The sequence below is a fragment of the Narcine bancroftii genome, chromosome 2, assembly GCF_036971445.1.
Source record: "Narcine bancroftii isolate sNarBan1 chromosome 2, sNarBan1.hap1, whole genome shotgun sequence".
In the NCBI taxonomy this organism is placed as follows: domain Eukaryota; kingdom Metazoa; phylum Chordata; class Chondrichthyes; order Torpediniformes; family Narcinidae; genus Narcine; species Narcine bancroftii.
The window spans coordinates 229,876,140-231,029,572 of NC_091470.1; the positions used below are offsets into that span (position 1 = coordinate 229,876,140).

Below are 1,153,433 nucleotides of genomic sequence, written 5' to 3' on the forward strand. Positions count from 1 at the left end.
TTTAATTTACAATTGATATGTGACAGGTATATGATATGATTTGATTTGTTATCATTAATATAGTTTGTGTTAATAGTTTTTGTTAAAGTCAATAAAAATATTTTAAAAAGAGTTTTGCTCTTGACCCCAGCATCTGAAAACTTACTTGTTTAACTTATAAAATTTAATTTCTGTTTTCGCATACCTCTGTGGATTTGATTCTCCCTCCGTGGATTTGACTCTCCCTCTGTGAACTTGATTTTCCTTCTAATCTAGTGGTTCTCAATCTTTTTCTTTCCACTCACAATCCCTATGTCATTGGTGCTCTGTGATTAGTAAGGGATTGCTTAAAGTGGTATGTGGGTGGTAAGGGAAGATTGAGAATCACTGCTCCAGACCCAATTGTTACTGAATATTTTGCTTGAGAAAAATTGTCATTGTCTCACTTCCTTTGGAGTTCTGAAACCGTGCACATAACGAGTCAGTGAGATATGATTAAAACAGTGGTTTTTAAATTTTTTTCTTTCCACTCACACACCACCTTAAGCAATCCCTTACTAATCACAGAGCACTGATGCCATAGGGAATACTTAAGTGGCGTGTGAGTGGAAAGAAAAAGGTTAAGAACCAATGTACTAGACCCTCCCATTCTCTTCCAATCCAATGACCCACTGTGAGCACTATTGCCCTCTGGATCTGGCCTCTTCTCCCTCCCTCAGTTTAATTTCTCCACCACTATCTACCCTGAAGCTCGAAAATGCCTCCCACTCGGTCCCTCACTGCTTTAAGGCACTCCTAAAACCCTCCATTTTGGCTACCTGTCCTAATACTTGCAAATAAAAGCAGAAAATGCTGGAAATATTGTCAGTCAGGGGGCATCTGAGGAGAGAGAAACCAAATTCACATTTCATGTCATCTGATTAAAAAGCTTAGAAACATTAGGTGTTCTCAAACAATGAGAGAACAGGAAACTATTTTCTTACCAATAACTGTTTTCTTATTTATGAAGACAGGTGTTAAATATTGATCTTCCTATTTTATTTATGAAATCCAAGACCAAGAATATGTATAAATCACATTTTTTAAAACATAATATTTTATATAGATCCAAGCCAGTGTCCAAAATACAATCTACTGAATGCAAGACTCAACACTATCAGGTAAGAGAGCATATTGCAAGGTGTATGGGTCAATCCACGAGTATTTGGCACCCATGACTTGAATGCTGTTCACCAGAGGATTGCTGTGTCTCACAGGTTGCCATTACAGTTATTGAAGGACGGCAATTAGTTGGAGAAAATATCAACCCCATGGTGATAATTGAAGTTGGGGATGAGAAGAAGCAAACTACAGTGAAAGAAGGAACACACTTCCCTTTTTATAATGAGGTAGATGTCTCTTGTGTCATTAATACCTGCTGGTTTGGCATGCTGAAGTAAAGTTACGATGGTAGTTTCAAGAAGAGCAAATGGATTCCAAGGTTCATTTGGTGATTCAGGATAACTTCACGGCGTGCATGTTTAGGTGTGCTGTCTGGATGCCCAGGTGTCCCAGTGCAAGGGCGAAGCAGGCAGCCTGCTGGTCTCAGGGCTGCTCAGTGACAGGCCAACTCATTCGTGTTTGGCGTCTAGCACTGTGGATAAAGGAGTGAGCTGGAGAGGTTTGTGCAGCCTGCAGGAGAACTCCGGTCCACATATGTCAAGAAACCGAGGCCAGCCATCGGCGCGCTGTCTTTCCACTGACATCCTTTAATCCCAATTCCAATCTCGGTGGCAGCTAACTGCCCAACTGCTTGGAGTCTGAGAGCTCTACAACAAGCCCTTCAGCCCTATGAGTCTATGGCAACCAAGCTGGCATTCTGAGCTTCCCCTTTTTGCCTGAACTTCACCCACTTCCTTCTGAACCCTTCCTATCCATATATCAGTCCAAATGTCCTATAAACATGGTACTTGTACCTATTTCTAAAGCTTCCTCTGACAGCTAGTTCTAGATACTGACCACCCTCTGAGTGAAATGGTTGCCATCAGGTTCCTTGAATTTCTCCCCTCTCAGCTTAAAACCTCTCCCTTCTAGTTCTAGAATCATCTAACCTGGGAAAAAGACAATGAGCATTAATTTCATCCACGCCTCTCGTGTTCCTATATACCCCTATTAGGTCATGAATCAACATCAAAGGACCCCAGCTTGAAGATATGCGTGCAGTTTATTTTCAGGGTGACACAGTTAGCGCCAGTGATTGGGATGGGTTCAAATCCCGCGCTATCTGTAAGAAGTTTGTACATTTTCCACGTGTCTGCGTGGGTTTTCCCCGGGGGCTCCAGTTCCCTCCCAATATTCAAAACCACCTTGCGGTGTAGGTTAATTGGGTGTAAGTTGGGCTGCACGGACTTGCGGGCCGAAATGGCCTGTTACCGTGCTCGATGGCTAAATTTAAAATTTAAAAATTAAATTTAAATTTAATTTAATTTAAAATTTGACTGCCAACAAGTTTGAGTGGCCTGGAAGTTCAGCCCATAAATCCCATGCATGGCATCCCATCAACCGAAGTATCCAAAATCTCCTGAACTAATCTGAGGCTGTTTGGGCAATTTATCCGGAGTGGGGTTTTCTCCTGAAGATCTCTGCATGTCGGTTCACTCTCTGACAGTGAGATTTGTGAAGGATGGGTGGAATTTCTCTCATCGAGAGTGGTCAAAGTTAACGTGGAGAAACCATCCGGATATTCCTGCACTTCATGATGGCAAACCGATACTGTAAAAGGAAGTTGGCTGTCCCTTAGCTTGTCACCCTCCCTGCACACCCCTCCCCCCAACAGCTTGTCACCCTCCCTGCGCACCCCCTCCCCCCCAACAGCTTGTCACCCTCCCTGCGCACCCCTCCCCCCCAACAGCTTGTCACCCTCCCTGCGCACCCCCTCCCCCCAACAGCTTGTCACCCTCCCTGCGCACCCCCTCCCCCCCAACAGCTTGTCACCCTCCCTGCGCACCCCTCCCCCCAACGGCTTGTCACCCTCCTTGCGCACCGCCTCCCCCCCCAACGGCTTGTCACCCTCCCTGCGCACCCCCTCCCCCCCAACAGCTTGTCACCCTCCCTGTGCACCCCCTCCCCCCCAACAGCTTGTCACCCTCCCTGCGCACCCCCTCCCCCCTCAACAGCTTGTCACCCTCCCTGTGCACCCCCTCCCCCCCAACAGCTTGTCACCCTCCCTGCGCACCCCCTCTCCCCCAACGGCTTGTCACCCTCCCTGCGCACCCCCTCCCCCCAACAGCTTGTCACCCTCCCTGCGCACCCCCTCCCCCCTCAACAGCTTGTCACCATCCCTGTGCACCCCCTCCCCCCCCCCCAACAGCTTGTCACCCTCCCTGCGCACCCCCTCCCCCCAACGGCTTGTCACCCTCCCTGCGCACCCCCTCCCCGCAACAGCTTGTCACCCTCCCTGCGCACCCCCTCCCCCCTCAACAGCTTGTCACCCTCCCTGCGCACCCCCTCCCCCGCCCAACAGCTTGTCACCCTCCCTGCGCACCCCCTCCCCCCAACGGCTTGTCACCCTCCCTGCGCACCCCCTCCCCCCTCAACAGCTTGTCACCCTCCCTGTGCACCCCCTCCCCCCCCCCAACAGCTTGTCACCCTCCCTGCGCACACCCTCCCCCCAACGGCTTGTCACCCTCCCTGCGCACCCCCTCCCCGCAACAGCTTGTCACCCTCCCTGCGCACCCCCTCCCCCCTCAACAGCTTGTCACCCTCCCTGTGCACCCCCTCCCCCGCCCAACAGCTTGTCACCCTCCCTGCGCACCCCCTCTCCCCCAACGGCTTGTCACCCTCCCTGCGCACCCCCTCCCCCCCAATAGCTTGTCACCCTCCCTGTGCACCCCCTCCCCCGCCCAACAGCTTGTCACCCTCCCTGCGCACCCCCTCTCCCCCAACGGCTTGTCACCCTCCCTGCGCACCCCCTCCCCCCCAATAGCTTGTCACCCTCCCTGTGCACCCCCTCCCCCGCCCAACAGCTTGTCACCCTCCCTGCGCACCCCCTCCCCCCCAACGGCTTGTCACCCTCCCTGCGCACCCCCTCCCCCCCAATAGCTTGTCACCCTCCCTGTGCACCCCCTCCCCCGCCCAACAGCTTGTCACCCTCCCTGCGCACCCCCTCTCCCCCAACGGCTTGTCACCCTCCCTGCGCACCCCCTCCCCCCCAATAGCTTGTCACCCTACCTGTGCACCCCCTCCCCCGCCCAACAGCTTGTCACCCTCCCTGCGCACCCCCTCTCCCCCAACGGCTTGTCACCCTCCCTGCGCACCCCCTCCCCCCCAATAGCTTGTCACCCTCTCTGTGCACCCCCTCCCCCGCCCAACACCTTGTCACCCTCCCTGCGCACCCCCTCCCCCCCAATAGCTTGTCACCCTCCCTGTGCACCCCCTCCCCCGCCCAACAGCTTGTCACCCTCCCTGCGCACCCGCTCTCCCCCAACGGCTTGTCACCCTCCCTGCGCACCCCCTCCCCCCCAATAGCTTGTCACCCTCCCTGTGCACCCCCTCCCCCGCCCAACAGCTTGTCACCCTCCCTGCGCACCCCCTCTCCCCCAACGGCTTGTCACCCTCCCTGCGCACCCCCTCCCCCCCAATAGCTTGTCACCCTCCCTGTGCACCCCCTCCCCCGCCCAACAGCTTGTCACCCTCCCTGCGCACCCCCTCTCCCCCAACGGCTTGTCACCCTCCCTGCGCACCCCCTCCCCCCCAATAGCTTGTCACCCTCCCTGTGCACCCCCTCCCCCGCCCAACAGCTTGTCACCCTCCCTGCGCACCCCCTCTCCCCCAACGGCTTGTCACCCTCCCTGCGCACACCCTCCCCCCCAATAGCTTGTCACCCTCCCTGTGCACCCCCTCCCCCGCCCAACAGCTTGTCACCCTCCCTGCGCACCCCCGCCCCCCCAACGGCTTGTCACCCTCCCTGCGCACCCCCTCCCCCCGAATAGCTTGTCACCCTCCCTGTGCACCCCCTCCCCCGCCCAACAGCTTGTCACCCTCCCTGCGCACCCCCTCTCCCCCAACGGCTTGTCACCCTCCCTGCGCACCCCCTCCCCCCCAATAGCTTGTCACCCTCCCTGTGCACCCCCTCCCCCGCCCAACAGCTTGTCACCCTCCCTGCGCACCCCCTCCCCCCCAACGGCTTGTCACCCTCCCTGCGCACTCCCTCCCCCCCAATAGCTTGTCACCCTCCCTGTGCACCCCCTCCCCCGCCCAACAGCTTGTCACCTTCCCTGCGCACCCCCTCTCCCCCAACGGCTTGTCACCCTCCCTGCGCACCCCCTCCCCCCCAATAGCTTGTCACCCTCCCTGTGCACCCCCTCCCCCGCCCAACAGCTTGTCACCCTCCCTGCGCACCCCCTCTCCCCCAACGGCTTGTCACCCTCCCTGCGCACCCCCTCCCCCCCAATAGCTTGTCACCCTCCCTGTGCACCCCCTCCCCCGCCCAACAGCTTGTCACCCTCCCTGCGCACCCCCTCTCCCCCAACGGCTTGTCACCCTCCCTGCGCACCCCCTCCCCCCCAATAGCTTGTCACCCTCCCTGTGCACCCCCTCCCCCGCCCAACAGCTTGTCACCCTCCCTGCGCACCCCCTCCCCCCCAATAGCTTGTCACCCTCCCTGTGCACCCCCTCCCCCGCCCAACAGCTTGTCACCCTCCCTGCGCACCCCCTCTCCCCCAACGGCTTGTCACCCTCCCTGCGCACCCCCTCCCCCCCAATAGCTTGTCACCCTCCCTGTGCACCCCCTCCCCCGCCCAACAGCTTGTCACCCTCCCTGCGCACCCCCTCTCCCCCAACGGCTTGTCACCCTCCCTGCGCACCCCCTCCCCCCCAATAGCTTGTCACCCTCCCTGTGCACCCCCTCCCCCGCCCAACAGCTTGTCACCCTCCCTGCGCACCCCCTCCCCCCCAATAGCTTGTCACCCTCCCTGTGCACCCCCTCCCCTGCCCAACAGCTTGTCACCCTCCCTGCGCACCCCCTCCCCCCCAACGGCTTGTCACCCTCCCTGCGCACCCCCTCCCCCCAACGGCTTGTCACCCTCCCTGCGCACCCCCTCCCCCCCAATAGCTTGTCACCCTCCCTGTGCACCCCCTCCCCCGCCCAACAGCTTGTCACCCTCCCTGCGCACCCCCTCCCCCCCAACGGCTTGTCACCCTCCCTGCGCACCCCCTCCCCCCCAACGGCTTGTCACCCTCCCTGCACACCCCCTCCCCCCCAATAGCTTGTCACCCTCCCTGTGCACCCCCTCCCCCGCCCAACAGCTTGTCACCTTCCCTGCGCACCCCCTCTCCCCCAACGGCTTGTCACCCTCCCTGCGCACCCCCTCCCCCCCAATAGCTTGTCACCCTCCCTGTGCACCCCCTCCCCCGCCCAACAGCTTGTCACCCTCCCTGCGCACCCCCTCTCCCCCAACGGCTTGTCACCCTCCCTGCGCACCCCCTCCCCCCCAATAGCTTGTCACCCTCCCTGTGCACCCCCTCCCCCGCCCAACAGCTTGTCACCCTCCCTGCGCACCCCCTCCCCCCCAATAGCTTGTCACCCTCCCTGTGCACTCCCTCCCCCGCCCAACAGCTTGTCACCCTCCCTGCGCACCCCCTCTCCCCCAACGGCTTGTCACCCTCCCTGCGCACCCCCTCCCCCCCAATAGCTTGTCACCCTCCCTGTGCACCCCCTCCCCCGCCCAACAGCTTGTCACCCTCCCTGCGCACCCCCTCTCCCCCAACGGCTTGTCACCCTCCCTGCGCACCCCCTCCCCCCCAATAGCTTGTCACCCTCCCTGTGCACCCCCTCCCCCGCCCAACAGCTTGTCACCCTCCCTGCGCACCCCCTCCCCCCCAATAGCTTGTCACCCTCCCTGTGCACCCCCTCCCCCGCCCAACAGCTTGTCACCCTCCCTGCGCACCCCCTCCCCCCCAACGGCTTGTCACCCTCCCTGCGCACCCCCTCCCCCCAACGGCTTGTCACCCTCCCTGCGCACCCCCTCCCCCCCAATAGCTTGTCACCCTCCCTGCGCACCCCCTCCCCCCCAATAGCTTGTCACCCTCCCTGTGCACCCCCTCCCCCGCCCAACAGCTTGTCACCCTCCCTGCGCACCCCCTCTCCCCCAACGGCTTGTCACCCTCCCTGCGCACCCCCTCCCCCCAATAGCTTGTCACCCTCCCTGTGCACCCCCTCCCCCGCCCAACAGCTTGTCACCCTCCCTGCGCACCCCCTCCCCCCCAATAGCTTGTCACCCTCCCTGTGCACCCCCTCCCCCGCCCAACAGCTTGTCACCCTCCCTGCGCACCCCCTCTCCCCCAACGGCTTGTCACCCTCCCTGCGCACCCCCTCCCCCCCAATAGCTTGTCACCCTCCCTGTGCACCCCCTCCCCCGCCCAACAGCTTGTCACCCTCCCTGCGCACCCCCTCTCCCCCAACGGCTTGTCACCCTCCCTGCGCACCCCCTCCCCCCCAATAGCTTGTCACCCTCCCTGTGCACCCCCTCCCCCGCCCAACAGCTTGTCACCCTCCCTGCGCACCCCCTCCCCCCCAATAGCTTGTCACCCTCCCTGTGCACCCCCTCCCCCGCCCAACAGCTTGTCACCCTCCCTGCGCACCCCCTCCCCCCCAACGGCTTGTCACCCTCCCTGCGCACCCCCTCCCCCCAACGGCTTGTCACCCTCCCTGCGCACCCCCTCCCCCCCAATAGCTTGTCACCCTCCCTGTGCACCCCCTCCCCCGCCCAACAGCTTGTCACCCTCCCTGCGCACCCCCTCCCCCCCAACGGCTTGTCACCCTCCCTGCGCACCCCCTCCCCCCCAACGGCTTGTCACCCTCCCTGCACACCCCCTCCCCCCCAATAGCTTGTCACCCTCCCTGTGCACCCCCTCCCCCGCCCAACAGCTTGTCACCTTCCCTGCGCACCCCCTCTCCCCCAACGGCTTGTCACCCTCCCTGCGCACCCCCTCCCCCCCAATAGCTTGTCACCCTCCCTGTGCACCCCCTCCCCCGCCCAACAGCTTGTCACCCTCCCTGCGCACCCCCTCTCCCCCAACGGCTTGTCACCCTCCCTGCGCACCCCCTCCCCCCCAATAGCTTGTCACCCTCCCTGTGCACCCCCTCCCCCGCCCAACAGCTTGTCACCCTCCCTGCGCACCCCCTCCCCCCCAACGGCTTGTCACCCTCCCTGCGCACCCCCTCCCCCCCAATAGCTTGTCACCCACCCTGTGCACCCCCTCCCCCGCCCAACAGCTTGTCACCCTCCCTGCGCACCCCCTCTCCCCCAACGGCTTGTCACCCTCCCTGCGCACCCCCTCCCCCCAACGGCTTGTCACCCTCCCTGTGCACCCCCTCCCCCGCCCAACAGCTTGTCACCCTCCCTGCGCACCCCCTCTCCCCCAACGGCTTGTCACCCTCCCTGCGCACCCCCTCCCCCCCAATAGCTTGTCACCCTCCCTGTGCACCCCCTCCCCCGCCCAACAGCTTGTCACCCTCCCTGCGCACCCCCTCCCCCCCAATAGCTTGTCACCCTCCCTGTGCACCCCCTCCCCCGCCCAACAGCTTGTCACCCTCCCTGCGCACCCCCTCTCCCCCAACGGCTTGTCACCCTCCCTGCGCACCCCCTCCCCCCCAATAGCTTGTCACCCTCCCTGTGCACCCCCTCCCCCGCCCAACAGCTTGTCACCCTCCCTGCGCACCCCCTCTCCCCCAACGGCTTGTCACCCTCCCTGCGCACCCCCTCCCCCCCAATAGCTTGTCACCCTCCCTGTGCACCCCCTCCCCCGCCCAACAGCTTGTCACCCTCCCTGCGCACCCCCTCTCCCCCAACGGCTTGTCACCCTCCCTGCGCACCCCCTCCCCCCCCAATAGCTTGTCACCCTCCCTGTGCACCCCCTCCCCCGCCCAACAGCTTGTCACCCTCCCTGCGCACCCCCTCTCCCCCAACGGCTTGTCACCCTCCCTGCGCACCCCCTCCCCCCCAATAGCTTGTCACCCTCCCTGTGCACCCCCTCCCCCGCCCAACAGCTTGTCACCCTCCCTGCGCACCCCCTCCCCCCCAACGGCTTGTCACCCTCCCTGCGCACCCCCTCCCCCCAATAGCTTGTCACCCTCCCTGTGCACCCCCTCCCCCGCCCAACAGCTTGTCACCCTCCCTGCGCACCCCCTCTCCCCCAACGGCTTGTCACCCTCCCTGCGCACCCCCTCCCCCCCAATAGCTTGTCACCCTCCCTGTGCACCCCCTCCCCCGCCCAACAGCTTGTCACCCTCCCTGCGCACCCCCTCCCCCCCAACGGCTTGTCACCCTCCCTGCGCACCCCCTCCCCCCCAATAGCTTGTCACCCTCCCTGCGCACCCCCTCCCCCGCCCAACAGCTTGTCACCTTCCCTGCGCACCCCCTCTCCCCCAACGGCTTGTCACCCTCCCTGCGCACCCCCTCCCCCCCAATAGCTTGTCACCCTCCCTGTGCACCCCCTCCCCCGCCCAACAGCTTGTCACCCTCCCTGCGCACCCCCTCTCCCCCAACGGCTTGTCACCCTCCCTGCGCACCCCCTCCTCCCCAATAGCTTGTCACCCTCCCTGTGCACCCCCTCCCCCGCCCAACAGCTTGTCACCCTCCCTGCGCACCCCCTCTCCCCCAACGGCTTGTCACCCTCCCTGCGCACCCCCTCCCCCCCAATAGCTTGTCACCCTCCCTGTGCACCCCCTCCCCCGCCCAACAGCTTGTCACCCTCCCTGCGCACCCCCTCCCCCCCAATAGCTTGTCACCCTCCCTGTGCACCCCCTCCCCCGCCCAACAGCTTGTCACCCTCCCTGCGCACCCCCTCTCCCCCAACGGCTTGTCACCCTCCCTGCGCACCCCCTCCCCCCCAATAGCTTGTCACCCTCCCTGCGCACCCCCTCCCCCGCCCAACAGCTTGTCACCCTCCCTGCGCACCCCCTCTCCCCCAACGGCTTGTCACCCTCCCTGCGCACCCCCTCCCCCCCAATAGCTTGTCACCCTCCCTGTGCACCCCCTCCCCCGCCCAACAGCTTGTCACCCTCCCTGCGCACCCCCTCCCCCCCAATAGCTTGTCACCCTCCCTGTGCACCCCCTCCCCCGCCCAACAGCTTGTCACCCTCCCTGCGCACCCCCTCCCCCCCAACGGCTTGTCACCCTCCCTGCGCACCCCCTCCCCCCCAACGGCTTGTCACCCTCCCTGCGCACCCCCTCCCCCCCAATAGCTTGTCACCCTCCCTGTGCACCCCCTCCCCCGCCCAACAGCTTGTCACCCTCCCTGCGCACCCCCTCCCCCCCAACGGCTTGTCACCCTCCCTGCGCACCCCCTCCCCCCCAACGGCTTGTCACCCTCCCTGCGCACCCCCTCCCCCCCAATAGCTTGTCACCCTCCATGTGCACCCCCTCCCCCCCAACGGCTTGTCACCCTCCCTGCGCACCCCCTCCCCCCCAACGGCTTGTCACCCTCCCTGCGCACCCCCTCCCCCCCAATAGCTTGTCACCCTCCATGTGCACCCCCTCCCCCCCAACGGCTTGTCACCCTCCCTGCGCACCCCCTCCCCCCCAATAGCTTGTCACCCTCCCTGTGCACCCCCTCCCCCGCCCAACAGCTTGTCACCCTCCCTGCGCACCCCCTCCCCCCCAACGGCTTGTCACCCTCCCTGCGCACCCCCTCCCCCCCAATAGCTTGTCACCCTCCCTGTGCACCCCCTCCCCCGCCCAACAGCTTGTCACCCTCCCTGCGCACCCCCTCCCCCCAACGGCTTGTCACCCTCCCTGCGCACCCCCTCCCCCCCAACGGCTTGTCACCCTCCCTGCGCACCCCCTCCCCCCCAATAGCTTGTCACCCTCCCTGTGCACCCCCTCCCCCGCCCAACAGCTTGTCACCCTCCCTGCGCACCCCCTCCCCCCCAACGGCTTGTCACCCTCCCTGCGCACCCCCTCCCCCCCAACGGCTTGTCACCCTCCCTGCGCACCCCCTCCCCCCCAATAGCTTGTCACCCTCCATGTGCACCCCCTCCCCCCCAACGGCTTGTCACCCTCCCTGCGCACCCCCTCCCCCCCAACGGCTTGTCACCCTCCCTGCGCACCCCCTCCCCCCCAATAGCTTGTCACCCTCCATGTGCACCCCCTCCCCCCAACGGCTTGTCACCCTCCCTGCGCACCCCCTCCCCCCCAATAGCTTGTCACCCTCCATGTGCACCCCCTCCCCCCAACGGCTTGTCACCCTCCCTGCGCACCCCCTCCCCCCCAATAGCTTGTCACCCTCCATGTGCACCCCCTCCCCCCCAACGGCTTGTCACCCTCCCTGCGCACCCCCTCCCCCCCAACGGCTTGTCACCCTCCCTGCGCACCCCCCTCCCCCCCAACGGCTTGTCACCCTCCCTGCGCACCCCCTCCCCCCCAATAGCTTGTCACCCTCCATGTGCACCCCCTCCCCCCCAACGGCTTGTCACCCTCCCTGCGCACCCCCTCCCCCCCAATAGCTTGTCACCCTCCCTGTGCACCCCCTCCCCCGCCCAACAGCTTGTCACCCTCCCTGCGCACCCCCTCCCCCCCAACGGCTTGTCACCCTCCCTGCGCACCCCCCTCCCCCCCAATAGCTTGTCACCCTCCCTGTGCACCCCCTCCCCCGCCCAACAGCTTGTCACCCTCCCTGCGCACCCCCTCCCCCCCAACGGCTTGTCACCCTCCCTGCGCACCCCCTCCCCCCCAACGGCTTGTCACCCTCCCTGCGCACCCCCTCCCCCCCAATAGCTTGTCACCCTCCCTGTGCACCCCCTCCCCCGCCCAACAGCTTGTCACCCTCCCTGCGCACCCCCTCCCCCCCAACGGCTTGTCACCCTCCCTGCGCACCCCCTCCCCCCCAACGGCTTGTCACCCTCCCTGCGCACCCCCTCCCCCCCAATAGCTTGTCACCCTCCCTGTGCACCCCCCTCCCCCGCCCAACAGCTTGTCACCCTCCCTGCGCACCCCCTCCCCCCCAACGCTTGTCACCCTCCCTGCGCACCCCCTCCCCCCCAACGGCTTGTCACCCTCCCTGCGCACCCCCCTCCCCCCCCAATAGCTTGTCACCCTCCATGTGCACCCCCTCCCCCCCAACGGCTTGTCACCCTCCCTGCGCACCCCCTCCCCCCCAACGGCTTGTCACCCTCCCTGCGCACCCCCCTCCCCCCCAATAGCTTGTCACCCTCCATGTGCACCCCCTCCCCCCAACGGCTTGTCACCCTCCCTGCGCACCCCCTCCCCCCCAATAGCTTGTCACCCTCCCTGTGCACCCCCTCCCCCGCCCAACAGCTTGTCACCCTCCCTGCGCACCCCCCTCCCCCCCAACGGCTTGTCACCCTCCCTGCGCACCCCCTCCCCCCCAATAGCTTGTCACCCTCCCTGTGCACCCCCTCCCCCGCCCAACAGCTTGTCACCCTCCCTGCGCACCCCCCTCCCCCCCAACGGCTTGTCACCCTCCCTGCGCACCCCCCTCCCCCCCAACGGCTTGTCACCCTCCCTGCGCACCCCCTCCCCCCCAATAGCTTGTCACCCTCCCTGTGCACCCCCTCCCCCGCCCAACAGCTTGTCACCCTCCCTGCGCACCCCCTCCCCCCCAACGGCTTGTCACCCTCCCTGCGCACCCCCTCCCCCCCAACGGCTTGTCACCCTCCCTGCGCACCCCTCCCCCCCAATAGCTTGTCACCCTCCATGTGCACCCCCTCCCCCCCAACGGCTTGTCACCCTCCCTGCGCACCCCCTCCCCCCCAACGGCTTGTCACCCTCCCTGCGCACCCCCTCCCCCCCAATAGCTTGTCACCCTCCATGTGCACCCCCTCCCCCCAACGGCTTGTCACCCTCCCCTGCGCACCCCCTCCCCCCCAATAGCTTGTCACCCTCCATGTGCACCCCTCCCCCCAACGGCTTGTCACCCTCCCTGCGCACCCCCTCCCCCCCAATAGCTTGTCACCCTCCATGTGCACCCCCTCCCCCCCAACGGCTTGTCACCCTCCCTGCGCACCCCCTCCCCCATAACGGCTTGTCACCCTCCCCTGCGCACCCCCCTCCCCCCCAACGGCTTGTCACCCTCCCTGCGCACCCCCTCCCCCCAATAGCTTGTCACCCTCCCTGTGCACCCCCTCCCCGCCCAACAGCTTGTCACCCTCCCTGCGCACCCCCTCCCCCCAATAGCTTGTCACCCTCCCTGTGCACCCCCTCCCCGCCCAACAGCTTGTCACCCTCCCTGCGCACCCCCTCCCCCCCAACGGCTTGTCACCCTCCCTGCGCACCCCCTCCCCCCAACGGCTTGTCACCCTCCCTGCGCACCCCCTCCCCCCCAATAGCTTGTCACCCTCCCTGTGCACCCCCTCCCCCGCCCAACAGCTTGTCACCCTCCCTGCGCACCCCCTCCCCCCCAACGGCTTGTCACCCTCCCTGCGCACCCCCTCCCCCCCAACGGCTTGTCACCCTCCCTGCGCACCCCCTCCCCCCCAATAGCTTGTCACCCTCCATGTGCACCCCTCCCCCCCAACGGCTTGTCACCCTCCCTGCGCACCCCCTCCCCCCCCAACGGCTTGTCACCCTCCCTGCGCACCCCCCTCCCCCCAATAGCTTGTCACCCTCCATGTGCACCCCCTCCCCCCAACGGCTTGTCACCCTCCCTGCGCACCCCCTCCCCCCCAATAGCTTGTCACCCTCCCTGTGCACCCCCTCCCCCGCCCAACAGCTTGTCACCCTCCCTGCGCACCCCCTCCCCCCCAACGGCTTGTCACCCTCCCTGCGCACCCCCTCCCCCCCAATAGCTTGTCACCCTCCCTGTGCACCCCCTCCCCCCGCCCAACAGCTTGTCACCCTCCCTGCGCACCCCCTCCCCCCAACGCTTGTCACCCTCCCTGCGCACCCCCTCCCCCCCAACGGCTTGTCACCCTCCCTGCGCACCCCCTCCCCCCAATAGCTTGTCACCCTCCCTGTGCACCCCCTCCCCCGCCCAACAGCTTGTCACCCTCCCTGCGCACCCCCTCCCCCCAACGGCTTGTCACCCTCCCTGCGCACCCCCTCCCCCCCAACGGCTTGTCACCCTCCCTGCGCACCCCCTCCCCCCCAATAGCTTGTCACCCTCCATGTGCACCCCCTCCCCCCCAACGGCTTGTCACCCTCCCTGCGCACCCCCTCCCCCCCAACGGCTTGTCACCCTCCCTGCGCACCCCCCTCCCCCCCAATAGCTTGTCACCCTCCATGTGCACCCCCTCCCCCCAACGGCTTGTCACCCTCCCTGCGCACCCCCTCCCCCCCAATAGCTTGTCACCCTCCATGTGCACCCCCTCCCCCCCAACGGCTTGTCACCCTCCCTGCGCACCCCCTCCCCCCCAATAGCTTGTCACCCTCCATGTGCACCCCCTCCCCCCCCAACGGCTTGTCACCCTCCCTGCGCACCCCCTCCCCCCCAACGGCTTGTCACCCTCCCTGCGCACCCCCTCCCCCCCAACGGCTTGTCACCCTCCCTGCGCACCCCCTCCCCCCCCAATAGCTTGTCACCCTCCATGTGCACCCCCTCCCCCCCAACGGCTTGTCACCCTCCCTGCGCACCCCCTCCCCCCCAATAGCTTGTCACCCTCCCTGTGCACCCCCTCCCCCGCCCAACAGCTTGTCACCCTCCCTGCGCACCCCCTCCCCCCCAACGGCTTGTCACCCTCCCTGCGCACCCCCTCCCCCCCAATAGCTTGTCACCCTCCCTGTGCACCCCCTCCCCCGCCCAACAGCTTGTCACCCTCCCTGCGCACCCCCTCCCCCCCAACGGCTTGTCACCCTCCCTGCGCACCCCCTCCCCCCCAACGGCTTGTCACCCTCCCTGCGCACCCCCTCCCCCCCAATAGCTTGTCACCCTCCCTGTGCACCCCCTCCCCCGCCCAACAGCTTGTCACCCTCCCTGCGCACCCCCTCCCCCCCAACGGCTTGTCACCCTCCCTGCGCACCCCCTCCCCCCCAACGGCTTGTCACCCCTCCCTGCGCACCCCCTCCCCCCCAATAGCTTGTCACCCTCCATGTGCACCCCCTCCCCCCCAACGGCTTGTCACCCTCCCTGCGCACCCCCTCCCCCCAACGGCTTGTCACCCTCCCTGCGCACCCCCTCCCCCCAATAGCTTGTCACCCTCCATGTGCACCCCCTCCCCCCAACGGCTTGTCACCCTCCCTGCGCACCCCCTCCCCCCCAATAGCTTGTCACCCTCCATGTGCACCCCCTCCCCCAACGGCTTGTCACCCTCCCTGCGCACCCCCTCCCCCCCCAATAGCTTGTCACCCTCCATGTGCACCCCCTCCCCCGCCCAACAGCTTGTCACCCTCCCTGCGCACCCCCTCCCCCCCAATAGCTTGTCACCCTTCCCTGTGCACCCCCTCCCCCGCCCAACAGCTTGTCACCCTCCCTGCGCACCCCCTCCCCCCCAACGGCTTGTCACCCTCCCTGCGCACCCCCTCCCCCCCAACGGCTTGTCACCCTCCCTGCGCACCCCCTCCCCCCCAATAGCTTGTCACCCTCCCTGTGCACCCCCTCCCCCGCCCAACAGCTTGTCACCCTCCCTGCGCACCCCCTCCCCCCCAACGGCTTGTCACCCTCCCTGCGCACCCCCTCCCCCCCAACGGCTTGTCACCCTCCCTGCGCACCCCCTCCCCCCCCAATAGCTTGTCACCCTCCATGTGCACCCCCTCCCCCCCAACGGCTTGTCACCCTCCCTGCGCACCCCCTCCCCCCCAACGGCTTGTCACCCTCCCTGCGCACCCCCTCCCCCCCAATAGCTTGTCACCCTCCATGTGCACCCCCTCCCCCCCAACGGCTTGTCACCCTCCCTGCGCACCCCCTCCCCCCCAATAGCTTGTCACCCTCCCTGTGCACCCCCTCCCCCGCCCAACAGCTTGTCACCCTCCCTGCGCACCCCCTCCCCCCCAACGGCTTGTCACCCTCCCTGCGCACCCCCTCCCCCCCAATAGCTTGTCACCCTCCCTGTGCACCCCCTCCCCCGCCCAACAGCTTGTCACCCTCCCTGCGCACCCCCTCCCCCCCAACGGCTTGTCACCCTCCCTGCGCACCCCCTCCCCCCCAACGGCTTGTCACCCTCCCTGCGCACCCCCTCCCCCCCAATAGCTTGTCACCCTCCCTGTGCACCCCCTCCCCCGCCCAACAGCTTGTCACCCTCCCTGCGCACCCCCTCCCCCCCAACGGCTTGTCACCCTCCCTGCGCACCCCCTCCCCCCCAACGGCTTGTCACCCTCCCTGCGCACCCCCTCCCCCCCAATAGCTTGTCACCCTCCATGTGCACCCCCTCCCCCCCAACGGCTTGTCACCCTCCCTGCGCACCCCCTCCCCCCCAACGGCTTGTCACCCTCCCTGCGCACCCCCTCCCCCCCAATAGCTTGTCACCCTCCATGTGCACCCCCTCCCCCCAACGGCTTGTCACCCTCCCTGCGCACCCCCTCCCCCCCAATAGCTTGTCACCCTCCATGTGCACCCCCTCCCCCCAACGGCTTGTCACCCTCCCTGCGCACCCCCTCCCCCCCAATAGCTTGTCACCCTCCATGTGCACCCCCTCCCCCCCAACGGCTTGTCACCCTCCCTGCGCACCCCCTCCCCCATAACGGCTTGTCACCCTCCCTGCGCACCCCCTCCCCCCCAACGGCTTGTCACCCTCCCTGCGCACCCCCTCCCCCCCAATAGCTTGTCACCCTCCATGTGCACCCCCTCCCCCCCAACGGCTTGTCACCCTCCCTGCGCACCCCCTCCCCCCCAATAGCTTGTCACCCTCCCTGTGCACCCCCTCCCCCGCCCAACAGCTTGTCACCCTCCCTGCGCACCCCCTCCCCCCCAACGGCTTGTCACCCTCCCTGCGCACCCCCTCCCCCCCAATAGCTTGTCACCCTCCCTGTGCACCCCCTCCCCCGCCCAACAGCTTGTCACCCTCCCTGCGCACCCCTTCCCCCCCAACGGCTTGTCACCCTCCCTGCGCACCCCCTCCCCCCCAACGGCTTGTCACCCTCCCTGCGCACCCCCTCCCCCACAATAGCTTGTCACCCTCCCTGTGCACCCCCTCCCCCGCCCAACAGCTTGTCACCCTCCCTGCGCACCCCCTCCCCCCCAACGGCTTGTCACCCTCCCTGCGCACCCCCTCCCCCCCAACGGCTTGTCACCCTCCCTGCGCACCCCCTCCCCCCCAATAGCTTGTCACCCTCCATGTGCACCCCCTCCCCCCCCAACGGCTTGTCACCCTCCCTGCGCACCCCCCTCCCCCCCAACGGCTTGTCACCCTCCCTGCGCACCCCCTCCCCCCCAATAGCTTGTCACCCTCCATGTGCACCCCCTCCCCCCAACGGCTTGTCACCCTCCCTGCGCACCCCCTCCCCCCCAATAGCTTGTCACCCTCCATGTGCACCCCCTCCCCCCAACGGCTTGTCACCCTCCCTGCGCACCCCCTCCCCCCCAATAGCTTGTCACCCTCCATGTGCACCCCCTCCCCCCCAACGGCTTGTCACCCTCCCTGCGCACCCCCTCCCCCCCAATAGCTTGTCACCCTCCATGTGCACCCCCTCCCCCCAACGGCTTGTCACCCTCCCTGCGCACCCCCTCCCCCCCAATAGCTTGTCACCCTCCATGTGCACCCCCTCCCCCCAACGGCTTGTCACCCTCCCTGCGCACCCCCTCCCCCCCAATAGCTTGTCACCCTCCATGTGCACCCCCTCCCCCCCAACGGCTTGTCACCCTCCCTGCGCACCCCCTCCCCCCCAATAGCTTGTCACCCTCCATGTGCACCCCCTCCCCCCAACGGCTTGTCACCCTCCCTGCGCACCCCCTCCCCCCCAATAGCTTGTCACCCTCCATGTGCACCCCCTCCCCCCAACGGCTTGTCACCCTCCCTGCGCACCCCCTCCCCCCCAATAGCTTGTCACCCTCCATGTGCACCCGTCCCCCCCCTCCAACAGCTTGTCATTTCAGAGCAAAAGGGCCCAAATCACTACAAGTGTAAATGAGCTCTGTTTGGATGTAAGAGGTTTGCTGGTCTCTTTTGCTGTTTGTTGAACAATTGATTAACTTTTAAAAATACAAAGGAAAATTTGTCCCTTATATGTTTCTAAATTGATGTAGAAATGTTTACAGATGAAAACACATTTCACATCTGTTGCAATCCTTTCTATTTATTGTCCTGTAATGAAACAGAAATGTAATATTACACAAGGGGGACAAAAGCCTCTTCCACATTGGCAACTGCAAAATTGGCATGTGAACGGCCTGTTTTGAAATACCAGTAAGGCCGTCCACACTGGACCAAGAAAACCCGGTTCCATGCACCCTTTCTCATTGCCTCCCAGTATCACAGAGCAAAGGGTGACCCAGCCACCAGTGGTGACGTTCTGGGTGACATATTACATTCTCACAGGCAGTGAATGTTTTGTTCTATATACCCCACTCCAGCCTCTCACTCTTGAGTTTGTTCCCACACATCGCAAGGATTTCCCATCAGTGCAAGGGGAGGGGGTGGTCACATGGGTTCCCTGTCCCTGCAGGGGTTTCAAAGGCAATGTGCAGAAATGGACCAGGAGGTTTCTGATCAGGGGTGGCCACAGTCACCGTGGTCACAGGGCGCAAAGTCGAAGATGGCAACGATGGTGTGCCAGCATCTGGCTGGGTTGGAGGAACCGCTGAAGGTGCCGGTGGTGCCGGGGGAGGAATCAGTCGGATGCACATCCTGGGTGTCGGGACCTCCAAGGACATGGCTCTAGGAGAAGAAGACGTTGTAGCCCAGGGGCAGGCAGGGGAAAATGGCACCACCGTTGGAACCCTGTGGATACCAGGGGCATAGATCGATCAGTCCCCCTCGCTGATCCCCACCTATCCACACCCACCCACATCCCCTTCCCCACCCCAACCTTCCCACACCAATATGCCCCCACATACATGCCCCCCCCCCCCCCCCCCCCACACCCAACCTCAGGAGCATAATGGAGCAGATAAAAGAAAATAACAAATAATGAGGACAACTGAATTTCGGATTTAGTGGGTGAATTTATTAGGGTAAATTTTTGACAGCACTAAAACAGAACTTTTGTTAAATTATGCGTGTTTTTTCCCACGCTCTTTTATTCGTGTTTTATTCCTGCCACAATTTTCCTACATTCCTTTATAAATTATGCACTTATGTTTTATTAAATTATGCATGTATATTCCCACAATTAAAAAACAGATGAACACAGTTTTGTAGTAAATGATTTTATGTAGAAAAGACAGGTGTGGGAAAGTGGGAGCGGGGATAAAGCACATACAAGCATGTGAAAGTCTAACGCTAACCTTAACCCCAATACCAACCCCAACCCTGACCCTAATACTACATTTGACACTAGGTCTGCCAGATTGTGAGCAAGCTGGTCTGTGGGCTTATCCTCAGTTTGAACAGTCTGAAGCCCACTGCCCCGCTCCCCCATCAACAGCCCACCACCAACCCCCAAAGATAGGTAGCAGTGATTAGTAAGTGATTATTTAAGGTGGTATGGAAGTGGAAAGAAAAAGTTTGAAATCCACTTCTATGGATCTCTACTTGGGAGCATTCACGCTGGTGGGTGAACTGGTAAATTGGTGGTTAATTACTGGGTTCAAGCGCCAATGTGAAAATAGATTCACCATGAGGATTACCTGGCGCCCCTTACAGTCAAAAGCAAAGCAAAGCAGAGTCCCCCCAGAGTCACTAAGTGTCTGTGGATATGCCACCAGTGCTCCAGCAGCCTCTGCAGCTGCACAAGACTCCAGTTCAGTTAAAACCATTGGCCCCCCCAAGCCCAGATCAAACCTCTGACACAATGAAGAAGGCATCTGCCCAGGGCCCTTCAGGAGCCCTCCTGGACCTCAGCACCCTCCCGAATCTGATTCTGATACCTGGTTCTCATGAGCTAGTCTCCAGCAGCCTGCGGCATAGTGTGAGTACTTTGACCTCAAGTCGCCAGCAGCTCACAGTCTGTGTGGGCTCCTTGGCTGCGTCACCAACAGCCCGCCGCCTATGTATGCCCTTAAACCACAGAGCCCCTCGCTGCTCTACTGCTGTGGTCACTGTCCTTCGGGAGGTTGATCTGCTTCTCCTCAACAGGGGATTTTCTACCTATTACTGGTGCCCTGTGCCAGTCTGTTGCACCCCCCACCCCCCAAAGAGTCTGCAATCCTTTCGAGGCCATCTTGGACCCAGTCCCTGTTATCACGATTTTAAATAAAACACTGCCGACTCTTTTAACAGGCTGCTTAAAGCCTGTACGGAGCCGTCGGCAGTTGACAGGGCGGTAGGACCCCGCTGGGGAACACTAAGTCTCTGCTCCTTGTTCTCCCTGGGTCCAGTGATGCTTTCACAGCAGCTGTGGCAGTGTCATCATTTTAAAAAAAAATCAGTCATCAGAAGCCAAGTCTTAACAAATAAATAAAGATTTCATTTCGACGAGAGCAATGACTAATAGTGTGTATTCCATAGAAGGAATTCTTAAATGATCTAACAGGTGGAGTGCTATTTATTGCTTAGTACTGTGATTGCATTTGAAACACATTTTGCTGGCCACAGCGTGCTCATGAAACGTCCAAAATATGCAAACATTTTTCATTTTCATTTATTAACAATCTTTTTACTTAGTTCTCCAAACTTACAGTTGTAAGATGACTAACAAAGAAAGCAGCCCATTTAAACAACTTACAAATGACTGCAATTTTAATAGTAAATAAGTGCTTTTAGTGTCAACAATGGTTTGCAACCTTTTCCGTTCCACTCACACTTTAAGTAATCCCTATGCCATTGGTGCTCTGTGATTAGTAAGGGATTGTTTAAGGTGGCATGTGGGTGGAAAAAAAAAAGTGTCAAAAGCACTGTTTTATTCGTACCTCATTGACTCGTGATGTGCACGGTTTGAGAACTCCGAAGGAAATGTGCCAATGACAATTTTCTCTAGCAAGATTGGGTCTGGAGAAGTTATTCTCAATCTTCCCTTCCCACCCACATACCATCTTAAGCAATCCCTTACTAATCACAGAGCACCGATGGCATAGGGATAACTTAAAGTGGTATGTGAGTGGGAAGAAAAATATTGAAAATCACTGGGTTACAATTTATGAAAAGGAAGATTCAAACCGAAGAACATTGAAGTCCATTGAAGGTCCTACCTCTTATGCTTGATATACAATTTATTCTAGTGTAAACCTCGATTTCATATAAAAGTCAATCCCTATCTTTGGCCAAAAAATCTTCAATTTTCTAAATATCTCGTGTAAACGTCAACCCTAGTCTCTCACCTTGGCCCCAGCCGCTCATAGGCCAGAGCTCCCAATGCCTCTTTTGCAGACTCACACCTCAGACCTGGCTGCCTGGCCATCAGAGCTCTTGACGCCTCAATGGCGGACTCTCACCTCTGCCCCAGCTGCCCACCCATCAGAGCTCCCGACACCGTGAATGCAGACACTCGTCTTGGTCTGACCGCCCACTCATCGGATCTCCTGACACGTCTAACGTGGACTCTCGGCTCTACCGTCCATCCATCTGAGCTCCTGACACCTTGATTGTGGACTCTCGCCTTTTCCGTCCACTGATCAGAGCTCGTGATGTCTCAAATGATGCAGATACTTACCGCAGTTGAAACTTCCCCCGTAGTAGGATGTGTGTTTTGATGTGCAGACTCTATTATTACTTTAATTCATTACTCGTTTAGAGATCATTTGGACTTCTACTACTGATGTAGTATTTTGGATTCTAGTGTAAATTAGTATCCATGTAATCCATGTAATAGTTGACCCCATAAATTTAACATTAAAACATGGCCTACAAAAATCAACTTTTACATGAGTATATACAGTATAAATATTTAACACTGGAGAAACTCAACAAGTCAAAAAGTGTCTTTTATGCAGCAAAGGGAAAAGTATTTAACCGACATTTCAGGCTTGAGCCCTTCATCAAGGTATGGAAAAATGTCGGAAGAGTAAGGGGGGAGGTGTGGTCACAAAGGTAGGAGATGATAGGTTGGAGATGGGAGGGAGGTCACAGCAGTGATCAAGGGGATGAGGAATGGTTGGGTGAATAGGGAGGGAAGTGGGGAAGAGAACTGGAAAGGGGAAGGGAGGGGGGTGGGAGAAAGGAGAGCAGGTTATCAGAAACTGGAAAAGTTGATGTTAATGCCATCTGGTTGGAGAGTGCCCAGATGGAAAAGCGGGTGTTGTTCCTCCAATTTACAGGTGGTCTTGGTGGGATCGCACACAAAGCCATGGACAGATGTGTGAGTATGGGAGTGTGACACAGAACAGAAATGGTTTGCTACTGGGAGATCTCTGTCACTGGTGTGGATGGAGCGAAGGTGCTCAGCGAAGCTATCTCCCAATCTGTGCCCAGTCTCTCCAATGTAGAGAAGGCCACAAAGGGAGTCCTGGATGCAGGAAATCAGTCCTGTGGATACGCAAGTGTACACAAGTATATACAATATTATTGGTTAATGCTCCGCTGCATTTGGGATAAACCAATTTTGGTGTTACTGTTGAATTTTTCAATAGATCGATGTAATCTCTAATGACTTTGGTATTCAATTAATTCTCTATTCGTTCTTTTGTTGCAGTACTTTGTCTTTGATTTCATTGGCCCAGCAGAGATCCTGTTTAACAGAATCATTACACTTTCGGTGAGGAATCACATTATTAAACACAATTTTAAATTGTATTTTCAAGATGGTTAAATGATAATTTAGCTGAATATTTTAGACATGTAAGAAAAAGGTTGATAATTTAAAAGTTAAAAAAACAATTTTCACTGACACTTGAACAGAATAAAAGGACTGGTATCAAGTGATCAGTTCCTTTTATATGAGCTCCTATTGTTGTCTCCATTGAAGACTATGATTTTTTTAAAACCAAATGCCATTGCCTGTTTTACATTATTCCATTAGATCCAAGCATGTGATCTAAGGTACATGAGAAGACCTTTGTGTAGTAAAATGAGAAGTACTTTTATTCAGTTTCTTCTTCTTTGGCTTGGCTTCGCGGACGAAGATTTATGGAGGGGGTAAAAAGTCCACGTCAGCTGCAGGCTCGTTTGTGGCTGACAAGTCCGATGCGGGACAGGCAGACATTCAGTACATGGTTGACAATTATCCTGTTTATTAAATATAGTAATGATCTTGTTGTAAATGTAGGAAGTAAGATTGTAGATGAAAAGAAAATGGTATAGTAAAAACCCTGGGTATCCAGAATTCAAGCAACTGGTGGCCTCAACCATCTGGCAATAAAAAGAAAACGAGGAAAATAAATAAATAAAATTAAAATATATAAGAATAAAATAACAGGTAAAAATACACAAGTTTGAAATTGTAAAAGTAAATGTTCTCTCAAGTAACACATAAATCTTGGGTGAAGATGGGAGCAAATATTCAGCCCATGGAGATCCTTGGCCATGATTTTACTTGTATCAGCTGTTTGAATAAAGTTGTGTTTGAATAAAATGGTGTCGCCCAGGATGAAGAGCTGGTTGATGCTGCTCACTGTTGGGATGACTCTCTTAAAGTGTCTCCTTATCCCTGCTTATTAGTAAGTGTTGCCCCAGTCAGAGGCTTTATCTGTAAACTTGGGAGAAGGAGAGGGGTTAATTATCTTTCAGATGGCTCCATGGAGGGGGAGGAATCTGCAGATGTACTGACAGTTAAATGTTTTCAAAGAATGTGACTGAAAATAAAGTAAAATGCTTTAAGGTTTATATATTCATGCAAGTGAAGTTTGTCAGTGGAAGTACAGTATTTTTGTCTTTTAAACTGTTTATTCCTAATGCGGGTGCATTTGTTGGGCACTGTAAGAGTGAGTCTCAAGCAACTGGAATATATACTTATCCAGCATCTATTAATCCCCAGAGGCATCTGATTCCAGGGGTTTTATTGCAGTAAGATTGTAGATAAAAAAGAAATTGGTGTTATTTTCAATGGTGAAAGGAGTAAATTTTGGCTCAGAACAATATTGATGTTGGTAAAATGGACCAAATGAATTTAATCCAGAAAAATGTGAGGTGATGCCACTTTAAAGGATATAAGCTATGAACTAGGATGCCAAGATTCCCTCCATTCCAGGAAGGATTTGAACCCCAGTCCTAACCTCTACGCTAACTGTGCCACCCTTGTTATTTTAATATTTATTAGAAAATGTTGAGATTTTCAGGAAACCTTACTATTATTACTTACTATTTACTATTCCCATTTACTATTCCTCTGGATGCTGGTGTGATCCTGTAGGTGTGGCATTCCAAACTGATCGGTGGGACGCTGATTGGAGCATTTAAACTTGATGTTGGAACAGTTTATAATGAGCCTGGTACGTACAATGGCTGTTGGCCCATCCTAAACCTTAAGGTGTCGGAAGGTTATCCCATGAGCAAGATGTAGGAAATGTGGATGCATTGGACCAAGCACCTAGAGTCTACTATGTAGCCAGTCTCTGGGGTATTTATCATCATATTGATTTCAGAATTAATGTTACTAATTTCTCTGTTGTGTCTTTCATTATTTTACGTTTTGTTTAACAATTTTGAAGTTGAATATTTGAAATTAGAAGTAGTAAATTAGATATTTTAAAATGTTATAACCCAGTTTGTCAAATGTAACTCCATCACAGTAGTCAGTTTTCCTACTGAAACAAAACATTTTCTTGGGATTTACCTAAAATACTGTGATTAAAATCTCACTATATACTTTCATGCATCGTCTTAATTTGCAAATGTTTTCAAGCTTTTTCATTCCTTCTCAGATGCTGGGCTTTGTTACCATGGAAATAGTTTCCTCCTGAGTCAATACAGTGCAGTTTGATGCCTGAATTCCCTTAATTGGTCTGACTCCAATTGGCTGAGATTTATTGAAGAGACAGTATTCCCTTGCAAGATGTCTCCAGCTTTGCTCTTAAAGTTTATCAGTGAAGAAAAACAGAAAGATTTACAATTGTGTGTTAATGTGTTTCACTTGCTGTTAATTTTGACGTTGCTATGATTGTTACACAGGCAAACACAACAGCATTTAGATAAAGGACTGCTTGAAATGAGCATGATCAGTGAAGTAAAATGACACTGGACAACAATTTCTTTTTCCAGAAGGTTTGCTTCTTGAAAACAAATTGGGGATTACAAACTCAACACAAAGATGTTTTAGATTTGCTGTATCACGTAGGAATTTGGAGAGATATTAAATTAATTTTTAAATTTAGCATGTTTAATCGCATGCGTTAGTTCAACTGTCCTAAAAATGTTTTGCCGCTGATTTTCATTTGTACTCACCATCTGATGCCTCTGGTGTCAGTGCCCAACAATAGTCGACCAGAATTGATAGATTCCAGTTGACCTGATATCGCTTTTCCATGGTCACAATATCCTGGTGAAATCGTTCTCTGAATTCATCACTGACTGCACCAACATCAGCAGGGAAGAAGTCCACGTGTGAATGCAGAAAATGAATTTTCAATGACATGCTGCATTTCATGGCTTTGTATGCTTGAAGTAGACTTAAAATATGACAGAAAATCACACAAATAGGAATTTTTAAGGTGAATTTCTTGATCAACAGTTCAAAACCCATAAAATACACTCAAAACTCTTCAGGAAGCAAAATCTTCGTTGTGCAGTGTTACCAGTGAAAGTAGGAAAGAAATTACCTTTTGCTATTATCTCCACCCAAGCCATTGGTCCATTAGAACAGGCACTTTTTTCCCCACCGTTCCCCATTAGACTTGACAGAACATCATTGGTTCAGATCCTGTTTACATCTTTCCCCATCTGTGGATGTCTCTGTGGGTCCCTCAATGGACCATGAGAGTGGGCACCTCTTTCCCCACTGTGGAAGTGTCTGTGCATCCTTGTATGGGGAAGGGTTGTGGTCAGAGGACACACCAGCTGCCAGTCAAGGTTTGGTTCCACCTCACCCATTAATGAACACGTTGCTGTTGTTCCATGTAAATTACCTGGACTGGACTCTCCAGCCTGCCTGTACTTGGCCTTGGGCCATAGGCTGTTGTAATTGGATTAACCTTCCCAGCACCAAGACATTGGTTCCTGCTAATGACCTGGGCTGGACCGTCCAACACTATAAAGGTGCCATGTATTCTTTGTTTCCTCTCCTTGCCAGCTTGGGACTACCCTGCTTCACTCCAGGCCTAGAAATGTGGAAGGGCGCTGGAGAAAATAGGTAAGATGTGCATTGTTAAATTAGTGTTTAATTAGTGTCCCTTGTAGCATAGAGCTGTGCCTTCACTGAGTCAAGAAGTGGTGGGGCATCGTAGAGAATTTTCCTTGATCACTGTATGTATCAGTTCATTGTGTGTGTGTGTGTGTGTGTGTGTGTGTGTGTGCGTGTGTGCGCATGCGCGTGTATTTTGTTCCCATGCTATTTTCTCCCTGCTTGTTATTAATTATCCGTTATTTCTTTCCCACAGCTGCTGTAAACTGTGTGCGCGTGTGTGTGTGCGGGCTGCATCAGTTACCATTTTCCACACTTGCCTTCTGTAAATAAAATCCTTCCCTACCAAACTGTGTTCAGAGTCCTTGCCTTTGACACCTACCAAACCTGTTTCCTCACTCACAACAGTCTTACAATGGACCATGAGAGTGGGCTCCTCTTTCCCCATCTGTGGGTCTCACAATGGGACTATGTGCACCTTTTTCTCCATCTGTCAAAGTGTTTGTGGGCCTTACAATGGACTGTAGTCACATCAGAGTGGAAGCAGTCAGATCTGAGCTATTCCCTCTGGAAAAAGAAAAGAGTATGTTTAGTGAGTAAGTCATTGCTTAGTTTATGTAAGGGTTGAAAAAAATGATACATTGTCAATCATTAATTCACAGTCTATAATAAATAGTTAATCATACACGTTGTTCATACTAAACGACAATCCTTGCTGCAAGGCTTTGGGTGAGGTGTGGCTGAATGTGACATGGATGGGTTCAATATGTGCACCATATCTGTGGGGGATGTGGAAATTTCAGGTAAACTGCCTGTGGATCATTATTGAGCAATATTTATTTTGCTTTTTTAATCTCTTCAAGCTGGCCTGTGTAATTCCCATCATAAAATTAAGTCATCCACATCCAGAGGATGCTCCATAAATTAGCTAACACAAGTGCCCATGGTGACAGATTTAACAGTCCAGAAACCTCTTCCTGTGGTTTATCTTTTTTTGCTGAAAAGGTGTATTTATATGAAAAGGGTAAGGTTGCATTTTGAGGGACATTGTCCTGTTGAAGCATAGAAAAGGCAGCATTTTCGCTGTCTCACTGGTGGACCTAGAACCATCTCATTTTCACCATGTGACCTCTTAACCAATTCCTTGAACAAGCATCATTTTAAAAACACTCTATCCTCAGGGTCTGTACTGTTGTGTTGCCCCACTTTCAAACTCCCTCTATGCCCAATTATTGATCTTATAAGACCTGCCTCAGTCACTTCCAAATCCTTATCATTTATTTAAAGCAATCTTATTCTAATGGCTCTATCATTTCTTTCTAAATGTGGAAAGAAGGCATTTGTCAAAGATGGTTCTATGTACGAAGTTCTCAATCCTATTCCCCATTTAATTCTATTCTCCCACATATAGCCATGAAGCCCCTCCTGTTCCTATTACTACCCACCTACACTAGTAGCTAATTAATCTCCCAGCACAATTTTGGGATGTGGGAAAAAACTGGGGAATTGCTACATAGCCACTGAGGGAATAGTGCAAACTCCACAGAGTCAGCATTGAACCAAATCACTTTGCTCTGCCACCACATCAGTAAAGCAATGGGAAATGACCTTGAAAACACAAACTGCCAGATTCAAGGGCAGTTACTTTCTTGCTGTTATCAGACTCTTAAATTGGCAAAAGTCGACAGCCTTGTAATGTTTTAACTGTACTTTTCTCCATACCATTGTAGCAGTCCGGTCTGGTTCCGTACACAAGGGCCCGAATCGCCATAGCATGCAGCCTACACACAACGGCGCAGGGACTGCCTCCTCATTGAGGAGTAGCGCCACGGTTAAAGAGTGGACCGTGGGGAACAGGTGGCACTCCTGAGACTGTGCGCTGACGTCACTCCCATGAGCAGTGCAGTGGGTGGGGGGTTTAGCATTATTGCTTTGGTAGTGCGGTCTGTTTGAATAAACAGTCAGTGACTGGTACAGTTAGCTTGGGGCAGATGTGTTCCTTTCTCTTCGCAGTGCCACCGCACAATAGGCGCTACAGTGGTGATCCCACATAGGTTTCAATGGTTTGAGACCTACTGAGCACTCAGCAGCATGGACCCTACCAGCTTTTCAGCGGCTCCCGAAGCTGCTGGCAACAAACCTGCCACAGTCACGGCCATTTCTGCTCCCGCCCCGACTACAGTGAATGCTGTGGGCATCCACTTGCTGCCATTTTGGGCCAACCAACCACGCAGTTGGCTGCAACTAGCTGAGGCACAGTTCATGTTAAGAGGCACAACGGCTGAAGATACCAAATCCAGCCACAGCAGAAAGAGTCAGCTCTTTTGTGAACCACCCGCCCATGGAACGCAAGAATACCCTCTTACTTCGGTTCTTACTCGACTTGTTCAAACTCAACCAGCATGAATGGGCTGTTCACATACTTAACTCACAGGGCCTAGGGGACTGCAACCCCTCTGACCTTATGCAGGAGCTAGTGGCGTTAGCAGACGGACACACCAAGTGTTTCCTGTTTGAAGCCCTTTTCTTGTTGAAGTTGCCAGTCCATGTTGACTCAGCCATCTCCGATATGGACTTTGCTCACCCGCCCCTCATGGCCAAGGAAGTAGACCAACTTTTCTGAACCCTTCAGCCTGACTCGATTCATGCCCAGCCTATTTGTGTGGTGGGTGTTACCACACCAGTAGGGACTACTCCATTCCCCTCCCTGGCAGCCGTGGCAGCCATGCAGATACAACGCGGCGACTGTCCTGACAAGACTACTGGTTACTTCTACTACCACCATCGATGGGGCCGTAATGCTCGATGTTGCATTCCCCCCTGTAATGTCCCCAGATCCACACCCGGCCAGACGCCAGGAAACAAGCAAGCCAGCCGTCGTTAGTGGCCTCGGCTGTTGACACCAGTAAAGGTCTCTTGTACCTACGAGACTTGAAGACTGGATGACATTTCCTTGTAGACACTGGTGCCAAGATCAGCCTCATACCGCCCACATTTTTTGAGTGGAGAAACAACCCCCAAGGTTTCCCCTTACAGGCACCCAATGGTTTTACGATCTCCAGCTACGGAACTTGACTCGTGACTATCCACACCAAGGACACAGTTTTGCGATGGGAGTGCACAGTCACCTCCATGGGTCAGGCCCTCCTAGGGGCAGAGTTTCTGTGGGCCCAACGAACAGCTGGTGGATTTGACCAGGTGCCGCGTGGTGAATGCAGCAACCTTGCAGGTTTTTCCCCTCACCGTATGCCAATGAAATTTCCAGCCAATGGGAGTCCACGCCACCAACTGGAACAAGTACACCTCCCTACTGGCAGATTTCCCATCGCTGCTAGCCCTGAATTTCCACAACACAGAACCTGCACACAGTGTGCAGCACTTCATTGAGACCACCAGACCACCAGTTTACACAAGGGCAAGACGACTTCCCCAGCATGTGCTCCTCCTGGCCAAAACCAAGTTTGCAACCATGACGGAGTTGGGTATCGTCTGCCACTCGAACTTGGGCCTCCCCCCTACATATGGTCCCCAAGAACTCTGGAGGGTGGTGCCTGTGTGGAGACCTACCAGCAGTTAAGTGATACAACAGTGCCAATCTGGTATCCAATACCACACATGTAAGATTTCACTCCTCGAGTCTGGGGAACTCGGATCTTCTCTAAAGTTGATTTGGTTAAAGGATCTCATCAGATCTCAATGCATCCCGATGACATCCCAAAGACTGCCATCATCACCCCATTTGGACTTTTTGAATCTGTGCATATGCCTTTTGGCCTAAAAAACGCGACCCAGATGTTCCAATGCCTTATGGATGTGGTGACTCGGGACCTGGAGCAAATATTCTTCTATCTAGGCAATATTCTCATCACCAACCCAATGCAGGAACACACAAGCAGCTCTTCGGCAAGCTTCAGGCTCATGGGTTAACGATCAACCCAGCTAAATGCTAGTTTGGTTTGGACACCATCGATTTCCTGGAACATCGTATCATCAGCACAGGAGCCACACCACTGCCCAACAAGGTAGAGGCCGCCCACAGTTTTCCAAAACCAATCTCTCTCAAGGCATTGCTGGAATTCGTAGGGATAGTGAACTTTCACCATCGTTTCCTCCCAGGAGCAGCAGCCATCATGCAATCACTATTCATCCTCTTCAAAAGGGGAAAGAAAACTCTCTCCTGGTCCACTGAAGCATTCCAAGCCTTCGACGCAACCAAAACAGCACTATTTGAAGCTACCTTCTTGGCCCACCCAGACCCAGACTCCCCTTTGTCATTGACGACTGACGCCTTTGAGAGAGCAGTCAGTGCACTACTGCAGCAGTGGGTCGATCAACAATGGAAGCCACTTGCTTTCTTCAGCAAGCACCTGAGGTCACCCGAACTTAAGTACAGTGCTTTTGATCAGGAGCTGCTGGGTCTGTACCTGGCCATATGCCATTTTAGGTACACCCTAGACAGACCACAAACCACTGTGCAAACGCTGGGGAAGATCTCCGACCCATGGTCGGCCAAACAACAACGCCACCTTTCCTATATCTCGGAATTTACTACAAACATCCCACACATCACAGGGGCACCGAATGTAGTAACAAATGCACTCTTACGCCCCACAGTCTCCGAGGTTGTGGGTGTTATCGACATGGCCCAACTGGCCAGGGATCAGGCCAAGGATACAGACATGCAAGCCTAGGGCACAGCCATCACAAGACTGCAGGTACAGGAGTTCGCCCCAGAAGCAGGAGGACCGCTACTCCTTTGTGACATGTTCATTGGGCACCCGAGGCCCATCCTTCCCGCTGTTTGGAGATGCCAGGTGTTCAATCAAGTGCATGGACTTATGCACCCCTCCATCAGATCAAATGTCCGCCTCATCTTGGATCACTTCATATGGCACAGACTATGCCACGAAGACTTTCTCTGGGCAAAGACCGACGTACAATGTCATTGTGCCAAAAACCAACGACATGCCAAGGCACTGTTACAATCCTTCCCACCTTCAGAAAACAGGTTCCACCATATTCATTGTATGACCACTGCCAATCAGCCAAGGGATAAGGTACCTGTTCACTGTGGTTGACCGTTTCACACGCTGGCCAGAGGCAGTTCTTATGCCAGCCTACGACACAGAGACTTGCATGCGAGCATTCATGTCACAGTGGGTCAATCATTTCGGCGTTCCCTCATATATTACCTCCGACCGAGGAGCCCAGTTCACCTCCTCCCTGTGGTCAACACTATCAAAATTCTGTGGTAGCCAATTACACCACACGACTGCCTACCACCCCCAAGCGAACGGAGTGGTAGAGCACTTTCACCACTACTTGAAAGTGTCTCTGAAGGTTCGACTCCAGGGCCTGAACTGGATGGACGAACTCCCATGGGTCCTGCTCAGTATCCACATGGCACCCAAAGAATGTCTCTGCACCTCGTCGGCTCAGATAGTCTACGGGATGCCGCTCGCCAATCCAGGTGACCTCCACTTCAACTCCACTGAACCTCAACCCAATGCCTTGGACATCCTGCAGCGTTTAAGGGATAGCACAGCCAACCCACGTTCACTCCCTACTACCATACACAGCACGCCACGCTTCCACGCCCCAGAAAATTTGAAAACTACGGATTTATTTTTCATCAGGAAGGGCCAGCCAGGATCCTCCTACGATGGACCTTTTAAAGTGCTTGAGGGATGGGGTGGTTTTTACTCTGGACGTTGCGGGTAGACAGGACATGTTCACTATGGACTGATTGAAATAGGCCCACTTAGACAGCACGGAACCTTTCCCTGCTCCTTGGTTGTGGCAATGTGGCTGCCCTCCTAAGGATTAAAATAAAGACTATAAGAATTGTTTGCAATTCTGGGGAGGGGGGGTGGGGGGGGTGATGGGTGGTGTAGTAGTCTTGTCTGGCCCCGTACATAAGAGGCCGAATCACCACAGCATACAACCTACACACAGCGGCGCAGAAACCGCCTCCTCACTGAGGAGAAGTGCCAGGGTTAAAGAGCGGACTGCGGAGAGCAAGCGCTGCTCCTGAGAATGTGCGCTGACATCAGTCCTGTGAGCCAGCGTGGCGGGTGGGGGGTTTTGCAGTATTGTTTTTGTAGCGCGGTCTGTTTGAATAAACAGTCAGTTATTGGTTCACTCAGCTCGGAGCAGTCCTTTTCTCTTCACAGCACCACCGTACAGTAGCGCTACACTATGCCCTTTGTTACACTCTACCCTTTGTTCTTTGCCTTATCATGGCACCCTGTATTTTTGTTTTATTATTGCTCTGCCTGCTATACTTAAGCATAGGTCAAATTGTCTGGATAGAACGCAACACAAAGCTTTTCCCTGTATCTCATTACATGTGATAAAACAATTCGATTCAATTATGATGGTAAATTCTGACTCTGACTGGTATCATTCTGACTTGCAGCCAGCTGTGGCCAAGATAGACAGCACTCCTACAACGGAACAGACTATCCAGGACATTGTTGAGCGACTCGTCTCCCCGACTTGCTAATGTTTGTAATCAACACTAAAGCTCTGCCATCTTTTGCATCCAATGCTAAAGTTGTGCCAACTATTTTGAAGGAAAGCACAGAAATAACTGATAGTGACCCCATCAGTCATTGTTAGTAAGCTGGTGATAATCACCTTGTGGGAACTTGGCAGTTACCGTACAACAATGCAGATTGTGAAAGCTGCTTTATACATGCAAGTGTCTTTCAGTAGTTATTTACAGTTGAAAAATTGCATTTAAGTGATCTTTCTGAATTTCATTTTCCTCTTTCTCTGTTTTAGGCCACCTGTTCAGCAAAAAGTGGGCGCCTCTTATTAACCCCAGTGACATTAATTCAGGCATGAAAGGATACCTTAAATGTGACATTTCTGTGACTGGGAAAGGCGACGGGATCCAAGCAGCTCAGAAAAGCAGTCAGGCAGCCGAGGAGGACATTGAAAAGTACGGTGATATCCTTGCCTTTCCTTCTGAGCAAATTTTATAAATTTAGACACACAAAGCAGACCTGAACACAGATAGCATTGTAAGGACAGAAACTTTTGGATCCTCGGGATTGGCCACTCAGCTGTTTTTTAAAAAAATTATTTTATTTTATTCATTTTTTTTTAGTAGATTAGTTGGGGTTTTTAAATTTAAAATGTTATAAATATTTCTTTATCTCTGTTTTCTTTGTCAGGAGAATTATTTCTAATATGTCACATTTTCACTCTTTGGAATTTCTTTCTGATACTTGTTCTCTGTAGAGTTGGACATCCCATTGGAAGAAAAACCCAACACCCAACCCCATAACCAATTTTCCCCTGCAACCACTGAAACCGTGTCTGCCTGTCCCGCATCGGACTTGTCAGCCACAAACAAGCCTGCAGCTGACGTGGACATTTACCCCTCCATAAATCTTCGTCCGTGAAGCCAAGCCGAAGAAAGAAAGAGAAAAAATGCTGTGCATATATTATGAAATGTTAATAAAAAGATAGAAAAAGAAAAGAAAGTGTTGGGAGTAGTCAGCAGGTCAGTCAGCATATGTGGAGGGAGAATCATAGCAAATAGGTGCAAGACTGGCCCTTCAGCTCCTCGTGGCTGCACCTCCATTCATGAGATCACGGCTGATCGTGTGACTTCAGTCAGTCATTTCTGCCTTCTCTCCATACCCTTTAACCCCTTTAACTATAAGGGCCACATCCAACTCCCTTTAGAATATATCTAATAAACTGATAGGGAGTTTGCCTCTGAGTGATAAGTTTTGTCCTCATCTCTGCTAAATGGCTGACCCTGTATCCTTGGAATGTGACCCCTTGTTCTGGACTTCCCCAAACACCAGGGACATTGTTCCTCCATCTAAGTTGCCTTGTCCTGCTAGAAACAAAGCACATGCTTTGCGTGATGAAGAATTGCACAGGCTGCACATGTGGATGCAAGGATAATGAGGAGGGGAAAATGGAATAAAAGTTGTGATGGCAGGAGTGATGAAACTAACGAAAGTGCGGTGAGGGAGTTCTAGGTGAAGAAAAGGAGCGGCAGATAGTTGCAGGAGACACCAGTGATGGCAGATGCTGGAACCTGCAGTGAAAAGCATCCTGCTGGAGGAACTCAGTGAGTCGAGCAGCATCTAGTAGAATTCAACCTGAAATGCCCATGATCCTTTGTCTCCCATTGATGTTGCTCAACCCGTTGGGTTCATCCAGCAAAATGATTCAGAATTAGAATTTATTGTCATGAACAAGTCATGAAATTCATTGTTTTGTGGCAGCATCACAGGGCAAACATTCAATAAACCACCTTCCATCAATAGTGCATGAAAATTCAAGGTGAGGCAGTGCCTTTAGTTCATTGATCATTCAGGAATCTGGAGGCAGCGGGGAAGAAGCTGTCCTTGTGCTGCTGAGTGCTTGCCTTCAGGTTCCTGTACCTTTTTCCTGATGGAAGCAGAGTGAAGAGGGCATGGCCTGGGTGTTGGGGACCCTTGAAGATAGAGGATGCTTCTTAAGACACCGCCTCTTGTAGATTTTCTCAATGGAGTGAAAGTCTGATGCTCCAGTTAACAATCTTCTGGAGTTTATTCTTGTCCTAAGTGTTCGCACCTCCTGACCAGACAGTGATGCAACCAGGCAGAATGCTCTCCATGGTACACCCATAGAGGTTTTTGAGAGTCTTCGGTGACATTCCGAATCTCCTCAGACACCTCACAAAGTATAACCACTAACGAGCCTTCTTCGTGATTGCATCAGGAGAAGCTTCAGGATAGATCCTCAGAGATGTTGACACTCAGGAATTTGAAGTTCTTGACCCTCTCCACTACTGAGCCCTCAATGAGGACTGGATCAAGTTCTCCTGATTTCCTTCTGAAGTCCACAATCATCTCCTTGTTTTTACTAATGTTGAGTGAAAGGTTGTTATATGACACCACTCAATGATGTGTTGTGATGTGGTGTGTTGTTGAAGATTAGTTGAAAGGGTCTCAAGTGCTGAAACACATGACCTGGTGGATGAAAGGCAAAAGGAGCCTCTGACAAACTTTCTGACAGTACCTTGCTGCACAAGACATTAAAGTTGAACATGAACTATTCCCAAGAGCAAGCTCCACCTTCACCACTCACCTCTGGTCTTGATACAATCCTCTTCCATTCCAGATCCCCCGACAGAGAGAGCAATAAAGTTGTTTTCAGCTTTGAACATTGAAAGTGAAGGGAGAAGGCAAGAAAAAGAATGAGGAAATGGTGCATTGTTCAGCGAAGTAGATGTCTCAATGAAGAGTCATTGAGTTCACCCATTGACATGAAACCTTTTATGTAAAATGTTATCCTTTTGTCTATCAATGTGAAATACTGCATTCCCAGAATATTTCTAGCACTTCATCATATTAAAATGTCTTTTTCAATGTGCTTTTTTTTAGATCTGTCAGAGCAGGAACAGTTAGTGGAGTGATTAGTGCAACACTGTTACAGCGCCAGAGATAGGGACCAGGGTTGGAATTCTGCACTGTCTATAAAGAGTTTGTACGTTCTGTGTGGGTTTCCCCAGGGGCTCCAATTTCCTCTCAATCCTTCAAAACATACCGGGGTTGTAGGCCATTCGGTGTAATTGGGTGGCATGGGCTCGTGGGCTGAAATGGCCTGTATTGGTGTTGTATGTCTAAATTTAAAATTAAAAAATAAATTTAGAATGAAATGTCTTTACTGTTTATACATTAATGTCTCGAAATTTAAACAAATTGATGACTGTTTTAATCTTGAAAGATCATGCTTAAAACCGGTCTGTGGCATTGCTATTTTGTTGTTGTTCAGAAGGAAGGCAGCACCTCAGCCAGATTCTCCGCAGCTCCAAATCACACCACTGGCTAATTAATAGGAGGGCCTGCTGAACATAAATTACGGGCACTCATAGCACAGAAATGGACCCCTTCAGCTTACCTCATCCATGTCACATCTGCCTGTGCTAACCCTTTGCCTGCATTAGGACTATATCCCTCTGTGCATTCCCTATCCAAGTACATGTCCAGACATTGTAACTTTATCTGTCTCTACCACCTCCTCTGGCAGCTCATGGGGTGTAACTACCACCTTCTGTGTCAAAAAACAAACTCCTCAGATCTCCTCTAATTTTCTCATCTCTCACCTTAAACCTGTCTCCTCTAGTCCCAGAAGTAAAGCAGTAAAAATAAAACAGTAGTAAAACACGGAAGTCTGCAGACACCGTGATTGAAGTAAAACCACAACACTGGAGAAATTGAACAGGTCACACGGTGTCCTTTGTATGGCAAAGATACATAACCAATGTTTCGGGCTTGAGCCCTTCATCAAGATATGAGTGAGGTTCAGGTGCCTGCCTACATTTTGCTCAAACCTTGATGAAGGGCTCAACCTTGAAACTTTCATTATGTATCTTTATCTGTGCTATATAAAGTACACTGTTAGACTTGCTGAGTTTCACCAGCGTTGTGTTTTTACTTACTTTTCCTCTAGTTCTAGACACATTTGCCCCGGGGAAAGCAAAGATTCGGTCTATTGCTCTTATCTATGCCTCTCATGATTTTATAAACTCCGAAAAGGTCTGGAACTTTCTCCATTCTAGTGAAATCTATCCAACCTCTCCTTATAACTACACCCTTCCAATCCAGTCAAATCCAGGCCAATCTCTTCTGAACTCTCTCAATTGCTACACTAATTTGATTATGTGTGATTAAATTCAGTAGGGACCAGTGGGAAGCTTGGTTCATCACCAGCACTGAGTGCCAGGTGATGCTATATGATCCTCTCTCTTTCTAGGAGATTGATAGGGAAACCTTGGGGGACCCTTCTGCAATTTGACATCTTTTGAGGCAGAGTGTGGCCTGGTAACCATTCCCACTTCAAACACATCCCGAAGAGTTTCATCTTTAATCTCCCCCATTACTTTTTAAAATGCATTTCCCTCCACCACCCCCCCTCCCCCCAGTCCCTGTACTTGGCTGAAAGGTACATTAACAACAACCTTACACTCAATGTCATCAAAATCAAGGAAATGATTATTGACTTCAAGAAGGAAAAGCCAGAGGTATTCAATCCCATGATCACTGGGAGATCAGAGGTGGAGAGGCTGAGCAAATTTAAGTTCTTGGGAGTTATTATCTTGGAGGATCTTTCCTGGACCCAACACACTAATGGCATCGTGAAGAAAGCACGTCAGTACCTCTACTTCCTCACAAGTTTATGGAAGTTTTGGTATGACATCAGAAACCCTGGCAAATTTCTACAGAAGTGTGGTGGAAAGTGTGCTGACTGGCCACATGATGGTCTGGTATGGAAATACCAATACCCCTGAGCATAAAGCCCTGCAAAAGGTAATGGACACAGCCCAGGACATTACAGGCAAAATCCTCCCCACCATTGAGAACATCTGGAGGGAACGCTACCATCAGTGAGGAGCAGCGATCATCAAGGATCTTTGTATTACACAGTCAGTTTGTTTACATTTCTTTATTTGTTTGTAAATAAGTGTTAATAAGTGCAAATAAGTGGTCATTTTGTCTGGCCTGCAGGAAACAGAATATCCAGATTGTATGTGATGTCAACGTATGTACTCTATAATAAATCTGAAAAAAATCTCTTCGAAAGTTATCTCCTGATATTGAGCAGGAGGATTAAGAACCCTAAAGTGTGGCAAGGGATGATGTTTGTTCGTGATAGCTGGTTTGAATGTGGCCCTGCTTGGCGATCTCCAGGAAATGCTATTCAGCTACTTGGAAGGTGCATCTCCTTGGCAAATAGAGAGTCCCTCAATGCACCAATCAGAGCTGGGATTGATCCTTGGTCCCAGAGTTGAAAGGTCACTGTTCCTCTGCATCATCACCCTTCCTGCCCACACACATTTAATTTGTTATTGAAGCTCTTTTGTTGCTGTTAGATCGTTAACAGGAAAAGTGAAAGAATGTGGCATTTTTATTCAGTACGATGTGATTTTTTTTCAATCTACAACAGGAATCTTCTCGTTCCAACGGGCTTTCCAACAGACAGACCATGGGCACGCTTTTTTGTCAAAATTTACAGAGCTCGGGGACTTCCAAAGATGAACTCGAGCCTTGTGGCAAATGTAACAAAAGTGTTAATGGGAGACAACAAGGATTTTGTGGACCCATATGTCATGGTCACATTTTTCGGTCAAAAGGTATTTCTTTTAAAATTATTCCTTCATACTTTGTTGTGTCCTTCTGCAACCTTATATTTCTTAGTACTTGTTGCCCTTCATTGGCAGTAAACACTACATTTGTTTATTACTTAATAACAAATAAAACTGTGGGCCAGGGTGCTGAGAGAATAAGTTTGAAGAGTGACAATCCTGGACACTTGTTAGGACTAAACAGTGAACTTTATTTCCACTCAACACAAATGGACAACAGGAGACACACACACCCGTATGCAAACCTGTAATGCTCTGATACAGGTTAACTAAACTATACCCATGTTACCTGCCTGCCATCCCTCTCCTGACAACAGGCACAGCACCTCAATTCTGAAGGTGAATATATATCTATCTGGACATTATAACAGACAAGACACGACAGTCTCTCCTTGGCAAATGCCTCAAACTGCCTCACCGGCATACACCTTACATTTAGTCCTTTGGCGTCGCCCGCAACCTGGATTGGAGCTCACGGATGGTTCCAAAGGGAAAAGAGAGTGAGCTAGCCCATGTGCTGAGTTTTCATCCTGCAGCTGACTAGGGGGCTGGCTCAGGTAGGCCCATGTGATCTTGGGTGAGGAGGAAGACCAATTGGAATGTGTCTGTGAGTGGGTCTGACAATGATTGACAGAGGGTGGTGACCTTCGACCTGCTTGGGTGGTTAGATGACCCTCTAGCTTGTAAGCATGTGAAAAGTCCTTTGTCCTGACTGTTTCCCATCTGACCTTTTTAAATTTGTTTAAATTTAGACATGCAGCATGGTAACAGGCCATTTTGGCCATGAGCTCGTGCTGCCCAATCACACCCAATTAACTTACAATCCCTGGCACATTTTGAACAGTGGGATGAAACCGGAGCCCCTGGAGAAAACCCATGTAGATGCGGGGAAAATGTACAATCTTCTTACAGACAGCGTGGGATTCGAACCCTGGTCCTGATCGCTGGCATGTAACAGTGTGGCACCAACTGCTACTCCAACCTTGTAACCCTATTGAAAAATCCTCCATGCTGCAGCCAGACAAGTTATGTTGACTTTCACGTTGTGACATTTTAGTCCTGTTTGGTTGGTGAAAGCTTGATGTTTAAGCAGTTAAACTGGTGGCACCAAACAGCATTTTAGCTTCGGGCAAGCTGCACTTTAATTCAGCTCCTCTGAGTTTGGAATCTGGAAGCAGCTATTGGGAAACAGCACGTCCCTCCTTAATAATTACATGCTTTCAGGCCCAATGATGTTAACTTTAACTTAAGGTCTACACTGGAAGGGCATCATGGTTTAAGAATGTATAAGGCAGGGTTTATTGCCTGTTCTTAATTGCTATTGAGTGGCAGCTGGTGAGCTGACACCTTGACGCTCTGGAGTCAGGCTGGATCAAACAAAGAGGAGAGAAGATACAAGACACTGGTCTTCTTGTAATTTTCAATTTTTAAAAAATTTAGACATACAGCAAGATTACAGGTTACACAATCCCATGCCGCCCAATTTACACCCAATTAACCTACAACCTGTACGCTTTGAAGGGCAGGAGGATACTGGAGCCTCCTGGGAAATCCCATGCAGACATGGGAGAATGTTCAAACTCCTTACAGACAGTGCCAGATTTGAACCCAGTTTGCTGGCACTATAACAGCGAGCCCTAACTTTGCCGCCTTCTACGGTAACCGTGCTGACCTCTACAAAATGATCTGAGTCACTAACTTTGTTCCTTACTTCACGTGCTGCCTGACCTGCTGATGTTTGCGGCATTTGCTGATTTGAAACCTGTGGCATCCTCCAGGGACAGTGTCAACAAAAAAAATTGGCACTAACATTGGCACAGCAATGTGCTGAACAGCAATCATAAAAATGTTTAGGCTTCGGTTCCCAAAGCTGGATATTTCTTGAAATAACCTGCATGACCAATTGCCCTTATCTCAGAGTTATTCATGCATTTGTCCACGTATTTCTGCCTCCTGTAGGAACTTGCATTCCTCAATACATTTGAGAAACATATTCTGACAAACTACTGTATTATAGAGACTATTGAGCAGGAATTCACGTGATCCTTTCAAGATTATTTTATTGTCATATAATAAATGTGATATTAGATGAAATGTTCTTTAGTCAGTTAAAGAATCGCCATCAGCAGAAATTGCTCAGCACTCCTTATAGCCAGAGAAAGAGAAGCAAAAGAGAGTCCCCCCAGAGTTACCGAGTGTCCATGGATTCACCTCCAGCGCTCCACAGCCACGTAGCTTTCAGTCCAAACCACCAGCAACCTAAGCTCCGGCTCCAAACCTCTGACATGATCAGGAAGCCTCCAGCATCCTTGGCACCCTCTCGCATCTCTGTTCCGATACCTGGTAGCCCTTCAGCCAGTCTCTAACAGTACACAGCATGGTATAAGTCCCTTGATCCCAGTCGCCAACAACCCGCAGCCTGAATGGGTTCCTCACCTCGAATCACCAGTAGCTTGCTGCACGTGTGTTCTTCAGCCTCAGAGCCCCTTGCTCGTCTGCTGCAGTGGTCACTATCCCATGGGTCATCTCTTCGGCTTCCCCTTCTCAAACGGGGGGAGGGGGTGATCTCCCTGTTTTCTGGTGCCCTACGCCAATCCTCTCCTTGTGGCTGCTGTCAATCATAGGCACCGCCATCTTGGGCCTAGACCCCATGGTTGTGGTATTTCAAATAAACCGCTGTCAGCTCCTTTAACATGCCATTTAGAACCTGTAAAGACCCATTTGGACTGCGTGGTTGGACCCCGCGGGAGCACTGTGTCTCCACTCCCTGTTCTCCGCAGGTCCGCACCAGTGGCAGCGCTGCCGTCTCACCAGCTCCGCTATTTTTTTCACTGAGATTGCTGCAGAGCTCACACCCAAACATCGGAATTGGGCTGAATTAAAAATCTTAGGGTTCCCTTGAGTTCTGCGTTGCCCTGTGAATATTTCATCTCTTCATTTTAAGCTACTGTCTCCTTCTGGTCCTCAGGGTCAAACATCTGTGCAGAAAAACTGTGCGGACCCCACCTGGAACGAACAAATAATTTTTAAAGAAATGTTTCCCCCTCTTTGTCGTCGAGTCAAAATTCAGGTGTGGGACGAGGGAAATGTCAATGACGCTGTCATAGGAACTCATTACATTGACTTGAAGAAGATATCAAACGAACAGGATGGAGATGAAGGTAACATGAAATTAATTGCGTTTCTCAGCAGATAAATGTGACTTCCCTTGAGAAGAAGGGAACATAGAACAGTATACCAGCAACAGGTCCTTCTGCCCACAGTGAATGTGCTGAACATGGTTAAACAATATCTCCACTGGCATGTGATTCATAAACCTTAATTCCCTGAATATTAGAACATAAGGAGCTGGGGCTCCGCCATTCAATGTAACCAAGGCTGATCCAGTGGTGGACTCCACCTACCTGCCTTTTTCCCATAGCCCTTAATTCACCGGCTCTGCAAAAATCTATCTTATTGTGTCTGAAATATATTTAATATGGCAGACTCTACAGCTTCCTTCAGTAGAGAATTCCACAGATTCACTTCTCTGTCCTCTTCTCGCTGCTACCATCAGGTACAGGAGCCTGGACACAAAAACAGATTCTTGCCCTGCACCATCAGATTTCTGAATGGATAATGAACCCCTAGACCCTCCCTCACGTTCTCTTCTTCTGCATTGATTGATTTATTTTTAAAAATATAATTTATAGCAGTATTTGCACCTGTAATGCTGCCACAAGGAATTTTGTGACCTATTCATTACAATAAATTCTGATTCTGATTCTGAAAAGCAGTTCCTCCTCATCCCTGTCCGAAATCCACTGCACCGAATCTTGAGGCTCTGTCCCCTCATTGTAGTCTCTCCTCCTACCAGATCCATGTGATTCCCTCCATATTCATCTGTTCAATCAGTTTTCAACTCCCTCCTCCTTCCCCCTTCTGATGGAGCAACTTTGATTTATTTTGAAACATTTCGGGATTTGTGCTTTTCTCCCAAATCTACATGCCCCTTTTATCTTCAACAAGCACTAGATATTTTGTCCATTTTACTCTTCAGTACATTGTGATTCAATGGCTAATTTGTTTTAAAAATTTTATTTTATTTACAGCATGGTAGAAGCTGATTCCAGCCATTTAAACCTGTGCTGTCCCATTTCACCCAAATTACCAGACAACCCCGTACATTTCAAATGGTGGGAGCTCATGGGGAAAACCCAGACAGACACTGGGAGAATGTTCAAACTGCTTACAGTCAGCGCCAGGTTCGAACCTGGGTTGCAGGCCCTGTAGTAGTGTTACACTGACCACTGCGGTCACTGTACTGCTGTTTTGATGAGTGGAACATTATAGAAAGATTAGATAATTTCTGACCAGTGCTCCAGCTTACGAGAGTTACCGTGTCAAGTGCAGAGTTGCAGTAAATGTTTTATAAAACGTCATTGGGCATCTGGTGATCACACCATTGGAAGGATTTTATTCTTATGGAGGGGGATATGTAGGGAAAACAGAGACTGTGCTTGGATAGGTGATCCCGAGGCACAGCAGTTAGTGCACCTGGTGCTTAGCTCCAGTGACCTGGGTCTGATCCTTATCTCTGGTGCTGGCTTTGTCAACTTGAATGTTTTGCCTGTGACTGTGTGGGGTTTCTCACTCGCACTCTGGTTTCCTCCCTCATTAAGTTGTTCCTTGTGCACATGGATGGTGAAAGAGGGAGTTTGTGGGTGTATGAGAGAGAAATAATTGAGGTAGTTGATGAACCTTATGGGGGCATGGAGTGGGATGGGAGGGTAAGGCCTGTAGTGGCAAGGAAGAATGAGAACACAAAGTAAAATGTTAATATTTCAAAATCTTTAAGGATTTTTGCCAAGTTTCGGACCAGCTTGGATCAACCTGTATGGCTCAAGTCGCAATTATACACTCATGGATGATAATCAGGAGCTCAATGAGGGTCTTCGAGAAGGCGTGTCCTTCAGGGGGCGTCTCCTGATTGAAATTGCAGTGGAGATCCCATCAGTGGGCACTGCCGATAGCAAGCTCTCAAAGATGGCAAAGAATTTGAAGATTGCACCCAAAGATTTGAAACCAGGAAAAGATCACAAGACGGTGTATGCAATGGAAGATTCCAATTTATCTACTTCTTCTGAAAAGGCAAACTCAACTGAAGTTGAAGTGGAGTCAGTAGAGCCTTGTACACGGGTTTGTTTTCTGTTCAATGCCTATTTCATATTAATCCGAGGAAAGAGTTTTCCCCGGGAGCTCCAGTTTCCTCCCACTGTTTAAAACATACCGGGGTTGTAGGTCAATTGGGTGTAATTGGGTGGCACGGGCTTGTGGACCGAAAGGGCCTGTGACCGTGCTGTATGTCTAAATTTAAAATAAAAAATATACACTTAAATAGGTGCGGAGCTTAACCCAGAGTCACCAGTGCATTGAAGTCAGGGCCGGCAGTCTAATAGAACGGTTAATCCACCTGAGGAGGGATGCATGGGCTTGCTCCTGTTATTTTGCACACTTCTTATCATAAACTGTGTTCAAACATCCACATTTTGGACAGAATTGTGGGATTTACTTTAACGTAATCCCTTCATAGTTTCCTTGCAACTGAAGTTGCATTCATTTCAAAACCATGATTTTGTGCATTTCACATAATTTCAATAGTATCCACAGTCTGGTGTGACATATATTTGAAACAGTCAAGTCTCACTTTACATATTAATGTAATTACTTAAATTTTAAGTACTTATCATTGCTAGTAAATGCAGATCTGAATCTGCTTGCACCACAGGTATAATCAGTAATAAATGTCATACGGAATAATTAATTTTCACTCGCAGAGCAAATTTCATTTCTTTTTTTTTAGAATTTAGACATACAGCACAGTTACAGGCCATTTCGGCCCATGAGCCTGTGCCACCCAATTAATCTACAACCCCAGTACATTTTGATGGGTGGGAGGAAGCTGGAGCCCCCAGAGGAAGCCCACGCAGACAGGGAAATAATGTACAAACTCCTTACAGATTAATTTACAGTTTGGATTATTTTTTATTGCCCATCCCTTTTTCTTGTTGATTTGTTTAACACAAGAACTGGATAGAATGGCAGAGCTGTGGGGAAAGAGTATGGGAAGGAGCCTCCAGGGAGCCAGTATCGATGGGCAGATTTTCCACCTGCTTTAATAATTCTCTGATTAATATGACTGATGATGTTTAAAAAGGGAAGGGAAAATTGAGAAAATTTTTAAAATAGTTATGGATGTCTCAAAATGTTCTCATTTGAAAGCAATGATTTTATTGCCCCATGGATAGCCCAGGCATTGAACTTTGAAACAAGTTTTTACTGTAGGATTATGGACTACTAAAGTGTTAATTGAAGGACAAACACTGCCTAGGCCATCATCATGAGGCCAGAGTGGTTTACCATCCTCCATTTAGGTGTCTTTTCCTTCTGATCAATGATCAATTGCCCCCATCCCCCTTTTGGTCTCTGGGCTCTCCCAATCATTCACTCAGGTACAATTTCCCCTTCCCCCAACTCATCCCTCACCCTCTCCTCAGTCCTTCCCATAGAAGATCTTGGGCGGCATGGTTAGCGTAGCAGCTTGTTACAGGACCAGCAATCGGGACAGGGTTTCGAATCCAGCGCTATATTTAAGGAGTTTGTATGTTCTCCCTGTGTCCGTGTGGGGTTTCCCTGGAGGCTCTGGTTTCCTCTCACCATTCAAAATGTACAAGGGGTTGGGTCAATCAGGTGTAATTGGGTGGCATGGCTTGTTACCGTGCTGTATATCTAAATTTAAAATTTGAATACCTCAAAATGAACAGCAAGAGAACAAAATACCCCCTAAAGTATTTAGAAATGGGGTTTCAATATAAATCATACCTAAAACATTGTGTCATGAGAGAAAATTTCCAGGCTAAACATTTCAATCTTCCAAATTATTCTGCTCAGGAACACTGCCAATATTGCAAGGATTTGCTACACTTCTGTCAGACTGCCGGCCACCACTTCAATGCAACGGGTGACTCTGGGTTAAGCTTCGCACCTATTTAAATTTATATTTTTATTTTAAATTTAGACATACAGCACAGAAACAGGCCCTTTTGGTCACGAGCCCATGCCACCTAATTACAGTCAATCGACCTACAACCCAGTACGTTTTAAACATTGGGAGGAAACTGGAGCCCCTGGGGAAAGCACACACAGTCATGGGGAGAACATACAAACTCCTACAGACAGCGTGGGATTCAAACCCCGGTCCCCATCGCTGGCGCGTAACAGTGTTGTGCTAACCGCTACACCAACCGTGCTGCCCTTGTTTTTAAAATCATTGGTAATTTACCCAAGCTGTAAAAACACTTCGTTAATGGTCTAATACAGCAGTAGATGAAAGCTTCATAATGGAAGATCACCTACAATATCGTAGCTAAAGATAACCAAAAAAACTGATATGTGTAGATTCGCATGAGACACCTTTATTAACCATTCAATGACTCTTTGTGGAGCTGGTTGCATATGAGAGTGGGGAGACAGGTTGTGGGGTGGAGGGATCGATGTAGATGACAGGAGGCACTATCCAAGGGTCTTCTTGATTCTGCAGAAAGCGTATAATAAAAAATCCTTATTAGGACACATGCAGTGCCTGCTCTGTTCACTGGTGACTAATTTTGTAGGTGGATTTTTCAGTTGGCCTTAAGCCCATTATAAACACATTCATGGTACTTATGGTGAGCTTAAGGCCATTCAGGCCCTCCAAGACCTGCTTGAGCCTGTCGAGGACACATGAAAAGGAGTTTCAATAATTTGTACAGGTTAGTATTAGGCCAGAACACTACTTAATTTTACAACTCAAAAACTACTTGACGGTAGAACTCAAAAACCAAATGAAATTCCAACATGCACTCCTTGTGGATGTTTTTAGAGTAAAAACCCCAGTATTCAACACCTATGGGGTTTGGTAGATGCAGGATAAGTGAATTTTCCGGTTGCTTGAGATTACACGTTGCATGATTAGCAAACTATCTGCCTGGGTAGAGTTAGTGGGAGAGCGCCAATTTATTTTTACCACTTTCCACTATTTGTTTGCCAGTTGCTTGAATTCTGGATAACGAGATTTTACTGTATATGGGTTTTAATCCAAATGAAGTAACGTTCTGGGAGAAAAAAAAATAGTTAAATGAATATTAGAAGGAGATTTGAATGCTGAATGATTTGGAAAATTATTTTCAATTTTATCTCAAATGTTTGCTTGAAATAAAACTCAAGGAAGCATAGATTTTGCTTCTGTAACAGTATCATTAATTTATCTTCTGAGTACAATATGTCCTTTCTCAGATTGCTGAAGGAAGGGAGCAGGATTTTCTTCTGTTCGGCACCTTTTTTGAGGCAACCATGATCGACAGGAAGCTTGGTGAAAAGCCAATCAATTTTGAGGTATCTTTAGGTAAGGACTCGGGCCAGTCTCTTCACAGGATTGCTTTGATTGGCTCAGCCACATCACTGAGCCCTTGGTCTGCAATGTGCAACTTGGTGGCTAAACTCACACATTGTGTTAGCTGATCTGCAATACTCCTCCCTTGACTTGCCACCTTTTGGAGCAAGGGGTTGAGGCCAGACTCCTGCACCCACCACCTTCAAGTGCAAGAAAAATAGGAAAATCCCTCTGCAGCCTTGGAGATCCTTGCATCCTCTCCTTCTTAGACCCACATGGGGAACATGTCCAACAAAAACACAATCATTCTAAAATATATGAGCCTCCCACATTGGTCCAACGGACTAATAGTGGTTAAAAAATTCCAATAAATTGTTTCCTTGCCTCCCATCTGCCAACTGTTCATTTTGTTGAATGAAAATTGTGGCCCTTGGTGAGTGAGGGAACCAGAGGGAGAGCAGCAGATTTTTGTATGAATAAGATTAATTTCTTCTGAGCATAAATAAGTAAGGTTTACTTCCTCCAAGCATAAATTAGAGGAAGTAAATAAATCTAGTGGAATATTTCTTTACATGTTAAACATATAATGGGTACCTCAGTTATAGATATCAAGTAACTCAAAAGTGTCTTTTGGGGATTGAATTCACCCTGCTCTGCCACGAGTCTCACTGCCATGCCATCTCAGCAAGAAGGCTCTGCACTGAAAGGATTGCAGTATATAGAGGTCCTGCTTTTGGTTTCTAATAAGAGTGAAGCCTTGCAGGAAGACAGTGTAAATCCTGTGGAAAGTGTTTTTTTTTTTTGCTGATTGTGAACTCTGAGGGAAAAGGTTGAATGTCAAGCTTTTGTTCATTTCAAGAACAGAATGAGGTCCTGATGGGGAAGGGGCCGTAGACCCAAGAGCAAGACATTAAAAAGGTCTTGGAAGAAGCAAAATGCAGAGTCACAATGGGAGGAAGATATAGGTTGCATAAATTTGACCAGTTAGGTGCAAAGAGAAAAAGAAGTTAACTGTTGCTTCTTCTCTTCCAGGAAATTACGGAAATGAAATGGATAGAGTAACTCCAACTGCTCCAAGCAAGAAATGGTTGTCCGAGAGAAATGAGGAAGAAACAGCATCTCTGCTGCAGGATGTTGGATCAGATCAAAACCTTGAGTGTGACCAGCCAGCTATCAAACCGATGAAGCCCCTGATAACCGAGGGCAATAGGTAGTTGTAAATGTTCTGCTATTGCAACACAATGAGAGGTCCTTGATTCTAATTCAAAAATGGCTATCTATTGTGTTGAAAGTTTGGTTGGTGAAACATTAATTGTACCACTATATAACCCAGTGGTTCTCAACCTTTTTCTTTCCACTCACATACCACTTTAAGTAATCCCTATGTCATCAGTGCTCTGTGATTAGTAAGGGGTTGCTTGAGGGGTCTGTGAGTGTGAAGGGAAGGTTGAGAATCACTGCTCTAGACCCAATTATTACTGAAATATTTTACTTGATAAAAATTGTCATTGGCCCATTCCTTTGGAGTTATGAAACCGTGCACATAACAAGTCAATGAGGGACGATTAAAACAGTGGTTTTCAAACTTTTTCTTCCCACCCACATACCACCTTAAGCAATCCCTTCCTGATCACAGAGCACAGATGGCACTTTGTATTCAATATTGTCCAATTCAAATCACCCATCACCACTGATATAACCTAAACCTTCAAGCTTACTGCTGCCTTATGAGAGGAATTTGGTGCTGTCATCTCAATAGGTATGGTAGGAAACTTCATGTTCTCTGTGCAAATGGTTCCATGGACATTTATTAGAATAGACGATAGGCAAATAGAGGGATGGATCAGAGGATAATTCAGGAGAAAACATTTGGGAAGGATCTTCTCCAAACTGGCTACTGATCACCCAGTTTTTAAATTTAAATGTTATATTTTATTTACAGCCTGGTAGAAGCCGATTCAGGCCATTGAAACCTGTGCGGCCTAGTTACACCCAAATTAACCTACACTTTGGAGGGTGGGAGGAAACCGGAGCCCCTGGGGAAAACCCTTGCAGACACAGGGAGAATGTACAATTTCCCTGCAAACAGCAATGGATTTGAAGCCTGGTCACTGATGCTGTTAATAGTTTCGTGCGCTAACTCCTGATGCTAAATGTGCCAGCATTAAAATACTCATCCCAATTCTAAAATCTCTTCATCGGTTGCACACCACCTCCAAAGTATTCTCAGTAACTAATTCTCCACTCCTTCCCCACCTTACCTTACCTTTCACACAATTAGTCAAGTTCTGATATTCCCTTCTAACGTTCATTATTGTTTCTCATCCCCCTCCCTCTTTGTTTCCTTCTTCTTCCACCTCCATTGATCCCACTGGAATCTTCCCTCTCTCTCCATGGCCCCCAGTTCTGGCTGGTCTTTCGATATATAACTACTGCCTCTTTTTTTATCAGCTTCCAGCTCTGACAATCTTTGCCTCTGCTAATTACCCACCCCGACCTATCTTGCTCATCTTCCTCAACCTGACCTCGGTTTCCTTTGCTTCTCTTTCCCTTTGTCCAGTACCTGCCAATCAACTGCCTCTGTTCATCATCTGGTTCACCAATTCCCCCATCCTGTCCTCATTTTACATACCATGTCTCCTCTATACTCCCAGTCCCAATGAAGGGTCCAGGCTGATACACTGACAAATCGTTTTCTCCCACTTCTGCTGCTCAACCCCTTTGACCTTCCAGCAGATTGTGTGTTGCTCCAGATTCCAGTAACTCCTGTGTATCCAAAGAAAAAGAAGTCTTGATCTGGGCTTTTCTTCCTGCACAGATGCTGCCTGACCTGCTGACTATTTAAATGCAAGTTGACCTGGCTGTGAAAATCTAAAAAACTTTTTCTTTCCACTCACATACCACCTTAAGGAATCCCTTACTAATCACAGAGCACGGATGGCATAGGGAATACATAAGGTGGTATGTGAGTGGAAAGAAAAAGTTTGAAAGACACTGATCTAAAGAGAGTCATTGTCTTGGAACTGACCTAATTCCACACCTCCTTTTGCCTGCACTGCAATATCATCATTACATGAGGAACAAACAAATTTCTGTATTCTAATTACACAAAAATGCTGGAGGAACTCAGCAGGTCTCAGTATGAGGTTAAGATGTATAAACAGTATTTTGGGCCTGATCCCTTCTTCAAGGTATGAGCAAAAAAATCAGCTGAATGAAAAGGCTGGGGAAGAAGGGGAAGGCGGAAGAGCACAGGCCAACAGGCAAAAGGCGATGTGGGCATGGATCGGAAGGCAGTAGAGAAAAGGTGAGAATCGATGGGGGGAGGAACACCTTTCCTCTCCTGTCCTCTTACTTGCCTGTTGGCCTGTGCTCCTCTGCCTCCTTCTCCCCCAGCCTTTTTTTTCAGGTGCCTGCCTACTTTTTCCTTATACCTTGAAAAAGGACTCAGGCCCAAAACGGTATTTATTTTTACCTCCTATGGATGCTGCAAGACCAGCTGAGTTCCTCCCACGCATTTGTGTTTTTACTCCAATTACAGCATCTGCAGGAAGGGCGACATGGTCAGCACAATGCCATTGAGACTGGGATTTGAATCCCGGGCTGTCTGTAAGGAGCTTTTATGTTCTCCCCATGTCTGTGTGGGCTTTCTCCGGGTGCTCTGATTTCCTCCCACTGTTCAAAACGTACCGAGGGTTGTAGGTTAGTTAGGTGTAATTGGGCAGCATGGACTTGTGGGCTAAAAGGGCTGTTACCATGCTGTATGTCTAAATAAAATAAATACATAATAAATTGGAAAAATAAATGTCATGTTTCACTCTGTATTCTGATTAAGTCTTTTGTTTGCTTGTAGGAATTACTACTACTTGCCATTTAATAACAAGAAACCATGCGTTTTTGTCAAGAGTTTCTGGGAGGACCAAACTTTTCGATTGCACATTTCCAACTTCCTGGACAGAATCGCTGACAGGCTTGTTAGTATTTTATTTCATAATCAACTGTACAGGAACTGCCAACGCAGTCCTTTCCTTTCAAAGATTCAAGAGTCACTTGAAAGATTTGTTTACCCTCGCTTCCATCTATCAGTGATTTCTAGGGCTTGTGAATAACTCTCATTCCCAGAAGATCAGCCTAACACAACCTGCTCACTTTAGGGGTGAAGTGGAGGTGGGGTATGTGTGGGAGTTGGCCATTCTGAGGAGTGGAAGAAAGGAGCACTTTCATCAATGGTACCCTTCAAACTATCAGCAAAATCATTGAGGACCCCTTCCATCCCGCACACAGCATCTTTCAGCTGCTCCCATCAGGGAAGAGATATAAGAGAATCAGAGCCAGCCCCACCAGGCTGAGGAACAGCTTCTTCCCACAGGGAATGAGAATGCTGAACAATCAAAGGAACTGCTCACACAAACCCACTGAGACTCTCATATTCACCAAACAATAGTTTTTTTTATTTATAACATTTATGAAAACTTGTCCTGCATATGTATTGTTTGTCTGTATGTGTGTTATGTCTGGTTATGTATCTGTGCGTTTTGCACTGAGGACCGGAGAATGCTGTACCTATACAATCAGATGACAATAAACTTGAATTGACTTGACTCTCTATTGCCTTCCATGGATGTTGCTTGACCTGCTGAGTTCCTCTAGCTTTTTTTTGCAGTTCTCCATCTGTGCCTTGTTTTCCCAGAGACTGGGAAATCCCGTAGGTCAAGGACTTGGATCTAGGAATATCTTCTGGAGCTCTCTTGGTGGGTCAGGTGTACCTGGGGGAGATTCATTCCCATCCAGGTTATTCTTTTATTCCCTCCCATTCCAGCTCCAAAAGGCCTTGCTATATCTCTTCCACTCCAAGGTCTCCCCCTGATCTTTCTCCTCAACAGCATCCCTTTCCCTCAACCCCTTCCTTCTGTCCACTCGTCAGGCCCCTCCAGGACTTGACCATGGTTGAGTCCATGATTCGGGAGTGCTCAATAGCCAAGCAAAAATGGCAGAGGGAGAGCACTACCTCACAAGTTGTGCATCCACCTGATCCATTGAGAACTTCCCCCTCCTGTCCAGTAGGATCTATGGAACCCATACTGACCCCATTGTTCGCTTCAGAACCCTCAGAACCACAATGAAAGCAAGTCATCCAGTACAGAATAATCTGGAAACTTCATGTCCCATTTAATGAAATCCTAGTTTGACATGGAAGAGACTTCATATCATTACTCATTGACTCACCTTTATACCTAGGAAGAAAGGCTGGAAGAAATAAAAGAATGCATGAAGGGTTCTGACGCTCGAATGGAGAAGAAGACGAAAGATGTTCTGAATGAATTTATAGACAGATGCAGGTAATATACTGATGGTATATTAACCATCCCAATGTGTTAATTCAGTTGAATCCCCATTATCCGGCACCTATCGGGATCGTAGATGCCGGATATGCAAATTTTCCTGTTAACTGAGACTCACTCTTCCAATGCCTAACTAATACACCTGCATTAAGAGTACAAAAGTAATTTGAGAAAAAAAATCACTCAGTATTGTCATCTTTAATTATGTAAAATTCATTTTAATTAGGTAATTCTCTTAACTTACAAAATTTAAATTCAAACCCCAGTCGCTTCCACTGTAACAGTGTTGTGCCAACTGCTATGGTAACCATGCCACTGATATAATTAACTCCCGCCAATTTTAAATGACTATTTTTTAACATACCATGTGTACTGGCTTATAGAACAATCTAAAACTTAAAAATGTGGCCTCAAAACCAGGCTGTCATATACGCTGGGTCTAAAAACAAACTTTGACAGTGAATTCTCAACACCGCTGCCATCTTCCCCCTCACTCTCCATATCCAATCCCCATCCCGCCGGCTCAACTCAAGTGTCCCAATCGGGCCCTCGACACATCTTCCTTGCGCTGACAACCGGACTCGCCTCCAGGCGAATGCCCCGGTCAGGCCCTTGACACACTCTACCATCTTCCTCACACTGACAACCCAACTCACTTCCACACAAGTGTCCTGGTCAGGCCCTCGGCACACCTTCCTTGTGCTGACAGCCTGTCTCACCACCATGCAAGTGGTGACAATGAAAAGAATGCGTGCACGTTGTGAGGCATTGCTAGTTCAGCGGGGCAAACCTCCGCATGCCCAGTGAAGACTCAGAGCTCCCCGGTGGGCTCCAACTGCCCAGTCTTATTTATTCAAATTTTTTACTTATTTGCCTGGTCTGCCGATTGTTTGAGTTTCCAGTTGATTGAATTTCGGATAATGAGGATTATACTCTATTTATACGTGCAGGTAGAATGTTTCTCTCCCCCATCCTTGCCTTCCTGTTCTTCTTCCTCACTTCCCTTTTATGTTTCTTGCATTCATCTGAGCACTTTGATATCAGCTTGAAAATATAATCAAAAAATTAGAAATGAAATGAAATTTAAATTTAGACATACCGCATGCTAACAGGGCATTTCAGCCCACAAGTCCGTGCCACCCAATTTGCACCTACTGCACTCCAGAACATTTTTTGAAGAGTGGGATGAAACCGGAGCCCTCGAGGAAAGCCCACGCAGACATGGGGAGAACGTACAAATTCCTTACAGACAGCGTGGGATTCAAGCCTTGGTCCTGATTTTTGGCGCTATAACAGCGTTGCAATGACTGCTACGCCAACCGTGCAGCCCTAATCGTGAATAGAAAGAGGCTGAAAAAGCACTGCATAATCTGACCTGTTGTTTACATTGAAATCATTGCAGCAATACAGGATAAACCTAAAGTATAGTCGGTTCTAAAATCTTAGAAAGCAGCCTGAAGTCATGTGATTTCCAGATTGCACAGGCAGAGTTTCACTCTTTGGGATCATTTTATGAATCATATTGTGTTTTGTAATTGCTTTCTTTCAAATTTGCTATTTTCATAATATATATTACACAACATTGCTGCATTTCTGGTACCACCCAACCAGCTTCTCAATCTCCATCCGGTATTCTTACTCATTATTTCCAGTTATTCAGCCAACAGCAGTGGTCTTGTCACCAAATAGATAGATTGTGTTGGAGCTGAACTTGACAGCTCAGCCATGAGGGAATAGACCAGGGGACTAAGAACGCAGCCTTGTATTGATGGCCAATGGAGAAGGTGATTTGCTCTGATTGGGGTCTGGAGGTGAGGAAGTTGAGGATCCAGTTGCAGAGGAGCAATCGGAGTACGGATCCTTTAGTTTGGTCAAAGGTTTTGCTGTAGTCAATGAGCAGCAGGCATTCTTGTTGTCCAGGTGATCTAGCACAGAGGGGAGGGTCAGCAAGTTGGCATCTGCCCTTGACCTATCGAGAACTGCAGAATATTCTTGAGCCAGGAATTGATTTGGTTCCGAACCACTTCTCAAAGCTCTTCATCGCAGTAGACATAGGTTCCACCAGTCAATAGATGTTGAGGAAGGTCACCTTCCTTGGGCACTGGTATGATGAATGTCCTTTTGAAGCAGGTGGGGACTTCTGACCATTGCAGTTAGAGGTTGCAAATATTTGCAAAAACTCCAGCCAGCTGTATGCATCCATACTGATATCTTGTATGCATGTTGATAGTTTAATGACATGAAGGATATACTGAATTAAAATGTGAATCAAGAATTGATTGTGTAATGAAAGGGCTGCAATAATAAATTCTGCAGAATGTCACATTACCTCATGGAGAAATGAGATAAATGTAAAATGATTCTAGCTAAAGATTGATTAGTGGCAGTGCAACACATCATTTAGCGTACGTAGGCACTTCTGCTGGTACAATATCATTGTGGGAATCTGCCCCACTGCAACACTGGAGAGTTGGATTGGCATTTTCTCAGTATGTAATCCAAATCTAAATAGTGAGGAAAATGCACACAGAGACTTGGATCTGTTATAATGACAAGTAAGAATAGTGGCAGAATTCTTATAGATACAATGTCATGGGACAAATTTTTCTGCCTGTAAGGAGTTGATACGTTCTCCCCATGTCTGCATGAGTTTTCCCCGGCAACTCTAGTTTCCCCCCACTATTCAAAACATACCGGGGATTGTAGGTTAATTGGGTGGCACGGGATCGAGGGCCGAAATGGCCTGTTATCGTGCTGTATGCCTAAATTTAAAAGAATTCTAGAAAACAGAAACCCGAGACTCACTGAGCAATGGACAGAGTACATTCTGTCACTGCATGCCGCTGCATGTGGTCTGACCTATACTACATCATGACTAGCCTTGATAAACTAGTTTGTTGACAGTAAAATACTTTGAAATGATCTGAAACGAACATGAGGACCATTATGTGAATCAGGTCTTTCTTCTCCCTCCTGAATTTTCATCCGTCTTTTACTTCTTGCAAATACTGACTAATTAACAATTATTCCAACTTTGGTTGGACAATTTTTCCTCAAGCTGTCATAACACTAATATCTCACCCGATTGCCCATTATTTCTCAGTGAACAGATTCTGTGCCCTTTGGCTCTTCGCCCTCACAATTTGGCCACTTGGAAGTCAACTGCCAGGAATGATAAGAACAAGAGAGAAGTTAGAGTTTTCCTTGGAAGTTTTAAAGCAACTTCTGGCAATTAGACAGCTAAAATTGTTTACACATGAGGGGCAATATATAAAGAAATAATCTATAAAATTATGGTGTTTTGATAGTTGCTCAGTTATGGTTTAATTGGATGGTATTGACAGCTTGCAAAGCCAGGCATAAGCCAATATTTGTGATGGTAAAATGCTCACTTTTTTTCCCTACTTACAACTAGAATGTTTATTTGTTTCCTTAGACATTTTGCCACCTTTGGAAAGATGGATGGGCGTCATCAGACAGAACTTGATAAGAAACGACTCATGATGTGCAGGCTGGAACTGGTAGGATACTGGGAATGGAGTTGGTGTAAAAGCTGGGAATTTCCTTGAGGCTGTTCATACTTGCTGTTCTTGCTCAGTCATAGCTGGTCTTGAGATTCTGTATCTTAATAGAGTTTCCCCTAAGGATATGGTGGGAAGGACTCTTTGGAAAACCTCTGCCAATGTATCAAGCACTTGGACTTCACAATATGGTGCTAATTTTAAGTATTATCCAGTGCCAGTTACTGCAGTATGTACATGATGTTCCTTTCTCATTAATCTTGACTTCATACCTCATTATCACTAATATAACAAGAGTGAAGCTCCATACTTGGCGCAAGAGACTGCAACTTGCTTCAATTGGTTATTGTACAGTAAAACCCCTGGTATCCAGATGCTGGACAAACAAGTTTTCCGGTTGCTTGAGAATGCATATTGTATGAATGGAGAACTAATGGCGAGGTGCGCCAATTTTAAACTTCCATATTTTTACCCATTTAATTCAGGATAAAAGGGATTTTATTGTGTTAAAGTGTCTCATGTTGGTGGAAGGAATTTTACACAAGCACACTAATTATTCAAACGCTATGTTATATGTTGCATATTAGCAATTTCCCAGTGACTGTAAATTCTCCATAAAAAGTAAATTAGGACCAAGATGTCCTCCTGTCAAACCATTTTTAACTTTGAAGCCCAATTCTTACAAACAGAATGCTATAATAAATTTGAAATCTTGCGAGATGTTTTCTGGTTGAACATTTATCATCTTGTTCTCACTGCATAAGCTTTTAACCAATAACTACACCTGCAGATAACACAGAACATAATGCAAAAGTTCAATGTAAACTGTGGCATTCTCCAATTTTTTTTCCCACCTGGATCTATCTGCATCCTTTGGCATTTAACAATTAGAACTATCAGAAGTCCTTTCCAGGGTGTTGAGCCTTGTAGCCTGTAGGTTTATTTTGGCGAGGGGAGGATCAATTTGTGCTGGGTGTAATGAAGATGGCCAGCTGCTAAATACTTGGAGAGTCTCTGTAGAGGATTGAGTAGCTGGCGCACACAGCCAGCGTGGAGTATCAGTGAGGCAAGTGGATTTTTAGGCAGCGAAAGGAAAACTGGGTTAAAGGCACATGGGGGCTGGAGGTGTTTGATTAGGCTTCCAAGTGAACTATACCTTCTGTGCTCAAAGTGGATGGCCAACAATCTGGCTCATCACATCGTGCTAAAATGGCCCTTGCACATCCAACATGTGCTTCCAATCCTCCCTCTGTCACCCTGATGGAAATAAACAGGGCAGCACAGTTAGTGCAGTGGTTAGCACCATGCCGTTTCTGTGGCAGGGACCCAGGTTCAAATCCGGTGCTGTCTGTCAGGAGTTTGCACGTTCTCCCCGTGTCCTGCATGAGTTTCCACTGGGCGCTCCAGTTTCCACCCACATTCCAAAGACGTGGGGTTAGTAGGTTAATTGGTCAACTGGATGTATTTGGGCTCCGCAGGCTCGTGGGGCAGAAGGCCCAGTTACTGTGCTCTTACTCCAAATCAAAAATTAAATTAGATTTAAAGGACTGGTCTCCATGGTTGACATTCAGTATCATCAGTGATCAGATGAAGGCTGAAACATCTTTCAATGGCATACCATCTTTAATCTGCTCTCTCCTCGGTTTGTGTGGATCAACATGAAGTTGGAGTGTAGAATGAGGGGAGATTTGATAGAGGCATACAAAATTATGAGGGGTATAGATAGAGTACATGCAGGTAGGCTTTTTTAACTGAGGTTTGGTGAGATACAAGAGGACATGGGTGATGGGTGAAAGGGGAGAGGTTGAGGGGGAACATTCATGGGAATCTCTTCACACAGAGAGTGGTGGGACCATGGAACCAGCTGCCAGCTGAAATGGTGAATGTGGGCTCAATTTTAACATGTAAGAAAAATTTGGACAGGTACATGGGGTATGGAGGTCAATGGTCTGGGTGCAGGCCAATGGGACGAGGCAGAATAATAGTTCGGTGCAGACTAGAAGGGCCGAAAGGCCTGTTTTCTGTCCTGTAGTGTTCTATGGTTCCATATCACAGAGTCAACGTTCATAAGGAATTCGGAAGAGGTTGTTGGAACCTAATTTATCCAGGAAAGCAAAGATTCTCAGCTCATCAGAATAGATTGTATCCCACGTTAATTCAGTCCTAAAGTTCTTCAGCTTAATCCAGGTCCTCACATTGCTGCTGAGCGATGGAAGGTAGAAACAAACTTTCTACTCCCTTTGCTAGGTTGTTGGCATATGTTGATGAGAGCCCAACTTTGTCATACAACATGGACAGGAGCCCTCTGGCTCCCGTCCATGCTGACCATAAAGCACCACTTTCACCAATCCCTGAATTTCCCCCAAATTCCCATCAGCTCACCACAGGTTCTGTCACTCGCCCTCACACTAGGGACAATTTGTAGTGGCGAATAAAACTAGTGAACCCCCAAGGCTTTTGGATGTAGGATCAAACTGGAGTATGGTCAGGGGAAGGACATGCAAACTCCACACAGACAGTACCTGAGGTCGGTTTGGACCTGGAACGTGGGAGCTATGAAGTGGCAGCTCATTGAGCCAACTGGTCTTTCAGTTTGACCTTGTGATAGAAAGCGGAGAAGCAAATTTAAAACCAAAATGTTATATTTCTTTTACACTGTTATCATCTGTATTCTAGGAGCTGATGTCCAATGAAGCAAGGGTAATTATTCAGGAAAGAAAGAAGATATCTCTCAATGAACAGTTGCGTGCGATCCAGGGCTGCATCCAGAGACTTCGATTCCTTGCTGATGAGGTACAGTGTGGTGAAGAAGAAGGGAAAGATTTGTTTTGCCCAGGAACTGGATTGCATAGTGTTGCATCATACAATATACTTTCAAAGAAACAATGTTTTATGGAAAAGGGCTGACTGTGAGGGAAAATGGTCTTTGATTCTCCTTCACAATTTCCCATGTGTCTTCTGTCAGCTTTCAGACCTGTGTAGAAACATGCCTTCACTTGTGCAAGCTTGCTTCAGCTCTACTGGCCAACACATACATGCTGGAGGAACTCAGCAGGTCACACAGCATCTAGAGAAAGTAAACAGCAATCAACATTTCGGGCCTCAGCCCTTCGTCAGGAATCTTGATGAATCTTGACAGATTCTGAAATGCAGGCCCACACTAAGACGGGCCCTGATGTGCACATCCACACTGAGGCAGGCATTGATGTGCACACCCACACTGAGACAGGCACTGATGTGCACACCCACACTGAGACAGGCACTGATGTACACATCCACACTGAGATAGACACTGATGTGTACACTGACACAAAGAAGGGCATTGATGTGCACACCCACACTAAAACGGGCACTGATCTGCCCACTCACACTGAGACAGAAACTGATGTACACACTCACACGGAGACGGACACTGATGTGCACACTCACACTGAGACTGGCACTGATGTACACACCCACACTGAGACTGGCAATGATGTACACACTCACACTGAGACAGGCACTGATGTGCACACACACACTGAGACTGGCACTGATGTGCATACACACACTGAGACTGGCACTGATGTGCACACACACACTGAGACTGGCACTGATGTGCATACACACACTGAGACAGGAACTGATGTGCACACACACACTGAGACTGGCACTGATGTGCACACTCACACTGAGACTGGCACTGATGTGCACACACACACTGAGACTGGCACTGATGTGCACACTCACACTGAGACAGGAACTGATGTGCACACACACACTGAGACTGGCACTGATGTGCACACTCACACTGAGACAGGCACTGATGTGCACACACACACTGAGACTGGCACTGATGTGCACACACACACTGAGACAGGCACTGATGTGCACACACACACTGAGACTGGCACTGATGTGCACACACACACTGAGACTGGCACTGATGTGCACACTCACACTGAGACAGGCACTGATGTGCACACACACACTGAGACTGGCACTGATGTGCACACTCACACTGAGACAGGAACTGATGTGCACACACACACTGAGACAGGCACTGATGTGTACACACACACTGAGACTGGCACTGATGTGCACACACACACTGAGACAGGCACTGATGTGCACACACACACTGAGACTGGCACTGATGTGCACACACACACTGAGACTGGCACTGATGTGCACACTCACACTGAGACTGGCACTGATGTGCACACACACACTGAGACTGGCACTGATGTACAAACTCACACTGAGACAGGCACTGATGTGCACACACACACTGAGACTGGCACTGATGTACACACTCACACTGAGACAGGCACTGATGTGCACACACACACTGAGACTGGCACTGATGTGCACACTCACACTGAGACAGGCACTGATGTGCACACACACACTGAGACTGGCACTGATGTACACACTCACACTGAGACAGGCACTGATGTGCACACACACACTGAGACTGACACTGATGTACACACTCACACTGAGACAGGCACTGATGTGCACACACACACAGAGACTGGCAATGATGTACACACTCACACTGAGACAGGCAGTGATGTGCACACACACACTGAGACTGGCACTGATGTGCACACTCACACTGAGACAGGCACTGATATGCACACACACACTGAGACTGGCACTGATGTACACACCCACACTGAGACTGGCACTGATGTACACACCCACACTGAGACTGGCACTGACGTGCACACTCACACTGAGACAGGCACTGATGTACACACTCACACTGACAGGCACTTATGCGCACACTCACACTGAGACTGACATTGATGTGCACACACACACTGAGACAGAAACTGATGTGCACACACACACTGAGACTGGCACTGATGTGCACACTCACACTGAGACTGGCACTGATGTGCACACTCACACTGAGGCTGCCACTGATGTACACACTCACACTGTGACACGCACTGATGTGCACACACACTGAGACTGGCACTGATGTGCACACTCACACTGAGACAGGCACTGATGTGCACACACACACTGTGACTGGCACTAATGTGCACAATCACACTGAGACAGGCACTGATGTGCACACACACACTGAGACTGGCACTGATGTACACACTCACACTGAGACAGGCACTGATGTGCACACACACACTGAGACTGGCACTGATGTACACACTCACACTGAGATGGACACTGATGTGCACAATCACATTGAGACAGCAACTGATGTACACACTTACACTGAGACGGACACTGATGTACATGCTCACACTGAGATTGGCACTGATGTACACACTCACACTGACAGGCACTTATGCGCACACTCACACTGAGACTGACATTGATGTGCACACACACACTGAGACAGAAACTGATGTGCACACACACACTGAGACTGGCACTGATGTGCACACTCACACTGAGACTGGCACTGATGTGCACACTCACACTGAGGCTGCCACTGATGTACACACTCACACTGTGACACGCACTGATGTGCACACACACTGAGACTGGCACTGATGTACACACTCACACTGAGATGGACACTGTTGTGCACAATCACATTGAGACAGCAACTGATGTACACACTTACACTGAGACGGACACTGATGTACATGCTCACACTGAGATTGGCACTGATGTACACACTCACACTGAGACAGGCACTGATGTGCACACACACACTGAGACTGGCACTGATGTGCACACTCACACTGAGACAGGCACTGATGTGCACACACACACTGAGACTGGCACTGATGTACACACCCACACTGAGACTGGCACTGATGTACACACCCACACTGAGACTGGCACTGATGTACACACTCACACTGAGACAGGCACTGATGTGCACACACACACTGTGACTGGCACTGATGTACACACTCACACTGAGACAGGCACTGATGTGCACACACACACACTGAGACTGGCACTGATGTACACACTCACACTGAGACAGGCACTGATGTGCACACACACACTGAGACTGGCACTGATGTAGACACTCACACTGAGATGGACACTGATGTGCACAATCACATTGAGACAGCAACTGATGTACACACTTACACTGAGACGGACACTCATGTACATGCTCACACTGAGATTGGCACTGATGTACACACTCACACTGACAGGCACTTATGCGCACACTCACACTGAGACTGACATTGATGTGCACACACACACTGAGACAGAAACTGATGTGCACACACACACTGAGACTGGCACTGATGTGCACACTCACACTGAGACTGGCACTGATGTGCACACTCACACTGAGGCTGCCACTGATGTACACACTCACACTGTGACACGCACTGATGTGCACACACACTGAGACAGGTACTGATGTGCACACACACACTGAGACTGGCACTGATGTACACACTCACACTGAGATGGACACTGATGTGCACAATCACATTGAGACAGCAACTGATGTACACACTTACACTGAGACGGACACTGATGTACATGCTCACACTGAGACAGGCACTGATGTGCACTCTCACACTGAGACTGGCACTGATGTACACACTCACACTGAGACGGACACTGATGTACACAATCACATTGAGACAGCAACTGATGTACACACTTACACTGAGACTGGCACTGATGTACACACTCACACTGAGACAGGAACTGATGTGCACACTCACACTGAGACTGGCACTGATGTACACACTCACACTGAGATGGACACTGATGTGCACAATCACATTGAGACAGCAACTGATGTACACACTTACACTGAGACGGACACTGATGTACATGCTCACACTGAGATTGGCACTGATGTACACACTCACACTGACAGGCATTTATGCGCACACTCACACTGAGACTGACATTGATGTGCACACACACACTGAGACAGAAACTGATGTGCACACACACACTGAGACTGGCACTGATGTGCACACTCACACTGAGACTGGCACTGATGTGCACACTCACACTGAGGCTGCCACTGATGTACACACTCACACTGTGACATGCACTGATGTGCACACACACTGAGACTGGCACTGATGTGCACACTCACACTGAGACAGGCACTGATGTGCACACACACACTGTGACTGGCACTGATGTACACACACACTGAGACTGGCACTGATGTGCACACTCACACTGAGACAGGCACTGATGTGCACACACACACTGTGACTGGCACTAATGTGCACAATCACACTGAGACAGGCACTGATGTGCACACACACACTGAGACTGGCACTGATGTACACACTCACACTGAGACAGGCACTGATGTGCACACACACACTGAGACTGGCACTGATGTACACACTCACACTGAGATGGACACTGATGTGCACAATCACATTGAGACAGCAACTGATGTACACACTTACACTGAGACGGACACTGATGTACATGCTCACACTGAGATTGGCACTGATGTACACACTCACACTGACAGGCACTTATGCGCACACTCACACTGAGACTGACATTGATGTGCACACACACACTGAGACAGAAACTGATGTGCACACACACACTGAGACTGGCACTGATGTGCACACTCACACTGAGACTGGCACTGATGTGCACACTCACACTGAGGCTGCCACTGATGTACACACTCACACTGTGACACGCACTGATGTGCACACACACTGAGACTGGCACTGATGTACACACTCACACTGAGATGGACACTGTTGTGCACAATCACATTGAGACAGCAACTGATGTACACACTTACACTGAGACGGACACTGATGTACATGCTCACACTGAGATTGGCACTGATGTACACACTCACACTGAGACAGGCACTGATGTGCACACACACACTGAGACTGGCACTGATGTGCACACTCACACTGAGACAGGCACTGATGTGCACACACACACTGAGACTGGCACTGATGTACACACCCACACTGAGACTGGCACTGATGTACACACCCACACTGAGACTGGCACTGATGTACACACTCACACTGAGACAGGCACTGATGTGCACACACACACTGTGACTGGCACTGATGTACACACTCACACTGAGACAGGCACTGATGTGCACACACACACACTGAGACTGGCACTGATGTACACACTCACACTGAGACAGGCACTGATGTGCACACACACACTGAGACTGGCACTGATGTAGACACTCACACTGAGATGGACACTGATGTGCACAATCACATTGAGACAGCAACTGATGTACACACTTACACTGAGACGGACACTCATGTACATGCTCACACTGAGATTGGCACTGATGTACACACTCACACTGACAGGCACTTATGCGCACACTCACACTGAGACTGACATTGATGTGCACACACACACTGAGACAGAAACTGATGTGCACACACACACTGAGACTGGCACTGATGTGCACACTCACACTGAGACTGGCACTGATGTGCACACTCACACTGAGGCTGCCACTGATGTACACACTCACACTGTGACACGCACTGATGTGCACACACACTGAGACAGGTACTGATGTGCACACACACACTGAGACTGGCACTGATGTACACACTCACACTGAGATGGACACTGATGTGCACAATCACATTGAGACAGCAACTGATGTACACACTTACACTGAGACGGACACTGATGTACATGCTCACACTGAGACAGGCACTGATGTGCACTCTCACACTGAGACTGGCACTGATGTACACACTCACACTGAGACGGACACTGATGTACACAATCACATTGAGACAGCAACTGATGTACACACTTACACTGAGACTGGCACTGATGTACACACTCACACTGAGACAGGAACTGATGTGCACACTCACACTGAGACTGGCACTGATGTACACACTCACACTGAGATGGACACTGATGTGCACAATCACATTGAGACAGCAACTGATGTACACACTTACACTGAGACGGACACTGATGTACATGCTCACACTGAGATTGGCACTGATGTACACACTCACACTGACAGGCATTTATGCGCACACTCACACTGAGACTGACATTGATGTGCACACACACACTGAGACAGAAACTGATGTGCACACACACACTGAGACTGGCACTGATGTGCACACTCACACTGAGACTGGCACTGATGTGCACACTCACACTGAGGCTGCCACTGATGTACACACTCACACTGTGACATGCACTGATGTGCACACACACTGAGACTGGCACTGATGTGCACACTCACACTGAGACAGGCACTGATGTGCACACACACACTGTGACTGGCACTGATGTACACACTCACACTGAGACAGGCACTGATGTGCACACACACACTGAGAATGGCACTGATGTGCACACTCACACTGAGACAGGCACTGATGTGCACACACACACTGAGACTGGCACTGATGTACACACTCACACTGAGACAGGCACTGATGTGCACACACACACTGAGACTGGCACTGATATGCACACTCACACTGAGACAGGCACTGATGTGCACACACACACTGAGACTGGCACTGATGTGCACACTCACACTGAGACAGTCACTGATGTGCACACACACACTGAGACTGGCACTGATGTACACACCCAATCTGAGACTGGCACTGATGTACACACTCACACTGAGACTGGCACTGATGTACACACCCACACTGAGACTGGCACTGATATACACACTCACACTGAGACAGGCACTGTTGTGCACACTCACACTGAGACAGGCACTGGTGTGCACACACACACTGAGACTGGCACTGATGTGCACACTCACACTGAGACAGACACTGATGTGCACACACACACTGAGACGGGCACTAATGTGCACACCCACACTGAGACAGGCACTAATCTGCACACCCACACTGAGACTGGCACTGATGTGCACACTCACACTGAGACAGGCAATGATGTGCACACTCACACTGAGACTGGCACTGATGTACACACCCACACTGAGACTGGCAGTGATGTACACACTCACACTGAGACTGGCACTGATGTACACACCCACACTGAGACTGGCATTGATCTGCCCACTCACACTGAGACAGGCACTGATGTGCCCACTCACACTGAGACAGGCACTGATGTACACACCCACACTGAGACAGGCACTGATGTGCACACCCACATTGAGACAGGCACTGATGTGCATACCCACACTGAGACAGGCATTGATGTGCCCACTCACACTGAGACAGGCACTGATGTGCACACACACACTGAGACTGGCACTGATGTACACACTCACACTGAGACAGGCACTGATGTGCACACACACACAGAGACTTGCACTGATGTACACACTCACACTGAGACAGGCACTGATGTGCACACACACACTGAGACTGGCACTGATGTGCACACTCACACTGAGACAGGCACTGATGTGCACACACACACTGAGACTGGCACTGATGTACACACCCACACCGAGACTGGCACTGATGTACACACCCACACTGAGACTGGCACTGATGTACACACTCACACAGAGACATGCACTGATGTGCACACACACACTGAGACTGGCACTGATGTACACACTCACTCTGAGACAGGCACTGATGTGCACACACACACTGAAACGGGCACTGATGTACACACTCACACTGAAACAGGCACTGATGTGCATACACACACTGAGACTGGCACTGATGTACACACCCACACTGAGACTGGCACTGATGTACACACTCACACTGAGACAGGCACTGATGTGCACACACACACTGAGACTGGCACTGATGTGCACACTCACACTGAGACAGAAACTGATGTGCACACACACACTGAGACTGGCACTGATGTGCACACACACACTGAGACTGGCACTGATGTGCACACTCACACTGAGACAGGAACTGATGTGCACACACACACTGAGACTGGCACTGATGTGCACACTCACACTGAGACAGGCACTGACGTGCACACACACACTGAGACTGGCACTGATGTGCACACACACACTGAGACAGGCACTGATGTGCACACACACACTGAGACTGGCACTGATGTGCACACACACACTGAGACTGGCACTGATGTGCACACTCACACTGAGACAGGAACTGATGTGCACACACACACTGAGACAGGCACTGATGTGTACACACACACTGAGACTGGCACTGATGTGCACACACACACTGAGACAGGCACTTATGTGCACACACACACTGAGACTAGCACTGATGTGCACACACACACTGAGACTGGCACTGATGTGCACACTCACACTGAGACTGGCACTGATGTGCACACACACACTGAGACTGGCACTGATGTACAAACTCACACTGAGACAGGCACTGATGTGCACACACACACTGAGACTGGCACTGATGTACACACTCACACTGAGACAGGCACTGATGTGCACACACACACTGAGACTGGCACTGATGTGCACACTCACACTGGGACAGGCACTGATGTGCACACACACACTGAGACTGGCACTGATGTACACACTCACACTGAGACAGGCACTGATGTGCACACACACACTGAGACTGACACTGATGTACACACTCACACTGAGACAGGCACTGATGTGCACACACACACAAAGACTGGCACTGATGTACACACTCACACTGAGACAGGCAGTGATGTGCACACACACACTGAGACTGGCACTGATGTGCACACTCACACTGAGACAGGCACTGATGTGCACACACACACTGAGACTGGCACTGATGTACACACCCACACTGAGACTGGCACTGATGTACACACCCACACTGAGACTGGCACTGATGTACACACTCACACTGAGACAGGCACTGATGTACACACTCACACTGACAGGCACTTATGCGCACACTCACACTGAGACTGACATTGATGTGCACACACACACTGAGACAGAAACTGATGTGCACACACACACTGAGACTGGCACTGATGTGCACACTCACACTGAGACTGGCACTGATGTGCACACTCACACTGAGGCTGCCACTGATGTACACACTCACACTGTGACACGCACTGATGTGCACAGACACTGAGACTGGCACTGATGTGCACACTCACACTGAGACAGGCACTGATGTGCACACACATACTGTGACTGGCACTAATGTGCACACTCACACTGAGACAGGCACTGATGTGCACACACACACTGAGACTGGCACTGATGTACACACTCACACTGAGACAGGCACTGATGTGCACACACACACTGAGACTGGCACTGATGTACACACTCACACTGAGATGGACACTGATGTGCACAATCACATTGAGACAGCAACTGATGTACACACTTACACTGAGACAGACACTGATGTACCTGCTCACACTGAGATTGGCACTGATGTACACACTCACACTGACAGGCACTTATGCGCACACTCACACTGAGACTGACATTGATGTGCACACACACACTGAGACAGAAACTGATGTGCACACACACACTGAGACTGGCACTGATGTGCACACTCACACTGAGACTGGCACTGATGTGCACACTCACACTGAGGCTGCCACTGATGTACACACTCACACTGTGACACGCACTGATGTGCACACACACTGAGACTGGCACTGATGTACACACTCACACTGAGATGGACACTGATGTGCACAATCACATTGAGACAGCAACTGATGTACACACTTACACTGAGACGGACACTGATGTACATGCTCACACTGAGATTGGCACTGATGTACACACTCACACTGAGACAGGCACTGATGTGCACACACACACTGAGACTGGCACTGATGTGCACACTCACACTGAGACAGGCACTGATGTGCACACACACACTGAGACTGGCACTGATGTACACACCCACACTGAGACTGGCACTGATGTACACACCCACACTGAGACTGGCACTGATGTACACACTCACACTGAGACAGGCACTGATGTGCACACACACACTGTGACTGGCACTGATGTACACACTCACACTGAGACAGGCACTGATGTGCACACACACACACTGAGACTGGCACTGATGTACACACTCACACTGAGACGGACACTGATGTACATGCTCACACTGAGATTGGCACTGATGTAGACACTCACACTGAGATGGACACTGATGTGCACAATCACATTGAGACAGCAACTGATGTACACACTTACACTGAGACGGACACTCATGTACATGCTCACACTGTGATTGGCACTGATGTACACACTCACACTGACAGGCACTTATGCGCACACTCACACTGAGACTGACATTGATGTGCACACACACACTGAGACAGAAACTGATGTGCACACACACACTGAGACTGGCACTGATGTGCACACTCACACTGAGACTGGCACTGATGTGCACACTAACACTGAGGCTGCCACTGATGTACACACTCACACTGTGACACGCACTGATGTGCACACACACTGAGACAGGCACTGATGTACACACTCACACTGAGACAGGTACTGATGTGCACACACACACTGAGACTGGCACTGATGTACACACTCACACTGAGATGGACACTGATGTGCACAATCACATTGAGACAGCAACTGATGTACACACTTACACTGAGACGGACACTGATGTACATGCTCACACTGAGATTGGCACTGATGTACACACTCACACTGACAGGCACTGATGTACACACTCACACTGAGACAGGCACTGATGTGCACTCTCACACTGAGACTGGCACGATGTAGACACTCACACTGAGACGGACACTGATGTACACAATCACATTGAGACAGCAACTGATGTACACACTTACACTGAGACTGGCACTGATGTACACACTCACACTGAGACTGGCACTGATGTGCACACACACACAGAGACTGGCACTGATGTACACACTCACACTGAGACAGGCACTGATGTGCACACTCACACTGAGACTGGCACTGATGTACACACTCACACTGAGATGGACACTGATGTGCACAATCACATTGAGACAGCAACTGATGTACACACTTACACTGAGACGGACACTGATGTACATGCTCACACTGAGATTGGCACTGATGTACACACTCACACTGACAGGCACTTATGCGCACACTCACACTGAGACTGACATTGATGTGCACACACACACTGAGACAGAAACTGATGTGCACACACACACTGAGACTGGCACTGATGTACAAACCCACACTGAGACTGGCACTGATGTACACACCCACACTGAGACTGGCACTGATGTACACACTCACACTGAGACAGGCACTGATGTGCACACACACACTGTGACTGGCACTGATGTACACACTCACACTGAGACAGGCACTGATGTGCACACACACACACTGAGACTGGCACTGATGTACACACTCACACTGAGACAGGCACTGATGTGCACACACACACTGAGACTGGCACTGATGTAGACACTCACACTGAGATGGACACTGATGTGCACAATCACATTGAGACAGCAACTGATGTACACACTTACACTGAGACGGACACTCATGTACATGCTCACACTGAGATTGGCACTGATGTACACACTCACACTGACAGGCACTTATGCGCACACTCACACTGAGACTGACATTGATGTGCACACACACACTGAGACAGAAACTGATGTGCACACACACACTGAGACTGGCACTGATGTGCACACTCACACTGAGACTGGCACTGATGTGCACACTCACACTGAGGCTGCCACTGATGTACACACTCACACTGTGACACGCACTGATGTGCACACACACTGAGACAGGTACTGATGTGCACACACACACTGAGACTGGCACTGATGTACACACTCACACTGAGATGGACACTGATGTGCACAATCACATTGAGACAGCAACTGATGTACACACTTACACTGAGACGGACACTGATGTACATGCTCACACTGAGACAGGCACTGATGTGCACTCTCACACTGAGACTGGCACTGATGTACACACTCACACTGAGACGGACACTGATGTACACAATCACATTGAGACAGCAACTGATGTACACACTTACACTGAGACTGGCACTGATGTACACACTCACACTGAGACAGGCACTGATGTGCACACTCACACTGAGACTGGCACTGATGTACACACGCACACTGAGATGGACACTGATGTGCACAATCACATTGAGACAGCAACTGATGTACACACTTACACTGAGACGGACACTGATGTACATGCTCACACTGAGATTGGCACTGATGTACACACTCACACTGACAGGCATTTATGCGCACACTCACACTGAGACTGACATTGATGTGCACACACACACTGAGACAGAAACTGATGTGCACACACACACTGAGACTGGCACTGATGTGCACACTCACACTGAGACTGGCACTGATGTGCACACTCACACTGAGGCTGCCACTGATGTACACACTCACACTGTGACATGCACTGATGTGCACACACACTGAGACTGGCACTGATGTGCACACTCACACTGAGACAGGCACTGATGTGCACACACACACTGTGACTGGCACTGATGTACACACTCACACTGAGACAGGCACTGATGTGCACACACACACTGAGACTGGCACTGATGTGCACACTCACACTGAGACAGGCACTGATGTGCACACACACACTGAGACTGGCACTGATGTACACACTCACACTGAGACAGGCACTGATGTGCACACACACACTGAGACTGGCACTGATATGCACACTCACACTGAGACAGGCACTGATGTGCACACACACACTGAGACTGGCACTGATGTGCACACTCACACTGAGACAGTCACTGATGTGCACACACACACTGAGACTGGCACTGATGTACACACCCAATCTGAGACTGGCACTGATGTACACACTCACACTGAGACTGGCACTGATGTACACACCCACACTGAGACTGGCACTGATATACACACTCACACTGAGACAGGCACTGTTGTGCACACTCACACTGAGACAGGCACTGGTGTGCACACACACACTGAGACTGGCACTGATGTGCACACTCACACTGAGACAGACACTGATGTGCACACACACACTGAGACGGGCACTAATGTGCACACCCACACTGAGACAGGAACTAATCTGCACACCCACACTGAGACTGGCACTGATGTGCACACTCACACTGAGACAGGCAATGATGTGCACACTCACACTGAGACTGGCACTGATGTACACACCCACACTGAGACTGGCAGTGATGTACACACTCACACTGAGACTGGCACTGATGTACACACCCACACTGAGACTGGCATTGATCTGCCCACTCACACTGAGACAGGCACTGATGTGCCCACTCACACTGAGACAGGCACTGATGTACACACCCACACTGAGACAGGCACTGATGTGCACACCCACATTGAGACAGGCACTGATGTGCCCACTCACACTGAGACAGGCACTGATGTGCATACCCACACTGAGACAGGCATTGATGTGCCCACTCACACTGAGACAGGCACTGATGTGCACACACACACTGAGACTGGCACTGATGTACACACTCACACTGAGACAGGCACTGATGTGCACACACACACAGAGACTTGCACTGATGTACACACTCACACTGAGACAGGCACTGATGTGCACACACACACTGAGACTGGCACTGATGTGCACACTCACACTGAGACAGGCACTGATGTGCACACACACACTGAGACTGGCACTGATGTACACACCCACACCGAGACTGGCACTGATGTACACACCCACACTGAGACTGGCACTGATGTACACACTCACACTGAGACAGGCACTGTTGTGCACACTCACACAGAGACATGCACTGATGTGCACACACACACTGAGACTGGCACTGATGTACACACTCACTCTGAGACAGGCACTGATGTGCACACACACACTGAAACGGGCACTGATGTACACACTCACACTGAAACAGGCACTGATGTGCATACACACACTGAGACTGGCACTGATGTACACACCCACACTGAGACTGGCACTGATGTACACACTCACACTGAGACAGGCACTGATGTGCACACACACACTGAGACTGGCACTGATGTGCACACTCACACTGAGACAGAAACTGATGTGCACACACACACTGAGACTGGCACTGATGTGCACACACACACTGAGACTGGCACTGATGTGCACACTCACACTGAGACAGGAACTGATGTGCACACACACACTGAGACTGGCACTGATGTGCACACTCACACTGAGACAGGCACTGACGTGCACACACACACTGAGACTGGCACTGATGTGCACACACACACTGAGACAGGCACTGATGTGCACACACACACTGAGACTGGCACTGATGTGCACACACACACTGAGACTGGCACTGATGTGCACACTCACACTGAGACAGGAACTGATGTGCACACACACACTGAGACAGGCACTGATGTGTACACACACACTGAGACTGGCACTGATGTGCACACACACACTGAGACAGGCACTGATGTGCACACACACACTGAGACTGGCACTGATGTGCACACACACACTGAGACTGGCACTGATGTGCACACTCACACTGAGACTGGCACTGATGTGCACACACACACTGAGACTGGCACTGATGTACAAACTCACACTGAGACAGGCACTGATGTGCACACACACACTGAGACTGGCACTGATGTACACACTCACACTGAGACAGGCACTGATGTGCACACACACACTGAGACTGGCACTGATGTGCACACTCACACTGAGACAGGCACTGATGTGCACACACACACTGAGACTGGCACTGATGTACACACTCACACTGAGACAGGCACTGATGTGCACACACACACTGAGACTGACACTGATGTACACACTCACACTGAGACAGGCACTGATGTGCACACACACACAAAGACTGGCACTGATGTACACACTCACACTGAGACAGGCAGTGATGTGCACACACACACTGAGACTGGCACTGATGTGCACACTCACACTGAGAGAGGCAGTGATGTGCACACACACACTGAGACTGGCACTGATGTGCACACTCACACTGAGACAGGCACTGATGTGCACACACATACTGTGACTGGCACTAATGTGCACACTCACACTGAGACAGGCACTGATGTGCACACACACACTGAGACTGGCACTGATGTACACACTCACACTGAGACAGGCACTGATGTGCACACACACACTGAGACTGGCACTGATGTACACACTCACACTGAGATGGACACTGATGTGCACAATCACATTGAGACAGCAACTGATGTACACACTTACACTGAGACGGACACTGATGTACATGCTCACACTGAGATTGGCACTGATGGACACACTCACACTGACAGGCACTTATGCGCACACTCACACTGAGACTGACATTGATGTGCACACACACACTGAGACAGAAACTGATGTGCACACACACACTGAGACTGGCACTGATGTGCACACTCACACTGAGACTGGCACTGATGTGCACACTCACACTGAGGCTGCCACTGATGTACACACTCACACTGTGACACGCACTGATGTGCACACACACTGAGACTGGCACTGATGTACACACTCACACTGAGATGGACACTGATGTGCACAATCACATTGAGACAGCAACTGATGTACACACTTACACTGAGACGGACACTGATGTACATGCTCACACTGAGATTGGCACTGATGTACACACTCACACTGAGACAGGCACTGATGTGCACACACACACTGAGACTGGCACTGATGTGCACACTCACACTGAGACAGTCACTGATGTGCACACACACACTGAGACTGGCACTGATGTACACACCCAATCTGAGACTGGCACTGATGTACACACTCACACTGAGACTGGCACTGATGTACACACCCACACTGAGACTGGCACTGATATACACACTCACACTGAGACAGGCACTGTTGTGCACACTCACACTGAGACAGGCACTGGTGTGCACACACACACTGAGACTGGCACTGATGTGCACACTCACACTGAGACAGACACTGATGTGCACACACACACTGAGACGGGCACTAATGTGCACACCCACACTGAGACAGGCACTAATCTGCACACCCACACTGAGACTGGCACTGATGTGCACACTCACACTGAGACAGGCAATGATGTGCACACTCACACTGAGACTGGCACTGATGTACACACCCACACTGAGACTGGCAGTGATGTACACACTCACACTGAGACTGGCACTGATGAACACACCCACACTGAGACTGGCATTGATCTGCCCACTCACACTGAGACAGGCACTGATGTGCCCACTCACACTGAGACAGGCACTGATGTACACACCCACACTGAGACAGGCACTGATGTGCACACCCACATTGAGACAGGCACTGATGTGCATACCCACACTGAGACAGGCATTGATGTGCCCACTCACACTGAGACAGGCACTGATGTGCACACACACACTGAGACTGGCACTGATGTACACACTCACACTGAGACAGGCACTGATGTGCACACACACACAGAGACTTGCACTGATGTACACACTCACACTGAGACAGGCACTGATGTGCACACACACACTGAGACTGGCACTGATGTGCACACTCACACTGAGACAGGCACTGATGTGCACACACACACTGAGACTGGCACTGATGTACACACCCACACCGAGACTGGCACTGATGTACACACCCACACTGAGACTGGCACTGATGTACACACTCACACAGAGACATGCACTGATGTGCACACACACACTGAGACTGGCACTGATGTACACACTCACTCTGAGACAGGCACTGATGTGCACACACACACTGAAACGGGCACTGATGTACACACTCACACTGAAACAGGCACTGATGTGCATACACACACTGAGACTGGCACTGATGTACACACCCACACTGAGACTGGCACTGATGTACACACTCACACTGAGACAGGCACTGATGTGCACACACACACTGAGACTGGCACTGATGTGCACACTCACACTGAGACAGAAACTGATGTGCACACACACACTGAGACTGGCACTGATGTGCACACACACACTGAGACTGGCACTGATGTGCACACTCACACTGAGACAGGAACAGATGTGCACACACACACTGAGACTGGCACTGATGTGCACACTCACACTGAGACAGGCACTGACGTGCACACACACACTGAGACTGGCACTGATGTGCACACACACACTGAGACAGGCACTGATGTGCACACACACACTGAGACTGGCACTGATGTGCACACACACACTGAGACTGGCACTGATGTGCACACTCACACTGAGACAGGAACTGATGTGCACACACACACTGAGACAGGCACTGATGTGTACACACACACTGAGACTGGCACTGATGTGCACACACACACTGAGACAGGCACTGATGTGCACACACACACTGAGACTAGCACTGATGTGCACACACACACTGAGACTGGCACTGATGTGCACACTCACACTGAGACTGGCACTGATGTGCACACACACACTGAGACTGGCACTGATGTACAAACTCACACTGAGACAGGCACTGATGTGCACACACACACTGAGACTGGCACTGATGTACACACTCACACTGAGACAGGCACTGATGTGCACACACACACTGAGACTGGCACTGATGTGCACACTCACACTGGGACAGGCACTGATGTGCACACACACACTGAGACTGGCACTGATGTACACACTCACACTGAGACAGGCACTGATGTGCACACACACACTGAGACTGACACTGATGTACACACTCACACTGAGACAGGCACTGATGTGCACACACACACAAAGACTGGCACTGATGTACACACTCACACTGAGACAGGCAGTGATGTGCACACACACACTGAGACTGGCACTGATGTGCACACTCACACTGAGACAGGCACTGATGTGCACACACACACTGAGACTGGCACTGATGTACACACCCACACTGAGACTGGCACTGATGTACACACCCACACTGAGACTGGCACTGATGTACACACTCACACTGAGACAGGCACTGATGTACACACTCACACTGACAGGCACTTATGCGCACACTCACACTGAGACTGACATTGATGTGCACACACACACTGAGACAGAAACTGATGTGCACACACACACTGAGACTGGCACTGATGTGCACACTCACATTGAGACTGGCACTGATGTGCACACTCACACTGAGGCTGCCACTGATGTACACACTCACACTGTGACACGCACTGATGTGCACACACACTGAGACTGGCACTGATGTGCTCACTCACACTGAGACAGGCACTGATGTGCACACACATACTGTGACTGGCACTAATGTGCACACTCACACTGAGACAGGCACTGATGTGCACACACACACTGAGACTGGCACTGATGTACACACTCACACTGAGACAGGCACTGATGTGCACACACACACTGAGACTGGCACTGATGTACACACTCATACTGAGATGGACACTGATGTGCACAATCACATTGAGACAGCAACTGATGTACACACTTACACTGAGACAGACACTGATGTACCTGCTCACACTGAGATTGGCACTGATGTACACACTCACACTGACAGGCACTTATGCGCACACTCACACTGAGACTGACATTGATGTGCACACACACACTGAGACAGAAACTGATGTGCACACACACACTGAGACTGGCACTGATGTGCACACTCACACTGAGACTGGCACTGATGTGCACACTCACACTGAGGCTGCCACTGATGTACACACTCACACTGTGACACGCACTGATGTGCACACACACTGAGACTGGCACTGATGTACACACTCACACTGAGATTGACACTGATGTGCACAATCACATTGAGACAGCAACTGATGTACACACTTACACTGAGACGGACACTGATGTACATGCTCACACTGAGATTGGCACTGATGTACACACTCACACTGAGACAGGCACTGATGTGCACACACACACTGAGACTGGCACTGATGTGCACACTCACACTGAGACAGGCACTGATGTGCACACACACACTGAGACTGGCACTGATGTACACACCCACACTGAGACTGGCACTGATGTACACACCCACACTGAGACTGGCACTGATGTACACACTCACACTGAGACAGGCACTGATGTGCACACACACACTGTGACTGGCACTGATGTACACACTCACACTGAGACAGGCACTGATGTGCACACACACACACTGAGACTGGCACTGATGTACACACTCACACTGAGACAGGCACTGATGTGCACACACACATTGAGACTGGCACTGATGTAGACACTCACACTGAGATGGACACTGATGTGCACAATCACATTGAGACAGCAACTGATGTACACACTTACACTGAGACGGACACTCATGTACATGCTCACACTGAGATTGGCACTGATGTACACACTCACACTGACAGGCACTTATGCGCACACTCACACTGAGACTGACATTGATGTGCACACACACACTGAGACAGAAACTGATGTGCACACACACACTGAGACTGGCACTGATGTGCACACTCACACTGAGACTGGCACTGATGTGCACACTAACACTGAGGCTGCCACTGATGTACACACTCACACTGTGACACGCACTGATGTGCACACACACTGAGACAGGCACTGATGTACACACTCACACTGAGACAGGTACTGATGTGCACACACACACTGAGACTGGCACTGATGTACACACTCACACTGAGATGGACACTGATGTGCACAATCACATTGAGACAGCAACTGATGTACACACTTACACTGAGACGGACACTGATGTACATGCTCACACTGAGATTGGCACTGATGTACACACTCACACTGACAGGCACTGATGTACACACTCACACTGAGACAGGCACTGATGTGCACTCTCACACTGAGACTGGCACGATGTAGACACTCACACTGAGACGGACACTGATGTACACAATCACATTGAGACAGCAACTGATGTACACACTTACACTGAGACTGGCACTGATGTACACACTCACACTGAGACTGGCACTGATGTGCACACACACACAGAGACTGGCACTGATGTACACACTCACACTGAGACAGGCACTGATGTGCACACTCACACTGAGACTGGCACTGATGTACACACTCACACTGAGATGGACACTGATGTGCACAATCACATTGAGACAGCAACTGATGTACACACTTACACTGAGACGGACACTGATGTACATGCTCACACTGAGATTGGCACTGATGTACACACTCACACTGACAGGCACTTATGCGCACACTCACACTGAGACTGACATTGATGTGCACACACACACTGAGACAGAAACTGATGTGCACACACACACTGAGACTGGCACTGATGTACAAACCCACACTGAGACTGGCACTGATGTACACACCCACACTGAGACTGGCACTGATGTACACACTCACACTGAGACAGGCACTGATGTGCACACACACACTGTGACTGGCACTGATGTACACACTCACACTGAGACAGGCACTGATGTGCACACACACACACTGAGACTGGCACTGATGTACACACTCACACTGAGACAGGCACTGATGTGCACACACACACTGAGACTGGCACTGATGTAGACACTCACACTGAGATGGACACTGATGTGCACAATCACATTGAGACAGCAACTGATGTACACACTTACACTGAGACGGACACTCATGTACATGCTCACACTGAGATTGGCACTGATGTACACACTCACACTGACAGGCACTTATGCGCACACTCACACTGAGACTGACATTGATGTGCACACACACACTGAGACAGAAACTGATGTGCACACACACACTGAGACTGGCACTGATGTGCACACTCACACTGAGACTGGCACTGATGTGCACACTCACACTGAGGCTGCCACTGATGTACACACTCACACTGTGACACGCACTGATGTGCACACACACTGAGACAGGTACTGATGTGCACACACACACTGAGATGGACACTGATGTGCACAATCACATTGAGACAGCAACTGATGTACACACTTACACTGAGACGGACACTGATGTACATGCTCACACTGAGACAGGCACTGATGTGCACTCTCACACTGAGACTGGCACTGATGTACACACTCACACTGAGACGGACACTGATGTACACAATCACATTGAGACAGCAACTGATGTACACACTTACACTGAGACTGGCACTGATGTACACACTCACACTGAGACAGGCACTGATGTGCACACTCACACTGAGACTGGCACTGATGTACACACTCACACTGAGATGGACACTGATGTGCACAATCACATTGAGACAGCAACTGATGTACACACTTACACTGAGACGGACACTGATGTACATGCTCACACTGAGATTGGCACTGATGTACACACTCACACTGACAGGCATTTATGCGCACACTCACACTGAGACTGACATTGATGTGCACACACACACTGAGACAGAAACTGATGTGCACACACACACTGAGACTGGCACTGATGTGCACACTCACACTGAGACTGGCACTGATGTGCACACTCACACTGAGGCTGCCACTGATGTACACACTCACACTGTGACATGCACTGATGTGCACACACACTGAGACTGGCACTGATGTGCACACTCACACTGAGACAGGCACTGATGTGCACACACACACTGTGACTGGCACTGATGTACACACTCACACTGAGACAGGCACTGATGTGCACACACACACTGAGACTGGCACTGATGTGCACACTCACACTGAGACAGGCACTGATGTGCACACACACACTGAGACTGGCACTGATGTACACACTCACACTGAGACAGGCACTGATGTGCACACACACACTGAGACTGGCACTGATATGCACACTCACACTGAGACAGGCACTGATGTGCACACACACACTGAGACTGGCACTGATGTGCACACTCACACTGAGACAGTCACTGATGTGCACACACACACTGAGACTGGCACTGATGTACACACCCAATCTGAGACTGGCACTGATGTACACACTCACACTGAGACTGGCACTGATGTACACACCCACACTGAGACTAGCACTGATATACACACTCACACTGAGACAGGCACTGTTGTGCACACTCACACTGAGACAGGCACTGGTGTGCACACACACACTGAGACTGGCACTGATGTGCACACTCACACTGAGACAGACACTGATGTGCACACACACACTGAGACGGGCACTAATATGCACACCCACACTGAGACAGGCACTAATCTGCACACCCACACTGAGACTGGCACTGATGTGCACACTCACACTGAGACAGGCAATGATGTGCACACTCACACTGAGACTGGCACTGATGTACACACCCACACTGAGACTGGCAGTGATGTACACACTCACACTGAGACTGGCACTGATGTACACACCCACACTGAGACTGGCATTGATCTGCCCACTCACACTGAGACAGGCACTGATGTGCCCACTCACACTGAGACAGGCACTGATGTACACACCCACACTGAGACAGGCACTGATGTGCACACCCACATTGAGACAGGCACTGATGTGCCCACTCACACTGAGACAGGCACTGATGTGCATACCCACACTGAGACAGGCATTGATGTGCCCACTCACACTGAGACAGGCACTGATGTGCACACACACACTGAGACTGGCACTGATGTACACACTCACACTGAGACAGGCACTGATGTGCACACACACACAGAGACTTGCACTGATGTACACACTCACACTGAGACAGGCACTGATGTGCACACACACACTGAGACTGGCACTGATGTGCACACTCACACTGAGACAGGCACTGATGTGCACACACACACTGAGACTGGCACTGATGTACACACCCACACCGAGACTGGCACTGATGTACACACTCACATTGAGACTGGCACTGATGTAGACACTCACACTGAGATGGACACTGATGTGCACAATCACATTGAGACAGCAACTGATGTACACACTTACACTGAGACGGACACTCATGTACATGCTCACACTGAGATTGGCACTGATGTACACACTCACACTGACAGGCACTTATGCGCACACTCACACTGAGACTGACATTGATGTGCACACACACACTGAGACAGAAACTGATGTGCACACACACACTGAGACTGGCACTGATGTGCACACTCACACTGAGACTGGCACTGATGTGCACACTAACACTGAGGCTGCCACTGATGTACACACTCACACTGTGACACGCACTGATGTGCACACACACTGAGACAGGCACTGATGTACACACTCACACTGAGACAGGTACTGATGTGCACACACACACTGAGACTGGCACTGATGTACACACTCACACTGAGATGGACACTGATGTGCACAATCACATTGAGACAGCAACTGATGTACACACTTACACTGAGACGGACACTGATGTACATGCTCACACTGAGATTGGCACTGATGTACACACTCACACTGACAGGCACTGATGTACACACTCACACTGAGACAGGCACTGATGTGCACTCTCACACTGAGACTGGCACGATGTAGACACTCACACTGAGACGGACACTGATGTACACAATCACATTGAGACAGCAACTGATGTACACACTTACACTGAGACTGGCACTGATGTACACACTCACACTGAGACTGGCACTGATGTGCACACACACACAGAGACTGGCACTGATGTACACACTCACACTGAGACAGGCACTGATGTGCACACTCACACTGAGACTGGCACTGATGTACACACTCACACTGAGATGGACACTGATGTGCACAATCACATTGAGACAGCAACTGATGTACACACTTACACTGAGACGGACACTGATGTACATGCTCACACTGAGATTGGCACTGATGTACACACTCACACTGACAGGCACTTATGCGCACACTCACACTGAGACTGACATTGATGTGCACACACACACTGAGACAGAAACTGATGTGCACACACACACTGAGACTGGCACTGATGTACAAACCCACACTGAGACTGGCACTGATGTACACACCCACACTGAGACTGGCACTGATGTACACACTCACACTGAGACAGGCACTGATGTGCACACACACACTGTGACTGGCACTGATGTACACACTCACACTGAGACAGGCACTGATGTGCACACACACACACTGAGACTGGCACTGATGTACACACTCACACTGAGACAGGCACTGATGTGCACACACACACTGAGACTGGCACTGATGTAGACACTCACACTGAGATGGACACTGATGTGCACAATCACATTGAGACAGCAACTGATGTACACACTTACACTGAGACGGACACTCATGTACATGCTCACACTGAGATTGGCACTGATGTACACACTCACACTGACAGGCACTTATGCGCACACTCACACTGAGACTGACATTGATGTGCACACACACACTGAGACAGAAACTGATGTGCACACACACACTGAGACTGGCACTGATGTGCACACTCACACTGAGACTGGCACTGATGTGCACACTCACACTGAGGCTGCCACTGATGTACACACTCACACTGTGACACGCACTGATGTGCACACACACTGAGACAGGTACTGATGTGCACACACACACTGAGACTGGCACTGATGTACACACTCACACTGAGATGGACACTGATGTGCACAATCACATTGAGACAGCAACTGATGTACACACTTACACTGAGACGGACACTGATGTACATGCTCACACTGAGACAGGCACTGATGTGCACTCTCACACTGAGACTGGCACTGATGTACACACTCACACTGAGACGGACACTGATGTACACAATCACATTGAGACAGCAACTGATGTACACACTTACACTGAGACTGGCACTGATGTACACACTCACACTGAGACAGGCACTGATGTGCACACTCACACTGAGACTGGCACTGATGTACACACTCACACTGAGATGGACACTGATGTGCACAATCACATTGAGACAGCAACTGATGTACACACTTACACTGAGACGGACACTGATGTACATGCTCACACTGAGATTGGCACTGATGTACACACTCACACTGACAGGCATTTATGCGCACACTCACACTGAGACTGACATTGATGTGCACACACACACTGAGACAGAAACTGATGTGCACACACACACTGAGACTGGCACTGATGTGCACACTCACACTGAGACTGGCACTGATGTGCACACTCACACTGAGGCTGCCACTGATGTACACACTCACACTGTGACATGCACTGATGTGCACACACACTGAGACTGGCACTGATGTGCACACTCACACTGAGACAGGCACTGATGTGCACACACACACTGTGACTGGCACTGATGTACACACTCACACTGAGACAGGCACTGATGTGCACACACACACTGAGACTGGCACTGATGTGCACACTCACACTGAGACAGGCACTGATGTGCACACACACACTGAGACTGGCACTGATGTACACACTCACACTGAGACAGGCACTGATGTGCACACACACACTGAGACTGGCACTGATATGCACACTCACACTGAGACAGGCACTGATGTGCACACACACACTGAGACTGGCACTGATGTGCACACTCACACTGAGACAGTCACTGATGTGCACACACACACTGAGACTGGCACTGATGTACACACCCAATCTGAGACTGGCACTGATGTACACACTCACACTGAGACTGGCACTGATGTACACACCCACACTGAGACTAGCACTGATATACACACTCACACTGAGACAGGCACTGTTGTGCACACTCACACTGAGACAGGCACTGGTGTGCACACACACACTGAGACTGGCACTGATGTGCACACTCACACTGAGACAGACACTGATGTGCACACACACACTGAGACGGGCACTAATGTGCACACCCACACTGAGACAGGCACTAATCTGCACACCCACACTGAGACTGGCACTGATGTGCACACTCACACTGAGACAGGCAATGATGTGCACACTCACACTGAGACTGGCACTGATGTACACACCCACACTGAGACTGGCAGTGATGTACACACTCACACTGAGACTGGCACTGATGTACACACCCACACTGAGACTGGCATTGATCTGCCCACTCACACTGAGACAGGCACTGATGTGCCCACTCACACTGAGACAGGCACTGATGTACACACCCACACTGAGACAGGCACTGATGTGCACACCCACATTGAGACAGGCACTGATGTGCCCACTCACACTGAGACAGGCACTGATGTGCATACCCACACTGAGACAGGCATTGATGTGCCCACTCACACTGAGACAGGCACTGATGTGCACACACACACTGAGACTGGCACTGATGTACACACTCACACTGAGACAGGCACTGATGTGCACACACACACAGAGACTTGCACTGATGTACACACTCACACTGAGACAGGCACTGATGTGCACACACACACTGAGACTGGCACTGATGTGCACACTCACACTGAGACAGGCACTGATGTGCACACACACACTGAGACTGGCACTGATGTACACACCCACACCGAGACTGGCACTGATGTACACACCCACACTGAGACTGGCACTGATGTACACACTCACACTGAGACAGGCACTGTTGTGCACACTCACACAGAGACATGCACTGATGTGCACACACACACTGAGACTGGCACTGATGTACACACTCACTCTGAGACAGGCACTGATGTGCACACACACACTGAAACGGGCACTGATGTACACACTCACACTGAAACAGGCACTGATGTGCATACACACACTGAGACTGGCACTGATGTACACACCCACACTGAGACTGGCACTGATGTACACACTCACACTGAGACAGGCACTGATGTGCACACACACACTGAGACTGGCACTGATGTGCACACTCACACTGAGACAGAAACTGATGTGCACACACACACTGAGACTGGCACTGATGTGCACACACACACTGAGACTGGCACTGATGTGCACACTCACACTGAGACAGGAACTGATGTGCACACACACACTGAGACTGGCACTGATGTGCACACTCACACTGAGACAGGCACTGACGTGCACACACACACTGAGACTGGCACTGATGTGCACACACACACTGAGACAGGCACTGATGTGCACACACACACTGAGACTGGCACTGATGTGCACACACACACTGAGACTGGCACTGATGTGCACACTCACACTGAGACAGGAACTGATGTGCACACACACACTGAGACAGGCACTGATGTGTACACACACACTGAGACTGGCACTGATGTGCACACACACACTGAGACAGGCACTGATGTGCACACACACACTGAGACTGGCACTGATGTGCACACACACACTGAGACTGGCACTGATGTGCACACTCACACTGAGACTGGCACTGATGTGCACACACACACTGAGACTGGCACTGATGTACAAACTCACACTGAGACAGGCACTGATGTGCACACACACACTGAGACTGGCACTGATGTACACACTCACACTGAGACAGGCACTGATGTGCACACACACACTGAGACTGGCACTGATGTGCACACTCACACTGAGACAGGCACTGATGTGCACACACACACTGAGACTGGCACTGATGTACACACTCACACTGAGACAGGCACTGATGTGCACACACACACACTGAGACTGACACTGATGTACACACTCACACTGAGACAGGCACTGATGTGCACACACACACAAAGACTGGCACTGATGTACACACTCACACTGAGACAGGCAGTGATGTGCACACACACACTGAGACTGGCACTGATGTGCACACTCACACTGAGACAGGCAGTGATGTGCACACACACACTGAGACTGGCACTGATGTGCACACTCACACTGAGACAGGCACTGATGTGCACACACATACTGTGACTGGCACTAATGTGCACACTCACACTGAGACAGGCACTGATGTGCACACACACACTGAGACTGGCACTGATGTACACACTCACACTGAGACAGGCACTGATGTGCACACACACACTGAGACTGGCACTGATGTACACACTCACACTGAGATGGACACTGATGTGCACAATCACATTGAGACAGCAACTGATGTACACACTTACACTGAGACGGACACTGATGTACATGCTCACACTGAGATTGGCACTGATGGACACACTCACACTGACAGGCACTTATGCGCACACTCACACTGAGACTGACATTGATGTGCACACACACACTGAGACAGAAACTGATGTGCACACACACACTGAGACTGGCACTGATGTGCACACTCACACTGAGACTGGCACTGATGTGCACACTCACACTGAGGCTGCCACTGATGTACACACTCACACTGTGACACGCACTGATGTGCACACACACTGAGACTGGCACTGATGTACACACTCACACTGAGATGGACACTGATGTGCACAATCACATTGAGACAGCAACTGATGTACACACTTACACTGAGACGGACACTGATGTACATGCTCACACTGAGATTGGCACTGATGTACACACTCACACTGAGACAGGCACTGATGTGCACACACACACTGTGACTGGCACTGATGTGCACACTCACACTGAACAGGCACTGATGTGCACACACACACTGTGACTGGCACTGATGTACACACCCACACCGAGACTGGCACTGATGTACACACCCACACTGAGACTGGCACTGATGTACACACTCACACTGAGACAGGCACTGTTGTGCACACTCACACAGAGACATGCACTGATGTGCACACACACACTGAGACTGGCACTGATGTACACACTCACTCTGAGACAGGCACTGATGTGCACACACACACTGAAACGGGCACTGATGTACACACTCACACTGAAACAGGCACTGATGTGCATACACACACTGAGACTGGCACTGATGTACTCACCCACACTGAGACTGGCACTGATGTACACACTCACACTGAGACAGGCACTGATGTGCACACTCACACTGAGACTGGCACTGATGTACACACTCACACTGAGATGGACACTGATGTGCACAATCACATTGAGACAGCAACTGATGTACACACTTACACTGAGACGGACACTGATGTACATGCTCACACTGAGATTGGCACTGATGTACACACTCACACTGACAGGCATTTATGCGCACACTCACACTGAGACTGACATTGATGTGCACACACACACTGAGACAGAAACTGATGTGCACACACACACTGAGACTGGCACTGATGTGCACACTCACACTGAGACTGGCACTGATGTGCACACTCACACTGAGGCTGCCACTGATGTACACACTCACACTGTGACATGCACTGATGTGCACACACACTGAGACTGGCACTGATGTGCACACTCACACTGAGACAGGCACTGATGTGCACACACACACTGTGACTGGCACTGATGTACACACTCACACTGAGACAGGCACTGATGTGCACACACACACTGAGACTGGCACTGATGTGCACACTCACACTGAGACAGGCACTGATGTGCACACACACACTGAGACTGGCACTGATGTACACACTCACACTGAGACAGGCACTGATGTGCACACACACACTGAGACTGGCACTGATATGCACACTCACACTGAGACAGGCACTGATGTGCACACACACACTGAGACTGGCACTGATGTGCACACTCACACTGAGACAGTCACTGATGTGCACACACACACTGAGACTGGCACTGATGTACACACCCAATCTGAGACTGGCACTGATGTACACACTCACACTGAGACTGGCACTGATGTACACACCCACACTGAGACTAGCACTGATATACACACTCACACTGAGACAGGCACTGTTGTGCACACTCACACTGAGACAGGCACTGGTGTGCACACACACACTGAGACTGGCACTGATGTGCACACTCACACTGAGACAGACACTGATGTGCACACACACACTGAGACGGGCACTAATGTGCACACCCACACTGAGACAGGCACTAATCTGCACACCCACACTGAGACTGGCACTGATGTGCACACTCACACTGAGACAGGCAATGATGTGCACACTCACACTGAGACTGGCACTGATGTACACACCCACACTGAGACTGGCAGTGATGTACACACTCACACTGAGACTGGCACTGATGTACACACCCACACTGAGACTGGCATTGATCTGCCCACTCACACTGAGACAGGCACTGATGTGCCCACTCACACTGAGACAGGCACTGATGTACACACCCACACTGAGACAGGCACTGATGTGCACACCCACATTGAGACAGGCACTGATGTGCCCACTCACACTGAGACAGGCACTGATGTGCATACCCACACTGAGACAGGCATTGATGTGCCCACTCACACTGAGACAGGCACTGATGTGCACACACACACTGAGACTGGCACTGATGTACACACTCACACTGAGACAGGCACTGATGTGCACACACACACAGAGACTTGCACTGATGTACACACTCACACTGAGACAGGCACTGATGTGCACACACACACTGAGACTGGCACTGATGTGCACACTCACACTGAGACAGGCACTGATGTGCACACACACACTGAGACTGGCACTGATGTACACACCCACACCGAGACTGGCACTGATGTACACACCCACACTGAGACTGGCACTGATGTACACACTCACACTGAGACAGGCACTGTTGTGCACACTCACACAGAGACATGCACTGATGTGCACACACACACTGAGACTGGCACTGATGTACACACTCACTCTGAGACAGGCACTGATGTGCACACACACACTGAAACGGGCACTGATGTACACACTCACACTGAAACAGGCACTGATGTGCATACACACACTGAGACTGGCACTGATGTACACACCCACACTGAGACTGGCACTGATGTACACACTCACACTGAGACAGGCACTGATGTGCACACACACACTGAGACTGGCACTGATGTGCACACTCACACTGAGACAGAAACTGATGTGCACACACACACTGAGACTGGCACTGATGTGCACACACACACTGAGACTGGCACTGATGTGCACACTCACACTGAGACAGGAACTGATGTGCACACACACACTGAGACTGGCACTGATGTGCACACTCACACTGAGACAGGCACTGACGTGCACACACACACTGAGACTGGCACTGATGTGCACACACACACTGAGACAGGCACTGATGTGCACACACACACTGAGACTGGCACTGATGTGCACACACACACTGAGACTGGCACTGATGTGCACACTCACACTGAGACAGGAACTGATGTGCACACACACACTGAGACAGGCACTGATGTGTACACACACACTGAGACTGGCACTGATGTGCACACACACACTGAGACAGGCACTGATGTGCACACACACACTGAGACTGGCACTGATGTGCACACACACACTGAGACTGGCACTGATGTGCACACTCACACTGAGACTGGCACTGATGTGCACACACACACTGAGACTGGCACTGATGTACAAACTCACACTGAGACAGGCACTGATGTGCACACGCACACTGAGACTGGCACTGATGTACACACTCACACTGAGACAGGCACTGATGTGCACACACACACTGAGACTGGCACTGATGTGCACACTCACACTGAGACAGGCACTGATGTGCACACACACACTGAGACTGGCACTGATGTACACACTCACACTGAGACAGGCACTGATGTGCACACACACACACTGAGACTGACACTGATGTACACACTCACACTGAGACAGGCACTGATGTGCACACACACACAAAGACTGGCACTGATGTACACACTCACACTGAGACAGGCAGTGATGTGCACACACACACTGAGACTGGCACTGATGTGCACACTCACACTGAGACAGGCAGTGATGTGCACACACACACTGAGACTGGCACTGATGTGCACACTCACACTGAGACAGGCACTGATGTGCACACACATACTGTGACTGGCACTAATGTGCACACTCACACTGAGACAGGCACTGATGTGCACACACACACTGAGACTGGCACTGATGTACACACTCACACTGAGACAGGCACTGATGTGCACACACACACTGAGACTGGCACTGATGTACACACTCACACTGAGATGGACACTGATGTGCACAATCACATTGAGACAGCAACTGATGTACACACTTACACTGAGACGGACACTGATGTACATGCTCACACTGAGATTGGCACTGATGGACACACTCACACTGACAGGCACTTATGCGCACACTCACACTGAGACTGACATTGATGTGCACACACACACTGAGACAGAAACTGATGTGCACACACACACTGAGACTGGCACTGATGTGCACACTCACACTGAGACTGGCACTGATGTGCACACTCACACTGAGGCTGCCACTGATGTACACACTCACACTGTGACACGCACTGATGTGCACACACACTGAGACTGGCACTGATGTACACACTCACACTGAGATGGACACTGATGTGCACAATCACATTGAGACAGCAACTGATGTACACACTTACACTGAGACGGACACTGATGTACATGCTCACACTGAGATTGGCACTGATGTACACACTCACACTGAGACAGGCACTGATGTGCACACACACACTGTGACTGGCACTGATGTGCACACTCACACTGAACAGGCACTGATGTGCACACACACACTGAGACTGGCACTGATGTACACACCCACACCGAGACTGGCACTGATGTACACACCCACACTGAGACTGGCACTGATGTACACACTCACACTGAGACAGGCACTGTTGTGCACACTCACACAGAGACATGCACTGATGTGCACACACACACTGAGACTGGCACTGATGTACACACTCACTCTGAGACAGGCACTGATGTGCACACACACACTGAAACGGGCACTGATGTACACACTCACACTGAAACAGGCACTGATGTGCATACACACACTGAGACTGGCACTGATGTACACACCCACACTGAGACTGGCACTGATGTACACACTCACACTGAGACAGGCACTGATGTGCACACACACACTGAGACTGGCACTGATGTGCACACTCACACTGAGACAGAAACTGATGTGCACACACACACTGAGACTGGCACTGATGTGCACACACACACTGAGACTGGCACTGATGTGCACACTCACACTGAGACAGGAACTGATGTGCACACACACACTGAGACTGGCACTGATGTGCACACTCACACTGAGACAGGCACTGACGTGCACACACACACTGAGACTGGCACTGATGTGCACACACACACTGAGACTGGCACTGATGTGCACACACACACTGAGACTGGCACTGATGTGCACACACACACTGAGACTGGCACTGATGTGCACACTCACACTGAGACAGGAACTGATGTGCACACACACACTGAGACAGGCACTGATGTGTACACACACACTGAGACTGGCACTGATGTGCACACACACACTGAGACAGGCACTGATGTGCACACACACACTGAGACTGGCACTGATGTGCACACACACACTGAGACTGGCACTGATGTGCACACTCACACTGAGACTGGCACTGATGTGCACACACACACTGAGACTGGCACTGATGTACAAACTCACACTGAGACAGGCACTGATGTGCACACACACACTGAGACTGGCACTGATGTACACACTCACACTGAGACAGGCACTGATGTGCACACACACACTGAGACTGGCACTGATGTGCACACTCACACTGAGACAGGCACTGATGTGCACACACACACTGAGACTGGCACTGATGTACACACTCACACTGAGACAGGCACTGATGTGCACACACACACTGAGACTGACACTGATGTACACACTCACACTGAGACAGGCACTGATGTGCACACACACACAAAGACTGGCACTGATGTGCACACTCACACTGAGACTGGCACTGATGTGCACACTCACACTGAGGCTGCCACTGATGTACACACTCACACTGTGACACGCACTGATGTGCACACACACTGAGACTGGCACTGATGTGCACACTCACACTGAGACAGGCACTGATGTGCACACACACACTGTGACTGGCACTGATGTACACACTCACACTGAGACAGGCACTGATGTGCACACACACACTGAGACTGGCACTGATGTGCACACTCACACTGAGACAGGCACTGATGTGCACACACACACTGAGACTGGCACTGATGTACACACTCACACTGAGACAGGCACTGATGTGCACACACACACTGAGACTGGCACTGACGTGCACACTCACACTGAGACAGGCACTGATGTGCACACACACACTGAGACTGGCACTGATGTGCACACTCACACTGAGACAGTCACTGATGTGCACACACACACTGAGACTGGCACTGATGTACACACCCAATCTGAGACTGGCACTGATGTACACACTCACACTGAGACTGGCACTGATGTACACACCCACACTGAGACTGGCACTGATATACACACTCACACTGAGACAGGCACTGTTGTGCACACTCACACTGAGACAGGCACTGGTGTGCACACACACACTGAGACTGGCACTGATGTACACACTCACACTGAGACAGGCACTGATGTGCACACACACACTGAGACGGGCACTAATGTGCACACCCACACTGAGACGTGCACTAATGTGCACACCCACACTGAGACTGGCACTGATGTGGACACTCACACTGAGACAGGCAATGATGTGCACACTCACACTGAGACTGGCACTGATGTACACACCCACACTGAGACTGGCAGTGATGTACACACTCACACTGAGACTGGCACTGATGTACACACCCACACTGAGACTGGCATTGATCTGCCCACTCACACTGAGACAGGCACTGATGTGCCCACTCACACTGAGACAGGCACTGATGTACACACCCACACTGAGACAGGCACTGATGTGCACACCCACATTGAGACAGGCACTGATGTGCCCACTCACACTGAGACAGGCACTGATGTGCATACCCACACTGAGACAGGCATTGATGTGCCCACTCACACTGAGACAGGCACTGATGTGCACACACACACTGAGACTGGCACTGATGTACACACTCACACTGAGACAGGCACTGATGTGCACACACACACAGAGACTTTCACTGATGTACACACTCACACTGAGACAGGCACTGATGTGCACACACACACTGAGACTGGCACTGATGTGCACACTCACACAGAGACATGCACTGATGTGCACACACACACTGAGACTGGCACTGATGTACACACTCACTCTGAGACAGGCACTGATGTGCACACACACACTGAGACAGGCACTGATGTACACACTCACACTGAGACAGGCACTGATGTGCATACACACACTGAGACTGGCACTGATGTACACACCCACACTGAGACTGGCACTGATGTACACACTCACACTGAGACTGGCACTGATGTGCACACACACACTGAGACTGGCACTGATGTACACACTCACACTGAGACAGGCACTGATGTGCACACTCACACTGAGACTGGCACTGATGTACACACCACACTGAGACTGGCACTGATGTACACACTCACACTGAGACTGGCACTGATGTACACACCCACACTGAGACTGGCACTGATATACACACTCACACTGAGACAGGCACTGTTATGCACACTCACACTGAGACAGGCACTGATGTGCACACACACACACTGAGACTGGCACTGATCTACACACTCACACTGAGACAGGCACTGATGTGCACACACACACTGAGACGGGCACTATTGTACACACTCTCACTGAGACAGGCACTGATGTGCACACACACACTGAGACTGGCACTGATGTACACACCCACACTGAGACTGGCACTGATGTACACACTCACACTGAGACTGGCACTGATGTGCACACCCACACTGAGACTGGCACTGATGTACACACTCACACTGAGACGGACACTGATGTACACAATCACATTGAGACAGCAACTGATATACACACTTAGACTGAGACGGACACTGATATGCACACTCACACTGAAACTGGCACTGATGTGCACACTTACCATGAGACTGGCACTGATGTACATGCTCACAGTGAGATTGGCACTGATGTGCACACTCACACTGAGAGAGGCACTGATGTGCACACACACACTGAGACTGGCACTGATGTGCACACCCACACTGAGACTGGCACTGATGTGCACACACACACTGAGACTGGCACTGATGTACACACTCACACTGAGACAGGCACTGATGTGCACACACACACTGAGACGGGCACTGATGTGCACACCCACACTGAGACTGGCACTGATGTACACACTCACACTGAGACAGGCACTGATGTGCACACTCACACTGAGACTGGCACTGATGTACACACCCACACTGAGACTGGCACTGATGTACACACTCACACTGAGACTGGCACTGATGTACACACCCACACTGAGACTGGCACTGATATACACACTCACACTGAGACAGGCACTGTTGTGCACACTCACACTGAGACAGGCACTGATGTGCACACACACAGTGAGACTGGCACTGATGTACACACTCACACTGAGACAGGCACTGATGTGCACACACACACTGAGACGGGCACTATTGTACACACTCACACTGAGACAGGCACTGATGTGCACACACACACTGAGACTGGCACTTATGTACACACCCACACTGAGACTGGCACTGATGTACACACTCACACTGAGACTGGCACTGATGTGCACACCCACACTGAGACTGGCACTGATGTACACACTCACACTGAGACAGGCACTGATGTGCACTCTCACACTGAGACTGACACTGATGTACACACTCACACTGAGACGGACACTGATGTACACAATCACATTGAGACAGCAACTGATGTACACACTTACACTGAGACGGACACTGATATGCACACTCACACTGAAACTGGTACTGATGTGCACACTTACACTGAGACTGGCACTGATGTACATGCTCACACTGAGATTGGCATTGATGTACACACTCACACTGACAGGCACTTATGCGCACACTCAACTGAGATTGACACTGATGTGCACACATACACTGAGACTGAAACTGATGTACACACTCACACTGTGTCAAGCACTGATGTGCGTGCTCTCACACACTGCGACTGGCACTGATGTACATACTCACACTGAGACTGACACTGATGTGCACACACACACTGAGACAGGCACTGATGTGCACACACACACACTGAGACTGGCACTGATCTACACACTCACACTGAGACAGGCACTGATGTGCACACACACACTGAGACGGGCACTATTGTACACACTCTCACTGAGACAGGCACTGATGTGCACACACACACTGAGACTGGCACTGATGTACACACCCACACTGAGACTGGCACTGATGTACACACTCACACTGAGACTGGCACTGATGTGCACACCCACACTGAGACTGGCACTGATGTACACACTCACACTGAGACGGACACTGATGTACACAATCACATTGAGACAGCAACTGATATACACACTTAGACTGAGACGGACACTGATATGCACACTCACACTGAAACTGGCACTGATGTGCACACTTACCATGAGACTGGCACTGATGTACATGCTCACAGTGAGATTGGCACTGATGTGCACACTCACACTGAGAGAGGCACTGATGTGCACACACACACTGAGACTGGCACTGATGTGCACACCCACACTGAGACTGGCACTGATGTGCACACACACACTGAGACTGGCACTGATGTACACACTCACACTGAGACAGGCACTGATGTGCACACACACACTGAGACGGGCACTGATGTGCACACCCACACTGAGACTGGCACTGATGTACACACTCACACTGAGACAGGCACTGATGTGCACACTCACACTGAGACTGGCTCTGATGTACACACCCACACTGAGACTGGCACTGATGTACACACTCACACTGAGACTGGCACTGATGTACACACCCACACTGAGACTGGCACTGATATACACACTCACACTGAGACAGGCACTGTTGTGCACACTCACACTGAGACAGGCACTGATGTGCACACACACACAGAGACTTTCACTGATGTACACACTCACACTGAGACAGGCACTGATGTGCACACACACACTGAGACTGGCACTGATGTGCACACTCACACAGAGACATGCACTGATGTGCACACACACACTGAGACTGGCACTGATGTACACACTCACTCTGAGACAGGCACTGATGTGCACACACACACTGAGACAGGCACTGATGTACACACTCACACTGAGACAGGCACTGATGTGCATACACACACTGAGACTGGCACTGATGTACACACCCACACTGATACTGGCACTGATGTACACACTCACACTGAGACTGGCACTGATGTGCACACACACACTGAGACTGGCACTGATGTACACACTCACACTGAGACAGGCACTGATGTGCACACTCACACTGAGACTGGCACTGATGTACACACCACACTGAGACTGGCACTGATGTACACACTCACACTGAGACTGGCACTGATGTACACACCCACACTGAGACTGGCACTGATATACACACTCACACTGAGACAGGCACTGTTATGCACACTCACACTGAGACAGGCACTGATGTGCACACACACACACTGAGACTGGCACTGATCTACACACTCACACTGAGACAGGCACTGATGTGCACACACACACTGAGACGGGCACTATTGTACACACTCTCACTGAGACAGGCACTGATGTGCACACACACACTGAGACTGGCACTGATGTACACACCCACACTGAGACTGGCACTGATGTACACACTCACACTGAGACTGGCACTGATGTGCACACCCACACTGAGACTGGCACTGATGTACACACTCACACTGAGACGGACACTGATGTACACAATCACATTGAGACAGCAACTGATATACACACTTAGACTGAGACGGACACTGATATGCACACTCACACTGAAACTGGCACTGATGTGCACACTTACCATGAGACTGGCACTGATGTACATGCTCACAGTGAGATTGGCACTGATGTGCACACTCACACTGAGAGAGGCACTGATGTGCACACACACACTGAGACTGGCACTGATGTGCACACCCACACTGAGACTGGCACTGATGTGCACACACACACTGAGACTGGCACTGATGTACACACTCACACTGAGACAGGCACTGATGTGCACACACACACTGAGACGGGCACTGATGTGCACACCCACACTGAGACTGGCACTGATGTACACACTCACACTGAGACAGGCACTGATGTGCACACTCACACTGAGACTGGCACTGATGTACACACCCACACTGAGACTGGCACTGATGTACACACTCACACTGAGACTGGCACTGATGTACACACCCACACTGAGACTGGCACTGATATACACACTCACACTGAGACAGGCACTGTTGTGCACACTCACACTGAGACAGGCACTGATGTGCACACACACAGTGAGACTGGCACTGATGTACACACTCACACTGAGACAGGCACTGATGTGCACACACACACTGAGACGGGCACTATTGTACACACTCACACTGAGACAGGCACTGATGTGCACACACACACTGAGACTGGCACTTATGTACACACCCACACTGAGACTGGCACTGATGTACACACTCACACTGAGACTGGCACTGATGTGCACACCCACACTGAGACTGGCACTGATGTACACACTCACACTGAGACAGGCACTGATGTGCACTCTCACACTGAGACTGACACTGATGTACACACTCACACTGAGACGGACACTGATGTACACAATCACATTGAGACAGCAACTGATGTACACACTTACACTGAGACGGACACTGATATGCACACTCACACTGAAACTGGTACTGATGTGCACACTTACACTGAGACTGGCACTGATGTACATGCTCACACTGAGATTGGCATTGATGTACACACTCACACTGACAGGCACTTATGCGCACACTCAACTGAGATTGACACTGATGTGCACACATACACTGAGACTGAAACTGATGTACACACTCACACTGTGTCAAGCACTGATGTGCGTGCTCTCACACACTGCGACTGGCACTGATGTACATACTCACACTGAGACTGACACTGATGTGCACACACACACTGAGACAGGCACTGATGTGCACACACACACACTGAGACTGGCACTGATCTACACACTCACACTGAGACAGGCACTGATGTGCACACACACACTGAGACGGGCACTATTGTACACACTCTCACTGAGACAGGCACTGATGTGCACACACACACTGAGACTGGCACTGATGTACACACCCACACTGAGACTGGCACTGATGTACACACTCACACTGAGACTGGCACTGATGTGCACACCCACACTGAGACTGGCACTGATGTACACACTCACACTGAGACGGACACTGATGTACACAATCACATTGAGACAGCAACTGATATACACACTTAGACTGAGACGGACACTGATATGCACACTCACACTGAAACTGGCACTGATGTGCACACTTACCATGAGACTGGCACTGATGTACATGCTCACAGTGAGATTGGCACTGATGTGCACACTCACACTGAGAGAGGCACTGATGTGCACACACACACTGAGACTGGCACTGATGTGCACACCCACACTGAGACTGGCACTGATGTGCACACACACACTGAGACTGGCACTGATGTACACACTCACACTGAGACAGGCACTGATGTGCACACACACACTGAGACGGGCACTGATGTGCACACCCACACTGAGACTGGCACTGATGTACACACTCACACTGAGACAGGCACTGATGTGCACACTCACACTGAGACTGGCACTGATGTACACACCCACACTGAGACTGGCACTGATGTACACACTCACACTGAGACTGGCACTGATGTACACACCCACACTGAGACTGGCACTGATATACACACTCACACTGAGACAGGCACTGTTGTGCACACTCACACTGAGACAGGCACTGATGTGCACACACACAGTGAGACTGGCACTGATGTACACACTCACACTGAGACAGGCACTGATGTGCACACACACACTGAGACGGGCACTATTGTACACACTCACACTGAGACAGGCACTGATGTGCACACACACACTGAGACTGGCACTTATGTACACACCCACACTGAGACTGGCACTGATGTACACACTCACACTGAGACTGGCACTGATGTGCACACCCACACTGAGACTGGCACTGATGTACACACTCACACTGAGACAGGCACTGATGTGCACTCTCACACTGAGACTGACACTGATGTACACACTCACACTGAGACGGACACTGATGTACACAATCACATTGAGACAGCAACTGATGTACACACTTACACTGAGACGGACACTGATATGCACACTCACACTGAAACTGGTACTGATGTGCACACTTACACTGAGACTGGCACTGATGTACATGCTCACACTGAGATTGGCATTGATGTACACACTCACACTGACAGGCACTTATGCGCACACTCAACTGAGATTGACACTGATGTGCACACATACACTGAGACTGAAACTGATGTACACACTCACACTGTGTCAAGCACTGATGTGCGTGCTCTCACACACTGCGACTGGCACTGATGTACATACTCACACTGAGACTGACACTGATGTGCACACACACACTGAGACAGAAACTTATGTACACACACACACTGAGTCAAGCACTGATGTGCGTGCACACACAAACTGAAACTGGCACTGATGTACACACTCACAAAGAGACAAACACTGATGTACACACTCACATGGAGACGGACACTGATGTGCACACTAACACTGAGACAGGCACTGATGTGCACACTCACACAGAGACTGGCACGGATGTACACACTCACACTGAGACAAACACTGATGTACACACTCACATGGAGACGGGCACTGATGTGCACACTAACACTGAGACAGGCACTGATGTGCACACTCACACTGAGACTGGCACTGATGTACACACTCACACTGAGACAGGCACTGATGTGCACACACACACTGAGACTGGCACTGATGTGCACACTCACACTGAGACAGGCACTGATGTGCACACACACACTGAGACTGGCACTGATGTGCACACTCACACTGAGACAGTCACTGATGTGCACACACACACTGAGACTGGCACTGATGTACACACCCAATCTGAGACTGGCACTGATGTACACACTCACACTGAGACTGGCACTGATGTACACACCCACACTGAGACTGGCACTGATATACACACTCACACTGAGACAGGCACTGTTGTGCACACTCACACTGAGACAGGCACAGGTGTGCACACACACACTGAGACTGGCACTGATGTACACACTCACACTGAGACAGGCACTGATGTGCACACACACACTGAGACGGGCACTAATGTGCACACCCACACTGAGACGGGCACTAATGTGCACACCCACACTGAGACTGGCACTGATGTGGACACTCACACTGAGACAGGCAATGATGTGCACACTCACACTGAGACTGGCACTGATGTACACACCCACACTGAGACTGGCAGTGATGTACACACTCACACTGAGACTGGCACTGATGTACACACCCACACTGAGACTGGCATTGATCTGCCCACTCACACTGAGACAGGCACTGATGTGCCCACTCACACTGAGACAGGCACTGATGTACACACCCACACTGAGACAGGCACTGATGTGCACACCCACATTGAGACAGGCACTGATGTGCCCACTCACACTGAGACAGGCACTGATGTGCATACCCACACTGAGACAGGCATTGATGTGCCCACTCACACTGAGACAGGCACTGATGTGCACACACACACTGAGACTGGCACTGATGTACACACTCACACTGAGACAGGCACTGATGTGCACACACACACAGAGACTTGCACTGATGTACACACTCACACTGAGACAGGCACTGATGTGCACACACACACTGAGACTGGCACTGATGTGCACACTCACACAGAGACATGCACTGATGTGCACACACACACTGAGACTGGCACTGATGTACACATTCACTCTGAGACAGGCACTGATGTGCACACACACACTGAGACAGGCACTGATGTACACACTCACACTGAGACAGGCACTGATGTGCATACACACACTGAGACTGGCACTGATGTACACACCCACACTGAGACTGGCACTGATGTACACACTCACACTGAGACTGGCACTGATGTGCACACACACACTGAGACTGGCACTGATGTACACACTCACACTGAGACAGGCACTGATGTGCACACTCACACTGAGACTGGCACTGATGTACACACCACACTGAGACTGGCACTGATGTACACACTCACACTGAGACTGGCACTGATGTACACACCCACACTGAGACTGGCACTGATATACACACTCACACTGAGACAGGCACTGTTATGCACACTCACACTGAGACAGGCACTGATGTGCACACACACACACTGAGACTGGCACTGATCTACACACTCACACTGAGACAGGCACTGATGTGCACACACACACTGAGACGGGCACTATTGTACACACTCTCACTGAGACAGGCACTGATGTGCACACACACACTGAGACTGGCACTGATGTACACACCCACACTGAGACTGGCACTGCTGTACACACTCACACTGAGACTGGCACTGATGTGCACACCCACACTGAGACTGGCACTGATGTACACACTCACACTGAGACGGACACTGATGTACACAATCACATTGAGACAGCAACTGATATACACACTTAGACTGAGACGGACACTGATATGCACACTCACACTGAAACTGGCACTGATGTGCACACTTACCATGAGACTGGCACTGATGTACATGCTCACAGTGAGATTGGCACTGATGTGCACACTCACACTGAGAGAGGCACTGATGTGCACACACACACTGAGACTGGCACTGATGTGCACACCCACACTGAGACTGGCACTGATGTGCACACACACACTGAGACTGGCACTGATGTACACACTCACACTGAGACAGGCACTGATGTGCACACACACACTGAGACGGGCACTGATGTGCACACCCACACTGAGACTGGCACTGATGTACACACTCACACTGAGACAGGCACTGATGTGCACACTCACACTGAGACTGGCACTGATGTACACACCCACACTGAGACTGGCACTGATGTACACACTCACACTGAGACTGGCACTGATGTACACACCCACACTGAGACTGGCACTGATATACACACTCACACTGAGACAGGCACTGTTGTGCACACTCACACTGAGACAGGCACTGATGTGCACACACACAGTGAGACTGGCACTGATGTACACACTCACACTGAGACAGGCACTGATGTGCACACACACACTGAGACGGGCACTATTGTACACACTCACACTGAGACAGGCACTGATGTGCACACACACACTGAGACTGGCACTTATGTACACACCCACACTGAGACTGGCACTGATGTACACACTCACACTGAGACTGGCACTGATGTGCACACCCACACTGAGACTGGCACTGATGTACACACTCACACTGAGACAGGCACTGATGTGCACTCTCACACTGAGACTGACACTGATGTACACACTCACACTGAGACGGACACTGATGTACACAATCACATTGAGACAGCAACTGATGTACACACTTACACTGAGACGGACACTGATATGCACACTCACACTGAAACTGGTACTGATGTGCACACTTACACTGAGACTGGCACTGATGTACATGCTCACACTGAGATTGGCATTGATGTACACACTCACACTGACAGGCACTTATGCGCACACTCAACTGAGATTGACACTGATGTGCACACATACACTGAGACTGAAACTGATGTACACACTCACACTGTGTCAAGCACTGATGTGCGTGCTCTCACACACTGCGACTGGCACTGATGTACATACTCACACTGAGACTGACACTGATGTGCACACACACACTGAGACAGAAACTTATGTACACACACACACTGAGTCAAGCACTGATGTGCGTGCACACACACACTGAAACTGGCACTGATGTACACACTCACAAAGAGACAAACACTGATGTACACACTCACATGGAGACGGACACTGATGTGCACACTAACACTGAGACAGGCACTGATGTGCACACTCACACAGAGACTGGCACGGATGTACACACTCACACTGAGACAAACACTGATGTACACACTCACATGGAGACGGGCACTGATGTGCACACTAACACTGAGACAGGCACTGATGTGCACACTCACACTGAGACTGGCACTGATGTACACACTCACACTGAGACTGGCACTGATGTACACACTCATACTGAGATGGACACTGCTTTGTTCACACGCACACTGAGACAGGCCATGATGTGCACACTCACACTGAATCTGGCACTGATGTGCACACTTTCACTTTGACGGACACTGATGTACACACCCAAACTGAGACAGACACTGATGTTCATATTCACACTGAAACTCGCACTGATGTACACACTCACACTGAAACTGGCACTGATGTACACACTCACACTGAGACAGGCACTGATGTACACACTCACACTGAGACAGGCACTGTTGTGCACACTCACACAGAGACATGCACTGATGTGCACACACACACTGAGACTGGCACTGATGTACACACTCACTCTGAGACAGGCACTGATGTGCACACACACACTGAGACGGGCACTGATGTACACACTCACACTGAGACAGGCACTGATGTGCATACACACACTGAGACTGGCACTAATGTACACACCCACACTGAGACTGGCACTGATGTACACACTCACACTGAGACTGGCACTGATGTGCACACACACACTGAGACTGGCACTGATGTACACACTCACACTGAGACAGGCACTGATGTGCACAACCACACTGAGACAGGCACAATGTGCACACACACACTGAGACTGGCACTGATGTACACACTCACACTGAGACAGGCACTGATGTGCACACACACACTGAGACTGACACTGATGTACACACTCACACTGAGACAGGCACTGATGTGCACACACACACAAAGACTGGCACTGATGTACACACTCACACTGAGACAGGCAGTGATGTGCACACACACACTGAGACTGGCACTGATGTGCACACTCACACTGAGACAGGCACTGATGTGCACACACACACTGAGACTGGCACTGATGTACACACCCACACTGAGACTGGCACTGATGTACACACCCACACTGAGACTGGCACTGATGTACACACTCACACTGAGACAGGCACTGATGTACACACTCACACTGACAGGCACTTATGCGCACACTCACACTGAGACTGACATTGATGTGCACACACACACTGAGACAGAAACTGATGTGCACACACACACTGAGACTGGCACTGATGTGCACACTCACACTGAGACTGGCACTGATGTGCACACTCACACTGAGGCTGCCACTGATGTACACACTCACACTGTGACACGCACTGATGTGCACACACACTGAGACTGGCACTGATGTGCACACTCACACTGAGACAGGCACTGATGTGCACACACATACTGTGACTGGCACTAATGTGCACACTCACACTGAGACAGGCACTGATGTGCACACACACACTGAGACTGGCACTGATGTACACACTCACACTGAGACAGGCACTGATGTGCACACACACACTGAGACTGGCACTGATGTACACACTCACACTGAGATGGACACTGATGTGCACAATCACATTGAGACAGCAACTGATGTACACACTTACACTGAGACAGACACTGATGTACATGCTCACACTGAGATTGGCACTGATGTACACACTCACACTGACAGGCACTTATGCGCACACTCACACTGAGACTGACATTGATGTGCACACACACACTGAGACAGAAACTGATGTGCACACACACACTGAGACTGGCACTGATGTGCACACTCACACTGAGACTGGCACTGATGTGCACACTCACACTGAGGCTGCCACTGATGTACACACTCACACTGTGACACGCACTGATGTGCACACACACTGAGACTGGCACTGATGTACACACTCACACTGAGATGGACACTGATGTGCACAATCACATTGAGACAGCAACTGATGTACACACTTACACTGAGACGGACACTGATGTACATGCTCACACTGAGATTGGCACTGATGTACACACTCACACTGAGACAGGCACTGATGTGCACACACACACTGAGACTGGCACTGATGTGCACACTCACACTGAGACAGGCACTGATGTGCACACACACACTGAGACTGGCACTGATGTACACACCCACACTGAGACTGGCACTGATGTACACACTCACACTGAGACAGGCACTGATGTGCACACACACACTGTGACTAGCACTGATGTACACACTCACACTGAGACAGGCACTGATGTGCACACACACACACTGAGACTGGCACTGATGTACACACTCACACTGAGACAGGCACTGATGTGCACACACACATTGAGACTGGCACTGATGTAGACACTCACACTGAGATGGACACTGATGTGCACAATCACATTGAGACAGCAACTGATGTACACACTTACACTGAGACGGACACTCATGTACATGCTCACACTGAGATTGGCACTGATGTACACACTCACACTGACAGGCACTTATGCGCACACTCACACTGAGACTGACATTGATGTGCACACACACACTGAGACAGAAACTGATGTGCACACACACACTGAGACTGGCACTGATGTGCACACTCACACTGAGACTGGCACTGATGTGCACACTAACACTGAGGCTGCCACTGATGTACACACTCACACTGTGACACGCACTGATGTGCACACACACTGAGACAGGCACTGATGTACACACTCACACTGAGACAGGTACTGATGTGCACACACACACTGAGACTGGCACTGATGTACACACTCACACTGAGATGGACACTGATGTGCACAATCACATTGAGACAGCAACTGATGTACACACTTACACTGAGACGGACACTGATGTACATGCTCACACTGAGATTGGCACTGATGTACACACTCACACTGACAGGCACTGATGTACACACTCACACTGAGACAGGCACTGATGTGCACTCTCACACTGAGACTGGCACGATGTAGACACTCACACTGAGACGGACACTGATGTACACAATCACATTGAGACAGCAACTGATGTACACACTTACACTGAGACTGGCACTGATGTACACACTCACACTGAGACTGGCACTGATGTGCACACACACACAGAGACTGGCACTGATGTACACACTCACACTGAGACAGGCACTGATGTGCACACTCACACTGAGACTGGCACTGATGTACACACTCACACTGAGATGGACACTGATGTGCACAATCACATTGAGACAGCAACTGATGTACACACTTACACTGAGACGGACACTGATGTACATGCTCACACTGAGATTGGCACTGATGTACACACTCACACTGACAGGCACTTATGCGCACACTCACACTGAGACTGACATTGATGTGCACACACACACTGAGACAGAAACTGATGTGCACACACACACTGAGACTGGCACTGATGTACAAACCCACACTGAGACTGGCACTGATGTACACACCCACACTGAGACTGGCACTGATGTACACACTCACACTGAGACAGGCACTGATGTGCACACACACACTGTGACTGGCACTGATGTACACACTCACACTGAGACAGGCACTGATGTGCACACACACACACTGAGACTGGCACTGATGTACACACTCACACTGAGACAGGCACTGATGTGCACACACACACTGAGACTGGCACTGATGTAGACACTCACACTGAGATGGACACTGATGTGCACAATCACATTGAGACAGCAACTGATGTACACACTTACACTGAGACGGACACTCATGTACATGCTCACACTGAGATTGGCACTGATGTACACACTCACACTGACAGGCACTTATGCGCACACTCACACTGAGACTGACATTGATGTGCACACACACACTGAGACAGAAACTGATGTGCACACACACACTGAGACTGGCACTGATGTGCACACTCACACTGAGACTGGCACTGATGTGCACACTCACACTGAGGCTGCCACTGATGTACACACTCACACTGTGACACGCACTGATGTGCACACACACTGAGACAGGTACTGATGTGCACACACACACTGAGACTGGCACTGATGTACACACTCACACTGAGATGGACACTGATGTGCACAATCACATTGAGACAGCAACTGATGTACACACTTACACTGAGACGGACACTGATGTACATGCTCACACTGAGACAGGCACTGATGTGCACTCTCACACTGAGACTGGCACTGATGTACACACTCACACTGAGACGGACACTGATGTACACAATCACATTGAGACAGCAACTGATGTACACACTTACACTGAGACTGGCACTGATGTACACACTCACACTGAGACAGGCACTGATGTGCACACTCACACTGAGACTGGCACTGATGTACACACTCACACTGAGATGGACACTGATGTGCACAATCACATTGAGACAGCAACTGATGTACACACTTACACTGAGACGGACACTGATGTACATGCTCACACTGAGATTGGCACTGATGTACACACTCACACTGACAGGCATTTATGCGCACACTCACACTGAGACTGACATTGATGTGCACACACACACTGAGACAGAAACTGATGTGCACACACACACTGAGACTGGCACTGATGTGCACACTCACACTGAGACTGGCACTGATGTGCACACTCACACTGAGGCTGCCACTGATGTACACACTCACACTGTGACATGCACTGATGTGCACACACACTGAGACTGGCACTGATGTGCACACTCACACTGAGACAGGCACTGATGTGCACACACACACTGTGACTGGCACTGATGTACACACTCACACTGAGACAGGCACTGATGTGCACACACACACTGAGACTGGCACTGATGTGCACACTCACACTGAGACAGGCACTGATGTGCACACACACACTGAGACTGGCACTGATGTACACACTCACACTGAGACAGGCACTGATGTGCACACACACACTGAGACTGGCACTGATATGCACACTCACACTGAGACAGGCACTGATGTGCATACACACACTGAGACTGGCACTGATGTGCACACTCACACTGAGACAGTCACTGATGTGCACACACACACTGAGACTGGCACTGATGTACACACCCAATCTGAGACTGGCACTGATGTACACACTCACACTGAGACTGGCACTGATGTACACACCCACACTGAGACTGGCACTGATATACACACTCACACTGAGACAGGCACTGTTGTGCACACTCACACTGAGACAGGCACTGGTGTGCACACACACACTGAGACTGGCACTGATGTGCACACTCACACTGAGACAGACACTGATGTGCACACACACACTGAGACGGGCACTAATGTGCACACCCACACTGAGACAGGCACTAATCTGCACACCCACACTGAGACTGGCACTGATGTGCACACTCACACTGAGACAGGCAATGATGTGCACACTCACACTGAGACTGGCACTGATGTACACACCCACACTGAGACTGGCAGTGATGTACACACTCACACTGAGACTGGCACTGATGTACACACCCACACTGAGACTGGCATTGATCTGCCCACTCACACTGAGACAGGCACTGATGTGCCCACTCACACTGAGACAGGCACTGATGTACACACCCACACTGAGACAGGCACTGATGTGCACACCCACATTGAGACAGGCACTGATGTGCCCACTCACACTGAGACAGGCACTGATGTGCATACCCACACTGAGACAGGCATTGATGTGCCCACTCACACTGAGACAGGCACTGATGTGCACACACACACTGAGACTGGCACTGATGTACACACTCACACTGAGACAGGCACTGATGTGCACACACACACAGAGACTTGCACTGATGTACACACTCACACTGAGACAGGCACTGATGTGCACACACACACTGAGACTGGCACTGATGTGCACACTCACACTGAGACAGGCACTGATGTGCACACACACACTGAGACTGGCACTGATGTACACACCCACACCGAGACTGGCACTGATGTACACACCCACACTGAGACTGGCACTGATGTACACACTCACACTGAGACAGGCACTGTTGTGCACACTCACACAGAGACATGCACTGATGTGCACACACACACTGAGACTGGCACTGATGTACACACTCACTCTGAGACAGGCACTGATGTGCACACACACACTGAAACGGGCACTGATGTACACACTCACACTGAAACAGGCACTGATGTGCATACACACACTGAGACTGGCACTGATGTACACACCCACACTGAGACTGGCACTGATGTACACACTCACACTGAGACAGGCACTGATGTGCACACACACACTGAGACTGGCACTGATGTGCACACTCACACTGAGACAGAAACTGATGTGCACACACACACTGAGACTGGCACTGATGTGCACACACACACTGAGACTGGCACTGATGTGCACACTCACACTGAGACAGGAACTGATGTGCACACACACACTGAGACTGGCACTGATGTGCACACTCACACTGAGACAGGCACTGACGTGCACACACACACTGAGACTGGCACTGATGTGCACACACACACTGAGACAGGCACTGATGTGCACACACACACTGAGACTGGCACTGATGTGCACACACACACTGAGACTGGCACTGATGTGCACACTCACACTGAGACAGGAACTGATGTGCACACACACACTGAGACAGGCACTGATGTGTACACACACACTGAGACTGGCACTGATGTGCACACACACACTGAGACAGGCACTGATGTGCACACACACACTGAGACTGGCACTGATGTGCACACACACACTGAGACTGGCACTGATGTGCACACTCACACTGAGACTGGCACTGATGTGCACACACACACTGAGACTGGCACTGATGTACAAACTCACACTGAGACAGGCACTGATGTGCACACACACACTGAGACTGGCACTGATGTACACACTCACACTGAGACAGGCACTGATGTGCACACACACACTGAGACTGGCACTGATGTGCACACTCACACTGAGACAGGCACTGATGTGCACACACACACTGAGACTGGCACTGATGTACACACTCACACTGAGACAGGCACTGATGTGCACACACACACTGAGACTGACACTGATGTACACACTCACACTGAGACAGGCACTGATGTGCACACACACACAAAGACTGGCACTGATGTACACACTCACACTGAGACAGGCAGTGATGTGCACACACACACTGAGACTGGCACTGATGTGCACACTCACACTGAGACAGGCAGTGAAGTGCACACACACACTGAGACTGGCACTGATGTACACACCCACACTGAGACTGGCACTGATGTACACACCCACACTGAGACTGGCACTGATGTACACACTCACACTGAGACAGGCACTGATGTACACACTCACACTGACAGGCACTTATGCGCACACTCAAACTGAGACTGACATTGATGTGCACACACACACTGAGACAGAAACTGATGTGCACACACACACTGAGACTGGCACTGATGTGCACACTCACACTGAGACTGGCACTGATGTGCACACTCACACTGAGGCTGCCACTGATGTACACACTCACACTGTGACACGCACTGATGTGCACACACACTGAGACTGGCACTGATGTGCACACTCACACTGAGACAGGCACTGATGTGCACACACATACTGTGACTGGCACTAATGTGCACACTCACACTGAGACAGGCACTGATGTGCACACACACACTGAGACTGGCACTGATGTACACACTCACACTGAGACAGGCACTGATGTGCACACACACACTGAGACTGGCACTGATGTACACACTCACACTGAGATGGACACTGATGTGCACAATCACATTGAGACAGCAACTGATGTACACACTTACACTGAGACGGACACTGATGTACATGCTCACACTGAGATTGGCACTGATGGACACACTCACACTGACAGGCACTTATGCGCACACTCACACTGAGACTGACATTGATGTGCACACACACACTGAGACAGAAACTGATGTGCACACACACACTGAGACTGGCACTGATGTGCACACTCACACTGAGACTGGCACTGATGTGCACACTCACACTGAGGCTGCCACTGATGTACACACTCACACTGTGACACGCACTGATGTGCACACACACTGAGACTGGCACTGATGTACACACTCACACTGAGATGGACACTGATGTGCACAATCACATTGAGACAGCAACTGATGTACACACTTACACTGAGACGGACACTGATGTACATGCTCACACTGAGATTGGCACTGATGTACACACTCACACTGAGACAGGCACTGATGTGCACACACACACTGTGACTGGCACTGATGTGCACACTCACACTGAACAGGCACTGATGTGCACACACACACTGAGACTGGCACTGATGTACACACCCACACCGAGACTGGCACTGATGTACACACCCACACTGAGACTGGCACTGATGTACACACTCACACTGAGACAGGCACTGTTGTGCACACTCACACAGAGACATGCACTGATGTGCACACACACACTGAGACTGGCACTGATGTACACACTCACTCTGAGACAGGCACTGATGTGCACACACACACTGAAACGGGCACTGATGTACACACTCACACTGAAACAGGCACTGATGTGCATACACACACTGAGACTGGCACTGATGTACACACCCACACTGAGACTGGCACTGATGTACACACTCACACTGAGACAGGCACTGATGTGCACACACACACTGAGACTGGCACTGATGTGCACACTCACACTGAGACAGAAACTGATGTGCACACACACACTGAGACTGGCACTGATGTGCACACACACACTGAGACTGGCACTGATGTGCACACTCACACTGAGACAGGAACTGATGTGCACACACACACTGAGACTGGCACTGATTTGCACACTCACACTGAGACAGGCACTGACGTGCACACACACACTGAGACTGGCACTGATGTGCACACACACACTGAGACAGGCACTGATGTGCACACACACACTGAGACTGGCACTGATGTGCACACACACACTGAGACTGGCACTGATGTGCACACTCACACTGAGACAGGAACTGATGTGCACACACACACTGAGACAGGCACTGATGTGTACACACACACTGAGACTGGCACTGATGTGCACACACACACTGAGACAGGCACTGATGTGCACACACACACCGAGACTGGCACTGATGTGCACACACACACTGAGACTGGCACTGATGTGCACACTCACACTGAGACTGGCACTGATGTGCACACACACACTGAGACTGGCACTGATGTACAAACTCACACTGAGACAGGCACTGATGTGCACACACACACTGAGACTGGCACTGATGTACACACTCACACTGAGACAGGCACTGATGTGCACACACACACTGAGACTGGCACTGATGTGCACACTCACACTGAGACAGGCACTGATGTGCACACACACACTGAGACTGGCACTGATGTACACACTCACACTGAGACAGGCACTGATGTGCACACACACACTGAGACTGACACTGATGTACACACTCACACTGAGACAGGCACTGATGTGCACACACACACAAAGACTGGCACTGATGTACACACTCACACTGAGACAGGCAGTGATGTGCACACACACACTGAGACTGGCACTGATGTGCACACTCACACTGAGACAGGCAGAGATGTGCACACACACACTGAGACTGGCACTGATGTACACACCCACACTGAGACTGGCACTGATGTACACACCCACACTGAGACTGGCACTGATGTACACACTCACACTGAGACAGGCACTGATGTACACACTCACACTGACAGGCACTTATGCGCACACTCACACTGAGACTGACATTGATGTGCACACACACACTGAGACAGAAACTGATGTGCACACACACACTGAGACTGGCACTGATGTGCACACTCACACTGAGACTGGCACTGATGTGCACACTCACACTGAGGCTGCCACTGATGTACACACTCACACTGTGACACGCACTGATGTGCACACACACTGAGACTGGCACTGATGTGCACACTCACACTGAGACAGGCACTGATGTGCACACACATACTGTGACTGGCACTAATGTGCACACTCACACTGAGACAGGCACTGATGTGCACACACACACTGAGACTGGCACTGATGTACACACTCACACTGAGACAGGCACTGATGTGCACACACACACTGAGACTGGCACTGATGTACACACTCACACTGAGATGGACACTGATGTGCACAATCACATTGAGACAGCAACTGATGTACACACTTCCACTGAGACGGACACTGATGTACATGCTCACACTGAGATTGGCACTGATGGACACACTCACACTGACAGGCACTTATGCGCACACTCACACTGAGACTGACATTGATGTGCACACACACACTGAGACAGAAACTGATGTGCACACACACACTGAGACTGGCACTGATGTGCACACTCACACTGAGACTGGCACTGATGTGCACACTCACACTGAGGCTGCCACTGATGTACACACTCACACTGTGACACGCACTGATGTGCACACACACTGAGACTGGCACTGATGTACACACTCACACTGAGATGGACACTGATGTGCACAATCACATTGAGACAGCAACTGATGTACACACTTACACTGAGACGGACACTGATGTACATGCTCACACTGAGATTGGCACTGATGTACACACTCACACTGAGACAGGCACTGATGTGCACACACACACTGAGACTGGCACTGATGTGCACACTCACACTGAGACAGGCACTGATGTGCACACACACACTGAGACTGGCACTGATGTACACACCCACACTGAGACTGGCACTGATGTACACACCCACACTGAGACTGGCACTGATGTACACACTCACACTGAGACAGGCACTGATGTGCACACACACACTGTGACTGGCACTGATGTACACACTCACACTGAGACAGGCACTGATGTGCACACACACACACTGAGACTGGCACTGATGTACACACTCACACTGAGACAGGCACTGATGTGCACACACACATTGAGACTGGCACTGATGTAGACACTCACACTGAGATGGACACTGATGTGCACAATCACATTGAGACAGCAACTGATGTACACACTTACACTGAGACGGACACTCATGTACATGCTCACACTGAGATTGGCACTGATGTACACACTCACACTGACAGGCACTTATGCGCACACTCACACTGAGACTGACATTGATGTGCACACACACACTGAGACAGAAACTGATGTGCACACACACACTGAGACTGGCACTGATGTGCACACTCACACTGAGACTGGCACTGATGTGCACACTAACACTGAGGCTGCCACTGATGTACACACTCACACTGTGACACGCACTGATGTGCACACACACTGAGACAGGCACTGATGTACACACTCACACTGAGACAGGTACTGATGTGCACACACACACTGAGACTGGCACTGATGTACACACTCACACTGAGATGGACACTGATGTGCACAATCACATTGAGACAGCAACTTATGTACACACTTACACTGAGACGGACACTGATGTACATGCTCACACTGAGATTGGCACTGATGTACACACTCACACTGACAGGCACTGAAGTACACACTCACACTGAGACAGGCACTGATGTGCACTCTCACACTGAGACTGGCACGATGTAGACACTCACACTGAGACGGACACTGATGTACACAATCACATTGAGACAGCAACTGATGTACACACTTACACTGAGACTGGCACTGATGTACACACTCACAATGAGACTGGCACTGATGTGCACACACACACAGAGACTGGCACTGATGTACACACTCACACTGAGACAGGCACTGATGTGCACACTCACACTGAGACTGGCACTGATGTACACACTCACACTGAGATGGACACTGATGTGCACAATCACATTGAGACAGCAACTGATGTACACACTTACACTGAGACGGACACTGATGTACATGCTCACACTGAGATTGGCACTGATGTACACACTCACACTGACAGGCACTTATGCGCACACTCACACTGAGACTGACATTGATGTGCACACACACACTGAGACAGAAACTGATGTGCACACACACACTGAGACTGGCACTGATGTGCATACTCACACTGAGACTGGCACTGATGTGCACACTCACACTGAGGCTGCCACTGATGTACACACTCACACTGTGACACGCACTGATGTGCACACACACTGAGACTGGCACTGATGTGCACACTCACACTGAGACAGGCACTGATGTGCACACACACACTGTGACTGGCACTGATGTACACACTCACACTGAGACAGGCACTGATGTGCACACACACACTGAGACTGGCACTGATGTGCACACTCACACTGAGACAGGCACTGATGTGCACACACACACTGAGACTGGCACTGATGTACACACTCACACTGAGACAGGCACTGATGTGCACACACACACTGAGACTGGCACTGATGTGCACACTCACACTGAGACAGGCACTGATGTGCACACACACACTGAGACTGGCACTGATGTGCACACTCACACTGAGACAGTCACTGATGTGCACACACACACTGAGACTGGCACTGATGTACACACCCAATCTGAGACTGGCACTGATGTACACACTCACACTGAGACTGGCACTGATGTACACACCCACACTGAGACTGGCACTGATATACACACTCACACTGAGACAGGCACTGTTGTGCACACTCACACTGAGACAGGCACTGGTGTGCACACACACACTGAGACTGGCACTGATGTACACACTCACACTGAGACAGGCACTGATGTGCACACACACACTGAGACGGGCACTAATGTGCACACCCACACTGAGACGGGCACTAATGTGCACACCCACACTGAGACTGGCACTGATGTGGACACTCACACTGAGACAGGCAATGATGTGCACACTCACACTGAGACTGGCACTGATGTACACACCCACACTGAGACTGGCAGTGATGTACACACTCACACTGAGACTGGCACTGATGTACACACCCACACTGAGACTGGCATTGATCTGCCCACTCACACTGAGACAGGCACTGATGTGCCCACTCACACTGAGACAGGCACTGATGTACACACCCACACTGAGACAGGCACTGATGTGCACACCCACATTGAGACAGGCACTGATGTGCCCACTCACACTGAGACAGGCACTGATGTGCATACCCACACTGAGACAGGCATTGATGTGCCCACTCACACTGAGACAGGCACTGATGTGCACACACACACTGAGACTGGCACTGATGTACACACTCACACTGAGACAGGCACTGATGTGCACACACACACAGAGACTTGCACTGATGTACACACTCACACTGAGACAGGCACTGATGTGCACACACACACTGAGACTGGCACTGATGTGCACACTCACACAGAGACATGCACTGATGTGCACACACACACTGAGACTGGCACTGATGTACACACTCACTCTGAGACAGGCACTGATGTGCACACACACACTGAGACAGGCACTGATGTACACACTCACACTGAGACAGGCACTGATGTGCATACACACACTGAGACTGGCACTGATGTACACACCCACACTGAGACTGGCACTGATGTGCACACACACACTGAGACTGGCACTGATGTACACACTCACACTGAGACAGGCACTGATGTGCACACTCACACTGAGACTGGCACTGATGTACACACTCACACTGAGACAGGCACTGATGTGCACACTCACACTGAGACTGGCACTGATGTACACACCACACTGAGACTGGCACTGATGTACACACTCACACTGAGACTGGCACTGATGTACACACCCACACTGAGACTGGCACTGATGTACACACTCACACTGAGACTGGCACTGATGTGCACACCCACACTGAGACTGGCACTGATGTACACACTCACACTGAGACGGACACTGATGTACACAATCACATTGAGACAGCAACTGATATACACACTTAGACTGAGACGGACACTGATATGCACACTCACACTGAAACTGGCACTGATGTGCACACTTACCATGAGACTGGCACTGATGTACATGCTCACAGTGAGATTGGCACTGATGTGCACACTCACACTGAGAGAGGCACTGATGTGCACACACACACTGAGACTGGCACTGATGTGCACACCCACACTGAGACTGGCACTGATGTGCACACACACACTGAGACTGGCACTGATGTACACACTCACACTGAGACTGGCACTGATGTGCACACTCACACTGAGACTGGCACTGATGTGCACACACACACTGTGACTAGCACTGATGTACACACTCACACTGAGACTGGCACTGATGTACACACCCACACTGAGACTGGCACTGATATACACACTCACACTGAGACAGGCACTGTTGTGCACACTCACACTGAGACAGGCACTGATGTGCACACACACAGTGAGACTGGCACTGATGTACACACTCACACTGAGACAGGCACTGATGTGCACACACACACTGAGACGGGCACTATTGTACACACTCACACTGAGACAGGCACTGATGTGCACACACACACTGAGACTGGCACTTATGTACACACCCACACTGAGACTGGCACTGATGTACACACTCACACTGAGACTGGCACTGATGTGCACACCCACACTGAGACTGGCACTGATGTACACACTAACACTGAGACAGGCACTGATGTGCACTCTCACACTGAGACTGACACTGATGTACACACTCACACTGAGACGGACACTGATGTACACAATCACATTGAGACAGCAACTGATGTACACACTTACACTGAGACGGACACTGATATGCACACTCACACTGAAACTGGTACTGATGTGCACACTTACACTGAGACTGGCACTGATGTACATGCTCACACTGAGATTGGCATTGATGTACACACTCACACTGACAGGCACTTATGCGCACACTCAACTGAGATTGACACTGATGTGCACACATACACTGAGACTGAAACTGATGTACACACTCACACTGTGTCAAGCACTGATGTGCGTGCTCTCACACACTGCGACTGGCACTGATGTACATACTCACACTGAGACTGACACTGATGTGCACACACACACTGAGACAGAAACTTATGTACACACACACACTGAGTCAAGCACTGATGTGCGTGCACACACACACTGAAACTGGCACTGATGTACACACTCACAAAGAGACAAACACTGATGTACACACTCACATGGAGACGGACACTGATGTGCACACTAACACTGAGACAGGCACTGATGTGCACACTCATACAGAGACTGGCACGGATGTACACACTCACACTGAGACAAACACTGATGTACACACTCACATGGAGACGGGCACTGATGTGCACACTAACACTGAGACAGGCACTGATGTGCACACTCACACTGAGACTGGCACTGATGTACACACTCACACTGAGACTGGCACTGATGTACACACTCATACTGAGATGGACACTGCTTTGTTCACACGCACACTGAGACAGGCCATGATGTGCACACTCACACTGAATCTGGCACTGATGTGCACACTTTCACTTTGACGGACACTGATGTACACACCCAAACTGAGACAGACACTGATGTTCATATTCACACTGAAACTCGCACTGATGTACACACTCACACTGAAACTGGCACTGATGTACACACTCACACTGAGACAGGCACTGATGTACACACTCACACTGAGACAGGCACTGTTGTGCACACTCACACAGAGACATGCACTGATGTGCACACACACACTGAGACTGGCACTGATGTACACACTCACTCTGAGACAGGCACTGATGTGCACACACACACTGAGACGGGCACTGATGTACACACTCACACTGAGACAGGCACTGATGTGCATACACACACTGAGACTGGCACTAATGTACACACCCACACTGAGACTGGCACTGATGTACACACTCACACTGAGACTGGCACTGATGTGCACACACACACTGAGACTGGCACTGATGTACACACTCACATTGAGACAGGCACTGATGTGCACACTCACACTGAGACTGGCACTGATGTACACACCACACTGAGACTGGCACTGATGTACACACTCACACTGAGACTGGCACTGATGTACACTCCCACACTGAGACTGGCACTGATATACACACTCACACTGAGACAGGCAATGTTATGCACACTCACACTGAGACAGGCACTGATGTGCACACACACACACTGAGACTGGCACTGATGTACACACTCACACTGAGACAGGCACTGATGTGCACACACACACTGAGACGGGCACTATTGTACACACTCTCACTGAGACAGGCACTGATGTGCACACACACACTGAGACTGGCACTGATGTACACACTCACACTGAGACGGACACTGATGTACACAATCACATTGAGACAGCAACTGATATACACACTTAGACTGAGACGGACACTGATATGCACACTCACACTGAAACTGGCACTGATGTGCACACTTACCATGAGACTGGCACTGATGTACATGCTCACAGTGAGATTGGCACTGATGTGCACACTCACACTGAGACAGGCACTGATGTGCACACACACACTGAGACTGGCACTCATGTGCACACCCACACTGAGACTGGCACTGATGTGCACACACACACTGAGACTGGCACTGATGTACACACTCACACTGAGACAGGCACTGATGTGCACACACACACTGAGACGGGCACTGATGTGCACATCCACACTGAGACTGGCACTGATGTACACACTCACACTGAGACAGGCACTGATGTGCACACTCACACTGAGACTGGCACTGATGTACACACCCACACTGAGACTGGCACTGATGTACACACTCACACTGAGACTGGCACTGATGTACACACCCACACTGAGACTGGCACTGATATACACACTCACACTGAGACAGGCACTGTTGTGCACACTCACACTGAGACAGGCACTGATGTGCACACACACAGTGAGACTGGCACTGATGTACACACTCACACTGAGACAGGCACTGATGTGCACACACACACTGAGACGGGCACTATTGTACACACTCACACTGAGACAGGCACTGATGTGCACACACACACTGAGACTGGCACTTATGTACACACCCACACTGAGACTGGCACTGATGTACACACTCACACTGAGACTGGCACTGATGTGCACACCCACACTGAGACTGGCACTGATGTACACACTCACACTGAGACAGGCACTGATGTGCACTCTCACACTGAGACTGACACTGATGTACACACTCACACTGAGACGGACACTGATGTACACAATCACATTGAGACAGCAACTGATGTACACACTTACACTGAGACGGACACTGATATGCACACTCACACTGAAACTGGTACTGATGTGCACACTTACACTGAGAATGGCACTGATGTACATGCTCACACTGAGATTGGCATTGATGTACACACTCACACTGACAGGCACTTATGCGCACACTCAACTGAGATTGACACTGATGTGCACACATACACTGAGACTGAAACTGATGTACACACTCACACTGTGTCAAGCACTGATGTGCGTGCTCTCACACACTGCGACTGGCACTGATGTACATACTCACACTGAGACTGACACTGATGTGCACACACACACTGAGACAGAAACTTATGTACACACACACACTGAGTCAAGCACTGATGTGCGTGCACACACACACACTGAAACTGGCACTGATGTACACACTCACAAAGAGACAAACACTGATGTACACACTCACATGGAGACGGACACTGATGTGCACACTAACACTGAGACAGGCACTGATGTGCACACTCACACAGAGACTGGCACGGATGTACACACTCACACTGAGACAAACACTGATGTACACACTCACATGGAGACGGGCACTGATGTGCACACTAACACTGAGACAGGCACTGATGTGCACACTCACACTGAGACTGGCACTGATGTACACACTCACACTGAGACTGGCACTGATGTACACACTCATACTGAGATGGACACTGCTTTGTTCACACGCACACTGAGACAGGCCATGATGTGCACACTCACACTGAATCTGGCACTGATGTGCACACTTTCACTTTGACGGACACTGATGTACACACCCAAACTGAGACAGACACTGATGTTCATATTCACACTTAAACTCGCACTGATGTACACACTCACACTGAAACTGGCACTGATGTACACACTCACACTGAGACAGGCACTGATGTACACACTCACACTGAGACAGGCACTGTTGTGCACACTCACACAGAGACATGCACTGATGTGCACACACACACTGAGACTGGCACTGATGTACACACTCACTCTGAGACAGGCACTGATGTGCACACACACACTGAGACGGGCACTGATGTACACACTCACACTGAGACAGGCACTGATGTGCATACACACACTGAGACTGGCACTAATGTACACACCCACACTGAGACTGGCACTGATGTACGCACTCACACTGAGACTGGCACTGATGTGCACACACACACTGAGACTGGCACTGATGTACACACTCACACTGAGACAGGCACTGATGTGCACACTCACACTGAGACTGGCACTGATGTACACACCACACTGAGACTGGCACTGATGTACACACTCACACTGAGACTGGCACTGATGTACACACCCACACTGAGACTGGCACTGATATACACACTCACACTGAGACAGGCAATGTTATGCACACTCACACTGAGACAGGCACTGATGTGCACACACACACACTGAGACTGGCACTGATGTACACACTCACACTGAGACAGACACTGATGTGCACACACACACTGAGACGGGCACTATTGTACACACTCTCACTGAGACAGGCACTGATGTGCACACACACACTGAGACTGGCACTGATGTACACACCCACACTGAGACTGGCACTGATGTACACACTCACACTGAGACTGGCACTGATGTGCACACCCACACTGAGACTGGCACTGATGTACACACTCACACTGAGACGGACACTGATGTACACAATCACATTGAGACAGCAACTGATATACACACTTAGACTGAGACGGACACTGATATGCACACTCACACTGAAACTGGCACTGATGTGCACACTTACCATGAGACTGGCACTGATGTACATGCTCACAGTGAGATTGGCACTGATGTGCACACTCACACTGAGACAGGCACTGATGTGCACACACACACTGAGACTGGCACTGATGTGCACACCCACACTGAGACTGGCACTGATGTGCACACACACACTGAGACTGGCACTGATGTACACACTCACACTGAGACAGGCACTGATGTGCACACACACACTGAGACGGGCACTGATGTGCACACCCACACTGAGACTGGCACTGATGTACACACTCACACTGAGACAGGCACTGATGTGCACACTCACACTGAGACTGGCACTGATGTACACACCCACACTGAGACTGGCACTGATGTACACACTCACACTGAGACTGGCACTGATGTACACACCCACACTGAGACTGGCACTGATATACACACTCACACTGAGACAGGCACTGTTGTGCACACTCACACTGAGACAGGCACTGATGTGCACACACACAGTGAGACTGGCACTGATGTACACACTCACACTGAGACAGGCACTGATGTGCACACACACACTGAGACGGGCACTATTGTACACACTCACAATGAGACAGGCACTGATGTGCACACACACACTGAGACTGGCACTGATGTACACACCCACACTGAGACTGGCACTGATGTACACACTCACACTGAGACTGGCACTGATGTGCACACCCACACTGAGACTGGCACTGATGTACACACTCACACTGAGACAGGCACTGATGTGCACTCTCACACTGAGACTGACACTGATGTACACACTCACACTGAGACGGACACTGATGTACACAATCACATTGAGACAGCAACTGATGTACACACTTACACTGAGACGGACACTGATATGCACACTCACACTGAAACTGGTACTGATGTGCACACTTACACTGAGACTGGCACTGATGTACATGCTCACACTGAGATTGGCATTGATGTACACACTCACACTGAGACAGAAACTGATGTACACACTCACACTGTGTCAAGCACTGATGTGCGTGCTCTCACACACTGCGACTGGCACTGATGTACATACTCACACTGAGACTGACACTGATGTGCACACACACACTGAGACAGAAACTTATGTACACACACACACTGAGTCAAGCACTGATGTGCGTGCACACACACACTGAAACTGGCACTGATGTACACACTCACACTGAGACAAACACTGATGTACACACTCACATGGAGACGGACACTGATGTGCACACTAACACTGAGACAGGCACTGATGTGCACACTCACACAGAGCCTGGCACGGATGTACACACTCACACTGAGACAAACACTGATGTACACACTCACATGGAGACGGGCACTGATGTGCACTCTAACACTGAGACAGGCACTGATGTGCACACTCACACTGAGACTGGCACTGATGTACACACTCACACTGAGACTGGCACTGATGTACACACTCATACTGAGATGGACACTGCTTTGTTCACACGCACACTGAGACAGGCCATGATGTGCACACTCACACTGAATCTGGCACTGATGTGCACACTTTCACTTTGACGGACACTGATGTACACACCCAAACTGAGACAGACACTGATGTTCATATTCACACTGAAACTCGCACTGATGTACACACTCACACTGAAACTGGCACTGATGTACACACTTACACTGAGATGGACACTGATGTACATACTCACACTGAGACAGGTACTGATGTGCCCACACACACTGAGACTGGCACTGATGTGCACACTCACACTGAGACAGGCACTGATGTGCACACACACACTGAGACTGGCACTGATGTACATACTCACACTGAGACAGGCACTGATGTGCACACACACACTGAGACGGGCACTAATGTGCACACCCAACTGAGACTGGCACTGATGTGCACACTCACACTGAGACAGGCAATGATGTGCACACTCACACTGAGACTGGCACTGATGTACACACCCACACTGAGACTGGCAGTGATGTACACACTCACACTGAGACTGGCACTGATTTACACACCCACACTGAGACTGGCATTGATCTGCCCACTCACACTGAGACAGGCACTGATGTGCCCACTCACACTGAGACAGGCACTGATGTACACACCCACACTGAGACAGGCACTGATGTGCACACCCACATTGAGACATGCACTGATGTGCCCACTCACACTGAGACAGGCACTGATGTGCATACCCACACTGAGACAGGCATTGATGTGCCCACTCACACTGAGACAGGCACTGATGTGCACACACACACTGAGACTGGCACTGATGTACACACTCACACTGAGACAAGCACTGATGTGCACACACACACAGAGACTGGCACTGATGTACACACTCACACTGAGACAGGCACTGATGTGCACACACACACTGAGACTGGCACTGATGTGCACACTCACACTGAGACAGGCACTGATGTGCACACACACACTGAGACTGGCACTGATGTACACACCCACACTGAGACTGGCACTGATGTACACACCCACACTGAGACTGGCACTGATGTACACACTCACACTGAGACAGGCACTGTTGTGCACACTCACACTGAGACATGCATTGATGTGCACACACACACTGAGACTGGCACTGATGTACACACTCACTCTGAGACAGGCACTGATGTGCACACACACACTGAGACGGGCACTGATGTACACACTCACACTGAGACAGGCACTGATGTGCATACACACACTGAGACTGGCACTGATGTACACACCCACACTGAGACTGGCACTGATGTACACACCCACACTGAGACTGGCACTGATGTACACACTCACACTGAGACTGGCACTGATGTGCACACTCACACTGAGACAGGCACTGATGTGCCCACTCACACTGAAACTGGCACTGATGTACACACTCACACTGAGACTGGCACTGATGTGCACACACACACTGAGACTGGCACTGATGTACACACTCACACTGAGACAGGCACTGATGTGCACACTCACACTGAGACTGGCACTGATGTACACACCACACTGAGACTGGCACTGATGTACACACTCACACTGAGACTGGCACTGATGTACACACCCACACTGAGACTGGCACTGATATACACACTCACACTGAGACAGGCACTGTTATGCACACTCACACTGAGACAGGCACTGATGTGCACACACACACTGAGACTGGCACTGATGTACGAACTCACTCTGAGACAGGCACTGATGTGCACACACACACTGAGACGGGCACTGATGTACACACTCACACTGAGACAGGCACTGATGTGCATACACACACTGAGACTGGCACTGATGTACACACCCACACTGAGACTGGCACTGATGTACACACTCACACTGAGACTGGCACTGATGTGCACACCCACACTGAGACTGGCACTGATGTACACACTCACACTGAGACTGGCACTGATGTACACACCCACACTGAGACTGGCACTGATATACACACTCACACTGAGACAGGCACTGTTATGCACACTCACACTGAGACAGGAACTGATGTGCACACACACACTGAGACTGGCACTGATGTACACACTCACACTGAGACAGGCACTGATGTGCACACACACACTGAGACGGGCACTATTGTACACACTCTCACTGAGACAGGCACTGATGTGCACACACACACTGAGACTGGCACTGATGTACACACCCACACTGAGACTGGCACTGATGTACACATTCACACTGAGACTGGCACTGATGTGCACACCCACACTGAGACTGGCACTGATGTACACACTCACACTGAGACAGGCACTGATGTGCACACTCACACTGAGACTGGCACTGATGTACACACTCACACCTAGACGGACACTGATGTACACAATCACATTGAGACAGCAACTGATATACACACTTACACTGAGACGGACACTGATATGCACACTCACACTGAAACTGGCACTGATGTGCACACTTACACTGAGACTGGCACTGATGTACATGCTCACAGTGAGATTGGCACTGATGTGCACACTCACACAGAGACTGGCACGGATGTACACACTCACACTGAGACAAACACTGATGTACACACTCACATGGAGACGGGCACTGATGTGCACACTAACACTGAGACAGGCATTGATGTGCACACTCACACTGAGACTGGCACTGATGTACACACTCACACTGAGACTGGCACTGATGTACACACTCATACTGAGATGGACACTGATTTGTTCACACGCACACTGAGACAGGCCATGATGTGCACACTCACACTGAATCTGGCACTGATGTGCACACTTTCACTTTGACGGACACTGATGTACACACCCAAACTGAAACTGGCACTGATGTACACACTTACACTGAGGTGGACACTGATGTACATACTCACACTGAGACAGGCACTGATGTGCCCACTCACACTGAGACAGGCACTGATGTGCCCACTCACACTGAGACAGGCACTGATGTGCCCACTCACACTGAGACAGGCACTGATGTGCACACTCACACTGAGACAGGCACTGATGTGCCCACTCACACTGAGACAGGCACTGATGTGCCCACTCACACTGAGACAGGCACTGATGTGCACACTCACACTGAGACAGGCACTGATGTGCCCACTCACACTGAGGCAGGCACTAATGTGCCAACTCACACTGAGACAGGCACTGATGTGCACACCCACACTGAGACAGGCAGTGATGTACACACTCACACTGAGACTGGCACTGATTTACACACCCACACTGAGACTGGCATTGATCTGCCCACTCACACTGAGACAGGCACTGATGTGCCCACTCACACTGAGACAGGCACTGATGTACACACCCACACTGAGACAGGCACTGATGTGCACACCCACATTGAGACATGCACTGATGTGCCCACTCACACTGAGACAGGCACTGATGTGCATACCCACACTGAGACAGGCATTGATGTGCCCACTCACACTGAGACAGGCACTGATGTGCACACACACACTGAGACTGGCACTGATGTACACACTCACACTGAGACAAGCACTGATGTGCACACACACACAGAGACTGGCACTGATGTACACACTCACACTGAGACAGGCACTGATGTGCACACACACACTGAGACTGGCACTGATGTGCACACTCACACTGAGACAGGCACTGATGTGCACACACACACTGAGACTGGCACTGATGTACACACCCACACTGAGACTGGCACTGATGTACACACCCACACTGAGACTGGCACTGATGTACACACTCACACTGAGACAGGCACTGTTGTGCACACTCACACTGAGACATGCACTGATGTGCACACACACACTGAGACTGGCACTGATGTACACACTCACTCTGAGACAGGCACTGATGTGCACACACACACTGAGACGGGCACTGATGTACACACTCACACTGAGACAGGCACTGATGTGCATACACACACTGAGACTGGCACTGATGTACACACCCACACTGAGACTGGCACTGATGAACACACTCACACTGAGACTGGCACTGATGTGCACACTCACACTGAGACAGGCACTGATGTGCCCACTCACACTGAGACAGGCACTGATGTGCACACTCACACTGAGACAGGCACTGATTTGCCCACTCACACTGAGACAGGCACTAATGTGCCAACTCACACTGAGACAGGCACTGATGTGCACACCCACACTGAGACAGGCATTGATGTGCCCACTCACACTGAGACATGCACTGATGTACACACCCACACTGAGACTGGCACTGATGTACACACTCACACTGAGACTGGCACTGATGTGCACACACACACTGAGACTGGCACTGATGTACACACTCACACTGAGACAGGCACTGATGTGCACACTCACACTGAGACTGACACTGATGTACACACTCACACTGAGATGGACACTGATGTACACAATCACATTGAGACAGCAACTGATGTACACACTTACACTGAGACGGACACTGATGTACATGCTCACACTGAGATTGGCACTGATGTACACACTCACACTGACAGGCACTTATGCGCACACTCACACTGAGACTGACATTGATGTGCACACACACACTGAGACAGAAACTGATGTGCACACACACACTGAGACTGGCACTGATGTGCACACTCACACTGAGACTGGCACTGATGTGCACACTCACACTGAGGCTGCCACTGATGTACACACTCACACTGTGACACGCACTGATGTGCACACACACTGAGACTGGCACTGATGTGCACACTCACACTGAGACAGGCACTGATGTGCACACACACACTGTGACTGGCACTGATGTACACACTCACACTGAGACAGGCACTGATGTGCACACACACACTGAGACTGGCACTGATGTGCACACTCACACTGAGACAGGCACTGATGTGCACACACACACTGTGACTGGCACTGATGTACACACTCACACTGAGACAGGCACTGATGTGCACACACACACTGAGACTGGCACTGATGTGCACACTCACACTGAGACAGGCACTGATGTGCACACACACACTGAGACTGGCACTGATGTACATACACTGAGACAGGCACTGATGTGCACACACACACTGAAACGGGCACTAATTTGCACACCCAACTGAGACTGGCACTGATGTGCACACTCACACTGAGACAGGCAATGATGTGCACACTCACACTGAGACTTGCACTGATGTACACACCCACACTGAGACTGGCAGTGATGTACACACTCACACTGAGACTGGCACTGATTTACACACCCACACTGAGACTGGCATTGATCTGCCCACTCACACTGAGACAGGCACTGATGTGCCCACTCACACTGAGACAGGCACTGATGTACACACCCACACTGAGACAGGCAATGATGTGCACACCCACATTGAGACATGCACTGATATGCCCACTCACACTTAGACAGGCACTGATGTGCACACACACACTGAGACTGGCACTGATGTACACACTCACACTGAGACAGGCACTGATGTGCACACACACACAGAGACTGGCACTGATGTACACACTCACACTGAGACAGGCACTGATGTGCACACACACACTGAGACTGGCACTGATGTGCACACTCACACTGAGACAGGCACTGATGTGCACACACACACTGAGACTGGCACTTATGTACACACCCACACTGAGACTGGGACTGATGTACACACCCACACTGAAACTGGCACTGATGTACACACTCACACTGAGACAGGCACTGTTGTGCACACTCACACAGAGACATGCACTGATGTGCACACACACACTGAGACTGGCACTGATGTACGAACTCACTCTGAGACAGGCACTGATGTGCACACACACACTGAGACGGGCACTGATGTACACACTCACACTGAGACAGGCACTGATGTGCATACACACACTGAGACTGGCACTGATGTACACACCCACACTGAGACTGGCACTGATGTACACACTCACACTGAGACTGGCACTGATGTGCACACCCACACTGAGACTGGCACTGATGTACACACTCACACTGAGACTGGCACTGATGTACACACCCACACTGAGACTGGCACTGATATACACACTCACACTGAGACAGGCACTGTTATGCACACTCACACTGAGACAGGAACTGATGTGCACACACACACTGAGACTGGCACTGATGTACACACTCACACTGAGACAGGCACTGATGTGCACACACACACTGAGACGGGCACTATTGTACACACTCTCACTGAGACAGGCACTGATGTGCACACACACACTGAGACTGGCACTGATGTACACACCCACACTGAGACTGGCACTGATGTACACATTCACACTGAGACTGGCACTGATGTGCACACCCACACTGAGACTGGCACTGATGTACACACTCACACTGAGACAGGCACTGATGTGCACACTCACACTGAGACTGGCACTGATGTACACACTCACACCTAGACGGACACTGATGTACACAATCACATTGAGACAGCAACTGATATACACACTTACACTGAGACGGACACTGATATGCACACTCACACTGAAACTGGCACTGATGTGCACACTTACACTGAGACTGGCACTGATGTACATGCTCACAGTGAGATTGGCACTGATGTGCACACTCACACAGAGACTGGCACGGATGTACACACTCACACTGAGACAAACACTGATGTACACACTCACATGGAGACGGGCACTGATGTGCACACTAACACTGAGACAGGCATTGATGTGCACACTCACACTGAGACTGGCACTGATGTACACACTCACACTGAGACTGGCACTGATGTACACACTCATACTGAGATGGACACTGATTTGTTCACACGCACACTGAGACAGGCCATGATGTGCACACTCACACTGAATCTGGCACTGATGTGCACACTTTCACTTTGACGGACACTGATGTACACACCCAAACTGAGACAGACACTGATGTACATATTCACACTGAAACTCGCACTGATGTACACACTCACACTGAAACTGGCACTGATGTACACACTTACACTGAGGTGGACACTGATGTACATACTCACACTGAGACAGGCACTGATGTGCCCACTCACACTGAGACAGGCACTGATGTGCCCACTCACACTGAGACAGGCACTGATGTGCCCACTCACACTGAGACAGGCACTGATGTGCACACTCACACTGAGACAGGCACTGATGTGCCCACTCACACTGAGACAGGCACTGATGTGCACACTCACACTGAGACAGGCACTGATTTGCCCACTCACACTGAGGCAGGCACTAATGTGCCAACTCACACTGAGACAGGCACTGATGTGCACACCCACACTGAGACAGGCATTGATGTGCCCACTCACACTGAGACATGCACTGATGTACACACCCACACTGAGACTGGCACTGATGTACACACTCACACTGAGACTGGCACTGATGTGCACACACACACTGAGACTGGCACTGATGTACACACTCACACTGAGACAGGCACTGATGTGCACACTCACACTGAGACTGGCACTGATGTACACACTCACACTGAGATGGACACTGATGTACACAATCACATTGAGACAGCAACTGATGTACACACTTACACTGAGACGGACACTGATGTACATGCTCACACTGAGATTGGCACTGATGTACACACTCACACTGACAGGCACTTATGCGCACACTCACACTGAGACTGACATTGATGTGCACACACACACTGAGACAGAAACTGATGTGCACACACACACTGAGACTGGCACTGATGTGCAAACTCACACTGAGACTGGCACTGATGTGCACACTCACACTGAGGCTGCCACTGATGTACACACTCACACTGTGACACGCACTGATGTGCACACACACTGAGACTGGCACTGATGTGCACACTCACACTGTGACAGGCACTGATGTGCACACACACACTGTGACTGGCACTGATGTACACACTCACACTGAGACAGGCACTGATGTGCACACACACACTGAGACTGGCACTGATGTGCACACTCACACTGAGACAGGCACTGATGTGCACACACACACTGAGACTGGCACTGATGTACATACACTGAGACAGGCACTGATGTGCACACACACACTGAAACGGGCACTAATGTGCACACCCAACTGAGACTGGCACTGATGTGCACACTCACACTGAGACAGGCAATGATGTGCACACTCACACTGAGACAGGCACTGATGTGCACACACACACTGAGACGGGCACTATTGTACACACTCTCACTGAGACAGGCACTGATGTGCACACACACACTGAGACTGGCACTGATGTACACAACCACACTGAGACTGGCACTGATGTACACACTCACACTGAGACTGGCACTGATGTGCACACCCACACTGAGACTGGCACTGATGTACACACTCACACTGAGACAGGCACTGATGTGCACACTCACACTGAGACTGGCACTGATGTACACACTCACACCTAGACGGACACTGATGTACACAATCACATTGAGACAGCAACTGATATACACACTTACACTGAGACGGACACTGATATGCACACTCACACTGAAACTGGCACTGATGTGCACACTTACACTGAGACTGGCACTGATGTACATGCTCACAGTGAGATTGGCACTGATGTGCACACTCACACAGAGACTGGCACGGATGTACACACTCACACTGAGACAAACACTGATGTACACACTCACATGGAGACGGGCACTGATGTGCACACTAACACTGAGACAGGCATTGATGTGCACACTCACACTGAGACTGGCACTGATGTACACACTCACACTGAGACTGGCACTGATGTACACACTCATACTGAGATGGACACTGATTTGTTCACACGCACACTGAGACAGGCCATGATGTGCACACTCACACTGAATCTGGCACTGATGTGCACACTTTCACTTTGACGGACACTGATGTACACACCCAAACTGAGACAGACACTGATGTACATATTCACACTGAAACTCGCACTGATGTACATACTCACACTGAAACTGGCACTGATGTACACACTTACACTGAGGTGGACACTGATGTACATACTCACACTGAGACAGGCACTGATGTGCCCACTCACACTGAGACAGGCACTGATGTGCCCACTCACACTGAGACAGGCACTGATGTGCCCACTCACACTGAGACAGGCACTGATGTGCACACTCACACTGAGACAGGCACTGATGTGCCCACTCACACTGAGACAGGCACTGATGTGCACACTCACACTGAGACAGGCACTGATTTGCCCACTCACACTGAGACATGCACTAATGTGCCAACTCACACTGAGACAGGCACTGATGTGCACACCCACACTGAGACAGGCATTGATGTGCCCACTCACACTGAGACATGCACTGATGTACACACCCACACTGAGACTGGCACTGATGTACACACTCACACTGAGACTGGCACTGATGTGCACACACACACTGAGACTGGCACTGATGTACACACTCACACTGAGACAGGCACTGATGTGCACACTCACACTGAGACTGGCACTGATGTACACACTCACACTGAGATGGACACTGATGTACACAATCACATTGAGACAGCAACTGATGTACACACTTACACTGAGACGGACACTGATGTACATGCTCACACTGAGATTGGCACTGATGTACACACTCACACTGACAGGCACTTATGCGCACACTCACACTGAGACTGACATTGATGTGCACACACACACTGAGACAGAAACTGATGTGCACACACACACTGAGACTGGCACTGATGTGCACACTCACACTGAGACTGGCACTGATGTGCACACTCACACTGAGGCTGCCACTGATGTACACACTCACACTGTGATACGCACTATTGTGCACACACACTGAGACTGGCACTGATGTGCACACTCACACTGAGACAGGCACTGATGTGCACACACACACTGTGACTGGCTCTGATGTACACACTCACACTGAGACAGGCACTGATGTGCACACACACACTGAGACTGGCACTGATGTGCACACTCACACTGAGACAGGCACTGATGTGCACACACACACTGAGACTGGCACTGATGTACACACACACACTGAGACAGGCACTGATGTGCACACACACACTGAGACTGGCACTGATGTGCACACACACACTGAGACTGGCACTGATGTGCACACACACACTGAGACTGGCACTGATGTACACACTCACACTGAGACAGGCACTGATGTGCACACACACACTGAGACGGGCACTATTGTACACACTCTCACTGAGACAGGCACTGATGTGCACACACACACTGGGACTGGCACTGATGTACACACCCACACTGAGACTGGCACTGATGTACACACTCACTCTGAGACTGGCGCTGATGTGCACACCCACACTGAGACTGGCACTGATGTACACACTCACACTGAGACAGGCACTGATGTGCACACTCACACTGAGACTGGCACTGATGTACACACTCACACTGAGACGGACACTGATGTACACAATCACATTGAGACAGCAACTGATATACACACTTACACTGAGACGGACACTGATATGCACACTCACACTGAAACTGGCACTGATGTGCACACTTACACTGAGACTGGCACTGATGTACATGCTCACAGTGAGATTGGCACTGATATGCACACTCACACAGAGACTGGCACGGATGTACACACTCACACTGAGAGAAACACTGATGTACACACTAAGACTGAGACAGGCACTGATGTGCACACTCACACTGAGACTGGCACTGATGTACACACTCACACTGAGACTGGCACTGATGTACACACTCATACTGAGATGGACACTGATTTGTTCACACGCACACTGAGACAGGCCATGATGTGCACACTCACACTGAATCTGGCACTGATGTGCACACTTTCACTTTGACGGACACTGATGTACACACCCAAACTGAGACAGACACTGATGTACATATTCACACTGAAACTCGCACTGATGTACACACTCACACTGAAACTGGCACTGATGTACACACTTACACTGAGATGGACACTGATGTACATACTCACACTGAGACAGGCACTGATGTGCCCACTCACACTGAGACAGGCACTCATGTGCCCACTCACACTGAGACAGGCACTGATGTGCACACTCACACTGAGACAGGCACTGATGTGCCCACTCACACTGAGACAGGCACTGATGTGCACACTCACACTGAGACAGGCACTGATTTGCCCACTCACACTGAGACAGGCACTAATGTGCCAACTCACACTGAGACAGTCACTGATGTGCACACCCACACTGAGACAGGCATTGATGTGCCCACTCACACTGAGACATGCACTGATGTACACACCCACACTGAGACTGGCACTGATGTATACACTCACACTGAGACTGGCACTGATGTGCACACACACACTGAGACTGGCACTGATGTACACACTCACACTGAGACAGGCACTGATGTGCTCACTCACACTGAGACTGGCACTGATGTACACGCTCACACTGAGATGGACACTGATGTACACAATCACATTGAGACAGCAACTGATGTACACACTTACACTGAGACGGACACTGATGTACATGCTCACACTGAGATTGGCACTGATGTACACACTCACACTGACAGGCACTTATGCGCACACTCACACTGAGACTGACATTGATGTGCACACACACACTGAGACAGAAACTGATGTGCACACACACACTGAGACTGGCACTGATGTGCACACTCACACTGAGACTGGCGTTGATGTGCACACTCACACTGAGGCTGCCACTGATGTACACACTAACACTGTGACACGCACTGATGTGCACACACACTGAGACTGGCACTGATGTGCACACTCACACTGAGACAGGCACTGATGTGCACACACACACTGTGACTGGCACTGATGTACACACTAACACTGAGACAGGCACTGATGTGCACACACACACTGAGACTGGCACTGATGTGCACACACACACTGAGACTGGCACTGATGTACACACACACACTGAGACATGCACTGATGTGCACACACACACTGAGACTGGCACTGATGTGCACACTCACACTGAGACAGGCGCTGATGTGCACACACACACTGAGACTGGCACTGATGTGCACACTCACACTGAGACAGTCACTGATGTGCACACACACACTGAGACTGGCACTGATGTACACACCCAATCTGAGACTGGCACTGATGTACACACTCACACTGAGACTGGCACTGATGTACACACCCACACTGAGACTGGCACTGATATACACACTCACACTGAGACAGGCACTGTTGTGCACACTCACACTGAGACAGGTACTGATGTGCACACACACACTGAGACTGGCACTGATGTACACACTCACACTGAGACGGACACTGATGTACACAATCACATTGAGACAGCAACTGATATACACACTTACACTGAGACGGACACTGATATGCACACTCACACTGAAACTGGCACTGATGTGCACACTTACACTGAGACTGGCACTGATGTACATGCTCACAGTGAGATTGGCACTGATATGCACACTCACACAGAGACTGGCACGGATGTACACACTCACACTGAGACAAACACTGATGTACACACTCACATGGAGACGGGCACTGATGTGCACACTAACACTGAGACAGGCACTGATGTGCACACTCACACTGAGACTGGCACTGATGTACACACTCACACTGAGACTGGCACTGATGTACACACTCATACTGAGATGGACACTGATTTGTTCACACGCACACTGAGACAGGCCATGATGTGCACACTCACACTGAATCTGGCACTGATGTGCACACTTTCACTTTGACGGACACTGATGTACACACCCAAACTGAGACAGACACTGATGTACATATTCACACTGAAACTCGCACTGATGTACACACTCACACTGAAACTGGCACTGATGTACACACTTACACTGAGATGGACACTGATGTACATACTCACACTGAGACAGGCACTGATGTGCCCACTCACACTGAGACAGGCACTAATGTGCCCACTCACACTGAGACAGGCACTGATGTGCACACTCACACTGAGACAGGCACTGATGTGCCCACTCACACTGAGACAGGCACTGATGTGCACACTCACACTGAGACAGGCACTGATTTGCCCACTCACACTGAGACAGGCACTAATGTGCCAACTCACACTGAGACAGGCACTGATGTGCACACCCACACTGAGACAGGCATTGATGTGCCCACTCACACTGAGACATGCACTGATGTACACACCCACACTGAGACTGGCACTGATGTATACACTCACACTGAGACTGGCACTGATGTGCACACACACACTGAGACTGGCACTGATGTACACACTCACACTGAGACAGGCACTGATGTGCTCACTCACACTGAGACTGGCACTGATGTACACGCTCACACTGAGATGGACACTGATGTACACAATCACATTGAGACAGCAACTGATGTACACACTTACACTGAGACGGACACTGATGTACATGCTCACACTGAGATTGGCACTGATGTACACACTCACACTGACAGGCACTTATGCGCACACTCACACTGAGACTGACATTGATGTGCACACACACACTGAGACAGAAACTGATGTGCACACACACACTGAGACTGGCACTGATGTGCACACTCACACTGAGACTGGCACTGATGTGCACACTCACACTGAGGCTGCCACTGATGTACACACTCACACTGTGACACGCACTGATGTGCACACACACTGAGACTGGCACTGATGTGCACACTCACACTGAGACAGGCACTGATGTGCACACACACACTGTGACTGGCACTGATGTACACACTCACACTGAGACAGGCACTGATGTGCACACACACACTGAGACTGGCACTGATGTGCACACACACACTGAGACTGGCACTGATGTACACACACACACTGAGACATGCACTGATGTGCACACACACACTGAGACTGGCACTGATGTGCACACTCACACTGAGACAGGCGCTGATGTGCACACACACACTGAGACTGGCACTGATGTGCACACTCACACTGAGACAGTCACTGATGTGCACACACACACTGAGACTGGCACTGATGTACACACCCAATCTGAGACTGGCACTTATGTACACACTCACACTGAGACTGGCACTGATGTACACACCCACACTGAGACTGGCACTGATATACACACTCACACTGAGACAGGCACTGTTGTGCACACTCACACTGAGACAGGCACTGGTGTGCACACACACACTGAGACTGGCACTGATGTACACACTCACACTGAGACAGGCACTGATGTGCACACACACACTGAGACGGGCACTAATGTGCACACCCACACTGAGACTGGCACTGATGTGCACACTCACACTGAGACAGGCAATGATGTGCACACTCACACTGAGACTGGCACTGATGTACACACACACACTGAGACTGGCAGTGATGTACACACTCACACTGAGACTGGCACTGATGTACACACCCACACTGAGACTGGCATTGATCTGCCCACTCACACTGAGACAGGCACTGATGTGCCCACTCACACTGAGACAGGCACTGATGTACACACCCACACTGAGACAGGCACTGATGTGCACACCCACATTGAGACAGGCACTGATGTGCCCACTCACACTGAGACAGGCAATGATGTGCATACCCACACTGAGACAGGCATTGATGTGCCCACTCACACTGAGAAAGGCACTGATGTGCACACACACACTGAGACTGGCACTGATGTACACACTCACACTGAGACAGGCACTGATGTGCACACACACACTGAGACTCGCACTGATGTACACACTCACACTGAGACAGGCACTGATGTGCACACACACACTGAGACTGGCACTGATTTGCACACTCACACTGAGTCAGGCACTGATGTGCACACACACACTGAGACTGGCACTGATGTACACACCCACACTGAGACTGGCACTGATGTACACACCCACACTGAGACTGGCACTAATGTACACACTCACACTGAGACAGGCACTGTTGTGCACACTCACACTGAGACATGCACTGATGTGCACACACACACTGAGACTGGCACTGATGTACACACTCACTCTGAGACAGGCACTGATGTGCACACACACACTGAGAAGGGCACTGATCTACACACAAACACTGAGACAGGCACTGATGTGCATACACACACTGAGACTGGCACTGATGTACACACTCACACTGAGACAGGCACTGATGTGCACACACACACCGAGACTGGCACTGATGTACACACTCACCCTGAGACAGGCACTGATGTGCACACACACACTGAGACTGGCACTGATGTGCACACTCACACTGAGACAGGCACTGATGTGCACACACACTGAGACTGGCACTGAAGTACACACTCACACTGAGACTGGCACTGATGTACACACCCACACTGAGACTGGCACTGATATACACACTCACACTGAGACAGGCACTGTTATGCACACTCACACTGAGACAGGCACTGATGTGCACACACACACTTAGACTGGCACTGATGTACACACTCACACTGAATCTGGCACTGATGTGCACACTTTCACTTTGACGGACACTGATGTACACACCCAAACTGAGACAGACACTGATGTACATATTCACACTGAAACTCGCACTGATGTACACACTCACACTGAAACTGGCACTGATGTACACACTTACACTGAGATGGACACTGATGTACATACTCACACTGAGACAGGCACTGATGTGCCCACTCACACTGAGACAGGCACTGATGTGCCCACTCACACTGAGACAGGCACTGATGTGCCCACTCACACTGAGACAGGCACTGATGTGCACACTCACACTGAGACAGGCACTGATGTGCCCACTCACACTGAGACAGGCACTGATGTGCACACTCACACTGAGACAGGCACTGATTTGCCCACTCACACTGAGACAGGCACTAATGTGCCAACTCACACTGAGACAGGCACTGATGTGCACACCCACACTGAGACAGGCATTGATGTGCCCACTCACACTGAGACATGCACTGATGTACACATCCACACTGAGACTGGCACTGATGTAAACACTCACAATGAGACTGGCACTGATGTGCACACACACACTGAGACTGGCACTGATGTACACACTCACACTGAGACAGGCACTGATGTGCACACTCACACTGAGACTGGCACTGATGTACACACTCACACTGAGATGGACACTGATGTACACAATCACATTGAGACAGCAACTGATGTACACACTTACACTGAGACGGACACTGATGTACATGCTCACACTGAGATTGGCACTGATGTACACACTCACACTGACAGGCACTTATGCGCACACTCACACTGAGACTGACATTGATGTGCACACACACACTGAGACAGAAACTGATGTGCACACTCACACTGAGACTGGCACTGATGTGCACACTCACACTGAGACTGGCACAGATGTGCACAATCACACTGAGGCTGCCACTGATGTACACACTCACACTGTGACACGCACTGATGTGCACACACACTGAGACTGGCACTGATGTGCACACTCACACTGAGACAGGCTCTGATGTGCACACACACACTGTGACTGGCACTGATGTACACACTCACACTGAGACAGGCACTGATGTGCACACACACACTGAGAAGGGCACTGATCTACACACAAACACTGAGACAGGCACTGATGTGCATACACACACTGAGACTGGCACTGATGTACACACTCACACTGAGACAGGCACTGATGTGCACACACACACTGAGACTGGCACTGATGTACACACTCACCCTGAGACAGGCACTGATGTGCACACACACACTGAGACTGGCACTGATGTGCACACTCACACTGAGACAGGCACTGATGTGCACACACACTGAGACTGGCACTGAAGTACACACTCACACTGAGACTGGCACTGATGTACACACCCACACTGAGACTGGCACTGATATACACACTCACACTGAGACAGGCACTGTTATGCACACTCACACTGAGACAGGCACTGATGTGCACACACACACTTAGACTGGCACTGATGTACACACTCACACTGAATCTGGCACTGATGTGCACACTTTCACTTTGACGGACACTGATGTACACACCCAAACTGAGACAGACACTGATGTACATATTCACACTGAAACTCGCACTGATGTACACACTCACACTGAAACTGGCACTGATGTACACACTTACACTGAGATGGACACTGATGTACATACTCACACTGAGACAGGCACTGATGTGCCCACTCACACTGAGACAGGCACTGATGTGCCCACTCACACTGAGACAGGCACTGATGTGCCCACTCACACTGAGACAGGCACTGATGTGCACACTCACACTGAGACAGGCACTGATGTGCCCACTCACACTGAGACAGGCACTGATGTGCACACTCACACTGAGACAGGCACTGATTTGCCCACTCACACTGAGACAGGCACTAATGTGCCAACTCACACTGAGACAGGCACTGATGTGCACACCCACACTGAGACAGGCATTGATGTGCCCACTCACACTGAGACATGCACTGATGTACACACCCACACTGAGACTGGCACTGATGTAAACACTCACACTGAGACTGGCACTGATGTGCACACACACACTGAGACTGGCACTGATGTACACACTCACACTGAGACAGGCACTGATGTGCACACTCACACTGAGACTGGCACTGATGTACACACTCACACTGAGATGGACACTGATGTACATGCTCACACTGAGATTGGCACTGATGTACACACTCACACTGACAGGCACTTATGCGCACACTCACACTGAGACTGACATTGATGTGCACACACACACTGAGACAGAAACTGATGTGCACACACACACTGAGACTGGCACTGATGTGCACACTCACACTGAGACTGGCACAGATGTGCACAATCACACTGAGGCTGCCACTGATGTACACACTCACACTGTGACACGCACTGATGTGCACACACACTGAGACTGGCACTGATGTGCACACTCACACTGAGACAGGCTCTGATGTGCACACACACACTGTGACTGGCACTGATGTACACACTCACACTGAGACAGGCACTGATGTACACACACACACTGAGACTGGCACTGATGTGCACACTCACACTGAGACAGGCACTGATGTGCACACACACACTGAGACTGGCACTGATGTACACACACACACTGAGACAGGCACTGATGTGCACACACACACTGAGACTGGCACTGATGTGCACACTCACACTGAGACAGGCACTGATGTACACACACACACTGAGACTGGCACTGATGTGCACACTCACACTGAGACAGTCACTGATGTGCACACACACACTGAGACTGGTACTGATGTACACACCCAATCTGAGACTGGCACTGATGTACACACTCACACTGAGACTGGCACTGATGTACACACCCACACTGAGACTGGCACTGATATACACACTCACACTGAGACAGGCACTGTTGTGCACACTCACACTGAGACAGGCACTGGTGTGCACACACACACTGAGTCTGGCACTGATGTACACACTCACACTGAGACAGGCACTGATGTGCACACACACACTGAGAAGGGCACTAATGTGCACACCCACACTGAGACTGGCACTGATGTGCACACTCACACTGAGACAGGCAATGATGTGCACACTCACACTGAGACAGGCACTGATGTACACACACACACTGAGACTGGCACTGATGTACACACTCACACTGAGACAGGCACTGATGTGCACACACACACTGAGACTGGCACTGATGTGCACACTCACACTGAGACAGGCACTGATGTGCACACACACACTGAGACTGGCACTGATGTACACACCCACACTGAGACTGGCACTGATGTACACACCCACACTGAGACTGGCACTAATGTACACACTCACACTGAGACAGGCACTGTTGTGCACACTCACACTGAGACATGCACTGATGTGCACACACACACTGAGACTGGGACTGATGTACACACTCACTCTGAGACAGGCACTGATGTGCACACACACACTGAGACGGGCACTGATGTTCACACAAACACTGAGACAGGCACTGATGTGCATACACACACTGAGACTGGCACTGATGTACACACTCACACTGAGACAGGCACTGATGTGCACACACACACTGAGACTGGCACTGATGTACAAACTCACACTGAGACAGGCACTGATGTGCACAAACACACTGACACTGGCACTGATGTGCACACTCACACTGAGACAGGCACTGATGTGCACACACACTGAGACTGGCACTGAAGTACACACTCACACTGAGACTGGCACTGATGTACACACCCACACTGAGACTGGCACTGATATACACACTCACACTGAGACAGGCACTGTTATGCACACTCACACTGAGACAGGCACTGATGTGCACACACACACTTAGACTGGCACTGATGTACACACTCACACTGAGACAGGCTCTGATGTGCACACACAAACTGAGACGGGCACTATTGTACACACTCTCACTGAGACAGGCACTGATGTGCACACACACACTGAGACTGGCACTGATGTACACACCCACACTGAGACTGGCACTGATGTACACACTAACACTGAGACTGGCACTGATGTGCACACCCACACTGAGACTGGCACTGATGTACACACTCACACTGAGACAGGCACTGATGTGCACACTCATACTGAGACTGGCACTGATGTACACACTCACACTGAGATGGACACTGATGTACACAATCACATTGAGACAGCAACTGATATACACACTTACACTGAGACGGACACTGATATGCACACTCACACTTAAACTGGCACTGATGTGCACACTTACACTGAGACTGGCACTGATGTACATGCTCACAGTGAGATTGGCACTGATGTACACACTCACACTGACAGGCACTTATGTGCACACTTACACTGAGACTGACACTGATGTGCACACACACACTGAGACAGGCACTGATGTGCACACACATACTGAGACTGGCACTGATGTGCACACTCACACTGAGACTGGCACCGATGTGCACACACACACTGAGACTGGCACTGATGCACACACTCACACTGAGACAGGCACTGATTTGCACACACACACTGAGACTGGCACTGATGTGCACACTCACACTGAGACAGGTACTGATGTACACACTCACACTGAGACAGGCACTGATGTGCACACACACACTGAGACGGGCACTGATGTGCACACCCACACTGAGACTGGCACTGATGTACACACTCACACTGAGACAGGCACTGATGTGCACACTCACACTGAGACTGGCACTGATGTACACACTCACACTGAGACTGGCACTGATGTCCACACTCACACTGAGACTGGCACTGATGTACACACCCAAACTGAGACTGGCACTGATATACACACTGACACTGAGACAGGCACTGTTGTGCACACTCACACTGAGACAGGCACTGATGTGCACACACACAGTGAGACTGGCACTGATGTACACACTCACACTGAGACAGGCACTGATGCGCGCACACACACACTGAGATGGGCACTATTGTACACACTCACACTGAGACAGGCACTGATGTGCACACACACACTGAGACTGGCACTGATGTACACACCCACACTGAGACTGGCACTGATATACACACTCACACTGAGACTGGCACTGATGTGCACACCCACACTGAGACTGGCACTGATGTACACACTCACACTGAGACAGGCACTGATGTGCACTCTCACACTGAGACTGGCACTGATGTACACACTCACACTGAGACGGACACTGATGTACACAATCACATTGAGACAGCAACTGATGTACACACTTACACTGAGACGGACACTGATATGCACACTCACACTGAAACTGGTACTGATGTGCACACTTACACTGAGACTGGCACTGATGTACATGCTCACACTGAGATTGGCACTGATGTACACACTCACACTGACAGGCACTTATGCGCACACTCACACTGAGATTGACACTGATGTGCACACACACACTGAGACAGAAACTGATGTACACACTCACACTGTGTCAAGCACTGATGTGCGTGCTCTCACACACTGCGACTGGCACTGATGTACATACTCACACTGAGACTGACACTGATGTGCACACACACACTGAGACTGGCACTGATGTACACACACACACTGAGACAGGCACTGATGTGCACACACACACTGAGACTGGCACTGATGTGCACACTCACACTGAGACAGGCACTGATGTACACACACACACTGAGACTGGCACTGATGTGCACACTCACACTGAGACAGTCACTGATGTGCACACACACACTGAGACTGGTACTGATGTACACACCCAATCTGAGACTGGCACTGATGTACACACTCACACTGAGACTGGCACTGATGTACACACCCACACTGAGACTGGCACTGATATACACACTCACACTGAGACAGGCACTGTTGTGCACACTCACACTGAGACAGGCACTGGTGTGCACACACACACTGAGTCTGGCACTGATGTACACACTCACACTGAGACAGGCACTGATGTGCACACACACACTGAGAAGGGCACTAATGTGCACACCCACACTGAGACTGGCACTGATGTGCACACTCACGCTGAGACAGGCAATGATGTGCACACTCACACTGAGACTGGCACTGATGTACACACACACACTGAGACTGGCACTGATGTACACACTCACACTGAGACAGGCACTGATGTGCACACACACACTGAGACTGGCACTGATGTGCACACTCACACTGAGACAGGCACTGATGTGCACACACACACTGAGACTGGCACTGATGTACACACCCACACTGAGACTGGCACTGATGTACACACCCACACTGAGACTGGCACTAATGTACACACTCACACTGAGACAGGCACTGTTGTGCACACTCACACTGAGACATTCACTGATGTGCACACACACACTGAGACTGGGACTGATGTACACACTCACTCTGAGACAGGCACTGATGTGCACACACACACTGAGACGGGCACTGATGTTCACACAAACACTGAGACAGGCACTGATGTGCATACACACACTGAGACTGGCACTGATGTACACACTCACACTGAGACAGGCACTGATGTGCACACACACACTGAGACTGGCACTGATGTACAAACTCACACTGAGACAGGCACTGATGTGCACACACACACTGACACTGGCACTGATGTGCACACTCACACTGAGACAGGCACTGATGTGCACACACACTGAGACTGGCACTGAAGTACACACTCACACTGAGACTGGCACTGATGTACACACCCACACTGAGACTGGCACTGATATACACACTCACACTGAGACAGGCACTGTTATGCACACTCACACTGAGACAGGCACTGATGTGCACACACACACTTAGACTGGCACTGATGTACACACTCACACTGAGACAGGCTCTGATGTGCACACACAAACTGAGACGGGCACTATTGTACACACTCTCACTGAGACAGGCACTGATGTGCACACACACACTGAGACTGGCACTGATGTACACACCCACACTGAGACTGGCACTGATGTACACACTAACACTGAGACTGGCACTGATGTGCACACCCACACTGAGACTGGCACTGATGTACACACTCACACTGAGACAGGCACTGATGTGCACACTCATACTGAGACTGGCACTGATGTACACACTCACACTGAGATGGACACTGATGTACACAATCACATTGAGACAGCAACTGATATACACAGTTACACTGAGACGGACACTGATATGCACACTCACACTTAAACTGGCACTGATGTGCACACTTACACTGAGACTGGCACTGATGTACATGCTCACAGTGAGATTAGCACTGATGTACACACTCACACTGACAGGCACTTATGCGCACACTTACACTGAGACTGACACTGATGTGCACACACACACTGAGACAGGCACTGATGTGCACACACATACTGAGACTGGCACTGATGTGCACACTCACACTGAGACTGGCACCGATGTGCACACACACACTGAGACTGGCACTGATGCACACACTCACACTGAGACAGGCACTGATTTGCACACACACACTGAGACTGGCACTGATGTGCACACTCACACTGAGACAGGTACTGATGTACACCTTCACACTGAGACAGGCACTGATGTGCACACACACACTGAGACGGGCACTGATGTGCACACCCACACTGAGACTGGCACTGATGTACACACTCACACTGAGACAGGCACTGATGTGCACACTCACACTGAGACTGGCACTGATGTGCACACTCACACTGAGACTGGCACTGATGTCCACACTCACACTGAGACTGGCACTGATGTACACACCCAAACTGAGACTGGCACTGATATACACACTGACACTGAGACAGGCACTGTTGTGCACACTCACACTGAGACAGGCACTGATGTGCACACACACAGTGAGACTGGCACTGATGTACACACTCACACTGAGACAGGCACTGATGCGCGCACACACACACTGAGATGGGCACTATTGTACACACTCACACTGAGACAGGCACTGATGTGCACACACACACTGAGACTGGCACTGATGTACACACCCACACTGAGACTGGCACTGATATACACACTCACACTGAGACTGGCACTGATGTGCACACCCACACTGAGACTGGCACTGATGTACACACTCACACTGAGACAGGCACTGATGTGCACTCTCACACTGAGACTGGCACTGATGTACACACTCACACTGAGACGGACACTGATGTACACAATCACATTGAGACAGCAACTGATGTACACACTTACACTGAGACGGACACTGATATGCATACTCACACTGAAACTGGTACTGATGTGCACACTTACACTGAGACTGGCACTGATGTACATGCTCACACTGAGATTGGCACTGATGTACACACTCACACTGACAGGCACTTATGCGCACACTCACACTGAGATTGACACTGATGTGCACACACACACTGAGACAGAAACTGATGTACACACTCACACTGTGTCAAGCACTGATGTGCGTGCTCTCACACACTGCGACTGGCACTGATGTACATACTCACACTGAGACTGACACTGATGTGCACACACACACTGAGACAGAAACTTATGTACACACACACACTGAGTCAAGCACTGATGTGCGTGCACACACACACTGAAACTGGCACTGATGTACACACTCACACTGAGACAAACACTGATGTACACACTCACATGGAGACGGACACTGATGTGCACACTAACACTGAGACAGGCACTGATGTGCACACTCACACAGAGACTGGCACGGATGTACACACTCACACTGAGACAAACACTGATGTACACACTCACATGGAGATGGACACTGATGTGCACACTAACACTGAGACAGGCACTGATGTGCACACTCACACTGAGACTGGCACTGATGTAGACACTCACACTGAGACTGGCACTGATGTACACACTCATACTGAGATGGACACTGATTTGTTCACACGCACACTGAGACAGGCCATGATGTGCACACTCACACTGAATCTGGCACTGATGTGCACACTTTCACTTTGACGGACACTGATGTACACACCCAAACTGAGACAGACACTGATGTACACATTCACACTGAGACTCGCACTGATGTACACACTCACACTGAAACTGGCACTGATGTACACACTTACACTGAGATGGACACTGATGTACATACTTACACTGAGACAGGCACTGATGTGCCCACTCACACTGAGACAGGCACTGATGTGCCCACTCACACTGAGACAGGCACTGATGTGCACACTCACACTGAGACAGGCACTGATGTGCACACACACACTGAAACAGGCACTGATTTGCACACCCACACTGAGACAGGCATTGATGTGCCCACTCACACTGAGACAGGCACTGATGTGCACAACCACACTGAGACAGGCACTGATGTGCCCACTCCAACTGAATCTGGCACTGATGTACACACTTACACTGAGATGGACACTGATGTGCCCACTCACACTGAGACAGGCATTGATGTGCACAACCACACTGAGACAGGCACTGATGTGCACACTCACACTGAGACAGGCACTGATGTGCACACCCACACTGAGACAGGCATTGATGTGCCCACTCACACTGAGACAGGCATTGATGTGCCCACTCACACTGAGACAGGCACTGATGTGCACACCCACACTGAGACAGGCATTGATGTACACTCTCACACTGAGACGGACACCAATGTACACACCCACACTGAGACAGGCACTGATGTGCCCACACACACTGAGACAGGCACTGATGTGCACACTCACACTGAGACTGGCACTGATGTGCCCACTCACACTGAGACAGGCACTGATGTGCCCACTCACACTGAGACAGGCATTGATGTGCCCACTCACACTGAGACAGGCACTGATGTGCACACCCACACTGAGACAGGCACTGATGTGCACACACACACTGAGACAGCAACTGATGTACACACTTACACTGAGACGGACACTGATGTACATGCTCACACTGAGATTGGCACTGATGTACACACTCACACTGACAGGCACTTATGCGCACACTCACACTGAGACTGACATTGATGTGCACACACACACTGAGACAGAAACTGATGTGCACACACACACTGAGACTGGCACTGATGTGCACACTCACACTGAGACTGGCACAGATGTGCACACTCACACTGAGGCTGCCACTGATGTACACACTCACACTGTGACACGCACTGATGTGCACACACACTGAGACTGGCACTGATGTGCACACTCACACTGAGACAGGCTCTGATGTGCACACACACACTGTGACTGGCACTGATGTACACACTCACACTGAGACAGGCACTGATGTGCACACACACACTGAGACTGGCACTGATGTGCACACTCACACTGAGACAGGCACTGATGTGCACACACACACTGAGACTGGCACTGATGTACACACACACACTGAGACAGGCACTGATGTGCACACACACACTGAGACTGGCACTGATGTGCACACTCACACTGAGACAGGCACTGATGTGCACACACACACTGAGACTGGCACTGATGTGCACACTCACACTGAGACAGTCACTGATGTGCACACACACACTGAGACTGGTACTGATGTACACACCCAATCTGAGACTGGCACTGATGTACACACACACACTGAGACTGGCACTGATGTACACACCCACACTGAGACTGGCACTGATATACACACTCACACTGAGACAGGCACTGTTGTGCACACTCACACTGAGACAGGCACTGGTGTGCACACACACACTGAGTCTGGCACTGATGTACACACTCACACTGAGACAGGCACTGATGTGCACACACACACTGAGAAGGGCACTAATGTGCACACCCACACTGAGACTGGCACTGATGTGCACACTCACACTGAGACAGGCAATGATGTGCACACTCACACTGAGACTGGCACTGATGTACACACACGCACTGAGACTGGCACTGATGTACACACTCACACTGAGACAGGCACTGATGTGCACACACACACTGAGACTGGCACTGATGTGCACACTCACACTGAGACAGGCACTGATGTGCACACACACACTGAGACTGGCACTGATGTACACACCCACACTGAGACTGGCACTGATGTACACACCCACACTGAGACTGGCACTAATGTACACACTCACACTGAGACAGGCACTGTTGTGCACACTCACACTGAGACATGCACTGATGTGCACACACACACTGAGACTGGGACTGATGTACACACTCACTCTGAGACAGGCACTGATGTGCACACACACACTGAGACGGGCACTGATGTTCACACAAACACTGAGACAGGCACTGATGTGCATACACACACTGAGACTGGCACTGATGTACACACTCACACTGAGACAGGCACTGATGTGCACACACACACTGAGACTGGCACTGATGTACAAACTCACACTGAGACAGGCACTGATGTGCACACAAACACTGACACTGGCACTGATGTGCACACTCACACTGAGACAGGCACTGATGTGCACACACACTGAGACTGGCACTGAAGTACACACTCACACTGAGACTGGCACTGATGTACACACCCACACTGAGACTGGCACTGATATACACACTCACACTGAGACAGGCACTGTTATGCACACTCACACTGAGACAGGCACTGATGTGCACACACACACTTAGACTGGCACTGATGTACACACTCACACTGAGACAGGCTCTGATGTGCACACACACACTGAGACGGGCACTATTGTACACACTCTCACTGAGACAGGCACTGATGTGCACACACACACTGAGACTGGCACTGATGTACACACCCACACTGAGACTGGCACTGATGTACACACTCACACTGAGACTGGCACTGATGTGCACACCCACACTGAGACTGGCACTGATGTACACACTCACACTGAGACAGGCACTGATGTGCACACTCATACTGAGACTGGCACTGATGTACACACTCACACTGAGATGGACACTTATGTACACAATCACATTGAGACAGCAACTGATATACACACTTACACTGAGACGGACACTGATATGCACACTCACACTTAAACTGGCACTGACGTGCACACTTACACTGAGACTGGCACTGATGTACATGCTCACAGTGAGATTGGCACTGATGTACACACTCACACTGACAGGCACTTATGCGCACACTTACACTGAGACTGACACTGATGTGCACACACACACTGAGACAGGCACTGATGTGCACACACATACTGAGACTGGCACTGATGTGCACACTCACACTGAGACTGGCACCGATGTGCACACACACACTGAGACTGGCACTGATGCACACACTCACACTGAGACAGGCACTGATTTGCACACACACACTGAGACTGGCACTGATGTGCACACTCACACTGAGACAGGCACTGATGTACACACTCACACTGAGACAGGCACTGATGTGCACACACACACTGAGACGGGCACTGATGTGCACACCCACACTGAGACTGGCACTGATGTACACACTCACACTGAGACAGGCACTGATGTGCACACTCACACTGAGACTGGCACTGATGTACACACTCACACTGAGACTGGCACTGATGTCCACACTCACACTGAGACTGGCACTGATGTACACACCCAAACTGAGACTGGCACTGATATACACACTGACACTGAGACAGGCACTGTTGTGCACACTCACACTGAGACAGGCACTGATGTGCACACACACAGTGAGACTGGCACTGATGTACACACTCACACTGAGACAGGCACTGATGTGCGCACACACACACTGAGATGGGCACTATTGTACACACTCACACTGAGACAGGCACTGATGTGCACACACACACTGAGACTGGCACTGATGTACACACCCACACTGAGACTGGCACTGATATACACACTCACACTGAGACTGGCACTGATGTGCACACCCACACTGAGACTGGCACTGATGTACACACTCACACTGAGACAGGCACTGATGTGCACTCTCACACTGAGACTGGCACTGATGTACACACTCACACTGAGACGGACACTGATGTACACAATCACATTGAGACAGCAACTGATGTACACACTTACACTGAGACGGACACTGATATGCACACTCACACTGAAACTGGTACTGATGTGCACACTTACACTGAGACTGGCACTGATGTACATGCTCACACTGAGATTGGCACTGATGTACACACTCACACTGACAGGCACTTATGCGCACACTCACACTGAGATTGACACTGATGAGAACACACACACTGAGACAGAAACTGATGTACACACTCACACTGTGTCAAGCACTGATGTGCGTGCTCTCACACACTGCGACTGGCACTGATGTACATACTCACACTGAGACTGACACTGATGTGCACACACACACTGAGACAGAAACTTATGTACACACACACACTGAGTCAAGCACTGATGTGCGTGCACACACACACTGAAACTGGCACTGATGTACACACTCACACTGAGACAAACACTGATGTACACACTCACATGGAGACGGACACTGATGTGCACACTAACACTGAGACAGGCACTGATGTGCACACTCACACAGAGACTGGCACGGATGTACACACTCACACTGAGACAAACACTGATGTACACACTCACATGGAGATGGACACTGATGTGCACACTAACACTGAGACAGGCACTGATGTGCCCACTCACACTGAGACAGGCACTGATGTGCACAACCACACTGAGACAGGCACTGATGTGCCCACTCCAACTGAATCTGGCACTGATGTACACACTTACACTGAGATGGACACTGATGTGCCCACTCACACTGAGACAGGCATTGATGTGCACAACCACACTGAGACAGGCACTGATGTGCACACTCACACTGAGACAGGCACTGATGTGCACACCCACACTGAGACAGGCTTTGATGTGCCCACTCACACTGAGACAGGCATTGATGTGCCCACTCACACTGAGACAGGCACTGATGTGCACACCCACACTGAGACAGGCATTGATGTACACTCTCACACTGAGACGGACACCAATGTACACACCCACACTGAGACAGGCATTGATGTGCCCACACACACTGAGACAGGCACTGATGTGCACACTCACACTGAGACTGGCACTGATGTGCCCACTCACACTGAGACAGGCACTGATGTGCCCACTCACACTGAGACAGGCATTGATGTGCCCACTCACACTGAGACAGGCACTGATGTGCACACCCACACTGAGACAGGCACTGATGTGCACACACACACTGAGACAGGCACTGATGTGCACACCCACACTGAGACAGGCATTGATGTGCCCACTCACACTGACTGGCACTGATGTGCACACTCACACTGAGACAGGCACTGATGTGCACACCCACACTGAGACAGGCATTGATGTGCCCACTCACACTGAGACAGGCACTGATGTGCCCACTCACACTGAGACAGGCACTGATGTGCACACTCACACTGAGACAGGCACTGATGTGCCCACTCACACTGAGACAGGCACTGATGTGCACAACCACACTGAGACAGGCACTGATGTGCCCACTCACACTGAGACAGGCACTGATGTGCACACCCACACTGAGACAGGCATTGATGTGCCCACTCACACTGAGACAGGCATTGATGTGCCCACTCACACTGAGACAGGCACTGATGTGCACACCCACACTGAGACAGGCATTGATGTACACTCTCACACTGAGACGGACACCAATGTACACACCCACACTGAGACAGGCACTGATGTGCCCACTCACACTGAGACAGGCACTGATGTGCACACTCACACTGAGACAGGCACTGATGTGCCCACTCACACTGAGACAGGCACTGAAGTGCCCACTCACACTGAGACAGGCATTGATGTGCCCACTCAAACTGAGACAGGCACTGATGTGCACACCCACACTGAGACAGGCACTGATGTGCACACACACACTGAGACAGGCACTGATGTGCACACCCACACTGAGACAGGCATTGATGTGCCCACTCACACTGAGACAGGCACTTATGTGCCCACTCACACTGAGACAGGCACTGATGTGCCCACTCACACTGAGACAGGCACTGATGTGCACACTCACACTGAGACAGGCACTGATGTGCCCACTCACACTGAGACAGGCACTGATGTGCACACACACACACTGAAACAGGCACTGATGTGCACACCCACACTGAGACAGGCATTGATGTGCCCACTCACACTGAGACAGGCACTAATGTGCCCACTCACACTGAGACAGGCACTGATGTGCACAACCACACTGAGACAGGCACTGATGTGCACACTCACACTGAGACAGGCACTGATGTGCACACACACACTGAGACAGGCACTGATGTGCACACCCACACTGAGACAGGCATTGATGTGCCCACTCACACTGAGACAGGCACTGATGTGCCCACTCACACTGAGACAGGCACTGATGTGCACAACCACACTGAGACAGGCACTGATGTGCCCACTCACACTGAGACAGGCACTGATGTGCACACCCACACTGAGACAGGCATTGATGTGCCCACTCACACTGAGACAGGCATTGATGTGCCCACTCACACTGAGACAGGCACTGATGTGCACACCCACACTGAGACAGGCATTGATGTACACTCTTACACTGAGACGGACACCAATGTACACACCCACACTGAGACAGGCAATGATGTGCCCACTCACACTGAGACAGGCACTGATGTGCACACTCACACTGAGACAGGCACTGATTTGCCCACTCACACTGAGACAGGCACTGATGTGCCCACTCACACTGAGACAGGCATTGATGTGCCCACTCACACTGAGACAGGCACTGATGTGCACACCCACACTGAGACAGGCACTGATGTGCACAACCACACTGAGACAGGCACTGATGTGCACACCCACACTGAGACAGGCATTGATGTGCCCACTCACACTGAGACAGGCACTATTGTGCCCACTCACACTGAGGCAGGCACTGATGTGCACACTCACACTGAGACAGGCACTGATGTGCCCACTCACACTGAGACAGGCACTGATGTGCACACTCACACTGAGACAGGCACTGATGTGCACACACACACTGAAACAGGCACTGATGTGCACACCCACACTGAGACAGGCATTGATGTGCCCACTCACACTGAGACAGGCATTGATGTGCCCACTCACACTGAGACAGGCACTGATGTGCACACCCACACTGAGACAGGCATTGATGTACACTCTCACACTGAGACGGACACCAATGTACACACCCACACTGAGACAGGCACTGATGTGCCCACTCACACTGAGACAGGCACTGATGTGCACACTCACACTGAGACAGGCACTGATGTGCCCACTCACACTGAGACAGGCACTGATGTGCCCACTCACACTGAGACAGGCATTGATGTGCCCACTCACACTGAGACAGGCACTGATGTGCACACCCACACTGAGACAGGCACTGATGTGCACACACACACTGAGACAGGCACTGATGTGCACACCCACACTGAGACAGGCATTGATGTGCCCACTCAGACTGAGACAGGCACTGATGTGCCCACTCACACTGAGACAGGCACTGAAGTGCACACTCACACTGAGACAGGCAATGATGTGCCCACTCACACTGAGACAGGCACTGATGTGCACACTCACACTGAGACAGGCACTGATGTGCACACACACACTGAAACAGGCACTGATGTGCACACCCACACTGAGACAGGCATTGATGTGCCCACTCACACTGAGACAGGCACTGATGTGCACACTCACACTGAGACTGGCACTGATGTGCCCACTCACACTGAGACAGGCACTGATGTGCACAACCACACTGAGACAGGCACTGATGTGCCAACTCACACTGAGACAGGCACTGATGTGCACACTCACACTGAGACAGGCACTGATGTGCCCACTCACACTGAGACAGGCACTGATGTGCACACTCACACTGAGACAGGCACTGATGTGCACACACACACTGAAACAGGCACTGATGTGCACACCCACACTGAGACAGGCATTGATGTGCCCACTCACACTGAGACAGGCATTGATGTGCCCACTCACACTGAGACAGGCACTGATGTGCACACCCACACTGAGACAGGCATTGATGTACATTCTCACACTGAGACAGGCATTGATGTGCCCACTCACACTGAGACAGGCACTGATGTGCCCACTCACACTGAGACAGGCACTGATGTGCACACTCACACTGAGACAGGCACTGATGTGCCCACTCACACTGAGACAGGCACTGATGTGCACAACCACACTGAGACAGGCACTGATGTGCCCACTCACACTGAGACAGTCACTGATGTGCACACCCACACTGAGACAGGCATTGATGTGCCCACTCACACTGAGACAGTCATTGATGTGCCCACTCACACTGAGACAGGCACTGATGTGCACATCCACACTGAGACAGGCATTCATGTACACTCTCACACTGAGACGGACACCAATGTACACACCCACACTGAGACAGGCACTGATGTGCCCACTCACACTGAGACAGGCACTGATGTGCACACTCACACTGAGACAGGCACTGATGTGCCCACTCACACTGAGACAGGCACTGATGTGCCCACTCACACTGAGACAGGCATTGATGTGCCCACTCACACTCAGACAGGCATTGATGTGCACACCCACACTGAGACAGGCACTGATGTGCACACACACACTGAGACAGGCACTGATGTGCACACCCACACTGAGACAGGCATTGATGTGCCCACTCACACTGAGACAGGCACTGATGTGCCCACTCACACTGAGACAGGCACTGATGTGCACACTCACACTGAGACAGGCACTGATGTGCCCACTCACACTGAGACAGGCACTGATGTGCACAACCACACTGAGACAGGCACTGATGTGCCAACTCACACTGAGACAGGCATTGATGTGCCAACTCACACTGAGACAGGCACTGATGCACACACCCACACTGAGACAGGCACTGATGTGCCCACTCACACTGAGAAAGGCACTGATGTGCACACCCACACTGAGACAGGCATTGATGTGCCCACTCACACTGAGACAGGCATTGATGTGCCCACTCACACTGAGACAGGCACTGATGTGCACACCCACACTGAGACAGGCATTGATGTACACTCTCACACTGAGACGGACACCAATGTACACACCCACACTGAGACAGGCACTGATGTGCCCACTCACACTGAGACAGGCACTGATGTGCACACTCACACTGAGACAGGCATTGATGTGCCCACTCACACTGAGACAGGCACTGATGTGCACACCCACACTGAGACAGGCACTGATGTGCACACACACACTGAGACAGGCACTGATGTGCACACCCACACTGAGACAGGCATTGATGTGCCCACTCACACTGAGACAGGGACTGATGTGCCCACTCACACTGAGACAGGCACTGATGTGCACACTCACACTGAGACATGCACTGATGTGCCCACTCACACTGAGACAGGCACTGATGTGCACACTCACACTGAGACAGGCACTGATGTGCACACACACACTGAAACAGGCACTGATGTGCACACCCACACTGAGACAGGCATTGATGTGCCCACTCACACTGAGACAGGCATTGATGTGCCCACTCACACTGAGACAGGCACTGATGTGCACACCCACACTGAGACAGGCATTGATGTACACTCTCACACTGAGACGGACACCAATGTACACACCCACACGGAGACAGGCACTGATGTGCCCACTCACACTGAGACAGGCACTGATGTGCACACTCACACTGAGACAGGCACTGATGTGCACACTCACACTGAGACAGGCACTGATGTGCCCACTCACACTGAGACAGGCATTGATGTGCCCACTCACACTGAGACAGGCACTGATGTGCACACCCACACTGAGACAGGCACTGATGTGCACACACACACTGAGACAGGCACTGATGTGCACACCCACACTGAGACAGGCATTGATGTGCCCACTCACACTGAGACAGGCACTGATGTGCACACTCACACTGAGACAGGCACTGATGTGCACACACACACACTGAAACAGGCACTGATGTGCACACCCACACTGAGACAGGCATTGATGTGCCCACTCACACTGAGACAGGCACTAATGTGCCCACTCACACTGAGACAGGCACTGATGTGCACAACCACACTGAGACAGGCACTGATGTGCACACTCACACTGAGACAGGCACTGATGTGCACACACACACTGAGACAGGCATTGATGTGCCCACTCACACTGAAACAGGCACTGATGTGCCCACTCACACTGAGAGAGGCACTGATGTGCACAACCACACTGAGACAGGCACTGATGTGCCCACTCACACTGAGACAGGCACTGATGTGCACACCCACACTGAGACAGGCATTGATGTGCCCACTCACACTGAGACAGGCATTGATGTGCCCACTCACACTGAGACAGGCACTGATGTGCACACCCACACTGAGACAGGCATTGATGTAAACTCTTACACTGAGACGGACACCAATGTACACACCCACACTGAGACAGGCAATGATGTGCCCACTCACACTGAGACAGGAACTGATGTGCACACTCACACTGAGACAGGCACTGATGTGCCCACTCACACTGAGACAGGCACTGATGTGCCCACTCACACTGAGACAGGCATTGATGTGCCCACTCACACTGAGACAGGCACTGATGTGCACACCCACACTGAGACAGGCACTGATATGCACAACCACACTGAGACAGGCACTGATGTGCACACCCACACTGAGACAGGCATTGATGTGCCCACTCACACTGAGACAGGCACTGATGTGCCCACTCACACTGAGACAGGCACTGATGTGCACACTCACACTGAGACAGGCACTGATGTGCCCACTCACACTGAGACAGGCACTGATGTGCACACTCACACTGAGACAGGCACTGATGTGCACACACACACTGAAACAGGCACTGGTGTGCACACCCACACTGAGACAGGCATTGATGTGCCCACTCACACTGAGACAGGCATTGATGTGCCCACTCACACTGAGACAGGCACTGATGTGCACACCCACACTGAGACAGGCATTGATGTACACTCTCACACTGAGACGGACACCAATGTACACACCCACACTGAGACAGGCACTGATGTGCCCACTCACACTGAGACAGGCACTGATGTGCACACTCACACTGAGACAGGCACTGATGTGCCCACTCACACTGAGACAGGCACTGATGTGCCCACTCACACTGAGACAGGCATTGATGTGCCCACTTACACTGAGACAGGCACTGATGTGCACACCCACACTGAGACAGGCACTGATGTGCACACACACACTGAGACACGCACTGATGTGCACACCCACACCGAGACAGGCATTGATGTGCCCACTCACACTGAGACAGGCACTGATGTGCCCACTCACACTGAGACAGGCACTGATGTGCACACTCACACTGAGACAGGCACTGATGTGCCCACTCACACTGAGACAGGCACTGATGTGCACACTCACACTGAGACAGGCACTGATGTGCACACACACACTGAAACAGGCACTGATGTGCACACCCACACTGAGACAGGCATTGATGTGCCCACTCACACTGAGACAGACACTGATGTGCCCACTCACACTGAGACAGGCACTGATGTGCACAACCACACTGAGACAGGCACTGATGTGCCCACTCACACTGAAACTGGAACTGATGTACACACTTACACTGAGATGGACACTGATGTACATACTCACACTGAGACAGGCACTGATGTGCCCACTCACACTGAGACAGGCACTGATGTGCCCACTCACACTGAGACAGGCACTGATGTGCACACTCACACTGAGACAGGCACTGATGTGCACACACACACTGAGACAGGCACTGATGTGCACACCCACACTGAGACAGGCATTGATGTGCCCACTCACACTGAGACAGGCACTGATGTGCACACCCACACTGAGACAGGCATTGATGTGCCCACCCACACTGAGACAGGCATTGATGTGCCCACTCACACTGAGACAGGCACTGATGTGCACACTCACACTGAGACAGGCACTGATGTGCACACCCACACTGAGACAGGCATTGATGTGCCCACTCACACTGAGACAGGCACTGATGTGCACACCCACACTGAGACAGGCACTGATGTGCACACACACACTGAGACAGGCACTGATGTGCACACCCACACTGAGACAGGCATTGATGTGCCCACTCACACTGAGACAGGCACTGATGTGCCCACTCACACTGAGACAGGCACTGATGTGCACACCCACACTGAGACAGGCATTGATGTGCCCACTCACACTGAGACAGGCACTGATGTGCACACTCACACTGAGACAGGCACTGGTGTGCACACCCACACTGAGACAGGCATTGATGTGCCCACTCACACTGAGACAGGCATTGATGTGCCCACTCACACTGAGACAGGCACTGATGTGCACACCCACACTGAGACAGGCATTGATGTACACTCTCACACTGAGACGGACACCAATGTACACACCCACACTGAGACAGGCACTGATGTGCCCACTCACACTGAGACAGGCACTGATGTGCACACTCACACTGAGACAGGCACTGATGTGCCCACTCACACTGAGACAGGCACTGATGTGCACAACCACACTGAGACAGGCACTGATGTGCCCACTCACACTGAGACAGTCACTGATGTGCACACCCACACTGAGACAGGCATTGATGTGCCCACTCACACTGAGACAGTCATTGATGTGCCCACTCACACTGAGACAGGCACTGATGTGCACATCCACACTGAGACAGGCATTCATGTACACTCTCACACTGAGACGGACACCAATGTACACACCCACACTGAGACAGGCACTGATGTGCCCACTCACACTGAGACAGGCACTGATGTGCACACTCACACTGAGACAGGCACTGATGTGCCCACTCACACTGAGACAGGCACTGATGTGCCCACTCACACTGAGACAGGCATTGATGTGCCCACTCACACTCAGACAGGCACTGATGTGCACACCCACACTGAGACAGGCACTGATGTGCACACACACACTGAGACAGGCACTGATGTGCACACCCACACTGAGACAGGCATTGATGTGCCCACTCACACTGAGACAGGCACTGATGTGCCCACTCACACTGAGACAGGCACTGATGTGCACACTCACACTGAGACAGGCACTGATGTGCCCACTCACACTGAGACAGGCACTGATGTGCACAACCACACTGAGACAGGCACTGATGTGCCAACTCACACTGAGACAGGCATTGATGTGCCAACTCACACTGAGACAGGCACTGATGCGCACACCCACACTGAGACAGGCACTGATGTGCCCACTCACACTGAGAAAGGCACTGATGTGCACACCCACACTGAGACAGGCATTGATGTGCCCACTCACACTGAGACAGGCATTGATGTGCCCACTCACACTGAGACAGGCACTGATGTGCACACCCACACTGAGACAGGCATTGATGTACACTCTCACACTGAGACGGACACCAATGTACACACCCACACTGAGACAGGCACTGATGTGCCCACTCACACTGAGACAGGCACTGATGTGCACACTCACAGTGAGACAGGCATTGATGTGCCCACTCACACTGAGACAGGCACTGATGTGCACACCCACACTGAGACAGGCACTGATGTGCACACACACACTGAGACAGGCACTGATGTGCACACCCACACTGAGACAGGCATTGATGTGCCCACTCACACTGAGACAGGGACTGATGTGCCCACTCACACTGAGACAGGCACTGATGTGCACACTCACACTGAGACATGCACTGATGTGCCCACTCACACTGAGACAGGCACTGATGTGCACACTCACACTGAGACAGGCACTGATGTGCACACACACACTGAAACAGGCACTGATGTGCACACCCACACTGAGACAGGCATTGATGTGCCCACTCACACTGAGACAGGCATTGATGTGCCCACTCACACTGAGACAGGCACTGATGTGCACACCCACACTGAGACAGGCATTGATGTACACTCTCACACTGAGACGGACACCAATGTACACACCCACACTGAGACAGGCACTGATGTGCCCACTCACACTGAGACAGGCACTGATGTGCACACTCACACTGAGACAGGCACTGATGTGCACACCCACACTGAGACAGGCACTGATGTGCCCACTCACACTGAGACAGGCACTGATGTGCACACTCACACTGAGACAGGCACTGATGTGCACACACACACTGAAACAGGCACTGGTGTGCACACCCACACTGAGACAGGCATTGATGTGCCCACTCACACTGAGACAGGCATTGATGTGCACACTCACACTGAGACAGGCACTGATGTGCACACCCACAATGAGACAGGCATTGATGTACACTCTCACACTGAGACGGACACCAATGTACACACCCACACTGAGACAGGCACTGATGTGCCCACTCACACTGAGACAGGCACTGATGTGCACACTCACACTGAGACAGGCACTGATGTGCCCACTCACACTGAGACAGGCACTGATGTGCCCACTTACACTGAGACAGGCACTGATGTGCACACCCACACTGAGACAGGCACTGATGTGCACACACACACTGAGACACGCACTGATGTGCACACCCACACTGAGACAGGCATTGATGTGCCCACTCACACTGAGACAGGCACTGATGTGCCCACTCACACTGAGACAGGCACTGATGTGCACACTCACACTGAGACAGGCACTGATGTGCCCACTCACACTGAGACAGGCACTGATGTGCACACTCACACTGAGACAGGCACTGATGTGCACACACACACTGAAACAGGCACTGATGTGCACACCCACACTGAGACAGGCATTGATGTGCCCACTCACACTGAGACAGACACTGATGTGCCCACTCACACTGAAACTGGCACTGATGTACACACTTACACTGAGATGGACACTGATGTACATACTCACACTGAGACAGGCACTGATGTGCCCACTCACACTGAGACAGGCACTGATGTGCCCACTCACACTGAGACAGGCACTGATGTGCACACTCACACTGAGACAGGCACTGATGTGCACACACACACTGAGACAGGCACTGATGTGCACACCCACACTGAGACAGGCATTGATGTGCCCACTCACACTGAGACAGGCACTGATGTGCACACTCACACTGAGACAGGCACTGATGTGCACACCCACACTGAGACAGGCATTGATGTGCCCACCCACACTGAGACAGGCATTGATGTGCCCACTCACACTGAGACAGGCACTGATGTGCACACTCACACTGAGACAGGCACTGATGTGCACACCCACACTGAGACAGGCATTGATGTGCCAACTCACACTGAGACAGGCACTGATGTGCACACCCACACTGAGACAGGCACTGATGTGCACACACACACTGAGACAGGCACTGATGTGCACACCCACACTGAGACAGGCATTGATGTGCCCACTCACACTGAGACAGGCACTGATGTTCCCACTCACACTGAGACAGGCACTGATGTGCACACCCACACTGAGACAGGCATTGATGTGCCCACTCACACTGAGACAGGCACTGATGTGCACACTCACACTGAGACAGGCACTGGTGTGCACACCCACACTGAGACAGGCATTGATGTGCCCACTCACACTGAGACAGGCATTGATGTGCCCACTCACACTGAGACAGGCACTGATGTGCACACCCACACTGAGACAGGTATTGATGTACACTCTCACACTGAGACGGACACCAATGTACACACCCACACTGAGACAGGCACTGATGTGCCCACTCACACTGAGACAGGCACTGATGTGCACACTCACACTGAGACAGGCACTGATGTGCCCACTCACACTGAGACAGGCACTGATGTGCCCACTCACACTGAGACAGGCATTGATGTGCCCACTTACACTGAGACAGGCACTGATGTGCACACCCACACTGAGACAGGCACTGATGTGCACACACACACTGAGACAGGCACTGATGTGCACACTCACACTGAGACAGGCACTGATGTGCACATACACACTGAAACAGGCACTGATGTGCACACCCACACTGAGACAGGCATTGATGTGCCCACTCACACTGAGACAGACACTGATGTGCCCACTCACACTGAGACAGGCACTGATGTGCACAACCACACTGAGACAGGCACTGATGTGCCCACTCACACTGAAACTGGCACTGATGTACACACTTACACTGAGATGGACACTGATGTACATACTCACACTGAGACAGGCACTGATGTGCCCACTCACACTGAGACAGGCACTGATGTGCCCACTCACACTGAGACAGGCACTGATGTGCACACTCACACTGAGACAGGCACTGATGTGCACACACACACTGAGACAGGCACTGATGTGCACACCCACTCTGAGACAGGCATTGATGTGCCCACTCACACTGAGACAGGCACTGATGTGCACACTCACACTGAGACAGGCACTGATGTGCACACCCACACTGAGACAGGCATTGATGTGCCCACTCACACTGAGACAGGCACTGATGTGCACACCCACACTGAGACAGGCACTGATGTGCACACACACACTGAGACAGGCACTGATATGCACACCCACACTGAGACAGGCATTGATGTGCCCACTCACACTGAGACAGGCACTGATGTGCCCACTCACACTGAGACAGGCACTGATGTGCACACTCACACTGAGACAGGCACTGATGTGCCCACTCACACTGAGACAGGCACTGATGTGCACAACAACACTGAGTCAGGCACTGATGTGCCAACTCACACTGAGACAGGCATTGATGTGCCAACTCACACTGAGACAGGCACTGATGTGCACACCCACACTGAGACAGGCACTGATGTGCCCACTCACACTGAGAAAGGCACTGATGTGCACACCCACACTGAGACAGGCATTGATGTACACTCTCACACTGAGACGGACACCAATGTACACACCCACACTGAGACAGGCACTGATGTGCCCACTCACACTGAGACAGGCACTGATGTGCACACTCACACTGAGACAGGCATTGATGTGCCCACTCACACTGAGACAGGCAGTGATGTGCACACCCACACTGAGACAGGCACTGATGTGCACACACACACTGAGACAGGCACTGATGTGCACACCCACACTGAGACAGGCATTGATGTGCCCACTCACACTGAGACAGGCACTGATGTGCCCACTCACACTGAGACAGGCACTGATGTGCACACTCACACTGAGACAGGCACTGATGTGCCCACTCACACTGAGACAGGCACTGATGTGCACACTCACACTGAGACAGGCACTGATGTGCACACACACACTGAGACAGGCACTGATGTGCACACCCACACTGAGACAGGCACTGATGTGCCCACTCACACTGAGACAGGCACTGATGTGCCCACTCACACTGAGACAGGCACTGATGTGCACACTCACACTGAGACAGGCACTGATGTGCCCACTCACACTGAGACAGGCACTGATGTGCACACTCACACTGAGACAGGCACTGATGTGCACACACACACTGAAACAGGCACTGATGTGCACACCCACACTGAGACAGGCATTAATGTGCCCACTCACACTGAGACAGGCATTGATGTGCCCACTCACACTGAGACAGGCACTGATGTGCACACCCACACTGAGACAGGCATTGATGTACACTCTCACACTGAGACGGACACCAATGTACACACCCACACTGAGACAGGCATTGATGTGCTCACTCACACTGAGACAGGCATTGATGTGCCCACTCACACTGAGACAGGCACTGATGTGCACACCTACACTGAGACAGGCATTGATGTACACTCTCACACTGAGACGGACACCAATGTACACACCCACACTGAGACAGGCATTGATGTGCCCACTCACACTGAGACAGGCATTGATGTGCCCACTCACACTGAGACAGGCACTGATGTGCACACCCACACTGAGACAGGCATTGATGTACACTCTCACACTGAGACGGACACCAATGTACACACCCACACTGAGACAGGCACTGATGTGCCCACTCACACTGAGACAGGCACTGATGTGCACACTCACACTGAGACAGGCACTGATGTGCCCACTCACACTGAGACAGGCACTGATGTGCCCACTCACACTGAGACAGGCATTGATGTGCCCACTTACACTGAGACAGGCACTGATGTGCACACCCACACTGAGACAGGCACTGATGTGCACACACACACTGAGACAGGCACTGATGTTCACACTCACACTGAGACAGGCACTGATGTGCACACACACACTGAAACAGGCACTGATGTGCACACCCACACTGAGACAGGCATTGATGTGCCCACTCACACTGAGACAGACACTGATGTGCCCACTCACACTGAGACAGGCACTGATGTGCCCACTCACACTGAGACAGGCACTGATGTGCACACTCACACTGAGACAGACACTGATGTGCCCACTCACACTGAGACAGGCACTGATGTGCACACTCACACTGAGACAGGCACTGATGTGCACACACACACTGAAACAGGCACTGGTGTGCACACCCACACTGAGACAGGCATTGATGTGCCCACTCACACTGAGACAGGCATTGATGTGCCCACTCACACTGAGACAGGCACTGATGTGCACACACACACTGAGACAGGCATTGATGTGCCCACTCACACTGAGACAGGCACTGATGTGCCCACTCACACTGAGACAGGCATTGATGTGCCCACTTACACTGAGACAGGCACTGATGTGCACACCCACACTGAGACAGGCACTGATGTGCACACACACACTGAGACAGGCACTGATGTGCACACTCACACTGAGACAGGCACTGATGTGCACACACACACTGAAACAGGCACTGATGTGCACACCCACACTGAGACAGGCATTGATGTGCCCACTCACACTGAGACAAACACTGATGTGCCCACTCACACTGAGGCAGGCACTGATGTGCACAACCACACTGAGACAGGCACTGATGTGCCCACTCACACTGAAACTGGCACTGATGTACACACTTACACTGAGATGGACACTGATGTACATACTCACACTGAGACAGGCACTGATGTGCCCACTCACACTGAGACAGGCACTGATGTGCCCACTCACACTGAGACAGGCACTGATGTGCACACTCACACTGAGACAGGCACTGATGTGCACACACACACTGAGACAGGCACTGATGTGCACACCCACACTGAGACAGGCATTGATGTGCCCACTCACACTGAGACAGGCACTGATGTGCACACTCACACTGAGACAGGCACTGATGTGCACACCCACACTGAGACAGGCATTGATGTGCCCACTCACACTGAGACAGGCACTGATGTGCCCACTCACACTGAGACAGGCACTGATGTGCACACTCACACTGAGACAGGCACTGATGTGCACACTCACCCTGAGACAGGCACTGATGTGCACAACCACACTGAGACAGGCACTGATGTGCCCACTCACACTGAGACAGTCACTGATGTGCACACCCACACTGAGACAGGCATTGATGTGCCCACTCACACTGAGACAGTCATTGATGTGCCCACTCACACTGAGACAGGCACTGATGTGCACACCCACACTGAGACAGGCATTCATGTACACTCTCACACTGAGACGGACACCAATGTACACACCCACACTGAGACAGGCACTGATGTGCCCACTCACACTGAGACAGGCACTGATGTGCACACTCACACTGAGACAGGCACTGATGTGCACACTCACACTGAGACAGGCACTGATGTGCCCACTCACACTGAGACAGGCACTGATGTGCACACCCACATTGAGACAGGCATTGATGTGCCCACTCACACTGAGACAGGCACTAATGTGCCCACTCACACTGAGACAGGCACTGATGTGCACAACCACACTGAGACAGGCACTGATGAGCACACTCACACTGAGACAGGCACTGATGTGCACACACACACTGAGACAGGCATTGATGTGCCCACTCACACTGAGACAGGCACTGATGTGCCCACTCACACTGAGAGAGGCACTGATGTGCACAACCACACTGAGACAGGCACTGATGTGCCCACTCACACTGAGACAGGCACTGATGTGCACACCCACACTGAGACAGGCATTGATGTGCCCACTCACACTGAGACAGGCATTGATGTGCCCACTCACACTGAGACAGGCACTGATGTGCACACCCACACTGAGACATGCATTGATGTACACTCTTACACTGAGACGGACACCAATGTACACACCCACACTGAGACAGGCAATGATGTGCCCACTCACACTGAGACAGGCACTGATGTGCACACTCACACTGAGACAGGCACTGATGTGCCCACTCACACTGAGACAGGCACTGATGTGCCCACTCACACTGAGACAGGCATTGATGTGCCCACTCACACTGAGACAGGCACTGATGTGCACACCCACACTGAGACAGGCACTGATGTGCACAACCACACTGAGACAGGCACTGATGTGCACACACACACTGAGACAGGCATTGATGTGCCCACTCACACTGAGACAGGCACTGATGTGCCCACTCACACTGAGACAGGCACTGATGTGCATACTCACACTGAGACAGGCACTGATGTGCCCACTCACACTGAGACAGGCACTGATGTGCACACTCACACTGAGACAGGCACTGATGTGCACACACACACTGAAACAGGCACTGGTGTGCACACCCACACTGAGACAGGCATTGATGTGCCCACTCACACTGAGACAGGCATTGATGTGCCCACTCACACTGAGACAGGCACTGATGTGCACACCCACACTGAGACAGGCATTGATGTACACTCTCACACTGAGACGGACACCAATGTACACACCCACACTGAGACAGGCACTGATGTGCCCACTCACACTGAGACAGGCACTGATGTGCACACTCACACTGAGACAGGCACTGATGTGCCCACTCACACTGAGACAGGCACTGATGTGCCCACTCACACTGAGACAGGCATTGATGTGCCCACTTACACTGAGACAGGCACTGATGTGCACACCCACACTGAGACAGGCACTGATGTGCACACACACACTGAGACAGGCACTGATGTGCACACTCACACTGAGACAGGCACTGATGTGCACACACACACTGAAACAGGCACTGATGTGCACACCCACACTGAGACAGGCATTGATGTGCCCACTCACACTGAGACAGACACTGATGTGCCCACTCACACTGAGACAGGCACTGATGTGCACAACCACACTGAGACAGGCACTGATGTGCCCACTCACACTGAAACTGGCACTGATGTACACACTTACACTGAGATGGACACTGATGTACATACTCACACTGAGACAGGCACTGATGTGCCCACTCACACTGAGACAGGCACTGATGTGCCCACTCACACTGAGACAGGCACTGATGTGCACACTCACACTGAGACAGGCACTGATGTGCACACACACACTGAGACAGGCACTGATGTGCACACCCACACTGAGACAGGCATTGATGTGCCCACTCACACTGAGACAGGCACTGATGTGCACACTCACACTGAGACAGGCACTGATGTGCACACCCACACTGAGACAGGCATTGATGTGCCCACTCACACTGAGACAGGCACTGATGTGCCCACTCACACTGAGACAGGCACTGATGTGCACACTCACACTGAGACAGGCACTGATGTGCCCACTCACCCTGAGACAGGCACTGATGTGCACAACCACACTGAGACAGGCACTGATGTGCCCACTCACACTGAGACAGTCACTGATGTGCACACCCACACTGAGACAGGCATTGATGTGCCCACTCACACTGAGACAGTCATTGATGTGCCCACTCACACTGAGACAGGCACTGATGTGCACACCCACACTGAGACAGGCATTCATGTACACTCTCACACTGAGACGGACACCAATGTACACACCCACACTGAGACAGGCACTGATGTGCCCACTCACACTGAGACAGGCACTGATGTGCACACTCACACTGAGACAGGCACTGATGTGCCCACTCACACTGAGACAGGCACTGATGTGCCCACTCACACTGAGACAGGCATTGATGTGCCCACTCACACTCAGACAGGCACTGATGTGCACACCCACACTGAGACAGGCACTGATGTGCACACACACACTGAGACAGGCACTGATGTGCACACCCACACTGAGACAGGCATTGATGTGCCCACTCACACTGAGACAGGCACTGATGTGCCCACTCACACTGAGACAGGCACTGATGTGCACACTCACACTGAGACAGGCACTGATGTGCCCACTCACACTGAGACAGGCACTGATGTGCCAACTCACACTGAGACAGGCATTGATGTGCCAACTCACACTGAGACAGGCACTGATGTGCACACCCACACTGAGACAGGCACTGATGTGCCCACTCACACTGAGAAAGGCACTGAGACAGGCATTGATGTACACTCTCACACTGAGACGGACACCAATGTACACACCCACACTGAGACAGGCACTGATGTGCCCACTCACACTGAGACAGGCACTGATGTGCACACTCACACTGAGACAGGCACTGATGTGCACACACACACTGAGACAGGCACTGATGTGCCCACTCACACTGAGACAGGCATTGATGTGCCCACTTACACTGAGACAGGCACTGATGTGCACACCCACACTGAGACAGGCACTGATGTGCACACACACACTGAGACAGGCACTGATGTGCACACTCACACTGAGACAGGCACTGATGTGCACACACACACTGAAACAGGCACTGATGTGCACACCCACACTGAGACAGGCATTGATGTGCCCACTCACACTGAGACAGACACTGATGTGCCCACTCACACTGAGACAGGCACTGATGTGCCCACTCACACTGAGACAGGCACTGATGTGCCCACTCACACTGAGACAGGCATTGATGTGCCCACTCACACTGAGACAGACACTGATGTGCCCACTCACACTGAGACAGGCACTGATGTGCACAACCACACTGAGACAGGCACTGATGTGCCCACTCACACTGAAACTGGCACTGATGTACACACTTACACTGAGATGGACACTGATGTACATACTCACACTGAGACAGGCACTGATGTGCCCACTCACACTGAGACAGGCACTGATGTGCCCACTCACACTGAGACAGGCACTGATGTGCACACTCACACTGAGACAGGCACTGATGTGCACACACACACTGAGACAGGCACTGATGTGCACACCCACACTGAGACAGGCATTGATGTGCCCACTCACACTGAGACAGGCACTGATGTGCACACTCACACTGAGACAGGCACTGATGTGCACACCCACACTGAGACAGGCATTGATGTGCCCACTCACACTGAGACAGGCACTGATGTGCCCACTCACACTGAGACAGGCACTGATGTGCACACTCACACTGAGACAGGCACTGATGTGCCCACTCACCCTGAGACAGGCACTGATGTGCACAACCACACTGAGACAGGCACTGATGTGCCCACTCACACTGAGACAGTCACTGATGTGCACACCCACACTGAGACAGGCATTGATGTGCCCACTCACACTGAGACAGTCATTGATGTGCCCACTCACACTGAGACAGGCACTGATGTGCACACCCACACTGAGACAGGCATTCATGTACACTCTCACACTGAGACGGACACCAATGTACACACCCACACTGAGACAGGCACTGATGTGCCCACTCACACTGAGACAGGCACTGATGTGCACACTCACACTGAGACAGGCACTGATGTGCACACTCACACTGTGACAGGCACTGATGTGCCCACTCACACTGAGACAGGCACTGATGTGCACACTCACACTGAGACAGGCACTGATGTGCACACACACACTGAAACAGGCACTGGTGTGCACACCCACACTGAGACAGGCATTGATGTGCCCACTCACACTGAGACAGGCATTGATGTGCCCACTCACACTGAGACAGGCACTGATGTGCACACCCACACTGAGACAGGCATTGATGTACACTCTCACACTGAGACGGACACCAATGTACACACCCACACTGAGACAGGCACTGATGTGCCCACTCACACTGAGACAGGCACTGATGTGCACACTCACACTGAGACAGGCACTGATGTGCCCACTCACACTGAGACAGGCACTGATGTGCCCACTCACACTGAGACAGGCATTGATGTGCCCACTTACACTGAGACAGGCACTGATGTGCACACCCACACTGAGACAGGCACTGATGTGCACACCCACACTGAGACAGGCATTGATGTGCCCACTCACACTGAGACAGGCATTGATGTGCCCACTCACACTGAGACAGGCACTGATGTGCACACCCACACTGAGACAGGCATTGATGTACACTCTTACACTGAGACGGACACCAATGTACACACCCACACTGAGACAGGCAATGATGTGCCCACTCACACTGAGACAGGCACTGATGTGCACACTCACACTGAGACAGGCACTGATGTGCCCACTCACACTGAGACAGGCACTGATGTGCCCACTCACACTGAGACAGGCATTGATGTGCCCACTCACACTGAGACAGGCACTGATGTGCACACCCACACTGAGACAGGCACTGATGTGCACAACCACACTGAGACAGGCACTGATGTGCACACCCACACTGAGACAGGCACTGATGTGCCCACTCACACTGAGACAGGCACTGATGTGCCCACTCACACTGAGACAGGCACTGATGTGCACACTCACACTGAGACAGGCACTGATGTGCCCACTCACACTGAGACAGGCACTGATGTGCACACTCACACTGAGACAGGCACTGATGTGCACACACACACTGAAACAGGCACTGGTGTGCACACCCACACTGAGACAGGCATTGATGTGCCCACTCACACTGAGACAGGCATTGATGTGCCCACTCACACTGAGACAGGCACTGATGTGCACACCCACACTGAGACAGGCATTGATGTACACTCTCACACTGAGACGGACACCAATGTACACACCCACACTGAGACAGGCACTGATGTGCCCACTCACACTGAGACAGGCACTGATGTGCACACTCACACTGAGACAGGCACTGATGTGCCCACTCACACTGAGACAGGCACTGATGTGCCCACTCACACTGAGACAGGCATTGATGTGCCCACTTACACTGAGACAGGCACTGATGTGCACACCCACACTGAGACAGGCACTGATGTGCACACACACACTGAGACAGGCACTGATGTGCACACTCACACTGAGACAGGCACTGATGTGCACACACACACTGAAACAGGCACTGATGTGCACACCCACACTGAGACAGGCATTGATGTGCCCACTCACACTGAGACAGACACTGATGTGCCCACTCACACTGAGACAGGCACTGATGTGCACAACCACACTGAGACAGGCACTGATGTGCACACACACACTGAAACAGGCACTGATGTGCACACCCACACTGAGACAGGCATTGATGTGCCCACTCACACTGAGACAGACACTGATGTGCCCACTCACACTGAGACAGGCACTGATGTGCACAACCACACTGAGACAGGCACTGATGTGCCCACTCACACTGAGACAGGCACTGATGTTCCCACTCACACTGAGACAGGCATTGATGTGCCCACTTACACTGAGACAGGCACTGATGTGCACCCCCACACTGAGACAGGCACTGATGTGCACACCCACACTGAGACAGGCATTGATGTGCCCACTCACACTGAGACAGACACTGATGTGCCCACTCACACTGAGACAGGCACTGATGTGCCCACTCACACTGAGACAGGCATTGATGTGCCCACTTACACTGAGACAGGCACTGATGTGCACACCCACACTGAGACAGGCACTGATGTGCACACACACACTGAGACAGGCACTGATGTGCACACTCACACTGAGACAGGCACTGATGTGCACACACACACTGAAACAGGCACTGATGTGCACACCCACACTGAGACAGGCACTGATGTGCACACTCACACTGAGACAGGCACTGATGTGCACACACACACTGAAACAGGCACTGGTGTGCACACCCACACTGAGACAGGCATTGATGTGCCCACTCACACTGAGACAGGCATTGATGTGCCCACTCACACTGAGACAGGCACTGATGTGCACACCCACACTGAGACAGGCATTGATGTACACTCTCACACTGAGACGGACACCAATGTACACACCCACACTGAGACAGGCACTGATGTGCCCACTCACACTGAGACAGGCACTGATGTGCACACTCACACTGAGACAGGCACTGATGTGCCCACTCACACTGAGACAGGCACTGATGTGCCCACTCACACTGAGACAGGCATTGATGTGCCCACTTACACTGAGACAGGCACTGATGTGCACACCCACACTGAGACAGGCACTGATGTGCACACACACACTGAGACAGGCACTGATGTGCACACTCACACTGAGACAGGCACTGATGTGCACACACACACTGAAACAGGCACTGATGTGCACACCCACACTGAGACAGGCATTGATGTGCCCACTCACACTGAGACAGACACTGATGTGCCCACTCACACTGAGACAGGCACTGATGTGCACAACCAGACTGAGACAGGCACTGATGTGCCCACTCACACTGAAACTGGCACTGATGTACACACTTACACTGAGATGGACACTGATGTACATACTCACACTGAGACAGGCACTGATGTGCCCACTCACACTGAGACAGGCACTGATGTGCCCACTCACACTGAGACAGGCACTGATGTGCACACTCACACTGAGACAGGAACTGATGTGCACACACACACTGAGACAGGCACTGATGTGCACACCCACACTGAGACAGGCATTGATGTGCCCACTCACACTGAGACAGGCACTGATGTGCACACTCACACTGAGACAGGCACTGATGTGCACACCCACACTGAGACAGGCATTGATGTGCCCACTCACACTGAGACAGGCACTGATGTGCCCACTCACACTGAGACAGGCACTGATGTGCACACTCACACTGAGACAGGCACTGATGTGCCCACTCACCCTGAGACAGGCCCTGATGTGCACAACCACACTGAGACAGGCACTGATGTGCCCACTCACACTGAGACAGTCACTGATGTGCACACCCACACTGAGACAGGCATTGATGTGCCCACTCACACTGAGACAGTCATTGATGTGCCCACTCACACTGAGACAGGCACTGATGTGCACACCCACACTGAGACAGGCATTCATGTACACTCTCACACTGAGACGGACACCAATGTACACACCCACACTGAGACAGGCACTGATGTGCCCACTCACACTGAGACAGGCACTGATGTGCACACTCACACTGAGACAGGCACTGATGTGCACACTCACACTGAGACAGGCACTGATGTGCCCACTCACACTGAGACAGGCACTGATGTGCACACTCACACTGAGACAGGCACTGATGTGCACACACACACTGAAACAGGCACTGATGTGCACACCCACACTGAGACAGGCACTGATGTGCACAACCACACTGAGACAGGCACTGATGTGCACACCCACACTGAGACAGGCATTGATGTGCCCACTCACACTGAGACAGGCACTGATGTGCACACTCACACTGAGACAGGCACTGATGTGCACACTCACACTGAGACAGGCACTGATGTGCCCACTCACACTGAGACAGGCACTGATGTGCACACTCACACTGAGACAGGCACTGATGTGCACACACACACTGAAACAGGCACTGGTGTGCACACCCACACTGAGACAGGCATTGATGTGCCCACTCACACTGAGACAGGCATTGATGTGCCCACTCACACTGAGACAGGCACTGATGTGCACACCCACACTGAGACAGGCATTGATGTACACTCTCACACTGAGACGGACACCAATGTACACACCCACACTGAGACAGGCACTGATGTGCCCACTCACACTGAGACAGGCACTGATGTGCACACTCACACTGAGACAGGCACTGATGTGCCCACTCACACTGAGACAGGCACTGATGTGCCCACTCACACTGAGACAGGCATTGATGTGCCCACTTACACTGAGACAGGCACTGATGTGCACACCCACACTGAGACAGGCACTGATGTGCACACACACACTGAGACAGGCACTGATGTGCACACTCACACTGAGACAGGCACTGATGTGCACACACACACTGAAACAGGCACTGATGTGCACACCCACACTGAGACAGGCATTGATGTGCCCACTCACACTGAGACAGACACTGATGTGCCCACTCACACTGAGACAGGCACTGATGTGCACAACCACACTGAGAAGGCACTGATGTGCCCACTCACACTGAAACTGGCACTGATGTACACACTTACACTGAGATGGACACTGATGTACATACTCACACTGAGACAGGCACTGATGTGCCCACTCACACTGAGACAGGCACTGATGTGCCCACTCACACTGAGACAGGCACTGATGTGCACACTCACACTGAGACAGGCACTGATGTGCCCACTCACACTGAGACAGGCACTGATGTGCCCACTCACACTGAGACAGGCATTGATGTGCCCACTTACACTGAGACAGGCACTGATGTGCACACCCACACTGAGACAGGCACTGATGTGCACACACACACTGAGACAGGCACTGATGTGCACACTCACACTGAGACAGGCACTGATGTGCACACACACACTGAAACAGGCACTGATGTGCACACCCACACTGAGACAGGCATTGATGTGCCCACTCACACTGAGACAGACACTGATGTGCCCACTCACACTGAGACAGGCACTGATGTGCACAACCACACTGAGACAGGCACTGATGTGCACACACACACTGAAACAGGCACTGATGTGCACACCCACACTGAGACAGGCATTGATGTGCCCACTCACACTGAGACAGACACTGATGTGCCCACTCACACTGAGACAGGCACTGATGTGCACAACCACACTGAGACAGGCACTGATGTGCCCACTCACACTGAGACAGGCACTGATGTGCCCACTCACACTGAGACAGGCATTGATGTGCCCACTTACACTGAGACAGGCACTGATGTGCACCCCCACACTGAGACAGGCACTGATGTGCACACCCACACTGAGACAGGCATTGATGTGCCCACTCACACTGAGACAGACACTGATGTGCCCACTCACACTGAGACAGGCACTGATGTGCCCACTCACACTGAGACAGGCATTGATGTGCCCACTTACACTGAGACAGGCACTGATGTGCACACCCACACTGAGACAGGCACTGATGTGCACACACACACTGAGACAGGCACTGATGTGCACACTCACACTGAGACAGGCACTGATGTGCACACACACACTGAAACAGGCACTGATGTGCACACCCACACTGAGACAGGCACTGATGTGCACACTCACACTGAGACAGGCACTGATGTGCACACACACACTGAAACAGGCACTGGTGTGCACACCCACACTGAGACAGGCATTGATGTGCCCACTCACACTGAGACAGGCATTGATGTGCCCACTCACACTGAGACAGGCACTGATGTGCACACCCACACTGAGACAGGCATTGATGTACACTCTCACACTGAGACGGACACCAATGTACACACCCACACTGAGACAGGCACTGATGTGCCCACTCACACTGAGACAGGCACTGATGTGCACACTCACACTGAGACAGGCACTGATGTGCCCACTCACACTGAGACAGGCACTGATGTGCCCACTCACACTGAGACAGGCATTGATGTGCCCACTTACACTGAGACAGGCACTGATGTGCACACCCACACTGAGACAGGCACTGATGTGCACACACACACTGAGACAGGCACTGATGTGCACACTCACACTGAGACAGGCACTGATGTGCACACACACACTGAAACAGGCACTGATGTGCACACCCACACTGAGACAGGCATTGATGTGCCCACTCACACTGAGACAGACACTGATGTGCCCACTCACACTGAGACAGGCACTGATGTGCACAACCAGACTGAGACAGGCACTGATGTGCCCACTCACACTGAAACTGGCACTGATGTACACACTTACACTGATATGGACACTGATGTACATACTCACACTGAGACAGGCACTGATGTGCCCACTCACACTGAGACAGGCACTGATGTGCCCACTCACACTGAGACAGGCACTGATGTGCACACTCACACTGAGACAGGCACTGATGTGCACACACACACTGAGACAGGCACTGATGTGCACACCCACACTGAGACAGGCATTGATGTGCCCACTCACACTGAGACAGGCACTGATGTGCACACTCACACTGAGACAGGCACTGATGTGCACACCCACACTGAGACAGGCATTGATGTGCCCACTCACACTGAGACAGGCACTGATGTGCCCACTCACACTGAGACAGGCACTGATGTGCACACTCACACTGAGACAGGCACTGATGTGCCCACTCACCATGAGACAGGCCCTGATGTGCACAACCACACTGAGACAGGCACTGATGTGCCCACTCACACTGAGACAGTCACTGATGTGCACACCCACACTGAGACAGGCATTGATGTGCCCACTCACACTGAGACAGTCATTGATGTGCCCACTCACACTGAGACAGGCACTGATGTGCACACCCACACTGAGACAGGCATTCATGTACACTCTCACACTGAGACGGACACCAATGTACACACCCACACTGAGACAGGCACTGATGTGCCCACTCACACTGAGACAGGCACTGATGTGCACACTCACACTGAGACAGGCACTGATGTGCACACTCACACTGAGACAGGCACTGATGTGCCCACTCACACTGAGACAGGCACTGATGTGCACACTCACACTGAGACAGGCACTGATGTGCACACACACACTGAAACAGGCACTGATGTGCACACCCACACTGAGACAGGCACTGATGTGCACAACCACACTGAGACAGGCACTGATGTGCACACCCACACTGAGACAGGCATTGATGTGCCCACTCACACTGAGACAGGCACTGATGTGCACACTCACACTGAGACAGGCACTGATGTGCACACTCACACTGAGACAGGCACTGATGTGCCCACTCACACTGAGACAGGCACTGATGTGCACACTCACACTGAGACAGGCACTGATGTGCACACACACACTGAAACAGGCACTGGTGTGCACACCCACACTGAGACAGGCATTGATGTGCCCACTCACACTGAGACAGGCATTGATGTGCCCACTCACACTGAGACAGGCACTGATGTGCACACCCACACTGAGACAGGCATTGATGTACACTCTCACACTGAGACGGACACCAATGTACACACCCACACTGAGACAGGCACTGATGTGCCCACTCACACTGAGACAGGCACTGATGTGCACACTCACACTGAGACAGGCACTGATGTGCCCACTCACACTGAGACAGGCACTGATGTGCCCACTCACACTGAGACAGGCATTGATGTGCCCACTTACACTGAGACAGGCACTGATGTGCACACCCACACTGAGACAGGCACTGATGTGCACACACACACTGAGACAGGCACTGATGTGCACACTCACACTGAGACAGGCACTGATGTGCACACACACACTGAAACAGGCACTGATGTGCACACCCACACTGAGACAGGCATTGATGTGCCCACTCACACTGAGACAGACACTGATGTGCCCACTCACACTGAGACAGGCACTGATGTGCACAACCACACTGAGACAGGCACTGATGTGCCCACTCACACTGAAACTGGCACTGATGTACACACTTACACTGAGATGGACACTGATGTACATACTCACACTGAGACAGGCACTGATGTGCCCACTCACACTGAGACAGGCACTGATGTGCCCACTCACACTGAGACAGGCACTGATGTGCACACTCACACTGAGACAGGCACTGATGTGCACACACACACTGAGACAGGCACTGATGTGCACACCCACACTGAGACAGGCATTGATGTGCCCACTCACACTGAGACAGGCACTGATGTGCACACTCACACTGAGACAGGCACTGATGTGCACACCCACACTGAGACAGGCATTGATGTGCCCACTCACACTGAGACAGGCACTGATGTGCCCACTCACACTGAGACAGGCACTGATGTGCACACTCACACTGAGACAGGCACTGATGTGCCCACTCACCCTGAGACAGGCACTGATGTGCACAACCACACTGAGACAGGCACTGATGTGCCCACTCACACTGAGACAGTCACTGATGTGCACACCCACACTGAGACAGGCATTGATGTGCCCACTCACACTGAGACAGTCATTGATGTGCCCACTCACACTGAGACAGGCACTGATGTGCACACCCACACTGAGACAGGCATTCATGTACACTCTCACACTGAGACGGACACCAATGTACACACCCACACTGAGACAGGCACTGATGTGCCCACTCACACTGAGACAGGCACTGATGTGCCCACTCACACTGAGACAGGCACTGATGTGCCCACTCACACTGAGACAGGCATTGATGTGCCCACTCACACTCAGACAGGTACTGATGTGCACACCCACACTGAGACAGGCACTGATGTGCACACACACACTGAGACAGGCACTGATGTGCACACCCACACTGAGACAGGCATTGATGTGCCCACTCACACTGAGACAGGCACTGATGTGCCCACTCACACTGAGACAGGCACTGATGTGCACACTCACACTGAGACAGGCACTGATGTGCCCACTCACACTGAGACAGGCACTGATGTGCACAACCACACTGAGTCAGGCACTGATGTGCCAACTCACACTGAGACAGGCATTGATGTGCCAACTCACACTGAGACATGCACTGATGTGCACACCCACACTGAGACAGGCACTGATGTGCCCACTCACACTGAGAAAGGCACTGATGTGCACACCCACACTGAGACAGGCATTGATGTACACTCTCACACTGAGACGGACACCAATGTACACACCCACACTGAGACAGGCACTGATGTGCCCACTCACACTGAGACAGGCACTGATGTGCACACTCACACTGAGACAGGCATTGATGTGCCCACTCACACTGAGACAGGCACTGATGTGCGCACCCACACTGAGACAGGCACTGATGTGCACACACACACTGAGACAGGCACTGATGTGCACACCCACACTGAGACAGGCATTGATGTGCCCACTCACACTGAGACAGGCACTGATGTGCCCACTCACACTGAGACAGGCACTGATGTGCACACTCACACTGAGACAGGCACTGATGTGCCCACTCACACTGAGACAGGCACTGATGTGCACACTCACACTGAGACAGGCACTGATGTGCACACACACACTGAAACAGGCACTGATGTGCACACCCACACTGAGACAGGCATTGATGTGCCCACTCACACTGAGACAGGCATTGATGTGCCCACTCACACTGAGACAGGCACTGATGTGCACACCCACACTGAGACAGGCATTGATGTACACTCTCACACTGAGACGGACACCAATGTACACACCCACACTGAGACAGGCATTGATGTGCCCACTCACACTGAGACAGGCATTGATGTGCCCACTCACACTGAGACAGGCACTGATGTGCACACCCACACTGAGACAGGCATTGATGTACACTCTCACACTGAGACGGACACCAATGTACACACCCACACTGAGACAGGCACTGATGTGCCCACTCACACTGAGACAGGCACTGATGTGCACACTCACACTGAGACAGGCACTGATGTGCCCACTCACACTGAGACAGGCACTGATGTGCCCACTCACACTGAGACAGGCATTGATGTGCCCACTTACACTGAGACAGGCACTGATGTGCACACCCACACTGAGACAGGCACTGATGTGCACACACACACTGAGACAGGCACTGATGTGCACACTCACACTGAGACAGGCACTGATGTGCACACACACACTGAAACAGGCACTGATGTGCACACCCACACTGAGACAGGCATTGATGTGCCCACTCACACTGAGACAGACACTGATGTGCCCACTCACACTGAGACAGGCACTGATGTGCCCACTCACACTGAGACAGGCACTGATGTGCACACTCACACTGAGACAGGCACTGATGTGCCCACTCACACTGAGACAGGCACTGATGTGCACAATCACACTGAGACAGGCACTGATGTGCACACACACACTGAAACAGGCACTGGTGTGCACACCCACACTGAGAAAGGCATTGATGTGCCCACTCACACTGAGACAGGCATTGATGTGCCCACTCACACTGAGACAGGCACTGATGTGCACACCCACACTGAGACAGGCATTGATGTACACTCTCACACTGAGACGGACACCAATGTACACACCCACACTGAGACAGGCACTGATGTGCCCACTCACACTGAGACAGGCACTGATGTGCACACTCACACTGAGACAGGCACTGATGTGCCCACTCACACTGAGACAGGCACTGATGTGCCCACTCACACTGAGACAGGCATTGATGTGCCCACTTACACTGAGACAGGCACTGATGTGCACACCCACACTGAGACAGGCACTGATGTGCACACACACACTGAGACAGGCACTGATGTGCACACTCACACTGAGACAGGCACTGATGTGCACACACACACTGAAACAGGCACTGATGTGCACACCCACACTGAGACAGGCATTGATGTGCCCACTCACACTGAGACAGACACTGATGTGCCCACTCACACTGAGACAGGCACTGATGTGCACAACCACACTGAGACAGGCACTGATGTGCCCACTCACACTGAAACTGGCACTGATGTACACACTTACACTGAGATGGACACTGATGTACATACTCACACTGAGACAGGCACTGATGTGCCCACTCACACTGAGACAGGCACTGATGTGCCCACTCACACTGAGACAGGCACTGATGTGCACACTCACACTGAGACAGGCATTGATGTGCCCACTCACACTGAGACAGGCACTGATGTGCACACTCACACTGAGACAGGCACTGATGTGCACACCCACACTGAGACAGGCATTGATGTGCCCACTCACACTGAGACAGGCACTGATGTGCCCACTCACACTGAGACAGGCACTGATGTGCCCACTCACCCTGAGACAGGCACTGATGTGCACAACCACACTGAGACAGGCACTGATGTGCCCACTCACACTGAGACAGTCACTGATGTGCACACAAACACTGAGACAGGCATTGATGTGCCCACTCACACTGAGACAGTCATTGATGTGCCCACTCACACTGAGACAGGCACTGATGTGCACACCCACACTGAGACAGGCATTCATGTACACTCTCACACTGAGACGGACACCAATGTACACACCCACACTGAGACAGGCACTGATGTGCCCACTCACACTGAGACAGGCACTGATGTGCACACTCACACTGAGACAGGCACTGATGTGCCCACTCACACTGAGACAGGCACTGATGTGCCCACTCACACTGAGACAGGCATTGATGTGCCCACTCACACTCAGACAGGCACTGATGTGCACACCCACACTGAGACAGGCACTGATGTGCACACACACACTGAGACAGGCACTGATGTGCACACCCACACTGAGACAGGCATTGATGTGCCCACTCACACTGAGACAGGCACTGATGTGCCCACTCACACTGAGACAGGCACTGATGTGCACACTCACACTGAGACAGGCACTGATGTGCCCACTCACACTGAGACAGGCACTGATGTGCACAACCACACTGAGTCAGGCACTGATGTGCCAACTCACACTGAGACAGGCATTGATGTGCCAACTCACACTGAGACAGGCACTGATGTGCACACCCACACTGAGACAGGCACTGATGTGCCCACTCACACTGAGAAAGGCACTGATGTGCACACCCACACTGAGACAGGCATTGATGTACACTCTCACACTGAGACGGACACCAATGTACACACCCACACTGAGACAGGCACTGATGTGCCCACTCACACTGAGACAGGCACTGATGTGCACACTCACACTGAGATAGGCATTGATGTGCCCACTCACACTGAGACAGGCACTGATGTGCACACCCACACTGAGACAGGCACTGATGTGCACACACACACTGAGACAGGCACTGATGTGCACACCCACACTGAGACAGGCATTGATGTGCCCACTCACACTGAGACAGGCACTGATGTGCCCACTCACACTGAGACAGGCACTGATGTGCACACTCACACTGAGACAGGCACTGATGTGCCCACTCACACTGAGACAGGCATTGATGTGCCCACTCACACTGAGACAGGCACTGATGTGCACACCCACACTGAGACAGGCATTGATGTACACTCTCACACTGAGACGGACACCAATGTACACACCCACACTGAGACATGCACTGATGTGCCCACTCACACTGAGACAGGCACTGATGAGCACACTCACACTGAGACAGGCACTGATGTGCCCACTCACACTGAGACAGGCACTGATGTGCCCACTCACACTGAGACAGGCATTGATGTGCCCACTCACACTGAGACAGGCACTGATGTGCACACCCACACTGAGACAGGCACTGATGTGCACACACACACTGAGAAAGGCACTGATGTGCACACCCACACTGAGACAGGCATTGATGTGCCCACTCACACTGAGACAGGCACTGATGTGCCCACTCACACTGAGACAGGCACTGATGTGCATACTCACACTGAGACAGGCACTGATGTGCCCACTCACACTGAGACAGGCACTGATGTGCACACTCACACTGAGACAGGCACTGATGTGCACACACACACACTGAAACAGGCACTGATGTGCACACCCACACTGAGACAGGCATTGATGTGCCCACTCACACTGAGACAGGCACTAATGTGCCCACTCACACTGAGACAGGCACTGATGTGCACAACCACACTGAGACAGGCACAATGTGCACACTCACACTGAGACAGGCACTGATGTGCACACACACACTGAGACAGGCACTGATGTGCACACCCACACTGAAACAGGCATTGATGTGCCCACTCACACTGAGACAGGCACTGATGTGCCCACTCACACTGAGACAGGCACTGATGTGCACAACCACACTGAGACAGGCACTGATGTGCCCACTCACACTGAGACAGGCACTGATGTGCACACCCACACTGAGACAGGCATTGATGTACACTCTCACACTGAGACGGACACCAATGTACACACCCACACTGAGACAGGCACTGATGTGCCCACTCACACTGAGACAGGCACTGATGTGCACACTCACACTGAGACAGGCACTGATGTGCACACACACACTGAGACAGGCACTGATGTGCACACCCACACTGAGACAGGCATTGATGTGCCCACTCACACTGAGACAGGCACTGATGTGCCCACTCACACTGAGACAGGCACTGATGTGCACAACCACACTGAGACAGGCACTGATGTGCCCACTCACACTGAGACAGGCACTGATGTGCACACCCACACTGAGACAGGCATTGATGTGCCCACTCACACTGAGACAGGCATTGATGTGCCCACTCACACTGAGACAGGCACTGATGTGCACACCCACACTGAGACAGGCATTGATGTACACTCTTACACTGAGACGGACACCAATGTACACACCCACACTGAGACAGGCAATGATGTTCCCACTCACACTGAGACAGGCACTGATGTGCACACTCACACTGAGACAGGCACTGATGTGCCCACTCACACTGAGACAGGCACTGATGTGCCCACTCACACTGAGACAGGCATTGATGTGCCCACTCACACTGAGACAGGCACTGATGTGCACACCCACACTGAGACAGGCACTGATGTGCACAACCACACTGAGACAGGCACTGATGTGCACACCCACACTGAGACAGGCATTGATGTGCCCACTCACACTGAGACAGGCACTGATGTGCCCACTCACACTGAGACAGGCACTGATGTGCACACTCACACTGAGACAGGCACTGATGTGCCCACTCACACTGAGACAGGCACTGATGTGCACACTCACACTGAGACAGGCACTGATGTGCACACACACACTGAAACAGGCACTGATGTGCACACCCACACTGAGACAGGCATTGATGTGCCCACTCACACTGAGACAGGCATTGATGTGCCCACTCACACTGAGACAGGCACTGATGTGCACACCCACACTGAGACAGGCATTGATGTACACTCTCACACTGAGACGGACACTGATGTGCCCACTCACACTGAGACAGGCACTGATGTGCACACTCACACTGAGACAGGCAGTGATGTGCCCACTCATACTGAGACAGGCACTGATGTGCCCACTCACACTGTGACATGCATTGATGTGCCCACTCACACTGTGACAGGCACTGATGTGCACACCCACACTGAGACAGGCACTGATGTGCACACACACACTGAGACAGGCACTGATGTGCACACCCACACTGAGACAGGCATTGATGTGCCCACTCACACTGAGACAGGCACTGATGTGCCCACTCACACTGAGACAGGCACTGATGTGCACACTCACACTGAGACAGGCACTGATGTGCCCACTCACACTGAGACAGGCACTGATGTGCACACTCACACTGAGACAGGCACTGATGTGCACACGCACACTGAAACAGGCACTGATGTGCACACCCACACTGAGACAGGCATTGATGTGCCCATTCACACTGAGACAGGCACTGATGTGCCCACTCACACTGAGACAGGCACTGATGTGCACAACCACACTGAGACAGGCACTGATGTGCCCACTCACACTGAAACTGGCAGTGATGTACACACTTACACTGAGATGGACACTGATGTACATACTCACACTGAGACAGGCACTGATGTGCCCACTCACACTGAGACAGGCACTGATGTGCCCACTCACACTGAGACAGGCACTGATGTGCACACTCACACTGAGACAGGCACTGATGTGCACACACACACTGAGACAGGCACTGATGTGCACACCCACACTGAGACAGGCATTGATGTGCCCACTCACACTGAGACAGGCACTGATGTGCACACTCACACTGAGACAGGCACTGATGTGCACACCCACACTGAGACAGGCATTGATGTGCCCACTCACACTGAGACAGGCACTGATGTGCCCACTCACACTGAGACAGGCACTGATGTGCACACCCACACTGAGACAGGCATTGATGTACACTCTCACACTGAGACGGACACTGATGTGCCCACTCACACTGAGACAGGCACTGATGTGCACACTCACACTGAGACAGGCACTGATGTGCACACCCACACTGAGACAGGCATTGATGTACACTCTTACACTGAGACGGACACCAATGTACACACCCACACTGAGACAGGCAATGATGTGCCCACTCACACTGAGACAGGCACTGATGTGCACACTCACACTGAGACAGGCACTGATGTGCCCACTCACACTGAGACAGGCACTGATGTGCCCACTCACACTGAGACAGGCATTGATGTGCCCACTCACACTGAGACAGGCACTGATGTGCACACCCACACTGAGACAGGCACTGATGTGCACAACCACACTGAGACAGGCACTGATGTGCACACCCACACTGAGACAGGCATTGATGTGCCCACTCACACTGAGACAGGCACTGATGTGCCCACTCACACTGAGACAGGCACTGATGTGCACACTCACACTGAGACAGGCACTGATGTGCCCACTCACACTGAGACAGGCACTGATGTGCACACTCACACTGAGACAGGCACTGATGTGCACACACACACTGAAACAGGCACTGATGTGCACACCCACACTGAGACAGGCATTGATGTGCCCACTCACACTGAGACAGGCATTGATGTGCCCACTCACACTGAGACAGGCACTGATGTGCACACCCACACTGAGACAGGCATTGATGTACACTCTCACACTGAGACGGACACTGATGTGCCCACTCACACTGAGACAGGCACTGATGTGCACACTCACACTGAGACAGGCACTGATGTGCCCACTCATACTGAGACAGGCACTGATGTGCCCACTCACACTGTGACATGCATTGATGTGCCCACTCACACTGAGACAGGCACTGATGTGCACACCCACACTGAGACAGGCACTGATGTGCACACACACACTGAGACAGGCACTGATGTGCACACCCACACTGAGACAGGCATTGATGTGCCCACTCACACTGAGACAGGCACTGATGTGCCCACTCACACTGAGACAGGCACTGATGTGCACACTCACACTGAGACAGGCACTGATGTGCCCACTCACACTGAGACAGGCACTGATGTGCACACTCACACTGAGACAGGCACTGATGTGCACACGCACACTGAAACAGGCACTGATGTGCACACCCACACTGAGACAGGCATTGATGTGCCCATTCACACTGAGACAGGCACTGATGTGCCCACTCACACTGAGACAGGCACTGATGTGCACAACCACACTGAGACAGGCACTGATGTGCCCACTCACACTGAAACTGGCAGTGATGTACACACTTACACTGAGATGGACACTGATGTACATACTCACACTGAGACAGGCACTGATGTGCCCACTCACACTGAGACAGGCACTGATGTGCCCACTCACACTGAGACAGGCACTGATGTGCACACTCACACTGAGACAGGCACTGATGTGCACACACACACTGAGACAGGCACTGATGTGCACACCCACACTGAGACAGGCATTGATGTGCCCACTCACACTGAGACAGGCACTGATGTGCACACTCACACTGAGACAGGCACTGATGTGCACACCCACACTGAGACAGGCATTGATGTGCCCACTCACACTGAGACAGGCACTGATGTGCCCACTCACACTGAGACAGGCACTGATGTGCACACTCACACTGAGACAGGCACTGATGTGCCCACTCACACTGAGAAAGGCACTGATGTGCACAAGCACACTGAGACAGGCACTGATGTGCCCACTCACACTGAGACAGTCACTGATGTGCACACCCACACTGAGACAGGCATTGATGTGCCCACTCACACTGAGACAGTCATTGATGTGCCCACTCACACTGAGACAGGCACTGATGTGCACACCCACACTGAGACAGGCATTCATGTACACTCTCACACTGAGACGGACACCAATGTACACACCCACACTGAGACAGGCACTGATGTGCCCACTCACACTGAGACAGGCACTGATGTGCACACTCACACTGAGACAGGCACTGATGTGCCCACTCACACTGAGACAGGCACTGATGTGCCCACTCACACTGAGACAGGCATTGATGTGCCCACTCACACTCAGACAGGCACTGATGTGCACACCCACACTGAGACAGGCACTGATGTGCACACACACACTGAGACAGGCACTGATGTGCACACCCACACTGAGACAGGCATTGATGTGCCCACTCACACTGAGACAGGCACTGATGTGCCCACTCACACTGAGACAGGCACTGATGTGCACACTCACACTGAGACAGGCACTGATGTGCCCACTCACACTGAGACAGGCACTGATGTGCACAACCACACTGAGTCAGGCACTGATGTGCCAACTCACACTGACACAGGCATTGATGTGCCAACTAACACTGAGACAGGCACTGATGTGCACACCCACACTGAGACAGGCACTGATGTGCCCACTCACACTGAGAAAGGCACTGATGTGCACACCCACACTGAGACAGGCATTGATGTGCCCACTCACACTGAGACAGGCATTGATGTGCCCACTCACACTGAGACAGGCACTGATGTGCACACCCACACTGAGACAGGCATTGATGTACACTCTCACACTGAGACGGACACCAATGTACACACCCACACAGAGACAGGCACTGATGTGCCCACTCACACTGAGACAGGCACTGATGTGCACACTCACACTGAGACAGGCATTGATGTGCCCACTCACACTGAGACAGGCACTGATGTGCACACCCACACTGAGACAGGCATTGATGTACACTCTCACACTGAGACGGACACCAATGTACACACCCACACTGAGACAGGCACTGATGTGCCCACTCACACTGAGACAGGCACTGATGTGCACACTCACACTGAGACAGGCACTGATGTGCCTACTCACACTGAGACAGGCACTGATGTGCCCACTCACACTGAGACAGGCATTGATGTGCCCACTCACACTGAGACAGGCACTGATGTGCACACCCACACTGAGACAGGCACTGATGTGCACACACACACTGAGACAGGCACTGATGTGCACACCCACACTGAGACAGGCATTGATGTGCCCACTCACACTGAGACAGGCACTGATGTGCCCACTCACACTGAGACAGGCACTGATGTGCATACTCACACTGAGACAGGCACTGATGTGCCCACTCACACTGAGACAGGCACTGATGTGCACACTCACACTGAGACAGGCACTGATGTGCACACACACACACTGAAACAGGCACTGATGTGCACACCCACACTGAGACAGGCATTGATGTGCCCACTCACACTGAGACAGGCACTAATGTGCCCACTCACACTGAGACAGGCACTGATGTGCACAACCACACTGAGACAGGCACTGATGTGCACACTCACACTGAGACAGGCACTGATGTGCACACACACACTGAGACAGGCACTGATGTGCACACCCACACTGAAACAGGCATTGATGTGCCCACTCACACTGAGACAGGCACTGATGTGCCCACTCACACTGAGACAGGCACTGATGTGCATACTCACACTGAGACAGGCACTGATGTGCCCACTCACACTGAGACAGGCACTGATGTGCACACTCACACTGAGACAGGCACTGATGTGCACACACACACACTGAAACAGGCACTGATGTGCACACCCACACTGAGACAGGCATTGATGTGCCCACTCACACTGAGACAGGCACTAATGTGCCCACTCACACTGAGACAGGCACTGATGTGCACAACCACACTGAGACAGGCACTGATGTGCACACTCACACTGAGACAGGCACTGATGTGCACACACACACTGAGACAGGCACTGATGTGCACACCCACACTGAAACAGGCATTGATGTGCCCACTCACACTGAGACAGGCACTGATGTGCCCACTCACACTGAGACAGGCACTGATGTGCACAACCACACTGAGACAGGCACTGATGTGCCCACTCACACTGAGACAGGCACTGATGTGCACACCCACACTGAGACAGGCATTGATGTGCCCACTCACACTGAGACAGGCATTGATGTGCCCACTCACACTGAGACAGGCACTGATGTGCACACCCACACTGAGACAGGCATTGATGTACACTCTTACACTGAGACGGACAACAATGTACACACCCACACTGAGACAGGCAATGATGTGCCCACTCACACTGAGACAGGCACTGATGTGCACACTCACACTGAGACAGGCACTGATGTGCCCACTCACACTGAGACAGGCACTGATGTGCCCACTCACACTGAGACAGGCATTGATGTGCCCACTCACACTGAGACAGGCACTGATGTGCACACCCACACTGAGACAGGCACTGATGTGCACAACAACACTGAGACAGGCACTGATGTGCACACCCACACTGAGACAGGCATTGATGTGCCCACTCACACTGAGACAGGCACTGATGTGCCCACTCACACTGAGACAGGCACTGATGTGCACACTCACACTGAGACAGGCACTGATGTGCCCACTCACACTGAGACAGGCACTGATGTGCCCACTCACACTGAGACAGGCATTGATGTGCCCACTCACACTGAGACAGGCACTGATGTGCACACCCACACTGAGACAGGCACTGATGTGCACACACACACTGAGACAGGCACTGATGTGCACACCCACACTGAGACAGGCATTGATGTGCCCACTCACACTTAGACAGGCACTGATGTGCCCACTCACACTGAGACAGGCACTGATGTGCACACTCACACTGAGACAGGCACTGATCTGCCCACTCACACTGAGACAGGCACTGATGTGCACAACCACACTGAGACAGGCACTGATGTGCCAACTCACACTGAGACAGGCATTGATGTGCCAACTCACACTGAGACAGGCACTGATGTGCACACCCACACTGAGACAGGCACTGATGTGCCCACTCACACTGAGAAAGGCACTGATGTGCACACCCACACTGAGACATGCATTGATGTGCCCACTCACACTGAGACAGGCATTGATGTGCCCACTCACACTGAGACAGGCACTGATGTGCACACCCACACTGAGACAGGCATTGATGTACACTCTCACACTGAGACGGACACCAATGTACACACCCACACTGAGACAGGCACTGATGTGCCCACTCACACTGAGACAGGCACTGATGTGCACACTCACACTGAGACAGGCACTGATGTGCACACTCACACTGAGACAGGCACTGATGTGCCATCTCACACTGAGACAGGCACTGATGTGCACACCCACACTGAGACAGGCACTGATGTGCACACTCACACTGAGACAGGCACTGATGGGCACACACACACTGAGACAGGCACTGATGTGCACACCCACACTGAGACAGGCACTGATGTGCACACTCACAATGAGACAGGCACTGATGTGCCCACTCACACTGAGACAGGCACTGATGTGCCCACTCACACTGAGACAGGCACTGATGTGCACACTCACACTGAGACAGGCACTGATGTGCACACTCACACTGAGACAGGCACTGATGTGCACACCCACACTGAGACAGGCATTGATGTGCCCACTCACACTGAGACAGGCACTGATGTACACACCAACACTGAGACAGGCACTGATGTGCCCACTCACGCTGAAACTGGCACTGATGTACACACTTACACTGAGATGGACACTGATGTACATACTCACACTGAGACAGGCACTGATGTGCCCACTCACACTGAGACAGGCACTGATGTGCACACTCACACTGAGACAGGCACTGATGTGCACACCCACACTGAGACAGGCATTGATGTGCCCACTCACACTGAGACAGGCACTGATGTACACACCAACACTGAGACAGGCACTGATGTGCCCACTCACACTGAAACTGGCACTGATGTACACACTTACACAGAGATGGACACTGATTTACATACTCACACTGAGACAGGCACTGATGTGCCCACTCACACTGAGACAGGCACTGATGTGCACACTCACACTGAGACAGGCACTGATGTGCACACACACACTGAGACAGGCACTGATGTGCACACCCACACTGAGACAGGCACTGATGTGCCCACTCACACTGAGACAGGCACTGATGTGCACACTCACACTGAGACAGGCACTGATGTGCCCACTCACACTGAGACAGGCACTGATGTGCACACCCACACTGAGACAGGCATTGATGTCCCCACTCACACTGAGATAGGCACTGATGTGCACACTCTCACTGAGACAGGCACTGATGTGCCCACTCACACTGAGTCAGGCACTGATGTGCACACTCACACTGTGACATGCACTGATGTGCACACACACACTGAGACAGGCACTGATGTGCACACCCACACTGAGACAGGCATTGATGTGCCCACTCACACTGAGACAGGCACTGATGTGCACACTCACACTGAGACAGGCACTGATGTGCCCACTCACACTAAGACAGGCACTGATGTGCACACCCACACTGAGACAGGCACTGATGTGCCCACCCACACTGAGACAGGCACTGATGTGCACACCCACACTGAGACAGGCATTGATGTGCCCACTCACACTGAGACAGGCATTGATGTGCACACTCACACTGAGACAGGCACTGATGTGCACACCCACACTGAGACAGGCATTGATGTGCCCACTCACACTGAGACTGGCACTGATGTGCACACTCACACTGAGACAGGCACTGATGTGCACACACACACTGAGACTGGCACTGATGTGCATACTCACACTGAGACTGGCACCGATGTGCACACACACACTGAGACTGGCACTGATGTACACACTCACACTGAGACAGGCACTGATGTGCACACACACACTGAGACTGGCACTGCTGTGCACACTCACACTGAGACAGGCACTGATGTGCACACACACACTGAGACTGGCACTGATGTACACACACACTGAAACTGGCACTGATGTGCACACTTACACTGAGACTGGTACTGATGTACATGCTCACACTGAGATTGGCACTGATGTACACACTCACACTGAGACAGGCACTGATGTGCACACACACACTGAGACTGGCACTGATGTGCACACTCACACTGAGACAGGCACTGATGTGCACACACACACTGAGACTGGTACTGATGTGCACACACACACTGAGACTGGCACTGATGTACCCACCCACACTGAGACTGGCACTGATGTGCACACACACACTGAGACTGGCACTGATGTGCACACACACAGTGAGACTGGCACTGATGTACACACTCACACTGAGACAGGCACTGATGTGCACACACACACTGAGACGGGCACTATTGTACACACTCACACTGAGACAGGCACTGATGTGCACACACACACTGAGACTGGCACTGATGTACACACCCACACTGAGACTGGCACTGATATACACACTCACACTGAGACTGGCACTGATGTGCACACCCACACTGAGACTGGCACTGTTGTACACACTCACACTGAGACAGGCACTGATGTGCACTCTCACACTGAGACTGGCACTGATGTACACACTCACACTGAGACGGACACTGATGTACACAATCACATTGAGACAGCAACTGATGTACACACTTACACTGAGACGGACACTGATATGCACACTCACACTGAAACTGGTACTGATGTGCACACTTACACTGAGACTGGCACTGATGTACATGCTCACACTGAGATTGGCACTGATGTACACACTCACACTGACAGGCACTTATGCGCACACTCACACTGAGATTGACACTGATGTGCACACACACACTGAGACAGAAACTGATGTACACACTCACACTGTGTCAAGCACTGATGTGCGTGGTCTCACACACTGCGACTGGCACTGATGTACATACTCACACTGAGACTGACACTGATGTGCACACACACACTGAGACAGAAACTTATGTACACACACACACTGAGTCAAGCACTGATGTGCGTGCACACACACACTGAAACTGGCACTGATGTACACACTCACACTGAGACAAACACTGATGTACACAGTCACATGGAGACGGACACTGATGTGCACACTAACACTGAGACAGGCACTGATGTGCACACTCACACAGAGACTGGCACGGATGTACACACTCACACTGAGACAAACACTGATGTACACACTCACATGGAGACGGACACTGATGTGCACACTAACACTGAGACAGGCACTGATGTGCACACTCACACTGAGACTGGCACTGATGTAGACACTCACACTGAGACTGGCACTGATGTACACACTCATACTGAGATGGACACTGATTTGTTCACACGCACACTGAGACAGGCCATGATGTGCACACTCACACTGAATCTGGCACTGATGTGCACACTTTCACTTTGACGGACACTGATGTACACACCCAAACTGAGACAGACACTGATGTACACATTCACACTGAAACTCGCACTGATGTACACACTCACACTGAAACTGGCACTGATGTACACACTTACACTGAGATGGACACTGATGTACATACTCACACTGAGACAGGCACTGATGTGCACACACACACTGAAACAGGCACTGATGTGCACACCCACACTGAGACAGGCATTGATGTGCCCACTCACACTGAGACAGGCACTGATGTGCCCACTCACACTGAGACAGGCACTGATGTGCACAACCACACTGAGACAGGCACTGATGTGCCCACTCACACTGAAACTGGCACTGATGTACACACTTACACTGAGATGGACACTGATGTACATACTCACACTGAGACAGGCACTGATGTGCCCACTCACACTGAGACAGGCACTAATGTGCCCACTCACACTGAGACAGTCACTGATGTGCACACTCACACTGAGACAGGCACTGATGTGCACACACACACTGAGACAGGCACTGATGTGCACACCCACACTGAGACAGGCATTGATGTGCCCACTCACACTGAGACAGGCACTGATGTGCACACTCACACTGAGACAGGCACTGATGTGCACACCCACTGAGACAGGCATTGATGTGCCCACTCACACTGAGACAGGCACTGATGTGCCCACTCACACTGAGACAGGCACTGATGTGCACACTCACACTGAGACAGGCACTGATGTGCCCAATCACACTGAGACAGGCACTGATGTGCACAACCGCACTGAGACAGGCACTGATGTGCCCACTCACACTGAGACAGGCACTGATGTGCACACCCACACTGAAACAGGCATTGATGTGCCCACTCACACTGAGACAGGCATTGATGTGCCCACTCACACTGAGACAGGCACTGATGTGCACACCCACACTGAGACAGGCATTGATGTACACTCTCACACTGAGACGGACACCAATGTACACACCCACACTGAGGCAGGCACTGATGTGCCCACTCACACTGAGACAGGCACTGATGTGCACACTCACACTGAGACAGGCACTGATGTGCCCACTCACACTGAGACAGGCACTGATGTGCCCACTCACACTGAGACAGGCATTGATGTGCCCACTCACACTGAGACAGGCACTGATGTGCACACCCACACTGAGACAGGCACTGATGTGCACACACACACTGAGACAGGCACTGATGTGCACACACACACTGAAACAGGCACTGAAGTGCACACCCACACTGAGACAGGCATTGATGTGCCCACTCACACTGAGACAGGCACTGATGTGCCCACTCACACTGAGACAGGCACTGATGTGCACAACCACACTGAGACAGGCACTGATGTGCCCACTCACACTGAAACTGGCACTGATGTACACACTTACACTGAGATGGACACTGATGTACATACTCACACTGAGACAGGCACTGATGTGCCCACTCACACTGAGACAGGCACTGATGTGCCCACTCACACTGAGACAGGCACTGATGTGCACACTCACACTGAGACAGGCACTGATGTGCACACACACACTGAGACAGGCACTGATGTGCACACCCACACTGAGACAGGCATTGATGTGCCCACTCACACTGAGACAGGCACTGATGTGCACACTCACACTGAGACAGGCACTGATGTGCACACCCACACTGAGACAGGCATTGATGTGCCCACTCACACTGAGACAGGCACTGATGTGCCCACTCACACTGAGACAGGCACTGATGTGCACACTCACACTGAGACAGGCACTGATGTGCCCACTCACACTGAGACAGGCACTGATGTGCACAACCACACTGAGACAGGCACTGATGTGCCCACTCACACTGAGACAGGCACTGATGTGCACACCCACACTGAGACAGGTATTGATGTGCCCACTCACACTGAGACAGGCATTGATGTGCCCACTCACACTGAGACAGGCACTGATGTGCACACCCACACTGAGACAGGCATTGATGTACACTCTCACACTGAGACGGACACCAATGTACACACCCACACTGAGACAGGCACTGATGTGCCCACTCACACTGAGACAGGCACTGATGTGCACACTCACACTGAGACAGGCACTGATGTGCCCACTCACACTGAGACAGGCACTGATGTGCCCACTCACACTGAGACAGGCATTGATGTGCCCACTCACACTGAGACAGGCACTGATGTGCACACCCACACTGAGACAGGCACTGATGTGCACACACACACTGAGACAGGCACTGATGTGCACACCCACACTGAGACAGGCATTGATGTGCCCACTCACACTGAGACAGGCACTGATGTGCCCACTCACACTGAGACAGGCACTGATGTGCACACTCACACTGAGACAGGCACTGATGTGCCCACTCACACTGAGACAGGCACTGATGTGCACAACCACACTGAGACAGGCACTGATGTGCCAACTCACACTGAGACAGGCATTGATGTGCCAACTCACACTGAGACAGGCACTGATGTGCACACCCACACTGAGACAGGCACTGATGTGCCCACTCACACTGAGAAAGGCACTGATGTGCACACCCACACTGAGACAGGCATTGATGTGCCCACTCACACTGAGACAGGCATTGATGTGCCCACTCACACTGAGACAGGCACTGATGTGCACACCCACACTGAGACAGGCATTGATGTGCCCACTCACACTGAGACAGGCACTGATGTACACACCAACACTGAGACAGGCACTGATGTGCCCACTCATGCTGAAACTGGCACTGATGTACACACTTACACTGAGATGGACACTGATGTTCATACTCACACTGAGACAGGCACTGATGTGCACACTCACACTGAGACAGGCACTGATGTGCACACCCACACTGAGACAGGCATTGATGTGCCCACTCACACTGAGACAGGCACTGATGTACACACCAACACTGAGACAGGCACTGATGTGCCCACTCACACTGAAACTGGCACTGATGTACACACTCACACTGAGACACGCACTGATGTGCCCACTCACACTGAGACGGGCACTGATTGCACACCCACACTGAGACAGGCACTGATGTGCACACACACACTGAGACAGGCACTGATGTGCCCACCCACACTGAGACAGGCATTGATGTGCCCACTCACACTGAGACAGGCACTGATGTGCACACTCACACTGAGACAGGCACTTATGTGCCCACTCACACTGAGACAGGCACTGATGTGCACCCCCACACTGAGACAGGCATTGATGTGCCCACTCACACTGAGACAGGCACTGATGTGCCCACTCACACTGAGACAGGCACTGATGTGCACACCCACACTGAGACAGGCATTGATGTGCCCACTCACACTGAGACAGGCACTGATGTGCCCACCCACACTGAGACAGGCACTGATGTGCACACTCACACTGAGACAGGCAGTGATGTGCCCACTCACACTGAGACAGGCACTGATGTGAACAACCACACTGAGACAGGCACTGATGTGCCCACTCACACTGAGACAGGCACTGATGTGCACACCCACACTGAGACAGGCATTGATGGTCCCACTCACACTGAGACAGGCATTGATGTGCCCACTCACACTGAGACAGGCACTGATGTGCACACCCACACTGAGACAGGCATTGATGTTCACTCTCACACTGAGACGGACACCAATGTACACACCCACACTGAGACGGGCACTGATGTGCCCACTCACACTGAGACAGGCACTGATGTGCACACTCACACTGAGACAGGCACTGATGTGCCCACTCACACTGAGAGAGGCACTGATGCGCCCACTCACACTGAGACAGGCATTGATGTGCCCACTCACACTGAGACAGGCACTGATGTGCACACCCACACTGAGACAGGCACTGATGTGCACACACACACTGAGACAGGCACTGATGTGCACACCCACACTGAGACAGGCATTGATGTGCCCACTCACACTGAGACAGGCACTGATGTGCCCACTCACACTGAGACAGGCACTGATGTGCACACTCACACTGAGAAAGGCACTGATGTGCCCACTCACACTGAGACAGGCACTGATGTGCCCACTCACACTGAGACAGGCACTGATGTGCACACACACACTGAAACAGGCACTGATATGCACACCCACACTGAGACAGGCATTGATGTGCCCACTCACACTGAGACAGGCACTGATGTGCCCACTCACACTGAGACAGGCACTGATGTGCACAACCACACTGAGACATGCACTGATGTGCCCACTCACACTGAAACTGGCACTGATGTACACACTTACACTGAGATGGACACTGATGTACATACTCACACTGAGACAGGCACTGATGTGCCCACTCACACTGAGACAGGCACTGATGTGCCCACTCACACTGAGACAGGCACTGATGTGCACACTCACACTGAGACAGGCACTGATGTGCACACACACACTGAGACAGGCACTGATGTGCACACCCACACTGAGACAGGCATTGATGTGCCCACTCACACTGAGACAGGCACTGATGTGCACACTCACACTGAGACAGGCACTGATGTGCACACCCACACTGAGACAGGCATTGATGTGCCCACTCACACTGAGACAGGCACTGATGTGCCCACTCACACTGAGACAGGCACTGATGTGCACACCCACACTGAGACAGGCACTGATGAGCACACACACACTGAGACAGGCACTGATGTGCACACCCACACTGAGACAGGCATTGATGTGCCCACTCACACTGAGACAGGCACTGATGTGCCCACTCACACTGAGACAGGCACTGATGTGCACACTCACACTGAGACAGGCACTGATGTGCCCACTCACACTGAGACAGGCACTGATGTGCACAACCACACTGAGACAGGCACTGATGTGCCAACTCACACTGAGACAGGCACTGATGTGCACACCCACACTGAGACAGGCACTGATGTGCCCACTCACACTGAGAAAGGCACTGATGTGCACACCCACACTGAGACAGGCATTGATGTGCCCACTCACACTGAGACAGGCATTGATGTGCCCACTCACACTGAGACAGGCACTGATGTGCACACCCACACTGAGACAGGCATTGATGTACACTCTCACACTGAGACGGACACCAATGTACACACCCACACTGAGACAGGCACTGATGTGCCCACTCACACTGAGACAGGCACTGATGTGCACACTCACACTGAGACAGGCACTGATGTGCACACTCACACTGAGACAGGCACTGATGTGCCAACTCACACTGAGACAGGCACTGATGTGCACACCCACACTGAGACAGGCACTGATGTGCACACTCACACTGAGACAGGCACTGATGTGCACACACACACTGAGACAGGCACTGATGTGCACACCCACACTGAGACAGGCACTGATGTGCACACTCACACTGAGACAGGCACTGATTTGCACACTCACACTGAGACAGGCAGTGATGTGCCCATTCACACTGAGACAGGCACTGATGTGCACACTCACACTGAGACAGGTACTGATGTGCACACTCACACTGAGACAGGTACTGATGTGCACACCCACACTGAGACAGGCATTGATGTGCCCACTCACACTGAGACAGGCACTGATGTACACACCAACACTGAGACAGGCACTGATGTGCCCACTCACACTGAAACTGGCACTGATGTACACACTTACACTGAGATAGACACTGATGTTCATACTCACACTGAGACAGGCACTGATGTGCCCACTCACACTGAGACAGGCACTGATGTGCACACTCACACTGAGACAGGCACTGATGTGCACACCCACACTGAGACAGGCATTGATGTGCCCACTCACACTGAGACAGGCACTGATGTACACGCCAACACTGAGACAGGCACTGATGTGCCCACTCACACTGAAAATGGCACTGATGTACACACTTACACAGAGATGGACACTGATGTACATACTCACACTGAGACAGGCACTGATGTGCCCGCTCACACTGAGACAGGCACTGATGTGCACACTCACACTGAGACAGACACTGATGTGCACACACACACTGAGACAGGCACTGATGTGCACACCCACACTGAGACAGGCACTGATGTGCCCACTCACACTGAGACAGGCACTGAGGTGCACACTCACACTGAGACAGGCACTGATGTGCCCACTCACACTGAGACAGGCACTGATGTGCACACCCACACTGAGACAGGCATTGATGTGCCCACTCACACCGAGATAGGCACTGATTTGCACACTCTCACTGAGACAGGCACTGATGTGCCCACTCACACTGAGACAGGCACTGATGTGCACACTCACACTGTGACATGCACTGATGTGCACACACACACTGAGACAGGCACTGATGTGCACACCCACACTGAGACAGGCATTGATGTGCCCACTCACACTGAGACAGGCACTGATGTGCACACTCACACTGCGACAGGCACTGATGTGCCCACTCACACTGAGACAGGCACTGATGTGCACACCCACACTGAGACAGGCACTGATGTGCCCACCCACACTGAGACAGGCACTGATGTGCATACCCACACTGAGACAGGCATTGATGTGCCCACTCACACTGAGACAGGCATTGATGTGCACACTCACACTGAGACAGGCACTGATGTGCACACCCACACTGAGACATGCATTGATGTACACTCTCACACTGAGACGGACACCAATGTACACACCCACACTGAGACAGGCACTGATGTGCCCACTCACACTGAGACAGGCACTGATGTGCAGACTCACACTGAGACAGGCACTGATGTACACACCCACACTGAGACAGGCACTGATGTGCACACCCACACTGAGACAGGCACTGATGTGCCCACTCACACTGAGACAGGCACTGATGTGCACACTCACACTGAGACAGGCACTGATGTGCCCACTCACACTGAGACAGGCACTGATGTGCACACTCACACTGAGACAGGCACTGATTGCACACCCACACTGAGACAGGCATTGATGTGCCCGCTCACACTGAGACAGGCACTGATGTGCCCACTCACACTGAGACAGGCACTGATGTGCACACTTACACTGAGACAGGCACTGATGTGCACACACACACTGAGACCGGCACTGATGTGCACACCCACACTGAGACAGGCACTGATGTGCCCACTCACACTGAGACAGGCACTGATGTGCCCACTCACACTGAGACAGGCACTGATGTGCACACTCACACTGAGACAGGCACTCATATGCACACACACACTGAGACAGGCACTGATGTGCCCACTCACACTGAGACAGGCACTGATGTGCCCACTCACACTGAGACAGGCACTGATGTGCACACTCACACTGAGACAGGCACTGATTGCACACCCACACTGAGACAGGCATTGATGTGCCCAATCACAATGAGACAGGCACTGATGTGCACACCCACACTGAGACAGGCATTGATGTGCCCACTCACACTGAGACAGGCACTGATGTGCCCACTCACACTGAGACAGGCACTGATTGCACACCCACACTGAGACAGGCATTGATGTGCCCACTCACACTGAGACAGGCACTGATGTGCACACCCCCACTGAGACAGGCACTGATGTGCCCACTCACACTGAGACAGGCACTGATATGCCCACTCACACTGAGACAGGCACTGATGTGCACACTCACACTGAGACAGGCACTGATGTGCACACACACACACTGAGACAGGCACTGATGTGCCCACTCACACTGAGACAGGCACTGATGTGCACACTCACACTGAGACAGGCACTGATGTGCACACTCACACTGAGACAGGCACTGATTGCACACCCATACTGAGACAGGCATTGATGTGCCCACTCACACTGAGACAGGCACTGATGTGCACACTCACACTGAGACAGGCACTGATGTGCCCACTCACACTGAGACAGGCACTGATGTGCACACTCACACTGAGACAGGCACTGATGTGCACACTCACACTGAGACAGGCACTGATTGCACACCCACACTGAGACAGGCACTGATGTGCACACTCACACTGAGACAGGCACTGATGTGCACACTCACACTGAGACAGGCACTGATTGCACACCCACACTGAGACAGGCACTGATGTGCACACACACACTGAGACATGCACTGATGTGCCCACCCACACTGAGACAGGCATTGATGTGCCCACTCACACTGAGACAGGCTCTGATGTGCACACTCACACTGAGACAGGCACTGATGTGCCCACTCACACTGAGACAGGCACTGATGTGCACCCCCACACTGAGACAGGCACTGATGTGCCCACTCACACTGAGACAGGCACTGATGTGCCCACTCACACTGAGACAGGCACTGATGTGCACACTCACACTGAGACAGGCTCTGATTTGCCCACTCACACTGAGACAGGCACTGATGTGCACACCCACACTGAGACAGGCATTGATGTGCCCACTCACACTGAGACAGGCACTGATGTGCCCACTCACACTGAGACAGGCACTGATTGCACACCCACACTGAGACAGGCATTGATGTGCCCACTCACACTGAGACAGGCACTGATGTGCACACCCACACTGAATCAGGCATTGATGTGCCCACTCACACTGAGACAGGCACTGATGTACACACCCACACTGAGACAGGCACTGATGTGCACACCCACACTGAGACAGGCACTGATGTGCCCACTCACACTGAGACAGGCACTGATGTGCATACCCACACTGAGACAGGCATTGATGTGCCCACTCACACTGAGACAGGCACTGATGTGCCCACTCACACTGAGACAGGCACTGATGTGCACACTGCACTCAACCTCAGCATCTAGTGTTTTGTTTAACTTCAGTGTCAGAGAGATTCCTTAGGTCCCTGCTCCCTGATAATAATCCCTAGCCACACCTCAAACACTTGTATGTCTGGGATGATCATCCTCCTTGCCCCACTCATCTACCACTCTCCCCTCCCAACCCAATAGCTCTAGATCACAGGACACCCGTTTACCCACTCAGATGCAGGTTGTTTCCCTTCCCCACCCTTCCCTTCCCCCATTGCTGACTCCTCATCTGGCCCAATCTCAGGACCAGTGATACCATCCGGTTACTGCTCTACCCTTTCATTTCTGATCTCCTGCACCGCCAACTGTTGCACAGGCAGGCCATTCAATCCCTTTTACTGCTACACTATTTAGTACGATCATGGCCAATCTTTTATCTCAGTGCCAATTATCTGCATGACCTTGGTTCTTTAATATCGAAAAATCTATTAATCTCCATCCTAAATACAGTAAAAACCCCTGGTATTTGGCACCTTTGGCAATTGGTAGATGCCATTTAAGTGTATTTTCCATTTGCTTGAGACTAATTCTTACAATGCCAACTAATTCACCTGCATGAAGAACAAACAGTTAAAAAGACAAAAAATACTATCCTGTACTTACACTGAACAAACTTCACTGCCGTGAATATATAAACTTTAAACCATTTTACTTTATTTTCAGTCACATTCTTTGAAAACATTTAACCATCGCTGCATCTCTGAATATTTGCACCCATCTTCACCAAACGTTTATGTGTTACTTCAGAGGACATTTACAGTTTTAAATTTGCGTAATTTTTACCGATTATTTTATTCTGATCTATTTTCCTCGATAATTTTTGCTTGAGGCTGCCGGTTACTTGAAATCCAGATACCAGGTGTTTCACTGTATGATCAGTGACTGAGCTGCCAGAGAAACGTCAACTCTGCAAAGTCCTGTCATAATTTGTATGTTTCAGCGAAATCACATAATATTCTCCTAAATGAGAGAGTATTGTCCTAGTCGTCTTAATCTAACCTCAAAATAAAATGTGGGCGCTGCTGTAACAGCAGGGTTCTACTGCCCAGACCTACTACTGACCGCTCTGTACTAGCTTTAAATGACCTGTTAAAGGAACCAATGGTGTTTTATTGTAAAATCCTGTGACTGCAGGGACTGGGCCCAAGACAAAGTGACCTATACTGGCAGTGGCCTCAAGGGGTTGCAGACTCTGGGGAAGCAGAGGACTGGTGCAGAGCACCAGAAAAAGGGAGAACGCCCCCAATTTGAGAAGGAGAGGCAGAGGAGATGGCTCTGCATGATGGTGACCACAGCGGAAGACCACTGGGGGGTTTTGGGTAGTGGGCTGTTGGCAACTCAAGGCGAGGAACCCCCCCACAGGCTGGTGATTTGTAGTCAAAGAGCTCACACCAGGCTGCGGTCTGCTGGAGACTGGCTGAAGGGGTACTAGGTATTGGAAACAGGAAACAGAATGCGAAAGGGGGCTGAGGGCATGAGGAGCTCCTGAGGGGCCTCGGGACGGCAGCCGGCTTCCTGTTCGTGTTGGAGGTTTTGATCTGGAGCTCAGGTTGCCGTGGTTTGCACTGAAGTCTGTGCGGCTGCAAAGATGACGGGAGCACTGGAAGTGAATCCACGGACACTCAGTGACTCTGAAGGGAGTCAAGTACTGCAGTCAACCCCATTATCAGAGCTTTACCTCTGACCGTAAGGGGAGGGGGGGGGCAGGCAATTTCTGCTGATGGTGAACCTTTGTCTGCCTTGCGGCAGTGCCATATTACATCTGTTTTATTACCTGACAGTAAAAAGGATCTTGAAATCTTGAAATTCTAGAAATCAATCTGGCGAACTTGGATCACGTTCCCTTGATAGCAAGTGTATCTTTCCATCAGTAGGGAGTGTTACGAGCCCAAAGGACCCCAGATCCCAGCAGCAATAGACATTCACCAAGACAAGTAGTTACTTAAACAAAAGTCGTTTTTAATTATCTTTAAACATGAAAACAGAATCCAACTCTAACTTATCTCTATTAACTTAACTAACCCAACTTAACCCCCTTCTAATTCTAAGTGTACTTGTGTGTAAATTTAAGAAAAGTTCCTTGGTTCACAGTTCAATCTCACTTCTCATTCTTCCAAGTTCACTGGTTGCAGGAAATTCCTATACTGTGCACAGAATTTAACATGTATAAAGTTCATCAGGCTTTGGTGCTCGAAAGGTAAATGTTTACCACTTAGGAAGGTTCTTTGTAGGTTTGCAGAGAGAGATTTGCTGTTCCAGGATTTCCACAACTGAGATACCATCATTAGTCACCTCAATATTTTTTGCTCATGAAACTTGCCCCATCTCCAGATGATAGCATCTTTCTTTCAGGCTAGCACAGAGTTCCTTTCTGTTCCTTTTATCCCAAGAGAAACATCAGACAGATAGCACTCCCAGCCATCTGCCACTCTGGAGTTTTCTGTTTCAGTTCTAACAAGTTTCCTGGCTTGCACTGTTCAGCTGTTTCTCTCTCTCTCTCTCTCTCTCTCTCTCACATCTCTCTCCAACTGCCAGAAAGCCCATGTGACTCTCTCACTTGCAAAACACCTGACCTTTTCCAGCAAACAATTAGTCTTCTGCTCCCATCTGTTGTTTAAGGTAAACAAAACCCAGGAGTGACCTTTCTGTACACTCTATCAAAACCCTTGCAAAGAGCTTTCAACAGCAACTGCTTGTTGCTTTAATGATGTCATTTCAATTAGCACCTACTTGTGAAATGTGCACAGCATTCTCCATAGTTTCGGTAAAGTTACTGAATATGAATTCTTCAGTATTTCAAATAAGATCTGTTTTAAAGTGTGTGTATGTATGTAACCTACTCTAATTTTACCAATTTATCTCCCAAATATATTCCATCACAGGAGACCTAACCTCATACAATATTACTGATCCAGATTCACTTGGACTCTGATTAGAGCAAGACGTCACTGCTAGTGCATTCAAATCTAATTTTTAGGTACAGGAACAGATATAGAAAAGTACACATAGAGCAATTAATGATTTCTGCGAAGGATATTTGCATTTAATTGATTAAACTTCAATGTTTTCTGAGAGATGAGTGTGATTAGGATTATCAAAGTGTGATACATTTTTGAATGTGCACCATTGCTGTGTGGTGGGCTGAGTCACCCAGGAGTCACACTTATCCAGGGGTCTGCCCAGCACTGTTAACAATCAAGAGGCTCTTCTGGTTAAATCTGCCTTTGGAACTCACGTCAAGGTCATTGGGTATCCATATTGTAACATGCTCGCCACTTCTTTTGGATTCAATGGGTGTTGTTCCAAAAAAGCCAAAAAGAGAGAAATTTTTTTTAGAGCGAAATATAGATGAAAATATTGAACCATACAATTGAAATAAATAATATTTACATCTGACAAGAACTCGAGAAAATTGCAGCTAGAAACATTTGAAAATAGGGTCAGTAATTTGCATTATTTTGTTTCAGCCACAGCACACCATTCCGGATGTGTTTATTTGGATGCTCAGCAATAACAAGAGAGTTGCATATGCACGGATTCTGGCTAAAGACATCTTCTTTTCCGAGAAAGAGAATGAAAAAGGAAAGGACTGCGGAAAGATTAAGACCTTATTTCTGAAAGTACATGATTTTTTTTTAATTGCAAAATCTCTTGAACATTGAATTGTAGTAGGTTTAGTTTATTCCTTTATAGTCTCTACTGCACAGGTTAAAAATATAAGCAGTTTCTAAATTTGGGCGTCACAGTTAGCATAGCACACCACGTTAGCGATTGGGGTTCGAATCTGGCGCTGTCTGAAGGAGTTTGGATATTCTTCCCACATCTGCGTGGGTTTCCTTCAAGCACTCTGGTTTCCACCCAAAAGGACCAGGTTGTAGATTAATTGGGTGTAATTAGGCAGCACTGGGCTCGTGGAGCAAAAGGACCTGTAACCATGCTGTATGTCTAAATTTTTTTAAATGTCCTCGGCGTTTCTCCTAAGGATGAATCAGTGTGGATAAGTGCATGAGAAATCCTGCTTAACAAATCTGATTGAATTTTTTGAGGAGTTTACAGAGATAATTGATGAAAGCAAGTGGTAGATGGAATTTTAGTGAGGTCCCACAGGTTAGGCTGGCCCAAAGAGTTAGGACAATTGGGATCCAAAATTGGCTTGGTGATAGAAGGTTGAGGATAATGGTGGAGGGATGCTTTTCAGTGACCAGTGGTATACTGCATGGGCTATTGTTTGTCATATGACTAGAATGAGAATGTTAGTGAATTGATTAGCATGTTTGCCGATGACTCCAAATTTGGTGTAATAGGTATTGAAGAAGGCTTGAAAAGGATACAGAGGGCCAAAGGTCAATTGGAGAGTTGGATGGAATGGTGACTAGGGGAGTTTAATTCAGACAAGTGTAAGGAAGTGTACTTTGGGATGTCAAATACAAACAGGGACATCAGGAATGTTGATGTACAGATGAGGAGTAAGTTTATAGTTTCCTGAAAATGTGACCCAGTTGGATAGGATAGTGAAGAGGGACTTTGGTATGCTTGCCTTCCTAGGCTGAGGCAATGAGTGGAAGAGTTGGGATGCCATGTGGCCATTGTACAGGCCAGGCTACACTTGGAGTACTATGTACAGTTCTCTTTGTCAACCATCCAGGACAAATTGGGGTGAAGGGTCTGTATAACTCAATGATTTCAAGTCAACAACAATCCATAGGTGCTATTTTGTGACTAGCCATTTCAGTTGGAAGTGTACAGGTGCTAGACAACAAATTTGCTTGCTCATAATTTGCCCCACCTTAACTGGAAGATGGTTGATGTCCACCTGGAAAATTCTGTGACAAGTCAAGCGAGACTTAGCCTCACAGGAACCTGAGAAGGTTTTCAGTCATGAAAGCTCATCCCACCAATCAATGGTCAATCTTCACTTTAAATCTATATCCCACAGTTCTCCTGAATACCAGTCCTTCTGTCTTGAGGATTTTCATTGACTCCATATCAAGATCCCTTTTGAGGAAGAGGGTTTGTAATTCGTACTATCTTTTATAGAGCACATTGTGGACACACAAGGGCATCTGATTGCAATTGGCATTCTGCATTATTTCCTCTGTATTTTAAGCCAAATAATGTTTAGAAACCTTATAGAATCTTTGAGTGGATTTACTTCTCTGCTTTATATCACTAATTGTATAGCACTGAAGGTTCACACGTCTTGGGGAAAAAAAAGGGAAAAATCATTTAATTTAAAATACAATAAAAGCCCTGGTATCTGACACCTATGGGGGTTGGTAGTGCCACGTGTGTATTGGTCAGTTGGTTGAGGCTGCCGATTGCTTGAATTCTGTAATTACCTGTGCTTTGCCACGTCTGATATATTTTAACTAAAAATAATAAAATTGGCTGTCTGAGTAATTTATTGATCTGAATATTCTCCAAGTTGCCAGGGAAACATGATGTGGGCTGGACCATACAAGCAAAAGTGGATTTTTACCTGTGGTTGGGTTTGATGAGAAATGCTGATGCGATTTTGGCAAACTTACCCAATGGGTTTGAACCAGAAACTCCAACACTGTGTACTGGCCACCAGACTTCCATACCCCTCAGTATCCTTTATAAAGGTGAGTGCAGTGCTGACCTCCTCCATGCTGGCCCTTCCATTTTCTTACCTGAATTATATTAAGCTAAAGTTGGAATAGAGACATGACTGTTTTTGAAGCATAGACTACAGCCAGTAGTCCCTTCATCCAGCCTGCAAATGTTTGATTATGCAGAACAGAGTATTTATCCCAAGGGTCCAGTTTCCCTGCAGACTTTACAGCTTCTCTCTGGGGGTAAGTCTCTGTCCAGACCAGGTACAGACATTAAAATAATGTGGAAGTTACGTGGGAAATATTTTATCATGCTTCCTGTCTCATTTCCCTATGGACAGATTGGCGAGGGTAAAGTTCAAACTGGCATGAGACCTTAAACTAGCCATCCTTATGTCTGTGGTTCTCACCAGGATCCTGGCTTCAGATTGTCATAAAGATGGATTAGTGCAGGCCTGGATCTCTGGGCATTGCTTTCTGGCAATAATGTAAAGTTCTCATGGCTGGAAGGTCCCTGTCAAACCTCCAGTCGCAACTGGTTTTCAGCACAAGGTTCAGGCTTGCGCCTTACAGGCATAGGCTGAACCAATTATTAAACAGGGTCAAGTGTGAAGGAACACGCTCAGTATGATTTGTGACATTCATGTCTCATCTGACGAGTGAGGAGGGAAAATCATCCTGAATTTCCCCTCCAAAACCAGGTCAGCACGGTTAGCGTAGCGGTTAGTGCAACACTTTTACAACACCAGCGACCCTGTAAGGAGTTTATATGTTATCCCCTTGACCTGCGCGGATTTCCTCTGGGTGCTCCGATTTCCTCCCACCTTTCAAAACATACGGGGGTTATAGATCAATTTGGATGGCACGGGCTGGAAGGGCCTGTCACCATGTTGTATGTCTAAAGCAGTGGTTCTCAATCTTTTTCTTTCCACTCACATACCACTTTAAGTGTCCGTATGCCATCGGTGCTCTGTGGTTAGTAAGGGATTGCTTCAGGTGGGATGTGAGTGGGAAGGGAAGGTTGAAAACCACTGGTTTAATCGTACCTCATTGATTCGTTATGTGCACAGTTTCATAACTCAAAAGGAAATGGGCCAATGACAATTTTTCTCAAGCAAAATATTTCAGTATCAATTGGGTCTAGAGCAGCGATTATCAACCTTCCCTTCACATCTTAAGCAATCCTTACTAATCACAGAGAAATGATGGCAAAGGGATTACTTAAAGTGGGATGTGAGTGGAAAGAAAAAGGATGAGAACCACTGGTCTAAAGAAAAATTGGGACGTGCTGTGGTGGAACCTGCTTAAGCTGTACTTAATCAACTTGTGACAATGGCTTCCTTTTTCACTGATTGAAATGTAAATTAGATAGCATTATCTCTGATACATGGGGGTCTTGTTTTTATTGTGGCCAGTGTGAAGTGAACAATGTCTATTAAAATAAAAATTTCTGCCAGAGAAAAAAAGATTAAGATGAGCTTTCCAAGATTAGTTTCCTTCAAAGGATTTGGGAATATTTATCACACAAGCTTTTTAATTTAACTACAAATGAGAGGGAATGATTTTGGAGATATGGGTAGTTATATAACTGGTAGTGATCAGTACTGCTAACAACTGATTATTAATTCTGTGATTTTATTAACTGTGTTGAAAGCTTTAACAGGTGTTCTCTGAAATTATTGTTTTGAATAGATCAGCATGTGTTTCAGTTACGGTGCCACATGTATCAGGCGAGAGGGCTTCTGCCTGCTGACAGCAGTGGGCTTTCAGATCCTTTTGCTAAAGTGACATTTGTTTCACAATGTCAGACGACCAAGGTAAATATGAGATGTTAACGACCCCACCGTTTTATCAGAGCACGCCATTTCCTGTCTGTGCTTTACATCGAACCTTTTATGTAATTTGAGTCAATTATTCATTGAAATAAATGGAGAATGAACATTGGCATGATATTAGGGTTGCACACTCCTGGTCTAGATCCTGCTGTAACCTAGTAAGAACTACTTTGCTTTCTGTGAGGCTTTGAATGAATTATTAGCAAGAAATCCTGCTTCTGGCCTTCTGATGACAGAAGGAAGAGTAATTGACATAGCAGCAGTGGTTGAGGCCATTTCATGTCAGGCCTCTGCCTTGAGGCCGGCTACACGAGTGTATGGAAAAATAGGAACTTACCTTTCAGACAGCAGCCCTAAAAGGCTGCTCCAGCATCCCATTTATATCCAGAGGTGCCTCGTTGTGCCCTCCGGATCTGACAGAAGGGGGACAATTGGTGCCATAGTGCCACCTGTCATTAAAAATGTGGCAGAGCAATGGCCATCTTCCCTACCTATAATTCCCTCGGCAGTTGGAACCACTCTGTGGTTTCGAGAACAGTTCCACCTGCCTGGGGGATTATGGCCATTGCTCTGCTGCATTTTGAGCTGCAGAGAATGGCCCCAAAGGCTGAAGCGGCCTGCACCAGCCGCGCCCCCCCCCGATGTCCCCCACTGCCCTGACTTGCCCCGCTGGCCCCCACTGCCCTGCCTGTCCTGCCAGCCCCAACTGACAGCTTCCGCTGCCCCGACATGGAGGGAGAGGGATAAGTGGGGAGATGGGTCGCAGGCTGACAGGATCATCGGCCCACCCCTAAATAAATTGTCCCTCTCCGAGAGGAGTTGGATTCTGTGGTTCGGAGATGGCCTCCACACATTCAGAGAGGTGCGTGGTTATGCACTTTGGAGATGGCTTCCACACATTCAGAGAGGTACGTGGTTATGCACTTTGGTGGAGATTCTCCGCCTTTACATTTGGACTTTTGCCCTATTTGAAAGGGCCTAGAAACATTGCCTGAAGGAACTCTTGCCCCAAGATGATTGGCCTTCAATCATCATAACCAACTCTGATTGTACGATCAGTGGCTCTGGCCATTGGAGTGTTTTCCTCTTGATGTGTGGTGACTTTGGTTTTACTAGGGCTCTAAGTCAAAAGTTACCCCAATATCTGGTGCATTCACTGCTCTGGATGTAATGAGGGCTGGAGCTGAATGTTCTCAGTAAAACAAAACTAAAATAACAGAGACTGCGAAAAGCAAACTGTAGATGAACTCAGCAGGACATGGAGCATTTGTGGGGCCAAAGCGATGGTCAGGCTTTCAGGACAAGACTCTGCTGAACTAATGTATTTTTTAGATTCCTTCCTTGTGCTCTTATTTTCTCTCTTACTCTCCTCACAATTAATCTTCTTCGTGTTCGAAGAGTTGGAAGTCTGAAGTTCCAGTCAGGCCCTGCTTCACATCCAAGATGGATGAGTGAGGATTTCAACATTCTTCACTATTCATCCCTGGTGAAATGAGCTTGTTTCCACTGGTTGCTGGGACCACACCGATCTGGCATAAAAGGCTTGAGGGGAAAGGGCATGGGAGGGGATTGTTGATGGAGAGGGTCAAGAACTTAAAATTCCTGAGTGTCAGTATCTCCGAGCCAGTCCTGGAGCCTTCACGTCGATGCAGTCACAAAGAAGGTTCGGCAGTGGCTGTACTTTGTGAGGTGTTTGAGGAGATTTGGAATGTTACCGAAGACTCTTGTAAACTTCTACAGGTATACGGTGGAGAGCATTCTGGCTGGTTTCATCATTGTCTGGTGCAGAGGTGCCAAAGCTCAGGGCAAGAATATAGACTCCAGAGGGTTGTTAACTCAGCCTTCGACAAGACTTCACTCCATTGAGGACATCTACAGGAGACATTATCTTAAGAAAGCAGCCTCTATCCTCAAGGACCCCCACCACCCAGGCCATGCCCTCTTCACTCTGCTACCATCAGGAAAAAGGTACAGGAGCCTAAAGATGAGCACTCAGTGGCACAAGGACAGCTTTTTCCCCACTGCCATCAGATTCCTGAATGACCAATGAACCAAAGACACTGCCTCACTTTGACTTTTCATGCACTATTTTTATTTATTGTTGCAAGGTGGTTTATATGAATGTTTGCCCTGTGAAGCTGCTGTGAAACAATGAATGTGTGACTTGTTCATGAGAATAAATTTTGATTCTGATGGTGGTGTGTATATAGGACATAATGCTGGTGATCAGCAAATACTTTACAGAATTACAGAATAGTTACAGAATGAGATGAGGCCATTCGGCCTTTCAAGTCTGTTTGGTACCATGTTGGAGCAGTCCATCTGTCCTCTCCCTATGCAGTTCCAAATACTGCTCATTAGACTATTGCATATCACAGCCGTACACTTATTCAAATAATTAGCTATATAATCTGATTCTCCTGCTTCAAACTCTTTCCAATCTGCCATTAATTTTACTTTATTGACCCTATGGCCCTGAAAATGGGCTCCTCTTCGAGCTTACTCTGCCAAAACTCTTCACGGAATTGAACATTTACAGTATCTTAGTTCTGTACTTCCGAAGGATTGGCTCAGATTCCTTGCTTTTCTGCTTTGTGCCTGTTTTTATAGCCACCAATCTGCCTTTCAATGCCTTTCAACTGCTGTGACTTGGTATCAGAAAGTTTTCACTGTAATAAGTGGGCTGAGCCAAGGAAGAAATTTGGTCAATATCCGTTTCTATGTTTCAAAGGTTACTTAATTTTGTTAGCTGATGATTTAACAGTGAACACAAAACTAGCAAATCATGACAAAAATCCATGTACAGCAATACCTCGAGCATCCAGCACCTATGGAAATTGGTAGATGCTGGATAAGTATATTTTCCGGTTGCTTGAGACTTACTCTTACAATGCCTAACGAATACACCTACATTAAGAATACACCGTTTAAAAGACAAAAGACAAAAATACTTGACTGAACAAACTTCACTTGCATGAATTTATAAACCTTAAAGCATTTTACTTTATTTCAGTCGCATTCTTTGAAAAGTCACTGCTTCTGCAGGTTCCTCCCTCTCCCCAGAGCAGTATGAAAGATGAACAATAATATTATGAATAATTTCCCCCCACCAAGATTACAGATAAAGCCTCTGACTGGGGCGACTCTTAATAAGCGGGGATAAGGAGACATTTTAAGAGAGTCACCCTAACGGCGAGCGGCATCAACCAGCTCTTCATCCTGCGCGACGGCTTTTTATTCAAACACAACTTTATTCAAACAGCTGCTGTGAGCAAAGCACAACCAAGGCACTCTGCTGGCTGAATATTTGCTCCCCTCTTCACCAAGTGCTTGTGTTACTTCAGAGAACATTTCCTTTTACAATTTTAAACACATATTTGACCATAGAACCATAGAACGTTACAGCACAGAAAAACTACATCAGATGGCAGCTCATTCCACACTCTTACCCTCTCTGAGTGAAGAACTTTCCTCTAATGTTCCCCTTATACCTCTCCCCTTTCAGCTTAAAGCTATGACCTCTTGTATTTATCTCCCTCAATCTAAGTGGAACCATTCTACTCACATCTACCTTGTCTATATCCCTCATAATCTTATAAACCTCTATCAAGTCTCCCCTCATTCTTCTTTGTTTCAAGGAATAAAGTCTTAACCTGTTTAATCTTTCCTAGTAACTTGACTCCTGAAGACACAGCAACATCCTAATAAATCTTCTCTGCACTCTAATTTTATTGACATCCTTACTGTTGCTGGGTGACTAGAACTGCACATAATATTCTAATTGTGGTCTCACCAATGACTTGAAAAACTTCAACTTAACACCCCAATTCCTATACTCAATACTTTGATTTATATAGGCTAAGATGCCAAAGGCTCTTTACAACCCTTTCCACCTGTGACACCACCTTCAGGAAACAATGTATCTGTATTCCCAGATTGTTTTGCTCCTCTGCACTCCTCAGTGGCCTACCATTTACTGTGTACGTCCTATCCTGATACGCTCTTTAAATTATTTTATTCTTATTGTTTTAATTTTTTAAATTTATTTTTCTTAATTCTTTTTTGCCGGTTGCTGGGGTTTTCAAATCAAGTCAAATTTATTATTATCTGATTGCACAAGTACAATCCGATAAAACTGCGTTCTCCGGTCCTTTGTGTAAAACTTGCAGACACACAACCAGACATAACACACATACAGATACACAATACATATGCAGTATTATATCTATAAAAGTAAATAAATAAATATTGTTTTGTACAAATGAGAGTTTCGGAGGGTTAGTGTGAGCAGTTCCTTTGGCCGTTCACCATTCTCACTGCTCGTGGGAAGAAGCTGTTCCTCAGCCTGATGGTGCTGGCTCTGATACTCCTGTATCTCTTCCTTTTTTTTTAAAATTTTTTATTTTTCACACCATAAATCACAATAGCCATGATATACACTTTTTCTTTTCCACACATTTACAGTGACTTTTTCTCCCTCCCCCCTCCCTCCTCCCAAGCCACCCCCCCCACCCCCCCCCCCCTCTCATCCATTTTAGGTATACAATCTAGGTTGCATTAATTCAGTTAGACAATGTTGTCATTCAACAAAAATACACCAGAAATTCTACTGAGTCCATTCTTTTCTTTTCTTCTCCTTCCATCAACTTAGGTAATGTTTGTTCCCGGTAGGTTTTCGCTATTGTATTTAATGTAAGGCTCCCATACTTGTTCGAATATTTCAATATTATTTCTTAAACTATATGTTATTTTTTCTAATGGAATACATTTATTCATTTCTATATACCATTGTTGTATTTTCAAATTATCTTCCAATTTCCAGGTTGACATAATACATTTTTTTGCTACGGCTAGGGCTATCTTGACTGTGTAACCAATTATATTGTATCATACGCAGCCTCGTATTTATTGTATTTCTCATCGTTCCAGAGCATAACTTCTCCCATGTTTCCTTTTTTATCTTTATATTTAAATCTTGTTCCCATTTTTGTTTAGTTTTACCATTTGTTTCCTCATTCTCCTTTTCTTGCAGTTTAATATACATATTTTTTATAAATCTTTTGATTAACATTGTATCTGTTATCACATATTCAAGGTTACTTCCCTCTGGTAAACTCAAGTTGCTTCCTAATTTATCTTTCAAGTAGGATCTCAGTTGGTAATCTCTTCCTTGATGGGAGCAGCTGAAAAATGTTGTGTGCATGGTGCAAGAGGTCCTCAATGATTTTGCATGCCCTCTTCAGACAACGATCCCAGTAGATCACATCAATGGTGGGGGTGGGGGGGGGGGGGGAGAGGGAGACACCAGTGTTCCTCTCTGTCACTCTTATGGTCCTGTGGATTGACCTCTGATCCAGTTTTACTGTACTTCTAAGAGGAAATCTGGCATTCTTAACTGGCCTGACCTGTATGTGACTCCAAATGTATTATTATGGTTGACTCTTAACTGTTGATGTTGCCAGTAAGGTCCAGATCTCATAAATAAATAAATTGAAAAAAATCTTGAATGAATTGTGGAAATGTTTATTTTAAGAAACTTAAATCAAAAATCTCCCATTATGTCTTTGTTGATCCCTGATAGGTTATCAGTCAGACTTTATCCCCGACATGGAACCAAATGCTCCTGTTCAATAACATCCATCTTTATGGTGAAGTGATGGAAATAAAAGAAGATCCTCCGCTTGTGGTTATTGAGGTTTACGATGAAGATGCTGTTGTGAGTATAGATGTACCTAACAGCTATCGGTGTTTGCGTTTTCTTCATTTTCAGTTCACTTAATTCGGTCTCAGTCCCAAGCCATTCATTAACTTGCAGCCAACCTATGCTACTCAGCTAATTACTCATTCATTCAGGTTCCTTTCTCACTTCCAAGAGGAGGTGTTTACAGCCAACGGAGATATTATTGGGAGCCTGCGATCCACAAATTGGCCACCTACATTCTACAAGAGTTGCAACACTGCAAAGTATTTATAATTCTCCGTGAATATCCTGAGGTTATGAACACAATAACATAAATTTAGGACTTCTTTCCTTGCACTTAAAAATAATTAGGCATACGACCCAGTAACAGGCCCTTCCAACCCACGAGCCCGGTACATTTTGAAGGGTGGGAGGAAACTGAAGCACCCATGGAAATCCCTTGCAGACACGGGGATAACGTTCAAACTCCTTATTGATGGCTCCAGATTTGAATCCGGGTCTCTGGCACACTACAGTAGCATTGTGCTAACCGCTATGCTAACCATGGATGATTTATGCATGGGATCTCATGTCAACTCCTCTCATCATGACCAAAAATCCAAAGGTCAATTTGCAAGTATTATTCATTTTAGATGCCTAGTTGTGAAATACAATAACCATTGATTAGGGATTTAACCACTAATGTGCCAGCATGATACATTCGCAAATACACACATAAATATTCTAACTTCCTCCGAAAATGAAACTGAGAAAAACCCTTAAATGATATATTTCCAGTAATAATTTAGAACTATTATTTCATTGTTGTTTTTAGATACCAGGTAAACTGCCTCTCAAGTCATTTTCAACTTGTTGGATTAGAAAGTGGTTTGCAAACTGCCCCACAAACTCACATTCCACTTTAATTAATCCCTATGCCATCAGTGCTCTGTGATTTGTTAAGGGATTGCTTAAGGTGGTGTGTGAGTGGGAAGGGAAGGTTGAGAATCACTGCTCTGGATCCAATTGTTCCTGAAATATTTTGCTCGAGAAATTTTGGCCCATTTCCTTTGGAGTTCTGAAACCATGCACATAATGAGGGACATTTAAAACAGTGGTTTTCAAACTTTGTCTTTCCACCCACATCCTACCTTAAACCATCCCTTACTAATGACAGAGCACCAATGGCATAGGGATAGCTTACGCTGGAGTGTGAGTTTAGTGGAGCAGTTTGAAACCTACTGGGTTTGATCAATTGAAACTCATGTTACAAATGGTGGATTTTCTTGAATGTTTCCTTTCACGCAGGGTAAAGCAGAGTACCTTGGCAGCACAGTGGCTCTTCCAGTGGTGCAACTGGTTGGGCAAGCTTATGCACCACCAATGCTTCAATATTATCCAATATACTGTGGCAGTACACCTGGGGGTGAGCTTCTTGTGGCTTTTGAGCTCCTGCAGGTATGGAAGTATTGGTGTTCGTCTAATTCCATCTCATTCAATGTCTTAAATTTGAACACAATGCTTGTAGTAGCCATCAAAAACAGCAGAAACACACTATTGTATCATGTTTAATAATTATACACTAAAGCTTGAGAAACTGGAAAACTATACAATCACTTTTTATAACTACATCTGAACAATTGCTAATTCTTTGCACATGACTTATTTAAATCAAACCGGTGATGGTGTGGGAACTTTTAGAGAACATTAATCATTCGCGTTGGAAGACAACGGGCTCGGATCTTAGTAAATTGCAGGTTATTCTTGTGAGGTAAATCTCAGGCAGCATCGAGGTGAGGTGTAGTCTTCTGATCTTCTGACAGGCATCTCCATGAGGCATTTTAAATTAATAAACAGGATAAGTGGCAGTTTAAAGGATCTTTCTGTGATGTCAGACGCCTATTCTGCAATGTTTTAAGTATATATATTTATACAAATGTGTCAACAAAATGAACCAATCACAGACCTCGAATATTGTTGCACAGACTTTATTTCACATGATATATCATTGGTGTGGGCAGCAGTCTCCACTGCTACCGACTCTGAGATCGACTTATGCAAGTACACATATTTATTCAGAGAGACAAATGAGCTGTTACAGAAAATAGGATTCCATCATGGTATAAACCCGTGAGAACTACATTAAGACCTTGATTATATTTTTATATTAAAATGTTAGTTTTGTCTAATATGAAGAAGAATGTGTCAATAATCACTGTTAATGTTCTTGACTGTGGTTAAGGCTACCACTTGGCTTCTAAATAATATGTCTGAAACATGAGAGGCTGCAGATGTTGTGATTGTAGTAAACACACCAAGATGCTGGAGGAACTCAGCCGGTCTTTTCAGCATCTATAGGAGACAACGATATGTTGCCAACACTTCAGGCCTGAGCCCTTTTTTTGGGAATATTTTATTTTTGATTTTAGACTTATGCAGTTCAAACCACAGGAGAACGTTCGTCCCCTTTTACAGAGCATATTATACTGAGTCTTTTTTTCCCCTCCCCTCCCCCCCTCACCCCAAAATGATAAAGCAACAAACACATACTAGTTACAAAAGAAAATAAAACACAACAGAATAACAATGGTTACAAATGGGTTACAGAAATAATCCAAAGATAACACAAGCCAAAGAGAAGCTCAGCAGGTCAAACAGTGTCCTTTATGGCAAAGATACATCAGTGACGTTTCGGGCTTGAGCCCTTCATCAAAATGTCAGTTCTGTATCTTTTCCTCTGCTACAGAAAGGATCCTGTTTGACCAGCTGACCTTCTCCAGCATTTTGTGCTTTTACTTCAACCACAGTGTCTACAGAATTTTGTGATTTACTACATAAGCCAAGAAGATACCCGAGCAACATAAAGTACACAGAAAAAAACAAAACAAAAAGAGACAATACAAAAAACAAAACTTGGGGGAATGTCAACCAGGACTCAGAGCCATTTTTTCAATCCTGGCATTCCGGGACTGGCGTGGACTTACCATCCTTTTAAAGAAAGGAAGTGGGGGGGGTGGGGGTAGCGTGATTAGAAACTCTCACAGCTGGAGGGAGAATAAACATTTTTATTTGCTTATGACTATGGGTAGGGTTTCACAGAAGGGTTCTGGGTTTAAGCAGGAAACCAGTGTTATATGTGAGCAGACGAGGATAGAGCCGTGAGGCGGGGCCAGCCATCAGCACAACACACTACCAGTGAATCCCAGTTTACTGCGGGGGGGGGGGGGGTAGGGTGTAATCATTCCTGCATTCCAATGTATCACAGGTATGATTGCCACACTTCAACTTACCTCCATACCTCCTCCTTAGATTGCACATGATTTTCTCCAGGGGAACACAGCTCTGCATCTCCATGTTCCAATGTGTGTGGTGCTCAGCTGGAAGCCAGACTTCCAGGTAACCACTATATTTTTTCTGGCCACAGACACGGTGACCTTGACAAACTGCATTTGATATCTGGACAATCTCAAACTCATGTCCATGATATTCCCTAGCAGGAACAGCTCTGGACCCTGCAGAAATCCACCCCTGTGATTTTTCCCAAAATATCCCTTAGATCTACCCAAAAGGGTCTCACCTTGGGGCATAGGCAGGTTGAATATACAAAGGTTCCCATCTCTTCTTCTTTGACTTGGCTTCACGGACGAAGATTTATGGAGGGGTAAATGTCCACGTCAGCTGCAGGCTCGTTTGTGGCTGACAAGTCCAATGCGGGACAGGCAGACACGGTTGCAGCGGTTGCAGGGGAAAATTGGTTGGTTGGGGTTGGGTGTTGGGTTTTTCCTCCTTTGTCTTTTGTCAGTGAGGTGGGCTCTGCGGTCTTCTTCAAAGGAGGTTGCTGCCTGCCGAACTGTGAGGCGCCAAGATGCACGGTTTGAGGCGATATCAGGCCACTGGCAGTGGTCAATGTGGCAGGCACCAAGAGATTTCTTGAGGCAGTCCTTGTACCTCTTCTTTGGTGCACCTCTGTCACGGTGGCCAGTGGAGAGCTCGCCAGCATCTAAAACACATTTCTGAAATTTCCAATTTTACCTTGCTTAAGATACAGTTGGTGAAGGAAATTATACTGCATCAGCCTATATCTGCCGTTAGTAACTACTGACATGCTGTCACGACATAGGTTGGACCAGCACCGCTCATGAATTGTTGTTCCTAAGACTGACTCCCATCTTTGCCTCAATTTATGGGGACCAGGTTTCAGGCTCTGATTTTGGAATAGTAGATACATAGCAGAGATTAATTAAATGTGATCCCCTTTTGAAATAGACCCTCCATGTCAGTTCACACTGGTAGGACCATAGACGTGCCTAAATTATCCCTCAAAAAAACATCTTAATTGAAGGTCTTATTTGATAAATCAAGTTTATTTTTTAATTGCTCAAACAACACGAGCTGCCCCTTCTCTTAACAGACCTCAATCCCTTTCTGGCACCAGGTGATCAGAATCATAGGAGTGAATTTTCTCTGGGTTAGGAGTGTTCTAGGAGACAACCCCATTTTTAGCCCAATGATCTGGTTTATCTTTTGCTATATTTGAATCATGTTTTTATATGGGGCTGTACATTTTCCCTGTTACTAATTTAGTGCCCCATTTATATACAAGGCCTCCTGCCATCTTATCTCCTACTGTGCGTAGACCAATTTGTGCCCAGGAGGGTATACCATCTCTTTCAAAGAGTGAGGTGATAAACCTTGACTGGGCTGCCTCATTTTCCCCCCCAGACTGTGGTCCCAAATTAATTTTCCATGGAGACTCTAGCCATTTTGTCCCTCCAAAGAAATTGCCTAACATGCCCATTGAGCGTTTTAAAGAAACTCTGGGGCAATGGCATGGGCAAAGATTCAAAGAGGTATTGCAGCCTTGGCATCACATTCATTTTAATACAGTTAACCCTGCCCATCAGTGTTATGGGCAGGTTCATCCACCTGCGAAGGTCCTCCTAGATCCTTCCAAGCAGAGGGAGATAATTCAGTTTATATAAATTCTGTAAGTTATTGTTATCCCTTATCCCCTTTTGTGGCCACTGAGCTTACTTTCCAGCTGATATTCTTTTTAGTCCCCTTCTGTTAGTGGCATTATTTCGCTCTTATCACAATTGATTTTGTATCCTGAGATCTTACCATAATTTTCCAGTTGGTTTGCAACTTAACCAATGACCCTGCCAGTTCCATCAAATTTATCAACACATCATCAGCAAATAAATTAATTTTGTGTTCTTCCTGTCTCACTCTAAGTCCCCTAATACCTGGGTCCCAGCAGATGGCTTCTGCAGCAGTTCAGTAGTCAATATGAATAGAGCTGGGGACAGTGAACAACCTTGTCTACTAGACCTGGTTAGTGGGAAGGCTGGAGATGTTTGCTCGTTGGTAACAATTTTAGCCCTGGGTTTATGATACAGCAACTTGACCCAATTTATGAATGACTGCCCTAACTCAAACTTTTCCAGCACTTTAATCAAGAAATCCTACTCCAGCCTGTCAAAGATCTTGTCTACATCCAGAGCCATGACTTTGCTTGAGTCCAGCCTTGACTGTGTCAGATATATTACATTAAGTAATCTACTTATATTGTCTGCTGATTGCCTTTTCTGTACAAACCCTGTCTGATCTGGCCTTGTCAACTTTGGAAAATATTGAGCCAATCTATTTGCCAAAGCTTTGGCTATTATCTTATAGTCCACATTCAGGAGTGAGATAGGCCTATAGGGGACGGCTTCAATGGATTCCTGTCCTTTTTTGGGAATCACTGTTGCTGTTGAGAAAGGCGCTGAGAGAGTATGGGTCTCAGCCACCCAGTCCACCACCTCCATGAGTAGGGGTATCAAAAGATCATTAAACTTTGTAAAATTCAGGAGGGAACCCATCCTCCCCCGGAGATTTATTAGCTTGTAGCGAGCTCAGTACTTTGCCTATTTCTTCCTCAGAAATGGGAGTATCTAATCCTTCCTGTTCCCCTGGGTCCAATTTAGACAAGAATTCATCCATTTTTTTTAAAGCCTGAGCTCTTCTTCAAGGAAAAATCAGAAAAGGCAGAAGCAGAATGTATCAGAAAGTTTCAGAATTCAAACAATGGGAGAGAAATCTAGGTTAACAAAAGGTGTTAATTGGATGTGATAAGAGACTAAGTAGAATTTATCATGACTATGTGAAAGCATCCCCACCACCCCACATGCAACAAGGACAAGATTCCTCTCTACCACCCCACCAGCCTTCACATCCAACACATTCTCCTCTTCCATTTCCACCAGCTACTACATGAACCCACCACTAGACACACATTCCCCACTCTACCTGCCACAGGGACCACTCCCTCTGTGACTCCCTTGTCCACTCTTCCCTCCCCACCAATTGTCTCCTTGGGACCTACCCCTGTGACTTCAGGAGATGCTTCACTTGCAGCCACACCTCCTCCCTCAGCACCATTCAGGGCCCCAAACAGTCCTTCCAAATGAAGCAATGTTTCACTTGTGAATTTGCAAGGGTCATCTACTGCTTTCGGTGTTCCCGCTGTCATCTCCTCTACATCGGAGAGACCAGACAAAGACTGGGGGATTGCTTTGTTGAGCACCTTTGCTCAGTCCACCACAATTGCATGGATCTCCCAGTGGCCACCCATTTCAATTCTCATTCCCATACCCTTGTTGACATGTCTCTCCATGGTCTTATGTACTCCCAAACTGAGTCCATCCGTAAATTGGAGGAACAACACCTCATCTTCCAACTGGGCACCCTCCACCCAGATGGCATTAATATCCACTTCTCTGGCTTTCGTTAAAACCCCCCATCCCCTTCTTCCCTGGTCGTCTGTCCATTCCCTGTCTCCTTTCGCACAGGCATGATACATTCTACCCAGTCCCTTTTCATATCACTGTACACTCTATCACAGGCTGTAGCTCCAGGTACTTCTGGTAGAAGGAGTGAGGGGATGAGCTGTTGATCCTGAACACCTGGCATTAGGAGTCTGATCCCTGCAAGGAGACCAATTTCAAAGCAGGGATGTGGTGTGATGGATAGGAGACTGGACATAGCAGTTACCTTCTCCTCGATTTTGCTGTTGTATTTCTACAGATGCTAGATCTCCCTGTGGCCTTTCATGCAGGTCAGCATTAAACCCACAGCTTAAAGGTGAAGCTCCCTATCACATAAGCATAATTTACAAATATATTACCCTATCACTGATGTAATATTACATTCAAGACTGTTTCATGTCAGGTTTTAAAATTCCCAACCTGCCCATCTTTGAGAGTTGAGATTCAATCTGTGGTTTCAAAGGTTGTGTTGAATGTAGAGTTTTAACTTGGGTTATGTTCACAAGAGCAGCAGTGCAAAAGGTAAATGTGATGAAAATGGGGCAGGTTAGGGTATTCATTTCAGAAGGTGTGAGCTGGGGAAGGAAGAGAACCGAGGAAAGGGGAGTGGATGTCATTGATTGCTGTAAGGGGTGAAATGATCATCCCATTTCTTGATCTCTTCTCAGCTCCTTGATCCAGAAGGTGGAGACCTTCCTCCTGTTGATGAACCAGACACAAATCAGGTTTTGCCAGTACCAATCGACATCCGTCCTCTCTTGAGGAAGTATAAGGTGGAGGTAGGTTTGTACAATCTAGCAGCCGCTGCAGCAGTCCCCAGCCCTGTTCTTATTGTGTTTATCGTCTTGAATTTTCAAGTGGTCCTATCCTCTCCTGAGTTGCTTTCTTGTTTTTAATATCTCCAAAAAATACCTTAAGATTCTCTTTAATCCTACTTGCCAAAGATGATTTCATGGCCCCCTTTTAGCCCTCCTGATTCCCTGTTTGTTTTTTCCTACTTCCTTCTCATTCCTCAAAAGCCTAGTCTGATATCCACTTCCTAAACCTTATATAAACCGCCTTTTCCTGTCTTCGAATCAGGTGGTGTGTGATCTTACATTTGTGAGTCTTCTTCCTGATGTGGGAAGAGGGTGGTGAAGAGAGTGTGGCCAGGGTGGGGAAAATTTTTTTAATATATTGACAGTTTTTCCAAGACCATGGGGGTTATAGTTGGAGCTGATGGCGGGGAGGGGAGGTGATGCGATGGCCTGAGCTATGTTCACAACCTTTTACAATTTTTGGTGATCTTGGGTGGAGCAGTTCCTGTGATGCTCCCTGATAGGATGCTTTCAGTGGTGCACCTGAAGACATTGTTGAGGGATATATGTGACATGCCAAATTTCTTCTGGCTTCTGAGGCCATGGAAGCATTGGCCTGCTTTATTGTCTATTGCATTGACATGGGTGGATCAGGACAGGTCAATGGAGATACTTACCCCTAGGAACTTAAAGCTGAGTACTGCCTCCACTTCATACAGACAGGGGAGTGAGCTCTGCTCCTCTTCCAGAAGTCCATAACCAGCTCCACGAATCTGGTGACTGAGGAGGAAGTTGCTGTGCAGGCACCAAGCCATCCAGGCTGTGATGGTGGTGTCATCCTCCAATTTGTAGACAGTATTTGGTCACACAGTCATGGGTGTACAGGAAGAGGGGGCTGAGTCAGCACCTTTGTAGGGGCTCCGGTGTTGAGGACAATCATGGCAGAGATATGGGAGAGAAAGTCATGGATCTCACTGTAGAGGGGCGTGCTGAGGCCAAAGTCACAGAATTTGAGAATGACTTTGTTTGCTACTATTCTACTAAAGGTGGAGCTAGAGTAAATGAATAGTAATGAGACAGGTATTATTCTTGCCCAGGTGTTCGAAGGGTGAGTGTTTGAGTGTAGGGCCAAGGAGATGGAATCTGCCACAGAATTTTTTTGGCAGTATGCAAATTGGAGTGGGTCCAGGGTGGCTGGGATGCTGGAGTTAACGTGAACCTTGACCAACCTCTCGAAGTACTTCACAATGATGGGCATCAGAGTCAACAGTCGGTAGTCATCTAAGGTCGTCATTTCTTCCTTCTTCAGCACTGGGTTGATTGTGGCCTTTTTGAAGCACGTGGGTACTTCAGCCTGTAGGAGAGAGATGTTGAAGATGTCTGTGAATACTTCCACCAGCTCACTTGCATAGACATAGAGGACATTTCTGGGGACAGTCTGGGCTGGTCACTTTCTGCTATTCAACTCTCCGATGATGAAAACACAATAAACCCTTCCAAAAATATTTTTGATATTTTTTTATAGGGAGGGCAGGTCCTCTTATACATCAGAAATCTATCCTCAGGTTCTTCAGATTAGCAGCTCAAATGTGGCTTGAATTTGATGCTTTTGCCTTTTAAATGTCAAAGTCATTTTTCCTGGAGTACAATTTTCTGCAGGTGTTTTTCTGGGGTCTTCGTGAGCTCAAAAGAGTGCAGCTCCTCGATGTGGATCGACCTCAGGTTTTCATTGAATGTGCTGGGATAAACATCAAATCCTCTATCATTCAGAATTACAAGAAAAATCCCAATTTTACAGTGCAAACAGAGAGTTTTGTTGTGGTAAGTGGACAATAGCTGCATCCGCTAATTTAAATTAAAAAAATATCATATTTAGGCATACAATATGGTAACACGCCCTTTCAGCCCATGAGCCTGTGCCGCCCAATCACACCCAACAGATCTACAACCCCTGGCAAATTTTGGAGGGTGGGGGAAAACACACAAAAATGTGGAGAGAACATGCAAACTTCTTACAGACAGTGTGGGATTCGTACCCCGGTTCTGATCACTGGCACTGTAACAGCGCCACAATGGCAACAGTGTTGCGCTGTCTCAGTCCTTTTAATTGAGTCAGCTGAAATTCTGGATGTGAGAGTCATTATATCAAACAGTTATGGAATATGTCTCAAGTATTCACAATGTTCAGATCATCAGGAAAGAGGTTCAGAAGCACCAGCCTAAGGAACATCTTCTTCCCATGGGTAATGAGAATACTGAATGGCCAAAGGAACTGCTAACATTAACCATCTGAGACTCTCCTATTCACAAAACAATATTTACTTATTGAAAATATGAATATTTGTTCTGCATATGTATTATTTCTCTGTATGCGTGTTATATCTGGTTGTGTGTCTGCACCGAAGACCAGAGAATGCTGTTTAGTCAGGTTGTTCTTGTGCAATCAGATGATAATAAACTTGAATTGACTTGACTATAGAGCAAGAAGTTTAATTTGGAATCATTTAGTTCAATTTGGCATTGAGTATGATGCAGATATTGGGAGCCAAGGGGCCTGTTTCTATGTACTGTTCTATGTTCTAAGTAACAGTAATTCATCCCTAAGAAATTGGTCCAACATATATATCAGCAGTTCAATCCTTTAAAGATTGTGACTTCCTCAATAGACTGGCAAGATATCCCATAGCATGAGCATCAATATGACCTCTGCAGCAGAGTTCTGAGAAGCACCAGGCACTGCCCTTGGCCATCAGATGTCTCAATTTCCACTCAGCACCTTCCTAACCTGATTGGGAATAGAGCAGTGGTTCTCAACCTTTTTCTTTCCAGTCACCTACCACTTTAAGTAATCCCTATGCCATCGGTGCTCTGTGATTAGTAAGGAATTGCTTAAGGTGGGATGTGAGTGGGAAGGGAGGGTTGAGAATCACTGCTCTAGACCCAATTGTTACTGAAATATTTTGCTTGAGAAAAATTGTCATTGGCCCATTTCCTTTGGAGTGATGAAACAGTGCACATAACGAGACAATGAGGTACGATTAAAACAGTGGTTTTCAAAGGTTTTCTTTCCACCTACATACCATCTTAAGAAATCTCTTACTAATCATAGAGCACCTATGGCATAGGGAATACTTAAAGTGGTATGTGAGTGGAAAGAAAGGTTGAGAACCACTGGAGTAGAATAACACAGTTTAAATGTTTACTATTGAAGTGCCAGTTGATGAAGTAGACAAAGACGATGTGGTCAAACAATAATTATGGCTTTTATTAGCAGAAACTCATGGTACAATAATGAAAGACAATAGATGCATATACAGTTATACGCAAGGGGAGTGTCCTTAACAGTAGATGTAATGCACAGCCAATGTTAGTACAGCATGGCTTGCCAGAGGGGAGACAGGCAGCTTGGCCGACATTCACTAAAGTCTCCCCCTGGCAAAAGAAGGGTTAAAATCAAAAGGACAGCTGCTAGGAAAGACTGACATAAGCGATACATGGATACCATGTTTGGCATTGAGAATACTCTAACAGCCAAAATACGCCAGTATCTAGCAAGCAATCGAAATATATGAGATGTTTTATGAATATGTCAGCCTATCAGGTTGTTTATGAATTCTGGTACTTCTTCTCAAAACAGGAGGCTCCTTTGCAATCTTGGGAACTGGTACAGTTCCTGGGTCTGTAGTGTGGGAAGGACTGACTACTGGACCTGCTCCAGAATCCCCAGCGAGAGGCAGTGGAGACTCAGCATGGCCATCTGAAAGCTTACTAGGGGTCACAGGTTGGGGGTGAGCCCAATTTCTTAGGCTCACTCTGAGTAGGGGTGTGAGGAAGGGGCGAACCAGGCGAGGCTAGATCTCTTAGGGGTACAGTGTCAGTACTCCCGTCTTTATTTAACATGAGCATAGGTGGGGTTGGTATGCAGTAGCTGAACTGGTTGAACTCGGGGGTCTGTTTTACGCACCCGAGCGTGGCTCTTCAGCAGCACGGTTCCAGGCTCAGATAAACAGGCTGGCCAGTCCATCACAGTTCCTGATTTCCTTGGAAAGGTAAACATACGTTCGTGAGGTGTTTGCTTTGTTGCAGTACACAATAATGATCGAATAGAATGTAGCATCTCAAGCAGCACCTCCTGCCACCGGGTAACAGGGTAACTATGTGTTTTTAAAGCAAGATTAACAGTCTTCCAGACTCTACCATTAGTCCTTTTGACCTGCCCATTGCCCTGAGGTTTGTAGCTCGTGGTACGGCTGGTGGCAATCCCCTTCTGTTGCAGGGCTCGCCGCAGTTCAGTGCTCATGAATACTGAGTCTCTATCAGTATGAATGTAATTGGGAAAACAAAAAAATGCTGAAAATTCTGTCGTCACTAAATGACAGATGCTGATGAGACATCAGGGCAGGGTATCATAAAGGGAAACCTGGAATATTCATCAGTTACAGTAAGGAAATATACATTTTTGTTGTTGGAAGGTAACAGTCCTTTAAAATCTAAGCTAATCCTCTCAAAAGGTTGGGTTGCCTTGATGAGAGTGGCCTCTGGAGCTTTGAAGTATTGCGGTTTGCATTATGCGTAAACGGGACAGCTTTTAGTCACATTTCTGACTTCTTCCAGAGAGTAAGGAAGGTTGTTAGCCCTTATGTAGTGGAAGAATCTCGTGACTCCTGGGTGGCACAGTCTGCTATGAATCTCTTTTAACCCCTTCAGCTGAGTTCCAGCAGCAGATCGTGACAATGCGTCAGAGGGATCATTTAACCTGCCCGGTCTGTACTGGATCTCATAATTATAAGTTGAGAGTTCTGTTCACCAGCGTGCCACCTTATCGTTTTTGATTTTACTTTTGTGTTTAGTACTGAACATGTAGGCGACAGATATCTGATCAGTGACAAGAGTAAATTTTCTGTCGGCTAGAAAGTGTCTCCAGTAGCGAACAGCTTCAATAATAGCCTGGGTTTCTTTTTCAATGGCAGGATGTTTAAGTTCAGGTTGTGTAACGTGCGGGAGAAGAATGCCACCAGTCTGACCTTTTGATTAAGGGTTCCAATCTGAGGCATCAGTTTCCACTTGGGATGGGATATCCTCGTCAATAGACGAGAGTGCAGCTTTGGCAATGTCAGCTTTAATTCTCTCAAAAGCCTTCAAGGCCATTGGAGAGAGAGGAAAAGATTTAGTGTCATACAGACAACTTGCCTTCATGGCATAGCCCTGAACCCATTTGCAGTAGGAGGAAAAGAATCCCATACACCTTTTAAGGGCTTTAGCTGAGTCTGGGGGTGGATTTTTTGCTGGATTCTGGCAGATTTTGCCCTTGTGGACAATGTAGCCCAGAATGGGAGCTCTGTCGCGTTGAACACACATTTGCCCTCGTTAAATGTAAGGTTGAGTTCTTTAGCTGTTGCTAAAAATTTCTTTGTTGTTGTCGTGCTCAGCCTGTGTTTTCCCACAGATAGTGACATTATCCAGACAGGGAAACATACCCTGTAACTCATACATCCTAACAATCTTATTCATTTCCCTCTGAATCACAGACGCACCATAAGTGACCCAAAAAGGTACCCTTTTAAACTAGTATAACCCCCCATCAGCCTCAAAAGCCGTAAAGGACTGTTCCCTTTTCTTAATGGGGATTTGGTAATAAGCTGCTTTGAGGTCGATAGTGGAGTACACTTTGTAATGCGCTATCTGATTAATCATTTCATTGATGCGTGGCAGGGGGTAGGTATCCAGGTTCGTGTAACGGTTGATTATCTGGCTGTAGTCAATAGCCAGTCGTCTTTTGGTGTAATTTTTCGCGACTACCACTTGGGCCCGCCACGGACTCTAACTTGGTTCAATGACTCTGGGTCTCCGCTTTGATAAACTCATGATCCTCTTTGCTGTAAGAACGGCTCTTAGTGGCAATCGGCTGACACTCAGGGGATAAATCATTGAAAAGGGAAGGAGCTTTGATCTTTAATGTGGACAGACCACTGTAACTAATGCGGGGCATGGTAAGTGTGGGTAGTGGCCCACCGAAATTTAACACTGCACTGTTCATCTGAGATTGAATATCTAACCCCAGTAACACAGGGGCGCAGAGCTCCGGCATAATAAAGAGCCACACGTCAGCAAGGCAATGTCTCTGCAAATTTAAAGTAACTTTACACTTGTCCCGTACAGTATTTGTAAGTTCACTACAAGCCATCGATATCTTTCGGTTCGCTGGATATCTTCGCAAATTTAAAGCTCTGGGGACTCTCTCGTGGATGTAGCTGTCAGTACTCCCCAAGTCTATTAGACAATCAAAAGTCTCACCATTCACCTCCCCCCTCATAGTCGACCGTTCCAGTCTGTAACATCCCCCAAGCTTTACAGTCAATTGAGCTATCACAGGGGCTCTCACCTCGCTATCACTTGAAGTCGATTCAGCCTGCTCGTCTGAAGATTCCCCCTTTTCACAGTTGTCTTCCATTCCTGCAGCTCCAGGACACATTTTCTTGGTGCTTCTCTTCTTCTTCTTATCAGTGGGAATACTTTTCGCCTAACATACTTTAGCGAAGTGGCCAAGTTTCCCACAATAGCTGCAGGTAGTAAATTGAGCTGGGCACTTCTGTTTGGGTTGCCAGCTCTTATCACAGAAGTAGCATTTTTCAGGAGTTTGCCCTTTTCTTTCCTTCGGGGTTCCAGCACTCCTGGATGTTTCCTTTTTGGTTTCTAGCATTTCACTGGACTGCTTGGCACTTCTCAGTGTTTTGGCTAGAGTGACTGCCCGGTCGTAGGTTAAGGGCTCCATCTCCAGCAGCCTCTGTCGGATGTAACTGGAGTCAATCCCGTTGACTAAAGCATCCAGCTTCAAGGCATTGTAGTGTTGTTGCACATTGACTGCCCTGACATCACATTCGTTTGGCAGTGAGTCGAGGGCCAGTGCATAGGCAGCATCACTTTCCCCGGGTTTCTGGCATCTAGTCAGTAACTAGTGTCGAGAAAGCACCACATTCCGTGGTGCTGTATAGTAAGCAGTCAGAGGTTCCCGGGCTATAGCCAGAGTGGTACCTCCTTGCGTTACAGCGAAAGGGACCTCACCCAGCAGAGAGTTCAGGTGGCCCCACTGTATCGCCTCATCGACCACGTTGTTTTGAGCCATGTAGTAATCGAAACAAGCAATCCAGTGGTTGAAAATTTCTCTGGCCCTCGGGGCAGACTGGTTGATTACCAGCCACTCTGGCTTGAGGGCTGCATCCATTTCAGTTTATAAATTGAAGTGCCAGTTGATGAAGTAGACAAAGACGACGTGGTCAAGCAACAATCATTTTTATTAGCAGAAACTCATGGTACAATAATGAAAGACAATAGGTGTATACACAGTTATACCTACGGGGAGTGTCCTTAACAGTAGAGATAATGCACAGCCAATGTTAGTACAGCAAGGCTCGGCAGAGGGCAGACAGGCAGCTTGGCAGACATTCACCACAACTACTACTCCATCTTAATCAGTCATTTTCTCTTGGCTTTGACTCTGACCAAGTCTCTGACCTTCTTTCTAGTTCAGTTGACACATAATTTCTCGAACTGACTTGCTGACAGGAAGAAAATGCAAATAAAATTTGGGCCAGATCTTTCTGAGATATTGGTGCCAAAAGAAGGTGTTAACTTCCTGGAAATATGGGACTTCTGGGGAAATACAGAAGGCCCAGCCTCGTAGGCTGAGTTCTGCTCATAGTTTTCTGTCACTGGACTCTGCACCAAGTCCAGGGGTGAAGTGTAAGCTTGCTACATCTCCACAGTCAGAGACTTTTCCCTGCATTGTTAGCTCTGGGTCTGGCAGAGCGAGCCCACTGATCCCTGTCTGGCCCGCAGGAGAAGGAATCTCAGGGTTGTATGTGATGCCATGTATGTACTCTGACGATAAATTTAACATTGAACTTTGGCTTTCAGTTTCAGAAGTATCTGAAGTCTTTGACAGGTTCGATGTTCAACAAAGTTAGCATTTGTAGCTTAGCCAGCTGTCAAGGGTGGCAAGGTTAGTTTAGCGGTTAGCACAACACTGTTACAGTGCCAGAGACTTGGGTTAAAATCCAGTGTTGTCCATAAGGAATCTGTATGTTCTCTCTGTGTCTATGTGGGTTTCCTCTGGAGGCTCCGGTTTCCTCCCACCCTTCAAAAAACGTACTGGGGTTGTAGGTCAATTGGGTGTATTTGGGTGGCATCTGCTCGTGGGCCAAAAGGGCCTGTTACTGTATAAATTTAAAGTTAATTTTCTTTTAAATTGTCCTTTCTTGGGGCTTGCCCTAATCTCTGGTTTGGTTGATGTCATCCAGTATTTGTCTCTGTCACACTTGGGGCTGTGCCATTTTACGTTAATGTTGGGGCATCTGGTAAAGCTAATTCCATATTTGGTACATGAGATAGTATGAATTCAGATGGTTCTCACTAGTTGCAAGTTCTTGTCTATCATGGTTGGCCTTGTATATTAAATGTTGTGTTTCTTTCCTGTAATCGTGTACAAATAGAGTATTTGAGAATTATGAAAGTAAAATAAGGTAAGAGAGGAACTTTCCTGATTACTTTGATAGGAATTACCTGAGAATGAACACCTGCACTCATCACTCTGCATATCTGTTGTGGACTGGAGGGCATTTGGCCGAAGCACCTTTATTGGAACACACACAATCAACTCACTGAAGCAGTACATCTGCAAACCTTCTCGACATCACCCAACAATACAGAACAGGAGAAGACATGCCACTGGTGAGAAGCTATAGAGTGATATTTCACAACTTGCATCGAAAACTTAACCGAAGGCAGCTTTCTGATTCTCTGAGTATCAACGCACTGCAGATGTTGGAAATCCGGAACAGTGCAGAACTTGCTGGTAACACCCAGCAGGGCAGGCAGCATCTGTGGAAAGAGAAGCAGTTTATGCTTTAGGCCCAGGGTCCTTTGTCAGAACTGGGCAAGAGGTAAAAAAAACAGGGTCAGTGTCAAAGGTAGAAGAGGTGCAGATAGAGGGGAGATATTCCTGAATTCGATGATGAATGAGCATTACAATCGAATTTGAAGAAATATTTGGAACTCCCACACTGAGTCAGACGTTGGTGAGTTTAGGCCACACTCCAAGGATTTGAGCATAAGATTGAGGCTGGGATTCCAATGCGTTCTGCACTGTTGTTCTCAATGTCTTTTGAATTATGTATAAAGTGGAGCTCTAAATGCAGGACGAGAATTTTTAGCCAACATTTCCCCTTCAACTATTCTTCAGCTAAGTACTTTATTGATATTTATGTGATGCTGCTGTATACATATTTTATATATTTTAAATAATTTTGTAACTAGTGGAGTGATTTATTCTCAAGTATAGTGAGGCGCATGGAAACTTTAAAATATGCAATACAAATACATTGTTTTCCTTGTCATTATAATCCCATTTTAGACTCCAAACTTTCTGTGAGTGTAAATTACTTCAGTGAACCTTCAGTGCTGATGTATGATAAAGGGTATGTAATTTAGTAGAATTTTTACGTGCTTGACTTGTGCAGAGATATTACAGGATCTTATTAAGACACTCAGAAAATACAACACATCTGGCACTTATGATAGCATGGTTTGAAGGAAAAGTCTCTTCTATTTTTACTCATCTTTGCTCTGGTGTGTTTAATCTGCTTGCATTCTTTTCACTCTTTCATGCTGTCATTCAGCTTTTCCTTTCTTTTTTTTCCCTACTTTACTCGCATTTACTTATTTTATTTGGTTCATTCTGCTTTAATTTCTTCACCCTCGTTTGTGACAAGATCTTGTGAAACATTCCTTTGCCTCTCCTTCTTTCTTCATGCTGTTTTTAAATGATCAAAATTCTTCAGGTTCAAAGCTCGATGTTGATGTATTGAATTGCAGTGACAGAGTGAAATGTGCTGACCCCACCATAGAATGCAATCAGTTCTACAACAGAGGATGAATTCCTTGGCAGTCCCCCCTCAGAAATGTGAAACACTCTTAATTTTCTGAAATGTCAGCTATGTTGCATTCTCCAGTTTTGGAATAACCCTTAAACTCAAAACCTATTGAAATTGAAAGTGCCACCCTGGTGAGACAAGCTAACATGTTGTGGTCCATTGAGAGAGAGAGAATGGAATAGTAGCCCGATTGTGGAGCAAATAGATAGGAACTGATGATGTCCGTCTGTCAGTCTGGGCAGGTGAGATCTTTAGACGTAACTGAGAAGAAGCAGAGTTCATAGACTCAGTAAAATCAGCGCATGATTGCCATTTGACCAAAATCACCAGTGTTTCTGGTGACTGTCATATTGTTGCTTTAATCACATCCATACAAATTATTGAAGTGTTTTTTATTAAAAACAGATGCTGCTGTTGCAATGCAAATTGAACCAGAGAGACTGAAAAGCGATCTTTATGTAAGTGTTGATATAGAAAATCGTGGGTCAACACATTCGATGAGTTTCCAGCATTCCATGGTCAGTAAAACTTGAATGCTTCTATAAGTTAGCTGGTACTTTGTATTGGAAAGCTGGTTGATAAATTAGGGTGATAAGATATAGAATATTGGTTCTTTGTATACCAACAATGACCCATGTAATACTTCCATCTTTTTGATTTGGCCCAAGCACAAGTGATCCTCCAAGTGTCTGTCCTTCAGAGGTATTTCATTGGCTGTGGCTTTGGGATGTCCGAAGGTCATGCATGAAGTTGATTAATTGAAAAGATCTCCATTGTATTCGCACATTGGGAGTAATGAACATCCATCCCAAAGTCTTGCCTTCATGTTCTATCGATATTGGTGAAACAAATAGAGATGCAGTGATCTAACTGTGACAATAAAATTGTCTAAACAAACATACAATTTGTGATACAATAACACATATACAGAAAATTGCATTACAACACTGATAGTATTATTAAATATTACTTAGAATTTCTGTTTAAAACAGGTTGTGTGAATATTGAGCCATCAGGATTTGGTACAGAAAGCAGTTAAGTATCCAGTCACCTAATTATGAATGAATTTTTCATCATTGTTCCCTTATTTTCGACTGGCATAGATGGCTGCTTTTGTATCTGTGTGCTCCTTACATGGGGAATGGCTTCATTTAATGGAAGGATCTGTAGTGTGACTATAAGTCATGGCCCATATTGTAAACCTTCCTTCCATGGCCACAACCGTCTTTATACCCGTGGACAGGGAGGTTAATCCAATATAGCGGGAGGCTTTTTCAGCTACTGCACAATGGACATGCTCCTGGATTCAAAGCCTATCTCATGCAGCAATTGCATGGAATGGAATTCTACCCCCTGTCGTGTTGGTCAGTTGAAAATCTACATTCTTATTCTGAAGGGATATAACTATAGCACAGGCAAAAACATGCATTTAATTTTTAATTATACACACTTTGAAACAACCTTCTTTTGGCATTGCTTTATTTTAGAAAGGAAGATTGTCACGCAAGTTTACCTCACGGAGAAAAAAATCCTCCATTGATGACAGTGAAAATGTTGTGGACTGGTGGTCAAAGTATTATAATTCGATGGAAAAAGCTCAAAAGGTAATACAAGCTCATTCTTGTGAGTTTGTCCTTTAACGGTTGTTCAATATTATTCTATTACTAAATTAGATAATGCTCACTTAACCTCTCATACTACTTAATAATATTTTGGTTATCTATGATTTAATCGAGATACTTACCTTTGCTTAATGCCTTTGATTAACTGGAACCTTTAGTTACCAGAATGAACTGTTAAGAGCAAAGGGGAATTCCTTTTGGTCCCTAAGAGTATTATTCTTAGGTTGTCACGGTCAGTGTTGTGGGTTCGAATCCTGCACCGTCTGTAAGGAGTTTGTTTGTTCTCCCCATGTCCATGTGGGTTTCTTCCAAGTGCTCCAGTTTTCTCCTACCCTTCAAAACGTTCAAGGTCAGTAAGATAATAGGTCATATGGATGGATTAAGGACAATGAGGGCTCGTGGGCCGCAAGGGGCTGTTACCATGCTGCATCTTCAAATTAAAAAAATAAAATCAAGTCCTCTGGTACTCCAGAGGAACACCACTCCCTTCTTCAGCAAAACATTTTCTTGGTAAGGGGTTCTGACTCGAAACATTGACCGAACATTTGATCCCTTGGATGCTGTTTGACCCACTGAGTTTCACCAGTAGCTTCATTGTTTATGATTCCAGCATCTGCAGACTTTGTGATCCCCTTCTGAAAAATTTATCTGGTTTCTTGAATGTACACTTCTACACATGGTAGCTCTTCTGATCAAATGAACTTTCTCAAGCTATTAAGTTCAGATTTATTGTCGGAGTACATACATGGCATCATATACAACCCCTGAGATTCCTTTTTTCATTAATTGGTAGTGCAAAAAACTGTAATCAAGACCATACGTATGTATGTCAACAAATGAAATGTAAACAAACTGACTGTGCAATACAGGGAGAATTAAAAAATGAATAAAGTGCAAAAGTACGAGTCTTTAAATGAATCTCTGATTGAGTTTGGATTGAACACCAAAGTCTGCATATGTTGTAATTGTAGTCAAAACACAGAGATGCTGGAGGATTCAGATGGTCTCACAGCATCCTTAGGAGGTAAAGATATATTACTGACGTTTTGGGCTTGAGCTCTTCCTCAAGATGTGACTGGCTGAGTTCCTCCAGCATCTCTGAGTTTTTACTCTGATTGAGTTTGTCATTGAGGAGTCTAATGGTGGAAGGGTAACAGCTGTTCCTGAACCTGGTGGTGCGAGTCTTGTGGCACCTAGATCTCTTTCCTGATGGCAGCAGTGAGAACAGAGCATATGCTGGGTGGTGTGGATCCTTGATGATTGCTGCTGCTCTCTGACAGCTGCATTCCCTGTAGATTTTCTCGATGGTGGGGAGAGTTTTGCTTGTGATGTCATGGTCTGTATATCCACCACCTTTTGATATAATGCAATGGTTCTCAACCTTTTTCTTTCCACTCACATACTATTTTAAGTATTCCCTATGCCTTTGGTGCTCTGTGATTACTAAGGGATTGCTTAAGGTGGTGTGTGAGTGGAAAGAAAAAGGTTAAGAACCACTGATGTAATGCTAATTTTCTGACAATAGCTGTTACATTGACTGGTACATATGTCACTGGACTTCCTTCTCACTTATTTAAGTAATGGAGTAGCGTACAGTTTTCTAATCTAATGAAATGGTGATCAATCAAGACAATTTTAGAAGATTGTAATCTTGGCATCTGTAATGTCATTTACTTGCATTAAAACCTAGTGGTAGACCATCTGGTTGGAGAGAAGATTACATTCTAAGAATCATTTAGAAAGTAACTGATAGGTGGTGAAATTGTCTTCATCTCAATGTGATGTCTTGACCTTCACTTGATGGAAAGATGCTGTCTGCCCACTCATAATCAATGGTTACATGATATGATGTTGTATCTAACTTTGGAGAAAATAAGATGTTGAGCAAGTGTTTTAAATTTATTTTTTTGGGGCTCCTTTTTGAATTTCTTTCATAACTTTCAATGGGAATGATAATTGTTATGTGTGATTCTTATGGATTTACATTTCTTCTTATTTTTACTAGTCGTGTAGTCTCTCTTTGGAATGGTTTAAGGCTTGGATTATATAATCATATTTTTAAATTTTTCTCTCTTTTTTCATTTCTTTTCCTTTTTAAAAAAATATATCCTTGAATTAGTAATGTACAAGGTTAAAAAAATCTCTTCATGAGTGTTACAGCTGTATCAGTGTTATGCATCAATCTTTTTCTCTGTATGTATGTATCATTATATAAAAAGTTAATAAAAATATTGAAAAAGAAAGGAAGTAAGAGATAAACTCAAAATGGAAATGGTTAGGAGTCATCCAGATATGTAGTGCAAAAACAGGTCATTTAGCCCAACTCATCGATGCTAACCAAGTTATCTGTAATGATAGAGATCATGTAGAGATACAGAAACTGTAAAAACGCAGGCAAAAGAGCTGTTCAGTGAAACTAGCTGCAACATGGACGCAGTGAGCAAGAACAGACATAAACCGTTTAACAAAAAGAGCGCAAAAGTGGAAAGAGAGGCATGGCCAAAAATTAAAGGGACAATCGAAAGCCATTTCATCGATGTGGTACGCAACACCTGCCAAAAAAGTGTCCAGCATATGGTAAAACATGTTATATGTACAATAAAAGCAACCATTGTGCTCATTGCTGTAGGAACCAAGTGCAACAAAGCAAGGTTCATGCAGTAGATGAAAGGGAGATAGAGGAATTCTATGAAGGTGTTATGACTGAAAACAAGAAAGAAAACAGAGACTGGATGTTGAGATTAAAAGTGAATGACGTATACATTTCAGTTAAATTGGATACTGGATCACAAATTAATGTAATATCAGAGACTGATCTTAAGAAGATTAGAGCCAGACCAAAGATGTATGGAACAAAAGTGAAGGTGACAAGATATTCAGGTACCAATATACCAGTGCAAGGAGAATGCATGGTCAAAGTGAAACACAAGGACAAAGAACACATGCTCGCATTCATCGTGGTATCAAAGGATATACAGGCTATACTAGGTTTAACAGCCTGTGAGAAACTGAACCTGGTAAAAAGGCGCAGACCTATTCGAATGCCAAGGGAAGGACTAACTTGTAGTCACAGACTATTACTCCCTGTATCCAGAGGTGTGTAGTTTGAACACCACCACTGCAGACGCTGTAATAACAGGTATGAAAGCCATATTCTCCAGATGTGGCATGGCAAACAAGGTCTTCACAGACAATGGACCCCAGTTTTGCAATTTAAAGTTCTGACAGTTTGCCAAATAGTGAGTCTTTGTACACACCATGTCAAGTCTTCATTTTCCACAGTCCAATGGTCTAGTGGAAAAATCAGTGCAGACAGTGAAAAGACTGATGAACAAGGCAAAAGACAGTGGAATGGACTTCTTCCAGAGCATGCTAGTATACCGCACAAAACTGCTCGAGTATGGTATGTCACCAGCACAACTCCTTATGGGACATAGGCTAAGATCAAACCTACCCATTCAGGAGAACTTCCTAAAAACAAAAGCGGGGGAGAGAGTGAGGAAGTTCAAAGAACAACAGAAAGAAAAGCAAAACTTTGACAGAGGAACAAAAAACCTACTGGAACTCTACACTGGTGACCAAGTAAGGCTAAAAGACAAAACAAACTTGTGGACTCAGAAGGGAACTGTCCTTAGTGAAGTCCAACCAAGATCATACACCATTTAGACAGATGAAGGTGCTGTTCTGGGAAGAAATCGTCGAGATCTTCAAATGGGACCAGCCACAGTAGATGGAAAGATACTGTTGAACAACCCGAATGTACATCTGAGAAGACATCGTCTGAGGCAACAACTCAGTTTCAAGGACAATCAATCAGGAGATTGTCAAGACATGTGAATCCTCCTAAGAGACTCATAGAGCCATTTTAAAGCCTCCTGTTATAGAATGAATAGTGCTATCTTATTCGCTCTTCAAGTTTGAGTGTATGTAAATGTGAACACACAAAACAAGTTTAAAAAATGTTAACACATGTTAATAATGAAAATGTAAGTTCTTGATGTTAAAGTTTAAATTGCAGAGGTATACAAAGAAAACATGTTAGTTAAAAGTGAGCTACTTTTGTTTTAAGAAAGGGAGATGTAATAATAGTGATCATATTTGCATTGCAACAAGCAATGCCTTACTGTTTGATTAGACTTGGCTGCCATCAGTGGGCTGACACACCATATGTGTTAGCTGTAATGGAGGCTTGCAGCCTCATGGCCTCATGGTGCTGTTTACAACAACTTTTAAGTAAAGAACCTTTTCCTTCATCCATATGTTGTCTTCAGAACTCATACATACAAATGCAAGATGAAACACTCTTGATCTGTACCAGTCCCATATCCCTCTAAACCTCTCCTGTCCAATCCAAATGCCTTCCTTAGGCAGCTCATTCTATATAAGCACCATCCTCTGGTTGAAAAGGTTTCATATCAGGTCCCTTTTAAATCTTTCCCCTCTCGCCTTAATCTAGGTTATCTAGTTTAAGATTTTCCTACCCTGGGGAAAAGACTGACCAGTCACATCCTCGATGTCCCTCGTAATTTTGTGTACATCTATAAGGTCATTCCTTAGCCCCCTATACTCCAGGGAGGAAATCCTCAGTTTCTCCTTATAACTCAAGCCCTCCAGTCCTGGTGACATCCTTGTGAATCCTCTTTACATCATTTTTACTTTAATGATATCTTGGAACTGCTCAGTGAATTCCCAACATTGCATTATCAGCTGTAACATGATGTCCCAACTCTTATTCTCACTCCTTTGACCGATGAAGACAAACATGCCAAATATCTTCTTCACCACCCTGTTTACCTGTGTCAGGTGCTGTTAGGTTGGGATTTGGATCAACTTTATAAGATCATAAGATATAGGAGCAGAAACAAGGCTATTCAGCCTATCAAGTCTGCCCTGGCATTCAATCATGAGTTGCTCCATTTCCCCACTCGGCCCCACTGCTCGGCCTTCTCGCCATAACCTTTGATGCCCTGGCTAATCAATAACCTATCAATCTCTATCTAAAATGCATCCAAAGGCCTGGCCTCCACCACCACCTGTGGCAACAAATTCCATAGAATTACCATAGATAAGGAGGGAAAGTGGTGGATATTAGCATTTCCAGTAACCTGCTGTCCTCCTTTATGGTGGTAGATGCCATCAATTTGAGACTAGGTTTATTTTTTGTATGAATAATTCTCTCAAAATTACTGTCAGGATCTCTATGTTTACATGAGGTTGCTTTTCATTAACCCATCTCTGTTTTGCCAATGTGGCCAATTAGCGAAGCCGTTCTATTGATATTGCAGGAGCAAAGAGGACAATATCATTTCTATGTCGGTTTATATGAACAACAAGTCAGTGTGGTTTTCATGTGGTTCAATTGATTCACGAGATGAACAATCGAAGCAAGTCCAATTGCATTGTTATGAGTCAACCGTCCGATGGTAGGCAAGCACTAAATGTGCCTCAATTTGCTATATTGTCTGATGGCTAGAGAAGGGAAACAGTCCTAATATGTTGAAATGCCATGATGATTTTACTACACTGCACTTCCACAGGTAGTATTATTTATGTGAACATAATTCTTTACTTTCAACATTGTCTTTCTGATTAGGTCAAAGCGAAAGATTCAAGCTCCAACCAACCTTCCAGGAGAAATGAGGATGGTGAGAGATGACACAAGTTCTGTTACTTTGACAGTGTCCATCCATGGTTATTAGGTTCCACACCTCTCATTAGGAGATCTAAACAGGAAAGGACATAATGAAGGATTAAGACACAAGAGTCTGCAGACCCCGTGATTGAAGTGAAAACACAATGCTGGAGAAACTCAGCAGGTCAAACAATGTCCTTTATATAGGAAATATAGGTCGGGTCAGATACAGCAATGAGCTCTCTGAACCCTTCTCCATTAACAATGGCTTGAAGCAAGGCTGTGTTCTCGCACCAACCCTCTTTTCAATCTTCTTCAGCATGATGCTGAACCAAGCCATGAAAGACCTCAACAATGAAGACGCTGTTTACATCCGGTACCGCACGGATGGCAGTCTCTTCAATCTGAGGCGCCTGCAAGCTCACACCAAGACACAAGAGAAACTTGTCCGTGAACTACTCTTTGCAGACGATGCCGCTTTAGTTGCCCATTCAGAGCCAGCTCTTCAGCGCTTGATGTCCTGCTTTGCGGAAACTACCAAAATGTTTGGCCTGGAAGTCAGCCTGAAGAAAACTGAGGTCCTCCATCAGCCAGCTCCCCACCATGACTACCAGCCCCCCCACATCTCCATTGGGCACACAAAACTCAAAACGGTCAACCAGTTTACCTATCTCGGCTGCACCATTTCATCAGATGCAAGGATTGACAATGAGATAGACAACAGACTCGCCAAGGCAAATAGCGCCTTTGGAAGACTACACAAAAGAGTCTGGAAAAACAACCAACTGAAAAACCTCACAAAGATAAGTGTATACAGAGCCGTTGTCATACACACACTCCTGTTTGGCTCCGAATCATGGGTCCTCTACCGGCATCACCTACGGCTCCTAGAACACTTCCACCAGCGTTGTCTCCGCTCCATCCTCAACATCCATTGGAGTGCTTTCATCCCTAACGTCAAAGTACTCGAGATGGCAGAGGTCGACAGCATCGAGTCCACGCTGCTGAAGATCCAGCTGCGCTGGGTGGGTCACGTCTCCAGAATGGAGGACCATCGCCTTCCCAAGATCGTGTTATATGGCGAGCTCTCCACTGGCCACCGTGACAGAGGTGCACCAAAGAAAAGGTACAAGGACTGCCTAAAGAAATCTCTTGGTGCCTGCCACATTGACCACCACCAGTGGGCTGATATCGCCTCAAACCGTGCATCTTGGCGCCTCACAGTTTGGCGGGCAACAACCTCCTTTGAAGAAGACCGCAGAGCCCACCTCACTGACAAAAGGCAAAGGAGGAAAAACCCAACACCCAACCCCAACCAACCAATTTTCCCCTGCAGCCGCTGCAACCGTGTCTGCCTGTCCCGCATCGGACTTGTCAGCCACAAACGAGCCTGCAGCTGACGTGGACTTTTTACCCCCTCCATAAATCTTCGTCCGCGAAGCCAACCCAAAGAAGATAATGATACATAACCAACATTTCAGGCTTGAGGCCTTAATCATGGTATGAGCAAATGTAGGCAGGCGCCCAAATCTATTTTAGTGGGGGCCAAACTGGGAGGCACTGCCCATATTTTGTCCATTGATCTTACCTTGATGAAGGGATCAAGCCTGAAATGTTGGTTATGTATCTTTATTTTGCTATATAAAGTTCGACCTTCTGAGGTTCTCCACCATTGTGTTTTTACTAAGGACATAATTAGGAATTTGCATGTTTAATGAAACATAAAACATTCCTTCTCCAGTGTGCAGGATTGTTGGTCGTTGAAGGTAGAACTGTCCAATTCCTGGGAACTCGGGTGCTTTGACCATTAAATAATATCACAAATTTGTAACCAATTGCCTTCCTCTGAATTGTTTCTTTAACCAATGTAGGCAATTGAGAGACATCTGCCTCAAAGTGCAGGTGTAGAGATGCTTTGAACGCTTGCATGTTTAGGGAGTCCACAACAGTATTCACTCCTCAGAATAATATGATTACATTCCCTGGACAGTGCTCAAAAGCAGAAGCTGTATTATTGGCACAGCAGACATTTCTCATGGTCCACTCTTATACCACTGTGAAATAAGTCATTGTGGGAAGTGTAATGCTGAAAAAATAGCACTTCAAAACTGGATGCAGTAAAATTCTCATTGTGCGGAATTCAAGCAACCGGAAAAAAAATTGTGGAAAATAAATAGCTAAAAAATACAAAAGTTTAAAATTGGAACCCCCTCCCCCCTCGCCTTTGCATTCAGTTTGCTAATCACATGAGACACAGCCTCAAGCAACTGAAAAATTCACTTATCCGACATTTACCAATCCCCATAGGTTCCGGAAACCGGGGGTTTTATTATCTGGATCAAAAAGGTCGGGAAAAGGTGAGATTTAGTAACATTTTTTAATTGTATGAAGTGTGAAGGGAAATTACAATAAATCCAATGTCTGCCCTTTTACCACCTCCCTTTGGGAGAAGTAACAATTCACTTATTAAATTTTCAGTTTAGTTTGCTCACTGTCCTAAGTCTTCACTGGAGACCATGTTAGGTGACCATTTATGGAGCACCTCCATTCAGTCCACAAATGTGACCTGGAGTTTCCAGTGGCCTGTCCCTCTAATCTGCCTCTTTGCTTTTGGCTGACTGAAGCTCAAGGGAAGTAGAGGAAGGACACCCATTTAACTGCCTTTTGGCCTCAGTGTGGAGATGTATTCCAGGTGAGGAACAATTCCAGCATTCTCTCTTACAGCAGTTTCCAGTGTCCACAGATGTTTCCTTCTGCAACTTCAGGAGTTATTTCTATTCCCAATTATTTACACCCCCTGTCCACAGATATTTTGTTCCTTTATCTCCCGTTGCCATCTTCTTTCACCTTGCACCACTGTGTCTTTACCATTCCATCTCTCCTGGAATTTATTCTATCATTAATCTCACTTTTGGTTCTCTCTGCATCTCCACCAGAACTGAAAATCTTCCATCTCTAACTTTACCCAGGTCATCGGTCTGAAGCTTCAACCAGATTTGTCTTCTTCATAGATGCTGCCTGATGAATATGTCCAACATTTTTTTTTTGCTTATTTCATGAACAAGTCAGACTACTCTTTTCATTAAAATTTATGCCTTTCACTACTTGAGGAGCATACAAGTTGCTTATGTTTCTGAATTATGCTAATTTTAATCTGCTTCTTTTATTTCTAGTGCTGGACGTACATGACAGTTTTCTCTCTTTCGATGATGAAGATGTTGGAAAGAAAAAGAAGGATAAAACACTCAACTTGAGGAGTTCTTGCGGGGCAACTCTAGAGGTAGACTCCACATCTGAATGATCTCATTGCTGAAATACAGCTGCATTCCGTCCATCAGACTCATTCTCATTGCTCATGGTTACATATCATTCATTGAAATGCCCAGCGAAATGAGAATCCATGGGTAAAAGCAATTATCCATCGTGCAAACCAACCTTCCTTTTATTGGCTCCATCTTCACCTCCGCTGCCTCGGGAAGGCAACCAACATATTGAATGAAAATTCCAACCCCAGTCACACTTCTTTCTCCACCCCCCCCCCTCCCCGCCCATCACAAGCCCTCAGATTTACTTTTATCTGGAATGGATCTCCCTTAAAATCCCTGGTATCTGAATTGTGGATGCCAGATAGGTGAATTTTCCGGTTGCCTGAGACTCACTCTTACAATGTCTATCTAATACACCAGTATTAAGAATAAACAGTTTAAAAGACCAATGACAGTGCAAAATGTAAAGTTATTTGAATAAAATCACTATTGTAGTCCTTAATTATGTAAAGTTCACTTTAATCATGTCATTACTGTAGCTTGAAAATTTAAATTTAAATTCTAAGCCCGGTCGCTGGCACTGTAACAGCATTGCACTAACCATGCTGCCATCATAATTAACCCACCCTCCCCCAAGTTTACAGATAAAGCCTTACTAATATACTTAACAGTAATAAAGATAAAGACTCTGACTAGGCAGGAATGGGGAAACACTTTGGGAGAGTGGCTCCAGTGGCCGGCTCTTCATCCCAGGTGCTGCCATTTTATTCAAACAGCTGCTGCGGGCAGGGCATGACCAGGGCGCTCCGCTGGCTGAACATTCACTCCCATCTTCACCAGTGGATTGTGTGTTGCTTCGGAGAACATTTACTCTTACAATTTTAAACTTTTATTTAATTTTTTATTTACTTTAATTAAATTAATTTATTTCCTTGAAATTTCTTTTGCCAGTTGGTTGGGTTGCTGGTTGCTTGAATTCCGGATACTGGGGATTTTACTGTATAAGATGATGGCTTGTATGTTGAACTCCATGTTTTTCTTTAATACTATATCTTATACTTTTGAGATTAACTTGCCTGGATAGCACACAAAACAATGTTTTTCACTGTATCTTGGTACAGATGACAATGAAAGGCATGGTGAGCATAACAGTTAGTATAGCACTATTACAATGCCAGCAACACAAACACTGTCTGTAAGGAGTGAAACACGAAAGTCTGCAGGCACGTTGGTTGTAGTAGAAACACAAAAATGCTGGAGGAACTCAGCAGGCACACAACGTCCATAGGAGGGAAAGATTTAGAACCGATGATTCAGGCCTGAGCCCTTCCTCAAGGTAGCCTGAGTTCCTCCAGCATTTCTGTGTTTCTACTACAACTTAATAGAGGTCTACAAAGATAAGGTGGCCAGTGCATTTTTCCCAGGGCAGGAATAGCCAACACCAGAGGACATCTGCACAAAGTAGGGGAGATAAGTTTAGGGGAGATATCAGGGGTAAGTTTTTTAACACAGAGAGTTGTGGGGGCCTGGAATGCCTTGCCAGGGATGGTGGTAGAGGCTGAAATATTAGGGGCATTTAAGAGACTCTTAGACAGGCACATGGATGGAAGAAAAATAAAGAATATATAGGACAGCACAACATCGAGGGCCAAAGAGCCTGTACTGTAATGTTCTATGTTCTATAAGAAATAGGTGTTTAATAGGAACTGTTGATGAACATGATGAGAGAAAGTGTGCCTTTCACTTGAGCCATAAGTGGAAGGGGAGAAGAAGATAGCATTGAGTGCTCCTTGGAGGCTGATCCTGGATGATCTTGAGGCCGCGATTCAAAACAATGAGCCGATACAGCGCACGTAGTTTAAAGAAAATTATTTGCGAGGATATAAAAGGGGTCAAGCAGTGTGGTCCAGTCACTCGGAGTACGACACTTCAGTCCACCGCTGTGGAGACACCGGCGCTTCAGTCCACTGATCACGATGCGCAGGCGGGCACCACCGGCAATGGCGGCACTCTTGGGAAGTATCGGTGGCCCGTGATCATTCAGTATCATTTGCTTCATGAGGTGGGGGGGGGGGGTGAGGATGTCGACAGTGGTCCACAACCCAGTTTGGTGCCACAGCCCCGAGACCGAGAGCTGAATATTACTGTATAGAATTGATGTCCTGGTAGTTACCAAAGGAATGGAACAAGCAGTCTGGGAAGAAATTGTGGATGGGAATCCTGGAAGCAGGTCTTCAGGTTTCCAGTCTGACACCCAGGTTGATTGATCAACGGCTCATTTAATGAAAATTCCAGTAAACAGAGAACAGGGAGGTGATAGGTGCTGGGGTGTTGTGGAGGATGTAAACACATTTTCTAAGGGACGAAGATGTGTATTTTATTGCAGCAGTTAAATTCTAAGAGATTTTACCCTTTTCTGATGAGAAATTCAGACATGTGATTCCTCCTTATAAAACAAGATTCGGGTCCCAATATAATCTTTACTACTCTCCCGCTGCACATGAACTTGACTGAAGGAAGACTGGCCTGTGACGTAACAGTTGTGGCATAATCAAGGGCTTCCATAGGGTTATAATCATGTATTTATCCTTTAGTGCTTGTCCAGTGATCATGTCTGGTACTCCTGGAAAACTTCGATATTTTCATTGTACATTGCAGCTTATCCATTGCCTTATCATAATAATTGAAATGGCATTTGGTTCTTTTTTTCTTCACCAGATATATGAAAATGAATTAGAAGAAGCATTCGATAACTTTAGTGATTTGGTGCAAACATTTGACCTCCTACGTGGCAAAGCAAATGAAGATGACATGAGTGCAGATGATGAAAGAATTGTCGGAAAATTTAAGGTGGGTTTAACTCTGTGCTGTCAAAAAACTGGCACATAGGAACATGGTAGAACAGGAATGTGGTAGGCTCTTGGAAACAGGATAGGTACTTGGGAACATGTTAGGCATGGAATATGGTAGACACATGGGAACGTGATGGGTGCTTGGGAAGGTGATAGGCACTTGGGAATGTGGTAGGCATGGGAATGTGGTAGGTATTTGGAAACATGGTAGGTACTTGGGAACATGTTAGGTACCTGGGAATGTGGAAAGCAGATGGAAACATTAGGTTCCTCTCTTTACTTGGAAAATTACCACTGCCTCTTCATTGTTGCTGGGCTAAATCCTGGAACACCCTCTTCAACTGCAGTGTGGTAGTCCCTTCACCAGAGGGATTGCAATGGTTCAAGTAATGACACACCACCACCATGTCAAGAATAGTTTGTGCTTGCTGGAGATTTCTAAAAATGGATAAATGAAGGAAGACTGCCAACAAAATATCTAGAGCTGATTGACAAGATTGTTGTGGTCTCTGCTGACAGTTGAAGTATGTGAAGGAATTTTAATTGAGTTGAATTGTTTATTTTCATGTGTATCGGATAAAGTTAAAAAGCTCTTTTGTGTGCTATCCAGGGTATGTCAACTTATCTGGCAAATAGTGCAATAATAGCAAACAACTCAGAGCAGGTAGTGTTACCACAGGTCAAATAATGCAGGGTGTAGAGAAAAGTACAAAAACTATGCAGGATGTTGGAAAAAGTACAGTTACCAATCAGTGCAAGGGTGTAGTCTTTTGGCAGGGAGAGATCCACTTAAGAGCCTGAAAACTGCATGAAAGAAGAGCTTGAATCTTCTAGAGTTTGTGTTTTCAAGCTCATGTATCTTCTGCCCAACAGAAGGGGAGAGAAGAGAATCTAAGCTGGGTTGGTTGGGTCCTTTAATATGCTGACTACTTTCCCAAGACACAAGGAGATATGGTTGGAGTCGATGGAGGGGAAACTGGCTTGCATCATTGCTTGAGCTGTCTTTGCAACTCAAATACACAAAAGGCTATATCACTACGTTATTGAGCTGGAGAATATTACAAAGATTAAGAGGGGCAAATCAAGAAGGGTATTTGAACAATGCAAATTCCAGGCACCATTAAAACTGGAGGAGAAGTTTGGATGAGTATCTACTGAAGTAGCAGGCCAATGCAGCTTAATGCAGGGCGGCATGGTCAATGTAGCAGTTACTGCCAGTGCTTGGAGTTCAAATCCAGCACTGTCTGTAAGGAGTTTGTACATTTCCTCTGGATGCTCTGGTTTCTTCCCGCCCTTCAAAAATATTTATGGGTGGGTTGCGTTAGAGAAAACAAGTTCAGTGGGTCCAAAGAGCAGCGAATCTGAACACTGGCTAATTAACGGTGCTCTTTATTCACAAGTGTAGGGAAGTTGCAATAGGGATACCACACACACTCTCTTTCTTTCTCTCTTGCAAGGGTCACACAATACAATTGCATCGGACGCAACAGCTACCCGAAATTTGCACCACCTGAGAAGAAATGGCTTTACAGTCGAGGAATACAACACAGTACCCGTCACCCTAAATACAGTGCAGGCATGGCTCTTTACTAACTAAAGTAGGCTTACAATAAAGGTGATCTCTAGGTGTACCACTGCTCCCCACCCTTTGTCAGCGCCCACCTTACCAATGTTTCTCCATGGTTCGCAACCTGGAATGGAGCAGGGGTTTGTTCTGGGGGAAAAAGAGGCAGATGGTTCACACAGTGCAATCGGCTAGAGAGTCTGGCCCAGGTGTGTGTTAGGTGATTAAAGGGGCCAGTGGTCAGGGGTGTGCTAATCTGTGGGTGGAGGTTGACTTTGATTGGCAGGTGAGGTGACTTCCGATTGGATACCGATCGTGTGACACACGTCATCCTCCGTATTACACGGGCCACACGGGCTGATGGGCCGGAAGGACTTGTTACAGTGCTGTATGTCTAAATTTTTTAAAATAAAAGGCTGCACAGTTGGAAGCTCAGTTTCTTCCATAAAAAGTCCAGGGTCCATGGGATAACAGTATAAAAGGCTCTCTTCTCTTTTACAGGGTTCATTCTTCCTGTGGAAATGCATTGATGACCATGATGCAGAATACAATATGCTGCAGGGAATGCCATCCAACAGTTCTGTTAAAGTCTTAATCCGAGTCTATATTGTGGCAGTAAGTAACGTGGGTGCCTCTCCTACGGAAATATATACAAACTCTACCTCCCCACCCTATCCCTCAAGGTTTCACTGTAACTTCTGCAAAATAAATAACAAGGCCAGCAAATGCTGGAGATCTGAAGCTGAAGCAGACAATGCTGGAAGCATCCAGAATCTCAGACTACTTTTGTTGATATAAGAGCCATTGAATTTGCAGATGTGTGACTAACTCTGAAGAATGCCCAATGGTCAGGACATGAGAGGTTATCTTATCTGTTTCCTCAACCTGTTCAGACATAAGTGTTTCAATGAAGAATTTATTCTTTCTTTCTTACATAGATCTCCCTTTACAAGGCATGACCTGGGGTAGATGTGGGGTAGTCTCTCACGGAGACAAGATTAGAACTTTTCAGCTCCTCAATCCTGTACCGAACAGAATTGTGGCTGATCTACAACCCCTCTTCAAACATCTATTTCATCTCCAAAAATCAACCTGTTTGTGGTTTAAAAGGAATTGTTTTATTATCAAGTGCCACTTACAGAAGGGAGTTCCAAGCACCCACTATGCATAGAATATCATTTAAAATATTGGGCAGCATGGTTGGCGTAGCAGTTAGCGCAACACCTTTACAGCGTCATCAATCAGGACTTGGGTTCAAATCCCGTGCTGTCTGTAAGGATGTTCTCCCCGTGTCTGCGTGTATTTTTCCCGAGGGCTCCTGTTTCCATCTACTGTTCAAAACATACTGGGGTTGTAGGTTAATTGGGTGCAAGTTGGGTGGCACAGACTTGGGGCTGAAATGGCCTGTTACCGTGCTGTATTTCTAAATTTAAATAAAATAAAATTTAAAAGTTTAAATATTGCTATGAAAGTAATCATTCCTATTGGAATTGCTGGTCCAGTGAAATCATCATGTAATTATGAGCATATATTAAAACCAATATGCTTCACGATTATTTATTTCATTAAAAATTTGGATGTATAGCATGGTGACAGGCCCTTCTGGCCCACAAGCTTGTGCTGCCCAAATACCCGAATCAACCTACAACCTGCTCCCCCCACCCCACTTTGCTTTGAAAGATGGGAGGAAATTGGAGTATCTGGGGTAAACCCTTGCAAATATGGGGGGAGCATGCAGACTCCTTACAGACAGTGCTAGATTAGAAGCCTATTGCTGGTTCTGTAACAGCAGTGCATTAACTGCTACGCTAACCATACTGCCCCTACGCTAACTATGCTACCTGGTTATACTGTAGTTATATATTCTTTTTAACTGTTTGCCTTTACTAGGCTACTAATCTGCATCCAGCAGACCTTGATGGCAAAGCAGATCCATACATTGTACTACAGCTTGGCAAGACTCAAATTAAGGATCGTGACAATTACATCCCGAAAGAGTTGAACCCACTATTTGGAAGGTTTGAAGATGCATTATCTTTGTGCATGTGCTTCTCATTGACTGATTGACTCAGCTGCATGTGCCTGTCCCAAGTGATTTTGCTGCTCCTTCTGTCATATGCTACCATTTCCTATCGATGAGTGTGTTGCAATGTGCCTGTATGAGGGAATTGCCCTAATTTAATTGGCAGGAATGGTTTAAGATGTGCTGCACAGGTGTGAGTCTCGAAGTGGTGGAGATCTGTGAAGTTGAGGTGGGCCAAATATCTGTTAATCTTGAATTGTGATTAAAAAATATCACCGTTGGTCACAGCAGGATACATTGGAAATTAAGCAAAGAGTCTGCAAAGCTAGAGAACCGGTGAAATTCAACGGTCACGCCGCGTCCATGGAAAACATCCAGAGAAGGCTGGATGCTGCCTATTGCTTTCCATGGATGCCTCATGACCTGCTGAGTTCCTCCAACACAGAAGTGGAGAGAGCAGTGTTTGAGGCTTGTTCTGCATTTGGCATTGGATAGGATGCCTTGAGAGCATGTGAGGTCTTTAAACTGCTTCTTGCACTGCTACCATGTCCACTTGCTACCGCTGTTATTATGGACCTGGGCTGTTAAATGACTGCTCACCCTTGCAAGAACTTGTCATCAAGACTTCAGAACCAGCATTCCCAGTGTCCGCATTTGGCCCTGTCCCATTATGTCTTTCAGTGAACTCCTTAAACCTTTAAAAACACCTTTTAGGAGACCCAGCATCACCAGTGCCAGACACTCAGAATAATAGATATTGTACTTGTGAATTATGGCAAACAAAATAAAACATAGTTACCTCTGGGTGGGTGATTGATGCCACCTTGATAACAAGTCATGAACCCACATTTTATATGTGGCTTGTAAAACAGAATGGATACATTTTGCCTTCAGATGCCAGTGCATATTTTCTTGAACTGCTCAATTTTTTTCAGTCAACGTTTAAATAATCCTCTACTAGTTGTCTATACTGCCCAAGTTATAAGTAAAGCCTGATTCTGTTGGTTAGTTTGGCTTTTTCATCTCCATTCGTGAGTTAGTTAGGATCACGTAAGACTGATCCAGCCAGATTGATGAAGATCTGACTAACATTGCAACTCTTTTAACAATGGAATGCACGAGCGGATACACAAAGCACTATGTTTCTGGTAGATTAAAAGTTTTGGCAGTAGTATAGGAGAACATAGGGTGAGATGCAGGGCACCCCAAAACTGTCTGCTTCAATCCCTGAGGCTCTTCCCTCCTGCATTATGTTAAATGACTTAGAGATTATCCTGGAACTTCCGTAGTTTTCATAAATTCTACATGAATTTATGTGATTCTGCATGAATTTAGAAAATATGCAAAATAAGAAGATAGCAGCAACAATCATCAAGGATCCACCCCTTCCAGCACACTCTCTGTTCTTGCTGCTGCCATCAGGAAAGAGGTCTCGGTGCAACAAGACTGGCATTAGATTTCAGGTTTATAGTCAGAGTGCATACATGACATCACATACAGCCCTGAGAATGGTAGTGCAAAAAATAAACGGTGCACTGTGAAAAATGAAAACAAAAGAACCGCAAACAGATAATGAATGAAAACAAACTGACTGCAATACAGAGAAAACAAAAGAAAATCAATAAAGTGCACAAGTCAGAGTCCTTCAATGAGTCCCTGATTGAGTTTGTTGTTGATTCTGATGGTGGAGGGGTAGCAGCTGTTCCTGAACCTGGTGGTGCGAGTCTTGTGGCACCTCGACCTCTTTCCTGATGGCAGCAGTGAGAACAGAGCGTTTGCTGGGTGGTGTGGGTCTTTGATGATTGCTGCTGTTCTCCGACAGCAGCATTCCCTGTAGATATTCTCAATAGTGGGGAGGGTTTTGCCTGTGACGTCCTGGGCTGAGTCCACTACCTTTTGGTGGGCTTTATGCTCAGGGGTATTGGTGTTCCCATACCAGACCGCGATGCAGCTGATCAACACATTTTCCATCGCATCTCTGTAGAAATTTTCCTTGGTTTCTGGTGTCATACCAAACCTCTGCAAACTCTTGGGGAAGTACAGGCACTGACGTGCTTTCTTCACAATGCCATTGGTGTGTTGGGTCCAGGAAAGATCCTCCGAGTAGGACTTCCAAGAACTTAAATGTGCTCACCCTCTCCACCTCTGATCCCCCCAATGATCACTGGATTTTTATCTCTGGTTTTCTCTTCCTTAGTTTTGGTGACAGTGAGTGTACGGTTGTTGTTGGTGAACCATTCAGCCAAGTTTTCAATCTCTTGCCTGTATGCTGACTCAATCCCTTCCTTTATACAACCCACTACCGTGGTATTGTCGACAAATTTGTAAATGGTGTTATTGTCGTTCTGAGCTACACAGTTGTAAGTGTAAAGTGAGTAGAGGAAAGGTCACATGATGCAGCGAAGCTAGATAGACGCTGGCTAGGGGCTCTCCAAACAAATTCATTTTAAAGCTTTAATTTGTTCAGATAGCTGCAGTATGGACCGGAAATGAAAGAATAAACAAGTAGATTCAGCTAGTGAGCAAATTCTGATAACTGCAGAGAAAACTATTCCCAGAGATGGCTGCCAAGAAGCTCATACAATGGCAGTGACACAGGAATATCTGAGTGGAGGAGACTCACTTATCCTTCAAGAGATAAGAAAAGGCAATCAAACTCTTTCCAGTAAACTTAACTCTCAAACCTCAGAAATTAATTAATCTATTTCTGGACTGAAAACTATGCTGGATAAGCTGAGCTACCGCATAGCTGAGATGGAGGAACATGTCGGTGCAGCGGACGATCGGTTAGTAGAGCGGGGCTCTTGTGTTATCAAGTTGAGGAAGTAAAATTACTTTTTAATGGAGAAAGTTGACGAACTGGAAAACTTTAGTCGACGCAACAACATATGTATTAATCTTCAGGAAGGCTGCAAGGGAAATGATTGTAAACTTTTTTTGCAAACTGGATCCTAACCATGATGGGACAAGAGCATTTAACTGATTCCATGGTAATAGAGACCAGAGACCAAAACATGTCCTGATACACTTGCTCAAATAAAAAAAATCCTACATATCATCGCATGGCAATCCAGACAGAATACAGATCCCATCATGTATGATGATAAGTCTGTACTGTTTTTTCCTGACCTGAGTACCAGTTTAATGAAATGCAGGAAGGAGTACGACCAAGTTAAGAGGGAACTTCAATCTAAGGATATTCCATTTGCTTTACTCCACCCAGCAACACTGAAGATCATGCTCCCCAATGAAGGGAGAAGATTCTTCAAAACACCTAAGGAAGCAGTGGTATTCCTGTGTGACTTTCCAGCAGGAAATAACAGACACAAACTCTGTTCAGACAGGAGCTGATAGGCCTCATCACCAGCTTTTCAAAACACTTCATCACTGTTGATGTAAGTGCCACTAGTCGATAGTTGTTAAAGCAGGTTACTACACTCTTCTTGGGCACCAGTATGATTGGTGCCTTCTTGAAACAGGTGGGAACCACAGCCTGGAGAGATATTGCAGGTATCCATGAATGCATTGGTAAGTTGGTCAGCACAGATTAATGCTCCTGAAGGCAGCACACATGTCATCCTCAGGTACATCCGACACGGGATGTGGAGGTGCAGATGGGGGTTCTTCGGTGATACTGTTGTCAAATCAGGCGTAGAAGGCATGGAGTTCCTTTGGGTGTGAATCTCTGCTGTGTGAAACTTCACCGGATTTGGTTTTGTAACAGGTTATGGCACTTAGGCACTTTTGGGTATCCCTCGTTGTTTCTATTTTTATCCAGAATCACCACTTCACCCAGGAGACAGCTTTCTGCAGGTCAAATCCACTCCACCAGGTTCAGGAACAGCTGCTACTCCTCCACCATCAGACTCCTCAATGACAAAATCATTTAAGGACTCTTTCTTTGCACATTATTTACAATATTATTGTTTGGCCTGGAAGTCAGCCTGAAGAAAACTGAGGTCCTCCATCAGCCAGCTCCCCACCATGACTACCAGCCCCCCCACATCTCCATCGGGCACACAAAACTCAAAACGGTCAACCAGTTTACCTATCTCGGCTGCACCATTTCATCAGATGCAAGGATCGACAATGAGATAGACAACAGACTCGCCAAGGCAAATAGCGCCTTTGGAAGACTACACAAAAGAGTCTGGAAAAACAACCAACTGAAAAACCTCACAAAGATAAGCGTATACAGAGCCGTTGTCATACCCACACTCCTGTTCGGCTCCGAATCATGGGTCCTCTACCGGCACCACCTACGGCTCCTAGAACGCTTCCACCAGCGTTGTCTCCGCTCCATCCTCAACATCCATTGGAGCGCTCACACCCCTAACGTCGAGGTACTCGAGATGGCAGAGGTCGACAGCATCGAGTCCACGCTGCTGAAGATCCAGCTGCGCTGGATGGGTCACGTCTCCAGAATGGAGGACCATCGCCTTCCCAAGATCGTATTATATGGCGAGCTCTCCACTGGCCACCGTGACAGAGGTGCACCAAAGAAAAGGTACAAGGACTGCCTAAAGAAATCTCTTGGTGCCTGCCACATTGACCACCGCCAGTGGGCTGATAACGCCTCAAACCGTGCATCTTGGCGCCTCACAGTTTGGCGGGCAGCAGCCTCCTTTGAAGAAGACCGCAGAGCCCACCTCACTGACAAAAGGCAAAGGAGGAAAAACCCAACACCCAACCCCAACCAACCAATTTTCCCTTGCAACCGCTGCAATCGTGTCTGCCTGTCCCGCATCGGACTGGTCAGCCACAAACGAGCCTGCAGCTGACGTGGACTTTTTACCCCCTCCATAAATCTTCGTCCGCGAAGCCAAGCCAAAGATTGTTTTCTGTATTACACAGTCAGTTTGTTTGAATTTTTATCTTTTGTATACAAATCTTTTTATGACTATTGATAAGCATAAATTCTATCTGGCATGCAGGATAGGGAATCTCAGGGTTGTATGTGATCTCATATATTTAAAATTTATTTTATTATTAAATTTAGACAAACAGCACAGTAACAGGCCACTTCACCCCACGAGTTCGTGCCGCCCAATTACACCCAATAACCTCCACCCCTGGTACGTTTTGAATGGTGAGAGGAAACAAGAGTCCCCAGGGAAAACCCACGCAAACACAGGGAGAACATACAAACTCCTCACAGACAGCACAGGATTCGAACCCCAGTCATGATCGCTGGCGCTGTAACAGAGTTGCACTCACTGCCACGCTAACCGAGCCGCCTCATGTATGTACTCTGACAATAAATCTGAACTTTGAAATTTCCTTAGACTGGGCAAATCCCTCAGGTGGCCAATCATGAATGTGGAAGATTAAATTCATTTGCCACTATGTTGCACTGACCTAATAAACCCCTGAAAGACCAGCAGTGCATGATTAATTTGCTCACTTACAGCCCTCTTTTTCAAGTTGAAATTTCCGCTCACCTAAGCATTGAAAGGTCACTAAACCTACCTCACAGAGCAAATATAAGTGCAGCTGCTCGAGGATCTCTTGTGTCAGGCAATAAAAGTAAAATAAAAACTGTAGATGCTGAAAATTCAAAATAAAGAGAGAAAATGCTGAGAATCACTCAAAGGCTCCTGCGTCTGAAAATGTCAACCATTTGTCTTTCCTTGAAACCAAAGCTGTTTTTTGAGAAATAATGTAACAGTACATGATGCCTCCTGATACTTATGTGACTTTTTACTCATTTTGTAAGGTTCAAGACCTGTATTTATCATATTCCCTCAATTGCTATTGACAAGGAGATGGTGAGTTGCGGCATTGAATCAGTTCAGTAATGTTAGGAGGAAGGTCAAGTCAAGTTTATTGTCATCTGATTGTACAAGTACAACCCGAAGAAGCAGTGTTCTCCAGTCCACAGTGAAAAATATGCAAACACACAACCAGACGTAACACACATACAGACAAACAATACATATGCAGGACCAGGATTTAGGCCCAGTGACAATGAAAGGATACTGATAAATCACCGAGTCACAACAGACGGGCAACTTGGAAAGTATCCTAAAGATGCTCATGGGCCTATTATCTTTCACAGGTTTAGGAGAGAATTATTGTTTTAACTTTTTAACTCTTTTGGGGGGAAGCTATCTTCTAAACAGTAATCCTTTACGTTGTTTGACAGGTCCTATGATATGGAAGCTACCTTCCCATTAGATACTCTGCTCACAATAGGAATCTATGACTTTGACATGGTTGGAACAGATGATTTGATTGGAAAAACCAAGATTGATCTGGAGAATCGCTTTTACAGCAAGCACAGAGCTAGCTGTGGATTACCCTACAGATACGAGATGTAAGGATGGTCAAGTATAGATTATTTTTGCACTGCAATGCTAAAAACAATCCTTGTAGAAAAGATGAAAGTAAAAAATGAAAGTCTGCAGACACCGTGATCCAACTAAAGACACAATGCTGGAGAAACTCATCAGGTCAGCAACGATAAATATACAGTATATAACCAACATTTATGGTTGGGACATTCATCAAGGTATGAGCAAAAAGTAGGGAGGCACCTAAACAAAATGGGAGAAGAGATCTTCAAGTATATCAGAATCAGAATTTATAGTCAGGAACAAGTCACGTAAGTATAATCAAAGGTATAAAGGTTCCTTTTATTGCCACATAATAAATCATTAAACATGTAACATACATGATACACTCTGCCTGCCGTAAGGCGAGCAGTCATCATGAATACTGCCCGGCATCCCTAAAACAACAGGAGAACGAGAAGCAAAAGAGTCTCTTCAGAGATATTGAGTATAAATAATTTTTGTGGACTCCTAATGTATAGCACCCGGGAATTGCAGTCCCTACACGGTGTTCAATCAGGGAGTAGTAAGGAGGGGGAAATTATCAAGTTTATTGTCATTGAGCTCTGATACTTCCTTTTGCAACAGCACTGCTTGATTCAATACAATAGCATTTAAGATTAAATGTGTCGCGAGGAAGGCTGGGGGATTTATATCATCATAAATTTTGTGCTTCGTGAAATTGCTGTAGAATTATTATTACTGCATACATCATTCAAGATAAAGTAAAGTTCATGAGCCTGACAGTGCTTTACCTTCAGCTGCACAGCCACCATCACCTCTTCTGGACATGATGTCATTCCCAAATTCAAACGTCCAATTGGAGTTGTTCTTCCTGATGTGTCCCCAGTATGCCCCAATTTTCATTCCCTTTCCAAAGGCACGGTACACACCATCCTTCGGTTTGATACCTTGAATGGCTTCAGGAAGATGGCTGCATCATGGGAGGTGTCAGGATCATGGGAGGCGATCCCAGTCACATCTAAGCCCATTGACCAGGCACACAACATTTCCAGCAGCAGGCCAATCTAAAGTGATCAGGAATGTGAACATGGAGAATGGGAGGGTTTACCTTTCAGCTAATTGCCATTTCCCAACCACTCCCTCAGCTTAGATCAACCCAAGTGTTGAACGTGTAATCTACAAATGAGTCACTGGAAACAGAGGTGAGGGATTCTGCTTCATGAGGCCAGGCAGTGTGATCAAGGCTAATTCATGCTGCTTCACCTGGTTTTATAAAAACATCACATGATAGTGGTCACCCAAATGTACACCTGGATTTTTAAATTACAGGAGAAAAATGGAGATTAGAAGCACCACAAAAGATCGCCCTTCATATAAATTTTTAAAATTTAGACTAACCGCACGATACAGGCCCTTTCGTCCCATGACCCTGTGTCACCCAATTGACCTAAAGCCCCAGTACATTTTTGAATGGTGGGAGGAAACTTATGCAGACTTGGGGAGCACGTTCAAACTTCTACAGACACCATTGGATTTGAACCCAGGTCGCTGGCGCTGTAATGGCATTGTGCTGACCGCCAAGCTAACCGTGCGGTTTTTGAATCATCAGTGGTATTCTGTGTGATTCAGCAGCTAACGTATGTGACACGCTGCCAAAAGGTTGCCTTGTGCTTTTTTTAAAAAAACCATAATTTGTAACAAGATCTTTTTTAATTCCAGAGAAGGTAACAATGCCTGGCGTGATTCCATGAAGCCAACAGAAATCCTGACAAAGATGTGCAAGGAAAATGATTTCCAAGGACCCTTTTATAGAACGGGAGAGATTGAAGTGCAAGGGAAAGTCTTTGCGGGCAAAACAACCTTCTTGGAGGATGGTGATTATCAATGTTTCTTTTGATAAGAACCTGGAACTGAGATTGAAACATTATCTGCATCTGTGACATGTACTTTTTGTGGCAATGTTATAATCAGTGCTTTTATTACAAGTATAACCACAAAGTTCTGGAAATGTTCAGCAGGCCAGGCAGTATCTGTGGAGATTCACAGTTGGCATTTCAGGCCAGTGACCCTTGGTCAGATATCAGGCATTGACTTTGAGCCTGAACATCCTTGATCCAATATGCCCAGCAGCCTCACCAAGCTCACAGAAACAACAAACAGTTTGTTAGAAGTGGGGATGTTTGCTGACACTTATTCAATATACTGCTCCAACTGCAACCCTTAAGCAAGTGAAAAATCTAAGCACCTACACCTGACATGCCATGATATCAGAAGTGCCAAGTCCCTCACCATCAATCTTCAGTATTGACCTAAACTCCATCAGGACCAGGAACATATAAATGCCAAGGGTATTGGCGCAGGTCAGATGCTAGGTATGCTCTGAGCAAGTCATCACCCTCCATGTACAAGGCACAAGTCAGGAGTACTCTCGAATTGGATGAGAGCACGCCAACAGCATGGAAGGTCATTTGATTAGTAACCCTCCACCACTAGTTGACACTGGGGCAGAGGTATCAACACCTTGCAGTCACTCTTCCCTGCCATTCTTGGAACTTCATGGAAATAAAATCTCGACCACCAGGTGAACTACCATCATCACACCATCTTGATTTGGAAATATATCAATATATATGGTCACCGGGTTGTAATCCTGCAAGTCCTACTCTAGGGACCATCATGCAAACCAATCTCCCTTCCGTTCACCCCGTCCATATCTCCCACTTCCTCAGGACAGCTGCCCTCATGCCATTCCAGTCCCACTCTTTCCTCCCCCATTCTATCAGGCTGAAGAGATATAAAATCTGGAATACATGAGGCTCCAGATTAAAAAAACACAATGAATTTTGTGCTCTCTTCAGATTCTTAAATGGGCCTCTCAAGATGATGCCCTGTATTGCTTAACTATTCTTTTCTGCACTTTATCCTAGTAACTGGGATATCCTGTATTTTTGTTTTATTATTACACTACCTGCTGCACTTGAGTGTAGCATTAACTTGCCTGGATAGCATGCCAGAATGTATGCTGTATGCATGACAACTATTCGTTGGTTCATGCACAATAAATAGTTCAACGTAGCATTGTGAGAACATCTTCACCACATTGTTCAAGGAGATGGCTCACAATGCTGCTTTGAATTGTTTATTGATAAATGTGCAGTTGTAAAGTTTACAGCATGCTATCCAGGCAAGTTAGCCCCATGCTTAAGTGCAGCTGCAGGTAGTGAAAGGGGGCAATGAAAAATTCATTCTTCCTTGGGTAAGCTAACAGTGCCATGTTGTTGAAGATTCTCTCTGTGTTGTGATGTGTCAGGAGGTATTTGCTTTCTGGTTTTCTCTCTGCAAGGAAGAACTCCCTCCTGTTCATGTACAGTAAATGTGTGCATTCAAGGTCCAAGACCCCACCACCTCCTTGAAACAAAGCACAGCCACTGCAGGGCTGTTTGGGCACAGAGCACAGTGATGCATTTGCAAAACTTGTAACCAACCACTACAACACACACACACACACACACACACACACACACACACACACACACACACACACACACACACACACACACACACACACACACACACACACACACACACACACACACACACACACACACACACACACACACACACACACACAGTGTGGCTGGAAAGTCTGCTTTTATACTGTTCAAGTTCCCGTCGTTTTTTGCTGATTGACTGAGTCATCCGTATGAATAACAATAGCGGGCGGGAACATCCATGTATATGAATGCCCTTCTTCTCCAGCCTGCTTCTGCTGAGTTGGCTGGGCAGCTTGACCAACACCATTTTAGGGCTGTTGGTCTGATGCTGCCCAGGTTCTCCCCGCACCGGTTCATTGTCCTGGGAGTTGCTTTAGCGATTTCGGTCCGCATCTGCTGCCGCGCAATGTGCCGGCCCGATCTCCGCAATTGCGGGCCGCCACCTGACACCACCCCCCCCCCCCCCCCAGAACCGACATTACAGTCTATAGTGTCCATAGGTATAGTCCCCAAAGTCTTTTGTGGTCTGCCTCTGCGTTGAGGTGTTGGTGTCTCCATGGGTTCTGCTGGGTCTGTGTTGTGGGCAGGCTTGAGCCTATCTATAGTGAAGACCTTTGGTTTATCACCGATGTCCAGTTTGAAGGTGGCTCCAATGTTCTGGATGACTTGAAAGGGACCTTTGTATGGCTTCTGCAGTGATGAACGGTGGGGTCCTCTGCATACAAACACGTACTCACAGTTCTTGAGTTCTTTGGGGTTGTTGGTCATGGCTTGTCTATGTTTGGAGGGTGGGATCGGAGCCAGGTTACCGACTTTTTCGTGCAGCCTGTCCAGGAAGGTGGTTGTCTCCTTCTGCTGTCCTCTGGCCTGTGGAACGAAATCCTCAGGAACCATGAGTGGGGCTCTGTAGACGAGTTCAGCGTTGGATGTGTGGAGGTCTTCTTTCGGTGCTGTTCGGATGCCCAGTAGTGCCCATGGTAGCTCGTCCACCCAGCTGGGGCCCTTGGTCAAAATGTGATGTCTGACCCCGTGTTGAGGCATCTCCACTGTGAACTGAGGGGAAAGGATTGCCAGGTATCCCGCTAGCACCTTGGAGAACTCATCCTCCGAGCTGTGGATGGAGTCCAGGTGCATTACCGGAAACCTAGCAGTATCTGTGGAGATTCACAGTTGGCTTTTCAGGCCAGTGACCCTTGGTCAGATATCAGGCATTGACTTTGTGCAATGGTCTGGTAGGTATGGATGAGTTGCTTACCCTTAAGGTATACTAGGAAGCTGTGGACTTGCAGGAAATCTGCTCCGAGGAGTGGTTGTTCCACTGCGGCCACCGTGAACTCCCACAAGAAGTGACTGTCCCCGAACTGCAGCTCGGCCCTACAAGTGCCATAGGTCCATATACTGCTGTTGTTGGCAGCCCTCAATGTGGGTCCCGCTAGCCTATGCCTAGTGTCCAACCTTGTCAGGGGTATCATGCTGACCTCTGCTCCTGTATCCACCAGGAAGTGTCTGCTGGACAGGAGGTCCCAGATGTACAGGAGGCTCTCTTGATGGCCAGCCGTCGTGGCCATCAGTGATGGCTGGCCTTGTCGTTTCACTGGAACTTGCAGGGGGACTGGAATCGGTGGGCCTCGGTCCCCCATCTCCAGTGGTAGAAGCACCAACTGTTGCTGGACACGCTCCTGCCTCTTGTCTGCTGTTCCTTGCTTGGACTGCTCTGGTCTGATTGCAGGACTTCTTTACGAGCCCCACGGTAGCCGAGCACGTGCTGCGACTTTCTGGGGGTCGGTGAAATCCGCATCCACCAGGAGCAGTTGGATGTCTTCAGGCATCTGTTCCAGGAATGCCTGCTCGAACATGATGACAGGCTGCTCATTTCATTGATGAATGCCGATGGGGATCTGTCTCCAAGCCCATCCAGACATGTGAATGACATTTGAGCTTCTGCAGATGGGGAAAGTGGCCGATTTTACCAGGGAGCGGGCTTTGTCCGTGTAATTGGGGACCCACTGGCATAATAGGAAAAGAAGCCCAGGCATCTTTTCAGGTCCTTGAGGGTCTGGGGTAATGGAGTTCCAACAGGGGGGGCGCATGCGGACTTGGTCTGGCCCAGTGAGGCCATTCTCCACCACACAGCCCAGGATGGCCAGCTGTGAAGTGCTAAAGACAGACTTCTTTTGGTTATAGGTCAGGTGGAGGCTTTTGGCCTCTTGACCCTGCTGGTCATGGCTGCAGATGGTCACATTGTTCTGGTATGGAAATGTGGCCTTGAGTTCATTGTCGTTGACTATGCAGTCAATCTCCCTCTGGACCCTGTTGGTGACTCCGGAAGGTACGCAGAGGAAGTGGAAGAGGCAGCTGTCTGTCTCGAAGGCAGTTTAAGGGCTGTCCTCCAGCCAGATTGGTAGCAGATGGAAAGCTAACTTGAGGTCGATCATCGAGAATACCTGGAAATGGGTGATCTCGTTGACCATGTCAGCGATGTGGGGAAATGTGTAGGCATTTAGCAGGGTGAAACAGTTTATGTTTGTTTCTCTCCTCTCTTTACCACCACTACTTGGGATCTCCATGGGCTGGTGCTGGGTTCAATAACCCCTTCTGCTAGGTGTGGTTTGATCTCCACTTGAATGAAGGCTCTGTCCCTGAGGGTGTACCGTCTGCTCTTAGTGGCTACTGGCTTGCAGTCAGAGGTGAAATTCTCGAATAGGGCGGTGGTGGGACCCGGAGAGTCGAGAGGCTGCAGGTCGTGTTCAGGGAGGGTCGGTTAGTTGGTGTTACAGAATGTGAGGGGCGGGTGGGGGCCATTGAACTGCATGCGGATACTCTGTAGCTGGCACTGGAAATTCAGTCCCAGTATGACCAGCGTGCAGAGGTGTGGCATGATCAGGAGTTTAAAGTTCTTGTACTTTGTGCCCCGCACAGTCAGCGTCACAGTGCAGCAGCTGCTGATCTCGGCTGAGTGGAATTTGGAGGCCGAGGAGACTTCACCATGAGGGAGTATTGCTGTACAGTACCCAAGTGGATGAAGCTCTCGGTGCTTTCGGTGTCGGATAAACAGTTCGTAGGGTTGATGTTTACCTTGGCGCTCATCATAGCTTTGGCCAGTTGGTGTAGGCTGTCTTCATTGAGGATGATGGAGGCGAGTATCTTGTGCTGTGCAAGTCATTACTGTGTTGGTTCGGGGGCACACGTGGTGCTGACCTGTGTCACTGGAAGTGGTGCTTCCCCCATGGCCCTGTCGATCCATCCCCAGTCATTGGAATTGATGTCTGAGGTGAAGCTGGAAGTGGAGCAGTCCAAGATGGCAATGATTGTCGGGACCTACACATTTTCGCGTAGTGCCCTTTGTTCCCACAAGCACAGCATATGGCACTTCGAGCTAGGCAGCTCTTATTGGGTGCTTCCCATGCCCACAGAAGTAGCACCTCTAGCTCGATAGAGGCAGATGTGACAAGGGACTCAGCATCATAAGATGGCGGTGCTCATGACGTCCACGTGGTGGCTGCATTACCTGAAGAGAATGCTTTGTTGTTTCGTTGGGCTGTTTCCAGCAATTTAGCCAAGTCCACTACTTCCTGCAGGCTCAGGTCGCCTTTTCTAGTAGCCTTTGTCTGATGTAGTCAGAGGTGAACCTGGCCACACATGCGTCCCATATTAGGCCTTCGTGGTGGGCAGCCACAGAGACTTCTTGGTAGTCACAGGCTCGCCCCAGCTGCCACAGTGCCCACATATACTCGTCAATCGACTCACCCAGTGCTTGTTTTTGGCTCCCCAGGAGGAATCATGCATACATGACATTCATCAGGGCCCAGTACTGCTTCTGCAGGAACTCCATCACTTCAGAGTAAATAGCAAAGTCTCTTATCACTTAGAAAACCTGGTGGCCAACCAGAGTGGAGAGCACTTGCCTCTTGTCTTCTTCACACGTCGCTGCTCCTCATGAATGCGTGAGGCAGTTCACCCACTGGTCAAATTTATTATTCACCCATACTGTCTTGTCCATGGTCTAAGATTAAGGTGATTAAATTGTACCACCAATCAACCACAATCAGGCAGAGAATCGTGTTTACTAGGCTTTAATCAACAGCTTGCATATTGCTGGCTTAGTTCCAAGGCAGGTACTGAGGGAGGGGTCTGGGCGTAAACAGCCTTTATGGAGATATCTGGGAGGGAGGAGTCACAGGTTCAGGGGGCGGACCAGCCCATACATACATCTGTACACATAACAGCAGCACCACAGTGTGTCCACGATAGGTTACTGGTTAAGAAGTAGAAGAAAGTTGAGATACAAAAGGGACAGGTGAAAAATTTCCAAGTGTTGACACAGACAGCTATGGTGTGATAGAAATGGGGAAGAGGAGGGAATGTAACACCTTATCTATGCCTCTCACAATCTTGTAGGCAATATCTTTTTCCTGAGGTGAGAGCAGCCAACACCAGAGGACATCTGCACAAGGTGAGGGAAGCCAAGTTTAGAGGAGAGGGCAGGGTTAATCTTTTTTACACAGAGTAGTGGGTGCCTGGAATGCCTTGCTAGGGGTGGTAGTGGAGATTGGTACAAGAACAATGGAGGATTATGAGGTAGGGAAGGTTAGATTTTTGAATAGGTTATACAGGTTGACACAACACCATGACCAGGCAGTAGAACTCTATGGAGTAGCACTGTGTCTCCAGTCCCTGCTCTCCTGGGTCCATACCAGCAGCAGTGTTACCATTACAGCAGCTCCGGCATTGCTCTCAGTCACAAAGCAGGGCTTTGACCCCCCCCCACAACCCCCCCAAATGTCGACAGTTCATCTCCCTGCATGGATGCTGCCTGTCCTGCTGACTTCCTCCAGCTCTTGGTAGTTATGCTCCAGGTACCAGCATCTGCAGGCTCCAATGATCTGCAATATTTCCATGTGATTTGAACATTCCTCTTCTATTTTAGATGAACTCGTGGTGTCCCACGAGCACCTAGCTTTAAAGGTGTTAAACCAATGGTCAGCGCTTCCTGGGACTGGATACAAACTGGTTCCTGAACACATTGAGACCAGACCCCTCTACCACCCCAACAGGCCAGGGATTGAACAGGTGACTGAAATATTTTGTGTACAGCGCCTGTAGTGGTTGCATGTATTTCACAGCCTTTTCATTCAAGTTAATGATTCATTGATGATTGTGGGGAATGCACGTTCATTAAATGCACGTTCATTAAACAGAGGAGATCTCACCAAAATACAGAGGGCCTTTTTTAATTTGGTGTCCCATGCAGTTGTGTGTTGCCTAGTGTCAAAAGGTCATAGGGACATCAAGTATGGAAGCAGGCCATTCGCTCACTGTCAACAGCCACTATCAACCACCCTGTTAAATGCTCAACCTTCCTTAATTCAAACTTTTATTCTCTCCACATTCTCAGCCGCCCCCCCCCCCCCCCCCAGATTCTCATCACTCACCTCAATTTTAGGGGCCATAGACAGTGGTCTGCTTGCCTTCTGATCCATCTTTGGGATGTGGGAGGAAACCCAAGCGTAAGCTTCTTGTGGACAGCATCGCTCTAAGTCAGGATTGAACCCAGGTTGTTATTGCTCCGAGGCAGTGGCTCCACCAGATATGCCAGCTCGCCAGCGACCCTGGGTGCCTATATGTGCATTCAATCTGTGTAAATCCTTCAGAGAAATGTTTGGTGACATCAATGTGCCAATTCTATCTGCCCCACTCGTGTGCTTCAGGGTGACTCATTAGCAGATACAGTATCCAGCACCTATGGGGATTGGAAGGTGTTGGAGAAGTGAATTGTCCAATTGCTTGCTTGAGATGGCATGTTGCCTGATTGGTGGACTGATCGCTGGGTGGGGGGGGGGGATATATTATTTATTTATTTTCTGCAAAAAAATTCAAGCCATTTGCTTGAATTCCAGATAAAGGGGATTTTACTGTATATAAGCCTCTTAATAAGCTCCAAAATTAAAGTTGCAGAAGAGCTGGAGCCATCTGTCAAGAGATGTGATCCTTTCCATAAAACATTAAAGTGCAGCCCTGCCACAAAGGGATAACATGACAATATTACAAAGAGGAGCAGGGTCACACAACTCTTGGAGACTGGTGAACATTCAATCAATATCAATGCTCAATTATCACTTTATTTTTTATGGGACCTATTTCTTGCTCAAATTTCATGCTAACATTTCCCCCAAAAATAACAGGAACCATAGTTCAAAGATAATTACCATATTTAGTCATATAATAGTTGAGTTTTTGGACCAATGTTTAGGGAAAAATTGGTGGGAATTGGCATTTACAGGGGTCATACTTTTGACCACAATAAGTACCTTCGTCATTCAAGATGTCAGGAGATCAGATGGCTGGGTCCAGGTGGCTAGTCCTCGTTCAGGACATTGGGAACTCAGATAGGCGGGTGGCCGGGAACTAGGAGCGAGTCTGTGTCTAGGGCGTTGGGACCTCTGGGGCACGGATCTGCAGTCAATGTGTCAGGAGCTCAGATGTGCGAGTGGTCGGGCATTGGGAGCTCGGATGGGTGGGCAGCTGAGACGGCCGGGTCCAAATAAAGGATGATTAACTTTTACAGAGGTCATATGGAAACACAATTTTTTGGATAAAATAGGGGGTGGTTGTCTTTTAAATGGGATTCGACTATTACATGAGTAGTTATGGAACTTCTTTAAAACAACATCAGGTCACAAGGAGTTTTACAGTACAAGGTTTTACTTTAATTTAAGCATGACTAATCAAAACTAATTACAGACATAATGATCAGGACAACATAAGGCCTTAAATCGGTTGTGTGTTATTCTCCTAATCCTTGGTAAAGTAAAGTGGAATTTGAAAGGAGTAACATGATCAATTTACATTTGAGCAAGCAATCAATTTCTGTCCATTTATACATTAAAAAAATTGCAGGTTCTTTCATATAATGGCAGATAACATCAGGTCAGCTGCCCACCTCAGAGAGAAAAATTGTCGAATCTACCCTTATCACTTTTGGTCTTTTATCGAACACTGAGCTGTCCTCATTTTTTTTCAGAGATGCAGTATGGTAACAGGCCATTCTGCCCTACAAGTCCATGCCACCCAAGTACACCAATGAACCGAGAAATCCCCGTACATTTTTTTGGAGGGTGGGAAGAAACCGGAGAACCTGGTGCTAAACCACTCAGACATGGGGAGAATGTACAGACTCCTGACAGACAGTAACAGGGTTGCTGGCACTGTAATAGCATTGTGCTAACTGAGCCGCCCGTTATTGTTTCTACAATGAGTCCACCATCTCACCCTAAAAGAGAATTAAATGTAACCATTTTTTCATATCATGTACGAGTTTAATTGCAGATTCTTCCATCTTCAGTATCAATATATTCTACTTCTGCCTTTGCAATCTGTCCAGGGTCGAGTGCAGATGTGGGTGGACATGTTCCCCATGGATATGCATCTCCCTGGGCCGCCTGTTGATATCTCCCCTCGCAAGCCTAAAGGGTAAGTTGATATTTCTGGATGAATTTCAAGGAAATGTACTGTATATGGTTTGGAAGAACTCAGCTCTGTTGGAGGGCTGACGCTTAAATTTTGTAAAAATAAAATTAAATATAATTTCTGGTGTGATTAGAATCCTTAATATTATTCCCCCCTGCATGTGGATTGTGGATACTCTGTGGCACTCTCCTTTTATAGTTTCCCTCCTAGACATCAGGCAGGAGACAATGCATTGCCCCCAACTTACTCTCCTTTTAAGAATGTAATATACATGATATTCTTCAACTTTGGTCTGTCATAGGGCAAACAAAGAGTTGCTGTGAGCATTGTCCAGTGCCCCTTACAATAGGAGAAAGAGAAGCAAAAGTTCCATTACACATGGTTCAATTTCACATTTGTCCTCCCTGCTAGTTTCCCTGGTTCTTTCTTCCACTGGAGTAATTCATATGAAATACATGGCCATTGTTTCCATCCATCCTAAGCCTTACATCCACATTGCTGTCTTGCCACCCCTAAACAGCTCACCATTTAAATCTGCCTCAAGATTCTCCTTCTCAAAGGTCTTTCTGTCCATGGTTTCATTTGATCTGACAACCAGCCACCTATTCCTTCATGAAGAGTGGTGTAACTTCCATTGGTGGTGTTGTCCAGAGGTGCTCCTTCAGCCACTTGCCTCCACATCCTATCTATTGATCCCTTGTCATCTATCTGCACTCTGTCACCCCTCTCAAGTCTCTGGCTGCATATAGGACTCCCTCTTTCCCTTTTTATCTCTTTCTTATTGTCCATTAGTTATCCACAACTCTGTCAGCCAGATCTCTCTCCATGAAGTATTTAATAGATAAAAAAGGTGTTGTGCATTCTATTTAATGTGCCTGAAAAAAAACCTCAGGTTATCTTCAATTTGGTGTCTGCACAACATGACATGCCTTAACTCTTACTTTTAAGGACTTCTATATTTGCACTTTAATGAATTTTTTTCTCTCGGTATTGCACAGTCAGTTTGTTTACATTTCTTTATTTGTTTACATGTTTACGATGAGTACAATTTTTTTCACAACCAATGGGGTAGTTCTGCCTCACCCACAGGAGAAAGAATCTCAGGTTTTATGTGATGTACGTGTATGTTCTCTGACAATAAATCTGAAAATCTTAACTGAATCGGTTTGTCTCTAATAGGGTGCTGCGTTTGATTATAGGTATGAACTGAGAATAATTATATGGAATACTGAGGATGTTGCATTGGAAGATGAGAATTTTATTACTGGACAAAAATCAAGTGACATCTACATCAAGGGGTAAGAATTTCAAGTGATTGAAATGTACTTTTTAAGTTAGAGGAATGTCTTATTGAAAACTGGGATATAACCATATTTATAATTTTACACATTTTTTGTAAAGTGGAACAAAATTACATATTGAAATATTTTTCATCCTATATCTGGAGCTTGCTCTTTAAACAATGAAAGGTTAGGTACTGCCTGACTATTCCCTGTTTATTCTGTTTTTATGACATAATCGACTTGAGGGCCGGCACAGTTTGCATGGTGCTAGTGCAACACTGCTTCAGCACCTGCATTCCAGGTTTGCATCCAACACTGTCTGTAAGGAGTTTGTATGCTCTCCCCGTTTCTGTGTGGAGTTCCTCCGGGTGCTCTGGTTTCCTCCCACCCTCCAAAAGGTATGGGGGTTGTAGACAATTGAGTGTAATTGGGCAGCAGGCACTCATGGGCCATTAGCGCCAGTTACAGTGCTGTACGTCTAAATAAAATTAAATTTAAAATAATGATTCCAATGGACATACCACCAGGTTCAGGAACAGCTGCTACAGACTCCTCAATGATAAACTCAATCAGGGACTCATTTAAGGATTCTTGTGCACTTTAGAGATTTATTCTCACTCTATTGCACAGTCAGTTTGTTTACATTCATTATCTGTTTACAGTTCTTTATTTGTGTATATGTTTATGAATGGACAACTTTATTTTTGCGCTACCAATCTCAGGGCTGTATGTGATGTCATGTATGTACTCTGATAATAAATCTGAAATCTGAATCTGTTATGCATTAGATAATCATAAGGTTGCCAGTATTTAGCATCCCATCAACCTCCATCATTGCTCATCCCATTTCAGCATTGGTGGCCACCAATCCAAATTTTAGATCCCCAAATGCAAAAATCTACAATTGAGCTTCTTTCTTTGCCCTCTTGTCCTACACCAGGCCTCCAAGCCATGGTCTTCACGTCACATGGGGCCTTTCAGCCGTGAGCCTTCACTTTAAAGTCCACGTGGGTGCATGATGCCAGAATACTGGGTACCAAACCGTGAAGCAGGGAAATCTTCCTGCATCTTTAAAAAGCATTAAAGAGACCACATCAAACAGACAGCAAACAATTTTGGAGGCAATCAAAATAAGGTTCTCTAGGATTATCATGTGTAAGGAGGGATTGATCTTCCAGGAATGGTGTCACAGGTTAGCACTCTAATCGTTTAGGTTCAGAAGAATGAGAGGTCATCTCATTGAAGCATGGAGCAAGGCAGTGCTGAGATGGTCATGCAACAAATCAGACTCTGAAATTGTGTCACTAAGGCTGGAATGGGAAGATCTTCTCTCAGAAAACTCTATGTCCCTTGGTGACCTTTGGCACAGATAACTTGTGCCTATATATGGGGATCAACAGTTACAGGGCAAGGCCTGGATAGTGGGCTTGAGCAATGTAAGAGCACCATGATCTCATTGAGTGAAGGAACAGGTTCAAGGGGCCAAATAGACCAGTACTTGATAGTGAGTCGGCTCAACTCAACTCAGCCTGAGATCATGAACATTTCAATTACAGATTCGAACCTGGACCTTTGCTCATAATTAAGTTCTGTTGGACTTAAGTGGCCAGGCTCCAGGCCAGTGGTTCTCAACCTTTTTATTTCCACTCACATGCCACTTTACATATGTGGTGCACTATTGAACAGAAGAAGACACACAAAACATAATGTCTGTCCTACAGGCTTTATTCGACATAAACTTCCACAGAGCTAGCTGTGAGGAATGCTGTTGCTAGCTCTGAGACTGTTCAAAGAGCCGGATCTGGCTTATATCCCGGAGGGTGATTAACAGCCGACCGGGTGGGGCTTGGTCCATTTAGGTCGACTGATTGACAGCTGGCCAGTTGTTGCCTTGTCCCCATGCTCTGCTGCAGGTACAGAGGTTGCCCCCTGCAGTAGGCCAGTGGTGTACCACCACAACATCTTTGGCTTGGCTTCGCGGACGAAGATTTATGGAGGGGTAAAGTCCATGTCAGCTGCAGGCTTGTTTGTGGCTGACAAGTCCGATGTGGGACAGGCAGACACGGTTGCAATGGTTGCAAGGGAAAATTGGTTGGTTGGGGTTGGGTGTAGGGTTTTTCCTCCTTTGTCTTTTGTCAGTGAGGTGGGCTCTGCGGTCTTCTTTAAAGGAGGTTGCTGCCCGCCGAACTGTGAGGCGCCAAGATGCACGGTTTGAGGCGATATCAGCCCACTGGCGGTGGTCAATGTGGCAGGCACCAAGAGCTTTCTTTAGGCAGTCCTTGTACCTCTTCTTTGGTGCACCTCTGTCTCGGTGGCCAGTGGAGAGCTCGCCATAGAACACGATCTTGGGAAGGCGATGGTCCTCCATTCTGGAGACGTGACCTACCCAGCACAGTTTGATCTTCAGCAGTGTGGATTCGATGCTGTTGGCCTCTGCCATCTCGAGTACTTCTATGTTGGAGATGAAGTCGCTCCAATGAATGTTGAGGATGGAGCGGAGACAACACCAACTGAAACCACCACAACATAATCCTTTAGTAAACCACAGAGTAAACCACCTATGGCATCCATCGGTGCCCTGTTGTTAGTAAGGGATTACTTGGTTTGTGAGTGGGAAACAAAAGGTTGAGAATCACTGCTCTAGATTAAAACATTTCAAATATATTCATGGTTTAGTAAAATCCCATTAATCCAGCACAGTTGGCCGGCCCAGCAGATTTTCCAGACTATTGCATGTTTTTTATTCAGTGAATCTCATGTTTCTTGAGAGCGTTTAAATAAAAAAGAAGGCTCCACTCAGTGGAAAGGAGAGGGAACTAGGATTCCAGACAGTGAGGGGGGAGACAGGGGGAACTGAGGTCTGGTCAGTGGGGGAGAGAGGAACTGATGTCTGGTCAGTGGGGGAGAGAGGAAGAGCTGATGTCTGGTCAGTGGGGGAGAGAGGAACTGATGTCTGGTCAGTGGGGGAGAGAGGAAGAGCTGATGTCTGGTCAGTGGGGGAGAGGTGGGAACTGAGAGTCAGTCAGTGGGGAAGAGAGGTGGAACTGAAGTCTGGTCAATGGGGGAGAGGGGGAGCATGGTCTGGTCAGTGGGGGAGAGAGGGTAACTGAGATCCCATCAATGGGAGGGAGAGGGAACTGAGGTTCCAGACAGTGGGGGGGGAGAAGGGGAATTAGGGTTCCTGTCAGTAGAGGGGAGAGGGGGAACTGGGGCTCTGGTCAATGAGGGTGGGGGGAGAGGAGCAACTGAGACCCCGTCAGTGAGGGGGGTGGGAACTAGGGTTTCGGTCAGTAGGGGGAGGGGAAAACCAAGGCCCTCATCAATGGGAAGGAGAGGGGGAATGAGCCCTGGTCAGCGGTGTGGGGGGAGTGTCTGAGACCCCATCAGTCAGGGGGAGAGGGAGGAACTGAGGTCTGGTTTAAGGGGCTGGAGAAGGGAAACAGATTCAGTCAGTGGGGTTGAGAGAGGGAACGAGGGCCCTGGTCAATAGGGAAAGAAGGAGGTGAATGGAAACCCAGTCATTGGGGGTGGGAGGGGGAAATGGAGCACACTTAATGGTAGAGAGAAAGGGTACTGAGTCTCCAGTCAGTGGGGGTGAGAGAAGGAACAGGATCCCTGGCAAGTGGATGGGGAACACTGCAAACCACCTGCTGAACCAAAAGCCAAATTCTTGCCATCTTTGAATGGTAAATGATGGACAATTGATGTTTTACTGTAACTGGAGACAAGGTGAAGGTCAGTATTCTCTCTCTGGAAAACTTGTCAATGGTCAAAATATTTTTAAAATTCCTTTTCTTTTATAGTTGGCTAACAGGGAAAGAGAACGACAAGCAAGAAACAGATGTACATTACAACTCTTTGACCGGGGAAGGAAATTTCAATTGGCGTTTTATTTTCTCTTTCAACTACCTTCCCGCGGAGAGATTGATGGTTATAAGCAAGAGGCATTCCAACTTCTCGTTACAGAAGACTGAACGCAAAGTTCCACCTGTCCTTGTAATTCAAGTCTGGGACTTTGAGAGGCTTTCGTCTGATGATTTCCTAGGTAGGCCAGAATGTCATTCATAAGGTTTTAGAAAAAAAATATGTTCGAAATCACTTTATGGAAACAGATTAAAATCCACAGGGGGCACAAAAATCAAAGGGATTGGATGCCTCATTTTGAGGAAACTTGCACCTGTTGCACAGAATTCTTTTGCTCAATAAAAGCTAATTTTATTTACCCTATATTTTGGTGTGTAAGTCGAGTCATGAAACCCTAAAAATTTCTCAAAAGGTAGGGGAGGTGGTCAATTTATATGCCAAATATACTTTTGAGACCTTAAATTCACCGATAAAACTGGATTTATGTTACTTCAGCCTATAAGTCGATGCTGGAAGCACCTCCCCATGACCAGTTCCACCATTCCCCAACACCTCCACACTACCAGCTCCACCACTCCCCAACACCTCCCCACCACCAGCTCCACTGTTCCGCAACACCTCCCCACCACCAGCTCCACCGCTTCCCAACACCTCCCCACCACCATCTCCACCACTCCCAGCACCTCCCCACCGCCAGCTCCACTGCTCCCCAACACCACCCCACCACCAGCTCCACCAGTCCCCAACACCTCCCCACTGCCAGCTTGAACATCTCCCCGACACTCCCCACCACCAGCTCCACCACTCCCCAGCACCTCCCCACTGCCAGCTCCACCACTCTGCCACACCTACCCATCACCAGCTCCACTGCTGCCCAACACCTCCCCACCACCAACTCGAACACCTCCCCGACACTCACCACCATAGCTCCACCACCTCCCACCACCAGCTCCACCACTCCCCGACACCTCCCCAACACAGCGTCACTGCTCCCCGACACCTCCCCACTGCCAGCTCCTCCACCCCCTGACACCTCCCCACTCCTGGGTGCTGTCATAACTGCTCCTATCTGGAACCCTGATGTCACCATCACTGCCCCTGCCTGGTAAGCTGAGGTTTATGCTCCCGCCAGGAACACGATGTTGATGTTGGCGCTCCAGCTCCGTGGGCCATCGTGTTGCAAGGTTTCTTTTACTTACTTAATTTACAACTTTGTTACTGCTGATTGGGGTGTTTTAAAAAAAATTGGGTTGTTCCTGTGAGGCCCAGACAGCCCAAAAAAAAAATAAGGATCGACTTATACACTGAAATATACAGTAATATTGTCATATATTTTGGAACCATTTGTATTAGGAGTAGAGCATAATGATGACCCCAGATGCCTCAACAACGTGCTTCCGCTGATGAAAACACATTTCTATTGGGGAAATAATTTGGACTGATGATTATGACATGGAATGGCAGCAACGAGGGGTTTTGAAAACTGACCATCCATGTCGTCAGACTAAATGCAATAACGTTGGCAACTTTTGGGTTGGATCCAAGAAATGGACCTCAAAATCTGACATTATGACCTGATAATTTAAACACTTTAATACTATTTTTTTGTGAATGACCCTATCTAATTGTGAATATTTTTAAAATTACTCTTCCATTTATATTTTTTCTCCTTCTTATCTATTGTGTGTTGTCTATATCGGGGAAAGTGCAGCAAGTAAGACTTTCATTGGATGAGTATTTTGGACTTATAGATATGACAATGAACTCCCATTCATTTTCACTTCCATTTTAGTTGGGAATTTTGATACAGTGTATTCCTGTAGACCAATGGTTCTCAACCTTTTACTTTCCACCTTAAGTAGTCCCTATGCCATAGGTTCTCTGTGATTAGTAAGGGGTTGCTTAAGGTAGTATGTGAGTGGGAAGGGAAGGTTGAGAATCACTGCTCTTGACCCAATTTTGCTTGAAAAAAATTTGTCATTGGTCCATTTCTTTTGGAGTTATGAAGCCATGCACATAATGAGTCAATGAGGGACGATTAAAACAGTGGTTTTCAACATTTTTCTTTCCACTCACATACCACCTTAAGCAATCCCTTACTAATTACAGAGCACCAAAGGCATAGGGAATACTTAAAGTGGTATGTGAGTGGAAGGAAAAAGGTTCAGAAGCACTGCTGAAGGCAGATATACATTATGGAAAGAAATAGCTTTTGTAAATCAAAGACGTGTGGACCAAAGAGTGAATGATATTATGGAATATTGAAACTAAAGTTCAAAGGTGAAAGTTCTGATTTATTGTCTGAGTATTTACATGACAACACATACAAACCTGAGATTCATATTCCTGCAGGCCAGGCAGAATTTCTACTTATCGGATGTGTAAACTATACTCAATAGAAGATACACAAAAGGGAGAAATGAAAATGAAGAAATAAATATAAACAAACTGTGCAATACAGACAAAAATCAGTAATAAATCATATGCAGACTAAGAGTCCTTAAATGAGTCTCTGAATGAGTTTGTTGTTTGGGAGTCTGATGGTGGTGGAGTGGCAACTGTTCCTGAACTTGTGGCACCTATACCTCTTTACTGATGGCAGTAGTGAGAACTGATCTTGTCGAGATTCAAGATTCTTTTATTGATATGTAATATCAATATAATATAAAATATAATATATCAATATAATATCAATATAAAAAAAAAACAACATAAAAAATAATATTACAAGAAATCTCCTTTAGTCGATGTAAGGTCGATAAAAATTCACCATGAGCAGAAATTGCCCGGTGCCCCTACAGTCAGAGAAAGAGAAGCAAAAGAGAGTTACTAAGTATCCATGGATTCGCCTCCACCACTCCCGCACCCTCCACAGCTACACAGACTCCACTCCAAACCATCAGTGACCTAAGCTCCAGATCCAAACCTCTGACACAATCAGGAAGCCCTCGGCACCTCCTCCGATACCTGGCACCCCTTCAGCCAGTCTCCAGCAGTCCGCAGCCTAGTGTGAGTCCCTTAACCGCAGTCACCAGAAGCCTGCAGCCTGTGTGTTCTTCAGCCTCTGAGCCCCTGTCTGGTCACTGTCCCATAAGGTCATCTCCTCTACTTCTCAAATGGGGGGTGGTCCCATTTTTCTGGCACCCTGCACCAGTCCTCTGCTTCCGCAGAATCTGCAACTGCTCATAGCCACTGCTGAACAGAAGCACTGCCATCTTGAGCCCAAACCCCGCAGACACAGGATTTTAAAATAAACCTCCGGTCTCCTTTAACAAGCTATTAACACCTGTATGGAGCCAACAGCAGTAGGACTGGGTGGTTGGACCCTGCGGGAGATGTTAAACTTTGAATTTGATTATGTTCTCTGCAATGATGTCTCCTATAAAGTAGCATCAAGGTCTGTCAGGCATGAAATGGGGCAGCAACGGCACAGTCCATAAAGTCATTTCTAGGTCCAGAAAAGAGTTGTTGGAACATAGGATGACACAAGTAGGCATTCTGCCCGTTTTATCCCTGTGTGGCCGCGGGAAGTAAGAATATTGCTGCATCTGTACATTGTACTTATGAATAAACTTTCACATATCATTCCATTTCATTCATCGTTCCTTATTCTTGCTGAAATACCCTTAATAAATCCCACCCTAACATTTCCTCACAACCTAGTAGTTCCTTTAGCATTTCATGTTCTAATTTCCTTCCACTTCTGTGATGCACAGCTGCAACAGTGAGCAGATACAAAACTCGAGAAAGACTGTACAATAGCCTTTATTCAGTTAAAAGTCTCTGCTACAGTGGTAGCTGTTCTGGTGACTCCCGAGTGACTTGCTCGGGAGGAGCCAGCTCAGGATTATATCCCGAGCAGTTGATTGACAACTGGCTGGGTGGAGTTAGGTCTATTTAGGTCGGCTGATTGACAACCGGCCAGGTGTGGTATGTCTTCCAGTGATCTTCCTGCAGGTACAGAGATCACCCCCTGCAGTAGGCTAGTGGTGTATCACCACAACTTCGCCTTAGAACTATTAACTGGATCATTCGTTTTTTTTGCATCTGGTTACCTGTGATTTTACAGCACAAAACCTTCCCATTTCACCAACCAATTTCTGGACAAATATCTCGACCAACCTCTCTTCATTGTCAAATATCCTCCTACTCCTCCCTTTTCCTTCCAACTCAACCTTATCTTTGTGATCAATAGAATGAGAGCACTCATGTTTCCAGAACAACATGAATGAGAAGGGCCAAAAGGCCTGTTCTAAGCTGCATGGCTCTATGACTTAAGGCTATACCAATGCCTAGAACTTCTTTTATCAGGTCAATTCATCCCTTCGAGTCTGTGCCACCCAAATTACAGCCCATTAACCTACACCTGGTAAGTTTTGAACAGTGGGAGGAAAACAGAGCCTCTGGGGAAAACCTACAAAGACATGGGGAGAACGTACAAACTCCTTACAGACAGCATGGGATTCGAACCCCAGCCCCTATCGCTGGTGCTGTAAAGGCATTGCGCTAACTGCTATGCCAAACATGCTGCCCTCCACAAAACGAAAATTTATTTTTTACAACTTTAAAGAGCACAACAGACTTCTTAAAACATTAGCTGCCACTAACTTATTCCTTCAAAACATTCTAAAGATAAATATTTCCTCAAGAATATCAACAAAATCTACAAAAATCACATATTTCACCCTTTGAACCTACTCAACCATTCAATAAAATAGGATTAATATTTGGTCAAAATTCATATTTAAATCCAATTTCTGATTAACTTAACTTTGAATGTAATCACATTCGGAGGAAGTCACGTGATGGAGTAGTGACCGGTAAGAAAATACCAGCCCTCTCCAGAAAAGTAAAAAAAAGTAAAGAGAAAGCAAAGCCACAAACACAAAAACCATAACAAATTAAAAATAAAAGTGTGGAGAAAATGGCAGCAAAGAAAGAAAAACCAAAAACAGTGGGAAGAAAAGAAGAAGGAAAGACATCGGAAGAGAAAGGTGAAGGCCTTACCTGTACGAGGAGGCCCACCGTGGAGAGAGAAGCCCACTCCCTGAGGTCAGTGGAAACCCCGAACACAGAATTACAAAGATGGCTCACGGAGCCAAACAAAAGTCCACGATGCACAAGACAAAAACAACACAGACAGGAGGGGGGAGCAGTGAGGAGTAAATCTCCACAGCTGAAACAGACAAGTATAACACAACAGCAAGACTCCCAACAGGAAAACATAGAAAATAACGGGAACAAGAAGGAAGAGAATAAAAAAAGGAAATCAGAAAAACAACAGATGACCAACCCAGAGGAAGACGACCAACACCAAGACACCTTTAATCAAAATAATAAAAACAAAAATACCCAACAAAATAAAATAAACAACCCAACAATAAAATCAGAAGAGATAGAGGTGAAGGACACAGATCCTGGAGTGGACTCAGAAGAAGAGGAGGGAGAACATCAAACTCTACACAGAGAAATGGAAGATGAAGGAAAGGGACAGTACATGGATAAAAAAAATTTAAAGAATATATGGAAACATTAAAAGAATGGCTGACACAAGAATTCAGTGAAATAAAGAGAAGAATAAAAGGTACAGAAGAAAAAGTGAATAGATTAGAGATGGTCATGACAGAAATAGGGAAAAGAGTAGACAAGGTGGAAGAATGAGAAACAGCCATAGAAATGGAGGTAGACAACTTAAAAAAGAAATTGGAAGAATCTGATAAAAAAGTTAAAGAAACACAGGAGCTGTTAGCTCAGAAGATAGATATAATGGAAAACTATAATAGGAGAAACAATATAAAGATAGTGGGCCTTAAGGAAGATGAAGAAGGCAAAAATATGAAAGAATTTATAAAAGAATGGATCCCCAAGGTCCTAGGAAGGCCAGAATTACAGGAAGGAATGGAAATAGAAAGGGCACACAGAACATTAGCCCCTAAACCACAGCCACAACAAAAACCAAGATCCATTCTAGTAAAATTCCTGAGATATACGACAAGAGAAAATATATTGGAGAAGGCAATGAAAAAAATAAGAGAAGACAAAAAACCACTGGAATACAAAGGTCAAAAATTTTTTTTCTACCCAGACATAAGTTTTGTGCTCCTGAAGAAGAGGAAGGAGTTTAACGCAGCAAAATCGACCCTATGGAAAAAAGGTTATAAATTTATGTTAAAATATCCAGTGGTGCTTAAAATAGTTATCCCGGGGCAGCAAAGCAAACTGTTCGCGGATCCGGAAAAAGCACGAAAATTTACAGAACACCTACAAAACAGACAGAGAGATGAAGAGATGTAACAAGAATAAAAATGACAACAATCTATATATAAAGAAGAAGAATAAAGTATAAGTAAGAACTAAGAAGGGGAAGAAAGGAAGGAAGGAGGGAATTAAGAGAGTGAGCTTTGTTAAATGTGATTAAAATCTTTTCTGGGGGTCTGGGTGGGGAAGAATAACAGTCACAGAGAAATCAGTTGACGCTTGCGAGCGGGTTCACAATCCAAATGGAGAGGGGAGATGTGGTTGCCCGACAAGGGACAAAGGGCAACTCAGAGAGGGGAGAGACTATTGGGGTTAAAGGAATTTTAGATATGGGAATAGTGGAAATATTTTATGTTTTAGAAATATTGTCTTACAATGTGTTCAAAAAAAGAAAACAGAAATGGATAAGAAGGGAAGGTAGTGATGAGGAAACGGAAAGGAAAGATAAATAAAGTATGAAATGGCCATGTTGAACTATATGACCTTAAATATTAATGGAATACATAACCAAATCAAAAGGAAAAGCTGTTAAATTTACTGAAGAAAGAAAAAATTGATATAGCATTCGTGCAAGAAACACATCTAATTGAAGTGGAACACAAGAAATTAAAAAGAGATTGGATAGGTCATGTAACAGCAGCATCATATAATGCAAAAACCAGAGGAGTAGCTATATTAATCTATAAAAATGTACCAATCAAAATAGAAGAGGAAATAATAGATCCAGCAGGGAGGTATGTAATGATAAAATATCAGATATATTCAGAATTTTGGAAGTTACTCAATGTATATGCACCTAATGAAAAAGATCAAATTTTATGCAAGATATCTTTTTGAAAATCGCAGATACACAAGGGAATATACCAATAGGAGGGGATTTTAACCTTAATTTGGACTCAAACATGGATAAAACTGGAAAAAAGACTAACAGAAAGAACAAAGTAACCAAATTTATAATTAAATCGATGCAGGAAATGCAACTTTTGGATATATGGAGGAAACAACACCCAAAGGAAAAGGAATATTCATATTATTCGGGTAGACATAAAACATACTCAAGGATAGACCTATTCCTGTTATCAGCCCACATTCCAGGAAGAGTTAAGAAAACGGAATATAAAGCTAGATTGTTATCGGATCACTCACCCCTGTTATTGGCAATCGAGCTGGAGGACATCCCACCGAGAATGTATAGATGGAGATTAAACTCCATGCTACTTAAAAGACAGGATTTTAGAGAATTCATTGAGCGACAAATTAAAATGTACTTTGAAATAAATATGGAATCAGTGAAAGATAAGTTTATACTATGGGACGCAATGAAAGCATTCATCAGAGGACAGATAATAAGTTATGTAACTAAGATGAAGAAGGACTACAATCGGGAAACAGAACAGTTGGAAAGGGAAATAACAAATACAGAAAAAGAATTAGCAATAAAGGAAGATACAACTAAGAGAAGAGAATTGACAGACAAAAAAAATAAAATATGAAACACTACAAACATATAAGGTGGAGAAGAACATAATGAAGACAAGACAGAAGTATTATGAGCTAGGAGAAAAAAACGCACAAAATACTAACGTGGCAGCTTAAGACAGAACAAACTAAAAGAACGGTATTGGCATCAAGGAAAAAGGACAAACAAATTACATATAACCCAACGGAGATCAACGAAAACTTCAGAGAATTCTACGAACAACCATATCAAACTGAAAACGAAGGGAAAGAAGACAAAATAGATGAATTTCTAACTAAAATTGAACTACCGAATTGCAAACAGAGGAGCAAAATAAATTAATAAAACCATTTGAAATAGATGAAATACAGGAGATATTAAAAAAAAACTACAGAACAATAAAACACCGGGAGAGGATGGACTCCCAATAGAATTCTATAAAACATTTTAAAACTTATTAATTCCTCCTCTCCTGGAAGTAATGAACCAGATGGAAAAAAACACAAAACATACCAGATTCATGCAAAACAGCAATAATTACAGTAATACCAAAGACGGGGAAAGATCCACTAACACCAGCATCATATAGACCAATATCTCTACTTAACACAGATTATATGATAATAGCTAAACTATTAGCAAACAGATTGGCCGACTGTGTACCAAAAATAGTAAAACTAGATTAAACTGGATTTATTAAAAAAAGACGAACAATGGACAATATCTGTAAATTCATTAACTTAATCCATGCAGTACAAGGAAACAAAACTCCAACAGTGGTGGTTGCTTTAGACGCAGAAAAAGTCTTTGACAGAATAGAATGGAATTATTTATTCAAAGTACTACAAAAATTCAACTACCAGAGAAATATATTAATTGGATTAAAGCATTATATAAGGGACCATTGGCGAAAGTGACAGTAAATGGATATATATCAAACCAATTTAAATTAAGCAGATCAACAAGGCAGGGATGTCCATTATCTCCTTCACTGCTCGCGTTAGCTGTAGAACCACTAGCAGAACTGATAAGAACAGAAAATAAAATAAGAGGGATAAAAATAAAAGAGAAGGAATATAAAATCAGTCTATTTGCAGATGACGTTATAATATACTTAACAGAACCAGAAATATCAATAAAAGAATTACATAAGAAATTGAAGGAATATGGAGAAGCATCGAGGTAAATAAATGCAAATAAAGTGAAGCGATGCCAATGAATAATGCAGATTTCACAAAGTTTAAGAAAGAATCACCATTTAGATGGCAAACACAAGCAATTCGATACCTAGCTATGCAACTAAATAATAATCTCGGCTATCTATATAAACTAAATTATCAGCCATTAATGAAAAAAATTACAAGACAAGTTAGAGCACTGGAAAGACTTACCACTAACACTGATAGGAAGGATAAACTGTATTAAAATGGACATCTTCCCAAGGATACAATACCTATTTCAATCATTACCAATTCGCCTAACAGAGAAATTCTTCAAGGAGCTGAAAAAAAAGGAAATTCTTATGGAAAGGGGGGAAACTGAAGATAGCACTAGATAAATTAACAGAATGGTACAAACAAGGAGGCTTACAACTACCAAACTTTAAGAATTATTATAGAGCAGCACAATTAAGATACCTATCAGATTTTTATCAAACAAGGGAAAAACCAGATTGGACCAGATTAGAGCTAGATAAAATAGGGGAGAAGATACCTGAACATATACTATATAAGTGGGATGAAAAATTGGTGCAACTTAGGAATTCACCAGTATTGCACCATCTGCTCAACATTTGGAAGAAGATTCACGTAGAAAGGAATAAAATAAATTATCAACTACCAAAATTAATATTGACACAAAATCAACTAATCCCTTTCACAATAGATAACCTTTCCTTCAGAGAATGGGAGAGAAAAGGGATCAAAAGAATAGAAATTTGTTTTTCGGGAAATAAATTATTATCTTTTGAACAAATGAAGTACAAATATGATATAACTCACGATACAATGTTTGCATACCACCAACTGAAAACCTACTTGAAGGACAAATTGGGAAGCAGTCTGAGGTTACCAGAAGGAAGCAATTTTCAATATGTGATTACAGACACAATGATAATTAAAAGATTTATAACAAACATGTACATCAAACTGCAAGAAAAAGAGAACGAGGAAACAAACTGTAAACCTAAACAAAAATGGGAACAAAATCAAAACATAAAGATAAAGAATGAAACATGGGAAAAGCTATGCTTCGGAATTATGAGAAATACAATAAACACGAGGTTAGATAGGCTATACATCACAACCCAAAAGTTAAATAAATGGGACCCAACAGTATCAGACAGATGTTTTCGCTGTAAAAAGGAAATGGGAACAACAATATATGCAATTTGCGAATGTGAGAAAGTGAAAAAAATTTGGGAAGATCTAAACCAGATATTAAATAAAATCACAAAAAGCAATATACCAAAAAACCCAGAGATCTTCCTTCTAAGTAATATAAGAAATAAAGAATTTGGACTTGATTTGGTTGGAGCACAAAAAAGATTTATTATGATAGCCCTAGCTGTAGCAAAAAAATGGATTATGTCAACCTGGAAATTAGAAGACAACTTGAGAATACAACAATGGTACATAGAAATAAATAAATTTATTCCATTAGAAAAAATAACATATAATTTAAGAAATAACATCACAATATTCGAACAAATATGGGAACTATACATGAAACACAATAGAGAAATCCTACCATGGACCTCCACCACCTAAAATGACAGAAGACAATGAAATGAACTGACTCAGTATGTAAAAGTAAAAGACAAAAATTTCTTGTTTATTTTTATTAAGTGACAACATTATTTAACGGGTTTAATGTATCATATAGATTGAACTTTGAATAAATGGGAAGGGGGTGTGAGGAAGGGAGGGAAGGGAGAGGGGAAAAGGGGAGAAAATGACTAAATATTCAAGAGAAAAATGTCTGTATTTATTTTGGTCAGTATGTTTCATAGTGTGAAAAATAAAAAAAATAAAAAAAAAGAATATAATCACATTCAGTACCAGAGTGGTCAGAGCCTACAGTGGAGAATACAAAGGTTTGCAACCCTCTTAATATGGAAATTGCCCTCATCTTAAGCCTGAATCATTGTGCCCTGCGATTCCAGATTTCATTGCTTACTTTCCAAGGTTATTGGGAATTGCTTTTATTGTTGGTGGAGATTAAGGTGATGGTGGGTGTCTGTCACATGTAGCTGAATTAAAACTGAAAAGGTGATTGGAGAAAGGATTAACTTCCAAGGCATTTTGCATCAGCCGAGGAGACGTCCAATATAAACAGCATTCATATTTGCCTCATCCATTCTGTTTGTAGGATCTGTGGAGCTTGATTTGAATGAATTTCCTTGTGGTGCAAAATCAGCCAAGAAATGTGGCCTGTACATGATCGAGGAGGGCTCTCAGATTAAACTTGTATCGATATTTCGGCAGAAGCGTTTGCGAGGTTGGTGGCCTTTAGAAAAGTCAGGAGAACTCACTGTAAGTACTCCTCTTTCTACAGGCAATGAATGTAATGAAGCTCTTCCTCATTTGGAAGTAAATGAAGAGGGCTGAGGGATAATTTGGAGTTTGGTAACATCACTCAATTGCACTGGACAACAACTTTTTTCAAAAGGTTTGCTTCCTGAAAAAAAATATTGGGGTATGATTGACAGCTTCAAGCTGATCACAAAGATAATTTCACATAGGAAGTTGGAAAAACATTAAATTAACTTCTATTGAATTTAGCACATTAAATCGCATAATGGTACTGACACATTGCATTAGTTCAAGTGACCTAAAAATGTTTTGCCACTGATTTTCAGCATTTGATGTCTCTCGTGTCAGTGTCCAACAATAGTCGGCCAGCATTGATGGATTCTATTTGCCCCAATACCACTTTTCCAAGGTCGCAATGTCCTGGTGAAACCTTTCATCATGTTCGTCATTGTCTCCACCAAGATCAGCAGGGAAGAAGTCCATGTGTTAAGGCAAAAAATGAATTTTCAATGACATGTGGCACTTAATGGTTTTGTGTGCTTGAAGTGGACTCAAAATATGACAGGAAATCACAAAAATAGATTATATCTCATGAAGGTATATGATGGGAAATTTTCAATGTGATTTTTGAGATCAGCAGCCCAAAATCCATAAAATACACCCAAAAGTGTTCAGGAAGCTAAATCTTCATTGTCTAGTGTTATAGGAACAAGATAACTCCAAACAGCGATAAACAAAGTACAAAGAAGCAAGTATTTACTTTCGGGATGGAGGAAATGGAGGAAGCAAATGCCGAGTAATGCATATTCAGGAATATTAAGTAATATAGCAGAGAATGCTATGACGCAGGAGAACATTTAGCCCACTGTGCTTGTCCCTGCTCTTTTTCAGACCCGTCTAATTAGCTCCTTCATTGCAAATTATTCCTTATCAAGCAATTTCTCTTTGGAAATGACTCTTCAGATCTACCAAACATTTGAGTAGTGCATTTCAGATCATGATAACTCCAGCATTAAAAATATTTTGCTTTGCCTTTTTTTTGAAGTTTTCTTTAACCCTTGTGAGCATTGGCTCTCAGCTGTTTTGACAATGGCCAGCTGTCTGCCAATAGCCTCTGGCAAAACCTCTGAAAATATTAACCATTTCTATTAAATGCCCCTGATCTGGAGAGTTCTCCATCTTTTCCAGGCTGCTAAAATCACAGAGCTTTTGTACCATTATAGCAAATCTCCTCTGTGCCTTTATATGGTTGTGATAGGTTCATAGATTATTGTGTAAAAATTGCTGTAAAATAAAACAATGAACAGCAAGAAACCATGTAAATTAATGTTATTGCATTCACGAAGAAAACTTTCATACGTGGATAGGTTTACAGTGATGTGGGACAAGCGCAGGCAGGTGGGAGTAGTGTTGGGGCATTTTGGTCAGTGTGGGCAAATTGGGCTGAGACTCTATGACTCGAATCTTACTCATGGAATTTTAGGGCTTCTTTAATTGTAGACAAAATACATACTGATATGGAAACACTTTTCAAATGACAATCCACTAATGGATGCGTTAAAAACCTTCCACACTGATCAAAAGAGTCAATCTAAAATTAATATTTTTATTCTCCATCGGGTTTCCTTGCTTGCATTGGACAATTATATTTTTCTCCCCACCAATTAAGGGGAAGGTTGAAGCTGAATTCCACCTGCTTACTGCTGAAGAGGCCGAGAAGAATCCAGTTGGCAGTGGTCGTAATGAACCAGAGCCTTTGGAGAAACCCAAGTAAGTCTGACTTCACTGCAGAACCATGTCAAGAGTTAAATGCCTATTAATCTGACCTGCATTTCAAACTTGCTTATAACTTTCACTCATCTTTAAGAGCCTGGTGGGCACATTAATTCTAAGGTCTTTTGGCTTAAATTAAATTTGTCAAGAATATCAAAAGGATTAAGAATGTTCATAAAGTTGATCATAGAGTAAAAACCCCTTGGTATATGGAATTCAAGCAACCAGAAGCTTCAACCAACCGGTGAAGAAATCAAGGAAAATAAATTAAAAATATTAAAATAAATTAGAAGAAAATAATAGGTAAAAATTATGTTCAGTTTAAAATTGTAAATGTTTTCTGAAGTAATGGATAAACCTTTGAAAATGGGAGCAAGGCAGAGGGCCTTGGTCATGCTTTGCTCATAGCAGCTGTCGCCCAGGATGAAGAGTTAGTTGATGCCGCTCACCGTTGAGGTGACTCTCTTAAAGTGTCTCCTAATTAAGAGTCACCCAGGCCAGTGACATTATCTGTAAACTTTTGGGGGGAGGGGGTGTTAATTATCTATAATGTTATCGTTCGTCTCTGTGAAGGGGGAGGAACCTGCAGGTACAGTGATGGTTAAATGTTTTCAAAGAATGTGACTGAAAATAAAGTAAAATGCTTATTCATGCCAGTGAAGTTTGTTCAGTAAGTTCAGTCTAGTATTTTTGTCTCTTAAACTGCTTATTCTTAATGCAGGTGTATTAGTTAGGCATTGTAAGAGTAAGTCTCATGCAAACGGAAAATATACTTATTCGGCATCTACCAATCCCCATAAGTGTCGGATCCCAAGGGTTTTACTATATATATTTTTAAAGAATATCATGTGCATTTGCTCTCAGGGTGTGTGTAGTTCTAAGCATGCGTAATATCTTGGTCTGATAATAAAGAAAACAGCCCTTGATTCCACAGCATGCAGCAAAGTCTTTTACCAATTAATTACTCTCATCAAAGACTTAACACTAGGTTTTAGATTAAAGTATTTTTGTGCAATATTGCATTCACAATGAATATCACATCAAGGCTGGTAAACTCAAATAAATCATTCAATTCAGTGAAGATAAATGTTGTGATCTTTGCAACATCTTTAATCCAATAGATTTCTTAACAAACAATATATAACAGGATTTTGCCAAGTGCATATAATAGAGCTTACATAAATGTGTCCACTAAACTTACCAGCATTGTACACCATGATTTGTTAACAAAATTATTGCTGCCTGGTTCTGGGTTGTAGTTGAATTAAAACAGGAGGCTGTGGGTTAGAGATACAGGACATTGAAGGCTAGACAGATGCTCCAATTCATCATAGAAGCAACCTTACTGGTGGGTCCGTTTACTGGATGAGACATTTAACAAAGCTTCCTCAATGGGTGTAAAAGGAAAGTTATGTTTGACAAACCTTGTGGAGTTTTTCGAGGAAGTGACAAAAAAGATGGATGAAGGTAGAGTGGTGGATGTGATCTATTTGGATTTTAGTAAGGCTTTTGATAAGGTTCCACATGGAAGGTTAATAAGGAAGGTTCAGTCACTAGGGATTAGTAGAGAGATTGTGATATGGGTTCAGAGGTGGCTGGAAGATAGACAGCAGAGAGTCATGGTGGACAACTGTCTGTCAGATTGGAAGCCTGTGACAAGCAGAATGTCTCAGGGATCGGTACTGGGTCCACTGTTGTTTATCATTTATATTAATGAATTAGAGGAGGGTGTGGTTAACTGGGTAAGCAAATATGCGGATGATATGAAAATAGGGGGAATGGTGGATAGTGAGGGAGGTTTTCTTGGATTACAGAAGGATTTGGTTTGTTTGGAAGAGTGGGCTGAAAGATGGCAGATGGAATTCAATGTAGACAAGTGCGAGGTGCTGCATTTTGGTAAAAATAACCAGAATAGGACATATGCAGTTAAGGGGAGGGAATTGAGGCACGCAGAGGAGCAAAGGGACCTGGGGGTTATGGTACAGAGTTCATTGAAGGTGGATGCCCATGTAGACAGGGTGGTTAAGAAGGCATGTGGTATGTTGACTTTCATAAATCATAGTATAGAGTATAGGAGCTGGGAAGTGATGCTATGGGTGTTTAAGGCATTGGTGAGGCCTGGTTTGGAGTATTGTGTTCAGTTCTGGTCTCCTAATTATAGAAAGGATATAGATAAGGTGGAGAGGGTGCAGAGAAGGTTTACAAGGATGTTGCCTGGCTTACAGCATCTGGATTATAGGGAGAGATTAAGGACTTTATTCATTGAATGGGGACTTGATAGAGGTATTTAAAATTATGAAAGGAGTAGATAGACTAGACATAAACAGACTCTTTCCCCTGAGGACAGGGGAGGTTGGAACAAGAGGACATGAGTTAAGGGTAAGGGGGCAAAACTTTAGGAGAAATATTAGAGGATGCTTTTTCACTCAGCGAATGGTGGCATAATGGAATGATCTTCCAAAAGAGATAGTTGGGGCAGGGTCCCTTCTGTCATTTAAGAGAAGGTTGGATGTGTACATGGAGGTGAGGGGTTTGGAGGGTTATGGGCGAAGATCGAGAGGGTTAAGCTAGTGGAGTTGTTCAAGTGAACCGGTGTGGACTTGAAGGGCCAACATGGCCTGTTTTCCATGCCGTAAATGGTTATATGGCCATATGGACATGATTTCAAAAAGAGTAAAGGAAGTTGTCCCGGCCAATGTTTATCTTTCAACTAGCATCCCTAAAAAAATTATTTTGCCGTTATAGCATCATTCTTTGTGGGAGATTACCACGCATAAGTTAGCTGCCGGATTTCCAAGAGTAAGACATTAGATGGAGCAGGTTTTCTTCTGTGCATCCAAGAAGGTGGCATGTGGACAGTCCGACTCAAGGAGGAAACATGTTTTGGCAAATGATCCTAGTCAGATGGTGGTTAGATGGGTGAGTTAGTAAGTTTGCAGATGACCCAAAGATTGCTGGCATTGTGGACAATGTAGAGGACTATCAAAGAATACAGCAGGATAGAGATCAGGTACTGATCTGGGTGGAGAAATGGCAGATGGAGTTTAGTTGGAGCAATTGTGAAGTGTTGCACTTTAAGAGGCCAAATGTAAGGGGAAAACGTCTAGTTAATAGAATGATCGATTAACTGCTCTGATGTACAGAGGATGCAGGGGGGTGTGGAGGGGGGTGGTGTGGTCCAAGTCCGTATCTCCCTGTAAAGGTTGAAAAGAAGGTGTCTGGCATGCTTGCCTTCATTGGGCAAGGCATTGAGTACAAGAGTAAAGAAGACCTGTTGCAGCTACATAAAACTTTGGATAATGAGCACTTTAGCAATCATGAGCAATTCTGGTCGTCCCATTACAGAAAGATTGCTGGAGGCTTTAAAAAAGGTTCAGAAGAAATTTACCCAGGATACTGCTGGGATTAGAGGGTATGAGTTATCAGGAGATAAACTTAGGTTGCTTTCTCTGGAGTGTTGAAGACTGGGAGAAGACCTAATGGCTATTCATAAAATAATGAATGGCATAGGTAAGGTAGACAAATCTTTCTCTCAGGGTAAAGCTGTCAAATACTAGTGGACAAGGATTTAAGGTGAGAAGTGAGAAGTTTATATGAGATATTCAGGCTAAGTTTATTTACACAAAATGTGGTGGGTGCCTGGAGTCATGGTGGAAGCAGATAGAATTGTTGCATTTAAGAGGCTTTTGATGGACAACACATGACTATGCCGACAATGGAAGGCTATAGATCTGCTGCAGACAGAAGAGAATGAGTTTCATTTGGCATTGTGTTTGGCACAAATATTGTTGGCAGAAGGGCTTGTATTGTTTAATATTCTAAAACAGCGACTACATATTTCTTTAACAATAACATGCCTTGAGGTGTCCTGAAAATGGTGCGAGTGTTTAAGACAGAGATCAAGAGGAACTTCTCCCAGGGAGCAGTGAATCTGTGGGATTCCCTACCCAAGGAAGCAATAGGAGGCTGCCTCAGTGAATGTATTTAAGACCCGGAGAGATTTTTGAAGATCTGGGGATTAAGGGTAGATGTGGGTAAACAGAGCTAAGTCCACAATCAGCAGCGATATTACAATGTACAACGATGCAACTTCCATATCAAGTAAAGGGGAACCCAAAGTTGTGGGCCTCCCCATTCCTGACAAAGGGCCCAGGCCCAGTATGTTGGTTACTCTTTACTCCCTATGGATGTGTGTGACCTGCCGAGTTTCTCCAGTGCATTTGTGTATTATACTCGATGTCAGCATCTTCAGACTTATCATATCAACCATGATCTTATTGAATGGTAGAGCAGGCTTGATGGACTGATTGGCCTACCTCTTGTTCTTATGAGGTCTTTCCACTTTCTTAGGACTGTGTTATGTTCAAATTCTTCAATATTTTGCAGTATCTTAGATTGATAAGACTCTTCAACAATGCACTTGGAATGGATTTAACTGTTTTACTAAATTTATTTTTCCTTTTTTCAGCCGTCCTGATACCTCTTTCACTTGGTTCATGCAACCTTTCAAATGCATCTATTATCTGATCTGGAAGAACTACAAGAAGTACATCATTATTGGGCTCATTCTGCTCATTGTAACTGTGTTCATTGTATTGCTGATCTACACGTTACCCGCTGCAATCAGTAGAAGGATAATAAATGGATGAAATGAGAACACGAAAAATACTCACCCATGTTCTGTCTAAGTCAAACTAAGACTATGTTTTTAGCTTTTGTTTTCATGTGTTATTATGGTCAAAAAGGTGTTTTCATCTAATAAAAAGTACTTTGTAGGCTGCAATGTATTAATTGTTGAATGACATTGCTTCCACAGTTTATTCTATTTTCTTTGCAAGGTTGTTTAAATTACTGTGATACCATTTTCCAAGTTAACTAAATAGTAATAAGGAGCCTAACTTTGCAATACCATGAAATACAACTTCAAATTAGAGAGAGGCTAGCGACATGCTTTATCTCATTTCATGTATATTTGGTCAGTATTACTCCTTTGACAATGGTCAATCAAATTGTCCCACATTTTATTGAAGCACGAAAGTCTGCAGATGCTGTGATTGTAGTAAAAAAACAAAAATGCTGGAGGAACTCAGCCGGTCTCACAGCATCCATAGAAGGTAAAGATATATTACCGACGTTTTGGGTCTGAACCTTTCTTCATGCCCGAAATATGGGTCATATATCTTTACCTCCAATGGACGCTGTGAGACTTGCTGAGTTCCTCCAGCAATTTTGTGTCCCACATTTTATTGATTATTTTTGTTGAACTTCAGAATTAGCAAAATCAAAATTATTCTAAAATTCCAGTGACAACTGTGACAGATTATGTTGTATTTGTATTGTATGTAGATATGTTTTTGGAAGATAAATTGGGGCAGGTTTTTTAGTGTAGGTCACATACAAACATTTTAAAACAGATCTTATTTAAAATACTGGAGCTTTGCTCATCCTAGACATGTCGGCCCCAGAGCCTTTGCAAAAGCTTTGAAGAGTGCCCAAAAGACTTCACTAATGGATTGTTGTTTACAAAAAGGCAACAGGTGAAAGAACTTGTTGGAGCTGCGGACTGTCTGGAGTGGAAATTGCTGTTTTAGGAGAGTCATGTGGTTTTGCAAGCAGAGAGAGACAGACAGAGTTCCGTTCTGCAGTTTTACAATCATCAGCAGCAGACAGGACTGCAACAGGACAAGCTGGCAAGCTTGTGGAAAACCTCATTTGTGGAAGATGGGTTGTGAGAGCTTAGTTCAGCTTAGTCAAAGCCCTTATGGTTCATGCAAGAGGAGAGGACTGGCTGTCTACTGTTTCACTTGAAATAAGGGAAACAAAAAGGAACTCTGTGGTGACCTGAAAGTTTCATCGGCAAGACACTGAAATGGCTGATTAAAAAGGAATCAGTTGTGGGTGTCCAACGTACAACAAATCTCTCTCTGAAAATGACAAGAACCTTCCTGAGCGGTAACCATTTACCTATCAAGCACCAAAGCCTGGTGAACTTTATAAATGCTAAATTCTGTGCACAGTATAAGAATTGAACTTGGAGGAATGAGAAGTGAGATTGGACTGTGAATGAAAGAACTTTTCTGAACTTAAACACACATTACATACACGTGTGCTTAGAATTAGAAGGGGGTTAGGTTAGGTTAGTTAAGTCAATAATAATAAGTTAAAGTGTGATTCAGTTTTCATGTTTAAGGATAATTAAAAGCAACATTTGTTGAAGTATCCATTTGTCTTGGTGAATATCTATTGCTGCTGGATTTTGGGGTCCCCTGGATCGAAACACAACAAAACTGACTTTGTACTCATCTTTATTTTGGGTTGATTGATGAATCCCTGCAAAGATATCAATCTTGATATGTACAGTACAACTTTGATTCACCGAAATGATTGGGACAGGGCCTATTTCAGATGAACTTTTTTTTTCAGAGAACCGGTCATTTTCAAAAACAACCCAGTAGCAACAGCAAATCACTTACAACAGTGTTTAAACAACAACAAACAACAAGGGAAGGATTTTAAAGCATTAAAATAATGTTAGATTCTCACCAAAAAAAATGCGGCCACCACCGATCACTGACACCTCCTCACTGAGACCCCACCGGGAGCCTGGTGTCTGCTGGGAGCCCAAGGTCCCTGGTCAGTTCAGCTCCAAAAATTTTTGGATAAATGAGGATTTCTAATTTGTTTGGGATATCCTCATTTATCTGAATTTTTTTTTAAATTGGGGAATTTGGATAATCAGAATTGTACTGTGTAAGATCTTTCCTGACTATGAATACCATCCATCTGCCTGATAGGAAACAATTGTCAGCAACCATTGTGAAGGTAGAAGTCCTGTCCATTCACATTTCAGTAACAATTCTTTGGCTTGGCTTCGTGGATGAAGATTTATGGAGGGGTATGTCCACGTCTGCTGCAGGCTTGTTGGTGACTGACAAGTCCGATGCAGGACAGGCAGGCACGGTTGCAGCGGTTGCAAGGGAAAATTGGTTGGTTGGGGTTGGGTGTTGGGTTTTTCCTCCTTTGTCTTTTGTCAGTGAGGTGGGCTCTGCAGTTTTCTTCAAAGGAGGTTGCTGCCCGCCGAACTGTGAGGCGCCAAGATGCACGGTTGGAGGCGATATCAGCCCATTGGCAGTGGTCAATGTGGCAGGCACCAAGAGATTTCTTTAAGCAGTCCTTGTACCTCTTCTTTGGTGCACCTCTGTCTCGATGGCCAGTGGAGAGCTTGCCATAGAACATGATCTTGGGAAGGCGATGGTCCTCCATTCTGGAGACGTGACCCACCCAGCGCAGTTGGGTCTTCAGCAGCATGATTCGATGCTTGCGGACTCTGCCAGCTCGAGTACTTCGATATTGGTGATGAAGTCATTCCAATGAATATTGAGGATGGAGTGGAGACAGCGCTGGTGGAAGCGTTCTAGGAGCCATAGGTGATGCCGGTAGAGGACCCATGATTCGGAGCCGAACAGGAGTGTGGGCATGACAACAGTAATAATTATATTGGTCACAATTGGCCAAGAATGCAGGATTAAGAGAAATGCAACAAAAAGCAATTTGGAAATATTGAAGGCCTTCAAAGGAATGTACAAAGGCTTTAAATATTATAATTAACTCAAAATATACCATAAATATATACCATATTAAACATGAATGTGAACAAAGTTGTTAAGATACTCTTATTAATGGATCCCCATTTATGGGCACTGTTATATTCTCTTGGACCTTGAGGGAGGCTAGTGTAGAAATTACAGGGGCTCTGGCAGAAATATTAAAAATGTCCTTAGCCACGGGTAAGATGCCGGAGGATTGGAGGGGAGCTCATTGTTGTTCCATTGTTTAAAAAAGGCTCTATTTTGGCAGTCTAGGGCCTGATTAAGGATAGTCAGGCATGGATTTGTGAGTGGTAAGTCATGTTTAACGAACCTTGTAGAGGTTTTTTGAGGTGGATACTAAGAAAGTAGATGAAGGAAAGGCTGTGAATGGTGTCTACATCAACTTTAGTAAGGTCTTTGACAAGGACCCACATGGGAGGTTAGGTCAGATGTTTCAGGCACAAATTGGGAGAAGACAGAAAGTGGTAGTGGATGATTGCTTCTCAGATTGGAGGCCTGTGATTACTGGGTGCCTCAGGGATTGGTGTTGTTTGTTCTCTATATTAATGATCTGGATGATAATGTGGGAAATTGGATCAGCAAGTGTGCTGATAACACTATTGGAGGTGTTGTGGACAGTGAGGAAAGCTTTCAAAGCTTGCAGAGGGATCTGAACCAACTGGAAAAATGGGCCAGAAAATGGCAGATGGAATTTAATGCAGACAAGTGTAAGGAGTTGCATTTTGGAAGGGCAAACCAAGGTGGGACGTACATAGTAAATGGTAGGGGACTGAGGAGAGTGGAGGAACAAAGGGATCTGGGAATACAGATACATAATTCCATGAAAGTGGGATCACATGTAAACAGGGATATAAAGAAAGCTTTTGGTATCTTGGCCTTCATAAATCAAAGTATCGAGTACAGGAGTTGGGATGTTATGGTGAGGTTGTATAAGACAATGGTGAGGCCAAATTTGGAGTATTTTGTACAGTTCTGGTCACCAAACTACAGGAAGGATATTAGTGAGATCAAAAGAGTTCAGAGAAGATTTATTAGGATGTTGCTGGGTCTTCAAGAGTTGAGTTACAGGAAATGATTAAACAGGTCAGGACTTTATTCCTGAGAATGTAGAAGAATGAGGGGAGATTTGATAGAGGTTTACAAAATTATGAGAGGAATAGACAGAGTAAATGTGAGAAGGTTCTTTCCACTTAGATTAAGAGAGATAAATACGAGAGGACATGGCTTTAGGGTGAGAAGTTTAGGGGGAACATTAGGGGGAACTTCTTCACTCAGAGTGGTGGGAGTGTGGAACCAGCTGCCATCTGACATGGCAAATGTAGGGTCACTCTTCGGTTTTAAGAATAAATTGGATAGAAACATGGATGGGAGAGGTCTGGAGGGTTATGGAATGGGTGCAGGTCAGTGGGACTAGCGGAATGATGTTTCTGCACAGGGCCAAATGGCCTGTTTCCTGTGTTGTCATTTTCTATGGTTTCTGTGTTAATCCAAATACAAAATGGTTGCAAAGTACAAGCTCTCAGCTTGAATACTGACCTGCTTCCCCAAATGAAGCCGCCTTGGTGCCATCGGAGACGAGAACAATGAGACAAGGAGCTCTCATTCATTTAATGAATTGGGATAAAGCAGGCAATAACATAACTTAAAACCATGCAGACTCCTTTCCATTGAAGTATTTGGATGGTTGTGTCCCCTAAGCTTGGTGTGAGGGTTTTAGATGAAGGGGTTGGGTTGTAATGATGGACCCACTGGATAGTGCAGATGAAATGGAATACAATCACTAATAATCACCTTTATCTTTCTTTACTTCAGTGTACAACACCTTTAATACAGAGCCAAAGGTGAATTGTTAATTTATGATTTATACATAAGATATATAATCCAGAGATACGTTTAACATTTCACAGTAAATTTTTCATAATTTCTGTTGCTACTACTGAAACAATATCACGTTTCAATTCCCGATGTGTATCCTACATTGCTGCAAAAGTTAAATGACGCATCCCCTCTGTAAAACAAGGCTCACTCGTTAATCTATTCTCCTCATTTTTAGATCCTTGTGATGATCGGAATTTTGCTAGAATTCTGGGATCATCGATCCCAGTACCAGCCCCTGGAGAGCTTAGAGGTTAAGAGTGGGGAAAAACACCAAATGGTTATCGACTACAGTCAGACCATTAACAGGTTTATGCAACTGGACGCGTACCCCCTCCCCTGCGTGGTAAACCCAATCACCAATATTGGGTATTTTCCACCATTGACTTAAAGGCAGCATGCCACCAGCTCCATGGCCACTTCTACCACTTTCTGAGGGACCCTTTCAGGGTTAACAATGGAGTGTCCATCTTCCAGAGGGATATGGTCCAAATGGTAGATGAGCACAGGCTGCTGTTCACATTCCCCTACTCGACAATGTCACAATCTGCAGCCACGATCTGCAGGGTTATGACGCCAACCTCCAGAAAGCCAAAAGCCTTAGTCTCACCTACAACAAAGATAAATGTGTATTCCACACAGCACAGCTGGTTATACGTGGCTGCGTTGTGGAGAATGGAGTTATTAGCCTCAATCCCAACCGCATGCGCCCCCGTTGGGGCTCCCACTTCCCCACAGACTCGAGGCCTTGAAAAGGTGCCTGGGGTTTTTTTCCTATTATGTCCAGTGAGTCCCTAACTATGTTGATAAGGCCCACTTCCTTGTAAAAGCTACCTCTTTTCCCCTGTCGGCAGAGGCCCATTGCCAAGCCCGCGACGCATGCTGTGGACGAATCCACCCCATTCCAGGTGGAGATGAATGCGTCCAACTTTGCCCTGGCCGCCACACTTAACCAGGCAGGCAGACTCATAGCATTTTCTCCCATACCCTACAAGGCCCCGAGATTCATCACTCCTCCATCAAGAAGGAGGCCCAGGCCATCATTGGATGAACTATTGAATTCTCCACCTACAACTATGATATCTGGTACTGGCCGGAAAGCTCAACAAGCCTTTGAATGCCCTGTTCCGAGAGACTTGCACAAGTGGGCAGATAGACTGTTTACAAGCCCACCACGTCGACCTCTGCCACCCCAGGGTCACCAGATGCTTCCATTTCGTCAAAGCCCACAACCTCCCCTATTCGCTTGAGGAGATCAGGAGAATGACCAGAAACTAACAGGTCTGTGCAGCATGCAAACCACACTTCTACCAAATGGGCAGGTTGTACCAGTTTAAGCCCACCTGCCTCCTTGAGGGTCTGAGCATAGATTTCAAGGGGGCCTTGCCTCTTTGAACCACAACATGCACTTCCTCAACATCACTGATGAGTACTCACGTTTCCCGTTTGCCATTCCCTGCCCAGACATGGCCACTGCCACCATCATTAAACCCTTGCACAACCTCTTCACCCTGTTCGGATACCTCAGCTATATTCATAGTGACCGAGGGGGTCTCCCTTCATGAGTGATGAACTGTGCCAATATCTGCTGGCCAGAGGTACTGCCACAAGCAGGACCATAATGTACAACCCCCAAGGGAATGGCCAGGTGGAGAACGCCACCATCAGGAAGGCCGTCCTTCTAGCCCTGAGATTGAAAAACCTGCCTGTCTCCCTCTGGCAAGAAGTCCTCCCAAAGCGCTCCACACAATCAGATCCCTCCTGTGCACCGCCACTGACGCCACCCCACATGAAAGGTTGTTTCTCCAGGGTTAGTCCTGATCCAGAAGCATGTGAGAACCCATAAGTCCAACCCCCTGGTCGAGAGGATCCACTTCCTCCATGCCAACCCCCAATACGCCTATGAGGCATACCCGGATGGGCTCGAGGACTCTGGCCAACCAACCAGTATGTCCTCCATCCCACGACACCTACACCAGCCCCCACCCCAACGGTCTCAGTTCAGTCACTGGACACCCCACCCACTGACAACGACCAGACCATCCAGGAGTCAACAGCTGAGACACAGCCAGAACTACGATGGTCACAATGGCAGACAAGACCACTAGATGGACTGAATCTGTGATGGACATGAAACACTTCACCCCTCCAGACTCCTTTTAAAAGAGGGGTGAATGTGGTGGAACCACTGTTAATACTGTTTGTATGTGATTGGCTGGCCCATCCCTCGCTGATTGTACCTGTGGCTCCACCCCGATTTTCCTAATAAAGTCGGAAACCCCATAACCCCTTCCCCAGAACAAGTTCGGGTCTCGGGTCAGAAACATGAGACGTGCCTTCTGTTTATGGTAATAAAAGCCTCTCAGTCAGGTAACTTCTAGTCTTTGGGGTTATTGATAGTGCATCACTATTCATCAGATCACTAGTACAAGTAGTGACTGCAAACCAAACAAGGCTTTCCGTGCAAATAATTTTTGGAATATTTGCACCCAAATTGTTAACCCAAAGGTTCTCTTCCCAATGCTGCCTCATCTGCCGAGAGCTGCCAACAAAATGTCTTTGATTTAATTTTTCTGTACCTGCACGTTTTTTATTTATGAAGTTTACATATAGCCCTGATGAAAAATAGAAGGGGATTTTCATTATGAAATTCATCTTTCCTGTTTGTTTTGCACATCATATAACCATAACCATCTCGGCCCCTCTCGTCTGTACTGGTTCGTGATCTCCTCTAGCCCCACTTACCTACTCCTTGCCCATAACCCGCTAATCCCCTCACATCCATGCACCTATCCAACTTTTTCTTAAATGACAAAATTGACCTTGCTGCCACCACCTCTTCCGGAAGGTCATTCCACTCAGCCACTACTCTCTGAGTGAAGAAGCCCACTCTCATATTACTCCTAAACTTTTGCCCCTAAACCATGACCCCTCATTCCAATCTCACCTACCCTCAAAGAGCCTATTCACATCTACTCTATCTATCCCCCTCACAATTTTATATACTTCTATCAAATCCCCTCTCAACCTTCTACGCTCCAATGAATAAAGACCCAGTCTTTACAGTGTACACATTTATCTGAAAGCTTTAGGGTAGCTTGGTGTAGTACTGTTCAATCATTTATTTATGTATAAGTGTTCTTCAGTTCATGGATAATAAAAAATACAGATGTGAAGTTTCTTGTGTATGAATTACTAACGTTAAAGCAATTGATGAAATGTAGAATTCAAATATCACTTTCATTATTAAGTTTAGGGTACAGTAATATTATAATATTTTACTTGTGGCCTGGATGTACCTGCAATAAAGTCAGTTCAAACGCATTCATGGCAACAGAGAAATTTATATTTAGCTACTTCAATATATTGAAAATTAAATCTAAGCTTGTGTCAGTCAAGGTGACTATAAAGATGCTAGATTTTTGTAAAAATTAAGCAGGTCTTAAGACATTACTTTAAAATTAACACTTATATCACATAAGATTGTTAAATATGTTTAAATATATCTATAACAATTTAGTATTTTTATCATGAAGTGTCACTGGACGACAAAGATTTTGCTTCCTGAACACTTTGTACGTGTTTTATGGATTTTGAGCTGCTGATCATGGAAATCACCTTAAAATTTTCTTATCAAGTACCGTTTTTAAGATATACCTTATTTTTGTGATTTCGTGTCATATTTAAGTCTACTTCAGGCATGTAAGACCGCGAAGTGCAACATGTCATTGAAAATTCATTTTCTGCATTTGCACTTGGACTTCTTCCCCGCTGATCTTGGTGCAGTCAGGGACGAACATGGAGAAAGGTTTCACTTGGACTTTTGTGACCATGGAAATGCGGTATCGGGGCAACTGGAATCCATCAATGCTGGCCGACTATTGTTGGACACTGACATGAGAGGCATCAGATGGTGAGTACAAATGAAAATCAGTGGCAAAACATTTTTAGGTCAATTGAACTAACGCAATGTGTCAGCATCATTATGTGATTAAACATGATAAATTCAATAAAAGTTAATGTTTCTCCAACTTCCTACGTGATACAGCAAATCTGAAATCATCTTTGTGTTCAGCTTGAAACTTTCTATCATAATCACCAAGTTTGTTTCAGGAAGAAAACCTTTTGAAAATAATTGTTGTTCAGTGTTACCTGAAAATTCCTATTTCCCTCATTATAGAAACAAATGGGGTTGCTGACGCTGCCCTTGGTCTAAACTAGAGCAGGCAGAGCTATTGGCATCACTGGTGGGTATCGCAGGAGGTCAAGTAGTTGGGGCTTGTCCTTTTACAGGAGGATGACTGTGTGCTCAGTATCTTAACACTTGGAGGTAACTTCAGAGATTAATTTGGCACCACAGCTCAGTGCAAATAGCAATAGTTTGCATATGTACTGTGTTTGGAGGTGATGTAGGGGCCAGTTTTGTAGAGCTGGTCACCTTATGCTGTGTAAGTATACAGTAAACCTCCTAGTATCTGGAATTCAAGCAACCAGCAAAGAAATCAAGGAAAATAAATTCAAAACATTAAAATAAGTTAGAGTAGAATAATAGGTAAAATAAGTAAGTTTAAAATTTTAAAAGTAAATGTTCTCTGAAGAAACACATAAACCTGTGGTGAAGATGGAAGCCAATATCCAGCCAGCGGAGGGCCTTGGTCAGTGCTTTGCTCATGGCAGCTGTTTGAGTAAAGTTGTGTGAAACAGCGATGGTGTTGCCCAGGATAAAGAGGTGGTTGATGCTGCTCGCTGTTGGGGTGACTCTCTTAAAGTGTCTCCTTATCCCGCCTTAGTAAGGGTCACCCCAGTCAAAAGCTTTATCTGTAAACTTTGGGGAAGGGGGGGGTTAATTATCTATAATGTTATTGTTCTTCTTTTAGTCAGTTACATAGAGGAGGAGGAACCTGCATTTGTGACTGAAAATAAAGTAAAATGCTTTAAGGTTTTTATATTCATGCAGGAGAAGTTTGTTCATTGGAAGCACAGTACAGTATTTTTGTCTTTTAAACTGTTTATTCTTAATGCAGGTGTATTGGTTTGGTATTGTGAGATTTTGTCTCAAGCAACTGGAAAATATACATATCCGGCATCTAGTCACCCCCATAGGCGCTGGATACCATGGGTTTTAATGCATTTCTTTTTAAAGAAAATCATGTGGATTTCCTCTAAGCATGTGTAATAATTTGGGCAGATAATGAAGAAAATAACCATTTATTCTACACCATTTGCCAATTAATCACACTCATCAAAGATTTAACACTCACAGATTACAATATGTCCCATTGATAATCCTGGGGATGCCAGGAACTTCAGATCACGTGTGTACACTTCAAGGTTCAAGATTCAAGGTTCCTTTTATTGACATGTATTAATACATTAAAAATGTACACGATGTACTTCAACTTGTCTGTGGTAAGACAAACAAAGTCACCATGAGCATTGCCCGGTGCCTCTCCTCTTACAAAAGAAGTCCCTTCAGGGTCATCGCGTGTTCGTGGATTCACCTCTAGTGCTCCCGCAGCCTCTACAGCCGCATGGAATCTTGTTCAGCCCAAGCTCCAGATCCAAACCTCCAATCTGATCAGGAAGCCTTCTTGCCCTTGGCACCTCTTGAATCCCGGTTCCAGTGCCTAATTCCCATGATCCAGTCTCCAGCAGCCCACAGTCTGTGTGGGTCTTTCGACCACAAGTTGCCAACAGCCTGTGTGGGTCCTTCATTGATGACTGACAATGACCACTATGTATGACATGTATAATGGGCCGAGCAACCATGCGGTTAGAAGGGCTGAATCGCCGCCCCAGTAGGTTGGTATAAGATGGCACAGGCCCCCCTCCCCTTCTCAGGAAAAGCCTACGTTGGGCGACACGCATGACCTGGGAGATAGTGCCACTACCTGGTTGTGAGTCGCTGGGCAGGCAGTGATTCCGCAATGCGCTGATGTTAACCATAGACAAGCGTTCCCTTAGACAGGAAGTAGGTCATCCCCTAAAAGCAGTGCGAGAAAGTCAAATAAAGTCAGTTGCTGGTTCACCCTTGTGTTGTGTGGACCTTCTTCATTTCTGTAGTGCTGCCGTTAGCAGCTGCAGCATGTGCAATATTGAATGTCACGTGCATGTGCTACTAATTTTCCTATTTACAGAAGCCCAATAAACATAGGATCGTTCTGCCCATTAAGTCTGCTCTGCTTTTCAAATAATGGCTGATGTATCTTTCCTCTCAGCTCCATTCTCCTGCCTATAACCTTTGACACCCCAACTAATCAAGAACCTATTAAACACCATTTAAATATACCCAATGACTCGGCCTCCACAGACATCTGTGGCAACAAATTCTACAGATTCATCACCCTCTGTCTGAAGAAATGTACAATGTACCTTAGTGCATTGGCTCAAAAATAGAGGCCATGATGAGTGAATCCTGCATACTCCCTGGTATTGAGCAGTGACCATTGTGAGTTGCAGTCCCTGAACTTCTTCAATGCTGGATCCTGTGTGACTGCCTCAACCTGCTGCAGCTGCATTCGATAGTTCAACTGCGAAGCTCACGATCCTTGAGAATCACTGCCCTTGCTTTGCCTGCTGCTCCCTGCCCAGGAGGAGAGGAATTCTGCTTTTTTTTAAATATAGTTTATTTAAAATTTTTGACCATACATGGAGTCAATTACAAAATTAAAAATTACAAGTACAAATGTAAATCCCGTATTTACTCCATGATGATTATGCCTCAACCTCCACCCACCCAAGAAAAAAATGCCCAAAGAAAAGAAAAAAGAAAAAGCAAGAAAAGGAGATAAAGAAAAAGAAAAGAAGGAAAAGGAGGCAGAATAGATTGCTGGAAAGTGCTACACACTCCACGGATCATAAATTTATATTCTATTTAATTTTCTTTGGAGAAGATCAATGTGGCTATCAAGGGTTGGGAAGAACACTGAAAATTTATGATGGAATTTTGTAAATATGGATGCTAAACTTGTAAATTATAGGCAATTTTCTTGAGGGTAATACAAGTATATATTTCCGCATTTCAACATGTCCAGATGTGAATCAGACTCCCATGCAACTGTTATACATTTTCTGGCCACTTCCATCGGAATTTTAACAAATTCTATTTGATGTTTAGATAGTTTCAGTTTAGGTGTTATCCCTGTAGTATTCCTCAGTAAGAATAATTCTGGGTTTTGTGGAAATTTAATTCCTCCAAGCAGTGTCCTAGATCAATCCAAAAAGAACATAACCAGGTTGAATGTAAAAAAGTTCCTACCTCTTCGCCACATCTAAATACCGGTCTGATAGTTCTGAATTGAATTTATTTAATTTCTGTGGTGTAAAATATAATTGACACAGAAAATTTTATTGTACTAATCTATATCTTACACTTATCACATTAGTCATTTTATCCCGACATAATTGAGAGCAGGTTTTCTCATCTATTCTTACCTTTAAGTCTGATTCCCATCTCTATCTGGACTTTGTGAGCCCCCAGTTTGGGGGTAAGAGATACATTGCTGAAGTCAATTTTTTTGTATTTCCATTTTGAATCAGAGTCTCCACATCACTACAATTTGGTAAAAATATTGTTGGACCCAATTTATCCCTTATTTGAAAATAGCAGAAGATTATGTTATTAAGAATTTTGTACTTATTTTTTAACTGTTCAAATGACATCAATTGTCCCCTTTCTTAACAATCTTCAATATATCTGATTCTTTTATGATACCAGATTTCAAAATATTTATTTCCCATTGTACAAGGTATAAACCTATTATGAGCCTCTCCTCCCTACCTTGTTCCGCTATAACTATTATTTTATACCAAATATTGTTTAAGCAAAGGAGTTTCTCTCTCACCAGTTAGTAATTTCACATCCCATTTATATATATAAAGTCCTCTGCCATTCTCTTTTCTATTTTATCCAATTCTATTTTGAAGCATGCAGGTTTATCTCCTTGTTCAAGAAAGAATGTAAGAAATCTTATTTGAGCTGCTCGATAATAATTTTTTTAAAATAGGGAGTTGTAAGCTTCCCAGTTTTCTATAGAGACCCTTGACATCTTACCTTTCCAAATAAATTTTCTGACACATTTATTCAACTCCTGAAAGAACCTCTGAGATAATGGTTGAAAGCAATATCATACTCTTGGAAATATATTTATTTTAATACAATTGATTCTTCCCACTAGTGTTATAGATAAGGCTGTCCATCTGTTTAAATCTTCTTCAATCTTGCTGAGTAAAAGTAAGTAATTCAATTTGTATAAAGTTTTAAAGTTATTATCCATACGTATTCCAAAGTATTTTATCCATTTATCAGCCATTTAAATGGGGTATCTCTGACTACAGTCTCCTCCAATAGGGGGCATAATTTCACTCTTAACCCAATTTATTTTATAATCTGAAACTTTCCCATAATCTTCCAGTTTTGAGTATAATTTCTGTAATGGGATTCTGTCAAATATATCAATACAACATCAGCAAATAAATTAATTTTATATTCCACCTGGTTAACCTAATTCCCTTAATGTCTGGATCTCAATTAATTACTTCTGCAAGAGGTTCTCTAGCTAAAATGAATAAAGCTGGAGATAGGAGACATCCATGTCTACTAGATCTTGACAACTAAAAAGATGTAGAAATTTGTCCATTAGTATCACTTTAGCTTTTGGTTCATTGTATAATGCCTTGATGGAATTGGTAAAAATTTGACCTAGTCCACATTTTTACAGCATTTTAAGTTTAAAAAAACCCACTCCAGTCTATCAAATGTTTTTTTCTGCATCTAATATCACAGCACCCTCAGATCATCCCTCTTTTATACCAAATTAATTATACTAATCGGCCTACTTACGTTATCAGCAGATTTTCTCTTTTTCACAAAGTCTGTTTGGTCCATATTCATCAATTTCAGCAAGAATTTTGCCAATCTATTTGCCAAGGCTTTGTCAATAATCTTATAATCTGAATTTAATAATGAAATAGGTCTATAAAATGACAGTATCAACAGGTCCCTATCTTTTTTTGGTATCACAGTAATAATTTCTGTTGAAAATGTTTCTGGGAGAGTATGTATTTCAGATGCCTGATCTAACACTTTCATAAAAAGAGGAATCAATAACTCTTTCTTTATAAAATTCAGGATGGAAACCATCTTCTCCAGATTTGTTACTTTGCAATAAACTCAACACTCACCTAATCTCTTCCTGAGTAAAGGGAGCATTTAGATCTACCTGATCTTCCAAATTTAATCTTGAAGGTCTTATTTGTGATAAGAATTCTTCTATTTTATTAAGCTCTCCTTGAGATTCTGATTGATATAATTTAGAGTCTTTTTTTGTCTTTGGCTTGGCTTCGCGGACGAAGATTTATGGAGGGGGTAAAAAGTCCACGTCAGCTGCAGGCTCGTTTGTGGCTGACAAGTCCGATGCGGGACAGGCAGACACGGTTGCAGCGACTGCAGGGAAAAATTGGTTGGTTGGGGTTGGGTGTTGGGTTTTTCCTCCTTTGCCTTTTGTCAGTAAGGTGGGCTCTGCGGTCTTCTTCAAAGGAGGTTGCTGCCCGCCAAACTGTGAGGCACCAAGATGCACGGTTTGAGGCGATATCAGCCAACTGGCGGTGGTCAATGTGGCAGGCACCAAGAGATTTCTTTAGGCAGTCCTTGTACCTTTTCTTTGGTGCACCTCTGTCACGGTGGCCAGTGGAGAGCTCACCATATAACACGATCTTGGGAAGGCGATGGTCCTCCATTCTGGAGACGTGACCCACCCAGCACAGCTGGATCTTCAGCAGCGTGGACTCGATGCTGTCGACCTCTGCCATCTCGAGTACTTCGACGTTAGGGATGAAAGCGCTCCAATGGATGTTGAGGATGGAGCGGAGACAACGCTGGTGGAAGCGTTCTAGGAGCCGTAGGTGATGCCGGTAGAGGACCCATGATTCGGAGCCGAACAGGAGTGTGGGTATGACAACGGCTCTGTATATGCTTATCTTTGTGAGGTTTTTCAGTTGATTGTTTTTCCAGACTTGTCCGTGAACTACTCTTTGCAGATGATGCCGCTTTAGTTGCCCATTCAGAGCCAGCTCTTCAGCGCTTGACGTCCTGCTTTGCGGAAACTGCCAAAATGTTTGGCCTGGAAGTCAGCCTGAAGAAAACTGAGGTCCTCCATCAGCCAGCTCCCCACCATGACTACCAGCCCCCCCACATCTCCATTGGGCACACAAAACTCAAAACAGCCAACCAGTTTACCTATCTCGGCTGCACCATTTCATCAGATGCAAGGATCGACAATGAGATAGACAACAGACTCGCCAAGGCAAATAGCGCCTTTGGAAGACTACAAAAAAGAGTCTGGATAATTTAGAGTAACATTGTCGAAAAGCCTCATTAATTTCTTGAGGTTTATAACTAGTCACATTCGTACCTGTCTTTATCGCATTAATCGTTCTTGAGACCTGCCAACTACCAAGAAAGTATTTTATGGGCTCTTTCACCCAGTTCATGATACTTCTGTTTAGTTCTTGTTATCACTTTTTCCATTCTATATGTTTGTAATGCTTATATTCAAGTTTTTTTTATTAATAGGTTGTCTATGTTTTTCTTCAGACCCCTCATTTGCAGGTCTTTTTCTGTTAGTTTTTTTCCCCTAATTTTTCCACTTAATTTGTATATTCTTTTTTAATCTTAGAAGTATAACTTATAATTTGTTCTCTTAAATATGCTTTCAAAGCAACCTATATAATAAATTTATTGGTAGTTGTCTCACAGTATATCTGAATTTGTCTTCTAATTAAATCTCAACCATGATGAGTTAAAAAAAAACCATCTATAGACTGATTTTCTTTAACTGGCAACATAAATGTCAGTATCAAAGGTAAAATTCTCACTTTGTATTCAGCTTCTATAATCCTGCCTTGTTACTGAATTCTGGTCTCCTTGATTAGAGAGCCACAGTAGCTTTCCTCAGACTGAGCTCTGCAGCGATAGTAAGTCTCTCCAGACAATGCAAGAGGTTTAATGGAAGATGAGTCATGTCTTTTCATTCTTCTTTCTTTGGCTTGGCTTTGCGGTCGAAGATTTATGGAGGGGTATGTCCACGTCTGCTGCAGGCTCGTTGGTGACTGACAAGTCCGATGCGGGACAGGCAGGCACAGTTGCAGCGGTTGCAAGGGAAAATTGGTTGGTTGGGGTTGGGTGTTGGGTTTTTCCTCCTTTGTCTTTTGTCAGTGAGGTGGGCTCTGCAGTCTTCTTCAAAGGAGGTTGCTGCCCGCCGAACTGTGAGGCGCCAAGATGCACGGTTGGAGGCGATATCAACCCACTGGCAGTGGTCAATGTGGCAGGCACCAAGAGATTTCTTTAAGCAGTCCTTGTACCTCTTCTTTGGTGCACCTCTGTCTCAGTGGCCAGTGGAGAGCGCGCCATATAACATGATCTTGGGAAGGCGATGGTCCTCCATTCTGGAGACGTGACCCACCCAGCGCAGTTAGGTCTTCAGCAGCGTGGATTCGATGCTTACAGATTCTGCCAGCTCGAGTACTTCGATGTTGGTGATGAAGTCATTCCAATGAATGTTTTTTTTATTTATTTTTATTTTTTTTTTTTTTATTAAATTTTTTATTTTTCACACCATAAATCACAATAGCCATGATATACACTTTTTCTTTTCCACACATTTACAGTGACTTTTTCTCCCTCCCCCCTCCCTCCTCCCAAGCCACCCCCCCATCCCTCCCCCCTCTCATCCATTTTAGTTATACAATCTAGGTTGCATTAATTCAGTTAGACAATGTTGTCATTCAACAAAAATACACCAGAAATTCTACTGAGTCCATTTTTTTCTTCTCTTCTCCTTCCATCAACTTAGGTAATGTTTGTTCCCGGTAGGTTTTCGCTATTGTATTTAATGTAAGGCTCCCATACTTGTTCGAATATTTCAATATTATTTCTTAAACTATATGTTATTTTTTCTAATGGAATACATTTATTCATTTCTATATACCATTGTTGTATTTTCAAATTATCTTCCAATTTCCAGGTTGACATAATACATTTTTTTGCTACAGCTAGGGCTATCTTAACAAATCTTTTTTGTGCATCCTCCAAGTCAATTCCAAATTCTTTATTTTTTATGTTACTTAGGAGAAAGATCTCTGGATTCTTTGGTATATTGTTTTCTGTTATTTTATTTAATATCTGATTGAGATCATCCCAAAATTTTTCTACTCTCTCACATGTCCAGATTGCATGAATTGTTGTTCCCCTTTCTTTTTTACATCGAAAACATCTATCAGATACTGTTGGGTCCCATTTATTTAACTTTTGCGGTGTAATGTATAGTCTGTGTAACCAATTATATTGTATCATACGCAGCCTCGTATTTATTGTATTTCTCATCGTTCCAGAGCATAACTTCTCCCATGTTTCCTTTTTTATCTTTATATTTAAATCTTGTTCCCATTTTTGTTTAGTTTTACCATTTGTTTCCTCATTTTCCTTTTCTTGCAGTTTAATATACATATTTTTTATAAATCTTTTGATTAACATTGTATCTGTAATCACATATTCAAGGTTACTTCCCTCTGGTAAACTCAAGTTGCTTCCTAATTTATCTTTCAAGTAGGATCTCAGTTGGTAATATGCCAGCGCTGTATCTCCCGTTATATTGTACTTATCTCTCATTTGTTCAAAGGATAAGAATCTACTTCCTGAAAAACAATTTTCTATTCTTTTAATCCCTTTTTTTTCCCATTTTCTAAAGGCAAGGTTGTCTATTGTAAAAGGGAGTAGCTTATTTTGCGTCAATATTAGTTTTGGTATTTGGTAATTTATTTTATTTCTTTCTACATGTATCTTCTTCCATATATTGAGGAGATGGTGTAATACTGGAGAAGTTCTATATTGTACCAATTTTTCGTCCCATTTATATAATATGTGTTCAGGTATCTTTTCCCCTATTTTATCTAATTCTAGTCTCGTCCAGTCTGGTTTTTCCCTTGTTTGATAAAAATCTGATAGGTACCTTAATTGTGCGGCTCTATAATAATTTTTGAAGTTTGGCAATTGTAAGCCTCCTTGTTTATACCATTCTGTTAATTTGTCTAGTGCTATCCTCGGTTTCCCCCCTCTCCATAAAAATCTCCTTATTATTTTCTTTAACTCTTTGAAGAATTTTTCTGTCAGTTGTATTGGCAATGCCTGAAATAAGTATAGTATCCTTGGAAAAATGTTCATTTTAATACAGTTTATCCTTCCTATCAGTGTTAGTGGTAGCTCTTTCCAATGCTCTAAATCGTCCTGTAGTTTTTTCATTAGTGGATTGTAATTGAGTTTATATAATTGGCCTAGATTTTTGTTTATTTGCACACCTAGGTATCTTATTGCCTGCGTTTGCCATCTGAATGGGGATTCCTCCTTAAATTTTGAGAAATCCGCGTTATTCATAGGCATTGCTTCACTTTTATTTACGTTTATCTTGTATCCCGACACTTCTCCATATTCCTTCAATTTCTTATATAGTTCTTTTATTGATAGTTCTGGTTCTGTTAAGTACACTATCACATCATCCGCAAACAGACTGATTTTATATTCCCTGTCTTTTATTTTTATTCCTTTTATATTATTATCTCTTCTTATCGATTCTGCTAGTGGTTCTATAGCTAGCGCAAACAATAATGGTGATAGTGGGCATCCCTGCCGCGTTGACCTGCTTAAGTTAAATTGCTTTGATACATGTCCATTTACTGTCACTTTCGCTAACGGTCCCTTATATAATGCTTTAATCCAATTAATATACTTCTCCGGTAAACTGAATTTTTGCAATACTTTGAACAAGTAATTCCATTCTACTCTGTCGAAGGCCTTCTCTGCGTCTAAAGCAACTGCTACTGCCGGTGCTTTATTTCCTTCTACTGCATGAATTAAGTTAATAAATTTACAAATATTGTCTGTTGTGCGTCTTTTTTTGATAAATCCAGTTTGGTCTAAATTTACCATTTTCGGTACCTGTTCTGCTAATCTGTTCGCTAATAGTTTAGCTATTATCTTATAATCTGTGTTTAGCAAAGATATTGGTCTATATGACACTGGTGAGAGTGGATCTTTCCCTTGTTTTAGTATCACTGTAATTATTGCTGTTTTACATGAATCTGGTAAGTTTTGTGTCTCATCAATCTGGTTGATTACATCCAGGAGGGGCGGTATTATTAGGTCTTTAAATGTTTTGTAGAATTCTATTGGGAGTCCATCCTCTCCTGGTGTCTTATTATTTGGTAAATTTTTTATTATCTCTTGTATTTCTACTGTTCCAAATGGTTCTGTTAATTTATTTTGTTCCTCTATTTGTAGTTTTGGTAGTTCAATTTTAGTCAAAAATTCATCTATTTTCCCTTCTTTCCCTTCGTTTTCGGTTCGGTATAATTGTTCATAGAATTCTCTGAAGTTTTCCTTAATTTCTTTTGGATTATATGTAATTTGTTTGTCTTTTTTCCTTGTTGCCAATACCGTTTTCTTAGTTTGCTCTGTCTTAAGCTGCCATGCTAGGATTTTGTGTGTTTTTTCCCCTAGTTCATAATATTTCTGTTTTGTCTTCATTATATTCTTCTCCACCTTATATGTTTGTAATGTTTCATATTTTATTTTTTTATCCGCCAATTCTCTTCTTTTGGTTGTATCTTCCTTTATTGCTAATTTTTTTTCTATGTTTATTATTTCCCTTTCCAACTGCTCTGTTTCCTGATTATAGTCCTTCTTCATCTTGGTTGCATAACTTATTATTTGCCCTCTAATGAATGCTTTCATTGCGTCCCATAGTATAAACTTATCTTCCACTGATTCCGTATTTACTTCAAAGTACATTTTTAATTGTTTTTCAATAAATTCTCTAAAATCCTGTCTTTTAAGTAGCATGGGGTTTAATCTCCATCTATACATTCTTGGAGGGATGTCTTCTAGCTCTATTGCCAATAACAGGGGTGAGTGGTCCGATAATAGTCTAGCTTTATATTCCGTTTTCCTAACTCTCCCTTGTATGTGGGCTGATAACAGGAATAGGTCTATCCTTGAGTATGTTTTATGTCTAGTCGAGTAGTATGAGTATTCCTTTTCTTTTGGGTTTTGTTTCCTCCATATGTCCACAAGTTTCATTTCTTGCATTGATTTAATTATAAATTTGGTTACTTTGTTCTTCCTGTTAATTTTTTTCCCCGTTTTATCCATATTTGGATCCAAATTCAGATTGAAATCCCCTCCTATTAGTATGTTCCCTTGCGTATTAGCTACCTTCAAAAAGATATCTTGCATAAACTTTTGATCTTCTTCGTTAGGTGAATATATATTAAGTAGATTCCAAAGCTCTGAATATATCTGACATTTTATCATAACATATCTCCCTGCTGGATCTATTATTTCCTCTTCTATTTTAAATGGCACATTTTTGCTAATTAATATAGCCACTCCTCTTGCTTTTGAATTATACGATGCTGCTGTTACATGTCCTACCCAATCTCTCTTTAATTTCTTGTGCTCCAATTCAGTTAAATGTGTTTCTTGGACAAATGCTATATCTATTTTTTCCTTTTTCAGTAAATTTAGTAGTTTCTTCCTTTTAATTTGGTTATGTATTCCATTAATATTTAGAGTCATATAGTTCAGCGTAGCCATTTTATATTTTGTTTATCTTCTCTTTCCGTTTTTCCATCATTACCTTTCCTCCTTTTCCATTTCTGTTTTCTTATTTTCAACTCTTTACCAGACAACATTCCTACAACATCCAACATTTTCCTTATTCTCCTATTTCTATCTTCTTTATCCCCAATCTCCCCTTCCCCTCCTGAGTTGCCCTTTATCCCTTGTCGGACAACCACATCTCCCCTCTCCATTTGGATTTGCGAATCCACTCGCAAGCGTCAACTGATTTTGCAGTGACCGCTCTTTTCCCCCCACCCAGCCCCCCCCAGAAAAGATTTCGTTTTTTATATGTCACAAAGGTCACTCTTTTAGTTCCCTCCTTATTCTCTCTATTCCATTACCTTCCCTTATTGATTCTTGTCTATACTTTCTATGTTTTCCTCTAATTACAGATACTTTCACATATGCCCGTTGTCTCTATTCACTCTTATACCTCTTTACCCGCATACATATCAATCGTGGTCATTTTTACCCTCCTTACCCGTCTTCATCCCTCAGTCTATTTTTGTCTTTACCCACATACATATCAATCGTGATAATTTTTGCTCTCATTACCCGTCTTCATCCCTCAGTCTATTTTTGTAATTGTTCTGCAAATTTTCGTGCTTCTTCTGGATCCGAGAATAGTCTGTTTTGTTGTCCTGGAATAAATATTTTCAATACCGCAGGATGCTTCAGTGTAAATTTATATCCTTTCTTCCATAAAATCGCTTTTGCTGCATTGAACTCTTTTCTCTTCTTTAGGAGTTCAAAGCTTATATCTGGATAAATGAAGATTTTTTGCCCTTTATACTCCAGTGGTTTGTTGCCCTCTCTTACTTTTTCCATTGTCTTCTCCAGCACCTTTTCTCTTGTAGTATATCTTAGGAATTTTACTACAATAGATCTTGGTTTTTGTTGTGGTTGTGGTTTAGGGGCCAATGCTCTATGTGCCCTTTCTATTTCCATTTCTTGCTGTAGTTCTGGACATCCTAGGGCCTTAGGGATCCATTCTTTTATAAACTCCCTCATATTCTTGCCTTCTACATCTTCCTTAAGGCCCACTATCTTTATGTTATTTCTTCTGTTATAATTTTCCATTATATCTATTTTTTGGGCTAGTAATTCTTGTGTCTCTTTAGTTTTTTTATTAGATTCCTCCAATTTCTTTTTTAAGTCTTCTACCTCCATTTCTGCTGCTATTGCCCGTTCTTCCATCTTGTCCATTTTTTTCCCCATTTCTGTTAAGGTCATATCCATTTTATTTATTTTCTTTTCTGTGTTGTTTATTCTTCTTCTTAAATCATTGAATTCCTGTGTTTGCCATTCTTTAAATGACTCCATGTATCCTCTAACAAGAGCAAGTACCTCCTTTACCTTGCCTATCTTTTCTTCTTCTATTTCCCTGTACTCTTCCTCTTCCTCTTCTTCTTCCTCTAGGTTGACCATCTGTTGTTTCTTTGCTGCCCTTTCCTCCTCTTCTTTCTTGTTTCCATTGTCTTCTGTGGTGTCTTCTTGCTGCAGGTGTTCTGCAGCTGTCGTTGCCGGCTGTGGAGATCGACTCCCCAGCTGGTCCCCCCTCCCGTCGGTGTGTTTTTTTGTATGCGCATCGCGCATGCGCGAGGAGTCGCGCATGCGCGGTTGCGCACTTTTACTCGGCTCTGTGAGCCATTGTTGTAGTTCTCTTTCTACCGACCTGAGGTAGTGGGGTCTTCTCTCCACAGCGGGTCTCTTCGGACAGGTAAGGCCTTCACCTTTTTCCTCCGTTGTCTTCTCTTCCTCTCTTCTTTCCGTTGATTTTGATTTTTCTCCTTTTGTCTCCATCTTCTTTCCACCTTTATATTCACTTTTCTTTAACTTGTATTTCTGTGCCTTTGTATTTTCTCTCGTTTTTCCCGACTTTTCTGGAGAGGGCTGGAGTTCACCGTCCGGCCACTACTCCATCACGTGACTCCTCCCCCCAATGAATGTTGAGGATGGAGCGGAGACAGCACTGATGGAAGTGTTCTAGGAGCCGTAGGTGATCCCGGTAGAGGACCCATGATTCAGAGCCGAACAGGAGCGTGGGTATGACAACGGCTCTGTACACGCTGATCTTTGTGTGTTTCTTCAGGTGATTGTTTTTCCAGACTCTTTTGTGTCGTCTTCCAAAGGCGCTATTTGCCTTGGCGAGTTTGTTGTCTATCTCTGAAAAGGACCATTCAGCAAAAGAGCTTCATTTAAATTGATAGTTCACAATGGTACAATCATGCCCTGGGACTTGAATCAATAGCCTTGATTATTCATCTGGGGACCATTGTGACTGGAAACTAAATGACATAAATCTGGAATAAAACTAGTACCAGTAAGTCCATCTGTCCTCTTTGCGAAGATGATCTGCTAGCTTGACCATTGGCCCATAAACTGTATATGGCTTGATGACTTATAACTTAACAAGCCACTCGCTTCAAGGGAAAGTGAGGGATGAGCAATAGATTCTGGACTTTTTGGAGCAACAGGCCCAAATTAAATAAATTAAATAACACAAAAAATAGGAGTTAGAATTTGATCATGCTGCCTTTGGTAGAAAATGGGAAACATTAATGACTACAATTGCATGGTTAAGTTCTGTTTCTGCAGGGCATCTGTCTCGGGGGAGTTTCAAGCACTTGGAGTGCAGCAAGCACTGGGAGCTTTAGATCTGGCAATGAGTGGGTCAAAAGCTTTGGACATATTTAAATAGCATTGAGAATGACTCCCAGAAGCATGCACTTTGGACATTTTTAAATCTTTTTTTTGTTAATAATGTCTATATGTCATTTCAAAAGCTATCAAGTTAGTTTACAATTTAAAAATATCCATTGCCTTGAAGTATTGCATTACTCCTGCTGCATTCTGCCATTCATTCTAGTAAGCTATCTTTAATCTGTAGGCAATATGAACTGGCTGGTGTCACCATGGTAACAGCTTCATTTGCAAAAGAGATTCAAAGTAAGAAGCAGGAGCAGAGTTTGGGACTAGATTGGAATTAATCTCCAGGAACTGTGTGTCATGTGGTCTGACTATTGGTAAATTGTTGCAACAGGCATTGTTAGTGGCTGGGTTTTTGAAACCTTCAATAAAGGATATTTTGGTGCTGCGAGCAGGGGAATATACTGATAGGAGGGGACTTTAACCTTAATTTGGACTCAAAGATGGATAAAACTGGAAAGACTAGCAGAAAGAACAAAGTAGCCAAATTAAATCGATGCAGGAAATGCAACTTTTGGATATATGGAGGAGACAACACCCAAAGGAGAAGGAATACTCATATTATTCGAGTAGACATAAAACATAGTCAAGGATTGACCTGTTCCTGTTGTCAGCCCACATCCAAGGGAGAGTTAGGAAAACGGAATATAAAGCTAGATTGTTATCGGATCACTCACCCCTGTTATTAGCAATAGAGCTGGAGGACATCCCACCGAGAACGTATAGATGGAGATTAAACTCCATGCTACTTAAAAGACAGGATTTTAGCGAATTCATTGAGTACCAAATTAAAATGTACTTTGAAATAAATACGGAATCAGTGAAAGATAAATTTATACTATGGGACGCAATGAAAGCTTTCATCAGAGGGCAGAAAATAAGTTATGTAACTAAGATGAAGGACTATAATCGGGAAATAGCACATACAGAAAAAGGACTAGCAACAAGGGAAGATACAACAAAAAGAAGAGAATTGGCGGACGTACAAGTTGGAGAAGAACATAATGAAGACAAAGCAGAAGTATTATGAGCTAGGAGAAAAAACGCACAAAATACTAGCTTGGGAGCTTAAAACAGAACAAACTAAAAGAACGGTATTGGCATCAAGGAAAAAGGACAAACAAATTACATATAACCCAACGGAGATTAATGAAAATTTCAAGGAATTCTATGAGCAATTATATCGAACTGAGAATGAAGGGAAAGAAGACAAAATAGATGAGTTTCTAGCTAAAATTGAACTACCAAAATTGCAAGGAGCAAAACAAATTGATAAAATCATTTGAAATAGAGGAAATACAGGATATATTAAAAAAACCACCGAACAATAAAACGCTAGGAGAGGATGGACTCCCAATAGAATTCTATAAAACATTTAAAGACTTATTGATTCCTCCTCTCCTGGAAGTAATGAACCAGACTGAAGAAACACAAAACATGCAGATTCATGCAAAACAGCAATAATTACAGTAATACCAAAGACGGGGAAAGATCCACTAACACCAGCATCATATCGACTCAACACAGATTATAAGATAATAGCTAAACTATTAGCAAACAGATTGGCCGACTGTGTACCAAAACTAGTAAAACTAGATCAAACTGGATTTATTAAGAAAAGACGAACAGCGGACAATATCTGTAAGTTCATTAACTTAATCCATGCAGTACAAGGAAACAAGACGCCAATAGTGGCGGTTGTCTTAGACGCAGAGAAAGCCGTTTACAGAGTAGAATGGAATTATTTATTCAAAGTACTACAGAGGTTCAACATTACCAGAGAAATATATTAATTGGATTAAAGCATTATATAAGGGACCATTGGCAAAGGTTACAGAAAATGGATATATATCAAACCAATTTAAATTAAGCAGGTCAACTAGGCAGGGATGTCCACTATCTCCCTCACTGTTTGCATTAGCTGTAGAACTCTTGGCAGAACTGATAAGAACAGAAAATAAAATAAGAGGAATAAAAATAAAAGAGAAGGAATATAAAATCAGTCTATTTGTGGATGAAGTCATAGTATACTTAACAGAAGCAGAATTATCAATAAAAGAATTACATCAGAAATTGAAAGAATATGGAGAAGTATCGGGGTACAAGATCAATGCAAATAAAAGTGAAGCGATGCCGATGAATAATGCGGATTTCACAAAGTTTAAGAAAGAATCACCATTTAAATAGCAAACACAAGCAATCCGATACCTAAGTATTCAACTAGATAATAATCTAGGCCATCTATACAAATTAAATTATCAATCAGAAATGAAGAAATTACAAGATGACTTAGAACATTGGAAAGATTTACCACCTACACTGATAGGAAGGGTAAATTGCATTAAAATGAATATCTTCCCAAGGATACAATACATATTTCAATCATTACCAATTCACTTAACAGAAATTCTTCAATAAGCTAAAGAAAATAATAAGGAAATTCTTATGGAAAGGGGAAACAGAGGATAGCGCTAGATAAATTAACAGAATGGTACAAACAAGGGGACTTACAGCTACCAAACTTTAAGAATTATTATAGAGCAGCACAATTAAGATACCTATCAGATTTTTATCAAACAAGGGAAAAACCAGATTGGACCAGATTAGAGCTAGATAAAATAGGGGAGAAAGTACCTGAACTTATACTATACAAGTGGGATGAAAAATTGGTGCAACATAGGAATTCACCAGTACTGCACCATCTGCTTAACATTTGGAAGAAGATTCACGTAGAAAGGAAAAAAAACAAATTACCAACTACCAAAATTAATATTGACGCAAAATCAACTAATCCCTTTCACAATAGATAACCTTTCCTTTAGAGAATGGGAGATAAAAGGGATCAAAAGAATAGAAATTTGTTTTTTGGGAAATAATTTATTATCTTTTGAACAAATGAAGTACAAATATGATATAACTCACAGTACAATGTTTGCATACCACCAACTGAAAACCTACTTGAAGGACAAATTGGGAAGCAAGCTGAGGTTACCAGAAGAAAGGAGTTTTGAATATGTGATTACAGACACAATGATAATGAAAAAAGTTATAATAAACATGTACATCAAACTACAAGAGAAAGAGAATTATGAAATAAGCTGTAAACCCAAACAAAAGTGGGAACAAAATCTAAACATAAAGATAAAGAATGAAACATGGGAAAAAGTATGCTCCGGAACTATGAGAAATACAATAAACACACGGTTACGCATTATACAATATAATTGGTTACACAGGCTATACACCACGCCCCAAAAGTTAAATAAATGGGACCCAACAGTATCAGATAGATGTTTTCGCTGTAAGAAGGAAACAGGAACAACAGTACATGCAATTTGGGCATGTGAGAAAGTGGAAAAGTTTTGGGAAGTTCAGGTATTAAATCTTCTTCTTCTTTGGCTTGGCTTCGCGGACGAAGATTTATGGAGGGGGTAAAAGTCCACGTCAGCTGCAGGCTCGTTTGTGGCTGACAAGTCCGATGCGGGACAGGCAGACACGGTTGCAGCGGCTGCAGGGGAAAATTGGTTGGTTGGGGTTGGGTGTTGGGTTTTTCCTCCTTTGCCTTTTGTCAGTGAGGTGGGCTCTGCGGTCTTCTTTAAAGGAGGTTGCTGCCTGCCGAACTGTGAGGCGCCAAGATGCACGGTTTGAGGCGATATCAGCCCACTGGTGGTGGTCAATGTGGCAGGCACCAAGAGATTTCTTTAGGCAGTCCTTGTACCTTTTCTTTGGTGCACCTCTGTCACGGTGGCCAGTGGAGAGCTCGCCATATAACACGATCTTGGGAAGGCGATGGTCCTCCATTCTGGAGACATGACCCACTCAGCGCAGCTGGATCTTCAGCAGCGTGGACTCGATGCTGTCGACCTCTGCCATCTCGAGTACTTCGACGTTAGGGATGAAAGCGCTCCAATGGATGTTGAGGATGGAGCGGAGACAACGCTGGTGGAAGCGTTCTAGGAGCCGTAGGTGGTGCCGGTAGAGGACCCATGATTCGGAGCCGAACAGGAGTGTGGGTATGACAACGGCTCTGTATACGCTTATCGTTGTGAGGTTTTTCAGTTGGTTGTTTTTCCAGACTCTTTTGTGTAGTCTTCCAAAGGCACTATTTGTCTTGGCGAGTCTGTTGTCTATCTCATTGTCGATCCTTGCATCTGATGAAATGGTGCAGCCGAGATAGGTAAACTGGTTGACCGTTTTGAGTTTTGTGTGCCCGATGGAGATGTGGGGGGGCTGGTAGTCATGGTGGGGAGCTGGCTGATGCAGGACCTCAGTTTTCTTCAAGCTGACTTCCAGGCCAAACGTTTTGGCAGTTTCCGCAAAACAGGACGTCAAGCGCTGAAGAGCTGGCTCTGAATGGGCAACTAAAGCGGCATCGTCTGCAAAGAGTAGTTCATGGACAAGTTGCTCTTGTGTCTTGGTGTGAGCTTGCAGGCGCCTCAGATTGAAGAGACTGCCATCCGTGCGGTACCGGATGTAAACAGCGTCTTCATTGTTGGGGTCTTTCATGGCTTGGTTCAGCATCATGCTGAAGAAGATTGAAAAGAGGGTTGGTGCGAGAACACAGCCTTGCTTCACGCCATTGTTAATGGAGAAGGGTTCAGAGAGCTCATTGCTGTATTTGACCCGACCTTGTTGGTTTTCGTGCAGTTGGATAATCATGTTGAGGAACTTTGGGGGACATCCGATGCGCTCTAGTATTTGCCAAAGCCCTTTCCTGCTCACGGTGTCGAAGGCTTTGGTGAGGTCAACAAAGGTGATGTAGAGACCTTTGTTTTGTTCTCTGCACTTTTCTTGGAGCTGTCTGAGGGCAAAGACCATGTCAGTAGTTCCTCTGTTTGCGCGAAAGCCGCACTGTGATTCTGGGAGAATATTCTCGGCGACACTAGGTATTATTCTATTTAGTAGAATCCTAACGAAGATAAAAATCACAAAAAATAACATTCAAAAAAATCCAGAGATCTTTCTTCTAAGTAATATAAGAAGTAAAGAACTTGCCCTCGATTTGGATGAAGCACAAAAAAGATTTATTATGATAGCCTTAGCTGTAGCAAAAAAATGTATAATGTTAACCTGGAAATCAGAAGATAGCCTGAGAATACAGCAATGGTACATAGAAATGAAAAAATGTATTCCATTGGAAAAAATAACATACAATTTAAGAAATAACATCACAGTATTCAAACAAATTTGGGAACTGTACATGGAACACAACAGAGAGGACCTACCATGGACCTCCACCCCCTAAAATGACAGAATGAGAAGACGACTAAATTAACTGACCCAGTGTGTAAAAGTAGATGACACAATTTTCTTATTTATTTTCATTGTGTGATGACATTGTTTAATGGGTTTGATGTATTGTATATGTTGAACGTTTAGTGGGTGGGGAGGGAGGTGGGAAGGAGGGGGGAAAAAAGGGAGAAAATGACTGTATATATTCAAGAGGGAAATGTTTGTGTGTTCATGGTTTATAGTGTAAAAAATATATATATATTCTGTTCAAAATTAAAATAACTGCGGTTGCTGGCAAAGTAAAATAAAAACTGAAAATGCTGAAAACACTCAGCATCAAAGAAAAGAGATAAAATCATTCATGTCTTGGGTCAAAGATGACAGTGAACACTACAGCACAGGAACAGGTCCATTTGGCCCTTCTAATTTGTGCCAAACTAGTTTTCTGTCTAGTCTCACTGACCTGCACTCAGTATATAGTCCTCCACACCTCTCCCATCCATGTATATGGCTAAATTTTTCTTAAATGTTAAAATTGAGCCCACATTCACCACCTCAGCTGTCAGCTCGTTCCACGCCCCCACCACTCTGCGTGACGAAGTTCTCCCACATTTTCCCACTAAACTTTTCCCTATGTCCTCTGGTTTGTATCTCACCTGCTCTCAGTGGAAAAAGCCTACCTACATTTACTCTGCCTATCCCCAACATAATTTTAAATACCTCTATCAAATCTCCCTTCATTCTTCTGTTTAACCTTTCCCTATAACTCAGTTCCTGAAGATCGGGCAACATCCTAGTAAATCTTCTCTACGCTGTTCTATCTTATTGACATCTTTCCTGTAGTCAGGTGATCAAAACTGTGTACAAGACTCCAAATTTGGCCTCACCAATATCTTCCAATCCTGAAACACGTGGGTCAATAGATTAATTGATTGATGTAGATTTCTGCTTGTGCTGGTGGTAGAATCGGATTGTGGAAGTTAAAAATATGATGGACAAAATTAAAACCTGGGTTGGTGTAATGAGTGCTTGATTACTGTAAGAGCATGTTTTTCAAGATTTAAATAAAAGGGTAAGAAGATTTATTTGGCGAGACAAAATGCCTAGAATGGCATTGGAAAAACTACCATGGAAATATGACCGGGGGGACTATGATTGCCTAATTTTAAAAATTTTTATAAAGCAGCTCAACTCAGATTTTTGTCCTCCTGTTGTCAGACTGATGAAAAGAACATGGGTACAAATCGAAATGAATAAAATAGGAGAAAATAATTCTAAGCATATTTTGTATAAATGGCATGAAGAACTGTTGAAAGGGAAAATAGATACACTAATTTTGAAACATATACTTAAAGTATGGAATGGAATCCATGTAGAAAGAGGAATCTAGAATTATCAGTTGGCAAGAATGTTATTAAAGTAAAATCCCTTGATTCCTTTAATGGTTAATAATGTTTATTTTGACATTTGGTATAATTGTGGAATAAAAAGGATAAAGGATTGCTTTTTTGGGTTTTTTTTTACTTTTGAGCAATTGAAAGATAAGTATAATATACCAAATAATACCATTTTTTCTTATTATCAGCTTAAATCATATTTAAAAAGAAAGTTAGGGACGAATCTTAGATTACCTGAACAAAGTCTATTTGAATATTTAATAACAGATACATTTATCAAAAGATTTATTACTAATATGTATATAAAATTGCAAGAAACCATGCAGAAAAATGATTTATTTAAATCTAAATTGAGGTGGGCAAGAGATTTAAATATACAAATTCAAGAAGTATGGTCAAAATTATGTTATGAAAGTGTAACTAAATCAATAAATGTCAGATACCAAATGGTACAATTTTTTACATCAGTTATATTATACTCCATATAAATTACATGGAATTAATTCAAAATTGTTCTGATAAATGTTTTAGATGTAATAAAGAAGTAGGAACATTTTTCCATGCAGTTTGGCAATGTGAAAAAGTAGGGAAATTTTGGGAAAATATAAGTATTTTATTGGGACGAGTTATGAAGGTGTAAGTTTTGAAAGATCCCCAAATTTTATTAGGAGATATTTTTGCTTTGAAGTTAGATATTTATCAGAAGTTTTTAAGTGCAGCAATAGCAAAGAAATGTATAGCGGTAACATGGAAACTAGACAATAATGTGGGGTTGAATAAATGGCAAATGGAATTACTAAATTGTATACCGTTAGAAAAAATGAAGTATAATTTATGGAATCAACTAGAAAAATTTGATAAGATTTGGAAACCTTATATGGATTATTGCTATGACTTCATCTACTGTGTCCACCACTCCCGCTCCAACTCATTGTGGTGCGCGGTTAGCCAGAATCAGACACACACAAGGTAAAGATTGTACAACAGGCTTTAATCCACAAAGACTTTCACAGAGCCAGGCTGGCTGGAGCTGCAGTTACACTGAGTGAGCTTTGGGAGGCTGGCGCAGGCTTATATCCCAGAGGGTGATTGACACCTGACCGGGAGGGGCTTGATCCCTTTAGGCTGACTGATTGACAGCCGGCCAGGGGTTGTCCTGTCCCCTTTACACTCCTGCAGGTACAGAGGTTGCCCCTTGCAGTAGGCCGGTGGTGTACCACCACATTCATCTTAGTTAATTCAAGGTTCAAGATCACTATATAGATTTAAATTTAATTAATCAAAAGGTTATATGTTTATCAGCCAGGCTTTTATTTCTTTTCTCCTATCTTTCCCACTTTTTTGGGGAGGAAATATGAAATCATGTAATTTTATTGCATCGTTGTTTTTAATGATATGGATAAATATTGTACTTGCATTGATGCAAATGAAAAATAAAATTTACGAAAAAAAACTAAGAGCAAAAGAACATGAGAAGTAGAAGGAGTCAGCCATCTGACCTACTGATCGTCATAGGCATGTTGGGCAAAGGGACTTGTTTCTGTTCTGTATCCCTCTGCAGCTCAAGAACTTCATTCAAAATCTGCAGATTTTTGAGTTTCAGTCTCTGTTGATTTCACATCCCTTTCAGGAATACAATCCTTGAGGAAGCTCAAGGGGGAATCCCACCGGTCCCCTCTTACCATTTCCTTTCTTGTCTTTGATAAGATTTTGACCACAACTCATTTCCAAGTCCACATCTCAGCCCTCTGTTTGTTCTCTAGATCAGTCATTTCCCAACCTTTCTTTTTGGCTATAACCCCCCCCTGAAGGAGTCTGCTGAAAGCTTATGGGCCACCTTCCATAAAACAGTCAAGTTCTTTTTAAAATATTTTGTTGATTTTAATAAAGAATATCCATACAAAAAGGGTACAATTCAATAAGACAGTGTGGACAGTTACATCAATTAAATAAGACATTCCATATGTCACTAACATGCACAAATTGTAAATCAGATCCATAAATAGTATACAACTTTTTTTAGAGAAAAAAACCCATATAACCATTTACAGCTCAGAATCAGGCCAGTCGGCCCTACTAGTCCATGCTGAACATCTCCAACCTGGTCCCACTGACCCGCATTTGGCCCATGACCCTCCACACATCTCCCGTCCATATACCTATCCAATCTTTCCTTAAATATTAACATCAATCTCACTGGAAGTGCATTCTACACCCCACCACTCTCTGCGTTAAGAAATTCCCCCTCATGTTTCCCCTAAACTTTTCCCCTTTTACTCTCAATCCACGCCCACTCTCAGTGGAAAAACCTATCCACATTGACTCTATCTATCCCCCTTATAATTTTGATGTGGGGTTGTGGGGGGGGGGGGGTGGTTCTTTGCTGTTACTGTCATCAAATTGGGCGTAGAAGCTTTTGAGTTCCTTTGGAAGTGAAGCTTTGACATAGGTTCTGGATTTCGTTATTCATCCAGGGTTTCTGGCTGGGGAAAACCCTGAACAATTTGGTGGGAACAGACTCGTCCACAGTTGTTTTGCTAAAGTCTGGTGTAATCATTCAGATTCTCAGCTGAGTTCTTGAATACTATCCAATCCGCTGACTCAAGGAAGTCCTGTGACTGTTCTTCAGTCTCTTGATCTCTGGAGCCTCTCTTTTTAGAGGGATTGCAGACTCCGAGGGAGCAGTGGGCCAGCACAGGGCACCAGAAATGGGGAGAGCAACCCCGCTGAGGAGAAGCATGGGAGTCAATCCTGCAGTGAAGGTGACCTTGGCAGCGGACCCGTGAGGGGCTTAGCGGCTGATGGACCCACACAAGCTGCGGGCTGTTGGTGACTTGCGGTCGAAGGACCCACACAGGCTGTGGGCTACTGGAGACGGGCTTACGGGAGCCAGGTATCGGAACCTGGAATCAAGAGGGTGCTGAAGGCTTCCTGATTATATCTGAGGTTTGGATCTAAAGCTCGGATTGCCGATGGATTGAACAGGACCCTGTGCAGCTGCAGAGGCTGCGGGAGAACTGGATGCAAATCCACGGACTCTCAGTGTCTCTGAAGGGACTCTCTTTTGCTTCTCTTTCTTCTCTTGTTGGGGCACTGGAAAACACTCATGGTGACTCTTTGTTTGCCTCAGCAGACAAATGTTCATGACATTTTCATATATTGTTACACGACAATAAAAAGAATCTTGAACATGATTTTCCAAAGTATTACATTTTCAAGGATGTGGGTGCCTTCTGAAGGGTTAACAGTTCCAATCACCAGGATCACATTTTGATAATTATCCCTGGCAGCACTTGTTTAGTTGTCAGTAATCAGGGCTCACCATCTGCTTCTTGAACTGAAGCTCACATATTACAATGCAGAAGGATAATCTCCAAATGTAAACCAAACAAAGGCGATTATGCAGCAAATAAGGTATTATCTTCATCTACATCATGAGGAACAATCCAGAGTATAATCCAGTATTTAAGAACATTTCATTCTGCAAAAATATACTGCTGGAACTGCAAGTCAAAGGGTTAAATGGAAAATGCCATCTTAGAATAATTCAGGGGTAATCACTGTGGGATGCCAAGCCCTGCGGAAAGTGTATTGCTAAATGCATCTTTTGTGTGTAAGAAATGATTGATTTTACAACATCCAGCTCAAAGATGACTTTAACAATAAGTATCTTCAGGTTACCTTCCCATTACTCTTAATATTCCTGGGGAGGAGATGCTATAGCTGATAACAGCCTCTCTCTTCAAACAGAGTGAAAATGCAATTGCAAAAGGATTTTGTTTGCCATATAACTAGTACCCCCAGTCATATAAGTGCAAGAAAATTTCGAGAAATTGCTGATATTTTTGTCTGTTAATCTGCTAACATTATTGTAATCAATTGAGCCACTTAATTCAAACTACATCTCTCTTCTTTAAAGATTTTGAGTAGTAACTGCAATAAAGGGACCCTTTTGAATTTGAAGACTGTCTTTGCAATTGCCCAGTAAAAACTAAAACTACCAGCAGTAATTACTGAAAGATAAGAAAAATGATTAAAAAATCATGATTTGTTTTGTGATCGGCAAGATACACATTTGAAATCTTCAAGAGTATTTTTACTAACTCAGTGACAATTAGAACTGTTGGAGGCATTCTCATTTTGCTAACAGCTCACTGCCATTTTAAATTATCACCATCTATTCCCTTCTCTCCTTCCAAGGCTACCTAATCTGAGTGGCCCACTCCTTCATTATTGAGCATTGTCTTTGGTCTTCTGATGTTTCTAGAGTATTTAAACCCAAGATAATGCTCCATAAAGATTGGAAAATGAAGAAAAAGAGCAGCATTATGAGCAGTGGAATGTTTGCCAGTGCGGCAGAAGGATTGTGTACTCTTCGTCAAATTGTATCTTAGAACCTCAACATTTTGGGCAAGCAGGTGCATTGCTATAATGCATGACTGGTCTAGAGAGAATTCAATACCACTTGGAAACACAGCATGGCAAGTGAATGAGGTGACAGTAGAATGAGGTGGGAAGGCATGGTTGGCGTAGCGGTTAACACAACGCTGTTACAGTGCCAACAATTGGGATCGGGGGTTGAATCCCATGCTGTCTGTAAGGAGTTTGTACATTCTCCGTCTGCGTGAGTTTTCCCCGGCGGCTCCGGTTTACTCCCACCTTTCAAAACAGACTGGGGGTTGTAGGTCAATTGGGTGGCATGGGCTCGTGGGCTGAAAGGGCCTGTTCGCATGCTGTATGTCTACATTTAAAAACTTTAAAAACAGAGACCGTTGACCATAACTCCATTAGTTTTAAAATAGTTCGGGAAAAAGAGGACTGGTCCCTAAGTTACAAATTGGTGCAAAGCTAATTTTCATGGCATTAGACAGGAACTTGCTCAGACTGATTTGGAGAGGATGTTTTCACATAAAGGGAGATTTTAAAAGAGAGTTCAAGGGCCGCCTATTCCTGTGAGAATGAAGGTCAAGGCTGGCAAAGTCCTTATTTGTGCCATGGTGTCCTAACGTTCTATTGTTCTGCAGAATTGTGAATGACCAGAGAAACGGGGTGGCACGGATAGAGGAGCAGTTAACACAAGGGTCGAATCCAGCGCTGTCTGTAAGGAATTTGAACGTTCTCCCTGTGTCTGCATGGGTTTCCTCTTGGGTCTTCTTTGATTTCAAAATCATACAGGGTTTGAGGCCAATTGGTCTATTTGGGCAACACTGACTCATGGGCTGGAAGAACCCGATACCGTGCTGTATGTCTACAAATAAATAAAAATTGAGACTCAGGTCAAGAAAAAGGGAGAAATTTATCAGTTATAGATGGTTGAAATCAAATGAATTTTGTGAGTACAGAATGGAAGACATTGGCGTTCACTTAAAAGGGAAATAAAGATGGCAAGTAGGGGGAATGAGATGGTTTTGGCAGATAGGGATAAGGAGAATCCCAAGAGATTCCACAAGTAAATTAAAGGCAAAAGAGTGACTAGAAAAGAATAGAACCCCTTAAAGATCAACATGTATGGGAGCCGCAGAAGTTGGGTGAGGTCCTGAATGAGTATTTTGCATCCAAATTTACCATGGAGAGAGACACAGAGGCAAGGGAACTTGGGGAAGTGAACAGTGATGTCTTGAAGACAGCCCATGTGCTGGATGTCTTCAAGGTAGATAAGTCCCTGGGGCATGATTAAATTTACCCTGGAGTATTACGGGAAACTAGGGAGGATATAACAGGGCCCTGGTAGAGGTACATGCATCATCGATGAGTAGAGGGTGAGGTCCCAGAAGATGGGAGGGTGGCTAATGTGGTGCCTTTATTTTAAAAAGGCTGTAAGATTAAGTCATGGAATGACAGACTTAATGTCAATTGTGGGTAAGTTACAGAAGTGGATTCTGAGAGACAGGATCTAAACCAGTGATTCTCAACCTTTTTTTCCCCCGCTCACATACCACCTTAAATAATCCCTTATTTACCACAGAGCACCTGAGCCATTCTATTGCCATCGGTGCTCTGTGGTTAGTAAGGGATTACTTAAAGTGGTATGTGAATGGTAAGGGAAGGTTGAGAAGCCACCAATATGAACGGATGGCATGGTTAGTATAGGGATTAGCGCAATGCTGTTACAGCATCAGGGATCCAGATTTGAATCTAGCCTTCTCTGTAAGGTGTTTGTACGTTCTCTCCATGACTGTATGGGTTTGCTCCAGGTGCCCTGGTTTCCTCCCATCATTCAAAATGTACAGGAGTTGTAGGTTAATTGGGGTATTTGGGTAGCACAGGCTCATGGTCCAGAAAGGCCTGTAACCTTCTTGCACATCTAAATTAAAATATAAATTGAAGACTGTATATTTGGAAAGGCAAATACTGATGAGGGATAATTAGCATGGCCTCACAAATTTGATAGTGCATTTTGAAGAGGTGACCAAGAAGATTGATGAGGGCATGATGGTAGATGTTGTCTACGTGGACTTTAGCAAGCTCCCATAAGGTAGGCTGGTCTGGAAGGTGAGGTTGGCAAATGGATACAGAACTAGCTTGATGGTGGAAGACAAGAGGGTGGTAGTGGAGAGTTATTACTCAGGTCTGTGACCAGTGGTGTGCCAGGAAAAAAAGGCCAGGAATGACAGATGAAATTAAACTCAGATAAGTACAAAGTGTTGTACTTTGTGAAGATAAACTACTGGAGGACTTGCATGGTGAACGGTAGGGCCCCAGAGAGTGCTGTTCAACTGACAGAAGACCTAGGGGGTAACAGGGAGTAATGCAGGGAGACAGGGTCATGAAGAATGCATCTGGCATAAATGCCTTCATAAGTCAGGGCATGAGTACAGAAGCTGGGACATCACGTAACAGCCATTCAACACATCGGTGAGACTCCACTTGGATCATTGTGCGCAGTTCTGGTAACCCAACTAGCTAAAAGTAAGATGCCATTAGGGTGTGAAAAGGTTCACAAAAATGTAGCTGGGACTGGGAGTGGGGGTGGGGGCTTGAATTTATATTAGAGAAGCAGCATAGATTGGGACTTTCCTCAACAATGTACAAAGCTAACACAGGATCTGATAGAGGAGTATAAAATCATGAGGGGCATAGACAATATAAATAGTCATAGCCTTTTCCCTAGCAGGCACAGATTTAAGCAGAAAGAGTTAAAAAGGATCTGAAGAGCACCTTTTTCACATTGGTGGGCAGGTGGTGCCATAGGTGCACTGTGGTTAGTAAGCAATTACTAAGGTAGTATGTGAGTGTAATGTTTCTTTTATTTGTAATAAAGAAACTTGGGTTCTTTTAAAATAACTATATTTTATTAGTATTCCTCCTCCAATTTCCAGGTGGTCTTAGTGGGACAGTACATGAGGCCATTGACAGATATGTCAGCATGGGAATGGGGCACAGAACCGAAATGGTTGGCCACTGGGAGTTCCCTGTCACTGATGAGGACAGAGTGAAGGTGCTCAGTGAAGTGAGTCTGTGTCCAGTCTCTCCGATGTTGAGAAGGCCACAACGCGAGCACTGGATACAGTAGATGACTCCCGCAGATTCCCAAGTGAAGTGTTGCTTCACTTGAAAGGACTGTTTCAGGCTCGAAATAGTGGTGAGGGAGGAGGTGTGGGCTCAGCTGTGGCACTTCCTATGGAAGCAGGGGAAGGTGCCAAGGGGCCGACTGGTGGGATGAAATGAATGAACAAGGGAGTGACGGAGGGAGTGGTTACCACAGAGAGGGGAGAAGAGGGGAAGATGAGTCTGGTGGTGGAATTATGTTGTAGGTGGCAAAAATTCTGGAGGATAATGTGTTGGATGCAGAGGCTGGTGGGGTGGTAGGTGAGGACAAGAGGAATCTTCTGTTTGTTGCATCTGGGGACACCCTCTGTGTCAGGGCGGATGAGTGGGAAATGGAGGAGATTGGGGTGAGGGCTGAGATGATGGTGGTGGAGGGGAAGCCACATTTCTGGAAGAAAGCAGACATTTCAGAAGCTCTGGACTGGAAGACCTCATCTTGGGAACAGATGAGGCAGAGACTGAGAAATTACAAGAAGGGAATAGAATCCTTGCAGGGGGAAGAGTGTGAGAAAGTGTAGTCCAGGTAGTTGTGGTAGTTAGTGGGTATGTAATATATATTTCAGTGGAAGGCATGTCTCCTGAGATGGACTCAGAGAGATCAGGAAAGGGAAGAATGTTTTCAGAGATGGGCCAGGTGAATTGAGATCAGGGTGGGTTTCTCCAGCAGTCTTTTAAAAGGCTGTGAATGGATTTATGCATGAATTTAGTTGGATCAATGCATTTAAGTTATGACATATTTACTCCAGATTTACTCTTCTGGCTGACCTTTCTGAGTTTATCTGAAAAAAACCATAGCAGAATAACAAAGCACTTAACTAATTGTCCTTCAAATGACATCCCTATCATGACATCAGGAAGGATCAGTGTTGCAATTATTTTTAATTTATGTAGCAGAGAATGATTTATGTCTTGATGCAAGAACACGGTTAGTTTGACAAAGGAAGTCCTTTAGATCCAGTACAAAACCTCAGGTAATAAATCAATACTGAGTGACAAATAAATAACATCTCCCAACTGCAGAATTTGTAATATAAAAAAATTAACAGTAAAATTTTTACCATTTTATTTTCAGTCCAATCACAAACACTTCATTAAGAAGTTTGAGTAGCACAATTGGTGTCGTGGTTAGGACCTAGGTTCGAATTCTGCACTGTCTGTAAGGAGTTTGTATGTTCTCCCATGTCTGCGTGGGTTTTCCCCAGGGGGCTCCAGTTTCCTCCCACCATTCAAAATGTACCGGCGGTTGTAGGTCAATTGGGTGTAAATTGGGTGGCATGGACTCATGGAGCAAAATGACCTGATACTGTGCTGAATGTCTAAATTTAAAATTTATAAATTTAAAGCTGTTACAGAAATTCTTGATTTATTAACTTTTCATATTTGCCTACAAAAATTGTACATTTATTTTTGACACACTGGAGATAATCATGAAATATGCGGTTGTGTCTGTGCTTTGCATTCTTCTAAAGTTCACTTCAACAATGGAACCTGATCAGAAATGATGGTGTCGTGATAGAGTGCTAGGGACACTCCTGACCACAAGAGGGAGTCGGAAATGAGTTGGTTGCAAGCTTGGATGGATTCGAGACAGATGTCTCCACACGGTCATGAGTGAGTTATTTAGCTAATAAATTATAGTTTTTAAAGAACCCAAGATTTTTAATACAATAAAAGAAACATCACATGGTACCAGAAATGCATTGTACCAGGAGTGGAAGAAGCACCAGGAGTGTGCAGAGTGAGAATCAGTCGATAGCAGCTGAGAAATGGAAAATGTGAAGACTCCTGATGCTGTAAATTGGACTGGAAGTGTCAACCACAAGTGGAGGTTCATGCTGCACCTGCAAGCCATTGGAGTCAATAGCAAACCTGATACATGGAAGATTGCATTGCTACTTATTGTGGTGGGACTTCAAGCACTAGAGGTTTTCAATACATTTGATTTTGGCAAGGCAGAAGACCAAGGCAAGTACGAAAAGGTTACTGAGATGTTTGATGAACACTGTTCACCAAAGAAAAATTAAATGTTTGAGAGGTGAGCGTTTCACACATGCAGGGAGAGAGCTTTGATACTTCTTTAGCAGACTTGAAATTAAAAGAACATGCAATTTTGATTCACTGCAAAATTCAATGACCCAAGATCAAATTTTATTTGGGATTATTGATAAGAAAGTGAGAGAGAGGCTGTGAGAGACAGATCTTACTAAGGTAAGAGCTGTGAAGAAATGCCATGCCAGTGGATAAGCTCTGCAGCATGCAAAAAGGTTTGGTGAGAGTAAAAAAGCCAGTGAAACTGCCCTCAGTTATGCACTTTTCATGGGCATGGTAGTGCAGGAAGATCATAGACCAACAGACAATGAACAGCCAAGTGTGATCAGAGTCGAGCAGGATAAGTAGACTGTGTCATATTCCTTTCAAGCTGGACACAGGGGCAAAGATCAATTTGATCTGTGAGCACGACATCAAGGCAATGAAGATAATGCCAAACATCCATGAAAATCCTGTACAGATCAAAGCCTACAATGGACAGGGCATTGACACAAAAGGTACATGTAAACTCAAGATGAGAAATAGAGCACCCCCTCAGGTTCGCAGTAGTCCCAGATGGACATGAATCACTGCTGGGTGACAAAAACTTAATCCTAGTCAAGAGGGTGTACACACCAGGGAAACCTATTATATTAGCTCATGCATTATCCAGGGCAATAACGCAAGGTGAGCACACAATGAGAGTTTCACAGAGACAGATGTGAATCTCCATGTGAACCTAATCACTGAATCTTTTTGCTTATCTGACATGAAATCCAAGCAAATTGCAGCTGAAACAGAAAGGACTCGGTTCTACAGAAGGTTATCAAGAAGCTGAATGAAGAATGGCCTAGAGGTGAATGTCAGTCATACTACAACTTCAGAGCTGAACTGAGTGTTGTAAATGGGCTTCTACTTAGACAGAGTGAAATGATCATTCCTCAATCACAAGAGATGCTGAAAAGGATGCATGAGGGGCACCTTGGAATGGAAAAATGCAAGAGGAGAGACCGAACTGCTGTTTATTAGCCAGGGATAAATGATGATACCAGGCCCTTTCAAATTACCTTGTAAAATGGGGTAAACCAGGCAATTTACTGGGTTGAAGACCCAGGTACAGGGCTATTTGAAAGGGCCGAACCAGACAAGCCCAGTCAAAGTCTACCTGGGTCCCAGACCTACCTCAGAGATGGTCATGGAACCCAGTAAAACTTACCCGGGCTTCCTCCTCTGTCTATTTGAAAGAGGAAATGGCTCACCCGGTTACTCTGGAGCTTTCAACACAAAGGGAACAGAAAGAACACAGGGAACAGAGGATTCCTCGTGGCTGGGTGACGTATCACTCACCATGTCATCACAGGTTCGGGATCCCCCTTAAATCATCGGCTTGGCAATTTAACAGGTGGATCTGGCTGCTATTTGAAAGGTGCAGGAGGCACACACAGCCCAGTAATCTCACCCTGGTCCCAGGAGGGCTACCTGAGTGCTGCAATTTGTAAGTGCCTACTGACAGAATCGTTTCAAGCTGTGAGACCTGGTTTAAAACATCACACAAAGCAGGAAAAGGAATCCATGATGATAACCAATGTACCAGCAGAACCATGGCAGAAAGTTGTGGCTGATCTGTTCCACGTGGATGGAAATAATTACTTGCTGGTTATTGATTATTTATCGAACTATCCAGAGATTGTGCTGCTTCCAAATATGTCTGCTGGCTGTGTGATCAAATACATGAAATCGATCTTTGTGAAACATGGACTGCTTCAAATTGTCTACAGTGAAAATGGACTATGCTACAATTGTAGAGAATTCCAGAAGTTTGCAGAAGAGTAAGATTTTCGACACGCGACTTCAAGCCATCTGGATCCACAACAGTAAAGCAGAGAAAGGAGCTTACATAGTTAAACAGTTGTTCAAGGAAGCACTAGACAAATCCATATTTAGCTCTATCGAGTTACAGAGCTTTGCCACTTGAACATGGCATGTGTAAGGTAAAACATCATGAGATGGGAATGTGTAAGGAGTTACCCTGTACAGGGCTGTAACAAGATGTGAATGCATCCTTGTACTTACAAGATAAGAGAGACATTGATGGATTGAGAGGCAGGAAGCTAGCAGGGAAAGGATAGCAACAGTTTTAGTCATTGGACAAGTAATGATATGATGATGTTCTAAGCACGTATCCAAGGGTATAAAAAATCACCATTTTGCTGATAACGGCAGAATGCATTCTCCGACTAACATGGTTAGTTGCAAGTGTTACAATCCGGTAATAAAGAACAAAGAACCCTGATTTCGACTCAGTCTGGTGTTTGTCTCACTCATTCATGAACAAAGCAGACCTAACAATTTGGTGACCCCGACGTGATGGGTGAGTGAACACTGGACGACGGTTTCTGTTTTTTCTGACAATCATCTCAGCCGGCTGATAAAAAGGTCCAGAGAAGCCTGTTTTAACAAAATTCTCTTTTTTTTAAAATCTTTATGATTGTCAGTAAGAACTGGAGATCGGACAAATTAGACGACCACAATTGAAGGTCGCATGCCAGGATTGTAACACGTAAGTGATTACAGACAAGATAAAAGTCCTTAAGGTGTTTGAATGACATTTATTAAGTGCTTCGCAAGAAACTACTAGAGTTTAAAAGTCTTTATTGTGTCGTTGCAAAGTCCAATAGAGTGAGAAGGTGGTCTATAAACAATTGAGGACCTGAGTTTTCTCCCTAAACTGGTTATTAAGAGGAGAAATCTCCCACGTGAAGGTTGGGCTTTGAAAGAAAACAAAGGTTCAGGCTTATTGGCCTCAATTGTATCTGAGAGACTGACTTATAAATGTCCGGTAGGTATGATAATGTCTGTACACTTGAGAAGTTAAGAATTTATTTCCCCAATTCGCCGTGGTGGAATACCACAGCAGACACTAGAGACCTTGAGACAACAAAAAAAGTACTCAGGGACGCCTGCCTGGTGAACAAGAACGACGACAGAAGGCTGCGACAGCTGTGTCCGGATCAGGTAGGAGATATTAATGAAAAAGTTGACAAACTCCTAAGAGACACCCAGTTTATTCGAAATACTTTTGATAAGTTAAATGAGGGTATTCCCAACATCACCAAGGAGATAAAGTTACGTAAATTCATAGATTGGTACAGGGAAACAGGACAAAAGTATAGCCCAAATATTTGGTTTTCTAGTTGTAATTTAACTTTCAGACCCCTTTGGGAAAACAGAGAGTGGAAAACGAGCAATCAGAGTATACAGGACAGTCTGAAGTCAATTGGAGGACAAGACTTAGAGACTGTTCCTTTAAAAGATATTAGTCATCCAGCTTGCAAGGAGACATTTTTAAAAGCAATTTTCGTTGACATAGATCCCCTAAACGGACAAAAACCTAAATTAAAACAGGCATTAGAAAGCGGTCCCGCAGCTATGGCTGTACAGTTGCCTGCTAAGACTTTTGACCAAGTTATTAAGGAAATTAATCAGGAATTAGAGGAGCGAAATACCAGTAATGCGGCATTGGAAAAACAAAAAATGCTCCGAAAATGTGTAGACCGCTGGAGGAAGAGGGGTTGGTTACCCGGGGGCACTGAGATGTTCCTGACAGGTGAGGAAAAAAAATTTTAAAACGTAGAGGCTTAGATAAGCTGGAAGAAACAAAACACAGAAGGGAAAGGAAAAGTGCCTGTTTCCAGTTTCCAGCCACGGTGTCCGGGTTTGCTCTCTCCCTCCCTCCTTTCACCCTCCCCTCTCTCTCTTCTCTCCCCCTCTCTCTCTTCTCCCCCCCTCCTCTCTCACCCACTCCCCCTCCCAATCCCAATCTGTGGCGGTGCTGCCCTGAAATCCCCAGGTTGGGCAGGGCAGAGAAATACAATTTGGTTTTAATTTTGTGCCCACAATTCCAGCTCCGCATCAAATGGGATCCTGTTTTATCCTCTCTCCCTCCCTCTTTCCCGCACCCCCACCATTGCGGGATCAGGGCAGACATTGTGGGCTGACGTGTAGCTCACTCGAGGTGGGAGGGAAGGAAGGAGTGATAGTTCCCAGTGGTGGGAGACCCAATCTGATCCAGACCAGTGATCACAGGATGAGAACCTTTTAAAACCTTTGAAACGAAAGTGTTAATCTGAAGACTTTTCTCCCAGTGGGGCCAGTGCAAGGCATTTTCTCTCTCTATCTCTTGTGCTCTGTGTATCTGCCTCTCTATCTCTTTCTCTCGCTATGCTCTCTCTCTCTCTCTCTCTCTCTCTCTCTCTCATAGTCTCTGGATGTATGTGATGTCATGTATGTACTCTGACAATAAATCATTTATAAGTGAGTCTTATACAATCAAACAAAACGGGACACAGAAAACAAAATCTTTAATCGCGAGTCAGCAAAAAAGAGGGTGAGAGACAAGGAGATGCAGTACCGCGATGTCCTAGCTATATTCGAAGAATTTGGTCTCCCTGATAACCCACCTATTATGGCCCCTGTAGAAATAGCTTGTAGACCCCCGCCCTATGCATATGTGGAGTCACAAGGTGCCCCTGGCACCCCAGATGGGATACTGGAGTCACGTCCCTTATATCCAGATATTGAGACACTGGGGTGTGACAAGAACCTCGGGAATAGGGACACATCAGACGAGGTACAGGCCCCTTTAATAAAAATAGAAGGGGGAGTAATAGATGTGGAGACCCCTCTGGAGTCCAAGAAAATAGAAAAGGAGTTAGAGATACAGAAATGGAACATGAAAAAGGTTCAGGATAACATTAAAAACTTAAACAGAGATATTAATGTGCTGGGGCAGATCAGTGAGGATCAAAAAGAATTAATGGTAGGTGTATTGAAGGAAGTGGAAAAGATAACTACAACACTGTCAGGAGAAATTAAAGCTGAAGGAATGGTAATAGGAGTAAAGGACGAAAAGTGTAGTACAGATGAGGAAACGAGATACGATCCACCATGGGAGGAAAGTAAAAGGAAAAGACTCGGGAGGGAGAAAAATAGACATGCCTACCTGGACATAGTTAGGACAAAAGAGAAAGATGTGAAACAACTAAACTATGGCCGAAAAGATTATCTTAGAGATGAACGTGACCAATATACCTTTGACCCTGAGACATTGGAAGCTGATAGGGGCAGTGACAGTGACGAAGAAGAGTCAGAACAAGGTGGGATAAATAAATGCATGCCAAGAGTAAAGAAGGAGCAGAAATCCCCAAAATTGAGATATCAATGCCCATTACTGATCACGGGACGGGGAACTCAAAAATATGTACCCTGGTCACGAATGGACTTAGAGAGTTTAATGAAAAAACTACCTCCGTTGAGTAATGGGGCTAGTCCATGGATTTCTTGTTTTGAGCGAGAAACCTGCCAAGAACAATTAGCACTCGCAGATGTCAGAACTATCATGATAAGATTAAAGGCAGAAGGGGCCCTGAAGCAAATAGAGAGAATTGTAAGAAGCAGTAAATTGGGGGATGAAATAGAATTTAACCCACTTCAGAATAAATTTTGGGAAGCACTTAGAGAAACATTTCCTACACCCTATAGTTTGGATGCCTTGGTAACCCTTCAACTAAAGGAAGGAGAGACTGCACACGAGTATTTCACTCGAGCATGGGACTTATGGGAAACAGGGACTGGAGAAAGACCCGACCACAGCCCCTTAGGAAGGGCTCACTTTCATAATGGGATAATAAACGGACTACCTGCTACGGTTCAAGCAAAATTAAGGGACATTGTGGGAGTAGAGACAATGTCAGAGGATTTGTGGAAAAGACACCTGACACATGCAATCAAACGACGTCGTCAATCAGAGCATGCTAAGTCAGAAAGTGCGTCCCAGAAGGAGGTGGACAAAACAACCGATAAATTGGTGAGAGCCATAGAACATATAGGGGTTAAATTAGCGGCCCAACAGATAGTCCCACAGGTCATGGGGCCAGTGATAAATCCGGGACCCCAAGTAAGAAATGGTTGGGAAAGACAGCTAGGTACAATGTATAGAGGGGAACATGCAGTATGCTGGTACTGCCAAAATCCTGGACACTACCAGCGGAACTGTCCGGAGGCTGGGAGAGCAAGGGGAAAAAGATTACCCTCTATTAGAGGCTATCGGGGAAGAGGAGGAAACTTAAGAGGACAAGCAAGGGGTAGGGGTGGACACATTGATGGGCCCCAGAGAATCGGGGGGTGGCAGAGTGATCAACAAGTCCAGGCACCTCAGTGTAATGACTATATTGAGGAAGGTGCTGAATTTGATTATTGGTGCCCTGGAGAATCAAAAATCACGCCTCCCTGGGAGCCACCAAAAATTTGGGGGACGGTAAATGGAGAAAAAATTGAATTTATGGTTGACACAGGGGCAGCAGTTACGACAGTGATTAAAAAACCCCCAGGGAGCACATTTTCGGGCAAAACATTATCTACAATAGGATTCTCCGGGATAAGGGAAACACAGCCCTATACAGATAACATCGACATGACATTTGGACGACAAAGGGTTAAAACGCCTGTCCTGGTTGTGCCAAGTTGCCCCATTAATTTATTAGCAAGGGACATTCTTACCAAACTAGGAATAACCATACAATGTTCTGAGAAGGGCCTTCGGTTAACATACCCAGGGGATACAATAAGAAGGGGAGGACAGTTTATAGTAATGACCCCATCTAACGCTTCAGAAGACTCTGTGGAGGTTAGTATTTTCTGGAGTCGGCTACTGTATGATGAACCAGGCCCAGGGCTGGTTAAACAGTTTTTTGAGTGGAGGGCCAGTATTCCTCGGTATGGGGATTACCATTCTCCACTAGATCCTATGCATGTTACATTAAACTACACCATCCACCCGGACCAGGAATATGAGGAGAGGTGGGACTCTCTAAAAGAAGGGAAGACAGAAACGATACATTGTCCATTTATCTTTGTAGGTAAGGAGGGAATAGCTGCTATGGTTGTCATGACAGAAGAACAAATGGAGTGGTTCTGCTTAGGAGTAGAAAGTGTGCCTCATGTGACCTTGGGTATTGCCAAAGATCATCACGCTCGACAGCTGGGTCCGATGGTAAAGGAAGCGATAGGGTGTGAATACAGGCAGACAGAAATCCCGGGATATTCCACCTCGGAGGGAGGAAAATTTGTCAGACTGAATATTGAAGCATGGGACCAGGTAGTGAATGAGAAAGTAGAAAGAGACCGAGCCATAGAAGGAGAAAATATTGATCACAGAGACTCAGACAAATATCTTTCTAATCTGAGTCCACATATATGGACAACGGGGCCCTATGATGTGGGAGTAATAAAAGGAGAGGTATTTCTAGAATTGGCCAACCCCGGGCAGAAACCAATATGGAGAAAACAATACCGCTTGTCGCCCAGTCAGGAGGAGGGTATTAAAGGAACGATAGAAGGGTTAATGGAGTCAGGGGTTTTAACGGCGGCACCTGACAGTATGTGGAACACGCCCATCATGCCTGTTCCCAAACCGGGTAGAAAAGACTGGAGGATGGTACACGACCTCCGGGAGATTAACTTGGCTACCAAGACCATCGGGAGACCAGTCCCAGACCCATATGTAGCACTTAGGGCTCTGAGTCCGGAGCACGAATACTATACTGTCATTGATCTGGCAAACGCATTCTTCTGCTTGAAATTAGCTGAGGAATGCCAAGACTGGTTCACTTTCACTTACCAAGCACATCGGTACACATACACTAGATTACCTCAGGGTTATAAGGACAGTCCAGGACTGTTCAATCAGGCCCTTAGCGAAATCCTAATGAAATTAAAGCTCCCGGAAGATGTTACACTGATTCAGTATGTAGACGACCTACTATTAGCAGGGAAAACGCCACATGAGTTCCTGACAGGGACAGCAGTTTTACTCAAGGGGTTAGGCGAGGCTGGATTTAAAGTAAAAAGGTCGAAATGTCAGATCGGAAGGAGGGTGGTAACTTTCCTAGGAAGACTCGTGGGTAAAAACGGTACGGCCATGTCTGAGGCACATAGAGAAAAGATACTAGGGTATCGAAAACCTACTACAGTACAGGTCATGCTTCCCCGGGCTCTGAGCCTAATTAAGGTGGCGGGCCATTCCCCAGATAACACAAAGGAAGGGAAGGGAAACATGGCGGCTGACAGGGCAGCCAAACAGGTTACTGGTTATCATGAACATATACAGGGGATGATTTTGAGGTCCCATAACAAAAAAAATGAATCTGAAACTAAGGAGACTTGTAGCAGATTGAATGACTACACAGATGAGAAGGGAGAGGGACCCCCACCGAATATTGAGCACCTAATAGAAATACAGGAAAAAGCTAGCCCAAGTGAGAAAGAGGAATGGATGAAACGCGGTGCCACTCGACAGGAGATCAGCTATGAAAATCAGACAGTACATGTTTGGCGCTCCCCTATAGGTACGATAGTTGCCCCTCGTCAATTACTCCCACTATTATTTGAAGAAGCTCATGGGCCGACTCACATTAGCGCCACCAAAACTTATAATACGCTTAAACAACATTGGTGGAATCCCCACTTACGCAAGCACATTGACAACTTTAGAGCTGAATGTACTATCTGCAACGGGCATAACCAAAGGATCACCTTACCCCACCCGCTTTTACGATTTCCAGTACCGACAGCCCCGTGGAAAGAGATCTATATTGACTATACAGATATGGGTACTGACCTTAGGACAAAGGAGGGTTACCGATATCTTTTAGTGGCAGTAGATAGGTTCTCACGATGGGTGGAGGCTATTCCAACAAAGAAAGAAGATGCGGATAGTGTAATAGGCTGGCTAACGCGAGAGTTAATACCCCGCTATGGAGTCCCCAGCAGGATATGCTCTGATAATGGGTCTCATTTTAAGAATGAGCTGATCCGACAGGTTGAAGAATACCTAGGGATCAAACACCGTTTTGGTAGTGTCTATAGGCCTGAGAGCCAGGGGTTAGTAGAAAGGGCAAACAGATCGATAAAATCTAAATTAGGGAAAGTTTTAGGGGGGACCAGGTTGAATTGGGTTGAGGCATTGCCATTAGTACTGATGTCTATGCGACAAGAGAAGGCCAAAGATACCTTCCTGTCACCGCATGAGATTCTAACGGGTCGACCCATGCCCGGTCCAAAGACTGATCCAGCATGGGTTAAGTTGTGGGAAGAAAGGGAAGTGGAACTAGATCATTATATGCAGATGCTGGGTAATATGGTTGCTTTAGTTTCACAACAGGTGGCGAATGCTAGTAAGGAGAACCAGGACACCGAAGGAGTTCCAGTAAAGGAGGGAGACCTGGTGTATATCCGTAAACCAGGTAAAGTACATTGGACTGAATTTAGGTGGTCTGGACCATACACTGTTACCGCCGTAACAGATAGGTCGGTAAGAATTGACAAACCAGGGGATCATAATTGGCATCATTTTGCCTACTGTTCCAAGGCAAAACAGCACGTAGCCAGCCTTGATAGAATTGATGAGACTCATGCAGACGATACCGGGGGCCCTATGGGCAGTACTACTAATGGGATGCCAGATAAGTCAGCAGAATAGCTCGGATTCCTGCGGGGCCAAAGTTATTCTAAAGGTAGACATAGACAGGGATAACACCTTCCAGTTCGATCTATGCAGTATAATAGCGTGTGGTTAGAATGAGGCGTCCTGGAGAGGATATGATGTTTACATGTGTGCCTTTCAAATAGGATATCCTAAATGGGGTCTACATGTCTGTCCGTCTTGGGGTGAGGTTTGGTGGTGGACAGGACCCGACACTAGATGGATAAGAAAACCCCTTAACAAAGGGTCCAGCAAACCTTATTATAATTTTTTCACTAAAATCTCCCTGATACGTGGTGCTGTGACCTATTCAATGAAAGGAGAGAATCCCCTGATTTTGACAGTAAAGGCGGGGCTGCGCAACCCGTGGAATATGAAGGGATGGAGCTCTAAGACATGCGAGGGGGGCACAGGGAGAGAACATGGTGTCGGAGACCTCTTCTATCTAATGATTGGAGTGTCTATTAATGGAAAAGATCCTTGGGGAGTGGTGAGGTTCGACTTACTAACATACACAAAGGACATAATTAAACCCACTTCGAAAGAGGGGGAAGTGAGAAAATTCGACAGTACGAAGATGTCCAGGGGAGAGAAGATAGCAATTGAGACAGGTATTGATGAGTCAAACTCCTGGATAGATCAGATGGGTAAATATGCGGACCAAGCAGGCTATGGGAACCGCTGGGTCTGTGCCCGAGGAAGGCCATTATTACGGATGAGCAGATCAATTTTTGAGGAGACAGATGCTATGGACTGCGCCTTGAACCTAATGTCAGAATCCAACCCACTGAATAGGTGTCTGATATGGGAACAGACGTTTCCCATAGCTCCGGCTAATGTAGCTCCCCCTGTCTTTAGATCCACAGGCATAACTAATGTTACTTGTTTTGCCAACAACAACACAGCAGCGCACGTTTTCCATGTGGGTTGGCTGCCCAGCGACTCGTGCAGGACTCATGTTGATCTCTCACATAGCAGTAGTGCAACCCGCTTGACCCAGGCTAGGGCGGATATTTGGTGGTTTTGTGGAGGAAGAGTGCTGTACAACTGGCTCCCCGCTAACTGGGATGGTCGGTGTGCTCTAGTAACCCTTAATGCGCCAGTGCTGATTGTCAAAAGGCAGGAGGGAGACGAGGATTCCCTAGAATTGCGCCACACAGAGAGTTGGCTGTGGAGAAAAAGGAGGAGTGTTCGACTCTTGGGGCCGGGAGGAAGGAACCCTGATGGGGTATGGATTGATGCCATTGGCCAAGCCCGGAATATTCCGGACGAATTTAAATTAGCCGATGAGATTGCAGCTGGGTTTGAAAGCTTTCCTGTTTTTAGTGCAATTTTTCCCATCACTGTAAATAAGAATGTTAATAGGATCAACCTTATTCACTATAATGTCCAGCGCCTTGCAAATTTGACCAGGGACGTTGTTGAGGCAATACATCAACAACTGTCAGAAACTTCCCTTATGACACTTCAGAATAGGATAGCGATTGATATGGTCCTGGCAGAGAAAGGTGGAGTGTGTGCTATGTTTGGAGATCTATGCTGCACTTCTATCTCTAATAACACAGGGCCAGATGGATCACTCACTAAGGGGTTAACGAAACTTAGGGCATTGGCGAAAGAATTAAAAGCCCAGTCTGGAGTCTCCAATCCTGTTTTATCCTGGTTACAGGGAGTGTTTGGGAGATGGAGCACATTGTTAGGACAACTTTTGCTGGGTTTGTTCATTTCTGTATCAATTTTTATCACTTGTGGCTGTTGTTGTATTCCATGCATTCGAACGCTGGTCACGAGGACCATAGAGAGAGCCTTTGCTGACCGTGATGAACTGCCTCCGAAATATCAAGCTGTGCAGGCTGTGGAGCAAGACTATCTCACATTACAGGAGGCGGAGAAAGTTGCTGAGATCGATCTGGAGTCTGAAGGGGAATGTGATGGGAAGGAGGGATTGTGAATTAGATTGTTACACATATAATTTTAACCTTGCTTGTAACCTAAATATTATAACCTTGATTGTAGAACAAATATTATGAATTAGATTGTAGACCATATGTTAACTTGGGAATTTACTAATGTACGGGGGGTTAGCTAGTTTTTTGCTTGGGGGCAAATGGGATGAAACTTGTAAACGGGCAATGGGATCGGGGTGACGGATGGGGGGTGTACGCAAAGGAGGGTTGGGGGAGCCCTCGCCCACCAGCCGAACTACCCTGTGAACAGAACCCGTATAGAGCTTGGCAATAATAGGCGAACTAATGTAACGCGGTGGTAGCATAGTCAGGGCGAGATTGTCCTCTAAAGAGGACAAAGGAGGGATTGTAAGGTAAAACATCATGAGATGGGAATGTGTAAGGAGTTACCCTGTACAGGGCTGTAACAAGATGTGAATGCATCCTTGTACTTACAAGATAAGAGAGACATTGATGGATTGAGAGGCAGGAAGCTAGCAGGGAAAGGATAGCAACAGTTTTAGTCATTGGACAAGTAATGATATGATGATGTTCTAAGCACGTATCCAAGGGTATAAAAAATCACCATTTTGCTGATAACGGCAGAATGCATTCTCCGACTAACATGGTTAGTTGCAAGTGTTACAATCCGGTAATAAAGAACAAAGAACCCTGATTTCGACTCAGTCTGGTGTTTGTCTCACTCATTCATGAACAAAGCAGACCTAACACATGTCATCCACTAAGCTTCTGATGAGACGTAGGCTATGCACCACACTTCCCTACTCGGCAGACCCAAACAAAAACAGAGATGTCGAAGATGTGGAATGGAAGCAAAAGTGTCTGCAATGGAGACGAAAAGCAAATAATGTAAGTCAGCAAGAAGCTTAGGCTCTCTGGCACAACATGATACAATGAGAATCAGAGACTCCAACACTTGGGACAAAAAGGCTACTGTTCTGGAGGAAGTAAATCCCAGATCCTACACTGTCAGAACAGAGGATGGTCAAATACTGAGAAGGAATCAAAAGAGCCTGCTGAAAAGAGTCACTGGAGGAGCAGACAAATGCAGAAGATCCAGCCTATACAGCAACAGAGGAAACACCACCAGTACGAGATAGTAGTGTACCAGCGGAGCCAACACAAACACCTGTGTTAAGAAGATGCACATGCGTTAACAAAGCACCTGACAGACTGAATCTCTAAAGGAAAAGAACTGGACATTTAAAAAGTTTGTGCTGCTGATGTTTGTGTTAAATTTTAAATTGAAATTAATTCTGTATGTGTTGTTAAACATTTCAAGGAAAGGGGATGTAGTGAGAGTGATAGTGACACTCTTGACCACTAGAGGGAGTCAGAGATGAGTTGTGTGCAAGCTTGGTTGGATTCAAGATGGATGCCTCCACATGGTCATGAGTGAATTCTTTAGCTAATAAAGTATAGTAGTTTTAAAAAAACCCGTTTATTACAATAATGAAACATCACAGGTGGTATGTTGGATATTTGATGCTATCAATTTGATGGTGAATTTCTCTATGAATTTTGTTATTCCCTGTGAACACAATGGCTGACTTCAGTTTTAAAAAATAAATTCAGACTATAGCACAGTAAAAGGCCCTTCTGGCTCACAGGCCCATGCAGCCCAAATATTCCTATTAACCTACAACCCCCATATGTTTTGAAGGGTGAGAGGAAACCGGAATACCCAGAGGAAACCCACACAGACACAGGGAGAACATAAAAACTCCTTACAGCAGCGTGGAATTCGAAACTAGGATACTGGCATTGTAACAACACTGCGCTAACTGCTACACTAACCGTGGCTGCTGTATCAACCATTGATTCCTGTAAATGTGCAAGTGTGAATGATTAATGAAGATCACGATGATAAAGGTGACGATGATTATAAGATTAATGATAACATGCTGACACGTTGGAACTTCACACCTGCTCGGTATTTAAGTCCTGCAAGACCAACTAAAGATCAATACATCCCCTGGGTCTTAAAGCCTGCACAACTTCAATGAGTTCATTGCCATATACAATACACAGATGCACCAACATTCATACATCAAGGAACACAAACTACAGAAATAAAAATTGAACTTACCACAAATGCCAAGACAGAAGACATGATAGACAGTTGATGTAAGACCAGATCTTCACTTTGGACTGTCATTAACTCTCATCTCAAATCCCACGGTCAGTTGTTGGGGGGAGTCATATTCGCCATTGCGAAACAGGTGATGTGAAACACTAAAGTCTGTAGACACTGTGATTATAGTAAAAACACAGAAACTGCTGGTGAACTCAACTGGTCTTGCAGTGTTCCAGAGGAGGTAAAGATATTTATACCTTGAAGAAGGAAGGGCTCAGGCCCAAAATATTGGTTATAATATCTATCTTTACATCTGACAGATGCTCTGTGACCTGTTGAATTCCTCCAGCATTTTTGTGTTTTTAACTTATCATTCTTTTCACATACATTGGATAAGGGAAAGGTTAAGATGTAGAAATAAGGTGGTTGCTAAATATATACGTAAAACAAAAGTGAACCACCTCGCCAGAGTGAGAAAATGATGGCTGAACGAGCAGATATGTCGTCTCATATTCTATTGCTTGGAATTATGAACCTTAGAAGTTCCACTTTTGCTGCAGACAAATGGCAAGAAACATGGAACTAAATCGCAATAAATCAGAGGTGAACCTAAGACAGGGGTTGTAAAATAGTACAAATCTAATGTGCATTCAGGAGGTAAAGGAAGAATGAGGTCATGGGTGGAACATGAGCTGGAATAGTCCTGGAGTGCAGCCAATATACAGGGCAAATAGAGAAGTGTTCCATTAACGCTGCCGCCACTCCAGAACCAAGGTCACCCCAGCTTCATTCATCAAACTGCTGTAATAAGATGACACTGACATATGCGCAAGTTCACAGGCTGAGGTTCAAGGCGAAGTTGATTGAAATAAATAAGAATGGGCCTTGCACTTAACGTTCGCAAAACAAGGGCTGTCTATCGACTTGCCCCTTGTATAATACCTCTTGGAAATGACTGTGTTTTACAAGATCCTGGAAAATATGGATGGCTTCCCATCTTGGGGAACCATCTCTCAATTAAAGGTTATTATGAGAGCCACCTTTCAAAGAGGAATGAGCTGAAGAGGATCTCTGTAGCCTTGTTTATTCGTGGCGAATGCAGTTTGGCAGCTGGGTTGCTAAGTGAAGACAAATCATGTCAATTCAGGCCAGCTACCAGCAAGAAAAGTTCAAAAGGCCAAATGTCATTCCCGTAGATCGCCACACCAAGTGGAAGAGTTGAGAACCTGATGAAGAGAGACCATCTTTTCAGTGACTGGACAAACAGATAAGCAGAGTTCAATGGAATTTTATCTGAAGGGTTTCATTTCCCCACAGATCATGTTTCCTTGCAAGATAATGTGAGCTTGTAATTTTAGTGAAGCTAATTATCAGTGGGTTGCTGCGATCTTCATGTGGAAGCAGCCAGACCTGTTCCAGGGGGAGGTGAAAACATTATTACCAATAAGGTGTCATTCTCATACCCATTGGTCTGCCCTTCAGACACACGCTTATACCTTTAAATAAACAATGTTTATCTGATATACCTAATAATTTTGTCTTTATTATGGTCTCGTATTAAGGACACTATTAAAAATAACCCTCTCCGCTTAAAAGCAAGTCAAATTTAGTTGACCCACTAGCTATTAAAATTCCTGTTGACAAAAAATGCTGGAGAAACTCAGCCAGACACAGCATTTTTAACGTAGCGAAGATAAAGAGGCATAACCAATGTTTCAGGCCTGAACCCTAAGACAAGGGTTCAAAAAATCCTGTTTCCCCTCTACTACCATCAACTCAGCCCTTAATTTGGAGGAGCAACACCTAATATTCCATCTGGGCACTTGCCAACCGGATGGCATTTACCTCGACTTCTCCAGGTTCTGTGAGGCCACTCCCCATTCTCCCTCCCTTCCCCATCTGTCTCCTTTCCTCCAGCTCTCCACCCCCTTCCCCTATTACCTCCATCTTTTTTTCCTCTTCTGCCCTCCCACCCATATCCACCTACGACTTCCTGCCTGTGCTCCCTCCTCCAACTACTTTGATGATGCCTCATACACCCATGATGACCTGGTCAACTTTATCCACTTCACTGCCAACTTCCACCCCAACCTCAAATTTACTTGGTCCCCTTTCTCTAGCTCGGTCTCCATCTTAGGAGACAAACTCTCAACAGATATCTTCTATAAACCAATTAACTCCCACAGCTACCTCGACTCCACCTCCTCAAACCGTTCCCCAAGGATTCCATTCCATTCTCTCAATTCCTCCGTCACTGTCATATTTGCACCTAAGACGAGGACTTCCATGTCAGATCAGAGATGTCCTCCTTCTTCAAACAAGGTGGTTTTCCCTCTACCACCATCAACTCAGCACTCACCTGCATATCCTCAATTACCCATATATCTGTCCTGGCCCTCTCTACCCCCACACACAAAAAGGACAGGATAACTTTTGGCCTTACTTACCACTCCACCAGACACCACACCCAACACCGTTTCTACCAACTACGTGATCCCAACACCAGACACATCTTCCCCTCTCCACCTTCCGCAGGGACCACTCCTGTCGAATCTCTCTCATTCACTCCCCCCTTCCCATCTTGGCCCCTACCCTATGATAATTGAAGCCTCAAACAGTCCTTCCAAGTGAAGTAACTTGTTAATCTGCAGAGGTCATTTACTGCATTTTCCCATTGTGGTCTCCTTTACATTGGAGAGGCTGGATGCAGACTAGGAGATCATTGTTGAGCACCTCAGCTCCGTCCACTGCAGTAGCATGGAGCTCCCAGTGGCCATCCAATTCCCTACTCCATTCCCATGCCACTATGCCGGTCCTTCATCACAAGCACTGCCAGACTGAGACTACCTGCAAATTGGAGGAACATGTCATATTCCATTTTGGCACCCTCCAACTGGATGGCATCAACTTCTCTGGTTTCTGTTCTCCCCCCACCCCATGTTTTGCCTTGCCTCCAGTTGTCTCTCTTTCCTTCAGCTCTGCATTCACAGAACCACACCCCTCCTCTGATCAATTTTCACTTTTCCTCTCCTGCCATCCTATCCACATTGCATAATCACCTTTTGCCTGTGCTCCTCCTCATGCCTGCTTTTTATTGAACCAGGGATCATGCCCAAAACATCTTTACCTCCTCTGAAACCAGAGACCTGCCGAGTTCCTCCAGCATTTGTGCCTTTGATTGATATATGGAGCAGGGTGTTGTAAAGCAGAGCCGGGAAAGTAAATTATTTAAAAGGAGTATTGTTACAGATTGGGTTAATAAAATTATGATAAAATATGTCTTTAAAAGGTATAGATTGTGGGGATTTAGATTAGGCATTAGTATAGGGACACTTTACAAACAGATATTAACATTTCACGAAAGACATCTCATTTAAAATGCAAGAGCTATGCCTAAGGTGGAGCCTACAAGTCTGTAGTGACTTTGCAGAGACAATAGGCCCTTTCAAACTGCCGTGTAAAATGGGGTTAACCGGGAAATTTGCCCGTTAGCGCCCCACTCATGCAGCAGTTATAAAAAGGGTCCAACTCAATCAGCGTGGTCCTAATCCAACTGAGTCCCTGACCTACCTTAGAAGTTGTCAGGAAACCCAGTGAGACATAACTAGATCGCGTCCACTGGCGACTTGAACAGGAAAATGGCCAAACCAGTTGCTCCTGTGACGGGAAACCCCTGGCTGAAGTGCCTACCACAATAGAGGGGAGAGAGGGGTTGCTACTGCAGGGTCCAGGTGGGCCCCCTCCCCCACAATTGGGGAGAATGAGGTCATTGCCATGGGGCAGGGGGGAGTTGGGGACTGCGAACTGCTGCTGCCACTCAGGTTCGCAGTGATGGCTCAACGTTTGTGGGAGCTGGACGTTGCTGAGGGGGTAGCGCTTAATTGACAGGGTCAGTCAATTGATGGGGGGGGGTGATTTGGAGTGGTAGTGATTGACAGTGGGTGGTTATTAATAGGGGGGTGACTGACGGCCAGTGAGAGGGCAGGGGAGACTGACAACTGATAGTTTCCACGAGTACGTGACGCAACACTTATCGCTTCATCAGTGGGGTGGGATCCCCCTGAAATCACCAGGTTGGCAATTAATGAGTCAATCCCCCCAGTAATTGCTCCTGGGTCCCAGTAGGCCTATTGGAGCTGCTTTGGAAAGGTCTTCACAGCTAAGTGTTAATTAAACTGATGTAATGGAAAAATAAATGGACTATTGTTTTAAAGGAACAGATGTCCAGGCTCTGAAAAGGATTGCGGTGCCAGCAATCCATGACTGGTTGAAGTTTGCTGTTCTAAGATGTGGTTTTACAAACAGAGAAAGGGAAAAAACCGTGATTCTTGAATGAGTGAGAGAGAGTCAAGACTTGCAGCAGGAGTTGGAGCTGGAGGCTGCAAGAGTGGCACTCCTATTATAAGACCCCATTTTGAAGATGGGTTTTGAGCTCTGAGTTCAGCCTATTCTCAACTCTTGTCATCAATTACAAGAGAAAGTGGCTGGTTAATATATTTCTCCTGGGAGAGGGGAAAAAGAACTCTATGGTAATCTGGAAGAAGAGGTTATCTTTTGGAAAACCCAAGATAGGGCAAGTTTCTTCTGAAAGACACTGAAGTGGCTGACTATAGGAGATCAGTTTGTGTCCAATGAACAATAAATATCTCTGAAACCAACAAAGACCTTCCTGAGTGTAACAATTTAAGTTAAAGAACCAGAGAATGGTGAAGATCATAAATATTAAATTCTGCACACAGTATGTCTGATACAGTGAACTTGGGGAAGGGAAAAGTGAATGATTGGACAGTGAAATAAAGAACTTTCCTGAATACATACACATTACATAAATGTGCACTTAGAATTAGAAGGGGGCCATTAAATTAATAGTAATAAGTTAGATTTATCCTATTATATTTGAAGAAAATTAAAAACATTTTTGTTTTAAGTAACCATTTGTCTTGGTGAATTTCTATTGCTGCTGGGTTTTGGAGTCCTCTGGGCTCATAACAAGATTCCAGTTGAGTTCATGTTCAGGCCCATTGAAAGGCTGCTTTGCTGCAAGTTGCTTGCAGACCTTTCAATCAGCTGGACAATTGCAATTTGGCATTCAAGCATATCCAGAACTCCAAAATAGCTTCTGGAATAATAATTGTAGCCTTAATGATCAAAGTGGAAAGACCTCAATTTTTATGAGCATTTCATTTTCAAAAGGCATAGTGGGGCAGCAAGTAGAGCCATTGCCACATAGTCGAGTGATTCAGGTTCAATCTTAATCTCCAGTGCTGTCTCTATAGAATATGCATTCTCCACGTGACTGAATGGGTTTCCTCTGGCTGCTCCATTATTCTTCCAAAGGACTGTGGATTGGTCAGTTAATCAACCAGCGTAGAAAGGTATTCCAGATCGCAAGGGTTTTAGAAAGGAAGAGGGGAAAAGGAAGAGGGGAAAAGGAAGAGGGGAAAAGGAAGAGGGGAAAAGGAAGAGGGGAAAAGGAAGAGGGGAAAAGGAAGAGGGGAAAAGGAAGAGGGGAAAAGGAAGAGGGGAAAAGGAAGAGGGGAAAAGGAAGAGGGGAAAAGGAAGAGGGGAAAAGGAAGAGGGGAAAAGGAAGAGGGGAAAAGGAAGAGGGGAAAAGGAAGAGGGGAAAAGGAAGAGGGGAAAAGGAAGAGGGGAAAAGGAAGAGGGGAAAAGGAAGAGGGGAAAAGGAAGAGGGGAAAAGGAAGAGGGGAAAAGGAAGAGGGGAAAAGGAAGAGGGGAAAAGGAAGAGGGGAAAAGGAAGAGGGGAAAAGGAAGAGGGGAAAAGGAAGAGGGGAAAAGGAAGAGGGGAAAAGGAAGAGGGGAAAAGGAAGAGGGGAAAAGGAAGAGGGGAAAAGGAAGAGGGGAAAAGGAAGAGGGGAAGGGGGAAATTGGAAAAATCTAACATGGTCTAGGAGGTGGAAATTGCAGGGACTTGATGGCATTTGGATAGAACAGGATGAGGACCAAATGAACGTTTGATTGTTGGCATAGATTCAGTGACCCAAACTACCCATTTCTATACAGTTGGATTCAAGGAGCTAATCCTGACAAGTCTGGAGACACAGTGAGTGAAGTGAAACGCAATGGTGAAGAAACTCAACAGGTGAAATGGTGTACTTTATACAGCAAAGATAAAGATACATAACCAACGTTTTGGGCTTACGCCCTTTATCAAGGTACAAGTGAGCAGGATTGGCATCAGGAAATTTTGTTCTGCAAACACTGGGCCAGTATAGATCTCTTCCAATTCCCCTCTTCCTTTAAAACCCTTGCGATCTGGAATACCTTGCTACGCTGTTTAGTTAAACGACCAACCCACAGGCCTTTGGAAGGATAATGGAGCAGAGGAAACCCAGTCACACCACATCATGTAACTGTACTTCAAAACTGGTTTGTTTTAATCCTTGCAAATCACTTACAGCAAAAGATCATTTTGCTGCTGTTCTCTCAGAATTCAAACCGGATTTATTACACCCCCCCCCACCCCCCACCCCAATCCGGCTGTTGTAACTTCAAGTTGTCTTATCCAGATCTCAACTCTCATTGACTGAGATGGGCTGAATGAATGGAGATGAGCTTGTCAGTCACTCAGACCCGAATCATTATCCACAACTCAATTAATTCTTTCACCTTGGAGCTTGATCATGAAGGGCTCAAGCCCAAAACATTGATTATACATTTTTCTTTGCTATATAAAGTTTCTCCAACATTGTATTTTTACTTCAGTCACAGTGTCTGCACTTTCATTTTACTCATTCGTTCATCAGGGTCACTCGGCAAAACTGCACCAGTTATAGTAACTTCCTGCCTTTTGATAGGAACCCCTTCTCAGAAATTAGAGCAGTTATTATAGATATTAAATGCTTCACTTTATTTCAATGCTGCTTAAAAGATTGATAATTGTACATGAAGAGATTGTGTGGGTGGATGAGAGAACAAATGTCAAACCTAGCACTTGAGATTATATGACACTTTCATTTCAATAAACATTTGTAATGTAACTGTCCAATGAAAATTAGTTTCCTCAAATTTATTTAAACATCACAAATTATATGCAAAGAATATTTTAATATCGGCTGCAAATTTATCAAATACTTAATCTGCAAACTACAAGCTATTGATCGGTTTTGTTGTTCACAAAACATATGCTTGCGCCAAAAAATGCAAAAGAGCTGCATAATAAATAAGGCCAAGTGGATCTATGCAGTGTTGAAGGTTAACAATAAAATGCCTGAAAACCTCAGCAAAGAAATGTTTTTAAATTGATAATGCTGATCAATATGGGCAAGTTTTGCAATGAGCTCAATTTTTTTTCTGCCAGAGGGCTCTGATCTCTCATTCATTTTATAACTGCCTTCAAGGTCCTACTCGATAAAAGAAAAACATTGTTCAGGTATTCCACACTCCAACTGGTTCCACTTTACACCTATCCCTTTCCTGTATAGGTGTTTGTTTTCTCAATTTTACCCCACCCCTCCTGCCCTCTCAACCAGTCTCATCCCAACCTTCCATCACCTCTCCAACCTTTTCCCCATTATCTCCTGGCTTTCCCCTTTTCTGCTTGCCATCCCTTCTTCACAAACTTGACAAGAAATGGTGCCCACCAGAAATGTTTACTGTGTATTTTTTCCATGAATGCTGCTTGACCAGCTCAACCCCTCCAACATCTTTGCTTACCATGTTAAATTGCATTGGACAACCAATTTTTTTTCCAATAGGTTTGCTTCCTGAAAAAAAGGGGATTCTGATAGACAACTTCAAGCTGAACACAAAGATAATTTCAGATTGGCTGTATCACTTAGGAAGTTGGAGAAATATTAACTTTTATTGAATTTAGCATGTTTAATCGCATAATGATGCTGACCCGTTGGGTTAGTTCAATTGATCTAAAAATATTTGCTGCTTATTTTCATTTGTACTCTGCATCTAATGCCTTGTGACAGTGTCCAACATAATCAGCCAGCATTGATGGATTCCAGTTGCCCTGATACCGGTTTTGCATAGTTGCAATGTCCTGGTGAAACCTTTCACCACGTTCGTCAGTGACTGCATCAAGATCAGTAGGGAAGGAGTTCAAGGGTAAATGCAGAAAATGCTTGAAGTAGACTCAAAATATGACAGGAAATCACAAAAATAGGTTTTATATATATATTTTAAAAAAATATATATATATATGAGAGAGAGATAAATAAATAGAGCTTGATAGGAAAATGTTAAGGTGATCAGCAGCCCAAAATCCTTAATACACCCAAAAGTGTTCAGGAAGAAAAATCTTAATTGTCCAGTATTATCTTGGCATCCAACCCTCTTTAAATTGCAAGATCTGTGACACATGTCAAGTGTAATAAGGTTAATCAGGAAATATAGAAAACAGACCATATTCTTTCCTTCCTTTTGGTTAACATCAAGCAAACAATAACAGCTCAAACTGAATACATTGCAGTTTTGTATTTATTTTTATAAAGACAATTGAAAGCACCAACAATAGATACGTCATTCTCCTACATTAAATAATTCCAAACATACTTCGTAGTTAATACTATCCTACCTTCCATCAATCTCAGAAGAGCTCAAGATCTAATTTAATTTGCACCAGTTGGACTTCAGTCCAAACATTTAATGCTTATGGGTTCCCCTGCATTACTTTCACCATTTCCTGGATGCACATTAGAGTCTTGCACTACTAAAAGTTGGGAAGTAGGTGAAAAACATCTGCAACAAATAACACAGAGTTTGAGTAATAGAATGTAATTCAATAATACGCAAATTTTATATCTATGTTTTATTTGCTTATAAACTTCAATGTTCAAGAGTAATCACATCATGGACACTTTAGATAACAGAGGTAAATTTGACTACAATATTAAATATGAATATTATTTTACAATAACTTCATTTGCATCTATTTAGCATTTGTTGGTTTAAATCTTTTAAATAAAAAATCATGGGGGGGAGAAAAAACAAAAATAGAAATGCAGAATTCTCAGCGATCCAATGCTTGCAAAACTGCACATCCAGGCATTTCCTCTGTAAGCCAATCAAAGCTCTGTGTCTGCACCTCAACTTTGGAGTACTTGAACTAAGTGAACAAATTTTGAGCTTTCCAATTTTTAGTCAGGACACGATTCAAGCCAACAAATGCAAAGCAATACCAATATTCCATTACATCAACCCATTTCTTCTTTACAAGGCCTTCCAGAATTAATTTTAATTGCTGCTTTGACCTGACATTTGGAGATGATGCACGAATGCAAGATCAAATACCAGAATGATCTTCATGGGCAATTTTATGCAATAGGTCTGAAATCCCATTTTTAAGTTCATAAGCTTTTCAAATAATACTAGTAAATCCATTAAATAAGTTCTCCTGGAAATGGATTTAGCATGCTTACAATATTCAAAACCAGTTAAAGTCTACAAAAAGTGAAATTTTGTTCAAAACATGAATTAATCAGTTTTAATAATTTGGCTCCAGATTTGATCTGGTTTACTATTTTGTTCTGATGCAAAGTCACTGACCCAAACCAATAACGCGGTTTCACTTTTCACTGCTCTCTGGCCTGCTGAGTGCATTCTACCAGGTTTCATTTCTCTCAACATTGATGGCATTTTGCTTTTGTTATTATTTTAGGTGTAATGCCACAATACACATCAATGCATTTAGTCCACATTATCTACCCTTCAAAAAGACAGTTCAGTACGCAGTTGGAATCCAGGCATCTTTACTCACTGAAGCATCAGACTCCACTAAGGAGGCAGGTGCAAGCGAATTGAGCTCACTCGTCTCAGTTGGGCTCAACATGGAAAACTACAAACATCACACACATTCACTCAAGCACGCAATTTAGTGTTGAATTGGCCCCAAAATGTCAATTTCAGTTAAAAATATATCACTGCTGCGGAGCAGAATCTCAGTTTGAAAGGTCTAAAAAAAGTTATTACAAATTATAATTATTATAACAACATTTTTCAGTCTTTAAGTTTTGCATTAGAACAAACACAAGGCAAATTAAGTCTTACAATTAGCACCATTTGTAATCTATTGAGATTGGACCAACATTTCTAAATGCTTTCCAGCTTTTTCCCCCAATCTAACACCTCAGGTAATGGTAGCTCAAATGTCATTTTAAATACCAAGTTCAAATGGACAAAATCAAATTACACTAACCATTGTGCAAACAGAAATACAACTTTTAATCTTGATAAATAAAAAAAAGTGCACACTGGTGCAACTCACACAACTTAAAGTGCAGCACACAAAATGTCAATAATCTAAGAATGGAAATGAAATTGTGACATTTCCATAATTTAGCATCCTTCTAAGACTTTTTTTATAATTAGGTTCTTTGATTTTAAAAAAATCAATCACTTGACAAAATTATTTTCAAAGTATCACAAATAATGAAAGAAAAATGGTCATCTGACATGCAGTAAAACTGATTTTAAGGACCACACAGCTGTTCTTTAAGCTACTGTGCTTGCTTTAAAAAAATAACTTAGTGGAGCAGTGCCATAAAGAAACAAGAGCTATATTTTTCTTGATTGTAGAACTGAAACTTGACTTGCTAAAGTGAATATTCCACCATGTTCCCCATCTGGATTGGCCCTCTGTCCAATCAACGACTGCCGTTCTTTTCCCTCCATTACTCCAGAATGCAAGAAACACAATCAATGCTGAGTAAACTAGTTCAGTTCTTGGGTTCTTGTTGCTTTTCCTCTTCCTCGGTTGTGATGAAAAGTAGCGGAAACATTCCGAGGACGCAACCAATGGTTACTCCTATAACCTTTCCCTAAAAAAAAATTAAGATAATTAATGCAACAGAAAGCTTGACTAGACAATCATTTAATATGAATACAAAGAATTTTCATCACACAAGTGGGATCAATCTCTGAAGTAAAAGGGAACCCTAATAGGACAGTTGACGGGAATCTTTTCTGCATCCTCACCCAATTTGGAATTTTATAACCATAACCATATAACAATTACAGCACAGAAACAGGCCATCTTGGCCCTTCTAGTCCGCACCAAGTACTCTCCTCTAGTCCCACCTACCTGCACCCTGCCCATAACCCTCCATTCCCTCACCTCCAGATACCTATCCAATTTTTCCTTAAATGTCAAAATGGACCCTGCCACCACTGCATCTCCTGGAAGCTCAATCCATTCAGCTGCTACTCTCTGAGTGAAGTTACTTCTAAACTTTTGCCCCTTAACTCTTAACTCATGACCTCTTGTTTCAATCTCTCCTACCCTCAATTTAATGTCACGCCTTTTTGCTAGCTTCCCCAGTCAAATGTCAATTAGAATGAAATTGTGATTAGAACTTTTAACTTTCTATTGCACGATTATTAACTCGTTTAGACAAAGGCATTTCCTTCTCCCCCCTCCTTTTTGTTTTTAAAAAGGAAATAGTGGATTAAATTCTTTCACTGAAGAAATTTTCAAACTGATTAAGTGGTGCAACAATACTTTGGAGTCACTTACAAAACTCAAAATATCCAAAGCAGAACACAACCAATGAATTGCTTCCAAAACACTGTCACGTTTATTTAGGTCCAGGTTGTATTCCTCACCAGGAAGGTTTTTTTTGGAAATTCTTCATTTTTTTAGGATCACTTCTCAATTCATGCATCAGTATTAGCAAAGTGTGTCCAAACATAATAGAAGTCCATTAAATGAGATCAGCTAACTTCTCTTTGCTGGCACTGTGCGAGCTGTATCATGGTCTGGTATGGGGGCACCAATACCCCTAAGCATAAAGCCCTCCAAAAGGTGGTGGACACAACCCAGGACATCACAGGAAAAACCCTACCCACTATCGAGAACGTCTACAGGGTACGCTGCTGTCAGAGAGCAGCAGCAATCGTCAAGAATCCACACCACCCAGCACACACTCTGTTCTCGCTGCTGCCATCAGGAAAGAGGTCTGGGTGTCACAAGACTCGCACCACCAGGTTCAGGAATAGCTACTACCCTTCCACCATCAGACTCCTCAACAACAACCTCAATCAGGGACTCATTTAAGGACTCTTACTTGTGCACTTTAGTAATTTTTTAAATTCTGTATTGCAGTTTGCTTACATTCGTTATCTATTTATAGTTCTTTATTTGTTTACATGTGTACATTGTGTAGTTTTTTTGCATGACCTTGTCTGCAGGAAAAATAATCTCAAGGTGGTATGTGATGTCATGAATGTACTCTGACAATAAATCTGAAATAACATCAAGTTATCTCCTGGTCTTGTGACTAGATCTTCCATGCCCAAAAGAAGCACCAAGTAGTCCACGAAAGGTCATTTCTCCATCAAATCAGAACTCCTCCAATGTTTTATTGTAAAGTCAATGTTCACCAGGGAGAAGGATGGAAGGTGAGGTGAGATATACATTGATAGTCTGGAACATGCATGTATCAGGGAGGATTAAAATGGACTAATCCCCATGCCTGATGAAATCTAACCCAGGATTTGAAGGAAAGCAAGGCAGGATATTGTTCGGGATCTGACAAAAAATTGTGATATCTCTAGCTATGGAGAATTATGGAAATTTGGAGGGCAGTTCGTGTTGTTCCCATATTCAGGAAGTGTGGTTGGAAAATACGCCAGGAAACGACAGGTTGGTGAGCCTTGTGCAGTAGTTGAAAAACTATTGGAATAAATCAGGGATGGGATTGATGTCCGTGGAAAGAGAGACTAATTAGGAGGTGTCAGCATGGTTTTATGCTTGGGAAATTCTGCGTCACAAATCTGTTTCTTTTTTTTTTAGGGGATTACTGAGAAAATTGATGAAGATAGGTTTTGAGGGATTAGAGATGGATTTCTCTATACAGACTCCCACCCCCTTTAAGAGGATTCTAGACAAGCACTTGAATAAAGGTCCACAGATCAAGTGCGGGTGAATAGCATTCATATAAATGACAGTAGGCTGATGGGCCCATTTCTGTATTCTGCAACTATAACAGTCCGTATTAATTAATGATATAAAATGATGAGGGGCATCATTAGGTAAGATAGAGCATCAAAATCATTCTTCCCCAGTCACCTCCCAAGAGTAAAAATGTTAAGTACTAGAGGTAGTTTGGGGGGGGTGGGGGTGGTAGGAGAAATAATTTAAAGGAGATGATAGGTGGGGGTGTCTTTTTTTCCCTGCACTCTCTAAGTGGTTGACTGGTGCCTGGATCAGGCTGCCAGGAGTAGAGGTGGGAGTAGATACGATGGTTGTCTTTAGGAGCCCCGAAGGTCTCATGACTGCAAGGATTAGCAGGGTATGGATCATGTTCAAGCAGCAGTGATTGCTTAATTTAGGGATCGTGTTTGAAGAAGACATTGTGGGCCAAAGGGCCGATGCCATACTGTTTTATCTTCTAAAAGAATGGGAATTAAGGCAATGTGGGTAGCAGGATAGAGATGATCAATAGTTACCAGCAGTACCAAGCAATATTATTTATTGATATTCAATTTATTTCAGTGTACAGTGTACCCTAAAACCCTGTAGCCCAAGGATATGTTTCACTAAATTCCAATGTGCAATTTGGATTTGACATGCAATACGAGTCTTGGGAGAGCCTACAAGCTGATTACAAACATTGAGGAATGAGAGACCAAACCCACGCAAGATTCAAGCTTGAACATCTGAAACCCTGAACACTCACCAGCTGTGAGCTCAGTCGAGTTTGCCACATATCAGCCTGTTTTGGGTTGAGATCAGGACTTGGTAGCCCTAGCCTTGATGCGAGAGCCTCCACATACCCTGCAAGTCTGAAAAATAAAATTTAAATCAGTTTTTGTTTTGCATTTTACAAATATTTCTTCTCAACAACTACAGTATATATTTTTGGGAGAAATGCACCAGGCAATGAGCTCCATAGCCTTTTTTTGCTGCATTACAAATTAGTCTCCCAGATGTGCACAGATGCAATTCTGCTCCTGGAATGCACGGCTTGTTTTATGAGAGATGACACACATTAGGGGTGGCATTGAGATGACGCACATTAGGGGCGGCATGGTTCGTGCAAGGCTATGATAGCACCAGCATCCCAGGTTCAAACCCTGCACTGTCTGTAAGGAGTTGGTACTTTTCCTGTGTCTGCATGGGTTTCCTCCTACCCTCCAAAAACACACAAGACTTGTCGATGAATTGGAATACTAAGATACCATTTTTTGAGCTCGTCGGTTGAAAGGTCCTGTTACCGTGCTTGGTGTCTAAATTAAATTTAGTCCCTCATCCACTCTAGTTTAAAAAAGTGAGAAGCAACCTTACTGAAAAGTAGCACATGATCCTGAGGGGTTAAGGCAGGGTGGCCCTGAGAAGGACCTAGTCAGACATGGGTTAGATGAGCTCTCTGTGAAGAGTGATCAAAGTTTTCAGACGAAAGATTTTACATGCTAAAAATAGAAAATGACACATAAGAAAAAGACCCCAAAAAAATAGGGCTGTGGACGTTCAAAAGTTGCCAAGATCTTCAACAGAAAGTCCACAAGGGAGTGGTGAAGAAGATGCTGTCATAATGATGGAGCAGACTCAAATAGGCAGGGGAAGGGTCAACACCCAATCTACAAAGGTTGCTGGAAACAAATCTAGAAGTTACAGGCATACAATTTTACATTTAAAAATACTATATAATCAAAAAGATCAGAACAACAAGATCTCTTTAGGAAGGGGGGGGTCATAAACTTTGAGCAGAGACCGAAGGGGTCCATGGCCAATAAAAACAGAATGGCTGCTCTAAATGACTCGTTTCACACTGACAGGAAACTTTCTACTATTTTTCCAAGGAGCAGTTCTCAGGTTGAAGATGATGCAGATATGCAAGATACACTCACCCTAGGCCAGCGACGTCGGACACAAGATTACCCAGTGCTGCAGCTGTTTGAAGCAAAACAGAAGCAGTTTAAATAAAAGCACATTTAATGGAAGATTCAACAAATGTAATCCATTCCTTAAAATAATTGGACTGTCCAATTTCATTTTCATCTTGATATCATCTCCTCAAGCAACACCCATGCTCAAGGTTCATCATTACTGTTTCCCATGGCATTCAGATGTCCTCCCAAAAGACGGTAGAACTTGTTACAGCACCAGCAATCAGGACTGGGGTGCGAATTTTGCACTGTCTGTAAGGAGCTTGAACATTCTTCCCGTGTGTGCATGAGTTTTCCCCAGGGGCTCTTCCCACTCTCTAAAACGTACTGGGGGTTGTAGGTCAATTGGGTGTGATTGGTCAGCACGGGCTCATGGTCGAAAGGGCCTGTTACCGTGCTGTATGTCCAAAATTAACTAATGAAATAATTCTCAGTCGTCCTGATGATAACATTGGAAAGATAGGAACTTATCCACAGTCAAGTTCTCAGTTCAGTAACATTGCCAAAAGAAAAGATATAGGCCAGAGAGAGTGGAGAATAAATCCCCCACTCATTTCAAAAAGAGTGTCTAGCCACCTGAGAGCAACAGGGGATTCAGTTTCACATTTCTTCTGATATTTCCAACAAAGCAGAAATTTTTAAGTTCTCCACTGGAACATCAAGAGAGGTTTTGTGCTTAAGTCTAAGGAGTGGGCACAACTCTCTTATCTTTCTGAATCAGAGGGAATTGAGACATCACCCACAAAGACACAGGATGAGCATAGTGGAAGCAAACAGTTCTGTCCTTGACATTTAAACTTAGGCACACACTTTCTAGCAGGAATTACAATTTTAATCTACCACCTAACCTCAATAATTGGAGGCACTGAAATTGAGAACCAGACTGAGGTGCAGTATCATGCCAGTGGAAACAGTGTATATGCGAGCACAATGAACTAGAAATTCACTGGCCATACTAAAGAGAGAAAAATTGCATCAGGCTGCTGTCAGGTGGCAGATAGCTATGATATTTCTGCAGAGCTGAACTGACACTTTAATCACACCAATTATCAAAGCCTACCCATTGAAGGGCTGAATCGTCCAGAGACAGCTGATGCTGGACCTGAGTCCACAGGCCCACCCATTGCCACCACAGACCAGAGACAAAATGCTCAAGGGACATGACAGGTCAAATTGTTTGTGAATGCATCCTGATGTAGAACCACATCCAGCTCTGAGCCCAAGGATTCAGTGGTTGTGACAGATCCATCAGATCTCAGAAACAAGTAATACAGGTTCTCATATTTTACACAATGACCATTACCAGGAAGAGTTTGGCCCACCAACTAGAGGTCATCCATGACTTTACTGACAACATCCAATCTTGGACCACTGTTCGTACACATTTTCCCCAACCTCAGCACCAATTTTTTCCATTTCATCGGGGTCTTGTCCCTCCCTATCAAATGACTCCTGCCAGTCTTATAATCTTCTCCGACATTAATTTTATTCTTTTCAGCATTAATTGTTCCTCCCCTGACCAGGTCTCCAACTCCTCCCAAAATTCCTATTGCTTCTCCTTTCACCAATAAAACAATTATTAACATCTTCCTCTCTGACTAAACTTTAGGTCATCTGTGCAGATATCCTCTTCTATGGTTAGGCATTAAATTTCATGACCTAAATTTCAATCAGGGTGGTAACTGGACGTTGGCCTTCAAGATTAGAATTGAATTTCAGAGCAGGGATGTTGTGCTGCAACTGTACTGAGCAGTGGTGAGGCTCCACCAGTGCAATTCTGGTCTCCTTACTTGTGAAAGGATATACTGGCTTTGAAAGCAGTGCAGGAAGTTAACCAAGTAGATTTTGGAGATGAAGAGAGATTGAGTAATCTGGGACTGTTCTAAATGTAGTTCAAAAGAATGAGAGGGAGATCTTATACAACCATCTAAAATTATGAAATGATTAGCAATAATACTAGGAGGAAAATGATTTTCACAGGGAGGAGAGACAAAAACTCAGAGGTTGTGACCACCAGATTCAGGGGAGTACATTTAAGACAGACAAGGAGGAACTGCTCGTCCAGACAACAGTGATTCTGTGGAATTCTCTGCTCGATGAAACAGTACATCAATGAATGCATTGAACACAGACAGATGGATTTTTGAATAGGGGAATTTATGGAACAAGCAGGCAAATGAAGTTGAGTTTACAATCAGATGGAGCAAGCTCAGCTTGTCAGAGGCCCACTGTGGCTGTTGTTCCTTGTGTTCTTTCAACACTCCTGTCAAGTGTTTTGCAATTAAAAACTCATATTTGGATAAGTTTTTTTTATTCTCTCTCCATCTTATGCATCACTGCTCCAGACTATTCAATATCTCACTTTGGAACCCGGAAATTACATCACTTAGAAAAGGAAGTTGACAAAAAAAATGATGCAAGACTAATTGTAGTCAGATAACATAATTGGGAAAGTGAGAGAAATGAGAAGGATAAATTGGAGGGAAAAAAAGAACCAAAAGGCAAGAACAAGAGAAAGTGAGAAAACAAAATCTTTCCCAGGGTAAAAGTTTCAAATACAACAAAACCACTTATCCTGGATTCAACCAACTGGCAGTCTCAAGCAACCTGCCAAAATAAAGAAAAATTGGGCAAAATATATAGGTTTTAAAAAAAGTACCAAAGTTGAATATTGGTGCCCCTTGTGGTCAATTTGCCAATCACACAATCTCAAGCAACTGGAAAATTCACTTATCTGGCACAGGTGCCAGATACTGGGGATTTTATTGTATTAAGAGGACATGCATTTAAGGTGAGAAGGGGACTTTTTTTTTTTAAAAGCAGAGTGGTATGGCCACCAGGAGCAGTCCCAGAAGTACCCCTGCATAATCAGACACTTTTGGATAGACACATAGTTGGGAATGGAGAGACATGAATCATGTGCTGGCAGGAGAGATTTACCTTAATCTGGCATCATGCTCAGTGGAGACAGAGTAGGCTGAAGGGCTTGATCTGATGCTGTAACATTCTATGTTCCACGAATGTGAGAAATGGAAATAGAAACACACTTGCCAGCAAACTCCCGATTCACAGAACCTCCAAGGTGGTTCACAGCTACAGGATGGCCTTTCAGCAATGACTATAAACACAGCAGCCAAAGGGAGCACTGCCGGGCCCCATAAACATCAATAGGATAAATAATTCATCTGCTTCATTCAGCAGCAACTATTGGCCAGGGGAAATTCTGCAAACATTAGTCGAGAGTGAAGATGCCTGTAATTAGATTAGTGAGCATCTCAAAAGGTCCCTGATGATTTCACCCTCCCAATTCACTAATGGAAAAATGCAAAAAAATTGTTCCCCCCCCCTCCCCGCCCATGGACAGTTCAAGTCAGAGTTTGCATAAAAACACAGTGAATAGAGGAAAATAGAGGGCTATGGGAAAGCCTAGTCATTTCTATGGTAGGGACATGTTCGGCACAACTTTGTAGGCCAAAGGACCTGTATTGTGCTGTAAGTTTTCTATATCTATCTAAATTGTGAAGAAACTCAGCTGATCTTGCAGCCTCCACAGAAGGGCTCAGGCCCAAATCGGTGGTTATATTTCTTTACCTCCTATGAACACTATGAGACTGGCTATGATCCTCCAGCATTGACTGTGTGCTGTTTACTGCAATCACAGCATCTGCAGACATCTGTGTTTCACTCCAGTAAAGTAGAATATCTGTGGCTCTGTATTTTTAGAGGTTGAAACAACTGCATCAGCAATTCTTGAAATCGTAATCAAACAAAAAGCATTCACAGAACTAATGAATTACCTGATCTGTATTTTTTAAAAATATGCAACTAAACTTTTAAAATGTACAGAGAACAGAACTCTCAGAGAACTTCCCTCACAAGTGCAATGGAACAGAGAAAACAGTCACACAAGGTGAATGTCCTGTCTGTGGGAACCTTGAAACAACGGAGACGCTGAGGGAAAAGATTACACAACAAAGCCATGGTTAAAAGGACGAAGTCTCTGTATGAAATATGATTCATGAAGAAAAAGTTGAAGTAGCTAATTGTACACAAGTGGCTTTGCCCATATTCATTGCATGAGTAATCACTTCCAACACAATTAATGATCATTTGGAAATTGGCCCAGCCAGCTGAAATTTGCCTTGCCTCATTTGCTCAGATAGATTCAAGATTCTTTTATTGTCATGCAATAAACAGAAAATGTGATATTACACAAAATTTCCTTTAGTTGACTGTAATGCAGAAAAAGATTAGCCATCAGCAGAAATTGCCTGGTGCCTCTCACAAAGAGAAGCAAAAGAGTGTCTCCCCAGTGTGACAATGGTAGATTAACTGGCCATCACAAGTCATCTCGAGACGAGTGGTGGAATTGATGGGAATGCTGGGAAACAAAAAAAATGGTGGGAGAATGGGATTGCTATGAGCCAGTGTGTAGACCCCTTCTGGGTCATAAGCAAATAAGGATCCAGGCCCTGTACAAACAATTTGAATGGGTTAACACTATTTCAGCTCACCTGCCATTGTAGAAATTCCTAAAATAACTCCAATGGACAATTCTATCTGGGTCCCCTGAAAAACAAAACTAAAATTAAAATTGTTCCAAGATGAATTAGCCATTTTAACAAAGCACACTTATGAACTCCCATGGCTGTGTTCTTTAGATAAATACTTTAAGACTGCTAAAACTGCATTGCTTCCCCAGAAGAAAATGTGCAATTATATTCTTAGCTGCAGGCTTTGAAATGTTAGGATGAAACATTACTGGCATTTTGAGATAATCCCTCATCCTCCTGCACTCCAAGGAATAAAGCCTCCCCCCACCCCGACCACCCCACTCCCTCTACCCATGCAATCACACTCCATCCCCCCTCCCGCCACCTGAATCCTGACAAAATCTTCACTGCACTCTCTCCAGCTTGACAACATCTTTCCTGCAGCATGCTGACCAAAACTGAAACGATAATTTTATCTGCACAATTGACATTTTTAACATTACTTCTGGTGAAATATAATGAGCTTTTCCAATTCAAACCCGAGCAAAAAAAAAAAATCAGCCAGCTTTATCCTTGCAACCAAGGACACTTACCATAATTACACTTACGCCAACAAGACACCCCCAGCTATGCACAAGTATATTTAAACTGGAAAATCCAAACTGCTCTTAAACAGGAGGGCCCCAGATCAGGGTGTGTTAGTTTCTACATTTATCTCCACAATCAGTGAATCATAGAGGTTTTGTCAAACTCTTCTTGTACAGCAATTTGAAAAATATTCTTCAAGGTACAAATGAATATGTCAATGGCCATAATTACTACTTAGCAAACTCTCTGGCCCAAAAACAAACTAATTCTTGTGCACACAGTTGGAAATATATATCAGAGGGAAATACAACTTCAATTGGTTTTGAAGTAAGACTTTCCTTATCCTCAAAAGCATGATATATTTCTTTAGCCACGCTGCTATCTTTATTTCATAATTTTCCCCCCATTTGGGTTGGTGAATGTGAGAATTCTCCAAATTGATTTTATGCTTATCTACTTCATAATTTCACATTAGGGAGGGTCTGGAACAGCCATTTTCAAAGGGGGCCATACAGAAGCCCCTTGTGGGGGGGGGGGGAAACACACACACACACACACACACACACACACACACACACACACACACACACACACACACACACACACACACACACACACACACACACACACACACACACACACACACACACACACACACACAGAAATCATAAGATTTTTTAAAAAAAAATGTAGTCAGAAGAAACCAACTTGACTGTTTCACAGGAAAGGGGGCCCATGAACTTTGAGCAGAAACCTCAGGGGACATGGCAAAAAAAAAAGTCGAGAAAGGCTGGATTAGAAGACAAATGTGATCATAAGTTATGGTCCGGAGAAAGACTTGCAGAGATTGCTGGAATCTGTGGGCCATGATAAACAATTGTTTATTATCAAATGGCTGAACCCAAACCTTTAAAGAGCTTCTATTCTAATCAAGGACTTCCTCTATGTATATTTCCACAGGAGTTGATTCCAGTAAAACATTAATGTTGTAATTGAATGCTGTTTATGTTCACTCTTTTTCAATTTCCTTTTCGTCTTTACCAATTCTCAAGAAGGATCTCTGTTTTGCTTCCCACCGATGCTGCTTAAACATGTGAAATGCTTTCTGCTTTTGCTGAATGATTTAACTGTTATTAACCATTAGAAACTCACTTCCATCACATCACCCTGTTTGAATGAGATGAGGAAAACAACCTCTGAACATGCTTTTACAGTGAGAAATTGCAGAACAAATCCTTGAAAGTCCAGCTAGACTCAGGAGATTGCATTTCTTCATTCCCACAACTACCAATGTTTGTGTACAAGGCATTTACATTTTTATACAGTAAAACCCCTGGTATTGTTAGATGCTGGATAAGGGTACTTTCTGGTTGCTTGAGAATGTGTTGCCTGATTAGCAAACTAATGGCGAGGCGCATTCATTTTAAACTTCCATATATGTTTTACCTATTTATTTTCTGTGCATTTTCCCCTTCCCTCTCCCTCCCACCCCCAGATGCTTGAATTTCAGATAACTGTATATAATAAACAACTACCTGCTTGCTGCACATCACCTTTAAGCCAGCAAAAACATTAAACGTCACGACACAGGGACTATTTCTAACAAAATCAACACTGGATAACGAGAAATCGTAAGAACAAATGACAAAGCTCGAAAAGAGGCAAATTTTAATCGTCTAACAAGACTTTTGACAATTCAGCTGCAAACGTGCAGCAAAATCGGAACAAAAACAGAAGTTTGGTGATAGGGAAGAGGCCTAATCTGACCTACGGGGGGGGGGGGGGGGGGGGGATCAAGCACAAATGAGAAAAAAATGCTCCATTCTGTTTCTCAAAAGCCCCAATCTTGCTCGCCCCTTTCTAGTGTAACACAACTGAAGATATCCTAAAGTGCATATTCAGTCGAACCCCATGGACTATTGCTCTGTGATAGCGCGTGGTACAACCTTTTGCTCCTCCACAATACCATACAAAGCTTGACCCCTTGAATTACATGAAAGTTACAAGACAGAATCTCTGACTGTTGGGTGTTAGGGTCATCATGTTCCAGGCAAGTTTCTTTGCAACCCACCTTATTACATTGCTTTCCTTCAGTATGCTGGGCATCCTTCTTGAATTAAAAAAAATCTCATAGGTAAAAAATACAGGATGAGTAAAAGAAAAGTACTTACAGCAACAATCATTATAGCATTGTCCAGGAAGCCAAATCCAATAAAAGGAATTGCACTGTGAAGAAACACTGCAGGATTAAAACAAAATTGTATAAAAGGTTTTTTCCTGAATAATGTCATGCGCAGAATCATATTTCAGCTAATCTAAACTACCTATTACAAAGAGAAAAAGTCAGTCGGCAACTCAACCACCTAGAAATACCTTAATTTTATCATGATTGATTTAAAACATTTAACTTTGCAACTGTATTACCCCACATCAAAAAATACATTCCAATATCTAAATTAAGTACCGAAACTATATTTGCTTTTGTATAATTTCCATTGCTTTATTAGATTGTATTCTTTTCATCTTTCTCAGCTTTCACTTCCCCTTTGACAAAGGGGATTTGAGACTGGTCACAATCAGGGCTTGAATAAATGATTGATACAACATTGGAATCCATAGGTGGGATTGTCATCTGGGAGAACAGAAAATTCACCTTTGGTTCCATGCATTTTATTTCATCTCAAAATCAATAATTAATTTTAACATTTATGGCACACTTTGCCAATTATATCTGGGGTACATTTCCAGTTAATTTATAGCAGTTTAAATGCAAATCTCTTGTGGAAATTAAGTATAATACAGCGAGGGGAATTAGATTTCAATTAAGGTGGCATTTTGTGCATGATGCAGTTAGAAGAGTTTTCACACGGAGTTCAGATTGTTCAGTACACTCCATTTTGTTCTCGCACTGCGTCTTCTCAAAGGAGGGCAAACCAAACGTCAACCATGTGACTAATTAACCATTCAGTCTGAATGGGTCTCCCTGACTTGTTGACACTAATTCTCCATTCCAACCTTTCTTACTACAGTCTTTCGACACAGTCCAAAGCAAGTCGAGGAACAGCACCTCATCTTCTGATATGGGCCACCGTTGTTGATTTAAATGGCTGAGCCAATTTCAGATAACCACACTTTTTGGTTTGCATCTCACATACCTAATGACAATTCCACCACCCCTTTCTCTTCCCCTTCAGGTGATTTCAGATATCATTCACCACCTTCCCCGGCACAACAATAACCATCTTCCAATCCGCACCACCACAACTTGTGCATTCAATTCCCTCTGATCTTCTCACCAGCATGGCTGTTTTCTTTCATTTTCTCCAGCTATCCTCACTTCCTCTGCAATTTAAAAAATTAGTTTTATCCAGCTTTTCCCAGATTAACCAGAAACATTAAATCGGTTACCCTCTCCACATATGCAGCCATCCTGCTGAGTATCTTCACCATTGACTGTTCATATTTCAGAACGTTTAACTGCTGAGAGCTTGTAACACAGACACCTGCTGTGATATAAACATTAAAGAATGACAGCAGATGGCTTGATTGGCCTTTCACAACCAAGTCCCAAACGGGGCTTTGGAAAGGGCAAAATATCACATTTTAACTTCCAATCTAGGCTGAAAGTCAGATGTAGTATTTTCATAAATGTAGTTAAAATGCCAGTACAAGAGCAGCTCTTTGACAATAGTCAAGGATTACTATTGAGGTCTATTTGGCCTACACCCTTTCCTTGTAAGGAATATTCTTGTGGGATTCAAATCTCCACCAAGACAATTTATAATTGGTCAAATCTTGTTTGAGTGTTAATATCCTAGTTGATAGGAATACCAGATACAGGTTCATGTGCAAGACTAGTGAGCCCAGTTTGTAGAAGAATGAATTCCACTGTGGTGACAACTTGCTGTACCTACCCCCTTCATCTCCCACACCCACCCACCTAGTGACTGGATCCTGGGCAACAGAACCTGCTTTTCACACAGAATCTGGGATACGATGGTCAGAAAATCCAAGAAATTTGTACCACTTGCTCTGATATACTCCATTCAAAATAATTACTTGCATGCATAATGTTCTGTTGAACCACAGAGAATACAGCTGATAAAAACAAAAGTACATTACCATATCTTTGCTGTGCTGATGACGGAGGGTTGACCTGCATTTCTCCTGCAAGGACAAAGAGGAAACAGGTCAACATACAGCCTGACCACCATTTCATACATAACACTAAAAGCATAATTGGAATTGATGATAATGTTACAAAAATTCAGACAATAAATAAATTAGTTCCATACCTAATGTCTTATAATGCCCAGATTCCTGAGCTTTGGTACATCATTCATCACTTCTTTCTGCATATTGTTCCTTTCAGCCTTGAAGTCTCTAACACGTGTACTTGCAAAGCAATTATTAAGAGGGTGAATCATTTGCTTCTAGTGTGGAAAGACTGTTTAAATTACAATTGAAATAATGAGTTCATAACCTCATTTAAAAGCTTCAGTGCTGTAATTATCCTCTGTGGGGAGAGTTTTCAGAATCTATCATATCCCAATTCCGGGATTTTGTACTGTATGGAAATGCACATCTGCTTCAAGGTCATTGAAACCACAGTAAAACCAGCTACTGATACAATCCATATGTTGAAGAGAGAGAGTGGGGCCAAAATATTTCAATACAAGTTGCATGGTTCCACAATTGGGAGCAAATCCAATGTTAAACTGCTTCACGTTGCAATCAACACCAGGAGTATGACATGCCCTTTTTTGTTTGATTATATTTAACAAAATTACAAGCAATTTCAAGAAAATATTGACATGATCAAGAGGCCTAATAATTGATGAATAATATTTAATGAGCAAAGCTACAAGTTTTTATTATCCAAGTCTGCCTGCATATGTTCTAGCCTATATTTTTTTTAATGTTACATTTTCTTCAACTGCTCAAACCAGCCAAAGATAAACTCAGGAACAAGACCAGCAGCGCAAGAACATTTGAAAAATCAATTAACCTGCACAATGATTTGCCATTGCTGTCCTAAATAATTAAACACTCACTTGAACAGCTTTCTTCCAGTTCAGTCATTACATTGGCTATGATTAATTTAATCCTTTAATTAAAATCCTTTGCAGTTATAGCTCAAATCAACTTTTGATGGCAATACTGTGGCTTGTTATTTGAATTGCATATTAAATGCAAACAAGATGCAGAGGAATACTTCCTAGCTCTAACTGTGTCAGAAGCTTCAGTTAACAGCTTCTTGCTACCTTGCATACAATTTCAACTCCCTCACATGAACAAGCTCAAACGCTTGCTATTCTTAGAGAGCAAGCAAGGGAGAGAAGCCCATTTTACATAGCCACTTCATTCCGGGATATTTGTGGCTTTATTACACTAAGCCTTCTATGTAACAGGTATGAACACAGAATCGGGAGGGGGGGGGGTTCTGGGTTTTTTTCCCGGCAGTAGAGGTAGTAACAGTGTTGGATTGCCATCTGTGTAAAAAGGGTCTATCCAGCATTCTGAGACCATGACATGAAAGATTATGTGTACCAGTTTTTTGAAGTGTATATATGGGTAAACATTTAAAACTTGGACAAAACATGCAAGTAGGACTACAGGAAAAATCTTTTTAATAATACCGCTGTGCCACTCTCTCTCGGCAGCCTGCAATTATACAGCGAAGGTAAAAGGCAGTCATTCTGGCTGACAGCAAGAAGTTCACTAGGGAATACCTGACCGGCAGGAACTTGGGATTTAGCCCATCTCTGATGTCTATTCATGCTCTCATAAATGCATAAGTCTGAAATGAGCTGGAGATGAAATACGCTGGTGGTGAAATAGTGATGCATCTTCTACGAGATTCGTTAGTGGATGTGTTACTGGGAGGAGAATGAGAGATGATTTAATTCATAAATATATAAATCATGGTCTTGACAGGACAGATGTGGCTGTTGATCTTTCAAAGTAGGGCTTGATCAATCATGAATAAGATTTTTAAAAAGTATGTATCAAAGGGTGTTGAATCTGGAAATCCACCAAAGGAGGGTGTGAATGCTCAGTTACTGAATGTATTCAAAACAGTCACTGACAGACTTGATATTAAGGGAGAGGAGATTAGTGTTTGGGAGTAGCATTGTGATAAAAGACCAGTCCCCACATTTTCTTTAAACAATTTTTAAAAATTTTTTGCCACAACCCCCCCCCCACCACCCCACAAATAAGGAAAAAGACACCTACTTCTACACAGATAATATTGTTAACATATAATATTCATTAACTATTTTTTATAATTTCTAACTAAGATGGGTTGGCAAGGTGGAAGATGTGGATGGAGTTTTATTCATAAAATCCATAAATAGTTCCCAAATTTTATAAAAGTTTTCAGTTTGATTCCTTAAACAATGTAATTTTTAATAAAGGTCTACAATTTTGCATTTCAATCTGCCATCTGTCTATTTGTACCAAACTCTCAATTTACCACGTTACCGCTTTACATTTCTTTGCAGTCATTACTGCTATATTTAAAATATTTTCTTGATATTTATCCAATTTCAGTTTTATATCTTTTTCATATATATTCCCAAGTAAAAATATTCTTGACTCTTTTTGTACCTTTATCTTCATAATTTGTCCTAACAATACACTCAAATCATTCCAAAATTGTTCCACTTTTTCACAGGACCATACTGAATATTTTAAAAAATGTCCCTATTTCCTTGTTACATTGAAAACACTTACACAGATAATTAGAATTAAGTCCATTCAATTTATGTGGAGTATAATATAATTGATGAAGAAAATTATATTGAACCATTTGATATCTAGCATTAACTGTATTTGTAACACTCTCTGGACAATTTTGACCACATTTCCTCCTGAATTTGTATATTTAAATCTTTCTCCCATCGTAATTTTGATTTACATCAATCTATTTTTCTTTTAGTTTCTTGTAATTTTATATACATATTAATAATAAATTTCTTGATAATAAATGTATCTGTTATTATACCTTCAAATTGACAGTTCTGGGAGTCTCAAATCTGTTCCTAATTTTTTAAAATATGATTTTAATTGATAATATGCAAAAATTGTGTTATTTAGTATACTATATTCATCTTTCATGGCTTGGTTCAGCATCATGCTGAAGAAGAGCCATGAAAGACCCCAACAATGAAGACGCTGTTTACATCCGGTACCGCATGGATGGCAGTCTCTTCAATCTGAGGCGCCTGCAAGCTCACACCAAGACACAAGAGAAACTTGTCCGTGAACTACTCTTTGCAGACGATGCCGCTTTAGTTGCCCATTCAGAGCCAGCTCTTCAGTGCTTGACGTCCTGCTTTGCGGAAACTGCCAAAATGTTTGGCCTGGAAGTCAGCCTGAAGAAAACTGAGGTCCTCCATCAGCCAGCTCCCCACCATGATTACCAGCCCCCCCACATCTCCATCGGGCACACAAAACTCAAAACGGTCAACCAGTTTACCTATCTCGGCTGCACCATTTCATCAGATGCAAGGATCGACAATGAGATAGACAACAGACTCGCCAAGGCAAATAGCGCCTTTGGAAGACTACACAAAAGAGTCTGGAAAAACAACCAACTGAAAAACCTCACAAAGATAAGCGTATACAGAGCCGTTGTCATACCCACACTCCTGATCGGCTCCGAATCATGGGTCCTCTACCAGCACCACCTACGGCTCCTAGAACGCTTCCACCAGCGTTGTCTCCGCTCCATCCTCAACATCCATTGGAGCGCTTACATCCCTAACGTCGAAGTACTCGAGATGGCAGAGGTCGACAGCATCGAGTCCACACTGCTGAAGATCCAGCTGCGCTGGATGGGTCACGTCTCCAGAATGGAGGACCATCGCCTTCCCAAGATCGTGTTATATGGCGAGCTCTCCACTGGCCACCGTGACAGAGGTGCACCAAAGAAAAGGTACAAGGACTGCCTAAAGAAATCTCTTGGTGCCTGCCACATTGACCACTGCCAGTGGGCTGATATCGCCTCAAACCGTGCATCTTGGCGCCTCACAGTTTGGCGGGCAGCAACCTCCTTTGAAGAAGACCGCAGAGCCTACCTCACTGACAAAAGGCAAAGGAGGAAAAACCCAACCCCAACCCACCAATTTTCCCCTGCAACCGCTGCAATCGTGTCTGCCTGTCCCGCATCAGACTTGTCAGCCACAAACGAGCCTGCAGCTGACGTGGACTTTTTACCCCCTCCATAAATCTTCGTCCGCGAAGCCAAGCCAAAGAAAGAAAGAAAGAAATTCATCTTTCAATTGCTCAAGTTTTTAAAAAATCCCAAAAAACATTTTTTAAAATCCTTTGTATACCTTTACTATACCAATTATCTAATAAAGACTTATTCAAAGTGAAAGGAATAATTTGATTTTGTTTTAACTACATTATAGGTCATTGATAATTTTTAATCCCTCTCTCCACATGAATCCTATTCCACATTTTCAATATAAGTTTTAAAATTGGTACTTCTACTTTTCCTTTAAACTATTCACTATTCCATTTATACAAATTTGTTTTGGGATAGTTTCTCCAATTTTATTCATTTCAATCTGAACCCAAGCGGTTTTCTCACCTATTTGATAACAGGAGGACAAAAATCTTAATTGAGCAACCAGCCCCCACATTGATCCCACTGCTCCACTCTCAGCAGTCCTCAAGCATCTCTAGTCACATTGTGAGCAAGATAGTCTTTGGAATTGTTCTCAGTTTGAACATTTGGAAGCCCACCGCCCCCAATGATAGTAAGGGTATATGAGTGTAAAGAAAGTTTGAAATCAATTGCTATAGATAAATACTTGCAGTAGATTTTTCTGCATTCTTTTATAAATTGTGCTCATTTTATTTCTGCTATGATTTTCCCACATTCTTCTATTAATTGTGTGTTAATAAAAGTAACGTTTGATTGCAAACCCTTTTGTCCAGACTCGTCTCTCTCGACCCTGACGCTTTCTCAACACAACAATGACCAGTGCGGGGACTGACAGCGGGCCATCGGGAGAGTCCACACTGATCCCACCACCCTGCACCCCCCCCCCCCAGCTACAGCCCACCACCAGCCCCCAACAATAGATGGAGTATATGGTAGTGAACCAAGCAGTGACAATGTTCACTGATGGCATTACTCATAATTATCACCCTAATTTCAACTTCACATACAAGACCAGACAAATATTTTTGAGCCTTTTTTTGGGGGGAAAAATGGAGTCCAACATGCCATCAAATATGGTGTATTATATGTGACACTAGATGCCAACGCTATTGTGGTACACGTCCCGCTTTTTTTGCTCCAGGAATGCTGGCTTGCTGTGTAAAATGACACAGTGACCTGGCATTACGCCGGATTTGGTGTAAACGACCAAATGTGTACTGGAGAGCACAGAGGATTGATTTGAAGGAATAACATAAACATAACCAAACATTGTCTGGGAACGAGTATGGGACTTTAAGAATTTTCAATCAACATGCAGTCAAAATGAAGAATAATCAAAAAAATCAATAATATTAACAAAATACAAATATTGGTTCGCATGTCCATATTAAAGAAAGTGAGAAAAGAAGTCAACGTGATTCAATTATTATTGTAAAGAAAGAAAAATTACACTAATACTACAAAAATTCAAATTTAATGTACATGTTGAACCAAAGGAAGAAAAAGATAATAGAGAGAAAGAATATCAAGAGGAACCCTCCCACCCTCCCTCCCACCCAAGAAGAAAAAGTAAGAAAAGAGAAAGAATGTTTGGCCTCACCTGGGATAAACCCCACTCCCATCAAGGGACAAATAACCTGACTTATCTAGGCTCCTTGGCGCTGTGAGCACTGGGGGTGGGAGGGGGGCCATGGGAGAGACAGGAGGGAGAACACCCTGATGAATTCCATTTCTCGAAAATACATCACACCCGTTTCTGAGTTTATAGGTGATCTTTTCCAGGCGTAAACAATTATGCATTTCTATCTTCCAGCGGGCTTAACCTAGTTGGGAATCAGATTTCCAAGTAACTACTTGGATTTCCTGGCCACTGCTAAAGTAAGCTTAACGATTTTTTAAGTGATATTTCAACAGCCTCATTTTAGGTCTTGTGTCTTCTAAATTTCCCAATAAAAATAATTCAGGTACCTGAGTGTATCTAATTCCAGTATATTTTTTCCAGATTACCCAAATCTTCTCAGAAAGAACTCATTTTTTAGGCCATGACCAGGTTGAATGCAAGTACTTATTTCTTGACCACATCGAAAACTTTGGTCTGATACTTACAACTTTAATTTATGTAACTTTTGTGGAGTAAGGTATAGCAGATGCAAGAAGTTATATTGCACCAGCCGATACCTTAATCATGTTAATCATGATACCCCGACACAAGTCGGACCTGCTAAATGGATCAATTTCTATACCCAAATCTGATTCCCACCTTTGTCTTGATTTATCAAGCCCTTGTTTAGGGATTCCTGCCTGAAGAAAGAAAGAAATTTTTTGTGGTCCCCTTTCGAATCAGTCTCCATTTCGCTACACTGAAGCACAGTTAGTGCTGGCCATAATTTGTCCCTTAAATTAGATCTTAACTGAAGATTGGAGAAAAATGTATTTAAAACTCCAAATTTATTCCTAATTTGCTCAAATGTCATGTGTTGTCCCTCCTCATAACAATGCTCTATACATTTGACCCCTCTCTGGCACAAAGTGTCCAAAATTTTATTATCAATTATTAATGGAATTAACAATATTTTGAGCTGGGGTGTTTTAGGTGAAAGACCCCCCCCCCCCCCCTGTAACATTTGTGGCCCGAAATGTGAAGTTAATAAAACATCAAACACAAGTTTTATCAGGTAAACTTCTCAGTGGCTTTATTTTCCAGTTTCCTTTGTCATGCCACATGACTTCCGGTCTATCTCATATATATTCATTATCATGACATCCCCCATTTGACTATTAATTTTAATCCATATTGTAATTATATACTTTAATAGGGAGGCTTCTTTAGGCCCAGATAATAATTTAGAATTCCATTTATATACAAAATTTTCTGCTATCCTCTCACCAACTTTATCCAACTCCAATTTTTCCCAAGAAGACTTGTTTCCTCTGTCAAAGGGGGAGGTGATAAACTTCAATTGGGTTGACCAAAAAATATTTTTTTGAAATCTGGAAGCTTTAATCCTCTTAATTCATAATTCTAAGTTAATTTATCAATAGAGACTCAAAGGCCAACCTTTCCATAAACTTCCTGATGCATTTATTAAGGTTTTGGAAAAAAAATCTGTGGTATAGAAGCAGGCAAAGTTTGAAAAATATTGTACTCTAGGTAGCACAATCATTTTAATACAGTTAACCTTTCCAACCAAAGTTGTTGGGGAGGGTCATCCATTTATTAAGATAATCCTCAATTTTCCGAAGCAAAAGAAGATAATTCAACGTATAAATTCTGCAGGTTGTTATCTAACTTAATACCTAAATATTTAATCCCATTGAGCGGCCACTTAAATTGAGAATTTCTCATAATTACCAGCTGTAAGTAGCATAACTTCGCTCTTGTCTCAGTTGTCTCAATATAATGCCCAACTCTTCCAATTTAGACTGCAATTTTTGTAATGAGTTAACTGGTTCTGTTAGATAGATCAGAGCATCATCAAATACATTGATTTTATGTTCTTCCTGATTCTAAAACCTTTTATGACTGAATCTAGATTGATGGATTCTGCTAACAGTTCAATAGCCAGGAGACAAAGAGATGAAGGTAATGGACAACTTTGTCTTCTAGATCTGGACAGTGCGAATACTGATGAAATTTGACCATTAGTTATTACTTTAGCTTTAGGCTCAGAGTATCGAGCTCTAATCCAATTAATAAACGTTTATCCTAGTCTAAATTTTTCTAGCACTTTGAATAAAAAGTCCCACTCCAGGTTTTCTCCGCATCTCGAACCACTGCCACACTCATCTCTTGTTTGCGCCAGATGTGTAATACTGAGCAAACTGCATACATGGTCCACCAGTTGCATCCCTTTCACAAAGCCAAATTGTTTAGTGTTTATTAATTTAGGAAAATAAGTTGCCAATCTATTTGCCAAGGCTTTGGCAATAATCTTAAGGTTCATATTCATAAGTGATATGGGCCGATAAGACAATGGTTTCAATAGATCCCTATTTTTACCGTAACAACTGCGGTTGAAAAAGACTCCTGGAGAGTGTGGGTCACCACTGCCTAATCTAAATACCTCCATAAACAGAGGTGTTAATAAATATTTAAATTCTTTATAAAATTCCAGTGGAAATCCATCCTCTCCCAGGAATTTATTAATTTGCAAGGAGGCCAATGCTTCCCCTACCTCAAATTGAGTAAAGGGAGCATTTAACCCCTCCCTTTCTTCTAAATTCAAATTTGGAATATCCAAATGTGACAGGAAACACTCAATTTTATTCAAAACCCCTACATAAAACTGCTTATATCCTCCAGTTTGTAAGAGATCCTGTCTGAGTCTAGCTTAATTGCATTTATTGTTCTGGAGGTTTTTTTGTCTTTGTATATATTTGTTATTAGGATGCGATGTAATATGGTGATTTGTGTAATTCCTTACTTACCTTTTACATTCCATTTGAGCAATGTCTGGTTTGGTTTTTTAAAAAATGTAAAATGAATAAAAATATTTGAAAAAGAAAAAATTCCTGGGAGTCACCATCTCAAGGATCTTTCGTGGACTCAACACACTAATGTCATCCTGAAGAAAGCATGTCAGCACCTTTATTTCCTCAGGAGTTTGCTATGGTTTGGTGTGACATCAGAAACCTTGGCATAATTCTACAGATATTTAGTTGAATGTGTTGACCGGCTGCATCATGGGCTGGTATGGAAACACCAATACTTCTGAGCAGAAAGCCCTACAAAAGGCAGTGGGCACATTCCTGTACATCACAGGCAAAACCCTCCCCACTATCAAGAACATTGGCAGAGAACGCTGCCATGGGAGAACAGCAGCAATTGAAGATCCACATCACTCAGGACATGTTCTTTTCTTGCTGCTACCTACCATCAGGAAAGAGGTATAGGTGCCACAAGCATCGCACCACCAGATTCAGGAACAGCTGCTATCTCTCCACCATCAGACTCCTCAACAATAAAATCAAAGATTCATTCAAGGACTCTTAATTTGCACATTATTTATTACTGATTATTTTTTTTCCTGTTTTGCATAGTTTATTTACATTTCTCTCTTTTGTAAAGATATCTTTTGAGTACAGTTTTTTTTTGCACTAACAATAAGTAGAAATTCTGCCTGTTCTTGCAAGAAAATGAATCTCAGGGTGTGATGTTGTGTTTTTACTGACTATAAATCTGAACTTTGACTTTAGAACATCTGTTTCCCCACTGGAAATCATGAAAGCTTAAAGGACAAGAAATAATTTTTAAATAACTACATAGAATTTCAGAATTAGAATTTATTGTTGTGAACAAGTCATGAAATTTGTGGTTTTGCACAGCATCACAGTGCAAACCTTCATATAAACCCCCTTACAACAATAAATATAATGCACGAAAAGTAAGGCAGTGTCTGTGGTTTATTGATCATTCAGGAATCTGATGGCAGCAGGGAAAAAGCTATCCTTGTGCTGCTGAGTGCTCCTTTTCAGGCTCCTATACCTTCACCACCCTCCCCACACGATGGTAGCAGAGAGCATGGCCTGGGTGGTGGAAGTCCTTAAGGATAGCTGCTTTGAAAGACATCACCTCTTATAGGTGTCCTTGATACAGTGAAACCTGGTGCCAGTGGTGTCATAGGCTGAGTTAACAACCCTCTGGAGTTTTTTCTTGTCCTGAGCATTGGCACCTCCTTACCAGGCAGTGGTGCAACCAGCCAGAATCCTCTCCACGGTACACCTGGAGAAGTTTATGAGATTCTTTGGTGACATACCCAATTTCTTCAGACACCTCACAAAGTATAGCCATTGGAAAGCCTTCTTCACAATATGGTGACTCCAGAACAGATCCTCAAAAATGTGGTCACCCAGAAATTTGAAGTTCTTGACCCTCTCCGCTACTGAGCCCTCAATGAGGACTGGATCATGTTCTCCTGAAATCCACAATCATCTCCTTGGTTTTGCTAATGTTGAGTTGTTGATGTGACATCATTCAACGAGCTGATCTTTCTCCCTCCTGTACATTTCCTCATTGCCATTTGTGATTCTGCCAAATGTGGTGTCATTGGCAAATTTGGAGATAGCATTGAAACCATAGAACACTACAGCACAGAAAGCAGACCATTCAAGATCCAGTTGCAGATGAGGTGCAAGTGGCCCAGGGCTTGGAGCATCTTGACCAACATTGAGGGAATAATGATGCTGAAGGCTGAGCTGTAATCTGTGATAAGCAGTCTTCTGTGAGAGTTGCAGGTTTTGAGGTGTTCCAGAATTGAGTGGAGAGTCAATTGCTCCATCTGCTGTGGAGCAATTGTGACGATGGGAAAATTGCAGCGCAATTTAAAGCGACCTCCGTTTCAGTCAACAATTGAAAACAACATTTTTAAAAAAACTCCAAGTCTTACCCTCTGATGTTGTAGATGAAATGCAAAATTGATTTTAAAAAAGCAATTCAAAAAGAATGCCCTTCAGCAGTTTAGTGAAAAATATTAAAACAGTAATCCTATTGCTAACTTTACTATATGAAAGAAAATGCATTAAAAATCAGAATGATGTATCCTTTACATCAAGTGCAAAAACAATCTGATTCACATTGGTTTTTGGGAGAGAAGGATAAAGACCTAGTGGGAGAGAAATGAAGCACACCAGATTTCAGATTTGGTTGCTTTCTCTTTAAGCAGTCAGTTGACATCATAAATTTAAGTTGTAGCTTTCCAGAATATCCATTTTCCAGTTTAGAATACCATTTCGCAAAATGCTGATGGTGTGTACAGTTCACATCATTGCACATGAACGTGCTGCCAAAGAAAATGTAGACTTGTGAGCTAGTCCAGCAATGCATTTGACTAAAAATGCCGCAAACACCAAGAGGGATGGCAGATGGGGCGGCTGGGGGGTTGGGAAGAAGAGTTTCTTTGTCAATTCATTTCTCTGCCCTAGCCAGCGTCTGCTGCAATTCTACATTCTGCAAAGTGGCCAGATCTACGAGGCGAGGCCACCTTCCAAGTATGAACTGATTCGCCACATTAATCACAGCTACTTTTCCTCTCCTCACATATTCCTTGCAGCAAAGGGCTTGAACTGACAACTAGAAAGTGCTGGTTGATCATTTATTTTCTGACACTAAAGATAGCAACACTTACTTCACCCTGCGCCTTGAGCTAATTAAATACTCATTAGGACTGTATGGCTCAGCGGTAATGGGGAATTTGTTAAAAATATTCAAGATTATGCCTGTGTCCTTGATGATATGCAGACCACCAGAATTCAATGGAGAATAACTGAGTTTGCTCATTCCAAGACAAATTTGCATTTCATTTTGGTTGTTAGATTAAAAACAGATTGGAATGGAATCCATTTAATCAGTGGATTCAACAAGGCAATTGACAAGAATAGAAAGGAATAACTTTTCTTATTTTAATAAATGTATTCTGAGGGTTATGCATTTAATTTTTCCATAACCAACTCAATTTTGATGTTGACAGTGACTGAAGTTTGATACAAATTTTTAAAAAGCTGACACTTACATTTATATGGACCTATTTTTACTTTCAATCATTCTGCTCAAATAAACCATGAGTGCCCACTGTTTTACCAGAAGCAAAAAGCCTTTGTTATTCTTTTAATTTTAGACCAAGTGGCACAGAAGTGGTTGAATGGATCAAGCCCATTGCCACTGCAGCTTAATGTGTTATCTTGCAGTGATAGAAAAACAATTCTGATGTTGTTTAACTGATTGGGGCATCATCAAGAAGTATGAAGCATCATGTGTGTACAAGAAACAAATCCGTTTAGACCCATGGATCACATCAGATACTAAATTAAGCAGGCTCAGAGAATAAATCAAACAAAGACTGAAAGAGTCTTAAATTGATATAGCTCCTTTTGCATCCCTTTCAGACATTTCTACACTTAAGGCATTTTTTTTTTGCCATGTAGGACTCAGTTAATTTGCACACAGCTCACACCTTCAAATAGTTTTAGGAAAGTTAACCGAGCAATTATTGCTTCAGAAATAACATGCTGACTTCTTCTCTTCTAAAAGAGTAATTCAACACATTTTATAGCACCTAAAGCTGACCAGGTCTGCTTTAAGATTTCACACTGCAGACAAGGCAGTAGTTCCTCACAATGAAATGTTGTGCTAACATAGCATTTTGTCATCAAGTTTCCAAGGTGGGAATTGAAACCAAAAATCTTCAGACTCCAGGCAAGGCTTCCTCCCAGCTAAATCTTAGCTGACATTACTTAAGGAGCATAACGCAGTCAAAATAACAAGAGAAATGCCAATCATATGTGATGGCTTTCTTGAACAGCATGTTACTGAACCTACAAGGAAACATGGTATCTTGGATCTGGTGCTGCGAAATCAGATGGGTAGTAAAATTAGCGAATGTAGTTAGGGATCTTCTTGGAAAAAGTGATCACAGAATGATCAACTTTCTCATACAGACGGAGTGTGCAAGAGTTCGGCCTAAAACCAGTGTGTTACGCCTAAACAAGGGAAACTACAAAGGGATGAGGGGAGAGTAGAGTAGACTGAGAATGCACATTATATGGAGGGACAGTTGAGGAACAGGGGAAGACTTTCAAAAGGGATTTTTCACAGTGCTCATCAAAAGTATATTCCAATTAAAAGCAAGGACAGAGAGGGTGGGGACAGAGAGCCTTGAATAACTAAGGAAATAAAGGAAGGCATCAAACTAAAGGACTGTGCATATAAAGTCACCAAGAACAGTAGGAAACCAGAAGATTGTTTCTTCCTAAAGTTTTCCCAATGAACCACGAAGCGACCAATAAAGAGAGGGAAGGTTGACTATGAGAAAAGATTAGTACAAAGTGTAAAAACGGACAGCAAAAGTTTTTATTATTTAAAGTGCAAAAAGGTGGCTAAAGTGAAGAGAGAGAAAGGCACTTTGTTCCCATTGGTGAACCTGGGGACATAACCTCAAGATTCAAGGTAGAAGATTTGGGACAGAGATTAGGAGGAACTGCTTGCCCAGTTATTGGTGAATCTGTGGAATTCACTGCCCATTGAAGAGGCGGAGGCTACCTCAATAAATAAATTTAAGACATCTAAGCGGGTGTTTAGGAGCAGACTGATGATGGCGTCAGCCCGTGGCCCATCACCCTCCAAGTCAGGGCCACACCGGGCCGCTTCGGCCACACCGGGCCGCTTCGGCCACACCGGGCCGCTTCGGCCACACCGGGCCGCTTCGGCCACACCGGGCCGCTCTCTGTGACTCAAAATGCAGCAGAGCAATGGCTGTCTTCCCTATCCATAATCCCCCAGGCTGCTGGAACTGATCTGGGAACCACAGAGCGGTTCAAGTTGCCTGAGGGATTATGGGTAGGGAAGACTACATTCCCCTGACGTATTTTTATGATGGTGGCGCTATGGCACCAGTCGCCCCACCTCCGTCAGATTCAGAGGGCACTATGAGGTGCCTCAATATGAAGGCGACACAGGAACAGCCTTTTCCATCCACTCCTGTAGCCAGCCTTAAGGCGGAGGCCTGACATGAAATGGCCTTTTAATTAAGATGCCTGGCTGATTTTTGCTCATACATTGAGGAAGGGCTCAGGCCCAATACGTCAGTAATATATCTTTACCTCCCATAGATGCTACGAGACCAGCGAGTTCCACCAGCATTTCTGTGTTTTGCCTTCATATAGCATCAGTGTTAAACTCTGAAATTCAATCCATCGACTTCAATAGAATGAATTTCAAAAGGCAGAGTGACAACTTGAAGGAGCATTTATTGTGAACAAATGGGAAAGATAATTGTGCACTTGCCTTCATGGAGTGTTGAAAGAAAATAATTCGGGGGCTGTGGGGGCTAAGGATGACCTTCTTCACTGTTTTATGTTAAGTGCACAGACTACCAATGCCATTCCAAACTCTGCAGTGTCCTTGGTATTAAAAATGCTAAATTGCAGAATGTTTTCCTAACAAGGTCAAATATTGATACAAAAACAATTACTTAACAAAAGAATCGAAACATTTACAATGTGGCGCAGTCAGCACATCGCTATTTCAGTGCTAGCAACATGGGTTTGAATTAACCGTCGTCTGCAAAGAATTTGTAAGTGCTCCCTGTGTCTACATGGGTTTCCTCCCGGTGCTCTGGTTTCCTTCCACGTTCCAAAGACATATAGGGTTGTTTATTGCTCACATGCATGTAATTGGGTGACGTGGGCTTGTAAGCCAGAAAGCCTGTTACCGTGATGCATCTGTCAATTGAAAAATCAAACTCTTAAATCAAAAAAACACAGGGGCGCATCCCTAACTGCCCTCCAGAGATGACAGCAAGTCACCTTCATGAACCTGTGAAGGTATTCCCACAGCACTGTTGGGAAAGGAACTAGACCTATGAAGGGAGAATGATACATTTCCAAACGTGTACCTTGCAGGGAGGGGAGCCTACATGTGGTGGCATTCTCATGCACCAGCTGAACCTGGGTTTGGGTGGTTCAGTGTGAACAACCAAGATCAATCACCCGGCAAGCATGAGATGGAAACGTTGCTGCCAGAGTGAATTAGAGGTGGAGGGATTGCCATCTAGGACAAAAGGGACCTACTTGAATGGTACTGCACCTTGACTACAAAAGAGGACGAAGGCAGCAGACATATCAAGATGCCACCATTGCAGATTCTTTACCTAAAGACATCCTGAACCTAAATATTTGTCTCCATTCTTTCATGGAGAAGGTGAAATGCTGGGAGCCCCTGCATTACAGCACAAGCCGCAGTTCCTGACAGCACTCACCACCTGCTCAGAGGCCACTGGGTGTGGGGAAATAAATGCTAGCAATAATCAGATCCCATAAATGAAAAATATGTTTTCCAGAGTGTTAGAAGAGAAACAAGAGAATAACCTGTAGCAAGTTTATTTTACTAATTTAAACATACAGCATGGTAACATGCCCTTCTGGCCCAAGTGCAGCCCAATTATACCCAATTAACCTCTAACCACTGCATGTTTTGAATGGTGGGAGAAAGCCAGAGAACCTGGAGGATGCCATGCAGGTACAGGGAGAATATACAAACTCCTTACAGTCAGCATAGATTCAAACCTGGGTCGCTGACACTGCAAGAGCATTGCACTAACCACTACACTAACCATGCTGCCTGACTATAATCAAACAACATGCCCATTTTCCTTTGTTAAAAAAAATTGCTCCAAAACAAACAAGGATAGGATCAGGTTTTATTTTAAAAAATGCAAAGTGCTCCAATTGTTGTCCTGAAGGCTTGTTGGAATGTCCTAAGCTCTGCACACCATACACGATGCCATCTTCTAACTGCACAGCCTTTCCTTTGCACCTGGACTTAAACCTGGGCGGAAACCATGGTCAAGGCTCACAGGGGACACTGCACCCAATGTAATAGGCAGCTTCACAACACCCTCAGCACATCAGGCATAAATGATCAGTCTATGTTTCGGGTTGGGATTCTTGTTTTGGTTCAATACATTTGTGAAATTTTCACAATTGAACTTTTCAACAATACTGTCCCACCAAACCTGACAGTTAATTCAAAATAAATGATGCCCATCAAGAAATAGGACTGTTCATAATGCACAATATCCACATCACTAAAGCCACAATCTCTGCAATTCCAAGACAACAGATGATGCACAAGGCAGTAGCAAAATGGAAAGAAAAAAAAATGCAATTCTGAACAGCTGCTCCAGATATCAGCTGGTATTCAGAGAAGCACAACATGACATCAACCCAACTGAGAAGCTACAACTATTCAAGCTCTGCCAGCATTTCTTTTAAAGAATATTAAACAGCCGAACCATAAGTTAGCCAGTAAGAGCACAGCAAAACAACAGCAAGCTGTTAATCGTTGAAGTTTGAACAGGTGCACCGACACACAAAACAACCAGCATCACCTGTGGCTGCCTGCTCCCTCCACTTCCAGCTCGTGGCAATCTGGGCTCTGGGGTAGCGGCGTCCAGGTATTGCTACAAATTTAAATACAGGAATCGGGTTCACTAAACTTGTTCTGGAAGAAGTACACTTAATGCATTTCTCACAGGTTAAATACTTGCCACGCACCTTTGCCTCCATGATCTTCCTTGAAAATAAGCTCACCTTTGTTATCCAACTTTCATTGTTCTATTGTTTCCTAATTAAAATACTGTCATTAGAATCAGTGAAAAGGGATCTTCAAATTAATCCAATTCTACCGCTACTAGCTACCAATGATAAAACGTTCATGATTCATCATCTCAAGCATAACAGAAAGGCAGAGGCTTTGTGTGACAGCTTTACAAAGATCAGTATCAGAACAGAGCTCCACATTGGCATGCTAGCATAGTTTGATCTATACTTTCCATTTTCCATTGCATTTGATTATGTAACACGAAAGTCAATCATACCAGAAGTAAACTGTGGTAGATGCCAATATTGACAGCAGACACATCGAAGGGTAATCTAATCAAACTATGGGTATAGTAGCACTAAATTGTAGCCCCAACCCCATCTTCATATCAATGCCTGCTTTCTTCTGGCTCTCTCTTTTTTCCCCTCTGTCTCCTTTCACAGAGCCAAAATCAATTCTCACCTTTCTTTTTATCATATCCAATTAATACCTTTTGTTTGCTGGTCTGGACTCCTTCCCCTTTCTCTCCCAGTCTTTAATGAGACGCCTGCCTGCTTGTTGTTTACACCTTGAAGGAAGGCTCAGGCATGAAACATCATTAATATATCATCACCACCAATGGATGCAGCGAGACTAGCTGAGTTCTTCCAGCATTTACTGGGTGTTTTTCCATCAACTTTAACCATGCCACATGTAATCACAGCAAAGTGACAAAGATCATTCTGTTGCTCACATCATTGCATGAAAAGATAATGTCACAGGTAGAAAGACTGATGTTGAATTAGTAATTTGGTTAGGAACAAGCACTTCATCAAGGTAAAATATTAAATGCTCCTCTTTAACAAAGGAGTCCATCACTCAGAGTTCACTCAAGCAGTTCTAAAGCAATGCTGACAGCTGAATAAAACTTTAAGACAGTGGTTCTCAAACTTTTCTCCCCATTCACATACTACTTTAAGTAATCCCTCTATGATTAGCAAAGGATTACTTAAGGTGATAGGTGAGGAGAAAGATCAAGAACCACTGCTCTAGATCCAATTGTTACTGAAATATTTTGCTTGAGAAAAACTGTCATTGGCCCATTTCCTTTGGCGTTATGAAACAGCGCACATAACGAGTCAATGAGGGACGATTAAAACAGTGATTTTCAAACTTTTTCTTTCCACTCACCTACCACCTTAAGCAATCCCTTACTAATCACAGAGCACCTGTGGCATAGGAATTACTTATGGTGGTAAGTAAGTGGAAAGGAAGTTTGAAAACCACTGCTTAAAACAGAGGAAATTGAATCAAGCATACATTACTTGAAAAGATGTACAAACAATAAAAATATTACTAATAATTTGCATTAATGCAGCTCTTTTACAATTTAAAATCATCCCATCACCAGTTGAGATCCAACATCAGCTACAGGAATGGTGAATTATACCTGAGTATAGAAGTTGGTCAGAAGATATTTTTTTTAAACATGGAACAAATAGTTCAAACACTAATCCTTCAGACAAGGCTGATGGGAGAAATATTCTTGCAATTGGCTCTAGTAGTTCCTTTTTGCCATCATATTGTGCACTCATCTGATTTTTGAGAATTGTTGTTGTTCCATTTCAACTCACTTCACACACCGTAGCTGTGTAAACTTGCTGTTCACATCAATAATAAGATTATATAAGGACTGAGATTGTATAAATGAGACTTGTCTTTTCTTTTAAAATAAATAGCCTGATTGATAGATAGATGAATAAATAGATCAGATGAGACCCAAGATATAGGAGCAGAAGTAGGCTATTCAGCCTATTGAGTCCACTTTGCCATTTCATCATGAACGAATCCATTCTCCCACAGTCTTACACCCACAACCTTTGATATCCTGGCTATCAGATACCCATCAATCTCTGTCTTAAATACGCACAATAGCTTGGCCTCCAGTCACACATGGTAGCAAATTGCAGAGGTTCACGACCTCTGGCTCAATAAATTCATCTGTATCTCCCTTTTAAATGGGTGCTTTTCCATCCTAAAAAAGTTGTGCCTTCTTGTCCCGGACTCTCCCACCACGTGAAACAACTTTGCCATATCGACTCAGCCCAGGGCTTTCGGCATTTGAAATGCTGCCATGAGGTCCCCCCTCATTCTTCTAAACTCCAACAAGTACAGTCCAGGAGCTTCATGTGCTAATCCCTGGATTGCAGGAATCATTCTTGTGAATCTTCTCTGAACCCTCTCCCATGCCAGCACATTTTTTCTTAAAATAAGCCCAAATCTGCACCCCATACTCCAAGTGAGGCCTAACCAGTGCCTTATAAAGCCTCAACATCACATCCCTGCTCATATATATTCAATTTTCTAAGTATGGATATCAAAGAAGACAACAATATCTTGAATAACAAAAGGGGCAAAGAATAATTAATTCTAGTCAAAAGAATTAGGTTAATATTATGTCTCAAACACTTTGGAGTATTTCACACAATGAAGAGCATAGGCTGTTACGCACACACACCTAGACAATGCACTGGGAAATCTCCATGTGTCTTTATGGGAACTTTAATGTGCACCTGGACTAATAATACATGTGAAGGACACATCTCTGGCACAGCAGCACTCCTCAATTCTGCATGGAACTATCACTTAAGATAAGAAAACACAAGCAGTATCATTTGAAACATATGGGGTGGAGGTTAATTGGGCAGCAGAAGTGCCTGTTACCGTGCTGTATGCTTAATTTTTTTCCCCAAAAAATTAAGTATTATATGGCCTACAGAACCAAGCCTCCAACGCAGGTCTCCACCTCACCCCTAGCGGCCTACAGGACTGACCCTGTTGGGAACTCTCACCATGGCTCCAGTAGCCTACAAGACCGAGTCTCTGACACAACACTCACCTTGCCCCTAACCTCAACCCACCAGACTTCTCCAATCCTCCCCTTCCTCCCTTGGATCCTTCCTACCCTGATCTTGACCTCCCCCATGCTCACCTCAAAGACCCTCCATCCCAGTGACATACCCCCTCCAATCCCTGCCTCGTTGTTACATCCCCTCTGACCTTCCCCTTTCGGAGATTGGACGTTCTGTGGAGAGCTCACCTCAAAGGGTTCTGCACATGCCATAATGCCAAACTCCTCTTCCATTGGCTCTGTCTCCATGCTTACTTCTTCCACTCGCCTTCTTCATCCCTCACCAAAGACCCCTAATCCTGCCTTAAACCACCTTCCTCCTCCTGTTCCAATCTTCTACCTACTATGGACTGTTATATTTGCAACTGCTGCAAGACATCAACCCTCTCAACCCTCACTCATTTCAACTCTCCCTCTCAGAATGCCCTGCCCTCCCCTCTCTCCACCATAATCCCAACATCAAACCCGCAGACAAGGTCTGGGGCACATCTATCTGGCCAAAGACAGTCGAAAACTCTCAGACACCTCCTCTGACTTACCCCTCCAAGAGGACCCCAACAAAACTCATCAAACCATTTTGTAATGCACCATCTCTGAACTCATCACTTCCAGTCTCCCTGCCACGGCCTCCAACCTTCTTGCTTCCCAACCCTGCACCACCCGTTTCTACCCAAAAACCATAAACCCAATCGCCCTAGTAGACTGACAGTTTCTGCATGCTCCTGCTCTACCGAACTGGTAACCACTTGCCTCAACTCAGTTTTGGTCCTGTCCCCCACCCCCACACCCCCCCCCCCACTCTCCCCAGGTCCAGCCCCTCCCCACCTACATCTGGGATACTCAACACGTCATCCATCACTTCAACAACTTCCAGTTCCCAGAACTCAGCCACCTCAGCTTCACAATGGACATCCAGTCCCTATACACCTCCATTCCCCATACTGAAGGCCTCAAATCCTTCATTTCTTACTAAAGTGCAGCCCAAACCAGTTCCCCTCCACCACCACCCTCCTCTGGCTGGCAGAACTTGTCCTCACCCCCAATAACTTCTCCTTTAGCTTTATCCAAGTCAAAGGGGTACCCATTTGTAATTGGGTGACGTGACAAAAAGATACATGCCTTTTCATTGGCTATGCAAGCCGACAGAGGGAAAGCCCTTCAAATCTTCCTCTGCTTCTTTGACAACTATATTGGTGCTGCCTCAGGCACCCATGATGAGCTAGACTTTAACCAGTTTGCTGAAAACTTCCACTCCAATCTCAAATTTACTTTGTCAATCTCCTAGCAAAACTCCCTTCTTTCTCAATATCGGTCTTCATCTCAGGAGACAAACTCTTGACAGGCATCTTCTACAAACCCACCAGCTCCCTCGACTACATCTCTTCATCCTGTCCCCATAAGGATTTGATTCCTTTCTCATAATTCATCCATCTCCGTCGCACCTGTTCCCACGACAAGTTCTTCCATGCCAGATCACTTGAGATGTCCCCCTTCAAAGAAACGTGGCTTCCCCTCAACCACCAAATCGGCCCTCATCCACACATCTGTGCTGGGCCCCTCCGCTCCCATGCACAAGGACAGGATTCCCCATGCTCACCTACCTTTCCACTAGCCTCCACATCCAACATAGCATCCTACGCTATTTCCGCAACCTACTACATGATCCCACCATCAGACACATCTTCCCCTCTTCTCTTCACCTTCCACAGGGGACTGCTCCCTCCATGATTCCTTTGTCCACTCCCCCCCCTTCCCACTTGGCACCTACCCCTGTGACCACAGGAGATGATCAACTTGCACCCACATCTCCTTCCTCATTACCATTCAGGGCCCCAAACAATCCTTCCATGTGAAGCAAGACTTCACTTGTGAATCTGCATGGGTCATTTACTGCAGATAACCTCAGTGCTCCTGTTATGGTCTTCTCTACATTGGAGAGACTGGACGCAGACTGGGAGATCGCTTTGTTAAGCACCTTTACTCTGTCCACTGCCCTGGAGTGGATCTCCCAGTGACAACCCATTTCAATTCCATGCCCCATTCCAACATATCTGTTCATGGTATCATACACTGTCAGACAGAGATCACCACAAATTGGAGGAACACCATCTGATAGTCCAACTGGGTACCTTCCAACCGGATGGCATTAATATTAGCCTCTGCAGTTTCTAGATTTTATATTTGGACATACAGCAGGGTGAACAGATCATGTCAGCCCATGAGCCCGTTCCTCCCAATTAACCTCATTTTACCTCCAACCCCCAGTATGTTTTGAATGAAGGGAGAAAAACAGAGCACCCAGGAAAAACCTACACAGACAGGGGGAGAATGTACAAACTCCTTACTGACAGCGTGGGATTCAAATCCCGGTCTGGATCGCTGGCACTGTATCAGCATTGTCCTAACTGCCACACAAACTGTTTCTGTTAGAAACCCCTTCCACTCCATCTTTCCTTTCCTCTAGCTCTCTCTCTCTCTCTCTCCTTCCTTCTCCTGGTCTCCTCCAGCTCTGCATTCACAGAGCCACCCCCTCCCCCCCCCCCACCCCATCAATTCTCACCTTTCTTCTTCTGTCCTATCCATGTCCAATTATCACCCTTCGCCTGCAGGCTTGTTGTTCCTGTCCCAGCCTTCCTTTCCCTCCTCCTCCTCAGCCTTTTTTAATTCAGGCGCCTACCTGCTGTTTACTCACACCTTGAAAAAGGACTCAGGCCTGAAATGTTGGTTATTTATCTTTACCTCTTTTGGATGCTGCGAGATCTGCCAAGTCCCTCAAGCATTTCTGTGTTTTTAACTATCATATTACATCTGCTGGCAGTCTGCTTACAACTAATGAATACAGGACTGCATTACTAATGCCTAGATCTATACTGTGGCAGCTGTCTGGTGCTTCTTACAAGCCTGACCCATTTAACTGGCTCAATTCACATTAAATTAAAGAGATCTGTGAACATCATCTGGCCACTGAAGCTCAGTCACCAACCAGTAAACAGCTCACCATTGTTCCATTGTAACTTTGCAGATCAATTGGTATATCTGCAATCATTTGAAATGAAGACCATAAACAGAAGGAGTGGAACCTTTCCTTTCAAGTTACCCAACCACCCACATCTTTAGTGAACCTCCAACTATCTGGCACCAACTTGTTCAGTTATCCTAATGATTCACGAGTCTGGCTCACTCATTAGCTTGGAATGCAAGCCAAGGTTCAGAGAGGGAGCTGGGGTTGTGGTCAGGGTGGGTGGAGTGCTTGCACATTTCCTGCTCCCTTTAAACTCTCCAGTTTCACTGGGAGATGTCACACCATTGTGCAAGGTGTTATCAAAACATGTCCTTTGAGTCATTAGAATAACATCCATCAGTCCAGCACCAAAGATCAGAGCAAAGGAAGATGTAGCATTCCATCAAATGTTTTAGGCCTGAGTGGGAACCAAAATGTGGCAACTACACAAGAAGCTGCCTCAACAAGTCCACCATCACCCAGGCCACAGTTTCTTCTCCCTGCAACCCTCAGAGAAGTCCAGTACCTCTGAAATGGAAGATTTAGACTAGCTTATGAAAGAAGGGGTGCAGTTGCATCAGAAGACAATCTCAATTCCACTAAGGGGCCCAGGACGCAGTTGATTAGGAAGACATTATCTAAATTTACACTATGGGGCCCAGGGATGCATATGAATCAGTAGACATTACCCAACTTCCACCATGAGGCCAAGAGAAGATGCAGTTGTCTTTTGTCGGTCGCAGACTGTCAGGAGACCTTGAAGATAATTAAATCATTTGTTCAAAGAGATAAGATCTGAAGTAAACAACCTTTGGGTAATATAAACCATGGTCCCACTGCTGAAGTTTGAGACTCTCCAAGAGGTGGCAACATCTCTCAGCAAGAAGAACTACAAGATTCCAAACCGACGTCCCGGTCCGGGGAGGTGAAGAAGCTGCTACCGGCGCCCAGACAACTTACTACAAGTGTGCAGTCGTCACCTAGCTTTGGCAGTTGGGACCAGTACAGGCATTGATAAGTATAATTGGGAAGGGCTTGCATATTGTAGTGTGAATTCAGCTTTAGATTTAATAATAAAGACTTGTATAAACTGAACTGCTCTCGGTGTGTGTGTCTATTTTCTTTCGGTAGCTTGAACACTGTGACCAATCTAAAACAAAGTGAGAGGTACAAGTTTACCCAAGACAATTGGCGTAGTCAGCAGGATTGGTCTCAAGATGTTTCGCCGAAAGAAGGAGATGTGAGCCCTGAACAGTTCTTGATTCCGGGATGGACTTCCAAAGACGATAGGTTTGGCATGTTGGCCAATACCCTGTCTTTGTTGGGACCGCCCCTCAGTTGGGACGAGAAGTTAGATCCATCAAGTGCGCCTCTGGGAAAGCGGGTTGCCACTCTCCTTCGAGAAAGTAAATTTCCTGTTAAAAAGGGGATGCTGACGGATGGTTTTTGGCTGCTGGCCACAGCCTTACGCCACTCTGTTCAGCGTAAGAGAGAGCAACTAGAGGAGGAGGTAGATGCCCTGCGACAACACTGTTCCATAACGAGTGAGATTGTTTGCACCAGTCAGGACCGAGCCAAAGAATGGGAGGATAAGCATGTCCAAATGATCTGCCGTAATTAAACTCCGGCAGCAGCTCTGTGCAGATAAAGAAAGGCATGGAGTAGAACCCAATCCACATCGTATTCATGCCATGATAAGGAATGGCGACGATGCTGATGTAATTGATGAATGGGATGGGAATATCTGGAAAGATGACCATGGTAATAATGCAGATACTCCTCAGCATTTGCCTAACATACTGCCCTCTCTACCTGCCGTTCACGCCCGCCCCATAAGGCGGCAGACTTCCCAAACAGACGAAAGGGGGGATGATGCAAGGGAAGAGATTGAAGGGATAGATACCCCGATCTCCCAAGAGGACCCAGGGGAAAATACCCGAACCCCTGCTTATGCTCAATGGCCCACCCCCTCGACAGGATGGCCTAGGCCTTGTCCCGTCCACTGGGCAAAGGACCCTATGGGCCAAAGTGGGAGCAGAGGTCAAGAGCAGTTAATGATACGTGACTTCTCAATAAAAGAGATGGCTGCTATTGGAGATCGATATAGGCAAAAGGCAGGAGAAACTCTGGCAGCCTGACTCCTGCGTGTTTGGGAGCAAGGAGGGGGTAATGTATATTTAACCTCTGAGGAATTGTTGGGATTAGGAACATTGACTACTGATATCCTGGTCACAACTGAGCTGCGGGATAGAGGAAGAGAGGTGGATTATTTACTTGCCACTCTAGGGGATGCCCTGCTACGAGTATACCCATCACCAGTAGATTGGGATTTACATTTACAGAACAATTGGGGCACCCCAGAGGAGGGTATAGCAGTAATTCGTCAGCAGGCCCTGGCCTCTGCCTTGTATGCAGGGCGTTTGAGGCTGTGGGTACATGGGGGAGCCCTGATGGAGATATTCACAACCGGAATGCATACCAGATTGGTTCGTTCTGTCCAACCCACTGTATGGGGACTGGTTCTGTCCGTAACTAGTCCGTTAATTGGGCACCCTGTGTCTGAGGCGGTGCACGCCTTATCTGGGCTTAGAGAATTAGAGTTGGGAAGTAAAATCCACTCACGTACAACCCAGGTTAAATCAGACAAGCAGGATGAAAAGAGAGGGGCTGGTGCTAATAACAGACCGACCTTTTTCTAACCTTGTTAAAGTTAGGCGTACCTAAAAGTGATATTGATGGAAAACCTACTGTAGTCCTTTATGCCCCTTATAAGAGGAAGGCAGGGGAACATCTTCCCCAGCTGTCGAGTCCTCCTGGCCCAGCTGTGCCTTCTGCTCCCACTGCTGCTCCCACTGAGCCAGCTTCTCTTGCTCCAGTTACCCGTGATGGGATACAACAAATGGTTAAAAAGGCTCTTGTGGATGATAGTGGCACATGGGCCTGGAAGCCCTCGAACCCTACTAAAGCATGAGGGTGTGGGCAGGGACCCCGTATCTACTCCATTGAGATACGGCGGATAAACGGGGACCCACGGACCTACATACCGTTAACAATCCATTGGGGTGGGGGTAATGACCGCCAATATTTGGCCTTGGTCGATACCAGTGCGGAGCACTCGGTTATTCTGGGTAACCCTGACCTCTGGACTGGACTGACCTTTCGAATAGAGGGGATGGGAGGAGCGATCACCCTGGCAAAGGAAATAAAAGTCCGAGCCATGGTAGGTGATGGCCCTTCCCCTATATGGTTACATGCCCTGGTGGCTGCCACTGACGAGTATATCCTGGGTATTAATATGTTGGCCGGTACAGCCCTTAATACTAGCCAAGGGGGATTTGCATTTGGAATTCGGACCATTACTAAAAGATTAGTGGTGGGTCGGGCTAAGTGGGATCCTGTGATGGTGCCACCCCCCCATGAAACCAGTGTGCATTCCACAATATTGTCTCACTGGAGGGCAAGAAGAGATAACTGCCACCATCGATGCTTTGCAAGAAGGGGTAGTGAGGCCCGCAACGTCGCCCTTTAATAGCCCTGTTTGGCCAGTCCAGAAGCCGGATGGCTCCTGGAGAATGACAGTTGGCTATCGTTTTTTGAACAAACATGCCCCACCACTTGCTTCGGCAGTTCCGGACATTGTTACCCTTATTGAAAACATTGCTACTGGGAACTCAGGAACATGGTATGCTGTCATTGATCTCGCTAACACCTTCTTCAGTATTCTTATAGCTGAGGTCTCACACGATCAGTTCGCTTTTACCTGGAAAGGGCGTCAGTATACCTTCACCTGCCTCCCTCAGGGCTATGTACACTCTCCCACTATTTGCCACAGCCTAATTGCTCGTGATTTGGAAACGGTGACAGTATTGCCTTCCCTCTCAATTCACCATTATATTGATGATGTGATGATCCAAGGGGCCACGGAAGAGATGGTACAGGAAGGTATGGAGTGTCCAAGATACCCTGATGCAAAGAGGGTGGGCCATTAACCCCACCAAGGTAAAGGGCCTGTCCCAGACAGTTATCTTCCTTGGAATTCAGTGGCATGCTGGAGAACAGGTCGTTCCCGATAAAGTTCGCAATAAGATCGCAGTCTTGGGCACTCTTACTAACAAAAAAAGAGATCCAGCGCTTCATGGGGTTATTGGGATATTGGCGACGCCATATTCCACACTTGGCATTGCTTTTACTTCCTCCATATAATGTTACCCAAAAGAAAATAGACTTTGTATGGGGTGACGATCAGGAAAGGGCGTTCTCTGCCCTTACGCTCTTTCAAAAGGATCAAAGTGTCCTCATTCTGGCTGAAAGCAGTGTGGCATCCCCCACCCCAAATATTTTCCAAAAATAATGTCAAATTTGCATTTGGCCAAAGATTTTTCAAGATCCACTGGAACCACCGTCTCAACGAAGAGCCTGCAGCCCCCGGGAGGGCACAGCACATGCAAGTAAAAGCATTGTTTTCTTTTCACTTCACTGTAACAAGTAAACAGGATTTGAAGTAGTCAAAGTTTCAGTGATTAAGAAGCACAACATTAAAGTGAGACAAATTCCTTGTTATTTGCTGGACTCATAATAATTTTGGGAGCAAAGTTATGATTTTGCCTGAAGTATGGGTCCATTGAAATCTGCATGTAATTTTTAAATATGACCACTACAAGAACAAAGAAGTGCACAAGATCATATTCTCCTGCTGTCCATTCGACTATGTCATTTGACTGAAGATTCAATTTAACAATTAATGATGCTCACAAAATCCAAGGTTAGTTGTACTTACTCAAAGCCTCAAAATTATAACCAGTTTTTCAGATTTTTTTTAAAAACCATACTTTTTTTTGTACCATAAAATCCCATTAACCAATTCAAGCAACTGGAAGCCTCAAGCAATCAGCAAACTAAAAACACAGAAAATAAATAGAGAAAAAAAGGCATTTAAAATTGGCATTCCTTAGCAGTGAGCTCACCAAGCCATGCAAAATGCAATCTCAAGCATCCAGAAAATTCACTTATCTGGCATCTACCAATCTCCAAAGGTGCCAGATACAGGGGCTTTAGTGCAATTATCCAACCATTTTCTTCTCCAGTCCCCAAAGACATTAGGCCATTTTATGCCATGCCTCTGCCAGGAGGCAGACTACAAGCACAGAGGAAAAACTTAAAACTTATCATTCAAGCAAGGAGCAGCCATAAAAAGGCTGCTCTTGCATTGCATTCATATTGAGCAAAGCCTCGTAGCACCTTCTGGATCTGATGGAGGAAGGACGACTGGTGCCGTAGCGCCATCCATCATAAATACGAGGCAGAGCAATGGCCATCTTCCCTACCCATAATCCCCATGCAGCTGGAACTGCTGTGCTTCCCAGAACAGTTCCAGCTCTGCCACGTTTTGAGCCACAGAAAGCAGTTCTGAAGACTGAAGTGATCCAGTGAGGCTGCCCTGACGGCCCTCACTGGCTTGAGAGGTTCATGAATGGAGAGGGGTTAGTGGGGTGATGGGTCGCGGGCTAATGGCGTCATCAGCCCACCCCTAACCAGCTGCTTGCAGTGGCTTTATATTCGAGCCGGGCGGCAGAGCGCTGCGCTAAGTCAATTATCCTTCCCAGTGAAGGGTTGGATTTGGCACCTCGGAGATAGCCACATGCATTCAAAATGACAAGTCTCTAGGCGTAAGGGCAGAGAACCTCCGTCTTTACAGTCAGGCATTTTCCTTGCTTGAAAGAGACTATTGTATGCTTTATTTAATCCATTGTTACAAAACACATTTTAAAAATGGAAGTGAATCCATGACTCCGGCAAATTTTCACACAAGGAGAAAATGCAATTAGTTGAATGCTTTCCTTGATCCCGGACTGTTTACGTCAATTTTGATTCACTATATTCCATTAAAACTTGTGGGATATTGGAAGAAAAATAGACTTTGCAGAACAGAGCCACAAACAGTCTGAACTCAGACTTTGGTGCTCCATTTGACCACTGTTGCCAAAGTTGTGGCGATGCTACATCAAGAAAGGCAGCATATCACAGTGCAAACATTTCACAGTAAAACAGTTTTTGTGGTTCACTGTTCATTCAGAATAGTAGCAGAATGAAAAGGGCATGGCCTGGGTGTCATTGAGGATTAGAGGCTGCTTTCTAAAGGCACCACCTCTTGCAGATGTCCTCGATGGAGTGAAGACTGGTGCCCATAAATTAGGCTTACTGGCCTACAGTGTTCTGTTTTTTTTTAAAATGTCTCCCTCCCTTCTTTAAAAAGTGGCATGAAAATTGAAATTTTTCCAGTCCTCCAGAACAATTCCTGACAATGAAACGTGACAGATCACAATCTCTTCAGTCCTGGGCAGGAGCCCAGGTAACATCACCACCCCCCCCCCCCCCCCCCACCCACCCCCTCAGCTTCCCGTCTACTTTCTCCTTAGCAATATTGACTACACTCACTTCTACTCCTAGACTTCCTAAAATTCTGGCATGTTGCTATTGTTTTCGCATTGAACACTGATGCAAAATACCTATTCAGTTTATCCATCATTCCTTTATTCCGTTACCCCTTCTCCAGCATTATTTTCCAGCTGTGTGACACCCATTCTTATAGTCTCCTCTGCCACGTTATTTGGGAGCTTATTATATTTCATCTTTTCTCCCCTTATTGCTTTTTTTTTTAATTGCCTTCTGTAGCTTTTTAAAGCTATTCAATCCCTCCAGCACCCCAATAATTATTGGAAGACTGTATGCCCTCCCTTTTGCTTTGTCTTTGACTCTCCTTGTCAGCCATTGTTGCTTGATCCTCCCCTTAAAATGCCTCTTTGGTATGATTCTATCCTGCATCTGACGAATGCTTCCCAGCAACTCCTGTCATTCTTACTCCATCGTCTTACACGGGGCATGGCCTTCCAATCAACTTTGGCCAGCTCCTCTCTTATACCACCGCAGTAACCTTTACTCAATTGTAACATTATGGTTACAATGATGCCGAGGTGTACTCTTCGGCTAGTGAAGAGAATTCTATCACAAGCTTGACTTTGTAGGAAGTGAGGGAGGAGTATCAGGAGGCAAGTCACTGCAGGTTACCCAATCTCAAACCAGCATCTATAACCATAGTTTATGTGGCTGGTCCCATTCCCTTTCACGCAAAGAAAAAGCCTGACTGTAAAGGTGGAGGTTCTCTGCCCTTGCGTTGGGAGACTTACCTTGAATGCACCGTAGCCAGCTCCAAGGCGGGCGCCGCCCTAATCTGCGGGGCGCCGCCCTAATCTGCGGGGCGCCGCCCTAATCTGCGGGGCGCCGCCCTAATCTGCGGGGCGCCGCCCTAATCTGCGGGGCGCCGCCCTAATCTGCGGGGCGCCGCCCTAATCTGCGGGGCGCCGCCCTAATCTGCGGGGCGCCGCCCTAATCTGCGGGGCGCCGCCCTAATCTGCGGGGCGCCGCCCTAATCTGCGGGGCGCCGCCCTAATCTGCGGGGCGCCGCCCTAATCTGCGGGGCGCCGCCCTAATCTGCGGGGCGCCGCCCTAATCTGCGGGGCGCCGCCCTAATCTGCGGGGCGCCGCCCTAATCTGCGGGGCGCCGCCCTAATCTGCGGGGCGCCGCCCTAATCTGCGGGGCGCCGCCCTAATCTGCAGGGCGCCGCCCTAATCTGCGGGGCGCCGCCCTAATCTGCGGGGCGCCGCCCTAATCTGCGGGGCGCCGCACTCCGCCAACTCACAAATGGCTAGTTATGAGCGGGCAGATGACACTATCAGCCTGTGACCCATCTCCTCACTTACCCTTCTCCTTCGGTTAACCCCCTCAAGGCAGGGGTGGCCATCAGGAGAGGGGCAGACAGTGCAGGCTATGACAGCCTCACCAGGCCACTTCAGCCTTCAGGGCTGCTCTCTGCAGCTCAGAACACGGCAGAGAATTGGCTGTCTTCCCTACTCTTAATCCTCCACGCAGCTGAAACTCTTCTTGGAAACACAGCTATGTGGAAATTATGGGAAGGGAAGACAGCCATTGCTCTGTCACTTATTTATGACGGGTGGTGCTACGGCACCAGGCACCCTGCTTCTATCGGCTCTGGAGAGCGCTACAAGGCGCTGCTTGACATGAATGTTGTGCAGGAGCAGGCTTTTGGGCGGCCCCATGAAAGGTAAGGTTTTGTTTGTAGCCGGCCTCCAGTTGGTCTGGCACAAAGGGGCCTACTGACACATAGGACTTTTCTTTCTGCCTCGCAAACTGCAGTGTGAATTATATAACTACCTCCTCAGGTTTTTTTTTTAAAAAAAGCTTTTACTCCCTAATCAAATTAAGTTCATTGCACAGCACCAGATCCAGAATGGCCTTTTCCCCTCTAAAAAGGCATCTTGCAGCATTCCACAAATTCATCATCTTGGAATCCAGTGCAAACCTGATTTTCCCAGTCTCCCTGCCTATTGAAGTTTCCCATGATCACGGTGACATTGCTTTTCTTGCATCCTTTCTAAAACTCCCGTTGTAATTTGCACCACATGTCCTGACTGCTCTTCAGATCAGATGATGGCCAGCCTGGGTGGAAAACTGTGGGTGATATGTCTTGTGCCTCCTGCCCTTTCTCTTATTGACAGCAAGGGTCTTGGGTTTGGGATTAATTGCCGTCAGAGTTTCATCAGTGAGTGATATTGAACACACCGGTGATGCTGCCAAGAAAAAAAACGTTTAAGATGTTGGATGGGATACCAAAACAAGTTTCAAGTCAAATTTATGGTCATCTGATTGCACAAGCATAGCCTGACAAAACTGTTTTCTGGCCCTTGGTGCAAAACATGCAGACACACAGACAGACAATACATATGCAGGACAAGTATTCATATATACAAATAAATAAAGCTGCAAATATGAGAGTCTCAGTTAGTGTGAGCAGTTCCTTTTTTAGCATTCTCACTGCCTGTGGGAAGAAGCCATTCCTCAGCTTAGTGGTGCTGGCTCTGATCCTCTTACATCTCTTCCCCAAAAGCAGCAGCTAAAAGATGCTGTGTGCGGGGTGGAAGGCATCCTCAATGATTTACTGCACCTCTTCAGGAAAGATCCTGGTAGATTACAACGATGGGAGTGGGGACGGTGGTAGGACTCTTATGGTCCTGCGGATTTACCTCCAATCCATTTATCTGCAGCCACAGTCCCACAATGTGCTGCAGCTGGCCAGGGCAATCTTTTTAGAGCTCCGCAGAAGGTTGACATAACGGTGGCCTTGCCTGCTTCAGTCTACTCAGGAAGTTCAGTCGCTGTTGTGCCTTCCTGACAAGTGAGGAGATGTGTGTCCACAGTAGGTCACTAGTTAAGCGAACTCCAAGGAACTTGGTGGTTTCCATTCTCTACTACAGAGTTGTTGACGATCCTTGGTCTGGTCCCGTCAAAAACCTGCAGTGTCGTGGATGATGCTGCATTCCTGAATTTTTGTTGAGGTGTACTCTTCGGCTAGTGAAGAGAATTCTATCACAAGCTTGACTTTGTAGGAAGTGAGGGAGGAGTATCAGGAGGCAAGTCACTGCAGGTTACCCAATCTCAAACCAGCATCTATAACCATAGTTTATGTGGCTGGTCCCAATGAATCCTTGTTAACTACACCCAGAGGGAGGATGGCAGGACCCTTGTTGGCAAAAATGTCACAATGTCAGGAGTGGAGTTGGTCAGTCTTTCTTATTGTAGGAGGTCACTACCCAGAACTCAAGGCACGAATGCTCCTTGCCATTCCTCAGGTCCTGCTATATGCAGGCATGGGAGGGCTCATTTAAAGCCACAGAGCTGTTACCATAGAAATAGGTTATTTGGTCCACTATATCTATCCCAATCATGCCTGTCTATACTAGATCCCACATATGTGTTAATTCACATCCCTCTACGCCAGAAGTGGTCAAACCGCAGCTTACTAGCCACATAACCATATCACCATTTACAGCACAGAAACAGGCCAGTTCGGTCCTACTAGTCCATGCTGAACATCATCTCCCATCCAGTCCCACTAACCTGCATTCAGCCCATAACCCTCCACACCTATCCTGTCCATATATCTATCCAACATTTCCTTGAATATTACCATCGATCTCACTTTTTCCCTTCATACTTTTGAATACCTCTATCAAATCACCCCTGAACCTTCTATGCTCCAAGGAATACAGCCCCAGCCTGCTCAACCTTTCCCTGTAACTCAAATCCTGAAACCCTGGTAACATTCTCGTAAACCTCTTCTCTGTTCTGTTATAATGTGCAGCTTGCAGAACGTTGTTGGCTAAGACAGCAACCATATGAGCCGGTGCTTACAATGGTTAATTTTAGTGGGCGCGGCGTGCGATCTTGTGATTGTGCCTCTCAAACATCTGAAGTTTATCCTATGTGGCCCTTGCATTAAGCAAATTTGGCCACCCCTGCTCTATGCCTTACTCATTGAAGTACCCAAAGAGGAGTTGTAGGTGCTACTGAGCAATCATCAGTGAACATTCCCAACCAAGAGGACAGCCCAAGAAGCACTTGCAGTGATGTCCCAGGACTGGATTGATTCACCATTAAAAACATGAACCATCTTCCTTCATAGGGCACACGAGTCTTTGATGTCACATTCAGCCAAATGCTACTTTGCAGTTAACTCTCATCGGACCTGTGGGATTAACCTCCGGTCTCCGTTCAAACTGAGCCTTCAAGGGCTGGAGCAGAGTAGCCGACAAAACCCGAATGAGGCATGTGTGCACAGTTGATTTGTGAATGGGTGCTTGGAAGCACTGTTGTGAAAGTCAAATAGCATATGGAACACGACAGCACAGTAAAGGTCCTTCAGCCCACAAAGTTGAGTTGTCCTATATAAACCTACTAAAAAAAAGATAAACCTTCCATGCCTGTGACCATCTAAGAGTCTTTTAAATGTTGTTATTGTAGCAGCCTCCTTCGCTATCCCTGGCAACACATTCCAGGCACTGCCACAGTGTAAAAAAAACTTTAAGGGAAACTTTCCTCCCCTCACCTTGTACAGGTGCCCTCTGGTGTTTTCCACTCTTGCACTCGGAGAAAGATGCTGGGTGTCCACTCTATCTATGCCTCTCATAATCTTGTAGACTTCTATTAAGTTACCCCCTCATTCTTCACTCCAAACAGAAAAGCCCCAGCTCTGTAAACTTTGCCTCAAGACATTTTCACCAATCCTTCAAAGGTGGACAATGGCCTTGTCACCAAATGGCCTATCCAAGTTCAAAACAAATCGATTATCTGGTCTGTTAATACTCCACTTCATTAAAACCACACGGACTCCTGATAGTTTCAGCTTTCCTTGTACAACACAATGTAAAAATAGACTCAATGCTGAAGAAAAAATTTAGAGCCGACCAACAAGGTCCTGCAGAAGGTAGAACCCCAAAATAAAAATATAAACAAAATGCTAGCAACAGCCAGGCAGCAAATGAGAGGAGGGAGGCAGAGTTAATACTTGAAGCAGATTTTGTTTCTCAACTGTTTCTTTCCCCACAGATACTGACTGATGCATTGAGTATTTTCAGCATTTTCTAACATTTCTTTCGCCCCTTTTAGCGTGCTGCAGCGGGAGCAGTGCTGGTTGTGTATCTGGGGCAACGCGCAGGAGTAGAAGCGCACATGTGCTAGTTGGAACGGGGGGGGGGGGTGGGAATGCATACATTGCAGATGTAGGAGGAGAGACAGCGTCAAGATCACCCATGTGGCGGAGAACCAATGAGAAAGTCATTGGGGTTTGGTGAGATGAAGAAGCAGTTGTAGCAGCTAAGAAAAATAAAGAGGGTCAACTCAATTTTCTACTGAAAAACAAGTGATTATGTTCTTTTGATTGTGCATATACCAGGTAACTTATAGCTACTGCAAGTAGCTGTCATGTGAGAAACAAAAGCCAGTTCTGGGCCAGTGTGCAGATCATCCCTGAAAATGCTGCAAAACCCCTGCTATAGTTTTGATAAGGAACTTTATACCTGCACTGGAGGAGCTGGAAGAGCTCTTCCCACACAGTCCTGAAAAATCAAGGAAAAGCTCAAAGTTGGTAGCCCCTTGGATAGCCTGATCCACTGTTGTGTGCTGTTATACCACACACCTTCAGTCTGTAAATGAAGCCTTGTTCTACATTATTCTTACCTGCTATACCAATTCCTTGCCACTATTTCATCAATCAACCCTGACCATCCTGTTATGTGATAATGACACTGGAGAACAATTTCTCCCCCCCCCCCCCCCCCCCCCCCACAAAAGGCTTGCTTTCTAAAAAAATTTGGGGATTATGATAGGCAACTTCAAACTAAACACAAATTTCAGATTTGCTGCATCACGTAGGAAGTTGGAGAAACATTAAACAAGTTTTATTGAATTCAGCTTAACAATGCTGACACATTACGTTAGTTCCACTGACCTAAAAATATTTTGCTATTTTTGTTTGTACTCTGCATCAGATGCCCCTCATGTCAGTGTTCAACAATAGTCAGCCAGCTTTGGATTCCAGTTGCCCTGATACCACTTTTCCATGGTCGTAATGTCCTGGTGAAACCTTTCACCATGTTCGTCACTGACTGTACCAAATGCAAATGCAGAAAATGAATTTTCAATGACATGTTGCACTTCGTGTATGCTTGAAGTAGACAAAATATGACAGGAAATCACAAAAATTGATTATCTAAAAAAAAATGAAGATGGTTCATAATCAGCTTCCCAAAATACATCCAAAAGTGTTCAGGATGCATAATCTCCATTGTCCAATGTAATTGATAGTAATAGCTAATTTACAACCCCTATTCATGCTCTGATGCACTAATTACAGAGAGGTCAGTTGGAATTCAATCACTCTAATGTTATTTAAATTATAAATGATCCTAACAGGAAAATTCAAGTTCTTCCCGATTATGTTCACATAAATCTCTATTAAATTACACTTATAATGCAAGACTCCATAATCTCATCAGAGACAAGCCTTAATAGTGACTTTTTCTCCCTCCCCCCTCCCTCCTCCCAAGCCACCACCCCACCCCCCCCTCATCCATTTTAGGTATACAATCTAGGTTGCATTAATTCAGTCAGACAAAAGTGTATATCATGGCTATTGTGATTTATGGTGTGAAAAATAAAAAATTAAAAAAAAAGAGAGACAAGCCTTAATCTGCTGAAAGTGCATTAACACCAGTTCCAGATTTAAATGTCACGAAGTACTGATGCAACACATGGTCTGCATGATAGAAATATAAAGTTTTAGCTATTGAGATGCAAAACTATATCTAAACTCAGAAGTAAACACACACTTCCTTCTGGAAAAAGTAAACACTTACATCATTGTCATGTACAGAGGTGTCAAAGCTCAGGTCAGGAAAAAAACTCCAAAGGGTTGTTAACTCGGTCTGCGACATCACAGGCACCAGACTTCACGCCATCCAGGACACCCACAAGAGGCGGTGTTTTACGAAAGCAGTCTCTATTTTCAAGGACCCCCTCACCCCCAGCCCATGCCCTCTTCACTCTGGTCTCATCAGGAAAAAGGTACAGGAACCTGAAGACGAGCACACAGCGACACAAGGACAACTTCTTCCCCTCTGCCATCAGATTCCTGAATAATCAATGACACTACTTCACTTTGTCTTTTTCTTGCACTATATTTATTTATTTTAAAATGTGATTTAAAGTAATGTTTGCACCATGATGCTGCTACAAAACACATTTTGCCACAAGTTCATGACAATAAACTAATTCTGAAAAGTAATTAAAGAAATGGAGATAAACAGCTGCCTAATTCAGCAATTCTGAACACCACCAGAAGTGTGGATAAGCTCCCCAATTAGCATCACCAGCATTGCCGCCACTGACAAAAAGTATCACCATGAAAAGCTGAAGGAAATATCCTCCAAATCAGTCCATCTGAATAGAAAGTGTTTAGGACAGGTAAAGGAAGCTTGTGCAGACAATTTTTAAACACCATGTCCGATGAAGCCAGGGAAAGGAGTACAGTATTTAGTACTTTTTGCAGCCTTTGTTACCATTCTGCCACCTTACAGCAAACACAATCCCCCATCCTCGGACAGACCAAACATTCAGGGTCAAAGCACGGGTTTAACCTTCAATCTGCACAGATCATTGATGGTTTGACAGTTCTTTGGCTCAAAGAACACGAGCAAGGTCGTTATCACTCACTTCCCATGGTCGCGTCTACCCGGTTTGCATGACAGAGAAACAGGACACTCGACTCAGCACGAAAATGCCCACACGAGATGGGTGTCTCGCCGCTTCATAGCGCCTGCCTAAGTGTTTCCCAAACCTCTGGAAGTGAGTCACTAGCGACACTGCATTGGTTTTAATCGCCTTAAATCCCCTTTAAAGTTTCCTCCCCTCATCTTAAAACTATGCCCACCTGTTTCGGATACCCCTGCCACAGGGGAAAAGTGTTCCCCAACACTCAGTCATTCTGTATCTATACCAAGTTCTTTGGACTTTGCCTGATTGTCCCCATACAATCACAGCATCTGCACACGTTCGTGTTTCCCTCCCTCCCCCAGCCACGCACAGCTCTCCTCCCAACCCCCCCAGCTCCTCTCCCCCCCAGCTCCTCTCCCCTCAACCCCTCTCCCCCCCGCCCAGCTCCTCTCTCCTCAACCCCTCTCCCCCCGCCCAGCTCCTCTCTCCTCAACCCCTCTCCCCCCGCCCAGCTCCTCTCTCCTCAACCCCTCTCCCCCCGCCCAGCTCCTCTCTCCTCAACCCCTCTCCCCCCGCCCAGCTCCTCTCTCCTCAACCCCTCTCCCCCCGCCCAGCTCCTCTCTCTCCCCCCGCCCAGCTCCTCTCTCTCCCCCCGCCCAGCTCCTCTCTCTCCCCCCGCCCAGCTCCTCTCTCTCCCCCCGCCCAGCTCCTCTCTCTCCCCCCGCCCAGCTCCTCTCTCTCCCCCCGCCCAGCTCCTCTCTCTCCCCCCCGCCCAGCTCCTCTCTCTCCCCCCCGCCCAGCTCCTCTCTCTCCCCCCCGCCCAGCTCCTCTCTCTCCCCCCCGCCCAGCTCCTCTCTCTCCCCCCCGCCCAGCTCCTCTCTCTCCCCCCCGCCCAGCTCCTCTCTCTCCCCCCCGCCCAGCTCCTCTCTCTCCCCCCCGCCCAGCTCCTCTCTCTCCCCCCCGCCCAGCTCCTCTCTCTCCCCCCCGCCCAGCTCCTCTCTCCCCCCGCCCAGCTCCTCTCTCTCCCCCCGCCCAGCTCCTCTCTCCCCCCACCCCCCCAATTCCTCTTCCCCCAAACCGCCCCCCGCCCAGCTCCTCTTATCCCCCGCCCGCCTGACCCGGCCCGCATCTCCCCCGCCACATGCTTGTTGCCTGACCTTGTGCCGCAGCCACGGACTCGAACCTCTGCAGCTCCCTCAGCAGACTGCTCCTCTCCTTGGCGCGCAGGCCGTACACGAAGTCGCGGGCTCCTTGCGCCGTGTGGAGGGGCTCCCCTCGCTCCTTGGACGAGTGAGTGCCATAGCCCCGTGGGCAAGGAGCCGCCTGGGCGGCGCCCGGGCGGGCGATGAGCGGAAGAGGGGCGCGGATCCCGCTGCCTCCCGACTCCAGGCTGGACCACAGGCGAGGGCACGGGCGCAGAACTCTCCTTAGCAGCATGGCGAATGCAGAATCGGGTGCCAAACGCCTTGCAAGGCAACAGCCGGAGCTCCTTGCACTCGGTCACCGAGCGGCGACGCCACCCACATGTCACACTGCCGGCGCCACGATCTTAGTTCGAATCCACTGTCCAAACGCTCTGGGTCACCCTGCAGGTGACAGCCGCCGGGGAGGAGTGGCGCGCGTGCTCGCTTTCAGCCCGCCTCCTCCCGCCCGCCACGCGAGGCGTTGTGGGAGTTGTAGTGCCGCCGCTCGGCATCCACGTTGCTGAAAGGAAAGGCGAACCGCAGCTCCCGGCATTCCGTGCGCACTACCCCACCCAGCGCTGCACACCGCTGTCAATCTCGAGAAGCCGGAGGAGCGGTGTGGAACTTGTGGGTCAAAGGTACAACTATCCCGTCTGGGTTCATGGTGTTATTTGCACAGGGCGTTTGCTCCACGTTCTGACGTTATTCACGCCTATTCCTAAATAAAAATGCGGAACACTTGCTGTTTCTTTTCAAGTTCATTAGATTTTTATACATGAAATCACATACAACCCTGAGATTCTTTTTTCTGTGGTCTAGATACTTAATGCTAGTGCAACAAAAAAGCTGTACTCAACGTCCACATAAACAAAGAAATATAAGCACACTGTGCAATACAGAGAGAGAATAAGGGGCAGAAAAGTTTTTAAACGAGTCCCTGATTGAGTTTGTTGTTGAGGTGTCTGATGGTGGAGGGGTACCAGCTGTTCCTGAACCTGGTGGTGCCAGTCTTGTGGCACCTACATCACTTACCTGAGAACAGAGCTTGTGCCAGCTGCTGTGGATCCTTGATGGTCGCTGGTGCTCTCCGACGCCAGTGTTCCCTGTAGATGTACTCCATAGTGGGAAGGGTTTTGCCTGTGATTCCCTGGGCCGTGTCTCCACTATGTTTTTCAGGGCTTTGAGCTCAGGGGTATTGATGTCTCCGAACCAGACCATGATGTAGCAGGTTAGCACACTTCTCACCACACATCTGACTACAAATACAACCAGACAAAACAGTGTTTCTCTGGACCTTGGTGTTCACATATACATACAAAAAATACACTGTACATAAAATCACATATGCATAAAGATAGAATTTTAAACAAATAATTTGGAGTGTTTTACTAGGTTACATCAATCTCACAGCCTGCTGGAAGAAGCTATTTCTCAGCCTGGCAGTCCTGATTTTTATGCTCCTGTACCTCCTTGATGATAGTGGTTTAAAGATACAGTGTGCTTCATGGAAAATGGGCCTCTCTAATTCTTTAGCCTTATTTAAGCAATGCTTCAGCATTGCAATCTGGAGTTCTTCATTTGGGGTATAGAGCAAGTCAGTCTTTGGCACTGAAATAATGCTGAAATTATTCTATTACACTATCTATCGAGAAGGAGCATTAGTAACATTTCAGGTCATCGATCATTTATCACAACTCATCCGTTTTATTGATGCTATCAAATACTGAAAAGTTTAAAAATTAATAAATTAAGTTATAAGTGAGTGGGCAAGGGTCACATTGGAAAATGTGAAGTCATCCACTTTGCAAGGAAAAATAACAAATTGGACTCATTTAAATGGTGAAAACTTGGGAGTGCTTGTACATGAACCAAGAATGCAAATTGGATGTTGGCCTTCATCGCGAGAAGGGATTGAATTTAAGAGCAGGGAAGTCCTCCTTCAATTTATACAAAGTTCTGGTGAGGCTACACCTGGAGTACAATGTCCAATTCTGCTCTCCCTACTTGTGTAAAGTGGGAATGCAGAGAAGATTCACCAAGTTGATTCTGATGATGATGGGTTAGACTCTGAGAAGAGGTAGAATAGTCTGGCACAATACTCATTGGAGTTTAGAAAGACGAGGGTGAATTTTATGGGATATACAAATTATGAAAGGAATAGATAAGATAGAATCAAGGAAGTAGTTTCCACTGGCAGGTAATACTAGAGCAAGGGGACATCAAGATTTTGGGGAGTAAAGGAGCTTTAATGTAAGTGGGCTTCAAAACCCTATAAAGAGAAAGAGAGTATTGAGGGGAGTCATGTGATGGAGTAGTGGCCGGACGGTGAACTCCAGCCATCTCCAGAAAAGTCGGAAAAAACAAAGGAAAACACAAAGGCACAGAAAAAAAAGTTAAAGAAAAGTGAGTATAAAGGTGGAAAGAAGATGGCGACAAAAAAAGAAAAATCGAAATCAACGGTAAGAAGAGAGGAAGAGAAGACAACGGAAGAAGAAGGAGAAGGCTTAACCTGTTCGAAGAGGCCCGCGGTGGAGAGAGAAACCCGCTCCCTCAGGTCGGTAGAAACTGGACTACAAAAATGGCTCGCTGAGCCGAGTAAAAGTGCGCAACCGCGCATGAAAAAAAACACACCGACGGGAGGGGTGACCAGCTGGGGAGTCGATCTCCACAGCCGGCAACGACAGCTGCAGAACACCTGCAGCAAGAAGAGAACACAGAAGACAATGGAAACAAGAAAGAAGAGAAGAAAAGGGCAACAAAGAAACAACAGATGGCCAACCCAGAGGAAGAAGAAGAGGAAGAGGAAGAGTACAGTGAAATAGAAGAAGAAGGGAAAGGCAAGATAAAAGATTTACTTTCTCTTATTAAAGAATACATGGAGTCATTTAAAGAATGGCAAACACAGGAATTTAATGATTTAAGAAGAAGAATAAACAACACAGAAGAGAAAATGAATAAAATAGATATAACCTTAACAGAAATGGGAAAGAAAATGGACAAGATGGAAGAGCGGGCAGTAGCAGTAGAAATGGAGGTAGAGGACTTAAAAAAGAAATTAGAGGAATCTAATAAAAAAGTTATAGAGACACAAGAACTGTTAGCTCAGAAAATAGATATAATGGAAAATTATAACAGAAGAAATAACATAAAGATAGTTGTCCTTAAGGAAGATGAAGAAGGAATATGAGAGAGTTTATAAAAGATTGGATCCCTAGGATCCTAGGATGTCCAGAACTACAGCAAGAAATGGAAATAGAAAGGGCACATAGAGCATTGGCATTTAAACCACAACCACAACAAAAACCAAGATCTATTTTAGTAAAATTCCTAAGATATACTACAAGAGAAAAGGTACTGGAGAAGACAATGGAAAAAGTAAGAGAGGGCAACAAGCCACTGGAGTACAAAGGGCAAAAAATTTTCATTTATCCAGATATAAGTTTTGAACTCCTAAAGAGGAGAAAGGAGTTCAATACAGCAAAGGCGATTTTATGGAAGAAAGGGTATAAATTTATACTAAAGCATCCAGCGGTATTGAAAATATTTATTCCAGGACAACAAAACAGACTATTCTCGGATCCAGAAGAAGCACGAAAATTTGCAGAACAATTACAAAATAGACTGAGGGATGAAGACGTGTAATGAGAGTAAAAATGACCACGATTTATATGTATGTGGGTAAAGAGGTATAAGTGTGTATATGTATAATGTGCATACGGGAATGTATCCGTATTTAGAGGAAAATATAGATAGTATAGACAAGAATTAATAAGGGAAGGAAATGGAATAGAGGGAATAAGGAGGGAACTAAAAGAGTGACCTTTGTTACATATGAAAAATGAAATCTTTTTTGGGGGGGGCTGGGTGGGGGGGAGTTGCGGTCACTGCAAAATCAGCTGACACTTGCGATTGAATTCGCAAACCCAAATGGAGAGGGGAGATGTAGTTGTCCGACAAGGGATAAAGGACAACTCAGGAGGGGAAGGGGAGATTGGGGCTAAAGAAGTTTTAAATAGGAGAATAAGGAAAATGTTTGATGTTTTAGGAATGTTGTCTTATAAAGGGTTTAAAACAAGAAAACAGAAATGGATAAGAAGGAAAGGTAATGATGGAGAAACGGAAAGGGAAGATAAACAAAGTATAAAATGGCTACGTTGAACTATATGACTTTAAATATGGCGAGCTCTCCACTGGCCACCGTGACAGAGGTGCACCAAAGAAAAGGTACAAGGACTGCCTAAAGAAATCTCTTGGTGCCTGCCACATTGACCACCGCCAGTGGGCTGATAACGCCTCAAACCGTGCATCTTGGCGCCTCACAGTTTGGCGGGCAGCAGCCTCCTTTGAAGAAGACCGCAGAGCCCACCTCACTGACAAAAGGCAAAGGAGGAAAAACCCAACACCCAACCCCAACCAACCAATTTTCCCTTGCAACCGCTGCAATCGTGTCTGCCTGTCCCGCATCGGACTGGTCAGCCACAAACGAGCCTGCAGCTGACGTGGACTTTTTACCCCCTCCATAAATCTTCGTCCGCGAAGCCAAGCCAAAGAAAGAAATATTAATGGAATACATAACCAAATTAAAAGGAAGAAACTGCTAAATTTACTGAAAAAAGAAAACATTGGTATAGCATTTGTGCAAGAAACACACTTAACTGAATTGGAACACAAGAAATTAAAGAGAGATTGGGTAGGACATGTAACAGCAGCTTCGTATAATTCAAAAGCAAGAGGAGTGGCTATATTAATTAGTAAAAATGTGCCATTTAAAATAGAAGAGGAAATAATAGATCCAGCAGGGAGATATGTAATGATAAAATGTCAGATATATTCGGAGTTTTGGAATCTACTCAATGTATATTCACCTAACGAAGAAGATCAAAAGTTTATGCAAGATATCTTTTTGAAGGTAGCAAATACGCAAGGGAACATATTAATAGGAGGGGATTTCAACCTGAATTTGGATTCAAATATGGATAAAACTGGGAAAAAAATTAACAGAAAGAACAAAGTAACCAAATTTATAATTAAATCAATGGAAGAAATGCAACTTTTGGATATATGGAGGAAACAACACCCAAAAGAAAAGGAATATTCATATTACTCGGCTAGACATAAAACATACTCAAGAATAGATCTATTTTTGTTATCAGCTAGTATGCAAGATAGAGTAAGAAAAACAGAATATAAAGCTAGAATACTATCGGACCATTCACCCTTAATATTGACAGTAAAGCTAGAGGACATCCCTCCAAGAATGTATAGATGGAGATTAAACCCCATGTTACTTAAAAGGCAGGATTTTAGAGAATTTATTGAAAAACAAATAAAAATGTATTTTGAAATAAATACAGAATCAGTGGAAGATAAGTTTATACTATGGGATGCAATGAAAGCATTCATTAGAGGGCAAATAATAAGTTATGTAACAAAGATGAAGAAGGACTATAATCAGGAAACAGAGCAGTTGGAAAGGGAAATAGTAAATATAGAAAAAAAATTAGCAATGAAGGAAGATACAACTAAAAGAAGAGAATTGGCGGATAAAAAAATAAAATATGAAACACTACAAACATATAAGGTGGAGAAGAATATAATGAAGACAAAACAGAAATATTATGAACTGGGTGAAAAAACGCACAAAATCCTAGCATGGCAGCTTAAGACAGAACAAGCTAAGAAAATGGTATTGGCATCAAGGAAAAAAGACAACCAAATTACATATAATCCAAAAGAAATTAAGGAAAACTTTAGAGAATTTTATGAACAATTATACCGAACTGAAAACGAAGGGAAAGAAGGGAAAATAGATGAATTTCTGACTAAAATTGAACTACCAAAACTACAAATAGAGGAACAAAATAAATTAACAGAACCATTTGGAATAGTAGAAATACAAGAGATAATAAAAAAATTACCAAATAATAAGACACCAGGAGAGGACGGATTTCCAATAGAATTCTACAAAACATTTAAAGACTTATTAATTCCGCCCCTCCTGGATGTAATTAACCAGATTGATGAAACACAAAGCTTACCAGATTCATGTAAAACAGCAATAATTACAGTAATACTAAAGCAAGGGAAAGACCCACTCTTACCAGCGTCATATAGACCAATATCTTTACTAAACACAGATTATAAGATAATAGCTAAACTATTAGCAAACAGATTAGCAGAGCATGTACCGAAAATGGTAAATTTAGACCAAACTGGATTTATCAAAAAAAGACGCACAACAGACAATATTTGTAAATTTATTAACTTAATTCATGCAGTAGAAGGAAATAAAGCACCTACAGTAGCAGTTGCTTTAGATGCAGAGAAGGCCTTTGACAGAGTAGAATGGAATTATTTGTTCAAAGTATTGCAAAAATTCAGTTTACCGGAGAAGTATATTAACTGGATTAAAGCATTATATAAGGGACCGTTAGCGAAAGTGACAATAAATGGACATGTATCAAAGCAATTTAACTTAAGCAGGTCAACGCGGCAGGGATGCCCACTATCATCTTTATTGTTTGCATTAGCTATAGAACCACTAGCAGAATTGATAAGAATAGATAATAATATAAAAGGAATAAAAATAAAAGACAAGGAATATAAAATCAGTCTATTTGCGGATGATGTTATAGTGTACTTAACAGAACCAGAACTATCAATAAAAGAATTATATAAGAAATTGAAGGAATATGGAGAAGTGTCGGGTTACAAGATAAACGTAAATAAAAGTGAAGCAATGCCTATGAATAATGCGGATTTCTCAAAATTTAAGAAGGAATCTCCATTTAGATGGCAAATGCAGGCAATAAGATACCTAGGTGTACAAATAAACAAAAATCTCGGCCAACTATATATCCAATTATTATCCACTAATGAAAAAATTACAGGACGATTTAGAGCATTGGAAAGATTTACCACTAACACTAATAGGAAGGATAAACTGTATTAAAATGAACATTTTTCCAAGGATATTATATTTATCTCAGGCATTGCCAATACAACTGACAGAAAAATTCTTCAAGGAGTTAAAGAAAATAATCAGGAAATTTTTATGGAGGGGGGGAAACCGAGGATAGCACTAGATAAATTAACAGAATGGTATAAACAAGGAGGCTTACAACTGCCAAACTTTAAAAATTATTATAGAGCCGCACAATTAAGATACCTATCAGATTTTTATCAAATAAGGGAAAAACCAGACTGGACGAGATTAGAATTAGATAAAATAGGGGAAAAGATACCTGAACACATATTATATAAATGGGATGAAAAATTGGTACAACATAGAAGTTCTCCAGTATTATATAAATGGGATGAACACATATTATATAAATGGGATGAAAAATTGGTACAACATAGAAGTTCTCCAGTATTACATTATCTACTCAATATTTGGAAGAAGATTCATGTAGAAAGAAATAAAACAAATTATCAATTACCAAAACTAATATTGACGCAAAACAAGTTACTCCCTTTTACAATAGATAACCTTTCCTTTAGAGAATGGGAGAAAAAAGGGATTAAAAGAATAGAAAATTGTTTTTCAGGAAATAGATTATTATCCTTTGAACAAATGAAAGATAAATACAATATAACTCAAGATACAGCGCTGGCATATTACCAATTGAGATCCTACTTGAAGGATAAATTAGGAAGCAGTTTGAGTTTGCCAGAGGCAAGTAACCTTGAATATGTGATTACAGATACAATGATAATCAAAAGATTTATAACAAATATGTATATTAAACTGCAAGAAAAGGAGAATGAGGAAACAAATGGTAAAACTAAGCAAAAATGGGAACAAGATTTAAATATAAAGATAAAAAAGGAAACATGGGAGAAATTATGTTCTGGAACGATGAGAAATACAATAAATACGAGGCTACATATGATACAATATAATTGGATACACAGACTATACATTACACCACAAAAGTTAAATAAATGGGACCCAACAATATCTGATAGATGTTTTCAATGTAAAAAAGAAATGGGAACAACAATTCATGCAATCTGGACATGTGAGAAAGTAGAAAAATTTTGGGAAGATCTCAACCAGATATTAAATAAAATAACAGAAAACAATATACCAAAGAATCCAGAGATCTTTCTCCTAAGTAACATAAAAAACAAAGAATTTGGAATTAATTTGGAGGATGCACAAAAAAGATTTGTTAAGATAGCTCTAGCAGTAGCAAAAAAATGTATTATGTCAACCTGGAAATTGGAAGACAATTTGAAAATACAACAATGGTATATAGAAATGAATAAATGTATTCCATTAGAAAAAATAACATATAGTTTAAGAAATAATATTGAAATATTTGAACAAATATGGGAGCCTTACATTAAATACAATAGCGAAAACCTACCGGGGACAATCATTACCTAAGTTGATGGAAGGAGAAGGAAAGAAAAGAATGGACTCAGTAGAATTTCTGGTGTTTTTTTTTGTTGAGTGACAACATTGTCTAACTGGTTTAATGTATCCTAGATTGTATACCTTAAATGGATGGGAGGGGTGGGTGGGGGGGGGTGGGTTGGGAGGAGGGGGGGGAGAAAATGTCACTGTATATGTGTGAAAAGGAAAAAGTGTGTATCATGGATAATGTGATTTATGGTGTGAAAAATAAAAAATTTAAAAAAAAAGAGAAAGAGTGTATTGACATATATTTAAAAAATTGAAAGTAGATATTGCTTTTTTTTTTGCAAGAAAGACATCTAATTGAAAAAGAATACCAAAAATTAAAAAGGGATTGGGTTGGAACAGTAGTCACATCGCATTTTACTACAAAAGCTAGAGGAGTAGCAATTTTAATAAACAAAACACTTCTGATTAAAATACATAATACAGTTTTAGACCCATGTGGTTGTTTTGTTTTAATAAATTGTCAGATTGTTTCTGAACAATGAATATTTATGCTCCAAATGTAGATGATGGTAAATTTATACAAGAAACTTTTCTAAACATGGGAGAAGCTCATTAAAATATTTTAGTAGTGGAGATTTCAATTACTATTGAGAACCTTTATTGGATAGATCTACAAGAGTGTGTTGAAATTAAGGCGGCAAAAATAACTGTCATAAATGCAAGATTTGAATTTGGATGATATTTGGAGAAAGATATACCCTGGAGAAAGGGATTATTCATTTTATTCTAACAGGCATGATTCATGTTCCAGAATTGATATGTTTTTGTTATCAACAAGATTGAAATGTAGGGTACAACAGGTTCAATCACCAACTTATAACAGATCATTCTCCTTTGTTCTTAGCATTCGATTTAGAAGATAAACAGGATACGAGTTTAGGAGGTATGGATTGGGGAGGATGCCACTTGTGCAAAATAAATTGATTCCATTTACGTTGAATAATATAAATTTTATTAACTGATAAAAAAAAGGAATAAAGTTTTTTTTAAAGATTGTTATCAAGGGAGATATTAAATGACATTTGGCCAATTAAAAATTAAATATGGAATACAAAATAATACAATATTTGTATATTATCAACTAAAGGCTTATTTAAGAGAAAGATTTACTGTTAGAAGACGATGAAATAGAAACAATAATATCAAATCCAAATATAAAAAAGTTTATATCTGTTACATATTTATTACTTTTGAAGGGGGTTGCAACAGATTAGATCATATTTTATATTGTATATGGTTTTTGAAGGAGATAGATTGTGGAAGTAGTGTAGGTCACAAACAAACATCACAAAACAAATCTCATTTAAAATGCAAGAGGTTTGCTATAAGTGAGTCATGCAGGCAATGAGAGCCTTTGCAAAAGCAATAAAACAAGGAGACTGCTTTGCTAAAAAATTTCAAGAGCAGGTGTAGATTATTGTTTTGAAAGCAACAGATGAACGGACTCAGAAGTTTGGGTCCAGTGCTGCATCTGTCTGGATGCAGTTTGCTGTTCTAAGAAGGGGATGTGGTTTTGCAAGCAGAGAGAGAGAGAGAGAGAGAGAGAGAGAGAGGATACCAAACAGGCTTTCTCTCAGAGCTTGAGAGAGAGCTGGTTTCTTCAGTCATGGCAAACTGGCAGCTTGTTGAAACCCCATTTTGAGTTCTTAGTTCAGCCTGTTGAACACCCTTGTGGTCCATACAAGAGGAAATGGCTGGCTAGAGTGTTTTACCTGAAATAAGGGAAACAAAAAGGAGCTCTGTGGTGACCTGCAGAAGAAGAGGTTATCATTTGGAAACCCTGATGGGGCAAGTTTCTTTGGCAAGATGCTGAAGTGGCTGATCAGAGGGAATCAGTTTGTGTGTGCCCAACGAGCAACAAATCTCTCTCTGAAATCAACAAGAACCTTTCTGAGCAGTACCATTTAAGCACCAGAGCTCGGTGAAAATTCATAAAGGTTAAATTCTGAGCACAGTATAAGAATAGCCTGACAGCAGTAAACTTGGAGGAATGAGAAGTGAGATTGGACTGTGAATCAAAGAACTTTTCAGAACTTATATACATTACATACACGTGCACTTTGAATTAGAAGGGGGTTAAGTTAAGTTAGGTTAAGTTAATAGAAATAAGTTAAAGTTTGATCCTGTTTATGTTTAAACAAAAGTCATTTTTAATTTTAAGAAACCATTGGTCTTGGTGAATTTCTATTGCTGCTGGTTTTTGGAGTCCTCTGGGCCTGTAACGGTAAAGAAGAAAAATTTATACAAATTGAAACAAAGGTGGGAAAAGGATTTGCATATAGATATAACTGATAGAAATTGGACACAGATATATTATGATAGAATGAAAAATACAATAAATGTTAGATATAGAATGGTACAGTATAATTTTATACATCATTTATACCTTATATCACAAAAGCTTTGTGGTGCGCTGTCGAACGGGAGCAAACACACAAAACAAAGTCTGTTCAACAGGCTTTATTCAACATAAACTTCCACAGAGCTTGCTTTGAGGAATGCTGTTGCAAGCTCTGAGACTGTCTTCGAAGGGCTCTGGCTTATATCCCAGAAGATGATTGACAGCCGACTGGATGGGGCTTGGTCCATTCAGGTCGGCTGATTGACAGCCGGCCAGGTGTTGTTTTGACCCCGTGCTCTTCTGCAGGTAAAGAGGTCGCCCCTGCAGCAGGCCGGTGGTGTACAAGCTTAATAGATTGAATCTGATATTTAAGATGTGTTTTCAATACAAACAGGATATAGGTACTTCTTTTGCATTCTGTGGACATGTCCCAAATTGAACTCTTTTTGGACTAATTTAATAGATTCAACAGGTAACAGACTCCTGAGAAATCCTATGTTATTTCTTATGGGGGATATATCACAGATTAATCCTGATTTAAAATTTGATTGGTTTCAAAAGGAAAATGTATAGCTGTTTCATTGGATACGTATTTAGTATTAGAGAGATGACATGGTGAAAAGCCAAGTTGTATACCTTTGGAAAAGATTACATATAATTTAAAGAATAAATATGATAATTTTTTCAGAATTTGGTTTCCATATATGCAAAAGATTGGTGTTATAACTTTATAAGTACCTACTTTATGTTAATTGGTAGAAATATGGTGTAAACTTTGTCACTCCTCAGCCTCACCCTAATCTTTCATTATTTTTTTTTTTTTTTGTTAGTTGTTCTAGGTGGGTTTTTTTGTGTATGTACATATTTCCATTTTGACCCAGTATTATATGTTTTACTCTATTATATATTTTATGTTTAGTAGATATATTGATAGTTGTAAATGTTAATATAATTAGATTGTGGCAGCGCATATCCTCATGGCGAACCGACCCCACTTATATTGTCACGTAGCGGGGCATCTATGGGGAAATGGCGTCATCTGACTCCAGCATCCCTTCCAGCGCCCACCCTGGGCAGCGATTATGATGAATGCACCAGGTGACTGAGCTCATGCTGCCCTTAAAGGGCCGCGCTGAATTTGGATAAAAACAGTCGTTAACCACCCTCAAAGTGGCGGTTGTGTCTCTCTCACTGCTCACACCACCATAGTGGTGACCTCGACGAGCCCAGATGAATTTATGGACTCCTGAACACCATGGATTCAGCAGAGGTTAATGCTGTCTCCACCAACCTTCCCCCACTTTTGGACTCACTGATCGAGAATGTGGTTCGGGCAGGCGGAAGCACAGTTTCAACTCCGCCACATCTCCGCAAACACCACGATGTTTTACCACGTCGTGAGCGCTCTGGACCAAGATATGGCGGTTAGGGTGGACGACATCATCCACCACCCCTCGGCTGTGGCCGTACACTGCCCTTAAAAATCTGCTGCTGGGAACTTTTGGGCCAACTCCCCAGCAACGGGCTTCCAGGCTCCTACACCTGGATGGGCTTGGAGACCGTAGTCCTTCGGCACTGATGACGAGATGCTGGCCCTGGGGGAAGTCCACAAGCTTTGTTTTCTCTTCCGCCAAATATTCCTGGAGCAGATGCCAGATGACATTCGGCTGCACCTTACAGACGAGGACTTCTCAGACCCGAGAAAGGCAGCAGCCCGTGCGGACTTCTCCTGACTCATGAAGAGGGAGAACGAGGCAGCCCTCAACTTGGTGGCACGTCCGGGAACTAGCAGACTTCCGCCCACCCCCAAGACCAAGCCACAGGAGGGCCAGTCGCCCTGGTGCTTCTACCACCAGTGCTGGGGAGCACAAGCCCGTAAGTGCCGCCAACCCTGTGGGTTTCAGGGAAACGACCAGGCCAGCCGCTGTTAATGACTGCAATGGTGGCCATACGAACAGCCTCCTTCATGTGATAGACAGGTCCACTGGCTGCCGATTCATAGTGGACACGAGCTGAGCGTCCATTCCCCCCACCCCAGCCCATCCACCCCACTGCATTGGAGACTTGCACCCGATCTCGCGGTCCAACCCTGCAGGTGGCCAACGGCTCCACCATCAGGACATACAGCACCCACAGGGCACAGATCCAGATAGAGAGGGAGAAGTTCCACTGGAGATTCATCCTGCCTCCATGGGAACTGGGCTGTTGGGGGCCGACTTCCTGAGGGCTCACCGTCTCCCAGTCGACATGAAGGGCAAGAGGCTGGTCAACGCCCGAACGTTCCACTTCACACGGCTGGACACAGCAGATGCCTGCAGGCCCGAAATTGCCACCGTAGCCGCCGCCAGAGATGAATTCGCTGACATCCTCCGCGAGTTCCCCGCCATCCTAGAGCCACGTTTCTATGCCACTGTCCCGCAGCATTGGGTCTTCTGCCGCATCGCCACTCAAGACCCCCGCTACACGCTAGGCCCAGATGGCTGCCACCTGAGAATCTCCAGCAAGCAAAGGAGGAGTTCTCCAGACTCCAAGAACTTGGAATCATCTGGCGCCCGGACAGTGTCTGGGCATCACTGCTCCATATGGTCCCGAAATCATCTGGGGGTTGGAAACCATGCGGGGCCTACCAGCAGTTGAACGATGCAACCACCCCTGACAGGTACCCGGTGCCCCACATACAGGATTTCTCTGCCAACCTCCACCTTGCACGGATCTTCTCCAAGGTGGACCTCATGCAGGGATACCATCAAATCCTGGTAAATCCAGATGACGTGGCCTATTCAAGTTCCTGCGTATGCCCTTTGGCCTAAAGAACGCAGCCTAAACGTTCCAGCGCCTCATGGACGTGGTAGAGAGGGATTTGGACTTTGTGTTCATTTACCTGGACAATATACTCATTGCCAGTTGCAGCCTCGACGAACACAAGGCCCACCTCCGCACCCTCTTTGATCGCCTGGCGGATTTTGGCCTCACGGTCAACACGACCAAATGCCAGTTTGGCAAGGAGACCCCCCAGTTCTTGGGGGACACCATATCGGCGACCGGGGCCACACCAGCGCCGGAAAAGGTGGCGGCCATCCAATGTTTCCCCAAACCCCCCACCCTAAAAGGCCTTCAGGAGTTCATGGGGATTGTGAACTTTTACTATCGTTTCATCCCTGGAGCTGCTCGCACCATACGCCCATTGTTCGTGCTGATGGCCACCAAACAAAAGTCTCTATTCTGGCCAGAAGAGGCGAATAAGGCTTTTGTCGTGATGAAGGAGGCCCTAGCCAATGCGACACTACTAGTGCACCCGCAGCCAGAGGTGCACATGGCTCTCTCCGTGGACGCCTCAGCTACGGCAGTGTGGGGGGGGGGGGGGTGAGTCCTGGAACAGTGGCTCGATGGGCACTGGCACCTGCTGGCCTTTTTCAGCAAGCAGCTGCGCTCACCAGAACTCAAGTATAGCGCCTTCGACTGGGAGCTCCTGGCGCTGTACTTGACTATCTGCCACTTTCGCTACTTCCTTGAGGGCAGGCCGTTCACAGTCTTTACGGACCACAAGCCCCTCACCCAGGCACTGGTGATGGTCAAGGATCCGTGGTCCGCCAGACAACAGTGCCACCTCTCGTATGTGTCGGAGTTCACTACTGACATCTGACACAGGGCTGGTAAGGACAACGTGGTGGCGGATGCACTCTCACGACCCGCCATCAGTACTCCCGTCCCTGGCCTAGATTATACTCAACTGGCCCAGGCCCAGAGAAACGAAGCAGTGACGCAGGCCTTGTGGACGCCATCTCGGGCCTCAAACTTGAAGATGTCCAGTTGCCCAGCAGCTCATACACAGTGCTCTGCAATGTGTCAACAGGTACGCCAGGTCAGGTAGTCCCACCGCATTGGAGACCGATGGTCTTCAGTCTAGTCCATGACCTCGCTCACCCAGTGGTGAAGACGACGGTGGTGGTGCGTAAGGTCACAGAACAATTCGTGTGGCATGGGCTCAAGGAAAGGTGGCGGAGCTTGCCAGGAACTGCACCAGATGCCAGTCCTCCAAGCAGGATACCAACACACGCAAGCTCCCTTACAGAACTTTGACTCGACGGCTCGCAGGTTCCAACACATCCACATCGATATCGTTGGACCCCTGCCGGTGTCAAGGGAGGCTCTTTACCTCCTCATGGTGGTCGACCGCGCCACAAGGCTAACCTGGTCAAGGAAGCCTCTGCAGAGACATGCGCCAGGACTCTGGTCAACCAGTGGATTGCCCAATTTGGAGTCCCGCCGCACATCACCAGCAACAGTGGAACACAATTCAAGTCCGCCCTGTGGACCCAGATGGCGAAACTCTTGGGGGGGAAGCTCCACCACACCATGGCATACCACCTGCAGTCCAACGGGTTGGTGGAGAGGTTCCACAGGCACCTGAAGGTATCACTGATGGCTAGGCGCTCTTGACAGATTGGGCGGATGAGCTACCCTGGGTCCTCCTCGGGATTAGGACGGCACCCAAGGTGGGCCTACAAGCCTCAACAGCGGAGATGGTGTACAGCGCACCGCTTTCCCTACCAGGTGAGTTTTTCGGCTCAAACCCCAACACCGCAGCCATCGACCACAAACCTGCTGGCGGACCTCCGTAGGAGACCGAACTCCCTAGCTCCCCCACCCCCAACATGCCACGGCACCCGGCCAATCCACCTCCCCAAAGAACTCGATTCAGCTCAGTTTGTTTTCATGCGAAGGGGGCCGCAGGGCTGGACTTGTTACAGCCCAAGCGCTGTGGCCGTCCGCCAAAGCAACAGGACGCGTAGCCGGTTCTGTGGGGGGTTGTGTGGCGGTGCACATCCTCATGGCGAACCGGCCCCGCTTGTATCGCCACGTGGTGGGGCAGCCATGGGGAAATGGCGTCATCAGAGGTTTCTCTCTGACTCCAGCATCCCTTCCAGCGCCCACCCTGGGCAGCGATTATGATGTCACAATGCACCAAGTGACTGAGCTCATGCTGCCCTTAAAGGGGCGTGCTGAATTTGGATAAAAACAGTCGTTAACGACCCTTAACGTGGTGGCTGTGTTTCTTCCACTGCTCTCACCGCCACAAGATCATAATTTAGTTATAAGGTACTGTTTTTAAAATTAATCTATTTTTTTCTTTTTTTCTGCTCTTCCTTCTTGCTTTCTTGGGGGTTTTCTGTGTGGGAGGGAGTGGGTGGGGGAGGGGGGAAGGAAGAGAGGAAAAAATGATTAAATGGCCTATTCCTGATGTTCTTATGCTGGTCAGATGAAGAACTGATAAAGGAAAATGAAAGGTCCTTGTCAAAGTAATTACTTAGAACAGTAGGCTCTGTTTGTTTACACCATGGTGTAAAAGGAGGGTGGTTTGCAAATGGTACTGTTCTCATGTACATTCCACTCGTCCTCTTTTAGTAATAGGGTACAGTAATAATCTGTTTAGGTGGAGCTGCGGAAGGAGGCTTGGGAGTTTCTGTTTCGTTGTTTAGTCAGGTGAATTCAAATCACAATTGGCCTGGTTTAAAATTAAGGAAATATTTGGAAGATTTTGATCTCAGTTTTGAATGCAGTCAGTGATCGAGTCTCCAGCATAAAAATATCCAAAGATTTACCGTTCTTTGTATGAAGAAGTCTCCTTATTTTAGTCCTAAGTGTCCTACTCATTATTCTGAGAGTGTGATTCTGGAACACTAATGCTCTCTTTGCCTCCCCATCAAGGCATCAAAGAACATTATATGACTCATAAGGTTACCTCTCATTCTTCTAAACTCTGCAGAATCGAGCAGACTCACTATCATTTGTAAATGACTTCCAAGGAACCTGTCTGGTAAGTGTTATGCTACTTCTTAATTTGATAAGGAGAACAAAACTGGATACAATACCTCAGGCAGGGTTTCACTAAGTACCAATATAATTATCTCAAGACACTCCTACTCATGTATTCATATCTTATTGCAATAAAAGCCAAATATCACGTCAACACATCTCTATTCAAAAACCATCTTGAAACAAATAGAGGGCAGACATTGGCACCGTTTAAACAAATTGCTGCATCCAGAGACCCAAGCTCAATACTGATCTCGGGTGCTGACTGTGTGGAGTTTACCTGTGCTCACGCAGGTACACGCAGGTTTCATGCAGGTGTACTGTTCATGCCACGTTCCAACAATGTGTGGGTTGGTAAGTAAAATGCCTAGCGTGTGTTGGTGAGTGGTAGAATCTGGGGCGGGGGTTGGAGTTGATGGGAACATGTGGATATGAAATGGAATTGTTGTACATATGGCTAATTGGGAGGTTAATAGTGGTCAGGGGCTCAGTTGGGGAAAGGGCCAGTTTCCATTTTGTATGATTCAATAATTCTATAAATGTTGCTACATGGACAAAGGCTTTTCACAGATGAAATTATTGGATCAGTTGGGCCAGTGTACAAACATGTTGATTTTGTTTTTCCACGGCCAGTTTGCTGTTTCAACAGCTGCACGTTTTGTATCACAATCATGTAGCAGTGTAACAATTATGCACATTCAGGTAGGTTATTGCATAGATAAATTCTTTGCTATAGCATCATGGCAATACTATTTCACACACATGCCAAAATATCCTGTTTCGTTTGTGCATGCTTTTAAAAATTTGCTGTATTTGGTTAAATTATTTAGTTGGTGTGATACGGAGGATTACACGAGTCACGAGACCCGACCAACAGGTACCTACTCACCTGCCAATCAAGGTTAGTACATACCTCACTATTGACCTTTAATCACCTAACCCACACCTGGGCTGGACTCTCCAGCCCATCATGTATGAACCATATGCCTCTTTTTCTCCAGAACAAACCCCAGGTTGCGAACCATGGGTAATGCTGAAGAATCATTGGTAAAGTATGTGCTGACAAAGGATTGGGAGCTGTAGTGTGGTACATATAGAAATCACTATAATTGTAAGCCTAGTTTAGTTAATAACTATGCAGTGTACCCAGAGGCGGCAGGTACTGTGTGGTATTCCTTGACTGTAAAGCTATCTCTCCATGGGTGGTTGTGAGTTTTGGGTAGCTGTTGTGTCAGAGCATGAGAGAGCCTATTATCTCTGTTGCAACTTCCCAATGCATATGAATAAAGATCACTGTTATAATCAGTGATCAGACTCACCGACACTTTGGATCCGACAAACTTGATTTCCCCCATAGCAGAATGAGAATCAGAATTTATTGTCATGAACAAGTCAAGAAATTCAGCACATAACAGCTGTCTATGATCATATTGTTGTTAGAGAGCAAACACTGCCAAATTTTCCACATAATTGCAACAAATAGCACACTTTTCACTGACACTGCTTTGTCAGTCTATGTAAAGTTTTCTTTCATGCAGTTTGGTCTATCCAAATGTGAATCAAGCAATAGAAGCAATGACAAAGGTGAAAGACAATGTATTATGAGCTCCTGTTTTAGTAAAATGGGACGAAAGGATTGTATAGACAGGAGGTCACAGTTAACATTCCACACAAGCACCATTACAACGCAAGTCACAACCTAGTGACAATTCGATACATTGGAAGAAATGAGGGAAGGTTTGTCACAGTCTGTTCCAGATTCGATACATTTGCAAAGACATTGTGATTTTCCAAGGGAGAACCATTCTGACTACTGAAAACAGCTTTTTGTAGCAGCTCGTAGCCAGCCATTTTGTGGAATTCAGAGCAGAGCATGCTCTGAGCCTTTTCAGTGGATTGACCTGTGCCAGGAAGGTCTTTTGGGAAGCAAAGTGCTTCATTTTGATTCTGACAGAGAAGGTGTGGTGATATGTGTGGTGGTACACCACTGGCCACAACCTCTGTACCTGCAGGAGTGTAAGGGGAAAGGACAACACCTGGTCAGCTGTCAATCAGTCGGCCTGAATGGATCAAGCCCCACCCGGTCAGGTGTCAATCACTCTCCGGGATTATAAGCCTCCACCGGCCTCCTGAGGCATCACACAGAGTTGCTGCAGCTACAGCTAGCCTGGCTCTGTGGAAGTCTTTGTGGATTAAAACCTGTTGTACAGTCTTTACCTTGTGTGTGTCTGATTCTGTCTAACAGTGCACCACAGTTTAATCCACAAAATTTTCCTACGGCTGCCATGGAAAAACTCCTGAGCACAGGGAGCCTCAAGATTGAGCCATGCCACCCAGAAGCCCAGACACGCTTTGAGATCGGGCAGCACGCAGTTGAAGAAATCATCGAGGCATACAAGGGTGACATCCTGGACTCCAATCGGAAGAAGTTGGTCCTACCCTGGTCAAAGCTGGGTCCCCGCGCCTTCCAGGTAACCAAAGGCTGCTCCACGTACAAGAGCGCAATGGACACTCTTGAGAACTTGTACAAGCCCCCCATGAATTTGGTCTAGGCAAGTTACCTCCTCAACACCCGAGCCCAGTGTGATAGTACAGATCTATCACCAATGTATATAGTGTATATAGTTACAGTATCTAGACTGTGCTTACCGCGATTGGCTGAGAGCTTAGCCACGCCTACTGTCTGGGCCTCAAAGGGTTGTGTTCCTAGCCAGGTTGGATCATTCCGGACTGGTCGGCCACCTCTGAAGAGCTCCTGTCTTTTGCTAATAAAAGCGTTGGTTTGGATTAACAAGTCTTTGATTCTTTCGACGAGCTCTACACCAAGCAACCCGGGGAGACGGCTGAGTCTTACCTGGGACACTTACGAGAGTTGGCCCGACCGTATCTGGCTGAACCTGGGGTAGGTGTAGAGGAGGAGGTCAAGAGGCTGATCTGGGACGCCTTCGTCCGAGGGCTGTGCTCGAGGGCCATCCGGCAGAAGCAGCTGGAAGACAACATCTATGTCCTAACCAGGACTGTGGAAGTGGTCCAAACCCTGTCAGCAGCAGCCCCGCATGTCGAAGCCTTCGATTGCAGGTTCCCCCAGGCTCCCTCATGGCCCTCTCACACTGCAGCTGCAGCCCCAGGCCGAGCTGGGGAGAAGAAGGTTGCTGTGGCAGGCGCCTGGCGCTACTGTGGGACCTGGTGTGGGTCAGATCGACAATCGTGCCAAAACTGCCCAGCAAGGAACCAGTATTGTTCCTGATGCGGCAAGAAAGGCCACTTTGCAAAAGTGTGCCTCTCTGAACCTGCCGGCAGCTCAGCGGCCCTCTATGACCTCCCTACCTCCCCCACGGACCCCCTAACGTGCGTGTGCCGGGCGGCGCCATTGTCCCTGGGCCGACTTCTCCCTTCCCTGACTTCAACCGCCCAACATCTGGCCCCACCAGCGACTGTCACAGTGTGTGCCACGAGCATCTGCACCAGCCCCCGCCCTCACCAGCGCCACTCACTGAGAACTACAGTGACATCACTTCCGGCCCATGGTGTGGCAGCGGTCTAAGAAAACAAGAATAAACCCATACAATTGATTATGTCACTGAGATATGAAGGGGAAGAAGATTAAAAACATAACTGAAAAAAAAATGGCTGGAGCAACAGCAGTTCCCCCAGTGATGGACTGGGAGGCTGAAGACATTGTGGAATTGTTTAAAAGGTTTCAGCAGAAGTGCAATTTAGCATTCAAAAGCTATTTTAAAAATGTAACAGCAGAGGAGAAGGTCAGTTATATACTGCTCTGGACAGAGGAGCGAGGCCTTGACTTATTTATTAACTGGGAGCTTACAGAGGTGGAGAAAAATGATGCAGAGCAGATATTAGCGAAATTTTCTTCTCACATTGAACCCAAGTCTAATCATAAAATTAAACACTATGAATTTCAAGACTTAATGCAAGAGACTGGTGAAACTGTTGACAACTTCCTCACTAGACTAAAAATTGTTGCTGCATAATGCAGATTTAAGGATATAGAGGAAAGATTAGTTGATCAACTAATATGGGGGAGTGCCCATCCCGAAATTAAAAGTCTCTTTTAGGGAAGGATAGCTTGAAGCTGGCTGAAGCTAAAGACACAGCCAGAGCCTTCGAAACCACAAGGATGCAAATGAAATCCCTATCTATGCAGACCCACCCACAGCAAAAAGAAGGAAGGGTTGATGTTATAAAGAACACAATCGGAAAAGTGCAAACCCCCAAGACCTGCAGGAAGTGCAGCAGACAACACTCCTTTGATGACCAAAACAAATGGCCCGCATATGCTTCTGAATGTAGAGCCTGTAGTAAAGCAAATCACTGGGCAAAATGTGCAAGTATGGTATGAAGAAAACAGTAATACCAGTAAAGAAAGAAGACAAGAAGATCCACCACACCATATAAAAGGAAACAACAATGAGGACTCCGACACTCAGATACTTGACATAGAATCCATACACCTTCACGAGATGTCGGTTGAGATGAAAGAAGGAAGCGAGTTGCACTCAAGGTGTCCAGAGGACAATCGAGAACAAGCCTACAATATTTAACCTAAAGGTGAAGCTGGATACTGGATCACAAAACAACATCCTCCCACTCAGACCCTACTGCCAGACGTTCCCAGAGAACATAATAAAACATTTGCATTGAAAACAGCAAATGTCACATTAACAGCCTATGGTGGACCCATGATCAAACAGCTAGGGAGAGCCAAGATCAATGGTTGCCATAAGGGAAAGAACATTCTCTGTACATTCTGTGGTAGACGCAGATGGACCAGCAATTCTAGGTCTGGATAGCTGCCGGGAGTTGCAATTGATATGTCAATTATGAGATCCAGATGAAGAAGATATCCAAAAGGATCAGAGACATTCCATTGGAGAACTGGTCTCCAGTCACAAACAAAGCTGAGCTCATGAACATGCACCCAGAATGCTTTAATGATTCAATTGGATGCTTTGGAGACTTTGACTATCACATCGCCATAGATCAAAACTGCAAACCAGTTGTCCATGTTCCAAGGAAAGTACCACTGGAGTTTAAGAAGAAGCTGGAGCAAGAACTAAAGGACATGGAAAGGATGCAAGTCAGATCCAACGTGACCAAGGGTAAATTCCATAATAGTCAAAGAAAAACCAAATGGTCACTTGAGAATATGTCTGGATCCTAAAGATATAAATCAACCAATAAAAAGGGGTCACAACTCAACACCAACAGTAGAAGACATCACAGTGGAACTAACAGGATCAAAAATCTTTAGCAAGCTAGATGTTAAGAATGGATACTGAAATATGAAACTAGATGAGGAATCAATACTATTAACAATGTTCAATACTCCATTTGGTTGTTACAAGTTCCTGCGACTACCTTTCAGCCTAAAGGTGAGTCAGGACATGTTCCAACAGAAGATCAATGGACCTACAGAGGGTGTAAAGATGCTGTTGGCATCACAGATGACATCCAGGTTTTTTGTAGAGATGGAAAAGCTCATGATCTTCATCTACATGAGGTCGTAGAGAGAACAATTAACAATGTAACACTTAACTCTAACTTAATAAAAATTGTTTTGAAGATACCAATGTCTTGGTGAATTTCTTTTGCTGCTGGTCTAGGTCATAACAGTTTGGTCTGAACTCCTCCTCTTCCTCCTCCCATTCTTCAGTCTTGATTCAGATACGTTCCTGGTTTTTGCTTATACCTTGAAGGAGGACTCGGGCTTGAAACGTTAGTAATATATCTTTACTTCCTATAGACACTGTGAGACCGGCTGAGTTTCTCCAGCATTTCTGTGTTTTTACTACAATCACAACATATGCAGACTTTTATGTTTCACACATGAATTTCTTGAGTGTGTTTAGAGTAATTTTCTGCAACAAAATGTCCCAAGTCAACAAGTCTAAACCTTCTGAGCTTCAGATTGGAGTCAGGAACAAGATCCTGTGTTATTGGTGACTGCTGTGTCCAAAAAACTGGAAGCATCTGTGGAAGTCAGCCCATGCTACAAGAAAAGAGCAAAACCACTTAAACTTACAGTAGCATGTTTATTCAGCGTCAGTTACACCAGTGAAAGTGAGGAAGTACAAGAGAGTTCAGCAACTCTTGCTCTGTACTGAACTCTCACTCAATTTACATGGGTTTCACACATGATTTATATAGTAATCTGTGACCATTGTCTACGTGCGTGTAGCATGATCAATGACCACTTGCAGACATGAAGCAAGTAATCAAGGGCTTTATTGATCAGAAGACCCAGGCATGACTCTACATGCTGCTGGCTCACATCCAAGACAGGTATGAGGGAGGAGATTAGGACTCTTGGCCTTTATTAGGGGATTTTATGGGAAGGGCTACAGGTACCCAGCTCAGTGAGGAAAAACCCCGGACATGCCCTCAGTACCGTGTTCCACCGCAGTGCGACTGAGCTTTTTGGCTCAAGATGCTTAGTGATTGGCACAAATTATTGATTAATTGGCAGATAATATTTTCACTTCAGTCAGCTTTTTATTAACTAGGTTTTTCTGAGAAATCCCATGTCCTTGTTACAAGTGAAATATTGCCAATTGCAGTCTAGTCTGAAAGACTTTATTGTTTTAAGCTGAATACATTTATGATGTTAATTTTCTGCAGCTAATATTCTTTCCTTATCAACAGAAAAGCTTGCAGTCTTTGAGTTATGTGACAGCACATAGCTTCTTTGTTCTACTTCTAAGGCAACTTTTGCATTCTTTGTTGGCCAATTTTTCCCAGAATCCTTTACAATGCCACAAAATAATGTTGGATTGCCCACAAACTTTAACACAGCTCCACACTCTAAGTGAAATGCTGCTCGAGCTCTGAATTCAACCCATTTACAGCAGAGGTAAATTCAGGGTCCAAATGTCAACATGCATTTCAATAAGTTTTAAAACTGAACTTAAAGCATTCCAGATGCACAGAATTATAAGCTTTGTCCCTTTAAGTTCTCCATTTGATGTCGCAGTTCCTTTTTAAAAATAAGACAAGTAATGATTACTTTCATAATTGCTCACTGCAGATAGCTGCAATATATTCTTGCCTGTTAACACAGGAGAAGGGAGACTAGAGGTATGATGCTTTAAGATAACAATGAGTCTCCATATGTTAGAATAGAACTGAAAATCATTGAGCTCATAGATACCTTGGTGAATTGAAATATTTCACTTGAATTTAGAACGCTTTCCCAAGTCAAAACAAAAACTACTTCCAAGTTGATATTTAGTCACTAGTTTCCTTTCCATGATCTGGAACAGCTGGGAACAACAAAATAAGATTTATTTTAAACCAATCCCAGAGATTTTTAGTAGAACATCTGTCCTGCTCCCCTGACCTGGAACATCTGGCAATTAAGTATCATCCATTCTATTTGTAGAGGGAGGTCACCACCATCATCCTAGTCACAGTATTAATTCCACCCCAGGCTAACATCAGGCTAGCACTGCAGGACTACAGCAGCAGAGGTGAAGATGGTGAAAGTATGGTTGAGGGAGGCAGAATAGCACCTCCAGAACTGCTTTGAGTTGGTGGACTGGACCATATTCAAGGATTCATTTGCAAACTTAAACGAATATGACATGGCTGTCACCGACCATAAAAACCTGTGCAAATGAGTGTACCCAAGCATATATACTGGAGTACCCAAAACAAGCCATGGATGAATCAAAAGATTCACAACCTATTGAAGGAAACAGCATTTAAGGCCATTGATCCAGATCTATACAGGTAGGACATGCAGAAGGGCATCACAGCAGGAAAGAGCCAATTCTGAGGGAAGCTAGTAGAGCCAGATCCTTGCCAGTTATGTCAGGAATTGCAGGCCATTACATCTGACAAGTGCCATAAACGGCTGTGATGCTTCATTAACCGATGAGCCTTTTATGCTCGCTTTGAGAAGGAGAATTCAATGGTACCCATGAGAATCTGTGTAAAAGCTGACGATTTGGTGATATCTGTCTCTGAGGATAATGTCAGAGCATCCTTCAAGTAGGTGAACCCTCACAAGGTGTCAGGCCCTGATGTGACCTGGCAGAGTACTGAAAATCTGTGCCAACCAACTAATTGGAATTCACAGACATTTTGAATGTCTCATTGAAGAAGTTGGAGGTTCCCATGCTTAGAACATAGAACAATAGAGCACAGTAAAGGCCCTTCAGCCCTCAATATTGTGCCAATCCATACATTCCTTTCAAAAAAATGTTCTAAACCCTCCCTTCCCCATAACCCTCTATTTTCTTTTCATTCACGTCCCTATCTGAGTCTCTAAATGCCCCTAATGTTTCAGCTTACACCACTCATCCCCAGCAAGGTATTCTGCTCACCCACAACTTTACCCCAATATCTCCCCTAAACTTCCCTCCCTTCACTTTGTGGACATGCCCTTTGGTGTTTGCTGATCCTGCCCTGGGAAGCAGCTGCTGGCTGTCCACCTATCTATGCCACTCATAACCTTGTAGACCTTTATGAAGTCTCCTGTCATCCTACGATCTAAAGTGAAATGTTCCAGCTCTGCTCACCTTTCCTCAAGTCTTGTTTCCTGGTAAATCTCCTCTCCATAGCTTCCACATCCTTCCTTTAATGAGGTAATTGGAACCATCCCCAATATTCTAAGTGTGGTCTTACCAAAGATTTGTAGAGTTGTAACATGAGCTCTCAACTCTTGAATTCAGTCCCCACCCCCCACCCCCCCACCCCCCCACCCCCCCACCCACCACATACAGGAGCCTCAATCTTGTCCACAGAACCTCCTATTCACTTTCCTATCCAACAAATCCCCAATCACCATCACGCTCCTCTTTTTCATGACAGAGATATGTCCACCTCAACTTGTCCCTGGTAGGTCATTTCCCTCCCCCCCCCCATAGAATCTAAAACAGTATGCTTGTTGAGGGAACAGCCATAGGGGTACTCTGCACTGTCTGCCTCTTCCCCTTCCCTCTCCTGTCATCCAGTTACCTGACTTTTAAGGGTGACTGCTTCTCCAAAGCAGCTGTCTATTACTGCCTCTGCCTCCCTTAAGATCCATAGTTCATCCAACTCCAGCTCCAGCTCCCTAACTCAGTTTGTCAGGAGCTACAGCTGGATGCACCTTTTGCAGGTATAGTCATCAGTAACAAACTTGCTGTCTCTAACTTCCCACATCCTACAACCAGAGCACTGGACTACCATAACTACTGCCTCCATTACCCACTCCAAAGTTAATTAAATTTATTAAAGTAACTTAACAGCTTAACCTCTGTGGGAGTAAGCTCTTCCTCAGCCCTTGCTCACCAAAGCCTCAGAGCTCCAGTCCTTCACTGGCCACTCCTCTTTAGCTATCCCTCTCTTTTATTTGTCCCTGCCCATTATCTCAATTAGTCCCTTCCACAAATCACCATTCTGTTTAACCCTTTAGTTGCTCTTCCTCTGACTCACCTTTCTCTGGTGGTCTCTCCTCTCCCCTCAATGTTCCCGCAATTCAAATGGCACTAGGCCCTGCTTCTTACCCTTTTTAAACTCTAACTCTGACTTATCCCCCCCTCTCTCTCTCTCTCTCTCTCTCTCTCGCTCTCTCTCTCTCTCTCTCTCTCTCTCTCTCTCTCTCTCTCTCTCTCTCTCTCTCTCTCTCATCTGTCTCTCCTCAACACTTCCATGATTCAAAAGAGCATTTATCATTTTGGTGCCCAAGAAAAGCAGAGTGATCTGCCTCAACAAACTATTGTCCAGTAGCACTTGCATCTACTGTGATGAAATGCTTTGAGAGGTTGTTCATGGCCAGAATTAACTCATACCAAGCAAAGATCTGGATCCAATGCAATTTGCCTACCGACACAATCGCTCCACAGCAGATGCAATCTCGCTGGCTCTCCATACAGCTGTGGATCACCTAGACAACAACAACAACACGTACATCAGGCTTCTCTTCATTGACTACAGCTCAATTTTCAACACCATCATACACTCCGCGCTGGTCAACAAGCTCTAAACCCTGGGCCTCTGCAGTTCCCTCCCCCAACCCCCGCAATTGGATCCTTGACTTCCTCATCAGAAGGCTACAGTCAGTACAAATTGGAAACAAAGTCTCCTCTTCATTGACATTCAGCACAGGCGCACCTCAAGGATGTATGCTTAGCCCAGTGCCGTACTCACTCGACGGTGTGGGCAGGGACAATTCAAATGCCATTCACAAATTTGCTTATGACACCACGGTCATTGGCAAAATCACAGATGGCAATGAGGAAGTGTACATGTTAGAGAGATCAGCTCGTTGAGTGGTATCATAGCAACAACCTTGCACTCAATGTTAGCAAAACCAAGGAGATGATTATGGACTTCAGGAGAGGGAAATCAGGAGAACATGACCCAGTCCTCATTGAGGGGTCAGCAATGGAAAGGGTTAAGAACTTAAAGTTCCTGGTTGTCAACATCTCTGGAGATCCTTCCTGGGGCCTCCATGTCAATACAATTACGTAGAAGGTTCACCAGTGGATATACTTTGTGAGGAGTTTGAGGAGATTTGTTATATCAGCAAAGACTCTTGTAAATTTCTACATGGAGAACATTCTAGCTGGTTGTATCACTGTCTGGTATGGAGGTGTCAATGCACAGGACAGGAAAAAAGATTACAGAGAGTTGTGAACTCAGCAAGCACCATCACAGGCATAAGTCTTCACTTCATCGAGGACATCTACAAGAGGTGGTGTCTTAAGAAATCAGCCTCTATCCTCAAGGACCCTCACCACTCAGGGCATTCCCTCTGCTAACATTGGGAAGGAGGTAAAAGAGCCTGAAGACAAGCACCCAGTGGTACAAGGACAGTGTCTTTCCCTCTGCCATCAGATTCCTGAATAATCAATGAACCATAGACACTACGTCACTTTCTATTATTTTTTACACTAATTTAATTATTATTAAAATGTAATTTATAGCAAAGTTTGCACTGTAATTCTGCTGTAATACAACACAATTTGTAACATGTTCATATCAATTAATTCTGATTTGAATTTTGATTCTGAACTGGGTGGCACGGTTGGCATAGCAGTTAGCGCAATGCTGTTACAGCGCCAGCAATTGGGAATAGGGTTCGAATCCCACGCAATCTGTAAGGAGTTGGTACGTCCTCCCCGTATCTGCACAGGTTTTTCCCGGGGGCTCTAGTTTCCTACCCCTTTCATGAGCCGAAAGGGCCTGTTACCGTGTTGTATGTCTAAATTTAAAATTCAGCCTGCCTTTCCAAGTGTAATTATTGGATTTTTTTTTAGCCACATCATGTGGGCATGGGGAAGGACCAAGCTATGATTACACGTTGTCCTGTGTGGTAGATCCAATGAAAGGACAGCTGTGCAATCAGAACAGTTAATCCCTGATTATTTTGTCAAATGATTCTCATTTCCATTTTCTGACAAAATGTTTTTCTTATTCGTGCATGTGGGCATTTGGACTCAGCTTAAAAGTAGAGGAGGTCTTTAACCATCTGGTTGTAATGTAGTTCTGACACAGATTTGCTCAAATATTTAAAATTCAAACTTAGCCCAACTTTTTTTTATGTATTTGACCCAAGTCTAACTGAAGGCATATAAGCAGGTCCTATGAGGGCATATAATCAAGTCTTGTGAGGTTGTACAGGGTATATAATCAGGTCTTGTAAGGCTATATAGGGCACATAATTGGGTCCAGTGAGGGTATACAGGACATATAATCAGGCCCCTGAGGGTATACAGGGCAGATAATTGGGTCCTGTGAGGGTATATACGGCATATAATCAGGTCTTGTGAGGGTATACAGGGCATATAATTGGGTCCTGTGAGGGTATACAGGGCATATAATCAGATCCTGTAAAGATATTCTGGGAATATAATTGGGTCCTGTAAGGTTATACAGGGCATATAATCAGGTCCTGTGAGGGTATACAGGGCATATAATCGGGTCCTGTGAGGGTATACAGGGCATATAATCGGGTCCTGTGAGGGTATACAGGGCATATAATCAGATCCTGTAAAGATATTCTGGGAATATAATTGGGTCCTGTAAGGTTATACAGGGCATATAATCAGGTCCTGCAAGGGTTTACAGGGCATATAATCAAGGATATACAGGACATATAATCAGATCCCATATGGATAAAGAGGCTATAGGTTTATAAAGCTCCAGGTGAAATAAGAACATTCTCAAAGCCTTCTCAAAAAGTACAATATCTCCACGGAATCCCTGGTCCACGACTGCTCAAAATGGAGACAGAGCATACAAGATAACACTGAGAACCTTGGCTTCATTCAACAGGAACACACAGAACTCAGTATAAAGAAGCAGACCTCAAAAACTTCCCACCCATCATTCACCTCCTCTCCCACACTCTGAGAGCCTGTAAATAATCCTGCACAATTTCCCAGCTTTGTAGAATGTCTTCTCTCACAGTTCCTATTATTAGTAGAATTCTGCTCTTAAATGTTTTACAATCACTGCCATCAGCAGGAGTAGACAAAACCAGAAGGCTTCAGTAAAAATTTGGAAGATGTACAAAAGAGTTTTCAAGATCTCTCTTATGTCTACTTCAAAGAAAATGCACGGCAATATTCCTTGCTTAAAATGCTTTACTGGTGATAATTGTATCATGTTTACATAAAATTTATAACAGAAGCTTCCACTGAATGTCAGAGAGTCAAAATCTTTGGCCAATACAGTGAGCTGAATTTGGATTGTGCAGCCTATGCATAAAGAGGCTGCCAAATTATCCAGGACTCACCATTTCTTCCATAAAATAAGGAAGTCTGCAGATGCTGTGATTGAAGTAAAAACAGCAGATCGCCTTAGCGTCCACGGGAGGTACAGAACCAAAAATTTGACCCTGAATCCTTTGTCAAGATATGAGCAAAGAGCTGGTAGGTGGCAGAATACAAAGGCTGGGGGAGAAAAAAAAGGCAGGGGAGGAGCACAGGCCAATGGGCAAAAAGTGACAATTGGACATCAGTAGGAGGATAGCAGAGGAAAGGTGAGAATTGATCGGGGGAGGGGATGGCTCTGTGAATGCAGAGTTGGAGCGAGTGAAAGGGAAAGAGAGAGAAAGACAGAACTAGAGGAAAGGAGACATAGGGAAAGGGTGTGCAAGGGGTGGAGGTCTATCGAAAACCAGGGAAGTCGATGTTAATGCCATCAGGTTGGAGAGTGCCCCAATGGAATATGAAGTGTTGTTTTCCTTCAATTTGTGGGAGGTCTGGCAATGCATGAGATCACAGGCAGACATGTCAGCAAGGAAATGAGGCAGGGAATTGAAATGGGTTGCCATTAGGAAATGCCTGTTATTTCTCCTTTTTATTCAGGCGTTTGTTTGCTTTTTGCTCATACCGTGGGCTCAGGTCCAAAACGCCGGCGGTGTATCTTTCCCTCCTATGAATGCTGCTAGTCCTGCACCATCAATTTTGTGTATTTACATGTGGCCAAGTCTGATGTTTTTGGTGCAAACAACAAGGGGCATGCATGACACAACTCAAAATCACAATGGCTCCAGTAATTTATCCTGGATCTGTCACCAGCTCTCCCCCAACCATACCAACTAAGTGCCAATGTGGAGACATTCAGTGAGGCATTATAAGATCTCGTTAGCAAGAAGCCAGTAGGTGGCATACTAACTCCAGAACAGCTGTATAGCTGAGGGCAGATTTCCCTTGCATCAAAGCTCTCACGCAATGCTTTTGAGATAGCAATAAATTATGGAAATTAATGTGAATTATTTGAAAAACAAGGAATAATTTCAAAACATAAGAAAATAAAATTTAGTTAAGAACATAAAATTTCTTATATGATTAATATGTTAAGCCAAGGCAAAATAATAAAAAAAAAATTGGTTTCACTTTCCTGATTCTAGGTGGAGATTTATAATTCAAATGAATATGAGTGGCATGGTTAGTGTAGCGGTTGGCGAAATGCTGTTACAGCACCAGCGATTGGGACTGGAGTTTGAATCCTGCGCTGTCTTTAAGGAATTTGTACGTTCTCCCCGTGTCTTTGTGGGGTTTCTCCTGGTGTTCTGGTTTCTTCCCACTCTACAAAACATACCGCCAGTTGTATGGCACGAAATGGACTGTTACCATGCTGTATGTCTAAATTTTTAAAAATACATTATTATGTTTAGAATTTGTTCCCTAGCATGGTGGAAAATCCTTGCAAGTCTGAACTTAGCTTTCACACTCCATGTCATTTAATTGATCTCCACTAAACAAAATACCAATTGTAACAATTTGACCCTCTATTTTAATGCAATTTTTAAAGATACATTATTGTAGCGGGCTGGGTTAACCCCGCTCATGATGGTCCGAATCGCCATAGCGAACCGCCAGCATGGCAGGGCACAGGGACTTTCCCCCTCTGTCCAGAAATTCCAGACTGCAGGAGCATGCAGTTAGGGGAACGGCCAGGCCTCACAGCAACATTATGACATCACTCCCGTAAGCCTGTTGCCTCCCATAAAAAGGAACGCACATGGTTTGAATAAGTGGCAGTTACTGGTTTACTTGCTTGGTGTGGACAGCATATATTTCAGCAGCTCTCCCTTTAGCAGTGCTACAGTCGTGACCCCGAACAGATGCAGCAAGATGAATCCTGCCAACTCGTCCACAGCCCAAGCGGCTGCCACCAGCAGATCTCCTGCAGCAGTTTACGCCATAAGCGCCCACTTGCCGCCATTCTGGGTAAACCAGCCACACAGGTGGCTGCAACTTGCAGAATCACAGTCATCTTACGAGGAATAACAGCTGAGGACACAAAGTTCTGGCATGTGGTCAGCGTCCTGGACCCCGCCACAGCAGCGAATCACCCCGTTTGTTAACAACCCACCCATAGATGGCAAGTACATGATGTTTAAATGGTTTTTGCTCGAGTCATTTGAACGTAGCCAGCACGAATGGGCTGTTCGCATGCTTATCACGCAGGGCCTAGGTGATGGCAACCCCTCAGAACTGATGCAGGAGCTGGTGGCCCTTGCAAACGGACATACAAAGTGCTTCCTGTTTGAGGCCCTGTTCCTTTCCAAGTTGCCAGTCCATGTTGCCGCCGCCATCACCAACATGGACTTTCCTGAATCACACCTCATGGCAAGAGAAGCAGACCAGATCTTCTGTACTCTGCAACCCGACTCCATTCACGTGCAGCCTATTTACGTAGTGGGAGCAACAGCACAAATCTCAGCCACCTCGTGCATCCCCATGGGGGCCATCACAATAGCCCAGACAAAATGGAATGACAAAGCAGCAGGATACTGCTACTACCACCGTCGGTGGGGCCGCAATGCCCGATGGTGCATACTGCCCTGCTCCTTTACAGATAGCCAACCTAGTCTGATGCAGGGAAATGAACAAACTGGTTGCCGTTAGTGGCCTCAGCGGTTGGCACCAGAAAAGGCTTGCTTTACCTTTGTGACCAGAAGGCTCAGTGGGAATTCCTGATAGACACCAGCACAGAAATCAGCCTAGTTCCACCTACATTCTTTGTGTGGAAGAACAATGCCAAAGGTCTACCCCAACAGGCTGCCAATGGTTCAACCATCCCCACCTATGGGACACGTTGCGTGACCGTTCACACTAGGAACACCGTTTTCAGGTGGGATTGTACTATCACCTCAGTAGGCCGGGCTCTCCTAGGAGCGGATTTCTTCTGGGTGAACAAATTCTTGGTCGACCTCAACCGATGCTGGCTGGTTAATACCGCCACCTTCCAGGTTTTCTCCTTCACATTGCGCCAACGCACTTTCCGGCTTTTGGGAGTCCACGTTCTCAAACAAAGAGAGTACACTGCACTGCTCACCAACTTCCTTACTCTACTGGCCCCCAACTTCCACGATACACAACCAGCATATGGTGTGCAACACCACATTGAGACCACCGGACCACCTGTGTATGCGCAGGTGTGATGACTGCCCCAAGATAAACTCCACCAACCCAAGGCCGAGTTTGTCACGATGGAGGAATTGGGGATTGTCTGCCATTCCAAGAACCCATGGGCTTCGCCACTACACATGGTCCAAAAGAACTCTGGTGGCTAGCGCCCCTGCAGAGACTACTGCAGGTTCAATGATGCACTGGTACCGGACAGATACCCCATCCAACACATACAGGACTTGCCACATGACTCCAATGTTCCCAGATTTTTTCCAAAGTCAATCTGGTGAAAGTCTACCACCAGATCCAAGTGCAGCAGGACGATGCCCAGAAGATGGCAATAATGATCCCATTTGGCTTCTGAGTTCCTGAGAATGCCATTTGGGATGAAAAATGCGCCCCAAACATTCCAGCGCCTCATGGATGTAGTGACAAGAGACCTGGAGGGGATTTCCGTGTATCTGGATGACATCCTCATTGCCAGCCCAGACACCAGGACCCATAAAGAACATTTAAAATGCGTGTTTGCCCACCTGCAAACTTTAAGGCTAACAATCAATCTGCCCAAGAGCCAGTTCTGTTTGTCCACTATCGACTTCCTTGGTCACCGCATCCCCAGCGAAGGAGCAACACCTTCACCTGACAAGGTCGAGGCTATTCACAACTTTCCCAGGGCCAAAACCCTCAAAGGTCAGCAGGAATTCCTTGGGATGGTGAATTTCTATCAGTACTTCCTCCCAGGAGCAGCAGCCACCATGTGGCCTCTCTTTAACCTTGTAAAGGCAGGTAACAAGGAGCCTAGCTGGTCTACAGAGGCACTCCAGGCATTCGAGGAGACCAAAACAGTACTCTCCAAAGCTACGTTACTGGCACACCTGAATCCAGACTTTCCCCTGTCGTTAATGACAGATGTCTCAGACTGGGCAGTGGGCACAGTGCTGCAACAGTGGATGGATCACCAGTGGCAGCCACTCACTTTCTTTAGCAAACACCTCTGACCACCCGAGGTGAACTGCAGAGCTTTTGATTGTGAACTGCTGGCAATGTACCTGGCCATATACCATTTCCAGTACATTCTCGAAGGCCAAGTGTTCATGGCCTACATGGACCACAAGCCACTGGTGCAGGCACTGGGCAAAGTCTCGGACTCCTGGTCGGTGAAGCAACAACGGCACCTTTCGTACATCTCCAAATATATAACGGACATCCCCCACGTAGCGGAGAAGTCCAATCTGGTAGCTGACGCACTGTCCAGGCCAACAATCTCCAAGGTGATGGATGGTATTGATACAGCTCAGTTTGCCAGGAACCGGGCTAAAGATACCGACATGCAGGCATACCGCACCACCATCACCAGCCTAAAAATTGAAGAATTTGTTCCAGACCCAGGAGGCCCAACACTCCTGTGCGATGTCTAGAGACCACCCCAGGCCAATCCTGCCCATGACCTGGAGACGGCGAGGATTCAATCATGGACTCTCTCATCCTTCCACTTGGTCAACAGTCTGCCTCATTTTGGACAGGTTTGTATGGCATGGGCTTTGGCGCAAAGTTTCACTTTGGGCAAAAACCTGTGTACAATGCCAGCGAGCCAAAGTCCATTGGCAAACTAAAGGCCCAACGCAGCATTTCCCGTCCGCAGTGGACAGGTTAGATCACATTCACATGGACGTTATAGTGCCCCTTCCCATCAGCCAGGGGATGCGGTATTTTTTCACTGTGGTCAGCCACTTTACACGCTGGCCAGAGGTGATGCCCATGCCGGCCTGCGACATGGAGACCTGTGCAAGAGCCTTTACCCCTACAATGGGTCATCCATTTTGGTGTCCCTTCCCACATAATTTTGGACTGGGAAGCCCAGTTTACCTTTTCTCTCTGGGCAACCATGGGCAAATTCTTTGGAAGCCAGCTACTCCACACAACTGCCTACCAGCCCCAATCCAATGGGCTGGTAGAGCGTTTTCACAGCTATCCAAAGGCAGACCTCAAATCATGGCTGCATGGGCCCAACTGGATGGATGAACTCCCATAGGTCTTGCTGGGCAGCTGCACAGCACCTAAAGAGGGCCTCCCCAACTCTTCAGCAGAAATGGTCTATGGCACACTGCTCTCCATCCCAGGCGACGTCCATTTAGGCTCCAAGGAACCATCACCGAATGCCCTGGTCGTCCTACAGCTGCTGAGGAACCACACTGCCTACCCATGTCCACATCCTACCACCAGCTATGGGACACCAAGCAGCCACGTTTCACAATAAATCAAAGCCGCAGACTTTGTTTTTGTAAGACAGGGTGAACCAGGTACCCTCTGCAGTGCCCTTATGAAGGGCCTTTCAAGGTACTGAGAAGGGAGGGGGTTGTATATGTTCTAGACATTGGAGACAAGCATGACATGTTTATAGTCGACCGCCTCAAGAAAGCCCACTTAAACTGTTCAGAGCTTATCCCTGCCCCTACACTACAGCACCAGGGGCGCCAGGCCAAAGACAATCTCCCAAACCTCACCCAAAGAGACTGCGATTCTGGAGGGAGTGGTGTAGCGGGCCAGGTCCACCCCGCACACAACAGGCCGAGTCCACCCGCATATGATGGGCTGAATCGCCGTAGCAAACAGCCAGCGCAGCAGGGCACAGGGATTTTCCCCCACTGTGCAGAAGTTCCAGGCTGCAGGAGCACATGACCAGGGGGACCACCCCAGGCCAATCCTGCCCATGACCTGGAGACGGCGAGGATTCAATCATGGACTCTCTCATCCTTCCACTTGGTCAACAGTCTGCCTCATTTTGGACAGGTTTGTATGGCATGGGCTTTGGCGCAAAGTTTCACTTTGCCTCACAGCAGCATTATGACATCACTCCCGTGACCCTGTCGCCTCCCCTAAAAAGGAACGCATGTGGTTTGAATAAATGGCAGTTACTGGTTTACTTGCTTGGTGTGGACAGCATTTATTTCAGCGGCTCTGCCTTTAGCTGTGCTTCATTATATCCTTTAGAAACATACATTTTGGCTTTTATTTGCCAACTAATCATCACTTTTCCCCACTGAGGCACACCTTATATGAAATGCTCAAAAAAACTAAATTTTTTTTCTGCCACCTCATTCTTCAGTCTGCAAGGTCTGAGGAAAAATTCTTGGCGTCAATCTCTCAAACAGTGACATTCACCTACCCCCACAATACTGTATGAGAATTTATTGTCATGAACATGCCACAAAATGTGTTGTTTTCTGGCAGCATTACAGTGAAAATATTGCTATAAATTACATTTAAAAAGTAAATAAGTAGTGAAGTAGTGCAAGAAAATAGGAGAAAGTGAGGTAGTGTCTGTGGTTCATTGTCCATTCAGCAATCTGACGACAGTAGGGAAGAAGTTGTCCTTGTACCGCTGGGTGTTTGTCTTCAAGTTCCTGTACCTCTTGCCCAAAGGTAACAGTGTGAAGAGGGCATACCTGGGTAGTGAGGGTCCTTGAGGCTGCAATGGAGCAAGAAAGGTCAAGCTGTTCATTTATATATATAAATATAAAGTTTTTTATTGTCACTTTGTTGAGGGAAACATCACAAATAATTTAAATTTCCCATGCTTTTCATCAACAGCCATAAATTGCATCTGAAGCCACATGATGAACATCAGAGGGCTATCAGTCTACTGGTTCAGAGGAAAGCAAACAATGCTAGCTGAGGGCCCAAAATAGAATGAAATTATATGCAATGCATATTTTACAAATAAAAATGGCTTAGTCACACATGATAAGGAATATAACTGAAGTGTATAGCTATCCAAAAAATGTGCATATCAGAAGAATAATTTGAGTAAATTTGATTTAATTTCTTAAACGTCCACAATGTTGCAATGTTCATGGATGAAATTTGTCAACTCTGTTCATTACCTGGGAAAACGCAAGGCTGAAATCAAACAATCCTTGGAGACAGATTCACGAGACAATTTAGTTGATTAAGACAGAAATCAAGGTTGACTAATTAACATTGGATCTCTCCATCTCTATGGGCCTGTGGTGGGAATGTTACTGGAGAGGTTTCTGAGAGATAGGATCAACAAGCATTAGGAAAGGCAAAGACTGATTAGGGACAGTCAGCATGACTTTGTGTGTGGGAAATCATATCTCATAAATTTGACCGAGTTTTTTGAGGAAGTAACCAAGAAGATTGATATTTGACATTTCCCACATGATAGGCAGCTCTTGATGGTCAGATTGCAAAGGATCCAGGGTGAGTTGGACATTTGATACAGAATTGGTTTGAAAGTTGGAGACAGAGTGTGATAGTGGAGGGTTGGTACTCAGATTGGAAGCTACTGGGATCAATGTTGGGTTCACTGTTGTTTGTCATCTGTACAAATGATTTGGGTAACAACATAGTTCGCAAGGTAAGTTTGTGGATGGCACCAAATTGGTAAAAGAGTGGACAGGGAAAAAGATTATCTGCGATTACAACAGGATCAAGATGAACTGGGAAAGTGATCCAAGGAATGGCAGATAGAATTTCACTTGATCAAATTGCAGTTGGTTAGGTTAAACTAGGGCAGGACCAAAACAGTAAATGGTCTGGCATTGGAGTAAGGTGTAGAAGAGAGAGATTGGGCATACAGGTCCATAGTTCCACCAAAGCGGGACACAGGTAGGAGTGGGGGGAAAGGGGGTGAAAAAAGCTTTTAACATTCTTGCCTTCATCAGTCAGGGAATTGAGTACAAGACAAGTGGTGTCATTTTACAACTCTACAAGATGTTGGTAGGTTTCAGTGTGCAGTTCAATAGGTCATTGCTTCCGGAGTTGCTAATTCTCATGAAGCGTATTTTGGCCTTGCAGAGCATTGTGAGAAATTCACAGTTTGCTTCTCTCGGCATAAACAATGGTTAAAGAAACACAAAAATGACAGGTAATGGAATCTTGAGAGCGTTAGGGCTAGGGTTAGGATGAAAAGTTGGAGAAACTCTGAATGTAAGATATCAGCCATGGGTAGAAATGATGTCAATGTTTCAGATTGGGACTCAATTGAGACTAAAGGAGGAAGGGTTAGGGTTAGGGTTAGGGCACAGACACTCCATAAAACTGCATCTGCTGAACCCACCTCGATCATTTAAGGCTCTGTAAGTCAAATCAAATGCTGACTCCTCACAGGGTTAATTCCTCATCATCTCCATTCAATGGCTTTGTCATCCTGATTCTCAAAGCATCAATTAAACATAACGGCCATGCCAATCTTGATGATGGTTCAAACTCAAAACATTGGTTATATATTCTTATCTTTGCTATATAAAGTACACTGTTTGACCTGCTGAGTTTCTCCAAATTTATTCACTTCAGACAATGATCTAAATCTGGGCTCTTAATAGATTGAGTATTGTTATTCTTTTGTCTTAACAAAAGAATATTCATTGGCTGAAGTAATTATATGCAAAGGGTTTGAAACAATAGTTAATTTCAGTCAATCACATTCTGCACCTATTTATTGATCTTCATACACGAAATGTGCCAGGAAGCATCTTTCCAATCTCTTTGGCTTGGCTTCGCGGACGAAGATTTATGGAGGGGGTAAAAAGTCCACGTCAGCTGCAGGCTCGTTTGTGGCTGACCAGTCCGATGCGGGACAGGCAGACACGATTGCAGCGGTTGCAAGGGAAAATTGGTTGGTTGGGGTTGGGTGTTGGGTTTTTCCTCCTTTGCCTTTTGTCAGTGAGGTGGGCTCTGCAGTCTTCTTCAAAGGAGGCTGCTGCCCGCCAAACTGTGAGGCGCCAAGATGCACGGTTTGAGGCGTTATCAGCCCACTGGCGGTGGTCAATGTGGCAGGCACCAAGAGATTTCTTTAGGCAGTCCTTGTACCTTTTCTTTGGTGCACCTCTGTCACGGTGGCCAGTGGAGAGCTCGCCATATAATACGATCTTGGGAAGGCGATGGTCCTCCATTCTGGAGACGTGACCCATCCAGCGCAGCTGGATCTTCAGCAGCGTGGACTCGATGCTGTCGACCTCTGCCATCTCGAGTACCTCGACGTTAGGGGTGTGAGCGCTCCAATGGATGTTGAGGATGGAGCGGAGACAACGCTGGTGGAAGCGTTCTAGGAGCCGTAGGTGGTGCCGGTAGAGGACCCATGATTCGGAGCCGAACAGGAGTGTGGGTATGACAACGGCTCTGTATACGCTTATCTTTGTGAGGTTTTTCAGTTGGTTGTTTTTCCAGACTCTTTTGTGTAGTCTTCCAAAGGCGCTATTTGCCTTGGCGAGTCTGTTGTCTATCTCATTGTCGATCTTTGCATCTGATGAAATGGTGCAGCCGAGATAGGTAAACTGGTTGACCGTTTTGAGTTTTGTGTGCCCGATCAGCGCTTGACGTCCTGCTTTGCGGAAACTGCCAAAATGTTTGGCCTGGAAGTCAGCCTGAAGAAAACTGAGGTCCTCCATCAGCCAGCTCCCCACCATGACTACCAGCCCCCCCACATCTCCATCGGGCACACAAAACTCAAAACGGTCAACCAGTTTACCTATCTCGGCTGCACCATTTCATCAGATCTTTCCAATGTCCATGTTCAATAACAACATCCACAATTTTTCTGATATGGACCTGTTGCAGCTGAGTTGTGCACTGTGGATTATGACAGTGATTTATTTAAAGAGCTTTGCCAGGAATTTTCCTGACTACAATCACTATTACTGAGAATGTGAACTCCATCAGAGAATGCTTTATTTTATCCATGCAAGTTTCAGACTTCAAATTATACCCTCCATTATTCACCACACTGAAACTCCCAAACTGCCATAACTGTGCAGGTTCATTCCTCATGAGACCTAGGCAGCTCAGCACTGCCTTCAGAGAGCAGTGAGGAATGGCCAATAAATGTAATTCACTTGGTCCTGTCTACTCTGTGAGAACAAATTTCAATTGAATGTAATTTTCATTAAAATAAAGCAACAATTATGGCCAAGCTGTTCGATTAAATCATGAAAATGGTGCTTGACAACACCCTTCACAATGTGACATACTTCTCATTTATAGAATGCAAATGAGACAGCTGTCATTAAATAAACTACTCAATACTGAAGTGAAACCAAATGAAAACATCCATGGCTTCACTAAGTATCAACAATATAAGCTTTTTTTCTTATACATACAGCATGGTTACAGGCCATGCTGGCCCACGAGCCTGTGCCATCCAAATACCCCAATTAACCCGGTATGCTTTGGAGGGTGAGAGGAAGCCAGATGACTTAAAGGAAACCCATGCAGTCACAGGAAGAATGAACAAGCTCCTTACAGACAGCACTAGATTCGAACCTGGGTAATAACACTGAAATAGCATTGCCCTAACCACTTTACTAACTGTACTATCAATTATTTATACATTCTTCATTGACAATATACATTCTTCTTAGCCAGTCCCTTATGATCAAGGTACACTTGCTTCCACTCTGATGTTTATGGGTTCCAAAGTGACCAATGTGGGAACCGTCCACAGATGGGGCATTATGTGCCTGTTTGGGGGGAATGAGTGGTGAGTTTGTGAGGTCTGCGCACTTCCCACAACTTGAATTGTCATCCCAGGTGATCCTCTTACTCTCAGCAGTCAAGTGCCAGAGGTTCCTAGGATGCATTGCAGATATGGGATTTGATCAAGGAACCTTGGAGAAAATCCTTGAATGTTTTTCTCAGTCCACATATTAATCTCTACCCATGATGGAACTTGAAATCTGCTAGTTAACCTCCCATGGTGCACAGATCTAGCCTGATCTGGTGACTGGTGTATCAGCTGGCTGGCTGATGCACAATGTGCAGGGATTAACTGCATCCTGATGCATTGCAAGTCCATTTCCATCTCTTCCCTTCCACACACAATGTTGCTGCCTCCCACATTGGTGCCATTAGCTCTGCTTTCCAGATCATGCGTAATTGAGAGATGATTTTATTTAGAATTCAGAATCTCCTTAGGCTTAACTATCATAACTATGAAGAAATTGGAATTTAAATGTTGGATTCTCTCAGCAAAGTGGGGAAACTCTTCACAATCCTCATTTTCCTTAAAATGCATTCAGATCCTGTAATGGTACTTGCAGGTTTCGAGAATTTAGATAAATAGTTGGAGAAAAACAATCAGTCAATACAAAATTACAAGCAATACTTTTATAAGAAACACTTTGGAGTAAAAAAATGCATAAAAATATGTATATCTGTATGTATATAACACTGCTAGAAAAGAGAACAATACCTAGTGCAGGATGTGATACTTTTACAAGCAAGGTGAATTTAAAATACTGATGTGAGCTAAGAGAAACCTTTAGTAATAAGCAGGGGCCAAGAGTTCCAAAAGAGTGAAACACGAAAGTCCACAGATGCTGTGATTGTTGTAAAAAACAAAGAAATGCTGGAGAAACTCACCCTGTCTCGCAGCATCGAAGGACAGCAAGGTTAGCGTAGCAGTTAGTGCAAAGCTGTTACAGTGCCAGTGATCAGGACCAGGTTTTTAATCCTGCACTGTCAGTAAGGATTTTGTATGTTCTTCCTGTGTCTGCATGGGTTTTCCTGGGGGCTCCAGCTTCCTCCCACCGTTCAAAATTTGCCGGGAATGTAGGTTAATCAAACGAACCCAGCTTAGCGCCGACATTGGCGACTTCAGGGGTTTTTATGAGACACTAAAGGCGGTGTACGGCCCCTCACCCCAAGTCCAAAGCCCTCTGCGCAGCTCAGACAGTGAAGTCCTCCTCAGCGACAAGATCTCCATCCTCAATCGATGGTCAGAACACTTCCAATCCCTTTTCAGTGCCAACCGCTCAGTCCAAGAATCCGCCCTGCTCCAGCTCCCTCAACAGCCCTTGAATCTAGAGTTGGATGAGGTTCTTACCCGGGAAGAGACATATAAAGCAATTGAACAACTGAAAAGTGGCAAAGCAGCAGGTATGGATGGAATCCCCCCTGAGGTCTGGAAGGCTGGCGGCAAAGCTCTGCATACCAAACTGCATGAGTTTTTCATGCTCTGCTGGGACCAAGGAAAGCTGCCTCAGGACCTTCGTGATGCCATCATCATCACCTTGTACAAAAACAAAGGCGAGAAATCAGACTGCTCAAACTACAGGGGAATCACGCTGCTCTCCATTGCAGGCAAAATCTTCGCTAGGATTCTCCTTAATAGACTAATACCTAGTGTCGCCAAAAATGTCCTCCCAGAATCCCAGTGTGGCTTTCGCGCAAACAGAGGAACTCCTGACATGGTCTTTGCCCTCAGACAGCTCCAAGAAAAGTGCAGAGAACAAAACAAAGGACTCTACATCACCTTTGTTGACCTCACCAAAGCCTCTGACACCATGAGCAGGAAAGTGCTTTGGCAAATACTAGAGCGCCTCAGATACCACCCCCCCCCAAGTTCCTCAACATGGTGATCCAACTGCACGAAAACCAACAAGGTCGGGTCAGATACAGCAATGAACTCTCTGAACCCTTCTCCATTGACAACGGCATGAAGCAAGGCTGCGTCCTCGCACCAACCCTCTTTACTATCTTCAGCATGATGCTGAAACAAGCCAATTAAGACCTCAACAATGAAGACGGTGTTTGCATCTGGTACCGCACAGATGGCAGTCTCTTCAATCTGAGGCGCCTGCAAGCTCACACCAAGACACAAGAGCAACTCGTCCGTGAACTACTCTTTGCAGACAATGCCGCTTTAGTTGCCCATTCAGAGCCAGCTCTCCAGTGCATGACGTCCTGTTTTGCGGAAACTGCCAAAATGTTTGGCCTGGAAGTCAGCCTGAAGAAAACTTAGGTCCTCCATCAGCCAGCTCTCCACCATGACCACCAGCACCCCCCACATCTCCATTGGGTACACTGAACTTGAAACGGTCAACCAGTTTACCTACCTCGGCTGAATCATTTCATCTGATGCAAGGATCGACAAAGAGATAGACAACAGATTCGCCAAGGCAAATAGCGCCTTTGGAAGACTACACAAAAGATTCTGGAAAAACAACCACCTGAAGAAACACACAAAGATCAGCGTGTACAGAGCCATTGTCATACCCACGCTCCTGTTCGGCACCGAATCATGGATCCTCTACTGGCATCACCTACGGCTCCTAGAACGCTTCCATCAGCGCTGTCTCCGCTCCATCCTCAACATTCATTGCAATGACTTCATCACCAACATCGAAGTACTCGAGCTGGCAGAGTCTGCAAGCATCGAATCCACGCTGCTGAAGACCCAACTGTGCTGGGTAGGTCACGTCTCCAGAATGGAGGACCATCGCCTTCCAAAGATCGTGTTCTATGGCAAGCTCTTGACTGGCCACCGAGACAGAGGTGCACCAAAGAAGAGGTACAAGGACTGCTTAATGAAATCTCTTGGTGCCTGCCACATTGACCACCGCCAGTGGGCTGATATCGCCTCCAACCGTGCATCTTGGCGCCTCACAGTTTGGCGGGCAGCAACCTCCTTTGAAGAAAACTGCAGAGCCCACCTCACCGACAAAAGGCAAAGGAGGAAAATCCCAACACCCAACCCCAACCAACCAATTTTCCCTTGCAACCGTTGCACCCGTGTCTGCCTGTCCCGCATCGGACTTGTCAGTCACCAACGAGCCTGCAGCAGACGTGACATACCCCTCCATAAATCTTCGTCTGCAAAGCCAAGCCAAAGAAAAGAAAAGAAAAAGAAGAAATTTGGAGGCACGGGCTCGTGGACTGTGCCACCCAATTCCTGGGACTCACTATCTTAGATAACCTTTCCTGGAGCCAACACACTAATGTCATTGTGAATAAAGCATGTCAGTGCCTCTGCTTCCTCAGAGTTTGTGGAAGTTTGGTATGACACCAGAAACTCTGGCAAATTTCTAAAGATGTGTGGTAGAAAGTTTGGAGACTGGCTGCATCACGTATGGGGTGACAAATGTCCTGAGTGTAAAAGCCCGCAAAACATAGTGGACATTTTAAAGAGCTTGAAGAAGGGTTCATACCTTGAAAAAGGGCTTAGGCCCGAAGCATCAGTTATAATGTACATTTGTCTTTGAGTTAATTGGTGCGACAAGCATAAAAACAAAAGTGAAATTTTATCTAATTTTTAGCAATAGCAATACATGAGTAAATATATCAACAGGTTTCATCCCTTCTCCCTGTTGAGGGACACCGGCTTCACAACAGCTGGTCTGAGAAAGTTCGTGGACTCTTGATGCTGATCGTGATTCAGGCCCAAGGAGAAATCCCAGAAGCTTGTGACCTACTTACACTTATATAGTCAAAGAGCGCAAGCTTCTTCCCTAATCTACAAATAACAGCTAGGTAGTTTTTAAACTAGTCATCCTTCTTAATGATTAACACACAGATTCATCTTTACACTTCCACTCGGGCTAGCCTCGCTTGTCTCTGCAACACAAAATGTTCTGATGTTACAGTTTCCCTCATGCCTGGCTGTTGCATTCCTCAAGGCCTGGTGCGCTACATGAATCAAGGATTCACTTATTTATGCAGGGTTTGTGAACAGACAACTCCATTTTAGCTGAAGAAAAATATGTCCTTAACCCTTTCCTGCAGATCCTCTTGATCCTTTTGTTCATCATCAGCAATGATGAAGTCAAAGAGAATGGCCAGGCATCACCTCATTGGTATCCCAATGGGAATTCCATATCTGAAGTCATTGGCTCAAATCCCAATTCACACGGGACGACTGTGGAACCAACTCTTAAACTGTAAGGGCAGGAGAGTCAACAACTCGATGTAATCCCCATTTCGCCCCAAAACGTGCTTCTTCTTCCAGCACAATTACTCTAACGAGGTCCTGAATACACTCAGTTGGTTCTGCTGGGAAAACCAAAACACTGCAGCCACCATCATCCTGGTACCAAAGAGGATGACATAACAGGCCTCAATATCTACTGACCTCCACCATTCTGAGCATGCCTCCCAGAGCACAGAACCCATTTCAATTTGATTACAGAAAGAATTGTTCCACTGATGGTACTAGAGCCTTGTCCCTCCACTCTGTCCTGACCCACCAAGAGATCAATGCCTCATACGCCAGACTGCTTTTCATTGACTGTTCATGTTTAATGGAATCATATCCCAGAGGCTGGTGGAAAAGATATCATTGCTAGGACTCAACATCTCTCTCTACAACTGGATACTGGACTTCCTAATGGAAAGACCACAGTTTGTCTGGGTTGACAGCAGAACATCGAGCACCATCATACAGAGCACTAGTGCACCCCAGAGCTGTGTGCTCATCCCACTGACTCACGACTGCAACACCAGATCTAGCTCCAACAGTATCATCAAGTTTGCAGATGACACAACAGTCGTCGGCTTCTTCATCGACCACGATGAGTCACACTACAGAGAAGAGGTGGAAAATCTCGTGAAATGGTGTGAGAATAACAACCTGAGTCTCAACGTGGAAAAGACAAAGGAGATGATCATGGAATTCAGGAGGACCAGGGATGACCATCCTCCACTACATATTAACAGGTCTATAGTGGAGAGTACCAAGTTCATCAGAATCCACTTAAAAAGTGACCTAGACATCCAACATCTCTTTCTGGGATTGTTGTTCACAAAATCATTAAGGACCCCTACCACCCCGCACATCACATCTTCCATCTACTCCTGTCGGGAAATAGCTACAGGAGTATCAGAGCCAGGACCACCAGGCTGAGGAACAGCTTCTTCCCAAGGGCAGTGAGACAGCAGGATGACTGTTGAGCTGGTAAAACAACTCTCTGAGATTCTACTGTTTATTAATAATATTTCTTTTAATATTCATAAATAGACTCTGTGTGTGTGTGTGTGTGTGTGTGTGTGTGTGTGTGTGTGTGTGTGTGTGTATACACATATATATGACATATATACACACACTGTATACATATATATATATATATATATACTGTACAGACACATATCTATACATACACATACACACACATATATGCATGTATACATATACATACACATATATATATGTATGTATATGCACACACACAATTTGTTGTGTGTTATGGCTGTATGTGTGTTGGCACTGTTTTGCAATCTGGACCAGAGAACGCTGCTTCATCATATTGTACCAGTACAAGCTGATAATGAATAATCTTGACTTTGAACTTGATAACCCCCATTCCTTTCCAGAGGGGAGTACATCAGGGATGCCCCATGTCTAGCCAGTTGTACACCATCTGCATAGGGCCATTTCTGAATCTACTTTGTAAGAGGTTGATGGGGATTGTTCTACACAAGCTGTTCATGAAGGTCATCCTCTTAGCCTATGCAGATGACATAGTCCTCATGGTGACTGACCCTGATCTGTGAAGGATGTAGGAATGCCAGCAGGTTTTCTTTGGGAACAGGAGAATCCGGGTGGTGTTGCCAGTCACATAGAAATGAATGGGAAATAAGTGGGATGTGGGACTGATTGGTGTGCTCTAAAAGATGGTCAAGGCTTCATAGGTTAAATGGCTTCTCATGTCAGAAGAAAATATGTAAATGCATTCCATGTATCAGTTGCAAACAATATATCACAAGTACTCACATGCCACCTGGACAGTTCTCCCACCCCACCCCCCTCACCCATCTGTAGAAGAACTAGCAGTTCCCCCATTGGCATTTTCAACCAGTTCAGAACCAGTGGTGCAGAATTAATTTCTTTAGGTGCAGGAACTCACCAAAAATGGTGACAAGGAGGTGCTGGAACTGTCCCATAAGGTGCCTGGAGTGGCTCCATGAGGTGCCTGAGCTGCCAGAATGGTGCTTCAGTGAGCTCCAGCAGCCCTGTACCCCTGTTCAGTACGCAGAGGGAGAATGGGAGAAAGTCATCTTCAATTCCAAGGCATTGATGAAGAAGAAGAAAAAGGCAATCCTTTGTGATAAACATTGTCCAAACAAGAAAACATTGCATCTCCAGAGAAATTCCGATTTTAAGAACTGGGGTCATATCCTCAATTGTTGTGGGCCACAGATATGTGAAAGTCTTGGAAAATGGGAAATCTCCCACCAAATATGAACTTACATCCTTCCTCTGTTTTGTTGACCATGTTTTGTGTGGGAGCAGAATTGGCAGTCAACAGTCCTAAACTAGGTTCTATCCATGGTCAACCATAAGAGATCCATGTTTTGATCTGGTGGATGCATATCATTGATGACAACACAGGGGACATTTATTTTGTATTCATGTCATGTATGTATACCACCATCTAATGGTTATGTCCAGCCTTCACACCCTCAAAACTGAATACAATCTCTGGCTGCCTATGCTAAAAAGATTTTATTTTTATGGAAAAGCTCTAGTTGTGCCAAAATGACTCATGGTCAGTGAATTACTTTGTTTTGAGCGATAGTGGTGGTTGTAATGTTAGAAACTCAGTAAACAAGTTGTGTATGCAAGGTTCCTGCAGATTGAGAGATTCATTTCGGTCAGAACAGTAGGGTAACCCCCATGCTCTCATTTCAATATTGCAGTGTGTGATCTTTGGTATACAATTAAGACCAGATTTTTTAAAAATTTAGACATACAGAATGGTAACAGGCCCTTTGGGCCCATGAGCCTGTGCACCCCAATTAAACCCGACTAACCTACACCCACTGTTCGTTTTGAATGGTGGGAGGAAACTGAAGTGCCTGGAGGAAACCCATGCAGGCATGGGGAAAACATACAAACTCAAACTCAATGTGCAAAAATTGAGACTTTTTTTAATACCTGATTCAAAAGATTGGTTCATATATAGATTACTATACCAGAACTACACAAAGTCACGGGAGGTCTGTGCCAGTTCGATATAAGATTTTACTGCACACATCTGATGAGCAGGTCCAAGAAGATAATGGAAAGAGAATCAGTGGTAAGGAAATGGTTGACAAATAAAAATCAGTGGTAAGGAAATGGTTGACCAATAAGGGCATGTGGGTGAGATGGGAGGGTTGGAGAGGGGTTGGCTGAGGTGGTGAAATTTGATTGGGTGAAAATTTTTTGGAGGGGTGGTGGAAGAAAATCAGAGTGGGCTGATGAGATGGTTGGAGCAAAGATTAATTAGAGGTCATGGTGACTCTTTGCTGGACTTTAAGTGTCGCTCAAAAGAAAGCTTTACACTGTGTCTCAGTACATGTGAAAACAATAAATAAATTTCAATATAAATGAAATTTTAAATTTATTTCTCACACTGTAGAAGCCGATTCCAGCCATTTAAACCCATGCCACCCAATTACACCCAATTAATCTACAACCACAGTATGTTTTGGAGGCTGGAAGGAAGCCGGAGCCCCCAGGCAAAAGCCACACAAACAGAGAGAGCGTACAAACTCCTTGCAGACAGCAGAGGATTCAAACCCTGGTCACTGGGTGCTGTAATAATGTTGCACTAGCCATGCTGTCCTAAATCTCAGTAGCGGGACGACAGAGGACAATGAGGAAGATGGGCAGAAGATCAACATCAGGAGCATTAGAGAAGTAAGGAGAGAGATCCAAGACCCATGGATGTTGCTGAAGATTGAACACATCTCTTCTATATACATATGGAGGCTAATGTGAATATATGATGAATTTATTGTACCAGCTTTGGTCTTCAAAGTCTGCCTTTACAGAAAGGAAAATATTTCCTTGAAACTATTTTTGGAAGATGTTTTCAGTTCATTTTTCATTCCACAATGCCACATTGACTCATCCAAGACAGATGAAAATCCAAAAAATATGCACTTCCTTTGAGGAAAAAAGTTGTTGGATTTGCATAAAAGTGAACTTTTAACTTTAAATGGTTCTATACCAAGATATTCCAATTTTCCTTTTAAGATTGTGAAGGATCAATTTACCTATCTCAGTACCATTAGTAGGAGTTATAAACATCTTTTTAAGGAAACATTTTCTGCTTTATTTAATCAGGTCAAATTACTGCTATCGAGGTGGTCACCTTTATCTGTATCCATGATTGGACATATCAATTCTATTAAAATGAACATTTTACCTAAATTTTTGTATCTTTTCCAATCTATACCAATTTTCATTCCTAAATCTTTTTTTGTCTCATTAGATTCACTTACATCTTCGTAGATATGGCAATGAAAATGCTCCTCCTTAAATGAAGCTCATCTTCGAAAAGCTAAAAGGAATGGTGGATTGGGGTTTCCTAATTTTAGATTTTACTACTGGGTGGTCAATATACGTCATTTGCTTCTTTTGTTGCACTTCAATAATCTACTTGACCGCCCTTCATGGGTAGATATGGAACTGAATTTTACTAAAAGTACTTCTATGTTGGCAATTCTAGGGTCTTTTTTTTAATCCTCTTCTTTATATAAACTAATTCAGTGTTTCTCAACCTTTTTCTTTCCACTCATATACCATTTTAAGTAATCCCTATGCCATTGGTGCTCTGTGATTAGTAAGGGATTGCTTAAGGTAGTATGTGAGTAGGAAGGGAAGGTTGAGAAACACTGCTCTAGACCCAATTGTTTCTGAAATATTTTGCTTGAGAAAAATTGTCATTGGCCCATTTCTTTTGGAGTTATGAAACCGTGCACATAATGAGTCAAAGAGGTACAATTAAAACAATGGCTTTCAAACTTTTTCTTTCCAGCTACATACTACCTTAAGGAATCTTTTACTAATTACAGAGCACCTATGTCATAGGGAATACTTAAGATGGTATGTGAGTGGAAAGAAAAGGTTGAGAACCACTGAACTAACTGATAATCCAATAATCAGACAGTTTGAGAATATGGGCACAATTTAGAAGTTTTTATGGATTTCAGAGCTTTTCTCTTGCTAGCCCTATTATATCTAATCATCTTTTTCAACCTTATTTGCATGATACTGTCTTTAATGACAGACACAGATTGGGTATTAAATGTTTTAAAGACCTTTTTATTCAAAACAATTTTGTTTCCTTTGAACATTGGTGGTTAAATGTAATTTACCAAACATTCTTTTTTTTTAGATATTTACAAGTTAGACATTTTGTTCAATCTCAGATCCCTGACTTTCCATGAATTCCCACAGCAAACATCCTTTATACACTTTTTGATTTACAACTTTTTCATAAAGGTTTAATATCTCTTTTTTATAATAATTTGCTTGATTTAATAATAACCTTGTTAGTTAAAATCAAGAACGATTAGGAACAGGATTTGAATCTTTTATTCTTAGATGAGGTTTGGGACTGTTTGTAATCTGATTAATATGACCTCCTTTTGTGCACGACACTGTTGTCATTGAAGTGGTCCATAGTGTACACATGATAAAAGTTTAATTGTCTCATTTTTATTCAGATATAAATCCTCAATACAACAATTGTAAAATTGCTGAGGCTTCTTGGATTCACATGTTCTGGACTTGCCCTAGTTTAGAAAAATGTTGGAAAGCTATCTTTCAAACATTATCAGTGATTCTCAAGGTCAAATTAGAATCTTCCCCTTTAATTGCTCTATTCAGATCATTTCAAGATGATGTTTTACTGACTCCAACCCAAACCAATTTTTTTTTTCAAACTTTATTTAAAAGATAATTTAAAAAACATAACATACAATCTGATGACAATCAGAAATTAATTTTACAGAAATATAATAGAAAGAACAAACAACACAATTAAAAAACATAAAAAAGACCATAGAAATATAAAAATCCCACCCCATCCACCCACCCCATCAGCCAGCTCCCTTAAGGGGAGCCAAAGATATTATAACAATTCAAAATATATCTAAATGCATGTTCTCCAAATAAGGAGACCATTTATCAACAAAAAAAGAATAATTATGTAAATTATAAGTAATTTTTCCATAACAATACAAGCTTTCAATTCATTATGCCAACATGCTATATTAATCTCTATATTATCCTTCCAAGTATGAGCTACACATTTATGTGCTACTGATAACATTAAACGTACAAAAGCAATTTGAAATTTATCCAACCCCAGTCCCCTCAAAGAAACCATATCAACAAAAAAAAAATCGATGGTAATTTAATTTTATATATTTTTTCCAAAACTACCTTAATTTCTTCCCAAAATGGTTGTACTTTAATACAAGACCAAACATCATGTAAAAAAAGTTCCAGTACATAAGCCATATCTAAAACAAGAATCTGAATGACGAAACCCATATTTTTTCAATTTCTCTGGAGTCAGATATAATTGATGCAAAAAATTATAATTAACCATTCCACATCTTACATTAGTCAATTTAGTTACACTATCATGTCACATATCTGCCCAATCATCTTCAGGGAAAATAAACACTAAATCGCTTTCCCATTTAAGTTTAGATTTTTCCCAGTCTGGTTTATCCATATTATCCTGTAACAACTGATACATAACCGAAACATAACCCTTCTTTGGTATAAAAGAAATCAAAGATTCAAATCTCGTCAATATAGGTAAACTCGTCTCTCTACCATAATTATCTTTTACCAAGGCTCTGAGTTGATAATACACAAACAAAGAATTTACAGATATATCAAATGGTTCCTTCAATTGATTTAAAAGAAGGAAACTGTCCTTCTTCAAAACAGTTTTGTATTGTCTTTATACCCTTAGAATCCCAACCCTTTAAATGGTGATTAAACATTGAAAAAGGAATAAGCTGGGGAGGAGTCACGTGTTGGAGCAGTGGCCGGTCGGGGAACTCCAGCCTGTCACATTTGTGGCCCGAAATGTGAAGTTAATAAAACATTAAACACAAGTTTTATCAGGTAAACTTCTCAGTGGCTTTATTTTCCCGTTTCCTTTGTTCTCCTGCTTGTGTTCTTATCTCTCTCTCATACCACGTGACTTCCGGTACATCTCATACATATTCATTATCATGACATCCCTCCTTTAATCAGAAATAAACTTTACCTTCAATTACCAATATTCCTCGGAAACCTACAAACATCGTAACTAATGGTAATACTATAACCCAACTACATAAAATTTACTTCCTACAGCACTCATACATGCACTTTATGATATAAGATTAAATACTGTCCCAAAGTTCTTATTAAAGCTATGGCACAAAGTCTTCGTATCGTTTGGGCACTTTCCGGTTTCGTTTCGGCCTGCCTGCGATATTGTCGTCGCTTCTCGGTTGTTCACTCTCAGCGTCATAAATACTGCTTGCCACGGCTTCGGGTGTTTCTGGCGCTCTAGTCACTTCATCAGGAGTGCTGGTAACTGCCTCTGGAACATCATCAGGTCTCTCAGTTTCAGCATCTCGTATTGGCCTTTCAACCTCTTCGCTCGATGTATCTCTGGACTGGTACCTTTTTACACCTGATACATTTCTCTTATACAGGACTCCAGTCGGAGACTTGACTGTCACCATACTGCCACTTCTGGATACGACAGAATAGGGTTGATGGTAATAAGGTGTGTCTAGCTTACCACCAGTTTCATGCCTCACTAGAACATTATCTCCTGGCATGATGTCTGAGTACTTGGTTCCATGTTTCGAATCTGTGTACAGCTTTGCTGCACCTTTCTTTTCAGCATCGTGGTCCCTCATCTCCTGGTCGTCTCAGATTTCCTTTATTTCTGGCATTTTTGTGCGGATTTTTCTCCCAAAAAATGCTTCTGCAGGACTTTTTCCAGTGGTTGCATGAGGCGTTGCTCGATAGACAGCCACATAAGATAGCAATGCTTCTCGCCAATTTTGTCCTTCTGCATGTGCAATCCTCAATCGTTTTTCAATGGACTGATTTTATCTCTCTACTTCTCCGTTGGCTTGCGGCCATTTCGGAGTTACTTTATGATGGTGGATACCTGTGGTCCTCATGTATTCCGCAAATGTCTTTGAAATGAATTGTGGACCATTGTCAGAGTATAATGTAACAGGTAATCCATATCTTGCGAATATCTCTGCTAATGCTTGTATTGTTTTTTCAGTGGTTGTGGACTTCAACACCACGTACTCATAGTATCTGCTGTAGTAATCTATCACTACCATAATTGATTCACCCGTCGGTAAAGGTCCAAGAAAATCAACAGCTACGTCGATCCATGGTCCTGTCGGGAGTTGCGTACTCCGGATCGGTTCTGGCGGATTACTCCTACTTGTGATTTGACATCCGTGACAAGTTTTAACAAATTTCTCGGTGTCTTTATCACAACCTGGCCACCATACCTTGGTCCTGAGGTTTTGCTTGGTACCAACAATGCCTAGGTGTCCTTCATGCGCTAAGGATACGATCTTCGGTCTCAATCTTTGTGGTATCACCAATCTGCAACCTCTTAATACACACTGTCCGATGCAACAAAGTTCGTTTCTAATGGGAATGTAAACCTTGTGAGTACACTTGTCCCATTGTCCACTCTGTATGCATTCTCTTACTTCCATGAGTTCTGGATCACGTTCGGATTCTCTCTCGACTTCCTTCGTAGTCACAGCTTTCGGTGTCGACTGAATAGCTACGAAGCGTACAAAGCTCTCTGTTTCTGTTCCCAATTCTGACTTGGATTGTGGACCACCAACCTTCACCAATCTGAACAGCGGATCTGCAATGTTTGCTTTCCCTGCAATGTGGATTACTTTATATTTGTAGGGTTGTAGTCTGAGTACCCATCTCTCTATTCTGGCACATGGTTTGGATCTAGGTGCATAGATCACCTCTAATGGCTTATGATCTGTGATGAGTTCAAATTCAATGCCGTATAAATATACATGGAACTTCTCACAGGCCCATACAAGTCTGAGTGCTTCTTTCTCTGTCTGAGAGTATCTTCTTTCCACATCTGATAATGATCTGCTGGCATAGGCAATGATTCTTGGTCCTCCATCATGCATCTGGACCAACACGGCTCCTAAACCATCCGCTATGACTTTGGTAGATGCCGCCGGATCGTAATATCCAAGAGTTTTTGCATCTGTCAGGCTTTGCTTCAGCGCTGTGAACGCTTTCTTCTGCTCAGATCCAAAATGAAATGGTACACTTTTCCTGGTTAGTTTCCTTAGTGGTTCTGCCACTGTAGCGAAATTAGGAATGAACTTTGCACAAAAATTGACCAATCCCAGGAAACTCCTCACCTCTGTTGTGTTCTGAGGTGCACATGCCTCTGCAATAGCTTTCACCTTGGCCTCTGCAGGGTTTAGTTCTTTCCGTGTAAGTCTGTGTCCCATGAAGTCCATTTCTGACACACCGAACTGGCACTTATTTCCATTCACGGTAAGGCTTGCCTCCTGTAGTCTAGATAGTACACGCCTCAACCGTTTGTCATGCTCTTCCTTTGTTGGTGCATGGACTATGATGTCGTCAGAAATGTTGGCAACTCCAGGAATGCCTTGAATCACTCGATGGATTTCATACTGGTAGATCTCCGAAGCTGCATTAATTCCAAATGATAGTCTCTTGTAACGATACAATCCACAGTGAGTCACAAATGTTGTCACATCTCGGGAACCTGGATCCAGCTCGAATTGATGATAGCCCCATTTCAGATCAATTTTTGAGAATACCTTGCTTGTAGTTAGTTCTTTTTTTTATTTATTTTTTTTATTTTTCACACCATAAATCACATTAACCATGATACACACTTTTTCCTTTTCACACATATACAGTGCCATTTTCTCCCCCCCCCCTCCTCCCATCCCACCCTCCCTACCTCCCCCCTCCCGTCCATTTAAGGTATAGAATCTAGGATACATTAAACCAGTCAGACAATGTTGTCATTCAATAAAAATACACCAGAAATTCCACTGAGTCCATTCTTTTCATTTCCTTTTCCTTCCGTTAACTTATAGTGATTGTCCCCGGTAGGTTTTCGCTATTATGTTTAATGTAAGGCTCCCAACATAACTATATGTTATTTTTTCTAATGGAATACATTTTTTCATTTCTATATACCATTGTTGTATTTTCAAATTATCTTCCAATTTCCAGGTTGACATAATACATTTTTTTGCTATGGCTAGAGCTATCTTAACAAATCTTTTTTGTGCACCATCCAAATCAAGTCCAAATTCTTTGTTTTTTATGTTACTTAGGAGGAAGATCTCTGGATTCTTTGGTATATTGTTTTCTGTTATTTTATTTAATATCTGATTTAGATCTTCCCAAATTTTTCTACTTTCTCACATGTCCAGATTGCATGAATTGTTGTTCCCATTTCTTTTTTACATCGAAAACATCTATCAGATAGTGTTGGGTCCCATTTATTTAACTTTTGAGGTGTAATGTATAGCCTGTGTATCCAGTTATATTGTATCAGACGTAACCTCGTATTTATTGTATTTCTCATCGTTCCAGAGCATAACTTCTCCCATGTTTCCTTTTTTATCTTTATATTTAAATCTTGTTCCCATTTTTGTTTAGTTTTACCATTTGTTTCCTCATTCTCCTTTTCTTGCAGTTTAATATACATATTTGTTATAAATCTTTTGATTATCATTGTATCTGCAATCACATATTCAAAGTTACTTCCCTCTGGCAAACTCAAACTGCTTCCTAATTTATCCTTCAAGTAGGATCTCAATTGGTAATATGCCAGCGCTGTATCTTGAGTTATATTGTATTTATCTTTCATTTGTTCAAAGGATAATAATCTATTTCCTGAAAAACAATTTTCTATTCTTTTAATCCCTTTTTTCTCCCATTCTCTAAAGGAAAGGTTATCTATTGTAAAAGGGAGTAACTTGTTTTGCGTCAATATTAGTTTTGGTAATTGATAATTTGTTTTATTTCTTTCTACATGAATCTTCTTCCAAATATTGAGTAGATAATGTAATACTGGAGAACTTCTATGTTGTACCAATTTTTCATCCCATTTATATAATATGTGTTCATCCCATTTATATAATACTGGAGAACTTCTATGTTGTACCAATTTTTCATCCCATTTATATAATATGTGTTCAGGTATCTTTTCCCCTATTTTATCTAATTCTAATCTAGTCCAATCTGGCTTTTCCCTTGTTTGATAAAAATCTGATAGGTATCTTAATTGTGCGGCTCTATAATAATTTTTAAAGTTTGGCAGTTGTAAACCTCCTTGTTTATACCATTCTGTTAATTTATCTAGTGCTATCCTCGGTTTCCCCCCTTTCCATAAAAATTTCCTTATTATTTTCTTTAACTCCTTGAAGAATTTCTCTGTCAGTTGTATTGGCAATGCCTGAAATAGGTATAATATCCTTGGAAAAATGTTCATTTTAATACAGTTTATCCTTCCTATTAGTGTTAGTGGTAAATCTTTCCAATGCTCTAAATCGTCCTGTAATTTTTTCATTAGTGGATAATAATTCAGTTTATATAGTTGGCCGAGATTTTTGTTTATTTGTACACCTAGGTATCTTATTGCTTGCATTTGCCATCTAAATGGTGATTCCTTCTTAAATTTTGAGAAATCCGCATTATTCATAGGCATTGCTTCACTTTTATTTACGTTGATCTTGTAACCCGACACTTCTCCATATTCCTTCAATTTCTTATATAATTCTTTCATTGATAGTTCTGGTTCTGTTAAGTATACTATAACATCATCCGCAAATAAACTGATTTTATATTCCTTGTCTTCTATTTTTATCCCTTTTATATTATTTTCTGTTCTTATCAATTCTGCTAGTGGTTCTTTCGCTAACGCAAACAATAAAGGTGATAGTGGGCATCCCTGCCGTGTTGACCTTCTTAAGTTAAATTGCTTTGATACATGTCCATTTACTGTCACTTTCGCTAATGGTCCCTTATATAATGCTTTAATCCAATTAATATACTTCTCCGGTAAACTGAATTTTTGCAATACTTTGAACAAATAATTCCATTCTACTCTGTCAAAGGCTTTCTCTACGTCTAAAGCAACTGCTACTGTTGGTGCTTTATTCCCTTCTACTGCATGAATTAAGTTAATAAATTTACAAATATTGTCTGTTGTGCGTCTTTTTTTGATAAATCCAGTTTGGTCTAGATTTACCATTTTCGGTACATACTCTGCTAATCTGTTTGTTAATAGTTTAGCTATTATCTTATAATCTGTGTTAAGTAAAGATATTGGTCTATATGACGCTGGTGTGAGTGGATCTTTCCCTTGCTTTAGTATTACTGTAATTATTGCTGTTTTACATGAATCTGGTAAGCTTTGTGTTTTATCAATCTGGTTGATTACTTCCAGGAGGGGCGGAATTAATAAGTCTTTAAATGTTTTATAGAATTCTATTCGAAATCCATCCTCTCCTGGTGTCTTATTATTTGGTAATTTTTTTTATTATCTCTTGTATTTCTACTATTCCAAATGGTTCTGTTAATTTATTTTGTTCCTCTATTTGTAGTTTTAGTAGTTCAATTTTAGTTAGAAATTCATCTATTTTCCCTTCTTTCCCTTCGTTTTCAGTTCGGTATAATTGTTCACAGAATTCTCTCAAGTTTTCCTTAATTTCTTTTGGATTATATGTAATTTGTTTGTCTTTTTTCCTTGATGCCAATACCATTTTCTTAGCTTGTTCTGTCTTAAGCTGCCATGCTAGGATTTTGTGCGTTTTTTCACCTAGTTCATAATATTTCTGTTTTGTCTTCATTATATTCTTCTCCACCTTATATGTTTGTAGTGTTTCATATTTTATTTTTTTATCTGCCAATTCTCTTCTTTTAGTTGTATCTTCCTTCATTGCTAATTCTTTTTCTATATTTACTATTTCCCTTTCCAACTGCTCTGTTTCCTGATTATAGTCCTTCTTCATCTTTGTTACATAACTTATTATTTGCCCTCTAATGAATGCTTTCATTGCATCCCATAGTATAAACTTATCTTTCACTGATTTCGTATTTATTTCAAAATACATTTTAATTTGTTTTTCAATAAATTCTCTAAAATCCTGCCTTTTAAGTAACATGGGGTTTAATCTCCATCTATACATTCTTGGAGGGATGTCCTCTAACTTTGCTGTCAATATTAAGGGTGAATGGTCCGATAGTATTCTAGCTTTATATTCTGTTTTTTTTTTACTCTATCTTGCATACGAGCTGATAACAAAAATAGGTCTATTCTTGAGTATGTTTTATGTCTAGCCGAGTAATATGAATATTCCTTTTCCTTTGGGTGTTGTTTCCTCCATATATCCAAAAGTTGCATTTCTTCCATCGATTTAATTATAAATTTGGTTACTTTGTTCTTTCTGTTAATTTTTTTCCCAGTTTTGTCCATATTTGAATCCAAATTCAGGTTGAAATCCCCTCCTATTAATATGTTCCCCTGCGTATCTGCTATCTTCAAAAAGATATCTTGCATAAACTTTTGATCTTCTTCGTTAGGTGAATATACATTGAGTAGATTCCAAAACTCCGAATATATCTGACATTTTATCATTACATATTTCCCTGCTGGATCTATTATTTCCTCTTCTATTTTAAATGGCACATTTTTACTAATTAATATAGCTACTCCTCTTGCTTTTGAATTATACGATGCTGCTGTTACGTGTCCTACCCAATCTCTCTTTAATTTCTTGTGCTCCAATTCAGTTAAATGTGTTTCTTGCACAAATGCTATATCAATGTTTTCTTTTTTCAGTAAATTTAGCAGTTTCTTCCTTTTAATTTGGTTATGTATTCCATTAATATTTAAAGTCATATAGTTCAACGTAGCCATTTTATACTTTGTTTATCTTCCCTTTCCGTTTCTCCATCATTACCTTTCCTTCTTATCCATTTCTGTTTTCTTGTTTTGAACCCTTTATAAGACAACTTTCCTAAAACATCAAACATTTTCCTTATTCTCCTATTTAAAACTTCTTTAGCCCCAATCCCCCCTTCCCCTCCTGAGTTGTCCTTTATCCCTTGTCGGACAACCACATCTTCCCTCTCCATTTGGATTTGCGAATTCACTCGTAAGCGTCAGCTGATTTTGCAGTGACCGTAACTCCTCCCCCCCAGCCCCCCCCAGAAAAGATTTCACTTTTCATATGTAACAAAGGTCACTCTTTTAATTCCCTCCTTATTCCCTCTATTCCATTTCCTTCCCTTATTAATTCTTGTCTATACTATCTATATTTTCCTCTAAATACAGATACATTCATGTATGCACATTATACATATACACACATATACCTCTTTACCCACATACATATAAATCGTGGTCATTTTTACTCTTATTACATGTCTTCATCTCTCTGTTTGTTTTGTAGTTGTTCTGCAAATTTCCTTGCTTCCTCTGGATCCGAGAATAGTTTTTTTCCATAAGATCATTTTCGATGTATTGAACTCCTTTCTCTTCTTCAGGAGTTCAAAACTTATATGTCTTTTTAGTTCGCAGTCTTTTGTACTCTCGTTACACGTCTTCATCTCTCAGTCTATTTTGTAATTGTTCTGCAAATTTTCGTGCCTCCTCTGGATCCGAGAATAGTCTGTTTTGCTGTCCTGGAATAAATATTTTCAATACCGCTGGATGCTTTAGTATAAATTTATACCCTTTCTTCCATAAAATCGCTTTTGCTGTATTGAACTCCTTTCTCTTCTTCAGGAGTTCAAAACTTATATCTGGATAAATGAAGATTTTTTGCCCTTTGTACTCCAGTGGCCTGTTGCCCACTCTTACTTTTTCCATTGTTTTCTCCAGTACCTTTTCTCTTGTAGTATATCTTAGGAATTTTACTAAAATAGATCTTGGCTTTTGTTGTGGTTGTGGTTTAAAGGCCAATGTTCTATGTGCCCTTTCTATTTCCATTTCTTGCTGTAGTTCTGGACATCCTAGGATCCTAGGGATCCAATATTTTATAAACTCTCTCATATTCTTGCCTTCTTCATCTTCCTTAAGGCCCACTATCTTTATGTTATTTCTTTTGTTATAATTTTCCATTATATCTATTTTCTGAGCTAACAGTTCTTGTGCCTCCTTAACTTTTTTATTAGATTCCTCTAATTTCTTTTTTAAGTCCTCTACCTCCATTTCTACTGCTGCTTCTCGTTCTTCCACCTTGTCCATTCTTTTTCCCATTTCTGATAAGGTCATATCTATTTTATTCATTTTCTCTTCTGTATTGTTTATTCTTCTTCTTAAATCATTAAATTCTTGCGCTTGCCATTCTTTAAATGACTCCATGTATTCTTTAATAAGAGAAAGTATATCCTTTGTCTTGCCTTTCCCTTCTTCTTCTATTTCACTGTACTCTTCCTCTTCCTCTTCTTCTTCCTCTGGGTTGGCCATCTGTTGTTTCTTTGTTGTCCTTTTCTTCTCTTCTTTCTTGTTTTTGTTGTCTTCTATATTCTCCTCTTGCTGCAGCTGTTCTGCAGCTGTCATTGCCGGCTGTGGAGATCGACTCCCCAGCTGGTCACCCCTCCCGTCGGTGTGTTTTTTTTCATGCGCGGTTGCGCATTTTTACTCGGCTCAGCGAGCCATTTTTGTAGTCCACTTTCTACCGACCTGAGGGAGCGGGTTTCTCTCTCCACCGCGGGCCGCTTCGAACAGGTAAGGCCTTCTCCTTCTTCTTCCGTTGTCTTCTCTTCCTCTCTTCTTACCGTTGGTTTCGATTTTTCTTTTTTCGTCGCCATCTTCTTTCCACCTTTATACTCACTTTACTTTAATTTTTATTTTTGTGCCTTTGTGTTTTCCTTTGTTTTTTTCGACTTTTCTGGAGAGGGCTGGAGTTCACCGTCCAGCCACTACTCCATCATGTGACTCCTTTGTAGTTAGTTCTTGAAGTACTTCCTCCACTGTTAGTATAGGGTGTTGTTCTCTAATTATAGCTTCATTGGCCATTCTCATGTCAACACATAGTCTTATGTCACCCTTTGGTTTGGGCACAGTCACTACTGGGCTGACCCATTGTATCGAATGTTCCACCGATTCAATAATGTCTTGTTCGATCAATTCTTTAATTTTGGCTTCGACTTTCCCACGAAGTCCAAACGGAGTTCGGCGCATTGGTTGTGCCTTAGGTTTGACCGTTTCATCTACCGCTAGCTTCAATTGTCGACCTTTCAGCTTTCCTACTCCTTGGAAGACTGCGGGGAATTCTTGCTTCATATCCTCGTATGACTGAATTGAATTAACACAAGCTCCAATATGAAGTATTGCCAGGTCTTGCGCTGTGATTCTACTCAGCAATGGTTCTCCCCTCTCTTCTATGACCATAAACTCTGCTTCGGTGTACTTATCTCCAGCTTCAACAGTTGCAGTAAAACATCCAATTGTCTGCAATGGCTTGGTTGCTGTGTATGGATACTTGGAACACTTCTTTGAGGTACAGATGATCTTTTTCCTTTTCAACTTCTCCCATAAATGTCGATCAATCACATTACTGTCACTGCCTGAGTCTACAATGACCTGCACTGTCACTCCACCAATGATCACTGGGACCTTCTCATGATGTACTTCATTCAACGTAAATTGGTAACAACTCTGTTCCTCCTGGGTATCATCATCGTCACCGTCTATCTGGCGAATGGTATCTTTCTTTCCAGGATACTTTCCTTTCCCCCAGGCTTTGCCTTTGGAAGTTGTACTCTTCCTCTTCTGGTCTGCATTGGACTTGCTTTTGCACTTCTTTGCAAAGTGGTCCTTACCTCCACACTTTCTGCAAACTTTGCCTTTGGCCAGGCAATATGGGTCTTTTCCAAAGTGACCTCGGTTTCCACATCGATAACACTCCACGTCATGTGTCGGCGTATATCTTGGCTGTTTATGGCGATGTGAGAGCCTCTTAATTTGCTGGCTTGAGTTGTCTTTCAGGGTCATGGTATGAAATTGCCCTTCAACAGCCTCTAATGCAGCAGCAATGGTTAAAGCATCGGTGAGTTCCAACTCACTCCCTCTTTCCAGTAGACGTCTTCTGAGTTTATCTGATCTGCAGTGCTGTACGACTTGATCCAATAATTGGTTGTCCAAATCAGCTGGCATGTAATTGCATCCAACAGCTAGCTGGCGTAGACTCGTCACGTACTGAGCAATTGTCTGGCCATCTTCTTGTCTCGTTCTCCGAAACAAATGGCGTTGAAATGTAGCATTCAGTGTCACTACATAGTGTGCATTTAATGCATCTACCGCTTTCCGGTACTCATCCTTTCTTCCAGTATTCAAAAGTGTTTTAAATGTTGCCCGAACTGCAGGTCCAGCAGTGAAAAGAAGTAACGCCCTTCTCTGCACTTTTTGTTCAACTGTACCGGTATCTAGAAATAGGCCACGACTGTCGGCGTAGGATTCAAATTCTTCCAGCCATGCCTTCCACTTCACACTTACAGTGCTTGCATCACCCGTTGGGTCAAAATGAGCAATTCCACTATGTGTTAGAAAGTCACAGTTTGCACCAGCCATGAGGAAATATTCCAGCCCCAAAAGTACTGAGTCAAGAGAAAATTCTTATCACCTTGAAGTTGTCTGTAATCCTCTGTAATCTTGTTTTGTCTTTAATTTTCTTCAAGCTTCTTTCATCCTCGTCGCCAATGTCACAATTGTGGCCCGAAATGTGAAGTTAATAAAACATTAAACACAAGTTTTATCAGGTAAACTTCTCAGTGTCTTTATTTTCCCGTTTCGTTTGTTCTCCTGCTTGTGTTCTTATCTCTCTCTCATACCACGTGACTTCCGGTACATCTCATACATATTCATTATCATGACACAGCCCTCTCCGGAAAAGTTAAAAAAAAACAGAGTAAAAACAAAGGCACAAACACAAAAACCAAAATAAAGTGAAAATAAAGGTGTGGAGAAAATGACAGCGAAAAAAGAAAAGGCAAAAGCAACGAGAAGAAGAAAGGACGTCGGAAGAAGAAAGTGAAGGCCTTACCTGTCTGAGGAGGCCCGCCGCGGAGAGAGAAGCCCGCTCCCTAAGGTCAGCTGAAGCCCCAAACTCGGGACTACAAAAATGGCTCACGGAGCCAAACAAAAGTGCGCAACTGCGCATGCGCAAGACAAAAATAACACTGATGGGAGGGGGGACCAGCTGAGGAGTCGATCTCCACAGATGAAATTGACAGCCACAACAAAGCAGCAAGAGGAAAACACAGAAAATAACAAATGCAAGAAAGAAGAGAGTAAAAAGAAATCAAAGAAACAACAGATGACCAACCCAGAGGAAGAAGACCAGCAGCAAGACACTTCTAATAAAAATAAGAAGACCAAAAATACCCAACAAAATAAAACAAACAAACCAACAAGAAAACCAGAAGAGACAGAGGTAAAGGACACAGATCCTGGAATGGACTCAGAAGAAGAAGAGGAAGAACACAGAGAAATAGAAGATGAAGGGAAGGGCAAGACAATGGATATTTTTTTTAAAGAATATATGGAATCAGTAAAAGAATGGCAGTCACATGAATTCAGTGAAATAAAAAGTATAGAAGAAAAAATGAATAGATTAGAGATGATCATGTCAGATATAGGAAAATGAGTGGACAAGCTGGAAGAATGAGAAACAGCCGTAGAAATGGAAGTAGAGGACTTAAAAAAGAAATTAGAAGAATCTGATAAAAAAGTTAAAGAGACACAGGAGCTGTTAGCTCAGAAGATAGATATAATGGAAAATTATAATAGAAGAAACAATATAAAGATAGTGGGCCTTAAGGAAGATGAAGAAGGCAAGAATATGAGAGAATTTATAAAAGAATGGATCCCCAGGGTCCTAGGAAGACCAGAACTACAGGAAAAAATGGAAATAGAAAGGGCACACAGAACATTTGCCCCTAAACCACAACCACAACAAAAACCAAGATCCATTCTAGTAAAATTCTTAAGATATACAATAAGAGAAAATATATTGGAGAAAGCAATGAGGAAAATAAGAGAAGACAAAAAACCACTGGAATACAAAGGTCAAAAATTTTTTTTCTATCCACATATAAGTTTTGAACTCCTGAAGAAGAGGAAGGAGTTTAATGCAGCAAAAACGATCCTATGGAAAAAAGGATATAAATTTATGCTAAAGTATCCAGTGGTACTTAAAATAGTTATTCCAGGGCAGCAAAACAGACTATTCTTGGATCCAGAGCAAGCAAGAAAATTTGCAGAACAACTACAAAACAGACAGAGAGAGGAAGATATGTAACGAGAACAAAAATGACCACAAACTATGTGTGTATGTAAATATATTTAAAAAAATACAATATAAGTAAGAACTAAGAAGGGAAAGAAAGGGAAGAAAGGAAGTATGGGGGGAATTAAGAGAGTGACCTTTGTTGTATATGAAAATTAAAATCTTTTCTGTGGGGGGGGCTGGGTGGGGAAGAGTTACGGTTACTGCGAAATCAGTTGACGCTTGCGAGTGAATTCGCAAATCCAAATGGAGAGGGGAGATGTGGTTGCCCGACAAGGGATAAAGGGCAATTCAGGAAGGGGAGGGGATAGAGGGGTTAAAGGAATTTTAGATAGGAGAATAAGGGAAATGTTTTATGTTTTAGAAATGTTGTCTTATAAAGTGTTCAAAGAAAGAAAGCAGAAATGGATAAGAAGTAAAGGTGATGATGAGGAAACGGAAAGGAAAGATAAACAAAGTATGAAATGGCTATGTTGAACTATATGACTTTAAATATTAATGGAATACATAACCAAATCAAAAGGAAGAAACTGCTAAATTTACTGAAAAAAGAAAAAATTGATATAGCATTCGTACAAGAAACACACTTAACTGAAGTGGAGCACAAGAAATTAAAGAGAGATTGGATAGGACATGAACAGCAGCGTCACATAATTCAAAAGCTAGAGGAGTAGCTATATTAATCAGTAAAAATGTACCAATCAAAATAGAAGAGGAAATAATAGATCTAGCAGGGAGATATGTAATGATAAAATGTCAGATATATTCGGAGTTTTGGAATTTACTCAATGTATATTCAACTAACAAAGAAGATCAAAAATTTATACAAGATATTTTTTTGAAGATAGCAGATACGCAAGGGAACATACTAATAGGAGGGGATTTCAACCTTAATTTGGATTCAAACATGGATAAAACTGGGAAAAAAATTAACAGAAAGAACAAAGTAACCAAATTTATAATTAAATCGATGCAAGAAATGCAACTTTTGGATATATGGAGGAAACAACACCCAAAGGAAAAGGAATATTCATATTATTCGGGTAGACATAAAATATACTCAAGAATAGACCTATTCCTGTTATAAGCTCACATGCAAGACAGAGTTAGGAAAGCAGAATATAAAGCTAGACTATTATTGGACCACTCACCCCTGATATTGACAATAGAGTTAGAGGACATCCCTCCAAGAATATATAGATGGAGATTAAACTCCATGCTACTTAAAGGGCAGGATTTTAGAGAATTCATTGAACAACAATTAAGATGTACTTTGAAATAAATACGGAATCAGTGAAAGATAAGTTTATACTATGGGACGCAATGAAAGCGTTCATCAGAGGGCAAATAATAAGTTATGTAACCAAGATGAAGAAGGACTACAATCAGGAAACAGAGCAGTTGGAAAGGGAAATAGCAAATATAGAAAAAGAATTAGCAATGAAGGAAGACACAACTAAAAGAAGAGAATTGGCAGATAAAAAAATAAAATATGAAACACTACAAACATATAAGGTGGAGAAGAACATAATGAAGACAAAACAGAAATATTATGAACTAGGAGAAAAAACGCACATAATTCTAGCGTGGCAGCTTAAGACAGAACAAACTAAGAGAATGGTATTGGCATCAAGGAAAAAAGACAAGCAAATCACATATAATCCAACGGAGATTAATGAAAACTTCAGAGAATTCTACGAACAATTATATCAAACTGAAAATGAAGGGAAAGAAGACAAAATTGATGAATTTTTAACTAAAATTGAACTACCGAAACTACAGAGGAACAAAAGAAATTAACAGAACCATTTGAAATAGTAGAAATACAAGAGATAATAAAAAAAACTACCAAATAATAAAACACCAGGAGAGGATGGATTCCCAATAGAATTCTACATTTAAAGATTTATTCATTCCTCCCCTCCTGGAAGTAATCAACCAGATTGATAAAACACAAAGCTTACCAGATTCATGCAAAACAGTAATAATTTCAGTAATACCAAAGACAGGGAAAGATCCACTCACACTAGTGTCATATAGACCAATATCTTTACTTAACACAGATTATAAGATAATAGCTAAACTATTAGCGAACAGATTAGCCGACTATGTACCAAAAATAGTAAATCTAGACCAAACTGGATTTATTAAAAAAAGATGAACAACAGACAATATTTGTAAATTTATTAACTTAATTCATGCAGTAGAAGCAAATAAAGCTCCAACTGTAGCGGTTGCTTTAGATGCAGAGAAGGCCTTTGACAGAGTAGAATGGAATTATTTATTCAAAGTACTACAAAAATTCAGTTTACCAGAGAAATATGTTAATTGGATTAAAGCATTATATAAGGGGCCATTGGCGAAAGTGACAGTAAATGGATATATATCAAAACAATTTAACTTAAGCAGATCAACAAGGCAGGGATGCCCACTATCACCCTTATTGTTTGCATTAGCAATAGAACCACTGGCAGAACTGATAAGAACAGAAAATAAAATAGAAAAAGGAATAAGCTGATTATTATATAATGGAGTTAAAATTTACCTTTTGATTCTAAGACCATATTTCTTTTAGTCCAGATCTTTAACAAATGTTTCAATACCAGAATATTACATTCCCACAACAGATTTAAATTCCAACGAAATATAAATCAATGTACCTCAACTTCAGAAATACAAGCCATTTCCACTCTAGCCCAGCTTGGGGATTGATACAATTCCATCAATCTACTAATAAATTTCAACTGAGCTGCTTCATAATAATTTTGAAAATGTGGTAACTGAAGTCCACCTAACGCATATTTCTATGTAAGTTTATGCAATGCCACTCGAGCTAAGTTACCTTTCCATAAAACTCCAGCACTGCTCTATTCAAATCCTGAAAAATTCCCTTTGAAAGTGAACATGGTATTGACTGAAATAAATATTGAATTCGGGGAAAAGTATTCATTTTAATACAATTGACCCGACCAATCCATTAACTTTGAAGATCTTTCCATTTAATCAAATCCGCTTTAATCCTTTTTAATATATGAACATAATTTAACTGATAAAATGACTGATAATTAGCATCTACAATCACACCCAAATATTTAATTTTATCTGTCCACTTTAATTTTATAATATTTTAAAATTCGCAGTAATCACCTACTCCAACTGATAAAATTTCACCCTTATCCCAATTAACTCTGTATCCGGATAATTCTCCAAATTTCAACAAACACTCTTGCAACTGCTTCAACAACTGTTCCAGTTCTGTCAAATATATCAAAACATCATCTGCAAATAAATTAATCTTATATTCTTCATTCATAATCTTCATCCCTTTAATCTCATCATTCTGCCTAATAGTCTGAGCCAATGGTTCAATAGCCAATGCAAACAAGGCTGGTGACAATGTGCAGCCCTGCCAAGTTGAACGAGTCAACTTAAATGGTAAAGAAACCTGACCATTTGTCACCAGCCTAGCAATCGGGTTTGTATATAAAGCTTTAACCCAACCAATGAAAAAAAGGGTCAAATTTAAACTTTTCTAACACTTAAATAAAAATCCCATTCAACCCTATCAAAGGCCTTTTCTGCATCTAATGCAACCACCATAAGATGGTTGGGCTGCTGTCGATATGCATTGACCAATGTAATAAATCGAAGAATATTATCTGATGCACTCCTATTCTTAATAAAACCTGTTTGGTCAGCATGTATCAACTTAGGTAGATACTTAGCAAGTCTATTAGCTAAGACTTTTGCTATAATTTTATAATCTACATTTAATAGGGAAATAGGCCTATATGAAGATACTTTTAATGGATCTCTATCTTTTTTCGGAATAACAGTAATTAAAGCACTCGAACAGTAACTTGTTGTAACACATCTCCAAATACAGTAGATAAATAGTCATAAAATGTTTTATAAAATCCGTCTTCCCCTGGGGACTTTCCGTTTGGCATTCCCTGTATGGCTTCCTTAATTTCAAAATTTGTAAAAGGAGATTACAGTTCCTGAACATCTTCCTCTCCTAATACCGGTAACATTAATTTGGATAAGCAAGATTCAATAGAACCATTATCCTGCTTCCCCTCAGAAGTATATAATTTTTGATAAAATGAATAAAACTGATCATTAATTTCCTGAGGTTTATAGGTAATTATTGAATTCTTTTTGACAGCATTAATAGTCCGTGATTCCTGTTCAGTTTTCAATTGCCATGCAAGTACCTTATGATCTCTCTCTCCCAGTTCATAATAACGTTGTTTAGATTGATTCCTTAAACGCTCAAATTGATAAGTTCATAATGTATTGTAACGTAATTTCTACTTTGCTAGCGTGGCCTTCTTGTCTTCTGTCACATCCATCTGAAAGTCTTTCTCTAGCTCAGCAATATGTTTCTCCAACATTAAACTTTCTGCCATATATTGTTTCTTAACTTTTGTAGAATAACTAATGATCTGCCCTCTCAAATAAGCTTTCAAGGCATCCCATAATACAAAATGACTATCCACTGAATTAACATTCTCAGTCAAAAATAAAGAAATCTGTTCTTTAACAAAGGTAACAAACTCTGTTTTTTTCAATAATGTCACATTAAACCTCCATCTATAAGGCAAACGTACTACTTCTGAACTTACATAAGAAAAAAAAATAATATAATAGGGTCTGATATAACCCTACTTTTATATTCAGCCTGCAATACTCTACCCTGTAAATGTGCTGATACTAAGAAAAAAATCTATTCTAGAAAATGAATCATGTCGTGAAGAATAAAAAGAAAAATCTTTCTCCGTAGGATTGACCCTTCTCCAAATGTCCACCAAATTTAAATCTTTCTTCAACACGCCAATTTGTGTCTCCATCTTTGATTTCCTTATACTTTTTGGATTTCTATCCAATAAAGGGTCCAAAACACAATTAAAATCTCCCCCAACTCAAATATTTTCATTAGCTTGAGTTAACAATAAAAAAAGCTTCTGAAATAAACCATTCATCATCTATATTAGGTACATAAAGTCCAAGATTCAGCAAAAATTTTACAGTTCACCCGTAAAACTCTCCCAGCATTTCCCTCTAACAATTCCAATTCAAATGGCAAATTCTTATGAATCAGAATTGCTACCCCTCTCACTTAGAATTAAAAGAAGAAGAAAAAACACATGACCAACCCAATCTCTCTTCAATTTCAAGTGTTCTTTTTCAGTCAAATGTGTTTCCTGCAAAAAGGCAATATCAATTTTCTTTTTTTTTAATATAAGCCAATTCCCGCTTTCGCTTAATTGGATTATTTAATCTCTGAACATTTAAAGTTGCAAAATTCAAAGTAGACATTCTTACTAACTTTTAATATATTTACACACTAAAAAATAATGCCCCCCTTATAAATCTTTAAAATTACAAACCCCCCCCATAAACACAAAAAAAGGGAGAGAAAAAAAATCACCCCAAAAAAAACCACCTAAAAATCTGGGTGTGGTAAACCCACTAGTGGCAGATGTCTATCAAAGCTTTCAGTGCCATTCACCCTCCAGCCGGGCTTATATACATTACTGAAATAAACACAATCAAATATAATAGATACATTCAGCCCAATGATTCCAGACCCAATGATTGTTATGGGTCCTCAATGTCAAGAAGACTTTGTGTCAACTCTTCTTTCCATTCTTACCATTCTTCCCATTCACACTCCTCTTAGGAGACAACGAAGAAGACCGACCATTTCTTCACAATTCTGGCAATCAATTAGCAAAAATCAAAGCATCATGATAATTTTCAAAAAATTGGGATTGAAAATTTCCATAAAAAACTTTCAACACTGTAGGATAACGAAAGGCAAACTTATAACCCTTCCGCCATAATACTTCTTTAGCCGAATTAAATTCCCGACATCTTCTAATAACCTCCTAACTCAGATCAGCATTAAAAAAAACACTATTATTTTGAACCATCAACGAAGATTGACCTTGCCATGCTTTCTGCACTGCCATTCGTAAAATAATTTCTCTATCTTGATATTTCAAACAACGAATCAAAACTGCTCTCGGTGTTTGTCCTGGAAGTGGCTTCTTCCTCAACACCCTGTGAGCTCGATCCAATTCTAAACCTTCTGGAAAAAACTCCTTGCCCAATACTTCAGGAATCCAATTCTTAAAGAATTTTATCAGTTCAGAGCCTTCTATATCCTCTGGAAGACCAACTATTTTCACGTTATTCCTCCGACTTTGATTTTCCAATGAATCAATCTTCTTCAGTAAATCCCTTTTTTGAATCCCCCAATCTACAAAAGAGTCCTCCATTTTTTCCAGTTATGTTCCACTTGATTTCAACATTCACAAAAAGCTGTTTCAATTTTTAAAAAATGATCTTGTACAACATCAACAGATTTTATACATCTGTTAACATCACTTTTAACTACAGTCATCTCTTGCTTCATAGTTGTAATTTCCTCACACAAAGTACTCATTTTAGTTTTCACCTCCATAAATCCTTGGGTCATTTGATTTGACATTTGTTTTGACATATTTTCCATTTGATAAGCAATCCCTTCCAAAACAGTGAACACAGAATCCAGTCCAGGTTCCATAACCATCTTTTGAGGCCTATCTTCACTAACTTCAGTCTCCTCCTGGGTAAATACCAACAAAGCAGGTTCCTCTTCTTCCTTAGATACAATGGGTCTTTTTCCTGTGCAGCCGCGGGTCTGGATACCCAGCGACGGCACACCAACATCGTCAGGCCGCCGCCGTTCGGGCTCCCCCACAGCCTACACCTTCTCCAGAAGCTCACGCACCCACGAGACACCACGCATGCCCTGCAAGACTGCTGAACATGCAGGTGCATCCCCGACCCTACACTGCACGTCCCCGGGCCACCAGGCAGCGTCGCGGGCTTGCAGGGTCCTCTATCGGTTGAGCTGCCCGCACGCCCAGCTTCACGGGCACGTGAATCAGCAATGGCCAAACTCACCAATAGGCCGGCACCATCTTGCGGATGCAGGGTCAGCACCGATGTCATACTCAACCGGGCAGGAGTTCTCTGAGGTTTGGAGGCTCCCAACAACAACTCCGTGGATTCAGCTGTGCAGGTTGGCTTCAATACTTCTACACTTTTCTAAGATAGTTTTTTCTGAAGTTGAGCTTTTGATTTCTTCACATTAGTAGCCATATTACGTCACCTTTATTCAAAAGGCTGTAAATACTATTTTTAACCACTTTTGTAATTTTTAAAATCGGGTATTTAAAAATCTAGCTGGAGAAAGGTGGAACTGCACGTCTTTCTTCTACGCCATCTTGCCATGCCCCCCCACCAATTTTATCTTTTACTTCATTGATAGCCAGATGTGCAATTTTGATTAAATGGCAAGGCAATACTCCACCTACATACACACGCACGCACGCACGCACGCACGCACGCACGCACACACACACACACACTCACACATACACACACACACACACAAAATAGTTAAGTGATATGTCTTGTTTAAGTTTATAAAAATTTAGATAAGCCATTAAAGTGTCAAATATTAACTTTCAAAAAATGTGGGACCCATTTATGGACTATTATCATAACCTAAAGAATTTGAGTTGTTCTGAAGCTTTGGTGCTGTGTTGTCCATCTCCAGGTTGTTGTCACTCAATTCCTACGTATCAGCTTTTAACATTGCTCAGTGGTAGGGGTTCTGAATTTTAAGGGTTTTGGGTTTTTTTTTCTTCTTTTGAATTTTACAGTACATTATATAATTGTACTGTTTAATGTGCATAATGTAAATATCAATAAAAATATTTTAAGAAAAAGAAAAGGATGATTACTGTTGTTTGCTGTTCCACAGCGTATCAATAAAACACAGTAAACAGGCCCTCCAGAAGCTCCTTGGCAGGGAGGTTCATACATAGTCTTACTTCACAGTGATGATTGTGTGGAAATTCAATAATTTTTGAAGGTGCATGGACAGTTGATGTATAAAATTTTGCAAAATTTGGAGGTGGAGCCCAAGATTGCAGATTGATTGATAGTTAGGAACGACAGTACATACCTTGTCTTTGAGTGCCTGCACTGACCAAGTGTTTTGGTCAATATTTGCTTAAGGCACTTACATTGTTGTCAGGTGAAATAATTCAGAAGGTTCTGATAGTACAGCAGGTTCGATGCTCTACCTCAGTTTCTGAATCTTTCCAAACATTGCACCCTGTGGCTTTGTTTGGTTTGATGAAATCACTGTGCATGTCACTGTTAACACAAAAGACTGCAGGTGCTGGAACAGAGAGCAAAATAAAATCTGCTCGAACAGAACCAGTAGGAGAGAAGGAGTCATTCCTTTCTCCCAATTCCTTTGCCTCGGCCACATCTACACTCAAGGTGAGGCCTTCCATTCCGGGGCATCTGAAATGTCCTTTCTCAGGGAACAAGGCTTCCCCTCTACTGTGGTCAATAGAACCATCTCCTGCCTTTCCTTTGTTTCTCAGTTCTGCTCTCACCACTCCTCCCTTTCTCATCGCAGAGGATTTCACCCAACATAGAATTCCTGACTGGAATAAATTGAACCTGAACTATAAATATGTTGTTTTATGTGAGACCACATCCATGTTAAGCATATCTCATTTTATTTGTTTGTATTTTATAATTTAACTCATTTTCATACTTGCCAAATAAATTAAGTTATCAGTTTAGAAAGTGACAGCAATGACTACTAATGAATTCTGCAATATTTGCCACAAAGTCCATCGTTTCTCATTTTCAAATAATTCTTCAATGATCAGCAAAACCATATTGCTCAGAGTCACTCACTGAGACATGTCGGACAATGTGCACTAGTGTGACAGTACAGATTCTATCGCCAATGTGTATATGTACATATGTACAGATGGTCGTGTAGGATGACTGTGATTGGCTGAGAGCGTAGCCACACCTACTGGCAGGTCTTAAAGGATTGCTCCTAGCCAGACCAGGTCCTTCTGGACTGGTCGACCTACTTGTGATATGCTCCAGTCTTTTAGTGAATAAAACCCTTGCTTTGGATCAACAAGTCTTTGGTTCTTTCGACGTGCATTACAACTAGATTGTATAATATGTTCATTAAAGATTACAGAGCTGCCAAACTCACTGAAATATTTGACATGCTGAGATCCTGTAAAGACTGTTCCAATTCCCGCAATGGAATTCAGTCCACTTTAAAAGTTTTAGTTGGTATTCAAAATAACACAAATATTGTAGCATTTTAGAAGTTTTGAGGTATTCATGTGAATATGAGGGGAATGACAACATATCCATCAGGTGCAAGCTGCAATTTTAATTTGATATACTCAGCAGAGGCAGAAGGGCCTGTTCTTGAACTGTTCTATGGCCCATCATTTCCACTGGGCATATACTATCCCCAAAGTCTGAGTAAATACAATGCAAATAAATACCTAGACAAATGGAAAGTGAATTGACAGTTAGAAACAAATGTGAAAAATATAAAAATACACTTAAAGAAACACCTTTGCCCGTGCCTACTGGACTACATACTCCTATGAATGGCATAATTCATGCAGTGAAAGGCAGTGCCGTAAAGACAAGAGAACTCTCGATCCAGACCAACCTTGCTTTGTTGGTTGAAACTACAAGCCACCAAATATCCTTGAGCAGTGTCCAGAGAGAAGAAACAACATCCGGTTTCCCAGCAGTGATCAGTGTGCCATGATCCCTGGGAGAATTCAAAGGTTCTGATGTCCTCTCCTTGGAAACACAATTAAGGAGTCACTGAAGAATTAATGGGCATAACTCAATCACGGAGTTCCTGACCATTCACTGAGAATATCATAGCCCCTTTTCCACTTGCATCCCACTAAATTGGCCATTCAGGGTCCTGGGATAGGAATGGGGATTTGGCTTTTCACACTTGACCACTCCCAACTGGGACAGTGAATACTTTCACACTTGCAAGGAGCCATCCCTGGGTTTAGGACTGTTCTACCCTTTACCGGTGACGTCATGACACATCAAGTGATGGTGGACTTGCCCTAAATCCTGATCAATGTATTATGATCTTATATTTGAACAAAATTAATCATGCCTAATTATAACATCATTAAGCTTTATTTACAGCTCAGTATGAGCCCTTCAGCTCATGTTGTTATGCTGACCTAGATAAACCTTTATAAGGGACTGTGGGAAAGTGCGAGCAATAAATAGCAATAGCGGAAAATTTTTAAACAGGGTGAGAAAGTTGGTAATGCTGCATTCATGGAGGGAATTCTCTGCTGCACTGCATTCTGGGAAGTCAGGTCCACCATTGCTTCCCCCCCCCCCGCAGTCTTCATAAATTGTGTGCTATAGAGCTACCAATTTTCCCAAGCTGTTTAAAATTGTCCACTACTGCTATTTATACACACTCTCTCATTCTCTATCACACACTCTCTCTCTCTCACTCTCTCTCTCTCACTCTCTCTCTCTCACTCTCTCACTCGCTCTCTCTCACTCTCTCACTCACTCTCTCACTCACTCACTGCAACTTCCCCATGGCAAAGTTTATACCTTCATTTTAATCTTTTCTTCCTGCACTCATGCAAAAACTGGGTAATTTCAACCCCACAATCCAATTAGCCCTTTCACACTTTCCTGATGGCAATGCCGGTGTCTGCAGACACCAGAGATTGTACTAGAGGTCAAGGCTGTCAATCCCCGGCGTCTGATGATGTCATCTGACACCAACGTTGAGCTGATTTTGCCTTCACACTTGCCACTTTAAAGGCCAATTGGCATTTTATTTCTGGGATCACTTGCAAGTGTGTAAGGGGCTAATGATTTCTTTATTATAAAGCACTTTTGTATACTCTGGTTTCCCTGCACACTGTGAGATTTCCCAGAACATGTGATCTATGGCAGCCATTGGGGGCCCTACACTACCCACCCCCCCCCCCCACCCCACCCAGGGTATAGAACATTTAAGTTAAAGCTTGTAACATGTATTTTTTAGGATTTTTATGTATCAGTAGAAGCAAAGAGCGGAAGAACCAAAACTTGACTGCTTCACAAGAAAGGGGACCCATAAACATTGAGCAGAGTCCTAGGGGGGGGCCATAGCAAAAATAAAGGTTGAGAATGGCTAATCCAGGGTCTCTGCACTCATCCTGATTGAGGGACATGGGAACATGGTTCCAGCTGGGAAGGTTGCAAACCAGAGCGAGCCACCATTCAGGTCAGACTGACAGGCCATCTTTTCAAGGTTGTCTGATCCTTAGGTTTTTGCAGGGGGTGGGGAGTGATCTGATCCAAGGGAAAGGAGACTACTCTATTCCCTGAGACATGAGGGTGGAGGGAGAGAGGGCTAGTAGAGCAATTCTTCATTCCTGACCCCTAGATGGATCCAATCTTTGATCCTTTGGGGATGTGGTGAGGGAGCTTGTTATCATTTTATGTTTCTTATTTACCTCCTTTCGTATTCAACTGTCCTTTTCCTTTAGCACTCTATGGTTCCTCTTAGGTTAATTTACTTGTACAGAGATATTAATGGGACATGAAATCAGATGACAGAGCAAGAGAAAGTATCAAAGAAGCAGCGGAACCAGGTGCTACCAGTGGCAAGCACCCACCTTCCATCTATCAACCATTTAAATTAAATCAAATTTACAAACATATATTGCATTACCTCTCCACAACATCAATAACAGGAGCATATGCCACAACAATAACAGGACAAGCAAATTTAAATTATTTTCCAGGCCCCTGCAGATAAAAAAAGCAATAATCCTAATGGAAGGAAAAATGAGAAACTAGCAAAGTGGCCTGAGTTGATCATTCAGTTACATTCAGTGAGTCTGCTTTTGTCTGTCAGTCTGTCTGTTTCTCCCTTCCTGCTCTATCTCTGATTCTCACTGTCTCTCTCTTCCCCTTCTCTCTCTCTCCCCTTTTCTCTCTCTCTTCCCCTTCTCTCTCTCTCCTCTTCTCTCTCTCCCCCTTCTCTCTCTATCCCCCTTCTCTCTCTCTTCCCCTTCTCTCTCTCTCTCTTCCCCTTCTCTCTCCCCCTTCTCTCTCTCTCCCCTTCTCTCTCTCTCTTCCCCTTCTCTCTCTCTCTTCCCCTTCTCTCTCTCTCTCTCTTCCCCTTCTCTCTCCCCCTTCTCTCTCTCTCTCCTTCTCTCTCTCTTCCCCTTCTCTCTCTCTCTTCCCCTTCTTTCTCTCTTCCCCTTCTCTCTCTCTCTCCCCCTTCTCTCTCTCTCCCCCTTCTCTCTCCCCCTTCTCTCTCTCTCTCTCCTTCTCTCTCTCTCCCCCTTCTCTCTCTCTCTCTCTTCCCCTTCTCTCTCTCTCTCTCTCTCTCTCTTCCCCTTCGCTCTCTCTCTTCCCCTTCTCTCTCTCTCACAAGGGTTGTTTTGTTTTATCTTGGGCTGCATTCAAAACAATGGCGATGCCATAAGAGGGGGAGTCACCAAAATGAATCACGTGGTTTCATCTCCATGCGCTATAAGCATGCGCGTTTGTCAGAAATGCCACCAGACAGAGGGGGAAGTGTGATGGCATGGTGGACAGAGGAGGTCCATGGCAGGTATGGCACCTGCTTCCCTCCCCACTGAGTGAGTTCTTGAACAGTAGTTTGTGCCCCCCACCCACCACAGTTACCCTAATGCCCCTTGATTAGATCTTTTCTGATGCCGACTCTGGAACTAATGCAATGTGTCAGCATCACTTTGTGATTAAACATGCCAACTTCAATAAAAATTCTTCAACTTCCTACGTGATACAGCAAATCTGAAATGATCTTTGTATTCAGCTTGAAGTTGTTTATCGTAATCCACAATTTTTTTTAGGAAGCAAACCTTGTGAAAAAAATTCTTATCCAGTGTCTTTAGAGTCGTAGAGTCATGAAGTTTTACAGCATGGACACTGACCACATTATCCACTCAAGCTAGTTACATTTGCCTGCATTCAGCCCATAATCCCTAAACCTTTCTATCCATATACCTGCCTAAATGTCTTTTAAATGTCTACCATTGCCTTTGGCAGCTCATTCCACATGCCCACTTTCCTTGTGTAAAAAGGGTTCCACTCAGATTGCTTTTAAATCTTTCCCCTCACCTTTCTTTCTTTTACAAAATTTTTATTAACATTGAAATTTCACATCTAAAAATACAGTGTACATACCAATATATGTTAAAATTCAAAAGGATACATTACACTTAAATCATATCATTACATCCAATGTCTCCCACATTTTAATTATAAAAAAATGAAAATCTAAACACACTACTGAGAAAGAAGTTTGGCCAAAAAATAGACAGAATTCTTATCAGAATGATAAATTACCTCATTAGTCAACATTTCTACTTTCATAACAAATCAAAGATTATAAAAGTAATTAAAAAAGGGTCCTCACAGCGTTTGAAAATTTAAATTCGATTCAGAAATTGAGCATCTGATCTTCTCTAAATTTAAACTGACATGATGTCATGTAGCCATTGATCATGATGAGGTAGGGTTAAGTCCCTTCATCTGAACAAGACTGCCTGCCTGGCCATAAGAGAAATACAAGGTAATACATGTAGCTTAGATATCATTAACGTTATGTCAATCTCCAACAATACCAAATAAGGCAGTTAAGGGATTTGGTTTAAAGTTAACTTTAAAAAGTGCAGATAAAGTTTGAAATATTTCAATCCAATATTTCTCAAGTCTCTGACATGATCAGAACATATGAATTAATGAGGCATTCTCCACTGTGGCATTTATCACAACGAGGAGATACATCCTCATAAAAACGAGATAGTTTGACTTTGGACATGTGAGCCCTATGAACTACTTTAAATTGTAGGAGAGAGTGATGGGCACATAAGATGAGATATTAACAAATTTAAAAATTACATTCCAAGTTTCTTCAGAAATTAAGATGTAGGTCCTGTTCCCAGGCTTTTTAAATTTTATCTGAGGGAGCATCTCATTCCCAGCAGCATATGTTAGATATTGAACTATTATGGAAAGGTTGTAAATTTAAAACTACATCAATTAAATTCTTATCAGTCCTCTTAGGAAATGTATGTAATTGAGATTGTAAAAAGTCTCTCATCTGTAGAAAACAAAGAGTATTTGGTCGACTGTAATTAACTGGAAGTTGTACAAAGGAAGGGAGATTCCCTTCGACAAATAAATCTTTTAAACGTATAATGCCTAATCTATACCATTCTTTAAAAACTACATCAATCATAGAAGGTTTAAAGAAATAATTTTAAAAATAGGACTAGAAAGAGAAAATCTCATTAAACCAAAATATTTTATAAATTGTATCCAGATCCTCAAAGTTTGTTTTACCACTGAATTATTAGTTAATTTATTTAAAGATATAGAAAGTGAGGATCCAAGAAGAGAAATGAAAGAAAATTTTGTAACAGAATTCGATTCCAGAGAGACCCATATTGGACATATAATATAACCAAAATACAAGATTTCATATATTGACTGCCCAAGAATAGAACCTAAAGTTTGGTAAGGGTAAACCTCCATTCTTTTCAAGTTTTTGTAAATGGAGTTTATTGAGATGTTTATTCTTCCATATACAAGGTAAAGATTGAGTCAAGGAAATTTAAAAAAAGACAGGAATAAAAACAGGCAAAGCCTGAAAAATTTAGGTAATATATTCATTTTAATAGAGTTGATTTGACCAACCAATGATAAAGAAAGGGGTGACCATTATGATAACGCCCCTCTAACGTGTTTGATTAAAGTGAGAAAAATTTCTGTGAATATGTTTTTATAGTTTTTTAGTAATTGCTACACCCAAATAGGCAAGTTGACTTCTTACAGTTTTAAAAGGGAGGTTAGTATTTATCGGCGCCAAATTATTCAAAGGAAAAAGCTCAGTCTCATGAAGATTTAACTTATAACCTGAAAATTGACTGAAATGAGAAATTAAAGGAAGCGCAGAAGGCAATGAAATATAAAGATTAGAAATATAAAGCAATAAATCATCAGATTAAGTGAAACTTTGTGGGCTGTGCCCTTCCATAAAATACCAGTAATAGCATTAAATTCTCAAAAAGTGATATCTAAAGGTTCTAAAGCAATGGACGTAAAGGGCATCCTTGACCCTCTCACCTTAAAACTAAGCCCCCTCATTTAGGATTCCCTGAACCTGAGTGTAAGACTTTTATTTCTGTTAAATTGTTGCAAGTTATAGTTCATGATATGAATGCAACAATTTGTTTATTTAGAATTTTAGAAAAGGATTTGTAATCTGCAACTTGGTAAAAATGAAAACGACTGCGTTGCCGGAGCTGCTGTAATGACAGCGTAGCTGCTGGTGTGGACCCACGGGGAGTAGAGGGGAGACACAGCACTGCTCCGAAGGGTTTAACTGTCCACTCCTAATGCCAATGGTCACATAATATTGCATGTTCTGTACTATCACATGACAATAAAGGAATCGAACTTTGAATCTTAAATCTAATGTGACAAGGCTTAGGTAGTGTGGTCTTGCGAGCAGGATCTAACAGTTAAAAAGGCTCTGCACTGTGATTGTTCAATCAGAGACACAGTGAAGGATTATGTAAAAGGTGGGGCAGATGAAGCCAGGGGCACAACACATTTGAAAGAAAAACTTTGAGATATTGTTACCAAGCATCAAACACTGATTATTACTCAAATTCAGAAACAAAAAAAAACAAAAATACTTCAAATTGTTAAAAAGGATCAAAAACATTAAAACATTTAAAAATAATTATTAATAAAAAATATAGGCACACACAATAAACATTTTAAATGTTGCATCTGACCTTGGCTACTCCCTGCCATTCCTCTCCAATGAAATAAGTGAAGGATTTGTCAGACCTGCCTGTTCAAACTGGTACAGGATATCAGAGTAGATTTCCCCAACCTTTGGCGCGGCGAGGACCACTTCACTCTGACAAGCTGGATGAGGAGTTTGTGACAGCGAGCAGTTATTAGCCCAAATTTGAATATATGGCTGGGTAGATACGTGGGGAGTTTGTATTCTCACAGTGCCTCACAACACCCAAGTCCCAGGTTCAGTCTTCACCTTGGGCGTATCTGTGTGGAATAGCGGGGTAAGCTTCTTCTGGGTGCTTCAGTTTCCTCTCTCAAGCCAACAACGTGCAGATTGGTGGGCTAATTGGCCCTAATGTGCTGAATTTAGGGGAAGCTGATAAGATTATTGGGAGAATAGGCTAAAAGATTTTTTTAAATTGTCATGTAATACCTGTAAAACAGAAAATAAGATATTATACAAAATTTCCCTTAGTCAACTGCAAGACAGACAAAGATTCGCCATCAGCAAAAATTGCCCAGCACTCTTTACAGCTAGAGAAAGAAGCAGAAGAGAGACCTCCTGGAGTTACTGAGCATCCGTGGATTTGCCTCCAGTGCTTCCATAGTCACACAGACCCAACTATCAGCAATACAAGCTCTAAATGCATACCTCTGACATGATTAGTAAGCCTACAGTGACCTCTCACATCCTGGTTCAGATACCTGCTATCCCTTCAGCCAGTCTCCAACAGTCCGCAGTCACCAGCAGCCCATGGCCTACATGGGTACCTCACCTCGAGTCACCAACAGCTCTGCCACCTGTGTGTTCTTCAGCCTCAGAGCCCATCACTGGTCTGCTGCTGTGGTCACTGTCCCTTGGGTCATCTCCTCTTCTTCTCCTTCTCAAACCGGGGTGGGGGGGTTGGAATACCCATTTTCTGGTGCCTGTTGCCAGTCCACTGCTTCCCCGGAGTCTACAACCCCTCATGGTCGCCATCTTGGGCCAGACCCCATGGTCATGGGATTTTAAAATAAACCACTGCCGGCTCCTTTAGCAGGCCTTTAAAGCCCTACAGAGTTGACGACTGTCGGACTGGGTGGTTGGACTGGGGGAGCACTGAGATTTCACTCTCCACTCGTTACAGTTGCTGTGGCAGCGCTTCCATTTTTTTTGTGTATATGGGATGGCTGGTGCAGACTCAATGGGTCAATATTCATGTCTCTAATGGAACTGATGTTATTTTCCCCCAAGACCTGCGCCTTTGGTACAATCTGTTTCACATCTTCTGAAGTGGTGCTCAGCTTCTGGTTGTTTCATGTCATTGGAAAATAGGAAACTGAGGACACCTATTGGAATTACACTGGACATTTCATATTGATCCAGTAAAGTAGTCCTTATCAATACACATACATCTCTTTCCTGACAGTTTGGTAACCATGTCCCTATCTCTAGAGTCAAATAATAGCAGCTATATTAATCTTAACATGATGCTTAGCATGGATGTCCCTCTGCATTGACGACTAAGAAATAAAAACCTAATTTGTAATGAGAGCTGTGATTTGACCTGATGCCAATAAGTTAAAGAGTACAGAGGTCAAAATTACACTGATCTGATATTTAAGATCCCCACTTAAGAACAAATAGGCTCTTGGGCTTTTCTTTATGTTCAGAATCAAACTCCTTACAGTTTTAAATCAAATTTCTTGCCTTCTCCTCCATTGCTTATGTCAAATCTGAATAGTTACCCCTTTTTAAATATCAGTTTGATTTTTAATTTCTGGCTTTCTTGATCAGTATACTTCAGAATTCTCTCCATGAAAAATAAATATACAGTATGCTAATTCAAACACTGTGTTTATGATTTTTCTTAATTCCTCAGTTCAGTCAAGTTTCTCCTTTTCCTTCATTACACTAAATATCTAAAGTCAAAACCACTCATTTGCACTAATCTGATTTTATCCTATTTTTATTCTTCCCACATTTTTATCAATTCCCCCGAGATTCCCCCTCTCAACTACAATGGCCAATTATCTACTAACTCGCACATCTTTGGGATGTGGGAGGAAATATGCATACTTTTTAAAAAAATTAAAAATACACTTCATTCACAATAAATAATTGACAAAATGAAAACTATTCTAAGTCTCTTCCCACCCTTAGTGGCGTATTCATACATTTCCATCACTGTACATTGTTACATTCGTTTCCATTTACACTATTTAAACACTTATGCGCCTTGTCTTTACTTCCACTCGGTCTCATCTCGGTAACAGATGGACTTTAGATAGTGGCCCTTCCCCACAGCGGCCTCACGTTGGCTGCGCCAAGTTTCAGTTCATCCCTCAACACGTACTCCTGCAGCCTGGAACGTGCCAGTTGGCAGCATTCCCTCGCCCAACATCTCCGTGAAAGACCATCAAGTGCATGTGCAGGTACCTCGGACTGAACCCAGGTCCTTGGTGCTCTGAGGCAGCAAGTTCTATAAGCTGTACCACTATGTTGCTCATTCACATTAAAGTTCAGGAGAATTATTGTTAAATGTGTGAGCCGATACAAAATGAGGAGGAGGAGGAGGAGGAGACAATCAGTTCTAAGTACAGTACCAAAGAGGCAATAGGCATTTGGAAGCATACTCACTATGAAAGAGCATGAACAAATCCCATATGTCACTTAACTGATCTTTGGCTTGGCTTCGCGGACGAAGATTTATGGAGGGGGTAAAAAGTCCACGTCAGCTGCAGGCTCGTTTGTGGCTGACAAGTCCGATGCGGGACAGGCAGACACGATTGCAGCGGTTGCAAGGGAAAATTGGTTGGTTGGGGTTGGGTGTTGGGTTTTTCCTCCTTTGCCTTTTGTCAGTGAGGTGGGCTCTGCGGTCTTCTTCAAAGGAGGTTGCTGCCCGCCAAACTGTGAGGCGCCAAGATGCACGGTTTGAGGTGTTATCAGCCCACTGGCGGTGGTCAATGTGGCAGGCACCAAGAGATTTCTTTAGGCAGTCCTTGTACCTTTTCTTTGGTGCACCTCTGTCACGGTGGCCAGTGGAGAGCTCGCCATATAACACGATCTTGGGAAGGCGATGGTCCTCCATTCTGGAGACGTGACCCATCCAGCGCAGCTGGATCTTCAGCAGCGTGGACTCGATGCTGTCGACCTCTGCCATCTCGAGTACTTCGACGTTAGGGGTGTAAGCGCTCCAATGGATGTTGAGGATGGAGCGGAGACAACGCTGGTGGAAGCGTTCTAGGAGCCGTAGGTGGTGCCGGTAGAGGACCCATGATTCGGAGCCGAACAGGAGTGTGGGTATGACAACGGCTCTGTATACGCTTATCTTTGTGAGGTTTTCAGTTGGTTGTTTTTCCAGACTCTTTTGTGTAGTCTTCCAAAGGTGCTATTTGCCTTGGTGAGTCTGTTGTCTATCTCATTGTCGATCCTTGCATCTGATGAAATGGTGCAGCCGAGATAGGTAAACTGGTTGACCGTTTTGAGTTTTGTGTGCCCGATGGAGATGTGGGGGGGCTGGTAGTCATGGTGGGGAGCTGGCTGATGGAGGACCTCAGTTTTCTTCAGGCTGACTTCCAGGCCAAATATTTTGGCAGTTTCCGCAAAGCAGGACGTCAAGCGCTGAAGAGCTGGCTCTGAATGGGCAACTAAAGCGGCATCATCTGCAAACATAATAAATCCCTGATATATGCTCACTAGTCTCACTGCTAAAGATGATGCCGATTGATGTTATGGCTGAATTTAACCTGTAAATGCTGGCACCAAATGTGTACATTTATATAGAGCACATTAATCTTGAGCAGACTCCCCAAGATGGACTGGATTCATATAAGTCTTTACTATGAAGCTGGGCAAGTTCCTGCAAGTTAAATACATTTCAAGTTATAGAACATAGGTGTGGCTAATTGTGATGTTTACCAGTTAATGTTCCTCTCATATATTTGAGTTTGGAAAGTAATCAGCTGGATACATTTGTGGTGCTTTATTTAGTTACCTAGATTTGGCAACAGTTATGAACAGTACTGAAGGCTGTGCAGACCTATTGATGGAAGTCATCACATACATCTTCAACACCCCACTGCAGAAATCCATAATTCCCACAGGGTTCAAGATGGCTACCGTCAACCCAGTACCCAAGAGGGCAACAATAACAGGCCTCAATGACTATCGCCCTGTGGCACTGATCTTTACAATTATGAAATGCTTTAAGTGTCTGGTGATAGAACGCATGAATTCCCAGAGATGCTGGATCCATTTCAATTTGCTGAAAGAAGAAACCATTCCTATAACCTTGTCCCTTCAATCCGTCCTGACCTACCTGGAGAATTATGCCTCATACGTCAAGCTGTTGTTCATCGACCTCAGCTCAGCATTTAATAGGATTATTCCCTAGAGTCTGGGTGGGACTCGACACCCTATTCTGTAACTGGATTCTGGATTTCCTACCGGAAAGACCACAGTCTGTCTGTGTCAGTAGCAGAACGTTGAGCACTGTCACGCTGAGCACGGGTGCACCTCAGGACTGTGTGTTTAGCCCACTCCTGTTCACGCTACTGACCCATGACTGCATCGCCAAATCCAACTCCAACAGTGTGAACAAGTTTGCAGATGATGCAACAGAGAAGAGGTGAAAAAACTTGTGATAGGGTGTGAGAGTAACAACCTGAGTCCCAATATGGACAAGATGAAGGAGATGATCATGGACTTCAGGAGGACCAGGAACAACCACCCTCCACTATACATCAACAACTCTATAGTGGAGAACATCAAGTTTCTTGTAGTTCATTAAACTTGTGACATATCATGGGCACACAACATCTCACTTGGCAGGAAGGCGCAACAACAACTGGACTTTCTGAGAAGAATGAAGCAGGCAAGGTGACTGGCCACCAATATGTTAATCTCCTATAGGAGCTCTATCAAGAATATCCTCACTGGCTGCATCACAGTGTGGTACAGTTTCTGCAGATATAGATCAGAGGTCAATCATAGGACCATAAGAGTGGCAGAGAGGATCACTGGAGTCTCCCTCCCATGTACTACCGCCCCCCCCCCCCCCACCTCCATCGACATGATCTACTGGGATCATTGTCTGAAGATGGGACTCAAAATCATTGAGGACTCCAGGACATAGCATTTTTCAGCTGCTCCAGTCAGGGAGGAGATACAGGAATATCAGAGCCAGCACCACCAGGCTGAGAAACAGCTTCTTCCCACGGGCAGTGAGAACGCTGAATGACCAAAGGAACTGCTCACACTAACCCTCCAAGACACTCATATTCATGAAACAAAATATATCTATTTATTTATTTATAAATACTTGTCCTGCATATATATGTTTGTTTGGATGTGTGTAATGCCTGGTTGTGTGTCTGCATGTTTTGCACCGAGGACCAGAGAATGCTGTTTCGTCAGGTTGTACTTGTACAATCAGATGACAATAAACTTGACTTGACAACTACTGGCATTTGCAATCATTACAATGAACCTGACCTACAATGTTGGCATTTGCTTGTATGCTGGCCCTTATGTGGAAATCTCATTTGCTGCCGGTGATTCAGTACAGCTGTACAGGCTTTCTGCAGCTTTCCTCACCACAGGCAAAGTGAACATGAGATATTCATAAACTACTCATGTAATAAAATACCCTGAAAACATTCTGGTTAGTTCTGAGATCCACTATTTTCTGAAATATTTCCTTGTGATCGAGAAAATCCTTCATACAGGTCTCAAGGATCTGAAGTGACTGAAAAGCCCAAAGTGGGTTCCACAGACTTGCAAGAGGTGGGGTAGGACAACAGAGTAGATAATAAGGTGATGCAGTTCTTCTACCATTTATACCAAGCTTCTGTGTGATCCTAACACATGGAGCTGAAATCCTCAGGGCTATCCAGAATGCTCCACCATGGATTACACTCCATGGGAATGCTATGGCTTTTTCAAAGAGATATTTGACAGGAGTTTATTCTCAAACACTCAAATCCAAGTGCACAAGTGCCCTGAAATCCTTGCTTGATGGATCTACACAGGAACAGTCTGTAAAATACATGAGCAATCAATAAATACAGTAAAATGGGGGTTGGATATACAAATTTTCCGGTTGCTTAGACTCACCCTTCCAATGCCTATCTAATACACCAGCATTAAGAATGATGTTTAAAAGACAAAAGGCAGTCAAAATGTAATTCGAATAAAAATCAGTTTTGTAGTCTTTAATTATGTAAAGTTCACTTCAATCAGGTAATTATTATAGCTTATAATATTTAAATTTGAAACTTGGTCGCTGACACTGTAACAGCATGGCGCTGACCGCTATGTTAACAGTGCTACCATCATAATTAAACCCCACCTCACCCAAGTTTACAGATAAAGCCTTATTAATGTACTTAATGCTAATAAAAATAAAGACTCTTACTAGGTCGGGATAGGGAGACACTTTGGAAGAGTCATTCCAGCATCGAGTGGCTTCGGCTGGCTCTTCATCCTGGGTGGCACCATTTCATTCCAATGCAAGTTTATTCAAACAGCTGCTGTGGGCGGGGCACGACCATGGTGCTCAACTGGCTGAAAGTTTCAACACCACTGTCATCGACCCCTTCCCCCTCCCCCTCCATATTCTATCCCCATCCCGCTGTCTCTGACTCAAGTGTGCTGGTCTGGCCCTTGGCGCACCTTCCTTGCGCTGACAAACCAATTCACCTCCACACAAGTGGCGACAGCAAAAATAATGCACGCACATTGAAGGGTATTACTAGTTCAGTGGGGCAAACCTGCGCATGTCCAATGAAGTCTCAGCGATCCCCCATGGGGTCCATCCACCCAGTCTTATTCATGCAAATTATTTATTTATTTACTTCCTCACCTACCATTTAAGTAATAATCAAAGTAAATAACCTAACATTTACCAACATTGAACTCCATCTGCCAGACCCTTGCCCACTTATTTAACCTATCTAGATCTCTCTGCAGTTTCTCAAGCTTTTGGTTCGATGCCTTCCTTGATCTCCTTACTTATCCAAGGCTGGCTGTCCCCACCCTTACTGACCTTGCTTTTAACTGGAATATACTTTTGTTGAGCACTGTATATAAAAAAAATAAAAAATAAAAAAAAGTAGATAGATAGAGATTAAAAAAAACTCTGAAAGTCTTCCACTGTTCCTCATTCATCCATTCATGTAGCCTGTCTACCCTGGCCAACTCCTCCCTTGTAGTTTTCCTTGTTTGATCATCACACCATTGTTTAGACCAAACTATTATACCTTCCATTTGTATGATAAACTCAATCAAACTGTGATCATTCTTTCCAAGAGGATCCATAACTAAAAGATTGCTAATTTTATCTGCCTAATTGTACAGGACCAGATCCAAGATACCATGTTCCCTTGTAGGTTCAGTAACATGCTGTTCAAGAAGGCCATCATGTTTGTGTTCTATGAAGTCCTCAAGGTTGCCTTGACCAACCTGATTCCCAATTTTTGTACAATTTTCTTTCTTTTTCGTTTGTGCCTGTCCTGCATTCTCCTCGTTTCTGGCAGAATCTCCAACCATTGCTGATCTGCTGAATTCCCCATTAGTGTGCTTTTCAGTCGACTTTGGCCATTTCCTCTCTCATGCAACTGTAATTTCCTTTGCTACACTGAATAGTGACACATTGGACTCTAGCCTCTCCTTTTCAAATTTTAAAATGAACTCAGTCATCACTGCCTCCAAAGAATTCCTTTACCGTCAACTCTCTAATCACCTTTGAATTACAGAGCATCCAATCCAGAATAGCTGATCCCCTGCTGGGCTTATTAACAAACTTCTCCAAAAAGCTATCCTGTTGGCATTCCACAAACTCTCCCTCCAGAGGTCCCATACCGACTTGACTTCCCCAATCTACTTTCATGTTAAAATTCACCATAATTATCCTAACACTGTCCTTCTGACATTGTGGTCCTCAGCTCAGTTATTATTTGGGGGCCTGTATATAACTACCATTAATGTCCTTTTACCTTTACTATTCCTTAATTCAACCCACAGGATTCTACCTCTTCTTTCCAATGATTTGATATTTTTGCCTCTCAGCAGAGACACTCACCTCCTCTACCTCCCTGCCTACCCTTCCAATACACCATGTATCCTTGGATGTTCAGCTCTCAATGACATTCATCATTTAGCCATAACTCAGTAATGGGCACAGGCTCATACCCTCCAACCTGTACCAGTTAAGCAAGATTATCCACCTTGTGCTTTTAAGTAGAATACCTTCAGACCAAATTTTGAATGCACTGTCTGTCATCCCTCCAACTTTTTGCCTCATCATTATCTTCCCCAAGAGATCCCAATGATCTAAGAATCAAGATTCCTTTTATCAAGGTTCCTTTTATTGTATAATAATACATAAAAATGAAATGTACGTGATATATTTTAACTTTTGTCTGCTGTTAAGCAAATGAGAAGTTGCCCTGAGCATTACTGGTGCCCCTAACAATAAGAGAAAGAGAAGCAAAAGATAGTCCCTTCAGAGACGCTGCATGTCTATGGATTTGCCTCCAGTCCTTCTGAAGCTGCACTAACTTCTGTTCTAACTATTGGCAACCTGAGATCAAGGTCCAAACCTCCAATATGATTGGAAAGCCTTCAGCACCTGAGGCCCTTCGGGAGCCTTTTTTGTCTTCAGACCCTCACAAATCTTGGATCCCATTATCCAATCTCTAGCAGCTCGCAGCCTATGGATTTCCTTCCTCCACAAGTTGCCTGTAGCCAGTGTGTCATTCGAGTGCGTTACTAACTGCCTGCACCTGTGTGGGTTCTTCAACCACTGACCTGGTCAACTTCTCTGTGGAGTAGTTTCCCATGCTTCTTCTCAACAGGGGTGATGTCCCCATTTCTGGTGCCTCCTTCCAGTCTGCTGCTTCCCCGGAGTCTGCAACCCCCTTGAGGCTGCTGCTGAACACAGGTACTATCATCTTGGAGGTGTGGGGACGAGTGTAGCATTTCCTGTGCTCATAAAAACACAAAGCAAATGCTGGAGGACTCTTGCAGTGTCCATGGGAGGTAAAGATATATTATTGATGTTTCAGGCCTGAGCTCTTCAGGGTACAAGGAAAAAGTAGGCTTGCAACTTAATAAAGGCAGGGAGAGAAAGGGTGGGGGAGTAGTCCAGATAAGATGAAAGGAGAGAATTGATGCCTCCTCTAAAAGGAGGCAGAGGGAAAGGGCAAGAGAGAGAACTAAGCAAAAGCAGATGGGTCAAAAATGGGGGATGGGGTTTTAATAGAAACTAGAGAAGTCGATGTTAATGCCATCTGATTTGGAGGTTACCCAGATGGAAGATGGGGTGTTGTTCCTCTAACTTACAAGTGATCTCAGTCTGGTATATGAGACTATTTATTGGTAGTCCCTTGATTTGAAAAAGACATGTTGTGCAGTTCATCTGTAGACAGGAAGGTGACTCTGGAGTCTCAGTCTGGAAACAATGGGGGCACTGGAAGTCTGTGGCTGTAAAAAGCTGTGACTGCTGCTTTGTGAAACCATTCATGGTTTTCCATCAGCTTTTGGCAGCGCCTGACTTCAAAACTGGTGCAAGTTTCATAGCACAGGGATCACCAGCAGGTGAAGCTTCTAGTTCTCTTGGTTGGATGTCACAATAGTGTCAGGTTTCCTTCACAGCATCTTTATAACACTTGCATGGATGACCTTGTCTCCTTCTGGTCTTATTTCACCATAGCTGGCGAGGCATATGGTTGTCCATTCTGATGATGTGTCCCTCCACCATATCTGGGCTCTGAGGGACTAAATGCTGGTGGACTTCACATGATCCAAGTCCTCCAGGTTGGAGACACTGTCTTTCCAATGGATGCCAAGGAGGGAATGGATGGCGTGCATGTGAAATTTTCCAGTTGTTTGATGTGATGTCGGTACAGAGTCCAGGTCTCGCCTCCATATAGGAGAGAAGGGATGACCACAGCTCTGTAGACTTTCAGCTCTGTGGAGATGTTGAGCACTCTGGTATGCAGCTTCCCCAGAGCCTGGCTGGCCTTGCTGATCCTGGGGTCAATTTCTTTGACCAAAAACGCCTCACTTGATGTTCCCCAAGTATTTGAAGCTGTTTACATTTGTCAACAGTGATTCTTTTGGTTCTATGGTGTTGGTGTTTGGCACAGACTGATGGAGTACTTCAGTCTTTTCAGGTTGATGGTCAGGCCAAAGAGTGTAGCAGGTCAGAATTTGTTGAGCATTAACTGTTGATCGCTGTCTTTGTTCTTCAAGAGTGCACAGTCATCGGCAAAAAATGTCTCTTGAATGAGTGTGTAGAGGCACTTCATCTATGCATTCAAAGAGAGCTGTCTGGCAGTACCTGAAGTACTTTCTCTCCTCCTGACCTTGGACAGCATGTGACAAGTGAAGCACAGATTGAACAAGACTAGAACTTGTACACAGCCCTGCTTCACCCCGTTAGAAATGGCAAATGCAGCTGATATATCACCACTGCAAAGGACCTGTCCTACCATTCTGTTGTAGAGCAGCTGAATCATTACTAATTTCCTTGGGCATCTGTAATGTCTGAGAGCTTCCCTGTATCAAATGCCTTTGTCAGGTCAATGAAGGCAGAGTAAAGAGGCTTATTCTACTCTATGCATTTCTCAGGAACTTGTCTCAAGGCATGAGACAAAGAACAATCATGTCGGCAAGGGAGTGGGATGGAGAATTGAAAAGGGTGGTCTCTGGGAGATCCACGCTAGTGTGTTGGACAGAGCTGAGGTGCTTAACGAAGTGATCTCCCAGCCTGTGCCCAGTCTCTCCAATGTAGAATGGTTGGTGCCAAGAGGGCGAGGGAGTAGTCCCTGTGGAAGTCGGAGACGAGAGGTGAAGGGGAAGATTTGTCTTGTAGGATTACGTAGTAGGTGGTGGAAATGGCTGAGGATGGTATCTGTAACTCAGCACTTTTGTACTTTATTACTGTGACCTGTGTACAAAACACTTACTGGTCTGCCTCTAAAAACTCTATCCCTGCTTCTTGGTACATGTGGCAGTAAACCTGAAGTTGAACATGATTTTTGAATCAGTCAAAAATTTATCAAAGCTATGCCTGAAATTACTTAGTGGAGGATCTGCATTTGATTTTTTTTTTGCACATTTGTGTTTAATTCCTCTGTGGTTTCAGAGGAGGTAGTAACTATTATAAAATAAGTGTTAACATTTCTTATAAAATAGCAGACAAAGAAATTCCAGACAAATATGCGAAGAATCTATGCCATTGCCCCTACGCATAATTTCAAGATCAAGTTTTAGGTTGGTACAGTATAACTTTCTCCACCAGCTGTATTTGACACTGCAAAAATTGAATAAGGCTAAACCAGAAATTTCAGACCAATGCTTCAGATGTGGCATTGTGACAGGAACCTCTGTCCACACAACCTGGACATGTACCAAGATGAGACCCTTCTGGGTGGAATTAGGCCAAGCCCCAGAAAAAAAAAATGAGAAGAATTCCCACAGGGCCCAGATCGGTTCCTATTGGGGAAATATGATTGACATAAGGCTTAAGATGAAACTGTTCAAATTCCAAATCCAATTTGTAATGATCGCATTGACAGTGGCCAGGAAGTGCATAGCAGTTACCTGGAAATCTGACTCCCACTTGGGCATTGTGTGCTGGAATACAGAAATGCAAAGCTGTGTTCCCCTGGAGAACATTAGCTATAACTTAAGGGAAAAATGTAAAATTTTTCTAAAAATTTGGCAACCTATATTTAAATTTCATAGGAGCACAATTAAAGTGTGGACCTGCATTATCTCACTGCCCTGCCTTCACTGTCTATCCTTCTACTGAGGGAGGAGCGGTGAAGTCCATTCTATCCCAATCAAGTAAAGTCAAGAAAAATGCACCAACCGATGTGCCAGCTGTCTGGCTGTGACAAATTCCTGTAGTATTCCCTACCTTTGAGGGCATCTTGAATGTTGTATTTAATTGTGGTCTGTTGACTGTGGGGAGGGAAGGGGGAAAATGGCTCAGACTCGACACCGAATTTTGTATAAAATGGATAACTGTAATTTGTGACTGATTACTGGAAGTTATATGAGTTGGAAAATCTAAATAAAATATTCAAAAAAAAGTTCTATTGTTCAAATGGAATATACACAATGGAAAAATTAAGAATTGAATTACAAAAATAGATGCACTTATTTAAAAATAGGATGAAAGGAGATTGCTACAAAGTCACATTAAAGAGGCACAAGGAATGTACAAATCAAACAGCATCACAGAGCAAACTCGACAATTCCAAAATATCATTTAGTGTTTTTGGTTTCATTTTAAAGAGCATATTTTAAGGACATTTTGAGGGCAGCACATTGTCAGTGTGTGGAGAGCTGCTCTCTCTCAGCCCCAGTGTGCTGGGTTCAGTTGTGACTGCTGGAGCTGTCAGTGTGGAGGTTGAATGTTCTTGCTGTGAGTTAACTCTAGGCACTCAGGAGGCACGAGTTGTTTGGTTCATTGACCATTGTAATCTGCCTGTTGTGAGCAATAGAATTGGGATGTTAATGTGAATGATAGGGAAGAGGGGGGAGAATATGGTTTCCAAAACCTGCCCCAATCAAGAGAGCCAGCTCTTGGGCCACCTTTACTCCCTGCAACTTAGTAATGGGCAATAAATTGCCATATTTCTAATCTATGGTTCAAAGATTCCTTTTATTGTCATGTAATAATACATAAAAATTTAATGTACATGATGTACTTTAACTTCTGTCTGCTGTAAGGCAAACAAGGAGTCACCATGTGCCCCTAACAATAAGAGAAGCAAAAGAGAGTCTCTTCAGAGGGTGTTCGTTGATTTGCCTCCAGCTCTCCTGCAGTCTATAGGCTGCCACAGACTTCTGTTCAAATCATCGGTAACCAGCGCTCCAGATCCAAGCCTCTGATACAGGGGTGTCAAACTCAAATTTACGGAGGGCCAAAATTAAAAACTTGGACTAAGTCGAGGGCCGAACTAAATATTTATTGAAAAGTTTCAACAACATCTGCATGTTTTCTTTTCTTTCAACATATGTAATGTTAAACTTTTTCTTATTAAAATAAATGTTTAATAATTGTTTTGGATAAACTCTTTCCAGAAGCATTAACAAATGAGAAATAAAATATTCAATAAATAATATTTCTCTATAGAGGATTTGTCAAATGTTGCTAGTGTGCTGTCGAATAGTAAAATCTGAGGGCTATTGAGAATGTGGGAGAATAACATGATTCCTGAAACAATCAAATGGGTGACTGATTGTGGGCATGAACTCTAGCAGGGTTATTTGCCATGCCCTTTTTCCATTGGTATAGATATCTTTTGATTTACACACTTTTCAAGTTTTATGCCTAATGAGCTTGTATCCAGGTGCAGGACCATTTTTAACCAGGAATATATTTATCACTGTGACATGAAACTATTGGAAGATCGTTTTATCCTGAGATTAAAGTTCATAATACTTACTCAGGCCTGTGTGCGGGAGGGCGGGGTTTGCGGGCGATCGGGTTGGACAACGACAGTGCGGGGGCATCGGCTCTCGCTGCAGGGCGGCATCTCGGCAGATCAGGGGCCCCGTCACCGTGAGTTGCGGGTCGGCCTGCGGCAGGGAGGGGGAGTGGGCAACAGTCCTGGCGAGGTCAGGCCCGAGGCCTCCGGTTCCGGGCGCTGGGAAGCGGCCTTGGCTTCTTCTGACACCGGCCAGGCCCCAAAACCAGAGTCCACGGTGAGACCCTGCAACGTAAACAGAGGAGGTGGGGCGATTAGCAGGCTGACGCCAATGCATTCTGGGATTTGTTGTATTACTGTGCATGCGCTATACTGGCGCGGCAGCCAGCGGGCCACCTCTAATACATTTTTGAAATGATCTTGCGGGCCAAATATAATTATATCGCGGGCCAAATTTGGCCCGCGGGCCAGAGTTTGACATGTGTGCCCTATGCCATCAGAACTCTGTAATTAGTTAGGAATTGCTTAAGGTGGGATGTGAGTGGGAAGGAGAATTACTGCTCTAGACCCAATTGTTACTGAAATATTTTGCATGAGAAAAATTGTCATTGGCCCATTTCCTTTAGCTTTCTGAAACCGTACACATGACGAGTCAATGAGGGATGATTAAAGCAGTGGTCTTCAAACTTTTTCTTCTCACCCACAGACCACCTTAAGCAATCCCTTACTAATCACAGAGCACCAATGGCACAGGGACGCGAGTGGAAAGAAAAAGGTTGAGAACTGTTGTATTGTGGTAACTCATCTGATTAGGTTAATTGTTAGGCAAGTGGTCAGAGAAGGACCCCCCCCCCCACCCCAAGAAAGGCTTAAATCACAGGAACAAAATAAGCTTCCGTCTCACTGCTCCCAATCTTACACACAGTCCTGATGTGGAATGTGGGGTCGCAGCTCCACGTTCACCCGAGTTCAGGTGCTGTCTATGTGGAGTTTGTATGCTCTCCCCTTGTCTTGGACCAACAGGTCGGTCGCCTGACGAAGGCACCCAAACCCCCCGTTAAAACGCCGGCGTCCGGGGCGGTGGAGGAATTGGCTGAGAAGAGCGCGTTGCTCCCACCCCCCTCCCATGGTTGGAGAGGGATTAAACTGCGATCTCACGGTGCCGGGCTCGTCTCCAACAAAAGGAGCGGGAGGCAGGGTCCGCCGCGCACGGAACGAGAGGGAAGGCATCGCCAACGAGACGTTCGGTCCGGCGTCGCCGCTGAAGCGCAGACCCAGCGAGGATGGTCCCCAACTCCAGCCGCGTCTGTGTGTCCGGGAGCCGGGCGGGCTGAGTGCGGCGCTCCGATTCCCGGGATTCGGGACTCTGAGATCCCTCCACACCTCCGGCGTCTTCATTTTCACCTTCAGTGTGCATGCGCTATACTGGCGCGGCGGCCAGCGGGCCAACTCTAATATATATTTAATATGATCTTGCGGGCCAAATATAATTATGGCCCGCGGGCCAGAGTTTGACATGTGTGCTCTGATATGATCAGCATCCAAAGACTTTTGGAAGCTTTTCTTGCCCTCCATGCACTCTTGAATCCTGGCTCCCAAACCTAGTTCTCATGAGCCTGTCTCCAGCAGCCTGGAGCCCATGTGAGTCCTTTGACTGCAAGTCAGCCTGTTTGGATCCTTCAGCTGCTGAGCCCCTTGCTGGTCAGCTGCCATGCTCACCTTTCCTGTGGGGGTGTTTCTTGTACTTCGGTTTCTCAGCAGTGGGGTGTTTGTCCTCCCTGCATTCTGGTGTCCTGCGCTGGCCCGTTGCTCCCCGGAGTCTGCAGTCCCTGGTGGTACACTGCCAAACACAGGCACCGCAATCCATGGTCACAGGATTTTAAAAAAAATAATAAAACACCATCTGTTCCTTTAATGGGCTGTTTAAAGCCTGAACAGAGCCAATGGCAACAGGACCAAGCAATTGATTCACCCAAATGTTAGATTCCAGTAGTTGCTGGAATCAGATCTGCTCTCAGACAACTCATTCCAACAGTGTTGCTTGACTGCCTGCAGCGAAGAAAAGCCTCCGATATAAGACTGATCAGTTTTTTCCCCCAAGAGCTATCAGGCTCCTGAATGTCATCATGTCACATAATAGCATTTCAATGCCACCAGAGATCGCTCCACATAATTGTCTAGCTCAGCACATTTTTCTGTACCATGACCATTTATTTTATTTTCCTTTTCTACAGGTGCTTTATGTACCTGGGAACCTGCAGCAAATATAGGCAAATATGATAATAAAATTCATTAATTCATTGTGATAAGCAAAGAGCATAGGATGAATGCAAGATATAATCCTCTTCTTCATCATTGTCTCCAGGGCTGCTTAGAGGCATAGACCAAGCGATTGCTACTCTCATAGCAGCCAATGCTTTCCTTCCCAAAGTGGTGTGCTTATTGGTCTGGACCAACTCTGCACGAAAGAGGAAGTATGTCACGGAGGGCCCTGCAGAGTGTTTGTGTGACATATCTGGCATATTTGAAGAGCTGGTAGCCTGTGCAAGGAGTGAAGCAAATGTTTTAGTGGTAAATTATTGGGAGTCTGGTGAGTCTTCATGATTGGTCTTGGTCTAAATAATAAGATACAGTAAAACTCCTGTTATCCAGAATTTAAGCAACTGGCAAAGGAATTGAGGAAAATCAAAAAGAAAATAATTAATAGAATAGAAATTTAAATAAGTTCACAATGTAAAAATAAATGTTCTCTGAAGTAACACATAAGCCTTTGGTGAAAATGGGAACAAATATTCAGCCCACAGAGATCCTTTTCCGTGATTTTACTCGTAGCAGCTGTTTGAATAAAGTTGTATTTAAATAAAATGGCATTGCCCAGGGTGAAGAGCTGGTTGATGCTACTCACTGTTGGGGTGACTCTCTTAGTGTCTCCTTATCCCTGCTTAGTAAGTGTTACCATGGTCAGAGGCTTTATCTGTAAACTTTGGGGGGGTGGGGGTGGTGTTCGTTATCAAAAATGTTATTGTTCGTCTTTCACGCGGCTCTGTGGAAGGGAAGGAATCTGCAGATGCAGCGACGGTTAAATGTTTTCAAATAATGTGACTGAAAATACAATAAAATACTTTCAAGGTTTATATATTCATACAAGTGAAGTTTGTTCAGTGTAAGTACAGTCTAGTATTTTTGTCTTTTAAACTGTTTATTCTTAATGCAGATGTATTAGGGATTGTAAGAGTGAGTCTCAAGCAACCAGGAAACTCTTTTCTGGCATCTACCATTCTCTGTAGGTGCCGATACCAGGCATTTTACTGTATTTTGTTGGTGACGTCTGGTGATATTTGGAAATGAACAGTGGGTTGAATCTAATGGTGGAGAATAGATTTGAAAATTTAAATAAAAGAACTGACTTGAATCTTATCTCTTGTGGCATTCTATCCATGACAGCTGTTCTTTACCTCATTTGCTCTAAATCAACTTGGGAGTTACAAGGTAGAGAACAAATTTGTAATATATTTACAAGATTTGTTTTAGATTCGTGTGTGGAGCAAACTCAGGAATACTATTTAAAATTGCTTATTATGCAAAATCCTTGGAAGAGCAGAATCATAACATGATTAATAAAATGTAAAGTAGTAGTCATTTGAAACTAGAATTCATGGTTGTCGTAATGTTTGGTGCAACACTGTTACAGCAACAGTGGTCAGGACTGAAGTTTGAATCCCGTGCTATCTGTAAAGAGTTTGTATGTTCTCCCTGTGTCTATGTGGGTTTTCCCTGGGGTCTCCAGTTTTCTTCCACTGTTCGAAATTTACTGGGGGGTTGTAGGTCAACTTGGTATAATTGGGCGGCATGCTCTTGTGGGCTGTAAAGGCCTGTTACTGTGCTGTTTTGTCTAAATTTTAAATGTAAGCAAAAACAAACGGATACATTGGATAGGAGAGATTGGGAAGCTTCCTAAAAGACATGATGGCAGGTAAACAATACCTAATATTTAAGGAATGAACAGTTATACGTTCCTTTCTTGCACAAAAACACAAATGTGACCATACCATGACAAACAAGTTTGTTAGTATTAGATCCAAAGAAGGGGCATATAAAATTGCCCTTAAAAAATTCAAGTTTCTTTTAGTGACATGTAATAAAACAGAAAATGTAATATTACATGAAATTTCTTTAGACTACTGTAGTCAAGGATTTGCCATCAACAAAAATAGCAGATCCAAACCTCCGAGGTGATCAAGAACCCTTCAGCTCCCTCTTGCATCCCGGTTCCAGTATCTTGTACCCCTTCAGCCAGTCTCGAGCCAGCCTCCAGTGGTCTGCAGTCTTGCGTGAGTCCCTTGACCCCAGTTTCTAGCCTAGTCACCAAAAGCTTGCAGGCTGTTTTTTAGCCTCAGAACCCATTGCTGGTCTGCTGCCACTGTCATCATCCTGTCATTTCCTCTACTTCTCCTTCTCAAATGGTTGAGTGGTCTCCTTGCTTTCCAGTACCCTGCACCAGTCCTCTGCTGCCCTAGCGTCTGCAACCCCTTGTGGACACTGCTGTACACAGGCACTGTGATCTTGGGGCCCAGATCCTGTGGTTGCAGAATTTTAAGATAAACCATTGTTGGATCTTTTAATGGGTCGTTTAAAGCCTGTGGGAGCAGATGACAGTCGGGCTGGGCAGTTTAACCCCATGGGGAGCGCTGTATCTCTGCTTGCCATTCTCTGTGGGTCTGCACCAGCTGCCGTTACATCAACTCTGGCAGTGATGCTTTTTTGGTAAAAATATAGCAAGCTGATCATTGGGAGTAGCGAAAGGCCCTTTCAGGTGGACCAAACGCCCTTGTGTAAAGGCTGATTATACCCCCTTGCGGCTAAATACTTACTAACCTGAATGCACCCCGGAGCACCTCTGAGGCACTGATGCCAACCCTCAGGAAGAGATAATCCGTGGAGTCCGCTAAGCGGTTATTTAGAAGCAGGCTAATGACTCCATCAGCTCGTGACCCAACTCCCCACTACCTGACAGCCCCGCCTCACTGGGGAAGGGATATTGGCAGGAGCTGGCAAGGCAGGGGTGGCCAGCAGGGGCCGTCGGGGCAGCTGGTGGGGACATCAGATGGTGGGCTGTGACAGATCAGCTGGCTGCTCCTGCACTTCACTGAGTACTTCGGTCTTTAGGATAGCTCTCTGCTGCTCAAAACGTGGGATAGCAATGGATGGCCATAATCCCCCATGCAGCTGGATCTGTTCTGGGAAACAGTGGTTCCACCTCTCTGGGGAATTATGGGTAGGGAAGATTGCTATGCCACATATTTATGATGGGTGGCACTATGGCACCAGTCACCCTGCCTCCATCAGATCCAAAAGGAGCTACGAGGTGCCTCTGGATATGTATGAGACACTGAAGCAGCCTTTTAGGGCTGCTGACTGAAAGGTGAATTTGTAGTTTTCAACCCATTCCTGTCACTGGCCTTAAGGTGGAGGGTCCACCTGAAATGGCCTAATGTTTGCTAATGGCACAAAACTGTCTCAGATGGTGCGATGGGTGCAAAGAGGCTTCATGAAGATGTAAACAAGCTTAGTGGAAGGTCAAATGTATGCAGATACAATGTAGGGTGGATACATTTGCCATTCATTTCATGTAAAAAGCATGAAGTCAGTGTAGTATATAAATGGCAATAGAAAGGGAAATGAAAGCACTTGCAAGTGCAGCAAGAAGTTATAAAGAGAAATAATATTTTGGCCTTAAGCTCGAGGTTTTGAGCGCACATAGATCTTACAGGTCTTGGTGTGACCACACCTGGGGAACTGTGTGCAGTTTGGAGCTTCATGGCTAAGAAAAGATATATTTGCTGGAGAGAATGCAATGAAGGTTTGGAGACTTTTTTCTGGTCTGGAAGAACAGTTGCACAAGGAGAGACTGGGTTGATTAAGCCTTAATTTGCCAGAATTTCAAAGACACTCAATGAATTATGCAAAATGCTGTCAGAGTGGGAGGGTGCTCCCTTGTCGGGGATATCTCGAACTGTCTCAGGATACAAAATTGGAATTTAGGATAGAAATGCAAATTGTATTCACTTAAAAGGTGAAAAATATGCATATTCTGTATAGCAGAAGGCAGCAGAAGTAGTCATTGCATAATTCTGAAGTAGGATGTAGGCACAAGGAGCATCAGGTGTAGAGGGAGGAAGTGGGAATAAAGTGCTGAGATAGAGAATCAACATGATTGTGTTGAACAATGAAGCAGGCTTATGGGGCCAAATAGTTCTGCTACCTCGGTACTTATTTTTACATGTTCTTGACTCTTCCACTGACACTGAGTGCCCTGAGGGTAAAATATTCCAACCTACGTCCAGCAGCTGCACTTCCTGAGAGGACTGAAGCAGGCAAGGCTACGGACCGCCATTGTCAACCCTCTACAGGAGCTCTATCGAGAGTGTCCTGACCGGCTGCGTCACAGTGTGGTATTGTTGCTGCAGAGAAATAGATCACAGGAGCATAAAAATGACAGAGGATCACTGGAGTCTCCCTCTCCCTCTCCACCTCAATGTGATCTACCAGGATCGCTGGCTGAAGAGGGCGAGCAAAATCATTGAGGATCTCTTCCACCCCACACACAACAACTTTCAGCTGCTCCTGTCAGGAAAGATACAGGAATATCAAAGCCAGCATCACCAGACTGAGGAACAGTTACTTCCCATAGGCAGTGAGAATGCTAAACGACCAAAGGAATTGCTCACGCTAGACCTCTCATATTTATGAAATAATAGTTAATTATTTGTATTTAGAAATACTTCATGTGTATTGTCTGGCTGTACGTGTGATGTCTGGATGTGTCTGCACGTTGTGCACTGAGGACCAAAGAACGCTGTTTTGTCAGATTGTACTTTTACAATGAGATAACAATAAACTCGACAAACCATCAAAAACTGGTGATGACTCTCGCCCATGTTTGAACGTGTCCCAGTAAGCTGCAGGCTCTAGTGAAGTGCTTTTTCCAGAGTCAATTCCTTCCCATAGCAAGGGTAGGCTGGCTGTAATTGGATGGCTTGAGCCTCTACGAGGCTGGCCTTAAGCCCAGTGAATGGCTGATTGCTGAGACAATGTTTCTGAGGCTGAGGATTGTTAGGTCTGCTTTGTTCATGAATGAGTGAGACAAACACCAGGCTGAGTCGAAATCAGGGTTCTTTGTTCTTTATTACCGGATTGTAACACTTGCGACTAACAAGTTAGTCGGAGAATGCATTCTGCCGTTATCAGCAAAATGGTGATTTTTTATACCCTTGGATACATGTTTAGAACATCATCATATCATTACTTGTCCAATGACTAAAACTGTTGCTATCCTTTCCCTGCTAGCTTCCTGCCTCTCAATCCATCAATGTCTCTCTTATCTTGTAAGTACAAGGATGCATTCTGTTACTCCTTAGTACTGGGTGACTCCTTCTCCGGTCCCATCTCATGATGTTTTACCTAACAGGAGTACAAGGACACCTCCCCTTCTTGTTACTGCCCTGTACAGGGTAACTCCCTACACATTCCCATCTCATGATGTTTTACCTTACAATCCCTCCTTTGTCCTCTTTAGAGGACAATCTCGCCCTGACTATGCTACCACCGCGTTACATTAGTTCGCCTATTATTGCCAAGCTCTATACGGGTTCTGTTCACAGGGTAGTTCGGCTGGTGGGCGAGGGCTCCCCCAACCCTCCTTTGCGTACACCCCCCATCCGTCACCCCGATCCCATTGCCCGTTTACAAGTTTCATCCCATTTGCCCCCAAGCAAAAAACTAGCTAACCCCCCGTACATTAGTAAATTCCCAAGTTAACATATGGTCTACAATCTAATTCATAATACTTGTTCTACAATCTGATTAATAATGTTTGTGTTACAATCAATGTTATAATATTTGGGTTACAAGCAAGGTTAAAATTATATGTGTAACAATCTAATTCACAATCCCTCCTTCCCATCACATTCCCCTTCAGACTCCAGATCGATCTCAGCAACTTTCTCCGTCTCCTGTAATGTGAGATAGTCTTGCTCCACAGCCTGCACAGCTTGATATTTCGGAGGCAGTTCATCACGGTCAGCAAAGGCTTTCTCTATGGTCCTCGTGACCAGCGTTCGAATGCATGGAATACAACAACAGCCACAAGTGATAAAAATTGATACAGAAATGAACAAACCCAGCAAAAGTTGTCCTAACAATGTGCTCCATCTCCCAAACACTCCCTGTAACCAGGATAAAACAGGATTGGAGACTCCAGACTGGGCTTTTAATTCTTTCGCCAATGCCCTAAGTTTCGTTAACCCCTTAGTGAGTGATCCATCTGGCCCTGTGTTATTAGAGATAGAAGTGCAGCATAGATCTCCAAACATAGCACACACTCCACCTTTCTCTGCCAGGACCATATCAATCGCTATCCTATTCTGAAGTGTCATAAGGGAAGTTTCTGACAGTTGTTGATGTATTGCCTCAACAACGTCCCTGGTCAAATTTGCAAGGCGCTGGACATTATAGTGAATAAGGTTGATCCTATTAACATTTTTATTTACAGTGATGGGAAAAATTGCACTAAAAACAGGAAAGCTTTCAAACCCAGCTGCAATCTCATCGGCTAATTTAAATTCGTCCGGAATATTCCGGGCTTGGCCAATGGCATCAATCCATACCCCATCAGGGTTCCTTCCTCCCGGCCCCAAGAGTCCAACACTCCTCCTTTTCCTCCACAGCCAACTCTCTGTGTGGCGCAATTCTAGGGAATCCTCGTCTCCCTCCTGCCTTTTGACAATCAGCACTGGCGCATTAAGGGTTACTAGAGCACACCGACCATCCCAGTTAGCAGGGAGCCAGTTGTACAGCACTCTTCCTCCACAAAACTCATCTGTGTAGTCATTCAATCTGCTACAAGTCTCCTTAGTTTCAGATTCATTTTTTTTTTGTTATGGGACCTCAAAATCATCCCCTGTATATGTTCATGATAACCAGTAACCTGTTTGGCTGCCCTGTCAGGCACCCATGTGGCGTTTTCCCTGCTAATAGTAGGTCTTCTACATACTGAATCAGTGTAACATCTTCCGGGAGCTTTAATTTCATTAGGATTTCGCTAAGGGCCTGATTGAACAGTCCTGGACTGTCCTTATAACCCTGAGGTAATCTAGTGTATGTGTACCGATGTGCTTGGTAAGTGAAAGTTAACCAGTCTTGCCATTCCTCAGCTAAATTCAAGCAGAAGAATGCGTTTGCCAGATCAATGACAGTATAGTATTCGTGCTCCGGACTCAGAGCCCTAAGTGCTACATATGGGTCTGGGACTGGTCTCCCGATGGTCTTGGTAGCCAAGTTAATTTCCCGGAGGTCGTGTACCATCCTCCAGTCTTTTCTACCCTGTTTGGGAACAGGCATGATGGGCGTGTTCCACATACTGTCAGGTGCCGCCCTTAAAACCCCTGACTTCATTAACCCTTCTATCGTTCCTTTAATACCCTCCTCCTGACTGGGCGACAAGCGGTATTGTTTTCTCCATATTGGTTTCTGCCCGGGGTTGGCCAATTCTAGAAATACCTCTCCTTTTATTACTCCCACATCATAGGGCCCCGTTGTCCATATATGTGGACTCAGATTAGAAAGATATTTGTCTGAGTCTCTGTGATCAATATTTTCTCCTTCTATGGCTCGGTCTCTTTCTACTTTCTCATTCACTACCTGGTCCCATGCTTCAATATTCAGTCTGACAAATTTTCCTCCCTCCGAGGTGGAATATCCCGGGATTTCTGTCTGCCTGTATTCACACCCTATCGCTTCCTTTACCATCGGACCCAGCTGTCGAGCGTGATGATCTTTGGCAATACCCAAGGTCACATGAGGCACACTTTCTACTCCTAAGCAGAACCACTCCATTTGTTCTTCTGTCATGACAACCATAGCAGCTATTCCCTCCTTACCTACAAAGATAAATGGACAATGTATCGTTTCTGTCTTCCCTTCTTTTAGAGAGTCCCACCTCTCCTCATATTCCTGGTCCGGGTGGATGGTGTAGTTTAATGTAACATGCATAGGATCTAGTGGATAATGGTAATCCCCATACCGTGGAATACTGGCCCTCCACTCAAAAAACTGTTTAATCAGCCCTGGGCCTGGTTCATCATACAGTAGCCGACTCCAGAAAATACTAACCTCCACAGAGTCTTCTGAAGCGTTAGATGGGGTCATTACTATAAACTGTCCTCCCCTTCTTATTGTATCCCCTGGGTATGTTAACCGAAGGCCCTTCTCAGAACATTGTATGGTTATTCCTAGTTTGGTAAGAATGTCCCTTGCTAATAAATTAATGGGGCAACTTGGCACAACCAGGACAGGCGTTTTAACCCTTTGTCGTCCAAATGTCATGTCGATGTTATCTGTATAGGGCTGTGTTTCCCTTATCCCGGAGAATCCTATTGTAGATAATGTTTTGCCCGAAAATGTGCTCCCTGGGGGTTTTTTAATCACTGTCGTAACTGCTGCCCCTGTGTCAACCATAAATTCAATTTTTTCTCCATTTACCGTCCCCCAAATTTTTGGTGGCTCCCAGGGAGGCGTGATTTTTGATTCTCCTGGGCACCTTCAATAATCAAATTCAGCACCTTCCTCAATATAGTCATTACACTGAGGTGCCTGGACTTGTTGATCACTCTGCCACCCCCCGATTCTCTGGGGCCCATCAATGTGTCCACCCCTACCCCTTGCTTGTCCTCTTAAGTTTCCTCCTCTTCCCCGATAGCCTCTCATAGAGGGTAATCTTTTTCCCCTTGCTCTCCCAGCCTCCGGACAGTTCCGCTGGTAGTGTCCAGGATTTTGGCAGTACCAGCATACTGCATGTTCCCCTCTATACATTGTACCTAGCTGTCTTTCCCAACCATTTCTTACTTGGGGTCCCGGATTTATCACTGGCCCCATGACCTGTGGGACTATCTGTTGGGCCGCTAATTTAACCCCTATATGTTCTATGGCTCTCACCAATTTATCGGTTGTTTTGTCCACCTCCTTCTGGGACGCACTTTCTGACTTAGCATGCTCTGATTGACGATGTCGTTTGATTGCATGTGTCAGGTGTCTTTTCCACAAATCCTCTGACATTGTCTCTAATCCCACAATGTCCCTTAATTTTGCTTGAACCGTAGCAGGTAGTCCGTTTATTATCCCATTACGAAAGTGAGCCCTTCCTAAGGGGCTGTGGTCGGGTCTTTCTCCAGTCCCTGTTTCCCATAAGTCCCATGCTCGAGTGAAATACTCGTGTGCAGTCTCTCCTTCCTTTAGTTGAAGGGTTACCAAGGCATCCAAACTATAGGGTGTAGGAAATGTTTCTCTAAGTGCTTCCCAAAATTTATTCCAAAGTGGGTTAAATTCTATTTCATCCCCCAATTTACTGCTTCTTACAATTTTCTCTATTTGCTTCAGGGCCCCTTCTGCCTTTAATTTTATCATGATAGTTCTGACATCTGCGAGTGCTAATTGTTCTTGGCAGGTTTCTCGCTCAAAACAAGAAATCCATGGACTAGCCCCATTACTCAACGGAGGTAGTTTTTTCATTAAACTCTCTAAGTCCATTCGTGACCAGGGTACATATTTTTGAGTTCCCCGTCCCGTGATCAGTAATGGGCATTGATATCTCAATTTTGGGGATTTCTGCTCCTTCTTTACTCTTGGCATGCATTTATTTATCCCACCTTGTTCTGACTCTTCTTTGTCACTGTCACTGTCCCTATCAGTTTCCAATGTCTCAGGGTCAAAGGTATATTGGTCACGTTCATCTCTAAGATAATCTTTTCGGCCATAGTTTAGTTGTTTCACATCTTTCTCTTTTGTTCTAACTATGTCCAGGTAGGCATGTCTATTTTTCTCCCTCCCGAGTCTTTTCCTTCTACTTTCCTCCCATGGTGGATCGTATCTCGTTTCCTCATCTGTACTACACTTTTCGTCCTTTACTCCTATTACCATTCCTTCAGCTTTAATTTCTCCTGACAGTGTTGTAGTTATCTTTTCCACTTCCTTCAATACACCTACCATTAATTCTTTTTGATCCTCACTGATCTGCCCCAGCACATTAATATCTCTGTTTAAGTTTTTAATGTTATCCTGAACCTTTTTCATGTTCCATTTCTGTATCTCTAACTCCTTTTCTATTTTCTTGGACTCCAGAGGGGTCTCTACATCTATTACTCCCCCTTCTATTTTTATTAAAGGGGCCTGTACCTCGTCTGATGTGTCCCTATTCCCGTGGTTCTTGTCACACCCCAGTGTCTCAATATCTGGATATAAGGGACGTGACTCCAGTATCCCATCTGGGGTGTCAGAGAGAGAGAGAGAGAGAGAGAGAGAGAGAGAGAGAGAGAGCATAGCGAGAGAAAGAGATAGAGAGGCAGATACACAGAGCACAAGAGATAGAGAGAGAAAATGCCTTGCACTGGCCCCACTGGGAGAAAAGTCTTCAGATTAACACTTTCGTTTCAAAGGTTTTAAAAGGTTCTCATCCTGTGATCACTGGTCTGGATCAGATTGGGTCTCCCACCACTGGGAACTATCACTCCTTCCTTCCCTCCCACCTCGAGTGAGCTACACGTCAGCCCACAATGTCTGCCCTGATCCCGCAATGGTGGGGGTGCGGGAAAAAGGGAGGGAGAGAGGATAAAACAGGATCCCATTTGATGCGGAGCTGGAATTGTGGGCACAAAATTAAAACCAAATTGTATTTCTCTGCCCTGCCCAACCTGGGGATTTCAGGGCAGCACCGCCACAGATTGGGATTGGGAGGGGGAGTGGGTGAGAGAGGAGGGGGGGGGGAGAAGAGAGAGAGGGGGAGAGAAGAGAGAGGGGGGAGGGTGAAAGGAGGGAGGGAGAGAGCAAACCCGGACACTTCGTGGCTGGAAACTGGAAACAGGCACTTTTCCTTTCCCTTCTGTGTTTTGTTTCTTCCAGCTTATCTAAGCCTCTACGTTTTAAAATTTTTTTCCTCACCTGTCAGGAACATCTCAGTGCCCCCGGGTAACCAACCCCTCTTCCTCCAGCGGTCTACACATTTTCGGAGCATTTTTTGTTTTTCCAATGCCGCATTACTGGTATTTCGCTCCTCTAATTCCTGATTAATTTCCTTAATAACTTGGTCAAAAGTCTTAGCAGGCAACTGTACAGCCATAGCTGCGGGACCGCTTTCTAATGCCTGTTTTAATTTAGGTTTTTGTCCGTTTAGGGGATCTATGTCAACGAAAATTGCTTTTAAAAATGTCTCCTTGCAAGCTGGATGACTAATATCTTTTAAAAGAACAGTCTCTAAGTCTTGTCCTCCAATTGACTTCAGACTGTCCTGTATACTCTGATTGCTCGTTTTCCACTCTCTGTTTTCCCAAAGGGGTCTGAAAGTTAAATTACAACTAGAAAACCAAATATTTGGGCTATACTTTTGTCCTGTTTCCCTGTACCAATCTATGAATTTACGTAACTTTATCTCCTTGGTGATGTTGGGAATACCCTCATTTAACTTATCAAAAGTATTTCGAATAAACTGGGTGTCTCTTAGGAGTTTGTCAACTTTTTCATTAATATCTCCTACCTGATCCGGACACAGCTGTCGCAGCCTTCTGTCGTCGTTCTTGTTCACCAGGCAGGCGTCCCTGAGTACTTTTTTTGTTGTCTCAAGGTCTCTAGTGTCTGCTGTGGTATTCCACCACGGCGAATTGGGGAAATAAATTCTTAACTTCTCAAGTGTACAGACATTATCATACCTACCGGACATTTATAAGTCAGTCTCTCAGATACAATTGAGGCCAATAAGCCTGAACCTTTGTTTTCTTTCAAAGCCCAACCTTCACGTGGGAGATTTCTCCTCTTAATAACCAGTTTAGGGCAGAAAACTCAGGTCCTCAATTGTTTATAGACCACCTTCTCACTCTATTGGACTTTGCAACGACACAATAAAGACTTTTAAACTCTAGTAGTTTCTTGCGAAGCACTTAATAAATGTCATTCAAACACCTTAAGGACTTTTATCTTGTCTGTAATCACTTACGTGTTACAATCCTGGCATGCGACCTTCAATTGTGGTCGTCTAATTTGTCCGATCTCCAGTTCTTACTGACAATCATAAAGATTTTTTTAAAAAAAAGAGAGAATTTTGTTAAAACAGGCTTCTCTGGACCTTTTTATCAGCCGGCTGAGATGATTGTCAGAAAAAACAGAAACCGTCGTCCAGTGTTCACTCACCCATCACGTCGGGGTCACCAAATTGTTAGGTCTGCTTTGTTCATGAATGAGTGAGACAAACACCAGGCTGAGTCGAAATCAGGGTTCTTTGTTCTTTATTACCGGATTGTAACACTTGCGACTAACAAGTTAGTCGGAGAATGCATTCTGCCGTTATCAGCAAAATGGTGATTTTTTATACCCTTGGATACATGTTTAGAACATCATCATATCATTACTTGTCCAATGACTAAAACTGTTGCTATCCTTTCCCTGCTAGCTTCCTGCCTCTCAATCCATCAATGTCTCTCTTATCTTGTAAGTACAAGGATGCATTCTGTTACTCCTTAGTACTGGGTGACTCCTTCTCCGGTCCCATCTCATGATGTTTTACCTAACAGGAGTACAAGGACACCTCCCCTTCTTGTTACTGCCCTGTACAGGGTAACTCCCTACACATTCCCATCTCATGATGTTTTACCTTACAGGATACATGGGGATTGTTTTAATTTCTTGAGGTCAGCTCCTTGTACACTTACAGTCAGAGGCCCTTTCTTTCCGGAAGGATCTGTACTACATCTTTGAGAACTAGGGGATGTGATAGTACAGATTCTATCACCAATGTGTATATGTACAGATTGTAGTGTAGGATGACTGTGATTGGCTGAGAGCGTAGCCACACCTACTGATAGGTTTTAAAGGATTGCTCCTAGCCAGACCAGGTCATTCTGGACTGGTCGACCTACATGTGATATGCTCCAGTCTTTTAGTTTGGATCAACAAGTCTTTGGTTCTTTCGACGCGCTCTACAGGGGACATAACCTCAAGTTCCAGGTTGGTAGATTTAGGACTGTGACGGAGGAACTGCTTTTTCCAGCGGGTGGCCCATCTGTGGAATTTGCTGCCCATTAAAACAATGGAGGCTACTTCAGTAAATATATTTAAGACAAAGTTGGATATATTTTTACATAGTAAGGGAATTAAGGGATATGGGGGGAAAAGGCAGGTAGGTGGAGTTGAGCCAATCATCAGATCAGCCATGATCTCATTGAATGGTGGAGCAGGCTCGATGGGCTGAATGGCCAACTCCTGCTCCTATTTCTTATGTGAGATTTCCAGAAAAGGCTTTGGAGAGGTTTTTGCTGCTGACATTGACTACATAAGGAAATTGAGAAAGCCAAAGGGTAGATAGAGGCAGGTATTGTTCAATGTGATAAGCAGCTGTGCCACAAATTATGAAGTGGTTTATTGTGAAATATGATGAGTGTAAATAGGCAAACAATCCATGCTCCCAGCATAAAGATTCCATTTCAAAGTATCTCAATGAGGCAGAAAGAATCCAATTGTGTGGGCTTGCCTGATATTGCAGGGAATGTGATGTGTGTGGATGCTCACAACCAGAAGTTTGAGCTGCAGCTTACCTAGACAACAAAAAATTCTGTAAGCTAATTTCTTACATACCCTCAAATTAAAAATTGTTGTCAGCTGATTGCATCCTGCCATCTGTGTGATCAATGCTCATGCTGAGATATTTACTCCCAATTACACTGGACAACAGTGTTTCTTGAACACTTTAGGGTGTTTTATGGATTTTGGGCTGTTAATCATGAAAATTGTCTTAAAATTTTCCTATCGAGTACAATTTTTGAAGTCTACTTCAACCATGCAAAACCATGAAGTGCAACATATCATTGAAAATTAAATTTTTGCATTTGTACTTGGACTTCTCTGCTGATCTTGGTGCAGTCAGCAACAAACATGGTGAAAGGTTTCACCAGGAGTTTGCAACCATGGAAAAGCAGTATCAGGGCAACTGGAATCCATCATTGTTGGACACTGACATGAGAGGCATCAGATGCTGAGTACAAACAAAAATCGGTGGCAAAACATTTTTTAGGTCAGTTGAACTAACGCAATGTGTCAGCATCATTATGTGAATAAACAATCTAAATTCAATAAAAGCTCATTAAAAATGTTTCTCCAGCTTCCTATGTGATACAGCAAATCTGAAATTATCTGTGTTCAGCTTGAAGTTGATTATCATAATCCCAAATTTTTTTAAGGAAGCAAACCTATTGAAAAAAAATGGTTATTAATTCATTATTGAGCAATGGAAAGCCAGAACCACAACCTGAGGTCTTGCTGTACACCAGACTAATCTTCACAAAGTAATTGTTGCTGGGTGAATTCAAACTTAAGCTAATGAAATGTGGATGTTGACAGTCAAATACTTTCCTGTTTGCCTGCTTCTTTTCACTCTGCTGCTCCCTACACCCTTGTTCTTCATTTCACCTTGTCTCACCCCACAATTCCCATTGGCACCACTCTTACCATGGCTCCTTGTTGCCACATTCAGCCAAACATGGCCTTGATCTCAAGGACAGTCACTCTCACCTTACTTCTGGAATTCAGCTCTTTGTTGCATGGTTTGATCAACTATAGTCTTGATGGAAACCAAACTGGGGACAGAGGAGCAGAGTGAGAGCTACTTGATATTCCATCATTTTCCTGATGATTACTGTTTGAGCAGAGAGTAGCTGCAAAGGATTTGTCCTTCTGTTAGCGAACAGTACCTGGCTGGGAAAATTTCACCATCATTCCACAAAGTGGCTAGAAGCCTGACCATTTTGAAATGCAGGTCTTCAGTAATGCAGGCAGGTCAAAAAAATGGCAGCGCTGCTGGAGATACTGGTACAGCAGTTCGGTCACTAATACGGAGCAGAGACATGTCGCTGCTTTACAGGGACCTACCACCCAGTCCTGATACTGACTGCTTCATTCAGGCATTAAACTGGCTGTTAAAGGTTCTGATGGTGCTTTTTGAAAAATCTGTAACCACCAGGGTTGATAACTAAGATGGTGACACCTGTGCTAGGCAATGAGGGGCTACAGACTCTGGGAGGCTATCAGTGACGAACACAGGGCACCAGAAATGGGGAGAGCATCCCACCACCCCCCCTCCCCATTAAGGAAAAGCATGGGAGACAACTTGACAGGAAGGAAAAACAGAGAGGGCTCAGAAGCTGAAGGACCCACAAACGCAATGGGCTGCTGGTGTCTTGTAGTCGAAGGATCCACATAGACTTTGGACAGCTGGAGACTGGCTCATGGGAACCAGGTATTGTAACTGGGATTTGAGAGCGTGCTGAGGGCAAGAAGAGCTCCCAAAGAGCCTTGGGATTGAAGGCTTCCTCATTGTATCAGAGGTTTGGACCTGGAGCTCAGGCTCCTAATGGATTGAACAGGAGTCTATGTATCTTCAGAGGATGTGGGAGCGCTGGAGGTGAATCCACAGACACTCAGTGTCTGTGGAAGGACACTTTTGCTTCTCTTTCCCTCTCCTATGTTTAGGGGTGTCGGGCGACTTTGTCTTATGGCAGACAAAAGTTAAAATATATCATGTATATTACATTTTTAATATCTTATTATATGACAATAAAGGGAACTGTGAATCTTGACATTTTTTGATCACAAAGCAATGATTTCCAGCAATATTATGTGTCAATGGGATTCCAGTTAGAAGCCCAGAAGGAGCACGCATTGGTGTTCCATATCTTCACAGCCATTAACTAATATTTCAGCATGCTTTGTGTCATAGACTCTGCTCAGGAAATAATTTGCAGACGACTTCCAGCTAATCTGAGATTTTTTATTTTCATATGGCATTTTCAGTACAGCAATGATAATATCTTTAATTTAGACATCTAGCAGGGTAACAGGCACTTTTAGCCCATGAGCTCGTGCTGCCCAATTACACCCAATTAACCTACAAGCCCTGGTACATTTTGAACAGCAGGAGGAAACTGGAGCCCCCAGGCAAAACCCACACAGACATGGGGAGAACATATAAACTCTTTACAGACAGCGTGGGACTCAAACCCTGGGTCCCAATCGCTGGCACTTCAGAGTTGGCGCTAACTGTGCTGTCTCTAACTGCAATGTCCAATGCCACTAGATTGAAATGGAGATCCCACTTGAAATTTATGGAAATATACCCCCTCATTTCATATGAATTATTTTGTTCCAATTCTGGGATCACAGTCAACCCCAAAATAACTGAATTTGCATAGAATTGGCACAATGCAACTACTTTAATCTGCCATTCTAGTCACTTATTATTCCACAACTTCTCTGACATCTTCCTTCGGGCTGCCTTAAACTTAACTTTTTTTTTAATGAGACTAATTTTCCTATTCATTCAGAAGTTTTAAATTTAGACATACAGCACAGTAACAGGCCCTTTTGGCTCACGATCTGCACAATTACACCCAATTGACCTCCAACCCCGGCACATTTTTGAAGGGTGGAAGGAAACAGGAGCCCTTGGGGAAACTGCACGCAGACATGGGGAGAATGTACAAACCTCAGTGCTCTTCCTGACCACTTATATGGCTGATCCAAACATTGATTTGTTACCCCACATGATTGGCTCCTCTCCCTGTCAGATGTGTTGTCAATGCGCATTCTCCATTTTACTGCTGAGAATGTCGCATTCAATAGATTCATTTCACAAATAGCTTCTTGGTTTCTGAAGGAAATCTGTCAAATTTGCATTTGTCATCAATTCTCACTCCTAAGCTTCACCACCTACATGTGACACTGTCCTGATCCAACTGAATGTATCCATTTTAGTCCTTGAAACCTCTTCCCTTTATGGCACACTCTGGCATTAATACACAAGCTTTCAGCTGTTTTACATTTTGTTTCCAGAATTCCTTCCTGGCCTTGCTATTCCTCTCTGCCTTTAAAAGGCTCCCCTTAATTCTAGCTTTTGGCTCGTCTTTATTCATGTATCCCTCCAATGCTATTTAGCATCCACTGCTGTGATATGAAATTTCTTTGTAGCTTTTCCATATTCAAGAAACAATGATACTAGTCTGTTTATTCTCAGAGATGTGACATTTGAAATCCATTTTGGGAGCTCAAAGATTTTATTTTCCACAGAAACTTTTGAGATCAGTGTGGTTTGAACAGAATCCAGGGAATTCAAATCCCTGGAAATATCCTTTCCTTGGCACTTTTATTTGTTTACTATTTTACAACCTGAGAAGAAAGTTAAGCACCATAAAGTAGCAGAGCATGAATAGTTCTGCAATGTTGTGCAATAGTTATGCACCAGGCAGCAAGAAGGTGAAATACAAAACACTTCTTTGTGAACACATTGTCATTCGATTGCTTGCAACCATTGGCATGTTGTTGTTTAACTGGATTCAATTTCTCAACATCCTTTCAACCAACAGCAGATTAAGCATTATTTTCTTTGGCATAGTTTATTCACCACTTTGGAATTTGGAATACAAAAATACTGAAAATCAGACGCACACATTGTTGAAATAAAATAATGTTTTATTCATACACAGATATGGTCTTTACTAACAAAGCCTCTTCTTCACACGCTGCCTTTTCAATCGTCATTGGAAACTGGTGGTCACCTACTGAACATACTGCCAGGTTGTTGTGTGGGAGGAACTTCCAGCATTTCAATCTAATAACAGGAAAGGAACAATACATGTTCCTTGACGTGTAACTTGCCAAGTGATGCTGTTCTAATTGCTTGGTGCCTTGGCATCTTGATGAATTGCTGCCCCACAGTTATTAGAATTTTAATCCTTCCACACCTCTCCTGGAAGGACTGACAACTGACGTTCAATAGAAGACTGAGTTTCTCATGCATAAAAACATTGATGTTGAGTATTTTGGCAAACTATACACCCATTGAAGCAAAGATGGTAGGTTTAGGGAACTTTGGTTAACAAAGAAAATTGAAAGTTTCAGATTTCCGATTTATTGTCAGAATACATACATGACATCACAAACAACCCTGAGATTCTTTTCCCTGCAGGCAAAGCAGAATTATCACTTATTGGTAGTGCAAAAAAGTGTTCACAGCATATACATGTAAACAAATAAGGAACTGTAAATAGATTGTAAACAAACTGTGCAATGCAGAGAATTTAAAAAAAAATCAATAAAGTGCACAAGTAAGAATCCTAAATAAGTTTGTTGTTGAGTCTGATGGAGGAGGGGTAGCAGTTGTTCCTGAACATGGTGGTGTGAGTCTTGTGGCAACTATGCCTCTTTCCTGATGGCAGCAGTGAGAACAGAGCATGTGCTGGGTGGTGTGGATCCCTGATGATTGCTGCGGCTCTCCAATAGCAGCGTTCCCTGTAGATGTTCTCAATGGTGGGCAGGGTTTTGCCTGTGATGTCCTGTGCATGATCTTTTGGAGGGTTTTATGCACGGTCAACCAGTTTACCTATCTCGGCTGCACCATTTCATCGGATGCAAGGATCGACAACGAGAAAGACAACAGACTCGCCAAGGCAAATAGCGCCTTTGGAAGACTACACAAAAGAGTCTGGAAAAACAACCAATTGAAAAACCTCACAAAGATTAGCGTATACAGAGCCGTTGTCATACCCACACTCCTGTTCGGCTCCGAATCATGGGTCCTCTACCGGCATCACCTACGGCTCCTAGAACGATTCCACCAGCGTTGTCTCCGCTCCATCCTCAACATTCATTGGAGCGACTTCATCTCCAACATCGAAGTACTCGAGATGGCAGAGGCTGACAGCATCGAATCCACGCTGCTGAAGATCCAACTGCGCTGGGTAGGTCACGACTCCAGAATGGAGGACCATTGCCTTCCCAAGATTGTGTTATATGGCGAGCTCTCCACTGGCCACCGTGACAGAGGTGCACCAAAGAAGAGGTACAAGGACTGCCTAAAGAAATCTCTTGGTGCCTGCCACATTGACCACCACCAGTGGGCTGATATTGCCACAAACCGTGCATCTTGGCGCCTCACAGTTCGGCGGGCAGCAACTTCCTTTGAAGAAGACCGCAGAGCCCACCTCACTGACAAAAGACAAAGGAGGAAAAACCCAACACCCAACCCCAACCAACCAATTTTTCCTTGCAACCGCTGCAACCGTGTCTGCCTGTCCCGCATCGGACTTGTCAGCCACAAACGAGCCTGCAGCTGACGTGGACATTAACCCTCCATAAATCTTCGTCCGCAAAGCCAAGCCAAAGAAAAGATTAGTGTCTCCATAGAAGGCTGTGATGCATCCAGTCAGCACACTTTCCACCACACCAGGGGTTTCTGGTGTCATAGCAAACCTCTGCAAACTCGTGATGCCATTAGTGTGTTGGGTCCAGGATCCTCCGAATAATGATGGGTTTGATCAGAACTAAGAAAGAAGTATATGTCAGGGATAACTGAATATCAAATGATTTCTTGGAGGTTTATAGGGGATGTCAGACACACATTAGGTTAACAAAAAGTAGAAATGATATGGCCTTAGCAAGCAGTATTCAGAGAATTCCAAAACTTTTTATAAATATTCTGTATTAAAAGGGTTAGGTCAGAAAAGATTAGATCTCTTTATAAAGGAAGTCTTTGTAGGGCTATGGAATATGAATGGGATCCTGAAGAAATTCTTCTCATCAACATTCATCAGGGAGATACCCATGGAGGATAGAGAGTTGGGGGAGATGTTTCCTGATAGTCTGGATGGAAACTATGTGTATCAGGAAAGAGGAAGATTTAGAGATATTGATGGTTGTTAAGATGGACAACTCCCCAAGGTCTGATGGGATCTATCCCAGGATGAGGGAAGCAAGGAAGGAAATTGCTAGAGCTCTATTGGAGACTTGCATTTTATTAGCCTCAGGTGAGGTACCAGAGGTTGGAGGATAGTGAATGCTGCTCCCCTATTGAAAAGGTGTAGTAGGGATAAACCAGGACACTACAAGGCTGCTGATCTTTACATCAATTATAAAGTATTGGAAAATATTCTGAGGGAGAGGATTTATGTTCATTTGCAAAAGAAGGGAGTTATTAGGAAACAGCAATGTTGGTTTTGTGTAAGGGAAATCCTGTCCAATGAGTATGATTGAAATTTTTCAGGATGTCCCAGGAAAATTGATGAAGGCAAGGTGGTAAATAGTTACAGTGACAATGTTCCTCACGGTAGGCTGGTGCAGAAAGTTAGGGCACAGGGAATTCAAGGTATTTGGCAAACTGGGTCCAAAATTGGTTTGGTGACAGGAAGCAGCAGGTCGTGGTCAAGGTGTTTTTCTGACTGGTACTATGTAATCAGTGGTGTACAGCAGGGATTATTGCTGGAACCATTGTTTGTCAAATATATACATAACTTGGATGTGGATGTGGATGTAGATGGACTGCTGACAAGATGGCTGATGACACAGAAAATATTGGAGCAGTAGATGGAAAGACACAAATCACCTGGAAAATTGGAAGGAGTGGTGGGAGATGGAATTTAATCCAAAAAAGCAATGTCAAAATACTAGCAGGACATGTACAACAAATAGTAGGGACATTGAGAGAGTTGATGTACAGAAGGACCTTGAAGAGTAAGTTTATAGTATCTAAAATGGTAGCACAGATAGATAGGGCAGTAAAAAATATTTACTGAGGTCTCCTCCACAGCTTCAATAGGCAGTGAATTCCATAGATTCACCACCCTCTAGGAAAAGCAGTTCCTACTCATCTAAATATCTTATATCTTGAAGCTATGTTTCCTACTTTGGGTGTCCCCTACCAATGGAAACAACTTGCCTACCTCTGTCATATCTATGCCTTTCATAATTTTGTTTTATAGGATTCCCTCTCATTCTTCAAAATTCCATCGAGTATAATTCCAGACAACTCAATTTCTCTACATAACCTAACCCCCCTTATCTCTGGAATCAACCTGGTGAACCTCCTCCGCTTCACCTCAAAGCCGGTACATCTTTCCTGGAGACCAGAACTGCACATGGTACTCCAGATGTGGCCTCACTAGTACCTTGTACAGTTGCAGCATAACCTCTCTCCTCCTAAATTCCATCCTTCCAGCAGATGGTCAACATTCCATTTGCTTTCCTGTTAGCCTGCTCCACCTACAAACCAAGCTTTTGTGATTCATGCACAAGCGCTCCCAAGTCCTTCTGGATGGCAGCATGCTGCAATCGCTTGCCATTTAAGTAATCATCTGATCTTCTATTCTTCTTTCCAAAGTGGATAACCTCACATTTACCAACATTGTACTCCATTTTCCAGACCCTTGCCCACTCACCTAACCTATCTATATCTCTCTGCAGATTCTCCGTATACTCTGCACAATTTGCTTTCCACTCAATTTAGTGTCATCAGCAAACTTAGATGCATGACATTCTGTCCTCTCTTCCAGATCGTTTATGTATACTGTGAACAGTTGTGGGGCCAGCACCGACCCCTGCTCACCACCGATTGCCAACCAGAAAAACACTGTATCCCAACTCTGATTTCTATTGGTTAACCAATCCTCTGTCCATGCTAATACATCTCCCCCAACTCTATACATCTCTATCTTCTGTATAAGTCTTTTATGTGGCACCTTATCAAACGCCTTTTGGAAATCCAGGTAAACAACATCCATCTACTACACAGGCAACTGACAGGGAAATTCAGGCTTCTTCATAAAGAATAATTTTCACAAATTATTCCATCTCTTTCTTAAATAAAGTCTTGTAATACAAGAACAAGGGACAGGGGTAGGCCATTCGGCCCATCAAACCTACTCCATTGGCTTGTTCAGCACAACTTCGAGGGCTAAAGGGCTTGTACTGTGCTGTAATGTTCTTTGTTTATGTTAACAGGAGCTGCCCTGTCATTTAGATGAGATTTTACACCAGCTGTGCCCTCTCAGGTGGGTGTATTGGGTCCCATCCCATCAGATCAGAGATCACCTCTTTCCTTATATCTTGATCAATATTTATCCCTGAGATATATAACAGAATTATCCTGCTTTTATAACATTAATATTTATGGGATCTTAACATTCACAAGTTGATTCTCACATTTCAATTATAACCACACACGAAAAGTGTTTCTGGAAGTCTTCAGATTGCCAATGGCACAATATAAATAGAAACCTTTTCTTGCACTGGTATTCCGTGCAAGATGCTAAAAATAATGTTCTCTATTTCCAGTTTTTAAGTCTAGATTGTAAGATTAACTATTTTTCTTTATTTTGACAGAGTTAACATGGCTTCTTGAAGGTCCATGTTATAAAATGCAATGACAGGACAATGAGAAATGTTTGTTATAATTCTTACAAATTACATTGCAGCGAAACAAACCTGAGATCAATTCCAATGTAATCAAATATAGCATGGTCAATTATTCCCAGAGACATTATTTCCATTCACTGCAATATCTCAGGTGCATGGAGTAAAACACGGAGATTCTGCAGACACTGTGATCGAAGTAAAAACACAATGCTGGAGAAACTCAGCAGGTCAAGCACTGTGTTCCTTTGGCACTTCCACACCTCCCCTCCCCCCCAGCATTTGTTTGGGCGACAGCCTACATTTTGCTCATAGCTTGGTGAAGGGCTCAAGCCCAAACTGTTGGTTATATATGTATATATACATATATGTATATATATGTTATATATGTGAAATTCGACATCGCTATTTTTGGCCCTGGCAGCCCACCTGTCTGAGCTCCCAATGCCCAGAGCATGGTCTTGTGACCTGCTCTCAGCCGCTCAGCCATTTGAGCTCCTAATGCCCCAAACTTGGTCTTACCACCTGCTCCCAGTCACCCGCCCATTCAAGCTCCTGATGCTCCAAACATGGTCTTAACACCCCATCCCAGCCGCCAGCCCATTTGAGCTCCCAACTCCCTGAACATGGACCTGGCCACCCAACCATCCAAGCTCCCGATGCCCCAAACGTGGTCTTATCAATTTATCCCGGCCGCATGCCTACCCATCCAAGCTTCCAATGCCACAAATGACGCAGGTACTTATCGCGGTCAAAATTTTACCCTAAAAATTGGTCCACAAAATTCGACTATTACATGCTCTCTTTATTTGCTACATAAGGTTCATTGTTTGACCTGCTGAGTTTTTCCAGCATTCTGCTTTTACTGGAGTATGGAAAGATTTAAAGCAATGAGAAATTCTGTGAAATGTTTTGTCATTGAAAATGAGCCATTAAAGACCAAGGGATGGTCTGGGGTTCAGGCAAAAGAGCGCAGCAGCTATAAGCCAGGTATCAAGGCCTGAGGTTGGAAGGCAAGGTAACTGATTGGGAAGCTTGGTGAGGATTGTGGGGGGGGGGGGGTGGGGGCGGGTGGTGGAGAAGGAATGTTATCTGCAGAAAAGATCATGGCTTGGGGCTGGGACAGAAGAGGGTCTTGTGCCACCTCCCAACTACTCGGTGGGAGGCAGGAGCTCTGAGTGGCAGTGGCATCACTAGGACTGGTGTCACCCGATGCAGTAACTCATGGTGTCAACCCACCCCCCATAGTATAAGGGCATCGAGTGTAGAAGAAACAGGTGTATGTTCCTTGTGTGTCCAGGGTGGTGGCAGTGCCTAGCAGGGGAGGGGGGGGAGGGGCAGAGGGCTCAGATGAAGCACATTAGAAGGTTCAAAAAGTAAATTAGCATTAAGTTTTAGCCTTGTAGGTATATTGATACATGTAAGCTGGGCTTATGAAAAAATGTTTTTGTTATTATAAAAATATCCCTGTAGTTGGTTATATTAAAAAAAATATATATTTCTGGTGAAAAACTGCGCAAGAATTTTATAGACAGTCATTTTGGAGTCACCCCCTATGATGGTGTCACCTCATGAGGTCCGCACCCCTCTAGTGACACCAGTGCTGAGTGGCAACATGGAGCATTGGATGGGGAATAACATCATTACTGATAGATATAATAGTGTTGAACAAACCATGCATTTCCCGACCATATTGTGTAATTACTCTGGAAATCTGAGTGATTCACACTTCACACTCCTGTTATGGTTGCCCATCCATTGTGTAATGACTTTATTCCCCATGCAATGCTTCATGTTGCCACCAAGTTGTTGGGAGGTGCAGATCTGGACATTGGAATCTGACTCAAATCTGTCAGGCAATTCCTCTCTGCACATGAGTTCAGCATTACATGGGACTGGTTATAGACTTCTATAGCATGAAACCCAGACTTTTTCAGCCCAACATGTACATGCCAACCAAGCTAGTCCCATTGCCTGCCTTCGCCCCATATCCCTCGGAACCTTTCCTCCCCTTGTTCCTGTCTAAATAATTTTTAACCATTACAGTTGTCTCCATCTCAACCATTTCTTCTGACAGCTTGATGCATACACCCATGCCTCTCACCACTTCCCCTCAGACCCCATAACACTGTCAAATCTTCAAGAGAGCTGGGGAAGAAAATAGAGGAGCAGAAGTAAATAATGATCAATAAAGTTCAAAATACTTTCCAGTGAAATGTGAATCCCATGTCCCCATTCTGCTTCACAAAGGAAGAATCCAACCTTGTATATTGGCTAAGAAACAATGATTTTCCTATAATGCAGTGTGGTGACCCTGCAATTAGTGGCAGTGATCTGATATGTCATTGATCTTGTTAATGCCTTCTGTTCATGAATAGTGCTGTTGTTCTGCATGAGCATCTCACAGCAGTCTACATTCTACCAGACTGAACAAAATAGATCACACTGGATGACAAATATTTTCAAAAGTTTGTTTTCTGAAATAACAAATGTTTTCTGGTCAATAAATGTTTTCAAAAGGGTTGCTTCCTGAAAGGGATTCTGATGGACAACTTCAAGTTGAACACAAAGGTAATTTCAGATTTGCTGTATCACATAGGAAGTTGGAGACACAACTTCATTGAATTTAGCACATTTAATCACAAAATAATGCTGACACATGGCATTAGTTCAACTGACCTAAAAATATTTTCCGCTGATTTTCTTGAACTCAGCATCTGATTCCTCTTGTCTCAGTGCCCAATAATAGTTGGCCAGCGTTGATGGATTTGAGTTGCCCTGGCTCTGCTTTTCCATGGTCACAATGTCCTGGTGAAACCTTTCCCCATGTTCGTCACTGACTGCACCAAGATCAGCAGGGACGAGTCCACGTGCGGATGCAGAAAATGAATTTTCAGTGAGATGGTTTGTATACTTGAAGTAGACAAAATATGACATGAAATCACAAAAATAGGTTGAATCTAAAAAAAAAGTATGTGATTGGAACATTTGAAGGTGATTTTCATGATCAGCAGTCCAAAATCTATAAAATACACCAAAAACTGTTCAGGAAACAAAGTTTTTGTGGTCCAGTGTAACCTGTCTGTTGAAGTTGAGTCTGAATTCAGCCTTGATCGCTCAGCTGTAAATCTCATTACAACTGTGGTCAAAAGACCTGAATTTGAGAAACAAAGAGAAAATATCAATCTAAAGTTTGACCAAGTTTATCACCAAGGAGCTGTGGTAAAAACAACAGAAAATGGGATCAGGAGAAATAACTGACTGGATTTAGATTTGGTTATTGGAGCCCAGTCTTCTCAGAGCTTCCTCTGGGAAGGACTTTACTTTTCCTCATCAATGAATTTTCCTCCATCAGAAAGTCAGGGTGGAGATGTTCACTGATGTCAAGAGGTGTTCAATTTTATTTCCTCTTCCTGAGCCCTGAGAAATCCAAGGACACCATCATACAAATCCATAGCTTGCTGTAAGTGGTAACACAAAGATAGAAGGTAGAGAAAGATGGTATTGTGTACTTGCTTTTATTGGTCAGGGCTCTGAGTATAAAAGTTGACAAGGCATGTTGCAGTTCTATAAAACTATGGTACAGCACATTTAGAGAATTCAATGTAGTTCTAGTCACCACATTACTGGAAGGATTTGATGTCTGTGGAGAGGGTGCAGAAAAGGTTAACCAAGATGTTGTCTGAATTAAAAAACAAGGTACAAGGAGAGGTCAGACAAACGTTGTTTTTCCTGGCACATCAGATGCTGGGGGGACATCCTGTCAGAAAGAGGGGAGATAGTCTTTTTCCCAGGATGGAAATGTTAAGTGCATGAGAGCATAGGTTTAATGCAAGAGGGGGAAAGATGAATGGAAATTTACAAAGCTTGATCTTTTACACATTGAGCATTGGGTGCCTGCGTAATGCTGCCAAGAGAGGTGCTGAAAGCAGATGCAATAGCAACATTTTTAAGAACCATTTGGACAGACACATGAACAAGCAGGGACTGGAGTGATATAAACCACAAGCAGGCAGAATTAGTTTAAAATAGTATTGTGATTGACACAGACATCGTGGACCAAAGAGACTGTTCCTGGCTGTACTCTTCCATGTTCTTCAAGAGTGTTCCTCACCTCCCCTTGGTGGTTAACACCATTAGCATTAGTGGATCCTATGTTGATACCATCTTGTAAGTAAACATTAGCTGAAAGCTTAATTAGATCAGCAATTAATATAATGTCTAAACAGCCAGTCAGGAACTCAATATCGGATGATGAGAAACTCAACTTCTGATGTCCCAAACTCCTTCCATCACACAAAGCCTCAAATTATGAATGTTGTGAAATTCTATACATTTTGTTTGATCTGAGGTAGCTTCAAAAATCCTCATGAAATTTAACTTAAATGAATTATTGATACCTCTTCCAATACCACACATAGCAACGAGTGGAACCAAGTGACAGCAGTATATACCACCTCCAAGTTACGTGGAGTAACGCCCTGAAGCATCGTCAACACAATCATCCAAATCCGATGGCTCTTTTACTTAAGACAAGGCAGTATGAACATAGGAACATTACCCTGTCAATGCACACCCAACAGTGATAAAGTAAACTCTGATCAGATAAATAATATAATTTTGCAATCATTAATGGGCCAAAGGCCCTGCAGGTCAGACCAGCAGTTCTGTCTCTCATTGTCCTTGGGAAGCTGCTGGAGAGCGGTAGTCCTGAACCACAGCAGCCCATTTAAAAAAGACGCAACAGCAAGAACAATAGGCAAAGAGTTCCTTCATTTTGATGCAGTGTTGATGTATTTCTCTATCAGAATTAGAAATGGTCAAGGGTGTGCATTGATTATACCTCATATGGTTCAGTGCAACAATTCATTGCTCCATCAGTTACAGAGCACAGAAAATAGCTTCTTGACCTCCATGTCCATGCCAACTGTGGAGTATTGAATGAACTGTTTGTGGTCACGTACATTGAGATGTGGTGAAAAAACTGTTCTATCCAGTCAAGCTACCCAATACTTAAGCACAATAGATCGTGTTAAAATATGCTGTCACATTCGGGGATCCTTAGACTTGTGCATCAAGGTCCCACTGTTCTGTAATCTCAGTACACCATGACAAAAAGAAGAAAGCACTGCAAGTTGCCAACATCTCAGAAATGTCCCATGATGCAATGCGATAGCAGTATCAAACTGCTGAGCAGACAGGCTGCAGTGATTCAGAAGTGATCATTACCTTTTCAGGGTTTTAGGGTTGGGAATAAGTGCCTGTTTCATCAGTAACATCCACAACGTACAAATGATAAACAAAATGTGGTCATATCACTGCAACGAATCATTAAAATCTACATGGGACCTTGGTGAAAATCAAAACAAGGTTTGTCCAATGTTCAATGGAATGTTTTTAAACAATGAGCTCTTCTAAATTTCAGCTGCCAGCCAGATTTTCTACCCAGTAATTAGGCTGGTTCATAACATGAAATAAATCTCTGCAGGCAATTATTGCTAATTACTGAAACGTCTAACGCTGCAAAATTTTCAGAGTCATCTAATGTTGCACTGGCAATGGTGGCTCATGGGATTGATTTAACCAGGAGCATTAACATCAAAGCTACGATGCTAAATTTGGGTGCATTTTTGTCTTTCCAGATTAAACTATGTCGAACCTGATGATCTTAATGACTAATCAGACTCGTTTGAGGGACAGAAGGTGGAAACTGAGATCCGAAAAGGACACATTCTGGGATCATTCTTATTCAGATTAACAATTAACACTTAGTCTTATTAGTAGGTTTGGAAATTGTGTGATGAATCTACGAGTAAGAGAGAGAGAGAGAAAATGTGTTGCAGCGTGTTTCAAAAAGTACATGATAAACTTTTCAGAATGGACATATTGATATACACAACATTGATGTGGAGTTAGATTTACCGTGAAAAATAACTGTCTGCATGTGCTTGGAAAGTCAAAGACTGAATGTGGTTAGGAGTAAATACATCTAAGGTCATTGTATTCATATTTTTAAAGTGACGTTGGGCTCGGGCGAAAGTGCAAATAAAAGATTTACAAGAATGATACTGGAACTGAGATTCCTCGTCAGGACAGGATTCACAGCTGGAGTCTCCTTTGCTTAAGGAAGAGAAAGTAAAGAATTTTCAATTCAAAATCCCTGGTGAGAAAGAGCACTCAAAGGGTGTTAACTGTGATAATTGTCAATAAATTAATTAAGGAATTCTGAAATAGCACCCACCCAGAGAGCGGTAAGAATAGGAAACTCACTTCCCTATGGAGCCCTTGAGCTGAATGGTAGGGAAGCATTGAAGAGGAAGCTGACTAAGCAAACAGAGTAGAGTGAATGATGACTGAGAGGGAAAGGAAAAATGAGAAGGCTCAAGAGGTATAGAGTGCGAATATCAACTGGTTGGGCTGAATGGCCTATACCCATTCTATGCTGCTACAATTCCTTCACGATTACTATGTCCAAACAAAATCAGTACCAGAAGGACTTAAGATGAACAAGTAAAATTTACCAGTAGAAGTCAAAGCACAAATTCATGCATAAAGAACCAATCTGAAAGCTGGAAAATCTTCAAAGAGCACAATGTTGGACAGACCTTGTGATCCAATTACCTGCAGCTGAGTGCCCTTGTACATACTCATTCTCTGGCTCTGAGAGCAATGCTGCTCAGTTTAGTGGTGAATGAAACTTCCATGATTTCAATGAAAGAAATGACAGGGGGTCATTAATTGCCCCATAAGATTCCGACTGTACATCGTGAGCTCCATGCCTATCACATTAAATCTGAAGTCAAAGGCTAAAATAATGCGGGCAGCAACACTGAAGGAATAGAGATTTTGGTTTTAATTGTCTGCATCCCCCAGTGAATAAATGACCTATTTTTACACTTCCTAGAAGTTTCTGCTTCTAAGATTATGTGTTATAGGCACAAGTATAATATCTAAAGTTTCAGTGTTTTTAAGCTTCATAGTCACAAACTTATAATGTGGAAATGACCTTCTGCTCAACACATCCGTACTGACTAGATTTGACAATGAAGATTTTGCTTGCTGAACACTTTTGGGCTTTATGGATTTTGAGCTGCTGATCACAAAAATCACCTTAAAGATTTCTATTGTGTATTTTTTTTAGATATAACCTATCTATCACTTTAAAAATCTACATAACTTAAGCTACAAGGATTCAAAACCTTAAAGTGCAACATGTCATTGAAGAATCATTTTCTGCCTTTGCACTTGGACTTCTTCCCTGCTGATCAATGACAAACACGGCAAAAGGCTGCAACCATGGAAAAGCGGTATTGGGGCAACTGGAATCCATCAATGCTGGCTGACTATTGTGGGACGCTGACACGAGAGGCATCAGATGATGAACACAAACAAAAATCAGCGACAAAACATTTTTAGGACATTTGAACTAACACAATGTGTCAGCATCATTATGCAATTAAACATGCTAAATTCACTAAAAGTTAATTTAATGTTTCTCCAATTTCCTATGTGATATAGCAAATCTGAAATTATCTTTATGTTCAGCTTGATCATATTCCCCAATTTCTTTTCAGGAAGCAAACCTTTTGAAAAGAATCCATCTGTCCAGTGATTAAACACAAATGTACTCAAATCCAGCATTAATTCCTTATTTTATTCTCCCAACTTTAATATTTACTGGCCCCAGATTCAACCATTCATTACACACCAGGGGCAATTTACAATGGCTGTTAACCCACCCACCTGAACCTCTTTGGGATGTGGGAGGTCATTAGAGGACCGAGAGAAATCCTTTACATGGTCACGAGGAGAACATGCAAGCTCCAGACAGTATCCGAAGACAGGATTGAACCTAGGTCTCTGGGGCTGTGTGGCAGCAGCTCTATACTAGCTGCACCTTACTGAGGTGCCAATAAAAATAGCTGAACTGGTGTTCTCTTCTTCTAGACAATACTGAAGTCAATCTCAAGGGAGCTATGTAATGATGCCTTAAGGCAAGCTTCCTGGTTTTAAAAAAAACAAGCTAAAGAAAAAAAATAACAATTCATTTATGTAATGCGCCCATCAACTATAATAAGAACTATTTATTTAAAGCTGGAGAATATTGCAATTCACTTAGGTAATTTTACAAAGCACACAAAGAGTAAGAGGACCAGCTAAACACATGTCTGAAAGGTGAACAGAGGGGTGGGAGTTGTAGGGCACATTTAAGGTGAGTTTTACAGAATTTAGGGCTTACACAGTTGGTGATAGCAGAACGATTACATTTATGGATAATGAGTAATGCACCATCAATAACTTCAAAGACAAGAAGTTGTAGAAAAACTGATAGGCTTTTATTCACAAAAGAATGAAGTTTGACTGTCCTGGACTGAGAAGCGAGCTGTGGCACAGACGCCTTTATTCAAGGATTAGGGGGAGGAGCCTCAGGCACAGTCAGCAAGGGCGTGTCCTAGTACATTCAAATGTATATACAGTGGTTTACCACAATAAAGAGGCCAGAAATGACCAAGAGACCTTGTGGAGAATTGTAAGACTAGAAGAGTTTACAAAGATCCGAAGAAGTGATGCCACAGGATTTGAAAAAAATAACTTGAATTTTAAGCTTGAGGTATTTTGCTCAGCCAGGATCCAGCGTAAATCAGCAAGTGAAAGCGGATAGCATGTTTGGGCAAGGACAGTAAGTTTAGGAAGGGGGGATGTCACCCAAGAATTGTCATGTACAAGAAAGAAAAGGCTTGGATATGAACCATTGGAGGATCGGCCTTTGTGGAATTACAACTGTTTGACCTTAGTGATGATTTGTCAATGAGTTCCAAGGCTTAACTTACAGTGTCAGATATGATATCAAGGTTGTGAGCAATCTGGGATAGTTTCAAACAAGAACAGGCATGGAAATGAAGGTTTGGATGGAAGTCATCCAAAAATTTAGGTGGAGGAAGTTTCAGGCCAACTAGTGACGAATGTTAAGGCAAGCAGTCTATGATTTGTTCAGGATCTGGAGGAGCCTCATGAGGCAATGGTGAGGTGGTGTGGTTGCCTGTAATTTTTACTCAACAGAACCAGTAAGGCTTGTTTTTATTGTTGATCTCTTAATGGTTAATTATGAATGAATTACTAGGCCATATCTAAGAGTGAGCTTCATTATGGTGTGGCTGAAGTCAGGATGAAGAGGATAAAGGATGCTAGTAAACAGATAGGTTTCAATGATAATCCAGTAGCTTTGTGGTCACCAACTGTGGCACTCTCCAGACCATGCGCACCCACCAAAACAATTCCTAATAATATCTATTTATTTTGATTATTTATGTGATCATTATGTACTGTGTTTTGAGTGTTTTGGTGGATGCGCATGGTCTGGAGAGACACTGTTTCATTGGATTGTAAATGTACAATCAGATGATAATGAACTTCAACTTGATTCGTCGATGAGGAGTCACGTGATGGAGTAGTGGCCGGTCAGGAAAACCAGCCCTCTCCAGGAAAACAGGAAAAAAGTTAGAAAAAGACAAAGCACAACAAAAATAAAATAGAAGATAAAGTTGCAAAGAGAAGGAGGATGGCATCCAAGAAGGAGAAAACAAAAACAACTGGAATAAAAGTAGAAAAATCGCTGAAGAAGAAAGAAGGCCTTACCTGCACGAAGGAACAGAACGCTGTGGTGGCGAGGAGTGCCTGACCCCAGAAGTCAGTGACTGCCCTGCGGAGTCGCAACTCTCCTGCTGGTGGACTTCAAAAATGGCTCTCGGAGCAGGGGAAACAAGGGAAAAAGAGGACACCGGTGGGAGAGGGGCCAAGCAGAGGAACGGACAGCCACAGCGTGAACAGCTGAGGGACGCCCGACACCAGGGCGCTCAGCTGGAAGATGAGAAAGGCAGCAGAGAAGGGAGCGATGTGGGAGAGAGACAGAGAGACGACCAGCAAAAAGATCAACAGCAGGAGGCAGTAGCCCAAGAGGGGAGGACAGGCAACAAGAGGCCTGACAAAGTGATGCAAGCAAATCCACAGGAAAAACAGAAGAGACACAGACACAAAGAAGAGAAGAAGACACAAACACAGTTACAGACACAGAAGAGGAAGAAAAAGACCAAGATCTTCACAGAGAAATAGAAGGTAAAACTGATGGACAAAGAGAAATAGAAGGAAAAACTGATGGACAGGATATAGATAAAGTTTTTTTTGAAGAACAAATGAGGTCATTAAAAGAATGGTTATCATTAGAATTTAATGCAAAGAACAGAAGATAAAATGCAAAGGTTAGAACTGGTAATGACAGAAATAGGGAAAAGAATAGAGAATGTGGAAGAGCAGGAAATGGCTGTAGAAATGGAAGTAAATGACTTGAGAAAAATTGGAAGAAAGTGACAAAAAAAATTAAAGAGACGCAAGAGTTGTTATCTCAGAAAATTGATATGTTAGAAAATTATAGTAGACGAAACAACATAAAAATAGTGGGCCTGAAGGAGGGAGAAGAAAGCACAGACATGAAGGAATTTATAAAAGGATGGATCCCAAAGGTCCTGGGAATGATGGAAATACAGGAAGAAATGGAAATAGAAATGGCTCACAGAGCACTACCTCCGAAACCACAGGCACATCAAAAACCAAGATCCATCTTGGAGTAGTGGCCGGACGGTGAACTCCAGCCCTCTCCAGAAAAGTCGGGAAAAACAAAGGAAAACACAAAGGCACAGAAATAAAAGTTACAGAAAAGTGAGTATAAAGGTGGAAAGAAGATGGCGACAAAAAAAGAAAAATCGAAAGCAACAGTAAGAAGAGAGGAAGAGAAGACAAAGGAGGAAAAAGGTGAAGGCCTTACCTGTCCGAAGAGGCCCGCTGCGGAGAGAGAAACCCGCTCCCTCAGGTCGGTAAATAATGGACTACAAAAATGGCTCGCTGAGCCGAGTAAAAGTGCGCAACCGCGCATGCGCGAGGAATCGCGCATGCGCGATGCGAATGAAAAAAAACACACCGACGGGAGGGGGGACCAGCTGGGGAGTCGATCTCCACAGCCGGCAACGACAGCTGCAGAACACCTGCAGCAAGAAGAGACCACAGAAGACAATAGAAACAAGAAAGAAGAGGAGGAAAGGGCACAAAGAAACAACAGATGGTCAACCCAGAGGAAGAAGAAGAGGAAGAGTATGGTGAAATAGAAGAAGAAAAGATAGGCAAGGTAAAGGATATACTTGCTCTTATTAAAGGATACATGGAGTCATTTAAAGAATGGCAAACACAGGAATTTAAGGATTTAAGAAAAAGAATAAACAACACAGAAGAGAAAATAAATAAAATGGAGATGACCTTAACAGAAATGGGAAAGAAAATGGACAAGATGGAAGAGCGGGCAGTAGCAGCAGAAATGGAGGTAGAAGACTTAAAAAAGAAATTGGATAAATCTAATAAAAAAACTAAAGAGACACAAGAACTACTAGCTCAAAAAATAGATACAATGGAAAACCATAACAGAAGAAATAACATAAAGATAGTGGGCCTTAAGGAAGATGAAGAAGGCAAGAATATGAGGGAGTTTATAAAAGAGTGGATCCCTAAGACCCTAGGATGTCCAGAACTACAGCAAGAAATGGAAATAGAAAGGGCACATAGAGTATTGGCCTCTAAACCACAACCACAACAAAAACCAAGATCTATTGTAGTAAAATTCCTAAGATATACTACAAGAAAAAAGGTACTGGAGAAGACAATGGAAAAAGTAAGAGAGGGCAACAAGCCACTGGAGTACAAAGGGCAAAAAATTTTCATTTATCCAGATATAAGTTTTGAACTCCTAAAGAGGAGAAAGGAGTTCAATACAGCAAAGGCGATTTTATGGAAGAAAGGGTATAAATTTATACTAAAGCATCCAGCGGTATTGAAAATATTTATTCCAGGACAACAAAACAGACTATTCTCGGATCCAGAAGAAGCACGAAAATTTGCAGAACAATTACAAAAATAGACTGAGGGAGGAAGACGGGTAATGAGAGTTAAAATGATCACAATTGATATGTATGTGGGTAAAGACAAAAATAGACTGAGGGATGAAGACGGGTAATGAGAGTAAAAATGATCACGATTGATATGTATGCGGGTAAAGAGGTATAATAGTGAATAGAGACAATGTGCATACGTGAATGTATCTGTACTTAGAGGAAAATATAGATAGTATAGACAAGAATTAATAAGGGAAGGTAATGGAATAGAGAGAATAAGGAGGGAACTAAAAGAGTGACCTTTGTGACATATGAAAAGTGAAATCTTTTCTGGGGGGGGTGGGGTGGGGGGAAATAGCGGTCACTGCAAAATCAGTTGACGCTTGCGAGTGGATTCGCAAATCCAAATGGAGAGGGGAGATGTGGTTGTCCGACAAGGGATAAAGGACAACTCAGGAGGTGAAGGGGAGATTGGGGATAAATAAGATAGAAATAGGAGAATAAGGAAAATGTTGGATGTTGTAGGAATGTTGTCTTATAAAGAGTTGAAAATAAGAAAACAGAAATGGAAAAGGAGGAAAGGTAATGATGGAAAAACGGAAAGAGAAGATAAACAAAATATAAAAGGGCTACGCTGAACTATATGTCTTTAAATATTAATGGAATACATAACCAAATTAAAAGGAAGAAACTACTAAATTTAAATGAATAAATGTATTCCATTAGAAAAAATAACATATAGGTTAAGAAATAATATTGAAATATTCGAACAAGTATAGGAGCCTTACATTAAATACAATAGCGAAAAACCTACCAGGGACAAACATTACCTAAGTTGATGGAAGGAGAAGGAAAGAAAAGAATGGACTCAGTAGAATTTCTGGTGTAATTTTGTTGAATGACAACATTGTCTGACTGGCTTAATGCAACCTAGATTGTATACCTAAAATGGATGAGAGGGGGGGGGGTGGGGGGGTGGTTTGGGAGGAAAGGGGGGGGGGGAGAAAAAGTCACTGTATATGTGTGAAAAAGAAATAGTGTATAACATGGCTAATGTGATTTATGGTGTGAAAAATAAAAAAATTTAAAAAAAACAAAAAAAAAAAACCAAGATCCATCTTAGTATAAGTTTTGAGATATACAACAAGACAAAACATACTGGAATGGGCAAGGAATAAAGTTAGAGAAGACAATAAACCATTGGAATATAAGGGTCAAAAAATATTTCTTTATCCAGACATAAGTTTTGAACTCTTAAAGAGGAGGAAGGAGTTAAATACAGTGAAAACAATTTTATGGAAAAAAGGTTACAAATTCATGTTAAGACATCCAGCTGTGCTTAAAATATTTATACCTGAGGAGCAAAACAGACTGTTCTCAGATCCAGAGGAAATGCTAGAATTCACAGAACGTTTGCAGGACAGAAGAAGAGATGAAGAGGTGTAATAAGAATGAAGAACGGCGATAAAGTATATATAAAGATGTAAAAATGAATATGTAAAGAACTAAAGAGGAAAAATAGAAGGGAAGGAAGGAAGTAAGGGTGGAAAAAAGAGAGAGAGAGCTTTGTTATATGTGTTTTTTTTAAAAAGTGTTTTCTGGGGAGGGCTGGGGGGAAAGGGAAGAATCGTCACAGCAAAATCAGTTGACGCTGCGAGCAAGATCGCAATCCAAATGAAAAGGGGAGTTGTGGTTGCCCGGCAAGGGATAAGGGGCAACTCAGAGAGGGAGGGAACTTTTGGGGTTAAGGTATTAGTGGGTGTGGGAACCGTGGGGGTACTTTATGCTTTAAATGTGTTGTTGTACATTAAGTTTAATAAGAGAAAACTAAGAGATGAAAATGGGGAAAAGGGGGATGGAGGTGGCAAAGAGGTGGAAAAGAAATATAAGCAAGATTTAAGATGGTCATGCTGAACTATATGACTATAAACATTAATGGAATACATAACCAAATTAAAAGGAAGAGGCTACTAAATTTATTGAAGAAGGAAAAAATAGATATAGCATTTGTGCAGGAAACACATCTAAATGAAGCGGAACATAACAAATTAAAGAGACACTGGGTAGGACATGTAGCAATAACATCTTATAATTCAAAAGCTAGAGGTGTAGCCATACTAGTTAACAAAAATGTACCATTTATAATGGAGGAGGAAATAATAGATCCGGCAGGGAGGTATGTAATGATAAAATGTCAGATATACTCAGAATTTTGGAATTTGCTCAATATATATGTGCGCCTAATGAGGAGGATCAGAGAGAGCATGCTTAGGACCTCCATCCCCTAAAATGAAAATGATAAGAAGACAAAACGACTAGGTTCAGTGTGTAATAAATAGACGACGCACTTTTCTTGTTTATTTTCCTTTGTGTGAAGATATTGTTTTATGGTTTTATTGTATATGTTGAATACCAATGGGTTGGGGGGGGGGGGGTAGAGGGGAGGGAGGGAAAGGGGGAGAAATGGAAGAAAAGGTCACTGTATAAATTTAATGAGAAATGTTTGAACATATTTTGGTTGACATGATTCACAGTGTGAAAAATAATTAAAAAAAAACTTGATTCGTCCAGGTCTCTGAATCAATGACTTTTGTTAGAATGGGCAGGGGGCTGAACCGATAACTCTGTTTCACTGGACAGATGCTCCCCTCTCTGCTGAGTGTTTACATTCAGATTTACATTTCAGTTTAAATAAGCTTTAAGAAAGTTGTTGAAGAAGGAAATGAAGGTGGAGAGGATATTACAGTCTAGGGCAGACACAATGAGAAGCACATCACTAATGATGGGGTAAAGGGAAATGAAACACACCAAAGGCCGTACTCAAAGCAAAGGAAAACAAACAGTTTGGAACTAGAAAAGGGTATTACTTTCAGAATCCTCCTATTTAAAAAAAAACACAATATATTAATTTTTGGCATTAATACTTCTAAAGCAATCTGGTGCTCGTTTTGCTTATAACTTTACACAGGGCAGATTAACTGTGGTTTCCTGCTGATTTGTTAATTGGGTGCAAGCACTGAACATTAAATGCTCTTTCATATTTCAGCATAATGACTTTGTTAGCAAGGAAGCAATCATAACTTTAGCTGATGCAAGCTATATTTGAGCAGTAACAGTTAAATTTAAAAGGACGTGTTATCTTATTAACAGTCATGCTTGTTTTTTTGAGTGCTTACACATCTGAGGGCCTCATTTCCTCTGTTGCCTCAAAGGCAGTTACACCCCTGGTGCCAAGATTTTAGTGAAGGAAGCTTTATCTTTTAGAACTGATGGTGAATATTTATGGCATCAGATTCCTAAATTGTTATGGAAATGTAGAAGCCGTTTCAACTGCTTTGGTCCGATTTTGGCATTAAATAAAATAATTCATATTGAGTCCATCTTGTAAAATAATTTAATGCACATTGTGACAGTTGATAGATAGTTTTTGGGAGATAAATTGGGGCAAGTTTGTTAGAGCAGGTCACACACAAACACTTTAAAACAGAATTTTTGCAGGAGCTTTTGCAAGAGTGCTCACAGACTCATGATGGAGTCTTATTTGCAAAAGGGCAATAAATGTAACAACAGGCAGTGGCAGCTTTGTCTGGAAAACAGAACTTTCTGTCTGGATGGTCATGTGATCTTTGCAGGCAGAGAGCAGAAAAAAAGGCTTTGCTCTCAGAGAGGAGAGACACAGATATTGGTTCCAGGGGGACAAGCTGGCATGCTTTGGAAGATGGCCTGGTCAAAGGAGAGGACTGGCTGTCCGGTGTTTCCCTTGGAATAGGAGAAACAGAAAAGAATTCTGTGGTGACCTGAAACAAGAAAAACTCTCTCTCTGAAAACCAACAAGAACTCTTCTGAGTGGTAACCATTTACCTGTTAAGCACCAAAGCCTGGCAAACTTTATTAATGATAACTTCTGTGCACTGTACAAGAATTGCCTGCAACCAGTAGTGGGATTGGACTGTGAACCAAAGAACTTTGCTGAACTTACACACACGTGCACTTAGAGTTAAAAGGGGATTAAATAGATTAAGTGAGTCAATAGAGATAGGTTAAAGTTTGATTCTATTTTCATGTTCAAAGATAATTAAAAGCAACTTTGTCAGGGTGTACATCTATTGCTGCTGGGTTTTGGGGTCCTCTGGACTCATAACAACATACAAACATTTTAAAACAAATGTATTTAAAATAATGGAGCTCTGCTAATGCTAGATAGTATGGCTCCAAGAGCCTTTCCAAAAGCTTTGGAGAGGGTCCAAGAGACTTCACTGATAGATTCTTTGGCTTGGCTTCATGGACGTCAGATGCAGGCTCGTTTGTGGCTGACAAGTCCGATGCAGGACAGGCAGACACGGTTGCAGCGGTTGCAAATGAAAATTGGTTGGTTGGGGTTGAGTGTTGGGTTTTTCCTCCTTTGTCTTTTGTCAGTGAGGTGGGCTCTGCGGTCTTCTTCAAAGGAGGTTGCTGCCCGCTGAACTGTGAGGCGCCAAGATGCATGGTTTGAGGCAATATCAGCTCACTGGCGGTGGTCAATGTGGCAGGCACCAAGAGATTTCTTGAGGCAGTCCTTGTACCTCTTCTTTGGTACACCTCTGTCTCGGTGGCCAGTGGAGAGCTCGCCATATAACACAATCTTGGGAAGGCGATGGTCCTCCATTCTGGAGACGTGACCTACCCAGCGCAGATTGATCTTCAGCAGCGTGGATTCGATGCTGTCGGCTTCTGCCATCTCGAGAACTTCGATGTTGGTGATGAAGTCGCTCCAATGAATGTTGAGGATGGAGCGGAGACAACGCTGGTGGAAGCGTTCTAGGAGCCGTAGGTGATGCCGGTAGAGGACCCATGATTCAGAGCCGAACAGGAGTGTGGGTGTGACAACGGCTCTGTATACGCTAATCTTTGTGAGGTTTTTCAGTTGGTTGTTTTTCCAGACTCTTTTGTGTAGTCTTCCAAAGGCGCTATTTGCCTTGGCGAGTCTGTTGTCGTTTACAAAAAGGCAACAGATGAAAGAGCTTGTCAGATCAACTTAGTGCCATCCTTAACTTTTCAGCACCTACTTCCATTGTCAGTGCCAAATTGTTTATGTGCATGATGTGCAGTGTTTGAAGCAGGACTGGATTTGGATTGGATTGCTTCGATCCTGTGAAAAATTATTTTCCACCATTCGCTAGCCTGAGCAACTACCTTTAACTGCCATTCTCATTATTTATTCTTCTACTGGTCTCTTGGCTCCATACATTTCCATGCTTGGTCTCAAGTCCATCTTTATGCAAATCAAATATATCTACTTAGATTTTGCAGTCAGTGGCAAGCTAACAGTGGATCATGGTGACCTCAATAAAAGATGCAAACTCACCTTAAACCTCCCAGAGAGAAGATGAGCAAAGTATTTCAAGTCTTTTCCCTGGTGTGTACTTAATAAGTCATTGTTTAATGCATTTGGTAAACTGTCTTTTTGTGGGCTGGTCAGGATTTGCCCTATCTATAAAGTCATTAAGTAAATTATGAAAGTTGAGAGATGAGTTAACAGAGGTATATAAGATTACACCTACAACTCCTTGAGCGCTTCCCCAAAGCTACCTCTGCACCATCCTCAGCATCCACTGGTGTGACTGCATCACCAATATTGAAGCCCTCGAACAGACAGAGGTTCCCAGCATCTACATCATGCTGTTGATCTGGGCAGGGCACATCTCTTGGAAGGAGGACCATCGCCTGCCTAAGATTGTGCTATATGGCTCTGAAAAGGAGGTACAGGGACTCTCTGAAGAAATCTCTTGGTGCCTGTCACATTGACCATCGCCAGTGGTCTGCTCTAGCCTCTGATCACATGGCCTGGTGACTCATCATTCACCAGTTTGTCACCTCCTTTGAGAATGCATGCGGGGTGGCCTTGAGGACAAAAGGAGATGGAGGAAAAACCATGACACAGCATTACCTAACCCAGAATAGAACTTTCCTTGCAGCCGCTGCAGCCAGGCATGTCTGTCCTGCATTGGCCTTGTCAGCCACCAGTAAGCAGACGTGGACAACCCCCTTCCTAAATCTTCATTCGCCAAGCCATGAATGAAATAAGATTATGAGGAGCTTAGATAGGGGGAACAATAGAAATACCAGAGGACATTGGTTTAAGGCAAATGAAGGAAAGTTCAGGCAAGATGTCAGAGGTAAGTTTTATTTACTCAGAGAGTAGTGGGTGCCTAGAATGCATTGCCATATGTGTTGATGGAAGTTGGTACAATAGCAGCATTCAAAAGACTTTAGATAGGCACATGGATGTAAGAAAAATAGAGTTATGGGTGCGAGGTAGGGAAAAATTAGATTGTTTTGGAATAGGTTTCCATAGGTCAGTACAACATTGTGGGCTGAAAGGGACTGATCTGTGCTGTAATATTCTATGTTCAAAATAACTAAAGTTTAGCCAGAACAGGCAAAGAGATAAGTGGTGTTTAAATGTGTTCAAACCTTCTGAAACTTTCAAATATGCTAAAAGCCTTTTACATCTTCCAGAAATTGGAAACAAAACACAAGATATAAGAAATATTTTGAAAAGTGTTTTTAATTTAACATGCTGAGAGAAATTTTTTGAACGTCTTTTAAATTGATATGCCATGGACTAGATTTGAAAAGGTCTTTCTAAATTACTAAACCATGGAAAAGATTTCAGAAGATTATTATTAAATACTTGCAGCATTTGTGTGGTGTGCTGTCGGTCAGAAGCAAACACACAAAACCAAAAGACTGTGCAACAGGCTTTATTCAACGTAAACTTCCACAGAGCCAGCTGTGTGATTGAGCTGCTGTGAGCTCTGAGAGTGACTTCGAAGGGCCGGCTCAGGCTTATATTCCAGAGGGTGATTGACACCTGACCGGGTGGGGCTTGGTCCATTCAGGTCGGCTGATTAACAGCCAGCAAGGTGTTGTTCCCATGCTCTTCTGCAGGTACAGAGGTTGCCCACTGTAGTAGGCCAGTGGTGTACCACCACATTCACCCCTTCTTTAAATTAACCCAGATGGGGGAGTTGCAGTAAAGCCCCAAAACATATACACAGTATTTACAGATTAAGATGGTCCAGCTGCCGTCAGAGTCTCTGCAACCATCGCAGGACTGACTCCTGGACATTGGTCGATGTGGGTGTCGGGGGGCTGGGGGCAGGGGCCGGAGCGGAGTGGTGCAGCGCAGAGGAGTAGCCGGAGGGGGGGCTGGGGTTAAGTCGTGCGTATCGCATCGGTTGGGCAGGGGAGCAGATTCGTCCCCCATAGTTGTAGCAAGTCCTTGGTGTTCAAGGAGGTCTCGAGGGTGTTCATTGCTTCCAAGTACCTGGTGCAGTCTTTGAGAGCCTGGAAGGCTCGGGGACCTAGCTTTGATCGGAGTAAGACACGTCTCTTTCGATCAGAGTCCAGGACGTTGTCGGCATGAGCCTCGATGATCGCTTCGACTCTGTGCTTCCAGATCTCGAAGTGTGTTGTGCTTCCAGGTGGCGTGGGTCGATTTTGAGGCTCCTGGCGCTCAAGAGCTTTTCCATAGCAGCTTTTAAAAATTTACGTTGAATAGATTGTGGTGCGCTGTCGGTCAGAAGCAAACACACAAAACCAAAAGACTACAACAGGCTTTATTAGATGTAAACTTCCACAGAGCCAGTTGTGAGATTGTGCTACTGTAAGCTCTGAGAGTGGCTTCGAAGGGCCAGCTCAGGCTTATATCCCGGAGGGTGATTGACACCTGACCGGGTGGGGCTTGGTCTATTTAGGTCGGCTGATTGACAGCTGGCCAGGTGTTGTCTTGTCCCCATGCTCTTCTGCAGGTACAGAGGTTGCCCCCTGCAGAAGGCCAGTGGTGTACCACCACAATTTGAAAGACTTATAAAAGCATTTTTAAATGAACAAGTCATTGGAAAGGTTTTTATTTAAGATGTTTAAAATCTATCATCTGGGTTTCCCGCAGCTGCTCACTCCTATTAAGGTCTTCTTCTGTTGTATAAAGGCTTCGGCAGTGAGAATGCTGAACAACCAAAGGGACTGCTCATACTAACCATCCGAGACTCTCATTTGTCCAAAGCAATATTTATTTTTATAGATAAAATACTTGTCCTACATATTCATTGTGTGTTATGTCTGGTTGTGTGTCTGCGTGTTTTGTACCAAGGGCCTGAGAATGCTGTTTAGTCAGGTTGTGCTTGTATAATCAGATGACAATAAACTTGACTTAATATTGAATCCTCAAGCCCAGTGCAATGTCTTCTTGCCATTTACATTCTAAGCAAATGGTGCACATTAATGGAGTGACAAGAGACTGCTGATGGTGGAATCAGAAAACCTGAAACAGGGTTTCCATTTCTCCATGGATGCAGCCAGATGCAATGAGATCCTCCAGCACTTTATTTACTGCTCCCATGCTGCCTCATCGGGGTATGGTATGTAAAAGATGAATGCTAATCATCTCTGGTTTATATTGTGGAGCAAGAGGGCTGTATGGAGAAAATTTGGACCTTATGACACCTTTCTGATAACAGCCAACTCCGTCTCCTCAAGGGCAGCCTAGCCATTCAGACTTATTTCTCCAATGTGGAGTATTTTCTGCCTCACCTTTGAAGTGTGCCACTTCCCGCTGCAAGAAAGAGCAAGAAGCAAGTCCATGTTAACTGGCTGACGTGGTTCTCGTGGTTTAATAGATGACAGTGTGCCCAAGCTTTGAGTTGTGGCTGTGAGGCTTACAAACATATAAAAAATATGAGAACAATGAAAGACATCTGCATGTTATTGGCAAGCACTGATTGATGGAAAACATTGATAGAGTCTGAATTTGGTGGTATAGTTGTAGCATATGGTTCTTAAGGTACTTTCACTGCCCATTCATGCAAAATGATTACCCTTCCTGCTGCTTCACCTTCAGGCAACTGGGTTGACCTTGCTGAATGGACCTCCACGGCTGTCTACTCCCAATGCCTAGCGCCTTCTGGGGAGAGAGGTTCTCCCTAATTCCACCCAATATCTAAATCTTGGGCAGTATCTAAAACCTGGGTGTCCAAAATACCCCATCTTCAATCTTCCACTACTTCTCAGGTCACCTTCAACTCCCAAAGAATTTCCTATTTTGGCTGAAGCCAGAGTAGAACTGTCCTTTCAGTAGTGCAGGCTGTTTTCTCATTCTTTTGTGAGACGAGCATTACTGGCAGAGGCTATCTTTATTGCCAGTCTTCAATTGCATTTAAGTGGGTGGTGGTGAGTCAAACCCTTAAACTGCTTCAGATATTGTGGTGAAGTCACTCCCACAGCTGGGTGGAGAGTTGTGTGATCTAAGCACTGTGAATGAACAGCAAAATATTTCCATTGCAACAGACAGGAGGATTTGCAGGCAGGGTGTTCTCATGCATCTGCGGCCTTTGACCTGCTGCAGAGCAGAAGTCACAGGTTCAGGTCGTCTTTGAGCAGTGCAGGCAGATTTTATGTATCAACTTTGGGCATGCTGCAGAGGCAATGATACAGTTGGCACTTGCAGCAGGCAAAAGTTACTCTGAAGACTGAGCACACAGTGCAAAGGTGCCAAATTTCCTGCACTGATTGAACCAGGTGCAGTTTCATGTGGTTTTCAAGAGCCACCTCCATGTCAACAATGAAGAGACAAACCCTGTTGAGATAAAAGAGCTAAATAGGTCAGGCATCTAGAGGATTCCAAAAGTAAAGCAGACTTAATGGTTGCAAGAGTATTCGAACATCGAACACTACTCACAGTAGAGGCCCTTCGGCCCATAGTTGTGCTGACCCATATATTCCTTAAAAAATACAAAACCCTTCCTACCCCATTTTTTTTCCATCCATCTGCCTGTCTAAGAGTCTCTTAAATGTCACCAATGCTTCATCTTCCACCACTGCCCTTGGTCAAGCATTCCAGGCACCCATAACTCTCTGTATAAAAACCTTTCTCCTGGAATCTCCCCTAAACTTCCCTCCCCTAACTTTGTGCATATATCCTCTGGTGCTTGCCATTCCTGCCCTGGGAAAATGGTGCTGCTTTCCACCCTATCTATGTCTCTCATAATCTTGTAGACCTCTAATAACTCCCTTCTCATCCTTCTACGTTCCAAAGAGAAAAGTCCCAGTGCTGCTAATCTTGCCCTCATAAAACTGGTTTTCCAATCCAGGCTGGTAAATCTCCTCTGCACCCCCTCTGTAGCTGCCACATCATTCCTATAATGAGGTGAAGAAGTGGGGAAGAAGCTGTCCTTGTGCAACTGAGTGATCGCCTTTAGGCTCCTGTACCTTTTCCCCGATGGTAGCAGAGTGAAGAGGGCATGGCCTGGGTGGTGGGGGTCTTTGAGGATAGAGGCTGCTTTTTGAAGACATCACCTCTTGTTTTTGATGGTTTCTGGCTCAAAGCCGATGAATTCAGAGCCATCACCTTGATACCCTTTCCACCTCTTGTGATCTCAGTCATGAACTACAGATACCTCAGAACACTCTTTCACCACCTTTCTATACTGCATACACAAAATTGAACATAGAACATAGAACACTACAGCACAGTACAGGTCCTTTGGCCCTCAATGTTGTGCCGACCCACATATTCCTCATTAAAAAAAGTACTAAACCCTCCCTACCTATAACCCTCTATTTTCCTTTCATCCATGTGTCTGTCTAAGAGTCTCTTAAATGCCCCCAATGTTTTGGCCCCTACCACCATCCGCAGCAAGGCATTCCATACACCCACCACTCTCTGTGTAAAAACTTACACCTAAACTTCCCTCCCTTCACTTTGTACACATGTCCTCTAATGTTTATTATTCCTGCCCTGGGAAACCAGCACTGGCTGTCCACCCTCTATCTCTGACACTCATAATCTTGTAGACCTTTATTAAGTCTCCTCTCATCCTTCTAATCTCCAGAGAGAAATGTCCCAGCTCTGCAAACCTTGCCTCATAAGACTTATGGAAAGTATATCTTTACCTTTGTGTATCTTTGCCTTTGCTACATAAAGACACTGTTTGACCTGCTGAGCTTCTCCAGCATTTTGTTTTTTCACTCATAATACTTATTACCAATCCAGGCAATTATTGTTGCCATTTTAATTAAACAAGAAAATAATTACAACATTGATAAATGACAGGTAATTTTATTTTAACTGAATTGTCACTTAATAGTACAGAAAAATGTAATATTCACAATATATTTCACCATACTCACAAATATATTTCAACTTTCACCTGCTGTAAGACAGAGTCACTATGAGCTTTGCCCAATTACCTGAACAAGAGGAGAAAGAGAAGCAAAAGAGAGACCCTTCAGAGACATGTTGTGTCTGTGGAGTTATCCGTGGATTCTCCTTCAATGCTCCCACTGCCTCTGCAGCTGTACAGACCCCTGTTCAAACCATCAACAACCCGAGCTCTGGGTCAAAAGCTCTGATACGATTAAGAAGCCTTCGGGAGCCCCTCAGTGCCCTCTCAAATCCCAGTTCTCATACCATCAGACCTCTGTGCCCTGTCTGACTATTCCAAAGTTATCACCAATGCTTCTTCTATCTTCCAGTATGATGTCTGCTGGAAGAGGCATTTCATCTTTTTTTTTCTCTCTTGTAGCTGGATTCTTCGCTCCAACTCTTCAGCAATTCCAAATGTGAAACTCGGCGTTATGTTTGATTAAAATTTGATCCTTCCATTAACCTTGCAGGACATTACTCCAGGGCAGCATCTGCCTTCACCTCCTTTGTCAATCAGTTTTGCTCCACCACAGCTGGCTTACTCATGAACAGAATTCGGGTTCTGCAAACAGGACTATTGCCCATCCCCAGAAAATCGGACAATTGTGTGATGAATTTACACTGTCAGGGCCATTTGTAGCTCTTCCATTAATGAAGCAGGTTATGTTCACAATCATCACTAACCCTGGCTTGGGTTGTTGAGTCCAAAAGAACTGAACTCCACCAAAGTAACCAGGAAGAATCCAACCCCCGCCCATTGACAAATGCTCTCTGTCAACATCCTGTTGCTATTAGCCAGAACGTAACTGAGCCAACCACATAAATGCTATGGGTATTCAATGGAAAGTTACTCATCTTCTGATTTTTCCAAAGCCTCCCTGTGAGGAGCATGTCAGAAGTATGACAGAAATTATTCATGTCATTGTGTTGCTACTACAATCACATCTACAGACTTTCGTGCTTCACTCAGACATCTTCCTTTTCAGCTCACCCGCAGTAAACAAAGATGCAGTAACCTTTACAACCACTTCTTTCTTAAATAAGTCTATTAACACATAGGAAAGTGTGGGAGTCTCCCAGGATGGACATCAAGGTATGTTTCCCATTTCAACGACCAATCATTGAACCTCATGAGGTATCTCTTGATATCTGGTAAGCAGCGGAGCTTTGCACAGTTTTTCTTTCCTGAAGTTTAGAATCCACTTCCACGGGATAAGAATTACATCACACAATCCCTCGACAGCTCTGTAGTGAATCGTTGGCCATCCATTTTGTAATCTCTTCACATCTTTCTGGGATGGAAGGTGCAGGATGGGAAGTACAATATTATAAATAGAGGAATGAACCTGAATTGTGTGCAAAGAAGTGTTTCTGATGTCAAATATGGTCATAGACAGTTCTGTCATCTGAAATATAGTTATACACGATGAACAACACCTTTTACAAATTTGCATATGATACTGCATTCGTGGGCTACATAAAAAGGGGCGATGAGTCAGCATATAGGAGGGAGATTGAAAACTTGGCTGAATGGTGCACCAACAACAGCCTCACACTCAATGCCACCAACACCAAGGAGCTGATTGTAGACTTTAGGGGGGAAAACCAGAGGTGTACAATCCAATGACCACTGGGGCATTAGAGGTAGAGCGGGTGAGCAAATTTAAATTCCTGTGAGTCACGATTTCAAAGGACCTTTCCGGAACCCAACAGACTAGTGTCATCGTGAAGAAAGCACGTCAGTGCCTCTACTTCCTCAGGAGTTTACGAAGGTTCCGTATGACATTGAAAACCTTGGCAAACTTCTACAGAAGTATCACGAAAAGTGTGCTGACTGACTGCGTCATGGTCCGGTATGGGGACACCAATACTTTTGAGCGTAAATCCCTCCAAAAGGTAACGGACACAGCCCAGGACATCACGGGAAAAACCCCACTATCGAGAACATCTACAGGGAACGCTGCTGTCGGAGAGCAGCAACAAATCATCAAGGATCCAAACCACCCAGCACACACTCTGTTCTCACTGCTGCCATCAAGAAAGAGGTCTAGGCGCCACAAGACTCGCACCACTAGGTTCAGGAACAGCTGCTACCCCACCACCATCAGACTCCTCAACAGAGGTATTCAAAATTAAAAGGGGGAAAGATAGTGTCAATGTAGATAGGCTTTTTCCATTGAGAGTGGGGGAGATACAAACAAGAGGGTGTGGCTTGAGAGTAAAAGGGGAAAAGTTTAGGGGAAACATGAGGGGGAATTTGTGCCCTTTATTTGTATGAGAAATTCAATCATACTGTGATCACTATTTCTGAGAGGATCCCTGGTCTCCTTAACAAAGACATGATGTACATGATGTACTGGCTCCTCTGCCTCTAGGTCACCAGGTTGAGTTGGTGGATGATTGGGTAAGCTTATGAGGAGAGATTGAGTCTCCTTGGACTGTACATGGTGGAATTTAGAAGGATGAGATTGGATCTTATAAAAACCAGATAAATTTATGAAAGGGATGGACAATATAGAGATAGGTAAGTTGTTTCCGCTGGCAGGTGAGGTTATAATAGAGCAATAAGATCAAGCTTTCAGGGAGTAGATTTTGGATGGAAATGGGGAGGAACTGCTTTCCCCAGGGAGTTGTGAATCTGTATCATGTACAAGAAATCCTGTGCCCTCCATATTGTTTGGGACAAAGACACTTTTTCCTTTATTTGCCCCTGTTCTCCACAATTTTTAATTTGTAATCAAACAATTCACATGTAGTTAAAGTTCACATTCCACATTTTATTCGAGGTTGTTTGTATATATTTTGATTTGACTATGCAGAAATTACAGCATTTTTTATACATAGCTCCTTCATTTCAGGGCTCCAAAATGTTTGGGACATTTGACTTCACAGGTGTTCGTTGCTTCTGAGCTTTTGATCACCTTTGGAGTCTGTAGTTGCCATTTTTCAACTTGAGGACCAGAGTTGTGTTGATGAAAGTCAAAGAAGCCCATTATGAGGCAGAAAAAACAAGAATAGAACAGTAAGAGACATTGTCCAAACCTTAGGATTTCCAAAATCAACAGTTTGCAACAACTTAAGAAGAAAGAGCGTACTGATGAGCTCAGTAATCACAAAGGGACTGGTAGGTCAAGGAAAACCTCCACTGCTGATAACAGAAGAATTCTCATCATAATGAAGAAAAATCCCCAAATGCATGTCCAACCGATCAGAAACACTCTTGAGGAGGGAGACAGGTGTGGACAAGTCAATGACTACTGTCCACAGAAGTCTTCATGCCATGGTTTACTATAAGAACTGGTCTCAGATAATGGTTTTGATTGCTTTTGACTGTTTTACGAAACAAAATGATATTAAGCACAGTTATTTCACCATATAAAAAGGATCGAGTTTCAGCGAAGACAGCAAAGCACTGAAAGGGTTTAATACGAAGCATCAGTGAGAAAATTCCTCTCTAAATGATACTATAATATTATCACCACAATTAAACTCCTGCTAAGTTGCAAACGTGCAGAAGACTCTGATCAATATAAAGTGTCTTTCAGCCAAACTTTGAAGGGAAAGTAGGTGCAAGAGAGGGAAACATCTGAGATAGGAACAAAGTTATGACTTGAGTAAGAGAGAGAAAAACAATCAAAACAACGTGATATATTTTGCAAATTAACATCAACAAGCAAATCTGATGCTCGGAAATGACTGGAGGCACAAGGGAGACTGCAGATGCTGGAATCTGTTGGAGAAACTCAATGGGTTGAGCAGCAAAAAGAATGGTTGATGCTTTGAGCTGAAACCCTTTATCGAGACTGTACAAAGTAGAAATGTGGTCCATGACACATTTAGGAAATTGCCAACTGGAGCTGTGGAAGAGAAAGATAAAGAGCCAGAAGGTGGAGTGCCAGATATGGTGGGAGATCTGTTGGGAGTAGAAGTGAATTGAATCAACATATTACAGATCCTGTCTGGGGCCTAACTGGGAGGACTGGAAATGGAGCTGGAAGTCACATGGGACAAGATGGCAGTGAAGGCCAATGCTGAGGAATGACATGTAGATGTCTGTGGTTGCAAGTCTTGGTCAGGATGTGGTCAAACAGCCAATAAATGGTGTCCATTGTATTTTGCTTTAGATTCCAGCATCTCCTGTGTGTCTCCAGATTCCAGCATTCTTCTGTGTCTCCAGTTTACTGCTCCACTCCAAAATATTTTCAAGCCATTCCCAACTTTGAAGAGGTTTTCCTCCTCTCTTCAACAGGAGTTCTGTGAATCTTTCTCTTATTGCTCCCCCTCTGTGATTTCTTCGATCTCTGGCATTTTGGTGTTGTCCCTCACATTTGCATTGAGCCTCACACAGGCAGCGGAGAAAGCTGAGGACTGTCGGGTTGGTGTGAGAATAAGAGGGATGAACTGGCATGCAATTGGGAGCGCAGAGTGCAGGTGCTCTTCAAATCATTTGCCTCAGTCGCGCTGATATAGAGGAGGCAGTGTCAGGAGCACCAAATACAGTAAGTAAGGTTGGGGTAGGTGGTGGAGGAGGAGGAGATAATAAAATGCTTGATTCAGTGACCCAACAAAGTTCCTTCCAGATTAAAATAAGCCATTTCCATTTCGGATCACAGGAGAACCAGATCTGCAGGAGAACTTTCAATCTTTGACTTTAGAATGGACTGCAAATTGGTCAGGACATGTTGGAGCCAGGCTAGATTCTGACCAGGCAGCAATACCATTCGAGGAGAAAAAAAACTCTTCACTTTAGAAAGTGGCACATGAAACATAAAGTAGCATACCGGATTATAGAATGCTGCTAAATTATAGTCCTTGTATTTATAGACTCTGTGTGTATCTGGAGGCATGTTTGATTTTCATAAAACAAAACAGGGGAATTTTTCAACAAATGGAAAGAAAGATGATCAATAATGGTGACTGCCAAGTCAGAGTTTTGTTGTAAAAACTCACCAGGCTCATTGTCTGCCTTCAGTGAAGAAAATCTGGTCCATGTAGTTTGCCTGCATGCCTGTATTTTTGCTTCAATGGGAGACATTATTTTCTTTGATATTTATGCAGAGAAAGATGACTCGCAACTTTACAGATGTTTAGAATTAGATTGCTTAGAATCATACCTTGGTGAAGGGCTTAAGCCCGAAACATTGGTTATGTATTTTTATCTTTGCTACAAAAAGATACTGTTTGACCTGCTGAGTTTCTCCAGCGTTGTGTTTTTACTTCAACCACGGCATGTGCAGACTTTTGTGTTTTAATTTAGAAATAGGTGATGAGATTTCTCCTTTATCAATTCATCAGTTGTCATTTCCTCTTCCCACAGGTGTTTTTCTGGACTGACACTCAGGCCCTATGAAGATTAAACTTCAGCCTGAAATGCAAGCAAATGGTGTGGGAAATTTTTAAATAAGGTTTGCATCAATGTTAACAAACATATCATGAGAGAATCCTTAAGAAGTTCATTGCAGCCTTGATTGGCAAAGATATGTATAAAACTAGATACAGTAGAATGTCAGGCCCTTCTGCCGCAATTAACCTACAAACCTTGTGCATTTTTGGAGGGTAAGAAGAAACCAGAGCGCCCGGAAAATAGATACAGTAGAAAGTCAAGCCCTTCTGCCGCAATTAATCTACAAACCTTGTGCGTTTTTGGAGGGTAAGAAGAAACCAGAGCGCCCGGACGAAACCCATGCAGACAGGAGGAAAATGTACAAACTCCTTACAGACAACACCGGATTCCAACATGAGTCACTGGCGCTGTCTGTAAGGAGTTTGTACATAGACAACAGAGTACATGGCAATCTTGTATTTAGATTCTGATCTTCTTTCTAAGACATATAATTTGCAGTTATTTTATCTCTGCAGTTATTTTATCTTTAAGACAATGACATGAACAACACCTTTACACATGGACAACAGTCTGTGCACAAGTAATAACTGCAGAAATTAAATAATTTGTCATGAATATAAATGACCAGATGGAACCTACATGTTGGAATTGTGGTTTATTTGGACAACTTGTTCTAATATTTATTGCTTGGCAGTTCTTCCTGTGACTCATTCTAGTTGTTTATTTTGCAGTTGCATGATGGTAACTGGTGATAAATCACAGGGTTAACACTGAAAAAGGAAGAGCAGCAGAGATGAAATACAGATCAGAGAAACTTTTTTTTCCGATACAGCTTCTTAGAAAGAAGATCAGAACCAAAATAAAAGATTGCAATATATGGCATGTTTGTTATTTCACTTAAAATTATGACATATTCAGATTATAAACTTAATACTTACCCCAAAATCTGAAGCAAACACAGTCACTTTTACTGATCTTAAATTCTACTCTAGTGGCACAATGGCGTCTCTAGTAGAGCTGCTGCCGTATGGCCCCAGTGACTTGGGTTCAATCCTGATTTGCAGTGCTGCTTGCATGTTAACTCTTGGGGCTCCAATGTCCCAAAAGCATGAAAGTTAGTCAGTTTATTGACAACTCTAAACTGCCCCTGCTGGTGGACTTGATGGGAATGTGGGGAGAATGGGAAAACATGGAAATTTAGTGGGGGAAAGGATTGCTCTGTGAGCTGATATACATTCGATGGCCTCTTTCAATGGTTGTGGGGAAATCTACGGAAATTGCATACACTCAACCAAATTCTCTCAAATTCAGATGGGACCACATTTATCACAAACATGAATCCTAAAACCATTTTGTTGCTTCTGCTAGTTTTGTGTGCAAAAGTACAATAATTAACCAGCTGTATTTATGATTAAATGTGGATACGTTTAAGCTGTGCAACCAAAAGTTTTGTAGGAATGCTGGACCAGATTACATACGATGGTTTTGGGTCAAGTCTGGTGTACTTTAATGGTTTTGCATGAGATTGTGCAGTGCTGTGCCAGCACAGACAAGATGAAGTAATGAACCATAGACACTACCTTATTTTGTCTTTTTCTTGCACTATTTTTATTTATTGTTGTAAGGTGTTTTATATAAATGTTTCCACTGAGATGCTGCTGCAAAACAATGAATTTTGTGATTTGTTCATGACAATATATTCTGATTCTGCATAATGATAATTTCTTGAATAAGTGTATTCTGTTTTTGATCAAAAGAAATATTTCAGTAGCATGGGAAGTTTTCTATTCTGGTCCTTTTGCAAAAATTTCAGATCAGATCGGATCTCGAAGAATTTGCATCTACTTGTGTTTTCATTGGCCATCGGGTTGCTTGGAGATCGAGTCTTCATTTTGAACAGATAAACATTGTGATTGAAAATAAAGTACTCGGCCTTGTTTACCTCCTCCAGAGTATCTAACCCACATTCTCAGTGACTTATCACTGTTGTAATGGTGAGGGGCCTGCCTCCCCTCCTAGGTCGGTCCATACTGCCCGGACCGGGGCCGAGGCCGCCGCAGTTCACCCTGTGCCTGGACTGGGGCCACCGCCTCCCACTCCCTGCCCGGACCGGGGCCTCCGCCTGCCTCACTCGACCGAGGCCGGGGCCGCCGTCTCCCCCTTGCTCCTGCCCGTATCGGGGCCGCCGCCGTCTACCCTTCGCCCGGACCGGGGCCGGGGCCGCTGCTGCTCTCCCTGTGCCTGGACTGGGGCCGCCGCCTCCCACTCCCTGTCCGGACCGGGGCCTCCGCCTGCCTCACTCGACCGAGGCCGGGGCCGCCGTCTCCCCCTTGCTCCTGCCCGTATCGGGGCCGCCGCCGTCTACCCTTCGCCCGGACCGGGGCCGGGGCCGCTGCTGCTCTCCCTGTGCCCGGACTGGGGCCGCCGCCTCCCCCTTGCTCCTGCCCGTATCGGGGCCGCCGCCGTCTACCCTTCGCCCGGACCGGGGCCGGGGCCGCTGCTGCTCTCCCTGTGCCCGGACTGGGGCCGCCGTCTCCCCCTTGCTCCTGCCCGTATCGGGGCCGCCGCCGTTTACCCTTCGCCCGGACCGGGGCCGGGGCCGCTGCTGCTCTCCCTGTGCCCGGACTGGGGCCGCCGTCTCCCCCTTGCTCCTGCCCGTATCGGGGCCGCCGCCGTTTACCCTTCGCCCGGACCGGGGCCGGGGCCGCTGCTGCTCTCCCTGTGCCCGGACTGGGGCCGCCGTCTCCCCCTTGCTCCTGCCCAGATCGGGGCCGCCGCCGTCTACCCTTCGCCCGGACCGGGGCCGGGGCCGCTGCTGCTCTCCCTGTGCCTGGAATCCCTAAGCTATTGGTGCTCTGTGATTAGTAAGGGATTGCTTAAGGTGGGATGTGGGTGGGATGCCACACTCCTGTTCGGCTCCGAATCATGGGTCCTCTACCGGCACCACCTACGGCTCCTAGAACGCTTCCACCAGCGTTGTCTCCGCTCCATCCTCAACATCCATTGGAGCGCTCACACCCCTAACGTCGAGGTACTCGAGATGGCAGAGGTCGACAGCATCGAGTCCACGCTGCTGAAGATCCAGCTGCGCTGGATGGGTCACGTCTCCAGAATGGAGGACCATCGCCTTCCCAAGATCGTATTATATGGCGAGCTCTCCACTGGCCACCGTGACAGAGGTGCACCAAAGAAAAGGTACAAGGACTGCCTAAAGAAATCTCTTGGTGCCTGCCACGTTGACCACCGCCAGTGGGCTGATAACGCCTCAAACCGTGCATCTTGGCGCCTCACAGTTTGGCGGGCAGCAGCCTCCTTTGAAGAAGACCGCAGAGCCCACCTCACTGACAAAAGGCAAAGGAGGAAAAACCCAACACCCAACCCCAACCAACCAATTTTCCCTTGCAACCGCTGCAATCGTGTCTGCCTGTCCCGCATCGGACTGGTCAGCCACAAACGAGCCTGCAGCTGACGTGAACTTTTTTACCCCCTCCATAAATCTTCGTCCGCGAAGCCAAGCCAAAGAATGGTATTCACTTTGTGTTAAAAAATATTCTGCCTTAAGCTAAATTGCTAGATCTTTTAATCTGGATAGCTTTAGTTAAGGAAGAAATATTGGGCAGAATATAGCTCATAAAAACAGAGAATGAAATTGATAATTTCTACTTCAGTGAATAGAGAGGGTGACCAATAGTGTTTCGCAGGGGTTGGTGTTGAGTCCACTACTTTTCTCACTGTATATAAGTGATTTAGAATACAAAAGTGATGGCTTTGTGGCCACGTTTTCTGGTGATATGAATTTAGGTGAAGGGGGCAGGTGGTATTGAGGAAGCATGGAGTCTGCGGAGGGACTTGGATAGGTTGGGAGAATCTGCAAAGATGTTGCAGATGGAATATAGTATTGGGATGGTCATGTACTTTGGTAGAAGGGATAAAGAAATAGATTATTTTCTAAATGGGGAGAGAATTCAAGAAATTGGGGATCCAAAGGGTCTTGGGAGTCCTAGTGCAGGATTCCCTAAAGGTTAATTTGCAGATTGAGTCAATAGGAAAGAAGGCAAGCCTTCATTTCAAGATGACTAGAAAATTAAAGCAAAGATGTAATACTGAGGCTTTACAAGGCTTTGGTCAGACCACATTTGGAGTATTGTGAGTAGTTTCAGGTCCCATATTCTGAGGAAAGATGTGTAGATGCTGGAGAGGATTCCAAGGAGGTTTAAAAAATGATCCCAGCGATAAGAGGGGTATTTGATGGTTCTGGGCCTGTACTTGCTGGAGATTAGAAGGATGAAGGGGAGGGGGTCTCATCAAAACATACCAAATATTGAAAGGGAAAGATAAAGTGGACATTGAGAAGATATTTCCAGTAGCAAGAGTGTCTAGGGCCACAGGGCACTACCTTAGAATAAAAGAAGAAAGATGAGAAATGTTTTCAGCCAGAGAGTTGTAAGTCTTGGCCCAGACAGCAGAGGAGCCATGGCATTGTGTTTATTTACATGGAGGTTGATGGGCTCTTAATGAATAAGAGTGTCAAAGGTTCTGGGGGGGAAAGCAAGAGAATGGGGTTGAGAGGAAGAATACAACAGCCATCATTCAATGACGGAGCAGACGCGATGGGCTGAAATCTACTTCCAACTCTTAGGGTCCATGGGATGGTAGTAGAAAAACAAGGGCTAACATTTGAAAAAAAAATCAGTCCATAGATCAAACCAAATGCATGTCCCTTTAGACACCAATATCCCACATAAGAAGTTGTCCAACTGTGGCTACAAAGGAAGCTAACAATAGTCTAGATCAAAGGGCTCACTTGTAATGTTGCCAAAGAGTCTGAAAAGAGTTTGAAAGTCTGAGGAATATAAAAGTTACAGAATGTAATGAAGGAGTTCTATCATATTGATATGGAAAGGAGCATTAGAAGAGAAGAATAACTTAACCAGAAATATAAAAGTAGATGGTTAAAAAGTTCATCAGATATGTAATAAAGATAAGATTAGTAAAATTTAATGAGGGTTCCTAAGGGACTGATACAGGAGCATTATTTGGGGAATAAGGAAGTGGCTGAGAAATTAAACAATTATCTTGTGTCTGTATGGAAATAAAAATGCAAAAAACACCTGGAAAGCATGGAAAACATATCTGGGGAGAATGCATGGCTTAAATAAATTAGCATCAGTGGAAAAAATATGATAAAATTGACAACAATCCAATAATTATAATGGAGCACAGTCAACATGGATTTGGGAAATAAAGTTTGACAAATCAGGTTGAAATGTTTGATTCAAAAAGGGAAAGGCTAACAAGTGGACTATCATTTACCCTTTGGTGCACATGGGGGTTTTTAAATACAGGAAGAACAATGATATTGAGGTAGTACCTTGGTGAGAATGTATAAAGATAAAGAAAACAGAATAGGACTAAATGTGCTATTTTCAGATTGGGATTGTGGCTTTGCAGAAATTAGTGGCCTGGGCCCTAGCTGGGCCCCATTTGATCAGTTAGATGAAGGACCAAATGTAATACATCCAAATTAAAAGCTGGGAGGCAGTGTGTGTTGTAAAGAGAATGCACAGAGGAGTCAGCATGCTTTAGAGAAACCAAGTGAGTAGGTCAGGTTATAATGGATGGAATACAATTTGGGAAATATGAAGTCATCCGCTTCAGTAGAAAAAAATAGAAAATCAGAACATATTTCAGTTGTGAAAGATAGAAAACTGCTAGTATTTATCGGGGCCTGTTTGTCACTGGTAAACAAATCTTTATAAGGTTACATGCAAATTCTGTAAGCAATTAGGAAAGCAAATCAGATGTTTATCCTGATTGCAAGAGAATTTCTATTCAAGAGTAAAAGCATCTTGTTCCAATTCTATGAGGTAATGGTGAGTCTGGAATGTAATTGGCTGAGGAGATGGTGCAGGGCAAGGGGTTCAGGTTTGTGGATCATTGAGATCTCATCTGGGGAAGGTATGACATGTACAAAATATGGGTGGCACCAGAAATGGAAAGGGGCCAATATCCCATGGGCAGGTTTGCTAGAGTTGTTGAGGAGGGTTTAGATTAGCCTGGCAGGGGAATGGGAAGCAGATTGTGGAGCAGTTTGTGAAATGGTGGATTCTATGTGTAGTGAGACTGTGAAGAAGGACATACAGTGGTTGGAACATAAATACTCCAAATTGGGTATATTGAAATTAGTGTGCTTTAATGCAAGGAGTATTAGGAATAGAGCAAATTAACGAAGAAAATGAGTCAATACATTGTTATGAGCCCAGAGGACCCCAAAACCCAGCAGCAATAGATATTCACCAAGACAACATAAACAAAAGTCGCTTTTAATTATATTTAAACAGGAAAATAGAATGAAACTTTAACTTACCTCTATTGACTTACTTAACCTCCTTCTAATTCTAAGAGCACGTGTATGTAATGTGTGTGTAAGTTCAGAAAAGTTACTTGGTTCACTGTCCAATCTCACATCTCATTCCTCCAGGTTTACTGGTTGCAGTCAATTCTTATACTGTCCACAGAATTTAACATTTATAAAGTTCACCAGGCTTTGGTGCTTGAAAGGTAAATGGTTACCGCTCAGGAAGATTCTTGTTGGTTTTCAGAGAGAAATTTGTTGTTCCTTTTTAATCAGCCACTTCAGTGTCTTGCTGATGAAACTTGCCCCTTCAGCGTTCTCCAGATGATAACCTCTTTCACTCAGGTCACCACAGAGTTCCATTGTGTTTCTCTTATTCCAAGTGAAACATTAGGCAGCCAGTCCTCTCCTCTTGCATGAACCACAAGAGATTTGACCAGGCCATCTTACAAATGCTTGCCAGTTTGTCCTGTTCCAGTCCCAGCTACTTCTGCTGGCTATAACACTGTAGAAGTGATCTCTGTCTCTTTCTCTGTGTCTCTCTCTCTCTCTGTCTCCCTCTCTCTCTCTGTCTCTCTCTCTCTCTCTGTCTGTCTCTCTCTCTCTCTCTTTCACATACACACACACACACACACACACACACACACACACACACACACACACACACACACACACACGGAGAGAAAAACCTGTTGACTCTCTCTGCTTGCAAAACCACATGACCCTCTTACAACAGCAAGCTCTCTTCCAGACAGCAGCGGCTCCAACATGCTCTTTCATCTGTTGCCTTTTGTAAACAACAATCCATTAGTGAAGTCTCTTGAGCACTCTTCAAAAGCACTTGCAAAAGCTGTGCAGCCGATACATCTACCATGGGGCAGAGCTCCAGTTTTTTTAAAATAAGATCTGTTTTAAAGTGTTTGTATGTGACTTACTCTAACAAACCTTTCCCAATTTATCTCCCAAAAACATATCTATATATTGTAGTGGCAGCTACACTGCTACTGAAAAAACATACAACCAGACGGGTTGAGCTCAGTGAGCAGAAAAAAATTAGTTTATTGCTGGCTGCGGGCTGAACTTATACTCCCAGCCCAGACCTGGCTGACGACCACGCTGGGGGGCGCCGACGTCACTCGGGCGTCGCGTAGTCACGCAGGCTTCTGAGCTCGGTGCTGAGAAGAAGGGGAACTCCCCAACGACGCTATTTCGACCGGCTGCACCACCGTGTGGATTACAAGCAGGGTTGGTTAACCTGCCCAGTGGCATGCTGGCCACACATCGCGCCCCCCCCCCTCCCCCCCAGAACCGGCGCCAATGTCCTTTTTAGCTGGGCGGCCTCACTTCTTGGGTTGGGCCACAATCACTGGTTCGGTGGGGTTGAGGTGAGTTGGCTTCAGCTTGTCCACAGTAAACAGCTCCCGCCTGCCACCAATATCCAGCGTGAACATAGACCCTGAACGCTGGACAACCCTGTATGGCCCCTCGTAAGGTCTCTGCAGAGGTGCCACGGGTGGGCCCTGCTGAATAAAAACTTACCTTGCTGACTTCAACTTGCTGGGGACGTAAGATGGCTGTGTGCCATGTCTGGGTGGCAGTGGAGTTGCGAAGGAGTCCAAGTGGGCCCGGAGGTGGGGAAGTAGCTTGTGCGGTGATTGCTGGGGGTTGTGAGGTGCATTGATGAACTCACCGGGCAGTGCCAGCGGTGCGCCGTAGACAAGCTCAGCTGATGACGCCTGCAGATCCTCCTTAGGCCTGAAGTGGATGCCCAGGAGCACCCAAGGCAGTTCATCCACCCAGTCGAGACCAGTGAGTCGGGCCATAAGTGCCAACTTAAGGTGGCGGTGTAGACGCTCGACCAGCCCATGGCCTGTGGGTGATGGGCCATGGTGCAGCGTAGCTCTATCTCTAACCTGTTGGCGAGCTGTGCCCAGAGCACAGTAGTGAACTGGGCTCTCCGATCGCTGGTGAGGTTGTCCGGGCATGGGATCTCCTTGATAGCGGCGACCTTCGTAGCAGCGGGCATGGCTCCTTCGGCCATGATGGTATGGCTCAGGAATACCAAAACGAGCAACCCAACCATGCAACAGCGCTCGGGAGCAGGAGTCCGTGGAGGTGCCCGGCATCAGGATCACCTCAAGCCAATGAGTGGTGCGGTCTACCACCGTGAACAGGTAATGGTTGCCCTGGGAAACTGGTAAGGGCCCGACAATGTCCACATGAATGTGGCTGAACCATTCCCGGACATGGTTGAAGTTGAGGCCGGGTGTCAGCGCCCAGATGGCCAGTTGTGAGAGTGCATCGGCGACCACGTTGTCCTTCCCCGCCTTGTGCTGAATGTCGGTGGTAAACTCCGACATGAAGGAGAGGTGATGCTGCTGGTGGGCTGACCAGAGATCCTTTGCCATCTCGAGTGCCTGAGTGAGGGATTTATGGTCAGTGAAGATGGTAAAAGTCCTCCCCTCCATAAAGTAGCGGAAATGCCGCACCACCAGATACATGCCCAGTAACTCATGGTTGAAGGTGCTATACTTGCGCTCTGGTGGGTGGAGAAGCCGGCTGAAGAATGCCAGTGGCTTCCAATGTCCATTCACCTGCTGCTCCAGGACGGTGCTGACAGCTGTGGCAGAGGCATCAATGGAGAGTACTATATGAAGTCGATGTATGGGTGGCGAGCATGGTAGCCTTCGTGAGGGTGTCCTTGGTGGCCTCGAATGCATTGCAAGGCCTCTGGGGTCCAGGTGAGCATTTTGTGCTTGGCTGTGATGAGGGCGAATAGGAGCTGCATGATGCGCACGGCTCCTGGGATGAATCGGTTATAGAAGTTGACCATATCCGCGAACTCGTGCAGCCCCTTGAGGTTGTCTGGGCGTGGGAATTCCTTGATAGCGGTGACCTTCGTAGCGGCGGGCATGGCTCTTTTGGCTGTGATGGTATGCCCCAGGAACTGCATGGACTCTTTTTCGAACTGGCTCTTGGGTGGGTTGATGGTGAGGTCGACGTTGGCCAGCCAGGAGAAGAGGGCACGTAGGTGGGCCTTGTGTTGCGCCCGATCCCTGCTGGCAACGAGGATGTCGTCCAAGTAAATGAAGACGAAATCCAGGTCCCTGCCCACTGAGTCCATGAGGTGCTGGATGGTCTGAGAGGCATTCTTGAGCCAGAACGGCATGCGAAGGAATTCAAACAAGCCGGAGGGGGTGATGTTGGCCGTCTTGGGTATGTCCTCAGGGTGCACCAGGATTTGGTGATACCCGTGCACCAAGTCAACTTTGGAGAAAACCCTCACACTATGCAGGTTGGCTGTAAAGTCCTGGATGTGAGGGATGGGGTAACAGTCAGGAACTGTCACCTCATTGAGTCATCGATAGTCTCCGCAGGGGCACCAGCTGCCGGAGGCTTTCGGGACCAGGTGGAGCAGCGAGGCCCACGGGCTGTTGGAGTGCCGAATGATCCCCAGCTCCAGCAGATGTGAAAACTCTTCCTTTGCTACCTGGAGCTTATCAGGCGGGAGCTGGCATGCCTTGGCGTGAACCAGTGGACCCTGGATGGGGATGTGATGGAACACCCCATGGCACGGTGAGGCAGCAGAGATCTGTGGCCTGAGGAGGGCTGGGAACTCATCCAAGATTTGCTGGAACTCGTCTCTGGGTGTGCTGATCGTGGTCATCTGTGGCTGCTCTGTGTGGGAGGCGTCTAGGCAAACGGCCTGGAAAGTCTGGGCGTCTACCAGGCACCTACCTCGAATGTCCACCAGGAGGCCGTGGGTGAGGAGGAAGTCGGCACCCAGGATGGTGGTTGAAAGGGATGAGATGGCGAACCTCCACGAGAAATTTTGCCGGCCGATCTGGAAGTCGACTGTCTTGTTCCCATATGTCCGGATCTCAGTTGCGTTGGCCGCAAGGAGGGGAGGTCCTCGAGGTCAGTTCCTGGACTTGATGGCCATGGCTGGGATGATGCTGATCTGGGCCCCAGTGTTGATGAGGAAGCACCGGCTGCTGACTGAGTCCCGCAGGTAGAGGAGGCTGTGTCCTTGGCCACTGCCACACCCATTAACAGCGGTCGGCCTGCTCGTTTCCCTGGAACGAGCAGGGCTGACGACACTTCCGAGCCTTCGCTTCCCAGCACTGGTGGTAGAAGCAGAGGCCCAAAGCAGATGCCGTCCCCCTGCAGGGGGCACGGTGCTCTTGGTGGCCTCTGCAGGGGCCGGGTGTTCTACCGCAGCGCTAGGGGCAGGCTTGGCATGGACATGCTCGTGCCTCGTGACCTGCTGGACCACCGAACCCTCCAGGAATCGCTCGATCAATAGCACTTGGGCCTTCTGAGCGACCTTCCTTGGGTCAGTAAAGCTCTCTTGGGCCAGTAACAGCCGGATGTCATCGGGCAGATGGTCGAGGAAAATTTGCTCAAAGAGTGGGCAGTTGGTGTGATCACCCATGAGCGCAACCATCTTGTCCATCAGCTCCCTCGGGGACCTGTCCCCCAAGGCATCGAGGTGCAGTATCCGAGTGGCATGCTGATGCCTGGATAGTCTGAGGGATCCGGTGAGTACTCGCTTGATGGTCCCGAATTTGTCTTCGGCGGGTGGGTGCTGAACGAGGTGCAGCACATGTTTGGTGTTGGCCTGGTCCAGGGCGGTGACCACATGGTAGAATTTGGTCTTGTCAGATGAAATCTGGCGGAGGTGAAACTGACCCTCCGTGTGGCTGAACCAGGTCTCTGGCTCCTGAACCCAGAAGTCAAGCAGCTTGATGGCTATAGGACTGATCCCAGGTTCACTCATGTTGGGTTCAAAGACGTTTGAACCAGTCGGGATCACCAATTGTAGCGGCAGCTACACTCCTACTGAAAGAACACACAACCAGACAGGTTGAGCTCAGAGAGCAGAAAAAAACTGTTTTTTATTCTCACTTATTCTCAGTGTGGCTGAGAACCTCACTGGGGGGCGCCGACGTCACTTGGGCGTCACATAGTTCCCCAGCGCGGGCTTCTGAGCCCAGTGCTGAGAAGAAGGGGAAACCCCTGACGGTGCCATTTTGGCCGGCTGCCCCGCCGCGTGGATTACAAGTAGGGCCGGTTTGCCTGCCCAGTGGCATGCCGCCACAATATATCTATATACTCTGTCACAACGTGGAATTATGATGTTGTGGTCATTACAGAGACATGGCTGTCTCAGGGCAGAAATGGGCTGCTGAGCATGCCAACCTTTACATGTTTCAAAAAAAATCAGGGAGGGAGGTAAAAGAAGTGGGGGAGTGGCATCACTAATCAGGGAAATTATCACGGCAGCAGAAAAGGGGGAAATAGTGGAGTCTACTGAGTCATTGTGGGTTGAAATGAGGAACAGGAAGGGGACAATAACCCTTCTAAGTGTATATATTCTAGACCCCCCCCCCCTCCCAATAGTGAGAAAGTTTGGATGGAGTAAAACAAAGTCTGCAGACACTGTGATTGAAGTAAAACCACAATGCTGGAGAACCTCAGCAGGCCACACAGCATACTTGATGTAGTAAAGATAAAGATACATAGCTAATGTTTTGGGCTTTTCATCAAGGTATGAGCAAGGTTTAGGTATCTGCCTACATTTTGCTCATACCTTGATTAAGGGCTCAACATCTAGCCCAATTAATCAAATGAATATTCAGCAGGTCAACCAGCATCTGCAGCAGTGAAATGAACATCTGAAGTCAATGACCCAAGGATAGTAGATACCAGAGGTTATAGTGCAGGGAACATGCTAAAGGATGGGCTCAAGGCTGATTCAGAGCCCAAAATGGTTTCACTATCAGGCTGATTTAACTGACGAAGAAACAGTGTGTGTCCTGATCCACTGGGTGTGAAAGCATGTTTTTAGCACGGGAAGAAAGCCTCTACTTCCTCAGGAGTTTGCGGAGGAGCTAGTGGAGTTGTTCAAGTGAACCGGTATGGACTTGAAGGGCTGACATGGCCTGTTTCCGTGCTGTAAACGGTTATATGTTTATATGGTGATAACACCGAAATATTGATTATGTGTCTATATCTTTGACCTGCTGAGTTTCTCCAGCATTGTGTTTTTACTTGGATGGAATCCCTGGCAAATTTCTACAGAGGGGTGGTGGAAAGTGCACTGGCCGGCTGCATCATGGTCTGATATGGGGATACCAATGCCCTTGAGAGTAAAGTCCTCCAAAAGGTGGAGGACATAGCCCAGGGCATCACAGGCAAAAAACCCTCCCCACTATCGAGAACATCTACAGGGAATGCTGCTGTTGGAGAGCAGCAACAGTCATCAAGGATCCCCACCACCCAGTGCACACTCTGTTCTCGCTGCTGCCATCAGGAAAGAGGTCGCGGTGCCACAAGACTCGCACCACCAGGTTCAGGAACAGCTGCTCCCTCTCCACCATTAGACTCCTCAACAACAAACTCAATCAGGGACTCATTTAAGGACTCTGACTTTGCACTTTATTGTTTGTTTACATTTCTTTATCTGTTTACATGCATACATCGTGTACAGTTTTTTTTGCACTAAGCAATAATTCTGTCTGGTCTGCAGGAAACAGAATCTGCAAAGTATGTGATGTCATGTCTGTACTCTGACAATAAATCTGAAATCTGTATTTGCTACTCCTGCTTCTATTTCTACTATTCTCATCTCTGTGCCATATACTATGTACCACACATGTAGATGTAAAAGGTTCAGTATGAGGGAGGGAAGTTAGCTGATTGGGAAATTAACATGTCCAGTTATTGTACACAAGAAATCGAATACAGTCTAAGGAAATGATGACATTCATTTTGGTTTAAGGATGAATCCTGAATAGGGTCCAGTCTACCCTGAGATTGTGAAGTTTGAGAAAAGCAGTCCTGTGGGTGCTCCTCCACCTCCCTGGGCCATACTTTCACCGTTTTCACCACTGATGCTGAGGTCCTCTGTCTCTGCTTGTAACGCCGGGAGGAGAAGTCCAGCCAGGTGACCAGACTTGCCGAAGTGCTGTTGTGGGGTGGCTGGGTCCAGTGTGTTGGCTCCTCTGGTTTCGCGGGTCACATCCCTTTGTTCGAGTCTTCATTAGGCTGGCCTGGTTGAAGTCCCCCTCAATGACATCATGTCTTAGAAGTGCAATTTGAGAAACGGCCTCATTATTAATATTGCCATCATTTATTTAACCATTGTTAAAAACGTAAACAGGGACAAATGACTTTCTTCCGTAACCCATGATATTCCTTTCATTTTAAACAAAGTTAAGCGGGGATCAAGTCGACTGACACAATATTGGGGGGCTTCCCCATTTTTCCTCGTTTTGCTATCATGAGGTTAAATGTAATGACAATATGTTCATTTGAAATGCAGTTTCATGGGCAAATCAGTGATTAAATCCGAAGATGCGCTGTTTCTTGGCCACCTCAACCCTTTTTTTCCTGCTTTCCGTTCGATCGGTCGATTTCCTGGAGTCAGTCCTGTCAGACACATCTCTCTCCATTGTATTTTGTGCCGCTCACATGGTGGATTTTCCTTCCGTTTCTGATTCCTAACTTTCCACAGAGCCCCAGAGACGGATATGGACACAAACCACAATTCTCTCCTCTCCAGTCCTGGCATCAGTTCAACAACACGCTTGTAACAGTTGGTTCCACTCAAAGGGACTGAAAAAAGGACTCGGGCAATCGAACCTGAAGCCGAAGATGATATAATGGCAGATCATCTGGTCTCCAAACGTTGGTCAGGAAGGAGAGCGGCTTCAGTCCTGGTAGGTGGCTGTAAGAGATTGGGACCCTGGACTCGGTTGGTGGCGGGGCTCGAAGCCTTTTTTTCTTTCATCGGTCAGAACGATGGCATGTTTCTGCTATCTTGCTCTCTTTAGGTTACATGGTCAAACCTTTGAACGTTTCCAGAGTGTCGACACCTACATCGACTTCTTTTACAAGTTTTGTTCTGAAACGTGAAACTTTTCCAGCGAGTTGACCGGAGATTTTAAGTGGCCTGGAGAGAGATTGTTGGAGTGTGTGGGACGTGGTTTTGCTTTCTGCTTGATTGTGCAGTTCCTTTCTCGCCCCAAGGACGTGAGCAGAGAAACTTGTTGAGCCAAGTTGGGAGAAAAGTAAAGCCGCAGTTGACATCTTCACTTTTGCCGCCGCAGGAATATCGCTGCGTTCATCCCCGTTAACTGGTCTTCGCTGTGAAAGAAACCATGAGGTCTTCGTCCTCCAGATTATCAACGTTCTCCTCCAGGGATTCCCTCTGGAACCGGTAAGACGAGGGTTAACTACGCGAAGGCAGACCTCCCCGACAACAGGAATTTGCTTCTCCGTTGATACTGTCCGGGAAGTTCTTGGGATATTTTCTCTTTCCCTCCTTGCTCCTCGCCCTTAAACTCTATCAGACATTCAATTGTGATTATCCGTGTGTGTGTGTGTCGGGGGGGGGGGGGGGGGGGGGTGTTGCTTCATGGGTGCATTGCCTGGCGATCCAGAGAGAGTCGCCGGACAGTTCACATTCTCTTCATTTCAACAGGAAAGGCTGCGGACGCTGGGACGGTAAAGGAATGCACAACAGTGCCGGGGAAGCTTGAGGAAGGGCTCCGGCCCTTCACTTCCTCGAGACTGCGTGACCTGCTGAATTTCTCCAGCACTTCTTGTGACTTACGTTTCCTGAAGCCAGCAGAAACTAGAATGTCAGAGCAGAGAATAGGGGCAGAAGGTCAAAAGCCATGAGGCAGTGTGTTCCGAATTTGTGAGGAAGGACAGGCAGGGGAGGAAACATAAATGGAATCAGTTGGAGGGGTTGACATGGGTCTGTTTCAACGCAGAGTATTAAGACGAGTCACCTTTATCATTCACACCATGCTGCAGGGTAAAGACGAGACAGCGTTCCTTCAGGACGTGGGGCATATTTACAAAAATATAAGTTAGAATAGTTGGACACATTGAAATATTAGGATGTATACAGTAAAAGTCCATGTACACTATCCACATATGTACTGGGAATTAAGGAGCCTGATGGCTTGGGGGAAAAATCTTGCCCAATCTGGACGTAAGGGCCCGCGTGCTGCAGTACCTCCTACCAGATCGCAGAAGGGAGAACAGTTTACTTGTGGAGTCCTTCATAATGTTTATTGCCTTTCCCCTACATTGAGTGTTGTAGACGTCCTTCATGGTAGGAACAGAGCCCCCAGTGATCTTTTCCGCTGACTTCACTATCCTCTGCAGGGTCTTGCAGTCCGAGGAGGTTCACCTTTCAAACCAGGCGGTGATGCAGTTGCACAGGATGCTCTGGATACATCCTCTGTAGAATGTAGTGAGGATGGAGGGTGGGAGATGGACTTTCCTCAGCCTTAGGAATAAAAGGCATGGATCAGTACGTGGACCTCTGATGTTGTGGCTGTTACAGAGACTTGGCTGGAGGAAGGGCAGGATTGGCTAATGTAGGTACCAGGGTTTAGGTGTTTTAAAAGGAATAGGATGGGGAATAAGAGAGGTTGGGGGGAGTAGCATTACTGGTCAGGTATAGTATCAGAGCTGTAGAAAGGGAGGTCACTGCAGAAGGAGTGAGACAGGTGGTCAAGAGGAAGAAGGAAACATACTTTAGATTTAGGAAGCAGGAAGGGCTCATGAGAAGTATATGGTAGCCAGGAAGGAGCTTAAGAAAGGACTTAGGAGAGCTTGAAGGGGGAATGAGAAGTCTTGGCATGTAGGATTAAGGAGAACCCCAAGGCGTTCTATACAGATGTGAAGAACAGAAGGATGATGAGAATGAAGATGGGGGTCTCTAAAGGATAAAGGAGGCAACATGTGCCTGGAGATGGAGGAGGTTGGTGAGGGCCTAAATGAATACTTACTCCAGTATTCACAAGAGAAAAGGACCTTGATCATGGTGAGGTTGGTACAGAAATGGCTTGTGTAGTGGATAATGTTGAGATTAAGGAAGAGTGTGTTGGATCTTCTAAAAAAACATCAAGATTGATAAGTCCCATGGGCCGGACGCAATATACCCCAGACTGCTGTGGGAAATGAGGGAAGAGATAGCAAGGGCTTGTGATCATCGAGTCCGCTTTGGCTACAGGGGAGATGTCAGAGGATTGGAGAATGGGAATCCCCTAGTTTAAAAAGGAAATAGGGAGAATTCTGGAAATGACAGACAGGTGAGTCTTACATCAGTGAAGTGCAAACTATTGGAGAGGATTCTTAAGGATAGGATCTATGAGCATTTGGAGAAGTCCGCTCAAGGATAGTCAGCATGGCTTTGTGAAGGGAAGGTTGTGCCTGATGAGCCAAATTGAGTTTTTTGAGGAGATAACAAAAGACATTGATAAGGGTAGGACAGTAGATGTGGATTTTAGTAAGGCATTTGACAAGGTCCCCCATGATAGACTTGTTCAGAAAGTCATGAGGCATGGGATCCTTGGAACCTTGGCTGTGCAGGTAAAAATATGGCTTGCGTGTCAAAACCAGAGGGTTGTAGTGGACAGAAAGTACTCTTCCTGGAGGTCAGTGACTAATGGAGTTCCCCAGGGATCTGTTCTGGGATCCCTGCTCTTTGTGATTTTTTATAAATGTCCTAGATGAAGAGGTGGAAGGATGGCTCAGTGAGTTTGTGGATGATATGAAGGTTGGAGGAGTTGTGGATGATGCTGAAGGTTGTCGTAGGTTTCAAAAGGATATAGACAGGATGCAGAATCAGGTGGAAAAGTGGCAAATACAGTTCAGCCTAGATATTTGTGAGTTGATCCATTTTGGAAGATCAGACCAGAAGGATGAGTATAGAGTGTGGATAAACAGAGGGACCTTGGGGTCCAAATCCATACAACTCTCAAGGTTGCCATGCAGGTTGACAGGAAAGCCTATGGTATGTTGGGCTTCATTAATAGGGGGATTGAATTCAAGAATAGAGAGATCATGTTACAACTCTACAAATCTCTGGTGAGTTCAGAGTTCAGTTCTGGTCACTTCATTATAGGAAGGACATGGAAGTTATGGAGAGGGTGCAGAAGAGTTTTATCAGGATGTTGCCTGGATTAGAAAATAAGTCTTATGAAGCATGATTTTCATGGCTGGGACTTTTCTCTTTGTAGCGAAGCAGGATGAGAGGAAACTTAATAGAAGTCTACAAGATTCTGAGAGGCATAGACAGGGTGGACAGCCAGCACCTTTTTCCTAGGGCAGGGATAGCAAACACCAGAGGTCAAATATACAAAGCAAAGTTTAGGGGAGACATCAAGGGTAAGTTTGGTTTTCTTTACAGAGAGTTGTGGATGCCTAACATGTCTTGCCAGAGATGGTGGTGGAGGCTGAAACATTAGGGGGATTTAAGAGACTCTTAGACAGCCACATGGATCTAAGGATACGAGACAGGAAGGGTTTGGCCCTTTTTTTGTTGGAAGGAATATATGGGTCAGCACAAAATTGAGGGCTGAAGGGCCTATACTGTGCTGTAGTGTTCTTTGTTCTATGTCCAAAATCAGAAATGTTATCATTTGATCATTGGTTGTGGCATCTCAAGTAAAATAGCACAATATACACATAAATTCAACAATTGTAATTTATTCAATACATTTTTTAAATTGGGCTTGTTTCTCATTTGTGCATTTTATTTTTTAAAAGATGTGATGGATTGCTTCTAACATCCAAAGCACAAAGACAAACCCATCTGCGTTCCTGAAAAATAATGAGCCCCCTGATAGGGAATATTGCTCCACGGTAGTTTTAAGTACATGTTTGTAAAACTAGACCAGGTGGATCCTGTAGCGTGGTTTAAAGTGCAGAAGAAAACTCTTTACGTAGTGTCCTCGTCATGTGTAAGCTGCTGAAATGTTTATGTTAAGATCTTATTCTTAAGTTGTCTCAGCCAACTCTTTAATTTATGCAGCTGATGTTATTCTTCACTGGAATGTACTTGTGAGGTCACATTCCATGAGCAGGGAAATTAAAAAAAGGTTTAAATGTAATATAGTCTTGCTGCAGTTTTTACTCCTGGAATTAAACAATGCTAAACTAAACATGAATTTTATTTTGAATTGAGTAATAAAACTATTGTTAATATATTGGTCGCTATACAGGAATTAAAAACTAAAATATATGCATTGTCTTGCATATTCAGTTTTTTTTAGGACAAAATGATAATGTGGCATATTTTATAAATATCTCTAAACCCTATTCACGCTTAAATTATGCACATCCTTTGGGTTGATTTCCATTGTTCCTGGTTTTAAAACCTGGAGGTGGCGCAGCAGCCACAACCAAATTGTTTGTGTCTGAGAGAGAGAGAGAGAGGAGGGGAGGTGCAGATCATACATTAGGAGTACATACGTTGTCTCCATGTATGCACCAGTGCAAATGCAAAAAAAGAACAAGAATTTGTAGTCAGCGTGTAAAGAACATCTGTGCATAGCCAGTTCTTCCCAAGGAACTATCTCAAAAGACCAACCTCAAATATGTCCTTTTTATGACAAGCAGAAATGTCCCTACCCAATCGGATTGAAGAGTTGTTAATAGCATTGCAGAATCGGAAGCAGGAAGTATCAGGTAGAATATCCAATATCAAATCAGATGCAGAAAACAAAAGGGATGGAGAGAAAATAGAAAAAGTGAAAATAACAAAAATATTTTCAAAATGAAACTTAAAATTCAAATAAATGAAACCCAAATTATTATTTTTGCCAATATTATTTGGCCATATAATGTTTGATGCTGTTGAAGGAGTACTTACACAGGAGAGGCATAGTTTATGCACATGGAGTTAGGTTGAGCAACTTTTCATGTGTTTCAGTGGCAGTCCAATGAACATGATAACATTATTATACTGCCTTTAGGACAATACGGTTGATAACTTACTGATCCAGTGATGAACCGAGCATGGAAGGTTGTGTAAGATAGCTACACTGATTTTCCCTGTAAATTTGCTTAATCCTGTTTGAATAATTAAAGCCAAGATATTACAATAATCTTTTATTCCCAATGATGCGAACGATTATCTAAAATATCCTAAATTATCAGGGTAAAGAGGGGCAATAAAATAAAGATGAAGCTAATAATAATGACTGCCATTATCTAATGCATACACACTTAAACCCTTTTGGGGGCAGAAGCATTGTTGATCACAGATGTCTGAAAGTTGCTTTTGCCAATAATATTCGTAAAAATTACACCTAATCACCATCAAAATATATTGGACAATATGGATTTCTCTATTTGAAGAATAGATATAAACTAAATGCCACAGGTCTTGTCAATACAATTTTTTTTTGACACTAAAAACACAATAAGAATTTAACACAGTAACAATCACTCGTGAACCAACTTTACTAGCATTGAAAATTAATTATAAGCCAATAACTAATGGTGAGGGTAAAATATATTCTTAAAATGCAAGGTACAGGGTTACTACAATTTGCTTGCCATCTCACACTGTGCTTCATGGGGAAGTTGTTGTATGTCACCTATTAAACTCACAACAGAATGATCATGCAACGATCAGTTTAAGTACAGCACAACTTCGATTATCCAAAATCAGATTCTTCAAAATCTTCATTTATCTGAATTCAAAAATTTTTTTTGGATAAATGAGGATATCTGAAACAAATCAGAAGTCCTCATTTATCCAAAACTTTTTCAGAGCTGAATTGACCTCACAGGTTGAAAGAAATTCATCCAACATGTAATTAGAACGATTGTCCTCGTTTCAGGTAACTCCCTCCCCTCTCTCTTTCCATTTCTTCTTTATCTTCCCCTATTGACTTTTCTCTCCAATTCTCCCTCTCAAACTGCATACCACTGTCTCCCAGCCACAAGTGGTCTGAAGAATTCCTTGTCCTGGCGTCATCAAGGAGAGCGACCTCCCAGGCAAGAGGAGGATCTTGGGCTCAGTGGCGTTCCCTCCCCTCCCCTCCCTCCCTCCTCGCCACATCGGAGCTCCCGATGCTGATTCCGAACCCTCCTCTAGGCCTACTATCACACACGCATGCCAGACTCCCGGATTTGGAGTCGGGACTTGGGTGTTGGGAGCTCCGGTGACTGGGGATACAGAATCCCACTGACTTGCCAGTGAGTGTTCCACTGGCCAGGGAAGTCTTCCCAGGGATCAGGGCAGCGGAGGGAACATGTTGGGGATCGGTGGCAGCGGTTGGGAGGTCTTGGTGATCAGTGGCAGTATTGCAGGCAGCAATTTTTTTGATGAGAATTAAACATTAAACATAAAAAGCCTTCCCTTGTTGTTTGTTGTTTAAACATTGATACAAGTGATTTGCTGTTGCTACTGGGCTGTTTTTAAAAAAATGTCCAGTTCTTCGAAAAAAACGTTTATCCGACTTAAGCCAGGTCCCAACCATTTCCGATAATCGGAGTTGTACTGTATCTACAATACAATAATGTTTAATGATTGGGACCACTTCTATGGCCCAAATAATGAACAAATACAACAGTGGAGTTTATCCTTTACATTTTAATTGATGAAGATTTTAACAATATGATGAAAAATATAAAAGTTTCAGTTAGGCATTCAGATATTGAACCTATTTCATCTTTCAATGAAATAATAGTTGACCTAAATTCTTCTACATACATGTCTTTGATTTGCATCCAATAATAGTTTAAGATTCAATTGTAGGTTTAAGTCCAACAATTGACCAGCATTGACTGGCATCTATAGATGAGCATTCCAAACTTCTACCAGCATTTATCTGGAGAAGAGTTTCATGACTTCACCCATGGAAATGTTAGACTTGCCCTCTTGGCCAAACCATCTAACAAATGGAAATCAGTTTTCCTCTACCCACTTTATTAGTCTCCTCAATATCATGAACACTTCAAGGGTTGATAGTCATCTTGATATGCATTCCAGAGAATATCATGCAGTTTTTGCAATATTGCTCATTATCTAATCTAATTAGTCCAGGTATGATATTGGTGAAGCTACACTGTTCTTCCTTTAAGAACAACACTTACTTCCTAAGATCAAGTGCCAAGAATTATTCAAGGCACTCTGAATGTGCTCTTATTAGGACTTGGTCATATATTTCCTAACTTCTTCTATTTTTGACCTCATTACTTTTTCTATCCTTAATGTGTCTGACCACAAAACATCAATAATTTATCTGGATGAAAATCTAAGTCTCCTTTGCCCCTCCCCCTGCCCCTGCCCCTCCCATATATCAGCACCATCCTGCTGTTTACAACTTTTCACCGTTTAGAAATTACTGTGTTCAGTCCATTTCAGCTCCAAACTGCATGGTCTTATCATTGATGACAATAAATCCATTTGGTGCAGTTTTACCTATTGGCTTAAACTATTAATTTCTTTCCACTCGTGATTCTATCAGAATTTTTGTCAACAGCATTCCCTGGATGTGGGTCTTTTTATTTCATCAACTCTTTCTTCTTTGGCTTGGCTTCGCGGACGAAGATTTATGGAGGGGGTAAAAAGTCCACGTCAGCTGCAGGCTCGTTTGTGGCTGACAAGTCCGATGCGGGACAGGCAGACACGATTGCAGCGGTTGCAGGGGAAAATTGGTTGGTTGGGGTTGGGTGTTGGGTTTTTCCTCCTTTGCCTTTTGTCAGTGAGGTGGGCTCTGCGGTCTTCTTCAAAGGAGGTTGCTGCCCGCCAAACTGTGAGGAGCCAAGATGCACGGTTTGAGGCGTTATCAGCCCACTGGCGGTGGTCAATGTGGCAGGCACCAAGAGATTTCTTTAGGCAGTCCTTGTACCTTTTCTTTGGTGCACCTCTGTCACGGTGGCCAGTGGAGAGCTCGCCATATAACACGATCTTGGGAAGGCGATGGTCCTCCATTCTGGAGACGTGACCCATCCAGCGCAGCTGGATCTTCAGCAGCGTGGACTCGATGCTGTCGACCACTGCCATCTCGAGTACTTCGACGTTAGGGATGTAAGCGCTCCAATGGATGTTGAGGATGGAGCGGAGACAACGCTGGTGGAAGCGTTCTAGGAGCCGTAGGTGGTGCCGGTAGAGGACCCATGATTCGGAGCCGAACAGGAGTGTGGGTATGACAACGGCTCTGTATACGCTTATCTTTGTGAGGTTTTTCAGTTGGTTGTTTTTCCAGACTCTTTTGTGTAGTCTTCCAAAGGCGCTATTTGCCTTGGCGAGTCTGTTGTCTATCTCATTGTCGATCCTTGCATCTGATGAAATGGTGCAGCCAAGATAGGTAAACTGGTTGACCGTTTTGAGTTTTGTGTGCCCGATGGAGATGTGGGGGGGCTGGTAATCATGGTGTGGAGCTGGCTGATGGAGGACCTCAGTTTTCTTCAGGCTGACTTCCAGGCCAAACATTTTGGCAGTTTCCGCAAAGCAGGACGTCAAGCGCTGAAGAGCTGGCTCTGAATGGGCAACTAAAGCGGCATCGTCTGCAAAGAGTAGTTCACGGACAAGTTTCTCTTGTGTCTTGGTGTGAGCTTGCAGGCGCCTCAGATTGAAGAGACTGCCATCCGTGCGGTACCGGATGTAAACAGCGTCTTCATTGTTGGGGTCTTTCATGGCTTGGTTCAGCATCATGCTGAAGAAGATTGAAAAGAGGGTTGGTGCGAGAACACAGCCTTGCTTCACGCCATTGTTAATGGAGAAGGGTTCAGAGAGCTCATTGCTGTATCTGACCCGACCTTGTTGGTTTTCGTGCAGTTGGATAATCATGTTGAGGAACTTTGGGGGACATCCGATGCGCTCTAGTATTTGCCAAAGCCCTTTCCTGCTCACGGTGTCGAAGGCTTTGGTGAGGTCAACAAAGGTGATGTAGAGTCCTTTGTTTTGTTCTCTGCACTTTTCTTGGAGCTGTCTGAGGGCAAAGACCATGTCAGTAGTTCCTCTGTTTGCGCGAAAGCCGCACTGTGATTCTGGGAGAATATTCTCGGCAACACTAGGTATTATTCTATTTAGTAGAATCCTAGCGAAGATTTTGCCTGCAATGGAGAGCAACGTGATTCCCCTGTAGTTTGAGCAGTCTGATTTCTCGCCTTTGTTTTTGTACAGGGTGATGATGGTGGCATCACGAAGATCCTGAGGCAGTTTACCTTGGTCCCAACAAAGCTTGAAAAACTCATGCAGTTTGGCATGCAGAGTTTTGCCGCCAGCCTTCCAGACTTCTGGGGGGATTCCATCCATACCTGCTGCTTTGCCACTTTTCAGTTGTTTCACTTTCAACTAAGACATAAATAAATACAGGGAAAATAGTTGAGGGCCAATGCAGATCCAATCAAAATAGTTACCAGCTCTTTATTCTCGGTCATCTCCCATTCATCCAATTCCCTAACCAGGACAATAAATTGCCTTCAAATCCATGAACGTTAGCTCCTAGTCTTTTAATGAGGATGTCATCAAATGCCTTCTAGTCATCCAGCTCTCCATCTTCATGCATGCTTTCCTTTCTGCTACTTAATTCCTCAGCTTTGTTTCATCTTTATAAATTCAGACTGACACATTTTGTTCAGTTGTAAATTTTCAAAGTATTCAATCATTCTGTTCTCATTTATAGATTTGGGTTATTTCCTTCGAACTGATGCGATATTGAATAGTTACTTGTACACTCATTTAACCAGGTGCCCTAGTCTTCCTCACTTTGCTATTAACAGCTTGCACTTTCACCAGTTCACCTTGTAAATCTGTGAGGGTTGAGGCAACTATAACCAGCAGCAGATGTCATTATATTTTTTGCTGTAGAAATTTACAGTCCAATGACATCTGCTAAAAGAGCTTATAAAATTTAAATTATTACAATAAAAGCCATTATTTTGTGTTTATTTTTGAAAACCCTTTAAAACATTTCTGGATGCTGAACTATTTATCAAATTATTAATGGCTAAATGTGAAGAAGGCAAATGCAATGCTGACATTCATTTAAAGATGTTATCCTTTTGCATCTGGGAATTTTCAAATTTCTCCCCATTTAAAAAGCAGTCTGTTCATTAATTTTTTCTACCAAAGTGCATGACCGTATAATTTCCAACATTATATTTCATTTTCCACTTCTCTGCCTATTTTCCTAATTTGTTAAAGTCCTTCTGTAGCCTCCCTGCTTCCTCAAAATGACATAAATCAAAATTCCTTTATGAAAATCAGAAGGTTGTCACGCAAAGCATTGCTTATAACAAATTATGTTGAAAGCTGTAAAATAGAAACTTCAATAAAGGCCAAATGTCAGACTAGATCGGCAGTTGACTGACCTCTTTCTAAAATATTATCACTTTGTTGTCCAATACTCCTGGTGATATTGATTTCCTGGGTCTGTTCCTCCAGAGGGAACCTATCTATGCGTAAATCATACATTGAGTGTTGTATGGATTGTCAGTAATGGAAGGAGAATTATGAATATCAGATGATATTCCCTAGACCAGAGAACAAAATGCAAGACCCTACAGCTATTTCAGCTGAGATCAGTTAACTGTTCACACAAGATACTATTGTGTCTTGAAATCTTATTTTTATTTTCTCTAGGCATTTATCAATAGGATTTTTGGAAAAGTTTTGTTTTAATTCATGTCAAATCCTGAAACAATAATAGTTAATAAGACCAAAAGACATAGGAGCAGAAATAGGCTATTCAGCCCATCAAGAGTTCCCTGCCATTTAATATGAGCTGATCAATTTCCCCACTCATCTCCTCTGCCTGGTCTTCTTCTCATAACTGTTGCTGCCCTGGCTAATCAAGAACCTATTAATCTCTGCCTTAAATACACCCAATGACTTGGGCTGCACAACTGCCTGTGGCAATAAATTTTACAGATTTCTCACCCTCTGGATGAAGAAATTCCTCTGCATCTTTGTTGTAAGACAACACCCTCCAATCCTGAAGTTGTGTCCTCATGTCCTAGACTCTCGACCACGGGAAATATTCTTTCTACTCTGTCCAGGCCTTTCAATATTTGAAATGTTTTAATGAGATCCTCCCTCATTCTCCTAAATTCCAACGAGTACAGGCCAAGAGCAGTCAAATGCTCCTCATTTCATAACCCTTTCATTTCTGGAATCATTCCTGTGAACCTCCTCTGAACCCTCTCGAATGTCAGCATGCTTTCTCAAATGAGAAGCCCAAAGCTGTGCACATTACTCCAAGTGAGGTCTCACCAGTGCCTTATAGAGCCTCAACATCACATCCCTGCTCTTGTATTCTATTCCTCTTGAAATGAATGCCAACATTGCAGTTGCCTTCTTCATCACCATCTCAACATGCAAGTTTACCTTCAGGCTATCCCTTTGCATCTGGGAATTAAAAGTTTTCTCCCCATTAAAAAGTAGTTTGTCTATTCATTTTTTTTTACCAAAGTGCATGATTGTAAAATTTCCAACATTATATTTCATTTGCATCTTCTCTGCCCATTCTCCTAATTTGTTGAAGTCCTTCTTTAGCCTCCCAATTTCCTCAACACTACCTGCTCCTCTACCTACCTTCATATCATCTTCAAAGTTGACCACAAAACCATTTAATCCATATGCCAAATAATTAATATACAGCATAAAAAGAAGCAGCCCCTGTGGAAACCACTAGCAACTGGCACCCAATCAGAATATGATCCCTGTATTCCAACTCTCTGCTTCCTGCCAATCAGCCAATGTTCTACCCACACTAGTATATTTCCAGTTATACTATGGGCTTTTATCTTGTTAAGTAGCCTTATGTGTGGCACCTTGTCAAAAGCCCTCAGAAAATCCAAATACACAACATCCACTGCATCTCCCTTATCCAGTCTGGTTTACACTTCAAAAAATTCCAATAAATTTGTCAAGCAAGATTTTTCCTTAAGGAAAACATGCTGGATCCTTTGACCTATCTTGTCCCCTATGAATTTTGCTCAACCTTTCCTTCTGAGGCTCAGAGCCAACCAGAGCTATTGGTCTGGTTGCTACCTTGCCTAGATGGGTCATCCCTCTTAGCAATATCCAAAGGGATATATTTGTTTCTGACGGGAATGGCTGCAGGGGTAGCCTGCACTGACTGCCTCTTCCCTTTCCTTGTCCTGCCACCCAGCTACCTTCCTTCTTCTTCTAGGTGTGAGTGGGTCCCTGTCACCCCCTCAGCCTCCCGAATGATCCAGAGTTCATCCAACTCCAGCTCGGTCTGTAAGGATCTGCATTTGGATGCACTTCTCGCAGATGAAGTAATTAAGGAATCTGCTGGTGTCCCTGACTATCCTCATTCTGCAAGAGGAGCATGTCCCTTCCCTGGCTGTCATTCCCACTATCAAAGACCATGAGTAAAAAAAAATCTATCCTTACCTTGCCTCAACTCTTGCAACTTCATTTCAGCGTTTGCTCACTGAGGCCTCTCGAACCAAAGCCTCAAAGTTCCACTCCAACACTGGGACATGTCTACACAATGGTTGCTCCCCACTGGCTGCTCCGCTTGACCAATAACCCTTTCATTGGGTAAAGCTAATTGGTCAATGGACACATTTAAACAAACACCTTCCTTTCCCATTGCTTTTTAACCACTCCTTTTGTTCAGAGACCTGATTTCGCAGTGCCTGACAAGATCTTCTACCAGTCATTTCATTCAATTAACTTTAAATATAAATAACAAAATTAATTTACATAATGAACATTTAGTTGAATAAAACCATGCCAGCCATATAAGAAATTAAAGCCTCACTGAAAATACAGAAACAGTAGTACTTCCTTACATCATGTATTGTGCCCTATATGCAAAATCCCAAATGTCAGATATATTAGATTATAATAACATTACACAAGCTCCCGTTGAATGAGACATTATTCAATAAACCACATGTTGTCCATGTCTGCTTTTGATTAAGATTCTAATATGCTATTTCTACATAAATATTGAAAATGAACAATGTGCTCCATAATTAAGTGGACTCAAATGATGTGAAAGCATGATAGTAAAACATTATGTAAGTATTCTGACAAAATGCTATAATTACAATGTTTTGTAAGGTACTTCAGGACAAAAGAAAATTATTATATAAATATAAAAGTGAAACACCAAATCACAAATATGGAGAACCATAGAAATAACTTGATTCTACTGGAGAAATTTCCCTAATGACAAAGAAGAAGATATCGAGAAGTAAATCTGTGCTTAATATTCAATGCAAAACCAGTTGTTACTTGCAGAAAATTGTGATTCATTGTCAAATATGTATGTTAAAATTTCATTCATAAATTAAAAAATATCCAGAAATATTTTGCAGAATATATCTGCTATACAATTTGGGACAATTTATTCACAAGTTCTTTTTATACGGCCTCTGTATTACATGAAAATAATTATTCACATTTTCAACTGACCACTATTTGTTTAATTATTCCAATAAATTAAGCACATGAAGGTTTTAGCCCAGTGTGGATAGATGATTGACCCAGAATCAATTATAAATCATTAATCCAAAAAAAAATCATGTGCAAGTAAGTATGAGAAAAATATAGACCATGAAGAAGGACAAGATCAACACAACTATTTATTAGGAAATGAAGAGATAATGAGAGAGCAATATTTTAATTTAATTTAGACATACAGCACAGTAGGAGGCCTTGCTGACCAATTGAGCCCATGCCGCCCAAATACCCCAATTAACCTACAGTCCACATACATTTTGAATGGTGGGAAGAAACTGGAGCACCCAGTGGGAACTCACAGAGAGATGGGGAGAAGTTACAAACTCCTTACAGATGGTGCCAGATTCTAACCCAGGTCATTGGCAATGTAATAGCGTTGTGCTAACGGTACACTAACTGCTGCCTAGATCAAATTTGTGGGCTAAAAGTCCACATCAAATTTGTTATTAACAGATTAAAATTTGAATATAGCTGTACTTTTATTTTTCTAGTACTTGTTAACTTTTTAATAATTATTCAATGGGGGTTGAATAACACTGGACAATGAGATTTTGCTTCCTGAACACTTTTGGGTGTGTTTTATGGATTTGGGTTGCTGATCATGAAGATTACCTGAAATCTTTCGTATCACAAATCCTTTATTAGATATAACCTATTTTTGAGATTTCCTGTTATATTTTAAGTCTACTTCAAGCATGAAGGGCAACATGTCATTGAAAATTCATTTTCTGCGTTCGCACTTGAACTTCTTCCCCGCTGACCTTGATGCAGTCAGTGATGAACATGGTGCAAGGTTTCACCAGGACTTTGCAGCCATGGAAAAGCGGCATCAGGCAACTGGAATCCATCGATGCTGGCTGATTATTGTTGGACACTGAAAGAAGGTATCAGATGCTGAGTACAAATGAAAATTAGTTGCAAAATATTTTTAGGCCACTTGTCCTAATGCAATGAAACTTAATTTAATTTTTCTCCAGCTTCCTTCACAATATAGCACCTCTGATATTAGCTTTGTGATTAGCTTGAACTATCATAATCTCCAATTTTTTTTTCAGGAAGCATACCTTTTGAAAAAAAATGTGGTCCAGTGTAATTTTTAAAAAATATTTTATTTACGATTTTCCAAACTTAAACTCAGTTATCAACATTATCAGTGCCAATGTTAACAGAATCAGCACGGACTACAATTTACAATTATCAATTCTATTCAAAGTTTTCTGCAGAGTTCAAGCTCTCAGAGTTCAAGTTCAACATTTCACTAACCACAGTTACACATGACATTGAAGACATAACAATGGTGTGAAACGTATATCAGGGTTTTGTGGGATTGTGATGGCATGACAGCCAGAGCTCAGGCTGCTTTTTGTTTTACTTTACCTGGTTGGGATGGGATGGACCCCCTCCCCCACCCATCGATTGAGGGATAGACAGGGACGGTCGGGCGGCGAGGCACGATGGTCCACACTATAGTCGTGCTCCTATGGAATTTAAGTATAGTTGCCAAATTCTTTTTGAAAGTGTCATACTTTTTTCTTAAGTTGTAAGTAATTTTCTCCAGGGGAACACAACTTTGCATTTCTGTGTTCCATCGCGCAATGCTCAGACAGGAGTCAAATATCCAGGTAACTGCTGTGCACTTCCTGGCCACTGCCAATGTGATCAATATAAATTGAATTTGGACAGCTTTATTGTAAGTCTTATGCCCTTATGTTTCCCAACAGGAACAACACTGGGACCTGCGGGAATTCTTGCCTATAATTTTTTCTAGGATTGACCTAGTTCCACCCAAAAGGGACTCACCTTGGTACTAGTCCAGGTTGCATGCACACATCTAAAGCATTGATCTGATAGTCTGGTTCAGATTTGTTCAATCTTTGTGGTGTCAATTACAGCTGGTGCAGAAAATTGTATTGTACCCGCCTGATCCGCACATTAATGATTGCAGTCATGCTGGTCTGACTCAGGTCGGACCAGCACTGTTCATCAATCATTATTCCTAAGTCTGACTCCCACTTCTGCCTTGATTTGTGAAGGCCTGGTTTGGATCCTTGTGCTTGAAGCAAGAAATACATTGCCAAGATGAACTTCTATCTGTTTCCCCATGGAATCATGGCCTCTATGTCCCTGCATTCTGGTAGGGCCATAGTTGGACCTAATTTGTCCTGCAGAGAAGATCTTATCTGAAGGTAGCAGTGGAACGTCTTATTTGATAAATCATATTATATCTGAGTTGTTCAAATGACATTAGTTGCCCCTGCTCATAACAGTCCTCTAAGTACCTGAAGCCATTACGACACCAGGTGTCCAGGAATATGTTACCTACCATCAATGGTATTAATTTATTTGGAGTCAGGAGTGTTTTTGGGAACGGCCTCACTTTGATTCCTAGTTATTGGTTAATTGGTTATTCTAAATGAGGACAATTTGTTTTAGTATAGGGCTGCCTGTTTTCTCGGGATTCCATTTATAAAAAAGTCCTCTGCTATCTTCTCGCCTTCCACGTGCAGGTCAATTTGTGTCCAGGGTGGTACACCTTCCCCTTTAAAGAGTGAGGTGATGTATATCGAATGGGATATACATCAATGGGATATGCCCAATAATATTTCTTGAAGTCTGGCATTCATAATCTTCCCAGACTGTAATCCTAGGTAAATTTTTACATAGAGACCATGGCTACCTTTCCATTCCATAGAAATGTTCTTACTCGTGAGATCAAATTTTGGAAGAATCTCCAGGGCAACACCACGAGGAGGTACTGAATTCTCGGCAACACATTCATTTTAATACAGTTGACCCTGCCCATTTAGGTTATGGCCAGGGAGATCCACCTATTTAAGTCCTCCTCAATTCTCTCAAGAAATAATTCAGTATAATTCAGTTTATATAAATTATTCAAGTCATTGTCTATTCTGACTCCTAGATATTTGATCCCATTTTGTGGTCTCTTTAAATGACTGTTTTCTTGATATTGACTGTAATCCCCCTTAGTAAGTGGCACGATTTCTCTCTTGTCCCAGTTAACCTTATTCCCAGAGATCTCCCCATAGTCCTCCAGAGTAGAGAGCAGGTTGGACAATGAGTTTGTTGGGTCTGTCAGATATATCAGTACATCGTCGGCAAATAAATTGATTTTATGTTCTTCGTGGCCTGCTCTAAAACCCTTGATGTCTGCATCCTGGTGATTGGCTTTGGTGAGTCGCTCCATGGCTAGTAGGAACAGAGCTACAGATAGTGGGCACCCTTGTCTATTTGATCTTGTCAGTGGGAAAGCTGGAGAAATTTGTTTGTTGGTCACAACTTTAGCCTTGGGTTTGTGGTACAGCACCCTTATCCAATTTATAAAAGTTGGCCCTAACCCCAACTTTTCCAGCACTTTGAATAGAAAATCCCACTCCAATCTGTCAAATGCCTTTTCTGCATCTAGGGCCACAGCTAGACCTTTCACATTTCTGGTTTGTGCCAATGTCTGGCAATGCTCTCCACTTTAAGCACAAAGCCCCGCTTGGTCTTTATTTATTAGTTTCAGCAAATGTTTCACCAATCTATTTGCTAGGTCTTTGGCAAGTATCTTATAATCTGGGTTTAGCAATGAAATGGGTCTTTAAGAAAACGGCACTAGCGAATCTTTGTCCTTTTTAACCATCACCATAATGATTGCTGTCGAATAAGATTCTGAGAGACATGGGTCTCCATTGTCTATATTACCTCCATATAGAAAGGCATCAATAAATTCCTTAAAAAACTCAGGTGGAAACCCATCCTCCCCTGAAGACTTGTTAGTCCGGAGTGAATTTAATGCTTTCCCTATTTCTTCCTCTGTAAAGGGAAGAGCTAGGGCTTCCTGTTCTTCTGGGTCTAAATTTGGCAACTCTAATTTAGACAGGAACCCGTTGGCTTTATCTATATAAGCCCTCTTAGAATTCTCTGTAGGTCTCAATAATCTCTTTTGATTTATGTGTGATCCTGCCATTCTGTTTGTATTGTATTGATCATCCTTGAGGCCTGTTCTGTCTTCATCTTCCAAGGGAGGATTTCATGGACTCTCTCCTCTAGTTCTTACTATTTATTTTTTGACCGCATTATGGCCTTTTCCATACAATATGTTTGTAGCATATTGTATTTTATTTTTTTTTATTTCTGAGAGCCCCATAATGGTCCTCTGAACCCATATGTTGGAAATCCTTTTCTAGACAAGTAATTTCCTGTTCCAATTCATCCACCTCCCTCATATATTTTTTTTCCCCACAGTTTTGATGTATTCAATTATTTGACCTCTCACATATTCTTTGAGGGTGTCCCATAAGATGAATTTCTCTGGAGTAGAGGGGCAGTTGGCCTCACAGAACATCTCTAACTGTGCTCTTATAAAACTACAAAACTCCGGCTTCTTTAGCACCAACATATTAAAATGTGATCAGTATGCCATATCCTGCTTATCTGGCATTTCTATTGTTAATGTCAGGAGTGAAATATCTGAGAGAAGTCTCACTGTTTACTCAGCCTCAATGATTCTACCCTCTACATGGGCTGAAGCCAAGAAAAAGTCTATTCTAGAGTAGGAGTCATGTTGTTTTGAGTAGAAGGAATAATCCCTCTCCTGCAGATGTTTGTGCCTCCACACATCTATCAAGTTCAGCTCCTTCATACAGTCAATGGTTGCCCTCACCACCTTTGTTTTAGTTATTTTCTTTGTTGACTTATCTAAGACAGGATCCAAACAAAAATTAAAATCTCCCCCAATCAGGATGTTATCCTTCCCTTCTGCCAATCTTAGGAAAATGGCTTGTATGAACTTTTCATCATCAAAGTTTGGGGTGTACACATTTACTATGGTGCACCATTGCAAATCTTCCTGTTCTGACTGTGATCACATTCTGCACTCTCAATGGAACATTCTTCCCTATCAGAATTGCCACCCCCTTGCATTTGAGCTGAATGAGAAGGATATTACCTAGCCCACCCATCCCCTTTTTAGTTTTTGGTGTTCCGACTCTGTTAAACATATTTTTTGGAGAAAGGCCAGATTGGCTCCCTTTTATTTATGTGGGCCAAAACTTTTTTCCTCTTCACCTACCCATTTAAGCTGTTAACAATGAAACTAATGTACCCTATATTCTTAGCTATTGCCCCAGAGACTCCCAAACCTGTGTTTCCCATACCTCCACTGCCCCGTATCCATTATTCGTCTAAGCTTTTTCCTTCAGCCATCCGCTCAAGCCCATGACAATCCCTGGAAAAATAAAACAAAATCAAGGACCACAAACCCCAAAAGGACAAGTAAGAAAAGAAATTTTAAAAAAAGAAAGGAAAACAAACAAAAATAACACAAAGCACTACATCAAACTTCGACCACTTGCCAACATATATTCCCCATTTATATCTCCTTTCCTTTAATCCTCTCCCCCGCCATCCCACTGGCCTTTGGTGAATTCACCTTCTGCATCATTCCCCCTCCTTACTACAGGTTATGCATTTTGCACCCATCTAGTTCTCACACCTCTCCACCCTCACTCCCCAAGCCCCACTGGACCATTTCCCTTTTTACAAATTCTCCCAATAATGTGTTCATACAACAAACAGTTAAACTCACCATTGCTATTCTCACATATACTATTACTTACAATATATTCTTACAAACAACAGAGTGTTGGCATTACCCATTTGGCACTACACACATACAAACCAACAGCTATTTTATAAACTCTTGGGCCTCTATGATCTCCAACAGGAACTTGCTCTCGCCCCCAGGTATTACGAATTTTAGAGTTGCCTAATATCTAAGGACACTTTTGTATCCTTTCTGCTTGGCCATTCTTTTTATTGGCTCAAATTCTTTTCTTTGTTTTAGGAAGGCCACACTATTGTCTGGGTAAAATAACACCTTATTCCCCTCCAGCTCCATTGGCCCTCCTCTTGCTTTCGCCCCAATGGCCGCTGCACTTATAATTTATTCATGCTCCTGGTGACGCAGGAGGTTCACTAGCACTGAGTGGCCTTTGACCAGGGACTGGGCACAGGAAAGGGGACTGATGGGCCCTCTCTACTTCCACTGATTCCCCCAGTTTCTCCCTTCCTGAGACCTCTGGCAACCAGTGTTGAAAAAATGCTGCAGAATCCCTCCCTTCTTTAACTTCCGGCAACCCCACAATTTTTATGGTATTCTTCCGGACATGGTTCTCCAAAGTTTCAATTCTCTGCCAGAGGTATCCCCTTTTTACCTCTCATGCGGTGACCTCCCTCTCCAACTTACTTATTCTATCCTCATTGTCCCCAGTTCTTTCTTCTACTTCAGACACCCTTCCTGTCAGTCCAATTACAGCATTTTCCCATCTGTCCATTCTGTTCTACAATTCTCCTGTTTTCTCTTTTAAGTCTCTGACCAGTCTTTCCTCCATCCTCCCCCATGGCCTTTAAAATGTCTTAGAGTGAGGGATCCGAGCCCCCTCCCCCTCTTGCCAGCACCATCATGCTCCCTGGGTCTTCCCTGCTGTTTCCTTTCAACACAGCCTCCGACCTCCTCGTTGCTTCCAACCTCACTGGGATCTCTGTTGGAGCCATCAACTGATGCGGGGCTGAGGTGTCTGGAGTCCTCCTGTGAGTACTCCTATCACCTGTTGCATTCCGCTCGGGCACTCTTCTTGTTGTCCTCGGGGTGGAGAGGGACGCGACACACTCCCCTCCTCGAGGCTTGGACCTCCACAGGCCCCTTGCCCCCCAACAATCGATCAGGGACTGCGTCGCTTCTCCTCCGCAGGTCGGTCTCACCTCCCACTGCTCTCCTGGGTGAGCTTCGACTGCACTCGGGAAATCACGCCTCTGTCGCCGGGACCTCCTGGGCTTCGGGCCTGGAGTCGGAGTTTCCATCTTGGGCTCCACGAGGCGGGCTGGATTGGGTGCTGTCCTTGCTGGCTGCCTTTGCCTGGCTGGTGTTTTTTCTTTCCCATTATTTCCACATAGGGATCTTTATTTGCCTGTTTTTATTATTTTTGACACATTCTTTTTTTTAAACTGTTTTTGAATCTCCTGGCTTGGGAACTCTAGGAATCGATGTCCTGCTGCTCCCTCCTCATCACGAACATGGATTAAATAACTGATCATTGTTGCTGTTCCCACAACACACCTGTGATGATTTCAGATTTATTGTCAGAGTACATACATGACATCACATACAATCCTAAGATTCTTTTTTCTGTGGGCAACACTGAATTACCACTTATTGGTAGTGCTGTACACAGTGTATACATGTAAACAAATAAAGAACTGTCAACAGATAATGAATGGAAACTGTGCAATAGAGAGATTTTTAAAAAATCAATAAAGTGCTCAAGTAGAGTCCTTAAATGAGTTGAGTTTGTCATTGAGGAGTTTGATGGTGGAGGGGGAGCAGCTGTTCCTGAACCTGGTGGTGCTTGCTTTTGTGGCACCGACACCTCTTTCCTGATGGCAGCAGCGAGAACAGAGCATGTGCTGAGTGGTGTGGATCCTTGATGTTGCTCTCCAATAGCAGCATTCCCTGTAGATGTTCCTGATAATGGGGAGGATTTTGTCTGATTTCCTGGGCTGTGTCCACTACCTTTTGGAGGGCTTTGTGCTTGAAAATAAAATAAAAGAATGAGGTTTCTGGAGAAAATACTTATCGAGATAAACAAAACAAATGCCTTTTTTTTCTAATCATGAAAATTAATCTTTTATTGGCCTAATAAAATATTGACCATCTTCCACTCAACATTTTTATTCAGGCAAAGCCGCTCATTGTAAATGAGGTGGATAGTGAAAGGTTCTTTGGCTGCAATCAGAGATACTGTACATTATAGTCAGCTGGTATGATTTGCATTTGTAACAAAAGGCACTATCACTTTGAGGTGCTGAAATAATGCCTTGGAGAAACTAATACTGCTCATTATACATGTATGTCATTGGAAGCATTCACGGAATTTTGGTGCTCCATTTTTATTTTCATGTATACTACATTCTAAATGTAGTATTATGTGACAATAATGGAACCTTTACCTTTACCCTTATATATCATGACACGTTAAATTGTAAGAAATAAAATATAATGTTAAAGGCAGCTGCAAATACTGCTGGAGCTTTTTAGGTCAAGTATTTCCCCTTGGGAAGCTCCTGATAGATCAGAAATTCTGTGTCCCTATAAATTTTTTATGTTACTGCCATAAAAATTGTCTTATTTCTTTTAACATTTATTAAAGGTTTCCCATTTTGCATAAATCATATTGGCAGTGTTTGAAAGCTTGTCCAGCTTTCTTATAAACCTTTGGAACTAAAACAAACTTGCAATAATTCACCACCAAAACAAAAGCTTGTTTTGCTTAGATATCATTTGTCAAAGATACAGTTTTTTGGCATTTTCATGTGAGTAAATTTTTATAAACCACTCAACTTTATTTTTCAAAATTTTAATTAACATTGAAATTTCACATCCAAAAATACAGAGTACATACAGATGGATACATGTTAAAATTCAAAAGGATACATTACACTTAAAACATATAACATTCAAGGCATCCCACATTTTAATCAAACAGATTACATTGTATTGATATTATATTATTTTAAATATAAAAAAAAGAAAATCTAAACCCACTATCAAGAAAGAAGCTGTTTAGCCAAGAAGAAAAGATAGAATTCTTATCAGAATGATAAATTACCTCATTGGTCAACAGTTCTACCTTCATAACAAATCAAAGATTATAAAAGTAATTCAAAAAAAGTCCCCACAGTGTTTGAAAATTTACATTCAAATCAGAAATTGAGCATCTAATCTTCTCTAAATTTAAACATGAATGACATCACGTAGCCTTTGAGCATGAATAGGTGGGGTAACGACCCTCCATCTGAGCAATAAGGCCCACCTAGCCAAAAGAGAAATAAAAGCTAATACATGTAGCTCAGATGTCGTTAAAAATATGTCACTCTCTCCAACAATACCAAATAAAACAGTTAAGGAATTTAGTTTAAAATGAACTTCAAATAATGTAGACAAAGTTTGAAATACTTTGTTCCAATATTTCTCAAGATTCTGACATGTCCAGAACATATCAATTAATGAAGCATCTCCATTGTTGCAACAAGGAAATCACTCATTACTAAGGCTTCTTTTTTTTCTATTTTTCAGAGTTCAAAATTTTTATTAACATTGAAATTTACATTTTCCTGACTGGAAAATTAAGGAGTTTTGCATATTGTTGGAGAAAAATTTTGCTTTACAATTTTTAGATACCAATTCAGGTGTAATGTAAAAGTATGAAAGTATTTTCCAGAAAGTCGTGGGTATATTATTCAGATACTCTGGATTTCAATAATATAATTCTAGTGCAGAATTGCATGGAAAAACAACTCACAAAATTAATGATTGTAGCATCTGCTAATGGCAGCACAACTGAAATGAGAGACGTCCACACAGCACGAGGTGAACCGGTAACTGAACTTTATTTTGAATTACTCGGGCTGCTCAACGAGACTGCTCACTTCCTGTGAGGGGCATGCTGGCCTTAGGAAGTGACGTCAGCATGTCGGGGCATCACTCCCCGTTCCACGGAACATGGAAATGGTGCTGTCCCCTGAGCAACATGTGTCGCCAACCACGGGCTTCTCCTCGGAAGGGATGGGGGGCCCGCGCCATCTTGTGTCGGACGACTGGGGCAGTGATTCGGCCTGTCTAACTGCGCGGTTGCTCAGGCTGCTACACCACCCCCCCCCTTAGAATCGTTTCCACCCTTTAAGCAAGTTACTATACTGTCTTTGGGTGGGTAGCCTCTGCGTCTGACATGGGAATCCGGGGTGGGCTGGCCTGAGTCCAGATGCACTGCCTTGAGGCCGTCAGTGCCGCCCACCAATGTCCAAGGTGAAAACGACACCGTCGTGCTGCACACCTTGAATGGGCCTTCGTAGGGGCATTATAGGGGTGTCCCTTGCTGTCTTCTTGGAACAAAAACAAATTTGGGCGACTACAGGTTTGCCAGGATTTGGAGAGCCGTGACAGGAAGGTGGTGGAGGTTTCTGTTTACCTGTTTATTTCGTTAAGTGCTGGAGGACATCTAGAGCATTGGGTTGTGGGCTGGGAGGGTTGGTGAATGTCCCTTGGGATGGTAAGCATGGAGTCGTACACCATCTCGGCTGACGATGCTGACAGGTCTTCTTTTGGTGTTATGTGAATTTCTAACAGCATCCATGGGAATTCATCCATCCAATTTGGGCCTTGTTGTCGAGCTTTCAGGGCTGCTTTCAGGTGGCATTGGAAACGTTTGACGGGGCTGTTTGCTTGAGGATGGTAGGCCATGGTGTGGTGTAACTGGCTGCCACAGAACTTGGCTAGGTTGGCCCACAGCGAGGACGTGAACTAGGCCCCTCGGTCCGAGGTGATGTGGGTTGAGGCTCCAAAGCGTGCGGCCCAAGTGGACAAGAAGGCTCTGGCGTAAGTCTCTGTGTCACATGTGGGCAGGGGTATCGCTTCCGGCCAATGTGTAAAATGTCAATTACTGTGAATAAATACCACATACCTTGGCTCACAGGGAGCAGGCCAACAATGTTGATGTGCACATGGTCAAAACGGCGCTGTACCGGGTCGAAGCTCTGGAGCGGGGCCTTGGTGTGTCTGTGCACTTTAATGAGTTGGCAGTCCAAACACGTCCACAGGGTTACATCGTGGTGGAGGCCGTGCCACACAAATTTGTCAGACAGTAGGCGGATTTTGGACCTTATGGAAGGATGTGACAGATAGAGTATTTCAAGAGGAAGTCAGGGAAACCCGACACAGACCTCATCGAGGGCTCAGTAGTGGAGAGGGTCAAGAACTTCAAATTCCTGGGTGTTCTCTGAAGATCTGTCTTGGAGCCTCCACGTTGAAGCAATCACAAAGGAGGCTCACCAGCGGCTATATTTTGTGAGGTGTCTGAGGAGATTTGGTATGTCACTGAAGAATCTGGTAAACATCTGCAGGTGTACCATGAAGAGCATTCTGGCTGGTGGCATCACTGCCTGGTATGGAGGCACCAACTCTCAAGACAAGAATAAACTCCAGAAGGTTGTTAATTTGGCCTGCGACATCACAGGCACCAGACTTCACTCCATCGAGGACATCTACGTGAGACGGTGTCTTAAAAAAGCAGCCTCTATTCCTCAAAAATGCCCACCACCAGGCCATGCCCTCTTCACTCTGCTATCATCAGGGGGAAAAGTACAGGAGCCTAGTCAATCACTCAACGGCACAAGGACAGCTTCTTCCCCGCTGCCAGCAGATTCCTGAATAATCAATGAACCAAAGACACTGCCTTATTTTACATGCACAATTATTGCTATTTTTTATAGTAATATTGTAAAATTGTTATAATATGAACATTTGCTCTATGGCGCTGCTGCGAAACACCGAACTTCATGACAATGAATTCTGATCATCATTCATTTATTTTATACATTGCTCGATAGTCAATTGAAGAGAAGTTAGACACTAATATATTCCTTCTAGATACTCTTTCTCAGACACTGAAGGATGCTGCATTGAAAATGTTTTTTGCCATATTGACAAGGATGGTAATAAATATGAAAAATGGACCCTTAAATTGCAATTATTTCCCCTTTGTAGAACTAAAGCATTAGAAATAAAAACCTGAGAAATCAAATAGGAAAAAGGTGCAATTAAAGCATCAGATAAAAATATTGAAAAGAAGCAAGTGGAAATGTGATGGAGTCACAAAGAGACTCCCTAACTAAGAATGCTGTGTCAAAATCCACATTGACCATATGGGAAATGGAAACCAACAGAGAATAAAAGCAGAGGTGAGAAACAGAAATAAAGATAGAAAGACTCCTCAAGTTATACTATCATAAAATCCTGCAGCACAGAAACAGGAGTACAATGTCCATGCTGACCTTTTATGTCCATTTACATGAATCTCTTTTGCCTGCATTAAAGTTAACAGATTCAGATCTGTGACCTTTCACAATAACTATGTTATGAAAGGTTATCATCTCCAAACATCCATATGCTTCTCACCACAATTGTGTTCCTAATCTAGTGAATATTTCCTATGTAGTGTGTTATTTTTATTAGATATTCACTGGTAGAGGGTTGTTTTGCTTTTCAACTCTGAGGACCAGAACTGAGACAGAGGGACAGGAGAATGAAGTATTTGTTCAAGACCAGGAAGTAGATATGACAGTGTGAAAAACAAGACCCGGAAATATGGAGTGCAATGGGGAAAGATGCCCACATTGAAAAAATCCCAAATGTTCTGCATCAAAGAACAGAGGAGTCATCTGGTTGGACGATCAGCTTGTTCCAGAGTAAAAAAAAAGAAAAGGAGGAAAAGGTAAAATAAAGAGAAGGAATTGAAATTTAGTATTTTTAAAAATTTTATGCAGGGTAGAAGCCGATCCAACCATTTACATCCTTGTCGCCCAATCACATACAAATTAACCAACAACCCCAGTATGTTTTGGAGGGTGGGAGGAAATGAAACACCTGGGGAAGACCCTTGCAGATGTGGGGAGAATGTACGGACAATGCTGGATTCGAACCCGGGTCACTGTCACAGTAAAAGGGGGTTCCGCTAACGGCTATGCTAACCATGCCAAAAATGGTTAAAAGAAACAAGGAGAAGGAGAATTAGGAAAGGCGAGGACATAAGTGATTTAATAAAACAAATTACATGAGCTAGATATGCAGCACAGTTGGCGTAGCAGTTAGCGCAAACCCTTTACAGCGCCAGCGATTGGGACCAGATCTGGGTTAGAATCCCACGCTGTCTGTCAGGAGTTTATACGTTCTCCTCGTGTCTGCACAGGTTTTCTCCAGGGGCTCTGGTTTCTTCCCATCCTTCAAAAATGTACTGGGGTGTAGGTTAATGGGCTGTAAATTGGGTGGCATTGACACAAAGGATCAAGTTGGTTTGTTACAGTGCTGTATGTCTAAATTTAAAAAAAAATTAAAATTTAAAAGATAGGTGGGTCTGAGCATTAAAAATATTGAGAAATACTAAATCAGACACCATTTTTTAAATTTATGAATTGGAAATGGCTTCAATACACCTTGAAGTAAGGTCTCAGAGAAATGGGCAGGTAATTTTCCATAATTTTACACAAAGAACAATGTCATTCAGCCCATTTATGCTGGCTGTAAGAGGAGTTATATTAATTCCATTCCCACTTATTTGCCTGTAGCAGTAAATGGCAGGACTCTAAGGAGCACTGATGTACTGAGAGATCTTGGGTTGCAAGTCCATAGCTCCCTGAAAATGGCAACACAATTGGATAGAGTGTTTAAAAAAAAGATGTACCACAATTTGTCTTTATTGTTTAGGGTATTGATTATAAAAATTCAAATGTATTGTTGCAGCTACAGTAATAAACGTCACAGGCCACATTTGCTTATTGTATGCAATTCTTGTAGCCCTGTTGTACAGTAGGAACGATATGGAGGCTTTGGAGAGGGTGCAACATAGGTTCACCAGAATGTTGCCTGAATCGGAAAGTATTAACTACAAAGAGAGGCTGGACACACTTGGATTGTTTTCTCTGGAGAGTAGGAGGCTGATGGGTGACCTGACAGAAGATTATAAAATTATGAGAGGCTCCAAATGGGTAGATAGTAATATTCGAGAGTGGAAATACAGATGAATTTAAGGAGAGAGGGAGAAAGTTTAAAGTGGATGTCCAAGGGAAGTATTTTATTACACAAAGTGGTTGATGCCTGGAACATGCTACCAGAGGAATGGTGGAAACAGCTTCAATAAAAACATTTAAGAAGCATTTATACAGGCACATGAACAGACAGAGAATGGAGGAATGTTGTTTACATTTGGATCATGTTTGGCAGACATTGTGAGCTGAAGAGCATGTTCCCAGTGCTGTGTTATTGTTTAATTCCTCTCCATCAACTTCAGCCTACTTCTCCCACCCACTACCATCATGAGGGGCAATTTACTGTGGCAAATTACTCCAACATCCAATTGACAATTAGGATGTGGATAGATACCACCATGTTTGGGGAACATGAAGATTCCACATAGTCCCCACATGATATCAGAGTTAAATGGAATAATGAGATAGCTGCACTTTCTGCAGTGACATTTGTCATCCCATCATTCCTTCTTAGATGATTGCTTCATGATGAAGGGAGGTAACATATTTAAACCACCTACAATTTCTAGTCTGATGGTAAATGTTAAATGTGAAAGCATACCTGACAACTCTCTGAATCAGATTAAGATAAAGTTCACTCCATAATGTTTGGGACACAGACATGTTTTTTTTTCATTTATTTGCCCCTGTGCTCCACAGTTTTAAATTTGTAATCAAACAATTCACATGTGATTGAAGTGGACATTCCAGATTTTATTAAAAGTTATTTGCATACATTTTGGTTTGACCATATAGAAATTACAACACTTTTTATACATTGTCCCCCCATTTCAGGGCACCATAATATTTGGGACATATGGTTTCACAGGTGTTTGTGAGTACTGAGGTATGTTGAATTGTTTCATTGGTGCAGGTATAAGAGAGCTTGGCTTGCTTAAAAACTTTTGATCAACTTTGGAGTCATCATTTTTCAACATGAGAACCAGAGTTAGAACCATAGAACACTACAGCACAGAAAACAGACCCTTCGGCCCTTCTAGTCTGCGCTGAAACATCATTCCGTTTGTCCCTCTAACCTGCACCTATTCCATAACCCTCCAAACCTCTCCCCTGTATCTATCCAATTTATTCTTAAAATTTAAGAGTGATCCCAACGTCAAATGGCAGTTCATTCCAGACTCCCATAACTCTGAGTGAAGAAGTTCCCCCTAATGTTCCCCCAAACCTTTCCCTTTTCACCCTAAAGCCATCACCTCTCTAATTTATTTATCTCTCCTAATCTAAGTGGAAAGAGCCTACTCGCATTTATTCTGTATGGACCCCTCATAATTTTGTAAATCTCTATCAAATCTCCTCCCATTCTCCATACTCCAAGGAATAAAGCCCTAATCGGTTTAATATTTCCCTGTAGCTCAAATCCTGAAGACCTGGCAACATCCTAGTTAATCTTCTCTGCACTCTTTCAATCTTACTGTTATCCTTCCTGTAGTTAGGCATCCAGAACTGTACACAATACTCCAAATTTGGCCTCACCAATGTCTTATACAATCTCTCCATAACATCCCAACTTCTATATCTGATACTTTGATTTATGAAGGCCAGGATGCCAAAAACCTTCTTTAAAATCATGTCTACCTGTGACGCCACTTTCAGGGAATTATGTATCTGTATTCCCAGATCCCTTTGTTCCTCTGTATTCTTCAGCGACCTACCATTTACTGTGTATGTCCAATCTTGGTTTGTCCTTCCAAAATGCCACACCATACCTTTGTCTATATTAAATTCCATCTCCCATTTTCTGGCCAATTTTTCCAATTGGTCTAGATCCCTCTGCAAGCTTTGAAATCCTCCTCACTGTCCACAATGCCTCCAATCTTGGTGTCACTGGCAAACTTGCTTTCCCAATTTATTGCGCCAATGAAATTCAAAGAAGCCATTATGAGGTTGAAAAATGAGAATAAAACAGTAAGAGACATCACCCAAATCTTAGGACAGAAGAATTCTCATTGTAGACAATAGACAATAGGAGCTGGAGTAGGCCCTTCGAGCCAGCACCGCCATTTTACAGATCATGGCTGATCACTACCATCAGTACCCTTTCCATCCTTATCCCCATAACCCTTAACTCCTTTGCCCACTATTATAATAAACAAAAATTCCCAAACACCTGTACAACAGATCAGAAACACTCTCCAGGACGCAGGTGTGGATGTGTCAATGACTGCAGAAGACATTAAGACAGAAATAAAAAGACTGAACTGCAAGATGCAAACCACTAGTTAGGCACAGAAACAGGATGGCCAGATTATAGTTTGCCAAGAAATGTTTAAAAGAGCCTGCAGAATTCTGGAAAAAGGTCTTGGGAAAGATGAGACCAAGATTAATCTGTATCAGAGTGATGACAAAAGCAAAGTGTGGAGGGTGAAGGAACTACCCAAAATCCAGAGTATGCCACCTCATCTGTGAAACATGGTGGGGTTGTTATGCCCTGGGCATGTATGGCTGCCACAGGTATTGGCGCACATATCTTCATCGATGATGATTTGCAAAATGAATTCTATAGAAACATCTTATCTGCTCAGGTTCAAGCAAATGCCTCCAAACGCTTGGACGATGCTTCATCCTTCAGCAAGACAATGATCCCAAGCATACTGCTAAAACAACAATGGAGTTTTTCAAAGCTAAAAACTGGAAAATTCTTGAATGGCCAAGTCAGTCACCTGATCCAAATCCAATTGAGCATGCCTTCCACGTGCTGAAGATTGAATTTCAAGGGACAAGCCCCTGAAACAAGCAGATGCTGAAGATGGCTGCAGTAAAGGCCTTGCAGAGCATCCCCAGAAAGGATACTCAGCACCTGGTGATGTCTATAAATCACAGTCTTCATGCAGTCATTTAATATACTTTGTCCCAAATATTATGAAATATTTGCTCTGAAATGAGGGGACTATGTCTAAACAGTGCTATAATTTCTCTATGTCAAATCAAAATGTATAATAACCTTTAATCTTTAATAAAATTTGGAATGTGCACTTTAATCACATGTGAATTGTTTCATTACAAATTTAAATCTGTGGAGCACAGGGGCAAATATTGGAAAAAAGTGTATGGAGGGCACTGTCTTTAAAAAAAAATCATGGTTCTAGGGACTTGGTGATGAATTTCACATTGCTAGAGGTGGAAAGATTCAGAGCCTCAGAGTTGTAAAACTACAGATGTACGTGTGTTCAGGCAGAACTTGCAGTTTTCATTATGGATTTTCTGGATGATCAGATTGGGAAAAGAAAACCAAAAAGAACAACCCATCCACAACTGAGGGAAATGGAACTCTCTCTGCATGGCTTCTGATGTTAACTTTTAGTTATCAAAAGCTTTAGCCAAATATTTCAAGAACAGCTGTAGTAGTTTTAAACCACAGGCAAAGAATAAGAAGAGAGCAGAAGACCCATGCCACTTTGAAGGCTAACTTGTGTAATTTTAGTGGTCTTTGGCTTGGCTTCGCGGACGAAGATTTATGGAGGGGGTAAAAAGTCCACGTCAGCTGCAGGCTCGTTTGTGGCTGACCAGTCCGATGCGGGACAGGCAGACACGATTGCAGCGGTTGCAAGGGAAAATTGGTTGGTTGGGGTTGGGTGTTGGGTTTTTCCTCCTTTGCCTTTTGTCAGTGAGGTGGGCTCTGCGGTCTTCTTCAAAGGAGGCTGCTGCCCGCCAAACTGTGAGGCGCCAAGATGCACGGTTTGAGGCGTTATCAGCCCACTGGCGGTGGTCAATGTGGCAGGCACCAAGAGATTTCTTTAGGCAGTCCTTGTACCTTTTCTTTGGTGCACCTCTGTCACGGTGGCCAGTGGAGAGCTCGCCATATAATACGATCTTGGGAAGGCGATGGTCCTCCATTCTGGAGACGTGACCCATCCAGCGCAGCTGGATCTTCAGCAGCGTGCACGCATTAAGACACATCTTGCTGCACTGTCCCCAGTTAATGTCCGTCCAGTAGGTCCAGCGGTAAGGACCAGTTTCAATGAATTCAAGATGTCAATGGCCAATGTTATTATTGCAAATGCATGTCAGAAATAACAGAAATACTATCTACTTATAGATTGGGAATGTTTGTTACCCTTGGTTTTGAACAGATGGAATGAACATACTTGAATGGATATCTGAATTAGTATGGTCTTTCAAAGTATTCATAACTTGGGGTAAAAAGACTACTGGAACATTGGGCTAAATCTGTTGCTGAAAATGCATTTCAGAAAATTCTGGATGACTTTAAATCCTAAAACTGAGAATTGTGAGAAAAAAAAACTTAGCTTGCTTGTTGATGCAAGTTTGAAAACATTATTTCAGTACAAAGGATTTTGAAAAACTGAATAGACATCCATCTTCTGCATCACTTAAGTTCATAATTTACTAAATTATTGTGGACCCCAGAGGTAGATTTGGTGAATTGTAACATAAATTCTCAGCACTGTTTATGAATGGTTCACTCAGAGGCTTTGGAGAGGGTTCAGTGAAGATTTACTAGAATGATTCCAGAAATGAAAGGGTTAAGCATTTGTTGGAGTACAGAAGGATGGTGGGGGGACACCTCATAGAGCCATTTCAAATGCTGAAAGGCCTGGGGACAGAGTAAATGTGGTAGGAGTCTCCTGTGATAGAAGATTCGAAGACAAGAGGGTACAGTTGGCAGGGCGACACAGTTGGCATAGCAGTTAGCACAACGCCTTTACAGCGCCAGCGATTGGGACTGAAGTTTGAATCCCATGGAGTTGGTACATTCTCCCCACGACTGCGTGGGTTTTCCTCTAGGGGTCCGATTTCCTCCCACCATTCAAAACGTACCGGAAGGTGTAGGATAATTGGATGTAAATTGGGCGGCATGGACTACTCATGGGCTGAAATGGCCTGTTACAGTGCTGTGCTGTATGTCTAACTTAAAATATATATAATATATATATATATATATTCTAGTAACTTCAGGATAAATGGGCAAAATATAAAACAGAGATGCAGAAAAATTTCTTTAGAAGGTCATGAGTCTGTGGAACGTCGGTACAGGCAGCTATGGAAATGAGGTCGGTTGGTGTATTTAAAGCATATATTGATAGGTAATTGATTAGTCAGGTCACCAAGGATTATAGGAAAAAGATCGGGGAGTGGAGCTGAGTGGGAAGATGGTTCAGCACATGATTAGAATGGTGGAGCAGGCTTGATGCGCCAACTTCAGCTTCTATATCCTGTGACAATACAGAATGTGATTGTCACTGTGATGGCAGTGTTGGTGCAACCTATTGGATTGGCTTCTGATGACAAAGTTGCCTGCTGTTTCTTTCAGCAGTCCAAAAGTGCCCTTTCATGCATGCTTGTGTGAGGTAAACTCAACAGGGAAGCTTGCAAGATACTGGAACAATTTGCAAGCAACCTGATAGTTGTCCAACTATCTGATTAGCAAGTGGAATGGCCTTCTCATAAACTTTGCCCTTGAGACATAATGGGTCAAGGGCCACTGCAGTTCCAGTTCTTCAACTGACACAGACCATTTCCTCTGTCAGCGTTGTGTGCCTATTGAATGAGGCAAGAAGAGGAGAAGATGGAGGCAGGGAATGATGGGGATAGAAAGGAAATGAACATTTTGAAGCAGGAGGGAGGAAAAGGGTATATCTGAGGATGGGGTAAAGAGCAAGGGCAGGGAGAAGGAATATATTGTTTACCTACTCACAACTTACACCTCTTGATTGTTTTTGATCTTTCTCATCTGTTCAAGTCAGTACAATACTCACAGTCACTTTCTCTGAATGATTAATATACAATGCAAAAAGCTGGTCTTAGCTATTCATCGATCCCTGTCGTACCCCACTGGTTAAAATCTGCTATCCTGAAATTGATAGTTATTTCCTCTCTAACTTTTCTGTCAATTCACTAATCTTTGATTTATTGATTAAAAAACTAACAGCCTCAAACCATGACATTGTACAGTAACATTTTACAAACTATCTTTACAACTGCCTTTTGGACATCTATATAGACCTTACCTGGTAATTCTTCTTTGTATATCCTGTTAATTATATCCTCAAAGGATTCTACTAAATTTGCCAAACACTCCTTACTGCCATTGAAACCACCTTGACTCTGCTTAATCATGTTATAATTTTTTTCAGTATCTTGTTACCACTTCCTCAGTTATGGATTGCAGCATTTACCTAATGATAGATGTTCATCTAACGCACCTGCAGTTTCCTGTTTTCTCTCTCTCTCTCTCCATTCTTGTTGCATTTCCAACCCACTGAAGCTTTTCCTGAAAGTAAGGATCATTGAAAGATCACAAATGATGCATCAGTAATCCCTTCAGCCACATCCTTCAGAAACCAAAATTTAGGCTGGAGGAGCGTAGAGTAACTGTGAACCTTAAGTTCCATTAATTAACCCACTACCTTTTCCAAAGGATTATTTAATTATTTTAAATTCATCTTCCTTTTGTGTTCTGATTTCCAATTAGTCTTGTTATATTTCTGTGTCCTCTACTGTGAAATTAAAAAAAAAACATCACTGTTATTTTGCAATTTTTTTTTACCTTATTTTCTATCCCTTAGTGTCGATGGTACTAACAGTAATTTTTCTCTCTCCCATTTTATAGGTTCTGAAAATTTATTTTCACGTTCTTTTTCAGCTTATTCTTATATTTTATTTTCTCTTATTTTTTTTTAAGTAACCTTTGCTAGTCAATACAATTTTCTCATTCCTCAGTTCAATTACTATTCTTTCAACTTGATAACATCCCAAATCTGTATTGTAAGCCACAGCCAGCTCCTGTTTCCAACTGAATTCTGATTTCTCCCTGGTTATATCTCTGCTCTAATTTTTGAATTATTTCCTTACATCTTAATGACCTTATTACCTTTTAATAGGGATAGAAAATAAAAAGGGGCATGGATAATGAACATGAATTTATTGTCATATACATTCTACACTTAAATTCTTACTTGCTGTGGCTGAACAGGTACTTTGAAAAAATGACAAACAATTAAAAAACATTAATAGAACACTTAATGGAATTAAAAAGATAATAATACAAAGTAAAGATGGATAATATTCAATTATTCTTGTGCAATAAAAGTAATTCAGCAATAGTCCAGACAACCCTTTTGTGGTGTTGGAGTTGTCCCTGAATAGTGCAACAACGAGCCTGATAGCTGTTAGAAACTGTTCTTTAACCCAGAGGTGCTGGTTTTAGGCTTCTGTACTCTCTTTCCAAAGGTTGCAGTAAGAACAGATTATGATGAGAATGTGAATGTAAAAATCATTTTCCTCAACAAGGGTGCATAGATCTTAGGAAGAGGGGAAAGATTTAGAGGGGACCTCATGAGCAATCTTATCACTCAAAGAATGATATGTATGGAATGAGTTGCCAGAGGAAGTAGTAGAGGCAGGTACAATTATAAGTTTTAAAAGACATGTAGCCAGGTACAGATACGAAAGATTTAAAGGGATATGGGCCAAATGTATGCAAATAGGGCTATCTGAGGTGGACATCTTGGTTGATATGGACAAATGGGACTGAAGGGACTGATTCCATGCTGCATAACTATATTTCAATTCACTTTTATCCAGAAACACCTATTACTTTTATTTAAATTTGGTTGTGGACCAAAGCTCATTATTCTCAAACTGAATGAGAACGCCCATCCTGTTATGATAACTTGGACCTTTCACAAAATCACTCGTTACTTGCATCTAAATCCAAAAGAGGCTTTTCCTTGGTTTGGAGGATGACAATGTTCTACAAAACTCAACCTGCTAATATAATTTGTTCAATTTATGTGAAGATAAAAGTTATTGATGATGATCCTATTATAGAAGTTCCTGCTATATATTCATACTCTGCACATTACATGTCGACACTTCCACATGCCTTTTTTCGTAAGAACACATGAAACAGGAGCTAGATGTGGTTATTCAGATCATTCAAGCCCCCAACATCACTTTTTTTCCGCCTAAGTTCTTCCCTACCCTTGACTCCCTTTAGTTTGAGCCTTCACCTTGAATGCATTTAATAACACAAAATGCTGTCCCCTCCCTACTTTCTCCACCTATCATCTCCTGCCTTTGCCTCCCCTTGTTCAGATACCTGCTGGCATTTGCTCATACTCTGATGAAGGGCTCAAGCCCGAAATGTTGGTTATGCATCTGCTGTGGCCTTGGCTACATAAAACGACCTGTTTGACTTGCGGAGTTTCTCCAGCATTTTGTGTTTAGGGATTACTTAAAGTGGTATGTGAGTGGAAAGAAAAAAGTTTGAAAACCACTGATTTAAACGTATTGTGGTGCATTCTTACCCTTGTGTATCACACTCTTGGGTTTTATCATTTGGCCTTTCTGTTTAAACTTTCCACATCTCTGAGCCTTCGTTGCCATTACTTGGATTAATAATCGCTTCAAAGATGACTCGGGATGCTGGTTTCAGCACCTTTCCCCTTAGAGAGTGACTTCCTCCTCGCCCAGCAGTGACGCTGGTGCCCCCCAAAACATCGAAGTCCCTTTTATTTCTCCCTTTCCTCACTCTTTAAACCACATAATTGGAACCTCTGCCAATTTCAGGCCACAATCCAGACGTTAGATTGCCTTGGTGATTCCTGGCCCCGGTCCTGAGAAGAGCCAGAAGTTTCTTTCAGGCCCAGCTGCACCACTCAGGTCCTGGGCAGACGAGACTTGCCTCAGCAAACAAAAGAAACGGAGGTGGGGTGAGCGCGGGGCTGGACGCGTGCGCAGTGCGCTTCCTCGGCTTTATCGATCAAAAAAAAGTGGGCACGTGACCGGCTGCGCTCGGGTCCGCCGCGAGCCGGCTGCTGAGGAGGAGAGTGGAAGTGAGTGCTACGGCCAACCGCCGGCTTGAGCGCGAGTGCGGCGAGGCCGGCGGTGCGATGGGGGGCGCGCGTGCGCGGGGAGTCGGGGTGGGGGGGAACCTGCGCGGTGAAACTCGGCTGCCGTGCGGGCGCTTGTCATTAAATCTGCCCTCGTATTGTTTCCTCATCCTCACCTGGGACGCTGGGCTCTCTCTCTTTCTCTCTCTCTCTCCCCGTCGGTCGCTCGCCCACTGCGTGAAGGATGCCCGATCAAATATCGGTGTCGGAGTTCATCGCCGAGACGACGGAGGATTACAACTCGCCGACCACCTCCAGCTTCACCACCAAGCTGCTCAACTGCAGGAACACGGCGTCCCTGCTCGAGGAGGTAAGGAGTGGTTGCCATTCGAGTGCTCGGGGAGGGGGGCTGGACGAGAGAGGAAGGAGCAAAGCAAGGGGGGCTGGGGCTGGGGGTGGGGATGGGGATGGGGAGAGGCAGCCTTGCTGTGCTGCAGATCTCGCTGCTTCTCCGCCCAGCCACGCTGCCGTTTCTAGGGAAGTCTGCGCATTTTGAGGTTGCATAATTCAGGTGCTTGGGGGCAAACTCTGGTTCCATCTCTAGCTCCTACTGTCCCTCTTCTGCATGGACTCTTCAAGCATAGCAACTCTTCATCTTTCCTCTTCTCCCACCCCCCTGCCCTTTTTAATTAGTATGATGTTTCTTCTTCCCCCCCCCCCGCCCCAAACACGTGCCTAATTGTGGATATTCCATCAGTTTTGAAGGGAAGTCCTCTTCCTCCATGACTTTAAATTTTGACTACATGGTACTGTAGAATTTTTGCAGTGTGCTTCTTCCTGGACCTCTTCCCCCCCCCCCCCCCCAATATTTTATTACAGATTGTGCAAGGCAGATTTGTAAGCACTGCGTGTGTTGCTTTAATGTGTTGGCGAAAGACTGGTGAATTTTATTACTCGAGTGTTCTGGGAATCGTCAATCTTAGCAGACTGTCCATTTCGTGCATGTTGAACTTGGGGTCGGTGGGATTTTCTGTCACCTTTCACAAGAATGAGTAGTCAAAACTGTTCTCCTTAAGTCGGATGTAATGGATTTTTTTTATAAAAAAAAGGTTCACTGGTGTAGGCCTTGAATCAGGTTTGCAGAATCAAAATTGTAACAGGACTGAAGGCATGCCTTGGGTCAATCAGTTTATTGAGAAAATTGTGGAATTTTTGTTTCATTGCTTTATTTTTAAATATCATTTCATTAAAATCCAATTACTATGAGTCTAGAATCTTTAATTGAGGAAGATGGGAACAAGGCTGTCAGGGGCATTGTGGCTTATATTTTTGAACTGCGTGTTGAGTAAATGGTATACAATTTTTGGAATGCTTTATTTTACGGAGAGAAAGCATCTTGTCTCCATTCAGCATTTAATTAGGTTAGGACTAAGATTGTTATTGACAAGAAGACAGCATACAGTTGTTATGTTTGCATTGTGGAGCATGATGGTGTACTGACAGTATTGTTGATATTGAACCTAATGTTTTTGTACTGTGTTGAAATAACCAATTTATAGGCATGTTATTTGCATAATGTGATGAGATGTTAATGCTTTCATTTCATCTCTTATTTCTTTATGATTAATGGATGTGTTAGGCTAAGATTTCATTAACTTAATGCAATAATATTTTTGCTAAGAGGTAATAGGAAAAATCAGTGAGGACAGTGTTTGAAGTAAAAGAGCGAAGGAGAACTTCAGGACAGCGTTTGACATAGTGTGGATTTTATGTGCGTTTTTAACAAGGTGGCTCATGGGAGCGCTGATCATACATTCAAAGTCCTTGGGACTGAAGGGATGGTGGAAAATTTGCTTAGTTGCAGAAATTAAAAAGTAGTTGTTTGGGTGTTGTGACTGGAAGGCGACTATCAACAGGATTGCAAAAGATGTGATACTTGGGCGTTTGATTTTGCTTGTTTTTAAATTTGCAGATGATGCAAACATTAACAGTTTAGTTTGCAAGGAGGAGCAAAGCTTTGAGGTTACAGGAAGATATTGACGCTCTGTCAGTTGTGCAGAAGGGTGACAATTGAAGTTCAGCCTGGAGTGGTAATGCATTTGAGCAGGTGCAACAGTGCAATGGAAATGCTGAGGAGTGAAGAGAAATGTGGGCTGCACTTTACATGTGCTAAAATGAAGCAGGATTGGTCAATTAAGGTAGTTAAAAAGCATTGGGAATGCTTTCTTAAATGAGACATAATATAATGGGCAGATTGTCTCAGATAGAATTGGACCCACTCATTAGACTGCAACTTTAGTGTATAAATTTCTGATCACCATGTAATTGAGAAAGTCATATTTGCATTGAAGATGATGCAATGGATATGAAAGACAATGTTGGCAAGGAGAGGTTGGCTAGGCTTGATGTTTTCTGAGAAACTGAATGGAGAAATGTGGTTCAGAGGGGTATGGCTGAATGTAGGAAAAATGGATTTGACTTTGGCATTGGAAAGTTGGGCCAAAGGGCCTGTTTTCCTCGCTGTAGAACTTGGAAGCAAAAATTATAGGATACCATAAAATTTAGATTTCAAGAAAGAAGAAAGGACCAATTTCCTTTCGAACAGAGGTCTTGAATTTGAAGAATTTAGTAAAAAAAATTAGAGGGGAAATAATGATAAAGCCTCCACACAGGAACTTGCTATCTGAAAGAAGCACAATTCCTTGGACATAGTTATCAAGACTAGTTGGAATATTAAATAAGGGATTGGTAATGGTGACAAAAATGATTGGGAAAATTCGAGAGTCAAACAAAAGACTGGGGCATTGATAATGCAGAAGACAAGAGTAAACTCAAGAGAAGCAAAAACAGATAAGAATTTTCTAGAAAAAAGTTCAATAGAAGTTATGTGGGTCCTTGTGTCTTAAGATGGGAAAAGTGGTGGAAACCAAAGCAAGAAATATTTTTAAGGTAGAAAATACAAAACCTTTCTGAATTAGTGGAGTGCCACAGGCCGATAGTCTTGATGCTCTTTAAATTCCCTTATTAATTGGCAACACTTTTAGCAAACCTTTTTGGATTTAATTTCAACATTTCAGTCTTTGCCCCTCTCAGTAATATCTCCCAAGTTATGTTTTCGTTAATGAATGTAGTCTGTGGTGCCATCAAAATTAAAACATTGCAGAAATACAAGTTTTATTTAGTTATGCTGATTTTTTTGCTTTGGTATTTAATGTTGTAATATCATCTGTACATAAAATGTTACATAGTTTTTGGTAGATTGTGTAGTGATTCCCTGATTTACGCTTGTTCATTTTACAAATTTATACCGTGTGGTCATTGGCTCTTTGGATTGCATGCTATAAATTTAAAATTTCTTTGATTCTAGAAATTAGATGAAGTGATTGGCTTTAATGAAAATTTCATTGTGCATTTCCACATAATATGTACAAATGTGGAGCAATATATTTGGAAGCACTGTATCTTTCCCCATTGCCACACAGACTCTTAATTGTTAGGATGAAGTCAAATCTTCTTTGGCTTGGCTTCACGGACGAAGATTTATGGAGGGGGTAAATGTCCATGTCAGCTGCAGGCTCGTTTGTGGCTGACAAGTCCGATGCGGGACAGGCAGACACGGTTGCAGGGGAATTTTGGTTGGTTGGGGTTGGGTGTTGGGTTTTTCCTCCTTTGCCTTTTGTCAGTGAGGTGGGCTCTGCGGTCTTCTTCAAAGGAGGTTGCTGCCCGCCAAACTGTGAGGCGCCAAGATGCACGGTTTGAGGCGATATCTGCCCACTGGCGGTGGTCAATGTGGCAGGCACCAAGAGATTTCTTTAGGCAGTCCTTGTACCTTTTCTTTGGTGCACCTCTGTCACGGTGGCCAGTGGAGAGCTCGCCATATAACACGATCTTGGGAAGGCGATGGTCCTCCATTCTGGAGACGTGACCCACCCAGCGCAGCTGGATCTTCAGCAGTGTGGACTCGATGCTGTCAATCTCTGCCATCTCGAGTACTTCGACGTTAGGGATGAAAGCGCTCCAATGAATGTTGAGGATGGAGCGGCGACAACGCTGGTGGAAGCGTTCTAGGAACCGTAGGTGATGCTGGTAGAGGACCCATGATTCGGAGCCGAACAGGAGTGTGGGTATGACACTGGCTCTGTATACGCTAATCTTTGTGAGGTTTTTCAGTTGGTTGTTTTTCCAGACTCTTTTGTGTAGTCTTCCAAAGGCGCTATTTGCCTTGGCGAGTCTGTTGTCTATCTCGTTGTCGATCCTTGCATCTGATGAAATGGTGCAGCCGAGATAGGTAAACCGGTTGACCGTTTTGAGTTTTGTGTGCCCGATGGAGATGTGGGGGGGGCTGGTAGTCATGGTGGGGAGCTGGCTGATGGAGGACTTCAGTTTTCTTCAGGCTGACTTCCAGGCCAAACATTTTGGCAGTTTCCGCAAAACAGGACGTCAACTGCTGAAGAGCTGGCTCTGAATGGGCAACTAAAGTGGCATCATCTGCAAAGAGTAGTTCACGGACAAGTTTCTCTTGTGTCTTGGTGTGAGCTTGCAGGCGCCTCAGATTGAAGAGACTGCCATCCGTGCGGTACCGGATGTAAACAGCGTCTTCATTGTTGAGGTCTTTCATGGCTTGGTTCAGCATCATGCTGAAGAAGATTGAAAAGAGGGATGGTGCGAGAACTCAGCCTTGCTTCACGCCATTGTTAATGGAGAAGGGTTCAGAGAGCTCATTGCTGTATCTAACCCGACCTTGTTGGTTTTCGTGCAGTTGGATAATCATGTTGAGGAACTTTGGGGGGCATTCGATGCCTAAAACCCAGTGACATGAACACTAAATTTACCAATTTCAGGTAACCGTCCTCGACACTGCTCCCCCCCGCTTCCAATATTTCCATCTGTTCTTTAGATGTTTCTATAACTGCTTTTTGTATTGTATTCCAGATGGTTGATTTTTTTTAGATTTTAAAAGAACATTTTATTTAATTTCTAGTTTAGATATTAGTTTGAACACTGAATTTTGCATTTGAATTGGCATTAGTAAAATTGTAACTGGAAATCTAGTTTTGCTAATGTAAAATACATTTGGACTTTGAATAACACACAATTTCATAATTGCAAAAAAAAAAAGCTTAAGTGCGGACCTTGTGATTGTAAAAATGCAATGCAGGAGAAACTTAGCAGGTCAAACCATGCCCTTTAGTTTCTCCAGCATCGTGTTTTTACTTCAACCATGGTGTCTACAGATTTTTGTTTTACCTTTTAATTGTTATTAAAAAAAGTCATGGTCTAAAATATTTATTCGCGTTATTTTAATAAACTGCAGGTAGGTTTGTAGATGCTCAAGGTGAGAATCTGTGTGTAACAATGACACTTGTACAGTTTTGAATGTTTCTATACTATAACTTGCATGCTATTTTGTTTGGATATTAAATAGAGATGATTTTTCTTGGGACTAATAAATTAATCCATTGAAGTGGTCTGTCTGATAATGATATTATGTTAAGCCAGCATGCTGTGTTAGCTGATCCTTTCATGACAACATTTGGAGGACTTAGAACTCAGCAACTAGAGCAGTTTTGGGAATTAATTTCTGCAGGAGTGGAGAAGGCCAAAGCCTTTCCCTCCCTGAGACAACTCACCTTGGAGCATTTTGGAAAAATGTTTTTTTTTCCTTGGAGTTGAACTAACAAGCACTTATTAGATATAATCTTGCTGGCAAATGTTGACACTCCTACGGTAAAATGCTGACATCGGTGTCTAAATGCAAACAAGTATATGTTTCCAAATTTGGAAGCTCAACCATTGAATCATTCCAGCTGGAGAATTTATTGGTATGATCTTGTACAATTTAAAAAAAAACCCTCAATATTTGGATCTTTCACAGGATACAAGACCTTTACTTTTTAATTTAAATTTTGTAGCTGACAAAAGAATCAAGTTAAAATGTATATTACAAGGGGATTGGTATTTGAGAAAAACAAATAGCTTCAGTATGGGGGATGGTGGTGTTCTGAAACTGTACACCTATGGAGAAAAATAAGGCAGTGGAGTCCAGGGAACTGGATGTTGTTGAAGTTATGGAGGACATGTGCGGTCCCTCCCCCACCTTTTAATTCGGGTGCCTGTCTGCTTTTTGCTTGTACCTTAAAGGAGGGCTTGGGCCTGAAACATTGGTTACCTTTTACTTCCTATATATGCTGTATGACCTGCAAGGTTTCTCCAGTACTTTTATTTATTGCATTGCAATCACAGTGTCTGCAGACTTTCCTGTAACTAATTAGTAAATATTCACAGTTACCATAGTGCAAGAGGAAAAATGTGGCATTACAATAGTGCAGACAGTTCTTTTTTATGGGATCAGAGTTGTGATTTGTGTGGTAAGGGAGCTTCAAGAGCCTGAGAGACTTTGAAAAGAAACTGTTCTGAACCAAGAAATTTTGGACTTCAGGCTTCTGTACTTTTTTCCTGAAGATAGCAGGCAGAAGTGGTTGTGACCAAGGTGATTGAATAGTTTATTGCAAGGTGAATAGTCATGTGCATTATATTTGAGTTTAATTAGTCTGCTCAACCCCCTTGCTGCAATCTTGTTGTTTTAAAAAGCAGAGTATGGATTAATGCAATTTACTGGGCACTGATAATTTTATTGTAAATATTATGATTATGCAATTTTGTTCTGGCTCTGTTTAGATGATTGAAGCAATGTTTCATTTTGTCCAAATCTGATGGGATTGGACGTGAAATTGGAGTTGATCAATGGCAGAAACAGAATGGAGTTGATGCTGCAGTCACACAAGGGCAAGAGTAGACTTGCTGTTCTTTGTATTGAACTAAATCAGATTTTCCTAATTAAGAGCTTTCCCATTGTTGTGACAATTTTTTGAAATGGAATGAATTGTGAATAATGTATCTGTAAAATTGAGAGGGCTCTGTGCAAATAACATGCAGTACAATGGAATTAAATAGGAAACAATGATTTTAATGTGTTGCCAACAGTGGCATTCAAACAATATTGTTGTTTTGCAAATCAAAATTAACACAAGCTGTTTCCATTGCAAGGTTTTTGTCAATCCTGTATTCTTTAAATTTAAATTTTATTTACAATATGGTAGAAGTGGATTCTGGCCATTGAAACACGTGCTGCATAATTACACCCAATTAACTTACAAGCCCATTGGTGTGAAGGGTGGGAGGTAACTCAGAGCCTGAAGTCAGCCTGAAGAAAACTGAGGTCCTCCATCAGCCAGCTCCCCACCATGACTACCAGCCCCCCCACATCTCCATCGGGCACACAAAACTCAAAACGGTCAACCAGTTTACCTATCTCGGCTGCACCATTTCATCAGATGCAAGGATCGACAATGAGATAGACAACAGACTCGCCAAGGCAAATAGCGCCTTTGGAAGACTACACAAAAGAGTCTGGAAAAACAACCAACTGAAATACCTCACAAAGATAAGCGTATACAGAGCCGTTGTCATACCCACACTCCTGTTCGGCTCCGAATCATGGGTCCTCTACCGGCACCACCTACGGCTCCTAGAACGCTTCCACCAGCGTTGTCTCCGCTCCATCCTCAACATCCATTGGAGCGCTCACACCCCTAACGTCGAGGTACTCGAGATGGCAGAGGTCGACAGCATCGAGTCCACGCTGCTGAAGATCCAGCTGCGCTGGATGGGTCACGTCTCCAGAATGGAGGACCATCGCCTTCCCAAGATCGTATTATATGGCGAGCTCTCCACTGGCCACCGTGACAGAGGTGCACCAAAGAAAAGGTACAAGGACTGCCTAAAGAAATCTCTTGGTGCCTGCCACATTGACCACCGCCAGTGGGCTGATAACGCCTCAAACCGTGCATCTTGGCGCCTCACAGTTTGGCGGGCAGCAGCCTCCTTTGAAGAAGACCGCAGAGCCCACCTCACTGACAAAAGGCAAAGGAGGAAAAACCCAACACCCAACCCCAACCAACCAATTTTCCCTTGCAACCGCTGCAATCGTGTCTGCCTGTCCCGCATCGGACTTGTCAGCCACAAACGAGCCTGCAGCTGACGTGGACTTTTTTACCCCCTCCATAAATCTTCGTCCGCGAAGCCAAGCCAAAGAAGAACTCAGAGCACCTGGAGAAGACCCATGCAGGTCACAGGGAGAGTATATAAACTCCTTACATGTAGCACAGCAAGTTTTGTTTGACATTGTCATTTTAATAGAGTTTGAACTTTATCATACGTGATATTAAACATCATTGTTGATTCAAATACATTTAACCTCAGAGTATTTCTATAAGTGTAGTTTGTAGTGATGATCAAGATGGGTTAATGCAGACCACTTAAAGTAGTCTTTGCATTTTAGTGGGGATTGAGTTCTTTAGCACTTTTAGTAAGGGAACAAGTTTGGATTAGTTAGTTGACTAGGTTACATTTTTTCAAGAGATACGAGTATCATTGGCTGCACCAACATTGTTGTCTATCCCTAACTGACCTTGAACAAAACCTTGTTTGCAAGGTAGTAAAGAGTCAACTATAGTGTGCCATGAATCAAATATTGAGCTACCTGTATTTTTTTAAAAAAAAGTTAGTTTAATCATTTGCTTAACTAAATTTCTTATTTTTTTTCTTCATGATTTAAAAACTGAGCACCTGAGTACAGATGCTCCTCTACTTAAGATTATTTTCTTGTAATCACTTGCATCTTTGATTTTTTTTTTCCAATAAATTCCTCTAAGGTGAATTTTTTGTCACCTCCTTGGTCAATAACTTGTTTTAGTTCAGTCGGAAAACTTGCAGGGACTGATAGAGCGCTGTCAAGAGAGCGAGGCAGTGGGATCACTGAGGACTGATATAGCGCTGTCAGGAGAGAGCGTGGCAGTGGGATCACTGAGGACTGATATAGCGCTGTTGGGAGAGAGCATGGCAGTGGGATCACTGAGGACTGATATAGCACTGTCAGGAGAGAGCGTGGCAGCGGAATCAGTGTTGAGAATGATAAAGGGGAGAGAGTGGGGCAGTGGGATCTTTGCGAGGACTGATACAGTGCTGTCGGTGATTATTCAAGGTATATCTATATTCTTTTTCGACTTTGATTTTTTTTCGACTTGCGATCATCGGTCTGTTGGAACGCAACTTCAGAGGAGTTTACAAGTAGAGGAGTGTGCCAACCCTTGACATCATTTTTAAAAAAACATTTACCTTGTATCCAAACCCATACATTTCAAATATAAAGTCCACATTTTAATAAAAAAAATATTTTGTAGGTTATAAGTTATCTTCTCTAAGTAAATACACAATTTTAGTTCATTATGCCATCTTTGTATATTCAATTCAACATCATTCTTCCATGTAACAGCAATACATTTTCAAGCCACCGCTAACCCCAGACGTATAAATGCTATTTGAAATTTATCCAATCACAAACCCATCATTAATGTATTAGTATAACCCAATAAACAAAATAACTGATCAAGTTGCAGTTTAATCTTGAATAAATCTTCCAAAGACTTAATGATATTTTCCCAAAAAGGTTAAACTTTTTCACATGTCCATATTGAATGTAAGAAAGTACCTGTCTGTCTTCCACATCAGAAACACAAATTTGAAGAACTAAAACTTTCTTTTTTTCAATTTCTCAGGAGTCAAATACAACTGATGTAGAAAGTTATAATTAACTAAACTAATAACGCATACATTTCAGAAATGAACCCTTTCCCATATCATCAATTAATATCTCAAATTTAGTTTGTCCAGGTGACAACAAATCCTGTCCAAAATTTTCTAACAGTGAAGCCTGAACTTGATAATAAGCAAATAAAGAATTTGATAATATCCCAAATTTTTCTCTAAGTCTAGTAAAAGAAAGTCTAGTCTTGAAACCCTCAAAAAGCACTCAAAAATCAGGGGGCGACTTGTATGCCAGGTACAAAAGAAATGAGCCCTTAAAATTAAAAAAGCTCAAAGTATTCGGTGTATAAGATGACCCGAAGCACCTCCCTACCACTGGTGCCGCCGCTCCCAACACCACCTCACTGCTGCCATAACCAACCTGAGGTTGCCGCTCCTGTCCAGGTGCTGACGCATAGCCGTAGTTCCTGCATTGAGAACACTTGGGCAGTAAGGCAACTTCTTCGATGCGGACGGCACCGAACCTTACTCTGGCTGCAGTCAATGCTGAAGGCTTGGATCTGGCACTGTTTGGCATCTTCCTGGCCAGAAGTAACTTTTTTTAAAACTGTAATTGTAATCGCTTATTTAATTTTTGGGAGGTCGACTTGTACACCTGATATATGATAAAAAGCATGATAATGAGGCTGAAAATGGGGACCCGACATATCTGAAGGTCGACTTTTATGCCAAAATATATGGTAATAGCTGAAGCAATTTTTCTAAAGCAGAGAAAAGATATCTTGTTTCCTATTTTCTAGCAATTTGTTTGGATACTCCCTCTGACCAGTTTTTAAATAAATTCCTCTGCAAAATCATGAAGTTACTACCACTTTGCCATTTTAATAGGCTGATCAAGACTGTAGTTGGTAAAATGAATTTCAGAACTACAGGCATTCATTTTATGATGTGCTTAGCTTCTTGACCAATCATATGTGGTCACATCTAACTACAGATGGTATTGAAGATGATTGGCAGGGTGGGTGGTTGGGTAATTTGAGAAATGGTGCATTTCTTTCACCATTTTATCTGGGGTCCGTGCGAAAAAATGTGGATTATAGGTTATCATCACCATTCTGAATAAAGCAATTTGGCGAGGTATTTCTTGGAATTTGTGGGATTATTGAACTTTTTCCTTAGGAAGTTTTGAGAACAAACTAGAATCATTTTCTTTGTCCACATGGTACTCTATTACTGTGATAGAGATCAGAATTGGATGTAATAGGGCTTCAGAGCTCAGGGTGTTGAGCTGAAAAAGAACACTGAAAAAACATTTGTGGAGCCAAGGTCATTGTCTTTCCAGTGATTTAAGATTACTTCTGTTTGGTTGCTCAAGATTAGGAAGCACCTCAGAGGAGAGGACTGCTGCTACCCGGTAAACTGAGATTTCTGCTTGGTTTGAAGTCAAGTGGATGCAAGATTCAGGAGGGTGCTGAAGGAAAGAAGGGTTCCTGAATGGGCTTTCGGCTCTGAAAGCTTGCTGATGGCATCAGAGGTTCAGATCTGGAGCTCTCGTTTGTCAGCTGCAGAGGCTGTGGGAGCACTGGAGGCAGTTCCATGGATATTGATGTCTCTTAAGGGACACTCTTGTTTCTTTTTACCTTATTGTTGGGGGTGCTGGATAATGCTTGTACCTCTTGGTATCCCTTTATGGAAGGCAAAGGCTGACAAATTTTGCATTTACATTTTGTGTATGAATATATGAAAATAAAGGAATCATGACGTGGCTTCCCTCAGATGACCAAAGGCAGTGCTGGAACTGGATTTGATAGCAAATTTCATTGTGTATGTTTGCTAAATGGTGGCTCTATGGTTCATGACATGTAACTGATAACATTTTGTTTTAAGCCTTCAATTAGTGTTGGTAGTTGTCTTCAGTTATCCAAAGATACCTGTTGATTTCTGTAAAATTTGGTTTAATTCACATTTATATTTTTAAAGTTGTCATCCGTAGTCCATGATCCTTTTTAATGGATGTTATCTCTTAATGTGGCAGGTTATAAAATGCCATCTTGAAATGCTTATCCTACCAGTTCATGCCTGGTTTCAGTTTTAATGTATCTTTTCAAATCTCTGGGTACATGTGGGTGAATGCATGTTAAACTGATTTGGAATTTAAATTTTTTTTGGTGTTTGTACTGAGTCTCAAGGTTATGGTCTTCTAGCCCTGGCAGGTTTGAGTGTCTAGGCTGATGGTTAATTGCAGTACTGAGATGTTGTTGACACTTGGGATTAAACTGAGTTCCCTTCAGGTGGACACAAGTTTGTGTGAAGATGAGAATGTGAACTTGGCTGCTGATGTGATGAGTATTTATTCTATCTTTCTTATTAGTTGTAGTATACATTCAGTAGGATGCCAGAATAAATGATTTGCTTTATTTAATTGGCACTCTGTGCTATTTTAATATCTTTTATGCGCTCTTTAACCTTTTTTAAATTGATCAAGAAGCTGATTCTTGTGTGTCTTGGATTTTAGTCCTCTTTCATCACAATACTTTTGCAACTTTGAGTTCTCAACCATCTCTTCTCCTGCCCTTGTTGCCAGTGAATACTGCTGGTTGAATGTTCTAAAATCTTAACTTTAAGCTTGAGCAAGTGGAAATTATTTCTAAGAGACTGGATATACAAGTACTTAGATTGACCATTCCTAATCAGTCCCTGTCTATGTTACAGCACCAGTGATCAGGACTGGGGTTCGAATACTGCACTGTCTTATTAGGAGTTTGTATGTTTTCCCTGTATCTGTGTAGGTTTTTCCCAGGGACTCTGGTTTCCTCTCTTTGTTCAAAAATATATCGGGGGTGTAGTTTAATTGGGTGGCATGGCCTGTTACGGTGCTGCATGTCTAAATTTAAAAAATAAAAAAATGTGGATTTGTGTGTTGCAGGTAATGTCTAACCAATATTGAGTTTTTTGAGGAGGTTAACAGGAAAATTGATGAAAGAAAAGCAGTAAATGTTGTCCACACGAACTTCAGTAAGGTCTTTGACAAGGTCCCACGTGGGAAATTGGCAAAGTAAATTTATTCACTTGCTATTCAGGATGAGATAGTAAATTGAATTAGATGTTGGTTTTGTGCGAAAAACCAGTGAGGCAGGAGATGGTTGCCTCTCTGACTGAAGGCCTTTGATTAGTGGAGTGCTTAGAGGATTGGTGCTGGGACCATTATCATCTCTTTCAACTATCTGGATGGTGATGATGTAAATTGGAGCAGCAAATTAGCATGGTATAGTGGATAGTGAGGAAGGCTTTTAAAAACTTTCATTTGGATATGGACTAACTTGAAAAATGGGCTGCAAAATGGCAGGAGAAGTATGATGTATTAGACTTTGGTAGGACAAGTCAGATGAGGACTTGCACGTTAAATGGTAGGGAACTGCAGAGTGTGGTAGATCAGAGGGATATGGGAATTCTTTGAAAGTGGTGTATTGATGGTGGGAAAGAGCATTCTTGGCACATTGGGCTTCATAAACTATTGAGTACAATTCCATGTTCAAGTTGTAGAAGACATTGGTGAGGCCAAATTTGGAGAATTGTGTGTAGCTACAAGAAAGATCAATAAGATTGAAAGAGTGCAGAGAAAATGTACAAATATGTTGCTGGAACTTGAGCCTGAGTTGTAAAGAAAAGTTGAATAGGTTTGGACTTGTTCCCTAGAGCATCAGAGAATGAGATGGGATTTGATAGAGGTATAAAAGATTGAATGGGTAAATGCAAACAAGTTTTTTTTCCATTAAGATTGGTTGAGAGGAATGGAGACCTGGGTTAAAGATGAAATGTTTCAGGGGAACATTAATTAAGGGGGAAACCACTCAGGGTGGTGAGTGCCAGTGGAGGCGGTGGATTAGAGTTTGATTTCAACATTTAAGAGATTGGATCGGTAAATGGATATGGAGGGCTATGGTTCTGGTGCAGCCTGACAGGACTAAAGCGTAATAGGAGTTCGGCATGGTCTGTATGACCAAAGGGCCTGCTTCTGTGTTGGTGTTCTTCGGTTCTATTCGGAACTAGTCTGGCAGTTGGCTCTATTCTGAACTGGTCTGGCAGTTCAAAATTGGATATTCGTGACATAATGTTCACCTGAAATTGTGACCTGAGAATCCCTCATTCTACAATTGTCAAATCAGAGGAACAAACTTCCTTCAGTGAAAAATACAAAAGGTTTAAACCCAATTTAAAAACAAGAAAGCAACCTGAATTACATAGGACAAGTGATCTTTCAGCCAGTGCATCAGGTTCAAAAAATTCTGCTGCCTTTAATTGTAAATGGTGATGGGCAATTTAATGGTAACGGAAGGCAGAGCTTCCATAAATATGCCTACACTCAACAATGGCAGATTCAAACATGGGAATTCTGAAGATGAGGTGATTCAAAGGGATATTGCAGGCCATGATTACAGTACACTTAAGTTGCTGCTCTACATGACCCCATGAAGGCTTTTGATGCCATTTCAAAGCTATTCTACACAATGGAGGACTGAGAGTGGAAGTAGTCAGGAGAGTTCCTTGCCCATGGTATCTTCTTTCATCTGCAAAATAATGGAAGGCCTTTTTTTTTGTCTATCAGTTTTGAGCATTTATTTGGTCATCTATTTAATGTGTTTTCCCTGGGCCTCTAGGTACCAGACTTCATGGCAGCCTTGTTTCAAATACAAACCACAGAGTTGAATTGCGGAGGTGATGGCGATCATTCCCAATATCAAGATGACTCCTTGATGTCATGCTTGTTTAAATACTTGTGTAGAACTAAAGTTGGTAGGCATAGGGAGTTGCTGGAAGTTGACGACAATGGATCAAATTTTACTTTGCACAAAGGGAAATAGTTATTGTTATTAAAGATGAGTTATCTCATCTCCAGCACCTCACTGCTCAAGGTCTAGATTCTTTAATGGCCTATTTTCCTTGCATTGTTTCAGAAATGGAAATTTTTGTTCAAATTTGTTTTCAATTCCTTAGAAAATGAAGCAGTTCACATGCATGCTCAAAATCTGAATGACATTCAGTTTTGGGCTGATGAATGACAAGTAACATTTGTCCCACAAAAAATTCATTCACATCTTGCATAGTGGGACCAAAATAAATATGTGCAAGAGCTTTACCAAGACAGGAGAATTTTATCAATGATGCTATGATGAGAAACTGTAAGTCTTAGAAACCTTTTGCCTTGGAAATTATTCATGGGGAGTAGGATGACTGCAGCTGCTTGTTTGAACAAAAAGTAGGCCAACCTGAAGTTCATGAATTGAAACCACACTCCCAAGTGGCAGAACTAAAAAAACAATATTATGAAATGTGATAATTTTTGGCATAATAAATGGCATAATCAAGGAACTTTGCCACTACATGGGCAGTCTAAAAAATCATGTGCAGGGATTTTGAGTCAATTCCTGCACCGTGATTTATCCTGTAGGACCCCGACAACTTTCTGGAGGAAGTGTAAATCGTACAGGAAAAATTCGTTGTCGGTCACGCACTTCCAAGCACCGGGACTATTGTGCTCAGGTATATGCAGTTGAAAAAGACGCCCAGTATGAAAAATCACATGGGCTGTAATTAAGTTAATTTTTTCAGCGTATTTTTTTCTCTCTCACCCCGACATTGCAGTCTTAAAAAAACATAAATGACTACACAACTTTCTTCTGACCTCAACTTGTAAACTAGATAATAAATGAATTTTGTGTGCTTCAAGACCTCTTGCATTTTTTTTAGGTTGTGTTGGGGAAAGAGAAGTGATCGTGGCTTTCCTATTACCTTCTAACACTTGTTTTCTTAACACACTTTTGATGTATAAACTAGCTTCCCCATTTCTCATCTGCTTGATCTTAGTACTTTCCTTGTATTACTCATTGAGACCCACTATATCCTTGATCTGCATTCATTCACTTTTATTCGCTTTCTTTCTCTTCCTCCTCCTCCTCTAAGGAGGAGTGTCCTAACTTTGGTTCTATTCAATCCAGTTGAGAGAGATTAGATTTGGTTATGGGATATAATTTGCGAAACCAAATTAGGGTAGATATTGACAATATGCTTTCCTGTTTTATCATGTCGAAAACAAAGGCACTCATTATTCTTATTGAAAAGAGCCTTTGAAACTTTGTTAAAATTATGTAATAAATAACTGCAGAGTAAAAAAAATCCTCCTCTTCAGCATCTTGATGTTGAGGAATTCTAGGACCTGTTAAGTATTTGTGTGAATTTTTAGCACTAGAGAGGGTTTGTTAGTAATACAAAATTATCTTAATGTAACTGAAAGGATGCAAAATTATTCACTTTATTGCCAATGTAGCTACTGTATTAGGAACAGTTGTTTTCCCTACATATGGAAAGATGTTTGCATGTACTTGTTATATTTGTTGTGACCTTGATGTGTTGTTTTTAGTACTCATCTGTCATATCTATATTTTAAAACCTTGATGTTTGTACCCTTTCCTATGCTGGGCCCGTTTAGACATGCCTTTCTTGACTGATTTCAAAACCAGAGGGTCATACTGAATGCCTTAAATTTGAACTCGTCCTATTATTTAAAATCTCTATAATGTACTTTGTAACACTTTTAATTTCCTCATTTGATCTTGTCATTTCTCCCACTCCTCTGATAGATTGTACTTGATTTTGTACCAACAATGGTGGTTATGCTTCATGTGCCCTACAATCTCCTTTTTAATTTGTCTTTCATCTGCTGAGTTTTGACTTTCTACCAATTGCTTTTGTTTGGTTATTTTCTTTGTTCTTGTGAAGTAACTTAGTTTTTTAAGTAATGTTTAAACTGCTGCATATTGTAGGATGTTAAATTTGTGATAAATGGATTTGAATATTTCCAGAATGTTCTGGCAATTTGGGTTGTGAAGCTGTTCTTTTAATACTTAATAGTCTCCTAATTTGATATAATTGAGGAGGCAGAGATGTATTTGTTGGCACACTCTTTAAATTCAGTACTAACCCCTATGTGCTGACCCTAAAAATAATGGGCTATGGTTTTTTTTTTTGCATTTATCAAAGAAATGACAGCAATACAAATTTGCCATTTTAAAAACAATCCAAATTCCCTCTTTTTGATGCTTGCTGCTGCCGTATCAATTCAAGGGAGTTTTCTTTGTATATAAAATGTCGTGTGAAGCAAAGAAGAGAACATGCAAGTTGAAGTTGGAAATAGTACAAGAATTTTAAGTTTTTTCATTTGGTCTTAACTATGTAAATGTTCTTTATACTTTTACTTTTGATCAGAATCAGAATTTATTCTCCTGAACAAGTCGTGAAATTTGTTGTTTTGCAGCAGCGTCACAGAACAAACATTCATATTATAACCATCTTACAATATTACTATTAAAAATAAAGTAGTGCCTAAAAAATAAGGCAGTGTCTTTGGTTCATTGATCATTCAGGAATCAGCAGGGAAGAAGTAGTCCTTGTGCCGTTGAGTGCTCGCCTTTGGCTCCTTTACCTTTTTCCCATTGGTAGCAGAATGAAGTGGGGATGGCCTGGGTGGTGGGGATCCTTGCGGATGAAGGCTCTTTTTTATTTTTAAAATACTGCCTCGTGTAGATGTCCGCAATGGATTCAAGTCTGGTGCCTGTGATGTTGCAAGCCATTATCAACCCTCTGGAGTTCATTTTTGTCTTGAGAGTTGGCGCCTCCTTCCCAAGCAGTGATGCAACCAGCCAGAATGCTCTCCACGGTACACATATAGAAGTTTTCAGAGACCTATTGAATCTTCTCAGACACCTCACAAAGTAAAGCTGCTGGCTAGCCCTCTTTGTGATTGCATTAACATGGAGGCTCCAGGACAGAACCTAGGAGATGTTGACACCCAGGAATTTGAAATTCTTGACCCTCTCCACAACTTGGACCTCGGTGAGGACTGGGTCATGTTCTCCTAACTTCCTCATGAAGTCCACAATCATCTCCTTGGTTTTGCTAATGTTGACCACAATGTTGAATAGATTGAAGATTGGATTTCTAATTATAGTTAGTGAGTTTATAGTTGTTTCCGAATGGCATTGAAAACTTAACAACAGCTTTGACAACCAATATGTTGGGAGTGTAACCTTGCTGGTTGTCAATGGTATCCTGAGGATGAAGTCTGCTAATTATGCTCAGAGGTTGTGCAGAACACTGAACCTTGGAAATCAACTGAGAGCCTTCTTCCCTGAGGAAGACTGGGAGCCCATTCAAAGTAGGGACCGGAAACACGCATGGTCAGTGGTGAATTTGATTTGTTATTTATACAATACAAAAACAAAGACTACTGGTCAAAATTACTTTATTGAAAATGAAGTAAAACATGAAAATCTGTAGATACTGTGGTTGAAGTAAAAACACAATACTGGAGAAACTCAGCAGGTCAAACAGTGTTTTATATAGCAAAGGTAAAAATACATAACTGTTGTTTTGGTCTTTTTTCCATGCCTTAATGAAGGACTAATGTTGGCAACTATCCGAACAAAAAAAGTGGGGGCAGGTGTGGTTGCAAGGCAGGAGGTAATAGGTGGAGAAGGAAGGGGGGACTGCAGCAAGCAAGGGGAGGAGGGATGGCTGGGTGAATAGAGGAGGAAGGGGGGGTAAGAGAGTGGGAAGGGGGGAAAAGAGGAGAGCAGGTTAGCAGAAACAGGAAAAATTGATGTTAATGTAATTAGACTGGAGAGTGCCCAGATGCAAAATAAGGTGGTGTTCCTCTAATTTTCAGGTGGTCTTGGTGGGTCAGTACATAAAGTCATGGACAGACGTGTGAGTATGGGAGTGTGACACCGAACTGAAATTGTTGGCTACTGGGAGGTCTCTGTCATAGGTGTGGACAGTGAAGGTGCTCAGCGAAGCAATCTCTCAATTTGCTCCCAGTCTCTCTGATGTGAAGATGGCCACAAAGGGAGCACTGGATGCAGTAAATCACTCCTGTGGATACACAATTGAAGTGTTGCTTCACTTGAAAGCCCTGTTTGGGGCCCTGGGCTGTGGCGAGGGAGGAGGTGTGGGTGCATGTGGCCACAGAAGGAAGGTGCTGGGGATGGGGGTGATTGGTGGGGACAGATGAGTGCACGAGGGAGTCACGGAGGGAGAGATCCCTATGGAAGACAGGGGAAGATGTGTCTGGTAGAGGGATCCTGTTGTAATTCTGGAGTATAATATGTTGGATATAGAGGCTGGTGGGGTGGTAGGTGAGGATAAAGGGGATTCTGTATTTGTTGCATCTGGGGGTAGAGTGAAGTCAGAGCAGCTGAGTGAGAAATGCAGATGAGGGCTGAGTTGATGGTGGTAGAGGGGAAGCCACGTGGAAGAAGGCAGACATTTTGGAAGATCTGGACTGGAAGTCCTCATTTTGCGAACAGATGCGATGGAGATGGAGAAATTGAGAGAAGGGGATAGAAACCTTTCAGGGGGTGTGAGGAAGTCTAGTCAAGATAGTTATGGGAGTTTGCGAATGTGTAGTGTATGTTGGGGTTTTTACAAGTATCAGCTCCTGTTTCACTTTGGGGGTTGGTGCAGGCTGCAAACAATCACGGGTTTCACAAAATTCAGAGTGGCACCATTGAGTACTGACTATAAGCAAAGTGATGCTCTGGCAGAAGAACCAAGAAGAATGGTTGCTTATTCAGGAAAACAGATGGTGAGAGTGAGTCGTGTGATTGGGACACTTAAAGAAACATTATTTCAGTATTGATCAGCCAGCCACCTGATAAACAGAGGTGGAATGACTGTGTGGAAATGGACATTTTTTGCAGATTCTCCTTGTTAAGGGAATTATTGAACCACCGTGACCATTATAATGGTCATTTTAATTGGCCCATATCTGGGCAAAGGAAGCAGGTAAATTCCTGCATTGGACCGTGATCACTGAGGTGACGTTTCAGCTGACCCTTGCCTGGGTTTTGGAAGCATCATGGATGCCACATGTTTTGTTTTCCCTGCACAGGGAGGACGGGAGTTCTGACAGCCATTTGTATGAAAGGACATTTCTCTCAGGGCAACTCGACAAGGATTCATGAGTTTTCAACAGTCTGATCGCTCAGTCTCTCACCTCCTTTGTGGTTACTTCTGAGGATCAGTTTAAAAGTCTGAGTTTCAACACAGGATTTCTAAGATTGAACTTTGAATTGACTTTCCACAATTGTAATGACTTGGGTAATCAACACCTCCTCTGCTCCCATAACCTCTGTAACAGCAAGGTCTCCTTTCTATTCCAGCGATGAACCTGAGGCATCCAAGTTGCCCTGGTTCAGAACCCCTGATGCAATTATGCTGTCGGCACTCAGGCTCTAGAGATCCCTGCTTTAATCACTATGGATTATGTTTCACTTTGTGCAATTTTCTTGTAACTTTCATTCAAAAAATGCCTGAGCCCAATTAGTAGCACATCTGGAATGTCATTGGATATGTGGAGTCTCTTTTATGTTTTAAATTCTTAATACATGTTAATACATGTATATTAATACATGTTAACTCTTAAGTTTTTGTGAGTTCTGAAATGGTCGAAATCAAAACCGCAGATTAAGTCCTTTATGGCTTTGACTCACAGATTGTTTTACCTCAGGTTGATCAACCCATTTGAAACTATTATGTTTAACAGTCTCTTGTCTGCTTAGTTCACTAGTCTGTACAGTATATTCCTGAAGTTTGTTACCATTCTCAAAGCTTAAAATTAAACATTTTCTCATACTTTTCAGGAAAGTTTGCATCGTGTCTCTATAGTATATCAATAAATTTTTTAATTACATTTTAAAATCTATTTTGAGAGAATTTTAAAATGCAAATTATATAACCAGAATGTAAAATCACCTTGGTTAAACGTTCTCTTATTTCAAGTAGAGGTAAGACATTATTACATAGTTTACACCCCAATGTTGGAGAAGAGAAAGAAATTTGTGACTTTAGGGAAACTGATTTTAACTGTAGTTTTTGTCATGTGTTTAATTACAGAAGAATTTAAAGGTAGCTTGAGATGAGCAGAATGTTATTTTAGGTTCACACATCAGAAGTAGCGTGGTTATGATTGTGTTCGAAGTCACCACGCAAAAATAATGGCACAGGAAAATAACTCGTGGTATCCATTCTGTGGTAAAGTATTATCACTTGATCCTTGTACCTAGAAATTCAGTTGCTTTTCTGCATTGTGCAGTTGAAATTCCTATACACCCTCACCTAACAAATAAAACATTGTGTTGCATCACTTGGAAAATTCCACAGGGTCCATCCATGTTAGTCACTCCTGTGTTATTAATGGCATTTCCCTGTCAAGGACACACAGAACAACATAATTCCAGATGTTGTCTCTTCAGTGACATTGAAATCACAAGCATTTAATGTCTTCCACTGGACCGACCCCAGTCATGGTGATGTAATTACAGACCATTGTGATACTATTAACATCCTTCCTGTAGCTCCCAACCCCTTCCTTCCTAACCCTTCATTTCCCTCTGCCCTCTTCCCCATCACTTCTCAGCTTGTTTCTCTTCTACCTCCCAACTGTTGCCTCATTCCTCCTGTTCCCCAGACTTTTTATTTGGGCGTCTGCCTGATTTTCAACATTCCTGACGAAGGGATATCGACTGCCTTTTACTTCCGATTGACATTACATGTCCTGCTGAGTTTCTCCAGCACTTTTTTAAAAAACTTTATTTATTCATTCAAAATACAGATAATAAGTAACATATATAACAATAAACAAAGCATGAATGTTATATTTTATATATATTTAAAAAAAAAAGAAAAAAAAGAAACTTCCCCCAACTCTCCTAAGGAGAGCCATAAAAGAAAAAATAAAAAAAAGTAAAGCATACATATTAAAATCTAGTCAATATAAATCAAAATGTAAATATTCTGAATATAACAACCACCTATTAATTAAAAAAAACTATAGTTATCCACGAAACATATGTATTTTTTCCCATTATTAAACAATATTTCATCTCATTATGCCAAAAGTCACAAATTTAATCATTTCAGGTAAAATCATATCTCTACCGAACACGTTTTACCGAAGATCGAACTTGATAAAAATACGCTTATGCTTAATCGGACTGTTTAAACCCTGAACATTAAATGTAGCAGACTTCAACTTTGACATATCCACTATTATTACTAAAAACTAATAATATCAATATATAAAGACTCAGATCAATGAAAAAGTAACCACAAATTAAAGTCTAAATAAAATGAAAATAAAAAAAAAGATAAAAAGAAACCCCCCCCCAAAAAAAGCTACCAAAAGGTAGTAATCCCTAAACAAAAGTTGGGTGTGGATCACCCACCAGTGGCTGATGACTAGTAGAACATAGAGCAAATTTCTCCCTCCCCAGCCAAACAAAGAATAACAAGATATTATAATGACATTTAAAAAAAAAAAATTCTTCTATTCATCCAAGAAATTCCAGACTCGGCGACCCCATTTCAAGGAAACGGACTCTTTCCATTCCCATTTCCCCCATTTCTGCTGTTTCTTCCATTTCCAGAACAACCAGATTTTTCTTTAGGAGACAATGGTAGGCTACGTCTTTGTCCTCTTACATCTGGCAACGAGTCAGCAAAACTCACTGCTTCACACTCATTCTCAAAAAACCGAGATTGAAAGTCTCTACAAAACACCTTCAACACTGCCGGATAGCGAAAAGTAGACTTATAACCTTTACGCCACAAAACTACTTTAACTGGATTAAATTGACGCCGACGCTGAATAACCTCTTGACTCAAATCAGGATAGAAATAAACTACTATTCTGAATCATTAACGGAGCTTGTCGTTGTCTTGCATTTTGCACTGCTAAACGAAGTATCATTTCTCTGTCCAAATAATTCAAACATCGAATTATCACGGGTCTCGGTGGTTGACCAGGCAGAGGTCGTCTTCTTCAGGTTCTATGAGCTCTTTCCAATACCAGACCTCCAGAGAAAAATTTCTGCCTCAGTATTTGTGGAATCCATTCGGTTAAAAAAAAAATGAAGAGGATCTTGTTCTTCCATACCGTCTGACAAACCAACAATCTTCACATTATTCCTTCTACTTTGGTTCTCCAAATAATCTACTCTCCTCTCTAACTCCCTCTCACATTCTTGCAATTCTTTAACGGATTCTTCCACCTCCAACACTTTTTCTGTATTAGAAGCCACTTGTTGAAATTTCAAAAAAACCAGCCTGGTTCTCCAGCACTTTTATACACAAAATGATTTGGGTACCTTTGTTAAAGTTGTCTGAAAAGTGAAGAATTATAGAATTATGATCAATAAAGAGGGAGTAGAGAGGGAAGATTAGTGAGCAAAATTAAGATGTGGAGGGAAGGTTACGAGAAAGTAAGTTATTGGGCAGGGAATGAGAAACTTAGTGTGTTGATGATGAAGGGCAAGAACTGAGATGAGCATTTTGGGTTGTGGAGGGGAGGAGATAAAATTTAGCAACATTTCACAGACTAAGCAGATGTTATGAATTTCCTCTGGCTGACAAGCTGGCCATTGTCCATTTGGAACTATTATTGGAGATGACACCTTCATGTTTGTGACATTATTTTATATTTACAGCAGTAAATATATTTACAGCTTTACAACTTTATTCTTTTTGCTCACATACCATTTTAAGTATTCCCTATGTCATAGGTGCTCTGTGATTAGTAAGGGATTGCTTAAGGTGATATTTGGGTGGAAAGAAAAAGATTGAAAAATTGTTTTAATCTCATCTAATTGATTTGTTATGTGCTTAGTTTCATAACTCCAAAGGAAATGGACCCAATGATCAATTTTCTCAAGCAAAATATTTCAGTAACAATTGGGTTTGGACAGTGATTCTCAACCTTCCCTTCCCACTCACTGACCACCTTAAGCAATCCCTTACTAATCACAGAGCACCAATGGCATAGGGATTTTTAAAGTGGTTTGTGAATAGAAAGAAAAAGGTTGAGAACCATTGATTTACAGCATTATTCCATGAACCAAATACAAACAAATGAGATTGGTATAGACTGGAACATGTCTAAGATGAAGTGTCTATATATGCTGCAAGACAGTATAGGATGCTTTTTGCAATCTTGTAACTAATCATTGTACTAATATGATTAATCACAAAAAGCTATTGCACATGAAACAGACTTTTCACCACTGAGGGTGTTTTGCAACAGCCATGCATGGTCTCAACATAACATAACAATTACAGCATGGAAACAGGCCATTAGGCCCTTCTAGTCCGCACCGAACCAAACACCCCTTTCTATTCCCACCTCCCTGCACAATGCCCATAACCCTCCATCTTCTTCTCATCCATATACCTGTCCAACCTTTTCTTAAATAATACAATTGACTCCGCCGCCACTATTTCTCCTGGAAGCTCATTCCACACGGCTACCACTCTCTGAGTAAAGAAGTTCCCCCTCATGTTACCTCTAAACCTCTGCCCCTTAATTCTTAACTCATGTCCTCTTGTTTTAATCTTTCCTCCTCTTAATGGAAATAGTCTATCCACATCCACTCTGTCTATCCCTTTCATAATCTTAAATACTTCTATCAAATCCCCTCTCAACCTTCTACGCTCCAAAGAATAAAGACATAATCTGTCCAATCTCTCCCTATACTCTAGATGCTTAAACCCAGGTAACATTCTGGTAAACCTTCTCTGCACTCTCTCCACTCTGTTTATATCCTTCCTATAATTAGGCGACCAGAACTGCACACAGAACTCCAAATTAGGCCGCACCAATGTCTTATACAATCTCAACATCACCTCCCAACTCCTTTATTCCATGCAATGATTGATAAAGGCCAGCATACTAAAAGCCTTCTTCACCACCCTATTCACGTGAGTTTCTACCTTCAGGGAACTATGTACCGTTACTCCTAAATCTTTCTGCTCTTCTGTATTCATTAATGCTCTCCCATTTACCACGTATGTCCTATTCTGATTCTTCTTATCAAACTGAAGCACCTCACACTTATCAGCATTAAATTCCATCTGCCATTTTTCAGCCCACTTTTCTAAGCAGCCCAAATCCCTCTGCAATCCTTGAAAACCTTCTTCATTATCCACTATTCCACCTATCTTAGTATCGTCTGCATATTTACTAATCCAATTCACCACCCTATCATCTAGATCATTAATGTATATAACGAACAACATTGGGCCCAATACAGATCCTTGAGGCACACCACTGGTCACCGGCCTCCAACCTGACAGACAATTATCCACTACCACTCTCTGGCCTCTCCCTTTCAGCCAATGTTCAATCCATTTGACTATCTCAAAATTTATACCTAAAGACTGCACCTTCCTAACTAACCTTCCATGTGGTACCTTATCGAAGGCCTTACTGAAGTCCATATAGACAACATCCACTGCGCTACCCTCATCCACATTCCTAGTCACCTCTTCAAAAAATTCAATCAGATTGGTCAAACATGACCTTCCTCCCACAAATCCATGTTGAGTGCTCCTGATCAGACCCTGTCTATCCAGATGTTTATAAGTACTATCTCTAAGAATTTTCTCCATTAATTTACCTACCACAGACGTCAAACTTACAGGCCGATAGTTGCCAGGCTTCCTCCTTGAACCCTTTTTAAATAACGGAACCACATGCGCAATGCGCCAATTCTCCGGCACTATCCCCATATCTAATGACATTTGGAAAACTACCGCCAGAGCCTCTGCTATTTCCTCCTTCACTTCTCTCAATGTCCTGGGGAAGATCCCGTCTGGTCCCGGAGACTTATCCACCTTTATATTCTTCAAAAGACTTAAAACTACACCTTTTGTAATCTCTATGTTCCCCATATTTACCCAATTTGCTTTTTTTTATCTCACATCTCCCAATATCCTTCTCCTTAGTGAATACCGAAGAAAAGAAACTGTTCAATATCTCCCCCATTCCTCTAGGCTCCACACACAGTTTTCCGCTCTGATTTTCTAAGGGACCAATTTTGTCTCTAGCTTTCCTCTTACCATTAACATATTTGTAGAACTCTTTAGGATTAGTTTTCACCCTGCTTGCCATAGTTTCCATTCACTGATTATTTTTTTGCTCATCAGTCAAAGCTCCTTATCTGATACAATGTCCTGACCAAATTATTTATTTACTCCCCTTTCACTGTTGAATTTACCACATCCTGACAAATGAGCAGTTGAAAAAAAAATCCCTTCTCCCTGGTATATCTTTTGCCAATGATTCACCTGTTGATTAATATCAAACATTACTATTGAGGGGTTCTCTGATGTTTGATACTTTATTGTCACTCTATTCCATACTTCTTGTAAAATTCTGAACTTATTTTTATTTCATTTCAAGAAGGAGATAATTTGGAAAAATCTTGTTTGCTTTTAAAATTCAAAGATAATCCACCTATTTGTCATTTTTCCTGCTAAATTGCGACCTGTTGTTCATCTGTGTATTTTTTTGTCTGCTTTTTCCAGACTGAATTATCTTCCTGACATCTTCTAAAAAGAGCTGAAATCGGGAGATCAATGACCACAATACTGTTTTGAATTATGAATCAATTTTGCCCAGTTTCATGAACAAAGCTTCAACAGTGTGGAGAGTGATTCAATGGAATGTTTTCAGGCAAGCATGAAGCAGTTTGCTTCAATGTATTGTTACATTGTACCTTCTAAATATTTCCCCAAAATGCACATTTTTTGACTTTCATTGGGTTGACTTCAAGCCGCTGGATAGTTTGTTCGTAGGTCCATGTGACTTTTATAAGGATATTACTTGTAATTCTTTCATGTCGACTTTAATCAAATTGTCTTTGAATGTCATTCATTGCATGCCTTTATGATTGATAGTTTTTCCTTGTAGGATAATTTTGAATCCTATGATAAATTATGCACTTAGCAGTTTTAGGTGACAAATCTTGGAGGGTGATTGAATAAGGTTTGACTTCTTACTCGTGTGTAAGCAAAGCAAAAATATACCTTTTCTGACAGACAAGAAAATTATTCAATTACTATGCCATCTTCACTCTCAAATTAATGCCTATTTTAATCTAAATTTAAGAAAGCAATTAAATCTAAAGAGTAGGTCTTTCAACGTCTCCTATTACTTGGAGTCGTATATTAATTGATTCAGCATTTTAATTAATCACTCATCCAACATCACTTAATAGATTGCATTTTTCCATTATCCCATTGTTTGAGGAGGTGTGCTTCAACCCTGTGCTTCTGTAGTGACTATTCTGCTTTTTTAAAAAAAAATTGAACATTTCAAGAATGTCCAGAAAGTTGTAATGTAAATTTGTACATCTGTCCTGTGAATTTTTTTTCTTCACTCCTTGTAAGTCAAAACAATTTTGGATTTGTTGAAGATTCATGATTTTAAAGATACTTCAATTTTTTTTGCAAAATCATGGATTTTAATCTGTGTAGTCCTTATTCTTCAACCTAAATTTTCTGAAAAATACTGAGATTTATCTGCACACTAATTTCTGTAACAAGTAATCTTAAAATTAGTATTTCTGTTTATATATAAAAGTGGGGATTGGTAACATGATCTCTTTTACAGTCATACTCAACACCATGCCCCAGTGTGATGTGTAGTTAGCTCCTTGCTATACTCTGTTACACCTATAACTGTGGCTGAGTTGGCTGAGAGGAATTGGAGAATCTGTCGAGTGTGGAGGCATTTGGGGTGGAAGGTGATGATGAGGAAAGCCATTGTCCTGATTGAGAGGAAGAGTTGAAGCAGATGTGGGGGAAATCGAACAGTCACAGTTGAGATTTCAGTCCATGATGATGTGAAAGAGAAAAGACACTAAGCAAGAATACCTTGCCTGGGGATATCTGGGCCCTGAAATGGTGGGGGAAGCGGGGCAAAAGATGCATGTTTCACATGCATCCTTTACAATTGTAAGGGAAAGTTACCTTAAACCAATTGGGAATGGACTAGGAGATGTGATGTGAAAGTGGGTCATGTTTGGTCGTGTAATATTTTTGAATGCAGCAGAATTGTCGAGAATGATCTGAATAATTCAGAGATTGGCCAGATGGAAAGTGAGGACTTTGGGTTTTCTAACCTTGTTCTATCACAGAGCAGAAGGGTTGAGAACAGAATTATGAGAAATGGGCAAGGCAATGTTAACAATGGTTTAGGAAGAAACATGTATGAATATCTCATTGCAGTATGTACAATGGAGTGGAGTTATGAAAGGTGTCAGGGTAGCTGAGGTAGTTGGTAGCTTTGTAATGGATGTTGGTAGCTAACACAGGCCCTTCTAGACTGCGCTGAACTATTCTGCCTAGTTCCATTGAACTGCGTCCTGTCCATAGCCCTCCATACTCCTCCCATCAATGTACATGTTCAAATATTTCTGAATTCACCATTTCAGCTGTCAGCTTGTTCCATACTCCCACTACTCTCTGAAGTTCCCCCAATGTTATCCATAAACTTTTCCCCTTTCACCCTTACCCTTATCCCCTCATTTGAATCTCACCTCAGTGGAAAAAAAACTACTTTCATTAACTCTATCTATATGCCTCATTATTTTGTATACATCTGTCTCCCTTCATTCTTCTATGCTTTAGGGAATAAAGTCTTAACCTGTTTAACCTTCCCCTGAAACTCCCTTCCTGATATCTGGGCAACATCCTAGTAAATCTTCTCTGCACTCTTTCAATCTTATTGATGTCATTCTTGTAATTAGGTGACCAAAACTGCTCCAAATATGGTCTTGTACAAATTCACCACAACATCTCAACTCCTATACTCAGTACTTTAATTTATGAGGGCCAATATACCAAAAACTCTCTTTACACCCCTATCTACCTGTGACACCACTTTTAGGAAAATTTATATGTTTTCCCAGATCTCTCTGTTCAACTGCATTCCTCAGTGCCCTACCATTTACCATGTCGTACCTTTTTTGTTCTTTCAAAAAGTAACACCTCACACTTGTCTGCACTAAATTCCATTTGCAATTTTTCAGCCCATTTTCAAGGTGGTCTAGATCCCTCTGCAAGCTTTGAAGTCTTCCTCACTGTCCACAACACCTCCATACTTTGTGTCATCTGCAAATTTGCTAATCCAATTTATCACATTATCAACTATATTATTGATGTAGGTTTCAAACAACAATTGTCCCAGCACTGATCCTGAGGTACACCACAAGTCACAGGCATCCAGACTGAGAATTAATCATCTACCACTACTCTCTGGCTTCTCCTGTTTGCCTCATCATGAATACTGAGTGTCTGAACATTTTTGACTAATCTTACATGTAGGACCTTGTCAGAGGCCTTACTAAAACCCATGTAGACAACATCCACAGCCTTTTCTTCATTAACTTTCCTGGTTACCTCCTCAAAAAAACCTATGACGGGTTAAGGACAACCTACCATGTACAAAGCCATATTGACTATCCTTAATCAGTCCCTGCCTATCCAAGTACTTGTATAACTGATCTCTTAGGACCCTTCCAATATTTAGGCTCACTGGCCTATAATTTCCTGGGTTACATTTGGAGCATTAGCATTGCTTAAACAACGGAACAACATGAGCTACCTTCAATTGCTCTAACACCACACCTATGGCTAAGGACATTTTGAATATTTCTGCCAAGCCCCTGTAATTTGTACACTCCCCTCTGTCAAGGTTTGAGGGAATACCTTGTCAGGCCCTGCAGATTTATCCACCCTTGTATGCTTTAAGACAGCAAGCACCTCTTCCTCTTTAATGTGTGTTAGTTCCATGACCTCACTGGTTGCTTTCTTTACTTCTGTAGACTTTGTGCCTGTTTCCTGATTAAACACTGATGCAAAAACATTTAAGATCTCTTCTGGCTCCATACATAGCCGACTACTCTGATCTTCAAGGGGTCCAATTTTGTCTGTTGCTCTTAATATACTTGTTGATACCCTATCAGCCAAAACCACCTCAAGTCTTCTTTTAGCCCTCTTTTCCCTCTTGTTTTTTTTCTTGCATTTTTCTACTCAAGTATCTCATTTGCTCCTTGTACTCTATACCTGCTAGACACCTTAACTAGAATCCCAATATTCCGCCAAAACCAAGGCACCCTGTGCCTGTTAACTTGATATTTAATCCTAACAGGAACATACAAACTCTGTACTCTTAAAATTTCACCTTTGAATGCCATTCACTTACTGAACAAATCCTTGTCAGAAAACAGTTTGTCCCAATTCATGCCTTCTAGATCCTTTCTCATTTCCTCAAAATTGGCCTTTCTCCAGTTTAGAATCTGAGCCCGAGGATTAGACCTATCCTCCTCCATAATTAACTTGAAACTTATGGCATTATGGTTACTGGACCCAAAATATTGCCCTACGCATACTTCTGTCCCCTGTCCTGTCTGGTTCCCTTATAGGAGATCCAGTATTGCACTCTCTCTTGTTAGTACGAATAAGAATCAGAATTTGTCATGAACAAGTCATGAAATTTAGAATTTTTTGGCAACATTTTAGTGCAAACATTCATATTATAACCATTTTACAACATTATTATTTTTATTTATAGTAGTTCATGAAAAGTAAGCAGGTGTTACGAGCCCAAAGGACCCCAAGACTCAGCAGCAATGGACATTCACCAAGACAAGTAGTTACTTAAACAAAAGTTGTTTTTAATTATCTTTAAGCATGAAAACAGAATCAAACTAACTTCTCTATTAACTTAACTAACCCAAATTAACTCCCTTCTAATTCTAAGCGCACGTGTATGTAATGTGTGTGTAAATTGAAGAAAAGTTCTTTGATTCACAGTTCAATCTTATTTCTCTTTCTACCAAGTTCATTGGTTGCAAGGAGTTCTTGTACTGTGCACAGAATTTAACATGTATAACGTTCACCAGACTTTGGTGCTCAAAAGGTAAAGGTTAACCGCTAAGGAAGGTTCTCGTAGGGTTTGCAGAGAGATATTTGTTGTTCCAGGATTTCCACAACTGAGGTGCCACCATTAGTCACCTCAATGTCTTACTGATGAAACTTGCCCCATCAGGGCTCTCCAGATGATAATCTCTTTCTTTCAGGCTATCACAGAGTTCCTTTCTGTTCCACTTATTCTAAGAGAAACATCAGACAGATAACACTTCCAGCCATCTGCCACTCTGGAGCTTTGTTTCTTCCAAGTTTCTCCTGCTTATTTCAGCTGTCTTTCAGTGTCACACATATCCTGGCTCCCCTCCCCCCCTCCCTCCATTTATGGATGCCTTGAATTGTATTCCATAGGAGCTCAATTTCCTAGTTCAAATTTTAATTTTTGGTTGTCCAAATTATTTGTGATTTATAAAAAAAAACCTACAAAAATAAAAAAAAAAATTGTTGATATTCTGCACTGGCTTTCATTGAAGTTTGTGAAACCATTTCTTGATTAGCTTTAAACTAATGAATACAGTCATGGGTCTGATGAAGAATTGTATTATTGCTTGTGTGTTCATTTGGAATTGAATGGACTGCTATATCGCACAAACAGTACTTTCATTTGAAAGTTGCACCTTTCAAGGAAATTTCATGATCCTCAATCAAGTGAAAGCAGAATAAGAAAAGTTCCTGCAATGAAAATGTCTAAATTTTAATTGTGATTCAATGGTAGAAGAAAGTGAGCTATTCACAAGTTAACACAAGATCACAAGATAAAGGAATATAAGTAGGCCATTTGGCCCATTGAGTGTGCTCCACAAATCCACCCTGCGCTAAACTATTCTCACATCTAGTTCTAGGTTCTGGTCTTTTCCTCATATCCCTGATACCTGGAATAATTAGATACCTATCTATTTCCCCCTTAAACTCCCCCCCCCCCCCACCCCTCCAACAAATGATCATGCCTCCACAGCTGTATGTGGCAACAAATTCCACAAATCCACGACCCTCTGACTAAAGAAATCTCTCCTCTCTGTTTTAAATGGGTACCTTCTAATTCTAAGACTGCCCTCTTGTTCTGGATTCACCCACCAAGGGAAAAATATTATTCACGTCTTCTCTGTCCAATCCTTTTAGCATTCAAAATGTTTCTGAGATCCCCTCTCATTCTCTTGTACTCCAATGAATACAGTCCAAGAGCTGCTAAACACTCCTTAGATTTTAGCCTTTGCATTCTAGGAATCATCCTGGTAAATCTTCTCTGTACTCTTTCTAACATTATTACATCCCTTCTAAGATAACGGGCCCAATCTGCACACAGTCCTCCAAATGAGGTCTCACCAGTGCCCCGTAGAGTCTCATCAACACCTCTTTATTCTTGTACACTATTCCCCTTGAAATGAATGCCAACATAGTATTTGCTTTCTTTACTTCCGATCCAACTTGGTGGTTAACCTTTAGGTTATCCTGTACAAGGACCCTCAAGTCTCTTTCCTCTTCCAAATTTTGAATTTTCTCCCCATCCAAATAATAATCTGCCTCTTTATTTCCTTTTCCAAAGTGTATAACCATACATTGCTCGACATTGTATCTCATCTGCTATTTCTTTGCCCACTCTCCTAAACTGTCCAAGTCTCTGAAAAGTTTCAGTTTCTTCAACACTTCTTACTCCACCACTGATCTTGGTGTCATTTGTAAACTTGGCCACAAAACCATTCACTCTATAAATCTAATTCATCAATATACATTGTAAAGAGAAGAGGCCCCAACACCAACTCCTGTGGAATACCATTAGTAACCGGCAACCAACCAGAACAGGATCCCTTTATTCCTACCCTTTGCTTTCTGCCTATCAGCCAATGCTCCACCCAATCTAGCATCATTCTTGTAATTCCACGGGCTTTCATCTTATTATGCAGCACCTTATCGAAGGCCTTTTGAAAATCCCAATACGCAACATCCACAGCCTCTCCTTTGTCCATCCTACTTGAGATTTCCTCAAAAAATTCCAATAGGTTGGTCAGGCAGGATCTTCCCTTTATGAAACCATGCTGGCTTGGACCTGTCATGCCATGCACCTCGAGGTATTTCATATCCTAGTCTTTGAGGATTGACCCTAATAACTTTCCAACCACTGACGTCAGACTAATAGGCTTATAATTTCCTTTTTTCTGCCTCCTTGCTTTCTTAAACAGCAGAATTACATTTATGACCTTCCAATCCTCTGGAACCATGCCAGTCTATTGATTTCTGGAAAATCAATTCCAATGCCTCCACAATCTCCAAAGTCACCTCCTTTCGAACCCATGGGTGCACTCATCCAGTCTGGGAGACCTGACTATCTTTAGACCAATCACCTTGCTAAGCATTACTGTACTTGATTCTATTCCCTGAGACCTCTGACTAAAAGCTATATTGCTATGGTCTTCCTCAGTGAAGACTGATGCAAAATACTAATTTAGTTCCCCTGCCATCTCTTTACCCATTATAATTTCTCCAGCATCATTTTCAATCAGTACTCTATCTACCAGTGTCTCTCTTTTACTCTTTATATATTTTAAAAATACTGTAATCTTCTGGAACCTGTTGAAGATGAATGACAAATGAAAGAGTTTTAGAAACTAGGATTATGAACTTAATTTCACTCCTGTAATTTGATAATGAGTTTGTTGTATATATTGTACAATGTACATAGTATTATGTTTAGTATTCTTCTTAATAGGAAAAGACACTGCAGGCACTTTACTACATTCTAAATTGGTGTTCTAACAAGCATATCCCCACGTCATCATCTACACATGATGATGTCATACCTAACACTGTTTCCCCCAACCAAAAAACAAAAATAAATTAGGGAAACATGCATAATGTGGTGGGATGCTGAGTTTTGGTTATGTAGGGTTATAGAGCATCCCTTGGAAAGAAAATAAAATGCTGAACAGTGCCAAACCTTTTTTATATACTGGTTATGGCACATAGTCCTTGAGTCGTTCTGGCGGGTGTCTGTCCTGTTTTGGATCTGTGGAGTGGGATGGCATCAGCTGGACTTCCTTTTGTTTTAAGGGTGCTTTTGGCTTGAGCGATTCCAGTTCGTTGGGTAGGATATAGCTGGGCAGTGGTGAAGATCTTGAGAGTCTTTCTGGTGTTGGAGGACTGCTTGCATGGTCTCTGGTTTCGTGTGCCCCTCTTGAAGGTATTCTTTTTTCAGATGCTGATCTGGCCATCTCTCTGCATGCCAGTGAGTGGTGGAGATGCTTCCTCCTATTTCAGGGTTGGCTTTTCTGTGTGTCTACTGCCTCAGCCTCAAGTGTCATAGCACTTTCCACTGCTCTTAACTGGTTGATGTATCTTTTTCATATCCTGTCTCCCACTAGAATGTGTAATGAATATGGGCTGAACTTTTTCAGGACTTCTCCCTGTACCCATGGGGTTCTTTTGAAACAGTGGTCTCTTACCAAAACTGGTTCGCCCACCTCTACTGATCTAGGGTTTTTGTTAGAGGAAGTTGTTGCAATCTGAGGCTGATGTTTGGGTGTATCGCCAATAGTTTGGTCCTAAAAATTTTCCTGAATGTTAGTTCTGCTGATGTCCTTTTGGTTGTTTAGTGTGGTGTATTTCAGTATCCCAGCAAGAAATTGGCAGTACTATGGGTCCATGACAAGTTTGCATTTCGTTTAATCTTTGTGGCTTTCTTGAAAGCTTGTATGAAACGTTCTACTTCTCCATTTATTCTTGGATGATATAGTGCAGATTATTGCACATGCGCTCTTTAAATTCTGCTGATGCACATTGTGGGATGTTGTTGGAAATTAGTTCTATGGGTAATCCACGCAATCTGAATACTTTTTCAATGCTATGACCCACAGTCTTGTGTGTTACTGTTGGCCATTTGGAGTATGCGTCGACTACTATCAGAAAATTCTCTCCCATAAATGGCCCTGCAAAGTCTATGTGGACACGATCCCACGGTGTGACGGCCATTTCCATGGGTTTGCTTCTGCTTGAGGTGCTTTGGGTTGTGCTTCCTGGTTCATGCTGCATCTCCTGACCGTGTGCTCGATGCCCTTCCCTGTGGAAGGCCACCAGACATGCATTCCGGTGAGTGCTTTCATTTACACTATCCCTGGGTGGTTATTGTGAAGTTCAGCCAAGACTTCTTTCTGCCACTTTTTGGAGACGATAGTCCTGGTTCCCCATAGCAGGCATCGATAGTTCCCCATGTCTGGCATAATAGGGGTTTCATTTCTTCTGACGTTTCCTAATCTTCTGGCCAATCATTATTTGTGAAGTAGAACATTCTTGCATCTTTTTGGGTTTCCTTGCTGATCAATTTTGTTGTAATGACCTTGATATATTGCTGTCACTTCTGATGTTCATTTGATGATTGCTTTGTTCTGCTCTATATGTGGGAGTGGTAAGTGGAAGAAGGCATCTGCGTGGCTATTCCATAAAGCCTGTTTAGAACTGTTTCCCAGTTGGCTAGATGTTCTGCATCACCGTTGCTGGTAATGATGACGTCATCCAGGTAGTAGCCGACCTTGAATCCCTGTAGTAGCTTGTTCATGATCGCTTGGAATATGGCTGGTGTCGTAGATATCCCATATGGCATGTTGGTATATGTGAATAATCCCAAATGTGTGTTGATAGTCACAGATTTCCGTGAGTCATTGTTCATTTCCACCTGTTGGTAGGCTTGTGACAGGTCTAGTTACATTAACTTTTGTCCTCCATTTAGTGTTTGAAATAATTCTTCGGCTCTTGGAATTGGGTGTTCTGGAATTTGTTTAATGGTTATTTTGTAATCTCCGCAGATGCATTTTTCTCCGTTTGCTTTCCATACTGGCATGATTGGGGTTGCCCATTCAAAGTACTGAATTTTCTCTAATATTCCTTCTTTTTCCAATCTATTGAGTTCCAATTTAATTTTTTCCTTTATTGTGAAACATATGGCTCTGGGTTTGTAAAAATTGGGTTCTGCTTCTGGTTTCAAATGGAACCTGGCTCAAGCTCCATGTATTTTTTCCAAACCTTCGTCGAATACTGTTTCATAATGTTTCAAGATTTGAGCCAGTTTGGGTTCTGTGACTTGTTTTTGTGTTCATCTTGATTTTCCTTTCTCTTTTGGCTGATTACTGTTCCTATCTTCTTCCAATCAATCTAATTGATTTAGCCAATCGTGCCCAAATAACGCTGGCTCCTTGGCAGTTACGATATAGAGGGGTAATTGCTTTAGTGTTTGTTCGTTGTACTTGACGTGCCCCTTACATTTCCTGAATACTCGTATTTCTTCCCCAGTAATGGTTTTTAAAACTGTCGGTTTGGATTATCTATGCATGTGGTAACAGGCATTCTTTCATTGTTAGTGGCATCAGGGAAACTGATGCTCCAATTCCATAAGCACACAAATTCTTGCTGCAGCTGAGCAGGTATTTCACAAAGAATAAGAAAACAGCAGTAGTTGCACTAAATTAGGGATAATAAATGCAAAATACATATAGTACAGATTCACAGTAAACATCATGCAAGTAAAAAGTAGTGTAATAATAGTGCCGACGTGCCTTCTTTCTGGTGTCAGCAGAATGATAACTGAATTCACTATGACTTTTTTAATAAATGGCTTGATTATATCAATTTAAATTAAATCATCTTGACTTACTTCTTATCATCTTGATGAATGAATGAATTGTGGTGTGATTTATCACTGACACAAAGATCAACTTGTGGATCAATACTCTACTTCCTATCTTGACATTTTACAATTTTCCTGACTGTCTTGAACTCTACATTCTTATGAGTTTTTTTTTGTATCACTGGTGGTCACTTTTTGCTGTAACTCATCCCTCTGTGATATTACTTGGATTTTTTCTCTCATTTGACGAAGCTTGACTTGGTTGGTTCTGTCCCACAGAACCCTATTTTTCAACTTTTACATTTTGTCTCTTGTTCCCTGCTCTCATTTCCGCTTTGGTTCATTTTGCCTCTCTAACTGCCTCTGTGAGCAAATTGACTAGAGGGCTGGAATTGTGTCTCATCCTATCAGAGGTACTCTAATTGTCCTATCCATACTCTCTGCAGCTTAATGGCTTGGACTCTGTCCTGGTTTTCTGGGACAACAAACAAGGGCATATACTCCATGTCACAGTTTTCTGGGGCAGGTTCTATTCCCAAGCATTTATTGTACTTTATTGTAAAGGTTCTGCACTCATCATCCATGTGTTCCATTCCTCACACACATAATCTTTGAATGGCTTTTTCAAGCAGACATTGAGAGGTTGCAAGAGTCGTCAAACCACCTGGAATAACTGCCATGTAAGCCACTTAACTAAGACAATCTGGAGTATATATTATGAAAGGTTAAAAATGGGTGGAGTCCAAAGGGTTAAAACTTTTTTTCCTTCCCCTATGTTATGGGCCCAGAGGACTCCAAAACCCAGCAGCAAGCAATAAAAATTCACAAAGACAAATGGTAACTTAAAGAAAAGTTGCTTTTAATTTTCTTTAAACATAAAAACAGGATCAAACTTTCACTTATCACTCTTAACCTAACTTACCGTAAATATTTGTGTATGATGCATTTCATGTACAATTTGACTACCCCCCCCCCCCATTTTTGAGGGGAAAAAAGGAGAAAAATTTTACCCTTGTGTATAATATGACCCCCACCCCTCGCCCGCCCGGGCCTCGCTGCCGGCCCGCCCGGGCGGCGCTGCTAATGAACTTATTGTTCAACCTGGCAGAAAAAAATTGTTAAAATAGTAACCCCATCTCCCAACTTTGAGCTCGAATTTCGGTACAAAATTTTTTGCATTATACAAGAATATTTACGGTAACCCCCTTCTAAAATTTAAGTGCACATGTATGTAATGTCTATATTTTCAAAAAAATTCTTTGATTCACAGTCCAATCTCACTCCTCCAAGTTCACTGGTAGGTATCAGGTAATTCTTATATTGTGCACAGAATTTAACATTTATGAATTTTCACTAAGCTCTGGTGCTTAAAGGTAATTGGTTACCACTCAGGAAAGTTCTTGTTGGTTTCAGAGAGATTTCTTGCTTGTGGACACACACAGACTTTTTCCTTCTAATCAGCCACTTCAGTTTCTTGCCGAAGAAACTTGCCCCCTCAGGGTTTTCTAGATGATAACCTCTTTCTTTCAGGTCACCACAGAGTTCCTTTTGTTTCCCTTACTTCAGGTGAAATACTCTAGCCAGCCATTTCATCTTGTATGGACCACAAGGGTTTTTAACAGGTTGAACTCACAACCCGTCTTTTGTGAATGGTTTTTCTGCACTCGTCATCCATGTATTCCATTCCTCACACACATAATCTTTGAATGGCTTGTTCAAGCAGACATTGAGAGGTTGCAAGAGACGTCAAACCACCTGGAATAACTGCCACGTAAGCCACTTAACTGAGAAGACAAAGTAGGTTACGAAACATATCCCAGACCAGCAAACTCCATTCCTTGCATAAACCGCCTGGCCACCTGTTCCACACATAGAAAATGGTGTAAAACTATGGATAGATGTTTTTATGAAAATGTACAAAAATGCTGGGAATTTTGTTTTAGTTTTAAATTTGTGCTTGAAGATTACCATGGGCCTTCACTTCATCCCGTCAGCCATGCGTGATAACACCACGGTAAACTTGGTCCTTTCATAGCCTGTACTTCTGGTTTGCTCAGTTTTCTCACCTTAACATTCCACTGGTCCATTGCCTATCATGATGAAATTCATGAGGGTTTCATCCATGTTTCCAATATTTGCCAATGCAAACTGGTATTTCTTCCCATTATGTATAATAAACTGGTGAAAACTTACAACTTTATGATCAAGATCTTTTGGTAGTTTTCTGAACAATTTCTTGTTTTTTGTTGTGATACCAGATTTTTTCTGTTCATGAAATGGTGTACTAGCCTCCTTTAGCTTCAATATCTTAACTGCGTTCTGGATACAACATTGCCCACTTTAGTGGTAAAACTCTTTATTTTTGTCCACAGTCAGTATGAATTGGTGGCAATGCCTTATCCTCACTGGTCATCAACGCAGGCACACCCCAATGATACCTGCTTAGCCTACTACTCTACTCATTATACACCCACGACTGTGTGGCCAGGCCCAATTCTAGTGCTATCTAAAAATTTGCCAATGACACCTCAGAATCACAAATGGCAAGGAGAAAGCATAAAAGAATGAGATGCAAATGGTGTAACACTCACCACCCACAGATTGGAGGAACAACATCTTATTTTCTGCTGGGCACCCTACAGCCACATGGCATGAACAAGGACTTCACTGCTTTCCATTTAACCTGTTTGCCTTTTCCTGCACCTCCCCCTCTCCTGCCTTCCATTCTTTCACCCACACAGCCCTACCTTACCCCCTCCCCCTCAATGCTGCTGTTGCTTCCTTCCTTTCTCCTCCTATCATTTTCTGCCTTGCCACCACCACCCCCACCCTACCATTTTGCTCAGATGCTTGCTGTCATATTATCACACTTTGATAAAGGGCTCAAGCCCGAAATGTCAGTTAGATATCTTTCTTTGCTACATAAAGGACACTCTTTGACCTGCTGAGGTTCTCCAGCATTTTGTTTATTTCAAATTTTGTAATTTACTTCTACCAACAACAACTCATGTGCTCAAAGCCAAGGAGACGATTGTGAACTTTGAGGAAGTCAGGGAAACACGACCCAGTCCTCATTGAGGGGTCACTAGTGGAGAGGGTCAAGAACTTCAAATTCCTGGGTGTCATCATCTCTGAGGATCTGTTCTGGAGCCTCCATGTTGATGCAATCACAAAGAAAGCTCGCCAGAGGTGTCTGTGGGGATTTAGTATGTCACCGAAGACTCTTATAAACTTCAACAGGTGTACCATGGGGAGCATTCTGGATGGCTGCATCACTGCTTGGTATGGAGGTACCAACTCTTAGGACACAAATAAACACCAGAGGTTTTTTAACTCAGCCTGCGACATCACAGTCACCAGACTTTGCTCCATCCAGGCATCTACATGAGACAGTGTCTTAAATAAAGAAGCCTCTGTCCTCAAATACCCCCACCACCCTGGCCATGCCCTCTGACTTTCATTCTGCTACCATCAGGGAAAAGGTACAGAAGCCTAAAGACAAGCACTCGCCGGCACGACAACAGCTTCTTTCCCACTGCCATCTGATTCCAGAATGATCAATGAACCAAAGACACTGCTTTACTTTTGGTGCACTATTATTTTAATTTTTTTAATCGTAATGTCGTAAGATGGTTATAATATGAATGTTTACACGCTGATGCAGCTGCAAAACAATGAATTTCATGACTTGTTCATGACAATAAATCCTGATTCTGATTTATATTTCACGTGACTATATAGTAATGTTGCCTCTGTTCATGTACCTATTTTCTGATGTGATTTTCCAACTCTGTCAAATGAGTGATTCCTCTTCTCATCAAACATTACCTTTTTGGTATTATTTTCTTAGTCTCTTTTTTCAATCTCTGGACAGTTGTTAATTTTCTTGGCCAGTTCTATTACTTTTACCTTAACACCCGCTTCATACTTGTTTTGCTGGAGCTTCTATTATAACAACCACCTTCAGCCAATGCCCAACAGCTCAGTCATTGTGATTTTTAGGGGTCGACTTATACATCTGATGTACGATAAAACCATTAAAACCATTAAAATGAGGCTTAAAAAAGGGGACTTATCTGCCGGTCGACTTGTATGCCAAAATATACGGTGTTTCTCAGCCTGATAATTATGGCTTTGATACCTCTGTATCTTTTACGAACAGAGTAGCTGGAAGATGTTGTACGCGGGGTGATAGACATTCTTAATGATTTTGAATGCTGCCTTCTGACAACTATCCCAGTAAATCCAGTTGCGGGGGAGGTGGGGGGAAGTGGAAGAGGGAGACTCCAGTGTTTCCTTCTGCCACTCTTGCAGTCTTGTGGATTGGCCCCTGATCTCATGCCAACCAGGACATTTTTGATGGAGCTTCAGCAGAAAGTTGACCAGCAGCCTTACTCGCCTCGGTCTTCTTAGGAAGTGCTCTTGCGTCTTCCTGACAAGTGAGGATATGTATGTCCAGGATAGGTCATTAGTTAAGTGGACTCCGAGGAACTTGTTGCTCTTGACTCTCTCCATTACTGATATATTAATGAGCAGTGGAGGCTGGTCATTCTGAGTCCTCATGAAGTTCACAATCTTCTCCTTTGTCTTGTCCATGCTGAAACTTGGGTTGTTATTCTCGCACCATAACACAAGATTTTCCACTTCTCTGTAGGTGCGACTCATCATTGTTGCTGATGAGGTCAACTACTGTTGTGCCATCTGCAAACTTGATGACTGTTCGAACTGCAGTCGTGCAGTAGTGTTGGCTGAGCACACAGCCCTGATATGCGCCAGTGCTCAGCAGGATGGTGCTCGGCATTCTGCAGCTGACCCGGACAGACTATCGTCTTACTGTTAGAAAGTCAGAATCCTCTCCTGCAGTAGTGGAGTTTTGAATATGTCTGTAAGGCCCTCCATCAGTTGGTCTGTGTAGTCCTTCAGTACTTGACCAGGTATGTTGTCTAGTCCCACAGCCTTGTGTGGGTTCACCTTCGATAGGGTTTTCCTCACCTTGGCTGCAGTTAAGCAGGGAGCCCATTTATCAGTGGTGCATGGAGTTTTTCTCGTGGATTCATGCATAGATGATCAGTCTGTCTTGAAGGGAGGTATTGTTGTCTTTGACTCAAGGTTGTCATGGTCCGTTATAGTTTTGATTCCTTACCTCATGTGCCTTGTGTCGCTGGTGACGACAGCTGTCTATGGAGTTTGTTTGTATCCATGCTTTGTCTTTTGGATTGCATTGGAGATTTCTGCTCTGGCTGATCTTAGGCTATTTTGTCTCCTGTCCTAAAGGTAGTAACCTGAGCTATGAGAAATGTCCAGACCTCTGCATCCATTCATGGTTTCTGGTTAGCTCTGGTTTTGAAGCATTTGATCCTCAGTGCATTTGCTAATGTAGCCAGTCACTGAGCTTGTGTACTCATTGATGTTATCATGGCCATTGAAGTGGCTACCTCCATGAAACAGCTCCAGTCCGTGGTTTCAAAGCAGTCCTCTAGCGCCTCTGTGCGATTTTCTACCTCTTCCCCCCCCCCCCAACCCTCACCCCACCAACCCTGCTTCATGTCCTGATCTCCCTGCAAACTGGCATTAAGAATAAGATGAAGCTATAATCTTCCAAGCAGTGGACAGCCTGTTGAATTCTTTACCACAGAAGGCAATTGAGACCAAAATCTTAATACTTCAGAGTCCCAATGCCCAAAAAGATGGGGAGAAAATGGCATGATCGAATAAAGGTGCAGACTTGAAGGGAACAAATGGCCAACTCCATTTGATAGTGAAGGAACTGATGATAGACAGAGGTGAAAAATGATGGTAAAGCATTTGTATGACTGGAGGAGGTGTAAATGAAGAGCAAGCTTTGAGATGCCCAATAGCATTAATTGTGCATTATATACTCTAACTTTTCCATTATTCTTGTCTGTACATGATGATTAGCTAAAGTCAACAATAAACAAAATATTTTAATTTTGAAAATTTATACTTGCACAAAATTCATTTTTTCCATGTTGTATCTGGTGTCATTCCAACTTCATTATCTCCAGAAAAAAAAGTCAAAATATTATGTATGTTTTTTAAAAAAAGAGCCTACTCTGGAGCATCATAGGATGCATCTGATGTTTAAATTAACTTTCCTATTTAAATTGCATACATCTCATGTCAAAAAATATTTCTTTGGCTTGGCTTCGTGGACGAAGATTTATGGAGGGGTAAATGTCCACGTCGGCTACAGGCTCGTTTGTGGCTGACAAGTCCGATGCAAGACAGGCAGACACGGTTGCAAGGGGAAATTGGTTGGTTGGGGTTGGGTGTTGGGTTTTTCCTCTTTTGTCAGTGAGGTGGGCTCTGTGGTCTTCAAAGGAGGTTGCTGCCCGCCGAACTGTGAGGTGCCAAGATGCACGATTTGAGGTGATATCAGCCCACTGGCGGTGGTCAATGTGGCAGGCGCCAAGAGATTTCTTTAGGCAGTCCTTGTACCTCTTCTTTGGTGCACCTCTGTCACGGTGGCCAGTGGAGAGCTCGCCATATAACACGATCTTGGGAAGGCGATGGTCCTCCATTCTGTAGACGTGACCTACCCAGCACAGTTGGATCTTCAACAGCGTGGATTCAATGCTGTCGGCCTCTGCCATCTCGAGTACTTCAATGTTAGGGATGAAGTCGCTCCAATGAATGTTGAGGATGGAGCGGAGACAACGCTGGTGGAAGCGTTCTAGGAGCCGTAGGTGATGCCGGTAGAGGACCCATGATTCGGAGCCGAACAGGAGTGTGGGTATGACAACTGCTCTGTATACGCTAATCTTTGTGAGGTTTTTCAGTTGGTTGTTTTTCCAAACTCTTTTGTGTAGTCTTCCAAAGGCGCTATTTGCCTTGGCGAGTCTGTTGTCTATCTCGTTGATCCTTGCATCTGATGAAATGGTGCAGCCGAGATAGGTAAACTGGTTGACCGTTTTGAGTTTTGTGTGCCCGATGGAGATGTGGGGGGGGCTGGTAGTCATGGTGGGGAGGTGGCTGATGGAGGACTTCAGTTTTCTTCAGGCTGACTTCCAGGCCAAACATTTTTGCAGTTTCTGCAAAACAGGACGTCAAGCGCTGAAGAGCTGGCTCTGAATGGGCAACTAAAGCGGCATCGTCTGCAAAGGTAGATCACGGACAAGTTTCTCTTGTGTCTTGGTGTGAGCTTGCAGGTGCCTCAGATTGAAGAGACTGCCATCCGTGCAGTACTGGATGTAAACAGCGTCTTCATTGTTGAGGTCTTTCATGGCTTGTTTCAGCATCATGCTGAAGAAGATTGAAAAGAGGGTTGGTGCGAGAACGCAGCCTTGCTTCACGCCATTGTTAATGGAGAAGGGTTCAGAGAGCTCATTGCTGTATCTGACCCGACCTTGTTGGTTTTCGTGCAGTTGGATAATCATGTTGAGGAACTTTGGGGGGCATCCGAGGCACTCTAGTATTTGCCAAAGCCCTTCCCTGCTCACGGTGTCGAAGGCTTTGGTGAGGTCAACAAAGGTGATGTAGAGTCCTTTGTTTTGTTATCTGCACTTTTCTTGGAGCTGTCTGAGGGCAAAGACCATGTCAGGAGTTCCTCTGTTTACTCGAAAGCCGCACTGTGATTCTGGGAGAACATTCTCGGCGACTCTAGGTATTATTCTATTTAGGAGAATCCTAGCGAAGATTTTGCCTGCAATGGAGAGCAGCGTGATTCCCCTGTAGTTTGAGCAGTCTGATTTCTCGCCTTTGTTTTTGTACAGGGTGATGATGATGGCATCACGAAGGTCCTGAGGGAGTTTTCCTTGGTCCCAGCAAAGCTTGAAAAACTCATGCAGTTTGGCATGCAGAGTTTTGCCGCCAGCCTTCCAGACCTCTGGGGGGATTCCATCCATACCTGCTGCTTTGCCACTTTTCAGTTGTTGAATTGCCTTATATGTCTCTTCCCGGGTGAGGACCTCATCCAGCTCTAGCCTTAGGGGCTGTTGAGGGAGCTGGAGCAGGGCGGAATCTTGGACTGAACGGTTGGCACTGAAAAGAGATTGGAAGTGTTCTGACCATCGGTTGAGGATGGAGATCTTGTCGCTGAGGAGGACTTTGCCGTCTGAGCTGCACAGCGGGCTTTGGACTTGGGGTGAGGGGCCGTACACAGCCTTTAGATTTGACACAGATATCTATGATATTTTAATGAAGAAAGCAAATTAAACAGAACAAAGTAGTTTGAAAATTCAAATGGCAGTCTAGAACTTACAATCACTTAGAAACCAATGGTTTAGTAATTCATTTTCTATTAGAATTTTGATGCTGCAACATTTCTGTATTTGAAAATTTATTGTAGATTGGGTCATGCCTGTGTTTTGGGCAGTTTGAAGAGACTGTGGATTCCAAATATGTCATTTATTTTTGATGTGAAACTTGCTGAATCTCCTCTTGCAAAAGAGCCTTGCACATATGGCATTAATGACCTCTGGAAGTAGAGAGCTGCATGATGCCAGTCAGTTACAATAAAAAGCGCCTAGTGTCTTTTTATCAACCTATGTGAAGGAGATGCTGCACCCCAACCTGGGCATCTTCAATATTTGAAAGTGATTGTAGATTATTTGCATTGGTTGCTGGTAAATTTCTTTTGGCTTTTGGCATAGTTCTACATGGCTTTGGCTATTCTACAACTGTTTCAGAAGTTGACAGATGGTAAAATATTTTTAACTAACTTTTGAGCTTTCAGTGCAAACCCATTGCTTCCAGCCATGAGTGCATCTGTTGGCCTTCCTCAGAAATTGAACATGACTCATGAATAAGTGTCAAGTAGGATAGGGTGAGCTGCAGAGGCAGACGAGCTCTCGACAGAGATAAATTACCTTCTAAGTGTCAGTAGTGATGATTGGTCATCGTCATGGCACCTTGCAGCATAGAAACAGGCCTATAGGTACAGCTGTCCATGCCGAACAATGTGCCCTCCTATGATAGTCCTATGCTTGCATAAGACCCTCACCCCTCCAATCCCTTATCCACACAGTTATTCAAGTGCTTCTTAAAGGAAGATAATGTACCTGCCTCTACCACTTTATCCAAAACTTGTTCCCTCTGAGTGAAGAATTTGCTCCTTCTGACCCTTCTATATCCCATCATCCATTATAGCTGTGCTTTCTTGTTTAGATTCTCCTACTCTAAGAAACTTTCAATTCACCTTGTCTATGTTCCTCATGCTTTTATAGGCTTCAATAAGCTCCCTTCTCAACTTTCTATGTCCCAAAGGAATACAGGTCAATTTATTTGCATTTTATCTGGACTGACTTTTGACATTTGATACAGCTGCAACCTTGGCTGGATAAGAATTGGTTGCAAAGGTGACTGTGGCTGAGAAATATTAGGCTTGTGGCGGTGTGAGGAGTGAAAGAAACACAGCCACCACGTTGAGGGTTGTTAACGACTGTCTTTATTCAAATTCAGCACGCCCCTTTAAGGACAGCTGGTGCATTGTGACATCATAATCGCTGCCACGGTGCGCACTGGAAGGGATGCTGGAGTCAGAGAGAAACCTTTGACGATGCCATTTCCCCATGGCTGCTCCGCCAAGTGGTGATACAAGCGGGGCCCATTTGCCATGAGGATGTGTGCCGCCACACAACCCTCCCCAGAACCGGCTATGCGTCCTGTCTCTTTGGCAGCTGGCCCTGGCGCTTGAGGGTGGCCATCTGCACTGGCTGTGATAAGTCCACCGTAAAAAGTTCCTCTCTCCCCTCAACATCTAGGGAGAAGGTTCTGCCGGACCGGTGCATGAATTTGTAAGGCCCCTCATACGGTCACTGTAGCGGTGCACCTTGTGGTCCCCTCTGCTCGAAAATGAACTGGGCTGAGTCGAGCTCTTTAGGGAGATGAAATGGCCGGGTGCTGTGGCGTTCCGTGGGTGGGTGAGTTAGGGAGGCCAGTCGCCTGCGTAGGTCTGCCAGTAGGTTTTTGTCAGTGGCCGTGGCGATACAAGTGGGGCCGGTTCCCCATGAGGATGTGCGCCGCCACAGGCTTTTGGTTACTTTGCAGTTGGTCCTGGAAGTGTTAGCAACATTACAGTTTGCACCACCCTGCAAAAAGAATGGCCTTTATTGAAAGAGAAAATTTAATTCATTTTCTTTCTGGTGAGATCCAGGTGGAACAAATACAACTATCCATAGAGTAACATGATTGAAAAAATACAATTTTTGCAGACGGTAATACAGTAAAACTACCTGGTATCTGGAACCTATGGCAATTGATAGTTGCCAGATATGTGAATTTTCTGGTTGCTTGAGATTGTGTTACGTGATTTGTGAACTAACAGCGAGGTGCGCCAATTTTAAACTTCTGTTTTTTTTTATCCTATTTTCCATGAGTTTTTATTTGCTGGTTACTTGAGGCTGCTGTTTTCTTGAATTCCGTATGACAGGGGTTTTATTGTATTAGCTGTTAAATGCTACAAAACTGTTACGTCCACAAATCTGCTAATGGAGATGGTCACCACTTATATGTAGCAAAGGGTGGACTTCAAACTTCTGGATGATTTCTGATTATAGTTGTTGATGAATTGTATACCCCTGGATGCTGCATTTTGGTTTTCCTGCACCTTTCAAATATCAAGGTTTCTTTAGGGTATACCCATGAATCATATATTTAATCTGACCCATTGAAGTGTTGTAGTGGGAGCCCCACGTGTACAACAGAATCGCACACAGCCATAACAGTTAAGCAAGTGCATTGCCAGAGTGCATAGCCTCCAACGACGTCCCAGTCCTCCAGCTGCAGGCCAGGCACCAGCAATTAGAAAAAGCCCGTGAATAAGAGGCCGTGCTTTTTATGGCACCCGACACCTGAGGCTGGAAAGTGACTTTACTATCGCATCCTAGAAGGCTCAGCATGAAACACGCAGAGGGAACTATAAAAGCTGTAGTTAAGTACAATAAAGGAACTAATTCCTGACTCGACTGACTCGTGTCATTTATTGCCACTTGCGTAAGGTAGTTTTGGCTTGGCAGATAGGCCACAACAGTGTTCATCTCAGTATGACAGAAAATTTGCAGCCTTGCCCTTTTGGAAAGCTGATTTTGCTTTGGTTATTGTATTCCAAGTACACAAAGTTCCCAGTTCAACTGTTCTTAAGTGTATTGTCAGCTTTCAAACTTGTAGTCAGTTTAGTGAAATTGTATTATCAACATTATTGTTATCTCTCTCCTTCCACTTCCAGACCAAATTACAGTTCTTGATTAGATGAATGAAAGATGGGTATCGTTAGGTGCCTGTCGAAGAGTCATTTCTGTGAATGATGGAAACTCGCGCTCTTTGGGTTAGTATTATGCAAAAGCATTGCAATTGAATAGGTCCAGTCAAAATTCCTTGAACATTTTTCGCAATGCCGAATGTTATTCAGAATGGGTTCAAAAAGAATCGAGGCTAGACAAGTATTATAAACAAATAATGGTCTTTATTTACACACAGGCGAGTTCAAAAAAAGGCACACACTGACAGACTAATGAACACAGCACACAATCACAATATACCGAGAAATGAGGGTTTAAATTGTTCAGTACCCACAACCCATAGGCACAGGATACTGAGAAACGAGGGTTTAACTTCTTCAGCACCTACCACCCACAGGCACAGTGTACTGCATAACTAAATGAGTACAGACACATGAGTGTGATCTCCAGTGTTGCTACTCAGGGTCTGGGATGGGCCCATTGCATTTGGCGTTGTCCTTGGCTTGTAGCCTGAAGTTCAGTGATGGTCGCCATGCAGCAGAAGGGAGAGGAAAATGAGCATGGCTTTTTCAATGAAGGAGCAGTGTCTTGTGAGAACTAATTATGCATCAGCCTCACCTGTGGGCAGATCTAACTATGGACACCTGGAGGACAATGACATGTCAGTTGCCAGGGCCAATCACGCATCAGCTTTGTGTGATTGGCAGGTGAGGTGACTTCTGACTCTGCTCCAGCTGGAGAGATCACATGACCCTTCCCACCAGATTCCAGATGGAGAGGCTATATGACCCTCCACAATCCATTCTACAAAGTGAGACAACACTTGGAATACTGGGTGGAGTGTATATGGAACTGCTGTCAATTGAAGTGCTGCAGGTAGGTTCAGTTCCTATGCTAAAAAGACATCTTGACAAATGTATGGATAGGAGAAAGTTTAGAGGTTATGAGTTGAGCTTTTGTAGGTAGACAACTTAGTTAGTTAGTATGGACAAGTTGGGATAAAGTACTTGCTTCTGTTTTGTACATTTCTGACTCAAATTTATTATTGCTTTGTTTGACTGTTGGTCTGCTTGGCATGATAACATATTAGTTACATTCTTGTCCCTTGGTACACTTTGCAAATGTAAAAATTGTGGTTAGACCTTCTGATCTCCCAGTTAAATTTGGAAAATCTCCATTTTTCAGTGAATAATTTAAAAAACTTTTTCCAGAAGTTAAAGCCATTGGTTCTTGCATTTTATTCCAAGCATCAAACCATGAAGAATGTGGTTTGTCTGTTATACCTTCTTAACAATTAAATTCACCCCTTCAGCCCTTTACTTGAACAAATTTGATTTTGTTTATAATGATAATGAGTTTATTGTCATACACAGAAGTACCATGTACATATCCATCAAAATTCTTACTTCCTGGAACCTAACAGGTACTTTGTAAAAGAAAAGCTGCAGTAGTATACTCTGAATTGCTGTACAGATGGAGTTAATATAAAAGATAATATTCAAAGTTGCAGTAGTGCAATAAAAAAATGGTGATTCAATAGTGCTGACAGGTCTTTATTCATAATTAAATGTAGAGCACTCATTGCTGGAAAAGATCGAGGATTAATTTAATTCAGCATCTTTTGAATCAGGAACATTTAAATTAGTGGTTTTCAAACTTTTTCTTTCCACTCACATACTTTATGTAATCTGTATGCCATTGGTGCTCTGTGATTAAAAGGGATTTCTTACGATAGTATTGAACAGCACAGCACAGTAAAGGCCCTTGGGCCCTTGATGTTGTGCCGACCCATATATTCCTTCCTAAAAAAAGTATTAAACCCTCTATTTTTCTTTCATCTCTGTCTCTGTCTAAGAGTCTCTTAAATGCCTTCAATGTTTCAGCCTCCACCACCATCCCTGGAAAGGCATTCCAGGCACCCACAACTCTGTTTAAAATTTTTTGTTAAGTGTCCCTGATGTTTCCCTCTAAACTTCCCTTTAACTTTGTACATATATCGTCTGGAGTTTGCTGATCCTACCCTGGGAAACATGTTACCTTTCATGATCTTGTTGACCTCTATCAAGCCTCCTCTCATCCTTCTGATCCACAGAGAGAAGTCCCAGCTCCGCCAACCTTGCCTCATAAGACTTGTTTTACAATCCAACATCTTGGTAAATCTCCTCTGCACCCTCTCCATATCCTTCCTATAATTAGGTGATCACAATTTGTAGAATTGCAACATGTCCACTCTGCTCTTGAATTCAATCCCCCTATTAATTAATCCCAGCATCCTATAGGCCTTCTTAACTATTCTATCAACCTGTGCAGTGACCATGAAGGATGTATGGATTTGAACCCCAAGGTCCCTCTGTTCATCCACACTCTTCAGTAACTGACCATTAACCCTGCACTCAATATTGTGGTTTGTCTTTCCAAAATGCATCACCTCACATTTATCAGGATTGAAATCCATTTGCCACTTTTCTGCCCAACTCGGTATCCTGTCTATATCTTGTATCCTTCCACAACTCCTCCAACCTTTGTGTTACCTGCAAACTTACTGCAAACATCCTTCTGCCTCTGCGTCCAGGTAATTTCCATGTATCTGTGAGTGGAAAGAAAAAGTATGAAAATCATTGATTTAAAATGACAAAGGTCATCAGCTTTAGGATGGGGAAACCAAAGGACCAGATACCTGTCCTCATTGATAGGACAGAGGTGGAGAGTATTTTAGTATGTGTCAGTAAGTTTGCAGTTGATATGAAGGTTGGAGGAGTTGTGGAAGGATACAAGAAGGTATAGACAGGATTCAGAGTTGGACAGAAAAGTGGCAAATAGATTTCAATCCTGATAAATGTGAGGAGATGCATTTTGGAAAAACAATCCATAAGACTGAGTGCAGGGTTAATAGTCAGTTACTGAAGAGTGTGGATGAACAGAGGGACCTTGGGGTTCAAATCCATACAGTAAGGAGAGTGGCAGTATTACTAGAGAAGAATCTCCCATTTGGACTGCAAGACGTGACTACGGATCCAGCAGGTAGGTACGTTCTTGGGCGCTGTCAGATATATTCAGAATCCTGGTCCCTGATGAACATGTATGCACCCAATACAGGTGACATTAAGTTTATTAGAGAGAACTTTTTAAGATTGGCTGACTTTCATGAAAACATTCTGGTGGGCGGAGACTTCAACTGTTGTTTGGATCCAGTTCAAGATCAATTGGGGGAAAAGATAAAAGAACTGAAGCAGCTAAAGCTGTACTGGGGTTAATGGGAAGCTGAATTTAATGGACATCTGGAGGAGGCTTCACCTAGGGGAGAGGGATTATTCCTTCTATTCGAGATAATATGACTAATTAAATAAAATTAATAGAACCATAGGATCATTGAACATTACAGCCCAGAAGGTTAGATTTATTTTTTTTGACCCGCTCAATTACAGAGTAGGGTCATAGGAATCGAATATAAAGTGAGACTTATCATTCTGTTCACCTTGTATTGACCATTGATATGTCAGAGAAGCGAGAGATGGTTCATTGATAGCGCTTTAAAACTTTGCTGTTGAAAAGGTCGGATTTTTGTAATTTTAATTAGAATCAAATTAATTTGTTCTGTGAGACGAACTCTGACTCAACTTAGGACAATTTTTTTTTTAAACTTTGTGGCATGTTAAAGACATATTTAAGGAACCAAAATACTAATTATGGCTCTAGGATTAAAAAAAAATGAGGGAGGTGGACAATTAGAAAAAGAGATTACAATTTTAGAAAAGGACCTTCAACAAAAAGGGTCTGTGGAAAAACATAAGACTAACGAGTAAGCTCAAGTACAATACAATAAACACGTATAGAATGGAAAAAATAACAAAATCTAAGCATAGGTACTATTAGCTAGAGTAAAGAGCCCACCAGGTCCTCTCTTGGCAATTGTAATCAGTGCAAGCCTCGAGAATGATAAATGCAATTGTCAAACATGGGCCAGATCTCCAATAAACCAAAGGGCATAAATGAAGCTTTTAAATAATAAAAAAAGAACTTGTATGAATCTCAGTTAGTTGGGGATTTGAATAAAATAGAGTTTCCTGTCACAATTGGACCTTCCAAATTTGAATTCAGAAGAATGGAGGGTTTAAATGCTCCCTTGAGATAGGGGAAGCATTGTTATCCTTGCAAGTTAATAAATCCCCAGGATAAGACTGGTTCCCACCTTCATTTTATAAAGAATTTAAAGATTTATTGATGCCTCTATTTATGAAGGTACTGTACTCTCCTGGAGTCCTCAACAGCAATTATTACAGTGATTCCCAAAAAAGATAGGGACCCATTGAATCCATAACTTAGAAGCCCATATCATTATTGAATACAGACTATAAAGATCCTTGCTAAAGTTCTGGCAAATAGATTGGCAGTATATTTGCCTAAATTAATAAATGTAGATCAGATGAGTTTTGTACAGAAGAGGCAGTCTGCAGACAATGTTAGCAGACTGCTCAGAATAATCCATCTGGCACAAACAAGAGATGAATTGAGCGTTGCTCTGGCCCTAGATGCAGAGAAAGCTTTTGACAGACTGAAATGGGACTATTTTTAAAGATTTGGGAAAACTTAGACTAGGAAAGGTATTTATTAATTGGGTTAAATTTCTGTTATGAACCAAAAGCAAAAATAATCACTAATGGCCAAAAGCAAAAATAATCACTAATGGCCAAAAGCAAAAATAATCACTAATGGCCAAAAGCAAAAATAATCACTAATGGCCAAAAGCAAAAATAATCACTAATGGCCAAAAGCAAAAATAATCACTAATGGCCAAATCTCATAGATAAGGTTGCCATTATCTCCAGTCCTTTTCATCCTGGCTATCAAACCCTTATCGGAATTTATTTGCCAAGATAAGACATAATCTATTTTCTGATGATGTTCTGATATATCTGATAGACCCAGCGAATTCATTGTATAAAAAAAAAGGCAGTCGAAATTGGAATTTTTTTGGACTTTCTTGGGCTATAAAGTTAATTGGGATAAAAGTAAACATGCCACTTACGGGTGGGAATTATGATCATGTTAAAAGAGACTCTAAATTTAAGTGGCCACTTTCTGGAATTTTTTTTTCAAAAATTATAGTTTAATGTTTTGTATATTTAAATTGTCATTTTTCTGACAAACACAACAAACAAAAATAAAAGTCCCTCCCTCCTTCCCTCCCTTTCCATATATACAGAGCCGTTCACTGTCAGAGCTTGCATATATTTTAACTGTATAGAGTAAAGTTGGGGAAATTGTATTTTTTATATGTATAATAGTTACTTTTATACCTTTTTTGTTTCTTTTTAATACCATATCTGGGCCCCTATGCAGTCCAGTATGTCTGTCATACCTTTACAAAAGTGTCATATTTATTCTTTAAGTTATAATTTTTTTTCTATTGGTATACAGCAGTTCATTTCTGTAGTCCATCATGCTCTAAGTAGAGGGGAGTTGGACTTCCAAGTGATCGCGATACTTTTTTTGCTACCTCCAGTGCTGTTTTTATAAATGAGATTTGATATTTGGTTAGTTTGTTGCTTATTTCCATGGAATTATCTAATAAATATAAGCTCTGGGTTGCCAGTGAAGGTTTCTCCTGTTATCCTGGTTAATTTTTCTGTGATTTCTTGTCAAAATGGCCTCGCTTTCTTGCATGACCACATGGCATGCTTAAAAAAAATGTTCCTGACTTAGTCTCACATCTCTGAAATTTTGGCTTTTGATCTGTTTAACTTTTGAGGGCTAAAATTTATTTGGTGTGGGTTTTTAAAAAGAATTATACTGAACCAGTCCATATCTTGCATTTATAATTGGTGTCATGCTGTCTTTATACCAATCTGACCAGCTTCTTTCTGAAATCAACACATCCAAGTCTGACTCCCATCTTTCCCTTGACCTCTGCAACCCTGGTTTTGCACTTTTGTTCGAGAGAGCATAGAACATTTTTTGATATAAATTTAGATGGATACCCCATCCAAACCATTTGTTCAGTTTCATTAATTTCAGGTGGGGTCAACATGGGTCTCCATCTTTCGCTTAAGAGCGATCTAAGATGGAGAAAACAGAAGGTCATCCCATTGGCCATTCCATATTTGTGTTTTAATTTTTCAAAGGTCATGAGTTCTTTCCATGCACCTGTCCTTAATATATCTTGTACCTTTGTCTTTACCACAAATTTAATATTCTATTGCCCATGTTCATAGACAATAACAATTTTTTACGCAATGGTGCTTTTATTGATATCCCTACTTTTTTTTTTCCTATGCATTCATTAATTTCTTGCCACTTTCTAATCATATTAGAATGGGGTTATCCATCTTTTAGTGATTTCAAACTCCATTATAGATAAATAGGATAAATGGGTCACGTCTCCAGAATGGAGGACCATCGCCTTCCCAAGATCGTGTTATATGGCGAGCTCTCCACTGGCCACCGTGACAGAGGTGCACCAAAGAAAAGGTACAAGGACTGCCTAAAGAAATCTCTTGGTGCCTGCCACATTGACCACCGCCAGTGGGCTGATATCGCCTCAAACCGTGCATCTTGGCGCCTCACAGTTTGGCGGGCAGCAACCTCCTTTGAAGAAGACCGCAGAGCCTACTTCACTGACAAAAGGCAAAGGAGGAAAAACCCAACACCCATCCCCAACCAACCAATTTTCCCCTGCAACCGCTGCAATCGTGTCTGCCTGTCCCGCATCGGACTTGTCAGCCACAAACGAGTCTGCAGCTGACGTGGACTTTTTACCCCCTCCATAAATCTTCGTCCGCGAAGCCAAGCCAAAGATAGATAAATAAATAAACTTCACCCTCCTCCATTGAGTCCATTCCCATTTGAACCCAAGACAAGGTGTTGTCTTCAGTTAAGGAGGCTGCAAGAAATATAGCCTATGCAGCATGGTAATATCTTTTTTTGAAATCGGAAGTCTGAGTCCTCCCAGCCTGTAGTCCCATGTCAGTTTTTCCAATGCAATTCTCGGTACCTTATTATTCCATAAGAACTGTCGAATATGGTTTTTTAGTAGCTTAAAAAAGTTTTTAGATAACGGAATAGGCAGCGTTTGGAAAATGGTGTTGCAGTCTTGGGATCACTTTCATTTTGACTCAGTTAACCCTTCTCACCAAAGTGATCAGTAAGTCTCTCCATTTCTATCTTCCCAAGAAGAGGAAGATAATTTAGTTTGTACAGATTTTGCAAGTTATTGTCAGTTGCTATTCCAAGATATTTTATTCCATCCATTTAAATTTATTTCCTTTTTGGTATTATTCCTATTCAAAAATTTTAATGGTATTATCTCACTTTTATTTTGTAGCCTGATATTCTTCCATATTTTTCTAGAGTTACGTAATTTTTCCAAAGATTTAGCCAGTTCTGATGGGTACAGTAGCACACCTCTGGTGAATTGACTGATTTTGTGTTCTTCTTGCCCAGCTTTGAAGCCCTTTATATCCGAATCCCTTCTTATTACCTCTGCCAGTGGTTCAATTGCTGAAATAAAAAGTGTTGGGGACAGGGGCATCCCTGTCTACTCGATCTACTCAAGGGGACACTGCTGACAACTGATTATTTGTTCTTATTTTAGCTTGGTTTATGGAATAAAGTTTTTATCCAATTTCTAAATGTTCTGCCAAAACAAAATTTTCCAGTATTCCAAGTAAAAAAGGGCAGTTCCAAAACGGTCGAATACTTTTTCTGCGTCTGGATTTTGTTCAAATTTAGCCATCTGTATTAATTAATCTTCCTAGACTATTTGAGGAATGCCTTCCTTTAACAAGTCTTGCTCGGTCCGTATGTATCAGTTTTGGCAAGTATTGTCCTTCCCTATTAGCCATTGCTTTTGCTAATATCTTGTAATCAGTATTTAACAGGGATATTGGCTGTATGACTAAGTTTTTTGTGGGTCCCTATTCTTTTTTGGTAAGAGCTTGGTTCAGGACATCCATTAAAAAAAGGCATTATTAAGGGAGCTCTGAGGAGAAGGAGTACCTTTGGTGCTGATAGCTGAGCCTCACTAAGGTGGGGATGGTGGGCATTACTGGAGCTCACTCATCTCCTAAATCTCTCACTTGTTGGCTCCTCGTTCCACACCTTGGAAACCGCTTCAACTAGCGGGTGAAAACAAGTGAGGTGTCATTACTACATCACTAGGTGATCATCGCAACGGCGGAGCAGGCCGAAAAGGAGGCATCACCCAATGGCTGCAAAGGTGGATGAGGATGCCCAACAATGGGTAGAGAGGCTTGCGATCACGCTGCAAGAACTGCCGTGGACCCACAACACTCAGGGCCTGTTTACCTGGCATGTGAAGCCTGTATTCAGTGGACTGTGCGGAAGAAATCTTCACTGGTTCAACAGGCAGAAAGGCGATTCTCAGCAATGAGTCATAGAGTGCTAAGAGGGCACAGTGTGACACAAACAGAACACTGCTGGCCATCCACTGTATCCTGACCTGTCTCCAGCTGTCTTGTCAATGTCTTGCCACTGGGTCCAGGTAGGCCGAGGAGAGAGAGTGAGGTTGACGACCTGCGCAACTCTCCCTCACTTTAATCCAAGTCAAATGCAAGTTGTGATTTTAAACATTTGACTTTGAAGCCATGGTCATCTTCGATTACAAAGGATGAACAACAATAATTCTTTGAATTATCTATAAAACTCAGTTGGAAATCTATCCTCTCCCAGTAATTTATTAGCCTATAGGGTACCCAGGGCCTTTTCAATTTCTTCCCTCTTAACTACCCTATCAACCTGTGCTACAGCTTTTAAAGAAAAATATTTAGGATTTTCAATCAAGATGGAGTTAATAAAGAAACAAAATGGGGAAAAAAAGTCACAGATAAATACAATAAAAACCAAAACTGAACTACACATTGATATACAAAGAAAGAAGTATCAACACATTATCACAATTATCAAATTCTGCACTGTTGTTTAAAAATACAAAATTGCACACCATGCAGATCCTTAAAAGAAAAGTAGGAAATCTTTAAAAAAGAAAAAGACCCCCTCCAAAGGAAAAGGTTAATAAAAAAGAATAAGGGGTAATTCTCCCATATGATATGACAAAATTATCTGTTTCCAAAAGCATTATTTACATACAGATGAAACGTTGTGTGATTCATCCAGAGCTTGCTTCTTCCCTTAATGGATAAATGTCTTGACGTAGACATCGCTAAGGATACTAGAGATATTAGTATTGGAGACTGGAGACGCGAAGTCATCAAAGGTTAACCCCCGAATATCTTAAGTACGGGTTCCATATTCTTAAAAATGTAACAATTTTTGAGCTTGTAAGAAATCTTCAGGGGAACACAACTGTGCATTTCTGACATCCAGCACGTCAAACTCAGTTGGGAATCAGAATTTCAAGAATTGGCTATGCATTTCCTGGCTACTGATAAAGCAAATTTAACAAATTATAGCAATATTTCGACAGCCTCATTTTAGGTCTTGTATCTGCTAATTTCCCCAGTAAAAACAATTCTGGCACCTGAGTTTATTTGTTCCAGGAGACTCCCCAAATCTTCCCAGAAGGATCTCACCTTAGGGCATGACCAGGTTGAACGCAAAAAGTTCCCAAAATCTTGACCGCATTGAAAACATAAATTGCAGCTGATGCAAAAAAAAATTATATTGCCTCAGCCTATACCTTACATTAATTGTTTTGCTCATGCTGTCCTGACATCCGTCAGACTGGCAAAATGGATCAATTTCTATTCAATCTCTCTCTAGAGGCTTCTGACTGAAGTAAGAAATACATTTTTGAAATAAATTTCTTTGTGTTTCCCTTTAGAATCAGTCTCTATTTCAATACATTGCGGTAAGGTCATGGCTGGACCCAATTTATCCCTTGAATAAGATCCCTTGAATAAACTGAAGATAACAGAAAAAAGATGTATTTAAAACTCCAAACTTATTTTTGTTTGTTCATATGTTATAAATTGTCCCTGCTCAAAACAATCTTCAATATAATTGATCCCACTCTGAGACCAAGTTTATAGAATTTTATTACCAATTGTTAATGTAATTAATATATTTTGAATCTGCAATGTTTTGGTTGAGAGATGCCAATATCACTTTGACCATTGAGTTTATTCCATATTGTAATAATGTTTTAGTAAGGGGGCTTCCTTAGGACCAGATAGTAATTTAGAATTCCATTTATATATAACATTTTCTGCTATCTTCTCACCAACCTTGTGCAGTTTCTATTTTACACAAAAAGACATCTCCTTCATGAAAGAGGGAGGTGATAAACTTCATTTGGGTTGCCCAATTTTTAAAAAAAAGTCTGTGAGCTTTAATCCTCCCAGTCATAATTCCAGGTTAATTTATCATTAGAGACTCTGGGGAAACTTGACCGTCAGCAGAAACTTCCTAAAACATTAAATTCTGAAAGGATAGTTGTGGTACTTAAACAGGTAGGGGTTTTGGAAAAGATGTAATTTAGGCAGTATATTAATTTTAATACAATTGACCCTTCCAATTGAAGTAATTGGAAGAGTTATCCATTTATTTAAATCATCCTCAATTTTCAGAAGCAAGTGAAGATCATTCAACTTGTACAAAATTTTGTAAGTTATTATCTATCCTAATTCCTAAATATTTTATTGTAGCTAGCTGCTACAAGTTATGGCTCTGTGGAGCCTATAATGCAGGAAAGGTTATAGCTGTATGCAGGTTAGCTTAGAAAGAACATACTGTTCCCAGAAAAAAAATGACACTAAACCCAGTTGAGTGTAGTTTAACACTGAGCTTTTTTGGGCTCACAGCCCTGTTTTTATTCTCAAGCTGAGGGGTGTGGTCAAAGTCCCATCAGCACTGATTGGTGCATTTGCAATCCACTTTCCTTGATAAGTCAGTTAGGCTCCTTTTAGTTGTGGCCAATTGGAGGGCAGCTCTGCAGGCCTTGTGCAGCCTGCTGGATCGTCGTGCTCCTCCTTCAAAGTACTCTGAGGGGCTGCCACATTATCCCATTAAGCGGCCACTTAATTGGGGACATGGCCATGCTAATGAGCTGAGCAGAAATGTTTCAAAAGAGCTCTCCACATAAAGTATTAAAAAGACAGTTTAAAAGCTCAAAAACCAGAATTTTATCATAAAAATGGATAAAACCGACTAAGGCAACCAAAAACAAAAATTGAAGTAACAGCTCAGCCAAGAACATCAAGTGGAAGCCTGATGATGAGTGACTCAGCAGGGGCCTTGTAACCGGCTGAAGCCAGTAGAGCTGGGGAATTTGCCCAAGGTATTGCCACTATCCTGAACATAATGGAAATTTTATGCAGTCAATTTAAGAGTAAGGAATCAGCTCTGAGAGATGTATCAGAGAAGGTAACAGAAATTAAAGAAGTTGTGGAAGACTTAAATTAACGAATGACTCATTCAGAGACTGAGCTGGACAAAAGACAGGCTGAAGGTACTTTAAGAAAAAGCAAAAATATGGGACACAGAAAAGAAAGGACTGATGGACAAAATCGACCTTATGGAAAATTTTAGCAGAATGTAAGAATCATTAGCCAGAGAGAAAGAATAGAGGGAAAAGATGCAGTGAGTTTCTTTTAAACATGGATCCCACAAATGCTGGGACAAAAATGTTGAAAGCAAAGCTGCAAAGTGAAAGGGCTCACCGCACTCTCAGACCCAGAAGAACTGGCGAACAGTGACCATGACCAGTCCTGATAAGACTGTTAAGTTACCAGGAGAGAGATGCAATCTTGGGAGCAGCATATGAATATTCAAAAAAAATAATAATGGCCCATTAGTGGTGGACAATGCAAAAGTAATATTTTTCCAGGACTTCAGCCTTGCTTTGGTCAAACAAAGAAAGGAAATTGATGAGGTAAAAAGTCGACTGGTATCTTAAAAACTTTAAATATTCAATGATTTATCCAGTGACATTGAGGGTGGATGTCTCAGAAGGTCATCAACAAATAGGATTAAAGTCTCCAGCTGAAAAGATTGAAAAGACCATTTCAAAACAGGTCTAACAGAAAGACTCATCTTTATTTATACTAATACTACTGAGCTATCTTGTTTTCACTGTTAAAAGAAAAAAAAATGACAAAGGTGGTAACGAAAGCAGCAAGGTAGGAACTCGGACTGGTGGGGGGTGGGGGGGGGGTGGAACGGGAAGTGATTTTAAAAGATGGTGCCAAAGGGAGGATTGCTTCTTTGGAAGAACCTGTGGACTTTTTGTTTGCGGACTTCGGGGTAATATTGTCACCGTCAAACTAGGGATGTGTGTGTTTGGTTTTTTTTTTTTTTTTTTTTAAATTTTTTATTTTTCACACCATAAATCACAATAGCCATGATATACACTTTTTCTTTTCCACACATTTACAGTGACTTTTTCTCCCTCCCCCCTCCCTCCTCCCAAGCCACCCCCCCATCCCCCCCCCTCTCATCCATTTTAGTTATACAATCTAGGTTGCATTAATTCAGTTAGTCAATGTTGTCATTCAACAAAAATACACCAGAAATTCTACTGAGTCCATTCTTTTCTTTTCTTCTCCTTCCATCAACTTAGGTAATGTTTGTTCCCGGTAGGTTTTCGCTATTGTATTTAATGTAAGGCTCCCATACTTGTTCGAATATTTCAATATTATTTCTTAAACTATATGTTATTTTTTCTAATGGAATACATTTATTCATTTCTATATACCATTGTTGTATTTTCAAATTATCTTCCAATTTCCAGGTTGACATAATACATTTTTTTGCTACGGCTAGGGCTATCTTAACAAATCTTTTTTGTGCATCCTCCAAGTCAATTCCAAATTCTTTATTTTTTATGTTACTTAGGAGAAAGATCTCTGGATTCTTTGGTATATTGTTTTCTGTTATTTTATTTAATATCTGATTGAGATCATCCCAAAATTTTTCTACTCTCTCACATGTCCAGATTGCATGAATTGTTGTTCCCCTTTCTTTTTTACATCGAAAACATCTATCAGATACTGTTGGGTCCCATTTATTTAACTTTTGCGGTGTAATGTATAGTCTGTGTAACCAATTATATTGTATCATACGCAGCCTCGTATTTATTGTATTTCTCATCGTTCCAGAGCATAACTTCTCCCATGTTTCCTTTTTTATCTTTATATTTAAATCTTGTTCCCATTTTTGTTTAGTTTTACCATTTGTTTCCTCATTTTCCTTTTCTTGCAGTTTAATATACATATTTTTTATAAATCTTTTGATTAACATTGTATCTGTAATCACATATTCAAGGTTACTTCCCTCTGGTAAACTCAAGTTGCTTCCTAATTTATCTTTCAAGTAGGATCTCAGTTGGTAATATGCCAGCGCTGTATCTCCCGTTATATTGTACTTATCTCTCATTTGTTCAAAGGATAAGAATCTACTTCCTGAAAAACAATTTTCTATTCTTTTAATCCCTTTTTTTTCCCATTTTCTAAAGGCAAGGTTGTCTATTGTAAAAGGGAGTAGCTTATTTTGCGTCAATATTAGTTTTGGTATTTGGTAATTTATTTTATTTCTTTCTACATGAATCTTCTTCCATATATTGAGGAGATGGTGTAATACTGGAGAAGTTCTATGTTGTACCAATTTTTCGTCCCATTTATATAATATGTGTTCAGGTATCTTTTCCCCTATTTTATCTAATTCTAGTCTCGTCCAGTCTGGTTTTTCCCTTGTTTGATAAAAATCTGATAGGTACCTTAATTGTGCGGCTCTATAATAATTTTTGAAGTTTGGCAATTGTAAGCCTCCTTGTTTATACCATTCTGTTAATTTGTCTAGTGCTATCCTCGGTTTCCCCCCTCTCCATAAAAATCTCCTTATTATTTTCTTTAACTCTTTGAAGAATTTTTCTGTCAGTTGTATTGGCAATGCCTGAAATAAGTATAGTATCCTTGGAAAAATGTTCATTTTAATACAGTTTATCCTTCCTATCAGTGTTAGTGGTAGCTCTTTCCAATGCTCTAAATCGTCCTGTAATTTTTTCATTAGTGGATTGTAATTGAGTTTATATAATTGGCCTAGATTTTTGTTTATTTGCACACCTAGGTATCTTATTGCCTGCGTTTGCCATCTGAATGGGGATTCCTCCTTAAATTTTGAGAAATCCGCGTTATTCATAGGCATTGCTTCACTTTTATTTACGTTTATCTTGTATCCCGACACTTCTCCATATTCCTTCAATTTCTTATATAGTTCTTTTATTGATAGTTCTGGTTCTGTTAAGTACACTATCACATCATCCGCAAACAGACTGATTTTATATTCCCTGTCTTTTATTTTTATTCCTTTTATATTATTATCTCTTCTTATCGATTCTGCTAGTGGTTCTATAGCTAGCGCAAACAATAATGGTGATAGTGGGCATCCCTGCCGTGTTGACCTGCTTAAGTTAAATTGCTTTGATACATGTCCATTTACTGTCACTTTCGCTAACGGTCCCTTATATAATGCTTTAATCCAATTAATATACTTCTCCGGTAAACTGAATTTTTGCAATACTTTGAACAAGTAATTCCATTCTACTCTGTCGAAGGCCTTCTCTGCGTCTAAAGCAACTGCTACTGCCGGTGCTTTATTTCCTTCTACTGCATGAATTAAGTTAATAAATTTACAAATATTGTCTGTTGTGCGTCTTTTTTTGATAAATCCAGTTTGGTCTAAATTTACCATTTTCGGTACCTGTTCTGCTAATCTGTTTGCTAATAGTTTAGCTATTATCTTATAATCTGTGTTAAGTAAAGATATTGGTCTATATGACGCTGGTGTGAGTGGATCTTTCCCTTGCTTTAGTATTACTGTAATTATTGCTGTTTTACATGAATCTGGTAAGTTTTGTGTCTCATCAATCTGGTTGATTACATCCAGGAGGGGCGGTATTATTAGGTCTTTAAATGTTTTGTAGAATTCTATTGGGAGTCCATCCTCTCCTGGTGTCTTATTATTTGGTAAATTTTTTATTATCTCTTGTATTTCTACTGTTCCAAATGGTTCTGTTAATTTATTTTGTTCCTCTATTTGTAGTTTTGGTAGTTCAATTTTAGTCAAAAATTCATCTATTTTCCCTTCTTTCCCTTCGTTTTCGGTTCGGTATAATTGTTCATAGAATTCTCTGAAGTTTTCCTTAATTTCTTTTGGATTATATGTAATTTGTTTGTCTTTTTTCCTTGTTGCCAATACCATTTTCTTAGTTTGCTCTGTCTTAAGCTGCCATGCTAGGATTTTGTGTGTTTTTTCCCCTAGTTCATAATATTTCTGTTTTGTCTTCATTATATTCTTCTCCACCTTATATGTTTGTAATGTTTCATATTTTATTTTTTTATCCGCCAATTCTCTTCTTTTGGTTGTATCTTCCTTTATTGCTAATTTTTTTTCTATGTTTATTATTTCCCTTTCCAACTGCTCTGTTTCCTGATTAGAGTCCTTCTTCATCTTGGTTGCATAACTTATTATTTGCCCTCTAATGAATGCTTTCATTGCGTCCCATAGTATAAACTTATCTTCCACTGATTCCGTATTTACTTCAAAGTACATTTTTAATTGTTTTTCAATAAATTCTCTAAAATCCTGTCTTTTAAGTAGCATGGGGTTTAATCTCCATCTATACATTCTTGGAGGGATGTCTTCTAGCTCTATTGCCAATAACAGGGGTGAGTGGTCCGATAATAGTCTAGCTTTATATTCCGTTTTCCTAACTCTCCCTTGTATGTGGGCTGATAACAGGAATAGGTCTATCCTTGAGTATGTTTTATGTCTAGTCGAGTAGTATGAGTATTCCTTTTCTTTTGGGTTTTGTTTCCTCCATATGTCCACAAGTTTCATTTCTTGCATTGATTTAATTATAAATTTGGTTACTTTGTTCTTCCTATTAATTTTTTTCCCCGTTTTATCCATATTTGGATCCAAATTCAGATTGAAATCCCCTCCTATTAGTATGTTCCCTTGCGTATTAGCTACCTTCAAAAAGATATCTTGCATAAACTTTTGATCTTCTTCGTTAGGTGAATATATATTAAGTAGATTCCAAAGCTCTGAATATATCTGACATTTTATCATAACATATCTCCCTGCTGGATCTATTATTTCCTCTTCTATTTTAAATGGCACATTTTTGCTAATTAATATAGCCACTCCTCTTGCTTTTGAATTATACGATGCTGCTGTTACATGTCCTACCCAATCTCTCTTTAATTTCTTGTGCTCCAATTCAGTTAAGTGTGTTTCTTGGACAAATGCTATATCTATTTTTTCCTTTTTCAGTAAATTTAGTAGTTTCTTCCTTTTAATTTGGTTATGTATTCCATTAATATTTAGAGTCATATAGTTCAGCGTAGCCATTTTATATTTTGTTTATCTTCTCTTTCCGTTTTTCCATCATTACCTTTCCTCCTTTTCCATTTCTGTTTTCTTATTTTCAACTCTTTACCAGACAACATTCCTACAACATCCAACATTTTCCTTATTCTCCTATTTCTATCTTCTTTATCCCCAATCTCCCCTTCCCCTCCTGAGTTGCCCTTTATCCCTTGTCGGACAACCACATCTCCCCTCTCCATTTGGATTTGCGAATCCACTCGCAAGCGTCAACTGATTTTGCAGTGACCGCTCTTTTCCCCCACCCAGCCCCCCCCAGAAAAGATTTCGTTTTTTATATGTCACAAAGGTCACTCTTTTAGTTCCCTCCTTATTCTCTCTATTCCATTACCTTCCCTTATTAATTCTTGTCTATACTCTCTATGTTTTCCTCTAATTACAGATACTTTCACATATGCCCATTGTCTCTATTCACTCTTATACCTCTTTACCCGCATACATATCAATCGTGGTCATTTTTACCCTCCTTACCCGTCTTCATCCCTCAGTCTATTTTTGTCTTTACCCACATACATATCAATCGTGATAATTTTTGCTCTCATTACCCGTCTTCATCCCTCAGTCTATTTTTGTAATTGTTCTGCAAATTTTCGTGCTTCTTCTGGATCCGAGAATAGTCTGTTTTGTTGTCCTGGAATAAATATTTTCAATACCGCAGGATGCTTCAGTGTAAATTTATATCCTTTCTTCCATAAAATCGCTTTTGCTGCATTGAACTCTTTTCTCTTCTTTAGGAGTTCAAAGCTTATATCTGGATAAATGAAGATTTTTTGCCCTTTATACTCCAGTGGTTTGTTGCCCTCTCTTACTTTTTCCATTGTCTTCTCCAGTACCTTTTCTCTTGTAGTATATCTTAGGAATTTTACTACAATAGATCTTGGTTTTTGTTGTGGTTGTGGTTTAGGGGCCAATGCTCTATGTGCCCTTTCTATTTCCATTTCTTGCTGTAGTTCTGGACATCCTAGGGCCTTAGGGATCCATTCTTTTATAAACTCCCTCATATTCTTGCCTTCTACATCTTCCTTAAGGCCCACTATCTTTATGTTATTTCTTCTGTTATAATTTTCCATTATATCTATTTTTTGGGCTAGTAATTCTTGTGTCTCTATAGTTTTTTTATTAGATTCCTCCAATTTCTTTTTTAAGTCTTCTACCTCCATTTCTGCTGCTATTACCCGTTCTTCCATCTTGTCCATTTTTTTCCCCATTTCTGTTAAGGTCATATCCATTTTATTTATTTTCTTTTCTGTGTTGTTTATTCTTCTTCTTAAATCATTGAATTCCTGTGTTTGCCATTCTTTAAATGACTCCATGTATCCTCTAACAAGAGCAAGTACCTCCTTTACCTTGCCTTTCTTTTCTTCTTCTATTTCACTGTACTCTTCCTCTTCTTCTTCCTCTAGGTTGACCATCTGTTGTTTCTTTGCTGCCCTTTCCTCCTCTTCTTTCTTGTTTCCATTGTCTTCTGTGGTCTCTTCTTGCTGCAGGTGTTCTGCAGCTGTCGTTGCCGGCTGTGGAGATCGACTCTCCAGCTGGTCCCCCCTCCCGTCGGTGTGTTTTTTTTCATGCGCATCGCGCATGCGCGAGGAGTCGCGGTTGCGCACTTTTACTCGGCTCTGTGAGCCATTGTTGTAGTTCTCTTTCTACCGACCTGAGGTAGTGGGGTCTTCTCTCCACAGCGGGCCTCTTCGGACAGGTAAGGCCTTCACCTTTTTCCTCCGTTGTCTTCTCTTCCTCTCTTCTTTCCGTTGATTTTGATTTTTCTCCTTTTGTCTCCATCTTCTTTCCACCTTTATACTCACTTTTCTTTAACTTGTATTTCTGTGCCTTTGTATTTTCTCTTGTTTTTCCCGACTTTTCTGGAGAGGGCTGGAGTTCACCGTCCGGCCACTACTCCATCACGTGACTCCCTCCTCGTGTTTGTTTCTTAAAGGCGAAATATATGTTGGATATGCCTTTTAATAGTGAAATTATACGACAGTCGAAAATTGGGAAGATATTATTATACAATATTTGTGTGAAAAATGATATGGATAAAGCACTAAAGTTTATTAGTCTTAACAGGATAAATAGGAAAGTGAAAAAGAAGAGGGAATTTGCATAATGAAAGAAATGAAAAGTGGATATAATCTTTTTGCAGGAAACAAATCTTGATAAATTGGATCATTATAAATTAAAGAGAGGATAGGTGGGACAAATAATATTGTATTCCTTTAGTTCAAACGCAAGAGGGGTAGTGATTCTAATTGATAAAAATAAACCAATGTTAATAGAAGATACCTCAATTGATCAAGCCGGAAGGTATTTAATGGCACTGTGACAAATTATGTTGTGTTTTATATTGTATAAGGATATGTTTTAAAGGAGCTATATTGTGGCAGGTTTTTATTTAGTGTAGGTCACATACAAACATTTCAAAACAGATCTCATTTAAAATACTGGAGCTCTGCTCAAGCTAGACAGGCTGGCTCCAAGTGCCTTTACAAAAGCTTTGGGGAGTGCTTATAGAGACTTCACTAATGGATTGTTTTGAAAAACAACAGATGAAAGAACTCAAATAATTGGGTTCGGAGCTTTAGTTTGCTGTTCTAGGAGGGTCAAGTGGTTTTGCAAGCAGAGAGTCAAGCAGGCTTTTCTCTGTGAGAGAGAGAGAATTCTGTTCAGCAGCAGCAGCTGAAAATGGAACAGGGCAAGCTTGTGGAAAATCCTCATTTTGAAGGATTGTGAGTGTTTAGCCCTTGTGGTCCATACAAGAGGAGGGGACTGGCTGCCTAATGTGTCACTTGAAACAAGATAAACGAAAAGGTACTCTGGTGACCTGAAAGAAAGAGGTTATCATCTGGAAAATCCTGATGGGGCAAGTTTCTTCGGCAAGACACTGACGTGGCTGATGAAAAGATATCCATTTGTGTCCAGTGAGAATCTTCCTGAGGAGTAACCATTTACATTTCAAGCACCAAAGCCTGGTGAAATTCATAAATGTTAAATTCTGTGCACAGTATAAGAATTGGCTGCAACCAGTGAACCTGGAGGAGTGAGAAGTGAGATTGAACTGTGAATTAAAGAACTCTTCTAAACTTACAAACACATACATTCATGTGTGCTTAGAATTCAAAAGGGGGTTAAGTTAGGTTAAGTAAGTTAATAGTAATAAGTTAAAGTATGATTCTATTTTCATGTTTAAAGATAATTAAAAGCAATTTTTGTTTAAGTAACCATTTGTCTTGGTGAATTTCTGTTGCTGCTGGGTTTTGGGGTCCTCTGGCTCGTAACAGCACGCTGTATTAACAAAAAATTATGGAGAAGAATGGACATTTATGAATATTACAAAAGCAGAATGAACATCAGGCCAATGATAAGGGTGATAAAAGAATCAAGAAGAAGAAATGACTCAATCCATTGTAACTAAAGGAATTAACAAATTTACAATGCAAGTAAAAACACAGGGATTAAGTACAGAAACAATCAAGATTGGACATTAAAAAGTCAAATGAAAAACTAAGAAATATTATGAAATAGTGAATAGGATGATAAAAAGATTTGAAGATATGGAGGAGAGTTAAAAATGTGGAATGTGGTGGAAATGGTTCAGGACAATGGACAAAATGGAGAATTCAACTGATGCTGTAAATAAAGAACTGTATGAAAAAAGATCTGTTAGAGAATTATAGTAGATGAAATATCAAAATTGTTGAGAGAGAGAGAGGGGAGAGGGAGAGAGAGAGAGTGCAATGGAATATCAGGAAATAAGATTTTCTTTTATCTTGATATGTTTTGAGCTGTTGAAAACATTTAATTCAGTAAAGACTATTTTGTGGGGGGGGGGGGGAAATATTATAAATTTACCTTACACCACCTTGTGACTCTCAAGATCTTTGCACAAGGAGGAGAGAATAAGATTCTGTCCGTGCATAAAAATAAGCAAATACTTTACTGACTATTTGCCAGGATGCTGAACGTGCTGGCACAACAAGCAGGAACGTGCAATTCTTTGTGAGTTATAAAGTTTGATTTATAATTACTTTATTCTGTCAAATGGAAAAGGATTTAGAATAATGGTGAACATCCAGGGGGACTTCTATAGAATTGTGTGTATTTGTTGCTTGGGCCATAACCCATAAAATAGAGGGGGATAATGTGTATTATTTAAAACAACATTTTTCATTTTTCTTTGTTGTTCTTTTTATTCTATTTCTTACCTTGATTGAAATATGGATATGCCTTGGTACAATAGATAAAGGTTTGAAATACAGGTATACAATCCTTTATCCGGACATCTAAAATCCGGAAAGCTCCAAAATCTGGCAAGTGGGGAGAGAGACGGGAGCACGAGTCGGGTGGGTGAGGGCAAGAGACCGGCAGTGTGACTCGGGCTGGTGGGGGGCGGAGACGGCAGCTCGATTCGGGCAGGGGTGGGGGTTGTAGACGGCAGCGCGAGTCGGGCGGGGATGGGGGCAGGAGATGGCAGTGCAACCGGAAGGGTGTGGGGGTGGATACTGCAGGACAATTTGGGTGGGCTTAAATCTGGCTTTCCGAAATCAGGAAAAATCTGAAATTTGGAACACACTGTCCCCCAAGGGTTCCGGATAAAGGATTGTGTACCTGTATCAAGGAGTTATGTGGAGAGAAGTGAAGGGGCGATTTTATTTGAAATTGATTTAAAAAAAAAAATCAATGAGTTAAAATGTTGAATATTTTAACTTTAATATTAATGGGCTTATTTAATAGCTTGGTGAAAAGAAAAATGATATTGGTACATATCAGAAAATGAAAGTAGATACTGCTTTTTTGCAAGAAACTCATTAATTGAAAAAAGCATCAGAAGCTTAAAAAAATGATTGGGTAGTATATGTTGCAGCTTCCTCATTTAATTCAAAAGCAAGGGGAGTAGCAATATTAATAAATAAGAATCTTCTGGTTAAAGTACAAAATATAATTATTGATCCTGCACAGGCAGATATATTTGAGAGTACACTCAAATTTTTTTGGAATACTGGACACTTACAAATATATATATATATATATATATATATCTTATGCACAATGAATGTAGATGATGAAAAAATGGCTCATGACAAATACAAAGCTCCTCAAAAAAGAAAAGAACAGAAAAATCCCCATAATAAAAAAGAAAAAGGAAAAAAAACCCAGAAATAAAAACTACCACAATATAAGTGTAATACCCCCCCTCAATTACACGGGAATGACCAATGCCACAAAGTGGCTGATGACTTCGGAAGAATTAGTTGAACCACCTCCCCCCAAACAAAACAAACAGAAAAAAAAACCAATCAAATCAGGTCTGGTAAGCTGCTTCTCCGCTTCTAATACACGATTAACTTGATCATCATCATCAATGTCAATCAACTCTTCCATCTCTATCTCCCTTTTCCTGTTCTTTCCTCCTGAAACCACCACAGGTTGTTGAGGAAACTGATCTTGATCCTGCTTATTAACAGGTAAAGAATTAGCAAAGGTAAGAGCATCATTATCAAAAAACTGAGACTGATAATCCCTATTAAAAACATCTTCAACACAGCAGGATAACGGAAGGCAAACTTGTAACCTTTCTTCCACAGAACAGCTTTAGCTGAATTAAATACTTTACGATGTTTCATAACAGCTTGACTTAAATCAGCATAGAAAAATACTCTTATTTTTAACAATCAAAGGACCTTGATTTTGTCTGGCATTCTGCACTGCAAGTCTCAAGATCGTCTCTTGATCTTGATAACATAGGCAGCGAATCAGGACGGATCATGGCGCTTGACATGGAAGTGATTTCCTTCTAATCACTCTGTCCAGTTCCAAACCATCTGGGAAGGAGCTGGCTCCCAAAACCTCAGGAATCCATTATCGAAAAAATTGAACTGGATCTGAACTTTCAAAATCTTCCGGAAAAACCACAATCTTAACATTATTTCTCTGACTCTGATTCTCCAAAACATCAATCTTCTTCAACAAATCTGTCTTCTGAGGGCAATGGGCAGGAGAAGGTGAGATAAACTGGGCACCACCGGTAACCTTCTGGGCCCCAGGTATTTGGGAAATAGGAGAGCAATTGAAAATAGTTATATTTCCCGTTCATTACCCAGTCGGGTGGTGTTTCATCAACGCTTACTTGGTGGTTTGGGAAACCCCGAGTAACAACCTCACTGTTAATTTTCGTCACAGACGATGATTTCCCTGTGAAGAAAGAAATACCCCAGTAAAGCTGTTGGAGTTTTGTTAAAACCCCAACAGTTCCATTGGTCGTCAGGGAGGAGTCATTCATTTAGCCTCTGCAGCTTCAATGCTGCAAATAAAGTTTGTCTCTATACTGGTTATATAAAAAAAATCTCTCTTCTGAATCTGCCAACCAGTAAATGAATCTTCCATCTGATCCATTGTTTCTTTATATTGTTCCATTCATCTTTTCAATTAAGAAATGCCTCTTCGATTTATAAAAACAAAATCTTGGATCTTGTCCACAGCTCTTAAATACTTGGTAACATCCATTTTAATAGTAGATATTTCACCCCTCATATCTGACATTTCACCCTTCATCTCATTAAATTGCTCCATGACCACTGCAAATCCCTGACTCATTTGCACTGCCAGATTCTCCATTTGCTCAGTAGATATGTGAGACAAAACCGAATTAGGATATACAGCATCTGATTTAAACTTAAAAGTCTCTCATTTCAGGCCTACTGTCAGCCAAACTTTCTGCCTCCTCTTCAGCTAATCTCCTCTTCTTCCTCCTTCTCCTTCATTGTCACGGAGATCAGGGCCGCTTGACTGCGGGTATGACCCCCCCCCCCCCCATCGCAGAGTCATTAGGCTGGTGGAGATCAGGTTCCCCCGCAGCCTGGGCCATTTCCAATGACGCACGCATTCGGGGAGGATTGCTGTTGGTCGCCTGTGCCATTGTGTGTAGCGGTACGCAAGGCTGGCGCCAGCATTGTATGCATCTTACCCACTGACGATCGTTGGGGCTGGGGTGGAGCTGAAATTGACGGTGGAGGCTCCATTTGGGCGGTAGGCCGAGTTTCTTCCATAGTTCCAAGCTGTTGCCATTTTTTTCACCATTTGTGCTTTAATCTTCCTCATAGCTGCAGAGTAAAAGTCTTCACCAGTATTTTTAACAGTTTCAGAAATTTTTAAAAAAGTTATAAAACAGGTTTTGAATAGATCTGCCAGGGGGAGGTTTTTTCCATGTCTTCTTCCTAAGTCATCATGCCATGCCCCCCTCGTGGGGGATATATATAATTTGTTATGGCTAACTTAAATTTCGCTACTTTTAATGTTAATGGGCTTAATAACACGATTAAAAGAAAAAGGGTATTAGCGTATATCAAAAAATTGAAAATTGATATTGCGTTCTTACAGGAGACTCATTTAACTGAAAAAGAACCTCAAAAGTTGAAAAGAGACTGGGTTTGGCATGTTATAGCATCCTCTTTTAATTCTAAAGCAAGGGGTGTTGCTATTTTAATTTATAAAAAGTTATATTTTACATTGGATTTAGTTTTTGAAGCTGTTGGTAGGTTGTTGCTTGTTAATTGTAGAATTTTTTCAGAAGCTTAGACTTTGATGAATGTTTATGCTCCTAATATAAATGATGATTGTTTTATGGTGGAAGCTTTTCTGAATTTAAATCAAGGTTATGATAAAGTGTTGGTTTGTGGTGACTTCAATTGTTGTTTGGATCCTTTGTTAAATCTCCAAAATCGATAGTTAAAATGAAGATGGCTAAACAGTTGAAGACGGTGATGAAGGAATTTAACTTGGTAGAGATTTGGAGAAAGTTGAATCCGACTGAAAAAGACTTTTACTTTTATTCAGCTTGACATGATTCTTATTCTAGAATAGATTTATTTTTAGTATCAGCACAATTGCAAGGAAGATTTGTTCAGGCTGAATATAAAAGTAGGATTTTGTCCGATCATTCCTTATTATTAATTACTTGTACTGGTTCTCAGAGGGTGGAGAATGTGTATCGGTGGAGATTCACCGGTGTATAAGATCAAATGATTTTCCATTGTTGTAAAATTCTGAGTTTATTAAGTTTATGAGACCATATACAGTCTTTATTGAAAATAAATGAGTGTTCGGTTAATAGTAAATTCATTTTATAGGATGCATTAAAAGCTTACTTGAGGGGACAAATTATTAGCTAGAATTAAAAAACATTTGGTTGAGATTAATGATTTAGAGAAAGAGATCGAGTTTGGAAAAAGAGGTACAGCGAGATGTGACGGAAATGAAAAGGGCTCATTTAACTATGTTGAAGCTACGATATAATACAGAGAACTAAACAATGTTGTTGTGAGCTGGGTGAATATGCCCATAAAGTGTTGGCATGGTAATTGAAGACTGAACAGGTTTTCAGGACAATAAATGCTATCAGATGGGATATGATGATTACTTATAAACCTCAGGAGATTAATGATGAATTTTGTTTATTTTATAAGAAGTTGTATACTTCTGAAGTATCGGAAGATAATGTTAAAATTGATACATTTTTGTCTGATTTAGCTTTACCGTCTTTAAAGGATGCAGAGGTTAAAGATTTAGATACCTTTTTTACATTTGTGGAGGTTAAAGAGGCATTGTAAACAATGCCTGGTGAGAAATCCCCAGGTGAGGATGATTTTACTTTAGAATTTTATAAAGAATTTCAGGACTAGTTGCTTCCTTTATTGATGGAGGTTTCGAAACAGGCCACAGTGAGTGGCTCTTTTCCAGATTCTTTTTCTAAAGCATTGATTACAGTTATTCCTAAAACGGATAGAGATCTGTTAGGGTCTTATACACCGATTTTGATTTTTTTTTTAATGAATGTAGACTATAAGATCGTTGCCAAGGTTCTGGCTAATAGATTGGCTAAGTATTAACCAGATTTGATCCATGTAGACCAAGCTGGTTTAATTTAAAAACCGGTATTCTGTGGACAATATTGTAAAGTTGATTTCTTTAATTAATATTTCTCGGGGGCAATCTGGCCAGCCTATGATAGTTGCTTTAGATGCCAAGAAGACCTTTGATAGAGTGGAATGGATTTTTTGTTTAAAGTATTTAAAAATTTAAACAATGGCCACTTTCTATTGGCTGGGTGAAAGCTTTATATGAGAATTCATCAGCTAGGGAGGTGACAAATGGGCAAGTATTTTCATTTGCGTTTTCTCGATCGACTAGATGGGTGTCCTCTATCGCCAGCTTTATTTGCGTTGTTTATTGAACCATTGGCTCAAATGATTAGACAAGATGGTAATAAGTTAAATGCAGATGAGTATATAATACATTTATTTGCAGATGATGTTTTGATACATCTAATGCAACCTATGCAATCATTGAGGTGCCTTCATGCGAGACTGGAAGAATATGGTGCATTGTCAAGTTATAAGGTTAAATTGGGATAAGAGTGAAATAATGCCCTTAGTGGCTGCAGATTATTCACCCTGTAAGCAGATTGCAAAATTTTGGTGGTCTGATAAAATCAAATACCTGGGAATAATTGTAGATGATAATTCTAATCATTTATATGACTTGAATTATTTGCAATTATTGACTAAAATTAAATATGATTTAAGCCGGTGGAAATATTTGCCAATAACTTTGATAGGGTGAGTAAATTGTGTAAAAATGAATATCTTTCCCCATATATAATCTTTTTTAATCGATTCAGTGTAGAATTCTGAAAAAGTTTTTTAAAGATTGGAATGCTTTAGTGAGGACAGTTTTATGGAAGGGTAAAATAGCAAGAGTGTCATTACAAAAATTGACTTGGAAATATGCTTTAGGAGGATTGGAACTTCCTAATTTTCAACATTACTACGAAGCAGTACAATTAAAATTTATTAATAGAATGTTTGAAGTGGACAAATCTTTGGTTTTGGCTAAAATTGAAATTGCTCAGTTTAATGAGCAAAGAATGTTGCAGTTTATTTATAAATGGAATTCTCAGCTTTTGCAGAGTTATAATTCACCAGTATTGAAGCATTTAATGGAGTTATGGCATAATAAAAATGATATTATAGGGACTGAAGGTAAAATTTTGGCCAAAACTCCTTTGTATTAGAATAAGCATTTTCCTTTTTCGATGAATAATCAACTTTTGAAACTCTGGGAACAGAATAGTATTAAGTTGTTGGAGGACTGTTATGAAGCTGGGTATTTCATTTCGAAGAATGAAGGAAAAATATGGAATTTCTTCGAATATGTTATTTACTTATTATCAGGTTTGAGCTTTTCTGTTGGATAATTTTGGATGTACCTAGACGATTTAGATTTTAAAGTTTACTTATTGAAGGAGGCATAAAGGGATTTATGTCAGAGATTGTATGCTTTACTGCAGCATAAGATGTATAAGCCGGATGTTTATAAAGTGAGAATTAAGTGGGAAAAGGATTTGTCTATTTCAATTTCTGAGAATGAATGGATGACCATATGTGAAGATAGTATGAGTAAATTAGTGAATGTAAGATGTAGATTAGTTCATTATAATTTTATACATCAGCTTTATTTAACTCGTGAGAAGTTAAAGAAATTAGTTTATTTCTTCTGATTTATGTTTTCGATGTGGTAAACAATTTGGTTCCTTTTTGCATTCAGTATGGTCATGTGAGATAGTGAGACCTTTTGGAGTAGAATTATGGAACTTTTAGAAGGTTTATTTAAATTTAACTTTCACTTTACCCTATGGTATTTTTATTGGGTTATATTAAAAAAAATTAGTTAAAATTAGTTAAATTTCATATTGTGTTTTCAAGATTAGCATTAGCTGTAGCAAGAAAATGTTTTGCTATTACTTGGAAAAATGAAACTGATTAAGTATTCAAAGAAGGCATATGGAAATGAGGTCCTGTGATACATTGGAAAAGATAACATTTCATTTACATAATTTTTTTGTCAAGGTATGGAGCATGTATATGAAATATATGGATATAAATATGTAGTAGTTTTTTTTCTTCCTTGTTGGGGTTGCACCAAACATGATTGTTATATGTGTTGAACTCCTCATTTTCTCTTTCTTCTTTTTGGGGTAGTTAGTGGGGAGAGGGGGATTATAGGGGAGAATATATTATGTATATTTGTATTTTATCTTTGATTGTATGTCTTATTTTGAATAATAAATATATACAAAAATAATTATACAAGAAACATTTCTTAACTTAGCAAATGCACATGATAATATATTAATAGGTGGAGATTTTAATTTTTGTTTAGATCCAGTTTTAGATAGGTCAAAAAGAGGAATAACAAGGGCAAAAACAGCTAAATCCACATTGCTGTTAATGAATACTTGGAGAAGAATTAATCCAAGAGAAACTATTCTTTTTATTCAACTGGACATGATTCTTATTCTAGGATAGATTTGTTCTTAATATCTGCACAACTTTATGTTCAAATTCAACAAGCTGATTAGAAGGCAAGAATTTTATCTTATCATTTTCCTTGGTTGACAATAACAACGTTGAATAGAAAAGAATCAATTTATAGATGGAGATTTAATTCTGTTATTTAAAAAAGTTTTTTCGTGAATTTATTAAAGACAGATAAAATCCTTTTTTGAGACTAACTCTAATTTGATTAATAATAAATTTAAATTGAGGCCAAATAATAAATTATACTTCTAAAATTAAGGATTATATGAAAGAAGAGGAACAATTGGAGAGAGAGAGATAACAAATTTAGAAAAATATTTACAGAGATAGCTTATTAAGAAATTTCAATATAATACAAAAGAGAGGAGACTTAAGTATAGCAGTGGCTGTAGATGCGGAAAATGCGTTTGATAGATTAGAATGGACTTTTTATTTAAAGTATTTGAAAAATTGGGGTTGGGACAAGTATTTGCAAATTGGATTAAAGCTTTATATAATGCACTAAATGCTAAAGTTTTCACAAATGGGCAAATATCTGCGCCTTTTCATTCTACTAGATCTAGTATCCATTATCACCAGCTTTATTTATTAGCTGAGCTGATTCGATCTAACTCTGATATTAAAGGTTTAAGTTGATAGAGAGGAATACAAGATCAATTTATTTGCAGATGATGTAATAATTTACTTGACAGAACCAGAAGGATCATTATGTAAATTACATTTAAGATTAAAAGAATATGGAACTGTATCTGGGAATAAATTAAATTGAGATAAAAGTAAGATTATGCCTCACTGAGGTGATTATACTTAGTGTCAAAGAAATACCCAATTTAAATGGCTGAAAAATAGAATAAAATATTTAGATAATAATTTAAATAATATATTTAAATTGAACTATACTTTCTACTTAAGAAAATTGAAGACTTAAATAAACTGATGGAATTGCCAATAGCATTATTGGGAAGAGTTAATTGTATTAAAAGAAATATATTTCCCAAAGTACAATACATTTTTTTGACACTGCCTATATCCTTCCCGCAGAATTTTTTTCAGGGATTAAATAAATATGTAAGAATACGTAAGAAAATTTCTTTGGAAATTAGGAAAAATTAACATGGAAATTTAAATTGGGAGGTCTACAACTTCCAAATTTTAAGAATTATTATAAAGCAACACAAATGAGATTTACTTTTTTTTTGAAGAGGGAGAGAAACCAGCATGGATTCAGATAGAGATGGAAAAGATAGAAGACATCAGAAGATTTCGATATAAATAGGAATCGAGACTGATATCATGAGATAGGGAAATCCCACTGTTGAAGATTTTGATTAATATATGTAATATGGTAAATACTGAAATGGGAGTAAGGAACCTTGTGTTATCTAAAATGCCTTTGAATCAAAATAGACATCCTTTACAGTGAAAAATTGACTTTTGAATATTTGATTCTCCTACAGAATTAGAAACATAGAAGATTGTTATGAAGGAAGAAATTTAATGTCATTTGATAAATTAAAAATAAGAATGGAATACAGATTAACACAATATTTTCATTATTATCAAATAAAAGCATATTTACAAGATAAACTGGGTCCAACAATGTTGTTACCTAAAAGGAGTGAAATAGGAACTTTGATTTGTAATAGATCTCTTAAGAAATTTATTTCAGCCATGTAGCTATTATTTCAAAAGTGAACTCAAAAGTAGGGCATTCATAAATCTAGACAGAGATGGGAAACATTTAAATATTATTGGGGAGAAAAATTGGTCAGAAATATGATAGTATGATGAATACAATAAATGTAAGATGTAGATTGGTTCAGTATAACTTTTTACATCAACTATATCTTGCCCCACAAAAAGTAAATAGATTTAAATCCCATCTTTTAGATCAATGTTTTAGATGTAGCCAAGAGATTGGTAGTTTTTTTTAATACATTCTACATGGTTATGTCTTGTGATAGAATATGTGATAGATGTATTTGCGAGATAAATTGGTAAAATTAGAGTAGGTTACGTACATACACACAGAAACTACAGAGAATGCTATGTACATTTCACAAGTAGGTGCTAATTGAAATGACATAATTAAAGCAAAAAGCAGGAGACACTCTTGCTGTTGAAAGCTCTTTGCAAGGGTTTTGACAGAGTGCACAAAAAGGTCACTCCTGGGATTTGTTTACCTAAGACAACAGCTTGACCAAGAACTCCTGTTGTTGGCTGGAGAAGGTTAGGTGTTTTGCAAGTGAGAGAGTCATATGGGCTTTCTGGCGGTTGGAGAGAGATGAGAGAGAGAGAGAGACACAGCTGAACAGTGCAAGCCAGGAAGCTTGTTGGAACTGGAACAGAAAACTCCAGAGTGGCGGATGGCCTGAAGTGCTATCTGTCTGATGTTTCTCTTGGAATAAGAAAACAGAAAGGAAATCTGTGGTAGCCTGAAAAAAAGAAGTTATCATCTGGAAAACCCTGATGGGGCAAGTTTCATCAGCAAGACATTGAGGTGATTAACATTGGTGCCTCAGGTGTGGAAATCCTGGAACAACAAATCTCTCTCTGCAAACCCTATGAGAACCTTCCTGAGCGGTAAACATGTACCTTTCGTACACCAAAGCCTGGTGAACTTTATACATGTTAAATTCTGTGCACAGTATAAGAATTGGCTACAACCAGTGAACTTGAAAGAATGAGAAATGAGATTAATCTATGAACCAAGGAACTTTTCTTAAATTTACACACACATTATATACACGTGCACTTAGAATTAGAAGGGGGTTAAATTGGGTTAGTTAAGTTAATTTAAATAAGTTAGAGTTGGATTCTGTTTTCATGTTTAAAGATAATTAAAAGTAGCTTTTGTTTAAGTAATTACTTGTCTTGATGAATGTCTAATGCTGCTAGGTTTTGGGGTCCTTTGGGTTCGTGACAGTCCAAAATTGAGACCATTTTGGATAGAATTTGGAACTTTTTTGGAGCAAGTCACAGGAGTTAAATTTCTACAGAATTCAATGTTATTTTTACTGGATAATATTTCAGCGATAAGACCAAAATTTAAATTGAATTATTATCAAAAGGAATTTGTGAAAATTGCATTGGCAGTTGCAAGAAAATGTATAGTAGTGACATGCAAATCAGATTTGCATTTAGGTTTGGAAAGATGGCATGTGGAAATACATAGCTGTATACCTTTTGTGAAGATTACATATAATTTAAGGAATAGATATACTTTCTTGAAAATTTGGTGCCCATATTTGCATATTGTAGGTATAAATTTATAAAGGGTTTTCCCTTAACCTTGTGAAACCTCATTAACTCCTTGGAATAAGTTAATACTGAAAAGGCTAAAGTTGAGTGAATGGTGGTGATACTTTTTTGTTCTTTGTAACTATAATTTCTTTTTTCATTCTTTTTTTTTCTTTTTGGTTTTTGTGGGTTATTATTGGAGCAGAGGAAGTTGGTGGGCTTTTTGGGGGTATATAATCATGCATAATTTGATATGGTTATATGACTATTATTTCTTGTATTTTGAAATTAATACATGAATGGAAACTTAAATAAAATACTTTATATAAAAAAAAAATTCCTGGCAGTCGATATTTCAGAAGATCCTCTGAAGCAAGCACATTGAGGCAACTGTGAAGAAGGCACATCAATGTCTGAAGAGATTTGGCATGCTGTCGAATCCTCTATAAAGCCTCCAACTATACTGTGGAAAGTACACTGGTCTGGTAATTTCCAAGCAAATAATGAAGAAGGTAGCAAATGTAGCCAGGTCCATCACGGGCTCTGATTCTGACCTTCCATCCATCGTGTGAGGCACTGCTTCAAGTATCCAATCTAATGGAGGAACACCATCACCCTGGTCATATCCTTTTCTCACTGGTAACTTCAGGCAAAGATATTGAAGTTGAAGGCCAACACCTCTAGGTTCAAGAGCAGTTTTTTTCCAATGACTTATTAGGCTCTTGAACCTTCCCATGTTTCATTAATCATTCACTAATCATGGACAACACAAAAAGGCTTGTCTTCCCTGTTGCTATGCCGTTTTTGCATTGTATGAACTCTATCTATCTATTTATCTTTTGTTTATCACCTTAAAAAAATCATAAAAATAGCATATATTAATTATGTTTTAAGCTGCAGCAAGTAAGAATATCAGTGCATGTGTACATTGTACAGTGTATATGATAAACTCATTATCATATCTTTTCCAAGTTTGGTTTCTTTCTTTTTCAATAATTTTATGACATTTTTTATAATAGTACATATATAAAGGAATGATGCATAAAACTAATACAAGCTGTAATAGAGCAGACAAGCACAAAATGTCAGAGAAAAAAATATTTTTCTTATGCAATTGTCCAAGTTTGGTTCAAAAATGCATGAAGGTTCATTTATGGAGATACCTCATTTTATGGAGATACCTCATTGGGGCCACATGGTTGATGTAGCGTTTAGCACAATTGGGACCGGGGTTTGAATCCCATGCTGTCTGTAAGGAGTTTATGTTCTCCTTGTGTCTGCATGGGTTTCCCCCAGGCCTCCACTGTTCGAAACGTACTGGGGGTATAGGTTAATTGGGTGTAATATTGGCGGCACAGACTTGTGGGCTGAAATGGCCTGTTACAGTGCTGAATGTTTAAATTTAAAATTTAAAAAAATTACATTTAAAGTTTTCATTCTGTTTTCCTCACCTTACAATAAGTTAGCATTTCCTTTTCAGCTGACCTGAATTCACCAAGTTTAAGTATATTGTTACGAGCCCAGAGGACCCCAAAACCCAGCAGCAAAAGATATTCACCAAGACAAATGGTTACTTAAAAGTTGCTTTCAATGATCTTTAAACATGAAAACAGCATCACACTTTAACATCACTACTGACTTAAATAACCTAACTTAACTCCCTTCTAAATCTAAGTACACTTGTATATAATATGTAAGTTCGGAAAAGTTCTTTGATTCACAGTCCAATCTCACTTCTCATTCTTCCAAGCTCACTGGTTACAGTCAATTCTTATACTGTGCATAGAATCTGACAGTTATGAATTTCACCAGGCTTTGGTGTTTGAAAGGTAAATGGTTACCGCTCACAAAGGTTGCTTGTTGGACACACACAGACTGATTCCTTCTGATCAGCCACCTCAGTGTTCTGCCGAAGAAACTTGCCCCCTCCAGATTCTCCAGATGATAAACTCTTTCTTTCAGGTCACCACAGAGTACTTGGTTCTCTTATTTAAAGTGAAACATTATACTGCCAGTCCTCTCTTCTTGCATGAACCACAAAGGCTTTGACCAGGCCGTCTTCCAAACGGGCTGTCCACAAGCTTGCCAGCTTGTCCTGTTCCAGTCCCAGATGCTGCTGCTGACTATAAAAGTGTAGAACTGATCTCTCTCTCGATCTCTCTCTCTCGATCTCTCTCTCGATCTCTCTCTCGATCTCTCTCTCGATCTCTCTCTCGATCTCTCTCTCGATCTCTCTCTCTCGATCTCTCTCTCGATCTCTCTCTCTCGATCTCTCTCTCTCGATCTCTCTCTCTCGATCTCTCTCTCTCGATCTCTCTCTCGATCTCTCTCTCTCGATCTCTCTCTCTCGATCTCTCTCTCTCGATCTCTCTCTCTCGATCTCTCTCTCTCGATCTCTCTCTCTCGATCTCTCTCTCTCGATCTCTCTCTCTCGATCTCTCTCTCTCGATCTCTCTCTCTCGATCTCTCTCTCTCGATCTCTCTCTCTCGATCTCTCTCTCTCGATCTCTCTCTCTCGATCTCTCTCTCTCGATCTCTCTCTCTCGATCTCGATCTCTCGATCTCGATCTCTCGATCTCGATCTCTCGATCTCTCGATCTCTCTCTCTCGATCTCTCGATCTCTCGATCTCGATCTCTCGATCTCTCTCTCTCGATCTCTCTCTCTCGATCTCGATCTCTCGATCTCGATCTCGATCTCTCTCTCTCGATCTCTCTCTCTCGATCTCTCTCTCTCGATCTCTCTCTCTCGATCTCTCTCTCTCGATCTCTCTCTCTCGATCTCTCTCTCTCGATCTCTCTCTCTCGATCTCTCTCTCTCGATCTCTCTCTCTCGATCTCTCTCTCTCGATCTCTCTCTCTCGATCTCTCTCTCTCGATCTCTCTCTCTCGATCTCTCTCTCTCGATCTCTCTCTCTCGATCTCTCTCTCTCGATCTCTCTCTCTCGATCTCTCTCTCTCGTTCTCTCTCTCTCGATCTCTCTCTCTCGATCTCTCTCTCTCGATCTCTCTCTCTCGATCTCTCTCTCTCGATCTCTCTCTCTCGATCTCTCTCTCTCTCGATCTCTCTCTCTCGATCTCTCTCTCTCGATCTCGATCTCTCGATCTCTCGATCTCTCGATCTCTCTCTCTCGATCTCTCTCTCTCGATCTCTCTCTCGATCTCTCTCTCTCGATCTCTCTCTCTCGATCTCTCTCTCTCGATCTCTCTCTCTCGATCTCTCTCTCTCGATCTCTCTCTCTCGATCTCTCTCTCTCGATCTCTCTCTCGATCTCTCTCTCTCGATCTCTCGATCTCTCGATCTCTCGATCTCTCGATCTCTCGATCTCTCGATCTCTCGATCTCTCTCGATCGATCTCTCTCGATCGATCTCTCTCGATCGATCGATCTCTCACACACAGAGAAAAGCCTGTTTTACTCTCTCTGTTGACAAAACCACACAACTCTCCTAGAACAGCAAGTTGCACTCCAGACTGAATGTGACTGACAAGTTCTTTGATCTGTTGCTTTTTTGTAAACAACATTCCATTAGTGAAGTCTCTTGGGCACTCTCCAAAGCTTTTGCAAAGGCTGTTGGCACCGACATGTCTAGCATGAGTAGAGGTCCAGTATTTTAAATAAGATCTGTTTTCAAGTGTATGTATGTGACCTATACTAACAAACCTGCCTCAATTTATCTCCCAAAAACATATCTATATTCTGTTACAATATGTAACTTAATTTTACTGTATTTAATGAATGCCTTTAATTGCATCAACCTTGGAAGAAACCCTATTTCCTTGAACATGTGATTTATTGTTTGTTATTTCTAAACACGAGGAAGCATTTTCACGCTATTTGCCTTTTTTAATCTGTTACACTAGATTAATGACAAAACACAAAGCAGATGTAAAATTCACTTCTGTTTTCTTATCTGTGCCTTTTAACTGTTGTGCCATTACAAATTGATAAAGTAAACATGAAAGCCTGCAGATACTGTGATTGAGGTAAAACACAATTCTGGAGAAACTCAGCAGGTCAAAACAGCGTAATTTATAGAGCAAAGAAAAGGATTCATTTTATTCAGGTGCTTGCCTGTATTTTGCTCATACAGGTACTCCCCAACTTGCAACCTATGCAACTTGCATCCATCTGCACATTCAACCAAAAATTATAAAAAATAAAGAAAAAATACACACAGATTATGTTGCATTTGACAAACTGCAACAGGGATACAGTAGATGTAAGTGCTAAAATGTGTGTACTTGTTAGTCGGAGTCCTGGGGTTGTAGGGTGGATGCTGCCATCTTGGTTGTTGTGTGCATAAGTGAGTCTTTGGTTGATGCATGCATGGTGGGTTCGCGTATTGGAGTTTGGTTGGCGCATAGACGAGCGTTAAGGGCACAAATTCAATATAGCTAAGATGCACAAGAATAGAGATGGACCTGCCCAGCCAATGGATCCCAGATGCTGACTGACAAGGAAAGCATGGACCAAAATGTGCAAAGTTTCGTAAAATTAATCGACAAATTCAGGAAGCTTTAAGTTGTTATTGTTAAATCTACAATGGGAGGAAAAAAGATTTGATTAAAAATTTGCTTTGACTTCAGTACTCCATGCATGCGAGCAAAATTCTGATGCGTCCATTTCGAGTTGTGACTGATCTTTGGTCCCAATTATGGTCTAAAGTTGGGCATCACCTGTACATGAAGGGCTCACACCCGAAACATTGGTTATGTATATTTGCTATATAAAGTACCCTATTTGACCTGCGAAGTTTTTGCAGCATTGTTGTTTTGGCTTACTTAATGACTTCATTTAATCCCACTTTTCACAGATCATCTTCATAGTATTTTAGAAGTTGCTTTCTATGGTCAGAGAGGGGAATGTGTCATATTCCAATTAAAAAAATTATTTTTGGAACAATTTTATCATTTAAGTCAATGTAAGTGGAGATGGAGAAAAGAAAGCTGTATATTAATCCATTAAATATTCATGTTCTGACTGCTATTTCTCCATTGCTTCCTTTTATAGACATTGGATTTGGACAAAAATGCACTACAAAAAGTAAAGAAATCGGCAAAATCAATAAACACTTCTGGTCAAGGTATGTTTTAGTATTTATCCACTATTTTTGCAAGCACAATATGTTATAATTCATACTATCTTGTACAGCATCACTTTGTAGTCATTCATTGAAGTACATTGTTAAACAATTGGATGATTAGTATTTCCAAGTTAAATACAGCTTACTTTATGATTCACAAAGTTTGACAGGAAATAGTTAACAATGAGGCTATTGATACTATTTCATGTGGTGGTAATTGTTGCTCTTAGACTCAGTCCATCTTAAATGACCGCTGCAAATATCAGAAGTGTTGGTGTTCATAATCATTATGTTGCGTTGATATGGACAATGAAAACAAGATATATTGTAGATTATTTTGGCATGGAATTGTAGTCTGGCTGAAAGGGCCAGGGAAGTCAAAATTAGCATTTGTTCCTACCATTTTCTTGGTATTTTTTTCAAAATATAGTTTTCAACCTAACTCTATTCCCCACTTCACACCAATAGTTGGGAAGTGAAATAAGGTGCCAAGCTACCCTGAAATTTCCATGATTCTCTCATTGTGACCAACAGAAATGCCTCATTTGCATGGCAATATGGGTTTTATTGACCAGTTGAGAGTGGCACTTAATCTGTCATGTCTTTAGAGATGTATTACCTCTCAAAAAGCAGTGCATCAATGGGAATCGCAACAGAAAAATAATTCTCTCATGCATTACTTGGGATAGGTTGTCCTATTGTCTGCAGAAGATGTTGAATGCCTCCAAAGATTCCATAATTGATTTGTTCCTTTAGTTCAAATGATTTTAATTATGTTTGAGAAGGGTTTCTTGAATAATCCAGTAGTGTTGAACCTTCTCCATAGTAATCGGTGGTTTATTAGTTAAACAGGAAAGTCTGCAGATGCTGTGATTGTAGTGGAATGCATAAAAGTGCTGGAGAAATTCAGCAGGTCATGCAGCATCTATTGGAAGCAATGGATAACCAGTATTTTGTGCTTGAGCCCTTCATCAGTGTATGAGCAAAAGGTAGGAAGGTGCCTGGATAAAAATGTGGGAGGAGGAGATTATCGAAGGGAGGAAGGGCCAGGGAGAGGAGTATAGCTGATTGGTCATAGGTGGATATAGGTAGAAGGGTAGTTAAAAAAAAAGCTTGGAGGATGGGATAGCTCTCTGAATGGAGAGGAATGGCAAATGGGGGTGAAGAGTTGGTGGAAAGGAGAGGGATAGAGAAAGGGACTCTGGGGAAAGTTTTAATGGAAACTAGAGGTCAATGTTAATTACTATCTGGTTGGAGAGTGCTCAGATAGAACATTGGGTGTTGCTCCTCCATTTTGAGGGTTGCAGTAGACAGAGCGAAGGTGTTCAACGAAACAATATTCCAGTTTGTCCAGTCTCTCTGATCTGGAGGAGACCACAACAGGAGCACTGGAGTCCGAACATAAACTCTGCAGATTCACAAATGAAGTGTGCAAGAGGTCATCTCTTTGAATGGAGTGGAATGAGTATGAAGTGAAGATAATTGACGATGATCTTCATTTAAGTGAACGTTCTAATGTTTTCAGTTATGTTTAGTCTTTTTAAGTAACCTAAATGATTATATGAGACCCTATCTTTTAATTGATTTTTTAAAATGATTTTTGAATCATCAAGGAGAGCTGTATCAGATGGCAAAGTGTACAAATACAGCCAAGCAAAATCTCTCTTAATGGGAGTGGAGAAAGGTGGTGTTGATGTTTCAGGCTGTCCAGCTAAAGACATGATATTGCATGAAGGCTTGTTATCATACAGAGCAAGTATGAAACACAACAAACAATCTAGAAGTACTCAACAGGTCAGGCAGTGCTTGTGGAGAGAGTTTAAAGTTCATCTTCTGTCAGAGCTGGGAAAATTTAGGAAACAGTCATGCTTTAAATTTTGAGGAAGGAATGAGGAGATGAAAAGAATGTCTGTTTTTGGTGGAGATCAAGAAAAAATGTGTGACACAGATTAATAGGAAAGAATATTTGTTGATCTGTCTTGTGTAGGTACAAAAAGAACAGAGGAAATAAAAAAACATGTTACATTCAACTACATAACATAGCAGCAGTTGCTGAAAATCTTTTTATGAATACTTTATTTAAAATTTAAAAACCATGATACATAAAGTTAATAAACACCATACAAAATATAAAGTCTACATGGCATATAACAGAAACAGTTGCTAGAAATCTGAAATAAAGAAGAGTGCTATGAAAATCTAATAAATCAGCTACTGTCCAAAAAACTTGAGTAACATTAGAACTGGCCAGAGATTGAAATCCTGTAGCTGTTGGAAATTTTAAATAAAAAGAGATTGCTGATAGCATTTGTCAGGTCAGGCAGCATCCCCAGTGAGAAACAGACTGATAGCCCACCTTGTAAAGTCCACTACATCTAAAACATTGGTTTACTCATGCTGCCCAGTGATATTACCTGATGTGAAGAATGTCACAGAACATTACCTGTTCTTACATCTTAACTGGCTTGTTTTAGCAGAAACTAGAAAATTACTTATATGAAAGTGTTAAACCTCAAAGGTTGTAAAGTTCCCTTGGGTAAGATGTAGTTTTGGACCTTGAACAATATGGCAGGCCAAAGATGGAGGACAGGTTGGAGGCAACCAGAAACTCATGGTCACTCTTGCTGATTGAATGAAGGGGTTCTGCACAGTAGTCATTTGGTTTCTCTGGAATAAGAGAGATGACATTTTGAACACTTGTGTTGTATGATAAATTAGAAGAAATGCATTGAATTTCAACTTCATTTTTCAGACCCTGCAGGGAGGGAGGGGAAGAGCTGAAAATATATATTGTAATTCCTCTGCTTGCGCAGAGTGGTACTGAGGGCAAAAATAAATATTGGTGAAGATGGATTAGCAAACCAGGAAATTGTGGAGGGGACAGTCCCTTGAAATAATAAAAAGGGAGTGGAAGCTATCCTTGGTGGTTGAATAAGAAAGTCTGCAGATGCTGTGATTGCAATTTAATACACAAAAGTGCTGGAGAAACTTGGTAGGGTACGCAGCGACCATAGGCACCAAAGATATATAACCAACATTTCTGGGCCTGAGTCCTTTATCAAGGTATGAGCATGAAGCAGACAAATGCTTTAGTTAAAAAGGTTGAGGGAGGAGAGAAGGAACAGGGGGAAGAACACAGGCCAAAAGGCAAGAGGATATGGGTGGTAGGCCAGAAAAGAAAAAAGCTGACAAGTGACAGGGGGATAGGGTAGTTCTCTGAAAGAAGTAAGGGGGAGGGGAGCTGGAGGAAAGGAGACAGAGAGATGGGGAAAGAGAGAGAGAGAGGATGGACATAATGGAAACTGGAGAAGTTTGTTAATGCCATCTGGTTGAAGATGTTCTGCCATTTTTCAGATGACTTCTGTTTGGTAGTGCATTCCTCTATGGACAGACGTGTCATTGAGCGAATGGGATGTGGTGTTTGTGATAACAATTTTAGAAAGATGATGTGTTGATTTGTGGAGGATGGTGTGAAAGTTGAAGACAAAGGGAATCCCATCTTTGAATGAGGGGAAGGGAGGAGAGCTGGAAATGGAACAAATACAGTTGAGAGCCTTGCCTGCTTCAGTGAAGAGGGAGTCTTAGTTGATGAAAATAGAAAACCTCAGAAACTTTGTGGAAAGTATTGCCATGTGAACAAATGCGATGATACTGAGAATGGAATGGAGTCCTTGTTTTTTTAAAAAAAACAAAGATGTAATTAAAATAACTGTAAATCTTTGGGTTTGTTCTTTAGCTTTTCACATTTATTCTAATATCAACACTTTCCACACCAGTGCTTCTAAAGAGATTTTTATTTGACAGTGACTTCCCACCAACTTGGTTGTCAGGGTTCTCAACCATATTTGTTCCATTTTTTGCACTTTTGTTCTCAACTTGCCTCTTCCTACTACAGCAAGGTTAGGATTCTCTTTGCCCTGACCTACCTCTCGGCCAACTTCATCTTGTGTGATCTTCATCTTTAGTGCAATATTTCCTCCAAACATGTTTGTCTCTCGCCTAACCTTTCAGCATTCCAAAAGTCAATTCCCTCCATAAATCCCCAGTTCACTCTTCCATCTCTGTTTCTAGTATCTTCCCATGATGGACCAATATAAACTTTCACCTCTTCCCAACACCCATCCAGGGACCACAGCACTCTAGGCGAAGCAATTTAGTGCTAACAAGGTAATGTCTTGTCCATTTGAGAAACCAAATTCAACTTGGGTGACTGCTTTGTAGAACTTCAACATCCAGTCCACAGGTGTGGCTCTGTTGCCTCTCCCATTATTTCCCAATATAATCCTCTCTGACCCTGACTTTGGCCTCGGCCTCTGTTAAATTTAAATTTGAATTTAGCAATTTCTGATAACTCAGTTTTTATCAACACTGAAAATACTAGGGTTGCTCACTGAGTCAGCTGAATTTGGGCAATGAATTTGTTTCGTTCTCTGCAGATAATAGCTGGTCTGCTGAGTGTTTCCAGCATTCTTCTTCATTTCAGAATTCTACCGATTGTGGTGTTTTGTATCTCTCATTTCCAGCATGTTTTGCTTTGGTTATATTTCCTCCATTTATACCTGCTCCAGACAGATGAAGTGCTGTTAATAAGCTTCTTCAATTCTATTTACATGTATTGTTCATTTTTTTTTCTTGGTCTCCAGCCTATCACAGATGTACATTTTATTCCTTCACCCTTATCCATTCTCTAAATGTTCCCAGTTCTAACAAAAAACTGAACCTGAAACGTTAACTCTATTTCTCTCTCCACAGATGCTGCCTGACCGCTGAGTACTTTGTTTTTTTTTTATTTCAGAGATTTGCAGCTTCTGCAGTTATTTGCTTTTTGACAAGGTAAGTCTGCACCTCTTCCATCTGTCAGATGCAAAAGTGGGTGCCTCTGACCTGATGACAAGTTCTGACCCATTTAATACTGTGTAGTATTTCTTTCCTTTAATATTAATGCCTCTTTTCTAAAATTGTTTGCATTGTGGTGTGGCCCAAGTGATATTTTTACATATGAACATCTACTGCTATTGTTCAAAGGAAAGACAAAGCTAATCCATCGAACATTTTACAAATTTGCACAGTCTATTCTGCATTGGTATTTTTGTTTGTTTCATCTTTTCATTTTATTTGAAACCTCTGACGTCTAGTGGATTCAGAAGGCTGGTCTCTCGAGGGTAATTTTGTTAAATGTTGGCTCTATTAAACGAATTAAAAAAAAAAAATGAAATAACTTTGAAATAGCAATGATATGAGGAATATTCACTTGTATTCAGGTAAGAAAGAATGTATCATTTAAATCAAAATATTCGACGTGTTTTTCATCTAGAACATTTAATGAGCTTTCCCAATGTTATCATCAGCCTCTTCTTGCTATTAGCCGATTTTTTTTTTTTAAATTTTTTTACTTTGAATTTCATATCACATGAACAAAAGAAAAAAATTGCCATATTACCTGATTGTATGTTTTGCACAAAAGGTACATAAAAATGAGAGTGGAACAAAATGATGTTTGGGTAGAAGAACAAAAAATAATATTTTTGAATTGTAGAGCAGGCTTATGGGCCTGTATGAGTAGTGAGGAGTTTGATACCTTGGATATTGGATACCTTGGTCATTAGGTGAGAAAGATGGTTGGGTTATTAGGATAATTATGGGATCGACCTTTGAGAGGTTTTAGTCCTAGTTGTTTCTGGAGTAGTCAGTAATGGTTCTTTCTGGGACAGTGTAGTTTAATTTTTCACATCATATTCTGAAACAAGCATTGCATGTGGAATGATAAACTTTAAAACCGATCTGTATCTGCAGTCATGTCAGATATGCATTTCAGACTTGCACTGTGAAGTTCATGATTATGTTTCTTGACTATGGTTGAACTTGTAAATTATTTTAAAAAATTGAAGATTGCATTGAGTAATTGAGTATTGCATTGAGGTTCTCCCCATATTTCTGAAAACTCTATTAACCATCATTTGTCATTGCCAGTTTTGTGCTGTGATCATATAGCAATATATATACAAATTTTATTTTGGACATTAAATAAAACGCTTTCATATGGTAAGAATTTAGTTCTGTGATGCAGATAATAAATCTATAATGACTTATGCATTAATGTGTATGTTAAATTGGTAATACTCAAAGGAGAAGTGCATTCATCATTTCGTACCATTTTTATTGTTCTGGATGAGCAAAAATGTTATGAAAAATCAAGACATGACATATCCTGAATGTCAATAGGCTTTAATACTGGTCTTATTGAATATCTTTTGCCTTGGCTTATGGAAAAGGTTTAGTTTTCCTTGTGTGCATTTAGAATGTATGAGATGACTGTGTCTCTCGTCTTTCTGCTTCTCTTACAGAACATGTGCAAAATGAAGAGAACTATGCCCAAGCGCTAGATAAATTTGGGAGTAATTTTTTAAGTCGCGATAATCCAGATCTAGGCACAGCGTTTGTTAAATTTTCCACACTTATGAAGGAGCTTTCAACATTGCTAAAAAATTTGGTAAGATTTTGATATTTCTTTATTTATTAGTACAGGTAGTCCTCAACTTGCGATGGGGTTACGTTCCGGCACTCCCATCAGGTGTCAAGAATCGTAAGTGGAAAGAGGGCGTTAGGATCAGTGTGGCGACTGACATGGTGCTGTGGGGAGAGAGCAGGGCAGTGGAATCATTGTGGGGACGGACACTGAAAATTCAAAGTACAGTACAGATTTGAACCATTGTAACTTTGAAAAATTATAAGTCAGACCATTGTAAGTTGGGGACGATCTGAAATGACTGTTTCAATTAAATTCTGCTCTGCTCTTGTTCTGAGCTGAACCAATGAAACAATAGCATAAATTCTAAGGGGAATCTGTCTTAGAGAATTCAATTTTTAATCTTCAAACCACAGGAGTGCTTGTTAGAATTCGATTATGATTGAGCAACCTTAGTCATTTATATTTTTCTGACTCATTATTCTTACTGAGTGGGGAAAAAAAATAGATTTGCTATGAGAAATATTCTGGAAGCTTCTAGGTGTATATTACAATATATGATGCAATAATGATAAATTTGCTCTCACTTCTTTGTTGAAAAATTGGGAAATTCCAGAAGACTGGTTATACATGGTGGGACTATGTAAGATTTCATGACTTTATGCTTCCTGCTGATCAGAAACAGTGGATTTCATACTTGAGAAATACTGAATTATTTGTGAAAAAATTATTATGCATTCTTCTGATATTTGAAGCATCGATCTTGAAGATGGCTTTTATTTGAAAGAAAATGGAAGGCCTCATCACACCACTTCGGAAAGTTTTTTCTGCCATTTCTTTAAAGGATTTAAAGGGACTTTTGCACTTGAGACTGGCTACCATATCTAAATACACAAAGATGCTGGAGGAATTCGGCAGGTCATGCAACATCCATAAGAAATAAAGATGCATAACTAATGTTTCGGGATTAAGCCCTTCAAGCTTCGAATGTGGGGGCTTTCTCAGCAATTGGCCATTGAAAATTACAGAAACCTATGTGCGAATCTATTTATTGCTGTAATGTAATGTTTCTGCTGGATGTGCTTTACTATGTCTGTCATGTGAACTTATTGGCACTTAACCATAGGCTTTTGCACTTGGCTAGACTGCTCTGATAGTTTTAACATCATCACATTCAACCTCCTAGCCTTTGATTATTCCAGGCTATTGCTGCTGTTCAATGGTGTATCTGGAGGTTTATTGCCCTATTAACGTCGGGGAGATTTGATGCCCTAATCTTCAGGATAGTTGACTTTTAATTTCTCCCTAAGAATGGAACAGAGTACCCACTCTTTCCCAAATTCCAGGCTCTTGGAGATTCTGCTTGCATAGCAATTCATGCCTCTGAAAGTACCCAGTGTTCTTCGTGAATTGCAAGAGTTAATTTACACCATGTTATGGTTGTGGGTGTCTGTTGGTGAACCCTCATGATCAGTGCTCGATATCTTAAGAACACCCCTAACTCCATTCCAGAAGAGTTCAAATTATTCATCATACACTGGATAAATATTGGGGATAAGGACGATCCTGTTTTGAGTTCTCCCTTATGTATGATTTTCAGACATTGCAGCTAAACGTTGCTATAAGGAAGGCCATACCAACACAAACTGCCTATTGATTCTGTGGTACCCTGCATTGCTCACAAGCAGAAATTTGCTTCACAGTTTTACTAATGAGCAAGCATACACTTTGCCTAAGGATATTCAACAAAGCACGGAGCACGAGATTGAGGATAAAGAAGGGAATGTGGGCCAACATCAAGGTCAATTAGAAGAGCCCATAAACATGGGTTAGGGAAGATCAATTTTTTTTTGACATTTTTTAGGGTTCTACAAAATTGAACATAGTTATATAAAGATGTGCTTAATACCTGAACACAAGGTTTATGCTCCAAAGGATGACTTCTGAAGCAGTGAATCATAGATCTTCTACTGTGCAGGGGGGTTGGGGGGGGTGGTGGTAGAGAGAGAAGAGGGACAATGGTAAGATGTCATTAATCGCTCACCTCACCTTGGGTTTACAGCAGCACCCAGTGATGTACTCTGCTTGAAATATGAGATTCCATTCTCATCAACCTGGAAAAAATATGATCTTTTGCATGACTAAATACCTTGGCTTCTTTGTTTAAACTGCCTTTTAGGTAGTGATCAAAGGAAATGATTAAAAACCAATTCACTTGACTATCTTGAGGATTTTGCAGAAGTAGATCAATCATGAATTGTAGCATGGGATGTAATGTTATGCTGCAAGCTGGATCTCGGGAAAGGGATGACACTGGAGTTCTTTGGATATATTTATAGGCAACTTCTCAGTAGGTATACATTAATGAAGAATGTGACATAGATCATATCCAAATAGTTAAGGGAGGCAGATTAGGCTTGAATAATCTCTCATAGTTGATGGATGTAGCTTTGACTCCTGCATTGTCATATGTGATTGGCAACTTGTTCATTAGAAGGCAGTAAGATATTAGATCAATATCTCCTATTGGAAGATCTTTCCTGCTGGAAGATTCCATGGACAAGGGAAAAAGGAGCTGATTCCTGTTTTTAAAAAAATGTTCTTCCTCTACAGAGTTTAACAATCATCCATTGCAACTTTGGTTACACTGGTCTCTGTACAGTTGTGGTTTTATCTCTTATTTGATGGGAAATGACTAATGACCTTTGCTTCTTCCACTTTTCTTTCGATGTGGCAACAGTGTTTTTGTTTTCTCATTGGCATCAATCCAAACTCTGTTGCATGAGTTTTTCATCCTTGCGTATATCCATTCATTGCTCTTAAAATATTAGCCTTCTGCAATGTTAGCCTTTTACTCAGTATTATACAGTAAATGATTCAGATTAAACCATTAACATTAAATATTTTTCAAACAAATGAAAATATTCATTTTTGTCAATCCACACATCATTTACATTTCTCGCTCTCTAGATATAATGTGTGTGTGTGTATGTCTATACACATGAACCTCTCTGTGCCTCTCTGCCTTTCATGCAATCTTTGTATTTTTTCATACAATATTTTCAAATTTATTGCATTTCTTTACAATTCTTTACTGTTAACCAATGAATAACATTGACCAAATCAAGGCTTTCATGTGTTTGAAGTGAATGTCAGTGGTTGCATGTTGGGCAGGGGTTTGTGAGAAAGTCCTGCTCACTGAGTCTTCAGAATGGCACAGCTGAAGCTTCATCATAATTTGGTATGTACCAAGACCTCATGAGAGCCTTGTTGGGACTGTGGTCCACGTTTCTAGAGATCTCTTCTGGCTTATGCCTCGTGCCGCTTTGTAACCGAGGATGCTAAGCTGTTTTCCTGATCTGCCTCCATGGTCCTCAGTTGCACAAGACCATTCTCCTTCAAGTATGTTTTATTAAAATCTCCAGGACTGTCATTGAGGATGGATGCATATTACCTCATTTTTTTTAGGTTTCGCATTTTGTATGGTCATCTTAACCTCTCGAGTCCCAGCAGTCATGTGATCAAATGCTTGCAGCCTGCTGACTTTATTGTAGTTTTCTTGAATTGCAAATAGTGGCTGTTAAACATCAAAGCCTTTTGGAGGTGGGTTGTAAAGAAAGTCACAGTCCTGTGCAACTTGTTAAAAGAGGAGTCATTCAATAAATGTTTTTTTAATTCCATTAAACCTGAGGATTATCTGATTCTGGCCAATAAATTATTAATATGTCCACATGATAGTCATTTGTTCCCTGTTTTAGTAGGGCCAATAACTCAAAGTAAAAGGTTTATTCTTTGTATTAAAATTGGTGCAAGAAAAATAGAGTTAGGGATGTTTGGTAGGGAAAGTTTAGATTGTGGACTAGGTGTATATAGCTCAGCACGACATTGTTGGCTGAAAGGCCTGTACCTTGCTGTCATGTTCCATATTCTAAAATGGTAATTAAATCAATGACAGTACTTTCCAGGTTCAAGTTTTGTCTTTTTCCTAAACAGCGAAATAGCAGCTGGTTTACATTAGTGATTTCAAATAGCATATTTAGCCAGGTACTGTATATACACGTGTAATAGTGGAATTGTTGTGTACCAATTTTTAGGGTAAAATTTAGGGGGTCGACTATTACATGTATACTACTTTTGGCCCTAGTAAATCCCTGTGTTGTTCGGGGTGTTGGGAGCTTGGATGGGTGGGCATGTGGCAGGAACTGAGTGGTAAGTTTGAGTTCAGGGCGTCAGGAGCTTGGATGGGCTGGCTGCCGGTCCCTCGGCGAGAGATGGTGGATGGGGTGTCAGGAGCTCCAATGGGCAGGAGCTGGGGCCAAATATGGAAGGGGTTGATTTTTTTTTGTCCACGTGATATATAGAAAATACTAGATTTTGGGCCAAAAATAGGGCAGTTGACTTTCACACGGAATCTACTTTTACATGCTTATATATGGATTCCTTCTACGTTTTTTCTTAATTCTTAGATTTACTGATGATAGATACACCTATCAATGTATGGGTTGATACAACAACACCATCTAAAAATTTGGTGACGATACCATGGTAGTGGGTTGTATAAAAGAGGGTTATGAGTTAGCATGCAGGGGGGGGAGATTGAAAACTCAGTTACTAACAACGAACTTACACTCAATATCAACAAAACCAAGGAGCTGATTATTGACTTCAGGAGGGGAAAACCAGAGGTGTATAATACAGTGATCATTGGGAGATCAGAGGTGGAGAGGGTGAGCAAATTTAAATTCTTGGGAATTGCTATTTTTTTGGATTCAGCACACTAATGACATCATGAAGAAAGCATGTCAGTGTCTCTTCTTCATGAGTTTGTGGAGGTTTGGTATGATATCAGAAGCCCTGGCAAACCTCTACAAATGTATGGTGGAAAGTGAGGTGACTGGCTGCATTACTGTCTGGTTTAGGGTTACCAATACCCCTGAGTATAAAGCCCAGAGCATCACAGGCAAAGCCATCCCCACCATTGAGAACATCTGCAGGGAACGCTGCCGTTGGAGTGCAGCAGAAATCATCAAGGATCCACATCACCCAGCCCGTGCTTTGTTCTTGCTGCTACCATCAAGAAAACGATATAGGTGCCATAAGACTCGCATGACCAGGTTCAGAAACAGCTGCTATCTTCTACCATCAGACTCAACAACAAACTCAAGTCAGGGACTTATTTAACGACTCTTAATTTACACATTATTGATTTTTTTTCTCTACATGACACAGCTTGTTTACATGTGTACTTTGAGTCAGTTTTTGCACTACCAAGTAAGTGGTAATTCTGCCCTGCCTGCAGGATAAAGAACCTCAGTGTTGTATGTGATGTCATGTATGTACTCTGACAATAAATCTGAAATCTGAATTTGGATTTCCTCTCAACTTGCAACAAAATTTAGTTTCATTGAAAATTGCCCAGCCCATTTAATAAGGCCTTAGCACATAGGCTGAATGGCCTAATTTCTCTTCTGTTGAGTCTTCCCTGCCATTCCATCATGACTGATTTAATATCCTTTTCAACCCTATGCTCCTGCTTCTCCCTGATAAGTATCTCTGGATACTTTGTAAAGAATCCACTTTGTAAGGATGTGGAGCCTTTTAACCTATCATAACTAGTCTGGTCCTTTAGAAGACCTAGATGAAATTATTTTTGTTTACTTGCTGGGTACTGTTGATTTTCAGGGATTCTGTGACCTTTCAGGAAATGTGTTCCATATCTTAACAGCCATTGGATTGGCTAGGTGGGAATAACATTTACCCTCTTCCCTCTAATTCGTGCAAGTTATTTGAAATCTATGATTTCTGATAATTGTCAGCAGAGTGATGTATCATGTGCTTAGAAATGTGGCTTTGGTTCTTAGTCTATCAGATTCTCAGTTTTTGTTTAACACAACTTCCTTGAGCCAATTATGTAACTACCTTTTAACTTCTCAGCCTAATTTCTGCTTTTTGCTACATCTGGTCTCCTGTGTATCTAAATTTTTGTCTCTTACTTTCCAATGTGTTTTCAGATGTCTTTGTTCTAAGGTTGGCATTTGTCTTAAAATTGTCATCTCTTTTCAAAAATTTTTCTTTCCATCTGTGCCAAGTTTTGAGTCCTGTGTTTAGAACATCAAAACTTTTTTGTTAATTTGTTGAAGGTTCTTCACCATGTTAAAAGAGAGGTTTTCTTGTAGACGTGGACACATGCAAAAAAACAAGAATGGCTTGATAAACCTTCAGGTCATGTCTAACATAAAATATTGTGCAAGACACTGAGCATATCACTTTTTACTATAATGTACTCAAAAGAACTCAAAACGGTCAACCAGTTTACCTACCTCGGCTGCACCATTTCATCAGATGCAAGGATCGACAAAGAGATAGACAACAGACTCGCCAAGGCAAATAGCGCCTTTGGAAGACTACACAAAAGAGTCTGGAAAAACAACCACCTGAAGAAACACACGAAGATCAGCGTGTACAGAGCCGTTGTCATATCCACGCTCCTGTTCGGCTCCGAATCATGGGTCCTCTACTGGCATCACCTACGGCTCCTAGAATGCTTCCATCAGTGCTGTCTCTGCTCCATCCTCAACATTTTCATCACCAACATCGAAGTACTCGAGCTGGCAGAGTCCGCAAGCATCGAATCCACGCTGCTGAAGATCCAACTGCGCTGGGTAGGTCACGTCTCCAGAATGGAGGACCATCGCCTTCCCAAGATCGTGTTCTATGGCGAGCTCTCCACTGGCCACTGTAAGGTAAAAACATCATGAGATGGGACCGGAGAAGGAGTAACAGAATGCAGATGTGACCTTGTACACTCAAGATAAGCTTTGCACTAACAAGAATGATGTGCAGGAAACTAGCAGAGAAGGATAGCAACAGTTTATTCATTGGACAATGTCATGGTATGATAATTTACTAAGTACGTATCCTGAGGTATAAAAAAAACACCACTTGCTGATAACGGCAGAATGCGCCTTCTCCAACTAACACTGTTAGTTGCAAGTGTTACAATCCGGTAATAAAGAACAAAGAACCTTGATTTCGACTCAGTCTGGTGTCTGACTCACTCATTCATCCACAAAGCAGACCTAACACCACCGAGACAGAGAAGAGGTACAAGGACTGCTTAAAGAAATCTCTTGGTGCCTGCCACATTGACCACCGCCAGTGGGCTGATCTCGCCTCCAACCGTGCATCTTGGCGCCTCACAGTTCGGCGGGCAGCAACCTCCTTTGAAGAAGACTGCAGAGCCCACCTCACTGACAAAAGGGAGGAAAAACCCAACCCCAACCAACCAATTTTCCCTTGCAACCACTGCAACCGTGCCTGCCTGTCCTGCATCGGACTTGTCAGTCACCAACGAGCCTGCAGCAGACGTGGACATACTCCTCCATAAATTTTCGTCCGCGAAGCCAAGCCAAAGAAGAAATAATGTATCTATTAATATTTAGGTTAATATTAAGCTATATTTCTTATAAGTATGTCTTAGGTTCGTTGTGGCTTTGTTATAGGGTTACACACACAGGTCACAGTACATTTACAGAGAACCATTGTACTCAGAGTTCATTCTCAGAGTTGCAGCTACTAGAAAGATAGAGCTAATGGATCTGAAGTGGAGTATTTGCTTTATTAAAAACTGAAGTATCTTAAGTACTCAATAAGATATGCCAAACCACTTAAGCCTCTTGAGCAGAGATGAAGTCAGAGGTTGATATGGAGTGGTCTTGAAAAAGGCAAGAAAATTGGTAGAAATAAAACTAATAGACAGGTGGTTTACAAGAATTGGGACTGACCTCGTTGATGTAACTGGAGAAATATTATCAAATTCAGACATTTTTGGATTAGATTCAGAAGTCAAAACTCTGATACACACAGGTGTTGGAACCTTGTGGAATACAGGGTTGAATTACAGCAATCAGAATAGGTGCTATTATGTGTTACTTCTAAGAGGAGGGACACAGAATAAGTAGATTTCAAAAGAGAATCCTACTTCTAGCTGTCTTTTTAAGATAAAGGGCAGTTTCATTTGGAAAACAGATTCCAAAGTCTTCATTCAACAGAAGATTTGATCCTGGGAAGAAAGGACTTGTATTCTCCTTTTCATGGAAGGTACATTGGTTGCTCAGAATATGGTCACTTCTGCTTGAAGAATATATCTCGAGGACAATTCAGCAAAAGAATTGATTTTAAAAAAAAACTTTATTTATAATATATAAAATACAAGAATATATTAAAAATACCCTTCACATTTCTTCATAAATAAAGTACAATATAGTAAATTAGTATACTACCCCTCCCCCACCCAACCACCCCTCTACAAAAAAAAACCTATACGACTCCCACCTAATATATATTCAAACCAATATATTTTAAATAAGGTTCCCACATTTAGTAAAAAAAGGAATAATTATTATGTAAATTGTTATTTTTTTCTAAATAAATACGATTTCAACTCATTATGCCATCTTTGAATATATATCTCTACATCATCCTTCCATGTTATTGTTGTACATTTTCTTGCCACAGCTAGAACCAAGCAAATGAATGCAATCTGAAATTTATCCAGTTTTAAATCATCTTTTAAATATGACATAAATCCCAATTTAAAAAAAAGTAATGGATCAACTAATAACTGCATATTGTACAAGAGTTCTAAAAATTCTCAAATTTTTACCCAAAAACTCTGCACCTTATCACAAGACCAAACTGAGTGTGAAAATGTCCCTTTTTGTCTTCCACACCGAAAACATAAATCTGAATCACTAAAACCATATCTTTTAACTTTTCCAGTATCAAATGTAACTGATGTAAAAAAAATAACTAAACTATATCTCACATTAATCAACCTTGTTTCAGCATCTTCACATATCTTTAGCCAATTTTCCTCCAATATAAAAAAGTTGCAAATCCATCTCCCATTTATCCTTTATTTTAAAAACATTGTTCATTTATTCTTGCAAACCCTTTTTTGAAGATTCAATAATTAATCTTTCAAACCTAGTCAGATCAGGAAGTCTAAGGTCTTGTCCAAAGCGTTCTTTTAAAAAAGCTCGTATTTGATAATATGCAAATAATTGAATTCGATAATACCCCAAATTTTTCTTGAAGTTGAGTAAAAGAAAGAAAAACACCTTTCTGAAAACAATCGCCCACTATTCGGATACCTTTTAAATTCCAAACCTTTAAATATCGATTATCCATCTAAAATGGAATAATCCTATTCCTATAAATAGGAGTCTGGGCAGTAATTTTACCCTTGGTTCCAATTATAAGGTCTCTTTTAGAATTGTGAGTTTAAAGAGGCCTGAAGATGTGATGTTTAAAAGTGCTTTATAATTATTTCTGAACTGAAAATTTAAGACCACTAAGCAAGATTAAAATTGTGCTGATTGACTTTTCAAAGTGGGACTTTATTACACACACACATGTTTACATTTGTGCAGAATGGGGTTAAATTTAGCGTTAAGTTTAGAGATAAGTAAGAAATGTTATTAATAATTTAATAAAAACTTGTTTTGAATTTACCATTGTCTGGTGAATTTTGCATTGCTGATCCTTTGTTAGTGCTAACAAAGTCCCTTTAGTACCAAACAAAAATTAACAGGGTTGTTAGTTCGTAACACTACCAATTGTCAAACTTTGGAAAAGTTACGAGGAGATTTACCTGGTTGATGCCGGGGATGCTGAAAGGATTTGGATTATCTAAAGGGAAATCTAAAGGACTTTTTTAATAGAACATGGAGAGAAGAAACCAGGGTTTAATTAGATTCTTGGGGGACATTTATAGATTATGGTGATTTTAAAAAAAAAATGTTTTAGACACAACATGGTAGAAGGCCCTTTAGGCTCATGGGCTAGTATAAATTACACTTAATTGACCTACAACTCCTGGTACATTTTGAACAGTGGGAGGAAATCGAGCACTCAGGAAAAAACTATGCTGATATGGGGAGAACATACAAACTCCCTACAGACAACATGGGATTTAAAACCTGGTCCAGATCATTGAGGCTGTAACAGCATTGCACTAAAACTACTACGATAACGGTGCCACTCTGCTAACTGTGGAAAGAAAAATGCATTCTTGAGTTAGAGACAAAAATAGAATCAGATAGAAACATTGGAAGGATTCAAATGTAGATGTGCAGGTAAAATGACTACAGATTTATAAAGCACCAACATATTCAAGAACTTTGAAGTGGAGAAGTTGATTCTGAAAGAAAATGGTGGTGCTAGCAACAATGGAAAAATCAAAGGTTGTCAAAGCAAACATATTAAATGCTTTATTGATTATCACACTATAGCCTGCCCTGCTTGTCTGAGGTTTGTGAACATGTACTTGCCATGTCTTTCTGCTCCTCAAATTAGAACATTTATATTATATTGCTTTTGTTTTTTTTTCTTCAAAAAGTAAATGACTGCACAATAAAATTGCATCTGTCCTCATCTGTTTATATAAACTCTTGAACTTCTGTAATATACACTGTACACAAAGTACACATGTAAACAACTATGCACGACAGAGGGGAGAAAAAAAAGCAACAAACAATAAAGTGCAAAAGCAAGAGTCCTTAAATGAGTCCCTGATTGAGGTTGTTGAGGAGTCTGATAGTGGAGGGGTAGCAGCTGTTTCTGAACCTGGTGGTGAGACTCTTGTGCCACCTAGACCTCTTTCCCAATGGCAGCAGCAAGAATGGAGTGTGTGCTGGGTGATGTGGATCCTTGAGGATTGCTGCTGCTCTCTGATGTTCCCTGTAGATGTTCTCAATCTTGGGAAGGGATTTGCTTATGATGTCCTGGTCTGTGTTCACTATCTTTTGCAGGGCTTTGTGCTTGGGGATATTGGTCAGCACACTTTCTACTGCAGACCTGTAGAAATTTGCCAGGGTTTCCATTGTCATATCAAACCTCCGCGAACCTCTGAGGAAGTGGAGATGCTGATGTGCTTTCTTTATGATACCATTAGTGTGCTAGCTCCAGGAAAGATCTGACATAGTGACTCCCAAGAACTTAAATTTGCTCACTCTCTCCATCTCTGATTCCCTAATAATCATTGGATTATACATATCTGGTTTTCTGTTTCTGAAATCAACAATCAGCTCCTTGATTTTGGTGGCATTGAGTGCAAGGTTATTGTTGGTACACCATTTGGCCAAGTTTTCAATCTCCCTCCTGTATGCTGACTCATCAGTGTTTTTATATAACCCTCTACTGTGGTATCGTCAGCAAATTTGTACATGGTCTACCTTAGCAAGTCACGCAGTCATAGGTGTAAAGTGAGTGGAGTGGGGGCGGGGCGGGGGTGTTAAGAATGCATCCCTTTGGTGGTCCAGTACTGATGGAGATTTTTGAGGAAATGTTTGTACCAATCTTCACTGATTGTGATCTGTAGATGAAGAAATCCATGATCCAATTACACAGTGGAGTGTTGAGTCCCAGGTCTTGGAGTTTGCAGATCAGTTTTGATGGGATGATGGTGTTAAATGCCAAATTGTTGTCAATAAGAACATCTTGATATATGTGTCTTTGCTTTGCAGATGTTCCAGGGCTTTGTGTAGAGTCAGTGAGATGGTATCCACCATAGACCTGTTGCTATGATAGGTGAATTGGAACAGATCCTTGTCACTGTTCAGACAAGAGCTGATATGCTTCCAACTCCAGCCTTTCAAAGCACTTCATCACTGTTGATGTGAGTGCCAACCTCACATTCACTTGGTCCATCTCTGGAACACTCTCCTTTCATCTTGGGAGACAAACTCTCTACAAATGTTTTCTGCAAATTCACCAACTCAGTTACCTCAATGATACCTTTTTGCAGCTCATCTCCAGTAATGATTAGATTCCTTTCTCAATTCCTCTGCGTCCATCACATCTGCTCCCAGAATGAGGTCTTCTATTCCAGAACATCCAAGATATCTTCCTGCTTCAAATAAATGTGGGTTCCCTTCTGTTGCCATCAACTCTGGCCTCACCAGCAACTCTTCTGTGTCCTGCACATCTGCCCTGGCCCCACTTCCCTGAGAGATGTCGAGGACTGGATTCCCTTGTCCTCACTTACCATCCCACCAGTTGCCACATCCAACATATTATCCTCTGCAGTTTTTCTCATCTACTCTGTGATCCCACCATCAGACAAATCTTACCTGCTCCTCCTCTCTCCAAATTTTGCAGGGACTGCTCCCTCCGGAACTCCCTCATCCCTTTCCATCAATTTGCTCTATACCTTCTTCACCACTATTGGGTGCCCAAAACTGTTCTTCCAAGTGAAGCAACACTTGTGAATCTACAGGGGTCATCTACTGCATCTGGTTCTACCATAGTGGACTCCTCAACATTGGAGAGACTGGACACAGACTAGGATACAATTCCGTTGAGCACCTTCATACTGTCCTCTGAAATAACAGGGACCACCCAGTGGTCAACCATTTTAATTTCACACACCGTTCCCAAATGCATATCTGTTTCTGACCTCATGCACTGCCAAACCAAGGTTACCTCCAAATTGGAAGAACAGCATCTCATATCCTGTCTGGGCACTCTCCAATCAGGTGACATTAACATGGACTTCTCCAGTTTCTGTTAAACCCCTCCATTGAGTCTCTCTCTCTTTCCCTCTCTTTGTGCCTCCTTTCCTTCAGTCCCCATTCCCTTCCCACTCCATTCAGAGAGCTACCTCCTATCATTTCTCAGCTTGTTTTCTCCTGCCCTCTCACCCATGTCGATATATGATTGTGTACCTGTAAGCCTGTGTTCTTTATTCAGGCATCTGCCTGATTTTTGCTTATACCTTGACTAAGGGCTTAGGCTCGAAACGTTGATTACCTTTCGTGACCTGCTGAGTTTTTCCAGCTCTTTGGTGTATTGCAAGTTGATGAAACTGCACACCATTTTGAGATGTTTTTATCATTGTTCATTAATCACCACCCATTGGAAAGCTAGTCTTAAATGACTTGGAAAATATCTCTACTGTCATAAAGTAACTTATAGCACAAAGACCATTTATCATATTACCATCCAAAAGCTTTTTAAATGTGATTTTGTTTTGTCTCTACCAGCCTTTGGGAGATCATTCATTTCAATGTCTTGTTCACCTCTTTCAATTACTTTAAATCTGTGTCCTGTCTTGGCATCTCAATTTTATGCCTGTTCTTTTTTTAAAAAAAAACACTACCCTAACTTATATAAAAAAAATCTTTGTTACAAAATTTCTATTCTGCCAACATATTTATAAATCTCCTTTGCCCTCCAGTGCATTGACCTAAAGTTGTGATTTATCTGAATTGTATACAGTACAAGGTTAATCACACCACTGTGATATACTGTGCTCAAATCTGAGGATTTGTATTCCATTGTCGCTCTCTTCCTCCACACCACTCGATATCTTCCCATTTAATTTAATGTTCCCCTTGTGTTAATGTGCCTTTCCAATATTTTATCTCCTGGAATAAATTCCATTTGCCATTTATCTGCAAACTGTAGCTTATCATTATTTACAGTTATTGTTTTTCATTAATATTTATTCCATACAGTGGTGTGGAATCTTGCTGATTAGTCTTCTATGTTAAAGCACTCATTAGCTATAATCCTTTGCTTTCATTCACTGAATTAATTGATGTTTACCTGTCCTGTAGAACTTTGTCAAATGCTTTGCTTTGAATCACACAGCACAGAAATGGGCCCTCAGTCTACTGAGTCTGTGTAACTATCATGCATTGACTTGGCTAATTCCTCTCTAACACCATTTTATTCTCTCCATATTCCCACTACTCCCCTCAGAGTCCACCCTTTCACCTATACAAGATGCAATTTAAAGTGGTTGATAACCCCTCACTTCATTGCAATGTTGGAGGAAACTGGATCGTCGAGATAAAACCCATAAACAACATGCAAGAGAGGAAACAGGAGACTGCAGTTGCGAAAATCTAGAGCAAAAAATAAACTGTTGGAGAACCCAACAGATGAAGTAACGCTTGTGATGCAAAGGGATGATTGAGGTTTTGACTCAATACTTTGCTCCCTTTTGTAAAGAGAGAATAGCCAACATATAGAAGTGAACGTAAGGGAAGAAATAAATAAAGACACAGAAGTGCTGTGAACGCTGTGAGACCTGCTGATTTCGTCCAGCACTTCTGTTTTTACTACAATCACAGGGCCTGCAGACTTCTGTGTTCCACTCTAGGGAAGAGATGGCGGCTGATGGAACCAGATGATTAACAGATTGGAACAAGGGTGGGTGGGAAGAGAAGAGGATGGGGAAGGTGAATTAAGAGACGATGATGACAGTTTGGATGGGTAGATGAGTAATAGGCAGATGGAACCAGGTGGGAGATGGCAACTTGTCTTGGGAGTGAGGGGGAATTGGATAGAAAAGGAGAACAAAGGGAGTGAGAACCTAGGAGGACTGGTGAGATAAGGAATACAAGCTGTGGGTTGCCTGATGTTTGAAAATTCAACCTTCGTTGGGCTGAAGGCAATGAGAATGGAATGTAAGGTGTTGCTCCAGTTTGCATTTGGTCTCTGAGTGTGCAAAAAGGCTGAGGATGGGTGGTCACTGTGGATCTGGGAAAGGGAATTAAAATGTGTAATCTGAATATCAAGATGGCTGTTGCAGACAGAATGCAGATGTTCTGTGCAGTGGTTGCCTAGTCTATAGTTTCATTGTTTGATCTCTGGAAAGCATATTCAGCATAATTTTGGATCCTATTCATACATTATGTAAGGAATCACTTTGCTTGCCAGCTTGGTAAAATGGGTTTGGATTTTCATTTCCAGTTAGAATGCTCCATGTTTTTTTTTTAAAGATATTACCACTGCTGTTTTTGTATATTATTTTGTTTAGTTACATCAAGTGGCTTGTATTTTGAGGTGCTTTAATATTACCACCATTTAATTTTCTGCTTTTATATTTGTGGTGTAAAATCCGTATTGTTTTGGTCACCTTTCCTTTTTTTCTTTTATCCACATGATTCTCTGAGTAATGCATCTCCTCCACCTCAATTATTAAGTCAGTTTTTGCAAATGCATAATTTTAACTTCAACTGCCGCTTTATCATTCTTGGCAAACATTATACACCCGAGTTCTTTATTTTGAATGAGATTAAAATATTTGTTAAAATCACTTAAATCTCAAACTATTCCTGTATTTAATTGAGCTTTTGTCTGCAGTTGGACATTTCATTTTCTGTGTTTAACTCCATTTACTGGCCTACACTCTTCAATTTATTAGGTTTACCCTCTCGTCAAGGATATCGGTACTAATCCAACTTACGAAGTCAGTTTCACTCAGCAGATTGTCCTTTGCAGAGGATGTCTGGCAAATCTCTCTGCCGAAACCTTTCTTTCCACTGAAACCTTTGACCCATGATTCAATCTGTTTAAGCCAAGCTTCTGAATCTTGAGATTACTGCCTCTTGTACAAATCTAAAGCAGGATTTTTCCAATTTCCTTTATAAGATATCAATAATCTTTTATTGTTTTAACTGTTGATTGATCAAAAACAAATGTCATTTGCCCAATACCAGTAATTTCCTGTCAGCTCCAAATTGTGCTGTCTATATTGATTTTATTTCCACTGTTTACTACTTTGAAGGATCATTCTTGTTCCTCTGAAAAATACTATGCTAACCTTCTGTTGGCCTTGATTTCTCCTGTATTTTCATTGTCCTTGTTACTGGAATAAGAGCATTTCTGTTGGGAAACTGGATCAGCCAAATTCTTGTGTTGGTTTCTGACATCTGCTTTTGATTTGTTTTTGAATTGACTCTCCATTGGTGGAAAGATTATCTTAATTGCACTTGATATTCTTGCACTGCTATTCCATTTCATGTGCAGGTTTTTTCATAATTAAGTTGTGCATTTGCTTGGTCATTTCAGACTACAAACTAATGTTTTAGACCTGGATCTTCAGTTGCAAATATGCCCCACTTGTAATGGAAGGTCACTTTCATTCCGTAGAATTCACAACTAAACCATAGAATCAGCCTCGTTTCCTCCTGCTGTCATCTTTCTATGACCAGAATTTTTAATTTCTAAGCAATCTAAAAACAAACAAGGACCTGTTTGGATTATCATTGACTTGATAAAAGCTTTGACCGGTCAGCTGCAAAGGAAATTTGAAATGAGCTTCCCAAGAAATTTTCTGTCAAGAATCTTTTCCTCAAAGAATTTTTCTACCATAATCATACAAATGGGCAAGTGTTGTATTCAGAATCAGTTCGATGGGTTCAAAGAGAATCAAGACACGTATTATTAACAAACAGTGGTCTTGATTTAAACACAGGGAAATTCATGAAAGGGCATATACACAGCAACCATAGACAAAAAAACTACACATTGGATAAAACTAAATTACAGGTAAACATTCTCAACTCTTGATGAGGAATGCAAGGGTTAAACACAATACCTATGCATCCATAGGCACAGCACTCTAATGAACAGTAAATTAGTTACAACTAACAATTACATCAAATAAATTTGGTTTCCAGCATTGACCACGGCTCAGGATCTGTGACAGGTCTATTATAGTCGACCCTCCAATTCAACCCATGGCCAGCAGCCTGGACTTCAGTGATTGTCTTGAAGCAGCAGCAAGTAAGAGGATGAGCAGGCTCCACATGTGGCTTTTCATGTGACCTGCTTGGACCAGTCACCTGTAGATAGATCCAATAATGATGGACACCCAGAGGACTAATTGTACATCAGCTGCAAGGGCCAATGACACAGCATTACAGATGGTTATATCTAACCCTTGTTTGGCGGATGAGGCCACATCCGATCTCAGGCTCGCCAGAGAGGTCACATGACCTTCCACAATCTACATTATGACTAGGTTCCAGACAGAGAAGTTACATGGCTCTTCCCAATCTACATTCCGACCAGGTTCTAGCTGGAGAGTCATGTGGCCTTCCGCAATTCACACCACAGCAAGTGCTCCTCTCTACTGGTGCTGAACACTACTTATTTGATTGAGCCTTTGATCTCTGCATAAGCCCAAGATGTTTGAGATTTTTTTTGTCATGTCTCTCTTTGACAGTGACTGTGACCTGATGGCCAAAGAAATAATGATTGACAGATCACCCTGGGCAATGAAGGATTTGCTTCCTGACACTTTTGGGTGTATTTTATGGATTTTGGGCTGGTGATCACAAAAAGCACCTTAACATTTTCCTATCATATACTCTTTTAGATATGACATTTTTATGATTTCTTGTCATATTTTGTCTATTTCAAGCAGACAAAACCATGAAGTGCAGCATGTCATTGAAAATTAATTTTCTGCATTTGCACTTGGACGTCTTCCCTGCTGATCTTGGTGCAGTCAATGACAAACACAGTGAAAAGTTTCACCAGGACATCATGACCATGGATGGACAAGCTGTATCAGGGCAACTGAAATCCATCAATGCTGACTGACTGTTGTTGGACGCTGACATGTGAGGCATCAGATGCTGAGTACAAATAAAAATTGGCAGCAAAACATTTTTAGGTCAGTTGAACTAATGCAATGTACTGCCATCATGTGATTAAACATGCTAAGTTTAATAAAAGTTAATTTAATGTTTCTCCAACTTTCTACGCGATACAGCAAATCTGAAATTATCTTTGTGTTCAACTTGAAGATATCTGTCATAATGCCCAATTTTTTGGGCAGCAAACCTTTTTTAAAAAAAAAAATAAAAAAAATTGTTGCCCTGTGTCATTTTTAACTTTTTTGAAGCATCCTTAAATAAGTGAGATCCTGGAGGACTGAAAATAATCAAATTTTGTTCAAGAAGGGAAAAAGAGATAATTCAAGATATTCCATCTATTCACTACTTGGGATAGGAGAAGCCTAATAGCCTGAATATGCATGAGATTGATCTCAGAAGCTAAGCAGGCACAGATCTGGTCAGTACTTGGAGGGGAGACCATCTAGGAACACCAGGTGCTGTACAAAGTTGCAAGTCTGTCTACCTTGTGTTGTATTACGTGACAATAATGGAACTTTTACCTTTATATTATAGGCCAGTGACCCTCAACTCAATGATAGGAAAATTATTGGAGACTATACTTGGGAGAGAGGATTTGTACACATTTAAAAAGGCATGGTCAAATTAGTGAGCATAACTTTGTACAGAGTGGTTGTGTTGTACAAACTTCATCTAGTTTTTTGTGGAGGTGACAAAGTTTGACATGGGTGGGATAATAGATGTTGTCTTCAGGACCTTAGTAAGGCATTGGCCAAGGTCACTCTTGATAGGCTGATCCAGAAGGTACAGATGCATGGGATTTATGGGCATTTGATAATTTGGATTCTGAATAGCTGGCCTATAGAATATGGTGTAATGATAGAAGTATTTTATTCTGGTTTCAGGTCTGTCATCAGTAGTGTTCCAGAGGGATTGGTGTTGTGATTATCAGAATTTATTGTCACAAACAAGTCACAAAATTCAGTGTTTGCGACAGCATCATAATGCAAACATTCACTTTACAGCAATAAAAAAAATGCATGAAAAGTAAGGCAGTGTCTTTGATTAATTGATTATTCACAAATCTGATGGCAGCGGGGAAGAAACTGTCATTTTGCCACTGAGTGCTCGTCTTTAGGCTCCTGTACCTTTTTTTTCCAATGACAGCAGAGTGAAGACTGTCTTTGAGGATAGAGGCTGCTTTATTAAGACACAGCCTCTTGTAGATGTCCCTGATAGAGTGAAGGACGGTGCCTGTGATGTTGCAGGTCGAGTTAACAACCCTTTGAAGTTTTTTCTTGTCATAAGATTTGGCGTCTCCATACCAGACAGTGGTGGAACTAGCCAGAATGCTCTCCAGGGTACTACACCTGTGGAAGTTTTTGAGATTTTTCGATGACATACCGAATCTCCCCAGGCATCTCACAAAGTATAGCATCATCATGGAGGCTCCAGGACAGATCCTCGGAGATGCTTAACACCCAGGTATTTGAAGTTTTTGACCTCTCCACTACTGGGTCCTCCTGAGTCCCCAATCATCTCCTTGGCTTTACTAACGTTGAGTGCCAGATTGTTGGCATGACACTAGTCAATGAGCTGATCTACCCCCCACCTGTACACTTCCTCATTGCTGTTTGTGATTCTGCTAACAACTGTGGTATCATCAGCTACATTTGTAATAGCATTGGAATTGTGCCTGGCCCCACAGTCATGGGCGTATAATGTGCAGTGGGCTAAACATGCATCCTTGAGGTGTGCCTGTGTTGATAATCAGTGAGGAGCAGGCGTTGTTTCCAATTTGTACTGCAGTCTTCTGATGAGGAAGTCAAAGATCCAGTTGCAGAGTGGGGTACAGAGGCCCAGAGCTTGAAGCTTCTTGACCGGCTCTGAGGGAATAATGGTATTGAAGGCTGAGCTGTAGTCGATGAAGAGCAGCTGTATGTATGAGTTGCTGATTTTGAGGTGATCCAGAGTTGTGTGATGAGCCAGTGATATTCTGTCTGTTGTGAAGCTATTGTGACGATAGGCAAATTGCAGCGGGTCCAGACCTTTGCTTAGGTATGTGTTAATTCTGGCCATGACCAGCCTCTCAGAGCATTTCATCACAGGTAGTGGGGCTGGGTGATCGTCATTGAGGCAGCTCACTGCTCTTGGACTTCAGAATAATTGATGCCCATTTGAAGCAGGTAGTAGCCTCTGACTGCAACAATGAGAGGTTGAAAATGACCGTGAACACTCCAGCTAGTTGTTGCAGATTTTCAGTACCCTGCCAGGTACGCTGTCCGGGCCTGATGCCTTTAGAGGGTTCACCCTCATGGCTGATGTTCTGATGTTGACCTCAGAGTCAGATATCACAGGGTCTTCAGAATTTTTCAGGGATCCTAGAAGGCACTGTTTGGTTCTCCTTCTCAAAGTGGACATGGAAGGTGTTCAGCTCATTGGGTAATGAAGTTTCACAGCCATCTAAGTTGTTCGCCCTTGCTTTGTAGGCTGTTGTGACCTCAGTCCCTGCCATAGCTAGTATGTATCTGTCTCTGCCTCAAGCTTTCTCTGGAATGGTCATTTTGCTTCAGAGATGGCCTTCCACAGATTGTACCTGGATGTCTTGTGAATATCTAGATTCCCGGCCTTAAACAGCAGATGACAAATCCTCTGATTCATCCAAGACTTCTGATTGGGAAACCCAGTATGTGCGCATGGGCGCACATCCACGCAGGTCTTGAAGTCTATGATACATGTTGCATATTCATTCAAGACTATGGATGAGTTCTTGATTCAAAGTAATCCTGCAGGCGCTCCTACGCCTCCCTTGACCATACTATTGCCATCTTCACGACTGGTGCTGTGGTCCTCAGTCTCTGCTTGTACGCTGGGAGTATAAATTATGGAAAAATAGATGGGAGTAATAGCAAGACTGATTGGTGGTGTTGGAGATAGTATACAGGGCTATCAAAAATACAACAGAATGTAGATTGACTTCCTTCTTCCCTACCTTAGCGTATATCTCAATTAAATGCAGACCCTTCCATCTACCCCGAGAGTTTATATCCCACCCAATACCGATTACAAACAGACATTTGCGAAGCTGCATGATGTCAATAAACAAGAGGCAGTCATAGTCGGTGTCTTTAACTAGCCCTGATTTAAGAAAATCCTGCCCAATTAACATGAGCACATAACCTGCTGTATTAGAGGTCCCAGCACACTTGATAACTTACACCAAGATAAGGAAGGTCAACCGTTCTTTCCCAAGATTGCATTTTGTCCAGTCAAATCACCTGGCTCTGCTGCTCCTTCCCATACTGACAGTCTAAAACGAGAGATTGCAGAAATCAGGACAGCCAGGAGGTGTTGCGGGTGGCTGAAGAACAGTTATAGGACTGCCTCGAGTTGGTGGATTGTGTGATGCTCAGGAGCTCAACAAATGCCCATAAAAGACTATCAAAGCAATTGTGGATGAGTGTGCCCCTACCAAATCGTTCAGGGGTTCCCCCAACCAGAAAGCCTGGATGAACCATGAAATTCAGTGCCTGTTGAGATCCAGATCACGGACATTTAAGTCCATAGATTCAGAACTCAACAGAAGGAGAAGCCATCTCCCAGGTGAAGATGAGATTCTGGATGAGAATGAAAACAACGAAGGACACCTGACAACTGTGGCAGTGCCGAAATGACATAAACTGCAGCAAAACTGAATCTGGTGCAGTAGGAGACAGCAATACTTCATTCCAAGATGAGCCCAATGCCTTCTACACCCGATTTGACTGCCAGAACAAGGAAGAACAACTGCACACCCCCATGTCCCCTAATGATCCCCTCCTAAAGCCAGGATGACATGCAAGCTCCCTTCTGGAGAGTGAACCAAAGAAAACATCCGGTCTGGATGAGTACTGAAAACCTGCCCTGATATATTCACAAATATATTTAACATCTCACTCTGTCAAGGTGTTGTACCCACTTGTTTCAAACAGGCCTCAATTGTTCCTGTGCCCAATAAGTGTTGCAACCTGCCAAAATGACTACTGACCCTAATACTCACATCTACAGAGATGAAGTTTTTTGAGAGGCTGGTGATGAAGCATATCAGTTCCTATCTGAGCGGCAACGTGGATCGTTCCAAATTGCCTTAGCGCAGAAACAGGCCTGAGGCAGATGACATCTCACTGGCCTCACAGAAAACCCTGGAATTCTCGATGGCAAAGTTGCATTCATCAGGATGCTCTTTATTGACTACCGTTCAACATTCAGTGCCATCATCCCCTCATAACTGATCAGCAAACTCCCAAGAACTGGGCCTCAATGCTCCACTGAGTAATTGGATCCTGGATTTCCTCGCCTACAGACCCTAATCAATGAGGATTGGTTAAAAAAAAATCTCCACAATCTCCATCAGTACTGGAGCATCAATGAGCTGCATTCTTAGCTCTCTGCTCTCCTTGCTTTACCCTACAACTGTGGTTCATTATAACCACAACACCATCTACAAATTTGCTGACTATACCACCGTAGTGGATTGTATAGCTTTTACCTCGTTGATAGCCAGATGAGCAATATTAGTGGAAAGCTGACTCTCTACCCGCTCGTGCTCAGTGGTTATATGATGTAATGTCCTATTTAAGCTTGGAGAAAATTAGATACAACATTAAAGATATTGTTTCAATGTGACAAGATGTAGGACTCATTCATAGATTATCATGATAATTGGAAGACTTAACTAGTCTGGATGCTCTGGAGATTCTGTCTGGTGTCTGAAGGTCACTATTCAATCCATATTTTACAATTCTACAAGTTAACCTTGGATAGAGGGAGGGGTTTGATTAGTCAGAGGACTTTTGTTTTCTTTTTTTTAATTAACTAGTTAAACGTGAGTTTAATTATGGTTTATCATGGATTATATCTTTAATTAAGATAGAATTTACCCTTTGTTTATATAAAGGAATTGTTAATTTTGTCTCATCTGTTTTCTATCCAAAATTATACTGGGATATATTTTGAGAAAGGGATATACTATTAAAGACCATATTTATAGAATTTGATATCTTAAAGAAACAAATAAAATAAACAATTGTGGTGTAGCAGCCCTCAGCTCGTACCATGGGCCGACACAGCAAACAGCCGTTAAATACGACTATCGCGTAGATAGCACCGAGATGAGACGACCCTCCCATAGGCTGCAGGAAAAGCGGTTGAATTGACCAATCACTGCCAGCAGATTGCAGAGGGTCCAATCCAGGCCCATGCATCCAGGACACGCACTAAGTAGTTGGCCTCACTCAAGCCACGTCCTGGTGGTGATGCGCCCGGCTGCCTATAAAAGACAGAGTTGCAGCCCAATAAAATCATTGTTGATTACACTCCCTTGGTGTGTGAGTTTTCTTTCAACCTCGAGCTATAACTCATTATACTCGAGCTATAACTCGTGTCCCTGCTACAATGGATGGGATTTTGATTTACATTATATGTTTAGTATGTGATATGTATGTGACCTGTCATTTGTTACTATTTAGATGACTTTGTATGTAAGAATTGTATGTTAAACTCAATAAAAATATTTTAAAAAAACAGCAATGAGCCAGCAAACAAAGGGAGAGCTAACATCAGCTTTGCTCTCAATGTCACCAAACAAAGGAAGCGAAAGGAATACCAGAGGTGTATTATCCTGTGATCATTGGGGATCAGAGATGGAGGGGGGAAGCAAATTTAAATTCATGGGTCACTATTTTGGAAGACCTTTCCTGGACCCAACACACAAATGTCATTATGAAGAAAGCACCCCAGCGTGTCTACTTTCTCAGGAGTTTGCAGAAGTTTGATATGACACCAAACATTTTGGCAAACTTCTATAGATGTGTAGTGGAAAGTGTGCTGTCCTGTTGCATCATGCCTGGTATGAGGGCACCTATGCCTCTGAGTGGAAAGCCCTACAAAAGGTGATGGATACAGCCCAGTACATCCCAAGCAAACCTCTCCCCACTATTGAGAAAATCTACATCGGACGCTGCTATCAGAGAGCATCAAGGATACACACCACCCAGGATATGCTTTCTTCTCATTGCTGCCATCGGGAAAGAGATACCACAAAGCTTGTACCTTCAGGTTCAGAAACAGTTGCTACTCCTCCATCATCAAATTCCTAAACAACAGATTCAATCAGAGACTTGTTTAAGGCCTCTTACTTTGCAATAAGGTTGTACAATTCAATCACTTGCCCCTTTGCTTGGTATTGAGCATTTTCTGACAGGACCAGGTGATGAGTGAGAATGTTCATGAGGGACCAAATATAATCAATATCCAAGAAATACTGGGAAAGCCAATTTAGGTACAGCATAGGCATAACTCTTAGAGTTGCCACCTCATTTCCAGATACCCAGGTTTCATGCTGATCTCTACTGCTGACTGTGTGAGATTTATTCTCTTTGACCGTTGATTTGCTTTGAGTTGCTTGGTTTCCTCCCACATCTGGAAAAGCACATTTTGGTGAGTTAATAATCACTGCAAATTGCACCTATTGAGCAGGTGAGGGGTAAATCTGCTGGAAATTGATGGGAATGTGTGGAAAATAAAATGGAATAATGCAGGATTAATGCAAATTGGTGTTTGATGGTTGAATTCAATGACTGAAGGTCTGCTCCAGTGCTGTGTGATTCTAACTCTAAGACGTGGCTACAATGAAAATTCATAGCTTCACAAAAACTATCATTTGGGATATTGATCCTGGGAAAATAACAAAGGTTGGTTCCTACATAGTGGGGTGGGGGGGAAAAGCTGAAGTGTTGACCCCTTATCGTTCTTGAAGAATTCTTGCAAGTAACTCGAGATGGGATTCCACTGTTGGTTTCAGATGTAGCAAGCATCCAGTCTTGGTGGAATTCTTTGCAAACTATCCACAATCAGTAACAGAACTTCACTGTTGTAATGCAAGCGTTAAAAGCAAATAAAATTAAGTACTAGCTCACAGCATCAGATTTGGTGACTGGTGTATAAAGTAAATCTTGTTTGTGCAAGGGAGGTTAACTAGCTTAGCAATGTAAATGGCAGCTGCCAAAAGATTGGGAATGGAGTGCAGACTACCTGTATAAGTGTGGGCTGTAAGGAAGTTTGCAATCAGTGCCTGCGACCCTTAAACTCTTGTGCAGGATGTTTGGCTCATTGCTTTATTGGTGTACTCATTTTAGTTGTATTTGTAATTTAGTTTTGTTGAAGTTCTTTCTACATCTGAATTCTGAACTTATTTGTGCTGTTACAATTAGTTGTGATTTTTCCATGTATGCATTGGAATTCAGATATCCAGAGCTGCACAAGATGTCAGAGATGAGACTTGTGAGAAAACCTTTGACAGAAATATACACCAGCAGTCATAACTACATATAGTTAAGTGTTCTCTGTATCACTATTCCTATAAAATTGCATAATCAATTGTTTTTTTTCCTCTCATGGTCTGTGAGTCCTTCAGTTTAGTGTCACTTTACCCAGGTAATTTCACTTGCGTTCATTACACACATTCTTCTGTAATATTTTGGGAACCTAGCACGCTATTGTTATGTACTTCAGGTACCCTTGACTTTTATGTCGGTATTTCTATTTATGCTGTCAAATTGTGAAAATACTAGGTTTAATTTGTATTTGGAAACAATGTAATTACGTTGTGCAGATGACCTATGTAATGGCAGTTTGGGTAATGGAAATTCGTCCTACAGAGTTGACAAATTACAACCAAAATGTTAGGGATACAGACTAAAATTTTACTGTACTAAGTATGTTTATATAAAGAAAGTAAATAAATATTTAGTTCAACTCTTGTGTCTTAACACATGTACAGATATGCTGCTTCTCATTATGGAAATTGACGCTATGGATGTTCTCTAGGAATGCAGTGACCTCCCCACCCCCTCATTCACCCAAATCCATAATGTGTAGGTCGTCTAAGTAGAATTGGGTGTTACACTTTGAAAATGCATCTTTTGTAAGATGTACAATAATTTTGCTTTATAATAAAAGCAAACAATCTTGGATTGTTATTTAATTCTACAAATTTTCCATGAGTTCATCTTCACCAACAGAAAAAAAATGGCCAGTGGTGCACAGGAGATGTTAACTTTTGCAGCATCCATTAGAAAGGTTGGCAGGTTGTTTCTAATGTCGACTCCCATTCATGGAGATCAAATTATTTTGCTGGAAGAGGATAAAATATGCTGCAAACTCCATTAACATGAATCAGTATTTCACTGATATGTGATATGTGCAGCATTATGAAGTACAGTACAACTCCAATTATCTGAAATGGTTGTGATCTGGCCTAGCGGATAAACGTTTTTTTGGATAACTGGTCAATTTTACAAACAGCCCAGTAGCAACAGCAAATCACTTATAACAGTGTTTAAACAACAAGAAGGGAAAGATTTTTAAGCATTAAAATAATGTTTAATTCTCACCAAAAAATGCTGGCCGCTGCTGATCACCGACACCTCCCACTAAGGATAAATGAGGATTTCAGATAATTGAAGTTGTACTGTATGTAATTTAAAAAAAAAAAACTTTTTTGGGTCCATTTCCTGACTGGATTGGTGGAAGCAAGTATTATATCTGTAAAAGAACTAACTGTCTTCACTAATGTGTGGTTAATGGAGTACATTGTACTTCAACAGCTGCTGCACACCATTAATGCGATAAGGACAGCTATGACTTTGATAAGATTTGAATTCTACTCTTGGGCTGGCAAGAGCATTTAAGAACATCATTAATTGTAATTGGTGTAACCAAAGTATTGCAACAGGTTTAATCATTCAGATTTAATAAAATAGTAATTCCCCTCCTTGTGAAGATTGGTAATTGCATTTTAAATGCAAATTTTTCTAATTCTTCCTTTTTCTACATGTATTTTTCATTTAGCTGCAGAATCTTAGTCATAATGTCATATTCACTTTGGATTCATTGTTGAAGGGAGACCTCAAAGATGTCAAGGGGGTAAGTGTTTGTTTCTGATGAAATTATTTCCATTGACGTAAATTTTAAACTTGGGGAATTTGATCGCAAATGCAGAAACTATCGTGCATTTAAAAAGTACAAATGATGCTTTGCGTATCAGCATGGTCTAACCTTGGATTTTTAAATGGTCATCAAACACAAAAATGTTTTGTTGTCCTTTGCAATGGAATACTAAATGTGCAACATTTGGGAAAATACGTACATTTTGTAGGTTTAAATCATTTGGCTCATTTGATGCAGTATTGAATAATTTTCTTGCCCAATATGTGAGCAAAAAGCTTATGAAAGTTTGAAATGGAAAATTTTGAATACATGGAATCTTTTTTTCTAGTTTCTAAGGCACAAAATTCTGCAATGTTGTTCAATAGAGAACTCTGATCTGAAATTGGTAAAAATGTATAGAAAGCTGGAAAAGGAAATTGGAAAAAGCCTTTTGTGGCTCTGTAAGATTTAAATTGAACAGAAGTTGTGTATTCTGACAGGGCTTTATAATAAGTCTTCTCCAATGTTTCCAATAATTGGAAATGCTTCCTCAAGATGCCAGTGATACTTTTCAGTGTGTTTAAAAATGCATGAACAATACAAGTGCAATTATGCTCCAGCCAGAATGGGGCAACAATAAGTGACTTGGAGTACATAGGAGCCACACTTAGTTTTTGCTGCTTCAAACAAAAGAATCAGAATTTATTTTCATGAACATGTCATGAAATTTGTTGTTTTGTGGCATTACAAAATAAATAAAAAATAGTGCAGGATATAGACAAAGTAAGGTAGTGTCTTCGGTTCATTGTTTAGATTTGTGACAGTTGTCATGGAGCCAGCAGAATATGATTGGACCTGCAAGATATGAACAATTGGGGTAATGGCCATGAATGTGGTGTTGCATCAGACTGCAATGTGAACTGTATCAGAAATTTAATATTCCTGCAAAGTGGGGAATACTATTACCCTTCACATTATTACTCTTCCCTCAAGAAGAGTCCTTCATCTTGTTGATCTTAGCACCGATTATCTAACTGACTTTTAACATTTGGATTATCTGACTGACTTTAGATATTTGCTGTGTAGGATCACATGGAATGTTAAGGACTATTTTTAGAGTAGTTGTGATCATGAGAATCGGCAGTACTGTCTGCTAATTGTTGGGGCACATTGAAGCCTCCCTTATCTGGTGAGGCTTATTTTGAAATTGGTCTTTCAGGCAGTTCTGACGACTTGATTTTTTTTCTCATATTGATTACCTTTTTGGATTTCTAATTATGTTTTCTGCTGACATTTTAATTCTCCCTCCTTTTCAAGTTTCCCGCTCTTTATCAAGAAAATACTAATTTGCCATTGTGGTTAGCTTGTAACTAGGCATGTTGCATTAGACTATTAATTGGGTTTGTTGTTTCTTCATTTATAACTGCACTCTGACTGTTGGGCCCTAGTAGCTTTTTGAATTGCAGTATGGATGTTTCTGATCGACTCTGCTCAATAATTAAATCTTTCCCTGCAGCTTCATTTCTTCTGTCTGCAAAAATAAGGTTGAATTGAACAGATTGATAGCAGTCAATTCTGCCACGAGTGTCTCAGCCATTTGTGGCTCAACTCATTTCAGACTTGGAATGTGTTCAGTCAAATGCAGAAGAAGTCATTGACTCAATTTACATTTTGCACTGCGGCTGGACTTACCATTGAGCCCAAAGATAAAATGCTCATGTCTTGAGTGGAAATGGAACTTGGCCCAGGCTTCATTACAGCACTGACGAACAACATCATTTAAAAAAAGAGAAATGGAAATAAGTTTATTTTATTTCAGTGTTAATGTTTTAATTAACATTTTATGAATTTTAATTTTAATTTATGTGTGTCTATTTAGTTGTAGAGTTTTATAGCATAGCAACTACCAGATACAGTAAATGTAGTCGGAGGGTTTGAAATGTGTCTATTTAAATGCAAGGTATATTAGGAACAAAGGAGATGAACTTGGAGAATGGATCAGTACATGGAATTATGATGTTGTGGCCATTACAGAGACATGGCTGATGGAAGGACAGGATTGGCTGATGCAGGTACCAGGATTTAGATGTTTTAAAAAGGATAGGATGGGAGGAAAAATGGGGTGGGGGGGGGGTGTGAGGAGTTGCATTACTGGTCAGGGATAGTATTGCAACTGCAGGAAGGGAGGACACTGTGGAGAAAGTGATATTGAGTCGGTGTGGGTGGAATTCTGAAACAGAAGGGAGCAATCACTGAATTGGGAGTAGTTGTAGGCGCCCAAATAGACTATGGGATACTGAGGAACAAATAAGTAGGTAGATTTTAGAATGTTGCAAAACTAACAGGATTGTTGTTAGAGGAGATTTCAACTTCCCAAATATTGGCTCACACCTCCTCACTGTGAGGGATAGATGGGACAAAATTTGTCAGGTATCCAAGAAGGATTCCTGTTATAGTTTGTGGACCAGGCCAGGTCGCGGACCTCTTGGTGGGGGAGCACTTTAGAGAGAGTGGCCACAGGTCCTTGAGCTTCAGCAGATAAAATGGGAAAGAGTTTAATTGGGGAAGGTCTAACTACAATGAGATGAGGCGGGAACTAGCGAGAGTAGATATAAGAAGCAAAAAACCAGGAAGGGCTTATGAGAAGTATATGGTAGCCAGAAAGGAGGTTAAGAAAGGACTGAGTGTGACAGAGTATATAGATAGGTTTTTGGGAGATACATTTGGGCAGGGTTTGTTTCTGTAGGTCACATACAAATGCTTTAAAACAGATCTTATTTAAAATACTGGAGCTCTGCTAATGCTAGACATGTTGGGGCCTCAGAGCCTTGGCAGAAGTTTGGAGAGTGCCCAAGACACTTCACTAATGGATTGTTGTTTACAAAAAGGCAACAGATGAAAGAGCTTGTCGGAGCTGCAGACAGTCTGCAGTGGAATTTGCTGCTCTAAGAGGGTCATGTAGTTTTGCAAGCAGAGAGAGTCTGCTTGCAAGCAGAGAGAGAGGGAGAGACACAGAGATCACTTCCACAGTGTTACAGTCACCAACAGCATCTGGGACTGGAAAAGAACAAGCTGGCAAGCTTGTGGAAAACCCCATTTGGAAGACGGGTTGAGTTCTTATTTCGGTCTGATCAAAGCCCTTGTGGCTCATGAAAGAGGAGAGGACTGGCTATCTAATGTTTCACTTGAAATAAGAGAAGCAAAAAGGAACTCTTTAGTGACCTGAAAGAAAGAGGTGATCATCCGGTGAACCCTGAGGGGGCAAGTTTTGTCAGCAAGACACTGGAGTGGCTATTTAAAAAGGAATCAGTTGTGGATGTCTTGGAACAACAAATCTCTCTCTGAAAACCGACAAGAACCTTCCTAAGTGGTAACCATTTATCTTTCTAGCACCAAAGCCTGGTGAACTTCATAAATGTTAAATTCTGTGCACAGTATAAGAATTGCCTGCAACCAGTGAACTTGAAGGAATGAGAAGTGAGATTGGACTGTGAACCAAAGGACTTTTCTGAACTGATACACACATTACATACACGTGCGCTTAGAATTAGAAGGGGGCTAAGTTGGGTTAGTTAAGTCTAAAGTGATAAGGTAAAGTGTGATCCTGTTTTCATGTTTAAAGATAATTAAAAGCAACTTTTGTTTAAGTAACTATTTGTCTTGGTGAATATCTATGGCTCCTGGGTTTTGGGGTCCTCTGGGCCCATAACATTAGGAGGGCTAGAAGGGTACGAGAAGGCCTTGGCAAGTAGGATTAAGGAAAACCTTAAGGCGTTCTATACAGATGTTAAGAACTGAAGGATAAAGAGAATCAAGGTTGGGACATTTAAGGATAAAGGAGATATGTGTGCCTGAAGGTGGAGGTGGTTGGGGAGCTCCAGTATTCACCAGAGGAAGGGACATTGGTCAAGGTGAGGTCAGAAAAGAACAAGCTTATCTACTGGTCCATGTTGAGATTAGGAAAAAGGAAGTGCTGAATCTTCTTCAAATCCTTAAGATTGTTCTGGGACTAGATGAAATATATGCCAAGAAGGGAGAGGAGAAATTGCTAGGCATTTGGCAAGTGATCTTTGGGTGTTCCTTGGCCACAGGAGAGATGCTCGAGGACTGGAGAATGGCAAATGTGGCCCCCTTGTTTAAAAAAAGGTATGGGGAGAATCCTTGGAGTTCAAGACCAGTGAGTTTTACATCAGTGGATTGGAGAGGATTCTGAAGAATAGGATTTATGAGCATTTGGAGAAGCCAATTCTTCTCATGGATAGTCAGCATGGCTTTGTGAGGGTCAAATTGAGCCATATTGAGTTTTTTGAGGAAGTAACAAAAGAAATCGTGAAGATAGGGCAGTAGATGTGGTACATATGGCTGTTAGTGAGGCATTTGATAACATCCGCATGGGCGACTCAATCAGAAAGTCATGAGGCATAGGATCCATGGAACCTTGGCTGTGGATTCAGATTTAGTTTGCATGTATAAAGTAATAGTGGATAGAAAGTATTCTGCTTGGAGATCAGTGACTAGTGGAGTTCCGCAGGGACCTATTCTGGCACCAGAGCTCTTCACCCCTGGACAAAAAAGTAGAAGGATGCAGATGCCAGTAAGTTTGCAAATGATACGAAGATTGAAGGTGTTGTGGATAGTGTTGAAGGTTGTCGTAGGTTACAACAGGACGTAGACAGGGCACAGAGCTTTTTTGAATATTTTATTTTGTTTTCTTTTCAAAAAAATATACATAGTAACATTTTAAAATGACAAGATATTAAACTTTTTCTCACAAACAAAAACAAAACTCTCTCACCCTCTGGGCTCCCCCACCCCCCGTCCTCCAAACATACAGATTCATTTACCGTCAGAGCTTGTATATATTTCAAGTATGTAGAATATTGTTGGGGAAACTTTTTATATATATATAATAGTTAATTTTGTTCCTTTTTTGTTCCTTTTTATTACTGTATCTGGGCCAGTCCTTTACAAAAGTATCATATTTATTCTTTTAAGTGTTATGTGATAGATTTTTCCCCATAGGTATACAGCTGTTCATTTCCTCAGTCCATCGTGCTATAAGTAGAGGGGAGTCAGACTTCAAAATGATTGTGATACATTTTTTCACTACTGCCAGTGCTATTTTTAGAAATGAGATTTTATATTTGGTCAATTTGTTGCTTATTTCCATGGAATTATCACAGGTCACCTGCGAAGGCCATGCCTGTTATCTTGATTAATTTTTCTGCTATTTCATATATCCCTTATATGCATGACCACGTAACGTGTAGAAAAGTTCTGGTTTCAGTCCAACTGAGTCTGAAATTTTGGCTTTTGATCTGTGTAACTTTTGTGGGGTAAGATGTAATTGGTGTGTATATATATATATAAAAAAATAAATTGTACTGATCTAGTCCATATCTTGCATTTATAATTGATGTCATGCTGTCTTTACACCAATCTGACCAGCTTCTTTCTGAAATCACCATACCCAAGTCTGACTCCCATCTTTCCCTTGACCTCTGCAACCCTGGTTTTGCACTTTCACTCTGGAGAGCATAGTACATCTTTGTTATAAATTTGGATGTATTCCCCATCCAAACCATTTGTTCAGTTTCACTAATTTCAGATGGGATCAATGTTGGTCCCCATCTTTTGCTTAAGAATGATCTAAGATGGAGAAAACAGAAGGATGCCCCATTGGCCACTCCGTATTTGTGTTTTAATTGTTTGAAGGACACAAGAATTCCTTCCTTGTAACAATCCTCAATATATCTTGTACCTTTGTCTTTAACACAAATTTAATATTCTATTGCCCATGTTCATAGACAATAACAAATTTTTACGCAATGGTGCGTTTATTGATATCCCTACTTTTTTTTTCCTATGCATTCATTAATTTCTTGCCACTTTCTAATCATATTAGAATGGGGTTATCCATCTTTTAGTGATTTCAAACTCCATTATAGATAAATAAATAAACTTCACCCTCCTCCATTGAGTCCATTCCCATTTGAACCCAAGACAAGGGGTTGTCTTCAGTTAAGAAGGCTGCAAGAAATATAGCCTGTGCAGCATGGTAATATCTTTTTTGAAATCTGGAAGTCTGAGTCCTCCCAGCCCGTAGTCCCATGTCAGTTTTTCCAGTGCAATTCTTGGTACCTTATTATTCCATAGGAACTGTCAAATATGGTTGTTTAATAGCTTTAAAAAGTTTTTAGGTAACAGAATAGGCAGCGTTTGGAAAATGGTGTTGCAGACTTGAGATCACTTTCATTTTGATGCAGTTAACCCTTCCCACCAAAGAGATCAGTAAGTCTCTCCACTTTTACCTTCCCAAGAGGAAGATAATTTAGTTTGTACAGATTTTGCAAGTTATTGTCAGTTGCTATTCCAAGATATTTTATTCCATCCATTTAAATTTCCTTCCTTTTTTGGTATTATTCATATTCAAAATATTTTAATGGTATTATCTCACTTTTATTTTGTAGCCTGATATTCTTCCATATTTTTCTAGTGTTACATCATTTTACTCAAGATTTAGCCAGTTCTGATGGGTACAGTAGCACACCTCTGGTGAATTGACTGATTTTATGTTCTTCTTGCCCAGCTTTGAAGCCCTTTATATCCGAATCCCTTCTTATTACCTCTGCCAGTGGTTCAATTGCTAAAATAAAAAGTGCTGGGGACAGAGGCATCCCTGTCTACTCGATCTACTCAAGGGGAACACTGCCGATCTGATTATTTGTTCTTATTTTAGCTTGTGGTTTATGGTATAAAGTTTTTATCCAATTTCTAAATGTTCTGCCAAAACAAAATTTTCCAGTGTTCCAAGTAAAAAAGGGCAGTTCCAAACGGTCGAATACTTTTTCTGAATCTAGGGAGACTATAATACTTGGATTTCATTCTGATTTAGCCATGTATATTATATTAAATAATCTTCCTAGACTATTTGAGGAATGCCTTCCTTTAAGAATCTTGCTTAGTCTGTATGTATCAGTTTTGGCAAGTATTGTCCTGCCCTATAAGCCAATGCTTTTGCTAATATCTTGTAATCAGCATTTAACAGGGATATTGGTCTGTATGACTAAGTTTTTTGTGGGTTCCTATTCTTTTTAGGTAACAGTGTAATAATCGCAGTTGAGAATGACTCTGGGAGGGTCTGTGTTTCCACAGCTTGGTTCAGGACATCCATTAAAAGGAGCATTAATAATTCTTTGAATTATCTATAAAACTCGATCCTCTCTCAGTAATTTATTAGCCTGTACGGTGCCCGGGGCCTTTTTGATTTCTTCCCTTGTGAAGCAAGTATCTAATTCTATCCTTTCTCTCTGTTCCAGCCTTGGAAATTCAACATTCAGCAAAAATTCTTCCATTTTGATCTCGTCTCCTCGTAATTCTGATTTGTATAGTTTCGATTAATATTTTCTAAATGTGTCGTTAATTTTTTTATACTAGAGTTTCTGCCAAGCTAAAACGGTGTGCCTGTTCACCCAACTCATGGTATTGTTGTTTAGTTTTTAAATATAGCTCTTTCTGTCCTATATGTTTGTATTGTATTAAATCTTAGCTTTTTATTCTTCTCTAATCTGTATTCTTCTTGACCTGTTCTTTGATATTTTCTCTAATTTTTTAATATCCTTCTCCAAACTATTTATTTCTGTCATATGCTCCTTCTTAAGATTCTTCGTATAGGATATAATTTGTCTCCTTAAATATGCTTTAAGCATGTCCCATATCAGAAAACTATTATGAATGGATGGCAGATTTGTTTTTTTTTAAACTTTATTTAAGATTTTTATAACATGAATAAAATAGAAAGTTACAGAAAAAAGATTAAACATAAGATAATAAAAATTACAATACTACATTGGCAGACTAAATAAACTAAACCCCCCCCCCAAATTAGTACACAACATTAATGACCTAGCTTAAAGTTAGTCCAACCCCCCCAAAATAAAGAGTTCATTAATAAAATGAACAATAATTATATATAAAAAAACCCCTTACACAAAAAAATAAAACTTAACAAATAAAGATACTAACATCAAAAAAAATGAAGGAAAGAAAAAAAATTATCAATACTAAAATATCAAACTTAAAAACATATTTAAATCAAACTTAAATGCATATATTTAGCAAACGGAGTCCACTTCAACCTATAAAAAGACATCCTATCCTGAATTGAAAAAGATATCCTTTCCATAGTCAAACAGAACTTCATCTCCAAATACCACCTATCTAAAGTTAATATATTTCTATCTTTCCAAGTAAGAGCTATACATTTCTTGGCCACAGCTAAAGCTAAATAGATAAAAGAAATCTGATAATCTTATAGGCCCAAATCAATTAATGATTGCATATTCCCTAATAAAAATATACCAGGATCTAATACAAGACAAATATTATATAAACTATTAAATATAGATTGAATACCCTCCCAAAACTGTTGCAATCGATCACAAAACCAAACGGTATGCAAAAAAGTATTAGCCGTCTGGTCACAATGAAAACAGCAAACCGACTTACTAAGACCAAACTTTTTTAGTTTCTCCGGTGTTAAATATAACTGATGTATAAAATTGTAATTAATCATCGCTAATCTAGCATTAACCAATTTCCTAATACTATTCCGACAAATTTCCATCCAAGCTTCTTCAGCTATTATAAAACCTAAATCTTTTTCCCATTTCAACTTATCCTTATCCCAATCTTTTTTACTATCAATTTCTTGTAAAATACAATACAAATCAGATATATATCCCTTTTGTGGTATTGAAAGTACGTATTCCTCAAAATTAGAATCAGGCAATAAAATCATATGTCGACCACATATCTGTTTTACATAAGATCTTAATTGATAATACACAAATACGGAGTTTCCACTAATACCGAATTTCCTTTGTAATTCATCAAAAGAACAAAAACATCCCTCAGAAAAACAATCGGATGGCAGATTTGTTTCACAAAATATTTTTGTGTCACTTTATAAATTCACAGAAGTCTGTTTTTTTAAACGATGTAGTATTGAGACTCCATCTGTATACATTCTCTTGTTTTCCATTATTGCCATAGTTAATATTAATAGAGAATGGTCTATTAATGGATTTTATCACTACTTTTTAACTGGGCAGTTATTTAAAAATAAGTCAATCTTTGTGTGCGAGTATGCACCCTTGAATAAAAAGAGTAGTTTCTCTGTGGAATTTAATTGCCTCAATACATTGATAAGATTTAGGTCTTTCATATATGAAATTGTAGTTTTTGCTGCTTTCGCCCTCGTTATTGTCTTGCCAATATATAAAGTATAGGTATTGGGTGCAAGCAGAAATTAAAGTCTCCTCCACTTAATATATTTTGCCTTCCCTCTGCTGTTGTTAAGAATATATCCTTCATAAAGGCTTCATCATCATAATTTGGGGCATCAATGTTCATAAATGTCCATGCTTCTGCATATATTTTACAATGTGCCATTTTTACCTTCCAGCTTAATCAATCGAGGTATTAACACTGGTATATTTTTATTAATAACAATAGGCTTCCCTCTTGCCTCTGAATTAAAGGAAGACTATTTTTCACCCATTCGCTTATTAATTTATCATTTTCAAATTTGGTAAGAAGTGTTTCCTGTAAAAAGATTATATCCACTTTTAATTTCTTTAAGTAAGCCAAGACCCTCTTTCCTCTTCACTGTCTTGTTTATACCATTAATTTTATCTTCTTCTTTCTTTGGCTTGGCCGCGGACGAAGATTTATGGAGGGGGTAAAAGTCCACGTCAGCTGCAGGCTCGTTTGTGGCTGACAAGTCCGATGCGGGACAGGCAGACACGGTTGCAGCGGCTGCAGGGGAAAATTGGTTGGTTGGGGTTGGGTGTTGGGTGTTGGGTTTTTCCTCCTTTGCCTTTTGTCAGTGAGGTGGGCTCTGCGGTCTTCTTCAAAGGAGGTTGCTGCCCGCCAAACTGTGAGGCGCCAAGATGCACGGTTTGAGGCGATATCAGCCCACTGGCGGTGGTCAATGTGGCAGGCACCAAGAGATTTCTTTAGGCAGTCCTTGTACCTTTTCTTTGGTGCACCTCTGTCACGGTGGCCAGTGGAGAGCTCGCCATATAACACGATCTTGGGAAGGCGATGGTCCTCCATTCTGGAGACGTGACCCATCCAGCGCAGCTGGATCTTCAGCAGCGTGGACTCGATGCTGTTGACCTCTGCCATCTCGAGTACTTCGACGTTAGGGATGAAAGCGCTCCAATGGATGTTGAGGCTGTTTACATCCGGTACCGCACGGATGGCAGTCTCTTCAATCTGAGGCGCCTGCAAGCTCACACCAAGACACAAGAGAAACTTGTCCGCAAACTACTCTTTGCAGACGATGCCGCTTTAGTTGCCCATTCAGAGCCAGCTCTTCAGCGCTTGACGTCCTGCTTTGCGGAAACTGCCAAAATGTTTGGCCTGGAAGTCAGCCTGAAGAAAACTGAGGTCCTCCATCAGCCAGCTCCCCACCATGACTACCAGCCCCCCCACATCTCCATCGGGCACACAAAACTCAAAATGGTCAACCAGTTTACCTATCTCGGCTGCACCATTTCATCAGATGCAAGGATCGACAATGAGATAGACAACAGACTCGCCAAGGCAAATAGCGCCTTTGGAAGACTACACAAAAGAGTCTTTAAAAACAACCAACTGAAAAACCTCACAAAGATAAGCGTATACAGAGCCGTTGTCATACCCACACTCCTGTTCGGCTCCGAATCATGGGTCCTCTACCGGCATCACCTACGGCTCCTAGAACGCTTCCACCAGCGTTGTCTCCGCTCCATCCTCAACATTAATTTTATCTTCTTTGGCTTGGCTTCGCGGACGAAGATTTATGGAGGGGGTAAAAGTCCACGTCAGCTGCAGGCTCGTTTGTGGCTGACAAGTCCGATGCGGGACAGGCAGACACGGTTGCAGCGGCTGCAGGGGAAAATTGGTTGGTTGGGGTTGGGTGTTGGGTTTTTCCTCCTTTGCCTTTTGTCAGTGAGGTGGGCTCTGCGGTCTTCTTCAAAGGAGGTTGCTGCCCGCCAAACTGTGAGGCGCCAAGATGCACGGTTTGAGGCGATATCAGCCCACTGGCGGTGGTCAATGTGGCAGGCACCAAGAGATTTCTTTAGGCAGTCCTTGTACCTTTTCTTTGGTGCACCTCTGTCACGGTGGCCAGTGGAGAGCTCGCCATATAACACGATCTTGGGAAGGCGACGGTCCTCCATTCTGGAGACGTGACCCATCCAGTGCAGCTGGATCTTCAGCAGCGTGGACTCGATGCTGTCGACCTCTGCCATCTCGAGTACTTCGAAGTTAGGGATGAAAGCGCTGCAATGGATGTTGAGGATGGAGCGGAGACAACGCTGGTGGAAGCGTTCTAGGAGCTGTAGGTGATGCCGGTAGAGGACCCATGATTCGGATCCGAACAGGAGTGTGGGTATGACAACGGCTCTGTATACGCTTATCTTTGTGAGGTTTTTCAGTTGGTTGTTTTTCCAGACTCTTTTGTGTAGTCTTCCAAAGGCACTATTTGCCTTGGCGAGTCTGTTGTCTATCTCATTGTCGATCCTTGCATCTGATGAAATGGTGCAGCCGAGATAGGTAAACTGGTTGACCGTTTTGAGTTTTGTGTGCCCGATGGAGATGTGGGGGTCTGGTAGCCCCCCCACATTAATTTTATACTGTTAATATAAAGACTAATATTAGCATTTTATCCATACCATTTTTCCACACAATATTTTATGGCAATAATATCTTCCCAATTTTCTAAATGCTCTCATAAAATTTCCCTATTAAAAGACAATTCCAACACATACATTTCCCCTTTAAGAAATGCACACATCCCAAGCTTGATGGTGACATTTAATATAATACCCAGAAATCCCCGAAGAAAGCTCATGGGTTCTTCCAAAGAAGAAGAAACTCTCCCTTTGGCACCATCTTTTAAAATTGCTCCTCTCCTGGCGCCATCTCCCCCCCCCCCCCCCCCCACCACCCGCATCAGAGTTTCTACCTTGCTGCTTTCCTTACCACCTTTGCCTTTTCAGAGCTCTTTATGTAAACCAATGTGTTTTTTTTCTTTTAACTGTGAAAACAAGATGGCTCACTGCTGTTCGTATTTTAAAAAAAAGATGAGTCTTTCAGTTAGTCCCATTTTGAAATGGTCCTTTCAGCTGGTGACTTTAATCTTTTCATAAACTTTTAAAAAAATTCTTCTACTTGTTTATTCTTGAAAATTTGCTTATTATCTTCCTGAGACATCCACCCTCAGCATTGCTGGATAAATCATTGAATATTGAAATTTTTTAGATCGCAGTTGTCTCTTTACCTTGTCATACACTACTTTTGCATTGTCCACCACTAATGGGCCATTACTACTTTTTGAATGTTCATATGATGCTCCCAAGATCGCATCTCTCTCCCTGTAGCTTAAAAGTCTTACCAGGACTGGTCATGGTCACTGTTCGCTGGTTCTTCTGAGTATGAGAGTCTGGTGAGTCCTTTGCATTTGCAGCTATGTATTTAACTTATTTTGTCCCAGCATTTGTGAGATCCATGTTTCAAAGAAACTCACTGCATCTTTTCCCTCTATTCCTCTCTCAATCCAATGATTCTTACATTGTTACCTCTGCTAAAATTTTCCATATGATCGATCTTGTCCATCAGTCCTTTCTTTTCTGTGTCCCATATTTTTGCTTTTTCTTCCAGTGCCTTCAGCTTGTCTTTGGTCCAGCTCAGTCTCTGAATGAGTCATTCGTTCATTTAAGTCTTCCACAACTTCTTTAATTTCCGTTTCCTTCTCTGATCTATCTCTCATTGCTGATTCTATGCTCTTAAATTGACTGGATAAAGTTTCCATCATATTCAGGATAGTGGCAATATCTTGGGCCGACTTCCCAGTTCTGCTGGCTTCAGCTGGTTCCAAGGTCCCTGCTGAGTCACTCCTCATCAGGATTCCACTCGATGTTCTTGGCTGAGTTGTTACTTCAATTTTTGTTTTTGGTTGCCTTGGTTTTTGAGCTTTTAAACTGCCTTTTTTTAATACTTTTGTGGAGAGCTCTTTCAAAACACTGCTCAGCTCATTAGCATGGCCATGCCCCTGAAAAGGTGCAGAGTTGGGTAGAAAAATGGCAGGTGAAGTTCAATACGGTTAAGTGTGAAGTGATGCAGTTTGGAAGGTCAATTTGAAGGCAGAGTATATGGTTAATGGTAGGATACTTAACATTGTGGAAGAACACAGGGACCATAGGGTCCAAATTCATAGATCTTTCAAGGTTGCCAAGCAGGTTGATAGGATAGTTAAGAAAGCCTATGCACTTCATTAGTCCAGCAATTGAGTACCAGAGTCATGAGTTAACGTTAAGGCTCTATAAATATCTGGTGAGACCACTTTTAAAATATTGTGTTCAGCTCTGGTCACCTCTTTACAGGAATGATGTGGAAGCTGTGGAGAGGGTGCAGATGTGATTTACCAGGATGTTGTCTGGATTGGAAAAGGTACTTTGTGAAGCAAGGTTAGCAGAGCTAGGGCTTTTCTCTCTGAAGTGAAAAGGGATTAATCTTTGATCTTAATAGAGGTCTACAAGATTATGAGAGGCATAGATAGGGTAGACAGCCAACACCTTTTCCCAGAGTGGGAGTAGCAAGCACCAGAGGACCAAGGTGAAGGCAGGAAAGGTTAGGGGAAACATTGGGGTAAGTTTTCGCACAGAGTTGGGTGCCTGAAATGCATTGCCAGCGATGTAGGCTGAAATAATTGGGGCATTTAAGAGACTATTAGACAGTCACATGGATGAAAGAAGAATAGAGGGTTATGAGATAGGGAGGATTGTTTTTTTTGGTAGGTGTCTGTAGGTTGGCACAACATTGTGGGCTGAAGGTCTTGTAGTGTGCTGTAAGATTCTATGTTCTATAATATGTTGCTTCCCTAATCTGCACCCATTTGCTTGCATTTATCCCTCTAAGGTTTAGACCTTTCCTGTTTCTTGTACCCATCCAAACATCCTTCCAACATTATAATTTTACCTGCATTTGAATAATTTCAAAATGTTTGTGACAATCTTTAACACTTAAAACCTGTTCAAAAGCTCTTAACAGCAATAAGCTGTCAGAATGTTTTTGGACTGCATTTTCAATGGCATCACCCATACGGCCTAGTATCTGCGTAAAGATCTTTTCTCTTTTGAATTCGCTAGTTGTGAGTAGGTCAACTTGTGTAAGGATAATAGGCCAATGTGCACATGATCTAAAGCATAAATTCCTTTCTGTACACATACCAATTTGCCATAGAACCAAAGAAACATTTCTTGACGCCATTCTTCTCGATCCCATTCTCAACTTTTCCTTCCTATCTTGTCTAACCAGTTTAACAGGGAGTAATTGAAGAGTTACCTGAGTTTCTGCGGTCATAAGCGATAAACTGGCTGCAAAATTTAGTTCTATTTTAGAGATTATGAGCAATGCTTCACCCATGTTACAAGAAGATATGATAACCATGTGTTCTGTTGCACAATGCTCTGTTATTATGTGCCCGTGATATGTAGGCACAAAGTTTTCCAATGTCATCCCCATGACTACTGCCCCAGTTTGAGTCGTCAGTAAGAGATCCCAGGAATCAGTTGTGATATTGTAGTTTTTTAAAGGAAACTTTGAGCAGTTTTTACTCTTGCCATCTAGTACACAATCCTTTATCCGGACATCCAAAATCTGGAAAGCTCCAAAATCCGGCAAGTGGGGGGAGACCGCCGGCGTGAGTTGGGTGGGCAAGAGACTGGCTGTGTGATGGGGGAGACTGGCAGCGTGAGTTGGACGGGCAAGGGGGGTGGAGTCGTCCGTGCGAGTCGGAAGGGCGGGGGAGGTGTAGATGTCAGCGCGACTGGAAGGGGGGAGGTGGATAAGGCAGCATAATTCGGGTGGGCTTAAATCTGGCTTTCTGAAATCCGGAAAAATCCGAAATTCAGAACACACTATCCCCCAAGGGTTCCAGATAAAGGATTGTGTACGTGTAATGTCTTTTTGTGTTGATGTTTGGAATGTCTCTTGAATAGAGAGTCCAATGGCTTGCTTAACAGAGTTGACTGAGTTTTGCCAGCATCTTATTGCTGGGGATTCTAGCTTGACAGGACACCCAAGGTTGGTTTATTTATTCTTGGAAGATTTGTGTGGAGAGGTGGAAGTATCTTTCCACTGGCTTGAGGTACCTGTTATCTCAGAACCATGTGCATGAATAACTGATCATGGTTGCTTAGCAGTCTGCGAGCTTTTTCTGAAGTTTGAGTTGTTATTTACACACTTTTGTTCTATTCACCAAAATTATGATGGTGCATTGAAAGCAAGGGTGAGCTTCACCATCAATGTCTGATTTTGCTGAGGTGACTCGCAAAATATGACAGGCAGTCAACATTATCCATTTCACATACTGTGAACCTGCAGGATCAGAGAGTAAGGGCAAGCAGAGATCCTTTCTTCCGCAGTTTAAGGCCCATCTTTTCATTCTACAGTGAACTATTGGGCACAAATGCATCATCTACTGACTGAAGTTTGACTCCTGAAGTTCAAGTGCCTGGTGCCTAATCGCTCTAGGTTGAACAGTTTCTCCTTGGTTTTGAAGACTACCTCCATTCTAATGAGAAGTCTGTTTGAAACAATTTAACAATGTGGAACAAAAGAGAACAAAATGCCTTGTTTATATTGCTGGTCATTCAACTTGATCCTTCAATTGATCAGCTTTAGCTCTTTGCTTGGGATTTTTGTCTTTCTCAAATGCACCATCAGCTCTCTCCTTGAAATATATCTCTGATACTTCTGACATTGCAAGTTACAATCTATTTTTTTTATCATTCTTGGCTGTGGTTTTGTCTTTAATAACTGTAGTATTTGGGTTTGTAACTTCATGTTTGCATCATTGTCTGTTTCTGTTCATTAGAATACTGAAAACATCCTGAAATTAACAAATTATGCCCTTTTAAAAAATATATATATATTTTTTAACAAACTATTTCAACTCACAGGTCTGTGCTGCCCAATTTACACTTAATTAGCCTACACACCCCCGATACATTTTGAATGGTGGGAAAAAACTGGAGCCCCCCGGGAAAAACTCATTCAGACACAGAGCGAACGTTCAAACTCCTGACAGACTCGAACCCCGATCCTGATCGCTGATGCTGTAAAGACGTTGTGATAACTGTAACACCCACTGTACTGCCCAATTTTGTTGTGATCATGGTAACTGTTCTTCCTCATTCTCTCTCTATAACTTTTGAAGTCACACCATCTTGAAGCTTCTCCACTATCTTGCTATCTATCTTCTCCAACTATCCTTTGCTTTGTTTCATTCTTGTTCATGCAGTCAGTCAGAAATTTCCTCCTCATGGCTTCTCTTTCATCTCTGGAACAATTATTCTTAGAATCCTGCCATATTTATTTTTCATCTGCACTTTAGTGGTACCCAAAGAAAAACTACAGATTCTGCAAAGTTAAAGTACTGTAAACAAAAATGCTGGAAATAGGCACATCTTTGGGAAGAGACCCTCCATCAGAACTAGGAAGAAGAGAGAAGCTTGTTAGCGTAGGAAAGGTGAAGGAAGGGATATTTCTTATGGGTAAAACCAAGATGACCATGGGGGTAAATTAAGGTTATCTGGTCAACAAGTGAATGGAACAGTTTGAGAATTGAGAACATAAACAAAAGAATGGAGGAGTTGTCTTCTTGCTCAACATTTCACGTGTCCTTCACTTCCAAAGAGAAGCAAAAAAAAAAAAGAAATGGATGGGGTTTTAAAAAAAAAGAGCCAGAATTACAGATGGGTGAGGGATTCAGAGAAATTAAGTTAGGTGAAGTTGTAGAGTTCAATATTGGTATCTAGAAGATTGCAATGTACTTGGATGGAAGATTAAGTACTGCTCCTCAAGCTTTCATTTCACTGTAACAGTGCACGAGGCCACAGCATATTAGAGTGGGAAAGAGATGGAGAATTAAAGTGATAGGCAATGGAAAGCTTGGCCATTTAATCTGCATTTGGTTTCTCCAAAATAGAGGAGACAACATTATAAAGATTGAATGTAGTAGTATGCTTGATTGAAAGAAGTACAAGTGAATCATTGTTTTCCCTGGGTTGTGGGAAGAGAAGAGATGAAAGGCCATTACCTGCAATTGCAAGGGAAAGTACTGTGTGACCCATTCGAGGGCTCACACCACCTCCCTTGCACCGTTCGGGCACCAAACAGTCCTTGTGAATCTTCAGAGGTCATCTACTGTGTCCAGTGCTGCCATTGTGGTCTCCTCTACGTCAGAGTACTGGACTCAGACTGGGAGATTGCTTTGTTGAATGCCTTTGCTTGATCTGCCATAAGTGGCAACCCATTTACGTTCCCTGCCTCATTCCCACGTCGACATGTCTGTCCATGGACTTGTGCATTGCCAGACTGAGACTGTCCGCAAATTGGAGGAACAAAACCTCGTATTTAGTCTTGGCACCTTCCAACTAGATGACATTGACATCTACTTTGCCGGTTTTTGTTAGCCCCCTCCTTTCCCCCCCCCCCCCCCAACCTGTCTCTCTTTCCCTATCCCCATGTCTCCTTTCCTCCAGCTCTGCATTCACAGAACCACACCCCTCCCTCATCAATTCTCACCTTTCCTCTCCAGTCCTAACCATGTCCATTTATCATCTTTTGGCCTATGCTCCACTCCCTGCCCTTTCTCCCCCTCCTCCTCAGCCTTTTTATTTAGGTGCTTGCCTTCCTTTTGATCATAACTTAACGAAGGGCTCAGGCCAGAATTATTGATTTATCTTTTTCTCCTATGGATTCTGCGAGACCTCCTGAGTTCCTGCAACAGTTTTGTGTTTTTAATCACAGTGTCTGCAGACTTTTGTGTTTCACTAAGAAAGAGGGTAGTTGATGGGAAAGTAGGCTGGGAAGTTCAGAATGGCAAAATACTGAAAGGGAACGAAGGGATGTTGTGTCTGGTGGTGGAATTTCTGGATGTGGCAGGAAGTATGGAGAATAATATGAATGTGAAGTCTGGTGGGGTGGTAGGTGAGGTCTAGACTCAAGGGGAACTCTCTTATTTTGCCTCCAATGAGGAGGGAGGTTGGTGAGAGCAATAGTATGGGAAAAAGATGGGATGTGGTCAAGGGATTTTTCCTAATCTCAACGTGGACTAGTAGATAAGCATGCTCTTTTCTGACCTCACCTTGACCAATGTCCCTTCCTCTGGTGAATACTGGAGCTCCCCAACCACTTCCACCTTCAGGCGCACATATCTCCTTTATCCTTGAGCGCCCCTACCTTGATTCTCTTTATCCTTCGGTTCTTCATATCTGGATAGAATGCCTTAAGGTTTTCCTTAATCCTACTTGCCAAGGCCTTCTCGTACCCTTCGAGCTCTCCTAATGTTATGGGCCCAGAGGACCCCAAAACCCAGCAGCCTTAGATATTCACCAAGACAAATGGTTACTTAAACAAAAGTTGCTTTTAATTATCTTTAAACATGAAAACAGGATCACACTTTAACCTATCACTATTGACTTAATTAACCCAACTTAGCCCCCTTCTAATTCTAAGCGCACGTGTATGTAATGTGTGCGACAATTCAGAAACATATAGAAAGTCTCGATAAATCAAATATGATGGAGAGAGAGGAAACTGGGGGAATGGAAAAAAGATCTTGTCAGAGGCAGGGCGAGATTAATTGTAGTCAAGGTGACTGAAGTGGAACCGTAAAATGAAAAAAGGAGAGTCAGAGATTGATCATGTGATGGTGAGAGTAGGGTGGAAATTTTGTGCTATTCCCAATGAAGGGTTACAGCCTGAATCGTCAACATTTATGTTGCTTTTAATGGATGCTGGTTGATCTTCTGAGTTCCTTGAGCACTTTGGGTATTGCTCCAGTTTTCCAGCATCTTCAGTCTCTCTGAGTTCAGGAAGCACCAATCCTGTTATCTCTGTACCGGAAAGAGATGGGGAGTGGGCCTGAGTAGGATTGGGGGTGGGGGAGGGGGGGAGTGGGAGGGAAAACTGTTCTACATATCCCACAAAAAGACAAGCACAGCTTGGCCCATGCTAATACCATTTCACAATATCAGATAAAACTATAACATTGACTTCCAAATTGGCAACACAAGACTCTAGCTTTGTAACTTGACCTCCACACATTAAAAAAAACTATCCTCGAGTAAAATATTGGGAAGATCAATGTTGTTGTTCTCCAGCCATTAACTTAATCACTTGTTCTGGCAGCAGGCCAAGGCAGTACAAGAGCACACAAGTATGTAATGTTTCACTTTAAGATTTTCCAAATGTGTTCTGCTCTCTCATCAAGGAACTATTACTTCCTTCATAATATTTTACAATGCCTCATCTGCCAAAACCCTCAATTATACTAATATCTCTTCAGTCTTTATTATTCTATTCTTGCGTTTCCCCTTCCAGGTTTTAACAAGTATATAGAGAGCTGCTGCTTGTATCCTTACTTTGTCTCATTCATCTATTATTCATGTTTTCATCATCACTTCCCGGATGAGCAATAATTGTACAATTTGCATCTTTTTTTCAAATGTATCAATGCCTTGTCTTTTGCTTGGAGGAGAGGGAGGGAGAGTGGGAGGCAGTATTGATTGATGGCTGAATTCTGGATGTATTGGTGCCCATCAAAAATTCATCTTTTTAATGTACGTTTTTATTCTCCCCAGCCTTTTGTGTTTTTTTTACACTTCAAAAAACAACTCAAGTGAAATCACAAAGGCAAATTGCAAAATTATTCTGCAATGAGACTTTCAACCTCACTTACCTGAAAAGCTATACTTAATTACACAAACTGCACTCTTTACATTCACTTTGATCACTTGGCTCCAATGAATTTGATTGTGGCCTGATTGCTTTCCTGTGGACCTCAGGGTCATGGTCACTCGTAGCCTAGCCACAGGATCATTTTGATTGTTGAGAGCTTTTGCATTTTATTGCATACTGCTGCATTAGAGAGATTACCCAAATTATGGACTGAAGAAAAGACTGCAGCTACTTCTTCAGCTCACAGAAGCAGTAGAATAGGCACAAAATCTGTCTGCATTGCAGGCTTTCTGACAGTGCAGGTATTCATTGACTTATCTCTCTGTCGCAATCTCCTTAAGGGCCACCTGCTGAACTTCCTTGTTAAAGAATGCATCTTTTGGCATGCTTGTCCTAGACAAGCCAGTCCAGATCTCTCTGTTGGCTTGGAAGTGCCTTTCCACTTTCCTATCACATTTGCAACTATTTTGTAACAACACTGTCCTTTAACTTGTATTGCTTTGATAAGGTCCTGTAAAATAGGATCAGATCACATGAGATCCAATTGAATACAGAATTAACTTCATGGTAGGATTCAGAGGGTAAGATGTGGAGGAGTGTTACTCATATTGGAGCTCTGTGACCAGTGGTGTGGTAGCAGGAATTGGTGCTAGGTTCTTGTTGTTTGTCATCTTCATGAACAACTTGGAAGCAAAGATATCATTAAGCTTGAAAGGCTGCAGAAAATATTCCTAAGACTGATGGACTTGAATTAGGAGAGACTGGATAGGCTGGGACTTTTCTCCCTGGGGTATAGGAGGCAAAAGAGGACGTTGTTGAGCATTATAAAATCATGAAGGACATAGACACGATAAATAGTGTTTTCTCAGGGAAGAGGGATCTATAATTAAAGGGCATAGCTTTGAATTGAGGGTGAAAGATTAGGAAGGGACATGAGGGACACTATCTTCACTGAGTGTTGGGTGTATGGCATGAGCTATCAGAGGAAATAGTAGAGCTGGGAGCATTTGTAACATTTAAAAGAAATTGAGACAAATACATGGATAGGAGAAGTTCAGAGGAATTTTGGCTTTTTGTAGACTAGCTTTTGATGGGCATGGACAAATTGGGTTGAAAATCCGGTTTCTGTGCCATAGAACTGAATAGTTGATCATACCTGTTATACTACATTGTGACAGCATCAGCAGTGCTGATACGTAACTATCTTTGGGATGATGCATAGTACTATTTTCATGCGTTAAAAATAGCATGGAGGAATTTAAAGGTTTCCAGTACCATGAGTAATGGAGTTTCCATAGGATTAATTGATCAAGGAAACTAATGCTAATGGTAAATATTAAAAATATTAATTTCAATTAGCCTTTTGAATAGTGGTTGGTTGAGATGGGGAGGAATAGGTTGATTAATGGCTGCTTTTGAAGCAATACATGAGCATGTAGGATATTTTTCAACATTAGTAAAAAAGAATATGCATTGCATAGATAAATCAATAAGCTTTCTGAAATATTAGAAAATAAAAGTGTACTAAAGGTGGGTGTGGATTGAGTAGATTAATAGTACTGGTCAGCCACAGAAAAAGAGAAAATTAGAATCATGGTAAATGATGGGCATTAATAATTCTACTTTACTGATACAAATATTATTTGAGCTATAAAGTTTGGAGAAATATGTGGACTTTTAGAGCATGATGAGAGGTGACTTAATAGATTTTGAGGGGTTTAGATAGGGTGGACAGCCACCATCTTTTTTCCTGGTGTGTTAATAGCAATTACTCGAGGACATCAGTTTAATGTGAATGGAGGAAAGCTCATGGTCGATGTCAGAGGTAACTTTTTTTACACAATGGTTTAAATTCATTGCTGGTGGTGATGGAGGAGGCTGGTACAATTGGGGGATTCAAAAGTCTCCTAAATAGGCACACAGATGTAAGAAGAATAGGTTAGCGTGAGAGGTATGTAAAAATTAGATAGTTGTGGAGTGGGCTTCCATTGGTCAGCACAACATCATGGGCTGAAGGGATTGTACTTAGCGATAATGTTCTAAGATTAAAATAATATTGCCCATCCTGACTGGATTTCAGAAAATATCTTTATTTCAACTAAAGTTGTTTAATTTTCTGGACCATATGATTTTTTAAATACTGAATAATTTCAACATCTTAATATGTTTGCCTTTTTACAGGACCTGAAGAAGCCCTTTGACAAGGCATGGAAGGATTATGAAACAAAATTGTAGGTACTTCCATATAGTACAAACAAATAATTAAATGTATTTTATATTTATGATAGACTGTATTATTGGTTATCTCACTGCAATTTATTTAATAATGCAAGACGGTTATTCTGGCCATTGATCCAGAGATGCAAGTTCATATTCTACAGTGGTAGTTGGGCCTTTACTTTCAAGTAATTAAATCTAGAATTTAAAATATAGCCTCAGTCATGGTAACCAGAAAATAACCATTGTAGCAGCCTGTGCCTCAGGCCAACACCGAAAATGACCGTCGAACGTGGTGACTGGCACGGGCTAAGATGCCCATTTCTTTAGGCTGCTGGTGGAATGGTGAAACTGGCCAATCACCGCCGGTGGATCCCAGAGGGCCCAATTGGGGCCTGGATACTGGAACTGACCAATCGGTGGCTGACCTGCTCAAGGCATGGTGGTGACGTGGCTGAGCTCACTGAATAAACTCAGTGTTGAATACACTCTACTGGCGTGCTTGTCTTCTTTCCTCTGCAAGTTTCGAGCTACAGCCCAGGAGCTACAACTGTGAGCAGCAGCAACCCCACTACATCGTAACAATTGTTTTTTTTTAAAAAAACTCTGATTTAGTAAAGTTCCTCAAGAAAAAAAAAATTGTCATGCTTACCTTATTGGGAAATGTGGTTCCAGACTACTAATGTGGTGGACTCTTTAACTGTTCTAAAACTGAGGCATTGAGGGGTATACAATGAATATTGTGAAGAATTCAGTGTTTAATTAAAACACAATGTATTAAATATCCAAGAGTCTCTGTTAGAAAACTATTGTTGAAGGTCAGGTGTTGCATAACTTTTAGAAGTGCCTTAACATTTTAAAAAAAAAACTGTTATTCTGAATAATGTCTGGAAAGAAATGACGATGGGCATTTTGTGAAGCTAGAAATGTGAATTTCTATGGAGGTTGGTTTTATTACTGATCTGTTATCAGAGAAGCTATAAAAAGTTTATTTTGCGGTTTCAACGAGTATTCTGGAATTGTCCCACCAAGTTTTGTTAGGCAATTGAGTGAAACAGTGTAAATTTACTCCCCGTGTACTTGTCTCTTTCTCTCGAATGCCATCCAGCTTTCAGTGATCTTTGTGCTTTTTGCAGTTTTGGACCCTTGTGTATTTTTAATTTGAATTGCTTCACCATAATTCACCATCTTCGATTGCCTGTGTGCCAAGTCCAAGAATTTTCTCTCTAATCTCTCTCCTTCTTCCTTTGCTCATTAAGACCAATCTAATTCCACAAGCTTTTAGCTGTTAGTCCTGTCGTGTGTCTGCCAAGCTTCTGCAAAATTTGGGATGTTTTACAATTTCACTGTTTACTAAATGTTGTATTATTGGTCAATTTTGCATGACACTGCATGGAATTGTATTTGTTTTGCACATGTTCCTTTATGTTGCTGTATTTCTCTTTACTTATCGTGTGTGTGTGTGTGTGTGTGTGTGTGTGTGTGTGTGTGTAAATTATCTTTAAATATAATCCACAGCAAGTTCCTTTTGCACGTCACTTTCCAATTAATGTCTTTGCTCATGTATCTTCCTGCTGCCTGTTACCTTTAGCCTTTTCCTGCATCTGAGTTGCTTAAATCTCCATCTTTGAATTCGCCATTTAATTCTTGTCCTTTGCTTCATTTCCATGCTAACTTCAATCCTCATTTTCCCAGACTGTCTTGGGGAAAAATCCTTTTATTTTTAATCAGATTAGCCCTTCTGAGTTCTCATTTTTAATTCCTCGTTCCTCCATCCCCCAGGGATGGATTCATTTCAAAACGCCATTTCTTTTGAGAATGAAATTGGAATAAGGAAATTATTGTTTAATTCACAGTACCATTCCAAATACTTCAGACATTTTTACAGCAAAACAGAATATTTAATAATTCATTGTTTTGAGTAACTTGTCGGATCCAGTAGCTGAAATATGTAATTTTGGAATTATATGCCAGGTCCATAAAATGATGAAGTAATTGTGAAGTAAAACTTAAATCCTACCCGGTTACAACTACCACAATCCTTGCAATGTACAATGAAATGTATGTGCTAATCACTACATTTTAGAAATATCAGGTCTGAATATATACGATGAAGATCAACAATGTTCAAACATGTGGATGTCATAGAAACTATAAAGAGTAAAAGTCCAAAAATCTGGTTACCAGAAATCAGTCCACCCGAGATTCCAGACTCTTAAACTTAAAAAATTTTGTGTGTGTGTGCGTGCCACAGATTCACAGCGGCAACAAGTGACCATGCTTAATGCAGGTTATCTTAGCACAAAGAAATTCATTTATATACTGTATTTTTCTTTTACAATGTTAATTTTTAAACATAATTTCAAGTATTGTTATGAGCCCAAAGGACCCCAAAACCCAGCAGCAATAGATATTCACCACGATAAGCAATTACTTAAACAAAAGTTGTTTTTCATTATCTTTACACATAAAAACAGAATCAAACTTTAACTTATCTCTATTAACTTAACTAAACTAACTTAACCCCCTTCTAATTCTAAGCGCATGTGTACGAAATGTGTTTAAAAATGTAAGAAAAGTTCTTTGGTTCGCAGTTCAATCTCACTTCTCATTCTTCCAAGTTCTCTGGTTGCAGGCAATTCTTATAATTCTAAGCGCACTTGTATGTAATGTGTGTATATAAAAAAAAATTAAGAAAAGTTCTTTGGTTCACAGTTCAATCTCACTTCTCATTCTTCCAAGTTCTCTAGTTGCAGGCAATTCTTCTACTGTGCACAGAATTTAACATGTATAAAGTTCACCAAACTTTGGTGCTCGAAAGGTGAATGTTTACTGCTCAGGAAGGTTCTTTGTAGGTTTGCAGAGAGAGATTTGTTGTTCCAGGATTTCCACAACTGAGGTACCACCATTAGTTACCTCAAGGTCTTGCTGATGAAACTTGCCCCATTAGTGTTCTCCAGATAATAACCTCTTTCTTTCAGGCTACCACAGAGTACCTTTCTGTTCTCTTATCCCAAGAGAAACATCAGACAGATAGCACTTCCAGCCATCTGCCACTCTGGAGTTTCTGCTTAAGTTCCAACCAGTATCTCCTCCTTGTTTCAGCTGAGAGTCTCTCTCTCGCTCTCTTTCAAACAATAGGAGTTAGTCTTCTGCTCCCATCTGTTGTTTGTAGGTAAATAAGAAGTGAGCACTTTGCAGAAAGGTCAGAAGTCTTGTAAAAATGTTCTCCAGTCCATTCATTTCATGACATCATTTCAATTAGCATCTACTTGTGAAATGTGAATAGCTTTCTCCAAAGTTTATGTAAAGTCACTGAATATGAATCCGTATTTCAAATATGATGTTTTAAAATGTGCATGTATGTAACCTACTATACTTTTACCAATTTATCTCCCAAATACATTTAAAAATATTACATCACAGTATTACATGCTCTTTTATGAAGAGAAAGCATTTTATGTTTACATTTTTGTCAAGTGTTGACTTTATTTTTCTTTAAAACTGCTCATTTTGATAAATGAAGCATGCTGTATTTACTAATGAATAAACTACCAAAATTTACCTGTTCATTTCTTCTTTAGTCCTCCTTAAATTTGAATTTTAAAAGTATTGCCCGAGAATACGAAAATCTGGCCCGACCCAATCCCCGAACAGTCCAGATTTTAGGACTTCTACTGTATGTGAATTTTATGAAATTTTAAATGTTACCTAGCTAAACCACCAAATAGCTTCTTTGGGAAATTATCGATTAGTGATGTGATGGGAATTTTCTTGTGTATGCCAGAAATTAGGAATAAAAATCTTGTCTCTGTTGCAGTGCTAAAATTGAGAAAGAGAAACGAGAACATGCAAAGCAGCATGGGATGATTCGGACTGAAATTACAGGAGCTGAAATAGCAGAAGAAATGGAAAAGGAGCGACGGGTATTTCAGCTCCAGATGTGTGAGGTTAGAGATTAGATGAAAGTTTGTCTCTAATGCACCATTTTTTTTCTGACTTGATGTATTCCACATTTTTAGAACTTGAAGGATATAATTTTAATAGTTTTAGGATTTTTTTTCCACTAGAAATGCAAAAGCTCCGGACAATTAGCTTTGTATTTTTTTGCTTAATTTCCTGGCGCTTTTGCTTGCTGGTTGTTGTAAACATGCTTTTCATGGGTTTCTTTCAGTGCTGGGATACCTCTTGCCTCTTTGATTATCATTTCATCTGTAGATGTCTGGCTATCTTGGGCCATGTTACTGATCTTGCTTTCAATATTTTGTTGGATGACCTAGTTCTTTCTTGGATCTACCAAGAAACCTAATAAATGTATTCAGTTAACAAGGGAGAAAAGCAGCAGCAGAGCTGAAAAAAAATGTGATATTTACAAAACAGTGGGATCATGCATAACATAGTGCTTATGCAACAATAAAAAAGAGAGAGTACTACATGGATACATCTCTGCAACATGAAAGCAAAGCTAATTGAGAGAGAGAGTTTGATTTGTAGAGAATCTTTGTGTGTATATATAATTTTTCAACATCTTGATTGTAGCCAGGATGCTGAGACTTGTTAGACTTGTCCACATTTCTTGGCAATGACCTGAGGTTTGTTACTGGCTTAAGCTAACATCGGAATCTTAAACTAAGCCATTACTAATGCTAGCTGTCCTAGGTTTTGGACTCCTCATAAAATATGATGGGCACAGATTTTCCAGCTCAGACTAGGAAACTGCTCAGTCAGTCAGTATAGTGCCTGCAGTTAGAATCAATATATTTAAAAAAAGGCTGCAAAAAGAATGGTATTATTTTTATTTGGTTAGTTCAAGTGCATTTTATTGCTTCTCTATGTGTATTTAACATTATAATTTAATACATGCTCATTTAATTTGTAATTTTTTTTCAGTATGTCCCAGATGTTTTCTTCCTTTTGGGGAGTCCCTTGGGGTTAAGAAGAATTTACTTTCATTTAGAGTTTTGTAGTTTGAGGTAGTTAATAAATCCAATGTGTAGTCGGAGATGGGGCAGCTGTGGATGATGGGGCTGGTGAACTGATGATTTTTTGAGGTGGTCCACTACTTGTGCGGAATTTCTGTGTGCTCCCAATGCATGGGCTCAAAGTTTTCATTGCCAAGCTGAATATTCTTCTCATCAATGAACAGTCATAGATTGGCAAAAGATTTTCAGGAGGGATGTGCATTTCTTCAAATCAGTTTTGAGTGTTGGATTTTTTCCTCATGAATGTGTTGTGAGCATTTGTTTTCAGTGTAAGCTTTCACAACTGGTGAATTTGGGATCTTGGTGTTTTTGGTCATTATGATTCCAGCCATCTGCTTGCCATGGAGGGACTCTTTGCTGGCTAAACTGCACTGAGCCACATCTTGAAACCATACAGAAAGAATATGGTTAAGGCAGATGAATCAGCAAAATAGTTTCTCAATCATGTAAAATCTTGTGCAATTAATGATTGGTCACTTTTGTAGAATCAGTAAATCTGTAAGTCCTTTAATTTACCAGAGGGAGAACCTGGTAAATGTTTCACCTTGGCAAATGCTGGGGGGTGGGGGAGATAAATTAGACAAGACACTGATAACCAATTCTCTGAGGAATTGACTATATAATTTTACAGAACACTTTGTAGCTTTCATATGCAGCATTACAAAAGAGTTTCTGATTTTGACAAATAGCATCAGTTTAGGAATCTTTTTAAGGAGCTGTTCTGTGAACTGAATTGAAGATGCTTATTTTAGGCTCCCTCAACTAAGGGTTAGAGAATGTATTAGATTGGACTGCAGCAATGTCATAGGTTGCCTTTGATTTGAAAATGTATGAAACATTTTTTGTTTTCTGAATTATCATTTTAAATTTAAGATTTCTTTCCTCAGTTATTTTGAGGATTACAGTGTTTGGCTAATTTATTTTGTCAGCCAATGAGGCCAATACTATCCCATCAATCTTCTATTTCTGTAATATGCAATGCAATTGTGAGCAAGTCGCTAATTGGTTACTATATGATACTAAGCAGTATTCTTTCAATTTAGCATAATTTTTATAAAAAATCCTGTATGAGCTCTTGGCTATTATGAATTTGGTTGTAAGACAACAATAATAATTATTAACATTGCACCTGATAAGAGAAATTATTTGCAAGTATTACTACAATTGCAAATAGTGTACTCATTCTTTTAATTATTTTTTTTGGCAAGTATCTCATTAAAGTGAATGAAATCAAGACCAAAAAAGGTGTGGATCTACTCCAGAATCTTATCAAATATTATCATGCACAATGCAAGTAAGTTTTTAAATTATTCTCTTATTTAAACCTTACATGCTGTGTGAATCAGTAATCTCAACTAGGCTGAATGAGCCTTGGTCAGCCAGATGTTATAGAGTTGGTGTGGTCAGGTGGCCCATGAGATGAGGGTTCCCTAAGCATCGCATAAAAATTGCCTCCTGAAAATGTGCTAACGACTAAAATAAAAACAGTGCTGGGAGTGTGCATCAGTTGAAATACAATTTTTGAGTTGGGAGGGAAAAAAAGAGTTTACATTTTGGTTCCCTAAATTTTCATCAGAACTAGGACAAATTAAGCTTTGAATTGCAGAAAGAGGGAGGAGGCATAGAGGAGGGAAATATGTGGAGTCAAGAAGAGGTTGAATTACATCAGTAATGGAACTGTTGCTGGCTGAAGAATCAGTGGTCAAGGTATGTCTGGAGGAGAAGTAAATTAGAAGAATTTTGAAAAACTGAAAGAAGAAAAATATTTTCATCATGGAAATGTGATACACAAGGCTGAAAAGTCAATTATTTGAAATTGTTAAATTCTTTGTTCTGAAGCCATTTGAAAGATGGTTTTGTTCCATTAGTTTACATTGAGCTTCATTGAACAATATAGCAAGCCCCGAGTCAGAGGTCAGCGTGGAACTGTTACAGTTCTTACCTTTTATTATCCTTGCCCTTCCTCCACTCTCTGAAACAGAAATTTTCCCTGATTCTCATTAAATAATCACTAGTCAGAAATGTTAACTGCTCTCTTTCTATTGAAATTGCCTGCCCTCCTAAGTATTCCCAGTATTTCCAATTTTTATTTCAGATTTTTAATTTAGATTTTCAACATTTGTAATATTTTGGATTTAATTGCTTCCCTGGTCCCAGCATGTCTTCTCCCTTTTACTTCATTCTATTTTACAAATATGATTGACTCATTTCATTGATCAGCAAAAATATTCAAAATATGATTGCTTCTGCTTGAGCATTGTGGGGCAAGGAAGCTTTACTGAGTCCTGGGTGGATTTCATTCTCAAAACACATGGGGTGTGAGTAATTTTCTCCTTTTTTCAATTGAGTTGATTTCACTCTTTGATATGTAACATCATAGACCAGCAGCAATAGAAATTCACCAAGACGGTGTTATTTTTAAAACAATATTTTTAATGACTAATAATATAACATCTTATTTAAATCTAAATTTAACAACTATGTGCAAATATCCTGTGTGTGTGTGTGTGGATTTTCCAAATCATTACAGCTTAGGCACAATTCTGGAAAGTCAAATCCTAAAGTTGAGTCTTAGAAATCCTGTGTTGAAACTCAGAACTTTTAAACTGATGTTCAGAAGTTATTATTAAGGAGATGAGACACTGAGTGATCAGTCTGCTCAAAACTCAAATCCTTGTCGAGTTGCTTCCAGAAAAAATATTCTTTCATATGAAAAGTTGTCACAACTCTTCTCTTCATTGCATAGGGGAAACAAAACACGCAACTTCCACAATACTTCTAAAAACTCAGGCAAGGGTCAAATGAAATGACCATCAGAATGGTCATGATCCAAATGAAGCAATTCTGCTTCCTTTACCCAGATATGGGTCAATCAAAATGAATATTTGTCACAGAAGATCACTGTTTCCACTGACAAGGAAAAACTGCAGAAGTATCCATTTCACACTTCTGTGTCTTTAACTGACTTGCTAATGATACTGAATTCTGTTTGTTTCAATGTACCAAAAACATGACTCATAATCATATGACTTCTTTCTCACCAGATGTCTTTCCATGAATAAACATCCATGGTTCTGGTTCTCAGTTGAAAACATTAACTCTATTTTAGGTTTGGACTCACTGGTACTTCTTAGTCTGGAAATATGTTGTTATGAAATCTGTGAATGTTTTTCACCCTGAACTAACCCCCAAAGTAACGCTCATTAAAATAAATGGGAACTTGCAACACCTCCCCCCCCCAAAAAAAATTTTTTTTGAGCTTTTAAGAATGAAATTTTAAATCCAGCCTACATTTAAAAAAAACTACACCTATTGTTATGATATAATACAGAAAGTATATTTTTGAGCAACATTATAAACTTAACATCTTGAAAGCCATTCAGTAATTACATTATCCTTGCCTTTAATATGAATTATCATTAAATCATATTCTTGCAGAATTAAACTCCAGTTTCACAATCGCCCTATTTTTGTTTTTCATTTTACTCAAGAACGCTAAAGAATTATGGTCAGTATACACAAATGGTTCCTGAGCTGTGCAGATGTAAACATTGAAATGCTGCAAAGCCAGTAGAATGGACAATAATTCTTTTTATAGTAGAATAATTGTTTTGATGCTCATTGAATTTCCTGGATAAGTAAGCCAGTGATCATCATCATCATCACCACCATTCTGCAGTAATAACACTGTTCCTGCAGCTTCATCGCTAGTATCTACCGCTAAAGAAAATGGCTTCTCAAAGTCAGATGACTTAAGCACAGGCTGGTTACATAAAATGGCTTTCAGTTTAAATGCTCCCTGATAAAGTTCTGTTCAAATGAACTTTTAACCCTTCTTCAGAAGGTTAGTCAAGGGAAGGGTGATATCAGCAAAATTTTTTCAGAACTTTCTATAACACCCTACCATACCCAAAAAACCTCCTAACAGCTTTCTTACCAGTGGGGACGAGAAACTCAGAACTCAACTGAACCTTTGCTGAACAGGTGCCAACTTGCCTTGACCAACAACATAACCAAGATAAGTCCCAGTAGCATTGCCAAATTCACTTTTAACTAAATTAACACTAAGGGTTCGCTTTGAAAGTTTATCTAACAATTTCTCTAACTCAGTGATATGTGCATCCAAGGTGCCATTCCCTGTCACCAATCATCAATATAAGCAGTCATATGCTCTAAATCTTTAATCACAGAATTGGAATATTGCTGGAGCATTTTTCATTCCAAAGAGTCAAACATTATATTCATATAAAGCTGACGGGGTCACAAATGCAGAAATTTCTTTATCTTTCTTTGTTAAGGGAACACACCAGTAACCTTTTAATAAGTACAAATTCGTAAGAAACTTAGCCTTTCCATCTTTGTCCACACCATCCCCACCCTAGGGATAGGAGAAGCATGTGTCTTTGTTACTGCATTAACTTTTCAATAATCAGTCCAAAACCTAACCATCCCATCTGATTTAGGCACAAGGTGAACTCCATCTTGAGGTACAAAATCTAATAATATCATTCTTTACATATATTCAATCTCTTGATCTACCAGTTTACACTTTTCCACATTCATTCGATATGGATGTTGTTTGATAGGTTTGGCATCTCCAACATCAACATTGTGACAAGTTATTGGGATTCTTTTAGGCACATCTGGAAATAGGTTCCGAAATTTTAAAAGTAGCTGTTTTATTTGTTCCTTTTCTTGGAGCTGAGGATGAGCCAACTTATCATCCAAATTCTGCAAAGTACTCAAATTAGGTGGATGAACTGGTACAATGTTTTCTTTGAAATGAACCTCACAAGGGTCAGCTTGTATCATCTCATGATCCCTAAACTTCACAATTTTATCAACAACCAATACCTCCGGTGAAGACTGTTCCTTGCTAAAAGCCAAGTTCTCAAAGTAAGGTTTTAACATGGCGACTCTACATTTTATGTCTCTGATCAGGTGTTTTAACTACGTAATTGACTTAATTTACCTTAATTAATTTATTAATTACGGGGCTGAAAATTTTTGCCCTAAGAGGATTGGAATTTGTTGGGGGAAAGGATTAACACTTTATCCCCTGGTTTAAAGTCTCACTCTGGCCTTTTTTAAAATTGCACCATCCCTTCATTTTGCTTTGAAATTTTAAATTCTCTTCAGCTATTTTACAGTCTTTCTGCAAATAATATTTAAATTTTGAAATATAATCGAACAAATTCAACAGCATATCCTCATTAATGTATTGTTCCTTCAACTACACCAAAGGTCCTCTAACTTGATGTCCAAACACCAGCTTGTACAGACTTCCTCATTGCAAACAAAAGCAAATGGACGCCCTCATCCCAGTCCTTCTCATTCTCAATACAATAGGTCCTCATCATGGTTTTTATGGTTGAATGGAACCTTTCCAAGGCCCCTTGAGATTCTGGATGATAGGCAGATGACGTGATCTGTTTAACTCCCAATTTATAAACTATCTGCTGAAACAGTCCTGACATAAAATTACTTCTCTGGTCTGATTGGATTTCTTTAGGTAAACCAACTAAAGTGAAAAATTTCACAGGACCTTTCGATGCAGTTTTAGCTTTAATATTTCTAAGTGATATTGCTTCTGGAAACCGGGAGGATGGATACATGACAGTTAACAAATACTGATTCCCAGCTTTTGTCTTGGCCAATGAGCCAACACAGTCCACAATAACTTGAGAAAAGGGTTTGCCAAAAGCAGGAATGGGTTTTAACAGAGCCACTGGGGGACCCTGATTAGGTTTACTCACAACCTGACAAATGTGACACGCCTGGCAAAATATCACAACTTCTTTTCTTCAACGAGGCCAATGGAATTGTTTCATAATCTTGAACATAGTTTTTCTGAGGGATGTTATGGGCCAAGGTTAAAATTTCATCCCTACAGGCTTTAGGAACTAAAACCTGGTGAAAACTGCCCATTTTTCATTGGCAGGAATATTAGGTGGTCTCCACTTCCTCATCAACATGCCATCCTTGAAATAATATCTGATGTTTAATTTCCCATGGAGATCTGAAAATCAAATATTAATGAGAAAGAGGGTCTTCCTACAGTTACTAATTCTCCAGTAGTTTACTTGTGAATTTCTGTTGAATGAGACAGATTTGAACAACAGGAGAAGGTACAGCTGGAACATCTTTCCAGCTGTATGTTGGGTTTAATTCTGTTTCAATTCAAAGCAGTTTGACACAAGTAATGAAAGAGAATCATGTTTATATTGCATTTCATGCTATCTTATGAAATGCCAGCATACATTAGGGACAATGAGGTACGAATACATTTCTTGGAGGAAATGTGCAGTAATGCAAATATTAAATAAAAAAAGAATGAAAATGACCTTCAAACATCTCACAAACTTGACTTTTGAATAATTATTTAATAATCTAAAAATTGATTACCATTTTTGAACTCTGATATGAATAATTTGTTTAGAGACTCGTGGAAGTCGCATGGCAATATTTGCATCGAAATTGTGCAAATTTGTGTCCTGAGGATTGGATTAAAATTGTCCCTTTTGTAGTTTTGACTTTTTTTTTAAAAAGTAGGAATTGTGAAAGTTGTTCAGATAAATGTTCTTGCAATATTCAGAATATGTAACAAATATTTTTTATAACTTTGGAATTCCTTTGATTTGTAATCTTTTAAAATTTTAAAATATATAAACAAGGGATCAAGCCTGAAATCTACATCTTTCACTTTGTGGTTTAGGTGTAGCATGCCATATTTAAGAGATGTGATTCAGCTGAATTGAGTTTGGCATGCTGACTTCGGCAAATTCTGATTTTGGGGTGTGTGTGATCTATTCTCCTCCTTGTCATAAAAGAGATTCCACTGGAATCACTTCACTCAGCTGGGATGAAGTAGGATTCGAAAAGCTAAGTTATCTTTATAAGAAGGGTCATCTTTTGAGCCTTTAATTAATTGCCCAAAATATTTTCTTGTTGGCTAGAATGTTGGGCAAATTATAATTCAAAAAATTATTCAGAAAATCCATAACCTCCCAAACATCCTTCCATCAGAGTCCCAGACTAATTCATGGTCTTGGTCCTCCTTGAGATTTCACTCATCCTTTATTGTTTCAATTGACCAAAATGAAATCTGTACACAGATGCAAAGGCCTGGAGATTGAGCATCTCAATTGTATGGTTCTTTACTGACTTTGGTGGCTCATCGTCAATTGACTATTTCGCTAATTTGGTTACCTGCTATTTACTTTTTGTTAGATAGGTTGTTGGATGACCTAGCTTAATGTTTTTCTCCCCCCCAAAAAAAATTTGAAGAAATGTAAAGAATTTTATCTATTTTAAAAAAAATCTATAGGACATGTGGTAATTTCATCACTTAATTGCTGATTTGTTTCTGATTCCCAAATGTCATTTTTTTTTTAAAAGTTTCTTTCAGGATGGTTTAAAAACAGCGGATAAACTGAAACAGTACATTGAGAAACTGGCAGCTGATTTATACAATGTAAGTCATTTACTTAATAGTTTTAAATTTATTGCAGAATAATAGTTGAAAATTATTGTTCCATTCAGATATCTTTGTATTGCTATATACTAGATCAGTGGTTTTCAAACTGCCCCCTAAACTCACATTCCACAAACAATCCCTACGCCTCTGTAAGGGATTGCTTAAGGTGGTCTGAGAGTAGGAAGAAAAAGGTTTGAAAACAACTGTTTTAATTGTATCTAATGGGCTCATTATGTGTACGGTTTCATAACTCCAAAGGAAACGGGCCAAATGACAATTTTTCTCAAGCAAAATATTTCAGTAACAATTGAGTCTAGAGCAGAGATTCTTAACATTCCCTTCCCACTCACACACCACCTTAAGAAATCCCTTACCAATTACAAAGCAATTATGGCATAGGGATTTCTTAAGGTGGAATGTGAGTTTAGGGTGGCAGTTTGAAAACCACTGTACTAGATGGTCATACAGCACAGAACAGGCACTTCGGCTTAATTTGTCCATGGTGACCAAGTTGGCATTCTGGCCAATCCTATTTACTTGCATTTGGTCCATATCCTTCTTAGCACTTCCTATTCACATAACTAATACAAACGCCTTATGAATGTCAAAATTATTACAGCTTTTATCATATACATTGGCTTCTCATTCCAGATATGGCCTACCCTCAGAGTGATAACTGTTTGTCAGAACCATTGTAACGCTCCTCCTTATCTTAAGCCCATGTCCTCTTGCTCTAGAATCATCTAAGCAAGGGAAAAAACATTGTGCACAGTCACTTCATCCATGCCTTTCATGATTTAATCAAACTCCAAGATCACCGTCAGCCTCTGAGTTCTTGGAAATAAAGATCCAGTTATTCTAGCTTTTCCCTATCACTGGAGTCCTCTTACCCCAGCCACATCTTGGTGAATAAGAATATCAATTATTAAATATTCAAATTATCCAGTCAGCCATTGCCTAAATTTGGTACTGCTTTAAAAACTTGGATTATTAATAATTTCATAACTCAAGTGGCGTAGCCTGTTGTAGTTGTTTTAAATGATTCTCTTTCGTGTATTGCTTTGGTAGTTGGAAATATTGTGCATTAGTATGACAGAAAATCTTTCTCCAGAATTACTACAAAACTGAAAGTAATGCACAAAAGAAACTATTTATGTGCACTTAACTATAGAAAACACCACAAAAGCTTCACATGTGGAGGGAGGGGAGAATAGCGAGTGAACATCATTGGTATATAATAAAAGCAAAAATGTTGAAAAGACTCAGCAGGCCAGGCAGCTTCTGTGGAAAGAAAAACAGTTATTGATTTGAGACCAAGGTTCTTAATTGGAACTGAGAAAGAGAAACTAATTAGTATGGGTGGCAGAGAAGATTGAAGAGGTAGAATAAAAGGAATTTCTTGCACAGCAAACCAGTCGATAAAAGAAAGGGGGAAAAAAAAGGATGGTAGGCAAAAGTTATTGGTTCTCCTAAAAACAAAGAACAGATTATGTAAAACGAGAGAATTTTATGCAGAGAGGCATAAAATGCAGATGCTGAAATGTTGTGTAAACATTGAGAAGCTGGAGGAATTCAGTGGGTCATATAACATCTTTGGAGAGAAATGGTCAGTCAATGTCTCGGGTTGGTTCCAGCCCAAAATGTTGACTGACCATTTTCTTTTGAGTTTCTGTGTATTTTATAGAGTCCTGCAGGTTCCAATGCAGTTTTTTCCATACCTCGATGAAGAGCTCAAACCCAAAAAATAGGTTATGTATCTATCTTTGCTATATAAAGGACACTGTTTGACCTGAGTTTCTCCAGCATTTTGCTTTTTACTTCAACCACTGTGTGTGCAGACTTTCTTGTTTTACTTCAGTGCAATCATAATGTAACTGAGGAATTTTTTTGCTTTTATTGGCCTTTGTTATATCAGTGCAAAGGCTATGGATAGCAAAGTTAGAGTGGGAGTTGGATGATGAATTAAAATATTGGTCAAATGAAAGCTTGTGTCATTCCTGCAGACTGATTGCATTGCCTCCTGGTTTTGAGGAATAACCTCGAGATTTGATACTGGTTTAAAATTGTTATTTTAGATTTCCAGTACCTGCAATTTAAAAAAATATTAACCATGTAGGTGACTTTTTTCATTTTTGAATGGATCACTTGACAAATGCATACATCTAATGTATACAACAATGAGTCCTTTACAGAGAAGAGATTTAAAATCTTGTGAAAGGGTATGAGAGTAATAACCTGACTCTCGATATGGGCAATCCTCCACTGCGCATCAACAACTCTTTAGTAGAGAGCACCAAGTTCTTTGGAGTTCACTTAACAAGTGACCTATCATGGACACTCAACATCTCCTCATTTGTCAAGAAGGCACAATAGTAACTGAACTTCCCGAGAAGACTGAAGAGGTCAAGGCTACCGCCCACTATTATGTCAACCAACAGGAATCTATCATGAGCATTTTGGCTGACTGCATCACAGTTGCTGAGGAGAAATATATCGGAGGTCAATCTACAGGACTGAGTGGAAAGCGGGATCACTGGAGTCTCCTTCCTACCCCCTCCCCCCTCAATCGACGATCTAGTGGAATTGTTGTCTGAAGAAGGCGTGCAAAATCATTGAGGACTCCTTCTATCCTGCACACAGCATCTTCCAGCTGCTCCCATTGGGAGAGAGATATAGGAATATCAGAGCCAGCACCTCCAGGCTGAGGAACAGCTCTTCCCATGGGCAGTGAGAATGCTTAACGACTATCTGAACTGTTCACACTAACCATCTGAGACTCTTTCATGAAACTATTTATTTGTATAGGTGAAATACTTGTCCTGTATATGTATTGTTTGTCTGCATATGTTTTATGTCTGGTTGTATGTCTGCGTGTTTCTGCACCAAGGACCGTAAAACGCTTTTTTGTTGGGTTGTACTTGTGCAATGAGATGGCAATAAACTTACCAATCTGTAATAATGGAAACTTAACATTGTGTTAATGAAAATCCATATTTTTGTTTTGAGCTTTTTATCACTGATAATGGAGGTGATAGAGTTTTGAGTTAGCTAGTCGTGGATGTGGAGAGTGGGAAGCCATCCAAGGTTCCTCCCTCAGATTGCTAACATCAATGTAGTTTCACTGAAAATTGTATGCACGTGAACTTTGAGTCACCCTGCTCAGATGTTTCTTGAGTTAAATGACAAACCAGTGCTCATTGTTAGGGTCCCACTCTGCCAATTCTTTCTAGTGCTTTCTGCACTCATGAGACTTTTTGCATCCAATTTGAACCCTGCTCTCACTTTCGCATAGTCCATCTCTGACTCTTCATCTTCTGAATCTCCACCTTGGGGGGTGGACCAGCCATCAACATCCACAATAGGCCCATGGATTATTTGGTTAGACTTGGAACATAGAAATCTACAGCATAGTGTTCTATAGTATAAAGCCTTTGGCCCAGTGTTATCAACCTAATAACCTACTCTAACAACTGCTAGAATTTACATACTGCATAGGCTTCTAATTTTCTCAGTTCTATGTACCAATCTAATTATCTCTTAAATACTCTATTGTTCCTGCCTCCACCTCTGCTGCTGGCACCAGTGTGAAAAGCTTGCCTCTTGCATTCCCCTGTACTTACTCCCAAGTACCATAAACTGTGCCCCTCTTGTGTTAGCTTTTTCAACCCTGGGCAAAAGCCTCTGGCCATCCATATAATTAATGCCTCTCATCTTGTACATTTGGTCAGCTCTCGTTCTCCATCGCTCCAAATTCACTAAGCCTGTTCTCACAAGGCATGCTCTACAATCCAAGCAGCATCCTTGTAAATCTCCTCTGCACCCTCTCTATAGCATCCACATCCTTCTTGCAGTGAAGTAACCAGAAATGAACACAATATTCTAAGTAGAGACTCACTAAAGTCTTGTACAACTGCATTATTACCACATGGCTCATGAACTCGATCTTACAGTTAATGAAGGCTAAAACACCATATGATTTTTTTAACATTATCAACCTATGCAACAGCTTGAGTGTCCTCTGGACACTGACACCAAAATCTCTCAATTCTTCCACACTGCTCAGAGTCCTTAAATTGAAGTGAAGATTCTATCTATTCTCTCAGTTCCTCTGTCTTTGATGTATGTTCCCCAGTGATGAGATAGTTGGTGGAAATGCCTCTAAAAATATGGTTTGCTCTTTCCATAGTGGACAGAGCCTTTGACCTCATCTGTTTTCTGCAATTTTGCTTTTATCCCTTCTATTGGACGGAAAAAGAACAAAGGTCCCTTCCACCCAACCAGCTTCATATTCATCAGATCATCTTTTGCAATTTCTGTCAGCACCAAACATTTCACCACAAAATGCATATATTCCCCACATTCAACATTTTGAAGAGATTGCTCTTCTGTTCCCACATACTACTCCCTGTCATATGTAATAGCACGAGTTGCAATACATGTTATTTCTCTTTTGCCTTCCCATCATCCAGAGATCCAAATAGTATTGGCAGTTAAAATGGTGATTCATTTGCAGTTCCTCCACTCTAGTGCACTTAATGATAAAATTCAAACTGAAATAATTTAAAGAAGGTGTTTGTCTTTCTCTTTTCCTCTTATTTCACAAGTTAAATTCCCAACAAAGTTAATTGATTCACCAATCCTATGCCAGGTTTACTTTTCTGGAAAATTAGGGAGACACTTTCCTGGTGTTGCTGGTAAATCCCAGCAAGGCCAGCTCGGTCACTGGACCTTGAATTGTGATAAAGTTTTGTTTGTTTTCCCCATGTGTGTGCCAATCCAAGGTTTACCAAAATATATGGTATTAACAGAATCAATCATTGTTAATCCAAAATTCAATTAGATTTTTTGTATTTTTGATATTAACTCAGCTCATTGGTCTTGTTATTCAAAGGTTTATTCAAAAATAAAGGATTTAAAAATTTGCACCCTTTAATCTTTCTCTTATCTGCTTTCATGGTGATTTCGTGGATGGTTTATTCCAAACATATCCTTGTGTAAATTGTAACTTCTGCATTCACCCTTTGTCTGTTCAGTGATTCACCTCTTTGCTGACATGTTTGAAGCCTTGGAATATAATTTCTTGGACTTCAACTGGAAGATGTTGATGACTCACAGTATTTTTTTGTGTTTATAGAAAAAGAAATATGAATGTTCTGTTTTAATGGCTACCGAGACATGATATCCTTTGCTGTGTAGGAACTTACCATTATGACTATTGAAATTACATGCACTACTTCAGATGAGGTACTGTCAATTAGCTCAAAGTTGCATTGTGATAAATATTTTACATATAATGGAACATTAAACGACCACTTACCTGTGTGAAGTTTGATGATTATTATTCAAGCCATGGGAGTTGGTGATCAACGTGAGATCCCATCCACGCATGTGCAGCCATTCCTTTACAGTCCAGAGGGGATAACCAACCATAACATAAACCTGAGACTGAATATTATTTATTACATAACAAGCATCGTTATCTGAAATTGTGAAAGGGAGGGAGAGATGGGCACATTGACTCACTAACTCCCATGGCTTGAATAATAATCATCAAACTTCGCACAGTAAAGTGCTCATTTAATGTTCCATTATTCTTCGCAATGTATGTTGGTTCACCAACGTGAGAGTTTGTAGCCCAGTGGCTTCTTCTCTTCGGGTGGTCCAACAGACCATAATCAGTTCAATTGGTCCCCCGTTTGCAGCCTTTGTCAGTCTGCTGCGTGTAGGATGGAGGCCGTGCAACTCTGCCCCTCTGAATTTAAAGGCTTATTGTAGAACCTTTTCAAGGTTTTCTCATTACTCCATCCCACTTGGCAGAGGATATCCCATATACGGACTTTGGCCCTATTGGCAGTCACTTGTTGAGTGAGACCCAAACTGAGTAATATCCACTCCAGCCACTCGACCTCCCATAGCCAACATCTGGGAGGTAGCCCACTGATGCAGTTTTTTATGACATATAAAAATGTATTTCTCATTTAGCCTAATATGTTTTGTACATAAAATGTATCTTTTTAAACAATCCAATACACATAACCATTCATCCTCTCCATATCCATAAAATGAGAATTTTGTCCCAATTCTCCCTTGCCTTTTATGTTTCAGAATGTCTGTAACTTGAATGCTTAAACAGTCCTCCTCCCAACAGATATAATCCATATGAATACAAGTCAAAGTTTGTACCCTCTGGACTGATATTAAGGCCCTAACATGACCAACTTATGGGACAGGCTATGCAAGTCCAAACTGGAAGTTGGTGACAATAGTCTTAAATCGTCCAAAACAATCTTAACATCCCAATTTTTTTTATATCCGGGTATCTTTTTATCAGGGGGTGGTTCATCATCGCATGCTCAGAGTCCTGGAGTATCAAAAAAACAGCCAGTGCTGAGAATTAGAAGGGGGTTAAGTTAGGTTAGTTGTTAATGGTGATAAGTTAAAGTGTGATCCTGTTTTCATGTTTAAAGATAATTAAAAGCAACTTTTGTTTAAGTAACCATTTGTCTTGGTGAATATCTATTGCTGCTGGGTTTTGGGGTCCTTTGGACTCATAACACTGGGTCACTGTACCATGGCAGGCCTGCTGGACTATTGGCACTGTTGAAGCACTACAGAGGGTCTTCTTGAAGGCCTTCCTCCTTGGGCTCTTGCCTCCTGGCCTCAGCCCCAGCCCCTCATCGGGACCTGGGAACATCCCGCTGGTTGTCCCGGACATTTTCCTATACACCTTCACCTCTGGGGGGGGGGAGGGGGGCTACATCGGGGCCCCCCCTCATTGGTACCTGGGAACCTCTCAGCAGTCGTCCCAGAGTTTTTTTCGCTCACCTCCTTCTCCGGTGGGCTTGTTCCGGGGGGGGGTTTGATTCCATTTGTGGATCGCTCTCCTCCGATCTTGCACTGTTTTAGTGCTTTTTCGCTCCCGCGTGAAAAACGCGTGCTGCTCTTTGCAAGTCAACGTATGTAATGGCTGCAGATGCACGAATGGGATCTCACGTTGGTGCACCAATGTACATTGTGAAGAATAATGCAGTCCAAATTCCTTTTGCCTTAATTTTTTCAACAAGATTATATTTTCTTATAATGTGGGGAAAATAAACCATTCATCTGAGTTTATGCCAGTTGTCTGAGCAATCTCATCAATTTTTTTTATGCTTGTGGCCAGGGAAATAAGTGAGTTAGTTTATTGCTGTCAATTAACTTACAAACTACATGTCTTTGGGGTAAGTGAGGAAACCAGAGCACCTGAAGGAAACTCGCTTGATCATAAAGAGAGACAGTGGTAGTACCTCCACATAAACAGCACGAGAGGTCAGGATTAAATCCTGAACGCTGGAGCTGTGAAGTAGCTGTATTACCTGCTGCACCACCAGTATCATGCAAAATCCTGAGTTCCCTTTAATTGGCATTTCCTTAAATCATGTTTTAGGTGTTACTATCTATTAGTGTTTACATGGTTGTTATGCTTTCATGATATTTTACTCTGGTTAGCTTTTATCTGTATCAGCCATGGCTGCAATAATGATGCCGAGTTTTGGGTAGTTTTAGTTGAGGATATAACACATGCTGTCATTTCCATTACTCCTGCATTTGAATGGCAGATGAGATGCACAAATACTTGAGATGCTGACTTTGGATTGGTGGTTTTCTGCTTGTGGGTTGTTCTGCATGGATAATTATTTCAATTAGCATAGTAATTGTGCACATTACTGGTTCAAAATCTGCAAAAATGAAAAGTGTATTGGAAAAATAAATTGTATTTAATATGTAAGAGATTTAATTGTGCAATTGCAAACTCGAGTACAGATAAAATTATAAACAAGATCTCATTCCAGAAGGAAATTTTTTACTTGTTGATGAGCAGCTAAATTCAAAATACTATAATAACTTTCCTCCTCCAGTGAAAAATTCATTTCTTAACAATGCCTAAAAAAGGTTAACTCTCCAGACTTAATTTCATTCTTTTTAACTTTACAAATGAAAATTTGTTTTTTTTTTACATATAGGACAAAATACACTAAATTATTACTGTTCATGTCTCTCTGGCGTTTGTATTTATTCGCAACTTTGGCACCTTAACAGGGCATTATAAATGTTGAGAATATGTTTTTAAGCACAAAAGTATCGAATAGATTGATAATGTGAGAACCAGGTGATCAATTTTTGTTCTACCATATACAAAGGAAACTATTTCCATTGTTTCAAATATTGCTCAGAGTTGTTGCTTTTGAATGTTGTTTGGTTGGTGATGGAATGGGAAGTCATCTTGGAATATGTTGGGAAATGAGTGTTTTTAAGCAGTGGTTAAACTTAACAACTGGGCAAATAAATGTTGAACTAGCAATCAAATCGAGAAATTTGTGAGGAATCTCAGAATTGAAGAGATTATCAACAACATTTAAGATATTACTTGGATGGTTTTGGTGACTATCTGTTTAATTACAAAATTTAAAACATTTTTGCAATTGAAATCAAAGATTATTTTGATTCAAATTTTTGATCTCATAGAAACAAGTTTTATTTTTTGTGCTGTCCACAGATTAAGCAAACCCAAGATGAAGAAAAGAAACAGCTCTGCACGCTCCGTGATATGCTCAAATCTTCATTGCAGATTGAACTGAAAGAGGTAGAAATGTATTTCATTATGGTCAGACTTTATAAATTACTGAACTACCTTGGAGAGCACAAATTCTTCCCATCTTTAGTTTTCAAAAATTAAAAGCCGATTTATGAAGGTCAGGCACTGCTGTGCTACATTCTCCTGCCTTCCTCAAGTATGCAGCAGCAGTGAATTGCCCACAGTTTATTATGAAGCTGTCTGGGAGGGCTGCCAGGGCAATTGATAGAGCTACTCATTGCTGAGAGATGAGGCTAAGGGATGCACCCTGCTGGCAGAATGAAAGCAGGGCATTGTTGGTTGCATGTAAGCCTTGTGTTGGCATACCGTCCGGGACTTGCTATTTCTCTCATCACTCGTTGGATGTGATGAAAGTTGCGGCCACAACCACATTGTTTGGCTGCACAAGCTCAAAACCCAGCGACCACCGTTGAGTCAGAGTTGTTGCACAGAAATGGACGCTTTGTTCCACCATGTCCAATCTGAATCTCTGGGTAGGTGGGAGCTGTCATAACATTAAGCAAGATACCTATAAATAGACTAAAAGTATTGAGATTTAATTACAACTAATACAGGTATTTCTGTGCCTCCTAATCAACAAAAATACTATATTGAAGAATATTATTGAATCCCAGTAACAGAAAATTGATTTGTGCTTGAGTTGCAAATTGTTGGGTGTTGTATATTTTCATACTCAAGTGGCCACTTAATCATCTACTCCTGGGGATTGATCTTGGGAGATCAGCCATAGGTTCAATGTTCTTTTTATTGTCATGTAATAATATATAAAAATGTAAGATACATGATATACTTCAACTTTTGTCTGCCGTAAGGCAAACAAAGAGTCGTCATTACCCAGTACCCCTAATAATGAGAGAGTGAAGCAAAGGAGAGTCCCTTCACCTGTGTTCACCTCCAGCACTTCCTTAGCCTTACAGACTCCTGTTCAAATCATTGCCAACTTGATCTCCAAGCCCAGTACGATCAGTAAGTCTTCAGTGTCTGAGGCTCTTCAGGAGCCCTTCTTTCCCTTAGCATTCTCTCGAATCCTGGTTCCAATACCCATTTCCCATGAGCCAATCTTTAGCAGCCCACATTCTGTATGAGTCCTTTGACTGTGTAGCCAACAGTTCGAAGACGGTTTGTGGGTCGGGAGGGGTTATAAATGGGAATGACGTCTTGGAAGTATGTTGATGCCAGTATTTGGCAGTAATGCCAACTTCTGTTGGGGAGGATACTGGGCGTGGTGGGTATTTTGTTACGGGAGAGGTTAATTAATTGCAGTGGGGAAGAGGAGAGTGGTTTAACATGTGGATGGCAAAGGGAGATGGAACTGAATTAAATGGTGTACTTGTGGAGAACCTATGTCATCTTTCTGACTTTAAGATTGATGACCTCAATTTTACTTCATTTGTAATGTCCACCAGTAGACTATCTGATTTCCTATGAATTATCTGCCCAATTATAAAAGTAAATTGCTTTGTTGGTGTTGCTTAAAATAGTTTTGCTTTTGTACTGAGCTTTGAAAACGACTGAAGATTTCAGTGACTGTGAATTGCTCCAGTGCAAGCCATTAATAGCTGCTGTTATTGAGGAGTGGAGTAACTTAATTACATTCTGTTCTGTTTTTGCAACCCTTTGAGCTTTAAAAAAAAGTACATGTTAAATGGTTTAATGTTTAGGCAACCAGATGGTTTTTGTTTGTTACATCTAGCAGAACTTTGCAATCAAATTGCATGTGAGAAATCATTGTATCTTATTGTAGCTCATAAAATAATACATTAAATAAAACAATTTCCATGGTCGCTGTGTGAATAATATTTTTCTCCACTTTTCTGGAAAATTTCCATTTCCAAGAAATCAGAGAAAAGGAAAACCTCATACATTCACTATTTTAATATACATGAGAAACGGGTCTTTTAGCCATCAGAATTCGGCCCTATTCTTTGAAAAGTGAAGCGCAAATCTTGCCTCTTCTCATTTGACACATTTTAGCTCTCTAAATTGGAACATAATCTTTGTTTATTAAAATAGGATAGTCATAGTTATCTGTTTTTCAAACTCACTCTGCATTCACTCCCATTGCGTCATTCATGACAAACAGAATTTGAATAGTTTGGAAAATGCTTCATTCTTTCTCCCCACACTTAGAAAGAAGAGTTGGCCTTTGTTTTTATCTTAATGAGTTGTTTCTCCTTCCTTTATTTGCCCAAAGTCCCTGGTATTTGTTTTTCATTTTTTCCCTTATCCCGATAGTATCTTCTTTGCTATTTTTGTTTATTGTTTAAAGGTTTGCGTTCCCTCTTTAAATTCATGTCTTATCATTAATTTGAACTTTTCTCATTATATTTTCCTCATTCTAATTTTTAATGTTTTCCCCCTTTATTATGTTTGGCATTCTTTTTTTTCCCCAATTATTTATCCCTGAAATATTTCCATCATGTTTTTGTTTTAACCTCTTTACTCTCCTGCCTTCTCCTCTTTCCATGACTCTTTGTCTTGGGCCCTTTTGTTCCAATTTTCTTATTCATCTCTCTACTCTCTCATCCTGCATTTCTAATGCCTTAATAGCTAGAACAGCACAGGAACAGGCCATTTGGCCCACTTGTGTGTGCCAAACATGATGTCAAAAATATCTGAAACACTACTGCTAGCACTTGATAGAATCCGAATCAGATTTATTGTCATGAACGTGGGTCATGAAATTTGTTGTTTAGCAGCAGCAACATGGTGCAGAACAAATGTGTAAATTTACTACAAATTACAGTTCTGTAAATGCATGATTTAAAAAAATATATAAAAAGTGCAAAAACAGAAAGAGTGAGGTTGTATCCATGGGTTCATTGTCTGTTCTGAAATCTGATAGCTGAGGTAAAGAATCTATTTTTGGTAATGTTGAGTATGTGTCTTCGGGCTCCTGTACCTTCTTCCCAATGGTAGCAATGAGAAAATGGTGTATCCCTCCACCCGTCTTATTAAGAAGTCTTTAACGCTGCAATTTTATCTGCTTCTACCACTGCTTCTGGAAGCCCATTCCAGGCACCTATTACACCCTGCACTTAAACTTTCTCCCAGTCACCTTAAATAAATATAATCTTTTCTATGCTTTTTTTTGCTCTGGGGAAAAAGGTTTTGCCTGTTCACCCTCTCAATGCCTCATGATTTTAAATGTTCATCAGAGTAAACAGCTCAAGTTTGGAAATCTCATGCCAATGTTCATGCCAGGCAATATCCTGGTAAAGTTCTTCTGTACCCTTTCCAAAGCCTCTACATTCTTCCTGTAATAGGGTGACCAAAATTGCCCACTGTGTTCTAAGTGTAACATAACTTCTTTACTCAATACTCTGCCAAATGAAAGCAAGCATGCCATACACAGCCTTTACCACCCTATCTATTTGCAAGGTCACTTTCATTGAGGTATGAACTTGAACTGCCAAATCCCTATGTACATTAAAACTCCATCTGCCATTTCTGTGTCTATATCTGTAACTGATCAAAATGTTGTATTTTTTGATAACTTGCTACACAGTCGACAACCCCACCAATCTTTGTATCATTTGCACATAACCACCCAATTACCCTTTCATCCAAGTTATTCTTTTCTTTGGCTTGGCTTCGCGGACGAAGATTTATGGAGGGGGTAAATGTCCACGTCAGCTGCAGGCTCGTTTGTGGCTGACAAGTCCGATGCGGGACAGGCAGACACGGTTTCAGCGGTTGCAGGGGAAAATTGGTTGGTTGGGGTTGGGTGTTGGGTTTTTCCTCCTTTGCCTTTTGTCAGTGAGGTTATTATGTATATCCCAAACAGCATGGGTCCAAAACTGATCCCCTCAGAACACCACTGATCACAGACCTCCAGCCTTACATTATTACCCTCTTTCTCCTGTGATCTAGCTTATTTCATGTCCAAACTATGCACCTTCTGAAACAGCCTATCATGAGAGGGACCTTGTCAAACACACTACTAAAGTCACATATCAGATTTCAGATTTATTGTCAGAAAACATACATGACATCATGTACAATCCTGAGATTCCTTTTTCCTGCAGCTGTGGCAGAATTTCCTCTAATTGGTTGTGCAAAAATTAAACTGTACACAGCACAAAAATGCAAACAAATAAAAGGCCAATAAATAGATAACAAATGCAAACAAATGGACCGTGTCAGAGAGAACAAAGAAAATCATTAAAGTGCACAAGTAAGAGTCCTTAAATGAGTTTCTGATTGACTTTGTAATTGAGCATTCTGATGGTAGCTGTTTCTGATCCTGGTGGTGTGAGTCTTGAGTCTTACCTGATGGCAGCAGTGAGAACAGAGCATATGTTGTTTGATGTGGAATCTTGATGATTGTAGATGCACTCAATATTGGGGAAGGTTTTGTCTGTGATGTCCTGGGCTGTGTCCACCACCTTTTGTAGGGCTTTGTGCTCAGAGGTATTGTGTACCCATACCAGAGCATGATGCAGCCAGTCAGCACACTTTCTACCACACCTCTGTAGAAATTTGCCAGGATTTCTGGTGTCATACCAAACCTCTGCAATTTCCTGAGGAAGTAGAAGTGCTGACGTGCTTTCTTCATGATGTCAATGGTGTGGTGGGTCCAGGAAAGATCCTCCGAAATAGTGACCCCCCTCAAGAACCTAAATTTGCTTACCCTCCCCACCTCTGATCTCCTTGTGATCACTGGATTGTATACCTCTGGCTTTCCTTTCCTGAAGTCAACAGTCAGCTTCTTAGTTTTGGTGACATTGAGTGAAAGATTGTTGCTGGTGCACCATTCAGCCAAGTGTTCAATCTCTTGCCTGTAGGCTGACTCATCCCCTTCCTTTATACAACCCACTACTGTGGTATCGTCGGTAAATTTGTAGATGGTGTTACTGTCGTACCGAGCTATGCAGTCGTAGGTGTAAAGTGAGTAGAGCAGGGAGTACGGTATCCACTGCCCTGCACTCATCAACCATCTTCGCCACTTCTCGAAACCCTCAATCAAATTGGTAAGACCTGACTTGTCCATCACAAAGCAAGGACAGCTGTCCTAATCTGACCAAGACTTTTCAAATGTGCATAAATCCTAATTTCTTAGTTCCTTTTCCATTGGTTTCCCTATCATTATGAAGTTTACTGGCCTAAAATTTCCTGTTATGCTTTTTGCTCCTCATGAGCAAAGGTACAATGTTGACCCCTCTTCAGTCCTCTGAGGATGTATAGGTCATTGTCAAGGCTCCAGCAGTCTTTTCATTTGCCCTTTTCCATGACCAGCAATATATTCCATCAGGCCCAGGGGATTTGTCATCTCAAAACTCCTCAAAAGACCAACACTGTTTTCTTAATCTCAATGTCCTGCAATACACAAGTACTGGTGACCTGCTGAGTTTCTCCAGCACTTTTGTGTATTGTACACCATCACTGCATCTACAGACTTTCCTGCTGAACTCCAAAAGTCCAAAGAGTTTTGAGAGGCACAGCCAGCAACTTTTTCTCATGGTGACAATGGGCAGTACCATAGGACATTTGTTTAAGGTTAATGGAGGAAAGTTTAGGAGAGATGTTAGAGGCAGGCTTTTACTCTGAGTGGTGGGTGTGTGGAGTATGTTGTTGTGGCAGGTGGTAGAGGCTGGTACAATAAGGACATTTTAAGACTCTTATATAGGCAAGTTAATATAAGAAAAATTGAGGGTTGAGGGAGGGAAGGGTTAAATTGTTGGAGTAGGTTTGCCTCGGTCGGCACAACATCGTAGGCCCTGTTCTATTACATGAGTATTTTCTACATGATGCTCCCTATCATTGACTTCCTTTTCCTTCTCCATGGTAAACATTGATGCAAGTACTCATTTGGTACCTGGCCCTCTTCCTTTAAATATTTGAGGAGTTGTTTCATTTGGAAGTATTAAGTATTTGTAAATATTATTGAACTGTTGGAGGTATACCATGCGTGTTATTAGTCCGTGCTTATGCACAGAAAGTTATAGCATTCAGAAGGGAGTTGGATCTAGCTCATGTGGCTAAAGGAATCAAGAAATGTGGAGAGAAAGCAAGAACAAGGGTACTGAAGTTACATGATCAGCTATGATCTATTGAATGGTGATGCAGGCTAGAAGGGATGAATGGTGTACTCTTGCAATTATTTCACCTATTTTCTATTTTTTATGAGGAGCATTGTGCTGACCAGCATTTTACTGGGTAAGCTGCTCAATTTTTTTTTCCATAATTCTAAGACATTAGGCAAGTAAGTACGAGTGTCACTAAAGTTAGGTAAAGCTAGGCAGGAAAAGTAAGAGCACATTATGTAAAGGATTCGAGTCTGAGTGTGGAGGAGGCATGTGGTGCATGATTTTCAAAAAGCAAGGAGGTTGGTGATGCAATTGATTAGGAAAGCCAAAGGAATGTTGTGGTTTATTGCTAAGAGAATTAAATACAAATATTGGACAATTATGCTGTAATTATGGGGAATTGCTGAGAACCCATCGAGAGTGCTTGAATATACAATATTGTCCTGTTTATTTAAAGAAGGAATATTAAAACATTGGAAGTCATTCAGAGGTTTATTTGATGAAATGGATACTTTGTTTTTCAAGGAAAGGCTTGTTTTGTAACTGCTGGAATTCAGAAGAATGAGGGATCTTGATTGAAACAGCATTCCTGAGAGGTTTTGACAGAATAGATTAGAATGTTTCCTATTGTGGTAGAATCTAGAACTGAGTTTAAGAAACAAGATTGCCCATTTTAAGATGCAGATACTGGTTTTTTTCTTTGAGGTTGTGAGTCTTTGGAACTCAAATTGGGGAGAGGTAGAAGCAGAATCTGAATGTTTTTGAGGCTGACAGGCAGGAATACAGAGTAGATTGTTCATTGAGATCAGCCATAATTGACTGGTGGATCAGGCTTGATGGGCCGAGTGATCGAACCCTACTCCAAATTCACTTTGCTTTTGGCAGAAATTCTTATGAAATATCATGCGATTTTTTTTTTTTCCGTAAATCCTTTGTTGATCCAGACTTAGATCCTCTATAGTTTCCATGATAGTTGGGGTCATGATTTGCCATAATAAATTTATTTATAATAGCTGAACTCTTCCATCTCTTGTACCTGTTTGGAGTAAGAAAATAGCAACAGGAATTTTAAGAGGGGATAGATACTCAATAGCTTGCTCAGCACAGAGAGTACCTCTTTTAATTCTGACCATTTTATTTGCCTGGGTTTTACTTAATTGAAGATATGAAAATGTCTAAAAGAGATCTTGTGTATTTTCATATTGAATGAGATGGCAGATAATTGATGTGTAGAACTGATGAGTTTAGTAAGTAGAGGTGGTGATTAACTTCCGTGAACTCATTGCATTTCCTTTCAGGAACATCAATGAAATTCATGTATAGATAGTCCCCAACTTACAATTTTTTGAAATTATGATGGTTCATATCTGTACTGTACTTTGAATTTTGGCTAGCCTATGATGTTCAGTGTCTCCTGACTACATTGTATCAGTCCCCACACTAATCCCACTGCCCTGCTCTCTCCCTGACAGCCCTGTGCTGGTCCCTACACTGATCCCACTGTCCTGCTCTCTCACACAGCTCCATGTCAGTCCCCATACTGATCTCACTGCCCTGCTCTCTCCCCACAGCCTTGTGTCAGTCCTGTGACAGATTATGTGATGTATAGATATGTTTTTGGAAGATGGATTGTGAGGTTTTAAATAGGTCACAAAAAGATGCAAACACTTTAAAACAGATCTCACTTTAAGATGAAAGAGTTATGCATAAGGTAGTGCCTACAAGTCTGCAAAAACAATAGACTCCTGTGCTGAAGATTTTCACAACAAGGTGCAAATGGAAGGGCCTATTTTAGGAAGCTAATAAGATCTCTAATGAATTAAATTTGGGTGTCAGCAAGTTGCTTCGGTGGAGTGTGCTGTTTTAGGAAGGTCATGTGGTTTTGCATGAAGAGAGAGTAAAACAGGTTTTTCTCTAAGTGTGACGTGCAGAGAGACTGCTGGTTTTCTGCAGTGGCCTTTGGAAGCTTGTTTGAAATCTTGTTTTGAAGATGGGTTGTGAGTTCTTAGTTCAGCCTGTTCAAAACCCTTATAGTCCATACAAGAGGAGATGGCTGCTGCATAATGTTTCACTTGAAATAAGGGAAACAGAAAAGGAACACTGTGGTGACCTGAAAGAAAGAGGTTATCATCTGGAAAACCCTGATGGGGCAAGTTTCTTCGACTAAACGTTGAAGTGGCCGATCGGAAGGAATCAGTTTGTGTGTCCAACGAGCAACAAATCTCTCTGAAAACTGACAAGAACCTTCCTGAGCGATAACCGTTTATCTTTCAAGCACCAAAGTCTGGTGAAGATTCATAAATGTTAAATTCTGTGCACAATATAAGAATCGCCTGATACTGGTGAACTTGGAGGAGTGAGATTTGACTGTGAATCAAAAAACTTTTCTGAACTTACACACACATGACATAAACGTGTGCTTAGAATTAGAAGGTGGTTAAGTCAATAGTAATAAGTTAAAGTTTGATCCTGTTTTTATGTTTAAAGAAAATTAAAAGCAACTTTTGTTTAAGTAACCATTTGTCTTGGTGAATTTCTATTGCTGCTGTGTTTTGGGGTATTTTTACAGTTCCCACACTGATCCCACTACCCTGCTCTCTCCTGACAGTGTTGTGTCAGTCCCAACACTGATCCCTCTCTCTCCCCACAGCCCCTTTGCTTGGTTACAAGTTATGTTCCTAGGCATAATTAAAAATTTCTAATACTGCATATGAATTGTCTCAAAAAAGTAAAGATTGGTAACCTGATGTTTCTGAGAGTTACTGCTCATGGTAAGTGTTTATTCTTGTAAAGATTTCTCTTGCATAGTTAATGGAGAAATTGAGGTGATAGTTTAGCTTTCATCCTCAATATCTAAAGACAAACAAAATTTCATTTCTGTCCAATTTTTTTGCTTACTGAATTGCATGAAATTCAGTAAGACCCATGGGGTCTGTGCTGACCATCAAGAACCTATTTGCATTAATCCCACTCGTCTACACACGCTAGGGTCAAATTAACCTCCAAATTCTTGTCTTTGGGCGTGGGAGGAAATTAGGCTCCTGAGGAAAACTGCGAGGTTTCAGGGAGATTGTACAAACTCCATACAGACTGCCCTGGTTCTCTGAATCAGGACTTAAAATGACGTCTGAATATCTTGTCATTTTACAAAGCATTTACAGCCATTGTTTTTGTAGGTGTGACTCCAATGTGATTATAATCATTGGAGGCCATTCAGTCCATCATGCCATGCTAATGTTGATTTCAGCCATTCTTTCTGTGCTAGGTCTTTTAAATTAAATTAGACATAAAGCACACTAACAGGCCCATGAGCCTGTGCTACCCACATACACCGATTAACCTACATCCCCCGTATGTTTTGAAGGGTGGGAGCGAACTGGAGCACCCGGAGGAAATCCATGAGGACACGGGAGAATTACAAACTCCTTACAGACAGCACTAAATTTGAACCAGGATTGTTGCTGCTGTCATGGTGTTGCGCTAATGGCTGCACTAACCATGCCACCTATTTGGTTGAGGCATCCACTCTGTTGCCTAAATTTGCTCTGGGTGTGCATTTAGCTTTTGGAAAGGCTTTTGCCATTGTTCTGTAATTGTGGTTCTCAGAACTAAGGGCATTGCTCCTGATGAAGGCAATTGATGTTAGTTTTCTCATTGTTGTTTTTTCAGTCTATTATCAGAAATCTATTTGCTTGCTGTCCAGTGTTGTGACACCTTCAAATGTTTGTGTACATGTAAACCCCCCCCCCCCCCCCCCCCCCCCGTCTCTCTGTTCCTCCATCCCCAAGCCTTTAAAGCTGTTATTTATTATAAAGTTGCACCTAATTCTCACAATGTATTGCTTCTCACTTCTTTACAATACAGTAACAGTAAAATTCCAATGATATGCTATCTAATTACTTAGAATCCAGGCGGCTCAGCATCTGGCTTGCTATGGCCTTGTTTCCTCTGCCCACTTTAAATAAGTCAGAGCCCTGTGCTCTCTTAAATGTGGGATCCTTTTTTCCCATGCAACCTTAACACACTTTTAATTTTCAAGGAAATTTGATTCATTTTATAAATTAAAAGGTGCGTTAGGTTAACTTTAGCCACTACCTTCTAACCTTGGTCTAAGATTTATTCATTATGATGTCATTTCAGACGGAATGGCTTGACAGTGATAACCGGTGTGTTTTTCAAATCTGCTGTGACTTCTCACGCATATTCGTGTTTAATTTGAGAATGAGGTTTTGTCTTTGCACAAGTAGTTCATGAGGATTCAATTGCCCTTTTTTAGTGCTGAGTGATTTGCTGCATTTTTAAGTCATGTAGCTGGAACTGGTCCTTCTGCCCAAGTTGCACCAACCAAAGAATGGAAACTAATAAGGCCCATTTGCCTGCATTTGGTCCATATCCATCTTATCCATTTATCTGTCCAAATGTCTTTTGAAATTTGTAATTGTGCCCACTTTCATAGCTTTCTCTGCCAACTCATTCATTGAGTAGAAAAAGAATTGCCTCTCAGGTCTCCCAAATCTCTTTTCCCTCACTTTAAATCTATGTTCTGGAAAAATGATTATTTACTCTGTCCATGACATGCATGATTTTAGTGCACCAATTCTGTCATCTTCCTGATGAAACCACACTACAAGTTAGGCTAATATTATTTAATTATCTCAGGAGCTGGTACTTCTGATAAAGGAGCTATGTTTAATGTTGCAATTGATGTCCACTGTCTCAGTGTACCCACAGGTCTGGAACACCTTTTGAACTCCTGAGAATCTTGTCTCTGCGCGAGCATTGTTTTTAAGGCAGGCACCATCTTTGTTTTTTGCTGCTAAGAGTGCATCAGTATTTTCCAGCTATTCAGCCAATAGTAAATTTATATGATAGAAAGAACTACATGATGTGATGGGAGGGTTGTAGAGAATCCATACTCTGGAGCTATGCAGTCAACTTCCTTCTACACTTTTTTAGCATAGCTCTGCAGATTATTTTTTTCTCTTGCTAATTCAATTCTTTCTTGAAAGTCCTTAATGCCTATTTCTACCACCCATTGTCAAAGCATTCTTGATCTAATAAGTGCTTTTTTTGTTTTCCACATATTTCCCTGGGATCTTTGGACTTTTGCTTTAAATCTTTTTTTTTCTTGAGCTAACTGGTCTAAACCGGTCATGATATTCCACACCTCATTGAAATTTCCCCACAGTGGTTTTTGCTCAGAGGACAACTTCTCCACTCTAACCTCATTGAAATTCCGCATTCCTCAGACTAGTGCAATAAATACATGCTGAATCCTCTTTTGGAAACTCATCAGAATTGGATGCAGTTTACCATTTGTGATCTTACCAATATTTCAAGGTTCTAGCCCCCAAAGCTGCCTGTTACATCAAATATTAGAGGTACACCAGTCTCTGGCGAAATAAATTCCTTCGCATCTGTTTTAAATAGATGCCCTTCAGTCCTGAAATTGTGCCCTCTTGTCCTCCCCGACCATGGTCAACAACTTTGCCTCATCTAATCTGTTCCAACAGTCTCTATGAGATTCCCATCATTCTTTTGAACTCCAAGCAATGCAGTCCAAGAGCTGTTAAACAATCCTCATATGCTAATCCCTTCATTCCAGGAATCATTCTTGTGAATCTAACCTCTTCAATCTAGCAAGAAGCCCAAAAGTGTACCTACCCCATATTTTCAGTGAGGCCTCACCAGTGCCTTATAAAGACTGAATATCTCATTCCTGCTCTTGTATTCTATTTCTCTCGAAATGAATGCCAACATTGACTCATCCTAGAAGTTAACTGTTAGGGTATTCTGCACAAGAACTCAAAGTCCCTTTGAACCTCTGAATTTTGAATTTCATCCCCTTCCAAATATTAGTCGGCCTTTTTATTCCTTTTACCAAAGTGCATGGCTGTACTCCTTCCAACATTGTAATTCATTTGCCACCTCTTTGCCCATTCTCCTAATCCAAGTCTCTCTGTTTCCTCCTGACTACATGCCCCTCCACCTATCTTTGTGTCATTTTCAAACTTTGCCAGAAAGCTATATTTAGCTATCCAAATAATTAACATATAACTTAAAAAAGTGGCCTTAATGCCAACCAGAATAAGATCCCTATATTCCCACTCTCATGTTCTACTGCTCACAAAGTTGTTCTGTGCAGTAACACTTTGATCTCTTTGAACAGCGCAATTTAATCTACTATGTACCTCTTTGTTCTTTCTGCCAAAATGAATTGTATTGTTATTCTCTGAAGGAATGTAAACTGTCTGTATCTTGTCCATTATTCTGTTTTGATTTTACCTACCATTCTTATAATCCTGTATAGGCTGCCCGAATCCTAGAGGAGATAGGTGATCCTTCAATTTTGAAGTAAAAAGAGGAAAACCTAGAAAGATTTAGAAGGTCAAGCCATGTATGTGATAAGATGAACAGTTAACATTTCTGGTAGAAGACATTTTATCAGAACCAGATAGGAGAGCACAAAGCTTGTTAAGTTGCAAGTTGGATGGGAGTGATAGGTTCTGTCAGGCAGGATAAAACTGGGTGACCATGGGATTATCTGGTTTGTGAGTTAATGGGAGTAGTTAGAAAGTGTAAACATAGACAAAAGAATGTTGGAGTTGCAAGATGGCTAATATGTATACGTCCCTGAGCTCAATTTTCCAAAAATCTTCAACCTGTACCCTGTCTCTAGTGATTAATCTGGTTTATCTTCAACTTTCTACTTTTACTGGCATATGGAAGTTGATTTTTTAACAACAGAGGGGCAAATTGAATGCATTCTTGCACTTGCCAAATTCTTTGAGAGTTCGACCTACACGTCATTCTGGGGATGGGGTTGGGGGAGAAGAAATTAGAAGAAAGCACGAGGACTAGGAGGAAGCCATTCTTCAGGTAATTGTGCGATGGATGGCTTTGCAGGTCGACCTCAGGATGAACTTACAGAAGACTTAGTGGAGCAAGATCTCTGCCATGTGCATGCCTTGTTTTCAGTAGGTACTTGATGGAAGTTTTTAAAATTGTTCTCTGACATATTGCAAATACAGTGAGTCAAGGAAAGGCTCGTTACCCTTGATGAAAGTCTTTTGATGCACGTCAATTAAACCCTCCAAGTTCTCTAATGATGACAGCAACAACAAAAAAATTGAGGAACGGTAATCCATGTTCACCAAATTTGTCATGCTTGGAAATGGATTTAAAACTATTTTTTTTGACAAATATTTGAGGAAAGCTGGAAGCTTGTACTCTGGTAAACTTCAATGCTTGTGATCAATTTGGTGCATTTTCTCTGTATTTTTTTTCAGTTCAGTATTTACCAAGTTCTCGTGGGGCACTTAAATGAGACATTGGAATTCAAGGCCCAAGATCTGCTTTTGTTTAATATGCACATTATTGACTCATTAGATAAAGAATTATTTTCCTGAATGTCAGAGATTTAAGTTTAGAAGATTAGAGTGCTGTAGAACCTATTTATTGGAATGCAAAAATCACTTCCAACACCGACAATTCTGATACTATAGCACTAACACTGCACCATGCCATGTCCAGAATTAGACACTTTGGATACAATGTTCTTTCACTTAGACTTGTTATCAGTGACTGCAAGAATGCTTTTTTAAAAAAAAATATATATGCCATGATTATTCCATAGAATTACAGCACAGAAACAGGGCTAGGAGGATGGCATTCTTCAGGTAATTGTGCAATGAGTGGCTTTGCAGGTCGACTTCACAATGAACTTACAGAAGGCTGTGCGGAACCATTTTTTTTTGCCTAGTCTCACTGACCTAAACCTAGCCTATAGCACTCCATATCTCTCCCATCCATGTAACTGTACAAATTCTTCTTAAATATTAAAATTGAGCCTGCATTTACCACTTCAACTGGAAGTTCATTCCACACTCCCACCACTCCCTGTGTGAAAATGTTCTCCCTCATTTGTCCCCCTAAATTTTTTCCCTTTCACCCTCAACCCATGCATCTCACCTATCCTCAGTGGAAAAAACCCTGTCTACATTTACTCTTTAAATACCTCTATCGAGTCTCCCCTCATTCTTTTGTGCTCCAGGGAATAAAGTCCAAACCAGTTTAACCTTTCCATGTAACTGAGTTCCTGAAGTCCGGGCAACATCCTAGTAAATCTTCTCTGCACTCTTTCTATCTTATTGATATTAATATCCATTCAATTTTCTCAAGCTTAATCTTAAATTTAGACATTTGCACTTCATCCTGTTTATTTCTGTACATCCATTATATCTATGTACTTCTTCTGTACGAGGAACTAGAATAAAGTGCATCAATATTTCTGAGGAGAGCAGTATATTACTTTATCAAATGAGAACAGTTATTGCAGATAAAAGCATCAATCTTTCATATTTACACACTGCCATCTACCAGCCATTCCTGATCTGGCTGATAGCTTGGCTGTGCAACATCAATGTACCGGATACCACAGATGTAATCTAAAAACAAAATTCATTGTGAGCTATTGCATGACAGCGAAGAAAGCAAATTGAAGAAAGCTGGAGAAAACTGGCATCATCTTTTTAAAAAAAATTTTAAATTTTTCACACTGTGAACCATATCAATCAAAATACATACAAACATTTCCCTCTTAAATATACACAGTGGCATTTTCTCCCCTTTTTTCCCCCCTACCTTCCCTTCCCCCTTCCCACCCCTTCCAAACCCATTAAACGTTCAACATGTACAATACAATAAAACCATTAAACAATGTCATCACACAATGAAAATAAATAAGAAAATTGTGTCATCTACTTTTACACACTGGATCAAGTCATTTTATCTTGCTATCATTTTAGGGGGTGGAGGTCCAAGGCAAGCCCTCTCTGTTATGTTCCATGTACGGTTCCCAAATTTGTTCAAATAATGTGACTTTATTTTTAAAATTATGTTATTTTTTCCAATGGAATACATTTATTCATTTCTATGTACCATTGCTGTATTCTCAGGCTCTCTTCTGATTTCCAAGTTGACATTATACATTTTTTTGCTACAGCTAAGGCTATCAAACCTTTTTACTTTCTCACATGCCCAAATTGCATGTACTGTTGTTCCCATTTCCTTCTTATAGCAAAAACATCTATCTGATACTGTTGGATCATCCCATTTTTGTTAACTTTTGGGGCGTGATATATAACTTGTGTAACCAATTGTATTGTCTCATGCATATCCTTGTGTTTATTATATTCTTCATAGTTCCAGAGCATAATTTTTCCCATATTTCATTTTTTAATCTTTGTTTAGATCTTTTTCCCACTTTTGTTTGGATTTATAGCTTATTTCATCATTTTCCTTCTCTTGCAGCTTGATATACATGTTCGTTATAAATCTTTTTATTATCATTGTTTCTGTAATCACATATTTAAAGCTGCTTCCTTCTGGTAATCTCAGTCTGTTTCCAAATTTATCCTTTAAGTAGGCTTTCAGTTGATGGTATGCAAACATTGTACCATGAGTTATTCCATATTTGTACTTCATTTGTTCAAATGTTAATAAATTATTTCCCAAAAAATAATTTTCTATTCTTTTAATTCCTTTTCTCTCCCATTTTCTAAAGGAAAGGTTATCTATTGTAAAAAGGGATTAGCTGATTTTGCATTAATAATAATTTTGATAGTTGGTAATTTGTTTTTTCCTTTCTAAGTGAATCATCTTCCATATAGTGAGTAAATGATGCAGTTCTGGTGAGCATTTATATTGCACCAGCTTTTCATCCCACTTATAAAGTATATGTTCCGGTACCTTCTCCCCTATTTTATCTAGCTCTATCTTAGTCCAATCTGGTTTTTCCCTTGTCTGATAAAAATCTGATAAATACCTTAATTGTGCTGCTCTATAATGATTTTTAAAGTTTGGTAACTGCAAACCACCTTGTTTGTACCACTCTGTTAATTTATTTAACGCTATTCTCGGTTTTCCTTATTATTCCTCTTTAGTTCATTGAAGAATTTCTCTGTTAAGGGAATTGGTAATGATTGAAATAAGTATTGTATCCTTGGGAAGATATTCATTTTAATGCAATTTACCCTCCCTATCAACGCTAGTGGTAATTTTTTCCAATGTTCTAAGTCTTTCTGTAATTTCTTCATTAATGGCTGATAATTTAATTTGTACAGGTGGCTTAAATTATTATCTAATCTAATACCTAGGTATCGGATTGCTTGTGTTTGCCATTTAAATGGTGATTCTTTTTAAAATTCTGTATAATTCGCATTACTCATTGACATCGCTTCACTTCTATTTGCGTTGATCTTGTACCCTGACATTTCTCCATATTCCTTCAATTTCTTATGTTGTTCTTTTATTGATATTTCTGGTTCTGTTCTGTATACTATGATGTCATCTGCAAATAAACTGATTTTATACTCCTTCTCCTTTATTTTTATTCCTTTTATTTTCTGTTCTTATCAGTTCTGCCAATGGTTCTATTGCTAAAGCGAACAGTGAGGGAGATAGTGGACATCCTTGCCTAGTTGACCTAATTAATTTAAATTGATTCGATACTTATCCATTTACTGTCACCTTCGCCAATGGTCCATTATATAATGATTAATCCAATTAATATATTTTTCTGGTAGATTGAACCTCTGTAATACTTTGAATAAATAATTCCATTCTACCCTGTCAAAGGCTATTTCTGTGTCTAAAGCAACAGCCACTGTTGGCATCTTATTTCCTTGAACTGCATGAATTAAATTAATGAACTTACAGACATTATCCGCTGTTCGTCTTTTCTTAATAAAACCAGTTTGATCTTGTTTTACTATTTTTGGTACACAGTCAGCCAATCTGTTTGCTAATAATTTTGCTATTATCTTATAATCTGAATTAAGTAGAGATATTGGTCTATATGATGCTGGTGTTAGTGGATCCTTCCCCGTCTTTGGTATTACTGTAATTATTGCTGTCTTACATGAATCTGGCAAGTTTTGTGTTTCTTCAATCTGGTTCATTACTTCCAGGAGAGGAGGAATTAATAACTCTTTAAATGTTTTATCAAATTCTATTGGGAATCCATCCTCTCCATTCGTTTTATTGGTCGGCAGCTTTTTTAATATATCCTGTATTTCCTCTATTTCAAATGGTTTTATCAGCTTGTTTTGTTCCTCTTCTTGCAATTTCGGCAGTTCAGTTTTAGCTAAAAACTCATCTATTTTGTCTTCTTTCCCCTCGTTCTCAGTTTGGTATAATTGTTCATAAAATTCCTTAAAGTTCTCATTAAGCTCTATTGGGTTATATGTAATTTGTTTGTCCTTTTTTCTTGATGCCAATACAATTCTTTTAGCTTGTTCTGTTTTAAGTTGCCAGGCTAATATTTTATGTGTTTTTTTTCTCCTAGCTCATAATACTTTTGCTTTATTTTCATTATGTTCTTCTCCACCTTATACGTTTGTAATGTTTCGTATTTTATTTTTTTGTCCGCCAATTCTCTTTTTGTTGTCCCTTGTTGCTAGTTCTTATTCTGTACTTACTATCTCCCTTTCCAACTGCTCTATTCCTCGATTGTAGTCCTTTTTCATCTTAGTTACATAACTTATTATCTGCCCTCTAATGAAGGCTATCATTGCATCCCGTAATATAAATTTGTCTTTCACTGATTCTGTATTTATTTCAAAGTACATTTTAATTTGACGTTCAATACATTCTCTAAATTCCTGTCTTTTAAGTAGCATGAGTTTAATCTCCATCTATATGTTCTTGGTGGGATGTCCTCCAGTTCTATTGCTAATAACAGGGGTGAGTGATCAGATAGCAATCTAGCTTTATATTCCATTTCCTAACTCTCCCTTGAATATGAGCTGGCAACAAAAACATATCAATGCTTCATTATGTTTTATGCCTACTCGAATAATATGAGTATTCCTTTTCCCTTGGGTGCTTCCTCCTCCATATATGCATAAGTTTAAATTCCTGCATTGATTTAACCATAAATTTGGCCACTTTTATCTTTTTGCTAGTCTTTTGTCCAGTTTTACCCAACATTGGGTCCAAATTAAGGTTAAAATCCCCTCCTATCAACATATTCCCCTGCTTATCTACAATCTTCAAAAAAATATCTTGCATAAACCTTTGATCCTCTTTATTAGGTGCATATATATTGATCAAATTCCATAATTCTGAATATATCTGACACTTTATCATTACATACCTCCCTGCTGGATCTATTATTTCCTCCTCTATTTTGATTGGTACATTTTTATTGATTAATATAGCTACACCTCTGGCTTTTGAATTATATGATGCTGCCGCTACGTACCCTACCCAGTCTCTCCTTAATTTATTATGTTCCACTTCAGTTAGATGCGTTTCCTGCACAAATCCTATATTTTTTTCTTTTTTCAGGAAATTTAATAGCCTTTTTTGTTTAATTTGGTTATGTATTCCATTAATATTTATAGTCATATAGTTCAACATGGCCATCTCATATTCTGTTTACACCTCATTTCCGCTTCCTCACCACCACCTTCCCCCTTTTCCCCATTTTCATATCTCAGTTTTCCCTTTTTGAACTCAATGTATGACAGGACTTCTAAAACATAAAATACTTCAACAACTCCCATATCTAAAATTCCCTTAACCCCAAATGTTCCCCCCCCCCCCATCTCTGAGTTGCCACTTGTCTCTTTCCAGGTAACCACAAATGGAGAGGGCTCCATTTGGATTGCAAACCCGCTCGCAAGCGTAAACTGATTTCGCAGTGACTGTTATTCTCTCCCACCCAACCCCCTCCATTAAAGACTTTTATCTTCACATATAACAAAACTCACCCTCTTTTCCCCCCCCTTCCTTACTTCCCTTTTCTTTCCCTTCTTTAGTTCTTACTTATACAATATTTTTACATCTTTATATGTAGTTTGTTGTCGTCTTCGTTCTTCTTACATCTCTTCATCTCTTCTTCTGTCCTGCAGGCGTTCTGCAAATTCTTGTGCTTTATCCGGATCCGAGAACAGTCTGTTTTGCTCCCCTGGGATAAATATTTTAAGCACAGCTGGATATCTTAACATAAATTTATAGCCTTTTTTCCATAGGATCGATTTTGCTGTGTTAAACTCCTTCCTCTTCTTTAAGAGTTCAAAACTTGTGTCTGGGTAAAAAAAATATTTTTTGACTCTTGTATTCCAATGGTTTTTTGTCTTCTCTAATTTTATTCCTTGCCCTCTCCAGTATATTTTCTCTTGTCGTGTATCTCAGAAATTTTACTAAAATGGATCTTGGTTTTTTGTTGTGTCTGTGGTTTCGTGGCTAGTTTTCTGTGTGCCCTTTCTATTTCCATTCCTTCCTGTATTTCTGTCATTCCCAGGACCTTTGGGATCCATTCTTTTATAAATTCTTTCATATTTGTGTTGTTTCGCCTACTATAGTTTTCCATTATTTCCATCTTCTGAGCGAACAACTCTTGTGACTCTAACTTTTTTTATCACTTTTTTCCAATTTTCTTCTTCAGTCATTCACTTCCATTTCTACAGCCGTTTCTCGTTCTTCCACGTTTTCTAATCTTTTCTCTATGTCTGTCATGACCAGCTCTATCTACTCACTTTTTTCTTCTGTACTTTTCATTTTTCTTTTAATTTCACTAAATTCTAATGTCAACAATTTTAATGCTCTCATTTGTTCTTGAAATTTTTTAATCTATATGCTGTCCATCTATTTTACTTTTTATTTCTCTGTGCAGAGCTTGATCTTCTTCTTCCTCTTCTTCTGTGTCTGTACCTGTGTTTGTGTCTTCTACTTCTCTTCCTTGTATCTGTGTCTCTTCTGACTTTCTTGTTGAGTTGCTTGCCTTACTTCGCTGGGCGTCTTCTTGCATGGCTTCTTGCTGATGGTCCTCTTCTTCTGAGCTAGTCATCTGTTGGGCCTCCTGTTGCTGTTCTTCTTTCCTATCACTCTCTTTCCTGTCGCTTTCCTCTTCCAGCTAAGAGCCCTGATGACAGGCATCCCTCAGCTGGTCGCGCCGTTTTAGTTCACTCCTCAGCTGGGCACCCCTCCCGTTGGTGTTTTCTTTTTCCTTATTATTCGAAGTTGCGTGCTTCTGTTTGGCTCAGAGAGCCATTTTTGCAGTCCAGCAGTCGGGAGGTTGCGACTCTGCGGGGTCATCACCAACCTTGGGGAGCAGGCTCTTTTCTCCACGACGGCTCCCTATTTCTTCATGCAGGTAAGGCCTACTCCTTTCTCTTCCAGCGTCTTTTCTTCTTTTTTTTCCAGTTGTTTTTACTTTTTCCTTCTTGGGTGCCATTTTCTTTCTTTTCTCCACAACTTTATCTTTTATTTGTTATGTTTTGTGTTTCTTGAACTTTGTATTTTCTTCACTTTATTTCTTCTTTTCTGGAGAGGGCTGGTATTCTCCTACCGGCCACTACTCCCATCACGTGACTCCCCCCAACTGGCATCATCTTGTGGCTGAATAATTCAGATGATCGGTTCCAAGTTGTGATAATAAAATTGAGAGTCCAGTCTTTATTCAAAACCTTCTCCATTTGTGTTGTCCTACATCGAAGTGTATCCAAGCCATTGAGGTGTGTGTCCAGTATCGCTCAAAACCAACATTTTAGGTGGAGTTTCTGCGGTTGTCCTATACATGAGTCCTAAACAATGGTGTTGTGTTGAGCAGAGTATCAGATTTGTCACAGAGAGACAAACCTGGACACAAATGTTTCAATCACATGTAACTTTTATTAACACACAGGAAACATTCAGGGGAGAACTTTAAACAGTACCCTATCACTATTTCATTTAAGCAACGATATAGACATTCACTTCAGACTTCAGTTGTACACCAACAACGGTAAACCTATATTTGGCCCGCTCACGTACTATAAACAGGCACTCTTACACACACACACTCCTAGTTCCTTGTACCAACGGGGTTGCGGCTCTCTGCACATGGACTGATGTCCGGAGCTTGGACCACAAGGCAGAGAGAAAGAATGTGCTGTGTGTTGGTATTGTATACAATGCTAATCTGTGCTTCTAGCCCATCGTATCCCTAGGTAATTTAAATTATCCATTGGCAAGGTGTGCACTAATGGGTGACTGGAGTCCAACCTTGATTGACTTCTGAATAAGTTTCAGGTTGGGTGGTGGGGGGGGGGGAGTTGTCCACCTGCAATATGCACATTCCAGACAGGCAGGGAGGCCACATTTCCTCCACACACAACATTGTGCTGCCTTACAGCTCCACTGACACATGTATATTTGTAATTTTCTGTGGTGTCTGTATGTTCTCTCTGTAACCATGTAGATTTTCTCGAGATGTTCTGGCTTCCTCTCTCATTGAAGACATGGAGATTGCGAGGTTAATTGACCACCGTAAATTGTCAGTGGTATGGGATGATTTATACAATTTGTTTTGGGGGGGTTGATAGGAGGGAGGGAGACAGAATGCTAAGGCAGGATTAATGTAAAATTGGTGCTTGAAGGGGACTCGTGAGTTGAAGAGCCTGTTTCCATGCTGTATCTTAGTATAAGATCTACATTGGATCAATGCAGACTTGTCTGTTGTTATCTCACACCTGGGACCAAATTGCCAAATACAAATGATATTCTGGCACTTTGATTGTTAGGGTGAGACACCAAGCACCCCTAGCTTGCAGTCTAATGAAAAAGTAATCAGAACTGAGACTCTGATCAGGAAGCACGATGGTTCTTTCCAGTCTAAAGATATCTACTCTTTCCCATAGACTAATTTGCAAATAAACTGTTCAGCTGGTGATGGAAGTGAACTTGCACAAGTTTAACTTTTTTTATGATGGTCTTTAGTTTGAATGGGATGTTTCTGGTTGAAATTCCCCATGGTCTTCAGATTGTGTCATAAATGAAAAACCACAGATCTGTGATTTTTGAATGGACTCTGCTGTTGTTCGAAAATCAAAGATAAAATTGATTGATTTACAAAAAGAAACAATGCTGTTACAATAATTTGAAGGATGGAACAAACTGAAAGAAAATGAGAAATGAAAGGAGAAATTTTCACCTGAAGAATGTTGTGAGATTGAAATAAGCTTTCAGGAAAACATTTTTAGATTCACTCTTGTAATCTGTCACATTTTCCAATAAATTACTTTATTCTGCTGAAGTGTATATTCCAATTCACTTTTCAATTTTCCACTTATTTAAATAAGCTTTATGGTTAGATTTGTAGCCTCAGAACCTATATAGCATAGATAAATTTAAGAAATCGCGGGATAAATTCAAACAAAAATGAAGTGGGTTAATGTGAATTCAGGGAATTGGATAAGGATGGTGCTTAAAGGCTGGGTGCCATCCTTTTGAAACAGTTCTGCACTGTCAGTAGTGATGCAGCATTAAAATGGGCCATTTGACCCAACTGATTGATGGTAGTATTTATGTTCTACCTGAGTCAAGGTAATGTAAAACCAGGTAATGTAATTCCTTTAATAATGCATCTTAAATTGGAAATGTAGTGCAATGAATCTTTAAGAATTTTTTACAGTTCAAAAATTAAGATTGCTTACTGCATATTTCTCAATGTTTAAAATTTGCATTTGAAATTCAGTAAGGTAAAATGTTTTGTTCACATTGCAAAGACTGGTTACCATGTACACATGTTGACATTGGCCTTACTAAACTTATGAAAATTCATAAAATCAATCTATCTTAAATATCATTGATCACTTGTTTCATTATTATTCTAATAATTAGCTAATTATATTTTAATATTTGAGATTCATTAGTTGCTGCCATTTAGAATACATAGAATTCAAGGTAGTATTGATTTATTTAATCTGTGATGTTGATCAGTCAAGTTATTGATTTGCCTCTGATCAATCATTAATTTTGCAGTTCTTGAGAGTTTAAAAATTCAGGTTTAAAATATCTTGTAATTTTTTTGCTGCACTGTTAACATTCACCATTATAAATCTGTCACATAGCTATCAGGAGAAAAATCTAATTTTACTTGGCTTTTGCAAGCAATTTCTCAGTTTGTATTTAATGGCCAAATTTCGTAAAGATAATTTTGCATATACTTATCACTTTCCCCCTCCTATCATTGCTTTCGGCTTTCCTGAACAAAGTCAAGGAGAGTAAGTTTAAGATTTAATTAAAATTTTGCATGTAGGTTACATTACCGATATCATTCTATATTTGTAACATAACTATTTGTGATGTTCTCTAATTTCAAACCATTGCATTGGTTTTGCTGGATATGTATTACATCAGTATGAATATTAGTGTGGATGACATTAAGTAATAAAATGTGACAAATATTTGGAAGCAAAATAAATAAATCTTTAAAATAAATTTGTTTTGATCTTAATTTGACTCTTGTAGATATATTTGAGCAAAACTACTTTCCAAAACAGTTTGTCTGAAATCCAGCATCTTGCAAATGAAGATACTGATGCCAGTTTTTTAACAGCAAATTGAGCATTACAGTTTATTCAAAAATTCTACAGTGTGTAATGTGCGATTAAGGAGTTAGAATTAGAAAAAAGGGATTGAAGCTGACTCGTGACGAGTGGAGTCAATTTGCAAAGTTGTTTCTCGAGATCCCAAGTATTTGTCTTATTCACAAATGGCTGATTTGTACATTGGATTAGAACAATAATAGTTCCCCATTGTTGATTAATCCACATTGATGTGCATGTGCTTCAACATTTTACCTGTTCATTTAGTTTCATACAAGTTTTAAAAAAAAATAAGCCATTGGTTACAGCAATGAAATGTAACTGTTACAAGTAAATGTAAACTAATTAATGCATGGCTGATAAATTAATGGCAATCTGTAAATTAGATGGTTGACTGAATAATCCTTTAAACTTTATTTTTGTTGGTTTACCTTGCTACTTCTCTTCTGCATGGCATTCCTTTATTCTATAACATCAATTTTGCTGTCATGTGTTTAGCTTTGCATTGTAGGTGCAGTTAATAATTTACAACATTTTGTTTCTGTTAGGATTCTCAAAGCAGACAATCGGGATACAGTATGCACCAGCTTCAAGGCAACAAGGAGTATGGCAGTGAGAAGAAAGGGTATCTTCTGAAAAAAAGCGATGGGTATGTATCTCTGAATTGATTCAAGATTCCTGTATTGTCATCTAATAATACACAAAATGTGTCAACTTTTATAATTCAATAAAGGCAGTCAAGGAGGTGTCACTAGCATAAACTGGTGCCATCAGGAAAAAGAAAAAAAGAAGCAAAAGCAATTCCTTTACAGACCCAATATTTGTGAATTTGCCTCCTGTACTTCTGCAGCTGCACAGCCTCCTATCCGCTCATTGGCAAAGTCAAACTCCCAGTTCTGAACCTTCGATTCGATCAGAACATGCTGCCAGTGGCCATTCGGGAACCCTTCTTGTTGTTGGCCACTTCTCAAATCCTGATCCCAAAGCTTGGTTTCCACCAATCAATCTTCAGCCGCCAGTGTGGATCCTTCATTCATTGAGCCCCTTGCAAGTTCACTGCTCATAGAGCTTGCCTTAGAGTTGTCTCCCAGGCTGCTGCTGCTTCTCAGTTGGGGTGGGAGGGGGAGCAGTGTTCTCCCTCCTTCTTTTGCCCTGCACCTATCCTCTGATTCACCCAAACCCTTCATGGTTCACTGCTAAACATGGGTGACTCCATCTTGGCAACAGACTCCGTGGCTTCAAAGTTGCTTTTTTAAAAAAAATACACTGGTATGAGTGCTGTGACTCCGCATTTCGTTCTCCCAGGTCTGTGGCAATACTGCTGTTACAGCTGCTCTGGCAGCACTACCATTTTTGTTCACTTGCTTTCAAAATGAAGATATATTTACTTTAGACTTGCAAAGGTAGATGGATTTATTTACCATCTAACTCTTAAAATTTCTTTTTTTAAAACTGGTACAGAAAATGCAAAGAACTTGTTGTAAAAATAAAATCCACAGATTTACTGGATTCAAATTAATTCAAAATAGACTTTTCAGTACAAGTTGTAAGCTAATATATAGTTTCTAACTTTATTGTGTAAGCTAATATATAGTTTCTAACTTTATTGTGTTTGTGAATGCCAATTTTATAATTCTAGAATACAATAATGAACTGTTCTTTTTTCTTTCCAATACATCATTCAGATTTTTTTACCCAAAACATTGAGCTTCAGTGCTGGAAATTTAAATAGAGCTCGATGCTGTATAAATCATTGCACTTGTTTAAGTGTCAAAGAATTGATTTGAATCTTTGATTTTCACCCATATTTTCTTAATCTGAACTGTGCTTCAATGGGAAGAAATTTTCAAAATATTGTTGTTAGTTTGATGTAATGCTAAGGGAATTTCTAACGAGTATTGAAAAAATCAAAAATAGGAACAATGTTTTGTTGATGCATAATTTAGGGATGTTAGTTTGAGCATTTTGTTTTTGGGACAATGGCAAGGTTTATTCCCAATTATGACTCTTGGACGTAGGAAAAATGAAATTGGAGAGGAATTTGTTTATCCATAAGTTAAGAATACACATTGTGGTGCACAAGATGGTGATGTAAATGTGCTAGAGTTCTGAATATTGAAAAAGTATGGTAGGCCAATGTTTGAGATAGAAACTGTTTCTTTTGATCAGGATTTATATCTGAAGCATAAATATTTCACCTTTCAAGTGCTAATTGCCAATTGCGGAATTTTTTATACATGAATTTGTAATAGATGCAATAAGGAAATATGTGTTTTTGTGTGTGTTTAATATCCATTTTTATGATATTATTAATTTTTTCCACATCATGTAATATGCATTTTTTATATATAGACTTCGAAAAGTATGGCAGCGAAGAAAATGTACAGTCAAGAATGGCTACCTGACTATATCACATGCAACTGTGAGTAATGCTGTTCATATTTTCTCACACAGCCTGCAGCTGACGTGGACATTTACCCCCTCCATAAATCTTCGTCCGCGAAGCCAAGCCAAAGATTTTCTCACACTTAAAGGATTTTGGGAGTCCATCAAACATTGTAGAGCTCATTAGTTACATCATTAGCATATGCATTCTTGAGTATAAATTGTTAAAATTATTGAGGATTAGCGATAACACATTGTGAAGATGTAAATGGAGGATCACAATTTAATAACTACTGTTTTCCCATTAATAAATGGTATAGACTGAGAATAATAATTAATGGCAAAATGTATCTGGATTATGTGACATGCCCCATAAAATTGTGATGCGATGTACATCATAATACATGAAAACAACCACCTTGCACAGTACTAATTGGTAATTCTATGCACATTCATCTTCATCAGTGACTGTAGTCCAGTGAAGTGGTGAGAAGCGAAGATGTTCAATAACATTTCCAACTGGATTTCAATAATGGCACAACAAATTCAATATTACACAGTGCTAAGCGTAGACAGTCTCTTCCAAGACATTCTGTTCACATGTCCAAGGCAATGTCAACTAGATTAATCACAAATACACCAGCAACAAGAACAGGTCAGAAGCTTAATATCACTTAACAAGTGACTTTTGAGTCCACAAATCTTGCCCATCACCAACAAGCCTCAAGAAAATAAATGCTGATCAAATGCTACTCCAACAGCAAAAGTGGGACAAACTGACTAACTTAATTAGCACCAGATGCAGTAGCCTAATTTTCTTTGTGCAATCACTGGCACGCAGTATTCACATGGTGTTATATTTACACAGAGAATTTTGGTTACTTATATTGGCTACTCCAAAAGCGCTCTCCGTCTCTATCACCAAGAACTGTAAGACAGCAGGTCCACTGCCTCAGTCTCAGAAGTAGACCAATGTGGACATTAATTCACATTGGCCCTAAATTTTGTTTCTCATGACCTATTGTGAGGTACTTTGACCAGATGGCTCACCACCACCAACACCTTAAGGACAATTAGCGATGGGCATTAGATGCTTGCCTTTACAATGTAACTCCCCAAAAAACACTTTTAAAATCCTTAATGCTGTAATCAATAGCATTTTTTTGGTGAAGATATTTCCTGTAGTGCATTTCAATATTACGGATTTTTGGAAAAATTTGGTAAGATTACTGAAGGTGGAGCGTAAAGAAAAAATGCATTTGTTATAAAACCAGAAACATGTAGAAGACAAACTTTAGAGAAGCTAATAATTGTGGGGATATAAAATTGGAAAAAGAGCCCAGAACTAATGCTGATAAACAATTTTAGGACATGAGGTGTTATGAGTTGAACTGCAATCACACGTAATAAGTTCAGTAATGTTATGGAGGCATAAATTTGAGATAACTGATCACATCAGTATTTTTTCCAAAAATTTTCAAAGGTGAAATGAGTTCTAATAGTAGAATGCTTCAGTTACTCAGGGGAAACAGCATTTTTTTAAACCAATCATCTATTCAAATTTTTATATTCTTATTTTCATCTCAATGAATCCTTTGGAATATAGAAAAGCACAGTAATAGGCCCTTCATCTTACAATCTCGTGGTCAAACACGATGCCAAATTAAACTAAATATTGGTACACTATCCCTCAATTCCCTGATTTATCCAAGCTTCGTTCTGAAATCTTCTAAAGTACTGTTGGCAACCATTTAAGATTACCTATCACTGTCTTTATTTTAAAAAAACACTGCCCCACACATCTCCTTTATACTTTTTCCCCTCTTTACCTTAAGCATATGTTCTCAGTAATTAACATTTTAACAGTTTTACCACTGGAGAAAAAAATCTGTCTGTCTGCAACACTACTAAATACTCATAATTTTATTCTATCGGGTCTGCCATCACCGTTTGATAATCCAGAAGAAACAATCTAAGTTCATCTGACCACTCCTTACAGTTCATATTCTTTATTCTGGAAACGTCTTGGTAAATCTCTTCTGTACCCTTTCCAAAGCCTCTCATCTTCCTGTAATGAGAGTGACCAGAATTGCACATAGTGCTCCAAATGCAGCCTGTCCAAAATTTTATAGAGCTGCCAATCAATTCTTTACTCTTGTCCTGACCAATGAATGCAAGTTGATGTATTCCTTTTTTTAACCCCCGGTGGACATAAAAAAACAAGATGACAGGAAATTCAGGATATAAGAGCTTATGATTAAAATGGGCCATAAAAACAGTGGTTCCTAGCTCATTCAATGAATTTTTAAAATTTAAATTAAACATACAGAAGACAAGCCCATGCTGCCCAATTACACCCAATTAACCTCAATCCCCAGTATGTTTCGAATGGAGGAAACCGGAAGCCCTGGGGAAAACCCACACAGACATGGGAGAACATACAAATTCCTTACAAACCACGTGGGATTGGAACCTCAGTCCCAGTCGCTGGTGCTGTAACGGCATCACTAACCGCTACGCCAACCGTGCGTTTCTTCTGTATTTTTTTCTGAACCTGGAATTCTTTATAAATGGGCAGAGCTTTTAAACCTTGCATTTCTAATGACCTTTTTAAAAAAAATCTTGTTTCTTTTTGCATATAGTTGAGGGAGCAGATCGTGTTGTAATTATGTAATCTGTAAATTCTCATCAAAGAAAATGCACTTCAGTGATGTCAATGTATTTGTTAAAGTTCATTTTACTCCATAAAAAAACTGAAGTACAAAATTATTTAATTTTGTGCCATTTTCCATCAAGGATACTTGTTAAATGCCATAAATGAATGAACATTTAGAGTAGAACATTGCTTTTGATACCTTAAATAAAAGCAGAAAATAATAGAAACATTTAGGTCAGACAATATCTGTGGATAGAGAAATAGGTAATATTTCAGGTTGCAGACCTTCAGCAGGAGAGGTCTGGAGAAGGAAAACTGAGCCAATATCACCAATGAGTAACTTGGAGCAGAAATGACTAACTCTGAAATGGAGAAAGCAAGTTAACCGAAAATTGGCAAAAGGCTGCAGTTTGCACAGAAGGAAGATGTTATTCCTCAATGTGCATTGGGTCACAATAACCCCTTTCAGACTTGCAAGTGATCCTAGGAATTAACCTCCAATTGGCCTTTAAAGTGTCTAGTGTGAAAGCAAAATCAACTCAATGCCAGCGTCAGATGAAGTCATCTCATGCTGGGGATTGATGGCCTTGGACCCTAGTACAATCTCCGGTGTCTGCAGATGCCAGTGTTGTAATCAGGTAAGTATGAAATGGGTAATTGCATTGTGGGATTGAAATAACCTAAGTTTTTGTGTGAGTGCAGGAATGTGAAGGAAGAAAAGATTAAAATGAAGGTATAAATTTTGCCATGGGAAAGTCACAGCGGGAGAGAGAGTAAATAACTAGCAATAAATAGCAATAGCAGACAATTTTTAAAAAGCCTTGGAAAATTGGTAGCGCTGTAGTGACTTGTTAAAGACAAAAAAAAAGCAATGGCGGACCTGACTTGCCAGAATGCAGTGCAGCAGAGAAACCCCCCCATGAATACTCTGTGCACGCAGCTGCGCATACAGCCCTTTCTCTGCTGCATGGAATTCCGGGAGGGCAGGTCTGCTGTTGCTTTTTCCCACGGTATTTATAAATTGTACAATTTATAAATAGAAACCAACTTTCCTACGCTATATAAATTGAGTGCTATAGCGCTACAAACTTTCCCATGCTATATAAATTAATGCTATAGTGCTACAAACTTTCCCATGCTGTTTAAAAATTGTCCACTATTCCATTTATTACTAGCACCTTCCATGGTCTCTTATAATGGTTTATATAGGTCGGCACAACAACAGAGGCTGAAGGGCTCATACTGTGCTGTACATAAAGCTTAGTTGTGTTATAATTAGTCATGATTAATTTTGTTCAAATATAAGATCATAATACATTGATCAGAATTTAGGGCAGGTCCATCATTGCTCAGTGTCATGACGTCACCGGTAGAAGGTAGAACAGTTCTAACCCCGGGGATGGCACCTTGCAAGTGTGAAAGTGTTCAGTGTCTCAGTTAGGAGTGATCCCAAGTGTGAAAAGCCAAACCCCCATTCCTATCCCATGATACTGAACAGCAAATTTAGTAGAAACCAAGTGTGAAAGGGACCACAGAGAAATAGATTGCAATGGGAATGGGATGGTGAATTAAAAGCCCCTTTCACACTTGCCTCCCACTGAATTGGCTGTTCATTGTCCTGGTGACTTTCCCATGGCAAAGTTTATACCTTTATTTTAATCTTCCTGCACTCATGCAAAAACCTGGGTCATTTCAATCCCACAATGCAATTACCCATTTCACAGTTGCCTGATTGCAACACTGGTATCTCCAGACACTGGGGATTGTACTAGGGGGTGAGGCTGTCAGTTCCCGGCATTGAGCTGATTTTTGCTTTCATACTTGCCACTTTAAAGGCCGATTGGTATTTGATTCCTGGGATCACTTGCAAGTGTGAAAGAGGCAGGCAATGGGAAGCTCTCAGTAGTTCTCTGGACTTCCAATCCAGAGTAGGCACTTTACAATGATATCATCCAATCTGCTAGAGGCTCTCTAAAGTACAAGAATCCACATTCTGAATATCTGAATGCCTGCATTATTGCAAGATTTTTTTTAAATGTTTATCCTGAAACACAGCTGAAATGTCTGATCTTCAAAATAAACGAGGACAGAAGCAGGCTATTTGTTGCTATACACATAACAAAAATAGTGAGGACATATTAACTAAGGAAAAGTTGAATATATTGTGTAACAATATCTTGTCAGTGAACACAAAAAAACATGTCCCAGATTTCCCCTTGTTAATACCTGTATAATTTTTGTTAATTTGTGCTGACATATTGCTAATTGTAATAATTAGTTTTTTAATGTTATATCCTGCAGTCAGTAGTTCTGAATAATTGCTAGGCAGCGTGCCATGACCGTATGAGGGCTGGTCTTGGTAAGATTACTATTTGTTGAGTGCGAAAAATCCACTGGGATTTGCTGAATTGATTTATGGTTTCTCAGGGCATGGTAAATAAAATAATAATTAGCAGGTTCTTGAGGTGAAAACACCAGCATGTATATCCAAAATTCGTGGAACAAAATATTTCCAATCTGAAGCAAAATTTATTTCATTGGTGTTTCAAACCTTTGTTCACAATTGTGACAAATGGACATTGTGTTCATTCATGACTTTAAATGCCCAGAAATATTTATTGTTGCTATTTTTTAAGTGTATATGGTGCAGCAACCAGGATAAAATGGGAATGGTTATCTTATCTACTAGTAATTTCTGAGTACTTTAACAACTGTGCAATAATTAAGAATCCATAACAATCCATAAATCCATGTAAATTCTGATGAAGGATGCTATTATGAACCAAGTCAGAAATAACTATTTTGGATTTGAACTTTTTTATTTACTGCACAAATGAAGTGTTGTTTTTAATGAGGCACTGGCGAAGACATCCATTATGGGCTTCCCACTGTATTGGGACACCTGTTCCCTGGTGGGACCAGGATTACAGTCCCATGCATTGATACCTCTCCATACTGAGTACCACTGGTATTTACTGTTCCCCGGTAACCATCTCCATTTTCCTTTACCTCTTGTTTCCAAGGGTTCCAAATTTCCTATCAATATAACCTCTTATATCTGTTGATATAACCTCTGTACTGATCGCCTATTGTTGCCAATGCGATGTCGGTTTCGCCCTGGCCACCTACTTCACCAACAGCAAATACAATTCTGTTAGTTGGAACCAGGTAATTTGACAGGTACCTACATTTATTTGTCTTGAATTTGTTTCTTGGTATTATATAATAGGATTGTGACTATTCAAAATATCTTTTTTATGAAAGCTATTAAATACCTTCTCCAAGGCCATTATTTAGAATATTTGCCAGGATAAATTTTTATGGTGAGCTTGATCTGTTCAAGTTCACTTGGAGTTTGTTCACTTGGAGTTTAAGGCTGCATGGGAGGTTATCTTAAATTTTTCCTCTATGGTATCAAAACAGGTGCTGGTTAATACTGAGTGCATTTATGAAGTAAACGTGAGATTGGAGTAATTCTATCAGTTCATTAGACCTTATTGCTTTGGAATATGGAGGACTGAATTGGTAACAGATTGACTGAAATCAGTGAATACCTTTTCGACATAAAGCAAATGTCTTAAATAGTTTTTCAGATAACTTTGCATTTGAGAAATTTGAGAAATTTGAGGGTTGTAAAAACAACTTTTGGTATCTTAGCCTTTATAAATCAAAGTATTGACTGTAGGAGTTGGGATATTATGTTGAAGTTGTTTAAGACATTGGTGAGGCCAAATTTGCAATATTGTGTGCAGTTTTAGGCACCTAACTATTAGGAAGGATATCAATAAAATTGAGAGTGCAGAGAAGATTTGCTAAGATCTTGCCGGGTCTTTGGGAGTTAAGTTATAGGGAAAGATTAAATAGGTTAGGACTTTATTCCTTGGAGAGAAGAAGAATAAGGGAGATTTGTTAGAGGTTTACAAGATTATGAGAGGTATAGACAGAGTGGATGCGAATAGGCTTTTTCCACTTGGATTGGGGGAGATAAATATGAGAAGTCATGGTTTTAAGCTGAAGGGGAAAGTTTTAGGGGGAACATAAGGGGGAAGTTCTTCACTCTGACTGGTGGGAGTGTGGAATGATCTGCCATCTGATGTGGTGAATGCGAGCTCGATAGTGTGTCTAAAGAATAAATTAGATGGGTACATGGATGGGAGCGGCCTGGACAGTTATGGAATGAGAACAGGACAATGGGTCGAGGGAGGTGATAGTTGGCACAGACTAGAGAGGACGAATAGCCTGATCTCTGTGCTGTAGCTTTCTATGGTTCTGATTCCATGCATACAAATCAGTCATCTGCAAACATTTGTCCAGTGCTTAACCGCTGTATGGAGCACAGTGGGTGCAGTCTTAACAACTCATTTCTCTTTATTTAAATTTTGAACAATACAGTGCTGTAGAAGGCCATTCCAACCCATAAAACCTGTGCAGCCCAGTTACACCAAATTAACCTCCCAACCCTTGGAGAGGAAACCAGAGCACATGGAGAAAACTTTTTACAGGCACCACAGGATTCGAACCCTTTGCTGGTGCTGTAAGCATATTGTGCTAAACCACGAGCCTAACTGTCACTTGATTGTGCTTAACATCATGGCAGTTTTTTTGTCATTAGTAGCATCAATTTTTACATTTTTAAAATTTAAATTTAGACATGCGACACAGTAATAGGCCATTTCAACCCCATGAGCCTGTCGCCAAATTGCACCCAATTGACCTACACCCTCCCCCTTCCCGGAACGTTTTGAACAGTGGGAGGAAACTGGAGCCCCTGGGGAACACACACAGACATGGGGAGATCGTACACACTCCTTACAAACAGCGTGGGATTCAAACCCTGGTCTGGTCCCAATCGCTGGCACTGAATAGCATCATGCAAACCACTGCGCTAACCATCACTGAGTCTTGCGCTATTAAAATTTTTACCATGGTAGATTAAATAGAAAAGTTCAAATCTAAAATGGTTGTATTTGACTTGGTTTTTAATTGCATTGTTTTTCAATGTTTACATAAATTACTTACCAATTCAACTAACTGTTAATTATTGCACTGGCCACCAAGACAGAGGTGCACCAAAGGACTGCATGAAGAAATCTCTTGGTGCTTGCCACATTGACCACCCCCAGTGGGCTGATATTGCCTCCAACCGTGCATCTTGGCGCCTCACAGTTCGGCGGGCAGCAACCTCCTTTGAAGAAGACCGCAGAGCCCACCTCACTGACAAAAGACAAAGAAGGAAAGACCCAACACCCATCCCCAACCAACCAATTTTCCCTTGCAACCGCTGCAACCGTGCCTGCCTGTCCCGCATCGGACTTGTCAGTCACCAACGAGCCTGCAGCAGACGTGGACATACCCCCCCCCCCCCCCCCCCCATAAATCTTCGTCCGCGAAGCCAAGCCAAAGAATTATTGCACGCATGTAAAAGTACTCTAAAAATGACAGATAACCACTCGTATATCTTCCTGGTTACAGCACAGTGCACTCAAAAAAGATAAAACTAAAGATAGCCAGAAAACAAAAGCATCAATACTTAGATATTTAGAGTCCTAAAGTCAGTGCGTATCAAGGGAAAATTCCTATTATTTGAGTCATTGTGTATCATGGAAGATTGATGTATTGTTGGAGGTTAATCATCTATACCCAGGATAAGAGAAACATGAAAGTCTGCAGATGCTGTGACTGTAATAAAAATGCAAATTCTGTGGGAACTCAGCAGGTCTCACAGTTTCCATAGGAGACAAAAATACAACTGACGTTTCGGGTCTGTGTTTTTACTGTACCCAAGAGAATATTTGTTTCAACAGTGTCCACTCTCCATCAATAGGTAAATGGGCAGCATTAAATTCCTCAGATTGAAGCAGACCATGCCTAGATAAGATCAGGAAAATAGGTGGCATATAGATTTGGTTGATTTAAAAATAAACAATTGCAAAAGTAATGTGTCAGTCCAGGAAAGAAGGCCAAAAATTAAACTTAATAGCTTTTATAAATTTCAGCAAGATTTGGACTCCAGATTGTTTTCTGCTTGTTAGAAGTGAGCACTGTCTAAAAATAATATCAGTTGATCTCCTCAAAAGCAGCCATTATTGTGGGGGAAGAGAAGGTTGTTTATTGTCACTGGGAAATCTCTTCCTATGTATCAATTAAATGCAACATTCTAAGCTGTTGGACAAAATATGTTTTTGAAAAATTGCCAGGATAAAGCACAGAAAGCAATATACAATTTATGCCTTGTCTGACTGGAAAAAAAATGTATTTTTTTCCATAGGATTAAGCATGTGAAACAGCTAAAGGTGGCCAGAACCGTTAATGTTACCAGGATTCAACAATAATTTTGTAGTCTCCCATTCCATTTTTTAATGGTCTTGTTAATTTGTGGTCCAAAGTTCTGTAAATGGTATCAGCTGGAATATTTCTGCAAAATGGGACAAAGCTTCTTTTAGACTTCAAGGCATATCCAGTGTCAATGGTATTTCACAATGTAAGGATTCTAAATGTCAAACAAGTGCAGGTGCTAGAAGTGAAATAAAAACAGAAAATTCCTGAAAAACTGAACAGGCTGAGCAGCATAGTGGAAAATTAGACTGAATTGACTTATCAAGTTTAAGATGAAGAGACTTGATTTGAAATGTGAACAATTTCTCTTTCTGTGGATGCTGTTTAAGTTGTTCAGCATTTCCATCATTTCTGTTCTTATTTTACAAAGCCGCAATGCTTTGTGGCTCAAACTGCATCAGCTCGGATACCAACTAAAGTAGTAGCTTAGTAGCAGAATGTTTTGTATAGATTATACAAATGTGGACATTTGATGCTAGTTTTCTTCTGTTAACTGAGTCAATAATTTATTGAACAACAGCTCAGAAACTGAATGCTTTTTTAAAAATATACTTGTAGCTGATAGGTTAAATAGAGGAACATTTTCTGCAATACGATTGATTTGTACATGCACTGCTGGGTTCTGCACATTAACATTTCAGGGAATGGAATTTGTGCTAAAATATCTGTTCTTTTGAAACATGTGTTGCAGATACAGGTAATCCTTTCTTGTCTCAAATTCTTTTCTATAGTTTTGATTTTTTTCATGTTTTCTTTAACAATTTTTCTGATGTTTATTTGTAAAGTTGTTTTCTTAAAAGTTTAAAATTATAATTGCAAGCTTAAACAGCTGGTCTTGTTACAAAAACAGGCCTTATGAAATGGTTAGTAGCCATTGTCAGTTACGTGGGTAGAGGCCAGAAAAAGGCCTGTCTGGAATATTCCTTTAAATGCTTCTGGCATTTTGACATTTTTAAAACTGTTAAAATGAGATGATGCAAAGATTTTTTTTAAATTTACAAAAAATCAAGCTGAAACATTTTTAGTCAGCTTAAAACATTTAAGCAAATCTTTTTTTTTCAAAAATGTAACAACATTCCTTCCTTTCAGTCTGCAAACTTCATTGAAATGAATAGGCTTGTGAATCCATGTCTAACCTGTTTAAGGCAATTGGGAATCTGAGCTAAATCTTGCACTGTCACTGGATTACATGTCGAGTCCATAGCAGTGCAGAGCCAGGAAGTAGCTGATGGAGCTAGCATCAAGAGTTTCCACTTGCACCCAGGAGTCCTGAAATTTAACTTGAGATATGTGGTAGAACTGTAAGCAATTCTCATCAAACTCTCCAGGCCAACATATTTATATAAGCTTTACTGTGTTTGATTTTAAAGTTTGGGGAATGTGCTAAATAACACATAGAACATGACAGCACAGTGCAGGCCCTTTGGCCCAGGATGTCAGAATCAGAATTTATTGTAATGAACATGTCACAAAATTTGTTGTTTTGCATTAGCATTTCAAGTGCAAAAAATTACATATTGTACCAGCCTCCTCCACCACCCTTGGCCATGCTTACCCGTAACTTCTCCCCAAAACATTCCTCCCCTCATCTTAACCAGATATCCTCTGGTATTTGCTATTGTTGCCCTGGGGAGAAGGTGCTGGCTGTCCACCCTATTTATGCCTCTCCAAATCACCTCTGTTCCTTCTTCGCTCCAAAAAGAAAAACCTCAACTCTGTTAACCTTGCCTCATAAGACACATTCCCCAATCAAGGAAACTTCCTGGTAAATCTCCTCTGCACCCACTCCAAAGCTTCCACATCATTCCTGTACTGAGGTGACCAGAACTGAACACAATATTCTAAGTGTGGCCAAACCAAAGTGTCATAGAGCTGCAACATTGCCTCATGAAATGTTCGGTAAATAATGTTAAATTCAGCTTTAATCATAGAGATTAATAAACAGTGCAATAAAGCCTTGTATGCAAAGCAAAACAGAAAATAAAAATATTGTAATGAAAATATCTTTTTTTCTCCACTCACTTCCTCTTCAACCATATTCATAATCAAAATTTTTTGTCACTCAAGGCATTCTGATATCTTGTATTCTCTAATATATTTTGTAATTTTAGACCAACAGGCAACCAGCAAGACTGAATTTACTGACGTGTCAGGTGAAACCTACTGCAGATGAGAAAAAATGTTTCGACTTAATATCACGTATGTCTTTTGCTATTTTTTTGAATATTTTGTTTATGATCTTCCAAACAAACTCAGTTATCAATATTATCGATGATAATGTTGACAATATCAATATTGATTACAATTTACAATTATCAATACTATACAACATTATTCTGTAGAGTTCAAGCATTTTCTGTCCCCTTCCCTCCACCCCATTATACCCTCCACATTTAACGATTAACACTTAACCAACCACAGTTACACGCAACATTCAGGATGTTCACAACAAAGGTATGAAACATATATCTCCAGTTATCAAGCTGTTTTCTTTTTCTTGACTTTTCCTGGTTGGGATGGGATGGACTTCCCCACCCCACCAATTGAGGGGTGGACAGGGAAGGTAGGGCGGCGAGGCATGATGGTCCACACTAAAATTGTGCTTCTATGGAATTTAGGTATGGTTGCCAAATTTTCAAGAAAATTTTATACTTTTTCCTTAAGTTATAAGTAATTTTCTTGAGGGAAGCATAGCTTTGCATTTCTGCATTCCAGTGAACTATGCTCAGGCAGGAGTTAGACTTCCAGGTAATTGGGATGTACTTCCTGGCCACTGCCAATGCAATCATTACAAATTGAATTTGAAATTTGGACAGATTCTGTAAGTCTTATGTCCATTATGTTTCCAAACAAGAACAGCCCTGGGTCCTGTGGGAATTCTTTACCTATGATTTTTTTCCAGGGCTTAGCCCAGTTCCACCCAAAAGGGTCTCACCTTGGGACATGGCCAGGTTGCATGCACAAAAGTTCCTGTCACAATGCCATATCTGAAGCTTTGGTTTGATAATTCTGATATAGATCTGTTCAATTTTTACATCAGGAATAGCTGGTGCAGGAAATTATATTGTACCAGCCTGTACCATGCATTAATAATTGCAGTCATGCTGGTCCGACATAGGTTGTACCAACACCGCTCATCAATCATTATTCTCAAGTCTGACTCCCACCTCTACCTTGATTTGTGAAGGCCTGGTTTATGTCCTTCCGCTTTGAGCAAGAAATACATTGCTGAGATCAACTTCAAATCACGGTCTCTGTCACTGCACGCTGGTAGGGCCATAGTTGGACCTAATTTTTCCTGTAGAAAATTATCTGATAAATCATATGTATTCCTAAGCTCAAATTACATTAGCTGCCCCTGCTCATAACAGAGGCAAACACCTGACACCATTACATCGCCAGGTGTCCAAGATCTTGTTACCCACCCTCAATGGCGTTAATCTGTTTGGTGTCTGGGGTGTTTATGGGGACAGCCCCACTTTGATTCCTACATATTGGTTCATTTTATTCCCAATGGAGATGTTTGTTTTAGTATAGGGCTGCCTGTTTTTCAGATAACAATTTGGCATTCCATTTATAAATAAAATCCTCTGCTACCTTCTCACCTACAACTTGCAGGTCAATTTGTGCCCAGGATGGTACACCTTCCCCCCTCGAAGAATGAGGCAATATATCTCAACTGGTCTGCCCAATAATATTTTTTCAAGTCTGTCATTAGTAGGCTGCCCAAACTGTAATCCCACGTCAATTTTTCCAGAGAGACCCTGGATACCTTTGTGCCTTAGAAATGTCCTTGTATGTGAAAACAAATTTTGGAACAATTCGCGGGGTAATGGCACAGGTAGTATCTGGAAGAGGTACTGAAGTCTTGGCAACACATTCATTTTAACATAGTTGATCCTGCCCACTAATGTTATGGGCAGGGATATCCACTTATTTAGGTCCTCTTCAATTTTCCCAAGCAAGGGATCTAATTTAGTTTATATAAATTATTTGTTGTTGTCTATTCCGACTCCTAGATATTTGATCTCATTTTGTGGCCACTTTAAATTACTGTTTGATATTGACTGTAATCCCCCTTCGTAAGTAGCACAATTTTGCTCTTGTCTCAATTGACCTTATTCCCGGAGATCTCCCAGTGGTCCTCCAGACTAGAGCACAGGTTGTACAACGTTTGTGGGGTCTGTCAGATACATCATTATGTCATTGGCAAATAAATTGATTTTCTGTTCTTCCTGGCCTTCTCTAAAACCCTTGATGTCTGGATTCTGGCAAATGGCTTTGGCCAGTGGCTCCATGGCTAGTATGAAGCGAGCTAGAGATAGCAGGCATCCTTGTCTACTTGATCTTCTCAGTGGGAAGCTGGAGAAATTAGTCCATTGATCACAACTTTAGCCCTGGGCACATTTACAGTGCCCTTATCCAATTTATAAAAGTTGGCCCTAATCCCAACTTTTCCAGCACTTTGAATAGAAAATTCCACTCCAATCTGTCATAATGCCATTCCTGCACCCAGGGCCATATCTAGACCTCTCTCATTTCTGGTTTGTGCTAGATGCATTATACTCAATAATCTGCCAATGCTATCTGCTCCTTGTCTTTTTTGCACAAGGCCTGTTTGGTCTTTATTAGTTTTGGCAACTGTTTTGCCAGTCTATTTTCCATGGCTTTGGCAAATATCTTATGATCTGTGTTTAACAGTGAAATGGGCCTATAAGAATATGGCATCTTTGTCTTTTTTTTAAGAATTGCCGTAATGATTGCTGTCGATAAAGACTCTGGGAGGGTATGGGTCTCCATTGCCTGCTCTACCACCTCCAAATAGAGAGACATCAATAGATCCTTAAATGCCTTATAATAATCAGGTGGAAACCCATCCTCTCCTGGAGATTTGTTAATCTGTAGTGAATTTAATGCTTTTCCTATCTTCCAAGAAGAGAAGATTTAGGCCTTCCTGTTCTTCTAGGTCTAAATTTGGTAACTCTAATTTGGACAGGAATTCATTGGCTTTATCGGACCCCCCCGTCAATTCTGATTTATATAAACCCTCATAGAATTCCCTGAAGATCTCATTAATCTTTTTTGGCTTTTACGAGATACTGCCATTACCAGTTTGCATTAGATTGATTGTCCTTGAGGCCTTGCTCTGTCCTCTGCTACCAAAAGAGGACTTTGTGGGGTCTCTCTCCCAATTCATAATATTTTTGTTTTGACCGCATATGTTCTTTTCCATACTATATGTTTAAAGCATGTTGTATTTCAATTTTTTTATTTGTTAGAGCCCAATATTTTTTTAAAGTCCTTTTCTAGATGAATAATTTCCTGTTGTAATTCCTCCACCTCCTCCTTATTTTCTTTAATACTGTTTTGGTGTATCCAATTATTTGACCACTCAATATGCATTGAGGATATCCCATATGAACAATTTATCTGGAGTAGAGATCTATCTACTAATGAAACTACAAAACTCGGGCTTCTTTAACAGTAATGTATTAAGATGCAACTGTGCCTGCCTGTCCCACATAGGACTTGTCAGTCACCAATGAGCCTGCAGCAGATGTGGACATACCCCTCCATAAATCTTCGTCCGCGAAGCTAAGCCAAAGAAAGAAGAAATTAAGATGCCATTTGTATATCATATCCTGCTTAACAGGCATTTCTATTGTTATTATCAGGGGTGAGTGGTCTGAGAGAAGTCTAGCTGTGTACTTAGACTCCATTATCCTACCCTCTACATGGGATGAAGCCAGGAAAAAAATCTTTTCTAGAGTAAGAGTCATGTTATTTTAAATAGAAGGAATAGTCCCTCTCCCTCAGATGTTTCTGCCTCCATACATCTATCAAATTTAGCTACTTCATATGGCCCATGCTGCCTTTATTTTGTTTCTTTACTTATCTAGGTTAGGATCCAGACAAAAATTAAAATCTCCACCGACCAAGATATTCTCTTTCCGCCAATCTTAGGAAAGTATCATGTATAAACTTTCCATCGGAGTTGAGGACATACACATTTACTAAGATCTAGGATTCTGAATATATCTGACATTACAAATGTACCTGTTTTATCTGTAATCACATTCTGCACTCTCACTGGAACACTCTTCCCTATAAGAATTTCCAAACCACCCCTCCCTTGCCTTGGGACAAACAAGGAGGCTATTACTTGGCCCACCATCCCCTTTTTAGTTTTTGGTGCTCCTGCTCTGTTAAATATGTTTCTTGGAGAAAGGCCATATTCACTCCCATTTTTTAAATGTATGCCATGACTCTTTTCCTCTTCACCTCACAGTTCAAACTATTAACATTAAAACTAACTCATTTTATATTCTTAGCCATTGCTCCAGAGACTCCTATGCTATGACTAAGCTTGAATGCTGAAATGAAGTAATTGATTTGCAATTTTCTCAGATTATTTTTTACACAGGTTTTTCAGAGACATTTTTATTAAATGTATATTTCTCATAGTTGCAAAGAAATAGTTTGAATATCTTGTCATTTGCACAGCCTTCATAATTCTATGTACACATGGCAAGATGTTCAAGCTTTTAAACAGACATGAATCTTCAGCGTTAGATTCTTCCAGCCAAAAAAAATCACCACGAATTAGAAAATTGATCATTATGACCTAAGGGACAACTTAAATTAGAGTTGGTCGTGTCTAAGGCAACCCATATGTCAAGAGATGGACTGTTACGGAGTCCAGAGGGCCCCAAAAACTAGCAGCAATAGATATGCACCACAACACAGGGTTACTTAAACAAAAGTAGTTTTTAATTATAATTGAGCAAGAAAACAGAATTAAATTTTAACTTATTACTTAACCGACCTAACCTACTTAATCCCCCTTCTAATACTAAGCACAGGTGTGTGTGCAATGTGTATTTCAAGATTAGAAAAGTTCTTTGGATCACAGTCCAATCTCACTGGTTGCAGGCAATTCTTGTGTACTGCCCACAGAAGTTAGCATTAACAAAGTTAACCAGTCTTTGGTGTTTAACAGGCAAATGGTTACCACTCAGGGGGCTTCTTGCTGGTTTTCAGAGAGAGATTCCTTTTCCACGACATCCACAATCAATTCCTTCTCAATCAGACTTGCTGACGAAACTTTCCCCCTTCAGGGTTCTCCAGATGATCCTCTTTCTTTCAGGTCACCTTTCAGATCACCAGTCTTCTCCTTTGACCAGGCAGCCTTCCAAAGTTTGCCAGCTTGTCCCTCTGGAACTGATTTCTGTGACTCCTTCTCTCTCTCTGTTTCACACCCTCCCTCTCTGAGAGCAAAACTGTTCTGCCTGCCTGTAAAAATCACATGCTCTCCCAGGCAAGCTTTATTCTGCAACTTTATTGCTCTCTTTGCAAAAGTCCTGCAAATATTCTGTGTTTTAAAATGTTTGTGTGCAACCTGCTCTAGCAATTCCTCCCAAGCCACTTTTAAATACTCTGTCACAGTACCAATAACATTTCTCTGTAAAATTCCTTCAAATTTGTAGACAGGATATGTGAACTAATGTCAGCATCCTTTCTCAGTTCTCAATCTCCAGAAATGAGGCTTTGATAGTGGTCAACCAGCTCTGGTGGGCAGACCATATTTTCCATGTGCCTGACACCCAAACAACAGAATCAAGAATCTAGCTTGAGCTCTATTACAGCGAGATTCCCAGGAGGAATATTCTCATGAAAAAATGTAGCATCTTCAATAATCATTGGGGATTTTTGGCCTGCTGTGATGAAACTGGAGAACGAGCATCCAGGAAGACACAGAACATGTTTTGTCTCTTTGGGAACACATGGAGGCAAAGTACAAATATTGAGACACCATTCTAAATGATTCCAAACAATTATAGTACAAATAACTGATTCCTGAAACTTCTGTTATTTGGAATTACTGCAACTTTAATTGTGTAAGGGGATGCTGACAGTATATTTCTTAACAGTATGCTCTTGGTCAGATTTAGGTTTTAGTTTAAATTTATTTGTATTGTAGAAAGAAGGATTATTCTGTGAGCAGACTAATAAGTTATCTCTAACATCTATGCAGCCATGTATAGATGTTTGGCAATGGAAAGAAAGATCAATTAGCACCAAGCCAGGGCAGCATGATGGCACTATTGTGGATTTCATTCAAGACCCTGATGGCTATGGGGAATAAGAAGTCTTTAAGCCTGTTGGTGTTTGCTTTCACGCTAAGCGCACACTTAATGGGATGAGGGAGAAGAGAGTGGTAATTCAATATGTGTCTGCTTTTCCGAGGCAATTAAAGATGGAAGTGGAATCCATGGAGGGAAGGAACATTTGCAGTGGGTACTGAGCTGCATTTGGTGTCTCTGTGACTTCCAATCTTGAGCAGAGCAGCTCCCATTCATGGTGTGATTAATCCAGCAAGTATTGTTTCGATGGTGCATCTGTCGAGATGTGAGATGAGCAAACATGCTGAAGTTCCTCTTCTAAGAAAGCAGAGGAGTTGGTGTGTTTTCTTGACCATCACATCATTTTGATTTTCGCAGGTTATGTTATTAGAGATATTTATCTTCAGAACTAGAAGCTAGCTATTCTTTTTACTTCAACACCATTAATATCAATGGACAGGGATATACTTCGCTTCCTCTCCTTTATTTTATTGATGTTGAGAGGGAGGTTTTCTTAGTTTAAGAGTCATTTAATTGTGGAAAATGTATATCACAAAAGGATATCCTTGCCTGTCTCAAGAAAGTTACTCAAATCAAAGTTTACTCAAAGCAGGTAAACAAGAAAAGCTGCAGATGCTTTGGTCTAGTGCAGTACACAAAAGTGCCGGAGAAACTCTTTGGACAGGTTTCTATCCTGAAGTAAGTCTCCTTCTCTATATTCCTGAAGAAGAGCTCAGGCCTAAAATGTTGACTGCCTTTTAATTGGTATGGATGACCTATTGAGTTTCTCCAGCACTTCTGTATACTTTACTCAAAGCATCATTAGGTCTGTAGTCTTTCAGGTCACAGTTCATGATGCGCCCAACCAGATAATTTTGAAATGTGATGATGATTTCTGTCTCTACCATCTTGTTAAGGCAGTGAATTTGACACTCTTGGGGGTGGGGGGGGTGGGGGAGTGGAATTTATTCCTCCAATCCTTCCACTAATTGCAGTAAATCTATGTCTTAATGTATCCAAATTCAACAGGGATCTACACACACCACCACCCCGCACTCTCCCCCCACCCCCTTTGGGATCACAGCACATTTAAGTAAAAGTCTTTTTTCTTCTCACCTCATGTAACACAAATACTTTTTTGTTTTTTATGTAGTCTGCAGGAGAAAGTAGGAAAAAAATCAAAACTTGACTGCTTCACAGGAAAGGGGGTCCATAAACTTTGAGCAGAATCTGAAGGAGGCCATAGCCAATAAAAAAGGTTGAGGATGGCTCCCCTAATGGGTTTTGACTCTTTTGCTAGGGAAATGGTTCATTTTACTCTATCAGGTCTTCTCTTAATTTTGTGTGCCTTAGTTTCGATGCATCGAGTCACCTCAATACTGCAACCTTTCCATCTTGTAATCTATGCCTTGAATAATGAACAATCATCCTCATTGCCCTTTAACCACTTGGTTATCCTGCTTTGTTATACAAAAGCATTAAACTTCTCTACATCCTCTGATTTATATCCTTGCCTTCATGCACTTCCCCAATTACATCACACTTCACTTATTTAGATTGAATTTCATTTGCTAATTCTTTGCTCAAAAACCTCCGCTTCAATGGAGGGCACTTTAAAATTCTCTCTTTTGTATACACATCTTTTCTTGAGTAGTTTATTCAGAATTATTTTTAAGCAGCACAATTGAAATCTATCAATGCAAAGTTTGATACCACAAAATCTCCTGTTTGGGCTAAAATAGAGTTGGATAAAATTGATGAAAAATCTGTGGTAGAATTTATTTATAAATGGAACTCAAAATTATTAATTGGTATAGACCCACCAATTTTAAAACATTTAATTGAAGTGTGGAATAAAATTGATAATCAGATAGGTGAGAAAGGGAAGGATTCAATGAAAATGCCTTTATATCAGAACAAACTTTTTCCTTTTACTGTGGATATCAATTTTTGAAAGTTTGGAACCAAATGGGAAAGAAAAAAAATTGAAGATTGTTTTGAAGCAGGAAAATTTCTGACTTTTAATCGTATGAAAGATGAGTTTCAAATCCCTTCGAATACCTTTTTTTGTTATTATCAGGATAAAAAATTCTTATCAGGGAAACTGGGTTATAGTTTAAAATTATTTAGACAATCTTCTTTGGAATTACTACTTTCCAAAGATGATTCAAAAAAGTTTATTTCTGAGATGTACAAGTTGTTACAAAATAAAATGCCTAAACCAGATAATTCATAAATCAAGAATGAAATGGGAATCCGACAATGAAAATGTTTGGAGAAATCTGTTTAAAGATAGTATGACTATATAACCTTTTCAAGTGGGATGCAGCTATTCATCTCTGAAGACCACCTATCCATGAGTAGATGGGAGTCAAACTTTTTTACATCAATTGTATTTGATGCCCCACAAATTGAATTTTTTTTTAAACTTCTTCAGATTTATGTTTTAGGTGTGGTCAAGAAATAGGTACTTCTTTTCATTTGACTTGGACCTGTCTAAGGTTAAAAGTTTTTGGTTACAAATTAAATTATTTTTACCAATGTTGGTGTGTTAAATTCAAACTACTCTTCATTGACTACAGCTCTGCCTTCAAAACCATCGTCCCTAGCAAACACATCCCCAAACTTTGGGAGCAAGGCGCCCCCCACCCCCCCGGCCGCACTTCCTGGCCATAAGACAATTTCTGTGAATTTAATTTGAGAATTGGCTTGTGAACTTTCTCTCAATGTTAATAAGACACTGGAGATGAGGATAGAGACCACATCCCTGTCCACATTAATTAGGCTGAATTAGTGAGGTCAGGTGGCTTCAAGTTCTTGGGAGTAAATATTTCCATTTACCAGACTTAGACAAACTACATTGAAATGAAAGTACTCCACGACCACTACTTTCTTAGAAGACTAAGGAAGTTTAACACGTCCCCCATGTTGCTCAGCAACGTCTACAGACACATGATCATACTTGCTGGATGCATTACAGTATGGGGTTGGTATTGTTCTGATCAAGATTGGAAGAAGCTGCAAAAGGTGATGAATGTAGTTCAGATCATCATGTAAATTTCCTTCCCCTCCATAGACTTTGCAGGGCAAACAAAAGAAGACAAATTTTAGAGTTCAAAGTTCAGATTTATTGTCATTGTACATAAAAGGCAGTATATGCAGCCCTAAGATTCTTTTTCTTGCAGGACAAGCAGAATTTCTACTTATTGGTGGTGCAAAAACAAACTACTCAAGAAAAGATGTGTATACAAAAGAGAGAATTTTACAGTGCCCTCCATAATATTTAGGAAAAAGACACTTTTTTTTTCTGTATTTCCTCCTGTGCTCCATAGTTTTAAATTTGTAATCAAACAAGTAACATGATTAAAATGCACATTCCAGATTTTATTTGTATACATTTTGGTTTGACCATGTAGAAATTACAGCACTTATTATACATAGTCCCCTAATTTCAGGGCACCATCATGTTTGGGCCATTTGGGTTCACTGGTGCCTTTGAGTACTCAGGTATGTTTAATTGCTTCATTGGTGCAGGTGTAAGAGAGCTGGGCTTGCTTCTATGCTTTTGATCACCCTTGGAGTATATAGTTGCCATTTTTCAACACGAGGACCAGAGCTGTGCCAATGAAATTCAAAGAAGCCATTATGAGGCTGAAAACGAGAATAAAACAGTAAAAAGCATTGCCAAAACCCGAGGATTATCACAATCAACTGTTTGTAACATCATTGAGATGAAAGAAAGTACTGGTGAGTTCAGTAATTGCAAAGAGACTGGGAGGCCAAGGGAAACCTCCACTGTTGATGACAGAAGACTTCTCATCATAATGAAGAAAATCCCCAAACGCCTACCCAACAGATCAGAAACACTCTTCAGGAGGCTATTGTGGATATGTCAATGACTACTGTCCACAGAAGACTACACAGAGGCTACACTGCAAGATGCACACTACTTGTTAGCCACAGAAATAGAATGGCCAGATTACAGTTTGCCAATAAGTATTTAAAAGATCCTGCAGAATTCTGTAAGAAGGTCTTGAGGACAGATGAGACCAAGATTAACCTGAGGCAGAGTGATGGCAAAAGCAAAGGAACTGCCCAAGATCTAAACCATACCACCTCATCTGTAAAGTAAAACCACATTGCTGGTGAAACTCAACAGGCCAAACAGTATATGTAGCAAAGATAAAGATACATAGCTAATGTTTTGGGCTTGAGCCCTTCATCAAGGTATGGTAACCTGCTGAGTTTCTCCAGTATTGTGTTTTTACTTCAATCAGTGTATCTGCAGACTCTTGTGTTTTACTCTCACCTGTGAAATTTGGTGGTGGGGGTGTTGTGGCTTGGGCATATATTGCTGCCACAGGTGCTGGCACACTTATCTTAATTGATGATTGCAGTAGCAAAGTGAATTTTGAGGTGCATATAACCATCCGCTCAAGTTTGAGCAAATGCCTCCAAACTCATTGGATGCGCTCCATCCTACAGCAAGACATTGATTCCAAACATACTGTAAAGCAACAAAGGAATTTTTCAAAGCTAAAAACTGGAAAATTCTTGAATGGCCAAGTCAGTCATCTGATCTAAATTCAACTGAGTATGCCTTCCATATGCTGAAGAGAAAATATAAGGGGTCAAGCCTCTGAAACAATCAGAAGCTGAAGGTATCTGCAATGGATGCCTGACAGCATCACCAGTGAAGATATTCAGCACCTGGTGACGTCTATGAATCACAGACTTCAAGCAGTCATTGCATGCAAGGGATAAGCAACAAAGAACTAAACATGACTACTTTAATATACATGCTGTTGCTATGCATCATTTTAGTTATCCCAAGGTTTCATATTGGGTGATGTTTCTTCCTGATTTATTCTTGTTTTTTGGCCTCATAATGGCCTCTTTGACTTTCATTGGCACAATTCTGGTCCTCCTGTTAAAAAATGGCAAGAATAGACTCCAAAGGTGATCAAAAACTTAAAAGCAAGCCTAGCTCTCTTATACCTGCACCAATGAAGCAATTAAACATACCTGAGTACTCACAAACACCTGTGAAGCCAGAGGGCCCAAACATGATGGTGCCCTGAAATGAGGGACTATGTTTAAAAAAAAGTGGTCAAATCAAAATGTATACAAACATACAGATTATACTTGTACAGTCAGATGATAATAAACTTGAACATGACATATTTTAGAGTTAATCTGTTATGTACCAGGTATTATGAGACAATAAACCATAGGTATTTAGATTATCTTTTAAAAAGTAGCACAATATAAGCACTTCTCTAATCTTCAGGCACCAGTACTGTCATGAAGGGATTTGAAATTGATGGGCAAAACTTCTGGAGATTCCTCCCTTCCTAAAATAGTTAGGCATTAATCTTACTAATCACTTGGTCTGGTGATCTATTCATTATTCTAGATGCTAAAACTCCTTGACATTTCTTCACCCACTATATTTATCCATACTTCTTAATTATAATCTTAGAAAAATCCTTTTTTTTTTAAGAAGCTGCATTAAGAAATTTACAACCTTGTTTGCCTCCATATATAGGTTGCATTTTTTTTCATTCCAATTTACTTTTCATTTGTTATCTTTTTATGAACTAAAATCCACAGGTGTGTTTTACTTGCCACTATTTTTCTGTATTCTATCTTTACTTTCCTAGTTTTCCTTTTACTAAGTACCCAAACTGTTAAAGGCTTTTGTAATGTTAAACTCTTAACATATTAAACTTTCTGCATCATTTTGCCTTCAAAACACCTTTGCAACCAAAATCTATAAATGTGGTATGCTCCCTGTTTTACTTTGTGGACATGTTTATTCTGAAGCTCTCGAATTTCCTCCCTAAATCCTTCTCATTGTTTTGATGTAGGTTTAACTTGTGCATCTGTTTTTAGTTCACTTTTGCCAAATAAATTATGACAAGTAAAATCAGATTTTCCCAATCATTTTCAAACTTTTTTCCTTTCTCCTATCTTGTTTTAAATCCAATTTAATCACTTCCATAGAAGTGCCATCCCACCAATTGTTGTTGCTCCTACCCAGAGTTATTCCTCTAAACTGGATGATATTTCCATCCCTGTTTCCCCCCATACTCCTCGAAAATGATACCCTGGCCATAATATTTTTTTTCTTGTATGTAGTTAAGGAGTTCCTTGCCCTCTGTACATTTTACACTGATTACTTCCCAAGTAATTGAAATCTTCATTTTATTTTTAACTTTCCTTTTGTTTTTGCACTGCTAAAAAATTTCCTTTACTTGTGCACTTACGCCCTCTGGCTATTTGGATATCTTCAGTTAATTCCCATTCTTGCAATTGCTCCTTTCCTCATAGATTATATGTGCTGGAGTCAGCTATTCAGCCCTTTGAGTCTGCATCACCATTCAATATGATTATGGCTATTCATGTGACTACAGTATTGGATTTTTGCTTTCTTTCTGTAGTCCTTAATCCTTTTAACTCCAAGGACCACTTACAACTCATTGCTTTCTATGTTCAAAACCTCTTGCTATAATGGCTAATGTAATTTTCTTCACTGCCAGCTGTGCCTTCATTCCAATCTTCAATTGCTGGTGAACCATGACACCCAAGTCTTGTGGCACCTCCACTTTTCATCATCATTCAGATAATCTATAATTGTCAAACAAAATGGATAACCTCACATTTATCTATATTGCACGTGTCCACTCCTAATCTATCCAAGTCATCCTGCAGCCTTTTGGAATCTTCCTCCCAAGACATTTCCACCCAGAAATTCCTTCATCGAGATCATTAATATATGCTGTAAATTGCTGGCATCCCAGCTTTGAACCTTATGGTACCACCTGCCTATCTACCTGAAGGACCCATTAATTGCTTCCCTTTGCTTCTTGCCTACCAATCAGTTTTCTGTCCACTTCAGTACATTACTTCCTCTATCATGCTCTCTAATTTTGCACAACAATCTCTTGTGTGGGACCTTATCAAAAGCTGTTTTGTCCTATAGTTCAGCCCATACAGTATTGTTTAATAAACCCAATGTATAATGTCTCCGCGCAGTTGCGATAGTTTCTTCAAGAAGTATTTGCCATCGCCAACTTATGCTTTCTTTTCAATCACTCTCCCTATCTCTCTTGAAAATCCTATGACCCAGAATGTTACGTTATCTTTTAGAAGTTTCAGTTCAGCTGCCATTTTCAATGTACTCTCATGTATTTGGATATGCACCATGAAGTTCAGCCAATTCTGCTTTAAAAAAAACTTACTTGTTATTATCTTTTATTTCCAGCTTTGGTCATCTTCCTTGTGAATCTCCGTTCATTTTTCCCTCCCCTTCCATAGAATTTTATAGTCACCTCGTTGAGGATTTCCTCTGAAATGGCTTTCCTCTTTGCCATTATTGGAATGACTCCCTTGGTCCTTTCCAGGCAACATTCCTCCCCATCTGGCATTTGGAAATTACAATTCTTAGGTCAAGTAAACCTGGCAAGTAAATTGCAAGAGTTTAACGTAGTTTCCTGTATCTTTCACTTCATGGCAGATGAAGTATAAAGAAGTTTTTAATGATCAAAATCTTTTAAAAACTTTCTAAATGCAATTGAATTCCAACAACAAATTTATGCCTTTTGTTAAGTTTTATATTGCAACAGATATATGCACTGTTTAGGTTTTTTGTGAGTGTTCAGTGGTTAAGGCTATGGTGCAAGGTATTGCAAAGGTAAATCAGTAGGAAATGCTTGGATGATCCCAAGAACTTATTGCTGAAGGAATGAGACTTGCTCCCCATCAAAAATGCACAACTATACTATGAATTTAAACTATTTTTCTATTGTGACAAAATCGATTTACAAGTTAAACAGTTGTGTAACAAGTGACCCTATAATTTGGAAAGCTGTACGATCAAGCTCCATTCTAAAATAAGTTCAAAACAAAATGTGGTTCAGTCATCTGTATGTAACATTGGAAGAATTAGAAAAACTTCAACATCAACTTTGAGTTCATTACAGTTAATCAGTAATGTCCAATGGGTGTTATTTCTATTGCTTAATCATTATTTTAACATATCTTTAAAATTATTCATACTTTACAAGCCTCGAGGACTCCAAAACCCAGCAGCAATAGAAATTCACCAAGACAATGATTACTTAAACAAAAGTTTTTAATTTTCTTCATACATAATAATATCAATATTTAACTTATTACTATTAACAACCTAACTTAACACCTTCTAATTCTAAGTGCACGTGTATGTAATGTGGATGTGTTCAGGAAATTTCTTTGTTTCACTGTTAAATCATTCACTTTTCACTTCTCCAAGTTGACTGTGCACAGAATTTAACATTTATGATCTTCACCAGGCTCTGGTGCTGTAACTTAAATTGTTACTGCTCAGCAAGGTCTTTATTGGTTTCAGAGAGATATTCGTTGTTTGTTGGACACACAAACTGATCTCCTTCAATCAGCCATTTCAATGTCTTGTTGAAGAAACTTGCCCCCTCATGGGTTTTTCCAAAAGATAATCTCTTCTTCCAGGTTACCACAAAGAGTTCTTTTTCCCCTATTTCAGGAGAAACACATTAACCAGCCAAAGTCTATGTAATTGACTCAGAACTCAAAACGGTCTTGAAATTGGGTCTGCAAACTTGCAGTCTTCAACACCAACTGCTGCAGTAAATTCTCTCTCTTTCTCTCCCCCCTTCCCCTCCCCCCTTCCCCTCCCCCCTTCCCCTCCCCCCTTCCCCTCCCCCCTTCCCCTCCCCCCTTCCCCTCCCCCCTTCCCCTCCCCCTTCCCCTCCCCCCTTCCCCTCCCCCCTTCCCCTCCCCCCTTCCCCCCCCTCCCTCTCCCCCCTTCCCCTCCCCCTTCCCCTCCCCCCTTCCCCTCCCCCCTTCCCCTCCCCCCTACCCCTCCCCTTCCCCTCCCCCCTTCCCCTCCCCCCTACCCCTCCCCCTTCCCCTCCCCCCTTCCCCTCCCCCCTTCCCCTCCCCCCTTCCCCTCCCCCCTTCCCCTCCCCCCTCCCCCTCCCCCTCCCCCCTTCCCCTCCCACGAAAGGCATTTTTTTTCCACTCTGTTTGCAAACTATATGACCCCTCTTGGAACAGCAGACTTCAACCAGAAATTTGGATCTCTGACACCAGTTTAGCAATAAAAGATTCATCAGTTTCTGAACCTGGACATCTGTTCAAATATGATGTTCCTTTAAAGACAATAGTCCATTTCAATTCTACAGCATCAGTCCAATTAACACCTACTTGTGAATTCTTCACAGGCGCTCTTCATAGTTTCTGTCAAGTCAATGGCAGACATGGAGTCCACACTTAGGCACATCTCTTGCATTTTAAATAAGTCTTTTGTGAAATGTTAATGTCTCTTGTAGAATGTAAACTAATACCTCAACCCCCTCAATTCAACCTTACCCCTAAAGATGTATTTTATTCCATAATTGTATTAACTTATTTTGTAACCTTTTCTTTTTCTTCTCTCCACAGATAACAGAACCTATCATTTCCAAGCAGATGATGAACAGGAATGTCAAGTGTAAGTTTCTCTGAGACAAAAGATGTTTTTAATTCAAGATGGTGTTACCACATAAAATTGGGGTTTTATTATAATTATGCAAGATTAAACAAACCAAATAGAAACTATTTTACATAATACTAAACTAAATATTAACTTTAAGAACCAAGCTTGGTAGCATTTCAGAATTCCATGTTCAAAGGGAGATTAGTAAAGTTTTTTTTTAAATTATAATTCTGAAGCAAGTGTTGAATTTCAAAACATTGTTTTATGGAGGAACCAAAAATACAAATGTTTCTCCAGAAACTATTCAGCTTTCTTTAAAAGTATTAACTATTTTAAAGTTAACCTTTGCCTCCACATACTTGTGGACAAATTCGAACTTAGGGTAGCTCGCCTGCCAGGAAATGGGAACTAGCTCGAGAAGTCTTGACCAGCACAATGATGTCACCTTCAGCTATGCGTGGCATGGGAATGGCTGGGAGCCCAGGGTTTTAAAAAGTTTGCGGGTCCAACAATAAATTGTTGATTTTCCATTTGAATTGAACTCAACTACAACTCTTCATTTCGCACCACCTTACAACGACCACATTGGTGACCCCGATGGACTCAAAAGGCTTTTGGACCCAAAATGGACAACTCAGCAATTTCTCTCAAACTACCTGTGTTCTGGACAAATCAACCAGAAGTATGTTTTGGACAAGCTAAGGCACAATTCCACATTCATCAAATAGTGGCAGATGCCACTAAATGCTACTGTGTGGTAAGCGCCCTCGACCAAGAAAAAGCTCTTAAAGATCTACTTCTCCACATGTACGGTCTCTCCCGATGTGAACGTGCTGCGCAGATCCTGCATACGGAAGGCTTAGGTTACCGCATCCCGTCGGAGCTAATGACCGACATGTTGGCACTGGCATATGGTCAGAAACCTTGCTTGCTCTTTGAACAAATAGTCTTCAAGCAGATGCCAGACGATATCCGTCATGTTGGCCACTAAAGACTTTGCAGACCCCTTGTGCGGTAGTTGCCAGTTCATATGTTCTGTGGTGCGCGAAGCAGCAGAGTGGGTGCCTCACTGAAATTAGTGCTGCATCAAGCCCACATGCACCAGCGGCGAGGACACACACAAACCCGAATAAAGAAGTCACCGAGGCAAACCTTTGATATTTTTTAATCACCAAAGTGGAGTGCGCCATTGCCAACCACTGTGTGTTTACTGGAAACGCCAGAGCCACTGGCTGCTAATAGCTATGGTGGCTAGCCACCGTAACAGCCTGCTTTATTTGTGGGACAAGCTCTCCGGACACAAGTTTCTGGTTGACACAGGAGCTGAAATTAGTGTCCTCTCCCCCCACCCCCGACCGGCTATGATACCTGTATCAGGAGTGCTGGCCCAGTTCTCATGGCAGTTAACAAAAGTATGATCTGCACATACAGTATGTGAATTATACATTTGCGGTTCAGCAGCAACAAATTAATCTGGTGGTTCACACTGGCTACAGTCTCTCAGCCGTTGCTTGGAGTGGACTTTCTCAGAGCTGATTCGCTGCTCATCCATTGGCAGGCTGGTAGATACAAAAATATTTCCACCTAGGAGAAACCAAACTACCTGCCCCACATTTGGACTCAGTGGTGTACCTCATTAATGAATTTGTCAAGGTTCTTGCAGAGTTCCCAGACATCGTTGCACCACAGTTCTCAGCAGCTGCACCCAAATATAGTATTCGGGTTTTTAAAAAAAATTATTGGAACAATTAGGTTATAGTTTAAAATTACCTAGGCAATCTTCTTTGGAATTATTACTTTCCAAGAATGATTTAAGTAAATTTATTTCTGAGATGTACAAGTTATTACAAAATAAAATGCCTAAATTAGATGTTCATAAATCAAGAATGAAATGGGAATTGGAAAGATAGATGGAAACATTTGGAGAAATTTGTGTAAAGATAGTATGACTCAGGTTATAAATGTACGTTATAGGTTGGTGCAATATAATTTCTTACATCAATTGTATTTAAGCCCTCAAAAATAGAAAAAAATTCAACTTCGTTCTTCAGATTCGAGTTTTAGGTGTAGTCAAGAAATAGGTACTTTTTTAAAATTTGACTTGGACTTGCCTTAAGGTTAAAAGTTTTTGGTTACAAATTAAATTGTCTTTAGAACAGGTATTAAAAATGAATCTACCTTTTGACCCATGTTGTTTTTATTGGGGGATATTAAGTCAGTTGCTTTAAGATTGAGCTTGACTATCAAATTGAATTTTTACGTTTGACTGGCTGTTTCTAAAAAATATTTAGCTATTACATGGAAGTCTGATTCAGTTTTAAGCATGAAAAGATACCGTGATGAAATGAAAGCTTGTATTCCTTTAGAAAAGATAACATACAATTTGAGAGATAAATATTTTTCTTTTTTAAAAGAGTGGAGCCCATTTGAATTTGGTCTCTCGGTGCTCTTTGGTGGATGTCACCGCTTCCGCAGCCAATAAGTTTGAATATGACTGTATTTATTGATGATCCCCTTTTTCTTTCTTTTGTAGGTGGGTAAGGGAGGTGGGAGGGTATTAGTGGGGAGATTTTTTTAACATATATATATATATATATATATATATATATACACCATTATGTTTGTATCAATATACTGTAACCAATGTTATGTTATGTGATTTAAAATTTTAAATAAAATATTTTAAAAATGAAAGAAATGGGGATCGTGCAGAGGTTCAACAGCCCGCTTCATATAGTGCCCAAGGCTACAGGAGACTGGACACCGTGTGGGTATTACAGGTGGCTCAATAATGCCACCATCGCAGACTGCCACCCTGTGCCTCATATACAGGACTTTACAGCTAATCACCATTGGGTCAGGGTATTCTCGAACATTGATTTGGTATGAGGGTATCACCAGATCCCAGTGAACCCACAAGACATACCCAAAACTGCTATCATAACACCATTTGGTTCCTTCGAGTTTCTGTGCATGCCGTTTGGCCTTAAGAATGCTGCATGGACATTCCAATGGCTTATGGACGCGGTGGTGCAAGGAATGGACTTTGTGTACTTGGATGACAAACTCGTCATTAGCTAATCCCACAAAGAGCACATGTGTTTACTCTGCTGCTGCCAACAAGACTTCAGTCTAACAATAAAATTCAGGCTGTCCTCAGTCGACTTTTTGGGACATCAAATCAGCAGCCAGGGTGTCGTCCCATTACCAGCCAAAGTGGAGGCCATCCTTAAATTTGCACAACCGCTCTCGGTCTAAGGCCAACAGGAGTTTGTAAGAATGATCATTTTCTACCATTACTTTCTGTAGAAATATTCCATGGGCACCTAAAAACTGCATTGATGGCTCTCCTCCAGGGACCAGATTGGGCAGATGAGCTACCCTAGATACTTCTTGGTATACGGACTGCACCCAAGGAGATCTTCAGTCATCATCGGCAGAGTTGGTACATAGGGCTCCGTTCGTTGTACCTGTAGAATTTGTACCAGCAACCTGAGGAGAAGAGCCACCCTCTGAAGTCCTAAATAAATTGAGAGAGCAGCTCGGCAAATTGGCCCCGGTTCCCACGTCACAGCATACCATCACGACATACTTTGTCCTGAAAGACTTGAAAAGCTGCAAATTTGTGTTTGTCCATAGAGGTGCGTATGGACCATCCCATCTGGCCTTATGAAGGTCCATTTAAAGTACTGCGGCATAATGGAACAACCTGCCTACATAGGTGGGAGATCAGAGACATTCACAATTGATCACCTTAAACCTGCACTCCTAGACCTGGACAAGCCCGTAGCAGTACCACCAATGCGCAAATGAAGGAGACCACCCAAGCATAGCAGGAAATCAGAGACAGATACACCAGCGTTAGTGCTCCAGAAGCCAGTTCTTGGCGGGGGGTTGTGGGGGTGGGGGGGGGGGGGGTACCATGTGGTGACTCACCTGCCAGGAAATTGAACTAGCTTGGGAAGTCTCAGGCAACGTGATGATGTCACCTTCGGCTTTGAGTGGTGTGGTGGTGGCTGGGAACCCTGGGTTTTAGAAAGGGTGCATATCCAACAGTAAACTGTTATTTTTCTTTTTGAACTCAACTCGACTATACTCTTAATTTCACACTGCGATACAGCGACCACAGACTAATATATTTTTTATGGTGGTGATTATTAAGTAGGTGGATGGCTGGATTCTATAAATGCTATTTTCTAAAATGTTTAAACATTTCTTCAAATTTACAATTATTTCTTTGCATATATTAATGTTAACTTGGAAAAATATCATAATGTATTTGCAAACATGAATGCCTTGCCTCAGAGCAAGCCTTTAAAAGAGTGATCAAAGACTAATCACAAGGATAATCTTTTAAGAATATTCTTAAGTGAGAAAAAAGGAGTTATAGGTAAAGGAGATCTGAGGGGATCTTTGAAAAGCGTGGGATGAAGCAGCTGAAAGGATGCTATCAATGGTGGAATAAAGGGAGTGCGAACACAGGAGACCAGTAACAAAAGAACAGAGCTAAGACTATAAGACATAGGAGCAGAAATCGGCTATTCACCCCATCGAGTTTGCCCTACCATTTAATTGAGCTGATCTATTTTCCCACTCAGGCCCGCTGCCTGGCCTTCTCCCCGTTACCTTTGATGCCCTGGCTAAACAAGAATCTATTAATTTCTGCCTTGAATACTCCTAAACTGCCCATGGCAAAAAATTCCACAGATTTATCACCTCTGGTTGAAGAAATTCCTACACATCTCTGTTAATATCGAAACATAGAAGATAGGAGCAGGAGTAGGTAATTTGACCCTTCGAGCCTCCTCCGCCATTCAACGAGATCATGGCTGATCTTAAAGTTCAGTACCCCGTCCCCGCCTTCTCTCCGTAACCTTTAATACCCTTATACTGAAGAAATATATCTAATTCCCTCTTAAATATATTTAATGAACCTGCCTCTACTGCCCTCTGTGGCAATTAATTCCACAGATTCACCACCCTCTGGGTATAGAAATTCCTCCTCATCTCGGTCCTAAATGGTTTGCCTATTATCCTCAAACCATGGCCCCAGGTTCTAGATTTTCCCATCATTGGAAACATCCCATCTGCATCCATTCTGTCCAGTCCTGCCAGAATTTTATATGTTCTAAGCAGATGTCCTTCAATCCTGGAGTCCTCTAATCTGAGACTCCCACCATCGGAAACTAGCTCTATGCTTTTTTCTATGCTTTTCAAAATTCAAAATGTTTCAAAGAGAATTCTCACTCTCATTCTCTTAAATTCCAATAAGCACAGCCCAAGAGCTATCAAACACTCTCCATATGGTAACCCTTTCATTTCTAGTGTCATGCTTGTGAACCTCCTCTGAACCCTCTCCAACATCAGCATATATTTTATATAAGGAGCCCAAAACTGCTCACAATTTCTCATGAGGACTCACCAGTGCCTCATAAAGCCTCGACAACACATCCCTGATCTTATATTCTATTCCTCTTGAAGTGAATGCCAGCATTGCATTTGCCTGCATTTGCTAATGTGCAAGTTTACCTTCAAGCTATCCTGCACGAGGACTCTCTTTGCTTCTGGATATTTCCAATTTTCTACCCAATTAAAAAATAGTCTGCCTGTTTATTTTTTGTACCAAAGTGTATGACTCTACACTTTCTGACATTATATTTCATTTGTCACTTCTCTGCCCATTCTCCTAATCTGTCTAAACCCTTCTATAGCCTCCCTGTTTTGTCAGCACTACCTATTCCTTCACATATCTTCGTATCATCTGCAAATTCAGCCACAAAGCCATTGAGTCCATAATCTAAATCATTAATATACAACATAAAAAGAAGCGGACCCAATACTGACCTCTGGAACACCACTAGCAACTGCAACCAACCAATATTCCAACTCTCTGCTTCATCCCAATCAGCCAAGGCTCTACCCACGCAAGTATGCTTCTTGTTGTACCATGTGCTTTTATCTTGTTAAGTCGCCTAATGTGCGGCACCTTGACAAAGGCCTTCTGAAAATCTAAATATCCAACATCCACTGCATCACCCTTATCTAACCTATGTGTCATTTCTTTCAAGAATTCCAATAGGTTTGACAAGCAAGAATTTCCCTTGAAGAAACCATGCTGTCTTTGCCCTATCTTGTCACGTGCCTCCAAATACTTTGTAACCTCATCTATGACAATTGACTCCAACATCTTCTCAACCACTGATGTCAGGCTCACCGATCTGTAATTTCTTTTCTGCTGCCTCCCTTACTTTTTGAATAGTTGTGTGACATTTGCAATTTTCCAGTCCTTTGGGACCATATGAGAATATTTTGATTCTTTAAAGATCATTTCCAATGTCTCCACAATATCTACCGCTACTTTCAGAACCTGAGAGTGCAATCCATATGGTCCAGGAGTCTTATCCACCCTTAGACCATAGCACTTTCCTTGAAATCTTCCTTGCCCTGCCCTCACTTCCCTGCACTGCCCTCACTTTCCTTGCCCCCATTCCCCCTCCCCTGATGCCTTTCGACATCTGCTAATGTCTTCCACAGTGAAGCCTGATGCAAAATACTCATAGTTCTTTTGCCATCTCCTTGTCTCCCATTATCATTTCTCCAGCGTTAATTTCTAATGATCCTACATCTACTCTCAGTTCTCTTTTGCTCTTTATATACTTGAAGAAGCTTTTTGATTACTTGTTAGCCCTTTTCACCCTTGCGTCCTACTAAATTGGCCGTTCAGTTTCCTGGGATAGAAATGGGGTTTGACTTTTCACACTTGACCACTCCTAACTGGGAAACTGAATCACATTTGCAAGGAGCCATCCCAGGGTTAGGAATGTTCTTCCTTCTGCCAGTGACGGCATGAAGCATCAAGTGGATCAGTGCATTCTGATCTTATATTTGAACAAAATTAATCATGCATAATTAAGTTTTATGTACAGCATAGTATGAGCCCTTCAGCTCCTGTTGTTGTGCCAACTGTGGGAAAGTGCTAGCAATAGCGGACAATTTTTTAAACAGGGTGAGAAAGTTGGTAGCACTATCGCGCACAATTTATAAATACCATGGGGAAAAAGTGTTGGCAGACCTGCCCTCCCAGAATGCCGTGTGGGAGAGAAAGGGCTATATGCGCAGCTGCATGCACGGAGCATTCATGGAGGAGTTTCTCTGCCGCACGGCATTCTGGGAAGTCAGGTCTGCTATTGCTTTGTCCACGGTCTTTATAAATTGTGCACTGTAGTGCAACGAACTTTCCCTACACGGTTTAAAATTTGTCCCTCTCTCGCTGTGATTTTTCATACAGAAAAATTTGTACCTTCATTTTAATCTTCTTCCTTCACAATCCTGCACTCATGCAAAAACTTAGGTTATTTCAATCCCACAATGCAATTGTCCATTTCACACTCACATACTTGCACAGCTGGCATCTGCAAACGCCAGGGATTGTATTAGGGGTCGAGGCCATCAATCCCGGCATGAGACAGTGTCATCTGACACCGGTGTTTAGCTGATTTTGTTTTTACAATAATTAAAGGCTGATTGGCGTTTAATTTCTGGGATCACTTGCAAATGTGAAAGGGGCTTTTCATTATTATTTGCTAGCCTACTTTCATACTTCACCTTTTCCCTCCTTATGATTTTTTTCCTACCTTTTGCGAATTTTTAAAAATCTTTGCATTCCTCTATTCTCCCACTAATTTTTGCTTCCTTGTATGCCCTCTCTTGCTTTTATGTTGGCTTTGACTTCTCTCGTTTACCACAATTGTTACATTTTTCCATTTGAATATTTTCTATTTTTGGAATGTATTTAACCTGCACTTTACTCATTTCTAACAGAAATTCAGGAGGGTGATGAGAAGGCAGGGAAAATTTGGAACTAAACACACATTCAGGACAAGAAAACATCAGATATGGGATTGAGGAAGGCAATGGGAGAATAAAGCTATGAGAAGAGAACATCAGTAAATGTAACCCTTAATCAGACGAAGCGCAACGTCATTTGTTAGAATACTGGCAGGAAGGATTTGAGATGAAGTCTGTGCGAGGTTGACTACAAGAGCACTGGAGTAGTCAAATCTGAAGGAAACAAGAATGAATAAATACTGTATCAACCAAATGGAGAAGTACACCTACAATGAAAGAAATGTTATGGAACTGAAGTATTCAATCTTTGTCTTAAGTAGGATAATTGGGTTTGAATCTCATAGCTAAATACCAAAGTTGCAACTAATTTGGCAAATTGGCTGACTAGGGGAATGGTTTCACTGACATGGAAGGAATGACATAGAGTTTAAAAATTATATGTGTCATCTCTTTGTTCATATGAATCAAATTTACCCATTTGAGGTGACTGATACCTCAGATACAGTGGAAGGTTCAAATCAAATGCTAGAGTTGTTTGTATGTGAAGGTTGACCCTGCATCTAGAGTTATGTAGCCAATAGATAATTAGGATGGAATCAAGATTTTGGGAAGTAAGTTCTGTGAGTGGGGAGATAAGATGTTGCTTGAATCTGGAAAGAATTGAAGAAAATCTACAAAACCAATATTTTCACAAACAAGTTGTTCAGATTTAGAAATCTATTTTTGATCTGATTATACATTTGAGGTGATATAATTTCTGATGTGTTTAAATCATTTCTATTTTTAAACAGATGGATATCAGTATTAACCAACAGCAAAGAAGAAGCATTAAACATGGCATTTAGAGGAGAGCAGAGCAGTGGGGAGAATAGCATAGAAGATCTAACCAAAGCAATCATAGAAGATGTACAGAGGATGCCTGGCAATGATGTCTGCTGTGATTGTGGAGCTCCAGGTTTTTATTCATTTTATGTATTGATTTTAAAACATTTAATGTGTTATTAGAATAGTTCTGCAGTTTTTTTGAGCAGATGTTGAAAAATGTTGTGTTTTAAAAAAAAATAATTAGTCACTTTGTTTAATTTCACCCAGATTTAAATCCAAGCCCAAGGCAATTAAGTTTTGTCTTGCAGTAATCTTGTAATAATTTGTAGTTGGCTCTTTGGTTTTGAATACTAATAGGTTGCGTTCTGCACTGCCTACCATCTAAATTAATCCAATGTAAAACTCTAAAGTTAGTACAATCTTCCTGAAGCTCAAATTTAGCAGTCATCCTTCCTGTTTTATTTGGCTTACTGAAGAATTGCTGCAGTAATGCTCAATCTATAAGGAAGCTTTGTTCTATTTATGCTCTTAAAATGTTTCATAATTATCCCTTGGCAAGTAGATACTTTTAGCATGATTTTTAATATTTCTCAAAACATTTACAGATGGTATCGAGAAATCCAAGCTCACTGTGAAAGGTCAGGTAGAAAGCTGCTATTGTTTCTCTTGTCAGCTGCAATTTAGTTTGTGGCATTATTACCTTTGAGCAAGGTAGTTGTGTTTCGGTCCCACTCCAGGAACAAGGATATTCCAGTGTAATATTGAGAGAATGCTGCCCCGTCAAAGATTATTGTTTTTATGGATCTGTTGTTGCACTAAGAATCTGTTTTCTCCCAAGTGAACGCAAAACAACCCAAGTTTCTATGTTGAGTGAACAGATGTCCTGCCTAATATTTATCTCTTGGCCACTATCATTGAATTGTGAATTAACTGGTTATTATTTCATTGCTTTTTTGTGGGACAGCTTGGTGTGCCAATCTAGTGGGATTCCCTACACTGCTGTTGACATTTGAAAAGTACCTGAATATAATTTGTTTTGGAGTACTTAATAAAAACAATAATTTTTAACAAGAAAATTTTAAGATAATTTTAATATTTCTTAAATGTTCTTTGTTTTTGCAGTTAATGACATAATAGATAAACTCACTGTTGTGCCTATCTCCAGGTTTAAATAACCAATGAACATAATAAGACTGTTTACTGATAAACAGTAGACAATACTAAAGCAAGAACTTGCTTATTTTCATTCAAACAACATAAGCCTCACACAAAGAAATCAGTTTGTATGGTTTTTTTCTGATAGTTTATTCAATAAAGTGTGGCACTACCGTAACTTCACATTCTGTCTTATTCCCACGATCCTTGATTCCCTTTAACTCAAGAATCTAATATTTTCAGAATCTGATTAATCTGAAAATGTCTCATTTACTACTTGGTCAGTAATTTATCTCTAATCCTATGATCTTTTATTTTACACGATAAAAGATTGTTATTGTGGCATCTTTTAAAAATCCAACTGCCCTACACCCATTGTTTTCTTACAGCTGCTCTGCTGGTTAACAATACAGTTAGATTTGTCAACCATAATTTCCTTTCAATAAAATTATGTCAACTTTGCCTTCAGATGAGGTTCCAAGTATCCTGTCAACACTTTCTTTCTGACTATTTACCTGTACTTCCCTAATTTCTCTCTTTTCCCCCTTGTTACATGAGCTGCTCGTGATTGTTTCATAATCTAATAAAATTTGGAAGAACAACTGAAGAAACTTCTTTATTCTGTGCACACCATGATGCTTTGAAAACGCTGCAAACACTGATGCTCTTGGTGGGGGAGAGGTTTCAGGAAAAGTTGCTTTGACACTTGGAGACAGGACAAATGATTTTTTTTCATCTAATTTATCTATTCTGTTAATTGTGTATTAGTTATTTATAGATTAAGCTCTACTTTAGCTTTAAGACAGAGAGAAAGTGTACAATTGTTAAATAGTCATCTACTTGCTATTTGTGAAGTGACACCAGAATTATTTCTTGGAATTTTGTGACCAACTTGCTTTCAGTCCCCGTTGTTTCTCCCCCTTTGTTTATTTCCAGCCCTCCCCAATATTGCTGTTTTTTATAACCCTTAACCCCACCCCTCTTCCCCCCCCCCCCCCCCACCCCCATCCCATCCACCCACTCTCTTCCAGAATTTTATGATGTCCTGCTGCACATCCTCTGGCTGTGAATTTATCATGTCATTCCTCAGATGTATAAATGTATTCTCATGTAGTGTGTGAGAGGTTGCAGTGCCCCAAAAGACTGTCAAGAACAATTGTATTTTATTCAGATCTTAAACTGTTACTTCAGTTTAAATATTTTTGTTACTGTCGTCAGCATGCTGCCACCTGCAGGTAATACTAGTGATATGTAATGGCATTTCAAATTCAGTTAACAACAAATACACCTCATTGAAATAACCAGTGAACATAGTAAGACTGTTTACTGATAAACAGCAAAAAAACACTAAAGCAAGGACTTGTTTATATTCATTCAAACAACATCAGCCTCACACAAAGAAATTGTTTATTGGGGACATAATTATACAAAGTAAATACATTATAATGTCAGACATTCTTACTTATGTTTCAGTTATAAATTTCCATGTCATAGTGCATTTCATTTTCCTGAATACCAGTTTCCTCATTTCACTTAAAATCCTTGTATTTCCTTTGTACCTAATTGCTTTCTCCAACAGAGTTACAAATTAAATTTTTCCCGGGGACATGCCATTGTATTGTCTGGAAGCCTCAGTTCAAAGCAAGTTATGGAGTCATGCCAATAACTTTACTACTGCATATTTTTCTGGTACTTATGATGAGAGCTCCAATAATTATGAAAATGCCAATAAAATCACTTTCCTTAAGATGAAACCAGTTAAACTTGTAGACATTTAAACAGAAAATGGTGCAGTGACAGTGACTGTTATCGTCTAATCTCTTATTGGACTTAAATTACAAGCCAAATTATTGCTTTCCACCAACCATAATAGTAGGAATATTTTGAAATTAGTTGCTTGCTTGGATAAAAAAAAAAATCCCTTGTCACTTTTGGTTTGCTAAAATGCAGAAAATAATCTATTTAAAAAGTGGGGTTGGTGGTGTAAGGTAAAACATCATGAGATGGGAATGTGTAAGGAGTTACCCTGTACAGGGCTGTAACAAGATGTGAATGCATCCTTGTACTTACAAGATAAGAGAGACATTGATGGATTGAGAGGCAGGAAGCTAGCAGGGAAAGGATAGCAACAGTTTTAGTCATTGGACAAGTAATGATATGATGATGTTCTAAGCATGTATCCAAGGGTATAAAAAATCACCATTTTGCTGATAACGGCAGAATGCATTCTCCAACTAACCTGGTTAGTTGCAAGTGTTACAATCCGGTAATAAAGAACAAAGAACCCTGATTTCGACTCAGTCTGGTGTTTGTCTCACTCATTCATGAACAAAGCAGACCTAACAGTGGACAAAAATGAAATTTAAGGTGTGCATTGCCAATCTTGCAATTGCAGGAATGTCTGTATCTGTACAGGGGCTGGCCTGATTTACACAAATCTGACTTCAAGCTTCTCCTATAAATTTTTTAATGGATTTTTCAAGATGATAATATGTTTATAATAAAACTGGATAATGTACATGTATCCTTAGTTTAATTATCGATAGTTTTAAAAGATATTTCATGAAATAATTATTGCAAGTGTAAGGAGAGCAAGTGTGTATAGAATAATATGATATGGATAGCTATAGAAAACATATTTCTGATAAAGAAAAATCAATTGAAGGACAGTTCTCAGTAATGGAATCCTTAAATAACCTGGGAACTTCTGATGTTATTTATTATTTTCTAAACTGATCCTACTAATAGACAAATATTTAGAGCTTTGTGGCACCTTGGAGTGATTATAAATATGACAATATAATATGAAAACTTGTTTGATTTTTCTCTGCCTGGTTCTTCATTAGGGTTAGGGTTCCTTTACCAAGGAAGAAATCACATGGCACATCAAGTTGTGTAAGGCACATTTTGATAAAATATGCTGTCCACCTTCTCCCTGTCAGGGAAAAGGAGAACAACTTAGAGTGAGTTAAACTTTCTGGTGGTATCAACTATGTTCAGAGTGCACTGCATAGTTATGATGAGGAAAATTTAAAAGAGCAGAAGTAAATGAATGTCTTATTAAAGTTAACACACTGTGGTCATCTTTAAAATATTGTTACATTTCCTTTTCAAAGTTTCTGTCGATTTTCTAATATTTTGTCAGAAGGATTTTTTTTTTAATGAATACAATTTTTTGTATTTGTGCAGATCCCACCTGGCTGTCAACTAACCTAGGAATTCTGACATGTATAGAATGTTCGGGCATACACCGAGAAATGGGAGTCCATATTTCCAGAATACAATCACTAGAACTGGATAAATTAGGAACCTCTGAACTCTTGGTGAGTTAGTGTAATTATAATCTACTCTTGATTTAGTGTAATTATAATCTACTCTTGATAAGGCAATCGAACAACTGAAAAGTGGCAAAGCAGCAGGTATGGATGGAATCCCCCCAGAAGTCTGGAAGGCTGGCGGCAAAACTCTGCATGCCAAACTGCATGAGTTTTTCAAGCTTTGTTGGGACCAAGGTAAACTGCCTCAGGATCTTCGTGATGCCACCATCATCACCCTGTACAAAAACAAAGGCGAGAAATCAGACTGCTCAAACTACAGGGGAATCACGTTGCTCTCCATTGCAGGCAAAATCTTCGCTAGGATTCTACTAAATAGAATAATACCTAGTGTCGCCGAGAATATTCTCCCAGAATCACAGTGCGGCTTTCGCGCAAACAGAGGAACTACTAACATGGTCTTTGCCCTCAGACAGCTCCAAGAAAAATGCAGAGAACAAAACAAAGGACTCTACATCACCTTTGTTGACCTCACCAAAGCCTTCGACACCGTGAGCAGGAAAGGGCTTTGGCAAATACTAGAGTGCATCGGATGTCCCCCAAAGTTCCTCAACATGATTATCCAACTGCACGAAAACCAACAAGGTCGGGTCAGATACAGCAATGAGCTCTCTGAACCCTTCTCCGTTAACAATGGCGTGAAGCAAGGCTGTGTTCTGGCACCAACCCTCTTTTCAATCTTCTTCAGCATGATGCTGAACCAAGCCATGAAAGACCCCAACAATGAAGACGCTGTTTACATCCGGTACCGCACGGATGGCAGTCTCTTCAATCTGAGGCGCCTGCAAGCTCACACCAAGACACAAGAGAAACTTGTCCGTGAACTACTCTTTGCAGACGATGCCGCTTTAGTTGCCCATTCAGAGCCAGCTCTTCAGCGCTTGACGTCCTGCTTTGCGGAAACTGCCAAAATGTTTGGCCTGGAAGTCAGCCTGAAGAAAACTGAGGTCCTCCATCAGCCAGCTCCCCACCATGATTACCAGCCCCCCCACATCTCCATCGGGCACACAAAACTCAAAACGGTCAACCAGTTTACCTATCTCGGCTGCACCATTTCATCAGATGCAAGGATCGACAATGAGATAGACAACAGACTCGCCAAGGCAAATAGCGCCTTTGGAAGACTACACAAAAGAGTCTGGAAAAACAACCAACTGAAAAACCTCACAAAGATAAGCGTATACAGAGCCGTTGTCATACCCACACTCCTGTTCGGCTCCGAATCATGGGTCCTCTACCGGCACCACCTACGGCTCCTAGAACGCTTCCACCAGCGTTGTCTCCGCTCCATCCTCAACATCCATTGGAGCGCTTACATCCCTAACGTCGAAGTACTCGAGATGGCAGAGGTCGACAGCATCGAGTCCACGCTGCTGAAGATCCAGCTGCGCTGGATGGGTCACGTCTCCAGAATGGAGGACCATCGCCTTCCCAAGATCGTGTTATATGGCGAGCTCTCCACTGGCCACCGTGACAGAGGTGCACCAAAGAAAAGGTACAAGGACTGCCTAAAGAAATCTCTTGGTGCCTGCCACATTGACCACCGCCAGTGGGCTGATAACGCCTCAAACCGTGCATCTTGGCGCCTCACAGTTTGGCGGGCAGCAACCTCCTTTGAAGAAGACCGCAGAGCCCACCTCACTGACAAAAGGCAAAGGAGGAAAAACCCAACACCCAACCCCAACCAACCAATTTTCCCCTGCAACCGCTGCAATTGTATCTGCCTGTCCCGCATCGGACTTGTCAGCCACAAACGAGCCTGCAGCTGACGTGGACTTTTTACCCCCTCCATAAATCTTCGTCCGCGAAGCCAAGCCAAAGAATCTACTCTTGAAAATTTTTAACAGTACCAATGTATAAGTATATGTACTTTTATTTCCAATGGCAGATTAACTTTGGTAGACCAAACAGTGATCTGTTATGCATCCTTTCACTTTCCCCTCCAAGCAGACACTCTGTAATCTCTGTTGGTGGGTCAGCTTTTCCTGGTGTTATCCATATGTCCATTCAACATGTATATTTATTTAACACATGAGTTTATTGAAAATTAGATTGTGTTGTTTCCTTGTTACATAAAGCCTTGTGTGCAGCTCCCATCTCTTACTCTGCTGTTATTTTTTGTCCTATCTCACAGATTACAATATGTTCCATTTTTCTTGCCTTTTATTTAAAATGACCATTTCTACAGCCCACACAAGGGAGGGGAGGGGGGGGTGACTCGACAAATAACTTGGGTTTTTTTTCTCTGCATGGACTCTCTTCTCATCAGAAAATTTCATACCATTAGGTAGAAATAGTTGTTCTAAAAAAGAAATCAACTGTTGTACTAACTATGCACTGGAATTTGAAGCTACGGATTTTGAAAGCTTTAAAAGTCCGGAAATACACACTTTTGTAATAACTTGGATTATTCCTAATTTGTGTAGAGCCAATGGATTCTGCAAAGGGAGGCTATAAACATGGCCTTTTCAAATTCTAATGGGGGCATTTTTATTGGTTAGATTTAATTAATCATTCTTCTTTTGAGATAATGTCTGACTTTTAGAATAAACCAAAACAGAAACTTATGTTTTGTTTCCAGCTGGCCAAGAATGTAGGAAATACCAGTATTAATGAAATTCTGGAAGCCAGTCTGCCACATCCATCACCAAAGCCTATTCCACATAGTGATATGTAAGTACATTTGTGTAAGTTGGTGATTCAACAACAATAAAAGTCATTTCTACTCTTATTTTATGAGCAGTGCTTTGAGTTAAATTCTATATCTTATTTCTTTGAATACAGAACTATAGAAAACCATAGCAAAATAAAATAGCCCCTTCAGCCCATCTTGTCTGTGCCAAACTATTTATTCCTCAGAATGCCATCAAGATGCACCTGAACCAGAGCCCTCCATACCCCTCCAATCTATGTTCCATGCAATCTTCTCTTTAAATATCAAAATCGAACTGCATCCACCATCTCCACTGGCAACTCATTCCACACTCTCACCAACCTCTAAGTGAAGAAGTTCCCCTAATGTTTCCCTTAAATATTCACCTTTCATCCTTAATCCATGTCCTCTAGTTTTTGTCTCACCCAACCTCAATGGAAAAAGCCTGTTTGTAATTACCCTATCCATTCTCCTCATAATTATATAATATACCTCTATCAAATCTTTCCTCATTCTCTGATGCTCCAGGGAATATTCTAACCTATTCAATCTTTCCGTTTAACTCATTCCCTAGGGCTTTAAATTAAATAGTATGGGGATAGATTCAACAGATTGGAGAAGGATGATGAAGTAAAAGAGCAGAGTGTAGAAAAAGTAAAAGCACAAGTTAAAAAAGAGAAAAGTAAGAGTAGAGGGGATAAAAGTTGTGTGCAAAAGAGACAAGGATTACCAGATTTTAAAAGCACAATGGGTATAAGGGCACTTTATCTAAATGCCTGCTGTATTTGAAACAAGGTCAGTGAACTTACGGCACAAATCAGTACAAAGGAGTATGATTTAATGGCCGTTACAGAAACGTGTTTGCAGGGTGGAGAGGATTGGGAATTAAATATCCAAAGATATCATGTAATAAGGAAGGACAGACAGGAAGGTGGGGTAGTGCTCTTAATGAAGGATGACATCAGGGCAAGAGTGAGAGATGATGCAAGATCTAAGGAGCAAAATGTTGAATCCATTTGGGTAGAGATTAGAAAGAATAAATGGGGGAAAAAATCACTAGTGGGATTTGTCTATTGGCCACCCAATAATAATACAGTGGCATGGGCAATAAACCAAGAAATATTGGAGGCATGTAAAGATGGAACAGCAGTTATCATGGTGGGCTTTAACATGCATATAGATTGGGTGAATCAGGTTGGTCGAAGCAACCTTGAGGAGGACTTCAAAAAATGCATATGGGATGACTTTCTTGAACAGCATGTTACTGAATCTATCAGGGAGCATGCTATCCTGGATCTGATCCTGTGCACTAAGACAGGTAAAATGACTGATCTTGAAGTAAGGGAACTCTTGGAAAGAGTGATCATAGTATGATTGAGTTTCTCTTAAAAAATGGAGGGTATAATAGTTCAGTCTAAAATCAGTGTGTTATGCCTAAACAAGGGAACCAACAAAGGAATGAGGGAGGAGTTGGCTAGGGTAGACTGGGAATGCAGACTATATGCAGGGGCAGTGGAGGAACAGTGGAAGTACTTTCAGAGATTTTTCACAGTGCTCAACAAAAGTGTATTCCAGTTAAAAGCAAGATGGGGTGTGGGCAGCCAGCCTTAGATAACAAAGAACATCAAACTAAAAGCTTGTGCATTCAAAGTTACCTAGAGCAGTAGGAAACCAGAAGATTAGGAAACTTTTAAGAAGCAACAAAGAACCATGAATTGAACAATAAAGAAAAGGAAGTTAGACTATGAGAAATTATTAGCATAAAGTGTAAAAATGAACAATAGACGTTTTTATAATTATATAAAGTGTAAAAGGGTGGCTAAAGTGAAGTTTGGACCCTTGGAAGATGAGAAGAGAGAATTGATATTGGGTAATGAGGAAATGGCTAAGGCTTTGAATGACTATTTAAAAAAAAAATTAAATATACAGCACAGTAACAGGCCATTTTGGCCCATGAGTCTGTGCTACCCAATTCACCTACACCCCCGGTATGTTTTTGAACAGTGGGAGGAAACAGGAGCCCCGGGGAAAACCCATGCAGACACAGGGAGAACATACAAACTCCTTGCAGGCAGGTGGTGAAACTGCATTGTGCTAACCGCTACACCAACCGTGCTAATATTCATGTCGAATATGCCAAAGACAGATGTTATACATGTGAAGGGAGGTGAGGACCTGGATCTAATAGCTATCACTCAAGAGGTCAGTCTCAGAAAATTTGAGGGTCTAAAGATGGATAAATCCCCTGGACCTGAATGCATCCCAGGATACTGAAAGAAATGGTAGAAGTTTATCGAGGCTTTGGTGATAATTAACCAAAATTCTCTGTACTCTGGGCAGGTCCTGGTGGATTGGAAGACGGCAAATCTCATGCCACTATTCAAAAAAAAAGGATGTAGGCAAAAGGCAGGGAACTATAGGCCAGTTAGTTTAACATCTGTAGTTGGGAAAATGCTTGAAGCTAACATTAAAGAAGAAATAGCAAGGCATCTGGAGCGAAATAGATCCATCAGGCAGACGCAACATGGATTCAGCAAAGGTAGGTCCTGTTTGACAAATTTACTAGAGTTCTTTGAGGATATTATAAGCATGATAGATAGATGGGAACAGATTGCCATTGTTTACCTGGATTTTGAGAAGGCATTTGATAAGGTGCTATATAAAAGACTCATGCAGAAGATAAGGATACGTGGAATTGGGAGCGATGTATTAGCGTGGATAGAAGATTGGTTAAACAATAGAAAGCAGAGAGTTGGGGTGCAGGGGTGTTTTTCTGGTTGGCAATTGGTGGTGAGCAGGGTGCCGCAGGGGTCAGTTCTGTACCCGCAATTGTTCACAGTATATATAAACTATCTGGAAGGGGACAGAGTATTGCTGGCACTAAATTGACTGGAAAATCAAATTGTGCAGCAGATATGGAGAGTCCACAGAGATATCTAGGTAAGTTAAGTGAGTGGGCAAGGGTCTGGCAGATGGAGTTCAATGTTGGTAAATGTGAGGTTATGTACTTTGGAGGGAAGAATGGAAGATCAGAATATTATTTAAATGAAAAGCGATTGCAGTCTGCTGATGTTGAGATGGTTGGCTTGCAGGTGCAGCAGGCTAACATGAAGGCAAATGGAATGTTGGTCTTCATTGCTAGAGGGATTGAATTTAAGATCAGGGAGGCTATGCTGCAACTGTACAAAGACACATCTGGAGTACTGAGTACAGTTTTGGTCTTCTTACCTGAGGAAGGATGTACTGGCTTTGGAGGGAATACAAAGGAGGTTCTCCAGGTTGATTGGAGGGATGAAGGGATTGGCCTATGAGGAGAGATTGAGTCATCTGAGAGTGTACTCACTGGAATTTAGAAGAATGAGAGGGGATCTTATACTAAATTATGAAAGGCATAGATAAGATAGAGATAGGTAAGTTGTTTCCATTGGTAGGGAAGACTAGAACTAGAGGACACAGCTTCAAGACTTAAGGTAGAAAATTTTGGACAGAGATGAAGAGGAACTGCTTTTCCCAGAGGGTGGTGAATCTAGAATTTGCTGCCATTGAAGCAGTGGAGGTTACCTCAGTAAATATACTTAAGACAAGGTTGGGTCATTTTCTATATAGTAAGAGAATTAAGGGATTATGAGGAAAAGACAGGTAGGTGGAAATGAGCCAATCATCAGATCACCCATGATCACATTGAATGGCAGAGCAGGCTCAATGGGCCGGATGGCCTACTCCTGCTCCTATTTCTTATGTTCTTATAGGCACTGGCAACAAACTTGTAAATGTGCTCTTCCTTTTTTCAATCTTATTGATTTCTTTCCTGTATGTTGATGTTGTTGACCTAAACTGAACACATGCCTCCAAATTTGGCCTCAAGAATGTCTTGAAATTTTTTACTTTTAGCCTTTCAGCACAGTAACAGGCCCTTCTGGCCCACAAGCACATGCTGCCCAAACAAATACCTCAATTAACCTACAGCCCCCATACATTTTTAAAGCGTGGAAGTAAACTGGAGCCTCCTGAGGAAACTTACACAGACATTGATAATATGTACAAACTCCTTACAGACAGCATTGAACCCAGGTCGCTGGAATTGTCAAAACATTGGGTTAACTTGCCGCCTATCTTGTATAAGTTTAATGTAACATCCCAACTCCTGTTCTCAAACTTTGATTTATGAAGGCCAATGAGCCAAAAGTGTCTTTTACAATCCTATCTACAATTGATATGACTTTGAAGGAGTTGTGTACAGTAAAACCCCTAGCAGCTTCAAGCAACCGGCAAAAAAAATCGAGGAAAATAATTTAAAAAAAAGAATATAACAGGTAAAATATATCCTTTTAAAACTGTAAAAGGTAAATGCTCTCAGAGGTAACACAATTCAGTCAGAGGAGTGCTTTGCCCGTGCTTTGCTCATAGCAACTGTTTGAATAAAGTTGCCCAGGAGTAAGAGCTGGTTGATCCCACTCATCTTTGGGGTGACTCCTTAAAGTATCTCCTTATTCCTGCTTCGTAAGAGTTATCCCAGTCAGAGGCTTTATCTGTAAACTTGGGGAAAGGGGGGTTAATTATCTATAATGTTATTGTTAGGTCTTTCATGCAGCTCCATGGAGGGGGAGGAACCTGCAGATGCAGTGATGTTTAAATGTTTTCAAAGAATGTGACTGAAAATAATGTAAAATGATTTTAGGTTTATATATTCATACAAATGAAGTGACCCTGTTGTTGCAGGATTTTAAAAAAAAGGTCAGCTCCTTTAAAGTCTGTCTAGCACCTTTGGCATTAGGATCAGGCAGAAGAACCCTTTGGGGCAGTGCTGTGTTTTTGCTCCTTGCTCTGCTGGTTTGTACAACAGCAATGCACCATTTTTGGGGGGAGGATTATGTTTTTTTAAAAAAAAATGAATGGGACATAACTACAGGGTTCCCAGTCTAACTCTGTATTGATAAGCCTAATTATTTTCCACCTTGTCACATTGAATTTCCACCACTGGGAGTCCCCATATCTTTGCTTTCAGCCCAAATCAATAAAATCACAATTCTTTCCATACCCAATTGCCTTAGCCACTTGCCTTGCATGCCAGGCCCCTCCCCCAACTATGGTAACCATCCCTTTGTCCTTCAGTGAAATCCCAACCATGCCCTTATTCCCAGGTGGTACATTTTCCAAAGTGCAAGTCACTTTCATTTTCTGATATTTGTAATGGCTGGTCCCCAACCAAAATAGCTATCAGTGCATCTCTGCCGCCATCAATCTTGACACCCTTTTGTCTGTTTCAAACCTTGTGTATCTTGCTCCCTTTTATTTTTCTCTCTCTGCTTATCTTTCAAGTGCCTTGTCAATGCAATTTGTATATTGCTTCCTGAAGAGATGGTCAACCCCGACTGATATTTTATGACGTGGCATAGCTTTCACATGAAGATTGTAAAGTGAACCCATCAAATTAAATGACTGATCTCCTAAGTTCTTTGCAGTGATCAATCAATTTGATAGTTTACAATGGATCTTCTAAATATTTGATGAGATTTTTTAAATCAATATGTATTCAGTCAGATTATATTAGTCATTCTCTTTTTTTCTGATATTTGTAGCATCGTTGCATTGGAATAAATGTAAAAGTGATATTTTCAGTAAACCTGAATGGTTTGATTACTTCTCGCCAGTGCTTTAAACTAGTCCAAGTGGAAACTGCTTAAATTAGTCTCAATGCATCCACCTTATTCAGTGATGATATTTATTACTAGAATTCTAGCTTGGATGATTTATTTAGATTATTTCTTTAGATGTCTGGAAATAAATTTAAAAATGCCTGGTTCTAGACCATGCTGGTGTTACCACTGTTCTGGATATTTCTTCAGAAGTAAAATCCAATTGCACCGACTCCTTGGTTGGAGTCTGAAATTGCACCTAGCTCTATCTGTGGCTGGAATACAGAACTAAATTCATGGTATTTGCATTAAAATGTATAATAAATCTTCAAGTGTTCTATTGCATTTAAATCAAAAGAATTCTGTCACTTTCAACCTGGCTGACAAACAGCCTGAGTAGGTGCTCATTAGAAATGAAGCTTGCGATGAACAATTACTTTTTAGCTGAGGCACAGATAAAAGAAACTGAAATACAAAGCAATTGTTGGATGTTTCTTTCATTTCAATAAAACTGTTTTTCAGCTGCATCATTTTGTTTAATTTAAACAGGACAGCACGTAAAGAATACATCCATGCAAAATATGTAGATCATAAGTTTGCCAGAAGGTTGTGCAATTCTTCTTCAGCTAAGATGAATGAATTGTTAGAATCTGTGAAATCCAGAGATTTACTTGCACTAATTCAAGTCTATGCAGAGGGAGTTGAACTAATGGAACCAATACCTGATCTTGGGCAGGTGAGAACTTTTTAATTTTTTTACCTGCTGGAAGTGGCATGTCTCAGTGTGCCTCCAGTATGCAATTTGTAAATGGTTTGAATTTGATGGTGAACTTGATATTTTTTAAAACTTTTATTTCAACTCTGCCTGAGACATGCACATCTTCAAACTCAATTCGTTCTATAAAATAGACATTTAGCTAGATAAACTATAAAAGTTGTACATTTACAAATAGGGCTAAGTAAAAACAGTCCCACTTCTATGTCGTGAAGCATACAGGATTTAAACCTCTCCTTGTTAATCCTGGTCAAGAAAAGCCAGAGCTCTAGCTCTAAGTTCCAAAAGCCATCCACCAAGGATTTCATATTAGGTGAGTGATTAGCTCTCTGATATTAAGGAATACTGCCTTGGAAGGATGGTTATGTATCATATTCTATTTGTCTGTTAATCAGACAGAAATTACTGCACTTCATTTTCCTATTCAAGGAGTGATTTCACCTGTTTTCTTTAATTTCTTCTGGCTCTTCAAGATATTAAAGCAGGATTGAGTCAATGATTGTGCAACTACTTTTTTTTTTAAATAGCTGGTTACAACAACATTGTTTGCATTTAAATGGTACTTCATTGGCTTTTCAAATTTTTTTAACCTTGTGAAAAGATAGATAAATCTGTATTTTTGTGTTGTCTATATAATAATCTGTTAGTGCCTTAAATTAAACCTATTTTATGAATGTTCTCTGTGGAAACAGTAAGTTTATGTCTATGGCATCCTGGACAACATGCCTGCCTGTTCCTTCTGCTCTTTACTGAGGAAATCCAAAATAAGCAAGAACAATGAAGTGCCCAATGGGACAACTTATTTATCAATAAAATGTCAAATAAAAGAATGGAATAGTGGAAAAGGTGGTGGGAATATTTTAAATAATTTTCAGGCTGTTGGAACATGCTTCAAGGGGTTTAATGGTCTCATTATTGTCCCTTCTGGCTCAAAGTCGAGTGTTGTCTATCAATCATACAATTACTCTAGATCACCAATCCATTGCAGTTGTTGCAAATATTCTATCAAACTATGATGCAACTCACCTTGTGATTTAACTCCCATGAAGGAGAGGAGGTAAGTAAGGGGACCTCTTTGAGCAGAGTTCTCAAACTGGAGTTAAGACTTGCTCAGGAGCTAGTGGAATTAAAATGAGGTTGTTTTGAAGGTAGCCAACGTCAGCTCATGTTTGCTGTTACTGGTGTAATTCCTTGTGTTCCCTGGAAATTATCTGTTGTTTAAGAGAACATTACTTAGTTTCCAGGGTACTCAATGACTTGCACCAGCACATCAATGTCTGATGCAGAAATTGAATAATGTCTGGAAACACAATTCCCAACAGAAAATCTTTGGCTCAGTCTCTGGATGGTCAAATTCAATGGTGAAATTGTTAGTTATTTTTCACTCTGCAGCTGGGAGGGGTTAAGATGCTATGTGTGGAAATGAAATATACACCCCTATTTGCACAAATTTCTAGGTGAGTATTTTTTTTAGTACTATTGAAGCAAACACTTCTCCCACATCACGGCATTTCCCATTTGCACGCAATGAGTTTTCCTCCTTAGTTGGAACTTTGTTACACAGGCTTGCATCATTTTGCTACTTTTCCATACCTTGTTTGCAATTTTTTTTTAGCTAATTTTTAAACCTAAATGAATTCTTGTACTTCACCTTGTTAACTGCATCTATCTTGGTACATCTAGCTTATATTCTTGGTTTGTATCCTAGTGTTAATTAAGTTGATTCGAAAATATGGTTGAAGTTTCTGCTGACAGCTATGGTTTGATAGCACTTAGTAATTTTGAAAAAGATGCCTTAATATATTGTAACTTTTGTGTTTTTTATAGGCTTTGTTGGATGAATTTATGCCCTATATTTTGCTGTTATTCAAAATGGTGGTGCAAGTGATTGTCACAGGCCTGGAAGGAATGTGTTCATGAAGATATATGAATTAGACTTTCCACTTTTCCAGTATTGGTTATTGCCCTGATTCAACTGGAGCGTGTACAGCGATACAAATATCAGGAGACTGGGAGAGCAACTGATTACATTTTCAGATTCCTAGGCCTGAAATTGGTGGGATATTTATTGCTTGATGACTGGACACTGAACCAGGAAGATTAGCTCAAAAGGACCAGAAATAATGATGAGATTTATGGGGGTGGAGGGAGAATGAGCACAGTAGCTGGAGGAGTTAAACAGGAAAGTCTGCAGATGCTGAGATTGTAGTGCAATGTACAAACGTGCTAGAGAAACTGCAGCAATAACTGGGACCTCCCAATGGTCAACCCTAATTCCACACAATTCCCTCACCGACATAGCCTCAGTCACTGCCAAATTGAAGCAACCCACAAATTGGAGGAACAGTACTGAATATTCTGTCTGGGCATCCTCCAACCAGATAGCATTAACATCAACCTCCAGTTTCTGAAAAAACCCTCCCCTGCATTTCTCTTCCTATCCCTCTATCTCTGTTCATGTGGCTCACCACCCCCTTTCCTCTCCATTCAGAGAGCTACCATCCCATCACCTTTTTTTTCTCTTCTGCCTTCCTACCCATATTCACCTATTACCTGTTGACCTGTACTCCTCTCACTGCCCCTACATCTCTTCTGCATCCCACCTATCTGCTTTTTATTCATACCTTACCCTTTACTTCCTAAAGATGCTGTGTAACTTGCTGAGTTTCTCCAGCACTTGTGTATTGCACAGTACCTGTCAGTTTGGGTGGGTATAACATCAGTGAGTAAGAACCGGAGAGGGACCAATATCCTGGAGCAGATTTGCTGGTGCTACATGGGTCAGGTTAAACTAGATTTAGTGGGTGGGAGGGGGAGTTAGTGGTATTCTCTGCAGGGAAAGGGCAGTAAAGAGGTTAGACGTTGATAGGGAGGGTGAAGAGAGGAAGTTCAATGAGCCAGAGAAAAGCATTTTAAAATCCATCTTATTTTCAAATATTTACCTGCAGCAAACACTTGCGTGAGATCGTTTGTAAGTCAGTTATTATTGTTGAATAAACACAGATCAATATTCCTGGAATTAATGTTTTAGAAAGGATAGAGTAGGAAATAGAAGAGGTGGAGGGATTGCTTTACAATCAGGTTGCATGTCATAGCTACGCTAAGGTGACACAATAGAGGGCTTATCCACTGCGGCAGTATCGTAGATATCAAAAATAAGAAAGATACACTCACTCAGATCAGACTATATTAAAGGCCTATTGTTACGAGCCCAGAGGACCCCAAAACCCAGCAGCAATAGATATTCACCAAGACAAATGGTTACTTAAACAAAAGTTGCTTTTAATTATCTTTAAACATGAAAATAGAATCGTACTTTAACTTTATTGACTTACTTAACCTAATTTAACCCCCTTCTAATTCTAAGCGCACGTGTGTGTAAGTTCAGAAAAGTTCTTTGGTTCACAGTCCAATCTCATTTCTCATTCTTGCAAGTTCGCTAGTTGTAGGCTATTCTTGTACCATGCTCAAAATTTTAACTTTTATAAAGGTCACCAGGCTTTGGTGCTTGAAAGGTAAATGGTTATCACTCAGGAATGTTTTTGTCAGTTTTCAGAGAGATATTTGTTGTTCCAGGACATCCACAACTGATGTACTTTCATCAGTCACGTCAGTGTCTTGCTGACGAAACTTGCTCCTTCAGGATTCTCCAGATGATAACCTCTTTCTTTCAGGTCACTATAGAGTTCCTTTTTGTTTCTCTTATTCCAAGTGAAACATTAGACAGCCAGTCCTCTCCTCTTGCATGAACCACAAGGACTTTGACCAGACCGTCTTCCACTCGGGCTTGCCAGCTTGTCCTGTTCCAGTCCCAGCTACTTCTGCTGGTTCTAACACTGCCAAGTGATCTGTATGTGTGTGTCTGTCTGTCTCTCTCTCTCTTACACACACACACACACACACACACACACACACACACACACACACACACACACACACACACACACAAAGCCTGTTTGACTTTATTACATCATTAAGCTCTCTTCCAGACAGCAGCTCCAGTATTTCAAATTAGATCTGTTTTAAAGTGTTTGTATGTGACCTACTTTAACAAACCTTTCCGAATTTATCTCCCAAAAACATATCCATATACTCTGTCACACTATGAATAGCTACCGAGAGATAGAGGAACAGGTATGCAAACAGATGATGAAAAAGTGTAAAATCAACAAGGTTGTCATAGTGGGAGATTTTAATCTCCGTAGTACCAGATGCTTAGATGAGGCAGGGGTGTTTTTTGAAGTATTGGGTGAATCCACCATTCTCAACCTTTTTTTTAGATATGGTTTCTTCCCCGCCCCCCCTTTCCCTCCCCACCCAAGTCTGCTCAAAGTTTAGGGGCCCCTTTCCCTATGAGGCAGTCAAGTTTTGGTTTCTTCCAGACTTCTCTCCATCAGCTACATAAAAAAATTGTTACGTGATGTGAAAAGAAAGCGAGAATTTTCCTAAAATGTGCTGTGGCCCATGAGGGAAGGGGGTAGGGTAAAAGGGTCCCTGTTGAGAATGGCTCATATAGATAGTTCAATCAGGGATGGAGCCATACTAGACCTTGTACTTGGAAGCAAGCCTACCCAGGTGATTGGAATTTCAATGGAAGAGCACTTTGGGAATAGATATCACAGTTCTTCAATTTTCAAGATAGTTATGAATAAGGCTAAGCCTGGACCTCATGGGAAATACTAAATTAGGAGGGGTCAAATTATGACGTAGAGGCAGAAATTTATTGGGAGCAACTATTACTGGGCAAGCCTACAACTGACATCTGGGATTTGTTTGAGGACCGGCTAATTAGATACAAAGATTGGCTTATTTTAATATGGAGGAAGATCAAGGATAGAAAGCTAAGAAAACCTTTGATGAGAGGTCTTGCATCTAGTCAAAAAGAAAAAAAGGAAACATATGCAAGCTTATGGAAGCTAAAATTGGAGAGGGCTCTGAAGGAATATAAGAATTTCAGGAAAGAGATCAAGCAGGACATGAGGAAGGCCAAAGGGACCATGAAATATCCTTGGCGAGTAGGATTAAAGAGAATTAAAGGAATTTCATGGTTGTGTTTAAAATCTTCGAAGGATAGGGAAAGGATGGAACTACTCCCGATCAAAGGAGGAAATTTATGCTTGGAGTCACAGAAATAGTGCAAGGTACTAAGTGACTTGGTGGATAGTGAAAGGGAACATGTTGAGGGGAATGTTAAAATGCTGAGGTATTTTGAAATCAAGAAAAAAGATGATGCTGGGTCTTTTGAAGAACATTAAGGTGGGTAAATCCCCAGGGCTCAATGGGGTGTACTCCAAGTTATTGAAAGAGGCAAGTGAGGAGATTTCTGGGGCCTTGACAAAGATTTTTGTATTGATACAAGCAACAGACAGGGTCTCTGAGGAATGGAGAGTAGCCATTGTTGTGATTTCTTTCAAGAAATGAAATGGAGTTAATTCAGGAAATTATAGGGTAGGGAGCCTTAGATCAATGGTAGGGAAACTAATGGAGAGGATACTCGGGGAAAGGGTTTACTCACATGTGGAAAGATATGGTCAGATTTGGGACAGTCGATGCGGCTTTGTAAGCTGCAGGTGATATCTCACAAACTTGATCAGATACTGTCCCTTCCATAATGGGGCAAAGAGACAATTTTTTGTGAATTTACCTCTGTGCTCCACAGTTTTAAATTTGTATTCAAACAATTCACATGTGGTTAAAGTGCACATTCCAGATTTTATTAATGGTTATTTGCATACATTTTGGTTTGCCCATGTCTAAATTATAGCACTCTTTATACATAGCTTCCCCATTTCGGGGCACCATATGATTGGAATATTTGGCTTTGCAGGTGTTTGTGAGTACTTGGGAATGTTTTATTGCTTCATTGGTGCAGGTATAATAAAGCTAGGCTTGCTTTGATTACTTTTGGAGTCTGTAGTTGTTATTTTTCAACATGAAGACCAAAGGTGCCATTGAAAATCAAAGAAGCCATTATGTGTCTGGAAAAACAAGAATAAAACAGTAAGAGACATCACCCAAATTTTCAGAGTACCAAACATCATAAAGAATATCTTACTGGTGAGCTCAGTAACTGCACAGGGACTGGTAGGTCAAGGAAAACCTCCATTGCTGATGAGAGAGAATTCTCATTATAATAAAGAAAAATCCCCAAATGCCTGTCCGACAGATCAGAAACACACCTCAGGAGGAAGGTGTGGATGTGACAATGACTATTGCCCACAGAAGACTTCATGGACAGAAATACAGAGGCAAGATGCAATCTTGTAGTTGGTCACATAACTGGATAGTCAGATTACAGTTTGCCAAGAAGTATTTAAAAAGAGCCTGCAGAAATCTGGAAAAAGGTCTTGTGGACCTGAGTGATGGTGAGAGCAAAGTGTGAAGGCATAAAGGAACTGCCCAAGATCCAAAGCATATCACTTCATCTGTGAAACGTGGTGGGAATGTTATGGCCTGGGGATGTATGGATGCCACAGATACTGGCACACTTCATTGATGATGTAACTGCTGATAGGAGTAGCAAAATTAATTCTGAGATGTATAGAAACATTTTATTTGCTCAGGTTCAAGCAAATGATTCCAAACTCTTTGGACGAAGCTTCTTCCTGCAGCAGGTCAATGATCCCAAACATACTACTAAAGTAACAAAGGAGTTTTTCAAAGCTAAAAAGTGGAAAATTCTTGAATAACCATGTCAAAATCCAATTGAGTTAACCTTCTATGCAGAGAAAACATAAAGGGACAAGCCCTGAAACAAGTAGGAACTGAATATGTCTGCAGTCAAGGTCTGACAGAGCATCACTAGAGAAGATACTCAGCACCTGGTTATGTCTATGAATCACAGACTACAGCAGTGACTAATGAACATACCATTGCTAGGTCCCAAATATTATGGTGCCCTGAAATGAGGGGACTATGTCTTAAAAAGTGCTGTAATTTCTACATTTTCAAACCAAAATGTACACAAATACCTTTTAATAAAATTTGCATGTGGACATGAATCATATGTGAATTGTTTGATTACAAATTTAAAACTGTTGGAGCACAAGGCCAAATAAAGGAAAACATTTTGAGATGACAAAGGTGGTTAATGAGGGTAGGGAAGTGGATGTTTTGTACAGTAAGGCATTTGACAAGTTTTATGGTCAGCTGATCCAAAAGATACACAGTGAATGAATAGTTTGGATTCAAAACTGGCTGCCCCATCGAAGACAGAGGTAGTGTTGGAAGAGTGTTATTCTGGCTGGAGGTCTGTAATAAGTGCTCTTCTGCAGGGATCAATGATGGGAATCCATTTACATGACTTGGATGAAAAGCTATGTGGGTAGTTTTCAGACGACAAAAATATTGGTTGAGCAGTGGACAATATTGGGCTATTAAAGAATGCAAAAGGACTAGATTAATTACAGTTATGGGTAATGAAGTAACAGATTTGAGTTTAATTCAGGTGTTTTATTTTGAGAAGTGATATGTTAGGTGAAAGTTAACAGTTAATGCTAGATCCCTCAGAGGGATCTGGGGGTTCAAGTCCATAGATCAAGGGTCTTGGCAGATAGATAAGGTGATTAAAAAAGGCATATGGTAAGTTTATACGAAAATGCTGTGGAAACTCAGAAAATCATCCAGCATTCTTTGTGTATCAAAGATAAAGATACATAACCAATGTTTTTGCCCTGAGCCTTTCATTAAGGTATGAGCCAAAAACAGACAGGGACCCAAATAAAATTGTGGGGGAAGCACACAGGAAGGAGCAGAGGCCCCACCGGCAGGAAATCATAGGCTCAAGTGTGAAACATCAGTTATTTATCTTTATCTTTGTGATATAAAGGACACTGTTTGACCTGCTGAGTTTCTCCAGCATTGTTTTTACTCAATCACAGTGTCTGCAGATTTTCGTGTTTATAAGTGGATATGAGTGGGAGGGCACAAGAGAAAAACCTGTTAAGTGATAGGAGGGAACTACTCTCTGAATGGAGAGGAAGTGAGTGGAGAGCTGGAGGAAAGGAGACAGAGGGATGGGGAAGAGAGGGAGACAGGTGATTGACCTAATGGAATCGAAGATGTTGATGTTAGTGTCATCCAGTTGGAGACTTCCCAGACAGAATATTAGGTGTTGCTCCTCCAGTTTACGGATGGCCTTGGTTTGACAGTGCATGAAGCTATGGACCGGCATGTTGGCGTGGAAGTGGGGCGTGGAATTGATATGATTGGCCACTGGGAGATCTCTGCATTTCTGTGGACAGAGTGAAACCATCTCCCAGTCTGTGTCCTGGGTCTCCAATGTAGAGAAGGCCAAAATGAGAGTGCTGGATGCAGTAGATGACCCCTGCAGATTTGCTTGGTGGTTCTTCACTTGAAAGGATTGTTTGAGGCCCTAAATAATGGTGAGGGAGTGTAGCATTTCCTGTGGTCACGGGTAAGTACCGAGGAGCAGTTAGTGGGAAGGGATGAGTGAACAAGGGTATACATTGTGATAGTACATCTATCACCAATGTACATAGTGTATATAGTTACTGTATCTAGGCTGTGCTTACAGCAATTGGCTGAGAGCTAAGCCACACCTATTGTCTGGGCCTTAAAGGGTTGTGTCCCTAGCCAGGTCGGATCATTCCGGACTGGTCGGCCACCTGTGAAGAGCTCTGGTCTTTTGCTAATAAAAGCCTTGGTTTGGATCAACAAGTCTTTGGTTCTTTCGACGAGCTCTACATACATTGGCAGGGATTTGAGTGTAAAAGCAAGGAAGTCATGTTACAGCTACATCAAACTTCGGTTAGGATACACTTGGAGCATTGTGTGTAATTCTCATCGCCTCATTACAGAAAGGATGTGGAGGCTTTGAAAAGGGTACAAAAGAAATTTACTCTGATGTTGCCTGGATTCAAGGGTCTGATCTATGTGGAGAGGTTAGACAAATTCAGATTATTTTCTCTGGAGCATTGGAGGCTGAGTGATGACCCAATAGAAGTTTATAAAATTGAGCGGTATTGATAGGTCGACAGTCAAAATCTTTCTCCCAGGTAAAAAATATTGCATACTAGTTTAAGGAAGATGTGCAAGGCTTTTTTTAATAATCAGAGACTGGTAAGTGCCTGGATCGGGCTGCAGGAGTAGTGGTGGAAAAGATATAATCCATGGAGGCTTCAGAAGGCTTCTAGGGAGATGCGCATGAGTATGTCAGGAATAAGGCAGGAAGCAGTATTTTAGTTTAAAGGGCATCTTGTTCAGTGCTGACATATGGGCCAAAAGGTCTGTTCCTGTACCATATGTTCTATACTATTAAAAACTGCCTGAAGCAACTTCTTTGAGGTACAACAAACATTTTTTGTCATAAATAACTAATCCTCATAACTGATCAGTGGTTTCTCTCTGTATTCTGGAAGAAGCTACAAGGACCGGAGCTGATGGTGAGTCACCAGCATCAACTTGGGATTCCTGTTTTTAACTTAATGCATTGGAGTCTGGAGCCTGTTATGAGTGGGACTGTTGGTATTTTGAAGTACACATTATTATTGTGAACCTTTATTTCCAAATAGGAGCCAGGAGAAACGGTGCTTCATTTTGCAGTGCGAACTGCTGACCGAACTTCACTCCACCTAGTTGACTTTCTTGTACAAAACAGGTAAGAAACTACTCAGTAATTAAATTTAGTGCTTTCCATTCAAGGAAACACAAGAATTAGCAGCAGGGATATGTTATTTGGCTGCCTGACTGAGCTTCCCCAGTCTGTAAGCTCATGGTTGCTCTGATCAATAGTAACAACTTAATTTTACTGATCCCCATTATCCTTGGTTTCTCTCATCTGAAGGTCTATTTGTCAGCTTTGAATGTGGATCATCCCAGGAACCAATTGGGTAAATCTTCTCATTGCTGCCAGGGCAAATATATACTTTAAATAAGTACTCCAAAACTAGGCAATACTCCAGTTGTGACTCCTCCCATCCCAGCCACACGTTCTTCACTGAATAAATTTCAGAATAATGCTGCCTTTGCTCCAAGTCCATTGATATCTCTGCTTCTTTGTACTATGTCTAACATGTTCTATGGGTAAGACATCTGACTGGTCTGCTTGCAGAACAGCCTCCAACACTGCATCTTGGTATATGTGACAAGCTTGAATTGGAACATGATCTTGGTGTGGAGTTGCAGCAAAATTGTTCTACTTCTATTGTCCATCCAGGTTGTAATACAGCTCATCATTCTATTTGTTCTAAACACTCACTGTACCTGCATGTTAACTTGGAGTACTAAAGTGGGAAACTGCACACATTTCCGCAGTTTACTCCATATGCCATCTTTTTACCCATTCATTTTACCTCCATTTGTTGAGTTTTTGTATCCTTGCAACACGATTTCCCACATTGTCCAAGTTTCCATGATACCACACAGAGATTTCCCCTCCATTATACCTCCTGCTTTTTGGAATTTTAGTGTCTTTCACTGTGGAAGATGCATAATGATTTATTCAGCAACTCTACCATCACCTCATTCTCCATTATAAATTTCCTTGAATCAACTTCCATATTCACTTTTGCTACTCTGTACACAAGCTTGTCGAAGCATTCACAATGTACTTTTTTTTGCAAGTTTAGTTATATTTCATTTTCTTCATTTATAATTTTTGTTTTTCTTTTCTGTTTTCCGATATCTCTATCCTTTCTGAGATTATTAGACTTTTATTTCAAACAAATGCCATCTTCAGCTTTGGGCGTAATTAAAGCCTTTTCTATAGTTTTCATTACTCAATGATAAGTATTGTGAACATTTATTTAAGTATTCACCAATGTTTATGCATACTTAAATTTCTTGACTTCATTTCAGTTGAGCCTATTTTCCTTTCATACAAATATAGTTGTCTTTATTTCAGTCCTTGGTTTCAGCTCTCCAAATATGTTCCTCAAACTGAAAATTCTGTCTTGAATCACCTCTAAAGGATCCTTAGTCTTGGATTTCCTGATTAATCATCCTTTTTCTTGAATTACACTCTTCTGAAATAATGGTGCATTCATTTTCTGAGTTTTTATTAATTAAATAAGAAGAATTGAATCTCTGAGTAATAACAATCTCAGCAGAACAAAACAACACTGAAGTAACGGTCGTTCCAGTTGTTTAATACAAAACTAGTTGAGAAAAACTTCTGGGTTTTGGAGATGATTATAATGTGTTTATTCATCTCAATATTTCACCTTACAAGTTGTATATTTTAACCAGTGATATAATAGATCAGCAACCATGCAATAAAAAGATGATTTAACTTTTATCAAAAAAATGGTTTCCACTAATAGCATAAGCTAGGTATTGCAATAAATCAAGAATCAAATACACTGTCATCTGAATGATTATAACAAATTTCAGTTCTAATTACATACCCAGCTATTTCTTTTTTATTATTAAAAATTATGCATTTTTTTTTATTTTAATTTAGACATACAGCACGGTAACAGGACATTTCGGCTCACGCCCATTCTGTCCAATTTATACCCCATTAACCTACACCCTCTGTATGTTTTGAATGGTGGGAGGAAACCGGAGCTTTAAAACACCAAACCAGTGTTTGAATCCTGCGCTGTCTGTAGGGAGTTTGTATACGTTCTCCCCGTGTCTGTGGGTTTTCTCCAGTGGCTCTGGTTTCCTCCCACCATTCAAAATTTACAGAGGGTGTAGGTTAATGGGGTGTAAATTGGGCGGCATGGACTCGTGAGCCGAAATGGCCTGTTACTGTCTAAATTAAAATTTAAAAAAACATTCATAATTTTTATATTTAAAAAAAAAGCTATGCCAACCATGCCATATAGTTAGTTTTTAAACTGCAAGTTTTAATACTTGATTGTGTCTTATTTTAGTCATGTGAAATGCAGTTCCTCATTTTAAGACCAGGTTATTGCAATATTTACTACTTCATGGGGGCTGATTCATTCTTATCAGTGGCAATTTGTGATGAAGGTGGAGGGTTTTCTTTACCTGTAGTACTTATTCATGTGTTGGTTTAGCAGAATAATAATAAGAGAGGATTGGAGGGGTATGGACCAGGTGCTGGTCAGTGGGACGAGGAGGGTGGGGATTTGTTCCGGCATGGACTCGTAGGGCCAAACTGGCCTGTTCTGTGCTGTATATGGTTATTCTTCTTCTTTGGCTTGGCTTCGCGGACGAAGATTTATGGAGGGGTATGTCCACGTCTGCTGCAGGCTCGTTGGTGACTGACAAGTCCGATGCGGGACAGGCAGGCACGGTTGCAGCGGTTGCAAGGGAAATTTGGTTGGTTGGGGTTGGGGATTGGGTTTTTCCTCCTTTTTCTTTTGTCAGTGAGGTGGGCTCTGCAGTCTTCTTCAAAGGAGGTTGCTGCCCGCTGAACTGTGAGGCGCCAAGATGCACAGTTGGAGGCGAGATCAGCCCACTGGCGGTGATCAATGTGGCAGGCACCAAGAGATTTCTTCAAGCAGTCCTTGTACCTCTTCTTTGGTGCACCTCTATCTCGGTGGCCAGTGGAGAGCTCGCCATATAACATGATCTTGGGAAGGTTATATGGTTATATAAATACCCATTCCCAATAATATTTAACTGGGTTTCCAAATAATTTATTAAATTTAAGAATGTAATTGGTAATTCTTACATAGTGTGATATCTTTCTTTGAGTATAAAAGAGCATTCAGAATCTTGGTCAATTCTGGATCACTCGAAAGGGAAAATATACACAAAGAGGTGGGAGGAGTGGTTTAAGGTCTGAAGGAAAAAAAGGAAACAATTTCACTTCCCCGTCCATCCTAATGCATATGTTCTGAAAATGCCAACGTTAATATTTTGCAATGTTTTAATATACTGCATATCCATTGAGATCAACAAAATATATGTATATTTGTGTTTACTTTCTTGCCAGTGGCAATCTCGACAAACAGACCACAAAAGGGAACACAGCTATACATTACTGTTGCATGTTCGACAAAGTGGAATGTTTAAAATTGCTGCTGAGGGGCAAACCAAGCTTAAATCTAGGTGAGTGTTCTGAGTGAATTGAGAATGGCGATTTATTTAACACCTGAATATAAGCAGTCACCAGGAAGTGATTTATTTCTTCGCCTCAGCATTCAGTCTTCATCTTTACTATATTAATGTAATGTAACATAAAACTCTGAGAGAACAAAATAAAACACTTATTTACTCATCGTCTTCCTATTTTACCTCTTTATACAGTTTATCTCTTAATTAAATTAATGTCAGTTCTCTTTTTATTTAATCCAGTTATTTCATAAGCAAGTTTGAAAAAAGTATTTTAATTGATCTTAAACACCCATTACAGGCAGTTTTTAAAAACCATTTACAAATTCAAGAGTGGTAGGTTGTCAAATTGGGAAACCACACAGACCAACAATTCCCTGAAGTAAGAGCTACATAAGTGTAATTTCTTGCATCTTTATATGTCAGAACTTTATTAAGTCTGATGATTCTTCCCCAGCAATGCTCTCTTCCTCTGCCAAGGTTCCTTTGATATAAATAATAAGACTGTAATGTAACTGAAATGTGCTCATTTCTGAGCTGTTAGAATAATGAGGGAGGTGGGAGACTTTAATCAATAACAAAGAGGTTTCCCTGCTCCTTTACATAAGAACAAAGAAATAAGAACAGGAGAAGGACATCGAGCATACTTGGCCATTTGATAAGGTCATGACTGATTTGGCTGTGGACTCAGCTCCACCCATTTTCCTTTTTTCCCCCCCCCCCCCCCAGAACCGTTAATTCCCCTACTGTGGGGAGGGGGGTGGAATCAATCTAACTATGTCTTAAATGTGATTGAGGCATTATCTACTGCTTTCTCATACAGAGAATTTCAGGGATTTAATACTCTCTGGGGAAAAATGGTTCATCCTTATCTCCATCCTAAATCTACTCCCTAAATCATGAAGCTACATCCCCTAGTTCTTGTCTCACCCTCCAATGGAAATAACTTTCTTGGTTCTCTTTTCTATCCCTTTCAAACTTTTATATTTAAGGTCCCCTCAGCGAGTATAGTCACAAGTGACTCAATCTCTCCTTATAGGCTAAACCCCTCATCTTGGGAAATGAACCTTGTGAACTTCCTCTGCACCACCTTCAAAGCCAGTACATCCTTTCTCAAGTAAGAAGACCGGAATTGCTCACAGTACTCCAGGTGCAGGCTCACCAGTATCTTGTACCTAATGCAAGCGGAGCATCCTGGTCTTTAAATTCAATCCCTCAAGTAATGGCCATTATTCCATTTGCCTTCTAGATTACTTATTGCATCTGCAAAGCAACCTTTTGCAGTTCATGTACAAGCACTCCCTCGTCCATTGGCACAGCTGTATGATGCTTTCTGGCTGGAGGCCCATACCAATTAAATGCTAATTATATTTTATTACAGTAAACCAGAATGGTGAGACAGCTCTTGATGTAGCAAGACGATTGAAGCGTGTACAGTGTGAAGAATTGGTAAGAAATCTTTCTATTTATTGAATTTATTCTTATTTCTCTTCCATAAAATTTCTTGTGTTGTGTCAGATTTATGACTTTGCAATACATGAACATTACTAATACAAATATTTTTGCACGTTGCAACTTAATATTCTTAGAAAAATATTCTTAAAGATATGAGGCAACTTTAAATTAAAAGCTGTTCAAATATATTGCCCCAATTGTTTTTTGGCTGTTTACAATGATTGCACATGTGGTCTCATTTTGTGAATTTGTATCAGATCAATATAAAATAAAAACAGAAAATACTGGAAAGGGGGCGTGGCAAGATGGCGTAGGGAACAGACGTGCCTTCCAGACCTCTCCTGACTCTGATTTATTGTTTTGTCTTTAAGTGCCCGTTAACGTTCTTTTAAGAGTTTATAAATAATAAGAGGTGTTGGATTAGTGCCTAATGGTTTATATGCAAAAAAAAGGTAAAAGAAAACATCAACAGACTGTTAAAAAACAACATTTTCCGAAATTGTCTGAGCCTACTTGTTTACAAGAAGCCAGGACTCAGCGTAGAATGGATCCAGAGGAAGATGTACAGAGTTCGGCATTGAAACTCCGTTTTAAGCCGATGAGGCTCTCTGAAGGTCGCACTCATCAGCTTTCAGAAGAAAGGACTGGACAGGTGCCAGTATTTCACACAATGGCCACTGTGAGTGCTGTTACTGAGACTTTGACAGTTGAATCAGCTGGGGCGCCACCAGCTGGAGAGTTAAAGAGCTGTCATTCGACTGCTACAGTGGTGGCTCTGCAAAATGCATCTTCAATTACAACGGTTTTTCCAGACATCAATTCAGTGAAGATGATTAAAGAGATTTGGCTTAAAGATAACCCTGATCTTCAGTCTCCTGGCATTGCTGGGGGGACTTTGAGAGGGATTTTTATACGAAGTCAAACTGCTAGAAAAGATACTAAATTAAGGGAAGGGACAGAAGATCCCGTGGTCTCTAAGGAACAGCAAGACCCCATTATGCCTGAATCTACTTCTGTTGAAATGTCTGTTAAGGATCTTGAAGATAAGATATATTCTGTATCGAGTCACTTAGCTAATTTTGTGAACCTGTTTATTTTCAAGATTAATGCGCTGGCGCAAGTCATTAATGGAGCTTTTAAGCTTGAAACCATTGAAAGATTTGAAATGTGTGATCAAGGTTTAGTCGATGCACAGGAGCAACTGCAAGATGAAAATAGAATAATTGAAACATTGCAGATCCAAAATAAAAATTTAGCAAAAAAGGTTGATTATTTGGAGAATCAATCTAGACGGAACAACGTGAAAATTGTTGGTTTGCCAGAAGGCATTGAAGGACCAGATCCAAGAAAATTTTTTACTGAATGGATTCCACGAGTGTTAGGACAGGATAAATTCCCTGAAGGTTTAATACTGGAACGTGCTTATAGAGTTTTAAGAAGAAAATCTTTTTCAAGACAGAATCCAAGATCTGTTTTGATTCGTTGTTTAAACTATTGTGACAGAGATACAATTTTACGTACGGCTATTAGAAATGCCCAGCAAAATAGATCTCCTTTGATGGTTCAGAATAATCCTGTTTTCTTCTATCAAGATTTGAGTCAAGAAATTATGTTTCAACGACGCGAATTTAATTCTGTGAAAGAACGGTTGTGGAAAAAAAGACATAGGGCAACATTCAGGTATTCTGCGGTACTGAAGATTTTTTAGGATGGAAATTAGCCAAAGTTCTTTGACAATCCTAAAGAGATTATGGACTTTGCTCAGTCTCTACCAATCATGCAGTTTCAGGAACGATGTAGTCCTTCAAGGTCTCCAAAGAGAGTAGAGATGTAAGGTGGGATCCAGATTTTTAAAAGAAATGGAAGCAATGGTGACCGAAGTGGTAACGTTGATTTAAAAAAAATAAATCTTTTATCTTTTTTTTTGAGAAGAGTTTAAATAGTTTAAATAATGATGATAGTTTAATGAAATGGGAGTTGGGAGAGGGAATTGGGTGGGCACTAGTTACCAGAAGTCATCAGCTACCTGTGAGTTATCTCACACTCAATATTTTGGGGGAGTTACCGCTTTGGGCGGTTTAAACAGGAGGAGGTAGTTGTGACCTCCGACCTGTTTTTTTTTCTTTTTAATTTTTGGGTTAAGAAGTGAAGGTTTTTTTCATTATTTTTTTTAATTAAATAATTTTTTTAAAACTCTTTTTGTTTTCTGATTGTAATTGAGAGGGAATTAGGAGGTTTTTTTCCTCTCCTTTTTTTTTCTCTTTTTGGGGTTTTTTTTTCTCTTTTTTTTAAGAGGATGATGTCACAGAAGATAATAAGTCAAAAATTGAGGATGTTGAATTAGATGAAGAGAAAGATGAGGGGAAAGGTGATAAGAAGAAAAAGAAGAAAATTAAGTACAAATACATTGAGGGAGAAGAGTTTAATAAAATTAAGTTAATTTCGATAGAGAATTTTGAAGATGTTATAAATTTAGAATATGGAGAATTTTATAAGAGTTTGAACTTTTTTTTCTTTTTTATATAAGGGGAGGGGAAGGGAATAAAAGTTTATCTGATTGTTTTTCTAAGGGATGTTTTTGTTCTCTCGATGAATTATAAAGGAAACTTGGTATTAATGGAAATTCTGTATTTATGTATTTTTAATTATGATTTTTTGTATAACAGATATGTGGTTGATATATGATTTTAATATTTGAACTTAGTTTTAAAGTGGATTTCATTTGTTAAATACATGTATTATGTTTGATTTAAATATATGTTTAAGGGTATTATTTTAGTATTGATTTTTTTTGTTGTTAAGTTTTATCCTTTTTTTTGTAAGTGGGGTTTTTTCTATTTTATTTACAACATTGTTAATTAATTCTTCACTCTTTATTTTGGGGGGGAGGGTTGGACTAATTTTAAATTAGATGATTAATGTTGTGTTATAATTATTGGGGGGGTTAATTTGTGTAGTTTAATGATGTAGTATTCTAATTTTTATTATCTTATTTTTTATTATTTCTTTAAATGTAATTTTTATTTTATTCATGTCATAAAATTTTAAATAAAGTTTAAAAAATAAAGAAAATACTGGAAAAACTCAGCAGTTTAGGCAATCTGCAGAAAGAGAAACAGTTAAGGTTTCAGTCTGGAAACCTACATCAAACCTATAAACTAATTTATTGTACCCACCTACTGCAAAATTACATTAAGATTTGTCTGATTCCAGTGTTCCAAAATGCTTCATAAATAAACAGATTCATTAAACCCCCCCACCCAGCTACAAACCTAACGCACAAACTCCAAAGGCAGCATCCAAGTGGAGATTGAACCTAGGTGTCTGGCACTGTGAGGCAGCGGCTCTACTGGCTGTACCACTTTGTCACCCAATGATCAATGATTGCTGAAAAAACATTGTAATGTTACAAATCTTGTGTTTTGGCTCAGCCTGATCATTCTTTGCCAATGGCAAAGTATGAAGTGCTAAAAACCCACTAATTTTCAGAGCTATTTAGGCTGCAGCTCCTCCATATTAGGATGCCATCACTTTCTCTTGGTTTCTCTGTCTCGCCACATCTGTTCTTGAGATGAGTCTTTCCACAACAGAACATCTGAAATGTCCTTTTTCAGTCAACACTGTGTTTGAAGTCCTCTCCTTCATCTCCATTTGCTGCACTTGCCCCACTTCCCTCAAACAGAGGTGGAATTCCTTTGATCTCATCTTCACCCTCCACAGCCAGCATATCATTCTTTGTCATTTCTGCCTGCTACAACACAATCCTACGAGTCACACCTCTCCACCCTTTCTGTGGGGACCACTGTTTCTAATTGTGTGGTTTGCTCATCCCTCCTCACCCTTTCTTCCCCTGAACTGCTGAGGTTGCTTGCTGTCCTTGATTTAAGTTTTACAAAGTCCCATTAACCCATAACGATTGTATTAATTGATTTTTCCAGACCATCTTTGGAGTGCCTTTCTCAGAACTCCCAATATTATTCTTTTTGGATATTTGACCACTTGATCATACTGGAATTGAGCCTCTTTCCTGTTGGCTTTTAAGAAGCATCAAAAACCAGGCTGGCTCATCTCTCCTCGTGTAAATTTTACATAATAATACTTCTGTGAAATTTTGCCACATCAATTTGCTTTTAACGATGTCATTTTTTAATGTTGTTGGAATCATACTACCTTGGAAAAAATGAAGGACATTAGCAGAAAGTCAGAACAAAATCACATTGAGAGACCATCAAAGAGACCTTTAGCTTCTTCTTGGCGATGTTTAATCATTAAGAAATTAAAATCCATCATATCAGTACCAGGCAGGAAAATGTTAACAGCAAAAGACTGTATCTCTTGATCATTTCCTTCACCCTGAAGTCGCATTGTATCGCCAGTTTGTGTTCCTTCCTGTTGCATATTGAGAAAAATTGCATGATTGAAAATGTGGAAGATAAGGTTTAGTCTTAGTGTCTATAATTCATTTCTATCTCAACATATTGTTATCATTAAGCAGAGGTGGTTCTGCTAGCTCATCAAGAACAGATGGATTGGTAATCATTCCTAACACTTTTTTTAAGGATACCAGTATTACATCTCCAAACTCACATTAATCCCAACCATTGTTCTTTTCTTTGTCATTGTCTTGTCCAAACAACATCATTTTATTTATTTATATAATTTTTTTTCACTCTAAAAAGATCAATTTTGAGGTTTATCAAAGTTTAGAAAATTCAATTTATTTGTAAATTATCTGCAGTAAAGTCACAAATGAGAATACATTTAAAGACTAGTGCAATTAAAACAACTTTTTGAAATGTGCAGATTAATTTAAATGTTTATTTAGGCTACCAGGTGAAAAGCAATAGCGTTCTTGTTCATGAATTAACTTTGGCTTTTTCATTGTAGTTGAATTAAATTTGAAATATTCAAATTGCCATCATGTAAAAGATTGCATGACATTGCAAATTTTAAAGTTTGATATTTTATTGATTTCAGATTAGTCAAGCTGCTTTAGGAAAAGTTAATCCTCATGTGCATGTAGAATATGAATGGCAATTGCGACAGGAAGAGATTGATGAAAGTGATGACGATTTGGATGAAAAGGTGAGATCTAGAATGTGTAACAGATATAAACTATCTTCATGCAGTCAATTTATCTCAGCCGTTCTATTTATTAGTAGCCTCCTGTGGTTTAAAACCGTTCATGAAGCAAGAACATTTGAAATAATGGCAACAAATTCATTTTAAAGTTTGGTTAGCATGGGAATTGTCATTTGCAAGCTTAATTGAAGAATTGCGCAATGTGATGTTTAATCCTAAATAAAAAAAAGGCTAAATTTTAAAAAAAACTCATACAAACAGATACTGTTTGCTCATGGTTTATTGGTTTATGTTCAATGTAATACAGACATTGTATGAAGATAACTTTGCTCTTTGACAAATTGGTTGATTTCAACTGAGGCTAAAAGAGTTGCTATTGTTTACCTAAACAATCTGCCCCATCCCACTTGATTTGAAAGAGGAGTAAATGGACAGAGAGTTGTTCGCTTGACTGAGCACAGCCCAGAAAAGGAAATCGGTTTGAAAATTCAACAGTGGAAGCATAATTTGGACAACTTATATCCATGTAAATTAATGCAATGACAAAGTGTTTTAAACCCAGGCTCTAGTGCTGAACATTTACTCCATGGTTTTTGCTTCTAGAAAGTGCACATGTTGATATCACAAGATAAAGGAACAGAAGTAGGCCATTTGGCCCATCCAGTCTGTTCCAAGATGCTACCCAAAGCTGAACTATACTCACACTTTGTTCCAATTGCCAGCCTTTTCCCCATATCCCCTGATGCCCCGACCAATTAGATATTTATCAATCTCCTGCTTAAACTCTCCCAGTGATCAGGTCTCCGCCGCTGTATGCGGCAATGAGTTCCACAAATCCATGACCCTCTGACTACAGAATTTTTTTTCCTCATCTCTGTTTTTAATGGATAATTTCTAATTTTAACACTCTGCCCTTTTGTCCTTGATTCACCCACTAAGGGAAACATCTACATCCACTCTGTCAAAACCTTTCAAAACTCAAAATATTTCTATGAGATCCCCTCTCATTCTTCTGTGCACCAATGAATACAATCCAAGAGCTGCCAAAAGTTCCTCATGCATTAGCCCTTGTATTTCAGGAATCATCCTAGTAAATCTGCATTCTCTCCAACAACATCACGCCCTTTCTAAGATAGGGGGCCCAAAACTGCACACAGTATTCCAAATGAGGTCTCACCAGTGCCCAACCTAATTATTAACTTTTAGGTTTCCCTGCACGAGGACACCCAGGTCCCATTGCACTTCCGAGGTTTGAATTTTCTCCCCATCCAAATAGTATTCTACCTGTTTATTTCCACTACCAAAATGTAGAACTGTATATTTCTCAACATTGTATCTCATCTGCCATTTTTTGCCCCAGTTCCCAAAGCTGTCTATATGCTTCTGCAACTTTTTGGTTTCTTCAACATTTCCTGCTCCCCCACCTATCTTCGTGTCATCTGCAAAACCATTCAATCCACAATCCAAATCATTAATATAAATTGTGAACAGTAGTGGCCCCAAACCTGCGGAACACCGCTTGTTACAGGTAGCCTTTGTTTCCTGCCTGTCAGCAAATTTTCTATCCAATCTAATATCATTCCTGTAATTCCATGGGCTCTCATCTTATTAAGCAGCCTCACATGCGGCACCTTATTGAAAGCCTTTCAAAATCCAAATGTACAATATCCACAACCTCCCCTTTGTCCATCCTACCTAAGATTTCTTCAAAAAATTCTAATAGTTTGGTCAGGCAGAATCTACCCTTCAAAACCCATGCTAACTTGGACCTATCCTGACATGCATCTCTAAGTATTTCATTACCATATCCTTGAGGATCGACTCTGATACCTTCCTAACCACTGACATCAGACTAATAGGCCTATAGTTTCCTTTTTTCTGACTCCCACTTTTCTTAAACAGCAGAACTACATTTGTAACCTTCCAATCCTCTGGAATCAAGCCAGAGTCTTGTTGACTTCTGGAAAATCATCACCAATGGGTTCACACTCTTCAAAGCTACTTCTTTTAGAACCTGTGGGTGCATCTCACCTGGTTGGGGAGATTTATCAATCTTTAATCCGTTCAGTTTACCTAGCACTATTTCTCTAGTAATCCTAACTGCATCTAATTCTATTCCCTGAAACCTCAGGGAGACTGACGTAAAATATTGATCAAGTTCCTCTGCCATCTCTTTATTGCCCATTATAATTTCCCCAGCATCATTTTCAATCAGTCTTATGTCTATGCATCTCTCTTTTTTATTCTTTATATATTTTAAAAAACTCTTAATATCCTTTTTAATATTGTTTGCCAATCTCCTTTCATAATTTATCTTTCCTAATGACTTTCTTTGTCTCTTTCTGTAAGTTTCTAAAAAATTCCTCGTCCTCTGTTTTCTCACTAAATTTTGCTTCCTTGTATGGCCTCCCCTTTGCTTTTATCCTAGCCTTCACCTCTTTTGTTAGCCACATTGGTGCCATCTTTCCCTTGACAAATTTCCTTTTCCTTGGAATATATCTATCCTGTGTATTTTTCAGGATATCAGGATCAACACTGACTTCCACTTTGTAGCTATGATGGGGCATATTGGAGGATAGTGTTGAAAAGATTGTTAAACATAATTGGATTACTCTTGGAATAATGTTAATATTTTTGGTCTGCACACAAAAGATCTGGAGGCAATTCAAAAGACAGGGAAAAGATTTGCTGGAATGGCATCATAATTGAGTTTGTCCATTTCAAGACTAGCCAGCTATTCTCTCTAGAAAGGGGAAAACTGAGGGGTGGCTGGATGGAGAATTTTTTTAAACTATGAATGATAGGCATGATGTAAAACAAGATGTTGTAGTGGCCCGTGCACAGAGACGCGGACCAGCCCACAAAATGGCTGATGAACACGAAGACCATGCGGACCTGGAGGTGACACTGGCCCTCGTCCCAGGTGACTTCCTGCACTGCAGGAAGTCGGGAACTGGCGGAAATGATGACACAGTGCCCTGACGTCAGTGCCTAAGGCCCTTATAAATGGGACGGACAGTGCAATAAACCAGTCTTGATTTCAAGGCTTTGGGTGTATGTGTTGTTCTCCACATCTGCCTAGTGCGAACGCTACAATGTTCCCCTTTAAAAGGAATCAGAATTAGAAGCTTTAAATATTTGCTTTACATTAAAATCTGAGAAAATTTGTAGTTCTGTTCCAGAGATTACTTTTCTCTAAATCAAAGTAGTCTTTAATAGTAATGTATGACCGAGGAAAGATTGGTGTGATTTTATTTTTCATTTATGGATTAAACATTCAGATCTGTAACCTCAATTTTAAGAAATCTTAAATTAAAACAACTTTGATAGAAAGCCAAAATTACTAAAACATGAGAATATAACAGATACAGTGATTTTTCATGCCTGAATAGCTATCACCTTTGTATTTTGACAGCTGGACTCTCAAAATGATCTTGAGAATTAGTGGCAGTGAGGATAGTCATAGGCTGCAGAATGATATTGATAAGATGGACAGAGCAATGGCAAATGGAATTAACCCTGATAAGTGAAAGATGACGAATTCAGGAAATCAATGGCAGAGAGGATCGCTGGAGTCTTCCATCTTCCCTCCCCCCCCCATGCTCCCATCGTTGACGTGATCTACTGAGATCGTTGTCTGAAGAGGGCACGCAAAATCATTGAGGACCCCGCACACAGCTGTTCCTATTGGAAAAGAGATGCAGGAATATCAGAGCCAGCACCACCAGGCTGAGGAGCAGCTTCTTCCCACAGGCAGTGAGAATGCTGAACGACCAAAGGAACTGCTCACACCAACCATCTGAGACTCTCCTATTTACGAAGCAATATTTATTTATTTGTATATATGTATGCTTGCCCTACATATATATTTGTCTGCATGTATGTTATGTCTGATTGTGTGTCCTCTCCATCAACAACAGCTCTCTAGCCACTGGCTCTGTCCCAACCTCCTTCAAATGTACAGTGGTTCAACCCCTCCTGAAAAAAACCTAATCTTACCCCCACTGTCCCCAAAAATTACAGAATTGTTTCAAAACTTCCTTTCCTCTCTAAAGTCCTTGAAAAAGTATTACATAACCAACTATTTCACTACCGTCACCAAAATAACAGGAAAGTTTCATTCAGGATACAAAGCCCACCACACCATGGAGTCAGCCTTATTGAGGATATATAACGACCCACTCCTCGCCATGGACTCGGGTGGTGCCACTGCTCTAATGCTCCTCGACCTCAGAACAGTGTTCGACACCTTCAATCACACTATTCTGATAGACCGTCTCCAGCAGGAGGTCGGCATCTGTGGTATGGCCCTGAGCTGGTTCAAATCTTACCCCATTGTCAATATGGGCAACTACACATCTGACTCAGGCACCTTCTCCAGCGGGGTTCTGCAAGGATCCATCCTTGGCCCCATTCTTTTCTCACTCTACATGCTTCCCTTCTGCCATATCATTGTAGAAACATGACATCTCTTTCCACTGTTACGCCAGTGACACCTAGCTCTACCTCCCACTAAAACTGGATGACTAGTTAAAAATCACCACCCTCACCAACTGACTGGAAATCATAAAATGTTGGATGGCCTGCAAATTCCTCCAACTTTATGAAGCAAAATCTGTGATCATCCTATTCGCCCCCCCCCCCCTAATTTCACCAAAGGTTACGTGACTCCCTAGGTAATCTATCCATGTTAAATCCTTTGGGGTGCTATTCGACCCTGCCTTCAAATTTGACAAACCTGTCAACACCGTGATGGAGGCCTGCTTTTTCCAGCTTCGCACCATTGTTAAAATAAAACCATACCTCTCACTCAAGGACCTCGAAAGGGTTATTCACAAACTTATCTTCTCGCATCCTTATCCTCTCACGTTTGAATTACGCTAACTCTCTATACAGTGGGATTAGCCAGTCCTCCCTAACCTGCCTCCAATTGGTTCAGAATGCAGCTGCTAGGGTCTTGACAGGTGCCAAGAAGAGGGACCATATCACCTCACCTCTGGCCTCTCTCCAGTGGCTGCCGGTGCAGCTCAGAATCGACTGTTGCTATTTACAAATAAGGCCCTCAACGACCTTGCCCACCTCCACCCCCAAATATCTCTCATCTGTTTATGCCCTACTCCGATCCCAAGCAGCTCAGGTCAGCTATTGCAGGACGCCTGGCTGTTTTACCCACTAAGCGCACACAACGCAGTTGCGAGCCCCAGACTATGGAACAGCATTGCCCTGTCTATTAATTACACTAGTCCCCTCCCTCCACTTCTTTAAATCCAGGTTAAAAACATACCTTCTGTTGTTAGTATTTAATGTCTGAAACCCTTTGTATGTTCCTAAACTCCAACAGCACTGCACTATTTACTGCAATTGTGGTCTGTTTATAACGCCTTAATCCTTGGTTCTGTAAATAGTTGTACTAGTTTCAATCGATTGCCTTGGTTTCTACAGCACTTTGGTCAATGTGCTATATAAATAAAGAACATGAACTTGCCAACATGTTTTGCACTAAGGTTTGGAGAACTGTTTCATTAGGTTGTACTTGTTCAATCAGATAACAATAAACTTGACTTGAAAAGAGTGACAATGAATGATAGGACACAAAGGATTAATAAGTCCAGGGTTTGTTGGAACTTCAGGGTGAAATTGGGAAGGAGGCAAGTAGAATATTGGCCTTCAGCTGGGCCAGTATGAGTAGGGAGTTTATAGTACAGCTCGAGAAAAAATATGAATTCAAATTTGAGCATTGTGGGCAGTTGTGATTGCACATTTTGGGGGACATGATTGTACTGAAGGACGCGCAAAATATATTTGCCAGGATGTTGCCTGGAATGGAGCTTTTGAGTTATGAGGAGAGACTGATAAGATGGGTTTGTTTTTCTTAAGGGTAGACGAGGCTAATGAGGCAGCTGATGATGTTAGGACAAGGAGCTTATATTGGGCAGAACTTGTGCACATCCACTAGGATTTCTTGAAACAATATGCCAACAATCCAACAAGGAAGTGGCTATACTAGACCTTGTATTGGGAAATGAGCCTGGCCAGTTGGAGAGCATTGTGAAAAAAGTAATTCCACCTCATTAAGTTTTAAAATATTTATGGATTAGACTGGACCTCATGGGGAAATTATTAAATTAAGAGAAGACAAATCATAATTTTATTAGGCGGGAGTTGGAAGCAGCTGTTATTGGTTAAATTCACATCCCATGTAAGGGTAGTTTAAAGACCACTAATCAGAATTCAGAACTGTCTTATTTTAGTGAGGAAGGAAGAAGAGCATGGCAAGATTCAGTGAAAAGAAAAAAAGAATTGTGTGGAGGTTTAAGAACCTTAATTCACATGGGCCTCTTAATGGATATAAAGAAATTAGGGAAGAACTCAACAGTGAATTAGGAGGGGGAAAAGGGGCAGGTAATTTTTTTTGTATGTAGGATTATGAAAAATCTGAAGATACCAGAAATAAATTGAGAACAAGAAGGTAGCCATGGAGAGACTAGGACCACTCAAGGACAAGGGAGATTAATTGTGCATGATGTCAGATGAAATGGGCATGGTACTATATGTACTTTGCCTTGGTATTCACCAAGGCAATGGAGAAGGGGGTATAGTGAAATCGATGTGTAGTTCGCTAATATTTGTGGCCATGTAGGGTCTATTGCAGAACATTAAAATGGATAAATTCCCAGGACCTGATGAGATGTATTCCAGGTTATTAAGAGATGAGATTGCGGGATCCTTGACAGATCTTTGAATCCTCTCTAGTTTCAACAGAGGTCCCAGAGGCCTGGAGAGTAACAGTGTTGTCCCTTTGTTTAAGAAGAGCATTGGAGATAATTCAGCAAATTATAGGCTGGTGAAGTCAGTGGTAGCAAAGCTACTAGTGAGGATTCTTAAGGACAGGATTTACATGAGGAACAGGGAAAGTCAATAAGGCTCTGCTTGGCAGGTCATACCTTACAAACTTGATTGAGAGTTTTGGAAAGTGTCAAAGGTGATTGCTGTAGGTAGGGCAGTGAATGTTGTCTATATGGACAACATTTGACGTAGTAAGTGGATCCAGAAGATGAAAACACATGGGTTCCACAATCACCGTAAACTAGATTCAAAATTGGCCTGGTCATAAAAGACAGGGTAGAAATGGAGGGGTTTTTCTCTGACTGGAGATCTGTGACCAATGATGTTCTGAAGGGATCAGTGCTGGGGCTATTGTTGTTTGTGATTATATGTAAATAATTTGGACAAAAATGACAATTTGCCATTGTGATGGTTAGCATGAATATGGTGGGCCATTTTCTATGCTGCATGACTCTGATTAATCCTAGGTTGAATTTAACTCTATTTTTCTCTCATTAGACAAGCCCAATAAAGAAAGAACGTTCTCCAAGACCTCAGAGTTTCTGCCATTCTTCCAGTCTCTCCACACAAGATAAATTAATGATTCCAGGTCTTGGAATAGCACGAGAAAAGCAGCGACTGTCATATGGAGCATTTAGTAATCAAATATACGGCAGTAGCACTGATTCTCCAACATCACCGGCCATTGATGCCCCTCCTTTGCCTCCAAGGAATCCCAGTAAAGGTTGGTGTCTTTATGAAAGAAATATTTTCTCTTAAATGATTTATGAATTATTGCTTATTTAACTTATAATTGCAACATAAATATTCCTAATTAATACAATTGAGGCAGGGTCTCTTTGAATTATGGCTCCGTCTCCACCATTTTGAACATTGGCTATGTTATATTTATCCTGTTAAAATTTGATTACAATTCTTTCTCTTGCTGTTTGACACAAACACTTGAAGCACTCGTTGGTGGATGCATTCAAAAACCCTTCAAAATGGATCATTAACATGAAAAAATAATAAAATGTTAATTATTATTGAGGTTATTTCTTAGAAAGCTAAACATGTCTTATTGCTGCTTAGTCAAAGTTTGAAATCCCATGTTAAATGGGCATAAAATTACAACTTTTCTATTAAAATTTAAAAGCAACTGCCAGAAGTGACAGATTTAAACTGTAATTGAAGTGAAGAAACTTTGTTCTCTTGGCCACCTTGCATGCATGATGCCCAGAAGCTTTCTGAAGTATGTTGCCTTAGCTTGTATTTTGAAGATCACTTTGACAGAAGGGTCAATTAAAAATGTGTACCAAAGTGAGGCACCAGATGAAGCTTTCCAGAAAAAAATCATCAGGTGGTTGTATCCTAAGCTCAGAGGGAATATTGAGAGTCGGAAGATTTGGTTGCTGAAGATAATGGTCTTTCAGAACATACAATATCCCTTCAACATGACATTTCAGAGCTGAAAGTAGACTGACGGTACTTCTGCATATCCTGAAGCATGCCTTTAAAGATCTCTGTTCAAAATTCTCCTTATTTATTTCACCATACTGCTGAGAAAATGATCAATAGTCTCTCCCAATGCCAGTGCAATTTCAATTAGAAGGAGCATTGGCTTGGTTGCTATGCGGCTAAAATGCCATGAAAAGATTACTGTGAGAATGAAGGGCAGTCACCATCATTTAAATTCACACTGTTCAGCCTGAGGTTTTAGCCCGGCTCTATTAATACTATTTGTACTTGAGAATAGCAGTTTGTGCGTCTGAATTCCACTCCTAGGACTTGAGCAAATAAATCTAGTCTGAGCTTTTTGAGGTATTATTGTTTAGTTCTGTTTTTTTAATTGAGATTCCACATCTGTAAAGTTGCCATGAAAGATTCCAACTTCAAACGCGAGCTGGGCCGTTACCCATGGTACCCTGGAAATTAAAATTACTATCAAGCTGTTTACCCAATGTCACTTTGATCTATGTTTATTATCAGCAGTTGAGGAGAATTTACCTTTTTATTGAATTACAGGATTAGCCACAAACACTTCAAAGGAACTTAATTGGCTTTCAGAAATGGATAGGAAAGGTGCTATATATATATGCAATTTTTTTTACCTTTCTGAATATTTCTGAATTTTTTACCTTTTTGATCCTAATTGGGGAAAATAATTTTAAATGCTTCCACCAAGGTGTTTATATGGGAGAAAAGTGAATTGCTGTTTTAAGAAATTCTTTTAGTTGATTGTGTGATGGAGCTGTTATTCGGGTAGATCAAAAAGGAACCTCATTCATTTTGCAATTTCTTTGGAGAAACCTACCAAAAGTGATTATGCTGTTTCGAGCCCAATGGACCCCAAAGCCCAGCAACAATAGATATTCACCATGACAAATGGTTACTTAAACAAAAGTTGTTTTTAATTATCTTTAAACATGAAAACAGAATCAAACTTTAACTTATCTCTATTAACTTAACTAACCCATATTAACCCCCTTCTAATATTAAGCACACGTGTATGATGTGCGTGTAAATTTAAGAAAAGTTCTTTGGTTCACAGTTCAATCTCACTTCTCATTCTTCCAAGTTCACTGGTTGCAGGTAATTCTTATACTGTGCACAGAATTTAACATGTATAAAGTTCACCAGGCTTTGGTAAATGTTTACAGCTTAGGAAGGTTCTCGTAGGGTTTGCAGAGAGATTTGTTGATGAAACTTGCCCCATCAGGATTCTCCAGATGATAACTTCTTTCTTTCTGGCTAGCACAGAGTTCCTATCTGTTCCACTTATTCTAAGAGAAACATCAGACATATAGCCATCTGCCACTCTGGAGCTTTCGCTTTAAATACCAACAAGCTTCCTGCTTGCTTCAGCTGTGACTGTTCAGTCTCTTTCTCTCTTCATCTTCCAACTGCTAGAAAGCCTATGTGATTCTCTCACTTGCCACAAAAGCCCCCACCTTCTCCAGCAAACAATAGGAATTTGCCTTTTGCTCCCATCTGTTGTCTTAGATAAACAAGAACCCAGTAGTGACCTTTCTGTGAGCACTTTGTCGATACTTGCAAACAGCCAGAGTGCCTCCAGTCGATTCATTTGATGACATAATTTCAATTAACACCTACTTGTGAAATGTGCATAGCATTTTCCATAGTTTCTGTAAATTCACTGAATATGAATCTTCAACATTTCAAAAGAGATCTGTTTTAAAGTGTGTGTATGTATGTAACCTACTCTAATTTTACCAATTTATCTCCCAAATACACCCACAAATATTCCATCACAATTTTGACATAGCAGAAAGGATTTTACACTAAATGATCAATCTCAGCAGACTCTGTATACCAATTCACTTCACAGACAACAAGTGACTTAATATGCAGCTACAGCAGTTGCTTATTGTGCTCAGGTCGAAGCATTGTACATTCGAAGATAAATTCCTTGTCTGTTTTGGATGGTGGGAATACTGTATGTGGAATGTTATTTCCTGGTTTGCTGAAGAATCTCTTCTGGTTTTCCAAGGATATTTAACTACATTAAAAAAGCAAACATTTTGTGCATTTCTTGTAACCATTTCATCGGATGCAAGGATCGACAACGAGATAGACAACAGACTCGCCAAAGCAAATAGCGCCTTTGGAAAACTACACAAAAGAGTCTGGAAAAACAACCAACTGAAAAACCTCACAAAGATTAGCGTATACAGAGCCGTTGTCATACCCACACTCCTGTTCGGCTCCGAATCATGGGTCCTCTACCGGCATCACCTACGGCTCCTAGAACGTCCTCTACCGGCATCACCTATGGCTCCTAGAACACTTCCACCAGCATTGTCTCCGCTCCATCCTCAACATTCATTGGAGCGAATTCATCTCCAACATCGAACTACTCGAGATGGCAGAGGGCGACAGCATCGAATCCACGCTGAAGATCAAACTGCGCTGGGTAGGTCACTTCTCCAGAATGGAGGACCATTGCCTTCCCAAGATCGTATTCTATGGCAAGCTCTCCACTGGCCACCAAGATGGAGATGCACCAAAGAAGAGGTACAAGGACTGCCTAAAGAAATCTCTTAGTGCCTGCCACATTGACCACCGCCAGTGGGCTGATATCGCCTCCAACCGTGCATCTTGGCACCTCACAGTTCGGCGGGCTGCAACTTCCTTTGAAGAAGACCGCAGAGCCCACCTCACTGACAAAAGAGGAAAAACCCAACACCCAACCCCAACCAACCAATTTTCCCTTGCACCCGCTGCAACCGTGCCTGCCTGTCCCGCATTGGACTTGTCAGCCACAAACGAGCCTGCAGCTGACGTGGACATTACCCCTCCATAAATCTTCGTCCGCGAAGCCAAGCCAAAGAAGAAAGAAAACCTGTATCGTAACGCTGTAGGGAGTAGCACCAAAGATAAAATGGTCAAACCCTGTAGTGAGACTTGAATCTAAAATTGCCATTCAGATGTGAAAATGTTGGCTCACATTTTTAATACATCACTCAGATTTGTATGATACACAGTGGAAATGCAACTTTTAATCTTTTTGTGGGTGTAACTGGCAAGATCACTAAGCAGGGCTGCCGTTTAGTCAAAAAAGAGTTGGGTTAGGAGGGAACAGGATGGAGGAGGGGAAGAAAATCATTATATTTGGGAATTTTTCTTATATTTGCAGCCTATTTTAACTTTTTCTTAAGCTAATTTCTTATGTATATTTTTCTTTTTATTCTCATTAGTGCAAATTTTCAAATTCTAGTTTTGTACCAGTCATACTTGAAGTGGTAGGTATGAATTTACAAATATAATTATGTGATCACAGTTCCAGCTTTGAAGAATATTTACTTTCTGCCCATTAGTTTTAATCACTGATAGATTATTTTTATGTTTGTTTGATCCTCCATTGCATCGATATTGTTTGCATTCATAACTGCTCTTAACATATCGTGTAGTAGTCAGCTGTGTTTTTGTGCTTCTCCAGCTCCGCATGGCCCAGTCCCTCCTTCACTCCTTCCTCTAGGTCCCCAGATCACAACTGGCAGTTCCACTCTGTCAAAGAAGAGGCCACCACCCCCACCCCCTGGACACAAACGAACCTTATCTGACCCACCAAGCCCGCTACCTCATGGCCCCCAGAATAAAGGTCTGATTCCTTGGGGTGAGTTTTTCTTGTTTTAAATTAATTAAGTTATTGTAGGAAGCAGAAAACTGTATTAATGTTCATTAAGATTGAAATTGATATTAAAGGGGAAAAGGGAAAAAGTTGATTCTTCTTCAATCATTACATCTCAATATTTAAATATAATTTGCTATTATTAGTGCAAGGAAACCAAGTCATCAGAAAATACACTGTCATTTTTAAGAAATTCAAATACCTGTATTTGTGTGCATCATTTCATCGATTATTGTCTAGTTCAATGTAAATTTTCATTGATATGTTTATTTCCTTATCATCTTCATTCCTTACCATTGTCTGGAGCATCCTTGATCATTGTGTGTGTTTTTATTTCCTATGGAATGTATTTTAAAAACAATTTGAGCAGTCAGAAACCCCTTGACCAAGGCAGTACAATCACTGGAAATGCCTTGCATAAACTCTATCTAATTGTTACTATATAGATCAGCTAGGTAAAATTTCAGTCACAGTTAGAAAATACAACATTTGATTTGGCAAAGCTGCAAAATACAACATTTGATTTAGCAAAGCTTATCAACAAAAGGAATTTTGTCTGCTTTTGGAAAATCCTCATGAGAGTATTTAGTTTATTGGGTGATGCTTCTTAGAAAACTGAAGGACTTTTTCCAATGCATATCACTGACAAGTGCAGTATTTATTTGCTGCCCTTTCGTAATTGCTTTCACTTGGCAGGGGTAGTTGCCTTTCGAATCACTCTGGTCCTTGTGGACAAATAATCCCAAAGTACTTGTAGTGAGTTCCAAAATTTCAATCCAGGTCAACTGCAATATATTTCCAAATTAAGATGCCAGTTATTTTGGGGAAGAACTTGTAGGTGGTGCTGCTGCTATATGTCTTCTTCCTTGTTCTTCTAGATCATCTATTCTCAACTTTATTTTGGCTATGACCTCATGAGGACTCTTTTCAAAGTTTATGGGCCCCCTTTCCCGTGAAGCAGTCGTTTAGTTGGTTTCTTCTGTACCTTTCTCCTACTGACTACACAAAAAACACATTTAAAATATTTTATGATTTCAGTCCATCGAGCCCCCCCCCACCTTAAATGTCCTGTGGACCCCCGAGGTGAGGTGGGGGGGACAACTGGTCTATATTGAGAATGGATGTTCTAGATGAGTGGAGTTGTGGGGTTCAGAGATACTACCATGAAAGATTCAGAGAGCTGGAGTTCATCATAAAGATGGTCTGCACTGTAATTTTAATGCATGGTGGGGAATGCGGTACTTGTTAGCCTATTTTTCCTGGAAGGTGTTGAGAATCACACAGCTCACAAAATAAATATATGTGTGATTCTCACTGTAAATGACAGATGTGTGAAGTAATTCATTTCAATAGAAAGAATGAGAAAAGGTCATGCAAATGTAGTAGCACAAATTTATATGTGATCCAGGAACATTAAAAATCTGTAGATGAGCTAGACATCACCACCCTCTTCCAATGGCTGAAGAGCTCTCTCTTATGTGAAGTTAAACAGGAAAGTCTATAGATGCAATACACAAAAGTGCTGGAGAAACTTGGCAGGTCAGAGAGCATCTGTAGAAAGCAAGGGTAGCCAACATTTCAGGCCTGAGCCCTTCATCAGGATATGAGCAAAAAGCAGACAGGCATGGTGTTGTACTTAAATGAAGTGTGCATTCTGGAGGCTTTATAAGTATGATAGTTTCTTCAGACCAACTTCCAAGAGATGGCAAAGAGCAGCATCAACCACTATATATGACTTTTTCCAATGCTCATGACTTAGACTCCATCAACTATGAACATACAAACGAGCAAATTAGAGAAGCAAGCCACCAAGCTCCTCAAGACCTCTCTCAAATTCAGCTGCCAAAAAATTTAAACTATCTTACCTTTGCTTCATGATGGTATGCAAGACCTAATCCTAACCAACTGTCCACAATAGAACCAATTTATCCCGAGCATTATTTTCAATCTTGTTGCAAGGCTCTACCTTATTTCCAAGCAACCTCCCATTAAAGTGGAACTCCTCTTCAAGTCTAATTAGGACAAATTAAGAACTGCTTAACCACCAATACCTGTGCTCTTGAATCAAGATCATGTCAAATGCAGAGGTCGAATTGCAGCAAACAGACAACATTTGGAGCAAAACTCCATAACTGTTCTCTGAGAGGATAGGCTTTACACAAAAAAAAACTGCAAAACAAGGGTACTCTACTCACCTACTCCAACTGTACAATAACGATCTCCAAAAAGAAAACGTGAATCATTTCCCATACTGTGGAAGTCATCTCTTAGGGAAGTCATCTCTTAGTGAAATCAGATGTACTGATGAAATTCACTATCTCCTTCAGTATTCTTGTGGTTGACCAAAAAAAAGGTGTTTTAAGATCAAAATTTCAAACCCTGCATAAAACATGTTGTATACCATACAGTGCCCTACCCTCCTATATGCTTCTGAGACTTGGACTACCAACAGTAGGCATCTTAAAGCATTGGAAAAAGTACGATCAATGCTGTCTCTGCAAAATCTTCCAAGTCCTTTAAAAGAATAGGGAAACAAACAGGTTCCCAACCTAAATTAAGACCTTGATTACTCTCAGTCGGCTCTTTTATGCAGAAAGTTGTTTCTTAGCCTGTAATGAGAAAAGATTATCAGCTGGACAACTAAAAAATACATAGGTAGGATGGACAGCCAGTTCTTTTTTCCCAAGGTGACAATGGCAAGTACCAGACGACAACCATGAGTGGAGGAAAGTTTAGGGGAGATATCAGAGGCAATTTTTTTTAATATAAAAGGCTTATGGGTGTGTGGTTGAGAAGAGATGTCAGCACAACATCATTGGCTAAAGGGCTTGTACTTTGCTGTAATGTTCTAAAATTCAAGAATGTTGTCTGAACATCCTTGGAAAAGATCCAACATTCCCACTGACTTTTGGTAACTGTTTAAAAACTAACAACCCTTTTAATTTTGTTTGGGACTAAAGGGACTTTGTTATCACTAACAGCATTGTAAAATTCACCAGACAATGGTAAATTCGAAATAATAGTTTTTTTATTAAACTGTTAATAACATAACATTTCTTACTTAACTCTAAATTTAACCCCACTTTGCGCAAACGTAAATGAGTGTGTGTAATAAAGTCCCACTCTGAAAAGTCAATATTTAAAACTGCAGCATAATTTAAATCTTCTTTGAAGGTCTTAAATTTTCAGTTCAGAAATAATTATAAAGCACTTTTAAACATCATATCTTCAGGCCTCTTTAAACACAATTCTTTCAATGAGTTGTCCTTGAGATATATTCAAGCAGAAGTGACCATCTTTTGAACAACCAATGAATCTCCTGTGAAAAGGAGAAATCAAGTCCTGTCTTCCCAGGATCAAATCTTCTACTTTTGAATGAGGACTTTGGAATCTGTTTTCCAAACAAAACTGCCCTCTCTATCTTAAAGAGCAGGTAGAGGCAGGCTTCTCTTTTGAAATCTACTTATTCTGTGACTCCCTTTTCTTAGAAGTAAAACATAACAGCACCTATTCTGATTACTGTAATTCAACCTTGTCTTCCACAAGGTTTCAACTCCTGTGTGTCACAGAGATTTGACTTCTGAAACTGATCCAAAAATGGCTGAATTCGATAATATATTTCTCTGAGTCATGTGACAGTTACATTATCAATGAGGTCAGTCCCAATTCTTGGAAACCACATGACTATTAGTCTTATTTCTACTAAACTTCTTAAATTTTTCAAAATCACTCCATATCCATGACAACTTCTGACCTCATCTCTGTTCAAGAGACTTAAGTGGTTTGGTTTAAAAACAGATAGCTTCCTTCAGCCATTCTTAGATACTTCAGTTTTTTAATAAAGCTAACACTCCATTGTTCTTGAATGATTAAGACCCACTTCAGATCCATTAGCTCTATCTTATTAAACACTGTGGCTCTGAGAATGTACTCTCTTCTATGAGTATAATGTAAATGTACTGTGAGATGTGTGTGTAACCCTGTAAACAAACCTCAACTAACCTAAGACATATTTATAAGAAATATAGCTTAACATTAATATAGATCCATTACAGTAACCCTTATCCATGAAGGCTCAAAGTGAAAAAGGCACATTTGAAATGGTACTGAAAATCTTGAAATCCATGCATCATGAGCACAAAGAAACCCAGTATTAATGGCAGAAGAAACACATCATCTCCCAAGTTCCCCACCTGCTCGTCTTGTCCAGCACCTCCTGTCCTATCTATGGAAAAGCCTGTAATTCCTTTGTTGACCACCGAATTCAGAAATGGAGTGAAATCAGTCCTTCTCAATCTTGAGGAGACAAACCCAACTGCATCATTATTCTCCTTACCAGGAATACAACTGTTAAAATCATCAGGGAGATTGTTAATTATCAATAGCCCTGACATTCAAAATCACTCAAACTGTTAAATTAACCATGTGTTCACATTTTATAAAAACAAAGTTTAAAAATTGAAATAAAATCAGTGGGGTAAACTTTAAATCAATTCAATTGTGAGAGAGAGAGAGAGAGAGAGAACTTCCCCTGCAGTTGTTTCTTCCTATTAAAATTAGTGGCTGTTCTGAATTTAGGCCAAGTTAATCAGGGCTATCTTTAAGGGAAATTTTCCCCAAATTAATGTTGGGAAATCTGTGAAGGTTTGAACTCATCCTATTGGGCTTCCAAAAGTTTCATGTCAGTGGCCGTTGAGAATGCAATCTGCTATGTAAAAATTCACCCGGCCCAAATTTCTTCATGGTGGCAGATGGTCTTTGCAATGGGCAAGAATTTTAAAATCATGGTCATACCAGATTGTGTCCTAATTCAACTTCTTCTTTATTGGTATATGGACTTAAAAATGTACAGATTGTGTGAGTAATCAGGTTAAGAAAGTGTATGGACTGATAAAACATATGCCAACTCCAAGGGGATCGTGATAAATGGATGGAACTGTCGTGGAACCTTGTGTAAATGCAGTGGCGCAGAAACTGAGAAAGAATAGCAATGACATTAGAGTATGTCAAGCTTATATTTTCAGTGTGGATAAGAATGAAGAAAAGTTACTGAGATATGCAAAGAATATGAAAAATGTACAATTTATAGGTGAAGATTATCTTAAATAGAAAGTACTTGATTTTCCTTAATAGAATTCACACCATAATTACTGTGTTAACCTGAAAATCCACTCCCATACTGGTAGGTATACTTAGGAAGGTAAACGTTCCAGATCTTATGATGGAATAATACGCAATTTAATTACAGAACAACTCCGATTATCCAAAATGGTCTGGTAAACGTTTTTTTCTGAGAACTGATCATTTTTTAAAAACAACCCAGTAGCAACAGAAAATTACTTGTATCAATGTTTAAACAACAACAACCAATAAGGGAAGGCCCTTTAAGCATTAAAATAATGTTTAATTCTTACCAAAAAAAAGCTGGCTGCCACTGATCCCCGACATGTCCCAACCACTGATCACACATATGTACCGCTGCCACTGATCCCCGGGACCATTCACTGGCTGGACAGCAGACTTCTGTCTTCCCAGTCACTGGAACTCCCAACCCCAAGTCCCAACTCGGAATCCTCCCATAGGCTTACCACACGCACACCGGGGAGTCCGGTGTGTGTGTGCGGTAGTAGGCCGAGGGGACCATTAGAAATCAGCGTCAAGAGCTCCACTGTGTTGAGGAGAGAGGGAAGAAAGGGGAGAAGAGGGAGGGAACACCACTGAGCCTGAGGTTCCACTCCTACCCAGAAGCCCGAGGTCCTGCTCCTACCCAAGAGGTCGCTATCCTTGATGATGCCTGGAGAACGGATTCTTCTGACTGCTTCCAGCTGGGAGACAGTGGCATGCAGTTAAAGAAGGAGAGTTGGAGAGAAAAGTCAATAGGGGAAGGTAAAGAAGAAATGGAAAGAGAGGAAGGAGTTATCTGAAGTGAGGACAATTGTCGTTCTAATTACATGTTGGGTGAATTTTTTTTGAACATGTGAGTCAGTTCGGCTCCAAAAAATTTTGGATAAATGAGGATTTCGGGGAATCCAATTTTAGACAATCGGAGTTGTACTGTAATTATTTTCTCCTGGCATAAAGAATGCTTTCATTTAATCTTATTACTGACACTAGTTTTCAGCATCTGTAATATTTTTTGTTTCCTGGTTTACAATATCTATTTTGGAGATATTAGAAGATACTTTTTTCTCGAAGAACATGGTCAATCTATTTTTCAGTTTTCTAATTGAATGGAGTTAGGTTTGCAAAATTTGAAATTATAATTTTGTAACCAAAAAAATCTGTTAATAACAGATGGGTATTTTCTAGCAAAGGGATATTGGTTTCTGAGATTTGTGCTGTGTCCACAAACATTTTGTGATGGTTTCAATGATACCTGACAGATAATGGAAATAATTTTCAAGATGGTCCCTTCACAGGGAAATTGTAATGTGAAACAACAAAGATCTCTGCAATCAACCAGAATTAAAAATCCTTACCAAGATACTGCAGAATTTAAATCAAGAACTATAAATTACATTTGCTAATTAATGTACATAAACCAAATTAAGAACTGAAGGAGATGGATGGATGTTGATCTGTCTTTATTAAACTTTTCATGATGGTTATAATATAAATGAATGAGATTCCACACTTTTAAAATTAAAATAAAAAAAATGTATAAAATTAATGACAGCATTAAAATACATTTTTACCTGAATGGACAAACTCTTACTTTGGAATGCTTGGTTGAGCTCAATTGTGTATTTTAATACCAATTCTATGTGCATGGAACCAGTACTGCAAAGCTTCTGTCATAGATGGAAAAATCAGACAACAGCTTCTGAACATCCATGTTTAGTGGTGAATGTGTGAACATTAGAAGTTAATTTGTACCCTTTTAATACCTCTCTGTTATTTCTACAAAATCAGTGCTACTGATTTGACATCAAAAATCCCATTTATAAAATATTAAAAATATAAAAATTGTTGGAAACTATGCATGAAGATAAGTTATTAATTTGATGCAAGTTCTAATTTGGGTTGTTAAAATTATCAGTGATTAATGTACATGATGTTTATCTATCATGTTTCAACATTTAATGATATTGGGTTACAAAATATGAATTACAATCAGTTTTCCTGTACAATGTTGCTTCAAACTAAAATATAATTCTCTCTTAGGCACAGAATCTGGTCCCCCACAGTCGGGTCGAATGGGAAATAAGTTTGAGGGACTGCCTCAACAATCAAGGTAAGAATGGATGGGGCCTCATTTTTATACAAAACTGACTTTTTAAAAATCCTTCCAATTTTTTTTTAAGTATCCAGTTTAAAGCTGAATTAATTACCTTGCTAAAGCATATCAATATGTATTGAAAATTGCATTTGTGTAATGATACTTGCCTGTTAAGATTTTAAAAGAAATAGCTACAAAGATGTTTATTGGTCATGATTGTCCAAATTTGTAATCATAGAAAGATTTCTGTAAATTAAAAAATGACAGCTGCAACACACTTAAACTAAACCAATGCCTGCCAAAAAAGCAAGCTGCGTGAGTTAAACATCTGTGGGGAATTGTCAACATTTTGGATTTTGATTCTTCAACAGGATATTTATTGGGATTTATATACATCTGAAGGTGCTTTTTTGGCTAATTTAAATTTACCTTTATTAGATGAAGAGGATATTAGGGAATTGGATGGTCCATTTACTGATTTGGAACTTAAGGAGGCATTACAATCTCTGCTGAGCGGGAAATTGCCTGGAGAAGACGGATTTACAATGGAATTTTATAAAGAATTTCATGATTTGCTACTTCCTGTATATACAAATGTACTTAAACAAGCAACTGATACAGGTTTATTTCCAGAGTCGTTTTCAAGGATATTCCAAAGAAAGATAGAGACCCATTAAAAGTAGCTTCAAATAGACCAATATCTTTATTGAATGCCGATTACAAGATCGTAGCAAAGGTATCAGCAAACAGACTGGCTAATTTCTTACCAAAATTTGTACATGTGGATCAAACAGGATTTATCAAGAATAGGTATTCAGCTGATAACATTACTAAATTGATGACAATAATTAATGCTTCAAGACAGCAATTCAACCAACCAATGATACTTGTGCTAGATATGGAAAAGGCTTTCGACTGTGTGGAGTGGAATTTTTTATTTTAGGTGTTAGAAAGATTTAAATTTGGACCACTCTTTACTGGTTGGGTTAAAGCATTATATACTAATCCTTCTGCTCAGGTGGTGACAATGGGCAGATTTTGCCGGTATTTAATTTGTTCAGATCAACTAGACAGGGCTGTCTGCTGTCACCAGCCTTATTTGCATTAGTTATAGAACCTTTGGCTCAAGCAATTAGGCAAGAAATTTATATTAAGGGAATTACAATTGGTGGGTAAGAGTATAAAATTAATCTGTTTGCAGATGACGTGTTGATATATCTGTGTCATCCTAAAAGTTTTTTTTAGAATAATTTCAAAATTTGTTGAAACAATATGGGGTAATTTCGGGTTATAAAGTAAATTGGGACAAAAGTGAGATATTACCAATATCGGATGAAGATTATTCAGATTGTAGACAGTTTACGAAGTTTAAATGGTCCAATAAAATTAAGTACTTAGGAGTAATAATGGATAAAGATTATCAAAATTTATACAGCTTAAACTATATGCCTCTATTAAATAAGATGAAATTTGATTTAAATAGATGGAAGAATTTCCATTAACTTTGATTGGATGAGTTAATTGCAGTATTTATTTCAATCCATTCCAAGTGCTGTACTGGGAAAATTTTTAAAGGAATTTAATAAAGCAGTTCGTTTGTTTTTATGGAAAGGTAAGTTGTCCAGAGTTTCTATGCAAAAGTTGACATGGAGGTATGACTTAGGAGGTCTCCAATTACCGCATTTTCAGAATTATTGTGAAGCAGCACAATTAAAGTTTATTAATAGGTTGTTTGATATTGATCAACCTCCGGTATGGGCGAAGGTGGAGTTGGACCAGATTCAGGAGAGAAATATACATCATTTTATATGTAAATGGAATCCATCGCTTTTACAGCAGTATAAACTGCCAGTATTGAGACATTTGATGAGTGTATGGTATAAACGGAATCACATTATAGGATCGAAAGGCATCAGAACCAAATCCCATTTTCCTTGAATAATCCTTATTGAAAGATTGGGAATCCAAAGGTTTGCTACTAGTGGAGGATTGTTTTGAAGCAGGTCTATTTCTTTCTTTAAATAGATTTAGAGAGAAGTTTGGTATATCATCAAACTCTTCATTTGCTTATTATCAAGTACGAGATTTATTGTTAGAAAGTTTTGGTAGAGAGTCAGTATTACCTGGTCAAACGAAATTTGAGAAACTAATTGTTGATAAAGGGGAAAAAGGGATTTGTTTCAGAAAAGTATATATTACTATAGGAAAAGATGATGAAGGTTGATATATTTAAAACGAAAGATAAATGGGAGAAGGACCTATCAATTCCTATATCTATGGAGGAGTGGTCTAATATGGGTGTTGACAGCGTTATGAAGTTAATTGATGTGCAATGTAGTTTGGTTAATTATAATTTTTTGCATCAGTTATATTTAACCCCTTAAAAATTGAAAAAATATGGATTTAGTGTATCAGATTTGTGTTTTTGGTGTGGCGAACAGACAGGTACTTTTTCACATTCAGTATGTACAAAAGTCAGACCATTTTGGGGAAAAAATTATTAAATTTTTGCGAGATTTATTCAAGATAGGTCTATATGTTGATCATGGGTTTATGTTTATTGGGATATATGAATAACGACAGGTTTGCGATTGGAGAAACCTCAACTTGCATTTGTACGTCTGGGGCTGGCAGTAGCTAGAAAATGTATAGCTGTCACTTGGGAAAAATGATGTTGAATTGGGTTTACAAAGATGGCACAACATAATTCAATCATCTATTTATTTGGAAAAGATAACTTATAATTTGCAGAATAATTATTCTTTTTTTTGTTAAAATGTGGAGTTTGTATTTGGAATGTATGGGTTTGGATGTTAAGTAAAAGTTTTTATTTATAACAAAAGATATAAAAAGATGGCACACCAAATAGCCACCTGTTATAATCAGTATTATTGTCTTTTTTTTTAAAAAAAGAGCTCCGAAGTGGGTGGGTTGTAGGGGGTGGGTTAGGTGGGAAGGGGGAGGGGGGTAGTAGGGGGTTGTTTTAAATGAGTATATTGTATATGGTTTTTTTCGTAATATTCTTAAATAAAATTTTCCAAAAAAATAATAAGCAGGATGAAGAAAGGGAATTCGGTTGATGTTATGCATTCGCATTTCAGAATGTGTCATACACATGGTTATAAGACCTCATGGTTTTGGAGGTATTATATCAGCATTAATAAATATTTATATCAGATAAATAAAGGACTGTGGATTACATGGCACAAGGGATTGCAAGTAGTAACTGGTAGATTTCTACTCAGTCGATGTAGCTAAATTTATTGACAATATAAAATTAGTTTGGAAAGCAGATTGTGAGGATAAAAATAGTTAAAGGAGTGGGCACAAATTTGGCAGATGGAGAGTAACCTGTGTGGATATTAAGAAGAATTGAAACATAATGTTTACATGGAGAGAAGCTACATAACAATGCACTACAGAATGATCTGGGTGTCCTCGAACCCAAAATATGCAGAGACCAAGTACCGTATGTTTCGGCGTATCAGACGAGCTTCAGATAAAACGGGTGCCCAATTTCAGCCTGAATGTCATGGCTTTATCATATATTTTATATCCCCCACAAAATGTGTTGACTGAGCTGGTCTGTTGACTGAGCTGTTGGGCTTAGCCAGAAGATGGGTGTCATCATGGAGCCTTCAGCAAAATGAAGAAAGTGTGACGATGATTTATTGTGGGACACTAACGATGAGGCAGAAGCGGACTCATTAGATACACTGGGACCTGTATGATTTCAGTATAAACAGTGAGATTCCAGATGTGCTTGCGAGTTCATTGTCTCAAATGGTGATAATGATTTTGAAGGATTTTAGATGTTTTTTTTACACAATAAAAATGTCTTTCTAATATACCAATATCTTAAAAATTTGTTGTAGTGTGGGGTCTGATTGGGTTATGGAACCAATTGAGTGGTATTTTGAGTAGAATTTTAAAATCAAGTTTTTGTATCTGGCCTGTTAGACGATCCCTGTTTTTGACACCTTTTTTGGGTGCTTCAAGGGTCATCTTGTATGCCGAATATATACAGAATTAGGTAGCCAAATGAAATATTTGCCTTTATTTCAAAAGGCGTGGAGCCTAAAAGTTGGAAATTCCTGCTACAACTGGACAGGGAATTGGTTAGATCATACTAAGAGTATAGGATTAGTTTAAGAAGAGATGTACATTGAAAGAAGTTCAGACAAAGTTCTCGGTTAACTCTCAGGATGAAAGACTTATTCTGTGAGGAAACATTGAGCTGGTTGGACCTGCACTCTGTAATTTAGAAGAAAGTGTGTTTTCCCATTGGGATGAAGAGGAATTTCTTTTCCAGGGGTTTCAAATTTTTGGAATTGCATACCTCATTGGGGTTGAAAGACTAAATATATTCAAAGTCAACTTGGTCAGTGGTTTGATATATCGGGTAGTCAAAGGTTCTGGGAACCTGGAAGGAGAGTGAGGGAGAGAAATAAAATGGGATGCAGAAATTAGATTTGTAAGTTTGCAAAAATTGGCGAATTTGTGAATAGTGAGGAAGATTGTCAAAGGATATAGATCAGTCAGAGGTTTAGGGTGAGAAATGGGAGGTGAAATTTAATCCAAGCAAATGTGAGGTGTTGCATTTTGTAAGGTCAAATGAAAGATGGAAGTATACTGTGAATGGCAGGACCCTGAGGAGCACAGACCAAAAGGATGATCTTGGGGTACAAGCTCACTGTAAGTGGCAACACAAGTAAATAAGGTGGTAAAGGAAGGGTATGGTATACTTTCCTTCATTAGTTGGGACCTTGAGTATAAAAGTTTGGAAGTCGTGTTGCAGCTGTATTGGATTTCTGTTAAGAGAATGAATAGATATAGGGCAGCACAGTAAAACAAAAGACGGTGCTGCTACCAGACCTTTCCAGTCCTTCATGGAGTTAGCATTTTCTCTCTGTGACTGTATGAATTTCCCCTCCTGCTTCCCAAGGGAGGAAATGGTAAATTATTCTCTGGGTAGGTAGCAGAAGAATGATCATGTTAAAGGCAAATTTGTTATGTCCACATCTAACCTCCAGTATGTTCTTAACATTTAATAAGATAAAATTGGATCTGATTAGGAATGGAAGAAACTAACAATTTAAGTTTGTCCAAATTATCTACAGACATTACCCATTTCTGATTTACACTAGACAAGATCCTAGGCTGTGCTGGGCCTTGCCAATCAGATAGGAAGACTTTGCCCAGAATTATCCTGAAAGATAGAGCATAGTCTAACACAGTGAAAACACATAAGTGCTGGAGGAACTCAGCAAGTAAATCTTCAGGGTAATTACCTTGAAGGGCTCGGACCTGAAACATCAATTCTACATCTTCACCTTCTACGGACGCTGCGTACGAGACCTACTGGGCTCCTCCAGCATTTCCGGGTTTTTACTACAATCACAACATCTGCAGACTTTCATGTTTCACTATAGTCAAACACACCACAGGCATTGTCTTCCTTTGGCTTGGCTTCGCGGATGAAGATTTATGAAGGGGTAATGTCCATGTCAGCTGCAGGCTCGTTTGTGGCTGACAAGTCCGATGCGGGACAGGCAGACATGGTTGCAGCGGTTGCAGGGGAAAATTGGTTGGTTGGGGTTGGGTGACTATTCAGCTATGGACATATGAGTCTCCACTGTATTTATTGTAAACATTCTAGGACCAGTTGGGTTTTAATGAATTGTTGATTCAAACTATTAATTAAACCCAAAGTGTGCTCGGTAGTAATCAAACTATTTATAACCAAAATGGGTTGAAGTTCATTGTTAAGAGAAGTATGTGATCAGTGTGTTTCTGACATCCATGTCTATGTAATGCAATACAATACCCATGTAAGCAAACAATCTGCTCTTATTACCATAAAGAGCTGGAGCAGCACAGAATGAGAATTTCAAGAGATCATATTCCTTTAAAGATGCTGTGATTTTCTTGCTGCATGTTTCACAAAAAGTCACTAATTTTAACTTCTAACTATCTTATTTATATAGTACTGGAACCACAAAAACTGCCTTAGGCCCTCGAGTGCTTCCAAAACTACCTCAAAAGGGTAAGGTTGAAATGTTGCATTCAAATATTTGTCCTATATCCTGATATTTTTCATTTATTTACTTTTGGAGTCTTTTTTCACTGATAATGTATTATTTGTTATTTTTTTTGTCTGTGTGAACTAGAATCTAGTTACTTCAATCTCCCAACAATATCAAGTTTGCCAGATAATTCAATCTTTACTCTTATCAAAGGGTACAAATGCTCAATAAACATCCTCAAATTAGTCAGTCATACCTTTGCAAGATACCACATTGTTTGGAGCACCAGTTTAGTTCCATTCTCGAAATGGTTTTGAATGTAAAATTTCAAACTTAAAAACTCATCTTAAATGAAATATAAAATGTATAAATGTATGTAAGCAGAGTTTATAAATTTCCAGCAATGAGATTTGCTCAAACCTCCTTCTAGGAACATTGTTGTCCTTTCTGTTAAGATCTCCAATGCTATAGTTGTTTACCAAGTCCTACAGCAAATGCTCAGGAGCCTTGTCGCTCTCTGCGCTGTCTGGAACCACAGATATAGATCCCTATTTCTTCTCAGTCCAAAATGCTGTTCACATAAGTTATCCTCTTTACCACCTAACTCAATTTCACTGCATCATTCTTTGCACTTTCCTTTGAACTCCCTAAAGATTTTGGATCTTTCTGCTCTAAAGTAGTAAAATGCCTCTTTTTCTCATCTGCTGGAAAATCTCCAGATTATCCTGCCTTCTTCCCTGAGTTACCCATGAGGTTGTTAGGTATTAATCAGGCTGCAGAACGCTAATTTAATTTTCATGAATTAACCTTACACCTGTATAACTATTTCTAGTCCTTTTCAATCTGACACCCTAATACCATTTGCCAAATTTCCGACAGTTCAATGTAAGTTGTTGCAATTCCCTTTATTTTAATGTTTTCTAACATAGGTGCGGAGTTCCTAACCAATTTTTAACATGGGGATGGTGGTCTTTGTCTTGTGGCATTTCCAATATGCCACAATATGACTTCTGTATTGTACCTTATCTTGAAAATAACAGACTTTGAGAAGTACCTATCAAGAAACTTTCAGGAAGAGTGGTAGAAAAACCAAGATTCAAACACTTTATTAGATTATGAAAACTATGTGAAGAATTGAAGTGCAAAGAAAAATGTGCCAAGTTGTCAAATAGTAAGAAGTTGGAGAAAGAATTACAATTTCATTTACTGTCTTAAAGCCTCAATCCCTGAGTGCATCACATTTAAATGAACAGTTAAAATGTGGTCACTCGTTGCAGGTGGCATACAACAAGGTTTCTCAAAAAGTTGGTCCTGCGGCCATTAAGTATTCATATTCACTGTCCCAGTTTTCAAACACATTTGGAAGGACGAGGAATCCATGTAAATCTTAAGTTGGACAAAATGAAATAAAAACAAATCTCTGGTTTTGTGGAGGAACCATTGATAGAAAAGAAGCAGTCATGATGTGAGAGAATCTTGAAGACTTGCTTTATTCATAAAAACAAGATTTAAATCACGAAATTTGCAGCTCAGTTTCTCAGTTCTGCCAAGTCACTAAGTTAAGCATCTCCTCATCATACATTGGGAACATTAAGAATTGGCAGGAGAACAGTTAGTTTTCTGATATGATATACGGGGAGTCCATGAAATCTACGTGTCAGTTGAAAGAAACCTGGAGAAGTCGATTCAAATGGTACAATACAGATGTGATAAAAGTTTTTTTAATTTTGATTAGAACTGATTTTCATTTTGATGAACAGTTTAATACAGAAAAATCCCTGTTATCTGGAATTCAAGCAAATGGCAGCCTCCATAAAATTGCAGAAAATAAATAAGTTTGAAAAAAAAATACAGAAGTATAAATTCCAACCCCCTACCTCCACCAAACAGCACTCAATTTGCCAATCATACAATCTCAAGCAGTCTGAAAATTCTCTTATCTGACATCCACTCATCTCCATAGGTGTTCGATACCAGGGGTTTTATTGTGTTCCTTATCTTTTTTTATGTTGTGAAATGAATTCCAACTGGTATTTAGTACTGGTATTTATTCTTTAATTTTTTTTTAACTGTCAAGATCTTAAGCACACAACTAACCATGCATCCATCTTTACTACTAGTGTCCCTGAGAAAGATTGATAGTATTCATCACAGTTCCATCGATAAATCCAGTCCAGAGCCCTTCCAGAAGCCGCCTCCTCCTGGGGACCTGCCCCAGAAGCCGCCTCCTCCCGGGGACCTGCCCCAGAAGCCGCCTCCTTCCGGAGACCTGGCCCAGAAGCCACCTCCTCCCGGGGACCTTCTCCTGAAGTTGCAGCCTCCCGGGGACCTGCCTCAGAAGTTGCCGCTTCCCGGGGATCTGCCTCAGAAGTTGCCGCTTCCCGGGGACCTGCCTCAGAAGTTGCTGCCTCCTGGGGACCTGCCCCAGAAGCCCAAAGACCTTCCACCAAAGCCACTGCCAGGAGATATCCCACAAAAATCCCACATAGAAATCATCCAAAAGCCTCAGTCTGGGGAGACATCTCAAAAACTTCAAGCTGAAGAGATTTCTTCAAAACAACTGCCTGGAGACACACCACAGAAGCAGCCAACTGATGATACAAACGAAACATCGTCCAGTCTGCCTGAGACTCCTGTACCTCTGCCACGAAAGATAAATACAGTAAGTGTATGTTTTTTCTAGATTGAATTTAATTTGCAAACCTGCATTGAGAGAGTGAAACAGAAAATGGTAAATAGCTCAATGAAATAATGTTTATAATTTTCAAAGAAACATTGATCTTCTTTGCATAGGACAGAACCTCATTCATTTTGCATGAGGGAAAAAAATTAGGTTACAGTACTTTTGAGAGCTTCACACCAAACATTTTTCTGCATCTGAGGTTTCACTCCGAGGATCAATTAAAGGAAAAAAAAATGTTTTTGGAGCTTGGCCAAACATTGGTAATTTTTAAGTTCACAGATGGTTAAGAAATTTAGTCACTCTATATCTTTGTTTTATTTATTCTTATGACTCAGTATCAGCTAGTTCAGTCTTTGCAGGGAACAGTGTTGGACAGGGATTTCTTGGATTTGGGCTGAGCAAGAATGAATATATCCAAGCCCTTAGAACTATCAACAATATGAACAAGAGCAAGCCATTGGTCCACCATTCAGTTTTGTCATGGCTGATCCAGTTTATGTCAAATCCACTTTCTTATTGTGATGAACTGCTGTACACTCATTAATCTGGTTCTGCCCCATTACAGTGACTGAACCCATAGTTCCTCCCTCTTGACCCTCTGTAAAGGCTTCAACACCATAACCTCTCCCCAGAAAGCCTGGGTCACAGCACAGGATGACCTTCAAGTTTATTGCAATAAAAGCCTATAATTCTGTAACTCGTCTTTTGAGTGCATCAATTTTATTTACAATAATTTTTTTCCAAGGATGGAACACGTCTTGAAGCTTGACAAGCTGGCGATTGACCCACAATCGCCAGAAGCCTCAAAATACTTTGAACTCTGGCTACGCTGCTTTGAGGTTTTCCTACAGAACTCCACCAGCGTCATTGCCATGGAGGCAAACAAGCTGCACCTACTTTTCTCCCAGGTCAGGCATTGAGTGTTCCTAATGATCGGGGATGCCTCAACTAAAGGGAGGCAATGGACATACTCAAGGACCAGTACAGGGAAAAAGTCAATGAAGTATACACCAGGCACAGGCTGGCTACCTGCAAAAAGTGACCGAGTGAATCGAGGGCTGAGTTCCTCTGGGCCCTGCTCGCAACTTCCAGTCAGTGTCAGCCGCCCAAAACACCTAATCCAGGATGCCTAAGTCGCAGGCGTTAGGTCAGACTACATGTGCCAGAGGCTACTCAAGCAGAGTAAGTTCAACATAAGAGGGGCGACCGACCTCATGAAATTGCTGGAGATCACCCTCCGTAACATGGAAGCACACTTGGCAAATGGCGCAGTTTCCTCATAGGGGCAGCCATCTTGGGATGCAGGTCCACAGGCCAGCAGCCCGCTAACACATTCGATGAGCGAACCCACCATAGTCTCATTCTCCCAGGAGCACCCAAAGTGCTACTTTTGCAGCTAACCAAAGCATCCCGAAAAAACATTGCCTGGCGAAAGACGCTACATGCTTGAAGTGCAGAAAGGAGGGGCACTGTGCAAAGGTTTGTCGATCACAGTCGCCTTCAGATTCCAGCACCACCACATGCGCAGCTTGGGAGCCACCTTCTTGGCCACTATCAGCTTCTGAGACGTCCATGCCCCAACACAAGGACTGCCATCTTGGACACCGCCAACTTCCAGGGATAGCCAGACTACCACATGCTGCCACCATTATGCTCCCAAACTGCAAGTCAACAAGGGCCAGACTACAAACTGACACTAGCCTCTGTGGTACTGGACCGAAACAGTCCACATCAACTCTCTTGGTCTATGATGGACACCTCCATCAACTATCAAGTGACAAGATGCCCTTTCGATAGCAGGAGCACTGAGATTTTATCCACCCTAATACAGTGCAGCATTACTCTTAAAGCAAAGCCAATAAGTTATAAAGTCTCCCTGGCCTCAAAGTACAACTCATCTGACATCTGAAGCTACACCACTGTGGCGCTGACCATGTGGGGCATGAATTACTGGAACTTTAAACTCTTCATCATACCAAAGCTCTACGTACCAGTGCTGCTGGGGTTCGACTTTCAGTGCCATTTCAAGAGTGTTACAATGAAATACAATTGCACCCTCCCTTCACAAGGACACACACTACATACCATGACACCCTAGCCCCGCCCCAGTTACTCCAATCAAGCAGCCACGCCCCTAGCAGGTCAACACAGGACTGGGGGTCCAGGATGAAACAACGGCCCCAGCTACAGCAGAGCAACCGAATCTCCGCCAGTCACAGCGAAAGACCGGGCCACCAGACAGACTAAATCTATGATTGCTTTGTAAGACTTTGTGCCCCACATCACCCGCTGGACAAAATTTAAAAAAGGGCTCTGCCCCGTTCTGTGACTGTACCCGTGGCTCCTCCCTCTTGACCCTGTATAAAGGCTTCAACATCATAACCTCTCCCCAGCACAGGATGACCTTCGTTTGTGGTGAATAAAAGCCTTTTGTTCTCAAACTCTAGACTTCTGAGTTATTGATATTATATCACATGCTATCCCCATAATCCTTGATACAGATTAAAAGCAGATCTCATCTTTGAATATCTTTGTGGATTCAGCCTCCACAACTTTCTTGAAACAGAGAACCATACAGCATGGATCAAAGCCAGTGGGCATCTGTCTGTATTAATCCCATCTTCCATCACTTGGCCTGTAGCCTTCAATGTCTGGCTGATTAAAGTGCATATCTAGACCCCCTATTAAATGTTGTTAGCAGCTCTGCTTCCAGCACTTTCTCAAGTAGTACATTCCAGGAACTCACCACACTCTGGATGAAACAAAAAATCTCCATCAAACCCCTTCTAAACCTTACCCCTTACCCTAAATCTGTATCCTCTAGTTTTATTCATCTTTAATAAGGGGTAAAGATTTCTACAGTTTACTTGACCTATGTTCCTCATAATTTTATATACATCAATGATGTCTCCTCTCAACCTCCTCCATGTCAGGGAAACAGACATTGTCTCTTTTAATGTAAAAGCACACCAAAAAGCTAGAGGAACTCAGCTGCTCTTTCAGCATCCATTGGAGTCAAAGACATATTGCTGACGTTTCGGGCTTGAGCCCTTCTTCAAGGAGTAAGAGAATGAGCAAGAAGTAGGAAATCTCAGACTACAGACTGGCTGGGGGAGGAGTCCAGACCAACAACAGGAGTTAATTTGATAAGGAGATAGATGAGAAAGGAGACAGGGAAAAGGGAGAGAGCTGGGGGAAGGCAATAGGGAATAAAGTAAGGGGGTGCTTTAATAAAAGCCAGGGGTCAATATTAATGTTTAGAGGGTTCCCAGTCAGAACATGAGGTGGCATTCTTCCAATATCGACTTCTCTGGCTTTTGTTAAACCACCCCCCACCCCCACCCCACTTCTTCCCCTGTTGCCTTTCCCCCAGTTCTATCTCTGTCCCTTTTCCCTGTTTCTTTTTGCACAGACATAATAAATTCTCAACTCTCCACTTTTGTTGATCTAGATTCCTCCCCCAGCCAGCATTAGGCCATTTCATGTCAGGCCTCTGCCTTGAGACTGACTACAGAGCGGATGGAAAAATGGGAATTTACTTTTCAGACAGCAGCCCTAAAAAGCTGCTCCAGCATCCCATTCATATCCAGAGGTGCCTTGTAGCGCCCTCCGGATCTGACAGAGGTGGGAGACTGGTGCCGTAGCGCCACCCATCATAAATATGTAGCAGAGCCATGGTCGTCTTCCCTATGGTTCCCAGAACAGTTTCAGCTGTGTGGAGGATTATGGGTAGGGAAGACAGCCATTGCTCTGCCAAGTTTTGAGCCGCAGAGAGTGGCCCTGAAGGCCAAAACAGCCTGGTGTGGCTGGCTCAGCCCGCACCGGCTGCCCCTGATGGCTCCCGCTGCCCAAACGGTCCCTGCTGGCAACTCCCGTTGCTCTGACGGCCCCTGCTGGCCCCCGCTGACCACTCCCGCTGTCCCGACCACCCCAAGGGCTCCTGCTGCCCTACCGACCCTGACTTGGAGGGAGAGGGACGAATAGGGAGATGGGTCGCGGGCTGGCGGCATCATCAGCCCACCCCTAAACAGCCGCTTAGCGCGGCTGTACATTCAGATTGATTGGTGGAGGGCTGCACTGTGGAGATTATCCCTTTCGGAGAAGGGTTGGAATGTGTGGCTCGGAGACCACCTCCGCACATTCAGAAAGGTAGGGGATTATGCGTTTCAGCGGAGTTTCTTCACCTTTACATCTCAACTTTTGGGCTATCTGAAATGATCTAGAGTCTGTATTCTGAGATTTTCTGCTTTTTACTCATTTTGCTTATTTCCTGAAGAGCAGGAAACATCGGTGATATATTTTTATCTCCTTTGGATGCTGAAAGATCGGCTGAGTTCCTCCAGCATTTTGGTGTGTTTTTATTAAAATCCCAGCGTTGGCAGACTTTCGTGTTTCACTCATGGTCTCTTTTCACAGCTAAAATGCTCTATCTCTAATGAATTTCCCCTGCACTCAATGCAACACTATCACATCAATCTTTTAGTGTGGTGAGCAACTGAGTACTCCAGATGAGGTCAGACCAATGTTTTAAAAAGTTGGAGTTTAACTTCTGGTTCTTGTATTCTTTGCCCTGACTAATGAAGGACAGCAACCCATTCACCTTCTTAATCACGTTATCTACCTGTGCAGTACCCTTCAAAGATTTATGGAGTTGCAGACCAAAGTGCCTCTGTTCCTCAGTATTCCCAAGGACCTTCCTATTCATGGGTGCACTGTAACCTCATTCGTATTCCCAAAATACACCATCTTGCACTTCACTGGATTAAACTATGTCTGCCATTTCTCATCTTATTTCACCAGCACATTGATACAACCCTGGAGTGAAAATACAAGAATGCTGGAGAACCTTAAGTGGTCTCACACCCTCCATAGGAGATAAAGATGTATTACTGACGTTTAAGGCCTGAGCCTTTCCTGTGACTTGCCAGATACAACCCTGTAGCCTAAGATTACCCTCTACACAACTTCAACATTTTTAGTGTCATCTGAAAACTTGCTTATCCTGCTATTCATAGCCAAGTTATTCAGGTATATTAGAAATAGCAAGGGTCCCAGCACTGTTCCCTGTGGAACATCACCAGTCAAGAAGGAACCTTTACCATCACTTTCTGATTCCTATTACCAAGTCGATATTGGATCCAACTCGCCCTGGATGTGTTTGGACCCTAACCCTCAGTGTTTGGACCAGTTTCCCTGTGTGATTTTGATGAAAGCCTTTAAGTCCATATTAACTACATCTACTGCACAACTATCATCAATACACTTTGTTACCTTTTCAAAAAAATGCAACCTGAATAGTCAAATAAGATCTGCCCTTGACAAAGCCATGCTAGCTATCTCAGTTATCTGGCTATTCACTCTCTCTATTCTCAGTCCTGATCCTGGGGCTCAGTCTGAAACATTAACAGTTCCTTTAACCCTACCCCCTCCCACAGCTTCTGTTTATTGTTGCACCAGAATATAGCATCTGTATTCTCATTTGCCTCCTATCTCTGCTTAGTCACTGCCTTTCCAAGTAATCATGAATCTTTTCCCTCAGATTTTTTTCTAATAACTTTCCTCCTACTAACAGTAAGTTTAAGGTCTGTGATTGTTAGGCTTTTTCCTGCTGTCCTTGTTCAAAAGAAGGGCCACGCTTGCCATCCTTCAATCATCTGGAATCTCATTGTGGTCAAAAAAGATTTAAAAGTCTCACACAGACCCCCAGCAATCTCTTCCTTGCCTCCTACAACAGCCGAGGATAAATGTTATGCTGTTACAGGTTGCTCTAACCGTTACGCTAACCATGCTGCCCCTAGAGTTTGCACTAGTTTCATCTTTCCCTTTGCTAGGTTCCCAACATCAAAGTCCACGTCAATTGTGAATACTAATGAATAGCATTAATTTAGGACCTCACCTATATCAATTTAAAACAGCTTTGGATTAACCTTAATCCTGTCGGCGGTTGTGCCCCGAGTGTTCCAGCCATTTGTTGGACACACGACCGAACAAGAGTGGAGTTTGTGGAGGTTGCGTGCATCTGTCAAGATGAGGATGCCATTTTTGGGGCAGGATTTGTGCTCCCCGGGAGAGTGCTGGGTGAAAGCTGGAAGCACTCTCAGTTTTACAGGGAGGGGGAATATTTAAAAAAAATCTTAGTTCTGTCTGCAAGGGACATTTCATGACCACCTCTTTGCCTTCCTAATTTACTTGTTAAGTATCTCTCCACACTTTTTTATTCTCTTCTCAGACTTCCCTCAACTCTAATTCTTTGTATGCTTTTTTTTCATTATCTAACATGACATCCTTTGTCATTCTAAGGTCCCATGTAATTGTTAAACTCAGCTTTTACCCTTGTAGGAAGACCCTCTATTTTGCTTTTGAATGCTTCTTTACCACTGTGCAAACGTCTGCTGTTAGGTACACCTTTGCCCAGTCCTGGGTCTCAATTTAAAATCTTTACTCATTTATCCATACCTTTTTGCATATCTACTTTCTGGGGGAAGGAACCCTTTGGGAAAATAAATTATTTTTACAGTTTTAAATAGATGGCCTTTTGTTCTCTGGTCTTTGAGCAGAAACATGACCCTAGTGTTGGCCCTATGAAGTTCCCGAAGGATTGTATGCTTAAATAAGATCGCCTCTCATATTGGTGAAATTTCAGTGAGTACAGACATAACTCTTTCCCTAAAGTCAAACTCTCCCAGGATCATACTTATAGATCTTCTGTGAATTGTTTCAGTGATGCATATTTTAAATAAAGTGATGCAAAATATTTACAGTACTCTATGTGTAATTTTACTCTCACCTGTGCAGTTGAATTAAGACTGCCCTATTTTTATACATGTATCGTAAACAGATCTGTGTGGCATCCCACTGATAGCATATTTCCAATCTGTCGGTGACTCCCTTAACCCTGCTCATTGTTTCCCCCAATACTGTCAATTATTTCTTGTAAAGTCGGATTTTTTGTGACACCTTGTCAAATACCATTGAAAAATATAAATATATTGCATCTCATTCCCTGCTATCTGTTCTTGCTGACTGAAAGATCTGCAATAAATTTATCAGGCATTGTTTCCTCTTCATGAAGTCATGCTGTCCAACTTATTTATACCTATTATAATTTTCAAAATTTTTATCAAGTTTTTCTCTGGCACTCCAACTTTTCCTTGTAGTTCATGCCCTCTAACCCAGGCAACATCCTGGTAAATCTCTCTCTACCCTTTCCAAAGCCGCTAAAAGCTTTCTGTAATTAGGCAACTAAAATTGAATATAGTACTCCAAGTATGGACTTCACAAAGTTTACTTAGCTTCCACCTGACTTCAATTCTTCAAAACCTAATTTCCTAAGCAATGAAGGCAAACATTCTATATGATGTCTACTTATCTGGTAACTTTCAGAGAGCTCTGGGCTGGGTCCCCCTGTTCTCTCTGCACATCAGTGCTGTTGGGGTCCTGCCATTGTCGATGCAATCACAAAGAAGACTCGCCAGCGGCTATAATTTGTGGGGTATTTGAGGAATTTCAGTATGTCACCGAAGCTTCTCAAACTTCTACAGGTGTACCATGGAGAGACTTCTGGCTGGTTGTATCACCGTCTGGTACGGAGATGCCAATGCTCAGGACAAGAAAAGACTCCAGAGAGTTGTTAACTTGGCCTGTGACATAACGTGCACCAGAGAACTCCATCAAGGACATCTTCAAGAGGCCGTGTCTTAAGAAAGCAGCCTCTATCCAAAAGGACCATCACCATCCAAGCCATGCCCACTTCACACTGCTACCATTGGGAAAAGGGTATAGGAGTCTAAAGATGAGCACTCAACAAGGACAGCTTCTTCTCCACTGCCATCAGATTCCTGAATGATCAATAAACCACAGACACTGCCTTTTCGTGCATTATATTTATTGTTGTAAGGGGGTTTATATGAATGTTTGCACTGTGACGCTGCTGCAGAACAATGAATTTCATGACTGGATCATGACCATAAATTCTGATTAATTGAATACTTCCCCTCACCTCACACTTGTTTGGAATCTACTCTTCGTGCACTATTATTTTCATTTTTTAGAGTAATTGTCATAAGATGGTTCTAATATAAACATTTGCACTATTGACGCTGCCGCAAAAAGTCAAATTTCATGACTTGTTCGTAACAATAAATTTTGATTGTGATGTCTGACCACATATATGTCCGTGGTCCTATAATTAATCAGTTACTGCAAGCAAATCTTCAACAATTTAGAAAAAACGATTGCTAGCTAAAGGAAATTGTATATTGATTACCCACACTAATGCCACTGCCTCACTCTTTTCCCTCCACAGCCCTGTGTTGGTCCCCATATTGATCCCACTACCCTGCTTCTCCCCATAGCCCCGTGTTGGACCCCAAATTGATCCCACTGTTCTGCTCTCTCCCCATAGCCCCATGTCAGACCACACACTGATTCCACTGCCCCACTCTCTGCCCATAGCCCCGTGTCGGTCCCCACACCGATTCCACTGCCCTGCTCTCTGCCCACAGTCCTGTGTTGGTCTTCATACTGATCCCTACTTACAAATAAAAGTTTACGGGTACGCTACAGTATCCCATATAGCTTTGCTAAGTATATAATATGGTCTTTGCAGAACATCTACCTCGCATAACGCCCAGTTTCACAGAATCTATCGGGGACATAAAGCAGCACCCTATCTACTTGGAGAATTTTACAATTTCACTTCTCTGAGAATAGCAGTTCCTCCTCACACCTGTCTTAAAGCTACTCCTCCAAAACCTGAGGCTAGTTCATCTAGTTGTAGTCTGACCCACCAGTGGGAACAACTTTTCTGCTTTATCTTACCTATCCCTTTATTAATTTGATATGTTTCTATAAAATCTGCTGTCATTCTGAATTCTAGCATTTATAGTCCCAGATAACACAATCTCTCCTCATAGGCTTACTCCATCATCTCCGGAATCAGCCTGGTGAACCTCCTCTGCACCACCTCCAAAGCCAGACTCCAAAATCAACCTGATGAACTTCCTCTACACCACCTCAAAAGCCAGTCTCAAGTGTGGAGGCCAGAAGTACGCACAGCACTCCAGACGCAGCCTCACCAGAACACTGTACAGTTACAGCATAATCTCCTTGCCCTTAAATTAAATCCCTCAAGCAAGGAAGGCCAACATTCTATTTACTTTAATTACCTGTTGCAAATGGATCTTTTGTGATTCACACACAAGCACCCCAAGTCCCTCTGCACAATGGCATGCTGGAATTTTTCACCATTTCAGTAATCTGATCTATTTTTCCTTCAAAAGTGGATGACCTCAAATTTACTAATATTGTACTCCATTTGCCAGACCCTTGCCAACTCAACTTATCTATCATTCTCTGCAGACTTTCTGCATCTTCTTTACAATTTTCTTTTCCACTGAATTTAGTGTCATGATCATCTGCTTCACTCGGTTGTCCTCTTACAAATCATTAATATATATTGTGAACAGCAACAAACCTCTCACCTACCCCTGTGGCCATCCACTCACCACTGATTGCCAACCATTTATCTGACCTCTGTGCCTTCTATTGGTTAACCAATGTGCTATCCAAATCATGTCAAGTTTATTGTCATCTGATTGCACAAATACAACCTGACAAAACAGCATTCTCCAGGCCACGGTGCAAAACACGCAAATACGCAACCAGACAAAACACACTTGCAGACAAACCATGCATATGCAGGACAAGTATTCATATATACAAAAAATGAATATTGTTTTGGAAATATGAGCTTATCGGAGGGTTAGTGTGAGCACTTCCTTTGTTCCTTCAGCATTCTCACTGCCTGTGGGAAGAAACTTTCTCAGCCTGGTGGTGCTGATGCTGAGGCTTCTGTATCTCTTTCCTGACAGGAGCAGCTGAAAAGTGCTATGTGCAGGGTCATAGGGGTCCTCGACAATTTTGTGTGCCCTCTTCAGACTTTGATCCTGGTAGATCACATCATTTGGTGATTGTGGGGGGGAAACGGAGGGAGATGCTCCAGTCCTGTAGATTTGACCCCCAATCCATTTCTCTGCAGCGACCTGTACCACACTGTGCTGCAGCCGGCCAGCATGCGCTCAATAGAGCTCCTGTGGAAGGTAGACATGATGGTGACCAGTAGCCTTGCCCACTTCAGTCTCAGGAAATGGAGTTGCTGTTGCTCCTTCCTGACAAGTGAGGAGATGTTGTGTCCACTCTAGGTCACTACTTAAGTGGACTCCAAGGAACTTGGTGCTCTCCACTCTCTACTATAGAGTTTAAATTTAAATTAAGTGTAAATGTAAATTTGGGCAACACGGGGAGAACATACAAACTCCTTACGGACAGCGTGGGATTCTAACCCCAGCCCCAATTGTTGGTACTGTAAAGGCATTGAGCTAACCTTTACGCCAACCATGCTTCCTGAGTTGTTGATGTGTAATGGAGGGTGGTTGTTCCCAGATCTCCTGAAGTCCACAATTATTTCCTTTGTCTTGTCCATGTTGAGACTCAGCTTGTTCTTTTGGCTTGGCTTCGCGGACGAAGATTTATGGAGGGGTAATGTCCACGTCAGCTGCAGGCTCGTTTGTGGCTGACAAGTCCGATGCGGGACAGGCATACAAGGTTACTTGTTACTCCTGCAGCAAATCACAAGATTTTTCCACCTCTTCTCTGTCGTGCAACTCATTATTTTTTGCTGATGAGTCCAACACCTGTTGTGTCATCTGCAAACTTGATGACACTGTTGGACCTGGATCTGGTGCTGCAGTGGTGGGTCAGTAGCGTAATCAGGAATGGGCTGAGCGCACAGCCCTGAAGTGCACCACTGCTTAGCTTGATGGTGCTCGATGTTCTGCTATTGACCCAGACAGAATGTGGCCTTTCTGTTAGGAAGTCCAGAATCTAATTACCGAGAGGGGTGTTGAGTCCCAACAAGGACAGCTTCTTTCCCAACCTCTGGGGAACAATTGTATTAAACACCGAGTTGGTCAATGAACAGTAGCCTGATGTATTCATACCAATACATTACCCCCAATTCCATGTATCCTTCTTTTATAGATACATCTGTCACAATATATATCTGTCTTCATGAAATTCAAGTATACAACATCCACCTGTTTGCCTCAAACTTCTCTTTTTATTATAGCTTGAAAAAAAACTCCAGTAAATTTGTCAAATGTGACCTGCTCTTCCTGAATCCATGCTGTCTGCCTGATGGAAGAATTTCCATCCAGATGTCTTGCTGTTTCTTAATGATGTCTTCAAGCATTTTCCTGACTACAGATGTTAAGTTAACGCCTATAGTTACCTCCCTTTTGCCTACATACTTTTTTAAACAGTGGCATGACATATGCTAACTCCCAATCCACCGGGACTTGTATTTGAGCAGATCTGTTTATCATCTGCATTAACTCATTTGACCTTTTCATGCCTTTATTCAAATGTTCCTAATGATATCATTTATCCTGTAATGGCTACCTTCTTCCAGTACAAACATACTGTAAATTGGAGCTTTAGAGTCCAGTGTATGGCAGTTATTTGAACTGTTGTAGTACAACAGGGAGTATATAATTTTACTTTAGATTTATTGTTATTTTAAAGGCAACTGCCCTTGGAAGGACATTGAAAGACTTGGTTGGGCTCATTGCAGGCTGTTCAAATATTTTCCAAAGTAAATGAAGTGTGCTTCAGTTAACAGTGATTGCATGTTCCAGTATTTAGTTGCTAGCATACTGTATGTTGTGTAATAGTCGAGTGTTTTGGACCAATTTTTCGGGTCAAATTTGGGGGGTCGACTTTTACACTGGTCATACTTTTGACCATGGTAACTACCTGCGACGTTTGTGGCATCAGGAACACGGATGGCTGTGACTGGTTAGTAAGTCCGTATTTAGAGCGTCAGGCGCTCAGATAAGTGCGTGGCTGAGGTGAGAATCCGCGGTCGTTGCGTCGGGAGATCTGGTGGGCGGGTGGCCGGGGTGAGGATCCGCTGTTAGGGCGTTGGGAGCTTAGATGCACATCCAGTCGAGGTAAGGGTTTGCAGTCGGGGTATTGGGAATTTGGATGGGTGGGTAGTCAGGGCCAAAAATACGGGGATTGACTTTTGCACGGGTCATACGGAAAACATGAGATTTTGGGGCCAAAAAGTGGTGCTCAACTTTTATGAGATCGACTATTACGTGAGTACAGGTATACCCACGTCACAAATACTCGCTTTACACAAATTTGCTTTTACAAAGAAACCTCTGTTCGCTTTTACGAAAGCAGCAAGCCATTATAGAGGCTGGGTGCGCACCCTGAGCAGCTGTTCCTCTCTTACATCCCAGGCTCCTGTACATCCCACCACCCCATTCTCTGAAGACTCGGCCTAACTACACTGTACATACATTATTTCTACTTTATAGGCTGTGTATTTATCATATCATTCCAGCTTTTAATAGATATTAGTGTTATTTTATGTGTTATTTGATAGGTTATTTTTTCCATAGAAATCAATAGTAATCGTTTCTTCGCTTTACGCCATTTTGGCTTAGGAAAGGTTCTGTAGGAACACTCTAGTTTTGTAAAGTGGGGTGTTCCTGTATGTACTGTACTCATTTATGGGGAGAGAGTAATCCATTATTACAGTGCCAGCCACCTGGTTTTGAACCCTGCACTGTGTTTAAGGAGTTTGTACATTCTCCCTGTGTCCACGTGGGTTTCCCCCAAGGGCTCCAGTTTTTTTAAAATTACTCGAGGCTTTAGCATGACAATGACTTGGCATGCAGAATAGGTCAAGATTCTTGGGCAGAAGGCAAAGATGACCCAACAGTAAAAAGCTGACTTCCACGGAGGAGCACCACATCCTGGTTGATCCATTGTGTATTTCCAGAGCTTCCTCTTATATTTCATATTTCTATCTTCTATGGTATTGTGGTTTTGAATAAATATTAAAAACAATGATAACATTAAAAGATCCTGCATGATCTAGCATTATTAGTGGTGTCGTCAACATCTTCAATTATTTACTATTTGTATAAATATTAAATAAATTGTAGTTGTAATCCATGACAGAAAGGCACTCAAAATATACTCACAATAAACATGGCTTGATTTCGTAGGCAAAAAATAAAATCCGACGAGTGAAAACTATATACGATTGCCAAGCAGACAATGATGATGAGCTTACCTTCAATGAGGGAGAGGTGATAGTTGTGACTGGTGAAGAGGACCAGGAGTGGTGGGTAAGTGTTTAAGAGGAATAGTTTGGGAAAATTTATCTTGGATTCTTTCTTTATGGGCAAGAATTTGACGTAAGAGTGCCCTGGTGGAAATCTGAGAACAATTTAAGGAATTAATGTTTATGCAGTTAAACAGAGCTCATTATTAGGGTGCTCTATTGTATTATTTGCAGGATCTGGAGCTGAAACTTAGAGGACTAATAAAAATAGAATCAGTAATTGTGACTGTATGACTGCTGGATTTTTTTAAAAAAATCTGGTTCATTGATGCCCTTCAGGAATTTGTCCATCCAAGTGAAAAGTGTTCTTTGACACTTCCGACTTGTTAGTTGATAATGCAAAAGGTTTTGAGTGTTGTGCAATATCTAATCCCTGGGTCCATGTACCAGGAGCAGCAGAAGCCATGTGGAAATTGCAGAAGAGTTGCACTAACTTATAAACAAGCCACTTGCCTCACCGTGCTCCACAGGTGGAAGGTCTGTGGTTCCCCCATTGGCCTCTTTAATCATGAAACCCAAGCAAGTGATCCTTGATCCTGAGGAACTGACTGAAGAAATCAATGAGTTTTTATTTATCCTTCTCACTGTAGAAGTATTTAAATTCATTTATTTTTTTGTATTTGTTTTTAAATATCTGATGGATAGAAACATTTTAAAAATACAAAACAGTCCTTTGACTGCACCTGAAGGTTGTTAGGAATCAAAAGGAAACAGGATTGAGTGTTGCTGCCAGGGATTGCACAGGGAATGAGTGAATAGCAGGTTGGATAGAGCACAATCCAGTTTCTAACACCAGATAGCCAAGGTCTCAAGTTCCAGTTCAAATCTATTATAATCTGAGTGTACATATAAAGCCATTCCTGACACATACTCACACAATACACATCACGTAAGAATCATTTTGTACACGAAAGATATAATTAAAATTCTACAAATATTTTGGAAGGAAATATATTTTCCCGAGATGTGCATATTAAAACAGACAAGAAAGACTGAGCCATCCAATCTGTCCACTGTATTTATGGTGCCTGGTTTATTACAAATCATGTTTGTAGGTAATGATCCAACTGAAAATCCAAGGCAGTGGTGGGGAAAAAAAAATACCTTGGACAAACAAAACTAATTCGGAAAACTACACTGGCCTTAATGTCCATTGCAATACAAAAAGCCCTCATACATGGCGTTGCTTGCCCCTGTAAGAAACAATTCCATCTCCTGTATGGAAAAAATTCAACAAATTGGCTTTCATTTATTCAAGGTGTTCCACTTGTGGCTGACCCAGCATTAAGTAGAGGGTTAACACTGCTTCTTTGGTGTTGCTCTCTGCTTTCACTTAAAAACTCAAAGATCCAATAAGCCATTTTAAATTGTGTGCACATCTGTTTTCTGCTCTTTTTAGTCCTCTATTGCTATTAAAATTGTACCTTTAGACGGGGCAGGGGTTTATTTTTTTTTGTGTCAGAACACACCTTACAGTAACATTGAAGGCATTTCTGCGTTTATAAGACAAAGAAGTAGTCCTCAAGGATACTGAAGTAAGCCTTAAGAGGAGTGTTAAGGCCTGTAAGCTACACCTTACAAGAGTGTCCAAGAGTATCCACTTCAGATACAGTGGATGCTGCCTGCAAGTTTCCATGGATACTTATAATGACTTCCCATTCTATTGGCTGCCAATATACTTAACTGCTCCTCACAACTCCACCGATTTAACCGTCTGCCTGATCCTCCAACGCCACCTCCCACTGACTGCTAATTATCTCTCAATTTTTTTTTACTGTTTTAGTAAAGGAATGTACTATTGGAGGCTTTGGAGTGGGCCATTCCAAGAATTTGCACAACTTTGGCCAAGAGCCATCATTTGAATGAACTAACGAGATGACATAGACTATCAGTCTTCCTATTAAACCGCATTATTTTGAACACTTCTGTAAATTTATCTGCTATATATTTAACCAGGTTTATGTCCTCTTAGTCTTACTTGCTTTCAGTTCACTACAGTTTTGCATGATATACAAATATTGAAAATGTACCATGCAACTTCAATCCAAATCATTAATTTTCAACAAGAATGTCTCAAGGACAACTGTCCATTTGTATCCATGCATCTGACATTGTCCTTCGCACACTTAAATTTTAATAACCCCATTCTCCCAGCATTTTGTCAGGATGTAAGCATTATTCAACTCCTGCTACCATCAGCAAATGGGCAATCATTGCCAAACATTTTTAAAAATTGCTGGCCAACTGTCTGCATAGGAATTGGCATAATAATTGGGAGAATTAGAAGCAGATCAGTTATATTTTTGCTGATATTTACAGGGTGAGATCAAGGACTGGCAAAAGAGGAACAAAAATATAGTCAGTTTCACCACAAGAAACATGTCTGCCACTATGCATCTCTTCATGACTGATCTATTGGGGAAATTGGTGGGAATGGGTCAACCATTTTTGGTATGTGACTGGTTTTGGAAGGGGGGGGAAATCAAGGAAATAATTTTTTTTAACTGCATATAAAATTTAGTTTGAACTAGTTTCACTGGATACTTCTGTGGCAAAATTCAAACAAATGGCTATCACTTGTTGCAGAAGAATTTGGCACCAAATGGCAAAACTTCATATTGTTAGCCAGAAAAATGTATACAGTGAAGGTTTAATGGATTTTGTGTGTGTGCATCTTAAGATCGATTGGTTTAATAGTGAATGTTTGCACTTCTAATTTTGACAGATTGGTTACATCGAGGGTCAACCTGACAGAAACGGCGTTTTTCCAGTTTCCTTTGTGCACATTTTATCTGACTAACCATCGACGAACTCTGGCATCACATTCACAATGGTGGATTCTTCCATTTAACATAGTAAAGTGGCTGCAGCTTCCCTATTGTGCATATTTTGCACCTAAATGATCAAAAATTCCTTTATGCTCACCTTATGAGGTGATTGGATAAATACTGTGTTATTTGCCTTTGCCAGTATTATAGTAGCCTTGGAACCTGGCGCGCCTTACTTGGTGTACTACAGTCATCCATGGCATCTAGCACTTACTAATCTTACCTATGCTGTTGATGGGATATTATCTCCTCCCTGCTTATCAAATAATAAACAGCCTCATTTAGTAATTTAACTATGTAAAGCTTTTATTCTCGATATCATCTCAGTATATTCCGAATAAAATAAGAGTGGTTTTGCTGAGGATACAGCCAGGTTTCAGTATGCACTGATTCTCTGTTCTCTTTTGACATGGATGCTGTGCATACTGTTCTTAATGTACAGCATGGAATGGTGTGATTTAAATTGTAAGTGGTCAGACAAAGTTACTTGAGCGTGTATGATTTGGGAACTTGTTAAAGTTTATTTTACCTCATCTTGAGGCAATATGTACAGAAATCCATACAAGGATTTATTGCCCTGTTACATCAGATCAGCAATTAAACAAGTTAAACTGCTCCAAGAGGGCCTTTTGACAAACCCACCGAAAATAAATTAAATTTAGATTATCAACTTAAATTTTCTTTGGATTTTGGAGCAGCCCTGGGATTCCCATTTTAACAAGTTGTTGAAAAATGTCCACCTTTTCAGCATCCATTCCCCTTTAAGTTCTGTCTTGATCATCAATGCAATTTTAAGTTAAATTTGCAACAGTAAGATTTGGAAGTTTCTGAAGTACATGTGTATGATTCTACATAAACTGATGGAATTGCAGGACATGAACAGAAACAGGTCCAGTCTTTACCGTGAAAGAGGGAATGTCATTGCCTCCTGCCTCAGAGATTAGTGTCCTGGAATTAATGCTTAACCATGTAACAGCAATGGGAAGTGGGCAAGGGTTGCCTTAACAGTTGATGTTTATTCCTATTTAACTGTAAGTGGTATATGATGTGGGCACCAGCTGTACATGGTTAGTGTACAGTTGTCAATTTTATATTAAATTGCATATGTTTACATAAATAATTTGGAATTGTACATCAGTGATGTGCTATCTTTGTTAGCTGAAGATATTCCAAAATCTGTTCATGAAATTCTTCCTCTCTCCTAGTATCAAGTATGGATCCTACATGGATACGATAAAGTGCAGGGCTTCACTGCAAAATGCTGAAAGCTATTGTTTATGTTAATCAAGTGGAACGTACTTTACCTGTAAATGTATTAAATCAATCATATAGTATCTAACTATTTGCAGACTGGGAGACAAATGAGAGATTTTACATGTTTTTAAAATGGCTATTCAACCTGATTACTTGTGCTCTGTGATAGAGAATAAATTGCATTATTTGCACAAATCTTGAACTGCTTGGGGAACAAAGTGACAGTGAATTTTGGGTTGCTTAAGGCTTTAGTAACTATACACCTTCATCTTCATTATTGATATTTAATTATTCCAACTTATAGTAGGGACCAAAACTAAAATAGAATTCTGGAGAGGTCTACTTACGTTTCAGATATTTCCAAGAGCAGGGGTAGGTCTCATCATTTCTTAAAAGTATTGAGTTAATGTGGGGTTGAGCTCAGCCCTAAATGATAACTTTTTCTTCAAAAAGAATGTGATTTAATTCTTGAGGTACATATGTCTGTAAGTAGATTTAGATGAAAAGGAATAAAAACATAAATTGAGTATGATGTGTTACCTTTCAGACAAGACTTCTCGCCTGGTGCTGCATTGGTCTTGAATTACGTTAAACTTTTTTTCAGTCCTTTTCCCGCATTCATTTCTCACATATATTCGTGTCTCCAGAATGAGTGACTGGGTCCTGATTTCCTGCCTCCCACCCCACCAACACAGCAATCCAAATTTTCTGACCCGAGTAGTTGTGAACAAGCTATTGATGTTAGATTTTGTGATGCAATCGTGACAAGCATCTGCACAAGCTATGGATCAGATTGACAGAGTTTGGTTTGCTCGAGCTTTTCATAGGAGCCATTGTACATAATAATGGACAGCTGAAATTGAATATGGTCGAACCTATTCAGAAATTTGCATTGTGCTTAAACCCACAATTGTATGTGGTTAAATATTCAAATGAATTTATTTCATTTTAAAACTGTTACACATGCGTTACTTATAATCTTATATGAATGATAAACAACTGCTCTAGTTCTTTCAGGAATGTATCCCTTTTATCCTGAATTAAGCTCCTTTAAAAATGTATCACGTGAATCAGCTGGTACTATCAACCTACTGGATGTAAAGGTGTACAGTATGACTGCAGCTTACCATATCATGTATTTGCATCTTTTAATTATGTACAAGAATTGCTGTGGGAAGATATTTTAAAAAGCAAAATTGTTTGTGTTCAGATGTTATATTGCAACATAAAATCCTGTGACATGTTCCAAACTGAATGTAGTGATTTTCTCTCATTCCTTCAGTCCATGCTAATAAGTATTTAATGTGAATGCTGCTTCCTCCAAGTGTTCAATGTCTACTTCCATTTACAAAAGTCAGTCATGCAAATATGAAAACAACATTTGTAAATGTCTTTAAAATGATTATTTAATTTAGTATATGAAGATGCTCATAAAGCTAATCAATAACATTTAGTTGTCTGGTCAATATTTAGTTGAGGGTGCAGAGGAGAATAGATTTGAACATTTGAATGATGTAGCCACATTTCAAGTTTACTTAAAATTGCATTTATTAATTGGTAGCTGAAGCTACTACCTAGTCAAAATATACACAAAAGCTTTTGGTGATATTGGACTACCAAGTCATATAAAAGTAACTCATTCTAAATTTCTGAAAAATCTATAATTTGTCATCTTTCTAATATTAGAGGTCAACAAGAGAAAGAGAAATAATTTATTTTAATTTGGCACATAAATCATTGTCCTCTCAAATCAATATTAAAAACTAAAGCACAGCAATAATCAATAATAATCCTCATTAACAATTGAAGAAATTTAGATTTAATATTAACAACCCCAGTACTTGTGATAGATAATTTGCACACTACTTTTATTATACACCACAGATGTATGAGAAACATTGTACAAATTACACTGGACAACAATTTTTACAAAAGATTTGCTTCCTGAAAAAAATTGGGATTATGATTGACAACTTCAAGATGAATACAAAGGTAATTTCAGATTTGCTGTATCACGTAAGAAACATTAACATCTCTTGAATTTAACATATTTAAGATTGCACATGTTTCACAACAAATGTGAGGAGCCCAAGGTTTGTTTTGGTCACAATTTTATAACTGACGTAGAGCTCATAGGCATTCTTAAGTCCAGTCATGCTGTGTATTTTAGACTTAAATGTGACAAAGTATCACAGCTGTTGTGACATTGATGAGACATTTCTGCTGTATTAAATCTTCCTGAGGACAATAAATGGTATTGTTGAGTACACTCACTATGCTAATGCCAAGAACATGTGGATCAACAGACATTCAATCTATATCAATGTAATGCACAGCATCTATACATGTGGGCAGCTTTTATACGCTGTCTGCATCTATCCTGACTAAGCATACCCAGGCCTCAGACAATATTTGCATAGTACCTGCACTCAGTGCATGTCCAGGCATGCTTGGACTGACCACAACAGCTTGCTTTTTGGGCAATATACTAGTAGACTTAAAATACAAAAGGAAATCACAAAAATAGGTTATATCTTTTTTTAAAAACTGACATGATCAGAAGCATATTAAGGTGCTTTTTGTGATCAGTTCAAAATCCATAAAATACGCCCAAAAATGTTCGAGAAGCAAAACTTTTCTGTCCAGTGTTGCCGGGTGTAAATATTAATGTGAAAATCAACGCAAAGATTGTTTTTGAATACTCAGCAATCTTGCTGGATTACAGATGGAATATATTCCTAAATATTCAATTTTAATGTGCGGAAAGATGAGTGGGTTTGCAATCTCTGATTGCACACTTTGTAGCTGTGAGCCTCGAAGTAATCCATCCTACGAGATAACATGCACTTTGTTGTATTTATTTCATATCAATGGCCTTTTATTTTGTCATCTCTGTTATGTGCATTCTTTAAAGAAGAGTGACTTCATGTGAGTTTAACACTTAACCTACTTTATTTTCCTTGAGCTGCCTTACCCGACTTCCAATGACAACCCCTGTTATCTATCACTTCTGGTTTCCGCCCAACCGTGCACATTGCATGCTGGGAAATGTTTTCTTATTTACACACATAGCAACACTTTTTCTTTTAAAAAAAAAGCAACATAATATGTCTACATATCAAAAGTACAGTACAACTCCTTATTATCTGAAATGGTTGGGACCAGGCCTATGTCGGACAAATTTTTTTTGGAGAATTGGTCATTTTTAAAAAATCACTTGTACTAGTGTTTAAACAACAAGGGAAGGATTTTTAAGCATTAAAATGATGTTTAATTCTCACCAAAAAAATGCTGGCCGCTGCCGATCACTGAGACCTCCCCAACTGCAGCAGATCCCCAACACGTATGCACCATTGGCGCTGATCCCTGGGGAGGCTTCCCAGGCCAGTGGAACACTCACTGACGAATCGGCAGGCTCCTGTCTCCCCAATCACCGGAGCTCTTGAGTCCCAGCTTGAAGAAACCTCTCAGCTAGGCCTACCACACACACACACTGGGGAGTCTGGTGTGCGATAGGCTGAAGGGAGGGTTCGGAGTCGGAATCAGGGAGCTCCTCTGTGCTGAGAAGGTGAGGGGAGTAAATGTGTGAGGTCCCGCCCCTGCCCAGGAGCCTAACATCCCCACTCCTTCCCAGGAGGCTGCTCTCCTTGATGACGCTGGGACAAGGGAATCTTCTGACTACTTGCAGCTGAGAGACAGTGGCATGCAGTTTGAAAGGGAAAGCTGGAGAGAAAAGTCATTAGGTGAAGAAGAAATGGAATGAGAGTTGGGAGGGAGTTACCTGAAACGAGGACAATCGTCATTCCAATTTCATGTTGGGTGAATTTTTTTTTCAAATTGTTAAGTCAGTTTGGCTCTGAGATAAATGAGGATTTCTGATTTGTTTTGGATAACCTTCATCTGAATTTTTTTAAAATTTCAGATAAATGAGTATTTTGGAAAATCAAATTTTGGAGAATCAGAGTTGTACTGTATCTACATTCCGTGGTCAGTCTCCTTCCACCAGTTGGATGTGATGACTTCTGACTTCATGAAGTTGAACAAGTTTATTCAGGGCATCCGCAAGATTCAGGTGAAGTTCTGAAATCCGTGAAGAGGTTTCTGTTTACCATCAAGTTCATGAAGAATTCCTCTATTTCTTTGTCCACTGTGTATACCTTTCTCTTGGTATCCCCTGCTTTGCAAAATGTTTCTTCTTCCCACATTTAATGCAGGACTTTCCATAGACAGGACACATCTTTGGACTATGTCTACCTCCACACCTACTGCATTTGCTGTTTGAGCTTAACACTTTGCTGTTGCTTTGGGGAAACTCATGGTGCTCTGCTTATCTGTTTTCATTCCATGCACTGTTGTGTCTATTCTGTGCAGCTCCATAGCTTGTGCTCGTGTGGTCTCTGCTGCCCTACACAGATTCAGAGCCTTTTCCAGAGTCAAATCTTTTAGATGCAACCGACTTTCTCTAAACCCATTATCTGCATTTCCACAAGCTATTCTGTCTTTAATGACTGCATTTTTCAAATGATCTAGAAATGGTTTACTACATTGGATCTTTCTCAATGGCCTGGTACTGGATCAATGACTTTCATTGTGTCCATGCTGATGCCAGAATCATAGCTGAGCTCAAACGGGACAGTAATGGAGATGTACATCAGTTATGTTTTCTCAATCCGCTCATGGTAACTTGTCAAGTTTATTGTCATCTGGTTGCACAAATACAACCTGACAAAAGTGTTCTCCGGTCCTCGGTGCAAAACATGCAAAACAAACGCACAGACACAAACACATACAAACAATACATATGCAGAACAAGTGTTAATCTGTACAAATAAATAAATATTGTTTCATGAATATGAGTCTTGGATAGTTAATGTGAGCAGTTCCTTTGGTCGTTCAGCATTCTCACTGCCCATGGGAAGAAGCATTTCCTCAGCCTGGTGGTGGTTCTGGCTCTGATACTCCTGTATCTCTTCCCCAATGGGAGCAGCTGGAAGATGCTGTGTGCAGGATGGATTTTGCACATCTTCAGACAACAATCCCAGTAGATCACATCAATTGATCCTCTATGTCAGTGGTTCACAACCTTTTTTTCCCACTCACACACCACTTTAAGTAATCCCTATGCCATAGGTGCGCTATGATTAGTAAGGGGTAAGGTAGTATGTGGGTGGAAAGAAAAAAGATGAAAACCACTGTTTTAATTGGCTTGTTTCAAAACTCCAAAGGAAATGAGCCAATGACAATTTTTCTCAAGTAAAATATTTCAGTAACAGTTAAATTAGAGATAAAAACGGTGCTGGAGAAACTTAGCAGGTCAGACAGCATCCTTTATATAGAAAGGATAAAAATAAAGAACCAATGTTTTGGGCTTGAGATGTTTACAAGGTAAATCAAGATACTCTTTGGGCTCAAGCCCAAAACATTGGTTCTGTATCTTTATCTCTGCTATATAAAGACACTGTTTGACCTGCCAAGTTTCTCCAGCCTTGTGATTTCACGTCGATCGTGGTATCTGCAAGCTTTTTGTGTTTTACTCCTGAATTAGATTTACCACCTCAGAAGGTAGTGTCCAATCCCAATGTAAATATAACACCACAAGTGTGTAATCACATAGGGAGCCATTTAACTACTCTACTTGAATTAATCCCAAAATGCTCAATAAATGTACCTCCTTTTAATAAATAGCATAAATAATAACCTTCAAATTACAAAATGACATTAAATTTTACTGCAGTATGCTTTACAAATTCAGAAGTAACAGGATTTCACTGTAATCCATAATTCATTCTGTCCCCGGTTGTTGCTCATTTGGCTTTTTATTGCAATGCTATAAATAATTTTTACCGTGTTGTGCCAGCATCAGGACATGAAGATGAATAAGCCTTCAGAAATCTGGATCAATATCCAAATCTGATTTTTTTTTAAATCTAGTATAAGCCAAGACCAACAATAGCTGTAAATGACTCAACAACTTCTAGCCAATGCACTGATCAAATAAACCTTGAAGTGCTGGGTATTTTGTGTTTAATCAACTTTTGAAACAGTCGAGTCAAACAGGATCCAGGCTGATAAATACAGGTTCATAAAATATAATTGTGTGTAATTTGCAGGGGATCACCAACGTTTAATATCAAAAACAAAATCGGCTTTGAGCCTGTGATTTTACACAGTGACCTCATTGTTAGATTTATCTGGCTATACGCCTTAAAATAGGACACTGCAGAATACTCACTTTGTAGTCTATGCAACGAACCAACATCTCTCCCTGCCATTTACTCCTGAGGAGGTAGAGAACTGCTAATCTCAAAGATTTCAATTGAAATGGAAAGAATTTACTTTTTTTTCTCTGTGTTTTCATGTATTTAGAATCTCCAAATGTTCTTTAGGATGGGGCTGAGTTATTGCCTGTGTGAATCTAGAGATGTGTGGAATGAGTTGACTTTCAGATGAGAATCTTGGGAGGTAACTGCTGGGCCAAGTAGATTTTGAGCTATTAGTACAGTGGATTAAGGATCAGTGTTCTCTGCGATTTGACCTAATCAGGCATTCCAAGATTCCTTTGTTCAGGATACTAAGCAGGATGTCCTTGATTACTTGCACATGTTCAGAGGACTGATGTCATGCCAAGTTATGATTTGCATCTCATTTAGAGTCTCTTGTGATTAGTGAGTGGTGGACAAGTCTGACTCAATCTGCCAATAGTCATTTTAATTATTTTTTGATTATTTTAGATTTTCCCTTTTAACAATTAGTTTGTTTACATTTCTTATTTGTTTACACGTGTATGTTGAGTACATTTTTTTTTGCACTACCAATAAGTGGTAATTCTGCCTGGCCCACAGGAAGAAGAATCTCAGGGTTGTATGTGATGTCATGTATGTATTCTGACAATAAATTTGAACTTTGAATAGAACAGACCCGTCGGCCCGCCTTATCCTTGCTGACCAAGTTGGTATTCTGGGTTACCCCCATTTGCCTGTGTTCAGTGATATCCTTCTATAACCTTCCTCTTCATGGATCTGTCCAAGTGGCTTTTAAATGCAGTAATTGTACCTTCTTTAATAGTTTCCTCTGACAGTTCATTCCAGATGTGTGAAAATGTTCGTATCTGGAAGCCCTCAGGTCAGTTTCCCCTCTCACCTTAAACTGGTAGAACTCATGGAGGAAAAGGGACAGTTGACATTGGAATCAGTCGACTACCTATTTTCCCACCCTTCACAGATGCGGCCTGACCCCTTGAGTTCCCTCAGCTGTTTGTTTTCACTTTGCTCTATACTCCAGCTTCTGCAGTCTCTCCTGTCTCAATCAGTATTTTTTCCAATTGAATGGATTTCCTTCAGGCACAAAGGTAAAATTAGGTGCCAAGGAGAGCAAGGCTACCAGCCCCCATCTTGACAACCTTTCACAGGAGCACAAATGAGAGGGCCCTGACCGGCTGCTTCGTTGGGTGGTATGGAAAGCATCAGACCTGAGGTATGTACAGAGTATCATTGGGGTCTTGGTTTCCTTTATGGATGACATTCTCTGGGACGGCTGTCTAAATAGGGCTCAAGGAATTACAGAAAACCCATTCCATACAGCACACAGTATCTCCACCCCACCACCATCAAGAAGAAGGTACAGGAGCATCAAATTCAGGACTGGCCAGGCTGGGGAATAGTTTCTTCTCAAAGGCTGTGAGACTGATGAACAGAATCCTGTAACCATGACAATTATCCCAAATAGAACAAAAAGCATAGAACACCATAGCACAGCAGAGGCCCTTCAGCCCACAATGTTGTGCTGACCTATAGTATATATTCCTAACAAAAAAAAAATAAACATCCTACCTCATAACCCTCAATTTTTCTTTCATCCATATGCTTATTAAATGCCACTAAAATTTCAGCCTCCACCACCACCCCTTGACTATATGGTTCTGATGGGTTGGAGAGGGGGATTGGGTCCAGGAGGCACGATGGAGATCAGGTGGCTGGGGGCTGCTACATTGAAGGAGGATTGCTGCCTCCAAAGGGATTCTCCACCTTTCCTTCATTTGCATGAATGGCACACAAAGTAATACTTTTTACTGCCTTGCGGTACATACGGCAATGTTCAGTGCTCATTGCGAAAGATAAAGCCCAATAAACCTACATCAATGGCTGTATTACTTCCAAGGATTGGTTGTGCAGAAATTGTAAAGTCCCCACGTGATCCTAGCAGTGCTCATTCCAACTGCACTCCAAAACTGGAATCCCTGTGGAGTCTCATGGCTGAGATCAACTCCATTGGGGAACCTGGCCACAGAACTGCTCTTGCTAGAGGCTCAATGACAGTGTTCATTTCAATGGAGAGTGACAGGTATATGGGATACAGCAAGTTTGAAGAAAACTACAATTCTTTGAGTTCATTAAGTTGCTGAAAATTGCTATTGGGTTATTTCTACAGTGTTAATTCATTTTAATTAACACAATTAATTATTAATGCCGTAAAACTCCTGGTATCTGGCACCAATCGGGATTAGTAGATGCCTGATGAGTGTATTTTCCTGTTGCTTGAGATTGTGTGGTACATGATTGGTGAACTAACGAGGTCCACCAATTTTAAACTTGTGTATTTTTTAACTATTTTTTTTCCTTTTGCCAGTTGCTTGAATTCCAGTATGACAGGCATTTTACTGTAATTTTGGAAATATTTCCTTTTTGTGAACGCAGACATTTGAAGTCAATCCACTGGTGAACCAGTAGGGAGGGCTCGATCAGCCAACAGAGCATTTCTGCAAGTGGGGCTTTCCATTTAGGAAGAAGAACTTGCTGGGTTCTGAGGGGGGGGGGGCCACGCCAGCTTCAGAGGCCAATGGCAGCTACAGGTGAGTGAAGGGAGCGGACGGGCACTTACCCAGCACTGTGACAAGCAGCAGAGAAACCATCCTGCAACTGAATCGGTCCCACACATGAAAGAGAGTGCAGCGGCATCTTAAAATATGAGATTTTAAATTACAGGAGGTTGACGTACTAATGTCACTTAAAAGACATCAACAGAGACAGTGCAAATGTAGCTGATAATAAAAAGGTATTAGATGACATGCACATTCTTTAATATCCAGAACAAATCTATTCATTCTGTTCCCTCTCCAGCTTTTTTTTTACAGAGGTTGATGACACTGGCAGGGCCAACACTTATTGCCCATTTTTAATTGTCCTCAAGGAGACAGTGTTGAGCCACCTATTCAAACTGCTGGTGAAGCTATATTCTGGTAGAGTTGGCACAATTGGCTAGGCCATTTCAGGTGAAAGAAGAAATTCTGCAGATGCCGAGGCTGAGTGCAATACAAAAATGTGCTGGAGAATCTCAACAAGTCACGCAGCATCCATAAGCTAACCAACAGTCCAGAAAAAAAAAATGCTGGAGGAACTTGGCGAGTCTTTTCAGCGTCTATAGGAGACAAAGATATATTGCCGACGTTTTGGGCCTGAGCCCTTCTTCAAGGCATAAGCAGAATAAACCAGAAGCAGGAAATCTCAGAAAGTCTCAGAATAATCAATAGTCCAGGCCCGAATCCTTGGTTACTCTTAACTGCATGACCTATGGAGATTCTCCATCACATTTCTTTGCAACCATTTCAAAGTGTGGTTTAGGGCTGTGAGAAACAGGAGTACCTTCACAGAAATTGCTCGAGACAAAAATTGAGAACAAAGAACATTTATTATACAACAATGCAAAGTTGGGTGCTTTCTCCTTACCCTGGGAATACACACATACACTGGGGCTCACCCAACTTTTATACAGTTTATTTCAGTGTAGAAGTACCCTCCCCCTTACATTCTTCTGCCTCCTGGATGAGTTTGGCATTAGACAATCCTGTCTGCTGTTTCCTCATCTTTCATATTTTCATATTAGTTTTATTCATCTCTCACAATCCTCACTTTTCTTTTAGCTACTCTTCGTGAATTCTCAACTGGAATGTATTACTTGTAAACTTGGTCTTTTTCCCAGCGGGTCAGTAAACGAACTGCAGTCTCAGCATCATCAGACAGAATTTGGGAAACATACATCCTTTGGGTTCTAGTGATCTGACGAGGGGTCCGTTGAATTAAATACTGCACACAAGTCTTTAGGCAGGGGAGCACCATAATGGCCAGAATAGCAAGTCCAGCTGCTATAAGGGCTGTGGGTATCAGACTCCAGTTACCAATAAAAAGTCTAGTTCATCCCATACCGGACCAAGGGTGCCAAGTCTGAACCTGGGCATGGGAAGATTTTCGAACTCCTGAAGAAGTGTCTTTAACCGCCTGACCGTTGTGAGCATTGTCATTAACCAGTCTTTCACAAATGCTGCCTTCAGCAGCCAACGAGTAATTGAGAGCCAGGCAATTTTGTTGAACTGTGGCTCGTATCTGTCGTCTTTCTTCAGCCCATAAATTCAGGGCCATCGCTGTCTGTTCGGTGATGATCTCCAAGGCTGCCTGGAGTCTGATTAAATGATTTAAATGCCAAGCAGCTGTGGTGTTCTGGAGCAGCTTACGTTGTTTACAGCTGGAACTCCCCTTACCGAGGTGTTGCTTAACATTCCGAATGTCTGTGTGACCCAAAGGATGATTTACAGGAGACCAAGTTGGGGAGGGGTGTTTCTTGTCACTGGACCTGTGAGTTGCAGCTTGTCTGCGAACATTAGCATAGGTATCACTGAACCTGTGAGTTGCAGCCTGTCTGTGAACATTAGCATAATTATTCACTCTATCTCTGCTACATGTACAATCCTGACTAACATTCTGTCTGTCATTGTCCCACCATCTTCTTTGTGCTATCCCTTTAAAATCCTCTTTTTAATACCTGTAGAGGCTAAAATACAAATCAAATCTACTCCCCTAGGGCCATTCTGTTCCCCTGGTCCATATTGGCATCCTATATTAACCCTTACCCCACTATGACTATACTCTATACCTGCGCCCTGTCTACATTCTAAAGGTAAATAATTGTCACCTCTGCCGCCCCTGTTCCAGGAGGACTTAATACATTGTGAGCAATTTGGTGATTTCCCAAAAATTGGGAACCAACAAGTAAACAAAACAGCAAATGGTAAAAATAACATTACAGCACTTTTTCCCGGCGTAGTGTAACTTCCAGATCAGAAGGATGAAGGACTGCACGCCAGGTGGAGGGTAGATTATCAATGTCGTTAGTCTGTGGTTCAGCAGCTCGTTTAATTCGTTGGATGTGGCTCCATCCCTTTTCTTTCGTTCGCACGGCAGTGTCTGTAATCAAAAGTACACAATAGGGGCCATCCCAGACAGGTTTTAGTTGGTGATCTTGCCATGCTTTTACGTATACCCAATCACCAGGTTTAATAGAATGAATAGGATAGTCCAGGGGTGGGGTTTGAGCTAATAAACCCTTCTGTCGTAAGTCATACAGAGAAGTAGAAAGTCCCTGTAAATATTTAGATATGTACTGGTCATTAGCCTCAGGGATAGGGGTATCAGTGTGGAATCCCATGTAAGGAAGACCAAACATCATTTCGTATGGTGAGACAGCAAGGTCCTTACGAGGAGCTGTGCGAGTCCTAATTAAAGCTAAGGGTAAGCATTTAATCCAGGAAAGGCCAGTTTCCTCATGAAGTTGAGTGAGCTGATTTTTCAAGGTTTGATTCATTCGTTCAACACGGCCTGAGCTCTGGGGGTGCCATGGGGTATGTAGCTGCCAATCTATTCCCAGTATTTTGCACACACCCTGGAGTACCTGAGAGGTAAAATGTGTACCTCGATCTGAGTCAATGGTTTGAATCATACCATATCATGGAATCACAGTAGTATCCTGATAACGGTGCTGGCCTGATCATTAGGGGTCGGGAAAGCCTCAACCCATCGTGTGAAATGATCTACCATCACCAGGAAGTATTTGTAAACCCCTATCTTAGGTAATTCCGTAAAGTCAATTTGTATCCGTTGAAACGCGCGTACAGCTATATCGCAACCGCCAGGCATTACCTGGCGCATAACTTTCTTATTTACTCTCTGACAGATTGGACAACCCCAAGTACTTTGTTTGGCTATAGTGTATGTGCCCGAGCAATGAAAAGACCCTACAAAAGTATCCAAAAGTGCCTGTGTTCCCCAGTGTGTCTGCTGGTGGAGCTGATCAATAATTTGCCAAGCCAAGGCTTTGTTTAGCACTTGACGTCCTTCTGTCGTCCACCACAACCCATCAACAGTTTGACGCATTCCCTGGTCTTTCATGTAAGCCTCCTCTTCCCGTGAAAAGATGGGAGTCTTTTGAAACTCATATGGGGTGGGCAGTAACAGCTGCATGTCTATTTTCTCCGTGAGCGCAGCCTGTTTAGCAGCTACATCTGCCTGTCTGTTCCCCTGTGCTTCAGGACTGTCACCACTTTGATGGCTTCATACATGAACTACAGCTATTTCCTCAGGTAATGTAAGAGCATCTAGAGATTGGACAATTAAGTTTTCATGGATCAACTTTTGTCCTTTTCCAGTTATCATTCCCTGCTCTTTCCAGATCTTCCCAAAGGTGTGCACTACACCAAAAGCGTATTTTGAGTCTGTCTAGATCGTGCCCACCTTGTTCTCTAGACCCGGGAGAGCTCTACAGAGGGCATACAATTCACAAGATTGTGCTGACCAATGACTGGGAAGGCAACCGGCTTCAATCACTACTCCTTCCTTCCCATCCACTACACTATACCCGCTATAGCGAATGCCATCAATGCAACGGGAAGATCCATCAATAAACCACCTTCCACCCTCCTGTCAAGGCTCATCACTTAAATCCTCTCTAATTTTGGTCTGTAAATCTATTACCTCTAAACATACATGCTCTAACTCATTCATGGTATTGTCAGAATTTGGAGAAGCCAAGAAAGCTGCTGGATTGTGTTCTTTATTCGTAATCAGGGTCAAATCATCCCTATCCATTAGGATCGCTTCATATTTTAAAATTCTAGAATCTGTAAGCCACCTTCCAGCATGTTGTAAGAGAATATTGCGGACTGTGTGAGGGGTGTGAACTATCATCGGGGCACCAAACGTAATCTTTCGTCCTTCCTCAACTAAAACAGCAGTGGCTGCGATGGCTTGCACACATTCTGGCCAACCACGACAAACAGGGTCTAAAACTTTTGACAGAAAAGCAACTGGCTGTCTATAGCCTGCCCTCTCTTGTGTTAGTACTCCGGTGTCTACACTTCCTTTCGCATTGATATATAGGTCAAATGGCTTATTTAGGTCGGGTAAAGCCAACACTGGGGCACTAATAAGGCACTGTTTCACCAAGTTAAAATCTTTAACCTCTGTCCAGACAACAGCTTCGCCCCCTAGAATCGTGAGTTTATCATAGAGAAACCTGACCAGGCTAAAATAATTTTCAATCCAGATTCTACAGTATCCCACTAAACCAAGGAATTTCCTAAGTTCTTGGGCATTCTTGGGAGATGGGATCTGTAGAATACCACGTATCCTCTCTGGACTTATTTTCCTAGTTCCCTGACTTACCAGATGACCTAAGTATTTAACTTCTGATTGAACAAATTATAAGGGTCTCACCCTGAGACCCTTATTCTCCAGAAAATTCAAAAGTTCAACAGTATACTGTTTAACTAATTCGTACTTTCTTCCCGTAATTAACAGATCATCAACATATTGTATCAACTGGCAATTCTCTCTCCGAGGAGCCTCAGCTAGTATTTGTTCTAAGACCTGGCCGAATAAATTTGGTGATTCTGTAAAGCCCTGGGGAAAGACTGTCCACCGGTATTGATTCTTGCGTCCAGTAAAAGGATTTTCCCATTCAAAGGCAAACATGTCTCTGCTCTCCGTTGCTAACGGATAGGTCCAAAAAGCGTCTTTGAGGTCAATCACACTAAACCATTTACTATGGGGATTGATTTTACCCATTATCGTATAGGGATTAGGTACAACCGGGTGACGGGTGAGAATAATTTTGTTCAGCTCCCTCAAGTCCTGCACTAATCAATAGGTACCGTCTGGTTTATGGACAGGTAAAATTGGGGTATTAAAAGGTGACATACAAGGTTCGAGTATACCATCTTTCACCAACTGGTCAATTACTGGCTGCAGCCCCTTTCGGCCAGCCATAGGAATTGGGTACTGTTTTTGTCTAATTACTTGCTCAGGATCTTTTAAAATAACTTGCAGGGGAGGAATATCTAACACTCCTCTATTGCCTCTTTTTGCCCATACTCCAGGATTTATTAGTTCCTGATCTTCCTCGCTTAATACATACAATTGAACCCCGATACCCAATTCCTGTGGTCTGGTGCCGATAGCCAATTGGTCCTGTAAATCTCATCCTAACAAACAAACTCCAGCTTGGGGAACTAGTAAAATATCCTCTGTTATTATCTTTTCTCCCATTTGTATTCTTACATCCCTTAATGCAGGGACCGTAAAATCTCTTCCTCCTACTCCCGAAATCATCACTGTCCCCTCTATCTTAACACCCTCGGGTGGTTGTAAAATACTAGACCGGGCTGCCCCAGAATCTACTAAAAATACCATCTTGTCACTGTGGGGTCCTATGCTTAAATTTACCAATGGTTCTCCGTGCAGCCCCATGGTGTGTATTGACTGAGAACCGTGACCCCCCTATTCATAATCTGCTTTCCATCAGGGTGTAAGATCGCGTCTCCCTGGCTCGCAGTGGGCATTCTCTCTTAAAATGTCCCTCCTTTTTACAATGGTAGCAAACTAATGTTCCTGTTTCCCAATTTCTACCAGGGTCTCCACAGGGTCCCGGGAATGGTCGTCGTCCCCGGAATTCTCCTCTACCCCTGCCTCCCAACGTCCAGGAACTGGCACACAGCCCCTACCCTTTCCTTGCTGTCCCTCCACGACTTCCTTGACTGCCTGCTTCAAAATCTTAGCCTTTCCTTTCTGTTTATCCTCAGACCTCTGGACGTATGCCTTTTGTGCAATCTATAAAAGCTGTGTTATTCCCTGCTCATGCCAATTCTCAGTCTTCTGCAATTTCCTTCTAATGTCTGGGGCTGAGTTTGTAACGAAGCCCGTTAATACCAATTGTTCACCCGCTGGGGATTCTATATCCAGACCCCCATATTGCTGTATGGCCGTACGCAATCTATTCAGAAATGCAGAGGGGGTCTCCTCGGGACCTTGGGAACCTCAAATGTTTTCTTAAAATTCTGTCCCTTTGGAACAGATTCCTTGATTCCTTTTTATCAGATTAACCCTATATTCCTCCATTAATGTGCGACCATCATTAGTATTCTTATCCTAATTTGGTTTTGCCAGGGGCCAGGTATCGCTTCTGGTCCCCCTTGGTGTTCCCTATCCCAGACTCTAATCCCTGCCTGGCGAATCATTCCATGTTCATCCAAAGTGAACAGAGCCCTAAAGATCGATGTTAACTCATCCCATGTATATATATTTGGTCCCAAAAATTGATCTAATTGTTCGGCACATCCCTGAGGATCCTCTATCAGGGAGGTCATTTCTCTCTTAAAGTTACGCACCCCCGTACCAGACAGGGGCACATTTACGAAATCAAGACCCCCCTCCCACGGGAACTTCCCGTAGAGATCTCATCCAGTTAATTTCTGGCTTATTATGTCTAGGTTCCTGCTCTCCGGGAAATGAATCAAAGGGTTTTGCCCTTTCTTCCCGGAGGGTCTCACACTGTTTTGAGTCCCAATCTCCTCCCTCTCTTGTCAATAGAGGTGGTAATCTAGTACTTTGTGAACAGGTCATCATACCATCCCTACTTTCTTCTCCTTTCTTTAGCTGTGGGGGAGGAGAGGAAGGTGAAGAAGGGTAGAGCATAGGAGAGAGGGGAAAGATAGGAGCCGGCATAGGAGGAGCATAAGGTGGAGGAAGGGAATGTAACACATCCCATTCTTGTGTTTCAGGGACAAAAGGCTCCTCATCCTTCGTGTCCTTACATTCCTTTTCATTCAAAACCAGTTGATCAACCGATCCACTTAGCCAGCAGGCTGCATATTCTCTGCTCTCAATATTATCTCTTTGGTTTTGATAGAGCTAGATGTTCAATGCCTGGCACATCCAGTCCTCCTCGGATCCGAACTTTGGCCAATATACCAAATTCCCTTTTATCGGGCTTTTAACCCATTCCAGACAGCAATACCTGACCATGGTCTGTTTGTCTTTCCCGCGGGTTCTCCCCGCACCCCAATCAGATAGCATTAATCCTAATGGACTTTGCTTAGTTATCTGATCGTCCCATACTTCCCTAGGACTATCTTTCATGCTACTCACACCTCCCATACTAACAGGTAAGTAAAATTCTTCTTACCGGGATCCAGTAGCTATTCCTAGCGCGCTTCCTTAACATCCTCCTGTCGTTTGTTCTCAATGCCTCTTCTCGGATATCACTCGCTTCATCCACTGACCAGTCACCCGCCATCCATGAGTCCTGCTGAATCAGCTGGGGTGCACCTACCCTCGTCATCAGGCATTCTGTCAGTGGAGGGAGTGGGATCCCGGACGATCCCCCATTTGTGAGAAACAGAAGTACCTTCACAGAATTTGCTCGAGACAAAAATTGAGAACAAAGAACATTTATTATACAACAATGCAAAGTTAGGTGCTTCCCCTTACCCTGGGAATACACACATACACTGGGGCTCACCCAACTTTTATACAGTTTATTTCAGTATAGAAGTACCCTCCCCCTTACATTCTTCTGCCTCCTGGATGAGTTTGGCATTAGGCAATCCTGTCTGCCTACGTGCTGTTTCTGTGAACTTGGAGGACCAGGGGGTATCCTGTCGGTGTCCCATCATGTCATTATCCTCATTGTCCTTATTCACAAACCTGTCTTTGTTCTTATTCACACCTTCCCGACCCTCAGGGCTACAAACTTCTTATATGCTGAACTTGCTAATTCTGTCTAAGGCTAGAAGACCCTTTTCTTATTCAGACTAACTCTACTTCCTACATTCTATTATCTATCCTTATCCTATTCATACTGGCTTTATTCATTACACATATATCCATACTAGTTTCCTCATCTTTCATATTTTCATATTAGTTTTACTCATCTCTCACAGGGTCAATCACTTTACTGGAGTCTGGAGTCATAACCATCTTCCCTAAAGAATTCCAATGAATCCGATTTGATTTGTTATATCAAACGAGCAGTATCAGAAACAACTTTTAAAATCCAGTCTTTCATCATTTCATCCATCATCTGATTTTTATCCTTGTCATCTCATCAGCCCTTGCGAGATCCTTTATTTTCTTTGGACAAACCCTTCCCACCCCCTTTCATTTTGTTTAAACTTGGTGGCTTTATCTTCTCATTAGAGCTCCCTCACTGTCTCTGGACAGAGCACTCCAAGATGCAGTGACACCAGAGACTGCAGATAGTGGAATCTGGAGCCAAAATCAGTCTGCTAGAGGAACTCAACATCATTTTCTCCAGCAGATGGTTTATCGAGTAGCATCAGTGGGAGAAACTGAATGGTGAAGGGTTCTGACCCAAAATGTCAGCCATTCTTTCTCTCCCATTGATGCTGCCTAACTTGCTATATCCCTCTATTAGATTTTTTTCTCTGAAATCCATCCCCAAGACAAATTTTGGTCAATCCCACCCAAGCTCTTCAAATTTGATGTCCAGGCCCATTGTCAAGAATCCAGAATTATTGAAAAATATTATATTATTTACTCTTTTTGTCATGCAACAGCAAAACAAGACATTTTGAAGATCTTGGAAATAAAATACAGTAAAAACCCCTAGTATCCGGCACCTCTGGGATTGTTGGATGCTGGATGTGTATCTTCCGATTGCTTGAGATTTATTCTTACAATGCGGAACTAATAACCCGCATTAAGAATAAACAGTTTAAAAGACAAAAATACTAGACTGTACTTCCACTGAACAAACTTCACTGGCTTGAATATATAAACCTAAAGCATTTTACTTTATTGAAAACATTTAACCATCGCTGCATCTGCAGGTTCCTCCCCCTCCGTGGAGTCACCCAAAAGATGAACAATAACTTTTTTGATAATTAACCCCAATCCCCCCACGTTTACAGATAAAGCATCTGACCGGGGCAACACTTACTAAGCAGGGATAAAGGACACTTTAAGGGAGTCGCCCCAGTGGCGAGTGGCATCAACCAGCTCTTCATCCTGGGCAATACCATTGCTGTTTCACACAACTTTATTCAAACAGCTGCTATGAGCAAATCCCAACCAAGGCTCTCATCCACCTGGAAAATAAAAACTCATATGTTCGAATGCTGTTTATCAACTTCAATTCGGCATTCAACACTGTGGTGAATGTCTGCCAAATTGCCTGTCTCCCCTCTGGTGAGCCTTGCTGTACTAACGTTGGCTGTGCATTATCTCTACTGTTAAGGACACTCCCCTTGGGTATAACTGTATATACACCTATTGTCTTTCATTATTGTACCACGAGTTTCTGCTAATAAAAGCCATGATTATTGTTTGACCATATCGTCTTTGTCTACTTCATCAACTGGCACTTCAAACACGATCATACCCCAATACCTGATAAGGAAGTTGGGCTGCTGGGTCTAAACACTTCCCGCTGCAATTGGATTCTCAACTTCCTGCTGGGGAGACCTCAGGCAGTCCAGATTGGAAACAACACCTCCAAGACCATCAGAGTGAGCACGGGGGGCCCCCAGGGCTGTGTATTTAGTCCACTGCTATTCACTCTGCTCTCCCACGATTGTGCAGCTAAACATAACATGAACCATGTCATCAAGTTCACTGACTGTAGTGGGCCTTATTAGTAAGAACGAGGAATCAGCGTATAGAGATGAGGTGCAGTCGCTAACATACTGATATCTGAGCATGAAAAAAACAAAAGAGATGGTTGTTGACTTCAGGAGGGCCCAGGGGGACCATACTCTGCTGACCACTGACAACTCCACCATTGAGGTTGTCAAGAGTATCAAGGTTCTTGGAGTACCATTTGGCAGAGAATCTTACCTGGTGCCTTAACACCAGCTCCATAACCCAACAGCACCTCTACTTCCTGCAAAGGCTGAGGAAAGTTTATCTTCCACCTTCCATCCTCACTACATTCTCCAGTCGATGTATCGAGAGCATCCTGTGAAACTGCATCACCACCTGGTTTGAAAACTGTACCTTCTTGGACTGCAAGACCCTGCAGAGGATAATAAAATCACTGGAAAAGATCACTGGGGGCTCTCTTCCTACCATGAAGGACTCCTCCAACACTCAATGCAGGCAAAAGGCAATAAACATTGTGAAGGACTCCACACACCTCTCACGTAAACTGTTCTTACTTCTGCCATCTGGTAGGAGGTACCATAGCACTCAGGCCCTTACATCCAGATTGGGCAACAGTTTTTCCCCCCATGCCATCAGGCTCCTGAATTCCCAGGACATATATGGATAGTGCACTGTTATATTTTATATTATATATTTTTAAAAGAGTCACTTCACAAACAGTAACACTTCAGAAAAGATATTATTAAAAATGCAAGAGCTTTGCTGAAAGCCAGACATTCAGGGTCCAGGTGCCTTTGCAAAGACAATGAAATTGCTTTGAAAGGGATTTTAAAAAGCAGGTCCATGCTCAAGTGCTGATAAGATCTTTCAAAGATTCGGATGGAGCCCTGCAAGGAGTTCTGGTTTTTGACAAGCAGAGAAAGAAAAAGACCAAACAGGATTTCTCTTTTTTTTTCAATCTTTATTATTATTATAATTTATAAACACATACAGTTCAAAGAGATATAAAAAAAATACATAGTAAGTAATGAATTAATACAGAGATATTAAACAATAATATTACAGAATAAAAATATATCATAAAAAAATAATTTTTGATCAGTTTAGGGTGTGAACTATCTCTAAAAAAAAAGATATAATTAATAACAATATATGAAAAAAGAGAAAAAAAAAACCCCAAAAAAGAAAAAACAAATCTGAATTAAAAAAAACTTAAAAAAAAACCTACAGATATAGCTAAATCACACCGATCACTCTGATCTCATCTTACAGCCCAATTATCATACATAATCATAGAAAGAAAACAGAGCCAGATCAACTCACCACAAATGAAAATATTGAATAAATGGTCGCTCTCTTTTTGAGAGAGAGAGAGACTTCTACAGTTCTGCAGTGGCTTTGGGAGGCTTCAACATGGCAAGCTGGCAGCTTGTTGAAAGACTCCAATTTGAAGATGGGTTGTGAGTTCTGAGTTCAGCCTGTTCAAAACCCTTGTAGTTCTTACAAGAGGAAATGACTGGCTAGAGTGTTTCTCCTGAAATAAGGGGAAACAAGAGGAACTCTGTGGTGACCTGGAAGAAGAGGTTATCATTTGGAAAACCCATGATGGGGCAAGTTTCTTTAGCAATATACTGAAGTGGCTGATCGAAAGAAATCAGTTTGTGTGTGTCCAACGAGCAACAAATCTCTCTCTGAAACCAACAAGAACCTTCCTGAGTGGTAATCATTTACCTTGAAGCACCAGAGCCTGGTGAAAATTCATAAATGTTCAATTCTGTGCACAGTATAAGAATTGCCTGATACCGGTGAACTTGCAGAAGTGAGAAGTGAGATTGGACTGTTAATCAAAGAACTTTCCTGAACATATACACATTACATACACATGTGCTTAGAATTAGAAGGTTAAGTTAAGTTAATAGTAATAAGTTGAAGTTTGATCCTGTTTTTATGTTTAAAGAAAATTAAAAATTACCTTTGTTTAAGTAACCATTTGTTTTAATGAATTTCTATTGCTGCTGGGTTTTGGGGTCCTCTGGGCCCGTAAAAGTATGTGGACTTTTACTGTATATGTATTAATATTTTAATGTGTTTAACTTCTATTCTAACTTATATTTATGTAAATATGCTCCATTGTCCTGGAGAGATGATATCTCGTCTTTACCGTGCGACCATGGTATGAACGATAAATAAGTTGACTTGACTTGGCTCCGCTGGCTGAATATTTGTTCCCATCTTCACTAAAGCTTCATTTGTTACTTCAGAGAACATTTACTTTTACAATTTTAAACACATATTTTTACCTATTATTTTATTCAGATTTATTTAAAATATTTTAATTTATTTTCCTTGATTTTTTTTGCTGGTTATCTGAAGCTGCCAGTGTTTGGATTCTGGATCTCAGGGGGTTTTACATATCCAGCTTTACTTTTCCCTGCATTGAACCACATTTGCTTGTACCTTTGGCCTCTCTGGATGTTCTGGCCCTACAATTGTGCCCCCATAGCCTCCTCCAACCCTTGGCTGTAGCTGAAGTAGTCCAGGTCTAATCCCTGAAATATAAAAGAGTTCAAAGCTGAGTTATTAATTAAATATTTGTACTACGGGTTGAGAACAAGACTGGTTCTGATATTAATCCCATCATAGTCGATATAAATGGACTTTACAGCTTTGACCATATAAACATAAATGTGTGGCATATTGGCTTATTTTAGACTTTAGAGAACAAGAAGGAACAAAAATGTAACTTTAAATTTTGTTGTGTCTATAGCATTTTGAGAATATGGTAAAACTCCTGGTATCTTGAATTCAAGCAACTCGCAAAATAAAATCGAGGTTTGGATGTTGGAATTTTATGCGACCCTCTGGGCTGGGCCTGGTTTTCCATTGCAGGTGTTGTGAGCTGAGGGTGGCAGGATGCTGATCTTGGCTCCGGTATCGACAAGGAACTGTTAGCGTTACCCGAGGGCCACAACCCTTGTCTGTTCTTTGAGCAGATCTTCCTAGAGTGACTGCTGCTCACCGGGGAGAAACCCAGCAACCCCAGAAGGTCACGGCTCGAGCAAACTGGGGAGCAAAGAGAGCAAACTGGGGAGCATCATGGTGGACAAGTTACAAGGCCTCGTGTTCAGCAGACGACCAGCAGGCCAATAGACCCCCTCCCCCTCCCAACGGGGCAATACAGTTTCTATCACCAATGGTGAGGTATGGAGGCCCATCAATGCTGCCTTCCCTGCGCGTTTCAAGCAAACATCACAGCCGACTGTCTCTAGTGGGTGTGGCGGCTGGCCAACGAGACAGTCTCCTCCACATTGGGACGACAGTTCCTTGTCGATACCGGAGCCAAGATCAGCATCCTGCCACCTTCAGCTCACAACACTCTGGCTGTTGGAAGCTCTCTTTAAGGGTTTTGTCAGAGTGCACAAAAAGGTCACTCCTGGGTTTTGTTTACCTAAGGCAATATCTTGACCAAGGAGAAGAACTCTTGTTGTTTGCTGAAGAAGGTGGGGGTTTTGCAAGTGAGAGAGTCACATGGGCTTCCTGGCAGTTGGAAGTTGGCAGTTGGAGAGATGGAGCGAGAGAGGATAGATAAGACAAGTTGAACAAGCTCTCTCAGCTAGTGTGTGTGACACCGAAAAGCAGCTGAACAGTGCAAGCCGGGAAGAGCTGGTTGAAACCGATGAAAAGTTCCAGAGCGGCGGATGGCTGGAAGAGTTACCTGCCTGATGTTTCTCTTGGAATAAGGGAACAGAAAGAAACTCTGTGGTAGCTTGAAGAAAGAAGTTACCATCTGGAAAACCCTGATGGGACAAGTTTCATCAGCGAGACATTGAGGTGACTAATGGTGGTACCTCAGTTGTGGAAATCCTGGAACAACAAATCTCTCTCTGCAAACCCTACGAGAACCTTTCAAGCACCAAAGCCTGGTGAACTTTATACATGTTAAATTCTGTGCACAGTATAAGAATTGCCTACCTCCAGAGAACTTGGAAAAAGGAGAAGTGAGATTGAACTGTGAAACAAAGAACTTTTCTTAATTTTACACACACATCATACACATGCGTTTAGAATTAGAAGGGGGTTAATTCGGGTTAGTTAAGTATAAAGACAAGTTAAAGTTTGATTCTGTTTTCATGTTTAAAGTTGATTAAAAATAACTTCTGTTTTAAAACCCACTTGTCTTGGTGAATGTCTTTTGCTGCTGGGTTTTGGGATCCTTTGGGCTCGTAACAGTAGGTTCTTGATTAGTCAGGGCATCAAAGATTATAGGAGGTGTTTTTACACCAGGCCTCTGCTTCGAGGCCGGCTCTATCCACAGAGAAAAATCTGAACTTACCTTTTTATGGAGCAGCCCTAAAAGGCTGCTGCAGCATCTCTTTTATGTAGGCAGGGCGCTGTGGTGCCATTCATCAGCATGACAGCATAAATACGCGGCGAGCAATGGCTGTCTTCATTACCCATAATCCCCCATGCAGCTGGAACTGCTCTGGGAAATGCAGGACCGCAGAGACCAGGACTGTGGCACAAAGTCAGCCCAAAACTGGGGCCCAGCCATGCATCCCTGAGAGGAGGTGAACTCCCCCTTGCTTCCAAGGGAAGGGGGAGAACTAGCACAGGCCGCCATGGGAGCAATGACCTCAGGGGAGGCTCATTAGACAAATGTCTGCAGGAATTACCCAGGGCTCTGCCTGACACAAACTGTTTAGCGCAGATTCACTAAACAGCTTTGTTAGGTCCTGGGTCATGGGCTGACCCCGTCATCGTGACATCATCAGCCTGCCCCTTAGTGAATAAGTTTAAACAAACACAATGCAGCTCTGAAGTGGAACACCAGTACTGCTGCGATGTTGTATGTTTACTGACCGTCTAGTATGTCGTGGCTTGCTGTGTCAATTTCCTGCAAAATATCAGAACTACAACTAGGGAGGTACAGGCAGTGAAATATTATCATTCCAAGCATTTGTTTTCTCCCTTGTGTGTCAGATTCTCATGGTTTCATTTCCTTAGCATTGAATTCCATGAGCCATTTACCAGCGGAAGGGTAAAACCAACACACGGAAATTCCTGGAGTAAGGTTCACTCTATCTCCTTGCCCTCATGCGCCAGCTATGGTTGGTGTTTGAGAAATGCTTCTTCAAGGCAGAACTCTGGAGATCACTGAGGCAGAATGGCACAGCTGGCATAACAGTTAGCACAACGCCTTTACAACGCCAACAACCGGGACCAGGGTTCGAATCCCACACTGCCTATAAGGAGTTTGTACGTTCTCCCCGTGTCTGCGTGGGTTTTCCCCGGGTGCTCCGGTTTCCTCCCACTGTTTAAAATGTACCCGGGTTGCAGGTTAATGGGGTGTAAATTTGGTAACACGGACTCGTGGGCTGAAATGGTCTGTTACCGCACAGTATGCCTAAATTTTAGAAAAGTTTTTAAAAATTTAAAATGCATTGCCGGATATCAAAAGTTCAACAATTCAACAATCCAACCCACGAATGTACTTCATAACTAAATGTCTTTCCTCAGTCTGTTTGCAACAATCGTGGCCTTCAGTTTGCTATTTAAACAATCTTCTTGACTTTCCTATTTCATTTTCTCATTTTTTATACACCGAGGAATGCCATATAGCCCACTTGTGACTCCACAGCTCTATCCATCCCATTCCCTTACTTATTCTTATTCTTTCCCTGCAACTTATTCTTTCTCTCATGTCACTTACCTTTGCCCTGATTCTCCACCTACACATCAGTTTACAGCAGCCAATTTACCTTCCAGCCTGCACATCTGTAGGAGGTGTGAAGAAACTGGAACGTCTGGGGAGAAGTCAAAGGATGAGGTAAACTGACAACAGAGGGTGCAAGAGGTCAGGGTTGAACTGGTTCTCTATCATTTCCTGCTTCTTTCTCTTCTGCCCTTCCATCCATACCCACCTGTGGGTCTGTGCTCTTCCCTGTGTCCCTCACCCCTCCATTTTATTCAGGCACCTGCCTGCTTTCTCCTCCTATCTCAGGCCCAAAATGTTGGTTATGTATCCAGCATTAAGCTACCATCTCAGAGTCCACAGACTTTGTTGGTTATACCCAGTTCTTTTGAGCTGTAAGCCAGAAGCACGAACAGCCGCAAGTAAATCCCGTCACCACTGGGATGATGGAGAGGAACAGATGAGCATAATAGACAAAACAAATTTGGAGAGAGGATGAAGAGGAGGTATGTGGGGTAGTCTAGGGAACACTCAGGTTGTGAGGAAGGTGAGGTTAGTGGGGCTGTAGCATGAATAAAAGCTCTCACAATTGGAGGGAGAACATACGCTTTTATTAGCTTATAACTGAGGTTAGGGTCTTACAGTGGTTTTCAGAGCAGCTCAGGGTTTCGGCGGGAAACCAGGGTTATATATGGGTAGATGAGGGCAGAGGCAGCAATCGGTATAACACACCACCAGTGAATCCCAGTTCACTGCATTCACCCCTTCCTGCAGAATTTAGGATTCATAGATGAAGACAGAGAACATGGGTTCAGAAAAAAAAAATTGAAAAAATATACAATTATTTCACAAGTTACAATATATAATAAGCAGTGCAGGGGTCTGGAGACCCTGGTGAAGTGCCTAAGCACAGGAGAGCACTGGACTCCTTGAGTCTCCTGGTCTCCTTGTGAGGGAGGAGAGGTGGGTGGGGTATCTAGCTCTCCTCCTGAACTGGATGCCCTGACTTGGGGATGGTGATAAAAGAAATGCATCTATCACCAATGTTAGGCTTAAAGTAAATAACTACAATGCAAATTAAAAAAAGGAATTCACAACGTCAATGAAGATTTTGCAGGTTCTGAAAGAATAAAAGTGATTGGCTGGCTTATGCCCATGACCACATTCATTGTTTTTCATTGGCGTAATGTTTGCAGAATGTGCACACGCTGGTAGTTATTACCATAGCTAGGGTTGGAAACCTCACAATGTACATCTTGAACTCATTTGACTGACAAAACCAATTCCTTGAGATGGAAATTATAACACAATAGTTCTTCTTTCCACTCGCATAGCACTTTAAGTATTCCCTTTGCCATACGTGCTCTGTGATTAGTAAGGGATTCTTAAGGTTGCATAAATGTGGTAAGAAAAAGTTTGAAACCCACTGTTTTAATCATCCTTCATTGACTTGTTATGTGCATGGTTTCATCACTCCAAAGGAAATGGGCCAATGACAATTTTTCTCAAGCAAAATATTTCAGTAACAATTAGGTCTTGAGCAGTGATTCTCAACCTTCCCTTCCCACTCACATCCCACCTTAAGCAATCCCTTACTAATCACAGAGCACCAGTGGCATAGGGATTACTTAAAGTGGGATGTGAGTGGAAATAAAAAGGGTGAGAACTACTGTGATAACATTTGTTGAAGGTCAAAACTTTCAGTGAAGGGTTAAAGAAAGTTTCCAATAAGCTAACAACTCCTTGGCTACTATGCCATTTTAGAAAGTTACACTAATCACTAAGAAAATCAATTTCAGTCACAGGCTAATCAATAGCAATTTATAGTTGGACACTGCATCTGTTCATTGCAAATTACTTGATCAAATGGTGGTCAGATCAAAAAAAAGAGAAGTTTGGGAAGGTGACTAGGTTATGTTATTGTCAATTGTTCAATTAACTCTTCAATTAGCAGTTAACGAGCAGAATTTTAAAGTTGATTGTGACATAAAGTGCAACAGCAGTCTAAATTTAAGAAGTACCTTCCAATGGATGTTTGAAAGCTATAAACAAAATGGTGAGCAGAAAGAAGGAATGCTAAATCTAACAAGAACAGCTCATATGGGGATCAGATGGGATATTGATGGGTCACAGTTTTGTGGGTGTTGACTCTAGAGGAGCAAAGGCCTTGCAAAATGTTTGCTAATTAAGGTGATGAGGGGAGACAGAAGGAAAAAGAGGAGGATCTGGATTTTGGGCTTGGCTAAAGGTGGTTCAAGACCCATGAGGAGAGTTGTGAGTCTTCAACCACCAGTTACTGAAGTCCATAAGCTCCACATACCTGTTGGAACTGATAGAGGAAACAACAGAGGACGGAGATACTTCATTCTCTGCAATAACCGTGAAGGTGAGTGAGCCTCATTAAAGGTTTGGTAGGATTTGGTGATTGACCCTGGTTAAACAAGGTCGTTTCATGCTTTCATCCTTCCAAAGGAAAAGTAAAGAGAGAGGAGAGGATAAATCTTGTTGGAAAGGCTATCCATGGAGGTTTATATTGGTCTAGGAGTACAACACCCAGATTTGTGCATGAAGGAAGATGATGTGTCTATACACGATTATAAATTTAATGTCATGCACATCACACATTGGACACATGCACCAAAATTCTTACTGGCTGCAGTCAAACAGGAATGTCATGAAAAAAGACTGCAATAATATACAACATTGAATTTAAAAGAAATACAAAAGATAATAAATATACAGTTATCCTGGTATTTTTTAAAAAAGTGACTTGACAGTTTTTTTTGAGGTCAGACCAGTCTATGAATCATATAACAAGAGAGGTTCAATAATCTGTTGGAAAGAAACTGTCCTTGAACCTCGGTGCTGGGTTTTAGGCTTCTGCACCTGAGGATGTGGCCACAGGAGGTGGCGTTGGGGCCATTTCTTCTGATGTTGTACATTAATGATTTGGACTTTGGAATGAATGGCTTTCTGGCCAAGTTTAATTTAATTTAGACATATACCATGGTAACAGGTCATTTTGGCCCACAAGCCCATGCCTCCCAATTTACATTCCATTAACCTACACCCCTTGTGCGTTTTGAATGCTGGAAGAAAACTGGAGCCCCCAGTGAACATCTATGCAGATACAGGGAGAACGTACCAACTCCTTTCAGAAAGCACGAGACTCAAATCCCAGTCCGATTCCGATTGCTGGTGCTTCTAAGGCATTGTGCTAACTGCTACGCTACCTGTGTTGCCCAAAAGTTTGCAGATGACACAAAGCTAAGTGGAAGAACAGGCAGTGTTGAGGAAACAGGGAGGCTGCAGAAAGACTTTGACAGATTAGGAGAGTGGGCAGAGAAGTGGCAAATGAAATATAATGTTGGAAAGGGTAAGGAAAAAGAGGAGGATCTGGATTTTGGGCTTGGCTAAAGGTGGTTCAAGACCCATGAGGAGAGTTGTGAGTCTTCAACCACCAGTTACTGCATGGCTTTGTCAGACTTTTTTTTCAATTGGGAGAAAATTGAAAATCCCCTGCACAAGGACTCGCAGGCAAAGGACCAATGAGTCCTTGTGCAGAATAGCCTGAAGGTAAACTCCCATATTGAGTGGGTGGTGAAGAGGGCAAATGCAAAGCTGGCATTCGTTTCAAGAGGAATAGAATATAAGAACAGGAATGTGATGTTGAGGCTCTATAAGGCCTCACTATGCGCATTATGAGTAGTTTTTTACTCCGCATTTAAGGAAGGATCTGCTGGTGGTTCACTAGGATGATTCCAGGAATGAATGGGTTATCATATGAGGAGAGTTTGACTGCTCTTGGCCTGTACTTATAATTTAGGAGAATGGGGAGGGGAATCTCATTGAAACACTTTGAATGTTGAAAGGTATGGACAGAGTAGATTTGGAAAGGTTGATTCCCATGGTGGAAGAGTCTAGGACAGGAGACCACAACTTCAGGATGAAAGGTTGTCCACATAGAACAGAAATGCATAGGAATATCTTCAGCCAGATGGTGGTAAATCTATGGAATATGTTTCCACAGACGGTTATGGAGGCCAGATCATTGGATGTGTTTAAGTCAGAGATTGATAAGTTCTTTTTTTAGCCAGAGCATCAAAAGTTATGGGGAGAAGGTCGGGTAGTGGGGGAAAATGGATCAGCTCCTGATTGAATGTCAGGGCAGACTCAATGAGCTGCATGGCTTATTTTGGCTCCTATGTCTTGTGATATGGATCAGGGTGATGGAGGTCCTTGATGTTGGCTGCCTGCTTGAAGCAATGCTTCACGTAGTTGTCTTCAATGGATGGAAGGTCAGAGCCTGTGGTGGATCTGACTATGTTTGCTACCTTCTGCAACCCTTTCAGACAAATGATAGACTATCACGGCCCGGTATAGGGGAATCAATAACCCCAAGTGTAAAGCCCAGCAAAAGGTAGTGGACACAGCCCAGGATGTCACAGGCAAAACCCTCCCCACTATTGAGTACATCTTTGGAGACGCTGCTATCAGAAAGCAGCCACATTCATCAAGGATCCACACCACGCAGCACACACTCTGTTTTCGCTGCTGCCATCAGGAAAGAGGTGTTGGTGCCACAAGACTCGCACCACCAGGTTCAGGAACAGATGCTACCCCTCCACTATCAGACTCCTCAACAACAAACTCAATCAGAAGGTCCTTTCAAACTGCCGTGTAAAATGGGGTTAACTGGGCTATTTACCCGGTTAGTACCCCAGTTACGCAGCAGTTCGAAAGGGTCTGACCCAGTCAACCCTGTCGGAATCCAACGTTGAACTGGAATAAGGATTACATGCAGAGCAAACCTCAGAGGTGGTCAGGGATCCCAGTTAAACTTGCTTAGGTTGCATCCACTGGTGATTTGAAAACTAAAATGACCGACCTACTTATTCCAGTGATGTCCGCACCTGAACATCTGGTGGTACTTCCGGTGAGTACGTGACACATCATTGTGGAGATGGGATCCCCCTTAATTTGCCAGGTTGGCAATTTAATGGGTAGATCCTCCTACAATTTAAAAGGTATTTCGAGCACATTTGCCCCAGTATTTGTACCTGGGTCCTAGGAGGGCTACCCAGGTGCTGCTGTTTAAAAGAGGCTACAGACTAATTTACTTGTGCATTTTATTGATTTCTTTCCCTCCTCTCTGTATTACATAGTCACTTGTTTACATTTGTTTATTTGTTTACATATGCATACAGTTTTTTTTGCACTATCTAGAAGTGGTAATTCTGTCTGGCCTGCAGGAAAAAGAATCTCAGGGTTGTATGTGATGTCATGTATGTGCTTTGACAATAAATCTGAAATCTACTTCTGATCTGACCTGTAATTGGTATCCCATGAGACTGGGAATCAAGGAATAATCTCCCAGGCAATAAGGATTGTGGAGACTCCTCCAACAGATTTCTCAGATGCCACTGGGGGATGGATTGAGCAAATCTGTGAAAAGAGAAGTACTGTAATATACTGAATTTTGGATGTTTGGGGATTTGATGAGCACTTGCATTGGGATTGAGGTTGAAAGGGACAGAAGGAGATTCGAGGTAAGGAATAGCTGGACATGGGTGAGAAGGTGAATAGGTTTGGAGACTCCATGGAAAATAGCTGGCAGGACGGGTAGAAGGGCCTGTATGGAGGGAAAGTTTTAAGAAACAGAGGAGAGCAGTGATTCCAGGTCAGCAATGGTGAAGGGTGAGGTTGCTAGATAAATACGGGCATCACCACTGTTTGGGATATCATCTTGGTGGGAAAATCAGGTGGGGCTTGGAGGGGCCAAGTTCCAGGCAAAAAAAGGATGTAGACAAAACTTGTGGAAATGCTCAGCAGGACAGTTAGCTGAAACAGAATTGTATATTCAATGGAAGAAACTGATTTTTAAAATATTTTCAGTTTATTTGGAGTTTGAAGCTCAATTAAGATAAAAGCACGAAAACCAACAAGGTCGGGTCAGATACAGCAATGAGCTCTCTGAACCCTTCTCCATTAACAATGGTGTGAAGCAAGGCTGTGTTCTCGCACCAACCCTCTTTTCAATCTTCTTCAGCATGATGCTGAACCAAGCCATAAAAGACCTCAACAATGAAGATGGTGTTTACATCCGGTACTGCACGGATGGCAGTCTCTTCAATCTGAGGCGCCTGCAAGCTCACACCAAGACACAAGAGAAACTTGTCCGTGAACTACTCTTTGCAGAAGATGCCGCTTTAGTTGCCCATTCAGAGCAAGCTCTTCAGCGCTTGACGTCCTGTTTTGCGGAAACTGCCAAAATGTTTGGTCTGGAATTCAGCCTGAAGAAAACTGAGGTCCTCCATCAGCCAGCTCCCCACCATGACTACCAGCCCCCCCACATCTCCATCGGGCACACAAAACTCAAAATGGTCAGCCAGTTTACCTATCTCGGCTGCACCATTTCATCAGATGCAAGGATCGACAACGAGATAGACAACAGACTCACCAAGGCAAATAGCACCTTTGGAAGACTACACAAAAGAGTCTGGAAAAACAACCAACTGAAAAACCTCACAAAGATAAGCGTATACAGAGCTGTTGTCATACCCACACTCCTGTTCGGCTCCGAATCATGGGTCCTCTACCGGCATCACCTACGGCTCCTAGAACGTTTCCACCAGCGTTGTTTCCGCTCCATCCTCAACATTCATTGGAGCGCTTTCATCCCTAACGTCGAAGTACTCGAGATGGCAAAGGTCGACAGCATTGAGTCCACGCTGCTGAAGATCCAGCTGCGCTGGGTGGGTCACATCTCCAGAATGGAGGACCATCGCCTTCCCAAGATTGTGTTATATGGCGAGCTCTCCACTGGCCACCGTGACAGAGGTGCACCAAAGAAAAGGTACAAGGACTGCCTAAAGAAATCTCTTGGTGCCTGCCACATTGACCACCGCCAGTGGGCTGATATCGCCTCAAACCGTGCATCTTGGTGCCTCACAGTTCGGCGTGCAGCAACCTCCTTTAAAGAAGACCGCAGAGCCCACCTCACTGACAAAAGGCAAAGGAGGAAAAACCCAACACCCAACCCCAACTAACCAATTTTCCCCTGCAACCACTGCAACCATGTCTGCCTGTCCAGCATCGGACTTGTCAGCCACAAACGAGCTTGCAGCTGACGTGGACATTTACCCCCTCCATAAATCTTCGTCCGCGAAGCCAAGCCAAAGAAAGAAGATAAAAGCTGAGTACTACAATTTCACCCCAGAAGGCACCTGTGAACATGAATGGGATCAGGGCTTAAAAGGAACATTTTTTCTGAATATCTAGTCAGGGTGATGACACCTTTTACAGGAACAAAAGGACAGATGAAACAGAAACATGAGGTGGCCATCTGGCCTGTCGGCCTGCTCTGCCATTAATAAGATCATGGCTGATCTGGCTGTGGACTCAGCTCCCCCCCCCCCCCCACCTTAATTCCCTAACTGTGCAAAAATCTAACGATGCCTGAAATCTTTTTAATGAGACAGTTTTGGACAGAGGATTCCAGAGTCTCTGCTAGATTGTTGCTGCCATATTGCTGGGATTCTGGCTCAGCAGCCCAAGGACAGCTTCTTCCCCGCTACCATGAGATGCCTGAATGATCAATGAACCAAAAACACTGCCTTACTTCGACTTTTCGTGCACTATTTTTATTTATTTTTTGTAAGGTGGTTTTATGAATGTTTGCTCTGTGATGGTCCTGGTTAAGATTGCCAAGAGGAGTCATCTGTAAAGGTAAGCAAGGGAGAGGTCAAGGAGATACAGCAAACCTACTGATTGATAGGATGGCTATCCTGTTTGTTGAATGACCTTGCAGCTCTGATATTTCCCTCTACACCTTTCTACATCCCATCATCTGCCCCCACCCCCACATTTATGCTTGCTGTCTTTATCTTCCCTTCCCACCCCTGTATCAAAAAATGGTCCTGATCCTCTCCATGGATGCCATCTGTCCTGCTGAGTCCCTCCAACTTCCTGTGGTTTGCTCTGCATGTAATCCTTATTCCAGTTCCACGTTCCAGGACCCACCACAGGATATCATTTTAGTTTCTCGCTCACATGGAACACTGGCTATCTTTATGTTCCACTTAGTAGAACTCCGATTTAATGCGAGCCCTTTTTTCCCCTCTTTCTGGAATTGAAATTGTTTTCAGATCAAAATGAAACGCACCATTAGAAGATGAAATCTTCTACAGCAAAAAATCAGCTTCACAACTTGACACGATCAAGAATAAAAGTCAAACCCAAGTTGGCCGTGACCTCGGCGTGCCTGAACCAACACCTTGTGGCTGGAAATCTCAGAAAGATAAGTTGTGCGCGTCACTTTGGAAAATCGAGGAAGAGGTGGGACTAAAGGCCAAACAAATGAAGCCAGCCAAAGGTGTCAGCTTTGATGACTCCCTGTACGAGTGGTTCATTCAAGCATGCTCAGAAGGCCTTCCAATTTCTGGGCCTATTTTCAAATCTCAAGCCAAGAAGTTTGACCAGCTGATCAACAGATACTAGCTTAAACGCCATCACGGCATTTCTCAAGTGTTAGTGTCTGGAGAAATTCGCTCAGTTGACAGTGCTGCCATCAGCAAATACCTTGCAGAACTTAAAAAAAAACTCTTAGAAGAAGGTGGCTACTGCAGTGAACTGAAATTCACTGTCTGTGTGTTGTTCAGATGACTGGCTCCTCCCTTGGCTCCACCCTCACCTACCCCAATATAAACCCTGGTTTTCCTGTCTTACCTCAGATTCACCTGAGGACTATTGTGTCCACCAGCTATTGATTGTAACACTATTGTGTTTATACTCCTCACTTGTCTCTGAGTGCAATCATTTGTGTTACAGCTACATTGAAGAACAAGTGTACAACTGTGATGAAATAGGCCTTTGCTACAAGATGATCCCAGATCGCACGCTGCTTAGCAAAGAGAACGTCCATCGATGTGAGGGGTTCAAACAACGTAGAGATTGCGTGACATTGTGGCTCTTGCGTTAACAAGACTGGAACACGCTAAAATCACTCATGATTGGCAAATTACACTCACCCCGCTGTTTCCACCATGTCAACATGAAGTTGTTATCGTTTGAGTACACGCACATCAACAATGCTTGGATGGCCATTGTCATCCTTGAGCATTGGTTTTTTTCATAACTTTTGTCCTTGCTGTCTGCGCTTATTAGTGTAAACAAAAGCTAGAACCTGGACCTCTTCGTTTGGTTGACAACTCTCCTCCCCAGCCGCCAACTGCCAACCTATTAAATCGTGATGGAAAGATCAGAGTTTCTTACTTCTCAAGCTACACTACATCTAAGATCCAGTCCCTAGATCAGGGGATTATCTTCATTTCAAACAGAATTAATTTGTGGAATTGTAGATGAATCAACAACGCTGGAAGACTATCTGAAAAGCATGAACATTAAAGAAGTTTACCACTTAGATGGGAAGGGCTGGGCAGCAGTCAGATTCTCATGTGTTGAAAAATGCTGGGAGAAGGGACTGGATCCAGCCTTTTCATTACAAAAATCCTCCAAAGAAGATGAAGATGATGATGAGCAAAAATTCTAAGGCTCACATGGGTGAGGAGCAGAGGCTGTTTTCAATTAGTGAAGAGGATTTTCACCAGTGGTATTCTGCTGATGACTAATGCCCCATATATGAGCATCTGATGGACCCTATAACGTTACTATAGCGCCATTCCCGAACCACAGGAGGCTGACAATGAGGAGCTTCTACCTCCACCCCCGAAGTGTTTGAAGCCATTGAGTACCTCAAGGCCAGCCTACGTTGGCTGGAGACCTGGGATGTGGACCACATAAAAATTCTCCAGCTCAGAGGCATTTTGGATTTCGCTTGCTCGCCGCCAGCGACCTGCTGCGTTCAGGCAACGAACACTCGATCACTTTTTTAAGAAATAAAATGATGATTGCAAATACAGGTATTATACATGTGTTCTTGATTTTCTTTGAAACCGCTGTTTTCGTGACCCTGATTTAGCGCGACCTGCTTTTTTTCGCGATTCAATTATTTTTGGACCCGAACCATCGCGCTATAACAGGGTTCCACTGGTACATATATTTCCATTTACTTCCCCCTAATTAACCTCCTTGCAATCTAAGGTTTACTGGGTTCTTTGAATGAGTGCTTTGATTATATGTTTTGAATTTGAGCTATTTTTGGAGATGTGGCATATGGAGGTGAGCGTATATTACCCAAGGGTTCCAAATTTGGAATATCCTGCAACTGAAGTTGGGAGAGTGTCTTGTAATTTGGGAGATACTTTGAGAATGGGGAAAGAGGAGTCTCCGTCTTTCTCTAGTATAACAACGGAAGAGATCAGCCACATACTGACGAGATGAAGATGGGTCATAGGGAGGGAAACACTCAGCACAAATTGTTATTTGCTGACGAAATCTTTGCCCAAGTGGTGCAATCAGCTAATGTGCTCCTTCACCTGTTCTGAATGTTCTGATTAGAGGGCCTTCACACACTCTCCTCTGTGTTATTGCTCCATATATTCCTAATAAAACTTTTTTTCATTCAGAACTGCTCAAACAGGGCAATTAAAGGGCATGGATCTAATTTTATTTTAAAAATTGTTGATAAAGACTGAAAAATATTCTGCCAATATCCTCCTAATTTAGGACATTCCCTGAACATGTGCATCAGTGAGGCTTCAAAAATTTCACACTTTTCACAAAATAGATCAACATCTGCATAGAAAGGGGATAAGTTTAAACGTGTATTCTGTGTATCACCTTAAATTGTATTAAACAGTGTCTTGCACAAAATGAAGACTCATTGATGAAACTAAGAGTGGAATACCAATCCTCATCTAGAAAAATTACATTAAGATCACGTTCCCAAATCATTTCTAATCTTGGTCATGAGCTAATCTTAAATCCAATATATCATTATAAATACGGGATATCAATCCACTGTGAACAAATTGTAAATCAAAAAGAGTATCAAGAATATTTGAATCTGCAATAAGAGGAAAAGTATTCAATTCAGACCGAACAAAATTCCCAACTTGCAAATATCTAAAATAATGTCTATTGGAGAGTTTGAATTTAACAAACAATTGTTCAAAAGAAGCAGTTATTTCAAATAAATAAATCTTTAAAATGTTTAATACCAAATCTGTACCATTCCTTAAAACCTTCATCTAGTGCTGAAGGCGGGAATAGATGGTTACCCATAATAATAGCCAGAGAAAAATGATTATAACCAAAAAATTTCCTAAATTGAGCCTATATTTTCAATCTAATTCTCATTATTGGATTATGTGTCAATTTAGAAAATCAAATTAGACACATGCCCTTTAATTTCCTGTTTGCTTTTTCTCACAAACCGGATAAACTTTTATCGGCATCGCAAGAGAAAGTTTTAGCTTAGAGCATGTTGATAGCCAGACGAGCAATTTTAATGAAATGGAAAGATGAACTCTCACCTACTCATGCACAGTGGCTACAGGATGTAATGATGTGACTGATTATGTTGTGTTTGTATTGTATATAGATGAGTTTTTGGGAGATAAATTGGGGCAGGATTTTTAGTGAAGGTCACATACAAACACTTTAAAACAGATTTTATTTAAAATACTGGAGCTCTTCTCATACTAGACATGTCAGCACCAAGAGCCTTGACAAAAGCTTTGGAGAGTGCCCAAGATACTTCACTAATGGATTGTTGCTTACAAAAAGGCACAGAAGAAAGAACTTGTCAGAGCCGCAAACTGGAGTGGAACTTGCTATTCTAGGAGGGTCATGTGGTTTTGCAAGCAGAGAGAGTCAAACGGCTTTTTCTCTGTGTGTAAGTGTGACAAAGGACGAAAAACCCAACACCCAACCCCAACCAACCAATTTTCCCTTGCAACCGCTGCAACCTTGTCTGCCTGTCCCGCATCGGACTTGTCAGCCACAAACGAGCCTGCAGCTGATCTGGACATTACCCCTCCATAAATCTTTGTCCGCGAAGCCAAGCCAAAGATGTGTGAGAGAGAGAGACAGATCAGTTCTGCAGTTATACAGTTCAGCAGCAGCAGCTGGGACTTGAACAGGACAAGCTGCCAAGCTTGTGGAAAAACCCATTTGGAAGATGGGTTGTGAGAGCTTGGTTCAGCCTGGTCAAAGCCCTTTGTGGTTCATGCAAGAGGAGAGGACTGGCTGCCTAATGTTTCACTTGAAATAAGAAAAACAAAAAGGACCTCTGTGTAAGCTGAAAGAAAGATTATCATCTGTAAAATCCTGATAGGGCATGTTTCTTCGACAAGACACTGAAGTGGCTGATTAAAAGGAATCAATTGTGGGTGCCTAGCAAACAATAAATCTCTCTCTGAAAACCGACAAGAACCTTCCTGATCGGTAACCATTTACCTTTCAAGCACCAAAGCCTCATGAACTTCATCAATGTTAAATTCTGTGCACAGTATAAGAATTGCCTGCAACCAGTAAACTTGGAGGAATGAGAAGTGAGATTGGACGATGAATCAAAGAACCTTTCTGAACTTACACACAGATTACATACACGAGTGCTTAGAAGGGGGTTAAGTTAATAGTGATAAGTTAAAATGTAATTCTGTTTTTATGTTTAAAGATAATTAAAAGCAACTTTTGTTTAAGTAACCATTTGTCTTGGTGAATATTTATTGCTGCTGGGTTTTGGGGTCCTCTGGGCCCGTCACACAGTTCAGACCTGAGTTGGGAGTCCTCCTACAAACGAGGGCTGATGGTGGGCTCCTCAACCTCTCAAGACTGAAAGCAAAAACAAAAGTCAAGGACGTCGTGGTACACGAGCTACAGTTTGCTGATGACTCTGCGCTGTTTGCCCATTCTCTCGAAGACTTACAGGAGATCGCCAGTCACTTTGTCAGTGCTGCTAAGAGCTTTGGATTGACATTCAGCTTGAAAAAAACCGGAAGTTTTATATCAACTGGCCCCATGGTCAGACTACGAAGAACCAACTGTCCTCATTTATCAAACTACGAAGAACCAACTGTCCTCATTGATGACACTGAAAATGAGCATTCCAGCGACCACAGTCAAGGATGTCCTGCACAAGAGCCTCAAGAAAGCTGACATTGGGAGGATATGGCTCAAGATCGCTCACAGTGGAGGGACACCACAGGAAAGGTGTGGACACTGCTGAGGGAAAGTTCAAAGAGGCAACAGAAGAAAGGTACAGGAAGTTCTGCAACCGAGCTTCTGTCCCTCCAGGCCTCACCTGCCAAGTATGTGGCAAGCAGGGCCTGTCAAGGATCGGTCTGTACAGCCACTCCAAGCTCCACAAACTGACTGAAAGGAACCATCATCATCCTACAGGATGAAGAGCTAGAAGAGAAGAATATGATTGACTTTTTTTAAACCTCCAGTAGAGGGTGTATGTGAACTGGTTGGTTGCTTGGTGTGAGTGCATTACAAGGTTCTGCCAGTCCTGTGTAAACATCCAGCAATGGCTTTATCTGGTTCACACTTCCAGTTTGGGTTCTGAAATATCTGTTTTTCATACAGGGCAGGAGGAGAGAACAGTAAAAAGATCTCCTCTGCTTATGTCAATTCTGTGCTGATGGAATTGTGCTGGGGCAGTCATGTATCGAAACTCTCTTGATTCAATCAGACAACTTGTTGTACTGGACAGGATGCTTCTTAGCGACGAAGCCTAATGGCAATGAATGTGTATCCCCTGGAAGGACCCATGTTCATTGCTGACCTCTGGTGCTTGTCTGTGTGAACTCTGCACATTCTCCCTGTGGCCACATGGATTCCTTTTGGGTGCCCTGGTTTCCTCCCACATCCCAAAGATGTGCAGATTGGTAGGAAAATAGGCCGCAATGAAATTCCCCTTGTGTGTCGGTAAGACATCTTCATTTTTGTGGTGTCGGTCTTGGGGATTGCTGAATCTCATGTCAGTGGTGTTATTAATTTCCTTAATACTTTAGTGGTGGACTTGATGGTTCTTACAGCAACTCCTTTTGAGTTACTACCCTAATCAGAATATTATGTACAAGTCACAAAATTCATTGTTTTATAGAAGCGTCACGGTGAAAACATTCAGATAAACCACAAAACAAAAAAAGTCAAAGTGAGGCAGTGTCTTTGGTTCATTGATTATTCAAGAATCTGATGGCAACTTTTAATGTTCAGGGGTTAAATAATCCAATTAAGAGAAAGAGAATATTAGCTTATATTTAAAAAAATTAAATCGATATTGCTTTTTTACAAGAAACACATTTGACTGAGAAAGAACATCTGAAATTGAAAAGAGATGTCCAACACATGTCCAAGATCATTAGATATTCTATGAAAGTAGAATATTTAATGATCTGCCCTCTCAAATAAGCTTTTAAAGCATCCCATATTACAAAATGACTATCCACAGAATTAATATTTTCAATTGCTTGGCAATTGAAAGCTGAACAGTCATCTCGGACTATTAATGCTGTTGGACATGTTTTTTTTCTTCTTTTAATTCTAAGACAAGAGGAGCAGCAATTTTGATTCATAAAATTTTACTATTTGAATTGGAATCTTCAGAGGGGTATGCTGGCAGAGTATTAAGAGTGAACTGTAAACTTTTGCTGAATCTTGGACTTTGCTGAATCTTTATGCCCCTAATATAGATGATGAGTGGTTTATTTCAGAAGCTTTTTTTATTGTTAACTCAAACTAATGAAAATGTTTTAGTTGGTGGTGATTTTAACTGTGTTCTCGACCCTTTATTGGACAGAAATCTAAAAAGTATAAGGAAATCAAAGATGGCAACACAAATTAATGTGTTAATGAAAGATTTAAACTTGGTGGATATTTGGAGAAAAGTTAATCCTACAGAGAAAGATTTCTCTTTTCATTCTTTGAGACATGATTCGTTTTCTCGAATTGATTTATTTTTGGTATCAGCGCATTTACAAGGTAGAATATCATGAGCTGAATATAAAAGTAGAGTTATATCAGATCATTCATTATTACTTTTTTCCTGTGAAAGTTCGGAGATGGTACGTCCATCGTTTAGATGGAGGTTTAATGCAATGATATTGAAAAAACAGAGTTTGTTACTGTTGTTAAAGAGCAGATTTCTTTATTTCTGACTGAAAATATTAATTCTGTGGATAGTCATTTTGTAATATGGGATGCTTTAAAAGTTTATTTGAGAGGGCAGATCATTAGATATTCTACGAAAATTAAGAAACAATATATGGCAGAAAGTTTAGAGTGAGAAAATAAAATTGCTGAGTTAGAGAAGGATTTTCAGAAAGGTTGCATTAGCGAGGTTGAAATTACATTATAATACTTTACAAACTTATCAGTTTGAGCGCTTAATTAATCAGTCTAAACAACGTTATTATGAGTTGGGGGAAAAAGCTCATAAGGTACTTGGTTGTCAATTGAAAGCTGAACAGTCATCTTGGACTATTAATGCTGTTAAGAAGAATTCAAAAGTTACTTACAAACCTCAGGAAATCAATGACCAGTTTTATTCATTTTATTTGAAATTATATACTTCTGAGGGGAAACATGATAATGGATCTATTGATTCTTACTTATTTAAATTAAAGTTACTGGTATTAGATTGAAATGATATTCAGGAATTCGAATCTCTATTTACAGATTTTGAAATTAAAGGAAGCTATTCAGGAAATGACTAATGGAAAGTCCCCAGGGGATGATGGATTCCCTGTGGAATTTTATAAACACTTTTATGATGATTTTTCTAATGAATTTGGAGAAGTGTTAAATCAAGTTACTGAAGATCAGAAGTTACCAGAATCATGTTCAAGTGCTTTAATAACTGTCATTCCAAAAAAAGAGTTCCATTAAAAGTGTCTTCATATAGACCTATCTCTTTATTAATTGTAGATTATAAAATTATAGCGAGAGTATTAGCTAATAGACTTGCTAAATATTTACCCAAGTTGGTACACATTGATCAAACAAGTTTTATTAAGAATAGAAACGCATCAGAAAATATATTTCAATTAATTACTTTGGTCAGCGCATATCGAAAGCAACCTAACCATCCTATGGTGGTTGCATTAGATATAGAAAAAGCTTTTGATAGAGTTGAGTGGGATTTTTTATTTAAAGTGTTAGAGAAATTTAAATTCAGCCACTTTTTTTATTGGCTAGGTTAAGGCTTTATATATGAACCCGATTACTAGGGTGATGACAAATGGACAGATTTCTTCATTGTTTAAATTGATTCTGCCCATTATCACCAGCCTTATTTGCATTGGTTATTGAACCATTAGCTCAGGCTATTAGACAAAATGAAGAAATTAGAGGGATGAGGGTTAAGAATGAAGAATATAAAATTAATTTATTTGCGGACGATGTGTTGGTATATTTGATGGAACTGGAACGGTCATTGAAACAATTAAGAGTGTTTGTTGAAATTTGGAGAATTGTCAGGATATAAATTTAATTAGGATAAAAGGGAATTTTTACCAGTTGGAGTGGGAGATTAAATTTAAACCAATTACAAAATTAAAGTGGACAAGTAAAATTAAATATTTAGGTGTGTTTAAGGATACAAATTATCAACCATTAGATCAATTAAATTATGTACCTATATTAAGATGGATTAAAGCAGATTTTATTAAGTGGAAAGATCTTCCATTAACTTTGATTGGTCTGGTTAATTGTATTAAAATGAATATTTTTCCTCGAATTCAATATTTATTTCAGTCACTACCTTGTTTACTTTCTAAGGGTTTTTTCAAGATTTGAATAAAGCAGTGTGAGAGTTTTTATGGAAAGGTAAATTAGCCCAAATGGCATTGCATATACTTACATGGAAGTATACATTGGTCATACTACAATTACCACATTTTCAAAATTATTATGAAGCGGCCCAGTTGAAGTTTATTAGTAGATTGATGGATTTGGATCAGCCTCCCAGCTGAGCTAAAGTGGAAATGGTGTGTATATCTAGGGTTGAAATACATGAATTTATATTTTGTTGGAATTTGATTTTGTTACACCAATATGATATGCTGATATTGAAACATTTGTTAATGATTTGGATTTCAAAAAACAAGGTGTTAGGGTCGAAAGATTAATTATCAATTTTAACTCCATTGTATAACAATCAGATAATTCCTTTTTCAATGTTTAATGATCATTTAAAGATTTGGGATTCTAAAAGTATAAGGACAATACAAGATTGTTTTGTAGAGGGGCAATTTCTTTCTTTTAATCAATTGAGAGAAAGATTTGATATACCAGTAAATTCTTTGCGTATTATCAACATAGTTGTGATAAAAGATAATTATGGTAAAGAGATGATTTTACCTACTTTGTCGAGATTTGAATCTTTGATTTCCTCTATACTGAAAAAGGGTTATATTTCAGTTATGTATAATTTGTTACAAGATAGTATGGATACACCAGATTGGGAGAAATCTAAACTTAAATGGGAGAATGATTTAGTATTTATTTTTCCCAAAGGTGATTGGGCGAATATGTGTCAGGACAATGTAATTAAATTGACTAATGTACGATATGGAATGGTTAATTATAATTTTTTACATCAATTATATTTGACCCTGGAAAAGTTTTTAAAAATATTGGTTTAGTAATTCGGATTCTTGTTTTAGATGTGGTTCATGTATTGGAACTTTTCTACATGCTGTATGGAATTGTGTTAAAGTTCAATCATTTTGGCAAGGAATTAAAGTAGTTTTGGAGAAATTATATAATTTTATATTACCATTAGATCCATAAATTTTCTTGTTGGGAAATTTATATCTGTTATGGAGAATGGGATTGGATAAAATTCAAATTGCTTTTGCACATTTGGTGTTATCAGTAGCATGTAAATGTGTTGCTAGTACTTGGAAAGCTGATACTGAGATTAATATATCACGTTGGCATAATGAATTGAAAGTATGCATTGTTATGGAAATAATTGCATAATTTACATGATAATTCTTCTTCTTTTGTTATTAAGTGGTTTCCTTATTTGAAATATATGCATTTATATATACTTTGAAATGTTATTAATATTTACAATATTTTTTAAAATATATATAACCTATATAATTTTACTCCCCTTAAGGGAGTTGGCTGTAGGGATGGGAGGGTGGGATGGGTGTTAATGTAAAATTTTCTTTGATTATTTCTATACTGTAATTTATGATTTTGTTATCTTTTAAATAAAGTTTTCAAAAAAAAGTTTGTGTCAGGACAAGGAATCAGTGTAGAGACTGACAATAAGCCCTTGATTGCATTGTTCCAAAAGCTATTAAATGAATATCCACTATGAATACAAAGAATGATGATTAGACTATAACGCTATTCACTGAATGTAGTGTACACTCCAGGTAAGCTAATGTACACAGCAGACTCATTGTCTAGAGCTGATGACACGAGAGAGCCCACAAACACCAAAATGGACGAAGACATGAATGGCTTTGTGGACATGATCACAAGTGAACTGCCCATATCAGATGCAAAACTGGAGCTCATAAAGTCAGAGACAAACAAAGATGAAACACTGGGACAACTGAGAAAAAACATCTTGGATGGATGGCCCAACATGAAGCAGGTCTGCTCAACTGACATTTCAGACTACTGGAACTGCAGGGCGGAACTATCACTGGTTTAAGACATCATCTACAAAGGAAGTAAAATCCTTATCCCAAAGAGTCTGAGAAAAGAGATGCTAAATATGATCCATGGAGGACACCTAGGAATCAAAGTGTAAGAAAAGAGCACAAGAGGTGATGTACTGGCAAGAATCAACAATGATAAAACAAATTAAGTGTCAAACTGTACAATATGCTGGAAATATCAAGCAAGAAATCTTACAAAACCACTAAAGCCACACCCAGCACCATTCAGACCTTACCAGAAGGTAGGCACTGACCTATTCGAATGTCAAGGGAAGGACTATCTTGTAGTCACAGACTATTACTCCCTATATCCAGAGGTGTATAAACTGAACACCACTGCAGATGCTGTAATAACAGGTATGAAAGCCATATTCTCCAGACATGGCGTGGCAAGCGAGGTCTTCACAGACAATCGACCCCAGTTTTGCAATCTAAAGATCCGACAGTTTGCCAAAGAATGGGATTTTCTACACAACATGTCAAGTCCTCATTTTCCACAGTCCAATGGTCTAGTGGAAAAATCAGTACAGACAGTAAAAAGACTGATGAACAGGCCAAAAGACAGTGGAACAGAGTTCTACCAGAGCATGCTAGTATACCGCACAATGCTGCTCGAGTGTGGTATGTCACCAGTACAACTCCTTATGGGACGTAGACTAAGATCAAACCTACCCATTCAGGAGAACCTCCTAAAACCAAAAGGGGGAGAAAGTGAGGAAATTCAAAGAACAACAGAAAGAAAAAGAAAAGTATTACTTTGACAGAGGAACAAAAAACCTACCAGAACTCTACACTGGTGACCAAGTAAGGCTAAAAGACCAAACAAACTTATGGAAGGGAACTGTCCTTAGTGAAGTCCAACAAAGATCATACACCATTTAGACAGATGAAGGTGCTGTTCTGGGAAGAATTCATAGAGATCTTCAAATGGGACCCGCCACAGTAGATGGAAAGATGGATACTGTTGAACAACCTGAATGCACATCTGAGAAGACATCGTCATCAGATTCAAGGACAATCAATCAGGAGATTGTCAGGACACATGAATCCTCCTAAGAGACTCAATTAGAAAATTTAAAGACTCCTGTTATAGAATGAAGTAGTGCTATCTTATTTGCTCTTCAAGTTTTAGTGTATGTAAATGTGAACACACAAAACAAGTGTAAAAAAAATGTTAATAATGTTGATAATAATGAAAATGTAAGTTCCTGGTGTTAAAGTTAAAATTTCAGAGGTACACAAAGAAAACATGTTAGTTAAAAGTCAGCTACTTTTGTTTTAAGAAAGGGAGATGCAATGATAGTGAATCACCTTTGTTGACCTCACCAAAGCCTTCGACACCGTGAGCAGGAAAGGGCTTTGGCAAATACTAGAGCGCATCGGATGCCCCCCAAAGTTCCTCAACATGATTATCCAACTGCACGAAAACCAACAAGGTCGGGTCAGATACAGCAATGAGCTCTCTGAACCCTTCTCCATTAACAATGGCGTGAAGCAAGGCTGTGTTCTCGCACCAACCCTCTTTTCAATCTTCTTCAGCATGATGCTGAACCAAGCCATGAAAGACCTCAACAATGAAGACGCTGTTTACATCTGGTACCGCACGGATGGCAGTCTCTTCAATCTGAGGCGCCTGCAAGCTCACACCAAGACACAAGAGAAACTTGTCCGTGAACTACTCTTTGCAGACGATGCCGCTTTAGTTGCCTATTCAGAGCCAGCTCTTCAGTGCTTGACGTCCTGTTTTGCGGAAACTGCCAAAATGTTTGGCCTGGAAGTCAGCCTGAAGAAAACTGAGGTCCTCCATCAGCCAGCTCCCTACCATGACTACCAGCCCCCCCACATCTCCATCGGGCACACAAAACTCAAAACAGTCAACCAGTTTACCTATCTCGGCTGCACCATTTCATCAGATGCAAGGATCGACAACGAGATAGACAACAGACTCGCCAAGGCAAATAGCGCCTTTGGAAGACTACACAAAAGAGTCTGGAAAAACAACCAACTGAAAAACCTCACAAAGATAAGCGTATACAGAGCCGTTGTCATACCCACACTCCTGTTCGGTTCCGAATCATGGGTCCTCTACCGGCATCACCTACGGCTCCTAGAACGTTTCCACCAGCGTTGTCTCCGCTCCATCCTCAACATTCATTGGAGCGCTTTCATCCCTAACGTCGAAGTACTCGAGATGGCAGAGGTCGACAGCATCGAGTCCACGCTGCTGAAGATCCAGCTGTGCTGGGTGGGTCACGTCTCCAGAATGGAGGACCATCGCCTTCCCAAGATCGTGTTATATGGTGAGCTCTCCACTGGCCACCGTGACAGAGGTGCACCAAAGAAAAGGTACAAGGACTGCCTAAAGAAATCTCTTGGTGCCTGCCACATTGACCACCGCCAGTGGGCTGATATCACCTCAAACCATGCATCTTGGCGCCTCACAGTTTGGCGGGCAGCAACCTCCTTTGAAGAAGACCGCAGAGCCCACCTCACTGACAAAAGACAAAGGTGGAAAGACCCAACACCCAACCCCAACCAACCAATTTTCCCCTGCATCCGCTGCAACCGTGTCTGCCTGTCCCGCATCGGACTTGTCAGCCACAAACGAGCCTGCAGCTGACGTGGACTTTAACCCCCTCCATAAATCTTCGTCCGTGAAGCCAAGCCAAAGAGAAGAGAAAACTGATGTATAGTAAAGGTTTGTGCTTCTAAATTTACAAGCTTTTCTTAATGTTTATTAAGACCTTTGATGGTACAACTGAGGACATAACATGGTAGCAGCGGTGGGATTGACAGAATCCCAGATTGGAAACAAACCAATAATATTCAACTTGAAAATTTGGATACAAGATCACAAAGCAACATCCTCCTGCTTAGACTGTACCGCCAGATGTTCCCTAAGCACATAAAGAACGGATACCCGGAGGAAGGTACACTACAAGCTGTAAATACCATGCACACAGCCTATGGTGGCCCCGTGATTAAACAGCTAGGAAAAGTCCAAATAAAAGGTAAACATAAGGAAAGAGCATCATATGCACATTTTTTGTGGTTGACGCTGACGGACCAGCAATCCTATGCCTGAATAGTTGTCTGTAAACAATGAGATTAGGGAGAAGAATATGTCCAAGAGGATCAATAGCGACAGCCCGCTTGAGCAATTCCCTCCGATCACAAATAAGGCTGAGCTCGTGGACATGTACCCTGAATGCTTTGATGACACAGTCGAGTGGTTTGGGAACTTTGAATATTTCATTACTATAGATCCAAAATACAAACCAATAATCCATGCTCCACAGAAGGTGCTAATAGAGATGAAACAAAGGCTAAAGCAGGAGCTGGAAGAAATGGAAGAAAAATGAGTGATAACAAAAGTAGTTGAGCCAACTGACTGGGTAAATTCTATAGTAATAAAAGAAAAACCAAATGGCCACCTAAGAATATGTCTGGACCCCAAAGACTTAAACCAAGCAATCAAAAGAGGGCACTATCCAATACCAATGCTGGAAGACATCACTTCTGAACTAGTAGGATCCAAAATTTTCAGTAAGCTAGATGCCAAGAATGGGTATTGGAATGTGAAGCTGGATGAAGAATCGACACTGCTAACAACTTTCAACACTCCATTTGGCCAGTACAGGTTCCTGCGATTACCTTTTGGCCTAAAGGTGAGTCAAGGCATCTTCCAGCAAAAAAAGATAGATGAAAACTACAGGGGATGCAAGGGTACCGTCAGCATCGCAGATGACGTCCAGATCTTTGGCAGACTGGAAAACCCATGATCTCCACCTACATGCAGGCAAATGCATCATCAAGGTGGAGGAGGGTCAGTTCTTCAGAATGGTGTACACACCTGAAGGGGTCAGGCCAAGCCCAGAGAAGATAACAGCCTGTGCTGAAATGGACCACCCAAAGGACATAAAGGAACTAAGAAGTTTCCTTGGCCTGGTCCGGTACATGCGTTCCTTTACCCCACACGTGTCAGACCTCATAGCTAACCTCAGTTGCTGAAAGAGGATGTGGTTTTAGTGGTCCCCATCGCATCAGCGAGATTTCGACAAGCTTAAGGAAGTGGCCTGCAGAGTAGTAGAACTGAGCTACTATGACAGGAAAAAAAAGCTGTCACATTACAAGTAGACACTCCCATCAGGGGCCTGGGGGCAGCATTGGTGCAGGAAGGAAAATTGATAACCTTTGCCTCAAAATCCCTGACAACAGCAGAGACCCAATATGCCAATATTGAAAGGGAGCTGTTGGCAGTCGTATATGGATGAGAAAATTTCCACAAATTCCTCTATGGGAAAGAAGTTGACTAATATACAAGAGGAAAGTCGTCAACATTACAATAAACATGGACAAACGCTACCAGAACACTTCAGAGGGCAGCATGTGCATGTTCAAGAGCCAGTGATTAAAAACCTGGAGCCCAGTAAAGATTGTTAGAAAAGCTGAGACTCCAAGGTCGTATATCATTGAGACAGAATCTGGCAGGCAGCTGAGACGAACAGGACCCACATTTGTCCAACACCAGATCTGACACAGAAAATGCCAGAAACACCAGCAGCTTCTAAAAATCCAACAACTTGTGAAGGAATGAGAGTAGAAACCACAACCAACAACACCGTGATAACTGAACAGCAGGCAACAAGAGAACTGAGGCAAACAACACCATCACCCAAAAGCGTACTAACACCACCGAACCAAACAGATGCAACAAGGTCTATGAGGTGGAGAAGCAACATCCCACCATCAGCACGATTCCACTGAAAAGAATATAGAACTGCAATTGTGTATTTAGAATAATTCTTAATGCCAAGTGCAGGTAAAGAAGCAGTAACCATTTATTTTTAAGCAATTTTAAATCTTAATAAATCTTTTAAATTTTAATTCATTTTTTAAAGAAGGAGGGACATTATATACAGAGGAAACTTGGGACTATTTTATGCTGGAGCATGAACACTGCAAGACTTTAAGAGCCACATCACCCTTGAGTGGTGAACATGCTGCTCAGTTGTAAGAGCCACATCACACTGAGTGGTGAGCATGTTCAGTGCGACAGTATTAATACATGACCCGTAACCTGATGTGTTGTAAAGGTTTGTGATTCTAAACTTGCAAGATTTTCTTGGTGTACCTCTGATGGTACAACCGAGGACATAACAATCCATTTGATTCACTCTAGAAACACCTTGTGTGGTTACTTCATCATGCCTACTGCAATTCCAGTGGCCACAATTGGTCACCCCGACGAGTCCAAAAACATATTTTTGGACCAATATGTTATACTCTGCAGCTGTAGCTGTGAAGCTGCCACCTTTCTGGACAGATGAGCCTGAACTGTTGGACACCACTTGTTATTACCATCTCGTCAGTGCCCTGGACCAGGCCATTGCTAAGAGGGTCAGTTTATTGAGGATCCTAGGGATCCACAAGTACCAGCAAGTATGAAGCATTAAAGGCACTTTTATTGCGGTATATGGTATGTCCTGTAGGGAAAGGGCAGCCAAACTATTACATTTCGATAGGTTGGGAGACTGCGCCCCTTCAGAATTAACAGATGAAATGCTGTTCCTGGCATCTGGTGAAAGGCCCAATATGTTATTCAAGCAGCTCTTTTTAGAGAAAATGCCAGATGATATTAGGCTCTTGTTATCCAAGTATTCATTTGAAGACCTAAAGGCTGTAATGGTAGAGGCAGACATTCTATGGCTGGCTAAAGAGAACAGCGAGGAAAGACACGTCTGCACAACCAACCCTTCTGATATTGACCCCACTTGCAACCTTTCCATGCTGAACATCAATCCCCCCACCCCCCTCCCTGTTCCAAACCTGTCTGCCGGCCGTAAGCCCATCACCAGCAAGAGCAGGCAGCACGGCAGACAGGGAGTTTAGAAAGATGGAGACCCAGCGCCTGCCGGAGGAGAGGATCATCGAACCTAGCACCAACCCTTGGAGAGCACAAGTGGTGGTTATAAAGGAGGGGGAAACAAGTGGGCCCTGGTTTTGAGGGACCTCCATTCTGAACCGTTACTGGGGAAAGGGGGTCCCGAAAACTCCAAGATCACACTTTTAAGGTGACACAGGAAGTCTAGACCCAACAATACTGGAGGACACAATTCATCTAAAATGTAAATGAGAAATTTACGAAACTCCCCCCCTCTCCCCCTTCAAATGACAGATGAACTATACAATGTTTCTGTACATTCGCCGAATGGGACACCAGGAAGATTCGATAATTAGATAGGTACATTTTTAAGTTATATTTTTGCACAGTCTATGAAGCTTTCCGAGGAGCCTGTGTCAATCAAGCACTTGGTCGAATGTCCATTTACCTTCACCGTCACCATCAAGTTGCTGAGCTGGTGAGGTCTATTCTGGTTGAGGACCAGCAATGGCAGGTTGCCGGAGATGCTGTGCTCTTCCCTTGAGTGGCCCCCTCCATCCTGAGTCAACCTGCGCAGGTAAGATGGCGCCGACCTCGTGGCGCGGCAAGATGGCCGCCCTCCTTCCTCCTCTGACGATGATGATGGCACTGAATTCAAAATTAGGTGACTGCAAGATGGCCATCAAGCCTTTTCATGCCATTTCCGAAGGTGATGGGTTGCGCAGCAGGTGAGCCTGGGGCAGATGGCCTGGGGCTGAAATCGGATCCAGGAGCAGTACAGGCCTCCCTTTGGGTGACAGAACCTTGCGCAATGTCCCTTCTTCCCACAGCTGGATCATGCAGAGTCTTTGGCCGGGCAGCGGGGTGCTGTCCCTTGCCACAAAGAAAGCACTCCCGGGCTTGGGAAGCGGCAGCCATTAGAGCGAGGGCTGCTGTTGTGGGAGCAGCTGGTCCTTGGAGGTGCTCACTTGAGAGCGTGGGTTTGCTGGCCTCAAGGTCGTCATTCTCAAGACTGGCCTGTTCCAATGATTTGGCCACCTCGACGTGGCTAGCGAGGTCCTTCCTTCCCGACTCCAGCAGTCACTGCCTCGTGGACCCTGCGACTAAAGTGTCCCAGATCTGTTCGCCTGAAGTGGACTCATACCTGCACTTCTTAGCCAGTGTCTGCAGATCCAGCAGGTAGTTGTAAATCGACTCTCCAGGCCGTTGGTGGCGTAGGGCAAGCCGGTTCCTCGCTAGGACCTCGTTCGGGGCCTTCATGTACGGGCCTTCAGCGCCTTGATGGCAGCCTCATACATCGGTCAGTCTCAGACGAATGTACTCCTTTGTCCCTACCCTTGAGATGAGCGCTGACCTCCGGAACCCGTCTGTATGGAAGATGTCCCTGTTCACATTCAGGTAGGCCTGGAAGCAGTCAGCCAATATGTGAACTCCTCAGCTACGTCAGGGGACTTGGGGTCTATTAACATCATATTGGGCTTGAGCAATGCCTCCAACCTTGTTTATAACCTAATAAAATTGTACCGTAGATAAAAGCTCACACTCGACTGGAGGGAGAACTAATGCTTTTATTAGCTTACAACACAGGTAGAGTTCATGAACAGGCCTCAGAGGGGTTCAGGGTTTAGGCAGGAAACCTGGGGGACGAGCTGGGAGGGAGGACCAGTCGTCAGTGCAGCACACTTCTAGTGAATCCCAGTTCACTACACACAGAAATCTGGAAGTTGCTGGCAGCAAATGCTGTCAGAAGGCAGCATGTTGAAAATGGACTTCTCATGGAGCTCAGTGTGGGAGAGGAAGCTCAGGCTAACTGGCCTACATCATCAGTATGATGTTGCTGGAGAATTCTGTAGCTCGTCTGTGAAAGGCATTCATTGGTCTTGAAGGATGGGAATGTCTATCTGCAACTCACCTGAGCTGGCAATTTAAGAAGAACTTCAGGGAGGTTTTTAGTTTTAAGACTCATCCAAATTACTCCAAAAATATAGTGGGTTGTTCACTTAAATGATTGAAAGTGTTTTAGATTTTTGTTACAGTCTTGTATGGTTTGAATATTATTTTCTGTTGCTGTTAAGTTTTAGGATGACATTAATGCAGTAAAGCCCCTGGTATCTGGCACCTCTGGGTATTGATGTGTATTTTCCAATTTCTTGAAACTTACTTTATCTGAAATCTGATTCTCAGAAATTCTTATTTATCCAAAAATGTTTTAAATTTCAGATAAATGATTTCCGAAACAAGTCAGAAATCCTCATTTGTATTTTTTTCCAGAGTCAACCGATCTCGAAGGTTGAAAAAAAAATTCACCTTGCCTGAAATGAGAATGACGATTGTTCTCGTTTCAGGTGACTCCCTTCCCTTTCTTTGTTTCTTCTTTTAGCTTCCTCTATTGACTTTTCTCTCAAACTCTCCCTCTCAAACTGCGTGTCACTGTCTTCCAAATGCAAGTGGTCGGAAGAATCCTTGTTCTGGTGACATCAAGGGGAGTGGCCTCCCAGTGGCAGTGGGGACTGGGGGCTCCTGGAAGCGGCAGGGGCTTGGTGATTGACAATGGACAGCATTCATTTGGTAAGAATTAAACATTTTAATGTTTATAAAGCGTTCTCTTGGTGCTTGTTGTTGTTTAAACATTGATACAAGTGATTTACTGTTGCTACTGGGCTGTTTTTTAAAAAAAAAATGACCAGTTATCTGGAAAAAAAACATTTATCCAACATGGGTCCGGTTCCGACCATTTTGGATAATCAGAGTTATACTGTACCTGCATTAAGAATAAGCAGTTTAAAAGACTAAAATAAGATACTGGGTGTGGTTTGCCAGAATCAGACACACACAAGGTAAAGACTGTACAACAGGCTTTAATTCACAAAGACTTCCACAGAGCCAGGCTGGCTGCGGCTGCAGCAACTCTGAGTGAGGCCTCGGGAGGCTGGCGCAAGCTTATATCCCGGAGGGTGTTTGACACCTTACCGGGTGGGGCTTGATCCATTCAGGCCGACTGATTGACAGCCGACCAGGTGTTGTCCTGTCCCCTTACACTCCTGCAGGTACAGAGGTTGCCCCCTGCAGTAGGCCGGTGGTGTACCACCACATTCACCTCCTTCTTTAAAATTGTCCTGGGGGGTGGGGGAGTAACAAGGAATAGTACCCACTATACAAAATACAATATTTACAGATTGAGACGATCCGGCGGCTGCCAGGGTCTCTGTGACCGTCGTAGGACTGGCTCCTGGTCACTGGTCGGAGGGGAAGTGGGGGGGATGGCGGCAGGGGTCTGTGTGACTGGTGTGGTGCTACCCGGAGGGGTGGCCAAGGGGGCCAAGGTCGAGTCGTATTGGATGGGTGGGGGAGGAAATTTCCCCCCCCCAGGGCTGAAGCAGGCCCTTGGTGGTCAAGGATGTCCTGCGTGCTCCATAGCTGCCTGGGGATGGGGATGTATGCCCGGTCGGCATTGTTCTGGGCTGAAGGATGCTGTGGAGTGGTGCCAGGTCCCTGGTTGAGACCGTGTCCTCCCTGCCACCGCTGAACCTAAAATAGGTGTAGTTGTGGTTCACGTGTAGGAGGAAGACCTGCTTGACCAGGGGTTCGGCCTTGTGTGTCTGTATGTGATTACGCAGGAGCACTGGTCCCGGGGATGTGAGCCATGCTGGGAGGGACATTCCAGTCGTCGACCTCCTGGGGATGTGAACAGACGTTCATGAGTGATCTCGTTGGTAGCTGTATATAGCAGCGACCGAATGGCATGGAGCGCCTCAGGCAGGGCATCATGCCAATACTCAACAGCCCACCATTTCGACTTGAGAGCCAGGAGGACTGCCTTACAGACCACCCCATTTTTGCATTCCACTTGCTCATTGCCTCTCGGGTTATAACCCGTCTTGCCGCTAGTCGCGATTCCCCTCACTGTCAGGTACTGGCGCAGCTCATCATTCATGAAACTAGACCCCCGGTCACTGTGAATAAAAGCTGGGTAGCCAAACATGGTGAAGATCTGCCCCAGGGCCCCGATGACGGTGGCCGTGGAGGTGTCAGGGCAAGGGATAGCGAAAGGGAAGCGTGAGTACCGTGAGGAAGTAGACGTTTCGGTTCGTGGAAGGCAGGGGCCCTTTGAAGTCCATGCCGAGACGCTTGAAGGGCCGAGTGGCCTTTATTACATGGGCCTGGGGCAGGTGGAAGAAATGGGGTTTACACTCCGCGCAAACCCAGCAGGCCTTGGTCATGTCCCTGACGTCCCTGATGGTATATGGCAGGTTCTGGGACTTAATGAAGTGGTACAACCTTGTGACTCCCAGATGGCAGAGGGACTCATGCAGTGCCTGCAGCCTGTCATCGTGCATCGTCGCTCAGGTCCGAGAGAGGGCATCAGGGGAGTCGTTAAACTTCCCGGGGCGGTACTGAATGTCATAGCTGGAGGTTGCCAGCTCGACTCTCCAGCGCAGGATCTTGTTGTTCTTGATCTTGCTTTTGTGGGTAGTGTTAAACATGAATGCTATGGCCCACTGGTCCGTGAGGAGGCTGCCTAGCATAAGATGTGGGAAGAGCACCGGTGGGGTGATGCGTAGAGTGGAGAGGCCGCAGGTTGGCCGGGGCTGGTAGGTTGGTGTGCTGTGTAATGTGAGTGGATGTTGGTGCCCCCCCTGAAGGCAAGGGTGACACTCTGCAGGTGGCATTGGAAATCTAGGCCCAGGAGGACTGGGGCACAGAGTTTGGGCATGACCAGGGACCTGAACCCCATGTAAGTCTCCCCTCCCACAGTTATATCAGTCGAGCAGCGCCCGAGGGTACCAACAGTCTAATCCTTGGTGGTGAAGGCAATCGAGCAGGTGGTGGGATGGACTTTTAGTCTCAGGTAGTGGGCCACGCTTGGGTGAATGAAGCTCTCAGTGCTGCCACTGTCGAACAGGCACTTTGTTACCTGCCCATTGACTTTCATGTCCATCATAGAGCGCCCGAGGTCGCGAAGGATGTCCCTGGTCAGTGTGGTGGCAGCCAGATCCGTCTCGGGGTCAGAGTCATTGCTCTCCGGTTAGCACGGTGATTTATGGCATCTGGAGGAGTGGGAAGCATCAGTCGGGTGGCCTTGTCATCGCCCGTGTTGACCATGTCGACGTTGGTTCAGGTGTGCGGCATGCAGCAGACGATGGCGTCCGGAGGTGTGGGGAGTGTCGGTAGGGTGCCCTCGTCATTGGGGGCCCTCCGTATAGGCTGATGCCTGGCCCAAGATGGCAGCGGCATGTGGGGGCCCACTGTGTGGCTGACCTCCTTCCCCAGTCATGTTCATTGCGCCGGGGAAGTGGCATCATCGCGGCCGGAGGCAGTGACGTCATTATGTCTGCTGGAAGTGACATCACACCATGAGCCAGAAGTGACATTGCTGTAGTTCTTGGTGTGCGGCACTGGCGAGGGAGGGGGCTGGTACGGGTGCTCGGGGCACATGCTGCGATTGTCGCTGGTGGAGCTGGATGCTGCACCGTCGGAGTCGGGGAAGGCGGAAGTTGTAGCGGGGACAATGGCACCATCTGGCATGCACAAGTGGAGAGGTCCATGGGTGAGGTGGGGAGGTCATCGAGGGCTGCTGAGCTGTGGCTGGTTTCAAGAGGCACATTTTAGCAAAGTGGCCTCTCTTGCTGCATAGGGAACAGTACTGGTTCCTATCTGGGCAGTTTCGGTGCGATCGTCGGTCTGACCCACACCAGAACCCACAGTACTTACAGGGACGCCGGGCCCCTGCCGCAGCTATGTTCTCCTCCCCAGCTCGGTCTGGGGCTGCAGCTGCAGTGTGAGAGGGCCATGAGGGAGCCTGGGAGAACCTGGAATCCACGCCTTCAATGTGCAGGGCTTCAGCTTCCAAGGTTCGGACCACTTCTACTGTCTTGGTCAGGGTGTAGATACTATCTTCCAGCAGCTTCTGCCGGATGGCCCTCGAGTGTAGCCCTCGGATGAAGGCGTCCCGGATCAGCCTCTCAACCTCCTCTGCGCCTACCCTGGTTTCAGCCAGACATGGTCGGGCCAATTCTCGCAAGTGTCCCAGGTAAGACTCAGCCATCTCCCCAGGTTGCTGGGCTCAGGTGTTGAGGAGGTACCTTGCACAGACTGCATTCATGGTGGGCTTGTACAAGTTCTCGAGAGTGTCCATTGCGCTCTTGTATGTGAAGCAGCCTTTGGTTGACTGGAAGGTGTGGGGACCCAGCTTTGACCGGAGTAGGACCAGCCTCCTCCGATCTGAGTCCAGGATGCTGCCTGCGTGGGCCTCGATGATTGCCTCGACCACGTGCTGCCAGATCTCGAAGTGTGTCTGGGCTTCTGGGTGGCGAGAGTCGACTTAGAGGCTCCTTGCGCTCAGGAGTTTTTCCAAGGCAGCCATGGGAAAATTTTGTGGATTAAATTGTTGGGCGCTGTTTGCCAGAATCAGACACACACAGGTAAAGATTGTACAACAGGCTTTAATCCACAAAGACTTCCACAGAGCCAGGCTGGCTGTAGCTGCAGCAACTCTGAGTGAGACCTTGGGAGGCCGGAGCAGGCTTATATCCCAGAGGGTGATTGACACCTGACCAGGTGGGGCTTGATCCATTCAGGCTGACTGATTGACAGCTGGCCAGGTGTTGTCCTGTCCCCTTACACTCCTGCAGGTACAGAGGTTGCCCCCTGCATAGGCCGGTGCTGTACCACCACACTGTGCTTCCACTGAACAAACTTCAGTTGTATGAATATATAAACCTTGAAGCATTTTACTTTATTTTCAGTCACATTCTTTGAAAACATTTAACCGTTGCTGCATCTGCAGGTTCCTTCCCTCCACAGAGCCGCCTAAGAGATGAACAATAACATTATAGATAATTACCCCCCCTCCAAATTTACAGATAAAGCCTCTGACTTATTAAGCAAGGATAAGGAGACCCTTTAAGAGAGTCACCCCAAAGGCGAGTGGCATCAACCAGCTCCTCATCCTGGGCGATGCCATCGCTGTTTCACACAACTTTATTCAAAGCTCTGAGCAAGGCACTGACCAAGGCCCTCCGCTGGCTGGATATTGGCTTCTATCTTCACCAAAGGTTTATCTGTTACTTCAGAGAACATTTACTTTTACATTTTAATATTTGTGTATTCTACCTATTATTTTTTTCTTATTTATTTAATTTTTTAATTCAGTTCCCTTTTTTTGCTAGTTGCTTGAGGCTTGAATTCCAGATACCAGGGGTTTTAATGTACATTTACGGAATTTCAAGAGCCACAGTTCCAGCTGGGGTTTGAGAAATGTCTTGGTGAGCAATCATTTTTTTTAATTTTGCAAGCAGAGCTGATTTGCAACCCCGCTACCTGATGCCCCTTGTGCTCAGAGAGCTTTTTTTGTTAAATGCAGATGACTCACAGATTCTGACTGTGAAAGGTAGGATCCTTGTGCTTTAACATGGAAGGATAAAATAGTGCTGGCCACAAAATCTGCCTCATGGTGTTCTTTCTGGCACATTAAATTTAAAATTTAAATTTTAAAAATTTTGACATGCAGCCCAGTAACAGGCCATTTCACCCCTTGTGTTCATGCTGCCCAATTTACACCCAATTAACTTACACCCCCGGTACATTTCTAATAATGGGAGGAAACCGGAGCCCCTGGGGAAAACACACGCGCACACACAGCGAGAACATTCAAACTCCTGACAGATAGCGCGGGACCTGATTGCTGGCGATGTTAAGGCCTTGCGCTAACCGTTACGCCAACTGTGCCATCACATGGTTGCCATGAGATATTGTGGGTTGGAGCAAATGAATGGCTTTGCTGTTCAGAGATAAACAAAAAAGATGCTGGAAACTGGAGCAACACGCAAAATGCTGGAGAAACTCAGCAGTTCAGGCAGCGTTCGTGGAAGGCAATAGACAACCGATGTTCCAGGTCGAAGACCCTTCATCAATAATAGCAAAAAAGGCCATGTTTTATATGTGGGCTGGGTATTTCACAGATCAAGTGATCAAATTAAGTTACTAGACTAACAGCTAACCAACATTATCAGGGAACAACAGCACATATTAAACTGTCCTTCAACTTGAACATAATTGTTGTTGCAGCAGGCTGAAGGTATGATCAGTGTCCAGGCTGCATGGTCGCCTGTGAGCTACAGTACACATCAGACTTGCTTTGTATCTTAAATGTTGCAATTTATAATTATTCTACTCTTTTTAAGATTATCCTCTGCATGGCAAATGAGAAGCAGGATTTTTTTTGAGACCTCAATTATCTGCCTCCAGTTGGTCATGTGGTGGGGACAAACTGATTTTAATTCTTCACTTTCCGATGGATGTTGGAAACTACGTTTACCTGGCCACCACATTGAGGATCTAGACAAGATTCCTACAGAGAATCAGTCAGGAGGGTTGAGAAGAAAATAAAATGGTGTCACTCCCAGAGGTGCTGTAACGGCAGTGCTGCTGGTGGTGTAGACCTGTGGGAAGTTGAGACCCAGCACTTCCCCGTGCTGTCCAACCACCCAGTCCGACTGCCGTCGGCACCTGTTAAAGAAGCCAAAGGTGTTTTATTTTAAAATCTTGTGACCACAGGGTCTGGTCTCAAGATGGTGGCACCTGTGTTCCAAAGCAGCCTCAAGGGGTGGCAGACTCCAGGGAAGCAGTGGGCTGGTGTGGGGCATCAGAAAACAGGGAGACCACCTCCATTTGAGAGGGAGAAGCAGAGAAGATGACCCATGCAACGGTGACCCAGCAGCAGACCAGCGAGGGGCTCCGAGGCTGAAGAACCCAAAGATGGCAAGCTGCCAGTGACTCGAGGCGAGGAACCCACGCAGACTGTGGACTTCTGGAAATTGGCTGCAGCGCAGAACAGGCTGAAGGGATACTAAAGGAAATTTACTTTTCCTGTTTTATTACATGACAACAAAAGAATCTTGAAAGAGAGGGCCTGCATTTAAGGTTATTGACATAGGAAGCAATGGTCACACAGGAAAAGTATTCTCCAAAGCTCTGGAATTCACAGCTTGATAGGAGTAGATACAATTGTCCTTTTCAAAAAGGAATCGAGGGAGAAAAAAGGAATCAGTGCAAAGGGAAAAATGGTGCACGAATTACGTCACATGCGGGGTAGTTGTTGACCATATTTATTCCGTGAGAGTGGTGTGGCAATATCAATTAGACCTGACAGGCCAGAAGTCTAGATTAATAGGCTTTAATTACTATAAACTTAGTCATATCTTACATGCTGTTGGCCCGATTCTAAAACAGTACTGAGGGAGGGGATTGGGTGATACTGCCTTTATTTGGAATCCTGGAGGGGGAGGAGTTACAGTATTGGGGCGGGCCAACCAGTATAATGCAAGTATTACAGTGTTCCACCACATTCACCCCTTATTACAGTTCGGCAGGGTGAAGTGTCAGTCCATTCATAGTATATTGACAGGTTCAGCCTGTCTGGTGGTTTTGTCCGTCGAACTGACCGTCGCAGAGCCAGCTGTGGTGTCTGCTTGACGAGCTGCAATTCAGGTGGCTGAACAGAATCAGGTTGATGGGGGGGGGGGTTTAGTTGTGTGGGTTGGGGTTGGGACAGTGATGGTGTCGGATACTTGACCGTATCCCTGGTAGTCATGGGGAAAGTGGGGGTGGGGGGGGTGGCTGGTCAATCGAACGTAGTTGGTCCAGTGAGCACCTCAGTTGTGGGGGGCCCCGATGTAAGCCAAGTCCCAGACAGAAACAGTGTCTCTCTGCCCATCCTGCTACTGAAAGTAGGCATATTGGGGGTTTGTATGGAGGAGGTGGACCTTCTCAACCAGTTTGAGTTCTGGTGTGTGTCTGGATCGTCAGGTCCAAAGGTCCTGGGTCGTCAGCCAGACTGGTAGTGTTGTTCCTGACGCCGACCTCGTGGGGAAGGAGAATAATTTTTCATGCGGGGTTGCATTTATCACTGTACAGAGGATGGACCTAGTGGCCTGGAGTGCCTCTGGTAAGACCTTTAGCCACTGGGTGACCAGCAGCCCTTTTGATTTGAGGGCCAGGAGGACTGCCCTCCAAATGGTGCCATTCTCCCTTTCCACCTGGTCATTCCCTCGGGGGTTGGAGCTGGTGGTCCTACTTGTGGCTATTCCTTTGGCCAGCAGGTATTGGAGCATTTCCTCGGTCATAAATGAAGACCCCCAGTCACTGTGAATGTAACTGGGGTAGTCGAAGAGTGTGAAGAGGTTATGCAGGGACTTAATGACTGTGGCCGTGGTCATATCTGGAAAAGGGGTGCCGAACCGGAACAATGTTCCAGTTCGTGTAGGGGAGGGGGGCCTTGAAGTCTATACTTAGATGTTCAAAGGAGTGGGTGGCCTTGATCAGGTGAGATTTCTCCGTGCAGACCAGGCAGCTGCGAGTCAGCTCCCTGATGTTCTCAGCCAAGTATGGGAGGTTGCAGGATCTCACAAAGTGATAGAGCCTGGTGACCCCGGGGTGGCAGAGGCTGTTGTGTAGGGCTTTGAGGCGATCTACTTATGCGTTGCCGCTGGTACCTGGGACAGATCATCAGGAGGCTTGTTTAGCTTCCCGGGCCGGTACAAGATCTCATAGTTGTAGGTGGACAGTTCAATTCTCCACCCCAGGATCTTGTTGTTCTTAATTTTTCCCCACTGTTCGTTGTTAAACATGAATGCGACTGCACGTTGGTCAGTCAGCAGGGTGAATGGTTTGCTGGCTAGGTAATGCCTCCAGTGGTGTACAGATTCCACTATGGCCGATGCCTCTTTCTCAACGCCTGAGTGTCGGAGTTCGGGGCCCTGGAGGGTACATGAAAAAAAAATGTCATCAGCCTGCCCGCCTGGTTCAGCATGGCAACCAGGGCAAAATTGGATGCATCGCTCTCCACCTGGAATGGGATGGATTTGTCGACAGCGTGCATCGCTGCCTTGGCAATGTCTCCTTTGATGCAAGTGAAGGCCGCTTGGGCTTCTGCCGATGGGGGAAAGGTGGTCGTCTTTACCAGGGGGACGGGCTTTGTCTGCATAATTTGGGACCCATTGTGCATCGTATGGAAAGAACCCCAGGCGCCTTTTCAGGGCCTTGAGGTTATGGGGGAGTGGAAGTTCCAACAGGGGCTGCATAAATTCAGGGTTAGGTCGCATGACTCTGTACTCCACCGCGCACCTTAGTAGAGCCAGACGCAAAGTGCGGAACATGCATTTCTTCTGGTTATATGTGAGGTTTAGGGCTTTCGATGTCTGGTGGAATTTCTGCAGATTAGCAGCGTGATCCTGCTGTTCATTTTGTTCAGGTAGGGAAACAGGGCTTTCCGTTGGTGATCATCCATCATTTAGTCCATCTCTCTCTGGAAGATCAAAACCCCATTCGTGACTCCAAGGGGACCCTGAGGAAATGGTAGAGGTGGCCGCCCGCCTCAAACACCATGTTTGGGTTGTCCTCCGGGTGGATTGGGAGCTGGTGATTGGCTGATTTGAGATCGATGGTGGAGAAGACCCAGTACTGTGCAATCTCGTTCACCATGTCAGCTATGTGAGGGAGGGGGCAGGCATCCAAGTGGGTGAACTGGTTGATGGTCTGGCTGTAGTCTATGACCATCCTGTGCTTCTCTCTGCTCTTTACCACCTCCACCTGTGCTCACCAAAGGCTGCTGCTGAGCTCTAAGATGCCCTTGGCCAGGAGTCATTTAACCTCGGCCTTGATAAAGGCTCTATCCCCAGGACTATTTCGCCTGCTCTAAGTTGCCACAGGCTTACAGTTGGGAGTGAGGTTTTTGAACGGGGGGGGGGGGGGGGGGGAGGGCGGGCTGGGACCTGGAAGGTGGACAGACGCAAAAGTTGGTTATTACAGAATGTGAGGGAGGGGTGGGGGCCATCATATTCCTTCAGGACACTTTTAAGTTGGCACTGGAAGTCCAACCCCAGTATGACCAGTGCACAGAGTTGTGGCATCATGAGCAATTTAAAATTCTTGTACTTGGGGCCACCCATGGTTAGCGTTACTGTGCATCTCTCTCAGATTTCGGTCGAATGGGACTTGGAGACCAGCGAGTTTTTACACTGGACTGGGGTCACTGTGAGGGAGCGGTGCTGTACAGTACCCATGTGTTTAAAGCTTTGTGCTTCCCATGTCAAACAAGCAGTTTGTAATGCAGCTGTTTACCTCTATGTCCATGGTGGACCTTGCTAATTGATGTGGGCTCATTGTCCAACTTGCGGCTGCTGCATCTGTGCATTGGTGACTTCCAAGATATCCACCCTGAAGATGGTTGCTCCCATGGTTCATACGCAGTCGCCGCTGTAAGTGGCACCAACCTGGTCCATTGTCCTTGGGTTCCTGCTGCAGTGTTCTCTGTGTCCAGAAGTGGAGCTGGAAATAATGCAGTCCAAGATGGCTGCTGCCCACACACAGTGCTGCAAAGGGAAAGTCTGGACCTACGTATCCTTGTGGAGTGTCCTTTTCTTCCACAGCTGGAGCAGTTTGTGCTTCTGGCACGGCAGTTCTTCCACAGTGAATAGCACTTCGGGTGCTCGGTGATAACAGTTGCTATTTGAGACCCTGCATCCCAAGATGGTGGCACCTATGCTCCCCATTTGGTGGCCATGTTCTGTTGGGCTGTCTAATGATTTGGTGAGATCAATCATGTCCTGCAGGGTCTGATCGCCCTTCTCCAGGAACCTTTGTCTGATATGGTCAGACCTGAGGCCGGCCTCACACGGGTCCCTGATCAGCTCCTCTTGGTAGACAGCTGCCATAAGGTTGGTGCAGATAGAAGCTTGCCCAACTCCCGCAAGCCTCAAATGTATTCATCAACAGACTCACCAGGTGCCTGTCGACAGCTACCCAGGAGGTATCTGGTGTTGATTACTTTCTTTGGGGTCTGGTACTGCTTTTGCAGGACCCCCATGATGACTGAGTAAGTGTCATGGTCCATGATCATTTGGAAAATGAGGTGGCCGACTTGTGCAAACAATAAGTTTCTCTTGTCGACTTCTTCCCGAATGTTGTGTTGCCTCACAAAGGTTTTGAGGGAGTGCAGCCACTGGTCAAATTTTATGGAGGCCTCTAGATCCTTGGGGTCAGTATCCAGCTTCTCCGCTCAAATAGCCTTGTCCATGGCATATAGGTGTAGTGATGAAATTGTGGCACTATCAATTAGATCTGACAGACCAGAAGTCAAAATTAATAGGCCTTAATCTCTATAAACTTATAGGCATATCTTACATGCTGTTGGTCCGATTCCAAGGCTGTACTGAGGGAGGGGATTAATTGGTATGACCTTTATTAGGAATCCTGAGGGGGATGAATTGCAGTATCAGGGCAGGCCAACCAGCAAAATGCCTGTAATACAGTGTTCCACTGCAAATGGGTTCAAAGAAGAGCATTTTACCTCTCCTCGATGCTGATGACAAGCACCAGCATGGACATGAAGTAGACAAAGACGATGTAGTCAAACAATAATCATGGCTTTTATTAGCAGAAACTAATGGTACAATAATGAAAGACAATGGGTGCATACACAGTTATACCCAAGGGGAGCGTCTTTAATGATAGAGATAATACACGCCCAATGTCAGTAAGGCAAGGCTAACCGAAAGGAAGACTGACAGCTCAGCAGAGATTCACCACAGTCTTCCCCCGGCAGAAGGGTTAAAATCAAAGGGACAGCTGCTGGGTAAAATTTAAGTAAGCAATTTAAAGCAAGTAATACATTGAGATCATAAATGGCATTGAAAACTCACTAACAACCAAAACACGCCAGTATCTAGCAAAGCAATCAGAATATAATAAGATGTTTATGAATACTAGAGCCTCTCGGGTTGTTTATGGATTTTCTAATTGGAACAGGTGCAGGCTTTGCAACCTTGGGAGCTGGCGGTGTTGATACAATTCCTGGATCTGTAGTGTGGGAAGGTCGGACTTCTGGACCTGCTCCAGAATCGCCAATGTGAGGCAGTGGAGCCTCAGCATGGCCATCTGAATGCTTACTAGGGGTCACAGGCTGGGGGGAGGGGGTGAGTCCAACTTCTCAGGATCACTCTGAGTAGGGGCGTGAGGAAGGGGCGAATCAGGCAGGGCCAGATCTCTTAGGGGTACAATGTCAGTGCTCCCTTCTGGGAATTTAACATGAGCATAATTGGGGTTAGTGTGCAGTAGCTGAACTGGTTGGACTAGAGGGTCTGTTTTACGCGTCCGAGTGTGGCTCTTCAACAGTACGGTTCCAGGGTCAGATAAACGGGCTGGCCAATCCATTACAGTCCCTGATTTCCTAGGAAAAGAAAACATACGTTCATGAGGTGTTTGATTTGTTGCAGTACACAGTAAACACCGAATAGAATGTAACACCTCAGGCAGCACCTCCTGCCTCTGGGTAACAGGTTAACCATGTGTTTTTAAAGCAAGATTAACAGTCTTCCAGACTGTAGCGTTAGCCCTTTCGACCTGCCCATTGCCCTGTGGGTTGTAGCTCGTGGTATGGCTGGTGGTAATCCCCTTTTGTAGCAGGGCTTTGCGCAGTTCAGCGCTCATGAATGCTGAGCCTCTATCAGTATGAATGTAATTGGGAAAATTAAAAATGCTGAAAATTCTGTCAAATGCCTTACACTGTTGAGACGACAGGGCAGGGCATTGCGAAGGGAAACCTTGAATATTCATCAATTAGAGTAAGGAAATATGCATTTTTGTTGTTGGAAGGTAACAGTCCTTTAAAATCTAAGCTAATCCTCTCAAAAGGTCAGGTTGCCTTGATGAGAGTGGCCTCCGGAGCTTTGAAGTATTGCGGTTTGCATTCTGCGCAAACGGGACAGCTTTTAGTCAGTTTTCTGACTTCTTCCAGGGAGTAAGGAAGGTTGTTAGCCCTTATGTAGTGGAAAAATCTTGTGACCCCTCTGAGTTGCACAGTCTGCTATGGATCTCTTTTAGCCCCTCCAGTTGAGCACCAGCAGCAGATCCTGACAATGCGCAGAGGGATCATTTAACCTGCCCGATCTGTACTGGATCTCATAATTATAAGTTGAGAGATCTATTCGCCAGCGTGCCACCTTATCGTTTTTGATTTTACTTTTATGTTTAGTACTAAACATCTAAGCTACAGATTTCTGATCAGTGATCACTGTAAATTTTCTGCCGGCTCGAAAGTGTCTCCAGTAGCAAACAGCTTCAATGATAGCCTGGGCTTCTTTTTCAATGGCAGGATGTTTAAGTTCAGGTGCGCGTAACGTGTGGGAGAAGAATGCCACCAGTCTGCTCTTTTGATTAAAGGTTCCTGCAAAGCATAATATGAGACATCAGTTTCCACTTGGAATGGGACATCCTCGTCAATGGACGAGAGTGCAGCTTTGGCAATATCAGCTTTAATTCTCTCAAAAGCCTTCAAGGCCATTGGAGTGAGAGGGAAAGATTTTGTGACAAAAAGGGCATGCTTTCATAGCGTAGTCACGTACCCATTTGCAGTAGTAGGAAAAGAATCCCATACGCCTTTTAAGGGCTTTTGCTGAGTCTGGGGGTGGTAACTTCTTAAGGGGAGCCATTCTTTCAGGATCAGGGTGGATTTCGCCCTTGCAAACAATGTAGCCCAGAATGGGTAGCTCTGTTGCGTTGCAAACACATTTGCCTTCATTAAGTGTAAGGTTGAATTCTTTAGCTGTTGCTAGGAATTTCTTTAAGTTGCTGTCGTGTTCAGTCTGCGTTTTCCCACAGATAGTGACATTATCCAGATAGGGAAATGTACCCTGGAACTCATACGTCCTAACAATCTTATCCATTTCCCTCTGAAACACTGACGCACCATTAGTGACTCCAAAAGGTACCCTTCTAAACTGGTATAACTCCCCATCAGCCTCAAAGGCCGTATAGGGTTGTTCCCTTTTTTTAATGGGGATTTGGTGGTAAGCTGCTTTGAGGTCGATAGTCGAGTACATCTTGTATTATGTTATCTGATTAATCATTTCATTGATGCCTGGCAGGGGATAGGCATCTAGGTTAGTGTAACAGTTAATTGTCTTGCTGTAGTCAATCGCCAGTCGTTTCTTAGTGTGATTTTTCACAACTACCACCTGGGCTCGCCACGGACTCTTACTGGGTTCAATCACTCCCTCTTTAAGCAGTCTCCGGGTCTCAGCTTTAATAAACTCACGATGCTCTTTGCTATAAGAATGGCTCTTAGTGGCAATTGGGCGACACTCGGGGGATAAATCACTGAAAAGGGAGGGAGCTTTGATCTTTAATGTGGACAGACCACAGTAATTAGTGCGGGGGATGGTAAGTATGGGTAGTGGCCCATCGAAATTTAACACTAAATTTTTCATCTGAGATTGAATATCCAACTCCAGTAACACAGGAGCGCAGAGATCAGGCATTACAAAAAGCCAAACATCAGCAAGACAATGTCCCTGCAAGTTCAAAGTAACTTTACACTTGTCCCGTACAGTTTTTGTAAGTTAACTACAAGTCATCGATATCTTTCAGTTCGCTGGATATCTCTGCAAATTTAAAGCTTTGGCGACTTTCTCTTGGATGTAGCTGTCAGTACTCCCCGAGTCTATTAAGTAATCGAAAGTATCACCATTCACCTCCCCCTTCATAGTCGACCGTTCCAGTCTGTAACAACCCCCAAGCTTTACAGTCAGTTGAGCTATCACAGGGGATCTTTGTGTTGATCTCACCTCACCGTCACTTGAAGTTGATTCAGCCTGCTCGTCTGAAGATTCCTCCTTTTCACAGTTGTCTTCCATTTCCGCAGCTCCAGGATGAATTTTCTTGGCGCTTCTCTTCTTCTTCTTGTCAGTGGGAGTATTTTTTGCCCTACATGCTTTAGCGAAGTGGCCAAGTTTCCCACAATACCTGCAGGTAGCAAATCGAGCCAGGCACTTTTGTCTGAGGTGCCAGCTCTTATCACAGAAGTAGCATTTGCCAGGGTTTCGCCCTTTTCTTTCCTTCGGGGTTCCAGCTTTCCTGGATGTTTCTCTTTTGGTTTCTAGCATTTCACTGGACCGCATGGCACTTCTCAGTGTTTTGGCTGGAGTGACTGCCCGGTCGTAGGTTAAGGGCACCATCTCCAGCAGCCTCTGATGGATGTAACTGGAGTAGATTCCGTTGACAAAAGCATCCAGCTTCAAGACATTGCGGCAGTGTTGCACATTGACTGCCCTGACATCACATTCGTTTGCCAGCGAGTCAAAGGCTAGTGCATAGGCAGCATCACTTTCCCCGGGTTTCTGGCATCTAGTCAGCAACTAGAAAATTTCTCTGGCCCTCGGGGCAAACTTGGTCGATTATCAGCCACTCTGGCTTGAGTGCTACATCCATTTCTGCTAATAAAATTGAAGGGCCAGTTAGTCAAACAATAATCATGGCTTTTATTAGCAGAAACTAATGGTACAATAATGAAAGACAATGGGTCCATACACAGTTATACCCAAGGGGAGTGTCTTTAATAGTAGAGACCAATGTCAGTAAGGCAAGGCTAGCCGAAAGGAAGACTGGCAGCTCAGCAGAGATTCATCACAGGACAACCAGACAATGGCACGATCAGAAGATCAGCCACGATCTTAATCAGCCACAAACGTGCCCAAAAGTCCATGACGGTTACTCCTCAGCCTATTTCTTACATTCCTAGGATAAGCTTTTTCCTCCTTGAAATAGTCCACCATGCCTTTAAATAACAGCTGAAATTACATGCCATTTCCCACCTGACTGACAATGTGCTCCCTGTAGTGCATGTCGAAAGAATCAAAGGCTTGTTGATCCAAACCAAGGCTTTTATTAACTAGAAGACTGGAACATATCACATGTAGGCCGACCAGTCCAGAATTATCTGGGTCTGGCTAGGAGCAACCCTTTAAGACCCGCCAGTAGGTGTGGCTATGATCTCAGCCAATCACAACTATCCTATACCACAATATATACATATACACATTGGTGGTAGAATCCGTACTATCACATTCACCCCTTCTTTGAGAACTGACCCCGGGATGAATGGAGGGCTGTTTAAAAAAAAAGGGCAGGGGAAACTAGTGGGAGGTTAGGGGCTGTAATGGTTGGGGGGGGCCTGATTGTCCGGCGTGACTGCTATGGTGCTGGGATTGGGGTCACTAGAGTGGTGTCACTGGCGGGCTCATTGGGTGCAGCCACCGCTTCGCTCAATTCCCCAATGGCGTTGTCGATAGGCTGGCCTGAGTTGGTGGGGTGGTACAGATCCCTCTGTTTGAGCACATGACCTGGGGAGAAGGATTTGGATGAGGCTGGGTTGGGAGCACTGCTGGGCCCGGTCCCATACTGAGACTGCATCCTCCCGCCCGTCCGGGTACTCAATGTATGCATAATGCAGGTTCGCATGGAGAAGCATCACTCGGTCAACCAAAGGGTCGTTCTTTGAGTACCAGACATGGCATTGCAGGAGGACAAGCTCGGCAACCGTGAGTCAAGCCGGAGTGGTTGTTCCCAATTCAGATTTCCTTGGGAAAGAGAACATCTTTTCATTGGGGGGGGCCATTGGTCACGGTGCATAGGAGGGAGCAGATGGAGTGTAGGGCACTAGTGAGCATGTCCTGTCAGTGAGCAGTGGGAGGCCTTTGGACCGGAGGGCAAGCATAACTGCTTTCCAGACATTGGCATTCTCTTTTGACCTGCCCATTACCTCATGGGTTATAGCTGGTGGTCCTGCTTGAAGCAATACCACACCCCAGAAGGTACTGCTGCAGCTCAGCGCTCATAAACGAGGACCCCCGGTCACTGTGGATGTAACTGGGGTACCCAAAGATGGCGAAGATGCTATGCAAGGCCTCTAAGACTGAGGAGGCGGTTACGTCTGAGTAGGGCACAGCGAACGGGAACCGAGAATACTCGTTGATCACTGTAAGAATGTAGGTGTTACGGTTGGTTGACGGTAGGGACCCCTTGAAGTCCACGCCTAGATGTTCAAAGGGTCGGGTGGCTTTGATGACATGGGTGTTCTCCGGATGGAAGAAGTGGGGCTTGCCCTCAGCTCACACCGGGCATGCTCGGGTCATGGAGCGAATCTTCTTGTCCGTGTAGGGCAGGTTGCGAGCCTTAACAAAGTGCGCAAACCTAGTGACCCTTGGATGACAGAGCTCCTTGTGGACTCCCTGCAGCCTGTTCAGCTGTATGTTGGCGCAAGTTCCCCTGGAGAGCGCAACTGGTGAGTCGTTGAGTTTACCAGGCTGGTACAGTATGTCATAATTGAAGGTAGAGAGTTCGATTCTCCACCTAGCAACCTTGTCGTTCTTGATCTTACCTCGCTGGGTCTTGCTAAACATGAATGAGACCACACATTGGTCGATCAGCAGGGTAAAGTGCCTGCCAGTGAGGTAGTGCCATCAATGACGTACTGCTTCGACTATGGCCTGGGCCTCCTTCTCAACAGAGGAGTGTCAGCTCTCAGGGCCCTGGAGGGTCCTGGAGAAGAAGGCTACCAGCTGGCCTGGTTCAAAGTGACCGCCAGTTCAAAATTGGATGCATTGCTCTCTACTTGGAATGGAATGGACTCATTGATGGCGTGCAGCGTTGCAGCGGCGATGTTTGATTTTATGCGGTCAAAGGCCACTCTGGCTTCAGTTGATGGGGGAAGGAGGTGGTCTTGATAAGTGGCTGTGCCTTGTTGGCATAGTGTGGAACCCATTGAGCATAGTATGAAAAGAAACCCAGACAGCGCCTGAGTGCCTTTTGGGTGTGTGGGCGGGGGGGGGGGGTGGCATCCATGAGGGGACGCATGCAGTTAGGGTCTGGCATTACCACCCCGTTCTCCACCACACAACCTAGAACTGCGAGCCGAGTGGTCCGGAAGACACACTTGTCGAAGTTGTAGGTTAAGTTCAGCCAAACTCCAGTCTGAAAAAATTTCTCGAAGTTGGCATCATGGTCCTGCGTGTCATGGCCACAGATGGTGACATTATCCTGATATGGGAAAGTAGTTGTTAGCCCGTTTGGTTTACCATCTGGTCCATTTCCCGCTGGAAAACCGCGACACCATTCGTGACCCCAAAGGGTACCCTGAGGAATTGATACAGATGCCCATTTGCTTCGAAGGCCATGAAAAGTTGGTCTTCTCTGCGGATTGGGAGCTGCCGATAGGCTGAACGTAAGTCAATGGTGGAGAACACACGGTATTGGGCGATCTTATTCACCACATCCGTGATCCGTGGGAGGGTGTATCCATCCAGAAGCATGAAGCAGTTGACTGTATGGCTGTAGTCAACCACCATTCGCAGCTTCTCCCCGTTTTTAACAACCACTACCTGGGCCCTCCAGGGACTTGAGCTGGGCGTGATAATGCCCTCGTCCAGCAGTCTGTGCACCTCGCTTGTGATAAATTTCCTGTCTTCATAACTACTGCCGGCTTTTGGTGGCCACTGGTTTCCAGCCAGGGGTGAAGTTTGCGAAGAGTGCTGGAGGAGCAACCCGTAGGGCGGAAAGGCGTGGGGGCGGGTGGCTTGGGCTGTTGCTGGCAGGAGGCCTCGGGGTGGAGTGGTTACAGACAAAGAGAGAGGCATGGGGCCCCCCCATAGGGCAGGGAAACAGTTTGGAACTGGCACTGAAAATCCAGTTCCAGCAATACGGGAGCGCACAGTTGAGGGAGGACTAATAGTTTAACATCAGTAAATTTGATGCCCTTGGACTTTCAGGGTCACCATGCAATACCCCTTGACCCCAGTCAAGTGTGATCTGGTCGCCAATGAAATCCTCTGGTCAGTGGGAAGAATAACCAGTCAGCAACGGTGGGCCAGGTCTGGGCGGATAAAACTTTCGGTTGACCCCGAGTCAAATAAGCAATTGGTATGGTGTCCATGCACTTTAATCAGTTCCATTGCTTTTGTAAGGGGATGGGAGCAGTCCTGGTCCAGGGTCACTGATGCAGCGACCTGTGCTGGAAACAGACATCACGCAGCTTTGGGTCTGAAGTGCACTACGTGTGTGTGGTGACATCACAGAAGCAGTCGGGCTGGAGCTGTCAGCATCAAGGAGCCTGCTGGGGGTGTCGCTCCTTGCAGTCGGTGGTGGTGGGGGCGGTCAGTTGGGCAGTCGTTGGCAGTAGCAGGGGTGGGTACCAGGTCGGTAGTGTCAGTGGCGGCGGCGGGAGCGGCGGCCGTGGCGGCAGGTTCCGGGTCATCAGTGGCGGTGGCAGCAGGTCCCTGGCCGGTAGCGGTGGCCTCGGCAGCAGGTACCTAGTCGGCAGCGTTGGTAGTGGTGATAGTGGCGGCAGTAGTCATTGAAGTTTGGGCTGGAGCCTGGGCGGTTGGTGCTCTGTGTGGGAGGTCCAAGCAGGCCAACATCATCATGGCGAGGGTGGGCTGTACCTTCTGCGCTAGGCGCCTGCCCCGTGACATCAGACGCTGCTGCACGTTGGAGCCCTCGCTCTTGTTGGACGAGAGATCTGAAGAATAGATGTTTGAATGGGAGGGTAATAGTTGGGCCTCACACGAGGCGCTGTGTTTGACGGTGGCCATTTTGGAGCAACAGACTACAGCAAAGTGGCCATTTTTGAGGCACTTCTGGCACCTGGCTTTCCTCACCGGACTCTGGGTCCTGTGGTGCTTGTCCCTCCCACAGAAGTAGCACTTCGGGGTCACATCGGGCAGTGTAGCGGCGGCCGGCAGGCCGTTGGTGGTCCGTGGGGTAGTAGGGTTGAGGGAAGGCATCCTACTCACTTCATAGCATGGGGTCCAGCCCTGAGAGTAAGCATCCATACTTAAGACCGCATCCTCCATTGTCTCTGCGATCCGGATCACGTCCTCTAGGTTTTCTCCCCCATGCTCTAACAGGTGCTGCCTCACCTCATTCGATCGGACCCTGGCCACGTAAGCATCCCGAATGAGATCGTCGGTGGTCTCAGCAGCAGTTCTGTTTGTGCAGGCACAGGCTCTACCAGTGCCCTTAGTACTTGGCTATAAACTCTACAGGACTCACTGGGCAGTTGCCTCCTGGTAGCTAGTTTGTACTGGGCGAAGACCCTGTTTACCGGTCACTCATAGAGTCCTTTCAGCACCTTCATGGCTGTGACAAGTGGCTGCATCCTAGAAGCTCTCATAGACTCTTGGGGACATAGACATTAATACTAGTAGTCGATGGCTGTCCTCCACCTCGGTAGGGTCAGAGAGTTGTAGGTAAGCTTTGAAATATCTCACAGCTTAAAGTCATTCGAAGCTGTAGCCGACTGCGGGTCGATGTTGAGGCGTTCCGGTAGCAGCATACGCTCCATCCCTTGAAAAGTTTCTAGTTAATAAAATTGTAGTGCACGTCAAAAGAATCAAAGGCTTGTTGATCCAAACCAAGGCTTTTATTAACTAGAAGACTGGAGCGTATCACATGTAGTCCAGAATGATCTGGGTCTGGCTAGGAGCAACCCTTTAAGACCTGCCAGAAGGCGTGGCTATGCTCTCAGCCAATCACAGCCATCCTATACCACAATATATACATATACACATTGGTGATAGAATCCATACTATCACACTCCCCATGGGCCAACCATATTTGGGCTGGGAACTTTCTATGGAAAAACAAACAAGGCTGATCTCAGAAAATCCCATTTGATTAGTCCAGCTTTGCGATCATATTGCTCTAATATTTGAAACCAGAAGATTTTCCCCTTATGTCAGTGAATGCTAATCCACAGCATTCACACCTCATTCTTTCTTCCAAATTTCTGACCCAAAGTAGGCAGAAAAGAGTTGAGACATTATTTTTATGACGAAGGCAACAGAGTCCATATTCCGTGTAACCACAAGAAGGCAGATGCTGTGATATTATCCAAGGACAGTTCTTTTTCCAGAAAATTCTTTTCTCCTTGGAGCGATGGAGGATGAGAGGGGATGATGAGAGGCATTGATTGTGTAGATAGTCAGAAGCTTTCTTCCCAGGGCTGAAATGGTTGCCACAAGAGGACATAGGTTTGAGGTGCTAGGGAGTAGGTACAGAGGAGATGTCGGGGTAATTTTTTTACGCAGGGAGTGGTGGGTGCATGGAATGGGGTGCTGGCAGTGGTGGTGAAGAAGGATATGATAGGGTATTTTAAGAAACTTTTAGATAGGTACATGGAGCTTGATAAAATAGAGAGCTATGGGTAAGTCTAGTAATTTCTTGGTAGGGACATGTTCGGCACAACTTTGTGGGCCAAAAGGCTTGTATTGTGCTGTAGTATTTTGTTTCTAACTCCTCATTAGTTTTTTTTTTCCATTATCATGGACTGGCTTTAATTTTCCTATCTTTTTTCTATTAAATTTGTTTATTTGGCAGTTACAGTGAAAAGGGTTCTTCTGCGAGCAGTCTAACAGGTTAACTCAAAGATTGATACCATCATAAAAAATCAATGACAGAATATGGAGTTACAATGAAAGAAGATAAACAAGAAAATCTTAAGATACTGGGGTTGAGGACAATACCCAAATGTGCTGGAGAAAATCAGCAGGTCACGCAGTATCCATCGGAAGTAAAGGGTAACAAATGTTTCTGGCCTGGGAATAAGAAAAGAACCTGAAACAATGGAGTCCAAATCATATTATAGTAAAATCCCCGTTATCTGGAATTCAAGCAACCAACAAAAAAATTGCGGAAAAAGATAGTTTAAAACAGTTTGCCAATTCATGCAACACGAAATCTCAAGCAACCAGTAAATTCACTTAACGGGTGTGATAGTACAGATCTATCACCAATGTATATAGTGTATATAGTTACAGTATCTAGACTGTGCTTACAGCGATTGGCTGAGAGCTAAGCCACGCCTACTGTTTGGGCCTTAAAGGGTTGTGTCCCTAGCCAGGTCGGATCATTCCGGACTGGTCGGCCACCTGTGAAGAGCTCCTGTCTTTTGCTAATAAAAGCCTTGGTTTGGATCAACAAGTCTTTGATTCTTTCGACGAGCTCTACAACCGGCATCTACCAATCGCCATAGGTGTCAGATACCGGGGATGTCACAGAGTTATAAATACCTTCAAAATGGATAATGATGTAAAATTTGTCAGAAATTTGATAATTGCCCCTGATAATTGGGATGGATCTCAGCTGAGTAAGTTCAAATCTTGCTTTTATCAATGTGTACATTCAGTTGAGTTGAAATTACAAAAAAATTGTATATTGTCACTGATTATGCAAGATATTCCTCCTTGACCAGTACTTGCAATAAAAGAGTTACGATTTTAATTAAGTTTAGACATAGCCTGAAAGGCCCTTTCAACCCACAAGTCCGTGCTGCTCAATTACACCTAATTACTCTACAACCCCAGGTACGTTGTTGAATGATGGGAGGAAACCAGAGCCCCCGGGGAAAACCCACACAGATACAGGGAGAACGTATAAACTCTTTACAGACAGTGCAAGATTTGAACCCCAGTCCCGAACGCTAGTGCTCTAAAGGCGTTGTGCTAACTGCTACACTAACCATGCTTCCCAATCAACGTATTTTATTCATTCAAATTAATATTCCTTTCCCATTTCCTTAATGTAAAACTCTGACTATATAGTCTTGATGTCAAAGTGTAAATTGGATAGAACCAGTCTTCTTATCTAAGTAATATTGTTTGCACTCAGATCATTACTTTGGACTTTAACTTTAATTCAAACTTAACAGCAATGCAAAGGTCACATAAGGAGATTACAAAATGGGAATTGCAGTGTGTTGCAATTCACCTCTTCCATCTCATTGAAGAGCATCCCATTAAAGGAAAGCTGTCATGCTCTGCAAGGATCTTCCTGTTTACATGAGCTCAGGGATCAATAACGATGAAGTAGATATGATAAAGGCTGAATTAGCAGTGCTGACAAACAATAAAACACCCTGCCCCCCGCTAACCCCCCCCCCCCCTGGGTATCTGGCATCCATCAATCCTCACAGGTGCCAGAAAAGTGAATTTCACAGTTGCGTGAGATTGCGCGTTGTGCGATTGGTGAACTGACTGCTGGTTCATCAATTTTAAACATTTGTATTTTTTACCTATTTCTTTTCCACAAATTTTTTTTTTTTTTGCAAGTTGCCTGAATTCTGGATGACAGGGATTTTACTGTATATGGTTCTTGCATTTATAACTGTGGTGAAGTTGCAATGGACAGTTTTTGAGTTTCAGATCAAAGTGCTTGCCTATGTCCTGTTTCCCAAGCATTGATACTGAAATACAAACTGATTGTTACTTTCTCCTTTCAAGCTCCTTAGATGTTTTGCTGCGAGGCTTAATGTAATCCCAGGCCTCCGATCGCACCCCCATCCTCACCAGCAATGCACAGAATTTTCCCTCTACGGTGTACCTCATTGACCAGGACTTGCATGTGGCTTGGAGTAATTGTGGGATCTTCTCCCCTGTCTTCTCCATCACTATGGTGTGGCTATTTTCAGGAATGTCCCTATATTGGCTATTGCTTCTCTGTGAATGCAGCTCAGCAAGGTCTTAGTAGATTGGGAGAAATTCAGACGGGAATGATGCAGGTCCTGTTTTAATGTTTGTTTCTGGATGCATATCATTCAAACTGGATTTAATTACACATTTTAAAAGGCATATAATGGACATCAGCATTAAATGTAGTCATGTCTTCATGCACCAAAAAATTATTGTAATCCAATATCTCGGAAAATGTGGCCAGAAATTGAATGTATGAAGATTGAAATTATATGTTCACTTGTAAGAGACAGTCTGCAAATCTTATTCCATCAGTTATTTAACATAATGATATTGAGCAGAAGGGAAATCCTAGAGGGCTCAGCAAATCAGGACATATGTATAGAATTTAGGAATAAGCAAGGGGTAATCACTTTCCTAATAATCAACAGGAATTAGAGGAAAACAAGGAGATTGCAGAAAGGTGTAAGGGGGTTATCGTTCCCAATGTGGCTTCTCTTCATAGATTACAGCTCAGCCATTATTCCCTCAGTGCTGGTCAAGAAGCTCCAAACCCTGGACCTCTGTGCCTCCCTCTGCAACTGGATTCTTGACAGTCAGTACGAATTGGAAACAATGCCTCCTCCTCAATGATCATCAATGCAGGTGCACCCCAAGGATGTCTGCTTAGCCCACTGCTCCATGGACCCCCATGACTGGGGGCCATGCGCAATTCTAATGCTACCTACAAGTTTGCTGATGACACTACAGTTGTCAGGGGAATCACAAAAAGCAATGAGGAAGCGTACAGGAGGGAGATGGATCAATTCATTGACTGGTGTAACAGCAACAACCTTGCGCTTAATGTTTTTAAAAATATTTTATTTTTGATTTTCATAGACTCATAAAAATTCAAACAAACAACACAATCCCTTTCAACCCTCGTATAACATACACCGTCTGTATTTACCTCCCCCCTCCCCCCACCCCAATACAACTGAGAACACGGTCATATAACTTATACAAGCACAAATACAGATGGGGTCAATGACCCTCACAGAAACCTAGGGAAAAAACCAAGATGACTAAATAACAAAACGTAAGGAATAAAAAAGAAAGCTAAAAACTAAACTAAATAACCACATTGTCTGCGTCAGGCCCCACTTCCTTAATCCCACTCATTTCCCCACTGGGACGGATTGTTACAGTACCCATATTTTGAGGAGGGAGCTAGTCAAATCTGCGTATTTCAAATAGGGTTGCCACAATCTGATGAAGGGGTCATGTTTCCTCATTAGATTGTACATGGTTTTCTTCAGGGGAATGTAACTCTACATTTCCTCATTCCATTGTGTGGTATTTAATTGGGAGTTGGACTTCCAAGTAACATCTTGTACTCACTGTTAACAAAACTAAGGAGATGATTATGGATATCAGGAGGAAGTCGAGGGCTCAGTAGTGGAGAAGGTCAAGAACTTCAAATTCCTAGGTGTCAACATCTCCAAGGATCTGTCCTGGAGCCTCTGCGTTGATGCAATCATGAAGAAGGCTCGCCAGCGGCTATACTTTATGAGGTGTTTGAGGAGATACGGTATGTCACTGAAGTCTCTCGAAAACTTCTCCAGGTGTACTGTGGAGACATTCTGGCCGGTTGCATCACACTCTGGTACGGAGGTGCCAATGCTCAAGACAAGAATAACTAGGCCTGTGACATCGCAGGCATCAGACTTTACTCCATCAAGGACATCTACAAGAGGTGGTATCTTAAGAAAGCAGCTTCTATTCTCAAGGACCACTCCCCCCACCCCACAACCACCCAGACCATACCTTCTTCACTCTGCAACCATTGGGAAAAAGGTCCAGGAGCCAAAAGACTAGCACCCAGCGGCACAAGGACAGCTTCTTCCCCACTGCCACCAGATTCCTGAATCATCAATGAACCAAAGACCCTGCCTCACTTTGACTTTTCGTGCACTCTTTTTATTTATTTTTTGTAAGTTGGTTTATATGAATGTTTGCGCTGTGATACTGCTACAAAACAACAAATTTTGTGACTTCTTCATGGCAATAAATCCTGATTACTTAAGTGCAAAAGGCTTAGATGGGCAGAATTTGTCAAGGAACACAAGAAAGTGTTTTGAGACAATATGTAGAGAGTTTACAGATGGGGTGGTACTTGAACTTGTCTTCCTGAAACTGGGCTGGTGGTAGAAATGTTGGTGGGAGAACAATTTAGGAACAGTGACCATATGGTTGTAAAGGGATAAGATTGGTCCTCTTCATAATGTCTCAAATTAGGAGAAGGCTGATTTCAAAACAGAGCTATGAAGAATTCAGGGTTAGTATGTTCTGGTCGGGGTGAAAGGCAATGATGGCAAGATTAGGGTTTTTAAAAATTTTTTAAATTAAATTTAGACTTACGGCACTTGTTACAGGTCATTTCGGCCCATGGGCTCAAGCTGCCCTATTATACTCAATTAACCTACAACCCCCGGTACATTTTGGAGAGTGGTAAGAAACCAGAGACCTTGGGAAAACCTATGCAGACACATGGAGAGTGTACAAACAGACAGCGCGTCAGTCAAACCGTTATCCCAATTGCTGGCGCTGTAATGGTGTTGCGTTAACTGCTACGCCAAACCATGAAGGTTTGATCTGGAAAAGAAAGGCAACGTGGCAAGTATGAACCACTGAGCATTCTCTGGAGGAATACAGAATGTGTAGGAGAGAACTAAAGACAGAAATTAGGAGGGCAAAAAGATAACATAACCTTGGTAAGTTTGAGACATCCTTTCAGTATATGAAGATCAAGAGGGTGGCAAGGGAAATTGTAGAAAAGAGGAATTGAAGAAAAAGTCCTATACACAGGCAGTAGTTGATGACAGGAGGTGGTGGAATGAGAGACAGTCGTTATCAAAGAGACATTTGGACAGACACTAAAATGGGCGAGGCGTCAAAGTACAGTAATATCCCCTTTTCCAGAATTCAAACAATCAACAGCCTCAAGTAACCGGCAAAATAACTGTGGAAAATGAATAGGTAAAAAAAACTACGAGTTTGAAATTTGCACCCCAGGAGTCAGTTCACCAATCCAGACAACACACAATCTCAAGCAACCAGCAAATTCATTTTTCTGGCATCTACCAATCCCCCATAGGTTTTTATTAGTGTATATGGATCTAATGTGAGCAACTGGAATTTTAATGATGAACAAAAAGGCGGGATAGACATAAGGTTGGGGGAGGTGGGAGGAGACCTACTTCTGCTCTGTATAATGTGGAAATCAAGCTAAAAACTCTTTAATAGCCTTTCAGAAAATCTAATCATTATAAATAAAAGTCATTAATTATAAAATCCTTTCTTGTTTCTCATTTGTTCAAGCTTTTATGAAATATTTCCGTAAAGAATACTCGGAACAAACCCAATTATTGAATGGAACTTACTGAGCCAGACTATGTAAAGTCATTGAATCAGTAGAAAAGTGCGGGTGAACATTTCCTGCACCTGTTTCTCCCTCCCCACCACCTCTACCCCCATCCCCTCATTCAGACTCCATAAAAACAGCTGGAATAGCCTCAATTACCACCAATGCAAGTCAGGGAAAGATCAGTCCACTGATCAAAATGTTCTATCCATTCAGACCCTTCTTCAACATTGGACAAATTATAGGGTAACTGGAACTAAAACCAATCAGTGGTTTAAATGTTCCTGAGAAAGCTCATTAAAATGCCAGTATTTCCTCCGATAGGGAGTTTGAGATTCCTGTGCCAAGACTTTTGACAACTGTCGCCTGTAGTTTTGCCAACTATGTTTGGGAGTGATTGTCCAGGAGCAAAACTTCCTCCACCCCCAGCTTCTTCCCATGGGCAGTGAGGCTGCTGAACATACAGATGAACTGCTCAAACAAACCCTTTGATATTCCACTATTTGTTTAGCAACATGTATTTATTTCCACATGTGTATACGTGTATAGTTTGTCTGTATGTGTGTAATGGCTGGATGTGTGCTGGCACGTTTTTGCACCGAGGCCTGGAGAATATGTTTCAACAAGTTGTCTGATAATAAACTTGAACCATTAATGAAAGGGAATTTGCTTGTGGGATCTTTTGGAGGATCGACTGCCCATTTATTTCAATTGCAAGGAAATTAAGTTTACCGAAATCATTTTAAGTGTTCAATTTTTTTCATGTTTAAATTGTTTAAGAATGATTTAATACTGATTGATATTAGGATTATCGATTATGGTCACATCAGCATTCAGAAACATTAATAATTGTAGGAAATCCTGACCTTTGGGACAGAATTTCTTTTCCGGGATTTACTTATTCCTCCAAAGAGATTAACACCTGGATGGCCCAGTGCTGGTCACAACCTCTGTGACGAGGATTGAGATGGGTTCTTCAAGGAAGCAATCGCCAGAAAGATCTGTTCAAGGTAAGTATGGAGTGGGTGAGGGAGCAGTTGGGGAGGAACTGAGATGATAAGGAGATTCTGGGGCACTTAACTGTCGAAAAGTCCAACGTAGACAAATGCTTTCACTAAATACTTGATTCAAGGTCTGGTCTGTAAGTACATTAATTAAACATGTACTAAAAAATATTTAACTAATTTTATGATAGGTTGAAACACCAAGCCTCTCACAGTGGAATTTTTTCTTTTATTATGTATTTAATAAAGAAAGAATACATTTCTCTAAATAAACATATACTTATCTGTAATTATGCATACTTGAAACAAAAGTTCCTTGCAGTTGATATTTGTTAGATTTATCAACCCAAGAATTTGCTTTCATCTGCCTCTGATTCCTTTGGATTCCTCTAACCCAGTGGTTCTCAACCCTTTTCTTTCCATTTACACGCCACTTTAAGTATTCCCGATGCCATCGGTGCTCTGTGATTAGTAAGGGATGGCTTAAGGTGGAAAGAAAAAGTTTGAAAACCACTGTTTTAATTGTCCCTCATTGACTCGTTATGTGCACGGTTTCAGAACTCCAAAGGAAATGGGCCAATAATATTTCAGTAAGAATTGGGTCTAGAGCAGTGATTCTCAACCTCCCCTCGCACTCACATCCCATCTTAAGTAATCCCTTACTAATCACAGAGCACCGATGGCATAGGAATTACTTAAGGTTGTATGTGAGTGGGAAGAAAAAGGTTGAGAACCACTGCTCTAACTTCTGGGATCAGCATAACTTTCAAGGGAATTGCATGGCACAAAGGTTTCTTGCATTCTTTTGCTCACAGGGCAGCCAGAAGAACCCTCAGGGAATTTCAGAGGCTTGAACTGTTAAAGAGCTGAGGCACCTAAATTAATTTTCCCAGCTCCTCGCCCGCCCCTTCTTCCCCCCTCCCACTCCCATTTTATTCAGGCACCCACCAGCTTTTTGCTCATACTCTGATGAAGGGCTCAGGCCCAAAATGTTGGTGATATATTTTTGCCTCCTGTGGATGCTGCTGGACCTGCTGAGTTCCTCCAAGACTTTGGTGTCAAAGTAGATATTGTGATTGACCTCAATCACAGTATCTACAGATTTTCTTGTTTCACTCAATGCAAGTCCATAAGGCACCACCAGCTGACTGCAGGGATGACCCCTGTACCTGCTGAAGAACACAGGAGGACAGGGCAACACCTGGCCGGCTGTCAATCAGCTGACCTGAATGGACAAGCTCCATCCAGTTGGCTGTCAATCACCCTCCGGGATATAAGGTGGGTCTGGCCCTTTCGATGTCAGTCTCAGAGCTTGCGCCAGCATTCTCACAGTTAGTTTTCTGAAGGTTTAAGTTGAATAAAGCCTGTAGAACAGACTTTATGTTTTGTGTGTTTGCTTCTGTTCGATAGCGCACCACAGGCACAGGAGCAGAAACAGTATTCAGCCCCTCCAGTCTGAGCTAATCCATTTCACTACTCAGCTGCACTGCCCAGCCTTCTCATAACCTTTGATGCCCTGGCCACTCAGGAGCCTATTAATCCTCCACATCTCTGTTCTAAGTGGACATCCTTCAATCCTGAAGTTGTACCCTCTTGTCTTAGACTCTCCCATGACAGGAAACAACCTTTGTACATCTACTCTGAGATTAATTAAACATTTAGCAGTGTACAGGCCCTTTGGCCCTCCATGTTGTGCTGAAGCATACACAAGTGCTTCCCGCCCTACTCCCTCTCACCTTCCCACCCTCCTCCCTCTCCCCTTCTCTCCCATCCTCCTCCCTCTCCCCTTCCCTCCCCGCCCTCCTCCCTCCCCTTCTCTCCCCTTCCCATCCTCCTCCCTCTCCCCTTCCCTCCCATCCTCCTCCCTCTCCCCTTCCCATCCTCCTCCCACAGCCCCTTCCCTCCCTGTCCTCCCTCTCCCCCTTCCTCCTCCCTCTCTCCATTCTCTCCCTGTCCTCCTCCCTCTCCTCCTTCTCTCCCTGTCCTCCTCCCTCTCCCCTTCCATCCCTCCTCTCTCCCCTTCCCTCCCCGTCCTCCTCCCTCTCCCCTTCCCTCCCCATCCTCCTCCCTCTCCCCCTTCTCCCCCCATCCACCTCCTTCTCTCCTCGTCCTCCTCCCTCTCTCCCTCTCCCTATCCTCCTCCCTCTCCTCTTCCCTCCCCGTTATATAGTAGTAACTGTAGTCCAACACTGTGGGGCATATGTATATGTATATGTGAGTGTATAAACAGTTTCCTGAGATACTGGAAGACATCAATAAGTAAAACCTCTTCTGTTATTTGAATCTTTCATCTCTGAGTTATTTAGGAAGCCTCCCAAGTAACACAGAGACATAACATGGTGGTAGTGGTATAAGAGAACAAGAATAAAGGCATACAATTGATTGTAAGTCACTGAAATATGAAGGAGAAGAAGAGAAAAAAACATAACTGAAAAAAAAATGGCTGGAGCAATAGCAGTTCACCCAGTAATGGACGGGGAGGCTGAAGACATTGTTGAATCGTTTAAAAAGTTTCAGCAGAAGTGCAGTTTAGCATTGAAAAGCTATTTAAAAAATGTAACTGCAGAGGACAATGTGTTGCAAATGCTTTCTCAACAAGTAATACAAGGATGGCCAGAGAGGATAAAGCAGATACAGCCTTCAATACGTCAATATTGGTCTATCAGAGAAGGCATATCGTTGGAGGATGGTGTTCTGCTGGCTGGATCAAGACTGATTATACCTGAAACAATGCAGAAAGAGATTCTCCAGGAAATACATGATGGTCATATGGGAATGGAGAAATGCAAACTCAGAGCGAAATCAGCCGTGTACTGGACTGATATATAAAAAGACATTGAAAATATGGTGGCCACATGTCAAATATGCCAGAAGTACAGAAACACACAACAAGAAAGAGAAATGATTTCCAGAGTAGTACCTGCCAGGCCATGGCACACAGTGGGAGCAGACTTGTTCACCGAGTGAATCAAGAGTGGTACTTAATAGTATCCTGTTACTACTCCAAGTTTACATTAGTCAAAAGGGTGAAAGATCTGAGAGCGTCAACTATCACCTCGGAAATGAGAGCGCTCCTAGCTGAACAAGGAATACCTGATCTGAGCAAGCAATAAATGACAATGGAACAGAGTTCACGTCACAAGAATTCAGAAAGCTGGCTGCAGAGTATGGGTTTGTTATCACTACATCATCCCCATACTACTCCAAACGTCATGGATTCATTAAAAGACAAGTGGAAACTGTGAAACACACACTAGTTCAGTTGCGAAACAAAAGAAGACCCAGACCTTGCTCTTCTATCATTACGAGCAACACCTTTAAGGGGTGACGTGAAGTCCCCGGCAGAACTTCTAAATGGTAGGAGATATAAAACAACTCTGCCAAGCAAAATTCACCCTTCAGAAGACCAGGAAGAAACCAGAAGAAGACGCAAGAAGGACACCAGCATTATAACAGACATGCACAAACATTGCCAGAACTCTTCAGAGGGCAGCATGTGCATATTCAAGAGTCGATGTTGAAAACATGGACCTCAGCAAAGGTCATCAGAGAAGCTGAGACACCAAGATCATACATTATGGAGACAGAATCTGGAAATCAGCTGAGGAGGAACAGAATTCACATCCGGCTGACACAAGATGAGATGAAGTAGAAAGCTTTAATACCAGCAAAGCCCTGCAACACCAATATCAAATGAGGTATCAAGTGAAGAGACCACAACCACTAATACTGAAACATCAACACAGCAGTTGTCAGCTGAAGCACAACAAGCTATGTCACCTACACATGTGCAGTGAACCGAGATTCACTGGTGATGGGTTGAGTTGATGGCTTGTTCCTCCCCCAGGCTCTGCCCTCATTTATCCATATATAACACAGGTTTCCTGCCTAAACCCTGAGCCCTATTAAAGACCATTGTAAGTCCCTATCCTTTGTTATAAGCTAATAAAAGTGTGTGTTCTCCCTCCAGTTATGAAAGCTTTTATTTGCGTCACGATTTTATTATCTTACAAGAAGATGGAGGTGGTGCTAAAATGAAGTATGCTCCTGATCGACCCTAAGTCTCCAGATGTTGCCGAGGAGTTTACTTACTGGCTGGACTGCTTCCAGGCCTGCCTTAATGCAACCAAGGATGTGTTCAACTCAGATAAACTCAAGAGATCGGCCCTCGTTTCTATGGTAGGGACTAAGGGGTATGTAGTCATTCGGGACTATGCAACCTATAATGCTGCCATTGAGGCTTTGAAGGCTCGGTACCTGAAGTCAGAAAATGAGGTGCTAGCGAGGGATCGACTCGCTTTACGTCAGCAGTGGATTGGAGAGACCATCGATGACTATCTGCTTGACCTGTGGACTCTTAACAATAAGTGCCAGTATGAAACAACTACCAGTCATGATTATGAGGAAGAGGAGATCTGGAACACCCTAGACACGGGGGTCGCTCAAGAAACATGAGGCAGTGACTACTTGAGTCAGGTAAGAAAGACTTGGCCAGCCACATTGAACTGGCCAAGTACCTTGAACGAGCTCAGCTCGAGACTGATGACCTCGAGGCCAACGACAACGCTTGCCCCAGCAAACCCTTCCCAGCGCCTTGCCCTAACGGCAACTGCCTCCCATGCTAGGGAGCGCTCCCACACTAGGGAGGGCTTCTTTTACAGTAGAAGCCAGCATCCTTGCCCTCGATGCCCAGTTGAGGATTTGGTCTGCTCCAGCTGCAGAAAGAGGGGACACTGGGCGAGTGGGAAATCTACAGGCTGCACAGCTCCCGGCTCTGACTCCAGCCCCAAGTCAATGACCTGAGGGAGGGTGGCAGTTGGAAAACAGTGTAAAAAAAGTCTCGGTGGCCATCTTGCCATGATTCGAATTTAGCGCCATCATTGTCAGAGGAGTAAGAAGGGCGGCCATCTTGCCACAGTATGAGGTCATCGCTATCTTGCCTGCTGGCGCATCAGGAAGGAAGGGGCTACTCAAGCGAAGAGGACTATGGGATCTCTGGGGTCCTAGCATCAATGGTTCTGGATCAAGACAGACCACATCAACTCAGCATCTCTATGGTGACTCTCAAGGTAAACAGACAGATGCTTAATTGACACTGGCTCTACAGAAAGTTTCTTTGACTCTCAGACTGTTCAGGAATATAAACAAATGATATCCTTCTAATTATCGTATATTTTTAGCGTCTCATTCGCACTCTACTCGTATTCAAGAACATTGCATTGTACATTTATCTTATGAAGGGAAGAGTTTTATAAACTTTGGTTGTACATGCTATATTATTTATGTGCTCCATGGGTCTTGGCCTCTTGTGTCACATTAAAAGTGTGACCTTGAAGTACTCTGGTCCCATCCCTCCCATAATGATTCGGAGTGGAGGGGCCATTAAAATTGGAGCCCACATGCAGCCTCTCCACACTGAATACTAACCCCCACCTCCCTTCCCAAATCTGTCTCTGGATTGTAAGCTGATTGCTACAAAGTACAGGCGGAACAAAGCTGCTGATCGGGAGTTCATAAAATCAGAGACTCAACCCCTGCTCAACGAGAAAATCATTGAACCTAGCACTAGACCTTGGAGAGTGAAAGTGGTGGTAGTAAAAGGGGAAAATAAGTCCAGGCTAGTAATTGACAATAGCCAAACTATTAATCGGTACACACACCTGGACTTGTTCCCCCCCCCCCCCCCCCCCCGCCTTGAATTTCTGACATGGTGATTTGATATTGTGCAGTTTCAGGTCTATTCGACCATCGACCTGAAAGCTGCCTATCACCAGCTCCTAATTCATTCTAAGGCCTGTCACTATACTGCATTTGAGGCAAACGGCTATTTCTTATCAATTCCAGAGGGTCCCTTTCAGTATAACCAATGGGATTTCTATCTTCCAGAGGCAGATGGACAAGATGGTGGATGAGTACAGGTTGAAGGCTACCTTCCCCTACCTCGATAATGTCACCATCTGTGGCCATACCTTGGAGGATCATAGTGCCAACCTTCAGAGCTTTCTCCAGCAAATGTGCGTTCAGGACATCGACTGACTATCCTTGGGTATGTGGTGGAGAATGGTATTTTGGCCCTGTCCCCAATAGGATGTACCCCCTGTTAGAGCTCCCTATTGCAAGGACCATGAAAGATGCCTGGGGTTTTTTTCATATTTCGCCCAGTGGGTCCCTCAATACGCTGCAATCCACTACTTCTCCCCTCTCAGCTGAAGCCCAAATGACTTTTACCTATGTCTGAAGCCACATTACTAAAGCCACCATGCACGCGGTGGACAAGAATGTGCCTTTCTAAGTGGAAAGCGACACTTTGGATGTAGCCCTGGCTGCTACCCTCAACCAGGCAGGCAGGCCTGGTTTTTTTCTCAGACATTACAAGGCCACGAACTCCGGAACCCATCTGTGGAGAAGGAAGTTCAAGCCATTGTAGAAGCCATGAGGCACTGGAGACACTACCTGGCTGGTAGTAAATTTACGTCCTCAGTGACCAGCGCTCTGTTGCATTTATGTTTATAATGTCAAGAGGGGAAAAATCAAAAATGACAAAATTGCTAGGTGTAGGATCGAGTTCTCCACCTACAATTATAACATTGTCTATCGACCAGGAGTCTTTAATGACCCTCGAGATGCCCTATCCAGCGGAAGCTGTGCCTCTGCACACACCAGCCAACTATGGTTTCTACATAATAAGCTCTGCCATTTAGGGGTTACCCGCATTGCTCATTTTGCCAAGACATGCAATCTGCCCTACTCCATGGAAGATGTCAGGGAAATGACCAGGTCTTGCCAGGTTTGTGCAGAGTGCAAGCCATACTTCTACTGCCCTGGAAAGATGTACTGGATCAAGTCATCCAGGCCCTTCAAATGGCTCAGCATCAATTTTAAGGGCCCTCTCCCCTCCGCGAACAGGAACACCTTCTTCTTCTCTATCTTTGATGAGTACTTCCGCTTCCCGTTTGCCATTCTATGTCTAGATATGTCCATTTTGTCAGTTATAAATGTCATAGACTCCATTTTCGCCCTTCAGGTATCCCAGTTATGTTCATAGCAATCGGGGCTCATTCTTTATGATTGACGAGCTAAGTCAGTACCTGCTGGCGAGGGGCATAGTGTCCAGCAGGATTACTAACTACAACCACCAGGAGAACAGGTAGGTTGAAAAGGAGAACGCCATGGCCTGGAAGGCTATCAATCTGTCCCTGGTCAAAAGGCCTTCCAGATCCATGCTGGAAGGAAGTCCTTCCCATGGCGCTCCATGCTATCTAGTCATTACTATGTACCGCAACTAATGCTACTTCTCACGAGCTCCTATTCAATTTCGAAAGAAGGTCACCATCGGGAACTACACTCCCAACTTGGCTCACTACTCCTGGTCCAGTCCTTCTCAGGAAGCATGTGAGGAGAAGTAAGACTGACCCCCTGGTGGAAAGGGTGTAATTGCTCCATGCCAATCCTACGTACACCTACGAGGAGTACCCATATGGCAGGGAGGACACCGTCTCTATCAGGGGCCTGGCACCCACTGGAACAGAGGGTCCATTGCCTCGTGACATGTGAGCCACAGAGCTCATTCTTGCTACCCCCAATCAGGGCCTCAGAGGATCCAGTTCAGGAGGAAAGTGCACCCCCCTCCATTGTCATGCCAGAGACCCACCCCACCTCTCCCTCACAAGAGGTCCAGGAGACCCAAGGAGCCCAAGGCCCCCAGTGCTAAGGTGCTCCACCAAGATCTCCAGACCCCCAGACTGCATAAATCTGTAAATTTGTAAATAACTGTATATATTTTTTTTACCACTGAACCCATGTTCTCTGTCTTCATTCACAGACCCTAAATTCTGCAGGAAGGGGTGAATGCAGTGAACTGGGATTCACTGGTAGGGTGTTGTGCTGAGGGCTGTCTCCGCCTTCTGACTCTGCCCCTATCTACCCACATATAACCCTGATATCCCGCCTGAACCATGAACCCTTCTGAAGACGACTGTGAAACCCTACCCATAATTATAAGCTAATAAAAGCATTTGTTCTCCCTCCTGTCATGAAAGCTTTTATTCGCGCTACACAATGAAAATAACTTTAATGTTGGAAATTCATGAATGGGTGGAAAACAGTGGGCCATGCGGACCATTTTGGTTCATTCGGGCACTTTCCATTCCCTTTTGAAATCATTTATTGAGGTTTCATTATCTGCTGAATGACTTTCATGAATCCCATTACTGCTGCATACATGATTTAACTGTAGGAACAAGATCGTTTTCCAGCCTTTAATAGGCTATTCGACACCATTTTGCTTCAGTTGGCACAAGAGGAAATTAAGTCAAAGTCATCTGCAAGGACAAGTGGTTGATTTCCCGCTGTAAGCTATTTAATGTGCATGAACACATCTACTCTGACGTTGCGTTCTTTAACTGGTTACATGAGCAAATTAAAGATTGTCCAAAAAAACAATCAATTGTGCATTAGCAATATCCTTGGAATCATGAGTAATAAACCATATTTTAGATCCCTGCAATGAACTGTTCAGTCCATAATCATTATTTATACTATTTCAGCTTCCTTGCACTTTTTTTTATGGTTCAGTATTGATCCCTTCTTCAATATCACTCACCCCAATGTTTGTAACAATAATAAATCAGCAGAAAACTATGATCAAAACAAAATCATATTCAGAGGAATTCTGATAAATGTTGTGACGCTTTATTTTGGAAAAAATATGGACTAATAGTGATTTGAGAAATAAACCCACTAGGATTGAATATGCGATGGAAGTAATGAGCTCAAGTGGGTGGGATCACACTGAGAAAGCTGAGGACTATTTTCAACAGTGTTGTGCAAGAGATGTGATTCAAACTCATCCAGGTTGCCTTGTTGTGTTTCACTGGATGCGAGGATTTGATACATTTATTTCCTGAGAGGCTGTTTTACCTTCTTCTTCCTGTCTAGTTTCCTACTTTCCTAATACTTTCAGTTAAACAATTTTGATTGCGTGATGTTGCAATTTGTTCCATTCCTTTCTGAGTGGAGAGAGTTTCTCAGTGTTTGGTTTAAGTCATACACCTCTTATTTACACTCATACACTATGTTGTTACTCTTCCTCCCATCCGAGATGATAGTTAAGCTATCAATAAATTGACTAACACGATCATTGGATCTCAGTTTAGCCTACCCTTGTGTTAGGAATTGTTGGAACAAGGAATCAGAATCAGAATTTATTGTCATGAACAAGTCACGAAATTCACTGTTTTGCAGCAACGTCACGGTGCAAACATTCGTATAAACCCCCTCACAACAATAACTAAAAATAGTGCACAAAAAGTCAAGGTGAAGCAGTGCCTTTGGTTCATTGATTATTCAAGAATCTGATGCCAGCGGGGAAGATGTCCTTGTGCCACTGAGTGCTCGTCTTCATCCTCCTGTACCTTTTTCCTGACAGTAGCAAAGTGAAGAGGGCATGGCCTGGATGGTGGGTGTCCTTGAGGATATAGGCTGCTTTCGTAAGACACCACCTCTTGAAGATGTCCTCGCTGGAGTGAAATCTGGTTCCCGTGATGTCACAGGGTGAGTCAACAACCCTCTGGAGATTTTTATTGTCCTGAGAGTTGGCACCTCCATTCCAGGCAGTGATGCAACCAGCCAGAATGCTCTCCATGGTATACCTTTAGTTTACAAGAGTCTTCAGTGATATAATGAACCTCCTCAAGCACCTCATGATGTATAGCCATTGATGAGCCTTCTTTGTGATTGCATTGACATGGAGGTTTCAGAGATATTGACACTCATGAATTTGAAGTTCTTGATCCTCTCCACTGCTGAGGCTTCAATGAGGACTGGGCCATGTTCCTCTGACTTCCTCCTGAATATGGATGTTTGGATGTATGGATATTTGATACAAATTCCTTAATCATGTTGTAATTCTCAATATAGAACATATCATTCTCCCTACACCAACTTACTGATTAACAATCCTTGTCTTGCCATATTGGCCAAGGAGTGTGAAGCCCATGTTCAGGTACTCCCACTGTCAAAAGGTATCAATGGACCATCTGTGTAACTCAAGAGACCACTCATGGGTCTTTAATTTGGATTGATGGCCCAAGATTTTGATGTAATTGCCCTCAAAAGGACATTCAGCACCTGATTTGCCAATGCCTTCTCCAATGGACAAGGTCTTCCTGGAAAGTTCCCATTACCAGGACAGCTGCAGTCCAAACACAGGAAAGGACTGTGTGCAGGGCATCATGCACCTGGAACTGTTCCAGTTCCAGACAAATAAAGAGTTGATTATTTGGTTTGAACTAGGTTGTCTTTTTTTGTATTTTCTGGTGACAGTACTCTAGACCAGCAATTCTTAACCTTTCTTTTAGCTATGGACTCTGCTCAAAGTTTATGAGCCCCCTTCCCTATGTATTAGTCAAATTTAGTTGGTTTCTTCCATACTTCTCTCCTGAAGACTAAATCAAAATGTTATGATTTCAGTCTGTGCCCCCCCCCCCCCTTAAATGTGCTGTGGCCCCCAAGGAGGGCTTCACAGCCCTTGTTGAGATTGGCTGCTCTTGACTGCCATCAGCTGCAATGATTTTGATTATTCAATACTTGTATAAACTCCTCCCCCCCCCCCATGTATCCTGCACAAATAACTTGCCCCATGGATTCCATCCATATCATCAGGCAACCAGTTACACTGAACCTATTATTCTCCACTCATTTGCATTAACCCCGTTCAAGTTCTGTTAGTCCCCTACACACTGGAGGTAATTAACCATGACGAGTTAACCTACCAGCAGGTCTTTGGCATCTGAGAGAAAACGGGAGCATCTGAAGAAAACTGTGTATTTCACAGGATGAACGTGAAAACTCCACACAGACAGGGGTCAGGGTTGAACCCTGGCCACTGTGAGACAGCAGATTAGAATCAGTGTATTTATTGTCATGAACAAGTCACAAAATTTGTTGTTTTGCGGCAGCATCACAGAGCAAACCACCTCACAACAATAAATACAGAGCACGAAAAGTCAAAGTGAGGCAGTGTCTTTGGTTCATTGATCGTTCAGGAATCTGATGGCAGTGGGGAAGAACCTGTCTTTGTGCCACTGGGTGCCCATCTTCAGGCTTCTATACCCTTTTCCCGATGGTAGCAGAGTGATGAGGGCATGGCCTGCATGGTGGGGGTCCTTGAGGATAGAGGCCACTTTCTTAAGGCACCATCTCTTGTAGAAATCCTCGATGGAGTGAAGACTGATGCCCATGATGTTCCAAGCCAAATTAACAACCCTCTGGAGATTTTTCCTGTCCTGAGCATTGGCACCTCCATACCAAACAGGGATGCAACCAGAATGCTCTCCACTGTACTTTTATAGGAGTTTTTGAGAGTCCTCAGTGACTTACTGAATCTCCTCAAACACCTCACAATCTATAGCCACTGGTGAACCTTCTTCATGATTGCATCAACATGGAGGCTCCAGGACAGTTGACACTCAAGAATTTGAAGTTCTTGACCCTCTCCCCTACTGAGTTCTCAATGATGACTGGGTCATGTTTGCTTGACTTCCTCCTGAAGTCCATCATCATCTCCTTGGTTTTGCTGACATTAATGTGACACCGTTCAATGAGCTGATCTATCTGCCTCCTGTACACTTTCTACTTGCACCAGTTTGATATGATAGCAAATCAATAATCATGTTCTATATTGGAAAGATAGGAAAGAGTAATATAGAGAGCTTCCATAGATAGCCATAGCTGAACAATATTTTAAAAGCCAGATTTCATATTGCCTTAGGGTGTCACAGAGTGTTTCATAGTCATTGTTACACTTTTGAACCATTACCACTGCTAAAATGGGTTAGCTTTTACTGACATAAGAAAATAAGAATTAGGAACAGGAATAGGCCATTCTGTCCTTTTAGCATGTTCTGCTATCTGATGATAGGCTCATCTCCACCTACCTGCCTTTTCCCCATATCCCTTAATTCCCCTGTGTAAAAATCTATCCAACATTGTCTTAAATATATTTACTGGGGTAGTCTCCACTGCTTCCATGGGCAGCAAATTCCACAGATTGACCACCCTCTGGGAAAAGAAGTTCCTTCTCATCTCTATCCTAAATCTTCCACCCTGAATTTTGAGGCTATGTCCCCTAGTTCTAATTTCCCCCACCATTAGGAACAATTTTCCCACTTCGATCTTATCTACTTTTCATAATTTTATATGTTTCTGTAAGATCCCCTCTCATTTTTTCTAAATTCCAGTGAGTACAGACCAAGATGACTCAATCTATCCTCATAGGCCAACCCCACCATCTCTGGAATCAACCTGGTGACCTCTATACTGTAGCTCCAAGGGCAACCTCTGTAGTTCGTACAGAATGGACATTTATAGCACAGAAATAGGCCCTTCAGCCTATCTTCTCCATGCTGACGAAGTTGTCTACCCAAGCTAGTCCCAGTCGCCTGGATTTAGCATCTGCACTCAACCTATCCTATCCATTTACTTGCCCAAATGTCTGTTAAACATAACAATTTTACCCACCTCTACCTCTGGCAGCTCGTACCAGATACCCATCAACCTCTAGGTGAAGAAGGCACCTTATAAGTTCCTTTTAAATCTTTCCCCTTTTGCCTTAAATCTAATTTTAAATTCCCTTAACCCTGGGAGGAAGACCACAGCTACCTACTTACTTTATGAATGTTATTCATGATTTTCTATAAAGTCCTACACTCCAAGGAGAAATATCCCAGGCTCTCCGGCCCCTCCTTAGAATTCCAGCCCACTGATCCCTGTAACATTCCCAAATTGGTCTAACCCGGAGCAGTGCTGACCTGCCACAAGTCTGGGACAAGCTGAATATAGATACTAACACACCTGTCAATCTACTTCATAAGGAATCCTATGACAGAGACTGACCATGCTGGCGTGTCCCAGCTTGAAATCCTTTCAAATATTAAATATGCAAATCCAAGATTTATTTTTGAACAGACAGATGAAAGGATATTAAGAACGTGCAATCATGGAGGAGTCATGTGATGGAGTAGTGGCCGGTTGGGACAACCAGCCCTCTCCAGGAAAATAGGAAAATAAGTTAGGAAAAAGCAAAGCATAACAAAAGTAGAGTACAAGAAATAGAAGATAAAGAAACCGAGAAGAGAAAGAAGGTGGCTTTCAAGAAGGAGAAAGTAAGAACAACTGGAAAAAAAAAGTAAAAAAAGTCACCGGAGAAGAAAGAAGAAGGCCTTACCTGCATGAAGGACGAGTGACGAGTAGTGCCCGACCCTCGAGGTCAGTACCTACCCTACAGAGTCGCGACCAACCAGCCGGTGCACTACAAAAATGGCTCTCAGAGCCAATCAAAAGTGTGCAATCAGAGGAGAAAGAGGACACCGGCGGAGGGGGGCTCAGTGCGATGAAACAGACATGGAAGACAGATGGAGGGAAGATCAACAAGAAGACCAACATCAGGAAGCACAACAGATGAGCAGCCCAGGAGGGGAGGAACAGCAACAAGAGGCCCAGCAAGAAAAGGCCTGACAAAGAGATGCAAGCAGCTTATCAGGAAAAACAGAAGAGACACAAACAGACACAAAGAGATGAAGAAGACACAAACACAGATACTGACACAGAAGAAGAGGAAGTAGAAGACCAAAATCTTCACAGAGAAATAAAATGTAAAACTGATGAACAGAATATAGAAAAAGTCTTTTTTGAAGAAAAAAATAGGTCATTAAAAGAATGTTTATCAATAGAGTTTAATGCAATTAAAAGGAAAATGAAAAGAACAGAAGATAAAATGCAAAGGTTAGAACTGGTAATGACAGAAATAGGGAAAAGAGTAGAGAATGTGGAAAAGCGGGAAACGGCTGTAGAAATGGAAGTAAATGACAAGAGAAAAATTGGAAGAAAGTGACAAAAAAATTAAAGAGACACAAGAGTTATTATCTCAGAAAATTGATATGTTGGAAAATTATAGTAGGCGAAACAACATAAAAATAGTGGACCTGAAGGAGGGTGAAGAAAGCACAGACATGAAGGAATTTATAAAAGGATGGATCCCGAAGGTCCTGGGAACAACAGAAATGCAGGAAGAAATGGAAATAGAAAGGGCACACAGAGCATTAGCTCCGAAACCACAGACACATCAAAAACCAAGATCCATCTTATTAAAATTTTGAGATACACGACAAGAGAAAATATATTGGAATGGGCAAGGAATAAAATTTGAGAAGATAATAAACCATTGGAATACAAGGGTCAAAAAATATTTTTTTACCCAGACATAAGTTTTGAACTCTTAAAGAGGAGGAAGGAGTTTAATACAGTAAAATCGATTTTGTGGAAAAAAGGTTACAAATTCATATTAAGACATCCAGCTGTGGTTAAAACATTTATACCTGGGGAGCAAAACAGACTCTTCTCGGATCCAGAGAAAGTGCAAGAATTTGCAGAATGTTTGCAGGACAGGAGAAGAGATGAAGAGATGTAACAAGAATGAAGAACGGCAATCAAGTATATATAAAGATGTAAAAACAATGTACATGTAAAGAACTAAAGAGGGAAAACAGAAGGGAAGGAAAGGAATAAGGGGGGAAAAAAGAAGAGAGAGAGCTTTGTTATATGCGTTTAAAAAAAAGTGTTTTCTGGAGAGGGCTGGGTAGAGGGGGAATAACCGTCACTGCAAAATCAGTTGATGTTGCAAACAAGATCACAACCCAAATGAAAAGGGGAGTTGTGGTTGCCCAGCAAAAGATATGGGGCAACTCAGAGAGGGGGGAGAGGAACCTTTGGAGGTTAAGGTATTAGTGGATGTGGGAACTGCGGGGATACTTTATGTCTTAAATGTGTTGTCGTACATTAAGTGTAATTAGAGAAAACTAAGAGATGAAAATGGGGAAAATGGGGATGGAGGTGGCGAAGAGGTGGAAAAGAGGTGCATGCAAGATATAAGATGGCCATGTTGAACTATATGACTATAAATATTAATGGAATACATAACCAAATTAAAAGGAAGAGGCTACTAAATTTATTGAAGAAGGAAAAAATAGATATAGCATTTGTGCAGGAAATGCATCTAACTGAAGCGGAACATAACAAACTAAAGAGAGACTGGGTAGGACATGTAACGGCAGCATCCTATAATTCAAAAGCTAGAGGTGTAGCCATACAAGTTAACAAAAATGTACCAATCAAAATAGAGGAGGAAATAATAGATCCGGTAGGGTGGTATGTAATGATAAAGTGTCAGATATACTCAGAATTTTGGAATTTGCTCAATATATACGCACCTAACGAGGAGGATCAAAAGTTTATGCAGGATATTTTTTTGAAGATTGCAGACATACAAGGAAATATATTGATATGAGGGGATTTAAACCTTAATTTGGACCCAATGTAGATAAAACTGGACAAAAGACATAAAGAATAAAGTAGCCAAATTTAAAGTTAAATCAATGCAGGAAATGAAACTTATGGATATATGGAGGAGGCAACACCCAAGAGAGAAGAAATTTTCATATTATTCAAGTAGGCACAAAACTTACTCAAGGATTGATATGTTTTTATTGTCAGCCCATATTCCAGGGAGTCTGGAAAACTGAGTATAAAGCTAGACTACTATCAGATCATTCACCCCTATTATTAGCAATAGAACTGGAGGACATCCCACCAAGAACATATAGATGGAGGTTAAACTCCATGCTACTTAAAAGACAGGAATTTAGGGAGTTTATTGAACACCAAATTAAAACAAAATTTGAAATAAACACAGGATCAGTGAAAGACAAATTTATATTATGGGACGCAATGAAAGCCTTCATTAGAGGGCAGATAAGTTATGTGACTAAGATGAAAAAGGATTACAATCGGGAAATAGAGCAGTTGGAAAGGGAGATAGTAAGTACAGAAAAGGAATTAGTAAAAAGGGATGATATAATGAAAAGGAGAGAACTGGAGACAAAAAAAAATTAAATATGAAACTTCACAAATGTACAAGGTGGAGAAGAACATAATGAAAACAAAGCAAAAGTATTACGAACTGGGAGAAAAAACCTGGCAACTTAAAACAAAACAAGGTAAAAGAAAAATACTGGCATCAAGGAAAAAGGACAAACAAATTCCATATAATCCAATGGAGATTAATGAAAATTTTAAGGAATTTTATGAACAATTGTATCAAACTGAGAACGAGGGGAAAGATGATAAAATAGAGGATTTTTTAGCTAAAATTAAACTGCCAAAATTGCAAGAAGAGGAACAAAACAAACTAATAAAACCATTTGAAATAGAGGAAGTACAGGATATATTAAAAAAGCTGCTGAACAATAAATCATCAGGAGAGAATGGATTTCCAATAGAATTTTATAAAACATTTAAAGAGTTATTAATTCCTCCTCTCCTGGAAGTAATGAACCAGATAGAAGAAGCACAACACTTGCCAGATTCATGTAAGACAGCAATAATTACAGTAATACCAAAGACGGGGAAGGATCCATTAACACCAGCCTCATATAGACCAATACTTCTACTTAACTCAGCCTATAAGATAATAGCAAAGTTATTATCAAACAGATTGGCTGATTGTGTACCTAAAAAGGTAAAACAAGATCAAACTGTGGACAATGTCTGCAAACTTATTAATCTAATACACGCAGTTCAAGGAAATAAGAAACCAACAGTGGCTGTTGCTCTAGACGCAGAAAAAGCCTTTGATAGAGTAGAGTGGAATTACTTATTTAAAGTATAACAGAAGTTCAATCTACCAGAAAAATATATAAATTGGATTAAAGCATTGTATAATGGACCGTTGGTGAAGGTAACAGTAAATGGATATGTATAGAGTCACTTTAAATTAAGTAGGTCAACTGGACAGGGATGTCCACTATCCCCCTCATTGTTCGCCTTAGCAATAGAACATTTGGCAGAACTGATAAGAATAGAAAATAAAATAAAAGGGATAAAAATAAAGGAGAAGGAATATAAAATCAGCTTATTTGCAGATGACATCATAGTATACCTAACAGAACCAGAGGTATCAGTAGAAGAATTACATAAGAAATTGAAGGAATATGGAGAAATATCGGGGTACAAGATTAATGCAAATAAAAGTGAAGTGATGCCAATGAGTAACGCAGACTATACAGAATTTAAAAAAGAATCACCATTTAAATGGCAAGCACAGCAATCCGATACCTAGGGATCAGGTTAGATAATAACTTAAGCCACTTGTACAAACTATATTATCAGCCACTAATAAAGAAATTTCAGGAAGACTTAGAGCATTGTAAAGAATTATCGCTAATGTTGATAGGGAGGGTAAACTGCATTAAAATGAACGTGTTCCGAAGGATACAATACTTATTTCAAACATTACCAATTCCCTTAACAGAAAAATTCTTTAAGAAACTAAAGAGAATAATAAGGAAATTCTTGTGGAAAGGGAGGAATCCAAGGGTAGTGTTAGATAAATTAGCAGAGAGGTATAATCAAGGTGGTTTGCAGTTACCAAATTTTAGAAATTATTATAGAGCCGCACAATTGAGGTATTTATCAGATTTTTACCAGACAAGGGAAAAACCAGACTGGACTAAGATAGAGCTAGATAAAATAGGGGAAAAGGTACCGGAACATATATTTTATAAGTGGGATGAAAAGCTGGTGGAATATAAAAACTCATCAGTACTGCATCATTTACTTAATACATGGAAGAAGATCCACTTAGAAAGGAAACAAACAAATTACCAAATACCAAAATTACTATTGACACAAAATCCACTAAACCCTTTAACAATAGACAACCTTTCCTTGAGAGAATGGGAGAGACAAGGAATCAAAAGAATAGAAAACTGTTTTTTGGGAAATAATTTATTAACATTTGAACAGTTGAAATACAAATATGGAATAACTCATGGTACCATGTTTGCATATCATCAATTGAAAGCTTATTTAAAGGATAAATTGGGAAACAGCTTGAGATTACCTGAAGCAAGCAGCTTTGAATACATAATTACAGACACAATGATAATCAAAAGATTTATAACCAACATGTACATTAAGTTGCAAGATAAGGAAAACAAAATATTCTATAAACCTAAGCAGAAGTGGGAAAAGGATCTAAACATAAAGATAAAAAATGATGTATGGGAAAAGTTATGTTCTGGAACTATGAAGAATACAATAAAACACAAGGTTACGCTGGATACAGTATAATTGGTTACACAGGGTACATATTACTCCTCAAAAATTTAAAAAATGGGATTCAACATTATCAGATAGATGTTTTCGCTGTAAGAAGGAAATGGGAGCAACATTACATGTAACTTGGGCATGTACGAAAGTAAATATGCTTTGGGAAGAATTAAATCAGATACTAAATAAAATTACAAAAATTAACCAAAAAAAACAGAGATATTTCTTTTAAGTAACATAAGAAGTAGAGAATTAGGCCTGAAATTGGATAAAATGCAATAAAAATTCATTATGATAGCCTTAGTGATAGCAAAAAAATGTATAATGTCAACTTGGAAAATGGAAGAGAGCATGAGTATACAGCAATGGTACATGGAAATGAATAAATGTATTCCATTGGAAAAAAATAACATATAAAATAAAGTCATAAGGTTTGAACAAATTTGGGAACCATACATGGAACATATCAGAGAGAGCTTGCCTACGACCTCCATCCCCTAAAATGAGAATGAAAATGATAAGAAGACAAAACAACTAGATTCAGTGTGCATTTTTCTTGTTTATTTTCCTTTGTGTGAAGATATTGTTTTATGGTTTTATTATATTGCATATGTTGAATATTTATGGGTTTTGGAGGGGGGTGGGTAGAGGGGAGGGAGGGAAAGGGGAGAAAAGACCACTGTAAATTTAATGAGATACATTTGTACATATTTTGGTTGATATGGTTCACAGTGTGAAAAATAAAAAATTATATAAAAAAGTAATGTGCAATCACAATGACTGTGAATTAGATATTTTAATTGTTTGCTGCTTGTTTGCTTTTTCACAGAGTTCTTGCTGAATTCATCAGCTGTCCAGAGACTTATTATTATCAGATAACATTCATTATCAACGGTAGTATTTAAACAATCTTAACATTCTTGTAAGATAGACATAGGAAGTTTGAGTGACACCAACTGCTGAACTGAGGGGTGTCTGGAAATGTATAAATGCAGTGTCCATATAATCAGGAAGTCAACTTTCTGGAACATTTGTGCTTAAATGATTGGCATATCTCTACATAGCTGTTGTCCGATATTATTCACTCGGAGGAAGGAAATCTGGATTGCAGCCTGATGGTTCTTTTTAGTGTAATTCAATACAGGATTTAATAGTCCTTCCACCATTACTGGCATCTTGTAAACAGGTGTTCTCCCATGCCACCAAATTGGTGGTTCAGCTTGTAGAGTAACAAGATGGCTCCTGTTCCTGCACCTTGCTGACCACAGGATAATGTGAAAATCTGCAGATGCTCTGTGATCATAGTGAAACCACAGATATGCTGGAAGAACTCAGCCAGTCTTGTGGTGTCCATAGAAGATAAAGATATATTACCGATGATCTGGGCCTGATCCCTTCCTCAAAATGTGAGGAAGGATAAAAGAATAATTGCCAAAAACACTAAGTCTGGAGGAAATGCTGAATGTTGACCCATTTTCACAATAAGCCACAAATTCTAATTTACCAATCTGATTAAAAAGCTGCCACCATCGACGTTTGAAACTTAAATATCTGTTTTTATTTGTGGACATACCACACAGTGTCCAAATACTTCAGTCTCCATTACAGATTCTGAAAAATTGCTGGCCTATTTATGTTTCTTAATGCAGCTGGTCTTCAGCAACTGAAAACTCAAGTGGAAAGAGAGCAGGTGTTAGATTCTGGTTTGAAGCCCACCAATCGAAATGTGTAACTGTGATTTATCCCTGTACTTCTTTCTGCAGATCAGTCTGAATGTTTGCTTGCAATTCCAGCCAAGTGTGATGGGAACAAAATGTGAGAGCCCCCAGAACCAGGGGCTCAAGAGAGAGAGAGAGAGAGAGAGAGAGAGAGAGTGAAAGGCAGAGTGCTGAGGCGTTAACCCATGCATGGTTGGTTTGGATACAGGCAAAGTGCAAACATGCCTACAGATAAAAATAATTGCAGTTAAAGTCAGCATGAGTTTTATGTTGAGTGGCAAGCATGCTTCAGCAAGTGAAAGGCCAGTGTCCTTTAAAGGCATATAACTTAAAACCAGCTTGCACCTTTTAAAGGGATAGTGCATTCCGATAGCAGCTGGGTGTGGAACTTACTGTGAACTCAATGGAATAAGATATAAAAACAATGGACAACATTTTGTTTTCAAAAGGTTTGCTTCCTGAAAAGAAATTGGGAATTATGATAGACATTTACAAGATGAACACAAAGATAATTTCATATTCGCTGTATCATGTAGGAAATCTGAGAAACATTAACTTAACTTTAATTTAGCATGTTTAATCACATAATGATGCTGACACATTGCGTGAGTTCAACTGACCTAAAAATGTTTTGCCGCTGATTTTCATTTGTACTCAGCATCTGATGCCTCTCGTGTCGGTGCCCAACAATAGTCGGCCAGCATCAATGGATTCCAGTAGCTTGATGCCTCTTTTCCATGGTCGCAATGTCCTGGTGAAACCTTTCCCCATGTTCGTCACTGACTACACCAAGATCAGTAGGGATGACATCCAAGTACAAAGGCAGAAATTGAATTTTCAATGACATGTGGCACTTCACTGTTTTGTATGATTTAAAATGACAGGAAATCACAAAAATAGGTTATATCTAAAAAAAAGTCACATGAATAGAAGAGTTTCAGGTGATTTTTGTGATCAGCAGCCCAAAATCCATAAAATACAACCAAAAGTGTTCTGGAAGAAAAATCTTCTTGTCCAGTGTAATGCAACAAGGTGAAATTCAGTAATTGCAAGATATTTCAGAGCTGCACTGGAGGCCATGCTGGAGAAAGAAGAGAGGAAATGAGATGTACAAGATGATCTCTCAGATGGCTGTGGGAGCAGAGAGTTTATGTCTAGTGTGGAATAGGCAGGCCCAGGTCAGTGAATGGACTTCCAAGGCAATTTCCCATCAAGCCACCACAGCCTTGTGTTCCACCATGTACCATGGACAATGCTCACTTACCATCAATTTCTGGTTCATTGCTCCTTCATGTATGTAGTATTGCTGCAAACCTCACACCCACATTCACAGCTTGCATGATTTTCCAGGATTCAACCGTGAAAACATATTGTCAGTCTGCATGACATTTGCAGATGTAATTTTCTTCATCTCATAAGCAAGATGAGAAAAACATTACATATTCACTGCGGGCAGGGAGGGAGTGGGTGTTCAGTCTGGTTCTTTCAGAGTTCCTAGTCTGCTATCATTTTTTAAAATTTAGACATATAGCACGGTAATAGGTCTTATCAGCCCATGAGCCTATACCACCCAATTTCACCCAATTGACCCGTAATCCCCATTTCATTTTTGAAAGGTGGGATCAAACCAGAGGCCCTGGGGAAAACCCACGCAGACATAGAGAGAACGTACAAACTTCTTATAGATAGTGCCAGATTTGAATCCAGACTTGTGTTGTCACAGCATTGTGCTAACCATGCCTCTCTGCATCCTGTTTAGAGTACTATTCAACCTGGGACACCCTATGGGATTGCCAAGGACATGGCAGATACTGATGATCATGCACAAGTCCAGCTGGTATGGAGTGGAGGGTGAAGGTAGGTGGATGAGTGGTTGGAGGGGTGTTGGGGTGAGGTAGGGGATCCAGTTTCTGCTCAATTGCTTAGCCACAAGCATCAATGGTCTCCTTTGTTAATCGCGATCAAGGGTGGAGGAGGTGGGGTGACCGGGACCGGGATGGAAGGTGGTGACAGAGACTGGGGGTTAGGAGGTGATGGGGACTGGGGAGGGGGAGGTGGGGTGATGGGGACTGGTGGGGAGGAGATAACAGGGATTGGGGCAAGGGAGGAGTGACAGAGACTGGGGGGGATAAGAGGTGACAGGGACCAGGACGGGGAAGGTGATAGTGATGAAAGGAGGGGGGTAGGAAGTGACAAAGCCCAGGAAGGGAGGAGGTAATGGGGAGCTGGGGGGGGGGACAAGGGAGAGATGACAGGGATTGGAGGGCGGAGCTAACATGGACCAGAGGGTGGGAGGTGATGGGACCAGGGACAGTGGAGGAAGTGATGGGAACAGTGGGGAGGAGGTGGTGGGACCAACGGAGAGGAGGTGATGAGGACTAAAGGGGGTAGGAGGTGATGGGGACTGGGGTGAGGGGGAGGAGATGAGAAGATGATGGGAACCAGGGAGGGAGAAGGTGATGGCGAGTGGGGAGGGGTGGGGAGAAGGTGACAGGGACTGGGGGGGGTGGAGGAAGTGCCATGCACCAGTGGGGGAGAGATGATGGACCAATGGGGAGAGTGATGAGAGTGGGGGTGGAAGAGGTAATGGGGACCAGGGGTATGGGAGGATAGGTTGCTGGATGTGGAATGAATGTGAGAAACAATGAGCTCAAGACTGGGTGACTCTCAGTGGCATAGGTTCTACATTGGAGGAGGATGAGGAGGAGGAGGCGTTGTCTTCCACAACATACGGTCTCCGATGGGACCCCCTTCCTTCCTTTCTTTTGTTGGAAGATGCAGCTGGAGTGTGGTGACTCTTTGCAAGCTTTTGAATGGAGCATAACAGAAAGCTTCTCACTGTATCCCCTACATATGAGAGTAATAATAATAAAGTTAATAGATAGTTATGTTAGAAAGATAGAGAGGTGGATGGATAGATAGGTAAATGAATGAATAGGTTGATGGATTGACAGGTGGATGGATAGATAGGTAAATGAATAGATAGGTTGATAGATAGATAGGTCGATGGATAGATAGGTAAATGAATAGAGAGGTTGATGGATAGACAGGTGGATGGATAGATAGGTAAATGAATAGATAGGTGGATTGATAGACAGGTGGATGGATAGATAAGTAAATAAATAGATAGGTGGATGGATAGACAGGTGGATGGAGAGATAGGTAAATGAATAGATAGGTTGATGGATAGACAGGTGGAAGGATAGACAGGTGGATGGATAGATAGGTAAATGAATAGATAGGTTGATGGATAGATAGGTGGATGGATAGATAGGTAAATGAATAGATAGGTTGATGGATAGACAGGTGGATGGATAGATAGGTAAATGAATAGGTAGGTTGATGGATAGATAGGTGGATGGATAGATAGGTAAATAAATAGATAGGTAGATGGATAGACAGGTGGATGGATAGATAGGTAAATGAATAGATAGGTTGATGGATAGACAGGTGGATGGATAGACAGGTGGATGGATACATAGGTAAATGAATGAATAGGTCGATGGATAGACAGGTGGATGGATAGATAGGTAAATGAATAGATAGGTAGATGGATAGACAGGTGGATGTATAGATAGGTAAATGAATAGATAGGTTGATGGATAGACAGGTGGATGGATAGACAGGTGGTTGGATACATAGGTAAATGAATGAATAGGTTGATGGATAGACAGGTGGATGGACAGGTAGGTAAATGAATAGATAGGTGGATGGATAGACAGGTGGAAGGATAGACAGGTGGATGGATAGATAGGTAAATGAATAGATAGGTGGATGCATAGACAGGTGGATGGATAGATAGGTAAATGAATAGGGAGGTGGATGGATAGACAGGTGGATGTATAGATAGGTAAATGAATAGATAGGTGGATGGATAGACAGGTGGATGTATAGATAGGTAAATGAACAGATAGGTTGATGGATAGACAGGTGGATGGATAGATAGGTAAATGAATAGATAGGTTGATGGATAGACAGGTGGATGGATAGACAGGTGGAGGGATAGATAGGTAAATGAATATATAGGTTGATGGATAGATAGGTGGATGGATAGATAGGTAAATGAATAGATAGGTTGATGCATAGACAGGTGGATGGATAGATAGGTAAATGAATAGATAGGTTGATGGATAGATAGGTGGATGGATAGATAGGTAAATGAATAGATAGGTAGATGAATAGACAGGTGGATGGATAGATAGGTAAATGAATAGATAGGTTGATGGATAGACAGGTGGATGGATAGACAGGGGGTTGGATACATAGGTAAATGAATGAATAGGTTGATGGATAGACAGGTGTATGGACAGATAGGTAAATGAATAGATAGGTTTATGGATAGACAGGTGGATGGATAGATAGGTAAATGAATAGATAGGTGGATGGATAGACGGGTGGATGTATAGATAGGTAAATGAATAGATAGGTGGATGGATAGATTGGTGGATGGATAGATTTGTAACTGAATAGATAGGTTGATGGATAGATTGGTGGATGGATAGATAGGTAAATGAATAGATAGGTTGATGGATAGACAGGTGGATGAATAGATAGGTAAATGAATAGATATGTTGATGGATAGAATGGTGGATGGATAGACAGGTGGATGGATAGATAGGTAAATGAATAGGTAGGTTGATAGATAGATTGGTCGATGGATAGATAGGTAAATGAATAGATAGGTGGATGGATAGGTAAATGAATAGATAGATTGATGGATGGACAGGTGAATGGATAGATAGGTAAATGAATAGATAGGTTGATAGATAGACAGGTGGATGGATAGATAGGTAAATGAATAGATAGGTTGATGCATAGACAGGTGGATGGATAGATAGGTAAATGAATAGATAGGTTGATGGATAGATAGGTGGATGGATAGATAGGTAAATGAATAGATAGATAGATGGATAGACAGGTGGATGGATAGATAGGTAAATGAATTGATAGGTTGATGGATAGACAGGTGGAAGGATAGACAGGTGGTTGGATACATAGGTAAATGAATGAATAGGTTCATGGATAGGCAGGTGTATGGACAGATAGGTAAATGAATAGATAGGTTGATGGATAGACAGGTGGATGGATAGATAGGTAAATGAATAGATAGGTGGATGGATAGACAGGTGGATGTATAGATAGGTAAATGAATAGATAGGTGGATGGATAGATTGGTGGATGGATAGATTTGTAAATGAATAGATAGGTTGATGGATAGATTGGTGGATGGATAGATAGGTAAATGAATAGATAGGTTGATGGATAGACAGGTAGATGGATAGACAGGTGGATGGATACATAGGTAAATGAATGAATAGGTTGATGGATAGACAGGTGGATGGACAGGTAGGTAAATGAATAGATAGGTGGATGGATAGACAGGTGGATGTATAGATAGGTAAATGAATAGATAGGTGGGTGGATAGGCAGGTGGATGGATAGATAGGTAAATGAATACATATGTGGATGGATAGATTGGTGGATGGATAGATAGGTAAATGAATAGATAGGTTGATGGATAGACAGGTGGATGGATAGATAGGTAAATGAATAGGTAGGTTGATGGATAGACAGGTGGATGGATAGACAGGTGGAGGGATAGATAGGTAAATGAATAGATAGGTTGATGGATAGATAGGTGGATGGATAGATAGGTCAATGAATAGATAGGTTGATGGATAGACAGGTGGATGGATAGATAGGTAAATGAATAGATAGGTTGATGGATAGATAGGTGGATGGAGAGATAGGTAAATGAATAGATAGGTAGATGGATATACAGGTGGATGGTTAGATAGGTAAATGAGTAGATAGGTTGATGGATAGACGGGTGGATGGATAGACAGGTGGTTGGATACATAGGTAAATGAATGATTAGGTTGATGGATAGACAGGTGGATGGATAGATAGGTTAATTAATAGATGGGTGGATGGATAAACAGGTGGATGGATAGACAGGTAAATGAATAGATAGGTGGATGGATAGACAGGTGGATGGATAGATAGGTAAATGAATAGATAGGTTGATGGATAGACAGATGGATGGATAGACAGGTGGATGGATACATAGGTAAATGAATGAATAGGTTGATTGATAGACAGGTGGATGGACAGATAGGTAAATGAATAGAGAGGTGGATGGATAGACAGGTGGATGTATATATAGGTAAATGAATAGATAGGTGGATGGATAGACAGGTGGATGGATAGATAGGTAAATGAATAGATATGTGGATGGATAGATTGGTGGATGGATAGATTTGTAACTGAATAGATAGGTTGATGGATAGATTGGTGGATGGATACATAGGTAAATGAATAGATATGTTGATGGATAGACAGGTGGATGGATAGATAGGTAAATGAATAGATAGGTTGATGGATAGACAGGTGGATGGATAGACAGGTGGAGGGATAGATAGGTAAATGAATAGATAGGTTGATGGATAGATAGGTGGATGGATAGATAGGTAAATGAATAGATAGGTTGATGCATAGACAGGTGGATGGATAGATAGGTAAATGAATAGATAGGTTGATGGATAGATAGGTGGATGGATAGATAGGTAAATGAATAGATAGGTAGATGGATAGACAGGTGGATGGATAGATAGGTAAATGAATAGATAGGTTGATGGATAGACAGGTGGATGTATAGACAGGTGGTTGGATACATAGGTAAATGAATGAATAGGTTCATGGATAGACAGGTGTATGGACAGATAGGTAAATGAATAGATAGGTTGATGGATAGACAGGTGGATGGATAGATAGGTAAATGAATAGATAGGTGGATGGATAGACAGGTGGATGTATAGATAGGTAAATGAATAGATAGGTGGATGGATAGATTGGTGGATGGATAGATTTGTAAATGAATAGATAGGTTGATGGATAGATTGGTGGATGGATAGATAGGTAAATGAATAGATAGGTTTATGTATAGACAGGTGGATGGATAGATAGGTTAATGAATAGATAGGTTGATGGATAGACAGGTGGATGAATAGATAGGTAAATGAATAGATAGGTTGATGGATAGAATGGTGGATGGATAGACAGGTGGATGGATAGATAGGTAAATGAATAGATAGGTTGATAGATAGATTGGTCGATGGATAGATAGGTAAATCAATAGATAGGTGGATGGATAGGTAAATGAATAGATAGATTGATGGATGGACAGGTGGATGGATAGATAGGTAAATGAATAGATAGGTTGATAGATAGACAGGTGGATGGATAGATAGGTAAATGAATAGATAGGTTGATGGATAGATAGATGGATGGATAGATAGGTAAATGAATAGAGAGGTGGATGGATAGACAGGTGGATGGATAGATAAGTAAATGAATAGATAGGTGGATGAATAGACAGGTGGATGGATAGATAGGTAAATGAATAGATAGGTTGATGGATAGATTTGTGGATGGATAGATAGTTAAATGAATAGAAATGTTGATGGATAGACAGATGGATGGATAGATAGGTAAATGAATAGATAGGTTGATGGATAGACAGGTGGATCGATAGACAGGTGGATGGATAGATAGGTAAATGAATAGATAGGTTGATAGATAGACAGGTGGATGGATAGATAGGTAAATGAATAGAGAGGTGGATGGATAGACAGGTGGATGGATAGATAAGTAAATAAATAGATAGGTGGATGAATAGACAGGTGGATGGATAGATAGGTAAATGAATAGATAGGTTGATGGATAGATTTGTGGATGGATAGATAGTTAAATGAATAGAAAGGTTGATGGATAGACAGATGGATGGATAGATAGGTAAATGAATAGATAGGTTGATGGATAGACAGGTGGATCGATAGACAGGTGGATGGATAGATAGGTAAATGAATTAATAGGTTGATTGATTGACAGGTGGAAGGATAGATAGGTAAATGAATAGATAGGTGGATTGATAGACAGGTGGATGGATAGATAGGTAAATGAATAGATAGGTAGATGGTTAGACAGGTGGATGTATAGATAGGTAAATGGATAGATAGGTGGATGGATAGACAGGTGGATGGATAGATAGGAAAATGAATAGATAGGAAAATTAATAGATATGTGGATGGATAGATTGGTGGATGGATAGATTTGAAAATGAATAGATAGGTTGATGGACTGACAGGTGGATGGATAGATAGGTAAATGAATAGATAGGTTGATGGATAGACAGGTGGATGGATAGATAGGTAAATGAATAGATAGGTTGATGGATAGATAAATGGAAGGATAGAAAGGTAAATGAATAGAGAGGTGGATGGATAGACAGGTGGATGGATAGATAAGTAAATGAATAGATAGGTGGATGAATAGACAGGTTGATGGATAGATAGGTAAATGAATAGATAGGTTGATGGATAGATTTGTGAATGGATAGAAAGGTAAATGAATAGATTGGTTGATGGATAGACGGGTGGATGGATAGACAGGTGGTTGGACACATAGGTAAATGAATGATTAGGTTGATGGATAGACAGGTGGATGGATAGATAGGTTAATTAATAGATGGGTGGATGGATAAACAGGTGGATGGATAGATAGGTAAATGAATAGATAGGTGGATGGATAGACAGGTGGATGGATAGATAGGTAAATGAATAGATAGGTTGATGGATAGACAGGTGGATGGATAGACAGGTGGATGGATACATAGGTAAATGAATGAATAGGTTGATGGATAGACAGTTGGATGGAGAGGTAGGTAAATGAATAGATAGGTGGATGGATAGACACGTGGATGTATAGATAGGTAAATGAATAGATAGGTGGATGGATAGACAGGTGGATGGATAGATAGGTAAATGAATAGATATGTGGATGGATAGATTGGTGTATGGATAGATTTGTAACTGAATAGATAGGTTGATGGATAGATTGGTGGATGGATACATAGGTAAATGAATAGATATGTTGATGGATAGACAGGTGGATGGATAGATAGGTAAATGAATAGATAGGTTGATGGATAGACAGGTGGATGGATAGACAGGTGGAGGGATAGATAGGTAAATGAATAGATAGGTTGATGGATAGATAGGTGGATGGATAGATAGGTAAATGAATAGATAGGTTGATGCATAGACAGGTGGATGGATAGATAGGTAAATGAATAGATAGGTTGATGGATAGATAGGTGGATGGATAGATAGGTAAATGAATAGATAGGTAGATGGATAGACAGGTGGATGGATAGATAGGTAAATGAATAGATAGCTTGATGGATAGACAGGTGGATGGATAGACAGGTGGTTGGATACATAGTTAAATGAATGAATAGGTTCATGGATAGACAGGTGTATGGACAGATAGGTAAATGAATAGATAGGTTGATGGATAGACAGGTGGATGGATAGATAGGTAAATGAATTGATAGGTGGATGGATAGACAGGTGGATGTATAGATAGGTAAATGAATAGATAGGTGGATGGATAGATTGGTGGATGGATAGATTTGTAAATGAATAGATAGGTTGATGGATAGATTGGTGGATGGATAGATAGGTAAATGAATAGATAGGTTTATGGATAGACAGGTGGATGGATAGATAGGTTAATGAATAGATAGGTTGATGGATAGACAGGTGGATGGATAGATAGGTAAATGAATAGGTAGGTTGATGGATAGATAGGTGGATGGATAGATAGGTAAATGAATAGATAGGTGGATTGATAGACAGGTGGATGGATAGACAGGTGGATGGATAGATAGGTAAATGAATAGATAGGTTGATGGATAGATAGGTGGATGGATAGATAGGTAAATGAATAGATAGGTTGATGGATAGACGGGTGGATGGATAGATAGGTAAATGAATAGGTAGGTTGATGGATAGATAGGTGGATGGATAGATAGGTAAATGAATAGATAGGTAGATGGTTAGACAGGTGGATGTATAGATAGGTAAATGGATAGATAGGTGGATGGATAGACAGGTGGATTGATAGATAGGAAAATGAATAGATAGGAAAATGAATAGATATGTGGATGGATAGATTGGTGGATGGATAGATTTGTAAATGAATAGATAGGTTGATGGACTGACAGGTGGATGGATAGATAGGTAAATGAATAGATAGGTTGATGGATAGACAGGTGGATGGATAGATAGGTAAATGAATAGATAGGTTGATGGATAGATAAATGGAAGGATAGAAAGGTAAATGAATAGAGAGGTGGATGGATAGACAGGTGGATGGATAGATAAGTAAATGAATAGATAGGTGGATGAATAGACAGGTTGATGGATAGATAGGTAAATGAATAGATAGGTTGATGGATAGATTTGTGAATGGATAGAAAGGTAAATGAATAGTTTGGTTGATGGATAGACGGGTGGATGGATAGACAGGTGGTTGGATACATAGGTAAATGAATGATTAGGTTGATGGATAGACAGGTGGATGGATAGATAGGTTAATTAATAGATGGGTGGATGGATAAACAGGTGGATGGATAGATAGGTAAATGAATAGATAGGTGGATGGATAGACAGGTGGATGGATAGATAGGTAAATGAATAGATAGGTTGATTGATAGACAGGTTGATGGATAGACAGGTGGATGGATACATAGGTAAATGAATGAATAGGTTGATGGATAGACAGGTGGATGGACAGATAGGTAAATGAATAGATAGGTGGATGGATAGACAGGTGGATGTATATATAGGTAAATGAATAGATAGGTGGATGGATAGACAGGTGGATGGATAGATAGGTAAATGAATAGATAGGTTGATGGATAGACTGGTGGATGGATAGATAGGTAAATGAATAGATAGGTTGATGGATAGACAGGTGGATGGATAGACAGGTGGATGGATAGATAGGTAAATGAATAAATAGGTGGATGGATAGATTGGTGGATGGATAGATTTGTAAATGAATAGATAGGTTGATGGATAGACAGGTGGATGGATAGATAGGTAAATGAATAGATAGGTTCATGGATAGACAGGTGGATGTATAGATAGGTAAATGAATAGATAGGTTGATGGATAGACTTGTGGATGGATAGACGGGTGGATGGATAGATAGGTAAATGAATAGATAGGTTGATAGATAGATTGGTCAATGGATAGATAGGTAAATGAATAGATAGGTGGATGGATAGATAAAAGAAAAGATAGATTGATGGATGGACAGGTGGATGGATAGATAGGTAAATGAATAGATAGGTTAATGGATAGACAGGTGGATGGATAGATGGGTAAATGAGTAGATAGGTTGATTAATAGACAGGTGGATGGATAGATAGGTAAATGAATAGATAGGTTGATGGATAGATAGGTGGATGGATAGATAGGTAAATGAATAGATAGGTGGATGGATAGACAGGTGGATGGATAGATAAGTAAATGAATAGATAGGTGGATGAATAGACAGGTGGATGGATAGAATGGTAAATGAATAGATAGGTGGATGGATAAACAGGTGGATGGATAGATAGGTAAATGAATAGATAGGTTGATGGATAGACAGATGGATGGATAGATAGGTAAATGAATAGATAGGTTGATGGATAGACACGTGGATGGATAGATAGGTAAATGAATGAATAGGTTGATGGATTGACAGGTGGATGGATAGATAAGTAAATGAATAGATAGGTGGATTGATAGACAGGTGGATGGATAGACATGTGGATGCATAGATAAGTAAAAGAATAGATAGGTGGATGAATAGACAGGTGGATGGATAGATAGGTAAATGAGTAGATAGGTTGATGGATAGATTTGTGGATGGATAGATAGGTAAATGAATAGATAGGTTGATGGATAGACAGATGGATGGATAGATAGGAAAATGAATAGATAGGTTGATGGATAGATGGATAGACAGGTGGATCGATAGATAGGTAAATGAATAGATAGGTTGATGGATAGATAGGTGGATGGATAGATAGGAAAATGAACAGATAGGTTGATGGATAGACAGGTGGATGGATAGATAGGTAAATGAATAGGTAGGTTGATGGATAGATAGGTGGATGGATAGATAGGTAAATGAATAGATAGGTGGATTGATAGACAGGTGGATGGATAGACAGGTGGATGGATAGATAGGTAAATGAATAGATAGGTTGATGGATAGATAGGTGGATGGATAGATAGATAAATGAATAGATAGGTTGATAGATAGACAGGTGGATGGATAGATAGGTAAATGAATAGGTAGGTTGATGGATAGATAGGTGGATGGATAGATAGGTAAATGAATAGATAGGTAGATGGTTAGACAGGTGGATGTATAGATAGGTAAATGGATAGATAGGTGGAAGGATAGACAGGTGGAAGGATAGACAGGTGGATGGATAGATAGGAAAATGAATAGATAGGAAAATGAATAGGTATGTGGATGGATAGATGGTGGATGGATAGATTTGTAAATGAATAGATAGGTTGATGGACTGACAGGTGGATGGATAGATAGGTAAATGAATAGATAGGTTGATGGATAGACAGGTGGATGGATAGATAGGTAAATGAATAGATAGGTTGATGGATAGATAAATGGAAGGATAGAAAGGTAAATGAATAGAGAGGTGGATGGATAGACAGGTGGATGGATAGATAAGTAAATGAATAGATAGGTGGATGAATAGACAGGTTGATGGATAGATAGGTAAATGAATAGATAGGTTGATGGATAGATTTGTGAATGGATAGAAAGGTAAATGAATAGATTGGTTGATGGATAGACAGATGGATGGATAGATAGGAAAATGAATAGATAGGTTGATGGATAGACAGGTGGATGGATAGACAGGTGGATGGATAGATAGGTAAATGAATTAATAGGTTGATGGATTGACAGGTGGATGGATAGATAGGTAAATGAATAGATAGGTGGATTGATAGACTGGTGGATGGATAGACAGGTGGATGGATAGATAGGTAAATGAATAGATAGATTGATGGATAGATAGGTGGATGGATAGATAGGTAAATGAATAGATAGGTTGATGGATAGACAGGTGGATGGATAGATAGGTAAATGAATAGGTAGGTTGATGGATAGATAGGTGGATGGATAGATAGGTAAATGAATAGATAGGTAGATGGTTAGACACGTGGATGGATAGATAGGTAAATGAATAGATAGGTTGATGGATAGACAGGTTGATGGATAGACAGGTGGATGGATAGATAGGTAAATGAATAGATAGGTTGATGGATAGATAGGTGGATGGATAGATATGTAAATGAATAGATAGGTTGATGGATAGATTGTTGGATGGATAGATAGGTAAATGAATAGATAGGTTGATGGATAGACAGGTGGATGGATAGATAGGTAAATGAATAGATAGGTTGATGGATAGACAGGTGGATGTATAGATAGGTAAATGAATAGATAGGTTGATGGATAGACTGGCGGATGGATAGACGGGTGGATGGATAGATAGGTAAATGAATAGATAGGTTGATAGATAGATTGGTCGATGTATAGATAGGTAAATCAATAGATAGGTGGATGGATAGGTAAAAGAATAGATAGATTGATGGATGGACAGGTGGATGGATAGATAGGTAAATGAATAGATAGGTTAATGGATAGACAGGTGGATGGATAGATGGGTAAATGAATAGATAGGTTGATTGATAGACAGGTGGATGGATAGATAGGTAAATGAATAGATAGGTTGATGGATAGATAAGTGGATGGATAGATAGGTAAATGAATAGATAGGTGGATGGATAGACAGGTGGATGGATAGATAGGTAAATGAATAGGTAGGTTGATGGATAGATAGGTGGATGGATAGATAGGTAAATGAATAGATAGGTGGATTGATAGACAGGTGGATGGATAGACAGGTGGATGGATAGATAGGTAAATGAATAGATAGGTTGATGGATAGATAGGTGGATGGATAGATAGATAAATGAATAGATAGGTTGATAGATAGACAGGTGGATGGATAGATAGGTAAATGAATAGGTAGGTTGATGGATAGATAGGTGGATGGATAGATAGGTAAATGAATAGATAGGTAGATGGTTAGACAGGTGGATGTATAGATAGGTAAATGGATAGATAGGTGGAAGGATAGACAGGTGGAAGGATAGACAGGTGGATGGATAGATAGGAAAATGAATAGATAGGAAAATGAATAGATATGTGGATGGATAGATGGTGGATGGATAGATTTGTAAATGAATAGATAGGTTGATGGACTGACAGGTGGATGGATAGATAGGTAAATGAATAGATAGGTTGATGGATAGACAGGTGGATGGATAGATAGGTAAATGAATAGATAGGTTGATGGATAGATAAATGGAAGGATAGAAAGGTAAATGAATAGAGAGGTGGATGGATAGACAGGTGGATGGATAGATAAGTAAATGAATAGATAGGTGGATGAATAGACAGGTTGATGGATAGATAGGTAAATGAATAGATAGGTTGATGGATAGATTTGTGAATGGATAGAAAGGTAAATGAATAGATTGGTTGATGGATAGACAGATGGATGGATAGATAGGAAAATGAATAGATAGGTTGATGGATAGACAGGTGGATGGATAGACAGGTGGATGGAAAGATAGGTAAATGAATTAATAGGTTGATGGATTGACAGGTGGATGGATAGATAGGTAAATGAATAGATAGGTGGATTGATAGACTGGTGGATGGATAGACAGGTGGATGGATAGATAGGTAAATGAATAGATAGGTTGATGGATAGATAGGTGGATGGATAGATAGGTAAATGAATAGATAGGTTGATGGATAGACAGGTGGATGGATAGATAGGTAAATGAATAGGTAGGTTGATGGATAGATAGGTGGATGGATAGATAGGTAAATGAATAGATAGGTAGATGGTTAGACACGTGGATGGATAGATAGGTAAATGAATAGATAGGTTGATGGATAGACAGGTTGATGGATAGACAGGTGGATGGATAGATAGGTAAATGAATAGATAGGTTGATGGATAGATAGGTGGATGGATAGATATGTAAATGAATAGATAGGTTGATGGATAGATTGTTGGATGGATAGATAGGTAAATGAATAGATAGGTTGATGGATAGACAGGTGGATGGATAGATAGGTAAATGAATAGATAGGTTGATGGATAGACAGGTGGATGTATAGATAGGTAAATGAATAGATAGGTTGATGGATAGACTGGCGGATGGATAGACGGGTGGATGGATAGATAGGTAAATGAATAGATAGGTTGATAGATAGATTGGTCGATGTATAGATAGGTAAATCAATAGATAGGTGGATGGATAGACAGGTGGATGGATAGATAGGTAAATGAATAAATAGGTGGATGGATAGATTGGTGGATGGGTAGATTTGTAAATGAATAGATAGGTTGATGGATAGATTGTTGGATGGATAGATAGGTAAATGAATAGATAGGTTGATGGATAGACTGGCGGATGGATAGACGGGTGGATGGATAGATAGGTAAATGAATAGATAGGTTGATAGATAGATTGGTCGATGTATAGATAGGTAAATGAATAGATAGGTGGATGGATAGGTAAAAGAATAGATAGATTGATGGATGGACAGGTGGATGGATAGATAGGTAAATGAATAGATAGGTTAATGGATAGACAGGTGGATGGATAGATGGGTAAATGAATAGATAGGTTGATTGATAGACAGGTGGATGGATAGATAGGTAAATGAATAGATAGGTTGATGGATAGATAAGTGGATGGATAGATAGGTAAATGAATAGATAGGTGGATGGATAGACAGGTGGATGGATAGATAAGTAAATGAATAGGTAGGTGGATGAATAGACAGGTGGATGGATAGAATGGTAAATGAATAGATAGGTGGATGGATAAACAGGTGGATGGATAGACAGGTGGTTGGATACATAGGTAAATGAATGATTAGGTTGATGGATAGACAGGTGGATGGATAGATAGGTTAATTAATAGATGGGTGGATGGATAAACAGGTGGATGGATAGATAGGTAAATGAATAGATAGGTGGATGGATAGACAGGTGGATGGATAGATAGGTAAATGAATAGATAGGTTGATGGATAGACAGGTGGATGGATAGACAGGTGGATGGATACATAGGTAAATGAATGAATAGGTTGATGGATAGACAGGTGGATGGACAGATAGGTAAATGAATAGATAGGTGGATGGATAGACAGGTGGATGTATATATAGGTAAATGAATAGATAGGTGGATGGATAGACAGGTGGATGGATAGATAGGTAAATGAATAGATATGTGGATGGATAGATTGGTGGATGGATAGATTTGTAACTGAATAGATAGGTTGATGGATAGATTGGTGGATGGATACATAGGTAAATGAATAGATATGTTGATGGATAGACAGGTGGATGGATAGATAGGTAAATGAATAGATAGGTTGATGGATAGACAGGTGGATGGATAGACAGGTGGAGGGATAGATAGGTAAATGAATAGATAGGTTGATGGATAGATAGGTGGATGGATAGATAGGTAAATGAATAGATAGGTTGATGCATAGACAGGTGGATGGATAGATAGGTAAATGAATAGATAGGTTGATGGATAGATAGGTGGATGGATAGATAGGTAAATGAATAGATAGGTAGATGGATAGACAGGTGGATGGATAGATAGGTAAATGAATAGATAGGTTGATGGATAGACAGGTGGATGGATAGACAGGTGGTTGGATACATAGGTAAATGAATGAATAGGTTCATGGATAGACAGGTGTATGGACAGATAGGTAAATGAATAGATAGGTTGAAGGATAGACAGGTGGATGGATAGATAGGTAAATGAATAGATAGGTGGATGGATAGACAGGTGGATGTATAGATAGGTAAATGAATAGATAGGTGGATGGATAGATTGGTGGATGGATAGATTTGTAAATGAATAGATAGGTTGATGGATAGATTGGTGGATGGATAGATAGGTAAATGAATAGATAGGTTTATGGATAGACAGGTGGATGGATAGATAGGTAAATGAGTAGATAGGTTGATGGATAGATTTGTGGATGGATAGATAGGTAAATGAATAGATAGGTTGATGGATAGACAGATGGATGGATAGATAGGAAAATGAATAGATAGGTTGATGGATAGATGGATAGACAGGTGGATCGATAGATAGGTAAATGAATAGATAGGTGGATTGATAGACAGGTGGATGGATAGACAGGTGGATGGATAGATAGGTAAATGAATAGATAGGTTGATGGATAGATAGGTGGATGGATAGGTAGATAAATGAATAGATAGGTTGATAGATAGACAGGTGGATGGATAGATAGGTAAATGAATAGGTAGGTTGATGGATAGATAGGTGGATGGATAGATAGGTAAATGAATAGATAGGTAGATGGTTAGACAGGTGGATGTATAGATAGGTAAATGGATAGATAGGTGGAAGGATAGACAGGTGGAAGGATAGACAGGTGGATGGATAGATAGGAAAATGAATAGATAGGAAAATGAATAGATATGTGGATGGATAGATGGGGGATGGATAGATTTGTAAATGAATAGATAGGTTGATGGACTGACAGGTGGATGGATAGATAGGTAAATGAATAGATAGGTTGATGGATAGACAGGTGGATGGATAGATAGGTAAATGAAGAGATAGGTTGATGGATAGATAAATGGAAGGATAGAAAGGTAAATGAATAGAGAGGTGGATGGATAGACAGGTGGATGGATAGATAAGTAAATGAATAGATAGGTGGATGAATAGACAGGTTGATGGATAGATAGGTAAATGAATAGATAGGTTGATGGATAGATTTGTGAATGGATAGAAAGGTAAATGAATAGATTGGTTGATGGATAGACAGATGGATGGATAGATAGGAAAATGAATAGATAGGTTGATGGATAGACAGGTGGATGGATAGACAGGTGGATGGATAGATAGGTAAATGAATTAATAGGTTGATGGATTGACAGGTGGATGGATAGATAGGTAAATGAATAGATAGGTGGATTGATAGACTGGTGGATGGATAGACAGGTGGATGGATAGATAGGTAAATGAATAGATAGATTGATGGATAGATAGGTGGATGGATAGATAGGTAAATGAATAGATAGGTTGATGGATAGACAGGTGGATGGATAGATAGGTAAATGAATAGGTAGGTTGATGGATAGATAGGTGGATGGATAGATAGGTAAATGAATAGATAGGTAGATGGTTAGACACGTGGATGGATAGATAGGTAAATGAATAGATAGGTTGATGGATAGACAGGTTGATGGATAGACAGGTGGATGGATAGATAGGTAAATGAATAGATAGGTTGATGGATAGATAGGTGGATGGATAGATATGTAAATGAATAGATAGGTTGATGGATAGATTGTTGGATGGATAGATAGGTAAATGAATAGATAGGTTGATGGATAGACAGGTGGATGGATAGATAGGTAAATGAATAGATAGGTTGATGGATAGACAGGTGGATGTATAGATAGGTAAATGAATAGATAGGTTGATGGATAGACTGGCGGATGGATAGACGGGTGGATGGATAGATAGGTAAATGAATAGATAGGTTGATAGATAGATTGGTCGATGTATAGATAGGTAAATCAATAGATAGGTGGATGGATAGACAGGTGGATGGATAGATAGGTAAATGAATAAATAGGTGGATGGATAGATTGGTGGATGGGTAGATTTGTAAATGATTAGATAGGTTGATGGATAGATTGTTGGATGGATAGATAGGTAAATGAATAGATAGGTTGATGGATAGACAGGTGGATGGATAGATAGGTAAATGAATAGATAGGTTGATGGATAGACAGGTGGATGTATAGATAGGTAAATGAATAGATAGGTTGATGGATAGACTGGCGGATGGATAGACGGGTGGATGGATAGATAGGTAAATGAATAGATAGGTTGATAGATAGATTGGTCGATGTATAGATAGGTAAATGAATAGATAGGTGGATGGATAGGTAAAAGAATAGATAGATTGATGGATGGACAGGTGGATGGATAGATAGGTAAATGAATAGATAGGTTAATGGATAGACAGGTGGATGGATAGATGGGTAAATGAATAGATAGGTTGATTGATAGACAGGTGGATGGATAGATAGGTAAATGAATAGATAGGTTGATGGATAGATAAGTGGATGGATAGATAGGTAAATGAATAGATAGGTGGATGGATAGACAGGTGGATGGATAGATAGGTAAATGAATAGGTAGGTTGATGGATAGATAGGTGGATGGATAGATAGGTAAATGAATAGATAGGTGGATTGATAGACAGGTGGATGGATAGACAGGTGGATGGATAGATAGGTAAATGAATAGATAGGTTGATGGATAGATAGGTGGATGGATAGATAGATAAATGAATAGATAGGTTGATAGATAGACAGGTGGATGGATAGATAGGTAAATGAATAGGTATGTTGATGGATAGATAGGTGGATGGATAGATAGGTAAATGAATAGATAGGTAGATGGTTAGACAGGTGGATGTATAGATAGGTAAATGGATAGATAGGTGGAAGGATAGACAGGTGGAAGGATAGACAGGTGGATGGATAGATAGGAAAATGAATAGATAGGAAAATGAATAGATATGTGGATGGATAGATGGTGGATGGATAGATTTGTAAATGAATAGATAGGTTGATGGACTGACAGGTGGATGGATAGATAGGTAAATGAATAGATAGGTTGATGGATAGACAGGTGGATGGATAGATAGGTAAATGAATAGATAGGTTGATGGATAGATAAATGGAAGGATAGAAAGGTAAATGAATAGAGAGGTGGATGGATAGACAGGTGGATGGATAGATAAGTAAATGAATAGATAGGTGGATGAATAGACAGGTTGATGGATAGATAGGTAAATGAATAGATAGGTTGATGGATAGATTTGTGAATGGATAGAAAGGTAAATGAATAGATTGGTTGATGGATAGACAGATGGATGGATAGATAGGAAAATGAATAGATAGGTTGATGGATAGACAGGTGGATGGATAGACAGGTGGATGGATAGATAGGTAAATGAATTAATAGGTTGATGGATTGACAGGTGGATGGATAGATAGGTAAATGAATAGATAGGTGGATTGATAGACTGGTGGATGGATAGACAGGTGGATGGATAGATAGGTAAATGAATAGATAGGTTGATGGATAGATAGGTGGATGGATAGATAGGTAAATGAATAGGTAGGTTGATGGATAGATAGGTGGATGGATAGATAGGTAAATGAATAGATAGGTAGATGGTTAGACACGTGGATGGATAGATAGGTAAATGAATAGATAGGTTGATGGATAGACAGGTTGATGGATAGACAGGTGGATGGATAGATAGGTAAATGAATAGATAGGTTGACGGATAGATAGGTGGATGGATAGATATGTAAATGAATAGATAGGTTGATGGATAGATTGTTGGATGGATAGATAGGTAAATGAATAGATAGGTTGATGGATAGACAGGTGGATGGATAGATAGGTAAATGAATAGATAGGTTGATGGATAGACAGGTGGATGTATAGATAGGTAAATGAATAGATAGGTTGATGGATAGACTGGCGGATGGATAGACGGGTGGATGGATAGATAGGTAAATGAATAGATAGGTTGATAGATAGATTGGTCGATGTATAGATAGGTAAATCAATAGATAGGTGGATGGATAGACAGGTGGATGGATAGATAGGTAAATGAATAAATAGGTGGATGGATAGATTGGTGGATGGGTAGATTTGTAAATGAATAGATAGGTTGATGGATAGATTGTTGGATGGATAGATAGGTAAATGAATAGATAGGTTGATGGATAGACAGGTGGATGGATAGATAGGTAAATGAATAGATAGGTTGATGGATAGACAGGTGGATGTATAGATAGGTAAATGAATAGATAGGTTGATGGATAGACTGGCGGATGGATAGACGGGTGGATGGATAGATAGGTAAATGAATAGATAGGTTGATAGATAGATTGGTCGATGTATAGATAGGTAAATGAATAGATAGGTGGATGGATAGGTAAAAGAATAGATAGATTGATGGATGGACAGGTGGATGGATAGATAGGTAAATGAATAGATAGGTTAATGGATAGACAGGTGGATGGATAGATGGGTAAATGAATAGATAGGTTGATTGATAGACAGGTGGATGGATAGATAGGTAAATGAATAGATAGGTTGATGGATAGATAAGTGGATGGATAGATAGGTAAATGAATAGATAGGTGGATGGATAGACAGGTGGATGGATAGATAAGTAAATGAATAGGTAGGTGGATGAATAGACAGGTGGATGGATAGAATGGTAAATGAATAGATAGGTGGATGGATAAACAGGTGGATGGATAGACAGGTGGTTGGATACATAGGTAAATGAATGATTAGGTTGATGGATAGACAGGTGGATGGATAGATAGGTTAATTAATAGATGGGTGGATGGATAAACAGGTGGATGGATAGATAGGTAAATGAATAGATAGGTGGATGGATAGACAGGTGGATGGATAGATAGGTAAATGAATAGATAGGTTGATGGATAGACAGGTGGATGGATAGACAGGTGGATGGATACATAGGTAAATGAATGAATAGGTTGATGGATAGACAGGTGGATGGACAGATAGGTAAATGAATAGATAGGTGGATGGATAGACAGGTGGATGTATATATAGGTAAATGAATAGATAGGTGGATGGATAGACAGGTGGATGGATAGATAGGTAAATGAATAGATATGTGGATGGATAGATTGGTGGATGGATAGATTTGTAACTGAATAGATAGGTTGATGGATAGATTGGTGGATGGATACATAGGTAAATGAATAGATATGTTGATGGATAGACAGGTGGATGGATAGATAGGTAAATGAATAGATAGGTTGATGGATAGACAGGTGGATGGATAGACAGGTGGAGGGATAGATAGGTAAATGAATAGATAGGTTGATGGATAGATAGGTGGATGGATAGATAGGTAAATGAATAGATAGGTTGATGCATAGACAGGTGGATGGATAGATAGGTAAATGAATAGATAGGTTGATGGATAGATAGGTGGATGGATAGATAGGTAAATGAATAGATAGGTAGATGGATAGACAGGTGGATGGATAGATAGGTAAATGAATAGATAGGTTGATGGATAGACAGGTGGATGGATAGACAGGTGGTTGGATACATAGGTAAATGAATGAATAGGTTCATGGATAGACAGGTGTATGGACAGATAGGTAAATGAATAGATAGGTTGAAGGATAGACAGGTGGATGGATAGATAGGTAAATGAATAGATAGGTGGATGGATAGACAGGTGGATGTATAGATAGGTAAATGAATAGATAGGTGGATGGATAGATTGGTGGATGGATAGATTTGTAAATGAATAGATAGGTTGATGGATAGATTGGTGGATGGATAGATAGGTAAATGAATAGATAGGTTTATGGATAGACAGGTGGATGGATAGATAGGTAAATGAGTAGATAGGTTGATGGATAGATTTGTGGATGGATAGATAGGTAAATGAATAGATAGGTTGATGGATAGACAGATGGATGGATAGATAGGAAAATGAATAGATAGGTTGATGGATAGATGGATAGACAGGTGGATCGATAGATAGGTAAATGAATAGATAGGTTGATGGATAGATAGGTGGATGGATAGATAGGAAAATGAACAGATAGGTTGATGGATAGACAGGTGGATGGATAGATAGGTAAATGAATAGGTATGTTGATGGATAGATAGGTGGATGGATAGATAGGTAAATGAATAGATAGGTGGATTGATAGACAGGTGGATGGATAGACAGGTGGATGGATAGATAGTTAAATGAGTAGATAGGTTGATGGATAGATTTGTGGATGGATAGATAGGTAAATGAATAGATAGGTTGATGGATAGACAGATGGATGGATAGATAGGAAAATGAATAGATAGGTTGATGGATAGACAGGTGGATGGATAGACAGGTGGATGGATAGATAGGTAAATGAATAGATAGGTTGATGGATAGATAGGTGGATGGATAGATAGGAAAATGAACAGATAGGTTGATGGATAGACAGGTGGATGGATAGATAGGTAAATGAATAGGTAGGTTGATGGATAGATAGGTGGATGGATAGATAGGTAAATGAATAGATAGGTGGATTGATAGACAGGTGGATGGATAGACAGGTGGATGGATAGATAGGTAAATGAATAGATAGGTTGATGGATAGATAGGTGGATGGATAGATAGGTAAATGAATAGATAGGTTGATGGATAGACAGGTGGATGGATAGATAGGTAAATGAATAGGTAGGTTGATGGATAGATAGGTGGATGGATAGATAGGTAAATGAATAGATAGGTAGATGGTTAGACAGGTGGATGTATAGATAGGTAAATGGATAGATAGGTGGATGGATAGACAGGTGGATGGATAGATAGGAAAATGAATAGATAGGAAAATGAATAGATATGTGGATGGATATATTGGTGGATGGATAGATTTGTAAATGAATAGATAGGTTGATGGACTGACAGGTGGATGGATAGATAGGTAAATGAATAGATAGGTTTATGGATCGACAGGTGGATGGATAGATAGGTAAATGAATAGATAGGTTGATGGATAGATAGGTGGATGGATAGATAGGTAAATGAATAGATAGGTAGATGGATAGACAGGTGGATGGATAGATAGGTAAATGAATAGATAGGTTGATGGATAGACAGGTGGATGGATAGATAGGTAAATGAGTAGATAGGTTGATGGAGAGATTTGTGGATGGATAGATAGGTAAATGAATAGATAGGTTGATGGATAGACAGATGGATGGATAGATAGGAAAATGAATAGATAGGTTGATGGATAGATGGATAGACAGGTGGATCGATAGATAGGTAAATGAATAGATAGGTTGATGGATAGATAGGTGGATGGATAGATAGGAAAATGAACAGATAGGTTGATGGATAGACAGGTGGATGGATAGATAGGTAAATGAATAGGTATGTTGATGGATAGATAGGTGGATGGATAGATAGGTAAATGAATAGATAGGTGGATTGATAGACAGGTGGATGGATAGACAGGTGGATGGATAGATAGTTAAATGAGTAGATAGGTTGATGGATAGATTTGTGGATGGATAGATAGGTAAATGAATAGATAGGTTGATGGATAGACAGATGGATGGATAGATAGGAAAATGAATAGATAGGTTGATGGATAGACAGGTGGATGGATAGACAGGTGGATGGATAGATAGGTAAATGAATAGATAGGTTGATGGATAGATAGGTGGATGGATAGATAGGAAAATGAACAGATAGGTTGATGGATAGATAGGTGGATGGATAGATAGGTAAATGAATAGATAGGTGGATTGATAGACAGGTGGATGGATAGACAGGTGGATGGATAGATAGGTAAATGAATAGATAGGTTGATGGATAGATAGGTGGATGGATAGATAGGTAAATGAATAGATAGGTTGATGGATAGACAGGTGGATGGATAGATAGGTAAATGAATAGGTAGGTTGATGGATAGATAGGTGGATGGATAGATAGGTAAATGAATAGATAGGTAGATGGTTAGACAGGTGGATGTATAGATAGGTAAATGGATAGATAGGTGGATGGATAGACAGGTGGATGGATAGATAGGAAAATGAATAGATAGGAAAATGAATAGATATGTGGATGGATAGATTGGTGGATGGATAGATTTGTAAATGAATAGATAGGTTGATGGACTGACAGGTGGATGGATAGATAGGTAAATGAATAGATAGGTTTATGGATCGACAGGTGGATGGATAGATAGGTAAATGAATAGATAGGTTGATGGATAGATAAATGGAAGGATAGAAAGGTAAATGAATAGAGAGGTGGATGGATAGACAGGTGGATGGATAGATAAGTAAATGAATAGATAGGTGGATGAATAGACAGGTTGATGGATAGATAGGTAAATGAATAGATAGGTTGATGGATAGATTTGTGAATGGATAGAAAGGTAAATGAATAGATTGGTTGATGGATAGACAGATGGATGGATAGATAGGAAAATGAATAGATAGGTTGATGGATAGACAGGTGGATGGATAGACAGGTGGATGGATAGATAGGTAAATGAATTAATAGGTTGATGGATTGACAGGTGGATGGATAGATAGGTAAATGAATAGATAGGTGGATTGATAGACTGGTGGATGGATAGACAGGTGGATGGATAGATAGGTAAATGAATAGATAGGTTGATGGATAGATAGGTGGATGGATAGATAGGTAAATGAATAGATAGGTTGATGGATAGACAGGTGGATGGATAGATAGGTAAATGAATAGGTAGGTTGATGGATAGATAGGTGGATGGATAGATAGGTAAATGAATAGATAGGTAGATGGTTAGACACGTGGATGGATAGATAGGTAAATGAATAGATAGGTTGATGGATAGACAGGTGGATGGATAGACAGGTGGATGGATAGATAGGTAAATGAATAGATAGGTTGATGGATAGATAGGTGGATGGATAGATATGTAAATGAATAGATAGGTCGATGGATAGACAGGTGGATGGACAGATATGTAAATGAATAGATAGGTGGATGGATAGACAGGTGGATGGATAGATAGGTAAATCAATAGATAGGTGGATGGATAGACAGGTGGATGGATAGATAGGTAAATGAATAAATAGGTGGATGGATAGATTGGTGGATGGATAGATTTGTAAATGAATAGATAGGTTGATGGATAGATTGTTGGATGGATAGATAGGTAAATGAATAGATAGGTTGATGGATAGACAGGTGGATGGATAGATAGGTAAATGAATAGATAGGTTGATGGATAGACAGGTGGATGTATAGATATGTAAATGAATAGATAGGTTGATGGATAGACTGGCGGATGGATAGACGGGTGGATGGATAGATAGGTAAATGAATAGATAGGTTGATAGATAGATTGGTCGATGTATAGATAGGTAAATGAATAGATAGGTGGATGGATAGGTAAAAGAATAGATAGATTGATGGATGGACAGGTGGATGGATAGATAGGTAAATGAATAGATAGGTTAATGGATAGACAGGTGGATGGATAGATGGGTAAATGAATAGATAGGTGGATTGATAGACAGGTGGATGGATAGACAGGTGGATGGATAGATAGTTAAATGAGTAGATAGGTTGATGGATAGATTTGTGGATGGATAGATAGGTAAATGAATAGATAGGTTGATGGATAGACAGATGGATGGATAGATAGGAAAATGAATAGATAGGTTGATGGATAGACAGGTGGATGGATAGACAGGTGGATGGATAGATAGGTAAATGAATAGATAGGTTGATGGATAGATAGGTGGATGGATAGATAGGAAAATGAACAGATAGGTTGATGGATAGACAGGTGGATGGATAGATAGGTAAATGAATAGGTAGGTTGATGGATAGATAGGTGGATGGATAGATAGGTAAATGAATAGATAGGTGGATTGATAGACAGGTGGATGGATAGACAGGTGGATGGATAGATAGGTAAATGAATAGATAGGTTGATGGATAGATAGGTGGATGGATAGATAGGTAAATGAATAGATAGGTTGATGGATAGACAGGTGGATGGATAGATAGGTAAATGAATAGGTAGGTTGATGGATAGATAGGTGGATGGATAGATAGGTAAATGAATAGATAGGTAGATGGTTAGACAGGTGGATGTATAGATAGGTAAATGGATAGATAGGTGGATGGATAGACAGGTGGATGGATAGATAGGAAAATGAATAGATAGGAAAATGAATAGATATGTGGATGGATAGATTGGTGGATGGATAGATTTGTAAATGAATAGATAGGTTGATGGACTGACAGGTGGATGGATAGATAGGTAAATGAATAGATAGGTTTATGGATCGACAGGTGGATGGATAGATAGGTAAATGAATAGAGAGGTGGATGGATAGACAGGTGGATGGATAGATAAGTAAATGAATAGATAGGTGGATGAATAGACAGGTTGATGGATAGATAGGTAAATGAATAGATAGGTTGATGGATAGATTTGTGAATGGATAGAAAGGTAAATGAATAGATTGGTTGATGGATAGACAGATGGATGGATAGATAGGAAAATGAATAGATAGGTTGATGGATAGACAGGTGGATGGATAGACAGGTGGATGGATAGATAGGTAAATGAATTAATAGGTTGATGGATTGACAGGTGGATGGATAGATAGGTAAATGAATAGATAGGTGGATTGATAGACTGGTGGATGGATAGACAGGTGGATGGATAGATAGGTAAATGAATAGATAGGTTGATGGATAGATAGGTGGATGGATAGATAGGTAAATGAATAGATAGGTTGATGGATAGACAGGTGGATGGATAGATAGGTAAATGAATAGGTAGGTTGATGGATAGATAGGTGGATGGATAGATAGGTAAATGAATAGATAGGTAGATGGTTAGACACGTGGATGGATAGATAGGTAAATGAATAGATAGGTTGATGGATAGACAGGTGGATGGATAGACAGGTGGATGGATAGATAGGTAAATGAATAGATAGGTTGATGGATAGATAGGTGGATGGATAGATATGTAAATGAATAGATAGGTCGATGGATAGACAGGTGGATGGACAGATATGTAAATGAATAGATAGGTGGATTGATAGACAGGTGGATGGATAGATAGGTAAATCAATAGATAGGTGGATGGATAGACAGGTGGATGGATAGATAGGTAAATGAATAAATAGGTGGATGGATAGATTGGTGGATGGATAGATTTGTAAATGAATAGATAGGTTGATGGATAGATTGTTGGATGGATAGATAGGTAAATGAATAGATAGGTTGATGGATAGACAGGTGGATGGATAGATAGGTAAATGAATAGATAGGTTGATGGATAGACAGGTGGATGTATAGATATGTAAATGAATAGATAGGTTGATGGATAGACTGGCGGATGGATAGACGGGTGGATGGATAGATAGGTAAATGAATAGATAGGTTGATAGATAGATTGGTCGATGTATAGATAGGTAAATGAATAGATAGGTGGATGGATAGGTAAAAGAATAGATAGATTGATGGATGGACAGGTGGATGGATAGATAGGTAAATGAATAGATAGGTTAATGGATAGACAGGTGGATGGATAGATGGGTAAATGAATAGATAGGTTGATTGATAGACAGGTGGATGGATAGATAGGTAAATGAATCGATAGGTTGATGGATAGATAAGTGGATGGATAGATAGGTAAATGAATAGATAGGTGGATGGATAGACAGGTGGATGGATAGATAAGTAAATGAATAGGTAGGTGGATGAATACACAGGTTGATGGATAGAATGGTTAATGAATAGATAGGTGGATGGATAAACAGGTGGATGGAGAGATAGGTAAATGAATAGATAGGTTGATGGATAGACAGATGGATGGATAGATAGGTAAATGAATAGATAGGTTGATGGATAGACACGTGGATGGATATATAGGTAAAAGAATGAATAGGTTGATGGATTGACAGGTGGATGGATAGATAAGTAAATGAATAGATAGGTGGATTGATAGACAGGTGGATGGATAGACAGGTGGATGGATAGATAGGTAAATGAATAGTTAGGTTGATGGATAGATTTGTGGATGGATAGATAGGTAAATGAATAGATAGGTTGATGGATAGACAGATGGATGGATAGAGAGGAAAATGAATAGATAGGTTGATGGATAGACAGGTGGATGGATAGACAGGTGGAAGGATAGTTAGGTAAATGAATAGATAGGTTGATGGATAGATAGGTGGATGGATACATAGGTAAATGAACAGATAGGTTGATGGATAGACAGGTGGATGGATAGATAGGTAAATGAATAGGTAGGTTGATGGATAGATAGGTGGATGGATAGATATGTAAATGAATAGATATGTGGATTGATAGACAGGTGGATGGATAGACAGGTGGATGGATAGATAGGTAAATGAATAGATAGGTTGATGGATAGATAGGTGGATGGATAGATAGGTAAATGAATAGATAGGTTGATGGATAGACAGGTGGATGGATAGATAGGTAAATGAATAGGTAGGTTGATGGATAGATAGGTGGATGGATAGATAGGTAAATGAATAGATAGGTAGATGGTTAGACAGGTGGATGTATAGATAGGTAAATTGATAGATAGGTGGATGGATAGACAGGTGGATGGATAGATAGGAAAATGAATAGATATGAAAATGAATAGATATGTGGATGGATAGATTGGTGGATGGATAGATTTGTAAATGAATAGATAGGTTGATGGATAGACAGGTGGATGGATAGATAAGTAAATGAATAGATAGGTGGATGAATAGACAGGTGGATGGATAGATAGGTAAATGAATAAATAGGTTGATGGATAGATTTGTGAATGGATAGAAAGGTAAATGAATAGATTGGTTCATGGATAGACAGATGGATGGATAGATAGGAAAATGAATAGATAGGTTGATGGATAGACAGGTGGATGGATAGACAGGTGGATGGATAGATAGGTAAATGAATGAATAGGTTGATGGATTGACAGGTGGATGGATAGATAGGTAAATGAATAGATAGTTGGATTGATAGACAGGTGGATGGATAGACAGGTGGATGGATAGATAGGTAAATGAATAGATAGGTTGATGGATAGATAGGTGGATGGATAGATAGGTAAATGAATAGATAGGTTGGTGGATAGACAGGTGGATGGATAGATAGGTTAATGAATAGGTAGGTTGATGGATAGATAGGTGGATGGATAGATAGGTAAATGAATAGATAGGTAGATGGTTAGACAGGTGGATGGATAGATAGGTAAATGAATAGATAGGTTGATGGATAGACAGGTGGATTGATAGACAGGTGGATGGATAGATAGGTAAATGAATAGATAGGTTGATGGATAGATAGGTGGATGGATAGATAGGTAAATGAATAGAAAGGTTGATGGATAGACAGGTGGATGGATAGATAGGTAAATGAATAGGTAGGTTGATGGATAGATAGGTGGATGGATAGATAGGTAAATGAATAGATAGGTAAATGTTTAGACAGGTGGATGGATAGATAGGTAAATGAATATATAGGTTGATGGATAGACAGGTGGATGGATAGACAGGTGGATGGACACATAGGTAAATGAATGAATAGGTCGATGGATAGACAGGTGGATGGACAGATAGGTAAATGTATAGATAGGTGGATGGATAGACGGGTGGATGGATAGATAGGTAAATCAATAGATAGGTGGATGGATAGACAGGTGGATGGATACATAGGTAAATGAATACATAGGTGGATGGATGGACAGGTGGATGGATAGATAGGTAAATGAATAGATAGGTTGATGGATAGACAGGTGGATGTATAGACAGGTGGATGGATACATAGGTAAATGAATGAATAGGTTGATGGATAGACAGGTGGATGGACAGGTAGGTAAATGAATAGATAGGTGGATGGATAGACAGGTGGATGTATAGATAGGTAAATGATTAGATAGGTGGATGGATAGACAGGTGGATGGATAGATAGGTAAATGAATACATATGTGGATGGATAGATTGGTGGATGGATAGATAGGTAAATGAATAGATAGGTTGATGGATAGACAGGTGGATGGATAGATAGGTAAATGAATAGGTAGGTTGATGGATAGACAGGTGGATGGATAGACAGGTGGAGGGATAGATAGGTAAATGAATAGATAGGTTGATGGATAGATAGGTGGATGGATAGATAGGTAAATGAATAGATAGGTTGATGTATAGACAGGTGGATGGATAGATAGGTAAATGAATAGATAGGTTGATGGATAGATAGGTGGATGGATAGATTGGTAAATGAATAGATAGGTAGATGGATAGACAGGTGGATGGATAGATAGGTAAATGAGTAGAGAGGTTGATGGATAGACAGGTGGATGGATGGACAGGTGGTTGGATACATAGGTAAATGAATGAATAGGTTGATGGATAGACAGGTGGATTGATAGATAGGTTAATTAATAGATGGGTGGGTGGATAAACAGGTGGATGTATAGATAGGTAAATGAATAGATAGGTGGATGGATAGACAGGTGGATGGATAGATAGGTAAATGAATAGATAGGTTGATGGATAGACAGGTGGATGGATAGACAGGTGGATGGATACATAGGTAAATGAATGAATAGGTTGATGGATAGACAGGTGGATGGACAGATAGGTAAATGAATAGATAGGTGGATGGATAGACAGGTGGATGTATAGATAGGTAAATGAATAGATAGGTGGATGGATAGACAGGTGGATGGATAGATAGGTAAATGAATAGATATGTGGATGGATAGATTGGTGGATGGATAGATTTGTAACTGAATAGATAGGTTGATGGATAGATTGGTGGATGGATACATAGGTAAATGAATAGATAGGTTGATGGATAGACAGGTGGATGGATAGATAGGTAAATGAATAGATAGGTTGATGGATAGACAGGTGGATGGATAGACAGGTGGAGGGATAGATAGGTAAATGAATAGATAGGTTGATGGATAGATAGGTGGATGGATAGATAGGTAAATTAATAGATAGGTTGATGCATAGGCAGGTGGATGGATAGATAGGTAAATGAATAGATAGGTTCATGGATAGATAGGTGGATGGATAGATAGGTAAATGAATAGATAGGTAGATGGATAGACAGGTGGATGGATAGATAGGTAAATGAATAGATAGGTTGATGGATAGACAGGTGGATGGATAGACAGGTGGTTGGATACATAGGTAAATGAATGAATAGGTTCATGGATAGACAGGTGGATGTATAGATAGGTAAATGGATAGATAGGTGGATGGATAGACAGGTGGATGGATAGATAGGAAAATGAATAGATAGGAAAATGAATAGATATGTGGATGAATAGATTGGTGGATGGATAGATTTGTAAATGAATAGATAGGTTGATGGATTGACAGGTGGATGGATAGATAGGTAAATGAATAGATAGGTTGATGGATAGACAGGTGGATGGATAGATAGGTAAATGAATAGATAGGTTGATGGATAGATAAATGGAAGGATAGAAAGGTAAATGAATAGAGAGGTGGATGGATAGACAGGTGGATGGATAGATAAGTAAATGAGTAGATAGGTGGATGAATAGACAGGTGGATGGATAAATAGGTAAATGAATAGATAGGTTGATGGATAGATTTGTGAATGGATAGAAAGGTAAATGAATTGATTGGTTGATGGATAGACAGATGGATGGATAGATAGGAAAATGAATAGATAGGTTGATGGATAGACAGGTGGATGGATAGACAGGTGGATGGATAGATAGGTAAATGAATTAATAGGTTGATGGATTGACAGGTGGATGGATAGATAGGTAAATGAATAGATAGGTGGATTGATAGACAGGTGGATGGATAGACAGGTGGATGGATAGATAGGTAAATGAATAGATAGGTTGATGGATAGATAGGTGGATGGATAGATAGGTAAATGAATAGATAGGTTGATGGATAGACAGGTGGATGGATAGATAGGTAAATGAATAGGTAGGTTGATGGATAGATAGGTGGATGGATAGATAGGTAAATGAATAGATAGGTAGATGGTGAGACAGGTGGATGGATAGAGAGGTAAATGAATAGATAGTTTGATTGATAGACAGGTGGATGGATAGACAGGTGGATGGATAGATAGGTAAATGAATAGATAGGTTGATGGATAGATAGGTGGATGGATAGATAGGTAAATGAATAGATAGGTTGATGGATAGACAGGTGGATGGATAGATAGGTAAATGAATAGGTAGGTTGATGGATAGATAGGTGGATGGATAGATAGGTAAATGAATAGATAGGTAGATGTTTAGACAGGTGGATGGATAGATAGGTAAATGAATAGATAGGTTGATGGATAGACAGGTGGATGGATAGACAGGTGGATGGACACATAGGTAAATGAATGAATAGGTCGATGGATAGACAGATGGATGGACAGATAGGTAAATGAATAGATAGGTGGATGGATAGACAGGTGGATGGATAGATAGGTAAATCAATAGATAGGTGGATGGATAGACAGGTGGATGGATACATAGGTAAATGAATACATAGGTGGATGGATGGACAGGTGGATGGATAGATAGGTAAATGAATAGATAGGTTGATGGATAGACAGGTGGATGGATAGACAGGTGGATGGATACATAGGTAAATGAATGAAAAGGTTGATGGATAGACAGGTGGATGGACAGGTAGGTAAATGAATAGATAGGTGGATGGATAGACAGGTGGATGTATAGATAGGTAAATGAATAGATAGGTGGATGGATAGACAGGTGGATGGATAGATAGGTAAATGAATACATATGTGGATGGATATATTGGTGGATGGATAGATAGGTAAATGAATAGATAGGTTGATGGATAGACAGGTGGATGGATAGATAGGTAAATGAATAGGTAGGTTGATGGATAGACAGGTGGATGGATAGACAGGTGGAGGATTAGATAGGTAAATGTATAGATAGGTTGATGGATAGATAGGTGGATGGATAGATAGGTAAATGAATAGATAGGTTGATGGATAGACAGGTGGATGGATAGATAGGTAAATGAATAGATAGGTTGATGGATAGACAGGTGGATGTATAGATATGTAAATGAATAGATAGGTTGATGGATAGACTGGCGGATGGATAGACGGGTGGATGGATAGATAGGTAAATGAATAGATAGGTTGATAGATAGATTGGTCGATGTATAGATAGGTAAATGAATAGATAGGTGGATGGATAGGTAAAAGAATAGATAGATTGATGGATGGACAGGTGGATGGATAGATAGGTAAATGAATAGATAGGTTAATGGATAGACAGGTGGATGGATAGATGGGTAAATGAATAGATAGGTTGATTGATAGACAGGTGGATGGATAGATAGGTGGATGGACAGGTAGGTAAATGAATAGATAGGTGGATGGATAGACAGGTTGATGGATAGATAGGTGGATGGATAGATATGTAAATGAATAGATAGGTCGATGGATAGACAGGTGGATGGACAGATAGGTAAATGAATAGATAGGTGGATGGATAGACAGGTGGATGGATAGATAGGTAAATCAATAGATAGGTGGATGGATAGACAGGTGGATGGATAGATAGGTAAATGAATAAATAGGTGGATGGATAGATTGGTGGATGGATAGATTTGTAAATGAATAGATAGGTTGATGGATAGATTGTTGGATGGATAGATAGGTAAATGAATAGATAGGTTGATGGATAGACAGGTGGATGGATAGATAGGTAAATGAATAGATAGGTTGATGGATAGACAGGTGGATGTATAGATATATAAATGAATAGATAGGTTGATGGATAGACTGGCGGATGGATAGACGGGTGGATGGATAGATAGGTAAATGAATAGATAGGTTGATAGATAGATTGGTCGATGTATAGATAGGTAAATGAATAGATAGGTGGATGGATAGGTAAAAGAATAGATAGATTGATGGATGGACAGGTGGATGGATAGATAGGTAAATGAATAGATAGGTTAATGGATAGACAGGTGGATGGATAGATGGGTAAATGAATAGATAGGTTGATTGATAGACAGGTGGATGGATAGATAGGTAAATGAATAGATAGGTTGATGGATAGATAAGTGGATGGATAGATAGGTAAATGAATAGATAGGTGGATGGATAGACAGGTGGATGGATAGATAAGTAAATGAATAGGTAGGTGGATGAATACACAGGTTGATGGATAGAATGGTAAATGAATAGATAGGTGGATGGATAAACAGGTGGATGGATAGATAGGTAAATGAATAGATAGGTTGATGGATAGACAGATGGATGGATAGATAGGTAAATGAATAGATAGGTTGATGGATAGACACGTGGATGGATATATAGGTAAAAGAATGAATAGGTTGATGGATTGACAGGTGGATGGATAGATAAGTAAATGAATAGATAGGTGGATTGATAGACAGGTGGATGGATAGACATGTGGATGCATAGATAAGTAAAAGAATAGATAGGTGGATGAATAGACAGGTGGATGGATAGATAGGTAAATGAATAGTTAGGTTGATGGATAGATTTGTGGATGGATAGATAGGTAAATGAATAGATAGGTTGATGGATAGACAGATGGATGGATAGAGAGGAAAATGAATAGATAGGTTGATGGATAGACAGGTGGATGGATAGACAGGTGGAAGGATAGTTAGGTAAATGAATAGATAGGTTGATGGATAGATAGGTGGATGGATAGATAGGTAAATGAATAGGTAGGTTGATGGATAGATAGGTGGATGGATAGATAGGTAAATGAATAGATAGGTGGATTGATAGACAGGTGGATGGATAGACAGGTGGATGGATAGATAGGTAAATGAATAGATAGGTTGATGGATAGATAGGTGGATGGATAGATAGGTAAATGAATAGATAGGTTGATGGATAGACAGGTGGATGGATAGATAGGTAAATGAATAGGTAGGTTGATGGATAGATAGGTGGATGGATAGATAGGTAAATGAATAGATAGGTAGATGGTTAGACAGGTGGATGTATAGATAGGTAAATTGATAGATAGGTGGATGGATAGACAGGTGGATGGATAGATAGGAAAATGAATAGATATGAAAATGAATAGATATGTGGATGGATAGATTGGTGGATGGATAGATTTGTAAATGAATAGATAGGTTGATGGATAGACAGGTGGATGGATAGATAAGTAAATGAATAGATAGGTGGATGAATAGACAGGTGGATGGATAGATAGGTAAATGAATAGATAGGTTGATGGATAGATTTGTGAATGGATAGAAAGGTAAATGAATAGATTGGTTCATGGATAGACAGATGGATGGATAGATAGGAAAATGAATAGATAGGTTGATGGATAGACAGGTGGATGGATAGACAGGTGGATGGATAGATAGGTAAATGAATGTATAGGTTGATGGATTGACAGGTGGATGGATAGATAGGTAAATGAATAGATAGTTGGATTGATAGACAGGTGGATGGATAGACAGGTGGATGGATAGATAGGTAAATGAATAGATAGGTTGATGGATAGATAGGTGGATGGATAGATAGGTAAATGAATAGATAGGTTGGTGGATAGACAGGTGGATGGATAGATAGGTTAATGAATAGGTAGGTTGATGGATAGATAGGTGGATGGATAGATAGGTAAATGAATAGATAGGTAGATGGTTAGACAGGTGGATGGATAGATAGGTAAATGAATAGATAGGTTGATGGATAGACAGGTGGATTGATAGACAGGTGGATGGATAGATAGGTAAATGAATAGATAGGTTGATGGATAGATAGGTGGATGGATAGATAGGTAAATGAATAGAAAGGTTGATGGATAGACAGGTGGATGGATAGATAGGTAAATGAATAGGTAGGTTGATGGATAGATAGGTGGATGGATAGATAGGTAAATGAATAGATAGGTAAATGTTTAGACAGGTGGATGGATAGATAGGTAAATGAATATATAGGTTGATGGATAGGCAGGTGGATGGATAGACAGGTGGATGGACACATAGGTAAATGAATGAATAGGTCGATGGATAGACAGGTGGATGGACAGATAGGTAAATGTATAGATAGGTGGATGGATAGACAGTTGGATGGATAGATAGGTAAATCAATAGATAGGTGGATGGATAGACAGGTGGATGGATACATAGGTAAATGAATACATAGGTGGATGGATGGACAGGTGGATGGATAGATAGGTAAATGAATAGATAGGTTGATGGATAGACAGGTGGATGTATAGACAGGTGGATGGATACATAGGTAAATGAATGAATAGGTTGATGGATAGACAGGTGGATGGACAGGTAGGTAAATGAATAGATAGGTGGATGGATAGAGAGGTGGATGTATAGATAGGTAAATGATTAGATAGGTGGATGGATAGACAGCTGGATGGATAGATAGGTAAATGAATACATATGCGGATGGATAGATTGGTGGATGGATAGATAGGTAAATGAATAGATAGGTTGATGGATAGACAGGTGGATGGATACATAGGTAAATGAATAGATAGGTTGATGGATAGACAGGTGGATGGATAGATAGGTAAATGAATAGATAGGTTGATGGATAGACAGGTGGATGGATAGACAGGTGGAGGGATAGATAGGTAAATGAATAGATAGGTTGATAGATAGATAGGTGGATGGATAGATAGGTAAATGAATAGATAGGTTGATGCATAGACAGGTGAATGGATAGATAGGTAAATGAATAGATAGGTTGATGGATAGATAGGTGGATGGATAGATAGGTAAATCAATAGATAGGTAGATGGATAGACAGGTGGATGGATAGATAGGTAAATGAATAGATAGGTTGATGGATAGACAGGTGGATGGATAGGCAGGTGGTTGGATACATAGGTAAAAGAATGAATAGGTTCATGGATATACAGGTGTATGGACAGATAGGTAAATGAATAGATAGGTTGATGGATAGACAGGTGGATGGATAGATAGGTAAATGAATAGATTGGTGGATGGATAGACAGGTGGATGTATAGATAGGTAAATGAATAGATAGGTGGATGGATAGATTGGTGGATGGATAGATTTGTAAATGAATAGATAGGTTGATGGATAGATTGGTGGATGGATAGATAGGTAAATGAATAGATAGGTTTATGGATAGACAGGTGGATGGATAGATAGGTTAATGAATAGATAGGTTGATGGATAGACAGGTGGATGAATAGATAGGTAAATGAATAGATAGGTTGATGGATAGAATGGTGGATGGATAGACAGGTGGATGGATAGATAGGTAAATGTATAGATATGTTGATGGATAGACAGGTGGATGGATATATAGGTAAATGGATAGATAGGTGGATGGATAGACAGGTGGATGGATAGATAGGAAAATGAATAGATAGGAAAATGAATAGATATGTGGATGAATAGATTGGTGGATGGATAGATTTGTAAATGAATAGATAGGTTGATGGATTGACAGGTGGATGGATAGATAGGTAAATGAATAGATAGGTTGATGGATAGACAGGTGGATGGATAGATAGGTAAATGAATAGATAGGTTGATGGATAGATAAATGGAAGGATAGAAAGGTAAATGAATAGAGAGGTGGATGGATAGACAGGTGGATGGATAGATAGGTAAATGTATAGATAGGTTGATGGATAGATTTGTGAATGGATAGAAAGGTAAATGAATAGATTGGTTGATCGATAGACAGATGGATGGATAGATAGGAAAATGAATAGATAGGTTGATGGATAGACAGGTGGATGGATAGACAGGTGAATGGATAGATAGGTAAATGAATTAATAGGTTGATGGATTGACAGGTGGATGGATAGATAGGTAAATGAATAGATTGGTGGATTGATAGACAGGTGGATGGATAGACAGGTGGATGGATAGATAGGTAAATGAATAGATAGGTTGATGGATAGATAGGTGGATGGATAGATAGGTAAATGAATAGATAGGTTGATGGATAGACAGGTGGATGGATAGATAGGTAAATGAATAGGTAGGTTGATGGATAGATAGGTGGATGGATAGATAGGTAAATGAATAGATAGGTAGATGGTTAGACAGGTGGATGGATAGATAGGTAAATGAATAGATAGGTTGATGGATAAACAGGTGGATGGATAGACAGGTGGATGGATAGATAGGTAAATGAATAGATAGGTTGATGGATAGATAGGTGGATGGATAGATAGGTAAATGAATAGATAGGTTGATGGATAGACAGGTGGATGGATAGATAGGTAAATGAATAAGTAGTTGATGGATAGATAGGTGGATGGATAGATAGGTAAATGAATAGATAGGTAGATGTTTCGACAGGTGGATGGATAGATAGGTAAATGAATAGATAGGTTGATGGATAGACAGGTGGATGGATAGACAGGTGGATGGACACATAGGTAAATGAATGAATAGGTCGATGGATAGACAGGTGGATGGACAGATAGGTAAATGAATAGATAGGTGGATGGATAGACAGGTGGATGGATACATAGGTAAATGAATACATAGGTGGATGGATGGACAGGTGGATGGATAGATAGGTAAATGAATAGATAGGTTGATGGATAGACAGGGGGATGGATAGACAGGTGGATGGATACATAGGTAAATGAATGAATAGGTTGATGGATAGACAGGTGGATGGACAGGTAGGTAAATGATTAGATAGGTGGATGGATAGACAGGTGGATGGATAGATAGGTAAATGAATACATATGTGGATGGATAGATTGGTGAATGGATAGATAGGTAAATGAATAGATAGGTTGATGGATAGACAGGTGGATGGATAGATAGGTAAATGAATAGGTAGGTTGATGGATAGACAGGTGGCTGGATAGACAGGTGGAGGGATAGATAGGTAAATGAATAGATAGGTTGATGGATAGATAGGTGGATGGATAGATAGGTAAATGAATAGATAGTTTGATGGATAGACAGGTGGAGGGATAGATAGGTAAATGAATAGATAGGTTGATGGATAGATAGGTGGATGGATAGATAGGTAAATGAATAGATAGGTTGGTGGATAGATAGGTGGATGGATAGATAGGTAAATGAATAGATAGGTAGATGGATAGACAGGTGGATGGATAGATAGGTAAATGAATAGATAGGTTGATGGATAGACAGGTGGATGGATAGACAGGTGGTTGGATACATAGGTAAATGAATGAATAGGTTCATGGATAGGCAGGTGTATGGACAGATAGGTAAATGAATAGATAGGTTTATGGATAGACAGGTGGATGGATAGATAGGTAAATGAATAGATAGGTGGATGGATAGACAGGTGGATGTATAGATAGGTAAATGAATAGATAGGTGGATGGATAGATTGGTGGATGGATAGATTTGTAAATGAATCGATAGGTTGATGGATAGATTGGTGGATGGATAGATAGGTAAATGAATAGATAGGTTTATGGATAGACAGGTGGATGGATAGATAGGTTAATGAATAGATAGGTTGATGGATAGACAGGTGGATGAATAGATAGGTAAATGAATAGATAGGTGGATGGATAGATTGGTGGATGGATACATAGGTTAATGAATAGATAGGTTGATGGATAGACAGGTGGATGGATAGATAGGTAAATGAATAGATAGGTTGATGGATAGACAGGTGGATGGATAGACAGGTGGATGGATACATAGGTAAATGAATGAATAGGTTGATGGATAGACAGGTGGATGGACAGATAGGTAAATGAATAAATAGGTGGAGGATAGTCATGTGGATGTATAGATAGGTAAATGAATAGATAGGTGGATGGATAGACAGGTGGATGGATAGATAGGTAAATGAATAGATATGTGGATGGATAGATTGGTGAATGGATAGATTTGTTACTGAATAGATAGGTTGATGGATAGACAGGTGGATGGATAGACAGGTGGAGGGATAGATTGGTAAATGAATAGATAGGTTGATGGATAGATAGGTGGATGGATAGATAGGTAAATGAATAGATAGGTTGATGCATAGACAGGTGGATGGATAGATAGGTAAATGAATAGATAGGTTGATGGATAGATAGGTGGATGGATAGATAGGTAAATGAATAGATAGGTAGATGGATAGACAGGTGGATGGATAGATAGGTAAATGAATAGATAGGTTGATGGATAGACAGGTGGATGGATAGACAGGTGGTTGGATACATAGGTAAATGAATGAATAGGTTCATGGATAGACAGGTGTATGGACAGATAGGTAAATGAATAGATAGGTTGATGGATAGACAGGTGGATGGATAGATAGGTAAATGAATAGATATGTGGATGGATAGATTGGTGGATGGATACATAGGTTAATGAAAAGATAGGTTGATGAATAGACAGGTGGATGGATAGACAGGTGGAGGGATAGATAGGTAAATGAATAGATAGGTTGATGGATAGATAGGTGGATGGATAGATAGGTAAATGAATAGATAGGTTGATGCATAGACAGGTGGATGGATAGATAGGTAAATGAATAGATAGGTTGATGGACAGATAGGTGGATGGATAGATAGGTAAATGAATAGATAGGTAGATGGATAGACAGGTGGATGGATAGATAGGTAAATGAATAGATAGGTTGATGGATAGACAGGTGGATGTATAGACAGGTGGTTGGATACATAGGTAAATGAATGAATAGGTTCATGGATAGACAGGTGTATGGACAGATAGGTAAATGAATAGATAGGTTGATGGATAGACAGGTAGATGGATAGATAGGTAAATGAATAGATAGGTGGATGGATAGACAGGTGGATGTATAGATAGGTAAATGAATAGATAGGTGGATGGATAGATTGGTGGATTGATAGATTTGTAAATGAATAGATAGGTTGATGGATAGATTGGTGGATGGATAGATAGGTAAATGAATAGATAGGTTTATGGATAGACAGGTGGATGGATAGATAGGTTAATGAATAGATAGTTTGATGGATAGACAGGTGGATGAATAGATAGGTAAATGAATAGATAGGTTGATGGATAGAATGGTGGATGGATAGACAGGTGGATGGATAGATAGGTAAATGAATAGATAGGTTGATAGATAGATTGGTCGATGGATAGATAGGTAAATCAATAGATAGGTGGATGGATAGGTAAATGAATAGCTAGATTGATGGATGGACAGGTGGGTGGATAGATAGGTAAATGAATAGATAGGTTGATGGATAGATAGGTGGATGGATAGATAGGTAAATGAATAGATAGGTAGATGGATAGACAGGTGGATGGATAGATAGGTAAATGAGTAGAGAGGTTGATGGATAGACAGGTGGATGGATAGACAGGTGGTTGGATACATAGGTAAATGAATGAATAGGTTGATGGATAGACAGGTGGATGGATAGATAGGTTAATTACTAGATGGGTGGATGGATAAACAGGTGGATGGATAGATAGGTAAATGAATAGATAGGTGGATGGATAGACAGGTGGATGGATAGATAGGTAAATGAATAGATAGGTTGATGGATAGACAGGTGGATGGATAGATAGGTAAATGAATAGATAGGTTGATGGATAGATAGGTGGATGGATAGATAGGTAAATGAATAGATAGGTAGATGGATAGACAGGTGGATGGATAGATAGGTAAATGAGTAGAGAGGTTGATGGATAGACAGGTGGATGGATAGACAGGTGGTTGGATACATAGGTAAATGAATGAATAGGTTGATGGATAGACAGGTGGATGGATAGATAGGTTAATTAATAGATGGGTGGATGGATAAACAGGTGGATGGATAGATAGGTAAATGAATAGATAGGTGGATGGATAGACAGGTGGATGGATAGATAGGTAAATGAATAGATAGGTTGATGGATAGACAGGTGGATGGATAGACAGGTGGATGGATACATAGGTAAATGAATGAATAGGTTGATGGATAGACAGGTGGATGGACAGATAGGTAAATGAATAGATAGGTGGATGGATAGACAGGTGGATGTATAGATAGGTAAATGAATGGATAGGTGGATGGATAGACAGGTGGATGGATAGATAGGTAAATGAATAGATATGTGGATGGATAGATTGGTGGATGGATAGATTTGTAACTGAATAGATAGGTTGATGGATCGATTGGTGGATGGATACATAGGTAAATGAATAGACAGGTTGATGGATAGACAGGTGGATGGATAGATAGGTAAATGAATAGATAGGTTGATGGATAGACAGGTGGATGGATAGACAGGTGGAGGGATAGATAGGTAAATGAATAGATAGGTTGATAGATAGATAGGTGGATGGATAGATAGGTAAATGAATAGATAGGTTGATGCATAGACAGGTGGATGGATAGATAGGTAAATGAATAGATAGGTTGATGGATAGACAGGTGGATGGATAGACAGGTAGATGGATACATAGGTAAATGAATGAATAGGTTGATGGATAGACAGGTGGATGGACAGATAGGTAAATGAATAGATAGGTGGATGGATAGTCAGGTGGATGTATAGATAGGTAAATGAATAGATAGGTGGATGGATAGACAGGTGGATGGATAGATAGGTAAATGAATAGATATGTGGATGGATAGATTGGTGGATGGATAGATTTGTAACTGAATAGATAGGTTGATGGATAGATTGGTGGATGGATACATAGGTAAATGAATAGATAGGTTAATGGACAGACAGGTGGATGGATAGATAGGTAAATGAATAGATAGGTTGATGGATAGACAGGTGGATGGATAGACAAGTGGAGGGATAGATAGGTAAATGAATAGACAGGTGGATGGATAGATAGGTAAATGGATAGATAGGTGGATTGATAAACAGGTGGATGGATAGATAGGAAAATGAATAGATAGGAAAATGAATAGATATGTGGATGAATAGATTGGTGGATGGATAGATTTGTAAATCAATAGATAGGTGGATGGATAGGTAAATGAATAGATAGATTGATGGATGGACAGGTGGATGGATAGATAGGTAAATGAATAGATAGGTTGATGGATAGATAGGTGGATGGAGAGATAGGTAAATGAATAGATAGGTAGATGGATAGACAGGTGGATGGATAGATAGGTAAATGAGTAGAGAGGTTGATGGATAGACAGGTGGATGGATAGACAGGTGGTTGGATACATAGGTAAATGAATGAATAGGTTGATGGATAGACAGGTGGATGGATTGATAGGTTAATTAATAGATGGGTGGATGGATAAACAGGTGGATGGATAGATAGGTAAATGAATAGATAGGTGGATGGATAGACAGGTGGATGGATAGATAGGTAAATGAATAGATAGGTTGATGGATAGACAGGTGGATGGATAGACAGGTGGATGGATACATAGGTAAATGAATGAATAGATTGATGGATAGACAGGTGGATGGACAGATAGGTAAATGAATAGATAGGTGGATGGATAGACAGGTGGATGTATAGATAGGTAAATGAATGGATAGGTGGATGGATAGACAGGTGGATGGATAGATAGGTAAATGAATAGATATGTGGATGGATAGATTGGTGGATGGATAGATTTGTAACTGAATAGATAGGTTGATGGATCGATTGGTGGATGGATACATAGGTAAATGAATAGATAGGTTGATGGATAGACAGGTGGATGGATAGATAGGTAAATGAATAGATAGGTTGATGGATAGACAGGTGGATGGATAGACAGGTGGAGGGATAGATAGGTAAATGAATAGATAGGTTGATAGATAGATAGGTGGATGGATAGATAGGTAAATGAATAGATAGGTTGATGCATAGACAGGTGAATGGATAGATAGGTAAATGAATAGATAGGTTGATGGATAGATAGGTGGATGGATAGATAGGTAAATCAATAGATAGGTAGATGGATAGACAGGTGGATGGATAGATAGGTAAATGAATAGATAGGTTGATGGATAGACAGGTGGATGGATAGACAGGTGGTTGGATACATAGGTAAAAGAATGAATAGGTTCATGGATAGACAGGTGTATGGACAGATAGGTAAATGAATAGATAGGTTGATGGATAGACAGGTGGATGGATAGATAGGTAAATGAATAGATAGGTGGATGGATAGACAGGTGGATGTATACATAGGTAAATGAATAGATAGGTGGATGGATAGATTGGTGGATGGATAGATTTGTAAATGAATAGATAGGTTGATGGATAGATTGGTGGATGGATAGATAGGTAAATGAATAGATAGGTTTATGGATAGACAGGTGGATGGATAGATAGGTTAATGAATAGATAGGTTGATGGATAGACAGGTGGATGAATAGATAGGTAAATGAATAGATAGGTTGATGGATAGAATGGTGGATGGATAGACAGGTGGATGGATAGATAGGTAAATGAATAGATATGTTGATGGATAGACAGGTGGATGGATATATAGGTAAATGGATAGATAGGTGGATGGATAGACAGGTGGATGGATAGATAGGAAAATGAATAGATAGGAAAATGAATAGATATGTGGATGAATAGATTGGTGGATGGATAGATTTGTAAATGAATAGATAGGTTGATGGATTGACAGGTGGATGGATAGATAGGTAAATGAATAGATAGGTTGATGGATAGACAGGTGGATGGATAGATAGGTAAATGAATAGATAGGTTGATGGATAGATAAATGGAAGGATAGAAAGGTAAATGAATAGAGAGGTGGATGGATAGACAGGTGGATGGATAGATAGGTAAATGAATAGATAGGTTGATGGATAGATTTGTGAATGGATAGAAAGGTAAATGAATAGATTGGTTGATCGATAGACAGATGGATGGATAGATAGGAAAATGAATAGATAGGTTGATGGATAGACAGGTGGATGGATAGACAGGTGAATGGATAGATAGGTAAATGAATTAATAGGTTGATGGATTGACAGGTGGATGGATAGATAGGTAAATGAATAGATTGGTGGATTGATAGACAGGTGGATGGATAGACAGGTGGATAGATAGGTAGGTAAATGAATAGATAGGTTGATGGATAGATAGGTGGATGGATAGATAGGTAAATGAATAGATAGGTTGATGGATAGACAGGTGGATGGATAGATAGGTAAATGAATAGGTAGGTTGATGGATAGATAGGTGGATGGATAGATAGGTAAATGAATAGATAGGTAGATGGTTAGACAGGTGGATGGATAGATAGGTAAATGAATAGATAGGTTGATGGATAGACAGGTGGATGGATAGACAGGTGGATGGATAGATAGGTAAATGAATAGATAGGTTGATGGATAGATAGGTGGATGGATAGATAGGTAAATGAATAGATAGGTTGATGGATAGACAGGTGGATGGATAGATAGGTAAATGAATAAGTAGGTTGATGGATAGATAGGTGGATGGATAGATAGGTAAATGAATAGATAGGTAGATGTTTAGACAGGTGGATGGATAGATAGGTAAATGAATAGATAGGTTGATGGATAGACAGGTGGATGGATAGACAGGTGGATGGACACATAGGTAAATGAATGAATAGGTCGATGGATAGACAGGTGGATGGACAGATAGGTAAATGAATAGATAGGTGGATGGATAGACAGGTGGATGGATACATAGGTAAATGAATACATAGGTGGATGGATGGACAGGTGGATGGATAGATAGGTAAATGAATAGATAGGTTGATGGATAGACAGGGGGATGGATAGACAGGTGGATGGATACATAGGTAAATGAATGAATAGGTTGATGGATAGACAGGTGGATGGACAGGTAGGTAAATGATTAGATAGGTGGATGGATAGACAGGTGGATGGATAGATAGGTAAATGAATACATATGTGGATGGATAGATTGGTGGATGGATAGATAGGTAAATGAATAGATAGGTTGATGGATAGACAGGTGGATGGATAGATAGGTAAATGAATAGGTAGGTTGATGGATAGACAGGTGGATGGATAGACAGGTGGAGGGATAGATAGGTAAATGAATAGATAGGTTGATGGATAGATAGGTGGATGGATAGATAGGTAAATGAATAGATAGGTTGATGGATATACAGGTGGATGGATAGATAGGTAAATGAATAGATAGGTTGATGGATAGATAGGTGGATGGATAGATAGGTAAATGAATAGATAGGTAGATGGATAGACAGGTGGATGAATAGATAGGTAAATGAGTAGAGATGTTGATGGATAGACAGGTGGATGGATAGACAGGTGTTTGGATACATAGGTAAATGAATGAATAGGTTGATGGATATACAGGTGGATGGATAGATAGGTTAATTAATAGATGGGTGGATGGATAAACAGGTGGATGGATAGATAGGTAAATGAATAGATAGGTGGATGGATAGACAGGTGGATGGATAGATAGGTAAATGAATAGATAGGTTGATGGATAGACAGGTGGATGGATAGACAGGTGGATGGATACATAGGTAAATGAATGAATAGGTTGATGGATAGACAGGTGGATGGACAGATAGGTAAATGAATAGATAGGTGGATGGATAGTCAGGTGGATGTATAGATAGGTAAATGAATAGATAGGTGGATGGATAGACAGGTGGATGGATAGATAGGTAAATGAATAGATATGTGGATGGATAGATTGGTGGATGGATAGATTTGTAACTGAATAGATAGGTTGATGGATAGATTGGTGGATGGGTACATAGGTAAATGAATAGATAGGTTGATGGACAGACAGGTGGATGGATAGATAGGTAAATGAATAGATAGGTTGATGGATAGACAGGTGGATGGATAGACAAGTGGAGGGATAGATAGGTAAATGAATAGATAGGTGGATGGATAGATAGGTAAATGAATAGATAGGTTGATGCAGAGACAGGTGGATAGATAGATAGGGAAATGAATAGATAGGTTGATGGATAGATAGGTGGATGGATAGATAGGTAAATCAATAGATAGGTAGATGGATAGACAGGTGGATGGATAGATAGGTAAATGAATAATTAGGTTGATGGATAGACAGGTGGATGGATAGACAGGTGGTTGGATACATAGGTAAATGAATGAATAGGTTCATGGATAGACAGGTGTATGGACAGATAGGTAAATGAATAGATAGGTTGATGGATAGACAGGTGAATGGATAGATAGGTAAATGAATAGATAGGTGGATGGATAGACAGGTGGATGTATAGATAGGTAAATGAATAGATAGGTGGATGGATAGATTGGTGGATGGATAGATTTGTAAATGAATAGATAGGTTGATGGATAGATTGGTGGATGGATAGATAGGTAAATGAATAGATAGGTTTATGGATAGACAGGTGGATGGATAGATAGGTTAATGAATAGATAGGTTGAAGGATAGACAGGTGGATGAATAGATAGGTAAATGAATAGATAGGTTGATGGATAGAATGGTGGATGGATAGACAGGTGGATGGATAGATAGGTAAATGAATAGATAGGTTGATAGATAGATTGGTCGATGGATAGATAGGTAAATCAATAGATAGGTGGATGGATAGGTAAATGAATAGATAGATTGATGGATGGACAGGTGGATGGATAGATAGGTAAATGAATAGATAGGTTGATGGATAGATAGATGGATGGATAGATAGGTAAATGAATAGAGAGGTGGATGGATAGACAGGTGGATGAATAGATATGTAAATGAATAGATAGGTGGATGAATAGACAGGTGGATGGATAGATAGGTAAATGAATAGATAGGTTGATGGATAGACAGGTGGATGGATAGACGGGTGGATGGATAGATAGGTAAATGAATTAATAGGTTGATAGATAGACAGGTGGATTGATAGATAGGTAAATGAATAGATAGGTTAATGGATAGACAGGTGGATGGATAGATAGGTAAATGAATAGATAGGTTGATGGATAGATAGATGGATGGATAGATAGGTAAATGAATAGAGAGGTGGATGGATAGACAGGTGGATGAATAGATATGTAAATGAATAGATAGGTGGATGAATAGACAGGTGGATGGATAGATAGGTAAATGAATAGATAGGTTGATGGATAGACAGGTGGATGGATAGACAGGTGGATGGATAGATAGGTAAATGAATTAATAGGTTGATTGATTGACAGGTGGATGGATAGATAGGTAAATGAATAGATAGGTGGATTTATAGACAGGTGGATGGATAGATAGGTAAATGAATAGATAGGTTGATGGATAGACTGGTGGATTGATAGATAGGTAAATGAATAGATAGGTTGATGGATAGACAGGTGGATGGATAAACAGGTGGATGGATAGATAGGAAAATGAATTGATAGGCTGATGGATAGATAGGTGGATGGATAGATAGGTAAATGAATAGATAGGTTGATGGATAGACAGTTGGATGGATAGATAGGTAAATGAATAGGTAGGTTGATGGATAGATAGGTGGTTGGATAGATAGGTAAATGAATAGATAGGTGGATGGATAGACAGGTGGATGGATAGATAGGTAAATGAATTGATAGGTTGATGGATAGACAGGTGGATGGATAGACAGATGGATGGATACATAGGTAAATGAATGAATAGGTCGAAGGATAGACAGGTGGATGGACAGATAGGTAAATGAATAGATAGGTGGATGGATAGACAGGTGGATGGATAGATAGGTAAATCAATAGATAGGTGGATGGATAGACAGGTGGATGGATAGATAGGTAAATGAATAGATAAGTGGATGGATAGATTGGTGGATGGATAGATTTGTAAATGAATAGATAAGTTGATGGATAGATTGGTGGATGGATAGATAGGTAAATGAATAGATAGGTTGATGGATAGACAGGTAGATGGATAGATAGGTAAATGAATAGATATGTTGATGGATAGACAGGTGGATGGATAGATAGGTAAATGAATAGATAGGTTGATGGATAGACAGGTGGATGGATAGACAGGTGGAGGGATAGATAGGTAAATGAATAGATAGGTTGATAGATAGATAGGTGGATGGATAGATAGGTAAATGAATAGATAGGTTGATGCATAGACAGGTGAATGGATAGATTGGTAAATGAATAGATAGGTTGATGGATAGATAGGTGGATGGATAGATAGGTAAATCAATAGATAGGTAGATGGATAGACAGGTGGATAGATAGATAGGTAAATGAATAGATAGGTTGATGGATAGACAGGTGGATGGATAGACAGGTGGTTGGATACATAGGTAAAAGAATGAATAGGTTCATGGATAGACAGGTGTATGGACAGATAGGTAAATGAATAGATAGGTTGATGGATAGACAGGTGGATGGATAGATAGGTAAATGAATAGATAGGTGGATGGATAGACAGGTGGATGTATACATAGGTAAATGAATAGATAGGTGGATGGATAGATTGGTGGATGGATAGATTTGTAAATGAATAGATAGGTTGATGGATAGATTGGTGGATGGATAGATAGGTAAATGAATAGATAGGTTTATGGATAGACAGGTGGATGGATAGATAGGTTAATGAATAGATAGGTTGATGGATAGACAGGTGGATGAATAGATAGGTAAATGAATAGATAGGTTGATGGATAGAATGGTGGATGGATTGACAGGTGGATGGATAGATAGGTAAATGAATAGATATGTTGATGGATAGACAGGTGGATGGATATATAGGTAAATGGATAGATAGGTGGATGGATATACAGGTGGATGGATAGATAGGAAAATGAATAGATAGGAAAATGAATAGATATGTGGATGAATAGATTGGTGGATGGATAGATTTGTAAATGAATAGATAGGTTGATGGATTGACAGGTGGATGGATAGATAGGTAAATGAATAGATAGGTTGATGGATAGACAGGTGGATGGATAGATAGGTAAATGAATAGATAGGTTGATGGATAGATAAATGGAAGGATAGAAAGGTAAATGAATAGAGAGGTGGATGGATAGACAGGTGGATGGATAGATAGGTAAATGAATAGATAGGTTGATGGATAGATTTGTGAATGGATAGAAAGGTAAATGAATAGATTGGTTGATCGATAGACAGATGGATGGATAGATAGGAAAATGAATAGATAGGTTGATGTATAGACAGGTGGATGGATAGATAGGTGAATGGATAGATAGGTAAATGAATTAATAGGTTGATGGATTGACAGGTGGATGGATAGATAGGTAAATGAATAGATTGGTGGATTGATAGACAGGTGGATGGATAGACAGGTGGATGGATAGGTAGGTAAATGAATAGATAGGTTGATGGATAGATAGGTGGATGGATAGATAGGTAAATGAATAGATAGGTTGATGGATAGACAGGTGGATGGATAGATAGGTAAATGAATAGGTAGGTTGATGGATAGATAGGTGGATGGATAGATAGGTAAATGAATAGATAGGTAGATGGTTAGACAGGTGGATGGATAGATAGGTAAATGAATAGATAGGTTGATGGATAGACAGGTGGATGGATAGACAGGTGGATGGATAGATAGGTAAATGAATAGATAGGTTGATGGATAGATAGGTGGATGGATAGATAGGTAAATGAATAGATAGGTTGATGGATAGACAGGTGGATGGATAGATAGGTAAATGAATAAGTAGGTTGATGGATAGATAGGTGGATGGATAGATAGGTAAATGAATAGATAGGTAGATGTTTAGACAGGTGGATGGATAGATAGGTAAATGAATAGATAGGTTGATGGATAGACAGGTGGATGGATAGACAGGTGGATGGACACATAGGTAAATGAATGAATAGGTCGATGGATAGACAGGTGGATGGACAGATAGGTAAATGAATAGATAGGTGGATGGATAGACAGGTGGATGGATACATAGGTAAATGAATACATAGGTGGATGGATGGACAGGTGGATGGATAGATAGGTAAATGAATAGATAGGTTGATGGATAGACAGGGGGATGGATAGACAGGTGGATGGATACATAGGTAAATGAATGAATAGGTTGATGGATAGACAGGTGGATGGACAGGTAGGTAAATGATTAGATAGGTGGATGGATAGACAGGTGGATGGATAGATAGGTAAATGAATACATATGTGGATGGATAGATTGGTGGATGGATAGATAGGTAAATGAATAGATAGGTTGATGGATAGACAGGTGGATGGATAGATAGGTAAATGAATAGGTAGGTTGATGGATAGACAGGTGGATGGATAGACAGGTGGAGGGATAGATAGGTAAATGAATAGATAGGTTGATGGATAGATAGGTGGATGGATAGATAGGTAAATGAATAGATAGGTTGATGGATAGACAGGTGGATGGATAGATAGGTAAATGAATAGATAGGTTGATGGATAGATAGGTGGATGGATAGATAGGTAAATGAATAGATAGGTAGATGGATAGACAGGTGGATGAATAGATAGGTAAATGAGTAGAGATGTTGATGGATAGACAGGTGGATGGATAGACAGGTGTTTGGATACATAGGTAAATGAATGAATAGGTTGATGGATAGACAGGTGGATGGATAGATAGGTTAATTAATAGATGGGTGGATGGATAAACAGGTGGATGGATAGATAGGTAAATGAATAGATAGGTGGATGGATAGACAGGTGGATGGATAGATAGGTAAATGAATAGATAGGTTGATGGATAGACAGGTGGATGGATAGACAGGTGGATGGATACATAGGTAAATGAATGAATAGGTTGATGGATAGACAGGTGGATGGACAGATAGGTAAATGAATAGATAGGTGGATGGATAGTCAGGTGGATGTATAGATAGGTAAATGAATAGATAGATTGATGGATGGACAGGTGGATGGATAGATATGTAGAATAGATAGGTTGATGGATAGACAGGTGGATGGATAGATAGGTAAATGAATAGATAGGTTGATGGATAGACAGGTGGATGGATAGACGGGTGGATGGATAGATAGGTAAATGAATTAATAGGTTGATAGATAGACAGGTGGATTGATAGATAGGTAAATGAATAGATAGGTTAATGGATAGACAGGTGGATGGATAGATAGGTAAATGAATAGATAGGTTGATGGATAGATAGATGGATGGATAGATAGGTAAATGAATAGAGAGGTGGATGGATAGACAGGTGGATGAATAGATATGTAAATGAATAGATAGGTGGATGAATAGACAGGTGGATGGATAGATAGGTAAATGAATAGATAGGTTGATGGATAGACAGGTGGATGGATAGACAGGTGGATGGATAGATAGGTAAATGAATTAATAGGTTGATTGATTGACAGGTGGATGGATAGATAGGTAAATGAATAGATAGGTGGATTGATAGACAGGTGGATGGATAGATAGGTAAATGAATAGATAGGTTGATGGATAGACTGGTGGATAGACTGGTGGATGGATAGATAGGTAAATGAATAGATAGGTTGATGGATAGACAGGTGGATGGATAAACAGGTGGATGGATAGATAGGAAAATGAATTGATAGGCTGATGGATAGATAGGTGGATGGATAGATAGGTAAATGAATAGATAGGTTGATGGATAGACAGTTGGATGGATAGATAGGTAAATGAATAGGTAGGTTGATGGATAGATAGGTGGTTGGATAGATAGGTAAATGAATAGATAGGTGGATGGATAGACAGGTGGATGGATAGATAGGTAAATGAATAGATAGGTTGATGGATAGACAGGTGGATGGATAGACAGATGGATGGATACATAGGTAAATGAATGAATAGGTCGAAGGATAGACAGGTGGATGGACAGATAGGTAAATGAATAGATAGGTGGATGGATAGACAGGTGGATGGATAGATAGGTAAATCAATAGATAGGTGGATGGATAGACAGGTGGATGGATAGATAGGTAAATGAATAGATAAGTGGATGGATAGATTGGTGGATGGATAGATTTGTAAATGAATAGATAAGTTGATGGATAGATTGGTGGATGGATAGATAGGTAAATGAATAGATAGGTTGATGGATAGACAGGTAGATGGATAGATAGGTAAATGAATAGATATGTTGATGGATAGACAGGTGGATGGATAGATAGGTAAATGAATAGATAGGTTGATGGATAGACAGGTGGATGGATAGACAGGTGGAGGGATAGATAGGTAAATGAATAGATAGGTTGATAGATAGATAGGTGGATGGATAGATAGGTAAATGAATAGATAGGTTGATGCATAGACAGGTGAATGGATAGATAGGTAAATGAATAGATAGGTTGATGGATAGATAGGTGGATGGATAGATAGGTAAATCAATAGATAGGTAGATGGATAGACAGGTGGATAGATAGATAGGTAAATGAATAGATAGGTTGATGGATAGACAGGTGGATGGATAGACAGGTGGTTGGATACATAGGTAAAAGAATGAATAGGTTCATGGATAGACAGGTGTATGTACAGATAGGTAAATGAATAGATAGGTTGATGGATAGACAGGTGGATGGATAGATAGGTAAATGAATAGATAGGTGGATGGATAGACAGGTGGATGTATACATAGGTAAATGAATAGATAGGTGGATGGATAGATTGGTGGATGGATAGATTTGTAAATGAATAGATAGGTTGATGGATAGATTGGTGGATGGATAGATAGGTAAATGAATAGATAGGTTTATGGATAGACAGGTGGATGGATAGATAGGTTAATGAATAGATAGGTTGATGGATAGACAGGTGGATGAATAGATAGGTAAATGAATAGATAGGTTGATGGATAGAATGGTGGATGGATAGACAGGTGGATGGATAGATAGGTAAATGAATAGATATGTTGATGGATAGACAGGTGGATGGATATATAGGTAAATGGATAGATAGGTGGATGGATAGACAGGTGGATGGATAGATAGGAAAATGAATAGATAGGAAAATGAATAGATATGTGGATGAATAGATTGGTGGATGGATAGATTTGTAAATGAATAGATAGGTTGATGGATTGACAGGTGGATGGATAGATAGGTAAATGAATAGATAGGTTGATGGATAGACAGGTGGATGGATAGATAGGTAAATGAATAGATAGGTTGATGGATAGATAAATGGAAGGATAGAAAGGTAAATGAATAGAGAGGTGGATGGATAGACAGGTGGATGGATAGATAGGTAAATGAATAGATAGGTTGATGGATAGATTTGTGAATGGATAGAAAGGTAAATGAATAGATTGGTTGATCGATAGACAGATGGATGGATAGATAGGAAAATGAATAGATAGGTTGATGGATAGACAGGTGGATGGATAGACAGGTGAATGGATAGATAGGTAAATGAATTAATAGGTTGATGGATTGACAGGTGGATGGATAGATAGGTAAATGAATAGATTGGTGGATTGATAGACAGGTGGATGGATAGACAGGTGGATGGATAGGTAGGTAAATGAATAGATAGGTTGATGGATAGATAGGTGGATGGATAGATAGGTAAATGAATAGATAGGTTGATGGATAGACAGGTGGATGGATAGATAGGTAAATGAATAGGTAGGTTGATGGATAGATAGGTGGATGGATAGATAGGTAAATGAATAGATAGGTAGATGGTTAGACAGGTGGATGGATAGATAGGTAAATGAATAGATAGGTTGATGGATAGACAGGTGGATGGACAGACAGGTGGATGGATAGATAGGTAAATGAATAGATAGGTTGATGGATAGATAGGTGGATGGATAGATAGGTAAATGAATAGATAGGTTGATGGATAGACAGGTGGATGGATAGATAGGTAAATGAATAAGTAGGTTGATGGATAGATAGGTGGATGGATAGATAGGTAAATGAATAGATAGGTAGATGTTTAGACAGGTGGATGGATAGATAGGTAAATGAATAGATAGGTTGATGGATAGACAGGTGGATGGATAGACAGGTGGATGGACACATAGGTAAATGAATGAATAGGTCGATGGATAGACAGGTGGATGGACAGATAGGTAAATGAATAGATAGGTGGATGGATAGACAGGTGGATGGATACATAGGTAAATGAATACATAGGTGGATGGATGGACAGGTGGATGGATAGATAGGTAAATGAATAGATAGGTTGATGGATAGACAGGGGGATGGATAGACAGGTGGATGGATACATAGGTAAATGAATGAATAGGTTGATGGATAGACAGGTGGATGGACAGGTAGGTAAATGATTAGATAGGTGGATGGATAGACAGGTGGATGGATAGATAGGTAAAGGAATACATATGTGGATGGATAGATTGGTGGATGGATAGATAGGTAAATGAATAGATAGGTTGATGGATAGATATGTGGATGGATAGATAGGTAAATGAATAGGTAGGTTGATGGATAGACAGGTGGATGGATAGACAGGTGGAGGGATAGATAGGTAAATGAATAGATAGGTTGATGGATAGATAGGTGGATGGATAGATAGGTAAATGAATAGATAGGTTGATGGATAGACAGGTGGATGGATAGATAGGTAAATGAATAGATAGGTTGATGGATAGATAGGTGGATGGATAGATAGGTAAATGAATAGATAGGTAGATGGATAGACAGGTGGATGAATAGATAGGTAAATGAGTAGAGATGTTGATGGATAGACAGGTGGATGGATAGACAGGTGTTTGGATACATAGGTAAATGAATGAATAGGTTGATGGATAGACAGGTGGATGGATAGATAGGTTAATTAATAGATGGGTGGATGGATAAACAGGTGGATGGATAGATAGGTAAATGAATAGATAGGTGGATGGATAGACAGGTGGATGGATAGATAGGTAAATGAATAGATAGGTTGATGGATAGACAGGTGGATGGATAGACAGGTGGATGGATACATAGGTAAATGAATGAATAGGTTGATGGATAGACAGGTGGATGGACAGATAGGTAAATGAATAGATAGGTGGATGGATAGTCAGGTGGATGTATAGATAGGTAAATGGATAGATAGGTGGATGGATAGACAGGTGGATGGATAGATAGGTAAATGAATAGATATGTGGATGGATAGATTGGTGGATGGATAGATTTGTAACTGAATAGATAGGTTGATGGATAGATTGGTGGATGGATACATAGGTAAATGAATAGATAGGTTGATGGACAGACAGGTGGATGGATAGATAGGTAAATGAATAGATAGGTTGATGGATAGACAGGTGGATGGATAGACAAGTGGAGGGATAGATAGATAAATGAATAGATAGGTGGATGGATAGATAGGTAAATGAATAGATAGGTTGATGCAGAGACAGGTTGATGGATAGATAGGGAAATGAATAGATAGGTTGATGGATAGATAGGTGGATGGATAGATAGGTAAATCAATAGATAGGTAGATGGATAGACAGGTGGATGGATAGATAGGTAAATGAATAATTAGGTTGATGGATAGACAGGTGGATGGATAGACAGGTGGTTGGATACATAGGTAAATGAATGAATAGGTTCATGGATAGACAGGTGTATGGACAGATAGGTAAATGAATAGATAGGTTGATGGATAGACAGGTGAATGGATAGATAGGTAAATGAATAGATAGGTGGATGGATAGACAGGTGGATGTATAGATAGGTAAATGAATAGATAGGTGGATGGATAGATTGGTGGATGGATAGATTTGTAAATGAATAGATAGGTTGATGGATAGATTGGTGGATGGATAGATAGGTAAATGAATAGATAGGTTTATGGATAGACAGGTGGATGGATAGATAGGTTAATGAATAGATAGGTTGAAGGATAGACAGGTGGATGAATAGATAGGTAAATGAATAGATAGGTTGATGGATAGAATGGTGGATGGATAGACAGGTGGATGGATAGATAGGTAAATGAATAGATAGGTTGATAGATAGATTGGTCGATGGATAGATAGGTAAATCAATAGATAGGTGGATGGATAGGTAAATGAATAGATAGATTGATGGATGGACAGGTGGATGGATAGATAGGTAAATGAATAGATAGGTTGATGGATAGATAGATGGATGGATAGATAGGTAAATGAATAGAGAGGTGGATGGATAGACAGGTGGATGAATAGATATGTAAATGAATAGATAGGTGGATGAATAGACAGGTGGATGGATCGATAGGTAAATGAATAGATAGGTTGATGGATAGACAGGTGGATGGATAGACGGGTGGATGGATAGATAGGTAAATGAATTAATAGGTTGATAGATAGACAGGTGGATTGATAGATAGGTAAATGAATAGATAGGTTAATGGATAGACAGGTGGATGGATAGATAGGTAAATGAATAGATAGGTTGATGGATAGATAGATGGATGGATAGATAGGTAAATGAATAGAGAGGTGGATGGATAGACAGGTGGATGAATAGATATGTAAATGAATAGATAGGTGGATGAATAGACAGGTGGATGGATAGATAGGTAAATGAATAGATAGGTTGATGGATAGACAGGTGGATGGATAGACAGGTGGATGGATAGATAGGTAAATGAATTAATAGGTTGATTGATTGACAGGTGGATGGATAGATAGGTAAATGAATAGATAGGTGGATTGATAGACAGGTGGATGGATAGATAGGTAAATGAATAGATAGGTTGATGGATAGACTGGTGGATGGATAGATAGGTAAATGAATAGATAGGTTGATGGATAGACAGGTGGATGGATAAACAGGTGGATGGATAGATAGGAAAATGAATTGATAGGCTGATGGATAGATAGGTGGATGGATAGATAGGTAAATGAATAGATAGGTTGATGGATAGACAGTTGGATGGATAGATAGGTAAATGAATAGGTAGGTTGATGGATAGATAGGTGGTTGGATAGATAGGTAAATGAATAGATAGGTGGATGGATAGACAGGTGGATGGATAGATAGGTAAATGAATAGATAGGTTGATGGATAGACAGGTGGATGGATAGACAGATGGATGGATACATAGGTAAATGAATGAATAGGTCGAAGGATAGACAGGTGGATGGACAGATAGGTAAATGAATAGATAGGTGGATGGATAGACAGGTGGATGGATAGATAGGTAAATCAATAGATAGGTGGATGGATAGACAGGTGGATGGATAGATAGGTAAATGAATAGATAAGTGGATGGATAGATTGGTGGATGGATAGATTTGTAAATGAATAGATAAGTTGATGGATAGATTGGTGGATGGATAGATAGGTAAATGAATAGATAGGTTGATGGATAGACAGGTAGATGGATAGATAGGTAAATGAATAGATATGTTGATGGATAGACAGGTGGATGGATAGATAGGTAAATGAATAGATAGGTTGTTGGATAGACTGGTGGATGGATAGACGGGTGGATGGATAGATAGGTAAATGAATAGATAGGTTGATAGATAGATTGGTCGATGGATAGATAGGTAAATGAATAGATAGGTGGATGGAAAGGTAAATGAATAGATAGATTGATGGATGGACAGGTGGATGGATAGATAGGTAAATGAATAGATAGGTTGATGGATAGACAGGTGGATGGATAGGTAAGTAAATGAATAGATAGGTGGATGGATAGACAGGTGGATGGATAGATAAGTAAATGAATAGATAGGTGGATGAATAGACAGGTGGATGGATAGAATGGTAAATGAATAGATAGGTGGATGGATAAACAGGTGGATGGATAGATAGGTAAATGAATAGATAGGTTGATGGATAGACAGATGGATGGATAGATAGGTAAATGAATAGATAGGTTGATGGATAGACAGGTGGATGGATAGACACGTGGATGTATAGATAGGTAAATGAATGAATAGGTTGATGGATTGACAGGTGGATGGATAGATAAGTAAATGAATAGATAAGTGGATTGATAGACAGGTGGATGGATAGACATGTGGATGGATAGATAAGTAAAAGAATAGATAGGTGGATGAATAGACAGGTGGATGGATAGATAGGTAAATGAATAGATAGGTTGATGGATAGATTTCTGGATGGATAGATAGGTAAATGAATAGATAGGTTGATGGATAGACAGATGGATGGATAGATAGGAAAAAGAATAGATAGGTTGATGGATAGACAGGTGGATGGATAGACAGGTGGATGGATAGATAGGTGGATGGATAGATAGGGAAATGAACAGATAGGTTGATGGATAGACAGGTGGATGGATAGATAGGTAAATGAATAGATAGGTGGATTGATAGGTGGATGGATAGACAGGTGGATGGATAGATAGGTAAATGAATAGATAGGTTGATGGATAGATAGGTGGATGGATAGATAGGTAAATGAATAGATAGGTTGATGGATAGACAGGTGGATGGATAGATAGGTAAATGAATAGGTAGGTTGATGGATAGATAGGTGGATGGATAGATAGGTAAATGAATAGATAGGTAGATGGTTAGACAGGTCGATGGATAGATAGGTAAATGAATAGATAGGTTGATGGATAGACAGGTGGATGGATAGACAGGTGGATGGATAGATAGGTAAATGAATAGATAGGTTGATGGATAGATAGGTTGATGGATAGACAGGTGGATGGATAGATAGGTAAATGAATAGGTAGGTTGATGGATAGACAGGTGGATGGATAGACAGGTGGAGGGATAGATAGGTAAATGAATAGATAGGTTAATGGATAGACAGGTGGATGGATAGATAGGTAAATGAATGGATTGGTTGATGGATAGAGAGATGGATGGATAGATAGGTAAATGAATAGAGAGGTGTATGGATAGACAGGTGGATGGATAGATAAGTAAATGAATAGATAGGTGGATGAATAGACAGGTGGATGGATAGATAGGTAAATGAATAGATAGGTGGATTGATAGACAAGTGGATGGATAGAAAGGTAAATGAATAGATTGGTTGATCGATAGACAGATGGATGGATAGATAGGAAAATGAATAGATAGGTTGATGGATAGACAGGTGGATGGATAGACAGGTGAATGGATAGATAGGTAAATGAATTAATAGGTTGATGGATTGACAGGTGGATGGATAGATAGGTAAATGAATAGATTGGTGGATTGATAGACAGGTGGATGGATAGACAGGTGGATGGATAGGTAGGTAAATGAATAGATAGGTTGATGGATAGATAGGTGGATGGATAGATAGGTAAATGAATAGATAGGTTGATGGATAGACAGGTGGATGGATAGATAGGTAAATGAATAGGTAGGTTGATGGATAGATAGGTGGATGGATAGATAGGTAAATGAATAGATAGGTAGATGGTTAGACAGGTGGATGGATAGATAGGTAAATGAATAGATAGGTTGATGGATAGACAGGTGGATGGACAGACAGGTGGATGGATAGATAGGTAAATGAATAGATAGGTTGATGGATAGATAGGTGGATGGATAGATAGGTAAATGAATAGATAGGTTGATGGATAGACAGGTGGATGGATAGATAGGTAAATGAATAAGTAGGTTGATGGATAGATAGGTGGATGGATAGATAGGTAAATGAATAGATAGGTAGATGTTTAGACAGGTGGATGGATAGATAGGTAAATGAATAGATAGGTTGATGGATAGACAGGTGGATGGATAGACAGGTGGATGGACACATAGGTAAATGAATGAATAGGTCGATGGATAGACAGGTGGATGGACAGATAGGTAAATGAATAGATAGGTGGATGGATAGACAGGTGGATGGATACATAGGTAAATGAATACATAGGTGGATGGATGGACAGGTGGATGGATAGATAGGTAAATGAATAGATAGGTTGATGGATAGACAGGGGGATGGATAGACAGGTGGATGGATACATAGGTAAATGAATGAATAGGTTGATGGATAGACAGGTGGATGGACAGGTAGGTAAATGATTAGATAGGTGGATGGATAGACAGGTGGATGGATAGATAGGTAAAGGAATACATATGTGGATGGATAGATTGGTGGATGGATAGATAGGTAAATGAATAGATAGGTTGATGGATAGATATGTGGATGGATAGATAGGTAAATGAATAGGTAGGTTGATGGATAGACAGGTGGATGGATAGACAGGTGGAGGGATAGATAGGTAAATGAATAGATAGGTTGATGGATAGATAGGTGGATGGATAGATAGGTAAATGAATAGATAGGTTGATGGATAGACAGGTGGATGGATAGATAGGTAAATGAATAGATAGGTTGATGGATAGATAGGTGGATGGATAGATAGGTAAATGAATAGATAGGTAGATGGATAGACAGGTGGATGAATAGATAGGTAAATGAGTAGAGATGTTGATGGATAGACAGGTGGATGGATAGACAGGTGTTTGGATACATAGGTAAATGAATGAATAGGTTGATGGATAGACAGGTGGATGGATAGATAGGTTAATTAATAGATGGGTGGATGGATAAACAGGTGGATGGATAGATAGGTAAATGAATAGATAGGTGGATGGATAGACAGGTGGATGGATAGATAGGTAAATGAATAGATAGGTTGATGGATAGACAGGTGGATGGATAGACAGGTGGATGGATACATAGGTAAATGAATGAATAGGTTGATGGATAGACAGGTGGATGGACAGATAGGTAAATGAATAGATAGGTGGATGGATAGTCAGGTGGATGTATAGATAGGTAAATGGATAGATAGGTGGATGGATAGACAGGTGGATGGATAGATAGGTAAATGAATAGATATGTGGATGGATAGATTGGTGGATGGATAGATTTGTAACTGAATAGATAGGTTGATGGATAGATTGGTGGATGGATACATAGGTAAATGAATAGATAGGTTGATGGACAGACAGGTGGATGGATAGATAGGTAAATGAATAGATAGGTTGATGGATAGACAGGTGGATGGATAGACAAGTGGAGGGATAGATAGATAAATGAATAGATAGGTGGATGGATAGATAGGTAAATGAATAGATAGGTTGATGCAGAGACAGGTGGATGGATAGATAGGGAAATGAATAGATAGGTTGATGGATAGATAGGTGGATGGATAGATAGGTAAATCAATAGATAGGTAGATGGATAGACAGGTGGATGGATAGATAGGTAAATGAATAATTAGGTTGATGGATAGACAGGTGGATGGATAGACAGGTGGTTGGATACATAGGTAAATGAATGAATAGGTTCATGGATAGACAGGTGTATGGACAGATAGGTAAATGAATAGATAGGTTGATGGATAGACAGGTGAATGGATAGATAGGTAAATGAATAGATAGGTGGATGGATAGACAGGTGGATGTATAGATAGGTAAATGAATAGATAGGTGGATGGATAGATTGGTGGATGGATAGATTTGTAAATGAATAGATAGGTTGATGGATAGATTGGTGGATGGATAGATAGGTAAATGAATAGATAGGTTTATGGATAGACAGGTGGATGGATAGATAGGTTAATGAATAGATAGGTTGAAGGATAGACAGGTGGATGAATAGATAGGTAAATGAATAGATAGGTTGATGGATAGAATGGTGGATGGATAGACAGGTGGATGGATAGATAGGTAAATGAATAGATAGGTTGGTAGATAGATTGGTCGATGGATAGATAGGTAAATCAATAGATAGGTGGATGGATAGGTAAATGAATAGATAGATTGATGGATGGACAGGTGGATGGATAGATAGGTAAATGAATAGATAGGTTGATGGATAGATAGATGGATGGATAGATAGGTAAATGAATAGAGAGGTGGATGGATAGACAGGTGGATGAATAGATATGTAAATGAATAGATAGGTGGATGAATAGACAGGTGGATGGATAGATAGGTAAATGAATAGATAGGTTGATGGATAGACAGGTGGATGGATAGACGGGTGGATGGATAGATAGGTAAATGAATTAATAGGTTGATAGATAGACAGGTGGATTGATAGATAGGTAAATGAATAGATAGGTTAATGGATAGACAGGTGGATGGATAGATAGGTAAATGAATAGATAGGTTGATGGATAGATAGATGGATGGATAGATAGGTAAATGAATAGAGAGGTGGATGGATAGACAGGTGGATGAATAGATATGTAAATGAATAGATAGGTGGATGAATAGACAGGTGGATGGATAGATAGGTAAATGAATAGATAGGTTGATGGATAGACAGGTGGATGGATAGACAGGTGGATGGATAGATAGGTAAATGAATTAATAGGTTGATTGATTGACAGGTGGATGGATAGATAGGTAAATGAATAGATAGGTGGATTGATAGACAGGTGGATGGATAGATAGGTAAATGAATAGATAGGTTGATGGATAGACTGGTGGATGGATAGATAGGTAAATGAATAGATAGGTTGATGGATAGACAGGTGGATGGATAAACAGGTGGATGGATAGATAGGAAAATGAATTGATAGGCTGATGGATAGATAGGTGGATGGATAGATAGGTAAATGAATAGATAGGTTGATGGATAGACAGTTGGATGGATAGATAGGTAAATGAATAGGTAGGTTGATGGATAGATAGGTGGTTGGATAGATAGGTAAATGAATAGATAGGTGGATGGATAGACAGGTGGATGGATAGATAGGTAAATGAATAGATAGGTTGATGGATAGACAGGTGGATGGATAGACAGATGGATGGATACATAGGTAAATGAATGAATAGGTCGAAGGATAGACAGGTGGATGGACAGATAGGTAAATGAATAGATAGGTGGATGGATAGACAGGTGGATGGATAGATAGGTAAATCAATAGATAGGTGGATGGATAGACAGGTGGATGGATAGATAGGTAAATGAATAGATAAGTGGATGGATAGATTGGTGGATGGATAGATTTGTAAATGAATAGATAAGTTGATGGATAGATTGGTGGATGGATAGATAGGTAAATGAATAGATAGGTTGATGGATAGACAGGTAGATGGATAGATAGGTAAATGAATAGATATGTTGATGGATAGACAGGTGGATGGATAGATAGGTAAATGAATAGATAGGTTGTTGGATAGACTGGTGGATGGATAGACTGGTGGATGGATAGATAGGTAAATGAATAGATAGGTTGATAGATAGATTGGTCGATGGATAGATAGGTAAATGAATAGATAGGTGGATGGAAAGGTAAATGAATAGATAGATTGATGGATGGACAGGTGGATGGATAGATAGGTAAATGAATAGATAGGTTGATGGATAGACAGGTGGATGGATAGGTAAGTAAATGAATAGATAGGTGGATGGATAGACAGGTGGATGGATAGATAAGTAAATGAATAGATAGGTGGATGAATAGACAGGTGGATGGATAGAATGGTAAATGAATAGATAGGTGGATGGATAAACAGGTGGATGGATAGATAGGTAAATGAATAGATAGGTTGATGGATAGACAGATGGATGGATAGATAGGTAAATGAATAGATAGGTTGATGGATAGACAGGTGGATGGATAGACACGTGGATGTATAGATAGGTAAATGAATGAATAGGTTGATGGATTGACAGGTGGATGGATAGATAAGTAAATGAATAGATAAGTGGATTGATAGACAGGTGGATGGATAGACATGTGGATGGATAGATAAGTAAAAGAATAGATAGGTGGATGAATAGACAGGTGGATGGATAGATAGGTAAATGAATAGATAGGTTGATGGATAGATTTCTGGATGGATAGATAGGTAAATGAATAGATAGGTTGATGGATAGACAGATGGATGGATAGATAGGAAAAAGAATAGATAGGTTGATGGATAGACAGGTGGATGGATAGACAGGTGGATGGATAGATAGGTGGATGGATAGATAGGGAAATGAACAGATAGGTTGATGGATAGACAGGTGGATGGATAGATAGGTAAATGAATAGATAGGTGGATTGATAGGTGGATGGATAGACAGGTGGATGGATAGATAGGTAAATGAATAGATAGGTTGATGGATAGATAGGTGGATGGATAGATAGGTAAATGAATAGATAGGTTGATGGATAGACAGGTGGATGGATAGATAGGTAAATGAATAGGTAGGTTGATGGATAGATAGGTGGATGGATAGATAGGTAAATGAATAGATAGGTAGATGGTTAGACAGGTCGATGGATAGATAGGTAAATGAATAGATAGGTTGATGGATAGACAGGTGGATGGATAGACAGGTGGATGGATAGATAGGTAAATGAATAGATAGGTTGATGGATAGATAGGTTGATGGATAGACAGGTGGATGGATAGATAGGTAAATGAATAGGTAGGTTGATGGATAGACAGGTGGATGGATAGACAGGTGGAGGGATAGATAGGTAAATGAATAGATAGGTTAATGGATAGACAGGTGGATGGATAGATAGGTAAATGAATGGATTGGTTGATGGATAGAGAGATGGATGGATAGATAGGTAAATGAATAGAGAGGTGGATGGATAGACAGGTGGATGGATAGATAAGTAAATGAATAGATAGGTGGATGAATAGACAGGTGGATGGATAGATAGGTAAATGAATAGATAGGTGGATTGATAGACAAGTGGATGGATAGACAGGTGGATGGATAGATAGGTAAATGAATAGATAGGTTGATGGATAGATAGGTGGATGGATAGATAGGTAAATGAATAGATAGGTTGATGGATAGACAGGTGGATGGATAGATAGGTAAATGAATAGGTAGGTTGATGGATAGATATGTGGATGGATAGATAGGTAAATGAATAGATAGGTAGATGGTTAGACAGGTGGATGGATAGATAGGTAAATGAATAGATAGGTTGATGGATAGACAGGTGGATGGATAGACAGGTGGATGGATAGATAGGTAAATGAATAGATAGGTTGATGGATAGACAGGTGGATGGATAGATAGGTAAATGAATAGATAGGTTGATGGATAGACAGGTGGATGGATAGACAGGTGGATGGATAGATAGGTAAATGAATAGATAGGTTGATGGATAGATAGGTGGATGGATAGATAGGTAAATGAATAGATAGGTTGATGGATAGACAGGTGGATGGATAGATAGGTAAATGAATAGGTAGGTTGATGGATAGATAGGTGGATGGATAGATAGGTAAATGAATAGATAGGTAGATGGTTAGACAGGTGGATGGATAGATAGGTAAATGAATAGATAGGTTGATGGATAGACAGGTGGATGGATAGACAGGTGGATGGACACATAGGTAAATGAATGAATAGGTCGATGGATAGACAGGTGGATGGATAGATAGGTAAATGAATAGATAGGTTGATGGATAGACAGGTGGATGGATAGACAGGTGGATGGATACATAGGTAAATGAATGAATAGGTTGATGGATAGACAGGTGGATGGACAGGTAGGTTAATGAATAGATAGGTGGATGGATAGACAGGTGGATGTATAGATAGGTAAATGAATAGATAGGTGGATGGATAGACAGGTGGATGGATAGATAGGTAAATAAATACATATGTGGATGGATAGATTGGTGGATGGATAGATAGGTAAATGAATAGATAGGTTGATGGATAGACAGGTGGATGGATAGATAGGTAAATGAATAGGTAGGTTGATGGATAGACAGGTGGATGGATAGACAGGTGGAGGGATAGATAGGTAAATGAATAGATAGGTTAATGGATAGACAGGTGGATGGATAGAGAGGTAAATGAATGGATAGGTTGATGGATAGATAGATGGATGGATAGATAGGTAAATGAATAGAGAGATGGATGGATAGACAGGTGGATGGATAGATAAGTAAATGAATAGATAGGTGGATGAATAGACAGGTGGATGGATAGATAGGTAAATGAATAGATAGGTTGATGAATAGATTTGTGGATGGATAGATAGTTAAATGAATAGAAAGGTTGATGGATAGACAGGTGGATGGATAGATAGGTAAATGAATAGATAGGTTGATAGATAGATTGGTCGATGGATAGATAGGTAAATCAATAGATAGGTGGATGGATAGGTAAATGAATAGATAGGTTGATGGATGGACAGGTGGATGGATAGATAGGTAAATTAATAGATAGGTTGATAGATAGACAGATGGATGGATAGATAGGTAAATGAATAGATAGGTTGATGGTTAGACAGGTGGATGGATAGATAGGTAAATGAATAGATAGGTTGATGGATAGATAGATGGATGGATAGATAGGTAAATGAATAGAGAGGTGGATGGATAGATAAGTAAATGAATATATAGGTGGATGAATAGACAGGTGGATGGATAGATAGGTAAATGAATAGATAGGTTGATGGATAGATTTGTGGATCGATGGATAGGTAAATGAATAGAAAGGTTGATGGATAGATAGGTGGATGGATAGATAGGTAAATGAATAGATAGGTTGATGGATAGACAGGTGGATGGATAGATAGGTAAATGAATAGGTAGGTTGATGGATAGATATGTGGATGGATAGATAGGTAAATGAATAGATAGGTAGATGGTTAGACAGGTGGATGGATAGATAGGTAAATGAATAGATAGGTTGATGGATAGACAGGTGGATGGATAGACAGGTGGATGGATAGATAGGTAAATGAATAGATAGGTTGATGGATAGACAGGTGGATGGATAGATAGGTAAATGAATAGATAGGTTGATGGATAGACAGGTGGATGGATAGACAGGTGGATGGATAGATAGGTAAATGAATAGATAGGTTGATGGATAGATAGGTGGATGGATAGATAGGTAAATGAATAGATAGGTTGATGGATAGACAGGTGGATGGATAGATAGGTAAATGAATCGGTAGGTTGATGGATAGATAGGTGGATGGATAGATAGGTAAATGAATAGATAGGTAGATGGTTAGACAGGTGGATGGATAGATAGGTAAATGAATAGATAGGTTGATGGATAGACAGGTGGATGGATAGACAGGTGGATGGACACATAGGTAAATGAATGAATAGGTCGATGGATAGACAGGTGGATGGATAGATAGGTAAATGAATAGATAGGTTGATGGATAGACAGGTGGATGGATAGACAGGTGGATGGATACATAGGTAAATGAATGAATAGGTTGATGGATAGACAGGTGGATGGACAGGTAGGTTAATGAATAGATAGGTGGATGGATAGACAGGTGGATGTATAGATAGGTAAATGAATAGATAGGTGGATGGATAGACAGGTGGATGGATAGATAGGTAAATAAATACATATGTGGATGGATAGATTGGTGGATGGATAGATAGGTAAATGAATAGATAGGTTGATGGATAGACAGGTGGATGGATAGATAGGTAAATGAATAGGTAGGTTGATGGATAGACAGGTGGATGGATAGACAGGTGGAGGGATAGATAGGTAAATGAATAGATAGGTTAATGGATAGACAGGTGGATGGATAGAGAGGTAAATGAATGGATAGGTTGATGGATAGATAGATGGATGGATAGATAGGTAAATGAATAGAGAGATGGATGGATAGACAGGTGGATGGATAGATAAGTAAATGAATAGATAGGTGGATGAATAGACAGGTGGATGGATAGATAGGTAAATGAATAGATAGGTTGATGAATAGATTTGTGGATGGATAGATAGTTAAATGAATAGAAAGGTTGATGGATAGACAGGTGGATGGATAGATAGGTAAATGAATAGATAGGTTGATAGATAGATTGGTCGATGGATAGATAGGTAAATCAATAGATAGGTGGATGGATAGGTAAATGAATAGATAGGTTGATGGATGGACAGGTCGATGGATAGATAGGTAAATTAATAGATAGGTTGATAGATAGACAGATGGATGGATAGATAGGTAAATGAATAGATAGGTTGATGGTTAGACAGGTGGATGGATAGATAGGTAAATGAATAGATAGGTTGATGGATAGATAGATGGATGGATAGATAGGTAAATGAATAGAGAGGTGGATGGATAGATAAGTAAATGAATATATAGGTGGATGAATAGACAGGTGGATGGATAGATAGGTAAATGAATATATAGGTTGATGGATAGATTTGTGGATCGATGGATAGGTAAATGAATAGAAAGGTTGATGGATAGACAGATGGATGGATAGATAGGTAAATGAATAGATAGGTTGATGGATAGACAGGTGGATGGATAGACAGGTGGATGGATAGATAGGTAAATGAATAGATAGGTTGATGGATAGACAGGTGGATGGATAGATAGGTAAACGAATAGATAGGTTGATGGATAGACAGGTGGATGGATAGATAGGTAAATGAATTGATAGGCTGATGGATAGATAGGTGGATGGATAGATAGGTAAATGAATAGATAGGTTGATGGATAGACAGGTGGATGGAGAGATAGGTAAATGAATAGTTAGGTTGATGGATAGATAGGTGGATGGATAGATTAGTAAATGAATAGATAGGTAGATGGATAGACAGGTGGATGGATAGATAGGTGGATGGATACATAGGTAAATGAATTAATAGGTTGATGGATAGACAGGTGGATGGATAGATAGGTAAATGAATAGATAGGTTGATGGATAGACAGGTGGATGGATAGATAGGTAAACGAATAGATAGGTTGATGGATAGACAGGTGGATGGATAGACAGGTGGATGGATAGATAGGTAAATGAATTGATAGGCTGATGGATAGATAGGTGGATGGATAGATAGGTAAATGAATAGATAGGTTGATGGATAGACAGGTGGATGGAGAGATAGGTAAATGAATAGTTAGGTTGATGGATAGATTGGTGGATGGATAGATTAGTAAATGAATAGATAGGTAGATGGATAGACAGGTGGATGGATAGATAGGTAAATGAATAGATAGGTTGATGGATAGACAGGTGGATGGATAGATAGGTAAATGAATGAATAGGTCGATGGATAGACAGGTGGATGGACAGTTAGGTAAATGAATAGATAGGTGGATGGATAGACAGGTGGATGGATAGATAGGTAAATCAATAGATAGGTGGATGGATAGACAGGTGGATGCATAGATAGGTAAATGAATAGATAGGTTGATGGATAGACAGGTGGATGGATAGACAGGTGGATGGATAGAGAGGTGGATGGATAGATAGGTAAATGAACAGATAGGTTGATGGATAGACAGGTGGATGGATAGATAGGTAAATGAATAGATAGGTGGATTGATAGGTGGATGGATAGACAGGTGGATGGATAGATAGGTAAATGAATAGATAGGTTGATGGATAGATAGGTGGATGTATAGATAGGTAAATGAATAGATAGGTTGATGGATAGACAGGTGGATGGATAGATAGGTAAATGAATAGGTAGGTTGATGGATAGATAGGTGGATGGATAGATAGGTAAATGAATAGATAGGTAGATGGTTAGACAGGTGGATGGATAGATAGGTAAATGAATAGATAGGTTGATAGATAGATTGGTCGATGGATAGATAGGTAAATCAATAGATAGGTGGATGGATAGGTAAATGAATAGATAGGTTGATGGATGGACAGGTGGATGGATAGATAGGTAAATTAATAGATAGGTTGATAGATAGACAGATGGATGGATAGATAGGTAAATGAATAGATAGGTTGATGGTTAGACAGGTGGATGGATAGATAGGTAAATGAATAGATAGGTTGATGGATAGATAGATGGATGGATAGATAGGTAAATGAATAGAGAGGTGGATGGATAGATAAGTAAATGAATATATAGGTGGATGAATAGACAGGTGGATGGATAGATAGGTAAATGAATAGATAGGTTGATGGATAGATTTGTGGATCGATGGATAGGTAAATGAATAGAAAGGTTGATGGATAGATAGGTGGATGGATAGATAGGTAAATGAATAGATAGGTTGATGGATAGACAGGTGGATGGATAGATAGGTAAATGAATAGGTAGGTTGATGGATAGATATGTGGATGGATAGATAGGTAAATGAATAGATAGGTAGATGGTTAGACAGGTGGATGGATAGATAGGTAAATGAATAGATAGGTTGATGGATAGACAGGTGGATGGATAGACAGGTGGATGGATAGATAGGTAAATGAATAGATAGGTTGATGGATAGACAGGTGGATGGATAGATAGGTAAATGAATAGATAGGTTGATGGATAGACAGGTGGATGGATAGACAGGTGGATGGATAGATAGGTAAATGAATAGATAGGTTGATGGATAGATAGGTGGATGGATAGATAGGTAAATGAATAGATAGGTTGATGGATAGACAGGTGGATGGATAGATAGGTAAATGATTAGGTAGGTTGATGGATAGATAGGTGGATGGATAGATAGGTAAATGAATAGATAGGTAGATGGTTAGACAGGTGGATGGATAGATAGGTAAATGAATAGATAGGTTGATGGATAGACAGGTGGATGGATAGACAGGTGGATGGACACATAGGTAAATGAATGAATAGGTCGATGGATAGACAGGTGGATGGATAGATAGGTAAATGAATAGATAGGTTGATGGATAGACAGGTGGATGGATAGACAGGTGGATGGATACATAGGTAAATGAATGAATAGGTTGATGGATAGACAGGTGGATGGACAGGTAGGTTAATGAATAGATAGGTGGATGGATAGACAGGTGGATGTATAGATAGGTAAATGAATAGATAGGTGGATGGATAGACAGGTGGATGGATAGATAGGTAAATAAATACATATGTGGATGGATAGATTGGTGGATGGATAGATAGGTAAATGAATAGATAGGTTGATGGATAGACAGGTGGATGGATAGATAGGTAAATGAATAGGTAGGTTGATGGATAGACAGGTGGATGGATAGACAGGTGGAGGGATAGATAGGTAAATGAATAGATAGGTTAATGGATAGACAGGTGGATGGATAGAGAGGTAAATGAATGGATAGGTTGATGGATAGATAGATGGATGGATAGATAGGTAAATGAATAGAGAGATGGATGGATAGACAGGTGGATGGATAGATAAGTAAATGAATAGATAGGTGGATGAATAGACAGGTGGATGGATAGATAGGTAAATGAATAGATAGGTTGATGAATAGATTTGTGGATGGATAGATAGTTAAATGAATAGAAAGGTTGATGGATAGACAGGTGGATGGATAGATAGGTAAATGAATAGATAGGTTGATAGATAGATTGGTCGATGGATAGATAGGTAAATCAATAGATAGGTGGATGGATAGGTAAATGAATAGATAGGTTGATGGATGGACAGGTCGATGGATAGATAGGTAAATTAATAGATAGGTTGATAGATAGACAGATGGATGGATAGATAGGTAAATGAATAGATAGGTTGATGGTTAGACAGGTGGATGGATAGATAGGTAAATGAATAGATAGGTTGATGGATAGATAGATGGATGGATAGATAGGTAAATGAATAGAGAGGTGGATGGATAGATAAGTAAATGAATATATAGGTGGATGAATAGACAGGTGGATGGATAGATAGGTAAATGAATATATAGGTTGATGGATAGATTTGTGGATCGATGGATAGGTAAATGAATAGAAAGGTTGATGGATAGACAGATGGATGGATAGATAGGTAAATGAATAGATAGGTTGATGGATAGACAGGTGGATGGATAGACAGGTGGATGGATAGATAGGTAAATGAATAGATAGGTTGATGGATAGACAGGTGGATGGATAGATAGGTAAACGAATAGATAGGTTGATGGATAGACAGGTGGATGGATAGATAGGTAAATGAATTGATAGGCTGATGGATAGATAGGTGGATGGATAGATAGGTAAATGAATAGATAGGTTGATGGATAGACAGGTGGATGGAGAGATAGGTAAATGAATAGTTAGGTTGATGGATAGATAGGTGGATGGATAGATTAGTAAATGAATAGATAGGTAGATGGATAGACAGGTGGATGGATAGATAGGTGGATGGATACATAGGTAAATGAATTAATAGGTTGATGGATAGACAGGTGGATGGATAGATAGGTAAATGAATAGATAGGTTGATGGATAGACAGGTGGATGGATAGATAGGTAAACGAATAGATAGGTTGATGGATAGACAGGTGGATGGATAGACAGGTGGATTGATAGATAGGTAAATGAATTGATAGGCTGATGGATAGATAGGTGGATGGATAGATAGGTAAATGAATAGATAGGTTGATGGATAGACAGGTGGATGGAGAGATAGGTAAATGAATAGTTAGGTTGATGGATAGATTGGTGGATGGATAGATTAGTAAATGAATAGATAGGTAGATGGATAGACAGGTGGATGGATAGATAGGTAAATGAATAGATAGGTTGATGGATAGACAGGTGGATGGATAGATAGGTAAATGAATGAATAGGTCGATGGATAGACAGGTGGATGGACAGTTAGGTAAATGAATAGATAGGTGGATGGATAGACAGGTGGATGGATAGATAGGTAAATCAATAGATAGGTGGATGGATAGACAGGTGGATGCATAGATAGGTAAATGAATAGATAGGTTGATGGATAGACAGGTGGATGGATAGACAGGTGGATGGATAGAGAGGTGGATGGATAGATAGGTAAATGAACAGATAGGTTGATGGATAGACAGGTGGATGGATAGATAGGTAAATGAATAGATAGGTGGATTGATAGGTGGATGGATAGACAGGTGGATGGATAGATAGGTAAATGAATAGATAGGTTGATGGATAGATAGGTGGATGTATAGATAGGTAAATGAATAGATAGGTTGATGGATAGACAGGTGGATGGATAGATAGGTAAATGAATAGGTAGGTTGATGGATAGATAGGTGGATGGATAGATAGGTAAATGAATAGATAGGTAGATGGTTAGACAGGTGGATGGATAGATAGGTAAATGAATAGATAGGTTGATGGATAGACAGGTGGATGGATAGACAGGTGGATGGATAGATAGGTAAATGAATAGATAGGTTGATGGATAGACAGGTGGATGGATAGATAGGTAAATGAATAGATAGGTTGATGGATAGACAGGTGGATGGATAGGCAGGTGGATGGATAGATAGGTAAATGAATAGATAGGTTGATGGATAGATAGGTGGATGGATAGATAGGTAAATGAATAGATAGGTTGATGGATAGACAGGTGGATGGATAGATAGGTAAATGAATAGGTAGGTTGATGGATAGATAGGTGGATGGATAGAGAGGTAAATGAATAGATAGGTAGATGGTTAGACAGGTGGATGGATAGATAGGTAAATGAATAGATAGGTTGATGGATAGACAGGTGGATGGATAGACAGGTGGATGGACACATAGGTAAATGAATGAATAGGTCGATGGATAGACAGGTGGATGGACAGATAGGTAAATGAATAGATAGGTGGATGGATAGACAGGTGGATGGATAGATAGGAAAATCAATAGATAGGTGGATGGATAGACAGGTGGATGGATTCATAGGTAAATGAATACATAGGTGGATGGATAGACAGGTGGATGGATAGATAGGTAAATGAATAGATAGGTTGATGGATAGACAGGTGGATGGATTGACAGGTGGATGGATACATAGGTAAATGAATGAATAGGTTGATGTATAGACAGGTGGATGGACAGGTAGGTTAATGAATAGATAGGTGGATGGATAGACAGGTGGATGTATAGATAGGTAAATGAATAGATAGGTGGATGGATAGACAGGTGGATGAATAGATAGGTAAATAAATACATATGTGGATGGATAGATTGGTGGATGGATAGATAGGTAAATGAATAGATAGGTTGATGGATAGACAGGTGGATGGATAGATAGGTAAATGAATAGGTAGGTTGATGGATAGACAGGTGGATGGATAGACAGGTGGAGGGATAGATAGGTAAATGAATAGATAGGTTAATGGATAGACAGGTGGATGGATAGATAGGTAAATGAATGGATTGGTTGATGGAAAGAGAGATGGATGGATAGATAGGTAAATGAATAGAGAGGTGGATGGATAGACAGGTGGATGGATAGATAAGTAAATGAATAGATAGGTGGATGAATAGACAGGTGGATGGATAGATAGGTAAATGAATAGATAGGTGGATTGATAGACAGGTGGATGGATAGACAGGTGGATGGATAGGTAGGTAAATGAATAGATAGGTTGATGGATAGATAGGTGGATGGATAGATAGGTAAATGAATAGATAGGTTGATGGATAGACAGGTGGATGGATAGATAGGTAAATGAATAGGTAGGTTGATGGATAGATATGTGGATGGATAGATAGGTAAATGAATAGATAGGTAGATGGTTAGACAGGTGGATGGATAGATAGGTAAATGAATAGATAGGTTGATGGATAGACAGGTGGATGTATAGACAGGTGGATGGATAGATAGGTAAATGAATAGATAGGTTGATGGATAGACAGGTGGATGGATAGATAGGTAAATGAATAGATAGGTTGATGGATAGACAGGTGGATGGATAGACAGGTGGAAGGATAGATAGGTAAATGAATAGATAGGTTGATGGATAGATAGGTGGATGGATAGATAGGTAAATGAATAGATAGGTTGATGGATAGACAGGTGGATGGATCGATAGGTAAATGAATAGGTAGGTTGATGGATAGATAGGTGGATGGATAGATAGGTAAATGAATAGATAGGTGGATGGTTAGACAGGTGGATGGATAGATAGGTAAATGAATAGATAGGTTGATGGATAGACAGGTGGATGGATAGACAGGTGGATGGACACATAGGTAAATGAATGAATAGGTCGATGGATAGACAGGTGGATGGACAGATAGGTAAATGAATAGATAGGTGGATGGATAGACAGGTGGATGGATAGATAGGAAAATCAATAGATAGGTGGATGGATAGACAGGTGGATGGATTCATAGGTAAATGAATACATAGGTGGATGGATAGACAGGTGGATGGATAGATAGGTAAATGAATAGATAGGTTGATGGATAGACAGGTGGATGGATAGACAGGTGGATGGATACATAGGTAAATGAATGAATAGGTTGATGGATAGACAGGTGGATGGACAGGTAGGTTAATGAATAGATAGGTGGATGGATAGACAGGTGGATGTATAGATAGGTAAATGAATAGATAGGTGGATGGATAGACAGGTGGATGGATAGATAGGTAAATAAATACATATGTGGATGGATAGATTGGTGGATGGATAGATAGGTAAATGAATAGATAGGTTGATGGATAGACAGGTGGATGGATAGATAGGTAAATGAATAGGTAGGTTGATGGATAGAAAGGTGGATGGATAGACAGGTGGAGGGATAGATAGGTAAATGAATAGATAGGTTAATGGATAGACAGGTGGATGGATAGAGAGGTAAATGAATGGATAGGTTGATGGATAGATAGATGGATGGATAGATAGGTAAATGAATAGAGAGATGGATGGATAGACAGGTGGATGGATAGATAAGTAAATGAATAGATAGGTGGATGAATAGACAGGTGGATGGATAGATAGGTAAATGAATAGATAGGTGGATTGATAGACAGGTGGATGGATAGACAGGTGGATGGATAGGTAGGTAAATGAATAGATAGGTTGATGGATAGATAGGTGGATGGATAGATAGGTAAATGAATAGATAGGTTGATGGATAGACAGGTGGATGGATAGATAGCTAAATGAATAGGTAGGTTGATTGATAGATATGTGGATGGATAGATAGGTAAATGAATAGATAGGTAGATGGTTAGACAGGTGGATGGATCGATAGGTAAATGAATAGATAGGTTGATGGATAGACAGGTGGATGGATAGACAGGTGGATGGATAGATAGGTAAATGAATAGATAGGTTGATGGATAGACAGGTGGATGGATAGATAGGTAAATGAATAGATAGGTTGATGGATAGACAGGTGGATGGATAGACAGGTGGAAGGATAGATAGGTAAATGAATAGATAGGTTGATGGATAGATAGGTGGATGGATAGATAGGTAAATGAATAGATAGGTTGATGGATAGACAGGTGGATGGATAGATAGGTAAATGAATAGGTAGGTTGATGGATAGATAGGTGGATGGATAGATAGGTAAATGAATAGATAGGTGGATGGTTAGACAGGTGGATGGATAGATAGGTAAATGAATAGATAGGTTGATGGATAGACAGGTGGATGGATAGACAGGTGGATGGACACATAGGTAAATGAATGAATAGGTCGATGGATAGACAGGTGGATGGACAGTTAGGTAAATGAATAGATAGGTGGATGGATAGACAGGTGGATGGATAGATAGGAAAATCAATAGATAGGTGGATGGATAGACAGGTGGATGGAGTCATAGGTAAATGAATACATAGGTGGATGGATAGACAGGTGGATGGATAGATAGGTAAATGAATAGATAGGTTGATGGATAGACAGGTGGATGGATAGACAGGTGGATGGATACATTGGTAAATGAATGAATAGGTTGATGGATAGACAGGTGGATGGACAGGTGGGTTAATGAATAGATAGGTGGATGGATAGACCTGTGGATGTATAGATAGGTAAATGAATAGATAGGTGGATGGATAGACAGGTGGATGGATAGATAGGTAAATAAATACATATGTGGATGGATAGATTGGTGGATGGATAGATAGGTAAATGAATAGATAGGTTGATGGATAGACAGGTGGATGGATAGATAGGTAAATGAATAGGTAGGTTGCTGGATAGAAAGGTGGATGGATAGACAGGTGGAGGGATAGATAGGTAAATGAATAGATAGGTTAATGGATAGACAGGTGAATGGATAGAGAGGTAAATGAATGGATAGGTTGATGGATAGATAGATGGATGGATAGATAGGTAAATGAATAGAGAGATGGATGGATAGACAGGTGGATGGATAGATAAGTAAATGAATAGATAGGTTGATGAATAGATTTGTGGATGGATAGATAGTTAAATGAATAGAAAGGTTGATGGATAGACAGGTGGATGGATAGATAGGTAAATGAATAGATAGGTTGATAGATAGATTGGTCGATGGATAGATAGGTAAATCAATAGATAGGTGGATGGATAGGTAAATGAATAGATAGGTTGATGGATGGACAGGTGGATGGATAGATAGGTAAATTAATAGATAGGTTGATAGATAGACAGATGGATGGATAGATAGGTAAATGAATAGATAGGTTGATGGTTAGACAGGTGGATGGATAGATAGGTAAATGAATAGATAGGTTGATGGATAGATAGATGGATGGATAGATAGGTAAATGAATAGAGAGGTGGATGGATAGATAAGTAAATGAATATATAGGTGGATGAATAGACAGGTGGATGGATAGATAGGTAAATGAATAGATAGGTTGATGGATAGATTTGTGGATCGATGGATAGGTAAATGAATAGAAAGGTTGATGGATAGACAGATGGATGGATAGATAGGTAAATGAATAGATAGGTTGATGGATAGACAGGTGGATGGATAGACAGGTGGATGGATAGATAGGTAAATGAATAGATAGGTTGATGGATAGACAGGTGGATGGATAGATAGGTAAACGAATAGATAGGTTGATGGATAGACAGGTGGATGGATAGACAGGTGGATGGATATATAGGTAAATGAATTGATAGGCTGGTGGATAGATAGGTGGATGGATAGATAGGTAAATGAATAGATAGGTTGATGGATAGACAGGTGGATGGAGAGATAGGTAAATGAATAGTTAGGTTGATGGATAGATAGGTGGATGGATAGATTAGTAAATGAATAGATAGGTAGATGGATAGACAGGTGGATGGATAGATAGGTGGATGGATACATAGGTAAATGAATTAATAGGTTGATGGATAGACAGGTGGATGGATAGATAGGTAAATGAATAGATAGGTTGATGGATAGACAGGTGGATGGATAGATAGGTAAACGAATAGATAGGTTGATGGATAGACAGGTGGATGGATAGACAGGTGGATGGATAGATAGGTAAATGAATTGATAGGCTGATGGATAGATAGGTGGATGGATAGATAGGTAAATGAATAGATAGGTTGATGGATAGACAGGTGGATGGAGAGATAGGTAAATGAATAGTTAAGTTGATGGATAGATTGGTGGATGAATAGATTAGTAAATGAATAGATAGGTAGATGGATAGACAGGTGGATGGATAGATAGGTAAATGAATAGATAGGTTGATGGATAGACAGGTGGATGGATAGATAGGTAAATGAATGAATAGGTCGATGGATAGACAGGTGGATGGACAGTTAGGGAAATGAATAGATAGGTGGATGGATAGACAGGTGGATGGATAGATAGGTAAATCAATAGATAGGTGGATGGATAGACAGGTGGATGCATAGATAGGTAAATGAATAGATAGGTGGATGGATAGATTGGTGGATGGATAGATTTGTAAATGAATAGATAGGTTGATGGATAGATTGGTGGATGGATAGATAGGTAAAATAATAGATAGGTTGATGGATAGACAGGTGGATGGATAGATAGGTAAATGAATAGATAGGTTGATGGATAGACAGGTGGATGGATAGATAGGTAAATGAATAGATAGGTTGATGGATAGACTGGTGGATGGATAGACGGGTGGATGGATAGATAGATAAATGAATAGATAGGTTGATAGAGAGATTGGTCGATGGATAGATAGGTAAATGAATAGATAGGTGGATGGATAGGTAAATGAATAGATAGATTGATGGATAGACAGGTGGATGGATAGATAGGTAAATGAATAGGTAGGTTGATGGATAGATAGGTGGATGGATAGATAGGTAAATAAATAGATAGGTAGATGGATAGACAGGTGGATGGATAGACAGGTGGATGGATAGATAGGTAAATGAATGAATAGGTTGATGGATAGACAGGTGGACGGACAGATAGGTAAATGCATAGATAGGTGGATGGATAGACAGGTGGATGTATAGATAGGTAAATGAATAGAGAGGATGATGGATAGACAGGTGGATGGATAGATAAGTAAATGAATATATAGGTGGATGAATAGACAGGTGGATGGAAAGATAGGTAAATGAATACATAGGTTGATGGATAGATTTATGGATCGATAGATAGGTAAATGAATAGAAAGGTTGATGGATAGACAGATGGATGGATAGATAGGTAAATGAATAGATAGGTTGATGGATAGACAGGTGGATGGATAGACAGGTGGATGGATAGATAGGTAAATGAATTAATAGGTTGATGGATTTACAGGTGGATGGATAGATAGGTAAATGAATAGATAGGTTGATGGATAGACAGGTGGATGGATAGATAGGTAAATGAATAGATAGGTTGATGGATAGACAGGTGGATGGATAGACAGGTGGATGGATAGATAGGTAAATGAATTGATAGGCTGATGGATAGATAGGTGGATGGATAGATAGGTAAATGAATAGATAGGTTGATGGATCGACAGGTGGATGGATAGATAGGTAAATTAATAGTTAGGTTGATGGATAGATAGGTGGATGGATAGATTAGTAAATGAATAGATAGGTAGATGGATAGACAGGTGGATGGATAGATAGGTAAATGAATAGATAGGTTGATGGATAGACAGGTGGATGGATAGACAGGTGGATGGATACATAGGTAAATGAATGAATAGGTCGATGGATAGACAGGTGGATGGACAGTAAGGTAAATGAATAGATAGGTGGATGGATAGACAGGTGGATGGATAGATAGGTAAATCAATAGATAGGTGGATGGATAGACAGGTGGATGGATAGATAGGTAAATGAATAGATAGGTGGATGGATAGATTGGTGGATGGATAGATTTGTAAATGAATAGATAGGTTGATGGATAGATTGGTGGATGGATAGATAGGTAAAAGAATAGATAGGTTGATGGAAAGACAGGTGGATGGATAGATAGGTAAATGAATAGATAGGTTGATGGATAGACAGGTGGATGGATAGATAGGTAAATGAATAGATAGGTTGATGGATAGACTGGTGGATGGATAGACGGGTGGATGGATAGATAGGTAAATGAATAGGTAGGTTGATAGAGAGATTGGTCGATGGATAGATAGGTAAATGAATAGATGGGTGGATGGATAGGTAAATGAATAGATAGATTGATGGATAGACAGGTGGATGGATAGATAGGTAAATGAATAGGTAGGTTGATGGATAGATAGGTGGATGGATAGATAGGTAAATGAATAGATAGGTAGATGGATAGACAGGTGGATGGATAGATAGGTGAATGAATAGATAGGTTGATGGATAGACAGGTGGATGGATAGACAGGTGGATGGATACTTAGGTAAATGAATGAATAGGTTGATGGATAGACAGGTGGACGTACAGATAGGTAAATGAATAGATAGGTGGATGGATAGACAGGTGGATGTATAGATAGGTAAATGAATAGATAGGTGGATGGATAGACAGGTGGATGGATAGATAGGTAAATGAATAGATATGTGGATGGATAGATTGGTGGATGGATAGATTTGTAACTGAATAGATAGGTTGATGGATAGATTGGTGGATTGATACATAGGTAAATGAATAGATAGGTTGATGGATCGACAGGTGGATGGATAGATAGGTAAATGAATAGATAGGTTGATTGATAGACAGGTGGATGGATAGACAGGTGGAGGGATAGATAGGTAAATGAATAGATAGGTTGATGGATAGATAGGTGGATGGATAGATAGGTAAATGAATAGATAGGTTGATGCATAGAAAGGTGGATGGATAGATAGGTAAATGAATAGATAGGTTGATGGATAGATAGGTGGATGGATAGATAGGTAAATGAATAGATAGGTAGATGGATAGACAGGTGGATGGATAGATAGGTAAATGAATAGATAGGTTGATGGATAGACAGGTGGATGGATAGACAGGTGGTTGGATACATAGGTAAATGAATGAATAGGTTCATGGATAGACAGGTGTATGGACAGATAGGTAAATGAATAGATAGGTTGATGGATAGACAGGTGGATGGATAGATAGGTAAATGAATAGATAGGTGGATGGATAGACAGGTGGATGTATAGATTGGTAAATGAATAGATAGGTGGATGGATAGATTGGTGGATGGATAGATTTGTAAATGAATAGATAGGTTGATGGATAGATTGGTGGATGGATAGATAGGTAAATGAATAGATAGGTTTATGGATAGACAGGTGGATGGATAGATAGGTAAATGAATAGATAGGCTCATGGATAGATAGGTAAATCATTAGATAAGTGGATGGATAGGTAAATGAATAGATAGATTGATGGATGGACAGGTGGATGGATAGATAGGTAAATGAATAGATAGGTTGATAGATAGACAGGAGGATGGATAGATAGGTAAATGAATAGATAGGTTGATGGATAGACAGGTGGATGGATAGATATGTAAATGAATAGATAGGTTGATGGATAGATAGATGGATGGATAGATAGGTAAATGAATAGAGAGGTGGATGGATAGACAGGTGGATGGATAGATAAGTAAATGAAGAGATAGGTGGATGAATAGACAGGTGGATGGATAGATAGGTAAATGAATAGATAGGTTGATGGATAGATTTGTGGATGGATAGATAGGTAAATGAATGAATAGGTTGATGGATAGACAGGTGGATCGATAGATAGGTTAATTAATAGATGGGTGGATGGATAAACAGGTGGATGGATAGATAGGTAAATGAATGAATAGGTCGATGCATAGACAGGTGGATGGACAGATAGGTAAATGAATAGATAGGTGGATGGATAGACAGGTGGATGGATAGAGAGGTAAATCAATAGATAGGTGGATGGATAGACAGGTGGATGCATAGATAGGTAAATGAATAGATAGGTGGATGGATAGATTGGTGGATGGATAGATTTGTAAATGAATAGATAGGTTGATGGATAGATTGGTGGATGGATAGATAGGTAAAATAATAGATAGGTTGATGGATAGACAGGTGGATGGATAGATAGGTAAATGAATAGATAGGTTGATGGATAGACAGGTGGATGGATAGATAGGTAAATGAATAGATAGGTTGATGGATAGACTGGTGGATGGATAGACGGGTGGATGGATAGACAGGTGGATGCATAGATAGGTAAATGAATAGATAGGTGGATGGATAGATTGGTGGATGGATAGATAGGTAAATGAATAGATAGGTTGATGGATAGACAGGTGGATGGATAGATAGGTAAATGAATGAATAGGTCGATGGATAGACAGGTGGATGGACAGTTAGGTAAATGAATAGATAGGTGGATGGATAGACAGGTGGATGGATAGATAGGTAAATCAATAGATAGGTGGATGGATAGACAGGTGGATGCATAGATAGGTAAATGAATAGATAGGTGGATGGATAGATTGGTGGATGGATAGATTTGTAAATGAATAGATAGGTTGATGGATAGATTGGTGGATGGATAGATAGGTAAATGAATAGATAGGTGGATGGATAGACAGGTGGATGGATAGACAGGTGGATGGATAGATAGTTAAATGAATTAATAGGTTGATGGATTGACAGGTGGATGGATAGATAGGTAAATGAATAGATAGGTTGATGCATAGACAGGTGGATGGATAGATAGGTAAATGAATAGATAGGTTGATGGATAGACAGGTGGATGGATAGACAGGTGGATGGATAGATAGGTAAATGAATTGATAGGCTGATGGATAGATAGGTGGATGGATAGATAGGTAAATGAATAGATAGGTTGATGGATAGACAGGTGGATGGATAGATAGGTAAATGAATAGTTAGGTTGATGGATAGATTTGTGGATGGATAGATATGTAAATGAATGAATAGGTTGATGGATAGACAGGTGGATCGATAGATAGGTTAATTAATAGATGGGTGGATGGATAAACAGGTGGATGGATAGATAGGTAAATGAATAGATAGGTGGATGGATAGACAGGTGGATGGATAGATAGGTAAATGAATAGATAGGTAGATGGATAGACAGGTGGATGGATAGATAGGTAAATGAATAGATAGGTTGATGGATAGACAGGTGGATGGATAGATAGGTAAATGAATGAATAGGTCGATGGATAGACAGGTGGATGGATAGATAGGTAAATCAATAGATAGGTGGATGGATAGACAGGTGGATGCATAGATAGGTAAATGAATAGACAGGTGGATGGATAGATTGGTGGATGGATAGATTTGTAAATGAATAGATAGGTTGATAGATAGATTGGTGGATGGATAGATAGGTAAAATAATAGACAGGTTGATGGATAGACAGGTTGATGGATAGATAGGTAAATGAATAGATAGGTTGATGGATAGACAGGTGGATGGATAGATAGGTAAATGAATAGATAGTTTGATGGATAGACTGGTGGATGGATAGACGGGTGGATGGATAGATAGATAAATGAATAGATAGGTTGATAGAGAGATTGGTCGATGGATAGATAGGTAAATGAATAGATAGGTGGATGGATAGGTAATTGAATAGATAGATTAATGGATAGACAGGTGGATGGATAGATAGGTAAATGAATAGGTAGGTTGATGGATAGATAGGTGGATGGATAGATAGGTAAATAAATAGATAGGTAGATGGATAGACAGGTGGATGGATAGATAGGTAAATGAATAGTTAGGTTGATGGATAGATAGGTGGATGGATAGATTAGTAAATGAATAGATAGGTAGATGGATAGACAGGTGGATGGATAGATAGGTAAATGAATAGATAGGTTGATGGATAGACAGGTGGATGGATAGACAGGTGGATGGATACATAGGTAAATGAATGAATAGGTCGATGGATAGACAGGTGGATGGACAGATAGGTAAATGAATAGATAGGTGGATGGATAGACAGGTGGATGGATAGATAGGTAAATCAATAGATAGGTGGATGGATAGACAGGTGGATGGATAGATAGGTAAATGAATAGATAGGTGGATGGATAGATTGGTGGATGGATAGATTTGTAAATGAATAGATAGGTTGATGGATAGATTGGTGGATGGATAGATAGGTAAAAGAATAGATAGGTTGATGGATAGACAGGTGGATGGATAGATAGGTAAATGAATAGATAGGTTGATGGATAGACAGGTGGATGGATAGATAGGTAAATGAATAGATAGGTTGATGGATAGACTGGTGGATGGATAGACGGGTGGATGGATAGATAGGTAAATGAATAGGTAGGTTGATAGAGAGATTGGTCGATGGATAGATAGGTAATTGAATAGATAGGTGGATGGATAGGTAAATGAATAGATAGATTGATGGATAGACAGGTGGATGGATAGATAGGTAAATGAATAGGTAGGTTGATGGATAGATAGGTGGATGGATAGATAGGTAAATGAATAGATAGGTAGATGGATAGACAGGTGGATGGATAGATAGGTGAATGAATAGATAGGTTGATGGATAGACAGGTGGATGGATAGACAGGTGGATGGATACTTAGGTAAATGAATAGATAGGTTGATGGATAGACAGGTGGATGGATAGATAGGTAAATGAATAGATAGGTTGATTGATAGACAGGTGGATGGATAGACAGATGGAGGGATAGATAGGTAAATGAATAGATAGGTTGATGGATAGATAGGTGGATGGATAGATAGGTAAATGAATAGATAGGTTGATGCATAGAAAGGTGGATGGATAGATAGGTAAATGAATAGATAGGTTGATGGATAGATAGGTGGATGGATAGATAGGTAAATGAATAGATAGGTAGATGGATAGACAGGTGGATGGATAGATAGGTAAATGAATAGATAGGTTGATGGATAGACAGGTGGATGGATAGACAGGTGGTTGGATACATAGGTAAATGAATGAATAGGTTCATGGATAGACAGGTGTATGGACAGATAGGTAAATGAATAGATAGGTTGATGGATAGACAGGTGGATGGATAGATAGGTAAATGAATAGATAGGTGGATGGATAGACAGGTGGATGTATAGATTGGTAAATGAATAGATAGGTGGATGGATAGATTGGTGGATGGATAGATTTGTAAATGAATAGATAGGTTGATGGATAGATTGGTGGATGGATAGATAGGTCAATGAATAGATAGGTTTATGGATAGACAGGTGGATGGATAGATAGGTAAATGAATAGATAGGTTCATGGATAGACAGGTGGATAAATAGATAGGTAAATGAATAGATAGGTTGATGGATAGAATGGTGGATGGATAGACAGGTGGATGGATAGATAGGTAAATGAATAGATAGGTTGATAGATAGATTGGTCGATGGATAGATAGGTAAATCATTAGATAAGTGGATGGATAGGTAAATGAATAGATAGATTGATGGATGGACAGGTGGATGGATAGATAGGTAAATGAATAGATAGGTTGATAGATAGACAGGAGGATGGATAGATAGGTAAATGAATAGATAGGTTGATGGATAGACAGGTGGATGGATAGATATGTAAATGAATAGATAGGTTGATGGATAGATAGATGGATGGATAGATAGGTAAATGAATAGAGAGGTGGATGGATAGACAGGTGGATGGATAGATAAGTAAATGAAGAGATAGGTGGATGAATAGACAGGTGGATGGATAGATAGGTAAATGAATAGATAGGTTGATGGATAGATTTGTGGATGGATAGATAGGTAAATGAATGAATAGGTTGATGGATAGACAGGTGGATCGATAGATAGGTTAATTAATAGATGGGTGGATGGATAAACAGGTGGATGGATAGATAGGTAAATGAATAGATAGGTGGATGGATAGACAGGTGGATGGATAGATAGGTAAATGAATAGATAGGTTGATGGATAGACTGGTGGATGGATAGACGGGTGGATGGATAGATAGGTAAATGAATGAATAGGTTGATGGATAGACAGGTGGATGGACAGGTAGGTAAATGAATAGATAGGTGGATGGATAGACAGGTGGATGTATAGATAGGTAAATGAATAGATAGGTGGATGGATAGACAGGTGGATGGATAGATAGGTAAATGAATACATATGTGGATGGATAGATTGGTGGATGTATAGATAGGTAAATGAATAGATAGGTTGATGGATAGACAGGTGGATGGATAGATAGGTAAATGAATAGGTAGGTTGATGGATAGACAGGTGAATGGATAGACAGGTGGAGGGATAGATAGGTAAATGAATAGATAGGTTGATGGATAGATAGGTGGATGGATAGATAGGTAAATGAATAGATAGGTTGATGGATAGACAGGTGGATGGATAGATAGGTAAATGAATAGATAGGTTGATGGATAGATAGGTGGATGGATAGATAGGTAAATGAATAGATAGGTAGATGGATAGACAGGTGGATGGATAGATAGGTAAATGAATAGATAGGTTGATGGATAGACAGGTGGATGGATAGACAGGTGGTTGGATACATAGATAAATGAATGAATAGGTTGATGGAATGACAGGTGGATGGACAGATAGGTAAATGAATAGATAGGTGGATGGATAGACAGGTGGATGGATATATAGATAAATGAATAGATAGGTTGATGGATAGTCAGGTGGATGGATAGATAGGTAAATGAATAGATAGGTTGATGGATAGACAGGTGGATGTATAGGCAGGTGGATGGATAGATAGGTAAATGAATGAATAGGTTGATGGATAGACAGGTGGATGGATAGATAGGTCAATTAATAGATGGGTGGATGGATAAACAGGTGGATGGATAGATAGGTAAATGAATGAATAGGTTGCTGGATAGACAGGTGGATGGATAGATAGTTCAATGAATAGATAGGTTGATGGATAGACAGGTGGATGGATAGACAGGTGGAGGGGTAGATAGGTAAATTAATAGATAGGTTGATGGATAGATAGGTGGATGGATAGATAGGTAAATGAATAGATAGGTTGATGCATAGACAGGTGGATGGATAGATAGGTAAATGAATAGATAGGTTGATGGATAGATAGGTGGATGGATAGATAGGTAAATGAATAGATAGGTAGATGGATAGACAGGTGGATGGATAGATAGGTAAATGAATAGATAGGTTGATGGATGGACAGGTGGATGGATAGACAGGTGGTTGGATACATAGGTAAATGAATGAATAGGTTCATGGATAGACAGGTGTATGGACAGATAGGTAAATGAATAGATAGGTTGATGGATAGACAGTTGGATGGATAGATAGGTAAATGAATAGATAGGTGGATGGATAGACAGGTGGATGTATAGATAGGTAAATGAATAGATAGGTGGATGGATAGATTGGTGGATGGATAGATTTGTAAATGAATAGATAGGTTGATGGATAGATTGGTGGATGGATAGATAGGTAAATGAATAGATAGGTTTATGGATAGACAGGTGGATGGATAGATAGGTAAATGAATAGATAGGTTGATGGATAGACAGGTGGATGAATAGATAGGTAAATGAATAGATAGGTTGATGGATAGAATGGTGGATGGATAGACAGGTGGATGGATAGATAGGTAAATGAATAGATAGGTTTATGGATAGACAGGTGGATGGATAGATAGGTAAATGAATAGATAGGTTGATGGATAGACAGGTGGATGAATAGATAGGTAAATGAATAGATAGGTTGATGGATAGAATGGTGGATGGATAGACAGGTGGATGGATAGATAGGTAAATGAATAGATAGGTTGATAGATAGATTGGTCGATGGATAGATAGGTAAATCAATAGATGGATGGATGGATAGGTAAATGAATAGATAGATTGATGGATGGACAGGTGGATGGATAGATAGGTAAATGAATAGATAGGTTGATAGATAGACAGGAGGATGGATAGATAGGTAAATGAATAGATAGGTTGATGGATAGACAGGTGGATGGATAGATAGGTAAATGAATAGATAGGTTGATGGATAGATAGATGGATGGATAGATAGGTAAATGAATAGAAAGGTTGATGGATAGACAGATGGATGGATAGATAGGTAAATGAATACATAGGTTGATGGATAGACAGGTGGATGGATAGACAGATGGATGGATAGATAGGTAAATGAATTAATAGGTTGATGGATTGACAGGTGGATGGATAGATAGGTAAATGAATAGATAGGTTGATGGATAGACAGGTGGATGGATAGATAGGTAAACGAATAGATAGGTTGATGGATAGACAGGTGGATGGATAGACAGGTGGATGGATAGATAGGTAAATGAATTGATAGGCTGATGGATAGACAGGTGGATGGATAGATAGGTAAACGAATAGATAGGTTGATTGACAGACAGGTGGATGGATAGACAGGTGGATGGATAGATAGGTAAATGAATACATAGGTTGATGGATAGACAGGTGGATGGATAGACAGATGGATGGATAGATAGGTAAATGAATTAATAGGTTGATGGATTGACAGGTGGATGGATAGATAGGTAAATGAATAGATAGGTTGATGGATAGACAGGTGGATGGATAGATAGGTAAACGAATAGATAGGTTGATGGATAGACAGGTGGATGGATAGACAGGTGGATGGATAGATAGGTAAATGAATTGATAGGCTGATGGATAGACAGGTGGATGGATAGATAGGTAAACGAATAGATAGGTTGATTGACAGACAGGTGGATGGATAGACAGGTGGATGGATAGATAGGTAAATGAATTGATAGGCTGATGGATAGATAGGTGGATGGATAGATAGGTAAATGAATAGATAGGTTGATGGATAGACAGGTGGATGGAGAGATAGGTAAATGAATAGTTAGGTTGATGGATAGATAGGTGGATGGATAGATTAGTAAATGAATAGATAGGTAGATGGATAGACAGGTGGATGGATAGATAGGTGGATGGATACATAGGTAAATGAATAAATAGGTTGATGGATAGACAGGTGGATGGATAGATAGGTAAATGAATAGATAGGTTGATGGATAGACAGGTGGATGGATAGACAGGTGGATGGATACATAGGTAAATGAATGAATAGGTCGATGGATAGACAGGTGGATGGACAGATAGGTGAAGGAATAGATAGGTGGATGGATAGACAGGTGGATGGATAGATAGGTAAATCAATAGATAGGTGGATGGATAGACAGGTGGATGCATAGATAGGTAAATGAATAGATAGGTGGATGGATAGATTGGTGGATGGATAGATTTGTAAATGAATAGATAGGTTGATGGATAGACAGGTGGATGGATAGACAGGTGGATGGATAGATAGGTAAATGAATTGATAGGCTGATGGATAGATAGGTGGATGGATAGATAGGTAAATGAATAGATAGTTTGATGGATAGACAGGTGGATGGAGAGATAGGTAAATGAATAGTTAGGTTGATGGATAGATTGGTGGATGGATAGATTAGTAAATGAATAGATAGGTAGATGGATAGACAGGTGGATGGATAGATAGGTAAATGAATAGATAGGTTGATGGATAGACAGGTGGATGGATAGACAGGTGGATGGATACATAGGTAAATGAATGAATAGGTCGATGGATAGACAGGTGGATGGACAGATAGGTAAAGGAATAGATAGGTGGATGGATAGACAGGTGGATGGATAGATAGGTAAATCAATAGATAGGTGGATGGATAGACAGGTGGATGCATAGATAGGTAAATGAATAGATAGGTGGATGGATAGATTGGTGGATGGATAGATTTGTAAATGAATAGATAGGTTGATGGATAGATTGGTGGATGGATAGATAGGTAAAATAATAGATAGGTTGATGGATAGACAGGTGGATGGATAGATAGGTAAATGAATAGATAGGTTGATGGATAGACAGGTGGATGGATAGATAGGTAAATGAATAGATAGGTTGATGGATAGACTGGTGGATGGATAGACGGGAGGATGGATAGATAGATAAATGAATAGATAGGTTGATAGAGAGATTGGTCGATGGATAGATTGGTAAATGAATAGATAGGTGGATGGATAGGTAAATGAATAGATAGGTTGATGGATAGATAGGTGGATGGATAGATAGGTAAATAAATAGATAGGTAGATGGATAGAGAGATGGATGGATAGACAGGTGGATGGATAGATAGGTAAATGAATGAATAGGTTGATGGATAGACAGGTGGACGGAGAGATAGGTAAATGAATAAATAGGTGGATTGATAGACAGGTGGATGTATAGATAGGTAAATGAATAGAGAGGTGGATGGATAGACAGGTGGATGGATAGATAAGTAAATGAATATATAGGTGGATGAATAGACAGGTGGATGGATAGATAGGTAAATGAATAGATAGGTTGATGGATAGATTTGTGGATGGATAGACAGGTGGATGGATAGATAGGTAAATGAATAGATAGGTTGATAGATAGATTGGTCGATGGATAGATAGGTAAATCAATAGATGGATGGATGGATAGGTAAATGAATAGATAGATTGATGGATGGACAGGTGGATGGATAGATAGGTAAATGAATAGATAGGTTGATAGATAGACAGGAGGATGGATAGATAGGTAAATGAATAGATAGGTTGATGGATAGACAGGTGGATGGATAGATAGGTAAATGAATAGATAGGTTGATGGATAGATAGATGGATGGATAGATAGGTAAATGAATAGAAAGGTTGATGGATAGACAGATGGATGGATAGATAGGTAAATGAATACATAGGTTGATGGATAGACAGGTGGATGGATAGACAGATGGATGGATAGATAGGTAAATGAATTAATAGGTTGATGGATTGACAGGTGGATGGATAGATAGGTAAATGAATAGATAGGTTGATGGATAGACAGGTGGATGGATAGATAGGTAAACGAATAGATAGGTTGATGGATAGACAGGTGGATGGATAGACAGGTGGATGGATAGATAGGTAAATGAATTGATAGGCTGATGGATAGACAGGTGGATGGATAGATAGGTAAACGAATAGATAGGTTGATTGACAGACAGGTGGATGGATAGACAGGTGGATGGATAGATAGGTAAATGAATACATAGGTTGATGGATAGACAGGTGGATGGATAGACAGATGGATGGATAGATAGGTAAATGAATTAATAGGTTGATGGATTGACAGGTGGATGGATAGATAGGTAAATGAATAGATAGGTTGATGGATAGACAGGTGGATGGATAGATAGGTAAACGAATAGATAGGTTGATGGATAGACAGGTGGATGGATAGACAGGTGGATGGATAGATAGGTAAATGAATTGATAGGCTGATGGATAGACAGGTGGATGGATAGATAGGTAAACGAATAGATAGGTTGATTGACAGACAGGTGGATGGATAGACAGGTGGATGGATAGATAGGTAAATGAATTGATAGGCTGATGGATAGATAGGTGGATGGATAGATAGGTAAATGAATAGATAGGTTGATGGATAGACAGGTGGATGGAGAGATAGGTAAATGAATAGTTAGGTTGATGGATAGATAGGTGGATGGATAGATTAGTAAATGAATAGATAGGTAGATGGATAGACAGGTGGATGGATAGATAGGTGGATGGATACATAGGTAAATGAATAAATAGGTTGATGGATAGACAGGTGGATGGATAGATAGGTAAATGAATAGATAGGTTGATGGATAGACAGGTGGATGGATAGACAGGTGGATGGATACATAGGTAAATGAATGAATAGGTCGATGGATAGACAGGTGGATGGACAGATAGGTGAAGGAATAGATAGGTGGATGGATAGACAGGTGGATGGATAGATAGGTAAATCAATAGATAGGTGGATGGATAGACAGGTGGATGCATAGATAGGTAAATGAATAGATAGGTGGATGGATAGATTGGTGGATGGATAGATTTGTAAATGAATAGATAGGTTGATGGATAGACAGGTGGATGGATAGACAGGTGGATGGATAGATAGGTAAATGAATTGATAGGCTGATGGATAGATAGGTGGATGGATAGATAGGTAAATGAATAGATAGTTTGATGGATAGACAGGTGGATGGAGAGATAGGTAAATGAATAGTTAGGTTGATGGATAGATTGGTGGATGGATAGATTAGTAAATGAATAGATAGGTAGATGGATAGACAGGTGGATGGATAGATAGGTAAATGAATAGATAGGTTGATGGATAGACAGGTGGATGGATAGACAGGTGGATGGATACATAGGTAAATGAATGAATAGGTCGATGGATAGACAGGTGGATGGACAGATAGGTAAAGGAATAGATAGGTGGATGGATAGACAGGTGGATGGATAGATAGGTAAATCAATAGATAGGTGGATGGATAGACAGGTGGATGCATAGATAGGTAAATGAATAGATAGGTGGATGGATAGATTGGTGGATGGATAGATTTGTAAATGAATAGATAGGTTGATGGATAGATTGGTGGATGGATAGATAGGTAAAATAATAGATAGGTTGATGGATAGACAGGTGGATGGATAGATAGGTAAATGAATAGATAGGTTGATGGATAGACAGGTGGATGGATAGATAGGTAAATGAATAGATAGGTTGATGGATAGACTGGTGGATGGATAGACGGGAGGATGGATAGATAGATAAATGAATAGATAGGTTGATAGAGAGATTGGTCGATGGATAGATTGGTAAATGAATAGATAGGTGGATGGATAGGTAAATGAATAGATAGGTTGATGGATAGATAGGTGGATGGATAGATAGGTAAATAAATAGATAGGTAGATGGATAGAGAGATGGATGGATAGACAGGTGGATGGATAGATAGGTAAATGAATGAATAGGTTGATGGATAGACAGGTGGACGGAGAGATAGGTAAATGAATAAATAGGTGGATTGATAGACAGGTGGATGTATAGATAGGTAAATGAATAGAGAGGTGGATGGATAGACAGGTGGATGGATAGATAAGTAAATGAATATATAGGTGGATGAATAGACAGGTGGATGGATAGATAGGTAAATGAATAGATAGGTTGATGGATAGATTTGTGGATCGATAGATAGGTAAATGAATAGAAAGGTTGATGGATAGACAGATGGATGGATAGATAGGTAAATGAATAGATAGGTTGATGGATAGACAGGTGGATGGATAGACAGGTGGATGGATAGATAGGTAAATGAATTAATAGGTTGATGGATTGACAGGTGGATGGATAGATAGGTAAATGAATAGATAGGTTGATGGATAGACAGGTGGATGGATAGATAGGTAAATGAATAGATAGGTTGATGGATAGACAGGTGGATGGATAGACAGGTGGATGGATAGATAGGTAAATGAATTGATAGGCTGATGGATAGATAGGTGGATGGATAGATAGGTAAATGAATAGATAGGTTGATGGATAGACAGGTGGATGGATAGATAGGTAAATGAATAGTTAGGTTGATGGATAGATAGGTGGATGGATAGATTAGTAAATGAATAGATAGGTAGATGGATAGACAGGTGGATGGATAGATAGGTAAATGAATAGATAGGTTGATGGATAGACAGGTGGATGGATAGGCAGGTGGATGGATACATAGGTAAATGAATGAATATGTCGATGGATAGACAGGTGGATGGACAGATAGGTAAATGAATAGATAGGTGGATGGATAGACAGGTGGATGGATAGATAGGTAAATCAATAGATAGGTGGATGGATAGACAGGTGGATGGATAGATAGGTAAATGAATAGATAGGTGGATGGATAGATTGGTGGATGGATAGATTTGTAAATGAATAGATAGGTTGATGGATAGATTGGTGGATGGATAGATAGGTAAAAGAATAGATAGGTTGATGGATAGACAGGTGGATGGATAGATAGGTAAATGAATAGATAGGTTGATGGATAGACAGGTGGATGGATAGATAGGTAAATTAATAGATAGGTTGATGGATAGACTGGTGGATGGATAGACGGGTGGATGGATAGATAGGTAAATGAATAGATAGGTTGATAGAGAGATTGGTCGATTGATAGATAGGTAAATGAATAGATAGGTGGATGGATAGGTAAATGAATAGATAGATTGATGGATAGACAGGTGGATGGATAGATAGGTAAATGAATAGGTAGGTTGATGGATAGATAGGTGGATGGATAGATAGGTAAATGAATAGATAGGAAGATGGATAGACAGGTGGATGGATAGATAGGTGAATGAATAGATAGGTTGATGGATAGACAGGTGGATGGAGAGACAGGTGGATGGATACTTAGGTAAATGAATGAATAGGTGGATGGATAGACAGGTGGACGGATAGATAGGTAAATGAATAGATAGGTGGATGGATAGACAGGTGGATGTATAGATAGGTAAATGAATAGATAGGTGGATGGATAGACAGGTGGATGGATAGATAGGTAAATGAATAGATATGTGGATGGATAGATTGGTGGATGGATAGATTTGTAACTGAATAGATAGGTTGATGGATAGATTGGTGGATTGATACATAGGTAAATGAATAGATAGGTTGATGGATAGACAGGTGGATGGATAGATAGGTAAATGAATAGATAGGTTGATTGATAGACAGGTGGATGGATAGACAGGTGGAGGGATAGATAGGTAAATGAATAGATAGGTTGATGGATAGATAGGTGGATGGATAGATAGGTAAATGAATAGATAGGTTGATGCATAGAAAGGTGGATGGATAGATAGGTAAATGAATAGATAGGTGGATGGATAGACAGGTGGATGCATAGATAGGTAAATGAATAGATAGGTGGATGGATAGATTGGTAGATGGATAGATTTGTAAATGAATAGATAGGTTGATGGATAGATTGGTGGATGGATAGATAGGTAAAATAATAGATAGGTTGACGGATAGACAGGTGGATGGATAGATAGGTAAATGAATAGATAGGTTGATGGAAAGACAGGTGGATGGATAGACGGGTGGATGGATAGATAGATAAATGAATAGATAGGTTGATAGAGAGATTGGTCGATGGATAGATAGGTAAATGAATAGATAGGTGGATGGATAGGTAAATGAATAGATAGGTTGATGGATAGATAGGTGGATGGATAGATAGGTAAATAAATAGATAGGTAGATGGATAGACAGATGGATGGATAGACAGGTGGATGGATAGATAGGTAAATGAATGAATAGGTTGATGGATAGACAGGTGGACGGACAGATAGGTAAATGAATAGATAGGTGGATGGATAGACAGGTGGATGTATAGATAGGTAAATGAATAGAGAGGTGGATGGATAGACAGGTGGATGGATAGATAAGTAAATGAATATATAGGTGGATGAATAGACAGGTGGATGGATAGATAGGTAAATGAATAGATAGGTTGATGGATAGATTTGTGGATCGATAGATAGGTAAATGAATAGATAGGTAGATGGATAGACAGGTGGATGGATAGATAGGTGAATGAATAGATAGGTTGATGGATAGACAGGTGGATGGATAGACAGGTGGATGGATACTTAGGTAAATGAATAGATAGGTTGATGGATAGACAGGTGGATGGATAGATAGGTAAATGAATAGATAGGTTGATTGATAGACAGGTGGATGGATAGACAGATGGAGGGATAGATAGGTAAATGAATAGATAGGTTGATGGATAGATAGGTGGATGGATAGATAGGTAAATGAATAGATAGGTTGATGCATAGAAAGGTGGATGGATAGATAGGTAAATGAATAGATAGGTTGATGGATAGATAGGTGGATGGATAGATAGGTAAATGAATAGATAGGTAGATGGATAGACAGGTGGATGGATAGATAGGTAAATGAATAGATAGGTTGATGGATAGACAGGTGGATGGATAGACAGGTGGTTGGATACATAGGTAAATGAATGAATAGGTTCATGGATAGACAGGTGTATGGACAGATAGGTAAATGAATAGATAGGTTGATGGATAGACAGGTGGATGGATAGATAGGTAAATGAATAGATAGGTGGATGGATAGACAGGTGGATGTATAGATTGGTAAATGAATAGATAGGTGGATGGATAGATTGGTGGATGGATAGATTTGTAAATGAATAGATAGGTTGATGGATAGATTGGTGGATGGATAGATAGGTCAATGAATAGATAGGTTTATGGATAGACAGGTGGATGGATAGATAGGTAAATGAATAGATAGGTTCATGGATAGACAGGTGGATAAATAGATAGGTAAATGAATAGATAGGTTGATGGATAGAATGGTGGATGGATAGACAGGTGGATGGATAGATAGGTAAATGAATAGATAGGTTGATAGATAGATTGGTCGATGGATAGATAGGTAAATCATTAGATAAGTGGATGGATAGGTAAATGAATAGATAGATTGATGGATGGACAGGTGGATGGATAGATAGGTAAATGAATAGATAGGTTGATAGATAGACAGGAGGATGGATAGATAGGTAAATGAATAGATAGGTTGATGGATAGACAGGTGGATGGATAGATATGTAAATGAATAGATAGGTTGATGGATAGATAGATGGATGGATAGATAGGTAAATGAATAGAGAGGTGGATGGATAGACAGGTGGATGGATAGATAAGTAAATGAAGAGATAGGTGGATGAATAGACAGGTGGATGGATAGATAGGTAAATGAATAGATAGGTTGATGGATAGATTTGTGGATGGATAGATAGGTAAATGAATGAATAGGTTGATGGATAGACAGGTGGATCGATAGATAGGTTAATTAATAGATGGGTGGATGGATAAACAGGTGGATGGATAGATAGGTAAATGAATAGATAGGTGGATGGATAGACAGGTGGATGGATAGATAGGTAAATGAATAGATAGGTTGATGGATAGACTGGTGGATGGATAGACGGGTGGATGGATAGATAGGTAAATGAATGAATAGGTTGATGGATAGACAGGTGGATGGACAGGTAGGTAAATGAATAGATAGGTGGATGGATAGACAGGTGGATGTATAGATAGGTAAATGAATAGATAGGTGGATGGATAGACAGGTGGATGGATAGATAGGTAAATGAATACATATGTGGATGGATAGATTGGTGGATGTATAGATAGGTAAATGAATAGATAGGTTGATGGATAGACAGGTGGATGGATAGATAGGTAAATGAATAGGTAGGTTGATGGATAGACAGGTGAATGGATAGACAGGTGGAGGGATAGATAGGTAAATGAATAGATAGGTTGATGGATAGATAGGTGGATGGATAGATAGGTAAATGAATAGATAGGTTGATGGATAGACAGGTGGATGGATAGATAGGTAAATGAATAGATAGGTTGATGGATAGATAGGTGGATGGATAGATAGGTAAATGAATAGATAGGTAGATGGATAGACAGGTGGATGGATAGATAGGTAAATGAATAGATAGGTTGATGGATAGACAGGTGGATGGATAGACAGGTGGTTGGATACATAGATAAATGAATGAATAGGTTGATGGAATGACAGGTGGATGGACAGATAGGTAAATGAATAGATAGGTGGATGGATAGACAGGTGGATGGATATATAGATAAATGAATAGATAGGTTGATGGATAGTCAGGTGGATGGATAGATAGGTAAATGAATAGATAGGTTGATGGATAGACAGGTGGATGTATAGGCAGGTGGATGGATAGATAGGTAAATGAATGAATAGGTTGATGGATAGACAGGTGGATGGATAGATAGGTCAATTAATAGATGGGTGGATGGATAAACAGGTGGATGGATAGATAGGTAAATGAATGAATAGGTTGCTGGATAGACAGGTGGATGGATAGATAGTTCAATGAATAGATAGGTTGATGGATAGACAGGTGGATGGATAGACAGGTGGAGGGGTAGATAGGTAAATTAATAGATAGGTTGATGGATAGATAGGTGGATGGATAGATAGGTAAATGAATAGATAGGTTGATGCATAGACAGGTGGATGGATAGATAGGTAAATGAATAGATAGGTTGATGGATAGATAGGTGGATGGATAGATAGGTAAATGAATAGATAGGTAGATGGATAGACAGGTGGATGGATAGATAGGTAAATGAATAGATAGGTTGATGGATGGACAGGTGGATGGATAGACAGGTGGTTGGATACATAGGTAAATGAATGAATAGGTTCATGGATAGACAGGTGTATGGACAGATAGGTAAATGAATAGATAGGTTGATGGATAGACAGTTGGATGGATAGATAGGTAAATGAATAGATAGGTGGATGGATAGACAGGTGGATGTATAGATAGGTAAATGAATAGATAGGTGGATGGATAGATTGGTGGATGGATAGATTTGTAAATGAATAGATAGGTTGATGGATAGATTGGTGGATGGATAGATAGGTAAATGAATAGATAGGTTTATGGATAGACAGGTGGATGGATAGATAGGTAAATGAATAGATAGGTTGATGGATAGACAGGTGGATGAATAGATAGGTAAATGAATAGATAGGTTGATGGATAGAATGGTGGATGGATAGACAGGTGGATGGATAGATAGGTAAATGAATAGATAGGTTTATGGATAGACAGGTGGATGGATAGATAGGTAAATGAATAGATAGGTTGATGGATAGACAGGTGGATGAATAGATAGGTAAATGAATAGATAGGTTGATGGATAGAATGGTGGATGGATAGACAGGTGGATGGATAGATAGGTAAATGAATAGATAGGTTGATAGATAGATTGGTCGATGGATAGATAGGTAAATCAATAGATGGATGGATGGATAGGTAAATGAATAGATAGATTGATGGATGGACAGGTGGATGGATAGATAGGTAAATGAATAGATAGGTTGATAGATAGACAGGAGGATGGATAGATAGGTAAATGAATAGATAGGTTGATGGATAGACAGGTGGATGGATAGATAGGTAAATGAATAGATAGGTTGATGGATAGATAGATGGATGGATAGATAGGTAAATGAATAGAAAGGTTGATGGATAGACAGATGGATGGATAGATAGGTAAATGAATACATAGGTTGATGGATAGACAGGTGGATGGATAGACAGATGGATGGATAGATAGGTAAATGAATTAATAGGTTGATGGATTGACAGGTGGATGGATAGATAGGTAAATGAATAGATAGGTTGATGGATAGACAGGTGGATGGATAGATAGGTAAACGAATAGATAGGTTGATGGATAGACAGGTGGATGGATAGACAGGTGGATGGATAGATAGGTAAATGAATTGATAGGCTGATGGATAGACAGGTGGATGGATAGACAGATGGATGGATAGATAGGTAAATGAATTAATAGGTTGATGGATTGACAGGTGGATGGATAGATAGGTAAATGAATAGATAGGTTGATGGATAGACAGGTGGATGGATAGATAGGTAAACGAATAGATAGGTTGATGGATAGACAGGTGGATGGATAGACAGGTGGATGGATAGATAGGTAAATGAATTGATAGGCTGATGGATAGACAGGTGGATGGATAGATAGGTAAACGAATAGATAGGTTGATTGACAGACAGGTGGATGGATAGACAGGTGGATGGATAGATAGGTAAATGAATTGATAGGCTGATGGATAGATAGGTGGATGGATAGATAGGTAAATGAATAGATAGGTTGATGGATAGACAGGTGGATGGAGAGATAGGTAAATGAATAGTTAGGTTGATGGATAGATAGGTGGATGGATAGATTAGTAAATGAATAGATAGGTAGATGGATAGACAGGTGGATGGATAGATAGGTGGATGGATACATAGGTAAATGAATAAATAGGTTGATGGATAGACAGGTGGATGGATAGATAGGTAAATGAATAGATAGGTTGATGGATAGACAGGTGGATGGATAGACAGGTGGATGGATACATAGGTAAATGAATGAATAGGTCGATGGATAGACAGGTGGATGGACAGATAGGTGAAGGAATAGATAGGTGGATGGATAGACAGGTGGATGGATAGATAGGTAAATCAATAGATAGGTGGATGGATAGACAGGTGGATGCATAGATAGGTAAATGAATAGATAGGTGGATGGATAGATTGGTGGATGGATAGATTTGTAAATGAATAGATAGGTTGATGGATAGACAGGTGGATGGATAGACAGGTGGATGGATAGATAGGTAAATGAATTGATAGGCTGATGGATAGATAGGTGGATGGATAGATAGGTAAATGAATAGATAGTTTGATGGATAGACAGGTGGATGGAGAGATAGGTAAATGAATAGTTAGGTTGATGGATAGATTGGTGGATGGATAGATTAGTAAATGAATAGATAGGTAGATGGATAGACAGGTGGATGGATAGATAGGTAAATGAATAGATAGGTTGATGGATAGACAGGTGGATGGATAGACAGGTGGATGGATACATAGGTAAATGAATGAATAGGTCGATGGATAGACAGGTGGATGGACAGATAGGTAAAGGAATAGATAGGTGGATGGATAGACAGGTGGATGGATAGATAGGTAAATCAATAGATAGGTGGATGGATAGACAGGTGGATGCATAGATAGGTAAATGAATAGATAGGTGGATGGATAGATTGGTGGATGGATAGATTTGTAAATGAATAGATAGGTTGATGGATAGATTGGTGGATGGATAGATAGGTAAAATAATAGATAGGTTGATGGATAGACAGGTGGATGGATAGATAGGTAAATGAATAGATAGGTTGATGGATAGACAGGTGGATGGATAGATAGGTAAATGAATAGATAGGTTGATGGATAGACTGGTGGATGGATAGACGGGAGGATGGATAGATAGATAAATGAATAGATAGGTTGATAGAGAGATTGGTCGATGGATAGATTGGTAAATGAATAGATAGGTGGATGGATAGGTAAATGAATAGATAGGTTGATGGATAGATAGGTGGATGGATAGATAGGTAAATAAATAGATAGGTAGATGGATAGAGAGATGGATGGATAGACAGGTGGATGGATAGATAGGTAAATGAATGAATAGGTTGATGGATAGACAGGTGGACGGACAGATAGGTAAATGAATAAATAGGTGGATTGATAGACAGGTGGATGTATAGATATGTAAATGAATAGAGAGGTGGATGGATAGACAGGTGGATGGATAGATAAGTAAATGAATATATAGGTGGATGAATAGACAGGTGGATGGATAGATAGGTAAATGAATAGATAGGTTGATGGATAGATTTGTGGATCGATAGATAGGTAAATGAATAGAAAGGTTGATGGATAGACAGATGGATGGATAGATAGGTAAATGAATAGATAGGTTGATGGATAGACAGGTGGATGGATAGACAGGTGGATGGATAGATAGGTAAATGAATTAATAGGTTGATGGATTGACAGGTGGATGGATAGATAGGTAAATGAATAGATAGGTTGATGGATAGACAGGTGGATGGATAGATAGGTAAATGAATAGATAGGTTGATGGATAGACAGGTGGATGGATAGACAGGTGGATGGATAGATAGGTAAATGAATTGATAGGCTGATGGATAGATAGGTGGATGGATAGATAGGTAAATGAATAGATAGGTTGATGGATAGACAGGTGGATGGATAGATAGGTAAATGAATAGTTAGGTTGATGGATAGATAGGTGGATGGATAGATTAGTAAATGAATAGATAGGTAGATGGATAGACAGGTGGATGGATAGATAGGTAAATGAATAGATAGGTTGATGGATAGACAGGTGGATGGATAGGCAGGTGGATGGATACATAGGTAAATGAATGAATATGTCGATGGATAGACAGGTGGATGGACAGATAGGTAAATGAATAGATAGGTGGATGGATAGACAGGTGGATGGATAGATAGGTAAATCAATAGATAGGTGGATGGATAGACAGGTGGATGGATAGATAGGTAAATGAATAGATAGGTGGATGGATAGATTGGTGGATGGATAGATTTGTAAATGAATAGATAGGTTGATGGATAGATTGGTGGATGGATAGATAGGTAAAAGAATAGATAGGTTGATGGATAGACAGGTGGATGGATAGATAGGTAAATGAATAGATAGGTTGATGGATAGACAGGTGGATGGATAGATAGGTAAATTAATAGATAGGTTGATGGATAGACTGGTGGATGGATAGACGGGTGGATGGATAGATAGGTAAATGAATAGATAGGTTGATAGAGAGATTGGTCGATTGATAGATAGGTAAATGAATAGATAGGTGGATGGATAGGTAAATGAATAGATAGATTGATGGATAGACAGGTGGATGGATAGATAGGTAAATGAATAGGTAGGTTGATGGATAGATAGGTGGATGGATAGATAGGTAAATGAATAGATAGGAAGATGGATAGACAGGTGGATGGATAGATAGGTGAATGAATAGATAGGTTGATGGATAGACAGGTGGATGGAGAGACAGGTGGATGGATACTTAGGTAAATGAATGAATAGGTGGATGGATAGACAGGTGGACGGATAGATAGGTAAATGAATAGATAGGTGGATGGATAGACAGGTGGATGTATAGATAGGTAAATGAATAGATAGGTGGATGGATAGACAGGTGGATGGATAGATAGGTAAATGAATAGATATGTGGATGGATAGATTGGTGGATGGATAGATTTGTAACTGAATAGATAGGTTGATGGATAGATTGGTGGATTGATACATAGGTAAATGAATAGATAGGTTGATGGATAGACAGGTGGATGGATAGATAGGTAAATGAATAGATAGGTTGATTGATAGACAGGTGGATGGATAGACAGGTGGAGGGATAGATAGGTAAATGAATAGATAGGTTGATGGATAGATAGGTGGATGGATAGATAGGTAAATGAATAGATAGGTTGATGCATAGAAAGGTGGATGGATAGATAGGTAAATGAATAGATAGGTGGATGGATAGACAGGTGGATGCATAGATAGGTAAATGAATAGATAGGTGGATGGATAGATTGGTAGATGGATAGATTTGTAAATGAATAGATAGGTTGATGGATAGATTGGTGGATGGATAGATAGGTAAAATAATAGATAGGTTGATGGATAGACAGGTGGATGGATAGATAGGTAAATGAATAGATAGGTTGATGGAAAGACAGGTGGATGGATAGACGGGTGGATGGATAGATAGATAAATGAATAGATAGGTTGATAGAGAGATTGGTCGATGGATAGATAGGTAAATGAATAGATAGGTGGATGGATAGGTAAATGAATAGATAGGTTGATGGATAGATAGGTGGATGGATAGATAGGTAAATAAATAGATAGGTAGATGGATAGACAGATGGATGGATAGACAGGTGGATGGATAGATAGGTAAATGAATGAATAGGTTGATGGATAGACAGGTGGACGGACAGATAGGTAAATGAATAGATAGGTGGATGGATAGACAGGTGGATGTATAGATAGGTAAATGAATAGAGAGGTGGATGGATAGACAGGTGGATGGATAGATAAGTAAATGAATATATAGGTGGATGAATAGACAGGTGGATGGATAGATAGGTAAATGAATAGATAGGTTGATGGATAGATTTGTGGATCGATAGATAGGTAAATGAATAGAAAGGTTGATGGATAGACAGATGGATGGATAGATAGGTAAATGAATAGATAGGTTGATGGATAGACAGGTGGATGGATAGATAGGTAAATGAATTAATAGGTTGATGGATTGACAGGTGGATGGATAGATAGGTAAATGAATAGATAGGTTGATGGATAGACAGGTGGATGGATAGATAGGTAAATGAATAGATAGGTTGATGGATAGACAGGTGGATGGATAGACAGGTGGATGGATAGATAGGTAAATGAATTGATAGGCTGATGGATAGATAGGTGGATGGATAGATAGGTAAATGAATAGATAGGTTGATGGATAGACAGGTGGATGGATAGATAGGTAAATGAATAGTTAGGTTGATGGATAGATAGGTGGATGGATAGATTAGTAAATGAATAGAAAGGTAGATGGATAGACAGGTGGATGGATAGATAGGCAAATGAATAGATAGGTTGATGGATAGACAGGAGGATGGATAGGCAGGTGGATGGATACATAGGTAAATGAATGAATAGGTCGATGGATAGACAGGTGGATGGACAGATAGGTAAATGAATAGATAGGTGGATGGATAGACAGGTGGATGGATAGATAGGTAAATCAATAGATAGGTGGATGGATAGACAGGTGGATGGATAGATAGGTAAATGAATAGATTGGTGGATGGATAGATTGGTGGATGGATAGATTTGTAAATGAATAGATAGGTTGATGGATAGATTGGTGGATGGATAGATAGGTAAATTAATAGATAGGTTGATGGATAGACTGGTGGATGGATAGACGGGTGGATGGATAGATAGGTAAAATAATAGATAGGTTGATGGATAGACAGGTGGATGGATAGATAGGTAAATGAATAGATAGGTTGATGGATAGACAGGTGGATGTATAGATAGGTAAATGAATAGATAGGTTGATGGATAGACTGGTGGATGGATAGACGGGTGGATGGATAGATAGATAAATGTATAGATAGGTTGATAGAGAGATTGGTCGATGGATAGATAGGTAAATGAATAGATAGGTGGATGGATAGGTAAATGAATAGATAGGTTGATGGATAGATAGGTGGATGGATAGATAGGTAAATAAATAGATAGGTAGATGGATAGACAGATGGATGGATAGACAGGTGGATGGATAGATAGGTAAATGAATGAATAGGTTGATGGATAGACAGGTGGACGGACAGATAGGTAAATGAATAGATAGGTGGATGGATAGACAGGTGGATGTATAGATTGGTAAATGAATAGAGAGGTGGATGGATAGACAGGTGGATGGATAGATAAGTAAATGAATATATAGGTGGATGAATAGACAGGTGGATGGATAGATAGGTAAATGAATAGATAGGTTGATGGATAGATTTGTGGATCGATAGATAGGTAAATGAATAGAAAGGTTGATAGATAGACAGATGGATGGATAGATAGGTAAATGAATAGATAGGTTGATGGATAGACAGGTGGATGGATAGACAGGTGGATGGATAGATAGGTAAATGAATTAATAGGTTGATGGATTGACAGGTGGATGGATAGATAGGTAAATGAATAGATAGGTTGATGGATAGACAGGTGGATGGATAGACAGGTGGATGGATAGATAGGTAAATGAATTGATAGGCAGATGGATAGATAGGTGGATGGATAGATAGGTAAATGAATAGATAGGTTGATGGATAGACAGGTTGATGGATAGATAGGTAAATGAATAGTTAGGTTGATGGATAGATAGGTGGATGGATAGATTAGTAAATGAATAGATAGGTAGATGGATAGACAGGTGGATGGATAGATAGGTAAATGAATAGATAGGTTGATGGATAGACAGGTGGATGGATAGGCAGGTGGATGGATACATAGGTAAATGAATGAATAGGTCGATGGATAGACAGGTGGATGGACAGATAGGTAAATGAATAGATAGGTGGATGGATAGGCAGGTGGATGGATAGATAGGTAAATCAATAGATAGGTGGATGGATAGACAGGTGGATGGATAGATAGGTAAATGAATAGATAGGTGGATGGATAGATTGGTGGATGGATAGATTTGTAAATGAATAGATAGGTTGATGGATAGATTGGTGGATGGATAGATAGGTATATTAATAGATAGGTTGATGGATAGACTGGTGGATGGATAGACGGGTGGATGGATAGATAGGTAAATGAATAGATAGGTTGATAGAGAGATTGGTCGATGGATAGATAGGTAAATGAATAGATAGGTGGATAGATAGGTAAATGAATAGATAGATTGATGGATAGACAGGTGGATGGATAGATAGGTAAATGAATAGGTAGGTTGATGGATAGATAGGTGGATGGATAGATAGGTAAATGAATAGATAGGTAGATGGATAGACAGGTGGATGGATAGATTGGTGAATGAATAGATAGGTTGATGGATAGACAGGTGGATAAATAGATAGGTAAATGAATAGATAGGTTGATGGATAGAATGGTGGATGGATAGACAGGTGGATGGATAGATAGGTAAATGAATAGATAGGTTGATAGATAGATTGGTCGATGGATAGATAGGTAAATCATTAGATAAGTGGATGGATAGGTAAATGAATAGATAGATTGATGGATGGACAGGTGGATGGATAGATAGGTAAATGAATAGATAGGTTGATAGATAGACAGGAGGATGGATAGATAGGTAAATGAATAGATAGGTTGATGGATAGACAGGTGGATGGATAGATATGTAAATGAATAGATAGGTTGATGGATAGATAGATGGATGGATAGATAGGTAAATGAATAGAGAGGTGGATGGATAGACAGGTGGATGGATAGATAAGTAAATGAAGAGATAGGTGGATGAATAGACAGGTGGATGGATAGATAGGTAAATGAATAGATAGGTTGATGGATAGATTTGTGGATGGATAGATAGGTAAATGAATGAATAGGTTGATGGATAGACAGGTGGATCGATAGATAGGTTAATTAATAGATGGGTGGATGGATAAACAGGTGGATGGATAGATAGGTAAATGAATAGATAGGTGGATGGATAGACAGGTGGATGGATAGATAGGTAAATGAATAGATAGGTTGATGGATAGACTGGTGGATGGATAGACGGGTGGATGGATAGATAGGTAAATGAATGAATAGGTTGATGGATAGACAGGTGGATGGACAGGTAGGTAAATGAATAGATAGGTGGATGGATAGACAGGTGGATGTATAGATAGGTAAATGAATAGATAGGTGGATGGATAGACAGGTGGATGGATAGATAGGTAAATGAATACATATGTGGATGGATAGATTGGTGGATGTATAGATAGGTAAATGAATAGATAGGTTGATGGATAGACAGGTGGATGGATAGATAGGTAAATGAATAGGTAGGTTGATGGATAGACAGGTGAATGGATAGACAGGTGGAGGGATAGATAGGTAAATGAATAGATAGGTTGATGGATAGATAGGTGGATGGATAGATAGGTAAATGAATAGATAGGTTGATGGATAGACAGGTGGATGGATAGATAGGTAAATGAATAGATAGGTTGATGGATAGATAGGTGGATGGATAGATAGGTAAATGAATAGATAGGTAGATGGATAGACAGGTGGATGGATAGATAGGTAAATGAATAGATAGGTTGATGGATAGACAGGTGGATGGATAGACAGGTGGTTGGATACATAGATAAATGAATGAATAGGTTGATGGAATGACAGGTGGATGGACAGATAGGTAAATGAATAGATAGGTGGATGGATAGACAGGTGGATGGATATATAGATAAATGAATAGATAGGTTGATGGATAGTCAGGTGGATGGATAGATAGGTAAATGAATAGATAGGTTGATGGATAGACAGGTGGATGTATAGGCAGGTGGATGGATAGATAGGTAAATGAATGAATAGGTTGATGGATAGACAGGTGGATGGATAGATAGGTCAATTAATAGATGGGTGGATGGATAAACAGGTGGATGGATAGATAGGTAAATGAATGAATAGGTTGCTGGATAGACAGGTGGATGGATAGATAGTTCAATGAATAGATAGGTTGATGGATAGACAGGTGGATGGATAGACAGGTGGAGGGGTAGATAGGTAAATTAATAGATAGGTTGATGGATAGATAGGTGGATGGATAGATAGGTAAATGAATAGATAGGTTGATGCATAGACAGGTGGATGGATAGATAGGTAAATGAATAGATAGGTTGATGGATAGATAGGTGGATGGATAGATAGGTAAATGAATAGATAGGTAGATGGATAGACAGGTGGATGGATAGATAGGTAAATGAATAGATAGGTTGATGGATGGACAGGTGGATGGATAGACAGGTGGTTGGATACATAGGTAAATGAATGAATAGGTTCATGGATAGACAGGTGTATGGACAGATAGGTAAATGAATAGATAGGTTGATGGATAGACAGTTGGATGGATAGATAGGTAAATGAATAGATAGGTGGATGGATAGACAGGTGGATGTATAGATAGGTAAATGAATAGATAGGTGGATGGATAGATTGGTGGATGGATAGATTTGTAAATGAATAGATAGGTTGATGGATAGATTGGTGGATGGATAGATAGGTAAATGAATAGATAGGTTTATGGATAGACAGGTGGATGGATAGATAGGTAAATGAATAGATAGGTTGATGGATAGACAGGTGGATGAATAGATAGGTAAATGAATAGATAGGTTGATGGATAGAATGGTGGATGGATAGACAGGTGGATGGATAGATAGGTAAATGAATAGATAGGTTTATGGATAGACAGGTGGATGGATAGATAGGTAAATGAATAGATAGGTTGATGGATAGACAGGTGGATGAATAGATAGGTAAATGAATAGATAGGTTGATGGATAGAATGGTGGATGGATAGACAGGTGGATGGATAGATAGGTAAATGAATAGATAGGTTGATAGATAGATTGGTCGATGGATAGATAGGTAAATCAATAGATGGATGGATGGATAGGTAAATGAATAGATAGATTGATGGATGGACAGGTGGATGGATAGATAGGTAAATGAATAGATAGGTTGATAGATAGACAGGAGGATGGATAGATAGGTAAATGAATAGATAGGTTGATGGATAGACAGGTGGATGGATAGATAGGTAAATGAATAGATAGGTTGATGGATAGATAGATGGATGGATAGATAGGTAAATGAATAGAAAGGTTGATGGATAGACAGATGGATGGATAGATAGGTAAATGAATACATAGGTTGATGGATAGACAGGTGGATGGATAGACAGATGGATGGATAGATAGGTAAATGAATTAATAGGTTGATGGATTGACAGGTGGATGGATAGATAGGTAAATGAATAGATAGGTTGATGGATAGACAGGTGGATGGATAGATAGGTAAACGAATAGATAGGTTGATGGATAGACAGGTGGATGGATAGACAGGTGGATGGATAGATAGGTAAATGAATTGATAGGCTGATGGATAGACAGGTGGATGGATAGATAGGTAAACGAATAGATAGGTTGATTGACAGACAGGTGGATGGATAGACAGGTGGATGGATAGATAGGTAAATGAATACATAGGTTGATGGATAGACAGGTGGATGGATAGACAGATGGATGGATAGATAGGTAAATGAATTAATAGGTTGATGGATTGACAGGTGGATGGATAGATAGGTAAATGAATAGATAGGTTGATGGATAGACAGGTGGATGGATAGATAGGTAAACGAATAGATAGGTTGATGGATAGACAGGTGGATGGATAGACAGGTGGATGGATAGATAGGTAAATGAATTGATAGGCTGATGGATAGACAGGTGGATGGATAGATAGGTAAACGAATAGATAGGTTGATTGACAGACAGGTGGATGGATAGACAGGTGGATGGATAGATAGGTAAATGAATTGATAGGCTGATGGATAGATAGGTGGATGGATAGATAGGTAAATGAATAGATAGGTTGATGGATAGACAGGTGGATGGAGAGATAGGTAAATGAATAGTTAGGTTGATGGATAGATAGGTGGATGGATAGATTAGTAAATGAATAGATAGGTAGATGGATAGACAGGTGGATGGATAGATAGGTGGATGGATACATAGGTAAATGAATAAATAGGTTGATGGATAGACAGGTGGATGGATAGATAGGTAAATGAATAGATAGGTTGATGGATAGACAGGTGGATGGATAGACAGGTGGATGGATACATAGGTAAATGAATGAATAGGTCGATGGATAGACAGGTGGATGGACAGATAGGTGAAGGAATAGATAGGTGGATGGATAGACAGGTGGATGGATAGATAGGTAAATCAATAGATAGGTGGATGGATAGACAGGTGGATGCATAGATAGGTAAATGAATAGATAGGTGGATGGATAGATTGGTGGATGGATAGATTTGTAAATGAATAGATAGGTTGATGGATAGACAGGTGGATGGATAGACAGGTGGATGGATAGATAGGTAAATGAATTGATAGGCTGATGGATAGATAGGTGGATGGATAGATAGGTAAATGAATAGATAGTTTGATGGATAGACAGGTGGATGGAGAGATAGGTAAATGAATAGTTAGGTTGATGGATAGATTGGTGGATGGATAGATTAGTAAATGAATAGATAGGTAGATGGATAGACAGGTGGATGGATAGATAGGTAAATGAATAGATAGGTTGATGGATAGACAGGTGGATGGATAGACAGGTGGATGGATACATAGGTAAATGAATGAATAGGTCGATGGATAGACAGGTGGATGGACAGATAGGTAAAGGAATAGATAGGTGGATGGATAGACAGGTGGATGGATAGATAGGTAAATCAATAGATAGGTGGATGGATAGACAGGTGGATGCATAGATAGGTAAATGAATAGATAGGTGGATGGATAGATTGGTGGATGGATAGATTTGTAAATGAATAGATAGGTTGATGGATAGATTGGTGGATGGATAGATAGGTAAAATAATAGATAGGTTGATGGATAGACAGGTGTTTGGATAGATAGGTAAATGAATAGATAGGTTGATGGATAGACAGGTGGATGGATAGATAGGTAAATGAATAGATAGGTTGATGGATAGACTGGTGGATGGATAGACGGGAGGATGGATAGATAGATAAATGAATAGATAGGTTGATAGAGAGATTGGTCGATGGATAGATTGGTAAATGAATAGATAGGTGGATGGATAGGTAAATGAATAGATAGGTTGATGGATAGATAGGTGGATGGATAGATAGGTAAATAAATAGATAGGTAGATGGATAGAGAGATGGATGGATAGACAGGTGGATGGATAGATAGGTAAATGAATGAATAGGTTGATGGATAGACAGGTGGACGGACAGATAGGTAAATGAATAAATAGGTGGATTGATAGACAGGTGGATGTATAGATAGGTAAATGAATAGAGAGGTGGATGGATAGACAGGTGGATGGATAGATAAGTAAATGAATATATAGGTGGATGAATAGACAGGTGGATGGATAGATAGGTAAATGAATAGATAGGTTGATGGATAGATTTGTGGATCGATAGATAGGTAAATGAATAGAAAGGTTGATGGATAGACAGATGGATGGATAGATAGGTAAATGAATAGATAGGTTGATGGATAGACAGGTGGATGGATAGACAGGTGGATGGATAGATAGGTAAATGAATTAATAGGTTGATGGATTGACAGGTGGATGGATAGATAGGTAAATGAATAGATAGGTTGATGGATAGACAGGTGGATGGATAGATAGGTAAATGAATAGATAGGTTGATGGATAGACAGGTGGATGGATAGACAGGTGGATGGATAGATAGGTAAATGAATTGATAGGCTGATGGATAGATAGGTGGATGGATAGATAGGTAAATGAATAGATAGGTTGATGGATAGACAGGTGGATGGATAGATAGGTAAATGAATAGTTAGGTTGATGGATAGATAGGTGGATGGATAGATTAGTAAATGAATAGATAGGTAGATGGATAGACAGGTGGATGGATAGATAGGTAAATGAATAGATAGGTTGATGGATAGACAGGTGGATGGATAGGCAGGTGGATGGATACATAGGTAAATGAATGAATATGTCGATGGATAGACAGGTGGATGGACAGATAGGTAAATGAATAGATAGGTGGATGGATAGACAGGTGGATGGATAGATAGGTAAATCAATAGATAGGTGGATGGATAGACAGGTGGATGGATAGATAGGTAAATGAATAGATAGGTGGATGGATAGATTGGTGGATGGATAGATTTGTAAATGAATAGATAGGTTGATGGATAGATTGGTGGATGGATAGATAGGTAAAAGAATAGATAGGTTGATGGATAGACAGGTGGATGGATAGATAGGTAAATGAATAGATAGGTTGATGGATAGACAGGTGGATGGATAGATAGGTAAATTAATAGATAGGTTGATGGATAGACTGGTGGATGGATAGACGGGTGGATGGATAGATAGGTAAATGAATAGATAGGTTGATAGAGAGATTGGTCGATAGATAGATAGGTAAATGAATAGATAGGTGGATGGATAGGTAAATGAATAGATAGATTGATGGATAGACAGGTGGATGGATAGATAGGTAAATGAATAGGTAGGTTGATGGATAGATAGGTGGATGGATAGATAGGTAAATGAATAGATAGGAAGATGGATAGACAGGTGGATGGATAGATAGGTGAATGAATAGATAGGTTGATGGATAGACAGGTGGATGGAGAGACAGGTGGATGGATACTTAGGTAAATGAATGAATAGGTGGATGGATAGACAGGTGGACGGATAGATAGGTAAATGAATAGATAGGTGGATGGATAGACAGGTGGATGTATAGATAGGTAAATGAATAGATAGGTGGATGGATAGACAGGTGGATGGATAGATAGGTAAATGAATAGATATGTGGATGGATAGATTGGTGGATGGATAGATTTGTAACTGAATAGATAGGTTGATGGATAGATTGGTGGATTGATACATAGGTAAATGAATAGATAGGTTGATGGATAGACAGGTGGATGGATAGATAGGTAAATGAATAGATAGGTTGATTGATAGACAGGTGGATGGATAGACAGGTGGAGGGATAGATAGGTAAATGAATAGATAGGTTGATGGATAGATAGGTGGATGGATAGATAGGTAAATGAATAGATAGGTTGATGCATAGAAAGGTGGATGGATAGATAGGTAAATGAATAGATAGGTGGATGGATAGACAGGTGGATGCATAGATAGGTAAATGAATAGATAGGTGGATGGATAGATTGGTAGATGGATAGATTTGTAAATGAATAGATAGGTTGATGGATAGATTGGTGGATGGATAGATAGGTAAAATAATAGATAGGTTGATGGATAGACAGGTGGATGGATAGATAGGTAAATGAATAGATAGGTTGATGGAAAGACAGGTGGATGGATAGACGGGTGGATGGATAGATAGATAAATGAATAGATAGGTTGATAGAGAGATTGGTCGATGGATAGATAGGTAAATGAATAGATAGGTGGATGGATAGGTAAATGAATAGATAGGTTGATGGATAGATAGGTGGATGGATAGATAGGTAAATAAATAGATAGGTAGATGGATAGACAGATGGATGGATAGACAGGTGGATGGATAGATAGGTAAATGAATGAATAGGTTGATGGATAGACAGGTGGACGGACAGATAGGTAAATGAATAGATAGGTGGATGGATAGACAGGTGGATGTATAGATAGGTAAATGAATAGAGAGGTGGATGGATAGACAGGTGGATGGATAGATAAGTAAATGAATATATAGGTGGATGAATAGACAGGTGGATGGATAGATAGGTAAATGAATAGATAGGTTGATGGATAGATTTGTGGATCGATAGATAGGTAAATGAATAGAAAGGTTGATGGATAGACAGATGGATGGATAGATAGGTAAATGAATAGATAGGTTGATGGATAGACAGGTGGATGGATAGATAGGTAAATGAATTAATAGGTTGATGGATTGACAGGTGGATGGATAGATAGGTAAATGAATAGATAGGTTGATGGATAGACAGGTGGATGGATAGATAGGTAAATGAATAGATAGGTTGATGGATAGACAGGTGGATGGATAGACAGGTGGATGGATAGATAGGTAAATGAATTGATAGGCTGATGGATAGATAGGTGGATGGATAGATAGGTAAATGAATAGATAGGTTGATGGATAGACAGGTGGATGGATAGATAGGTAAATGAATAGTTAGGTTGATGGATAGATAGGTGGATGGATAGATTAGTAAATGAATAGAAAGGTAGATGGATAGACAGGTGGATGGATAGATAGGCAAATGAATAGATAGGTTGATGGATAGACAGGAGGATGGATAGGCAGGTGGATGGATACATAGGTAAATGAATGAATAGGTCGATGGATAGACAGGTGGATGGACAGATAGGTAAATGAATAGATAGGTGGATGGATAGACAGGTGGATGGATAGATAGGTAAATCAATAGATAGGTGGATGGATAGACAGGTGGATGGATAGATAGGTAAATGAATAGATTGGTGGATGGATAGATTGGTGGATGGATAGATTTGTAAATGAATAGATAGGTTGATGGATAGATTGGTGGATGGATAGATAGGTAAATTAATAGATAGGTTGATGGATAGACTGGTGGATGGATAGACGGGTGGATGGATAGATAGGTAAAATAATAGATAGGTTGATGGATAGACAGGTGGATGGATAGATAGGTAAATGAATAGATAGGTTGATGGATAGACAGGTGGATGTATAGATAGGTAAATGAATAGATAGGTTGATGGATAGACTGGTGGATGGATAGACGGGTGGATGGATAGATAGATAAATGTATAGATAGGTTGATAGAGAGATTGGTCGATGGATAGATAGGTAAATGAATAGATAGGTGGATGGATAGGTAAATGAATAGATAGGTTGATGGATAGATAGGTGGATGGATAGATAGGTAAATAAATAGATAGGTAGATGGATAGACAGATGGATGGATAGACAGGTGGATGGATAGATAGGTAAATGAATGAATAGGTTGATGGATAGACAGGTGGACGGACAGATAGGTAAATGAATAGATAGGTGGATGGATAGACAGGTGGATGTATAGATAGGTAAATGAATAGAGAGGTGGATGGATAGACAGGTGGATGGATAGATAAGTAAATGAATATATAGGTGGATGAATAGACAGGTGGATGGATAGATAGGTAAATGAATAGATAGGTTGATGGATAGATTTGTGGATCGATAGATAGGTAAATGAATAGAAAGGTTGATAGATAGACAGATGGATGGATAGATAGGTAAATGAATAGATAGGTTGATGGATAGACAGGTGGATGGATAGACAGGTGGATGGATAGATAGGTAAATGAATTAATAGGTTGATGGATTGACAGGTGGATGGATAGATAGGTAAATGAATAGATAGGTTGATGGATAGACAGGTGGATGGATAGACAGGTGGATGGATAGATAGGTAAATGAATTGATAGGCAGATGGATAGATAGGTGGATGGATAGATAGGTAAATGAATAGATAGGTTGATGGATAGACAGGTTGATGGATAGATAGGTAAATGAATAGTTAGGTTGATGAATAGATAGGTGGATGGATAGATTAGTAAATGAATAGATAGGTAGATGGATAGACAGGTGGATGGATAGATAGGTAAATGAATAGATAGGTTGATGGATAGACAGGTGGATGGATAGGCAGGTGGATGGATACATAGGTAAATGAATGAATAGGTCGATGGATAGACAGGTGGATGGACAGATAGGTAAATGAATAGATAGGTGGATGGATAGACAGGTGGATGGATAGATAGGTAAATCAATAGATAGGTGGATGGATAGACAGGTGGATGGATAGATAGGTAAATGAATAGATAGGTGGATGGATAGATTGGTGGATGGATAGATTTGTAAATGAATAGATAGGTTGATGGATAGATTGGTGGATGGATAGATAGGTATATTAATAGATAGGTTGATGGATAGACTGGTGGATGGATAGACGGGTGGATGGATAGATAGGTAAATGAATAGATAGGTTGATAGAGAGATTGGTCGATGGATAGATAGGTAAATGAATAGATAGGTGGATAGATAGGTAAATGAATAGATAGATTGATGGATAGACAGGTGGATGGATAGATAGGTAAATGAATAGGTAGGTTGATGGATAGATAGGTGGATGGATAGATAGGTAAATGAATAGATAGGTAGATGGATAGACAGGTGGATGGATAGATTGGTGAATGAATAGATAGGTTGATGGATAGACAGGTGGATGGATAGACAGGTGGATGGATACTTAGGTAAATGAATGAATAGGTTGATGGATAGACAGGTAGACGGACAGATAGGTAAATGAATAGATAGGTGGATGGATAGACAGGTGGATGTATAGATAGGTAAATGAATAGATAGGTGGATGGATAGACAGGTGGATGGATAGATAGGTAAATGAATAGATATGTGGATGGATAGATTGGTGGATGGATAGATTTGTAACTGAATAGATAGGTTGATGGATAGATTGGTGAATTGATACATAGGTAAATGAATAGATAGGTTGATGGATAGACAGGTGGATGTATAGATAGGTAAATGAATAGATAGGTTGATTGTTAGACAGGTGGATGGATAGACAGGTGGAGGGATAGATAGGTAAATGAATAGATAGGTTGATGGATAGATAGGTGGATGGATAGATAGGTAAATGAATAGATAGGTTGATGCATAGAAAGGTGGATGGATAGATAGGTAAATGAATAGATAGGTTGATGGATAGATAGGTGGATGGATAGATAGGTAAATGAATAGATAGGTAGATGGATAGACAGGTGGATGGATAGATAGGTAAATGAATAGATAGGTTGATGGATAGACAGGTGGATGGATAGACAGGTGGTTGGATACATAGGTAAATGAATGAATAGGTTCATGGATAGACAGGTGTATGGACAGATAGGTAAATGAATAGATAGGTTGATGGATAGACAGGTGGATGGATAGATAGGTAAATGAATAGATAGGTGGATGGATAGACAGGTGGATGTATAGATAGGTAAATGAATAGATAGGTGGATGGATAGATTGGTGGATGGATAGATTTGTAAATAAATAGATAGGTTGATGGATAGATTGGTGGATGGATAGATATGTAAATGAATAGATAGGTTTATGGATAGACAGGTGGATGGATAAATAGGTAAATGAATAGATAGGTTCATGGATATTCAGGTGGATGAATAGATAGGTAAATGAATAGATAGGTTGATGGATAGAATGGTGGATGGATAGACAGGTGGATGGATAGATAGGTAAATGAATAGATAGGTTGATAGATAGATTGGTCGATGGATAGATAGGTAAATCAATAGATAAGTGGATGGATAGGTAAATGTATAGATAGATTGATGGATGGACAGGTGGATGGATAGATAGGTAAATGAATAGATAGGTTGATAGATAGACAGGAGGATGGATAGATAGGTAAATGAATAGATAGGTTGATGGATAGACAGGTGGATGGATAGATATGTAAATGAATAGATAGGTTGATGGATAGATAGATGGATGGATAGATAGGTAAATGAATTGAGAGGTGGATGGATAGACAGGTGGATGGATAGATAAGTAAATGAAGAGATAGGTGGATGAATAGACAGGTGGATGGATAGATAGGTAAATGAATAGATAGGTTGATGGATAGATTTGTGGATGGATAGAGAGGTAAATGAATGAATAGGTTGATGGATAGACAGGTGGATCGATAGATAGGTTAATTAATAGATGGGTGGATGGATAAACAGGTGGATGGATAGATAGGTAAATGAATAGATAGGTGGATGGATAGACAGGTGGATGGATAGATAGGTAAATGAATAGATAGGTTGATGGATAGACTGGCGGATGGATAGACGGGTGGATGGATAGATAGGTAAATGAATGAATAGGTTAATGGATAGACAGGTTGATGGACAGGTAGGTAAATGAATAGATAGGTGGATGGATAGACAGGTGGATGTATAGATAGGCAAATGAATACATAGGTGGATGGATAGACAGGTGGATGGATAGATAGGTAAATGAATAAATATGTGGATGGATAGATTGGTGGATGGATAGATAGGTAAATGAATAGATAGGTTGATGGATAGACAGGTGGATGGATAGATAGGTAAATGAATAGGTAGGTTGATGGATAGACAGGTGAATGGATAGACAAGTGGAGGGATAGATAGGTAAATGAATAGATAGGTTGATGGATAGGTGGATGGATAGATAGGTAAATGAATAGATAGGTTGATGGATAGACAGGTGGATGGATAGATAGGTAAATGAATAGATAGGTTGATGGATAGATAGGTGGATGGATAGATAGGTAAATGAATAGATAGGTAGATGGATAGACAGTTGGATGGATAGATAGGTAAATGAATAGATAGGTTGATGGATAGACAGGTGGATGGATAGACAGGTGGTTGGATACATAGGTAAATGAATGAATAGGTTGATGGATAGACAGGTGGATGGACAGATAGGTAAATGAATAGATAGGTGGATGGATAGACAGGTGGATGGATAGATAGGTAAATGAATAGATAGGTTGATGGATAGTCAGGTGGATGGATAGATAGGTAAATGAATAGATAGGTTGAAGGATAGACAGGTGGATGGATAGGCAGGTGGATGGATAGATAGGTAAATGAATGAATAGGTTGATGGATAGACAGGTGGATGGATAGATAGGTCAATTAATAGATGGGTGGATGGATAAACAGGTGGATGGATAGATAGGTAAATGAATGAATAGGTTGATGGATAGACAGGTGGATGGATAGATAGGTCAATGAATAGATAGGTTGATGGATAGACAGGTGGATGGATAGACAGGTGGAGGGATAGATAGGTAAATGAATAGATAGGTTGATGGATAGATAGGTGGATGGATAGATAGGTAAATGAATAGATAGGTTGATGCATAGACAGGTGGATGGATAGATAGGTAAATGAATAGATAGGTTGATGGATAGATAGGTGGATGGATATATAGGTAAATGAATAGATAGGTTGATGGATAGACTGGTGGATGGATAGACGGGTGGATGGATAGATAGGTGAATGAATAGATAGGTTTATAGAGAGATTGGTCGATGGATAGATAGGTAAATGAATAGATAGGTGGATGGATAGGTAAATGAATAGATAGATTGATGGATAGACAGGTGGATGGATAGATAGGTAAATGAATAGGTAGGTTGATGGATAGATAGGTGGATGGATAGATAGGTAAATGAATAGATAGGTAGATGGATAGACAGGTGGATGGATAGATAGGTGAATGAATAGATAGGTTGATGGATAGACAGGTGGATGGATAGACAGGTGGATGGATACTTAGGTAAATGAATGAATAGGTTGATGGATAGACAGGTGGACGGACAGATAGGTAAATGAATAGATAGGTGGATGGATAGACAGGTGGATGTATAGATAGGTAAATGAATAGATAGGTGGATGGATAGATAGGTGGATGGATAGATAGGTAAATGAATAGATATGTGGATGGATAGATTGGTGGATGGATAGATTTGTAACTGAATAAATAGGTTGATGGATAGATTGGTGGATTGATACATAGGTAAATGAATAGATAGGTTGATGGATAGACAGGTGGATGGATAGATAGGTAAATGAATAGATAGGTTGATTGATAGACAGGTGGATGGATAGACAGGTGGAGGGATAGATAGGTAAATGAATAGATAGGTTGATGGATAGATAGGTGGATGGATAGATAGGTAAATGAATAGATAGGTTGATGCATAGAAAGGTGGATGGATAGATAGGTAAATGAATAGATAGGTTGATGGATAGATAGGTGGATGGATAGATAGGTAAATGAATAGATAGGTAGATGGATAGACAGGTGGATGGTTAGATATGTAAATGAATAGATAGGTTGATGGATAGACAGGTGGATGGATAGACAGGTGGTTGGATACATAGGTAAATGAATGAATAGGTTCATGGATAGACAGGTGTATGGACAGATAGGTAAATGAATAGATAGGTTGATGGATAGACAGGTGGATGGATAGATAGGTAAATTAATAGATAGGTGGATGGATAGACAGGTGGATGTATAGATAGGTAAATGAATAGATAGGTGGATGGATAGATTGGTGGATGGATAGATTTGTAAATGAATAGATAGGTTGATGGATAGATTGGTGGATGGATAGATAGGTAAATGAATAGATAGGTTTATGTATAGACAGGTGGATGGATAGATAGGTAAATGAATAGATAGGTTCATGGATAGACAGGTGGATGAATAGATAGGTAAATGAATAGATAGATTGATGGATAGAATGGTGGATGGATAGACAGGTGGATGGATAGATAGGTAAATGAATAGATAGGTTGATAGATAGATTGGTCGATGGATAGATAGGTAAATCAATAGATAAGTGGATGGATAGGTAAATGAATAGATAGATTGATGGATGGACAGGTGGATGGATAGATAGGTAAATGAATAGATAGGTTGATAGATAGACAGGAGGATGGATAGATAGGTAAATGAATAGATAGGTTGATGGATAGACAGGTGGATGGATAGATATGTAAATGAATAGATAGGTTGATGGATAGATAGATGGATGGATAGATAGGTAAATGAATAGAGAGGTGGATGGATAGACAGGTGGATGGATAGATAAGTAAATGAAGAGATGGGTGGATGAATAGACATGTGGATGGATAGATGGGTAAATGAATAGATAGGTTGATGGATAGATTTGTGGATGGATAGATAGGTAAATGAATGAATAGGTTGATGGATAGACAGGTGGATCGATAGATAGGTTAATTAATAGATGGGTGGATGGATAAACAGGTGGATGGATAGATAGGTAAATGAATAGATAGGTGGATGGATAGACAGGTGGATGGATAGATAGGTAAATGAATAGATAGGTTGATGGATAGACTGGTGGATGGATAGACGGGTGGATGGATAGATAGGTAAATGAATGAATAGGTTGATGGATAGACAGGTGGATGGACAGGTAGGTAAATGAATAGATAGGTGGATGGATAGACAGGTGGATGTATAGATAGGTAAATGAATAGATAGGTGGATGGATAGACAGGTGGATGGATAGATAGGTAAATGAATACATATGTGGATGGATAGATTGGTGGATGTATAGATAGGTAAATGAATAGATAGGTTGAAGGTTAGACAGGTGGATGGATAGATCGGTAAATGAATAGGTAGGTTGATGGATAGACAGGTGAATGGATAGACAGGTGGAGGGATAGATAGGTAAATGAATAGATAGGTTGATGGATAGATAGGTGGATGGATAGATAGGTAAATGAATAGATAGGTTGATGGATAGACAGGTGGATGGATAGATAGGTAAATGAATAGATAGGTTGATGGATAGATAGGTGGATGGATAGATAGGTAAATGAATAGATAGGTAGATGGATAGACAGGTGGATGGATAGATAGGTAAATGAATAGATAGGTTGATGGATAGACAGGTGGATGGATAGACAGGTGGTTGGATACATAGGTAAATGAATGAATAGGTTGATGGATAGACAGGTGGATGGATAGATAGGTAAATGAATAGATAGGTTGATGGATAGATGGGTGGATGGATAGATAGGTAAATGAATAGATAGGTAGATGGATAGACAGGTGGATGGATAGATAGGTAAATGAATAGATAGGTTGATGGATAGACAGGTGGATGGATATATAGGTAAATGAATAGATAGGTTGATGGATAGTCAGGTGGATGGATAGATAGGTAAATGAATAGATAGGTTGATGGATAGACAGGTGGATGGATAGGCAGGTGGATGGATAGATAGGTAAATGAATGAATAGGTTGATGGATAGACAGGTGGATGGATAGATAGGTCAATTAATAGATGGGTGGATGGATAAACAGGTGGATGGATAGATAGGTAAATGAATGAATAGGTTGATGGATAGACAGGTGGATGGATAGATAGGTCAATGAATAGATAGGTTGATGGATAGACAGGTGGATGGATAGACAGGTGGAGGGATAGATAGGTAAATGAATAGATAGGTTGATGGATAGATAGGTGGATGGATAGATAGGTAAATGAATAGATAGGTTGATGCATAGACAGGTGGATGGATAGATAGGTAAATGAATAGATATGTTGATGGATAGATAGGTGGATGGATAGATAGGTAAATGAATAGATAGGTAGATGGATAGACAGGTGGATGGATAGATAGGTAAATGAATAGATAGGTTGATGTATAGACAGGTGGATGGATAGACAGGTGGTTGGATACATAGGTAAATGAATGAATACGTTCATGGATAGACAGGTGTATGGACAGATAGGTAAATGAATAGATAGGTTGATGGATAGACAGTTGGATGGATAGATAGGTAAATGAATAGATAGGTGGATGGATAGACAGGTGGATGTATAGATAGGTAAATGAATAGATAGGTGGATGGATAGATTGGTGGATGGATAGATTTGTAAATGAATAGATAGGTTGATGGATAGATTGGTGGATGGATAGATAGGTAAATGAATAGGTAGGTTTATGGATAGACAGGTGGATGGATAGATAGGTAAATGAATAGATAGGTTGATGGATAGACAGGTGGATGAATAGGTAGGTAAATGAATAGATAGGTTGATGGATAGAATGGTGGATGGATAGACAGGTGGATGGATAGATAGGTAAATGAATAGATAGGTTGATAGATAGATTGGTCGATGGATAGATAGGTAAATCAATAGATAGATGGATGGATAGGTAAATGAATAGATAGATTGATGGATGGACAGGTGGATGGATGGATAGATAGGTAAATGAATAGATAGGTTGATAGATAGACAGGAGGATGGATAGATAGGTAAATGAATAGATAGGTTGATGGATAGACAGGTGGATGGATAGATAGGTAAATGAATAGAGAGGTGGATGGATAGACAGGTGGATGGATACATAAGTAAATGAATAGATAGGTGGATGAATAGACAGGTGGATGGATAGATAGGTAAATGAATAGATAGGTTGATGGATAGATTTGTGGATGGATAGATAGGTAAATGAATAGAAAGGTTGATGGATAGACAGATGGATGGATAGATAGGTAAATGAATAGATAGGTTGATGGATAGACAGGTGGATGGATAGACAGATGGATGGATAGATAGGTAAATGAATTAATAGGTTGATGGATTGACAGGTGGATGGATAGATAGGTAAATGAATAGATAGGTTGATGGATAGACAGGTGGATGGATAGATAGGTAAACGAATAGATAGGTTGATGGATAGACAGGTGGATGGATAGACAGGTGGATGGATAGATAGGTAAATGAATTGATAGGCTGATGGATAGACAGGTGGATGGATAGATAGGTAAACGAATCGATAGGTTGATGGATAGACAGGTGGATGGATAGACAGGTGGATGGATAGATAGGTAAATGAATTGATAGGCTGATGGATAGATAGGTGGATGGATAGATAGGTAAATGAATAGATAGGTTGATGGATAGACAGGTGGATGGAGAGATAGGTAAATGAATAGTTAGGTTGATGGATAGATAGGTGGATGGATAGATTAGTAAATGAATAGATAGGTAGATGGATAGACAGGTGGATGGATAGATAGGTGGATGGATACATAGGTAAATGATTTAATAGGTTGATGGATAGACAGGTGGATGGATAGATAGGTAAATGAATAGATAGGTTGATGGATAGACAGGTGGATGGATAGATAGGTAAACGAATAGATAGGTTGATGGATAGACAGGTGGATGGATAGACAGGTGGATGGATAGATAGGTAAATGAATTGATAGGCTGATGGATAGATAGGTGGATGGATAGATAGGTAAATGAATAGATAGGTTGATGGATAGACAGGTGGATGGAGAGATAGGTAAATGAATAGTTAGGTTGATGGATAGATTGGTGGATGGATAGATTAGTAAATGAATAGATAGGTAGAAGGATAGACAGGTGGATGGATAGATAGGTAAATGAATAGATAGGTTGATGGATAGACAGGTGGATGGATAGATAGGTGGATGGATACATAGGTAAATGAATGAATAGGTCGATGGATAGACTGGTGGATGGACAGATAGGTAAATGAATAGATAGGTGGATGGATAGACAGGTGGATGGATAGATAGGTAAATCAATAGATAGGTGGATGGATAGACAGGTGGATGCATAGATAGGTAAATGAATAGATAGGTGGATGGATAGATTGGTGGATGGATACATTTGTAAATGAATAGATAGGTTGATGGATAGATTGGTGGATGGATAGATAGGTAAAATAATAGATAGGTTGATGGATAGACTGGTGGATGGATAGACGGGTGGATGGATAGATAGATAATGAATAGATAGGTTGATAGAGAGATTGGTCGATGGATAGATTGGTAAATGAATAGATAGGTGGATGGATAGGTAAATGAATAGATAGATTGATGGATAGACAGGTGGATGGATAGATAGGTAAATGAATAGGTAGGTTGATGGATAGATAGGTGGATGGATAGATAGGTAAATAAATAGATAGGTAGATGGATAGACAAGTGGATGGATAGACATGTGGATGGATAGATAGGTAAATGAATGAATAGGTTGATGGATAGACAGGTGGACGGACAGATAGGTAAATGAATAGATAGGTGGATGGATAGACAGGTGGATGTATAGATAGGTAAATGAATAGAGAGGTGGATGGATAGACAGGTGGATGGATAGATAAGTAAATGAATATATAGGTGCATGAATAGACAGGTGGATGGATAGATAGGTAAATGAATAGATAGGTTGATGGATAGATTTGTGGATCTATAGTTAGGTAAATGAATAGAAAGGTTGATGGATAGACAGATGGATGGATAGATAGGTAAATGAATAGATAGGTTGATGGATAGACAGGTGGATGGATAGACAGGTGGATGGATAGATAGGTAAATGAATTAATAGGTTGATGGATTGACAGGTGGATGGATAGATAGGTAAATGAATAGATAGTTTGATGGTTAGACAGGTGGATGGATAGATAGGTAAATGAATAGATAGGTTGATGGATAGACAGGTGGATGGATAGACAGGTGGATGGATAGATAGGTAAATGAATTGATAGGCTGATGGATAGATAGGTGGATGGATAGATAGGTAAATGAATAGATAGGTTGATGGATAGACAGGTGGATGGATAGATAGGTAAATGAAAAGTTAGGTTGATGGATAGATAGGTGGATGGATAGATTAGTAAATGAATAGATAGGTAGATGGATAGACAGGTGGATGGAAAGATAGGTAAATGAATAGATAGGTTGATGGATAGACAGGTGGATGGATAGGCAGGTGGATGGATACATAGGTAAATGAATGAATAGGTCGATGGATAGACAGGTGGATGGACAGATAGGTAAACGAATAAATAGGTGGATGGATAGACAGGTGGATGGATAGATAGGTAAATCAATAGATAGGTGGATGGATAGACAGGTGGATGGATAGATAGGTAAATGAATAGATAGGTGGATGGATAGATTGGTGGATGGATAGATTTGTAAATGAATAGATAGGTTGATGGATAGATTGGTGGATGGATAGATAGGTAAATCAATAGATAAGTGGATGGATAGGTAAATGAATAGGTAGCTTGATGGATAGACTGGCGGATGGATAGACGGGTGGATGGATAGATAGGTAAATGAATGAATAGGTTAATGGATAGACAGGTTGATGGACAGGTAGGTAAATGAATAGATAGGTGGATGGATAGACAGGTGGATGTATAGATAGGCAAATGAATAGATAGGTGGATGGATAGACAGGTGGATGGATAGATAGGTAAATGAATAAATATGTGGATGGATAGATTGGTGGATGGATAGATAGGTAAATGAATAGATAGGTTGATGGATAGACAGGTGGATGGATAGATAGGTAAATGAATAGGTAGGTTGATGGATAGACAGGTGAATGGATAGACAGGTGGAGGGATAGATAGGTAAATGAATAGATAGGTTGATGGATAGGTGGATGGATAGATAGGTAAATGAATAGATAGGTTGATGGATAGACAGGTGGATGGATAGATAGGTAAATGAATAGATAGGTTGATGGATAGATAGGTGGATGGATAGATAGGTAAATGAATAGATAGGTAGATGGATAGACAGTTGGATGGATAGATAGGTAAATGAATAGATAGGTTGATGGATAGACAGGTGGATGGATAGACAGGTGGTTGGATACATAGGTAAATGAATGAATAGGTTGATGGATAGACAGGTGGATGGACAGATAGGTAAATGAATAGATAGGTGGATGGATAGACAGGTGGATGGATAGATAGGTAAATGAATAGATAGGTTGATGGATAGTCAGGTGGATGGATAGATAGGTAAATGAATAGATAGGTTGAAGGATAGACAGGTGGATGGATAGGCAGGTGGATGGATAGATAGGTAAATGAATGAATAGGTTGATGGATAGACAGGTGGATGGATAGATAGGTCAATTAATAGATGGGTGGATGGATAAACAGGTGGATGGATAGATAGGTAAATGAATGAATAGGTTGATGGATAGACAGGTGGATGGATAGATAGGTCAATGAATAGATAGGTTGATGGATAGACAGGTGGATGGATAGACAGGTGGAGGGATAGATAGGTAAATGAATAGATAGGTTGATGGATAGATAGGTGGATGGATAGATAGGTAAATGAATAGATAGGTTGATGCATAGACAGGTGGATGGATAGATAGGTAAATGAATAGATAGGTTGATGGATAGATAGGTGGATGGATATATAGGTAAATGAATAGATAGGTTGATGGATAGACTGGTGGATGGATAGACGGGTGGATGGATAGATAGGTGAATGAATAGATAGGTTTATAGAGAGATTGGTCGATGGATAGATAGGTAAATGAATAGATAGGTGGATGGATAGGTAAATGAATAGATAGATTGATGGATAGACAGGTGGATGGATAGATAGGTAAATGAATAGGTAGGTTGATGGATAGATAGGTGGATGGATAGATAGGTAAATGAATAGATAGGTAGATGGATAGACAGGTGGATGGATAGATAGGTGAATGAATAGATAGGTTGATGGATAGACAGGTGGATGGATAGACAGGTGGATGGATACTTAGGTAAATGAATGAATAGGTTGATGGATAGACAGGTGGACGGACAGATAGGTAAATGAATAGATAGGTGGATGGATAGACAGGTGGATGTATAGATAGGTAAATGAATAGATAGGTGGATGGATAGACAGGTGGATGGATAGATAGGTAAATGAATAGATATGTGGATGGATAGATTGGTGGATGGATAGATTTGTAACTGAATAAATAGGTTGATGGATAGATTGGTGGATTGATACATAGGTAAATGAATAGATAGGTTGATGGATAGACAGGTGGATGGATAGATAGGTAAATGAATAGATAGGTTGATTGATAGACAGGTGGATGGATAGACAGGTGGAGGGATAGATAGGTAAATGAATAGATAGGTTGATGGATAGATAGGTGGATGGATAGATAGGTAAATGAATAGATAGGTTGATGCATAGAAAGGTGGATGGATAGATAGGTAAATGAATAGATAGGTTGATGGATAGATAGGTGGATGGATAGATAGGTAAATGAATAGATAGGTAGATGGATAGACAGGTGGATGGTTAGATTTGTAAATGAATAGATAGGTTGATGGATAGACAGGTGGATGGATAGACAGGTGGTTGGATACATAGGTAAATGAATGAATAGGTTCATGGATAGACAGGTGTATGGACAGATAGGTAAATGAATAGATAGGTTGATGGATAGACAGGTGGATGGATAGATAGGTAAATGAATAGATAGGTGGATGGATAGACAGGTGGATGTATAGATAGGTAAATGAATAGATAGGTGGATGGATAGATTGGTGGATGGATAGATTTGTAAATGAATAGATAGGTTGATGGATAGATTGGTGGATGGATAGATAGGTAAATGAATAGATAGGTTTATGTATAGACAGGTGGATGGATAGATAGGTAAATGAATAGATAGGTTCATGGATAGACAGGTGGATGAATAGATAGGTAAATGAATAGATAGATTGATGGATAGAATGGTGGATGGATAGACAGGTGGATGGATAGATAGGTAAATGAATAGATAGGTTGATAGATAGATTGGTCGATGGATAGATAGGTAAATCAATAGATAAGTGGATGGATAGGTAAATGAATAGATAGATTGATGGATGGACAGGTGGATGGATAGATAGGTAAATGAATAGATAGGTTGATAGATAGACAGGAGGATGGATAGATAGGTAAATGAATAGATAGGTTGATGGATAGACAGGTGGATGGATAGATATGTAAATGAATAGATAGGTTGATGGATAGATAGATGGATGGATAGATAGGTAAATGAATAGAGAGGTGGATGGATAGACAGGTGGATGGATAGATAAGTAAATGAAGAGATGGGTGGATGAATAGACAGGTGGATGGATAGATGGGTAAATGAATAGATAGGTTGATGGATAGATTTGTGGATGGATAGATAGGTAAATGAATGAATAGGTTGATGGATAGACAGGTGGATCGATAGATAGGTTAATTAATAGATGGGTGGATGGATAAACAGGTGGATGGATAGATAGGTAAATGAATAGATAGGTGGATGGATAGACAGGTGGATGGATAGATAGGTAAATGAATAGATAGGTTGATGGATAGACTGGTGGATGGATAGACGGGTGGATGGATAGATAGGTAAATGAATGAATAGGTTGATGGATAGACAGGTGGATGGACAGGTAGGTAAATGAATAGATAGGTGGATGGATAGACAGGTGGATGTATAGATAGGTAAATGAATAGATAGGTGGATGGATAGACAGGTGGATGGATAGATAGGTAAATGAATACATATGTGGATGGATAGATTGGTGGATGTATAGATAGGTAAATGAATAGATAGGTTGATGGATAGACAGGTGGATGGATAGATCGGTAAATGAATAGGTAGGTTGATGGATAGACAGGTGAATGGATAGACAGGTGGAGGGATAGATAGGTAAATGAATAGATAGGTTGATGGATAGATAGGTGGATGGATAGATAGGTAAATGAATAGATAGGTTGATGGATAGACAGGTGGATGGATAGATAGGTAAATGAATAGATAGGTTGATGGATAGATAGGTGGATGGATAGATAGGTAAATGAATAGATAGGTAGATGGATAGACAGGTGGATGGATAGATAGGTAAATGAATAGATAGGTTGATGGATAGACAGGTGGATGGATAGACAGGTGGTTGGATACATAGGTAAATGAATGAATAGGTTGATGGATAGACAGGTGGATGGATAGATAGGTAAATGAATAGATAGGTTGATGGATAGATGGGTGGATGGATAGATAGGTAAATGAATAGATAGGTAGATGGATAGACAGGTGGATGGATAGATAGGTAAATGAATAGATAGGTTGATGGATAGACAGGTGGATGGATATATAGGTAATGAATAGATAGGTTGATGGATAGTCAGGTGGATGGATAGATAGGTAAATGAATAGATAGGTTGATGGATAGACAGGTGGATGGATAGACAGGTGGATGGATAGATAGGTAAATGAATGAATAGGTTGATGGATAGACAGGTGGATGGATAGATAGGTCAATTAATAGATGGGTGGATGGATAAACAGGTGGATGGATAGATAGGTAAATGAATGAATAGGTTGATGGATAGACAGGTGGATGGATAGATAGGTCAATGAATAGATAGGTTGATGGATAGACAGGTGGATGGATAGACAGGTGGAGGGATAGATAGGTAAATGAATAGAAAGGTTGATGGATAGATAGGTGGATGGATAGATAGGTAAATGAATAGATAGGTTGATGCATAGACAGGTGGATGGATAGATAGGTAAATGAATAGATATGTTGATGGATAGATAGGTGGATGGATAGATAGGTAAATGAATAGATAGGTAGATGGATAGACAGGTGGATGGATAGATAGGTAAATGAATAGATAGGTTGATGTATAGACAGGTGGATGGATAGACAGGTGGTTGGATACATAGGTAAATGAATGAATACGTTCATGGATAGACAGGTGTATGGACAGATAGGTAAATGAATAGATAGGTTGATGGATAGACAGTTGGATGGATAGATAGGTAAATGAATAGATAGGTGGATGGATAGACAGGTGGATGTATAGATAGGTAAATGAATAGATAGGTGGATGGATAGATTGGTGGATGGATAGATTTGTAAATGAATAGATAGGTTGATGGATAGATTGGTGGATGGATAGATAGGTAAATGAATAGGTAGGTTTATGGATAGACAGGTGGATGGATAGATAGGTAAATGAATAGATAGGTTGATGGATAGACAGGTGGATGAATAGGTAGGTAAATGAATAGATAGGTTGATGGATAGAATGGTGGATGGATAGACAGGTGGATGGATAGATAGGTAAATGAATAGATAGGTTGATAGATAGATTGGTCGATGGATAGATAGGTAAATCAATAGATAGATGGATGGATAGGTAAATGAATAGATAGATTGATGGATGGACAGGTGGATGGATGGATAGATACGTAAATGAATAGATAGGTTGATAGATAGACAGGAGGATGGATAGATAGGTAAATGAATAGATAGGTTGATGGATAGACAGGTGGATGGATAGATAGGTAAATGAATAGAGAGGTGGATGGATAGACAGGTGGATGGATACATAAGTAAATGAATAGATAGGTGGATGAATAGACAGGTTGATGGATAGATAGGTAAATGAATAGATAGGTTGATGGATAGATTTGTGGATGGATAGATAGGTAAATGAATAGAAAGGTTGATGGATAGACAGATGGATGGATAGATAGGTAAATGAATAGATAGGTTGATGGATAGACAGGTGGATGGATAGACAGATGGATGGATAGATAGGTAAATGAATTAATAGGTTGATGGATTGACAGGTGGATGGATAGATAGGTAAATGAATAGATAGGTTGATGGATAGACAGGTGGATGGATAGATAGGTAAACGAATAGATAGGTTGATGGATAGACAGGTGGATGGATAGACAGGTGGATGGATAGATAGGTAAATGAATTGATAGGCTGATGGATAGACAGGTGGATGGATAGATAGGTAAACGAATCGATAGGTTGATGGATAGACAGGTGGATGGATAGACAGGTGGATGGATAGATAGGTAAATGAATTGATAGGCTGATGGATAGATAGGTGGATGGATAGATAGGTAAATGAATAGATAGGTTGATGGATAGACAGGTGGATGGAGAGATAGGTAAATGAATAGTTAGGTTGATGGATAGATAGGTGGATGGATAGATTAGTAAATGAATAGATAGGTAGATGGATAGACAGGTGGATGGATAGATAGGTGGATGGATACATAGGTAAATGATTTAATAGGTTGATGGATAGACAGGTGGATGGATAGATAGGTAAATGAATAGATAGGTTGATGGATAGACAGGTGGATGGATAGATAGGTAAACGAATAGATAGGTTGATGGATAGACAGGTGGATGGATAGACAGGTGGATGGATAGATAGGTAAATGAATTGATAGGCTGATGGATAGATAGGTGGATGGATAGATAGGTAAATGAATAGATAGGTTGATGGATAGACAGGTGGATGGAGAGATAGGTAAATGAATAGTTAGGTTGATGGATAGATTGGTGGATGGATAGATTAGTAAATGAATAGATAGGTAGAAGGATAGACAGGTGGATGGATAGATAGGTAAATGAATAGATAGGTTGATGGATAGACAGGTGGATGGATAGATAGGTGGATGGATACATAGGTAAATGAATGAATAGGTCGATGGATAGACTGGTGGATGGACAGATAGGTAAATGAATAGATAGGTGGATGGATAGACAGGTGGATGGATAGATAGGTAAATCAATAGATAGGTGGATGGATAGACAGGTGGATGCATAGATGGGTAAATGAATAGATAGGTGGATGGATAGATTGGTGGATGGATACATTTGTAAATGAATAGATAGGTTGATGGATAGATTGGTGGATGGATAGATAGGTAAAATAATAGATAGGTTGATGGATAGACAGGTGGATGGATAGATAGGTAAATGAATAGATAGGTTGATGGATAGACAGGTGGATGGATAGATAGGTAAATGAATAGATAGGTTGATGGATAGACTGGTGGATGGATAGACGGGTGGATGGATAGATAGATAATGAATAGATAGGTTGATAGAGAGATTGGTCGATGGATAGATTGGTAAATGAATAGATAGGTGGATGGATAGGTAAATGAATAGATAGATTGATGGATAGACAGGTGGATGGATAGATAGGTAAATGAATAGGTAGGTTGATGGATAGATAGGTGGATGGATAGATAGGTAAATAAATAGATAGGTAGATGGATAGACAAGTGGATGGATAGACATGTGGATGGATAGATAGGTAAATGAATGAATAGGTTGATGGATAGACAGGTGGACGGACAGATAGGTAAATGAATAGATAGGTGGATGGATAGACAGGTGGATGTATAGATAGGTAAATGAATAGAGAGGTGGATGGATAGACAGGTGGATGGATAGATAAGTAAATGAATATATAGGTGCATGAATAGACAGGTGGATGGATAGATAGGTAAATGAATAGATAGGTTGATGGATAGATTTGTGGATCTATAGTTAGGTAAATGAATAGAAAGGTTGATGGATAGACAGATGGATGGATAGATAGGTAAATGAATAGATAGGTTGATGGATAGACAGGTGGATGGATAGACAGGTGGATGGATAGATAGGTAAATGAATTAATAGGTTGATGGATTGACAGGTGGATGGATAGATAGGTAAATGAATAGATAGGTTGATGGTTAGACAGGTGGATGGATAGATAGGTAAATGAATAGATAGGTTGATGGATAGACAGGTGGTTGGATAGACAGGTGGATGGATAGATAGGTAAATGAATTGATAGGCTGATGGATAGATAGGTGGATGGATAGATAGGTAAATGAATAGATAGGTTGATGGATAGACAGGTGGATGGATAGATAGGTAAATGAAAAGTTAGGTTGATGGATAGATAGGTGGATGGATAGATTAGTAAATGAATAGATAGGTAGATGGATAGACAGGTGGATGGATAGATAGGTAAATGAATAGATAGGTTGATGGATAGACAGGTGGATGGATAGGCAGGTGGATGGATACATAGGTAAATGAATGAATAGGTCGATGGATAGACAGGTGGATGGACAGATAGGTAAACGAATAAATAGGTGGATGGATAGACAGGTGGATGGATAGATAGGTAAATCAATAGATAGGTGGATGGATAGACAGGTGGATGGATAGATAGGTAAATGAATAGATAGGTGGATGGATAGATTGGTGGATGGATAGATTTGTAAATGAATAGATAGGTTGATGGTTAGATTGGTGGATGGATAGATAGGTAAATCAATAGATAAGTGGATGGATAGGTAAATGAATAGATAGATTGATGGATGGACAGGTGGATGGATAGATAGGTAAATGAATAGATAGGTTGATAGATAGACAGGAGGATGGATAGATAGGTAAATGAATAGATAGGTTGATGGATAGACAGGTGGATGGATAGATATGTAAATGAATAGATAGGTTGATGGATAGATAGATGGATGGATAGATAGGTAAATGAATAGAGAGGTGGATGGATAGACAGGTGGATGGATAGATAAGTAAATGAAGAGATGGGTGGATGAATAGACAGGTGGATGGATAGATGGGTAAATGAATAGATAGGTTGATGGATAGATTTGTGGATGGATAGATAGGTAAATGAATGAATAGGTTGATGGATAGACAGGTGGATCGATAGATAGGTTAATTAATAGATGGGTGGATGGATAAACAGGTGGATGGATAGATAGGTAAATGAATAGATAGGTGGATGGATAGACAGGTGGATGGATAGATAGGTAAATGAATAGATAGGTTGATGGATAGACTGGTGGATGGATAGACGGGTGGATGGATAGATAGGTAAATGAATGAATAGGTTGATGGATAGACAGGTGGATGGACAGGTAGGTAAATGAATAGATAGGTGGATTGATAGACAGGTGGATGTATAGATAGGTAAATGAATAGATAGGTGGATGGATAGACAGGTGGATGGATAGATAGGTAAATGAATACATATGTGGATGGATAGATTGGTGGATGTATAGATAGGTAAATGAATAGATAGGTTGATGGATAGACAGGTGGATGGATAGATCGGTAAATGAATAGGTAGGTTGATGGATAGACAGGTGAATGGATAGACAGGTGGAGGGATAGATAGGTAAATGAATAGATAGGTTGATGGATAGATAGGTGGATGGATAGATAGGTAAATGAATAGATAGGTTGATGGATAGACAGGTGGATGGATAGATAGGTAAATGAATAGATAGGTTGATGGATAGATAGGTGGATGGATAGATAGGTAAATGAATAGATAGGTAGATGGATAGACAGGTGGATGGATAGATAGGTAAATGAATAGATAAATTGATGGATAGACAGGTGGATGGATAGACAGGTGGTTGGATACATAGGTAAATGAATGAATAGGTTGATGGATAGACAGGTGGATGGATAGATAGGTAAATGAATAGATAGGTTGATGGATAGATAGGTGGATGGATAGATAGGTAAATGAATAGATAGGTAGATGGATAGACAGGTGGATGGATAGATAGGTAAATGAATAGATAGGTTGATGGATAGACAGGTGGATGGATATATAGGTAAATGAATAGATAGGTTGATGGATAGTCAGGTGGATGGATAGATAGGTAAATGAATAGATAGGTTGATGGATAGACAGGTGGATGGATAGGCAGGTGGATGGATAGATAGGTAAATGAATGAATAGGTTGATGGATAGACAGGTGGATGGATAGATAGGTCAATTAATAGATGGGTGGATGGATAAACAGGTGGATGGATAGATAGGTAAATGAATGAATAGGTTGATGGATAGACAGGTGGATGGATAGATAGGTCAATGAATAGATAGGTTGATGGATAGACAGGTGGATGGATAGACAGGTGGAGGGATAGATAGGTAAATGAATAGATAGGTTGATGGATAGATAGGTGGATGGATAGATAGGTAAATGAATAGATAGGTTGATGCATAGACAGGTGGATGGATAGATAGGTAAATGAATAGATATGTTGATGGATAGATAGGTGGATGGATAGATAGGTAAATGAATAGATAGGTAGATGGATAGACAGGTGGATGGATAGATAGGTAAATGAATAGATAGGTTGATGTATAGACAGGTGGATGGATAGACAGGTGGTTGGATACATAGGTAAATGAATGAATAGGTTCATGGATAGACAGGTGTATGGACAGATAGGTAAATGAATAGATAGGTTGATGGATAGACAGTTGGATGGATAGATAGGTAAATGAATAGATAGGTGGATGGATAGACAGGTGGATGTATAGATAGGTAAATGAATAGATAGGTGGATGGATAGATTGGTGGATGGATAGATTTGTAAATGAATAGATAGGTTGATGGATAGATTGGTGGATGGATAGATAGGTAAATGAATAGGTAGGTTTATGGATAGACAGGTGGATGGATAGATAGGTAAATGAATAGATAGGTTGATGGATAGACAGGTGGATGAATAGGTAGGTAAATGAATAGATGGGTTGATGGATAGAATGGTGGATGGATAGACAGGTGGATGGATAGATAGGTAAATGAATAGATAGGTTGATAGATAGATTGGTCGATGGATAGATAGGTAAATCAATAGATAGATGGATGGATAGGTAAATGAATAGATAGATTGATGGATGGACAGGTGGATGGATAGATAGGTAAATGAATAGATAGGTTGATAGATAGACAGGAGGATTGATAGATAGGTAAATGAATAGATAGGTTGATGGATAGACAGGTGGATGGATAGATAGGTAAATGAATAGAGAGGTGGATGGATAGACAGGTGGATGGATACATAAGTAAATGAATAGATAGGTGGATGAATAGACAGGTGGATGGATAGATAGGTAAATGAATAGATAGGTTGATGGATAGATTTGTGGATGGATAGATAGGTAAATGAATAGAAAGGTTGATGGATAGACAGATGGATGGATAGATAGGTAAATGAATAGATAGGTTGATGGATAGACAGGTGGATGGATAGACAGATGGATGGATAGATAGGTAAATGAATTAATAGGTTGATGGATTGACAGGTGGATGGATAGATAGGTAAATGAATAGATAGGTTGATGGATAGACAGGTGGATGGATAGATAGGTAAACGAATAGATAGGTTGATGGATAGACAGGTGGATGGATAGACAGGTGGATGGATAGATAGGTAAATGAATTGATAGGCTGATGGATAGACAGGTGGATGGATAGATAGGTAAACGAATCGATAGGTTGATGGATAGACAGGTGGATGGATAGACAGGTGGATGGATAGATAGGTAAATGAATTGATAGGCTGATGGATAGATATGTGGATGGATAGATAGGTAAATGAATAGATAGGTTGATGGATAGACAGGTGGATGGAGAGATAGGTAAATGAATAGTTAGGTTGATGGATAGATTGGTGGATGGATAGATTAGTAAATGAATAGATAGGTAGATGGATAGACAGGTGGATGGATAGATAGGTGGATGGATACATAGGTAAATGATTTAATAGGTTGATGGATAGACAGGTGGATGGATAGATAGGTAAATGAATAGATAGGTTGATGGATAGACAGGTGGATGGATAGATAGGTAAACGAATAGATAGGTTGATGGATAGACAGGTGGATGGATAGACAGGTGGATGGATAGATAGGTAAATGAATTGATAGGCTGATGGATAGATAGGTGGATGGATAGATAGGTAAATGAATAGATAGGTTGATGGATAGACAGGTGGATGGAGAGATAGGTAAATGAATAGATAGGTTGATGGATAGATTGGTGGATGGATAGATTAGTAAATGAATAGATAGGTAGAAGGATAGACAGGTGGATGGATAGATAGGTAAATGAATAGATAGGTTGATGGATAGACAGGTGGATGGATAGATAGGTGGATGGATACATAGGTAAATGAATGAATAGGTCGATGGATAGACTGGTGGATGGACAGATAGGTAAATGAATAGATAGGTGGATGGATAGACAGGTGGATGGATAGATAGGTAAATCAATAGATAGGTGGATGGATAGACAGATGGATGCATAGATAGGTAAATGAATAGATAGGTGGATGGATAGATTGGTGGATGGATACATTTGTAAATGAATAGATAGGTTGATGGATAGATTGGTGGATGGATAGATAGGTAAAATAATAGATAGGTTGATGGATAGACAGGTGGATGGATAGATAGGTAAATGAATAGATAGGTTGATGGATAGACAGGTGGATGGATAGATACGTAAATGAATAGATAGGTTGATGGATAGACTGGTGGATGGATAGACGGGTGGATGGATAGATAGATAATGAATAGATAGGTTGATAGAGAGATTGGTCGATGGATAGATTGGTAAATGAATAGATAGGTGGATGGATAGGTAAATGAATAGATAGATTGATGGATAGACAGGTGGATGGATAGATAGGTAAATGAATAGATAGGTTGATGGATAGACAGGTGGATGGATAGATAGGTAAATGAATAGAGAGGTGGATGGATAGACAGGTGGATGGATAGATAAGTAAATGAATATATAGGTGCATGAATAGACAGGTGGATGGATAGATAGGTAAATGAATAGATAGGTTGATGGATAGATTTGTGGATCTATAGTTAGGTAAATGAATAGAAAGGTTGATGGATAGACAGATGGATGGATAGATAGGTAAATGAATAGATAGGTTGATGGATAGACAGGTGGATGGATAGACAGGTGGATGGATAGATAGGTAAATGAATTAATAGGTTGATGGATTGACAGGTGGATGGATAGGTAGGTAAATGAATAGATAGGTTGATGGTTAGACAGGTGGATGGATAGATAGGTAAATGAATAGATAGGTTGATGGATAGATAGTTGGATGGATAGATAGGTAAATGAATAGATAGGTAGATGGATAGACAGGTGGATGGATAGATAGGTAAATGAATAGATAGGTTGATGGATAGATAGTTGGATGGATAGATTAGTAAATGAATAGATAGGTAGATGGATAGACAGGTGGATGGATAGATAGGTAAATGAATAGATAGGTTGATGGATAGACAGGTGGATGGATAGGCAGGTGGATGGATACATAGGTAAATGAATGAATAGGTCGATGGATAGACAGGTGGATGGACAGATAGGTAAACGAATAAATAGGTGGATGGATAGACAGGTGGATGGATAGATAGGTAAATCAATAGATAGGTGGATGGATAGACAGGTGGATGGATAGATAGGTAAATGAATAGATAGGTGGATGGATAGATTGGTGGATGGATAGATTTGTAAATGAATAGATAGGTTGATGGATAGATTGGTGGATGGATAGATAGGTAAAAGAATAGATAGGTTGATGGATAGACAGGTGGATGGATAGATAGGTAAATGAATAGATAGGTTGATGGATAGACAGGTGGATGGATAGATAGGTAAATGAATAGATAGGTTGATGGATAGACTGGTGAATGGATTGACGGGTGGATGGATAGATAGGTAAATGAATAGATAGGTTGATAGAGAGATTGGTCGATGGATAGATAGGTAAATGAATAGATAGGTGGATGGATAGATAGGTAAATGAATAGATAGGTAGATAGATAGACAGGTGGATGGATAGATAGGTGAATGAATAGATAGGTTGATGGATAGACAGGTGGATGGATAGACAGGTGGATGGATACTTAGGTAAATGAATGAATAGGTTGATGGATAGACAGGTGGACGGACAGATAGGTAAATGAATAGATAGGTGGATGGATAGACAGGTGGATGTATAGATAGGTAAATGAATAGATATGTGGATGGATAGACATGTGGATGGATAGATAGGTAAATGAATAGATATGTGGATGGATAGATTGGTGGATGGATAGATTTGTAACTGAATAGATAGGTTGATGGATAGATTGGTGGATTGATACATAGGTAAATGAATAGATAGGTTGATGGATAGACAGGTGGATGGATAGATAGGTAAATGAATAGATAGGTTGATTGATAGACAGGTGGATGGATAGACAGGTGGAGGGATAGATAGGTAAATGAATAGATAGGTTGATGGATAGATAGGTGGATGGATAGATAGGTAAATGAATAGATAGGTTGATGCATAGAAAGGTGGATAGATAGATAGGTAAATGAATAGATAGGTTGATGGATAGATAGGTGGATGGATAGATAGGTAAATGAATAGATAGGTAGATGGATAGACAGGTGGATGGATAGATAGGTAAATGAATAGATAGGTTGATGGATAGACAGGTGGATGGATAGACAGGTGGTTGGATACATAGGTAAATGAATGAATAGGTTCATGGATAGACAGGTGTATGGACAGATAGGTAAATGAATAGATAGGTTGATGGATAGACAGTTGGATGGATAGATAGGTAAATGAATAGATAGGTGGATGGATAGACAGGTGGATGTATAGATAGGTAAATGAATAGATAGGTGGATGGATAGATTGGTGGATGGATAGATTTGTAAATGAATAGATAGGTTGATGGATAGATTGGTGGATGGATAGATAGGTAAATGAATAGATAGGTTTATGGATAGACAGGTGGATGGATAGATAGGTAAATGAATAGATAGGTTGATGGATAGACAGGTGGATGAATAGATAGGTAAATGAATAGATAGGTTGATGGATAGAATGGTGGATGGATAGACAGGTGGATGGATAGATAGGTAAATGAATAGATAGGTTGATAGATAGATTGGTCGATGGATAGATAGGTAAATCAATAGATAGATGGATGGATAGGTAAATGAATAGATAGATTGATGGATGGACAGGTGGATGGATAGATAGGTAAATGAATAGATAGGTTGATAGATAGACAGGAGGATGGATAGATAGGTAAATGAATAGATAGGTTGATGGATAGACAGGTGGATGGATAGATAGGTAAATGAATAGATAGGTTGATGGATAGATAGATGGATGGATAGATAGGTAAATGAATAGAGAGGTGGATGGATAGACAGGTGGATGGATAGATAAGTAAATGAATAGATAGGTGGATGAATAGACAGGTGGATGAATAGATAGGTAAATGAATAGATAGGTTGATGGATAGATTTGTGGATGGATAGATAGGTAAATGAATAGAAAGGTTGATGGATAGACAGATGGATGGATAGATAGGTAAATGAATAGATAGGTTGATGGATAGACAGGTGGATGGATAGACAGATGGATGGATAGATAGGTAAATGAATTAATAGGTTGATGGATTGACAGGTGGATGGATAGATAGGTAAATGAATAGATAGGTTGATGGATAGACAGGTGGATGGATAGATAGGTAAACGAATAGATAGGTTGATGGATAGACAGGTGGATGGATAGACAGGTGGATGGATAGATAGGTAAATGAATTGGTAGGCTGATGGATAGACAGGTGGATGGATAGATAGGTAAATGAATAGATAGGTTGATGGATAGACTGGTGGATGGATAGACGGGTGGATGGATAGATAGATAATGAATAGATAGGTTGATAGAGAGATTGGTCGATGGATAGATTGGTAAATGAATAGATAGGTGGATGGATAGGTAAATGAATAGATAGATTGATGGATAGACAGGTGGATGGATAGATAGGTAAATGAATAGGTAGGTTGATGGATAGATAGGTGGATGGATAGATAGGTAAATAAATAGATAGGTAGATGGATAGACAGGTGGATGGATAGACATGTGGATGGATAGATAGGTAAATGAATGAATAGGTTGATGGATAGACAGGTGGACGGACAGATAGGTAAATGAATAGATAGGTGGATGGATAGACAGGTGGATGTATAGATAGGTAAATGAATAGAGAGGTGGATGGATAGACAGGTGGATGGATAGATAAGTAAATGAATATATAGGTGCATGAATAGACAGGTGGATGGATAGATAGGTAAATGAATAGATAGGTTGATGGATAGATTTGTGGATCTATAGTTAGGTAAATGAATAGAAAGGTTGATGGATAGACAGATGGATGGATAGATAGGTAAATGAATAGATAGGTTGATGGATAGACAGGTGGATGGATAGACAGGTGGATGAATAGATAGGTAAATGAATTAATAGGTTGATGGATTGACAGGTGGATGGATAGGTAGGTAAATGAATAGATAGGTTGATGGTTAGACAGGTGGATGGATAGATAGGTAAATGAATAGATAGGTTGATGGATAGATAGTTGGATGGATAGATAGGTAAATGAATAGATAGGTAGATGGATAGACAGGTGGATGGATAGATAGGTAAATGAATAGATAGGTTGATGGATAGATAGTTGGATGGATAGATTAGTAAATGAATAGATAGGTAGATGGATAGACAGGTGGATGGATAGATAGGTAAATGAATAGATAGGTTGATGGATAGACAGGTGGATGGATAGATAGGTAAATGAATAGATAGGTTGATGGATAGACTGGTGAATGGATTGACGGGTGGATGGATAGATAGGTAAATGAATAGATAGGTTGATAGAGAGATTGGTCGATGGATAGATAGGTAAATGAATAGATAGGTGGATGGATAGATAGGTAAATGAATAGATAGGTAGATAGATAGACAGGTGGATGGATAGATAGGTGAATGAATAGATAGGTTGATGGATAGACAGGTGGATGGATAGACAGGTGGATGGATACTTAGGTAAATGAATGAATAGGTTGATGGATAGACAGGTGGACGGACAGATAGGTAAATGAATAGATAGGTGGATGGATAGACAGGTGGATGTATAGATAGGTAAATGAATAGATATGTGGATGGATAGACATGTGGATGGATAGATAGGTAAATGAATAGATATGTGGATGGATAGATTGGTGGATGGATAGATTTGTAACTGAATAGATAGGTTGATGGATAGATTGGTGGATTGATACATAGGTAAATGAATAGATAGGTTGATGGATAGACAGGTGGATGGATAGATAGGTAAATGAATAGATAGGGTGATTGATAGACAGGTGGATGGATAGACAGGTGGAGGGATAGATAGGTAAATGAATAGATAGGTTGATGGATAGATAGGTGGATGGATAGATAGGTAAATGAATAGATAGGTTGATGCATAGAAAGGTGGATAGATAGATAGGTAAATGAATAGATAGGTTGATGGATAGATAGGTGGATGGATAGATAGGTAAATGAATAGATAGGTAGATGGATAGACAGGTGGATGGATAGATAGGTAAATGAATAGATAGGTTGATGGATAGACAGGTGGATGGATAGACAGGTGGTTGGATACATAGGTAAATGAATGAATAGGTTCATGGATAGACAGGTGTATGGACAGATAGGTAAATGAATAGATAGGTTGATGGATAGACAGTTGGATGGATAGATAGGTAAATGAATAGATAGGTGGATGGATAGACAGGTGGATGTATAGATAGGTAAATGAATAGATAGGTGGATGGATAGATTGGTGGATGGATAGATTTGTAAATGAATAGATAGGTTGATGGATAGATTGGTGGATGGATAGATAGGTAAATGAATAGATAGGTTTATGGATAGACAGGTGGATGGATAGATAGGTAAATGAATAGATAGGTTGATGGATAGACAGGTGGATGAATAGATAGGTAAATGAATAGATAGGTTGATGGATAGAATGGTGGATGGATAGACAGGTGGATGGATAGATAGGTAAATGAATAGATAGGTTGATAGATAGATTGGTCGATGGATAGATAGGTAAATCAATAGATAGATGGATGGATAGGTAAATGAATAGATAGATTGATGGATGGACAGGTGGATGGATAGATAGGTAAATGAATAGATAGGTTGATAGATAGACAGGAGGATGGATAGATAGGTAAATGAATAGATAGGTTGATGGATAGACAGGTGGATGGATAGATAGGTAAATGAATAGATAGGTTGATGGATAGATAGATGGATGGATAGATAGGTAAATGAATAGAGAGGTGGATGGATAGACAGGTGGATGGATAGATAAGTAAATGAATAGATAGGTGGATGAATAGACAGGTGGATGAATAGATAGGTAAATGAATAGATAGGTTGATGGATAGATTTGTGGATGGATTGATAGGTAAATGAATAGAAAGGTTGATGGATAGACAGATGGATGGATAGATAGGTAAATGAATAGATAGGTTGATGGATAGACAGGTGGATGGATAGACAGATGGATGGATAGATAGGTAAATGAATTAATAGGTTGATGGATTGACAGGTGGATGGATAGATAGGTAAATGAATAGATAGGTTGATGGATAGACAGGTGGATGGATAGATAGGTAAACGAATAGATAGGTTGATGGATAGATTGGTGGATGGATAGATTTGTAAATGAATAGATAGGTTGATAGATAGATTGGTCGATGGATAGATAGGTAAATCAATAGATAAGTGGATGGATAGGTAAATGAATAGATAGGTTGATGGATAGACAGGTGGATGGATAGACAGGTGGATGGATAGATAGGTAAATGAATTGATAGGCTGATGGATAGATAGGTGGATGGATAGATAGGTAAATGAATAGATAGGTTGATGGATAGACAGGTGGATGGAGAGATAGGTAAATGAATAGTTAGGTTGATGGATAGATAGGTGGATGGATAGATTAGTAAATGAATAGATAGGTAGATGGATAGACAGGTGGATGGATAGATAGGTGGATGGATACATAGGTAAATGAATTAATAGGTTGATGGATAGACAGGTGGATGGATAGATAGGTAAATGAATAGATAGGTTGATGGATAGACAGGTGGATGGATAGATAGGTAAACGAATAGATAGGTTGATGGATAGACAGGTGGATGGATAGACAGGTGGATGGATAGATAGGTAAATGAATTGATAGGCTGATGGATAGATAGGTGGATGGATAGATAGGTAAATGAATAGATAGGTTGATGGATAGACAGGTGGATGGAGAGATAGGTAAATGAATAGTTAGGTTGATGGATAGATTGGTGGATGGATAGATTAGTAAATGAATAGATAGGTAGATGGATAGATTTGTAAATGAATAGATAGGTTGATGGATAGATTGGTGGATGGATAGATAGGTAAAAGAATAGATAGGTTGATGGATAGACAGGTGGATGGATAGACAGGTGGATGGATATATAGGTAAATGAATGAATAGGTCGATGGATAGACAGGTGGATGGACAGATAGGTAAATCAATAGATAGGTGGATGGATAGACAGGTGGATGCATAGATAGGTAAATGAATAGATAGGTGGATGGATAGATTGGTGGATGGATAGATTTGTAAATGAATAGATAGGTTGATGGATAGATTGGTGGATGGATAGATAGGTAAAATAATAGATAGGTTGATGGATAGACAGGTGGATGGATAGATAGGAAAATGAATAGATAGGTTGATGGATAGACTGGTGGATGGATAGATAGGTAAATGAATAGATAGGTTGATGGATAGACTGGTGGATGGATAGACGGGTGGATGGATAGATAGATAAATGAATAGATAGGTTGATAGAGAGATTGGTCGATGGATAGATAGGTAAATGAATAGATAGGTGGATGGATAGGTAAATGAATATATAGGTTGATGGATAGATAGGTGGATGGATAGATAGGTAAATACATAGATAGGTAGATGGATAGACAGGTGGATGGATAGACAGGTGGATGGATAGATAGGTAAATGAATGAATAGGTTGATGGATAGACAGGTGGACGGACAGATAGGTAAATGAATAGATAGGTGGATGGATAGACAGGTGGATGTATAGATAGGTAAATGAATAGAGAGGTGGATGGATAGACAGGTGGATGGATAGATAAGTAAATGAATATATAGGTGGATGAATAGACAGGTGGATGGATAGATAGGTAAATGAATAGATAGGTTGATGGATAGATTTGTGGATCGATAGATAGGTAAATGAATAGAAAGGTTGATGGATAGACAGATGGATGGATAGATAGGTAAATGAATAGATAGGTTGATGGATAGACAGGTGGATGGATAGACAGGTGGATGGATAGATAGGTAAATGAATTAATAGGTTGATGGATTGACAGGTGGATGGATAGATAGGTAAATGAATAGATAGGTTGATGGATAGACAGGTGGATGGATAGATAGGTAAATGAATAGATAGGTTGATGGATTGACAGGTGGATGGATAGACAGGTGGATGGATAGATAGGTAAATGAATTGATAGGCTGATGGATAGATAGGTGGATGGATAGATAGGTAAATGAATAGATAGGTTGATGGATAGACAGGTGGATGGATAGATAGGTAAATGAATAGTTAGGTTGATGGATAGATAGGTGGATGGATAGATTAGTAAATGAATAGATAGGTAGATGGATAGACAGGTGGATGGATAGATAGGTAAATGAATAGATAGGTTGATGGATAGACAGGTGGATGGATAGGCAGGTGGATGGATACATAGGTAAATGAATGAATAGGTCGATGGATAGACAGGTGGATGGACAGATAGGTAAATGAATAGATAGGTGGATGGATAGACAGGTGGATGGATAGATAGGTAAATCAATAGATAGGTGGATGGATAGACAGGTGGATGGATAGATAGGTAAATGAATAGATAGGTGGATGGATAGATTGGTGGATGGATAGATTTGTAAATGAATAGATAGGTTGATAGATAGATTGGTCGATGGATAGATAGGTAAATCAATAGATAAGTGGATGGATAGGTAAATGAATAGATAGATTGATGGATGGACAGGTGGATGGATAGATAGGTAAATGAATAGATAGGTTGATAGATAGAGAGGAGGATGGATAGATAGGTAAATGAATAGATAGGTTGATGGATAGACAGGTGGATGGATAGATATGTAAATGAATAGATAGGTTGATGGATAGATAGATGGATGGATAGATAGGTAAATGTATTGAGAGGTGGATGGATAGACAGGTGGATGGATAGATAAGTAAATGAAGAGATAGGTGGATGAATAGACAGGTGGATGGATAGATAGGTAAATGAATGAATAGGTTGATGGATAGACAGGTGGATCGATAGATAGGTTAATTAATAGATGGGTGGATGGATAAACAGGTGGATGGATAGATACGTAAATGAATAGATAGGTGGATGGATAGACAGGTGGATGGATAGATAGGAAAATGAATAGATAGGTTGATGGATAGACTGGTGGATGGATAGACGGGTGGATGGATAGATAGGTAAATGAATGAATAGGTTGATGGATAGACAGGTGGATGGACAGGTAGGTAAATGAATAGATAGGTGGATGGATAGACAGGTGGATGTATAGATAGGTAAATGAATAGATAGGTGGATGGATAGACAGGTGGATGGATAGATAGGTAAATGAATACATATGTGGATGGATAGATTGGTGGATGGATAGATAGGTAAATGAATAGATAGGTTGATGGATAGACAGGTGGATGGATAGATAGGTAAATGAATAGGTAGGTTGATGGATAGACAGGTGAATGTATAGACAGGTGGAGGGATAGATAGTTAAATGAATAGATAGGTTGATGGATAGGTGGATGGATAGATAGGTAAATGAATAGATAGGTTGATGGATAGACAGGTGGATGGATAGATAGGTAAATGAATAGATAGGTTGATGGATAGATAGGTGGATGGATAGATAGGTAAATGAATAGATAGGTTGATGGATAGACAGGTGGATGGATAGATAGGTAAATGAATAGATAGGTTGATGGATAGACAGGTGGATGGATAGACAGGTTGTTGGATACATAGGTAAATGAATGAATAGGTTGATGGATAGACAGGTGGATGGACAGATAGGTAAATGAATAGATAGGTGGATGGATAGACAGGTGGATGGATAGATAGGTAAATGAATAGATAGGTTGATGGATAGTCAGGTGGATGGATAGATAGGTAAATGAATAGATAGGTTGATGGATAGACAGGTGGATGGATAGGCAGGTGGATGGATAGATAGGTAAATGAATGAATAGGTTGATGGATAGACAGGTGGTTGGATGGATAGGTCAATTAATAGATGGGTGGATGGATAAACAGGAGGATGGATAGATAGGTAAATGAATAAATAGGTTGATGGATAGTCAGGTGGATGGTTAGATAGGTAAATAAATAGATAGGTTGATGGATAGACAGGTGGATGGATAGACAGGTGGAGGGATAGATAGGTAAATGAATAGATAGGTTGATGGATAGATAGGTGGATGGATAGATAGGTAAATGAATAGATAGGTTGATGCATAGACAGGTGGATGTATAGATAGGTAAATGAATAGATAGGTTGATGGATAGATAGGTGGATGGATAGATAGGTAAATGAATAGATAGGTTGATGGATAGACTGGTGGATGTATAGACGGGTGGATGGATAGATAGGTAAATGAATAGATAGGTTGATAGAGAGATTGGTCGATGGATAGATAGGTAAATGAATAGATAGGTGGATGGATAGGTAAATGAATAGATAGATTGATGGATAGACAGGTGGATGGATAGATAGGTAAATGAATAGGTAGGTTGATGGATAGATAGGTGGATGGATAGATAGGTAAATGAATAGATAGGTAGATGGATAGACAGGTGGATGGATAGATAGGTGAATGAATAGAAAGGTTGATGGATAGACAGGTGGATGGATAGACAGGTGGATGGATACTTAGGTAAATGAATGAATAGGTTGATGGATAGACAGGTGGACGGACAGGTAGGTAAATGAATAGATAGGTGGATGGATAGACAGGTGGATGTATAGATAGGTAAATGAATAGATAGGTGGATGGATAGACAGGTGGATGGATAGATAGGTAAATGAATAGATATGTTGATGGATAGATTGGAGGATGGATAGATTTGTAACTGAATAGATAGGTTGATGGATAGATTGGTGGATTGATACATAGGTAAATGAATAGATAGGTTGATGGATAGACAGGTGGATGGATAGATAGGTAAATGAATAGATAGGTTGATTGATAGACAGGTGGATGGATAGACAGGTGGAGGGATAGATAGGTAAATGAATAGATAGGTTGATGGATAGATAGGTGGATGGATAGATAGGTAAATGAATAGATAGGTTGATGCATAGAAAGGTGGATGGATAGATAGGTAAATGAATAGATAGGTTGATGGATAGATAGGTGGATGGATAGATAGGTAAATGAATAGATAGGTAGATGGATAGACAGGTGGATGGATAGATAGGTAAATGAATAGATAGGTTGATGGATAGACAGGTGGATGGATAGACAGGTGGATGGATAGACAGGTGGTTGGATACATAGGTAAATGAATGAATAGGTTCATGGATAGACAGGTGTATGGACAGATAGGTAAATGAATAGATAGGTTGATGGATAGACAGGTGGATGGATAGATAGGTAAATGAATAGATAGGTGGATGGATAGACAGGTAGATGTATAGATAGGTAAATGAATAGATAGGTGGATGGATAGATTGGTGGATGGATAGATTTGTAAATGAATAGATAGGTTGATGGATAGATTGGTGGATGGATAGATAGGTAAATGAATAGATAGGTTTATGGATAGACAGGTGGATGGATAGATAGGTAAATGAATAGATAGGTTCATGGATAGACAGGTGGATGAATAGATAGGTAAATGAATAGATAGATTGATGGATAGAATGGTGGATGGATAGACAGGTGGATGGATAGATAGGTAAATGAATAGATAGGTTGATAGATAGATTGGTCGATGGATAGATAGGTAAATCAATAGATAAGTGGATGGATAGGTAAATGAATAGATAGATTGATGGATGGACAGGTGGATGGATAGATAGGTAAATGAATAGATAGGTTGATAGATAGACAGGAGGATGGATAGATAGGTAAATGAATAGATAGGTTGATGGATAGACAGGTGGATGGATAGATAGGTAAATGAATAGATAGGTAGATGGATAGACAGGTGGATGGATAGATAGGTAAATGAATAGATAGGTTGATGGATAGACAGGTGGATGGATAGACAGGTGGTTGGATACATAGGTAAATGAATGAATAGGTTGATGGATAGACAGGTGGATGGATAGATAGGTAAATGAATAGATAGGTTGATGGATAGATAGGTGGATGGATAGATAGGTAAATGAATAGATAGGTAGATGGATAGACAGGTGGATGGATAGATAGGTAAATGAATAGATAGGTTGATGGATAGACAGGTGGATGGATATATAGGTAAATGAATAGATAGGTTGATGGATAGTCATGTGGATGGATAGATAGTTAAATGAATAGATAGGTTGATGGATAGACAGGTGGATGGATAGGCAGGTGGATGGATAGATAGGTAAATGAATGAATAGGTTGATGGATAGACAGGTGGATGGATAGATAGGTCAATTAATAGATGGGTGGATGGATAAACAGGTGGATGGATAGATAGGTAAATGAATGAATAGGTTGATGGATAGACAGGTGGATGGATAGATAGGTCAATGAATAGATAGGTTGATGGATAGACAGGTGGATGGATAGACAGGTGGAGGGATAGATAGGTAAATGAATAGATAGGTTGATGGATAGATAGGTGGATGGATAGATAGGTAAATGAATAGATAGGTTGATGCATAGACAGGTGGATGGATAGATAGGTAAATGAATAGATAGGTTGATGGATAGATAGGTGGATGGATAGATAGGTAAATGAATAGATAGGTAGATGGATAGACAGGTGGACGGATAGATAGGTAAATGAATAGATAGGTTGATGGATAGACAGGTGGATGGATAGACAGGTGGTTTGATACATAGGTAAATGAATGAATAGGTTCATGGATAGACTGGTGTATGGACAGATAGGTAAATGAATAGATAGGTTGATGGATAGACAGTTGGATGGATAGATAGGTAAATGAATAGATAGGTGGATGGATAGACAGGTGGATGTATAGATAGGTAAATGAATAGATAGGTGGATGGATAGATTTGTGGATGGATAGATTTGTAAATGAATAGATAGGTTGATGGATAGATTGGTGGATGGATAGATAGGTAAATGAATAGATAGGTTTATGGATAGACAGGTGGATGGATAGATAGGTAAATGAATAGATAGGTTGATGGATAGACAGGTGGATGAATAGATAGGTAAATGAATAGATAGGTTGATGGATAGAATGGTGGATGGATAGACAGGTGGATGGATAGATAGGTAAATGAATAGATAGGTTGATAGATAGATTGGTCGATGGATAGATAGGTAAATCAATAGATAGATGGATGGATAGGTAAATGAATATATAGATTGATGGATGGACAGGTGGATGGATAGATAGGTAAATGAATAGATAGGTTGATAGATAGACAGGAGGATGGATAGATAGGTAAATGAATAGATAGGTTGATGGATAGACAGGTGGATGGATAGATAGGTAAATGAATAGATAGGTTGATGGATAGATAGATGGATGGATAGATAGGTAAATGAATAGAGAGGTGGATGGATAGACAGGTGGATGGATAGATAAGTAAATGAATAGATAGGTGGATGAATAGACAGGTGGATGGATATATAGGTAAATGAATAGATAGGTTGATGGATAGATTTGTGGATGGATAGATAGGTAAATGAATAGAAAGGTTGATGGATAGACAGATGGATGGATAGATAGGTAAATGAATATATAGGTTGATGGATAGACAGGTGGATGGATAGACAGATGGATGGATAGATAGGTAAATGAATTAATAGGTTGATGGATTGACAGGTGGATGGATAGATAGGTAAATGAATAGATAGGTTGATGGATAGACAGGTGGATGGATAGAGAGGTAAACGAATAGATAGGTTGATGGATAGACAGGTGGATGGATAGACAGGTGGATGGATAGATAGGTAAATGAATTGATAGGCTGATGGATAGACAGGTGGATGGATAGATAGGTAATCGAATAGATAGGTTGATGGATAGACAGGTGGATGGATAGACAGGAGGATGGATAGATAGGTAAATGAATTGATAGGCTGATGGATAGATAGGTGGATGGATAGATAGGTAAAAGAATAGATAGGTTGATGGATAGACAGGTGGATGGAGAGATAGGTAAATGAATAGTTAGGTTGATGGATAGATAGGTGGATGGATAGATTAGTAAATGAATAGATAGGTAGATGGATAGACAGGTGGATGGATAGATAGGTGGATGGATACATAGGTAAATGAATTAATAGGTTGATGGATAGACAGGTGGATGGATAGATAGGTAAATGAATAGATAGGTTGATGGATAGACAGGTGGATGGATAGATAGGTAAACGAATAGATAGGTTGATGGATAGACAGGTGGATGGATAGACAGGTGGATGGATAGATAGGTAAATGAATTGATAGGCTGATGGATAGATAGGTGGATGGATAGATAGGTAAATGAATAGATAGGTTGATGGATAGACAGGTGGATGGAGAGATAGGTAAATGAATAGTTAGGTTGATGGATAGATTGGTGGATGGATAGATTAGTAAATGAATAGATAGGTAGATGGATAGACAGGTGGATGGATAGATAGGTAAATGAATAGATAGGTTGATGGATAGACAGGTGGATGGATAGATAGGTGGATGGATACATAGGTAAATGAATGAATAGGTCGATGGATAGACAGGTGGATGGACAGATAGGTAAATGAATAGATAGGTGGATGGATAGACAGGTGGATGGATCGATAGGTAAATCAATAGATAGGTGGATGGATAGACAGGTGGATGCATAGATAGGTAAATGAATAGATAGGTGGATGGATAGATTGGTGGATGGATAGATTTGTAAATGAATAGATAGGTTGATGGATAGATTGGTGGATGGATAGATAGGTAAAATAATAGATAGGTTGATGGATAGACAGGTGGATGGATAGATAGGTAAATGAATAGATAGGTTGATGGATAGACAGGTGGATGGATAGATAGGTAAATGAATAGATAGGTTGATGGATAGACTGGTGGATGGATAGACGGGTGGATGGATAGATAGATAATGAATAGATAGGTTGATAGAGAGATTGGTCGATGGATAGATAGGTAAATGAATAGATAGGTGGATGGATAGGTAAATGAATAGATAGATTGATGGATAGACAGGTGGATGGATAGATAGGTAAATGAATAGGTAGTTTGATGGATAGATAGGTGGATGGATAGATAGGTAAATAAATAGATAGGTAGATGGATAGACAGGTGGATGGATAGACAGGTGGATGGATAGATAGGTAAATGAATGAATAGGTTGATGGATAGACAGGTGGACGGACAGATAGGTAAATGAATAGATAGGTGGATGGATAGACAGGTGGATGTATAGATAGGTAAATGAATAGAGAGGTGGATGGATAGACAGGTGGATGGATAGATAACTAAATGAATATATAGGTGGATGAATAGACAGGTGGATGGATAGATAGGTAAATGAATAGATAGGTTGATGGATAGATTTGTGGATCGATAGATAGGTAAATGAATAGAAAGGTTGATGGATAGACAGATGGATGGATAGATAGGTAAA

General features: G+C 42.4%; 3 protein-coding genes and 3 long non-coding RNA genes across 27 annotated transcripts; 2 read left to right on the plus strand and 4 right to left on the minus strand.

Annotated features, from left to right (window-relative positions):
* The first annotated feature begins 1,088 nt into the window (after positions 1-1,088).
* Positions 1,089-293,070, plus strand: LOC138755131 (fer-1-like protein 6). Of its 4 annotated transcripts, XM_069920494.1 has the most exons (38): positions 1,089-1,139; positions 1,236-1,367; positions 22,575-22,637; positions 24,231-24,309; positions 32,943-33,102; positions 38,115-38,301; positions 41,282-41,474; positions 43,151-43,491; positions 46,627-46,735; positions 47,756-47,933; positions 50,577-50,697; positions 51,962-52,062; positions 55,502-55,586; positions 58,263-58,379; positions 208,436-208,588; positions 210,394-210,574; positions 212,237-212,361; positions 217,961-218,095; positions 219,368-219,517; positions 225,537-225,647; positions 227,325-227,486; positions 234,218-234,392; positions 236,000-236,112; positions 237,082-237,198; positions 242,810-242,861; positions 246,022-246,128; positions 248,833-248,964; positions 251,032-251,145; positions 252,421-252,548; positions 258,699-258,869; positions 260,569-260,723; positions 267,271-267,413; positions 269,725-269,813; positions 271,010-271,108; positions 274,897-275,138; positions 286,044-286,207; positions 287,877-287,977; positions 292,449-293,070. In XM_069920494.1, exons 2-38 carry the CDS (start codon positions 1,290-1,292, stop codon positions 292,627-292,629), a joined length of 5,112 nt encoding a protein of 1,703 aa, XP_069776595.1. In that variant the 5' UTR covers positions 1,089-1,139; positions 1,236-1,289; the 3' UTR covers positions 292,630-293,070. The 4 variants fall into 4 exon arrangements, with proteins under 4 accessions (XP_069776595.1, XP_069776594.1, XP_069776592.1 ...); XM_069920491.1 differs by lacking the exons at positions 1,089-1,139; positions 1,236-1,367; positions 22,575-22,637; positions 24,231-24,309 and having other exon boundaries at positions 32,962-33,102; positions 236,000-236,052; XM_069920492.1 differs by lacking the exons at positions 1,089-1,139; positions 1,236-1,367; positions 22,575-22,637; positions 24,231-24,309; positions 258,699-258,869 and having other exon boundaries at positions 32,962-33,102.
* LOC138755132 (uncharacterized) lies at positions 20,571-38,795 on the minus strand. Of its 3 annotated transcripts, XR_011352041.1 has the most exons (5): positions 38,747-38,795; positions 35,256-35,324; positions 26,539-26,723; positions 25,262-25,485; positions 20,571-22,610 (listed from the first exon to the last, which is right to left on the minus strand). It is a non-coding gene; the product is annotated as an uncharacterized lncRNA (long non-coding RNA). The 3 variants fall into 3 exon arrangements; XR_011352039.1 differs by lacking the exon at positions 38,747-38,795 and having other exon boundaries at positions 35,256-35,415; XR_011352040.1 differs by lacking the exons at positions 20,571-22,610; positions 38,747-38,795 and adding an exon at positions 23,096-23,230 and having other exon boundaries at positions 35,256-35,415.
* Positions 293,071-354,067: 60,997 nt separating the features above from the next.
* On the minus strand, positions 354,068-407,535 carry tmem65 (transmembrane protein 65). Its single transcript, XM_069920513.1, has 8 exons — positions 407,021-407,535; positions 385,636-385,707; positions 369,697-369,741; positions 367,746-367,813; positions 365,008-365,062; positions 360,455-360,497; positions 359,284-359,389; positions 354,068-356,424 (listed from the first exon to the last, which is right to left on the minus strand). Exons 1-8 carry the CDS (start codon positions 407,298-407,300, stop codon positions 356,323-356,325), a joined length of 771 nt encoding a protein of 256 aa, XP_069776614.1. The 5' UTR covers positions 407,301-407,535; the 3' UTR covers positions 354,068-356,322.
* Positions 407,536-422,814: 15,279 nt separating this feature from the next.
* On the plus strand, positions 422,815-902,244 carry LOC138755133 (arf-GAP with SH3 domain, ANK repeat and PH domain-containing protein 1-like). 16 transcript variants are annotated; one of them, XM_069920511.1, is made up of 36 exons: positions 422,816-422,922; positions 423,532-423,640; positions 424,470-424,540; positions 552,271-552,358; positions 566,172-566,376; positions 566,767-566,876; positions 602,618-602,744; positions 622,931-623,068; positions 628,397-628,544; positions 685,598-685,670; positions 692,015-692,160; positions 718,464-718,538; positions 740,520-740,569; positions 744,376-744,505; positions 746,746-746,831; positions 752,936-753,011; positions 761,551-761,637; positions 785,602-785,702; positions 787,406-787,475; positions 798,542-798,629; positions 814,019-814,067; positions 822,692-822,855; positions 827,070-827,203; positions 829,797-829,888; positions 836,054-836,240; positions 845,813-845,898; positions 849,151-849,266; positions 850,651-850,718; positions 855,702-855,809; positions 863,151-863,376; positions 867,592-867,768; positions 874,948-875,017; positions 880,990-881,048; positions 883,149-883,690; positions 896,794-896,916; positions 899,638-902,244. In XM_069920511.1, exons 9-36 carry the CDS (start codon positions 628,530-628,532, stop codon positions 899,710-899,712), a joined length of 3,273 nt encoding a protein of 1,090 aa, XP_069776612.1. In that variant the 5' UTR covers positions 422,816-422,922; positions 423,532-423,640; positions 424,470-424,540; positions 552,271-552,358; positions 566,172-566,376; positions 566,767-566,876; positions 602,618-602,744; positions 622,931-623,068; positions 628,397-628,529; the 3' UTR covers positions 899,713-902,244. The 16 variants fall into 16 exon arrangements, with proteins under 16 accessions (XP_069776609.1, XP_069776612.1, XP_069776611.1 ...); XM_069920510.1 differs by lacking the exon at positions 622,931-623,068; XM_069920497.1 differs by lacking the exons at positions 622,931-623,068; positions 628,397-628,544 and having other exon boundaries at positions 566,687-566,876.
* LOC138755136 (uncharacterized) lies at positions 549,710-553,378 on the minus strand. Its single transcript, XR_011352044.1, has 2 exons — positions 553,236-553,378; positions 549,710-549,903 (listed from the first exon to the last, which is right to left on the minus strand). It is a non-coding gene; the product is annotated as an uncharacterized lncRNA (long non-coding RNA).
* LOC138755135 (uncharacterized) lies at positions 588,449-602,368 on the minus strand. 2 transcript variants are annotated; one of them, XR_011352043.1, is made up of 3 exons: positions 601,850-602,368; positions 599,717-599,811; positions 588,449-588,793 (listed from the first exon to the last, which is right to left on the minus strand). It is a non-coding gene; the product is annotated as an uncharacterized lncRNA (long non-coding RNA). The 2 variants fall into 2 exon arrangements; XR_011352042.1 differs by having other exon boundaries at positions 599,744-599,811; positions 601,850-602,362.
* Positions 902,245-1,153,433: the final 251,189 nt, after the last annotated feature.

Bases quoted from the DNA above. Each gene is read 5' to 3' on its own strand.
- LOC138755133 (XM_069920497.1), top strand. From the start codon at position 566,818: ATGAGGTCTTCGTCCTCCAGATTATCAACGTTCTCCTCCAGGGATTCC. The intron at 718,539-740,519 runs GTAAGTGTTTGT...GCCTTTTTACAG, and splicing joins ACCTCAAAGATGTCAAGGGG to GACCTGAAGAAGCCCTTTGA. The intron at 845,899-849,150 runs GTAAGAAACTAC...CTTTCTTGCCAG, and splicing joins GACTTTCTTGTACAAAACAG to TGGCAATCTCGACAAACAGA.
- tmem65 (XM_069920513.1), bottom strand. From the start codon at position 407,300: ATGCTGCTAAGGAGAGTTCTGCGCCCGTGCCCTCGCCTGTGGTCCAGC. The intron at 385,708-407,020 runs GTCAGGCAACAA...TTAAATTTGTAG, and splicing joins GTCCGTGGCTGCGGCACAAG to CAATACCTGGACGCCGCTAC. The intron at 360,498-365,007 runs GTGAGCTGAAAT...TGCTTCAAACAG, and splicing joins AGGAATTTCTACAATGGCAG to CTGCAGCACTGGGTAATCTT.
- LOC138755131 (XM_069920494.1), top strand. From the start codon at position 1,290: ATGGTGATAATTGAAGTTGGGGATGAGAAGAAGCAAACTACAGTGAAA. The intron at 251,146-252,420 runs GTAAGTAACGTG...TGCCTTTACTAG, and splicing joins TCCGAGTCTATATTGTGGCA to GCTACTAATCTGCATCCAGC. The intron at 260,724-267,270 runs GTGATTATCAAT...CTTCTATTTTAG, and splicing joins AACAACCTTCTTGGAGGATG to ATGAACTCGTGGTGTCCCAC.